Here is a 1,153,433-nt window from a genome sequence, read left to right as displayed (position 1 = left end):
TTACTTTAACGAAGAGATTATTTTAACTATAACTTTAATACATGTTTGCTATTTAAATTCTTCCAATCTGTATTATTCTGTTAAGGATAGGACGATGATAGAAAAAGTAGGAAACGAATGGGAGTGTTTCAAGTTTAATTTGCCTCGAAAAAGTCAAATCGATGGTTGTTCCAATCGAGTGGAAGAGAGATATATGCGGCGCAAGCGTAACGGAACACAGCGTAACGGGACAATGTGCGAAACGGGACATTTTTTCGTGCGTGCAGCCGGCGTACATTGATTTATTAGACGTTGTCACGTCAAAAAATATGATTTAGATATTAACTATGTCAAACAGCAAAGCATCAAGTACAAGACACTACAGTGGGTTTTTGGTTTTATTTCTTATACCTACTGGACCTGAGGTTTAGAGAAGCTCCTGGTCACTCGAAGCATTGCAAAGGTTGGCGAGGTTGTACCAGTCAGGGTGGCCAACCTAGATTCGCGAACAAAGGTTTTGAACAGGGAGACCTATTAGCTAGCTGTGAACCAGTCTCTTGGTTAGGCCAGTATGAGTCCTCTTCACCTATTAGCCATACCGAGCAGCCACTGAACTCAAAACTAGAACACTTATTAAGGCGATGCCAAAGTGACCTCACAGATGAATAAATGGAAGAAGTTACAGCTTTTATGGTAAGCAACCAGGCTGTATTTTCCTTAGGGGATACTGATCTTAGGAGAACAAGCCTGTTTATTCTTGAAACTCTTTTATTATTCATATGCATATTTATTTACAAGGAACTTATTGGTAGACACCTGTAAAATTCTCTTTATTTGTTGGAACTAGGCTAGGTTCCACGCACATCTTCGCAAACAAGGCTATTCACATTCTTCCAAATGAAAAATCACAGATTCAAAACTCTAAACGAAGTGTTCGTAGTTGGAGACGGGAAGTTGTTTATGCTTCGAGGGTTTTCTATTCTCTAGCGTTAAGAATTTGTTTCTGCCGCCATCTTAGCCTATTGGATTTTCATGCCATTATTGTAGTGAAACTTCTTTCAGCCGTTAGGGTAAGCTGAGACAGTAGCTTCATCAGAGCGTAACGCAAAGTAACACCACGAAAAAAATTGTTGACGCTCAGAGCGTTACGCAAAGTTAAACGTCTCCGGAGAGAGTGGCGGAACTGCTTTGTTATTTTGAGCTATGTGTGTTCCACTTGCACTTATATGGCGACACCGTGCACATTATTCTGAGTCCTGTAAACACCGTTACAAAATTAATTTCCAGGTTTATATAAACATTTTGAAACACACAAATTACAAATAACCTGTAATTGTACTGTACTTGCAATAACACTCAAAGATACTTTCCGAGAACACAAATGGCATAGCAGCGCTACCTACAGCGTCGCTAGTGAGCTGTATGTGAAGTTTCACTTCTAGCGCGCGTCGTGGCCACGCAATTATTAATATTTATAATCTATGGGCGCGGTTACACGGGACTCTGATCTACTTTAGGTAAACATTTTCAACTTTTTTCGTGTGGTTACACACAATCTGAACATGTTTCGTTCAAATGCATTTCTCGTTTAAATTAAACATGTTGGCATAGTAGTTAAGATAGACATATTTTATACATAAGCCTCTGATTTGCTGCTGTGTTTTGAGAGTATAAAAATTATTTTACGAAAAATGCAAGATTGCTGTAATATTTTATTGTCTGCAAGAAAAAAGATCAACAGGTATATCATTTATTGTTTTAAAATTGGTGCTGACAGGAATTATAAACACTTGCTCAAATAAAAAATATTCCACAAAACATTCATTAGTTTTTCTTAAACATGTTAACCTAAAGTAGTTAGACGTACCATGTGACCGCGCACTATGTCAAATTCACAGGATACCCCAGTAGGTAACGAATTATTTTTATGTTTTATCTCCAGAAATATAGTTCTACGTGTCTGCTAAATTTATATATTGTCATGATTTCCATAATTTAGGAACGCATGCAAAACTGCTTATTCTGTCTCATTTTGGAAATAATATTTCTCCATAAAAGCCACCAATTAGGGATAAACACAAGCTGGGACATGGCGGGCGAACGTGCCCGGTGGTTGGGACAGAGGGATCCAATATACTGGAGCATTGTGACACAGTTCCAGCGCCACGGTGCGTCGTGGCGGCCCTTGCAATCTGCTACCCCCACCCCCCAAACACTCTTTCCCCGCTATCGGCTTCTCGCGGGGACGATTTTTCAAGCAATTTTTTACCCGTCCTCAACCCCTCCCTCTCCAACACACAAGAGGGATCCAGACGTCTGGGCGCCGCTGGAATCGATACGCGGACCACCACGTTTCCGACGCACGTACTTCCGCGTGCGAGAAAGCTGATTGGTCCGCGGCTGAGCGGTGGCCTCTCCAACTACTTCGTGCCGGCCATGAAGCCACAATCATGATTATTTTTACACATATGTAGATGCAGAAGGTGACAACATCTGAATGATTACGTAGTAATCGTGGTTATCTTTCAACTTATTGTTGCACCATTTAAAATGACTTCCGATGTATAAACATCTTATCTCACGCTATACGGCATTTAGTGGAAGTAATTTCTTCAATATGAAACGGAAACGCGTAACCACGGTGCTACGTCAGCGTGTAAGTCTCAGAAAACTCGAAAAGTTGGCGAACCCACGTGATTAATTCGTTTGTGTGTGTATATAAGTTATATATACACACACATACCTACATATATTTTTATTAAAATCGTGGTCACCCATCAAAGTAACAATCACACTGATTGGTGCTTAAATTAATAAATAATAGTCCAAAATAAAGTATACGCCTTTACCCGCTCAGCCTACATGATATCATAGATTAAAAAATACAATAGTCATATAAACGTGTATATTAAATAATAATATCTCAGAAAAAATAATACAATTTTTACGGTACTTTAACATTACTTTTCGTTATTTTAAGCCACCCTGCCTACACCAGCACTCAAACTGCATCATTAATGCTACGAAATTACCCGAAGCGTTAAACAAAAAAAAAATTTAGGTTTCAAAAATGGGGAAAATATTTATCTTTTTTATTTTATTTTTTACCTAAAATGAATACTTTTCGTATATTAATTACGCTCAGCATTGTTTTTAAAATTCGACGTTAAATTGTATGTCCGAGTTTCTTATTATAAGATTATTTGTTACAAGAGAACACATGAATTGGTTCGTTATTGTGTACGAAAGACGAGCTCACGGATATTATAATTCATACTCACCATAATAAGAGCTGTTATCAAGCAACATTTAGACTATGTTTTTGGTGCATCAATCAATATGGCGATGGAGATGTTAATAACTTCAAGTACGTCCCAGCATGCCATCTCCCGACAATTCCCAACCCCATAGTCTATGATTTTATTTTTTGTTATACGTAGGCTACTTAGGACCTGTACAATTCGTGTTATTATTCGGAGACATGCTACAGTGAATACCATGATGTATTTGAATAAAATTTTCATTGGATCACGGGTCTATGACGCGTCCTGAAATACAGGCAGTCAATAAGAAAATAATGAAAATCCATATGACCCAACAATACGCAATCCGGGCAGAAAATAATGAGAGTTTTACAGGTCTCAAGTACTATTGTTATGTCTATCTGTATTTACACAGTATTTATATGTAAAATAGTTGTCTTTTTTTTTGCGTTAGGTTGTGTGCCCAGGGCCGCAACTAGGGGGGGGGGGGGCAAGCGGGGCATACGCCCCGGGCGCAAAGCTGTGGGGGCGCCGAAATCGCTTTCATTGTAATTCCTACTACCTCTAGTAACTGGTAAAATTTTTTTGAAAAGAGGGGGGGGGGGGGGAGCATGAATCCATTCATGCCCCGGGTGCCAGAGACTCTAGTTGCAGCCCTGTGTGTGCCTGCAGGTTTTTTGGGCTTATTTGGGTGGTTTCTGAGTTGGCCACACTGCTCGTGAAATGTGGAGTGTGGCAGCGATTCATCTAATGTGTATTGCCACGCGGTCGTGTGATTTGCTGTTGGATGTTCTTTACTAAATATCAGACAAATATTCATGATTTAAATTATTGCTTCACTAAATGCGTCATGGTAGCTTACTGAACACGTTTCCATGGTTGAGCATGGATACAACTTTGTTTCTACTGTCCCAGTCTCGTAATACCGAGTAATACAAATCTGAAATTAAGAAGAAACCGAAAATCTAGCATGATGGCTGAGCCTTGAAATAAATATAATATTAAAAATATCACATTTTAAAGTACTCACCGAAACTGCTACATTTTGAAGCCTGCTAAACAATAAAATTACTATTCTTCAGTCCCCATAAATAAGTTGAACATGTTTATAAACGCCACTGTAGCATAGAGAAACAGCAGACTTTTAGAGTTTAGAACTTTCATCAACCCCAGAGCTAGGACGTGATAAACTTCATCCGTCCAACACCACAATCTTTCCTCACGTCCACGCGAGAAGTAATATGGTTTCCCTCGCGCCTTTCCTTGGAAAGAAACAGTCCTTTTATTAACTGAAAAGGAGGAAAAACGGAGAAAGTAGTTCATGACAGGAAAAAAGAAAATCATGTTAGCCTTGTATCACAATCCACATCGCACGTGCGCTCTCCTGCATGAACCAATCACAGCGCAAAGAATACCTTTAGGAATAAACATCCACTTGTTTTAAAAATAGATGATCGTGAACGCACGAGTACTTCACGTGTCTCAGGAAATGTTCCTTTTGTAGGAACACATCACAAATTTTCTTTTTGTTCTATACAATCACATAGAATCGGCAGTAGTGGATGTGGAATGTGAACCCTATTTTTATTCAATTTTATGTAAGCGTTGTGTGTAGTGTGTATGCATGTGTAGTTATTTACATTGTTTTCTGACATGTTAAATATTTTTAAACTTACAATTTAATGCTGAATGAGTTTGTTATTATATAATACGCTGTACTTTACATAAGTTTTATTTTATAAGTCTGAGTTTTCGTACTATTTTTATATTTTTATTCAAAAATTAGTATCCAGTGTTTCCAATTAAGAAATGAAACACATTGAAATGTTAGTATGTTTTTTTGACAAATTATGAAGATTTTATAGTTTCTTTTAATCTGAGCTTTCTCATAATTTTTAGTCTCTTTAAAACTGTTAACTAATAGTATTTTAATATTTAGTATTAGTTTTTCTTAGTTAAAGTAATTCTGTGTATTTTCATGTGGTTTAAACTAAGGATGTCAGAACCTTTCTTCGCCACGCTTAAAAATAAGACTAGTAAATAAAAAATCCCTTTCTGCACCGCGTACAGGCGTAGGTAGATTTAAAAGTACCTATTTTGTCTGGAAATTTTATGGAAAATTCTTCAAACTCTTGTAACATTTTAAGGACTTAATGTAAATGACATACTACATGTTGACCAATATTAAAAAAAAGATCGTTTAAACATTTTCTCGTATTCCATGCAGCGATAATATTTTGAATGTTTTTAACTCATTGCATCCAGCATTGAATGTTTTTACGCATTTCATACTATGCCTAATAAGGTAGTTATGCAATTTACCTTGAAACATTATTTCTCATCCCTTGCACTAATACGTGGTCGTATAAAAATTTGTTTTTGAAAAAAGGTTTAAGGTAATATTAAGATTGTTAAAAATAAATTCCGACGAATTTTATACTAAGGAAGTTTTAATTTTTTTAATTTCAACCCCTGTTTTTCGGTAATAGTTCGTTTCATCAAATCTGTTTCTGTTAAATATTTTTGATAAAGTTTAGGAGTTATACAATAAATTATAATAGATTTTATAGTATATCAATTAAACAAGTAATTACTTTATTGTCTTTATACCCTTGTTATTTCCACCCCTTGCAGCAATGGTTTGCTACATAACATTTACTTTAGACCAAAGTTTTCAACAATATGTAATAGTTAAACCAAAATATACATTAATTCGATAGAGTACATGGTAGGGAAGTTTTATTTATTTTCTTATTTCAACCTCAGGTTTTTTTAAATCCCTTACAGTAATGGTTAGTATTATCAATTACTGTTTCAGACAAAAGTCTTAGATAAAAATGATAAGATTTGCAAAATATGAAAACGTATTTTATGGTATGCCTACTAAGGGCATTATTAATTTCAATTTTGTATTTTAACCACTCTTTATTCACCCATTGTAGCAATGATTGGTTTTATCAAAAAGATTTCAGTTTAACTTTTTGATAATGTTTATAAGATTTACAAATAATTCGAATGGAGTTGATAGTGGCCTACTTATTATTGTTTTTGTCATTCAAACCTTTTTTATTCCACCCTTTGCGGTAATGGTTGGTCGTATAAAAAAATATTTCAGATGAATGTTGTAGATAATAATTTAAGGTTTAAGAATAAAACAGAACGGATCTAATAGTGTACACGGTATGGAAATTATTTATTTTTTAAAATTATACCCTTTAATTTTTTTAACTCCCTGCAACAATGGTTCGTCTTATCCAAAATTGTTTCAGACAAGAGTTTTATACAAAAATTATAAGATTAACAAACAATTAGTACGAATTCCATATTGTGTCTACGAAGGGAGTTATGATTTTTTTTGTCTTCCAACCCTAGTTTTTTCAACTTCTTGCATTTATGGTTGGTCGTAGCAAAATTTTATTTAGACAAAAGATATTTTTATTACTCCTACGAATTATAATACGTTCAAACGGATGTGATACTTTCCATATTATGAGGGTTTCAGTGATTTTTCTGTTTTGCAAAATGCCTCCCCTATTTCTACCCCTTTTATCGGAAATTGCCAACTAACGAACTCAACAGATTTTTCACTACTAGATTTTTTTGTAGCAGTTCAGAAGATATTTTTTTTTGTGAAAAATTGCGGCAGTTGTCGTGTCCCCAATACTGTGATATATATATATATATATATATATATATATATATATATATATGTGTGTGTGTGTGTGTGTGTGTGTGTGTGTGTATAAATAAACGATGGTTTTGGGGTCTATGAAAGAAAAATATTATATAAAAACTTTCTGAAAGTTGCACCATGGTAACGTCAACAATAGGTAGTATTTCTTTGAAATCTACCTAATAAATAGCTGAAGTGGTTCGTGCTGGGATGTCACATGGTTTTAACTGATAGCGATGGAAATCGTTGACTTTCAGGTTATTAAGTTCACTGATCATCAAAGATGGTCTAAATAAGCCCGAGTGCATGCTAATTAATGATGATGCTGAACCCTTAATGCTAGTGCCCGAACACGGTGACCAAGAATATGTGGTTGTTTTCCAATAACTTTCGCAATCAAACCCAGGACTCTTGGCATACTAGCCGGAAGCTCTAGCCACTGCACCGAAAGCCTGACCACATAAATTAATAAAAGTTTAGTTAGAGACAGGAGAGTTTCGCATGCTTCATGTAGTGACGTGGGAGACCTTTATTGGACCGAAGATAACTGGCCACGCCCCGTTGATCCCTGAGCTATTAGAAAAAACCCTGTAAACCATTTAGGATTCAACATAGTTATAGACCGGATAAAACTCATGGTTTCATTTAACGATAGACTAGAATTCAAAAGCGTTCAGGTTTTTGCTGCTTCAGTGATTAGACAACATTTGGTTTGAGGGACTCTGAGCCAATGAATAACCCTCAACGAAGGAAGTATTGAATCACAAGCATGCCAGTTAACAGGTGTCACAAGAAATTAGCCAATGAGTAGGTGTAGTTTTCCCGAATACATGAAGGATCGTGGAGTCTATTCTAGAGGTGACTGAAATATTTAATTTTTTCAGTCCCTAAACATAGGTACTCTTGGCTTTGATTGCGAAGAAAACCCGCAAATTATTTTGGGAAAATTCGAAAACAACAGAATAAATCTCCGTCACAGCTTCAAAATATGATGCGCTAAATTGCTCGATGATTTGCGAGATTTCACTCTTATCATATTTGGGAAATACTACCTGACGTACCCGTGTTTCGCAACGGAAGTCTGCAGGCAGAACACATGTACTGCTCATTAGACGTAAAAGGCGCGAAATATCCTTTATTAGTACTGTTCAATAACCTACGATGAACCAGTTCACCTATGTTAGCTTTGTAAGCATTTTGCATTTAGAAAGTAGAGTGATCATTCTGTGAGTGAGTGGGTTTTGGTTTTTGCATTAGGCTTGAGGCCAAATTTTCGTTAGAAATGTTAAAATGGTTTGAACCATAACTCTTCACCATATTTAATTTATCATTTTACCAAAAATAGTTTAAAACAAGATAGTACTGTTTGTTTGCCTAAGCCAATACAAAAAAAATTAAGAGCTTAAATTATTACCTTTGTTGGAGCCTAAAATGAAACTACATTTTATCTTCGAAACACGAGGAAGGCCATTGACTAATTAGATAAAAAAATCCCCTGTTCTCACCCCCTTTAAAGAGAACTTTGACACTATTTGATGAAATTTTGCTCACTTTGCATTCAAAATAAGGAGAGAATTACCGTCTATAATTGATTTATAAAAAAAGAGGCGGCTCACATCTATATGAAATATAAAAAAAGACCCCATCGCCCTTTCATACCCCCTAAAACTAAGTTTTTGTGCTTTTTGATTAAATTTAGTACACTTTGCATTTAAATTGAAAGGGAAATTACTGTCTTGAGCGGATTTATAAGAAAGGAGGAAAGTCAAAAAACCACCCCATACCCCTTTTCCAACCTAAGCACTGTTTGATGAAAATTTGCCACATGAAATTAAAAATAAGAAAAAAAATGTTCAACATATAATTTAGAAATAAAAGTTAAGTTCACGTGGCTACATGAGAGTTTGAAAAATTATCCCATCACTTTTTTCATCCCTTAAAGCACAATGTTGGTACATGTAAATAAAATCAAGACCAATAAATGTTAAAAACAAGAGGAAATTTACTGCTTTTTTCTGATTTCTAAATAGCAACCGCTACACGAGGTTTCAGAAACCACCCCGTCGTCCACATTTCCCATTCATTAAAACAGTATATAGTTAATTATTTATGAAATATGCAAACTTGGCACAAAAATTAAGAGAAATACAACTGTCTATTTTAAATTTAAAAAAATATCCCATCCCCTCTATACATGAGATTACATAAAACCACGCCTAATTTATCTTACTACCCCTAAAGCAGTATTATAGTACTTCTTGATGAAATTTTGTAAACTCGACGTTAAAGTTAGGAAAAAATTAACATTTACCTATAATTAAAAATTTGTCCACATCTAATTATCAACATGAGATTTAAAAAAAAAAAAAAAAAACCACCCCCGTCTATCTTTCCCACCCATTAAAGTATAGAACTGGTACAACTTGATAACATCTTGAGCACTTTCCGTTCAAAAGAGGAGGATTTGTATAAAACAATTAATTGAATATACGATGTTTTAAAAAAAAACTACACCATCCCCTTTCACACTCTTTTAAAGAAAAATTTTCACTCTTTGATGATATTTTTTTACACTTGACGTTAAACGCCGGGTACTTCAGCTACTTATATAAATAAATGAAAGAAAATTACATAAGCACAGTAACTATATATATATATATTTAAATATACTTAAAAAAATAATAATACCGTTTTTGGCATCCAACAGAATGCATGATGAATATGTAACCTTACATAAAAAGTTAACTAATGCCGTTCGTGACTTGACTCCCTCGCGCGTGGACCACGTGTGCCATCCGGAAGCACTGCAGGGACGCGGGAGCCGGCTCGACCGTCTCCTCTGCCGGAAAGGGTCGTGACGCCGGGCGCCGGGACGCTAATCCGGCCAGCTCCCCCCTCTCCCCGCGCCGCCTGTGTCATTTGCATTGATACCAGGCGGGCCGTGTGCGCGTGTGGCCGCCTGGTAATTGCGTGTCCCTGCTGCGAGTCTGCGTGTGTGTACGGTGAGGGAGGGAGGCGAAAGTGCCTCCGGTCGCTGCAGCCAAAACTCCCCCCTCTTCTCCTATCCGGTCCCCGTGGGGAGGAAGAAGGCTGTCCTCCCTCGTTAGCACCGAGCACGAGTCAAGACCCGCCATGTTGCACTGCTGAAGGGAAAAGGCTTCCATTTTGGGCTCACCGCACCACATTTTGTTGATACACACCCTACCGAACATTTTTGTTGGCGTCAGAATAATCATGCAGGCATCTATTACCGAAAAAATAAAACTATCACACAGTAAAACTATTCAATACTTTTACAAACAATTCCAATGGGAACCAGTTTCTAAGAAATAGTTTTTAATAATACAAGAAAGATATTATTATAACTTTTTACAACTCACGATTTTGGTTATTTTTGCATAATTGAAATACGTTTTCCGACATTTTAATGAGTATTTCTTACAAAAATTGCTGCATAATTTTATATTTTATTGGATGTTTCATTCAAACATATTATTTTCTAAACCATGGAAAAGATAATCAAATATTAAATAATTTGACTTTATTTTGTTTTTTATGCTTATAAATGTGTGTAGTTACTACTGGAAAGCTTTCAGGGAACGGTTTACAAATAATTATTGAAGGCACTGGGACAACACACAGCATAAATGCCCGGGTAAGAATACGAACCCTGTTTTATTGCGAACAATATTTTGTAGTGATACAGTTGTTTTCATGTAAAAACCCAAATTTACAAATTTACAAATTTACAAATCTTTAATTTTCAAGAATATTTCTCTTCAAATCACTAAAAAAATTACAGTGCTTTAATAAGTCTTCGTGGGACTACAAGTTAAATTCGTTGCCAGAAACTTTCATTTTTAGTGTACATTTTAACGCCATAAGTTTTAAATTTTTTCCCCCCTTATAGTATTTTCACTACACAAGCAGTGTATATTAAGTATTGTTGCTATTGTTTTTTTTTCAAGTCAAGTAATTTTCACGAACCGCGTCATGTTTTTTCCCTAGAGGCTCTTCGTCTGCGTTCGCACGTCGGGGTATTGAATACCTGCCCACTGTGAAGTCCGACGCTCGAAACACCTCTCCGTCAACGATCAGGGGAACGTCGATACGGTGCTTCGATTGTTCGAGCCGCGGGCGCTAGTTCGAGTCGGCAGCTGTGTACTGGTGCACCACTGACGGCCTTCCCTACGGAGATTCCAACTCTGACAAGCGAAGCATTGTTCGCAGTCCCAGTTGGAAATCGTCGTAAATACGTATCTACCCGGCCATGTGTTCCATTTCAAACAGAGCGAACACGGGCGTTGAAGGAATAAGCACGGTTTTGCTGGAGACTTAATGTTCGGTCTCACACGTCATTATGATTTGCAGGTTTTTTTTCTATCATTGATTTTATTTAAGGGGTTTTTCACAAAATTTAACTTGATACCTCCCTTGAATTTGTTGTTGTGCCACAAATATTTCCAACAAATATTCACTTAATTTAATATCATGAGCGTAAATATGCGCGACTTTTTACACCCGTAATATTACACTAAGTGAATATATGTTGGAGTTATTTGTGGCAGAACAAAAAAAAAAATGCAAGGTGGATATAGAGTTAAATTTTAAGACATAGCCCATAAGTAAAAGAAATGACGATAAAACGAAAAACCAACATATTGTTTAGGAGAGAACCCCCTGGTTTGTAGAGCTCCAGGTGCGTATTTATATCTCACGTTTTAATTACTTTTTAAACTGGGATTCTGTCAAAACTGTCTGACTAGTATAAAAAAAAGACTCATGTGTTCATCGGGGCTTTTTACAGCGAGTTTTAGGCTTAATTTCCTACGAAACAAGATTAACGAGTTAGAACGTTCGTTGTTCTGGCCTTCCATTGTCAAATACAGTTGATATCAAACAAATCGCATCACTTTATCAAATTGTACTTGAATACAATCGCGGAAATTCTGGCCCACTAAAAAGAATTAAGCTTGGATTACTGGGAAACTGCCAGAATACAAATACAATTACAATTTCGTCATGTTACGTCATTTTCCGTAATAATAAAAACCTACACTCTAATCACCATGAAAATTGGTTCATACATAAATTAAAAATAAATGATATGATATTTCTGTATAATACATGTTAATGAACTGTATCAATAGATAGGAGTTCTATTTCAAATAATTCCCCACATTAATTTAAGTTAAACTTAACGTTTTGCTGTTCTGAATATTATGCTAGAAGAATAAAATTATAAATGATAATTAACATAAAAGAGAAGGACCAACAACCAGTTTGGCGTAGAAAATTTACGTCACACGAACAAAAAAACAAGTGACCTGAGTTATGACAAAAAACACATCGTTATTAAAATTCGTAAGTATTATTTTCAAAATTAGGTGGAAATGAAATTGTACAGTAGCGTAACCATGCTCTATAAGAGCATTTGAACGCGTATGTATACCAAAGTCATGAAATAATCGATGGCTGAACGGTAATGGTTTCTAACTATTTATTTAACGACTTATTTTTGGAGTCTACTACTTAACCACATAAGTCTTGTAAAATTAAATTTAAAGTTACAACAAAACAAACATACATAACTAAGCTAACCTAAATAAAAAAAACAATTAACAAAAATATGATAAAGAACTACAAAATATATTATTTTTTTAGATGATACAGTTAACATATGCTTTCATATTTAATATAATAATATGCATAGCATATTTGTAACATATATATGCTAAACATAATAGTAAGCAAGGCATACTATATAAATTAATCGTCTTAATGTCACGTTAACTGAGCTCGATTTTTAAGTCTTCTATTTGTTTTTACAGTGTGCTATTGATTTTTTCTTGGTATTAATTCTATTGGGTTCTCCGTGTGCTCTAGATGACTTCTGAGAAAACAATCGCTGTATATATATTTTTTTGTCATAATGAGACATGGAAATGTATTCAGAGTTTCGTTTATTTGGTAAATTCCTAATACTTTATTAGAACTTACAATATGCTAATAAGGTGGAATTAAAAAAATTCAACATTCAGTCAAACACTATCTTACAAAACGATTTCCCTTCTCCTTGAGGTCTAACGAAGCCCTCCTCCTCTTATGATCGTTAGTGAGCCTCCCGCATCCAGCATAAAAAAAAATTACTTTAACATAACACGTGGCGACATTGTTGGCAAAAATAAGAACTATTTGTAATAAGTTTCTTATATTAGATAAATTAATTACCGCTGATGAAATACTGAAAATTCCATTTAAGTAATGGTTCCAATTTAAAACTCTTAGTTTGCATCTGGTAAAGACGCAGAAGCTATTTCGAAAGTGAGGTGCTCGACCCTGGTTAGATTATTTTCTAGTTGGAATATGGAAGACGATTTTGATGACATATCAAAAACAGTCACTTTGGTTCCAAAAACAGTAGTGTCATCGTCGGCATATACGTGTCGGTACTGTGACATTTCGTCCACTAAAACCAACAATGCTCGATGTCATGAGAAAGGCAATTGTGCAAAGAATCATTTGCGGAAAATGCTACGTTGCAACAATTGCGATCTTCAGCTTGGATGAAGTGTTAAATTAAAAAAAAAAAAAACACATCATACATGCTAAGGTAAACTTTTCGTCACTTGAGAAAAAGTGTTTGGATGTTTGGACAGAATGTATATGAAATTGGGATAAATCATTAAAATTGTATATACGCACCGCCAACATTGAAATGTAACGAGATTCCAGCAACGAAGAAATGACATTAAAGTACAGTATTACGGGAAGAAAATGATGACAAGTTTCCTAAGATGAGTCATGAAAGATTTTATCTGCCCACAGAATTTTCTGATGGCTTTTCTGTTACTCAAGCTGAACGATTAAATAATATTACTGGAAACCATGGCAGCTACAACGGCCTGCGCTTGGAGCCACATTCCTATACTTAGTAGAGAAACATGTCTGTGACATTGCCATACTATGGGAAGAGCCCGCGTTATGCCCTGCACAGTGCATCGCTCTGTGCGTTGGACATCTTTCGTGACTCAGAAGTGGCTGTTCTTATCGCAGCATTGCATCCGGCAGGTGGGCATGCGGGGAGTTTCGCGGCGTCCTCACACCACGTGACCGCGTCACAACGCTTCGAGAGTCACGTGGCGCCCGGCCAAGTCCGAAGGACAGCACGTCATTCCCATCCTTTCCATTGCACAGTTCCCTCTTTTCAAGCCCGCAGGTCAGCCTGGGGGCGACAAGTGAGATAGTCTCCACGGTGTTGGAAACCTCAGTAAATTATGGACTTCTCAACGAACCAGTGCTCTTAGTGAATTTAAACAATGCACTGATAGGCCGCGTGCCGAGAAGCACGCTTGGCGCGAGCAGGCAACGCCCCAGACGTAAACACGCTACTTCACGCGGCGAGGGTCGAGTACGAGCTCCCAGGTCGGCAGGCGCGCGTGAAGCCACGTTATTTGAAGCGCGCGCTGCCCCGATAATTTATTCCATCCGCCGGGAAAATTTTGTGCGGGTTTTTACGGCCGTCGAGTCCGCGGTGTTTTACGAGCCGCTGGCCAGGAGACGCCCCCAGCGCCGGCCTAGCGCCGCCCCCGGCGGCGGCTGGTGTGTGGGCGTCTGGCAGCGTCGGCGCGCGGCGGGCGTCGCTCTGGCGTCCAGGGATGTCCAGGTGAGGCCACTGCCGTGCAGCTGCGTCGGACCCACTGCCTGCCGCGCGGGAACACCTTCAAACCACTGTGTTCAATGGCAGCACTGTGTTCAACAACGGATATTAGAATTAATTTTTATTTTATGTATTTACTAACTAATGCCCGGCATGCGTGGATATGCCTGTTTCCATTCCATTAATTTTGAAAATTTGTTTTGAAGTAGGTACACATATACAAATCATCTCTCTATATCTCTCTAATTCTCTCTCTCTATTTCTATATATATACATCTATCCATCTCTCTATCTACATATATACCTCTATCTGTCTCTCTTTATCTCTCTCTTTAAATATTTCTCTCTATATCTATCTATCCCTATATATCTCTCATCCATATTCCTATAGCTATATCTTTCTATATCACACTATTCCATTGAAAATATTAAATATCTATGGTTTTTAACTATCCATATTGACGTGACAACGTCTAATAAATCGATGAACGCCGGCTGCACGCACGAAAAAGTGTCCCGTTACGCAAATTGTCCCGTTTGGCTGTGTCCCGTTACGCTCATTTTATATTGCTCTTTGCTAACCTGAACCTCCTAGCATTGCGACAGAGTCCGTGGCGTAATTCTGTTTTCATGCATTTCAATGTAACATTTTCATTGCTCTTTGCTAACCCGTTCCTCCTAGCATTGCTGCAGAGTCCGGGGCGCAAATATGTTATTTTTGACTGCATCTTGGTGTTCGGTAAGCCATTTTCCTTCACATCATCGTTGAAACACTCCCATTCGTTTCCTACTTTTCCTATCATCGTCCTATGCTTAACAGAATAACACAGATTGGAAGAAGTTAAATAGCAAACATGTATAAAAGTTATAGTTAAAATAATATCTTCGTTAAAGTAATACACATATTTGATTTAATGAGTACAAATAAAAGTAAATTTATCAATTAAATTGTAAATTTCATTTCACTCCTCTTTGTATCCATACAGCATAGTGATAATTCAATAAAAATGATTTAATTTTACTCATAAAAGTATGCAATCATTTCATAAATGTTTTGTTATGACGTTGTCACTTTAAACTATCGTCCGTAAACCAACTTTACAGACAACCAATTTTTTTTATCAATATTTTTACCTGTCACACGCGCGTAAATAAATGCACCATGACGTCTCCTCTCCCGCGACGACCATACGAGCCTGCTCCCACCTCCAGACCTCAGCGCCTGCCTAGCGCGGTAGCAAGGCTCTAGACTGGAGCTACAGGTGACCCGCGTTCTGGATTCTCCATGGCTTCCTCGTAACCACTCCAAGAAAATGCTTTAACGGTACTTTACCTCAGACCGTGGCACGTTTCTTCTCTAGCTCTACTGAATTGTGTCGTTGTGCCGTGTCTACAGAACTCGCTGACGAGACGATGAACACTTTCAGACTGTTCGCTTATTGAAGTGAAAGCTTTACATTTCAATGACTTACTGACTGAATGTCTCGGTCATGGTGTAAATTATATGAGACATCATCCTTTACGGCTATGAATTATATCATATAATTATGATTTTATGAAAATTGAATTAATGCCTTAATTAAAATTCAAATTATTAAGATTTTAGGTTAAGTAATGATAGAGTGTGACTGAAAAATAAAATAAAAAAAGTATTCCTGTAGAACCACTCTGAAGTAGGTGCGAGTCAGGTCCTTGCTTCGATTCCCGGCTGTGATTTATTTTTAATTGTAAAACATTTCCTTTCCGGTCCAGACAGAGAGTAGCGTTGGCTTCACAACCGCACTGCGGAAGGTGATGGTAACCCACCGCACTATCGTTTCGGCTAGTCCGTCCCAGTCACCGTGGAGGTGGCTGAGGTCTCAAACCGGCATGCGGGCCTGCCAACTCACCATCTCTCATGAAGTATATGGTGATTCATCGTAGGCGATTGGACGGTTTGTTATAATTCTTTACGCACTGTTAGTGTTTGTAAGTTGTATTTAGTAAAAAGTTCTGATTGGAGAATAAGTTAGTTTAGCTCTTGCCTGGTCCAACGAGAATGTAGCTGTGTAAGTGTGTACAGTGCGTCTCGCGCTTATAGGGCAGTACAGCGTAAATGGCACCCACTGTCGCGAGATTGATAATACCGGCTTGTTAACATTAAAAAAAGATATTTTGTTTAACATCGTTACATATAATAAGTTTTACTATTTATTAACTTTGCCAGCGGTTAATTTTTTAAGGCCACAACGCATTGTTTATTAACAACATTATTACAGTTGTAGTCACTATAAAATAATAATAATTTGCTAAAACTAATAATTTTTCACATGAGAAACTATTTGTAGTGGTCGGTTAGTTTTAATAACAAGAAAAACCACTGAATTATGCATTTCTCTCAAAGAGAGCCAACAATTTCATATATCATGATATAAAAAAATTGACAAAAAACGGTTAAAACAAAGCTGGCGTATTTCAGTTACATCTCCATAGAAGTAAAAATAGAATATTATCAGATGATGCTCTTGATAAAATACAAAATAATTTATTAAAAAATCTTATACCAAATTTTCCATTAAAAAATACTATTCAGATACATTAAAAAATATCCATTAGATTATAAAGTTGTGTCTAAAACTGTTGTGATCTATGGCGTATATCTGGCTACAGAGCACCCAGAAATAAGGACATCATTAATGTCAGAAATTGTTAATTGGAAAGATAAATTAAATGCCCATTAATATACACACTGCAAACTATGAATCAGACCCGCTATAGAGCGCTCCCCTGCTAGCTATGCACCCGCGCGCCACCGTCGTGCACTGCGGGTTGTGTTTACCCCCTGACGACTCCTAGCGACTGCGGAATCGCCTTTCAAGATATTCCAACTTCTGCTTGTTGTATGGTTAGGAGAATCAGTTTTGTCATCGTGGCGTGAAAAAATATAAAAAAGTACTGCAATACTGAAACAAACGGAGAAAGGAAATACTGGGATTATAGCAAGGAAACGTAATTTGCACTAGTCAAAGAAATTGACGGGGTTCTCTGGTTTTCAAGGGCAGGGGTAGAAACAGGAAGACACCATCTCGAATTCAACAGGTAGGCCATAAATTTTTCTATCATTTTACTTTCAAAAATTTTCTTAGTGAAAGCATAGTTAACTAATTACTGAAACCAGTGGAGTTAAAACTTATCGGCCGATACAATAGATTACCCTGTGAACACGGTTCTGTGAGAGACAACTGTAGTAAAACTGTTAATATTGTGACGTGACTCCGTCAGACGTCCTGCATACACCTATACACAAAACAATAAATGACCTATAACACTGGGGGGGGGGAGGTAGTACTGTAGCTCATAGGTAGGCAGGATACTCGAGATCAAGTCTTCTCCCTATACAGGAAGTGTAGGGTATAATTTATGCACTGAAAAGAGACATGATTAGTTCATTCCAGCACAGATTTTATTTACTAATCCAAATATGAGAAGCATAATAAACAAACTCTGAGAAATTAAAACAAAAAAAAGGTTAACAGAAAAATTCATAAATAATAATTTATCACGTGGATTCACGAATAAATAAATACCTTAAATACATATTAAAGTGACGTCCGCCGGCAAACAATTATCACTACAACATGGCGGTTCTCTCGTCGTCGCAGCTCCGCGGAAGAATAGTATACTTCCCAGTTACCACTACCTGCATGCTTATAACCAGCCGTCGTTTTTTTTCCCAAAATCAAATAATAAATAATAGAGGTGGAACAATACTACATTATTACTTAAAAGATCAAGACGAAGATCGTTCAAGAAATGATCGTTGCGAACGAGCCATGGCCAACCACTTACCCTACTGACTTGAGGCGAAGCAAAGTTGTTTCAAACCGACGTGGACTCGGCTTCCAGAGAGGTCCCCAGGCAAAAAGCCTCGGCCCCTCCCTGGAAGGAGGTTTTAACTACAAAACTGGGCCATGCCGGGAAAACAAAAAAAAAAAAACACGAACACCGGGAAAACTTATCCACAAGGCAACTCGCGGTCCCCTCCCTTCCCACAAGGAAAAAAAATGAAAAACAAGTGAAGACAGCTATTCCTTCTGCGCAGGCGCGAGCGAGTTTCCCCCTCTCCCTCTTGCGCTGCTCGATTGTTAATTTTCCGTCTACGTTTCCAAACTCGGACGCAAGATGGCATCACTAATCAGGACAGAGTCCTCGAAACGAGAACACAAAAGCCTCGCGCGACAAACAAGAGACTAGCGTAGCGCAGCAGGTTTTTCTGGAACGGCGTGTTGCAACCTCTCAGCAGGCCCTGGCCAGCGACCCACGAGAATTAGCAACCCACGCAGCCTCGCAAAAGCCCGCGGCGCTTGCAAACTTCTATCGCAGTAACCTATATTCCCATACCCGCGTGTCGAAATCAACCGGCCGAGCCTGGAAACGCGCACGTACACCAACACGTTAACAAAAGTAAACTAAATTTAAGAAAAAAAAGTAATGAAATTTTCAGACCGTGACAATATACAATAATTTGGGGTCTTTATATATATTATTGTGTGATATATGCTTCAGAAACACAAATATCCAATATTGACAGTTAAAATATTGTTATGGCACAAAAATTACCAAAACCAATATGACGGGTTCAGGTTCTTATCTTCCTTCCTTAACAAAAATTACCTTACATTCATAAATATAAAAAAACACTACATTTAAATTTGGTTGCAATCATATAAACTATTCCTAAAATAAATTATTTACAAATTACTAAATGGAAAGAAAACCCGTAACACATTTTTTTTTGGTTGTCAGTTCCACGCTACGCCGACTTCTGAGATCTGACAGCCGCTCACTCCATGGCAACTCACCGGCATCACAAAACTCAGAAACTCCTTTGTGCACGCGCACAATGCGTCCATTACGGATGCGAAAATACCTTTCCGACCAGCAGAATGGAAACGCGACAGAAGCCTTGAATTAAAAAGAAAGGGAGAGGGAAACTAGAGAACCTTGTGTTCTGCCTCCATTGTCCCCCGCAGCGCGCTATCTGATGGCAGGCACCACTTTAAATGTCCCCGAAATAATTTCCCTGCTGAGCGACGCGTTGGTATCTGTCTGTTTACTCTTCTTTTACCCCGCCTTTTTGCGTTTCTTTGTGACGACAAGCGACGGTACGTGCCTGCCTTTCTTTTATTTAATCCAGCCGAACGACACTGCCCACGCCTCTCTCTTGTTCCTCCGGAGCTGTTGAGAGTCCTTGACAACCACAGGAGGAGAAGTGAAGGAAACCATATGCGGTAAATATACTTGCCAGAAGGAAAAGTTCTTTACTCTTACCTTAAGGACAGAGGGAAAAGAAACACACGTTACCTCTTTTTTTTGTATGGAAAAAATGGCGTCTGTGAAATGTAAACTAAATATTATTCAAATATTACTTAGTTCTTAAAATGAAAGGCTGCGTAAAACTTGGGAAGGTTTTGATATTGGAGTATTTAAACTCTCACACAAGAATTTACTAACAAATATCTATCAGGTGATTTATTCCGAGTAACACAAACAGAGGAATTAAAATCTCCAAAAAATATCCCGTCCATGAGTTTAGCTCATGATAAAAATTGTAGCCTGATTAATACGTGGTAATCTTTAACTGTGAAAATGATTATTTTGGTAAGTGCTCTACGATTATGAATCAGTGATAACTAGCAAGCATTAGATTGGTCAAATTATGTAAAACCCAATTAAATAAAGGTTGTAATAAATAACATTACAATGCTAAACACAGCGGGTATACAAAATACTATTGCGTTTAGTCTGACATCAAATGAATATGCGATGACTCCGGGTTTGTATTGATTTATCGTTAAAAGAGGAGGCTGCATTGTTGTCTCACGAAGAATTAGCACCCACCAAACCCGCAGTGCGGTTACTAACCACGTGGCATAACTAAAAAAACAATGCAAGATAGAGGTTTTTTGTGTATGTGTGTGTTTTTGTTATATGCTCTCGTTCTTCTCTTCACGAAGAAAAGCAGAAAAGTGGCGACGGTTACAAGAAAAGTTGATCAGTAGAAGACATTTTTGTAGATTATTTATATTACGTTAGATTTAAGGGAGTTAATGAGTGCAATATTTTCCATGGTGACAACTGAAGTCTAAATGATAAAGATACCCATACTTCTTTCCCACCTGAATAACATAACCTCTTGGAGTTATAATGAAGTTTAATGCTGATTATTTGCCGTTATTCTGTTTAACTGCACTGACTTTACGACTACATTCTTACAATTCTTTATAGCGAGTTAAATTGAAGCATTTCAAACAAATTTCTAGAATTAATTTTTGCTATGGATTATGTTGCTAACAGTTTGATAACCAGAGTGACTTCACCCTTGGAACATATACCAACCAAATAGACTAATACCGCCATGATTTATGCAGATTTGCATAATGTTTGAGCTAACTATAAATTGCTTGGACTTCAATAAAATTATTTTGTTTATTTAGTGGACTATTTTCTTTTGCATCTTTTTCAGTGTTTATAATTCCTTGAACATATATAAAAAGTATGATAATAAGAAATAAAAACCCATAATAAAGATTGATTATGAAAAAAATATAAACACGATTAGTTATAAAACTCTGTAGTAAATTAAAAATCAATATATAGTATTTCCACAGTACCTTCAAAATAACTTTAATGTTACTGAAACGTGTTTTGTTATAAAAATGTTTATTATTGTGAAAATACTTGCTTCACGAGTCAGAAACTACAACTTTGACACCGACTGGGAGCAGCAGTTACATTTTTGAAACCAAATAAAACTTTACAAAATTACTCAGAACCACATACATAGTTATTAGCTTGCTCTCCCTCTAACGGGATATCCAAAAAGTAAAGATGTTAAATAAACAAATATAAAGCTGATGAATTAGTAAATAAGGTTTACCAGTAAATACTTTAAAATATTTATTCATGCATACTAAGCATACTTTAAATTTTAACCAAATTTTACAAACTAATTAGGCAGTGAAATAACTTTGTAATTTTGGAAGACATTTCAAACAAAAAATCCTACTAACCATGCTATTAAACTAAAACTATTAAAAAGCTTAAAATTGTCAACGTTACAAAATGAATTATTAAAAATACAAACATAAATATAACAAATAATATAGCAATCTAAACACAAAACTAATGACTCGGACATGCATCTCAAATAGAGTGTTGGATAAACTTACGAAAAAATAACACAAGTATAAATGATATTAAGTTCTATTTCCACGCATAGGTACACCTTCCGGATATCCACTCTTCTACTGGGAACTAAAACGTTCGGTAAAATAAAATAAAAAGTAAATTTTTTGAAAAATCCCCTGACAGATGTAAACTTTGTTTTTGAAAAAAGGATTAAATAACATTTTTGAAAAATCCCCCACTAAAAGGAAGCAAGTAACGAAAGATAAAAATAAAAAGCATTGTTAATAAGGGTTGATTTATCGCGAAATCTGTTATATAAACAACTAATATTGACTTCCTATGCTTAGTGCTTCCTACCTTTATGTATCTAAATGTTTCTCGTAGAGATAGAAACAGCAATAGCAAATATAGTTACTGCTCATAGTCAGCTACCTATTAATATAATGACAAATCCAAGAAAAATCCATCGGGGCTGCCACTGCCATCTCTATTCCCAATTTAAATATAGCTGTATATGACTACTTTTATGTGTCTGGTAGAGATACAGAAATTTATATCAATTATAGACTACATTTATTTACGTACCCAACGCAATTTCAGTTAGTCACAAACTCATAAAACGGCAAAATTTTAGTTCATTTAGGGGTAGGGAATGGAAGCCCCAACGGATCCAAGTTTATAAACGGAACATAACCTCTCTTTTTTTAACTCGTATTTTTAGCTTGTTTTTCTTTGTTTGTTCACGACCGTTAGTTGCTTATTTAAACATGAGTTATAGCTACGTGCCTCCACGTACAGTAGGCGCAGGATTACTAGAAGCTTGGGACACGTCACAGATTTACCGTCGATAATATCGGTGACATCGTGATAACAAAACCCACAACAAATTTATTTATTTAGCTACGCACTCGAAAGTGTTTCATAACACACGTATTCACAAGACGAAATTAACACTAGTAAAAATAATTATAAGACAAAGTGTATTAAAGTCCGGACCGACTACAGTAAAACCATGTGTAATATAAATTAATCACAACACCAAAAGCACATAATGTAGCGAATTCAGATGACTCTAAGCGCAAACAAAATAGGACAGTCAAATCTGGCAGACTTCTGCACAGAAACTACAGAAAAAGGGTTATATTATCTGGTCCGATAGTATGAGCCTTACCCAAGCGCTCTGCGCTTGCGTGGTCACGTGATCAACCCCCTCGCAAGCACTTTGCGCATGCGCAGTCACAAGGTTAACCCCCGCCAAGCGCCTGCTTGCCCTGGCCGTAAAGGTCACTCAGTCTTCTAGATATAATGCGCATACTGTAGTTTCCGACGATGTTCTTCTTCTCTATCATCAGACCCTCAGCAGTTCATATACAGAAGAAATAATAAATATTTTTACTACAGAGCCCTCGGCGAGTTAACACCGTTGCACGTATCTAAGAAGCATCGTCGATGAATCACAAACCTTTTACGTAAAACCGTATTTAATGCGGTTAACCGTTCTGAAGATAAATGGGAACATTCGTTTTTTGCACACACCGACAACCTCTCACCCTAAACGCATACACCATCTACGTTCCGTCGTGGGTAAAAACCAAATGTTTGATGGGACGCGCGTCTCTCATTTATAGAAACTGCAATTAATTCACAATAATATATTTCTTGATTCAAATGTAATGGCGTACTCCAAAATTGCATGTTTAATTTTCTGCACGCCATTTCCTCCAAGCAGTGACGAGCAGCATTTAAAGTTGTTCCATACATTTTTTTATGGGAGTATAGGGTAATTCACTTAAACAAAAGTATCTGCTTTTTTTCTGAGGAGGCAGAATGTTAAAATACAATGATGTAACTGAAACATGGCTATTTAAATTCTTCAGCCGGGGCTAGTGTCAACAGGTTGACGCAACTCACTTGATCACGCCCTGCGGACGTTCACCCGGCGTGCCACAGCACACACAGTCCGGCACACACCAGGTGTCCCAGTCGCCGCGGCACAGCTGACTCTCGCCGAACAACTCGTCACTCCCGCGTTCCCTCTTTCCACGCTAAACCTTGATCCCAAGTCTCACACCCCTCCAGTGGCGAGCAGCTGACTTCTTGTGACGTCACTCACACGTACTAGCGCTGCACCTCGGGACTCAGTCGAACCAGTCCGACGTAAATATACAATTAAAACAAAAGGAACTTATCTTATCCTACCCATAATTTACGTAGCACTTAAATTATTTTGTTTTTACGAAAATTTACTAATAGCTAAATAAATAAAATAAAATACATGAAAAAAATTAGCAATTTGCAGCTCAACTCATTCAACCAACTTTACCAAACCGCCTAACTTGAGCTTGAAAGATAAAACTTAACTAAATCTAAAACTAAAACAAAAATATTACATAAAAATCTTAAAATAATTATAGAAAAGCTATTAAATTTAAGTGAAAAAGTAAAAACTATTCTCTTTAAAATTTGATTACAATTAACAATCGAGGACCAGTGTGCACTGGTGACTAGGGTACCTTTTTTTTTTAGTAAAACATTATCAAACAAAATTTTATTATTAAATATTTGAAATATTTTTCTCCCTTATTTAACACAAATAATGGTTTTTCACATAGATGGGATTATTTTATGTGATGGCAAGAAAATATAATATCTAAGTAGGAGAGATTTTAGTCTTTAACATATAATTGTGTTAAAAGCTGAAAAGATCTTGACGTTACATGAAAGCACGAACACAAAAATGGGACCCAGATGGATGTACGGGTTTTCTGAAGAAATTTAGAATTTACTGATTAAACCTGTTTTTTTCTTTCGGAAACATACTATTCTGTCAAGACTGCCTGAATGTGTTTTTCTTCCGTGACACCAAAATAGTGCTATATTACACAAAAACACATTTGTTTTGCATGAAAATCATACTTTTTTTTTTTCCAAGACTGGAGACGTTCTTAGATGACTGGACTATGGGCTGTGGCCAGTTTGACGGCAGGAGCGCCAGGCGGGTTGCTGGAACCTCAGGGGCAAGAGGGCCTCTGATTGAGAGCGGACCGCTAGCCCAGTGCCGCAGGGCTCGTTACGTATGTAGAGCTGATGCATGCAAGTGAGGACTCGCTAATGCCCTCTGGCCTCGTCACGGGCATGCGCTCCCTCAGGGTCGCGTCTACTAGTTAAGGCCCTGTCACACTGTCAAATATCTGTTTCCAATATACTAGTTGCATGGGTAGTACTGGTCGGAAAATATCTTCCAATTTGGACAGATAACCTCAAATATTTTAAAAATCATCTCGCACTATTAAAATTTATTTTTGGTCCTAGCTACCTCCAAATTTCAATTTTTTTCCTCAATTTTGAAATTGAATCATCCATTACAGCGCTGGACGAAATTTTTTAAAACTTTTTATTATGTTTGAGCTTTTTCAAAAATTTTGTACAAGAATAAAATTAAACCATAATTATATTCGTTATAAAATGAAATACAATTTCAGAAATCTTTTAAAATTATAGAAACATCATTTAATTTTTAATCAGTAAATGTTTTAGCATACAACATTCAAATTCAAATTATTTAATTTATTTAACTTTTTTTAACCTATTTAATTGGCCATATGCCATTTTTAATTTTAAAGAATTGATGAGACAGAAAGGGATGTCACTTCCGGTTTCACCAGGCACGATTTTGATTCGCCAATCGCATCCAACATCCAACTTATTTTAGAACCCGTCCTAAATGCAAAATATTTGATGGGAACTCAAGTCATCCAACTTGTCAAACAAACAAGGTTGCGCTAGTGACGTTTTTGGTGACGTCACAACCCTCCAACTTTATTTCACGCAAAATATTGGAAGGTGTTGGAAACGGAAATTTGACAATGTGACAGAGCCATAACCTCTCATGCTGGAGGGACATTATGCTTCAGCTTTACATTAAGGTTTTGTTCATAAACCACACACGAAATAAAAAGTTCAAGAAACACAAGGAGCAAGAAGTTAAGTACACAATTTCTCAACTATTCGTTGATAAATTACGAAAGATGAAAAAAACAAAAAAAAATAAAAAACAATGCGATGTGTCGTTAATACGTTATGTTTGTCACACAGAAAGGAAAAAAAAACACTTTCAGGCAGACTCTTGACAGCATATTTTGTTGCTGGGACAGTAAACATGTTTTATTATTATAATCGAAATTTCTCTCAGCAAGTCCGAGAAGCAAGCAAGTGCGGCTTCTTGCAGACTCCTGGTGGGCGACTTCCCGCAGCACGCTGGCATTCTGCAGGCAGGCGCACTTGCCGGCGCGTGACCTGCGTCTGCTTCTCGGACCGCTGAACCCTCGTCTGAAGCTGAGTGTTCCTGCTGAAAAAAACAATATGTAACAGTTATAAAACATTAATAATCTTTACTGCATAATTCTAACAACATTTAATGCAAATTATCTGATTCGCTTTCTTGAACAAATAATTATACTTTTTTTGACAGCTGACAACAAAATATAATCCAATGTGGCTACAATTGTACATAAAATTTTCAGACATGTTTACCAATCGCAACAACGAAAAAATTGCGCGAATCGGACTAATAAAACCCACTAAAATGCAAAATTTCCGTTATTTTTAGAACACACTTCGCATATATATATATATATATATATATATATATATATATATATATATATGATTAAGGATTAGCAGTTTAATCTTATATATAAAATTCTCGTGTCACATTGTTAGTTACCATACTCCTCCGAAACGGCTTGACCGATTTTTATGAAATTTTGTATGCATATTCAGTAGGTCTGAGAATCGGCTACTATCTATTTTTCATACCCCTAAGTGATAAGGGTTGTCCACCTCTAACATATTTTTTAAAATTTTTTGGACAAAAGTTTTTTTAATTTTTTATAATGTGGCATTAAAAAAACGCAAACAACCCTAAATTTTACACTCTTCTATCACCAACCCCTAATTTTTAATAGAATTTTATATTTTTCAACCCCGGTTGATAGCTAATCAATTAACACTTGATCGACCATCCCCGCCTACAGCGAGCTCATACATAACCTGGATTAACACACAGGCCACACATTTATATGAAATTCCATCCCTAAGGGAGTGAAAAAGTGATAATTTCATTTTATAACAGAAAAAAAAATTGGTTTTCTGTAAAGTCAGTTTACGGACGATAGTTTAACGTGACAACGTCATAACAAAACATTGATGAAATGATTGATTCAGAAAAAAAGGAAATATCATATTCGGCCTCAGACTGAGCCGTAATAGGTTTTTGCAACCAAACCATTTAGGCATTAAAAATATTATACTCTTTCAGGAAGAAATTTTTTTTTAATTTTTCTATCTTTTGTATGATAAAATTTACCTCTGCATACTTTTATGAATAAAATTTAATAATTTTTATTGAATGATCACTATTTTGTATGGATACAATAAAAGGAGTGAAATGAAATCTACAATTTAATTAATAAATTTACTTTTATTTGCATTAATTAATTCAAATATATTTATTACTTTTGAAATGTTGCGTGCGCCGTATTTATTTTTACAAGTACAAAAAAAAAATTCGTAGCTGCCGAGTTTCGAACAGATAACCTTTGGATAGGAAATCCATGCTAACCGCACGGCCACGAGACCATATTTAGAATATTTGTTTCAGATGGTATAAATTCATAATATTCCACGCACGATATTTGTTTGAATTTCTTTTAACTAGCATATTCTCTGTTGGACTCGAAATATTTACACGCTCGTGGGCTAATAACTATAATACGGTGTGTGATTTAGTTGATGAAATAATAACTCATGACAAATAATTACCAATGTCAAACTAAAGCGTGAAAAGTATCATACCAGCAATACGTATTTAGTTACACAGCTTAAACAATACTCATACAACACTGTTTAAATATACTGATTTACATTAGTAATTAAAATAATACGTACTTGTAAGAACGCCACTTCCTTGCGAATATACTCCCGTGGCGCGGTGCACAACAGTAACCTCGGTTTGCCGCCACGTGCCGGCCGAGTTCTCTGTAACGTCCGCAACATACAAGAGAGATGCCACGCATGCGTGACAATTTTTCGTGTGTGCAGTAGAGATGATACAAACCGATATTTTCCGATCACAGTTTAAACTGTGATTGCTCTTTTAGAGTATCTGTGATTTTTATCTGTGATTCGATCACAGCTAAAGCTTTTTTTTGCTGTAATGGTGAGAGTAATAATAATGTAAATGGCAAGTACTAAAGACATAATTTTACATCAAAATACACTATTTAATGAATTTATAGTACTATTATAATTAAAGTATGCTGCAAAAGAAACTTTGTTACAAAAAACTATTATAAATAAAAACAATCCTTAGAAAATGTTAATTAAAAAAAAAATGTGTGTACCTTGTAATGTTAACATTTAAAATATTCAAATTGTGCCTAGAAAATAATGTTAATAATAAAAAAAATTAAAAATATTGCGTCCGTCTTCTCTTCGACAACAGTTATAATAATTATCTAATGTTAAATAATAGCTCCAGAAAAGATTATTACAATCGTAAAATACAAATAAAACATTTAGTATTAGACACAAAATAGTTTTTATTTATTGCAGTGGTAACAGGATCTATCTATCGACAAGTCTGGAACTATTAGCGTGTAGTTCTTCTTTTAAGCGCTTCGGTGTATCCAAGAAATAATATATAGATATAGATTGTTTGGGAACAATAACAGTTTCACGGGAACCGAAGCTGCGTTGCTATTGGTGATTTTGGAGCAATCACCGGTTTAATTCGCAGTTTGGTGAAAACGGCCATGCCATTGGTGGTAAAGGAGCAATCGCAGTTTCTATATCGACTAAGTGCTAGTCTTGCGATCGCTCGATATCTATCTCATGTTGTGATTTTATATGCTCTGCTATTGGTTGTTCGGGAACAATCACAGTTTCTAGGGATCTAAAGTTGCCTTGCTGTTGGTCGCGTGAGAGCAGTCACAGTTTACTGAATGTTGCTCTGTCATTGGTGGTATGGGCGCAATCACAGTTTCCGAACTTTTGTATTTGGAGCGCTGTCTGCTGTAATATGGAAAGTATTTGAGTAAACAGCACATTCTATTAACATAACGCGACATTTGTGTATCGTTTCAAAATATTTATACGTAAAGAGCACATTTCAAGCATGAATAAAAACTAATATAATTACATACCTAAACTGTGCTGTAAAATTAAATTTTGTCACAAAATCAACTAATAAAATTATTATTGGTACCTAATACATGTAAGGAAATATTCCAAATTGGTTTTTGTAAATTACTGTCGATAAACTCAAAAATTAACAGAAATATTTAAATCATAAACAAATAAATATTAGTGTGTAGAGGGGAAAAAACCAAATGTTTATTTAACATTTCAATACGAAACGCTACTCTGTTTGCCATATTTACCTCCCAAACTAAAATGATAGCTATATAATGCAAAATAGTCGTTCTATAAGATGACTAAAGTAGTTAATTCCAAATAAAATGTATTGCTTTCTTAATAACTAGAAGTTTATATTTATCGTTGCTGTTTTGTAAGACAGATTATGTTTACACATTTTGCATTCCGCAAAATTACTGTCAATATTATTATAAAAACGTCCAAATATCACTCTTTTCCTTATCTTAGCAGAAGGATCCATCGAAAGTCTAAATATTAAATACTCAAAATTATATTCAAAACAGATTATTTTACCGTATATCAACACTATCTACTGAATTAGAGAAAGCAACGCATAAAGTTTTATGTGGCTTGTGCAGAACCTGCACTCTATCGGTAGGCTGAGAATTATCACAGTTTAGTTCATTTTCGAACGCGTAGATGGTGCTTTGGTACTGGAAGGAAAGTGGAAGAACTAAAAAAAACAATATTGCCATTGGTTATTTGAGAGCAATCACAGTTTCACAGGCGCTGAAGTTGTCTGAGAGCAGTCACAGTTTATTGAAAGCAGCTCGTCCATTGGTGGTATGGGAAATCGCAGTTTCCTGATCACGTCGCACACAAGGCAGTGCCTGATGATATTGCTACTCTGATCACAGATACTTCGTACGATGAATCACAGACTGTGACTGCGATTTTTTGATATCTGTGACTAAATCACAGGTTGTGATTTTACGACCCATCTCTAGTGTGCAGCCAGCGTTCATCGATTTATTAGATGCTGTCACGTCAAAATCATAGGTCATAGACATACACATAGTAAGTGAGTGTCATTTCTCTATGTAAGTAAGGTCTGGCAAATTAATATTTTTCTCCTTGGTGAGACCAGCCCGCTTAGTGGAGCTCACAGCGGCTAGCAAAATAAAGGCGCTCATAACAGTTTTGTTCTTAACTTCGTCAATAGATAGAGTTGCCTTGAATTTTAAACGCACCATCGTTTGATGCGTTTGTCATGTTTTTAATTTTCGTTTGTTTGTGCCGTATGCGTTCCTATACCATTCATCCGATTGCGATGAAATTTTGGTGAGTTGTTATGCGAATTCCCGTGAAGGTTTCTGAAACGGTATAACTATTTTGCAATAGTTGGAGCACGAATCGTTTAAAAAAAATGTTTTATTTCATATTATATAGCGGCACTTCTTCTGTTTTTGTTGTATAAGTGCGCACGCATGACACAATTTATTTAAATATAAAAGAGAGACAGAGCTAGAGAGAGATATATGTATATACAGAGAGAATGAGAGAGACAGAGAGATAAGTTGAGATAGAGCGAGGTATAGAGAATGAAATGGTTTAGATAAAGAGATATATAGATGTATAGTGCTATATAGATATTTATAAATATAAGAGATAGAGATAGTGAGAGGTATATATGTATGTAGATATAAAGATATAAATAGAGATAGAGAGATACATATATATAGATGTAAATAGAGATAAATATATATTTACAGATATGGATGGATGATTTGTATATGTGTAACTACTTCAAACATATGACAAAAGAAAACTGAATGAGGCATTGCAATGCATGTCGAGCATTAGCTAGATAATGGAATCTTTTCAATATTAGTAATCTCTTATTTTTCTATAGTGCTTTATAGAGTCTAGACTACATACAGACCACCAATTTTTAGTTATATACAGGTAAATAACTATACACTGGCAGAATAACGTCTGTCGGGATCTGAAAGTGATATAAATTATTTTGCACACTTAACATTCAAATAAAGAAGACAATTACTAACTACATCTGATTTCGAATAAGGTCCACTTCATCCTGTGTTCAGCCCGGGCAACGCCGGGTACTGCAGCTAGTATGTATCTAAAATATATTAAATCTTGTTGTTAACCACTAATGTAATTTAATCTCTACTGGACGGTTTCTTTTCAATATGTAGTTCTAGTCATTCATGAGAATGTAAGAGTTTTAAGTATTAAACTAATTGTAATTACTTTTGACATGATAATCACAAAGAACCATTTGTTCATGTACCTTATTGTCTCAACCCATAAATATTTCCATTAAATTTGCTACTCAGCTACCAGATATTTATATTATTAATTACTTCAATAATTAATATTGCTCTAACCTCTCATATGTTACGATCATCCTATTCACCCAACAGTGTTATGGGTGTGATGATAAAATTGAAGAGACACTTTCGGTGTTCAGCCAGTAATGTTTTTTTCCTAGTACGTTTTCCAGACCTTGTTTTAAATGAATTAACTTTACTAGGACCAATGAAGCGTGTTAGCAAGCATCGGCCAAAGTTTAACTTCTTGCGTTATGGCTTGATTTTCCACCATCTGTCATTTAAGTGAGGTACTCCTAAAACTTTCACAGATGTGGACGTTATGTAAATAGAACGATAGATTAAGTTTTTACGATTTGCATTACTTTTCACTTATTAAACTTCCACACAGTGAAATAAATAAAACTTTTTATTAATAAATATTTATTTTAATTTTTTTTCATGAAAGTCAAAAATCATCAAAATAAAAATTGCGAAGAATATTGCTTCCTATTATTTTACAATTTAAAGTTGTAGAATTACTGACGATTTGATACCATCGGCTTTATAAAAAAAGGTTTTTTCTTTCGTTCTTTGCGTGTTGTATCGTTGGGTCATTGTGTTCATAACTTAATGTATAAACATGGAAGAAAGTTTCATTGAAAATTTCCTTCAAAATTCATAAAACTGAATAAAAATTTCTCTTTTGCATTACATCTCCTTAGTGCAATAGTCTAAAAAAGTCTAAGGATTTTACAAGGCTCCCGAAAGCAGCGATAATCATTTTACTTTTTCAAGAATTTCTGACGTGAAAGGAGAATGAGTTCAAGGGTACGTTTAACGAATCCAAAAATTTTTCCGCATGCTAAAAGGGTCACGCTTTAGAACTCAGCTCTCAGTTCCAAGAAATGTCGAGCGATGGCGCCATTTCGAGTCCCCTCCAGCTTTCTCTTGGTGCACCACATAGGGGCTGACGACGGGGAGAGCAAGAACACTGCTCACTGCTCAGGGCTGGTTGCAGGAGGACCTGTTGGCGGCCAGGGAGCGTCTAGACCCCACTCTGATGGCCGGCCACCTCCACGCGCGGGACACCACATAGGGGCTGACGACGGGGAGACCAAGAACCCTGCTCACTGCTCAGGGCTGGTTGCAGGAGGACCTGTTGGTGGCCAGGGAGCGTCTAGACCCCACTCTGATGGCCGGCCACCTCCCCGCGCGGGGCACCACATAGGGGCTGACGACGGGGAGACCAAGAACCCTGCTCACTGCTCAGGGCTGGTTGCAGGAGGACCTGTTGGCGGCCAGGGAGCGTCTAGACCCCACTCTGATGGCCGGCCACCTCCCCGCGCGGGACACCACATAGGGGCTGACGACGGGGAGACCAAGAACCCTGCTCACTGCTCAGGGCTGGTTGCAGGAGGACCTGTTGGCGGCCAGGGAGCGTCTAGACCCCACTCTGATGGCCGGCCACCTCCCCGCGCGGGACACCACATAGGAGCTGACGACGGGGAGACCAAGAACCCTGCTCACTGCTCAGGGCTGGTTGCAGGAGGACCTGTTGGCGGCCAGGGAGCGTCTAGACCCCACTCTGATGGCCGGCCACCTCCCCGCGCGGGACACCACATAGGGGCTGACGACGGGGAGACCAAGAACCCTGCTCACTGCTCAGGGCTGGTTGCAGGAGGACCTGTTGGCGGCCAGGCAGCGTCTAGACCCCACTCTGATGGCCGGCGACCTCCCCGCGCGGGGCACCACATAGGGGCTGACGACGGGGAGACCAAGAACCCTGCTCACTGCTCAGGGCTGGTTGCAGGAGGACATGTTGGCGGCCAGGGAGCGTCTAGACCCCACTCTGATGGCCGGCCACCTCCCCGCGCGGGACACCACATAGGAGCTGACGACGGGGAGACCAAGAACCCTGCTCACTGCTCAGGGCTGGTTGCAGGAGGACATGTTGGCGGCCAGGCAGCGTCTAGACCCCACTCTGATGGCCGGCCACCTCCCCGCGCGGGACACCACATAGGAGCTGACGACGGGGAGACCAAGAACCCTGCTCACTGCTCAGGGCTGGTTGCAGGAGGACCTGTTGGCGGCCAGGGAGCGTCTAGACCCCACTCTGATGGCCGGCCACCTCCCCGCGCGGGACACCACATAGGGGCTGACGACGGGGAGACCAAGAACCCTGCTCACTGCTCAGGGCTGGTTGCAGGAGGACCTGTTGGCGGCCAGGAAGCGTTTAGACCCCACTCTGATGGCCGGCCACCTCCCCGCGCGGGGCACCACATAGAAGCTGGCGACGGGGAGACCAAGAACCCTGCTCACTGCTCAGGGCTGGTTGCAGGAGGACCTGTTGGCGGCCAGGGAGCGTCTAGACCCCACTCTGATGGCCGGCGACCTCCCCGCGCGGGGCACCACATAGGGGCTGGCAACTGGGAGACCAAGAACCCTGCTCACTGCTCAGGGCTGGTTGCAGGAGGACCTGTTGGCGGCCAGGGAGCGTCTAGACCCCACTCTGATGGCCGGCGACCTCCCCGCGCGGGGCACCACATAAGGGCTGGCAACTGGGAGACCAAGAACCCTGCTCACTGCTCAGGGCTGGTTGCAGGAGGACCTGTTGGCAGGCAGGGAGCGTCTAGACCCCACTCGGATGGCCGGCCACCTCCCCGCGCGGGGCACCACATAGGGGCTGACGACTGGGAGACCAAGAACCCTGCTCACTGATCAGGGCTGGTTGCAGGAGGACCTGTTGGCGGCCAGGGAGCGTCTAGACCCCACTTTGATGGCCGGCCACCTCCCCGCGCGGGGCACCACATAGGGGCTGACGATGGGGAGACCAAGAATACTGCTCACTACTCAGGGCTGGTTGCAGGAGGACCTGTTGGCGGCCAGGCAGCGTCTAGATCCTCTCTGATGGCCGGCCACCTCCCAGCGCGGGGCACCACATAGGGGCTGGCGACGGGGAGGCCAAGAACCCTGCTCACTGCTCAGGGCTGGTTGCAGGAGGACCTGTTGGCGGCCAGGGAGCGTCTAGACCCCACTCTGATGGCCGGCCACCTCCCCGCGCGGGGCACCAAATAGGGGCTGGCGACGGGGAGACCAAGAACCCTGCTCACTGATCAGGGATGGTTGCAGGAGGACCTGTTGGTGGCCAGGGAGCGTCTAGACCCCACTCTGATGGCCGGCCACCTCCCTGCGCGGGGCACCACATAGGTGCTGACGACTGGGAGACCAAGAACCCTGCTCACTGATCAGGGCTGGTTGCAGGAGGACCTGTTGGCGGCCAGGGAGCGTCTAGACCCCACTCTGATGGCCGGCCACCTCTCCGCGCGGGGAACCACATAAGGGCTGACGACGGGGAGACCAAGAACCCTGCTCATTGCTCAGGGCTGGTTGCAGGAGGAACTGTTGGCGGCCAGAGAGCGTCTAGACCCCACTCTGATAGCCGGCCACCTCCCCGCGCGGGGCACCACACAGGGGCTGACGACTGGGAGACCAAGAATCCTGCTCACTGATTAGGGCTGGTTGCAGGAGGAACTGTTGGCGGCCAGGGAGCGTCTAGACCCCACTCTGATGGCCGGCCACCTCCCCGCGCGGAGCACCACATAGGGGCTGACGACGGGGAGACCAAGAACCCTGCTCACTGCTCAGTGCTGGTTGCAGGAGGACCTGTTGGCGGCCAGGCAGCGTCTAGACCCCACTCTGATGGCCGGCTACCTCCATGCGCGGGGCACCACATAGGGGGTGACGACGGGGAGACCAAGATACCTGCTCACTGCTCAGGGCTGGTTGCAGGGGGACCTGTTGGCGGCCAGGAAGCTTCTAGACCCCACTCTGATGGCCGGCCACCTCCCCGCGCGGGGCACCACATAGGGGCTGACGACTGGGAGATTAAGAACCCTGCTCACTGATCAGGGCTGGTTGCAGGAGGACCTGTTAGCGGCCAGGGAGCGTCTTGACCCCACTCTGATGGCCGGCCACCTCCCCGCGCGGGGCACCAATTAGGGGTTGACGACGGGGAAACCGATAACCCTGCTCACTGCTCAGGGCTGGTTGCAGGAAGACCTGTTGGCGGCCAGGCAGCGTCTAGACCTCACTCTGATGGCCGGCCACCTCCCCGCGCGGGGCACCACATAGGGGCTGACGACTGGGATACCATGAACCCTGCTCACTGATCAGGGCTGGTTGCAGGAGGACCTGTTGGCGGCCAGGGAGCGTCTAGACCCCACTCTGATGGCCGGCCACCTCCCTGTGTGGGGCATTACATAGGGGCTGACGACGGGGAGACCAAGAACCCTTCTCACTGCTCTGGGCTGGTTGCAGGAGGACCAATTGGCAGCCAGGGAGCATCTAGACCCCACTCTGATGGCCGGCCACCTTCCCGCGCGGGGCACCACATAGGGGCTGACGACTGGGATACCATGAACCCTGCTCACTGATCAGGGCTGGTTGCAGGAGGACCTGTTGGCGGCCAGGGAGCGTCTAGACCCCACTCTGATGGCCGGCCACCTCCATGTGTGGGGCATTACATAGGGGCTGACGACGGGGAGACCTAGAACCCTTCTCACTGCTCTGGGCTGGTTGCAGGAGGACCAATTGGCAGCCAGGGAGCATCTAGACCCCACTCTGATGGCCGGCTACCTTCCCGCGCGGGGCACCACATAGGGGCTGACGACTGGGATACCATGAACCCTGCTCACTGATCAGGGCTGGTTGCAGGAGGACCTGTTGGCGGCCAGGGAGCGTCTAGACCCCACTCTGATGGCCGGCCACCTCCCCGCGCGGAGCACCACATAGGGGCTGACGACGGGGAGACCAAGAACCCTGCTCACTGCTCAGTGCTGGTTGCAGGAGGACCTGTTGGCGGCCAGGCAGCGTCTAGACCCCACTCTGATGGCCGGCTACCTCCATGCGCGGGGCACCACATAGGGGGTGACGACGGGGAGACCAAGATACCTGCTCACTGCTCAGGGCTGGTTGCAGGGGGACCTGTTGGCGGCCAGGGAGCTTCTAGACCCCACTCTGATGGCCGGCCACCTCCCCGCGCGGGGCACCACATAGGGGCTGACGACTGGGAGATTAAGAACCCTGCTCACTGATCAGGGCTGGTTGCAGGAGGACCTGTTAGCGGCCAGGGAGCGTCTTGACCCCACTCTGATGGCCGGCCACCTCCCCGCGCGGGGCACCAATTAGGGGTTGACGACGGGGAAACCGATAACCCTGCTCACTGCTCAGGGCTGGTTGCAGGAAGACCTGTTGGCGGCCAGGCAGCGTCTAGACCTCACTCTGATGGCCGGCCACCTCCCCGCGCGGGGCACCACATAGGGGCTGACGACTGGGATACCATGAACCCTGCTCACTGATCGGGGCTGGTTGCAGGAGGACCTGTTGGCGGCCAGGGAGCGTCTAGACCCCACTCTGATGGCCGGCCACCTCCCTGTGTGGGGCATTACATAGGGGCTGACGACGGGGAGACCAAGAACCCTTCTCACTGCTCTGGGCTGGTTGCAGGAGGACCAATTGGCAGCCAGGGAGCATCTAGACCCCACTCTGATGGCCGGCCACCTTCCCGCGCGGGGCACCACATAGGGGCTGACGACTGGGATACCATGAACCCTGCTCACTGATCAGGGCTGGTTGCAGGAGGACCTGTTGGCGGCCAGGGAGCGTCTAGACCCCACTTTGATGGCCGGCCACCTCCCCGCGCGGGGCACCACATAGGGGCTGACAACGGGGAGACCAAGAACCCTGCTCACTGCTCAGGGCTGGTTGCAGGAGGACCTGTTGGCGGCCAGGGAGCGTCTAGACCCCACTCTGATAGCCGGCCACCTCCCCGCGCGGGGCACCACATAGGGGCTGACGATGGGGGGACCAAGAACCCTGCTCACTGCTCAGGGCTGGTTGCAGGAGGACCTGTTGGCGGCCAGGGAGCGTCTAGACCCCACTCTGATGGCCGGCCACCTCCCCGCGCGGGGCACCACATAGGGGCTGACGATGGGGGGACCAAGAACCCTGCTCACTGCTCAGGGCTGGTTGCAGGAGGACCTGTTGGCGGCCAGGGAGCATCTAGACCCCACTCCGATGGCCGGCCTCCTCCCCGCGCGGGGCACCACATAGGGGCTGGCGACGGGGAGACCAAGAACCCTGCTCATTGCTCAGGGCTGGTTGCAGGAGGACCTGTTGGCGGCCAGGGAGCGTCTAGACCCCACTCTGATGGCCGGCCACCTCCCTGTGTGGGGCATTACATAGGGGCTGACGACGGGGAGACCAAGAACCCTGCTCACTGCTCAGGGCTGGTTGCAGGAGGACCTGTTGGCGGCCAAGGAGCGTCTAGACCCCACTCTGATGGCCGGCCACCTCCCCGCGCGGGGCACCACATAGGGGCTGACGATGGGGAGACCAAGAACCCTGCTCACTGCTCAGGGCTGGTTGCAGGACGACCTGTTGGCGGCCAGGGAGCGTCTAGACCCCACTCTGATGGCCGGCCGCCTCCCCGCACGGGTCTGACAACGGGCAGACCATGGATGGCCGCTCGCCCAGGCTGCCGGTTCGGGGCGGGACCCGCCGGCGTGGACGCCTTGTGCGCTCGGAGCGGGTGTACGAGCCGCCGCCCCAGCACTTGGCGTGGGAGGTCATCATCCGCGACTCTCTGCTGCACATCGCCTGGCCCATGTCGCTCAGCGCCGACACCGACCACTGCGACGACCGCAATGCCGTTAAGCTCAGGTCAGTGACAAACGTCGTCCATCTTGTGTATACTTGCTTCTTCAAGTTCATATAAGTGGCAAACACAGGTCATCTTGTGTAGACAAAGTTCTTTATGCTCAGTTCAGCGGCAAACACCTACCATCTTGTGTATACGAGATCCTTCATGCTCAGGTCAACGGCAAACACAATCCACTAAGTTTATACGATTCTTTAATGCTCAAGTCAGTGGCTACATCAGCCATATTGTATATCAAGTTAAAAAAAAAGCTCAGTACGGACCAGATACCGACCATCTTGCATTTACGAGCTGCGACTAACGCAAGTCAGTGGCTAAACCCTCCAACTTGTGTATATGAGCTATATCAAGCTCAGGTCAGTGGCAAACACAGAAAAAACAGTGAAAACCAGTTACTTAAAATAAGGTCATTGGGCTACACTGGCCATCTTGTGTATACGATCTCCGTCGAGTTTGCTGCGAATAGCTAACACCGGCCACTAAGAAGACTGTTATACACCCTCAGAACTATTTAATTTTGAAAATACTTGCGTAACGTAACTGAGTTTACGGAACAAGTAGAAGCAGTGTTAATACATTTGACTTACATTATACAGGACATAGGTTTGACTTCCATTATGACTAACTTGATTTATGTTCGTTTCTGTTGCTCTAAACCATTCAAATTAATTGCTTAGATGATTGTTTACAAAAGCCTATGTGTGATTCCTTCTGTGTGTGCCACAGCTTCGAATGACATAGGGGTCCACAAATATTTAATCTCAGTGAATTAATAGTATTCGGAATTTTACTAACGAATAATGGGATGCTCAGTTTATTGCAGCATCAATATTAAGTTGTGTAGATATTTAAGTTAAAACAGAGTACAAACGCTAATTTTTGTTTATTTAAAGAGTTAAAATTAATGTTTAATAGATGTGGAATATCTCGTGGGTTTATTTTATGGTTAATCTCAAGTATGTGTTTCTGCAGAGTTGTAGTGGTCTTCAAAATGGTATTTTCTCTAAGGTTTCTTGAACTTCTTTCGGGTTGAAGCACCGCTCACGACAATTGGCTTTCGACAATAGATGTTGGCGATGGCGCATACAACGTCTCTACCGCCTCTCTTCGACCTGAAACCCGGCTCTATGGCCCACATTCGGCCAGCAGAGAGGCCGATTGGAGGGGTGAGTCGGACTATGAGGCGCCGGGTGCAGGGAGAGCTACACAGAGACAGAGAGACGAGGACGGGAGAGGAAGAGAGGTCCGGAAGATGTGTTGGATGGGGAAGGGCATTCTGCTGGAGAGGCAGATACTCGACACGTGCGCAAACAAAAGTGGAGCTTGCTTGCCCGCCACTAGGCCACGTCCGCAGACCGAACCATCAAGGAAATCCTGGGTAGAGGGGGCACGCTCGCTGCTCAGAAACTAATTTTTGGTCCCAACTCCGAGTGGCTTGTGTACCAACAAAACACCGTGGCACAGAGCACATCTTTCCTACTTTGTTTAGGTTAAATATACTTCACTACAACCTTTGCCTGTTGTTCGATCTAAAAGATGGTTAATTATCGTGAAAAATTGATTCGCATCCAATCATAATACTTTGTACTTAATAATATAATACTTGTCTATATAGGCACTACGAGCAATTTATGTCATAAAAACCATATAAATTAGAAACACTGGGTGTTTTAACTAATATTATTAACAAAAATAAATACATAATATATTTTTACATAAGCAACTATGCTAAAAGGCACGCATAGTGGTTAATATAACTCGATGTAATGCTAAATGTTGACGATAAATAAATAAAAGTGAATAATACATTAATTCCAGCACATATTTAGCGTTTTGACAAAACATGACGTTTTATAGCAGATAAATACCCATTATTGGAATTAAAACCTTTTAAAATAATTATGGCTGGTCTATTCTATTCTTAAAAACTCAAATATGATAAAACCTTAGTATTCTAAGTATTATTTATTTGAGGAAAAATTTTTGCAGAAAACATTAGATTAAATAGAGTAATTTAAAAATTCAACACTGATAAACTCTGAAGTTTACTAGGTATTTTTTTTCTTCATTCCTATCCTGTTACCATTCCCTAAGAAATTGTTCTTATAACACCTAATTACATAAATAAAATAGAACTACGAATCGATTCTGGAAACTTAGTTTTCTTAAACAAACATTTAAAGGGTTGAATGTTTCAACATCATAGTTAATATTTTAATTTTTTATAAGTTATTTTATTTTGGACCTTTGAGTCCTATATTATAATTAAACCGGTATATTCGAAGTACTTTATGGGATTATAATTCAAGATTAGGATTTGAGAAAATCGTGATTCGACCCATCGACTGCTTCTGATACTCTTACCACTAACGCGTAACGATGGGAACATGCGCAAAGGATGAAAACAGTCGATCACCTTTTTGGTCTATGACATCAATTAACTCCGTCATAAAATATATGCAAAGCACGTGACGTGAAACTGTGAAAATTTAATAAATATAAACAAGGTTAACAATGTTACTACCTTATGTGAACCTGGCTTGCCTACTCACAGAGCACTCAGCACTTAGTTAATCACCTGAGTGGTTTGGAGCCCTCTTCAACCGTGTAAGCCCGGTCGCTTTAAGCTTCAGTGAACAACCGGTGAAGTAACACCTTATATTGATCTTTACCTAGTGTCATGTGTGTGAAAGAGAATTTAAAAAAAGTTAACGTACAATGTTGCAACTCTTGAAACTATGCTCGAGCCTCATGCTTCCAGGCATCGCAATCACATGCTTGCGGTAAGTGACTTTCTAAAATTATTTCACTTTCATTTAGTTTATTTTAATTTAGTCTTGCTATAAGTGCCATAAGTTTTATATTTTAATGTTTTGTTGTTGTTCCAGGAAACGGCCGTTTACATGGATTTTTGCAGACGTGTACATACAAACATATGATACAAATTTGGTTGTTGGATAGGGTAGCAAACCAAAATATTTTTGGTTATTTCGGCAAAGGCGGAAATATGTTGATATGTTGACTAAAAAAGATAATAAAACTAGTTAATGTAATCAATAAATTAAGTTTTGGATACCTCAGTAATGGAGGTAGAAAACGGAGGTGGGAACTGTTGAGGTAGACTGAGGCCAGAATCATTGAAGCAGACTGTAGCAGATCAGGTTATTTAGTGAGTGGGGTTGAGAATACTGAAGAAGGACAAGCATGCATCCAGGGTTGGATTGGAATACTCCAAGGATATATTTATTAATCGACCGTGAGACAACTCGCTCATGCTTCTTGGGTCTGGAATCATTATATCGCATTAGAAATGATGACGGATCTTCGTTTGATTCAGACTCATGAAGACATGCCCTCCAGGACATCCTGAAGAAAGAAAACGCAAGCATGGTATTTTACTGCCAACTCTGTATGTAACACCATTAGTGGTGCAAGCAGACTGACAATGGTGTTACATTTAGTGTTGAGGGTTTAATACACTGAACGTCTGTGAGGACCGCCACGACTGTGAAGACTTCCTTCAGCCGTTACAACAGAGATGGTGAAGCCGTTTTCAACATTCATCTTTTTGTAGAGTACAGAATATTCGCTTTGTTTCTTAAGGGTTTTAAAAGAAAACAGGTAGTATTTAAAGTTTTTGACTGCAATATAATAAATGTTTAATATTTATGCTACATTTAAAATCATTAAACACCATTAAAATTCTTGTAAATCTTAATACATAGCTTTTTAAATTTTCAATAAAATAAAATAATTTTGTAGTATCCAGAAAAATTTTTTGAATACGTTTAATCAAAGGGTCTTATGACGTGATAAACAGGCTATGCTTCAATTGTGAGCTGTATTGAAAAAAAACATATTTGTATTGATTTCAAGCTGTAGAAAACTGTAAAAATCTTATTTCGCCGCTTTCAAGCTCAATGACATTCAGTCAAATGAAAAATACATTTTGGTACCAGCCTACGGAAGCAGGTAGAATTCGAAGTACTTGTTTCTTCTTGAACGTTTTAGAAACGTCTGGAAATTTTTGAGAATTAATGTACATACATAACATCGTTTATGTTCGTTGCTATTACAAAATGAACGATTAAACATTTTTCATAATATTCGATGAAGTGAAAATTATCCAAATGATTTTAATTCAGTGCGTCTAGCATTGAATAACTAATAACGAATTTCATACTACGTCTTCTAATGTAATTATTATTATTATTCTTTCATTTCAACACTATATTTTATCCCATAAGTAGTCGTATAAAAATTTGTTTTGGATCAAGGATTAAGATAACATATAGAAATTTTACAATACGTTTGAACGAATTCGACAGTACGGAAGTTTACATTTTTTTATATTTCAAATCCATTTTTAAACTCTTTACACTAAAAGATCGTCACAATAAAATTGTTAAAGCCAAAATTATTAGGTAATGTTTAAGATTTTTACAATAAACTGTATCGAGGCAAGGAACACCTCACTTGTTCAACCACTGATTTTCAACTACTTGCAGTAATGGTCTGTCATTTCTAAAATGGTTTCAGACGAAAGTTTTATATAATATTGAGAATATTTGTTATAAATTGTAACAGATTTGATACTTCACCTAATAACAAAGTTATAAATTAATTTGTCCTTTAAACCCTGATTCTTTCTTTTTTTATTCCTTGCAGTAATAATTGTACAAAAATTATTTCAAAAGAAAGTTGTAAATAATTTCACAAGTTTCGCAATAAAAAAGAACGGATTTAATTATGTGCAATTTACGGCAATTATGAAAATTTTATTTTAAAACCTGGTTATTTCAACCCCTTGCAGCAATGGTTCGTCTCTGGTTTTAGACGTATTTGTAAGATTTAAAAACAATTGAAACGGTGTTGATGGGGTGCCTACTAAGGGATTCATGAAACATTTTGCCTCATACCCCTGTTTTTTTTCCACTCCTTGCAGTTATAATTGGTGGTATCAAAAGTTTGTTATAGGCTGAAGTGCATTCTCTCCAAACTTATCTTAAGTGGACGGGCGCCATTTCGGCGATTTGCTGCCTGGCATGATCGAAGCCTGCGAAGGTAGACTACCGGCGTTACAGGTGATGCCTGAAGTATAGGCCACCCGACGTATGGGAACAAAATAAGTGTTCCGCTTTATAAAAAAAACCCAGTGGCAAGAAGTGATGTCATAGGAAGTCAGCCATCTTAGCTAGTTGGTCGCGAAAACATTCCAGATTGTTTGAGGCTTGCAGAAGTTGAGTATATAAGGGGGTCGCCTGAGAGGCATCATAGCAATCTGCCTCCGAGTAGATGCCCAGAGTGAGTCTCTTCGTGAGACCATGAAGAACGTCACGCGGTCCGTCATCGCCACCACGTGATTCTTGGTGTGTCAGCCAGAAACTAACTCCGTACTGGACTTAGAATTTCTTTAAGTAAAGCCACTTGTTGACAGAATATTTTCAGGTGATAGTCCTGCAGCCATAGCTGGAAAATATTCCAAGTCCAGTGCGGATTTAACTCTGGAAGTGAGCCATTTGGTACTTGTGAAATTATGATATGCAATTACGTGGGGAGTTAGGAAAGTGAAGAATGGCGTTGGATGACTATTGCGGTGTCTGGTCTTTGAGCTTGTCAGGGGTCTATGCGGGTGTCGGCGGTGTTCATCCTGGTTCGTACTTAGACTTTTCACTGTGGAGACAACAGTGCTACGTTGGTTTACGTAGCTTACGTAACCTCACTTATGGTTACGATTTTTTGAAAAATCACTATGCTGATATGGACCTAGCATAAAGGGGCAACTATGTAAACTACTTTATTTTTTTTGCGAAATTCGAAAGCGTAAACTTTTGTTTACGATAAGATACGTAGATACGTATCCTGACACGCCCAAGGAAAACACGTGTTCTGTACTCTGTTATCACTGGAGTATCTATGTGCGTGCGGTTGATCGACATTACACCAGATGTTACGATGAACTTTTAAGGGGCTCCATGCAACCATCTCCCTTACTAATAACATATACCAGACGCAAGACATCGCGGGACGACCCCGGACGTGTGCCAAAGCGAGTTTCCGCAGGATTCGTCAACTCGCTGCCCACTCGCTGCGTGCGCCACTGGAGGAGCGAGTAGCATCGGGGGGAGGTCGTCCGCTCCTAGCGAGGCTCTGAAACTCGTCCGGCGAGCCGCGGATCGCAAGGCAAGCGTCGCTAGTCACTGGTAGCCGCTAATGACGAGTGGCGCTAACCATTTCTCCCTTTCAGTTTTGGAGACTGCAGTTGTAAATTAATTTTCTTTAAATACTCGAGGAGACATTAAAGTAGTGTCATAAGCAGGTTTCTGATAGTGAATCTATATTTTGTGCTTTCACAAACTATATTCTTACCTTAAAAGTTACTAGGATAGATTATTTAAAGAATTTGCATAATTATTCAAAGTAAAATTCTTAAAGGTATTTGGTAAAGTTTAAATTGAAATTATTGCTGTTGTTTCTTTTGATAGCTTCATTTACTAATTTTCCAGCTGGATTTGCTTCATAATTTTTTTTTTATGTATGATAATGTTATTGATGCGCAGATATCTTTGAAAATGATAAGATTTTATTGCATAGTATTGATATTAAACTTGCAAATTATTTGGCTGCACAGCAATAAAGTGCGAGGGATATAATGTTTGATTATATTGTGATAGTATAACAGATACGTTAATGTTACAATCTTTGTTATAGTATCGCTTTGGACATATCCTGATGGACATGCAAATGGAAATAGTCAGAAACGATAATAAATTGGTGATGTAAGTGTTAAATTTTATATTTTCTGTGATATACTACGCCCTCTGTTTATTGATGAATAAAGGTGTGCTTGTACGTAACGCGTACTCTATTACTTCGAGGCTTAAGGGAACAAACCCATTTACCGTGCTTGGTAACAAGTTTATGTTGACAACAGTTCTTAGTATTGTTCTTACGAAATATAATAACTTCATACATATGTGATATTTGTTATACTAAGGGAGCTATAGCAATATTTAAATTAGAAAAAATCCTACCATATTTCTACCCTTTCGGTTGGATTTTGCCCATCAATGAACTCAAACGAGATTTTCTGTTACTATATTTTACGCATAGCTTTGGAATTGATTTGTGAAAAATTAGAGCAGTTATCGTGTCCATTTAACATTTTTATAAGTATTAAAACTTTTGATATGAGTATGGTTTTGGTGTCTGTAGATAATAAAACAACAAAAAATATACTATGTAAACTTTGTCAAAGTCACATCATGGTAATAAGTAATATTTCTTCAAAATCTACCTAAAAGGTAAAATATGTAAAAGCGGGTTAAATTATTCTGTGTAAAAAGTTATTCCTAACATTTAAAGTAAATTTTTAGAATCAGCCATCTATAACCCAAACAATTATATCATTCGCTTGTCAGTTATAATTGGCTTAATGCAGATATTTTTAATTTAAAAAAAACGTGCTTCTATTAATTCTATACTTATATATAAAACTGATTGAAACTTTTCAAGGCCAGAGTGGAAACAGTAAACACAAAGAGTGTACATTTACTGGCACACTGTGTTTCGGCCATTTTATATCGCAGCTATTTTGTAGAACAAATTTGACAGGTGTCGTAAATTTGATTTTAGAACGCGGTTACCTTACTTACATTCTTCCACCTTCTTTGGAGGCACGGAAAACACACTATTAGCCAGGAGCGAGCCATTCTTAAGAAAACCCACGCGATGTTTGGTTTTCGGAACTGCCAACATCGCGGTTTACTTTAAAATGTTGACAGATTTTAACCAAAATAAATACGGTGTGAAAGGGATGAAATTTATAAGTGCGTAGTAAGAATAAATCTTATCAAAAATACCAAATTGAACTATTTTATTGATGAACCGAAACAAGCACAAAATTGCTGCTGGAAACGAAACATTACTCGCTAAAGAAAAATACAAGTTAACTATCTCATTACTCGTGTACCATAGAGTACCACATGTTGCTTCACGCACATTATACCGGCAATTAAAAAAAATAAACCACAGAGTTTTCATAAATATTGGGGCCATGCGCCTAGACCAGGGGTCGGCAACCTTTTGAGTCGGAAGAGCCAAAAATTACAATTTACAAAATTTCAAAGTTTTTAAAGAGCCACAAAATTTTTTCTTGCCAAAAATAAATAGTACTTGCATAAATAAAGTTTTTTAATAAAAAAAACTTACCTATTTATTCATAAGAAAAATTTAATTATATATAAGTAGTGTTTTTTCACAACAAATTAGATAATATATATGGTCTTATTAGATAATCACTTATTATATTAGTAAAAAATTAAAACGATTAAACACTTACTTACAACACTAACTTGTACTTCAATAACAATTAATTGCGCAAACACGTTCAATGGGAGCATTGGCTTTGCATGGTTTTAGAAAGTTTGGATACATTTGGCTCATGACTTGTTATAAGTTTTAAATACGACTCTAAACTTTCATTTTTTAGTTGGCTTCTTACTTTACTTTTAATTATATTCATGCAACAGAACGCTTGCTCGCACGAATATGTCGATCCGAAGAGAGTCAGCACTCCAAATGCCAACTTCTTCACCTCACTGTAGCAATCAGGAAGACTATTTCATGCGTCGAATATAAGTGCCTCAACTCGCGGCATTTCTTTTAAAGCTGTCCACTTTTGTTGCGTTATGTACATACATTTCTGGACCTCCAACTCTTCCAACTTGCTTTTCAACTCTGTAAATTTTCCACTCCACAAAGCTTTACTTTTTAAATCGATCAATTGCATTTCTAGAGATCCAGAATATATTCCAAATGGCTCATTGTGGATTTCGTTACCATTTGTGTTGAGAGGATTTACTATTAATGCTAGAGTGATTTTGTTGGTTTTGAATTGTTGAAATCTGTCAGAAAATTCATCTTTAATTTTTTTATAACTGTGCTGAAGTATTTCGTGTCAACAGTTACACTGGTTTTATCGCGATATTTCTTTAGAAATTGAAAATGAAGTAATTTACCGCTCTGAATATCTTCTGCAAAAAATAATTAATTTTTCTTCGAAACTAACCAATTATTCTACCAAAACATAGGCTGGGTTTCCCTTTCCTTGCAGTTTTAGATTCAGCTCATTTAATTTCGCTGTGATATCCACCATAAAGTAAAATTTTTGCAACCATTTGCCGTCCTCTATAATTCAGGGTGATTAATGCCTTTTTCATTGAGGAATGTATTTATTTAATTCAAGCACAAAGCAAAACGTTTCAACACCTTACCTTTGGAAAGCCATCGCACTTTATTGTGAAGAAGGAGGTCGGAATACTGAGTCTCCATTTCGTTTAAGAATTCTTTAAACTGACGATGGTAGAGTGCTTTTGACAAGATTCTGTTAACAATCTTGATAACCAAATTCATGACCTCAACTATTTTGACCGGAAATGTTTGGGTACAAAGTGCTTCTTGGTGTATTATGCAGTGAAACGTAAGAATTTCGTGGTTTATTTTGCTCTGAAGAATCGTTTTTGTCCCTTTATTTTTCCCTGTCACACTTCTGGCTCCATCAGTTGCTATTGAAACGATTTTATTTAAATCGATCTTATTATATTCGAGGCATTTTTGCACGGCATTCGCTATATCTTCCCCTCTAGTTTGTCCCGAGACTGGTAGCAAACCTAGAAGTTCTTCTTTTGGACCTTGGGAAGACATATACCTATCAAAAAGGGCAATTTGTGCCGTGTCTTTTATGTAGCAAGACTCATCTATAGCAAGTGATAATGCAGAAGCCAGTCGAATGTCTTCCACCTGCAAATATGTTACAATTGAAGACATTTTTGCTATTCTGTATTGTACTGTTTTAGCGGATAGTGGCAAATCTTTGATTTTTTTTCAAGATTTCCGGTTTGTTTTTGAAATCACGAAACAGTTCTTCAGATGCACGTATGAAGCAATCTTTGATATACTCACCATCTGTGAATGGTTTGCCTTTTTGCGATTTCTAGTGATACCGCAAAGCTTGCCAGATTAACATTACTTGTAGATTACGTCCAGTTACTTAACATGGAACTTGATTGCTCTTTAGTTTTTTGGAGCTCGTCGACAGCTTTTTTTCGTTCTTCACCGGCTGGGTATTAACTAGCAAACTGAGTATGTTTTGTAGTGAAGTGTCTCTCTAAATTTGATTTCTTATTGTGTGCGAGTTTTTCGTGGCAAATGAGACAGGTCAGAATGCCATCTGAGTTGCATATGAAAGCGAACGACACCGTCCAATCCCGATTGAATTCTCGATGCTCTACTTCAGTTCTTCTCTTTTTTTTGTAGATGCCATTTTTGTGGCGAAGCTGTAATAAAGAATTTTTAAAATTATTATTTAGGTATCCAAAACAGCATATGACAAGTTTTTCAATTATTTACAATTTTAATAAAAACACTTTCGCGGTAAAATATCAAAAAGTGTACTTTGTTTCTTTTTTGACCCTTCTTACTGACTTCAAAAAAGGAGTTAGGTAACTTATTAAAAAAAATATGTATAATATGCATAAATATAATACTTCAGTTTTATTATAATTATTATATATGTACATACATACCTCTGAGAAGATAATTCGCTTCTAACTCTTCTACTTGAAACAACAAACTATACGTCACAGCCAAAGCACTGGTGAAGACGCCAAACTGTCTTGCGTCGAAACGAATTAAATCCTACACAGAAACATCCGACGACGGCATCATTCGAGAGCTTCCGACGGACCACAGAACAAGGAGGGAGATATACAAGTGCGACTGATATGTTGGAAACTGAAACCATGTTTGCGCGTCAAGTGGCGCTATCTGTTGGGTGGGCCCGTAAGTACTAGTAAAACCAAAACATTGGGGGATGGATAGCTTTAAATTGATAATTTAACTGCTTAGTGACATATTGTTTAGTAAAATATAACAAGCGTGGAAAAAAAACCAGGCTTACTACTGGTTTGTAATAAAAAAGTATTTTCTGTATAAATGACCTGGTGATGCAGTATTTCTTGTACGGAACTAAAGAGCCGCAGCTTCACATCCAAAGAGCCGCATGTGGCTCGCGAGCCGCAGGTTGCCGACCCCTGGCCTAGACTAATACTGCAGTCACATAAACTATTTACTACAATAGATACACTTAACCCCAGCCATAAATATATGTAACACTATCTACACAGTAAGTAAAACCATATTAAAAACTTACGTTATTTACATATCACAAAACACAATAAACGGGGCGTGTCGCAATGGAACACGCTTGGTGAAGTTCTGGCAGATTGTTCCGACCTACGGCCGGCATTCTCACGGTCCCCTCCCACATGTGCGCCCTATCAGGGTAGGGCGGGAGAAATTTACAGTTCGTTTGTACAATCCAGAGCAATAATAAATTAAACATAACTGTTTTAAAAATAAACTCAGAGAGTTTAAATAATTACCGTTAAACATACCTACTAACATATAGTCTTAATAACCAGATACCTACATAGCTAAATAAAAAAACACTTTAAATTAAGAACGCAGTGAGGAATGCTTCATTTGTCTCGGTAATCATCGGTGGTAAATGTTTGAAATCAATGCAGAAAAATCACAGGGGAGTTCTGAATTGAACACATAGTTTCCTTCACATCGCAAAGTGTGCAGACCCTTGCAGAGTTTCAAGCCCTTATCCATTTTCTTAAAGGTTTTTTTCCCGCTCCAGAGAATAAATTTATGTTTATGTTAAACACCAGCAAACTTGCCGGCTTTTTGAGTGGCTTTAATCCTACAAATATAGTGAATATATGTTCCATACCTTTTGCATAGCTTACTGCCAAGTGACGGTTTTAATGTTTTTGTGCAGTACTGACAAAAAGGATCAAATGGGTAACAGAACTGAAACGTTTTTATTTTTAATGAGAATGCTACTGGCTACTTCCTGGCATGGTTTGAAATTCTTAAAAAAATAGTATTTAATTTTATCTAGATTTAAAAATTGCTACAAATTTTAAGTTTTTTGACAACTAAGTGAAATAAAATTAATCTTACCGAAAAAAATTAATTCTTTGTCATGACGTAGCCAGTAGCATTGTCATTACACCGCAAAATGTTTCAGTTCTGTTATCTATTAGATTGACCTTATTCATCCTGCAAATATCCATTAAATGGAAACTTTTACATTTAATTACGAAAAAAAAAGGTTATAGATATAACATTTTTCGAAAGATAAGGCACTCCAAATGTTCTAAAGTTTATAAGTATTTATCGTAAATATAAAATAATGAATTGAAGCGTGTCCAATACTCCTTAAAGGCGGATGGCCGTAACACCATAACACCGTGACGTCCCACTTTAAAGACCTCGCGCTTTCCGGCCCTCCCTTAAGAGGGGTGGGGGGAGGAGAGAAATCGAATGACATCACTGCCTGTTCGATAAACCCTGGTGCTGCTCTCACACATAATTCCCTCGCTATGCGGTCGTGTATTACTGGATTATTCAGGCGAGCTTTCACGGGGAACAGACAGGCAGATAGAGTCGGCACACAAAGGGACCCGTGTTAATAAATTATCGTGCGTCCAGTAACGATGACGAAGGACCGAGAGGGGGAAATAAAAGTTGGTCCGCCGCCTGGCTGCGGGCAGGACGCGCCGACGGCGGTAAATAAGTAATCGTCCCCGCGGGACGGGCCGAGGACGCCAGGCGTCGCCCGTGAAGACAGGCGTCCGTGGCGAGCCATTCAGCGGCGAGGGTCAATAAGGCGACGGCCTCGCTGAAAAGCCGAGTCCCCTCGCTCCCCTCGACGCCGCATTCACCCTCGCTGCTGTGTCTGCCCGCCTCGTTATCTGGGCGCTTCACACGAGCCGTGACTGCCTGCTCAGGTCGCTTCGCCCGAGCTCTGAGGCGCTGCTGCTTGGAGGCGGGTCATTCTACGGTTTGTGCGAAGTCTGTTTTACACCGAGGGAACGGTAACCCTTAAAGTCTGTTAATATAAGTATAGGAATAGTATAAAAAATAAATTTAATATGTTGATAAGGACCACAATAGCATTGGAAGGTAATGCAAAATCGACCTTTCGTGCATAAGACAAAGCGATGCTGACGCTCTCTAGGAATAAATACAAAAAAATACAGAATCCAAGATGGCGGCCTCCAGCATAACAGAAAAAAACAAAATGGTGTCAGTGACATCATCTAAAATAGCGGCCTCTAGCAGACAAAAACAAAAGGCGGACTTGATGTCAGAATATAAAAAAAGTGGTTGTGATATCAGATACGAGATGGCTACCATGTTATTAGAATTCAATATGGTGACCGTAAAGAAAATTGAAACCTTTGGGGTTTGGGATGTTCGATGACAATATGGCGGAATTTTCTAGAATTAAAAATGTCGGAAAACAAAATGTTTGAATTCAAAATGCCGGATGCAATATGGCCACCGGTTTCAAGGTCAAGGTCAAATATCAAGGTAAATTTTATCCAAGATGGCTACCGTGATGTCAGGGCGGTCGGTAATTGACCCCATCCACAATTCACAACCTGGAACCTGTCCCCGGACTATAAGATAGGTATGATGTACAATATAACCAAATACCGGAAAAATTCGCAGTTTCACATCGCGATAGGCTAGAATCCAAATGAGTTTAACTTTCTTGCTGCTTCAGTTATTAGACCACAGTTGGTCTGAAGTAATCTGAGCCAATGAATAACCCGAAACAAAGGAAGTATTGTATCACAAGCATTCAGGTTAACAGGTGTTACGAGTCATCAGCCAATGAGTAGGTGTATTTTCCCGAATACATAGAGAATAAAGGAGTCTATTCTAGAGGTAATTGAAATCGCCAATTTTTACAGTCCTTACACATAACTGTTTCCGCAACACGGGAACTATTGTTAATCACAGGTTATTACTAGAATCCTGCGAAAAACACGTTTTGTAATTTTGAGGCAGTCTAAAAAATATTAAAAAAATTTTTTCGTCGTTTTATGGGCCGAGAATCAGAAATTTTGCAATTATTCGTGGATAAAAGTTAGAATCTGAACCTCTATAGGCCTAACTTAGCACAACATTTTTTTTGCCATTCCTTTCTACTACTGTAGAACAGTCAACTAATTGCTAGCAGTATAGAGACCGAATCACATGGAAGCACTCACAAAAGGGGGTGGTTCTACATAAGAAATAAACCAATAGGGAAGCATGCGAAGGTATAGTACCTATACATAGGACTGTCTGTTACCTGACATCAAATTTATCCGCGATATTTAAGAATCTTTAATCGCGGGTCTTTGACGCGCTCTGAAATACAGTAAGCCATTAAGAAAGTAACGAAAATCCACATGACCCAACCACATGCAATCCGGACAGAAGGTAGCATGTGGCAGCAGCCAATGAACTCAAGACATTGTTTTGTTACGTACAGGCGTGTGGAGCCTAGCCTGATACGAATTCAGCGGGTATCTAGTAATTATATATTTTATTGGACCTTAAGTTTGTTTACCACTGAATTGTATATTTATTACAGATATGTCCTGAAGTTCTTTTCCTGTAATTTTTTCTCGGATAAGGTTATTCATTGCTATTTATTAGCTTGTATCACGCTGTGTACTTTTAACTTCAATACGTACAATTTTAAAAGAGCCGAAAATTGAATTTTTTCAGTGCTTGGTGGTAGTAAAATAATCGTAGAAATATTAAATATATTCACAAAAAACAGTTATATTTTTAATTCTTATTCTTATCTTTCAATTCGATGGGTTTCATCATGCAAAGGACAATGCATCTCTTAAGGTTATCAGTAATTTGATTTTTCAAATTGAACATTATACCAACGTTTTCAAACGAGCTGGATGCATCGCTAGAAGAGCGAGGTTTAGCTGCCTCTGTGTCCGTCTGTCTCACTTTCAGTTCCCACACTGTCCAGAAGTCTGGTCCGTAAAGTCCACTCACTCATTCGTTGCAGATAAATTCAGATAATGTTTCAAATGCAGATTATTTCCGAGCACATGATACATGTAAATATGCCTATATTATTTACTGGCCAATTACGTTATCTAAGGTAGTTTAAAGTGAAACTACAGTTCTCACAAATTAAGATAAATCAAGCTGGTACTATAACAAATTTTTGGTGAATGATAAGTTAAATGAAGTGCCTTTTTGAAAATAATAACACAATTTGGGGCCAAGTAGGTAACCTGGTGTTTGCCAATCAATGGTGGAAAAGTAAGAGACATTTCCCAAATAAAGTTTTTTTTTTAAACTATTGAAAACAAATGTTTTAGGTTACTTCAGTGATTTTTGGTTTACACAATAGATGGAGACACACAAACAGGATGATAATCAACAGCTTTCAACCCCATTGATGAACAGAAGGAAAATATTTTGCATTGAAATAGCTTTTCAAATAAACTTAAAACTTATATGACGGCAAGAAAAATAATATGTGGGTGCGTCCATTATCACTACGGAAGTCGATTCATTTCCTCTTCCAAACTCCCTTTTCTATCAGCTGGTGTTTATCTTACGAATGTCCTCGCCTGCAGGCTATCAGCGGCAGGAATTAACAAGAAAACTTCTGTAGAAAGGAGAACTTGAAAGCGGACATCCCCTCCGTTAGGGAGGCCCTGCGTCATGAAAACACGATAGAGCTGTTTCTCGACTGTGCGTTTAAAATATTTCCTTCCAAAAATAGGTTTGTGTCATATGCAGTTCATTTTGCCAGAACTCATCCTACTAATTTTTTTTTCTGACAAAGAAAAGTTCATCTGTCAAACCCACAGAACTATTTTGTGATAATAAAAATAATTAACTGGCATTAAAATACATTCTGATAAATAAAATGCTCATGTTTCATCTTCTGATATTTTTCATAGAAACTGTTGAAATATTTTACCTTAAATGTACAAATAAGTCTTAAACAAATTGTCCAAGGATCTTTGTAAATTAACTAATATATTCGTAAATTTACAAAAACTAACTTTACTTAATTTATATTTAAACTTAATACAAACTTATAGCAGTGTAATTATTTTAAAATTAAACAGATATATTCATTTTTATACATTTACATGAAAACCACTTCATCACTACAACATATTGGGTTCGCATTAATACCTTGTGTTATCATAGTTTCCCGAATAACTTTCCAGTGCTAACTGCGCACATGAATAATTATGATACAATAGAATGAAGTCAAATTATTGAACATTTGATTATCTTTTCCATGGTTTAGAAAAAATATTCTTGTAAATGATCAATTAAAAATATATATTTATGCGCCTATTTTCGTAAGAACCTCTCAGAATTATCACGAAAAACAAATTTCATACATGCAAAAATAACCATAGCCTTGTGTTGTAAAAAATTACAATTTATTTTTTGTAGTATTATAAACTATTTCTTGGCAATTTATTTCCAAAGGAATCTTTTGTAAAAGCACAGAAAACGTTTTTTAGTGTGGATCCTCAACAAAACTTTCAAAAACTTGGTAAGTCTCCAGACAAACATTCTTGTTCCTTCCACCTACAACTTCAATTTAAAACGGAACACGAAGTTATGAAGATTCACTCTTGACGAGTTTCTACGAAGATTCATTTATATGAAACTACGAAGGATTCCTTCGTTTATTTAAGGTACACTATTTGTTGAGTAATATGTAGTTTTCCGTAGTTTGTGAGTGTGGCCGGTTGCATTCATTAATGTTCTTCAACATTAGTGCATTTAGTCCCTTATTTACACACTGAAGCTGAAGATTATGCATACTCATGCAATGCGTGAAGCATTTTGTTGTGATTTGAAATGATTCCACAGGACTCAGGTTAGGGTGAGGATTTTGAAATCAATAAGTTTCAAAATTCTGCACGTTTGTATTGGTTGTGGGTGGTTCGTTTAGTACGTCGTGTCAGAAATATTCCAAACTAAACCTGCACTACAGCCATGAATAAACTAACCTCTCTATAAGGAAGTTAGCTCGCCGTGTTTGCTCGCAGCAGTCCAGCTCCCAGTACGGAATGCTCAGCCCGAGCTGACAGTTTGAATTGAATTGAGGCCCTCTGCACACACGATCAGTCCTGGTGAGAAGGACAGAAAAGTCAGAACTGACAGTTTGGACCGATCTGAAGCCTTCCCCACACACCATCAGTCTTGTGATTGCGATTGCTGTTGAATGTATCGTTTCATCGTAGAATAGGGACGAAACTTTGAATGTTGCAATTGTAGTTGTACTTTTAGTTAGAAAAGGGGAAAAAATAACAATGTAACCAAAGAGTATAAACAATCAGCTGATGGACGGATGGACTGGCAGTTTGGACTGGAGAGACACTGTTCCCGCCCACGGCAGTTCAGACTAAGTGCTCTTGAGCCCCCAGTTCAATATGACGGGAAGCCATCAGTTCGCCAGTCTATCAGTTCTGTCTGCTCAAACCACCGTCTTGCTCGCACACGACAGTTTTGACTGCTAAATTCCCACCGATGAGTCCGAACTGACAGTACGGACTAATCGTGCTTGGAGGTCTTAAAAAATACCCATTCATTCAAGAGTCGCCCAGTGCACAACGAGCTGGCAGGGAGCGACAGCAAGTCCTCTGCAAGCCCAGAATGTGGACTTCAAGAAGACAACTAAGTCCAGCAAAAGTGCATGTGCATAGTTTCGTGTACTTCTTATGTTTTCGAGCATAATATTTTTTGCCCTAAAAATTTGGCTTGAAGTAAAAGAAAAACGAGGGGTAAGTAAGATGGAGGATATATATTAGATCTATTTATTCTTCGTATCTCTTTCTTACGGTTAAGCTCTTTTGTTACAAAGTGTTTTTGTTTGTAATGCTTTTCAAAGAACAGCCGTACGATTTTTTCTGGAAAAAAATTCTTTTCTCAAAAGTAACACATCTAAGGCAGTTTGGATTGCGCACTAACATCTTTAGTATTTTTTAATTTTTAATTTCTTTATATTTGTTCATCTTTGCTGTAACATAATATCCAATGTGACATAATTTGATTGTGTTAAATTTTTTTGGCTTTTATTCTTCATTTTCATGATTGAGATGCCTGAAAAATATTTATTTCTTACCTGAACGAGATTTTGTAAAACATTTGACGCTACTTCGTGAGTGAACTAGAGGAGGGTTGCAGAGTATCAATCTGATACTTTGTAACTGATACACGCCTGTATCAGGTACTGAAAACGAGTACACTATTAAAGTATCAAGTACTTTAGTATCAGTTTAGAATTCACCTGGAACAACACCACGGCCAATTTGCGCAGAACCCGATCGCAGATGACGGTCACTTGGGCGAAGCTTGTGAAAGGGGAGGGAGCGGCACGACGAATAAGGGATGAAGAAGGGAAAGAATGTAGGGGAGGGGGAAGCCTAAGATGTACATCAAGTTCTGTCCCTGCCCGAACACGCCCGAATATTCACCTTCGGCCAACCTCGGGTTTATTTGTATATATTTATATTTCTCTGTTTATTTTAATGTAGCTATTCTAACCTAACTAACCGTCCACAGCGTTCTAAAGTGTTTTAATGTAGCTAACCAAACCGACCACTTTTAATATTTGAATTCATTTTTCCTACGCAAAAATAAAACAAATCCCGAGGTTGGCCGAAGGTGAATATTCGGGCGTGTTCGGGCAGGGAGAGAGCTTGATGTACATCTTAGGCTTCTCATCAAAGTACGCTCAGTGCGCAGTGCGTGCTCCTTGCAAAGATTGAAGACTCCGATTACGAAAGGCGTGGAAAGAGAACACAGATATCTTTTTTCGACTACGAAGAATGTAGAATGAGAAAACTGATACCTTTTTACGAAGAACGTGGAAAGAGAAAACTGATAACTTTTTACGCTGGTGATGACGGCACGGATGATGTGTAACCTGTAACGAGAATGCTGATAACTTGTTGCTTCCTGGGACCATGGGACCGCTACTGCTGTAGCTGATACAAAAATATCAGCTACTTGTAACCAGTACATTACTGTATCAGTAACAGGTTGGAACAGATACCGAAAATTGCTGTAACAACCCACCTCCAGAGTGAACCATAATAAAGCGTACTTACTTGTGGGCCAGGCGAACTCAAAGTATGTAATTTTTTCTGTAATTATTTCTCTTTCTTGTGAGCACGATCATTGTTCGGTATAAATGAGTGCTACATCACCTTTCTAATAAATTGTCGTTTAGGTTTAGAAAATACCTGTATTTTTATTGTTTTTCATTTGAATTTCGTACAGTGGTGCTTTGACGGCCGATATGAAGGGTGGCTGCCCTGCGCGATGTTGTGATTCAGCTGAAATTCGCAGTGGAATCGTCAATGCGAGGCTAAGGACCTCTTGTCAAGTAAGTGAGCGCGTGCCCTCAGTTCCGAGAAACACTGCATGGAGTCCTCCTGGGTTAGGATGAGCTTGTGAAGGGAAAGAGGGAAGGCATTAGGGACAGTACAGTCGCATCTAGGACATTATATCCGCGCATATAGCAGAATTTCTGGCTGGTAAAATGGACCTACTATTGGAATCACAATAACGCGACGGTGGCGACGCTAAGGCCCGGTGCACACGTGCGGACATTGTCCGCGCGGCGCCGCTGCGGAGCCGCAACGTTGCCGCAGAAACACATTCACACAGTACGGACAAATACCGCACAGTCTGAACGATGCCGACTTACGAGATGGATGTGTAAAAACGTAAACGGGTATTCTTTGTGTACCTAGTATACAAATGTTTATTGGATACAACTAGGAAACATTGGGTGCATCCGTTCACCGACTCAATGCTCCTGAGAGGCAGATTTGCAACAAGTTTTTTTCCTTGTCATCCTTTTCGTCAAACGATTCGCAAAATTTACGGCACATGTTGATCCACGCACATCTTTTTTTATTACGGTCATGGATTCTTCAACGGCTACGTTCCATATCTCTGGATAACTTTTGACTTCTGCGATGAAGAGTTCAACATCTAATATGTCTTCAAATTCACGTGATGCTGCCATCTCACTTTGCGGCAATCGACCGCACGTGTGCATTGCTCGATTGACACCAATGTACTAAGGAACGTAGTTGGACGTGCGGCGCCGCAGCGTGCCTGTGGAATCTACGGACAAAAATGTAAGCACAGTGGACGTGCAATGGACGTGCGGCGCCGCTGCGGCGCCGCAGCTGTGTGTGCATTACTTCTTATCAGTCAAGCCTTCCGAGAACGCATCTCCGGCGCCGCAACGGCACCGCGCGGACAATGTCCGCACGTGTGCACCGGGCCTAATATTCCCAACCAATCACGTTCTACACATCTGCGAGACTTCAGCGCGACCAAAATGGTGGACGCGACAGAATTACAGACTAGGAAAAGTTATATTTCGATAGTTTGGTGGGCGCGGCGATTCTGAATTGCGTGTCAGAATTCTGTTTTCGAATAATGTTTAAACTGGTGCATTGGTAGATCTATAATCATTCTTGCATATTTAAGGTTTTCTATATTAAAATTACCTGTGAAATCTCTTAAACGTGTTTACTCACAGCGACGTTCACAATTTAATCTTAAATTTGAACTAAACAAATTACTCTCTCGATCATAATGTATTAAAAAAAAATCTGCATGCAGTGATGGTAGTAGTATATGTGGTGCGTATGTAACAGAAAGCAACATTTTACATACATTCGTTTATTTTTGGTTGTCGCGCGGATAAAAGAGTGATTTTCAAATAACCCAATATTCTATTGGCGCATCGCCATCTGCGATCACGCCGTCCACTATTGAGATTCTAGCATAAGACAACCTGTTTCTTTTGATGTCACGTTTCACGGAGGAAGGACATGTGGGGGCATTAACCAGGCAATATCTTATTTATTGGGTAAGATTTCAACATGTTTCTTTTTTTCCATCTACGTGAATCTGCTTGAATATAACGCAAAATGAAATCAATATGTTAAAATTCAGTATTCATAACAAACAGCTAAAAAAACTCATGTCAAAAGATTTGAAAGTGTCTTAATTTAGAACATTTCATGAGTTTCACGGCTTTGGCCTTATTAGAATGCCTTATAACAAGTGCGAGGCACGTGACAGGCATTACTATTCACGAAGTCGATCAATCCGAGCCTGCAATTTCGAGAGCAATGTTGAGGGGTGGGGTGTGGGGATAATAGCTGCGGTGAAGAAGAATGGAAGAAATGAGAGAGACACCGGAGAGAGAAGAATGATGCAGGTAGATCCATATCACAGAAGAATGAGAGCACAGATGCGTGGCAAACATGTGTCACAAAAATACAAAAGGCTGATCCGCGGAAAGAATTATGCACCCAAATTTTTGAAACGCAACTGGAGTACGCACAATGGCAAAAACAATGCTGTAGACTGTAGGAAACGAGCAAAATGTTCCCGAGTAGTAGGGAAGGAGCAACAACAGAGACCAAACGAAAAAAAAAAAAAATCTGAAAGGGAGGATAGGCCATGAACAGTCCCTGTAAGCTACATTGTAAAAAAATTAGTTTGAACAATAAAACATTTATTTTATAGCATGTTTTGTTTGAACTACATAAATCTAAAAATATGGCAATGATATTATAAAATATTTATTTTGATTTGTTTGGCTTGATTATGCATTACTGCTTGTTAGTATTAACAATACTTTGGCTTGTAAAGCAAAGAAACTGTAACTATATTCATCTATTGGTTATATCTTATGTCCTTAAACGAGCAATTTTTGTATATATAATCTGAATCTCGAAAACGGCTCCAAAATTTTAATGAAATTTAGTATGCAGGGGGTTTCGGGGGTGATAAAACGATCTAGTTAGGATTCATTTTTTAGAAAATGTCGTTTTATCCCTGTTTTCAATAATCAACTTTATCGATAATCAACTTAAACATAAATGACTCTTCCTGACATCTATTGGCGAGTAATAATTCCTTTTTTTTTTAATTGGGAGCAACTAATTGCTTTAACGACACAACACCACTAAAGCTACTCCAGTAGATGGCGTTGTTAAGGAACAATAAGCCAATGAGTGCTTGGTTTGAGGTTAGACCAAGAAAATCAATTGTATACTTATATTATTTGTGTCTTCTAAACGATCTTCGAAAAAAAACCCGCTTATAAACAATCTAACTTCACGAAGACGCAACTCGTCTCAAGAACACCTTGAAGAACATCGTCATCAAACTGGTCAGGTTTCTCAAACTTCACACAGTGAAGACTCATTTAAAAAGAGATGTACTAATTCATTTTAAAAATTTGGTTGCTCCATTAAAATTCGTCCATGCAAACAACAGTCACCAAAATAATTTATATTTATACGATTAGAAACGTGTTACTCAGGGAAATTGAATGCACCACAATGGATACACAAAATTTCAAATGGTCCTAAGGCGTGATATTGCACAGCTGCAGTAACGGCACATTTATAAGTCGGTAAATAATTATTAATTTCTAAAGCCCTACGACGTATTCCGTCTCGACGTCTTTGTTCTTCTAATTGATATTCTCGTTTATCGTCATTTTCATTAACTACACGTTGTGCCGCACGCTGCCGCAAATCTTGCAGACGTTGCTATCGTTGTTCGTAATTTTCAGTGGCCACACGTTGTGAAGCAATTTCAAAAATTAAAACCGTGATGAAAAAAATACATATATAGGTAGGCTACTTAAGTAGTTGATTGATAAACTGTAAAAAATTAAGTATTTGTTTCTAATAAAATATTAAACTGATTGCACTCTTGATTTTTTATTTAAATAACCAGTTCATAATTTTTTTATTATTATGTCGGTAAGATCGAAAAATATTATTTATATTTCATAATTTCATCATTATGTAATTCGTATTTAAATATAATTTCTAAAAAACTCAATTTACAAAAAAAAAAACAATACCGAGCAAAGCTCGGTCATTCAGGTACTTATTTTAATAACAGTGCATGTTTTCGTCTACTGCCAGATTTAAAAAAAAAAAAAAAAAAAAAACCCGCATCACAGTCACTTCGCAGTGTTTCACATTATTCAATTTTTTTTTTGTGTAACAAATACTCCGTTGTGGCACAGAAAGAGTTGTAACGTACGCTAGAGAGAGAAGAAGAGATACCGGGAATGATTCCAGGAATCAAGGGGTCGAGTGAATAGGAATCCAATACGCCAAAGCGGATAGATACGATGCAATGGAAATAAACCAGTGTTAGAAACAATTTCAGTAACATATATGAAGTTGTAAATGTTGGCGGAATCAGCTCGGAATCAGCTTATATTTAGCGGGTAGGGGGATTTTTGACAGAAGGATTTTTGGGGACTGGAAGAACATCCAATTAAATGGGTAGTCAAGTCCGTTATATTGAAAAATACGTAACTGTTAAGAAAATCTTTTGTTATCTGTGCAGTTTATTATTGCTAAGGTGGGAGGTTGCGAAGGGAAGGATAAAGCCCTTACCAACCTCTCACAGGGCCACCACTGCATGTTTATTATGGCATTGGGGATGATTGCATGTTTACCGATGATTATTATGACAATAATGGTAAAATAGGTTATGTTTATACGTTTAAAGTGATAACTATTGTATTAGTAATGATCGAGATCATAACAAACATTATATTACGAAGACACTCAAGTGTTTATGGCTTTAAGATCTTGTCAACAGCAAGAACACAGTAATTCAGGTAAATAAAGTGAGGCCTGTAGTGAGGATTTTTGTCCGATGTGACTGCGGGAAATACTTTAGGTCGATTTAAAGAGTTGTTCTCGAGGAAAAAATAAATAAAAACGGTAGAAAAATGCGCGTGATGACATTCGGCGACGACTCCTACATCTGACGACGAGCAATCCTTGCATCCTGCGCTCGTTCTGTACTCCTCCTGGGGCGACGATGCCATCGCTTTTCCTCCGCGGCAATTTCCTACGTGCAGTGAGACAGCGTATCAATCTTCCCCCTTCCGCCCCTCTCTGGTCGCTGTCGTAAACACCGAACACACAAAGAAATAATGTTTTCCCATGTCCCGCCGTGTAGTATTTTTGCTGAGGGCCTTTTGTTCCAACTTCCCTTTGATCCTTTCTCGCTATATCCTTCTTCTCGCTCGTCTGTGGCTACAGTTTCTAACATATTGCTGACAAGAATGAAAACCATTTTATGCAGTGTTAAACATTGCAAAAGAGTTAAATTTTTATTTTTCGAAATGTCACTACATTATTTAGCAAACCTGTTACGACTTTAAATTTACAAACTCAGTAAATTTTACCGCAATAAAAATGTTTCTGCCAAATTTAGAATCACTAAAAAGGTAATGAAATTTAATGATAAGGTCAAAAGCTTGCACGAGTAGTAAATTATGACTGTGACGGCTCGATGCATCATTAAGTCTGTCATATACATAAATGCCAACTTGTATGAGATAGTGTTTATTCGAGTAAGTTTAGTTTATTAGTTGACAGCTGTTACCATAAAAGGAAAGTCACCATTGAAAAAGCAGTTATACAGGTATTTTGGACTAAAACTCGCAAGAGTTGGTTCTGGACCAGTGTTATCCGGTGCGTGTCAAGAAAACCATGGCCCAGTCGGAACAGCAATACATTCTTGAGAACAAGCCCATGAAGTCGGTTGTACAGGATGTATCTGACATACACATCAAAACTTTGGGTACATATGAAGGACGTGAAGAGGGGGCAAAAATGAAAATGAATATATGTTCTATAAATGCTACTGTTTATTACTAGAGTCGTTACCATACACGGAATGAGTGTGAATTCGACCGACAAACTTTAACTGCAGGTTCATCTCGACAAAATAAGCTGGAAATATTTCCCGACTTATGGTATAAAGTGCTTTCCAAGGCTGGTATACGTCTTTGAAGTTGGGGCTGAACCAAATTTTTTATGTAAATAATAAAGAACATATTCAAATAGAACACTGAGCATCTGAATTGAACGAAGTTCTTCAATCACCCTGAATTTTATTTCGCTGAAATAATTGAGTGGTAATGCCTTTATTTTCCACATATTTTTATAGCGTGTTGGTACCTCCAGTCATTTCAATGAAATAATTTTACTACAGTGACAAAAAGTCAAGGTGTTTGTAGAACTTCACTTAATTAAACATCATCCTGATGCAACATTTTCTATCTTAATTTCTTTGTCTATTATTTATAATTAAAATGTTGTTCAGCCCCAACTTCAAAGACGTATACCAGGCTTGGGAAGCACTTTAGACCATAAGTCGTGTATATGTTTTCAACTTATTCTGTCATGATGAACTTACAGCCTAAGTTTGTCCTTAGAATTCGGAATAATTCTTTATAATGAGAGACACTGGATCCTTGTAACGTGGAATGCCGTATCGGCAAGGTATCCAACCTACCACGCCGGAACCTGTTACACGCAAAAGAGTGGAACAAGTAACTGCACGGATTGTTTCCCAGTCTTCCATGAAGCAGGTAGTTGCAACTGCGCAGTACAAGAGTGCTCAGCCACGGCCATGCTCACATGCACTCTCACAGAGCACGTGTGGAGTTGTGTGTCGTTGCACTCGATCGCTAGTAGCATTACAAGTAGTAGTGCACGTTGAAAGCTCTAGCGATAAACAGACGCGTTTATAGAACTATGTTCTTAAACGTTTCTGCATTTTTACCCACAATTGTAAAGTGCTTTAAATACACTGTTAGAAATTACATAACACATTCGGATTTTTCAACGAAGAATCTACTTGAAATAAACGAAGAGTTCTAAGTAATTTAACACAAACTCAGTCTTCATATAAACAACGCCATATTTCGTCTTCTAAGTCTGTTTCTCGTAATAAACAAGTGGAGGAAACAAATGTGTTTTTGCAGTAGTCTTGAACAGTTTTTGTATGTTTTGCTTATCTACCAAGATTATTCTTGTGGATTCATTTTCGAAGTAAATGAACTTAGTACCCGTAAATATACGAAGATAACGGTAATTTTACGAAGACCCCGCGATAATTTGTAACCAGCTAACTTCGTAAATTTAAGGGGAAAATCTTTAACAGTGGACACATACATAAGGATTTCTCCCCCCTTTTTTAATGCTTGTTCACGCAGCGGCCCAACATCGTTTCATCCCAGTTGAGATGTGTCGCTAACCAGTCAGTTGGCCCTGGCTGTATTCTCCACACCTGAGCACTGTCAGGCGCTCACCTCAACCGGTACTTTACCCTGGGACTCCTCAGCCACCCGTGATCCCTCGCCTATCCTACGTCCGCCAGCCGTGGGGCTCCAGGCAAGGGAATACAGTTAATGCAAGGGGTGGTCGAAGCTGTCTTCAGAGCCCAGAAGGATGAAGGTCCGTGGTTGTGCCACGTGAGGAAGTGACCGCGGTGGTTTACCGACTGTCAGCTATTTAACGAAATCCGGAATTATTATCTTTCTCGGAAAATGTCTTAAATCTATCAACAGACCTTTGACCGACGGGCACTATATCGTAGACAATTCACTCAACTAACAGTCATTTCTCCGATATTTCTGCCAAACTACGGCCGGTCTGCCGACGGCCGCACACGAAAACTGCTGCTCGAAGCAGAAGCCCTCGCGCCGGTGTCTGCCTCGACCCGGCCAGTCTGCTGCGAGGCTGCTGGCGTCACTGCTGGCCGGGCGGAGACAGGTCTGAGCTGCCAGCTCGCGGCGATGAAACAGCTCGATAGGCAGAGGCCCGGAAGAATTGGTGGTTTCATTTCGCGATAGGCTGGAATCCAAATGCGTTAAAATTTTTGATGAGTGATTGGACCACAGTTGGTCTGAAGGATGCTGAGCACGAGATATTAGCGAGTGAGGCGTAATTTACCCGAATACACAGATAATAGTGGTGTCTATTATAGAGGTCATTGACAACGCGAATGTTTTTTTTCCAGTCCCTATTGATGCGTATGGGCCCGGAAAATTTCTCGTATTCATTTTGTATCAGGCTAAAATTCATAGTACTATGGATACTCTACCCACAATTTCTTTACTATTGGCTGATTTATTGCTTTAGTGCCTCTACTTCTTTTAAAGGGGTCGATGTGATTCTGTCTCTCTACTGCTGGCTGGTAGTTGACCGGCTCACAGTCGTATAACGGAGTGGCGTAACAGTTGTGAAACAATCAGCAAAGCACTGCGGAGGTGTAGATGCTTGTAGTCTAACTAGTCTCTATCGACGGGGCATTGCTCGTGGCTGGACGCGGGACCTCACCTGTTGAACCGCACACTCGCCGCATCTCCAACCCTGGCACGAGCCTGCCACCTCCGCTTCAGCTGCTTGCGGCCCCGACACGTCGTCCGGGGTTTATACTTCTGTTCAACCCCGGGGTGGCAACTAGGTTTTCACATTTGAGGGGGAATAGGCGGGAGTTATATTATGGAACTGCCTGATTAAAATTTGTAGCTGTGCTTTATCGTTTTCCAGAACAAATCGTTTCTTGGCAGTCGAAAAAAATAATAATGGACTCATATACTTATGTACGCGCGTTAAAGTTATATTTAATTGGCGTACTAAAAAAAATAACTTTAAATTTGTATGTAAATAATCAATATAAATAAAATAATAAATGGACTGAAGTTATATGGTTGGGAAAGTATAAATTTAATCAAATAAAATAAATATATATACTCAGTATTGGACATTAATATAAACACATAAATAATTAATTTTGTTATTTAGTTAAATAACTGGGATGAATTCTAATTAATAATTAAAATCAATAAATATGCTGAATGTTTATTCTAATTTATTAATTTTTATTAGGTATTTATAGAACAATACTTTAATAATATATAATACATATAAATTACACTTAAGGAAACATAATTCACACACACATATATATATATATATACACACTTGAAAAAGTTAATAAAACTCTCACATAAAATATTTACAATTTATAAGTTTTATAATTATATGGACCAGCATTCAATACCAATCACTAAAGTTTAAGATTTAAAAGCACATATATATTTATTTGTAGGTAGCTTTTATTTTTGTGGTCTTGTGAAAATTTCGTGCATGGTGCGCGCGCATCGTAAAAATTAACTCTCATAATTTTTTCATAACGTGCCTAAAGAAGTATAACTTAAAAAAATAACTTAAAAAACCAATTTTAAGAGCAGTTTAAACGGCAAAAAATATTTATATTTTGCTGAATTTAAAACAAGGATGGGGAGGGGGATGGAGGTAATATTATGTGCCTTTATCTCCCACCCATGGCTAGGCCACTGATATAAATGTATGGTTATCTAACACGGGCCCTAAATTCCCGCGTCGTCGAGCCATAAGGACGAGTATTCTCGTGATGCACAAGGGTATACCGACCTTGTCACTGCACCTCACTGGCACCTTGAGTCTTTGATGCACGCGAGCGTTACGGCATCAGAGCTAACACGGCAGAAGCCCGGGGATCTCGCCACTAATAGCCAAACCCCCACCCCCTCCCCCCGCGCAGGCCGATCGTGAGCTTACTGCGGTCTCCGACAGAGCGCTCTGTTTTGATCTCGCATCAGGTCTCGGGAAAACCACAGTAAACCACACCCCCCCCCCAAACCAATTTAATTTTTTTTGTACAATCATAATCACTAAACTATAATGTTGAAATTGGTTTTCAGCAGAAGTGGTACCAAATATTAACCTCCGCAAACCAACGTTCCAAATAACTAAATTTTTGGTTTGGAACATATATTTTCTGTGAAAGCAAGTTAGCATTGTTAATAATATAACAGTGGCAATAAAGCAAATATTGTATTACATGCTAAAGCATTGAAATTACACGTATAAATAATGTTAAAATAAACGAGAATAAAATATTTATATACCTATTTATTTTCATATTTGATTTAAATTTGAATTAATTTATTAAAAAATCATTTATAATTTTAACAATGTATGTTACTAAGGAAAACGTTTTTGCGACATCTACAAATACTTTATGTTCATTGGACCAAGTGAGGTGGTGCAGTTGTAAAACATTGAAACACTGGAGTTTCAACCGGAAGAAGGGGATTAAAACCTCGGGCCATTCCTCCTGGTGTCGGTTCCCAGGATTCGCTGGAACCACTCCAGAAAAATTCTGGGATGGTCGCTTACAATCTGCCTGGACAAGGTTTCCTTGTTTTACCTGAATTTTCCAGGCTCGATCCAACTCAAATGACCTCTTTGTGAAATGAGAAGCTAAACTAAAACTGCTGAGCTACCACAACAGTGGGTTCCATACATTGATACAAATTTACGTGTAATGCTTAGTTCTGGATGTTTAACAAAATAAAATAACTAAAACTAATTAACATACCATTAATTGTACTCTTACAATTGGCGTCTGTAACGTATGGGAAGTTATTTTATCTTCAAAATAGTTTGACAACATTAAGGATAATTATTAGGAACTAAAAACAGCGCGGAAAAAATTGTCTTCTTCGAGCCCAGAATTGCAACTCTGAAAAAAAAATTATATGCTTGTAAACTTTTTAAATACAGTTTTTGTACTATGAGATGTCTCAAGAGACAACATCGGTAGTATTTGCATATATTGTATGATTTTGAAACCATTTATCTAAATACTTTGTGAAATGTTTATAAGTCTATACCCAAAAATTACATATATTCAAAACTTTAAGTTTTTTTTGGTTCCTAGAAACTTTGAAATAAGAAGAATAAGTCAAATAACCTGAATAGGATCCCGGAATAATATGAACTCCCAATGTTAGAAGTGAAGACAGTGTAGGAATTAGCCAATAAATTAATATTTTACAAAATACGCACTATATTTCATTAACCAACTAGGTACTCCTGTTAATAAACATCTTAGGTTTACAACATGTTTTCGCAAGATCTATTAGCTGCACTCGTCCGTGGTTCTGTGCCTGCACCTCAAAGGTAGTATCAGAATAAAAAGCCAGGGGCGGATCTGTTTTACATGGTAGTGAAGCTGCCATGGGCCCCAATGGACCTGGAATATTTACGATATTCAGGCGCGGCACGGTTCTGGCGAACCCACGGCTACGCACAGTGGTTGAGGAGACCCATCTCAACATGCTACGCCACCGCAGGCCACCAGCCGCCGAATACCCCAGGACACCACCAGTGCAAGCCCCCCCACTGTGGGCCCGGTAAATACCGACACGGCCCGTACCTTTCACATCACTGGGACTCCTCGGTCACCCAGATGCTCGTGATCCAGCCGAGGATTATCCAACCTCTGCTAGCTTTGCAGGCTAGTGCCCGAGCATTAAAGTAGCTCACGACTGCCACTCGTCATCGGGGCGGGGACCCCTCCAAGTGTGCTCCAAGCGATCGGAGCACCGCTGCCACCACGAGTCCATCTCCATAATCTGATCCAGGGCCGTTTAAGGAAACCTCAGCGGGGATCTGTCTCTTCAAAGGATCAGTCCCATGGTACCCTTCACTTTCAGGTATAGTGCGTTCCCGGCACTACCTACAGTCCCAGCGACCGCCGCCCTCGGCCGCATAGATATCCTCGGTTACTCACCTCGGACTCTCCCCCGCCACCGGGTTACAGCCTCATTAGAAAAGGCCCGGGTTGCGCCCGACCACGGCGACCCTCAGGACTCTCAGCAGTCCTTCGCTATTCCATGCACACCATTTGGTTCATCACTATGCACCTGGTGTCTTGAGACACCACCTAGGGTTTGGGGGTCCAAACCCCCCGATAGCTTTTCGGCAGGTTAGGGCGCAGCCACCCATCCACAGCCTACTAACCTACTAGAAATTCCCGTTTCGACTCACCGAGGAAGTCAGAGGACTGGGCAGTCCCGGCAGTGCCCTATTTGTATATCAACACTGGCGCCGCGTGAAGGCTATGGGTTGCCGTAAGCTGGAGAGGCTATATATTCGCGTCACTTGCCCGTTTCGGTAACCTGGCGAGAGCATCACTCAGATACTAGAGCCGGCTACAGCTCCGACACGTCGTAGGTCAGCAATCATTCCCCGAGGGGACCCAGGCACTTTAGCCAGCTTAGGTTTACAACAGATAAAACTCCGAATCAACACAAGTTTGTAATTATATAAGAATATGTCAGTTGCAGTTACAAAAAAATATTTTTTTTTTCTCCCGCTGGTTGATTCAAAGTACAGTAAACTCTAAACGAAATTTTAGTTGATCCTTTAACTCGCTGGAGTTGAAAATTTGTTTTTATGTAGTTTTTTTTTCAAGACGCTGGAACTTCCGGGGATTGTTTCTCTGCTGCCTCTAAAGACGCAGCGGGCAAGTTCGCTCGTTACCGCGCGTTTTATTTGCAAGTGGCCCCGGGAGTCGGCCGAGAAGCCGCGGGGCGCGAGGGGAAACAGAGACGGCAATTTTTTTTTTTTAAGTTTTCAATTTAAACTTTGCCCTTGTTAAGGGTGGCCGGGCATTCCAGCGAAGTCACTTCCGCGGGCGGTGATACAGACATTGCAGCTGGGACAGCGGTTGAAACTTACTGGCCGAGGATGACGTTCATTCATCCCGTACGCGTTCCGGAGAAGGCAATCATTAGCCATTAGTAGTTGCATCTGCTATTCTTCCAAAATGGTAATTTTGGAAATTACAGATGGCATCTGGGTTAATTGTTGTCTTTCTGACTGAGGGAGGGGCCCTACAGGCATCTTCTCCAGCCGGACCTCACGAAATTTTCAATCCCAGATACAATTACAAATCAGTACAAAACAATAAAAAAAAATCCAATCAATTTATGGAACATGGTTACAGTTACTAAACACTAATAAAATCAATCACCAAATCAATAAACCTCAATAATAGTAATAAAATTGTAAACTTTACATGTAAACAGAGAACACCAGTAAAACACTTAGCCAAGAGGGGTAGAAGAGTTTATTATTATTATTATTGTTGTTTTTATTGTTGTTGTTGTGGTTGTTGTATGCGTGTGTGGGGAAAGATAATGTTTTATTCACGTGTCGGAAAAAGTTAAAACGATGATGAATATAGCTCATAGCTATAGACCATGACACTTGGCGTTCAAATGAGCGAGCTGTTGTCTAATTTTTCTCCAAGGCGAGGCAGTCGACATCCGTGACGAGGAGTTCTGTATTCGAGTCCTGGGTAAGGCATTGCTGTCAATTTGTATTGTCTAAATTTTTCACACAAAGTATGCACAGGTCAACAACCAAATTAAAGGAATGATTGAAATGCTTTGCCTTTTATGTTTTAGCCGCGTAAAGGGCAAACGTTTCACCGAAGTTTCGGTAGAAACTGGAGTCGTCATCATCAGCGTAACATCCTTTAAGTATAAGTATGATACTACCCTGATGATGGTGACTGCAATTCTGACAGAAACGTCGACTAGACCTTTGTCGTCAATGCGGCTAAATACCAAAATCCAAGTAATTTCAGACAGTGGCCTTGAAAGCATGTGATCTTTAACTAAATGATTGTCAGTAAAAATGCATGTTAATAACCAATTGAACAAACATTCAAAATAATTAATAAAAGTAACAAATGGTGACAAAGTGAAGGACACTGGACTTGCATTCCAGAGGACCCGTGATTCGAATGCCAGTCTGGCCATCATGACCACGACTTCCCGTGGCTTCATTGAAATCACTCCTGATATTATTTAATTATGTATTCATAGTGATTTTTTTTTGTTTTGTCATGTACAATTGTAAAACAGCAAAGCTGAATTTGGCCATGAATAAATAAATAAAAAATAAATGCTGGGATGCTTATTTACTACATATAGGCCATGGTCGATTTCTTCACCAGTTGCACTGAGTGACTGATGTCCGTCGCTAATGGTCACACTGACAATGAAACATCAAGTCCAAGAATTCCAATTACATTTCCTCAGTATAAAATAGCTGTTGTCCGATTATCAGAGCAAAGTTTTGGAACTAGTACATTTGCGAACATTTTTCGGACTTCAATAGATATGATACCGTATAGCTAGGAGTGGGAAACGTAGTTGTTGATTTGCGTGGCTTATCAGATCTATATTCATCCAACACTTCCTACACACATCTCTGAGCCAATATAAATTATTCCGCATTTGGTTCCTTTTGCTAGAGTTGAATATGGGAAACATTATGCCAACGAAGGTGTTATACATTAAATAAACGATCCATACTTGCGTATGTAAATAACAGCAAATTATGTTTCCCGTACCTTGGCATGGTTAAAACAATGTTTTCGTTAACGAATGTGTGAAATGCCACTATATTTACATAAGAATAAATGTTGCTTTTATTAAAGAGATGGATGTAATGGTTTTCTCTGCATACCTCCTTAAGGACCATTTAGCTAAAAAATCCTTGAAAAGTGCATCTTAATGGATTTGAGCAATTTTTGTGTAACTTACGAACAGTTACAAGATCCTTACAGACTCGCCGATGCAGCGGTCTGTGAAAACTGTAGCCGCTCACGTCCCTACTCGCGCATCCTTCAGGGGTTTGTGGCGTTGTCTATAAATGTGACGATAGTTGGTAGTTGAACTAGCCAACTGCTGTTAATATATTTTTCTATACATCTATGATTGCGATAGATCAACTTGATTGCGTACAAACTAAAAATATCACGAAGATCTGTGAACATAAACAAATGACCACCGAAACTGTATTCATTTTTTGATACTCCAGGTTCTGCAAGCTTTTAAAGAATTAGGACATCCTTTCAGGACTGGTTTCTCACTAAATGCATCCTTTATGTTACAGGATCATTTAGTTGAAACTATATCAGTAAAGGACGTGCTATCGTTATTCAAAAACAACCATTTTCAAAACAAATAACAGCCATTTAGTATCTCAGGGATTACAATCTCATTGACGCGGGGCTCTGTGTGAAAATAGTTTCTTCCACGACAGCAAGTTTTTATTTCCTTTTAAATTGTAACAAAAACTCTCTGTCACGCTCTGGTGGGCTTCCAGCATATGGCGAACTAATAAGAAAAGAAATACCGAATGACGCGCAGTCCATTCAAGGCTTGTCTCGAAGGCTGGAACCAATCAGCTAACACATCACTTGAGTACGTATATAATGCGGTGTAGTCAGGCCGGAAAGTCTCTGCGCGTGTGAATTTTCGAAATATGTTCATATTCAAGAACTAGAAATACACGATCTTATATATATTGAGGCTGAAAGAATTTGTTCACTGGTCGTACGTGATGAGGTACATCTTCCGTCGTAGTGCAGCTGACACTGACGTAAGGCTTCCACATCGAATGTGAGCCCATTACACGAGGGGTAGATCAATGAAGTCACGTGTTTAGGAATCTTAGCCCTGTAAATGAATCACTGAAAAATATTCCGGTCATTGTCAGTAAAACATAACTTGTTACTCTGCAACAAAATTGGTGGTTTCAGTGATTTATACACTATAGTTTAGAGTCAATTGTACGTTTAGTAAAGACGATACTATTATATGACTATCTGGAACCTTTTTTGGAAAGACCATTGTATCCTGACTGGTTGTGCAGGATTATTCCTTTCCTTTCCGGTGGGTGAGCATGGTTCAGTGTTCTCCAAGACGTGTCAAATAAATACAGACAGTAAAAAATTCGCTGTTTTATTTCGCGATAGGCTGGAATCCAAAGGCATTTAACTTTTTGATGCTTTACTGATTGGATCACATTTGGTCTGAAGGACTCTGAGCCAATGAATAATCCTCAACGAAAGAAGTATCGAATCACAGGCATCCCAGTTAACAGGTGTTATTAGCCAATGGACAGGTTTAATTTTGCCGAATACATACATGATCATGGAGTCTGTCCTAGAGATAATTGGAACCACGATTTTTTTCCAGTCCCCTACAAATCATGTTTGATCAGTTAGTGAAAATGGCAATCACTTGTGATGTTTTCGAGTTTTCCGTGTCGCCAAACGGTGCAGTCGCCAGGATCAGGATCTTCCCATGCAGCGCCGGGCAGGTGGCAGTCCTGGCGAGGCAGCGAGGGCGCTGTTTGGAGTGGCAGCCCTGCCGGAATGGGCACTCAGCCGCCGCTGTCTCACCGTCATTGTCGTCGTCGAGGAAGGTGGCGCTCTTCACGGCTCTTCCTCTCCCGCTGGCTCCCTCCTCTCTCCACTCGCGCACTCGGGCTCCGGGGCTGGTGTTTACAGGAGGGAACGACACCGTCACACGACCGCCTCGGCAGACGAGAAAAGATAAAACACAACATCTCGCCATCACACCCGCGGTGGTGGCGGCTCTCGAATGTGATGGAAGCCCCAAAAACAACCCTGCTTGGGCATAGAGCGACTGGAAATATTGTGGCTACATTTAACCACGAGTTGTTAACTAAGTGCTTAGTAAAATGAATTCTTAATAAAATTCTAAAACATGCAATGGATAAAGAGTTATTCAAAATTCAAGACAGATAACTGTTATACAAATTGAAACAGCCAATCTTTTGGATCAAGTGAAACTTAACCAATTGTGAAGGTCTAGGAACGAATCAAAAACATGCAGCAAGGGCTGGAAAATTTCGCAGTTTCAGTGACCTCTAGAATAGACTCCATGATCCATTATGTATTAAGGGAAAATATACCGGCTCATTGGCTAATGTATCTTGACAAATGTTAACTGGAATGCTTGTGGTTCGATAATTCTATTGTTGAGTGTTATACATTAGCTCAGAGCCCTTCAGACCAACTGCGGTCCAATCACTGAAATAGCAAAAGTTTAAACGCTTTTGGACTTTAGCTTATCGCAAAATTAAACCACGAATTTTCCCGGTCTCTAGTCATAAGGAACCAGAGCAGAAGATACTATGGAGCAGCAGCCAATCAGCAAACGACACTACACTAATGTTTCAACTATAGTGCCAGAAAAATGTGGTTTTGCAGGTTCCTGGTAGTATATGTATTATATGTGTTACCAGTTTGTGTTGAAGTGATTTACATATTTTGTATTAACAATTCAAGAATTGTTTTTATAAAAAAATCGTTAAACAGTGTAAAAAAACCGTCCACGGAGGTTAATAAATAATAGTTTAGAGTTGCATAATACTACACATATGTTTTTCCCCAAAGTTGAATAAATTAATATAGTATTTATCAATAATTTTTAGAATTTTAGAATTATAAAAATTGTTATAAAAGGAACCAAACGGTTTTAAGGGAGTAACTGACAACCGTTTTAATTTAAAGCGTTGCGTTACATTACATATATGTGTTACCTATTAGTGTTTAAATTATGTGGAATATCATTTATAATTAAAAACATTAGTAGTGTGATATATGAAAGTCTGGTACAGGATTATGGCTGTGGTGCATAGAGCGGGTCGATGACCGGCTGCCATATTTGATTTTTAGGGAAAATTTCCCTAAAATTCTTAACAAACGACTTAAAAATTCTTCAAATTACTAAAACAATTCCCTATTTTGGGATAAAGTAACCGTTTTGAGAGAAAATTTCACATTATAACCATAACAAGGGCTTAACACGGGAAAAAACAGCATACTGACACCCATTACTCTACCAAGACATATTTCATCTGTCAGCGTGACTTCACGGCAGCCATTATGGATACAACATCTTTGTTTCGTCTGCTAGAGTGTGCCACCACCATATCGGTTTATTTTTTACCCGATAGAGTGCAATACAATAAATAACCAGAAAATTAATAATCATATCGTCCACCAACTAGTTGGCCATATTGGTAGCCATCTTGAAAACCTGTAATGATCAAACAACAATTTCGGAAAAATTACAAAAAAAAAAAAAAAAAACATTTTAGATAAGCGCCTATTAATATATAGATTTACTAGATCAATTTTCATGCGTGACTTGATATTTGAAGGATGGAAAAAAGTAATTTAGGCTATAAGCAATTTATTTAATTAATACCCTCAATACTAAAAATGACTCTATTCAAAACAACTCTACCGGCTGAATAAAAATGCTATTGTCATTATGCTTGCCATGGAGGCTGTATTAGTGCACCTTATAGTTACTAGAGTGCTGACTGCAAGCATATAATCTAAGCGTCTCCAAATCATGAAGCCCTCTTTGTCAATACTTTGATTGCAATATATTCAAGCAAAAAACAAAAAAAAAGAAAGCCTATAGTCGAGAGTCTCCGAAACACAAGGCCATGCTTTGCAGATATACTCAACATGCTTCGCTCTTGCTAAGAATACCTATTACACGGATTTAAGACAAGAATATCAAACTGCCAAATCTTAGTGCGATGTATACCTGATTTACTTAGCGATAGCTGTAAGGTGTATAGAAAGCATGTACAGCAAAACATATTCGAGTTACAAAAATAATTACTACACGCGAATCATTATAGATAAGGAAATTTTGCCCATTTATTTAGTCGCAAGTTAAAATGCAAACCTTCACACTCCAGCTCTGTTTCATGATTGTAGCGCAGTTATTTGGATACGCCTCTCTACGCCCTTGAGCCATCGATATCCAGTTGGGAGAGAAGTAATAGACTGAGGTAGTGTAAATTAACCAGGATAAAGATGTTCTCGCTGATAAATCAACCAATGGGAAAACTAACATGGGTAGAGCACACATATGAATTGTTCTACCCTGAGGCCAGACGAAATCACGAAATTTCCGGGTCCCTACTAATCATATTCGAACAAAAAGTCTTAATGTGACAATACTCATAGAGCCTAAGCTTAATATAGCACTTATAAAAACCTAAGAAGACACCACTGAACCATTAATTATTGCAGGCTCACTACCATTAATTCAATCATCGTATCCTGCCGATCATATCCTTCCGTATCTTACCAATCGAATCCTATCATATAGTTCTATATAAGTACTAAAAATAGTATTCTACCGTTATCATATTTCGGTCGTCATGACAGTCAAAGGCTTAGCGGCTTGTTATTACATTTTTTAAGGGGTCTTACGCCGCTTTTAGGACTTTTCAAGCCTCCGACAATTTTGTGGATTAAAACAGGAAACTATTCCTCAAAACGAGAATTTTTCCCTCGAAATAGGGATTTGTTTTAGCCATTTATAGGATTTTTGAGTCGTTTTGGAGGAATTTTGTTGAAATGTCTCCTAAAAATCCAAGATGGCTGCCGGTAATTGACGCGCTCCTCACTACACAGCCTGAATCCTGTACTCAACTTCCATTTCACACTAATAAAATAGTATTATTAGTATTCGCTATACGTTTACGAATTCGCTTTAACAGGGTAAAAAAATAACATATTTGATTAAGTGCTGCATAAATATTCTCACACGTTTGTTTTGAAAAACAATTTAGATCATCTTTAATCAATATTTGCAAAATGGTTTGATTTGTTATTATGAATAAAATACTTTCAATGGGACTAACATTTTTTTAAGTATATGGGTATCATTTTATAATGTGTCTCCAATATCGTTTAATGGTTTAGATAGTTATCATAAATAAATTTTAAAATGTTTTTTTTTTAAATATATAACGATAAATTAAGAAAAAAATGTTTCTGGATGGATAATAAATAAAAATATATCGTTCATGTGTAATATTGCCTAAATGTGTTTCCCCATTTGTGTTAAATTATTGCAATTATTTTATTAAATAATTTAAAAGTTTTATTTGGAGTATAATCGTTTAATTGGGACTAATTATTATCAGTTTAAATTTGATACCGGATACACGCGATACTTCAGGTTTTTAACGTATTTAGTTGGTTTTTATCAATAATGTCGAAATTGTTATTTCATTTTATAAAAATCGCTATAAAAATAAACAACTATGAAAATGATTAGTAAATAGCAGTTTAAACTAAATGTTAGGGGCAGGCATTTGCCGCGAATAAATCTGAGCACCTATTAGACTGCAACAAAGTATACCCGTACCAGTGGTTTCTTCCTTGTGATTGGCGGCCGTCTGCGAGATAAGTCAATGCCTTATTAGACCCGGCCAATCAGGACTTGTTTGCTTCCGCACTGACTCACGGTGATTGGTGTTGTAAAAATCTACATTGACCTGAAATAAACTCACCCAATTAAGAAACTCAGATGATGTTACAGTGTTTTAACTTTCAGCTAGTCTCGGAATCTTTTCGCGAAATTTGCATGCCCCTACTAATTGATAATATTGGACGTATGTAAGAATCGGAGAAATTCGCAGATTAATTTCGCGACAGGCTAGAATTGAAATACTGATACCATTTTGCTGCGTCTGCTATTAACTCACAGTTTATGCGAAGCACTGTGGACCAATGAGAAATCATCACCCACACAAGTGTGGAAACAGAGACTAAACAACGAAGATGTATCACAAGTCACTAGTCAATGAAAGAGTGACATTTGCTCGAATGTGGAGAAGACTGTGCAGTCTATCCTGGAGGTCATAGAAACCGTGAAGTTTTCCAGTCCCTACCCACGTGTATTACCTCATTAATAGTTAACTGAGATTTATAGGTGGTTTTCATCATTTCAATTATTTTATAAATAAAAATACTATATCAGAAAAATATTTTAAGGACTTGTGTAAATAATAGTTTTCATTAAGAACATTATATTGTATATATTTATTTCCCATTAATGACAAAGAATGGGTTTTATAAATAAATTTAAAAGTGTTTTTGCTAATAAAATTACTATAGAAAGAACAAAATCGTGTTAGAGGACTAAGAAACAACCGTTTAGAGCTAATACTTGTTACTGCACATACGTATGTGGACTCTTATTAGAGTTTAACTTATTTAGATATCTTTTATAAATAATTTAATAGCTGACACTTTTAATTAAGACAGTTTGTGTTTTTAAAATTTTTGCTTTAAGGGTGTTCATAAATAAATGGTTTAATTAAATTATATATTATATATATTTCTTCACAGTGAAAAAAATTATTGATGTAGTTATTATGATGATTTAAAAATGTTACTTTTAAAAAACCTATAATTTGAACTAAAGTGTAAGGGAAATTAAACAAAAAGGTTTTGAAGAAATGCGTACAATAGAAGTTTTTAATCTATACAACTGTATGAGAAATTTACCGTACAATTATGTGAAATTTCCTTTGCATCTGCAGTTTTCCTAAACAGAAAATAGGATGGACACTATATCTTTAAGGTATATTCAGTATGCAATTATAAAGGGTTTAGAAACTTCCATTACGATTATATTTCAACTAAGTCTTCGATTGGCCCACAGTTTTGTCCAGTCCCCAGTAGCAAACGCACGACAACATCGAATCACACTGATGTCATTCAAGACTGAAACTCCTCGTAACCGCACCAACATAAAATTTCGCCTGGAACTGCAGGAAAAAATAGGGTAGGGAGGGTACTCTTTCTTCTCTCTCCCTCTCTTTCTCTCTCTACGGGAGTATTTGTTGTGGAGCACGCGGGAGCAGTGCAAATGGACCGCGCTCGTTTCACCGCCGTAACTCGATGCAATCTCAGGAGAGAGAGAGAGAAAGAGAGAGCGAGGGAGAGTTGATCCTCTCCCCTCCAGCTTCCCTCGCCAACTCGACGTCCTCTCCCAGAGAGCTGAGTGCTGGCCGCGCCCTGGGACGCTTCACTCGGGCCGGGCCAGGCGATACTGCGCTATAGAGCGTCCCACTCTTAGATTGCAGTGTGGAAGTCTCTCTCTTACCAACACACGCCGACTGCCGTTAGCATTGTCCCTGGTTATGCGCGCGATGTTGCCGTATGTAACAAGTATTTGACATTGAAGTTATTGGATTTTGTTTAATTATTTATCAAATGACCAATGCCATTTTCGTATGAATTTGTATCAATGAATGCGTGTGAATTGTTTCTTGTTTTAAGTTGTAAAGAGGTGACGTATTACAGATTAATGATCGTAATAGTAGGCATAGGCCTAAAACATTATAAATTACTAAAACAGACTCTTAAAATGCTTATCGTGCACTCAAATTCCAAAGGAGTTCATCCCCCTGGATTTCTTCTTAACGTGTTAGAGATCTGGCAACAGCGCGCGCTATAAGCCGTGTACTGCAATCTAAGCGTGAGACGACCTGTAGTCAACGATTTTCTCGCCATCGACGTCTTCGCCTGAGGGATGGTTATAAGCACTCGCGGAGACTTGCGGGTTCTTCACGCTCCGCCGGAACACAAACCGTGTGTGGTGATTACTGATCACGAACCAACACGCGGGGTGCGTTCCGTTACGATCCGCGTAGCTTGTGAGCCACGGTAAAATTCAGTGACGTCAAAGGCAAGCAACCACTTAATATTTAATTAATATGTTGCTTTAAAAATATTTTTGTCTCAGCGATACATATATCCACTTTTAGTTTGAGTCTTGTCTCACGCATTTAAAACTATCGGTGATTTTTTTTGTTGAAAAAATGGAGTAAAATAAATTTTTTGTGTATTCAATGATACCATTATTTGTGTTTTGCCATTCTGTTATAACAGTTCATATTGTTTACATCAAACGTCATTGTAAATAGATTTGGCTTTTTAACAGTCCCAGTTATGTTAACAAGAACATCATACAGCTAAAATGCCACATTATTTAACACTTATTATAGTTCAATTACATGGCTTGCCTCCCATTCTTTTCAAAACACCAACTGATACACACGTGGTGTATACCATTGCGATAAACACCGCCCGAAAGGTGTGTTCATTCTCAAAGATTACGGTCCGTACCGTCAGAACGTCATGAATGGTCGGAGTTTCACGAAAAATGTCGTGTTCGTAATCACGCAGCTTCTTCCTGCGGTATTCTTCGCGATCATCGCTGCTTGCTGCGGTGTTCATAATCACATCGCAGGACCACGTATTCTCGCTACGGGCACTTTCAGAGGCCGGAGAAGCAACACTCGCGTTATTCATCCCGTGATAGGCAGAGGTACGGGAATTTCGCGTATTCATTTGTTAGCAAGCTAGAATGGGGAACCTTCATGCTCATGCACTGGGTTAATGACTGGACCGCAGTTATCTAGACACTCCCCTCAGAGACCGCGAGCCAACGAGGCCTGACTATGAAAGAAGTAAGCGAATCAGGTAGTGCCGAGTAACAATATCAAAAACGTTTCTCACTACAAAATCAGTGAATGTAAAAACAAACTTTGTTAGAGCAAACATAAGGCTTTGAATTTTAGCCTGACGCCAACAAAATTTCGCAAAATTTCGACGGGTCCCTAGTGATAGGCAAAAAGGCAAACACCTATGAATACATTTGGGTCAACGATAAACCCCCAACAAAATTATTAGTGAAATGAAATTCTCGCGTTATAATTTGGAGACAGTCGAAAATATGTGCTATTATACATTTTAATGAAAACTCATGAGTAGGGATAAGTATTTTTCGTGAAAAAAAATTAACGCTCATTAGTCTGCAATAAGGTATGCCATCACCAACTGTTTCTTCCTTGTAATTGGTGACCGTCTGCAAGAGAAGGTATTGCCTTATTTGACCAGGCCATTCAGGACGCGTTTGATTCCACACTTAATGACTGTGGTTGGCGTACAAACAGTTAAAATACATCTGAAAGAAACTCAACCAATCATGAACAACAGATAATGCTACAGTGTTTTAACTCTCAGCTAGTCTCGAAATCGTTTTGCGAAAAATACATGCCCCTACTCACGGATATTTGACGCACCGTGATCTCTAGGAAGCCAATAACAAAATAACTAAAATTCATACGCTCCTAATAAAAGCAATCCGGACAGAAGGTTTATGTAGAAGTGTGGAGCCCAGCCTATTGCCGTAAAACAACACGAATTTCTCAAGTATTTTCAAATAAGTATCAAATCACAGGCTATCATGTTGAGACGATTCGCAAGTTAGCCGCTCGTGTATACAGGGAACACGTGCAGTCTATCCAAACAGTAATAAATAGGAGAATCTTTCCATTCCCTAAGTAAATATACAGATAGAATAATATTTGGGAATTCGTTTCGGGTAGGTTTATAATTAGGGACTCTAAATAAATTCACCGTTTAATGACCTCTAGGGTAAACTCCATGATTCTCTACGTATTCGGGAAAATTACACCTGCTCATTGGCTAATGACTCGTGACACCTGATAGCTGGAATGGTTGTGATTCGATATCCCTTCGTCGAGTTTTATTCATTGGCTTAGAGTCCTTCAGACCAGCGTGGTCCATTCACCGAAGCAGCAAAAAGTTAAACGCATTTCGATTCTAACCTATCGCAAAATAAAATCGCGAATTTTTCCTTTATCTACGTATACCAGATTTGGGAAGCAATATAGACGATAAGTCGAATTAAGGTTTCAAACTTACTTACTCGTGATGAACCCACAGTTAAAATTTGTTGTTTCAATTTAGGACAAAATATTTATTCTCCAACTCCTACGTCTGACATCACAGCATATTTCTTGCTGCGCAGAAACTGTGTATTGACTGGGGTCACAACCAATATTACACTGGAAAAAACGGTAACACTGGCAAGTTTTCAGAGTTTTCTCGCTTATGTCTAGGGATCCGGAAATTTCGCGGAATCTTATGGCCTTATGGTAAAATTCAAGTTTTAGGTGTGCTTAACCCATGTTTGCTTTTCCATTGGTTGATTTCTTGGCAAGAACATTTTTATTCATGTAAATTTACACTACCTGATTCGCTTACTTCTCTCCTAGCTGGGCATCGTTAACCACGTTCGTAAAGGGGCGTGTCCAAATAACTACGGTCCAATCATGAGCTCATTTTAACTTGCGACTAAATAAATGCGCGAAATTTCGGCAACTCTCTCTGTGCCTATATACATCTGAATGCATGAAACGGGTATACTCCCCGTTTACAGTGTTTTTTTTACATAATTCTAGTCTCAAAATAAATTCTTGAAAAATTTATAAGATGTACTCATATAAATTACTAGCTAGACTGGAGCTACATGAATAATTTTTTTGGCTTGTTCATTATGTCACAATATTTAACTATCAAAGTTCAAAAGTTCGCTGGAATACCTTGCATTAAAGTGTCATCTTATCTTTAAGAGCGAGTATATGTATAAAACGTCTACACTGTGATCAAAATTATTTCTGGGATTCCCTGGTCTCAAGAAACGTTTTTGACGCGAAATGTCTAAAAATCACATCAAAAACACACGGGTACCGAAACGAAAAGGTCTATATTGTCTTGCCTTAAATATTCGCTAATTATTAGTCTTAGGAAAGTAAGTGTGGTGTCATTGTTTGACCTATACAGTCAGCTCGATGATACGACCTTGTGTTTGCGTCGCGGGCGGGCTGGTTGGCCGGGAAGGAGAACCGCGCTGATTGGTCAAAACCGGCGCTCTCGCTCCTTTATACTCAGCGTAGCTTACGATTTAGACGTCATAGCGTGGGAATTTTATGTTTGTGTATAGAGTTTATTTATATCGATCGATTTAAGCCAAAAATAGTTTATTTTGGAAAATGTTTATATGTAAAAATGTAAAGTAAGCATATAAAAAGTATTAAAATACAATATGTCAACCTTGGCCTGACAACGAGCCAGCCAAAAATATAAATCCCGCCTATCTCCGGCAAGAGGCGTACAGGCGCCCGTGTCCGGGGCCGAGCGAGCGAGACTGTCTCTGGAGCGTGGCAAGCCGCCACGGCTCGCTCAGTGACCGGCGCTTCTACCGCTGTTGTGCCTGCACCAGTGGACACACAGGGCGTCTGCCCAGGACATCTCCAAACTGAGGGATGTGTACACCAGTCGAAGTGAAGTGATGCAGCACCATTGACGTGCAGCGGACGAACTCATCGAAACGGTATTAAATCAAAATAAATAATTATGTTCCATTCAGTGTCTGCTTTGCGTTAAAATTTTTAGTACGCAGTCAATGTCTAGATTTCATTTCAATCCACCACACTAAGAGCGTCTCGCTGACATAGATAGACGTTTCACGTTAAACCAACGAACGTGTGTCCTGACACAGCCACACCCATAATTAGGGACACTTGTATCTCGCGATTTCATTTCATGACAAGGTATTTTACAAAACACTGTAGCTTTTTCTAATAGTCATGGCAAATTGTGAGGGTGCAGCAGTACGGTGACCACATTCTCATTGGCCCCGTCAAGAGCGGGACGACACCTCTCACCGACCTCAGCCAATAACCACAGGAGAAAAGCTGCAGTATTTTGTGAAATACCTTGACACGAAATGTATTCGCGAAATACAGGTATCCCTACCCATAATATATATGTTTCCGATTTGCAGGTGCAACTAGTTTCTTGGGAGAAGTATTTAGTTGACTCCGCGCAGCAGCGAGCGGGCAGCGAGGAAGCGAGGAGAGTGTCGGGCCACGAGAGGCAGTGATTAGCGCGGTCTGAGCGCCCTCAGCCAGGAGTGTGGCGAGACAAAGAGAGGCTTACGGGACGTCGCAGCAGACAGCAGAGCGGGCGAGGCGAACAATGGCATCAATGACGCGACAATGGCGCGCGTCGTTCATCAGCGAAGAAGTTGTGAGGCGGGTAATTGTTGGCTGGACCCCATCCCAACAAACATCTTAAGCGGAGGGGGGTTGAACGATCAATACACACAAAATATTTTTTTGTGCTAACGTAATTTACAAGATAACGTATCTTCTTTTTTACTCTCATTGTATAGTGCTACGATTATTTTCCGAACTCACTGGGTATAAAAGTAGATTCGAAGCACATATAATCGTACATCTCTTTCACGTCGCTGAATGGGCTGCAGTGCCATTGACTTCTCTGAGCATTCTAATAAAACCTTATTATGTATACACAAGTTGAGTCTAGCCTGAAGTGAAATAAATCTGCAACTAATCGTTGACTCGATCAATAAATAACAACGTGGTTATTTCCAAACGAATTACCGGTGTTACACTGTATGGTTAGGGCCAGTATGACAAAAAGAAGAACTTGCTGTGAGAAAGTACCCTATAGCATCGTATGTGTTTGGTGATTCCTTGAGCTCCATGGCTTCTGTCAACGCACGGATAAGAAACATTTTGTGAGAAAGCAAACGAATCCTGAATGACAATAGTCAAATAAGGCAATTGATTCTCTTATAGATAGAGACACGCAAAAATCGCAAATTCATTTCGCGATAGGCTAGCATCAAAACAACTATACCTTCGTACCGCTTCTGCGATTGGCCCACATTTTATCCGGGGAACTGTGAGCCAATGGGAAACACTAAACCAAGAAAGTGCCGAATTACGGACAACCTAGTTGAGACGTCTCACGCATCAGTAGCCAATGAACAGGTGTCATTTCCGCGAGTATTTAAAAGACTGTAAAGGTCTATCCTATAGGTCAATGAATTCGCGAATTTTTCAGGTCTCTACTTATAGAGCAGCCAGATGTAAGAGAAAAACTGCTGGCGAAGGCATACGTACTCGTACATAGTTGTAGTCTAGTGAACGTTCACATTGTTCTTTGAACTTATATATATATTATATATATATGTATATATAATGATTTTGATGATTTTTAAATCAACCTATAAACATCGGCTGCAGGTTCCTCACGACAAGATGAGTTGGAAACCTCTATACGATTTATGGTCTAAAGTGCTCCCCAAATCTGGTACACGTCTTTGAAGTTGGGCCAAAACAAAATTTTTATTGTAAATATTTGAGAAAGTTTTTAAGATTGAAAACTGTGCACCTGATGTATGTTTATTTAAATGAAGTTTTACAACTACCATAGATTTTTATCACACAAAAAAATATTTCATTGAAATTATTGGAGCATTAAACAACCACTAAAGTGTTCGAAAACTAAAGGTGTTTCCCTCAACTATTGAAATGAAATAACTTAGTGACACCAACAATATTAGTAGTGTTTCTACAACTTCATTGAATTAAACATAATCCAGACGCTCAGTCTTCTATCTTAAATACTTTCTCTATTATTTATAATAAAAAAATGTGGCTCAGCTACAGTCACGTTTTCCGGTCGAATTCAGACTTAAACTGTATATAAGTAAGTGCAATCTACTTATGTAATAAATTGAGTTTAATATACATGTAGTGCTAAATTAACACGCTTTAAACTACATTCTTTTATTATATATATCCTGAAATATAACCTTTAAAGTTTCAACCGTATTGAGTATTGATTTAAAAACCATTATGATACCCCACTAATTCAGTACATAACACACTAGGCAAGATGAATTTAAATCTCGTCATAAATTTTCGTTTATTATAATTATTTTATAATTCACCCCAAAGATAGTGTAACCAGTACAACTGTTTACAGTTATATAATTATTATTTTTATCATTATTGTAATATTAATTGTATATTCCATGAGCGAATATTATGTATTTAATTGTTTTATTGTAAAGAGGACAACCAAGGTATAACAGATATAACACATCTTATTGCCATAGACAACACACTTTCAACTTCAGGGTCTTCTAAGAATTACTCTTTGGAAACTTTATTCATTTGGTCTTAGTTCGATTCTCTTACACTCTAACATCCAAGTTGGTATTTCACTATGCAGCTTATTCTGTTTGCTGATAGCTATAGCTCCTTGGTTGCTAGGGACTGAAAGTAAATAGTTATAAGGAGGAAAGAAGAGAGACGCCATCGCCATCTTGCAGCGGGAAGACGTTTCTCGGGCTGGGGCGAACCAAAGCCTTGGTTGCCGCCCGAGAAATAGAAGATTCGCGTCATCCACGATCGTGTCCTACTTAGAATTCTCCGCTCTAGGAGTTGAGAGTATTGTATCTGGACTAAAGAAGTCCTAGATAGGGAGTATCGGCGATTTCGAGTGCCAACTTCCGCGTCGGTCCCGTTTTCGTCCCGTAGTGGTTCCAGAAATCTGAGGGCAGCGCCAGCTGCGATCGGCCACGACAATTGGTGAGACCGATCCAGATTAAACCAGACTTTCTAGGACGAGAGGGAAGTCGAGTCTTCAGCCAGATACCCGGCTACCTCAGAGCTTCTGTAGTTCGTCAATTAAAGCTTACAGCATCCAGTGTTCCAGTGTAGCAGCAGACCACCTGGAGGTCCTGTGAAGAGAGCCTCAAGCCTCCGACAACGTATAGCTAGACCCGGCATGATATTCAATGTGTTCCAGTGACGTCATTTGCATCTAATTACCGACACCTAGGTTTGACACCTTGGTTGTTCTCGCTTAATCACATGTTAAACGTAACTTCACACTCATATTCAAGAACCCATTAAAATCACATGTTTTTCAGTTATTTATTATTTCATTTATATGCAAATTTTCCACTATTCACACAACACTACTAAATTTCCTTTTTATAATTATTCTCTGGGCAGTAACACGGGGCAGTGACGTGCTAGCTGGACTATCAGTCTGGGCAGACCATCCAGCAGCAGCGTTCCTGGTATTTACTGCGACGAGGGTAGGCGCCAAGAACCCCATGAGAACACATAATATTAATTAGAGAGTGGCCAACGTATAATACAATAGCAAGGAGATTTATTACAGCGGCTACCACAACTAGAGGGGCCAGCATAAGATAAACTTTCAATAGTAAAATTAGAACGAGTTTGCTACATAAATTTTAATTTTGTGGTACTAGCTATAGGATTAACATATTTGTACAAACATACATGTTTAAATACATATGTACATATATTATGTATGTAGAAACCAATGTCGATCTTTCATTGGCTGCTGCTACGATCTACTTTTTGTCCGGATTGTTTATAGTTGAGCATATGGACTTAAGTTGTTTTACTTCTGGCTTTCTGTATTTCAGGGCGCGTCAAAGATCCACAGTCCAGTAAATATGCTATTTAAATGCGCATTTTATACTAACTACAAATAGTAACGCGAGGTTTGCAGGTGTTCATCAGTCGCATGCGTGGCTGTGCGAGGCTTGCGTCATCGCAACCACGTGTTACGTGATAGTGGCGAGACAAGCTGCGCATTAACCAAGTTATTGCCCCAACATGGATAAACTGAAATGTCAGAAGACTGGTGTGAAAGTGCACGCAGTTGCCACACATTTGTGGTTACAAAATGTCATGGATCCTTCAGTGTGAAAATGAAAATCGACATGTAGTTTCTCGCCTGAGGCAGGGTCGTTCCTGCCAGCCTGAAGAGTGCGTGAGGTGAGGTGAAATGGGTATGGAAAAACCCATGGAATGAATGGGTGGGGTAAAATGAAGTACCCGGAGAAAACCCACAGGCCACAGCAACGTCCGCCACGTTTTCCACTTGGCGAACATGCGGGTTCGACACTTAGGGGTTCACGAGTGTTCTAAACTCCCCGCCACCACGCCACTCCTTCTCCCATATTTACATAAATTATTTTCAAAGCAGCAAGGGTTTGACATTTCTTGAGGAACACTGCGGCGAATCACAGTTTCAATATATATTTTGAAATATTAACAAAAGCAAGTGTCTGTGGAAATGCCGATTTTGACTAATGTGTTGTCCAATCGTAAGCAAAAAATGGTCCTGCGTATAGAAGACAGGAATCGGTGTACATTATCATAATACAGGGAAGCTACGACTTGTTGGACTTCAAAACACTGTATTTATATCTGCAACAATTGATTTCTGGCTATTTCCTCATTAGGCTACATGACCAACTTTACCGATTCGAATGCAATAATTTTTTTTATCTGAACGCCTTGATTTGTCTGAAAAAATCTGTAGCCTTGATTATACACAATAATTGAAACGATTACCAGAAATAACTTGCAATTTAATTTTTTATAGGCTTAAAATATACACTGTTAAAAAATTTCTCCCTAAAATTAAGAAGGACACTGGTCGAAAATTATCCAGTGATCTTCGTAAATTTACAGGGAACTAAGTACGCTTTCTTTAAACACAAACTGACAAGAATAATCTTAATATACAGGCAAAACATTAAAAAAAACTTTTAAGACTTCTGTGAAAACACAATAATGTTGTCCATAAGTGTGTTTACTCTATTTATACAATCAGAACTCAGTAGTCGAAAAATGGTGTAGTTGCTACGAAAATCCAGCTATCGGAAATTACGGACATCTCTTCCTTTATTTAAAGAGAATTATTCTTTGAAATGTCTAAAAATTATTATAATTTCTAAGAGTGTACAAATAATTTTTGTATTCCTTTGTCTACATCTGTGATTGACCTACAGTTAATGAGGAAGACTCTGAGCCAATGATAAACTCTCAACCTAAGAAATATCGAATTACGGGCAATTCAGTTAAGGCTTCTCTCAAGTGAGCAACCATCATATGTATAAAAATGTAGCGTCCACCATAGAACAGCATTGAAGACGTGAATGTTTCCAGTTTCTACACAGAAGCATGAGGAAGCTACGCAGTAAAATTCCGTGTTCTTAAGCAAGGAGAATCCTTGGAAACTCCTGCGAACTTTATAACTTGTAAAACTGCAAGACAGAGCTTTGTAAAAATACTAATTGTACTGATCTCTACCCTGTAATTTTACAAGTTATGTCGTTGAACTGAGTGTCTAAGGGCTTTTCTTGTAAAAGTTCAGAAATGTTTTTACAGTGTACAGTGCGTTCAAAAACTTTCCGACATGACATATTTTAACAAAATACAACCCCCCCCCCATAATTAGTATATTAGAGAAATATTATTTCTTAAAGTGCAAAGGCGTTAAGGGCGACATTGTCTCGCAAATCACGCACAAATCACTACAGGCAAAGAACTCACGTGCAGTCTTCGCGTCGCTTACACGCTTCTGTGGGACTTATCGGTGAAAAAAAAAACTGTGCTACAGTTTATGAGTCGTTGCAGCCTTTTAGATTCAACCACAGACCCGTGTAGTACGATGAACAAACATGGTATTTTAGGTAGATTTCAAATAAATACTACCTATTGTAACCATTACCATGGTGCCACTTTCTAAAATTTCTATATGGTTCTTCGTTTCATGGTCCATAGACCCTAAAACCATCTTCAACTCGTAAGTTTATATATATATATATCTGTTTTGTGGACAAGATAACTGTCACAATTTATCACAAATCACTTCCAAACTAGTAAATAAAATCTGGTAGTGGAAAATCTCGGCCGAGTTCGTTAATGGTCAATATCCGACCAAAGGGGTAGAAATGGGGAAGGTTTTTTAAAAACAGAAAAAATCGCTGTAACTCCCATAAAATGGATACTATCATATCCGTTTGAATATACTATAACTTGTAGCAGTAATGCCTAAATATTTTGTTTGAATAAGTTTTTGATACGACCAACCATAACTGCAAGGGGTTGAATAAAACAAGGGTTGGAAGACAAAAATTTTAATAATTCTCTTCATAGGAACAACATAGAATTCTTGCAAATTTTTTATTGATCTTATAATTTTTTATCTAAAAGATTTTGGAAACATATTTGGATTACACGAACCATTCCTACAAGAGGTTGAAAAAATAAGGGTTAGATTAAAAAAAAATCATAACTCCGTTAATAAGTACACAATCAATTCCGTTCAAAATGCTTGAAAATCTCATAATTTTTACTAAAACTATTGTGTGAAACAATTTTTTATGAGATAAACCATCGTTGCTGGGGGTAGACAAAATAAAGGGGCAGAATTTAAAAAAAATTAATAATTTACTTACCATGTACAGTGTAAAATCCGTCCTTTATTATTGTAAAACCTTAAATTATTGTCTACAACTTTCGTCTGAAATATTTTTTTATATTATCCACCATGACTGTATGGGTTGGAATAAACAGGAGTTGAATAACAGAAAATTCATAACTCCCTTAGTAGGCACACTATAAAATCCGTACAAATTGTTTGTAAATCTTTTATTTTTATCTAAAACAATTTTAATAATACAAAACATTATTGCAAGGGATTAAAAACCTGTAGTTGGAATGAGAAAATAAATAAAACTTCCCTCCCCGGTACACTATCGAATCCATTCTTAATTTTGTTTAACTTTCTAAATATTGACTAAAATTTTTCTTTAAAGAATTTATTTTACCCAACTATTACTGCAAGGGATGGAAATATCAAGTTCTGAAAGTAAAAATTATTTTTAAAAATTTTTATAATAACTTTTTAAAAATAGATATACTATCATATCTGTTATAATTTATTGTATGAATCCTAAACTTTATCTAAAGCTTTGGCTGAAACTGATTTTGATGAAACGAATTATTACCGTAATAAACATTGGTTGAAATTAAAAAAAGAACGCAAATTTCTTTGTACCAATTTCGTTTGAATTTATTATCTTAAGCCTTATGCAAAGAAACTTTTATACAACAACGTTATTAGTTCAAGGGTTGAAAAAATCTGTTTCAAGGCAAAAAAAAAATTAAATAATTATCTTTGTTGGAATATAATATGAAATCGTTCTAAGCTATTCAATGGTGTGTTGTAAACCATTGAGTTAACAAATATTAGTAATATTTTCGCTGCATGGAAAATGGGAAAATATTTAGTAGATAATGTTGTAATATTAGAGAACACAAATTTGTTATGCACATTAAGTTCTTAAAATATTCCAGACGTTTATAGAAGTTTCCAAAATATTTCCAGAATAAATAGGTACTTCAAAATCCACCTACGCCCGTAAGCTGTGCCAAAAGAATTTTTTTTTATCGAGGCAGTATATTAATAAAACGAATATGATGCAAAAAAAGTAATAACGCATATGACAATGAAACTTAGAGGTCTTTTGAAACGTAAAATTAAACAAGTTAGCGTGCTATTCGATTATTTTATTTCTTGGCTGAATGTTTTGTGACAGTCTGTGTTTGTAAAAAAAAATTAATGGGTTTCATCTGTTGCTGTGATCATCACAGCTTTGTGTTTGGTTGTGGTGATTAATTAATAACTCAAACGATCCAGATTGAAAAAAAAAAAGAGTAAAATTATAATATAGTTCGTGACAATTTTTCTGTAATACAAATAATATAAACTGAATGTGTGTAAATAATAGTCTATATTATTTCCGTGTGTATTCCAATATAATAAATTATATTATAAATGTACAATAGAAACACTAAAAATTAATTAAAAATTAAGATAAATCGTTGTGTTCAAAACTATAACATTATCTAAATAATACATAGAACAAATCATGCATCTCAAGCTTATGTAAATATGCAAGTTTAATTTTAACTGTAAGTTTTGATGTTAACATTAATATTCCTAAGTTCATAGTTGTTTTTCTTTCTCTAAGTTTAGAAAATATTTTATCTGAAGGGAAAAAGTCCCTCCCCCACCATTCCAACACTCAGAAATAAATATTTATTCTGCTGAAGTTGAGACTTGATTTATACGGCAATGTCTTTCACTTATTCACAAAAATATAAACCAAATTAAAATGATAAGAACTATTAAAACAATAAACTAAGATAACCAAAATAATGTTTGTGTTACAAACCACTAAAATGAATATGGGGACACATTTCAAAGAAGTAAATTAAAAAACAAACAAAAATTGCTAGCATAAACAACTTTTGAAAAATATGATATGCTAAACTAATTCGACGTATATATATATTTATAAAATGTATATATAAAAGAAACACAAAAACAAAAAAAAGCTGCCCTAATACCGTAAAGTCAACAGTGGTCCTTCAGGCCATCCTTGAACTCACTGCTAGCCGACGAGCGACTTCGTGTGACGTCACTCGATAGCCTACCAGGGGGAGTGGTCTCGCCTGAGGGGCGTGGCTCAGCTCATCAGCTACGAAGTTTGGCTTGGGTAAACGTTGCTGGCCTGGAGCTGGCGGTTAAGGGGGTGGTGTCTTGAATATTTTTTTCTTCATAATTTCTTGTTTGTGCTCGTCAAATAAAAAATATAACTTTGGTTAATTGTTTTTAACTGTTTGATAAATTTTATAAGTATTTATGTCATGATTTTTCAAAACTTAAAGGCAATTTTTTTATTGAAACCCTAGCATCTAACATCATGTAGTCGTGTTGTATACACTTTTAAATTAATAGTTTGTGTTTAGCCTTTGGCACATATACCTACTTAATATTTTTGTATATAATTCAAAACGAAATATTAAAAAAATGGTTTTCCCACAATTTTACACCCAGATATGTTTCAGGATTTTCGTAAATCATAATTTTTATGAATGCCAAAGACCAACCATAAAAGATAAATTTTAAACTCTATATAACACGATTACATGCTCTTCGTTCATGCTAGGGTTAACAAAAATTGTCCTTTAAGTTTCTAAAAACTGTTACTTAAGTATATATTACATTTATAAAACACTTTATAAATAATAAAAGGTTATATTAAAACTTTATTGAAAACTAGTTAATACCCGGCATGCGTTGCAATGCTTCAGTATACATATACAAAACACCTCTCTATCTCTCCCTAATAATTTATCTCTCTTTCTCTCTATGCATATTTTTTAATCTCTCTTTCTACACAATACCTATACATCTCTATTAATCTCTCTTTATATCTCTATATCTCTCTATATTTATACCGCCCTCTATAGCTCTCTATCTCTATCCTATATCTATATATCTCTACAACAATGAAAATATTAAAAATCTATGTTTTTACATACATATTTCTATTCATCCATTTTTTTACCTGTCACAGGTTATATATATATATATATATATATATATATATATATATGCATGTATGTGTATATATATATACACACACACATGCGCGTATTCGAATGCAACGTTGTGTAAAAAATTTAAAGCAATCGGTGAAAAACTTTCGAAGATTTAAGATCTTAAACCAACGAACATTTACGTTTTTATTTATTTAGATAACGAGCAAAAACATGAAGTTAAGAAAGCATAAGGCCTCAGGACACACCCGCTCTCATGGCGGGCTTCGAGCTGCCTCGCAACGCAGTCTGCTGCACTGCGCCGGCTAAATGCGCACACGTACAGTAGGGCCCTGTATTTCTCAAACTAGTGATCGTTTCCTTATGATTGGCGACCGTCTGCGAGAGAAGCCATTGCCCTGTTTGGCTGGGCCATTCAGGACGCTATGATTGGTTTGCCAACAGTAGACATGTACCTGAAATAAACCCAGCCAACCACGAAACGCAGACAATGCTACAAAGTTTAAACAATACAGCTGGTCTGGAAATCTTTTTTCGTGAAAAGTAGATGGCCCTAATTATAGTTAGAGATTATTGCTGGAGACGCCTGCATTCCGCAGGAAGAGTTAATGGTTGGTTAGACTTCAACACAGTGGTCTTCAGTTTCTTTTGTTCAATAATATTTAGTATTGCTAGAGGCATGGAAAACAGGCTCAATTATTTGGAGACAATTTAAAATGGATACTATTATACACTTAAAAGAATTTTTCATTCGTTAATGGGTAGGAACTGGTAAATATTCGCGAGTTCGATGGCCTTCAGGATAGGATTCACATTCCTCTGTGTATCCGATACCAGTTAATTGGCCGTTGAAATTGAGTTGATTAACTGGTTTGCCTGTGATTCTATACTTCTTTCGTTGAGATTTTCTCATTGGCCCAGAGTCGTCCAGTCGAACTGTGAGCCAATAGCGAAAGCGGCTCAAAGGTTTATTTTTTTGAATTTTAGCCTATCGCGAAATGAATGCGCGAATTTTTTACGGCCTCTACTGTTGAGTATTTTGATACTCCCTGAAATACAAGCAGTCGATAAGAAGATAACGAAAATTCATGACTCATCCATATGAAATCCGAACACAAGGTGAATGTGGCAGCAGTCAGTGCACAGGAAACATAGGATTGTTTGTGTACAAGTGTGTGCAGTGGAGCCTAGTACCACAAAAAAAAAAACGAGAATTTTTCTGTCCGATAGTAGTATACAAATGGGGCTCCGGACAGGGTCCAGGGGGTGGTGCCGGTGCCGGTGTCCGCCATCTTGGATTGTGACGTCATGGCGGCCATCTTGGACGAGCGTAACGGGACACAGCGTAACGGGACAAGTAGGACATTGACCTTTGACCCTCAAAATCCACCAAAATTGGGCAAAATTTGCCCAAAATTCCTCAAAATTCGCCAAAATTTCCATTTCTGTGGAAAAAAGTTCCACCAAAAAATCTCAAAAAATTCCACAAATTAAAAATTTCTCTTTTCGAGGGAAAAATTTCCCGTTTCGAGGGAAAAATTCCCGTTTTTAGTCCTTAAAAATCCCAGCGGCTGAAAATTCCTAAAACTGGCTTAAGCATCCTTAACTCAAGCCTCAGTTAAGCCATTTCTAGGAATAAGGATACCATGACCGCCATATTGGATTGTGACGTCACGGCAGCCATCTCGGACGGTTGTGACCTTGACCTTTGACCTTGACCTTGACCCCGGCGGCCATTTTGGATCCGCCATCTTGGCGGGGCGTAACGTGACACAGCGTAACGGGACACCACGTAACAGGACATAACGTAACGGGACAAGTAGATCACGGCGGTTATCTTGTATCCGCCATTTTGGATGACGTCATTTTGTTTTCTAGAAAATTCCGGCATTGTGTTGTCCGCCATATTGGATGATGATATCACCGTTGCAATTATCGTAATGGTCGCCATCTTGAAATTGAGACGTCATCTTGGAAATCCGCAATTTTTATGTTAGAAACCGGGATAAATTCCAAAATTCATCAAAAAATTAACTTATTCGAATTCTGATTGATTATATCGATCACCGTCCTCCGTTCGAACCCGGTGAGTGCAGAGAAAACTAAAAATGGCGACAGGCTCCTTCCTCAATGGTGGATGCAGGCAGACTGACTCCTACCACTTTTTTTCAAAGCATATATATCGTCAGCTGGTATGACGACATGTACGCCATCTTGTCTTCATCCACTGGAGATCACCATCTTGTTTTCGTCCGCTAGAGTGTGCTGATACCATGTTAGTATAATTATCTGGTCACACCTTTGACCTTGACCTTGAAATTTGACCTTGACCTTGAAATTTGACTTTTTCCTTGAAATTTGACTTTGTCCTTGTCGACCATCATGGATCCAACATTTTATGTTCAGTACATGCTACCAGGAGCTACCACCTGCTGGGGTACGCCATATTGTGTGTGTGTGTACTTGTATTATAGAGTACATTTCCATCTGGATAATTTTATCCTAACTCGCTACAGTGCAGTAATCATTTATTATGGAGGTGCCCCCGCCATCTTGAAATTCGGCCGCCATCTTGAAATCATGTAATAATGTAGCTAGAAAAGCGGGAAAAAATCCAAAATTCATTAAATAAATTTGTAATCCATATAATGATTGATTGGATCGACTAAGGTCCTTGGTTCGATCCCTGGCCGATACATAACAACTTTAATTTAAAAAAAAATACTAAAAAAGTGTTAGGTTTGAGAAAATAAAAACACCACAAGTTCTCTTAAAAAAAATTTATTACATAAATTCAATACACTACTACAAGTACAAAAAAACTGACAAATAACCAAAGCCTTTTGGATTCCTCGATTCAAACAGTCTTCTTATTGTACGGACTAAGCCTTTTACATGACTTTAAATGTCTATCCGATCCGTTCATCACCACAGCCAGAGACAGACTGAAGTTCATAGCACTTATATAGTCTCATTAGCCGGTACAACACATGAGTCAAATCAATAACCATGTTCATTATACGTCTCGGAGCATTTTTTATAATGACGATGTAAGCTATCGAGACGTGAAATTAGTTTATTGCACTTATTGCACTGAAATTGTATTCTTTGAACATTATTAGAACAACCGCTTCTTTCATGTCTGCGAGCATTTGAGGTGATAGTAAACGATGCACCACAGTATTTGCACTGATGCGAAGTACGCTCTTCATTAATTGAAGTATTCAATGCTGACGAAACTTCAGCTGATGGTGGAACAGCACATATCGAAGTCTCCTCCAGTGTTGTCAGAGGCGTTGCCAACGGGATCTGCTCCAACATCGTCGGCGCCGACGTCATGGTTCCCGTAGTCGATGGTACATCCTCCATCGAGTACGACGTTAAAGTCGGTAAAGATGCCATCGAAGTCTCAAGAACAGGCAATAACACGACTTATGCACCAGAAGAAACAAACTAGGTGATCCGTACACCGTCGACGGCAGTAACAAACTGAGCGTCTTGCTGTCTAGGACTCGTTTATATACATTAACCGGTTTGAATAATACGCTAGTCAAATCAAGAACAATTTACTAAAAAATACTAGAGTCAAAACAACATTAAAAAAATAGAAGCACCATCAACAAAAAAGGAAGCACATTTGGAAGTACCTTCAAAAAAGGAAAAACAATAGGAAGCACCAACTACGAAAAGGCAGCACATTTGGAAGCACCGACAACGAAAAGGCAGCACATTTGGCAGCACCGACAACGAAAAGGCAGCACATTTGGAAGCACCGACTACAAAAAGGCAGCACATTTGACAGCACCGACAACGAAAAGGCAGCACATTTGGAAGCACCGACTACGAAAAGGCAGCACATTTGGAAGCACCAACAACGAAAAGGCAGCACATATGGAAGCACCGACAACGAAATGGCAGCACATTTGGAAGCACCGACTACGAAAAGGCAGCACATTTGGAAGCACCGTCATCGAAAAGGCAGCACATTTGGAAGCACCGACTACGAAAAGGCAGCACATTTGGAAGCACCGACAACGAAAAGGCAGCACATTTGGCAGCACTGACAACGAAAAGGCAGCACATTTGGAAGCACCGACTACGAAAAGGCAGCACATTTGGAAGCACCGACAACGAAAAGGCAGCACATTTGGAAGCACCGACTACGAAGATGGCGGATCCAAGATGGCGGATCCAAAATGGCCGCCGGGGTCAAGGTCAAGGTCAAAGGTCAAGGTCACAACTGTCCGAGATGGCTGCCGTGACGTCACAATCCAATATGGCGGTCATGGTATCCTTATTCCTAGAAATGGCTTAACTGAGGCTTGAGTTAAGGATGCTTAAGCCAGTTTTAGGAATTTTCAGCCGCTGGGATTTTTAAGGACTAAAAACGGGAATTTTTCCCTCGAAACGGGAAATTTTTCCCTCGAAAAGAGAAATTTTTAATTTGTGGAATTTTTTGAGATTTTTTGGTGGAACTTTTTTCCACAGAAATGGAAATTTTGGCGAATTTTGAGGAATTTTGGGCAAATTTTGCCCAATTTTGGTGGATTTTGAGGGTCAAAGGTCAATGTCCTACTTGTCCCGTTACGCTGTGTCCCGTTACGCTCGTCCAAGATGGCCGCCGTGACGTCACAATCCAAGATGGCGGACACCGGCACCGGCACCATCCCCTGGACCCTGTTCCCGGAGCCCCATTTGTATACTACTTCCGATAATGATTATTCGTCATGTTCAGTGAGAGGTTGCTGTGCTACTGAACCTTCTACGATTCGCCTGAAAACAGCTCAGCCGTGTTAAGGGGGAAAAAATATTGCGTTTTGTAAAATATCTTGACAGGAAACATTTCCGAAACCGACTAGCCTCTTTATCTATTGCTTCCAGAAAAAAGGCAGCTATTTAACCCAGACATATCAGTTGCAAAACAAAATTACTCTTTAAGAAGTTGTTACAAATTCGCCGTTATAATGTATTAACAATAAAAAGTTATTATGAATGCCAAATACGTTCTACATGAATTCATGGTAGCTCTCCTATATTTGTTGAGTATTTTTAAAATACATTGAAAATGTTTCATACTTATATATCAATCAACCATTCGAAGTACAGGTTAATACGTCAGGGTCAATACAAAAATGTGTTTTAAAGTGCAGACGTATACCTACAAACATTTTTGAGCAGACACCCGGATGCTTCGCATATTTATTTGGTCGCAAGTCACTGCATGACTTTATACGTTCGGAATTACTTACGGATTTGGCCACAGTTATTTTTTACACGCCTCTGCACGTTCTCGAACCAATAGTCACCAGTCACACGTCAGTAGGGTAAGCGAATCACGCTTCTAAGAGGCCAAGAAGCTTCTTCTCAGCGAATGGAAAAGCAAATGTGTTAACACATTACATTATTATTATTATTATTATTATTATTTGGACAGCAAATGGATGTGTGACATTGACGGATCACCAATTAAACCAATTGGCAAATGCATTTTTTTTTGCACGTCACTTGATCAAAATTGTATCTATAATTAGCTGCCCGACCCGGCTTCACACGGCTATACAAATGGAAAAAAATTAAGCCACATCTCCCATTTACAGTAATGGAAAATAAAAAAATTCAGTGAAAATTTATTACAATGCTGTATAATGTACCGGAGAGAAAATGATTAGCACCGATGGTTTCCCGACTCGTGCACGCAACGTACAACTGATGTACCCGTACTTCGCTACGGCAGTCTACAGGCAGATCACTCTTGCGCCGCTCATTATACATGCCCCTCCTTGTGGGTACGCCACTGCCGCGCGATGCCCGTTGCCATGGAGACGCAGAAGGCATGAACAATGCAAAATCCTGTTCTCATGCACACAAAGTACCCACTGTTGCCTGGTTTCAACCACCCATGGGATCTAATTTTCGGAAAATGTCATCCTGCGTAACATAAGGAACATTACTTTGAAGTTTCAAGTCTGTAAAATATATATACTTGAAAAAAAATGGCAATAAAAAAACTAATTAAACACAGAGAGAGAAAAAAAAAAACAATAGTTTAGGTTTGCGATTTAAAGTGATAAAAAGTATTTAAATACAAATTTAACTCTTATGAGGGTACTGAATCCTTCGTTGTTAATATCACACGGATGTTTTTTACTTGTATGGGAATATTAAGAATGATAAGGCATCTAGTGCGTGGCAACAATGTTAATAGGCAATAGGAAATAAACTTCTAGCGCCTGCGGCATTGTCAACACACACTTCGTACGTGCACTGCATGTTGTATCTAACCCCCTCCAACGCATTTGATTCTAATTTGGACTTTTAGTAAGGATCCCTAAAGTTATTGATAATATAATATAGCCTATATCCTTCCTCGATAAATTTACTATCCAACACTGAAATAATTTTTCAAATCGGACCAGTGGTTCCTGAGATTAGCGCGTTCAAACAAACAAACAAACTCTTCAGCTTTATAATATTAGTATAGATAACTGATTGGAATCCACTAACCTACAGGAAATTTCAGTAAGTCGTAAGTCACACATAGAAACATTTTTCAAAGTAATGTTGACTCAAAAATACCTGAAAGCACAACGCCACTTTAAACAGAAGTCTTAAAAACGCATGCTCTGGAATGACAAATATAGACGACTATAATATAAATATCTGCATATACGTCATGCGCATAATCATGGGCGTATATCCCGGGAGTTGGGGAGGGGCCCCCCGGGAACTAAGAAGCCCATCACTGCGCCGGGGATGGTGGGGGGGGGGGGGGGGGGTAAGGATCTGCCTGCACTTGCAAAAGCGAGACTATGAAACGGGTTCGATGTCAAAACTATGTCTTATGGAAAACTTTCTGTACATTTTAAAATTTCCTGCTTATTGCATGCACGTAGTCCAAAATATGAGCAGTATACAACATACAAGTACAGTTTCCAGAGATGAAATTTTGGTTGACCCCGCGTGCAATACTCTCGCCTCCCCCCTCCCTTCGGTGTGTAAGTCATTCAGAGTAAGGAAAAAATAACTTAAGCATGTTTGGCTATTTATGACATTTTTCAATTTCTGTAAAAAAAAAAAATTAATATTTTAGTATCAAAATTGTCAAAACGTATAGGATTTATAAACCTGGATTATTAAGGATTATTAAGACAAATAAAATTATTTGAGATAAATAATAATTAAGTAAGAAGCCAATGGTATTGGTTTTCAACACCACAAAATGTAATATTATTTAATGCAGTTAGTTTTCTTTTACAATAATCACCAAAACGTTAAATATTGGAAATTTATTCTTAATCTTGAAAAAAATTAATTATTAATTTTTTTTTTTTATAAAAATGGTATTACTTAATACGTCTACAAATAGAACAATTTTTGAGGCCAATATCTAAACATGAGCTGTTGTGTCGTAAAGCACACTTTAAGGGAGCTGTGACTCCAGCTGCGCGCAACAGGTGTCTCTGCCAGCGACAGCTTGAGCCGGTAGTTGCGGCGCAGCCCGACAGATGGCTCTGCACTGACGCGCCGTCTTATCACATTGTAGCACGATTAAGGATGTTGCACATTATAGCTCATTGTTTATCATTCACGTAAATCATTAGAATTTTTGAAACTTTGTGTGAGTTTGTATTTTCAAAATTTATATAGTCGACAAGGCCCAATTTTAAACGTTTTGACCGCATAGTGCCTACATAAGAGAAAAAGAAACTGTATTTCAGCTTTAAAATATAAACGTGTTACTGGCTATTTCATGAAATTATTTTTTTCATATGGATTTATATAACTTTATCGAGTTGACAGCCAGAATTATAAAACGGCAACCTTGACAGCTAACTATGCGAAATAGTGATGGCTTTTTTTTCCTCTAAATTATTTAAATTATTTTAAAGGTCTAAAAGAAGAGCTGTGTTCCACACCAAAATAAGCTAATGACCTGCTAGCTGCCAAGTACTCTTACGTCTATATTATTATATTACAGTACTATTATATTAGATTCTTTATTACTTGAATATTTGTATCTTCACACATAAAATAGCCCAATTCTGAAAAAAAAGTGAGCGTAACTTTTAGTACTTGCCATTGATGTGTAAACATCAAACCACGGTAACGAGCGATTCATGGGTTCTCATGTTGTTCATGTTGCAAAATAAACTTATAATTCGAAACTCGGTAACGAAATTTAATCTTGAATTCTTTAAAATATTGATGGAAGTGATAAACATGCAGATAAAATGTTGGCTTTTAAAGTATTAAAATATCTGGACGCGAATCACACACGAACTTTCTGCGTCCACCGCAAGAATTCTCTGCCTGAATCGTAAACGTTGCTTGCCATCTAATAACGCAGATAGCAGCACGAAAAAAAGGCTTGAAAAAAAATTGGTTGTCTGTAAAGTCGGTTTACGGATAATAGTTTAACGTGACAACGTCATAACAAAACATTGATAAAATTATTGATCCAGAAGAAAAGGAAATATAATATTCGGCCTGAGACTGAGCCGTAATAGGTTTTTGCAAACAAACCTTTTAGGCATTAAAAATATTCTATTCTTCGAGGAAGATTTTTTTTTTAAATTGTTCTATCTTTTGTATGATAAAATCTACCTCTGCATACTTTTATGAATAAAATTGAATCAATTTTTTTTTGAATTATCACTATTTTGTATGGACACAAAGGAGTGAAATGAAATGTACAATTTAATTAATAAATTTACTTATATTTGCGTTCATTAATTCGGACCCCTCCCAAACACACCGAGTTTTTAGTTAGGTTATGAAAAAAAAATCGGACATCGGTATGGATAGGAAACTACTGTGGAGACAGCACATTGACATCAAACGAACCCAATCTCAGGTTAAAATGCGCGCATTATATCCTGTAATGAGCAGGCGATGTGGCAGCACAGTTAAAAATGGCTTACTGCTCTACAAAGCTCTCATACGCCCGATAATCACGTATGCAGCCCCAGTCTGCGCTACTGCAGCATACTGCCATCTAATAAAACTGCAGCGAGTTCAGAATAGATGTATTCGAATCGCTGCAGACGCTCCGATATACTGCCCAGTAGAGAACTTGCATAGTGAAACTAACACAGAAACTTTGCAAGACTTTTATGTCCGCACAACCCAAAATGTTTACGATAAATGCATAAATAGCTTAAATCCGCATATTTCCTCCCTTGGAAACTATGATCTAAATAATAAACAGAAGTATAAGCTGCCAAAATCAATCCTGGCGCACCGCCCGCCGTAGCTGTTTGGCCGCGCCTGACAGCCAATCAGCGCGCGACCCCCTCCAAACAAAACTAGTTGCCGGCGCTCGGAGCAGCGCAGTATTAGGCAGGAGGTACGACCACAGGTCTGGTACTCCAAAACAAACAGCAAAGGTCCCTCGGGAGCCGGGATACAGGCTAAAAAAAAAAAAAAAAAAAAAAAAAAAAGCGCAGTACCTCTCCGGCTCTGTGCGTGCATCCTCGCGCGCGGAGCCCGTGTCACCCAAGCAGCTCATAGAACATGTTATGAGTAGAGCCTTCCCACTAGGCTTACACGGCGCCCACCAGTCAACACACAATTACACGCACGACCAACCTGTTTGAATGCTAATTCAAAATGGTCCGGTGGACTGATGGGCATGGCCCGCCTGGATGGCTTCGCCCCCAGTGCCGGTTGCGTTTCTGAAAGACATGAGATTTTGAATTACTGGCTACTGCTTTCGCATAGGCATTTAACCTGCGAGGTTTCACTTCAACTCATGGCTTATTTAAATAATTTAATTATTTAAACTCACACAAGGCAGCTCGAAACGTAATTTAAAATTTATTTAAATAATCAGGGGGCTTGATTAATTTAAATAATAGCAATTAGATGCTACTTCGCTGTGCCTGCCAGCTGTCAGTGCAAATAAACACCGTTGAAGCTGACCTTGCCAACGAGTGGAATGCTGCAGCAATGGTGGGTGCAGTAGGGTGGTATATTATGCTTAGCCGTTTCTTAAAAATAATAATTAAACTCTAGAGTATGTGTTGTGCCTCTAACCCCTGCGGCAGTGCAAATACACACCATTGAAGCAGCCCTAGCCAATGAGTGGAATGCTGCTCGCGTTAGTGGGTAAAGGGGTACGGTGCACAAGGCCTTAAGCCGCTTAGTTATAGTGCTGCCCGGCCAAGTACCGACCATGCCTTTAAGTGCAAATAGACAATGTTGAAGCAGACCTGGCCAACGAGTGGAATGCTACTGGCTGGCGGTATCGAGTGCCGGGCAGCAAGGTAGCTCAGCTAGAGGCCGGGTCTAGACCTAGCGACATTATTTTTCTCTTTCTTCTAGTTTTAAGGCTGGCTGACTGGCAGCTTGGGAAACGACATAATGTCACCCTAAAAACTAGTGCCACCAACCCAAAAAGCGGACAGAAATGTCCAAGCCCCCAAAATTGCTTAGTAGATACTTTCTACTCCGTCCAACTCTTCTTCCTGAACCATCCTTCTGTTCCTGCAGCCAACCTGCACTAATAATGCATGAAATTTTGCATCCCGCATGTCAATGCCCAGGGTTTTCCCTCTGTCTATGGAGGTTTTGCCTGGGCCCAACTTAACTCTAGTTATAGTTTAGAATAACCAAGTGAGGGGAGTTAGTCATGGCGCCAATTGCTGCCATAGCTGGCCAATCCCCCTCCTTAGCACATATGCATGCTCCCCTCTCCGCATGGTAGGCCTACCCCCTGCATGTGTAGAGCGTATAGGCTTCGGCCTGAGACGCACTTAGAGTCTCTCCCTAACCCAGACCCCTCCCAAACACACTTAGTAATTAATTTAGGTTAGGAAAAAAAATTGGGACATCGGTAGTGGGACATCCGTAGTGGGACATCCGTAGTGGGACAATTTCGTGCGTGCAGCCAGCGTTCATCGATTTATTAGACGTTGTCACGTCAAAAAAAAATACTAAACCCCGGTTTTGTTTGTACCTGATTTTCAACAGGATATTTTACTAAAATACTGCACAAAAATTTGTTAAAATTCGTTTGAACAGTTAATAACACAACGTTTCCTTTCGTCGCTATGAAAATTGGTTTGCGCCATTCGCCACAGATGTCAGCTACGTGGTTACACATTTCCGTTCCATGCGACTTCCGTTCCGTTCACGAAATTATTCCCACCAAACACCATATAACGAAAGCTAAGATTTTTACACATAAAAATAAAAACAGGCAAGGAGGGGGGGGGGGAGGGGTCTGTATCGGGTGCACGTCTGCTGGTTTAGCGTGTCACTCTACTGCAGAGAGTCGCTGTGAGTGCGCTGGAGCGAGATGGAGGAGGCTGGCTGCGGCGGAGGAGCCGGTGCCTTGTGGCTGCTCGCCGCCGGACGTGTGTAGCACAGCCTCCTCCACAACCACGAGCTGGCTCTGGCGCGGCCCGAGCCCGAGGTCCTCACGAGGAAACACTGTCCATTAGCACACTCAGTGTCACTTACGTCGACACACCACGCACGGACACCGCGCTGCGCTTCTCAGGCCCCGATTCCAGGTAGCAAGCGCTCTGGGCAGAAAATCTTTATCACCCCCCTTCCTTTTCCAGTTCCACCCAAACATTGTACAATTTTACAAATTCAAGCTTTTTTCACAACAGTTCTAAAACAGCACATTATGCATCTAAATACTAAAGATTTTTCAAAGACATAGGCTGTTTTTCTTTTTTCTTATATTAACACATATTTATTTTGTGCTTTAAACTGTAGGATTTTACACGTTTTTTTTGATAATAAATTAATTAACACGCGTAAAAAAATGTTATATGGCGTGAACCGTCTTCTGACTGATACTATATTTTATACTGGCAATATAATTTTCTTCTATATCCCTGCCGGAAGCCTCTTTATGTCCAGGTTTGATGGATGGGCAGGATTTCGCAAATTTAATATTCACCGTCATTTATCACTGAGATATTGATTCAAAAACAATATCCGATTCATAGAACTTAATCAATCATCTTTTTTTTCACAGACAGAAAGCTCATTTTACAAAGAAGAATCCGCTTTCAGTCTCGTATTTCATAATACCTATGGCTTGTTATGGATTTCTTATAATGCCTCGCACACGTAAACGGTCGGTACATTTTATACGCGGTATGTAGAGAAATATCGGAATAAATTTAAGCACGTCGTATTTATCTTAAAATTTATTTTATTTTGTGTTTCTTCTATCTTGATTTAATACGTAGCGAGAAAACTTAATTTTCCCGGCTCTCAGATTTTTTTGTCCTTTTTTCATCGCACCTATTGGCGCTCTGGGCAAATGCCCGGCTGGCCCGGGTGTAAATCGCGGCCAGGCGACAACACGGCTGGGTCGTGAGTCGCTCTACAGGGGAAGGACGAAGACGCCAGCTCTGATCTCTCTGCCCCCTCCCTTCACGTTCATCCACACCCGCCGAGCAGCGTCGTCAAGGTTCGTATTAGAGAGCAGACTATGTTTGTTGAAGAAAAAAAAAAAGACACAGCACTTTCTTCTCCGGAGGTGAAGTTATTAAGACAAGACGAGAGCCGTTTTCTTTACGGTCCCAATTTCTAACCTGGTACCCGCAAGTTTCGGTCTGGTTTCACGTCAAAAATGCATTTATAATGATAACGAATCAAACAACATTACAATTGTACGAATTTTTGTATGTGAATTCCGTTGGTAAATGTAATTAAACAAAATAAGGTACAACTCCAAGGAAAAAAGATCCCCAATGAAACTTCATGTAATTTAGTTTAGTTTTAAATGTTGGTCAATTTATTGATCACCCTGGGCGTTGATACTTGGGAGAGGGGGAGGGTGGTAGAGGATGTAGTCCCTGGAATAGAAAAGGGCCTTACCTGCGGAGGCAATCGTAACTGTGAAACTAGGATGATACACGCAATGATAATGACAAAACTACGTTTAAATAAAAACTTTTTGAATTTTCTTATGTAGATTCCCTCCCTCGTCACCATAAACACGTAATAACACTTGGGCCGCAGATTCTGCAAATCCTACACATTTTCACGAATTGTTGAACAGTATGTATATATATGTATACATATGCGTTCGTTGCGATTGTATATGTACTACATATTTTTTGATGTGTAAACATCTTAGCTTTCGGTATACGGCATTTGGTAGGAGTTTTTTCTTCGTAAAAATGGAACGGAAGTCGATGAACGGAAATGTGACCGACACAAAGATGACGGTCCCACGTGTGGCAACATAAACCCGTATGTAATTACTTTCGTGAACATTAGGGTACATACCAAATGTATTGGTGTGCCAAATGAAATTTATGATAGAGAAAATACCATGGAATATGTTTGGTAAACTAAAATAGTCATAGTAAAAAGAAATCCCAAGTTTAATAAAAACGTAGAAAAACTGTATTTACACTGTTGATAATACATATTCTCCTTCCAAACCTCAATTGTACCCAGGGGCGGATCCAGCGTTTGATGTCAGGGGGGGGGGCGAATGTAGGTTTCAAAAGTATTTAAACTGGGAGAGTCTGGGGGTCCACCCCACGGAAAAATTAGATTTTTGTTGGTGCGGCGTATAGTTGGGGAGGGGGGGTTGGTTGTGGTCGCACTGCAACTCTCCTCACTCCACCCTCCACTCCAGTAACGGGACAGCCCAGCTTGTCGCCCGCCACCCCCTTCCAACATTCTAAGCTACGCTTTTCCCTTGAGCTCAGGAGAGCTGAAAATTTGAAGGATGAAGGAAACATGCCCAGAGTGAAGTTACTCTGTGTCAATGTGGCACACAGCTATCAATATTTCGGTTTCATGTAAGGCATTGCGTGGGTCTTTATGTATTTGGCTACATCATCCATTTTGCTTCCCTGGGAGTAAGGGGGAAGGGGCGATCGCCCCTATCGCCCCCCCCCCCTTGGATCCGCGCCTGATTGTACCGATAGTGCAGTGGGAGACCGCGCTGTTCATAAACTTCTGTTTCATAGCAGATAACTGGATAATACTTAATGTGGTTTAAGAAAATACATATGAATTCATTTTTATTTTCTTATCATTTTGCTTCTTGAAAAGCGAATATTTATCACGACGCATTGCCTGCCATGTGGTTTTTCGAAGGCCGGGTTTATACACTACGCAAGAAACGCTAAGACGCAAAAAATAAGCGTATTATAAGTTCATTTGCAACGTGAGAACACACGAAATCGCTCGTTACCAAAGTTAGATTTTCATACATCATTTACGTGTACTCGCTAATAATTTTTGCTATTAGTTCTAGGCCTACCATTTTTTATGATCATCTATTTTTCTGTAGACGGCTGAAATTGCTGTGATGTGGACACATCTCAGTATCTCTTGCGATTATTCACAGGTTCACTTATAACTTTAGACTGTCGGTTAGCGAAGGGTGGTTTATCAGAAAATATGTTGAACCAAATTAGTATCCAAAACAATATAACTCTGAGTATTTTTTTTAATTTTTTAGGAAACATGTGCAATGTGTAATAGTTTTATTCATTCAAACCATTAAAGTTCTTTTATTTAGCTTCTGCGTTTCCATTGGCCCAGAAAATCATGGAACAAGTGATTTTCTCGCCATATGGACTCAGTAAAGAAATATATAATAAATTAAGACAATGACAAAGTCAAACGGAATTAATAACTTGGCATAGTGCTTCACTGTACATCATAAGCTATACATATGTAAAATTCTTGAATAAGTTAATGCAATTCAATTATTGTGGGCTTGTAAGTAAATAATTCAAATACGAGGGATATTCGTAAAGTAAATTCCATTTCGTCATAAAAAACTTGTGAGAAAAAGTTTTTAATGACAGTTTTAGTTTACTACATATATCTTTTACATTTTCACATAATCGCCATTCAGTTACAAGCACTTTTCGTAACGCTGTACCAGTTTCTTTAACTATTCTTCATAGATTTTAGCCGCCTGGAAATTAAACCAGTTGACAACCGTGATTTTGCAATTTTTTACCCACGTTTAATTTAAATAAACCAAAATTACACATTTCTTTTGTCACAAAAAATAAGTAGACATCATTTTTTGATTTGAATACGAAGATTGATTAAACGTTTCCCGGAAATGTTTACTAAGCGACTGTACTTAGGCTACACCGCATTGCCGATTCGATGTTCGTGATGCCTATGACCAGACGCTAAACTTCTGTGCAGAGGGGTTAAAAAAAATGGTGCAGCATTGCGAAAACTGCTTGGAATTAAATGGCGATTATGAGAAAATGTAAAGTAGGTCTGTAGTAAACTGAAACTGTTCATAATAACTTATTCTCTAGGGTTGTTATTTTTTTAAAATGACCAAACAAAGTTTACGAATATATCTCGTAATCCTATTTTCAGCGATCACTAGAGACCTACATAGTTCGCTTTATTATGAAATGGAAACCATGATGTGAAAGTTTAATTGGATAACGGGTATCTGACGAATCCAGAAATACTGAAAGCCAATAAGAAAGTAACTGAAATACACACGAACCAACCACATGCAATGTGGACAGAAGGTAGAATGTGGCAGCAGACAATGAACGAAAGACACTGGTTTGTTAATGTACAAGCGAGTGGAGCTAAGCCTAGAGCCATAATACAACTAGAATTTTGCAGGTCGATATAAATTACTTCATAAATACATTTTCTAAGAAAAAGTTAATTGAACACATTTAAATTTGCTACTATTTGATTCTTTAAAAGTAAAACAACGAAAAATAAACTTTCGGGGAGAGCAAACATGAAATGATCTGAGATTGAGAGGAAGAAGGGGTAAATTCTGGAAACGTATCCACAGATCGTTAGACGCAGTTATGGAAAACTTTAGTTGAAGCCTTATCCTTCTTGGGTTGAAGGATGCTGATTCGCGCAAAAGTCTCTTTCTCTCATTTTCCCCTGCCGCTCACCCCCCTCGACCATGCTGTCCATCGCCAGTTCTGAGAAAGCGCCCCTCGGCGTTGTTACGTAACCGGCACTTCCAACATCCACCGCCAGCTTTGTGGGAGCAGGGGAGAGAGGAAGGCTTTCATCCCGAGAGTGCAGGCTGGGCGCTTCTCAGCCACCAAAGACGATCATTTATGAAAACAGTATTTTATCTTCATCTTCTTGGAGAGATGTTGCATGAACATTACAAACTAAATCTATTCAAACCCAATTCTGAACAACTTCAAAATTTACAATTTTGTTTTTTGCTAATTTTTTTAGCTTCACTAAAATAATGAATAAACCTTTTGTATGATATTTTTTTCTTTTGTAGTCATATCGAGATCTGCTCTTAAGTTATTAAGTAAAAATTCAAGCTGAACTTGGGCAATCGTAGGCCTTTTTAACATTAATTTGAATGAAATTCTCTAACTATTGATCTTAACATTTACCAATTAATGTCTTTATGAAGAATAATACATAGAAATAAATGCGTGATAAATAATGTTAGCAAAAAACAATAATCTCTTGAGCGGCAGTGAACCTTAGGGTAAGGCTTCGATAACTGTGCGTGGCCTTCTAAATGGCCTCTGAAGACAACTAGATCTCCGAACTATGACAAAGAATGGAGAGCAAAAGAATTCGTCGAGAAGGAAACGGGAATACCATGAGAAAACTCACCAGCTTTCAGCTACGTCCACCATGTTTCCCATTTGCAAAAATTTTTTTTTGGATTTTTTCCTCACCGACTCGGCTTTGCCTTTATATCCTATGAATGACGTATGTTTGTGACCTCGTCACTTGAACCCCGATAAATTAAGTGAGCTGCTTATTGCGCATTAATAAAGCATTTGAAACATAAATCTGGCCTCTTTATGTCAATAACACAAATAATTACAAAAATAATTAAGTAGATATTTATTTTTTATAGAAGAGAAAAGTTTTGCCTAGTGGCAACATTCACATTTGTTGTTGCATCAACTATGTACGTATAACGCTACGACGCTGAAACGAAATTAAAATAGTAAAAACTATTTTGTTATCACCGGAAAACATTTAACAGGGTCAAAAAATAAATTTTGAGGCAGATAAAAAGTTTTTTTCCTTTTATCATTGCACTTTTACAATGATAAAAACGGGAGATCTCAGTTGGCACATTAGTCAACTTGTGTGTGTCTAAAATAAATTTTGATTTAGCCAGACGATCACAGGGCCATTAAAAATATATAGAACAAACATACCCTCTATTAACAACAAATAATGGTTACCAGTAATCAATGTTACATGAAAATATATGAGTTATTATATTACAAACGTTTGCCACCTTAAATTCAAAATGTACACTTCCATTCAGATTGGGAATATAAAGTCCCGCATGCACTTTTCCATACTTTTCCGGGACGAAGCTTGATTCAAATTGAGCATATAATCCGCCTTATTAATATTATTTAGCCATGCCTTTCATGCACATCCCATAAACGATTTCCTTTTCCTGCTCCACACTGTTGGTGGATATATTTGCTACCAGGCCAGCGTAATAAATAAAACACCAGGGTTGCTACTGCAAGGTCAGACCCTACAAAAAAAAGTGTTCCAACTCGCGGGGAAAGCGCTGCGCCAGCGGAGGTTATATTGGCGCAATTTCTCCGCCGCTGCAAGAAGAGCGCGGCAATTATTTCGGCTTAATTTGCTCACGCCGCCGGAAACCCGACACAAATTGCCGGAGAACTCTGTCCCCGCGGTCGCTCGGAGATAAATCGCGAGTTTTCGAACTGCGGTGGTGCGTGTGAACGCAACCTCTATATTTTTCCAAATGAGACGTGTAAACTCGGCCTTCAACAGGAATTAAAAACGCTCCCTTCTAGCGCGAACAAATTTTGGGGGCAGAGATAGGAACGCCAACACACCCATCTTGGTTCCAACAATTTTTATGCCATAACAATATTCTTTTAATAACTTTTAAAAATATTGCTCATTTATACATAGGGGCTGGAAAAATTTGCAGTTTCAATTACCTCCAGTATAGACTCCATGATCCTCCATGTATTCGGGAATATTTCACTTGCTCATTGACTAATGCCTCGTGACACCCGGTTAACTGGGATGCTTGTGATTCGATACTGTTTTCGTTGAGGGTTATTCATCGGCTCAGAGTCCTTCAAACTGTGGTCAAGTCACTGAAGGAGCAGAGAGTTTAATTCATTTAGCCTATCGCAAAAATGAAACCGCAGGCTTTTCTTGTCTCTAGTTATAGCATATCATATAATATAGTGGAATGCCTGAAGTTAAAAGTGATTACCTGCTAAAATTTTTTTTTCTGTAAAGAAATTGGGTTTAATTTTTAAATTCATTTTCGAGAATACCTACAGTTGTAATAATTCTGTCAAAAGATACAATTTTATTGACTTTAAAAATCTCTTTATGTCATATAGGCTACTTCATTAACGAAGGCTAAATTCCAATGCTAAACGTAAACAATTTTTTACGGCATTTAAATTTTAAAACCACTAGAGCGTCTTTTGTTTGTTTTTTTCCCCTCCCCCTTCATAAATAATTTGGTTGCTACGTGAATAAACGTAGGTATACCTTAGTTTACAAATTTTTCTTTCACCTATTTAGTGTTTTCGGCACATACTACAAAAAATCTGCACATAAGCAGGTAAACAACTATTGGTCAGAAAAATGAAAGCGAGTGGTTGACAAGTGAAACCCAGTAAGATTACTTTAGAGTAAGAGGGTACCTACTCTTGAATATCGTGGTATTGTTGTAAAAATGTGGCAAGTTTATTTTATTGAAACTCAGTGTTTTATAACATCTAATATAAAGAGAACGGTTTCTAAATATCAAAGAAAAAAACATTTTGTACTTTTTACAAAAAATTCCTTTGGAAACCAATTGCCAAGAAATAGTTTGTCATACTACAAGAAATATTTTGTAACTTTTTGCAACACATGGCTGTGGTTATTTTAGCATTTATAAAATAGGTTTTTTGTGATAATACTGAGTATTTTTTAGGCAAATTGGCGCATAATTTTATAATTAAATCGATATTTCATTCATGAATAGTTTATTTCAAACATGGAAAATATAATCGAATATTCAATAATTGGACGTTATTTTGTTTTATTATCATTTTTTAATGCGTTGACTTAATACTGGAAAGTTATTCAAGGAACGTTTTACAAATATTGTATCTATTGGTGTTACTGGAACAACACAAAGCATAAATTCCCGGGTAAAAATTTGTAACCAATATTGCTGCGAACTCTATTTTGTAGTGACACAGTTATTTTCATGTAAATGTACAAATTTACAAATTTCTGAAATTTGCATGATTATTTCTGTTACATTCACAACGAAAAATTACAGTTGATGACTTAGTGAACACTCGTTTTTAACTAATTCACCCACCTGTGATCACTTGTCAACACATTTGTGAAGACATGTTGCCCCTCTGTACCTCTCCTTACGACTGGTAGATACCAAGACATCTGATCCCATCTGGAGACTAGTGCAAATTTTTTTTCTTCAAAATTCACTAAACCATTTTCGTCAGCCTGAATTTTAGCGAGTATTCTCATGGGGTGACCCACTTCCTCCCTGGTTTTTTCAGTATACCCTCTCTTTTACCTTAAACGCTCTCCTATTTTTGTGTCATTCACTAATTAACACCTTCCTCTTTTTATATGTTACTGTACGTGTCGGGCCTTCCATTGTCCTTTCTTATGCTTGGTCCGTTTCGGCCAACATTTATTTTCATTATATTTCTATAAGGGTGAACTAAATACGCTCAAATGGTAGAAATAGTTAACTAGAAAATAAACTTTTTTTTTGACGTGACAACGTCTAATAAATCGATGAACGCCGGCTGCACGCACGGCAACGTGTCCCGTTACGCACATTGTCCCGTTACGCGGTGTCCCGTTACGCTCAATTTACGCTTGCGCCGCATCTATCACTCTTCCACTCGATTGGCCTATGCGTCCGAGGAGAAGAAATACAGCGGTAGCACACAACTTACATCTACACGTGAACTGTTTCGTCGACTGGTTATAAAGTGATGTAAAAAGTTAATGTGGTTTTCATTGCTTATTACAACAACGATTTCGGCAATAAAGGTTAATTATTCTTGCATTTTAAAAATCTGATTAGTAGTATAATTTCAAGTATTTATTCTTTTATCATTAAAATAAAAAATGATTCAATTTTATTCATAAAAGTATGCAATAATTTCATCAATGTTTTGTTATGACGTTGTCCCGTTAAACTATCGTCCGTAAAACGACTTTACAGACAACCAATTTTTGTATTTCAAGTGAGTGCCTGATACTCGTATTGCTTATCGAAGTGTTCGCAATCAGGAAATATATTCGCAGAAAACCATTTTAGTAAAATTCTAAATCATTCATTTGGGAATGATAAAATATGTATGTTAATGTCCTTTTTACAGGGATTTCAGAATTGAACGTTTTCCAATCAAAGCTCAATTTATTTAATTCAAAATACTTTTTGAAAATATGTAAATATATTTGGCCTTAATTCGCTTCAAATTAAAAAAAAATACAAACACGGCCAATGAGCGAGAAAAGCTGCTTAATCGAAAAAAAGCAAGACTAATTAGCTGACGATTTAATTTTAAAAGCTGTAAGAGAAGGAAGGAGTATCGATTTGATGACGTACAGTCAGTTTTTTATATTGGAATTGTAATTATGAGGATTTGTGTAATGTAGCACTTTTTTTACCCCACGATCAGCAAGACAAAACATCCTACTTGTTAAAAGTTTTTTATTAGAATCACATATATTTTTGTATTTGATTTTCACTAAATGTAATTTATACTTGTTTTTACTTTTAGATGACCAGCATATTAACATAGATCAGAAAAAAATAGTTTGAGTAAGAATCCATTATATTAAAATCAAATGAAACATACACCTGACAGAAAAAAGAAACATTGTCGTTACAAGTGATATCCAGCAAACATATTTGTTCAAAAAGGTATCTGTTAAAAATTATTCTATCTAGTGAACGTGTTTGACTATTATAAGAATAACTCTACCATGATTGGTCATCAAACAACTTTCGCAGGCAATAAACTCTTCAAATATATTTGTTGCAAGCATATTTTAGGGATGAGAGGATGAATGGCGTCGCATTGTAAAATATTACGCTCTAAAGTTTCTCTTGTTCGATGGAAGTTACAAGTAATTCAGAAGTTAAAATATAAGAGTTCTCGAAGTCTTTGGTGTTCCTCTTGGGCGGGTAAAGTTTCTACAGATTTTTTTTTTGTTGCTAGGTAGTTTTACTTTTATAGAAAATATTCCACCTTGTAAAATTTTTCACGCCAAAAAAATACGCGCAAAAACGAAAAAGAGAAAATCTGATATATTTACAAGCTTGAAATATTTGGTACTACAATATCTTAGAGATGTGTGGATCTCAAAACATTTGCTTACTTTCCAAGGAATCAGAATGAAAACATTTCACTGTGAAGTTTTCCCAGAAACTAAAAACATTCAAACGTTTTGGTAAGCTCTATTGCCAAACTCATTCGATTCAGAGAGAGAGAGAGAGAAAGAGAGAGAGAGAGAAACATTAGGTTATGTTTTGAAAGTTGAGGTTGCGACAAAAGAATTATATTATATTACTTAAATAATAACAATAATACAAACTTACTTACCTGCTCAACGTGGTTTTTTATTTTGGTCAAATGAACTAGAGAGAATTTCACCGAATTTTTATTTTATTTTAGCGAACTGTAAAACCACCAATTATATTGCATCCTTTAAATGAGAGTATGTGGTTTATCCAAATTTTTAGGATAAATGATGTTAGGACAAAATAAGTCTCGTTAACAGTGCATTCGTTAAAATCATTTTTACAGGTACATAAAGTGCACGCACAGAATGTTAAAACACAAAGTAAAAATAATGACGAAATTAATTTAAATAAAAAAAATGTTTTTATGATTTATTTTCATTCAAATAATTTATTTAATTTTCAGTTTTTAATCCTGCGGCGTTGGTTCAGTCAGTTACGTAACATAAGAGTTATTAAAGTTTTACTCATGTAACAAAGCGTACATTTCTGTGAGTCCCTGCAGTGATGGCGACATCGTGGGGAGGTTAACCACGGCTTCAGTCAGGAAGTTGTTGGCTGGGGAATGAGTTTTGGTGAGGGGGGAGGGTAGTCATAGTTCTAGCCTCACTCAGTTTTACGAATCGTTCTCCTCGGACCCCGGCAGGAACTCTTCAAACACCGCAGGACCCTGCAAATATTTAGTCTCCGAATTGCGTCAATACGCGGGGTCGACATCGTTATAGACACAGGCGGCGGTGTGTATTCCGAATAATATTCACATTCCCTAAAATATTATTTGCTCAACACTTTCCAGGAACCGACGTTAAAAGTGATTTCATTTTGACAGCGATAAAAAAAACTTGTCTGGTACGATAAGTTTGTGGAGGAAAATAAGATTTTACTTGAATAAATCTTGAAAAGTAATGAGGTTCAATCCATCCCATTCTCAGCTTAGTGAAGAGATTTCAAAGACCTTACCTAATTTCTCCTGAGAATAAGAGCCTTCATTGCAATAACTCTGCATCTTTGTTAATTATTTATACCTCCAAATGGTTTATATGTGCGTAGTTGATATATTAGGTGACCGATTAAGCTAATTGTGCTTTCAAATATACTATATTGCAGGTAAAACATTCTTGAGTTCATCTTGTTTGGAAGTGTGGAATCTTACTTGTTATATTTATATTAGGACAGAAAATATGTTTCGCTTACGTTTAGACATTACGCCAAAGTTTCAATTTAATTGTAGTGCACGGTAAAAATACCGTACTTAAAAAATATATTAGAAAAAAAAACTTTGACTATTCAGTGTTGTAGGATTTAACCAACGAACAACTTCCTAAGTGCAAGTGTAATGGTTGTTGCAACAGTTTGTTCTCCGGCTATGAGTACAAATTTAAACGTATGTTTCTAAGAAAATACGTAACATTTGCGCTTTCATAAAAATTTGTCATTACTGGGGAATACAGAGGTGTAGTTCTGATTTGGAAGACTTAAAATTAATATCTAACATGCACGGAATGGAGAATATATAGTTAAATAACCACTATTGCAATTTTTAGTTTTATACTCTAAAAATTACGTACACATTATTTAAACTGAATTATATGCTAGTCTTTACTTCTATTATTGTTTCTTACTTCGATACGTACGAAAACTGTTTTAGTTGTTCCCGATAACATGCCTGATTCAATGAACGCTCTTTATGCTTAAGAGTCTTAACCGTGTCTGCAACAATTGAATGAGTCCGGTCTTTTATCTTTTGAAGTTTCTTGATAACAGGCATGTAATTAAGTTGAAAAGTTAATGAGAATGCCGCTTCAAAGCGTAAAAGAGGCAAGACGGCTTCTTTGAGCGCCAGGGACGACATATTCGCGGTGAGACTGCTGCTAAGCAACGGCAACTGTGCTGAAACTTACCAATCTACAGTACAACAGCGCATCTATTGCGATACCCACCTGAGTCCCGCGCTCCGCTATCAAGTTGTCGCCAGTTTATTCTGAGCTTTGACTGCAACGTTGAAGGTAATAATAATAATAATAACAAATCATGATCGGAAAAATAACACGCGTCAAACACATATTCAGAAAATAGAGAACTACTGAAGATAGTTAGATGATTATGGTTTTTATTTTTTGGGCATGTCAAATTATATATGGCGCAACACAGCGTCATATATATTGAAAGTTCATTTTCATGCTAAGTGCAGATTTGTTAAAGTCTCCCTCATATTTGGGACTAAAACGAATCTAAATTAAAAACGCGTGTGTGGAGTGTAGCTCTTTGTTGAATTGAAGTGTAAAAACTTAGTCACTTACACTTAGACTACATTCAAAAAATTAAAAGAAATGAGATCAAGACAAATGATGGAAATTATTTTTGGAATAAACCGACGCTTTTGGACTTGTTTAACAAAAACAATAAATTCACCCAATTAATTTAATGAACATTTGTAATATCTAAACCAATAAGTACTTGACCCGGGGGTTGCTACTGATCACTGAGAAATATTGTTAATAGAGAATAATGGTTGGTTCCATGTTAACATCTGCAGAAAAAAGAGTAATTCCTTGTGTCTCTACAGTGTCTATAAACTGAACTACATAAAGAAACTTCAGATCAGGGAACGTTTCTGTGGGAGTTACCGTAAGATGTCGACCAAGAGCTTTGTTATAGATATTTTTTTTTTAATCTATTCTGCAGTCTCTTTAGAGCGGGAACTCATCTCGGCGTGCTCGTCTTCAAGTCCCTCCGACTGCGTCTGAAGACGTCTCCGTGCTGCTTTCCGTCTTCCGCTCGGGCGGGTTTTATAGGTCCTCCCGGACTGGAGTCGCACTCGAGTGCACAGCGCCCTTTGTCGTCGGGCGACCAGCTCGGAGCTCGGAGCTGTCACCGTCACGACCGTACCTCGCGCATCCGCGGGACATCAGTCGCCATCCCAGCCCTTGCCCGCTCTGTGAAGCTGCTCGACGGGTCGAGGTATCCATTACAAATTTTTCTTATGGCTAAAATGCCTTGAACGCAATTCACGCAAATAAAGTTTATAATTATTATATACGTGTATACACATATATAAAAGACTACATAAAACTAAAAAAAAAAACAGAAATTTTTTAATTCTAATGATTTAAATGACCCTTGCATCTAGAGATCAGAAAATAAACCTACGCTATATCTTGTCATCGTACACACGGATTTTCCCAACTCCGTCCCTATATAGGTATAGATACCCACCAAATTCGTGTTTATTTTTGTGGCTCTAAGGCTAGGCTCCACAAACTTGAACATAAACCAACAAAAGTTTTTTTTCGTTATTGGCTGCTGCTGCGTTCTACCTTCCGTCAGGATTGCCCATGGTTGGGTCATTTGGTTTTACGATATTTTCTTATTGGCTTCCTGTATCGAAAATGTTATTCAGTTGTATCACAGTATCCATTTTAAACGTCACCAAGTAACATAGTGAATGTTGCAAGTTTATAACTGTAAGGGAAGGTACACTGTTAGAAACTACAGTAAATTTACGGACTTTTAAACAAAGAATGTACCTCAAGTAAACGAAGAGTTCTTCGTAATTTCGGATAAATGGATCTTCGTAGAAACTACACCGTATTTCTACTTCTCAATTCTGTTTTACAGTACAAAAGGGGCAAAGCACACGTGGGAGAAATAAGTGTGTATTTGCATGAGTCTTAACCAGTTTATGAATGTTTTAGTTGGATACCAAGATTATTCTTGTTGGTCTATATTCAAAGATTGTTAAATTTGTACCCATAAATTTAAAAAGATAATTACAGTGTTACGAATATCCCTGGAATATTTGTAACCAGCGTTCTTCGTAAATTTAAGGTGAACATTTTTGACAGTGTACTGACCAGAATTAACATGGCCTTTTGAAGTCCAAAAAGTTTCTACGAACTCGCTGTAGCCATGACTCTACCAAAGATAAAATATTCCGAATTCGTTTCTAACGGCAACCTGTAACCTAGGGCCAGATAAATTTACGAAGCTTCAGAGCGTGTTATAACGAGCTAGCGAGCATTACTTCCCCCGGGAGATAGGGATGGAAAAAAAAAAGAGCGGAAAACCGAGCGGGGCGTAAAATTGTCCATTGGCGTCCACGGGCCAAGGCCGAAGTGACTACCCCCTTCCCCCCAGTTCGAGGCGTAGTCACGTGGTGTGAACGACCCCCAGGCGAGTGCCGAGTGCCACAGTTTAGTGGACACTCTGTATACAGGCGCGCGAGCCAGCGGCCAGTGTGGGTCATCCGCTCGGGCCTCGCCTACAGACTCATCACTATAGAACTGGAGAAAATTCACGGCTTTTATGACCTCTGGGATAGACTCCATGATACTTAGAGACCTGTAAAATTCGCGATTTAAAATCCCTAAAGGATGGACTCAATGATCCTCTATGCACTCGTGCAAATTACATCTGCTGATTGGTTACCGACTCGTAGCACTTCTTGACTGGAGTGATCGTGATTTGCTAATTCTTCTGTTAAAGATTATTAATTGGCCCAGAGTCCTTCAGATAAACTGTGGCCCAATCACTGAAGTATTTGAACTCTATCCTATCGCGAAATGAATCCGCGAATTTTACAGGTCTCTAATGATACTACATTTATTCGGGAAAATTACACCCGCTCATCGGCTAATGACTAAAGACCTGCAAAATTCGCGGTTTTGATGGCCTTCAGGATATACTGCACATACCCCTGTACACTCGAGCAAATAACGCAAGTTCATTGACTGTCGACTTGTAAGTCGTCTCAGCTGGTTTGTCTGTGATTCGAACCTTATTTGGTTGAGGGTTTATAACAAGTTGAGATTCGTCCAGATGAACAGTAAGCCAATAGCAAAATTATCTAAAAGGTATATGTGTTTGAATTCTAACCTATCAACGAATGGATCCGCCTTCTATTTACAAATCATCAGGTGTGTTTTCAAAACTAAAAGACTTAGTTTGACCAATTGCATCACAATGATCCATTTAACCGACTGTTCATCATCTTTGTTTCCATTATGTCGTATCGCATTCAACTTTACTTCCGTGTTCCCATGTTACGTATAATTTTTCACAAAAAAAAAGTGTCCGGTAAGAATTGAAAAATGAATGAGACCGGGTCGCAATCAGAGAACTGGTGTTTACTTGAAGCCCCGCACCCGTGGCCGAGACGCCCGAGGCTTGCACATCGCGGCGGGAGATTGCAGCTCGCCCCGAGTCGCAGCTCCCGGCGGAGCCCGTCTCCTGGCAGGCCACGCTCTCAACTAGACGCGTGCGAAAATTCGCGGCATTATTTGGCCACATCTGGAACGCAAATGTTTGTACACACGTGAACGTCCTCGGCCGTCGGACCACGAACTATTTGATGCATGCCTTGTGGGGCTATTAATAAGGAACCTTGTTATTATTATGCGGCAAATTAACTACATATTTACACGCTCGAGAATCGCTAATATATTAATTAACATTAAACGTTTGTTAGAATCCACTTCATTTTTTCATAAAAAATGAAATTAGTTTCTTATAAATCTGTTAAAAGTTTTTTCCCCCTTAACAAAAAAAATCGCATTTGTGATCTCAGAAAAAAAATCTAAACGAGACGGTAATTCATTTGACACAGTATCTATAATGAAATATTTTGCCCCATAATCATGACATATTATAATTAATTCACACCATTTTTTAATTTAAACGTTTGTAGACTCTGCCGTCCTTAAGGCCCGCCTCCAGCGCGCGGCGCCGGGCCGCCGTCGCTAGGAGCGCTGCAGTCGCGCCGCCCGTTGGGGAGACGGAGGGAAGGGGAAGTGCGCGCGCAGCCGTCCCATTCCCCTCCCTCGTTCAGCGCCGTCAGCTGTCCGGCTGGCCGCCCCTCAGTGCGGTCCGGCGTGCCCCGAGCGCCCGGCGTGCTCGCGAGGGTGCGGGTTCGACGCCGTCACGTGGTCTGCTGCGAGCCGGTATGTCTGCACGCTGTTACCGACCTTCCTCCCCCTTCCTCCCTCCCAAGCCGCTCCTGCCGGACCTGCAGATACCGCCCGCTCGTTTGTTTACCAAGCGTTTCCAATTGGCTTCTTGCCACCAAGGCCATGTTAACTTACGAACCAATTATATTTGATTTCCCATATAAAAGCATTTGCAAACTTGACCTTACCCAAAAATTAGCGTCAGCTTTGCAGGTCCTTAGTAATTAATTAAGCCACCACCTAAGGTAGATGAAAACAATAACACGAAACAGTATTTGAACGATCGAATAAAATTGCAGGCATTCCTGACTAGAATGTTTTCTCTAACACGCCGTACCTGACGGCTATAGACCCGAAAATTTCGCGGATTCGTCTGACCTCAAGGTATAATTCAAAGTGTGCTCAACCCATGTTTACGAGAACCTTTTTATCCTTGTTAATTGGCCTCACCTGATTCGCTTACTTCTCTCATAGCTGGGTTTCGTTGGTTCACAGTCGTAGAGGGGCGTGTCCAAAAACCTGCGGTCCAATCATGAACACAGCGCGATTGTATGAAGGTTTTCATTCTAACTTGCGATTAGATTAATGCGCTAAATTTCTGAATCTTTACTGTTGGTCATTTAACCCGCAATGTATCCGGGTCTCGCTTCATGATGGGAGACATTCTATTTTGCCAGAATATTTGTACAAAACATCGTAGCCTCTCCTTGCGTCTGTGACTGATATCAAAATGCTCTACAGAGAGTAGACATGTTACGGAAAGTTACAGACATCAACAAAACAGCAGCCGCATTGGCATTGGTCCAGACAAGTGCCGTGTAAGCTCTTCAATTTAATCCTAGCCATCACAGAAAAATGAGCTCGATGCTTCGATGTTTGGCAAGCAGATAAATCATCCATCGAAAAACAAATGTTTACTGAGAACTTCTCGGGGAACTGTGAATGTTAATACGACTTAGACATAATGTGTTAATAAAAATCGCAGGCTTTCGCGGCCATTTTCGGAAGTAGCTTGGCTTCTGGGTTGTAGCCGCGTCCAAGGCGAATATATCACTGACGTTTCGGTCAAAAATACAGACGCTATCATCAGTGTAGAGTTACTATATTGAGGTTATTACAAGTTATTCTGCCTTTAATACTCTCGCCTGAGAGGAGTGATTCCCGATTGACTGCAGATGTGGGCCAACCAAAGCCTTCTTTTCGTCTAATTGGCCTGTTTGTTTGGCCAATCGGAGCTGGGCTTCTGTGATTGGATGGGAATGATTTCAAATCAGTGGCCTCTTCTCTTCTGATTGGATGGGCGGTTTGGCCAACCAGAGGAAATCTGTCTGTTGTTAGATGCAGAGCTAGGTTTTGAGGTTTTCTGAAGAGTGGATCCCATATTCTTCTTAATTTGTAGCAATCTTCTCTATTTATGTTTGCTGGATGTTTTAATATTCCTACTAATTCTCAAATGTATCATTTCTTGTTTTGTTGGGAAGTTGGCTATGGCGTGGAATTAGTCGAAATCAATGCTGTGTCTGGTTTCCAATGAGTGTTCTGCTACAGCTGATCGTGGGTTTTTATGTTTATAATAGCTGATAAGTTCTTTAACCCTTGTGATTATTCGTCTGTCAGTTTGTCCTATATATACTTTGTCACAAGAACGTGGAATATTGTACATATCAGCTAGGTTTCCGGTCGGAGTTTTGTCTTTCACAGTTGTCAGGGACTCCTCAATCCTGTTCATAGGTTTGAGAATTGTATGAGTTTCATGCTTCCTACGAATTCTGGCCACTTGGTCTGAAATTTCTTTCACATAAGGAACAAAAGCTTTAGTAGGAGGATGCTCTTACTTTTGTTATTGAGGTGGCTTCATGGCTTTTCTAATTTATGATTTTGAATAAACATTTGCTTGAAAAGCACTTTTTAGATGTTTCATTTCTTCCCCAATATTTTCTTATTCGCAAATGGCTCTAGCTCTGTTGACAATAATTGAGATGACTGTTCTCTTCTGAAATGGAGGCTGGTATGATCTCGCCATTGGATACCTGTCTGCGTGGGTTGGCTTTCTGTAAACACTGTGACCGATGTGAATATCTCTCCTCGTGTGACCAAGACATTCAGAAAAGGCAATTTTTCTTCTACTTCCACCTCCATGGTGTATGTTTGGGTGGATGCTATTCAGGTGTTTCAGGAAGTCCTGCGGCTTATTTTTACCATGTATCCAAATCACAAAGGTGTCATTTACATACCTATACCAGCAGTTAGGTTTAAGCTGGCTGGTACTTATTGCTTTCTCATCAAATGCGGCCATATTCACCTTGTACGCGTCAACAAACCAGAAGCCAAGCTACTTTATACTGTGTTAACGCTTTTCGCAGTTTATTATATTACTGGCTTTTATTAGTTAAGAGATGCTTTTTTGCACTTTATTGGACAAATTTGCAGTGACAATACCAATTACCGTCTATGATTTGCTTGGAAATAAGCACGGCATTATACAAATTTTTTCACCAATCATAACAGTGCTTTATTTTGAGAAAAAAAAATTGGCATAAAGATTTTTGCGAAAGTACAGGTGTCCTTGCCCATAGCTCTGAACGATGCTGAACTCTCTTATAAGAAAGGGAATAACAATAAAGATAAGAATTTAGTGTCTCATTACTAACGAACTGATCTCAAAGTAATTGATGACATGAATATATTTAAGAGCCTAGGTTTTCTCACTAAGGCAATAATTTGAAAATATGCTCAGCTTGAATATTTAAGTAACTTCATGTGTGTTTTCATTCACATTCAACTAAGCATACAACTATAATGCAAATAAGAGATCATTTATCATATTGGTACTCAAATCTCAGATAACGTTTTTGTATTAAAAAGATCGCAAGGTAGAGTAAACCAATTTTACAAATTAATTTTTTATGACTGAACCACAGGTTTTTTTTGGCACGCCCCTTCCAATTTCAAGCTTACAATTAGCTTAGCGAAGGAATAACGAAAGCAGATTATGACATATGACTGTGCTATTTGGCGCCTAGCCGAACTCATTTAACATTTGCAAACTAGAGCATTTGCATTGCGAATATAATCAACTTTGCTATAACTAAATCGATATTTTGTGTAGACAGTAATCAGTTACTTTGAAAGTAATCAATAACAATTGACCAATAATCGAATACTTATGCCTAATAATAATCATTACTGTTCCTTCATCAGAGCCCAATGTTAATATAATAGTTAGTCGTACACAATATTGCTAATCAAGTAATAAAATACGCAAACAATTATTTTTTTTAAATTTTAAACCATATTCACGTTATTTTACGTAGAAAAAGCAATATAGATTTAAATATTTCCTTTGGTTTTTAAGGTTATTTAAAAACCACCGTAGTACACCGGTAATAAAAAAAGTATGCCAATGTGAAATACAATTGATTAAAAAATGATATAATGGCTAATTGCGCTAAAACAACGGAAACATGTAGAACTTCAAAATAAATTTTGTCTTTCAAATACTTAATTTAAATGACCTTTGCAGTACCGTAATATGTTACAATTAGTTTTAGGATAAAAAATTAGAAGAAAGTTTGTCATAATAGTTGCAGTAGTATTATAACTAGGGACTGGAACAATTCGCGGCTTCAATTACCTCCAGGATAGACTCCACGATCCTCTATGTATTCGGGAAAATACCACCTGCTCATTGGCTATTGACTCGTGAGACCTGTCAACTGGGATGCTTCAGATTCAAAACTTCTTTCGTAGAAGGTTTTTTTCATTGGCTCAGAGTCATTCATATTAACTGCGAGCCAATCACGGAAGCAATATAAGTGTACATTTGTTTGGATTCTAACATAACACGAAACGAATCCGCGGATTTTTCCGTTCTCTAATTATAACTATCATATAAAATAAATTTCATTAACATAGATCGATCAATTGTTTCCCAAAACACTAAATACCAGTACATTTAGCAGAAGTTATCATGATGATATGATTTTCTTCGAGTACATCTATGTTTGCGCTACGTCTGTCATGAAATGAAATAGTTGTAGACAGTCTAAAGTGGATGCCAATACACATTTGAATAAATTTCTCATTAGATCATGGGTAATTGACGTGCTGTGAAAAGCAGGAAGCCAATATAGAAAATAACACGAACCACATTACCCAACATTTGTAATGAGCGCCGAGGTAAGAATGTGACGCACTGTTAGAAATGACAGTAAATTTACGGACTTCCCAACGAAGAATTAACCTCAAACAAACATTTATGTCAAATAACTGAATATTCTTTGAGACAACGCCGTATTTTGATTCTAGAGATGTATGTTCCGTTCTAAAAAAAGATAAACTAGCATGAGGAAAATCGAAGAGCGTTCTTAACAAGTGTTTGAAAGATTTGTTAATATACCAAGAATATTCTTTTGGCGTCGTGTTCAATGAAAGCGATCTCAGTGTCCGTAAATTTCCGAAGACCCTTGGGTAGTTTGTAATCAGTGCTCTTCGTAATTGGAAGGTGAAAATTGTTACCATTGCAGCGGGCAGTGAACGAAGGACGTTGGTTTGTTTGTGTACAAGTGCGTGGAGTCTATGCCAGCACAACAAGTTAAGACTGGTTTCGCAGGTGTCTAGGTGCCAGACCACGTGTGGTCGTGCTCATAACCCTCAGGAAACCGACAACTGACACGCACGTGACGTAGACTCACCCGTGCGACGGACAGCCCATCCCAGAGCTCACTGGGCCCGCGGAAGTCTTCGGGCGACACAAGCACGTCTACATTGGCAGTAGTGTTGCTTGTCCGGACACACCTACAAAAACTAGCTTTACAGTTAGGCTGCAGTATAGAATGCAAATTGTTTTACACTTTACCCACCCTTGCCACTGGATCGCGAGTTGTTTGGCACGCCCTGAATAGCTGGGAGCCAATGACAAACTGCTAGAACATCTTAACTGAATCACGAAGAGTAGGTGAAATTGGACGGTGCAGCCAAGGAAAACCTGACATTTACTTAAGTATGCACTCTTTTTATGAATCCAACGTGGCATATGATAAAAACATTGTCCCTGCTTATCCAGTACAAAAAATTGTGTTACCAAAAATCGATTCAATGAAATAATTTTGCTACAGTGAAGAAATTTGGGTTTGTCGTGGAACTTCATTCAACTAAACATATTTAAGACGCTCAGTGTTTGGTCTTAAATACTTTTTCTAATATTTATAATAAAAAATGTTGCTCAGCTCCAACTTTAAGTGCCTGAGAAGCACTTTAGACCATGAGTCGTATATGTTTTCAACTTATTTTGTCGTGCTTAAACTGCAGCCGAAGTTTGCCGATCGAATTCAGAATCACTCTGTATATATATAGTGTATTTATGGCGGAAAAGAAAGGGAAGATAATGATCATACACTTTTTCAATAAAAATAAACTTTTCACAGTACAACTTGACAATTAGTTTTAACTTTCACTTGATGTTCCCGAAATAATTAATTTTGAAAAAGGGAAGATCAGAATTAAAGCTTGTTTCAAAGGAAAATATTCCGTTACTAGCGTCATTCAAGCATATATTCATTTTCAGCGCATGCGGTATCTCATATTTGCCTTTTGAGCTGGTGTAATGGAAACGTAGTTATTTGAGAACTATTATTATGAAGGTAGATTCTAAAAAAACTGTTAACTAGCAGGCAGGACAGGTCCAATCCAAACCAGTGATGCACGAATGATAAAAGGCTTGGAACATGTAATTTCGTTTCGCACTGAGGTACACAATTTTGAAATAAATGAAACTTTCTCAGTAATGATAAGCGAGTTAAAGCAAGCAAAACCTTAATAAATAATTTCTTTTAAAATCTGTGTGTATACGTATGGAAACGACAACCCTTGCTGGGGAATTGCATTACTAACCAGTAGAGACCGGAAAAATTCGTGCTTCCATTTCACGATAGGCTAGAACACAAATGCGTTGAACTTTTTGCTGCTTCAGTGATTGGCCCGCAGTTGATCTGAAACTCTAAGCCAATGAATAGCTCTCAACAAAAGAAGTATCGAATCACAAGCAACCTTGTTTACAGGTGTCATGAGTCATTTGCCAATGAACAGTTGTTATTTTGACGAATTAATAGAGTATCATGGAATCTATCCTAGAAGTCATTGGAAACCGCAAATATTTCCAGTCCTTATTAACCAGCTGGGGTTATCAAGGGTTCGAACCCATCCAGAGCGACTATCTTCAGACCATCTTCAAACTTGAGACTCGGTCTCACAGGCCACGTTGATTTATTCATTTTTTTGTCATTACTATCATTTAAAAATTTTAAGTCAATACCTCCCTTGTAGGCTCAGTTATTTTTCGCGAAAAAAAATTTGAACGCCCATTAGACTACAACAAGGTATACCCGCACCAACGGTTTCTTCCTTGTAACCGGCCTTCTGCGAGATAATTCGTTGCTCTATTCGTACGAGCCACTCAGGACGCGTTTGATTCCTCACTGAATAACTGTGGTTGGTGTTCTAACAGTAGACATAAAGAAACTCACCCAATCACGAATCACGATACTGCAGTGTTTTACCTTTCAACTACTCTCGGAATCTTTCCGCGAAAAATCCATGGCCATACTCTCTAGCTTTGGTTGTTCTGTCTCAAATATTTTCAACAGATATTCACTTAGTGTAAAAATAATGTATGTAAAGAGTCGCGCAAGTGTTCGTAATTATTATCAATTGCACGACCTTTCACACCGATTATATTACACTTAGTGAATGCCCGTTGGATATGTTTGTCAGAAAAAAGAATGTTTGGGAGGTAGGTATAGTATTAAAATTTCAGAAATATCTATTAAATAATTGCAATGCCAAGAAAAAGAAATATAAAATGAAAGAATAGAGAAGAAGGCGAGTGAGATGGAGCCTCAACAGACCTCGCTGATTGGTCGAGTCCGAGAGCGGTGACCCCAGGCAACGGCGCGGCGAAGATCGCCGTGCACACCCGGACCTCCCACGGCAGGATGATCCCGCAGTGGGTTGCAGTTGCCTGCCGCTGTGCAGGCGCGAAGGAACAACACGATCCCTCTGGGCGTCCAGCCAGCAGTACTGACCACTAGGCGTGCACAGAAAAAAATATTTCCTGTACTTCTACAAAAGATCCCTTTGGAATCCAGCTGCAAAGATATAGTTTGCAATGCTACAAGGAAGATATTGTCAATTCTGTACAACACATGGCTATGGTTATTTTTGCATACATGAAATATGTTTTTCGAGGAAATAATGAGAACTCTTACGAAAATGTGCACATAATTTTATACTTTAATTTCTGTTTCATTAAAACATATTTTTTTAAACCATGATAAAGATGACTATTTTGTTGTTTGATGCTTGTTACGTGCATAGTTAATGCTGAAAATATATTCAGGGAACGGTTTAAAAATAACTTTAACATTTGAACGTACTGGGGCAACACAAAGCATAAATGCCCGGTCAGAAATCCGAACCTATTATTACTGCAAACACTATGTTGTAGTGGTACAGTTGTTTCCATGTAAATGTAAAATGTACAAATATCTGTAATTTTACTAGAATATTTCAGTTCCATTTACAAAAATAATTAAAGTGTATTAAACAACAGGATTTGGTGACGAATTCTAGGTAGATAGTACTTAATCTACACTAGTCTCATCGCCCTATATTATTTCTTTCATTACTTAGTCAATCAGGGTTAATGAGTTTGTCAAGGAAAGGTTTTCAGGAATTGTAAAGGAATTATGCATTTCTGGAACATATCATGGGGATGCTCAGGAAAATACATATAAGTTCTTGGAATTTAAATGTTTTAATATTTAATTACATGCTTATTCTGTAACGCTAAGTTGTTAACGGTAAAGTAGCTAATATTATTTTTCTTTACGCAAAGAAAAAAAAATATTGTTTAATCCTATTGAACTAAGTATTTTTGAGTATAGTTTTATTCATTGGCACGTGATGCTGAATCCCGCCTGTGATTGTGTCGTAGCGTGTGATGTAAATTTTCGTTAACTTTGTGCAAAGAGCTTTGCCATAACATTAATGAATCTGGAAGTACGTTGTAAATAGGGATGTGTTATGATGTGGTGCAATAATTAGCTTTGAAAGTATTAAATTTTTTCTGTCAGTGAAGACTTCGAAAAGTTAGGGAATTATGCTTGTTGTTTTGCCGGACAACCTGGTTTTTTTTATGCGTGTTTGGCTAACAACAAAGTCGTCTAAAGTTAATGTTAAAGTAACATCAGTGCAGAGGTACTTGCTGAAACTTATGTTTCCCCCGGAAAAGTACGTACTGAAACAGACAGAGAGAGAGAGAGAGAAATAGAGATAGAGAGAGAGAGAGAGAGAGAGAGAGAGAGAGAAATAATGAAACATCTCGGGCACTTTGCATTTAAACGGGGGGATATACTTAAACAAGCACGAAAATAGTTAAATATGATGTAATTATCCCAGTAGTACCCTACGAATTGTATAGGTGTGGCTAAATGATGTCTGAAGCTTTATAAGAGACGTCATTCCAACGCATATGAAAAAAATCTGAAGCTAATAATGAAACAAATATATTTAATAAAGGAACCTTAAAATTAAGTTTGTAATATTACATATTGATTTAACATCGAGAATGAGTTTGAAAATAATTTGTGAGTACCTAATAGAACCAGGTAACTCGTAAAATAAAAGGTTATCTTATGATAATTGAAGAAAAATGTAAAATATTTTTCGTGAAATTATAAAAGACCCTATTTCGACAAGGATTCATTTCGTAAATAGCACTTCGTAGCCTAATTAAAAAGGTAAAATTTTTATTATTTTTAGTATTCTGGAAGGTCACCATATTAACTTTTTTCCACAAAAAGTATTGAAAAACTAAACGGGTATAGAAGAGATTGAAACTTATTATACTTTGACAATGCTGAAACTTGTAGACCTGCAGAATTTTCGTTATTTTTTGTACTAGGCTAGGCTCCACACCCTTGTACATAAACAAATCATGTTTAGTTTATCGGCTTTAGCCAAATTCTACCATCTATATGAATTGCCAATGATTGGATAATGTGGATTTCAGTTATTTTTTATTGGCTTCCTGTATTTCAGGGCGTAAAAAAAACGAATGATCTAATGAAAATGTTATTGTTATATTTAATGGTATCTTTTTAGAACTGTCTCCAAATAATAAGGCCAACGTTTTCAGGCGTCCACATATTATCGAATCAAGAGATGATTTACACGCAATGAAGGACACTGCTTCTCTGAAGAAACACCTAGTAAAACTTGACAGATTCATATGTGAACATGACAAGACACTGAAACAATTACTATGTAAAGGTTTGTGGTGTTTGTGTTACACAAGACAAATAAAGTGGGTTTAGCATATTTCAGTTGATAAATTTCACGCTGAATATAAATTAAATTTGCAGGATATATACAAATGTTTTTTTTAAATGTACTTGTACTAAATCATTAGAGACCCCAATATTTAATTAATTAATTTAGCTGCTGAGTAGAGTAAAAACACAAAGTATTGCTTTGATGGCTGAACAGTAATTAATATAACATGTCACATACGATTCTGAGATAAGGATAAGACAATTTTTATACCCAAAGTTATGTACAATGTAACTGAAGTATCTCTGAAATAGTCATACAATCAGATATAGCCTATAAATATATTTATATCTGGAAATATTTACATTTCGTAAAAATATTTAAACCAACATATTCTTAATCCCGTATATTTAGTGAACGAAATTTTAAAAGGAAGTATGTACTGCCAGCAAGTCACAGATGTTCAGTGTTATGGAGAAAGCGCATCATTATTGGCCAAATAATTTTCAGGAATATTCTCTCTCATGGATAGTCTCAAGAAACACAGAAGCTTTGCAGACTCGCACATTTTGTTTTGAATTCTAAGAACAATCAAATGGTTTTGCAATTACTTTTGACTGCGCGTCTCCTTGGCAGCGAAATCATTAGTTGAGACGGGAACACGGAATCACAAAAATTGGGAATATTGGGGAAGGGATTGCGGCCATAATCTACTGTCGGGAAAATTCCCAGAATTTGCCTGCAGTGATGTCGGGAAACCAATCGAAACAGAAGTCATGATGCAAGTACAGAGAGTTTGAGACCTGGAATTTTCGCGGATTCATATGAAGACAGGTTGAAATCCAAACGCTTGTGTGTTTTGAGACGTTTTTAATTAGGATTCACATGTTTTGAGTTCGCCCAAGGTTGTCTGTAACCAACAACAAAACCAATACCACATTATGTGCCGAAACACATGCAAGCCATTCAAGACTTAAGTTTCGTATCTCGAGGACAACAGCCAACGAACAAGTGACTATGACTGAAGAAAACTGAGCACCACCGGGTGTAGTGCCGTTCGCGGAGTATATCCGCCGCAGCTCTTGTACACTTTACCACACCACGTCTTAACAGTCGGTATACCTGCTGCCTAAGAAGCCAAATTATGTCAGCATATGCTCCTGCGATGAGGACCTTCGTCGCAGGTACTCCAACCCACAAACCCATTACCCCCGGGTCAATAGGGCGTGACTGGTCTTCTAATCGGGCTACAGGTTTCCTCCAGTGCGACGCTGGTCCCCGAGCTGTTTCCCTGCAGTGTTGCCTTGCGCGCAGACGCACGCGTGTCTGTGTGCCCTCCCCCACGAGAGAGTGTGAGGGCGCAGACATGCTTACTTGTTACCAAAAGCATACTTGCTTCCTGGTCTGGAACGTTCTCACGGTCCTCCCCTAACGTCACTCCCACTTGGGTGGTCTGCCTTCTGTGTGGAGAGGACGTTAGCTGAAAAAAAGGTGAGCGAGTCCTTCATCACTCGCCAGAGATGTGTAAACATCTAACCTCGGTAACGAGCAAATTCATGTGTTCTCATGTTTGCAAATACACTTACAGTACGAAACTCTGACGAAATATTTTTCAAATAAGCCAAAAAGTGACCAACATACGAAAATTTGGTTTCCAACTAAATTTCTGGACGCGAAAAACACACAGTTTCCATACCCGCTGCTAGAATTCGCTGCTGGAGCAGCTACGTTGACTACTGGATCATTCGATTTGCTGACCAAAATTTTAAACTATAAAATGAAACGGCTCCGATAAGAGCGAAAAAGACTTGAGAAAATACTAAACACCGGCTTTAGAACCCGATTTGCGATAAGGAATTTTATCAAAATACTGCCTATCTTGTTAAAATTTACTAAACAGTTTAATAGTGCAAAGTTTCCCTTTGGCTTTGTGAACTTTGGTTTGGGCCATCCGCCACAGATTGTATGCATTGTGGTTTTCACATATTTCCTTTCCTTGACTTCCGTCGCATTAACGAAATTACTCCTACCAAACGCCATTTACCGAGAGCTCAGATGTTACATTGCACCCAGTCTAGCCAGCTAGTTTCTAACAGTGAAATACTATTGCTACATTTCCCACGTAATAAAATTGTTCTAGTTATTGTTTGGAATTGAAGGGCTGATATGGACACGGTCTCGCACGAAGCTAGGTGAACACAGAGAAATGCGAGATGGTAGAGTTTCTTGGGGCGGGGCGAGCCACCCAACACAGCGGAGCAAGGACGGAAATGAAAACCGGGAGGAAACGGAAGTAATTCAAAGGAGCCCTTACATTTGGGGTAATGTCCACCGACCCACCCCAGTGAGAACACCCAGGGACTCATACATTTTGCGGAACACATTCGTGGGAAAGATATGCAAATTTCTTGAATTAACTCTGGGGCAGGTCTGACTTCAAATTCACATACCTCTGCGCTGCACTTGTGAGTTGTCTGAGATCTGTTTGACTCACCATGGATGACATTGCATCAGTAGAGCCACGAATACTTCACGGATTCATCGGGTGCCAAACATGCTTCCAGCACATATACATATGCTCCAAGTGGATTTTTGGACTACAGTTCTCTTGGGACTCCCTTGGAGAATCCGAGGCAGCTATAAACTAGGAGAAGAATTGGTTATCCAATCACGTGTAACCTGCCTTGTTATCGACCAATGAGTACTCTAAAAAGTGCTTGCTTGTGTATAGACAAGTTAAACCAATAGGCTGGAGTAAAAAAAGATTTTTCGATGTAAATGTGACCTTATATATCAGTAATTTACACGGGAAAGACTGAGAAATAAGAATGTGCAAAATAGCCCATAACGGAAGACAAAAACGATAATTCGAGACTGGTATAACTCGCGTTTTTTATTAAACGATAGGGTAGTATACAAATGCGTTTAACTTTTTGCTGCTTCAGTGATTAGACCACAGTTTGTCCGAAGGACTCTGAGCCAATGAATAACCCTCAACGAAGGAAGTATCGAATCACAACCATCCGAGTTTTCAGGTGTCACGAGTCATTAGCCAATGAGCAGGTGTAATTTTCCGGATTATCTTGAACATCATGGAGTATATCCTAGAGGTAATTGAAACAGCGAATTTTTCCAGTCCCTAAATATTTGGGTGCAAAATCCATAGGACTGCGAATTTTAACCTGACAACAAAAAAAAAAAATCCGCGTAATTTCCGGGTCTCTATAGACGTAGGTTTTGTTTTATTTGAGTCCTAATTTTCCGAGTCGTTGGCGCGGACTGTGAAGGTGTCTGGGAACCAGGCACGGCCCGTCTCTGGGAGTGGAGCCGTCCTCTGGAGGACTTGTCCCGAACTCCCGCACAACCTCCTGGCGCGCCACCTCCCCCGACAACCCCTCGCGCTCCCGCGACCAATTAAGGGAATTACAGCTGTTAAGTGTCGCCGCTCGGCCTCGCACGCTGATTGAAGAGGGCGGTCGCACCTCGGGGAGGGGAGTGGGGGAGGGCACAGCTCGCTCGACCCGCGCGCGACGGTTCAATTAGCGCGCCAGCTGCAGGACTTCTCTGCCCTCGGTCCTCGCCGCAGAAAACATTCCGTGCCGGCGCTGCCTTCGTTCCGCGAGCAATCTCGCCACGGCGCCGAGGAGGGAGGGAGGAACAATTCACGAGTTCCATTTCACGTCCACACACTAAAATAAAAATGCTAGATTTAACCGATTGTCGAGTGGCTTCAGAGGAAACCAACTTTGATTCCCTTGTAAGCAGTCTGAATAAAACAAAATAACTTACTTTCTGCATAGAAATAGATATTATTTAATTTTATGTATTAATGTTTAATAATAAATTTATATATCCGTCTTATTTGGTTTTTATAATGTTAAAAGTTGGAAAAAACAATAAATTTCAATACATGATCAAATATTATATTGTTTCAGAAAAAAAATCCATGTATATATAAAACTGTTAAAATTAATATTTATAGGAGAAGATTAAGTAAATATGTTCTTACAGTATATTACATATTACTTAAATATTAAAAAAAAAATATCTTCATCAGTTAAATTGTTCAGCCAAAGCATAACTTATTTTTTGTATTAAAATAATGTTTGACTTTGAAGTGTAAACAGTACACAGAATATCGTTGGTACAGTCAAAAGTGAAATTATCTTCTTTTGTTCATAAATAACGGATGAAATGATGGAGGTGATGTTACAGACCAATCAATAAAAAATGTTCCACTGTAAACCATGGTACAAGTAAATTGCGAACCAGGTAAAGAACCCTCAGGTGGAGAGAGTTTATTTTCCCCGCGAGATAATTGCTTTGTAGATTTAAAATCAGTGTGTTCATGTATGCCGCATTTATAACTAAAGACTCGAAAATGTTAAGTATTCAATGTATTTTTGGCTAGAACAAATTGACAGCACCGTGTACCGTGACGTATGTCATTTATTAATTGGCTGTTTTTTTCTCGTAAGCAGGCATTTTTGCGTTGGCTAGGTTGAATGTAATTTGACTATTTATTCGTTATTGGTTTAAAAGTAGAGACCTGAAAAAATTGGCGAATTCATTGCGCGATATGTTAGAATCCAAACACATGTAACTACATATTTATTCGAGGATTCGCTCACAGTTTATATGAATGACTCTGAGCCAATGAAAAACCTTCAACACAAGCATCGCAGTTAACAAGTGTCACGAGTCATTAGCTAATGAGCAGGTGTAATTCTACCGAATATGTGGATGATCATGGAGTCTACCCTAGAGGTCCCTAACTGTTACTAAACTGCACATATAATGTTTTAATGTTGAACATGCAGATCTCTACAAATTTAGGAAGATCTCTGTGCACTTGCCTGGCCAATGATAATGCCGAACGAGCGTGGTTCGCTTAACGACCACGCCCTGTTTAGAAACGAGTTGGACCAGCCACGAGGGCAGGCGGGAGAGACAGTCCCTCCGACTCCAACTGTCTCTGACGGCACAGGCCCTGCGGTCGCTTACCTCGCTCTGTGGCGCGGCACGCATACGCCTAATTAGCCCCGCACCGCGCACAGGTGGGCGAGTAATTAAGGAAGTTACTCCCGGGCGCCCGGGAAGACTCGGCGGGCCACTTAATACTGCCGGCGCTCTGGCGGCACTGAGAGCCGCTCCGTGCGCACCGTGCGCCGCCGGGGGCGTTCCGTTTCCTGCAGACTGCAGTTCCCGGCGCGAGGGCCGACAACTGGCATTGGCTGCTGCGACCTTCTACCTTCTGTCCGGATTGCATAGGGTCTGGTCATGTGAATTCTAGTTTATTTATGATTGGCTTCCTGTATTTCAAGGCACTTAAAAAACCAATATGGCAATGGAAATGTTTTAAAAAATGTAAAACGGTATAAATTTTAGAATTTCTCAAATAATAACGCGAGTCTGGCAGATATTTATTTACTTGCTAATTAACTGCAGAAGTTTAAAATGTTGTGCTCTAACTTGCAAACCCGAATAATTGTAAAAATTTCCGTGTCTGCCCAAACCGTACAGACATACACATATTGTGTTACTTTTTTAATTAATTTTTTTCATCATTTACAAAATCACATTGAGTTATTATAAAATGTAACATTTACAAAATTAATCTTGTGTGTGGATTATAAATAGTCTCTGTATGCTATGGACGGTCATTTAACTAAAATTACCCATACAATGAAATATAAAAGATAAAAATATGAGCAAGTTTAGTACTCGCCAGAAATGTGAAAACATCTAAGCTCGGTAAGGAGCAAAGTCATGTGTTTTCATGTTGGAAATAAACTTATAATATAAAAATCGGACACCAAATTTATCGCAAAATTCTTAAAAATAATACCCAGCTTGATAAATATACGAAAAGTAATCATTTCAGGGGAAATGGGGAAAAAGTTTTTCCCCATTTTAAAACTTATCTGTAATTATTTTTTACACGATAGCCCTTTCGATTTCTCAGGGCTAGCCGAACAACAGGAGTACTGACCGCGTCCATATAAATAAACCCCCCTAGACAACTAATTAATATTGCCTTCGTTTTCTGAGGTTATACTTATTTAGGCACGTTGTGGGTGAATTTTTAATAGGCACCTGAAATTTAACGAAACAAGCCCGCATTACACAATGGAATTTCGACAGGTTGAAAGTCCAATGTGCATGCACGAAGAAACTGATATAGCCACGAGCCGAAAACGTCAAGAGTGGACCCACGTGTGGCCACATGCACCCGTGCATGTTTGGCCAATATCGGAGTATGTACTAAGCGCAATGGTGTGCAAAGTAAACGTTATGGTAGTTAAACTATCATGGAATACATTTTGTAAACTTGAATAGTTATAATAAAATAGCACCTTTGAATAAACTTAGAGCTAAAAAAACCGCTTTTATCGTTGAATGAAAAAAAAATTAATTTTTTTTTTTTTTAATTTTTTGTCCAACAGCCAAACAATGCACCACAACTCTATACAACTAAAAACGTGGGGGGCTTATTATAATCTGTCTTAAATTTTATGTCAGTAATAACAATATGATTTGTAATATATTTTCTATCACTAATTTTAGTACATAGTCAATACAAAAATTTTCGGGTATAGTCATTTCGAACAATGTATTATTTAGTCACCACAAAAATGAATATACTAACTTAATAACAATAATGAACTTAAAATTAGTAATGGTGTTGCCCGCGGATATTTACAAGGGGGGGAGGGGACTGTGCGGCCCGAGAAATTTGCACGTGGGGTTAACCGACAAGTCATCTCTGGACACTGTGCTCGTATGCTGTACACTGCCCATATTTTGGCCTACATGCATGCAACAAGCAGAAAACTTAAAAAATGTACAGAAAGTTTTCGATAAGACATAGTTTTGACATCAAACACCTTTCACAGTCATGTTTGTGCAAGTGCAGGCAGGTCCTCTCAGTGAGGGGCTTGTTAATTCCAGGGGAGCCTGGGCCCCCTTGGCCCCCACCCCCAGGATATACACCCAGGGGTGTCTTAAATTTTCTATTACTAATTTTAGGACATAGTCATTATGAAAATGAAAGAAGATAAGGCCCCCCCCCCCCTTACGCTTTTAGTTATACAGAGTTGTGTTGCTTTATTTGGCTGTTGGACAAAAAAAATTAATTTTAAATGTTTTTTTTAATTTATAGTTTATTCGACGATAAAGCTTTTTTTTTTAGTTTTTAAACTAGAAGTAAGTTTTTAATCTTTTTAATCTAAAAAAAATATTGAATAGGAGTAATTGAACCAATTACAAAATACTGTAAATTTGAGTGATTAAAGTATTTATTTGTTACAATGACTTAAAATTAGTCATTAATGTTCACGTAATAAATAATCTTTTAAGCTAATGCATCAACATTACATGGAACTTTTCTTGTTATATTAGAGCAATCAAGTTCTTCTAAATGGAGACCATCCAGTGACTTTACGCGACTAAGAGCTACATAAGCCTATCCGGCAGCAAAGAGACGCGATGCCAAATAAACAACTGCATAATCTAGAGTGCAGCCTTGCATTTTATACACGGTGGATGCCCAACTCAGTATTAATGGCAACATTCGCCTTTCAGCAGTACCGTAGCTGTATTTCGCTGGAAACTGAATGGCTATTGGTTTAATTAAATGGTCATTATCTGTGCCGAAATCAACACGGACTGATGGAATATCCGTATCATACACTTGATCACGCCAGAAGAGTGGCCTGATAATTTCAGTTGTAAGTACCTATATTGCCATTAACGAACCCCGGGCACATTTTCCACCACAACCCGACCTCGGAAACACTCTAAATCTAAAAGAATATATTTTTGAAATATTCCAAATTTAGGGTCATTACGCCCCCCCCCCTTAAGGGGCAGAAATACGAACCGCGGGCATATTTCCCACCATAACACGACTTCAGAAACTCCCTAAATCAAAAAAACATTTGGTTTTTAACATTTTCAAAATTTAGTGGAATTACGCCCCGTCCCCTTAGCCGGGAACATTTTCCACCATAACCCGACATTTTGAATCGGAAACACTCAAACTCGAAAAAGCATTGAGTTTTAAATTTTTCGCAATTTTGGGTCTTTTACCCCCCTCCCAAAAGCACAATCGACATTGGGGCCAATTCCCACCATGCTTCGACCTCATGATTACACAAAAAAAACCTGGGTACCACCCATAGTTAAAACTAGTGGTATTATTGACCTTCTGACCCCTCCCTTCCCAACTCACCCCTTAATACTAAGGTCTTAGGTTATCAAAATATTGTATGGTTAGAGGTTCTTTATATGTATGTATGAAAAATTTCCACACATTCGGATCTAGAAAAAATGGGTAAAAATTGAATAGAAAGATATTAATTCATGGTTTATTCATACTAGAGGTGTAAAAGTAACGAAAAAAAGCGTACCCGTATGTATTCGTTACTATAACAATCAGTACTCGTTACTATCGTATCGTTACTCGTTACTTCTGATACCGCATAACATGCAACGAATCGAGTCGTATTGCGTACGCGTACAGTATGACGTCGCGTAAATAATAATACATATAATATAAACAATTAACAATATTTGATAATTAACAGATTTTGTTAACCAAGAAACAATTACATCTCATTAGAGCGGTTTTATTATATTATCTCTTTTAAGATAAAAACAACAAAAAATGTGAAAATACGCGATAATAAAAAAAATAAATACATATTTCTAATTTGTAAAAAATACGTTCTTATAAACAGTAAAAAAACTTGGACGACGAATTTCCAAATTATACTTTACTTAATAAACAAACATCGTTCTGTGTAACGTAAATTCATCGAATATGCGCACGCATGCGTGAAACATACGAAAAATGCGAGTAACGAAATCCAGCCGTGTGTAACGTTTCGTTACTCGTATATAGACGGCGCACCCGTTACTCAGTAACGAATACATACGGTTTGCTACAGCTCTAATTCATACATACATACAGGTGATGCTAATAACAGCGTGGCAATATACCTATAATTTATTAGCCAGGAAAATTGTGTTCGGACGAACATGATGTCAAAGAAATATAATAATTTGTTTGTTCTCTAAAGCATTATAATGAGGCGCTATCGTTGAATTACATTTCAAACTAAAAGTTGCAGTCCAATAAATTCCGGTTTTGGGCTTCAAAAGATTCCCACTTTGTACTTAAAATTTTGACAATGCATTTTATTAAAATACTGCCCATCTTGTTAAAATTAACCTAACAGTTAATAATATAACGTTCTTGCGCACGTTAGAAGTTATATTTCTATGGCTTTACTAAAATATTAAGCTCATATATTTTAAAACACATATATTAAAACTAAGTATACATATATTTATAATTTTTTTTGCTCAAACGACTGAAATCTGTCTGTAAATACTTCCTACAAATAAACCTTAACATTATTGAGCTGAATCAACATTATTTCAAATATTATAGTATAAAGTAAAAATATTCCGTGGCGAAATTCGAATACCGTCCCTTCAAGTTAACAAACGCGCGTTCTACCACCAAGCTATCGGGACTATTTGAGTTTAGGTAAGTGACTTTGTATTATCAACAGTGTAATTCCATTTTCCTAACGTATTTTAAAACTTAGAATTTTTTTTAACTATGAATATTTTACGAAATATATTCCAAGGTAGTTTCACACTCAAAACGTGTCAGTTGGCACACCAATACGTTTGGTATGTACCCAAATGTTTACGAAATTTACTATATACTGGTTTATGATGCACACATGGATCCGTCGTCCTTGGCCAACATTTCGGTTCATCAACTTGCGTTTCATTTCCAGGAAATTACGCCTATTAAATACCGTCTACTTGGAGTTAAGATGTTTACCCATTAATGAGAAAAACCTCAAGCGCATTAAATATTTCTTTAAAAGCAAATATTTTTGGTTGAAGAAATATTTCATCCATACAAAAATAAATACGTTTTAAAAACACGATTGAAGAAATACACGTGCGTAGCTTATGCTGCCAGAGAAAAGAAAACAATTCCTATTTAAATGTTGGAGAAATCTCACGATAAGTTAAAATATCCAGCCAGAGATTTATCTATTCATCTCGGAGGATGACGGCGCCCGCAGTGTGCAACGGAACGATCCCGCGCGCCTGTTCCCGCTCGTGCGGGGAACGGGTCACGGCATTGCTACTTGTTGCCCGGGGCCTGAAGCAACTGGTCCGCTCCAGTCGATAACACCTCGCGCTGCCATTGTCTGCCCCGGCTCGCGTGCCCGCCGGCACTTAGGCCCCTGCGCGCGGCGCTATCGATGTTCCCGTCGCAGCTGGCGCCCCGCTCGCTCGGCCAGCCACACATCTCAGGCCTTTGTCTGGACGTTCGGGGGGACCAGGACATTTCGCGGGTTCATTCAGCGATAGGCTAGAGTCAAAATGCGTTCAACCTTTTTTGACGTGACAACGTCTAATAAATCGATGAACGCCGGCTGCACGCACGAAAAAGGATGACTCATTGTCCCGTTACGCACATTGTCCCGTTACGCTTTGTCCCTTTACGCTCATTGTACGCTTGCGCTGCATACATCTCTATTCCATTCGATTGGAACAACCATCGATTTGACTTTTTCGAGGCGCATTAAATTTGAAATACTCCCATTCGTTTTCTACTTTTCCTATCATCGTCCTATCCTTAACAGAATAACACAGATTGGAAGAAGTTAAATAGCAAACATGTATAAAGGTTATAGTTAAAACAATCTGTTCTTTAAAGTAATATACATATTTGAATTAATTAGTGCAAATAAAAGTAAATTTATTAATTAAATTGTAGATTTAATTTCACTCCTTCTTTGTATCCATTAAAATAGTGATGATTAAATAAAAAATGATTCAATTTTATTCATTAAAGTATGCAATCATTTCATCAATGTTTTGTTATGACGTTTTCACGTTAAACTATCGTCCGTGAACCGAATTTACAGACAACCAATTTTTTTTGCTGCTTCGGTGATTGGCCCACATTTTCTCTAAACGACTCCGAGCCAATGAACAACCCTTAACCAAAAAAAAGTATCGAATCACAAACATCCCAGTTAACTGGTGTCACAAATCACTATCTAATGAGCTTGTGTAAATACATACATAGAGAGTCATGTAGTATAGCCTATAGATCATTGAAACCACAACTTTTTCCAGCCGCTACCTACTGCTAGTTTTCACTGTCTATCATAGTGACAACCGGAAGAACGGACAAAGAAAGATGAATGCACAAACACACAGAAAGCAAGCCACAATCAGCAGCTGATGTCAAATGTTAAATATATCACAGAGAATATATATCACAGAGAATTTAGTGAAAGGAATATGGAATAACCAACATATCAGCACAGATGAACATAGTTGGGTGACAACGACGAGAAAGATGCAACAAAAACACTAAATACACACAAACAACAACTTCGGACACACAGCGACAGACAAAGGAACCCAACGGGAATAATAAACCGATAATCTGGACAAAACACCGACAATACAGAGACGCACATGCGAACCCAAAGATGAAATTAAGCAACAGATATTCTGATGTAACCAGGTCATTGCAAATGTTTTGTCTTGGGAAGCTTTGTGTGTTTTTTCTGTGATGCGATATTTCTCTGGGTAATTCCTTCCGCGAAATTATCTGTCCATTGAACAATTTACATCAGCTGGTTTTGGTTTGTTTTCTGTGTGTTTTTGTGGACTTCAATCTCTGTCCGTTCTTCGGGTTTGGAAGTAAAAATTGACTTCTATTAAATTGTGCTCCTATTAAATAAATCAAGGAAAATATATTTCCAAAATTATCATTTTAAATATTATTTTACAAAATAAATTGTTTCAGATATGCATAAGCAATCTATTGTTTTATAAATCTGTGTCAAAACGTTTTCCTTTTATGGCTTATATCTGGCAACAGAGCACACGAAAACAAGGGTAGCGCTAATGACAGAAATCGTGCTTCGGAAAGTGGGATGCTCGTTACAGAATATGGCAGCAGATAAATGATGGAAGTAGATTGGTTTATTTACGCACGTGTGTGTGGACCGAGCCTATTGCCACGTAATAGCGATTGTCCCGCTGGACTCTGTTTGTAGGCCACGACCTGTCATTGCCCCATTCGACCCCTAATCATGTCGTTGTGAGTCAATGACTTAACGACCTGGTGGCTGACGAGAAACAAAACCCATATAAAACATAAATACAACTCTGTGGCGAGGTGGATGGACCTGATCACTAGATATGATCACAAGCCCGGCAATACCCCGGGTTCATGTAATCGCAAGGCGGAGTACCGCAACTCGTTACTCTGATAATTTCACCGATCATACAGGCGCACCTGTATTTCAAATGACCAATCTAGGTGGACAAAGGTCACTTCCAGATTCCCAGTAATAGGTGAATAGCTATTCCAAGAATTGTTTGTTTCTAACATTCCACAGTGAAGAGTACTAAGGATTCAAAGATAACAAATAGTCTAGATGCAATCGGAATAATAGGTCAGTCGCACTTTCACGAAACTTTCGACAACATGTAATTGTGACATTTTGTAAGTGAGTGGTAATTTTTAGTGATGGATTTTCTTCCTGAGGGTGAGTACTTTATTTTTAAATAAATTTAAATCTTTCTGGTTGTCAAAAAATATGAAAGAATGTTTTAAAAATACATTAAAATAGATGTTATTTTTTATTTATTTTACTCCTTTAAATACATTTAAATAACATGTTCACACATTTATCCAGGCTAAATTCTTTTATATATATCATAGCTGCAACATTTCTGTTTGTTGGTAATAATATGTATTTTAGCCAACACACTCAAGTACAAATATTTTTTTTCAGAACACCTTCACTCTATTTCAAAAATAGAGTTTTTTGAAGAATTTCTCAAACATGGAAAATATAATAGAAATGTTCGAATTTCGAGTTTCTTTCGACTAAATTTAATTTTACTGATGTTACTGAGGACTCTCTAAGAGAAATAAAAATGAAGTTGGCCAGCAATCTGTCGAAATTTGCTTCCAAATGGATTGCTGCTGGAAAGTCAAAGGAGCATTTCTTGACTAAGAATGAAAGCTGGTTGGAAAGTGAAGACATTCAATTCCACGTGCGTACTACCGTGCCGCGACCTTCTACATCTTTTCAACATGTACTCCTGCAGGAATACCTAGAAAAGATTTCGATGAGTCATCATTCAAAATTGAAAAAAAAAAACGTCGAATTCAAGACTTCGTTGAATCGCGTAGCGTTGCAGAGTTGTTGACTGCTGCCGAAGTAGCCCTGCGATCGACAGGAAATAGGAACACTGCCACAGCAATCAGAAAAATTAGTGATTGTCCAGAATCTGCGAGTGTTTCTACAAGTTTGAAGAAAACCAGTTATTTGGATAGTGCTAGACAATTAAGTGGTGACGAGGCATTAGCCTTTTACATAGACTCTAAATCTACAACGCACTCATACAAGCAGACTAAGAAGTGGTCTATGAATGTAGGTCATCATGTGTTTCCAACTTACCACTGTTTACGGAAGTAAAAAAAAAGCCTGTTACCCTTCAGAGGAGCACAATATAGTGACAGAAACTCGTGCTGAAGTCAAGTTGCAAGCCGTGTTAGATAAAACTGTTGAACGCTCAGAGAGAACACATAAGTAATGTTCACCCGAATTCATCGTTTACTCTCATAAGTAAATGGGGGTGTGATAGAAGTTCTGGCCACAGTGTCTATAAAGAAAAATTTGAATCCAAAGAGAATAATGACGAGTATCTATTCGTATTTTCATTTGTTACCCTTAGATTACTAGATGGCCACAACATCATTTGACAGAATCCCAGTCCATCATCCACGATGATTTGCCACCCGATTAAGTTCATTTTTGCTAAGGAAACCACAGAATTGACGATAGCAGAAACTAACAAGGTCTTGGAATATATGAACAACTTAGTTTCAACAGTTTGTAATATTGGTGATACTGACATTTCTGTCGAACATGAACTTCTGATGACAATGACTGATGGAAAAGTGTGTAACGCTTTGACCGACTCTTTCATTACAGAAGTGTTTCATTTGTGGGGCTACCCCCAAAATGATAAATGATGAATCAAGGCATTTTGACAGCAACACATATAATTTTGGCTTTTGTTTGTCAACGCTTCATGCGTGGATTCATTGTTTCGAATGCCTTTCACACATTAGCTATAAGCTGGATATACAAAAATGGCAGGATAGAAGTGCTGAAGACATGGCTAGTGTAAAATAACGATCCAAGAAAATTAAACAACGATTCAAGCATGAAATGGGACTGATTGTGGACAAACGAAAGCCAGGATTTGGTTCAACAAATGATGGAAACACTGCTCGCCGTTTCTTCAGCAACCCTGAATTGAGTGCTCAGATCACAGGAGTAGATATTACACTCATCTAGCAATTTTATGTATTACTGAGAACATTATCTTCTGGTTTCGAGGTAATTTCGAGGTATTTAGCATATTTTGTCTTGACACGAGAAAAAATTGTCTCAGTCTTTACTCATGGTATTGTATGTTTGTTACTCTACATAAAATTCTGGTCCATAGTACAGAAGTAATCGAAACTGCGATTGTTCCAATTGGGCAACTTTCGGAAGAAGCACAGGAAGCTAGGAACAAAGATTGTCGTCGGTTCCGGGAATGGAGACTTACTTTCCATGTTGATCATAACATCTGATCCTCTAATCAACAGCCTCCGAGAAGTTCATAAAAAGAAGACAGGTAAATTGTGTTCAGAAGTATTAAAGCTGATTATAGCCCTTATGATAGAGCCTCAATCTCTGCAATGTTCCAAACTCACGCCACAAAACAAGAACTATTATCACATAACTGATACCTCGAAAGATTCTGTTGATGATTAGCTATAGAACTATTTTATATATATTTTTTTGGTTTCAATTTGTAATAATATGTGTTTTATGAGGCATAAATGTGTAATTGGTGGTTTGATTTCTTTTAAAACACTGGTTTTTAAATGTTTTTAGCATTTATTTCTATTTTTACGTCATTAATGGATTTTTGTATGAAATATTATGAATTTTTTCCTAAATGTTTAATTCTTGATGTAAATCCTCAGCAATAAAGTTTATTATTATCAAAATGATTTATATTGTTATAATATTACCAAACCTATCGATATAAATGCAAAAATGCTGAAAAATAATTTGTCCACCTAGATAGTTCATTTGAAACACTGTGAGGCGTAGGGATCTTTTTTTCAACGAGTGAATGGCCCGACATGAATAGAGACTGGAAAAATTCGCTGTTTGATTTCGCTATATGCAAGAATCAATATGCATTTAACTTTTTGCTGTCTCAGTGATTGGACCACAGTTTGTCTGTAGGAATTTGAACCAACGAATACCCTTCAACGAAAGAAGTATTAAATAACAGGCATCATAGTTAACAGGTGTTACGATTCATTATCCAATGAGTAGGTGCAATTTTCCCGAATCTGTAGAGAATAAATACCTACATTTAAGTTTTTGGCAGCCAAGAAAGTTGTTAGACATATCATGACGAAACCTCTGGAAATTCTTCCTACCTTGCCGGCAACCATCAGATTTTTTTTAGCAACGATTTTCAAAGAGACAGCAGATTCAATTTCACGCCGCTGGTTAATACCCCACCCTTTACTACAAAAATGATATTTTGATTTTCGTTAGGGTTATCGTAAACATTACCAGAAAAAACAGTTTCAACTAGGCACTGTAGCAACGAAATGCAAAAAAAAAAAAAAAAAAAAAAAAAAGTCACCAAGTACTTCAGAACTCGCCAGTGATGTTTAACATCTAACCTCGGCAATAAGCAAATTCATGTGTTCTTATGTTACAAATACATTAATAATACGCAACTAGGAAACGAAATGTATAGTAAAATTCTTTAAAAATAATGCCAAGCGTGATAAATATAAGAAAATTGTGTTTTCAACTACATTTCTGAACGGTAATCGCACGTAGTTTCCACACCCGCAGTTAAAATTCGCTGCTGGGGAAGCTACAACTATTAAACCATTTGTTTAGTAGTCCAAAATTTTAAACTAAATAATGAAATGACTCTTTTTAAAACAGAAAAAAAGTGATAAAATACTAAAACATTGCTTTGGACCTAATTTTCAACATGGAATATTACTTAAATAATGCCAATTTTGTTAAAATTCAATAAACAGTTAACACTGTAAAGTTTTCTTTTGTCTTTGTGAACTTTGGTTCGAAACATCCACCACAGATGGCAGCACGGTGGTTGTTACACATTTCCGTTCCTTGACTTCCGTCGCATTCACGAAATTACTACAACCAAATGCCGTATACCGAAAGTTGAAATGTTACATATCAAAAAAATAGATGTTTAAAACACTATTTATTAAAGTGTACAAAAATATTAAATATAGACAGGGTATATTTTTTGAAATACTTGTTTAGGTGCGTTATGAAAATATGAGTGAATTTTCATCTAGAGTGCACCTTGAAAGGATGAAAAAAAGATACATTTAAAAAAAAATTATACATGTGCTTTTAATAATAAACTTAACTGATTAATATTGAATATTGGTACAAATAATTAAAAAATATATATTTATTGTTAATATTAGTGTTAGAAATGGTGTTTATAAACTTTTTCTAGTGTATTTATTTAAGCGAGATTATGTTCCCGTAAGTATAATTTATCTGCATTACAAATTATTACACAATTATTTAATAAATGATTAAAATAAAAACATATAAATGCAGCATTTTCATTGATTTTAATTACTTATTAAAATTAATCCAGATTATTTTACTGTATTAAATAATTAATTTTATACTCGTGTTTACATTATTATTGAATACTAAATACTATTTAAATTTTTAAAATTTGATTGAATTTCCCAACCATATTAATTTTTTTACTCCAGTCTTTTTATTACTTTATTTCTAATAAGTATTCGCATGCAAAATTAAAATTAATTTTTTTATTACGCCAAGTAAGTATAACTTTTAAGGTTTAGTTCACTTTTTGGAGAAAATAGTTATGGTAGGGTTTAGTAGGTATGTAACATCTGTAGTGCAACAGTTACCTTTCATGTTAGTAATCCCTAACAGACTTCGAGTTTGGTCGCGGAATGGGTTTGCCGAGGAACACGCGACATTCGCGAGGCAGAGTATTCCCGTCATGCTTCCCGGAGCCGGCAGGGTCCGGGCGGCGCGATGCGTCCGTCGAATCACGTGACGCGCCGGGGCAAACGACACGTGAACCAAAGCATGCCCATCCTTCTTCCGTTTATTTATGTGTTTTTTTTTCCGTCGGGAGATCCTGGACGCTCCTCGGCATCGGGAAGTATCTTGCGCGTGCCGGGAATGGCCGAGCAGGAACCTCGGCAGACGTTCTCGGTCACACCCACGGGTATTTAAGGTGGATTTAGTAGAGGAACAAAGTTCTGCACAACATCATTTCGCGGATCCGTTACGCCCCAGGACAGCCTCGACATGTCTGTACAGAGTGCGTCCGAATTCAACCGACGAAACTCGGCTGCAGCCTCATCGTGACAAAATGAGTGGGAAACATACGCACGACTTATAGTGTCTAAATGGCTTGGAACTTTGGTATACGTCTTTGAAGTTGGAGTTGAATATTTTTATTGTGAATAATGGGGGAAGTATTTTAGTTTGAACACTGACCGCCTGGATTATGTTTAATTGAATAAGGTTTAGAACCACTGCGAATTTCATTGAAATAATTGGTGGTAACTCTTTTATATTTATTTCACATATTTTTATGACTTGTTACTACCACTCACTATTTCAATGAAATAAATTTGTGACAGTGAATAAATTTGTGGGGGTTGTAGATCTACGTTCAACTGAAGTTAGTCCATACGCTCATTGATCAATCTTAAATAATTTCTCAATTTTTCGCAATAAAAATATTGTCCAGTTCCATCTTCAGAGACGTATATCAGCCTTGGGAAGCACTTTTGACCGAAGTATGATGTTTTCAAAATATTTTGTCGTATTTAACCCGCAGTTGAAGAGTGTCGGTTGAATTCAGACTCATCCTATATAGAGGATGAAATTTTTAAAAAAGATTCCGTGGAACAATAAAGAAGAATGCTTGGGTGAGTAAACACAATGTAGCATGACAAGAACTTGCCTGGAGGAGGTGCTGTAAATGCCAGGTGTGTAGCAACACCTCTCACACAGTGGAAGGACTTCAGGACCACATCCAGGCCATCCCGCAGGACCTCCTTGCCCGTGATTCCAGGACATGTGGCGTGTCTGCACCTGCGCCTCGAGGCTTACTGAGGACATTTCCACCACCTCGTCGAGGTGATATCTGGTCACACTGTATTGTATTTACTCAATCTTTTATTTTATTAACACACACGTTCCACGGGGCATCTTTAAAAACACTTATTCCGTTTAGTCAAGCCTTTTTAGATGGCTAGGGGCAGGCATATTTCGTGAAAAGATTTGTACGCCTATTAGACTGCACAAGATATGCCCAATTCTTGTGAATTGCGGCCGTCTGTGGTAGAAGTCATTGCCTTTTTTGACCGAGCCACTCAGGACGCGTATGCTTCTGCACTGAATTACTGTGATTGGTGTTGTAACAATCGACACGTAATTACATGAAATAAGCTCACCCAATCACACAGACTATGTTATAGTTCTTTAAATGAGTCATGCAATGGGGAATTTTGGATTTACTACAATTTTTGGACATACGCCGTTGCAGGCTTGTACTCTGTAGGTTTATATTTTATTTATTTTTATATTTGGCATTCTTGATTTTTACATAACAAAAAGTGTAAAAATATAATGGTATTAGATACTACAGTTTTTTATCTTTTAGCTAGTCTCAGAATATTTTCACGAAATATGCATACCACTATTAACTGGCCGAGAACAAGGTCAGATCCTTTGGCGGGTTACACGTGATTGGGTGAACACTTCTTACTCTTGTTTACAACTGGCACAGGATCGCAAAGTGTTCGAAATGTCATCGCCATTGTTCTGCTCGAAAACACGGATGTTATATTGCAGCATGGCTTGAACAACCGAATAAATATGACTCAATTTAAAAAAATACAAGTGTTTATAATTTTAGAACTAATGGTAGAGACCGGAAAAAATTAATTTACGGTTTAAATCCATGATATGTTGGCTAGAATCCCAATGCGTTTAAATTTTTGCTCCTTCTGTGAATGGACCACAGTTGGTCTGAAGAACTCTGAGCCAATGAATAACTCTCAACGAAAGAAGTTTCGAAACACAATCACCCCAGTGTAGTCGCACGTACTAAGGCGTCACGTTCAGTTGCTAAGATTCAAGAATCGGTGGTTGGATTCTAATCCACGATATTAATCATATTTATAAGCACCGAACTAGCACGTAACTGTTGGAGGAATAAGGATAGAGGGTTTCCTGCAGATAGTATGAGAAAGTTATGCCACAGCTGCTAGTATCGTCACGAAGGTACGATTTAAAATTTATTTAAAGATAACGATCGAAATAATTTTCTTCAAAATGATACCAATTTTATACTAACAGTAATTCAACAAATGAGATTTTTAAATGCTTTTCTTCAAATGTAATTTATGCGAAAAGTAATTTAAAAATTGAGAATATTAATTTTCGCAGGACCCTCCAGCCAATGTAATGAGTATAGCTGAATAATTTCCAAATATTCATTGACGCTTAAATTTTGAATAAATTTTTCCTATACATTTTCATATAAGAAGCTAAATATTCGAAGTAATTTTGGAGTGAAATTTTAATCGAAAGGTAAAAAAGGGTTAAATGTTTGAATTTAATAATTACGTCATAAAATAAAATCTGATTTTAAATATTCCAGTGTCTATTTTATCAATTTTACTAATTTGGTTTATTTAGATTGTACGTCACGAGAAAGCTTGCACTCTCAAAACAGTTCTGCAGGCCAATATCGCAGGGTCGACCAATTATTGGGAGAGTTCTGATGCGCCATTTCAAAATCGATAAGTAACAGTCTTGACCCTTTTTGTTGAAATTACCACATCGAACACGTAATGTTAGATCATCGCCCCGTCCGCACCGTGAGCGAAAAATTCGCGATTTGTTCGAGAATTGATCTCCGGTTACTCGCGAACAATCCGAGGCACAGGAAATTTGTCTGTGTTATTTTCCTCCGTCGCCCACGGAAACTTTTGCGATGGACTTCCGATTCAGACACATCGCTGCTTTAGCCGTTTCATTATTTTCGCGAGTCGCGCACAGACAACGTGTGACGGTCCATGTGCGGATATCATGCCAATAAGATATCGTGATGTTACACGGTGTGATCATAAAGTACGGCGAGTAATTTTATTTCAAACAAATTAGTAAGCTTACATCAAAATTTAACTCATATCCTTCATAATACTCTCCTGACTAGCGATGCGCACTTATTCCAATGTTGATTCCATAACTGGAAGCATTAGTGGATGTGGATAGACTGATGGAACTCAGAAAACCTCTAAGCAGAAGGGCTTCTTAAAATTCACAGAAAAATCCCAGGCTTCAACCCTCTGACCGCCACGAATGCGAGGAACGACGCATTCCAACCACCGCGCTCACCTGCACAAAGCTTTGTGCGCCACCGCGCAGGCACGCAGGTGATGCGGGCGGTGTGACGCGCAGGAGTAAAACATGCGGGCTGCGAACCCAACCTCGTGAAGGGACGACTCGTCATCTCTCCTTCTGCGGTTCAAAATAGAAGAACCACACGCTTGCGTGATTAGGCCGGCTGAATCCGCGTGTTCATCTGACCGCTGTTTGAGCGCATAAGTTTACAATATAAACATTAAAAAAAATTGATTGAATAAATTTCGCCATTTGCTATTGTCTGATAAATACCTATCAAGTTTACTGGTTTTTGCTACTCTGGGATATGATGCAGTAAACACAAATATAGTTTTTTTGAGTGTATGTCAAGCTCAGACCGTGTAAATAAATCCACAGTGACTTAAATAAACCTGCACGTTTTTCTTTTATCATGCTAGACATCACTCATTCTGTACATGCACACGTTTAACCCTTTTGGGTACTTAAAATTCATTTTTTAAGTCAAAAAATTTAGTGGTTTATATTAAATACTGCTCCATCTAATAAAATAAAATATTTTTAATAGTAGTGATAGATATTGTATCTATAATCGTTTTCAAGTGTATTTTCAAATATATTTATAACAGTGAGGTTTTGTTCCCGTATGTATAATTAATTTTTATTATAAAGTATAGCATTATTATTTAATAAAAAATTTAAAAAAGAAAACCTTTATTTAGGAAAAAACTTCCACATATTGACAGATTTTCATTATTAATTAAAACTTAAATTAAATTATTGATTTTATGTGTTTATATTAATATTGAATCCTGAGTATTTATTAGATTTATTAATATGATTTAATTTATAATTTAAAAACTGTATTTAATTGATCACTCCAGTCCTTTTATTATTTGATTTATTTTAATTAATTGCATACAAAATTAAAGTTATTTTTATTGCGGCAAGTAAGTATAACTTCTAACGTGCGTACATTAGTACACGCACCCATTTTTTTCCTACTGTTTTTACGAGTGTCGCGTCGTTGTGAGCCCACTGTATTCGTGTGTGTCGTAATATTTTATTCCGACTTACATATTCCTTCCACGGAGATTTATGCGCTGTCCATACACTTATCATTTGGCATCAGCTGATTTTGGCTTTTTTTTTCTGCGCGTTTGCGTGCTCGTCCTTCTCGTTCATTCTTGTGATATTTTTTTTCTACGACATGCGGTGAAAATGAACATTGGCGCATGTCAGTGAAAGTGACTACCCCGCCGCTGGAAGAAGCCGCAGAAACCACAGGTTCTATAGTCATGGCCGCCAGGAACGGCGCAGTGCTGACAACTCGCCCGTCGCCCCGGGAAGGGACCGCACCCGAGTTCACTTCCGAGTTTAATTAGTCAAGTTTAATTAGTTTGAAAACAGCGAACAGTTTCATGTATCAGTTTAAGATCTGGAAAAATTGGGCCTACCCTCTGAAGAAAGGGACATACATACATACATCACTTGTGTAGAACCGTGAAATGCAACCCTCATTTTCGTTTTAATATGCTTCTCAATATGTGTTCAACCGGCTTATTACAAAGAAATTTATAGTGTTTTAAAATAATTTAATCTAAAAAAACAAAAAAAAGAATCAAAGCCATAATTTTGTGTAAATTTCAAACAATGACTGAAGAAAGGGACATACATACATACATCACTTGTGTAGAACCGTGAAATGCAACCCTCAATCTTTTTATAACACTTTACAAATGAAACTAAATTTTACTCATTCGGTAGTGATATTAAAAATGGTGACCAATTGGTGCATTTAAAAAATAGATGAACCCAAATTGAGCATCATGTGAGGATTGACATCAGTTCGATTCACTCACCTGGATTGATTCCAATTCATAGGTAATTGAAGCCTGTGAGTAACTTAAAACTACACATTTATGTTGAGCTATAATATGTTAAAACCATCGTTGTGGTATATTTAGTTCCAAAATATTGTACGGTCGAGTTTTTTAAATTTTTGTTTAAAATGTTATCGATGTATCTGCGTTATAAAATGATGCTTCTTGGAGACAGGCTTGTAGTACAAAACAACTTCGAAATGATTGTTTTCATAAATGGGACTAAAAACCCACGACGCTAGAGTTGTAATGCAGGTTCGCCAACCGCTTTGCGACCTAGACTCGAGTCCCGGGCTCGGTAATTTAGGGTTCCCCAAACTAACTCCTGTTCCTTACCACAGATCATGGCCGAGTCCTTCCCCAAATCGCATGAGCAGTACGGTGTTAGTGCGTCTCTAATGACACGGTGGTTGAACGGTAGTGGAACCAGGCACCTCCATCCAAAGAGCGCCGGGGCCAAGCGACGCGGCGTCTGTAGGGTGTGCTGAAGGACCGCGCGATGCGAGCACTCGGCGGGCAGTGGCGATGAGCGTGCGGCAGAGGGCGGGGCTGGCTCCCCGGCGCGGCAGGAAGGTGCTGCTGACCCCGCGCCACTGCGGCGACCAGGCCAAGTCCAAGTACGAGGTGCGCAGCTCCAGCTTCGAGGGAGCCGCCAAGGTGCTGCCCTGGACCGGGTGAGTGGTCTTCTCCTGCCAGGCACACAGATGGTCGTGCGTGCCGGCAAACTGTAACTTAGAAGTAGTGTAAGCTTCATGGTCCGAGGACAAGGCTCGGTATGTGACCGCAATCTTGGATTCAACCATCGTGGATTCCATCATTTTGGATGTTCTTTCAACACAATGTGTACCCTCCTGCCGCATATAAAAGCAGTAAAAGCATGCTAGTCAATGACATGGTTCTTTATGTTACCGCCATATGGGATTCCACCATCTTGGATTCCACTATTTTGCAATTTCTTTTACCAAGGTTTGTACCCTCCTGCTGCAAATGAAATAATTGTAAATATGATGTACCAAGGACATGATCCCGTACGTGACCACCATCTTATATTCCGCCACATTGGATGGTCTTTCATCACAATGTGTAGTGAAAGTAGTGTGAATATGACGGTTCTAGGACTTGGTTCTGTGTGTTTCCATCATCTTATTCACCACAATGTATATCCTCACTTCGCATATGAAACGAGTTGAATATAAATCGGCATCCAGAGACAGGTGCAGGTTGTGGTGCCATGGAGCAGGTTCACCATCTTGGATTGTGACATCATGGCGGCCATCTTGGATGATCTTAAATATTGACCTTGAACTCGACCTTGACCTTGACCTATGATCTTAGTCGCCATCTTGAATTTCACCATCTTGGTATCTATCACTCCAATCCCTGAACATTGCAATTTCCATTACAGCCGCCATCTCTAAAATCCGTAAATATTAAGCTAGAAAATCGGGAAAAACTTTAAAATTGATAGAAAGGTTATAATACAAAATTTTAATACAAAAAGTTCCGTAATTTTGAAATTAGTCCACGATATGGGAAATAAATACATTTTAAGCAAGAAAATCAGAGAAAAGGTTAAAATTCTTAAAAATTAATTTAATTTAATTTTAATAATAAAATTTATAAAAGGTACTCGAAATTAACACAGTTAAATCAATCGATTAAAAAGGGCGACGGATCCTTCTCTACAGAGAACCACCGGCAGACTGACCTCTCACCACTAATTCCATGGTAGATATTACGTCAGCCAGTATGATGTCATGGCGGCCATCTAGTTTTTGTCTGTTGGAAGTCGCCATCTTCGATATGACATATTGTTTTCGTAAGGTAGAGGGTGCTGCCACCATATTAGTTTAATATTTACCCACTATAGTGCATTATTATTTATTACCTTAACATCCACCACCTTGTTGGCCACCATTTTGAATTTTGTATTTATTTAACTAGAATTTTGTAAAATTCCCAAAATCATAAAAAAACTTTTTTTAAAATAATGAATGATTATATCACCTTGCTTCGATCCTTGAATGGGGAAAAAAAGATAATTTAATTAAAATTACAAAAAAAAAAAAATGACAGGTTCGGGAAATCAAACACCACAATCTTTACAAAAATTTTTATAATCTACTCTACTACAAACACACGCTAGTATTTCTAGATTTATGCATCTTCTACCCACGAGTTAAGGCGAGGTCTAAAGCCCCACCACATGATGTAGGATCGTCCATTTCTGCGTTTAAGAATCTCTTCGGCATAGAAGCCACCGCGAATAAGCTTGTCCAAATCTTCGAAGTAGTAGGTTATAGGCTCCGATTCGTGAACGTGGGTCACTCGGAAAAGTTCGGGACTCCAGATCGCAGTGAAACCTTTCTCGATGATGCATTTCTGTTTGGAGATCCATAAAATGCCACCGATATTAGCTTTAGGCTTTCGTGGATCTTTCTTCTTCGTGTTGGAAAATACAGTTCGAATAAGAAGATTGTCCTTTATGTCCTTCAGCTTCATTTTCGTGGTAGAATGTACGGTGGAATTGTATTAGCTTATTAGTTTCGGCAAAATATCCAAGTGAAGCAAGTAAAAATCTTCATTTGGGTTGTCCAAATACACATAGTAAAAGTTCTGACCAAATTCTAGCTTTTTAAAACCTTCACCATGTACTGCTAGTTCACTGAAGAGATTTGTGAAAATGTCAATTTTTTTTAATGATTTTCCTTTATCTATATGCCATTTTATAGACCGTTATCGCGAAAATGCACATGAGTTAGTTCAATAAATCTTCAAATCTTTGTGGGAATAGCCTAGAGGTTCCCTGTGAAACAGCAGCAGTTCGTACAGATCTGGAGTCCCATGTGTTTTGTACTCTTCTACTATCTTTAGCACCGAAGAACCACCTATTATTGAGAATGGTGAAATATCTCAGGTATGGTCGTACCATTGAATTTAATTGGTGTCCGTATTTCCATTTTTTTCCTTGTGCATAGACTCTGTACTTGTAAAGTCTTCTTCTTCTGGAGCTGGTTCATAATTTTCTCTTCTTTGCAGTAGGCATATCGTCATCAACTTCTATCTTCACATTGATGATTGGATCTTCCTTATTTTTAAGTTCGTCCAGACGACTAGTGATTGGTTAAATATCTCTTCATTTTCCATTTCACGTGAAGGTCTGGCGCTTCTAGCATGTTGATGGTTTTACGAACAGACTGTATAGCACCACGGTGGTCACTGGCCAAGTCAGAAATAATACTGGCTGAAAAAATATTGCAAGAATCCTTTTATACTTTTTTTCTTCCCCAGAAACGTCTTCCCTGTGGCTAGCAAGATCTGTTTTCGTTGCCAAGTGAGTTAGTGCTGCACTCATACTACTTTGAAAATTCCTCAAATCGTCATATCTTTGCGCATTCGATACTTCGAGTATGTCACGAATTTGAGATTTCGAGGCCTCCGCGCGCTGCTCGAAGGCAACCAAATACTCTAGTTATTCGTTTTTCACAATTTATTCTTTTTGAGATAGTAGTGAAATGCATTACAGTATATCGGCGTCATGAGACTCGAGAACAATATGCAGTTCGGTAGTGCGACTCCTTCAACAGAATTTCGAAATGCTATGACTTATAATTGACGATCAACTGATCTAAACCTTGTCTGTACCTGCCCTTACATAGAGGCCAGTCCTTGACTGTAACTAGGAATCTTGCTCATTTTTCCAACACAAGGAGCACATGTCTTTGAATTCTTGGAAAGTCATGTCTGTATTTGTGTGATCATCGTAAGAGTGATGCAAATTAAGTTCATCCATACGAAAAAATTACTTTGATGTTCGCGTTGTCCCATAGGATATGTTTTGGAATCCAACAGTAGATATGTATGACACAGGTAAATGCAGTTTTACTTTGGCGTGTCTGCCCATGGAAAAGTACTCTTGTATTGTGCCTTTCTTCTCGTACACGACGTCGTCGAAAACAAACACAAAATTTGCTATTGTGTCGCTAGGAGGCAGCACATCTGCATTATCGGTAAATGGGAAAGACTCCAGACTTTCCACCGATCGTAGAATCGTAGCTAGGCGCTGGTGCTTTGGCTATTGCAGAAACTTGGAATAGAGGTACACATTTTCGAACCTATGACCGTTTCGTTCTTCCAAGAAACTCAGTAGAACGCACGTTTTGCCGCAGTAGGACGAGCCTGCCATTATGCATCGTACGGTAGAGAGCAATAACGATTCATGTCGCGATTCGTGCGCACTTGCTTTTTTGTCTTGCATTATGCGCATGGTAAAACACACTTATTGCTTGATGACTTGCATTGTATTGGTGAAAATGTATAAAAGAAGAGTATTTATAGTTTTCGTCTGAATTGTAGTGACTCAAAGAGGTAAGAACCAAAAACACATCGGTGCAGGACTTGAGAAGTCATGATTAAAAATCTGCCTTTTAACTACACTTTCCAGGCTACAAGTTTTGTGGTCCACGAACGAAACTATCCAAAAGCTAGCTCGAGGTGATATGGGCATTAATTCTCTTGACGAGAAGTGCAAGCAGCATGATATTGCCTGTTCCCTCAGCAAGGATCTGGAATCACCAAGCTGACGAGATATTGGCACATGAAGACGAAGATATAAGTAAATCACCAGACGCGGGGCTTGGAGAGAAAATCATGGCGCAGGGCGTATCCAAAATCATGAAGGCCAAGACTAAATTAGGAATGGATGCTCGTCAAATCTAAGACCTGCAAGACCAAACGCAGGACTGTTGCAGGTTTGCAAAAAGCCAAGCAAAAATTACAGTTTCTCGACAAAAAGATTACTGGTGGTTTTCTACCGCTACTTTTACCTGCATTGGGCCTCCCCGGCGGCCTCATCTGTGCTACGAAGAGTAAAGTGTTGGTAGTGAACACTTCCAACAACTGGCTCAAACGGTGTGAGAAGCACGAAGACAATGCCATGATGGAAGCCATTGTAATGGGTAAAAAAAAATGCTGCAGGGCACTACTTACGACCCCACGAATAAGGTTGAGGCATGAGAAATAAATGAGTGAAATATACTAAGTTCTCTGCCGAAACATCCGCTCACCAATATAGATTTAAATAAGTAGACTCGAAAATTGAAAATTCCTCATTTCCAAGGAGTATTTATGCGAGAATATTTACCTCGTAGGCTAAAGACTCGTTTAATTTAGATTTGTCTACAGGCAATGGAATGCTCTGGGTAGCATACATAAAGTCTAGATAAAAGGCTCAGTTCTATGCCAGTTTCGGTGATTTTAGACCACCGCCAGAACTTAGAAGGTACCTGAGTGGGACAAATCTGTGCTACAATTACGAGACCGAAGAGTCGCCTAACCATAAAAACTGCGGTTACTTGTGCCTTTGCTTTGTAACAAAAATATAGCTAATTTTTTTAATTTTAAATCTTCATGAAACTAAGTCAGTCATTTCGATAACATTTACGTTGACAGATCACACTTCGGAGCTGTGGGTGGTTAATTTCACGCTTTTAAATTTGAAAGGAGAATGGTGCATTGGATTTGCATATTTTCCAACGTATAATGCCATACCGAATATCGAAGAAGATAACTGCAAGATTTGTGTTCTAAAAATGACAGGTCTGCACAAAAAACACAATTACCTGTTGGTTTTTACGAAATGTACGAAGTTGCAAATTACATAAAGGAAATGTTACCACATGATGTGGACTTTGAACTGCGTGCAAACACAAACACTCAAAATAGCATTAGTACATGCAGTGAAAATGTCGAATTTACGAAACCTGCTGGGACCATAGGAACGATGCTAGGATTCGAACCGAAGATTTACGATGCAGGAAACACGTACGAATCTATGCGTGCAGTAAAAATATTGCACATGAATGTCATACGAATAAACTACAATTTGGCAAGTAGAACATATCTCAACGGAAAACTAAAAAACATGGTACACGAGTTCCTGCCAGTGGTCATGCCAAGATATAAACTGGTCGAAACGCCGCAAAATATCATTTAATTCTAGTCGCCATAAAGTGCGTAAACGAAGTCGTCGTCAGAATCGTTGACCAGTGAGGACGCTTCGTGAATTTTCAAGAAGAAATTACATTACGTCTGCACTTGAAGCGATGGTCATAAAGTTTGTGACACCGAGCAGTTTTGAAAGAAATCGTATTGGCGTGCAAAAGATCGGATCTCTACCAGATATGCATTAAACCTGAGAGCGTAAAGTTTTTTCTCAGTATTGGACAAGTGGCAAATAACTATGGAAGAAGAACTCCTCAATTTGGGAGCCCCGGACGTTCTGTTGACAGAATTACGAAAATGAAACTCCATGAGTACCAGCCTTTCCTGCTCGCGCCATATGCAGTACCTTCTGAAGCACGCATCGCTGTACAGCACCAAGTTATCTGTGGTTTAACTTCGCAGACTTTTCTACATATGAGAGGTACACTGACAAAGGCAGATGATTCATATCTGACAACGACGACAATATCCTGCAACGGTATTCTTCACCTAATTGAGCACATTACATATGTACTCAATGGCATCGAGGTAGACCAGACGAAAGATGTAGGCATGACATCCGGTATAAAAAATTACTTCTCACTCATGTCGGACGAACTGTCTGCTGCAAAGATGGCAGGATTGGGTCTCGAGGATGAATACAAGCCAACTGTTTATGCCGAAGAAATTTCGAAGTTTGTATTCCATGCTAATTGGATTCGCTGAGGACTAAAAGCATATAATCATTAATTCGAAACAAGATCTCCAACTGCTTCTAGCCAACACGAATATTAATACAATTGTCACCGCTGCAGAAAAACCCAAAGGATGTATCGCTAACATTACAGTCTATAGAGTGGATTTTGCCTTACGTCCAAGTCAGCAAGATCGAACGTATCAAGTTGCTGAAGAACATGGCAAGAACATTGATGTACTATTCAGATCCTAGAGCCTGGAAACATATTCTGGCTTGCCTCAAAGTTAGCATATTAACTAGATAGTAAAGGCCAGCTTCGCTACGGAAAAACCAAGATACATTACTGTCGGGCTTCAAACAGGAAGACAGCTCAATGCAGGAGTGAGCTGCTTTGTGTTCTATAACTGCCAAATACAAAAATATTTTTAAACAGTGAAATCTACATGTATTTCAACAAGAACATGGACTTTTAAAATGGAAGATTTATTCTCGCATATTAAATATATGCAAAGTATCAGCAAGCATACTATGGCCGCGGACAGTCGCCAATACTGAGTCCCGACAGTTTCAAAAACAAGGCTCCGTTAAATGGTGTTTGACATTTCCAAACAGGACAATCGAATAAATTCAAACATCACCGACTGTAGAATCGAGATATCGACAAGTGGAAAATTCCACCTAACACTTATGTTTTAGGCTGATACTTAACGATCGGCTTGCATCGTATAAATGCCGAGACAAGCTTGTGAAAATTCTCTCATAAATACAGGTGCATTTGGCAAGATTAATTTAGTTATGTCAGAGTATTGCTAGTGTCATGATGCACTATAACCTACACGGTTTCCAGAGACAAAACGGATTCGTGCTCAAGGACATTGCCATCACATCCAATGGCAATACTCAACCCCTCGAAACTACTGGACAAAAAACGTAAATGCTCGATTTAATGGCTATGCAAATATTACTATAGTCTGGAGTGGGATGAAGGTACAAATACTTACCACCAAGTGAAATACGCTCATGATGATTTGCTACTGCAGAATCCGCATGGCATCATTTATGTCGCCAGACCAGAGCAAAAGAAATGACTGAGCAAGTTTTGCGATGGAGTCACCGAAATTGTAGGTCTGCAGACAGACTACAGCTGTCCTTCTCTGCGCAAGCTTATTGCCAGTATAGCAATAAGCCACACGACAAGTTTATTCAAGTATGTACCTGTACAAACTCGTAGCTAATGAGGAAAGGGCACTTTATGTGTGAGTAAAGCCTGAATATATAAAAAGCATGCAATGGTTCGTGCATTCAGTTGTCCCTCGACATGCAAGAATATGTTTATGTTTCATCCTGCCAATGCGTACGTGAGCATAAGACATAGCTTCAGCAGTGCCAACTACAGCTATTAGAATGTGGGATATTTGCGCACATATACGGAAACGTTTGATGGAGGTGCTGAATACTAGTGGTTTTCGCACGTTCCTGTGTCCTACGAATCAACTAAGCAGCTGCTAGATTGCTGTGAACCTGGAAACTCTGCCGTCTATCACATGAGACCACACACGATCTTTCCAGCAACCACAGAAGAAGAAGTCGCTTCGTCTGCACGTGTAACACTAAACTTGGACGTGTGGCAACCTGTTGCGACCTGCGATGCATCTACGCAGACTCCGAAACGAATGCACCACGACATAGTTTCAGTCAGTGATCCCGTCTCAACAAGCACCAAGGCAAAGCTCAGGTGCAGCCGTGGTCGCAGACGCCGTCGTTCATGTGCTTCAAGTGCTTGCAGACATGAATTGAGCAGATGTCCTAAATAATGAGCAAAGTACACGGTTTCAGTGCGACAAGTGTAATAAACTATTTGGACGCCATGATAATTTGAAAATACATCTTATAACCTGCGTCTCCAACATTGTCTCGGAAGACATATAAGTGTGACAAATGCAATAAGGTATTTTCACATTGAAACAGTCTGGGTAGTTACCAGAAGTTGTGCACAGTAATACATACAAGTGCTAATGTGCCGCAATACCATTAGACATAATCATTTATTGCACCTGAGTATATCATCACCAATAAAGCAGTAGTTAACTGTCGGAATCTTAATGATCGGTTTTGTTTTAAATGGAGTATTTTGGCCAGATTTGTCCAGGGAAGTTGACGAAATCGTGTTGATAAGAAGTGTTATGCTTTGGAGAATAAGAACGATTTCTGTGGTCTGGACTATCCACCACCATTAATTACATCAGATAAAATGTTTTGAGAAATATAACGCTGAATTGTGAGTTAATGTTTATGCACTAAATGAGAATAATAAGGTGTAACTAAACAATAAAGAAAATATTTCTATTTGATGCTTGTGACAAATGAAAGCAATGATCCACACTAGCGTTACATCATAAACTTCTCCCGAATTGTGAGACCTCAAGTTAGAAAACATCAGCGCAAGATATATGTGTGTAAGATGTGATTTAAATATTTAGTTGGTCAACTTAAATAATCGGGCCTTACAACTATGCAGTGTCTTGAACGGCACAAAATGAAATGTAGAAATAAATTTGAACAGAATTTGTTTAAGTAATCTAACTATTAAATTAACAAAAAAAATGTGATTTTTTTTCAAACTTGTCCTTTTTTAGTAATTTTTATTAAATTATATTTGTTTGCCTCAGTCAAGTATTGAACCAAGTTAAAACAATCAGTTATTAGTTCAACAAGTGAAATTTTTATGATTTTTGGAATTATTTTCTGTTTTAAGTCAGAACAGACACACTTTTATGAAACGGCATTATTTATATACATAATAGTGTCCATGTACAATATCATTTTTTGTTACAATATTGTGGAGGCCTGTGCTTTTAAAGTTCGTTTGAAGGGAATGTGTAGTAAAATATTCCATGTGTGATAAATGCAGCTGTAGTTTGTAATGGTATCTACCAGTGGTAGGTAAACACATATTTTAAATAGTTGTTATTAGTTTATATGTTATCAGTATTACTGTCGTATATTCTTTCTGTAGCATTTACGTTACTTTGAAAGGTTTAGATAAAATTTTAAGTACATGTACAGAAAATAAGACACTTAACAAATTTTATCTGGTCTCGGAATGTGTTTTCTAACGTCAACGCAAGCTGTAAATAATTTAATTAATAAAAATTTACACTTTAATCGGCAATAGATATAGTGAAGACTGTTAACTTAATGCAATCAAGTACAGCGAGTATTAACCATTTTAAAAAACAATTTCATCGTTTAATAGTGCATTTTAATGCTTACCTGGAGAGCGCTTAAGGGGCCCGCCTACCTGGGCACACATACAGTGTGCAGAGCTTTAGGAAAAACAACGCGATTTCAAAACTACTCAAGATATCCGAGTGGGGCCTATTTACGAATATCATTCAAAAGTTCGCTGAGGACCGAAAAGTACTTTTATTTTCGTATTAAGTTTTTAAACTGTATTTTTAGAAGCGTTAAAATGCCTAAAACGCGTGTTTTCAGAGTAATTTTTAGGCATAAAACAATCTGTACAGATTCTTGAAAGCACTTAAGGGGCTTGCATAACACCTTTATCTTCATTTCTCCCCCATATAATGTTATGGTCACCGCTCAAATTTCACAGTTATCCTGTGACGACGAGACGAATGCGCGCCAGTTCAGAGACTTGCGCTTAGAAGCTATACCGCGCTGGAAGCACCAGCGAGCGTCGCGCTTATCATCCCGCCTTACTAACACACATACACCCCTGACGAGGCGGGCCCCTTAATAGTTCCGTTTTGTCTTACACTGAATCAAAACCTCATGAAAATCCCCAAATTTACTATTTCCTCAAAAATTTAAAAAGCACACAAACAGTTGGTGAGAGAATTTAATATAACTGAAAAAAAAACACGAGAAAACTGCTTTACTCATAACTGCATACTACTAACTGTTAGTTGGTTGAACATGAACATAGCGTGTAGGTGTGAATTTCGTTACGATTACTTGTAGTGTTGCTATAATTTTTGTAAGATTGTAATTACTGTATTACATTTTTTAAAGAAAGGAAACATAAAAAATTTCGTATCCTAGATTCTAAGTACATAAATACTGTAGCCAGGTACCACAGAATGGTGTACATTTGTAGTTAACATTCCTTCGTGTACGTGAACACTACACAGTATCATTTGATGACATTATTGACGGATGAAATGCTCTTTCAGAAGGACTGTTCACGACGAGTCACAGTGGCTGGGCCCTATCACCGAAAGCAATGTGTTTCAACGCTACCCTCCGAACAAACGAACCCACAACCGCGGCGATGGTGGATTCAGAGCGGCGATCCATCTCTCGGCGTCGAGCTGGAAGCCCGGCGCCGATAGCGCGCGACGACGCGAGTCGAAGCCAGCGCTCGCGCGGCGGCGATAGGAACCAACTCTCCCCCCGGAAGAAGAATGATCTGTCACCGGAAGTGGAAATTTACTATCAGCCAGACGCCGGGCGACTCCCGCGGGGGAATTTATGCCTCGGCAATTTGCCGCCGTTATGCGGGTTACACCCTGGGGCCGGGGGATGAAGGGATGTCTCCAGGGAGGTGGCACTTCTTGCCACATCCTGCCTCCCTCCCCCACATCTGCCTGTCCCTCCCTCGACGACGTCTGCCACAGCTCGTCCAGGAAACACAAGCGCAAAATATGAAAACACAAGGAAAAAATATTCTATAGGTACTTTTAAAAAAGACCCCTTTAGAAACCAGTTTCAAAGAAACATTTTGTAATACTTCAAGAAATATATTTTTACTTGTTACAACACATCTATATGGTTATTTTTCATATATGAAACAATTTTAATGGAATAGATAATCGAATATTCATTTATTCGGCTTTATTTAGTTTTATTATGCCTATTAATGCGCGTAGTTAATACTGTAAAGCTATTCATTCAACAGTTTAAAATTTATTTTTTACTATTGGAGGTACTGGGGCAATACAAACCAGAAATGTCCGGGTAAGAATCTGAAACCAGCACTACTGTGAAGAATATTTTGTAGTGATAAATTTGTTTTCATGTAAATTTACAAATTTACTAATATCTGTAATTGAAATTAATATTTATGTGCCATTTACAAAACAAAATCCCTTTTGGCACAGCTTACAGGCGTAGGTAGATTTCGAGGTACCTATTTCTACTGTAGAATTATGAAACAATTAAATAACCTAATATACATAATTTACTATATATTGTCCAATATTCCAAAATTATTGATAAAACATTTTCTCATATTCCATGCAGCGAAAATGATTCGTTGGTTTTTATCTCAATCCGACTACATTGAATAGCTTAAAACGAATTTCATAATGTAGTAATAATTCTTTTTTGTTTTTCAAACACTATTTTTCATTGTTTGCACTAATAAGCAGTCGTTTAAAAATCTTCTTTGGACCAAGGTTTAAGATAATAAGAGATGGTTTGAAATAAATTAAAATGAGTTTTTATGGTAATAGCGCTATTCATAAATAGTTTTTCATCTGAAGGTTTTAGATAATGTTTAGATATTTTACAAAAATATAATGAATTTGACAGTAGGTATAGGCTAAATACTAAACAAGTTAAAATGGTCGATGGTTATTAACAGTTGGTCGTATGAAAAATTATTTCTGCCAAACGTTGTAAATAATATTTTAAGGTTTGATTTTAAGGTTTCCATTAATATACTTTAAGTATCAGTTTGGAAGTGACTTGTGCAAAATTACGGCTATTTACGAGTCCATAAAAATGTGATATATATTCATTTTTGATTTGACAATGAATTTCGGGACTATGGACCATGAAACAAAAAACTATATAAAAATAATTTTCGGAAGTCGTTCATTGGTAACGGTTACAATGATTTGCAGTGTACTACTACGTGAATTGAAACAAACATATCCTGTATTTAACTGCCACAATGAAATGAAAATAAAATACAGTTTATTTTGCCACCTCAGTACATTTTGGTCAGTATAGACCTACCACCGAATATTTGTTTGAAAGAAAACAAATATAATAGTGACAGCAAAACTTTGTCATTAATAATAAATGGTTTTGTGAACGCAACAAAACATTTTTTTTTTCCAGTGGCAATATGGAGCAAACAACAATGAACAAAACACACAGTTATACAAACGAATGAGACTACAGAACAGAATGACAAAATTAAAGAATTAAACAATGAATTTAGCAATAAAATCATTGACAAATGTTTTGTGAATGAAAGGCGTTCATTTATATTCGCGCAGTGTTCGTGCAAAATTATTTCCTTCAAGCTTTGGAGACAATCAAAATTAGTGGGCACCAACCACATTATCATAAGTGTTTCGCCGAAGACCTAGTACTTATCGTTTCGCGTGTAACGTTACTGATTTAAAAAGTTTTTGACACTTGATTAAAGTTAAAAGAAATCAATCTGGAAAAAAATTATTGGTATATAATAATTAACTTTTAACCTAGAAAGAATAAGTTTTTTAGTCAGTTAAAATTTTTATATAAATAGGTTAATAATATCTATAATAAAGCGTGCAATAAATGTGCAAACGTCTTCTTTTTTTTCATGTAAACTGAATCAATTAAAAACTTTGCAAATTAAATAATGTATATATCAAATACTAGGGACTGGAAAAATTCGCGTTTTCAGTGACCTCTAAGATAGACTCCATGATACTTCATGCATTCGGAAAAATTACACCTGATCATTTACACCTGTTAACTAGGGTGCTAGTGATTCGATACTTCTTTCGTTTAGGGTCATTCATTGGCTCAGAGTCCTTAGAACAACTGTGTGACAATCACTGAAGCAGTTAAAAACTAAATGCATTTTGATTATAGCCTATCGTGGAATGAAACCGCGAATATATCCAGTATATATCTCATACACATGAAATAAGAAGCTGCAAGGTGAAGCGCAGGCTTAAAGTGAGCAGAGCTTTAAGAGAAAACATTCCGTGCTCTCCATCTGATGCCCTAGGCAGCTTTGACTTTATCGTCTGCCGGGAATATCTTAGACCTCGAATAGAGAGATGTCACACGGGAGACGCCGAATTGACGTCAGGGGAATGTATGAGATGCTGGTGTGGCTCTTATGAAGCAGGCACGAGACGGGAGCGCGCTGTCAGCTATGTCAGAGAGGCCCAAAGAGACCGGGGAGAATTTATGCACGCTGGCAAATGGCGACGGGCGGAAAAAAATTATTGCTATTTTCTGCACGGGTTCGTGGAGTGCAGAGAGACACGGAGAGAAAGCTGTTTAGTGAGTACCAAAGGCTGGAAGGATCCACAGAGGAGAAGAACCAGTGTGTATTACAGGCACCGTCTCTAGCAAGCAAAAAAAAAAAAAAAAAGACTGAAAGCTTGTCGCAATTTGGCAAAAATTCACAGATGGAGATTCAGAAAAAAGTATCATTTAGATGCCATCTATGCGGAGAAACTAGGGATGTTACGAAGAGTATAAAGAATATGAGATTGAGCAGACAACTTAGTTCAGCATGTCAAACATTTTCATTTTTTAAAAATCATCCTGATCACAATGACCTATTAATAGAATAAAATATACACATCAAATTAATGTGCCACCATATCAGAAAGCTTCCTTTGGCAGTAACTTGGCGAACTTCTTCAATTTGGCTATGCAGGTGTCTAAAAGTCCGACCTTGATCGGAAAAATTAAAGACATACTTTAAGAAACTAAAAAAAAAAAAAAAACACCAGTTGGATGTCTCGGGGCGAATGCGAAACGAAAACCGAGACACCCGACTAACAACGTAACTAAAGAACTATGTAAACAAATATTGGAAGTCGATTTCAACCTACTTCTAATTGTAATATCGATTTGAACCTTTTCAAGAATATGTAATCCGGTTGACCCTCGTCACCAAGTGTATGTGACTCGTTAAAACAAACCAAATGAGTCCAAACCCGAGGGGTTTATTAGTAGCCGCTGAAGAGTTTCACTATCCACATCCTGACTTCGTTTTCAGAATCAGACCAATGGTATCAAATTATTGTATCATCCAGATAACGCATACTCGCGAAGTTTCAAATCGATATGACAGAAGTTGGATTAATTGTTTACACAGTTCGTTAGTTAGTTAAAAGTGAAGCGAATAAAATCCTCTTAATATAACACATTTTGCAAGCACCTAGCTGCAAAGAACTCGTGCTTATCCGAGCAGTTGCACAACGAACATTTTAAAACTCGTGTGCTTAAAACGGCGTAAACGTGATCACTATAACAATGAATTTTATATGTGACCATTAAAAATTCATAATTTTTTTTCTAAACCCTTTGGTGTCTACTGACTTGAGGCAGTCTCTATAGTGAATGAGCAGCATTACTGCCCGACCTCTTACATTAAAGTTTAGATATATGAACTTAAGCTTAGCAGGAAATGATAGCCTTAGGAGATACTTAGTGGTGTCAACCATTACTAAGCTGAAGATACAAAAACGCTTGCAAAAATAATTATCTCACAAAATAGTTTATTTCATTAGCGTACAATAAATACATTCTGGAAGCTACACTGCACACGGTCTCCAACTACACGGTAAAATACTTATCACATAGATATCAGTTTTATGGCTGTACAATATTTGGAGGTGATTAAGCTTGAAAGATGGAGCGCTAGATCATTAATTTTGTATTATCCCAAACAGGTTTGTGGCTCCATAATAATATTTTAATGGCACCTAGAACATTTAGCAGGGGTAAATTTTTACAGAATATTTTGACGCTGATATAATTTGTTCTTAAATATTTGAAAGATGGAGTACATAAATTCCTTTAACGATGTCATCCTAGCTCAAGGATAATTTATGTGAATGAGCATAATATTGGTAACTAATAAACAAACCATTTTCCTTCCTGATATTTACTCTCCGGAAATTTATATACGCTAAAAAAATATCATTTACAAATTTATTAATTTTGCTATTTTATTCAGTCATGAAATGCACGTATTAATTCTTTATGCTGCGATGTGGCACAGGCACAACAAAATCAGTTTTCCTAGCGTCGATTGTAACCAGGCCTATATACAAAGAAATATAGAAACTGTAACCCTTCTCTACCTATTACCCTTACAGCAGGGGGAACCTGGCCTAACAATTGGCCCAAGGGTACTAAATCAAAGGGAAAGAAAAGGTTACGTCAAACAAAACAAAGAGCAGAGCTCAGTGGTATAAATATATTTTAATTATTTTGCAAACAACTTGGTATATGCGCTCAAATGCAAAAAAAATTGCTTTACTACAACAATCAGAATAACCTTAAAAATCTCAAAATTCAGGTACAAGACAAAAACTTTAATAGAGGTGGGTATATTTTTCTTTTTGGTTGCGTGGGTTCACAGGCTTCACCACAAAATTCACCACAAGTTCATGAACTCTTAGTCCATATTCATACACCAAATACAAAAAAAAACAAATTACCTAACAAAAATTTTAAAATATTATATTTTGTTTATCCTACCCCGAGAGCTCTCCTATAGCAAGTCCCGACACTCTAAACAATAATTTAATTACGGTACTCTACCAACATTATGAGTATATAGTTTTATAAAATTTTATATAAAAGATAATTATGATAATAAAGATTTCCTAATTTCATCAATCACAGATGGCAGCCTCAAATGAGCATGAATAGAATATTTTAACTATCATACATTTAACATCTAATAAAACATATATGATAATAATTTGTACCACTCAAGATATCAGCAATATAAATATATAATTCTATAAAAAAATTTATATAATAAAAAAATATAATAAAAACAATATAACAAAATTATAATCTCACTAATCACGCACGGCAGGCTTTTTCTCCAACCTACGGAGGCGGGCAGCATGCAAACAATAAAATGCCTAAAATATTTCTGGCAAAATTAAATCACCAAAAAATTATAGAACTGACACCCTTAGGCAAATTGTGTTCATTATCCCAACTTCTTAGTAGCTCTTCACTATCCACAGGGACCCAAGGAAATATACTTTTCAAGACTCACCCCTTCAGATGCCATCGGGAACAGGACGACGCACAATATAAATAATTTAAAAAGGCCATTTAAAAGAAAAGATCACTACACCACCATTAACTGGACAGCTGGGACGCCGACTGCAACCACCGACTCTCGAACCAGCTGCATTCCATACGACGAACCATTTAAACTTCGTGGAATTTCTTTCGCTCAGCTACCGACGAAACTTCATTTCTTCCCAAATTTCAATTCCAAAAAAAATTAATCCGTCGAGACGATCTATTCTCTTCCTCCGCAATAAACAGGAAAAATCTAATAGTAGACCAAATTTAAGTTTATAAAATGTTGTCCTCCTGTGCCAGCTGCTCAAGTTGACTCGGTAGACTAGTCTCACACCTTCTCGCTCATTCCACAACCCTCCATGTCGTGTCGAACTCCAAAAAAAATTGAATACATAATTTTTTTTTTTATAACTTCTTAAAATAATTTTCTCGCACGCGCCGATGCTTCCTCGAATTTAGAAAAGAAGGTACCACTATTATCTTGTTACAAATTTTTTTCCACAGCTCAATCGTAGCTGCTTTTCTTCTGCTCGTAAGTAGCCCGGGTCTATGCTAATATTATCCTCGGCGATAGAGGCCTCGACTGGGGGTTAACTACACTTCATTTCCCCGCACGAGCCTCCCGTTGCTTTGTCCAGCATAAGCACGCTGAAATCTCTCTTCTCCTGTCCACGAATTACACATAAATCAAGTAAAGTGAAAATCATTTCTTGAAGTCGTGATGTGCATTATTCACCGGAGGTACCTATCATAGACCCACACTGACCGTCTGGCCCCACTGCTAACTCACGAGTCACTCCCAATTTCTCTCTGTACAGCGCTGTGCTTGACTGGTCGCTTACCGCGCATGCGCGGTAGCTAATTCCAACAGTCACCGCCGGCAACGCTACACGGATTAGCCCGTAGCTAGCGTACAACTCTCGACCCAAAACACTAATAGGTGGCGCGATAAGTCACACCTTCCGACAACGCGCGGACACGATCAAAACAAAAAAAAATTATTTGTGACGCCGTCACAGGCGTCACAAAACAAAAAAAAAAACACTAAGTAGTTTATTTCAACAGTTTTAATTCAGGAAATATTGTTTAACGTTTAATACAGAATTTTTTTCTTCAAGGCAAATATCCAACACTAAGTAAATTTCAAAGACTATAAAATCATGTATTTTAACTGACAGTTTACTCGGTCTTACAATTGTAGTGTTTTCCAAAAAGATTATTACAATCCTGGATGCCAATGGCTACACAGCGTCACGTTTATGGCAGCCAGTTACTAATAACTACAGGAATTCCATACAAGTATATTATAAAATATTATAAAATAGCTGAATTTTGACAATAAAACGACAAAAAATGTAATTGCCTCTTTGTGTTGAAACCAAGATGTCTTCTTTTAGACCCTATTCTTCCGCCTTAAGGCTGAGTTCAAATCGCCATGTTGAAATTTTATTTTCTCGTCATTACTATTAGTTAGCAGCTATTCTATAAATTAAACTCTCTGCGTCTATTGTTTTTGTTTATCTGTCACAAATATTTTAAATTATATTTACTAGTGTAATACAATGGGTATAAATATCGCAAAAAGGTTTTTTATTATTATCATTTGTGCGAATTTTTACACCCGTTATATCATATTTAAAAATTATCTATTAAAATATTTGTGGCAGAACAACAATAGCAATATAGGTATTGTATTAAATTTACAGAAGTAGCTGTAACTAGAGACCAGAAAAATTCATAGATTCATTTCGCGATGCTATAATCCAAACATACGAACCTTCATATTTCTCCTGTGATTGGCTCACAGTTTGTATGAATGACTTTGAGCCAGTGAAAAAAAAACAAAAAAAAACAAACATGCAACTAAAGAAGTATTGAATGGTAAGCATCCCAGTTAACAGGTCTCACAAGTCAGTAGCCAATGAGCAAGTGGCATGTGGGGTATTGTGGAGCCCATCCTAGAAGGCATTGAAACCGCTAATGCTTCTAGTCCCTACTGCTAACTATTAGAAGTCAAGAGAAAATTAAACGGGAAATGAAACCCAGTTTCGAGGGCGGGGAAATGCTCACCTGACCCTCAGCCAACAGTGCCGTGTGAAGGGCACACCGGACGGCAATCAGGGCGAGGAGGAAGCAGCTGCGAGGTGGAAGGCCACGCCACAGCGCTTGCCGTCGGACTGGTCCAGCCCTGCCCCTGCGGGATCTGCAACCACGCCAGCCCAGATAGAGCATGTTCCCGGATCGCTGCGAAGTAAATTTTAATTGCCGTGCTCTATCTCACGCGCGGCGCGCCGCAGTTGGTCGCCCCCGGGTAATGTCCTCGACAGCGAGCGGGCAGCCGGTAGCCAGACCGCCCGCCGTGCTCGAGGTAAAACCTTCACAAGAGTCTCGTGCCAAAGTTATCAAACAGTTTTCTGTTAAATGCTGTGGCCATACCCGTTATCGTTATAGTTTTGCTTGAAAACTATCGCCTAACATTTCATGGTTTGGTTTTCAAGAAGTCATTTTCCATTTACTAAAAAAAAAAAAAAAAAAAAAAAAAAAAAAAAAAAAAAAAAATATATTTTAAAAATGTTTAGCATATTTATAGCTAAAAAAAATTAAACGATACTTCAAAGAATACTTGTACCTACTTGCGTGAAAATAAAAACATTTAGTTATCTTCAATAGTTTTCGATTAACTAAAATAAAACTTTTTTTTGGCACTCAAAACCGGACAATATCAGAAGATATGTCTACACCGGAAAAAAAAATTATGCTAGCGAGGAAGAAATAAGTACTTTTTAAAATAATTTATCATCGGAAGTTTTCGTCGTAATAATATAAAACATGAATGTTCACATACCAAACATGTTAAGGCAAGATTGATTCAATATTAATAAGCGCAAATTGCTGTTCGTTCGGTGATTTCAATATTTATTAAAATTTTTCAGTATTTTGCCGGTGTGGCAGTGAACATCGGTTTCCGATGAACTAATGCCGAAAGATTTAACCACATTTTTAGAAATATATTGAATTAATACATGTTTTATTACAAAATTTTAATGATAATAAATATGTTACAAACATACAGATCAACGGGATAAATGAAATGTTTTCTCAAGGGTTTTGAATTTTATTTATTCAAAGCCATACATTCGATTTGCTTACTACACTGTGACACCTAACAGGCGGAAATTTTGTTTCCTATAGTAACACATAAATTATTTTAAAAATCAGCTCGTATTTTGGTTGCGTTAATATAACATGCAACACACAGTCTTTGCTAAAGTATCGCCGTGACAATGAAAATGAGAAAAAAAAAAGTTATCCGAGCGAAAATTTGATACGAAGTACATTACCTATCTCGCTAGTCAAACAGAAGTGCGTAACTTTGATGTAGAACCAAGTATGACATTATTTTTTATTTAATTAAGCTCATTATAACTTATCACTTTCATGCTGTACGACCTAAGGTGAGGGCAGAAGGACAGAACGAAAGGCCAAGGCTCGACCGGCGATGTGTCTCGGAGCCCGTGGCCCGAAGGTTCCAGCCACACGACCCCAGTCCTCGGAAGGGAAAGGGAATTACTGAAATGAAGGAAGAGATGTTCCGGGCGAAGAACTCTCGTAGCCACCAGACCTCAGGCAATAAACCACCCCGGGAGTTGGTTGCACATTTGTCCTTAATTGGATGGTGGCCTTACTTTAATTAAATAAAACACATTTATCACATTTTATTGTTTTGTTACGTTACCTAAATAACAAATAGTAGTTTTTGAAGTCAGAAATATATTATATTTTTAAAGATCACATTTTTTTGTTTAGGTCTTAAATCTTTACTATAATGTCATTGTATTGTGTTAAAATGATATAATATATAGGTACTGTGTGGACAAACACTAGCTTCGTTCAACAAGATATGTTTTTGTTTCACTGTTAGTTAAATTTGAAATCCATAAACATTTTAAAATTTTAAGTAACAATGAGTTTGCTAGAAAAATAATAAATTTTGAGCAATATGTTGGTCGAATAAACTCTAAAAGTGGCTATTTGCTTTAAAGAAATTATTATTCTATAGATATGAAGCAAGCTTTGTCCTGGGTTTTATGAAACCTTTCATAATTAGCGATTCAAAGATGTGTGATAATTATATGTCTGATAAAAGATCATTTCTCTCGAAATCTTAATTATGAGAAAATTCACTAAACAGTTAATAAATAATAAAGTACATATTATTATGCGTGATATAGAAATGATGTTTTGTGGATTTACCTGAAGTTAGGATGTACTTTTTTTAAATGGTGATTTATTAGCAATATCTTTGACGAAATAAATAAATTATTTTCTTCGAAATGGGTTAGCAAATTGTTCAGCCTATTTACTCACTGGTGTTTATTGCAGGCCCTAGTATATGCTAAAATATTGGTGCTTAGAATAATATTATCTCAAGGTTAGTCTGTATTTAATAAATTCACGAAAGTTTGAAACTTATAGCAACTAGAGTACAGTCACTTTGGACAGACAAATCATACAATTATTTTGTCACAAAATACACCAAAAGCAATAATAATTTTAGTGGATGAGTATATTTTAATTTCAGTTCATAAAGTTGAATGTTTATGCTGTATGAATAATATCAATTTCCTCGTAAATATTTAGCACTCTAAAGAAAAATAAATTTGGATATTATACTGTAATTGAATATTCCTGTGAATGAATATAGTTTTTCTGATAAAAGAATTAAATGTTTTAAGTTTTTGCGTGCATTTTCACCTCTATGTTATTATACCAATCAGACCAACTAGTTTATAATTTTAATAAATTTTTATCTCTTTGTGGAATTTTGCTTTGGATACAATCTTATAATGATTTTTGCGAAGAAGAAGGTTGATTCAAATCATTATTATGGACATACGACATTTCTATTGCACTGCATGTCATAGAGAAAACCTTAAGAATGTACAAAGAAAGACGAATACACAAGTACAAAGAAAAAAGTCAAAATAAGCCGATACAAAATGCTAAATGTAAAGAAAGCGCTGTCTCGTCACTGCCTGTGCATTTTGTTCGTCGTTGCTGTGATATTTGTTCTAATTCCTTCCACGAAATTCTCTATACAGTCTTAACACATAACATTTGACATCGGTTGATTTTGGCTTGTTTTCTTTATGTCTGTGTATGCATATTACTTTGTCCATTCATTCTGTTTTCTCTATGACATAGAGTGCAATCTAGCTATGGCGTATGGCTAAAATATGATTTAAATTGGCTTTGGATGTATGTCAAGAATGAAAAATAAGGTCTATGAAATACCTGAAAAAGACTAATAATAATTGTATATCACAACATAATTTACTCTTGCACGCTTAAAAGTTTTTCTTAAATACAAAAATGTTAATAATTTAAAATTTGAATTATTACTGTCAATCCTAACAACCCAGAGATTTTTTTGGCCGCTATTAACACTCTAAGTACTCAAAGCAAGATCCTCCGATATTCTTTAATTCCTTTTACTTTTCGATGTATGTCTTAATTTTGGATGTAAAATATAATTCGTATACAAACATTAAGTAACATTTATTACCTTTTTAGGGGTGTGTGAGGATACACGTCACGTGCTTGTAAACAGCGTGCAGTCATTAATCTCCATAGTTGCAGAACCCGGCGAAGTGCTACCGCATTCAGTAGCCCGGTAGAACCAAGGCGTGGCTAGCAGACTGTGGAGGGCCGATAATTACGTCTGTGAAGGCGACTGGCAGGAGGGGTGATGTATGAGCGGGTACCCCCAGGAGATGGATGGAGATGTGTCGAGAGGAAGAGGGGCAGGAGGAGAGGAGTAAGTTGGGCGGGAGTGGTGGGGGGAGAGGTATAAAGAAGGGACATGCCCCACTCGCGAGAACGCTAGCACCAGGATCCCCAGGAAAGAGGGCGTGGGAAGGTCTCTCAGAGTGATCCGGAACCGACCCGTTTCCTCTACTAACATCTTATCCGACCCCTGGGGCTAGCGTGGCCCCCAGGAGCGAGCGGCTTCAGTCTCGCTGCGTCCCGGGTGCCTCGATCGAGCCGTACACATTCACGTCCCACCCCCCTCCTCCCCTTCCCTAAACTTTCCGGCCCGTCGTTTTTGCAACCGTCTTCATCCTCGCTTGTCGCGAAAACTTCCCCGGTTTCGGGTCGCCAACGATTAATCTCGCCTGCGTTTCAGGAGTAGCACTTCCGTGGCGCTGACGGCGCGCCCAACCAGCCATTTGTCCGCGAAGATTGGCGTGAGGTTGCGCCCGGCTCCACTCCTCGCGTCGACACAAAGTTTCCTACAGGCGCCGCTCCGATCCATTTGACACGTGACGGTTCTATCGGGCTCAGCGACGCCTTCTGGAGCGCTACCGTTGCCACATGCTCTCCTTTGTCACGTTTCGAGACGAATTCATCACGCTTATCTAACACTCAGAAAAAGGGAATGGTAGTGCGCGTGAGAATTCTGTAACATATCCTTTCAGAAGAAAATTTATCGATCGAGGACTCTGATGAAATAAATCACAAAGGTTATTTTGTTTCGTAACTAGGAAAACCTTTTACTTTTACGTGTACTCGGAAGCACCCTTAAAACTACTTGTAACTCATGGGTTATTAGATAAATTAATACTATAAAATTAACAGTGCAAGTTACAGATTTGTAAAAAAAAATTGATCTTTGGTTTGTTTCTTTAAATCATTGCTTGGAGTTGTTAGCTGGAATTTTTTGACGTGACGTCTAATAAATCGATGAACGCCGGCTGCACGCACGTAAAAGTGTCCCTTTATGCACATTGTTCCGTTACGCTGTGTCCCATTACGCTAATAAATTGACTAAAAAATTATGGTGATTTATATAATTTATGATAGATATTATTTACAGTTTATTTATATGAAAACGTGTTCATAATTATATTTCAACTTTATAGCTAAACGCCAGTTTTTAAAATTAATTACAAGTCATCTACACGTAAACTGTTTCGTCGACTGTTTATAAAGTGAAGTGACAAGTTAATGTGGTTTTCATTGCTTATTACAATAACAATTTTGGCAGTAAAGTTTTATTATTCTTTCATCTTAAAAATCTGATTACTAGTTTAATTTCAAGTATTATTTTTTTATTATTAAAATAAAAAAGATTCAATTTTCTTCATAAAAGTATGCAATCATTTTATCAATGTTTTGTTATGACGTTGTCACGTTAAAATATCGTCCGTAAACCGACTTTACAGACAACCATTTTTTATATTTACAACCATTCTTTGAAGTCTGTTGTTTATTGCCTGCCCCATGTCCATCTCAGGGAACTCTCCTCCGCCACTGTGCATAACGCACACAAGTATGGAGATCCAAAGCAACACTCGCAACCACCGCCTCGCCTGCTACATGCTTACAACGCTTATCCTGGTGGTTGAAGCTAAACACTCGCAGAGATTAGAACTGGCTTATCCAAAAGGTGCGCGAAGAATCGTGTGCATCCAGTGTCAAAGGAGCTTAGCGCGTTTTCGTGAGATTTATTGCAGTCTCCACAAGCGTGCTCGAAAGCGTCGCCATGGGAACAGACTATTAACAACAGCCTTGCTGGCTGACGTGGAACGTTGCGATAACACTTAAATATATATAATTTTTTATTCAACTTGCAGATATAAATCACCAGGATTGATCCTAATGTTTCCCTCCCTGCTTGTCCAGGTCTGGCCGGCTGAAGAGCAGGGGTTGAATGGACTCTCACGGAATGAGGGGAGAAAGAAGGTGGGTGACCACAGACCTTCAGGCCTCCTGAATTTTTAATGACCGCGCTCCGTTGTCCAGTCTGCTCTTGCCACCGAATTCAACCTTTTGTGGTGTCCTGTATCAAAACATTCTCCGGTCTCAACGAATAATACATTACGCAGTATTATGAAAATTTAATCTTCAACCATACTTAAAAAGTAAGTACGGGTTGTTAATTTACCACATTAATTCATCAAATTTTAATAAAGTGGTGTATAAATAAAGGTTTAGGTTCGTCACATGTACCTACGAGCGTTCATTATACTGCACTGAAAATTTTTGAAGATGAATATGATTTGATTTCTAATATTTCTATAAACATATTTTTCTAAGTCTGGAAGAAAAAAAGTCGACGATACTTTAAAAATCTACTCTTAACAAAGACACAGTAAAAAAAATTTCCTGCCCTTTCAAATCAAAACTTTTTGTCCTAAAACTGTGCATGTTGTCTCATGGCCTATTGTATACGCCGCAGCTTCCACATAAGGCAGTTCAGTCTCGTGGGTTGCGTCCAGAGCACCGTAGGCGCTAGCAGTGAAACAGACCGCTCCAAGCCTAAAGATACAAGCGCGTAGCAGCGAACGGCAGAATGAAAAATACGTAAACTTATTGCAGCGCACGATTCTCTGAGAAGGAACAGTTGCACTCCTCTGCTGGAGTTTCCCTCTGCTGCTTTCTCCTGACATGGAAAGTTCATTAAGGAAACTGTGGGACTAGAGTTAGATTATTCACTTTCTGTGTCGCTATTGCTGCTCTAAAAACAGTTCATTGGGAGATCTGTCCGTGTCTAATATAAGATATACCTATTTCATCTAAAAAAACAAACAAAAAAAAACAATTCCCTGTAAGTACATTGAACAATATGTAATTTTTTGACGTGACAACGTCTAATAAATCGATGAACGCTGGCTGCACGCACGAAAAATTGTCCTTCTACGGATGTCCCACTACGGATGTCCCACTACGGATGTCCCACTACGGATGTGTCCTGTTTACGCATGCGTGGCATCTCTCTGGTATGTTGCGGACGGTACAGAGAACTCGGCCGGCACGCACGGCTTGGGGCAGACGACAACATAGCGGGGTTCGAGGTTATTGTTGTGCATTGCGCCACGGGAGTATATTCGCAAGGAAATGGCGTTCTTAAAAGAACGTATTATTTTAATTACTAGTGTAAATCAGTATATTTAAACAGTGTTGTATGAGTATTGTTTTAGATGTGTAACTAAATGTTTATTGCTGCTGTGATACTTTTCACGCTTTAGTTTGACATTGGTAATTATTTGATCAACTTAATTCTACACCGTATTATAGTTATGAGCCCACGAGCGTGAAAATATTTCGAGTCCAACAGAGAATATGCTAGTTAAAAGAAATTCAAACAAATATCGTGCGTGGAATATTATTAATTTATAACATCTGAAACAAACATTTCCAATATGACCTCGTGGCTGTGCGGTTAGCAACGCTGACTACAAATCGATAGGTTGGCGGATCAATTCCCGGCGGCTGAATTTTTTTTGGTACTTGTAAAAATAAATACGGCGCGCACGACACTTCAAAAGTAATAAATATATTTGAATTAATTAATGCAAATAAAAATAAATTTATTAATGAAATAGTAGATTTCATTTCACTCATTTGTATCCATACAAAATAGTGATAATTCAATAAAAATGATTCAATTTTATTCACAAAAGTATGCAGAGGTAGATTTTACCATACAAAAGATAGAAAATTTTTAAAAAATTTCTTCCTCAAAGAATATAATATTTAATGCCTAAATGGTTTGGTTGCAAAAACCTAATACGGCTCAGTCTCAGGCCGAATATGATATTTCATTTTCTTTTGGATAAATCATTTCATCAATGTTTTGTTATGACGTAGTCACGTTAAACTATCGTCCGTAAACCGACTTTACAGACAACCATTTTTTTTAAATGTTTTATTTGCCATTTTCTTTTATTATCATTATTTAATGCAACAGAGTGTTGTTTGTGCAACAATGTTAAAGGAAACAGAAACAATTTAAAACTGATTCTTATAAAACATCGTTTATGTTCCACCCATACGGAATAAACAATTTCTTCTGCTTTTAACGAGTTGTGAAGATATTTCACGCTAATATTAATCTTCAGAAACACGAGAGTCAAATTCTTCGCCGTATCAACAAAAAATATAAATACTAGCTGAAGTACCCAGCGAAACCCAGCTTTATGCAAAGTAATGAGGCTCCAACTGTAGTCCTCTGCCCTGGACGTAGAGGCTCCAATACGCCCCTGCTGCACACGAAACTCCTGATATTCACTTGTTTCCGACGCCCGGATAGCTTTTTGTCTTTTAACTGCCGGGGTTTACTGAACAATGACCTTCATTCTTTGGTATTTAGTTAGGTATGAATTAATATTTATCCATCTACCGATTATTTGTTGTCACAGGATTTGTGTATTGCTTTGTTACTGGTTTCTTAATTAACACTGTAAGGTTTTACACTACATTAGCTTTTACCCGCGACTTCACACATATGGTTCTAAAAGTAAATAAAACTATAGAGAATTACATTAACATGCTACTGTATACTATGTTGTATGTCAAGCGTCAGGTTGAAATAAACAATTGAAACAATGTAAAAAATATTACAAACTAAGTTAATTTATGTAATAATTTGTATAATTTATAAATATTATTACAAAAATTATGTTTTCACTCGATGGAAAACAATATATGCAATAATTTATCTATAGCTTTTTACACGCGGTGCCGCTCTCGTAGCTGTAAGTAAAAACAACGGATTTTTTGAATCAATTTTAAATCCAACCCGAACTGATAAACCATAGATATATGTTTATCTTGAAGACATGCATATCACGAAGAAATTAAGTTTCAACAAAGAGATATAGAAGTACGGATATAAAGTGAAAGTCAAAACTGAGTAGATATATGAACTAATCGACAAATTGAACCCGAACTGTAAGCAACCGATGCAATGGCCGTTGCCATGGAAACGTAAAAGGTATCAATGTCGAAAAAGACCGTCATCGTTGTTACAAATAAAGCTTAAACAATGCAATAGCCAAATCCATTCAGACATTTTTGCATGAATTGGTAATAACGGAATTACGCTTCAGATCTATTACACAGGAACCGTTTTTTTTTCCGGAATGAAAAGTAGCTTAAGGTACTCTCCGGCCCATACACTATTCTAGGCAAAAATATTCATGTCAATCCGTTGCTCCATTGCTGAGTGAAAGAAGGACAAACCAACAAACACACTTTCGCATTTACAATATTAATAAGAACAACGCACACATATGTAGTTCATTATAGAAATTAATTCAATAGAGTGCTCAAGAGACACTGAAATATAATTAGCAAATGTTTAGAACATGTTATAATAGAGAGTGTCCATAAAAGTATGTCCTAGTTTGAATGGTATATTATAACAGTTTATCATATATCAAATTGAAGGTAAACTAAGGTTTTCTAAGAAATGTACAATATGTGCACGTTTAGTTATACGGCACACATCGAACATAAGGTGCAATTCTTCCCACACTTTGGTTAACAAGTCGGGAGTAACGGAAGCAATAGCCTCTTAAATTCTGTGTCCCAACTCTGGCATTCATTAGGTAGCGGTTGAACGTCGTTATGACAGGTGAACGTGGAAACCAGCGAAAAATAGCTCTATAGTCTCGACCAATACGACCAATCCAACGGTCAGGGACTTCGACGTTCAACCACGGTCGCACAAAGATATTCCAGTAGGCAAGGCCTCCGTGTTGAAATAACAGATTCACTCTTAGAAAATTGAAGCACACAAAACGCTTTATGGTCAGGAGTCACCATTCTGCGTATGTGGCGCTGCAAGCGAGGAAACCACAAAGCATTTCTCGCGCATGCGCTTATCTGAAACGGTTTGAGTTACTCTTTAAACTGCGACCTTGAACCGAAACTCTACAACGCTTACAGTTGATACTCATGGAGTTTATAACTGGAACATTCTTCTATGGACATACTGTACACCACAACGCACAATAACGATCGAGATATTAGTTGTCAACGAACCAGCTGGACTCCGGCTGCGAATTGCCCGAGACAGATGTGGACGCGAAGTTCCTGTTTGCCCATTAACCGACCCGCAGGTCGCTGATCGACGTCACGTGGCGGGAGTGGTCATCAATATTTCACACTCTCCGGCCTCCCCTCTCCCACCCCTCGCCGTCGAAGAAGTTAGTTTCTTGCCGGTTGCCGATATCCCAGTTGGAGGCACTCACGAGCTGTGTGCTACTCGTCCCACACAACGCAGTTGGAAGTCGTCTGACCGCTCTCACCATGTACCGCTGGAAGAAAAGAATCATAATCTAGTATTAGAAATAGTTACGTTTACAAATCCTAAAATGAAAAAAAACACACAAATATTTTTGAAGTTACACTATTTTAGGCGCGTTATGAAAAAAAAAAATGAGAACGAATTTTTACAATGCGCACGCAACATGAAAAAATAATTGACAGGTTGAAAAAAAGTGTATATACATAAAAAAATTATGTATGTGTTTGATATGAATATTGGTCCATATAATTTAAAATATATTTTTGTAAATATTAGTGATATAAATTGTGTTTATAAACATTTTAGTGTATTAATATAAGTGAATTAATGTTTCCGTATGTATAATCTATTTGCGTTACAAATGATAAATTATTATATTATTACTAATAACAAATAAAAATTATTAAGACTAAATTTTCAGCTTATTTATTTATTTTAATTATTAATTAAAATATATCGCCATTATTTTACTAGATTAAATAATTAATTTTATATACTTGTTTATGTTAATATTGAATTAGTACTTATATAAAAAAAATTAATTTGATTGAATTTATACTTTATTAACCGTATTACTAATATCACTCCAATCCTTTTATTATTTTATTTCTATTAATTATTTGAATGCAAAATTAAATTTATTTTATAATCACGCCAGTAGGCCTAAGTATAAATTCTAACGCGCGTGCATAAATTAACGCACCCATTTTTAACATCATAAACACAATAAAATAATTAAAAAATCTTTTTGTAACTGAGATATATGATTAACTTTAACAACATGAAATTTTTCAAATTCACAGGATACAAGTGGATGTGTTGCCCAAAATTAAACAGTAAAAATATTATTGGTGGAAATTAAATCCCCAAGATTAATTTTAAAAACTTAATAGATCCAAAATAAACTTATCTAGGCAGATCACTAACGAAGTAAAAAAAAAGTATTTTTTAAATGCAACACTTTCGGGTACCGAAATTTAAAAAAAAATATTGGATATTTTTTTCTATAAATTCAATTCCTACGACAGATAAAATACATCTAAGGAAATAATTAACTTGCTAATCTCTCTAACCGTCAGTTTGAATATTTAATGTTGAAACTAACCTTGCCATTAATACCATAAAATGATTTATACTTACAGTGCATCTTCTCGCTGTGGTGTGAATAATTGAGGCCAATTGCCTTCCCACATTAATTTTGCACGTAGCTCAAAAATGTATTATTCTACTTGAGTCCACGCTTTGTTCGGAGGGAGCGTTCTTAATAATTCTGACGACGTCATGTGGAAGGTGAGACTGGTGACATATTTCCCCCTAAAATCCTCGGAATGGGTTTACAGAGGAGAGAAAAGGCATTTAAAAATGAAAAATTCAATTAAAATGTTTAAAATAATAACTCCAGATCCTCCAAAACTTGACGTATTTTGTCAAAATTAATATAGACACGATAAAATCCACTCAGAGACATAAAGATTTCTTTTTCGAGATTCGAAGTAAAATGAATAACAGAATTTGCATTTCAAATGAAAGTTTCCCTTTTGAAGTTTCCGTTATTGTTTGCGTTTTTGTGAAACGAGTTTCCTTCCCTTGCATTTCTACTGTCGTTTAGAGGATCGCAAATTCCGCGACAGGCGTTACTTTTTATTTCTTTGGAATTGAACAGGCTCGGAGCATACACTACAAACCTAGCACCTCGCAACAATAATAATTTGCTTGATTTTAAAAAGGTTTCATTTGTGCTTAAACAAACTTCAAATATTTTTTTTTGCGAACAGAGTGAACCTATTTAAACGTTTAAACTGAAAATAGTTTTAGTATTTTGCAACTCAACTTTACCTAAAACCTTGATACAAACCCTACAACAAAAACTGGTATTTATTTATTTATTTTATATTTTTATACAGTAGATACGTCACTCTAGATAGCGCAACAACCTAACACATGATGTGGCTCTGAAATTTTCGTAACACCTTTCGTTCGAACTCAGAAACATTTAACAAGACTCGCGGTAATTTGACAAACAAACAAACACAATACTTTTTTTAATTTTTACTTTGCGATATTGCCTGTTCGCTCATATTCCATTGATGGTTATGTATCGTATTCATTTAGTTGTAATATTCCATCCTGTATTTAATAACATGTGAAACAATTTTGTTACCACTTTTCGTTCACGATCTATAACTGTGAAAGGCATTTGAATTTTTTCCATAACATCCAATTCTACTCTTCACCCATACACCTGGTGCGTAACAAATGAGGGGATTATGCAGTAACGCGGAATGTAAAAAAAAAAAAAAAAAATAAACCCCTACACTTGGGATTGCAATAATTATAATTTTTTAATACCATCTAGGGAATATTTTTGTTTACTTTTCTGTATCTATTTAATAAAATAACGACCTTTACTGGTATTTCATTTTTAAAAAAACTTAACTTTGTACCAATGTTAATTAACGTAATTTAGTGTAATTTCACATATAACATTTTTTATACAAAAGATTCCTTTGGAAACCAGTCACCAAGAAATTATTTTTAATGCTACAAAAATATATTGTAACTTTGTACAACGCTTGGCAGTGGTAATTTTTGCATAAATTAAATACGTTTTCCGCATCATTTTAATTGATTTTACATTCCAGGATATTATTTTAAACCATGGTATAGATGATCGAATATTAAATATATGGACTTTTTTTTTTGTTTCATCATGCCTATTAATGTGCGCAGTTAATACTGAAAATCTATTCACGGAACGGTTTACAAATAACTTTAACTAATGTAGGTAATGGGACAACACAAAGCATGACTGCTCAGGTAAGAATCCGAACCCAGTATTACTGGACTTCTATTTTTTTTTTAAGTGATACATTTATTTTCACGTAAATGTTCAAATGTACAAATATCTCTAATTTTACATAAATCTATCTGTTCCATTTACAAAAAAAATTAGAATTTATAAGTTGAGTGAAATTTTTTTAGACATGCTGTACATAGACTCGCACTTTTTTTAAATCTCGTCGTGCGTGCAGCTCTGGTGCATGGCGGAACGTGAGCCGTGGCCGTGGCTTGAAGGAGGGGTAGTGGGGGAGGAGGGAAGTTTGGGGAGAGGTAGGGAGTGGAAGGAGAGGAGGGGGTTGGGGGAGGAGGCGGGGGGAGATCTCGTGGAAAATGCACGACCCCCAGCAGATGACGCACTCGTGGCGCGCGCGCCCGGACGTGTATTTGATCTGTTTGCTTCCGCCGCACGAACCAGCATCGCCGTGTCCGTGGAGCGCTAGCACGGACGTAGCCTGACAGGGGAATGGAAGGGGATATCCGTGGGGTCCCATCCCTTCAAGGATTTAAATGAATAAAACCAGTGAAGACAGAATAATAAAATTACAGCAACTTAACCACATAAAGATTACAGAGGGCTTTATTTGGTGGGATTATTTTAATCCTTGAAGTGGGCTACAATAAATGCATTTCCTCCCACATCCAGCCCAACATGCCTCATACACAGAATACGGCTGGAACTTTTTGCAAGAAGTCTATATTTAATGCTGGTTTGCACACGTGTTAGTTGTAAGCATGACTTTCATACAAACTTGACATGTATGTTTCATGTATTAAATAATTTATAGATATATATTAATGATTTGTTTTAACTAAAAAATCAAACAATTAACTTAAAAGATATTAAAATAATAAAATAAAAAACAACATATAAAAAGTTCAGTTTTCTTTTCTCAAGCAATATCATTACGTAAATTTCTGTGTGTAAACGCTGGACTTCTAAAAGTCTACTGTTCCCTGAAATTTTAGTGTAATGTTTTTTTGAAAAGCAATTAAAAATAATACTTACTCATTAAAAAAAATTTAAATGGTAGTACTGGACTTCCCCCCCCCCCCCCCTTCAAAAAGATGCTGGCTACGGCTCCGATGCTAGTCCGCAAGCGCGGAGCGGAGATGTGCGTTAACGCCGTGCGCCTTGCGGCCTTATACAGTTCAATCTAGTCTGTTTGGCACTATCTGCGCTAGGAGCTATAGTGTTCTCTATCGCGAAGTACAGTTTGTCCATAAAATTATGTCCCAGTTGCAATGGCATATTATAACAGTTTAATTTAGACTATTTACAACAAATCTAGCATCAAATTAAAGGAAAACTAACTTTTTTTTATTTTAGAAATGTTCAATATGTGAAAATTTAGTTATACGGTACATATATCAAACCAAATGTCCAATTCTCTCCACAATTTAGTTAACAAGTTCGGAGTAATGGAAGCAATAGCCTCTTCAATCCTGTGTATCAACTCTGCCAAATCATTAGGTAGCGGCGGAACATAGACACGATCTTTTATAAAACATCGCATGGCATTATATCAGGTGAACGTGGAGGCCAAAGAAAAAGAGCTCTCTGTCTTCTCGACCATTAGACCAATCCAACAGTCCGGGACTTCGATGCTCAACCACTGTCATGAAGAGATTCCATTGGGGAGTGTTTCCATATTGTTGCCAAATAAAGTTTACAGGTTCACCCTCTACTAACTGGGGAAAGAGCCATTCTTTCGCACTGCAATCATGAAAATAAAAAAAAATAAGTATTCGCGCATGCGCTTATGTAAAACTGTTTGAGTAACTCTTTAATTGTGATCTTGAACCAACACCCTACAAAGCTTACAGTTCTAAATATTAAATTTGATAACTTGGACATTCTTTTATGGACATCCTGATTTGTACCGTAGCACTGTAGTTGGCAAGACTGCTGCTAAGAAAGAAAAATGATAAAATTACGAGGAAAAATTTTTGTTTTGAATAATTCTTTCATCTAAGATTGTTTATGGTTATGAAATATACTTTTCTTTTAAAAGTATAAAAAATCTTAAAAGTAAATCGTTGTAAGGTCTAAAATAATCGGCATTCGTACAAAATATACGGGCTGTTTTACGACGCAAATACGGAAGCCCCCATCTTGAAAGAGCTTTCGTATAGCTTGATACAGCGCCTTGCTGACGTTCCAGCTAACGTCAAATCGGCTAGGAGGAGCAAATATTACAATATTGCATCGCGGAAAATACGAAAATGTTGCTAGGGCACTGAAGCTTATTCTGGTGCACATGCATGAACTAAACCAAATTTCGAAGCAACCGTTATACAAATGTTATAAGCCCCCAAGTCGAAGGGTAGTGTGATTATACCGATTTGGGCGCATATTATTTCTTATGGGACTACGATTTGGTGGCTTACTCAGTTGTGGCTTGCCAATCGTGAGGATTCGGCCATGTTCGTGTACCTCAGCCACTCGATTGATATCATCGTGATACTGTCGGCCATGTTTGGTCACCGTTGTATTTTATATCCGCCCGATTGGCAGCTGGTGAACTTCTTTCTGGAGCAAGGATAAAGTAAAATCACAGATAGAGAAAATTTGTTTGGTTATTTATAAAAATATTTTAATTTACAATTATAATTATCATAAATCTTCAAGGTTATCCATATTTTTGCAATTTTATGTTATGATTTTTCCAGACATCTGATGGTTTTATCCGCGTGCGTCTCGTTATTCCTGGCAATTCGTATACCATCGTTTTCTGTCAATCGTATACTTATGCCCTAACTGTTGGAAAGACAGTTCGTAGACTCTTGTAACAGGTATTTCGTAAGCATAAAGCCTATTGAGTAACTCCGCACAGCAGGCTTTGGAGACTCTCGAGCTATAGGCTTGTCATTTTTTTATTTGGGCATATTGCGTACTAAGTATTTAAAAAGAAGGCCTCGTGGTTCTGTAATATATGTAATATGTGAACATATTTGTCGTGCTGCATATGGTCCTGCAATTTACCTTAGGTTGTAACACAGTATTTTCTCTTATATTATGCTTATTATTTCTGCAAAGTAAGCACAGAATATATCGAGTAATGCGTCAGAAGACTAGTGAGGGCCATAACAACATAAATTCGTTGGTTCCTTTTATGGCCTCTTAAATAGTAGATACTTCGTAATTTATTTTTAAGGGTACGCATTGTTTTTCAATCAGTGATCTCGACCAGACCTAAACTAGGATTTTAATATTTGTTTTGGCTCTTTTTATAACTAATCATTTTATCAAATAATTTATAAATAATATGCAGGCTAGATTTCATGCGTTGATATAAAAATTCAAAATAAACAAAGAGACCTGAAGTTTGGATCAAATTGCGGCAAGAAAAAAAATAATAACAATGTTCGTAGAGTCCACTCGCGACAGAAGTGAAACTTTTTGCTTCGATATAGATATAGATAAATTACTAGTAATTATTTTTGAAAAAGAGATTATAATTGAGAATAAAGGATGCGGGTATGAACTCAAATGAAAAGAAATTCCTTTTCCCGTTCACTGGCACTTTTTGGCGCCTTTTATAGCGGTTTATTCCCACATTTCCTTGGATAATGACTCTCATTCGATTAGAACTTTTTATTATTTTTAGGCATGATGTTAAATCAAAATCTCTAGCTGAATAAAATGAAAAAAAAAACACTTACACTTCTAAAGTCTATTTCACAAGTTTATAAGGCCGTTTAACATTTCAAAACACAGTGTTCACACACCAAATATAAATTACACTTATAAAGCAAACCTGTAAGATCTTTACCTTTTTATTTACATTTTAAATCACACTGTTCACATAGAAATAAATGATACTTATTATGTTATTTTCACAAATAAATAACTCTTTTCCACACGAATAATTGAATTGTAGATACTTTAAATTAAATAAAAGAAATATGGTAGCGTAAATCGTCAGCCGTTACGAAAACTGAGGAGTAGACCAAACACAAGCAGCGTTACGAGGATTCCGTAGCATCACTGCGGATTCATTTCTACCTCTCCCCTGCCGTCTCCCCATTCTATCGCTAGCGCATGCGCTGGATTGTCGTCGCCGCTGACGCACTCTCCTCCTCTACCGGTTCCCCCACCACGTACCCAACTATTACCCTCGTGCGATCCGAATTTTCGTAACGCTCGAAAATTGTAGCCCCCTCAGCAAAGGATTTTCCCTGAAAAATCTTTAAATAAACACTTGCAGCCATTTAATTGTTATAGATTTTTCCTGATTATACAATTCATTAAATTAAAAAATAAATAAACTAATAAATATATAAGTTGCCACTTAAGGAAAGTTGAAAAGGACAGGGAGGTAAAGTGAGTGGGCTCTGTCATTGGACAAATCCTGGCTATGCCTTCAACTGCGGTTGTAAACCTTTACAAGAACTCCGGCGAGCGGCTTGGAGGACTCGCCGGCAGTGCGAGGGGTCAGCGACCCGCCTGCAGGCACGCGGGGATATCCAGACTAGCGCGTCGCGTGCAGTCCCGCTCCAGTCTCCTCCCGACAGCTGGCTGCGGCACGTTCCCGGTTACCTCATTACTGCACTGCACTTTTCTGTTTTTGTGTTATCTTTGAAAGATTTGTGCAATGGGAGTGCATGACTTGATGTAAGTTTTTGGACATACGCCATTGCCAAGCACTTTTCCTGTAGATTAAAACTAAAAAATAAAATAAATAAATAAATAAAAATACCCAAAAGGCAAAAACACAAATTAAGCAAAAAAATTGCTGTTGTCAACAGGATATAAACACCACAAAATATCCCATAACAGGAATATGGCCATTAAACAAAGAAAAAACAAAGAAAAATGTACTAAATACTGTACTATGTACTAGCTATTTTTGTGACTAGAACAGAAATATTCATGTACGAGGGATATTCGTAAAGTAAGCTTCGTTTAGTCATTAAAAAATATCGAGACAGTTTTAACTTTATTACATTTTTACTTAACATTTTCACATAATAGCCATTCAGTTCAAAGTACTTTTCGTTAACCTGCACCAGTTTATTTAACCTCTCTGCATAAAAGTTCGACGTCTGGAAAATAAACCAGTTGAAAATCGTAATTTTGTAATTTTTACCGTAATTGTTGAGCCACGTTTCATTAGATCAACGAAAAGGAAGCAGCTTTACGTCCCAAAAAATGGTATCTATCATTTTTCGACTCGAGTACGGAGATTGATTAAATGTTTTCCTGAGATGTTTAATAAGCACCTGTACTCAGGCTACACGCATTGCGTATTCGAAGTCCATGATGCCTATGGCCAAGGCGTCCGTTACATTCACTGGCTGTAAACTTCTATGCAGAGGGGTTAAGGAAACTGGTGCAGTGTTGCGAAAAGTGTTTGGAACTTAATGTCGATTATGTGAAAATGTGAAGTAGATATGTAGTAAACCAAAACTGTCAATAAAATCATTTTCTCACGAGTTTATTAATTTTTTGATGACCAAACGGTGCTTACTTTCCGAATATCCATTGCAAATTTAGAGCTAATTGTAATTTTTTTAATGCATTTAAACAATTGTATAATTATAAAATAGTGTTATAAAATAGTGTTCTTAGTAATACTGAGTTCGAATTCTTCCCCGAGCATTTATGCTATGTCTTGTCACAGTACCTCCAATAGTTAAGGTTATTTGTAACCACGTTCCCTTAATGGCTTTCCATTATTAACTGCGCACGTAATAAGTATGATACAACAAAATGAAGTCAAATTGTTGAATATTCTATAATGTTTTCCATGGTTTAAAAAACACTATGCTTGAATGAAACATAAATTAAAATATAAAATTTTGTTCCAATTTACGTAAGAAATGATCATTATTACCTAGAACAACGAATTTCATAAAATGCAACTGGTTTCCAAAGGATTATTTATAAAAGTATAGCAAATTTATTGTGTATAAATTGGTGTTATCTTATATCACCAGGCTAGTCCAAAAACTTGTACACAAACAAACCAATGTTTTTCTTCACTGGCCGCTGCCACATTACACCTTCTGTCCGGGTTGCATTCAGTTGAATCGTATAGATTTTAGTTATTTTCTTATTGGCCTCCTGTATTTCAAAGTGTGATTAAGACCCTCTTTCCATTGGAAAAGGTTACTCAAAAATAATAATGGTTATCATTTAATAACGTTTCCAAATTATTACGCGAACATATTGCCGGGATTTACTGATCGATACTAAAATAACCATAGGACCAAAAGTATGAATAGTATTTTCACGCAAAATAATTTAAAAAATAATATTTTCAGATACACCTTAGATTTTTGGCTAGCGTATAGCCTCATCTTAAGATAAAAATGGCTGAGGCACTACAAGATTCCATAACGTGAAACGGTGACATATTTAGAAACGCAAGTAAATATTTAATAATAACAAAAATTGCAAAACAAAGAATTTCTGTGGTCTTTAGTTCAAATCATTACAATTTGACACAGTTATCAAGGTAAGAAACTCTACTTTTATTGTATTTTGTTGGTTTTTATTAAAAAACGGACATCCGCTGAAATAATAAGGTAAAATTATTAGTGTTCAAAGAATTTCATGTTTCTTCAGAAATTATTTTCTGAAATAGTTATGCAAATTACGAGTAAAACATTGAAAATTTTGCAATCCATTGCAACATGTTTTGTTTTGTCTGATTAAGTGTGTACCCCTGTCTCTGAAGTAAAGCACATGGAGCTATGAGTATACGCATTTTTATTTTTCGCACAAACTTAATGGGGAAAACGTACATTATTTTTGTTGTAAAATTACAAACATTTTTACTAAAGACTGTTTAAAAAATAAATTTTTTGATGTAATACGATTTATAATTTTTAAGTAAATAAATACTACTAGCTTCATAACAAATTATCAAAATCACTTAAAGAACAAAATCACAGTGCTTAATTCGATACAAGAGAAAATAATACACAGTTAAATATTTTTGTACTAATTTGCCAATTAAACTGGTTAATATTATATTTTAAAACTTCAGGTGACCAATTAAGGTAATAAGTTTCAGTATCTCAGAAATTTTCAATAACTTCGGCCGTGAAAAATCTTTTGAGTTTACAAACGTAATTCTATTACAGGGAATTGTTTTGCATACTGTTCAATAAATTACTTGATTAATTGTGCAGCCGGTATTGAGGACATGCGGTTGGTGATAATGGGTACAAGTGACAGTAATTTATGATGGTTATTTATTTCATTCCTTATTTGCATAATTCATTCCATCAATGTACTCTGCTCTGAATGTTTCGAATCAGATAAATTTTGCACCCCTTTGAATAATATACAATGCACAAAAAATTTGTATCAGCCAATAAAAAGTAATGAAAACTGGATTTTCCTTAAAACTGAAAAGTAATAAATAACATACACACTTAAGTGTTTAAATTTTATAATGTAAGGTTCCAATAAAAAACAAAAAAAAAGACTTGAAAAAATATTAAAACTCCCGGTTGGACCTGATTTTCGACAAGGAATGTTATTTAAATAGTGCCCATCCTCTTAAAATTCATTTAATAGTTAATAATATAATTTTTCCTTTGTTTTAGTAAATTTTTGTTTGCCCCAACTGGCACAGATGGTACAACAGTAGTTGTTTCACATTTCCATTTCTTGATTTCCGTTGCATTCACGAAATTACTCCCACCAAATGCCGTAGATGGAGAACTATGACGTTAAATACAAAATAATACTGAAACTAAATATAGTTGCATTACCATGGTTAATCTAGATTTAATTTACCTAGATTTAATTTTTATGGAATAATACTCTGAATGGAAATTTTGTTTGAACCTATTATTTGATGAATCATTGTACAGTTTTCTGGCTGTGTACTTAAAGGATTTTCTGTAATCTTTTATTCTATGAGCTGGAATTCTTTAAGTTGGTTTTGGGCATGGTGGGAAACTGTGGAAAAGTGCCATCTGCAATATCTTATTGAATATGAATTTAGAAATCTTAAGGATTTAAAATTTTACTACATAGCAAGTTAGTTGAAAAAGTCACCTATTCTACATATAAGCCATTTAGAACGTTGCCAACTTTCTGTAATATTCTAATTAAATTGTATGTATATCGTAGTCTTAAATTTTTTAAGTTTCTGAATACTATACTGAAGAGATCTTGATATCCATATGCACATTTATAGGCAATAGTTAAAAGGAGCAAGTACCATAATATCAAATATTTTAAGTTGGCAATATATACTGACACTTATGCTGCTACTTTAGCCGATAGTATGTTGATTGCACAGTCCCTCATACGACCGTACGGTGGCTTCCAGACCTAGCAATTTTCCGAAAATAGATAACATAGTTAAAGTAGGTACTTGCGAGAAGTGTTATCGCGGGGTTTTCCTCGCACAAAGTGGCCGATATGCGCCTTATTTAATGTGTTATTCCAGGACGAGTTGGCGTCATTAAGTATTTCTCTCCCAAGCCTTGAATAGATACTTCATTGTATGTATTTGCAATGCCATTCGTCCGCCCACTAACATTAATTGGAAACGTTTAAGCAAAGAGTAAAAAAAAAATCTTGCGAGCAGCGCTACTAGGAGACGTTGTAAATAACTCAATAATAAAGTAATTTGATACTTGTCAGGGAAATTAAATTTCCCTCACTCCCACGCTCCTGTGCGAGTAACGCAATTAGTTGATTGGGCGTCTGCCTAGCGATGCAGCAGTGCTTTTTTGTTTTGTTTGCAAAAAGAGTGCTGAGTCTTTGACTCCCAAGGTGTTTCCTTTTGCATGGACTCTGACATTTTACTACCTACTTCTCTGGTAAGTTCAGTTCTATTTTACTACTTCTTTTGAAGTTTACCGACATTTGTACTACTTCTATGGTAGTTCACTTCTATTTTACAACTTCTTTGATAGTTTACTTCTATTTTTCTTATTTATCTGGTAGTTTACTTCTATTTTTACTATTTCACTAGTAGTTTACTTATATTTTTAGGATTCCTGGTTTTAGTTTTGTATTAGAGTTTTGTGATTTGACAACTCCAAAACAATCTTAATAAAAATAATACAAAAATGTTTTCTGAATAATTGATTAAAACAGGAGGGTGAAAGAAATAACTCCTTTCGAGGGCCGTCACATCGTCACATTATTACTGCCTGAGTTAGGCCCCACCTCCCTCATTCAAGCTCACTGCCAACAACTGACACAAAGACAGATAAGCTGTACAAGCTTCGTATCCGTATTCATATTCCTATACCAAGTTACATAACTCTTGATGCGACACTCACATAAATTCTAACACCATCCTACAATACGCGAGAAGCACGCGCAGTATTTCTGTATTAAAATTATTGCTGAATGTTTTCCGCAGTGACAACTGCGGACGCAGCGATTTAGTTTTGTTCTACATCCACGCTTTGTTTCTTCTGAGACAGAGTTGATATTTATACATATTGCTTATTTTTCATACTCATTTTAGAAATATATAAAATTCATTATCATTTCAGCTTCAAGTACAGTTTACGCAATGAAACATTTTTACTCTGAAGGTCTTTAAGTAACATTAGAGTTGTTCTGCAAAACTCACGTTAAATTGTGGCATTAGGTAAACTCCACATTCTTGTACATAAGCAATGTCTTTCGTTCTTTCGCTGCTGCAATATTCTACATTCTGTCCAATTTGCATAGGGTTGGGTGGTATGGATTTATGTTTTCTTCTAATTTTTTTTTGCATTTCAGGGCGCGTTCAAGATCAATGGGTAAAGACCGGAAGAATTCGCGGTTTCAGTAACCTCTAGCATGAACTCCATAGTTCTACGTACACTCATTCAAATGTCACCCACTTATTGGCTGCTGTCTTGTGAGACGTCCCAACGTAGCAGCCTGTGACTAGATACTGCTTTGGTTGAGTTTTTCTCATTGGCTCAAGTGAGTTGTGAGCCAATAGCAGAGACAGCAATCAGGTATAACTATTTGAAATGAATCCATGAATTTTTCCGGTCTCTACCATGAACTAATGGAATATTTATTGAAGTGTTTAATGGGGCCAATTTTAGACTGTCACAAAATAAAAACTTGCACCACATTAGAGACAGCAGATCTTCTCGCAAGTGACTTAGACTACTGAAAGTGCGGTTTCTGTTCTATGAAACGGCCAAGATTTTCTTAGACACAACTACAATGTGTTTATAGCTAGAGTCAGGGAAAATTACCGACTTCTATGATCTCTAGGAATAACTCCAAAGTTCTGTGTGTACTCGGGAAAATAACAACTGTTAATTAGCAGCTGGCTTTAGCGACGTACTCCCTGTAATGCCTGCGATTAGATTCTTCTATCACCAAGGGTTTCTCATTGACTCACAGGCAGCCAGGTAAACTGCGCTAGTCCAATCAAAGACACAGCAGAAGGTAAATAGTCTGGATCTCAGACTGTAGCGAAATTTAAGTCACTAATTTTATTCATTGGGAATAAATAAAACAACCAAAGGATTTTAATGGCATTTTTATAATTCGAGTAATTTTATGGTACCAGAATTAACTACACACACTCATTCAAAAATAAATTGAGCGTCAATTGTCCAATGAATGCTGCCACATTTTACCTTCCTGGTGGATTTCGTGTAGTTGGAGCATTAAAAATGTTGACATTGTATTAATAGAGACTGGAAAACTTCGCAGTTTCTGTGACGTCTAAGATAGACTCCATGATCCTACATGTATTCAAGAAAATTAAATCTGCTCATTAGCTAATGACTAGTGTCACCTGTTAACTGGCATGCTTGCGATTTGATAATTCTTTCGTTGAGGGGTTATTCATTTGCTCAGAGTCTTTCAGACTAACTGAAGCCCAATCACTCAAGCAGAAAAAAGTTAAACGTATTTGGATTCTAGCCTATCTTGAAGTGAAATTAAGGTTTTTTTTTTTCGGTCTCTTGAGGTATCCAGTCCAGTTTTTCGCTAAACAATAACGTGGATTTGGAATTTCTTTGGCAATAACTATTTTAAAGCTAAACATAATTCGGAACAGCTTGTGCATGGACGTTTGTGGGAGGCAGTTTGCTACCAAAATACAGCACGGGTTTTTGCAACTCTCTAGCAGTGTGGACTAGTCAGGTTGAGGGAAGCTGCCTCTGTCCGAAGCTGGCATCCGCTGATTGGTCCCCTAGCAGCTAACAGGGTAGCCAATTAGAACTCGCCCTCCCACGACGGAAGCGCGCGCGCACACACACACCGCGACTCTTGCGACCGTGCAAAGCCTCTGACTGATGAAACCCGGCACCGAAAATTCCCGCCATCTCGCTCTTCGCCGGAGGTCATTAGCGCTCTCTAGGGCCGGAGCTAACGTCTCTCTTCGCACGGGGGAAAATATTCATTCGCGCCGGCTTGATGAGTTTTTATATTACTTACATTCCACAGCGAGGGCAGAGTTCCGCCCCACCCAGTCTTACACGGCAGTTGATGATTTAATTTATGGGGTAAATGAGTCTGGAAAAATTCGCGGTTCCAGTGATCTGTAGGATAGACCCCAAGACCCTCTTTTTATTCAGGAATATTACACCTGTGTATTAAATAGTGAATCGTGGCATCTGTTAACTGGAATACTTGTTGTTCGATACTTATTTCATTGAGGGTTATTATTGTCTCGAGTCCTTCACACCAACTCTGGTCCAGTCACTGAAGTAGCATTTGGATTGCATCCTATTGCGAAATGAAACCGCGAAATTTTCCTGTCTCTAGGCATTACTTCGTTCCAGGAACTATTTTTTTAAGTTAAAAACGACACCTTATTGCATTTGTTGCTGTCGCCAATATTTTCAATAGATATTCACTAAGTGAATATCTATTAGGTGTAAAAATTCGCGCAAGTGTTTGTAGTTATTATAAACTTCTTGTGACAGATATAACAAATACAAGAGCGCTATCATTTTAAACTATCCATTATCTTATAGTAATGACGAAAATAATAATGGTATATGACACCAATAATTAAAGAGCAAGAAAGAGGATCACGAAAATAAAAGACGCCGTCTTTGTTTCAGCTGGTTTTAGGTTATTACAAATTTCTTAAACCTTCAATATTGGCAATTTTCCTCCGCTACGATGTTCTAAGATGAATGCGATATCCAATTTACATAATAAATTTATAGAGTTGTCAAACGAAAATATTATATGACATTTTCTTCACGAAGTAAACTATTTGTAGCAGCCCATCATTATAATTACCAGACATTTAAAATAAAATATGAACAATTCTCCAACAAAGCCAATGTTTAGTTATTAAAAGATAGCAAATTTGTGTGGGTTTAAAATATCTTGAACCCAAATGACTCTTTTGGCTTTTATTTCTCACCTTAACGTTTGGAAATTACTTAAATTATGAGATTATTTTTACGCTCAGCCTATTAGAAAGTTTTTTTTCTCTCTCGCCAGATTACGTATTTATAAAATAAAAATATATTCTTACTTAAATTATTGTCACCGATTGTAAAAAAAATACTGACTGCGTCTAGACAAAATTTAAATCAAGAGGCCGTCTCCTAGATTTAGTCTTCTTTATCCTGGATATGTTTCTAAGCTTTAGATCGTGACATTACAATGGTATATCAACACATTCGGCAGGTTTTTTCTGGTAGTGGTACAGATTGAGTGAGATCCATGACGTCACATGTGACGTTAAATACAATTTTGTAACATTCGGACAAGGTTCCAGAGGTGAACAAAATAACTGCAGATACCTAAGTATGTTTAGTAAAGAATAAACAATCATTTATTGGATGGGAATGTCGGACCTGACATTTATTCATGTTTTGAAACGTGACGGACGTCTGCAGTGAGCTTGGTAAGTTTTTGCGGGGTTGCCCGCGGTTTCTTCCATCTACTAATCCTGTCAGTGCTCCGCCTCTTCTCGAAGATCACAGCAGACCTTGTGATGTGGCAACTGGTTATTAGAACCTGATAACTCTGCCACCACCAGACCTAGTGCTGAGCTTGTTTCCTTGAGCAGCGTAGACCCCCAAGAGCTCAGATCAGCTGGCGTGGGTCGTTAAGGGGTGAGGGAAGTGGTAGAGATTGGTGGTAGGGGTTAGACAGGGGAGGATGTGTTTAGAATGGGGAGTGGTTAGAGAGGGGAGCTAGGGGTCAGAGATGGTAAGGAAGGGTAAGAGAGGGGAGGGAGGTTGTAGAGAGTGGTGGTACGAATTGGACAGGTGAGGGCGTGGTTATAATGATGAGGTTTAGAGAGGGGCGATAAGGGTCAGCGAAGGGAGGGAGTGGTTGAAGAGGGGAGCTAGGGGTCTAGAGATGATAGATAAGGGTTAGAGTGGGGATATAAAGGGCGAAAGAAGGAAGGGAGTTACTAGAGTGGTTCTGGAGGGGTTATAGATGGGCGGTAAGGGCTAAATAGAGGTGGGAGAGTTTACAGAGGAGAGGGAGTGGTTATGAATATGAGGGTTAAAGAGGGGAAGTAGGGGCAGAGAAAAGAGGGAGTGGTTAGGGAGCGCGAAGGGAGGGGTTAGAGATGGTAGAGTTAGAGATAGAGCGGAGAGGGGGGAGTTAGACAGGGGAGTGGGTTAGAGAGGGGGAGGGTAGGTGAGCTTCGTTGCGGAGGGACGGAGGGTCGACGCTGGCCGAGCGCGAGGACGATATTGGCTTCACGGGTCGCCGCGACGCCCTGATCAAAGCGCTCAGCTCGGCGACCCGTGCCCAGGCGTCGGCGCCGCCCCCACCATCAACCCACTCCCACTCCCTCCCCGCCTTGGCCTCTCGCGTCGTCTCCAGCAGCGGCAACCCGTCCCGGGGGACTCGCCTGCATGCAGGTGCTATAATCAACCAAACTTAACAATACATTTTATAATTCAAGATTCTGTACCGCGAATCTAAGTACAGAGAGATTACTAAAGAAAAACATTTTATAGTTTTCTTTCTAGATTTTAACATTTATCATTCACTTAAAGTTATTAATATTTTTAAAAAATTGGGCCCATCAAAAATCATTTTCAATCCAGACAGAATTAGTTAAAATAATTATATTTTAATATTTAATTATATAATTACATAATACATTATTATATTAGCAATATATGAAAAAAATTATTAAAAATAACATAAGCATTAGTGAGAGCAGAAGATAAACTAGAGACACTGTCTTCTTTATGTACAAGTGTTTTGTGCTGAGCCTACTACCATGAAGTCTAAAGAATTTTCTATTCATCTAGTTATTTACCTTTGACTTTTATGATATGGCTACGCGTGTGAAAAAAAAAGTTGAAATATTTAAAGGTCGATGAACACAAACTTTTTAACATACATGAAAGCCAACGAATTGGATGTGAAAAAGAAAAAAAAAATGCATATATTTCCTCAGTTGCTTCAAACGTAATTTATGGCGCAGGAAGCAACATGGCCAGCTCGAGCGGGTAGTTGCAAGTCCCACCAGTGTTGAGACGAGACTACTCCACTTCCACTACACATAAAAAATGTTTTGTTTGAAACAAAACATATATTTCTTTGAATATGGTGAAACAAATATTTATTTGACGTAAAAAAAAAATTGTATGGCAATATCAAATGTTATGTGTAGCAAAATTGATTTTGTAACCGTACAATATACATAGTTTAATTGAAAAAACCTTTATGTCGAGTCAACCAAAATATTTCCTGCGATATTATATTACTTTCAATGAAACGTTTAAATTTATTTTACCATCTAAAAACTAATATTTTTTCGATGCAAACAAACATTTCTTTCAGTGTAGGGTCTTCACCATTCAATAATATTTCGTACCAACTTTGGCAAGAAAATGGTTCTAGATCCGAAGAAGTACTAGGTATATTATAATTTTCTTTGGCTTTTCAATATTTATATCATTTCCCGTTATTTATGCACTCTTATTGTTGAACTTGTAAATTGAAGCTACAGAATTGACAGAAAATTATCAAAAGTAAAAATCCAAAATTCTTCTAAGTTGGTGTAAAGTCAGCGATTGTTAGGCCTCCACTTACAGTCTCAATGTCAGAATTGCATTTTTTATACTTGACACGTTTATTGATTTTCTATGCATATTTAATATTTACATAAATTAAAATATTTGGACTTTAAATGTGTAATAATTTTATTATATAGGGGAAGGGAGTACAAAATGACATACTGGTTGTAAAATCAATCATCAAAATTTTATTTACTATTAATTTTGAACACTTTATGCGGCTTTATATTCTTTGGTTCATGCTTAATTTAAATTATGGAGATCAATCAAATTACATAAATAGCAAACAAAATATGAATAATTTTTAAAAACTTTGATAAAAACCATTTTGTCCAACCTAGGCGGATAACATGACATACGTGGGGCGGACAAAATGGCATACCATATTTGTACTGAAAATCAGTCTGGAATTATTTCGGTATGCAGAGTTCACAAATGAATCTCTTCGTCTGTTTTGGCACATCTGCACATGCTTCTGAAAGTGCACCAACAATTTATGAAATACAGCTGTTTTCATCCAACCTGATTCCTGTGCAATGCTCAAACTACCGGTTGGAGCTTCATCTATCAACTCCTGTTTCATGATTTTTCTTGGATAAATTAAGCATGGCGGGATAAAATGGCCATTTGTACTCATGCAACAAACAACTGTCACATGAGATCCCTTTTCAGTACTAGTTAAAGCTCCAACCTTTTTACGCCCAGTAGTAGCAAATACTTGTTGGGGGTTTCTGAACTATTGATAAAGCAGACTCATCGACGTCTTAGAGTCTACGCTGGGAAATGATATTGCTCTGAATTATGTCTTTGTAGGTTTTAAAAAAACAGTGCTACTTGCGGCTTGTTGAAGGCTTGGGCTCTCGCAGCTAAATCAGCTTCTGGTTTTCTTAACGACATGTCCGCGTGTCTCCGTCTAAATCCAGCCAACCATTCTTTGACTGCCATTTTATTTTCATTAAACATATTAGGAATATTATTCACGACTGCCGCCTTATAACCTCAAACATTAAAAAATAATAACTAAAAAACATTATATGAATTTTGAGATTACAACACATTTTCGGAGTTATTTAGTAAGTTTACAATGAACTCAAGTCAATAAAAACAAATGAAAGTGGAAAAACACTTAAATTTACGGAGAAACAAAATCCGTCTGAGTAAAACTCGTGACTGCAAAAATCAAACTAACAAGTGTCCAACTCACGCGGCCGAACGGACACCACTGGCGTCGCGACAGGTTGCGACAAATAACTAAAATTGCCATTTCCACGTCATTTTCGGAATTAATTTGTCTTTGGTTTCGGAGAAAAGCGAGTGTGCCATTTTACCCGCCTATGTCATTTTGTACGCCTTTCCCCTATTAACATTTTTATAGGTTTACTAGCTGCACCCCACGGTTTTACATGTGTTTTAATAGTAAAATTTAACTAAAATATTCGGTAAATACTTGCTTTGCCCGACGTAATCTGTTATAACTTTTAGTTATTTTTACAGCCTGTAGTAATCAACACTTTGCAACTCATACCTAGTATTCTTAGAACATATTTTTGACTTTCTATGGTTTTTACGAATATTTGTCACCACCTGGTCATTTCTCCGCTTTTCTGCATGAAACGAAGTTTCTTGCTGTCCAACTATCTTCATAGCTCGAGCTCTTAGTGAGCTCTGCGAAAGATTCAACTTGCGTTTGCGAGTCATGATAAAAACAATTTTAAGTCACTAATAAAATGTACCCATAACCTACCACCAAATCGATTAATAAAAAAAACATCCTAATCCAAAAAGATATGCATGGTCAATTTTTAGAGAAAGAAGAAACTGTTATTAGCGCCGTTAGTTCGCTAGCCACCGCGAGCTCCACTAAGCGTATGGGTTTCGCCAAGGAAAAGGACAGGAAGTTGCCAGACTTTGCTATTTGTTCGTGTGACGGAAATAGAGAAATGTCACACACTTAGGTTATAAGCTAGCTGTATGCCAAATCTTAACCCAATTAGTTCACCGGTTCGGGCGTGATTGAGTTACAAAAATACACACCAACTTTCGCATATATAATATTAGTGTGATAACTTGCAAAATACAAGAATTTTTTTTTTTCAGTTTGCAGAATTAACGTTCTTCTGAAGCAGTAAAATATGTAGTTAATATTTTTTTTGCTAAACGAAGCACATTACACTAAAGGAGTTTCTAATTAGTTTCTTAATTTGCTTTAATTTAATGTCACTGCTGAAAATGTTCTTTCAGTTGCAGCTGTTAAAAAAAAAAGGCACAGAACACCTTTGCAAAGTTGTTAAAAGAGCAAACATTCGCTCTCCTACAGCATTTAGAATTAAAAAGGAGAGTACTATGTATATGAATGAACGTGCTTAACAATATAAAAATACATTAAAAGTACCAAAGCTAGTATAAAAGTACCTGCTGTCTCAAGCTTGAATTGCAGTACAGAGCAAATGGCGCCACCTGTTGTAGATTGATACTACCGAAATTGTTAATATTGCAATTATTATTTTGTGTATTATCGATTATTATAACACGTTTTGGTATATTTTTAATTTCATCTTTTTGTTGATTTTTCTAAGACCATAAATCAGTGTCTTTTGATAGTTTGATTAAAGTTGTATTGATACACCTTGAAAACAAAAATAAATAAATTCTAAACAGCAATTATTCTTTTAAAGGAGAAACTATTTGTAGCAGTCTGTCACAATTAATAACAAGGCATTCTAATGATTATTTGGTTTTGTCAAACAGAGCCTAATGTTTTTAATATTAAAATAAATTAAAATATTTGACGACAAAAACTGTTGAAACTAATCCTGTTACATTTACTCAGAAGATATAATTGGATATAATCAGATGAGGCTCATGTTGAAATACAACAATCATATGTGTTTTCAAAATTATTGTAACAAATTTTTGTATTGATAACAAATGTTTGAAAGTACATTTTAAAAACTTTTCAATACATTATAAAGTTGTGTCTAAAACTTGGGTGATTTTTGCGTATATCTGACAACAGCTCACACAAAAACAAAAACAGCGCTAATATCAGTTACTGCATCGGGAAGAGAGAGAGAGTCACACTGTGATCCAAAATCAATGCAATCAAGATCCAAGGTACAATAAAAATTTCAAAACTGTATAGCCGAAAGTTGTGTTTAAAACCATAACCTTAGTTACAATTTAAAAAAATAAAAATACACACGGGCGTTCGTCTGCACAGGTTTCACGTGACAACTATGCTTATTTCATTGCTACCAATACATTGTTATTGTTCCAAAGTATAATATTTATCCATTACACAAAATACAATAAATTCTGCACTATGTTTGTAAAATTACTTTTTTATTTAAGTTATTATGCTTAAAAAATTTCTGTTCATTCTCTGTATTTAAAAATTTAATTTTTGATGTTGGCATTTCTCAGTCGCCCAGATATTTCAGCGGCCATGTTCCGCCTGCCGAGGATGAGACCCGCTACAGCAGTGCAGACTCTCCGCCACGCAGAGATGTAGCCTCGCCTGCTCTCGGGTGTGTCCACTCCATCTGGCGACCCCCTTCCTCCCCGTCCACAAGCTGTGGGCGGCGACCACACGGACCGGACACATCGACACGTGGGATTGGCAGCCACGCCCGTGAAGCGTGTCGATTGGCGGAGTTCTCGCGCGGTTATTTCCTCCGGCGCCACGGCTTTATTCCTTTTTCCGTCTGTTTTTCACCAGCCTTTCGGAACAGGCTTTCAGATTCAGTCCACAGTCAAGGGTGGATTAGCGAGATTATATAAAAAAAAACTCCTCTCTTTTCACATCACAGAGAGAAACCATTTTCAGTCCATACGAATTTAGAACCTTTCTATACTCTTCTGTGTTTATTTATATGGTGTTTGATTTAATTATTTTCTACTTTGCAAAAATTAACGAAGCATACAATTACAAATAAAGATGGCATAAATTATTATAAAAATACAATCCTACTAATATTATAAACGCGAAAGTTTGTAAGTATGGATGGATGTATGTTACTCTTTCACGTAAAAGTTACTGAATGGATTTTAATGAAACTTTACAATAATATAGCTTATACATCAGAATAACACATAGGCTACATATTATTATGAAATTCCATCCTTAAGGGAGTGAAAAAGTGAAAATTTCATTTTATAACAAAAAAGAAATCATAGGTCATAAACATACAAATAGTGAGTAAGTGTCATTTCTCTATGTCTGCCACACGATCATACACATAGTAAGGTCTGGCAAATTCATATTTTTCTCCTTGGTGAGACCAGCCCGCTTAGTGGAGCTCGCAGCGGCTAGCAATATAAAGGTGCTAATAACAGTTTGGTTCTTAACTTGGTCAATAGATAGAGTTACCTTTAATTTTAAACGCACCTTCGTTCGTTGCTTTTGTCATGTCTTTAATTTTCGTTTGTTTGTGCCGTATGCGTTCCATACCATTCATATAATTCCGATTAAATTCTTGTGAGTTGTTATGCGGATACCCGTGAAGGTTTCTGAGACCGTATAACTATTTTGCAATAGTTGGAGCAAGAATCGTTTCCAAAAAATGTGTTTATTTCATATTATATAGCGGCACTTCGTCTGTTTTTGTTGTCTAAGTGCGCACAAATGAGACAATTTATTTAAATATAAAAGAGAGACAGAGATAGAGTGATATATATATACAGAGTGAGATTGAGAGAGACAGAGAGATAAGTTGAGATAGAGCGAGGTATAGAGAATGAAATGGGTTAGATAAAGAGATATATAGATGTATAGCGCTATATAGAGATTTATATATAGAAGAGATAGAGATAGTGGGAGGTATATAGATATGTATATATGTAGATATAAAGAGATAAATAGAGATAGAGAGATACATATATATAGATGTAAATATAGATAAATATATATTTATAGATATGGATGGATGATTTGTATATGTGTAACTACTTTAAACATATTACAAAACAAAACTGAATGAGGCATTGCAATGCATGCTGAGAATTAGCTAGATAATGGAATCATTTCAATATTAGTCATCTCTTATTTTTCAGCTTTTTTCTATAGTGCATTATAAAGTCTAGATTACATACAGACAACCAATTTTTCGATATATACAGGTAAATAACTATACACTGGCAGAACAACGTCTGTCGGGATCTGAAAGTGATATAAATTATTTTGCACACTTGACATTCAAATTAAGAATACAATTACTAACTACATCTGATTTCGAAAAAGGTCCCCTTCACACTGTTTTCAGCCCGGGCAACGCCGGGTACTGCAGCTAGTATAATATAAAATTGTTCTTACCCATTATACGGTAAAAGGTTTTTTAATTTTCCTGCGAGAAAGACAAGAAAGTATACTTCAACATAAAAACTTCCATTAAATGTGAAATGATACTTTTGTTCGTATTTAATAATATATAGTAAAATTGACATAAAATAATATGTTACTACATGAACGTGTTGCGAAGTGTAAAAACAGGAAGGTCGCGCTATTGACGTTGAAGCCGGAGGCAAATAGAAGTGGGTGGTCGCCAGTCTGCGCGACAGACGTGACGTCCCGTCACAGGTCACGCGAACCATTCACGTGGGACTCGCCAGGGCTTGGCGTCGCTGCCGAATTGACTATTAGGGCGTTATTCCAAGACGTTCCGGTAAGGTAACATATAAACACTGCCTTGTTGGGAAACAACTCGCGGGCCGGGTTCAAGAACGTGTCCGAACCGAATTCCAGTAAGGAAACACATCGGTAACAGTTTTAATTAACGGTGCCCTGCGCGAAACTAGAAATTGGTTTAACGCATTCTAGCGGACGTTTCGCGACCACCGATACAACTGATATTACGGCAAAAATCTTACAGATAGCAGCACTATCACACAAAATTAAACCCCCTTTATAATTTTCTGAAGTGCTTTTTAAATTGCGATTATTTCTTGTTATTACTATTAAAATTAAAATATTTTTTTTCGTATAGTTCCACTATCATAAAGTTTTTTATCTGGTACACCAAAAAGCTTAGTTCGTCTTCCGATGATCACAAAAGTGACTGTATACGAGTTAAAGGGGTCAGACGCGGGTCCGCCATCTGGACGACATCAACGAAAAAGTGAGCTCTGTGCATGCGCGGAATTTGGACAACAGATCAGCAACGTAGAAGACACAAAAATCCATTCTATAAAAATAACGGACTGGCCGTGTCCTATCACGCACCAGGAATACGGTTAGATAACATGTGTAGCATATTCAATACCTGAACCCTTATTTTTTTGTCTTGGAATACCGGTCTTAGTCCGCCTTCATCCTGGACGTCCCGTCCTGTGTGCGACCAAGCATTCGACTTCCACGTCACCATTCTTCGACACTAGCGTCCGGTACATAGAGACCTGCTAGGTCTTTGACGCGCCCTGAAAGATATGAAATCCAACACGGAAATAACGAAAATCCAAATGACCCAACCATATGCAATCCGGACAGAAGGTAGAAGACAATGGTTTGTTTGTGTGAAGACTAGTCTAGTGCCAAAAAATATAGATAGTTTCGCACGTCTCTAAAGCTACATATCGGTTAAACAGTGGAACTTAACTGGAGAGTTAGAGAAATCCACTGTTAAAACAAAGCCATTCAGGTACGCAAACAAGCTTTAGGACTCCACTCATTAAAATTGAGATGTTTCAACAAATATTCACTCGAATTACACTGATTTGGAACAGTTTGAATGCATTCAAATTTAGAGCACAAAAGGATTGAGAATATCAATACCTCCTCCCCCCCCCCCCCACACCCCCCATATGTAAAAAAATTGTGATATTTCTGTGAAGGCTGTATGTTATGTTTGATAATGCAGAGTGAGCTGTAACAACGCCTGGAAGAACATGCCACACATGAAGTGAATGTTATTAGATAATAATATAACAGTCTAAACTCCTTGTTGTTGACGTAAGGTTTTTAATATACAGATTAAAGATTTTTTTCATGTCTTTCTTTTTAAAATTTACCCCACCACTGAAAACATTTCTTTTGTCCGTCACTGCCCACGTCAGATGTTGCTCCATGACAGACAATTCGGTAAGTTTCTTTAGACGTTTAGAGGATGCTTTTAGCATTTGACAATTTTGTAGCTTCATGAAACCCAAAATTGTAGCAAAGACTGCAAATGAGCAGAAATATGGTAACTTGAGAGGCGCGTGTCTTGTTTTGGCTGCTCGCCTGTGAGAAATTGCGGTAAAACCCACGTGTTTTCCAGCAGGACACAGCGAGGTCACGCCACAGACTTCCTTCATGTGGTCGGAGCCGCCGCGCAGTTGTGGATCCCGGGCACGAAGTCGCGTGACACGCAGCCCCGCGCCGAGTTGTACGAATCAACGAACCGCCAAGATGTTTGTCGCCTCCTCTTTCTTTTCCTACGAGACCCAGTAAACTGGGTTTACAAGGATGACGAGGAAAACTCAGGGCGGGAAACTTGTCGACGGAGCACGTTCTGCACTAGTTTCTTCCGGCGGGACCGCTCTTGATCATTTGTCACTTTAGGTCCCTGGAGTTTCTCGGGTCGTGGCCGCGTCGGAGGCGAAGATTTCACCAAAATTTCGGTGGGTCTTGCAGTCGCCATCATCAGGGCAGCAGCAGTAGTAGTAGGAGTACAGTACTAGATTACTATTAATACTGTAGGAACGCTGTCCATATGATGGCGACTGCAAGGCCGACCGAAACTTCGGTGAAATCTTAGCCTTTGACTCGAAAACCCAGAAGCCAAGCTACCTCAGGCAATGGCTGCAAAAGCTAGTGAACTTTACTAACTTTAGGTTTCTAAAAAAGAAAAAAAAAACTTCTTCTTGACTTTTTGTTTGAGGCCACACAGAGAATAAGTTTTGTTCGAATTTAAGAAATATTTGGTTACATATCGTGAAACATATATATACTTGCCGTGGCATTATATTTTTGTTTGCATAACCAAATTTGATAACCATCAAAATTGAATTTTTTACACGTAAAAAACAATACAGTTGAGCTGAAAAATGTATTTGTTGATCTAAAAAAATAATTTATAATACAAAATAATTGTTTGAACCAGATAAATATTTTTATTTTTCTATATATGTATAATAAATATATGGTTGAGCTGAAAAATTTATTTGTTGATCTTAAAAAATCATTTATAATACAAAATAATTGTTTGAACAGATAAATATTTTTATTTTGCCATATAGGTATGTATAATAAATATATGGTTGAGATGAACAAACCTTTCTGTCAGTGAACGCGCGTGGGAATGGTGTTGTTACCGGCGTTTCGGAATGCCTTGTTGCAACCATATGCAAACGCAATTGAAGATTTATTGTTGCTAACAGGTGTAATCACTTCTGAAGATAGCTGTAACAAGACATGCCGAAACAACGGAAACCTCATTATTCCCCCACGTGTGTGGCCTGAACTCAAAACCCAGGAAGTAGCTGATACTTTGGCCATGAGAGCCTGCGGTCAGATTCTCAAATTACCTTTTGAAGTAAAGTTTATTAATTTATATATTTATATGTTCGCTCTATCACGAAAAACGATAACCAGCCTAGAATGTTTCTCGTCAGTATAAATTAGGTAATGTGTGTTTCGGGAACTATAAAACGATGTTTCATTAATAATAATGCTCCCACTAAACATTAAATTATTTATAAGACTTAAGCTCATATAATTAAAGTTAATGTATCATCATAATGAATCAAATGAATCAAAATGAATTCCACGAATATATAATTAATTGCATCTCTAATAGGCAATTACAATTTCGTTACCGACTGCAAAGCAATATTAAGTTGGCGGTTTTTTCCGGATTACTGCGACAAACCGATGAGAGGATAGCAGTGACCGCCAATTAATGTAATTATGTATTGTTGGAAAGCCCTCTAAATTTCTGAGCTAATGAAAACCAATTAGCCGAAAACTGGCTCGTTTCGTACAAAGAATTATGTTTTTTTTTTAAATTGTGAAAATAAAAAAAAACACCCAATATTACAAATCTTCCACAAAACGGGTAGTTCAAATCCTTTGGGTATTCCAGGTATTCATATTTATTAAGCCCATTGATAGTTTATTAGCCTATTTCTTGTTCAGATATGGCATTTGTTAATGTTCTTTACCACATCCTACCGAAAAATATTTCACCATTGTATATTCATAGATCAAAAAATAAAGAAACCTTAATAAAAATAGTTTTTTTACTATACAAGAGAAAAAAAAACGGTGTACGAACAAGAAAGTAAGCGGTTGGTATTTTTTGAACCCTTCTCGCAGAATTTTTTTTCTAATCCTCGCAGAATTGTTTAATTTGTTAACCTTCTTGCAGCATTGTTTTATTTGTAACCCTTCTCGCAGCGTTGTTTTATTTGTAGCTCTTTTCGCAGCGTTGTTTTATTTTTAAACCTTATCACAGCATTGTTTTATTTGTAACCTTTCTCGCAGCACTGTTTTTGTAACCCTTCTCGCAGCACTGTTTTTTTATAACCCTTCTCGCAGTGTTGTTTTTTTTGTAACCCTTCTCTCAGCGTTGTGTTATTCGTAACCTTTCTCGCAGCGTTGTTTTATTTGTAAACCTTATCACAGCATTGTTTTATTTGTAAACTTTCTTGCAGCATTGTTTTTGTAACCCTTCTCGCAGTATTGTTTTTGTAACCCTTCTCGCAGCGTTGTTTTTTTATAACCCTTTTCGCAGCGTTGTTTTTTTTGTAACCCTTCTCTCAGCGTTGTGTTATTTGTAACCTTTCTCGCAGCGTTGTTATGTTTTGTGGCAGCCTCACTTTCCCGGGAGCGGTGTATCATGATGGCGCGAACAAGGTGACGAGGGAGGTTCTGTCGGAGGGAGCAGGCACGAGAATGTGCCAGGAGGGCTAGAGGGGAACTGGAGGGAGGCGGATATTAACAACGAGGCGAGGCACCCACACATCGCTGCGTTTCGCCAGATAATTCCTTCTTCGCCGTCGCAACAGGCGCTAGGTAGGACTTTAAAGCTGGGTGCGTAATCGAAAAAATAACAGTAACAGTAGGTCATGCGCACAAGATTTGCCCGCCATGTTTTCGAACCTCTTTATTCGCAAGTGCACATAGGACAGTCATGTGCATGAGAGTCAGGTAATGCGCATAGAAGGGAAGTTAAAATATTTTATTCCTGTTACGGACGCATGGCACAATAACTACCAATGGGAGAAGAGTAGAAAGTTATTTTGGCGGGACTATAAAACTTTATACAATTATAAATAATATCGCGGGAAGAAATTGTCGAGATAAATAAGAGGCTCAGGTGTAATCCCTGCTTTAAAAATTAATTAATGCTATTGCTTATGCGATAAATCACTAACAATAATTGTAAATAAAAATTGTGTTGCGGTTAGAATGGTTGACTAGAAATTTTATATAACGCTTATTTATTTATATGTTGAAAAACTGTACTGAAAAATTGCTGATCAGATGTCACGGGATAATCTTTTGTAGTTAATATAGTTACTTACTAACACTGCCTACAAATTTCGGATACATGGCGAAATTTCATTGGCTGATATTAACAGCAATATTTAAATTGTGGACCAATTTCGCACAAGACGTGTGCACAATCGTGCGCATGGCCTGCTATGCACTCGATTATGTTTTGTAATTGTAAACCCAGCTTAAGGCTTTGTCTCAAGTGCCATGATGATGATTTTTTTTTATTTTCGTCATTACTTCTTATTAAGGGCTATTTATAAAATGTTACTCCATACCTCCATTTCGTTTGTTGTTTTGCCTCAAATATTTTCATCAGATATTTACTAAGTGCAATATCATGGGTGTAAAAAGGCGCGTAAGTGTTGATATCACACTTAATGAATATCTGTTGAAAATATTTGTGGCAGAACATCAAATACAAGAGGGTAACGAGTTAAAATTTAGTAAATAGCTTCTAATATAATTTATAACGAATAAAAAATTAAAAAATAAATTTGGCGTGTGAGGCCTATGATTAAGGACGAAGATGAAGTACACAGGAATGAACATTATTTTTTTACGTTAGAAAAATCACAGAATTGGCTAATATTAACTATTTCTAAATTTTAAAAATATTTCTACTACCTGTTATACCTAAACGTTAAAGATTTATATAACCACAGTATCAATAATAGTGTTATACAATAATGTATTAAAATAATTACCCAGATTATACAACTATACAATTTTTAAGCCGATTTTATAACGGTATTTGTTTCAGTTTCCTTTAAAATAATAAAATGTATGTTTTTTTCAACAAATAGTTTTACGACAAACAACATTTTCTGTTTCTTAAAGGATTTTTTCATGAAGAAAGAATTCAAAATACTGTCGATGGCCATACAAAATTTATTTCCAGTGCACTGCAATTCATTTGTTACAGTTGATCACGTTGCTCCGTGGTTTTTCACTAACTAAATACCAAAAAAATACGGTTAAACAATTTATAGTTGTGGTATTTTCACCTCATAGCTATACACAAAGGTTTTGAACAAAAACAAATGGGCCAATGGTGGCCCTATTTGCCATCTGTATCAGAAAATTATATTGCAAACAAATATCCATGATGCTCATGAATGGGTTACAGAATAGGTTTGGCTGCAGCTACCGTGAGACCTCCGACACTATTCCATCAGCGCTGTGATATGGTGAAGTGTTTTGTATATGTCAATGGTTTCAAGCAACTAACTAAAAAAAAATTGACATGTACGCAGGGTCTACATGGATGGAAAGACTGACACCCATAGCAGCCGGTTGCCCTACACGAGGGACAGACCTGTGGCTCCGGCCAGCCTCAAGAGTACGTGTGGTGATGTGAGGTGAGGTGAGACATGGAGCAGCGAAGGAATGAATTGTGGGGGAAACGGGAGTACCCCGAGAAAACCCACAGGCCACGGCAACGCCCACCACGTTTCCGAAAAAAGGCTACATACAAAAAATTTATATATGTGCTTATAAATCTTATACTCTAGTGATTGATGTCGAATACTGGTCAATATAATTAAAAAACATTTATTTACTTTAAATATTAGTGATGGAGATTACGTTTATAAACTTTATCAAGTATTTTTTTAAGTGAGTTTATGTTCCGTATGCATTACAAAATACAAATATAACAGTATTATTTTATAAATACTTAAATTTAATATATTAGAATAAACATTCAGCAAATTTATTTTTTATTATTAATTAAATAATCAATTTTATTCACGTGCTTATATTGATATTAAAAAAATTAAGTATTTTTTAATGTTTTTATTTAATTGAACTCATACTTATACAACCGTATTTATAATATCACTCAAGTCCTTTTTGATATTTTATTTCTATTAATTATTTTCATGCAAAATTAAATTTAGTTTTATACTTTGCCAAGTAAGTACAACTTCTAATGCGGGTACATAAGTACACGAACTCTTTTGTTAATGAGTAACACACTGGTTGTTTGACAGTCACCAGTGAGCCAACCATCTTCCCCCTTCCCCCCAAATGTTGTATATGTTTTGTAACCCTGAGTGGTTGTGTAATTGTTGTAGTTGTTGGTGTATGGGTAAGCGCCAAAGAGACGATAAGGACAACATAATGGACATGCACATGTCTTACCCGGGATTTAAACCCAGAGTAGGTGCTTTGCCGTCTACCTTACAGAAGCCGACCCCACTCAAAAACCGCAACTAACTAAAATTCCTTCTACATAGTCTGAACCACGTACTCTTAGCGTAGAAAATGGGTTTGTACACACCTTCGTTAAACATGAACAAATCTGTGGACAATTTTCAGTTACAAGTTGTGCAACCTCGTCTCGTTCCGGACGGTTTGCTTCGAACCACACTGTTAAAAATGTTCAACATCGATTTACGAAGAACGCTGGTTACATATTATCCAAGGCTCTTCGTAAATGGACGTCTTTCTTCGTAAATTTACTGGCACTGAATTTCACTTCCTTTGAACATGAATCAAAAAGGATATTCTTGGTATATTAACAAAACATTAAAGAAACTGGTTTGGTCTACATAAAAACACACTTTATTACGCTAATGTTTGTGTTTAACTATGTTTTGAGCGAAACATACAATTCGGAAGTCGAAATACGGCGTATTTTTACGAAGACTAAGTTATTCGAAACCCTTCGTTTGAAAGTACGTAAATTTACTGTATTTTCTACCAGTGCAGCGCCCTTCCCGAACGCGAGCCGGCTGAGAGGACAACACCCAGCCCGGCGAACGACCGCCCCCGCGAACACGTGCGCGCGTCGCCACTGTTTAGCCCCACTAGCCAACAGACGTCACTAATTGAGGTTTATTTTCGACCCGATAGCAAACTCGCTGAGGGGAAAATGGTGGGAGGTGGGAGGTGGGAATGCCGCGTACATTTACTCCCGCCCACGCCGCGTTTCATTCCAAAGTTTCGCCGTGGCTGTAAAATCCGATGACATTTTCGTAGCCACATTTCAGCGCCGCGGGCACACAGCCGCCGCTTGGATTAAAATTTGGTGGTGGGCCTTAATTGGCTTTCCCCTTCCTTCCCCTTGCCACCACAGCCGAACATGCCTGAAGCTATGTTTCATCCGCATCTCGCGAAACTACATCAGACTCACGAAATTCTGTCATACCTCACTAGTAGGCGTGAAATATATATATATATATATATATATATATATATATATAGACTGAGAGGAACAACAAGGGATTAGTTTTTGTTCATTTAAAAGTTAATTTATTTAATTCCCACACGGCAATGACCATGCACGCATTAACACATGCTCTCTTGGTAACACCATTCTATCTTCATTTATACATACGTACTCGCTTGACACCAACCTGGTGTGAACACTAAACATATTGTTACGAGTATAATGTGGGGAGAGCCGAGCTCGCAAGGGATAGCCCAATTAAGTTTTATTACAGTTTTATTATTTACTAATATTTACTTTACTAAAACGTAATTGTACTTAAAAAAACGTCCAATCACCAATCACTGGCACTCAAAAATGTTTATCCTCAAGTCACTTAAATGTCTGTCAAGTTATACAGTTCGCACTCCTCACTGGAGCTAGGCTCGACAGTGATTCGTCCCTTACCTCGCGCCTGTCCACACACCGCACCGCGCCACTCAGTCGCACTCTCTCGAGCGGCTGTGACGAGTCGCGTCATTCCGGGCCGGCGAAACATCGATAATGGCGACGCTTAACCACGCCATTCGACGTGGTGATCATTGTAAGCCCGGAATTCCCAAGCCGCTTAAAGGTGACAATAGCCCGAGGCGGACGATGCGTGGTGTAGCGTGGGTGGAGGGGGTAGCGAAGAAGCGACGACCCTCGTAATCCGGCAAGGTACGCGTGGCATGCCTCACGTCAGTGTATGGCGCGTGACGTCAGTGACCGTGTGGGGCCGCCAGCCAGCTCCGAACCTGGCATCTTGGTCTGGTCTCTCGCGTTCGTAACAATGTAAAATTATTAACAACAAGATAAATAATCTCACCATTTAAGCCACTACTCTAAAGCTACATATTAGTTCTTAAAAAAAACAACACACAAAAATTAATTTAACAAGCCTCGTTCAAATACCAAGTTCTTTACTTTACAATATTATGCCACAGTAATATTATTTGTATGTATATATATATATATGTAATGCTCCAACAAACAGAAAATATTTAATAAATATCTACCAAGAAATTGTTTTTTGACAACGAATTAACTTTATGACGGCACTATCAATTCTGTGGTTTACTACGAAACCATTTCTGGTTTCGCACAGAAACTAAAATTGCGAAGATTGAAACAAATCACATTGTATAAGCAACATATAATATATATTTAAAACTATTGTTTGATTTATCTTAATATGAGATGCATCAGAACATTTCGCGATGAAATGGGAAATGGAAATAAACGACGACGACGGGTACCGCAGAAAATATGTTATATTTTATGTGCGTTAGTCATGCCTAACTTCATGTCTGCTAAGTCGTTTATAAGACCTAACAATTACCTTAATACCTCTTAGAAGCAGAATGATAGGAATCAATACATAGAAGTTGTATTTACACATATGGATTGATTGTTATATAAAAAACAATGAAAATAATTGCTATCCGCAGTATAATCCCGCTATCAACTCTATAATCAAATCTGAACTAGTTAAAATTGAAACAAAATGTTTACTGAAATAAAAAAAAATTCAGCATATTATCACTGATGATATCGCTACGGCGGCCCGCGAATATCTGTGCTATATTTGAAAATGTGCTTCAATAGCTATTCCTCAAGTAATTATGCTTTTTCACGTTGTACATTTTACAGTATGTTTTAATACAATATATCGGCTGTCTCTGTAGCTAAATTAATCACATTTGCTTGGATATTGAAAAAAAAGTGATTAAGTATTATGTATTTTAAGGATGGGAAGTAATTCAATATGTCTAGTCATGTTATAAATTTCAATCAAATCTATTCAGTAGTAAAAAAGTTATTGAGACAAAAACTTTGAATCATCTAAGCTATAATATTTACATAAATAAAGGTAGGATAAGGGTGATCTTACTAAGATAAAATTATATTTAAACTATTTCTGATACAAGATAACGAAGACATATTTTGTGATTGCAGTAGGAGTATATGCCATTAAAATACAGTTTAGTGCATGTTGTAATTAAATATGTGAAAATTAAATATATAACAATGGAATCATAAACTGATCTATGGTGATTAAGCTAATAACTACATTTTAAATCTAGGGTTATTCTCAGTGACTAGAGTGAATTATAGTCAGCAGCGATCAGTTTGTCTGCCTGAAATTACAGTTTTTTCAGCTCCCATAGTGCAACTTAAATGCTCCAGATACGTAACATATTTTTGTTATCTACAACATTTTTATTTAAACTCTATTGATATTATGCAAGAACCATGGCGGTAAGAAGTAAGAAAGTGTGTACAGTCTTTTCCATGTTAATACTTAAGTTCTTAATGAGAACTTCTCCCCACCCCACCTCCTTTTCCCATTTTCTTAGCAAAACTATTTTTTGTTATAATGGATTTTAACGCTTATTTCTTGCAGATGTGTTGGTATTATATTTGATTGCCTATGTTCAATACATGATGGCATATTTACGATTACTAGCAAGTTCTTTTCAAAGCATTAAAAAAAATTATAACTTACTAGCCTGTTTATATCTACCTTTTTGTTTTGATGTCCATTTGCTAACCAGTTGACTTTAACTTCAGAACAGAAACCCACTCTATATACAAAGTTATTCAAAGGAGTTTCTTTTTGTTGCATTCCACAATAAAAAAAACCAAAATAATATTTCTTGTCATTGAGGCAAGAAGTAAAGTAGTGGGGTTGTGTGAATTGGAGATATTAATAGGTTGAAGTAGCAGTTTCAAATATGGATAACAAAAGTTTAACTTTTTTATAACGTGACTAAACGCTGATTCCTTTTTGATGTTTATTTAACATTCTTCCAAACGAGCTCCTGTCAAGCTATTAAACGCAATTTTAGTTCTAGCCTTTATGCAGCTACGGATTTTTTCCCGCAAGTCAGTAACTAATCAAAGTTACTTCAACTAACCTTGAGCCAACCTTCATGCTTCTTTCACAGAAAATACCTTATTTCAGACTTTACTCTCCAGAGCGAAGTTCCCAACCTTGCTCCATCAGGATCAGGGCTGACGGCATGGACTTGTGAAGATTTGATCCTTGGTGTAAGAACTCGCCGGGTTATCGCCCAGCTCTTCCTACGGATTTCCGCGGCGAGAACTTCACTACGTGGGGCGGGGCGAAGGAGTAGCGATGGCAAACACTTATCGATACATTGGAAACATCGATTTTTTTTTAAGTTTTTGAAATATCTATTTTTCAGTATTGATATAGTAATGCTCACAATTTCTTTCGATAACGACATTTTTTGTAATATTTTATTACAATTATTGTAAATAAATTTGGCAGGGTAAATTTATGAAATGGTGGACCGAAGGCTTTGGAAAGAACTAAATGATATTTAGAAGGAAGTAATTGATAGGTGGATATATTGAAACATTGCACTGTAGTGACACGTCTACCGGTTATGTACATACTGGTTATTCAGCATTCTATTCTCAAAATATTTGTTGGATTCTTTTCCGCTCAACATCGTCAGGAATATATAACAATTAACAATTCATAAACATTTTTTAGATTATAACTAAATCTTAACATGTAGATAAAGGAGCCAAATAATAAAAATATCAAAATATAGAAAAAAAAATTATGTTTGGTTTACTTTTTATTAGTATTAGCTAAACTTGTTTATCACTTACACATTATATAAATAAAAATGTAAATTATCGTTCTTCGAAATCTTAAATCTCATAAAGTTGTTCACCGATTGCTTTGAAATTTTGACACAAAAAAATATAGAGGTAAATATATGTAGATATAAATGTAGAGATATAGAGAGATATAGAGATATCCATATAGAGATAGTAAGATAGAGAATTAGAGAGGGATAGAAATCCTTTTTATAACTGTACCTACTTAAAAAAATTACGAAAAACATTCTTCTGGCACTGCAACGCATGCCGGGTATTAGCTAGTGCTTAAATAAAAATATTTTAATGAGTAAAACAAGGGAAAGAGTTCCCGTAATTTTACCACTCGATACGTTGAAAATATCTATATTTTCCAGCAGATATTTTATTGGAATCAATATAATTTAAACGATGTATAAAAATAGCGATATATCGATGCTGGCCTCCCTTCGAAAGAGGTCGCCAAGGGGAGGGGCCACCCTCCCCCCAGGGGCTATGGGCGACCCAGTTCCGGAACAGCGGGGGCAACAGCCCCGCGTCAAATGCCCCGGTGGCCCGCAAGAATGACGTCATACCCGGTGGATCCATATTTTTCCCCGGGAGCGGCACTCTGGGCAGAGAACTTGGAAAACTCTCCCCAAACTCTAAATACAGAACTGCGAAAACCACTTAGATGAGTTGTATTGGACTGTAAACCATTTTTAAATTGCTCCTTCGTGAATAATGTTAGAAGCAGTTTTAACAGCTTCTCTTAGGAATTCCTCTGATCTGCAGAAGTTTAAACACATTGTATCCATAGCACGTAAACAGTCCTGGTAACCTTTAATAAAAGTAACAATTAAACTCGATACTCATTTAATTTTTCACTTCATAATGAATTACAGGCTTTCATCTTCTTTTCGACTAAACTAATGTAAAATATGTTAATAAAACACGAAGTAAGTTTTACTTATTGTATTATTTTAAGAATAGTAACGTTGGCAATGGATTATAAACTTTACCCATTTAATTTTTCTATTAAATGTGGAGAAATTTCTCTATAATTCAAATTTTGTTGTATGCAGTAACAGCTGAGTTAACTTGCTTCAAGCGCGGACTTTGGTTGTTTGTTTAATCCCTGCGACTGCGGGATTGGCGCACTCGACACGGCTCGCAGGCTGATTGGCTGGCTCCTGGCGGAGTTCCTCTCGCTGGAGGGGCCGTTCTCCGCGCTGCACTCCAATCTTGTTCCCGTTAGCGAGGTCCCGCGGGAACTCTTTAGCGCCCCGATCCCGATCCGGGCCGGTATCTTCCTCGCGGCTGGCAGCGTTCCTCGCTCTCATATAATCAGTGAAAGTAGAAGAGAAGGGGGGGAGGGGGTAAGCAATCCGGCGATCAGGCGCTCGTGCAGTTGGCAGACTTAGCGGGTTTTTCTTTGGGGTGCTCCTTCTTCCAAAGTCAATGCTTCCTAATATCTCGTTCATATTCGCGTTCAGTATTGCCACACTATAACTTATTTTTATTCTTTTTTTAATGAAACATAAATATTCATATAAAATTACAGACGATTGTAAATTTGTATATTTACAAGGAAAAAAAATGTATCATTAAAAAAATTGTCTTCTCAGTTATACTGGGTTCGCGTTCTTACCCGGGAATTTATGCTTTAGTGTTGTCCCAGTGCCTTCAATGCTTAAAATTGTTTGTAAACCGTTCAATGAATAGCTTTCAGGAATGAAACAAAATAAAGTCAAGTTATTGAATATTCTTTTATCTTTTACATAGTTTAAAATATAAGGTACTTGAATTAAGCGTAAATTAAATATTTAAAATAATGCGCCAGTTTTCGTAACAAATACTCAGTATTATCTCGAAAAAGTATTTCATACATTAAAAAATAACTATAGTCATGTGTTGTACGAAATGATCTTTCTTGTGGTATTACAAACCTTTTATTGGTTACTGGTTTCCAAAGTAATCGTTTGTAAACAAAAAGGAAATCTTTTTTTTCTGTGCAGGCATTTAAAGAGAATCAAGCTCTACTATATGGAATTTGCACGTATTTTTCTCGCAGTAGAGCTTCAGTATACTTGTTTTTTCTCGACGTGGCACGGGACTTGGACTTTGCGCCCTGAAGTCGACAATCGGGGACTGCTGAGATTTTGTTTCTCAGTTGTAGCCGTCTGCGGAAAGTGGTCATATTTTCTTCCAGTGGAAACATAGTTAAGCTTGGTAGTACGCATTAAATTTTTACAAGGCACAAAATCTGGGAAAGATATAATATATGTCTTGTCATGCTAAAAATTAGGATGAAAAGCTCAAAACAGAAATTGCAGCAAAATAAAGAATAAAAAAATATCATGTTGACCTAAATGGTCCAAACTCAGCTGTCTGGCAGCGCGTCACACGTTTCCCTACGCAATATATACGTAGGCTCCTGAGACACAGTTGTTTTATTTCGATAAAATATATCGTGCAAAATTTTCTACCAAAGAACCGTTGCTTATTATATTTTTTGTTTATGTAACAGTTGAATTAATCAGGCCCAAGTTTTCTTGAAACGATTCAGTCCTTCAGAAAAAGCAACGATACTAGCTAAGTCAAGCGTGAAATGCTCTTCGCTCATTTGAGGTAGCCAATATATAAATAAGCGTTATGTAAATTAATGAAATAGTTCCATTTCTAACAAAAAGTCATATCTGGCCATAAAATAGAAATAAAATTTTTCTGAGCAAAGTAATCTAAGTGCCAACAATTTATATTATTTGACAAGGTGTAATATAATTCTTAATTCAACTAATGTATTATTTTGTGTTTGCCAACTACATGAATGTTCATTAATATTTGCCAGAAATTTGTGCTACTGAGGAGTATTTTTTCCTCACAAACAATTGTGTTTCGTACTTAGATCACATTGCCCCATTGCTCTTTAATTATACATACAAACGGTTGTTTCGTGGAGTTTGACGGACTGTGTTATTGTTTGCAACGTCTTTTTCTTAGGGCGCGGTTACACGGGAGTTTGAACTAATTCAAGTGAACATGTTCAGCTGTTGAGTGCGGTTACACACAGTCTGAACATGTTTCGTTCGAGGCCATTTCCCATTTAACTTAAACAGGTTGGCAAAGTAGTTCAGATCGACATATCTTCTACATTAGCCTCTGATTGGCTGTTTAGAATATAAACAGTCTTTTGCATAAATTCAAGATTGAAAGTGTTTCTGGCACAAGTTCGAGTAATATTTTACCGAATGCAACAAAAAAAATCAACAGATAATTATATATATACATATATATTTTTAATTGATCCTGACCTTAATTTCCTTATATTGAGATAGGTACTCTCGCTCAAAAAATAATAAAAAATAAGTTTAAAAATTTTACTGTGCATGTTGTTTGAATTCGCGATTTCTAAAAAAATATTGAGCAATATGAAAACACATTCCATTTCTGCTGATAATGCTGTATAAACAAGTGAGAAAATCCCGCGTTTTCTGGATGCAATTACAAAATAGAGATCAACAACACAGTCATTCGTTGACAGTAGACAATCGGTTTTAGAGCTAAACACACTTTTCAGCAACTACCGTGTAACCGTACACTTTCGCGTTTGTAAACGTGTTTACTTAATCATGTTCACCTGAAGTAGTTCAGGGTCCCGTGTAACCGCGCCCTTAATTGGCTTGGTGAGGCATAATAAGCTGCTTCTGTCGTTCATACAAAGAACATTTTTTGTATGTTTATAAAAGATTCCTTTGGAAAACAATTGCCAAGAAATAATATTCAGTGCTACTATAAAATTACGGTAAGTTTTTACAACACATTGATATGGATATTTGTGCATACATGAAATACGTTATGAAAACAATACTGAACATTAATAGTAGTTATAACAAAAATTGTTAAAAATTGTTTGATAGTTCAAACAATCATAATTTATTTAAACTATAAGAAAGATAATCAAATATTCAACAATTTTTTTATATTTCTTATTAATGTGCGCAGTTAATATTGGAAGGCTATTCAAGGAACGGTTTACAAATAACTTTAAATAATAGAGAAACAACAAAAAGCATAAATGCCCGGGCAAGTATCTGAACCCAGAATTACTGCGAACATTTTTTTTGTAGCAGTACAGTTGTTTCACGTAGGCTACATATAAATTTTTACAAGGATCTGCAATTTTATATGATAATTTTAGTTTCATTGACATACAATTTTTTTACAGTGCAGTAGCCAGTCACGATGCGGTTAAAGTGTTCTTGCTCGACTGCGCCACGTCAGAAACCAACACGCGCGATTATACCGACCATTGAACAAAAAGAAGTCAGTGATGTAGAAAACAAATTTTTGAAGTGAAAACTTCTATAGGAAGGTTTGGATAGGGAGTAAATTCATGTAAGTCGTCATCGACATGGTCACGTGACATCATCTGTGTATGTATATATATATATATATATATATATATATATATATATATATATATATATACTCAGTGGTGCGCGCGCAGCCAGTACACATAACATAGGTCGACAAGTAATGCACACGACATATACCAATACATTACATTATTTATACGCGTCTTCAGTCCCTGTACATCAGTGCTGTGCATTTGTGAATCGAATGTGTGTATACAGTAAAGAGTGAGTATAAAATATATTAGTATTCTCATATAGATATATGGTTTGAATAACGAAGAAAACGGAGTCTTTGTAGCAATATAACCGAAAAATTAAGAAAATCACTATTTTTTTAATACCTACAATTACTATGCAATGCGTATTTTATAGTAATTAAGGAGTTATTTTACTAACGTGATAAAACAAATTTGTTGTGATAATATTTTTTCGTAAAAATTGCGAAAACGTCTCTGATTTTTATCAAAAATTCATTTGGATATCCAAAAATAACAGCTGTTTGTTTATAGTTTTAAGTTTTCACTTCTGTCGGCAGTTCTCATGACAGCTTAGAAAGTTTTTTGTTTGCAGTTAGAGCACAGATTATTTAAAAAGCGCTACATTGTCGTACTCATCAAAAGAACGAGCAGATCGTACGGACCATAGTCGGAAGGAGATTGATGACTTACATGGGTCACAGCCAATGGAAGAATAGCACCGTAGATAGACAATTGGCAACTACCATTAAACTTACTGAGTGTCGCACTTGTCCGAACTATCACTACAGAAATGACTCGCTGCACTGCAGGGTTAGGCGGTTTACTAAGAAGCTACTTTAAAAATCTAATTAAGTAGTTAATTATACATTGTAATCAAAATAAAATCTTAAGAAATAAGCATAGTCATCTGACACGTTGATTTGCATTGATTTACTGTACAATCAAGCACAACGGGATTGCTACCAGATAAAGCAGATATTAAAACATTATAATTGAGACTTAATAGTTGTATTATTTATTGAAAATCATATTATTAAAAAAAAATTACAATTCAAGTGGTCTCTGTAAGCATAAGTGTTAGAAGCTGGTTACAATCTTCGATTAAGGCGGGTGAACAATATCTATAACGAAGGAAGAGAATTAGACTGTGGTAGTTGTTATATTATTTGACACATACTTGATAATGACCAGATGGTGATAGAAAAACAGCTGGGCATTATAATAGCCGAGTTGGATCACTGTTTCCTCTCTCTCTCTCTCACTCGGACAATCTGCGAATACAAAATAGATTACAATAACAAAGTGGCCATTATTTCATCTCAATATATATATATATATAAATATATATAATAGGCTGGTCATAAAAAAAATTTTAAACAAGTACGTTACATAAATATTGAGGGCTGACTTAAAACAATTGAGCCTTCAACATCCAACTTCAGAATTACAATTGACTGGTTGTACTTGCCTCCTTTAAAAACAATAATTAATTATATATGAAAAGCCCTTTATAAATGCTGACAAGAATAAAAAAACCTAAAAATATTAATGAATAAATAGAGAGAAACCCACTGGAATTTAAATAGGCCTCAAGCAAATCGATAAATTTGACTACTGCCATAGTCTCAATATAAAACATGAAAGCAATACTAAATTTAAAAAAATATAGTTCAAAAACATTAATTAAATTTACCGCCATCAGACGTGGTCATAACGAGCTGATTACTCAAATAACATTGCTTTAGTCCACCGCCAAAAGTCGCTGTCCTGAAGCGTAGTAGCCTATTACTCGCCTCGTGTAGGTCCAGTTCCACAGTTGGCCTCGTCGGCGACCTCTAACAGCGAGCAGGAGGCTCTCGCTAGGCTGTCTGGCCGGTCTTCCCTTCGGTCGCCGGCCGCTAGTTCCTCGGCAGGCGACACTCGCGGCCTGAAGACACACACAGCCGGCACAGAACCAGCGCGGGACCGTCTCGCTCGTCGCATTACCAACAACACGTCAACCACGGCTGCGTCGAATCTCGGGGGGAATATTATGTCCGTCACGTAAGCAGAGTCTTGCAGATATAGCAGTATTCGGTGATGGTGATTTGTTATGTCTGGAAACTGATGTTATCCACGGAGCTGTCTTTCAAAGTCTGCTTCACCGCCACGCTCGCTCCACCTCTTGCTAGCCCTTGCTTTCGAACAGTTACTCGCTTGGTGACTTCACCAAGTCCACTTACTTGACTACTCTGTGAGCGACTCCACAGAAGTCTTAGTTCAATAGTAATGTCTTAGGGCGGCGGGCTTACCAAGAATCAGCAAGTCGGTCGAGGCGGGCGGCGCGTAGCGTGACGTCACTGTTAGCGGCGGGTGAGGCGGCGGGAGAGGCAGCGCCTTGTTGCTGGTCGATGTGGCTCTCCGTTGGCTTCCCCAGCGGAGGGGTTTGTGCAGCAGTTCCCCCTCGCCGAGACTGCTCCACTCCGAGGAGGCCATCACGTGGCCAGAGCTTCCAGTCACGGAGCGGTCAAACCGCCTAGACTATGTGGTCGTAGACCCGGCTGCACTGCAGTGAAAACACTGAATCAGGCGTAAAGAGCGGCGCCCTGTTGGAGCTCGCCGGGTGTGGCGGGTGGTATCAGCGCAGAGATCAGGCGTAAAACACAAACGCTAACGGAAGAACAAAGTCTCCCGGTAACAAGCTTCATTATAAATTTATATAGTTACCATTGATATTAAAGCTCTAATGTTGATTTAAAATAAATTATTAAATTCAGATTATCATAAAATGTAAGTAAAAAAAATGGTAGCTTAATGACTAAGTACAGTCTTTTGACACGCTGACACATATAAAAATAGTAATCTTTGATTTACCTCGGCGTCGCACTTTGAAAGGAGACGCAAAATCTTTCCCTGGAGACAGGCTCCTGAGCTCGCTTCTCGCGGTGTCTTCCGCCTCCATAATTAATTCTTCAGCGGGAGATATGATCACGGCGTTTCATGAATAATTCACTCGGTCTGCCTTCTCTCTCTACCGAATCCTCGCGCAAGGAAACTTTGGGCCGCTGGCTCGCTCACTGGATGAGCAACACGTAACCTAACCCATTGTTCACTTTTGGTGTTGCCAACTCTACTTTCTTTCGAACTGGTGCTATTTTCACGTACATGAAGTTCACTAACGACACATGGAGGTGTTTTGTAGTAAAAAAAATGTGAGCGAGTCTTTCAGTACCTTCCAGAGTTGTGTAACATTGAACCACGGTAACGAGCAAATTATTGTGTTCTGATGTTGCAAATACACTTATAATACGAAACTCAGACACGCAATTTAACGTTAAATTCTTTAAAATAATCCCGATTGTGATAAATATAATCAAATTGTTATATCAACTATATTTCTGGATTCGTATCACACCTAGTTTCCACACCTGCCGCTACAATTCGCAGCTGGAGTCTATCGACTATCGACTATAGAGTCATTCAATTTGCAGACCGAAATTTTAAACTATATGATGACACGGCTCCACTAAAAACGAAAAAGATTGTGAAAAAAATACTATACACCGGCTTTGACCTGATTTTCAATAAGAATTTGTTTAAAATTCTGCCCAATTGTTACAATTTATTGAACAGTTAATACTATTAAGATCCCCCTGGGCTTTGTGAACGTTTTTTTTACTGACTCTGACAGCTTTAACTCGCACAGTGTGAGGAAGGATTAAATTTTAAAATTCGTTTTGAAATTTTCAGACCGCGACTGTAATCACACGTAACTGTTTTGCCGGAGAATCAGGCAACTACCCTGAGGCCGCCCTGCCTGTCGCTGTGCCTCTCTGCTGTCGTAGAGTTTTGTCCACACCTCCTGTTGCTCACCCCCCCCCCCCCAGTACTCTGGCTCCTGGTGCCTGATCGCTGTCTGTCTCTGCATAGCCTTGCTGCCCCGAACCCCGCCGAGACGTCCCGGAGGTCTGGTGGTTGCCGACATTCATCTCCACAACATCGCTGAGCAGCCGACGTACAGGTTCTGTGCGTTTTCCAACTCTGTGACTTTTTTTTTGGCAATCATTCAGTCGCGTGTCTTGCTAAATTACGGATTCGCTGGTTAACTATTACTAAACCTGGGTTGCCACGCTAAAATACATTCTTAACTCAATAGTAGACTAAACACATTTAAGTAGTGATTCAAATTAAGTAATCCAGTAGTTTTCAATAAATGTCACGTTGATTGTAAACGTTAAATTTTTAATGTAATCATATTTATTAAAATTTACTTTTCGTTAAAGATTCTCTTTTTAATTTAAGTTTCAGAATCCAGTGTTTTCGATATGTCTTTAGACAGTTAAGTGCGTTCATTACTTTGAATCAGTTGTGATCACACATACACTGGCAGGCCATCACCTACTAGTTATTACTTTCACAATTACATCTATCATCCCAAAAGGTAGTATACACTCACAGTAACACTAGGACAGCCAGGTAACTGTCATCGAAAGGAAAGTCAAATCGTGCACTGTCTAAATTGTCTGGGTCGACTTCTTTTACTCTCTACATTAAGGCAGATCAGTAGCCTAATGCCCCTGAGAGCTCCGCTCTGGGACGTCTTTTCCTGCTTTTAAAGAAAGGAAGCGGAGCTCTTACGTAATCCAGTTATAACTGTTTCAAGACGGCTGTTCCTCCTGTTCGTAATTCCATCCGCTGCAACTACTCTAAGGGATGTCTTTCACGATATTTCTTCGCTTTGGTCTGCTTTGCACTTAACGGAGATCCAGTTCTTTTAGAAATCCCGTGTGGATTTGGGTATTCTTTGAATCAATCGCCAAACAAGCACCGCATTACTTAATAAATAAATGCATCCTCAGACATATTAATAAAATTGATTTAATTTTTTTAGATCTAAAAAACTTCTTACAATTAGCTTCGAAACATTATTCAAATGTTTTATTTTTCCTTGAACTAAAAAGTAGAAATTGTGTTCTGTTACATAACATTAGATGTAGGTACACAAATTAATTTGAAATCACAAATGATTGAAGTATTTTTTAAAAATTAATTATTTGGCACTAAGAATGTAAGAGAAATGGAAAAGATTAAACATTTAATTTAATTAATTCGAGATTTTCCAGGTCGAGAAAAGGTTTTCAGTAATTTGTAATTAAAGCGCATCCTATGTTTGCTTAGTTTTTATACGTTTTTAATGGAAAAACTCTTTTCTACAACTGTATAATAATTCAAAAATTATTGCAACACAATTCATCGAGCCAAAATAAATTAAGCAAGAAGTCACAGCTAAAAGAATTTTCAGCTTCTGTAATTAATACGTTATTCGTTTGCATGACAGATCAGTTATTTACGCTCCTTGCATTTTAGATGAACTTTAAGTTTTCTAAAGAAAATAATAGCACCACTATGAGATAGCAAAACTTTTGTGTGCTTGCTCTAATAATAGATTAAGTACTTATGCATGTATTTTCAGCTTCTTACTCTTGCTTTGAAATATATTGTTACTTCGTACAACACACGGAATTTGCTATTTTTACGTACACGAAATAGGTTTTTAGAGTAAATACTGAGTATTTCTTACGAAAATTGGTGCGTGATTTTATATTATAATTAATGTTTCATTCAAACATGAAAAATATAGTAGGATATTAAAAAAGGACTTCTTTGGTTTTATTATTCTTATTTATGTGCGCAGTTTATGCTGTAAAGCTATGGAAAGGTTTACAAATAATTTTACTGGGACAACTCAAAGCATAAATACCCGAATAAGAATCTGAGCCTACTATTGCGCACACTATTTTGTAGTGATACAGTTGCTTTCATGTGAATGTACAAAGTTACAAATATCTTTAATTCTTTATGAATAAATCTATTCCATTTACAAAACAAAATACGGTGTAGGCCGTTTTAAAATAACGAATGCTTTCCAAATAGTTTTAATTGGCTGGATGCGTCAGGAGCGTCATGATTAGGGCCTACACATTTAAAATTGACGCTGCACAGGACGGACTCCTTGATTGTCGTTACGATTCAAAATATCCAAATAAACCGCCCTACCACCAATAACGTTATAACTTACTTAGCTAACAAGATCACAACCATGCATATATTACTAAGAGTTTCCAGGCCATTAACATATTTTAAAACAACATTCATTGAATTTATTAAATCTTGTTTAAATAGTTAACTTGAAAAATAAATTTAATAACGAAAACTTTCTTGTGTGGCGATTACGATGGTTTCAGGCCAAAGATGAAAAGAAGTCACTGTAGCGAATGTAAATGTCCAAAATGAAATGCATTCTAACAAAATATAACAAGTATTAATAATTTCCTGCATTACTGTTCATCTGTCGCTTAAACGTTGCAAAAAATCATAACATTCATGAATTAAATATTTTTAAAAATCCATCTCTAATAATTTTTGTCAGCCAAGTAAATCGGCGGTTAAAATGTTGCGCAAGTAAATAAATATTTCACAATGAAATATTAAATGAAAAAATTTTTTTATTTGAGTTAATTATTGGGGAGCTTAAGAATATAAATATAGTATTTTCTTTTAAATTTTATTTTAACGTCTTAACAGCTATGCTATTATAGACGGTTAACATTCAATATTATAAATCAGGGACAATAGGAAAGGAATGGTCTTGACAGGTACAGTTAAAAAATGATTGTTTTGTATTTTAACCCTTTTTTAAATTTAACTTTTAGCTGTATCAAATTTAGGCTAGATTTCAGACCCACGTTATTGTGTTTAATGTATTGGAATAAGAATTTACTGCTTTCCGCTCCACATTGATGGGTCATCTGTAATTAAATATTTTAATTACTTTTGTGATGTTAATGGATGTGTGTGATCTAGTATCAGGTCAACGTGAAATAGTATCATACGGGTTCATAAATGTACAACATTTAAATTCATCATAGTTTATTAAGTAATATTATAAGGAGATAAGACAAAAAAAATGATAACTTTGATAACTCTAAACTTTATACAAATTTTCCTAGCACGCGACGACCCATTGATACCTATATCTAATGCCAGTAATGTTCAGGGTTAAATTGAATTTCATGAGCATCTAGCTAATAAATAAGTTATTCGTAAGAAAATAGTCCGGCTTAGTTCAGGGGAGGGCAGTTGAAACTCCGTTCTTCTTGGACCACTGATCTCGTCCTCAGCTTTCCAGGATATACGAGCAGTCTTGCTGTGAAATAAAGTCTAAACTACGATCCAGTAGCAATACTGATGATGACAGCTACTGTTGACGCCATTCCGGGTGTGCTGAAAAATATTTAGTTTGGGCAGGTCTCACCAGCGCAGACAGGAACTGCAGCATGAAGATGATCGGAAGTCTTGCAAGGACGGATATTCACCCGACGCGGTAGTAAACTTAAATGCGAAATGCGACTCCCTATAGTCTGCATGACGAAGAATCAGACTTCAAAATAACTAATTACGCGGTAGCCACGTATCTTCTTGTCCTCTGCGCGCAATTCCCGAACCCAGGAACTGTCACACGCACAGAGAACGTCCATTCGCTCCGCAGTTCAAAACTTAAGTCCATCGTTCCTCCCGAAAATGCCGACCAGCGAGCATCTCAGCTAGGAAGAATAATTAAACAACCTCTTTTCTTACCTGGCGAGAATTCAATACTCGAAGACCATAGCTAACAGTATCTACATGATGCGAAGTCAGTAATAAACGGAACAATACATCTCAAATAAATGTTCAACAAAGAAGAATAACATCCCAAATATCTATGTCAACTGATGAACTATGGAATATCTCTGGGTCGTCGCACCATGTACAATTTAGCATTTACATACATTACATAAAAATGTATAGTTACTCTTACTTAGATCATAAAATACAAAGCTAAGATACAACAATAATTATAAACATGTAAACATGTCCAAATGTTTACAGCTGTTAAGGTTTTTATTTTTTTAGTTGTTAAGGTTTTTGTTTTTATGAATGTTGTACTTGTCACTAATATAGTGCATAATTATTTAAAATTATTCAGTTCTGTAGTAGGTCATACAACATTATTTATCAAAACAATATTTTATGTTAATGGAGCGACTTAACTTAAATAACTCTTTTATCAGTGACCCACTGGTAATAAAACTTAATGGCTTCTGTTTCTTTTTAGCGCTGACGTAGTTTCCAATTTAAATTTAATTTGTTTTAACTCAATGTTATTAAAATACTATTAATATGAATAAAATAATAAATATGCATTGTCCGAAACTCAATTTCCTTCTATATTCCCTGTGAATTTCAGATATTGACTGATTTTATTTTTTCAATTGTTAATTTTTTTTGACATATGGAAACTCAATTTTGCTATCTACTTAGGAAAAACTAAATTTTCCAGATAATAAACAATTCTTTAAATTGTCTCAATATATTACGAATCTGAAGGTTCATGGCATAAAAATTAAATTTTAACAGACAACACTCGGTAATTCCGGTAAATTTTATTTGCATTGATAGTTTTTGATTGCATTAGGTGTTTCAAGGCGTATTACTTGCATTTCAGTGAATGTGTTTCGGTTCTGTCGCTACTGACCACATATGCTTGCCTCTGCCAGGTTAGAAACCATCACAACATTTGCCTGAAGTGAGGGAGACCGTAAAGATCCGGGGATCAAATTGGCGGGTCTTTGGACTCGATCACAGTCCTCCAACATGCGGGTACAGCGTGATATCGTTGCATCGCCTCCTCATAAAAATTCTTAAATAAAAAATAACCAAACCAGTACACGAAAAAAAGACCACTTAAAACAAAATAAAAGGTAAAAAAAAACTTTGGGTTCCAACTTACTGCGAATATTATGAGTGATTTTCCCAATAATTTTCCACTACTCTTGGGATTTATTTAAACAACGCGGGGTTCCGCAAAGTGATATAATGGGTCGTTAGTATTGTCCTCGGGAAGATTAATGCTGCGGGTCTATCTAATGATCATTCATCGAGAGTGCATTGTGTTGCTGTCATCCCGAACACGCGCGGGCATTAACTTCACTTCTGCGCCGGGTGAAATGTTCCGGAGAGCGAGAAAGGGTGTAATATATCGTCGTTCAGGGGCCTGTGCATCAACGGCGTCATCAGTTCGCTGCGACGCAGAAAACACACGTCAGAAACTTCAACGGAATCAATTATTCAATGAGAAATTGCTTCCTGTTTGTCGCACGGTTTGTGAAAGGGGTTAACGGATTTTTTTCCATGTTTAAAGCCTTCTGTTTTTCAATTGGGTTCATAATATTTATTTTTAAAAAAAATATAAATACAGAAACTGAAATTTGATAAATTAGCACTGTAAGAATCCCAGGGTTCTAGCATCAATTAAATGTATAATCAAACACATCATGAATACGATCACGTGTAAGAAAAACCAAAACGTTCTGAATGAGGCCCCGATATTATTGATAATTTAAAATAAAATTCATAACCATAAAATATTTAAAAAATTAGTAATACTGTTAAGTAATTTATTTTAAAGTTGCAAAATTCTAATTTACGTTTATCAGTCAGACGTAAATCTGCCCTGATAACTTTTCGGTCTTTTAAAACATGAATAAACAAATAACAATACTAAAATCAAGACCATTTTCGTGTTGCAAAAAATAAATCATGAAATTTAATGGAAAAAAATGTGCAGGAAAATTCTTTTTACTGTCATTGATGACTATGCATTTCTTTTTTGTGAAAGCTTCTGTATTGCGTGGTGCTAATTGCTCTTTTGCGTGTGAAAATTCACTACATCCAAGTTTCAAATTTTTTGTGTGTCCTCCGGCAGTGCAATTGTTTTCGCCAACATTCATCATCGAAGGCAGTTATATACAGTCACACGAAAACCTCATTAATTTTAAGCAAATGGAACACGTGACAATAATTTATTGATATCAGCTGCAATCTTAAACAAATTTCTAGTTAATACAACAATAATAATCATTTGGTAAACTTAATCATAAATTAATTTCTGCTATCATATTAGGTATATATCAAAGAAGTACTATCCATTGTAGCCGTTACCATGGTGAAACTTCCGGAAAATATTTATATAGTTTTTTATTTCATGTTCCATACACTCCTTAAACTTCGTCAAATCAAATGTTTATATATATATTATATATATGACATTTAAAGAGACACGATAACTAAAGTTAATTGGCTCAAATTACTTCCAAACTGATACATAAAATATTGTAATGGAAAATCTCGGCCGAGTTTGTTAATGGGCAGAAACCGACCAAAGGAGTAGAAATGAAGACGGTTTTTTCAAAAAACAAAAAAACAAAAAAAAAACTTTCAGCTCAGGCTATAAGCGTAAGAAAATTTCGAATACTATTTCTTTTGGAAATTTTCTGGAAAATTCAATCAACTTCTGGAAATTTTAAGAACTTAATGTACGTGACATCCTGAATGTTCTCCAATATTCCAAAATTAATTTTTTATGCATGAGTGACATAAACTGATGGTCTCCATTATGTATCAACAATAGGTATTTCTACCATAACACATTTTATTTTTAAATGTTGCAAGTAGTTGGAAATGGGGGGTTCAAGCACAGGCGCAGGAGCCAGGAGCCGGCCGCCATCTTGGATGACGTCATTTTTGACCCAAAATTCCTCAAAATTCCTCAAAAATGACTCAAAATGACTCAAAATTTCCCGTTTTCGAGGGAAAAATTCCCGTTTCGAGGGAAAAATTCCCGTTTCGAGGGAAAATTTCCCGTTTTATTCCGTAAAAATCCCAGTGGATAGAAAAGTCCTAAAAGTGGCTTAATCATCCCTAACGCAAGCCACTGTTAAGCCGCTATCAGGACTTGACCTTGACCTTTGACCTTGCCAATCTATGCTAATCTATGCCAATCTATGCCAATCTACGCTAATCTATGCTAATCTATGCCAATCTATGCTAATCTATGCCAATCTATGCTAATCCGTATGCTAATCTATGCTAATCTGTATGCTAATCCATGCTAATCTGTATGCCAATCCATGCTAATCCATCCGCCATTTTATATTTCTAGAAATTTCCACAAACTTCGAATCGTGACGTCACCGTTGCACTTTGAGTCACGGACGCCATCTTGGATTTGAATTTTTTTTTTCGAACTTTGAAATTCGATGTAAACATCAACCACCATCTTGTTTTCGTCTGCTGGTGGCCGCCATATTGTTTTCGTCTGCTGGTGGCAGCCATCTTGTTTTCGTCTGCTGGTGGCCGCCATCTTGTTTTCGTCTGCTGGAGGCAGCCATCTTGTGAGAGTGCGCTCACGCCATGTTAGTTTAATTCTTACCCGCTAGAGTGCAGTAATCATTTATTATTACTGTGACACCCACCATCTTGTCATTTGGCCACCATCTTGAAAATCCATAATTATTTAGCTAGGAATTCGGGAAAGATTCCAAAATTTATTAAATAAATCACCCATTAATTTATTTATTGAATCGCTGGATTCACGTCCTTTGTTCGATACCTGATCGATGCAATAATGTTTAATTTTATGTAAAATAATAATAATTTCAATAAACCATCTTCAACATTCTTAAAGAGACTTTAAAACCTCTACTACCATCATCCTATAAGCCATCAACACCACCATCTTGGAAAATTCGTAATTATATTGCTAGAGATTCGGGAAAAAGTTACAAATTCATTAAATAAATTTGCAAACAATAAAATGATTAATTAGGTCGACTCAGGCCCTTGACACGATTCGGAATGAAGATGGAAAAAAATAAACATAATATAATAGTGGCAGGTTTGAGAAAGAAAACAACACAAGTTCTTTCACAAAATAAACTTTATTACATAATTTCTACTTTACTACACGAACACTTGCGAAAGCCAGCAATCTTATAATCATTTAGGTCCGCAGCGGCGTGAAATGACTAATTCTTAGCTCCAATCGACTTATACTAGAAAGAGTCCAGCCAGAACCTTTACAGACATAGTCCTCCTCTTCTTGACAGAGTTTCTGGATACCGTTTTTAACAGTATGCTTCACATCGTTAGAACTGTAAATTACTGCAGCCGATGTCTTGAATGCACACTTCTTCACTTCGTCTTCGAATGGATACGGCTTTCCATATATACAGTCCAACCACAAGTTGTATTTTAATGAACCGTTTGTTGCTACATCATCAGTAAGCTGATTGATTATGTTCTCTTTGATATCATCAAGAAAATTACAAATGTCTTTCGACTCACCTAACGTATTTGGATAATAGTAGTCTTTCAATGTCCCACGAAATGCAGACTGCGCCAAGTAGAACCCATTATCATTCACTTGTAATGCGCCGAACACAGTCTTAGGTTTATTTTCATGTTCAGACGTCATACCAATCGGTTGCTGCACATCGGTTTTCTTGCTTGTTCTCTTACGAGTCTCCAATCTAAAGCGAGGAGTCGAAGTTTCTACAGGTAGTTCTTCAGTAGACACACGGACTTTACCGTTGCATTTTTTCACATGTCGTCGCAAACTGTCAATACGTGTAAACCATTCATGACACCCATCACAGCGAAACTTTATACGAGATGGATTCTTCTTGCATTTACTCCGCTCATGTCTTCGTGCATCATGAGAAAATGCGAACGACATATCACAGTAGCTGCAAGGATACCGTGGTGATGAAGACGATCCTTTCAGACCCGAACCAGATGATGTTGTTGCAGCAGTTACACCATCTCCAGGCATACTCTTATGAACATCAATACATCGTTGCTGCACCGAAACCTTTACTTTCTGCCGCACAGCAGGTCCTTTGCATGTCTTCATGTGCGTTTTCATATTATCTTGTCTTGCAAATTGCTTGTGACATTTCTCACAAACAAACATTTTACGATAAGGGTTCTTAGCGCATTCTCTCCTCTCGTGTCGTCGAGTATTGCTGCTGTTTGTGAAAATCTTGTCACAGTAACAGCACCGATGTTCGTTAGTCGGTGTTGAATCACCAGTCATTGAAGTTTCCATCGAGGGCGAAACGAAGTTCGACGAGTTTTCCTGCGTAGTCAGCACCAACGGCATTAAAGTCTCTCCTGCTGACGGTATCGCGACTGTTGAAATCTCCTCTTTTGATGACGTCGTCTTTGCCGACGGGATCTGCACCTTCTCCACCGTAGCTGACGTCAGGGTTCCCGTAGACGATGGTGCGTCGTCCATCAAGTTCAGCGTTTTAGATGGTAAAGATGCCATCGAAGTCTCAAGAACAGGCAATTACACGACGTATGCACCAGTAGAATCAAACTAGGTGATCCTTACACAGACGACGTCAGTAACAAACTGAGCGACCTGCTGTCCAGGACTCGCTTATATACACGCACCGGTTGGAATAATACTCTAGTCAAATCAAGAACCAATTACTATAATACTCGAGTCAAAACACCATTGAAAGAAGAAGCGCACCAAAATAAGGTAACGCATTTGGAAACAAATTCATCAAATGAAATGAACACGCAATGCACGCACTTGCAGCTTTCATCTCAAGGTATCATTTAAATTTCATTCAAGCGAAGTATCAAGCCAATGTCACATCATATTATCATCCTATTGGTCATACTATCCTCAAAATATAACAGTCTTATAAATCACACCAGTTATAGAAGGACTTATAGTTTATAACACACATCATTTCAGCCATTGTTCTTTAACAAATTCGAATTTAAAAATGTAAAATGTAAGTACTTGTTAAGTTGAAGAACCAGGTACGTAAATATATTATATACTTTATGGACACTGTAGGCACAAAAACCCTGAAAGTACATATGTAAGAATGATATTTAATAAAACTAATATTAGCTCTATACCCACACGACTATGTGTTGACTGCTGTGTCTAGGGTGTTGACCTCAATTTATACCGCTAGGACCTCCCTCCAGTCCAGTCCCGTGTACCGTTGCTTCCGTTGTTGTCCCCCGCCTTGCTGGCGGCCTCCAACATTCGAACGAGGTGATCAACCATCCAAGCCCTAAGCATGTTCGCATTGTGTCTTGAGATCGGACCTGGACATCCAAGTTACATAGAGTATAATATACTCTGAAATACATAATAAAGAGAAAATTGATATAAATAACATTATACTTTGCTTAATAGTTCCAGAAGTAATGAACGCACTGCTTGACCAGTGACAGGTGTAACTAAATATTAAATATATTTTATTTTCCATTACCTTTCGTGGAATTTATTAATCATTCACTCTACGAAAAACAACTCAAGACAATATACCTGACCATCGAATTAAAATACAGTACCGCTATGCCTTACATGAAAGTCTAATTATTCGATAATCTGAATAACCTATAAATCGTTCATGTACAAAGCCACACATACAGGCCAATTGTCTATGGACAATCAGACCGAGTCATGACAATATCAGACGTATAGGTTAGAATTTTCAGAACCGCAGGACCTTCTTCGTCTTTAGATAATTACAGTCATTTAGACCATCATGAAATCTTAATACATACTAAAGGACCAAGCGACCTTGTAAATATTTTAGTAACACCAAGAGGTTTCGAACTAGTAAATATTCAGTCACTACATATTTTACTATGCGCAATCAACAAAAAGGAAGCACCATCAACGAAAAGGCAGCACATTTGTAAACACCATCAACAAAAAGGAAGCACAATCGGAAGCACATTCATAGAAAAGGAAGCACAATCGGAAGCACAATCACAAAAAGGAAGCACATTTGGAAGCACAATCACAAAAAGGAAGCACATTTGGAAGCACAATCCACAAAAAAGGAAGCACATTTGGAAGCACATTCAACGAAAAAGGAAGCACAATCATAGAAACAACGCACAATCGGAAGCACAATCAACAAAAAGGAAGCACATTTTGGAAGCACCATCAACAAAAAGGAAGCACATTTTGGAAGCACCATCAAAAAGGCAGCACATTTTGGAAGCACAATCAAAAAAGGCAGCACATTTGGAAGCACCATCAACAAAAAGAAGGAAGCACATTTTGGAAGCACCATCAAAAGGCAGCACATTTGGAAACACAAGTTACGAGAACTAAGTCTTAGTTAGAAATCAGAATGCAAGAAATAAAAACATTAAATTTTTACTTTTAATATTTAATTTATTTCTTAAGATTATACAAATAGAAGTAAAATAAGCCATTATTGTATGTAGCCAGCTTTCCTCAGTTCTTCGAGTTCTATACCTACCACGTTAGCATGGAGATGTCGTCAGAGCCCCCCCACACCACTGGGCGGCAGTTACGGTGACCCCAGAACTCGCTCGAAATATCCTGCACAACACATTCCAAAAACATGACGTAGCCTATGGTTGACGGCACAAACACCCTGAGTGGCTCTGTGTGTTTACTCCTGCCCGAACACGCGCTGCTGTGAAAGCCTCTTCCCGAGCACAGACGTCACTCCCGCAGCAGACAAAACAGGCGTATGCTACAGGAGCTAGAACAATTGAATAACCAAATATATTTAGACTACCCAACTACATAAATGACATGAGATAATTCCTGTGCGATAATCGTACTTTAAATAATGCAATGTATGTATAAACAATAATCATGACTAAGTACTTGAAAAAAAAAAATGTAAATGAGGTGTTATTCACCTTTAGCGCTTCTCGATTTCTGTATCTGCTACCCACGAATTAAATTGAGACGGGAAACCCCACCATTTCACAAAAGGCCGGCCATTTCTTCGTTTGAGAACTTTTTCCACCAAATATGTGTCCGGATACATCGTAGGCTGGATCTCTTCAGCATAGAAGCCACCACGAATAGGCTTGTGGTCCAAGTCTTCGAGGTAGTAGGTCCTGGGTTCCGATTCACGAACATGTGTCACACGGAAAAGTTCAGAACTCCAATTCATCGTGAAACCTTTCTCAAAGACACCTTTCTGCTTGGAGATTCTCACAATGTCACCAACATTAGCTTTATGCTTGCGTGTATCTTTCTTCTTCGTGTTGGTGAATACAGTCCCAAACAGACGATCATCCTTTACATCTGTCGATGGTACATCCTCCATCGAGTACGACGTTAAAGTCGGTAAAGATGCCATCGAAGTCTCAAGAACAGGCAGTTACGCGACTTATGCACCAGAAGAAACAAACTAGGTGATCCGTACACCGTCGACGGCAGTAACAAATTGAGCGTCCTGCTGTCTAGGACTCGTTTTTATACATTAACCGGTTTTGAATAATACGCTAGTCAAATCAAGAACAATTTACTAAAATACTAGAGTCAAAACAACATTAAAAAAATAGAAGTACCATCAACAAAAAAGGCAGCAAATTTGGAAGCACCGACTACGAAAAGGCAGCACATTTGGAAGCACAGACTACGAAAAGGCAGCACAATAGGAAGCACCGACTACGAAAAAACAGCACATTTGGAAGCACCGACAACGAAAAGGCAGCACATTTGGAAGCACTGACTAAGAAAAGGCAGCACATTTGGCAGCACCGACAACGAAAAGGAAGCACATTTGGCAGCACCGACAACGAAAAGGCAGCACATTTGGAAGCACCGACTACGAAAAGGCAGCACATTTGGAAGCACCGAATTCGAAAAGGCAGCACATTTGACAGCACCGACAACGAAAAGGCAGCACATTTGGAAGCACCGACTACGAAAAGGCAGCACATTTGTAAACACCATCAACAAAAAGGAAGCACAATCGGAAGCACATTCATAGAAAAGGAAGCACAATCGGAAGCACAATCACAAAAAGGAAGCACATTTGGAAGCACAATCACAAAAAGGAAGCACATTTGGAAGCACAATCCACAAAAAGGAAGCACATTCAACGAAAAAGGAAGCACAATCATAGAAACAACACACAATCGGAAGCACAATCAACAAAAAGGAAGCACAATCGGAAGCACATTCATAGAAAAGGAAGCACAATCGGAAGCACAATCACAAAAAGGAAGCACATTTGGAAGCACAATCACAAAAAGGAAGCACATTTGGAAGCACAATCCACAAAAAGGAAGCACATTTGGAAGCACATTCAACGAAAAAGGAAGCACAATCATAGAAACAACGCACAATCGGAAGCACAATCAACAAAAAGGAAGCACATTTTGGAAGCACCATCAACAAAAAGGAAGCACATTTTGGAAGCACCATCAAAAAGGCAGCACATTTTGGAAGCACAATCAAAAAAGGCAGCACAATTGGAAGCACCATCAACAAAAGAAGGAAGCACATTTTGGAAGCACAATCATAAAAGGCAGAGAAAAAAAAATATTTAAAAATAAAAATAAATTAATAAAAAATTTTAAATGACAAAAAAAATTAAAAAAATAAATAAAATTCTGGCTTGTACTAGAACTATATCTTTGCTCAACAATGATAAGTTCACAAGCTTGCAGAATCTGTTTATTTATTTTTTTAATTTTTTTTGTCATTTAAAATTTTTTATTAATTTATTTTTATTTTTAAATATTTTTTTTTCTCTGCCTTTTTTGATTGTGCTTCCAAAATGTGCTTCCTTATTTTGTTGATGGTGCTTCCAAAGGTGCTGCCTTTTTTGATTGTGCTTCCAAAATGTGCTGCCTTTTTGATGGTGCTTCCAAAATGTGCTTCCTTTTTGTTGATGGTGCTTCCAAAATGTGCTTCCTTTTTGTTGATTGTGCTTCCGATTGTGCGTTGTTTCTATGATTGTGCTTCCTTTTTCGTTGAATGTGCTTCCAAATGTGCTTCCTTTTTGTGGATTGTGCTTCCAAATGTGCTTCCTTTTTGTGATTGTGCTTCCAAATGTGCTTCCTTTTTGTGATTGTGCTTCCGATTGTGCTTCCTTTTCTATGAATGTGCTTCCGATTGTGCTTCCTTTTTGTTGATTGTGCTTCCGATTGTGTGTTGTTTCTATGATTGTGCTTCCTTTTTCGTTGAATGTGCTTCCTTTTTGTGGATTGTGCTTCCAAATGTGCTTCCTTTTTGTGATTGTGCTTCCAAATGTGCTTCCTTTTTGTGATTGTGCTTCCGATTGTGCTTCCTTTTCTATGAATGTGCTTCCGATTGTGCTTCCTTTTTGTTGATGGTGTTTACAAATGTGCTGCCTTTTCGTAGTCGGTGCTTCCAAATGTGCTGCCTTTTCGTTGTCGGTGCTGTCAAATGTGCTGCCTTTTCGTATTCGGTGCTTCCAAATGTGCTGCCTTTTCGTAGTCGGTGCTTCCAAATGTGCTGCCTTTTCGTTGTCGGTGCTGCCAAATGTGCTGCCTTTTCGTTGTCGGTGCTGCCAAATGTGCTGCCTTTTCTTAGTCAGTGCTTCCAAATGTGCTGCCTTTTCGTTGTCGGTGCTTCCAAATGTGCTGTTTTTTCGTAGTCGGTGCTTCCTATTGTGCTGCCTTTTCGTAGTCTGTGCTTCCAAATGTGCTGCCTTTTCGTAGTCGGTGCTTCCAAATTTGCTGCCTTTTTTGTTGATGGTACTTCTATTTTTTTAATGTTGTTTTGACTCTAGTATTTTAGTAAATTGTTCTTGATTTGACTAGCGTATTATTCAAAACCGGTTAATGTATAAAAACGAGTCCTAGACAGCAGGACGCTCAATTTGTTACTGCCGTCGACGGTGTACGGATCACCTAGTTTGTTTCTTCTGGTGCATAAGTCGCGTAACTGCCTGTTCTTGAGACTTCGATGGCATCTTTACCGACTTTAACGTCGTACTCGATGGAGGATGTACCATCGACAGATGTAAAGGATGATCGTCTGTTTGGGACTGTATTCACCAACACGAAGAAGAAAGATACACGCAAGCATAAAGCTAATGTTGGTGACATTGTGAGAATCTCCAAGCAGAAAGGTGTCTTTGAGAAAGGTTTCACGATGAATTGGAGTTCTGAACTTTTCCGTGTGACACATGTTCGTGAATCGGAACCCAGGACCTACTACCTCGAAGACTTGGACCACAAGCCTATTCGTGGTGGCATCTATGCTGAAGAGATCCAGCCTACGATGTATCCGGACACATATTTGGTGGAAAAAGTTCTCAAACGAAGAAATGGCCGGCCTTTTGTGAAATGGTGGGGTTTCCCGTCTCAATTTAATTCGTGGGTAGCAGATACAGAAATCGAGAAGCGCTAAAGGTGAATAACACCTCATTTACATTTTTTTTTTCAAGTACTTAGTCATGATTATTGTTTATACATACATTGCATTATTTAAAGTACGATTATCGCACAGGAATTATCTCATGTCATTTATGTAGTTGGGTAGTCTAAATATATTTGGTTATTCAATTGTTCTAGCTCCTGTAGCATACGCCTGTTTTGTCTGCTGCGGGAGTGACGTCTGTGCTCGGGAAGAGGCTTTCACAGCAGCGCGTGTTCGGGCAGGAGTAAACACACAGAGCCACTCAGGGTGTTTGTGCCGTCAACCATAGGCTACGTCATGTTTTTGGAATGTGTTGTGCAGGATATTTCGAGCGAGTTCTGGGGTCACCGTAACTGCCGCCCAGTGGTGTGGGGGGGCTCTGACGACATCTCCATGCTAACGTGGTAGGTATAGAACTCGAAGAACTGAGGAAAGCTGGCTACATACAATAATGGCTTATTTTACTTCTATTTGTATAATCTTAAGAAATAAATTAAATATTAAAAGTAAAAATTTAATGTTTTTATTTCTTGCATTCTGATTTCTAACTAAGACTTAGTTCTCGTAACTTGTGTTTCCAAATGTGCTGCCTTTTGATGGTGCTTCCAAAATGTGCTTCCTTCTTTTTGTTGATGGTGCTTCCAAATGTGCTGCCTTTTTTGATTGTGCTTCCAAAATGTGCTGCCTTTTTGATGGTGCTTCCAAAATGTGCTTCCTTTTTGTTGATGGTGCTTCCAAAATGTGCTTCCTTTTTGTTGATTGTGCTTCCGATTGTGCGTTGTTTCTATGATTGTGCTTCCTTTTTCGTTGAATGTGCTTCCAAATGTGCTTCCTTTTTGTGGATTGTGCTTCTAAATGTGCTTCCTTTTTGTGATTGTGCTTCCAAATGTGCTTCCTTTTTGTGATTGTGCTTCCGATTGTGCTTCCTTTTCTATGAATGTGCTTCCGATTGTGCTTCCTTTTTGTTGATGGTGTTTACAAATGTGCTGCCTTTTCGTTGATGGTGCTTCCTTTTTGTTGATTGCGCATAGTAAAATATGTAGTGACTGAATATTTACTAGTTCGAAACCTCTTGGTGTTACTAAAATATTTTTCAAGGTCGCTTGGTCTTTTAGTATGTATTAAGATTTCATGATGGTCTAAATGACTGTAATTATCTAAAGACGAAGAAGGTCCTGCGGTTCTGAAAATTCTAACCTATACGTCTGATATTGTCATGACTCGGTCTGATTGTCCATAGACAATTGGCCTGTATGTGTGGCTTTGTACATGAACGATTTATAGGTTATTCAGATTATCGAATAATTAGACTTTCATGTAAGGCATAGCGGTACTGTATTTTAATTCGATGGTCAGGTATATTGTCTTGAGTTGTTTTTCGTAGAGTGAATGATTAATAAATTCCACGAAAGGTAATGGAAAATAAAATATATTTAATATTTAGTTACACCTGTCACTGGTCAAGCAGTGCGTTCATTACTTCTGGAACTATTAAGCAAAGTATAATGTTATTTATATCAATTTTCTCTTTATTATGTATTTCAGAGTATATTATACTCTATGTAACTTGGATGTCCAGGTCCGATCTCAAGACACAATGCGAACATGCTTAGGGCTTGGATGGTTGATCACCTCGTTCGAATGTTGGAGGCCGCCAGCAAGGCGGGGGACAACAATGGAAGCAACGGTACACGTGACTGGACTGGAGGGAGGTCCTAGCGGTATAAATTGAGGTCAACACCCTAGACACAGCAGTCAACACATAGTCGTGTGGGTATAGAGCTAATATTAGTTTTATTAAATATCATTCTTACATATGTACTTTCAGGGTTTTTGTGCCTACAGTGTCCATAAAGTATATAATATATTTACGTACCTGGTTCTTCAACTTAACAAGTACTTACATTTTACATTTTTAAATTCGAATTTGTTAAAGAACAATGGCTGAAATGATGTGTGTTATAAACTATAAGTCCTTCTATAACTGGTGTGATTTATAAGACTGTTATATTTTGAGGATAGTATAACCAATAGGATGATAATATGATGTGACATTGGCTTGATACTTCGCTTGAATGAAATTTAAATGATACCTTGAGATGAAAGCTGCAAGTGCGTGCATTGCGTGTTCATTTCATTTGATGAATTTGTTTCCAAATGCGTTACCTTATTTTGGTGCGCTTCTTCTTTCAATGGTGTTTTGACTCGAGTATTATAGTAATTGGTTCTTGATTTGACTAGAGTATTATTCCAACCGGTGCGTGTATATAAGCGAGTCCTGGACAGCAGGTCGCTCAGTTTGTTACTGACGTCGTCGGTGTAAGGATCACCTAGTTTGATTCTACTGGTGCATACGTCGTGTAATTGCCTGTTCTTGAGACTTCGATGGCATCTTTACCATCTAAAACGCTGAACTTGATGGACGACGCACCATCGTCTACGGGAACCCTGACGTCAGCTACGGTGGAGAAGGTGCAGATCCCGTCGGCAAAGACGACGTCATCAAAAGAGGAGATTTCAACAGTCGCGATACCGTCAGCAGGAGAGACTTTAATGCCGTTGGTGCTGACTACGCAGGAAAACTCGTCGAACTTCGTTTCGCCCTCGATGGAAACTTCAATGACTGGTGATTCAACACCGACTAACGAACATCGGTGCTGTTACTGTGACAAGATTTTCACAAACAGCAGCAATACTCGACGACACGAGAGGAGAGAATGCGCTAAGAACCCTTATCGTAAAATGTTTGTTTGTGAGAAATGTCACAAGCAATTTGCAAGACAAGATAATATGAAAACGCACATGAAGACATGCAAAGGACCTGCTGTGCGGCAGAAAGTAAAGGTTTCGGTGCAGCAACGATGTATTGATGTTCATAAGAGTATGCCTGGAGATGGTGTAACTGCTGCAACAACATCATCTGGTTCGGGTCTGAAAGGATCGTCTTCATCACCACGGTATCCTTGCAGCTACTGTGATATGTCGTACGCATTTTCTCATGATGCACGAAGACATGAGCGGAGTAAATGCAAGAAGAATCCATCTCGTATAAAGTTTCGCTGTGATGGGTGTCATGAATGGTTTACACGTATTGACAGTTTGCGACGACATGTGAAAAAATGCAACGGTAAAGTCCGTGTGTCTACTGAAGAACTACCTGTAGAAACTTCGACTCCTCGCTTTAGATTGGAGACTCGTAAGAGAACAAGCAAGAAAACCGATGTGCAGCAACCGATTGGTATGACGTCTGAACATGAAAATAAACCTAAGACTGTGTTCGGCGCATTACAAGTGAATGATAATGGGTTCTACTTGGCGCAGTCTGCATTTCGTGGGACATTGAAAGACTACTATTATCCAAATACGTTAGGTGAGTCGAAAGACATTTGTAATTTTCTTGATGATATCAAAGAGAACATAATCAATCAGCTTACTGATGATGTAGCAACAAACGGTTCATTAAAATACAACTTGTGGTTGGACTGTATATATGGAAAGCCGTATCCATTCGAAGACGAAGTGAAGAAGTGTGCATTCAAGACATCGGCTGCAGTAATTTACAGTTCTAACGATGTGAAGCATACTGTTAAAAACGGTATCCAGAAACTCTGTCAAGAAGAGGAGGACTATGTCTGTAAAGGTTCTGGCTGGACTCTTTCTAGTATAAGTCGATTGGAGCTAAGAATTAGTCATTTCACGCCGCTGCGGACCTAAATGATTATAAGATTGCTGGCTTTCGCAAGTGTTCGTGTAGTAAAGTAGAAATTATGTAATAAAGTTTATTTTGTGAAAGAACTTGTGTTGTTTTCTTTCTCGAACCTGCCACTATTATATTATGTTTATTTTTTTCCATCTTCATTCCGAATCGTGTCAAGGGCCTGAGTCGACCTAATTAATCATTTTATTGTTTGCAAATTTATTTAATGAATTTGTAACTTTTTCCCGAATCTCTAGCAATATAATTACGAATTTTCCAAGATGGTGGTGTTGATGGCTTATAGGATGATGGTAGTAGAGGTTTTAAAGTCTCTTTAAGAATGTTGAAGATGGTTTATTGAAATTATTATTATTTTACATAAAATTAAACATTATTGCATCGATCAGGTATCGAACAAAGGACGTGAATCCAGCGATTCAATAAATAAATTAATGGGTGATTTATTTAATAAATTTTGGAATCTTTCCCGAATTCCTAGCTAAATAATTATGGATTTTCAAGATGGTGGCCAAATGACAAGATGGTGGGTGTCACAGTAATAATAAATGATTACTGCACTCTAGCGGGTAAGAATTAAACTAACATGGCGTGAGCGCACTCTCACAAGATGGCTGCCTCCAGCAGACGAAAACAAGATGGCGGCCACCAGCAGACGAAAACAAGATGGCTGCCACCAGCAGACGAAAACAATATGGCGGCCACCAGCAGACGAAAACAAGATGGTGGTTGATGTTTACATCGAATTTCAAAATTCGAAAAAAAAAATTCAAATCCAAGATGGCGTCCGTGACACAAAGTGCAACGGTGACGTCACGATTCGAAGTTTGTGGAAATTTCTAGAAATACAAAATGGCGGATGGATTAGCATGGATTGGCATACAGATTAGCATGGATTAGCATACAGATTAGCATAGATTAGCATACGGATTAGCATAGATTGGCATAGATTAGCATAGATTGGCATAGATTAGCATAGATTAGCGTAGATTGGCATAGATTGGCATAGATTAGCATAGATTGGCAAGGTCAAAGGTCAAGGTCAAGTCCTGATAGCGGCTTAACAGTGGCTTGCGTTAGGGATGATTAAGCCACTTTTAGGACTTTTCTATCCACTGGGATTTTTACGGAATAAAACGGGAAATTTTCCCTCGAAACGGGAATTTTTCCCTCGAAACGGGAATTTTTCCCTCGAAAACGGGAAATTTTGAGTCATTTTGAGTCATTTTTGAGGAATTTTGAGGAATTTTGGGTCAAAAATGACGTCATCCAAGATGGCGGCCGGCTCCTGGCTCCTGCGCCTGTGCTTGAACCCCCTATTTCCAACTACTGTTGCATATTTGCCTTCGTTTGTACAGAGATCATACAATAACAGAACAAGACCATAACATTGTGTCTCTTGTAGTCATTCCTAGAATAATGTCAATGCTTAGTTCTAGTGACTTTGCAGGGGAAAAAAAATATTTATAGCAGGTTTGACATTAAAGAAGATTTTATCGCACGGTGGTTGGCCGGTTCTTGCACGCTCGGCTCAGGCGGAACGTGACTATGAGTCATACTATTTCGTGCGTGCAGCCGGCGTTCATCGATTTATAAGACGTTATCACGTCACAAATCATGACATGGCGAACCAACTTGTTTGCTGTCGAGAATATAACATATCGTATAACTTTAGTTTTTTCTAGTTTCTCGGCAGTTAGTGGTTGACGTTTTGTTACTGATGAATTTTAAAATGTGCGTGGCTAAGCAAAATTTGTATTCGATGATTTTAACAATTGATTGATTTTAACAATTTAAATTTTATTTGTGAATCAAATTTGTCGCTGTGCTATCCAAAGTTGTTGTTACTTTGTGTTATTTTGTTGCAACTGGCTCGTCGTTAATGGTCGTTGGTGCCGTAGTATTGTTTTGATTTTATAATACTCCATGCTTCCTAGATGTTTAACATTTGACATCAGCGGATTTTGTCTTTTTCTCCGTGTGTTATGTGTTCATCTTTTTTGTCCATTCTTGGGGCTTTTTTATATGACATACAGAGTTAACCAGTAGTGAATTATGTCCATAAAATTGGTTTTGATCAATCTTCCAATTTCAAGACTCAGTCAAAGAACGTATTCCTTGGTTTTGGCAGTTGAGATGGCAAATAGTAGGCCGACTCGTGCTCAGAAGAAAGGTCTCGTGACGCTCGTACCTGCAGTGTGTGACCTAAGCGTAGGGTGAGGAAGCCCCGCAGGGCATGTCCTCGTGATTCTGCGCAGTCACGTGTGTGCCCGGCCGCTCCGGAGCTCCAGTTGCGCCCTTTGTCACCGGACTCCCGGACTTGCAGCTCGTTAATTACGCTTCGGCTGGCGGGACTTTGTGCCGGCCAATTTGCCGCGAACAACCCCCAGCCCCCTAACGAGGCGACCAGGCCGTCAGCGTACACCTGGTGATTCCAGTCAGCGCCTTAGATAAGTCCGCGCCCCTCTTTCACAAACCATTTACTATAGTTACACAGAACTAACCTTCTCTCAACACTTTGCAATCATTGTTACTTGTTTGATGCTTAGTCAAGATAGCGTTTAGGTATGAATATACTTACTGCTATATGTAGAACGTTTCTGGCGGGAAAAACAAAAGTACATAATTCCAACAACTCAAGGATGGCAGTGCTCCAGAATCATAGAGTTCTCGTCGAAAAGTGCCTCCGAGGCTTTAGTCTGTCATTCGATCGCACCCATAGAGGTATTGGTCCATGGATTGGGTGTCTGTTTTGAAGTTAAAGTGAACTGGTTGCTAATTTAATAGCAAAACAAACTCTAAATGTATAAAGTCTAATGCTGAAGGTTTGTTTAATTGCCTAGAAGAAACTCGTCAAGATTAACCGCAAAAAAAAACGCCATCATGTAGTGAGTATCATCAAGCTGACATGATAAAAACTCATCAGCAATAGATGTTCTCATTTTGATTGAAGTATTAACATGGGAAAGGTCGCACACATCGACTCCTGTACTGGTCACATCCACAGTCGCACCCAGAAACCGCCGGCGGGATGTTCTCGGGCCGAGTGATGCCTTTCTCGGGTGTCCAACCCTGTATCCCCAAACGAGATTCCAGCCGGAGAGTGGGACTGCAGTTGCGGCGGCTTCTTGGAGACGTTCATGGCCGACAACTGGGCAGTGGCAACGATCTGGCTCGAAACGCCAAGAGCACCTTGAGCTGCAGGGCATAGCAGTATGCGTAGAGTCGTATGGGCAGTGCAGAGTAGCACAACTGTCCATTTGTATTGGATAACAGTTTTGTGAGGCAGATGACGAGACCCTGATTTGAGTTATAATCAATTTTGTGTTTCAGTAAAAAAAATATTGAGGAACCTTCTTACTTGATACCTAGGCTTGCTTATTTGACTGACTATCTAGATTAGTTCTCCGAGACAGATTCTGATGCCGAGACTGTAATATCATTTGTACTCCATTAGAAGTCAGGGAATGTAAAGCTGTAGATAAATAAGTATATGGAAAAAATTAATAGACACTCACGAAGAATTTTCAATAGCAACAAAAATTATTCTCCAATGAACGATAGGTGAACAATCAATAGAGTCACGATTATTTTGTGGACTTTTTGCACATATACATACTCTTAACGCCTGATGATTGGACTACAATGTCTTGATACTCACTCGCCTACCGTGAGCCAGTTATAAGCAATTAGAAGTCTTTATCTAATCGTGTATAACCTGCCAAAGGACGTTATCAACTAATGAACATTCTTGATTTATGTCCAGATTGAGTTAAGAGAATTCGTGAAATAATCGCGTCTGTAACTAATTATTATTATCAAATACAATAAACTGAGTAAAGAACTAAAACGAGTCACACATTTAGCGTCAGGTCCACAAGTGGGAAACAGGGCTGCTGTGGCGCAGTAATTTTCTTCCCTGCCCTGCCCTGCTTCGCTCTCGGCTCACTTTGTGATGTTCCCTCCCATACAAGATTCATAGACTCTGATCTGTCCTGCTCGACACCTGAGCGCCAATGTGCGCCCGCCTGACAGTACAGACAGGCACGTGTTATCCCCTTGACAAAGTGGAACTATGAACACTTGAAGGTAGATTTTATGGACACAAACTAATGACCATTTTTAGTTGAAGGTTATAGTTTGTTCGAATGAAATTCAAACTCTTGCGCCTACAATTTGTACTAAATATACTGTAAAATCCTTGACGAGCCAGTGAAAAATTGTCTTTGAGGTATCTTGCATGATTTTGTTGTGTTTAGTGATTAGGCTAGTTTACAGTGATTTGGTATCATTTACATTTTTTTAAACAGTGATCCCTCCAGTTGATGTTCCACCAATTAATGGATAGGTTGTAAGTCTCGAGGACAACCGGGGTGCTAGCAATAAGTCAAAACACATTTAATAGTAGTTTATAAAAGCTGCATTGCAGTTAAGAAGAAATTTCTACCACAACCTTAGAGTCAGATATTATTATACCTTTAACATTATCTAATGGTCTGAAACTTCTAGAGGGACCAGTATTTTTGTAACCAAATTCGAAGATTAAAAACCTTCACCAGTGCCTTACCCAGAACTCGAACCCAGAAAACCCCGCTCCGGAAGCCATCGTGCACGCAACTGAGCCCCACTCCTCCATAAAAAATTAAAACAGATGCTCAAATATATAAGTTCTAGTTTCAGACAAGTTACATTATACCAATAATCATAGTTTACGTTTCCAGCAACTATTGACAGGAAATAGTCTACTTCAAATATGGGTACACAGTTTCTAAACATTTTAATTATTGCATTACACGTGAACAATTTTGACTCATACTGCTTGGCTGTAATTGAATTCTGCGTACCGCTCAACCACGATAGTGCGCGACGCGACAATTAGAAACCTGCATTGCAATAATAGGAATAACCTTGTTATTTTAAGGTCGTTACGTAGTCAACCTACTGTCCCGTGCAATTTCCTTGACCCGCACTTTAGCACAATTCCAAATGGGCGTTTTCTACAACCTCGGCGTTTCGTTAATTTTTTTTATTATGTTTAAATTCACCCAAATAAAATTAATGTGGAAGAAAGAGGTCAACGAATAGAGGTAACCTTTTGGTTTATAAATCAACTTTAATATGTATAAATAGTTTACATTTTTATTTTTATGACTAAACATCGAAAATAGTGTGCAACATAAAACACAGAGAAGTAGTGTGGCAAATACAGTGAAGTGCAAAATACCATATGCACCGTAATTTTGAAACGAATCATCAAGGGAAGGCGAGAAAGACATTTATATACTTAAAAACTAACCACGTGTGACGCATTGACATTGAAACTTTGGAAAAACATTTTTAAGAATTCGACGAATAGAAGGCGCGCTGCCCGTACTAGCAATTGCCCAATCATTGCATCATTAGCTAGATCAAAAATATTTATTCGAAGGTCAAATATATAACGGTGTTTGTTATTACGAAGTATTGATTCTATTAAACTAATAGGTATGAAGGAGTTGCCAAAAGAACTGATCACGCGAGATACGTGGAACGATACGTTGCGATGGTAACTTTTTTTAGATGTTCGACATAAACAGGAAGCCCAACACTGCGAGACGGAGGGAAGCTGTAGTAACGTAGTGGGCGTGGGGATTCCCACTACGTTTTGTATAATAAAATTCGTCTCGAGATTATTGCTGTATGTTTCTAGGATGACTTTATGCAAAAGTAATGGAAAGCAAATTTTTGTGCAATCTTCGCTTGGACAACAGTCTGCCGCACAGTGTTCCATCACACTGGGCGACGACTGGACGCGGCCAAGCGTGAGGCAGCAGAAAGCAACCGCTGAGTGCATGCTACGTCTAAACGTGTGGTGTAGCGCTGTGATTGGGAAACAGTCTCTCAGCTCACCTGCTTTGTCCAGAGCATATTTTGTCTTCAGTTAGCGCTGCTAGAGAGTACGTGCCAGGTGCCATTTACGAGCCTCTCAAGCGAGCGATTGTGAGACAGCAAAGCCAACGTCAGTAACTTTATATTCCAAAGTTTTCGTAATGTTACGATAACATATATTAAGTGTATGCCTGACGTGCTCGGCAGTCGACGCTGTTACACAGTGAGGTATGTTGAGATGTGGGCTCCTGACATCTATTTTTCCAACGTTGCCCTGATAACGTTCCACTTAAGTTTTGGCACGGCTCAAGTGGAGTTAACTGTCAAACTGCATATACAAATGGACATACATTTCGATTGCACAGTAAGTTTGAACTGTCTGGATAGTGCTCGAAGCCAACATAGTGCCTCATTCTTCGAACATGTAGAACTTGACACATCCACCTAATAATTTCAATTTTCTTACCTCGTTACCTTGTTTAATTATGACTTCTGGCATGTAATAACTTAACTTTTACAAAAAATGTGGCTCGGAAATTGATCGCCGAGCTACCTGCCAGGTCACACGAGAAGTCTAATAGTAAGGAATAGCAATAAAACAAGGATAATAATAAATAAATAATATATTTAATACCTAAACTATCAATAAAAATGAGAACTTAGAAATATATATGGCAAAAAATTGTATACTAACCAGGTTACAAGAAAAGTATAATGATACGGAACAACAGTAAACAAACAAGAACATAACTAAAGGTAATATAAACATAGGAGCCTGTACGCCACAGCACTGTACACTTACCAGGCGTTATACGGAAAGTATGATGATAAGGAACAGTAAACGTACAATAATAACAGAAATAATACACATTGTTAATACTTAATTATGTGCTGTATATGGCACAACATTCAACACGTAAATACAAGAATAATAAAAGCTAGATTACATTTTTAATACTAAAATTGATAAAACCATAGAAGCAGGCATGGCACCACAGTCTGTACGTATCAGATATCACGAAAACTAAACTCTAGTAAGGAATAATGTTAATACAAAATAGTAAAAACAAGTAGACGGATTTGAGATTCAAATTAACAAAAACGTTGAAACCTAGTAACACGTATGGTAAAATTGATAAAACCATAGAAGCAGGCATGGCACCACAGTCTGTACGTATCAGATATCACGAAAATTAAACTCTAGTAAGGAATAATGTTAATACAAAAATAGTAAAAACAATTAGACGTATTTGAGATTCAAACTAACAAAAATGTTAAAACATAGTAACACGTATGGTACCTACGATATAATTGGCATACCTCTACAAGCTTTTTGCTTGCTTCAAAACCGCTGCTGTTAATCTGCAACTAGCACATCGTTCATTATCTTAAATTTATTCATTGTCACAGCCTTAAACCATCTCACTCTGAAGCACTAAAGCATATTTGGCAGTGGTGAAATCTGCACATAACCCCCTCGAACATAAGTGATGTATCTTAATATGATTAAAAAAGCGTCGCATCATCCAAGTCGGGACAACATCCAGTCTGCAAGGTGTTCCGCGCAGTAATGGTGGAAATGTCCGTATCTGCAACTGTCCACCACAGGTCTTATGGGTGCTGCAGCTCTCTGTTCCTCATTGTTTTTAAGATGACATGAGCAGGAGGCGTATTGGTAGTCCAAACACGTGTTCAGGTGAATGTTCTTCCTGGCAAAGGTTTCCAACGTCGATATGGATACGAATTCATCTGTCTCTGGAGGTAGGAGTCCACCGAATAGAGGCAACAAATCGTTCGTCTTCATCATAACACGGTCGTTTTTTCCTCTCCAAGGGTCAAAGTTGCATTCAACATGTAGGCACCTTCCATTGCAGAACGCAGTTGTGAACTGGTGTGTTGACAACTGCCATAACTCTCGCGGAGAAATGTCGTTGGGGTCATTCTGGGGCCAAAGAGCTTGAATGAAACTCCGGTAGTCTTGAAACTCGAGGAACTTCCCCACGTAGAACACCAGTTCTACAGGAATCTTGATCTCCTCCAAAGTAAAGGGCAGTGGTGGTGGAATCGGCTTCAACATCTTTCCCATGTTTTCGTCTTGACCGTTCGGAGACATATGTGCACTTCACAGTACTTCATAGTATTATATGATCAATGAAGCACAGCTGCTCGGGATGTGAACTTTTGGCAATATTTATTATCAAGCCTGTCGTCTTTTTTTTTTGTACCGTGTACTGAATAAACACTAAAATTTATGGCGTATATGATTGTCAAATCCATTAGATTGTATGAACAAGAATGCTTTTATTCGTCGACAAAATTTATCGTTGACCGAATACATCTTCATATTTACATATGGCCAATTTTGTAGTATATGTTTATATACTCAAGATCTGGTCTTTTGACATAGACCAATCGCCAATGTAAACAAACGCATAAAATTCTTACTGATTCTAAATCAGGAACATGTCGTAAAATGATATTGCATGAACTGAATACTTGTTATTGTTTGTGCATTCCCTTCTTAGAATAGTACTTAAAATCGCGTTGCTTTTAAGATAATGGCATATCGTGTTCGCATTTCATGTATTAACAACCCGCTGGCGGTTCAATGGTCCCAGGCGTGACTCATCGTCTCGCCACTTCATTCATTCCTTAAAATTGTAAAATTCTTTTCTATAAATATTCCTTTACATATTTACTCCTGGTTATTATCTTGGCACAATTGGTAAACTGCTAGCAGAGATGGTCCCGTGTGATACGCGGTTGATACAATATGCCTTTTTAGTCATCGAATTATTATTTATTTTTTTCTAATCAATTACTAAAGTTTCAATATTAATGCATCACATGTCCTGCTTTTCTCAATACAGAAAAACCATACTTACCTTTCCTCGACGATTCATTTCAAAGTTAGGGTGCGTACGGTCTTCTGTCACTCACTGTATATCTGCAAGTCTGTCTGAAATAAGGATAGTATCATGCTATTACAGAAACCAAAGTAAGACAGAAAAAGGACTCGTTCATATAAAGGGTTATGGACAAAAGTGCTTACAAATTTCAAGACGCTTCTAAAAATTTGAAAAATGGTCCATTGTTTGAAAATGATAGAGTTATTCTAGAGATTGGTCAATCTTTAGCCACAGTTTCAACCTCATTAGCTTAACTCCAAAGCGATAGCGGCTACATAGACTCTATTTAGGCTACAGTAGATCAAATTGATTTTGGGTATATACTAAAATATCTTACGCTGGAGACCTCAAAACTGCTTATTTTGTAAACTAAGAGTATAATTTTAAAATAAGTATTCATCGTCACGAGAACCTGAGTTCTTCTTACATCTGCTGCTCCAGCTAGACACCTTTCAGCCTGACCACATGGAACTGTGCTATTCATGCATGATATGTTAGAACCTGCTCAGTGTCCTACACGACATTAACACACAAGTGGAGAGGAAGTTAAAATGGTTAAAAACCTAAACTGCTGGAAAAATCCCACGCAAAATCATTGTGATTAGAGTCTTTGGTCGCCAAAAGAAGTTTAACTCTACTTTACACGAAATCATCTCCTGGGCTTTTATCATCTCTTAACATCTTGAGTATTCTTCATCTGCCATAATAAGTTAAAAATATAATGAAAATGGTCTCTATATAAGGTTCTCATTAATTCATTTTCTTTCAGATGCTAATTTAATAAACTCAATGCTGTGTTCATCTAGACTGGATATTTCTGACGTGAAAAAATTTAAAATAAGACCGAAACCTACCGGGTACCAGGATAGAAATTTGGATCGTAACGAAAACGTCTATATCGTCTCGCCTTAACAACTTCTTAACTATTAGCCTCGAATATGCAAGTGCCGTGTCTTTTCTTAGCATGTATTGGCAGATAGCTAATAAAACATTGAATTCGTGTCACTGTCTAGCCTTGTGGGGAGATGGGGTAAGTGGGAGGGCGGGCGCAGCTTTAAATAATCAAAATTGGCGCTCTCGGTCATTTCCGTCTAGTGTAACTCAAAATACAGACGTAGTAGCGCAGTGATTTGGTTGTCTGTGTATAGAGGTAAGTAATAGTAATTTACTTTTAGCCAGTTATTTCTTTGTAAAAACTTAATGTAAGCGTGCGAAAATCTTAAATATCATTATGTAGTCTCAGACTAACACATAGGTATATGACACACGTGGTTGTAGAGGAGGCTCTGGGTCACATTCGAGGCGCCGAGTGAACCAGACGGTGAAGGGAGCACTCGAATAACGACGGCACTAGCTCCTCTACCGCCATTGTACCCAATGCGATGGTCATAGCGAGTGAAGATAACATTCAAATAATATCTGCCGAAGACGTCTGTGAGCCAACTGACATTAAAATTAGTCCAATCGAAGCAGATGCAGGACCACTGATGCGCTGCAATTCGGAACCAATCAGCATTTGTGCGAAAGCTCGGAACAATCCTTTTCCTCCGGCTACATGTGGCGGCACTCCAGTTATGTAATAGATGTCATTAATTTGTAGACTCTGTTGCGCTCTAAATGTTTACGGTAAGTTTGCTTGGAAGCCATACAGTCTGCCACCGCCTCATGCGATTATTGCTCGGTTGAATTCAACTCTGTTTAGCTTCAATACAATATGATTTGAAGAAATTTTGTTGTTGTAGACGTTACACCTTAAACCAGTGGATGTGTAACACAACTCAGCCTCATTTTTAAAAAATAAAAAATAAAGTATTGAATTCTTGCATTTGTTGACATTTTCTGATGCACCTTCGTTTGTTTACTTAACGAACTGTAGAATTTTCAGCACTTGTATGAAGCACACAAGACAAAGAGTAAATTGTGCTTAAAATGGCTCACATAAATTTCGTAATTTCTTTGAACTCAGGTGACTAACACATATTTTAATGGCTTGTTTGCTCATCCAAAGCTAGTGTGTAAAGGTTCCATGCGGGTACGAGTGTTTATAACAAAATGTATGCTAATAGGCTGATTTTGTAATCAGACTATGAGATGCCGGTACTTTAAAACAGTTCTCTACAAATCAAATGATAAACACATTTGCATTTTAATGTTATGGAACTTTATTCAGGGGGAATATTCACAGTTTTGGGTGGTAGGTGGACTCGTGGGGATGTGACGTCATGCGGTCAGTCGTCGCCGAAGTCGTGGCTGAAGGAGATGCCGGCACCGTGGCGGGGCTTGCCCCACTGCGGCCCATCCAGCACCTTGGACCACTCGCCGCGGGCGTCGACACGGCTGCGACCGTCGTCGCTCCGCCACACGGTGCCGTGACCCCTGACCTCGGCCACCACGCCCACACGGTCCTCCTCGCGCACGTCCACCCTGACGCCTCCGCGGCCTTGCTTTGAGTCCCCGTCGGCGGGCGAGCGGCGAGCGCGTTCCAGCTCCTGCGGCACATCGGTGGCCAGTTCCGTGAAGGTCGCCATCGTCAAGGTAGCAGTTACCTACTGAGGAGTTTGGAAACTCTCCTGCCTTTAAACACTCTGGTCTGATTGGCTGAAGCTGTGGGCCAGTCACAGCCTTCCTTTCTTCTGTTCGACAACCAGGAGGCAGGAGGATTTCCAAGATCCTCAGTAGAGTAACTGCTAGCCTGTAGATGGTGACTACAAGGTCGACCGAAAATTCGGTGAAATCCTTGCCTTCGACGCAGCTAGAACTTCATTCCAAGGAACTCCAGAGAATGACTGCGACAGCTTGCGATCCTTATTGGTAGAGACCAGAAAAATTTCGCGGATTAATTTCGTAATGTACTAACAACATTAAAATAATTATACCTTTAAGCTGCTTCTGCCATAGAAGTATCGAATCACAGGCTACCCAGTCGAGACGACTCACAAGTCAGCAGCCAATGAACAGGTGACATTTTCCCGAGCAAGCAGAGGATTGTGGACTTTATCCTAGAGGTCACTGAACACGCGAAATTTCCCTGTCTCTACTTATAGATGGTATTAGATATCAAATAATCTCTTATATTATGGAGGAAAAGGCCCCTGCTGAGGTTTTCTTAGTATTGCCCTGGATTGGACTGGTGCTGGACTGGCGGCTGCAGTGGCTTGCTACTGTGCTTGGAGTAAGCCCAGCAAGGATGCCCTTCACCAAGACGGCTGAACGTACGAGAGACGGTATATCTCAGGTGCTAGCCTGGGGTTGGCCAGGCGTCACAGGATCACGGGTCCCTGAGTGGCTGAGGAGTCACAGTGTGAAGTACTGGTTGAGGTGAGCGCTTGACAGTGCTCAGGTGCGGGGCAAGTAGCCTGGGCCAACTGACTGGTTAGCGACACGTCTATACCACACTTAAACTGGGTTTCCCTCACTCAAGAGGCCGGCAAGGTGGAAAGTCTTTGGGCAAATAACACTGCATTGACAAATAAAAGGGGCTCATACTCTGAATATAAGTATACGAACTCTTTTATTATTGTCAGTAACTTAGGTATGCTGATGGGAGTCGACAACGCAGAACCGTGACGTTGTTGCGTGTTCTGTTATCTACATCAACATAGTTCCTGAATGGGAGTGTGACTGGCGTTGAAAGGTGTCTCTACAAGATCTTGACTTTCAGAAATAGTGGTCTATGAAATTAATTCATCTTTCGCAATAACTAATTTTCAGTACCCATATTTAATGATTCCTCGAAAAGGTACAGTGCACGCACACATACAAGCACACAGATAATTTCTCTGAGACTATTATACGAGGGTTAATGTTGATAATACTTCAGTTAAGCGCTCTGACTATATACCTACGAAATTCTCAGACGGTCTAAAATGGATACCATTATACATTTTAATATCATAAAATCATGGGTCTTTGACGCGCCCTGAGATACAGAAAGCCAAAAAGAACATTAAGAAAATCCATATGCAATTCAGAAAGAAGGTAGAATGTGGCGGTAGCTAAAGAACGGAAGTCATTGGATTGTTTATGTGCAAGTAAGTGCGGAACTATCCCAAGTAGTACAAAATAACTTTGCTCTAGCTATGACATAATGAATACAGTTATTGATAATAAACAGCATAACTAATATTGTGTGTTGATAACTGTTGAATTGGAAATGGCGCCTAGTCAGTAAATGTCTTCATGTGGTGTCTACATAAGCCTCTGACCGCTGGTTGCTAGAAGGGTAATCCACACATAGCTTAGAAAAATAAAACTTAGAACACTCATAACTTAGAATTCTTAAAAAAAACCACTTAACTTAGAACTGGCATAAGTTAGGACGATCGTATCCAATAAAATTTAACTTAGAAACACACAATACCGAAACAGGCAACATAAAAACTTCGTAACTTTAAACTGTCTTAACTTAGAAACGTGTAGTTAAGAAACACACAAAGCCGAACTACACATCTTAGAATCGCCGTAATTTATAAAATTATAACTTAGAACTGTCACAACTTAGAAACACATGATTTAGTACAGCCATACCTTAGAAACACATAAGTTAAAAACATACAACACCAAAATACATAATGTAGAACTGTCACTAGATAGAAGAACATAACTGAAAACAGGCATCACGTAGAGAATGTAGTGTTGTGTGTTTGTAAGTTGTGACATCAGCTGCTCGAAGGCCTTACCTGCGCCTCTAGGACCGGGCTTCGAGCGTCTCCCTGTCTCGCTGGCAGCGCAGAGGCGACATGAGCGGCGACAGTTGCCAGCAGGAGCGTCGCCACGAACACCTTCATGTCTGAGCTGGCGAACACAAACAACACTGTGAGTGTGTGTGAAACAATGCGTGGTTCTTTCAACCGTATACTGGGTGGCGTAAAACCCACAGGTTATGGTAACCAACGACAGCGTGTTCACATGTAAAGTCAATAGTATTCTTCAGCGGCCTAAAAATCAACTGCAACCAATACTACGTAGTAGAAATGCCAATATACATACCTGTTAAAAGTATTCGTCGTGGGGGGAACATTTGGTGCGTTATGCTGTGTGTCCGAGTGTCAAGCCATCAAGTGTTTATACTACACTAGTTGCTGACCCGCGCTTTGCTACGTCACTCTACTGCTCATAATACACGTCCCTCCTCGTGGGAACGCTACCGCTGCGCCTCCAAGGAAAAGAAAGAAAATATAATTAGAATTCGAAAGTAAACTTATGAAACAAAAACTAATTATCGTTAGAACTAAGATATACCGGGAAGAAATATAAATCAAAGAAGCCATCTTGGAGTCAACAATTTTTAAAAGCCTTCAAGCTGTCATTTTTAAAACCAAATGATGGCTATGATAATAATGAAAAAATACTGGATTAAGATACAAAAGGGAATGAGACATCACCAATGCAATAGCCTTTGCCGAAGAGAACATCGGAAAAACGTATTCGAAAAGAACTTAGTAGAATTTTGAAGAAAAAAAAATTCTCTTGGAGGTCCAAACGGACATTTCTGGAGGATCCGTGTACCAAATTCCTCGGCTCTAGGCCTCGCCAACCCGAGCTACACGAACTACAGGCATACCTGCTCTCTTGTACTAATATAGATTATTAACGCATTTTAATGTTTCGCGTCAAATTTATGCTGTATTTAATTTTTTTTTCAACCAAAACCTTATTGTCTGCTGGCGTACTATTTGTAAACAATTGAACTTGGGGTTAGTTACACCAGATGAAAATGACTGTCCCGGAGGCGAATCGTGAGGTAATGGTGTATATCCAATTTTGGCCAACGGTTTTCAACAATATATAATCATAGACAATCTTTAGCTAAGTGCTAAGTCACTATCGCACCCATAAATCTCTCTCTGTCTACACATACGTCCTGATTTCAGCCCAGAGGGCAATTACCCTCCGTGAATACCGATGGGAAGGTTTACCTTTACTCTCCGGAGCTGAGGACGACTACAGCGCAGACAACCCGCAGATTTAAGGTCCGCAGTTGATGTCCGTGGTTAAATACGCGACAGATCGCGACGTGGGGCAGTCCCGAGAGGCACACGTGATTCAGGAGCGAGAGGATAAGTAATGCCCCTCCAGACTGATAACCCGTGTTGGTGACGGCTTGGTTCCACGAAGACGCGCGGAAGGCCATAAGGAAAAACCGCGCGCGTCCGTGCGGCTGTGGCTAATGAGCGGTGCACGTATTCGCAGCCTAATGGGCCGGGGGTTTTTGTCCTCTCAAGGCCAAAAGCGTTCTTGAAGCATCATCAAGGAGCTCGGAAGTGAAAGCAGTGGAAGTCCAGCCTTGGCTTTGCGTCGTACGGCTCTTCTCAGAAAACCACTTAAAGAGCAGTTATTACTTACATCATATGTATTATATACACCCCTAGTATTATTTGTACGATTAAGAAATATATATTTATATATATATATAAATAATATTGAATTTTGAAGTTATACTTCTTGAGACGCGTTATGAAAAAAAATGAAATTGAATTTTTACGATGCGCACGCAGCATACAACGAAATTTTAAAGGATGAAAAAAATGCTGCATACAAATAAAATTATAAAAATTTTTTTAAATAAAATACTTTAGTGAATGGTATCGAATATTGGTCCATATATTTAAAATTATTTATTTATTGCGGATATTAGTAACATAAATTGTGTTTATAAACCTTTTAAACTGTATTTTTATAATTGAGGTTTTGTTCCTGTATGTATAATTTATTTGCATTCGATGTTTTAAATTGTTTAATTAATTTTAAATAAATAATTAAAATAAATATTCAGTATATTTGTTGGTTTTTATTATTAATCAAAAGTCATATCGATTATTTTATTAAATTGATTACATGTGTTTTCATTAATATTGTATATTGAGTATTTATTTTAAAAATTGAAGTTGTTTGAATGTATATTTTACAACAGTATTTATAATATCACTCAAATCCTTTTATTATTTTAATTCTTTTAGTTACTTGCATGCAAAATCGAAGTTCGGTTTTTACTACGCCATGTAAGTATAACTTCTAACGCGCGTACAGAAGTACACGCACACATTTTTTGTAACAATAAAACGTGGTCATTGAATATTTATAGTTTTAGAAGATGCCTATGTACCAATGAAGGTTTTACTAACCTTGTATTACTAATCTTGTATAAAAAGCCATACAACAAGGTAAAACATGTATTAGTGCAAGGTTTTCTCTCTTCGCGGCTTTTGACAGTTTCACACAAATTTCTCCCTGAGGAATTTGATAAAGTTAGGCAAATATGCTTGAACAGTATAGAATGTCTCGTGGATTTTTAAAAAAAATAGTAAATATATCAGGAAACTCTTAACAATATTGCATGGGAGTTCCACGCGGCAGTATTCTTGAGTCAATATTTTTCTTATTTATAAAAATTATTAACTTAATATTGACACAAAGAGACAGATGGAGTCTTACAAAGATTATATTTACGTGTAATTTTCTTTTGAAAATTTCATTTTTTAATGCATTTTTACGTTATAAATAGGATAAAATATTTTATTAAATTTAGATTTCATTATGTATTCAATATTATATACAAAAATATTTTATTTTTTAAAATTTATTAGTTCATTTAATAAAAGATTTCAAACGCAGATATAAAATAAACGAATGACACCAACTCTCATAAGAGTGCCTATGTATTTTTATAGTTCCTGAGAAAAAAAGTATAATTTTCCAAATATTTTTAGAAAAAAACTCATGATCAAAATTCGCTATTGCTGCTAAGCAAAATTCAGGAATTTGCAAAAATATTTTTGGTTTTTAAAGTTCTTAGTTTGTTTAAATAATGTCTTAATATGAATATCATGTTAAAACCTGTTCTTGTATTCTTGGTTAAATTGTTTTGATGAAATATTTTCTTCTGAGTGAAAATAACTGAAACACATATGTTCACAACTTTTCACTAGGAGTTACCAGTTCCACTGTGTCAATCAGCACACCTTAGTATTTATTATAACGTCACAACTCTTAGGTCCTCAGCAGAGCCCCGCAGTGGCATATGTAAATGTTAAGTTAGTTTCGTAAGTCACATGGCAAGCCACGGAGACTCAAGAGGACAGGCCTCACAGATTATAGTTACATAGAACCACTCAAGTTCAAACTCTGTGCTCACAATTCTGAGTCATGACGGCGGAGCAGCGAACGAATCATATGTATTAAACTAATTTTTTTATAATAAAATTTAATCGGTTCAATAGTAAATACTTACTTGAGTATAAAAACTTAAAAAATACAATATTTTATTTACCGTTCAATAAGTTTTAGATTATATATTATATTGTAAGATCCATATTACTCACATTTCAATCCCTTAGGGCCGGTTGCACCAATAACTGTTCGGATCCGAGATTGTAAGATCCTTGTTTCAGTGTGATCTCAAGTCGAATCTGAGATCAAGTGTATATGTGTTGCACCAAAGTGAACTTACGAGTTCAGACATTCGATCTCACGATCTAGGTTTAGGTTGGTAAATATCGATTGTAAAATGAAAGCAAGTTTTCTATTGGCTACTGAATTCCGTCTAGTCACAGAAAATATTCTTTAGCATGTTTGAAGTTCTTGCTGTAAATGTTGGCATCGTGATATTTACATACAAGCCTATTTGTTTATTGATTACAAACTTGTGATTGGTTGTGAGTTGACTGGGGTACACGCGGGTACACATGACGATGGAAAAGAAAATTTCAGTACCTAAAAAAAGTTTTTTTCTCGGAAAAAGAAAAAATCATCGTTGTCGATTTGGTACAAGAAAGACTGGATATTTTAGAGTGTGGCATGTTTTGTAAGCAGAAGGAAGAAGCTTGGCAAGAATTGGAATCATATTTTAAATAATATTATGGTGATAATTACCATACTTCGGGCATACTTAAAAATATATCGGCCTCAATTTCCTGTAAACTATTGTAGCCCATTAAAATATCAATTGTAAACAAAGCAGTATCTATGCGAACACGACTACAAAACACAACAAACCAACGAAAAATACACAAGATCTCGGATCCAACTGCTCTGAACCATCAATTTCGGTGGTTCAAACAGTGGTTCACCTCAATCCTCTGTCAGAAGATGAACTCGAATGGTGCAATTCGTTTGTGTGACAATCATGGTTCATTACCTCGTTTGATCTCGGATCGACCAGCGATCTTCAATGGTGCAACCGACCCTTAGCGGTCGGATTTTGAAAAATTTAGAAGGCACAGTAAGTAACGCTTTCTGTGTGTAGTTAGTTCACACTCTATTTCTAACCTTCGTTCTTTTAGATTCAGCCCCTATTCTATTTTTTTCACCATCTTAAGGGTGCAATTTAATAAAATAATAAAAAAAGTTTGTTTTAGTGTGTTTATTATTCATACCAGATATTTTAACATCAGCTTGATTTAATTCTTCGAAATGGGTTTTATTTTTAAACTAAACTTAATAAACTTTTCCCTTCCCTAAATGTGTTAAAATTCTGTTATTGTGTGTATTTTTGTCATGCCTACCATTTTATATCCTAAATGATTATCTTATGAGATATGATATAGGTAGGCCTATATTATTATAAAACCAATATTTACTAACTTTCCAATTTATTTGCAGTGGATGCTCTATTGTTAATTTTCGGTATGACCATACGCGAGTCAACCACTGTTTTCGAGTAAGCATTACCGGTGTAGTCTACTATATAAAAATAAGTCGGGTTTTCCTTCCTGACGCTATAACTCCAGAACGCACGAACCGATTTCCACGGTTTTGCAGTCGTTGGAAAGGTCTCGGGCTCCGTGAGGTTTATAGCAAAGAAAATTCAGGAAAAATTCAGGACAAACCAAAATTTTAAGTAGATGGCGCCGGTGCGTGATACATTGTTTGACAGCTACTCATTGTTCTCTGCTCAGTTAATTTCATGTGACAAACCGGTATTGTGTTCACTGTGAAATTGTGAAAAAAAAAAAAAGTTATTCGTTTCCTAACATTTCAATTGGAAACCATCAAATCAACTACTCATTGTTCTCTGCTCAGTTAATTTCATGTGACAAACCGGTATTGTGTTTACTGTGAAATTGTGAAAAAAAAGAAAAAAAATACTTTATTCGTTGCAAGTCGGCATGAATCCGCCTTCTCGAATGATATTAGCTCCAAAGGAAGTCATGCGAAAGCAGTTATTGTATTCAAGGATGTGTTGAAGAAAATGGCTGGAATCGGGATCACTTCCATCGATGGTGGATCAGCTGAATGTGCGGTGCAATATACAGGGAACACAACAGTTAAAGAGACGAATTATTGAACAGTTGCAAGCATTTTTTCACGCTAATAATGCTGTGGTTAATATGTTCAAAACAGCATTGGAACGAATGCCATCGGATACGCACAAATTTGTCATAAGAGCGGATTGTACCCCAACAGGTGAACATGTGCGAAGATTCAATGCACCCACTGTGTTTAATTTGTTTTTTTTATTGCCCTTTTTTTCAAGTATATATATTTTGCAGACTTGAAACTTCACAGTAATGTTCCTTATGTTACGCAGGATGACATTTTCCGAAAATTAGATCCCATGGGTGGTTAAAACCAGGCAACAGTGGGTATTTTGTCTGCATGAGAACATGATTTTGCATTGTTCATGCCTTCTGTGTCTCCATGGAAACGGGCATCGCGCGGCAGTGGCGTACCCACAAGGAGGGGCATGTATATGAGCGGCGCAAGAGTGATCTGCCTGTAGACTACCGTAGCGAAGTACGGGTACATGAGTTGTACGTTGCGTGCACGAGTCGGGAAACCATCGGTGCTATTCATTTTCTCTCCGGTACATTATACAGCATTGTAATAAATTTTCACTGTTTTTTTATATACCATTACTGTAAATGGGAGATGTGGCTTAATTATTTTCCATTAGTATATCCGTGCGAAGCCGGGTCGGGCAGCTAGTATTCTATAAATAATAATTCATATACAAGGCAGCATGCATGCTACTGTGGTTCCTCCATTATAGTTCTGGCAAACCGTTCAAAACACTATGTAATCGTCCCAGACGAGTAAAATTTAAAGATACCTTATTTTTTAAATTCTGACCCAATGTCAGAGCTTCTTCATATTTAAAGTATAAAACTGCATTTACTTATTTTCTAGTCCTTTATGACTGGAATAAAGTAACTTATGGTAGCCTATGTGTTAATCTAGTACATGGGCTACCTCTGTTTCAAAAATTTGATCTAAATCCGTTTAGTAATAATACGCGATAAGAGTAACAGACATTTAAACATTAGACATTTCACATATATAAATTAGTATGATTTCACAGCATTCTTTTATTGAGATGGCTTAGAAAACCAATTACAAAACTACAACTAAGAACTATGATCAGCATATACATAAGTGCTGTACCCCCAGATCTGGAATCAGAAAAATACACTACTTCCTCAATCAATTTCAACTAGAATGTCATGATTATGTATCGAACATATAATAATAAATGTTTGAACATATTTGGTTTGTAAAATTACCCTTAAAATCTTTTTTAAAACTTATTTCTGTTTCTTAAAATAAAAAGTGCAATATTCGTACAATCATGTCTGTGCCAATGTGTTTGGTTCTCGTCCGATACACACCTGTAGCTGTCCAATCATCCTCACGTTTTACTATTAAATATGTTATTGGTTGTATGATAATGATTATTTTTTGGCTCCCAATGTTCCACTATGTGCATGTACAAGACACTACTACATAAATAGACACATGAGATAGGTTAAAGAGTGATTTTCAGGATTCAGGAGTTGTAGTAAAATATATTAAATTATTTGGTTGTCAATATTAATTCTAATATTTTAATATTTTTGGTTATTCATCACATTACTTTTGATCAGCGATTCATGTTTCTTCTCCTTCTCCTTATCTGCTTGATTTTAACATCCTGACTATTTGATTTATTATAATTTCTAATGTTACGAACTGGTCGTTATAGCTTTATAAAAAGATCTGTGACTAGTGAATTTTGTATGAGTTAGAAAATGTTTACAAGAAATTTCTTGGTTACATAAATATATAATTGTTGAAATATATGGGCATTGTTCAATACTACAGAATAAGTTGCTCTAAGCTGTAAACAAATTATAATTTTTGGTATTAGCTATTTTTATAGGATTTTAAATGTTACTGAAATAGAACCCGTCAATTACGGGGAAAGCAGTTAACAATAAATATTCCCAGAAAATATTTTTAAAATAGGGTTGCCAAGAGATTTAAAACGTAATTATCTCATTTTTGTGGGTTTTTCTCCGTTGTATTAGCCATATTGTATATAATTAAAACTTATGAAAACCAAAATAAAACCTTTATTTATAATGTTTATGCATAATTTTAAAGAATATTTTTATAATTGATTTCAAACATTTTTATAATTTTATATTAATTAATAATGATCATTATAAATATAAAATAGTTCTGAAAGACACAAGACTGACACGAATGAATAATTTTAAAATCAGATCAAAATTTTTATATGTAATGCAATAATTATTGGTTCATGTTTAACCTTCATCTGTTCAAACGAAAATTTTTAAGTAGATGTGACTTGTACATGAATCACATAATGTATTAAAATGAAGTTTTATTTAATGTATCCAAAAATTTCAGTAATTTGTCTACTTACTTTTGAATTTTTCTTTTTACATTTGAATGTAGGTTGTGATAAAATTGATCTTCGAATTGTCCTTAAAATAAGTAACGAAATCACTCATTCATTATATATTAATTCATTTATTTACTAGACAATTGTTAAAAATAGTTTTTAAACTGTAAGCTAAACCATACATAGGAAATGAAATTGTATGTTTGTAAATTGAAAATAAAGTTTAATGCTGGGTGAGATATATTCAGTATTTGATTTCGGAACCTAACTTGCAATAGTAAACTCGGTCGCTTACTTGCCAACGGTTTTTCAATTACATCCGAAATTCCAGCTAGGTAATGGTAACGCGAAACACACTCTAAGCAAGTCTTACAGCGCCATAAAATTAGTGGGTCTTACACTCCGTTCTAAACGTACGCGCTCCAAAACTTTAAACACACGTCCCGTTGAAACTTTACTGCCCATTAAACAGCAATAAAAGAGATTAACATTGAGCGAAGTGTTCCCGTGAGACACAGCTTAGTTTATTTCATCAACATTGCAGTCACCCTTTGGGTACAGCCAGAGTACTCGATACATAGACCAGCGAACTAAATAATTTTAAAACATGGCTACTGAAAAAAAAGCCTGCGAATATCCTTGGTGCTTTATATAGTTAACAATAAATAAGACGACCATGAGACACTGTTTCCTGATTAATTTCACTGTTCCGCATTTTGTAATCGCTTAATAAACTAAATCACACAGTGCCTGAAGTATCGTCAATTTGAGATCTGTAATAGAATGAAGGAATATAATATCATCAATATTTTTCACTGTCTTAGGGTATATGCATACGTGTGTATGTCCTGGCCTTTGTTGTATATCTCGTATCAATGCAACTTATACAACAGATTAGATACATCCTCCGGCGTTACCAAGAGATGTGTAACTACTATAAACAGTTCAGAATGTGGGTTTGAATACCAATAAAATCCACCCAGAATTCGTTATCCATGAATTTCCTAAGTTACTCATATGAAATATGGAACTTATTTCTTACTACTGCTCAAGGCCAGTTCATGCCCCAACATCCCTGGATTCAAATGTGTGTCTTCGGCTATAATGATTATATTGTCGATGGAACATGCCTTGCCCCTTGGTTAGTGGGTGGTTGGAAACTGTTTTTTAACTTCACAACTTGTTTTTCATTTAAAAAAAATTATTTCTTGTTTTTTAAATTTAAAAAATGTAACCATACTTGTGCACAAAAACAAATACTAGCCGACCTTGAACTTGACAAACGTTTTGCTAAATTACCATGTGAAAATGTTGAGATTAAATTGTTGGTAAGTATTCTTACGTGGCTTGTATTCTTAATGACTTAAACTGAAAAGCATTATCTATATAAACTCTCTGACACTTGCCGAAAAATCTATCAGCGGGGATCTGGAACCTTAACGAAGCCTCATTACTGAACATCGATTATTAATAATCTTCATTACGCAAAATATGTACATAAAATAAAAATCGAGACTAATTCCTTCTTTGCTAGGCAATGCTTGCCAGTCTCTGTTATTGTGAATATTACTATTTATCTAATACATACTAAGCGATTCCAAGCATATATATATAACTTAACCCTTAGAGACCATAGGCATATAAAGAGATTTTCCTGTGTTGCGTCAAGTATTAGTATTACCAAGGGCCAGAGGTCGAATCTTGCTTTTTGCAAGTGGGAAACTGGGAAACATGGCAGACGTTGCCGTGAGCTGGTTGGTATTACTGTTAAACCCACCCGTCTTTGCCCCGTTCTTCTCATTTGATCGTTTATAACTACCCTGATATCTACGAGACGTTAACCGTTTAAGGACATGTTTTATACTGACGTTAAACAATGTTAATATTGTAGACATTTTTGACTAGATGGATTTTTACAAAAAAAAATACACATTTTTGGAAAACGTTTAGCATAACAAGCTAACAATGCTCCAGTTTAAATGCAGCTAATTATTTAAACAGTACGTTAAAGATATTATTGTACCTTTTTTGAAAGTTAAGTCAAATAAAAATTCACATATTTAGCAGTGTTTAACGTGAATATAAAATATTGTTTTGAAACGGGACTTACTCTTTTAAGGAGTTGGTATCATAAACTAATTTAGTTATAATATTTCCTGATTTTAAGCGTGATTTTAAATAAGTTTATAATATAAACAGATTTCTTTTTTTTTAATTTTTTTCCCCTGTGAAGCAAGTCATTATTTAATAGGTTTGAGGAACGCAAGGTAGATTTTTATGTTAGTTGTAGCATTTACTGAAAGCATTGAATTATGTGCTGTACAGTTTTGGATTAACCGTTAAATGTAGCCTTCACCTTAGACGCTTTGTTTTTAGTATATCACTCATAAACATGGCTCCCACAAGGTTTGGGGGGGGGGGGGGGGGGCTGGGTGGACCCCTGGATCCAGGGCCCGGGCCTAAAGGGGGCCCGGGTGCAGCCCTGTTTATTTTTAGATGTTTAACTATTATGATTTTTTACAAACTAGAAAAATCATATGGAATAGCTTAGTTTGGACTTATAAAATATTAACCATAATTATACCCTGCATTTTCAGGTTAAATAACCTTCTAAAAAGAGAGCAGTTAAGGAATAACCATGCAATTATAATGTAGCACGTGACTATAAAACTTGGGGGGGGGGGGGTCCTCTAATTCTGGGTCCAGGGTCCTTAATCAAATGTGGGGCCATGCTCATAAATCAATAAAAATTAGAACGATAGAAATTTAAGTATTTTTATTTGGCTCAAACGACAGAGATCAGTCTCTAAAAACTTCCTACAGACAAATTTTTAACCTTTGTGAGCTGATTTAACATTTAACAGTAAAAATTTCATCACGAAATTCTTTTATTTTTCATGGCGTCGAAAATATGTAGACTAGCAATTTAGTTGTACCTCTACATTTCAAAGTTAACTAGAGTTTGTAATGCTAGGATAATAATTTTTTTTATAGTTTTCATTATTTCTTTTTATAATCATAAATTATAACGTAAAGAATTAAAGTATATTTGAACTATAATAAAGTTTAATTTTGTAACACCTATGCGCCGTGTAAATTTTACGATTTTCTCGAAAACATTATATACGTATGAATCACCCGGATCCACTATCTTTTCGAGATGGCAGCACCGTCTTTACACATGAGTAGGCCAGTTGCAAAGTAAGCCTTGTCCACAAAAATTGAAAAACGAGTTTATGGTGGTTTTGGGTGCACCTTTGTGGTAGGTATCAGTGACAGTTAAGAAACTGGAACAAAATAATTCTTGTCCCTGTTTAATAGCAGCACAAAATACCAGTACAGTTTCAAAACATGCCTTGTCCAAATTTGCTACTGTTACAAAACAGTTTATGTCCCTCCCGAATACTGTAGCAAAATAGGTCTTGCCCTTTAAAAATCTAGTGTTTTCAAATGCGTGGTGTCAAAACGGGTCTTGTTCATTGAACATTATTTAAACATTAAGTAGGTAACACGGTTTATTCATTGTTGTTTATGTTCTTATTCTTTAATTTTGTTTTTAAAGGGACATGGATTTTGTGGATGTTGGCTACACTGTCACAACACACAATATTAATAGCTTTGGAGGGAATAGTTTAGTATGTTGTGTGTGTCTATGTAGCAAGTTACCTGCGCTACGTAGGCATGAAGAAAAATATTCAGGTTGTTAGGCAGACAAAGTATTGAAATAAATGGAATCAGCAGAAAATGGGTGTAGGAAGGTGCACAACGTTAACCCTGCAGACGCAAGACAAGGTAGGAAGAGACGTCGCGATCCATCAACATGGAAAATAAATCAACAAAAGCGAAACAGGTGAGTAATTGGCAAATATTTAGTCAGTTCAAGGTATGAATATTTAAGGAGGTTGTAATAAACAAATTATTGAAATAATTCGTAGCACTGTACATTGGTCTGTTATTTTGTAGTACGTGCTGTGAGAGGTTTTATAAATCTACAAATGTTGCGTAAAATAAAAAGGCCAATATTGATGACTATTGTCGTAAATATTATAGTGTCGTAAAACTATTTCACTCGTGTAGTTTTGTACTGGGTAGGCATAAAATAAAACGAGTTTTTAAAATATACCAAAGTGATAAATCTAACATCAACTTCAAACATTAATTGCTTACAGGAGTTGTATACTAAATTTATTATCACTTCAGCCATAGCATTAATATTGTTACTTAATTTTGGTTTCGTTTCGTTGAAGGTGCACCAAAAGAAAATCGCAGTGGTGATGTTAAATTCAAACAATTTGCCTTAAAAAAACAAGCTGTCAAAACATACATTCAATCACTACAACTACTAGAATCGCACTACTGTCGTGGCAAATCAAAACAGCAATATTTGCAGAGTTCTCTTACAATAAAGAAGCTTTGGCGTTCTTTTAACCAAGCTTCAGACATCAGCCTAAGAGTTAAATATGAATACTTTAGAAATATCTTTGTTGAGGACTTCAATATTAGTTTTGGTTGCACATCAACAGATGCATGTTCATTCTGTATTCGGTTGAAAGAGGAGATTAGTTACACACATGATCAGGGCAGCAAACAAGATCTAGTTACTCAATACAAAGTGTATAAGCTCAAAGAAAAAGTGTTTTATGAACTGCTTAAGAAAGAAGAAAATGGTGTTGTTAGTTTTAGCTTTGATTGCCAAAAAAATCAAGTGCTACCTAAACTACCTGATCGGTCCGCTTACTACAGCCGACAACTCTATTGCTACAACTTTACGATATGCCAGGGCACGTCATCCTCCAAACAAGATCACCATAGTACTTATGTTTACACGTAGACTGAGCCAGAAAGGTATAAAGGGTCTAATGCTATTGCATCTGCAGTCTACCATCGTCTAAGGAACACAAGCCTTGCTGGTGTACATACCGTAAGTCTGTACTGTGATGGCTGGGGCGGCCAGAACAAAAATAGCTCAATGATCGGTATGCTATGCAAATGGTTACAATCATATGCTCCACAAAATGTAAACAGAATTATACGGATGTTTCCGATCCCAGGACATTCATACATCCCTCCCGATAGGGTCTTTGGCCGCATTGAACAAGTGATAAAGAAGAGGGACACCATAGTTGCTCCTGAAGAATACTATAAACTGTTCAGGGAGCATGGCCAGCTATTTAGACATGTTTTCCGGAACATGTCCGGCTTTCCGCACCTCCTCCCTCCCTGTACCAGCACCTCAAAGGTAGAATCAGGGAACAGCTGATAGACGTGTTAGAATAGGCCTATCAAAGCTTCGACACAAACTTGTTGCCTATCTCAAGGATCCGTGTTGCTTGAAAGCACGCCCCTCCACCTGCCCGGCTGACGTCAGACAGGTTTCTCAGGTACATGTGGACAATCTAGTTTGCCCACGTGCACTTACAGATTCTTTAGACTGTTGGTCTTGTCTTTTTAAGTAATCCGCGTATGTACCGGGGCGCCACCCGCATTAACCCAGTCAGGGGTGGTGAACTACGCCACCCCAGGTCGGGAGATTCACAGGCACCCACCACCGGCTGAGGCTCAAATCAATAGGATCAGGCTGTGGCCGATGTTGAGCCATTGCGCAGGTCGAGATTGTTCTCAATTGCTTCCGCCGGAACGTAGGCAAGTGTACTGGTCTCAACCACATCTTCCTCAGCCTCGTCGGAGGTGGTCCTCCCACCGTCCGAATGTCTCAACTACCGTGTTTCTTAGACATCTGGGGAGGATTCCCCGTTTAGCCTTGAGCCAAAATGGGGGTCGTCCCGTGCAATCATTGGTACCAATCCAGGGTTAACATCCCTTCCTCTGGAGCCCCTGTACCTATGCGTCTGTGCTATCGCCAGCAGGAGGCGAGTCACCCCGCCTACTGCAGCTGGGTCAGTCATCCGGGGGTCTCGGCGTCAGCAGCATTTCTGCTGCACTCAACCGGCGGACCACTTTTCGGGCAAATGCTCCTACTAGGGCCGCTGTGCTCTTTTGTAGGAGCATTTGTGGCAGTGTCATTTCACCTTCCAGGAGCCCAACCTGGAAGCATAGTTGTTCCCTTAGGTCCTCCATCTTCCCGCAGTTGGTCAGAACATGGTGTACATCATCGTTCTCATGACAATACAAGCAGAGTGGTGTATCTACCAACCCAAACCGGTGGAGGCTCGCCCTGAAGTTCCCATGACCCGTTAGGATCTGCGCAAGCACATGGGAAACCTCGAGGAACCCAGCCCGCACGCGACTTCGCACAGATGGTAGCACCGCGTAGGTGTGCCGCCCTCTCTCCGATGTGTCCCATCTGAACTGCCACGCCGCAAGACTGTGCTCCCGCACTAGATGTACTCGTGCCTCGGTCATCTCCTTTTGGATCCGGAGGCGAGTTAACGCCCCACGCTCCAACACTTCAATATCCAGGGGAGCCACCCCAGCCAGGACTGGCAAAGCCTCACTAGCCACAGTGGCATACGCCTTGGTTACCGCCAAGAGGGCCGCTCTTTGAGCCGAGAGCAACCTCCTCTTCACGTGAGCCTGGGTAGTCCGCTGTGACCACACTACAGCCCCATACGTCACAACTGGGAGGAAGACACTACGGTACAACACCATCATTGTTCGGAAGGCCAAACCTCCTTCACTAGGTGACAGTTTCCTCAGCTTATGGAACACCTCCGTCGCTTTCTTAGTTACATAGGTTACATGCGGGATGTACGTTAGACGCTCATCCAACAGGACCCCCAAGTACTTGATAGTCGTCACGAAGTCCAGCCTGTTGCCAGCAAGCCGGACTCGCGGATAGTGCGGCCATTTCCCCTTGAATTGGCCTCTCAGCATCATGCACTTGGTTTTAGCAACCGAGAAGCGCAGCTTTGCAGCTGCTCCCCAATCCTCGATTGCTTGCATTGCTGTACAGGCCTTCCTTTCCAGTTCAGCTCTGGACTCGCCAGGAATTAGGACGAGACCATCATCCGCATACCCGAAGGCTTGGCAACCAGGGGGCAGCGGTATCCTGAGGAACCCATCAAACAGGATATTCCAGAGCAGGGGACCCAGGACAGAGCCCTGGGGGCACCCCTTGGTCAGCAACTTCTCGACGTCACAGGTGTTAAGCCTGAGTACTCCTTTTCTGTTCTCAAAATAGTGCACCAGCAGCCGATGTAAGTTTGCCGGGCATTCAACTTCTCGAAGCCTCTCCAGAATTCCCGGCCACCATGCTGAGTCAAATGCCCCTGATATGTCGAGGAACACACCTACCAGGTATTTACTCTGACACGCTCCCACACAAGATGTTACATCGTAGAGAGCGTTATCAGTACCCAGTCCTTGACGGAACCCGTACTGGCGGATGTTAATGCCTTCAACAATGTCCAAGAAGCTGGTTAGCCTGCCACTGATTAACTTCTCCAGCACTTTTCCAAGTACCGGAAGGAGCGCCAGCGGCCGATACGAACCAGCTTCCCCCTGATCTTTGCCTCCACCTTTGTACAGAACCCGGATCTCTCCAACTTTCCAGCAATCCGGGAACTGCCCATCAGTGAGGCACTTGTTTGCCAGATCTAGCAGGGACGGAAGTAGCTTAGTACTCGCCCGCTTCAGGATCTCGGCTGTGATTCCATCGATACCTGGGGCCTTCTTGTTCTTTTGACTCCACAGTGCAGCCCTCAATTCATCCATTTCAAAGTCGGCCGTGTCAGCTGCACCTGTGGGGAGGCGACAAGTTTCCCTCACAGGAACATGCAGAGGGAGATCCTGCCTCGGATCATCGTCTGGCAGGAGCTCCTGCAAAAGTCCAACTGAGCTAGTGAGTACATCCAGGTCCACTGTCTCACTCTGACGCAAGCTGCAGAGATGCGTAGCTGTACGTTGTTTACCAGCCGCTAATTTATAGACCAGTCCCCAGGGCTCTGCGTTCCCGGTATCCTCCACGAAATGGCGCCACGAGTCGAGTCGGGTGGTCCTCACCAAGTTCTTATAGCGACGCATACGGGTGTTGTACACCGCCCGTGCCCGCTCCCTAGCAGGCTCACGCATACGCTTCATGGCATTCCGCTCGCGAACGAGTGATAGCCGGAGGTCCTCCAACTCGACCGTCCACCACTGACTGGAGGCCCGGGAGTACGTTCGTGTTCGCAAAACCGCCTTGGTCGTGTCCTGGATAACATCAGTCAACGCCTTAGCCCGCCGATGCACCGATTCACAACCCAAGTCAGCTTCACGTGTGCGAAACTTTTGACGCAGGACGTTGTCAAAACGTCGCCAGTTTGTGCTCTTGTGGATGTATCGGGACCTGGGGATGGTACGCACCTCCGCCTCTTGGCCAGGTTCCCCAAGCTTCAGTTTGAACCCGATCTGTCTGTGGTCACTGGAGGAGTCCTGCGACACTACCCAGTCCGTTATCTTACCCCGTCCGTGACGGGTGCTAAGCGTCACATCGAGGGTTGATTCAGTTCCGTGCGCGTTGGAGACATACGTCTGCAAATGCCCTGGTTCATTTTGAACGTATAGCTCGTGGGCAAGGAGAAACTGGGTGACCATAACCCCCTTCTAATTTGTAGTGGGGGAGTGCCAAAGTTCAGCCTTCGCGTTCACATCTGCACATATTACAACCCAGCGGCCGCGCAGAGCCCGAAGGATGCGTTCCCACTGGGCGAGATGTTGACCGATCTCGTCAGTTGGCCTAAAATATGACGAGACCACGAAGACTGTGTTATGGCACTCGTCTCTCAATTGCACCACCATGTGGTGTGGGGTGTAGAGCCCCACACACACCATCATGTCCAACCTGTCGTTGCGCACGACCACAGCAACCTGAGGATGTTCACCCAGGAAGGCCTTACGGCCACTTATTCCAGGGAGCTTACCGTGGACTAAGTACGGCTCTTGGAGTAGCAGCACATCTGGATTCTGCTGTCTACAGTACGCCTCCAGTTCGGCCGTGACCACAGACGACCTCTGCATATTGAGCTGGGCACAACTAACCATAATCAATGCGAGAGGCCTCCATCGTTATCGCCTTGGCCAAGACAGGGTAGTCCCGCGAGGAGGCTGCATGGTCGTGTTCCTTTGCCCCTGCCCGCACGCAATTGGCACACCTCTCCTGAGTACCCTTGGTGCACTCAGTCGTGGTGTGTCCCTCAGTGCCACATCTACCGCACTGTGCCTTCATCTTACAGGCCGCAGAGTGGTGCCCAAATCTCTGGCAGTTGTAACATCGGAGAGGATTGAGATAATCTACGACCTTGCAGGAGGTGTACCCTAGGTACACTCTGCGCGCATCCAGCATCGCTCGGCGAGCCTTGGGGGAGCACTGCAGAACGAGATGCGTCTCGTCTCCTATCCGGCTGCCCATCTGGCGCTTGATCCGCAGATCTTTGCAAAATTCCGCCAGTGGGATGGTCTCCTCTAGGAAGTTCTTCCCATGGATGTGCTTGCCAATCTCAGGGGTGGCCATGTCTCGTGGCACGTCATACACCAGCACCTCTGGCATGAGGTGCTTGGGTTCGTGCACCCTGATCTTATCGGCTTGCGTAGCAAGCTGTGTACGGAGGGCGATCATTGTGGCGTCGTCAGCTGCTTCGACCACTACACCCCCACGTGCCACGGCGCGCATCCCCTTTATTTTGATGTCTTTCTCAACCTGGGCGAGTCCACTTCTGACAGCCTGCTGCGTGTCTTTTGACGGGGCAGTCTCATCAACAGGGTACACCACCATTACTTTTCGTGCAGGCCTGATCTGCACGGGACCAGCTGCTGCCTGGACCTCAGTGGCCGGGCTGCCGCTGGCTACACCGGCGTACGACCGTTTCCGGTCGCCCGCCCCAACTTTGGCTGTAGCACTCACAGCACCGGCGAGAAACAGATTCGCGTGTACAAGCCTGTCGATAGCGTTTTGCATTTGGCGGACCCTCGCCCCGATCTCGCGCGCGGCTCCGCTGGTCACTCGCTCGCGGTCGGAGCAGATGCCATACAGCTCCGCCACGAGTTTGTTCACTTCGAGTGCTTCAGAACTGAGTGCAGTCGGGGTCGTCTCCAATTTCCTTTGTTCCTTTTCCTGGGTTTGAGCCGTTTAAGGAACGTGCAAGGGCTCTTTGTCCTTGGCCTTACTGGGGGGTTTTCCCCGGGTTCCATTTGCGGTGGGGCCCAGCAGTGCCTCAGTGGCCTGTTCCCGGGTCGGCTTCTCGTGCAATTCCCTTGCCACCTCTTCACCACTTTCCACTTTTTGGGTCCGCCTGTCCTTTTTTGTTCTTCGCTTCTGCTCCTTCCACGGCCGCTCGACCAACTGCACCATTTTCTCGCCGCGAGACCTACTTAGTCGTGCCGAGTCATCGCTGTCAGCCGTCGTTTCAACTTCCGATTCGGTTGGGGGGCGAGCTGGAGCTCTTTTTCGCTCCCCCCCCCACGTGCCAGCTGGCGGTCTTTAGGCATCCGCGTGCCGGTTTCAGGCTTTCGGAAGACCCCGCGCTCCTCGTCGGGGTCCAGCTGGTCCTGTGATTTTGCAGAGGTGGACAGGTCCACCTCTGCGCATGCGCCTATCCCAATTCTCTCCTTCGCCGTGACAGGGAGTCCTCGTAAGGAATTAGGGCGACTCAGGTCTGGCAGTAACTGGTCGACTTATCACCCGCCTACGTTACCATTCACTACCACGTGGAGGTGGAGAGAAGTCACACGCAGTCTGTCTGCGCTTTGCAGCACAGGTGCACCTGTCGGAGCTAACCAGGCCGATATCGTCTACACAATTTCGACTCTAACTGCAACAACAAGGTGGTGGTTTTCCTCAGACTTCCGCAAACAGGAGATACCCCGAGAAAACCCAGCTATTTAGACCAGTAGAAGATTATAAGGTTTATGTTTGGAAGAGTGCAGCAGAAGTAATATTAACAGGTAATTTGCCATGGCGGTCCCTGGGACCGCCGAGTGAAAAATTAAAATTTTTGCTTGCTGCCAGCAGATTTTATTATTGTTTTCTTATTGTTAATACTACAAAATATTATTTTACGCCAAATATAAATGAAAAATATGTTCAGATGTCTTAAAACATCACAATTTTGAGAGCGGTCCGAGGGACCGCCTTGGCATGAGACAAAAGACCGGCGGTACTAGGGACCGCCCTGGCAAAATGAAAAGGGATGGGTAGGCGAGTGAGGGAGTGTGACACGTCTGTACAGTGACTGATACGCTTCCTGTTGCATCGTTCTGCCTTTGCGGGAACCTAAGGCTTAGTGTGAGTCTAGCCACTAATGTGGGAGTATGTTTTCGTTAACGACAAATCGTATTGTGCAGTTAGCCCAAGAGCAAAGTTCTATTGCGGATGCATCAACAGGTAAGGCATGCTAATTGTAATATATGTAGAGACAACAAGTTTTCGTAAAAATATTTTTGCCCCACTTTCTTTAATTGCACACACGTTTATGATTTGCGTCGAGAACCCCCAGATGCTGGGAGACCAAACAGCCAATAACTGAACACGAAGTAGAGCTGCAGGTGCTCACGTAAGACACTGAAAGGGGTGCGAAATCTCGCAAAAACTTCCTGTTACTAAATATATTTCGAAATACTTATGCTTTACTATTTTACATAAATAATTATCTTATTTGCTACCTGCTTACAGACTCGGAGCCTGAAGAGCTTCAAAGAGGTGCCGACTCTTTGTCCGATGACCCTGACTTTGCGCCTTCACCTAGCTGTAGTACGTCATCTGATGATGAAGCAGTTGAGCCTCAAGCAATAAAAAAAAGAAAGTACTATTCAAGAAACAGTGGTGAAAGTGGTAGTGTAAGTTACGTGCCAGAGTCTAATAATAGAGTAGTGCCAGAACCAAGAATTGAATATGTATTGACAGAAACACAAGAAAGAGAATTTCGGACATTTGAAGTAGTTTGGGAAGATCCACAAAGTAGGTCTAAAATGTTTACCTTCCAAAAGAAGCCTGCAATTGATCCCCAAATGCAAGCAGATTTGGCAAATGCTAGTCCTGAGAGTTGTTCATTGTTCATAACTGACGAAATTATTGACATGATGGTACTTGAAACCAATCTCTATGCAGAGCAAAGTATTACAAAGGGCATTGTTGAAGAAAGCATTAGTGAAAACAGCAGATCAGCCAACTGGACCCCAGTAGATAGAGTAGATATTTTTAGTAATTTTGGATACCCACTTACTAGGGACACTGCGCAAGAACAGGAAGAATTTGCCAGTAGATGCCAAAGCCAAACTAAAAAAAGGAGAAGTTGTGGCGAAAGAGAGCCAAGAGGGAATCCTTATTCTAAACTGGAAGGACAAGAGAAATGTTATAATGCTATACACAAAACATGGAAACGAAATGGGCAAAGTAAAAACAAAACGAGGATCTGTGATCAATCCAACAGCTGTTATCGCCTACAATGAGGGGAAGAGTCACATCGATATATCAGACCAAATGAGCAACTACAATACATCACTGAGTTTGTTTTGGTACGAGAAAGTTGTCTTGGAGCTAATATTTGGTACAAGTATGGTGAACAGCCACATCGTCTACAAACTGATAACAAATAGTAAGATCAGCATAACGGAGTTCAAAGAAATCCTTGTGAAACACTTTCTTTTGCAAGATGAACCAGACGTAGAAAGGCCAATGTTGACGAAACGACCAAGGCACACACTAGAAAAAATGGAAGGTGATAATAGGAAGGTGTGGAAAGGGTGCAAAGGCTGCAAACAAAAGAAAAAAGATGGACTCTTCACAAAAAGCAAAATGAAGAAAGTGGTTACATACTGCGCAGAATGTCCCGACAAACCATTTTACAGCTTGTCTTGCTTCAATGCAGCTCATTGACTCAATTACATTTTTTTTTAAAAGCATATATTTGTTTTGTTTGTGTAATTATTTAGTACAGATAAGGCATTTGTTTGTATCTTGTTTATTTATGTAGTTATTTGGGAAAATAAGTACAGTGTTTCTTACGTTTCATTGTGTGTAGTTATTTGAGGACAATAATTACTTCATGTTTGCTTATCTATGCCACGTAAGTAGGGAATTTGTTTGTATCTTGTTTGTGTTATTATTTGGTGGAAATGGGTTTTGTTTTTTTCTAGTTTGTACTGTGGCTAATTGTAATATTTTTCACTTCAATACATAAATTTTTTGAATCATAAAACTTTTTCTCCCCTAACCCCACCCCCCTTTTTTTTCACATTTTACTAAGCATAAAATCAACTATGAAATTAGTGAAATATTTTGTTCATTTTATTTCATTTGAATGAATTATATATTGTGTAATATTGGAAATATGTTCCCAAAATTATACTACTTCAAGTACAAAAGAAGACAAAATTAAGTAATTTTGATAATCCCAAAAAAATATCCAGAACTGAGGAAATTACAAACTAACCGTGTCTCGTTATTGTGCGGTGCCATGGCAGTCCGGAATAGCTGGAACTAGCCATTGCAAGGCGGTCCTGTGGCAAGGAGTAAAGGTTTCCTATCGGCAGTTGCAGCAAACACTGGCGGTCACAGGGACCGCCCTGGCACCACAGTAAATATCTCAATATCACTTGTATTATGGCCTGGCAAATTACCTGTTAAAGAAACCTGGTAACTGGCATTTTCAATTTTCTCCGTTCAAGCGGTTCGTAATGCATCGTTCAGAAAATGGAAGTGTTCTCGTAAGAGGAGAGCCTAACTACAAGGTAGATGCTGGAGCTGCTAAATCAATATGCAGGCGTGGCAAAACCATTTCAAACATAACACCACAAGAATTGAAATTGGGAGTACCAATAAAACCTGAGAAACTAAAAGATGTGGAAAGCCTTTTGTGTAAGCATGATGGAAGTGAATGGAAAGACAATCCCCTTCTTGGCTGGTACAGTTCTATCCTTGAAGACACAACAGTAGGTGAGGCATAAGATGCTGAAGATGAAATTATCATGACAGATGATGAACTTAGTATATAAAAATTAGGACCAACTAAGAAACTCACTGTTTGCTCATTGCAAACCTTTAATTTTTTTTAGTTGCATATGCATGTTAAAATTGTGTTGAAAACAATGGTAAGCAAGTCGGTTTGTTTAGTGTTCTTAACTTAAAATTTAAATGACCTGTCCGTTCCAAACTCTGTATCTGTAGCTAAAATACACAATATAAATTTTATTAGTTATAATGTACATTCCTTTAGCAAAGTGCATCTTGTCCAAACACAGCAGTTTCAAAATAAGCCATGTCCAGCTGACTGTTGCAAAATAGGCTATGTCCAAACAATTTTATTTAATTTAAGACACCCCAATTGTACAATTTGTATGATACTTTGTGCCGTGGAAAGAAGACTCACTAGCAGTGTGGTAGTATTTTTTAAATCACTGTTAACGCTTGGTAAATGGCGGCAGCAGTTTTTCCTGCATTACGCAAAATGATTTATGCTGGACAAGGCTTACTTTGCAACTGGCCTACTCACATTTCCGTTCATTGGATTTCCGTTCCGTTCACGAAATTACTCCTGCCAAATGCCGTATAACGGGATCTAAGATGTCTACACATAAAAAAAACCGGAAAATTTTATGGGGTGGAGTGGAAAACTATACATTTTACATAACCCAAATGAATTTATACGTTGAGAAACTGTGATCTCAAACTGCTGGTCAGACGGCACGGGATAATAATTTGGTATTTAAAATAGTTATTTACTAACACTACCAACAGAAGTCAGTGTCTGAAATCAGCAGTAAGGTTTCGATCGTGGAAGGTTGTTGCCCAGGCGTTGTGCGCTGCCGAGCGCCCGGCCTGCTGTGTGATCGCGGCTGCACGCGCGCTGCCGGTGGCTCACTGGGCCTCGGGCTGTCTCAGCACTTCCAGCTCGCTCGCATTCCGTGTTTCGTCTCTCAAATTGCTCGAATGATGTCTACTTACTACCATCTCTCAGCGTTTCAATGTCACGCAAGTGTTCGAGCGTAAGTAAATATGATAACTTTCGTGACCTTCGAAACCGAATAAAACGGCTAAGAAAATATTTGGTGAGAAAATGTGTGACCCAACAACAAATGCAAAAATCTGTCGGAATTAATTTACAGAAAAAAATTCCCTTAATTGCTATCATCAAAAGTGAAATTAAATAACTAATAATTAAAACAACACATATTATTCAATTTCCGTTTTTATGTTATAATTAGTTTGAGGACTATGGATTATAAAAAGTTTCAAAAATAATTCACAAAAAAATTGTATTTAGAAATAACGTAAGGTTTTAATTTTTTAGTTGAGCAGTGCTCTCAAAATATTTCCTCCAATACATTGTTGTAAAATCGTTGTAAAGTGTCAAGAAAAGTGGAATCAAAACAACCTGTACTCCACAGAAACGTGATAATTTACTGGCGATTAAGCATGTAAGTTACATTCTCAAACATAATTTTTGCAATAAATGAATCTATTAAAATTTAATTTCCAAAGTAGCATAACCTTATTTCAATTATAATTATAAGTTATAAGATTTTTTTTCATTAACTGTTTAACATTCATATAAGATGGTCACACTATTGCATGGATATCTAGATCAAACATTTTCTTACTTTATAACCTTCATATATTCTTATATTATTCAACGAATAAACAATGTATTAATTTTTATTATTACAAGTTGGTTTACAAAAGCAAATCCTACGTATTTTAAATTAGAATGAACTGGATGAAGCAGCATACAAATATTGCTATTGACTTACTTATATATTATGAAGAAGGTTTTAAAATACTAATTGTCTGTGTTACTGTTCCCTTTGTAACAGGGCCCCTAGCTATAAAACTGTAGGAGCCGGGAGATGAACTCATAAAAAGAAATTTTAGAAGAATACGTATCAGAAAAGATGATAAGAATAAAAAATTATCCTTAAGCAAGCTTGACGTAAAACATAATAGAGACGTTCTAACTTAAAATGTTTGTTTCAGAACTTTTACGAGAAGGTTTATGTTCCCTGAAACAAGTAACCAATTTCCTACCTGAAAGATATGAAGTTATATCTTTACGTCAGTCTTTTATTCTGGGCAGCTATATTCTGTGTTGCTTATGAATTAACTTCTTAATTAGATTTACTATTTTTACTTTGTTTATGTTTTACTTTGGGGAGGTTTAAATTTTTAAAAGACCTAAGGGTCCAGAAAAACTTTTCCCTATAATTTTGTAATTCAACTACATAAATGCATTTTGACCTACGTCGAGCATTTTGAGTTGAATGAAATGGTGTTTAGACTAAAGTATTACCTTATTTGGTTTCAAAAATATAGACCATCAATAATTTACTGTAAAGCAATCACCACCATCTTTGCTAATATTATAAATACGACTCTGAATTTGTTTTGCTTGTTTGTTACGCTTTCCCGCGGAAACTACTCAACCATTCATCGTGAAATTTTGTGCGCATATTTTCAAGGGTATAGTAAACGACATAGGATACTTTATATATATATATTTATATATATATAAAACCATTTTTTTTCCGAAGGGCAAAAAAATTTATATTGGTATGTAAGATCGTCCGACTGAGAGTTTGAGTGAAAATTTACGCCAACCTGGCGTTTCAATAAGTATACATTAAATATTTCGCCAATCTAATACTGTAATACCAGCAATCAATTCACTATTCAATTTTATTTTTCCGTCACTGCCAAGGAATTCATAAACTTTTTTAATTTTTAAGGTTAGGTGTCTGTTTATTTTCTTTGATGATGTTCAGAAGTTAATGCTGAAGGTTATATTTTATTTCCAAGAGAATTTTTTAATTTAGTAGAAAATTATGTGGAACTTATTATTCAAGCTTTCCCGGACTTACAACAAAATTTGAATAGTGATCATTTGTTGTGCGTAAGAGCAATATTGCGCCAAATATGATATCGTTAATAAAATCAACACTTATATTTTTAAAAGAGTTGCAAGGGGAAATGAAGGAGTATTTGTTAATAGATACAATCATGGATACAGAACAAAGCACTTCCTATCTTGCGGAGTTTTTAAATTCACTTTAACTTTCGGGTGTACCCTCACATAAACTTCAAATGAACAACTAAATGTACAATTTATGCTTATGCGAAATATAGATGCTCCTCGACTATGTAATGAGACTAGGCTTCGTATCACACAATTGGGGCAGAATATACTTGGTGCCACTATTTAAACAGGGGTCGGTAAAGGGGAAAGTGTTATCATACCTCGGATTTTAATTATCCCCACTGAACTACCGTTCCAATTCAAAAGAGTTCAGTTTCCCTTAAGGCTTAGTTTTGCTGTTACTATCAACAAAGCGCAAGGGCAATCATTGCAGGTAGGAGGGATGCATTTGGAAAAGCCGTGCTTTTCCCATAGCCAACTATATGTAGCCTGTTCGCGTGTGTCCAATGCCCGAAATCTACACATATTTGCACCGGACAGAAACATATATAACATATTATACAGGAGCATCCTAGAATAATACTCTGATTTAAGCTCTTTTAAAATAAAACTAATTTATTATACGTTAATACTTTAAACTTGTTAAAATTTTAGTACTAAAATTTATTTATCTTTTGTAATAGTAAAACATATTTCAATAAAGCATGTTTTCTGTTTTTTGAGCTGAATTGTATGTTAGAATTTTTAAATACTGATGATCCCAGTCACGCAATAAAGAAACCAATTACCATATTATTTTATTTTCTCTGCAATGATCTTTGATAGTTATTTGAGGACATCAACGCGAGCGAAGCCGCGGGGAAAAGCTAGTTCAATATAAAATACGCACTAGGGAAATCCTATCTATTTTCTTATTTCAACCCTAGGTTTATTCAACTCCTTTCAGTAATGGTTTGTATTATCAAAAATCTTTTCAGACAAAGGTTTTAGGTCAAAATTACAAGATTTACAAACAATTTTAACGGATTTGATAGTGTACTTACAAAGGGAGTTTTTATATTTTTTTTATTCTACCCCTCATTATTTCAACCCCTTGCAACAATGGTTCGTCTAATCAAAAATTGTTTCAGACAAAAATTTAGATAAAAATTATAAGATTAATACACAATCCGTACGAATTCGATGTTGTGTCTAGGAAGGAAGTAATTATTTTTTTTCGTCAATCAGCCATTGTTTTTTTCAACCCCTTGCAGTTATGGTTGGTCGTACGAAAAACGTATCCAGACAAAATAATTTTGTATTAGTCTTAAGAGTTATAATACATTCAAACGGATGTGATATTTTTCATATTATGGGAATTGAATCGATTTTTTTTTTGTTTTTAAAAAAACCTTCCCCATTTCTACCCCTTTGTTCGGATATGGTCCATTAACGAACTCGCTGAAATTTTCCACTACTCGATTTTATGTTATCAGTTGGTAAGTGATTTGTGAAACATCGTGTTCACGAAATAGTTATGTGTATATATATATATATATATATATATATATATATATATATACTTATGAGTTGATGATGCTGTTGGGGACTATGGACCATGAAACGAAAAACTGTATAAACATTTTCCGGAAGTTGCACCATGTAACTGGATACGATAGGAAGAATTTCTTTGAAATCTACATAAAAGGTCTATGCGCATGGAGTCCAAGCGCGACAAAAGTGAAACCTCTTTCTTATCATATTATTTGGTATGAAAACATAATTCTCTCTGGCTGAGGTAGCAGTTAATATAGGGCCTATATATGCAAGTTGCGAGCGCTAATCAATGCTATTGTACAAGTGTTCCGAGTGTGAAATAATGCGAGTATGCAATTTCGCAAGTAGGAAAGTGTGTAATTATGCAAGTATGAGTAAGTGTATAAGTTTGCAAGTATGCAAGTATGCGCAGTAATGCCAGTATGCAATTCTGCATGTAGGCAAGTGTGCATGTATGCAACTATGTGAATGTGCAAATATGCAAGTGTACAAGTATGCTAATTTGTAAATGTGCAAGGTTGCGGTATGCGAATTTGCAAGTGTGCAAGTATGCAATTGTGCATGTATGCAACAGAACACATATGCGATTGTCCAAGTGTGAAAACATGTAAGTGTGTAAATATGTGATTGTGCAAGTATGCAAGCATTCAAGTGTGCACACATACAAGTGTGCAAATATGCTGCGTCATTTCTACCCCTCTACTTACTGCAGTCTCTTCTGTTTCCGGTTCCTCCACCACATACCTTTTAACTATTCCCTTAATGCGATCGGAATTTTCTTAACGCTGGAAAATTGTAGCCCCCTCAGCAAAGAAGTTTCACTTGCAAAACTTTTATTTAATTTTTAAACACAGTATCAATCCGAATTTGTTCATCGTTTTTTTTTAATAAAGTAACTTATTTAATTTTAAGGGAGACATATTACTTAGTAATTTTTTTATTTACATTTTTACAACATTTTACGTTTTTATCTGATCCTACCTAATTAAATTTCCTATGGTTTTTTCCCGCCGACTTGCTTGGAAACCTTGTGTGCAGCGCACATGGCGCCCCGTCAGAGGCAGTCAGTCTGGTGCGGGTGGTCGTACTCGCTCTCCGAGACGCGCGACACCATGTTGGATAAGGAGGACGAGAGAGACGCATGGAGGAGGGCGGAGGAGCGACCGCAGAGCTTATCAACCAGACGCCGCGCCCTCGCATCTCCCCCCTGCAGAGTAAACACGGAGTGTGCGACTGGGTTTGTCGTTCCCCTCAGCCGCGGGTTGCCCTGGGGAATCCCGCCAGAGGGAATTGAGGACGACCCGCGGAGATGTGTTCGCCTCGTCTCCCGAGAGTGACCTAGTTCGGCACCCGCGCTCATCTCGGCACTTTCAAAGCCAACCTTCCGACTTCTCTAATGTGTACCCGAACATGAAGAGTGCAGATCCTCGGGATTTTGCTACTTCTTCTATTTGATGGAAGTTTTACCATGTGTTGTAAATATAAACGTGTAACCTTACAGTGTAAAAAAAATTACAGTTTGACTTCGTGACTTGGTAATTTTGACAAATATACGGAACTGCTTCGTAGTCGTCCTACAGTTTACATCAAAGTTCTGAGACAGCAGCATACCTTGTACCAAAATAAGTACCGAATAACGGGTCACTTCTATCAATTAGGTATCTAGTGTGATTTCACTGTAGACTGTGCCCAGTTAACTTGGCTTCAAACTTACAGTTCTCAACAGCTGTACTATTTACTAAATGTAACTTACAAAGCATCACATGAACTTGTTTAAAAAAACTGCCAGAGAACAATAATGGCAGAAAGATACGTAGGTCATTGGTGCTGTTTTTGATGACTGACAAATGTGAGACAAGATACATGGCACAGGCTGTATATCTAAATCAGGATTGCCGGACTGGTTACATAACCCCGGTTCAGTGGTAAAGCCAGTCCACCTGGCTCCATGCTTACAGCTTAATCTGAGAATGGTTATCCAATCACTGAATTCATAATTTTTAGTGAATTAGCGATATTGGCTTCAGTTAGTAGAAGACTATGCAGTCCATCCCACAAATTTTGAACTTAAAATATTTTTCTGACTCTTGTTGTAATATTAAAAGTTTAAAACATTTGAAAGTCAGTAAATAGTATAAAAGGTTGTCAACTTCAATAAAGTTCCAAACAAATGATATCTTAAAGCTAACCCGACTATTCACAGGATTGCAAATTCTAGCCAATGGATTAATTGAACTTTCTGGAAATTCCGGTTCTCTATATCCGGTAGCTCCACTCCTGGGCAGAAGTAATGTCCACATAGGTGACGGGTTATTATGACTTGGGCATCAATGTCCATCAAGCAAAAATTAATTATCGAAGCCGAAAGACCACGAGGGAATTGTGTAAGTTGAAAGATGGTAACACCATAATTTTACCCTGACTGATGAATATCATAAAAATTTATAGTAAACTGTAACACATCACATTACTTCACTGTCAGTAACATTGTTTGAAACTACGGAAAACTGCAGATAACATTTATCAAATCGTTTTCATTAAACGCAGTGTTTTACAAATTGACGAAAATCACTTTCATTTAACAGCGCTTGCTATGTATTCACGAAACTTTCTGTGAAAAACATAATACGCACGTGTCATGTTTATTGGTTACACGCTATAATAAATAAATAACTTTTTATACTTAAAGTAAATCCATGAGGAATACTGGAACTCGTAAATTCGTGAAAATTATGCGCTAAGATAATGTATTGCGTAATTTTTTAATTAAATTATAATTGAAGGACTATATAATGGGTTATTTGTGATTGACTTAAATTTATTTAACGAAATAGTTTTTAAATCAAAGTAACGCTTCTAATTTTACTCAAAGCATCTGCAGGGAATCAAACACCGATTTTAACTTTGATGACTAAAGTAGTTACTTTAGCAAACAAATATGATTATAAGTAATTTTAAAACAAACATTCCAGGAAAAAGTTCACATCTTATACTCATGTCCTTTACTTTTTTGTTTGACATACCACGGAATTTATTCTCGTAGATATCGTACCTATAATTTCAGAACGCAGAATTAGAGAGAGACAGAGAGAGACAGAGAGAGACAGAGAGAGAGACAGAGAGAGACAGAGAGAGACAGAGAGAGAGACAGAGAGAGACAGAGAGAGACAGAGAGAGAGACAGAGAGAGACAGAGAGAGACAGAGAGAGACAGAGAGAGAGACAGAGAGAGACAGAGAGAGAGACAGAGAGAGAGACAGAGAGAGACAGAGAGAGAGACAGAGAGAGACAGAGAGAGACAGAGAGAGACAGAGAGAGAGAGAGAGACAGAGAGAGTGATATAGCTCGATTAATTTTCTGAAACGTTTATTTTAACAACTATGTTTTTAAAAGCTTCGAAGACCAATTTTTATATTATACTGTAAGTTATACTCTCAGTGAAAACAAATGTTAAAAAAGAAAAAAAAGTATTTTCTCACTTTGCTTACACACACAATACAGTAGAGTGTGCATAATTAATAATGAAATGTTTATTTGCAAAGTGAAACAGTTAGTAAAGGTAGACCATTAAAATTTCCATTTTTATTTGGTGGAAGTTTATTAGTTAAACTTGTGAACGTTTTCATTACTTCTCTTCAGGAACGTAAGTTGAATTAAATTCTATAAATTACTCTGCGTTTATGATAACCAAAAAAGAGCAAATTACATAGAATGTTAGTTATGTTAGATATAGATGAGTAAAGTTGCGTCTAGCCTTTAACTAGATAGTAAAACTACTTTAAATTTTAGAAATGTTAGATAAAACATGTGACTTTTACTAATCGTTTCTCAGAAGTTAGTTTCTAGCCACCTAATAGTTCTCAGAGAACTGTACATAGAAGGTTGAAAATTGTTCCTTTACGGATATGGAAAACGTGACTTTGGACTTAGCGTTTACCCTGAGAAAGGACAAAATGTTCCTAAACACAGATAAGGACACCCATAGAAGGCACTGGTGCTGATTTATATATATGAAAATTTATATTTTCTTCTGACCGGTAAACTCAGTGATTAGGATGTCTGTCAAGTTATACGTACCTCCACTGGTTACAGATTCTCGCTGTTGATTGGTCGTTCAAGTATTCAGTCTATACACTAGGACCAAATTGATGCAACTCTCCACATCCTCTCGACTGGCGCTATCTGTTCACCTTCTCTTAACTAGCACATCCTGCATCTGCATCTGCCATTGTTTGTTTCACCTGTACTATTAATTGTTTACCTAGACAATCCTTTCCTTCTGACTTCCTCAGTTGCTAATGAAACCCTCCACGAATGGCTTTTAGGTAAACGTCAACACGTTGTAAATATTTTCTGTTTTACCGAATACTCTCACAAAATACTGAGCGTTCACCTAATACACCACCTTCGAACAGCTGAAATTATTTCATATTTTATTTTATTAATAATACCTGGCCATAATAAGTTGCCATGCACTTCTACAGCAAAACTTTGAAAATTGATTGTCTTTTTCTGAAATTTATATTGTAATACCAAAAATTATTTTGTAGAAATTCTCGAGCAAATTGTTTTCTGATTTTTATAATATTTGTATTGCTTACAGCCTTGCGCTATGGAGCATAGTTCAAAAAGTCCTAATATACCTATAAATTTTTATTGTTAACATTAATGTTGAATGTATTATGCTAAATGATTAAGGTTAAATTATATTTATTTTTTTTTTTTTAATTTTTCATTTCATATTGTTTCTAAATTCACGCTGATTCTGCTCCGACCGATTTAAAAACAAATTTTCATGACCATTTACACTCTAAAAATGAAAACTGTTAAAACTAGTGCGAATACGATAAATTTCAGTGAAAAAGTGTTAAACTGTTTCATTTTGTATGTATTTTAATAGTTTTACAGCGAAAATTAAAGTGATTCGCAGTAGTTAAAAGAGTTTCATTGTTAGAGTGTAGAATTTTAAAAGGCATTTTTATTCTAATGTTATATAGACAAACTTTCCGGAACAAAAAAATGTAAATTAACCAAAAACTTTTAATAACTGTAGTGGGTGTTTTTATAAAGAATACCTTTTTTGATATATCGGGTGGATTCCTCTTGAAAACACAGCAAACAATTCGGAAATAACCAAATTTGAGCGTACTTAATAAACGTAATAGTTGTTGAAAAATACACGATACGTTTATAGGAAGGTAGTTAAGTCCATGCGTTATTTTTGCGTTGCAATTCCTCATAAGATATTTACTCTAAAAAATATAATTGATTGTTTTTATTAACTGAAAAATTAAAGTAAGAAATTTTGACATTTCCACCAGTCATATTTCTTTCACTCAATTCTTTATTATATCGTATTACTTATGCTAATGCTTATTGAATTCGCTTTATTTTAAACTACTGTATAATATATAGAACGATAACCTCTCTAACGAACTAATGAGAACGCTTTGATTCACAGAATTGCCGTGATTCGTCTGAAAATAACTACGTCATGTCAAATATATATTCCTCCTTACAAAAATAGTACGAAGTAATTAGAGTGTATTATAAACTATCTGGACCGAAAGCATCATCATGATAAATCAGTCTCTAAAAATAATAACTGAAGTAAATTTTCCAGCTTTACACTTCATATTTTAAGGCAGATCCGTTAATCGGACAAGGAACAGGAACAGAAACGAGGAAGGAGAGGGGGGTTTCGAAATCCCTGAGGCCCGAGAAACAATGGTTGAGTTTCAAAAAATATATATTTTTTAAGCTTGTGTCTGCCATGATAGTAAAAAAAAACCATAATAATTATTATAAAGTTCATTGGAGAGTCTTACAAGTTATTTTTCAAGATCTCGTGTGCAGTTATGGCAAGAGTAGCTTTTAGCCTTTTGAAATTGTGGAGCTTTAAAATCGATATATAAGTTATAAGGAGGGGCCCGATAAAAGAGTTTACCTCCTGGCTCTTAGTTTCTCTTGACGGCTCTGATTTGAAGTATAATCTGCAGGTTGATCTTTTCACCGCAGTCGTGAACCAAGAATGGATGAACTGAGGATTAACATCTCGTCGCCATCTACGTCATCAGTGTGGTTCCTTTTCTATTTGAGTTTCCCCGTTTAGATTGATGCGGGTCTCAATGGGGAAGGAGAACGGGGCAGAGAATGTTTTCAGAAGGGTGGAAAAAAATATTTGCAGGGGATTATTTTTCACGTCCTACAAGGAAGCAGAGTATGGTTGGCCGACATTTTTCATTATCCGCGGGGCAACTGGGCCGGAGGGAAACACTGCTTCCCTAAATTACTGTATCTCTCCACTCCGCTCCACCCCACACCCTTTAGCCTCCTTTCCCTTCATCAAAACTCCCTCCCTCCTTCCCCTGGCTCAATCGTGAACAAGTTATCGTGGGCTAGATGGCACTGATCACTGTCGTCATCCTGCTTTCTGGAAACGACCTTTATAAAAGTTAAATTTCGATTCTCTAATGCCACCAAGGAAACATATTGTGTGTTCGTAAGAACCAAATTATAGTATCACATCCCACGCAGGCCAGTGAAAAGGTTGTTGGTCCCATACAGCCTTTAATGAAAAGCTTGACGCGTTCAAACTTAGGTTTAGAATATTATTTGGAAAACAGAACATTCTGTTGCTCGTGCTGGAGTCTGATAAATGCTCCTTGTAAACCAATGTAATTTTTCTTTTGTCCTTCTTCTGTTCATCTTCCACAGTGCAGCCAAAAGAAAAAATTTCCGACCAAAACTCAGAAAAAATTTAACGAATCCATGCACTGGGAAATAATATTTTTAACTAATTTTCCTTTAGAAAATAATGTGTTACTAAATTATTTAATTTTTACTAGCAACAGAGAAGGAAATAATTTAAATTTTTTTTAATTTTCACTTAGTTAATTTCTAGTGTTCTTTATTACGTAAAAAAAATGTAGTTCGAGTAAATTAGTTTTCAAAGTTGTATAATACATTAATAGTTAATAAACTTTTTATTGCACTCTATAAATTATAAAAATAACCAGTATTTAGAAAGAAACTAGGGAATACATGGATGGATCTTACGACCATCTTTAAAGCAATTAACTGTCACTGTGCACGACCATTTTCCAGCATGTAAAGTCTGTCTAATGGAAAATTCTTCTAGTTTCTTCTCTTTCAAACAGGATTACTCTTTTTGGTATATATAACTTCTATCTTTGTGTTCTACATATTTTACACATTCATATAATGCAACTGTCCCTTGATTTTCTTTAACGTTTTCCGGCTACGATTTTCACATAATTTATCTTCACCTTTTCAATTACGTCTACAATGCCAACAGTCCGTGGTAGCGTGGTTTCTAATTAGGTCTCGGTCCCGGGCTAAGGTTCGTTGAAGAAGCAACCGAAACTTACATTACCTACATTCATTAAGAAGCTCCGCTTGGTTGTGAAGATTATCCGGAAGCCATTGTAAGTCGCGCTGTATAAAATCCATTCGGGGACTAGATTAGAGGAAATTCAGTAATCATAGTGACAACGAATCATAACTCTGTTAAATCATGGCCAGTCGATAAGCCCAATATCCTTGTCTGTGCGGGTTTGATTCTGGATGTTTTGTAAGTGAAAGTGTCGGAAGTAGCTGGGAGCAGAAAAGGTTTTATCGGGATACTCCTGATTTTCCCACCTAAGCATACCATCGTGGCTTCTTCGCTATCGGATCAAATCATCTTCATTTACATTATTGTTTCCTTTAATATTACCAATTTTACCAACACAATCTCATTCAACAATATCTCTTCACATCTCTATCACTCCATAAATTATTTTAACTTATGGAACCAAAATATAAAAATTAGTAATTTTTTTTGACATAACACATTGTTGAGGGAAGTAGGTACGTGATCCTAGGAATACTTGATCAAATGAAAGGACTTGGAATTTCAGGACGTGTGTTTGAGTGCGTGTATACGTAATAAATAAACAACTTTCATTAAAAAAATTAAGGAAATTTATTACTAAACAAGGTTACAGATGTTGTCACAAGCACACTAGTGATGTTAAGGTGAGCGTAGCACCACCAGGCGATGACTGTCCGTTTGTCTGACGAGTTGTTCTGTCGGTGCGCCGCTGTGCTGCTAGGGACTTACGTCGGCCGGGGAGTTGCCTGACCCCTGACCTCGCCATCCTGATGGCCGTGGCGCGAGAGGCGCGGTCGATTATTTTAGAAACGATGCATCGATTATTGCTCCGTATTCGACAAATCAATTTTTGAAGGTATGTGACCAACGCAAATTTATGAAACCTCAAAAAACTATTACGCATAATTTTTTCACTGTCAAGTTTGGAACTCACCAGACATGAATTACGGTTCGTAGGTAACTATAGAATATAAAAATCAAAAATATGCATGTGCGTTTATAATAATAGGTGGCCAATAACAAAGGAAATTTAGTTTAAGTGGCAACAGAAATCTTAAGAGTAAACATGTTCCCCTTTGGGACCAAATGTTCAATATTAGCATTCAACTAAATATAAATCTATATTCTGTCGCACCCCTTTAGCTCTAACAGCCTCATATGCGCATCGTTGCATTAATATATGAGTTCTCAGATTTCGATAATCGATTTTGCTGAGAATCGATTTTAACACCGATGAATTTATATGATGTCGTTTCGGTTATGGCTAGTCTTGGAGCGAGCGGCGGAACTTCCAGGTGGGCGGCGGCTTGGGGTATTGGGGGATGACGGGCACCGGCATTTGCGCCGGTGGGATGGGTGGCGGCCTGGGCACCGGCATGGGCGCCGGCTTGGGCACCGGCATGGGCACACCTGGGGGCGGCCACGGCGGGTAGGGCGGCGGCGTCTGCAACCAACACACGCCCTGCTCACTGCCTCGCACAGTGATTCTTCTTGGATCAAACAACTCAATACTCAGGGGATTCTGTTTGTTGGTTATATCAAAAGGCAATATGTATGTATTAATAAATAATTCAGTATTTCCCATATAAATTGTAAAGGTTATTCTTATCATAAACTACAAAATGAAATTTTTTGAAGTTATACTTCTTCAGGCGCGGTATGAAAAAATTAATGAGAATGAATTTTTACGAGGGGCGCGCAGCATGTAACATAAATTGACAATCTAAATACAAATAAAAATTATATATGTGCTTTTAAATCGTAGTTTTTAGAGATTGATGTTGAATTCTAGTTTAAATAAATAAAATACTTTGTTAGTTGTGACTATTAGTGACAGTAATTGGTTTAATAATTATTTCCAGTGTTATTTAGTATATTTATATGTGAGGTTATGTTCCCGTATATATAATATTTTTGCATCATCAAATATAAACAAACTTCCCCATTATCACTTTTGAAATTGCGATTCTAAATGTTTCACTATGATTTAATTCTTATATACGTACAGCTGGCATTTTATTGTATTTATTGCCTTGATTTACGAAGTTAGAAATTGATTACAAATTGTTATTACAGCGTATTACTATATCAGCACTATCCTTCAATTTGTGCTAGCGAAGCCACGGGAGGTATTTTTTTATATCCTGCAATATAATTCGATTCATCCAAGTGAAGTTCAGTGATCCGGATATTATTACCCATATAATTTTAATGTGTGTATCTATCCATGCGTTACACATACATGCATTAAATTGACGTTATAAAACACGCAAGGCTCTCTATTTAGTGACATGGAAAGTGTGTAAAACATTCATGCCTACAAAATGAATACATGTTCCAAAATCGAAACCGATTCCTGAAACTACCGGTTACAACAGCTGTTATGAAATCGTGCAAATTTACTATCAGTATTTTAGGAAATTTTTCTGAATAAACTACGTTAGCAATGCGTGAGCTAGGGAGATGACAAGAGCGCGCCACGCGGCACGTGTGGGACACGAGCCGCTCCGTGTATGGAACGAGGGCAAGAGGGGAGGGTGTGTTCAGGCTGGAGGGGCGATAGCGGGGTCCCTCCCCTGCGAGACACAGCCGCCGACGACAGAGCTCCACAGGCGGCAATCCTCCTATACCGGCCTGATGTGTCTCTAACACACTCTCCCACCCACAGTAGATCGTCCGCGACAGTCATCATGTTTAAACTAGTTCGCAAAAACGTTTCAATCTAGAAAAGAAAAATAAGTCATGATACTAAACGTCTTAACAAATGTATGTAAATATCGTGCATAAAATTTTACAAAGGAAAAAATAAATCCTTTACAAGACGGTGGCTATATTATTTCGATATTTTAGTTAGAAATAAAATCTAAATAATTAAAATATCTTACGAATGATTCTTATTAATTATTAACTGAAAAAAAAAATTGTGTTAGGTTATTACAACGTAAAGTCGTTATAAGAGCATCTAGCACGTATTTTGTGCTTAAAACAAGTTTCAGTTTCTTAAAAATACAAAAAGTTTGATGATTGGTAATAGTCTGACTTGGAAGCATCTGCCTGACGTATGGCAGCGGTTGGAGCGCATATAAACCGTGCAGTATAGTGTCACTCGGGAATTATTTCAAAAAATTTACGAGCCTATGTATAATAACTTTTGTAGAGAAAAACTTAAGTTATTAAATAATTTATATTACAAAATCTAAGTTTAAAACAAACTTACGATGATAAATATACATTAAGATAAAATAAAATATATCTGCCACAAGTTTAAATTCGGTAACATTAATACAATGAAATATACTTGGGAATTTACGAACAAATCAACATTTATTTATTTTTTCAAAATAATTATATTTTGGCAGGACAGAAAATTATGTATATGTGTGTGTCTGTGTATACATACATCGCGAATTTGACTGGTAACACGTAATATTTTGTTTACGTGTCACGCAGTGTTCCACCCATTCTCGCTGTTCCTTACCGCGTCTTTCTGGCCCAGGCATGAAGAGATGGCAAGCACGCACAGCACCGACAACACCACGTACACCTTCATGGTGGCGGTGTTCAACTGCAAATTAAATAAATAATTTATAACGATTTTTTGAGCCAGCTTTACGCTGTGTATGAAAAACCAGCAGACAATGTATTTAATAAACATAAAAAATGTAAATAACTAAATAATTAATGTCTCCTAAAAACCATTAAAACCACACCTTACAGCTGTTCTACCGGAGACCTTAAACCCAATCAATAATCTTGGTACCAACATGGATATTGTGAACTTATATTATGGCTATGCGATTAGCAAAATAAATGTATTTGTTCGAGAATAATTGCCAAATAGGCCTACATATGCAAACCGAGTTAATGTTACCAAAGTATGATACAATTTTTCTGGATAAATTGCAGTTAAAAAAGTGAAATTGAGTGTTTTTCTCATAGTTCACGAAATTTTACTTCACTTGATTAGTGAATAATGGCGTTGAACAAATTATGACGTTGATTAACTTCCATAGTTGGTTGCAAATAAAATAATAATTTTGTCTATAAAACCATATTTTTTCCATTTTTAATTACTATTTTAGTACGCTACAATTTGACCGCTATGTTTCTCAGGTAGTATGATTTGTAAACACTTGTGTTGTTACGTGGTGGACGAGGGTTCGCCACACACAATAATACCTTACAGAAGCAGCAATAAGCAGGTGCATACTCACAGTTGTTCGACAGCGACCAGCTCGGAGGTGCGGACCTCAAGCTCTGACCTACACCTCCTGGGCCGGCTGTTATATAGCAGAGCTTCTCGGCTGTGCAGCGTGCTGGGTCAACAGACGTGGCGATTGAAAGGAGAGGAGGAGGGGGCGACAGAGGAACGGGGAAGAACTATCTCGTTCCCGGAAAACTCGCCGGATAAGTGGAGGAGGTCCGTTCGTCGCGTGAACGAACTGAATTTGTAAGTCTTGCAACTGAGCCCGCAGAGAGGTTTTGTACGCCTTTAATACATATCTTGTTTTGTTTTGTTTTTGCAGGAAATATTTATTAGTATGAATATGAAATGAAACTATATAAATGAAGATAAATAATTTCTATTTTTTTAAATCATTGAGAAAAAATTAAATATTATGCATACTAAATTATGTTAGTATTAATTATTTTAAAAAAAAATTGCCTTTATGTAAGATGGCTGGCTCATTGTTTGCATAAAAACATTGCGTCAAAATCTAAAATATTATAGGCATTAAAGTTTTAATAATTTTATTTCCATTTTATTGGAAATGTTATAACCAGCAGGACAAACGAAGACGGCAGAGTCTTAACAGTATCTGGCGTGACGCTATCACAAGAACGCTAAACATGTATACTGTAGTTGGTGCAGATGTACATATACACATTATTATAAATATATTGACGCTCATCACTGACTCACTGACAGACTCTGTGACGATGTAGTTTAGCGACTGTTTTATACACATTAACACTTTCATATTTTTTGATGTGTGTTAAGAAGTTAACTAAAACTTTTTTCCTAAAGATGGCGCTAGAAATTGAATAAATCTTCTTTTTTTATTTGTCAGTTTATGATCATTCTTTTACTTTTCGAATTTGATTAATAACTTCGCAATGTTATTAAATAATCAATTTATCATTGAAAATCAATTTTGATTATGTGAGCATGTCGTTAAAATTCATAAACGATTATTGAATGATATATGTCACACGTAATGTAGTTTTTCAAGAGGTTCTTCATTAAAAACAATTTTTTTTGTCATATTTTTTATAATTTTATATATAGATAAGAAATAATTTTAATTTTAAAGTAATTTTTTTTAAATTTTTAATAAATATTTCGTGTATACTAAATTAAAGTGTTTGTTGTATTCACCATTTTTCAAGGGGCACCTTAGGCGCCTTATAACTAAATAGTACATACATAGTGTCAACCGCGAACTGAAAGTAATGCCACTCATGCGCCTGACCGGACGGAACGGAAAGCGCTCCTGTCTTGTTGTATGCATCGGTGCATTGATGCGGTAACCAAGTGCAACCAGTGAGGGAGGGAGGGAGGGAGGGAGGCATACAGGTTTACCCGGCAGTAGCTCGTGACACCCGGGCGGTGGTTCCCCGCCTGCGACGCGCTGAAAAACGTTTCCCCGCGCATGCGCGTCGACGGTGGCCCCGAGTGAGCCAGTGACGTCACGAGCCTGCACCGAGAGGGGCTACGCCGTGACCCACTAGCTTGCTCGCGGCTGGATTCTCCGAGCAAACGTGTAGGAAAACCTGCAGTGACAAACATTTCCAATTAAGCTGAGATAGCCTGCTTCAAATAGTTTCTCTCCGGATACTTTATAATTTAGAATACATAATATTATAGCAATACGATAAAGAAATAAAATATATTCATTTAAATTTCCTTAATTCACAAAATTTTTTATTCAGTAATATGTAATAAGTGAAAAAAATAAAAGCCCACTACTGAGTTTTGAACCACGTTCCTTTAATCATATTGGCCGCGCACTTTAACCACTGCATTACAAAGCATGATAGAAGGATAAGGAGAATATGTATTATCAATGTTATAATACTAGTAACCTTAGGTTCTTTAAAACTTTAAATTATTCTTTACTAAAACTATTTAGTATACTAAATATATTACAGGGTAGTTTCACTGACAGAAAGTTACATTTGGCACACCAATATGTTTGGTATGTCCCCAAATGTTTATGAAAGTAACTATATATAGGTTTATGTTCGTACACGTGGATCCACCATCTTCATGAGAAGAATTCATTTCATTGTGCGCGTGCATCGTAAAAATTCACTCTCATAATTTTTCCATAACGTGCCTTATGAATTATGACTTCAAAAAAAAAATATCTATACAAAAAATAATACTTAAAAGTAATTTGTGCATGTACTTCTGTACGTGCGTTAGAAGTTATACTTGATGTAATAAAAAACTAGCTTTAAATTTTGCATTCAAATAATTAATAGAAATATAATAATAAAAGGACGGGAGTGATACTATTAATATTTTTGGTAGAGTATAAATGCAATAAAATTTTTAAAAAAATTAATAAAATACTTAGTATTATGATATTCATATAAACACGTGTATAAAGTTTATTTTTTAATTTAGATTAAATTGAATTAATAATGAGAATGAATAAATATGCAGAATGTATATTCTTATTTAAAATTTTAATTATTCATTAAATAAATAAGTAATTACTTATAATTTAAAATCAAAATTAAATTTACATACGGAAACATGTCCTCAATTACAAAAAATACACTTATCAATGTTTATAAACCCAATTTATATATTTCGGTATACTGCATTTGGTGGGGGTAATTTCATGATGGAGCGGAAGTCGTATGGAATTGAAATTTGTTACAACCACGGTGCTGCCATTTGTCGATGATTGTGTGAACCAGAGTTTACAAAGCCAAAGGGAAACTTTTTAGTATTAACTGTTTAATAATTTTAACAATATGTGCAATAATTTAATAAGATTTCTTGTCGAAAATTATGTCCAGCTGAAGTTCAATATATGTTCAAGTATTTTTAGCTTTCATCGTAGCCGTTCGATTATATAGTTCAAAATTTCGCTCTACACATCAATTGAGTTAATAGTCAACTTAACTGATTCGGCAGGTAATTCTTTACGTGTGATTCGAGTCCAGAAATATAGTTTAAAACACAATTTACATATATTTATAAAGCTTGGCGTTATTTTAAAGAATTCCGCGTTATATTTCGTGTTACAGTTTCGTATTATAAATGTATATATAAACATTAGTTTGCTAGTTACCGAGGTCAGGTGTGGCACATTTCTGGTGAGTACTGAAAGAGCCCATCCCAGTACCACAGAATAAGGCAAGTTTGCAGCTCTCTTGGCGTACACTCGAGGAACGAGTGTCCGTGCTCGCAGGAATTGCGACTATGCCAAATACCAAACTACAGGGCGATTCAAAAATAATGAACCGAATACATGATTAAATATATTATTAAGGAAAAATAGCAAAAAAATCGAACCTTTAATGCAAGTATTCTACTCTCAGACAAGATTTATTTCACATGTTACAAGTGTTCAATATGTCCACCCATTGCAGCACGGACAACATCAAGACAATATGATAATTATTCCCGAACACGTGAAGCATATCAGAATCAATTGAATTGATCGTTGCTGTTATTAGATGTTTTGAGTTATCCAGGCCAGTTGGTAATGGCGGAACAAATACTTTATCCTTTACAAACCCCCAGAGAAAAAAAATCACAAACAATGAGGTCAGGAGATCTAGGAGGCCAAGCCCGAAGATCAAGGTCTTGAGCCCCTATCCGACCAATCCATCGCTCAGGCAGTTTTTGATTTAAAAATTCTCTAACTGATAGGTTTCAGTGGAAACGTGTCCCATATTGTTCAAAAATGTATTCATTTGATTCGGCTTCCATTAAGGAAAGATCCAGTTTCCTAGCATATCCTCGTAGGTTTGCCCTGTAACAGAGTTTCCCTCGAAGAAAAATGTGCCATAAAACTTGTTTCAGGATGCAGCACAGAAAACGTTTACCTTAGGGGAATCTCTTTCATGGAATTTCTGTTCCCCAAATTCGCACACTGTGTCGGTTGACTTTGCCACACAGATGAAGAGTGGCTTCATCACTAAAAAAAATAAAATTGAACTGAAGTTTTCGTTGCCCTCCATCGTTTGCAGGATCTGTTTGCAAATTTCCATGCGTCGTGGGTAGTCATCGTTTTTAAGCGTCTAAACGAGCTGCAGTCTGTACAGTTTCAATAATTGTAACCATCTTCCATGAACATGTCATACCGTGGGTTGAGGAATTGTTAGCTTACGACTAGCATGGCGTGTTGGATTTCCTTGGGCTCCGCTGATAAGCAGCACGAATTCTATCCACATATTCCTCTGAAGGTCGCGGTCGCCCGGGTCTTTTCCCTTTACACAGACACCCGCTCTCTTCAAACTGTTAAACCACCTTCGGATGTTCTTGGGAGAATGTGCATCACGATTGAATTTCACTCTGAACGCACGCTGCACTGTTATCACTCGTTTAGTTTTTGCAAACTCAAGAACACAAAACGCCTTCTTTTGAGGAAACGCCATTTTGACGGTCAGAAAACAACTAAGCATCCTTGGGAGGTTGATGAACCTGGCGTGGTCACATGGCAACCATCTGAAACTCAGAAACCTTACATTTCCAACAGCATCTCCCTCATTCTGATTCATACATTTACCTACAAAATATTTGATCATGGAATCGGTTCATCCTGCATATCGTCCAAAACGTTGTTCGTCCGTCTGCGCTCTTTGAGAGTGCAGATAACCTCGCTTCTCCAGAAACTCGGAGTGCCGCAAGGTGTCTATACCTCAGCCCATGACTATTCGAAGATAAGGGAATTCACACGAGGTTACAGGAACATACAGGAAGTTATTGGGTACACTCCTTCGAGACAACGCCTCTCGCGGTAACTCCTGTAACGAAAATAAATATACGAAACGATAATATGATCTCTCTTAAGGAAACTTAAGAAGGGAAATAATTAAGTTTGGTACACTGAGCTATAAACTGTCTTTATCCATAATTATTTTATATTTGATTAACTGTTTTTTAATTATGTGTTACTGAAAATTTCTATTTAGAGCACCCTCTCCACAATATGAAATATTTATTTAATTTAAAATAATTTATTTCAAAAGTCTGTGGTTTAATAAACTGATTTTATAAATTTTATCAACTGTCATTTTACACATATTTTGAATCGTATTGAGATTTAATATATGAAAATGTATCATAAAATTGTTTCTTGTATTTACTGTGTATAATTTGTACAGTTATCTACGTAACAATATGTCTTGAGTCATTTATATTTTAGTTATTTTAATATTGGCTTCCTACATTCCAGAGCGCGTCAAAGACCAGTGAGGACAGTCACTATTCACTGAGTAGCAAACTGTAAGTGAAGAACATAAACATCGGCTTCACTTTGATTGACTACAGAACTCTTAACAAGTCATTGATGACCCTGAGCCAGTTATGAACAAGTATAAGAAGGGGTTACCCAATAACGCATAACCCGTCAAAGGATGCAACTTTGTTATAGAAAAATGAAAATTCTAAAAATTCCTGAACATACATAGGCAAGTTGTGTCTAGCCTGGAGTTAAATGATACCGCGAAATAATATTGATTCTAACCATGATGAATGAAAATGTTATTTTAAATATATAATGGTGTATATTTTACAGTGGCTTCAAAGGTTTTACAAGAATTTTGCAGGTCTCGAATTATGAGTCTTTAGGGCCGTTCACTAAACAGCTTGTATATTCACTCCCATTGTTGGCACTGTGCCTTCAGACGGAGATGTTGGGTGTTGGCCAGGGCAGACAGTCCGCCAGCCCACGTGGTGTCGCCAGCTTTCGACATCTACGCCGACCCTGCCCCTGGCGGGGGTTCGGTGAAGCCTCATTGTTCCCGAGGCCTCCCGGAGCGCCACGGCGCGAACAAAGCTCAATCAGGTTCTTTTCAGCACTATAGGTTTTCCTGCCTGGCGAAAATACAACAATAGCCGTGTCCCACCTCACGCACCGACGATAGCCCATGTACACCGCCACACTCTGATGGCGCTACCCGGAGGTGGACCAAGTCACGGAGTAACAATTTCCTTGATGTGTAATGGTAAATTTACCTCACAAAAATACCTATGCAATCACCTGTTATGCCATGAGATGTAGGAGAAATTAGCACCTTAAATTTAAGAGGAATAAAACTAGAAAAATATAGGTGTCACAATCTACTTACTCAGAGAATGAGCTCAAATTAATAATAACGGAATACTAACAATATTATTCACAAACCTGTTGAGTCTGCGTGAGGAACATCCTTCCTTCTGTAGGTGCGCAACACAGAGCTGGATTGGAACACAGGTTGGATTCCGACAACCCGGTGCAGTTTCTACGAAGATCCAGTTACCGCGTTTATCCGAGGTGCATTTTTTTGGTGAAAAATCCAGAAATTTACTGTTACTAATAACTGTGTGATATATGTGTTTACCCACGGGATAGGTTAACACTTTCCTATAAACTATAGGTTCACACAAGGTCACGATTATTTCTTAGGGTGCAACTTTTGCTTACTGGTGATTATAGGTTCGGCGCCCATCTGACCATTTTGGTTTAGCACCCAACTCATTTTCCTTCTCTGTAGCAATTGCCCTCATTACAGCTTTTTCCCACAATCCGACAATGATTGTAGCAGCAAGGTTGGGCGTTATTTAGTCCAGCGCACTCTGCAATCCGGCACCGATTGAGCCTTTCGCGAATGGACTCAGGAATTGGAAGAAACTTGAATCACGGACGCAAAGTGACGCCAGAGACTTTTTCAGATAGTAATGTTTATGTGCATTTTTTATTTGCTTATTTCAACATTTAAAAAAAATCCATGCACTGTATATTATTTTCGCTTCTGTATTTCCTTTAAAATTATATTTATTTTCGGTATACCTGCAAAACTCACTACTCGGGCTCAGGTGCACTACTGATCGTGTTGCATTGAATAGCCTAATATAATCCTACTTTTTTCATTTCCTAAACATAAAAATACTTTTGTTGTGTAACATTTCAGCTCTTGGTATATGGTGTTTGGTAGGAGGAGTAATTCGTGAATGGAACAGAATTCAATTGGACCAGAAATGTGTTAACATGTTACTGCAATCTTTGAAAGTCTTATAAATCTTGAAAACATGGCGGACACGCGGGATTCATCCGTATATATTGGTTTCGTAAACATCGCAGAATTAAAACAACGCATAGATATTAAAAAATAACAGTTTTTTAGTACAACTATACTTTTTTCAGTTTTATTTCAAAACCAACATAAAAGTAACCCATATGGGGGTACAACTTAATGGTATTCTTTTACGTAGGGTAGAGTATTTTGCGAGATAGAACTGATAATTCTGGTTGCCCCGGGGATGGAACAGTTTGTCACTACTCATCGGTGCTAGCACGCTGCAAATAATCACTACATGGAACATTTAAGTTACACGTTGAAAACACTCCTGCGAGCAATAAGTGCAGTTTCGTCTCCCGCGACATGCACAATGCGTGGAGTGAGCCACCCAATGGCGAAAACAATGGACTCTCGCTACTCGGGTTCGAATTTTTTCTGGCAAACGCTGTTCCGTATCCATCCACGATATTCCTGATGTGTGTCACCTTTGAAACAAACAAATAAATTTTTTTAAGATCAACACTTTTGAAGGCCCAAACATATCTTTAAATTATTGCGACTTTTATGTGGCCGCCTGGTCGGACGCGCGAGCTCTATAAGCCGCGGGGGTCGCTAAGGGCGACACTAGCTCGCGCATCTCATGTCTCTTCGCCTCTAGGTGCCAGGCACCGAACTGGTGTGTTAGTCTTCTAGTCGGTGTCACACCTCTGTGGTTCTTTAAGTGGTAGCTTTATTATTTTAGTGTGGAATATTAAAGTTTAAGACTCCCTACACTTCTGTATACCATTATTAAAACTGTACAACAAATATCCATGCTTAAAAACGTGCGTGAAATAACCTATTTTAGTTTTTTATCACTGTTAAAAAATACATCTTAAAGACGAAACACTAATATTGTATAGGCAAGTGCAGTTTTTCTAAAATGTATTTCACTATCAGAATCGTTCAATGAATCTTGAACGGTTCATGAACGGCTCTGTACGCCTTCTGGCGGCCCAGCCATATAATAATAGAAAAGTGGCCGAATCATACCGATACAAGCCAACCTGAAGACCGATTATTGTTTTCCACGGTATCTAGTCCCGCACAGTATTGTCACTGGGTGAAGCAGGCCAAGACAACGTCACAGCTGGTCTATTAGCTGCGAGCGAGGGGCTGAGAGGGAAGTGATAACGAACGAGGTGACAGTGGAATGAAATGTGTTGGTGGTCGGGAGGAGAAATGACGATGAACACGAAAACTGTCAGTCTCGCTAGGTTACCAAGGTCGCGATTATTTTGAGAGGCTCCTACACTCGCATGATGTTATGCCGAGGCATCGAAAATCAAGAGAAAGCTATTTTCTACCAAAGGTTTCGGGAAATATAGTTTACCTCATAACCAACAAATTTAACATACTAAATCGAGTAGTTTTACTTTGAAACAGCAGGTATATTATTTAAACTACCGATTCTTGACAACACATACTGACGTACAGTTTTTCTACGAGGAGACGTAATTTCTGATCCGCAACCTGATTGACAATAAAGGATGCTTCATTCCGTTGGACATGTTGTCAATCGATACTTTATACCCAAACTCAGTAAACTGCAATTTTTTTACATGGAACACTAATATTCATGTTAGATTACAGATATTTGTAACACAAAAAAATTTGTATCATTACTAAATAGTGGGTTCGGATACTTACCCAGGCATTTATGCTTGTGTTGTCCCGATATCTTCAATAAATAATTGAAGTTATTTGTAAACCCTTCCCTGAATAGCTTTCCAGTATTAACTGCGCGCATTTATAAGCACAATAAAACAAATTGAAGTCCAGTTATTAAATGTTCGATATTCTTCCATTGTTTAAAAAAAATTATGTCAAATGAAAAATAAATTGAAATATATAATTATGCACCAATTAAGAAATACTCAATATTATCTCGAACACGTATTTCATTTATGCAAAAATAACCATAGCCATATGTTGTACAAAGTTACCATATCTTTCTTGTAGTATTATAAAACTTTTCTTACAACTGGTTTCCAAAGAATTATTTTACAATTAATTGTACAAGTATAGAAAATGTTTTCTGTGTATAGAAAATACTATATATATATATATATATATATATATATATATATATATATATATATATATATATATATATATATACATATAAGTAACTGACACTGATTCACATTTTCTCGAAGAGTTTAGTTTACACAGTTTCAATTACTTTCCGCATAAATTTCCAAATACTAGACTCAGTCGTCATTCCAAGCTTTCCGACATTTAACTTTGCTAACAGGAACGGCAATTAACGCCATCTTAAAGAGTTTTTGAAGAGAAGAGGTATTTAAAACTCATCTGGCCCAGAGCCAATCATCGCTCACTATCTGGACGCCATTACTACGTGACAATCTGGAGTCGTTCCTGTGGGACGAGTCGTTTAGAGACTCTTTCTAGTATGCAATCTGCCGTACCCTCCGTTGACCGAGCTTACTTCGTTAGAATAACAGCTCAACCTCCTATGTCCTTGTAAGCGTCACACAGACAACGCAAAGTACAGAGCACTCCAAAACTGGTATCCCTTCCCCCCTGAAAAATTTTCGCATGTTTGTAATAGATGATTGAGAATCCTGAACTTACCGGCTGTCAGCGTAAAAATATTTTCTTTATAAGTTACACTATTTTAGGTAGGCATCAAAGAAATACTACCTATTGTAGTCGTTACCACGGTGCAGCTTTCGGAAACTTTTTATATAGTTTTTGGATTCATGGTCCATAGACCCCAAAACCACCTTAAAATCAAAAATTTATATATATTTACATATATATGTGTATATACATATATATGTATATATAAAACAATTTTGTGGACACGATAACTGTATCAATTTTTCACAAATCACTTAAAACTGATTCATAAAATCTAGCAGTGAAAAATCGCGAACAAGTTCGTTAATGGGCAATTTCTGACCAAAGAGGTAGAAATGGGGAATGTTTTTTTTTTTTGTTTTTTGAAAAACATAATAATCTCTGTAACTACCATAATATGTACATATCATATCTTTTTGAACGTATTATGGCTCTTAGGATTAGTAACAAAATATTTTGTCTGAAATAGTTTTTGATACGACCAACCATAATTGTAAGCAGTTGAAAAAACAAGGGTTGAAATCAAAAAACTTAATAATTAATCCCTCCTTCGTAGGCACATAATCGAATTCGTACAAACTGTGTATTATTATTATTTTTATCTAAAACTTTTGACAAATAATTTTTCATTAGACGAACCATTGCTGCAAAGGATTAAAAAAAGGGGGCACGAATTTAGACGAATCCATAATTTCCTTAGTAGGTATGCTATCAGTTCCGTTCGAATTTGTTGAAAATCTATTCATTTTCATTTAAAACTTTTGCCTAAAACAATTTTTGATTAGACAAACCATTGCTTTAAGGGTTTTGAAATAATTGAGGGGTGGTATTTAAAATATATATATTTTTTCATATCATGTACGCTGTTAAATCCGTTGTTTTATTGTAAAACCTTAAATTATCATCTCCAATGTTCGTAAAAAATAATTTTTTGTATGACTAACCATTACTAAAAGGGGGTGAAAAAACAAGGCTTATAGAACAGAAAAATCATAACTCCCTTCGTAGGCAAAACATATCGATATCATTCGGATATTTTGTAAATCTTATAATTTTTATCTAAACCTTTGTCGGAAACAGGTTTTGATAACAATTAGATGAAACATTGCTGCAAGGAGTTTAAAAAATGAGGGATAGAATTTAAAAAAAATCATAACACCCTTTGTAGGTATAATATAAAATTCATTAAAAAATGTTTGTAATTCTTATAATATTTACCTAAAACGTTTTTTCTGAAACCTATTTTAATAAAACAAACCATCACTACAAGGGTTATAAAAAACCTGGGGTTAAAGTTAGAAAAGAAATAAAACTTCCCTACCATGTACTCCATCAACTTAATGTTTATTTTTGTTTAAAGTTTTAAAACATAGTTGAAAATGTTTGTCCATAGTATATTTAATATCACAAATCATTACTACACGTGTGGAAATAACAAGGTTAGAAATACCAAATATCATTACTTTTTAATAAATATACTTTTTAAATCCATTATAATTTATTGTAAAACAACAAAAATATCAAACACATTTAGCTGAAACAATTTTAGATGAAACGAACAGGGGTTGGAATTTGAAAAAAATGTATAAAATTAGTCGAAATTAACAATAATCATCTTAACATTACCTTAAACCTTTGTCCAAAAAAAATTTATGCGACCACGTATTAGTGCAAGGGATGTTGTATAGTGTTTGATGATCAAAAATAATTGCAGAGCTACCTTATCAGCCATAATATGAAATTCTTTAAGACATTCAATGCTGGATTCTTTAATTTAAAAACATTCAAAATATACACCTTTTAAATTACGTCTACAATGCCAACAGTCCGTGGTAGCGTGGTCTCTAAATAGGTCTTCAGTCTCGGGCTAAGGTTCATTGAAGAAGCAACCGAAACTTACATTAGCTACATTCATTAAGAAGCTCTGCTTGGTTGTGAAGATTATCCGGAAGCCATTGTAAGTTGCGCTGTATAAAATCCAAATGATCAACATTCGGAGACTATATTATAGGAAAATCAGTAATCATAGTGAGAACGAATCATAACTCTGTTAAATCATGGCCAGTCGACAAGCCCAACATCCTTGTCTGCGTGGGTTTGATTCTGGAAGTTTCGCAAGTGGAAGTGGCAAACGTAGACGGGAGAAGAAAATATTTTATCGGGATACTCCGGATTTTACCACCAAAGCATTCCATCGTGGCTTCTTCGCTATCAGATCAAATCATCTTCATTATAATGATTATTTTTATCAATATTACCAATTTTACCAACACAACCTAATTCAACAAATTTTCCTCACATATCTATCCCGCCATAAATTATTTTAACTTATGGAACTAAACTATAAAAATTATTACTTATTTTTTGCGCTAACAAGGAAGAAGGTACGTGTTTCGAGGAATACTTGGTCAACTGCAAGGGCTTGGAGTTTCAGGTGTGTTTGAGTGTGTATAAGTAATAATTAAACAGCATTCATAAAAAAAAATTAAGGAAATTTATTTCTAAACAAGGTTACAGATGTTGTTACAAGCACACAAGTGATGTTAAGGTGAGCGTAGCACCACCAAGCCTTGACTGTCCTTTTGTCTGACGAGTTGGTGTTCTGTCGGTGTGCCGCTGTGCTGCTAGGGACTTGCGTCGGCCGGGGAGCTGCCTGACCCCTGACCTCGCCGTCCTGATGGCCGTGGCGCGAGAGGCGCGGTCGATTATTTTAGAAACGATGCATCGATTATTGCTCCGTATTCGACGAATCTATTCTTGAAGGGATGTGACCGACTCAACCTTACAACACCTTAAAATACTGTGTAACGCATAATTTTTTCACTGTTAATTTTAAACTCACCAGACATGAATTATGGTTCGTAGATAACTATATAATTTAAAAATACAAAATATACATGTGCGTTTATAATAAGAGGTGGCCAGTAGCAAAGTAATTTTATTTTACGATAATTTGCTACGTGGCAGCAAAAATCTTAAGAGTATACATGTTCCCCTTTGGGACCATAAGTTCAATATTAACATCAACTAAATATAAATCTATATTCTGTCACAACCCTTTAGCTCTAGCAGCCTCATATGCGCATCGTTGCAGTATAATACGAGTACTCAGATTTCGATGATAAATTTTCGGAGAATATATTCAAGGAAAATCAATTTAGCAGAGAATCGATTTTAACACCGATGAATTTCGATGGTGTCGTTTCGGCTATGGCTAGTCTTGGAGCGAGCGGCGGAACTTCCAGGTGGGTGGCGGCTTGGGGTGTTGGGGGATGACGGGCACCGGCATTTGCGCCGGCGGGATGGGTGGCGGCCTGGGCACCGGCATGGGTGCCGGCTGGGGCACCGGCATGGGCGCCGGCTTGACCGGGGGCCAGACCACGCCTGGGGGCGGCCACGGCGGATAGGGCCCCGGCGTCTGCAACCAACACACGCCCTGCTCAATGCCTCACACAATGACTCTTCTCAGATCAAGCAAGTCAATACTCTGTTTGTTGTCTACATCAAAAGACAATATGGAAGTATTATTAAAAAAATTCAGTATCTCCCATCTAAATTGTATGTATATGTTATTATTATCATAATCGACGAAATCAATTTTTTTGATGTTATACTTATTTAGGCCCGGAATGAAAAAAAAATTAGGAGAATAAATTTTTACGATGCGCGCGTAGCATGAAACATAAACTGACAAGCTTAAAACAAATTGGTACAAGTTATATATGTACTTTTAAATCATATACTTTAGTGATTGATGTTGAATACTGAGTTATATATATTAAAAATTCTTTATTTATTGTGAATATTAGTGATAGAAATTATTTTGATATTTTTCAAGTGTGTTATTGAGTGTAATATATAAGTGAGGTTATGTTCCCGTATACATAATATTTTTCCATAATAAATTAATAATTTGACATTAGTATTTAATAAATAATTAAAATTTATAAAATTTAATAAACACTGAGCAACCTATATATTGATAACATTATTAATTAAAATTCATCTAGGTTATTTTACTAAATTTAATAATTAATTTTCTACATGTTTTTATGTTAATATTGAATACTGAGTTTTATTTAATTTTTTTTTCACAGTAAATTTCAAAATTGTTCAGTGTCTTGAATCCAATAGAAGTATTAATTCTAACGTGCGTTAATAAGTACACACGCTTTTCAATTTTTTTTTTTTTTTTTTTTTTTTTTTGCTACTGTAAGACACATCAGTAGGTAGGTTTGGTGTGTTCGGGGACACCGGCTCACGGCCTGGGATCCAGGCCATCGTGAATTACGTTACCCACTCAGAGTTTTGAGAAAATAACATTTTTCAGTTCTTGTTTCAGATAAAATATGGCTTTGTTAAAAATTTATTTTAATGCTTTTCTTCTGAAACAAAAACTTTAAATATTTTTTTGCGAAACTCTGTGTTGATTACGTATTCCACGATGACCGTCGTGGATCCCTGGATCCTGGTCATGATATGGTGTCCCAGGACAAACCAAGCGCACCTATTCACAGCGACAAATATAACAGTACTTCTTAAATATGTCATTTATTCAAAGTTAAATTTTCAAAAAATATTTGCCAAAAATATCACACATAAAATGTTAAGTATAGTGAAATTTAACCTTTAAGGAGGTTAAAAAAAATAATTCGTGGTATAATATTTAAAAAAAAGCTGTTTTTATTTTATTTTATTCGTGTTAATCATATACCAGTAAGTACTAATTTAAAAATTAAATATAGCATTAAAATTTTATAAATTTAAATATTTGTAAGTTTTATTAATATTTTTATATTTCACAAACTAGACTGAAAAAAGGAATGATTTTAGTTTTACTAGCGAAACGTATATCACCATATTAGCATAAATGATCTAAATAAATTCAATTTAAATTAAAGAATATTCTATATTTGATGGAAAAAAGGAAGGGTTAAAAATCATGTGAGATTTGTTTCATTTAGACTATGGCTAACTTCTTATCCACTTATGCGCAAAGGGTTCATAAAACAGTAAAAAGGTTGGGGCATGATTTGAATTATACTAAGCATTTGGCAAAATTAAATATTATTGGAACTGCGAAAGATGACAGAGTCTGCAATCAAATCTAAACGGCACAAATCCACAATTTTTCTAAATATCCTTCATAATGAAGTGAAAAACGAGAAAAGTGTAGTTTAATCACTTTTAAATATATCCCTGGATAAAATGTAAAATGAGATATTAAATATTCACACGTAATCTATATCAAAAATAAACATACTTAAGCATTATCACTTTTTAAATTCCCATTCAGAAGGTTTTACTATGACTGAATTCTTACGTAGGCCTACCACTTCGTCTGGCATTTTATTTTATTTATTGCTTTGGCTTAGGAAGTTTAAGGTTGATTACAATCTTGTATTACAGTGTTATTACAATATCAGCTTTATCCTTCAACTTGCGCTAGCGAAGCCTCAGGAAGTATTTGCCTTGAAGATGAAAAGGGGGGGGGGGGAGCCGTGGCAGCCCGGAGGGGGGATAACGGGTTCCCCCCACCCGTGCGAGACACAGCCGCCGACGACAGAGCTCCACAGGCGGCAATCCTCGGACGCGATGTGTCTCTAACACTCTCTACCACCCACAGTAGATCGTACGCGACAGTGTCCTCATGTTTAAACTAGTTCGCAAAAACGTTTTAATCTAGAAAAAAAATATACGAGTCATGATACTAAACGTCTTAACAAATGTATGTAAATATCGTGCATTAAATTTTACAAAGAAAAAAATAAATCTTTTACAAGACGGTGGTTGTATTATTTGGATATTTCGGTTAGATATAAAATTTAAACAATTAAAATATCTTACAAATAATCCCAACAAATTTTTAACTGAAAAAAAAATATATTTTTTGTGTTATTGCAACATAAAGTTGTTGCAAAAGCATATAGCACGTATTTCGTGCTTACAGCAAAATTCAGTTTCATAAAAATACAAAACGTTAGATGATTGGCAATAGTCTGCCTTAGAGACATCAGCCTTACGCATGGCAGCGGTTGGAGCACAAAGGAAACTGTGCAGTATTGTGCCACTCGGGAATTATAAAAAAAAAAAAAAAAAAAAAAAATTACGAGGTTATATGTATCACTTTTGCAGAGAAAATCTTTAGTTATTACATAATTTATATTATAAAATTTAAATTTCAAACTAACTATTGATGATAAGTATACGTTAAGATAAAATAAAATTAAACTGAAAAAAGTTGAAATTCATTAACATTAACACAGGGTAATATGTACTAAAATACTTGGGAATTTACGAAAAAAATCAACATTTATTTATTTTTTTCAAAAAATGATATTTTCGAAGGGCCATTAAACGCCTGCACCTTAGAAAATACTGTTATATAATATATGTGTGTGTGTGTGTGTTTGTGGATACACACATTGCGAACTTGACTGGTAACACGTAATATTTTGTTTACATGTCACACAGTGTTCCACCCATTCTCGCTGTTCCTTACCGAGTCGTCGCTGCCCAGGCATGAAGTGACGGCGAGCCCACACATCAGCAGCACCACTAACACCTTCATGGTGGCGATGTTCAACTGCAAATTAAATAAATAATTTATAACGACTTTTTGAGCCAGCTTAACACTATGAATGAAAAACAAGCAGACACTGTATTTAATAAACATAAAAATAGCGAATAGCTAACTGAATAATTAATGTCTCCTAAAAAGAATCAAATACACACCTTACCCAAATAATAATCTTGGCACCAACATGAATATTGTGATTTTTTTTTTATGGCTATATTTGTTCGATAATTGCCAAATACATATGTATACGTCGTTAATGTTAACCAAGTATGATACAATTTTTCTGAATAAATTGCAGTTACAAAATGTTCACCAAATTTTACTTCACTGGATTAATGAATAATGGAGTTTATCATATTATGTCGTTGATAAAAGTCCATAGTTGGCTGCAAATAAAAAAAAATCTTGGCAATAAAACTATAATTGTTTTCCATTTTTAATTATTATTTTAGTACGTTACAATTTGACCGCTATGTTTTTCAGGCAGTATAAACGGTAGAATCTCGCATATTCATTCTGTGCCTCGATGGACTTATAAAATTAAAGGAGGCAATGCAAATGCTCGAGTGCATAAATAACTGTCAATGTAAGCCTCGTGTCAAATACATTCACAAAATTTCTGGATCCTTACTGTTTACGACATGCACTTAAAGAAATTCGCCTAAAAAGACTGAACTTGTTTTGCATTGAGGTTGGAAATGTGTAAAACTTTTAATTAGTTAAGAGATTAATTTAATATTTTACAATACGTTTCACAAACCTGAGATGAACTTCCCGACTTGATAAATCTTTAAAACCCACTTGTGATGTGAAAACATTATTTGGGTACTTACTAAACTTTAATGGTCAGCTCTAGCTGTGGTGTCAGTGATGTGTGACTAAATTTGCATGTTTGTGTGTGATTATTGGAGAATGTGTTAGTCTTTTAAGAAAGCGTGTATTTGTCAAATTTTATTAAAAGTATCACCAAACATGATTTGTTGAAGTTCAGATTTTAGTATAATGTACAATGAAACAATGTCAATGAAAAAATATGTCAAATTTATATTTCCATTAGGTCTTTTTTCCGTTAAATTATGATAAGTATCTTATATGATACACACATGTATATTTTTTACTTGATAATAACTTGTCTGTATTGTACTCTAACCTTCAAAAGTATTTCTCGTGCTCTTTGTTATTGTTTTTATTCGGGTCGTACCAGCGATAAACATTTGGTTTTATTATCTTACTGTAGTTTGTAAACACGTGTGTTGCTACGTGGTGGACGAGGCCTCGCCACACACAATAATACCTTACAGAAGCAGCAATAAGCAGGTGCATACTCACAGTTGTTCGACAGCGACCAGCTCGGAGGGGCGGACCTGTGCTCTGACCTACACCTCCAGGGCCGGCTGTTATATAGCAGAGCTACTCGGTGGTGCAGCGTGCAGAGTCAACAGACTGTGACGAGTGGCCGGAGAAGGGGAAGGGGCGACAGAGGAAAGGGGAAGAACTATCTCGTTCCCGGAAAACTCGCCGGATAAGTGGAGGAGGTCCGTTCGTCGCGTGAACGAACTGAATTTGTAAGTATTGCAACTGAGCCCGCAGAGAGGTTTCGTACGCCTTTAATACTTATCTTCTATTTTTTGTAGGAAATATTTATTTGTATGAACATGAAATGAATCTCTATAAATGAAGATGAATAATTTCTAAAAAAAATATAAATAATTGAAAAAAAAAAATTAATATGCATACTAAATTATGTTAGTATTAATTATTTTAAGAAATTTTTGCTGTTACTGTAAGATGGCTGGCTCTATGTTTGCAGAAAAACATTACATCAAAATCTAAAATATTATAGGCATTAAAACGTAATAATATTATTTACATTTTATTGGAAATGTTATAACTAGCAGGTCCAAAGAAGACGATAGATAGTGTCTTAACAGTAAATGACTTGACGCTATCACAAGAAAACAGAACATGTATACTGTAGTGGGTGCATATATATATATATATATATATATATAAATTATTATAAATATATCGACGCTTATCACTGAATCACTGACCGACTCTGTGACGATGTACGATAGCTGCTGTTTTACACACATTAACACTTTTATATCTTCTTATGTGTGTTTGAAAGTGCATTAAAATTTTTCACTAAAATCTGGCGCTATACGTTCAAGAAAATTTTATTTTTTATTTATGAGGTTTGGAGTATTTTTTATTTTTGAATTTGATTTATCATCATCAAAAAGTTTGTAAATAATTAATTTATCACTGAAAAACTGTTTTGTTTACGTGAGTAAGTCGTTAAAATTCATAAACGATTATTGAATGAAACAATTCACACGTAATGTAGTTTTTCAAGACGTTCTTCATTAAAAACATTTTTTTTGTAGAATATTTTGCATAATATTGTTTGTGGATAAGAAATAATTTAAATTTCCACAATAAAAGAATGAATTTAATGTTTAATAAATATTTCGCGTGTATTAAATTAACGTGTTTGTTATATTCACCATTTTTTCAAAGGGCGCTTTAGGCGCCTTACAACTAACTAGTACATACATACTCTCAACCGCGAACTGAAAGCAATGCCACTCATGCGTCTGACCGGGCGGAACGGTCGTGTTGTATGCATTGGTGCATTGATGCGGTGACCGAGTGCAACCAGAGAACGAGAGAAACAGAGAGAGAGAGTGAAAGAGAGAGAGAGAGAGAGAGAGAGAGGGAGGGAGGCATACAGGTTTACCCGGCAGTCTAACCGGTGTTGGGTGGTTCCCCGCCTGCGACGCGCTGAAAGCCGTTTCCCCGCGCATGCGCGTCGACGGTGGCCCCGAGTGAGCCAGTGACGTCACGAGTCTGCACCGAGTGGGGCTACGCCGTCATAGAGTAAGTAAAAGGAGAGGCGCCACTCCCATAGTAATGATCGTTTGCTTAAATTTGTAAACAAAACCCTTGCGATCATACCATTTCTTTGCAACTTGACAACGAAAAAATTACAGCCAGATACAACCTGAGAAAGGTTTAGCGTGTGATAGTTGGCACAGTTGGCACCTTTGTAGTCGTCATATTTTATATTTTTTCGATAAAGGCTACTGATATTGTAAAATTGCTTTATGTTAGTCCTTATAATTGGACGTTAAACTATTTCCGCAAAAGAAAAAAAAGTTTTGAACTTAGGTACATTCGAACTCTCAGTCGTCAATTTCCGAGTTATGACGCCTTTACCCACAAGACCACCAATCTATCTTGAAATAAGTTTAACAAGTGTATGTACTTATACAATATTTTTATGCACTAGTAAAGTCCAAATTAATTATATACAGCCAGATTGAAACTGATGATCGTTTAGTAATTTATTTTATTTCAGTTTATTATATTTATTTTCCATTTTTAATTTTTTTTTAATTTTCAACTCCAAAAACTACAGTAGCAGCCCTAGTAGGTAATATGGAGAACGACAGGCCAACGTGCTCTAATTTTCGGTTTCGGCAATATGCCATGCAGCATCTAGTTTTCAGTGACATTTAAAAAATATATACTTTTACTTTCAAATCCCATTATTACCACGAGACAATACAAAGATGGCCGTATATAATTATAATAACTGGATATGTAATAAACTAAAGAGATCAAAACTTGTAATTTTTTTTTTCCGATGTTGGTGAAACATGGTATGATCTCATTTTTAAGGATTCAGTTTGTCCTATCTACTGTCACCCCCCTGTACGCCGTGACCCACTAGCTTGCTCGCGGCTGGATTCTCCGAGCAAACGTGTAGGAAAACCTGCAGTGACAAACATGTCCAATTATGCTGAGATAGTCGTCTTCAGCTAGTTTCTCTCCGGACTCTTTAAAATGTAAAATAAATAATATTATAGCAATACGATAAACATGTTTTCCGAAACATGTCCCTCTCTCCGCACCCCCTCCCTGTACCTGCACGTCAAAGATAGAATCAGGGAACAGCTGATAGACGTGTTAGAACAGGCCTATCAAAGCTTACACACAAGCTTGTTGCCTATCTCAAGGATCCGTGTTGCTTGAAAGCTAGCCCCTCCACCTGCCCAGCTGACGCCAGGCAGGTTTCTCAGGTACACGAGGGCAATCTAGGTCGTCCACGTGCACTTACAGACTCTTTAGGCTGATGTTCTAGCCTTCTAAGTTACCCGCGTATGGACCGGGGTGCCGCCCGCATTAACCCGGTTAGGGACGGTGAACTACTTCGTCCCAGTTCGTGAGATTCACGGGCACCCACCACCGGCTGAGGCTCAGTTCAATTGGATCAGACAGTGTCGGGTGCTGCACCACTGTGCAAGCCGCGATTGTTCCCAAAAGCTTCCGCCGGAACGTTGGCAGTGGTACTGATCCCTGCCACACCCTCCACTGTCTCGTCCGAGGTGGTCCTCCCACCGTCCGAATATATCTCCACACCCGTGTCCCAGACATCTAAGATAAACAAATAAAATGCATTCATATATATTTCCTTAAATTACAATTTTTTTTAAATCAGTAATATGATATAGGTAAAAAAAGTAAAAAGCCCGCTACCCAGTTTTGAACCACGTTCCTTTAATCATATTAGCCACGAACTTTAAGCACTGCTTTACGAAGCCTGATACAAGGTTATAAGGAGAATATGTACATATTATCAACGTTATAAGACTTTTCCCTTAGGTTCTTACAAACTGTAAATTACTCTTAACTAAAATTATTTAGTATACTAAATATATTCCAGGGTATTTTCACTGTCATAAAGTTACATTCGGCACACCAATATGTTTGGTATGTCCTCTAATATTTATGAAAGTAACTATATATGGGTTTATGTTCGTACACGTGGGTCCACCATCTTCCTTTGAAAAATTCGTTGCATGATGCGCGTGCATCGTAAAAGTTATCTCTCATGATTTTTCCATAAGAAGTATAAATTCAAAAAACAAAATAGCTATACAAATAATAACACTAAAAACAAAATGCGTGCCTGTACTTATGCGCGTGCGTTAGATAATACACTTACTTGGCGAAATACATAACTAACTTTAATTTTGCATGCAAATAATTAATAGAAATAAAATAATAAAACGACTGGAGTGATACTATAAATATTGTTAGTTAAGTATAAATTCAATCAAATAAAAAAAATTAAATAAATACTCAGTATTATGATATTAATATAAGCACCTGTATAAAATTATTTTTTTTTAATTTTAGATACATTTTAATTAATATTGAACATAAATAAATATGCTGAATGTATATTCGTATTTAAAATTTTAACTGTTCATTAAATAATAATGTAATTATTTATAATTTATAATGAAAATTAAGTATACATACGGGAACATATCCTCCCTTACAAAAATACACTTAAAAATGTTTATAAACCCAATTAATATCTCTAGTATACGGCATTTGGTGGGTGCGATTTCGTGAATGGTGCGGAAATCACATTGAACGGAAATGTGTTACAACCTCGATGCTGCCATCTGTGGCGGGTGGTGTGCCAAAGAAAACGTTTTGGTTTTAACTGTTTGATAAATTTGAACAATATGGGAAATTTTTTAATGAAATTTCTTTTCGAAAATTATGCCCAGCCGAGAATCAGTCTTTTTTCAAGTCTTTATAGTTTTCATTGTAGCCATTTCATTATATAGTTTAAAATTTCGGTCTGCAAATCAATTGATTAAATAGTTAAGTTAGCTGCTTCGGCAGCAAATTCTCTACATGTGATTCGAGACCAGAAATATAGTTGAGAACACAATTTACGTATAGTTATAAAGCTTGGCGTTAATTTAAAAGAATCCCATGTTAAATTTCGTGTTTGATTTTCGTATTACGAGTGTATTTATAAACATTAATTTGCTCGTTTCCGAGGTCAGGTGTTACACATTTCTGGTGAGTACTGAAAGCCTCGCTAACATTTTTTTTCTTCCGTACAAGTATGCTCAGCCCATCCTAGTGCCGCAGAATAACGCCAAGTTTGCAGCTCTCTCGGCGCGCACACGAGGAAAAAGTGTCAGTGGAAGCCGGTATTGCGACGACACCGAAGACCAAACTATATCGTCCAACTCGTTGTTCGTCCGTCTGCGCTCTTTGAGAGTGCAGATAACCTCGCTTCTCTAGACACTCGGAGTGCCGCAAGGTGTCCATACCTCAGCCCCTGACGGCTCGAAGATAAGGAAATTTACACGAGGTTACAGGAATTTGCAGATAGTAATTGGGGACACTCCTTCGAGGTGACGCCTCTCGCGGTAACTCCTGTAACGAAAACAATAATATGATCTCTCTTAAGAAACTTAAGAAGAGGAAAATTAAGTTTGGTTCACTGAGATAAAAAAAAACTGCCTTGAACCATCAAAAAATATTTTTATTAATTGTTTTTGATTATGTGTACCTGGCAAATTTCTATTTAGACTACCCTATCCACAATATGAAATACATATTTAATTTAAAATAATTTATTTGAAAAGCCAGTGGTTTAAATAAACTGATTTTATAAATTTTATTAACTGTCATTTGACACCTATTTATAAACTTACAGAGATTTAATATATGATAATGTACCCTAAACTTGTTTCATGCCTTTACTGTGTAAAATCTGTACAGTTATCTTCGTATCAGTATGACTGAATCATACATATTTTCGTTATTTTATGATTGGCTTCCTGCATTACAGAGTGCGTCAAAACCCAGTGATGAGAGTCACTATTCACTGAGTAGCAAACTGTAAGTGAAGAACATAAACATCGGCTTCACTTTGATTGACTACAGAGCTCTTAACAAGCCATTGACGTACCCTGAGCCAGTTATGAACAAGTATAAGAGGAGGTTACCCAATCACTCATAACCCGCCAAAGGATGCAACTTTGTTATAAAAAAATGAAAATTCTAATAATTCCTGAATATATATATATATATATATATATATATATATATATATATATATATATAGGCAAGTTGTTTCTAGCCTGGAGTTAAGTGATACCGCCAAATAATATTGATTCTATCCATGAAGAATGAAAATGTTATTTTAAATATATAATGGTGTATATTTTAGTGGCTTCAAATGTTTTACAAGGATTTTGCAGGTCTCGAATTATGAGTCTTTGGGGCCGTTCACTAAACAGCTTGTATCTTCACTCCCATCACTCCCATTGTTGGCACTGTGCCTTCAGACGGAGATGTTGGGTGTTGGCCAGGGCAGACAGTCCGCCAGCCCACGTGGTGTCGCCAGCTTTCGACATCTACGCCGACCCTGCCCCTGGCGGGGGTTCGGTGAAGCCTCGTTGTTCCCGAGTCCTCCCGGAGCGCCGCGGCGCGAACAAAGCTCAATCAGGTTCTCTTCAGCACTATAGGTTTTCCTGCCTGGTGAAAATACAACAATGGCCGTGTCCCACCTCACGCGCCGACGATAGCCCATGTACACCGCCACACTCTGATGGCGCTACCCGGAGGTGGACCAAGCTACGCGGTAACAATTTCCTTGATGTGTAATGGTAAATTTACCTCACAAAAATAACTTTGCTTTCACCTGTTTTGCCTTGAGATGTAGGAGAAATTAACGCCTTAAATTTAAGAGGAAAAAAACTAGACAAATATAGGTGTCACAGTCTACTTACTCCGAGAATGAGCTCAAGATGATGATAATAATAACAACGGAGAACTAACAATATTATTCACAAACATGTTGAGACTGCGACAAGAACATTCTTCCTTCTGAAGGTGCGCAACACAGAGCAGGATTGGAACACAGGTTGGATTCCGCCAAACCCAGTGCAGTTTCAACGAAGATCCAGTTACCGCGTTTATCCGAGGTGCATTTATCGGTGAAAAATCCAGACTTTTACTGTTACTTATAACTGTGTGGTACATGTTTTCACCGAGGGAATAGGTTAACACCTTCCTATAAAGTATAGGTTCACACACTTTCACGATTATTTCTTACGGTGCAACTTTTGCTTACATGTGATTATAGGTTCGGCACCCACCTGACCATTTTGTTTTTGCACCCAACACATTTTCCTTCTCTGTAGCAATTGCCCTCATTACAGCTTTTTCCCACAATCCGACAATGATCGTAGCAGCAAGGTTGGGCGTTATGTAGTCCGGCGCATTCTGCAATCGGTCACCGATTGAGCCTTTTGCGAATGGACTCGGGAATCTGAAGAAACCCGAATCACGGACGCAAAGTGACGTCAGAGACTTTTTCAGATAGTAATGTTTATGTGCAATTTTTAACAGCCTATTTTAACATTAAAAAATCCTTGTACTTTATATTATTAAACTTGTGGTACCGGTAAGGGCGAGTTTCGTCTCCCGCGCCGCGCAAATACCTTGAGTGAGTCACCCAGTGGCGAAAACAATGGGCTCTTGTTACACGGGGTCGAATTTATTCTGGTAAACGTTGTTCAGAATCCATCCACGAGATTCCTGATGTGTGTCACCGTTGAAACAAACATTTTTTTTTAAGATGAACACTTTTGAAGGTCCGAACATAACTTTAAACATTTGTGACATTAAGGTGGCCGCCTGTTCGGACGCGCGAGCTCTATAAACCTCGGGGATCGCTACGCCTGGCACCGAACTGGTGTGTTATTCTTCTTGACGGTGTAGCACCTCTATGGTTCTTTAAACAGTAGCCTTATTATTCTAGTGTGGACTATTAAGTTAAGACTCCATACACTTAGGCTATATATATCATTATTAAAACGGTACAACAAATATTCATGGTTAAAAACATTAGTGAAATAACCTATTTTAGTAAATACATGTTAAAGACGAAACTCTAAAATTGTATAGGCAAGTGCATTTTTACTAAAATGTTATTCTTAATCAGACTCATTCAATAAATCTTGAACAGTTCGTTAACGGCACTGTACGCTGTCTGGTGGCTAAGCCGCAACAGCGAAGTGCTCGAATTGTACCGATACACGCCAACCTGAAGAGCGACTATTGTTTCCCACGGTATCTAGTCCCGCACAGTATTGTCACTGGGTGAAGCAGGCCAAGACAACGTCACAGCTGGTCTATTAGCTGCGAGCGAGGGGCTGAGAGGGAAGTGATAACGAACGAGGTGACAGTGGAATGAAATGTGCTGGTGGTCGGGAGGAGAAATGACGATGAACCCGAAAACTGTCAGACTTACTAGGTTACCAAGGTCGCGATTATTTCGAGAGGCTCCTACACTCGCCTGGGGTTATGCCGAGGCATCGAAAATCAGGAGAAAGCTATTTACTATCAAAGGCTTTTGGGAAATACGTTTTTCTTATAACCAACAAATGCGACATACTTAAACGCGTATATTTACTTTGAAACGACAGGTAAGATATTATTTTAACCGAATGATTCTCGACAACACACACTGACGTATGGTTTTTCTACGATAAGACGTTATTTCTAATTATCGAGCGGTTTGACAGTAAGAGACGCTTCATTCCGTTGTTCATGTTGGCAATAGATATATTATACCCAAACTCAGTAAAATGCCATTTTTCTTTTAAATGGAACACAAACATTCATGCTAGATCACAGATATTTGTAAATTAGTACATTCACACGAAAACAACTGTATTACTACAAAATATTGAGTTCGGATATTTACCCGGGCACGTATGCTTGTGTTGTCCCAATGCCTTCAATAATTCAAGTTATTTGTATACCCTTCCCTGAATAGCTTTCCAGTATTAACTGCGCACATTTATAAGCATAATAAAACAAAATGAAGTATAGTTCTTAAATATTCTATATTTTTTCCATTGTCTGAAATTTTTTTTAATGAAACATAAATTAAAATATAAAATTATGCACAAATTAAGAAATACTCAATAATATCTCGAAAAACGTATTTCATTCAATAAAAAAATACCATAGACATATGTTGTACAAAGTTACCATATCTTTCTTGTAGTATTATAAAACTTTTCTTGACAACTAGTTTCCAAATATTTTTTTTTTGTAAAAGTGGAGAACATGTTTTTCTGTGTATAGAAAATACTAGATATATAAAAATATAAATAACTGACACGTACTGATTGACATTTTCTTGAAGAGTTTAGTTTACACAATTTAAATTACTTTTCGCATACATTTCCAAATACTAGACTCAATCGTCATTCCAAGATTTCCGACATTTAACTTTGCTAACAGGAACGGCAATTAACGCTATCTTAACGAGTTTTTAAAGAGAAGAGGTATTTAAAACTAATCTGGCCCAGAGCCAATCATCGCTCACTATCTGGACGCCATTACTACGTGACAATCTGGAGTCGTTCCTGTGGGACGAGTCGTTTAGAGACTCTTTCTAGTATGCAATCTGCCGTAATTTAAGAGGCTCTCCGTTGACCGAGAATACTTCCTTAGAATAACAGCTCGCCCTCCTATGTCCTTGTAAGCGTCACACAGACAACGCATAGGCCTACGTACAAAGCACTCCAAAACTAGTATCCCTTCCACATAAAAAAAATTCTCATGTTTGTAATAGATGATTGAGAATCCTGAACTTACCGGCTGTCAGCGTAAAAATATTTTCTTTATAAGTTACACTATTTTAGGTAGGCATCAAAGAAATACTACCTATTGTAGCCGTTACCTAGGTGAGGCTTTCGGAAATTTTTATATAGTTTTTCGTTTCATGGTCCATAGACCCCTAAACCAGCTTCAACTCAAAAATGTATGTATATATATATGTATATATATATATATATCACAATTCTGTGGACACGTAAACTGTATCAATTTTTCACAAATCACTTCCAAACTGATTCAAAAAAATCTAGTAGTGAAAAATCTCGAACGAGTTCGTTAATGGGCAATATCTGACCAAAGAGTAGAACTGGGGAATATTTTTTTTAAACATAAAAATCGCTGTAACTACCATAATATGAAACATATATTATTTTGAACGTATTATAGCTCGTAGGATTAGTAACAAAATATTTTGTCTGATAGAATTTTTAATAGACCAACCATAATTGTAAGGGGTTAAAAAAAAGGGTTGAAATAAAAATTTTTTTATTCCTCCTTTGAAGGCACAATTTCTAATACGTACAAACTATGTATTATTATTACTTTTATTTAAAACTTTTTACTTAAATAATTTTTGATTAGACGAATCATTACTGCAAAGGGTTTGAAAAAATAGGTGGTAATATTAAAAAAAAAATTTTATTTTCGTATCATGTACGTTGTTATTTGTCTGTTTTCATTGGAAGATGGAAAAATTTACCTATGTTCTAATATGTATAGAATGGAAAAATCCGCGGTTTCATTTCGCAATAAGCGAGAATCTAAATGCTTTTAACTTTTTGCTGCTTCAGTGATGGGACCCCAGGTGGTCTGAAGGACTCCGAGCCAATGAATAACCCTCAACGAAGGAAGTATTGAATAACAAGCATTCCAGTTAACGCAGGTGTCACGAATTACTAGCCAATGAACAGGTGTAAATTTCTCAAATGCATACAGGATCATGGAGTCTATCCAAGAAGTCATTAAAACAAGAATTTTTTCAGTCCCTACTCATTGGTGAATTCTGCCTACAAGTAGCCTGTGACATTCATAAATATATACATTGTAACCACTTTTATTTATAACAAGGATCGCATAATTTCGTGGCCTTTGTCTGAGTTTGCTTGGCTTAAAACTTCTAGCCGTGTCGGAGGCGAAGTGTACACCGACGTTTCGGTAGGCATTGTTTTTACCATTTTCAGGGAGCAGTCATCTATTGAGTAGATTGCTACGCTGAATGTGGTGACTGCAGTATCGCGTTGTACTATTCGCTTCCAACGCAGCTAGAACCCATAGGCCAAGCAACAATTGTGTAAATTTTCCCTATACTGTAATTTATTTAGTTATTAAACCCTATATTGTATTGGTAATTTACTTTACGTGTATGAGAAATTTCGTACGATTTAAAATTTGTGCGAAACAAATATTAGAGGCATACTTCAGATGCATACTTACTATTCCAAATTTAATTTAACGCCTACACATTTGTATAGTGAATTTACGAATAGTTTCTTACAGTGTAGCTATGACTCGCCAATTTGGTCGATTAGTTTAGCACCAGAGTAAACTTAACAATCTCCAAATTCTCCATACGCGTTTGCTTCTTGATTTGTTAATATTTTCATGATAACAACTTTGCCACATATAACACGTTAATAAAGCGTAAAGGATTACTGCAAGAGTTTGGCCTTTACTGGTCCAAGCAAATTCATTCGTGTTACTTCCGGTGCCAAAGTATTTAAACGCCCCTGTCAATTGCCAATTGGAAAAATAGAAGTATATAAACACACTTAAAAACTGACGCTGGAATCACTACAGCGCGACGGGCGCGACGCGGTGGAAACGACGCGAATAAAACATATTTCCAAACAATTACGTTTGACCCATCTGTAACTTCAGTGCGGATAACTTTCTTATTATAATTATGTTGTATGACGCTTAGTGGGTTTTACGTTACCGAAATTAATGTCAGAACTTAGTTTCCAAAGGATTTCTGGAGTGGTGCATTGATAAGAATATTATTATTCGTAATTATTTAAATTGGTTTATATCTGGTTTTATTTGGGAATTTTTTGAAGTGGTTCCACGCACTCTCAATGTAACATTCGATTTTAAAAGAAATCCAAACACTGGTATCTCTGGTGCGTATGTAATAGCAAGTAAAGTTTGCTGTACTACATTATCGTTTATTTTCGTTCGTCACGCGGGTTGAAAACACAATAACGCGATCAACAATAACGCGATGTTTTGCTTTTGCATCGCGTCATTATCGCCATTAATCCAGCTGGCCAGGTGCACGATATATTCAGTTGACAGCCTGTACGAGGGATGTTACGTTTTGATGGATTGCCAGGGCTATTGTTCAAGTATGGTTTCGTGCACGTTATGTAGCCCACAACATATAGATGAGCTAACAAATGCACACATTTTTACTCTCACCCTCACTGCATAGAGAAAAATTCTTCTGTACTTTAATCAAACTACCAAGAAATAGTTTGTAATTCTACAAGAGATATATTGTAACTTTGTACAATACATGGCTATTGTTATTTTTGCATAAGTACATGGAATACTTTTTTTTCGAGATAACTGATTATTTCTTACGAAAACTGGCACATAATATTTTATTTTAATTGATGTTACATTCAACCATAATTTTTTTTTCAAACCATGGACAAGATAATCGAATTTTTATTATATGGTCTTTATTTTGTGTTATCATGCTACGTTTGCAGTTAATACTGGAAATCTATTCAGGGACGACACACAGCATAAATGCCCAGTTAAGAATCTGACCGCAGTGTTACTGCGAACACTATTTGGTAGTTTTAAATTTGTAATCATGTAAATGTACAAAATTACAAATATTTGTAATTTAACATGGATATTTCTGTTTTTTTTTTTTTGCAAAGGAATATAGTGTGTGCGTTTCTGCATTGAGGCAGTTATCTATTCAATTGTCCATGAAACATGTTATCTTCTGCCGGCCGCCTAGTTCTATCGGACACTGCTCGAGCCATTTGTAAATGTACAATATTACAAATATTTGTAATTTAACATGAATATTTCTGTTTTATTTGCAAAGGAATATAGTGTGTGCGGTTCTGCATAGAGGCAGTTATCTATTCAATTGTCCATGAAACATGTTATCTTCTGCAGGCCGCCTAGTTCTATCGGACACTGCTCGAGCCATTTGTAAATGTACAAAATTACAAATATTTGTAATTTAACGTGAATATTTCTGATTTATTTACAAAGGAATATAGTGTGTGCGGTTCTGCATAGAGGCAGTTATCTATTCAATTGTCCATGAAACATGTTATCTTCTGCAGGCCGCCTAGTTCTATCGGACACTGCTCGAGCCACCATTGAAAAACTGAAAAGACCTATTGTCCTCTTCTCTCTCTCTTTTTTTTACATTCACGCTACCAACGGCGTTGTATCCGGTAACTTCGTTACGCGGGGTGAGCGGCAGCTTGTTTGGCGGTCTGTTGTTCCACGGCGAGGCACAAGGTCGCCACATGCTCCCGCCGCTGACTCCATCACGACCCACCCCTCCCCCCTCCTCCAGGGGACGAACCCAGTCCCCTGCCACGAGGGACCGCACACACGGCCCTCAGAGTCGTTAGTTGTTGCAGGATCTGCGCAAGCAGCCGATAACGCCCTGGCGCGCCTGCCCGGCGCCTGCTGTTCGTTTACATCTAGATATTACCTACACTTATATATATTTTTAAATGGAACATAAATGTATATGTTAAATTACAGATATTTATGAATTTGAACGTTCACATATAAAAGACTTACAAATAACTACAAAATAGTGTTCGCAGTGGTACTGGGTTCGGATTCTTATCCAGGCATTTATGCTTTTTTTGTTGTCCCATATAGATTAAAACATCAGTTAAAATATAAAACTATGCGTCAATGTTTGTAAAGAAATAGTATTATCATCAAAAACGTATTTCTTTTTTTCAAAAATAACCATAGATTTGTGTTGTACAATGTTACAATATCTTTCTTGTTTGTATTACAAACTATTTCTAGGCAACTGGTTTCCAATTGAATCTTTTATAAATGTACGGACTTTTTCCTCGCTACTACAAGGCCCCGTTTATAAACTTCGCAAGGGACGAAACGCCACAACAACGCAAAACGCAACAAGCTCGAAATTAACAAGATGTCAACAACACGCAACAAACTTGAAATTGTAAAACAGTAGATAACTATTTTCTTGCGGAAGCTTCGATAGTAAATTCGTGTCTATTATGATAACATGTGAAATTTTCAATAATATTGTAGAAAAGGGTTATTTTCATACACTGTGTAAACATTTGACAAGTGAAAACGTTCTTTCCATGATTCTTGCAATGGGAAACATTGATTTAAATGTTTTATTATACAACCGCGTTTGATAGGTATAATATATGTCACAGATAAATCACAATAACGTACAAAAGAGATAAATACGTATTCATCGTATTTTATTGGATATGTAATTCATACATAATTTATATAATAAAACTCATATCGTGGCTTTCTGTGCACATAACTCCTGCTAGTTACAACATTTCGCCAAAAACATCACTTCAAATATGGAAGGCAAAACCGCAAGACGAAACGCAAGAAGCTGAGTTTCTTTTTTGCGATGTGCGTAGATTATTAACGGGTATTTGCAAACGTGGTTGTGTAACTTTTTGCGTCTTGAGTTTCTTGCGTTCTTGCTTCCCTTACGTAGTTTACAAACCCGTAATTAGGGACCTGCGAAATTGTCGTCGCTATTTGGCAAAAACTAGACTGAAAACTTTTAAGTCCTTCAACAACATCTTCAAGTTGTTCACGGGAGTGTAAGACTGGGTGTTAACAACAATCTTCCCAGTCACGTGCGACCAAGACAGAGGGTTCAGCGTGACAACCGCCAGCCATCCGCAATTTGTACAAGATATGAAGTCTATCCTGGAATCAGGAAAGAACGTGAGTTTCGCAAGTCTCTACTAATATTGCGAAATTTAAGTTTGCGGCAGAATAAAAAAATTATGTTTTCATCAAGTAAATGTTTAAATATTATACATTTTAATAGTCTAAATATTTTGTTTGTCGGTTCTGAGTTTCAGTAACAAAAATTTCTCTGCAATGGCGAACGTAAATTTTTCATCGAATGAACTCATTCGCCATCACTAGAGACCTGCCAAATTCGCGGATTCATTCTGTAATAGGCTACAATTCAAACACATATACCTCTTAGATAATTTTGCTATTGGCTTACTGTTCATCTGGACGAATCTCAACCAGTTAAAAACCCTCAACCAAAGAAGGATCGAATCACAGACAAACCAACTGAGACGACTTACAAGTCGGCAGCCAATGAACTTGCGTTATTTGCCCGAGTGTACAGGGGTATGTGCAGTCTATCCTGAAGGCCATCGAAACCGCGAATTTGGCAGGTCTCTAGCCATAACACTCGTGATGCACAGGTTCGCTTTCTATTTTGTAACAATGCGCTCTAATTGAAACCATGTATAGTTTTTTTTATGTATAAAAAATTAATGTCACACCCGTCGTTGAGTTGGATTTCTATTGTCGTGCAAAAATACTTCTCATGCATTTCTTCGTCTTGTGAGTATTACTTCAGGTATATTACTACTATGGAAAATGAATTATACCTACCTGCTAGTTAGACCCTATTAAAAATAAAAAGTTAAACGAACATAAACTTTATTTAATTGTTATAATCTAAGTTAAGGATCCTTGAAAGTTCATGTTTAGGGGGTGAAACATAATTATTAAACAAACGTCTAAAACTTTATCTAAAAAAAATGTTTAAATGACAAAAATTATTTGCAAAACAGGCTTGTCCAGTTAAATTATAAGTCGGCATATGAGTTTAAACCACTCGGAATTTAAAAAAAAATTACCATTGGCGTAATAGTTTCATTGCCCTTGTAGTGGCAAAAATGTAATTCTAGTAAACTCGTAATCATGAACGTGGTGCAAAATATTTTTTTTTTTTTTACTCAAAGGATATTTATAGCTCTAAAATTAACTGACCTCATTTTTTTTTAGAATAATTCAATATTTACCTCTTTGGGGAGATTGGTGTCCGACTAATTGCTGACTAATTAACACAACATAAAAAACGCAATACGCATTTGACGTCAAACGTCATTTCGGATGAATTAGCGCCTGTTGATCTGCACGTCATAGCTCGTAACCACACGCATTAACTCACGCCCACCAGTATTCCCTTGTACTCACTGTATCGATACGGCGCCAAGTTTGAAGCGGTTATGACTAGAATCAAGTTTGTGTTTGTGACAACTTAGCTTGTCTCCAAAATAAGCATTGGGTGAAACATTAATGTATGTAAGAGCTTAGAAATATGAATTCAAATAGCACGTGACATATCAATATACGTGCAGGAAATTCAAAGTTATTGTAACATGTTTTTTCCAACAGTTGAACGATATTTTGTTAAATTTATAATGGCAAATTTATCAACTACAAATGACTGAAAAATTGATGACATCCATGTATTTATGTGACACATAAATGTTTAACAAAAGTTTATGTCCATAATTTTTCAACGAGTTACTTATCCCCATTGTAACCACATTTTGTAGAACAGATCAAATATGGCGTTTGTATGATTACTAAAATCATGAAACATCTTATTTGTAATTCTTGCATAGAGAACTAGCTGAGCTGCTGTGAAACTAAATAGCTGAGAACTGTGCTATGCTACTGAAATTACAGGCGGAACACTCAAGAACTGCTAGTTATATAAATATTTATATATACTATATCAAATTTTCAAACTCTTTAACCCATTGTAAGGTAACTATATTCTCCTACTTCGCCGAAAAATCTGTGTTACTATTTCAGTTACCTTTTTTCTATCATAGTTTATGGGTGAGCTCAAAAATTATTGGCTTTGGATATGCCGTGTGTAACTCTTGATGATTAAATAAATAACAACGAACATTCAAACGCAACGTAAAGTTCAAATATATTAAAATGTAAAAAAATATAATACACGCAAAATTTTACAACACATAACTCCTTGATTCAACAGAAATTACACATCTAGATAGCGTTACCGTTATAATGGGAACATATATACCAAGTGTCTTTATATTCAGAAATCATCACTTGAAATAATAAAATATGTGTTATAATTTTCATCACAAAGTTTCTCAGGGTTTTTCTTCATTCAATTTATGACAATTCAAATAGGTAGAACACTTAAAACTGTGACAAAGGACGTCTGTTTCTGGGGTTGTGTGTCGGTTCTATTTTAAGTGAATTTGTCAACAAATTAGATGATATTTTCATACAAAATAAAAATAAATAAATTCTTTCGGCACAGCCTACAGGTGTAGGTAGAGTTGAAAGTAGCTATTTCTTCTGTAAATGTTTTGGAAAATTCTATAAACTTCTGGAAATTTTTAAGAACATAATGTAGCCTACATAACGTTTTATAAGTTCGCTAATATTAAAAAACTATTGATTTAACATGTTCTCATATTCCATGCTGAAAAAATATTTTTAATGTTTTTAATTCAATGTATCCAGCATTGAATGTATTAATGAATTTCATATTATGCCTAATAAGCTAGCCATGCAATTATTATTCTTATCTTAAAACACTACATTTTATCCCTTGCACTAACACGTGGTGGTATAATTTTTTTTGGACAAAGGTTTAAAGTAACATTAAGATGGTTATTAACGAATTCTGACGAATTTGATACTATGAAAGTTTTTTTTTTTTTTTTAATTAATACCCTGGTTTTTACAGTAATAGTTTGTTTCATCAAAAATTGATCAGACAACGATTTACGCGTTTTACAATAAATTATAATGGATTTGAATGTATATCTCTTAAAAAAAGGATTGAAATTTCTTCTTTCTAATCTTGTTATTTCCACCCCTTGTAGTAATGGTTTGTATTACCAAAACATTTTTGCTGACAAACGTTTTAGGTAAAAATTATAAGATTGACAAACAATTATAACGTTTGTTATAATCTACCGACCAAGGCAGTTACGGATTTTTTAAATTCTCTCTTCATTTTTTCAAACCCTTGCAGTAAAGGTTCGTCTAGTCAAAAATCGTTTTAAACAAAAGTTTAGATAAAAATTATGTGTTACATAATATCCGAACGAATTTGATGTTGTGCCTACGAAGGGAATTTAAATTTTTTTTTTGTCCTCCAACCCTGGTTTATTCTACCTTTTTCAGTAGTGGTTGGTCGTATAGTAAATTATTTCAGACGAAAAACATAGATTATTGTTTAAGGTTTAACAATAAAATAGAATGGATTTAACAATGTACATGGTACAGAAATTATGATTTTTTTTTTAATTCTACCCTTTTATTTTTTTAACCCTCTGCAACAATAGTTTATCTTATAAAAAATTATTTCTACGTGTTATGAAACCTTCAAACGGATGTGATATTTTACACATTATGGGAGTTACAAAAAAAAACTTACCTATTTTTACAACTTTTGTCGGATATTTTCCACTACTAGATTTTATATAACAGTCTGGAAGTGATTTGTGGAAAATTGATACAGTTATCGTGTACACAAAATTGTGATATATATAAACATTTGAGTTGACGATGGTTTTGGATTCTATGGACCATGAAACGTAAAACTATATAAAAATTTTCCGAAAGTCGCACCATGGTAACGGCTACAATAGGTAGTATTTCTTTTAAATCTACCTAATATTGCTTTGGGGCTTTGTTCAGAGATTGAAGAACTTTTAATGTCATCTAGTTTGTGATAATAGCCTTTAAAAAGGGCGGCGTCACTAAAATGTGCGATAACGACCAACCAAAATGGCCTACCAGAAATGCTGTGACATTGAACCAATATGTGATCACGCGTATAATATCCTCAGGTAGCGATCACGCACAACGTTTTTGTGATTCTTGCGTGGCTAACCCTTTATTGCACCGACACTAACACGGCGTAAGTGCTGACACACACTTTCAAGTGAAAACTGTTTTCCCATCAGACCCACCTTACGCGGAAGCTGGGTCTCAGCTTGGCTGGACCAAACGACATCTGTAGTATTCTAAATCCCGCCATGCAACGCGCTGGGTACCTCAAAGCTCTCAACAAAGAGATTTTGAAACACCGTGTCACACGAGGCAGCAGCCAACACATTATATGTGTGTCTACAACACATTATAGTCTGAAATTATTATTTACATACACGTAAACCGACCATAATGTTCATTGCTGGTAGCATTGAAGTTTTATCACTCTGAACTACTGTATTAGCACACCATCCCCGACGTTCACCCCTTTTGGATTTGACTTACGTAAAATCAGTTCTTACTGGAAGCTCATAAAGCATAAGGAACATACCTGCCAAATATCAAGTTTGTAGGTGTTATAGTTTCAGAGAACTGTTGATTAGTCAGTGAGTGATATTTCGCTTTTATATGTTTAGATAATTAAATTTAATTGTAAATACTAATTTTAATAATAAAATAAACGTGGCGGTCACTGTACTAGTTAGTGATGTCTGTATGTTTGCCAAAAAAAAAATGTAGACAAAATGTTTTAACGAGTTTCCAAACTGATGACTTCTTTCTAGGCTACTTAATAATGATATCCTTTATCATAGCGGTTTACCCAAACCACTTTTTGCAATGGATTGGGCTAGTACAATTATTATAAATCGATGCATTTAGATATCTTATGTATACTAACACTGACACCGTCATTTGTTACAGACATTGGAAACATGGCTAAAAATAACTACAATATTCCAAAGTATGAAAAGTTCTAAATATACTAAATGTTCGTAAAAAAAATATCCAGACAGTATTTACATTATAACTTTTCATTTTTAAATTAAATTATTAACTTATCAGTCATTTAAGTCTTAAGACTTATCGTCCCGCGATAATAGTAGGTGTGTATTTCTTACTAACTGTATATTTCAAGAATTTTTGTTTTGTTTTCTTACAAAATATATATTGCAAACGCGTAATACCACATTAAGCATAAGTAAGCAATACACATAAAATATAACAAGAAACATATTTATTCAATTTTCAGTAAAGCAGACAACACTTATATAAACAATTCAGTTCTTTCAAATCTTTACCCTTCAAGAGGTAAACTGTTCTTAGAGTCTATGTTGAAGATGAATGACGTTTCTCTTGAAGTCGACGTATCTTCAATGTCCAAGGTGGTTCGCTGCAGCTTTTCGGGTGGCCAAGGAAATTGGCAGGAAAGAAAGTGTTGTGTAGGATGCCAGTAAGTACGAGAGTGCATCGTTGTGTACATGAGAGCCTAGGTACATGAGAAAATACTCATTCCCCCTAAATATAATCGTTAAATATTAGAAAGAGTGGTTTGCTAGGGGAAAGTATTATAGATAAATAAGTTTATTGGTTGATAAGGTAAACTCATAATGAGCAAGTGATAGGAGAGGTTATGTATTAAATATATGGGCAGATAATATATTAATCATTATTGATGAGCACTGACGATTATGGAAATATATTGATGGGCGTGTGATGATGTTGGAGGGGAAGGTAAGGTTTTATTGAGCGAGAATGTGTATTTGTGGGCAGAAGATGGAACTAATGGATTTATGAAATGATAGGAGTTGTTCGTGGAATGTATTGGTGGGTATAATAGAATATTTATTGTTAGGCACGGTTGAAACACTCTGCCCCGACCAACACTTCTTCCGGACCATCCTTATTGTCCTGTATAGAACCTGCCTGCTTAATGCTTGCAATATTTAACCTGGGCCCAAGTTGACTAGTTACAGTATAGAGTTTAAGTTAGGGGATATAGTAATTCCATCAATTGCCGCCATGGTTGTCTAATCCTCGAACAAGCACACGATGCATGCTACCCTTTCTGCATGGCTGAAACCCAGCATGATGAGGCGTGAAGGCTTAGGGCCTGGGACGCACATGGAGTCTTCCCTAACCCAGACCCCTCCCTAACAATAAACTTAGTTTTAGTTTAGGTCAGGAAAAAATAAAAATTGGTGTAGTTCTTTTAAGCAGGGTATAAAACCATTGAGGGTTGGACAAGGTACTAGAGAATATGAGATGATATCTTTTGGCAGGGATGGAAATTGCTTGGTATACGGAAGAGTATTGTATTGGTGGGTAGGGTATAGTATCTGTGGACGACTCTAGTGAGTGGGTTTTGAAGTTTAGAAGATTGTTTGTTTCGGCCGAGGGGGTAACTGGTGTAGTCTACAAGGGAGGAGGAAAGGCGAGGCTCACTAGTCGAGGTCCACCTTGAAGTTGACGAAGCCGCCCACGTCGGGCTTGCCGCCCTCCAGCCTCTTGGACGCCTGGGCGCCGCCCTCGAGGCGCGCGCGGCCGTCGTCGCTGCGCCAGATGGTGCCGCCCACCTTGCCCGTGGCCACCGTGCCGCGGCGGCTGTCGTGGTCCACGTCGACCACCACCCGGCCCCCGGGCGACCGCCTCGCGCGCTCCTCCGCGTCCTGCCACGAGGTCACAGCACACTCATGCACTTCATTCAGATCACCGAAGTTACATATTACATGGGCGTCGCAACCGGAGATGGGGGGGGGGGAACAGATAACCCCCTCCCCCCAATAATAAAAATCTTAAATTTCGTCCCTTCCAATAATATATATTTAGTTTGGTAGTTATATCAAAAATATAATTTCTGTGACATAACCCATATGTTGCGCATGGTGCATTTAGTCGAATCGTGGTAATGTGAGCACTTTTTAATTCGATCTTCGTGTAAAATCAAAATCAGGTCCGATACCGAATACAGACATGTTAACTGTGTTTAAAAAAAAAATTTCTCTGAAAATTTTTTTAGAAAAATAATAAATTATATATTGTAACCAACTATAATTAGAATATTCAGGAAATAAAAATGCCTAAAAACCACCTTTTTTTGCACCTTCTAACCCCAAATTTTCCCGGGGGAGGACACCCGGACACCTCGCTTTTTTTTTCCCAGGGGATGGATATTTCTCAACAACTTAATCAATTGAAGTCCTCCCCAAAAAATATATCCTTGCGACGCCCATGCATATTATACTGGTACTTGTAGTAAACTACAACAAACAAAGTCAATCTACATCTTGCGGCTTTGTGGTACATGGGCCAACATTTCATCTGCACCATCGTGTGGTGGTTATACGGATAAAGCAATGAGTGGACTGATGCAATATAATACTAGCAACATTGAAATTATTTTCCCTTTCACCAATTAAAACTCTGCAAATCCGAGTGCAATCTACACAGCTCTGTGCTATGCGGCTGAAGTTGCAAAAAAAAAAAAAAACATGGTCCGTTTGGCATTCTTGTGACATTTGATAAGCCTCTTTACATCAAAGCAGTTAATATTTTTGCTGCTGATGATTCTGAGAAGATTTCTAACGTAAGTTTTATTCTAGGTGGCTTTCATTTTATGATGTATTTCATGGGCTCTGTGAAACACACAATGAATGGTAATGGTTTGCAAGAACCATGGTCCAAAGGTATTTTAAGCAGCATCCGTTACACATATGCTTATAGGAGATGCATATGCTCGTGCCCTTCGAGTAAATTTTCTGACACAAACAGATGTAATGCATCAACGTTTAGATGAGCCACAGGATGAGATCAATGATGGCTGTGTTTACAAAAGTTTACAAAGGTGAACTTTCATCATCAGAAGTTGATGAATCCTGCTTTTTACAATCACGAAGAGTCTGAACTCCGGACATGCTCAACAGTGGTAAGGCACTAAACTCGGTTTACAAATGACCTGGGTTTGAATCACCGTTGCCAGAGGTTTACCGACCAAAACACCATGCCTCAGCAAATATGGTTTCAATGATTACCTATTAACATGAATCATACAAACGTGATTCAGACTTTTGAGAGATTCACAAGGTCCTCAGCACCAATGGGCGAGATCACTCCAGGAAAATACTTATATCGTTACTCGCTATATAGTTGATATTGCTTTAATATTTCTGATATGTGTAGGGGAGTGTTGCCGTCTCTTACGACGTCAATATGACGAGAGGTGGAGCAAATTAAAGTTTAAAAAAATTTCAGAGAAAAATTAGTATGGCTTATAACCTAACGTGAGTATTTACGTAGGTATGGACAGTTGAAAATATAGACTTGAAACCTTTGTGTAGTACCATTGTTTCTGTAAATCGAGACCTACATTTCGTAAATATTTGTTAGGTAACGCAATTTTCCTTCATTAAGAACACAGGGATATATTGTATTGTTATTGTATCAAAATAATGTTATGATGCATCTTAAACGAATACGAGAGAAATAAAACTCATAGTTAATTTTCAATTATAGGCTTAAATTCAAGAAAATACCATTCCAAATTTATGCTTCACCTCATTTAGTTTCCGTGTATTTAGAAATGAATAATTCAACATCTCATTGATCAAGGACGGATTCCTACCCATAAAATTCACTTAAGGCCATAAATAATATTTTCTTTAACGTTCTCATTTTGCAAGAGTAATCACTAATCTAGGTTTTCAACGGAGTGCAGAATAAGCAGGTATGCTTTACCGTTAAGCCAAACCCTTTGTCAATAAGAGTGTACGCAGCATTTCATTTGGGATTAGAACCTCTTTTCATGCGGTTTGGTTTTCAAATTATTTATTTCTGTTGTTGGGAATGACAGATTTTTTTTTAGTAATTCTATGAGAAAGGGGGAGGCATGAGCCATCTCCATCCCCTGTGCGTGCCCTGCTCATCACGTGTCTGGAAGTTGGTTGAGTGACATTACACCGGAACAGTTTTCAGACGATCAATAGCACCCATCCCCCCCCCCTTCCCAATATTTTTCAATGGCGCAATTTGCACCAAACATCCATCCCGTGGGCGGTCCTGAATACAACTACAATGAGATCTAGGTAAATGTGAAGAAAATAAACGGTTTTGTTTTCTTTCACAAACGAGTAACCGATTGTCTGAACTCTTAACACAATTCAATATGGTTTTTGGTGCATACATCTATTATAAAACAATCGTCGTTTCTAGGCTGAGCATGGAAATAAATGAGTAATTTTTGTTTGTGTAGCTTTAAAATACATGTGTTGCACGATAGGTACTCACGCGCTGTTTGCCATGCGGAGGCAGCGCCATGCAGACTGCAACGGCGAAACACAGAACTGCAATAACCAGTTTCATCTTGGGGCCTGGAAAGCGTTCTGCAACAAAACACAGCAATGATAACGCAACTGTGAGGTCAAATAAACCCTGCTTCTCCTCGTTTCAATGACGTCCGTTCCATCATGCGCTATCAGCCCCAGGGCATTTGGCTCTGCTGCAGATCAGAGGCGAACTGTCGGGAATCTAAACCAGTTCAAGTGTCTCAAATACATTTTAAAAATTAAAAAACGTCTTAATATTGAGAGAAACTTAAGAAAAATACCTACATACACGCTTTTTATGACAGTGTTTCTCTTGCCAAAATAATTAATTTATTATTTTAAGTATACGGCAGGAGAGTAATATTGTAAAGATAAATGTTTATATATTTTTTCTCTTGTTTTACTCGTGTTGGTTTTATGTAGGTAAAGAAAAGCAATAGCGAATTTAGAACAGAGGATTAATAATAATTAACCTATGTGGCAATGTGTATCACATAGATATTATAAAAAAATTTATTGCAATGCTTATTTCTATGAATGAAATAATTAGCTATTTTTTAAAATATATGTATATTTTTAAAAATGTTTATTATTTTGAAATGGTTTTAAAAATTTAGTATGCGAAACAAATATTTTTACCTCTGCACTCAGAATATATAGGTATTTCATTTTTGCAATGTAAAACTAAATTAATTTTCTATGGTACAAATATTTTTTGAAATAATTAAAATATATCTTCTTTTCGCTTTTCATTTTAATTGACGGATTCAATACTTAAATGAATGTTATTTCCTAATTTTTTTTCTAGTACTAAAAGCATAATATTCCGATAGTTTAAGTGTTTAATGATAAAAATATAATTAATAAATTTAAGATTCAATTGTTTGCATTTTCTAGTTCTACGCGTGGATAAACATTGAAATGAAATTATTTTGTCATAATACGAAGCTGTTAACATAATATAAAATTTTGATTGTGATCACAATCCTGACGTAATAGTTTCCAGCCCATTTGCAGTGAACATCGGGTTAAAAACTGTGAGCGAGTCTTTTAGTTCTTGCCAGAGATTTGTGGATCCAACCTTGTCAACGAGGTTGCAAATACACTTTAAATACGAAACTAGGACACTGAATTTGACGTAGAACTATTTAAAATAAAGTCTAGGTTGATTAAAATACGCTAATTGTGGTTTCAACAACATTTCTGGATGCGAATCACACGAAGTTTCCGTACTCGGCGCTAGAATTCGCTGCCGAAGCAGTTATGTCTAATATCGAATCATTTGATTAGCAGAACGAAATTTTAAACTATAAAATGAAACGGTACTTATAAAAAGGAAGAAAAAAAGACTGAATAATACCAAACCCCGGCTTCGGAACTTGTTTTTCGACAAGTTTTCCTTTGGCTTTGGGAACGTTTGGTTCGCGCCATCCACCACAGATGACAGCACCGTTTTTACGCGCATTTTCGTTCCTTGACTCCCGTTCCACTCATTAAACTACTCCATGCCAAATGCCGTATACCGAGAGCTAAGATGTTAAAACGACTTCGAGCTTCTGCGACACAAGGACCGCGGCTCAAGGCCTGCGGTGGTCGGCGTGTAGAGGACTCACCCGACAGGACGACGCACGGCGGGACTCTGGTGCCCGCTGGACCCGGCGCGGGGCTTATCAACCCTCGAGAGGATCAGCCCGGGCAAGGCCCGCCTTCGCGGAAGCTGAGCGCCGCCGAGTGTCGAAGGCCGCAGTCGCTGCTGGTACTTCCCCGGGGGGACCTTCCCCTGCGCTCGTCACCTGACACCTCGCGAGAGGAGAGGTTACAACACGCGCGACAGCCGCAAGTCGCTCTAATGCGATGCGCGGAAAACATTTCTTAGCTCTCGGTGTACGGCGTTCGGTAGGAGAAGTTATTTCGCGAATGGGACGGAAGTCGCGTGGAACGGTGCTGTCATCTGTAGCGGATGGCGCGAACCAAAAGTTCCCCGAAGCCAAAGGGAAACTTTACAGTATTAACTGTTCAATGAATTTCAACTAGACCCGCTTCTAGCAGGGCGTTTTTATATATTTAGTTTGAAATTTAGGTCTGCAAAACGAATGATTCTATAGTCGACGTAGCTGCTCCGGCAGCGAATTCTAGCGGCGGGTGCGAAAACTACGTGTGATTCGCGTCCATAAATGTAGTTGAAAATACAATTTGCGTATTTTTATCACACTAGACTTTATTGTAACGAATTCTACTTTATATTTAGTGTCCGAGTTGCGTTTTAAAATTGTATTTGCTATATGAGAACAAATGAATTTGCTCATTAGCGAGATTAGATGTTACACATCTCTAGCGAGTATTGAAAGGCTCACTCAATTTTTTTTGTACTTTTGCGAAACATTATTTTAGAAACCAATTGCCAAGAAATAGTTTTGTCTCTTGAATGGTTCTTGCAATAGGAAAGATTGAATTAAGATATTGTTTTGCATATACGCCATTGCTGGTTATACTGTATATCATTAGAAACCCTAATACTATACGAATAAAAAATAAATATGCAAACACACAGAGAAGAAGCTAAAATCAGGGGATGCCAAAAATTATAAAACCATAGACAGTACAGAAAATTAATTGTAAGGAATTAGTCAAATAAATTATTACAGCACAGACGAGACAGAGTCAACAAGAACGATAAACAAAGAAAATAAACCTTTCCCGTTATGGAGGTGTCTCATGACATACAGTGTTACCACCCATAGCGTATTTCCAAAAACACAACTCAAGAAATAGTAAATAATATTACAAGAAAAGTATTGTAAATTTGTAAAACACTTTGCTATGGTTAATTTTGCAAATATATGTATAACTTTTATGAAAACATTACTAAATATTTCTTATGGCGTTTAAGAAAACTGGAGCAAAATATTAACTTATTTTGATGTGTTTTAAAAGTATGAATCAATTAAACCATGGAAAAAATATCTTAGTTCTTGTCGCGTTGAAGGCGAAGATCATATCCACAGTAAGAAAGAAAGAAATAAGAAATTTGGCAGTAACATGTTTATTTTACATTGTCACTTCCTCATGATATAATGTCTCGGTAGAGCGTGTGGAAGATTTTCTATTTAGGTGGTTCAAATCTTGCCAGTGGAGAAAAAAAAATTTAATAAGAGATTAGGTTTCTATATATATACACATTGTGCTTTAAGACAAAGAATTATTAATTGTTGTTTGTTTATATAATTATTGTAAGTAAAGATTATTGTAAGAACGTTAAATACATAGCTCAGTCCATTAGTTTTGCTATCTTATATTAGATATACATATAGCCTTTACATTGTTACCTATATAAAATATTCAATATGATAACATGTGACTACAAAAAATAATTATCTCATTAAAACACCTACGTTTGTCATGAAATTAAATACCCACAATTTGTTAAAGAAAAAACGAACGCTTCAAACTTAATATAAATAAAAACGCCAGATGGTTTAATTTTACTTAGGATTTTAGTTTATTTCGGAAACTTTTACTATCTCAAACTATACTTATTACTTTGTGTTTCTTCGTAAAATAAATTGTTGGTTATATTTATCAAACTAGTCTGGTAAGTTAGTTGATGTCCAATTAGCTTCTCTGAAAATTGTTAATAGGACATATTTTGAAATCTTACAATGAATTTAGACAAAATTAATATTGGAAATTAGATTTATGAGCTGTCTTATTAATGTAATGTTATGAGTATGTGATAACATAAAAGAAAACATAAATGTCCTTTTATCATTTTAATTTTATATTATTTTCTAGATTTTAAAACTAACCTACCAGGGAAAATGCACTCACGTCAAGTCTAAAATTTCACCTTTTTAATATTCAAATACAAATTGGTTTTATTGTTTGCAAATTACATAATTTTAGAATAAAAATCTGCCATTTTCGTACTTTTTCAGTATGTGACACAGGTCACCAGTAAGCACCGGATCTTAATTGTATTAAAAATTATGAACATAATATTTACTTATTACTTTTAATGTAAGAGCTTATTTTAAATATTAAATAATATTTTTGTTTTGTTAAGTTTTTATTATAATGATTGGTTTATTAAAGGTTTTGCTTTTTAAGTTTAAGGTAAACGATTTCTGTAAAGTTGTTAACTGACCTGACGATTGAAATCTTCGAACTTATTTTAACTATTAGTAAATTTAGTAAATATAAATTCACTATGTGCTACTTAAATTTAAGATAGAGAATTGAAAGTTCATTTTATTATAATTGTATATTTACGTGGGACTGGTTCGACTGAGTCCCGAAGCGCAGCGCTAGTACGACTGAGTCCCGAGGCGCAGCGCTAGTACGTGTGAGTGACGTCACAAGAAGTCAGCTGCTCGCCACTGGAGGGGTGTGAGACTTGGGATCAAGGTTTAGCGTGGAAAGAGGGAACGCGGGAGTGACGAGTTGTTCGGCGAGAGTCAGCTGGGCCACGGCGACTGGGACACCTGGTGTGTGCCGGACTGTGTGTGCCGGACTGTGTGTGCTGTGGCACACCGGGTGAACGTCCGTAGGGCGTCATCAAGTGAGTTGCGTCCACCTGTTGACACTAGCCCCGGCTGAAGAATTTAAATATCCTAGTTTAAGTTATAGCATTGTATTTTAACATTCTGCATCGTCAGCATAAAAACAGATACTGTTGTTTAAGTGAATTACTTTATTGTACGCGTAGCCACGTACAGAGTCTTGCCTCAAACCAATATTTAATTTCTATAATTATGTGTGTTTCAGATTTTATTCTTGTGTTACCTCCACGGACAATTATTTGATTACTCTTTGGACTCTAAAGTTTATTTTTGTTCATGTTGGCTATATGTTGATTTAATTTTCCTATCTGTGCACGATGTTTACTAATATTTTTTTTGAAGGTTAATGTGGAGGACAAATATTTTCAGAATTTTAATATTTAAATTTAGTCAGATTGCTGTTTGGTTAGGTATTAACGTATTTTTCCTCAGATACCAATGTATCACTTAAGTTAATTAATTCCCAGACATATTGTTAATTTAGGCTAACAATAAATGTTTCAATTTTATAACAATTGGAGAGTTGAATTTCGTATGAGTGCAGAGAAGGATATGGAAGGAAAAAGTTGGAAAAAGCTATTGTTTAAGTATGGCTTGATCGTATATTGAGTTCCACGAAAATGGGTTGTAACGTCAGGAAATGGCTGTAATATATCAAGATTGGCTATTGATAATAATCCTGTGAAGTTTGGCCACAAGTGGAACTATCAGTTGTATTAATCAGGTTTGATTTAGCTGAGTTTTGGCCATTCTCAGTATTTGCAATGCCTCAGGCTTGATTTTGTACAAGAAGAATTCAGGTAAGCCTGAACGATCGGATTATTTTCGAGCATCGAAAAGCACTATCCTTTGACACAGATTTAACTGATAAGTTTGAAATATTCACAAGTTAAACTTTGTCGACAAACTCAGAGGTAGAGATGAGAATTTCATGTGTAAATGATTGAAGCTAGTTCTGGGAAATAAAACTTACTATATGATTTTTCATCCAGACTGTCTTATAGCTACATTAATATTTTGTTTTGTTATCAGACATAACTGTTCGAGTAAGGTTTTTCTTTTGTTCAACATAAATGAGGCAATATCATATGTATGAGAAGGTTTCATGGAAGTATATAATTTTATGGTTTTAATGATACATGTTAATTCGTTGGAAGTATTTTGTCATATGATAATTAAATTTAATATCCTAGATAAAATCATACCTATGTTGAACCTTATTGGATGATTATCTATAAAGTTGGTTGAAACACTACAATCATGCTATATCTCAGTACTGGATATATATATATATATAAATGTTTGTTCCATTTAAATATTATTTTTTTATGAATAATCATAGGAACATGGCGCCCATTTAAGTAAAAGAAATTATATTTACAGTAGTGGTCACCACAACGTGGTGCCGTACACATCGAAGAAGAAGGAGGTTGCGATCACAGAAGTGGCTACCACAACTTGGTGCCGTACACAACCAGAAAGAGGCCGAGTTTACATTATACTCCACAAATAAAGTATGAAACAACTTTAAATGTTGCTCGTCACTGCTTGGAGGAAATGATGCCTAGAAATTTTAATATACCATTTTGGAAAAAAAGCCATTTGAATCAATCTTGTGAATAACTGCAGTTTATATATTGTAATTATTACTATAAATGAGAGACTCGCGTTCCATCAAACATTGGGTTGGACTGAACGTTTTAGTTACCGGTAGAAGAGCGAAGTATCAAGAAGATTTACTTATGGACAGAACTAGAATATAAACTTTTTTACTTAAAACTATTTATATATGTAATTTTACGTGGCGTTTCTTTAAGAGGCATGCTCGAGTCATTAGGTTAATATTTACTTTTTCATGTTATTTTTCATAATTTTTTGTGGGCACTCACAGATTGACTCATTGAGTATATTCGTCCACTGAAGTGGACAATTTTTATCTCAATGATCAGTGAAGTTAAAAAAACCTTGAATGTGTGGGTTAAGATGTTACTACATTCTAGTGGACATCATACTTTATGGTTATGAAACAGACAAATAAATTATATTTGACATTTTATTAATAATTATAATATAATCATACAGTAATATTATAATTAAATTTTAAGATTATTTTCACACAAAAATGGAATAAAATAGTTTATTTCAAATAAAAATTTGCAATTATTTATATCTAAGAAATTGACAAAGTTTTAATGAAAAGGTTAGTAATCTTTTATAGATTCAGTTTAACAGAATGTTTAGTAGAATTTTTAAATCGTTATAGCTTCCAAGTTTCCTGAGTTATTTCACTGCATACCTTGTTTGTAGACGATTTATAAAGTTTAAAGTTTGCTTAATAAGCGTGAATGAATTTTTAAAATTATTTGCTGCTGTCCATTATTTACGACTTCCTAAACTTTATATTTGTTTTATTAACATATATTTTTGGACATCCCTTAGGTGAGAGAGCAAGGGAATGTAATTAATTACGTGTGTGGTTTTGAGTCGTTTGGTAAAGTTTAATTTAGTTTTGAACACTAAGTTCTGCTCCCAGAGGGTTTCAAAGTTGTGGTTTCTGACTCGTGAAGCAAGTAGTTTCCACATATATTTGGTTAAATTGACAGCTACAAGTTTATTCCTACCCCGATATTCTGGCTTTGGTCGGCAACTGCGTTGGTTGTTTATCTGTTAGCATTAAGGTATCGTGTGTATGGAGTAACGAATTATTTATTGCCCACGTTTATACCTATGTGTATAGTAGGTATAGCAGAAATTAGGTATCGTGGAGGGTGGGTTTTAAAGGTGACACCACACTAGAAGCATTAACGAGCGTCGCACTTATCGTTCCGTCTCACTAACACAGATACCCCCCTGACCGGGCGGGCCCCTTGAGTTGTTGCTTATTCTGCTGAATGTCTAGTTACCGTTAGACATTTTTCTCGAAAACTTCATTAATTTAAACAAATATTTTAAATTTTAAGACAATCAGCGAGCCAATATGGTTGAATGGCCAGATCACTTACTTGCCTCCCGCAATATAAATCTGGGTTAGATTTCTGCTGGAGAAACACCCGGATGTTTTGTAAGAAGGGGTAACATGTCAGACGTCGCTGGAAGTCGGTGGGTTTTCTCGGGGTATTCCCGTGTCCACAACCCAGTCATTGCAACAATCCTCCATTCTCTTCTCATCGCTTCATCGTGGTCTCTGATAACCCGGCGTTGACACGTTAAGCTGTAATTTATCCAGATTGTCAGGCCAATATATTATTACCTGGTATCTGGGTAGAGGCAACATTCGAATATCGTAATTTCTCGTCACATCTTTAAACAATGTAAGACCTTACTTTTTAACCGGCTGTTTTCACGCTGGTTGTTATAGTGTTATTTTATTAGACACTTAACTAAGCATTTTACGTGTAGATTCTCATTAAATTTATATTTTAGGAGAGGAAAACTATGTGAGAAAAAAGAAGACTGACTTCGAGGGCAGTAAATAATCTAAATGTGTAGTTGGGATGTATTAGTAACAAAAAGAAATTACATTAATTTATTTACATTGAAGAAATTTCAACAAATACTTTATGGAAGAGAATTTCGATGATGCATATTCCACGAACTCAGGCATACTTCCGAAACTACACGGAGGCTATAACTAGAAGCCCGAAAATTCTGCGGCTTATTTTAAACAATTTTTAAACAATTTTTGACAGGTTAAACTACCAAAGCTATTTTTTTTGCGAACGTTTAGGATTGTGCCACAGTTATTTAGACACAACACAAAGTAGTTCAAAACAAAATAAAAACCAATTGAAACAAAACGTTTTAATCCCATTTAGGTCCATGTTGACGATGGCAGCTAATAAACCAACACAGCCCCATTAAATCTCGTCTTCAATAATATTGGGTTTTTACACCTTATTAACACGTATATGAATACAATAACAAAGGTTCAACACGCCAGTACCTCTCAGCGATAAGTCCACAGCCCCATATAGGATTAACTACACTGACCTACTTCATTTTATAATTTAAAATTACTAACATAAAATGATCTAGGTATCAATCATAAACACTGAGGCACAAGAAATGCTTGTGCCACAAGCAATGAAAAATCGAATTGAATTCACGAGTCCTAAGAGCACATGGGGATTCAGATGACCAGGATACCTTGATTACAAAGACGATAATGACCATTCAAAGTGAACGAAAGTAATCCAGTCCCAATTATCAAGATGCGCGGTCCTCCTCCGGTACACCGCGTGCAACGCGCCGCATCCTTGTTCGTCCTGCAGTGGAGAGAGAGCCGGGAGAATTACGCGCCCCGCCTCGCGCGGGTTGAAGGCTCTCCTGGTTGCAATAAACCGCCTCTCTTCCCTCCAGTCCCCCGGGGCGCAGTTGTGTGCAACTCCTCGACCACGCGCGGTGCCTCGCGAGGTTAGCGCCCGAGCGGTGAGTCACTGCGGGCACAACCTCAGGTCCTCCGAGGGCAAGCCAAGAACCAGCGCTGTCAATTACCGGAGCTCGCTTTAATCTCTTTAGTTATGTTCTCTGGGTCTTCGCATTTTATCTGCATTTCATCTGTAACACAGCTGGGTGAATAGAAAGTATTCTTGAATTTAATCTTTGACGTGACAACGTCTAATAAATCGATGAACGCCGGCTGCACGCACGAAAAAGTGTCCCACTACGGATGTCCCAGTACGGATGTATCCTGTTTGCTCATTGTACGCATGCGTGGCCACTCTCTTCATTCTCTTTGTACGCATGCGTGGCATCTCTCTTCCACTCGATTGGAACAGAACAACCATCGATTTGACTTTTGAATCATATTTTCGTCGTTTGAATTATTAATATTATGTAATTTAACGATCGTCCACCGATTTTCAGCACAATCGGTACGGTTATTTAAAAGTAATGTTGAAAATTCAAAAACGTTTTGAACCAACTATGGGTGTTTTACAGTTACACATAATAATTCAAATTACACCCGGGATCTTTTGTACAATGTTTTAAAAAATATTGTAACACATTACAAATAAGTTTGGTGTATTTGGGATGCGTATTTGTTATAAAATCGTAATAATACTACTCCCCTACTGTGAACAAAATATTTATAAACATATATATATCATCTGAAACTACGTTCTCTGGTATGGCCTCGTGGGCGTGTGGTTAGCGTACGTAACTCTTTAACTAAAGGTTGTAATTTCGAAACCCAGCTACTACAAAAAAATTTTTTGTACTTGTAAAAATAAATTCTGCGCACGAAACATTTCAAAAGTAATAAATATATTTGAATTAATGAATGCAAATAAAAGTAAATTTATTAATTCCATTGCACATTTCATTTCACTCCTTTGTATCCATACAAAATAGTGATAATTCAATAAAAATGATTCAATTTTATTCATAAAAGTATGCAGAGGTAGATTTTATCATGAAAAGATAGAAACATTAAAAAAAAATTCTTCCTCAAAGAATATAATATGTTTAATGCCTAAATGGTTTGGTTGCAAAAACCTATTACGGCTCAGTCTCAGGCCGAATATGATATTTCCTTTTCTTCTGGATCAATAATTTCATGAATGTTTTGTTAAGACGTTGTCACGTTAAACTATCGTCCGTAAACCGACTTTACAGATAACCAACTTTTTAAAGTTATAATTCTTCAGGCGCGTTATGAAAAAATAAATGACGAGAGTGAATTTTTACGATGCGCTTGCACCATGCAACAAAATTGTAACAGGATATTATTCTATAGGCCTAGTAAATGATAGTGAATACTGTTACATATAATTTAAAAAAATATATTTATTGAGAAAACTAAAGATATAAATTGTGTATATAAGCTTTTTCAAGTGTTGGCCTATATATAAGTGAGGTTATGTTCCCGTATGCATAACGATGTCAGGTTGCTTGTATGCTTCCATTTTCGTTGGCAGGGAGTGTGTGTGGAAGGTTTTGTAGTCTCCTGGCCGTTTTTATGGGAGTGTTTGTGAGGATATGTTCCCGTGTGTATAATTTATTTGCATTAAAATTATGAATTTTTACATTGTTAGTAAATAATTAAACTAATGAATTAGAATAAACTTTCAGCATATATCGACCATCAAAACACGAAGTGGCGTAACTACAACATTTTTTATATTTTATTATAAATCTTAAAATATAAATTTGTAATAAATAAAGTAATTATAGGTAACCCAAGTCAGACATCTTAAATATATATAAAAAATTAAATGAAGGGTTTTCTAGTTTGGGATTGTGCGGTATAGCACTTCAAACATAGGTGCTTTTCTTATTTTTGCTCTCCTGAAAAGTTGGCATTTTACAGATACGCCACTTCGTGTTTTGATGGTCGATATGTCCATAGCAGACAGGCAAGCGATTTAATCCTATGAGAAATTCTACAAGTAGTAGTTCTTATGACTTCTTACAGATATAGTGTAACAGTAAAAATTACGAATTGCGTGGGCTAATCTGATTCGAAACCAAAGATTGTAGTTCCTATGAGTGCTCACAGAAGACACAGTCTTTCTTGATCATAATGATTTTACTTCAAAATGATTAAAAACCAATAATCAACATTTTAGATTTATATTTTTAAATAAATTTGTAAATTATATTATTTGTTATTTTTATTTGTATCGTTTATAGAAGAAAAAAGGGGGGTGATTTGCGTAAACGCGTTGCTGGGATTCGAACACAGGTCCTTAAAAAATGCGAGTCCTGTGTTCTAGGGTAGGGCGTGGCTAGTTGAGCATAGGGGCAAGTTGGGCAATCGAAATATCTCGAAAACTATTCACCGCACGCGAAGGCATCAAATAGCGAAAAGAAGGGGTCGCGGGATGGGAACTCATCACGAGACCGCCAGTAACGAATAGTCGATCGAGTGAAGTACACGCGCGCATTGTTTATTTTGTAACCAAAAAGTAAAATAATTATAAAGCGGAATATTTAGTCTGTAAAAGTTAAATGTTATCCGATTTTAATCAGGTAAGTGTTAAACTTCCATAAATTTATAGTACTTTTGATATGTTTAAATATTTTAGACTGGCAAGCGATTTAATCCTATGAGAAATTCTACAAGTAGTAGTTCTTATGACTTCTTACAGATATAGTGTAACAGTAAAAATTACGAATTGCGTGGGCTAATCTGATTCGAAACCAAAGATTGTAGTTCGTATGAGTGCTCACAGAAGACACAGTCTTTCTTGATCATAATGATTTTACTTCAAAATGATTAAAAACCAATAATCAACATTTTAGATTTATATTTTTAAATAAATTTGTAAATTATATTATTTGTTATTTTTATTTGTATCGTTTATAGAAGAAAAAAGGGGGGTGATTTGCGTAAACGCGTTGCTGGGATTCGAACACAGGTCCTTAAAAAATGCGAGTCCTGTGTTCTAGGGTAGGGCGTGGCTAGTTGAGCATAGGGGCAAGTTGGGCAATCGAAATATCTCGAAAACTATTCACCGCACGCGAAGGCATCAAATAGCGAAAAGAAGGGGTCGCGGGATGGGAACTCATCACGAGACCGCCAGTAACGAATAGTCGATCGAGTGAAGTACACGCGCGCATTGTTTATTTTGTAACCAAAAAGTAAAATAATTATAAAGCGGAATATTTAGTCTGTAAAAGTTAAATGTTATCCGATTTTAATCAGGTAAGTGTTAAACTTCCATAAATTTATAGTACTTTTGATATGTTTAAATATTTTAGGTATAATTCTAACCGGTTTTTCATAACCTCACTTTTGTTTTAAAATTTCGAATTGGGGTTAGTTGAGCTACAGTTGCTCAACTAACCTCACGACTTAGAACTAAAGTAATATATGCTTTTAATTATTTTTTTAGGATGCGGACTTATAAAAGAAAAAACTACGAGATGTTCTTACTCTACTCAAAACTTAAATGAAGGCGGTCAACGATGAGGGAAAAAGCTTGAATGCCACCGCAAAAGAATTCGGTTTCAAACGGATGACTTTGGCCAGATTTTTGAAGAAATTAAACGAAGGTGGTGATTCATCCATGGGTTATGCAACACCGAGGCAAGTATTTTCTCCCACGCAAGAGGACTCTTTAAAGAAATACGTGTTACAATTGCAACAGTGACAACGACGATTAAGTTTCCTATATCTCATTAATATTTTCTTTAAAAGATAAGCTTTATTGATAATTATATAAATATTGAAGTCTGAATTTGATCAGAAAGACTGAAACTAATTCCAAAGTTAAGCTTAAGATACGTTGATGTTTATTTGATTCTATTTTCAGTTTGTTATTCAAAGAAAATTACTTTTAATTTAGTTATTTTGTCACTAAAAGACTATAAATGAAAAGTTGATTATCAAACAGAAAGTTTATTTCATGTCTAGTAAACATTAAACCCATCATTTGGCTAGACATTCTAAAGTGCTCATTTTGCCCCATACCCTTGCTCAACTTACCTCTCCTATGGGGTACGTTGAGCATACTTGACTTTCTGCATTTAAACAGCTGTGGCTCTTAAATTCGACTTGTAAGAAATAAATTGCTATGGACGCTTTTTCAAACGGACTAATTCGTAGTCCTTCAGTATGCATAACAAGCCATTAATACTTAACGTTGAGGAGCTATAACCGCTCAAGTGAAAATGTGCTCAACTAGCCCCGCCTTACCCTGCCATTGCGTGTCTCCCACCCTTAATTCCATATATATATATATATATATATATATATATATATACACGCACACACACACACATGCACTCACACCAGCTGATAGTGCCTAAATCATTGTTTAACTTGCTGCATCTTGACAAGCAGTGAGCATCTTGACAAGCAGTGACTGGGATGCATATGATTGCAGACTCTCCAAGTACGGGTCTATTATTGGCATGCAAGTATTCTCCTCTTTTAATTTATTAAAGAAGGGCCTGGTCAACTATGTTTTGGCTTATCAATAAGATAACAGGCTGACATGTGTGGGCAGTATGGAAATAAAGCGTTTAAAAAGATTTTATTTGTTAGAAGTTAGTGGTTTGTTGTTTAACTCACCAACTAATTATCTCAAAATTAAAAAAAGGTATTTAGTGTTTTGAGAATAACCACGTATTACATACTTGTTAAAAATGACTGATATTATAAACCACATTATGTCTTTTTTTAGGGAAGCTTATGCTTCCAAACTAAGTATAGAACTTTATCTGGTAAAAGTTTTGTAGTGAGATAAAAGTGACGATAACAGCGTATTAACCCTAAAAAAATTATAAATACCCTTTACGCTAGCCAAACTAAAATATCATGCCCTTATAGGCATGTTAATTGAGCTGGATTATTACGTCACAAGTAATTAAAATTATATGCAAGACATGCATTTAAGTGATAACGTACTTCATAAAATGTTCCATTAAACGATTACTCTAGGTCTGTGGGCTTTTCACATGAGTACACTCCACAAGTTTTACTGTCATTGAATTCATACATATGGACTTGGAAAGTTATTGACAAGCAATGCGATTCAAAGTTAATAAATTGTGGTTTCAATCAAATACACATCATTTTATTCATTCATGTGGAAACACTAGTGTGTATGGTGCGTAGAGAAGTGGCGGGTTGTAAAACCCTTAGGCAATGTTTTCTTTAACTTGCTCGACCTGGTTGTTGTCCGTAGTCGTTGCAACTATTGGCACCTCCGGGTGGTTCTGAAATAAAAAATTAGGAACATTTAGAAAATAATATAGAAATGTGTGCGTGCACTTATGTAGGGCCTACATGCGTTAGAGGTTATACCTTCTTAGGGTGGTAAAAAACTAACTATAGTTTAGCATTAAAATAATTAACAGAAATAAAATAATAAAACGACTGCAGTGATATTATAAATACTGTTCCTAAAAGATAAATTCAATTATACTAAAAAATTTAAATAAATACTTATTATTCAACATTAATATAAACACGTGTAAAAATTAATTATTTAATTAAGTTAAATATCGAGAAAATTTTAAAATAATAATGAAAATCAGGAAGTATGCTGAATATTTATTCTAATTTATTAATTTTAATTATTTACTAAATAAGATGTAATAATTTAAAAATTATTATGAAAATAAATTATACATCAGGGATATAACTTCACTTATATAAATACACTTGAAAATACACTCGAAAAAGTTTATAACCACAAATTACAACAATAAAGGTTACAATAAGTGTTTTTTATTATATGGACCAGTATTATAGCTCTCAATAACGGACACACCCCTTTCATTAAAAGCACTGCGTTCAGCGATCCTAGTGAGAGATAAGTACATAGGATGGAAGGAGATTAGTTATAGTTTTGAATGTTGGTGAATATAAAAACAATTAGAGTATATTTGTGGAAAAGTATTCGAACAATTTTTTTTACGGCTTCAGTGTATCTAAATAATATAAAAAAGTGGCATTATGAAGAATAATTTGTGATAATTTGGAATGTTTACGAGCGTGTGTATTCTCGCAGCGTGTACCGTGTTGTTGAAACAGCGTTGCAATCAGTTATACACTAATGACGGATCAGAAGCACGGCAAGACCGACACAATATGTGCTATTTACGGCTGCAACAACTATGGAGTGCAAAAAAGTCCTTAAACTGACATGCTTGCAAACTTCTTTCACTCTGTAATGTTTTCCCTGCAAAATGATCAAATATTTTAAACGCCAGTTGATCATATAAACATTAAATAGTAAATAGTAGTCATACACAACGATTTTAAAAATAAATAGTTGTTTATTCCGGTATCGCAGCTTCCATTAAACATTATGTCAGAGAGGTTATAAATAGTTTGGTTACAAACAAATTAGGGCAGTTTTTTTGACGTGACAACGTCTAATAAATCGATGCACGCCGGCTGCACGCACGAAAAAGTGTCCCGTTGCGCACATTTTTCCATTACGCTGTGTCCCGTTACGCTCATAGTTCCGTTACGCTGTGTTCCGTTACGCTGTCAGCGAGTTAAGTAATAATAGGTTATGTTATAATTGACTAAAAAATTATGGTGATTCATATAATTGATGATAAATATTTGATTACAGTGTATTTATATGAAAACTTGTTAATAATTATATTTAAACTTTATAGCAGTTTTTAAAATTTATTACAAGACATCTACACGTGAACTGTTTCGTCGACTGTTTATAAAGTGAAGTGAAAAGTTAATGTGGTTTTCATTGCTTATTACAACAAAAATTTCGGCAATAAAGGTTAATTATTCTTGCATTCTAAAAATCTGATTACTAGCATAATTTAAAGTATTTATTATTTTATTATTAAAATTAAAATGATTCAATTTTATTCATAAAAGTATGCAATCATTTCATCAATGTTTTGTTATGACGTCACGTTAAACTATCGTCCGTAAACCGACTTTATAGACAACCAATTTTTTTGACGTGACAACGTCTAATAAATCGATGAACGCCGGCTGCACGCACGAAAAAGTGTCCCACTACGGATGTCCCACTACGGATGTGTCCTGTTTGCTCATTGTACGCATGCGTGGCATCTCTCTTCCACTCTATTGGAACAACCATCGATTTGACTTTTCAATCATATTTTCGTCGTTTGAATTATTAATATTATGTAATTTAACGATCGTCCATCGAAAACATTCCAGGTCCTGAACCTCCACCCCCTCCCCTTCCACAAAAGTGAAAGCCACAAAATTTCGAAAAATTGGAGGAAATTGTATTAAAATTAAGTCATTACTAACTAAAGTGTCCAGGGATGGCGGAACGTTTATCCAAAGACGTGTTCTCCAACAAATTTGTGGTAAGGGGATTGGGGGAATGCAAAACCCCAAAATTTGGAAAATTTCTTAAATTTAAGAATACTTTTTTACTATTTGGAGTGTTTCCGAGCCATTCGGGGTCCTCAAACTACCCTCCCCCCACAAGGAGTCAAAGACCCAATAATAAAAAAATTTCCCAAAGTTTCCAAAAACCTATTATTTTCGATTTTTAGTGTTTCCCTGCCATTCAGGGTCCTCAAAATCACCCCTCCCCCTTTGGGGACAAAGCCCCAAAATTTCGACAATTTCAGGAATTTCAAATATCATTTCTTTCGAGATGGAGTGTTCCAAACCATTCGAGGTCCTGAACATCCACTTTCCGCAAAAGTGAAAGCCCCAAAATTTCGAAATATAAGAATATATATCATTGGATTTTGGTATGTATGACGTCGATAAACTCTTACACCGTTTGACCGATCGCCATGAAAGTTGGCACATCGAAGTGTTTTTATCATGAAGAAGGTTTTTATGCTATCAATTTTTTTGTAACTCACCACTAGATGGCGCTGTAGCGCATCAACTTCTAAACCTTTCAACCGATCGCCATGGGTAAACAGAAAATCATAGGTCACAGATACACAAACAGTAATTATGTGTCATTTCTTAATGTCCAACACACTGGACATATCGCTATCCATTTTGCTGTAACTCGCGGACAATATATCACCCAGTGTTCAGCCCGGGCAAAGCCGGGTACTGCAGCTAGTCGTATTATAAAAACGAAATAATATTATTCCCCTACCGTGGACAAAATTTTATAAATATGTATATAACATCTCAAAATATTAACCAATGAACGCCACCCATAGCGACATTGCCACAAATTAAGTGTATACATATTGAGTTATCTATCTACCTGTATGTTTTTATCTTTTGCTCCCTTTTCTCAAATTTAATTAATGTGTATAGTGTATATGAGTGAAGAATAACTTCCATACCTCAAACATAGAGCCCCGGGGCTCCAGACAAAACCAAAGTTTTTAAACTTTTCCTTTGTATATACGGTACCGCTTATATTTTTCTGTTAACCTCTGTAAATTTTGTATATACCAACAAAGTGTAACTTGTATTTAATAATCATGTATTTTTAGGCAAAAGAGCACTGTGTGCTGGCGTGTCTTGTAAACCATTGTCATATAACTGTAAAGTGTATAAATGTATAATAAAAATCTTTTGAATTGATTTGAATCCAAAGTTGTCGGTTCGAATCCCGGCGGCTGACACTATTTTTTTGTACTCGTAAAAATAAATACGGCGCACGCAACATTTCAAAAGTAATAAATATATTTGAATTAATGAATGCAAATAAAAGTATATTTATTAATTAAATTGTAGATTTCATTTCACTCCTTCTTTGTATCCATACAAAATAGTGATAATTCAATAAAAATGATTAAATTTTATTCATTAAAGTATGCACAGGTAGATTTTATCATACAAAAGATAGAAAAATTAAACAAAAATTTCTTCCTCAAAGAATATAATATTTTTAATTCCTAAATGGTTTGGTTGCAAAAACCTATTACGGCTCAGTCTCAGGCCGAATATGATATTGCCTTTTCTTCTGGATCAATCATTTCATCAATGTTTTGTTATGACGTCACGTTAAAACTATCGCCCGTAAACCGACTTTACAGACAACCAATTTTTTAGAATTTTTTCAGATGCTATTCTTCTAGTCATGGGTAATTATGTAATTTCGCTAAACTTGTATAAACAAAGTTCTAAACAACTCTCACAAGGAAGCGCTAGTGTCCATGGCTTCCATGATTATCCATGCTAAATAGGCCGAGTGTTCGGTATTAGCGAGGGGTGGCCACTTCCGCATGATTAGACAGTAAGTGTGTGAAGCAGTTTTTTCTCTAGCTATTTGTTGCACCACGTTGGTTAGACGTCCAAAACATTGACAGAATTGACGTTTTTGCGGTGTAGAAACATTTTTAAATAAAATTTGTTTTATTAACGGGACTTTTTTTTTAGTTGGTGATTCTAATTAACACTCACTAACTGTTATCATGCGTAATCAATCACCATTTCCCCATTGTTTTGGGCGGAAAATTTCGGCGAAGGTGAGGTTAAAAAGCGGCTACAACTACGTCACAGCATGCCGTCTCCTGACAGTTCCTTATCTCCATGATTATTGGATTCCATAGTATTTGAGAAGGCTAGCTCACAGCTTGACGCAACAGGAATGTCGGGAAGGGAATCGTGTAAAGTCTACAGCAAGGATGCATCCCGGCTTGGGCCTGGAGCGACAGCAGGAAACATACTCCAGGACGACCAGACCAGTATTCCAGCCGGTGGCCTGGAACTGTGAGTCTAACGTTCTGCCGTTACGCCTAATCTTAGCAATTTGAATGACCCCGTCGGATGGATGTTCTGACACCTTGAACGGACATCTTTATAGGCTGGCAGAAGTATAGGAATGTATGTCCGAGCGCAGGCGCCAGGCGGTGGATTGAAGATTGTCGGTCCGCCATCTTGGATTTGTGACGTCACGGCGGCAAAAATTCCTCAAAATTCCTCAAAATTGAATCAAAATGACTCAAAATTTCCCGTTTTATTCCTCAAAAATCCCAGCGGCTAGAAATGTCCTGATAGAGGCTTAAGCATCCTTAACTCAAGCCTCAGTTAAGCCTCTATCAGGATGTGACCATACCTTTGACCTTGACCCCGACGGACATCTTGGATCCACCATCTTGGATGACGTCATTTCGTTTTCTCGAACATTCCGGCATTGTGTTATCCGCCATTTTTTGAATGATGACGTCATCGTTGCAATTTCCGTTACGGCCGCCATCTTTAAATTTATTAGGTATCCGATTTTAATGAAAAAAAATTTTAAAATTATAAAAAATTAAATAATAAAATTTTTAATAAAATATTTAAAAAACAAACATTTACGACACGGAGCTCGGAGTCCTCGGTTCAAACCCGACGAGTGCAAAAAAAAATAAAAATGGCGTTCGATCCTTCCCCCGAGGTGGCTGCAGGCATACTGACTCCCACCACTTTTTTTTCAAAGCATATATATCGTCAGGTATTATGACGTCATGTCCGCCATCTTGTCCTCGTCTGCTGGAAGCCATCATCAGTGTATCGTCGGCGTGAGTGCGATGACGCCATGTTAGTTTAATTCTTAGCCTTTTCGTTGTCGGTGCTTCCAAATGTGCTTCCTTTTCGTTGTCGGTGCTGCCTTTTCTTTGTCGGTGCTTCCAAATGTGCTTCCTTTTCGTTGGCGGTGCTGCCTTTTCTTTGTCGGTGCTTCCAAATGTGCTTCCTTATCGTTGGCGGTGCGGCTTTTTCGTTGATGGTGCTTCCTTTTCGTTGTCGGTGCTTCCAAATGTGCTGTCTTTTCTTTGGCGGTGCTGCCTTTTCATTGTCGGTGCTTCCAAATGTGCTTTCTTTTCGTTGGCGGTGCTGCCTTTTCTTTGTCGGTGCTTCCAAATGTGCTTCCTTTTCGTTGGCGGTGCTGCCTTTTCTTTGTCGGTGCTTCCAAATGTGCTGCCTTTTCGTTGATGGTCCTTCTATTTTTAATGTTTTTTTGACTCTAGTATTATTGTAAATGATTCTTGATTTGACTAGCGTATTATTCCATCCGGTGCATGTATATAAGCGAGTCCTAGACAGCAGGTCGCTCAGTTTGTTACTGTCGACGACGGTGTAAGGATCATCTAGATTATTTCATCTGGTGCATAAGTCGCGTAATTACCTGTTCTTGAGAACTCGATGGCATCTTTACCGACTTTAACGCCGAACTCGATGGATGTTGTACCATCGTCTACGGGAACCTTGACGTCAGCGACGACAATGGTGGAGCAGATCTCGTTGGCAACGACGACGACGTCAACATTGGAGGAGATTTCAACAGATGTGATACCACCAGCAGAAGATAGCTTAATGACTACTGAGCTGGATGTGCAGGAAACCACGACGATCGACGATACGACCTCGATGGAGACTTCAATGGATGCTGATTTGACAACTAGCGAACATCGGTGCTGTTACTGCGACAAGATTTTCTCAACCAACAGCAATGCTGGACGACATGAGAATAGAGAATGTGCCAAGAACCTATATCGTAAAATGTTTGTTTGTGAGAAATGTCATAAGCAGTTTGCCAGAAAAGATAATATGAAAACGCACATGAAGGCATGCAAAGGTCCTGCTGTTCGGCAGAAAGTAAAGGTTTCGGCGCAACAACGATGCATTGATGTTCATAAGAGTATGCCTGGAGATGGTGCAACTGCGGCAACGTCAGTATCTGGATCGGGTCTGAAAGGTTCGTCTTCATCACCACGGTATCCTTGCAGCTACTGTGATACGTCGTTCGCATTTGCTCATGATGCACGAAGACATGAGCGGAGCAAATGCACGAAGAATCCATCTCGCATGAAGTTTCGATGTGATGAGTGTCATGAATGGTTTACTCGAATTGATAATTTGCGACGACATGCGAAAAACTGTAAAGGTGAAGTCCGTGTGCCTACTGCTGAACTACCTGCAGAAATTTCGACTTCTCGGTTTAGGCTGAAGGCTCGTGAGCGTACAAGCAAGAAAACCGATGTGCAGCAACCGATTGGTATGACGTCTGAACAGGAAAATAAACCTAAGACTGTGTTCGGCGCATTACAAGTGAACGATAATGGCTTCTACTTGGCGCAGTCTGCATTTCGTGGAACATTGAAGGACTACTATTATTTAAATACGTTAGGTGAGTCGAAAGACATTTGTAATTTTCTTGACGATATCAGAGAGGACATAATCAATCAGCTTACTGATGATGTAGCAACAAACGGACCTTTGAAATATAACTTGTAGTTGGACTGTATATATGGAAAGCCATATCCGTTCGATGACAAAGTGAAGAAGTGTGCATTCAAGACATCGGCTGCAGTAATTTACAGTTCTAACGATGTGAAGCAAACTGTTAAAAACGGTATCCAGAAACTCTGTCAAGAAGAGGTGGACTATGTCTGTAAAGGTTCTGGCTGGACTCTGTCTAGTATAAACCGATTGGAGCTAAGAATTAGTCATTTCACACCGCTGCGGAACTAAATGATTATAAGATTGCTGGCTTTCGTAAGTGATCCTGTATTAGAATAGAAATTATGTAATAAATATTATGTTTGTAAAAGAACTTGCGGTGTTTAATTCCTCGAACCTGTTACTATTATGTTAAATTGATGTTATATTTAATTTTTTTTGCATCATCCTAGATCGTACTAAGGACCTTAGTCGATCTAATTAATCAGTATATAGATTATAAATTTATTTAATGAGTTTTGGAATTTTTCCCGAATTTCTAGCTAAATAATTACGGATTTTCAAGATGGCGGCCAAATGACAAGATGTCGGGTGTCACAGCAATAATAAATGATTACTGCACTATAGCGGATAAGAATTAAACTAACATGGCGTCAGCGCACTCACGCCGACGATACACTGATGATGGCTTCCAGCAGACGAGGACAAGATGGCGGACATGACGTCATACTACCTGACGATATATATGCTTTGAAAAAAAAGTGGTGGTAGTCAGTATGCCTGCAGCCACCGCGGGGGAAGGATCGGTCGCCATTTTTATTTTTTTTGCACTCGTCGGGTTTGAACCGAGGACTCCGAGCTCCGTGTCGTAAATGTTTGTTTTTTTTATATTTTATTAAAAATTTTATTATTTAATTTTTTATAATTTTAAAAATTTTTTTCATTAAAATCGGATACCTAATAAATTTAAAGATGGCGGCCGTAACGGAAATTGCAACGATGACGTCATAATTCAAAAAATGGCGGATAACACAATGCCGGTATGTTCGAGAAAACGAAATGACGTCATCCAAGATGGTGGATCCAAGATGTCCGTCGGGGTCAAGGTCAAAGGTCAAGGTCACATCCTGATAGAGGCTTAACTGAGGCTTGAGTTAAGGATGCTTAAGCCTCTATCAGGACATTTCTAGCCGCTGGGATTTTTGAGGAATAAAACGGGAAATTTTCCCTCGAAACGGGAATTTTTCCCTCGAAAACGGGAAATTTTTTCTTAAAACGGGAAATTTTGAGTTATTTTGAGTCAATTTTGAGGAATTTTGAGGAATTTTTGCCGCTGTGACGTCACAAATCCAAGATGGCGGACCGACAATCTTCAATCCACCGCCTGGCGCCTGCGCTCGGACATACATTCCTATACTACTGCTGGCGTGAGCGATAGTTATGTTTACACCCAATATGTGCTGTAGTTAGTTAGTGTGGACATTCTCTGGCTGTGTGCGTCATCCACGGACAAGAGGAGTGGAGCAGTACAAATGCCTCGGTCTCACACTCCAAGTTGTATTTATTTTGAAGTTATACTTCCTTAAGAGATGGGAGTGTAGTTGAGATTATGTTCACGTAAGTGTAAATTATTTTCGTTATAAATATTTACTCTATTATTTAATAACTAATTTAAATTTAAAAAATAATAAAATTTCAGCGTATTTTGTGATTTTCACCGTCAATTCAATCTTATATAAATTATTTTACGTAATTAAATAATTAATTGTATACATATGTTTATATTAAGAATTCAATACTGAGTATTTATTTTAAAAAAATTAATAAATTAATTTAAGGGCATTTATACTTAACCAACCTTATTTACTTATAATATTACTCTAATCATTTTATTATTTTATATATATTATTTGCATGCAAAACTAAAGGTAGTTTTTTATTACGTCAACTAATTAGAACTTCTAAAGCTCATAAAAAGAACACGCATCCATCTTTGAAAATTTGTTCATTACTAGTATTTAAAGGTGATTTCTTACTATTTCATCTCGATAATGCCGTTGCATTTGTTGTTTGGGCACAAATACTTTGAATGTATCTTCACTTATTGTTATATATTGGGTGATTGGGTGTAAAAGGTCGCATAAGTCTTCATAATTAATATAATTTGCGCGCATTTTTACACCCATTAAATCTATATCAGTTAAAAATATTTGTTAACAAATGCAAGGATATAATCTAGTTAAAATATTAAGATAACCCTAATATAAAAATAATGACGAGAAAATACTAATATGATCATGGCCTTAATCCTTTCAGTCATGCTTTGCAGAGTGGCGCTCTTCTGTTGGAGACACTGGGAGGTACCTCAGCAATCTTAAGAATACTAGCCAGGGTGTGCGGTGTCAAATACAATACAATTTATTCAACACAATTTTCAAGACACCCAAACTCAGTTGCATGAACACTTTGTATACCCAAAAATGCGCCTCAATTGATCCTGGTCATGTCTCGTCGTTCACCGGTTTTTGATCCGGTTTCCTTTTTGGGCTATTATGGAGCGGATCCCAGCGGAACACTTCCTGACCCGAATCACGGGCCATTGGACACGGTTCACGGAACCGGGTCACTGTCAGTCCCTGGGAGCTGGGAGAGATGCGTGTCACGAGGTTCGGGTGACCCGGGTTACGGGTCAGGGGTCACGGCACACTGATCCGGATCGCTTCCGATTCATTCGACTTCGGTCTCAACCCGAACTCTACCGGGTCACTTCACGGCACACCGGTCATCGGTCACGGCTAACGTGGTATCGCGACTAGGGTCGTATCCAGTAAATCTAAGACACACAATTAATTTGAATATATAAAATAATAATTACTTAACTATGTCAGGGGACACAGGTATAATAAGATATAACCAAATTTAATTTTCATAATGTAGCTAAACAATTTTTTTTATTATTTTGTGTGATAATAATCTTACGCTATAGGCGTAGTATTAATGTATAAATTATTTCATAATTATTAATAAACAAATAAAAAATAATTTTATTTCATAGCCATAAATAATGACGTCCACTAGAATGTAGGTGAATCTCAACCCACACATGAAGGTTTTCCTAAACTGTATGTATGACTGAGATATGAACAGTCCACTTGAGCGGACGAACGGACTGGACTGGGTCCACAGCTACTGAACACCACGCACAGGTACCGTCTCGGTCTCAGCGCCGCCGAGCTGCGAGGTGTCCGCCGAGCCGAGGGCAGGCGGAGCAGTCAAGTGGTCTGCTCCCCGCGTGCAGGCCGCCAGGTAGACCACCGCCAACACCGCCGCCACTTTCACCCCCAGCATTGCCTGAAAGTGTGCGCTTGGAGGCCAAGCGAAACAGAAGTGAAAAATATCGCTCGCTTATAAGTATTATTTTTCGTGGAACAAGAGATAATATTTGAAAATATTAAGGATGCGGGTATGATCACAAATGAAGAGAAAAAACCCACTTCAATCTAACATAAATTACACTCGTGAAGTCTAGCTCACAAGTTTATTAGTCCTTGTAACATTTCAAATAACAGAGTTCACACTTGAAAAATATAATTACACTCATGAAGCAAACATTTGAAGTCCATAACTCTTTTTTACATTTTAAATCACACAATTCACATAGAAATGAATGATGCTTATGATGTTAGTTGCACAAATCATTAACTCTTTTCCACACTAATAAATAAATTGTAGATAGTTGAAATAAAAAAATAAAAAATATATGGTTACGAAAACAAAAGAGTAGACAAACACAAGCATCGTTACGATAATTACGTTGCATCACTGCTGCGTCATTTCTACCTCTCCCCTGCCTTCTCCTCTTCCGGCCGTTACAACTAGCATATAGCATGCTCCCCTACGTACTTATCCCCTATCTTCCCATTCGACCGCTAGTGCATGCACTGGAGTGGCGTCGCCGCTGACGCACTCTCCTCCTCTACCGGTTCCCCCACCACGTACCTAACTATTCTTCCTATTTTCGTAACGCTCGAAAATTGTAGCCTCCTCAGCAAAGAAGTTTCATTTCAAAAAATATATGGTTTTAAAGCCTACCTGTCAACGTTATCCGCAGTGAATCAACTTTTACAGTGGTAACTATGACTATATGCTGAAATTTAAAAATACCTGTTACGTCAACATACAGAAAATGTTTACCAAAATACACAAAACACAATAGGTACAATTTATAATTTCACGGTAATAGCATTTTCAAAATTAACAAAACAATCTGTCTTAAGTTATTAATATATATATATATATATATATATATATATATATATAGGGGAAGGGGGGGCAAGATGGGGTCGTGAGGCAAGATGGGGCAGGTGTTTATTTGTCTGCATGGTGCTGCCATCTTACGGGAAAGGATTTAATATCGAAGAGCAAGTCACGCTGGCTCGGCGTACAAGATTTTAGTAAGCTTGGAGTATTTAGTTGTGTTCGGTGGCCATTTTATTGTATCTCACTGTTTTGATCTTATTTTAATTGGTTTTGGCAAGGCCAACAGGTAAGCCACGATTTAAAATGTTATATTTCTTGGCTTGTATTGAATAACATTGTGTTTGAGGTATTTAATACTGTAACCGCGGAACTGACTAAAAAAGCTGTAAAGTTATTATACTTCTTTTAAGTATTATGCTACAGTTGAGGCAAGATGGGGACGTCCCCATCTTGCCCCTTAACATTGCTCCCATCTTGCTCCTTAAAAGCTCCTAAATATTGTCATGCCAAGAGTAATGCTTTTGATAAGTTGTAGTTATATTATAGGTTTAAAAACCATACCTGCTCGTTTGTAATAGTCTAGTAAAAACCAATCTTTTTTAACTATTAGGACAGCTGTATGACCAATACCAAATTACTCCAGACAGAGTGTACAACTGCGATGAAACAAGTGTGTCATCAGTGCCAAAGTGAAGATCGAAAATCATCTCTTCGAAAGGAAGAAAACAAGTTGGAGCTCTAAAATCGGCAGAGAGAGGACAAACAGTAACTGTAGAACTTTATTTCCGTGCACCAGGCGTTTACATGCCACCGATGATATTTCCTCGACAGAGAATGAAAGACGAACTGTTGGATGGGTCTGCACCTGGAACTTGGGCCGAATGTCATCCATCAGGCTGGATGCAGTCCGACATTTTCGTAAGGTGGTTCAAGCAGTTTATGCAATTTACTAACGCCTCCAAAAATAATCGTGTTTTATTACTGTTTGACGGCCATTCTACACAAACAAAAAATCTTGAACTAATTTATCTAGCAAGAGAAAACGGGGTTATCCTCCTCTGTTTCCCGCCGCACTGCACACATCGCCTCCAGCCACTGGACGTTACATTCATGAAGCCACTCAGCACATATTATGAAGTTGCAGTAACCATTGGTTGCGATGACACCTAGGGCGTGTTGTCACAATGTATCAGATAGCCAGCTTGTTTGGAAGTGCTTTTCTACGAGAAGCCACAATGACGACAGCCATCAATGGTTTCAAAACCACGGGAATATGTCCAATACACCCTGAGGTCTTTCAGGATAGTGATTTCTTGCCTTCCGAAACAACTGACAGACCAGCGCCTAGTGTCGTTGAAGGAGCCAGCATACCAGAATCTTCGGGTTCTCAAGTATGGAAGGATAATTCTGTTCCTAGTTGTTCGTCCAAAACTACTGACAGAATGATGCCTGATAATGTCACTGAAAAAGATAGCATACCAGAGTCCTCGAATCCTGTAGTAAACAAGAATTGCATATTTCCTAGCTGTTCGTTCTCCACTGTACAAAATAACACTGGTGCATTGAGTCGAGTATCCCCAAAAGATACAATGCCGTTTCCCCATTTCGGCAAAGAAAGGAACAATTCTAGTGATCGGCGCCGTGGGAAAACTGCTATTTTAACTGAATCGCCATATATAAATGACCTGAAAGCTCAAACTGGGAAACGTGCTGTTTCTTGCAAAAACAAGCTTAACCTAGAGCACAGAATGATGACAACAAAGAAGAGTATGCCCACCCAAAGAGAAAAAGGACAAAGGTTCTGAAGTGAAAGAAACTGACGATGCTAAGTGTATTTTTTGTGGTCATTTGTTTTCTGAATCAACGGAAGCGTGGGTTAAGTGTATAGAATGTCAAGGGTGGGCTCACTGTGCATGTGCTGGAGAAGACGATGAGGACGAAGACACTGCTTATGTATGTGACATGTGTAAATAATGGCACCCCATCTTGCCCCAAGTTATGCCCCATCTAGCCCCATGTATGGGGCAAGATGGGGTGTTATCGTGAGATCGTAAATGTTTTGCCATTGTTTTCAGTGAGTAATCTGTAACTATCATTTTAGTTTACAAAGATAGCCTGACATTTTGTGCACCTGTAGAAATATTTGTCGCCATTTTAGCAACAACCATTATTTTTTTAAGGCAATTTCTTCTTAGCGTCCCCATCTTGCCCCCCCTTCCCCTATATATATATATATATATATATATATATATATATATATATATATATATATATATACTATCTGCCCGACCCGGCTTCGCACGGCTATACTAATGGAAAAAAATTAAGCCACATCTACCTTTTACAGTAATGGTAAATTAAAAAAAAATCAGTTAAAATTTATTACAATGCTGTATAATGTACCGGAGAGAAAATTAATAGCACCGATGGTTTCCCGGCTCGTGCACGCAACGTACAACTGATGTACCCGTACTTCGCTACGGCAGTCTACAGGCAGATCACTCTTGCGCCGCTCATTATACATGCCCCTCCTTGTGGGTACGCCACTGCCACGCGATGCCCGTTGCCATGGTGACGCAGAAGGAATGAACTATGAAAATCCTGTTCTCATGCAGACAAAGTACCCAGTGTTGCCTGGTTTTAACCACCCATGGGATCTAATTTTCGGAAAATGTCATCCTGCGTAACATAAAGAACATTACTGTGAATTTTCAAGTCTGTAAAATATATATACTTGAAAAAAAGCAATAAATAAACAAATTAAACACAGAGAGAGGAAAAAGATGGTTTAGGTTTGCGATTTAAAGTGATAAAAAGTATTTAAATACTAATTGAACTCTTATGAGGGTACTGATTGCTTCGTTGTTAATATCACACGGGTGTTTTTTACTTGTATGGGAAAATTAAGAATGATAAGGCGTCTAGTGCGTGGAAACAATATTAATAGGCAATAGGAAATAAACTTCTAGCGCCTGCGGCATTGTCAACACACACTTCGTATGTGTACTGCATGTTGTATCTAACCCCCTCCAACGCATTTTATTCTAAATTGGACTTTTAGTAAGGATCCCTAATGTCATTGATAATATAATATAGCCTATAGCCTTCCTCGATAAATGTACTATCCAACACTGAAAAAATTTTCAACTCGGACTAGTGGTTCCTGAGATTAGCGCGTTCAAACAAACAAAGTAACGCTTCAGCTTAATAATATTAGTATATATATATATATATATATATATATATATATATATGTGTGTGTGTGTGTGTGTGTGTGTTTTCTGGCAACGTAAAGTAATGACATTTGCATATATATCATTGTCAGTTTGTGACAGACTGTGTTGAAAATGTCATATTATTTCTTTGCGATTAACATGCATGTTAAAAGCAAATAAAATCTGGGAAATTGCAATTTAAAGAACTTTTATAATATCACAACGAATTCATAAACAGTTTTTTAATAAATCATTAAAAATATTTTAAATTATTCGTGCCATGAATACCCAAGCATAAAAATGGCCCACGAGCAACATTTTTTTTTGTTACAAACACTTGTATTCTTATGGGAATTCCATATTGAAATTTCTGGTGAGCCGTTTAGCTATCTATAGAAAGTTGGTTATACGATGCACATACCTTATTATTCAAGTGATAAAGTTAATCTTTCATTTTATCATTAATTTTGGTTCATGTTTTGCTTACTTTTAGTATTATTACAAACAAAGATTTTTATTGAAAAGTTTTAAAAAATATACATTTGAGATACGTAAATGGCTGTATTCATCGATTTATAGAAACAAATTACACTTGCTACTGAATAAAATAAAAATTAGAAATACATTATTAGAGTAGTAAATAAAATAGGGCAAACTTATTATCTGGTAGAAAAATTACGTGTCAGAACACGGTCTCATCTAAATTATTTCATTCAAAATCCCCGATGTTATGTTAGTCCAGTCATTACGTCGGAAAAAAAGGGTTAGAATTGAAAATAAACCGAGAATGATAAATTTTGGATATTACGTGGGGGGAAAGCTAAACTTCAAATTGTCGACCAAACTTACCTTGTGCATTTTCCGCCATCTTTAAAAAAGGGTTAAATTCTGTTTCTGCGTCATAACTCGGTTCTCCGTTGAGATACGAAAATATTTATGCAATACGTTTTTTTTTCTTACGATCTACAATTAAGGTCCTCTACATTTTTCACGTATCATTCATTGTTATTGAGATATCGATCGAAAAAACCATAAATTTCGGGAGTGAAATTCGTTTTTTGCTATTTTCTTTTTTCTCGTGAAAGATATCGAAAAAATGTCTAGTATCAAACGTGTAGAGCGTGTTCAGACCTACAATGTCGTTTTTTATTTTTTATTTCCGACAAACATTATGACCTCTAGAGTAGTATATAATAGTATTTCCGAGATCAGGGTTCAGGGTGTGGAGCCGAGAGCCGGCTCCGCCATCTTGGATTTGTGACGTCACGGCGGCAAAAATTCCTCAAAATTCCTCAAAAATGACTCAAAATGACTCAAAATTTCCCGTTTTAAGAAAAAATTTCCCGTTTTTGAGGGAAAAATTCCCGTTTCGAGGGAAAATTTCCCGATTTAGTCCTTAAAAATCCCAACGGCTAGAAATGTCCTGATAGAGGCTTAAGCATCCTTAACTCAAGCCTCAGTTAAGCCTCTATCAGGATGTGACCTTGACCTTTGACCTTGACCCCGACGGCCATCTTGGATCCACCATCTTGGATGACGTCATTTCGTTTTCTCGAACATTCCAGCATTGTGTTATCGGCCATTTTGAATTATGACGTCACCGTTGCAATTTCCGTTACGGTCGCCATCTTTAAATTTATTATCCGATTTTAATGAAAAAAATTCCAAAATTCATCAAAAAATTAACTTATTCGAATTCTGATTGATTATATCGATCATCGTCCTCGGTTCGAACCCGGTGAGTGCAAAAAAAAACTAAAAATGGCGACAGGCTCCTTCCTCAATAGTGGATGCAGGCAGACTGACTCCTACCACTTTTTTTTCAAAGCATATATATCATCACCTAGTATGACGACATGTCCACCATCTTTTCTTCGTCCGCTGGAGATCACCATCTTATTTTCGTCCGCTAGAGTGTGCCGATATCATGTAGTATAATTATCTGGTCACCACACCTTTGACCTTGACCTTGAACTTTGACCTTGACCTTGAAATTTAACCTTGACCTTGAACTTTGACTTTGACCTTGGCCTTGAAATTTGACCTTGAACTTTGACCTTGACCTTGAACTTTGACCTTGACCTTGAACTTTGACCTTCACCTTGAAATTTGACCTTGACCTAGAAATTTGACTTTGACCTTGAAATTTTACTTTGTCCTTGAAATTTGACTTTGTCCTTGATGTCCATCACGGATCCATCATTTTATGTTCAGTACATGCTACCAGGAGCGACCACCTGCTGGAGTACACCATCTTGTGCGTGTACTCGTATTACCATCATGCTAGTTTTATTCTAACATGCTACAGTGCAGTAATCATTTATTATTCCTGAGGTACCCACCATCTTGAAATTTGACCGCCATCTTGAAATCATGTAATTATTTAGCGAGAAATGCGGGAAAAATTCCAATAGTCTCCGAAAAAATCATTTATTAATTTACAAATCGAATCGATGGATCCCTGTCCACGGTTCGATTCTTGACCAGAGACAGTTGTAACTAATTATTAAATAAATGTTAGGTTCTGTTTTCCATTACCTTTCGCGGAGTTTATTAATCATTCACTCTACGAAAATCAACTCAAGTCAATATACCGGACCAACGAATTAAATCAATGCCGATAAGCCTATTATGAAAGTCTAATTTTTCAATAATCTGAATAACATATAAGCCGTTCATGTACAAAGCCACACATATAGATCAATTGCCTTCAGTCCATGAGACCGAGTCATGTCATTATCAGACGTATAGGCTAGTCATTTCAGGACCACATGACCTTCGTAATCCATCGTGACATTTTTATACATTCTAAAGGACCAAGTAACCTTGTAAAATATTTTAGTAACAGCAAGAGGTGATAAACTAGTAAATATTCAATCACTACATTTTGTACTACGCGCAATCAACAAAAAAGGAAGCACCAACAACGAAAAGACAGCACCACCAACGAAAAGGCAGCACATTTGGAAGCACGGACTAAGAAAAGGCAGCACATTTGGAAGCACCGACAACGAAAAGGCAGCACATTTGGAAGCACCGACAACAAAAAGGCAGCACATTTGGAAGCGCCGACAACGAAAAGGCAGCACATTTGGAAGCACCGACAACGAAAAGGCAGCACATTTGGAAGCACCGACTACGAAAAGGCAGCACATTTGGAAGCACCGACTACGAAAAGGCAGCACATTTGGAAGCACCGACAACGAAAAGGCAGCACATTTGGAAGCACCGACAACGAAAAGGCAGCACATTTGGAAGCACCGACTACGAAAAGGCAGCACATTTGGAAGCACCGACTACGAAAAGGCAGCACATTTGGAAGCACCGACAACGAAAAGGCAGCACATTTGGAAGCACCGACTACGAAAAGGCAGCACATTTGGAAGCACCGACTACGAAAAGGCAGCACATTTGGAAGCACCGACAACGTAAAGGCAGCACATTTGGAAGCACCGACTACGAAAAGGCAGCACATTTGGAAGCACCGACTACGAAAAGGCAGCACATTTGGAAGCACCGACAACGAAAAGGCAGCACATTTGGAAGCACCGACAACGAAAAGGCAGCACATTGGAAGCACCGAAAACGAAAAGGCAGCACATTTGGAAGCACCGACAACGAAAAGGCAGCACATTTGGAAGCACCGACAACGAAAAGGCAGCACATTTGGAAGCACCGTCATCAAAAAGGCAGCACATTTGGAAGCACCGACATCGAAAAGGCAGCACATTTGGAAGCACCGACAACGAAAAGGCAGCACATTGGAAGCACCGAAAACGAAAAGGCAGCACATTTGGAAGCACCGACAACGAAAAGGCAGCACATTTGGAAGCACCGACTACGAAAAGGCAGCACATTTGGAAGCACCGTCATCGAAAAGGCAGCACATTTGGAAGCACCGACAACGAAAAGGCAGCACATTTGGAAGCACCAACAACGAAAAGACAGCACATTTGGAAGCACCGACAACGAAAAGGCAGCACATTTGGAAGCACCGACTACGAAAAGGCAGCACATTTGGAAGCACCGACAACGTAAAGGCAGCACATTTGGAAGCACCGACAACGGAAAGGCAGCACATTTGGAAGCACCGACAACGAAAAGGCAGCACATTTGGAAGCACCGACAACGAAAAGGCAGCACATTTGGAAGCACCGACAACGAAAAGGCAGCACATTTGGAAGCACCGACAACGAAAAGGCAGCACATTTGGAAGCACCGCCAACGAAAAGGCAGCACATTTTGGATATATCATCGAATAAGGAAGCACATTTGGAAGCTCCATCAACTAAAAAAGGCAAAAAGGAAGCACAAGTTACGAGATCTAAGTCTTAGTAAGAAATCATAATACAAGAAATAAAAACATTACATTCTTATAATTTAAATTATTTATTTTATTGCTTTACATTATACAAATGCAAGTAAAACAAGTCAATATTGTATGTAGCCAGCATTCCTCAGTTCCTTGAGTATGAAGGATATTTCTTTGATGCACGAATAGTTTCCTGCACAAAGCGAACCATGTAGAAGTCTTAGCCGGTCAACCAATATGTTTGGATCTTTCCATGATGTGTAATCATTCTCTTGTACCATCATCTTCCTTGCACCTTTATAATAAATATTATGATCTCTGGTGTCTTCCGTTTTACCACCAACCTCAGGGTAACTTTCATGTTGGAGACGGTGATCATCACAAGCTTGATCAGATTTATTTAATATATCACGTCGTTTCCATCGTTTCGGTCTCAGGACACCGCCACATTCTTCGATCTTGACAGCTTTAGGTGCTTCATCATAGTCTATGTCTTTGTCAACAGCCTCAGAGTCACTGTAACAATCACCGTAGAAGGAATCGTCTTCACCCAATTTACCGTAATAATTCGATGTTGATGATGTTGAAGTGTCTTCATCGTCTTCATGCTTCCTTTTTAGGAGTCCATCATTTTTACAAAGTAGGAAAGATCTACTTGAATTCGGCTGGAATATGTTCTCACTTTTCACGTTAAGGATTCTTCCACTGTCTTCATTCTTCCGTAAATCATCAACCTTCTTCAATTTAAGTTCTTTGTCGAGATCGGAAGAGCCAAGAAAATTATTGTCGTAATGCAGATCACTCTTCCTTAGGCTAGTAGATTCATCGTTGTCCTCTAGCTTGTACGCAGGCTTGGCGCTACAAGTTCTGCCATGTCTTTTTAGGCTCTCTCTCCGCGTAAACGACTTGCTACATCGAACACAACTTATCATATTGCGCAGTGGATTTTTAACACAGTCATTCTTCTCGTGTTGTCTTTTATTCTTTCTCAAGATAAACTCTTTACTGCAAAACTTACACCTATGTTCTTTCGATACAGCGTCAGATCCCAAATCGGAATTCATATTAGTTACTGAGACTAATGCCAGATACCAATTGAGTGTTTTAAATTAGATTCAATACTTAAATAGAAATTTTTTCATATTTCATCAGCGAGAATTAATATATCTCATGCAAAAGTACTTTATGCATGTAGTTCTGCTTTTCAACAACAGATGTCGCCACATGTTGCTTGCAGGTAAATAATATTTAGTTATTTTATGCGGGATGCGGGATGCTCACTATCGATCGCAAAAGAAGGATGGCTTCGTTAGACTCCAAGGAAAAGGAAGTTCGTCTTGCATGTTGGTGCTCCACAGATGTCTCATGGCGTAATATTAATTTGACTGAGTAATGATATTTGTTAATTCCACCTGATAAAAATATTGCAAGTTTTGATTTAGTATCAGAAATTATCGAATTAAATGTAACTCCAAATAAAATGACATGTCTCATTAGAACAAAAAAAATCCATGCACAGAGCGGTTTCTCAGAATAGGCAGAAACACTTGAAGAAACCACAGGAATGATTGCAAGAACACGGGAAAAACCATCAAAATATTGTCAAGAATAATCAGGAGCACACTGAGAAAACCACCATAATATTAACAATAATAATCGGAAGCACACGGAGAAAACCATCATAATATTGACCAGATTAATCGGAAGCACACAGAGAAAACCACCACATGTTTTCTTTGATATCATAAAATTACAAGAAAAAATATTTAAAAATAAAAATAAATTAATAAAAAATTAAAAAAAAAATAAAAAAAATGCATAAATTTCTGGCTTGTAGGGTAAAGTAAGGTAATTTCGTGATAAAATTAATTTTTCGCTAATAAATATTGTTTTATTCAACAATTACTGTCGTATTTGGGCAAAATTGTTTAACATTTGTGTAATACTAACATTATAAGTAATATACTTACCATTATATACATCTTTTCAACACAAAATTTAATTTCAAATTTTAAATGGTTTGACAGGTAATTTCGTGATATGGGTATCTAATTTCGTGATAGGGGTTAGGCAATTTCGTGATACAATAACAATACAAATATTTTCAAACAATTACCAACTATAATAACAAATAATATAATTTTAACTTGTAACATGCATTCTAATTGCTTTTTTCTTCATTTCATCATAAAAAAAAATTCAAATAACCTTCGAAAAATTAGGTTTAGTCTAGTTTATTTAGATGCTTACATCGCTCAACTCACTTTCAGCATTAGCACAATTATCATACATGAAAACTAGTTCCCCAGAATCAGCAGGTTGGCACTCTTCGTGATAAGGCATCAAGCAATAACAGCATTGTAGCCATTTAGCGCCATTTCTTATTTGAACGTCTCTGAAATAACTGTTCCCGCACAACCACAGATCCAATCTTCATCAATAATTTGGACTTCCTTTGATTTTGTCTTGCATTCGCGAAGTTCTGGACCAGATATGGACGGTTCTAATGTTGGTGTCGAAGCTTTTGAAGTTGATGGGACAATCTTGGAAGTTGATGGAACAGCCTTGGAAGTTGATGGGACAATCTTGGAAGTTGATGGGACAGCCTTGGAAGTTGATGGGACAATCTTGGAAGTTGATGGGACAATCTTGGAATTTGATGGAACAGCCTTGGAAGTTGATGGGACAATCTTGGAAGTTGATGGGACAGCCTTGGAAGTTGATGGGATATTCTTGGAAATTGATGGAACATTCTTGGAAGTTCATGGAACAGCCTTGGAAGTTGATGGGACAATCTTGGAAGTTGATGGGACAGCCTTGGAAGTTGATGGGACAATCTTGGAAGTTGATGGGACAATCTTGGAATTTGATGGAACAGCCTTGGAAGTTGATGGGACAATCTTGGAAGTTGATGGGTCAGCCTTGGAAGTTGATGGTGTAGCCTTAGTAGTTGATGGGACAGCCTTGGAAGTTGATTGGGTAGCCTTGGACGTTGATGGGGTAGCCTTTGTGGTTGATAAGATATCCTTCGATGATGACATTACAGGATTCGATGTTAGTAGGGCAGCATCTAAAGTTGAAGTGGCAGGTCTACTGGAGTAAGGCATCTTGCACTTGAGTCTCGCTTTCTCTTTCCTTTGTTAATGAGTGTGTCTCTTGACATTGATGGCAGGACCAAGATCTTGTCAGCTACCAATATCTGATCCTTTTCCAGCTGTTCTTGAGGTAGAGGCTTGTTTGTTAGTTTGGAGGGTTCAAAAGCTTCCTTAGGAATAGCACACTTGTTGAATGGATAAATTCCCATTTTCTTGAAAGAATTTGTAATGTTCTTAGTGCAGAAGCTCCCAATAAAGGCAGTATTCATAATCGTATGAAAATTTGTTCTATTTGGTTTTTCCATTGGATTTTCCTTCATGTAGGAGTTAAGACGTTGACCCAATGTGATTTTAAGGATTTGTAAACTCCTACATCTAACGGTTGCAAAAAATGAGTTGTATGGGCTGGGAAAGTAAATAAAAAAATCTGATTTTCTTTCGCAAACGAAATAACTTCAGGGTTAATATGCGATGCGTGTGAATCCATGAAGAGGATGACTGGTCGAGCAGGAGGAATGGAGGCTACAAAGAACTGGAACCATTCAAAGAACAGATCACTGTTAATCCACCCTTTTGGAGAGAACTTCACTATTGCATTAGGCAAACAATCTCTCTTTAGGTTACCTATCGTTCCACCTGACACCTTTGAAAATAATCATAGGCGGAATCCATATCCCATTTGCGCACACACATCCCAAAAGTGTATGTGATTCTCCCCTGTATGCATAAACTCTCTTATAAACATATCGCTTTCCCACTGCTGTTACAACTTTGTTTGCTTTCACGACATACGAAAGACCTGTTTCGTCACAGTTCCATAGCCTATCAGGTGCTTCTTTGATATCCAATCGGTCCAGTAATTCCTCTAATTTAATATAAAAATCCCAAATGATTTCTTCATTTGCCATAGAAGCCTTGTATGCTGCAAGGTTTTCTGGAGCTCTTAATGAGAGGTTGTACCTACTCTTGAAATTTGTCCACCACCATTTGCTAGCACTTTCACAGTCAGAATTTAATAAATTTTCACGGCCGGCACTTTTTGCGAGTTCATGTGCTACTTTCCTTACTGTAGAAACAGTTAAACCAAATCCTAACTCTTGCATCTCTATGATGTAATTATACAGACTAATTTCTAGGTTTGAAGTGAGAGAGAATGGTCTTCCTAGTTTTGGCAGAGGTTCATTTCTGTTTTCACAGGGGATATTTTTTAAATAGTCTCTTAGTGTACTCCATGGCACACCCATTTCCTCGGAGGCTTTATAAAGTGAACAATTTTGTTGTTTAACTAATTCAGCAGCTGCAATTAACTGTCTGGAGTCATATTTGCTGTATTTACTTCTTGCTTTATTCATCATTCAACTTTAAAATAAAAAAATAGCCAATGTATTTTTGTGATAGCATATAGGTAATTTCGTGATATAGGTAATTTCGTGATATAGGTAATTTCGTGACACACTATAATTAGCTTTCTAAGTGAAACTAAGTTATTGTAAACTTAATTTACAACACAAACTCTCATAATAATTTTGTTCTAACAAGCTTAGAAAACTTACAAGATCAATTCATATTAAAGGCTTTGAAAATTTATCTTTAGCAAGGACAAAAATGCTAAGAAACGCCATGAACAACATAAGCAATAACAACTGTATGCAGAAGCACAAAATCATACAATTATTCACACTTTAAGAGGTTTATATTCTCTACAAAACTGTGTATTAAATGCTAACATACCATGTACATGGATCCTTTTATGAATATTCGAAGTTAAACCTGCAAAAGAGTACTCATATTTAACGAAACTTTGCTCACTTTTACGAAAACTTTTGTTTTGTGACGTTGACGCATTCCAAGACACGAACGATACATACCACACTATTTAGCGGAGAACGCTGAAACTACCAGACCAAAATTCAGCTCCAAAAAACCGCTGGTATTTTCGTTACAAACGTCATAAAAAATGTCACGAAATTACCTGTGTCACGAAATTACCTTACTTTACCCTACAAGAACTCTATCTTTGCTCAACAATGATAAGTTTACAAGCTAGCCGATAACACAATGCTGGAATGTTCGAGAAAACGAAATGACGTCATCCAAGATGGTGGATCCAAGATGGCCGTCGGGGTCAAGGTCAAAGGTCAAGGTCACATCCTGATAGAGGCTTAACTGAGGCTTGAGTTAAGGATGCTTAAGCCTCTATCAGGACATTTCTAGCCGTTGGGATTTTTAAGGACTAAATCGGGAAATTTTCCCTCGAAACGGGAATTTTTCCCTCGAAAACGGGAAATTTTTTCTTAAAACGGGAAATTTTGAGTCATTTTGAGTCATTTTTGAGGAATTTTGAGGAATTTTTGCCGCCGTGACGTCACAAATCCAAGATGGCGGAGCCGGCTCTCGGCTCCACACCCTGAACCCTGATCTCGGAAATACTATTATATACTACTACTCTCTAGGGCGCCGCCAAGTTGACTGCAGCGCGCCCGACGCTGCAATGTGCGTCTCGCCATAGAGGTCAGGTATAAAATACCCTTTTTTCGTGTTCGTGCCGGAACATCTGCTCCTTTTCGTAGCTTTCTAGTCAGTTGTCTCGAGTCTTTTGAAGCGAGCGTACGTGTTTGAAATTTGTTGTGAAAATGGGCGATTGTTTCATTTGCAAAAAACCTCTGATTAAAGACATTTATGTGGCTAAAAAGAGAGCTGTCCAGACTCTCTTAGCGGCAAGCGTGAAAAGAGGAAATGTGGAGCATTAACACATGTTACAAAATATCGAGTGTTCACAGTTCGTGTTACAAAAAATATGGAAACCAAAGACTAGCGCCGATTGCTTCTCGACGAAGTGAATCTCCATCGCAAGAACCAGAACCCGAAGAACAACTGCAGGTAATACCCACTTTTGATTTTAAAAATCGATGTTTATTTTGTGGAGAAGTACTTTGCGACGAATCAAAATTGCCAGTGCATAGACGGAAAAAATTCATTCCGTGGAAGAAAAATCAATGAATGAAAATGTTCTGAGATACTTATCTGGACGTGACGATGAATTTGCCACTTCAATCATCGAGCGTAGGCCTATTCATTGTGTACCTGATCTAGTCGCAGTAGGAGCTCGATACCATCGAGCATGTACTTCTCATGTATACCATGCACTACCTGAGGAGGGGATTAAGAAAGGACGACCTACGGAGGACAAAGTAGACGAGGCAATGGAGAGAATTTACTCTTTTCTGTAAGAAAATTCCGACGAATGTCAATATTCTATGAACGAGTTAATGAACCAAATAAATGGAGATTTCGTTCCTGACATCAGAACGGTTAAAAACTTTTGCAAGCGAAGTATGGAGACGACATTCTCATAAACGAAAAACAAGGACGTGATTGCGTGGTGTGCTTTCGAAATATCGGTTTTAAAATACTTTCGGAAAAATGGTACGGAGAAAAAAAAAAGGACTATCATGAAGAAAGATTGAGAGTTATTCGCGAAGCTGCTGCGATTATCCGTGAGGATATTCTATTCAACGATGATCACGATGGTGATGATGATTATGATGTTTCGACCGTCACAGCATCATTTCCTGCGGTTCAAGAGTCTTCACGACTCGAAGAGTCTACCGTGGAGGAACTTCTTCAGCCAGTACCATCAATACGACGAAAAATATTTGAAAAAAATTACCGCCTTTCATTATTATTTTTTACTACACAAAAATTATTTGATCAATAAATCTCATGTGTTTAATTTTTAATTTGGCTGGTTTATGAATTTATTTTGTAATGCAATAATTTCCTGAGCAACCTTCCATCCATTTTGACGTGTAGATACAACCGTGCGAGCGGCTAAATCAAAACTGGGTACAGTCTTACCGAATTTGTGGCGCGCTAGAGTTAGTAATGTTTGTCGGAAATAAAAAATAAAAAAAAAACGAAATTGTAGGTCTGAACATGCTCTACAAGTTTGATACTAAATATTTTTTCGATATCTTTCACGAGAAAAAAGAAAATAGCAAAAAACGAAATTCACTCCCCAAATTTATGGCTTTTTAGATTGATATCTCAATAACTATTAACGATACGTAAAAATTTAAAAAAACCTTAATTGTTGATTGTTACAACAGCAAAAAAATCGTATTGAATAAAAATTTTCGTATCTCAACGGGGAACCGAGTTATAATGAAAAAAACTGAATTTAACCCTTTTTTTAAGATGGCGGAAAATGCACAACGTAATTTTGGTCGAAAATTTTAAGTTAAGCTTTCCCAGGCGGCCCCTCCCCCCACGTAATATCCAAAATTTATCTTTTTCGGTTCATTTGCATTTCGAAATGTATGTAATGACTGGACTATGTAGGCTTTAGAAATAGCAACTGCTATTTAGTAATTTTATAATTTAGAAAATTTTCATCCTTTATTTTTTTATTTATTTGAATTACTAAACTAATTTATAATTATTTTAATAATAATTTAATTAGTATAAGTTTTTTTTTAGTTATATTGTTTGTAATTATTTATGCGGAGCTAGGCGAAGGTTTTTATTCGTCTATTTATCAAAAAATCTTTTCTTAATATTTATCTTAAATTTATTTCGCTTATTGTGGCAGTTAACAGAGCAACCATGAGAATGACGTTTGGTCTGGAATGAATTCGTTTTTAAGAAATGGACTTTAAATGTGCCTTTGTTTTAATTTGGTTCTAGTAAAACAAGTGAATTTTATATTTAAATTTTTGTAATGTTTGGTCTTTAAAGCGCACAAATATATATAATAACATTAACACTTTTGGTATTTTTGAAATTGTAAAATATGTTTTAATTAATTTAATGAAAATTATTTAACAAGTGTATTTCCTGTACAAATTGTTTGAAATAAATGTGGAATTGTAACAGTTTTATAAGTTTAAGCTGTGTAAAATAGTTGAAGTGTTTCTTATGAAATTAAAGGAAATTTCTCTAGTGCTGACCCTTTTTTTTCATCGCTCTACAACGTAAAAAGGAACATTTATTAATCTACCACGTTCACACCGTACTTACCGAAAAAATAAACTCTACTTCAGCTGCACAACCTACTAAGGCTTAGCTTATGATGTATTAAGCTAGTGGACCAGAGGTTTTTATGCCATTTTCTTGTCGTCAAGGACATGGTGACCCGTCAATCATTCAAAAAAAATTTACAACATTTTAAAACCTGCCTCGTTAAAATATAGGACATTTGGAACACGGGCCAGTAAATGTCACGAAGTGACAGGGGTGAGTGTGTCCATGATGCATGACTGCGTTCACTATAGAGCAATCCACCTGGGGCTTGTAGAATTTTTTTTATACTTTGAGTACGTTTTAAAAACCTGGTATATTAAAATTTTTATTTTAATAATTATTTTCTGCTTTTTAGTCTTTTGCGCACATTATCCTCCAGTTCTGAGCTATGATTAAAGTTTTATGTTTCCAGCTCATCGGGAAGTTATTTTAAAATCGATTGCAAAATTTTTACCGAACAGACAAACAAACAGACAGACAGACAAGAAAACGAGTTAACAAATATGTGTTAATGTTAAAAAAGTGGAAATTTAATACAAATATATTAGCGTGATAGTATAAAAAGTTATAATTTATAACGCCAGCTCTTAAAATGCTTCTTATACAATTAGAACAAAAAAAATCTCCTAAAATTCCTAACGTTTTAGAGATTTAGCATCAGCGCGCGCCACAAGCCGTGTGCTGCAATCTAAGATTGAGACGGTCTTTAGCTCGGCGTCCAAGATGTTGAATGCAATAAAAGATTAAAACCTATTTTAGAGTTTATCAATGGTTTACGTGAAAACATTTCTGAATCTGTGCTTTCAATGGCCCGTCGTACCAACTATGAAACAAGTGCTTGGTCTTTTTTCAGTGTGTTTGGAATAAACATAAAAGTATCTAAACGACATTTCATGTTCCTATTAAACTCTCTTATTTCATCACTTTATTTTTAAATTTGGGTATTTCGCAGCGTAACTTGCCTAAGCAGAATTTTTCATGAAACATTTCGAGGTGCTAGAATTTTCAAACTCAATTTGTAATTTGGCATAATGTCGAAGAGTACCTGCAAATTTATATTTATTATTTCGCCATAAACAAAACGTTCGGAGTACAGAGACATGTAGAGTTGTTTTTGTGAATGAAAAGTGCTGCATTAGAATTCAGTTGTTTTTATAGTTGGTGCGCTAGTCATTATCTTCCCTGTTGCACCTTCACCTCCAGGCCTCGCGCAGGAAACCTGCTTCCAGAGACGACCACTTTAATGATATGCAATGCTGTGTTTCTTAGGTTGTAGCAGTGTCTTGTGGCTAGTAAATCAAATAAGTGAACTGATAAAAATTGAATAATTCACCCGAACAACGTTGTAACAATCAGCTATTTATAATGCTAGTAAAGGATGGAATAATGTTGCATTTTTTATCCTGCATTGGAACTTGGTTCTTACTGGAAATCACGCATATGGCACCATGATGAATAATAAAAATTACTTTCTAGTGGGAACAACATTGTTAATACAATCAATATGAATGACTGTTGTTGTGATACTGTTGGATACAACGTTGTTCGGGTGAATGATTCAGTTATAGTCACCAAACATATTAAACATTATTATTGTTTCTTTTTCAGGTAAGTGAAAATAACTTCGCCGGAAGGCCAGAAACCGAAGCGATTCTCGAAGGTAATGTAAAAATATGATATTTCTATGCAAATTTACACGTTACTTTCAATATTTTGAAAGCTTAAAATTAATCGACCGAGCAAATTGAGGTCTCCAAATAAACTTGAGCAAATTGGCGTTTGTATGCATGCATGTATATATGTGACTTTATTCGACGATAAATTTCAAACCGTTGAATGAATCTTTATAAAAATGTGTATGAAAGGACCATAGAATTTAGTATATGAGCTAAATTGTTCGAGGGTTTGTTGATATATTGTGATTTAAAAAAGTATGGGGGGGGGGGGAGGTGTAATAAAAGTTTCAAAGAGAGATAGTTAATCAGGTAAAGTGGGGCATTGTATGGAAGTTCTTTGTTCATTTCTGGACAATGATTTTTTCTGTGGGCTTTACTTTATGCTTTAAGTCATAATAACCCAAAACATAGCGAAATTTAATTTATTATGGGGTTAAAATTTACGAAGTAAAATAAAAATTAGGTTATGCGGTAGGCCTCTCATTAAACAAGTTTTTTTACAATATAAATTTAAAAGTAATGAAAATAATTATGCTCATTATATTACAATATTCACAACTAGATGTTGCTAGAAAAAATGTGTCAAATGCCGAATCACGCTGACGGAAACGGACGCCTAAGTTCATTAACTTTGAAACATTATCCACAATTATCTAGGTTTAGTATTTTAGTGTCAGAAGGTTGTGGATAGCTTTGGAAATATTAGTTATAAGGTAGGTATTATTTTATATAAAACGGTCTTTGGATTTTTTATTATTGTTTTCTTTTTATCTGAATGTAAATTTGTAAGAACAAATAGCAACATACATTATTTATAAGTTTTCTCGGACTTGTTTCCTGATTTTATTTGTAAATATTAATTAGTAGGTTGGTAGTATTTTACTCTAAACTGTTTACTTGGTTTGTACAGATAATAAGTAAGACGGTTCAGGAATTACCTACACTAAGAAACATATCATCATGAAATCTCATTTCGGGGCGAGCAACTAATTGCTACTTTATACACAACTTAAGCTATTGAAAGCTTTTCAGTTCGAAAACTCGCATTTCTTTAAAGAGCAAGATTCCATAGTTTTTAGTCTGTCTGCATCCCAAGTCAATCGATAAGTTAGTTTTTCAAATTTACCAATCACTTTTTATGCACATATGATTTCATACGATACTCCAAAAGATTTTTGGGATTTTATTAAAATTAATTAACCTACAAAATTATGCTATATATACAGTATTAAAGAGGATTTTGAAGTTCCACTTATTAACTTGACGAGTAGCCCTAAAGCCCAGAACACAATAGCAATGTCCAAATTTGTGTCCGACGGACACGGATTGCAGATTGGTCCACGTGACCCTCTGATATCATGGGTGGCGTATACAGTGGTACGAATCTCCCTGATCCGAATAAATTGGCCAACTTGAACATTTGTCCCAATCTATGTCATTTGGTAGCGTAGAAGAAAGAACATTCATTATATTTGTGGTTACCTACTAACTAAATATTTAAATGACCTCACGAATATTAAAATCTTAGCCGCGTACTTATTTTTTATGCATGAAATCAATAAACTAATCAATCGAAAAACACTTATTTTGAAGTACTATATTTACTGTAACCTGGAGACTTCTTTTAAAATCAGCAGAATTGGACATTAAAATTTTTGCCTGAGCAGTTTTCTGTGCGAAAATGTGACGTCATTCACATTTGGATAACGACACGGACCACCCACAGGTCCAAACTGTTGTAGACGGGCCCAGTGCGTTTGTCTACATATGGCACTCCTACAGACGTGCGCCTTTTACTAAATGTAAAGTTGTATTTTAATGCAGTGAGCGAATAATAGTAACTAATAATATTACTAGGAGCTATGATACCTGAAATAACCTCAAAAGTACTTTAATTATATATATTGGGTTTTTAATTTAAAGGATTGTAGTGCCACAGCCTCTGTAAATAGGCGAATAGTTACTAGAGTTGGAAGTACATTAATAACACGTAAATTACAATACAACACAGATTTTACCTGTTATTAATTCAGCTATCCTAACCTAATCAACATTTCGCTTAGCAATTATTCGAATAATTTCCCAATATATGTGACAATACACTCATCATAGGTACGAACAACTTGGCAATTTTGAAGGAGAGCTCATTTTTGAAAAGAAGAAAGATATATATATGAAAAATTCCAAAAAAAAATTTTTTACCTTTCCTAGCATTTTTTAAAATTATTCCTTAAGGAGCTGTAATACTTCAAATAGTTTACCAGCAGTTTACCGTTTTAACAATTGGTTAGGTTAGCTACATTATAACTACTGTGATATCGTAAAAAAAATGGTGGTTTGGGTTAATTTAGATACGTAGAATTAAAATACTTACAAACTGTGCAAACGTTATGTTAGGTTAGCTACATTAAAATTCTGAGAAATTGTGTGGTTTTGTTGAAAAGTAATTACAGTATTTATAGTGTAGCTAACCTAAACTAGCCAATTATCAACACTAGCTACACATTAGCTACATTAAATATGCTGAAAAATTGTGTGAATTGTTTGTTGAAAGATTCTACAACATTTGTAATGTAGCGAACCTAATCTAACCAACTATCCACAATATTTAAAAATATTATTATTGTAGCTAACCCTCGTAACATGTACACTATCAAATTCACTCTAACTTATTGCAAAGCCATGAATTATTTTCTACAACTTTAGTCTGAAATATTTTTTATACGACCTACCATTACTGCAAGGGGTAGAATAAACAGGGGTTGAATAGTAACAAAAAATCTATTACTCCATTAGTTGGCACACTATCAAATCCGTTTGATTTGGTTATAACCCTACAAATATGACTTAAAACATTTGTCTGAAACAATGTCTGATACAACCAACCACTTCAAAGGGTAGCTAGAAAGTGGTTAAAATATGAAAGTAAATTAGTAACTCCCTTAGTAAGCACACTATCAAATCCATTTGAATTGTTTGTATATCTTATAATTTTTATCTAAAACATTTTTCTACAACCATGTTTCATATTACAAACTATTAATGCAAGGTGTAACAAAAACCTTGGGTTATAATGAGAAAATAAATGAAATTTCACCACCATGTTTGCTATTAAATCCATTTTATTTTTGTTTAACTTAATAAATAATGTCTGAAAATTTAAATCTAATTGTTAGCTAACCAACCAATACTTTAAGGGGTGGAAATAACAAGGTTAGAAATTATACTATCAAATTGGTTATAATTTATTGTATGAATCCTATCCTTTATCTAAAACTTTGGCTGAAACAATTATTATTGAAAGGTATTATTGCCATAAAAACAAGTGTTGAAATTAAAATAAAATAAGATCTTTCTTAGAATCAATCCGTTCGAATTTAATTCAAAAAATCTTATTATTATCCTAAACTTTGGTGGAAAGAAAATTTTTATATGACCACGATATTAGTGCAAGCTACGAAAAATAGTTTTTGAATAATGATCTTAGTTGCTATAATATGTAATTCGTTCTAAACTATTCAATGCTGGATGTATTGAGTTAAAAACATTGATAATAACTTATTTTTGCTGCATGGAAAACGAGAAATTGCTTAATCGATCATTTTGTAATATTGGAGAATATAAATATGTTATGTAAATTAATTTCAAAAATGTTCCAGAATTTTACAGAAGTTTCCAAAATATTTCTAGAAGAAATAGATCTTTCCGAAATCTACGTACACCTGTAAGCTGTGCCGAAAGGGATTTTTTAATTTAAGTAATTTGTGTTTCCTACCATTCAGCTACCTGTCAGATTGTTAGTTTATATATTTCTTTATCTACTCAAGAAGTTTCAATAGAAAATAAACGTAATTAAAAAAATCTATATGGAAACATACTTGAGGAATAAATGTTTATGTCCAACTATGTAAATTAAGACCCCTAGACTCCAAAAAATTAAGGAAGATGTTCGATCGATTATGGTTTTGCGCTACCAGCTGTTAAATTTCCGCGCGCTTTGCCATCTATGAGACACTGTGCGAACTACTCGCGTTGTCAACTGCTCCCACGCGCGGGTAGTTGAATGATTTGCCAAGAGAGGTCAGGTAAGCCATGACGAATGAATATTACTTATTTTTTTTAATTTAGAATTATTTTGCTAAGCTTAATGCCATTAACACCAAAACTTGTAAAATATTCTTAAAATAATCGAAGCTTTACTTTATAATAATATTTTTATGTTAATTATTTACAACAATTATTAATTTTAGGACATTGACTGTGTACAAATTGCTAGATTAATTTTGTAATGTGTAATTTAGGAATTCAAATTTTTAATTTTTTTTGTATATTACTTCTTCCACTATAATGAAAAATGATGTAGATATTTAAAACTATTTAAATATTAAATATAAAATAGTTTTTATATTCACTGTTTCACATCTATATAGCTTAAAGGGTAACAACATTATTTAGTATGTTTTTGTGAAAAAAAAATATGTAATAGAAACATTGCATGCATTTATCAAATACTATGGTCTTTATTTTTAAAACTGTTTTTATATTTATTTATTCTATTTTATTAGCATATTTCATTTGGTGTAGCCTCTTCTAACACTAAACCACATAAAAGTTTACAAAATAGTGAAATATAACTAAACAAAACGTTTAGAAATAATCTACCATAAATGAAAACTATGATAAAGAATATGAAAAAAATTATACACAATTTACTAGCAAATACTAACATACTCGTTACTTATAAAAAATAATAGATTTATGTTTCAAGAATTAAAATTAATTTGAAAAACAAAATACTTACGTTTACTTACCACACAAAGAATTATACAAAAAAAAGTTTGAAACTTTCTGATAATATAATATTTAATTAAAACATGCGGCGTACAATTATGATTAGGTCTGATTAAAATTAAGAAAGACTGTCTAGTAACCATTCGCACACGTTCACGCATATTCACTAACATTACTTACACCTCATCTGAACCGGAGCATGTTTAATAAAACTGAATAATGTTTTCTTAAAAATCGATGACGACCGTAAGAAATTTTTATACTAATTATTTTTTTCTTTTCATGATTTGATGTATTACGTTAAACTAACGTGATAAATATTAGGTAATTTTTTTTATTTTGTAATATGTACATATGCTTCTAAGTTTATAAAATGTAAAACACTAATTGATTACATAAAAACGTTACAGATTTTACCGACAATGTCAGGTCACGTGACTATTTCGCATACAAAAGGTGACAATTGGAACATGACATTTGAAGGTAAGTATTATATTAGGATGCATTTGCTATCCACTTGGTTCAATATTATACCTACACTCAGATAAGCAGATGTTAAGCATTTCGTAATTAAATCTTGTGTCATTTGATTTAAAAAAATATCTTTTAAACTATTCAAACGCTACTAAACTGAAATGTTTAAAAATTGTTTTTATTATTGATACATCTTAAAACCAATATTGTAAATTCGTTATATTGTATTTTATAATTTTGTGAGTTTCATTACCACAAATAATTTAAAATAATCTAACCTACGAAAAAATAGTTACCATATCTGTACCTATAGGACTGCAAAACCGCGCCACGTAATCAATCTAGTAACTATATACGTTATTGAAACGCGATGTTAGTAAAAAACAGATTGCAATTTTTGATGGGGAAGGGGGTTCGAAATTTTTCGCGTTCATGTGAGATTAACTGGTTCTGTGGACCGTGGCAGATTGAGTTCGGGTTTTATTTCAAATGAACATAGAATCACTACAGTAAGCAAAACTCAGATTTTTTGTGGTGTTATTTACTAATATATATTTATTTACACGAAATTACTTATGTAAAACATATACGTAAGTGTACATGATTTATTTATTACTTTTAGAATGACACCTCAATTAATGTAAACATGATTCCCGAGTTTTTAAACTTATAAGTAAAATTGCCGTTATTTTATCAAAGACAATTTACCGACTTTTGCATTGTAGTGATTTTCTATCGGATTACAGTTCTTTTTTAAGTGCTCTCTTTTAACTCATGCGAAAACGAGAGAGAGAGATAGATAGAGAGAGAGAGAGAGTGAGAGTGAGAGAGATGTATGTATACTATTAATTAATTTAAATAAAAATATAAATTGGGAGTGGTGAGCTGTTTTTCAAAGCCTAATTAGCGTCGATAATTGTTTTCGGTTCCCCTACTGATGCCGACTACTCTAGGTTAGAACAGAACGTGCGTTAACATGTGAAGAGCTTTTCAGTCATTATTTGTGTGTAACAACATAATGTTCAGGTGGTTCGATCATCACACTCGTGAAGGTAGCTTTGTCTTAAGGCTATCTGCACTAAACTGTACCACATAAGACTAAAACTAGGTCAGTTTAATTTAATTTTTTATTTAAGTTTAGTTGGCTGGTACTGCCATTAATATTATAGACAGGAATATTTGAAAGGATTGGTTACACTGAATGGAATAATTTTAATGATTTGATATATTTCTAGTTATTTAAATATTCCCATTTATGCATGAAACTTTATAAGGATTTGAAGTATACATGGATAAACATGGGTTGGGCTACTGACTTGCAACATATTTCCCTTGAATTTGTTTTTATGCTGTAATATTTATTTATGAAGTAAGTTAGTTTACATAATTTACCACTCCCGAGTTATTTTTGGGGAGTCAAACACAGATCTGGGAGATATACAGATGGCGCACTGGGCATGTTTCTGAGCGAGTGAGGCGACAAGAGACAAAAAGTGCGAGCGCTGAAGTTCGCGCACCAATATGGCGGCTGTTTGTTTACTGTGCCGTTAATTAGTAAATTCGACACGATATATTTTAAATTTTTATTATGATTTTAAATTTTTTGTGTGGAAATTTTATTTGCTCTACTATAGTGTAATTTTAAATTTGTTAGTCGGGTGTACTCCTCTGAGTTAAACTTTGTCTCAGTGCCCTGAAGCCCCTTTCCCATCGGCGTATCGGATATTTTGCTGGCCTAATCCCTGACTGGCAGACAGCGTACCTTTTCCCCCGCCTTCAGTCACGCCTCAAGCCTGTAATATCATTTCTCTTCGTGACCCTAACTGCATAGACAAGCCTGTAGCTTGCAGGCGACCAGTTCTCAGAGACGAGCTGAGATTGGCCTTTTTCATCACGTATTAGTGTTATGTTCGCTCCCCTGCAGCCACGACGGGACGCTTGTTCTCAGCGTCGTTGCACTTTTACCCTCCCCCCCCCCCCTTCTCAGTTCCAAGTAAGACCAATGACCGGTCGTAACCCCCCTGGGCACCAGTGACCGTTCCCAAGGTCTACTCGCAAAACGAGTGCGCCAGAACTGAGCACAAGCGCTACCTAGCGACCAAGTCGCGAACTTCTCCGCTAGTCTACCCTCTAGGGCGCCAGAGAGCAGCACCTGCTCTCCCTTGAGTTATATGGACGCCAGGGGCGAGTCGATTGTTTTCAACTCAGACCCCCCCGACAGAGTTCTCTAGTGTCGCCCAGTGATGCCAACTTCAAAACTCCTGCCAGAGTTTTTTTCCGCCCGCATTCGGGCAAGTTCGGAATCTTTCGGCGGCCCAGACCCCCCCCCCCCCACCTGTAAGAGCTGACGGGCACTTTTAATTACGAGACGCGTTTCTCCGCGGGACACTTCGCGCCGCGACTGCAGACGGACCGTTTGATTATCGGCGAGTCGACGAGACTCTGCAAAACTTCCATCCGGCCGCAACCGACTATGTAGTCGCCTAAATGAGGGATGCTATCCCTATAATCTTTTTCAAGTAGTTTAGTCCGTCTGCGTAGTATAAAATGTAATAGTTATTTTTTTAGCTTTTAATTTTTTTTTGAAATTAGAAATCATCCGCGTCCTGCCGCGCAATTCGCGAGCTCCAGACCCTGGCCGACTCCACGACTACAGCGTGCTGGGCAACTCCCCTGTTTTGGTGAGTGATAATTCGCGACCCCCCTTTTTTTTCCCTTAAATTTTTTTTTGGGCATTTTCTGCCCCATAGACTTCCTGTATACAAGTTCTAATCAGTTTTGATTTGGACTGTTGCAGACAGGGTCGATGACGGGGAGAGACTGATAGCTCTCATTTCGTGCCCCCCCCCCCTCCATCCTGTTCCATGGGTCACATTAGAAGAAACTTTTCTACTACCCGACGTGATCGTTTGAAGACCCCGGGTGGTAACGTAAATTCAACATTTCCCCCTTACCTAGCTACGAACTATCTTAAGCGGATGACCAACCCACCAGCGACCAGTGTTTTCCTCAAGATGTAGAACGAATAGAACTAATTATCAATGTAATCATCTGATCCATCCAATTTTGGGTGTGAAACTCATAATGCAAATGTTTATATTTCAAACTAAGAATGTAAATTGTTTTAAATAATCGCGGGCCGGCCCATTTTCGTTTCTCCTTTTGTTAATATTTGAAACTTGTTAAAACCTTTTGTGTGTAAAATAATGGAAACAAGATAATTCATCAGGGCAAATAAAACAGGGAAACTATAGATCAAGTTAATCGTGTAGTTTTTATTTATTGATTTTAACGATCCACCCACTTCCTCCTTGCTTGTTACAGGAAGTTCCTAAATTTTGTTTGTTCCCCACCTCGTGTCGCCTCTGGTAATTCAATTTATTAAACTTATTTTTTTTATCCAGCAAGTTTCCAAGGCTCCTTTTAAAATAATTCAATTTTGAGGCACGAGGGGTGTTACATTACATCTGTAAAAGATGTTCCTGATCGCAGAATCACCAGAGTAGTCTGGGCCGGAACATGGCCATTTTTAAAATTACTAATACAAAATAAGGATTTAAAAAATAACGTTCCAGTTTGATAACAAAGAGCGTCTATCACGATCGTTAACTAAAACAAGCAAGAATATTCGATAAAAATTTCCAAAGATTACCACCAAATTTATAGGAGAAATAATTAAAGGGCAAACTTCAGATGGATAACGCTGTTTAAAATCTCTTACCATTGTAAAAAAATTATCAACTACTGTAGGTACCTATAGCTTAATAGAGAACCATTCTTACCACATGCAGAGAAAATGTATACAACTGACGAGCATTAAATATTAAGATAATAAGAAATTCAATTTCTCTATAAAAGAATTAAACCTACTGAGGCCATTAGTTTCTACTACTATGTTGGCTATTATTATTTTTGCTTAAAATAAGAAAACATTTTAGTAGTGTTTTAAAATTCTAACACCTTACTTAGCCCCTGTGAAGTTTTAAAGAGTTATAACTATATTTTTTTTTAAAAGTGAGAAGAAATAAGGGTTTTACCCATTACAATAAAATAAAATGAAAAGCAATGAACGTACATGTATATTGTAACTGCAGAATTCCTCATGAGCATTTTCTACATGAGCATTTCCACATGAGCATTTCCTAAAACACTATTCACAATATGAAACACCCCAGAATCTCAGTAAAGTTTTTAAATGAAACCTATTTTTTAAGCTCGGCATATAAATAAATAAATAATTTGTATATGTATGTTTGGCATCGTCAAGATATCAGCTTTAACATCATGCTATCCTGCTTGTGTGCATGTATTTTTAATTTCCTCGACCAACTTCCAGTTTGTTTTGTGAGGTAATTATCAAGTTAACGCGTCCGAGCAATTTGCTCTGCCGCAGGCAGTGTTTTATTTCAGTCCTCCCCATCCTTCTGGGGCTTCATTACAACCCCCACGGCTACAAGAGCCGGTCTCGGCGCGGGCGGGATGCTCATTCCAGCATCGCCCCGAGCATTCCTTACCGTATGTGACCATCATTGTGGGGATGTTATATTCTGTGAGCTCCCTATTTTTTTTGGAATTACTAGATGTGGTGCCCGACTTCACACGAGTGGAGAAATAGTTTCAACAAAGTATTTTTATTTAACAATCATTATATTAATTTTATGTGTACAAATGTACACGCGTTAGGAGTTATATATTTTTTGTTTTAATATATATTTAGGACTGACACCTTTATTTCGAAAAATACATTAAATAAAGCGCAGTGTTCGTAATGTTAAAGAGATCCAACAAAATGTTGAATATATAAGACGCTATCTTTGTCCAAACTTAATTTTCTTGTCTAATAAATTTATCATAGGTATTATTATTTAAGTTGTGGTTATGTCTTCTTATGACTATTAAAGTTTACTTGTGGTTGAAGTTTATTAAGTTTATTCCAGAATAGTTTCACTATCATTTCATGTCACACACCAATACGTCTATTACTCACCCGATGTTCACGAAAGCAAATGCATACGGGTGCATTTTACCACACGTGGGTCCGCTATCTTGGCAACTTAGGCTCCTGGGTATAAAAAGAACACACATGCGCATTGGACTTTCAACCTGTTAAATTTCCGTTTCATGGTGCGCACGAATTTCGTAGCATTTCCTTCACATAAAAAAAAACCCTGAACTCGCCTCATTACTTAAAATTTCAAAAACTGGTGTCTAAGGGCGCGGTTACACGGGATTCTGAACTACTTCAGGTGAACATGTTCAGCTGTTGAGTGCGGTTACACACAGTCTGAACATGTTTCGTTCGAGGCCATTTCCCATTTAACATAAACAGGTTGGCAAAGTAGTTCAGATCGACATATCTTCTACATTAGCCTCTGATTGGCTGTTTAGAATATAAACAGTCCTTTGCAGAAATTCAAGATGGAAAGTGTTCCTGGCACAAGTTCGAGTAATATGTTACCGAATGCAACAAAAAAAATCAACCGGTAATTATATATATTTTTTCTTAATTGATCCTGACCTTAATTTTCTTAAAACTGAGATAGGTACTCTCGCTCAAAAAATAATAAAAAATAAGTTTAAAAAATTTTCTATGCATGTTGTTTGAATTCCCGATTTACAAAAATATATTGAGCAATATAAAACCACATTCCATTTCTGCTGATAATAATACTGTATGAACAAGTGAGAAAATCCCGCGTTTTCTGGATACAAAATAAAGGAGATTAACAACACAGTAATTCTTTGACAGTAGACAATCGGTTTTAGAGCTGAACACACTTTTCAGCAACTACCGTGTTACCGTACACTTTCGCGTTTGTAAACGTGTTTACTTAAACATGTTCACCTGAAGTAGTTCAGGGTCCCGTGTAACCGCGCCCTAAATCATCGCTACTCCATTATATGACTGGAGTATTGAAAGTCTATATAGCTGTTCCTCGCAAGTCTTCTGGACCAGCTGCCTGTGAACTGTCTGGATATAGGACGGTGTTGCACACACAAAGATGAGGAAACACCGTGGACGATACCATGGGGACTTGTTATACTGTGAAAACTTGTAATCAAACTATGGAACATCAAATTTGGTAATTTTACTCCGGTTTTATTTACGAATGTGAATTTATCTTACATAACACGAATTGCTTGGATAAATAAAACCAATATCTATATGGAAGAATGAAAGTTTATAACAGTGATTTTTTTTTAAAATCGAAACACTAGGTTTCGTGTTGATTTTTTATGGACAAAAAATAAAATAAACTAATTCACACTCTCTCTATATAATTTTAGTATAGATATTTCCAAAGATGAACAAAAGTAGGCGTTTGCGTCAAGAATCACAAAACATAAGGAAGCGTACCTTTTCTTGTTAGACCTTGCAGTCCAATATAGTTTTATTTATTGTCAAAAAAATGAATTTCTAAATACTTATGTGTATGAAAACTAGCTTGTCACGTGTGTGGATTGAGGACAAAGAAAGAACACGTAAAACAGCTGGTGCGATGTTCACACGAGTTTGTGTTTCCATCACGCAATAGAAAGGTTGTCACTCTCTCTCTCATGTAACGTCTCTGAAGCTGTGCCAGTGATGCATAGCTGGTTGACACCACGGCAGTTCAGTGGCGACAAATCTCCGCAACGCAGAGGTTTCGGGTTCAAGTCTCGGGAAAGGCATGGCTATAAATTTATAATTGTCTAAACTAGTCACAACTCTGGTCACAGTCACTAAAATTGTCACAATGTAAATTAACCGAGTCGAAATGTTAGTCATTAAGACCTCGCTTCCATAAGCACACATAAGTTGTGCAGAGCTTCGGGAGCAAAAACCACGTGATTTGAAAACTGTTCAAGATATCCAAGTAGTGTCGATGTGTTTACGAAAAGCATTAAAGAATACGCTGAGGGTGGATGAGTAGTTCTGTTTCCGTATTTCGTTTTTAAAATTTATTATTATTAGAGTGAAAATGGCTAAAACATAAAACAAGTGTTTCCAGAACAAATTTCAGATATGAAACACCCGTTACACATTCGTGAAAGCACTCAAGAGGCTTGCATTTCACATGTCTCATTTCTACATTTCTCCACCGTATAATGTTATGGTTACAGCTCAAATTTCATCATTGCTCTATGCACAACGAGAAGGCTACGCACCAGTCCAGAACCTGGCCTTAGAGGTAATACCGCGCTATCAGCACCAGCGAGCGTCGCACTTAGCATCCCGCCTCACTAACAACAATGCACTGAAAAACGTAACCAACAAGCGAAACAAAAAAAGGGGGGGGGGGTAAATACTTAATCTTTGGCGATATTTGGATACAGTTTCCTTTGGTGCCGAACTGAGATAAGAGGGCTTTTTTTTCAACCTCCGATGGGCTCTAGGTATAAAAAAGACAAATTTACATAACATAAATTTTTTTTTCCAAAGTTCAGCAGAGTACTGCTGATTTTTCTACATAATCTCCAAAACGATAGAGGCATTTGTCCTATCGTAACACAATCTTCTCGATGACTTCTTTGAAGAATTTATAGCTCATCAGATGTTGAAAATAACTCCCTCGTATTTTTCACAGGCGTGAGCTCGGAGACCTCAGATTGGTTCTCTCAGGATACTTCCTTTATGTCCGAACTAGTACATTCCGACGCTGCTACACGCATTATTCCTCATTCCTTGCGCTATTTTTCGGTTTGGGCAGTTCCATCCCACCCCTCATGGCAACTCTTCTTCACACGTGGAACAACTTACATAGTCTGTGTGACTTTTGTAATATCACAACATGACGACTGCGCGTAAGTTATATTAGTCTGTTGACAGGCAACCCACCGCGCAGGTGTGCTCGCTAGGTTGCGTCTTCTCGTCGACTGGCATATTGAACTTGGCCGATTGGTTTTGTTCATGATTTCAAACGAATTCGTGATGTACCTACTGCTAATTGTATGCCAATGGTTATATTAATTTAATTAACGGGCGACATCCAGGCTTTCAAATCTGTGAATAATTTCCCAGTCTTTTAATGCTCCGAGGATAGTTCCTTCGTTATAACAGAAACTGGCATTCACATAGTTGTGGGGTTTAATCACAGGTCATCTCGCACTGACGCTCATGTTTCTTGAAGCAACATAGTAACTTCAATTTTCAGTGTGTGAACAGGAGTATCGCAGCTCTTCTTGTGGTTATCTTGATCTCTGCATCCCTGAGTCCGTCCATGAAATACTAATAGCTAGCTGTTGTCGGAACTCTAGAGGAGCCACTGGGTAGGCAATGTGCATAAGACTCTCGAAGTCAACATCGAACTCCTGAAGGGTTTCTAACGACCGCTATTGACGTGTCTTCAAAGCAGTCCTCGACACTTCGCCCATATGTCGATCACCATATCTCAGCTAAAGAGCTTCTACTATTACAGCACAGTCCTTCTGGTCTGTTTATGTTATGGTTTGCAGCAGTTCGAGAGTATATCCTCGCAGGGCCAGGAAGACTACTGTAGCCGTATCTTCCTAACACCAGCCGTTCACTTCTGCAGCTGCCTCAAACTGTCGCCTTTATACTGCCCCGAACATTGGCCATCGATAGTGAATGGCTTGTATTTTGGGTGGCCATTAGAAGCGACTTCCACCTTGACCTTTTCGGTTCGTAACAGCTGTAGGTTCCTCAGTCATTCGTCTTTGGCATTCTTCAGTTAGAGCTGCTACACACTGTTCGGTATTCTGCTCAAGCTGTGCTAGCTGTTCTACCATCAGTTCTTCATGTTAGGCTGGATTTAGCTTCAACATTGCACCTCTACTTCGGACTGAACGCTGGTTTCGTCAGTCTTCTTCTAAATTTATTATTGAGCAGCTACGAGATCCATATGTTTTCTTGCGCTGTCACTAGCTCGTTTTGCATACATTCTTGTGCCTTTTTCTTTTCTTCTTGGTCCTTTTCATTTTTTCAATTTCGCTCTTCATGGCATTCTTTACCTCTTGTTGGCTGTATATAATTTCACTCTTTATTTATTCTTTATCTCTTCTTGGCTGTTTATTTTTTCTCTCATAATTTTATTCTTTATCTATTCTTGACTATTTTTATATTCACTCTACATTTATTTTTTGAAGTCTTCCTGGCTATTCTATATTTTATCCTGGCTCCTCTCTATTTTTTATTGCTACTCTTTATATCGACCAAGAAAGACATTATGTTCTTAAGTTTGTTGGCTTCCATCTTTCTCTTCAACATGCACCGACAACATAACTATCACTTATGTTCTATTAGGTACACTCTAATTGCACCTGTGCCTTAGCCAAAACATTTACTTAAAACTAACACTAACTTTACTATCGAATAGATTAGTTATATACTTTTTTGTTTTTAAAATTTTTAGTTTAAAAATGAATACGAAATATATTAATTACGAGGCTATCCATAATTTTGACACAAAATGTTATGTGTAGAAAAACAGGTGCGGAGAGGATAGCTCAATTTATAAAATACAATTTTTTTACTACCTAATATTTACACTATTAGTTAAGTTTTTACAATTAAATTGTCAGTCGACAAATTAATCACTCAGTCATTAAGTCCAAACTTTACTCACCCCCCCCCCCTCCCACAATTGGTGCTCAGCTGGACAGTGGCTCTCCCTACTGCACCTCTTTTTCCGCGCGCCTCTGTCTCAACACACTGTATCCCACTACTCACTAGTCCGCCGCACATAATACACCCGGATGCTTCGGTTCTCGATGCACCAGCCTCTGTCACTCACCGCCAGAGGTTGGCGTCGTCGTCTTATATATCTGGGAAGTCCCGACCTAGAAAGGTCTCGTAGCCCTCCGACGTGTTGCGTCATCAGAATCCCCCACTTAACACTCGAAGCTCCAAGAACAGTGGAGTGCTAGTTACGACACTTCACGCAGACGGGGCTCCGGGAACGTGCCAAACCCTTAAGGGGGCTAGAAAGACGCCGTTCTCAACAGATTACCATGTAGCGGGGTGACGGGCGCTACCTGTCCGAGAGGAGCGTCCTCCTCTAGACCCCGCGCTGGCCGACGCAACGGGCAGTCTGGCCTGCCCCGTTGCCTCGCCTCTAGTATCCTCGTAACAATATTATCATAAGCATGTGGAAATTATCTCGTTTTCAGTTGTTTCAATTTTCTCTGTATATTGGTTAGTAAAAGTTAAGTTTATTTGGGAACTTTTCTTTGGATTAGCTATCGTCCAAGAGCATACAATCATCTTTAAGCAAGGAATAAGTAGTATAGTTACCTTTCAGAACACCATGCAACACGATTAATGAATCAGTTTGGTGCGTGTCTGAACTGCTACACTTCAGGCGTGTTACTGATGGGAAGCTGGAAGTTACAGATCCTCCCTATTCATTGCAGTAAACTGAGCGAGCAGCTGCCTGGCCGAAGCCGCATAAGCGAGTCACATGGGGAGGACAGAATGCATTAGTTATGGCCACGGTCATTTAAATAAGTCTGGCAACTTCCTATCCTTTGTTTTAACGTGTCTCGTCCGCTTAGTGAAGCTCGCGTTGGCCTGAGAACCAACGGCGCTATCAGTAGTGGAACCAATTATTAACAGTGTGTTGAATGGGAGTTTCGTATATAATATAATTTTTAATTGGTCCTCAATGTTTTAAATTTATTTTACTCTTTTGTTTTGTTGTTAGGTACCTTATCCGTACCAATACTTAAAATATCTCCGTATTTGTCAGTTAATCTGAAGTGGTGAAAGAGAAAGCCTCGCTCTTGTATTGCGTCTGGTTGTAATGGATGTTTCGGCTCAAAACCGTCCTGTTTCTCCTAACCTTCAAAGTTTAAATCTCATACATAGTAATAAATAGGAATGATTTTTGGGGTGAATTATAGGTATTAATAAATATATATGTGACGATTCTTATATAACTCCATTTGTAAAGTAATCCGTTACATGTTTTAGCTTTCCTTACATGCATTACTTGGGTGAAAATTTCGAAGCAACCATACGTGAAAGTGAAAATAATATCTATGTTCTTAAAAAAAGTCTCACAATTCTAACATAATCAGGTAATATCTCAACTGACTTTTAATTAGAAAATCACCTTTTGGGCACAAGTGCAATTTGAAAATGCAAAAAAAAAATAAAAAAATAACATTCATTTTAAGAAGGGAAATAATATATTCCACCAATTATATTTCCTAAAAGTGATGTAACATGTAAATTAGGCTGTTGAACATAAAGGCTAAAATTAAAACCAGTATATTTTTACCTTAGGTTATGGTAAAACAATAAGAATTTTTACGTACTTAAATTAAAAATATTTATGGGATCTCAAAAATCACACTTGAAAATTTACACTTGCTTAAAGATTAAAATGTAAAGCAAACGAATATTCTTTATTTAAATACCTTAACTTTAAAAACATGATTTCTTAGGGAGGGTCCTAGTTTGTTTGGAATATGCATTCTCAACAATCCAACATTCAAGTGACAACTGCGGCAAATTTATAAGTTATGTCTATGCATTGAAACCTTACAAAGCTTCCAACTTATTCAAAAATCCTAAACCGCAACAATGGTTTAAAACGAAACAGAGTTTTTTTAAAAAAATATATATCTACTTCTATACAAAACTCCCATGAACACAGTATTGGTAATGGATTTCACTACTACTAGCACCTAACGCAGGCCGCCAAGAGCTTCACTTAGCGGACGGAGAATGAAGTTGCCAGATCTATCACTATCATCATGGTTATGGCTTTAAGTGTCGTCGATATCCTGGTAAACGCACTAGAACCGAATACAGGGCTGGACCACAATATTTTTGATGGCAGCGTATGTGCGCGGTATTGCTTTATGTTTACAACATCAATATTACAACCATTACGCTAGAAACTGTCAGGATATGGCATGTTGGGACGTAGTTGATGTCACTTTTTAACTCGTCCTCGCCATTTTGCAACATCCAAAATCATTGCGGGAGTGGTGACTTGCAACGCCTGATGATAGTTTGTAAGCATGCATTATAATCCCCGACGTCAAACACAGTCGTTGCCACGAAACACAGTCCGTGGAAACTGTATCCACGATGCAGCCACTACGCCTCAGCCAGTGTTCCGGGTGTCCGGCGAACATGGCGTAAGCCGTCAGCTGGGCGGCAGAGAGCGGCCTCGGGCAGTAGACATGCAGTAGTGAGTGCAAGTCTACAACCATGCAGTAGTGAGTGCAAGTCTACAACCATGCAGTAGTGAGTGCAAGGCTACAACCACGTAGGTAAGAAAGCGAGGTGAAACCGTGCGCAAGTTCCCCCCCCCCCCTCCAAACGCGCTCTCTTACTACGTCACCATGGTTGTGGCCAGCGCACTTTTTCCCAGTGCTACCCATTTCATTTACGTCTCGCGCGAACCCTTGCTGCTGTTCGTGCATAATCATGATTGCTTTAAGTAGGTTAAATGCCAAATTGTACTGCGAACAGTGGCAGATACATATGAGGCACGACCCTCCCCCCCTCCTAGAAGCGGGTGGCCATGCATCAAGCGCGTATCACGGTAGGGGGAGGGTGCGTCCCACCGCTCATCTTATACAATGCACAGTCGAACGCGTTCCTACACTTACCCAGAACGACTTCATTATTATAGATAAAACTAAATATCTTGCTTGAAATGACTTGATGATTCGTTACTACACCCATAGCTCAAGACGTCTTTTAGCGCCTCAACCCTCTTTTAAATTTTTCTATATCCGCCACTGTCTGTGTTCGGATTTCCCAATAATTACAACAATAGGTTCAACATATTTTATGAAAGTCATCCGTACAATAAAGAGATAAGAAAATGTGCTTACGGAATACACGAAAATGAATAAAATATATATTTGGAAAAAGATGACGAAATGTTAGAAACAATCCAGCGGCTAGTTGCAAATCAAGATTACCTTTTAAAATGGCGTTATTGCTAACAATAGTTCTCTTAAAAACTGGATTTCAGATTTGAACGGAAAGTAGAGTATCAGTTTCTTAATGGCGTGTAAAATTAACCATGGTGTTTTGGATTTTTTTTTTTAATTAGAGGCATACATTTTATGTACCATCTTAGATCACATGTACTAGGAAAACATCCATCTAAGATTTTTGCATTGAATATAAACAAATGGACAAGGAAACGGATACAGAGAGCTGTTCGACTGCACATCTCTTGCACAGCATTCCTGAGGGAAGATTCGGAAGTTCCTGATTTCGATCGTTTATCTGTTTATTTAACAACCACGTTTATCTTTTAAAAGAGATAAAAAAGAATTCACGGACACAAGAAAAAACGAAAGCTTGATATATGTGGCTGGATGTGTTGCGCATCATTTTAGAGCTAAATATTCTAATCTAGAGGGTTCCTATACAGATGAGTAACGAGAAGGGATGAACATGGACTGAATTTGTTTCAAATGGACGGTTAATGCTTCCATGCAAGAATTTTATAAGTTCAATAAAATTCTCTGAACACATTTTTCTGGAATTTCATGACAATTGTTTTAGTAGAGGAACAGAACTCTTCAAGAAAGTTACAAAGTTTGAAACAGATTCGTAGAATTTCCTTCAGAAGTCAATGAAAATTTTGTAAATTCTTGTACATACCTATGTGTTAAAGAAATAAACAAAGAATTTGACAAATAAAATATTCGTTGAAACGCCATATCATAACGAAACTGAAAAAAAAAAAAAATTTAATTAGATAACTTTGTCACATTTTTTAAGTGCACAGTTTAACATAACCTTTATACAAGAAAATTAATGGAAGTTACTGACATTGGTTTATTACCTAGATTACCCTTGATTACTTTAATTTAATGTGACTTATGTTTAAAATTTATTTGTTATATAATTATATGTGTAATATATAATGTTTGGAGTGTATATGTATAGAATATTGTAAAGTTATTTGGTTTAGTAATATATTTTTACTATTTTTATTTAAAAGTTTTGTTCTTATATTTATTGTTTGTAACTAATTACAATTATAAATAGTAAATAAACTAAAAACGCTTTTGTCTGTGTTAGTTAAATATACGAGTGGGTATTTATATAAAATTTGTATTGAGTCAAATGCCTTTTTTGTAATATAAGTCTGTATTTTTCTTTGTCATCTGCATCCTGTATGTTTTAAGGTAGATTTAAAAGAAAAAAAAACAACATATTGCAGCCGTTACCGTGGTGCGACTATCGGGAAACGTTTATATAGTTTTTCTTTTCATGTTCCATAGACCCCAAAACCTTCGTCAACTCAAACGTTTACCCATACACACACACGAAAATACACACACACACGCACACACACATATATAATGTATATAATATAAATATTATATATATCACAATATTGTGGACACTATAACTGTCGCAATTTTTTACAAATCACTCCAAACTGATACATAAAATCTAGAAGTGGAAAATCTCGGGCGAGTACGTTAATGGGCAACATCCGAACAAAGGGGTAGGAATGGGGAAATATTTTTGAAAAACAGAATAATCACTGTAACTCTCATAATATAGAAAATATCACATACGTTTGAAAGTATTATAACTTGCAAAAGTAATACCAAAATCTTTAGTCTGAATAAGTTTTTAATACGACCAAATATAACTGCAAGGGGTTGAAAAAAACAAGGGTTTGAAGACAAAAAAATCATAACTTCCTTCGTAGCCAAAACATTGAATATGTACAAATATGTAATAATCTTATACTTTTTATCGAAAACTTTTACCTGAATCTTTTTTTTGATCAGACGAACCATTGATGCAAGAGGGTGATAAATAAGGGGTATAAATGAAAAAAAATAAATAATCATACTTCCCTTAGAAGATACACTATGTATCAAATCCATTCAAATTGTTTGTAAATCTTATTATTTTCATCAAAAATTTTGTCTGAAACAATTTTTGATTAGACGAACCATTGCTGCAAGGGGTGGAAATAACAAAGGTAGAAAGACAAAATATCATTACTTCTTTAATAGATATAATAGAAAATCCATTATAATTTATTGTAAAACGCCTAAACTTTATCTAAATTCTCTGGCTGAAATATTTTTTGATGAAACGAACTACAACCGTAAAAACAGGGATGGAAAAAAGGTTAAAACTTTCTTAGAATCAAATTCGTTGGAATTTATTAATATCCGTCTTAATGTTAACTTAAACCTTTGTACAAACAAAATTATACGACCACGTATTAATGCAAGGGATGAAAAGTTAGTATTTGAAGATCAAAAATAATTGCATAACTACCTTAGTAGGTATAATATGAAATTCGTTAAGACCTTCATTGCTGGATGCATTAAGTTTAAAACATTCAAAATATATTCTCATATGAAAAATAAGAAAATGATTAATTGACCTTTTTTTAATATTGGCGATCATATACGATGTTATGGAGACTACATTAATATCTTAAAATGTTCCAGTTGTTTGTAGAATATTCCAAAATATTTACAGAATAAATAGGTACTTCGAAATCTACCTACGCCTGGAGACTGTGGCAAAAGTGAATTTCTATCTTTATTTCATCAAATTTAAAAAATGTTTTCGTAGTTTATTTTACTAACTTCCTATTTACATTCTATGTCACTTTATGTACAATAATTATTTTCTCAACTGTGCTTACATTCATGGTCATTGCGGTATCTAGATAAATGCAACAATGTAAAGTAATGTTACAGCCGAAAAAACACTGTTTCGCTAATCTTACTATTAATGTACACGCGGTGTTTTGGTACTATTATATTAATTTTAACTGCATATTAAAAATACATGCTATACAATGCACATTAAAACGCGTTATCGCAGGTAACTTGTTACTGTTCAAACGACTGTAAATCAACAGTCTCTGCGTTGTGTCCCCGTAAGCGCGCTGCTGAGGACCGGGCTGTACGACCAAGGTGACGTGGTGCGCAGTAGAGGACGAGTTCAGACGGCCGGACGGTATCACCTCCTTTTTCTTACACCGTGGTCACATCCCATATCAGAGGCGTAACTGCACGGAGCAGGCGGGACTCGAGCCCCGGGCAATGCATTCGGGGGGCGCCAACCTGGCGGAGTCATTTTTACTATCGTTATACAGGTACCTACTTGAATATCGCAGTATTAGAACACTCGAAATGTTGGAGTGCAGATGAACTGAATTATTTGTATTGAAAGATACATACATGTATATCGTAAAATATTAAAAAAACTGGTATTTTTCGCGTACTATCCAACTTGCGATGTATTAACAATGAAATGACTGGAAATACATCGACTTAATTACCATATAAGTTGAATCAAAAATATTTGGAATAGTGTAATTAATATGTGGTGGCTATATGAGGTGTTGTCGGGAAAGGTTTAAGTTTGGTTGGTTTGAAAACTATATAAGGGGGCGGGGGTTTGCCAATATGAGTGCTTGCCTCGAGTAGAAACTAGTCTAGTTACATCTCTGCCCCATATTATAACTGTAAAAAATTATTTTTTTTTCTTACAAAACTTGTTTTATGTTGTACAAATGTCTTATAAAAAAATTAAGTTCTTAAAAATAAGTTAATAAATTTTGTCATCAGATAACACAATACTATTATACGCTATTTATTTATAAAAATATATATTAAAGTGTCTAAACTTATCACCAGGTTATTTAACGCACGCTTTCCTGTTTTGATATAGCATATAATTTGTCGGGTATAAGTAGTGGCAGGGCATTTTTCACGAAAAAAATTCTGAACGTCTTTTATACTGCAAACAAGGTGTACCTGCACTAGAGGTTTCTTCCCTGTGATTGGCGGCCGTCTGCGAGAGAAGTAGTTGCCTTATTTGACCGAGCCACTCAGTGTTGTAACAATTGACGTGTACCTAAAACCAATCACGAAACCCAGACGATGCTAAAGTGTTTTAATTTTCAGCTGGTATCCGGAATTTATTCACCCCTAGGTATGAGTTTCAAGGGTATTGAAGAGCGGTCATCAATACTTTTGATATAAACTATAAGGGTTTTACATCACATGGATATTCTCAGAGGCTTGAGTTGATACTCTAGATACTAGAAAACTCTGAACCTTAAATTAATTCGTTTAAATACACACGTCCGACTAGGTGCAAATTTTAAAAATAATATTTGCAGTATATGTATTATTTATTTTTCAAAAATTATTTGTGAATTTTATACCACCTTGAAACCATCCAGGTACTTGCTTGTTAGATAACTCTCAGATCTAAACTATTAATTAAATTAATTTTTAAATATTTTTTTTTTCCATGAAAAATTAAATAAAACACAGTAATGAGCGACGTGACTGGAAGAATAGCAGTTTTCCAGACCCTTCAAGACAACTACTTCTGCAGGACTTGTAAACGCCGCTCCTGGAAGTCTGCTCGTGGGGATTGTAAGGTGGTTGAGGGAGAGGGGCGGTTGTCGATGACGTCAGCTCGGAGAGCGCGCCGCCCCTTGTTTTGATCCCGGGGTCGAGCCGCTAGTAGTTCGGCCGCTTCCCGCCGCGCGGCGCTGCGGTAGCGCCCACCCCTCCCGCCGCGCAACCTGGAGTGTGTTGTTGCTATTGGAGGGCAACAGTTGTCAGCGCGCGGCCTACTGCGGCACCGCGTTGTAGTGGGAGGCGCGGTGCGTCGAAGGCTCAGTCGCCGTCGCAGGTAAGGATTCCCCGCTGCTCCGCTACAACTACAGACCAGAAAAAAAAAATCGCGGATTCATTACGCCATAGGCTAAAATTCGAATAACCGTAGCTTTGCGCTGATTATGCTATTGGCTCACAGTTTAACTGGAAGACTCCAGGTCAATTCGATACCTTCAGCCAAAGAAAAATAGAACCACAGGCTAACCAGTCGAGATGTCCGACAAGTCAGCAGCCAATGAGCAGGTGGTATTTGCCCGAGTAAGCAGAGTATTGCGGAAGCTAGCCTAGAGGTCATTGAACCCGCGAATTTTTCAAGTACCTGAATATAGCTAGGAGCACTTTGTTCCGTGGGAACATTTGTTTTCTAACAACTTAGTTTTATTACAATTATTTATATTGTTGCATATAATTGGCGTACATTTAACTTTACTACTAAATGTCTATGATACGTATGAATAAAAATGAAACCTACGTCATGTTACAGAGTATCTATAATCAGTTTGTAATGAAAATTTTAAGCGAAACGCAAGTGCCTGTATTTACAACACAACCGAGAGTAATTAAAGATGCAGTGATTTTTGCGAAACAACCCGAGCGAACGTTATATTTAAATTTTCACGTTTGCGCAGATTGTCAGAATTAATTCGCCTTTCATTATATTCGTAGTAACGGTGATCTATAAGATAAAAATTGTGGACTGTTTGTCAGGCCGGAAAGAACTTTGTCCAATAAGGCGAAGTTTTATTTGTTACAATAAATTCAACTACTAATTAAAATTAGAAAAATCTGAAGATGTTAAGGAATTCAGCAATCTATTAATCCTCTAGAGGTCTAGAGTCATTCACTGCTGTCTATATTAAAAGCTTCTTTTTTCATCCAGATCATTTCTGGCCCATTTAACTTAAGCAAAAATAACTGAAACAAGTAAAATAAACTAAAATAATAATAATTCCTAAAAATTTTAAAGTGTAAATTTAACTGAAGCTTGTGAAATATTTAAAAATAAGATATTTTGGCAAAAATTCTCTGTTTTGATTGAAAAGATTTTTATGTAAAATAGATTATCAGTTTTTTGTATATACACCCAGCAGCGGCGTCTGGGATTTGCTTTTCCAAAAATGTCAAATACCTTACATACAGATCTGCTTATGTCGTGTAAATACACACGTCCAATTAGGTGCAATTTTTAAAAATAATATTTGCAATATATGTATTATTTATTTTTCAAAAATTATTTGTGACTTCTATTCTTACTTGAAACCATCCAGGTTCTTGCATGTTAGATAAATCTCAGATCTGAACTATTACTTATTTAAATGCGTGACATGATGTACTTTTAACTATAGGATCGTGGGTTTAAGTCCCACCACTGTAACGTCTTATATAACCCTTGGGCGTTGAGTTTTGAATCTTTAAATATATTTTAACATACATAATAATAATGTGATATATTGCATGTGCTGTACTCACTTTAACCAATACGCGATTGCTACGAGCTTCGCGTAACCACGTGGTTGGTACTAAGTGCTGTGTGGTTCAACCATTGCAAAACTTGAAGTGTAGTAACGCTAGCTAGCAGTTGTAAAAATCTACGTGAAATTCACTGAATCCCTTTGAGTATGAACAACGCCAACCATTAATTTTTTTCTTTGGGAATCAATATCAAAAATGTACTTATCATGGACAAGCGTATAGAGGTGGTGATTTATCACAAATTAAACTATACTGTAAAAATGTAATTGTACACGTTCAATAAAAGTGATTTTTTACATTTTTGACGTGTTGCTGGAAAAAAACACACACAGTTAGTGTACTTTCACACATTCCTTGCGTAAAGTTTCGAGTAATTTTACACAAAATTTAGGTTTATATTTGAAGAATTCAACATTGGTGTAGATATACACAGTTTCCGTGTAAATTAACGTTTCATCTGATAGTTTTCACACGCAATGCACTTGTACACGTACTCAATATAATATGAAATAACACACTGTGGTGTGATAATAATACACTAACATGGTTTGTGTAATTTTATTCAAACAGTGCATATTTAAACACTTACACGAAGTGTAAATTCATTCAGTTGTATTTCTGTGTATCTGTCACGCAAATTCACTGTGTAACTTTCCCACTACATCGTGTAATTTAACGGATATTGTAGATAATAACTTTAAAAATAAATATTTATAAAAAAATCTGAGTTGCTGTGTAAATTCTTCTGATGGTTTTACGCCTAAAATGTGGCAGTAATATTACACTAACTTGAAGTAAAATAATACTTAGTGTTGTGATAATAGTACACCAACCTGGTGTGTTTAATTTTACATAAGCAGTATGCAATTTAACACTATTAAAAAGTGTTAATTTACTCATTTGTATCACCAAGTGCCTACACTGTTAAAATTTAGTGATTTTCACATTTTTAGTAGGTGTAATTTTGCACGCAATTATGGGTATGTTATGAAAGCACATTATATGCAATTGTATATGCAGTATAGCTGAGACTTTAAAATATACTACAAATCATAACTTAAAAACTACATTGACTTCGTGTATTTCAACAGAAATGTAGGAATGTAATTAAGAATTGGTTGGTATGTATAAAATTATTAAAATAAAATAATTTTCCCGCAGAATTCCAGTAAAAATACAGTTGCAATGTATTTGTTTCATCACATGTTTGATCTTGTAAAACTACTTATTAGTCAGAGCTAAATTATCCTGCATTCTTTAAATGATTCATGCAATGGGGAATTTTGATTTCATTACAATTTATTGGACATACGCTATTGCAGTCAATAAAAATTCCCTCAATTTATTTTGTAATATTGGAAAATAAATTGCACTGATCCCAGTGAACGATTACTTTCCCATAGTATGTAATAACTGGTACTAAAGCAAGTGGCAGCTTATTTTGTAAGTTAAAATAATGCGAAGTAGAAAAAACGTAATCATAATGTCTACAGTTTTAACAAACATTCTTGGAGCGAATACCTCATTTAATTCCAGTTGTTTCAGCTTATTTTATAGCGTAATGGTGAAGGTCGTTGCTTCCGGAGCACGAGATGAGCAACTGCGATCATACTTAGAGCCGGCGTCCCCGTATACAATCTTCCATGACGTCATACAGAGCGTACAATTTATTAATAACTTTATTTGATGAATGATTGGAACACATACAGAGAAACGTAATTTGACAAACAAAAATGTTGTTATTTTACACTATGTTACACATACATTCGTTGCATAATACATAGACAACGTATGTGTAAATTTCGATTTAAATTATTAAAATTACTAATTCAAACTGTGTTAATTTGTGCATGCGGTGTATAAGTTTTGATGATAAATTTGTTAAGTCACTGGTCAATCTATATATATATATTATATATAAATGTTATGTTGGTTTGTGTACGCTTCAAAAACTCAAAACTTTCTGCACCGATCGAGTTGAAATTTTACCATTATATACAACCCGCATCAAGGATTGTTTTTATCTACTTTTCACGTCAGCAACATACCTGTGACCGCGAAAAAGTAACTGCGCCTTTTATTAATGTGTTTTCTCACCAATAAAAACAAAAAAACACGAATTTTCTGTTATGGAAACGTTTCTCCATGCCAAAGGATTTCTCTTAGCAATGGAAAAAACTACGTCAAGTGAAGGTAGCGGGAAATGGCTATATACAATGAGAATGCTTTTATTTTGAGGTGCAATAATTAAAAAATGACTAAGCATACCGGTATGGGACTAATTATACAATATGAATGAGGAATTTAGTGTGATCGTGTCTCGATTGAGCTGCGCCGTTATCTAAATCGTAAGTAGAGGTTATGTTTTGTATACCTCGCTAAGAAGATCCATTATTTTGCAACTGCAGGAGCTTCTTCACGAAAGGAACAATTTGGTGGGTTTGTTCAAAACAGCAATTGATATGATTCCATTAGATACCCACAAAATTATTATTCACGCAGACAAAACTCCCGCTGGAGAACATGTCCGGAGATATAGTGCTCCAACTATAGACGAAATAGCAATTGTCATAGTCGGAGATCAGTTCCAACCTAGAGATATTGTTCTCCATAGAAGAAATAATCAATTGATAAACGTAGCAGAAACTCACCGTTGTTACGATGCTTTACAATATTCAGTGATCTTTTGGGATGGTGCCGATGGATATCATTTCAATGTGAAAATGATAAATTCAGTAAATGGTGCAGAAATCAATAAAAATTGCAGCTCAATGAACTTTTACGCATACCGCTTAATGTTTCGGAGGAACGAGGACAATTATATTTTTTAATGCCGTCAGTTGTTTCACCAGTATATTTTGGATATGTATGCAAAAATTGAAACGGAACGTTTGCTATTTCTCCGTTTGAATCAGACTAAACTACGCTCTGAAGAATATGTTCATTTGGGAGATGCAGTTGTGAATGACGGTTATACAATCAACGTTGGAAAGCTAACTATTTTGCCATCTTCATACATTGGCAGTCCACGTCACATGCAAGAATATGCTCAAGATACAATGTCATATGTTCGTCATTACGGGCGTCCAGATTTATTTATCACTTTCATATGCAATACAGCTTGGGACGAGATACGGCAGCTGTTACTACTGTTACACGTCGATAGGCATGACATTAAAGCACGTTTTTTCCGACAAAAGCTTAAATCGCTGATGGATTTCATTGTGAAACATGAAGTATTTGGATCTGTGCGCTGCTGGATGTATTCAGTGGAATGACAAAAGAGAGGATTGCCACATGCGCATATACTAATCTGGCTCTACAATAAAATAACTTCAGACGAAATCGACGATGTGATATGCGCTGAGATTCCACGGGCTGACGTCGATAAGGATTTGCATGCAGTTATTATCAAAAACATGATACATGGACCATGTGGTACACTAAATCCAAATTCACCATGCATGGTAAGCAATATCCTCGAGCATTCACAGCCAACACAGTAACAGGCCACGATGGATATCCTCGGTATAGAAGACGATCAACTGAAGATGGTGGGAATTCGGGAACTATACTCATGAAAAATGGTGATATTTATGTAGACAACCGTTGGGTGATTCCATATTCTCCTTTGCTGTCAAAAACATATAAAGCCCACATAAACGTAGAATATTGCAATTCAGTCAAATCCATTAAATACATCTGTAAATGTGTTAATAAAGGCAGTGATATGACAGTTTTTAGTGTGCAATAAGATAATAGTGACAAAAATGCAGTACGAGATATCGATGAAATTGCTCAATACCACGCTGGGAGATACATAAGCAGCAATGAGGCTGCATGGCGAATTTTTTCATTACCCATTCATGAACGCTATCCAGCTGTGGTTCACTTGGCAGTACATTTGTAAAATGGACAGCGTGTTTATTTCACAGATTCAAATGTGCAAGAAAGATCCCTTAATACACCTGGTACAACTCTGACTGCTTTTTTCACCTTATGCCAGGACGACACTTTAGCCAGAACACTGATGTATTCAGAAGTTCCCTCTTATTACACGTGGAATGTAACTAAAAAAGTATTCATACGACGCAGACGAGGGGAGCCAGTTGACGGTCAACCTGGCATTTTCAAAGAAAATACAATTGGTAGACTTTATACAGTGCATCCCAATCAAGATTAATGTTTTTTTTCCTTCGCATGCTATTGGTAAATGTGCCTGGTCCTAGATCTTTTCAGCAATTAAAAATAGTTGATGGCGTCACACATGCCACTTTCCGCGCTGCGTGTCAAGCTCTGAATTTATTAGAAAATGACCAACAGTGGAATATATGCATTAATGAGGCGTGCAGCACTGCACATCCAAACCAAATTCGCGGATTATTCGCAATTATATTGACCGCTTGCATTCCTTCATCTCCCACAGACTTATGGGAAAAATATCGATCTCATATGGCTGAGGATATTTTGCATAGAGTACGTCTTGAAAATGCCAATATGACCTTAGAATTAACAGAAGGCATTTACAACGAAGTATTGATAAATATTGATCACAAGTGCTTAGCTATTGCAAATAAAGTTCTTAGTCAATTAGGAATACCAGCACCAACCCGAACTGCGACTGCTACAATTGATGTAGATTTACGCCGTGAACAGAGTTAAAACATTGATGATCTTCAGACATATGTACAATCGAACATTCCCAAATTAACGGGTGAACAGAAAGGCAGTTATGATCGCATAATGCAAATGATAAATAACGGAATTGGGGGGATCTTCTTCTTGGATGCGCCAGGAGGAACTGGGAAAACATTCATAATTAGATTGATTCTAGCAACCGTTCGATCAAAAAATGACATAGCCTTAGCTTTTGCTTCGTATGGAATAGCTGCGGCATTTTACCAGGTGGAAGAACTGCGCATTCAGCTCTAAAGTTTCCATTAAACATGCAAATCATCGAGACTCCTACGTGCAATATTTCCAAAGCATTCGGTATGGGAAAAGTATTACAAAAATGTAAACTAATTGTTTGGGATGAATGCACGATGGCACATAAAAAATCGCTTGAAGCACTTGATTGATCGTTACGAGATTTGCGTGGAAACGTTTAACCATTCGGGAATGCACTGATATTGCTCGCAGAAGTTTTTAGGCAAACATTGCCTGTAATTTCTCGATCGACACCAGCAGACGAAATAAATTCTTGCCTGAAATATTCAACACTATGGCGGCACGTACATACATTGCAGTTGACTACGAATATGCGTGTCCAGTTGCAGAATGATCCATCAGCTGAGGTATTCTCACGACAGTGACTGGAAATTGGAAACGGACAGCTGCCAGTCGATAAGACGTCTAGACGAATATCATTTCCCGATCATTTTTTTAATTTAGTAACATCGAAAGAAGAACTGATCGAAAAAGTATTTCCTGACATCCAAAAAAATCATAGAAATCACGATTGGCTCAGTGAAAGAGCTATCCTTGCCGCAAAGAATAAAGATGTCTATCAACTTAATAATGTTTTTCAATCCAGTATTCCAAGTGATGAAATTACATATAAGTCGATAGACACCGTTGTGGAAGCAGATGAAGTAGTTAATTATCCAACGGAATTTTTAAACTCACTTGATCTGTCAGGGATACCACCACACATACTTAAATTGAAAATATGTGTGCCAATTATCCTCTGGCGGAATATTAATCAGCCAAAACTCTGCAACGGCACGCGACTTTCAGTTAAGAAATTAATGAATAACGTAGTGGAAGCAATGATTTTAACGGGGCCTTTCAAAGGTGAGATGTCCTCATTCCTCGAATACCCATGATCCCGACCGATACACCATTTCAATTTAAAAGATTGCAATTCCCAATTCGATTTGCATTTGCAATCACAATCAATAAAGCTCAAGGTCAATCTTTAGAATTGTGTGGTTTAGATTTAGATGTGGATTGCTTTTCACATGGACAACTGTATGTTGCGTGTTCCCAAGTCGGAAAACCAGATAGTCTTTATATCTACGCATACAGTGGAAAAACAAAAAAATATATTGTATATCCACAAGTATTACAAAATTAAACTTATATGAAATGTATTCTTTGTTTTGTTTCTCTTTTCTCAACTATTCAATCACAATGTGCCACAGCGAAGCGTGGCAGGGTACAGCTAGTGATGTATAAAATTACACCTACTTAGTTGGTGATATTTTACAACACACATACCTATGAGGGTTAAAATACTCTTACGCACGTAGTGTTAAAATACACATGTATTAGTGGAAATGGAGCTACTACCTACGTCGCGTCGGTGTAAAATTACACTTTTTATTGTGTATGTTAAATCCTAGATGTTGTTATGGGGACTTTATATATTCACTAGTTAGTTTTTATTTTAAGTGCAAAGCTAAACTACGTAAACTAAAACATGTAATCAAGTCAATGTCTTTAATCCATTTGCTTTGTCAAAATATTTTTTCACGGGTTCAGTGCACGCGAATCTGCCATATACTTGCAAATTTTGCGTTATCATTTAAAGGTGATCTAATGTGTATTTTAATACACACTCGTAAAAGATTGCCTCTGTAACAGGGTTTTTTGAATGTCCCTGAAATACAGGAAGTCAATAGGAAATAACTTAATGAAAATACAAATGACCAAACCATTTGTAAATCCAGGAAGAAGGTATCATGTGACTTGGTTAGTTATGTACATGTGTGTGGAACCTAGCCTAGCATCACTATATAAAGCAAAATTTCATCGTCTCTAATTATAAATGCAGGGAGAAGGGTATTTCACGGAATATAAAAAACATATCATTGCTTCTGGGATTTTTAATTACAATGTGGAATTAGTCTAACCTTCTGTCTTTATTTTACATTCCCGCTTGCGGGCCAGTAATTATGCAATTTGTGTAATACTGGTTTGGTAATAGGCTACAGTATTTTCAGAAAATTTTTGATTCAAGAAACGTTTCACTATGTACAACAGTATTTATTATTCATTATTCCAAGTTCAAAATTACCTTAGTTTCAAATAAATATTGATTTTAGAAACAGCATAAATTCGTCAGTATATTTCGACACAGTTAAAAATTTACAAACATTTTATTTTTCTGCTGCTTCCACAATTGGCTAAAAATACGCCCGAAAAACACAACTACAAACACACAACCATCTCAGCAACCAATCAAAATGAGATATTTTCCCAAGCTGGCAGATAACTGGGGAGATCTTCAATAGGTCTTTAAACCCACAATTGTTTTCTAGCCCCTACTTAGCGATTTTGTTTCTTGGTGTTTAGCACCCGTTAGTTAAAATATTTTCACTGAGCTTGTCATAAAATAGCTCCGTAATATTTTCCACAAGACGACAAATAAAAAATCTATTTTCCACGTATTTTCGAGTAAGCCAGAAAAAAAAACAAATCCTTTTTAGAGGAGAAAAATGCTAAATAACGTTTTGTTAAAATATGGAAATAAATGAAACAGTCCGCTATCACTCAGCTACATTTTATTTAGTTAAGAAATAGAGGAAAGTTAAGAAAATTGTTAATAAACATCCATAACGATACAAAAATTATTAAAAAATATTTTCTTGTCACGGGAATCTAAATAACTATCAACAAAATAGCTTCTAACTAACTTCCAGTTTTTGAAAATGAAAAAAAAAATAGTTTTAAGGAAAAAGAATGCATATTCATGGTGAGTCTATTATAGTATTTAAAAAATTAATATTGGTAAATTTACTATCTGAGCATGGACCAAACATTAACATTTTGACGTTTAAACCATTTCCAATCAGAGCTTGTACTTAAAGGAATGTTGCTCTTATGAAAACGTCTTTCTCTCTTTTAAAAGCTGTCATAATTTGGTTTGATGATCTAGAGACTAGATTATTTAGTGAATAGCGATAAATCAGAAATAACAGCAAATTGTCAATACACCCCCAAACACCGAAATGGAAATCAATACACCGCCAAATGCCGAAATGGAAATGAATAACACCACATAACACTGAAATGTAGAAATATTCTCATTAATTACCTCGTTTAAGCTATGAAAATATATAGTTAATTTTTTTAAACATTAGTTTGTTTTTTATTTAAAAACCTAAAACTTTATGTACAATTAGGTAAAAATAATTTGTAATTTATATCTATGATGTTTTCAAAGTAAATAACTGATAACATACAGATGTGGGTAAAACATACAAAGAAACATCATGAGTCTAATGTAATTAGTATTATGATTTTGGGCTTTCAACATTGCATACTGATGTTGTTTATTGCATGATTTATTTGCAGATTTTTTGTTCAACTTACTCTGATCAGTATATGGAGAACTTGTTTAGTTAATATTTTAATTGTCTTTCTACGCATTGTTGAAGCAGTTGATCAATGTAATTTTGCTCTATTAATGTATTTATTATCATTTGTGTTTTAAATTTTAATGACAAAAAACATTTTTTAAATGACAAAATTGTATTTTTTTTGACAACACCATAAAATCTTGGCTATGTTGGTGAATAATCGCCTCGAGCAATGTGATCAGTTTACGTTGCAGAATAAACACATGACTGGTGTCGGGAGAGGTGGAAATGTTAGCTGCACGTAGACGCATACGACATGACGTCAGGACGCTCGAGTTTCGCCTTGGAGCCGTGTGCGCGTGATGGACGCTGCTAATAACGAGACTTGCACCGTGTCCCGGTGCCAGCTGAGTTACGACCCTCGTCGCCGCACAGACATCCGGCACGACTGCATGCACCCAGCTCGGGACGGAGCGCAGACAACTTCCCCCGTGCCCCCTCGTCGACCAACACTCGAGCGGAAACAGCGCACAGCGTCGAGTACGACAGAGGTAATTTATTCACGCGATGCACGAGGAACGCGCACTTTACGGATGTTTATTTTCATCCTCGTGACACGTAATTGGCCGAGTCATTATAACGCTCGACAGTCGACGGGACTGTTTTCGCCCGACAACCGTTGTTCCATCCAATGCTTCCCTTGCAGACGTTGTTGGCGGCTTTACGTAACGGTGGTCCTCTGCTTGTTATGCCGGGCTTTGTCTGACTGTTCTGTTGTCCGTTTAAGCACTAAGGAGAATGCACGGCACAATTTCTTGCTGTCCATTGTCTTCTGGAAAAAAGTGTTGGTTGGTCCGTCCATTGTGACGAAGCTTTTGCGTAAAGTCCCCAGAACTCAAGGTGTTTATTGTCTGAGGATGGGGGTCATCCAACCGTCAATACAGTCGCAGGGAATCAGCATTGTAGTCCCAGACGCGCACAAACACCAATGCGTACCGCAAAGTCCAAACTTCCGACCCCAGTATAGTTGAAACATTTCTGCCCTGACCAACTCTTCTTCCTGGACCATTTTTCTTGTCCTGTACTGACCCTGCCTACTTAATTCTTGCAATCATTTAACCCTGCATGAATGTGAGCCCGATTTTCCCTGTATCTATGCAGTTTTTACCTGGGCCAAACTTAACTAGTTATAGTCTAGAGCTTAAGATAGGGGAGTTAGTCATGGCATCCATTACTTGCCATGGCTGGCCAATATAATAATTTCAATTAAAAAGAAAGTCCCAAATCTGTTGAACACAAGATGGATTCTTTTCTGCTTCCCGCCTCTCTCGGTCACCCGTCTTGAAGATACGTTGTTAGCAATTACAATAACTTTACTGATCTTCAACGCATACTGATCCTTCAAACAAGCAAAGAGTTCTTCGTGGTTTCAGATAAATAACTCTAGTCTACGTAGAAACAACGCCATATTCCGAATTTCGAGTTATCTGTTCCGTTTATAAACAGGGTAAACATGCGCGAGTTTGGAATAAGTGTGTTTCTGAAATAAACATAACAAGCTTTCTAATGTTTTGTAAATACTTTAAGATGACCTCCCAACTTCGTGTTCTTAGTTACCTACTAACTCTGTAACAGTAAATTTATGAAGGAATCAGTTAGTTTACAAAAAAATGGAATATATATATAACTAGAGACAAGATTATTTCGCGGATCCATTGGATAGCAACGTAGACTTGAAGCACATATACATCAGAACTGCAGTGCTCTTGAGACACGCCCTTGATCACCCTGAGCCAGTTACAATCAAGTATAAGCAGTGGCTACCCAATCACGTGTGATCCGCAAAAGGACGTGACCTATAGTTTTATTTTTTATAAAGGAAACTTGAGTCTAGCTTGAAGTGAAATGATACCGCGAAGTAATCGTTCTATTGGTAGGAGTAAGTACTTTTTCGCGAAAAAAAAATCTGAACGGTCACTAGACAGCAACGAGTTATTCCCGCGCCAGCGATTTCTTCATTATGATTGGCAGCCGACTGAGAGAGAAGCAATTATCTTATTTGGCAGGGGCAATCAGAACGATTTTGCTTCCACACTAAACTTTTTTGATTCGTGCACCGACAGAAGAAATGCATCTGGAAGAAAATCAACCAGTCACGATACACATACAATGTTATAGTGTTTTAACGCACAACCTGTTTTCGAAATCTTTTCGCGAAAAATACATCCCCCCTCTCCATTTTTAAGATTTATCACGGACGAACCTGCGTTGCTTAACGTCCAGATTTACCGGCACATTCTTCCTGGTGTGGACCGAGTCATACTGCACGAGCTTCCTAGAGCGATGGGGAAATTGTTCCGCCATTTCAACGCTGCCCGGTGTTGTCGGTGAAGAGCTACGTAGATAGGCTGAGGAGACCCATCCCAGCAATGTCACCACCCAACTCTTAGTCCGTTCAGCTGACAACAGCAACTCACTGGCTGAGCCCCTACGGCAGGCAGTAGAGGTGCCTATCCAGACCTCTCCCATCTATGGGACTCCTCGGAACACCCAGGGAGCCCGTGATCCAGACTCTACCAGCTGTCCAGGCTGGTGTCGGAGCACCGTAGTGCTGCTCACCGTCCGCCCGACTCGGAGTGGGGACTCCTGGAGCCCCGAGCGACCACGCACCAAGTGCGAGACCGACACCACACGGCCTGGGATCTCCGAGGAAACCTCAGCATTATTCGAGACTGTAAGACAGTGGCAGTGTAGGAGAGCGGCGAGGCGGGAGGCGCGCCGGCAGATAGGGCACGCCCCGGCCACGAGGCTGTGCAAACATCGGCGCCAGCTTGTTTCCGAGGACGATCACGCGACTCAGCCTCGCACGGAGATGGTAACACCGAGTGCTTGGATCATTGTAATCCTGAAGAAACACTCGCTTCTTGCCTTCCCATGCAGGATAGTCGGAGTTCCGCCGCTGCAGATTCATCGCGGGAAACAAACTCGGTGACTAGAGATACGAAAATTTCGCGGATTCATTCTATAATGCAAACCTTGAACTCTCTCTAACTGTTTTCATGATTGGACCACAGTTAATTGGACCCGCCCCTCTACGACCGTGAGCCAACGATGCCCAGCTAGGAGAGAAGAAAGAAAATAAGGTAGTGCCAATGAAAATTTTCAAAAATGTTCTCGTTAAGGAACCAACCAATGGGAAAGCAAAAACCCGGGTTTAGGAATCCTATGACTTTGAATTATACCCTGAAGTCAGAAAAATTCGTGAAATTTCCGGGTCTCTGTTGATAACATACCTACGACTTATTGAATAAACTGCTTTACAAACCTCTACACTTTTTTGAAGTTGCAGGGGCTGTATAAATGTATATTTTATTAAACGTTATTCATTCTAAATACTTACTCTATTGTTTTTTTAATGTAGAACGGCATTTGGCTTCAACTTCAAAAGCGTATACCGGCCTTGGGATAGAATGTAGACTATAAGATGTACAGATGTTTTCAAATAATTTTTTTTATGATGAACCTGCAGTCGATGATAGTTGGTTGAATCCTAACTCACCATGTAAATGGTAAAAACTAAGTTAAGCTTTTGATTTGTTTGCGTTTCCTTTTAGATCCAAATATTCCATACGTAATCAAGCTACTTCAGCGTGATCACGGGCGGGTTCCTAGAGACCTACAAGTTCTCGTTGTTTCGTGGCATGGGGCTAGACTCCACTCATTTGTCATTAATAAACCAATGAATTTAGTTTATTGGCTGCTGCAATGAAATAAATATTTTCTTTTAATCTTTTACTATTGGCTTACTATATTTCAGAGCGTGTCAAAGATCCGTTGGACAACAAAAAATACTGTCTACTTAATAAATTTCTAACACTGACTTACAGACAGACAACGCACAGACTAAACCAGGTGTATCTAGAAATTTGAAATTTAGAGGAAAAATTTTTTCTGAGTAACCTAAGGGTGCACTAAGGAGAGATTTCCTTGAAATTCTATTCCTAAAGGAGCGAAAGTTGTGGTTAAGCTTGTGTGAAGAGAAATATAACTCAATGACTCACTCATCACAAATTTTTAGGGACTACATATGAGACCTTCAGACTTTAAATTTTACACGTGTATTACTTTTGCTACGTAGACATCCGCTAAGAAAGGATTTCCCGGAAATCAGATCCCAAGGAGAGCTGCGGAGGAGTTAAATTTCCAAATTTTCATTATTTTTACAATATGTTGTACAAACTTTTGTGGGAGGTTAAAGAGTAAAATTTCCCGTTCTTCAAGTATATTTCTCACAGACTTGAAACCACGCAGTGATGTTCTTCCTATTTCGTGGCCATCATTTGAGGACGAGGTTTTCCGAAAATCAGCTCCCAGCACGGGCAACGTCAGGTAATTCAGCTAGTTAAAATACAGAATTGTATCCATCCATTTCAGACCTCTTTAAATAATAATGTATGTTTTGCATTTTCTATCGATACCAAGGTCGTGTTATTTTCATCTTCAAGATTGGGTTGCGCGCGATTGGGTCAGCACTTATGCATGTTTACAACTGGCCCAAGGTAGAGACAGGAAAAATTCGCGGTTTCATTTAGCGAACGACTAGAATCCATATTAGTTAAACATTTTGCTGCTTCAGTGATTGGACCACAGTTTGTCTGAAGGACTCTGATAAAGCGAATAAACCTCAACGAAAGAAGCATCGAACCACAAGTTTCTTAGTCAACAGGTATCACGAGTATTAGCCAATGAGCAGGTGTAATTTTCCTGAATGCATAGAGTATCATGGACTCCATACTAGAGGTCATTGAAACAGCGAATTTTTCCAGTCCCTAGCCCAATGCCATCCGGGTCGTGTCGAGAGTCTGTGGTCGAAGCAGCAACGTGGATAAGACTTATACGTATTTTAAGTCTACTTTGCTGCGGAATGCCTTCAATAAATCCTCGCGTTATGTAAATGTTTTGACGCATTGCTGATGGATTGTTTTCCGATTTACTATGTATATTGTGTGCATAAAAAGTTAAGTTAAATGAAACCATTATAAATTTGTTTATCAGTTAACTCAATTTTTCCAATTATTATATTCTTAAACAACATGCAAAGAAAACTAACGTTAAATAAAAAGTTACTTTACAAGCAGCACTATTGTAAAATAAAAACCGCAAAGATGAACATGAGACAGATATATGGGGGCTCCAAATCCTCTTTTAACTGAATTCGTGTTCATAAATATAATATGAGCTTGGTAGAAACTTGCTTACTGAAACCCAGCCCTTTAAAGTAATGTAGACTACGTCGCCTTAGTAATCATGGCCACAGATAATTGTTTCAGCCATCTAACATGACTTTTCTATCATTTCCCTTCTTGTTCCTTTATTTATTTTTCTATAATAAATTGGTTAATATTTTCCTTCATAATAGACATATATATTTTCGTTTTCTGTTTAAATGTAGAAGCGGTTCTCCATGTTTTCGCTTTTAGCCTTAATATCATTTGGTTGTACACGTGGGAAATGCCAGTTAAAAAAACACCTAATTGGAAAGAACGTGGAGTAAGAAATATTATATTACATTTTAAGACCGTAATTTTTTCTAAGTACTTCCTTAGAGTTTTCAGTAACTTTTTCACTTTTAATGTTGGCATATATCTCTCATTACGAAATAACTGTAACTTTACGACCGGAGAGGAAGAACGAGGAATGAATGTCGGGAGGCTAATGAAGTACTGACTGGAAAAGTTAGAGATGTAGAAAGGCAAATGTAAGCGGAAAAGAAATTGACTCAAATAACCAAGAAAGGAGAATACGTACTAACTACTTTATTGTTGACTTATTAGAAATCGCACAAACCTCGCAACAGAAACCTACGAAAATTAAGACAATCAAATTATTTCTATTAAATAAAATTACATTAATAAAACAGAAAACTTCAGCTTTACAAAAGAACCCTTAAAGTTACTCTACTGAAGCATTTAGTAGCACCCACAGAAAAATTTATTTAGTCTCTCTTTCATCATGCACATAATAACTTCAACAGCTATCCTATGCTAGCCATAAAAGTTGTTAGAAATGTACGCAACGATATGTGGTTAAATATTTTAATGATACATAACAGCGAATATCCATCCCTCTTAATGCCAACGTAAAAACAGATATTTCTTAAGGACTAAAGAGAAAATACAAATTTTGTTCTTTCTTCCAAAGCACCGAATAAGGGCATTGTTAATATCCTCATTCATGGACTTTGTAACCCTGTTTTAATGCGTTTATTTTACCTGACTCCAGGATTCATTAAGTGATTACTAGAGAGACTTGCAAAATTCGCTTGGTACTAAGCTCTTATGCGCTCGTTTTGTTTATGTACAAGTATGTGAAGCCTAGCCTAGTGAAAAAAAAAACAACAAAATAATGAAAATTTACCGGTATTTACTAATAGGTTATCTGGAGGACTCTGGGATAGTAAGAAAACCTAGACAAAAAATACTGAATAACGGAACACCACAGTTGAGACTTCTTACAACAGAACAGCCAATGAAAATGTGAAATTTTCTCGAATACGTAGAGGAAAGAGGAGTTATCCAAAAGGTCACTGAACCCGCGAAAGTCTCAACGCTCTACTGGTTCTGACGACGTCGGGCATGTTCTAACGTGTTCGTCGCTGCCCGTGTGAAAACTCTCATTGGAAAACAGGCGTTTATTTGTTCGGACGAATTCGTCAGAACTCGTCAGAACACATATTCGTCAGAACTTGCATCCATAGTAACTGTAGCCTTAGTCCCTGCGAATTGAGTCGCACGTGCCAGGAGTTCTCCCGCTGTGTTCTCACGAGTGTGACGTCAGCTGCGACCGCTGCCCGCCGAAGACCAGTTGAGCACTGCACTGCCGTGACCGATCACTCGCACGAGGACACGAACCCGCACGTGAACGAAAGCCGTTCCGATTTTAACCGAAAGAGTAGCGGCAATCGTTTGGACTTTTTTTTATTTATAAAATTTCATTTGTAGACTCTTCAAAATACTTCGCTGACATGATGTAACTTCAATATTTACTCTTGTGGTGTTCTTTCCCCATTTATGACTCATCTGTAAATCTGGTTCTTATAACTTATTCAATATAACAACACTTTATTTTATTAAGTCAATATTAGAGTATTTAATACCTAGAAGTAGTTGTGGATAACAAACCTAATATATAGTTCTTGAAATTTGGGAATTTGATTAATATATTATCTAAAGCTACTTAATTTTGTAAAAAAAAAATGTATTAAATTGTACGGGATAAATTGATGGAAAATTATGCGGCTGTATACAAAATTATTAAAAAAAAAAACTTTTGTGAAATGTATGAAGCAAAGAAAATTGTTAATATTTATGATTACTAATTGTATATGCTCTTCAAACTCGTTATATTAAATATTGCATCTTTCTCGCTACAGATGACTAGGGACTGGTAAATCTCGCGGTTTCACTGACCTCTAGGATAGACTACATGATACTCTATACATTCGGGAAAATTACCTGCCCATTGGCTACTGACTTGTGACAACTATTAATTGGGATCCTAGTGATTCGATACAATTCTTTCGTTGAAGGTTATTTATTGGCTCAGATTCCTTCAGAAAAGCTGTGACGAAATCACTGAAGCTGCAAATAGTTAAACGCATTTGGATTCTAGCCTATTGCGAAATAAAAACCCGGATTTTTTGGGTCTTTATTGATGACTAAACACACGCCCAGTTCGCGATATTTTTGTGCAGCAGACAAGGCTGCAAATTGTAATTGGATCATGTGTATTCTACCACTCATCGGTGTTACGAGCGGAATAGTGCGGGCAGTCAACACTTCGAAGAACGAGCACAAGCAGTTAAAGGAAGCACGAAGACACAATGCAGGCATGGAAACCATTGTCATAGGTAAAAAAATATTGCAAAGAACTCTACTTGCATGGTCTACAGGTCGAGTCGTGAGAAAGAAAATAATGAAATAATTCTAAATTCTCTCCAAAACATCCGCTCACCAATATAGATTTTATTAAGTATGCTCTCAAAATGAAAATACCACATTTCAGAGGTTTTTTTATACGATATAATTTACCTAGTAAACCAAAGACCTGTGAGTGCGTCATTATTATTTTTAATGTGTCGTTAGGTCATGTGTAGAGAGCTTCAGATAAAACAAGCGATTTTAAAATTTCTCAAGATATCCGAGTAGGGTGTCTTTACTGAAATAATTTAAGAATACGCTGAGGTTGGGAGAGAAATAAGGTTTCCGTATTTAGTTTTTGAACTGTATTTTTAGAAGCGTTTAAATGGGTAAAATGCGTTTGTTCAGAATAATTTCTACGGCATGAAACATTCTGTATAGATTCTTGAAAGCACCGTGACCGTGTGTAAGGTCATGAACTACTTGAACATTTCGTACACCAAGAAAATAGTCAAGTACGTGATAAATAAGTATAATTTACCTTACTTGAGAATTAGTGTGGGAAAAACGAATCATGTGTCATGATGAACATTATCAACAAGTAGTAGGTAGGGTACGTCTCTATGCTGCAAAAACGGTAAAAATTCAGAGAAACCATAGAATTAGTAAATGGGTTGTGTGAACTTTTTGTTTCCAACATGATAAAAGATTCAGTGGTACCAACCAGACAGGTTGAGAGTCTAGAAAGAAGAAGAATAAAAGTGGAAGCCTTGTCTTGGTATTGATTGTGCCAAGTATAATACAGACAAGTGAAGAATTTTCAAGAAGGTTTCAGTTGCTTCTCAGAAGTTTGAATTCTCAGGGGTTTTGATGAGCAATAGTAGAGAAGGGGGGAGGGACTTTAAGGTATATATACTTGGGATTTGGAGCATATTAGGAGATAGAAGAGAACCATGATGCCGACACAATATAGACAGCACTGGGAGTTAGATGGGGTCACTAACGTAATAGAGGCCCGTAACATTTTAGTGTCTGATTTTCTGCTTTTGTGTAGTGATAGTTGTCTTTGATAATTTTTTCTTATTGTACTGATGGAGTTTACTATGGAATTTTCCTTGTGTAAGCACCTGTTGAAAATAAGAGAGTGTTATTTTAGAAGTGTAACTTCTTTGCTGAGGGGGCTACAATATTCGCACGTTACGAAAATTCGTATCTTATGGTTGGATCGGGTGAGGAGGGGAACATTTAGTTACGTGTTGGGAGAACCTTTAAAGGAGAACGGCACGGGAGAGGTAGAATTGACGCAATATACTTGCAACTCGCATGCTTCCACACTTGCACAACTTACATTTTTGTACGTTTGCATAATTGCACACTTGCATACTAGCATACTTGCACACTTGCATACTGGCATACTTGCACACGTATAGTCTTGCATACTTGCATATTTTCTCACTCGCATACTCGCATATTTGCTCACTTGCATACTTTACACTTGCACACTTGCATTTTTGCATACTTTCACATTGCGTACTTGTGCAATAGCATAATTTAACGCTAGGCAACTCGAATATATATATAAATTGCGACCTCAGCCAAAGAGAATTATGTTTTATATACAATATTCCTTCTATAATATTATAAATGCGGACGTCTGATGTCTGTTTGTCCTTCTTTCACGCAGCAACAGAGCCACGGATCGACATAATTTTTAGCATATAGATAGTTTATGCCGGAGAGTGACATAGGCTACATTATAATTATTAAATTCCATCCATAAGGGAGTGAAAAAGCTGTAAATTCAGTTTATTATAGAAAATCATAGGAGGTAGGTCATAAACACACAAACAGTGTGTGTGTGCCATTTCTTTATGTCCGACACACGGTCGTATGATAAGGTCTTACAACTTCCTATCCTTCTCCTTGGCAAAACCCATCCACTCAGTGAAGCTCGCGGATGCTAGCGAACTAAATGCGCTAATAACAGTTTAGTTTAGAACTTCGTCAATAGAAGGCGTTGCCTTGAATTTGTAACGCTCTATCGTTTGGTGTGTTTGTCACGTCTTGCCTAGGGTTACCTGCCTTCCCACAAAATGAAGCGTCCCGGTTTTGCTTATGCGTAGGCTTGATGTACCGAGATTGTACAATCTATGTCTGTTCAAAATAAAATGTTTCCCGTTTTTCAAACGTATGTCCTACAGACATATCCTAGTGAAGTTCCTTATATTTATTACGATGTGTTTAGCCCGCGCAACGCTGGGTACTCCAGCTTGTAATATAATAAGGATGAAGTTTCATTTCTGTCACTCGTGAAATCCACGCAAACATTTTTGTACATGTGTGCTCATAAAGTTAGTTTTCCATTTTGCACTTTATGCACTTTTCTGCTCCTTTAACTCTAACGAGTGCAAGTTTTTTTGATGGCCATCTTTGTTTCAGAAAAAAATAATTTAGCTCTCCAAATAAATTACCTTTATCTCTAAAAATATTAAATTTAAATTAATTTGTTCTTCTTGAACACTATTCATTTGTTAATGTTTTGATACAGGCTGGTGATGGAATTATATTGAACTTCTGTGACTATATCTAAGCCTGTACTTTTGCTTACTGTGTTCATTAAAATATAACTGTGGGTTTAATAAAAAAAATCATAACTACCTGAGGTAAAAAGGCAGTGATAAAAATATATTTTAAAGTAAATAATATATATATGTATGCTATGTATATTTTTGCTAAAAGAAAAACATTTAAAAATAAAATCCACAAAAACATTATTTGTTGATGCTCTGTCACCCCTTAGAGATATTGGATATTAGATTATTACCCATTGCTGTTTTGAATTAATAATACAGGTTAGGCCCCCTCTAGGTAAGCAAGTTTCACCTCGTGTATTGAAACTTCGGTAGAGTTTTGTTTGCAGTGAGTGTATGGTTCAGGTGGGACCTGCCTCAGCACTCGAGGGACTTGCATTACCACTATAAATTTTTTATACCAGTGGTAGGCCACGTCTGCATGAAAACAAAGTAAGTGTGTGAAGCTTTATTTTCCTTTCAGCTTATTGTTGCGCCATATTGGTTGGAGGCCAAAACAAATTGGTTTAAGTGCAGTGTTTGCAATGTAGAATTCATACTTACTAACCATCATCAGACGTTATCAACCACCATTTCTTTAATGTTTGGGGCGGGAAAACATGACGATGGCGATGTTAAAAAGTGACTTTAACTACGTCACAGCATGCCGTCTCCTGACAATTCCTAACTCCGTGGTTTACACGCCATATGATGTTATGGTAGCCGCTCAAATCTCACAGCTTCACTAGCACAGATACGCCCCTCGCTAGGCGGGGCCCTTGAGAGACTTTGAAGCGTGTTTCAGTTGAACCAATAGGCGGGCTTTCGTCAAGGTTCTAATTGAGGGAAGTGCAAAGAAAGGCGGGAGATAGCGAGCGGTTGAGACTCGGGGACGTGGGTTCGGATCCCGGTGGCAGCAGTCACTGATGTGCACTCCGTGAGCCAGGCTCGTAGGTTGACTAAGTTGGTGTTCGAGTGCGGATTGCGTGGGTGGAGCGCAATGGCTGTCCAATGAGACATTTCATAATACATAAAAATTAAAAAAACATTTAGTTAGTAGGAGGTATGGCAAAACAAATTACCCCAGTTTGCATCCAATCTGTGATGTCAATTAATGTTTTATTGTAAATATTTATTACTAGTTAGTTGTAAGACTCCTAACACACCCGTTGATATATGATAAATATAATAAACCTATTAAATATGAAACGTGGCAAACCTAGCCACGGCTCGCTACTCTTTCACTGAAAAATCATGAAACTATCAGCCTCGTCAAAATAGGACGCTATGCCCCCATGGAAGCCAAGAATTCTCTCCCAGAAATTTAGCAATCTTCAAACAATGTCAAAATTTTAAAAAGAATTAATCAAAATATTATCTTTGCGCCACGGACTCAGCAGCAATGCTAGGAGAAACATCAAAGAGCAGTGAAAATGTTACACTGTATGCGCGTGAGAACAGAATTCATACAGCGTTAAAGAGTTAGCGAAGAGTACCTTTATATATTTTAAAAAAATTTCATTTAATTTTAGAGCTGCACATCTTTGTGAAATTTTGTTCAACTTAAGTTATCCTAAAAATAAGATAAACCATAGTTATGAAATTAATTTTAAGGTGTCAGGAATACTTTATAGTAGTTTTAAAATAAGATATTATTTTTTATATATTTTTGACTCTCGAACTTGGAGTAACATACCCCGCACCAGCCACATGCGAAGCTGCCGCCACGGGTTGTTTTGGGGGGGGGGGGGCGGAACTCGCCTAGCTCACGTGCTCGGAAGAGCGGAAATGAAAAGGGATTATCATGATAAAAGGGTGGGGGAAGGGAAAAGAAGGAGGGGGTGGGAAGCGTGTACAAAAAAGGGCACAGCAGAGGTCTGCTTCACGTCTTGTATGACAACGTGCCCTCACCCTCCCTTCCATTGGCGTTTGACGTCATCAAGAGTAGTTCTTCACTCCGCTCAGGAGCGCGGCTGTTTCGCAGCGCTACAGTAATGGTTTACATGTTTATTTTTTTACAATTATCTTCTTATCTTTCTGTCTCATTAAACAGACAGCACATATCACATTGCAGCAGGGTATTACTAATATCGTCATTTTATAAGTCACAGTAAGTGGTAAATTTCAAACATCTGTAAGTAAGATTATTAGCCCTGAAAATTCAGGATTGGTATTTTGAAGGTGGTAATATAAGCCTATTTATTTTCAATAAAGACTGTATGCCAGATAAAATCACGCTTACATGAAATGTTACACTGAAAGTATATTATTCATGCTTATTCTATTACCCGCTACTCTTGTAAATCATGAGACTTCATCGTTTTTTTCATATACTAAAATTTTCCTTTTTAAATCCCTTAAGGGTAAATCCTCACTAAAAGGTAGGGGAAAATTTCAAAACATATAAATAAGAATCATTGTTATTTGATTGTTATTTAAATGCACTATCTTTGAAGATATGATTTTGTATAACTTTTAAAATATATTTAGCCTCTTTTCACCCTCTTAGGGGTGGAAGATCAGATAATGATATAAATAAGTCAAAGGTTTTGGTCGTTTTTTATTCAAACCAAATGTCTTGACTTTCAGTTATTAGCTTCGGTAATATATAATTTTATTTTAAATCCAATATTACCTACTTTTATCACCCAAGCGGTCGAATTTTGAAAGAAAAAATGGAATAAACAAAGTATGTACGTAAATTTGTTTGTATGCTGTTCGTGCTTAGTTTCTTACCTAATACTCTGGTTTATTTGTAGAGATGATTTTTCGCTTCATTAAAATAAAATAACTCCATTCACACCTCATAGGGGTGGAATATCAGAAAATAGTTAAATAAAGTTGGTAAGTAATGTATGTTTAACAATCGTAACCAATATCCTTCCTTTTGTTTGATTAGTTTTGGAGCTATAATTAGTTTCTGTAGTAAAATATTACCATTTCTTCATCCCTTTGGGGTGGAATTTCGAAATTATGTCAAGTCTATAGTTTAAGCATGCGAAAAATTGAATTATCAAGTAAATTTTCTTTGATATTCAAACGGTACTTTTAAATGATGCCACAACAAATAGATGAACAATTTTTTTTGCGTAAAATTTCTTAATATATGCGTAATGTAAAAGGTCGTTTCCTAATATATTTTTCATAATTTCATGTGATGTACAGCTTTATTTCTCCGAGAAGTTTAGTCATCAATACACATTATTTGGATACAAAGCATATATAAACCATCAAAGAATGCAACTACTCGGAATCTTATACCCTTTTCATATAACAACACTTGTTAACAAACAAATTGAGGTGCCGATATTTTTAGGCTTCAAAAGTCAGCTAATAACGCTGCCAATTACGATTGATAAAAAGCAAATTCAGTAGTTTATTGTTTAATGTTCCATTGATTATTGTGTTACCAAGCCGCTAGGATCAGAGAGGGTTTATATCACTGAAACTTAATACATAGAAATACAGCAATGCCAATTTCCTAATATCACACTGGCACAAACAGCAATATTTGGACCGAGGAAAAACAGCAAGTTCCTATATTCTACGGCTTCAGTTGCTAGTAACAACACTGATAAGTATTCTGCAAAGACTAATAAAATCAAATAAACTCACTCGTTGTAAAGTAATAGGCTAGCCGTATGATATGATAGTATTACGATATTAAGGGGCCCGCCTACCTGGGCACACATACGGTGTGCAGAGCTTCAGGAAAAACAACGCAATTTCAAAACTACTCAAGATATCCGAGTGGGGCCTATTTACGAATAGCATTTAAGAGTTCGCCGAGGACCGTAAAGTACTTTTAATTTCGGATTAAGTTTTTAAACTGTATTTTTAGAAGCGTTAAAATGCCTAAAACGCGTGTTTTCAGAGTAATTTTTAGGCATAAAACAATCAGTACAGATTCTTGAAAGAACTTAAGGGGCTTGCATAACACCTTTATCTTCATTTCTCCGCCATATAATGTTACGGTCACCGCTCAAATTTCACAGTTATCCTGTGACGACGAGACGAATGCGCGCCAGTTCAGAGCCTTGCGCTTAGAGGCTATACCGCGCTAGAAGCACCAGCGAGCGTCGCGCTTATCACCCCGCCTCACTAACACACATACACCCCTGACGAGGCGGGCCCCTTAAGAGTAGAAAGGAGGTGTGCATCATTAACACTGATTATGTACCACAACGCCACATACCTGCAACTTATAATCTCCTGTTATCAAATTGAAATAGAACTCAACGAATCAAGTAATTAAAAGGCTAATTTGAAAAAGTTGACAGAGAGTATTAAATGGGCGATTAAATGGGCAGATAAAACGGGATAGTATTTATGGTCCTAGTTTCTATACCGTTTACTCGTCCCGTGTAATCGATCCTGTTACTTGCCGTCATTACTTTCCCGTTTACTCTAACGTGTAATCGTACATTAGGATTATAGAAATGCATCAGAATTAATGAATTTCAATAACAGTTTAAGTGTCCATAAAAAATTCCACCACTCCTTATCTGTTTGTTGGTCTGATTATTATTTCATACGCGAACATTTCTGAACGAGTTAAAATTAATCTTTTCGTCAGTAGGAATTTTGGCTAACTTACGCTAGGCTAGAAACAAATCTTAAAGGAGTGAAAAGGGGGAAAATATGGTTTTATCATACCACAAACATATCTCTAAAGTTAATTAAATTGAAATTAAGATATTGAAAGTGAATCTTAAAGAAACTAAAAAATCTACATATATGTTACCATTTTCCGAAATTTAACCCTTAACAGGGTTTAAAGGGGAAATTTGGGTTTTGTGAAGAATAGTTTATTTCTTGGTACCTAGCAGAAAGTAAGATATGAAACTGACCAACAATAACGTACGTGAAGTGAAGAGGCACTCAATTATTCGCAATTTGACTGCTATAGGGGTAAAAATAGGGTAAGATTTATTTTATTATAAAATTTCATATCCCTGGAGAAAATAAAGTCGTATGATAAAACTTAACAAAAATAAATAGCATAAAGTGTAATGTAGTGACTTTTTGGTTCATGAAAAATAATTCTTTTAGTTCTAAACGCCTTATCCGTTATTTATGGCAAAACATCATTAGCATAAGACTTACAAATCTGGACATAAATATACAGCTTGTATAAACTACATATTTTTAGTTATTATAACAGGAAGTATTTCAAGTATTTCTGATAAGGTTGAAAACTAATTGTAAAGCAGTCAAGATATTTTTATAATATTGACAAACGAAGTAACAAATACATTGCTGAAAATCTTTAGTTTTGAAAAATGGTCATATTAAGAGCGTCAGAATTTTTTTAAATTTTATACAGCAAAATAAGCCTTAGTTCTAGAGGGTGTTAGCTCGGCAAACTGGGGAGGCTCTCGCCGCTCCTTCTATCGTCACACGCCTCTCTCCGTCTAGAAAAAAGGCCTGGAGTCCAGAGCGTGTGTGCTTTGCACGACCTTCATTGGCCAGGAATATCTCGGAACACTTCCGTTGATATCACATGCCTCCTTCCGTTCAGAAAACCTTGACATGCAGAAAATTGGGATATAATTAAAAATTAGAATAATTGTGAAAATATGGAAAAATCCAAGATGGCGGGGATTAATACCTCTTGACGCTCTCATTTTGTGTAGTCGCAGGCACGCTTGTAAAATATTTATTAGAAAAGCATCGGGTAACTTTTATTTGAGGAAACATCAAAATTTATCCAAAGCGATAAAGGGACATATTGATCTAATGACGATTCAAACCATGAAAGCAAGTATTATGATTCACTCTGCCAGCTAGCAATTTCCCAGCTCGCTGCACGCGATCTACGTACCTGGGTAATGCGATTTTGACTGCAATAAAAAGTTAAAATGTTATTACCCTGCCAAACATCATACACATCATCCATGCAGTTTTATTAGGTTGGGTGCGCGTAAAAAAATTAAAGTTTCAAATTAATAAACCTGATTACATGAACGAAACATCGTATCAGAGAAAAACTGATCAAAGCAAATTAAATCTTTCGTAGCTTACATTTTAATATAGTGTACTGCCAATATCATAAAATATGCTTACGTATACATGTTAAAACCATATAATTGCTTTTAGTTATGAAGGAATATTTATTTTCGGAAATGTTAAATTTAAAGTGGGCAGTTATAATCAATGAATTTACTTAAGTCTAAGTTGTAATTTTCTAACTGCATCCAAACGTAAAAAGAAAATGTAATTCCTTGTTCTATAGAGATGTTAGTTTTTCGTGAGGTGTTTGATGGTTCATTTGGCATCAATGCATTTGGTTGTCAACAGCTACTATATAACTACTGGCATTATAACTGTAGCTGTCATGCTGATAAATATTTGTTATCAACTAGTTCGCAAAAAATATTCAAACAGTAGCCATAAGGATGACAATAAACACTGAATTAGAATACTATCTTGGAGTAAAAACATTTTCATGATAAATCTATAGTAATTATAAATCTGTTCGGGGAAAAACGTTTGTACAAAACACAAATTTATTAAAAATAAATTATTTAAACGCCTTTTAACATTATATTAAACACAAATACATAGGTTTTAAATCTTTTTTTACTTATTTTATTTTTTTTTGTTTGTTTGTGTGATCTATCATAACTCTAAAACTACTGAATGGATTTGGATGAAACATTTTTTTATTGATATGGCCTTAGAAGAATATTGACGTCAGGTTATATAATATCAAACTCGACCTCTAAAGAAGTGAAAAAATATGAATATATTTACAGAATGAATAATATCTCTGAAGCTTGTCAAGAAAATTAAACATATTGAGCATGAGTATTAAATACACAAAGTACCAACTGATATGTACCATTTTCAGATAAGTGTTAAAGGGTAAGTTTTGGTTTATGAAGAAATTCAATATCTACGTATCTAATAGTACGAACAAAACGCAGAGAGGACAGTTACTTTACGTACATAGTTTTATTTATTTTATTTTATCGTTAAATGGTAGAAAGTTAATAAGTTTATTTTAAATATAGCAAATAATTTCTCCTAAACAAACTTGGGTACTGATTAAATAGGATGAAATATTTGTACTATTTTGCGAAATTTCACCCCAAAGGGGTGTAATCGTGGTAAGCTTGGTTCTAGTAAATACAATTTATAACTCCAAATCTACTAGAGCGGAAGATAAGAAATTGATTGCAAATAACAGGCATATAGTGTAAAGAACCTATTTCTTTAATTTTTCTAATTTGACCATTTTGGGGATTAAAATCGGGATAAGTTTTAATTAACTATAAAAAATAAAATTTCCGAAGCTAATTAAGTGGGTTGTATGATATAAGGTAGGTATGAATAATAATAATAAAACATACTCAACCAACTTAGTTTTACCATTTTATGAAATTCCCCTCCCTCAGGGGCCTAAAAAGGGCAAGTTCTGTTTATATTTCCGAGTCAATTAGAGCCGGGATAAGAAACTATGCATGAAAAACATGCACACAAAGTTATGTATTGTTTTTATTTTATAATAATATGCAGAGAATGGGGTTAGTTTTTTATTATTATAAAAGTAATTACTTTGAAGCTAATTAAACGGGAGGTTAGGTATTTGATACGACTCATAAACAAACAAATACAGCCGTCTATTTTTTTCCATGTGCAGTTGTAAGTGTTCGTACAACGATCGAAGACACTCATCAGTGTTCCGATCGCAAATACCTTCCTCATAGGCAGCATACTAAGCTGGAGGAACTGGAATTACTCTAGGAATATTTGTACAAATTATTGACAGGTCCCTAAGAAGCAATTGTGATAACTGGAGGGTTGTCGACGGTTTCTTTTAATAACGTTCGTTCCACTCTCAATATTTTTATTCAAAAAAAATCAGCGGCCAGAGGTGTTTGTGTTAGTTGCTTTAGTTCCAGCTATAACATCCTATGTCCAGTGTCATTTTATTCCAATAAAGCAGGATATATTTTGGTATCAACTACATTTTAACTGTATTTTTACCGAAGGTCTGAGTAAAAGTTTTATTTTATTTTATACATACCAACCAAATTTTAATTTCACGTCTACATTTGTGTAGAAATACTCAAAGGCGATTTTTAAGTTACTTTTTATAACACGTTTTACAGTTTTGGCTACATTGCAAATAAAATTACACGCAATGTGCTTTCATAACTCACCTACACTGAAAGTGTAAAAATACACCTATTTCAAAGGTGAAATATAAATATTTTTAACATTTCAGGCACACGGAGATACAAGTGAGTAAATCAACATTTTTGTAGTATTTCAAAATGCATAATGATTGTGTGAAATTACACACACCAGATTGGTGTATTGTTATCACAACATGTATTATTGTATTTAATGTTGGTGTACTCGTTTAAAGACATCGTGGGTGTAATTTTATCGAAATAATCGTTTTTACATAGAAACTGTTTATTTTACACCAATGTTAAATTTTTTTAAATATAAAACTCCATTGGTGTAAAACTTCACGGTGGTAACTTTACACAAGGAATGTGTAAAATTACTGAAACTGTATGTGTTTTTTCGAGTTACACGTAAAAAAAATTAAATCACAATTACACTGCATGTTTAACTTTACAATTAATTTTTACAGTTAATGTTGTGGAATTCCAACCCTAATTAGCATTTTAAAAACTCATGCGATTTTCGTCCAATCTAATGAAACTTTAAATGTGGAATTTGGCATTTATTAGATTATAAATTATTCCGCGAATATTTTACTTAGTTGAAAATTAGCTCCTTAATGTCGTGAAGAAGAGTAGTATGTGATGTTATTTTAAGTACCTTTAATAACCCTTTAAATGGGAAACAAGTTATTGATACTTTTAATCTACATTATAAATATACATGCTTATATATTATCCCTTTTAAATTCCTAATATGATGGTTGTCCTCGAGTCAACCAACACAATTCCAACCTTCCCGCTGGGAGCAGCGTTTAAGACTCGCGAAAAAATCATAAGTGAAATATTTAAATACATTTTCAAAACCACAATTTTATTAGCTGTCCAACGCCACGCCAAGGGGGTGTTCTCAATACTAAACAATATTCACAATTAATTAATAGAAAATATATAAGGGGCAGACAGTGGTAGCAGTGAAAATATGAAATAACCTTTCATTTACCTTTAATATCGTGACTAATAATGAATGACTTCGCTACATACGAAATATACCAAGGCTGTGAAATAGCTGTAAATAGATTTACCACTTAACTCCTACCAAAAATATGTTACGTTACAATCAGGAATATAATTCCTGTGTTAATGCTTATTAAGCAGATTACAATAATTCGTATAAGATATTGCAATATAAAATTCCTAAAAAAATATAAAATATATTACTTGGTTACAAGAATACAAATTATAAATGATAAACTCTATGAAACTACAAAACTTTAATAAACGTTTATGTGTCTCGTTTTTGCATCTAAAGTTTCTTGTGCCTTATGTAATTCTGGCGCATTAAAAATATTTACGCAATTAAAAAGTTTAAAAGGTCTAATTTGAAAATTTCCAGTCTACTCAGGGACTTAAGGGCACACGTCACCATGTCGTAATATTTTTTCCATTGCCAATTCGAATCGTAACTTCGCAAAGCTTTTTAACATCACTAAGTCCTACGTATACTTCATCAAGGCATTTGGCAGTGAAATATTCAGTAGTTGGAAAGGGAAGGGGGGTGTTTATGGGATAAGGTGACGTCACTTACTTGTAATGTTCCTTTGGGCAGTGAGCGTTTGCAAAATTTGCATTAAATTCGCGCATCAAACCAATACAGAGCATGCCTATCCGGCCTGCTCGCTCACCATTCGATGTGCAGACTTTCGTCGTCTTCAAACAGTAGTCCTAGTCCTTCTATGCGAATGCATTCCGCAGGTATTTGAGCCAGTCATCGCGTAACCACTTGCAAAACTCCCTCTCTCGGCGCAGACCCCGCTCTGACACTCCCGACTCAGCGGCTCGCGACTTACGAGGGCTGTTGGTGACGTAAGCTCCGCTTGGACATTAAAAAAATATAAATTCTCGAGGAAAAGTTTTAGTTGAGTACAGTCCTATTCAGTTCCAAACACTTTTCTTAAAGCTGCACCATTTTCTTTAACCCTTCTGCACTGCCTGGAAATTAAACCAGTTGAAAATCGTAATTTTGTAATTTTTGCAGTAATTTGTGACCTACGTTTAATTAAAGCAACCAAAATTTTCCCCCCTTTTTGTCCCAAAAAAATAGGTAGCCATCATTTTTCGACTCGAATACCGATGTTGCTTAAACGGTTTCCGGAGAAGTTTACTAAGCGCCTGTTCTTAGGCTACACGCATTGCGTATTCAAAGTCCATGATGCCTATGGCCAAGGAGTCCGTTCCATTTCCAGGCGGCGAACTTCTATGCACATGGGTTATAAAAACTGGTGCAGCGTTTGGGTTTGTGTGTTTGGATGTTGTTTGGAACTGAATGGCGATTTTGTGAAAATGTGATTTATATACGTAGTAAACCAAAACAGTCAATAAAATCTTGTCCTCACAAGTTTATTAATTATTTTAATGACCAAACTGATCTTACTTTACGAATAGCACTCGCACAGACTCCACTCAGCTGACTGTGTCTCCCTTCTTTCCTCTCCGGTTCCCATCCTTCAAGGTCAACCACTGTATTTCAAGTGTTTTCAGCACACATAAAACGTAAACCAATGCCTAAAGTAGCCATACAACTAAATATAAAGTAATTAAAATAAATACTTACATATATACTAAAACATACGTTAGAAATACCTTAAGTATAAACAGTTTATAAAGTCTTCTCCAGTGTCAACTTTAGAATTATTTATAGACTCGTGGATTACCCGATTATTAAACTTAACCATCTAAAATATATACCAACCTTAAAATTCTTTATTGTAACGTTGTAAAAAAGGAAAAGAAATACACAAGGAGAAATTCAGAAATTGTTGAAATCTTTAAAATATATATGGAAATCCAGAACGCGCTCATAAATTAGGGTTCCACGGTGTTTAACTAAATGAAACTTTATTTAGACCAGAACTGACCTTTGCGTCTATCTATTTACTTGTGAATTTTTTCAATTTATCACAACATATTCTTCTGAAAAATCATTACAATATAAGCACTGTTCTGACATTTGCGCGAGTAAAGCTGTGAGAGATAACTTAATATAGTCAAAACTTTTAAACCTAGCCACCACGTCTTTTAAAGCAAAGCTCTCTAATAAATAAAACACACAGATTTAAAAACAGGTTTTTAAAAATTAGAAAAATACTTTCTTAATTTACAAAAGCTAAAATTATATTTTAAAGAAATGCCAAAACAAATTTGGTAACTATAAATAAATTAAAATCCAGAAGCTTGAATGATTATTATTTTATGAAAAATTTATAAATTCAATTAAGATATATTTATTTCACGAAGTCTAAGCTTACAATATTAACTTACCCAGCCTGTAAATGTTTTATTTTAATTATGTGAACTTTTGCTTTTTGTCTAAACTGGGTTCACTTCTTATTTTTCACTTCAACAGACTTTACCTGTAGCTCTCCCGAGTGGCGAAGCTGTTTGGTCGTTTTTATTTTCCATGCTGGAATTCCACTGTAGAACAGAAGATATATCACATGCCTCTTATTATTGGCTTCCTTTTTAACGGGAATGCGCCCCTTATTAAATAACTGAAGTTCCAATATTATACCCACAGAGGAGTATCTAGACTCTAGAAAACCTTTTGTACGGTCTTTACTGCTCAAAATTGTTTTATATGTGAAATAGTCAATTTATTTTACGTTTCAAGTTATTTCTTTTAATTTTTCATTATATTCTGACTTCAAAGATATTCATGGTTTTGTTATATTAGACGTTTATCCATCGTTTTGCGTTATTTAATAAAAATCGTTTAAGCAATTTATGAAGTGACGTAACGTTTTGTTTAAGCTCAGTAGAGGTCGTTAACCGTTTTTCAACATAAGAAAAATTACCTATTGTATAGTTTTAATTGTAAAATTTTTGTAGAAATTTATTTCAATCCAAAGAAATAAGTTAAAAAACATCTGTTTTAAATATTCTATGACACTTCATAATATTATTTTAATATAATCCATTAAAATAGTTTTTCTAGGATTTCTGATTGTTACCCAGTTCAAGTACAGTAAATCTATTACGATGATGTCACTCCTTAATCATCTTACAATGTCACGTCCAAACACACTCGTTCGGCTATAGCTTTTCGTATTAGGAGGGTCCCAAGTTAGACAAAGAAATGTTTAACGTAGTATTTATGAACAAAGGGGTTAACAATTCTTAGGTTTATCAATAAATCCTATGTTTGGTTAAGTGCGTAGATATATTTGAAGGCCATTTAGGGACCAATTCAATCTCCATATCATGAGGTTACTTAAATTTGTGAAATTCAGTCACTTTTTACAGAATCGCTTCTAACAAAATCCGCAGTGCTCATTGGAAAAAGGAACAAAACACTACGAAAATTCATTCGCAGGTTTATGTTTTTAAATATTTAACATTTAAACAAGGAAATGCTAGTCTGTTAGAAATTACAGTAAATTTACTGACTTTTGAACGAAGAATTTACCTGAAATAAATGAAGAGTTCTTCTTAATTTCAGGTAATTGCCTCTTCGTAGCATAACAACTGTTTATCAGTATAAAAAGGGTAAACGAACACGTGGAAGAAATAAGTGTGTTTTTGCATAAATTCTGATCAGTTGTGAATGTTTTTACTTATATAGGCCTACGAGGGATATTCGTAAAGTAAATTACTTTTTTTTTAACTAACAAAAATAAACTCGTAAGTAAACGTTTAATGACAGTTTTAGTTTACTTAATATCTACTTCACATTTTCATATAATCGCCATTCAGTTCACTTTACGCAATGCTACCCAAGTTTCTTTAACCCCTTTACATAGAAGTTCGCCGCCTGGGAATTAAACCTGTTGACAATCGTTATTTTGTAACTTTTTCTGTAATTATTGACCCACGTTTCATAAAACCAACCACAAATTTCGTCCTTTTTATCCCCCTCCCCAAGAAAAACTGTAGCCATCATTTTTCGAGACGAGTAAGGATATTGCTTAAACGTTTTCCGGAGAATTGAACTAAACGCCTGTTCTTAGGCTACACGCATTACGTATTCGAAGTCCATGATGCCTATGGCCGAGGCGTTCGTTCCATTCACAGGCGTCGAACTTGTTAGAAAAGGGGTGAAATAAACTGGTGCAGCGTTACGAAAAGTGTTTAGAACTAAATGGCGATTAAGTGAAAATGTGAACCAAATATGTAGCAAACTATAACTGTCAATAAAAAGTATTTCTCGCAAGTTAATTTTATTTTTAAATAACCAAACGGACTTACTTTACGAGTATCCTTCGAACCAATATTATTATTGTGGATTAATTTTCTAAGAAATTGAAATTTGTAACCTTAATTTACTAAAATAACGGTATATTTAAGAAGATTCCTGGAGTTTTTTTTAACCAGCGTTCTTTGTAAACTGGCAAGTAGAATATTTTCAACAGTGTAAATAAAACAAGAAAATAACCCAAGCACGTGCGATCCAGAAAGAAGGTATAATGCGGCAGTAGCCAGTGAACTGTATGTGTGAACTGGTGTGTGGACCCTATAGGCTACTGTCGGGAAACAACGAGAATCGTGCATGTCTCCAACCATGAGAGTGAGAAGTTAGTGCGCCAGCTCGCGCTCTCCTGCCACGCTCGCCCAAGGACACAGCAGTCCTGCGGGAGGAAAGTGCAGCACTCAGGACGAAGCAAGGGAGTTATTTTTTCCGCTCCGGTAGCCGCCCTGGCCCGAATGAGAGCGCCCATCACCGAGCGCTATCAGAGCTGAGAGTTAGGACGCCGCCTGTTGAAACATCTCGCGCATAGCGTCTCTCGGGCCTTTGGAAGAGCACAGGCGGAAGAAAAAAATGCACTACGAATAAATTTATTATTTACATAATTATATCGTCATGTTACAACCAGGCCGTTGTGAAAGAGGTAGTATCGTTGTTTATCATAATTCTCAATACTTAATTTTTTTGCACGTGTTATTAAATAAAAACGTAACACAGCTGTATTTAATTGTTTGTTAAACGATTTATATGATTAACAAATCATAATTTGATGATATTTATAATCTTAAAGCCTAATTTTTATGTCATCTCCTGGTATGCCGTTCAGCATTACCTTTGAAACTATTTATTTCTAGTATAGCACTCATCAATCAATAAAAAATTGGGTTTTTACAAAATTATAGAAACCTGAAATTTTCATAGTTTTATAAAAACCTAATTTTAATTTATTAAATGATGTAATAAAATAAAGCGATTCAAGACAATGACTATATACGAACGGATAATCCAAAACTGCTTACCACATGATTCCATAGTGTCAGTACGTGATCAAATTTACTTAAAAATTTACCGTTAAGTTCATAAAAAATTATAAAAGGACTGTTTTATGGGAATTTTTTTATATACAATAAAATACGGTTATATTATTTATTCCACTTAAAATCATGTACCAAAAATAGCAGAAAAATAATTTAGAATAATACCGCATTGAGAGAGAATAAGGGACTAAGAGAGAGAAGTATAAACCAAAAGACCCTATATTGGTTTCAACAGTATTTATGTTAAAATATGGCATTCGATAAGTACAAGATCACACATCAAAAAATTCACAGAGACTGTAACACAAAATTGTGGAAAATTGTAAGGGCCGCAGCGGAAAAGATTCACCAGTCCAAGTTCTGGTATTAAATAATACAGAAGGCAAGATTGACATTGAAGCAGCGAACTCCCAACAGTTGCCAGAGCTGATACTAGAAGATAATATGGAAGATTAAATATACGGAAAAAAATACTGTTTACGACTTCCGATGACGAAACGCGATTCCATGGTTTTTAAGAAAATATAAACACGTCTGCGACATCAGCTGTTGGTGAAGGAAACCCAATACTTCGAAAAAACAAAATAAATAAATCTTCCACAAATATTCGAAAAGTGTGTAATGCTGGCTTACGAAGAAGCACTGTCAGGATATGATGGGGAGAACTGGAAAAGAGCGTTAGAAGGGGAGACCACATCACTCCTCAACAATAAAACATGGACTACAATAGCAAGGGATGAATTGCCTGAAAGAAAGAAGATTATTGTCAGTATTAATACAATTACTGTAGTAATACCCAAAATTAAATTAAATACTATCGCCAGTGACTTTATAAAAGAAAATATTTGTAGCAACTAGTCCCTTTTAACTTCAGGGAGACATATTCCACTAAATTATGTACTTTGCTTTGAAAACCAAACGATGGAAAATTGTTATGGCATAAAAAATATTTAAACCTAGATGGCCTCTTTCGGTTCGGTTATTTCATTTTCACCGGCTCTGCTTATTGGGAGCTCGTAAATACGGCTCGTGAATACGACTCTTGAATACGGCTCGTCCATACGTTGAAGCGTGTTTTAATTTTTTTTCTAACGAAGTGCTGAACGTGTTCACAGGATCGGTTTGAGCAGGGAAACAAACGAGATACCAGACGATTTCAGAAGAAGATACTAAACGCACTGCAGGTCGAAACCGGCAACGCGATGGATTGGTTTGGTTCTCGGTATGGGATACGTGGCGAACGTTGCCGCCAGCCAGGGCGCTGCCGCAATGTTCTCCTTCGCTCTGAAGCACTCCGTCGCTGAGACGCTCGTAGTTCAGACGAGGTGCTGGGCCCTTTGGCAGTCACTTACTCAAGCCGACTAACGTGCATATAGTTCGTCAAATTATCACGCTATAGTAATTTCACTGGTTTATAGTGTAACAAAGTAGACTTGAAGCACTTATGCATCTGCTTCACATTTATGATTGGACTACAATACTCTTGAGACCCTGAGTCAGTGATAAACAAGTAGAAGTGGCTACCCGATCACGGCTAACTTGCCAAAAGTTGTGACATTTATTTCGATCTATTAAAATTCTCAAATAATCCCTAATTAGTAATTAGGCCACTTGGGTCTAGCCTGGAGTAAAATTAATCCGCTAAATAATTGCAGCATTACTAGTAGACATAACAATATCCAAAAATAATACCCGCCCACCATTTATTTTGTCACATCAAGTACACCCTTTTTCTCGCTACCATGCGTAGTATGTCACTAATTTCTAGGCGCGGTCGAAGAAGATTGTTCCTCCCATTTACAAAATATTTTATCACAACTTTCATTTACATATTTTATAATTTTATTTCACGTCTCGGGGGTGGCAGGATTTGGCTTTGGACCCGTGTGGAAGTCAATGTTTTTGGCCTGGTGCAACCATCAGCCGAGTGAAGTCACCTTAGTGAAATAATCAATCATTTCCTCCCTACGCAGAAACAGAAGGAGAAACGGAAAAAAAAATAAGTTGGAAATAATTATGCTTTGCCATGTGAATGTCATAAAGATTACAAAATTAAAATTATTGTAAATACTGATAGATAAAGGATGCAAAGTATCACTTCCCCTTAAAGAACAGAATTGTAGACAGTTATGCAGGGTGAAAATAACGAGTGATTGAGTTAATAAAGTGAAGTTTGACAACAACCTACTTACAAGGGTTGCGGAAAGTGTCCACCATTGACCTTGAGGAACCTGCTCCAGGCAAGGATTTGTCACACTGCACTGTATTTACTCAATCTTTTCACACGTGTTTCACGGTGCCTCCTTTAAAATACTTATTCTGTTGTATGAGGGTGTTTAACTATCGTACATATATAAAAGAGCCACACTGTAATATATTTTTTTTATAAATGGAAAATAAATTTTCATGTAAAATTACAGATATTAGTATAATGTGTACCTACATTTACATTTCACATTAATAATAGGTTCGGATTCTTACGTGGGCATTTATGCTTTGTGTTGTCGCAGTTCCTCCAATAGTTAAATTTAATTGCAAACCGTTTCTTGAATAGCCCTCGAGTGTTAACTGCACGTATAATAAAGATGATACACCCAAAAAAAGTTAAATTATTGAATATTTTAGTTTTTATCAATTAAAGTATTTAATTATGCACCAATTTTTGTAAGAAATGCTCTATTTTATCTCAAAAAATGTATTTCATTTATGCAAAAGTAACCATAGATATGTTGTACCACGTTAAAATATCTTTGGTGGAAACTTGTTTCCAAAGAAATATTTTGTAGAAGCACAGAATTTTTCTTTTCTGTGCAAATAACGTGCCATGGATGTTAGCTGCAGATTTCCAGGGACAAGGTTTTCTCGGCAGAACTGTTCATGCAGCCGTGTGACCTCCCTCGGACAAGCCAGATTCTTAGGTCATATTTCCCCATCCCCAACTCACGAAACCTGACCACGTTGGGAGCATGCAAATAACTTAATTTAACATCCCCTTCCCCACTTCCTCTGACCGCGAGCTCGTGATTTTGCGCTGCGCTGCCTTTGAAATAAACCCTCGTCCTCTCTACCCAGCTGTCTCCCTCCTCCCTCTTCGAACCACCCCCCTCCCACGCTCTTCTCGTGCATGCAGGGCTGTTTGCCTTGCTGGTCTCGCCTGGCGCGGTGAGTCGCGAGGCAGGGACTGCCCTGTGCGCGCCGCGCTCAAAGCTCCGTGAGCGGTCACTCGCGCCCGCCTCTGCTCCAATCACGCGCGTCCGCTGGCACGTGCCCCGCGCAGCCAATGGGAGGCCGCGCACACGTCACACCTCGCCGCCCGGCCTCGCATCCTCGCCCACACTTCTACAAACTTCCACATTGACGTTATGCTTCTTTAGGCGCGTTATGGAAAAAATATATATATGAGAGTTAATTCTTACGATGCGCGCGTAACACACAACGAACTTTCACAGGATCAATAAAAGTTACATTCAAATAAATAAATATATGCTTTTAAATCTTATACTTCAGTGATTAATATTGAATACTTGTCCACGTGAGAAAAATTTATTAATTGTTAGTATTAGTGTTAGTAATTGTGTTTATAAACTTTTGTAACTGTTTTTATATAAATGAGGTTATGTTCCCGTATGTATAATTAATTTACATTTTTGTTATTCCTTTTTTCATTTTTTAAAATAATTAAAATAAAATATAGGTACATTATAAATTCAACAGTCATCATATTTACTGATTTTGATTATTAAAAATTAGTTTGATACACGTATTTATATTAATATTAAATAAGGACTAATTGTTAAGATTTTTTATATAATTAAATTTACTCTTTACCAACCGTTTTTATGTTATCACTGCAGTTCTTTTATTATTTTATTTATATTAGTTATTTGGATACAAAATTAAAGGTAGTATTTTATTACGCCTTGTAAGTATAAATTCAAACGCGCTACATAAGCACACGCACCAATTTTTTTCTGTAGTTTTATTTTGATTACTGCAACAAGCGTTTCAACAGTATTGTTTAAAATGATATCATCCCCAATATTTGTTTCCAATTATATTTGACAATAGATACGTAGGGTTTAATTGGACGTAAAATGGCTTTCAATTTTCTCATGAAAATAAATTTGGACAGCACATCTAAAATATTTTTTAAATCATGTCACATTGTAAACATTTTTTTTTTGAGTCATCGCAAACTTTTCAGTTTTAATTTTTTTCTGAAACCGAATAATGCATTATAGTGCTGAATTGATTTTTTTACATGTTAATCTTTTTGCACATATTTAAAATTTTAAAACACTATAAATTCAACCTATAATAATTGCTACATGATAAAATAGAGGTTAAGTGATTTTGTTTTAATTTATAGACACCTAAATAAATTTTTCACTTACAATTATTTTTTACATGACATTCATATAAAAAGTGTAGTGTTTTCACCTTTTTTAACCTGTTTAATCGCTCATGTATTCTTCGTAATTTTAAAGAATAGTTGTTCCGAAAAGGACAAACTTTTCCTTTTTCACTAGGCACAATTTTTATTGGCTTTTTGCATCCAACATCCGACATATATTAAAACCCGTCCCATATTAAAAATATTTCATGAAAACTCAATTCAACCAACTAGTCAAATAAACAAGGCTGCGCCAGTGACGTTTTCGGTGACGGAATAATACTCCAACTTCATTTGAAACAACATATTGGAAGGTGCTGGAAGCTTATCTTTGACAGTGTGACATAGCCTTAAATTCAACAAGAAGATAGTAAACGCAAGTTTACTGCCTAACTACAAGTTGTGAGCAACACATTTCGTCGCAACACATTTCTTTCTCAAAGAAGAGCAAGCAATGCTTATAAGTTACATACGTTTCGACGGTTAAAAGGGACCATCTAATGCGAGAACGAATTATTAAATTCTGATTTCTCAGAGCCTTAGAAAAACAGCGTGGCCCCATTTTCAGGCATAGAGTCAATACAGCGGTATTTGGGAAACTTTGTTTTCAGCCACGCTTACTGTTTGTGCTTTGTAGTATAAATCCTACACTATGCTTTAACTTCTGAAAATATTACAATTCCTACCGTGACAAAAGCCAACTTAAAAATAACGCCTTAAGACATGTAACATAGTAAAACGAACCTCAAACGTTCCTCTAAAGTATTAAATTAATCCACTCAGAATAATAAAATATAAATTTTTAAAAGGTTTTTTAGCAACACGCAAAGTAACATGAATAATGTATTATAATATTTTTTTATCTGAGTTGTAATTTTATGTTTTAACTTACGGTTTTCTATGAAGAAAGAAAATAAACGAGGAATAATTTATTATAATATCAAGTGTCCGTAAACTGGCAAAATACTGACAGGGAAAATACATTAAAAATTTTGTTCACAAATAAAGTCACCGAAATATGTTGAAAAATTGGATAAGTTCTTTTTTTAAACAGGCAACAACAGTAGAAGTTCACGATCGTTTCTGCACCAACGGGCCGAGGCTCAGCTCTGTGACACGTGCGCAGTTTCTGCATGCGTGGACCGTGTTCAAAACTGGAACAATTATCCAAAGACGGGCAGAGAGGCAGGCCGAACTGAGGGGGAGGGGGGATCAGGGTCGATAAGCCAATACCGTGACAATAGGACCAATCAGGCGTTCGGGCTCCCCACGCGAAAGTAATAGATGGTTTTATTTGCCGCTAGATCAATTGCAGCGCCCCGTGCGTACACGTTTGACCAGGCAGAGACCTCTCTCTCCCAGTGCGCGCACGTTATTCAAGTGAAGCGACCGCAGCCGCGGTTGAGCGGCTCCCTTCGTGCGGGCTACACGGTGAACGCCTCCCCCGGCTAGATTCCGTAACGTGAGAAGTCTGAAACGTTACTATAGTCTGTGACGTAATCTGGCTCAAAATTGACCGTTAACGAAAGCAGTATCAGCGGTAGGTATTTACCAGCTGGGCTTTCAAAGCAACATAGGGAGTTTGATTTACGTATACAGACAATCACATGTAGTTGTTGACAGAACAACAGCTGCAATAGGATCAATAGAACTTACTTTCAAAACTGTAAAATTTGAGACAGGTTACACAAATATACTCTCTTTGTGTCTATTTTTTTACTCACGCGAGCAAAAATGTCTTCTGTATCTCCTTAGAATACGTATGATAGTCTGAAATCGGTGTTTATCTTGATGAATAGGGTTTATATATTACAATACATAATTCTGATTGGTAGGATTCAGCACATACCAATTCATTCTTATCCATCTTAGTAAAATGCTTTGATTAGTCACTCAAATGTTTCCTAGATATTTATACTGGCCTGTAGTATAACTGTATCGTCATATTAAAATAATATATGTTTCGTTCTAAATGTAAAACGTGGAGACCTGCAGAATTCACGTTAGTTTGTTGTACTAGACTATGCTCCACACATTTGTACACAAACAAAGCAATGCACTTCCATCATTGGCTGCTGCCACATTATACCTTCTGTCTGGATTGAATATTGTTGTGTCGTAAAGATTTTTATTATTTTATTATTGGCTTCCTGTATTTTAGAGTGCGTTAAAATCCCATTATCCAATAGTAATTTCTTTAAATATATAATAGTCTACCACATTTTGTGTTGTCTCCAAGTAATAACGCAAATTTTGTGAGTCTCTAGTAATCGTGTAAGATAAGTTATGAGACCAGTAAAAGGGACGGTAGAATATCTAGCTTTCAAACTAGACACACTAGACACACGGAAAATTAAAGAATACGTTTGGCTTAGGAAAAACTTCATGCACTTTTATATTCATTGCTTAGATGATCAAACCACAGCGGTATTATAAATCTTCTATGATCCTGAGCTAACGACAGTCGTTTTACTATCATGACCTTATTCTGTTTTTTGTCTAAAATGTATTCTTTAAATGCGGGTTTGAAATTTTAAGAGTATAAAGTTGTTAAATGAATAAATGAATTAAGGCTGAACATCTTGTAAAATATGTAGTCATTACATAAATTGGTGTTTGAGAGAGGTTATGAGGTGATAATAGTGAAATTACTCAATGAATGGGTGAAAAAAAATATATTACTGTGATAAAATTCCATAAATTTGTTTAAAACTGTAGTATTTTTAATGTTTCCCTATTGATGTCACGTATGTATATAGTTTTTATTAATTCAATAATTGTACAACAGTACACATTAACTATACTGCGATTCGTAACATTAATTTACAAATTTTCACATAAAATGTTTTTACGAACACCTATGCAATACACTAAGAATTCGGAAATAAAACTCTGAAAGCAGGTAAAACATATGAAATATAACTTTTAACCGAAGGAGATTGTAAAATATTTTGCATATGGCTAATTTCTATGCATATGGTATTTCCCGTCACTGAAATTCTTGAGAAAAGAGCATGTATTTGTGAAGTAATGTTCGGGATGTTCAAAGGATTTCAAATTAATTGGCTGGCAAGATAATAAAGAAAGTTACAAAATGTTGACAGCTGAATACTTGTAACTAAGAAAATCCATTTAATCAACAATTTTTAATTACTCTAGATGCCACACTATTTAGAATCTTAATTGGTAAAACACTCCTATACATGCGTCAGTGTTCGGCCCCATCTAAAACTCATCGCTCTCTGCTTATTAGGAGATTTTTTTATTTCTAAGCCGCTTCGTCCAGAACCCTCACTTTAAAACTTTACAAACACGACAGTACAGATTTTATATAGGTTAAATAAGAAAATTATATTCTTAACAGTTTAGATATGTTCATTATGGTTTTTAATTGCCTTACATAGTAAACAAGAGATAAATAATGTATATCTTTGAACACGAGTTAAAGGACCATTTGCACATTCAGATGACTTTTTCGGACACAGCCCAATCATACGATTAATCATGGTAGCAAATAATTAACAAATTACGTCAGTAGTATAATTATGTGGATTTTGGCTCAGGATACATGATGGGGTGCAGTGTGGGGTAAATGACCGGTTGCCATCTTAGATTTCGTAAACCCAAAATTTTCATTTTTATTACTTAAATAACTCAGAATCCCTTAAAATAAATCATATATATACTTTTATATATTGAAAAATTTTCATATTGAGGAAACTTTTCCAAACAAAAAAAATAAATTTCTTGAAAGGCTGGAATTTCGCTTAAAACGGCTAGAGTTTTCATTACTTCGGCTAAATTTCCATATTAAATCCCCATTCGAGGTCATGACTTGAATGACTATCGTGGAATTTTCAAAAATAGATTTTAAATTAACTTAACTCAAATAAAAACTTAAGTGTTCGTAAATTATTTCATAAAATGAGTCTATATAATCGACCTTTAATAAGAAAAAAATGAAAAACCTAAATACATTCCCTTATTTCTTAAAATTCAAACGATTTTTAGAAAACACAATTACATTACAAATTTTAAAACTACTCGGGTTGATCATTCGATGGTTGTACAAATACAAAATTCACATAGCGCCTTACAGAACCAAAACTAGGTAGATTGCCATTCATCACTACTACAAAGGCATATATAGTGATACCAATTGTGAAACACGGTAGCCATCTTGAAGCCACCATATCGGCTTCTCTATTCGTCTGCTAACGTATGCAAGTGTTGGCGCCGTATTGCTTTACTTTATAACCGCTAGAGTTTACTAGTGTCAACAATATAATATCATCTACTATCATATTATCCTCTATACTGTCTGCCATCTTTGTTAACAATTCAAAAATTTTGAAAATATAATTTGAAAATAATAAATTAAAAATAATTATAATATATTGATTGAAATTCATACAATTTATAACTGCTGTCCTTAGATCGAACACGGGTCAAAGTTAAAACAATAAATTAATCCCTTAAGATATATTAAATAATTAATTAAAATCAAACATTAAAATAATGTCTTCTTCTTGCGCCATTTCCCCTAAAAGGATCGGCAACCTTCATAGGTATCAGGGCTTTATTTTTCGCAGCCATAAATAATTGAGTGGTGGTACATTTAAATATACATCTTAAACTGTCTAGTCAGAAAATGCTTCTCCTACCTCGTTCTCTTCTTCCTTCTGTCTTCCCTTGAACGATGAGCTACAACAAGTCCCAGATAATCGCACCTTGTATCGCACCTTGTATCGCACCTGGAACCCTGTGCCAGGCACCACATAATTCTACTACTGACGAGTCGATTACATTGAAGTTATTGAACTAACCTGGAACTCGACAGACGTGTTACACGTGTAATCATATCTGTACTGACCATGCTTGTAAATTACTTTCACCTTGTTTCATCCTTATTCCATGCTTTTTAGGGGCACGACGCAAATTCTTTAACCAGTCGCAAAGTAAGCAAATACACAAACGGTGAGTATTTTTAAAGTTAAGCTAACACCAAAAAGGTATTGCAAATTATTACTATCTCTTTTAAATTGTTAAAACATTTTTATACTTCATTCAAGTTCGGAATATTCTTGAAAAATGAAAACTTTTAATATACGTAAATTTTTTTTTTTTTCGATGTCCAGTCGGCTTATTGTAGATCCGCGCCGTGCCCAACCGAGCTCGTTAGAGCCAAAATCCTCTGACCTCGCGCTGTCGACACTTGCTGTGATTGGTTTAACCGGCGAAAGGAAGGGAGTGAAGGAGAGAGAGCCAGATAGAGAGAGATAGAGAAAGAGAGATGATGAGAAAGAATGAAAAAGATACAGAGAAAAAGACAGAAGAGATAGAGAGAGAGAGAAGAGAAAGAAAGAGATAAAAAAAATTGGTTGTTAGTAAAGACGGTTTACGGACGACAGTTTAACGTGACAACGTCATAACAAAACATTGATGAAATGATTGCATACTTTACGAATAAAATTGAATCATTTTCATTGCAGTAATAAAATAATAAATACTTGAAACTATACTAGTATTCAGATTTTTAAAATGCAAGAATAATTAACCTTTATTGCCGAAATTGTTGTTGTAATAAGCAATGAAAACCACATTAACTTTTCACTTCACTTAAAAAAAAAAACAGTCGAGTGGAAGAGAGATAGATGCGGCGCAAGCGTACAATGAGCGTAACGGGACACAGCGTAACTGAACAATGTGCGCAACGGGACACTTTTTCGTGCGTGCTGCCGGCGTTAATCGATTTATTAGACGTTGTCACGTCAAAAAGATGAAGAGAGAAAAGGCAGTGTTTGACGACCATGGAGGAGACGCCGCCGGCAGTGTGCCCGCAGTCGCCGTGTAGTGACAGAGCAGGTGTGTTGCTGCGGTCGCACCGTGTGCGCGTGGTTCGCGCTCGGCTCAAGCCCGCCAGCTGCTAGCCGCATGCTTCTCGCCTGAGACGGTCAACTGTAGACACTTCGCCATTTCCTCTGCGCCTTCACTACGATGTAGGCTGGAGAGAGTGTTCTTTATGGACAATATGGACTTGTTTTGTGTAAGAGTCAGCACCTTTACTTACACTGATTGAATTTTCACATCGTTTTAAAAGGAGCATGTGTTTTAAATTATTTTTGTATTTGTAAATTGATTTCTACTCATTTTTCATATTATGAACGTAAACGCACAAAAAATTTTTTTGAGTATTTTCGAAACCTTCGAAGGTTGTTAATTACTCTACTACAAATGCAGGGAGAAAAAAAAATTTCTTTCGGCTTCGATCCACCTGCCCGGTCACGCAACATTTCATGTAACTCTGAAGTCGATAACCCGTGAAGTTTCTACGAAGACGTAGTAATCTTTAACTATGGAGGGCTCTTTTATTTATTTGAGATGCATTATTCGGTTGAATATCATAAGTTTACTGTAATTTCTAACAGTGTGTGCACCCTTGACTTCACACAATGACTGGTAGTCACAAGGATAATGTTGGATTATTTATGAGCATTACTCTGCAAGGGATTAAATCTAATTACTCGCACGTGGGAAAATAATTAACATTGCGTCTTATCTAAAAATGACCTGTTTGCAAATAGTGATACTTTTGGCTTACTTATTATAGAAATTAGGTCTCAGATTATATTTCGGAACTAAACTCCTTTCGTCAATTTTTTTGTGAAATTAAGAAGTTTATTTATTTTCCTCGAAATTATAAGGAATCATTCTAGAATGTTCAGTAATACATTCAATATCCTATTTTCTACCTACGTCAAAAAAATCAAATATCTACCACCGTTGAATATATATATATATATATATATATATATATATATATATATATATATATATATATATAGTTTTAAGGCAGCCTTTCAGTAACATACACTGTGTTTACTATGCCTGTTGAGTCTATGGGCGAACACGCAGTTAGGGATGTGTGAAATTATCGATATTATTTTCCCTACGGGCTAAATATCATAGAGATTTTTATAGCATTAACAATTGGCTCAAATGGAAATGTAAATACCTTACGTAACCTAGCTTATAGCAAAGGCCCGGGTTTAAAAACTGCTGAATACTACGTAACTAAAAAAAATTTGACACCTCATTATGACAGAAACCAATGAACAAATGGCATCGAACCGACAGCAAATAAGTTCGAGGTTCTTGAAATTAATTCGACTCTTGTAAATCTTAAGCGTTAGTGATTGAATATGAATAGCTGTAGCTGTGGTGGCGAACAAACAATTTAAAATTTTCTTGAGACAGTATTTTGTGGACTGATAAACTCATTTATGTTTGATCACGTATAAAGTGTGCGTTATGCACATACGTACTGCGGTTTTAATTCTTTTGGAAAACTTTTAATTAATTTTGTACCTGCAGAGTTACTCTCAGAACAAAGGTTCTTTTTGAAACCATTCCTTTGTCTTCTAGTTTTCTGCCTTAACAAAGGAAGGCGCCGGTCTAACTGTTTCGCAGAAAGCTGAGGTTCATTTATTTCTGCACCCACTCTTGTGCAAATGTTTGCGCTGTTTTGTCTGCTAACATTATACCCACCCCAATCCCTAATTATTCATGGGTTATGAAGTATCCGCAAAACTTTCTCGTTCATTGAGCCGCACAGGAATATAAAGGTTATTATATAAACTGTTAGCTGAAAGAAGGAACAGAGAGAGATTGTTTAATCTTGTGTGTAAGTTTGTGGTGTTTAGTCCACATAAATGGGAAATTTTGTATAGGAAAACTTTAAAACATAATTGAAGTCTTAATAATTTGATGAGTAGCTTAATGAAATAAACCTAACCTAAGAATTTAATTAACAAATGATTTTTTTGTTTTATTAATTTTTAATGGTCAATTATCATGGAATAAAAAATAAGTAACTGACATTATACCTGGGAGATTGTCTATAAAACTGGTCAACATTCCCGAATGTGGGATCTGTAAGTGTATCTCTTTTAAAGCTACCTTCCTGTTAAGATTCTTATCAATAAAGATTCTTCGTCAGTTAGCCAACCACACAGGGTTTACTCTTACGGAATTACAAATAACTGTTCCTATAACTTGTTCTAAAAAGACAGGATCGGCAAAAATAATAATTTTGGGAACTCATAAACCCATGAATTTTACAACAAAAAAGATGTGGGAGTGGTTATAAATCAAGGAGACTCCCGCTATGTTTTTTTTTCCTCGTGAATTCGATTCAATTTCCAAACTGCAATGTTGTGATTATTCTGATTCCTCTGGGTTGTCCACGACTATTGATTCTTTATTCGATGCTTTTTCGCTGGGTTGTGCCGATGCAGACGGCTGCAGCTCGAGGCGTCGTAATTCGTTGTGCGCGCTCGCCTCTTGGGGCCGCCTGGTCCGAGTCCGTGCCATTTCTCTGGGCTTCTTCCCCATCGATAGAACCAACATCTTTCTGCATTGGAAAGCTGTAACCTAAACATTACCACGGTTCCAACAATACACGTAGTTAGTACCTCGTATAACTATTTAGTTTTAATAATTTTTTGTTGTTATAAAATGACTTGCACACACCATTCACTTTAAAACACCAAATTAAATTTCAAAATAAACAGGAATAAATTTAGGAGTTACAAGGTTTGCCAAATCAAATTTTTAGACTATAAAGTTTTTTAAAATGAAAATTATATTTCATAAAAAATATTAAAAAATTATAATTATAAGACTTTGAGAAAATATTTAGAAAATATTTCTGAGAAACGAAATGCTAAAAACGAAAATCATAAATGGATGATACGTGCTTTGATTATTAAGAAACGATAAATTCGTTTTTATTTACTATAAACTATAAAATTGTACAAGTCAATAATACATACATGAATAATATTTTGAATAGATAAAAATCTAAAATATTTTTATTGGTTTTTCAATTTTAGGAGTTTCACATTGACTCACTTATAGGGAATACCAGCTGTTATCTTGTGTCATGAACCAACGCATACAGCAGTATTTTTTTCGATTTATTTTTTAAGGACGTATTCTACGCTCGTACAGTACTGGAGTTACACATGATTTCTTAGGTAAAGAACCATATAGTTACTTTTAAGTATGACTGTCACAAGTGATATTTATGTAAACCCATTTCAAACAAAGTTAGCAGTAATATTTTATTAGTTATAACGGGTCATGACACTGGGTGAAAGAAAAAACTGACTGAGAATGCCATCATAAGAGAACACATTCGTGCAACATTTTCCTGACAAAAAGTAGAACTGGCATAAAAAATTTACGGAAGGAAAATAAAGGAATGCTATGGGGAGACACATAAAAGAAACAAAGAGTTTATTCTGACAAGTGATGCAAGCATAACAGGTGAATTTCAAAACATGGTTCAAATATCATTAATGTGAACGGCGATTTCCAGATAATTCTTTTCAGTTTCTATGAATTAGGTGTTGTAAATTCGTCCTCTTTGAAAATAAGTCACTCTCCTATCATTGCTTTATAAACACTGGGAACGTAATAAGGAGTTTAATTTGTTTAATGTTACTTAAGATGGCATACATATGAAAAAAAAATTTGCACCTAAGCTTTCACAAATATTATTGATAAATCATCTACTATTCATAAAAAAACATGTAAAAATCTTTGGTACTTAATGTTAACGTGAAAAATCACCAGTCATTCAGTGTTGAAATATTAATAATTATAAATAAACGAGTGAAATATATTTTAAAATTTTTTGGTGAAGTTACTAGTTCAATTATTTAAATATGGTCTATCAAAAAGTGCTCAATAAGCATCCACTTAATGTATAACTTCTTTGGGCGCAATGATAGTAAAATTTCAAGGCTGAATTCAAATTCAACTTTTTCGTGAAACATTTTAAGAGATATAAAGCGAGCACAATGCTACATACGTTGCTGAGCTCGTTTTCACTCTCCTCTTTGTGCGATTAATTGTCCCCCCCCCCCCCCGGCCACGAAAAAAAAAATTATAACAGAGATATATAGATTAACGGAAGAATAAGACAGAGAATGTGCAAAAGGGCTTCTTTAAAATAAAAAATATAGGTATCCTTTACAGCCAGCTATGAATGCCTTGAATTTTATATTTGCTACCAGCGCACTCGCGTTCCTTCTTGTTCAACCAGCAGCGTAGAGACCGCTGTTGAGACAGTCCCTGCATTTTCCGCATAGATAGTGCTACCGTTTATGAATTTCATATTTCGTTCAGAGATTTGTGTTGTTCCAAATGGTAGAATTGTTTACAGAAACATTAACACGAATATTTTTTTCTTTTATGGAGTGAGTATTTCAACAGTGAGTATTTAGTGTTAATTCATCATTATTGTTTGATAATTAGTTATTGATATCCTGAGCAGTTATTTTTAATTGAGTAATAATTTTTTTAATTAATATTTAAATGTTTTTTAATCAAATTTATAAAAAATACAAAAAAAGTTAAGATTCTTAAACTCTTAAAAAAGAAATGAAAGCAAGAAAACCCCGCTCAGTGTTACTTTTAGAAAATTGTCTTCTTTCTCGCTTTCCCTCTCTCTCTCTCTCTCTCTCTCTCTGTCTCGTTCTCTGTCTGCCGATTTACCCCTTATGATATACTTACGAGTTGAGGTTGAACTTGCCAAAGAAGTTTAACTTCTGTCACGAGTACTGAGTTGCGCGCACTCTTTCTTTATTATTGTTAGGAAATCAATGACGTCAAGGATGCAGGTTTCGTATTTTTCCTCTCGGCATTCAAGACTAAAATATAAAAAAAACTTCCTTTCGCTCTTTTTACTTTTTTTTTTTTTTTTGCTTTTACGTTTGTATCATTGAAATGCGTGTACATTTCACTCGCGGCTGTCGACGCCGCGGCTATGCGGTGCATGAGTGCGCTCTTTCCCCGCGCGTGGCGCTGCGGTCAGGCATCTCCTCTCGGGAGAGCTGCTGGATGCTGCGGGTGTTCCCGAGTGCCCGCGTGGTCCAGGCAGCAGGCCTAGCGAGGTCGGAGCCGGAGCGCTTTCAGCCGGGAAAATCCACTAGGAAAAAATATAAAAATTCTCGCTCGAGTAAACTCAGTTGCTGCCGGCCGAAAGCACCAAATTAAATGTTCGAAGGTGAACGGAAAACATATTTGCTGCGAAAATGTGAACTTTAATTTACTCTAACTACGCAGCGATCAAATTAGAGGAATTGCTAGGATTTAATTTTGAAAATAACTTAAAGGAGCATGGTATCGGTGTAAGGCACGCGAATTTCGGGACTTTTCAATTTTTTGGCTTTTGTGTGTGATGTTCAGCTTATACAGGAAACTACTTAACGTAATTTAATCCGTTTTTTTAATTTTGGGGGTGGGGGGAGAATATCTTTAGACTGCGCATGATGCCTCATTTCAAGAAAATTTAGCGTTTGTTAAATATTCACTGGAAGCTATACCACACAAGGCGTATTCACTGAAATTTGCAACACACGTTCCGACAATGAAACTGTAGAATCTCAGCTTAAAGTTCTTTTTGCACTTGTATCACAATGAAAATCATTGCCTTGCGGGACATATTTTATTTATTGATTTTTTCGAATTATTAAATGTGGTGAAATTTATGAAGTTTTAGTATGCAACTTAAACTTAACCACAAAAACGTTTATCTATTATGAAGTAGAATTGTAAGATGAAACATATTTAACTAGGCTTACCTGAATAAAAACAAATACTAAGAATTTAAAAAAACCTACATGAACCAAAATAAACAAATTATCGTTACGGGTGTTTTCTACCACCTCGTTACTTTTTCCCCCCTGCGAGGTACGAGAAGTTACGCCGCAAGCCTGATAAGACGCAACCCGCTGTGCTTAAAAAGCGAGGGAACCCCAGCTCTCGCCTGTGGTTATGCAACCCGCGGAACTTCGGCGAGGAGAGGAAAGAATATTATCGTTAATAATGGCCGTTGCCTCTGCGACGGTACATAAATACGAGTACATAAACCCCAGATTCATGCAGAGACAGGGAAAGATGGGAAACCGACGCGCCAAGAGACCCACACCGCGAACTACGAGAGGCATCGACGCACCGCAGGCCGAAGGATGACGTCACCAAAAAAGGTGTGCAGAGTCGCCAGCAAGCTACGTGCCGACGCGATGCCGCGACGTCACCGATACGGAGAGCCATGGGTTCGATTCCAGTGGCTCGGTGAGTCAAACGGCAGTGACAGCAATGCGGCGGCGGGGCAGGGCACGAAAATAAACACTTTGCTGGTTCAAGTCCCGGACGAAGAGGTAACACTCGCTCAGCGAGTAGCACCCAGCAGGTCGGGAGTCTAAGGCCGCCCAGAGGTCCGGCAGCAGCGAGTGACCGGGTCAAGCGGGGGACGTCGAGGAGTTCGAGTTACTGCGGCGTCACTCGGCGCTGGCTTGACATCCGGCGCGACAGGCTGGCGTGGCTTGAGCTGCTAAGAGACGCCGCGTGGAGGAGGGCGCCCCGACGAACTAACCCTGCCAAGGCCTGCAGCGGGACTCCGGGACCAGGCGAGCACTAGGACGATAGTTACCGCACAACCGGCGGTGTTAACACTCTCACGGGAGCCAAGGGTTAAAGACAGAGTACATAGAAGAATTTTGAAAGCGCGCTATGAAAAAAATGTTTAGAGTGAATTTTTACGATGCGCGCGCACCATGTAATGAAATTTTCACAGGAAATAAAAGATTGCATGCGAATAAAAATTATATATTATATATATGATTATACTTTAGTGACTGATATTCAATAATGGTCCATATAATTAAAAACGTTTATTTATTGTGAATATTATTTATATAAATTGTGTTTATAAAATCAAGTATCTTTTTTTAAAATGAGGTTATTATCATTTATGTATAATTTATATGCAATATAAATTATTTATTATTATTTAAGAATAAAAAATAACAATTAACTTTCAGTATATTTATTGATTTTCATCAAAATTTATGTCTATAATTTTTCGAAAATAAATAATTCATTTATATATGTGTTTATATTGATATCGAATACCGAATAAATATTTTAAAAGTTTAATTTTATTGAATTTTTACTTATATTAATCATTTGCATGTAGAATTGAGGTTAGTTTTTTATTACGCCAAGTAAGTATAACTTCAAACGCGTGTGCATGAGTACCCGCAACCATGTTTTTTTTTAAAACCAACCTGTTATCTAGAAAGCGTACTGGAAAAATGCTTAAAATACCATTGTAAGAAGACAATTTTAATGTATTTTAATTTAAAGTTATTTAATGACTATTAATATTGACATGAAAAAGTCTATTCCCTTTTTACAGTGATAGTTGAACTTTCTTGTGTGACAATACCGTCAGATTTGAATCGTTAATAACTACGAGACTAATAGCTAATGCGTCTACAGTGGTTTAGCGCACAACGGGTAGATCATGTCTGCAATGTGTTTGTCGCGCAGTATTTTTTTTTGCCTGTGACGTCATAGTGCTCGCCGTCATGTTCATCTGTTGCATAGCAAGGCGCTATGCTTTAGCTACCACGGACCCATGCTACATGCGATAAACTTGTGATTTATCTATTCTGTAACCAATATACTACTCTGTGTAAGCATTGTGTTTAATAGTTAGATAAGTAAATTACATATTAATACGAAACACGTGATATAATTATATTCCGACGTTTTCACGAAAAAAATACACTCCGCAGACCCAAATTGCTCCTTTCTCAGTGTTTTTTGTTCGGTTAGTAATTTTCTAAATAAGAATTGCAAAGAAAATGTACAGTATAAATTAAACTGATGTATGTGATTCAATAAATGACCAAATGGAATATAAAGTCCCGCAGTTAACAATATTTTAAGAATTATTTTTCAAATGCATATTAATTTTATCACAGCCTTATTGTTTGTTTTGACAGTTGGTGGTCAAAGAAGGTCAAATTACCGACGTTTTGAGATCGACAACGCACAAGTAATCTGCGATAGTTAATGAAATCAAATAATTTCTGTTAAGTAACGGGTTCTATTTTTTCATATTGTTAGTAAATATCTTGTTCGAACTACTCTGTTCTGACATGGAAACACCTCACACATCGTGTCCCGTTCTGTAGAGGACAATGTAGACAAATGTCTTAAAATTAAAAAAAAAAAAAAAAAAAACAATGGTTTGACTACAATGTTCACGCGTTAGAATTTTGGGTAAATATGTAGTTGAGCGGTATTTACGAAAAAAAATGTTAAAAGTCCGAAAATACCTTTATTAGATGCTCTTCAACTTCCTCTTTTCATCAAAAGCGGCGAAGATAAGAAATTACAAATACTTTAGGAGATATCGCCGTTCTTATTTTGCATACAAGATCTGTGTTTATCATTCGACCGACGCCATTTTTTTTATTTTGCCGTGTGTTTGTGAATGCCTAATTAATGAAAATGGTCGATTAGGTCAGTTCAGTTACATTATAAATACTTTGAAACTAAGCGTACATTAGAAATAATATGAAATTATTTCAATGGTTCTATAGTTTTAAAGTATTTATAATGTAACTGACCTGACCTAACAAACCGGAACAAAGGATGAACAAAAACAACTCACGTAAATTTTTTTTGTTACTTATTACTTGCGCAACAATAAAAAATAAGACTTTAAAATGAGAAACGTTAAAAACTCGCCTAAGTTGGAGGCGGTAATTAAATACCGTTTTAAACAATAAATGAAGTAAATAATCACGTGATATTGGTTAATTTGAATTCTGGCCTATCACGAACAATAACGTGACATCATTATCCAATAAAAATATAGATGCTCGTAAACAAGAAACAATGGTGAAAGCCACATGAACGTACTGCTATAATTGTGATGAAATTTAAAAATTCGATATCTCCTAAAGTATTTGGAATTTCTTATCTCCGCCGCTTTTAATGAAAAGAGGAAATTGAAGAGCATCTAATAAAGGTATTTTCGGATGTTTAACATTTTTTTCCACAAATACCGCTCAACTACATATGATGAAATTTAAAAATTCGATATCTCCTAAAGTATTTGGAATTTATTACCTCCGCCACTTTTATTGAAAAGAGGAAGTTAAAGAGTATAGAATATTAGTATTTTCGGATTTTTAACATTTTTTTTCGCAAATACCGCCCAACTACATATTTACCGAATTTTGTGTTATACTTCTTTGGCATAAATATAAACATTTTGAAATAATTACCTCTAGAATTTAACTTAAATATTTTAAATGCTATTTAAGTATGACTCTAGGTATATACATGAATATTTATTTTTTGTTTAAAAACGTATTGTGAAATTAGTCTGTAGATACTTTCTACAAACTGAAATGAACTTTTTTGAGTGGTTAAACATTTAAGTTATAAGAAAAATTTCATCATAAATACTTCAATTAATCTTGATTTTGTTTTGGAGGAATCGCATTTTAAAATATCACGCTAATCACAAACATGATGAAACTATTTGATAATTTTCTTAATTCAGATGCTAACGGTTTAAAATTCATAAAAAGACCTTAAATGATAACGCGATACAATAATACATTTTAAAATACACGGAAAATATTTGTATTATTTGTGTGCCATTAGATATTTTTTCCTGACAACATAAGATATTCCAAATACGTAACACCCGGCATCTATTATTATGAGTCACAAGCAATAGGTAGCATAATACGTGTTAATTTGGACTGCTAACTTTAGTTTTGACACATTTAAGCGTATAAAGAAGAGAAAGTAGAGCGTATGTGATATTAAGAAGAACCCAGAGTGGTAAATATCGTCACCATGTATTTCTCGTCTAAATAATTCAAAGAAAATCTTAAAATTGCAGAATCTATGTTGACTGTGTTTCCTATTTCAAACAAAATATGCACTAGTAGTTTCAGCTATTAGTTAAATATTAATATAATATACTATTTTTGTTACATGAACATTTTACCCAGTCGTTTTAAAACTAACCACATGGTATACGTTCGTCTCAAGACAACTGAACGAAGCGCATAGGTGTACGCACTGGAATTCAAGTGTTAAAATTTCCGATTTCCGTTGCATGGTACGGGCGCATTTCTTTGCATGCGACCATTTCACTACCAGTGCAAATAAAGAAGTATAACTTCAAAAATTACATATAAAAGTATTATACTGTAGGTAAATCTAAATATAATTAAACACGTTTCATAATACTCATAGTAAATTAAATAATTACTAGGATCTATCCCCGTGCGAACAATCGCACCGTGATTTTTTTTTCTTTATCACATCATGTAATAAATAAGATAATATCAATCGTGAAACAGTTATTTATTGTTACAGAATAAAAAAATTATATTATGTATGAGGTACATAGGTAGTAGTAATGGTAGAATTGGGTGTTGTTATAAATGGGAGATCACATTACATTGGTTGCACTGGTTCTGAAAACACGTGGTTTTATAATTATACCTCCGGCTCGCGTCATTGTAGCGAGATAAAATAAACACCATATTTTAAAGTTAAGCATAAGCGTTTAAAAACTCAAAGTTTCATCAAATTCTGTCTAGTTGTTTTTGCGCGATACTCGAACATATAAACAGACAGACAAATATTAAATAACTATTTAGAAATTCAGTAAAATAAATCAATTCTAAACTCTTTTAATTCAATTTTTTTTTTCAATAATAAAACGAAATAGATTGTGCATTAAATAGGTACGTGGTTTTTGCTAAAAGTGATAAATAATATTGTGTTCTTATTTTATTAATATATACGATGAATGTATTTTGTCATCTAAAGGGCTTGCACGTGTCGCAGATGTAATGAACTACCACCGGCAGGAATGTGCGAGGCGGGCAGTGTGATGCCAGGGGCGGCGCGTGCGGGGGCGGCTGGGGGTCACGAGGGCAGTCAACCCCCGAGGCGACCAGCGGTCTGCATGCCTCCGGACACTCCCCTTCACCCCCTCTTGCAACCCCAACAGGCGCGAGGCACGCTTCCATCCCTCCCCTTGCAAACAAACCTCTCCTTCAACCACTCGAACCCCGTGACGCCACCGAGACCACAGGCCACCCGGTGTTCCGTGTTCTCGTCAGTACGTGATCAGCAACCTAGTTCAACCCTTCTTTGAAGTCAACTTACAATTAGCACTTTAGATGAGTGGCCTTACCATGTTACACTTACAGTCATAATTTGGGGAAACATTCCATTGTGTACGGTGGTTGAACGAACCTAGTTCTATCTCCATCAGATCCCTCCTATCGAAGACAACCTCCACTGAGATCCATTACACTTATGGTCCTCTTTTGGGGACGAACTCCACTGAGCTTATTTACACTTATAGTCTTCTTTTAAGGACAACTTCCACTGAGATTAGTTACAATTAGGGTACTCTTTTGGACAACAACCTCCACAGAGCTCCGTTACACTTATGGTTCTCTTTTGGAGACAAACAACACGAGCTCCATCACACTCACAGTCCTATTTGGGCCAATACCGTCCCTGAGAATAATATGTGTGATCATCTTCAAACATTATATGCAGTTATTGGTTCACTAGCTCTGGAGCCTGGTTTCTCACTATTTGATCAAAATATTTAATATAGTTTATTTTAAGAATCACTTTAAAAAACGCGGCACCAAGTTAATGTCAAGGTCGAAGAAATTTTTTGATGTGTAAACATCTTAGCTCTCGGTATAAGGCTTTTGATAAGAGTAATTTCGTGAATGGAACGGAAATAGAAAAAGAAATGTGTAAACACGGTGCTGTCATTTGTTGAAGTATCAGAAATCTCGAAAATATGGCGGAATGACCTTATTTATCCGTACACATTAACTTATGTGAACATTGGGGGATATATGAGCTTTCTGGTGTTCCAAATTAATTTTTAATAGTATAACTATAATTTAATATTTTATGTTATAATTATAGTCATGAAAAGCTATAATGAACTCTTAAAATATATGTGAGTTAAAAATCTGTATTTGAAATTCTGAAATCTGTTAATTAACATTGAAATATTAACATATTATTATATTACGATATTAAAATATTAACATATTAACATACAGCTGTCATCAAACTGTAGACACACTAGACAGCTCTTTCCTCAAACGAATACTGTTACGTGTAGAAAAAACTGTTTTGTGAAGATAGCCCAATAATTTTTTGTACGGTTTTATTTGATACTAATATTAACATTACTAAATTAAATCGCCACACTTAATGTCTGTTCACAAATCACTGAATATCTGTCCAGTCAACAGTTCACACACCTCACTGGAGCTAGTCTCATCAGTGGTTCGGCCCTGTGTGTCCACACACACAGTCTTGCGCCACTCAGTCGCACTCACACGGTCCCGTCACTCGGCGTTGCGCCGCTCTCAAGGTTGGGGGAGGGGGGGTTGTCTCTCTCGTCCTTCTTGCCGAACTCGCACTTCACTCTACTAGCCTGTTGTAACTCTCGCGGAGGCCGGCGTCACCACTTTTATACCCTTGGCATTCTTTCTGGAACCGACTGGAGTGGTTGTGATGTGTCGCGTAATCTCGGGCTGACCCGACGCTCGAAGCATCCAGAATATCGGCGTATTATTCACGCCACTCCAGGAGGCAACCTCTGTAAGCCCGCGGATTTCCCAGGCCACTCAGGGATAGACAACAGCGCCGAGGAAGGAGTGAGTGGGGGCAGGGGGTTGCGAGGCCCGGCTGCCATAATCCCCCAACGGTATTCGCGCGTGACGTCAGTGGCACCGAGCGGGGCCACCGGACCAGACTACAACTGGAAGGCCCGCTCAGGTACCTGGCACGTGTTACGGCCCTACATCCCAGTTCGTTACAATGCTTTATGTATATTTATCACGTTGGGAATTATTTAAAGAATTCTATGTTAAATATTGTGTTCGAGTTTCATATTATAGGTTAATTTTCAACATGAGAACACATTAATTTACTCGTTACTGAAGTTTCATGTTTGCAGATCACTGAAGTGTACTGAAAGCCTCGCTCACATTTTTATCGTACCTGGCTTCCAAGTACAAATTTATGTTTGTAAACCAGTAACTTGTAGACGTGATGACAAAGATGTTCACAGTTCACTTCGCATTCTATGTGTATATACAGGCTGATCCATAAATTAACGTTACACCGAGAAAAGTTCTTCATAGGCCAACTAATTACGGTTATTATATTATCTGCCTTGTGTATAAGGTTTTTTATTGTTTGATTCTAAACTACCCCCTATCAATTCAAATTCCAAGTCTCCACATTTTTGTTACGATATAAATAATATATAATAATATTATAAATATAACGTGTGAGTTTGTTTGTTTGACGAAGTATACTCGAAAACTATTTAACCAATTTTAAGTATTATCTCACTGCTTTAACGTTAGATAATTCCAGAAGTACATAGGCTATTTTTCATTTCAAAAAATAATTATTAAAATACAAATAACAGTAAATATTTGCACCATAAATATGTGTTTATCTTGAAGACATGCATTAAGGAAGTGCAGAAATAAATTTTACGTGTATTAAACTAATTTTCGTCAGCTTATTATTCACACTAAGTATTCTTTTCATAAGAGAAAGAAGATGGATATTGAATTTGTTTCACTTTAGATATTAAAAAAATATCAGCGAGTCTTTCAGTAATTGCCAGTAATGTGCACAATCAAACCTCGGCAACGAACGAATTCATATGTTCTCATGATGCAAATACACTTATAATACGAAACTCGGTAGAGTTACTTAAAATAACGTGTTTTTAACTACATTTCTGTACGCGAATCACACATAGTTTCCGGACTAGCCGCTAAAACTAGCTGCCGGAGCAGTTAAGTCAACTAACGAATCATTTGATTAGCAAACAGAAATTTCAAACTATAAAATGAAACGGCTCCGATGAAAGCGAAAAAGACTTGACAAAATCTGAACCCCGGCTTTACACCTGATTTGAGCCCTGATATTAGATCTTGTTAAAATTCATAAAAACCGTTAATTTTATAAAGTTCATCTTTGTGTTTTCTTTTGTTTGCGTTATCCGCCACAGATGGCAGCACCGTGGTTGTTACACATTTTCGTTCCTTGACTTCCGTCGCATGCACGAAATTACTTCCACCAATGCCGTATGCCGAGAGCTAAGGTGGTACGCATAAAATAATAATGGCTCCGTAAGGTAGAGCAATATTTGTAACAAAAACCAGAGCTTTGCAAGCTTAGGTTGAGTAGTGAAAAGTTACATATATAACGTAAATATAAAATGTAGGCAATAATGCAAACGAAAATTTTATTGAAACTTTAAAATTAGCATTATGCTACTTCCTATTGCAATCGCTATTGTGGTCAGTGTCACCGTGCGTTATCATTGTGAAAAGAATTTAATATCCAGTTACTAACTTACAGGTTTTTTTACTAACACACTATAATTTCTCCATTCCCTCTACCCACCAGGCTTCCATATCACTGCTTAAAAATATATTTGGGACTAAAATTATTTTTTTGCGTAACCTACGCCCTCCAAAACTATGCAATGAAACAAGATTGCAAATTAAAGGACTCTGGAACGACATAATTGAAACCATCCTCCTCACAGTACCAGCAGCTACGCAAATGGCAACATTCCTTGCTTTCCCTTGATCCCAACCGGCCTACCTTTTAAATTTAAGCGGCTGCAATTTCCATTTGATATTTCATCTGTGATCACTGTCAAGGTCAAACATTCAAATATGTGGGTGTTGATCTGAGAAAATAATATATTTCTCGTGGACAACTGTGTGTTTTTATCTATCTGGATCAGGGAGTCCGTTTAGAAATAGTACTAATAATGTAGTATATTCAGAATTATTGAAATACATCCGTTACCTTATAATTGAATACAAATTTATTTAACCCTTATAATATATTCTGAGTACCAAACCTTACTCTTTTCTGTATTTTTTTTTTAATTTATCTGGAAATTAACAATAACTTCAATATCAGTTTATTATTATGGTTCTTCAAAATAGTTGTTTCTCTGTTAAAAATATTTATCTACCCGAGCGGAGCTGGGGTGTTTCGCTAGTCGCATTTTTAACAGAGAGTGAGTTGGTTTGTTGGTAACATGTAAACAATAAAACTAATGTACCGTTTTAAAAAATTATTTGTGTTATTTTTTAATATAAACATTATATTGTTCACTAATTTAAATCAATATTTGTATCATAAACCGGAGAACAACCAAATTTACTTAATTATCGTGTTACTTTATGAAAACCTTTGCAGATACACGAAAATAACCATGGCAGGCTGGAGTACAATCTAAATATGTCATATTACATACCCTTATAAACATGGTGATTGTAAAGTTACTTTACATTACTGTGTAAGCACATTTCATTGTGTAAATTGCATTATTAATCAATCATATATCAAACCAGGACACACATTTGGTAAATTAGATGATGCATCAAATTATCACTTTCGACAGTCTCGAGGAAGTCACGGCACATAGCTCCCCTGACTGTATTGTCCTCCGCTTCTAGCCTGTGCACAACCTGGGTGTGACATTCACGTCTCTGGAATTTGTAGCGTAGAGTTTACCACACAGTGCTTCGTGGAGCCCCTGGCTCCCGAGGCTGTCTCCTGTTAGATGCGGTGGGGCTACGGGTGATGCCATCCTCTGCACGTGGCGCAGTGCCTCCTTGTACGCTGTTCGTCGCCAACACTGCCGGCTCTCCTGGATCTGATCACCAAGTTCTCTACAGCTCATTTGGCGGGGCCAGCAGGCCGAAAACACACGCAACAGCTGTTCGTTCTTCTGTTTAATGTTATCTGCAAAAAAAACTAATTTTTGTTAATGATATCACTGATTATCACAAGAATGTAAAATAACTTTATAATCACCTTATATAATACAGCGACCCGCCCCGGCTTCGTATGGATGCGATCAACTAATGTGGCGTGTAGGATGCACTGACAATCACCTTAGTTATACATGTACACCTATTTTTATTGGTAAATTATGAAGGTACTGCAGATAAACCAGCAAAAATTATTAGGTAAATATTAAATAATATCGCGCTAAAATGCACAGTTTGGTGGATCGCATATCGCATATTATATGGTGTAAAAATCAATGTCGATTAAAGTTAAGTGTTGAAGGTAAATATCATTTATTTAGTTAAGGATTAATACTACGTCCGTACAAATAGCTTCACAAATATAGCATATATTTTTTTAACCAATTTTGAAATATACCAATGTTTACTGTGGGTCATTCTTAGAAGATAGACATATGCTATCGTGTTTTACAAGTCAGCGTTACGCCCTCAAAGCGTAAATTTTCCCTTGAATACATAACGTCAAGATTTATCTACTATCTTTAATATTAATATCTATGTTTTATACACATAAATCTTCCTGAAGGAATTCTCTAAAAGATGGTCAAAATCACATTGAAATGCAGCGCGTAATATAGAAGAAGTAAACGAATAAACATACTGATAGTGACTTTGTTATTTACTATTTAAGACAGATTTAGAGACTATATCTCGCAAAAATCTAATTTTAGGAATTTAATCCAGTCTTTCTGTATTATATTTTCTATGCTATTGAGACAGTATTGATATAATTTGAAGACCATCAGATATAAACCCCAAATATGATGGAACTTAAAATTAATTTTTATATCCCAATTTAAAACATATTTCTTAAAAAATAAACTTTCTATGTGGGAAGCTGGGTACCAACAGCCAGTAATTAATCTTCTTATCAGTGGAAGTTCAATGAAATAAGCGAGTGGATAAGACTGGGTTTCATGTCACGTAGGACTTTAGCTATATAGCACGAAAGCTGTACTGAAAAAAGTGGCTTATTAGTTGAATAAAAAGAAAATTTCCTATTAGCGCTTTTTTTAAATATATTTTACCTGGGCTTAACGTCTTGTCGGCGAGGTCATTAAACGGAGCGCTCTCTCCCACCACACCTCCTTTCGCTATTAAACATGACACGACATGGTTCCTCAGAGTGCATTTTATGGAGCGAGGAAAATGATCGCTCACAGACGACCAGACCGTCGCGCGACGCTGGAGTCAACAGCAGTACGACGGGACCGCGGTCACGACAAGATAGTTGTTCTGCTTCCGTCGCGTCGCGTCGCAGGCCCGGAGTTACTGAATTGTGTTTTTGAATGATAGTTGAAAAAAACGTTCTTGTAGGTACTAGTTATAAGGTATGTCCATAAAAAAAGTCACAGTTATAAATTTCAACAGTATCAACTGTAAGCGTTTTGGAGAGTTGGTTCAAGGTCACAATTAAAGGATAATTCAAAACAGTTTTAGTAAGCGCATGCGCGAAAACTGCTTTGATGTTTTCTCGCTTGCAGCACAAAAGAATGGCTATTTTCCCGATTAGTAGAGGTTGGACCTGTTGCAAATAGTCTAAATTGAACTGTTATAATATACCATTGGAAATGGACTTTCTTTTATGGACACCATGTAATTCCGTCGCGTCGCAGGCACGATGTTACTGAACTTAGTTTTTGAATGATGGTTAAAAAACTTTCGTGTATTAGTTATATTTAAGTATAAATATTAAATTTGGATAAACCATTTTTTTTCTAAAACAGGTCAATAAAACCAATTTTTTTAAAACATTAATGGCTGTCATATACGCAGAGCGAATGGAAAACTGTGTGAAGACTTTCAGAAAAATACTACGTGATTTAAAAACTGCTCGAGATATCAGAGTTTTCTCTGTTTACAAAAAACAGTTAATAATACGCTGAGGGTGGATGAGACTTTTCCGAATTTCGTTTTGAAACTTTTCAGAGTAATTTTTAGGCGTGAACACATGGTAAAGATTCTTGAAAGGTTTCAAGGAACTTGTTTTACGACTTTATCTTTGTTTACAAACCACATAATTTTTTGTAACCCCTAAAATCTAGAAGTTTCCCTATTTACGCCAGTTCACAGCCTTGCGCTTAGAGACGATACGGTGCTAGAAGCACTAGCGGACGTCGCACTTATCATCCCACTTTACCCTTGACTAGACGTGCTCCTTAAGCGGTGACCAAATCCATACAAAAATATAAAATATGGAAGCAGAAAAAACGTTTAAGTGCCAAAACTCCTGCATGGTGGACTGTTATTCTACCCTGACTAACTATTCTTCCCGGCCATTATATTTGTTATGTCCTATAATTCATGGTAAATGCATAGCTATCACACCCCGCATGAGTGTCAAGGGTTTTCATGTGTCTATGAAGGTTTTACCTGGGTCCAACCAATCTCAAGTTATAGTCTAGAGCAGTGGTTCCCAAAATTTTTCATCTGGCGACCCACCTTTTCTTATAGGAATACCTCCATAGTTTATCGGTCCATGGTGGAGTAAGAAACCTTATTTGAATCGTATTTCTTCCTTATGTATATATAATTTACCATCAAATATTGCATATATATAAACATATATAAATATGCTTATTGTAAGATACCGATTGATTATTGATAAACAGTATAAGCACTTTTAGCAAAACAGTTATTTATTTAACAATAGATACGTGTTTGGTTTATTCGATGGTTTCTGATAGTTTTGGAATCGAGTCGTGACCCACTAGTGGGTCGCGACCCACAGTTTGGGAACTCTAGACTTAGAGTGAGGGGAGTTATTGTTGTCTTCAATTGCAGCCATGACTGGCCAATCCCCTTCTAGCTCACGCTGCATGCGATACTTCCCTGCATGGTTAATCCCAACATCAGCATGACTAGGCGTAGAGGCTTCAGCCCTAACCCGGATCCCTCTATAAAACCTCTTAGTTGTTGTTAGGTTAGAAAAAAACATGTTTCGTCGCACGTCACAAGCAATTAATTGTACATGCAGTATGTACAATGATGTCATGTTCTAGAATCCAAATATATTCACCTAAATACCGCTTTGAAAATATACCCGTTAGGATACTGGAAAAATATAGTAAATATAAAAAGGGCAAGTTTAACTTAGTGTGTGAACCTTTAAAACATATTTTCACAAGCCATGAATATATTTAGGGTTTTTGTTCATTTCACATGAAGAGTAAATTATTAAATGAGACTAAACAATCTGAAATGTATTCATTGCCGAGATTTGGAAACACGGGAAACGAATTTATAGAGAGTGACCATGACGTAAATAGCCAGGAAATATTTTAAATTATAAATATATGCCTGACGTTTTACAATTAGCAGAAACAACCTGGAACATTTCCAGTGCTACAATTAATAACAAAAAAAAATAGTATTCAGTGTATAGATAGTCAAACAAACATACGTATGATTTGCAATGAAAAATACAATTCCAAGAATAAGTGATAAAACACAATTAGGGGTGAAGTCAGCCTTAAAAATATATATAAGTCGTGACACATTTATAAAACCAAAATTTCTGTATATAATATTCTGTACATAAGTATCTGTTTATGTGAATTCATGTTTGCATACGTGCATATGAAGAAATATTTTTAGAACCCTCTGAGAAATTTAAAACCAAACAAATTCCACGAGTTCACTTAGTTAATTAAGTGACAGTTGTAACAAGAGAAAGTCGTATTCGGCTATCCACGCCCACAGAGTCGTAAAGGCGAAGACGCAGCTTGTTCGCGCGGAAATCGGACCCTTGTCGAGCAACCACTGGCTCAGAGGGCGGGCGCACTTAATTGAATTGCGCGGACCTGAACCTGGGAATTCGGGGGAACAACTTACCCCGAGCCCCGACTGCCGGCGCGGGCCGCCGGAATCTGGGATTAGACTTCCCTCCGTTCCTTGGGAAAGGGGAGGGGGAAATATTTCACGGGAGCCGCGTGGACTGTCCTCCGAGGGGTTGGTGCAGGCTGTGGGTGTATCTCAGCGAAGCACTCACTTGAGCATTTTGGACGTGCCCGTCCCAGTTTCCCAGAGTGCCCTGGTCTCTACCGACACTTACGACCCTCTGGCTACTAGCAACACTCTTGAGTTTCGCAAAAAAAAAAAAAAGGATTATGCTTATCGTTAGATTCGATTTACGTATCTAATTAGTTTTCACGAAAATTATTTTATATTCAAAGTACCTTGAATAGTGGGATTTAGCCGCGTCGAGCACGAAAGTTTCAGAGACGTTTCGGTCGACATTGGTGTTGCCATCATCAGGGTTGTATTCCACATGCTACATTCTTGACGCGGCTAAATCCTACATACCTAACGAAATTTCAGACAATGGCCACGACAGCCTGCGATATATTTTTATTTTATGTATAATAAATAAAACGATCACAGGAATACTCTAATATATTTTTATTTCTTGGTGGAGATTGATGGAAAAACTTTAGCTATTTCTGAGTAGTTTCCACTATTACCAATTGAGAGTCACGGGAATATAGCCTGGCGCGAACGCTGGAACGGAGGCCGACCGAACAGTGAACAGGGCTGAAGGTGAGCAAACTGGATCGAACAGCTGTTGGTGAAATGACTGCTGGGTGGTAGGGGAAGGAGGGGGGGGGGGGAGGAGACGCCTGCTCGCCGGCTCGCCGAGGAAACTGTTTGTTCGGCGAGCGCTTTTGTTGTTGTTGTTCTGCAGGGCATTTGTGCGAACCACTGTACCAAGCACACGCTATCAAAACATTTCCCCAGCTGTGGTCACAGAAGTGCGTTGCGCAACTCTCACAGAAGCTTTTGTTCCGATATACTTAATGAATAAGTGAAATAATTATTGGCCCCAGTTTTTGGAAAGTCTATTAGATGGAACATAAATTTTTGACGTGACGTCTAATAAATCGATGAACGCCGGCTGCACGCACGAAAAAGTGTCCCGTTACGCACATTTTTGCGTTACGCTGTGTCCCGTTACGCTCATTGTTCCGTTACGCTGTCGGAGAGTGCAGTAATAATAGGTTATGTTACAAATGACTAAAAAATTATGGTGATTTATATAATTGATTATGGATATTTGATTACAGTTTATTTATGTGAAAACATGTTCATAATTATATTTAAACTTTACAGCTAAACACCAGTTTTTAAAATTATTACAAGTCATCTACACGTGAACTGTTTCGTCGACTGTTTATAAAGTGAAGTGAAAAGTTAATGTGGTTTTCATTGATTATTACAACAACAATTTCGGAATAAAGGTTAATTTTTCTTGCATTTTAAAAATTCGATTACTAGTTTAATTTCAAGTATTTATTCTTTTATTATTAAAATAAAAATGATTCAATTTTATTCATAAAATAATGCAATCATTTCATCAATGCTTGTCACGTTAAACTATCGTCCGTAAACCGACTTTACAGACAACCAATTTTTTTTTTTGTGTTATTTGGCTAAGAACACCGGGAACTAAACCAACAACTGTCATTCTTTAAAGCATTAATATATATCTGAATAAAAATATCACAAAACCCGGAGACGCACGTATTTTCAAAGAATTATGCTAAGTATAATTTTAAGTAATTATTTTGGCATTAGAAAGCTTTCATTTTATATAGTGTTTTGCTTCAGACAATTAATTGTGTTCCTATGTTTTTAAAGATAGTTTTTTCACTCAACAAATACTCGTGGATACTTCTATCTGCTGAAATTGGGCTGAGAGTAAAATATTAAACACATACAAGTTTTCTGAGTGATTTCATTAACAATATCGCTGTTATTGACAAGATAGATAACAAATACAGTCGAATTTATTGCGCGTCATTAAAAAACTATCGAAAACTTCCTCATAAATGTTTGGCGATCTTGAATTCAAAATAATTTTTGATGAAAAACTTTAATCAAAAAAATTGTTTTGAATTAATATGGTCTTTTTTACTGTACAGTGTTTCGGTATCTTTTTAACATTTAATTTGATTGTAATTTTATTTCTTGAGACCCATTCCTTTATAAAAACGTAAGGATAATTAATTTGTATACAAGCAGTTTTTAAATTGTCAATTATATGAAGTAAAAACTCCAATTTTAGCATCACTTTCCCCTTTCGAGTTCTTGTAACGAAGGGAATTGAGTTCATTTCCGAATAATTAGAATGAATAATTTACAATAAGGGTTATGGGGAAACAGACAAACAAGGGAAAAATTAAATTTTGTAGATAAGGAAAAATGAGAATATGTGTTTGTGGATGTAAATAAAATCTTATGTATTATTTAATTCCTGACGTTATTATTACGATATTTTCATTATTTATGTATTTTACGGTGTGGTTTCTTAATTTGTAATTTCCAAAAAAAAATTTTAATATATTAATTTTTATTTATTTTAATCGTCACCATCTGTTATGACTGTGTAGATATTTTGTTATTTTACAAAGTTGATAGTTTTGAAATTGACGAAACTTCCAACACGGTAGGCCTATAGGTGTTTCGATTTCCAGTGAAGTAACATCTCTTAAAGAAAAAAAATTCATCTCAATTTTTATAATTGATTTTATCATAAATAAAGATTTCTGTAAACAACCAATTATTTTTGAAATTATATTATTGGTTCGTGAATAAAGTTGAGGTTTTATTTTAAAAATTAATTTAAAAAAGACTTAAAGTCACTGAGAACAAACAAAATAAAATGTAGAAGAAACAATTTGATATTTCTCGCTGCTGAAGTCTGTTGCTTGCTGGTTCTTTGATTCTGGTAGCTTTTTTTTTATCAGAACAGGAAAACTAAAACACATAATAGCCTCATATCAAAAAATATTTCTCGGGGGAACTCAAAATTCAAGGGCAAATTGTCGGTGTGGGTCGGGGACGGAGCGAGGGACCAATAATAAAAAAGGAGGGGGGGCGGGAAGAAAAGAGACAATCAATGTTCAAATCGAAGAGGAAATGTCGGGTGGAGTTTGTTTGTTACGAAACTCTTTGTCAAACACGATGGCAACATTCTTCCCATTATTAATGGAAAACGTCTGTATAGGCTACTTTTTTTCTTTTTCTTTGTTCGCTGTCCCGTCTCTTTGTTTTCGTGTTAAGTGAAATGTGCGCGCGAACAGGTAGTAAGCGAGGGAGGGGGACGCACCACAACGCCGAAATACCACAACGCCGAACGTACAATAACGCCGAATACCATAACGCCGAATTCCAAATTGACCACAACGCCGACGACCCGAAAACTGCCGTGTACCACAACGCCGAATGACCACAACGCCGAAATACATTAACGCCGAAAAATGTCATTGCAGTACTGCCACAAAAACAAACTCAGAAGAAAGTCACTAAATATACTGAAAGAGAATTCAAATGTACAACAACGCCGAAATACCATAACGCCGAATGCCACAACAACGAATCTACAATATGACCATAACGCCGAAACCATTATATGACCATAAGGCCGAAACCATTATATGACCATAACGCCGAAATTCTAATATGACCATAACGCCGAAACCATAACGTGTTGCCTACCTGCCAGGCATTGAAATGCTGTATTCGTAAGATAAGCGCACTCTCTTGCAACTGTGAAGCTAAACATACAGCCAACATGTTTATCTTTTTGCACATTAAATATCAGTACTGATTTTTCCCCTAGTTAAAACATAACACTTTATTATTTCTTATAGGGCAAATGGAACATTGATTGAAATGAAATATACTTTTGAAAGAATAATTTTTTTTTACAATTCAAGGTCAAGTTGAAGGTTTTTTATTTAGAAAATGCGACGTTTTTACAAGGGTTTCGAGAAGAGGAGGCGGCCTTTTGAAATGTCAGCTCCTTAGAGTTGATTTTAGGAAATAAATTAGATATGAAGTAGCGCCGGGAATGATGGGCAGGAGAAACACGAGATCCCGAAAAATTTGCCAACTTTCGTTGAAAATCTGGAAGTAAATTGGACCCGGATCGCCTAGGTGGGAGGCTAATGCTGTAGCTAACCTCCACTCTTGCAGTTACTAATATATTATTCGATTCAGACTTACGTAGTTATAACAAAAATGATAGGGTTACCGCTTAAAGTCCCGTAGGTACAGGCTGCATGCTCGTTCAATTGCTTATGCGTGAAGGGCGACTCAGAGTTGGAGGCACCAAGGATAAGGGCGGTATATCGATTTAGTGTCTCATTCACACAAGTAACCTGTGAGTGGACGAGCGTCTTAAAACATTTGTCTCGATAAGTGTAGTAGTTTGTTGTTCGTAATTTACACATAAAGTATTTTTTTTAATGTACGCTTTTTGCAAATAGTGCACCACTTGTCTGCAAAAAAAAAGTATTATACCATTTTAGGCTATTTTCATAACAATATTTACAATACTTTAAGTGCATAAATTTAAAAACTATTTGATTCATTGCTATAAAATAATGTCAATAGGCTATACATAATTGTATAATACTGTCGAAATAATGAAGAGATTCTTTAATACCAATAAGCCTGCTATATTTATATTTAAAAAAATTATAACCACTGTAAAACTAACTGGCATTTCCCTAAGGAGCTCGCCTACATGTGCCTAAACTGCATTGTAGCATGTCAGAATAATTTTTTACAGATTTAGTAAAGTGTCTTTATGGTGTTTATCTATGAAAAAAAACACACACTTCTTTCAAGAAAAATTCGCAATATAAACACCTTTTAGGTCGCGTCTAAATAGCCAAAACTGGGGTGTTTAGGGTGCTATTTCAGAAAATGTACTAGCTGGATACAAATGAACTTAAGGGCGTTGCAATAGGCGGGCCCCTTAAAGGCGTTCAAGTGTGAAAAATTCACAGTTTGATGTTTATTATAAATATCGTTAATTCTGTATACATTAGTTGTAAGCATATTTTGCATATTTTTCTCAAAACAGCTCGTTAAAGACAAAATATGCATGTTACACGAGCATACAATAAGTAAAAACCAATATTAAATTATTCAGAATGAAATTACATGCGATAGGCAATATGCTGAAATATACCCATAACGAAATAATTTCTTCTTTTTTTATAATTGCTGAGTTTTCGAATTTTTTTGTAAAATACGAGGTCCTTCTGGTATTCATATGATATCTTTGGGTTATTATATCCAGTTACGTCAAATTATTTAAGTAGGTTGTTTATACCGGCCACTATAAATACTGTGCAGAGCTTCAGCAGTTCACGTATCACACAAGTGTACCGCGTGTGTGCTCGGCACTTGCTACCAATACCACTTAACATATTTTACACGTGTTCCTAGACCATTGATGCCAGCTTATACAATCCTCTATATAAATAACCTCTTTTGGAAGCTGAAAATGGCTAAAATGGTTATTTTCACCGTCAATTTTAGGTTTGAAAATAAAGTTTCACTGACTTGAAAATGATTTAGGAACGTGCAAAAAACCTTCATATTTAATATTTCGTCATAAAATGATAGGATCCCCACTGAAATTGCCTTAGAGGGGAGTCTTCGACAATGTTGCTGCATGTCAGAAGACCGCCTGGCGGATATAGGCGTTAGGACCTTGATGCGCGTGTCTGTATCGCTCTTAGCTCTCCCGCCCTTCCCACGCCTCGAACATTAAAAACATACCCGCTATCAGGCGGCCACCTTAAATCGTTGCGCAATATTTAGGATTCCTGCGTAGAACTGTTTCACAGCGGAAAGTTTTAACATATTTATGTTGAAATCATCTAATAAGATTATATCTTCATATTTTTCTAACATGTTACATAATTCATTTTCAAGGTAGGAGGTTCACGGTAAAGTGGACACTTAGAAAATCACTTCTATTTGAATAACAACCAATATTATATTTCGTGGAGGTTTCAGACATATAATTTTTGTTGGGTTGAAAAAAACAGACTATCCTGAATAGAAAAAATATAAATATTTAGCATAAATAAGTAGTGAAAGGATACAAATTGATCGAGAGAAAAAAGTAAACAGGTGCTCAGAAGTGTTAAATTTACCATGAACAGTCATCAGTTTAGTTAGTATATGGAATATACCTATATATTATTTTTTTTTTTTGCTTGTACAGGACCCTAACGGCAATATCCCTGTGCTTATGACGTACTTCTGCTGATAAGTATTCATGGCTACCTGGCATGAGAAAGTCTAAGGCAGTCACTTTTATGCTTTTGTGTATATATATCGCTATTCCTACACCTGATATTCCAGTGATTCAGTCTCATTTATGAACGTCTTTAAAAGCGCAGAGGGCATGCTAACGTTCCTTACACTGGACACATTTAAAATACACTTTCTTTTTATTGATATGTTATTTAAAAATCAATGCTCAAACGATACAATTACATAAATGTTACAAATACACAAAAACACTCCTAAGTGGCAGACTAAGTACTAATATAAAAAATTACAATTCTATTACGTTCATGTACACTCACACCCACAATTATACAGATCTGAATAAACATTTTGCGTGATGTCAGTGTCATCCCCTCAGCCATGGGATGACTAATCTGATGTCGCTAAACTGTTCCAAGCTTATGACAAGGCATTGGTGGATGACTTTGAATATAAATTATTCTTGCATAGTGGTGTTAACCATCTATTGTCACTTTACGAGCGGTGTTTACAAGGTGAAAATAATTCAAATATGAAAATAATTTTTTTTTAAGTTATCAAGCGTGGAAGAATTTAGTATTTTAGCGCCAGTGGTATGGCAGATCACAACCAGCATTCAGTAATTGCGTAAATCTGTGTGTATTATCATCATCTACAGTCTATTATATCCCTCACATCGTTGACACACTACTAAATGAACGTTTATAATAGTAGTTATAGTACTTAGTAGTTGATGGCAGACGTTGTTTGTTTACAATGTGGGATATGTACCCACCCCCCCCCCCCCCACTTAAGTCCCTAAACAGGTTTATGGTAGTGTGAGGATGGTTCAACCAAATATTTTAGGACAATATAGGAAAGTCGTCAAAAAAACGGGCGACACATTCAGCAGCGCATTCTGGCGGCCTAGCCTGGACCTACGTTGTAAGCGCATTTGAGACAATGTTATTTTGATAATTTTGAATGGACGTTTTTTCTTTGTTTTCTCCTGTTTAAGTTATTTATAATGACTGGAAAAGTTTGTGCAATGTTTGGTTGCAATAATTACGATGTATCTAGCTGTTAGAAGTCATTTTTTAGTTTTCCGAAGGTTGAAACTATAGCCAAATATCTTAATAGGAACTACAATATTTGCTATAGCCATATTTACTTGTGTATAGTTTAAATCAAATATTCCTTTTCCACTGTTTAAAAATGATAGTGCCTAATTGGAAACAATGATACATATTTCAACATTCAATGTTTTAAAATATTTTTTAACCTGTTTTTAATATAATTTTGTTTTTAAATTTTTATAGTATATTTTTAAACCAGAGCATTACCTAAAAAATAATTTAAATATCCTCAAATTTGTATTTTTGCGCTCCACTCATTATGCTGAATGACTTAGTTGTCACTGTAGTATTTCAAGCAGTTTACCAAAATTATTGATTTCAAAGGTTTTATGTTTGGTTTTCAACATAAAAATAATGTAAATTAGTTTTAAGTGTTTGGTTATGTTAAATAAATTAAATTAATCTCAATTTTATATGTGTTTGGTTGACTTCAATTAGCAACATTAAAAATACTTAATTTTGGTTCGGGACAATTCATATTCAATTTTTAAGTTGTTTTTTTTTTTTTCACTTTAAGAAGTTCCTCGAGGAAATTTTTTTTCAACTTTCACGGAATATTTATAAAATATGTGATTTACAAAATTTCAGGTTTAGAGTTAAGTATGTTTCATTATTAAAAACTGTCTGATTTGCGTCATTTGGTTGTCTGTTATGTTTACAGTAACACTATATTTAATGGTCTTAAAAATCAATATAGCTCTGTAAATTGGGTAACTGTTTTGAAATATGAATACTCTGTTACAGTAAAAATATATTGACCGTAAATTTATTTCATGATAAAACAATATTTCAAGAGACGAGAGTAAATCTGTACTGGTATCTCCCATTGTAATACATGGGAATTTTAATTACGCGCTAAAGGAACCAGCTACCAGGGTCGCTGCTGTCGGGTGTCGCCAGCTTTCACCATGTTAAAAGGCTCGAGTTTCCTATATTGTCATTCTAAAATATTTGGTTTAACCCTCCACTACCACCCCCACACTCCTACTACAAAACGCTCATTCCGCATAGTGACCTTGACTATCCAGGGTTGACAGCATAACCTCCCGCAATTTGTTTTGATTTATTTTTGTTAAATTTTTATTTTTTTAATTTATTTTACAGAAACAAAATGGAAACAAGTGTTGTGATTTAATTGTTCGCGTGTTTTTCGTCGTGATGAATTTTAACGAACTGCTGATTTTCATGGTAAAATATTTACTATATATATGACAAGTTGGAGAAAAACTTTAAAATTAAATGTTTAAACGTAAGACGAGGAGATTTATGCCTTCCATTATTTCGGAATTCCTTTCCAAATGTCTATTTAATATATTTCCAGATATACTACCGTACATATACAAAGATTTAAAAAGTAATTAATTTGATACTCTTAGTTTTATGTGACGTCACGCTTGCTATTTACTGGTTGTTGTTCTTACGGGTCTGTGTAGTTGTAGAAAGAGAAAAATACGGACGGAACGGAACAACGATCCGTTTTCGTTTTCGGTCCCGTCTGTTCCGTTACCGTTGCATTTTAGAACAGGCCTTACTAGAAAAACGTAACGATTTTTCATTATACGCACAGTACCTACTTCATCACGGCAACGTAAATGTATGGCAAACCCAATAGAATATCTGACCTACGCTTTCGAACTGAACATACATATATTTAGTTTACATAAATATTCACACTGTCGACCACGAAGTTGTCACGTTTTGTGTTCTGAACTTTCCGGCGCTCTTCGTTCACTTGGAAGAGAACAGACGAGTAAGTGACAACAGCGCGCCTTCCTTAGCACACTGGCCGCGCCAAGCACCTCCTAGCAGAGCACCCCACGCATTCTAGCGGGCTCTTCGGAAGCAACGTTTACCCTAGCGGTATAGAGAATAGTTTGTTCTTGGGCTCCTGCACAAACCAATTACCATTCTTGAACGCAGTAAACTTACGAACGGGACCTAACTCTAGCTCTATCAGTTTACATACATACTATTTTACTAATACGTCGCTACGCTTTAATAACATAAATTTATAATTAGGTGTATACAATTTACAGTATCCAAGTAAATAATATTTAATTTATTATTTATTGCATCACACTAATTTCTATCTATGCTAGGCTCAAGATAAAGCACCTGGGAATGAAAAAAAAAAACAGCAAAATATGTTCGCTAATTATACTTTCATAAAATCTGTAACATAAATACGAATGGTTCAAGTAAAAATTATTAGGTGTACTATGCTTATTTCTTTTTTTTTTTAACACATTTATATTGCATTTAAGAACGCATTTGCAGCTAGAACAAGATTTATTCTTAACATGAAAAAATTCAGAAACCCCTGCGATATGTAAGGAATTTATTAAATGTAATTTTCAAGACCCTAAAAACGCCCGAATATCTCAACCGCGCCATTTCAGCATTATCCTTTCGGGAAACCATTGAAAACCGGAATCAATGTTTAAAAGTTGGACATTGTTTGGTACAAATATAAAACTACAACTATTATTGCGTCCAAACCACCTTAATACAATGCATAATTATGTTATGTAGTCATCTTGCAAGACATAAATGTTTTCCAAGCATTTGAATAGCTACTTCAGATATATGTACCTCCACAGTGCACAATGAAACTTAGGCATGCGGGTTAATAATGATACATGGAAGTGAGTTTAAATGCTATCATGAAATGATAACGAAGCATTAACTTAGTAGACAGCTCGAGAGGAATGATTTTATAAATAACTATTCCGTTCACCAAGTATCCGGGGCTACTAATCATCGCTAACAATTAATATAATAACTGACAATTAACTTACTTTAATAATTTGTGCCATTTTACAACAACAGATAAGATTCTAAACTTTGCTGCTTTCGTTATAAAGAAAATAAGTTTCCAAATACTGCGTTTAGGTTCCTGGCTGGTAGGCAACACGCTAGGGATTCGGCCCTGTGGTCAAATACGGATTCGGCGTTGTGGTCAAGTATGGATTCGGCGTTATGGTCAATTTGGATTTCGGCGTTATCGTCAACATTGAATTCTGCGTTATTGTCAATTACCGATTCGGCGTTATGGCATTCGGCGTTGTGGTATTTCGGCGTTAAGGTACTTTTGAGAAACACACATAAATTCATTTAGTTGTTTTCAGTTTGCTCATTTGGCACTCCCGCAGCAACATTTTTCGGCGTTATGGTCATTCGGCGTTGTGGTCATTCGGCGTTGTGGTACACAGCAGTTTTCGGGTCGTCGGCGTTGTGGTGAATTTGGAATTCGGCGTTATGGTATTCGGCGTTATTGTACGTTCGGCGTTGTGGTATTTCGGCGTTGTGGTAACGACCCGCGAGGGAGCACACACGGGATAGCCTCACAGCACACACACACGCAGGCATGGCTCTGCGCACCTTCCTTGTTTACCTCTGCTTTGGCATCTATAATTGATTCCCGGGACGAAGGCCCAGCTGCTTGCGTAGCGACGCAGTTATTTTCCCTTCCTCGCTGCTTGCTCGGGCGAGGGAAACTGCCGCTGCTGAATTTTGGAAATGCTTGCACTCGTAACTACTAAAAAGAGGGTGGCGATTCAAAATTAATATTTCATTCTCAACGATTTAGTGTTCTAGAAAACATCCTCTTATGTTTTTTTAGCAACGGTTTAATAACGTAGAGTGACGCAGGAAACAGTATGTTGGTGACAAACACTTTTCGTAACCACTAAAAATATCTCCTGCGGGTTACAACAAAACTTTTCCTGTGAAATTTTGTGCTCGAACAATTTTTCTAAGGTTTATTTCAGTTTTTGGTATTCTGTATTAAAATGTTCCAATAAACGTATTCCGTTGTGTGAACGTCGATTTATTTTGCTGCGTGTTAACTTAGCACTTCATACCAGGCATTTTCACCGACTAAAGACTGACTGTGCATGCAAGTGATCCCCTACTCTTCCAGATGTTCTGTGCAAAAACTGTAGACGTGAAAACAACGTGTGAACTAGTTATTGTTTACTGGCTTCAGATTTATAAAAGGCTGATTAAATGTATGGTTGGCTCTATTTTGATGGCCGATTACATAAAGTATACTAAAAAGTGCTTATGTGAACGAAAAATTCCGTTATTTGTTATGTTTGTTACTTAAATACATACAAATGACGCAATAATCATTATTTAATCTTTGATACTATGGCTGATTTTATTAAATAATATTGAATGCATCATTATATAAATGAAAATGCTCTAAAATTTCAATAACTACACGTACATACGTGCACAAAACACTTTTTTTTCTCTAAGTACATATAAAACGTAAATGGATTCATAAACATGTGTATTCATAGATATATTTGAAATAATACTTACCATAGTTATATTTATGCTGGTATGTGTGATTCATACACCCAATATCTTATCTCTTCTTTTAAGCACATACTTATCCATTTTTATCACAGTCTTAATGACATAACTTGGTTTACTCTGACTGCATATGTCATGTTTTATCATGACAAAATGGTCACACTAAATACATAGAACCATATAAAATAACTATATATTTTTTTAAAAATAACTAAAAACATTCATACATATGTCAATTCGATTCTGTAACACATAAATGCTAATTTACCTATTATACTTTTTAAGATACTATTTACCTGTCTATTGTGCCGTGTATTAAGTATTTAGGCACGTTTTATTTAAAATTTTGTAATCTGAAATATTTTGGAAATATTATTTTTTTTTCTCTCATCTTATTTTCTTTACGGCCAAGCCCTCAGCCTCTGTTCTCAGAGGCGAACTGATTTTCTTTCCCAGCCTCATGCTAGGCTAGCATTCTGGCTAATTTTTCTCCCGCCTCCAGGCACGTCGGGGCCGGTAACGTTATTTCTTCGCGGGTCTCCTTTTGCTAAGAGCAGCTTGTGAAGCAGTGCTGAGCCCTGCTAACTCTGTCACGAATCGGTATAAGGTTCACTAGCAGCAAGACACGACAGGAGGATCCCGTGGGCCTTGTGTCCCATAGACCATGCGTTTTTTGAAGCCACCCCCCGCCTGCTCTCCCACCCTCTCTTCTCAGAAGTGGCTAGGAGCGACGACCGCTCGAGTGCGTTAACCGAACTCAAGGCCATCTCAGGCTTGGCAGCCGCAGTTACGATTCTGCACCTTAACGACACCTAGCGACGGCTGTGGTAACTAATGCCACTGGTGAGGCGTCGGCAGCGCCGACACTACCGCGCTCGCGCGGAGGTAACGACAACCTCTCCCCTCCTTATGTCTCAGGCCGCTAGGTGGCACCACTGGTTACTCCATTAACCCCCTTAGCTTGACACTCTCGTCGGTCACTAGTCGATTTATTAGTACTTCCTCTCGCCACCAAAAGATAGCGCCTCAATCGCGCATTCACTCCAGTAAGATCTAATTTTTTTTATGCCGGACACCTTCGGGTGGACTCGGTAATTTTCGGCTCAGAGCCTACCCCCCTCCCATTCTCTAGAGACCCCGCGCTTATGATATTCAGGTGATATCCCGCTCTGAACAGACTTCGGTGCGCGCCTCCGGACTGACTGGTACCGTTTGTATCTGCGATCTTCTGCGAATCATCGACATCGTATATTATGTAGTCTTCTCAGACTAAAGGGATGGAGTCCCTAGCTAAAATTATTAACCAGTCAGTAGTTTAGTTGAAAGTAGAGAAACTTAGTATTTTTATATTAATAATTTTTTTAATTAATCATGATGACTTCCGTGGCTACCGCGAATCGTGGTTCGAGTTTGCGGAGACGAGACGCCCTCTCCTGAGCGCCAGGACCAACACCCTGTTTTGGTAAGTCTTGACATCATCCCCCCCCCCCTTAATTTTCCTTCTATTGGCCTTTTGCGCCATTTAAGCATACTGTCTGGAAACAGGTCTAATTCTTTGGAATTTGGACTTTTGTTTCAGACAGGGTTCCAAGTTTGGGGCAACCAAAATCCTCTGCCAGAACCTCTGGAGTCGGTTCCTGCGCAGAACCCAACATCATTAGGCCTACTACCTTGATCACCGTCTACCTACAGCCCCGGGTGATACCCGCATAATTCTATCTTTTTATTCACGAACCCAAGATTAGTGTAACCCAGTTAAGACAGCGGACAGTAAAAGGCAGTTCGAGGAGAAGAAATTTATATTATGTTTTGGAAGGACTATATGTACAATCTTTAAAGTTACTAATGTTAATTTCATTCTTGTTATTAAATATTTTAATTTTTGTTATACATTAAGGGCCGGTCCTATCGTAAATAACGTTAAGGAATATCATATAATAAGTGTAATTGTGAGTTATGTAAATAAGATAACTTATCAATGAAAAACAGTCTTTACTAAGGAAAATTTAATCTATCAAAAAAAAAAAAGAACAATGATTAATAAAATAAGGAAGTCTATAGACGTAACAGTTGTTTTTATTTATTTAATATATAATAACGATCCTTTTACTCCCAAGTATTTGTAGGGAGTCCCTAAATTTTCTTTGTTTACTTCTAGTGTCGCCTCTGTTGTTGACTTTTCTAGTTATTAATTAAGGGCCTCAGTAATCAAAGCTTCCAAATCTTTTAACCTTATTATTTAATTATTCTTTAAGACACTTGGGGTATTACAAAATGGTAGCAGAGCATGGTTACGTCTATAGGCATACCTAATTTGAAAGGTCATACCTAAAATTAAAATTAAAAAAAAAAATTGAAAAAAAAAAATTTTTTTTTTATATTTTTTTGTCACTTAGAATCTTTTTGTAGTAAGTAATTTGTGAACTGTCCGCTGATACACGTAGTAGCTAAATTGACCCTTGAATTTTAAAATGATCATAAGTTTTGTGTGTTTGCATCTGGGCGCGAACCGAGAGGCAGCTGGCTCCCTACCCACGCGACTCAGCCCGCGCGCGTGGCTTATCAACAGAGACGTGTCCGCTGGACAAGATACTCCCTCCCCCCCACACCCATAGTTAAAGGCGCTGCGCGCCAAGGTCAGTCCTGCCGGCTGACGTGACGTTCCTTGTAGGTACCCTGTTGTGCAAGCTAACCTGACAGCTTGTTACACCCGAGTACACTGTTCATTTCCCGACGCGCGTAGTAATAATAATAATAAATTATGAAGGCACATACTTCCCACGCAAAAAAGCAATTGTTTTAATCATAAGCTAGATTTAAGTGTATACCTAAGTTTAAAGTTTAAGAGATAATTTTAAGAGGGTATTATTTTGTTTTGTGTAATACTATCAATCCGGACAGGATGATTACTCCGGAGCTATTACTAGTAGATGAACTAAGTTATGAGTTGCAGTTGCGTAATTTACCAACTACTGGAAATGCGCAAGATCTGCGAAAAAGGCTTCGAGCCGCAGTACGTGATAAGTTACCTACCTCAGTACATAATCTAAATTTAGAAGTACTCGAGGAATTCAATATAGCTTGCTCCAAATTTTACGACATAGCTGCTTTCGTAAGTTATTCAGATGTGGAAGAGAATTTGCCCAATGTAAAGCGACACATTATGCGATTAGAGCATGTCACTAGACGACTGGAAAATCTTGTGGTACTTTCCGCAGATGTGCTCAATGGTGTTTATCGAACAGAGCTAAATCGTTGTCTGCAACAGACAAACGCCTTCCAAATTAAATTGAAAGCTAGGGCAGCCCAATTAGAAACGCAACAGGACCTCCGGGCCAACATTGCCCAGGCAGAAAACCTAGGAATGGAAACACTAGGAAAGGTAGTGAGTGAAAATCCGGAATTTCCTCAGGAAATAAGGCAACCCGACACACAAGTATCTTTGTGTCAAACAAGGCAGGTTCCGCCCATTTCATCAACATCAACATCTCAATCGCTCATCACAGTTCCAACCCCTCCCATCCCAGCAGCCACCATTCAAATTCCCTCAGGCATACATGCTTCTACAGCTCCCATCACCAGTGTCACATTTTCCGGTAACTTGCCTGCAAATCCACATCCTTTAACACAGCAAAATTTGTTTTTCCCATTCGCCACAAACCAGCCATATTTTAATCCATATTCCCAGTTTCATTCTTTATTGACATCCGGGCAAGGAACTCCGATCCCTACCATCCCCACCGCGCAAATTGCACATCCTTCACCCCCACCTCCGCCATCAACGCAGAATCAACCAGAAACAACATTACCAGTTACGCCAAGGGCGGCTGAGTATAGCTGTTATGGGAAAATTGCCCATCCAGTCGAGAGATTACTTGTTGGTTTTCCCGAAACAAGTGGTCTTGACCCAGATAAATTAATCGAATTCATAAGGCACTTACTTAAAATCAGACAGAAAGGGGGCATTCCTGACAAACAGTTGTTGGAGATAGTTTTTCCCTACACCCAACCACCACTGAGTGAAAGAACGAGTCAAGCTATAGAAAATAGTTACTCTTTTGACAAATACCACGAAGAAATTTTGAATTTTTTTATACCTGGCAGACTTTTGACAAATTACCGTTTGGAATGGTACAACAGGCTACAGCGAAGTAATGAAGCCTTGCCGCACTATGTAGCATCAATCAGAGAAGCCGCGGCGGTTCTCAGATTGGGCGTATCAGAGAGCGAAATAGTTAGTTGCATAGTAGACGGACTAAATCAGGCAGAGCGCTCACGCGCTGTTTTCCAGGCTAGGCCACGGAGTTTTGTAGAACTAGATCAACTTTGTATACAGGCCATGAGTTACGAATATGCAGACACTCAGAGAAACAGGTCAGCGAAGTCCGTGGATAAGCATGATTCTCAGGCAGAAACTGCAAATAGTTTTCCATACACGAAACAACAAAATAGCCACCCACAACAGAAAACAAACTACTACAGAAATAATAAGTATAATTCAAACAAGAACATACAACAACAAACACCTTTCTGTAATTATTGCAAGCAAACAGGACATTACATTGAGCAATGTAACCACAAAAATTTCAAACCAAATTTCAACAAGGCAAAAAACGCGTAAGGCGGTGGCCAGGCAAATTTCTACCTGGTCCACCTAAAACTTCATCCGAGAGGAATTTTTCAGTGCATAATGGGGATACTAACGAATCACAACAACAAAACAAAAATCAAAAAAGGCATAACGCAGGAAAACAAAAACACAAGAAAAATAAACGAAAGAAATACACAGAAAAACACAGGAAACACAAGCAGAAGATTATAACACAGCAAATTAATCATAAAGGAAATTCTGAGAAATTCACAAGAATTTGCAAAACATGTGTTAGCCTGACTAACCAAGGAAAACGTAAGTGTCACAACATTTTCGGTCACGTCCGAACTGTATTACCATACACTAAAGCAATGTTTGGCAAAAATCAAATTATTGGTCTGATTGATACAGGAGCTACTCGTAGTTTTATTTCAGGCGATTTGTTTAGGGAATTACAGAAGAACAAGCAGGTTCTGAAAACAGAAGTCACGGATGTGCGCTGTTTTACTGCAGCGGACGAACCAATTAGTATATCCAAAGTGGCTATAGTGAAAATCAGGATAGAATTATTCACTTGGAATTTCCCTTTTCTTGTGGCAGAAAACTTAGCCACGCAGCTTATTCTAGGCTCCGACTTCATCGCTAAAACAGGTATTTTGATTGATCTACAAGCAGGAAGTTTTGTATTTAAATTTAATAAAAATCTTGTCATATCATTCGTGGAACCTGAAAATAAAAGGTCAGGACAAGTTACTAATGTTTCTACCAACACTGACGAGAGAAATTCTTTGTCCCTGGATCATCTCGAGCCCAGTAAACAAGTTGCTATTCGAGATTTGTGTAATGAATTTTCAGATGTGCTAACTAAGAAATTAGGTCGGACTAACCTAATTGAATATCAAATTGAATTGACTGATACCACGCCAGTCAAAAGTCACCCTTATCAACTTTTAGGTCCTAAAATGGAGATTATGAGAAAACACGTACAGAAAATGTTAGATAATAAGGTAATAGAACCTTCTAATTCTCCTTTCAGTTCACCTGCATTTCTAGTACCCAAGGGCACGGAACAACGTTTCGTCACAGATTATCGAAAACTGAACAAACAGATTAAAATACCGCAAACACCCCTCCCAGATTTGAACTCAGCCTTTCATTGGTTTAGTAAGGCCAGGTATTTCAGTGTGTTCGATCTCAATTCGGCGTACCATCAGATCCCACTCACGCAAGACTCAAAACCTATTACCGCATTTTGCGTACCTTGGAATCTTTACCAGTATAATGTGGTACCTTTTGGCTTGGCCACAGGTGCTCAAGTACTCACACGACTTCTTGAACAAGTAGTAGGGGATTTTAAATTTAAATTTGTTTACAATTATTTAGATGATCTTGTAATTTATTCAGAAAGTTTTGAGGAACACATCCAGCATCTGACTCTTGTCCTTGAAAGACTGCGCAAGGCAGGCCTCACTGTAAATACAAAAAAGGTAAAATTTGCTGCTTCCGAAATATCTTTTCTTGGACATTTGGTATCACACAAAGGTGTTACAATTGATCCAGAACGAACACAGGCGATCAGGGAATTCAAACCACCTAAAGACACAAAGGGCATAGCTCGTTTTATTGGCATGGCTAATTTTTATGCCAAATACATACCAAATTTCGCCGAGCATGCGGCACCTTTGAATGCATTACGTAAGAAAAATACACAATATATTTGGGGTCCTGAACAAGACAAGGCATTTAATTTCTTGAAAGAAGCTATAGCGAATCCACCTGTTCTGCGCATGGCAGATTTTAGTAAACCCTTTATTTTACAAACAGACGCCTCAAGTGTTGCTATAGGGGCGGTATTGTCTCAGGAAATAGATGGCGCTAGGCAACCCATTGCCTTCGCCTCACGTACATTAACTTTTCAGGAAAGGAAAGCATCTTCAGTGTATGAATTGGAATGTTTAGCAGTAGTTTTTGGTATTGATAAATTCCGACAGTTTCTGGAACATAGGGAATTTCTATTGGAAACTGATAATCAGGCACTCGCTTGGCTGTTAGCTCACCCTAAACAATTAGGAAAACTTGGAAGGTGGATCACCAAAATTTCTTCTCTCAAATTTAATATTCAACATATTCGCGGTACTCAAAACATTGTGGCTGACACACTTTCTCGAATGTTCGAGAACCCCTCCGAAACAATATCTCAGGAGGAACCCCAGATTTCGTGTCAGGCACTCCTAACCGATTTCCCCTTAGCTTTTCAGGACATACAAACACATCAACAAGCCGACCCATATTTGGCAAAAATAATTGAACAAGTTAAAGCGGGTACAGCTCCGAAATTTTATAAGTTAGCTAAAGGTCTCCTACAAAAACGTACACAACAGTCAAGGCACTTTAAAATTGTTCTTCCACAAAATCTGCGTGATATGATTTTTACATATTACCATAGTTCACCTCTCGGTGCCCATTTAGGTATTTATAAAACCATTCAAGGTATCCGACGCCATTTTATTTTGGAAGGAATGCACCGGGACATTACACAGCGAGTTAAGTTATGTAAGCTATGTGCATTAAGTAAACCTGCACAAAATACACAGTACGGTTTTCTTGCCTCAGAAGTAGCCGAAAGACCTATGCAAAAACTTTTTATTGATTTTGTAGGGCCGTTTCCTCGATCCAAATCCGGACACTCTATGCTTCTTGTGGCCATATATGCCTTTTCGAAATTTGTTTGGCTTATTCCACTCCGTAAGGCTAAAGCTGACACCACTGTGCGTGCATTACAAAATCATATTTTTAAAACTTCAGGATTACCAAACATAATTGTATCCGACAACGGAACACAGTTTACATCCAGAACTTTCAAGAACATGTGTTTCTCGCATGGTATACAGCATGTGACAACATCGCCATACTACCCTAAACCCTCGCACGCGGAGAGATTTAATAGAAATCTTCGTTCGGCGCTCATAGCGTTCCACGCGAATGCGCAGGAAAAATGGGACAGTAATTTGGTGTGGTTACAGATGGCATTTAATTATGCCCGACATGAAGGACACAAATCCACCCCATTTGAGATTATGTTTACTTATAAGCCCAACACACCCCTTTCCAATCTTTGGTCTCTCAAAGACCTACTGCCGGATGATCCCAAGGACATCGCGGAGATTTGGAGAAAGGCGCGTAGGAATTTAAATTTGGCTCACCAAACAAGTCAGAGAAGGTACAATAAGTACCGCTCCCCTAACCCCTACAGGGTAGGTGACACGGTAATGTGCAAAGCACACCCGCAGAGTAAGGCCATCGATAAGCGATCGGCCAAGTTATCGTATCGCTGGACTGGACCATTACAGATCCAACGATTTCTAACCCCAGTGACTGTGAGTCTAGCCGACCCCAGTTCCGGAGAGTATGTGACACGAGCGCACATCTCCCACCTTAAGAAAGCGCATCCATATTTAAAATAGGAGCGATTACTTTCTCTAAGCCTTGGCATGCCATACAGTTATATATACTTAAGACTCAATAAGGAGTTTAACTGAAGAATACAAAACCTAGGTAGTAACATTAAGTAACAATAAAAATCCATGGTACTAGTTTGTAAGAAAACTTAATATAAGGTGTTAGTTTAAGTGGCCACTTAAGTTAATAATTTTAATTAAGATAATGAATTTATTCATGTTAGTCATTAAGAATGTGCACATTAGTTCATAAGAGTGTTTAATATTTTTTTTGTGTTTTAGCATGTAAGTAGTAGGATACAGGCGAACCTGGTAACTCGTCCTACTGAAGTTTTTGGTTTCTTGTTTTTGCTTTCCCCTAAGCTCCGCTTTAACGCGGGGGAGTATGTGCCGTGTATTAAGTATTTAGGCACGTTTTATTTAAAATTTTGTAATCTGAAATATTTTGGAAATATTATTTTTTTTTCTCTCATCTTATTTTCTTTACGGCCAAGCCCTCAGCCTCTGTTCTCAGAGGCGAACTGATTTTCTTTCCCAGCCTCATGCTAGGCTAGCATTCTGGCTAATTTTTCTCCCGCCTCCAGGCACGTCGGGGCCGGTAACGTTATTTCTTCGCGGGTCTCCTTTTGCTAAGAGCAGCTTGTGAAGCAGTGCTGAGCCCTGCTAACTCTGTCACGAATCGGTATAAGGTTCACTAGCAGCAAGACACGACAGGAGGATCCCGTGGGCCTTGTGTCCCACAGACCATGCGTTTTTTGAAGCCACCCCCCGCCTGCTCTCCCACCCTCTCTTCTCAGAAGTGGCTAGGAGCGACGACCGCTCGAGTGCGTTAACCGAACTCAAGGCCATCTCAGGCTTGGCAGCCGCAGTTACGATTCTGCACCTTAACGACACCTAGCGACGGCTGTGGTAACTAATGCCACTGGTGAGGCGTCGGCAGCGCCGACACTACCGCGCTCGCGCGGAGGTAACGACAACCTCTCCCCTCCTTATGTCTCAGGCCGCTAGGTGGCACCACTGGTTACTCCATTAACCCCCTTAGCTTGACACTCTCGTCGGTCACTAGTCGATTTATTAGTACTTCCTCTCGCCACCAAAAGATAGCGCCTCAATCGCGCATTCACTCCAGTAAGATCTAATTTTTTTTATGCCGGACACCTTCGGGTGGACTCGGTAATTTTCGGCTCAGAGCCTACCCCCCTCCCATTCTCTAGAGACCCCGCGCTTATGATATTCAGGTGATATCCCGCTCTGAACAGACTTCGGTGCGCGCCTCCGGACTGACTGGTACCGTTTGTATCTGCGATCTTCTGCGAATCATCGACATCGTATATTATGTAGTCTTCTCAGACTAAAGGGATGGAGTCCCTAGCTAAAATTATTAACCAGTCAGTAGTTTAGTTGAAAGTAGAGAAACTTAGTATTTTTATATTAATAATTTTTTTAATTAATCATGATGACTTCCGTGGCTACCGCGAATCGTGGTTCGAGTTTGCGGAGACGAGACGCCCTCTCCTGAGCGCCAGGACCAACACCCTGTTTTGGTAAGTCTTGACATCATCCCCCCCCCCCTTAATTTTCCTTCTATTGGCCTTTTGCGCCATTTAAGCATACTGTCTGGAAACAGGTCTAATTCTTTGGAATTTGGACTTTTGTTTCAGACAGGGTTCCAAGTTTGGGGCAACCAAAATCCTCTGCCAGAACCTCTGGAGTCGGTTCCTGCGCAGAACCCAACATCATTAGGCCTACTACCTTGATCACCGTCTACCTACAGCCCCGGGTGATACCCGCATAATTCTATCTTTTTATTCACGAACCCAAGATTAGTGTAACCCAGTTAAGACAGCGGACAGTAAAAGGCAGTTCGAGGAGAAGAAATTTATATTATGTTTTGGAAGGACTATATGTACAATCTTTAAAGTTACTAATGTTAATTTCATTCTTGTTATTAAATATTTTAATTTTTGTTATACATTAAGGGCCGGTCCTATCGTAAATAACGTTAAGGAATATCATATAATAAGTGTAATTGTGAGTTATGTAAATAAGATAACTTATCAATGAAAAACAGTCTTTACTAAGGAAAATTTAATCTATCAAAAAAAAAAAAGAACAATGATTAATAAAATAAGGAAGTCTATAGACGTAACAGTTGTTTTTATTTATTTAATATATAATAACGATCCTTTTACTCCCAAGTATTTGTAGGGAGTCCCTAAATTTTCTTTGTTTACTTCTAGTGTCGCCTCTGTTGTTGACTTTTCTAGTTATTAATTAAGGGCCTCAGTAATCAAAGCTTCCAAACTTTTAACCTTATTATTTAATTATTCTTTAAGACACTTGGGGTATTACACTATTAAATTATTATTCGCTACAATAATCTGGAGCATATTAAATTAAATACTATTTAATAGTGTAATTGTCTTTGTCTCTTTTTCTCATATAACCTTCATGAATGGATAATGATATCTTTCCGGAGGGCTTGGAGGGATAAACTAAAAAAAAAATGAATAAAACACTGTCAAAATTCTATTACTTACTCACAGTGTTACAATTATTTCTAATTTTTTTCTCTGTTTATTTCGAGTGGTACCAATGCCCCTATTATAAATTTGACAATCACGTAAAGTATTTTTACAAACACAGTTGACATAACAACATTGGCAAGTGGATACGTATAACTTTGGTACTACTCTGAACTGTCGAATTTGAGACAAGTTTAAAGAAACAGACTATACAAATGTAATACAGCGGTTGGATGGCAGGAGAATATATTCTTGTGTTGTTACCCATTTCAAACAAGCAAGAAAATTCTCCTCTGCATACAACTCAGAATCAAGAGCAAAACGAATTTTGAATCCCGAATAAAAGTAAGACGTAAGAAAAGAACACGTGGGCTATAAATCAGAAGCCGTGCAAGGGAGAGTCGTTTGGTTTTTATTTGGTTGGTATTCCACTGCTTGTGCGATTTTGTGGTTACTCTATTCGAAGGTTTCGCTTTATCTTTCACGTAGTTATCGATTTTTACACGAAGTACAGACCTTTTTTTAAAACTTATTGTGTCCTTACCGCAACTCTACAATCATTCTTGTCTCGCATGAGTTCCTGGCAGAAAAATTAAAATAATTACTAGAAAAATATATCCTTTTGGATTTAAGAAATAACATTTTTACTTCTTCCCCGATATAAACGTCATTTTTATGTATGTATTTACAAATTTAGTTCTTTACTGGAATGAAACATATGTTGTGATATTAATTTTATACTGTGATATCATCTTATTTCATTTATATTAATTTTAACCCTTAGTTTTTTTCCATTCGCATACAAAATTCTAAGGCGTTGGTTGGAAAATTTAAAAATTAATTGTTTCAAGACCTCATAAACAGCAATATTTTTTTGTGTGTTTTCGACCACAGTTAAGAAATGCTTTGAAAGAGAATTTGCAGCTAAACACAAATACATTACACTTACCAATGCTGGATCGTTGTATTGAAAATACTCATTTTTTGCTTTCAGCCGTAGCAGCATGAAAATGTTAATTTTCCCCGCGTAGATGGGTTCTAAATTTCCTTCTATGACGCATATGAATGAATGAATATTCCTCTATTTCATAAAACCATGTCTCAGAGATGTTTAGAATATTATTTCCAAAACTGGTAGATATTCTTCTAGGGAAAATACTATAAAGATATTTACAAACAATTTTTTTATCAATCTCAGGCTGAATAATTTAACTGATTGTGATCTCTCTCTAATAATAAAGTAAGGTTTTCTTTTAGCTGGTCTTACATGACAATATATTTTTTATTAGCCGTGATATAAAAATTGACATATTTTTGAATCAGTTAAATACTTTATCACATGTAACGATTGCTTGCTCTTTAAAACAATCAGCATTTATATTGTGAATTTTAAGGGTTTTGTAGTTTTTGTATTTTTAACAGATATTCAATTTTTTTTAAATATCTTCCTTTTTATTATATGACTATAACAGTTAAAACACCACACGTAGCATACAGAGAGTAGTAGCACACGCGTACATATTTGCTTTAATGAGTGTTAAGTTTCCTGAAGAACTTATTAAGATTACGTAAATGATGTATAAAAAGGAAATAAATAATAATAAAGCAGAGCCCTAGCGTCCCGCGTACAGCAGGGTGTGTACAGACTATGAGAGGCGATGAGACGACATTGGAGCACTTACGGAATGCAAGGGCGGGGGACATGCGAGGACCCCGAGAAAACCAATCAGCGTATAGCAACGTCCGCCACGTTTCCAACTTCTTGAATATCTCGTTTCTGTTACACATGCCAACCTACGGTATTGCATTATGTATGTTTGTTCACTTCAGTTCAAAAAATATGCTTTGAATAAATGTTTCATAAGAGTGCGTACAAACAGCCACAATTTGGGTAGTATAATTTCTTTGTAACCAGGGCGTGGCGCTTAATACACTGAAAATAACACGGTCACTTTTTTCGTAAGCGTCACCTTAACCCGCTGTTTTAGTCCACTCATCTGTTTTCTAATCCCCGTTCTCCTCTCCTTCAACATCATTCACACACACACATTCTCTCTCACACTCTGTCACTCTGTCTCTCGCATTTCGCCGGAAACCACAAGGCTTATCGCCGCCCTACGCGCGGCCGACCGTGGTTTCAGACTGATAAGTTCTCACCATCGTTCCGCTCCTGCGGCGGTCGACTAGGACGCGAATCGCTCGCGATTCGGCTTGCGGCTTGCCCTTATCGGCGGGACAGATACGCGGAGAGAGAGAGAGACGGCGAATTTCGCGTATTCAATGTTTGGTATGCTAAAACCCCGCAGTTGGCCGCGCACTAGGTGACGCGCTTCGCTTGTTCGCGGCCAGGACCAGTCGTTCCGAACAGGAGGACGTCCCGGGCTCGAGTCTCGGGCGAGGATCGGATACCAACAGCTTTAGGACAATTTACGGACAGCACCGAGGGAAAGGTTTGTTCGCCTGAATAATACACAGCATGTCCATAAAAGAATATCCCAGTTATAACTCTTAATATTATCAACTGTGAGCGCTGTGAAGTTTTGGTTCAAGATCACAATTAAAGAGTAACTTAAACTGTTTTAGATAATTGCATGCACGGGTACTGTTTTGTTGTTTTCTCGCTTGCAGCGCCGCGACTCCTGAGCGTAAATCTTTTTCTGTTCTGTAATTTGCTACGAGTGAAGCTGTAATTTCAGTCCTCCCGATTGGAATATCTTTGTACGATAGTGGTTGAACGTCGAAAACCCTGACCGTTGGATTGGTTGAAATGTTCGAGACGACAGAGATTTTTTTTCGCTTGCCTCCACGTTCACCTGACATAACGACGTTCCGCCGCTACCTAATGATTTGCCAGAGCCGGGACACAGAACGTAAGAGGCTATTGCTTCCATTACTTCCGACGTTTTAACTTAAGTGCGGGAATAATTGGACTATAGGTTGGATGTATATCGCATAAATAATGGTGCACATATTGAATATTTGTAAGAAGACCTAGGTTAAATTACCTTTAATTTGTTGCATGATTAGTTCTAAATAGTCTAAATTAACCTGTTATAATATAAGTACCATTGGATCTGGGACATCCTTTTATGGACACCCTCTTAATTTTATGTACATGGCGAAACAAACATGTACATTTGATTTAAACAAATAATTTTTAGCATGAAAGATTTCGTTTACCCAAAAAAAATTGGTTTCATCAACTTAACTGTATATTTTGTAAGGTGTTTTACTACACGTAAAAACCTTTCAGGCCAAATAAGAAGTAAATATTTGATTATTCATATACAAATAATTATTTGTATCAGACGTACCTAATTTTTTGTTCTGTGCAGCAGTTGATAAGGTTAGATACAAAACAAAAGCTGCAAGAGCTAACATTTCACGATTAAGTGAACAAGATTTGTGCCACTCACTGGGTCGCCAACTCAAGCCACAAGTTCCCTGTGTTTTCTTGCCTCGTCGTAGGAGCGATGGCGCGCACGTCAGCAGTCCCGGGCAGGCTGTTCACGGGGTGGCTTTGAGCGCAGGAAGAATGCGCACTGCCGAAGAGAGAAGCGATTTTCCTTTTTTGGAATAGGACTCGTATTTCCTCCACTTCCGTCGTCGCAGCTCCCTTTCTCCCGTTGCCCTACCGACCAGTCAATTCGGGAATTGTCTCAGGCATTCTTCCACGCTTGTCAGTGAAGATGTAGTGACTAGGCCACGACGAACACGACACGACAAACTGTCGTGCAAAGTTCCAGCATGGCAGATTTAATATAATAGGGTCACAATACCACGACAACATTAACACGACGAACTCTATTATGGGTGTCGGAAAATCTTCCCAAGCCAAATGCATTCATAAATTGCATTATAGAATGGGCTTAAAACAGTGTAGAAGTGAAAAAAAAAAACAGCTTTCTCAGCCCAAACCCTTTTTTTTTTACTAATTTATGTAGTGAGTAGTATAGGATAGTATGTTCTGGCACAGGATGCAGGATGTGGATGGTGCGGATTGTGATTGTCTGTCCGCCATCTTGGATTTTGACATCACGGCGGCCATCTTGGACGAGCGTAACGGGACTCAGCGTAACGGGACAACTTAACGGGACAAGTAGATCACGGCAGCCATTTTGGATCCGCCATCTTGGATCCGCCATTTTGGATGTCGTCATTTTGTTTTCTCGAACTTTCCGCCATTTTGTTGTCCGCCATTTTGGATTATGACGTCACCTTTGCAATTTCCGTTACGTCCACCATCTTTAACTTTTTTATTTATTATCCGATTTTAATGAAATTTTTCTTAAAATTTATAAAAAAATTCAATTATTAAAATTTTAATATATTTTTTATAAAAAACAAACTTTTATGACACGGAGCTCGGAGTCCTCGGTTCGAACCCGGTGAGGTCAAAAAAATTAAAAATGGCGACAGGCTCCTTCCTCAATGGTGGTTGCAGGCAGACTGACCCCCACCACTTTTACCAATGCACATATACCATCAGGTAGTATGACGTCATGTCCGCCATCTTGAAATTTGGACGCCATCTTGAAAATCTTTATTTATTATCCGATTTTAATGAAAAAATATTCCAAAATTCATTAAATAAATTGACAATAAATATAATGTTTGATTATATCGATGTATGTCCTTGGTTCGATTCCCGGCGAGAGTAAACAGTCGATCCTTCCTCCATGAAAGCTACCTAGACTGATCTACCACCGTTAGTACCAAGGTATATATCATCAACTGGTATGACATCATGTCCGCCATCTTGTCTTCGATGCTGGAGACCACCATCTTGTTTTCGTCTGCTAGAGTGTGTCGATACCATGTAGTATAATTATCTGGTCACCATACCTTTGTCCTTGACCTTGACTTTGAAGTATGACCTTGACCTTGAAATATGACCTTGACCTTGAAATATGACCTTGACCTTGAACTTTGACCTTGATCTTGAACTTTGACCTTGACCTTGAACTTTGACCTTGATCTTGAACTTTGACCTTGACCTTGAAATTTGACCTTGACCTTGAAATTTGACCTTGACCTTAAATTTGACCTTGACCTTGAAATTTGACCTTGACCTTGAAATTTGACTTTGGCCTTGAAATTTGACTTTGACCTTGAAATTTGACCTTGACCATGAAATTTGACGTTGTCCTTGAAATTTGATTTGTCCCTGTCGACCATCATGGATCCGACATTTTATGTTCAGTACATGCTACCAGGAGCGACCACCTGCTGGAGTACACCATCTTGTGCGTGTACTTGTATTATAGAGTACATTTACATCTGGTTCATTTTATTCTAACCTGCTACAGTGCAGTAATCATTTATTACCGAGGTGCCCCCGCCATCTTGAAATTCGGCCGCCATCATGAAATCATGTAATAATGTAGCTAGAAAAGCGGGAAAAAATCCAAAATTCATCAAAAAAATCACTCATTAACTTACATATTGATTCGATCCGCTCCAGTCCTTGGTTCGATACTCGAACAATGCAAATATGTTTAATTTTATGAATAAAAAATAATAATTTCAATAAACCATGTTCAACATTCTTAAAGAGACTTTAAATCCTCTACTACCATCATCCTATCCGACATCAAGACCATCATCTTGGAATTTTCGTAATAATTAAACTAAAAATTCAGGAAAAAGTTAAAAATTCATTAAATAAATTTGCAAACAATATACTGATTAATTAGGTCGTCTAAGGTCCTTGGCACGATCCTGGACGAAGCTAAAATAAATTTAATTTAAATACCAGAAAAGCATAAGGTTCGAGAAATAAAACACCACAAAGTCGTTTACAAACATAATATTTATTACACAATTTCTATCCTACTACAGAATCACTTGCGAAAGCCAGCAAACTTATAAACATTTAGCTTTGCATAGACGTGCAACGACTACTTCTTAGCTCCAAATGCTCCAGCAGCTCCAATTGCTCCAACAGCCTCCAAATGCTCCAACAACCTCCAAATGGCTCCAACAGCTCCAAATGCTCCAACTACCTTTTCTTTCAACAGCTCCAATGATATTGGGCCACAATGCTACGAGTCTAAGAGACTACGAGGCTACAAGGCTACGAGTCTAAAAGTATCTAGCTGGTTCCGAGTTATACACGGCTGAGAGACTGCATGACTAAAAGACCGCATGGCTACGAAACTATATGTCAATGAAGCTACCCGGCTCCAACACGCAATGTACACACAGTACACACAGGAAAACGGAATTCACACACAGGAAATCGGAACGTACACACAGTACACACAGGAAAACGAAATGTACACACAGGAAAACGAAATGTACAAACAGGAAAACGAAATGTACAAACAGGAAAACGAAATGTACAAACAGGAAAATGAAATGTACAAACAGGAAAACGAAATGTACACACAGGAAATCAGAACGTACACACAGTACACACAGGAAACGGAATGATCACACATACAGTAGCGGAAACACAGGCTTATTTGGAAATCAGGATACAAGAAATAAATCATACTTTTTTAAAATATAAATAATTCATTTTATTTTTCATTAGTACACACATGACAGTTAATCAAATGATTATTGTATGTAGCCAGCGTTCCGAAGTTCTTTAAGTATGGTCGATACTTCCACGATATGCGAGTAGTTCCCTCTACGAACAGATGCCACCATCAGTCTTAGCCGGTCAACCAATATTTTTGGATCTTTCCATGATGTGGAATCAATCTCTTCTGCCACCATCTTCATTGCTTGTTTATTATAAATATTATGATCTCTGGTGTCTTCCGTTTTAACACCATCCTCAGGGTTACTTTCATCATCTAGCCAGCGATCATCACAATCTTGATCAGATTTATTTATTATAACACGATGTTTCCATCGCTTCGGTCTCAGGACACCACCACAGTCTTTAAACTTGTCAGCTTTAGGTTCTGCATCACAGTCTATGCCTTTGTAAACAGTTTCAGAGTCACTGTAGCAATCACCGTAGAAGACAACGTCTTCACCCAGATTACTGCAAGAACTCAATATCGTTGATGTCGAAGTGTCTTCATCGCCTGTATGCTTCCTTTTCAAGAGTCCACCATTTACACAAAGTATGGAGGATCTGCTAAATATAGGCTTGAATGTATTCTCACTTTTCACAGTGTTGATACCTTCATTAGTTTCAGTCTTCCCGATACCATCAACATCCTTCAATATTTGTTTCTCGTCACGATCGGCGTGCTAAGGCTTCCATCTTTTCTATATTAATAATATTATTTGTCTTAAAATCTCCGCGTCCGTGTCACTATCACAGATGTAATTCATCATCATAGCTGTCATCAATATTGTCATGAGCTGCATCAATATAACTCATTTTATGATATCGTTTCCACATTTCAGTTGTCAGTGATTTACCACAATCTACGATCTTGTGAGCTCCATTCTCATTTTTCTGTAAAAGCCTATGTGTCCAGTTTTATTATTTAAACCTTCAACCCATCATCCCAAACTCAATTAAATTATTTAATTATATAGAACAAAAATCAACAATGTTCCTTTCATTTAATCTTGGAAACCGTAACATCCTTTCCACCTATATTAGGTATAGTTTCTTGAGCCCAAGAGTCTTTCATTGTATATACCATGCAGTGTTCTTCAAGAGATGTAGTATACCGCCATTTCTACATACAAATCCATCCTATCATTGATTTTTTACACATAAAAAAACCTTCACGTTATTTTTACACGTTTTATTAAAATAATTACCACTCATAGTAATACATACAAATCCATCCTATCATTAATTTGTTTACACATTAGAAAAACCTTCACGCTATTTTTACGTGTTTTATTAAATTACCACTTCGACTAAAATAATTACCACACATAGTAATTTCTACAAAGGACACTTTGTCCAAGACAATTTAACCATAATCTGTCTGAAAACAACCATGCCCCATCTATATCACAAAGTAAACGAGGGTTAGTGGAGATAGGTCAAACAAGTGCTAGTCACTCATAGGGTAAGAACCATGTGTTCGATACCTATCTCAGTCATTGTAGCATCTATGTATTTTTCTGACCTCATGTAGAAAATATGTTCCAATGCATACGAATTTAAACTTATTCACGTGCGACTAGTCAAAAGTACATAGATTCAAGCACGCCAACCGCAAAAAAATTTCTCAAGGGTAGAGGCAGAGACTTCTCGATCGAGACACGCCTACCATCACCTGCAAATGAACATTGGCCCCTCGCGCGGGAATTGCAAGCTGGCAGAATGCTGCGACACTCATATGTTTTGCTCAAGACATGCATTCATCACGTCGCTAGCCTTCCAACTCATTACATGTAAAACTCCAGTGAAATCGTAATCAAGCTCATGTAAAGTACTTGACGGAACCACTTCAAAGTATACATCACTGAACCAGAGCAGAAAATCAGCCTACGAATGTATATCCTGCTACCTACAAAAATAAATGTATAGCACATATACGAGAGGAGTCGATTCCTACATACCATACTCGATACTCTGATAATTATAAGCAGCAAAATATTTTAAATCAAGACCTTAGCCAGTATACATTTTTTCTGTTATGATGTAAAAATTCATGTTAGTAGTCAGCAACGAAGGAGTGAGTAACTTGGACAAAGAACCGCTTACCAAGTATCCGGAATCTTACTGATACAGCCCATCCAGTGCACCAGCATACCCCGAAGTGTGGTCAATTGATTAACACTCATTAATTTTTTAATATCACCACCATAGTATACACCAATATATGACAGGTTACGATATAAGACCATAAATTTCCCACAAGTCTGTTAGTTTTATTTCGGGAAGTAATAAATTATTTCTCAAAAATAATAAATCAAGTTCCTAGTCAGATTTGCTCTAATGTTGCGGTATTACCTGTACCAGCACTTTACCAAAACATCTCCCATAAAAAAAAATCTTAAGAATGCAGATGACATACTCAGATAAAAATAATTTCAGCAAAAAAAAAAACAGACTTCATCATTATTGGTAAAACAAAATAATACACACAAACAAGACAAAACGGACATTACAAACCCGACCAAAATTACGTGTCACATGTAGTTTATTACATTAAGATAAACGATGTAGGTTAGGGAAAAATAAATAAAAAATTCTTTAATTCTATAATATATTTAAAATTGTACATTTATACACAATAAAATTTGACACTGTATATATTTTTTACATTTCTCAGTCAATGCGACATTCAATATTATTAAAATCAATTATTATAGTTCGTATTAAGAGTGACAAAATACAAATAATTCATACAGATCACGATACATCAGTTCAGGAGTGTAACACCTTAGAGGGCCCGAAATTATGCTGGAGACCTTCCTTTACAAAATTTATAATGTTTTTTCAAGTAAAATTTTCGTGTAACCTGTATACCGCACTTCTCACACAGAAATTTTACACGGTCAAGATTTCTTCTGCAGCCATGCTTTTCATGGATGCGTGTACTTCGTAGTCGTTCAAATCGTTTACCACAGTAGCAGCACTGATACAGATACTCATCGCAATTACCATCGCTTCCCCGATGTACAACCTGCAAATGAACTTTGCTTTTACAATGCCTAATCAAATTACTTTTGTTTGTGAAATGTACACCACACGGGTCACACGGAAATGTCTCACGATTAGCGTTTCTTCTACAGACATGATTTTCATGTCTTCTTGCATGTTGACGGTATTTAAAACTTTTGTCACAGTACGTACACAGTTGTCTCGTCGTTAGACCTTGAGTCACCGACGGCTCGGAAAGTATCTTACTTTCAATGTGCACTGCTGTTGTAGGCGACGAAGTCCCGTATGTTGCATGAGCTGGAGATTTCCCAGTCGACATTGACAGATCATCTGTACTGGAATCTGATGTATACACGACTGATGCAGAAGCTGGGAATTGCTCACAAAATGTTTTATTTACCAAATGCGGAGTAGTTACAGGTATTGTAGTCTCCTCTTCGTTCGTTAATGCACACATTGAAGTCTCTTGGAGTGAAGAGACAGTAGATACAGCCATCATTGAGATCTCTAGAGATGGTAGGCTCGTTACCATCGGAATCTCTGGAGCTGCCCTCATCGTTGTCATAGGGAACTGCTTCGTCATCATCGCCTCCGTCGTCAGGGACCCCGGTGAAGACGCGAGACCCTCCGTCAAGATCTCTGCAGTCGGTGACCCCGTCACCATTGGGATTTGTACCGATTTCGACGTTGCTACCATTGAGTTCGGATACACATCAATATTCATGTATCGGACTTATATGCAGACAAGCAAATTCATCAGATCTGCACTGTACCACTACAAGAGGTGGACTGAGGGACCTGCTGTCTAAGACTCGCTTAAATAACAGTGTCCGCTTGTATAATACGCAAGTCAATACATCATCCATTGTTATTACTTAAAAAAATTAGGAATTTCAAGGAATGAGAAATTAAATTATATATACAATCAACTAATCACACATCCTACATACACGGTTAATTTAGACTTAATAGAGGAGCAAGAGTCTGTAATCAATGGAACTTTCACAACCCAAACAAAATTTAAAGTAGGTACCCAAATTTAAATATTATTATGTTGAGCTACACATAACATCCAACTGACTCCAAATGACTACAACACATGACTAAAATAATTTATACGATACCAGGCTAGGTCCAAAGTCAATTTTTTTTGTACCTCTCATCTACAGTTCAGAGGGCCTTCAGTGTTGATATAGCTACAGCCAAGACATGTCCAGTACCATACATTTTCAAAGCCTTCAAAGTCGATCCTTGTTAAGCCTTATGACAAAAGTCTCCGAAACAAGAGACCTACTCTACAAGATGACTAGACATTTTAAGCTTGTCATAGCACACATCGATAAAAATCTTCGTAAATAACCCTAAATATTATCAGACCACTAGCATTCGATTTATGCACATACAGTAGGTCACCAACATATTCGTCAACACATGGCCATTCTACACTAAGCTCCTCACTTACTTATATCAGCCTACTCGACTACACCCAGCACACATAATCTAAAAGAAGTCAAATAACATCCTATTATTTATTTACATTCGAATATTTAACAGCATGCCGACTGCTAATTAAATAAGCCTGACAGTGAACATGTTAGCAAAGTTTACTTTTATATAGGACCAGGAATCCATTGAACCTTCAGAACCTAGCTACACATACACAGTGCTGGATGCAAGGAATTCTACACTCATTTGTCATCACTGACACTCACATTCCATAATCTAATCTCAATTCGACACTCATTTTCCATCATTAACATTCACACAAATGCAAATTAACCACCATCGACACTCAATTCAACACTCACTTTCCATAATCTAAACTCAATTCGGCACTCGTTTTCCATCATCGACACTCATATTACATCATAGGCACTTAAGTCAACACTCATTTTCCATCATTAACATTCACACAAATGCAAATTAACCACCATCGACACTCAATTCAACACTCATTTTCCATCATATAAACTCAATTCAACACTCATTCTCCATCATCGACACTCAATTCAACACTCACTTTCCATAATCTAAACTCAATTCGGCACTCATTTTCCATAGTCGATACTCAATTCAACACTCATTTTCCATCATCGACACTCAATTCGACACTCACATTCCATAATCTAATCTCAATTCGGCACTCATTTTCCATCATTAACATTCACACAAATGCAAATTAACCACCATCGACACTCAATTCAACACTCACTTTCCATAATCTAAACTCAATTCGGCACTCGTTTTCCATCATCGACACTCACACAAATGCAAATTAACCACCATCGACACTCAATTCAACACTCATTTTCCATCATCTAAACTCAATTCAACACTCATTCTCCATCATCGACACTCAATTCGACACTCAATTTCCATCATCGACACTCAATTCGGTACTCATTTTCCATCGATGACACTCAATTCAACACTCATTTTCCATCATCGATACTTAATTCTACATACTCTTTCCTTCTTCGACACTCATTTTCCATCATCTACATACAGTAAAATGGAAACTTTCCATCATCCACACACACACACACACACACACACAGATACATATATAAATATATTCATACACAACTCAATTCTTTAAAGTAGCAAACACATGAACTTTATTAGGGCATGAATAACGACACATTTTAATAACAATTTTTAAAATTATATTTATATCAAAAATACTAAATTATAAAATTTCATCAGTCAATACACATTACTAACTTATTATATATACCCTGAAATTCTAAGTTCATCAAATATAGCCCACGTTTCTTTGATAACTGATAAAATTTCGTCATCTTGCGAAACAAGTAAAAGTCGCAACCTGTTCACCAACACGTTCGGGTCTTTCCACGATATATAATCAATTTCACTTGATGACACCATCTTCTTCGATTGTTTGCTGAACATATTCTGAAAATCGTTGTAATAATGATTATGATAATTTGTATCATCATCATCGCTGCTGTCCACATCTTTATCAAACACACTGACATCTTCATCTTGCATATCCCAGTATTTTGAATTTTTTGACATTGGAGTACCGTCATTGGCATCAAGCTTACTTGCTAATTTTCCAAAAAAAATATTCCAAAGTCCGTAGAAGTCTACTATAAGACGTCTTGTCACATTTTCTGGAGATGTTACTTTCATTATCTTCTACCTTACTTATATCTCCAACACCATTTAAGCTATATCCTTTCTCAAGACCTGGAGAGATTTTAACACAATCGCTTTTAAGACTAGGTCGATCAATTTCATTGTAAGACATACTGTCCCCGAGCATATCGTCTCCATCTATGTACTTTATCTCCTGAACGAGCTTGGCTTTACAAGTTTTATAGTATCTTTTTAAATTCTCTCTTCGTGTCATCCGCCTACCACACTTGCCACAACTTAGTATTTGACGGAATGGACTTTTAACACAATCGTTCTTTTCTTGTCTTCGAGCATTATAGCTTTTATCAAAGTATTTGCTACAGTATGTACAATGTCCTTCAGATCGAGAGCGATATTTGAGTATCGTACCTTCACTAGACTGTACGTACTCCATAATGGTTGAATAACCACTAAAAGTATTATTTAGGTACTTCGTATTTTTATGTATGAACATGCATCAATTATTTACGAAAAAAGATTTTTTTCTCATTTTGACTAAAAAACTCATGTTCCACGTAGTTTTACTACCCACCTTCATATTTCCTCATATGTTATGTTGTAAAAGCAACCAAAGTTGGTTGTAGGTTACGGAATGCCACTCACGATCTGTTGAAAAAGGTGTGCTTCCCTAGATCTCAAGAGGAAGAACATTGACCTTATTTAAAAATTTGCGAATAATATCATGGCCTAGCAAGAATCACAAGATAATCTATTCTCATATTAGCAACCATCATGTATCAGTTGTCTGTATATGCAGTGTCTGTTGTCTGTATAAGTAGACAATGTTTTGTGTGGGATGCGGGATGCTCCCTAACGATCGCAACAGAAGGAGGGCTGCGCTAGAACTCAAGGGGAAGGGAAATCTTCGTGTGTGATAGCGTTTCTCAGTTGTTTCATGACGTAGTAATCGTCTGATTAATGAACTTTTGTTTTTGCCTGATTTCCACCTGTTAAAATTCTTTTTTAAGTGTTGATTTGATAATATGACTTCGGAAATTTATACGAAACTCTGAATAAAATTACCTGTCTTAGACACCAAGGACAGTACAGTTTGTCTTTCATGTTAATGCTTTTTAGCTGTCTCAAAGCATATTATTTGTCTGAGTAAGGTTATTATTTTTTAAATCCACCTGATAACAATATTATAAGTGCTGATTTATTGACAGAATTTCACTAATTAAATGTAACTCTGAATAGAAATGACACGACTCAGTAAGTAAATATCCTTCATGCAGAGATAGATCTCTCACAAATAATCAGGAGCACTCGGAGAAAACCATCAGATGTCTAGCCAGAAATAATCAGAAACACTTGGAGAAAGCCATCAATATAATAACAAGAATAATCAAAAGCACTCGGAGAAATCCATCAGATGTCTAGTTAGGTATAATCAGAAGCACCCAGAGAAAACCTTCATAATATTGTCAAGAATAAACAGGAACACACGGAGAAAACCACCATAATATTGACAAGAATAATCAGGAGCACACGGAGAAAACCACCATAATATTAACAATAATAATCGGAAGCACACGGAGAAAACCACCATAATATTGACAAGAATAATCGGAAGCACACAGAGAAAACCACCACAAGTTTTCTTTGATATCATAAAAATACAGAAAAAAAAAATTTAAAAATAAAAAAAAATTAATAAAAATTAAAAAATACAAAAAATACATAAAATTCTGGCTTGTACTAGAACTATATCTTTGCTCAACAATGAGAAGTTCACAAGCTAGCAGAATCTGTTTATGTATTTTTTGTATTTTTTTAATTTTTATTAATTTTTTTTCTGTATTTTTATGATATCAAAGAAAACTTGTGGTGGTTTTCTCTGTGTGCTTCCGATTATTCTTGTCAATATTATGGTGGTTTTCTCCGTGTGCTTCCGATTATTATTGTTAATATTGTGGTGGTTTTCTCCGTGTGCTCCTGATTATTCTTGTCAATATTATGGTGGTTTTCTCCGTGTGTTCCTGTTTATTCTTGACAATATTATGAAGGTTTTCTCCGGGTGCTTCTGATTATACCTAACTAGACATCTGATGGATTTCTCCGAGTGCTTTTGATTATTCTTGTTATTATATTGATGGCTTTATCCAAGTGTTTCTGATTATTTCTGGCTAGACATCTGATGGTTTTCTCCGAGTGCTCCTGATTATTTGTGAGAGATCTATCTCTGCATGAAGGATATTTACTTACTGAGTCGTGTCATTTCTATTCAGAGTTACATTTAATTAGTGAAATTCTGTCAATAAATCAGCACTTACAATATTGATATCAGGTGGATTTAAAAAATAATAACCTTACTCAGACAAATAATATGCTTTGAGACAGCTAAAAAGCATTAACATGAAAGACAAACTGTACTGTCCTTGGTGTCTAAGACAGGTAATTTTATTCAGAGTTTCGTATAAATTTCCGAAGTCATATTATCAAATCAACACTTAAAAAAGAATTTTAACAGGTGGAAATCAGGCAAAAACAAAAGTTCATTAATCATACGATTACTACGTCATGAAACAACTGAGAAACGCTATCACACACGAAGATTTCCCTTCCCCTTGAGTTCTAGCGAAGCCCTCTTTCTGTTGCGATCGTTAGGGAGCATCCCGCATCCCACACAAAACATTGTCTACTTATACAGACAACAGACACTGCATATACAGACAACTGATACATGATGGTTGCTAATATGAGAATAGATTATCTTGTGATTCTTGCTAGGCCATGATATTATTCGCAAATTTTTAAATAAGGTCAATGTTCTTCCTCTTGAGATCTAGGGAAGCACACCTTTTTCAACAGATCGTGAGTGGCATTCCGTAACCTACAACCAACTTTGGTTGCTTTTACAACATAACATATGAGGAAATATGAAGGTGGGTAGTAAAACTACGTGGAACATGAGTTTTTTAGTCAAAATGAGAAAAAAATCTTTTTTCGTAAATAATTGATGAATGTTCATACATAAAAATACGAAGTACTTAAATAATACTTTTAGTGGTTATTCAACCATTATGGAGTACGTACAGTCTAGTGAAGGTACGATACTCAAATATCGCTCTCGATCTGAAGGACATTGTACATACTGTAGCAAATACTTTGATAAAAGCTATAATGCTCGAAGACATGAAAAGAACGATTGTGTTAAAAGTCCATTCCGTCAAATACTAAGTTGTGGCAAGTGTGGTAGGCGGATGACACGAAGAGAGAATTTAAAAAGATACTATAAAACTTGTAAAGCCAAGCTCGTTCAGGAGATAAAGTACATAGATGGAGACGATATGCTCGGGGACAGTATGTCTTACAAGCGATTGTGTTAAAATCTCTCCAGGTCTTGAGAAAGGATATAGCTTAAATGGTGTTGGAGATATAAGTAAGGTAGAAGATAATGAAAGTAACATCTCCAGAAAATGTGACAAGACGTCTTATAGTAGACTTCTACGGACTTTGGAATATTTTTTTTGGAAAATTAGCAAGTAAGCTTGATGCCAATGACGGTACTCCAATGTCAAAAAATTCAAAATACTGGGATATGCAAGATGAAGATGTCAGTGTGTTTGATAAAGATGTGGACAGCAGCGATGATGATGATACAAATTATCATAATCATTATTACAACGATTTTCAGAATATGTTCAGCAAACAATCGAAGAAGATGGTGTCATCAAGTGAAATTGATTATATATCGTGGAAAGACCCGAACGTGTTGGTGAACAGGTTGCGACTTTTACTTGTTTCGCAAGATGACGAAATTTTATCAGTTATCAAAGAAACGTGGGCTATATTTGATGAACTTAGAATTTCAGGGTATATATAATAAGTTAGTAATGTGTATTGACTGATGAAATTTTATAATTTAGTATTTTTGATATAAATATAATTTTAAAAATTGTTATTAAAATGTGTCGTTATTCATGCCCTAATAAAGTTCATGTGTTTGCTACTTTAAAGAATTGAGTTGTGTATGAATATATTTATATATGTATCTGTGTGTGTGTGTGTGTGTGTGTGTGTGTGTGTGGATGATGGAAAGTTTCCATTTTACTGTATGTAGATGATGGAAAATGAGTGTCGAAGAAGGAAAGAGTATGTAGAATTAAGTATCGATGATGGAAAATGAGTGTTGAATTGAGTGTCATCGATGGAAAATGAGTGCCGAATTGAGTGTCGATGATGGAAATTGAGTGTCGAATTGAGTGTCGATGATGGAAAATGAGTGAGGAATTGAGTGACGATGATGGAAAATGAGTGTCGAATTGAGTGTCGATGATGGAAAATGAGTGTTGAATTGAGTATCGACTATGGAAAATGAGTGCCGAATTGAGTTTAGATTATGGAAAGTGAGTGTTGAATTGAGTGTCGATGATGGAGAATGAGTGTTGAATTGAGTTTAGATGATGGAAAATGAGTGTTGAATTGAGTGTCGATGGTGGTTAATTTGCATTTGTGTGAGTGTCGATGATGGAAAACGAGTGCCGAATTGAGTTTAGATTATGGAAAGTGGGTGTTGAATTGAGTGTCGATGGTGGTTAATTTGCATTTGTGTGAATGTTAATGATGGAAAATGAGTGCCGAATTGAGATTAGATTATGGAATGTGAGTGTCGAATTGAGTGTCGATGATGGAAAATGAGTGTTGAATTGAGTATCGACTATGGAAAATGAGTGCCGAATTGAGTTTAGATTATGGAAAGTGAGTGTTGAATTGAGTGTCGATGATGGAGAATGAGTGTTGAATTGAATTTATATGATGGAAAATGAGTGTTGAATTGAGTGTCGATGGTGGTTAATTTGCATTTGTGTGAATGTTAATGATGGAAAATGAGTGTTGACTTAAGTGCCTATGATGTAATATGAGTGTCGATGATGGAAAACGAGTGCCGAATTGAGTTTAGATTATGGAAAGTGAGTGTTGAATTGAGTGTCGATGGTGGTTAATTTGCATTTGTGTGAATGTTAATGATGGAAAATGAGTGTCGAATTGAGATTAGATTATGGAATGTGAGTGTCAGTGATGACAAATGAGTGTAGAATTCCTTGCATCCAGCACTGTGTATGTGTAGCTAGGTTCTGAAGGTTCAATGGATTCCTGGTCCTATATAAAAGTAAACTTTGCTAACATGTTCACTGTCAGGCTTATTTAATTAGCAGTCGGCATGCTGTTAAATATTCGAATGTAAATAAATAATAGGATGTTATTTGACTTCTTTTAGTTTATGTGTGCTGGGTGTAGTCGAGTAGGCTGATATAAGTAAGTGAGGAGCTTAATGTAGAATGGCCATGTGTTGACGAATATGTTGGTGACCTACTGTATGTGCATAAATCGAATGCTAGTGGTCTGATAATATTTAGGGTTATTTACGAAGATTTTTATCGATGTGTGCTATGACAAGCTTAAAATGTCTAGTCATCTTGTAGAGTAGGTCTCTTGTTTCGGAGACTTTTGTCATAAGGCTTAACAAGGATCGACTTTGAAGGCTTTGAAAATGTATGGTACTGGACATGTCTTGGCTGTAGCTATATCAACACTGAAGGCCCTCTGAACTGTAGATGAGAGGTACAAAAAAAAATTGACTTTGGACCTAGCCTGGTATCGTATAAATTATTTTAGTCATGTGTTGTAGTCATTTGGAGTCAGTTGGATGTTATGTGTAGCTCTACATAATAATATTTAAATTTGGGTACCTACTTTAAATTTTGTTTGGGTTGGGAAAGTTCCATTGATTACAGACTCTTGCTCCTCTATTAAGTCTAAATTAACCGTGTATGTAGGATGTGTGATTAGTTGATTGTATATATAATTTAATTTCTCATTCCTTGAAATTCCTAATTTTTTTAAGTAATAACAATGGATGATGTATTGACTTGCGTATTATACAAGCGGACACTGTTATTTAAGCGAGTCTTAGACAGCAGGTCCCTCAGTCCACCTCTTGTAGTGGTACAGTGCAGATCTGATGAATTTGCTTGTCTGCATATAAGTCCGATACATGAATATTGATGTGTATCCGAACTCAATGGTAGCAACGTCGAAATCGGTACAAATCCCAATGGTGACGGGGTCACCGACTGCAGAGATCTTGACGGAGGGTCTCGCGTCTTCACCGGGGTCCCTGACGACGGAGGCGATGATGACGAAGCAGTTCCCTATGACAACGATGAGGGCAGCTCCAGAGATTCCGATGGTAACGAGCCTACCATCTCTAGAGATCTCAATGATGGCTGTATCTACTGTCTCTTCACTCCAAGAGACTTCAATGTGTGCATTAACGAACGAAGAGGAGACTACAATACCTGTAACTACTCCGCATTTGGTAAATAAAACATTTTGTGAGCAATTCCCAGCTTCTGCATCAGTCGTGTATACATCAGATTCCAGTACAGATGATCTGTCAATGTCGACTGGGAAATCTCCAGCTCATGCAACATACGGGACTTCGTCGCCTACAACAGCAGTGCACATTGAAAGTAAGATACTTTCCGAGCCGTCGGTGACTCAAGGTCTAACGACGAGACAACTGTGTACGTACTGTGACAAAAGTTTTAAATACCGTCAACATGCAAGAAGACATGAAAATCATGTCTGTAGAAGAAACGCTAATCGTGAGACATTTCCGTGTGACCCGTGTGGTGTACATTTCACAAACAAAAGTAATTTGATTAGGCATTGTAAAAGCAAAGTTCATTTGCAGGTTGTACATCGGGGAAGCGATGGTAATTGCGATGAGTATCTGTATCAGTGCTGCTACTGTGGTAAACGATTTGAACGACTACGAAGTACACGCATCCATGAAAAGCATGGCTGCAGAAGAAATCTTGACCGTGTAAAATTTCTGTGTGAAAAGTGCGGTATACAGATTACACGAAAATTTTACTTGAAAAAACATTATAAATTTTGTAAAGGAAGGTCTCCAGCATAATTTCTGGCCCTCTAAGGTGTTACACTCCTGAACTGATGTATCGTGATCTGTATGAATAATTTGTATTTTGTCACTCTTAATACGAACTATAATAATTTATTTTAATAATATTGAATGTCGCATGGACTGAGAAATGTAAAAAATATATACAGTGTCAAATTTTATTGTGTATAAATGTACAATTTTAAATAAATTATAGAATTAAAGAATTTTTTATTTATTTTTCCCTAACCTACATCGTTTATCTTAATGTAATAAACTACATGTGACACGTAATTTTGGTCGGGTTTGTAATGTCCGTTTTGTCTTGTTTGTGTGTATTATTTTGTTTTACCAATAATGATGAAGTCTGTTTTTTTTTTTTGCTGAAATTATTTTTATCTGAGTATGTCATCTGCATTCTTAAGATTTTTTTTTATGGGAGATGTTTTGGTAAATTGCTGGTACAGGTAATACCGCAACATTAGAGCAAATCTGACTAGGAACTTGATTTATTATTTTTGAGAAATAATTTATTACTTCCCGAAATAAAACTAACAGACTTGTGGGAAATTTATGGTTTTAAATCGTAACCTGTCTTATATTGGTGTATACTATGGTGGTGATATTAAAAAATTAATGAGTGTTAATCAATTGACCACACTTCGGGGTATGCTGGTGCACTGGATGGGCTGTATCAGTAAGATTCCGGATACTTGGTAAGCGGTTCTTTGTCCAAGTTACTCACTCCTTCGTTGCTGACTACTAACATGAATTTTTACATCATAACAGAAAAAATGTTTACTGGCTAAGGTCTTGATTTAAAATATTTTGCTGCTTATAATTATCAGAGTATTGAGTATGGTTTGTAGGAATCGACTCCTCTCGTATATGTGCTATACATTTATTTTTGTAGGTAGCAGGATATACATTCGTAGGCTGATTTTCTGCTCTGGTTCAGTGATGTATACTTTGAAGTGGTTCCGTCAAGTACTTTACATGTGCTTGATTACGATTTCACTGGAGTTTTACATGTAATGAGTTGGAAGGCTAGCGACGTGATGAATGCATGTCTTGAGCAAAACATATGAGTGTCGCAGCATTCTGCCAGCTTGCAATTCCCGCGCGAGGGGCCAATGTTCATTTGCAGGTGATGGTAGGCGTGACTCGATCGAGAAGTCTCTGCCTCTACCCTTGAGAAATTTTTTTGCGGTTGGCGTGCTTGAATCTATGTACTTTTGACTAGTCGCACGTGAATAAGTTTAAATTCGTATGCATTGGAACATATTTTCTACATGAGGTCAGAAAAATACATAGATGCTACAATGACTGAGATAGGTATCGAACACATGGTTCTTACCCTATGAGTGACTAGCACTTGTTTGACCTATCTCCACAACCCTCGTTTACTTTGTGATATAGATGGGGCATGGTTGTTTTTAGACAGATTATGGTTAAATTGTCTTGGACAAAGTGTCCTTTGTAGAAATTACTATGTGTGGTAATTATTTTAGTCGAAGTGGTAATTTAATAAATCACGTAAAAATAGCGTGAAGGTTTTTCTAATGTGTAAACAAATTAATGATAGGATGGATTTGTATGTATTACTATGAGTGGTAATTATTTTAATAAAACGTGTAAAAATAACGTGAAGGTTTTTTTATGTGTAAAAAAATCAATGATAGGATGGATTTGTATGTAGAAATGGCGGTATACTACATCTCTTGAAGAACACTGCATGGTATATATAATGAAAGACTCTTGGGCTCAAGAAACTATACCTACTATAGGTGGAAAGGATGTTACGGTTTCCAAGATTAAATGAAAGGAACATTGTTGATTTTTGTTCTATATAATTAAATAATTTAATTGAGTTTGGGATAATGGGTTGAAGGTTTAAATAATAAAACTGGACACATAGGCTTTTACAGAAAAATGAGAATGGAGCTCACAAGATCGTAGATTGTGGTAAATCACTGACAACTGAAATGTGGAAACGATATCATAAAATGAGTTATATTGATGCAGCTCATGACAATATTGATGACAGCTATGATGATGAATTACATCTGTGATAGTGACACGGACGCGGAGATTTTAAGACAAATAATATTATTAATATAGAAAAGATGGAAGCCTTAGCACGCCGATCGTGACGAGAAACAAATATTGAAGGATGTTGATGGTATCGGGAAGACTGAAACTAATGAAGGTATCAACACTGTGAAAAGTGAGAATACATTCAAGCCTATATTTAGCAGATCCTCCATACTTTGTGTAAATGGTGGACTCTTGAAAAGGAAGCATACAGGCGATGAAGACACTTCGACATCAACGATATTGAGTTCTTGCAGTAATCTGGGTGAAGACGTTGTCTTCTACGGTGATTGCTACAGTGACTCTGAAACTGTTTACAAAGGCATAGACTGTGATGCAGAACCTAAAGCTGACAAGATCGAAGACTGTGGTGGTGTCCTGAGACCGAAGCGATGGAAACATCGTGTTATAATAAATAAATCTGATCAAGCTTGTGATGATCGCTGGCTAGATGATGAAAGTAACCCTGAGGATGGTGTTAAAACGGAAGACACCAGAGATCATAATATTTATAATAAACAAGCAATGAAGATGGTGGCAGAAGAGATTGATTCCACATCATGGAAAGATCCAAAAATATTGGTTGACCGGCTAAGACTGATGGTGGCATCTGTTCGTAGAGGGAACTACTCGCATATCGTGGAAGTATCGACCATACTTAAAGAACTTCGGAACGCTGGCTACATACAATAATCATTTGATTAACTGTCATGTGTGTACTAATGAAAAATAAAATGAATTATTTATATTTTAAAAAAGTATGATTTATTTCTTGTATCCTGATTTCCAAATAAGCCTGTGTTTCCGCTACTGTATGTGTGATCATTCCGTTTCCTGTGTGTACTGTGTGCACGTTCCGATTTCCTGTGTGTACATTTCGTTTTCCTGTTTGTACATTTCATTTTCCTGTTTGTACATTTCGTTTTCCTGTTTGTACATTCCGTTTTCCTGTGTGTACATTTCGTTTTCCTGTTTGTACATTTCGTTTTCCTGTTTGTACATTTCGTTTTCCTGTGTGTACATTTCGTTTTCCTGTGTGTACTGTGTGTACGTTCCGATTTCCTGTGTGTGAATTCAGTTTTCCTGTGTGTACTGTGTGTACATTGCGTGTTGGAGCCGGGTAGCTTCATTGACATATAGTTTCGTAGCCATGCGGTCTTTTAGTCATGCAGTCTCTCAGCCGTGTATAACTCGGAACCAGCTATATACTTTTAGACTCGTAGCCTTGTAGCCTCGTAGTCTCTTAGACTCGTAGCATTGTGGCCCAATATCATTGGAGCTGTTGAAAGAAAAGGTAGTTGGAGCATTTGGAGCTGTTGGAGCCATTTGGAGGTTGTTGGAGCATTTGGAGGCTGTTGGAGCAATTGGAGCTGCTGGAGCATTTGGAGCTAAGAAGTAGTCGTTGCACGTCTATGCAAAGCTAAATGTTTATAAGTTTGCTGGCTTTCGCAAGTGATTCTGTAGTAGGATAGAAATTGTGTAATAAATATTATGTTTGTAAACGACTTTGTGGTGTTTTATTTCTCGAACCTTATGCTTTTCTGGTATTTAAATTAAATTTATTTTAGCTTCGTCCAGGATCGTGCCAAGGACCTTAGACGACCTAATTAATCAGTATATTGTTTGCAAATTTATTTAATGAATTTTTAACTTTTTCCTGAATTTTTAGTTTAATTATTACGAAAATTCCAAGATGATGGTGTTGATGTCGGATAGGATGATGGTAGTAGAGGATTTAAAGTCTCTTTAAGAATGTTGAACATGGTTTATTGAAATTATTATTTTTTATTCATAAAATTAAACATATTTGCATTGTTCGAGTATCGAACCAAGGACTGGAGCGGATCGAATCAATATGTAAGTTAATGAGTGATTTTTTTGATGAATTTTGGATTTTTTCCCGCTTTTCTAGCTACATTATTACATGATTTCATGATGGCGGCCGAATTTCAAGATGGCGGGGGCACCTCGGTAATAAATGATTACTGCACTGTAGCAGGTTAGAATAAAATGAACCAGATGTAAATGTACTCTATAATACAAGTACACGCACAAGATGGTGTACTCCAGCAGGTGGTCGCTCCTGGTAGCATGTACTGAACATAAAATGTCGGATCCATGATGGTCGACAGGGACAAATCAAATTTCAAGGACAACGTCAAATTTCATGGTCAAGGTCAAATTTCAAGGTCAAAGTCAAATTTCAAGGCCAAAGTCAAATTTCAAGGTCAAGGTCAAATTTCAAGGTCAAGGTCAAATTTCAAGGTCAAGGTCAAATTTAAGGTCAAGGTCAAATTTCAAGGTCAAGGTCAAATTTCAAGGTCAAGGTCAAAGTTCAAGATCAAGGTCAAAGTTCAAGGTCAAGGTCATATTTCAAGGTCAAGGTCATATTTCAAAGTCAAGGTCAAGGACAAAGGTATGGTGACCAGATAATTATACTACATGGTATCGACACACTCTAGCAGACGAAAACAAGATGGTGGTCTCCAGCATCGAAGACAAGATGGCGGACATGATGTCATACCAGTTGATGATATATACCTTGGTACTTGTGGTGGTAGATCAGTCTAGGTAGCTTTCATGGAGGAAGGATCGACTGTTTACTTTCGCCGGGAATCGAACCAAGGACATGCATCGATATAATCAAACATTATATTTATTGTCAATTTATTTAATGAATTTTGGATTTTTTTTCATTAAAATCGGATAATAAATAAAGATTTTCAAGATGGCGTCCAAATTTCAAGATGGCGGACATGACGTCATACTACCTGATGGTATATGTGCATTGGTAAAAGTGGTGGGGGTCAGTCTGCCTGCAACCACCATTGAGGAAGGAGCCTGTCGCCATTTTTAATTTTTTTTGACCACACCGGGTTCGAACCGAGGACTCCGAGCTCCGTGTCATAAAAGTTTGTTTTTTATAAAAAATATATTAAAATTTTAATAATTGAATTTTTTTATAAATTTGAAGAAAAATTTCATAAAAATCGGATAATAAATAAAAAAGTTAAAGATGGCGGATGTAATGGAAATTGCAAAGGTGACGTCCTAATCCAAAATGGCGGAAAACAAAATGGCGGAAAGTTCGAGAAAACAAAATGACGACATCCAAAATGGCGGATCCAAGATGGCGGATCCAAAATGGCTGCCGTGATCTACTTGTCCCGTTACGTTATGTCCCGTTGCGTTGTCCCGTTACGCTGTGTCCCGTTACGCTCGTCCAAGATGGCCGCCGTGATGTTAAAATCCAAGATGGCGGACAGACAATCACAATCCGCACCATCCACATCCTGCATCCTGTGCCAGAACATACTATCCTATACTACTGTAGTGCTTCAATCCAATGTCATGCAAAATACCATTAACCTGATCTTTAGTAATTAAAAGTTCTTCGCTGGACTCGTACATTATTAAATAAAATCTTGATCAATGTACAATTACAATAATAAACATTAACACAATGATATCCGGTTATATAAACAGACGAAGGCACACTACAAATGTGAAACCTTACCCACACGTAAAACGAAAATTCATTTTTCATCATAAAGATTTACAAAAAAGGTAAATATTTCTGAAGTTGTGTTTATCATGTTCCCATTGGGCTTTACGTCGTGCGACACGGCACAACAGAAATATAAATATAATCTATTTATTGCGGGCCGTCGGGCCGCGTATTTGGTCGTGTTGACGTCACGGCGACCTTGTATTTCATTGGCTACTGAGCGTGTCGTGTCCGTCGTGACATTGTGATTCCAGCTTTATACGGGTAATTCTCATGAAATCCCGAAATTACCTATCAATAAATTAATGAAAAATAATTAAATAAATTTATCTTCGTTTTCTCTTAAATTTGTAGTACTCATGTTACTAGAAGTGAAAAATATCGTGGTCCCCAGAATAAATGAGTTTTGAACGAATTTATGAGCACTGAAAATAATCAAATGTGAGGGAATGATGACTGAGGTGAGGAAATGATGTTTATATTTATTTCTCATATGAAATCGTATTATTTATTTTTTTAAATATCTTTAGAATTCTACTAGGTTACATAAAGGGGCCCGCCTCGTCAGGGGTGTATGTGTGTTAGTGAGGCGGGATGATAAGCGCGACGCTCGAAGGTGTTTCTAGCGCGGTATCGCCTCTAAACTCAAGGCTCTGTACTGGCGCGCCGTCTTCTCGTCGTCAATTGATAACTGTGAAAGTTGTGCGGTGACCGTATTTTTATATTACGGGGAAATTAAGATAAAGGTGTAATGCAAGCCCCTTAAGTGCTTTCAAGAATCTGTACCACTTGTTTTACACCTAAAAATTACTCTGAAAACATGCGTTTCAGCCATTTTAACTCTTCTAGAAATACAGTTTCAAAACATGATACAAAATTAAAAGTACTTTTCGGGCCTCAGCGAACTCTTAAATGCTTTTCGTAAATATACCCCACTCAGATATCTTGAGTAGTTTTGAAATCGCGTTGTTTTTCCTGAAGCTCTGCACACCGTCTGTGTGACCAGGTAGGCGGGCCCCTTAACTTAAAAATTATGAATTAAAACTCATATTGCAACTTGAAGATGAGTAAAAGAATACTTAAACCAAAACTTTTTCTTATCGTAGTAGTAATCACAGTTCAATTACAACAATAAACTATCAATATAAAATTACCAAAAATGTCGTACTTCTTTAGAAATTTTTAAAATCTCTTAGTGAGATTCTTGAACATTATTTTGAACAAACTTATAATATAACTGAAAATAATCAAATGTGAGGGAATGACAGAATAAACCATAACCTAAAAAATCTCGCAACATAACCTTTTGTAACCATCTAACTTTTCTCTACGCTTACTACCTTTAAAAACATACTTTACTACGTCATCAAAATTCAAATATTACAATTACCTTCTTTATTCTTCGCTGTGATGGAATGATTGTTTAAAATGTAATCTTTAAAAAATTAGAATGACATCTTCTTCCAACAAGTACTTTAACAGGCTTGAAGTCAATTTGCCATTTCGAACAAGTGACCATACTACCAACTATCAAAAACTAATGAGACTATTACTAAAGTCCTCAAGAATATACATACTTATCGACTGTTGGTAATGATGTGAGGGAATGATAATTTTTCATGGGACACATGTTAAGTCAACATTAGACAACTTGTTCATGACTTATGATCCTAAACTCAGAGAAATTTTGAAAAGTTGTTGTATTTACAATAGACAAGCCATAGTTGCAAACAGATTTTTTTTAAGAAATTTTCGATAAAAACTTTAGACAATGTTTTAATCTGGAGTTTGGGACATAGTGAGGGAATGATTTTCAGAGTACTATATATTTATTATTCTTCACAAATGCCCGTATGGTTCCTAAGTTATGACCAACATTTTTAGCCTTGATGATATTCTTTCCGAAAAAAAAAATACCATCCTAAATCACTTAGGATTATTGTAAAAATTGCTAGGACAGGAATTTCGAGTTTCCATGGGAATTACCCATACGTAACACAAACGTGGGTTATATTCCCGATGTTGACGGAATAACTTGATGAAATGGTGATGCCTGATAATGAACAGCTTATTTGCGTACTGGCACGGGTGAAGTAGGCCCTATTGAACGATATTCATTCACCAAAATATGTAAGGAATGATTTGCTCCTATCAAGCATGCCTCTACAGTAATCAAAGACGGCCATGTATAGCCTCGAACGTTGCTGAAGGTACATGAAGTGTTTTGAAGGGAAAAAAAGAAGTTTCTTTTTTCCTTTGCAGCCGAAAACTAAGTTTTATCTTAGATCTAAAATAACTAAAAAAGTGACCCAAATCATCAGAAAGAAGAACACACGAAGTAAAATTTACTACTGTTTGCATTTACTTTAGTTTATATTCAAGCATTTCTCCTTCCTCTGCACGTGAGATCCATAGGGTAACACTTAAAATAATGATTAAATTATGTTAATGAGGATTCAAAATCATATCTGCTACTTTTATTTATTGCTTGTTTTTTTCCATATAGTGACATAGTTTTATCACTAAAGTCAAACATTTTTCTAAAACCTGCACTTTAACCCAGGCAATAGGTGTCCAAAAAGGTTTCTCGTTGCAAAAAATCCAGTAGTCGATTTTATTAGTTCATCTTTGTTTTATGGGGTGCTGAATCCAAATCTGGAGTTATCCAACAAAATTTATTGTTGCATTTCGAAATATTCGCCACTTAAAATAAGGCAGTAAATAAATAAATAAATAAAAAAGTGAAGTTTTCGCATTTTTTTGTGTTGTTTCTTGTAATTTCACCTGTATATGAGTAGCGAAAAACTCACTCTTAAAAGAGACTACATTTTTACAATTTGAGTTTAATCGCAGCTCTGTACGTGTTATATTTCCCAAGGTAGAGCACTTCAAAATTGTTAATTTTTTTTAAAAAAAAAGTGGAATTTTAAGTTTTGGGTTAAATTTTGAGCTAAATATTGGGAAACAAACTGATCCTAAGAGGATAATCGTTAAAAATGAAGTTGAAGCAAATCTATTTAACTTTTATTCAAGCACCGAATGAGACATGTAGACCCAATGGTTTACGTATAATTTGCTAAATACAAATAAAGGAGAAAAATGGATTTATGATGACTTAAACCAAACTATTTCCATGGCTTCATAAGTTCTCTAAAAATGTAGACTTTCAGTTTGCACAGTTTGCTAGATTATAGTAATATAATATATAATTATGTTATAATATATTATAATACTTATATTTATTATTATAAGAATTAAGGGTAGGCTATTTATTATTTTAAGGTATCATTATAGGCCTATAAGAAATAGTACAAACTAATGAAAAATGTGTAGTTCGAACCTCTGAAGGGTCATTTAACTATTTCTTTTGTTTAGACACCAGGTGATCGTCCTCGCGGAAGGGAATTGAAGAGAGAACAGTTGATCGTTGATTTGGGGGGGGGGGAATTAAGAGCAAGTGTAGCCACCAGATGGACACAAGGGCTAACTTCAATTTAAAAATTACTGAGGCATTTGAAACATGCTGTGATGTGAAATTTGGATCTTCTGAACAGCACGTAGATGCTAGGGAGGCTAGATTTAAGAGAGACAACAAAGATTCCTGCAAAATGTTGGTTTGGTTGGTGTAACATCCGCCATTTCCAGAAACAGAACAGCTCATGTCTGTCAATACAAGTGTTTAAACTCTGTGCCAGACATTGCAGTATCCGGGGAAACAGTACATATGATTGATGTATGTTTCCTGCTGCACCGTGTGGCGTGGCCAACTGGTCAAACTGTTTCCAACATCTGTGACACTTATATCAATTACATATGTTATTACTACACCTCAGTGTATGTCATTGTATCATCTACCAGCTCCACACATGTGGAGCACGCAGGTAGGGCAGCAAAAAAAAAACATGCCGTAGAAGTGGTCTTCACTGAAGACATGTTGCCAAACGTCTCTTAAGAGACAAACGAATGCAACCAAAGTCGCATTATTCCATTGTTTAGGATGGAATTAAACGAGGCCCAGATTGTGTCTCATCAAGCGGAGGAGCATGCTGACTGACTTAAAGTAACCATCGCCATCTCATTGTCATCTGATCACAACAAAACAGTTGTTGTCGGGGAGGATGTTGATCTCCTTTTACTGTTGGTGTGCCTGTCAGCTTCAAACAGCGTCTTATTAGTCAAACCAGGGAGCGGGTAAAATCTTTTAACGTGGTTTAATTCAAACACAGCATTGAATGAAAGGCTGTTTCAACACATCCTTTTCTTGCACGCTGTAAGAGGATGTGGTACTACATCCGCCTTGTTTGACCAAGAAAGGCGAAAACCTTGAAAACATTGGACAAAAACCCCGACCTCAGCCTTCCACTGCTGCCCTTCAAAAACATTACAAACGTATTGATTTCGAGACCATCTTCATAGCAGCTGAATATGTTTTTGTAGTTGCTTTGTAAGGTGGAAACAAGCAATTGCCTCTAGATGAGCTGCAGTACAAATGTATAAGTGTGCACATTATAAATCCTCATCAAACCCACTCTCCTCAAACTAGAGCTGCACGTTTATGTGCATGTTATGTTTTCTGCGCGTTTATGTGCAAGTACACTTCTGAATGGGCTAGCGAGTTTCTTGAGGGGAGCCGGTAAAGTTTGAGTGGAGGCGTACAAGCAACGGCCTATACTGCTCACTACGTCTAGCCAACCCTTTGCATCTGACATGCTCTTTCAACTGGTTGCATGTAAGTGAAAAAGGCTGAGTAAAGGCAATGTAAAGGTGAAAGAAGCAGGGCTGTACTACTCTGTCATGTGTGAGCCATGTGAAGCATCCTGCAGCAGTGTACATGGCTATGATCTCGAAGAGGAAGAAGATCTAGATGACAAACATAAGCAACCAGTTCGAGGTAAACTTATTGAACTTGCTACCAGATAGGTACAAACTCAAGCATCCAACATTTTTTCGGTTTTTTTCCTAAAGATGTTCTAGAGGTAGAGCAGCATCCAGAGCCTTCTGGATTGCATGGCCCATCTGCATTCAAGCGCGGCCGAACAAGACATTTTTAAACAAATTTTTAGCTCTCGGTATAAGGCAAATTGTAGGAGTAATTTCGTGAATAGAATGAAAGTCGCATGGAATGGAAATGTGTAACCACGGTTCTGCCATATGTGGCAGATGGCGGGAACCAAAACTAAAACCGGTGTTCAGTATTTTTTAAGTATTTTTCGCTTTTATCAGAGTCGTTTCATTATATAGTTTAACTTTTAGCTCTGCAAATATAATGATTATTATTTAGTGTATGTAGGTTCTCCGGCAGCGAATTCTAACAGCGGTTGAGAAAAATACGTGTGATTCGCGTCAAGAAATACAGTTAAAAAAACCATTTTCATATATTTACCACCATTATTTAAAAAAATTATATTTTAATTTAGTGTCAGTGTTTCGTATTATTCGTGTATTTGCTTTTCATGGAGGTTAGATTTTACACATCTCTGTCGAGTAGGTATGACAAGCTCATAAATTTTTTTTTGTAAATAAAAATGTAAATAATTATTTAATTTTACTATAAATATGATCTACATATGAAACAAGGTTTAGTGCATTTAATAAAAAACCGCGAAGTTTTCAAGTCATGGAAAGGGTTTAGATCAAATCATTTTAAAAATCTAATTTTCTCATTTTGTTTGTTTCTTGTAAACTATAAGTCAACCATAGGGTCTTTATGCGTAGTTATGTGCTTAAATTAAAGTTAAATAGATTTTATACAACATTTATTTTAACGATTGTCCTTGCAGGATCATTTTTTTTCCCCAATATTTAACTCGAAATTTGACCCAAAACTTCAATTTTCTCTTTTTGGAAAAAAATAAATACCAATATTTGGTGTGCTGGACCTTGTGAACTTTCGGACGTACAGAGCTGCAGTTGACCCTCAAATTGTGTGGGAAACGATGTATTCTTTAAAAAAAGGTAGGAATGAGTTTATTGCTACTACGTTTACTTTTTAAATTATAAGGGGGAAAAAATAAGAGCAAAAATTGCGCTATTTCTTGCGAATATCTCAAAACGCACCAGGAAATTTTGTTGGATAACTTCAGATTCGGATTCAGCATCGGAAAAATCCAAGGTAATCATAATGAAGACTGCTGGATTTTTTTTTTTGCGACGTGAAACCACTGTTTCCCTGTATCGCGTCTCGAACCACGAGGAGGAACACAGACGGCTGATGCACGCGCCTCGGCAGGAACACAGCACAGCACTCAGTGGCCTCTCCCGCCGGGCGCGAGCTGAGAGCTTCCCCGCTCAGGTGCGCGAGGGCCTGAGTGGCTTTCCCGAAGAGCACCTCTCGTGCAGTCGCAGTCATCTCCAGCCAGAGTCGATCAACTGCCGTGTGCTTCAACACCACTTTCAAATGGCCTCCTGACTGGGCGTTTTACATGCAGCTCTGTGTTCACTGAAGGTGTCTCGGATACTATAAACACCTGACATAATCTCGTTATCGTTTGGAGAAAGTCTAAAATGGAAACCACTTAACATGTTGATTACATACCCATTGGGTCATGCGTAGTGGTACTGAAATTTAGTCGCAAGCTGGGTTCGTAATAGGACAGCAGTTATTTAGATACGCCCCATATACGTCTGTGAACCAACAATGATCAGCTAGGAGTAAAGTAAGCGAATCAGTGCTTAAATTAACAAGAAAAAACATGATGAGTAATCCGCCAATTGAAAAGCAAACGTTGGCTTTGAAAAGGCTTTGAATTTTAGCCTGATTCCGAATGAATTCGCGAAATTTCCGGGTTGTATGGTTCTTTAACGAGCCCTGAAATTCAGGAAGCCGATTAAAAAAAAATCATCATGACCTAACCTCGTGGAATGAACGAAATACATTGGTTTGTTTGTGTAAAATGTTATTTTGAAGCTTAGATTGGTACCACAAAATAAAGCATATAATTAAGCTTTTAAGAAGCATTACTCTTTCAAATGGGTGTTTTGTTTCATAGTTTTGTAATCAAAATCCATTTTTTTTGACATCGAATATGGCTAAAATGGACGTTTCGAGGTATGGAAATTTCGTAACATAATATAGTTAGAAAATGGACGTGTATGGGGCGTTAATATATGATATTCCATATTAAAATGAAGCAGTCGCCGCTTGAAGTCCCACAGAGGTGCGTTAGCACCGATAATACGGTAAGCCAGCTCGGTTCCTGGTGCGTAGAGGCGAAGAGACGTGGGATGCGGGAGCCAGTTTCGGCCTTAGCACCCAGCCAGGTGGCCCTCTCAACAGAGCAGCGCCTCCTATGTAATGAATTAAACAGGGTGGAAAATTTTTTTATTGTATTTTTGGTTTCTGCCGATAGAACTGTAAAACTGTGGTCGTCCTACTTGGGTTGAACTGCTAAGTGAAATCTGCCAAACTGGACTGATCCCGCAAACGAATTTACAGTCATAAATTTTTGCAGAAGAAAAAAAGACGCATTTACTTAGTAAATAGCCTACCTTGCCTTCTTCTACGAGATTAAATATATATTTATCTGATTGAATCACAACTCTTAACTCTTTATTTTATATTTGTAAACCGTATTAAAAATAAGAGCGTGTTAGGAAACATTTGTGCTGCAAAAATAATAATGTTACAAAAACTAAACTTTTACTAGCAGCTCAACTTAAACTCGAGCACCAGAGACAACGACTCAGTGACAAAAAAAAATCCTAAATATATTTTTAAAGCAGTTTTCAACCACTTTACACAGTAAACGCGATCTCTAGGGAAATAAAAAATTTCCACTTTTCAGTTTTAATCTTCGGAAATGCCAAAGCCAAGTAATCTCCTTTTCTCATAGTTTAGTGTCAGTTGTTGGAGAGTTTTCCAACCAGAACCGCTAACACGATTGCGCGGAATTACATCCCAAATTATTATTATTTTTCTTTACATTCGGTGTTTTTTTTTTATCTCGTCTATGATATTGAAGCATACATACATTAATCGCGAATACAAATATAAGGTGCGAATTATTCACGGAGCTGTGATTCTGCAGAAATGAAATATTTAATTACACTGTTCCAAATTAAAGCAAAATTGTAGACTTTTCTACGAAGAATTAACCTCAAACAAACGAAGAATTCTTCGTTACTTCAGATAACTGATTATTCTTAGAAACTACGCCGTGATTTTATTTCCGAATTGCATGTTTCTGTCTAAACAAAGACGAACTAAAACGTGGGCAAAAGCTGTGTTTTCGAAAGGTTTGTTAATATACCAAGAATATTCTTTTGGATTCACGTTCGAAGTAGGTGATGTCAGAGTCCGTAAATTAACGAAGGTAGCAATAAATTTACGGAGATCCCTGGAAAGTTTGCAACCTGTGCCGTTAGTAAATTGCAGGTGGAAGTTTCTAACGGTGTAGGGGCTGAAAGCAGTGTGGGACACAAGTCGCGCGCCACGAGCGGGGCAGACAGTCGCGGAGTAAATCGGATCACGAGTTGAAGTCGGGCAGTTGGGCGTGGTGAAGGGGCTTACCGCAGTCCCGCGGCGCCAAGGAGGGTGTTGGGGGTGAGTGGGGGGGAGGTGACAACCAGCGAGACGACAGGGTGGGGTTCCCGAGGGATGGAGTGGGGGTGAAGAAAGGCTTGGGAACCAAAGTCATTTCCGCCTCCTCAGATAACACGCAATTTCGCACCGGGCGAGATAAAAATACGACCCAACTCAATATTCCAGAGGCGATGCCTGCACGCCCCTATCCCAGATTATTATTCCTATAATTTCGTGTTTTCATATACTTTTTATTCGGTGGTGACTTCGATAACTTTGGCGAAGCGATACTCATTCTATCACAAAGTTTAAACTAAGTTAAATAAAAAAGCTCATTAAAGAGCGAAAGTATAAAATATTTTCTTTTACAAAAAAGCAAATCACAATTTTTTTTAATATCACTAACATTTGCTTACGTCTTATATTTCAATTTTTTTAATGCTCGTTTCGCTATTTTCAGGGGCTTCAAATTAGTGTTTACTAGACACTAAATATCTTAAAAGTATGCCTACAACGTAGTAAAAAGCTTTTTTTTTTAATTATCGCATATGTAGTATTTAAAAAAAGTGTATTATATAACTTATATTGCAACCATGCAAGAGGCAGGCAGTATTTTCATGCCACGCTTAGGAAACATTAATAACACTTATTTGGCCATAAAAAATTAACCTTATCAGCATATTTTTCCTCAGATTTGAGAAAAAAGAGTAGTATGCCTCAAGAAGTTTTACTTTTGTCGGTAAAAACGTGAAAGTCCTGCAGTTAGCTTCCACTGACTCTTACTGAATGTATTAATTAATGAATGAAAGAATGAATGAATTAGTGCTTAAGGCTTGGTCTCACGCGTTTTGTTGGTTATTTCACCTTCTTTACATTAATGTTAGTTAACTGCTTGCCCTGTTAATTAATCGCAATAGCTCTCGTAAATTTAATGTTACGTCTCAAATTTTCTGAACAACTATTTACTAAATATGTTCTAATGGCGAAAAAACAAAGAAAGGTTCATAATAACTTTTATTTGCGTGACCTTTTACAGTTAAAAAAATTGATTGTCTGTAAAGTCGGTTTACGGACGATATTTTAACGTGACAAAGTCATAACAAAAAACTGATGAAATGATTGCATACTTTTATGAATAAAATTTAATCATTATTATTTTAATAATAAAAGAATAAATACTTGAAATTATACTAGTAATCAGATTTTTAAAATGCAAGAATAATTAACCTTAATTGCCGAAATTTTTGTTGTAATAAGCAATGAAAACCACATTAACTTTTCACTTCACTTTATATACAGTCGACGAAACAGTTCACGTGTAGAAGTAAGTTGTGTGCTGCCGCTGTCTTTCTTCTCCTCGGACGCATAGGCCAATCGAGTGGAAGAGAGATAGATGCGGCGCAAGCGTAAAATGAGCGTAACGGGACACAGCGTAACGGAACAATGAGTGTAACGGGACACAGCGTAACGGAACATTGTGCGTAACGGGACACTTTTTCGTGCGTGCAGCCGGCGTTCATCGATTTATTAGACGTCACGTCAAAAAAAGTTACATAAATACCTGGTGAGAAAATAACGTTACGTAAATACCTCCTGACAAAATTAATTCACGCAAATACTTGGAAAGTATATAACTGGTGAAAAATAACGTTATGTAAAGTCCTGGTGAAAAAATTTGTGATAAAATAATATGCAAGAGAGCTATAAAATTAAGCTAACAAGAAATCCCCTAATAATATTAATGAATAGCAAAACGCATTCACCAACTCAGCTTTAAAGTCTTGCTGACATAGGTGTAATTAGAGACGAACGGAGGAGGACGAAATGAAAATGGGTCTTAATGAAAGGGGTGGGGGAAACGAGGTGAAATGGCAACGTCCACCAAGTATCTCCGTAGTCTCTATCGCGTCACTCACATGCCACATAGGTCGTGAGTTCGATCCCGAAACTCTTTTACGACTTAAATTCGTGAGCACTGAGTCTGTCAACAGGAGGTTCGGCGACCCCTCAGCTCATAGGATGGGGTCAACCACATATTAGCTGGATGGGTTGAACGGGTTTAGGTGACAACGATGCTATGAAGGCATCGCCTCAGCCTCTCGCTCTTGCACTTTCCCAAACCTCCATGTGGCGATGAAATGTTGTATCCATTTCCCCTCTGCCTGGGAGTTTACGGTAGACCATTCCAACCCAACCCAAGCTGTACATGCTGGTCCCGCAAGAGATTTATCTAAGCATGTAATAAACTGCACACAAACTCGTGTGACGTAAAACCCAGTCAAACAAATTCCAACACATTTCTCATTTACGGAAAACCGAGGGAAGTGCACGCATCTCCGCGGGCAGGGGAATCGCACTGCGAACAACGCTCGTAGAAGACAAACAACACAACTGTCATTAATCAATCTGATGGGATTATACAGGCTTGGTAAACACCCCCCCCCCCCCGGGCCAAACATTTCATCCCATTGTACGGGTCAGATGTTAACCAAAATTCTCGGTCATAATTTATTTCGTAGCCCCAAACTTCGAAGAATGAAGCTCAAAAAAAGAGAGAAATATATTCAAAATAGTTACACATTGTTTTCCTTGTACCAGCTGCGAAAATGAATATAAATACCATTTTAGTATTGTCTCTCACCCCCATAATTGTATGGAAGGGAAGTATTCAACATAGATTTAATATAATCTAACCTATGGACACTTTACAATGAAGGAGGGGCTTTACTCACACCCCTCCATCAGCCATTTCCCTGGGACGATTTCGAATTACGAAACTTTCGTTCTTGAATAATGAATATGATCCTGGATGAGCCAAACTTTGTAAGATACGAGTATTCTGGCCACTTATACACACACAAACTATACACACATACACATGCATTATTATGCAAATACAAATGTTTGTCTCGGTGATTTTTCATCAGCAACGAGCTAAAATTGAAGTAAAATAATTAGTGTTTCATTCATAATGATCTTTTCATTTTTGACAAATTTATGACTGAGATATACACATGCTATTACGAGGTAACCCAGATTTAGGCCCGCCATCTTTATTTATCAAAAATAATTCTACAACTTGTAGTAAAGTTTCCTGAACACATTATGACTCGACATGACATAGCACCAAGATTTTCCCATATGGGCGAAAAATTGATAACCAAAAGGTGATATATAGGTTTCAAGGGAAACAAAACACCATTTTTTTGGTTTCAAAGGAACTGAAACACAAATTTTTTTGGTTTCAAAGGAACCGAAATAATATTTTAGGTTACAATGGTTTATAGAAAATTATTTTTACAGTCTAATTTTCAATTTTTAATAAGGTAATCCATATAAATAAAATTTACTGGAATTTTTAAAGTACATAATAACTGGCTGTTACAAATATATTTTCCTGTGATGTTATTGTGGCGTTTAGTATTGTATTCTTTTTTTGAATGACTTCAATTCAATCAATACTGTCAAATGACAGTAAGTAATGGTCTTTGAAAATCTCTTAATGTGTGATATCTGCGCAAACGAAGACAAATTTCCAACTTTTAAACTGGCGTATAATCTGGCGAAAACAATATTGCTTCCCACCTCCGCGGTGCGCTAGAGACAAGATCAATGACAGCAGCTCGGCAAGAGAGCCGTCTGAAGGGGCAGCGCTCTTGAAACTGCGCCTCTTGAAACACCAGTGTTGCTGCCTCCAATCAGTGGAGTAATTCACACTGGTGTGAAAGCATCTTCTCTCCGAGTTCTGTGAATGGCTTCGTAATGAGTGCGGTTTTCGCAAGCGGTAACCCATTTAACCAGCGACGGACACGTCGTCTTGTTCCAACTATAGGCCGTCCGAAGGATTAGCGTCGTCTCTTTCCTGCTTTTATTTTTCACTCTTCTTGTCGAACCGCTCGAGTGCGCGCCACCCACTGATTCCGCAGCCGGCCCGTTCTATTTCTTTTCACCTCCTTCTCGTCTTTATGGGCCCAACATTCTGTGTGGCTGCTCTGTGTCGTCGAGCCAGCATGAACATTTTTTTTTTCGATTGTGTCCTTTTCTTTCTCTCTAGTCCTCCACAGCTCTTTTGTTGTCTTGGTGTCTACTGCTGGCCACTAAAGTGCGCTGTTGCAAGATGATACAGAATTCCGGCGCGCAGATAGACCATTTCCATACGTTATAATAAGGAAATCCTAAATAATATATGTAACTTGTTGTCTCGAGGGCATAATGCAACGTATTAGTAAACATTTTAATCGTAACAGAAACATCATTTTAATAAATTATTTATATTTTAAAAAAATATTCTTCACTAATCGAACTGATATCAGAAGTGCTCACTTCAAAGTATCAGAAGCAAAGTTAATAAGGTTTTTAGTCCAGTTCAGAAGTTTTTAAATTGTAGGAAATCCTTTTAACACGTTGATATTCTACGCCAATACAAGTTCACCATCTTTAATTTCTTGTTCCAATCTTCTGTCAAGAGCCAATTCTATGAAGCACTTATAACAATGGCACAAGATTAAAGGCAGTAGAGAGGCCAGACTTGACAAACGATTGGAACGGGAATACAAAGAGGGTAAATTTGGCTGGAATTAGGTGCAAATAATAAGTGTCACGTTTGCAGAGATGGAACCTGCAGTAGTATATAAATGGGGAGTCTGGCACAGCTGTAGGTTGTGGATGCGTATTGGTTCAGTGACCACTGGCCATATTGGATTCCAGTAACATTTACCTTAGTCTTTGATCCCGGCTACCATATTGGATTCCGGTGACTTTTTGCTTTAAAGATGACCTCCAATGTCCTTGAAATTATATATCAATATCGTTACTTCTTTTTTATATAAAACAAATATATATACTTTGACGCCATCTTGTATTCTAAAAAATTACTCCATTTTGTCTATGAAAATATTTTATATTATTATAAGAGATTAATAAAGTTAAGTTCCCAAACGTTAAAAATATTCTAATTTTAACTATCATTATTAAAACGGTTATTACGTTTTAAACGGCCGCGCCGCTGTGACGTCAGGTGGGCTCAAGTTACACGGTGGTTGGTAGTCGCGCATGCGCAAGGTGATGGCAGCGCCACTGGTGATGGCAGCGCCACTAGCGGTGGTGAGCGGCGAGGACTGTTAAGGTGGGAGAAGAGAGACCGTGTGGTCAGGCGGTAGACGTTACGCGACGTGCTGGAAGTCTCGGCGAGCACACAGTGAAGTGCTAAGAGACTTAGAGGGGACAGCAATCGAGAGTCCCTCGGGCAGCAGAAACGTAACCGTACGACAAGGAAGCTTGCAAAGGGGTGACCGGCTCTTCAGTGACCCGGCTATGAATAGTGTAGTAGAACGAGATGCTGCCGATTGGGCTGCGCTGGCGCCGTCCATCCATGGTGGTGGTCAGATTGGGGTGACCAAGAGGATGACGTCTCCATCAGCTGCAACGGCCGCAACGTTCCGCAACGCTTCGCAGGAAAACTAAACGGACGCGTCGGACAATAAGGTGGGAGAAAACTATCTAATAAAACTTTTAGGACGGATCATTTCCCAGAGGCTTTTCAAAAGAGTAAACTATTGTTAACTTGTTGTACCAGTGTAATCGCGTACTATCAGTTCCATCAACGTAACTATAATAAAATTCTGGAGGATAAATGAAATTATTTTTTTTATTAAGTCGTTAAGTTCACCTAGGGGGCTTAACGTAGGTGCGCCACTCTGCTCCTTCAGAGCGGAGGTGGAGCTGAATGGGGCGGTTAAACCGGTTAGGTGCCACGTGTCTCAACAGGGTAAGAAGTAATCGACCTTTTTATGGGACCTTGGTTACGAGTGTGGCACTAGCGTGTGTAGTAATAATCGTAATCATAATGTTCTCCGCCACTTCTTGGGCTCAGAAGCTCAGTAAAGCGTCGCTGATCGCGATGCTGAGCGAGGCGGGCGTGGAGCATAACCCCGATGAAGGCATTGAGGCATTAAGGGTCAAGGTGCGAGAGCTTATTCGCCGGGATGGCGATAAAGATCCGGGGACGGCAGGCAGCGTGGGAGAGTTTATTCCGATTGGTTTAAAGGTACAAAGTAGAGTCACGACTTTAATTGATAAAATACCTGATTTAAAAAGTTTGGAAATAGATCATGTTATTCGTTTCTTAATTGAGCTGAATAAAATGTTAAAATTAGGTATAGGCACTCGCGACATGTGGTATGGTGGAATGATCGCGAAGGTTCCGGAAAAATTCAGGGAAATTTTTGCGGAAGCCACGTTAGAAGTCTGGACCGCTGATAAATTATTTAAGGTATGTTTGAGTAAAGTTTGTTCCAGTTGGTCATTAACGAAAATACGGCTACGGTATTTGGAGCGAACACAGAAAGAGGGGGAAAATTTGCCAGATTATGTCACTGACATAATACGTCATGTCGAAATTCTCGGTATGCCTGATGAGGAAGAGAAATTGACAGCGATTATAATGAATAACTTTCGTGAGGAATACGTGAGGTATTTTATAGGCGCGACACGTCCGGCTACGTTAGCGAGTTTGCTACAGCTAGCGGAAGTAAAGGAGATGGAGAAATTGGATAGCGCTAAGTTATTTATGCCGTCTACGGTAGCAGCAGGCATGGAAAAAACCAGACAACCGTGTAGTATTTGTCGGCGAGTTAATCACACCGACTCGCAATGTTATTACCGTAGTAAAGATGATAGGCCCCGAAAACGGGACGTAGCTGTTGCTGGGAGACGCGACCACACTAAAATTGAGTGTTGGAATTGCGGGAAATTAGGTCACCTGAAGGTGGAGTGTAAGACAAAAGGGAAATATTCAGAGGAAAAGAAACAAACTTTACAGGCCGTAGAAAGGGAGGGGAGTCACGATAGTAGTCATGAGGAACAAAGAACGCAAACTACCGGAAACGAAAACAAATGTATAAAAAAAAAATGTTGGGAATGCGGGTCCAATAATCATTTACGTGCTGACTGCACGACGACGACGTCAGAGAATATAGGCGAAAATGGGACCGAGTGTTGGGAGTGCGGTAAAAAAGGGCACCGACGAGGGAACTGTTTTTTGAAAAAGTTTGAGGTACAAAAGGGACCGGAACCATTACGTAAGCAGAAACCGCTTAGTTCTATTACTGTGCCTATTATGATTGGAAAAATCCCCGTGCATTGTCTGCTGGATACGGGATCTTCCAGTACATTGATAGGAAAAAAATGTTGTAATCAGTTACTCCGGGAAAATGAAATTGGGGTTATAAAGGTGAAGAAAATACCACAAGTGAAATTCACCACAGCTAACGGGGGGTTTTTGTTGTCAGAATGCGTCGTACGGGTACCTATTAGAATGGGCGAGTTTACCTGGAAATACGAGTGCTATGTACTCGATGATATAAATTATCCTGTAATTTTAGGGATAGATTTTTTGTCTCATACACAGGCGATAGTTGATTTTCGTCGAGGTAAACTGCGTTTCGGATTTAGTGACAAAAAAGGGCAGGAGGTCGACCTAGAAATAAGTAAAGGAGAGAAACAATTGTACCGGGTTGCGGAGAATAAAGAAAGAAAGGACATGATTGAATATTTTCAAGAAAAATATGCCGATGTTTTGACTGACAAACTGGGACATTGTACGGTTTTACCGTATCGTTTTCATCTTAAGGACGCCGAGCCAGTTGTTTGTTTACCGTATAAGGTGGCTGCTGCCAAGGTCAAGCCGTTTCGTGCGATAATCGCAAAAATGTTGGATGAAGGAGTAATTGTAAAGTCAAACAGTAAATATGCTAGTCCGGCATTTTTGGTGCCGAAAGGCAAAGGGAAACCATCGGCGTATCGCTTAGTTACGGATTTGAGGAAGGTAAACTTGAAGTTATGCGCAGACCCCTTTCCGGCCCCGAGTGTGGATATGGCGTTATTACAGCTCGGAAAAGCGAAGTATTTTACTATATTAGATTTAAACCAAGCGTTCCTCCAAATCGAGTTACATCCGGACTCGAGAGAACCCTTATCCTTTGTTACGCCGTGGGGGCACTATAGCTGGTGCCGCGTGCCGTTCGGATGTAATAATGGTGTACAGGCGCTATCACGAGTACTAGAGCAGGTGTTAGGTAAATATCAGTATGAGTTTGTTTTTAATTATATTGATGATGTCTGTATATTCAGCAAAGATTGGGAAGAACATAAGGAGCACATTGAAAAGGTATTGAAAGCATTGAGCGCGGCGGGTTTAACGGTAAACCCAAATAAAGTAACGTGGGCTCAGGAACACACGAAATTTCTAGGATTTATCATATCAGAAGGTCAGTTAAGATTAGATCCCGATAAGGTAGCCGCGGTCGTAAATTTTCCCCGGCCAACAAATTTAAAAGCCGTTCGCAGATTTTTGGGGATGTGTGGGTACTATGCTAAGTTCATTCCGGACTACGCGAATAAGACTGACGCTTTAAATTTGCTGAAAAGAAAAGGAATTGATTTCGTCTGGGCAGACGAACAAGAAAAATCGTTTAAATTTTTGAAACGCGCTTTGACCACGCCGCCGGTACTGACGCTACCGGATTTTGAAAAAGAATTGGTTTTACAGACTGATGCCAGTGGTATTGCGGTAGGTGCAGTATTAAATCAGCGGGTCGAAGGGGCTTTAAAACCGGTAGCTTATGCTAGCCGATTACTAAATGCCAACGAAAGGAAATATTCGACGTATGAAAAAGAGTGCTTGGCATGCGTGTTTGGCATGGAAAAATTCAGTGAATACTTAGAACCGGTACAATTTCAAGTAGAAACGGATAATCAGGCACTTACTTGGTTATTAAAATCACAGAAGGCATTAGGACGACTTAGCCGGTGGGTGATGAGGTTAATGCGTTTTAATTTTACAATCAGCCATATCAAAGGTACCGATAATAAGGTCGCGGATTGTTTGTCGCGTATGTTTTCTGAGGAGCGCCCCGACGCGGAGGACGACGTCACGAGTAGTAGTGACGAGAAGGACTACGATAGAGGTACATTATGTATCTTAAATCAAGTACCGGCTATCTTTGTAGATCTAAAGACGAAGCAAACGAACGACCCAGAGTGTGAGAAAATAAAAAAGAAAATCGAGGAAGGGAGTAAAGAGTATGTAGTTAGAAGCGGATTGATAGGGAAAATTGATAAAAGGGGCCAGTTTGGAGTGTTTTTACCGCGGGAATTGCGGAGGCTCGCATTTCAGTATTATCACGACACGTTTTTCGGGGCTCACCAAGGGCGAGAACGAACCTTGCAGCGGATTAAGCGTGAATTTTTTTGGCCCGAGGTGAATAAAGAGGTACAAGCATGGGTGAAGGAATGCGATATTTGTCAGAAAACGAAACCAAGGAATAAAAAACCGCAAGGAAAACATCAGGCGTCAGTGGCGAGAAAACCCTGGGAAAGAGTATATATGGATGTTTTCGGTCCTTTACCGCGGAGTAAAACCGGATTTAAGTATATTCTATTGCTTATTGACAGCTGTACCAAGTTTGTATTACTATTTCCGATGCGTCAAACGCGATCACAGGATATAATAGGTATTTTGACGGAAAGAGTTTTTCCAATATTCGGGTCACCGTTAAACATGGTAACCGACAACGCCACGTATTTTGTGTCACAACAAATGAAATGTTTAGCGATAAACTGGGGGGTAAAGTTTATTCAGATAAGTGCGTACCGGCCCGAGTCCAATGTGGCGGAGAGGGCCAATCGTGATCTGAAATACGCCTTGAAGGCATACCAAACACACGCTCGTGAACATACTCGTTGGGATCGTGGTCTGTATGAAATAGGATTATGTTTTAATAATGTTAAAAGTGGGGCGACAGGAGTAACACCGGCTGAAATGTTTTTTGGCAGGCGCTTGTACCATCCGTTGATAAACACGTGGTGTTACAGTTATGTTACAAGTGAGGATGATAATCGAGTATTCAGTCAACAAGACTGGGAAATAGCCCTAGATAAGTTGAGGAAGCATAGGGAAAGACTTGGGGAAAGATATAACCAAGGTCGTATAGAAGTAACGGTAAAAACAGGAGATTTGGTTTTGGTGGAGACACATTATCTGAGTAACAAAGCGCAGAATTTTACGGCGAAATTAGCGCCGAAATATGTCGGACCATATCGAGTCCTGAAGTTTTTAACTCCAGTGACTGTCCAATTAGGTGAGGTACAAGACAATACCATTGTTAATAAAGTTCATGTTTCTCATCTAAAACATTATGTAGCCCAGAATGATGGACAGTAGCAATATGTAAATAATTGTATACTTTTTGTAATTACGATTGTATCATGTAAGTCAGGAATATGTGTGAGTTAGTTGTATTAGTTTCATAGCTAATAGTTACAAAAATATTGTAATTAAAACCATTGATAACAAAAGTTTAAAAGCCTCTGGTAGGTAGGGAGTGCAACTTGTAAAAAAAAAAAAAAAAAAAAAGCCTCTGGTAGGTAGGGAGTGCGATTTGTGGGGCTTCGAAAAAAAAAAGGCAGTTTTTTTTTATAAGTGGAGGGAGGATAAAACGGTTATTACGTTTTAAACGGCCGCGCCGCTGTGACGTCAGGTGGGCTCAAGTTACACGGTGGTTGGTAGTCGCGCATGCGCAAGGTGATGGCAGCGCCACTAGCGGTGGTGAGCGGCGAGGACTGTTAAGGTGGGAGAGGAGAGACCGTGTGGTCAGGCGGTAGACGTTACGCGACGTGCTGGAAGTCTCGGCGAGCACACAGTGAAGTGCTAAGAGACTTAGAGGGGACAGCAATCGAGAGTCCCTCGGGCAGCAGAAACGTAACCGTACGACAAGGAAGCTTGCAAAGGGGTGACCGGCTCTTCAGTGACCCGGCTATGAATAGTGTAGTAGAACGAGATGCTGCCGATTGGGCTGCGCTGGCGCCGTCCATCCATGGTGGTGGTCAGATTGGGGTGACCAAGAGGATGACGTCTCCATCAGCTGCAACGGCCGCAACGTTCCGCAACGCTTCGCAGGAAAACTAAACGGACGCGTCGGACAATAAGGTGGGAGAAAACTATCTAATAAAACTTTTAGGACGGATCATTTCCCAGAGGCTTTTCAAAAGAGTAAACTATTGTTAACTTGTTGTACCAGTGTAATCGCGTACTATCAGTTCCATCAACGTAACTATAATAAAATTCTGGAGGATAAATGAAATTATTTTTTTTATTAAGTCGTTAAGTTCACGATATTTTGATTCAAGAACTGCTCTTAAAAAAAAAAGGCGCGTGTACTTATGAACGCACGTTAAAAGTTATACTTGCTTGGCGTAGTAAAAAAATAACATTAATTTAATTTTGCATGCAAATTATTAATAGATATAAATAATCAAAGGACGTGAGTTATTTTATTAGTAAATGTAATAATTAATATAATTTAAAAATTAAATAAACACTCAATTTTCTACATTTATTTAAACACGTTTATAAAATTAATTAATTAGTTTAGTAAAAATCTAAATAAATTTAAATATAAATTAATATCAATTATATACTGTATGTTTATTCATATTAATTAATACTTTTAAATTTTATAAAACATTTATGCATTAAAATAAAATTTATAATGCAACAAATTAATCATACGGGAAAGTAATATCACATAAATACAATAACAAAAGTTTATAAACACAATTTCTATCACTAATATTCAAATTAAAACTGTTTGAATTATATTGAGCAATATTCAATATCAATAACTTAGGTATATAATTTAAAAGAACATAAATAATTTTTCATTTCATTTAGCCTTTTTTCATCTTGTCAATTTTTGTTGCACAATGAGAGAACATCGAAAAAATTCTTTGTCATTATTTTTTCATAACACGCCTAAAGAAGATTAACTTCAAAAGGAAACAATATAATTTAATAATCTTCGCTGTAAATAAATCATGTCTGTGCTGTAAAAATACTTGAACCTCGTTTTTTCTCTCTTCGAGATACCCTAATTCTTTAAATTAACAGGCAAAAAAAAAAGCAGAAAGGAAACATTAAACCATCCTCTCGTATCGGTCCTAGGAGTACGTGCCAAAACAAATCGCTAATGGAGTCCATTAGGACTAATTACAAAATAGGTTTAGCTTCGCGGCGCATGCTTGAGGCGGTCTCGTGGGGCGCATCAATCAACTGTTCCGTATCGTGCATAGTGCATTCCTAATCCATCAGCGGTTTTGTAAACACTGAATGAAACTTATTGCGTGTCCAAAGTATTACTTCAATAGAGTACATGAAATAAAATTTTAGTGGCATTAGATTATTTTTAAAATATAAATTTACACAAAAATTACATTTCTAATCTAAGTAAAAAAGTTACATGTTTATTTACCTACTATTACTCATAATTAATCAGAATCAATACACATTTTTATACGTGAAGTTTCATAATATATATATATATTTATTAAATAACTTCCTTAATTTTACATAGCATGCTGATTATTTCACTGCAGTTTTTTCCTGTAACTACTCTTGGTCATTTGGAGGTGTGGAACTAAGGCGTGTGAGGCTGTCTCGGGGTACTCGTTATTCTAACTCGATCATTCCGTCAAGTTACCATTCCTTATCGACATCAGCACCCTATGACGACTTCTGTCATCTAGTCGTGGATCCACGAATTTTCGTCAGGTTCACTTGGTAGCGGAGAGCGAAGTAGACTTGAAAAACACACACATATATACCTATACATGTGTTTCTCGTTGATGATTGGTCTTCGGTGCTCTCGGCACGCCCTGAGCCGGTTATTAACAAAGAGAAGAAGTGGTTACCCAATCAATGCGACTCGCTAAAGGATGTAACGTTGTTATCTACCAGTGAGTATCGATTGTATTTGACAGATTGAGTTTGGGATGATCGCGGTTCTGTTTGTTCCTGACGTTGATGAAAACAAACAGTTCGGTTGTGTTTCCGTGGCCGACGAACGCGGGTAAAGTGAAGCCAGGTAGTCCCACCTCTCCCCTCGACCAAACAGTCCAACTTCGTCCGCAACGGACTGTCTTCCCGGCCGCCGACTGGGGCTGCCTCTCAGAGACAGCTCCAGCCTGTGACCGCGCCGCGGGGAAGAACCGCGCAAGTCCAGCCACGGCGCGTCGCTCTGGGCGATATCGGTGTGATGCGTCGCTCTTCGAACACGTCGAAACTCTCGTGAGACGCATTGTTGTAACCTGTGTCACAAAAATTGTTACATAAAATATCGTAATTGCAAACGTCAACAATGCAAATTAAAGGATAAAATAAACAATAGCAATTAAATACGTTTTTAAGAAATTCATCGATATATCTAAAATAGAGTTTTGGTATATATGACGTTAATAAACTCCAACACCATTTGACCAGCAACCATGTAAGTTGGCACCTCTAAATGTTTTTTTTTTTTTTTCATGGAAACGGTTTTTATTGTATCCATTTTGCTATAACTCGTCAATAGATGGCGCTGCTGCGCATCAACTTCTACACCGTTCAACCGATCGACGTGGAAAATTGGCGTTCGAAATAAGACGATTACCGTCTACATATGATTAAGTTAAAAGTTCCCTTCACCCTGTGTTCAGCCCGGGCAACGCTGGGTACTGCAGGTAGAATAATATATTCTAAAAATACTAATTCTTTCATTTAATATTTGTAGCCAGTCTGTTTAAGAAAATATTTTCAAATTTTGTAGTAGATTTATAACGATCAGTTGCCAAGCGTTAACAGTTTATTGACTTTTAAAAATCATGGTACAAAAAATCAAAATAAAAAAAAAATATTCTTTTTCGACCCAATAACAGCTGTAAAATCAAATTAAAATTTTCAGAGAATAATCTTTACTGTGAATAATTCATGTCAGGACTTTAAAAAAAAAGAAAAAAACCAGATCCGTTGTTTTCCTTCACTTCAAGGTACACTATATTCTTACATACTCGGGCAAAAAAAAAAACATAAAGGTAAAATTAAACCATTGCTGAAGCAGTAAGTTTCGATGATACGTAAATCCTGCAAATATTATAAATGTGAAAGTTTGTGTGTGTATGTTTTTAACCAATCTACTCTTTAATGGCTGAATGTATTTTAATTTTATTTGGTATTCAGTAACTATAGGTCGTGGAATATGACATAGGGTACTTTTCATATGTAAGTTATAAAGATCCTGTGGAATAGTAGCAAAACGTTATCCTGCAATTGCTTACAGGATTTTTTTTGCATATTAACGTATTCAATAGGTTTACGTTTTGGAATAACACAAGATTTTTTTTTCCGAAAAGTCTAAGTACCTACCTACAATTGTAGTGTCTCAAGTCAACTTAGAAAATTTAATGATTTGTTAAATTTGTTTGACTAACATTTATTTGCGGATTTGATTAGTTTTTGATTCTCTTTGTTTAGCTACATTTATATATTAGTAACTTCATTTTTTGTTATATTTGGTTTATCTGCCCCTGCGGAGCCGGGTGTCGTAGGTAGTTGGAAATACATTAAAAATATCACTCAAATATCGATAGACAAAAATCGATAGCGACTGTATTGAAGGACCTACCCTGTCGTTTCACTCTTATAAGTTTGTTAAAATGTGTGATGTGCTCTAGGAAACAGTTTAGAAATCTTCTTAGGTGGTTTTCGCGAAAGGCAAAACCAATGAAAGAAAATAATCATAAAAATGCGCCAAAAAACATTTTAACACAAATTAGAAAAAAAACGAACAGATGGATCGTAAAGATAAAACTAAACAAGTCATCATTAACATCATCGTCATCATCAACTGTTTCCAGCCTGTGACCGGGTCAGCCAAGTAAAATGCCTCCATCTTCCTCTGTCCTTCCACCATTCCTCATACTTTACTTCATTTCAGTCTTCTCCTCTCTCCTGCACTCCTTCAACTATCTCCTCTTCCAATCTCCTCCTTGGTCTTCCTTTGGGTCTTCTTACTGTGTACTTCAACGCCATTATTTTCATAGGCAACCTCTCTTTTACCATTCTCTGGACATGGCCATAACATCTCATTCTCGCTTATTCAATGATGTCATTCAAGTCCTGTACTGCTGCTCTTGCTTATACTAATTTTGTCTCGCCTCGTAAATGACAAAATTCTCCTCATAAACTTAATTCCTATTGCTCTGATCTTCCAAGAATTTCTCCTATCTACAGTCCAATTCTTCGCCACATAGGTGACTATGGGCACACAGTAGGTACTGTACAACAGTCGTTTGCACTTGAATGACGCCTCCCTCTTCAATACTAAATCTCTCACACACCTGTAGAATGCATCTCCTTGTTTTCCTCCTTGTTTTTGCCCCTTCCTTCCAATAAACTTCCTAGATACTAAAAGGTTACTACATGATTTAACTCAACACAATCTGATTCAATTCATCTTCTAACTTCATTTTTCTTCCGCCTCATGACCATCTCTTCACTATTTATTGCTGAATCGCATACCACATTTCCTCACTTCCTCACTCCGTGCCTTTAACTGCTCTTTCACTACTTCTTCTTTTTCTCCCCAAATCATCAAATCATCAGCAAATAGCATGTCCTTCATCTTTCCTTCTCCAATCTTACTTTCCACTCTCTTCATTATTCTTTCCATCACTATAATAAATACCAATGGAGACAATGCACTATCCTGCTTCACTCCGTTGGCTTCTTTAAACCACTTCGTCACCCCTCTTCCATTTCTCACACTGCTACTGTTTCCCTTATATATACTCTTCACTCTACTTTTTAACTCTTTCTTAATCCCAGCTTCTTCCTTAGCCTGCCAAACACACTGACTTTCCACACTGTCATATGCCTTCTCCACATCCAGGAATATCATTACTAGATATTTCCAAATTCGTATCTTCTCTCCGTCAGTTGTATGGCAAAAATCAGATATATGGCAGCACATCCTTCTCTAAATACATGCTGCTTCTCACGCCATTTGCCTGCCATGCCCTTTCTTAACTTCTTTTCTTACTGTCTGGCCGAGGTTACCCACTACGGTAGAGGGTAGGCAATTCAGCCAGCGACTCAACGCCGAGTGTCGGGCGGTGGTGAATTACCTGACTCCCTACAGGGGCCAGCGGCCTCGGGCGGAGGAGACCCCGTATGAGGCTTTTAGCCCCAGTGGAGGAAAGACTACTGGAAAATCAGCATGGAGGGAGGGATAACAGCTCTCGTCATGCTGAAGAATGATTTCGGCAAGGCTCACGTCAGATAGTTGCAGGCACGGATAAGGCGTCTTGAATGGCTGCTACACTGCTTGGACCACAGGCTTACCTGGCAGCCTGTAAGTGGCAGCCCCACCAGCCAGGTGTAGGACGCAACAGGCCTAGTAAGCCGGCGACCGAATTTTAAAACCTACTTGAGAAAATGACGTGAGATGCCGGATGGATTAAACTAGACAACTGATCAAGTGATATTTGAATAATTTAGGATTTTTCTCCGCTATATCATTAACATATTATGAGTTCTCAGATGTGGATATTTGTTGGAAAAAATTGTGAATGATTCTTTCTGTACTTACCAGAGATGTGTAAACATTCAACATCGGTAACGAGAGCAAAATCACGTGTTCTCATGTTGCAAATACACTTATAATACGAAACTCGGACACTAAATAAAAATTGGAATTCTTTAAAATAGTTCCGAGAGTGGTAAATGTACAAAAATTGTGTTTTCAGTTACATTTATATACGCGAACCACACGTTGTTTCCGTACTCGTCGCTAGGTTTCGCTTCCGGAGCAGCTTTGTTACTATTGAATCATTAGATTAACAGACAGAAATTTAAAACCATATATTGAAAAGGCTCCAATAAAACCTGAAAAAAATGTAAAAATATTAAATCCCGGTTTTGGACCTGATTTTCGTCAAGAGATTACATTAAAATACTGCCAATCTTGTTAAAATAATAGCCACAGATGGCAGCACTTTGGTTTACACATTTCTTTTCTGTGCGAATTCCGTTCTATTCACGATATTACTCCTACCAAATACAGTTTACCGAGAGGTAAGACGTTACATATAAAAAAAGTTAATTTCTGGAATAAGATTTCCTTGCAGTGGAACGTTGAAATTGAATAAAAGCCCAGTAACGCAGGGACTACACCACTTGCGGCGCGTGAGTGTGCGACGGGTTGCATAACACTAATCCCCTCGACGGCGACGAGTGAACGACATGGCGTTCATACGAAGTGGTTTGGACGGAGCAGCGATTGAGTGAGAGCGCGGAGGGAAGCGGTAGTACCACCAGGGAAGCCCGCCGGCTCACCGCAACGTCCGCCACGTTCCCCCCGAGCGACGGCGAAGACGAGCGGGGCGAGGACACGTGCTTGTTCGCCGCCGGATCACGTGAGCTCGCGACGTCCCAGGAACGCGAGACCCCGTGCTGGCGCGGCTCCACGCGGGTCCCGCTAATCCGGACTGGACGGGACCGGACCTTGTCCGGATCACCGGAATTCCGGAGTAAAGGGAATATTCTTTAAAATGCACGTCATAAATATAATACACGAGTAAAATTACAAAAACAAAATCGTAGTGGGTACTTAAGTACGCGCGTTATAATTCATACTTACTTGGCGAAATCAAAAACTAAATTTTATTTAGCATTAAAATAGTTAATACAAATAAAATAATAAAAAGAAAGGAGTGATATAAAAAATACAGCTGGTAAAGTATAAATTCAATCAAATTACAAAATTAAAATAAATACTCAGTATTTAATTAAAAAGACAGTTTTGTAAAATTAATTATTGAAATAAAAAATTAATTGAGATAAAATTTCATAAATAATGAAAATAAAAATATATGCTGTAAGTTTATACTAGTTTATGAATTTTAAATATTTATTAAATAATAATTTACAATGTAAATAAATTATACTTACGGAAACATACTATCACTTATATAAATATATTTGAAAAAGTTTATAAAAACAATATTTACATCAGTAATATTCACAATAAATAAAGGGTTTTAATGATATGTAGCAGTATTAAATATCAAAAACTAAATTATGTGGTTTAAAAGTACATATATTAAGTTTATTTCTATGTAGCCTTTTTTCAATGTGCGAAAATTTCGTTGCATGGTGCACGCGTCGTAAAAATTCTCTCTAATCATTTCTTTCATAACGAACCCAAAGTTGTGTAACTTCGAAAATATTTATTTTTTATTTTTTGAAATATTAGCTATTATTATACGGCAGTTTGTAGGAGTGATCTCTTGAATGGAACCGAAATGTGTAACCATGGTGCTGGTATCTGTGGTAGATGACGTAAACCAAAGTGTTCAAAACCAAAAGGAAACATTTAATTATTGTCTGTTTAATGAATTTTAACAAAACGGGTATTATTGTAGCAAAACCCCTTAACAAAAATCAGGTCCAAAGCTGTGTTTAGTATTTTTTAACTTCTTTTACACTTTTATCGGAGCTGTTTGATTATATAGTTTAACATTATAATAAGCTAATCGAATGATTCGATAGTCGGCGTAGCTAATCCGGCAGCGAATTCTAGCAGTGGGCGCGGAAACTAAATGCGATTCGCGTCCAGAAATGTAGTTGAAAACACAGTTTGCGTAAATGTATTATGCTCGGCGATATCCTAGAGAATTGTCCGAGGTTTGTTTATATATGTGTATTTGCAACATGAGAACACATAAACTTGCTCGTTACAGAGGTTTGATGTTACACATCACTGACGAGTACTGAAAGACAAGCTCGCATTTTTTAATACATATAATTTTCCTACAGCTTTATTTAATTGTTGATACTACAGTATAAGTAGACCTAAGTAGATATTAGACTACTAGAAATCTCGCAATTTTTTAAATCTCGTCTGCATTAACCTGAAGTACCAATGAGGAGAAACCGCAATAGCTGAGATTGTGAATTATTGTTTCTTAGTTAGTTAAATTTCATTATATTTATTTCATATAGTTTTTCTATATTTTTGTTGTAAAATTTAGTTGAACATGTGTTCCCACGCGTTCCAAAAAAAATCTGTGTTCATGCTGACGTTAAACGTTCTAATAATTAGAGACCAAATTATTTCGGAAGAACATTTCATTATAGCCTGTAATTCAATTCGGATTCTGCTATTGGCTCACAACTCTTCTGGAGGACTATAGTGCAATGATAAATCCTCAACAGTAGTATATAATAGGGCATACTGGGACAGGCTTCAGTCTGTGGTGAGTGGTACCGACAGAGTTCAGACGTCACGTTCATCTCTGACGTCACGGCGGCCAATTGGGCAAACTTGACCTTGACCTTGACTTTTGACCTTGACCTTGACTTAGGCAGCCATATTTTATCCGCCATATTGGATCCACCATCTTTAAATCGAGCGCCCCACTCACTTATGATAAAATTTTCGTCACGGCCACCATATTGATTTTTTCTGTTCCGCTGATGGCCGCCATCTTAAATACCGTCGACTTTGTTTCTGCTGTTTGTTCCTAGAGAGCGCTAGCATGGCTCTGTCTCATCACATAAGGACGATGTTCCATTACCTACCAGAGATATTATGGTCCTTATCGGCATATTAATTTTAATTTTTTATGCGAAATACATTGGAAGCTCTGTGATCCGAACCATCGCAGCTGTGATCTCTAGGTTGGAAAACATACGCCTTTAACCGCATGGCCATCGAAACATTTACCAGACTGAGAATTAAATAAGGTAGGCTATATATAAAAATAACATGCATATTCTTGTAATTTTTTTTTTAAATTTTCAGTAATAATAGCACCTCATGTTCAAGACAGAACCTCCATCTTCTATTAAGTCACAACTGTTGCATTACGGCCGCCATTTTGAAAATCCGTATTTTTAATGCTAGGAAATCGGGAAAAATTCCAAAGAAAAAAATGTTTAAAAAATTGCATACTACAAATGTTTAATTACTTAATCGTTTTAAGTCCTCGGTTCGATTGTTGGCGAGAGACAACCAGTAATTTACTAATATATTTAAAAAAATTCTAAATAAAAAGTACCTAAAAAGAATGTTTTACGCCACACCCGTCGTTTTCAATTATGTAGTCACCGTTGCAATTTACGTTTCAGATACCATCTTGGATTCCAGAAACATTGCTTGATTCGTTATGTCTGTCAACTTGGATGACTATGACGTCATAGTTACACTTTTCGTTATGGCTACCATATTGGATTCTAGTACGTTGCAATTTTCGTTAGGGTCGCCATCTTGAAAATCTTTATTTATTATTCGATTTAAATGAAAAAAAATTAATGCATAAAAATTTTAACCAATTAAAATTTAATAAAAATTATTTAAAAACGCACTTATGTCTTTGGTTCGAACCCGGTAAGAGCCAAAAATAAAAAAAAATTAAGTTGATATATTTTTTTTCCCGCACAACCCGCCCTCAGACTGACCTGCCACCACCAATACCAAGGTATATATCATCAGCTGGTATGATGACATTTTTGCCATCTTGTTTACGTCTGCTGGAGGCCACCATTTAGTTTTCGACTCCTAGAGTGCGCTGATGCCTTGTTAGTTTAATTCTTACGTGCTAGAGCACAGATATCATTTATTATTATTATTATTATTATTATTATTATTATGGCACCCGCCATATTGTCATTTGTGTGCCATCATGGAAATTCATAATTTTAATGCTAGAGATTCGGCAAAAATTAAAAAAAAATAATGAAAAAAATTTATAATCAATAAACTGATATATGCGATCGATTCCTGTCCTTAATTCGATCCCTGAACGATAAAAAAAATTAATTTTACATAAAAAATTAATAATTTCATTAAATCATGTTCAGAATCCTAAAAATTGGCTTAAAATCATCTACTACCATCCTCCTATAAGCCATTACGACCGCCATTTTGGATATTTGTATTTATTGACTTATAAATTCGGGACTAATTGAAAAATACACCGAAGAAATAACTCATTACTTTACTTATTGAATCGATTGATTCCTGTCTTCGGTTAAATTCTTGATCAGTGACAGGTGTAACAAAATTTTAATAAATTTTATAATTTTGGTTTCGATTACCTTTCGCAGAGTTTATTAATCATTCACTATACGAAAAACAACTCAAGACAATATGCCTGACCAACTAAATAAATACGGTGCGCTATGCCTATCATGAAAGTCTAGTTTTTCAATACTTAGAATAACCTCTAAAACATTCACGTACAAAGCCAGTGTCTTCGGACCGCGAAACCGGGTCATGAACAATGTCAGACATATAGACCAGTCTTATTCGAACATCATTACCTTCTTCGATGTCAGCTAATTATTCAATTAAACACACATAACATATTTTACGCTTACAAGAAAACCAAGAATTCCTGAATAATGATTTATCAAGACAATATAGTTTTTGGACTAGTAAAAATTCAGAGATACTACAGCATTGAATACGTGCATTTAACGAAACGTCACACATTCGACAAAAGATCGCACTGAACATACAGTGCACACAGTACACACAGGAAACGGAATGAAAACACAGAACACACAGGAAACGGAATGAACAAACAGTACACACAGGAAACGGAATGGACACACAGTACACACAGGAAACGTAATGAAAACACAGTACACACAGGAAACGGAATGAACACACAGTACACACAGGGAACGAAATGGACATAGAGTACACACAGGAAACGGAATGGACATAGAGTACACACAGGAAACGGAATGAACACACAGTACACACAGTAGACAAGGAAAGAACACACACACAGTACCAGAAACACAGGCTTAGTTGGAAATCAGAATACGATAAATAAAACATTATATTTTTGTTATTTAAATTATTTATTTTATTTCTCAACTTTATACAAATGCAGGTGAAACAAGACATTATTATATGTAGCCAGCCTCTTTCAGTTCTTTGAGTATGAAGGATATTTCTTTGATGTACGAATAGTTTCCTACACAAAGAGAGGCATGTAGAAGTCTTAGCCGGTCAACCAATATGTTTGGATCTTTCCACGATGTGTAATTAATATATTATGCTACGTTCATTTTCTTTGCACGTTTTGTACGTGTCTTCCGTTTTAACACCAACAACAAGGTCACTTTCATCATCGAGCCAGTTATAATCACAAGCTTGATCAGAATAATTAATTTTATTATGTCGTATCCATTGTTTTGGTCTCACGACACAATCACAGTCTTCGATCTTGTCAGCTTTAGGTGCTTCAGCACAATCTTCGATCACGTCGCCGGCTTCAGAGTCACTATCGACATCACCGTAGAAGGCATCGTCTTCTCCCGAATTACTGTAAGAACTCGAAATCGTTGATTTTGGAGCTTCTTTATCGTCTAAAATCTTCCTTTTTAGGACTCCATCATTATTCCAAAGTATGGAGGGTCTACTAAATATGGGCTTGAATGTATTCTCACTTTTCACGGTGTTGATACTTCCATTAGTTACAGTCTTCCCGAAGCCATCAGCATCCTTCAATTTATGTTCTTCGTCACGATCGGGTGAGCTAATACCATCACGCTCAGGACAAGGAAAATTATTTACATCAACCAGCACACGTTTCCTTTGTGTAGTATCTTTATCGTTGACCTTTATACATAAGCGGCCTTGGCTCTACATGTTCTACCATGTCTTTTTATGCTAATTCGTGTTAACAACCTGTTACACCGATTACAACTTAACTTTTGGGTAGTTGGTTTTTAACACAATCATTCTTTTCATGACGTCTAGCATTCCTTCTCATGAAAAAATCCTTGCCACAGTATCTACAGCGGCTTCCTTCCGATTCAGTTGCAGATAACAAGCCTTGATCTATGGTAGTTTTTGTGACTAATATTAGATGCACACTGACAGTTTTCGAATTGGAACCATTACTTAAATAGAATTTTTTTAATATTTCATCAACGAGAGTTAAGTTATCATATGCAAAGCAACTTGTAAGTATTTCTGCTTGTCAACAACAGATGACGCTACATTTTTCTTGCAGGTAAATATTATTTATGTTATGTGGGATGCGGGATGCTCACTAACAATCGCAAAAGAAGGCAGTCTTCGCTAGACACCAAGGACAATGAAGTTCGTCCTTTGTGATAGTGTTTGTCATCTGTCTGGTCACAAATATTTTTGGACTAAGTATTTTTTTTTAAATCTACCTGATAAAAATATTGTCAGTTCTGATTTAGTAGCAGAAAATTAAAATTTAATTTCAACATAGAATAAGATGACATGACTCATTAAGTAAAAAAATCCTTCATGCAGAGATCGATATCTCACAAATAATCACAAGCACTCGGAGAAAACCATCAGATGTCTAGCCAGGAATAATCATAAGCACTTGAAGAAAACGATCAAAATATTGACAAGAATAATCAGGAGCACGCGAAGAAAACCATAATAATATTGGCAAGAATAATCGAAAGCACACGGAGAAAATCACCACACGTTTTCTTTGATATCGTAAATTTAGAGAAAAAATTAATAAAAAATTTAAAAACATTAAAAATAGAAAAATAGTTTCTGATATCTTATTAACTTCTCATTGCTGAGCAAATATAGTTAAGCCAGTTTTTTAAAATGTTTTCAATTTTTTATTAATTTTTTTATTTACAAGTCTGAATATGCATGTTATTTATATATAAACCTTATTTAATTCTCAGTCTGGTAAATGTCTCGATGACCGTGCGGTTAAAGGCGTATGTTTTACAACCTAGAGATCACAGCTGCGATGGTTCGGATCACAGCGCTTCCAATGTATTTTGCATAAAAAAATAAATTTAATATGCTGATAAGGACCATAGTAGCTCTGGTAGGTAATGGAACATCGTCCTTATGTGATGAGACAGAGCGATGCTGGCGCTCTCTAGGAAAAAACAGCAGATACAAAGTCGACGGTATCCAAGATGGCGGCCTCCAGCGGAACAGAAATATTAATATGGCGGCCGTGACGAAAATTTTATCATAAGTGAGTGGGGCGCTCGATTTAAAGATTGCGGATCCAATATGGCGGATAAAATTTGGCTGCCGAGTCAAGGTAAAGGTTGTCCAAGATGTGCCGTCGTGATGTCAGAGATGGACGTGACGTCAGAACTCGGTCAGCACCAATTACCACAGCCTGAAGCCTGTCCCAGTATGTCCTATTCTATACTTCTCTCAATCAAAGCTGTATCAATTCACACGGATGTCTCACAGAAAGAAGCCTATGAGAGGTGTGACATTTGTCTGAGTATGCGTAGATTTTTGGACCCATCCTTGATGTCATTGAGTCAAAAATTGTTTCCAGTATCTAATAACTATCAATGTATTGAGCTGAAGGCAGATGCTTAGTGTAACAAGCGTTAATTCAAAACAGGTTAAAAATTAGTTTTAGACAGATTTCTCCAATAAATAATAAAGGCATTATTTCTATTGCTTCATTCCTATATGTAATCCCTGTTAGGGTATAATAGGAGATTTATCAATCTAGTAATATTTTATCTTCAAATCATATAATCTTTATATTAACTTATTTTCAAAAGGTTTATCGGGGTTAGTAAGAGATTATATTGACTTGTCCCCATAGTTAATGTTATATGCATATATATATCTTCATGTAAGATTAATTTCCTCTATCCAAATAAATGTTAAAGTAAACATAATAAATAATATTAAACAAAAGTTTTCTTCTTTCTTCAGAATCTTCTGAACATATACCATCACCAAAAATTATAATAAATATTTTCTTCACCTAAAATGGGTTTTAGACTATTATCTTTATCACATCTTGAAAGTGAACAAATTTTCCTTCTTGCTTCAAACCTTAATTATATTCCATAACCAGAACTAAGTTTTCTTCATCTATATTTAGAGTTTATCTTCATAATGTTTATCACATAAATCAACTGGAGAGAAATTCCTCTAAAATTTTCTTACAGTCAATCTTCATCGCTGTCCGTTTCCACAGATGCATACCACCGGTCAAATTCTTCTAACCGTTTCCCCATTTCTGTTACTAGGTTTCTCCAAATTTCAAAAGAATTCTTATTATGGATAAGACTTCGAAGATCTTGAAAGTCATATCCTAGTGTCAGTAATTCTTGAGTATAGTTTTCTCTGATATCTTCTGTCTTCTTACATTGATTTAAAACATGCAGTACTGTATCTTCTACTTCACAAATCTGACAAAGAGGTGACTGTACTAATCCAAGTGAATAGAGTTTTGATTTAAAATTTCCGTGGCCACTGAGAAATTGCGATACATAATAGTCCGGTGTGATCCACCGACATTTAAGTCTTGCGTTAATGTCAGGTATAATATTGTACGTATGTCTTCCTGTTGTTGAGGAGTCCCAAGCTTCCTGCCATCTTGATATAACATTCCGCCGAAGTTCCTTCTTCTCTGCCACAGAGATCTTCCTATCCCTATTTAACTGGGATACTTGCCCACGTTCATATATAACTAGGTCAATGGGTATGAGTCCGGCTATAACTAGGAGTGCATCTGTTGAAATTGTTCTATAAGATTTAGTTATAGCAATAAGTACATTTCGTTGGCTGGATAATAAAGTTCTTCGAGGATGAACTTGACAAGCAATGCGACTCCAAGCACCAGCTGCATATGTTAAAATACTCACATAAACTCCTTTATAAATAATCTCTAGGGTCTTATAGTTTAAGCCCCAATTAACAGGTGTAGTAGATCGTAATCGGTGGAATAATATTGCAGATTTCTTCGTTATGTACTTGATATGCTCGTGGAATCGGAATCCAGTCCCAATCTGTACTCCCAAATATTTAACAAGTTGTTTAATTCTTACAACACGTCCCTCGTAGCGAACTGTGGGAGGTCTATTAACACTAAGTTTACCCTTGAGTAAAATACCTTCCATTTTTTCTGGAGCAATCTTTAGTTTAGAAGCAGTTGCCCATTGGTGAACAATACCTAAAGCCTCTTCAGACTTCTTTTCTAACATGAATCTTGAATTAGCAGGGATTAATAAAAATCCATCATCGGCGTAGCCGTATATGACACAATCTTCTGGTAACTCTTCTCTAAGAAGTGGATCAAATAGCACATTCCAAAGAAGTGGACCAAGGACTGAGCCTTGAGGACAGCCTTTGGTTAATGTCTTATTATATACTACGTGTCCCTGTTGACATGTACATTCTCTATCACATAAGAAATCAAGTATCACTTTATAAATGTTTGAGGGACACCTCAGTTGCTTCAATCGAAACATAATCTGGGGCCACCAAGCATTGTCGAAGGCCCCAGATATGTCGATTGTTATTCCCATTATATATTCATAAGAACTTGATTCAACTGTAGAAAGCACATCCATCAGAGCCAGCTCTGTACTTTTGCCTCTGCGAAATCCATATTGGCGATTATGTAAACCATGAACTTTCTCCAAGTAAGCATGTAGTCTTTTACTTATTAGGCGCTCATATATTTTACCCAAAATGGGTAACATAGTAAGAGGCCTGTAAGATTTAACCAGCGAAGGGTCCTTCCCATATCCTTTGTATATAACTTTCAATAAACCCTTTTTCCAGGCACTGGGGAAAACTTCTTGGAGCAAGGCCCTATTATACATTTTCAACAATACATCTTCCATTCTAGTATATACTCTCCAGAGCATTTCTACAGTTACATTATCCAGTCCAGGTGCTTTCTTCGGCTTTAGCTCCTTTATAATTTTCCTTAACTATTAGTTTTAGACAACCGTATTATTTAAAAAAAAAAAATAATAGCTGAAAAATTATTTGTAATGACTAATTTTGTTCAGCTAACTAAACGGAGATGTAAGCCGTTCCTTTTTTATTTTTTGTTTCTGAAAAAAAAAAAAGTATTATACTATATACGAAATATTTTTGTTATTTCATAAGCAGCTGAACATCTATTTGTTCTTTCGCCCAGAATATAAAGTCGTGTGACGAAGCTTGCTCTTGCGACCTGAGAAGAGCTGGATTCTTGAAGGGGAAGATAGGTGTTTGATTGGTCCGGGCCGGGTGGTGTGTGCGTGCGGGCGGGCCCCGCCACCACTCTCTCGGCGGGAAGGCCACCTCCCGGGGACTTCCCCTTGCGGCGATAACACCGCTCGCTCCGCCTCGTTTGCGGCGCTCCTCTGCCGGCCGGCACTCAGCGAGCACTCGGCCTGCCTCCGCTCCTCCGCGCGGGAAGATCCCGCACTCTCCCCGTCCTCACGTCGTCACGTCGCGCCGGAGCGAGAACAAGGCCTGCTCCTCCCGTCCACCGCCGGGCGTCGTCTTCCAAGCGAAACTTCTTCATCCTGTGAAAACATTTCACTTTCAATTTACGAAGGACGCTGGTTCGCAAATCATGCAGGGATCTTCGTGAAATTACGGACACAGAGCTCCCCTTGCTTTGAACACGAATCCAAAAGAATTTTAGTACTACATTAACAAACCATTAAAAATGACTGGTTACGTCTTTAGTAATAACAATTCTTCTTTTTGTCCAAGTTTCGTGTTCACCTTTGCTTAAAAAGAAACGTGCAACTCGGAAGTCGGAACGGTGCGTAGTTTCTACAAAAATTCCAGTCCTTTGTAATTACGAAGAATTCTTCGTTTGTTTGAGTTAAATTATTCGTTATAAAGTCCGTTAATGTACTGTGATTTCTAACAGCGTAGGCGATGGCTATTCAGAGCGTAACGAATGGAGCAGTGTTCAGAAGTGGGGCACTCGATGGTGAAAAGAGGTTTGGGGGAGGTGGGGAGCAACGAATAAAGCAGAGAGTCAGACAACTGTAGGATTCCTGGAAGTTGTTTTATCAATTTTCACCGTCTCATTATAACTTGCGGATAACATAAACACAGTTAAACAAATGAATTAGAAGTTCTGACATTGAAAATTCTTTGCAGGTTGGCAACATTATTTACATTTGTGAAATTTAATTTGCAGCATAATTTCTCTTATCCATAATATATATTTTTTTACTACAATGTTGTGTGGCCGATTACAATGCAGTTTCGATTAAAGTTCGGAGAAAAATAAATTGCACTTTAATACTTATGCTTTGTTTTTTGGGTTTGTTCTTCATTTTTAATAATAAGAGCTTTACACTTTTTAACATAATATTTTGGTATTTCAAGATAATGCCATTGGTTTACCTATAATTATTTGCGTAAATCTAAGTTATAACAATTTTTATTTGTTTCATAAGCTGAATTTTGCAAATTATAATTTTTTTCCCCTTCACTGGAGGCGCGGCAGTGGCGTACTCCGAGGAGGGGCATGTGTAACGAGCGGTGCGAGAGTGTTCCCTGTAGACTGTCATAGCACGAGTACATCAGCTAGTAAACAAGAAACGAATATCGTATCTAGAGTACACCGTTAGCGCAGGGTGGCATGGAATAAAGTACGTTCATTGAATGATTCTTTAAATGGGGAAGATTGATTCAAATAAATATGTTGGATATACGCCAATTCCCATTTTTGACTGTAGGTCATACAGAAAAAATCCCGAAGAATGATCCAATAAATGAAAACATAAACACACAGAAAACAAGCCTTAACCAGCTGATGTAAAATATGAAGTGTAAAGTCAGCACAGAGAATTCCATGAAAGGAATCAGTCAAACAATTATCACAGCACAGACAGTGATCTGACAGTCATTCAGCAATGCTGCAATGGTTTGTTAACATGGTGGACTTTACGGCAACTATTCCCGTGAGGGCTGGATCACTACCAACACGATCTCCCCGGAGCCATAGGGAAATGGATACGCCAATTCATTGAAACTTGGAGGTGTTTGAGCAGCAATTATGAGAGGCTAAGGCTAGCCATACCAGCGTCATTTCCACCCACTCCCCTTAACTTAATTAGAAACAGTAACATGCACAGTTTTTCTTTATGGTTTATTTTAACAGTGAGTAATATGGATTTTTAATTAATCATTATTTATAGATGAATAGTTATTTTATCCTGAGCAATTATTTTTAAATGATTAATATTATTTTTCATATAACTATTTAAATCAAATTTATTAAAAATACAAACAGTTTAGGATTCTTAAATACTTAAAAAGAAATGATAGCCAAAAATCCCCCGCGCTGTGTTATTTTTTGGAAATTATCTGCTTTCTCTCTTTCTTTCCCTCTCTCTCTCTCTCTCTCTCTCTCTCTCTCTCTCTCTGACATTTTACTCCTTATGATACACTTATGAGTCGAGGTTTGAATTGTCAAAGAAGTTTAACTTCTATCACGTGTACTGAGTTACGCGCGCTTTTTTTTTATCTGTGGGTTTGCATGTGCGTCGTTTTACTGTCCGTGTGTTGTCCAGGTTATCGGTTTATTATCTTCGTTGGTTTCCTCTGTCGGTCTCGGTGTTGTCCGAAGTTTTAGTTTGTCTGTTTTACTTTTTTTAACTGTCTCGTCGTTATTAGTCCACCATGTTCTTCTTTAACGTGATATTTTTGTGACTTATTCCTTCCATGGACATATCTGTGCCGTCTTTTTATTTAACATTTGGCATCAGCTGATTTATGTTTGTTTTCTGTGTTTGTGTATTTATCTTGTATTTGGTCATTCTTTGAGTTTTCTCTATAACATTAATTGAAAACTAGCAATGGCGTATGTTCAAAATAATTATTTAAATGAAAAAAACGTATTTTTTTTTCCATATTCACCTTAATTTGTGTTGCTGTATATATAATAAAAATACGCTCATCACTGACTCACTGACTGACTCTGCAACGCTGTATGACACGTGTTTTTATGCGCTTACAGTGTAACATTTTCATTTATCTTTGCTTACCTGTTTCTCCTAGCATTGCTGTCGATTTATTGGCGCAAAGATTTATGCGTGGGACATAGCGTCGTATATAACGAGCATTTTTTAGTGATAAAGTTGCGAGCAGTGGCTTATTTTGCCACGATTTTGCTGCATATATATGTTTAATATATCCCAAATTGTTGGCCTCGACTTACAAATATGAATCTACCAACCACTCTTGTGTCAATTTCCAGAGCTAATGAAAGGATTAAATTGATCGCGAATATATGTTAAAACATATTTGAATCGTAGCATACTAATTTTGTTGCAAACTCTATTCAATTGAGCACCTTCATACGAATCGCACTGCCAATATGGTTGCCATTCTGGTGTATATTGAATCGAATCCACAGCAAGGAAGATTATTGAATGACCAGAGACAATAAACACGCAATGTAATTTTCAAGAATTTCTTCATTAATACATTTTTTTGTCAAAATATTTTATGATTTCATACATATCAAAAATTATTTTCGGTTGCACAATATATAAATTAAATATTTAATAAATATTACGTGTACTTTAAAGCTAAGTATTTGTTGTTCACCATTTTTCAACGGGCCCACCGACTCGATCAGTCCTCAGCTCCTCTGCTACACGTGACCCCAGTAGCGAGCCGCAGGTCGATGCCGCCACATGACGCCACCCTTCATTTCACACCGCGAGTTTGGCGCCCCTGGGGGAGGCGTCTCAGCCGCGCGCCACACCGAGACGCGAGGTTTGGTTTCCGTGGAAACACCATACTTCCCGGTGCTTCTCCCCCCCCCCCCTCCCCCGGCGGGAGGGTGGGAGGGCGGTAATACATATTTTGGAAAGTTGGTTGGCATGCCCGCAGCAGTGAGATGAATAGTACCTGTTGTTACCGGATTGAATTTTCGTTACGTAAATAAGCTTTCTCATAAGCCCTGTCCCGTATTTCGTTACTTATTCTCCAGTTTGTTTTTTGTTGCGTAAATGGCACCAGTGGCAGGAACGATTTTTGGTAAAATTGTTATTTAACTATTGGCAGAAATTATCCATTACATAAAAAATAACCTGCTTTGCTAAAACAAATATATATAGGAAACAAATATTTCTTGGAATTTTTTACACTAAATTTTGGCACGTATTTTCCTTTCCGGAAATATATACATTATACCATCATTTTTTATTATTTTTAAATTTTACACCAAATAAATTTTAATATGTGTAGTAAAAAATTGATAACTTTAAAACATGTCATGTTATTTGAACATAAAAGGAATTATTATGTTATAAATATATTGAACGGAGTATATTTTATCTTCAAGATCATTGGCGTTAGTGAATATTCTTTTTAAAATTATAAAAATTAGTTAGCGTTTAAATGATAATTAATAAAAAAATAATTTCATCTTAATGTCTGCTGTATGTCGATATATTTTAGGTTAACTACCTTTGCTGACATAGATATAAAAACATATTTGACAAACAAAATACAATAACCATACCAAGAGTGAATCATTTGGCCTGCAGTTTAAATTATTTTGTGAATCGTACGATGGTAAAAAGTAAAATTTTTGTTGCAATATTACTTTGAAATTAGATATCTAGTGTACTTGCGTCGCTTGTACGTATTTTTGTTATAGTTTCTGGTAAGCGAAAATTTTCATTGCAATAAAGCAGTTTTAGTTACGAGCAGAATGAAACTACGTCTTAGTATAAAATATGTGGAATATTGGGTCAATTTTAAGGTAGCTTTTGAAATTAATATGGCAATGCTATTTTATTTTGAAGATTGTATATGCAATTATTTTGTAGACCTAAGAAATAGTATAAGACGTTTTGCACTGATAGAAAATTCTCAATTAATTTACCAAGATAATGTGATATTAAATTTGTAGTTTCACAAAAGCAAATAGTTCTGAAAATTTATTTTTAATTTTTGAAGCACTACTGGTCTGATATTTACACTTTAAAAAATATATTTTTTTGGTATTATATAATGTTATCCATAAAATATATCATTAATTGTACTAGGCCAACCACGCGCAAAATGGTTTGTAAAACTGTGCCTTTGCAAGTACAAAAATACTCTTGCGTACCTGTAACTCAGGTTAAAATGCTTTTAATAGTAAAGTCGTGGAGTAGTATCTTATCTCCTATTGGCGTTTCAAGTAAAATCATCAATATAACTGGCTCTTCATGTCTTTATTGCATGCTTGAGTTTCTAATACTTTTATACTTATTAATTAACTGATTTTTGTTATTACTACAGCACCTTTCTAGTAATTATATTTTTTCTGTTGTGTTTTGAAATTGTCTTTTCTTGTTCAAAAAGAAATAGAATGATGCATGGATTTTTTGGTTTTGTAGCTCGTTAATGGTAATTTATGTGAATAATGAAGGAATTATCAGACATAGATAATTTTGAAATGTTTGAACCACAACAGCCAAATAATGCATTGACATTACTAAGTGTTTTCTATGACACCAATTTAACGTTACTAAAATATTGGTTTGCAACTTGCAGTTTGCAACTAAACAGTACCATGAATAAGCTATAATATTACACTTGTTTTTAAAATTTCCCCCTGCTTGTTTTGTAGGATCTCTGTAATATGGCAGAGACGCATTAATAATTTTTTAATGCTGTTAAAACTTTTTACAGGTTTATTTTCCTGCTATAGAAAATGAAGAGAATAAATAAACAATGGATCGAAATATTATCACTCGTACTGTCCAGAATTTCAAGAAAAGAAGCCAACTGGAAAATAGAAAACCGAGGAACTTTATCATTAGTACTTCACAGATAAAAGCAACGGTACAATGAAAGGAGATAAAATAATCAAATTTTAAATTTCCTCTGTTAAAATACCACACGCTTGGTAATAAAGAAAAATTTTGTGTTTGTAAAGTAAAAACAATTCTAGGGGGATTAACAAAGTATTTAGACTTTATTTCTTAAAAACATTTTTTATCCTTCTTAAGAAAAGCTATCAAAAATTCGCATTATATTTTTCATTGATTCTCTCAGCATACAGTAATATTTATAAGCTGCTAATTTTTGGATGCATTTCTTGAAAATACACCTATATGTACAATTTTTTTAAACATTATTTAACATTAATTTACTTACAAATTGTATCGTTTAAGTAGAGTTCTTATTGGTTTAATATAATTAGTTTCTTATAGTGTTAAATGTATTGATCTATATTTCTAAAATATGGAAATCAGTAACAAGTAAACGAAGTGAGTGTAATGTGAAAGTGGTAAATTTGTAGGTAAACATTTACAAAGAACCCACGTCAGAAACCGAGGGCTTCTTTAGGAACGGCTTCGAGGTGGTATATCAATTTTTTTTTTGGAATAGCATCGAAACCCTAAGATAAAGGAACTCCCTACGTCATTTAAAACAACTGCCAACATATCCAGGCGATGGAACAACTGGTGACGTCGGGTGCTTGCAAGCTTGTAAGACCTACGGGATGCCTCAAGACTTACGTTACATGGAGTGGAGGTTCCTGAAGGTGTGATCGAGGGCACGTCCATTCGTGGGTTGGCTGAGCTGTTTAGGCAGTACATTATAATTGCGAAATGATGTTGAATCGCAAATTGGAAGTCACCCTGGTGGCAGAGCAGAAGAAGGAGAAGTGGTGGATGTGAACAGTTGTTCCCCCGAGTGGCCGCAGTGAGTCGAGGTCGCAGCCACGACCATGTCCCGCAAGTCGCTGGAGGTGTGCGTGCCCAAGTCGTGGCTGGCCACGAAGACGACCATGCTGCAGACGGCGCTGTGCAAGTCGGGGTCCTCGCTGGACCTGACGGCGCTGGGAGCCGCCGAGGCGGACCGCGAGACGCCGCCCGAGGGCAAGCTGCGGCGCGTGTTCACGACGCACGCGCGCCGCAGGTCGCTGCGCAAGAAGGAGCTGGTGATCGGCTTCAACCTCAGCCACATGATGAAGGAGCCGCTGCGAGTGGTGCACTCCGTGCCGCTCAGCTTCCCGCACGGGTGAGTACCTGTCACCGCGCTCCGTCCGCTTCCCTGCGAGTTCCCGTGCGCATTGCTCTCCAAACTGGCGAGTGCCTGCCCTGGTGTTCATGGTCGGGACCACTTGCCTGCTAGTTCCCGGGTGCATTGCTCTCCAAACTGCGAGTGCCTGCCCTGGTGTTCATGGTCGGGACCACTTGCCTGCTAGTTCCCGGGTGCATTGCTCTCCAAACTGGTGAGTGCCTGCCCTAGTGTTCATGGTCGGGACCACTTGCCTGCGAGTTACTGGGTGCATTGCTCTCCAAACTGGTGAGTGCCTGCCCTGGTGTTCATGGTCGGGACCACTTGCCTGCTAGTTCCCGGGTGCATTGCTCTCCAAACTGGCGAGTGCCTGCCCTGGTGTTCATGGTCGGGACCACTTGCCTGCTAGTTCCCGGGTGCATTGCTCTCCAAACTGGTGAGTGCCTGCCCTAGTGTTCATGGTCGGGACCACTTGCCTGCGAGTTCCCGGGTGAATTGCTCTCCAAACTGGTGAGTGCCTGCCCTGGTGTTCATGGTCGGGACCACTTGCCTGCTAGTTCCCGGGTGCATTGCTCTCCAAACTGGCGAGTGCCTGCCCTGGTGTTCATGGTCGGGACCACTTGCCTGCTAGTTCCCGGGTGCATTGCTCTCCAAACTGGTGAGTGCCTGCCCTAGTGTTCATGGTCGGGACCACTTGCCTGCTAGTTCCCGGGTGCATTGCTCTCCAAACTGGTGAGTGCCTGCCCTAGTGTTCATGGTCGGGACCACTTGCCTGCTAGTTCCCGGGTGCATTGCTCTCCAAACTGGCGAGTGCCTGCCCTGGTGTTCATGGTCGGGACCACTTGCCTGCTAGTTCCCGGGTGCATTGCTCTCCAAACTGGTGAGTGCCTGCCCTAGTGTTCATGGTCGGGACCACTTGCCTGCTAGTTCCCGGGTGCATTGCTCTCCAAACTGGCGAGTGCCTGCCCTGGTGTTCATGGTCGGGACCACTTGCCTGCTAGTTCCCGGGTGCATTGCTCTCCAAACTGGTGAGTGCCTGCCCTAGTGTTCATGGTCGGGACCACTTGCCTGCTAGTTCCCGGGTGCATTGCTCTCCAAACAGGTGAGTGCCTGCCCTAGTGTTCATGGCCGGGAAAACTTGCCTGCGAGTTCCCGGGTGAATTGCTCTCCAAACTGGTGAGTGCCTGCCCTGGTGTTCATGGTCGGGACCACTTGCCTGCGAGTTACTGGGTGCATTGCTCTCCAAACTGGTGAGTGCCTGCCCTAGTGTTCATGGTCGGGACCACTTGCCTGCTAGTTCCCGGGTGCATTGCTCTCCAAACTGGTGAGTGCCTGCCCTAGTGTTCATGGCCGGGAAAACTTGCCTGCGAGTTCCCGGGTGAATTGCTCTCCAAACTGGTGAGTGCCTGCCCTGGTGTTCATGGTCGGGACCACTTGCCTGCGAGTTACTGGGTGCATTGCTCTCCAAACTGGTGAGTGCCTGCTCTGGTGTTCATGGCCGGGACCACTTGCCTGCGAGTTCCCGTGTGCATTGCTCTCCAAACTGGTGAGTGCCTGCCCTAGTGTTCATGGCCGGGAAAACTTGCCTGCGAGTTCCCGGGTGAATTGCTCTCCAAACTGGTGAGTGCCTGCCCTGGTGTTCATGGTCGGGACCACTTGCCTGCGAGTTACTGGGTGCATTGCTTTCCAAACTGGTGAGTGCCTGCCCTGGTGTTCATGGTCGGGACCACTTGCCTGTGAGTTCCCGGGTGCATTGCTCTCCAAACTGGTGAGTGCCTGCTCTGGTGTTCATGGCCGGGACCACTTGCCTGCGAGTTCCCGGGTGCATTGCTCTCCAAACTGGTGAGTGCCTGCCCTGGTGTTCATGGTCGGGACCACTTGCCTGCGAGTTCCCGGGTGCATTGCTCTCCAAACTGGTGAGTGCCTGCCCTAGTGTTCATGGCCGGGACCACTTGCCTGCGAGTTCCCGGGTGCATTGCTCTCCAAACTGGTGAGTGCCTGCCCTGGTGTTCATGGTCGGGACCACTTGCCTGCGAGTTCCCGGGTGCATTGCTCTCCAAACTGGTGAGTGCCTGCCGTAGTGTTCATGGCCGGGACCACTTGCCTGCGAGTTCCCGGGTGCATTGCTCTCCAAACTGGTGAGTATCTGCCCTAATGTTCAGGTTGGTAAGTTGATGTACAGGTACGTGATGGTTGATCTCACTTGCCTGTACGTTCCCACGATAATTGCTCTCCAAGTTAATGACTACTTTCCCTAGTGTTCTGCTTGGTGAGTTCATGCACATATACATACCTGATGTTTGGGTCCACTTACCTGCAAGTTTCCATGCTGCATTGATTTCATGAGTTCCTGCACGAATAACTGTTTTTTTTTTGTTCCTGGTGGCTAGACATCGTGTTTCACAGCTTCTCAAACTAAAATATTACTGCCACTGAGATAGCGTGAATGGATTCCGGTTAGTTGGTTTCACCATCCTGCAGCTCAGATCCGTGCATTGGTGAATGCCTGCAAACGTAATGAAATTGGTGAGTTAATGCTCCAATACGAGCTACCTGGTTCCCGTTTTCAACACTCCAAGCCTCTCAGCTTCCTGTAGTTTCCTGCAGCTTCCTGCAGCTTCCAGCAGCTTCCTGCATGCTTGCTGCTTGCTGCGGCCCTATGCCGCTTTGTTCTACGCACTTGTCTGTATCTACTGATGACTTTGGCTAGTCAAATATGCTATGATTTGTTTTTCTTAGTATCTTTTAGTTATGGTGCTGGTGAGCGCACTATAAAATGTTTTTATTATTATGATAAAATTTATATCTTTAGACACTAGTTACCAAAATATAAATTCTTTTAAATATATGAAAATTAATATTTAACTAGGAGACTTCATTCCTGTAAAATATATAGAACAATTAGTTCATCTGATCAATTATTTTTTAAGTATTCTAAATAATAATAAATACTTATTAAGTGCACAAATTTTGTATGTTTAACAGCTTTGTCTTAGAAAATGTATAGTTTTTACTTGTAGTGTAACCATTAAATATCTTGTAACTAGTTTACAATTTTTCTTTTGTAAAACATACACTTTTCCACGCTGTCTAGCTAAATGAATTCCTTATCTGATAATAGGTTTTAATCCTCTTTTTTTATTCTAATCCATTATTATATGTGATGATCTGTAATAATCAGAGCGCAATCATTTTCGCTCACGAGCTAATATAGCCTGAGAAGAACTTACCTACACAGAGAGTACAGTTTTTCATTGACACCCACGTAATTTGTGGCCTTGAATCAGAGCACAAAATTAACAGTTATGTCTTACATGAATAGTTAATATTTTTTTTCTGCAAAGCCAATCAATTTTGTTATTTCGTAGGTGAACTGGCTTGGAAAAAAGAAACGCATAAGTGATGTGAATGTTTTATCATTGTGAAAAATTGTTAAAACACTATATTTTATTTATAAAAATATGCAATATAACGAGACTTTTACAGATGACATAAAATGCTAGAAAGTTACTTTTATTAATGTAAAATTTTAATTAACCATAGAATTCACTAAAGATACACTTTTTTTTATTTGAAGCCAAACATAATACTTATGAACCGTGCTCAGAACTTTACAAACTATTAAAATTCTGCATATGTTTTATATGGATATGCTCACATTGCATACAGGGTAAAATGCGTGCTTTTAATCAAACGAATCCAATTAATGTAAAGCCAATATTATTACAAGCGTTTGAAACCAAAAAGATGAAGTATCTCTCTACAAAAAAAAATTTCTACTCGGAAATAATCTCGAAAAATCGAGCTTCGGTAGTAGAAACATTCGCGTGACTATTCAGTATTTCAGTCTAAATTACAACACAAAAGTTATGTATAACGCACAAATAACTATATTACTTTCATGTTTTCACTGTGAAGAACGCATTGTGTAGCGTTTATGTAGTTACTTTCATAATCGTTTAGCCATAAGAAATATGGAAAACGTTATATATTTTAAAAAGGAAACTTTGAATATACTCTCTGTCTTTTGAACCGCATTTCTTCAAGTTTCTTCAGATTTATGTACAATATTCATCTTAATTACAGGAGTTTTGTTGACAACATGCTGTTTGCAGACGCCACTTGTCCTGCTGTGCCTGATCCTTGTTCGCACTGCTCAGGGCAGTTATCAAAAATAGATTTTACTAACGTCACATAATTGTATTCATGAAATTTTTATTCATAATCATAATACTGTTTGATTGGCAGTGTCTATCGCTCGAGATCCCATACAATTCCAGGCATGTGCCAAATTTATACGAATAAAATTTTTGTGATATTTTACGTTCTTTCAATGATTCTAGCAATTGAGGGGGGGGGGGGCAGATTTTTGTATAGGTTTTTCGGGACATACGTTATTGCTGGTTACACTGTATTGTCATAGAGAAACTTCAATAAGGGAAAAAAAGGATTAATACGCAAACACACAGAAAACCAGCCAAAATCAGCCGATGTCAAAAGTTAAAGAGAGAATTTCGTAGAAGGAATCAGTCAGAGAATATATCACAGCACAGACTAACACAGAAGATTGCAGACCTTGGACAACACACAACGACACCTTAGTTTTCCTATTGGAATCGTTGATCCGCGCGGTCTGGGCACGGTGTTGGCGGCGTGGAACATCGCACGAGCAGAGAGCTTCCTTAAGACTGGGTAGCTGCCGCGGGGGCGAAGGGGGTCCTCGTGGAGGCACGCGAAACGCGCCCTCCGTAATGGAACTTGAATACGACATGAAGCGCGAGTCACGGCGCAGACGCAGCGAACAGGAACCCACTCCGGCTGCAGAGTCCACCACGTGTCGCCTCCTGCAGCCCTCTTCTCGCGGCGAGACCGCGGCCTGGAGCTCGATGCGGGGGGGACGCGGCAGTAGACCGAAAATCACTAGACCGAAAGGCACAACACCAAAAGTCACAAGACCGAAAGTCACATGACTGAAAGGCACAAGACCGAAAAATAGAATATTTTTCTCGCTAGAAATATGTATTAACTCTGACGTGAGGCACTAGACCGAAATGCATTAGACCGAAAGGCACAAGACCGAAAAATGTAATATTTTTCTCGCTAAGAACATGTCTTAAATCTGGCGTCAGGCACTAGACCGAAAGGCACTAGACCGAAAGGCACAAGACCGAAAGGCACAATACCGAAAGGCACAAGACCGAAAGGCATAAGACTCGGTCTTATGACTTTCGGTCTTGTGCCTGGTACCCGATGCGGGACGACGGAGAGTTCGCACTCGCCCTCAGAACTGGCGGAGGAGTACCTGGCCGGCCACCTCTAGCACCAAGTATGTGGACAAAGATGTGTCCGCGTACCAACGAAAACTGTGCTAACAAACATGTTGGCTCTGCCGAGCAATCAAAACGTCTAGGAAGTGTGAAAGAAATATAAAAAAGGTTTTGTTTAATGGTCTCTAAAACACTGAGAGTCATAATTTAGTCATACACTATACAAATTTCCTAAATAAAAAACTGTTAATAAAATTACCTACGCGATGAAAATGTTCCTTTTAATAATTTTATTCGTAACTGGCAATTCCTGAATCTTTATTTTTTTTAATTTGGTTGCAGTAGGTACACACATAAAAAGCATCTCTCTCTAACTCTCTCTACTTAGCTCCATGTATATCTTTAAATCTCTCTATATCTATATCTAGTTATATGTATCTCTATTTCTCTATATCATATTTCTATATCTACATCTTCCTTTATATCTATCTCATCTATATACCTACACATATATCTTTATATCTCTACTAGCTGCCCGACCCGGCTTCGCACGGTTGTATTTATGGGGGGGAAAATGAGACCAAATCTCCTATTTACAGTTATAATAAATGAAATAAAATGAAAATTAATTAATTTTGACAAAAACTTAATACAATGCTTTGTAATGTACCGAAGAAAAAACGAATAGCACCGATGGTTTCCCGACTCTCAAGCACGCAACGTTGTCATGGAAACGAAGTACCCACTGTTTCCCGGGCTTAAACACCAATCAACATTGATAATCAGTTTATTATTAATTATAAATTATTAAGACTATTAATCGAAATAAAAACTACCCTATCTCTCAAGTTGGAAACAATTACACATAAATGCCAATTTTCATCGAAATCGGTTGACTTGTTAAAGAGTTCACTGGACCTTTTTAGAAATCACTTTCAAATCCCGACCGACTCTGTTATACCAGTGTATAGTTATTTACCTGTATATATCTAAAAATTGGTGGTCTGTATTTAATGAGTGATGAGGACTACACTAACAATGAAATAGTCGTTGCCATGGAGACGAATGAAGCATCAACAATGCTACAGCCGTTGCCGTGGTGATTTTCTGCCAACTCATACATACATCACATTAGAAAACTCTAAAATTATCAGATTAAGACCATTAATCGAAATAAAAACTATCCTATCTCTCAAGTTGGAAAAAATTACACATAAATGCCAATTTTCATCGAAATCGGTTAAGTGGTTTAGGAGTCCATTGAGGACAAACATTGTGACACGAGATTTATATATATTAAGATATATATCTAAAAAAATAAAAGTTATGATTCAATGTTTTACTTGACTATATTTTTATACGTATTTTTGCCTGTCACAGATGTGACTTAGGTATATTAAAAAAAATACTCGCATTCGAATGCAACGTTGTGTCCAAATCTCAAAGCAATCGGTCAAGAAATTTTGGAAATTTAAAATTTTGAACCAACAAACTTTTGCATTTTTATTTATCTAGTTGCCCGACCCGGCTTCGCACGGCTATATTAATGGGAAAAAATTAAGCCACATCTCCCATTTACAGTAATGGTAAATAAAAAAAATTCAGTGAAAATTTATTACAATGCTGTATAATGTACCGGAGAAAAAATGAATAGCACCGATGGTTTCCCGACTCGTGCACGCAACGTACAACTGATGTACCCGTACTTCGCTACGGCAGTCTACAGGCAGATCACTCTTGCGCCGCTCATTATACATGCCCCTCCTTGTGGGTACGCCACTGCCGCGCGATGCCCGTTGCCATGGAGACGCAGAAGGCATGAACAATGCAAAATCCTGTTCTCATGCAGACAAAGTACCCACTGTTGCCTGGTTTTAACCACCCATGGGATCTAATTTTCGAAAAATGTCATCCTGCGTAACATAAGGTACATTACTGTATATATATACTTGAAAAAAAGGACAATTTTTGATATTTAAAGTACCCACCAAATTTTCAACGGTGATGAGGACTGCACTAACAATGAAATAGTCGTTGCCATAGAGACGAATGAAGCATCAACAAAGCAACAGCCGTTGCCATGGTGATTTCCTACCAAAAACTGGAAATTTTGATATATTACGCCCCCGAAACTCCCCTTGGTATCGGATTTCCGCAGAATCCGTTCTTAGTGAGCGTCTACATCACAAAATGAGTAACTATGCTAAATTTCAAGTCAATCGGGTGTATATTTTTAGAGATCTCGTGATGAGTGAGTCAGTGAGTGGTATTTTATCCCCTTGGGGGTAGAATTAATTAAAAAAATCCTTTCATAGCGGATGCCTACGTCATAACATCTACCTGCATGCCAAATTTCATCCCGATCCGTCCAGTGGTTTGGGCTGTGCGTTGATAGATCACTATGTCAGTCAGTCAGTCACCTTTGATTTATATATATTTTGATAAAAATTATAACAATCCGTAATCTCGAGGTTCAGTGTGTGAAGGCGTGAGGGCTGGAAGCGGCTCTCGGCAGACTCGCTCGCGGCTGCACGCCCCGCCTCTCTGTTCGGTCGCTCGGTCGCTCTGCGTGGTCCCTCGTGGGGACTCGGGATCCTGGTTCTGCGGAAACCTAGGCTCCCCGCCTCGCCAGCCCTGAGCTGCTCGCCTGGGGTGTAACGTTCTGCCATTATTAGAGAATCAAGTTATTGTAGACATTCTAACCAGCTAGTCTTGAATATAGTATAAAGTTCATTATCTACTAATGTTTGTTATTCCACTTTGGCTTCTAGGTCGGAAAGAGAAGGTAGTGAAATTGTAATGAAGAATATTTTTTGAAATGATCTTAATGTGTTGTGAAACCTTATTGTTAATAATAATGTGTTCAGATGGAAACTCCTGCTGACACCCAAGTCCTTGTGAACCTTCGCTACAGGATGAAAACGGATCACGGAATGAATGGGAAGCGGAAACGATAGAACCCACCAGCTCACTGCAACGTCCGCCACGTCTATCTTTTCCTTTCTTGACCACCAGGTTTAACCTGGCCGGGAAGCGAGCCCGGACCTCCTTGCATTAAGACTGGGGCCCCTGACCGCTCGGATAGTGTGACTTTTTCAACACGCGAAGGAAAAGTTTCTCTATTATTAATTACTAGATGACCCGATGAACTTCGTATTACCTAAAATTAATTTGATTGTAACGCTTCATAAGCGATTATCAATCATAATCAAACTTCGAACTCTAATTCATTGAGATCGCGGATTTTAGCCACCTCGTGTACGGTTTGGGTTTTGTTTGGTTATTTAATTAAACTAGTTTGTAGTTAAAATTAATCCAATGTATTTTTATTTACATAAAAGTTAAATGCAGTTAAAAATTCAATGCAAAGCTTTCTGGTAAACAACATTTTTCGTTTTGTTTTCCGGCGCATCAATAAACAAAGATGATGGTTATCCGACACGCGAACATGCGACATATAGTTATCCATGCGCGAAACACGGGAACTCCAAGTTAATTCCGCAAAATTCCAGCGACTGGCCTTGTGATTGGTTGATGGTCATCGCGAAGGCCAAACGCACGTGGAAATGCAGCCGTTTAAAATCGAATGGCAAATCCGTTGGAATAATCGGAATGCGCGGAATCTAAAAATCCTTACCTTTGTACTTTCCATTGATAATCGTCGCCTCGATGACGTTGTTCATAAGCTTTTTCACAGCCAGTCTAGTTCCACTGCATAGTAGAGGTTGATTTTTGTTACGCAACATGATGATGACTGAGCCGTCTTTCAGTTCCAAACAATTCCAGGGAATAAAAAAAAATTCTGTAGGAAAGTTGACTACATCATCATGGTTGATAACTGTGTCCACCGATTTTAAAGGAATGTAATTTTTAATGGACGTATTGAGATCATCTACATATTGGTTTTTCGCAGCCTATATAGTTCGTTCGCTCAGCCAATTAGGGTTTTTTCAATTTTTTTTACGAAATAAAGATTTTAAATGTAAACGTTTTCACAAAACCGCCCGGAATGAATAACAGTCATGCATGGCGTACCTCTTATTTATCGAGTCTCGCTGAAAACACATTTAATGATTTAATTAATTAGTGGTTATATCTAAGCCTGCAAAGTCAATTTACCTTAATAGAATTTCTGATCAAAATAAATGTTCGCAAAATGTAATTAAATTCGCTTTAACCAAATCATTTCTCAAAATTCATTACCTTTCTTAAAAAAAATTCAAATGTAATTGAATTTACAAAACTCCCCGGCATGAAAAACACAATGAGGAAAAACAGTTATGCATGGCGCAGCGGGTCCGCCACCTACTCCATTCATTGAATGTAATCGGAAGTGCTTTTTCCCATACAAAATTACAAATTTAGATTTTTTCATTATTTCGGCTGTTTCTTTGGGGTTATCCTAATGATATTTTTTTCCTAAACCACCCCAGTATTGAGGCGAACAAAAAAAAATATTCAAACCGATCGAGCCATTTTCGAGTTTTTGCGAGACTAACGCATTGCAATTTATTTCTATATGTAGAAACTAACTAATGCCCGGCATGCATTGCAATGCCTCTTTAATTTTTTTTTCAAAGTTTTTGAAAGTAGGTATACTAAATAGAGTGCGTGTGTGTGTCTTTATCCCGCTCTATCTCTATACCTTTCAGTAACTCTATATCTTTCTATCTCTATCTATATAGCTCTCTCTACACCTAACTCTATCTCTCTATATATCCCTTTATCCCTTTCTCTCCCCCTCCCCCTCTCTTTTCCCCTTTCTCACTCTCTCCCTCCATCTTACTCTGTCCCACCTTCCCTCCCACCATTATTATTCTGACTATAGAAAAGATAAAAAAAAATACTATAAAATACTTACAGGTAACTATCCATACGCTCGGACGCTGCCTTAAATTCTGCTTTAAGGGTTGGTGTTATCGTATCACCTAGACAATGACCTTTCTCGTGTTTTGAAGGTCAAATGTGCAAACTTTCATCGAGATCGGATCAGTGGTTTAGGAACGCATAGAAGACAAACATAGAAACATTCAAAAGTAATTCGAAGTGGCGATTCCCACACAAAATTACCAAATTCGATTTTTTCGTACTTTCGGTTGTTCCTTTGGGGATTTCCTAATGATTTTTTTCCTAAACCTCCCATGTAAATCACCACAAAAATTAATTAAAATCAGTAGAGCCGTTTTCTAGTTTTAGCGAGACTAACACATAACAATTGATTTTTAAGTATAGAGATTTATAAATTATTAATTTCCGTGGTCATTGGTTTCTTTTTAGCTATCAGTAATACGTTTTGTGTAGTTGTAAAGTTTATTTTTATGAACAAAGTGGCGTGATGGACAGTCAACACTAAGATGTAAAACTAAGATGACCCATTTACACACAACGAACATTTCGATGTTAATTTTGGCGTTTATTTATAAAAACAGCGAGTTGGTTTATAAGGAATACCGTTGCTTCTTCTATCGCTGTCGGTACAAGCACTACAAAACTCCAAGTCACATGATATTCTAATTCCCATATAAATGTGTATAATTCACATGTAAATCCTTCTTCTACACAGTGCACAGTGACTTGATTCGCTTATGAACTAGTAACTCGCTGACATGCCCAAAGCCTCCTGATAACATTAAAAGTAACAACTGTCAAACACATTGTGACAAACCGAGGTTCAGTTCAAATCAGGGCTAGTGGTAAATAATTCTCCTTTGGAATACGGAAATTAAATACACTCGTTACACACATGACCACTACATGTTACGAACAACATTGAGAGAGTGAAAATATAGCATAAATTATTAACTGTAAACATATATGAATATTGCTATTCGCATAGCCTTAGTAAACCCGAAATAATGAGGGAACAAATAGTGTTCTGAGCCCACAATACTTGGCAAAAATGTCATTCTCTTCGGGAATCCCAGAATTTGTACTGTCTATTTTACTGAAGTCCCTCCTCACTGAAAGTTATGTCTAAAAATGAACACTGCCCGTGACGAAGGCGTATATCTGTTTGTAATTACTCGCCTGTCGGGGAAGCCCCGGAACTGCACCTCGCTGGAGCACGGCGACGGCCGGCGACCTGGTTATCGACGTCCCAGCTACGTCTGCACGTGTCTGCTCGACACCAAGTCCCGACTCGCTCTTGTTCTCCTGAGAGCGCGAACCCGCCTCCCAGCTGCACCTCTGTGGCCAGGTGTGGCCTGGTACTATCCCGGGTCCCCTGGACACGGAGACGCTCACAGACAGCTGCGGACCAGGTCGTTCGCAGGCCGGGTGCCGAGAGAGCAGGCTTCCTACTCGTCGCCGAGGTCACCTGGTCCAGCCGACGCCGGTTGTACGGAACGTAAGCGTCCCGCCAGACGTCCCGTGGCTGTCAGCTCACCGCCCGATGTCGGTCTCGCCTGGCAAGCGAGTGGCTCGGACGAGTCTCCCACGACTCGCTCTCTCTCGTCGTCACTCACGCCTCTCTCACCGACGGTCCGTCCTCGGGTCTCAGGATGGTGTTGATACATTAGGAGTGGAAGTTACGCAACTTCCCGGTTGAGTGACGTCAAGCAGGTATCTGGCAGGATGTCGTCTCGGTGCGGCTGATAGTGGGTGGGTCGCGGGCTGCAAGTTGCAGAACCCGGACTCGCTGTTGAGCAAAGATCTGCGCGCCGGGCCCCAGTGTATATAGCTGGCCGGGCGAACGGTTCTATTGCTGGTTGAGAAATCTGGAAGATTCTTTACTAGCCTGGTGAAAAGGTCACGCTCACATACCCACACTCAGGCAGCTGTCGTCACACCTGACCGGGGCTATGTGAACCCCAGCCGTTAAGTCACTGGGCACGGGCTAACGAGTGACGCTTAAATTACCTCGTTACACTTTTTAAATGCATAAAAAACATAGTGAAACATCTTAGGTTTTTCGAATGATTCTTGCAGCGGAGAAGAATAATTTACCATATCATCTTGGACTTATGCCATTATTGGCTTACATTCGGTTGTCATAGAAAATAACTTCAGTAAACAGAAAAGAAGCCAATCAAAGACGATGTCAAATATTACATTCTTTGTTTAACACAGAGGATTCCATGGCAGGAATTTAGTCATAAAAAGAGCCCACAAATGAACAGAATAAGGCAGAGGACCACGAGGCAAATGCAACAAGAACATTAAAAAAACAACTGTGGACAAAACAGCGACGCGCAGATGAACGCAGTGTTTAACTAAACATATAATCCTGGCTACCCAATGACGATAGCGTGGACGAACACGGTATGACTTTCTATGACGACTCTTCGGGGCCTGGCACCTGTTCGAGTCGCGGGGCGCAAGTGCCGCGGACACGAGCAGGCCACTGCCAGCCGACATGACTACTGCAGTTAGAAGGAGCGAGGAGCACCCAGGCATCGCTTGTCGTAACTACGAACCAGCGCGCGGTGCGTGATCCGCTATGATCCGCGAGACTTGCGAGCCACGGCATGAATCAGTGACGCCAAAGGGCCGGCAACCACTGAATAATTAACGGTGTGTTAAATAAACTATTGTAATAGTGAAATATGAAAAAAATTGTTTCACTGATAAATAAAATGTACATTTTATTTAAGATTTCATTTTTATTTCAGGCATTTAAACTATTGGTGATTTATTGATAATTATTTCATTTAAAGTTGAATTAAAATAAATTTTTGTCGTCAATGTAGCAATACCTATGTATTGACCTACCAACTACCTTTAACAGTTCCTAACCTAAAATAATGTAGACGTTAAACTTCATTGTAAATAGGTTTGGCTACGGTAAAAAGAAAATCATACCAGTCAAATTTCAAAAATTTCACATTATTTAAAAGTTGTTATAGTTCAACTAAACCGCTGACCTCTTGTTCGTTTCACACCACCAACTGATGCAAAAGTGGTGTATAACGTAGCACCGGTGCGACAGATACCGTCTGATGCTCAAAGGTTACGGTCCATACCGTCAGAACATCATCAATGGTCGGAGTTTAACGAAACATGCTGTGTTCGTAATCACGCAGCTCCTTCCTGCGGTGATATACACGACCTTTCGATGTTTGCCGCTTCTCGTGTCGCAGAATGCGTGATCACGATCAGCGCGCACGTGCGATAATCCCGGCGATGTGATTGGTCGCGCAGGGGACTCCACCCAGGGCGGCGGGCCGCTGCTCCGAGAGCTTCGCGCGTAAAGCCAGCGCTAATTAGCGAGGTAATTATTCCTTTTTACGGGATGAAGCCTGCGTCCCAATTGGAGAGCACGCTTCGTGCTTTCACTGACTAATTCACAACTGTAGGTCTCGCTTAGCATACTAAAAGTTTCACCTAAAATTTAAAGTTTTGTAATCGATTCTGTGTTAGTTTTGTTGTACAACCTGCATGAAAGATTTGGTGTATTAATAATAATTTAACTTTTAATCAGGCCTTCAATAATTTTGAAAGCTATACAATATAGTCATATTATGAGAGTAAACGGCAGGTAGCAGATGCTTGTTTTTATTGATTTTTTTTTTATTATGTAGCTTTATGTTTTTTTCGAATCGGTGGGAAATTTAAATTGAAGCGGATGAACTTATATTAACTGCACCTTAATGGAACCTTAAATATAAATTAATTAATAATATAGCAGAAGAATATGAACAGCTACTTAATCCAAAGAAATTTAGTACTCCTTTTTTTCGTGCATACTACATGTAGTCGTAGAACTGACGGAAAGAGGACTAATAAAGTAGCAACGAAACACGCTAAAGACTGCATAAAATATTTACTCGCATATTTTTTATCTCTGAAGTGTAGCTAACTTGCACAGAGTGGTTGAGTGTTAGAGTAGCCTCATTTCATTTCCCCCCCTGTTGCTGCAGATTATTTAATCTGACAATGTTCATTGTGTTTCTAAAATTAACCTTAACTCTACTATTGATCCTTTTGAATTTAAAAACCAAATTAGCACATATTGTAGGCATGGTAATTAGTAATTTTTTTCCCGAAAGTTTTATGAATGGATCTTGCTATGAAGAAGGTATATTTAAGATGTTTTGGATATTCATTATTTTCTCTGTTTGTGTCTGAGGACTGGAACTGATCTCAGTTCCCGAAACGTGGCAACTGTTTTGTCTGAGTAAGCTTCCTGTGTTCGTTTATACTGTCGTCGTTTTGGTGAAAATGTGGCCGGCAGGGCCACATTTTTACTTGTAATTTATTTTTGTTGCTGGTCTCTAGTTTTATATGGTTTTTTATTTCACGTATTTTTACGCTTTTTTAATAAATGTTAATTTATCTGTAAATTTTTTTAATTATATTTGTTTCTGTTAATTAGTTATACGCCTTTTGGTAGCTATCGATTATGAGTTTAAGAACATCGATTGTGTTTCACGTAATTACCACTTGGCGAGCGCCCGGCGGTTGGCTGATGACGTCAGACATTCGGCTTGCCGGGAAGAAAAAATCAGCTGGGCCGGGGTGAGTTTGTGCCGAGCGACCGTCGAGGACAGAGCCATGTGACGGCGCGGACTGGTATGCCGGACGGCAACGGGCGACGAAGAGTATTGGGTTGGAGGCTCCACGATGGGTGACAGGGCAAATGGATTGCCCTGTGGTACAGAAGAAATCAAGGTAAAGAGAGGCCGCGATTTTGATTTTTACCCTCGTGGTGCTGCACTGGTTTTTGGCAAACCTAGTGAACTGTGTATTTTCCCATACTAAATTTTATTTGGACGGAACTTTTATTAGCCTGTTTGGTGAAGAGGCCCATTTGTTTCACACGTTGTTCCAGTGTGGGATTTTTTAATAAGGTCGCCCGTTTGCCTGTATTTGTAATAAAAGTATAAGTTTGGAAGAAACGAACATTTTGCAATTTGCTTTTGAGACTTTGTCTTCGGAATTTGCATACTTAAAGTTGCATTTAGCTAATATATCAGCTTGTGCAGTATTATTAAATGTATGCGATCGGTATTGGACTACATGCGCAGCCTGATGTTGGTTGGTGCGGCCATTCTACGTTTTTATAAAATCATTGGCAAGTTAATAAAGAAGTAAGACTTTGTTTGAAGTATATGATAAATACTTCTGTGGTAACATAGTTATGTTACGTGAAGAGTTTTTGCTACATTTCCCTTAAAAATAAGATAATTTTTTTTTGATCATCGTTCACGCCTTTGTGAATTCGTACCAATGGCCCGGCGTGGCATTAGACTCTGGAGTTGGTGAGGAAGGTCAGGAAGCCAGCGCACGCCTAGGATATTAACTTTGTTTTTTTGGCAAGTCTTTAGCAACGAACATCTGAAGAAAGACTACACCGTTGATTGAGAGTTTAAGAACTTTATTTAAATAATTTGTTTGTACTTCAGTATTATTTTTGTAGATTTTTTATATATTTGTATTGATTGTCTTGTTTGATTTTTGGTATTAGGGCAGTCAGTATATTTTGATATTTTATAGTGGCCACGCCTCACGCCCTTATATATTTTTATACTTGTTGTTATCAGTATTTATATTTTTACGATTTTTTAAAGGTTATTGTTAGTATCGCAAATGGGGATAAGATGCTGCCATTATTAACGTCAGCTTTTGTAACTAAGCTTGTATGGTTATGTATAGTAAAAATTATTTTTGCAAATTTCTATTTTTTAATAACATACGTCCAAAGTCTTGCCTCTTGTTTGTTTAATGGTTACTCTACTATTATATCCTTTGAATTTTTTTGGCCTGACCCCTGGGCAGTGGTGTGGGGAATTTATATTGTTTAGCTTTTTATGCCTGGTTTTAATATTTATTTTTTCCCTTCGCGCCCAGAGTGAGTCGGGGACGCAACCCCTCTTCCAATTAAGGAGGAAGAAGGGTTACAAAAAGAACATCTGTTCAATATCATTGTTGGTTTCTTCTGTTTGTCATTGTGTTATTCTATTACCTTTTAGCTTTTATTTACTGTTCTTGTTCAAAATGTCTCGTTGTTAGCTCAATGTGTCCTTCTGAGTTGTAATGTTGTAAACTAATTCCATTTACGGATTTTTTTGTGCTACGTTAGTTATTATTTGACATCTCCTAATTTAGACTTGTTTTCTGTGTGTATGCATATTTATCATTATTGTTTGTTATTGAGGCTTATTATAACATACATTATAATCAGCAATAAGTAATGACTTATTTAAAAAAAACATTTTTTTTTAATATTTGTTATACTTAGTTAAATTATTTTAGACAAACAAAAATAATAAAGTGTACATATATAATTTTTGGCTATTTGATGAATTCAAACTAATAGTAATCTTCACAAGAAACCATTCTCATATATATATTTTTAAGTACGAATTTATTATATCGCATCAAAGAAATTATTTAAACAAAGATAATAAAAAAACAGTTTTATCCTACTGCTTGTTTAAAAGACTGATTTCACCGTGTCACAGTTAAATATTTATAGTTTTGAGTTGTGTGAGTATTTTTGCTCATAAAAGACAGTATCATGATATATAAAATTCAAATCTTGAGGAAATAAGGGGCGGGGGGGAGATGAGAAAAGTGCTGGGAAGAAGCACGTATTTTCCTGCTCGTAACGCAAGTGGTGGCATATTTGACGTGTGCGGTTCCAGTAAGAACGCAGTTTAAACCAGCCCCACTCGAGCGCCCGGCCTGCCCACAGCACAATCGACTCACGCGTGTCTCCAGCGGGCGAGGGTTTCATTCCGCGGCTCTTTGTGCGTCCGCAGGTGAGCCGCCAGGATTAATTACGCCGAGAGCGAGTGAGAGAGAGAGAGAGAGAGACGGTCCTATCGACCCGAGCGCGCGGTGACCGCTATCGGCACGCCAGCCCTGCGTCCGACGCGCCCCGCCACCCGACACCACATTGCTGGGCACCCGTTAGCTGGCGCGAGCGGCTGAGCGCAAAGGCCCGTCTGCAACAGCGCGAACCTGTAAGCGGTCCGTATCCTTGACCTGATGTGAAGCTCGGTCTACAATTATTGCGATGTCCGATGTCCGAATCTACTGATTTCTAAAGAAGTCACCAGAGCGCAGTAAATATAGAGCACAGAAATGATTGATTTCTATTGTTTTTGTTTACTTTCGTCATTCTGCGAAGTATTTAATTATTATTTGACTTGTGAAATTTGTGGGAGTTCAATAATATTATTTATATTCTGTAAGGCGAAAGTGGATGCTAATAAATGTTCATTATTTTCTGTTCGCATTTATAAACGGATACCGGGAACTCCAAATATCACAAGTGTTCATTCTTCTATGCTACCAAAGGACACAGATTGGGAAAAGAAGTTCAAGGTGATCAATGTATTCGGAACAGGGAGATTCGGACCATCGCCCACACCGCGCATGACGTCAGAGGGTCACGTGGGCCAATCAGTGATCAGTGTAGGATATTACAATTGTATACGGGCCTTAATGGGCAAATAGAGGCGGTCTAAGAACTCCCTCTTACATCTAGCACGGGCTGGTCGTTGCTACTTACCAATACTGTTTCGACATAGATGCGATATATCGTTTTGATTATAAAAAAATTACTGAGCGTTAGGCTCACTCGCATTATTTAAAAATATTTCTGGTGAAACCCAGGTTTCAGCAGCTGATGAACATGACGGATGTTGCCGTGAGCCGGGGAATTGTTTTGTTTTCTCGGAGTGCTCCCGTTTCCACCCGCCAATGCATTCCGACGCTACTTCATGCGCACGCACTCCCCAGGCTGGCCGGAATGACGGTGTTCCCACATTCCATCCATGCGGATTCTGCCCTGGGCGAGAAACTATTTGTGGCTTCAGGTCCATAAAGTTTTAACAACTAAACTTCGCAAATATTGGCATTTTATCTAGAAGTACTGGAATCGAATAAGTCTACGTCTCGTTCTTGACAGAAAACCTCTGTTACATTTATATTAAAAAGTTGTGTTACCACTTTACGTTATTCAGTACGAGCATGTTCTTCGGGAACATGGATAACATGGCATATAATTATCATTTTGCAAATATTGCCGTAACATGAATATTTCAAATGATTTTGAGTCCCGCCGCAGTTCTGATATTTTAAAAATTTCGTGCCGTGACCACCCGACTTCCTTTCCCATTTGAACCCATAAAGTTGCTGACGACAATAGTAGATTTTTCGGTCGGTGAGGTGCCAGACATTCACTTTAGCTCATTTCAATATAAACGTTTTGAAACGATCCACCCTACTCCTAATCATTCTCGCTTAGATATAAAGTGGCAGGTGCCATATGTTATGAAACAGCAAGCTTAGGAAAAGTTGCTATAAAAGTATTTGTTATTGATAACAATATGATAATAGGCATATTTTGACACAGCGGTGAGATTATTCTTTAATAAAAATTCTCATCCGGCTTAGATATCTGGATAGTCAACATACGTTAATAGTAGGTATATATTTTCTATGAGTAAAAATGATTTGTTAAAGCCATATTTTAAAGGAGAATAAAACATGAAAAGGCCTAGTATTCTGGGGCAGATTATTTGCAGGGCGATTCATAGCCGAGCTCTGATTGGTCCATACAGGCGGCCATGTTTAGTCTGCTTATTTGGTGCAGCAGCCTTGATTGCGGCTGATGAGAATATTGAAGTTTGATGCACCCACTGAGCAGACTCATCCTCACTGTCCATACCATCGTCCAAACATTACCTTCCACAGGGACCAATCACAGGTAGGGTCTAAATAAGTCTAATATTCCGCCAGAACATTAGGACTTAAGATATTAAGTGACCTTCAGGATGGCTCCAAAAATATCCATCTGGCATACCATCATTTCCACGGACTTGGCCGGAACCCAGATACGAAGATGATAAACTTTTATAATCTAATGGAAATGACATAATTAATAAAGTAGAACAGAAACCCCCAGACACGCAACTGTCTGTAAGTGTAAAACAAGTTGTATCTCCATTAGGCGGCTGTAACATCAAAAACTTTAAATTTCCATGAGCGCAGGAAAGAAACAATAAACAACTAACACAAGCAGAAATAAAAACTGTTACGTAAAGAACTTTGCACAAAACAGTCCCTTTAAATATGCTACATTTATCTCCAATTTTAAAATAAATACCCTTTTAATTAGGGGTTCTACCATTCACGCAATATTTATCATTAAATGTGTTTTTATCATATTTTGACAGCTCATTAATAACCTCTGAATGGCTTAAGAATTCCATATTACGATCATAGAACTTTTAATATTGTCAGTAAACAGAATAGCTTGGTAAAAAATTAAGTAAAAAGTATAATACTTATAAAACATTTCTATTGCCTTTCACTGAAAAAAATTAAACATAGATATACTCTAAATCTAGTATAATATATGATTTTCGTTTCAGTCGTAACAATCCAAAACTTATATTTGAATTCCGTATTTGTATTTGTAAACTTGGTTGTTATTAACTGTGTTGATGAACAGTGTCTGTATGTTTTGTTATTACATATTTTGGCACCGTATGTATATCTTTAATCATATGTTTATGTTAACAGTATGTGTTCGTTTAATTGTGTATTTTATGTTTTTTGATTTATTTGTGTCATTCTGTATACGTCCATTGGCAGGAGGATGACAAACAAAATAAAAATAAAATAAATAATTAAATGATAAAAATAATTTTGTGTGCATAACACTATGCTTTCAAAACGTCTCCACAGAACTTGTTGCAGTCACGTAATGTTGTACGCCTTGTGATGCTGCAACTGGCAGCACGCGCACGTAGTGACAGTTCGTGCTTCCCGGCGTCGCTTCCGGCTAGGCGCAGTGATAAAGCAACAGACTAGCCAATGGGAAAGCCCAGGTTCTGAACAATCTCAAGCCATCCTCACCCTTTATTTTCCTTTGCTGCCCTAAATCACTTCGGGCAAGTTATTTTAAGGCATTTTTCTTAAATCCACGGTAGATTTCATTTAAAACTTTCATATAGTTGAGCTGCTTGTCTCCTTGTAATATAAATGACATTGTTATCAACAAAGCGTAAAATCATAAAAAAAATTAATTGTTTTACTTTAAGGTGACATTACCAGGTATACTGTTTTTGGAATTTTGTTTTTAATTTATTCTGATAGTGTAAGCTATAATATGTGAAAAATAATTAACTGGCCATGTTACCCATTTAACTTTTACCTTGGTATGACTTGTCCATATTGCTTACGAAGTTTAAAATATATTTAAGATTTGTAAATAATTCTGTGATATATTCAGAAATGGTATAATCTCATTTCCCAACGAATCTGTGTTAAAAACCCTGACTTATAAAGGTTTAGTAGAATCTTAATAAACAATATCATTTTGTATGAATAATTGATTAAATTCAAATAAAAAAAACATGATTAAAATGAAATAAAGACCGCTCTGTAAACAGAAAGAGAAACATTTATTTTAACATAATACGTTTTCGTGGAAAGTAGGCTTATTGTATGAAATAAAACTTTTTTTCGTCCCTTCCTAGTAACGAGTCAAATGTAATTTTTTTAAATATGTTATTTTTAGTTGTATATACTAGCATATTCTGATGTCATTGATGTAGAAAACTATTTTAATATGTAATTATATTGTTAATAATTAACAAACACTGATTAAAAGAAAACCAAATATTAAAGGCGTTTTTCGTTTTACAACAACGTTAATGGCAGGGTTGTATTAACGTACATAGTACAAACCATTTATTAGTTTTGAAAATCTTTTTGAAGAGGTTTTCGGGCCAACTACCTCCACGTACCTTTTCCACGCCTGCTAGCGAAGAAGTGAAGTAAATGAAAATTCGTAGCTCTCACCCACTGCGAGTGACATTTCGCACCAGAGCCTTAGGAGCTGGGAGCATCCCCGTGGCGCGCGCGAAAACACGACGCCCTGTCGGGACGCCCAGGCAAGCAAACAAGAGCCCTCCAATTCCATCACTGCACTGTCATCCGTGTTGACGCAGGCCCTTGGAGCGGCCCGAGTTACGCAACTGGAAAAGCCACCTGGCAAGTTAGTAGATGGAGAAAAGCACGTTTGGGTACATCCATGTTCTTCATATGCCAGCCGCCATTTTGGATGAACGCCACTTTCCACAGTATAAACACAGGCCCTAGGAACGATCAGCATTGCGCATCTAGAAAAGCCACCTGTCAAGTTAGTAGATGTAAGCAGCATGATACATGCATGATCTTCATATGCTAGCCGCCTTCTTGGATTCCGCCATTTTAGAATAACATAGGTCTTAAAATATTCTTACTTACATAGATTTTTAGTTACTTTGACCTTTCAGGTTACATAAAAGAAGCATATTTTATTATGTTTACGTTGTATAGGCTATAGCATATAGTACAATAATACATATCATGCATTTATGTGGCTTATCCATTGTCTTTGTAAAAATGTACATAGAAAAATAGTAGATGCTTAAGCAAACAAATAAAGAAACAAACTAAAACTATGGTACGTGAAGCCTTTTTGTAGAAAAATATTTTTTTTAGCAAATTTTATTCACAGAATTACTCATTACCAAATGAAATCACGTTTTTAGTGTGTACATTTTTTATTGTTTTATTGCTGGACTTTTCTGTAAATCTCATTGAAAAACATTTAGTATCATAAAGACTGAGCACAACAAACCATGCAGATTATAGTTTAAAAGAAACAATAAATCATTATTAATGTGCACCAAATATTAAGTATTATAAAATTTATAATTTATACTTTACTACAACAGAATTTTCAAGAAGTAAACTGCCTAGTACAGTGAAAATACGCGAACATTTCAGTTTCACTGGGGACATAAGTTGTAAAAGAACACGATCTATAGAATTTTAGCTATATAATAGTTCGGTATATTGAAAACATACCATTCCTTAGTCTGATAGATACATTATAGTCACACGTGGACTCAGAAAATTTACAATTTAAGACTCTAACTATAAATTGTCTAAATATTGTATTCCTAATCAATTGTATTTTAATTGTCGAATGCATATAAATGGGAATTAAAAAAACATTTATCATTTCTTATATCTAAATTTAGAAGATTTTTCAATGTTAAACCATAAGAAAAACTAAAGCAAAGAAAATAACCAGATACTTTCCCATGTTATTTTCATCGGTTTGCCTTAGATAATTAACAACAATTATATTCATACAAAAATACTTGGTTACCTATAAAATACACATGGTTTTAACTTTGTTAACATAAAGAGCAAACCACTACAGTTTCAATTACGAAGAGGATTGTGAACCTCTACTATACGTTAATAAAAGAAGGAATAATTTTAACTTCACAAAATATTTATAGTCAAAAAATGAAACAATAACAATTTCAGGTCAAAGAAAGAATTTATAATATGGTATTAAAACCACATATTTTAAAAATTATTAAACTTATGGCTTCCTCGATGTTAAAACAGCGACGGATGTGAATTAGTAATGAAAATAAGTTTTTCATAATTTTGGTGCAATTCAATTATTGAATATTCTTTTAAAGCCAGGAAAACGTAATGAAGTTATCATTAAACACTCTTACGGGATAGTTTCTTAAATTATTTTGCATGTAAAATTGTATATTTCTTTTACTAAATGAAATTGAATGAATAACATACCGGAAGGTATAATTTTTTTTAAAAATGGTTTTATCATATCAATAAAAATGATAATATATGGTTTTGAGAACCGAAAAGATCAATTATTATTTAAATCCTAGCGTTAATTTATAGTATGAAATGGTCCTTTGAACAATTCTGACTTAACTGTTCGTTTTTAGCCTTTGTTATAGAATTATTTTATAGTATATCATAAATATATAAGTTAATATTCATGTTCCTAAAACAAAAATTTCAGGTTTCTAGGCTTTTTTGTAAAACCATTGATTTACGAATGACATTATAAAAATAAACAATTTTACGACGAATGCCATGTACATTTTTTTAACTCTATAAAACACGTTAAAATGCTGTTTGTTAATGCTAGAATTAAAATATAAATTAGCGTTTAATTTTCTCAGATTGATTAATAATCAATTAACAATTGTTTCACTAATAATTTATTTCGAATCATGATCAGAATTTGATATATAAAAGCGAAATAAATTGCGATAATGCCCCCTCAATGGCATTCAGTGGTACTGTTTTCATGAAATTTCAACTTATTTCATATAATTAAAATAATTTTTACCGGATTCGTGGCAAATGTATATTTACAATTTCAGTCACACTTTGTCAATTCCAAGGATAACATTATATTTTTTTTATTCTTACTACACTTTTTTGAATATTTTGTGTGGTATTAATTAATCTCAGGCTCTAATTATAATGTTATTTTATTAGTATAGGTATATAAAATTATAGAACAAATTTATATCCATAATGTATGAGGTTGACTATAATGTACATAATGACACTCACATTCGAAGTTTGATGAAGTCTGTGTATCAGTGATATATAAATTGTCCACTTCAATTGATTAACAGACTGAAAGGGTGAACTATTGTTTAAGCCCAGTGCATATTACTACCTGAATGTAAGACGTATTTTGTGTAGAAAGTTAGGAGCACCAATATACATACAAGTGAATGCCACGTAATTCTCTTTCCGGCCAACCTCTTACATCACGCGTTATTCGTGCACAGAGGTCATTGGCCCCGATCGTTTGGCGACAAGGAGGCAATTATTGCATTACTCATTTAATTAAGTGTCAAATTGTGATGAATTTACTGCAAGCATGTAGCCTATTGAGACTTAAGATTAAATATATTTTAAGGCCATTCCGGAGATAAAATAATACGATCACAGGATTTTATTAAAACACAATATATCACGAAGTGTTACAAAGAGGATCTGTTTCCAGACGGAACTTTTGATGTGAAGCTACTTTGGGCGTGATGAGAGTAAAATTTAATGACCGAATGTTATTACAACTTTGACGTTAAACATTGTTGTGAAACGTTTCTGACGCTAAAAGGACATAGAATAGGTACTTGACCAAAAATATATAAAGCAAGCATTATGTTATATACGCTGATGGGCTCGTTTTCGTTTTATTTGTGTAGTGATTCGACCCCCGCAAAAAAAATAGAACTAGGAATGATAGATGAACGAAAGAATAGGATAGATAGTGTGCGCATGCGCTTGTTTAAGAAAATAGATACAGGTATCCTATACAGCCAGCCATGATTTCTATGAATATTATATTTGCTACCAGCGCGCTCGCATTACACGTTTTTCAACCAGCAGCGTAGAGAGTGCTGTTGACACACTCCCTGCATTTCCCGCATAGATGGCGCTACCTGTTAATGAACTTCATATTTCGTTCAGAGATTTGGCGTGTTCCAAATATCAGAATTGTTTGAAGAAACAGTAACAGTTGTTTTTTTTACGGTGTGAGTATTTCAACAGTAAGTAATATTATTTTGTTTTTAAAAAAATTGTCATCTTACTCACTTTATCTCTCTCCCTCTATCCTTCTCTTTATCTCTCTATGCCGTTTCACCCCTTACGATATACTTACGAGTCGAGGTTTGAATTACCACGTGTATTGAGTTACAAGCGTTCTTTTTTTTTTTTTTGTAACTGTGTATGCGCATGCTTTCGTTTCTGTGTTGTGATCGTGAAGTAAGTCACGTGGTTATTCACGGACGCTTGAGGTGTACATGGAACATTGTAGCAACTCAAACGAGTGTATGCTTGAATGGAAGCTCCCCCGCGCAGTCCGAGTGGATCCACCCCGCGGCGGCCGAAGGACCCGGCGCCCAGGAGCCACGGCTTAGCTCCCGGAGAACACGAGACGAAGGAACTCCCGTTGCCGTGGAGACTTCAACCAAACGCCTTCCGCTCCTCGCGGGTCATCCCTTTACTTTTTTTTTTTTTTTGCTCGCCTCGAGCCGAAGTATTGACGTCACGTTTTAATCAGGAACGCGAAATTAACCTTTCAGTAGCGACACAGCCCTGTGCGATCCCTTTCGACGTCTCGAAGGAAAAAAAATGTTTATGAAAAATTCAATCCCCCGGGAAAATATGTCAAAGTTTGCGAAACCTGCAAATTAATGTGTCGAACGAAATTGGGCGAGGAAGATTCCGTTTGAAAAGAAAATTATTCCCTCAAGGAAAGAAATGAAGGCGATGTCTTAGTTTAGAGGTAACAAATGTAAAAATAGGAAATTTATGTATACCAATTCATTAAATAAAATTGAAGTGTCTGTCTGTGATTTTCATACAAGTACTTATTAAATATGTTTTATGTTAGACAATTACTTAGATATACATAATCTTAGGTTAAAATATTTAGTTCTGTATCAAAAAAATATTTAACTCAAAATCTTATAGCAGTTATAATTTCTTTTTTTGAATTCAAAGATAAAAAAATTAAGATTACTTTGCGAGTTTCGTAAATTAATTCCATGTAGTTAAAAGTCATTGCGGAAATTTATGTTGTTTTCAATGTAATTGTAAGTTATTTTTATAATTTCTATGTTGTTTTTATCGAGTGAGTATGTGAGTGAATGACAGTATCATATTTTCGGGTCAGTGCTCCCACAAAATTGTTTGTTGCCAAGTAGAAACAAATCTTTAGAGGTAAGCTTTTATATAACTTAAGTGTACAGTCCTCTTGGCAGTGAAAAAGCGATTGCAGTGGTAGAGTAAACGGGACATTAACTACGTAGAGCAAGTGAACACTCCTGTGAAATCTCGTATGCCATTCATGCTAGAGTAGCTTTCCATACACATAATTTCAAGTTGGGGTATTTCATTAGAGAAGTGCCTCCCAGCAAAAATTGCGCAATCGTATTCGTCGCCGTGCTCGAAGAAAATCATTGAAAAATTGCGCAAAAAGCGGTTTTGCAAGAGGAACGAGAATCATTTGAAGAGAAAAGAAGGAACAAAATAATACTAGTACATAAAACCTATTTCTGTAATGAACACTGTTACTACTCCACACACATTCGTCTTCGCGGGACAGTTCAATAAATATAAAATTATTTTATGATTCTGAACACCTCATCATCTTGAGTAAACTGAGCACCACGTGTTTATGACTAACTCCATAGCTTTCCTCTAACAGACTTCACCGGTTCATACAGGCAGATTACGTGGGCTGGTGAGGCGTGCCATAAAAAAAATACAAGGGTGAGGGAAGGACAGTGGGCGAGCTACTATCCAAATGCGCTAATTCACTCAACATCTCCAATTACCAGCTTAATATACTCTTCCAAGTACTCTCCCAGTACTCCACAGTGGAAGGTAGCGCAACTTTTCTTACTTTCCCTAGACGCTATCCCGTTTACTCTACCCGTGTAACCGCTCCTTATAAAACCCCGCCTACCTGAAAAAAAATACGGTGTGCGGAGCTTTACGAAAAACAACGCAATCTAAAAACTACTTAAGATAACTGAGTGGGGTCCGTTTACTAAAAGCATTTAACAATTCGCTGAGGGCCGATAAGTTTTGTTTCCAGATTAAGTTTTCAAACTGTATTTTTATAAGAGTTAAAATTGCTAAAACGCGTATTATCAGAGTAATGTAAGTATGAAACAACCGGTAAATATTCATGAAAGCGTATAAGGGGACTGCATTACACATTTTTATCTTCATTTATATGCTATATATTATTACGGTCACCGCTCAAATTTCACAGTTGTCCTATGCACGATGAGAAGACTGCGCGCCAGTTCACAGCCTTGCGCTTAGAGGCGATACCGTGCTAGAAATACCAGTGAGCGTCACGCTTATCATCTCGCCTCACGGACACAGATACAGCCCCGACTATGCGGGCCCCTTAAGGAAGTTTCATTTTCTTTTAAAAGATTCTGTTATTGTTATAATATACTCCGCCGTTATTTCTCCCAGTCGACCTACATCTCACAAAGTCAGTCGTCTTGCGCGCGGCTCCCAGGTGATCTGCAAGGTACGCATGGTTCTGTTTAACGCCTATCATATGGACGACGCGTGATCGGCATGACACTCTAGCACTAAAAGCGAACATGGCGTCGCCGCTATGACACGCCCGTCGTGCGTATGACGTTCACTTAACTAACCCCGTCATACATCCGACGACTTACTTTCATTTAATACTGGAGATAATTCTTTCAAACTAGCAGAATAATACATTCTAGTCAAATTTATACCTTTGGCTTCAATTCCATGTACTCAGAAATCATTTAGACAATATATATTTGATTAATCTAAATAATATTATATTGGCCTCGGAACAAACTTCGAATCTACTCGTCTCCGCTAATAGTTACGTTAATAATTACGCAAATAAATTTGTAATGGAATGTATTTTTCATGTGAGTAAGACACATTGATTCTTCTTTCTTGTTATTTTTATCCGCACAATACACATTTTGAAAAAAAATATATATATATGCTTTATTAAAAGAAATCACAGGCAATCTCTCTAAGTTTGTGATATTATAAACACAATAACTGTCAGGAAAGAATCACGTTATATTTAAACAAAAAACGTCACTTTAGTCATTTTTCTTCATAAAAGTTAGAGTAAAAAACATGCAAGCGTGTCGTTTAGGTAACTTCTAAAAATAGCAAATTTTTCCTTTGGCTCTCCTTGTGTGCTAAAATAGTTTTGCTTGTAAAATAAAACTACGTGCTCTTATAAGGCTGAATATACACAAAACTGCTGCTGATTAAATACCGAGCTTGTTATTTTACACCCTTTTTATCACATTTTAAACAGAAAGCATTTCTTCCAAAGATTTAGTGACTTTCAGGGTAGCCCTACTCCCTACCTTCGTAGGCGACTAGGCTTGCTCCCGCTGTATCGCATATCGTCCCGTATTTTATACACAAAACCTTCCATAAAATACTTTGAAGTATGATAAAAGGGTACACATTTAATAACCTTGTTTCAGGTAGAGTTAAGAGGTTTCGTGTTTATATTTGATTTTAAAATTGTAGCTTTTGAGAGGAGCGGCTTGTGTGAAAATGAACTATTAAAATTTAAAAAAAAAGTATATTTTAGTTCCTCCAATTTTTCTGGTGTTTACACAATACAGACACAATAATCTCTACTTCAGTTGGTTTAAATCATCTTCAGACATTTAATTCAACACACCGACTTCGTACTCTAAGATATAAGATTTCTAGATGCCAAAATAATTATATTACCAGGATATTCGCCCGATACGTATATTAGGGTGAAAAACTGTGTTAAACAGCACTATATTTAAACAGTTTTTACACGACGTAAAACGCACTGGGTTGTTTTGGTTCTTTCAAATCGGAAAACTAACATCAACGGGTAATGCAAATAAACCAGTTATGATTAATCAGTTAGTCTCACGTCGAATAGGAAGATTTTTCGTATTTTATGGTTTTATCATAAGGTAAGTAACAAATTACCATTAAAAACAAATATTAATAAAAACGGACACATTACTAGATGTCTAAATAATACCGTCATATTAAATCAACAGACTCTCACAGTTTTACAAAACATGTATTGAGCCTATTATATGGTATTTTATATTCAGTAGCTGACTTTAGAATGTTAAATGATTTAATTTTATTCCGAGTCCGATACGTGTGTGACGGGTGAATTGCGTTGCAAACAATAGTCTATAAAACCAACATTGCATGGAAAACCAGTAGGTATACAATGCATAGTGACATACATATTGAATGTATTTGTTTAAAAGCAATATAATACGATAGAAACATCAAGGCTAAGTTTTATGAATGTCCACAGTCTTGTTTTTATTTAGGTAGTTTTCTATCTGCTTTAATTTGAAAGCAGTTACACCAACTGAAAAAAAAACACATTTTAACGCTGCCGTCAAAACTTGCCCGTCGCACAGGAGACGCGTCATGGCTGTGGTGCGGCGAGTGAGAGAACCATGCTAGCCCTGCCGGAGTGCAGCTCCTGTGATGCAGACGTACTGTGCGTCCGCACTAGCTGTTGGCACACATGCCCGCGGCTTCGTGCGCTATGTCAACTGTGCACACGACTGACAGGGAGAAGGGCATGGACGGTGCCCAAGGAGATATGCCTCTGTGGAGGCCGCGTCTGTAGCACGCGGCGCGCAAGTACCTCCAGGCAAATGCAGTGACGTCACTCTGCGACCCAAAAAGTCGCAATATTGGAATGTTCAAACGTTACTTTCTTTTATTACAAACGTTGTTGAATAGTTTTGAACTTCTCACAAGTGGAAAAAAATGTTTTTCTTGTTGGTAGATATGATTTGTATTTTACGCGAAATGTTCCTGTGGTTACTGAATCCTGAAAAGATATGTTAAGGTGGGAGAAATTGCAAAATTCTTTAAAAGTGGTTTTTGAATATCACCAAAAGGGCTTTTCCTTTTTTTAAATACCGTGTATTTGTGAGGACTTTTAATCATTTGCAGATGTGTTACAGACTATTTTATTTTATTTGTGTTTGACGATTCAGCAATGAGTTTACTAAAGATAATGCAGCACAATTTAAAACATAAGGAATTTTAGTGAAGATTTTGGCCATGCCCTAATGGTAAGTAACTGTGTGAGCATTTACCATATTTAGGTTTAAAGCCGTGTTCTTTTAATTAGAGTTCAGTGCATTACCACTGCACTAGCTTTTTGATTTTTTAATTGATAGTATAAATATTTTTGTTCTAAAATATTACCACCAACGAGAAAACATCTCCCTTTATAAGACTAGCCATTGACAGTCATTTGTTTTGTTCAACAGTTTTGTAGGCTTTGGCATATTTGTGGAAAATTTACACCCTTGCCTTACCCAGGGCTTGAACCGCAGACGCTGAGCGCAGGAAGCTAGCGTGTCACGTACTAGCGAGTGTGCACTATGGTCGTGTCAGTGTGCAAGTACACAGTTGTGTACTTGTCCTTGTGGTGTACTGGAGCTTTGAAACGCGTGTCTACGAAAACGTTCAGCTAAAAGCATTTAAGTTCACACTTAATTAAAAACACTCGAATTTGAATTGCTGCCTTTTTTTTAAAGTAAGTTGCGATGGGGATGGGCATATGTTTTTATTTAAATATATTTGTAAACCTTTTGGAATATTAATTTTCTTTTCATTTGCCATTTTAATGCTGATAAAACATTAATTAAAAGTTATCATACGAGTCATTTAATCTCTTAAGTTCATTATTAAAATATAACCCGCAATATTACGTTTCATCACCTGGAAGTCACGCGAGAAGTACAAACACTTGCATGCTCACAGTTCGGACAGACACCGTGGCGCCTCCTCCGGGGACCGGCATGGGAATACAAGCACGTGTCACGGCCCATGTCCGGCGAGGGCAGCTCGGAGCTCGGCCCGCACTCGCCCAGGCCAGGCGCCTGGGTGGTTTAGCGTGACGCCGGTAATTCCGTGGCGTGCGGGAAAGAGGCGGTGCGTGCCAGCATGCTTGCCGCGCTAGGAGGGGCTTACAGAGGGGGGAGGTGGAGGGGTGGTTCTTAATAACCTCTGTCCACGTGACGGTCTACATTGTGGTCTCTACGGCGCCGTATCTTCAACGCCGTGGTGGGAACAGAACACGCATGCGTACGCAGTAATAAATATTAAAAAAAAGACTTTTTTTTCCCGACTTTCCGAACGTAAAACAAGTATTGATAAAAATACAAACAGAGAAATATCATGTGTCCCATATAAATGAGGGCGAGGAATGACTTTTAGCATGAAATGCAATCTACTAGTCTCTTAAATCAAAAAGATTTTGGATGTGGAACATTTTCGTTAGAACATTTCCATGGAGTCTATTAGTATTCATAGTTAATTCCGAATTATCGCTGACTTGAATCGTTGAGATATTGTGCCGCAACGAAAATTCCGTGTACAGCTAAGAAGTAAAATAAGGGTCTTATCTGGCTAAATAAGAAGATATGGTATTTAAACACTAGAGAGAATAAGAATTTCAGACTGTGTAGGACTCAGAGTGTGACAAGAGATTTTGCCAAAGACCATAATGAAAGAGAAAGTTTATGGTGTGAATGGCAGAGGTATACCAAGATAAGCTTGAACGCAAATAGTACTGAAGCATGCAACTCAGAAAGTGTTGACTTGCAATCTTCGGGCTGGTAACTTAAAAAGGTGTGGTAAACATATTACTGTAATAAACTTCTTAAGAGGCCTTTCACATCTTAAAAAGGCTATCTGAGTTAGAATTTCAAATCGAACAACATACAAGTTTTTTCATGTGGGAAACCTATCCGACGTTGCTGTGGGCTCATGGGTTTTGTTCAGAGTACTCATATTTTACTTGTTTTATTAGCCAAGAAAATCACAGGAATAAAAAAGATTTATTTAGTAATTAATTTGCAAAATTTTTATATGCAGTTAACTATAAAAAAGTCTCTAAATGTACTGGTGCCTATTTAAGTCATAGCTTTCACATCTAAAAATTATTTGTTATCTCTCAGAAGACGCAATTATATCTACTTAAATATCAAAAACTAGTTATTCCTGTCTTAGTATTTTGTCCACATCCCATATTATACTTCGACAAACTAATGAAACAATGATTACTATTCACTTTCAAATTTTTTTAATACTCCTTAAAATCAATCATTTATTTTAAACTATACACGGTTTTTTGTCTGTTAACCATTTTTGACATCGCCTTAAATATAAGTGAGAAATGTTTATTCGATTTCTAAATATTTTGTAAAAGTGCCTTACGCTTGTACTCCGGCTGAAAGCAAATATTTCCTTGACAAGCAAGCATTTTATTTACAAATATGTAGTTCGTAAATATATTCTGGGGCACGAATTTACTTGTGAAACCTAACTTAACTTGTGTTGCCCTTTTAGAGTTGTAGTTTGGAAAATGGTGAAAAGAAATTTTACATTTTATATTATTATAATCCATGGACAATTTGAAATATTTTATTGATAGCTGAGATAAATTTTAACCACAAAAATTTTTTTTCCCATTACACTCCCTTATGGGTGGAATTTCAAAATAAGGTAAAAAGGATCTGGCATTATTTGTATGTTTGATGTTCCTGTTAGAAACCATATGTGATCCAAACCTTTTTATTAGTCAAATTTCGAAATCGGGAAAGACATTGCGTTATGAACATTTTTCAACCTCAATTTCCTATATTCCCCTTTAGTATACTTGGTGGTACCAATTTTGCTTCATAAAACAATCCACTACATTTTTACTCTCTTAGGGATAAAATTTCATAAAATGTTAACATTGTGTAAGTTAATTTTGGTTTGTTGTTATTTATTATTAAAATCTAATATCTCATCTGGATAGGTTTGCGGACAATACATATTACCATAATATTACTTAAACTTTCTTTATCCCCTTAAGATACAAAATTAAAAATAAAATTGGTAGCTTATTTTATTTGTTAATTATTTCTAGCCAATATCCTACCACCCACTTCATTAGATTTGGAAATTTGATTTCTTATTTCAAAACCACACTTTACTTATTTTAACCCCTTAAAGTTTGAAGTCTGCAAATATATATAACACGTATGTTAATTAATTATATGAGCTACCTTGGTTCCAAATTTTATCAAGCTATATGAACAATTTTTGCATTATGGTTTGATAAATTAACAGACAAATAGACAAACTTATTTTTTTTTGCTTTTGTTGCTATTTAATTTTTTGTCAACGAATATATAATTTTTTTAAATCCATTTATGTACAGACATATAACTGTTGCGGATTTGTTTTTAAAGATTTTTTTTCTCTAGCTAGCTTAGTGTTTAACGTAGGAAATAAGCTAGTATTAAATAAAATACATGTTTATGCACATCTAGAAAATCAGAAAGAATAGTGAAAAGTTACACTGATCAGGTTTTTGATTTGGATATTTAAATTGCTTATTTATTGTAAATATATTGAATATTCATATTGAGATATAAATTTGAGAGTAGTTTGACGTATTAGAAGTTATCTTTAATCAGCGTTATTTACACAGATGTTTGCGTCTGTAGCAGATATGAAAGTCAAAGGACTTTAGTTTTCTCATGTGTATTCAAAGAAAATGTGTTATTATGGATTTATATTTTCGTAATTTCACGCACCGTAAATTATTTTTATTTATTTTCCTCTGCGAACTGGTAAAAAGCTTCAGGCTTATCTGCTTTTGCTTTTAGCACTTTCATATGAACAAAAATGAAAAATGCTACTAAAGAACTGAACCAGAATTTTCATTTAAACGGAATAAAAAAAATATATGAAAAAATCACATCGAAAGCATTCTACCGGTAACGAACAAGCTGTCTAATGAAATTCAAGTTTGTTTTACTAACTAATAAAAATTGTTGAACGAAATTAAATATTCTGAGTTGATCTAATCGCTGTTTTCATAACTTGCAATGATTAATTAATGACAGGGTTATGTTATGCACGGAAAAATAAGGTTAACGTAAGCAAATATACCAGGTTTATTAAAAAAGTAAGAGAAATTTGGTAATTTCGCGGGTTGTATTAGTACGATTCGCGTCTGAGGCCTGACTCCTGGTGGGCGACTGCCCAGCGCACACTGGCATTCTGCGCCGCAGTTGCATGACCTGCGCTTGCTTCTCAAACTTGATGAGTCTCGTCTGAAGCTGAGTGTTCTTGTGCAGAAACAATATTGTTCATTTATAAATCATTGCTACGTTTTACTAAGTTCTTGTTACAACATTGACTGCAAATAATTTGGTCCATTTACAAAACACATTTAACCTTTTTGACAGCTGAAAACAAAATAAACATCCAATATGACTAGGAATGAACAGATATTTTTTCAAAAATGTTTGCCAACACACAACAACGAGAAAAAATTGCACGTATCGGACTTACACAACCCACAAAATATTATTCTCTTTACTTTTTGAACACACCTCGTACATTGAAGTTACCTGCATCGTTGTATTGAAAGTGTTATGGCTAATTGCTCCAAGAGAGATCAGGAAAAAGCTCGCTTCAAAAACTGTTTTGAACACATCACCATTGTGATTTGAGCTCCGGGCGAAGAACACAGGGAAAATGAACTGGTGATTCATAGCAATGAACTAGGATTGGCATAGCAACAGCCGACACTTTTAGTTTCTGTACGGTTTTTAATTAGGTTATTATTAAAATTAGATGTGAATATTATAGATTGGTTAAAAATGTCCGATGATATATAATATATGTAATACAAATTCTGTTTTTTTTTTTTTAGAATAATAACTTATTCCCACATGAAATACTCATACATTATATAACTTAAAAATTTTAATAATGTTTTATTTCATTATAATTATTTTCAATACCTCTTAATAAAAGGCTTTTGTTGACAAAACCAAATCATATTTTATGTTAACTAGTAACATTTGAGCACCAGCATAAACTCGTATTTATCATATATTATTAAAAGTCAGAAAAGACAATGAGCTGTTTTATTGTTGCTTCCACATCAACAATTTGGTTCTATGGACAGGCAGCCAACTTCAGACATCACAACGTAATGCTTAGAAAAAAAAATAATTTTACCAGATGATGGTGTAACGTTAAAGAAGCCAACAAAGCCTAACTTTTCGTCAACAGAGATGCCGCTTCGTTCAATTGAATGAACTCACGCTCATACGATATTTGGTCAAAGAAACCTAGTTTCGGTCGGCGCAATTTTTGGGCGGCTGATACTAAGATCATTTCTGAACTAAGATCCGTTAAACGCCGTTCGCGGGTTTTGTTGGCGCAACTGATTGTTAGCAGAAAGATAAAGGTACCGAGTCTAAACTACTGTTTAAAGTCACGATCGTCAGTCTACTGGGGATATTTTATGTCATTTGAGTCGTTAGTATCGTGTATCATATTGAGGTAAGAATAATTATATGTAATAATTGATAGTTGTTAATGGTAACTCTAGACCTTCGAGGTTTTGGTGGTGTTATGTCGTGACTACTTTATTCCAATCCAACGCAGCTGAATTAAAATTTAATGGTTGGCCAAATATGCTTATTCTTATCTTTGGTATATTCATATAAGTCGGAAACGTAAGTCTTTAGGAGGCTAATAAAATTAAAATATTGCTTTATCGTCATCACAATATGTTTTTATAAATCATAATAGCCAGAAACTAATGCGTTCTGCTAGGAAAACTGAAATTAAGTAATTATTTTATTTCCTTTCTTCTGTTTGTCAGGAGAAGCTAATGCATGCTAAAAAAAAAGTGTTTTAATAACGTGCGCATGAAAAAATGTTTGCCCTGCCATTCTACGCGGCGCCTGGTAGGGTCGCAGCAGCGGGACTCGTGTTCCTAATCGCGCCTGGCGCGCTGCAGCCCCGCGCTACACTGCGATGCAGTTGAAAGAGGCGCGGTTTGCCTACGTGCAAGGAAACAAACTCGTGACGTCAACTGGCGCGAGACTTGGTCTGTAGCACGCGACTCATTATTCGAGCGTGTGAAAATTTTTTTAATGGAAAGCACTATTAAAAAGCTCTATCAGTTTTATTCTCTTTGCTCTTGAGTTTATTTTGCCTGTTATAAAACCCACTTCAGATAAATAAACGTATAAAAGCATCGCCTCTGCTGTAGCTGTTGGGCAGGATTATTGGTTACGTGAGTGACGAACATTAACACAAGGAGAATATATAATACATTTTACCCACGGCTTCACTGGCGTTGATGTCCTTAAATAAGTATCAAATATCATTGCAAAGAAAATATTAATTATTATTGCTTGGCTGGGATCAACAGTATTTAAAAATTCTGACAATTCAGCTTAAAAAACTGAAAAAAATGCTTTATTGAAATATGTTTCACTATTACAAAAGATAATTAATTTTAAATACTAAAATTTAAAAAAATTCAAAGTACTAATGTATAATAAATTAATTTTTCTTTAAAAGAGCTTAAATCAGAATATTATTCTAGGATGTTCCTGTATATTATTTTATATGTTTTTCTGTCCAATGCAAGTATGTGTAGATTTCGGGCATTGGAAACACGCGAACAGGTTACATATAGTTGGCCATGGGAAAAGCATGGCTTTTCCGAATGCACCCCTGCTACCTGCAATGTTTGCCCTTGCGCTTTGTTGATGGTAACAGAAAAACTAAGCCTAACGGGAAACTGAACTCTTTTGAATTGGAACGGTAGATCAGTTGGGATAATTGGAATTCGAGGTATGATAACACTTGACACCTGTTAAAATAGTGGCACCAAGTTTATTCTGCCGCCTCGCTTGTTCTTGTCTTCTTAATTCTACATGAACGGAAGATTCTTGAGTTCGAGCAATTTTTGCCACCTGGGCTTGAGATGAATTCTTAGACAGGTTGGATTAACGTTTGCGAGGTAGTTAGAAAAAGAAAATAGAGTAGAAATGGAAAATAGAGAATAAAATAAACAGACACCTAACCTTAAAAATTAAAAAAGTGTAAGTATTGCTTTGCTGCGACAGAAAAATAAAAATAAATGTGGAAGCAGATGCTATACTAAATTTAAAAGTGAATTGACCGCTGGTATTACAGTATTAGATTGGCATATTATTTAATTTACTTACTGAAACGCCAGATGGCGTTAAATTTAATTCAAATTACTCAAACTCTCAGTCGGACGATCATATATACCAATATCAATTGTTATGCTCTTCGGAATCAATTTTTTTATATAAAACGTGTCCTATGTCCTTCACTATACCCTTGAAAATACGCGCACAAAATTTCATGATGATCGGTTGAGTAGTTTAAGCGTGAAAGCCCAACAAACAAACAAACAAACAAACTCTCATTCGCATTTATAATATTAGTAAGGATAAACACGCTCATCACTGACTCACTTACTGACTCTGAAATGCTGTATGAATTCTGTCTTCGTACGCTTAAAGTGTAACTTTTTAACTGCTCTTTGCTAACCTGATCCTCCTAGCATGGCTGCCGAGTCCGTGGCGCAAACATAATACGCATGGAGTCATAGCGTCATATTTTGACGAAGGCTGGTAGTTTCAGCATTTTTCAGTGGTAAAGCTGCGAGCCGTGGATTTGTTTGCCACTTTTTACCACGTATATATTTTTAATATAATATAAGTGGTTGGTCTCCACTTGCAAATATAAATCCACCACTCACTCTTGTGACAGTTTTTCAGCTCTGAGAGAATTGAATTGATCGCGAATAGATGTTAAGGCACATTTGAATTGTAGCATACAAATTGTGTTGCGAACTTTATTCAGTTGAGCACCTTAATACGGATCGCTTTGCCAATATGGTTGCCATCCTGGTTCATACTGAATTGAATACACTACAAGGAATATTATTGATTGACCAGTGACAATTAACGCGTAACATAGTTTTTTAAGAATTTATTCATTAAAAAATGTGTCAAATATTTTTTCATTTCTTATATACCTATATATCATTTCCATTTGCACAATATTAAAATTAATTAAATTTTAATAGATATAATGTGTATATTAAATTAAACTGTATGGTGTCTTAATAATTTTCGAACGGGCATCTTAGGTGCCTTACTGCTAAAAATTTATTTTATATTATAAATTTTTCAATGCAAAATATAATTGTTTTACCCAAAAAAATCGTGTGTTTCTTATAGAGATTTTATTTTAAATCTGACAAGAAATCGTTAAACTGGAAACAAAAGTATTAAAAGCAAAAACCACTTGTTTTTCGATAACAAAGTTTAAGGTTAAGTTAGAGCCGTTGCTTTAAAATGTTCTCAATACAATTTTTTGTAATATTGTGTTTCGCAATGAATGTACACTCATATTGTCTTTCCTCACAAGCCGCTTAAGGATTCCGGCAGAGACCGGAGTATTATTATAAACAATTGCAGAATTTATAACACACGTAACAAAAATTTTACTTATTCTAGAAGTACAAACTGTTTTCTCGTGAAAAACCCATATTTAAAATAATTCAAATGCTAATTATTTTAGTTTAATGTTTTAATATTTTATTTCGCCATTAACAATTCCCACATTAAATAAAAGCTTGTTTTATGTCAAAACCTGATTGTAGCGTCTCATATCGTTCCAGACCACCAATAGATTTGTATTTAACATTTATTCGACACTGCTGCTACCTGTTGTCGTAGTTAATATCTTGTTCTTCAGCATGTGTTGGCGCAACGGTTAGAAGAATGATCCATATATCATTCTTGGGCTGAGATCATTGGATAGCGGATCTAAGAGTAGAATGGTGCAACTAGTCATAAATGTCACCCACAAATGGCGGTGGTATATGGTGAATGATTCATGGTGTAGGAGAGTGCAATATCAGCTTCAGGCGAGACCTTGGTGGCTGCACTCGCTAAGGCGTCACGCTCAAGAGGTGAGGGTCGTAGGTTCGACCCCAACATCCTGGCACTGGTCAAGATTATGAGCAATAAACTGGTTATCAAGAGTTACGGAGCACCTTTTGTCTTGGAGTTCACGCCATGATAAGGGCCCCACCTGCCTGGACACATAGGCGGTTGGCAGAGCTTTGGAAAGAAATCACGCGATTTGAAAACAGCTCATTAGAACCGAGTGGCGTCTATTTAAAAAACCGTTTAAGAATACGCCGAAGGAGTATGAGTAGTTCTGTTTTCGTATTTAATTTCAAACCGTTTTTTTATAACGATGAAAATGTCTAAAACGCGTATTTTAAAAACAGGGTTTAGACATGAAACGATTAATACAGATTATTGAAAGCACTTGTACTATCTTCAGTACTCCACATAATTACGTTATGGTTGCCGGTCGACTCTCATAGTGCATGTTCATTGACCTGCGCTCAGAGGCAATACAGCGCTATAAGCACCAGCCAGTGTCGTACTTGTCATCCCGCCTCGCTAACACAAATACACACCTGAAAGGCGAGCTTTTTAAAAGTGTGGTATCCTTAAATAGGTTGCTTTAATTTTAATAAAGAATTAACTTTTGATTTTTTTAGTAAATTCATAAAATAACAAAAAATATTTTTATAAAAGTTTATATTAATCCAATAAGTATTTTAAATAATTCTTAGATACTTAAGTGCCAATTCAAATTCCATCTCCAAAATGAATTAAAACCATTAAATTGCGACGTTTACAGTTTTGAATTTTTTAATAAGAGTAGATGATGTCATAAAATTCTTCAGTTAGAAAATGTTATTCATTGATGAATAAACAAGTGGTTTACCTAGACCCTAGAAAATATTGTTTGTATTATTTTTAAGAAACCAGATTACTTGGTTTCATTAGATTTTAATGAATAATTTAATAAAAAACATAGAGTTCTTAAACAATGGCTACACACAAACAGTTGAATTTTGTAACCATGCAGTTATTTTGTGTGCAAATTACTTTTGGTAGTCAGTTTTATAAAGCTCATTCCCTTTAAATTTTTTACATACTTGTTTTCCGTATTTTTATTTAAATTCATTATTTTATATTTTGTTTTAATGTAAGTTAAAATTTTAGGCTTGCTTTAGTAATTTACGTTTGCGAGTCCGTTGTTGCATGCAACTGCCGCTTGGAAGCGCGACCATCGAGGCGAGTGACGTCACGCGCGACAGTGTGCTGCGAGGGATGCACCGCGCGGACTAGGACATAGAGAGAGAGAGAGAGAGACGGGTTTGATGCTGGTACGAGAGGGACGCGCGAGTCGACGCTCCGCGTTGCATGACGTCACGAGCGGTGAGCTCAGCAGCATTGCTAAGGACCCGACAACGCAACACAAGGTAGTGAGATCAGCTGCAACGCCATTCACCAGTAAGACCCGATGCTGGCCGCAACTTTTACAAGCCCGTGCATTGTGCGTGAATTTAACTTTTCCATGTGTGTACCAATGGTACTAACAGACACCTAATTTTGTTTTGTATATAGCTGCTTTACTTTATTCACGTAATTTTTTAAAGCTTATTTGGTGTTCATCTAACTGTCTGGTAATGACTGGCTACATTTTTTTTGGACTGCTCCAGTGAAATACATCCGGTAAAAAGGAAAGTTTCTTCAACTCCATGATGGATTATGATTTGTGTTACCGCCGAATTTTTATTAATCTCGTTTTATTTAGGGGGCGTAATTTGGGAAAGCTTTACTACGGCATTTTGTTGGGATATGATTATATTAAACACGTTTATAGTGAAAAACGTGTCATAAAAGCGTTGCGTCCAGTTCTACGCACAGCTGCGCCCATTTAACTCTTTGATAGTACGTGTCAATACTGTGCTGCAGACACTCGTATCTATGAACATCGTCGTTGTTCATGCCTTTGAAGTATTGCATGACGATCGTTAGGAACTGTCATAATTTGGTCATAAAATGCTCGCCTCCCAATATAAACTTTAGAGACCTTTTGTTAGTACGATTCTGTTTAGGCTATACACTGCGCAGTGTTAAAGTTTATAATGGCCAATAATTTTTATAGAAGTATTTTAAAGGTATTTTTTGCGTGTATATTTTTGATTGAATGCATACATATATGTATATATAGGCCTATACATCGTATTTTTAATAAGTAGTATAGGTTTACGTGGTAAGTCTTATATCCAGGAAGCTGATAAGTAAATGTTTAAATGTTTGTATGTTCTTTAAAGGTATATAAATATGTATGGATTAATTTGTAATTAATTTGGATCTTTAGCATACACCTACTTAAGGTCTTGTGTGTTAAATATGGTCCGTTTTTCTCTGTTTATAATTTCTCTCCTAATATTTTTGATTGGCCTGGCATTTGGATCGTGAACGTTGTTTTGGTCGGCATTGTTTTCTGTGCGGGATAAAATAAGTATTTATTTTTTCTCATTATTGACAGTTTGTTAAGACCGTGAAAGAGAGTGTCGGGGACGTCACTGTTCTTGTTTTGGAAAGGCAAGGACAGTTACAAATTTTAAGTTTTTAACACATGATCTTTAATGTTGATTCAAGCTTTTTTTGATAAATAAATTGGCACTTAAAGTTATAAAAGCCATTAATTATCATTTATTTAATTAATCCAACTTATTTAAGAATGCATTATTTGTTTAACTTTATATTTTATTAAAATAATTAACCAAAAAAATATGCAAAGTTATTTAGGATACTTAAATATTAAACTTCTTTGCATAACCATGTTACATAAAATCCAACAATCAAAAATTACTTTTTAAATCTAACCATTTACTAACTACCTACACTGTTCAACTCATAAGGATAGAGATTCTGAGTATTATCGGATAGAGTCTTGAGTTCTACTTACGCTCTCGCAACACGAGTCACCCATTCCGCAATAATCGTGAGAGGAGTATGAACAATAATTTAACTTGTGCCCGACAAAGTAAGGGTGCTGCTGCCCCTACTGGTAATGCGACACGCCGTGCACAGACGTTGTGATGCCTGCCTACTCACAGGCGCGCCACCCACTCCGTTTAGTTTATTTTATCGACTGGGTTTATGCGGCTTAGTTAAGGTGTGTTCACCACTTAATGACACTAAAGTTTTCAAACATAAAACAAAAACTTATATAATAAAGATAATCTTAATAAATATAATTACCAAGAGTTTGAAAACACATGGAGAAAATAACAAAAATAAATACTATCAAGCAAAAAAATAAGAAGACATACAAGATAAACATAAAATGAACTTTCAAAAACTAAAAACGGAATTGCTGATGACCTGTAACATGACTATCAAGTGATCAACACATACAAGTTTACAAATATAGATATTTCGTGATAACCTCTGCATAAGTCGACAAACCCCCAACATTGTCGGTGGAATTTAACTACGACCAGCAACGTTCTCTTAAGTGATTGGCGTTCATTGTCTTGAATTACTTTATATCTGATCTTCATGCTTGCAGTCAAGATGTCGCATCTAAAATTACAGCTAAAAATGTCATGACGTATTAATGAATTTGTCGACACTATTTGATAGGTATAACTTTTGGTTAATTACGCTAATGAATAAACGAACATACCTCCAAGATGCAATGAACTATGTTACTACATTGTTTAGTCACACTTTGAGAATTTTAGTTATTTACTTAAATTTCAAACTTTTGAGTCATGGAAAATTAAAACTTCAATACAATAACTTTGTGAACACAAAACACTGCAGAGGTATTAAACTATAACTCCTAAAAATTGGTAGCGATTTATTTTTATGAATCAACCACAAAGTATATAAAGTTACCTCAATTTTATGTATAGTACTTGTATCAAACTACCTAGTGGTCTTCGTAAATTTACGGCTATCTTTGTAAAGTTATGTTAACTTAGAATACCAGCATTGCCCATGACCTAAAAGAGATTTAATAATTGTCTTGGAGCACTAACGAAAGTTTCAAAAACTTGCCACATCTACAAGAAATATCATCTTCTTCCTTGTACGTTCCTTTTATCCTATTTTCTTTCTCAAAGAGACACTGAAACAGAGTGTCGGAATCTCCCGTACTGATTCCGAACATCAAGTTATTTTGAATTACGAAAAAACACTTCGCTTATTTTAGGTAGGTATATTTTCGTAGAGTGTCCGTTGATAAACTGTGGTGTCTAACAGCGTGGGGAGTCAAGTGCATAAACTATTTTATATGGCAAAAGTTTGCCATAGAATTAGAAAAACAAAATTAAAATTAAATGCTCAAAGTGTGAACAAAAATATATTAAAATATTTCTTTACATCTTAGCAGTAGGTTCGTTTATTCATTACCGTAACTCATAATTAAGCAAACGTTACACCTCTCAAACTGTGTTGACAAAATCATCACTACTTCATGACATTTTTAGCTGTATATTTGAGATGCAATATCTTTGAATTCAAGCTTGAAGAACAGATGTAAAGTAATTTAAGACAATGAACGCCAATCAAACTTAAGAGAACGTTGCTGGTCGTAGTTAAATTCCACCGACAATGTTGGTGGTTATCAACGTATGAAGATGTTATTACGAATTATCTATATATATGTTAAAATTTTATGTGTTGATCACTTGCTTATCATGTTACAGGTCATCAGCAATTACGTTCTTTTGTTTCTTAAATGCAATTAATTTTTATGTTATATGTCTTCCTTTTTGTTTTGCCTAACCGTAATTTGTTTTCATAAATATTCTCGTACTTTCGCCAGATCTTCGCCGCATATGTTACAACGGTGTCCGCTGAAAGAGTAAACAGAGTGTTTGACAGCTCTGGCAAGATCCGTTGACCCCCCCTCCCCCACCCATCATGGTGGCGCAAGGGGAGCTTGCCAGAAGCCGAGATATAGTTTTTGAAGACGTTTTGGGCCCAGGCGCTACATAGTAGCTTTTATAATATATTACTAACATAGTAACATTGATTAAGAAAGTAGTGCTTCAGCTATTATCACGCAAACAAATTCACTTTATTTTTTGGTAGCCACATATCTTGTGGTGTGACATACCAAAACTGATGCATCCCCTACTCATTTATAAACAACTTGTTTTTGTTATTACTAAACAGTATTAAGTGATTTTTTAGCAGTTAAAATCTCTTTTACTAAGTTATTAAATTAACATTATAAAACTTATTCTTTAAATTTAAACCTCTCGTCCGAGTTTTTTTGCTAGTATTTATGGGCCTACCTGACAGATAGCGTCACATGTCACGCAAAACAACAGTTTCCACTGTAAGAGTTGCACTTCTATATCTCTCTCCTTGTTCTATGCCCCTCCTCCCCTTAACTAGTGAGCAGATATAAGGTTGTGCAGGTGGTGTGTGAGTTGAATCTACCCCCTTTCTCCATCAAACCCCCCACCAAACCCTTCCAGGATCTACTCGACATTAGAGCGATCAACACGTAGCTACAGCCAAGTTCTCAGAACGTATCACTCTCATCCAAGCTGTATTACAATTAAAATTCCAATAACCAATCACCCTGAAGCTTACAAAAGTTTTTTTCAAAATAAACATCAATGTCACACGAAATACATACCTCTTATATTTTAGAATTAATCAATTTGATTTTTGAATACTACGAACACTTTATCAATCATAAACTACTTCCAAACCTTAATAAAGTCTATGTATTTCAGGAACTAGATTTGGTTACAGTATTCAACTGATTTTAAGTATTTTTTACAAAGGAAAAAATTACTGTAAAGGTGTGTTTATCTCCGTAACGTCACTTTTTTATAGTAAGACTTGTTTACTCGAAATCTAGAGTTACTGCCTTTTTATACGAGGATCCTGGGTTCGAGTCCCGGCTGGGTTAAAAATTGTGTCACTTGATAAAAAAGTTTGCTTCCTGGGTTTAAGACTGGCTGTTCTGATGTCCCTTCATCTCCGAGAAGCGGAAGATATTATCTAACCATTGTAGAAACATGTCACCCAGTACATCCCCCTTCAGTCATGTCGTGACCACATATGTGACATTTAACTAATTCTTTTGATAAACAGTTGGTATTTGCATTGTCAAAAATTAACTTTAATAATATTTACAATCAATTATATATCGCTATAATTGGCGTTTTAACAACTAAACACAAAATAAAAAAAATATGTTTATGCATTTCATGTTTCTGTCGTTGCCGATTCCCACAGCCTTATTTCCGAAATAAGCCTCGTTAATACTCTCTTGCTATGACATTGCTCCCTCGTATCTGGCGCCACCAACATGGCGCGCGAACATCTTACCCTTGTGGACACTCAGAGCCAGTGGGATGTTCTGCGAAGCGGCCATCTGTAAGCTCGAGCCATGGGCGGTGTTGTGGTGTGGAGCTGGTGGCACCAGGGAGTAGAATCCGTCTGGAGAGACAGGGAGTGTGACTGCCGTCACACAGTCCTTACCAAGGCCGGGAACCGAACCCATGACCCTTGGTCCACCAGCGAGAAGCTCGAAGCACTAAGCCAATAGTCCGTACAGTTATTTATAGAGACCTGAACATTTCTCGGATTAATTTCGCGGTAAGGGTAGACTCCCAATTCTCGCTCACCTTCGTGCTGCTTCAGTGATTGGATTACCGTTTACCTAAATGACTCTGAGCCGAGGAAAAACCTTCAACAAAAGAAGTATCGAATCACAATGATTTCAGGTATCTAGAGACTGGAGAAAAATCGCGGCGACCTCTAGGATTGACGCCACGATACTCTATGTATTCCTGAAAATTACACCTGCTCATTATTTAATGACTCGTGACACTTGTTAACTGGGCAGCTTGTGATTCGATACTTCTTTTGTTGAAGTTTTTTCATTGATAAGAGTCCTTCGTAGGTCTAATCAGGGAAGCAGAAAAATGTTAAACTTATTTGGATTCCAGCCTATCGCGACATTAAACAGCAATATTTCCCGGTCTCTAGTTATTGATCAAACTGCAGATAATTAGACATGCTACTCTACTTTCGTGAGCCAAAAATGACTAGTTTAACAGAAGAGGTAATCCAACCACGTGGGTTACCTGACATAAATACTGTATTCAGAGCTTCAGAAGAAACCACGGGATTTTAAAATACTCGAGATACGAACAGCTTTTAAATGACAGTATAATGAGGGCGAATGAGTAGTTATGTTTACATGTTTCGTTCTAAAAGTTATTTTCAGTGGAATTATAATGGTTAAAATGCGTATTTTCAGAAGAACGTTAAACATTAAACATCTGGTACAGATTATTGAAAGCATTCTAGAGTCGTGCATTACCACTCTATATTCATTTCTTCACCATATAATGATATGGTTGACACACACATTTCGTAGTTGCCCTATGCACGGCGAGAAGACTACACGCCATTTCAGAGCCTTGGCCTTAAAGGCGATAACGCGATGTAAGCCCCAGCGAGCGTCGCACTTATCATCCCGCCTCACTAACACAGATACACCCCTGACTAGGCGGGCCGCTTTAAGAACAAACAGGTTTTCAAAATGAAATCCGTCTACGAGAAAGCAAATGTTAGTTGAGTCTACAGAGCACTATCAATTTTTGCCCGATATTAAATGATTTAATACAATTTCTTGGACATACGCCATTGCAGTTTTGCACTGTTTTTCATGGAAAAAATTCATAAATTCAAAATAAGAAATAAAAAGTCACAAACAGACTGATGACGGGAATAGATGCCAGTTCCTGAAACGTCGAAACTGTTTTGTGATAGGAAACATACTGTGTTCGTCGGTGTGGTAGTTGTGTGGTCCATAATATCTGTTTATTTTTATAGTTGGGTTCGTCTCTTTGCTTTTTCCAGGTTGTGTTGTCCATATAAATTTACTGTTATTGTCCAAACTGTCTCGTCATTGTTAGCCCACTGTGTTCGTCTAAACTGTTTTTACTTTTTCATGACTAAATTCATTACACGGAACCCTTATGCTTTATGATATTTAAGTCTGAATGTGTTCGTCTGTGTTTTTCGTCGGGTTGTCCATAATACATGTTCAGGTTCAGCGTTGAGGCCATCTATTTGACATCAGGTTGTTTAGGCTTGTTTTATGTGTTTTTTTTTATTTCTTAATTTGAATGTATGAATTTTTCCCGTTACAAACCGTGCAAAACTGCAATGGCGTATGGCCCAGAAATTGTATTAAATCAAAATTATCCATTGCATGAATCTTTTAAAGGCCGAAATCGAATGTATCCCCAATACGCCCTGGACTCTAGGAACAACAGAATTCCCAGCGCCAGGCCAGTTTTCCGTCGAGGAAATGTCTTCAGCGCGGCCAAGTAATTCTCCTCGCCAGCCTTCCTGTTGTGCTGCCGACCGCTTGCTGGCGACAGCCGGAGCGGTAATTGCATTTTAAGTGGTAATGCGTTCGTTGTTGGTGCGTACGTAGAAGTCTCTGGCGACAGAAAGAGGAGGATGTGGGGAGGGGAAGTAATACCGGTGATTAGATTAGGATCTGAAGGGGAGTTGGAGGGTATTCCATTTCAGCCAAGTTCCTTCTCTCACACTCTTCTCTGGTTGGGTGTTTCAGAAAGGCTAATTCCCAGCTCGTCTCCTGGGAAACAAACAAACAAAAGTACTGGATACGGAATACAGCTGCTGTTTCCTTCTACGTCGTCAAAGAACCCAACATCCTAAAAGAACCTTGATAGATTGCATCTTATAGGATTTCAGCTATTTAAGCTCCCCTTCCGAATAACTGCATGGGTACTTTCATAGTCGCCGATGCAACCTCTGAGTGTCTCTTAGTCAGTCAACTGCTGTCTACACTCTTTTGTGTTCAAATCGTATACTCAAGTAATTATTTTTAAAGTGTAAATTCAAGGTGACATGTTGGTAAAACCAATTTAGTGACTGCTGAAAAATTATTTATTTATACTACAGGTTGTGTTAGTGTTGAAAGAATTCCAATTAAATTTAATATGTCGTGTTTCGCTGAACACATACTTGGAATTTAAGGGTAAATATAATTTAGTTTTGGTGTTAACAGCAGAGAAGACATCTTATTTCGTGTGCGTTATTAATCGTTGTGGCTCCTTCATCTCTATTTTGGGAACACTCGATACCAGGTTTACTAGATACCAGTGAATTTTATAATCTGAGACAGTTGTTACCAAGTACAAATAATTCCAGATGAAGTTGATACCAGGCATAGTTGATACCAGGTATAGTTGTTATGGTCAAGATTTGATACCAATGGTAGTTTATTTCAGGGACAGTTTCTTCTAGTGAAATTTTATATTAGAGACTATGGTCAATGTTCGTAAATAAACATGTGTTGCTTTGCAAGTGAAATTAGGGAAATGGGCATCATCAGCGCTGTCAAATTTGATTCAAGTTGCAAGAAACAGATTTAAAAAACAACGGCACCCTTTTAACTAAAGTGCGTCAATTTAAATTTTACTATTTACATGTATTTTCTTTAACAAAGATCAAAATGAAGCTTTATATTGAAGAGTTCCAGGAATTTTTTGAGTCTCTAATGGTGGTTCACCTAGGAAAATTTTAGAAAATAAAACTTTATTATAAATTAATAAATGTATAAGGTAGATTTAATTAAAAGTATTTTTATATTCAAATCCCTAATATAGGATTTATATTTAGTTACAGGTGAGCTAAAACACTTGAATATAAATTACCAAAATTCAAGTGTCTTCAGATAAGTTGCAATAAGAGTTTACTTAGTGATATTGTTTGCAATTATGTGTTTGTATTTTATGTAATTTAACTTTCATTTTCGTTTGAAAATATTTGAAAAATATTCTTCATAATATATTAGTGGTATCTTATCAATTAATATTTATTGTTCCCCGGCTGTGTCACGAAATACACAATTAAATAACAAAATAAGAAAAACATGAAAAATCTCGTGAAAGTGGAACTAAATAAACACTTTAGCCCAAGTATATATATATATACATATATATAAATAATGCATCTAAAGACACAAATAATATTAAGGGGGGTTGTTTCCTTAATTATTTTGCTTCTACGTTTTTGTTTTAATCGATAATTTCAATAATTTCATGTTTGTTTACTATATTTAATTCTTATAGCATGTTTTTTTATCTGAGTAAGGGTTTCTTTAATGGTTTTTAGAAATTTAAAAGTAAAATTATATTTCAATTCGAGTAAGAAGTGACGCACTTTATCAAGTATTTAAGACATTGAACTTACCGTTTGTAACTCATGAATTAAAAAAATAAAATTGCAGAAATTTGGGAAATCCTAGTTTGGAGAAAATTTAATTTTGTTGTATTCAATAATGCTTTCCATAAATTAAATAATTTTTCGTCAAAGGCAACATACAAACGGCCATTAAAAAAATTAACATTACGGACTTTCATTTATAGCTAAGATTTATTTTAAACTTGTCTTTACTGTTCTAAAAACCTTAAAAAAAAACACTTGTGAAATTGACAAATTCATTTAAAAAAATAATTATATACTAGTATGCATTCACTTTAATTTATTGCCATTCACATAATATAATAGATGACAAAATTGTTGAAAATACAACGCCTTCGATGCTCTGTAAAATAAGTGTTGCATGGAAATAGCCTCCCTCTCAAGAGACACTCTATTCGGGATTTCACGAATCACGTTTCTCTTTGTTACAGGTAAGTCCACGCGCTGGAAAAAAAAAATGTACCTCGCATCTGCCACAATGTCCATCACCAGGGAGTACTGTCGGCACTCCGCGATGTCAGGTCAGTAGAACTAATGGGTCGTCGATAAAAAAAAAAAAAAAAAAAAAGCAATTCTCGAGTGTACTACGTCAGGTCGACGCGAACACGAGGCAGGGCAATTACGCTATTGCCGAACGCCCTTTCACTGTCGCGCGGAGGTTTCAGAGGAGCAACATTTATTGCCTCTGCCGAGGGAAGAAAATAAATAAACGAACCACGCGTGAAAAATAAAATAAACCTCGTGGCAGCGACGCGGCGGATCGTGATGAAGCCGGCGCATCGCTGGGATTGGCTGCCGCCTCGCCGCACCTGCGCAGATCTGCGTGCGCGGTGGTACAGAGGGCTGCGTTGTTTGCCGAGCGGGAAAGCTGTTACCAGGCCGAGTGTTGGTAGGGGGAGTCGTGAATGTACACGAGCTTGCTGTTTTCGTTATGGAAAATCCATAGCAACGTCTCGCCATCGCTTTGTTTTATATTCACGTGCGAACAAAACAAACATAAAAAATTATGCTTCGTTTAATCTGCAATTGAAAAAAAAATGAAATTATTATTTAAACGCATTGTTTTCTAATCTTGTATTCACCAACGATTTTCTTTAGTGTATAATATTTCACATTTTGAGAATTTCGCAAATTTAAAATTAGAATATTAACTTAGCCATTAACATTTACATCTCTGTACCTAGCCCTGAATATACTCTTCTGCAGACTAATTTTTAACTCTAAACATGTTAGGAATAACATTTTGTGTTTTTTAACATTTACAATATTTTTTTGCAATCTCTATCAAAATGTTTTGTTGTCGTACATTTAGTTTAGTTTTAGAAATATCAGATGGTGTAAAGGAAGAGCGTGACATAAATGACTGAGGAAATATTTAGGAAAAAAAATTTCGAAATAATATTTTGGTTACCTTCATATAAATTATTTACATTTAAAATTTACAAATAAATGTTTTTAAAACGTAGGTGATATGTGCCAGACAGTATATATGTGTGTATATATATATATATATATATATATATATATATATAAAGCTTTATCTTGATTTATGCCTGAACGCAAATATAGACCAAGCGTCCCTGAATGTTCCATTTGACAACCATAGAAGTAAATACATTTTTTATGGATCAAACCATTTAAATCCTTTGCTAAACATTGATATAGTTTGTAGATTTTGATCATTTTTCAAGAATATAATAAATTTTATTTGCAGTCTGTTATAAATTTTAACAATTTTTTTTCCCTTTCTTCTAAGTTTATTTGTCCACCACTTAATTGATTTTTATTTAATTCCTTTTCAATGTGTTAAAATTTCTTATATGGCCTACAAAATTGTTCGTGTTTTCTTGTCAATTTGCCCAGAAGTGTCTTTTTTGGTAGTGCCTGACTTATAATGATTGAAAATACTGTTTGGCTGGCACTTTAATTTTAAAAGGGTGCTTTGGTAGTTTAGAAAGGAAAAAAAAAAAACAAGTATTTTTTTAGTAACACAAATATTTATGTTTCACCAGTAAAATTTTTGAGATTATTATTTATCAAGAAATATTTATTGTGAACCACAAAACGAATTTTGTTGGAAATATATTTAGAGAAATGCTGTGTTGAAAAATTATAAGGGACTGGAATTTTAATTAATTTGTATGCCAAACTCGTATGCCCATCTACACAACGAGCATTTCATCTACTAGCCAGCATGCACATGCCATGTATCGATTTTTCCGAGTGTGCATTCGGATATTCTTTCTTCGACATGTCGAGCAGGAACCCGAGTGATATAATTGCCTGCAGTCAAGTCAAACAAGTGTATTGACTTACGCAGGAGATAGTGAGAAACTACATTTACTCGAGTTTGTACATGAACCAATATTTTCTTTACTTTTACAAAACATTTCTTCGAAATCCAGTTTGCCAAAAACTAGTTTGTAATACTATTTTGTACAACACATGGCTATGGTTATTCTTGCATATTTTAAATACTTCTTTTTTCCTGATAATACTGAGTATTTCTTACAAAAATTGGTGCATAAATTTATATCTTAATTAATGTTTCATTCAAACATAATGTATATAAACCATGGAAAATATCATCAAATAATAAATCATTGGACTGTAATCCGTTTTATTATACTTATTTATGTGCACTGTTAATACTGGCAAGCTATTCAGGAAATGGTTTTCAAATAACTTTAACTATTGGAGATACTGGAACATTACAAAGCATAAATACGTGGGTAAGAATCCAAACTCAGTATTACCGCAAACACCATTATTTAGTGATATAGTTGTTTTCATGTAAATACACAAATTTGCAAATATACTTATGTACTTTTCAATTAATATTTCTGTTACATTTACAAAAAAACCTATTACAGCGTGGAAGGCATTTCTTCCAATATAATGCATTCCGCTGAGAACATTTCACTTACAAGTATCGAAATTTGTAATAAAGAAGTATTGAATATCTTCCCTCTATAGACTAGTTACTAGCCACTATTATGTTTAAAAAAGAGAAATTTTATCCACAAGTAATTTAGATTTAAAATATCAATTTTGTCACGTAAACCTATCAGAAATTCTGATGAGAAAATATAAAGCATATTTACCATCGTACGACTTTGTACAAGATTATTTAATGTTTTTAAACTATCATTTTAGATACTTATTTATGGATTGTTATTTACTTGTTACTAAACTCTCCTTAAAAATTTAAATATATTAAATTAAACCAAAATTGAAAATTAATAGATATTCTGTTTACTGTGGATTAGCTGCAAAATAGTTTTAATTAATAAAGAAGTAAGTTTACGTAAAGTATTAATTAAAGGGATTTATAAAAATAATTTATGCACATTGACGCATTATCTATTTAAGAACCTTACCTGAAATGCGAACATTCTGATTATAATGACAGATTTTACAGGTCACGTACTAATTTGGCTAAACTGTTGACAATGCCTGCGACTGGTGGTTACTACATAGTGCAGGCAATTGGCGGAACCTCGAGTCAGTCAACACACTAATTAACTAGACAGCTGAGTAAAGTGTTTCAGAGTCAAATATGCAAGGGCGTTGGAACAGTTTCCCGGTTCGCAATCGGTATACGGGACAACAAATTGGAGTGTGGCCCTCGTGTGTACTGTTTGACCACATCGCCTCAATAATCCTCCGGTGGAGCCAACATCTCTGTGCTTATGTTGAACGTAAGCTAAATTACTAACTAGCGTCTCTACATAAAACCAAACAAATAGAGATAGCAACGTTTTTGCAGATTTATTTTCAAATATTTTATGTTTTGTTGATAATGTTCAGCAAAACAAATGCGAAATAGACTAGTGGATCGAGATTTGTCATTTAAATTTTTGTGGTGTACTAAAAATCTTCCATTAAATAAAATTCAAACAAATTTTAAGCATTTACAAGAAATATGTAATCAGTTTTCTGTATACCTTACAATTGCTTAATAACATTCATCCACTCAAGGATAGAATTGAAGCGTTCTGGAGCAAAGTGTTGCAAGGGTCAGTAAATGTTTGTAGGGTAAAAATCGGTTTAGTGACTCAAGTTTATGGCGAATTTGTCTCGCTTTTTAGATACAAGGAAACGTTACACGAACTTAGATCAGAGTACACAGCATATGCAATTATTTCCAAATCACTTTTCATGAAAAAATAATAATTCAATTTCTGTTACTAAGATCGCCTTTTCCCAAAACGATTTCAATACAGAACAACATAGCATCGTAGCTATTTCGAAATTATCTATAGCGCATCAATTATTGAACTAACTTTATTCTTTGTTCTTTTATGCCACCCTGCCTACACCAGCACACGAACTACGTCATAACCGTTCTGAAACTACCAGAAGCGCATCAAATGCAACGACTTTTAATAAAAATGGTATGAAATAAATAAAAATTAACATAACTTACTTAAGTTGGGTTGTGTTGGGTTCGATTCGTTTAGGTTATTACCATCTTGTAAACAGAAATGTAGTTAGGTTTTAAGAAATAGGATATTTTTACCTTTTTTTCCTTAAAATAAATTATTTTATTTTATTTATCACGCTCGGGGTTATTTAAAGAATTATATGTTAAATTTCGTATCCAAGATTCTTATTATATGCTTATTTGCTACATAAGAACACGTTAATCTTCTCGTTACTGTGTTTACATGTTTACACATCACAGCGAGTACTGAAAGACTCGCTGTTTTTTTTTCTCGTGGGAAGGTAGGCTATGTTAGGTTTATTGAAACTAAAATTAACGGTTGGTAAGATTAGGTTAGCATTGTTTAAAATACTCTTGGACCGTAAAATATATAAATTCTTGCAACTTGGCATTTTTTTCACGAGCGATCGGCCAACTTCGGGGAACTTCGGAACTGTTCGGGTGTGGCTCTCATCAATAGTATTTCCTCCACGGTTTACCCGCGTGAGGTCGGCAGCGCCGCCGGACGGCGAGCGAGTAGCGACTCGAGCTATCTCTGCTGTTCGCGGCGTCCCCCGCGGGCTGATTACCCGGAGTAAGTTCTCCCTCACCCGGCCGCGCTACGGGCCAGGGGATCCCCCGCTGAAGCGGCGCCTGCTCCCGCACGCACGGCAGGGGTGCCAACCTCGTGACACCTGCCTGCAACCATAGACTCCTGACCAGGGAGACAAGCAAAACTGCACACCGTTAAAAAAAAAAAATACAATGGGTCCAACGTTGAACGCCTTGTATGCAAAACATAACTCTCAGAAACTAATGTAGTCATTAGCCTAAAAAAAAATGTATGTCTATTCTAAAGTTGAAGTCTCTCTGGCTAGTAAAACAAATCGCACTTGTATAAAGGCTAATGCTAAAAGTTTGTTTGATAACTTTAAATGAACTCGTTCGGAAGAATCGTAAAAATATATCAGAACTGGAGTAGTTTAAAAGAAAGAGGTCAAAAGGACATCAGCAAGGTATAATCATTAAACTTCATTCCAATATATATATATATATATATATATATATATATATATACATATATATATTGTGATTACCAGTTAAAAAAGGAAAGGTGAGGTCGTCTTCAAATATTAACATAGATAGCATACACCCACTCCCTAACTTCTTACCCCAGTGAAGGGATCCCCCCCCCCCTTTTTCTAAGCTCAATTGAAGTTTAATGTTGTTTTTAGTGATGCAAGGTGAGAGGTTAAACCTGGAATTACAAACCACAAAGGCAGGGATTTATGTTGAGAATGACAATTTATCTGTCCAAACCCTTCGTTGTTGACGTAAGTTTTTTTAAACAAAAATTATTATTTTGATTATAAACATTTTAGCTCTCGGTATACAGCATTTGGTAGGGGTAATAACGTAAATGTAACGGAAGTCTAATGAACGTAAATGCGTAACCATGGCGCTGTCTGCGTGGAAGTCATAGAAATCTCGAAAAGATGGCAGACCCGCGTGATTCTTTCGTGTATAGGTATATATTTTTTCCCCAGCTATTCCGGAAAGTGAGTAGTTATTGTTTTCGTGTGGTGTTGAATTTATTGTTTCATGTTGAAGCGTTATAGCTGGTGGTTTTTACCGATGATGCTGTTTTGTGTGTATTACCTAGATTTACAAGGTAACTTTCTGTATTATATTTTGATCGCAAGTCAATTTTATTGTTCTATTAGGCTATGGCATTAATTTTCATGTATTTAATAATTATTTCTTACTTACACGTTAATTCTTTGCGTGAAATATTTGTGCTTTTTATATTTTCGCTCATTTTTAATATAATTTTTTTCTCTCCTGACCATGGTGGTATATTTGAGTAGATTGTTACACGGAATTGAATACCAGAGTGAAGCCAATATTTACTACACACTTGCAATGAACTGCATCGTATCTGTTACGAAACTAACCGAAGCGCATCAAATACACCGACTTTAAGAAAAATTGTAGGAAATAAAAATTAACCTAAATTAACGTGGGTTGAATTGGTTTGGACCTTCTTGTGAACAGAATTATAGTAAGGTTTTAAAAAGGGGAAAAATGTTTACAGTTTTTTTCTTGAAATGAATTTTTTTCATGTATTTATCACCCACGGCATTATTTTGAATGATTCTACGTTAAATTTTGTGTCCGAATTTTGTATTATAAGTTTATTTACAGCGTGAGAACACAGAAACTTGCTCGTTACCGAGGTTAGATGTTTACACATTCCCTGCCGAGTACTGAAAGTCTCGCGCGCATATTTTCTTAATTCCAATCAATTACTGGAATAATTGGCTGCTATCCGCCATTGTCTTACCTCCATCAGGAAAAGGAGTAATAGCGGACGCAGTTGTCACATTGTTGAGGTTATAAAATGGAACAAACCCTTTCGTGTGCCGGAGTTTGATTGCAAGTAGGTAATTATGTTTGTTTCACATCTAGACGCCAACACATGGAAACAGGAGCCATGGTAACTGAATGGTCAGTCAACCAGAATCCCCATAAAGCACTCCGAGTATGTTTCACGAATGGGAAAAGCGGCGGACGTCGCCATGTGATGGTGGGTTTTCTCGGAGTGCTCTTCATCCCTACCCCCCTTAATTCCGTTCTAATCTGTCCCTTCCTCATCCTCTCTAGTGACCCCAGTGCACACACCTACATTAAAATACAGATCTATATTACAGAGTAAGATGGCGCACTTCTTAATAAATGAGACTCGCATTTCACGAGAATCCGGGTTCACTCATCATTGGGTGCGTGCATTTTTCGCGAAAAATATTCCGAGAGTAGGTGAAAGTGTAATAAAACCGTAGCATCGTCTGGATTTCGTGACTGGGTGAATGAATTACTTTCAGACACATATCTACTGTTACAAAACCAGTCACTGTAATTCAGTGCGGAAGCAAACGCGTCTGGAGTGGCTGAGTCAAATAAGTCAATGGAGTCTATTTTAAAAGTGGCCGCCAATTCCAAAGAAGAAACCGTTGGTGCGGGTATAGCTTGTTGCAGTCTAATAAGCGTTCAGATTTTCTTTACTCTCGCGAAAAAAGGCTGCCTACTACACCATCATGAATTCGATTAATTTTTGTTTACCAAAATCACGCTGGCCTAGAAAACTGTTTAAATAAATTAATTAAGCTATGAAAAACAATTCTTTTCACTTTTAGTATGTTAAATTGTTGAATATAAATGAGTAATTTCATACATAGCATAGTTTAATGAATTTATTACGAACTATAAAACATTTTGATCATTGAATCTCGGAAGAAAAAAAAAAGTGATGTAGGGTTTTATTACGTGCGCAGTGAGACAAACGCGGAAACCGTGGAAATGTCACATTTTAACATTTCTATAGTCACAAATGTCTGTCAATATTCACTCCTTGGTGAATGTCTTCGTGCAAGTAACGGAATACGATCACATTCGCACCATGCGAAAGGTTTGCAGACATGTGGCGCCACCTAGCTACGAGGAAGCCGGTAGATGGCAGTGTGTTCGCTCTAGCGTACAGCGCCAGCGCATTCTATCGAGCGTTGTGTGTACTAAACACCACGCTTGGTGCTAACCACGGTCTAAGAAGGGGAGGTCTGGACACTCGCCAGATAAAAGTGACTACTTACTGTCTCCATAGTTCGTTCGACGTCCGCTATTCAACTCTAGCGCTAGGTGTCTTGCGGTGGAAATATATCACTAGGTGTTATGATGAATTTGTAAATTCTCGTGAAAAACAAACAAGAGGTAAATAATATACGATACAACGATAGTTTAAAATCATCGCCGGAGGACGCACAGTAACGTGATAATCGGGCATAGGGCCACGTTTCCGCAAACTATGTTAATATCTATAAAACTTTAAAAAAAATACACTCGTTTAAAACGGTAATTTTATGCAAATTACTGAAAATATCGCAATGCCGTTTTGCAGAATAATCAGGAATCATGTAAGGAAGTAAAAATAAGTTTTTTTTTACTTTTTTTATTTCCATGGTGGCCCTCTACTCCATAATTACAAACGTAGAGAGTTACGACAGTATTTGATGCACTGCAATGAATTTTAATATAATTACACTATATTTTAACATTTAAAATTAAAGGCTGAATCAAATTACATAATTTGGCTGATTTACGTATTTGAATAACAATACCAAACCTGCATTTACAATACATTATTTGCTACACAAATAAGTGCCATCGTCAATGTTTTGTGTCTCATGTCAAGGGTTGACGCTTCAGCTTGGGTGCATAGTAGGGACGTATTTTTATTTTTTATTTACATTGCATTACAATATCCAAATTAAAAAAATATACGTTTTTATAAGTTGTCGAAAACAAACAAGACGCACATACACAGCAAGCAAAAATAATGTCTTCGACCACATGAATGCACAGGTATTGTAATGTAAATTACAAACGGCGATTACTCCTAAACGAGTTGGAATTCCGTATCTGCGCCTTTTGAAATAACAAAGGAAAGTTTAGAGCACTGAATAAAATTTTTTTGGGATTTTTATTATTTTTTTTAAGGAAGAGACCGCACTCGTTTTGCAAATTTTATATTTTAATAAAAAATGGTGTATTGTCAAACTACTTACAAACAGGTATTATCAGGGTTGTGCTGGTCATTAATAAAATTCGACATCATACATTCCATTTTTAAAAAAGTCGGGCCTATACAAAAATAAGTAATCTTTAGACTACATTCATACAAATAATAAAATTTAACTTACTATTCCAATGACGTTTCCGAACTGATCTTTGTGTTCCGTGTTTTGTGAGAATGTCGTCTTCCACAAAATGTTTTTCGCATACATAATGGGATCTTTTAATTACAAACTTGTCTCATTGAATTGCTTTCTGCCACAATTGCCTAACATTGTCATCATTGGGAACTCGGAATATTGCAACTTTCTCGTCCGACTTTGCCTGATAATTTGTTTTGCACCCAGGTGCAACACAATGGTTAGGCATTTTCACAATTAAAATAATATACGCTTATTCTTTTTACTAACAATCAATGCTCCTTGCTCATAATGAAGTTCCCGGCTTCCCGCAAATGCCAATGTGGAAACTGTACTTCGTAACCTAATTTACCTAATTTATGAAATAATTCCCAAACTTATAAAAAAATAAACACATCCAATTTAATACTGTATCGATATATGGAGATGAATGCATTTTTAACATTTAAATGAAAATTTAAATGATTATTATGTTGAGTTGTTCATAACAACAAAGCTTAAAATACCACCGCAGAACAACCAGCGCTACAGGTCAGATGGTGGAGCGGAGCGGAACTACGGAGACATTAGGTGTGCCACTTTTGCATGCTGGCCTGGTTGGGGAGTGTCCAGACCTCCCCTTCTTAGACCGTGGTGCTAACATTATGAAAAAAAAAAACTAACCTATCTTAAAATAATATTTTAATTATGTATATTTGTTTGATAAATCGATTTGAATATTTTAAGTTTATATTTCACACTAACTTAAATATTACAACATATTAAAAATTATTTTTATAAATTAGGTATACTATATATATTTTTAATAAATGTGTTATTAAAATTTATTTATTATTAACACATTACAATCAAAGTAAATAGCTTATAAACGAAATGGAAATTTTCTTTCTTTCAATTTTTTTTTTACTTAGGTACCATTTTCGTTCTTAAAAAATTGTGAGTGGCTTTACTGTTTCAGAAATATTATAATTAAATTTTAATTGTAAAATTTAAACGATATGAAGTGCACATACCATTTTTATTGAAATTAAATACCAAGATTGTAAGGTCTTGTGTGCATCCAGTGGGTCGTTCGTGTAGTCCCACCCGGTAGCTCCCTGCACGCCATTGGCTAGTGGTCGCCGCGCGGCGCAAAACTGTGGTGTCGGCGAGGTGCCGGGGGAGTCGGGAGGAGGCAGCCACGGAGAGAGGAGGGACTTGCACTCATGACGCCTTGCTCGCGGGTGGACCCACAGTCGCGCGACACGCGGTGTTTGTGTTTAGGAGCAATCCTAATAAATGGGTTCAAAAGTACGTAATGCGCGTTATTATTAACTCGCCTTCGGTTCCCGAAAAACGGCACACCCCCCTCCCCTTGCCTGTTGGGGGCGGGCGGTACACCAGGGGCGGTAGCACTGTGCCGAGGCACGGTGACCAGGACCCGTCAACGGCAGCAAAGATCAGCCGTTACACATTATTTAATGTTTTTTGTTGGATTTCATATATAACTTTAAAGCAGTGGCAAATTTAAATTGTCTTATAATAATATAAACATATCTTAAATAAACTTATAATAATATGTCTGTCATTTGCAAACAACACTATTAACCGTTAATATCATTAATATATATAGTACTTCTCGAGTCAGTAGGTAAAGTTTCAAACATCAAACGCATATGTTTTAATGCTATATTTCTTCTTAGTTTCTATTACCTATAAAAATCATTTTAAATTTTTTTTAGAGAATAAAAAACGTATTTCACATCTAGAGGGATAGGAATTTTTTACGGTACATACACAAACGTTTATAACAAATATACAAGTGTATATGTATCAGAGCTTAAAGGCGATAGTAGAGGTATGCAATTGCATAAGAATTCAAGTGCGGAAGTATGCAAGTGCAAATTATGAAAGTGGGCTAGTAAATAGTGTACAAGTGCACAAATGTGTGAATGCCAAAGTATGCATGAATGTGAATGGGAAAAAAATGCATTTGCGCAAGGTCACAAGTGCGCAAGTGTAAGTATATTTGCGCAAGTATGCTAGTGTGCAAGTATTTAAGTGTGCCACAATGCAAAACATTCCCTCGAGCACTGCTGCTGCCATCTGTGTTTTCGGAAAGTAATCTTGTAGCTAAAGAAGTCCACAATGGAGGTTCACAGAGGACCTTCACAATCGTAATGAACATGGCGACAAAACACCTGCTAAGAATCTCAAAGTTGTTGATTGTCAGACTCTCTGTTCTACTCTAAACGTTACCTTTTTTGTTTTCTTTACGCGTTTTCGTTGCACTATGACGACGTAATTACATCACTTACTCTACCAGCCTAAAGAAGTTTTGTTAAAAAAAATATTTATATATAGTAAAAAAAGAATAACTCTCTCTTTTCACACACAAACTGATTTTATGAAGAAAACCTACCTATACTTAAACAAAACATTAAACTTTCTGCATTAGAACACCCACAGTGTCTGATAAACACGAGGCAAGATATACAACTAAGACCGCCTTAAAATTGGTGTGTTTTCTTAGACAAAAAAAACGAGGCTGTCTTTTAGTAATTGCCAGTCATCTAACCTAGGTAACGAGCTAATTCGTGTGTTATTTTGTTGCAAATACACTTACAATACGAAACTAGGACATGAAAAATGTAACGTTTAGAATTCTTTAAAATAATGTTGAGTGTGATAAATATTAAAGCAAATTATGATTTCAACTACATTTATGGACGCGAAGCACCATGTTGTTTCCACACCCGCTGCTTAGAATTTGCTACTGGAGAAGCTACGTTAACTATCAGTCATTCGATTTGTAGACCGAAATTTTGAACTATGTATTGAAACGGCTCCTAAAGTGAAAAACGGGCCTGCTTTTTAACAATTAATTATATGAAAATAGTGCTCATCTTGAAAAATTCAGTAAGAAGTTAATACTTTTAATATTATTTCATCTTGATGAACTTTGGTTAGCGCCATCAGCAAAAAATGGCATGACCGTGGTTGTTACACTATTACGTTTCTTGACTTCCGTCGCATTTACAAAACTACTTCTACTACCAAATGCCGTATACCGAGAGCTAAGAAGTTACACATCAAAAAGATAACGTATTTTTTAAAATTCGTTTCTCGTACTGACGAAACTTACAAAAGTATAAATAAAAATTTGTAAGTGTTGGATTTTACATTCATAATAAAGTTGCGCTTTTTATTTATATTATTTTAACTAATAAATGATACGAAACTAATAAAAAATATTTCGTTTGATTTTTTTTGCTGCAATTATTTCTTAAATAGTTAAATCATATTATTTCAATTAAAAAATTGGTTGTCTGTAAAGTCGGTTTACGGACAATAGTTTAACGTGACAACGTCATAACAAAACATAGATAAAAAAATAATTGCATACTTTTATAAATAAAATTGAATCATTTTTATTGAATTATCACTATTTTGTATGGATACAAAGAAGGAGTGAAATAAAATCTACAATTTAATTGATAAATTTACTATTATTTGCACTCATTAATTCAAATATGTTTATTTCTTTAAAGAAGAGATTATTTTAACTATAACTTTTATACATGTTTGCTATTTAACTTCTTCCAATCAGTGTTATTCTGTTAAGGATAGGACGATGATAGGAAAAGTAGGAAGCGAATGGGAGTGTTTCAAGTTTAATGTGCCTCGAAAAAGTCAAATCGATGGTTCTTCCAATCGAGTGAAAGAGAGATAGATGCGACGCAAGCGTAAATTGAGCGTAACGGGACACAGCGTAACGGGATAATATGCGTAACGGGACAATGAGTCGTCCTTTTTCGTGCGTGCAGCCGGCGTTCATCGATGCAATGATACAAAGATGCAATTAAAGCTATACGTTTTTCGTATATTTTTTTCAAGCATTTGAGTTATTGTTTTAATAAATAGGACGAGATTTTTATTCTGAACCTATTAAAACTTGTTAAATTTAATATTTACGTAATGGGAGTGTTGCTAGTGCAGAACACGTGAATTATTACTGGATCCGAATTGATACCTACATAATAACAAATTTTAAAAAAGCGCGTGAACCACAGTACGTGTGATAGAAGTAAAATCTTTGCCAATTTAAATCTCGACTAGTAAATTTATCGTAAAAGAGTAAACCGACAGAGATAGAGAAAGAGAGAAAAAAGACAATTTTCTAATTAAACATGAATGAACAATATTATTACACATTTCAAAATATTTGCTCAGGATATCAATAATTTTTGATGAATAAATTATGATTATTAACAAACTTTTTTACTAACTGTTGAAATAATCACATCATAAAATGATACATTAAGATTTTCAGCTCACCTACTATAAAATAAGCGCAATTCCTACTACAATTTATCTACTTTTTTTAAAAGTAAATAAACTTCCATAAATTATATTCTCAACCACATTTATAATATTACTTAGTATCAATCAGCAAAACTAATTGTACAATTTAATAAGACGATAACACAGAACAAAATATTTTGCTTACATTTCTTTTTCACCTGTTCAAAAAATTTACTGTTCGTTTGTATTGTAAATTTTATTTAAAATTGCAATAAATAACATAATTACTCACTTCATAACAACAGCTCAGGATATCAATAATTATTGATAAATCAATATTAATTAATTAACAATAACAATAAATAGTTGAAGTACTAAAACCATTACGGGAATTTGTTTAGTAAATATCAAAGCAAGATTGATTTTAAAAATAACTTTTTAATTTGATTTTATATTATATAAATTTATAATAGTATGATGTCCTGGGACTGGGTTATGGGAGAGATGCCTGGTGTCAGTTTACCATTTTGGATTGTGACTTCACGGCGGCCATCTTGGATGACATAAATCATTATCTTGACCTTTGACCTTGATTTTGACCTTCAAAATTGCCCAAAATTTCCAAAAATGATTCAAATTTTTACAAAAATTCACCAATATCCGCCAAAATTGAACTTTTTTGGGAAAAAAAAACATTCGCCAAAAAATCTGAAGCGGAAAATTTCCGTTTTGAGGGAAAATTTCCCGCTTGAGTCTTAAAAAATGCCAACAGCTTGAAAATTCCTAAAAGTGGCTTAATAGTCCTTAAAGCAAACGCCATAAGCCACTGTGGTCATGACCTTGAAAATTAGGATGCCATGACCACTATATTGAAATGTTATGTAATTGTTGCCATTTTCATTACGGTAGCCATATTGAAAATCCGTGATTATTATCTGATTTAAACAGTAAAATTTTTTAAATTAATAAATATTAATTAAATTTTAATAAAAAAATTATCCACCATTTAAAACTGTTCGCTATCTTAAAATTCCGTAATTATTATCCAAGCAATAGTAAAAAAAATTAATAAAAAAATAATTTCAATTTGAATAAAATTTTATTTAAAAAACGCACTTACATCACGGAGCTAGGAGTCCTCTGTTAAAACCTGGTGAGACAAAATATGGTGATGGATCCTTTCTCCATGGAAGCCACCGGCAGACTGACCACCCACCACTAATGCCAAGTTATATATATATCACCAGCTAGTATGACATCACGCCATCTAGTTTTAGTCTGCTGGAGGCCGCCATCATGGATCCGACGTATAGTTTACGTATGCTATAGGGTGCTACCGCCATGTTAGTTTAAATTTTACACACTAGAGAGCGGTAATTATTTACTGCCAGGGCGGCCACCATCTTGACATTTGACCATCATCTTGAGAATCTGTATTTATTAGCTCGAAATTCGGGAAAATCTCCGAAATTCATTAAAAAAATACTCATTAATTTACTGATTAATTCGATGGATTACTATCCTTACTTCAATCCTAGGTTAATTAAAAAAACTAAAAAACACTTCAATTTACCATTAAAGTGACAGGTTCAAAAAAAAAAAAATAAAAAACTTACATCAATCCTATATTACTTCAGAAACACTTGCTAATGTTAGCAATTTAATAATAATTGAGTTAAGCATTGTCTTGAACAGTCTAAATCTCACCTCCAAACGGTTAACCAAAGACAGAGACCAGCCAGATTCTTTGTCCTACATAGTATTTTTACTCCCAAAAAGTTTCTCGATAATGCATTTTACAGACTGCTTCACATGGTCGGAATTATAAATGGGAGTATTCACTGTTTAGAATGCGCACTTCTTCACTTGGTCTTCGAACAGATACGGTTGACTATACATGCAGTCCACAAGTTATATTTTAAAGGCTCGTACGTTGCTACTTCATCAGTAAGTTGATTGATAATGTTGTACTTGATACCGTCAAGGAAAGTACAAATGTCTTTCGACACACTAAACGTATTTATATGATAATAGTAGTCTTTCAACGTTCCACGAACTGCAGATTGCGCCAAGTGGAATCCATTATCATTTACCTGTAATTAACCGAGCACAGTCGTGTGTTTAGTGTCATGTCCAGGCATTATCAAAATTGGTTGCTGAACATCTGTTTTTGTGCTTGTACACAAACGAGTCTTCAATCTAAACCTAGGAGTCGAAATGTCTGCAGGTAGTTCCACAGTAGGCACATGGATTTCACCTTTACAGTTTTTCACGAGTCATCTCAAACTGTCAATACGAGTAAAACACACACGACACTTATCGTTGTTGGAGCGAGACCTTTATTTTCTGCCGTGCAGCACGACCTCTGCTCGAGATGTAAAAAAATGTTCATGAATTACAAATTTAATATGCTGCGTAAAGAAGCCAAAACATCATAAAACAAATATAATATGTGTCCACAGTTACCCAAAGGACTAGAAGTATCACAAACTTGACTCAATTAAAGCTCATATGTAAAATACAGGGGTGCCCACAAGGGGGGGTAACGACGCAGACTGCGTCATTAAAATTTCAGGGGGGGGGGTTAAAAGACGAGAAAAATGTATATATTATTTACATAATTATAGCTTATAATGTGAAAAAAACGTTTCTGGTGCTTTGATAATTGAAAGGAATCTTGTAAATCAAATTGGCAACCCCGCACTTTCCTCAACAAAAGCAGTTTGGCATCTGTCGGTTCAGGATGGAAATATTACCTGATATGACCAAAATTATTATTAGAAAATCAGTTTAAATTAATGCAAAATGTGATAAAATATAATACTAAAAATATAATATTATAAAATAATTGAGTAAATCATTGAGAAAATGGCATAAAAAATTTCGGGGAGGGGGGGCGCATCTTTAGGTTAGGGGGGGGGGGTGAGTCATAGTGTCTGAGGGGGGTGGGCACCTCTGCAAAATAATTAGCAAAGAGAGCACAGGAACAGTTAACATGTAGAGCTCTCTGAATAGAATCAACCAAACTTACAATATGTTCTTTACTAATCATCCATAATTTATGCAACATAAAATATTGGTAAAGGGCTGGAGACCTGTATCACAGGCCACACCACTACCAACACATCACAGAGGTTTGTCAGCATCACCTCAATAAAACATATCACTGCTAGAATACACACCCTCCAGGATGAGAGAATGACGCCAGCGTAATTCTCAACACTCAATACCAAAGTTGCCACTTCCCTAGGTTTATAGTGCACCATTAAAATTCTTTCAACATATATAGCTCTGACGACCCATATTATTTAATTTTTCATTAAGATCACTGTTCACTTCCATTTGGTAAGAGAAAAATAATTGATCACTGTACTACTTTATATCTATGAATAAGCTGCATTGAACCATTATAGATGCTTAAATCATTAGAGTACTCATAACGAAGGCATTACTATTAATGACCTAACCCTTATTATAGACTTAGTCGGGCATAATAAATACAAGGTAATGACTATGGTATATAATTGGCTGAGCCTCAATATGTATTGAGATAACAGTCTTGCTTTATAAACATTACTTGCTCGTATAATCCATCAATAAATAATATCTTACTATCAATTTCCTCATCACATCATAAATTTGGCAATTTCATTGCCAAACAAGGCAACCTGTGCAACCTGAATAAACACATTTCTCCACATTCCTTCTAAACTGTCACCGACCTGCACAAAGTATAAACATTTCGGTTGGGTACACTGAATTAATACCTATTTGTGTCGTTTTGGCAGTGCACAAAAAATTAATAAAATAGTCACAGACTTTCCAACATAATTTAACGAAAAAAGGCTATGAGGCTGTTTTCAAGGCATTCAACGGATCGTCGAAAAAGGGAATTAAATCAATTAATGCAATCACTTTCTTGCTCACCCAGTTACACAGGTTTTAAGGAAAATGGCAGCCACCACAACCTGTAAATCCTTTGTTAGCTCTATTCAGCCCTCCAGCACAGCAGCCAGAAACCAAACCATGCACATACAATATGGCCACTCATATTTCAGAAACCCAGGAAACCAAAACAGTAGTATAGGCTGCATCCCGCACGAAAACCTACAGAAATCCCATCTCAGAATTACTGGCTTCGTCGAAGAAAAATAATATAGCTTCCTCCATATTACTCGACACAAAGTTTCTGTCGTATATCAAACTCCCATCAAATACAAAATCTTCAAAAACCATAAAATCTTGGTCGTCGTCATGATGTCTAAAATTGCATTAAAAAAACCTCGAAATATAATTTCATGCTGTACATCACCTATCTCGTCTAGATAATGACAACCTCGTTCCTTCGTCTCTCCATCATCTCTCTCGTTCAACACGACCAAAGGACACCACACCAGGTGCAAAGCTAACAATAAAAAATATTTCCTGTCAATACCAACCTCCAACAACCAAAATCCCTACTTCACCAAGTCAGAATAGGCGCGCTGCGATTGCCAACCCTGCAGAGACTTCCCACCGGAACACTAGGAACCAAAACTCGCGGCAAGTACATAATCGCATCGCCAGAATGCGTGCAAGATCACTTATCCACGTAGGCAAGTAAAAAACCGACACATCAACAACAAATGTGGCACTCCAAAGTAGTGTCACAGCCACCCGCCCTAAACCTTTCCCCCTAGGGTGACAAAGACGTCGCTGAAGAAGAAAACTCAACCTTATCGGTAGACTCCAAGAGGAAACATACAAAGACAACTCCAACCGTGACAAACAAGAAGAGTTCCCATAACTAACCCCCCCCCCCCCCCCAAAAAAAAATATACCACCCAACAAAGGAAAAACCCCAAGAAGAAACATCGAACACTCAGAGACCCACAAAAGAGACTCAATGGACACTAGAACGCATGTCAACCCCTCGAACTAGCCGAACAGAAGAGAATTAAGATTATAGAAACTTCTTCACCGCTGTTCTTCACCACACGAACTTTCTCAGGATATCCAAGTTTTCACTGTGACGGCAGTCAAAAAGTCAAGACATGAAATGGGCCCTAAAATGATGGACATAACTTCCTGGAGACATAATTTACCTTCTTACTTAAAGTATTTTTACAGCACACCACCAGATCACCCTTTTTGGTGTCTGATTATGTCCTGTCATTGAATCTTTTGCCCATAAACATATGCCCTTTCTCCAAAGCTTTCCCAGTCTTGACCCATACCTATTCCAACTCTTTACTGGCACTCTCGAAACATCCCAGTGGTATCCCCCACACACTCAGCAAGGGATGATGCAATTCTCGTCCAAACATGATCATGCTTCGTGACTTACCAGTCACCCCATGAGCTACAGAGTTCAGCACCACACAAAGCGAAGGAAGCTCAGTATCCCATCCCCTTTGGTTGTTGTGGTGAAATATAGTCAAGGCCATCTTCACAGACTAGTTAACATGCTCCACCATGTTTGGACCGAGGTAGTATGGACTGGTGTGCACCTATTTAATGCTCCACTGGAAGCACATATTCTTCATCGTGGTGCAAATGAAATAGGTGGTATTATCCGAAATCAATAATTCGGGGCTACTAAAGAATTTCCAAACATAATTCTCTAGCTTTGAACTAACATAGGTTGCCTTCATGGCTCTGAGTGGAAGTAAAATCACTTAACTTGAGCCAGGCTACATCACGCGCAGGTGCAGAGCTAGCTGGGCTGCATCACATGCCGCCGTAACATGATATGTGCAGTGCGCACCTGGGTCACCGCTTCCCCTCCCTCCAGCCCTCAGCTCCCGGCGCGGCGCTGTTAGTATAATATCCGAAACTTGACAGCTGCGGAGTTACGCGAGCCGTCGACACGTGTTTCGAGAGATTTCTGCCGTCGGGACGGCGCGGAATGACGCGACTGGCCCCAGCCGCACTCGGGGTTCTGAAGGTGTCTTGGCCTATATATACGTGCCCGGGACGCCGGCCTGGAGTCAGTGAGCAGTGAGAGTTCAGTCGGGAGTTCTCCCGCGGCGGAGTCTCTGGGGCGATAGTGCCGCGGGTGCGGCAGAGTGGCGAAGTCCTTGGACGAAGGTTCCTGGGCAGTGAGTGAGTGAGTTCAGTGAAGTCAAGAGTTTTCCCGCGGCGGAGTTTCCGGGCGATAGAGTGGCGAAGTCCCTGCACGAAGGTTCCAGGGCAGAGAGTTCAGTTCCGGGCGTTAGTGTCGCGGGCGCGGCGGAGTTCCGAGTGAAGTACCGAGCGAGGCGTCGAGTGGACCCTCGGCGAAGGCAAGTGCGTCTGCGGCGGCGGAGTGCGGCGACGGAGTCCCACGGCGGAGGTCCGCGAGGGGCACTGCGGCGAGAGTCGCGCCAGAGGTGCGTGGATTGTGAGAAACGAGTGACAGGGGGAAGCAACATTTTTTTAATTGCAATTGATTATTTAGCATTTTTTAAAGATTAATAATAAGTGTAGTGACCATCAATAAAACTGTGTAGTGAAATTAAATCTTTAATTGGGCTATCCTTTACGAACCCGCCATAAATCGTAACAGTATCAACTAAAATCAAGATGAAAATTTGATCCCGACTGGAACAAGACAACGGCCCGAAGATATCAATAAATACCCTCTCCAAAATTCTTTGGGGTGTTTGCTTCGAATATATACCCACTTTGGTGTTCCTCAGCTGTTTGGCTAGCTGGCACTTCTTACACTTACTAGCATACTCTTTCCCATCTACCTGCATGTTTTCCCAGAAGAACTCCGCTCTGATTTTTCTCTCAGTCTTAGCTATCCCCATGTGCGCACCTACAGTGGAGTCGTGAAAGTAACGAAGCAACATTTCCCTCGGAGCCTTCGGTACCCAGACACTCTTCTAACCTCTTTGGTTCACCTTATGGATAATCCCCTAATAAAGCACGAAGTCTTTGCATCTTCCTGCATGAATTTTTTTCCAAAGAGCCTATCCCTGTTTTGTCTTCATGCTGGCACCTCCCGATGTTAATGAAGGATTCCGGGATATTATGTATGGTCATGCACGCTTTTTCTTCATGACTTGCTACCTCTAACCTCTCTACTTCGAACTCTCCCGGATCATACATCCTCGAGAGAGCATCGGCCACCCCATTGTCGCTTCCTTTGACATGCGGGATGTTGAATTTAAAGCGGGTAAGCCACATGATCTATCGACCAATGGAAAAAAACAGACACATCAACGACAAATGTGGCAAGTTAATTGAAAATGGATTCCACTTGGCAAATCTGCATTTCGTGGAACAATGAAAGACTAATATTTTATAAATGTGTTTATTGAGTCGAAAGACATGTACACTTTTCTTGACGATATCAGGCAGAACATTACCAATCAGAGTACTGATGAAGTAGTTACATACAAAACTTTAAAATATAACTTGTGGTTGGACTGCGTGTATGGTAAACAGAATTTTCTCGAGGACAAAGTGAAGAAGTGCGAATCCAAGACTGTAAATACTATTAAACACAGTATTGAGAAACTATGTCGGGAAGAAAAAGACTATGTAGGAAAACTATCTGGCTGGTCACTGTCTTCGGTAAACCGTTTGGAGCTGAGAATTACTCAGATCACGCCAATGAAGAACTAAGTGTTTATGAGATTGTTATCTTTTTTAAGTGTTCCTGTAGTAGAGCTGAAATTATGTAATACATTTATTAGTTTGTAATTCGGTTGTTTTATTTCTTGGACATGTATATATTTTTTTAATTTTAATTAAATAATTTTTTTTGCATTGACCATGGTTTGAAGCAAGGACAGTAATCCATCGATTGAATCATTGAACTAATGCGTGATCTCTTTATGATTTTTTGAATATTTCCCAAATTTTATGGTTAATTATTACGAATTTCCTAGATGGCGTCCAAATGTCAAGATGGCAGGAGGTCACAGTAATAAATTATTACTGCTCTTTAGCGGATAAAAATTAAACTAACATGTCGGTAGCGCACTCTAGCAAATTAAAACAAGATGGCGGCCTCCAGCAGCCAAAAACAAGATGGCATACGTGACGTCATACTAGCTGGTGATACATATATAATTTGGCATTAGTGGTGGGAGGTCACTCTTTCTGTGGCTTCCGTGGAGGAAGGATATGTCGTATTTTTTTTTTTATATTTCCCTAACTTATTTGAACCCAGGACTCCGAGCTCCATAACGTACGTGCGTCTTATAATTAAACTAAATTAAATTTTTTCATTACTTTTAATATTTTACCCGATCTTCTAGCTTAATAATTACAAATTTCCAAGACAGTGTTCATGACATAATCTAAAATCCCATTTTTAATTTAAATTAAAATTTATTGTTTTTTGATGATTATTAAAATTATTGCGTTTTCCTTGCATTAAAAATAAGGATTTTCAAGATGGCGGGTCTAACTTTATAACCCAATATGGTGAAATATTTTTAGTTATAATTTTTTACTAATTTTTTAATTTTCTAGATTATCTAGCATAAATATTAGGGATTTTCAAAATGGCGGCCGTAACGAAAATAAATGGTTATGTGAAAATTTAGAATGGTGGCCATTTCATCCTAATTGTCAATGTCAGGACCTTAGCGGCTTATGGCAATGCTTTTAGGACTCTTAATACGGGTTTTAGGAATTTGCAAGCTGTTGGCATTTTTGATGACGAACAAGGGAAATTTTTCCATGAAAACCGGAATTTTTCCTTCTAAATAATGAAATTTTTGGTTTTTTAAAGTATTTGAGATTTTATCCAAAAATAAAACTGAAAAATTTTGTGGATTTTGGTTAATTTTTGGCAAATTTTGAGTAATTTTTGGGAAATTTCGGCCAACTTTGAAGGTCAAGGTCATCCAAGATAACCGACGTGACGTCACTATCCGAAATGGCAGACCGGCACCAGGCACCACAGCCAGAAGCAAGGGCTCGGGGGAACATTCACATACTATACAAAACACTATGATTTCAAACAATATATTTGTCTGGAAAAACTGCTAGTATTTTGGTTGACCTTTTAAAAATCAACGTGAAGTTACGTCATTCAAACCTTTATCTGAGAACGGTTTGGTTGCTGCAACAGATAAATGAAAATAAATAGTGCTTTTAATATATGTGCTAACTGCTTTAGAACATAAATGAAACAAACAACCTGATACAAACAAACCATTTCTGATCTATTTTTCGCGTGAAGAAGTAATGTCAACAAGTGCGAAATATGATAAACTAGCTTTTACCCGCGTCTTCGCTCGCGTTGATGTCCTCAAATAACTATCAAAGATCATTGCAAAGAAAATTAAATAATATGGTAATTAAATTATTATTGAGTGACTGGGATCATCAATATTTAAATATTCTAACATACAATTTAGCTTAAAAAACTTAAAACATGCTTTATTGAAATATGTTTCACTATTAGAAATAATAAATAATTTTAAATACTAACATTATAAAAAATTTAAAGCATTAACGTTTAATAAATTAATTTTCTTTAAAAGAGCTTAAATCAGAGTGTTATTCTAAGATGCTCCTCTATACTATGTTTTTTTTTGTCCGGTGCAAATATGTGTAGATTTCGGGCGCGAATAGGTTACATATAGTTTGCCATGGGAAATGCATGGCTTTTCCAAATGCATCCCTGCTACCTGCAATGTTTGCCCTTGCGCTTTGTTAATGGTAACAGCAAAACTAAGACTGGTGGGAAACCGAACTCTTTTGAATTGGAACGACAGATCAGTGGAGATAATTGGAATTCGAGGTATGATAACACTTTCTCCTTTACCGACACCTGTTAAAATAGTAGCACGAAGTATATTCTGCCCTAATTGTGTGATCCGAAGCCTCGTCCCAATACATAGTCGAGGAGCATCTAGATTTCGCATAAGCATAACTTTTACATTTAGTTTCATTTGAGGTTTATGTAAGGGTACACCCGAAAGTTCAAGTGAATAAAAAAACTCCGCAGGATATGAAGTGCTTTTTTTCTGTATCCATGATTGTATCTATTGACAAATACTCATTCATTTCCCCTTTTTAAAAATATAAGTGTTGATTTCATTAACAATATAATTTTTTGGCACCAATTTTGCTCTTGCGCACAACCACTGATCACTATTAAAATTTTGTTGCAAATCCGTGAAAACTAAACTAACTACTAAAACTACTAAATTACAAAATTCTCTTGAAAGTAAAATATAACCTTCAGCATCAACGTCCAAACAACCATCACCGAAGAAAATAAACAGACACCTAACCTCAAAAATTAAGTATTGCTTGGCCGTGACAAAAAAATTAAAATTGAATAGTGAATTGACTGCTTGTATTACAGTATTAGATTGGTGAATTATTTAATTTGCTTATTGAAACGCCAGATGAAGTTAAATTTCATTAAAATTACTCAAAATCTCAGTCGGACGATCATACATACCAATATCTATTTGTTTGCCCTTCGGAAAAAATATTTTTTTAAAATAAATCTATAAAAATTTCAATGTCCTTTACTATACCGTAGAAAATATTCGTACAAAATTTCATGATGATCGGTCGAATAGTTTACGCGTGAAAGCGTAACAAACAAGGAAAATTATTTTCGCATTTATAATATTAATTAGGATATGTTTAAATACCTTAATTTTTGTGGCAGGTTTTGATATTTTGTGTCACACTTTCTTACTACACCCGTAGCTACGTTATTTTAGTACTTGCATGAGACTTGTTTTATTTCTTCACGGGAAAGCTTCCAAGACTCTCACACTCTTCTCCAGACTTCTTTCAACGGTAAACAAGCTATAGTAGGTCATAGCCACTTCAGGTAATTAAAGAGAAAAATGTCAGAGAAAAATTAATCACTTTAAAGTAGTCAATTAAAATAGCTTCTCCAACGGATTTAGGAGCAATTAGTGAAATTTGTAAAAATCGTACGCTTAACATTTTGGTGTTATCGTTTCCCATTTTCTTTCCTCGTTATCAAAAAATAATTTACCATGCATTAATGGAAAAATTCTCACTCACATTTTTCTTGTTAGAATCAAAGATTATTACTTATTTCCTAAAGAATAAAAAAATATTGTCAAATATTTAAAATTTGAGGAGAATAAAGTATTTATTTAAGTGTTATGAGTGAGTAAAGCTAAGTGAAAAAATTAAAATAATATAATTTACCATCATAATAAAACGTTGTTATTGATAATACTATAAAATTTAATAATTTGCAGCTAATTTTATTACTGCAACCACTGATTTAATTTACTATCCAATGATTTATCCAGTTATTTATTCTTTTTTTCTGCGACTCAAAAACTAAGAAAATAGCTTACTAAAAATGAAATTTATTTGCCTGATTTAAATATTATTTCAGTTAAAAATAAACTTTTCAATCGCATTTTAAAAACTAAATTTCTGGTAAGACAGCGTTGGTTACGATAAATTAAGAAATTGTTACGTAATAAAAAAGAAATATCAACACACTTCCCCTTTTAATTTTTTAACTAAGAAATAATTTATGATAAGATGATCACCAATCTTAAAACTATATTTAAATAGAACCTTGGGATTTAAAACTTAAGATTTTCTATTTGTTGTTGAATGTTGAGCTCCATATGATTTAATACTAAAATCAAGTTTAATATTGCCTACATTATCTCTGTTAAAGTAAAATTTTCCTAATTTTGAAATATTTTTGTGTATTATACTGAGGACTAATTAAATTTTAATCATGGGTAAATAAACAATCATAATATTTAGCATAAGATATAAAATAATTCAAAATATAACTATCATTGATTGTTTAAAAAATAGATTTTGTTGTTCAATAAGATTTTTAAAAAGGGTTTAAACTGATAAGACCGATTTATGTTAATATTATTTAATTAACTGATGTGAATTCATGTGGTACATAATTATAAACTAACAGTTTCTCTCTAGCCTATCTCTTAAAAATATATTATTTTAAAATATTATTCATAAACAACCTAAATATTTATTTAAATTTAACCTAAAAAGTAGTATAAAATAGTTCCTCCGGCGCCAGACTTTAAGGCTGTGGTGCCGATGCCGGGTCAATGTCCGATTGCTCTGACGTCACGGCGTCCATCTTGGATGACCTTGACCTTTGACCTTGACCTTCAAAATTTTACAAAATTTGTCTAAAATTTGCCCAAATTTGCCCAAAATTCCTCAAAAATCATTAAAACTTTCAATTTTTTTTGGGAAAAAATTCCACCAAAAAATCTCAAAAATTTGAAAATTAAAACATTCTCTTTTAGAGAGAAAAATTCCCGATTCGAGGGAAAATTTCCCGTTTTTAGTCCATAAAAATACCAGCGGCTAGAAATGTCCACATATAGGCTTAAGCATCCATGTCTACAGCCTCCGATAGCCTCTGACCTCAGCATGGAATATGTCATCATGGAATATGATGTCACCGTTTCAATTTCGGTTACGGTCGCCATCTTGAAAGTCTTTATTTATTATCCGACTGTAATGAAAACAATTTTAAAATTTATAAAAAAATTCAATTAATAATATTTTAATAAATATATTAAAAAAAACATACAATTACGACTTGGAATTCGGAGTCCTCGGTTCGAAAATGGTGAGGGCGAAAAAAATTAAAAATGGCTACCGATCTTTCCCTCATGGTGGCTGCTAGCATACTGGCCCCCACCACTTATGTCAAGGTATATATCAATATCGTCAGTTAGTATGATGTCATGTCCGCCATCTTCAAAATCCGTAATTTTAATGCTAGAATTTCGGGAAAAAAATTAAAAATTAAAAAAATTTCTTAAATTTTAATAAAAAATACTTAAAAATTCCGTTGAACTTTTTGTTACGGCAACCATCTTGAAAAACCATAATTTTAATGGTAGAAATTTGGAAAAAATTTCAAAAATTATAAAGAAATTTTAATAATCACATTTTAATATATTACTATTTAAAAATGCACTTACGCCTTGTAGTCCTTGGTTTGAACCTGGTAAGAACAAAAATAAATAAAAATATATCGATAGATCCTTCTTCCATGGAAGCCACCTGTCGACTGGCCTCCCACCACCAAAACCAAGGTATATATCATCAGCTGATATGATGTCATGTCAGCCATATTGTTGTCGTCTGCTGGAGGCTACCATTTTGTTTTTAGGTACTAGAGTGCGCTGACACCAGTTTAATTGTAATTTTTACCCACTAGAGTGCAGTAATATATTGGTGTACACTACGGTGGTGATATAAAAAAAATTAAAGAATGTTAGTCAATTAACCAAACTTCGGAGTAAGCTGGTGCACTGGATGGGCTGTATCGGTAAGATTCTGGATACTTGGTAAGCGGTTCTTCGTCCAAGTTACTCACTTCTTCGTTGGTGATTACTAACAAGATTTTTTGGTTACTCGACTCCTCTCATATATGTGCTACATATTTTTTTTTGTAGCAAGTTATATATTCGTAGGCTGATTTTATGCTCTGGATCCGCGTTTTGCGCTTAGAACTGATTCCATCAAGTACTTTACATGATATTGATTATGATTTCAACCTTTCGTTTCTTTTACGTAATGGATGTGATGGCTAGGCGAGTAGAGCTACGTTTCTCTAGCGAACATCTGTCTGCAGTGACACGCGAGGTTTCAATGTTAATTTGCAGGTACCTGTCTCCATGTCTCGTTCGTCAACCTGTGTCTCTAGCCTCGAGAATTTTTAAAAATCTTAGAAGTTAACGTGCTATAATTTAAATACTTCGCCTAGTCTTACGTAAATACTTTTTACTTCATATGTATTGTAAGTTATTTCCTACATGAGGCAAGAGATAATACAAAGTTGCTTCAGTGCCTGAGGTAGGTATCGAACACATGGTTCTTACCCTATGTGTGACTAGCACTTGTGACGTGTACTATCCCCTCTGACCAGCTTTTACTTTGTCCTAAAGATTGTATACGATGGAAGACTATTGTGCTCAAGAAACTATTCTATAGGTTCCTAAGATTAAATGAATGGTACTTTTTTTGTTATTCCTTATATAATTCGATGATTTAATTGTGTTTGGGTTGTTGGGTTGATGGATTTAATAATAATACTGAAAACACTAGCTTTTACAGAAAATGAGAATGCGAACTTGAAAACAATATAGAATAATGTGAAACTCTCAAGGTCATGGATTGTGGTAAATCTCTGTCAATAGATATATGATAAAATTATTGATATTGATACAGCTCCTGGTATTATAGCTGGTAGCTACGGTGATGATGAATTTGCGTCTGCGATAGTGACACGGACGCGGAGATTTTAAGAATATTAATAACATATATGTAAAGAAGATGGAAGCCGTAGCCCGCGAGACAAATTGCACATCGAGAGACAATCCAAATGATTGGTGAATCGGTTAAAATTTATACTTGCTTCGCGAAATGAAATGCGGGGTTTATATAGTAAAACCTATTTTTTTTTGTTCTGATATGTATTATTAGGAACAAAAATGGAATTTAATATGAGTTTTATTAAATATCATTCTTACATATGTACTTTCAAGCTCTTGGCGCCTACAGTGTTCATAAAGTATATAACATATTAACGAAACTGGTTCTTCATTTAACGTGTATATTTTTCAATATTTAAATTTGAATTTGTAAAAGAACAATGACTGAAATGATGCTTGTCATCAAATATTAACATACTTTTATTTGGACTAGGCCCTTGAAACTCAAGACTGCAGTTTATGTTACGAATGCGATGGCAGATATTTTGAAACAAAAACGTAGACCGATATTATTGTAGAAGGATAACTGGAAAGAATATTTTAATGCATCGATCTAGGCATTGATGTTAAAGTACAAAATCAATCACTACTTTACGTTTAGTGGCGTAAAGGCTACAATAGCCGAACGTGCCATTCGCACGATCAAATATAAACTGTATAGAAATTTTACAGCGAACGGGAATTACGAGTAGATGGAAATCTTGCCGAAAATTGTGAGCGAGTACAATTATACAGTGCATTCTACAACGAAAATGAAGCCTAAATATGTAACGGACTATCGCCTGCTTCAAACCGTGTACCTACTCCAAAGTCAAGCGACTGGATCCTAGAAAGAAGAAGGCTAATGGCATCGACGTTGTGCGCATATCGTGAAATCGAGGAATATTTCATCGGCCCTATATATAGTAATTGTACTGTTGAATTATTTAGAGTTTATAGAATAAACAATACGTATCCTCGAACGTATTTTCTGATAGACTTGAATGGTAAAAATATTTGAGGCGCGTTTTACCAAGAGTAAATACAAAAGACTGGGTTTCTAGTTACTTTTCTCGTAGAAAAAGTGTAACGACGTAAGAAGGGAAAGGCCTTCAACGTTGGCTTTTCCATGGACCTGAGTTTGATTCGTGGATTGATGAAAGAGATATTTTGAAACATAAAATTTTTTTGTGTAAATAAAATTAATGTGTAACAGTTTGTAAATAGTTTTTTTTTGTAATTAAAATTTATGTGTAAATAAAATTTATGTGTAAATGTAACTTAATTTTTTTTTTCTTCATTAGTGTAAATTGTGTGCATGCCCGGCGCGGTGTCCTCCACGCAGTGTTTCTTGTGTGTCCAACGGAGAAATTAAGGTAGATTTCCCCCACCATGCGGTCCTGGAGGAGGCGGGGCTTGCGCTTCCGTCGGTGAGCGGACATGCGCTAGCAATTTCTCCCCCTTCGCCCCGGGCGCGCACGCTCGTGCCTCGTGGTCATCACCTGGCGGCGGCGTGATATATATCCCTTTCCTCTCACGGAGGTTCACGTGAAGGTAGAATGGCAAACATTGTGAGCGGTGTGTGTGTATGTATGTGCTTGCTTTCTTTACTGTGAGTTCATTCCGTTTTCTGTGTGTACTGTGTGTACATTCCGTTTCCTGTGTGTACTGTGTTTTCATTCCGTTTCCTGTGTGTACTGTGTGTACATTCCATTTCCTGTGTGTGTACTGTGTGTTCATTACATTTCCTCTGTGTACTGTGTGTTTATTCTATTTCCTGTGTGTTCTGTGTGATCATTCCGTTTCATGTGTGTTCTATGTGATCATTCCGTTTCCTGTTTGTACTGTGTTTTTTTTCTATGGTTGAATGTGTGTCGTTTCATTAAATGTGCGTAGTCAAATCTGTAGTAGCTCTGAATATTTACTAGTTAAAAACGACTTGGTATTATAAAATATTTTTCTGGGATTCTTGGTCCTTTCGTATGCACAAAACATTTTACGTTGGTATAAATGTTTGCAATCGATTTTCTGATACTTTAGGTCTGACAGTTCGAAGACTTTGTCTTGACTGGTCAAAATATGTTATATTAGCTGACGACGAAGACGGTTATGAGGTCCGGTAATGACTGGTCTAAACTTCTGTCATTGTACGTGACCTGGTCTCTTGGTCCGAAGACACTTGATCTATTTGTGTAGCATTGTACATGAACTGGACGGAATGTATTCCCAGTATCGACAAAAATTATACTTCCATGTTAGGCTTGTCGGAAAATTATTTAATTCGTCGGATATGTATATCATCATGAGTTGTTTTTCATAGAGTGAATGATTAATAAACTCCACGAAAGGTGATGAGACACAAAAAAAATATTTAATATTTTGTTACACATTACAATGACACAGAATCAGAGGATAGGAATCCATCGATTCCAGCAGTATATTAATTGCAGATTTATTTAATTAATTATGGAATTTTTCCCGAATTTCTAGCTAAATAATTATACAATTTCAAGATGAGGTCCTAATTTCAATATGGCGGGCGCCTCAGTAATAATAAAATATTACTGCACTCTAGCGGGTAAGATTTAAACTAATATGACGGTAGCGTACTCCAGTAGACGTAAACAAGATATTGGTCTCCAGCAGACTTAAACAAGATGGTGGACGTGACGTCGTACTAGCCGATGTTATTTATATACCTTGACTTATGTGGTGGAAGGTCAGTCTACCAACGGCTTTCATGGAGGAAGGATCTGTCGCCATTTTTTTTTTTTTTTTTAATTTTTGACCTCATCGGGTTCAAACCAAAAAATAAGTGATTTGTAAAATAATTTTTAATTACTTTTTATATAGTAAAATTTTTTATTAATTATTTTTTTCATTAAAATCGAATAATAAAGATTTTAAAGATGGCGACCGTAACGAAAATTGCAACGTTCTAGAATCCAATATGGTAGCCGTAACGAAAAGTGTAACGATGACGTCATAGTCATCCAAGATGGCGGACGTAACGAATCAAGCAATGTTTCAAGAATCCAAGATGGCATCCGTAACGTAAATTGCAATGGTGATGACATAATTGAAAACGACGGGTGTGGCGTAAAACATTTTTATTACTGTTGATTTAGAATTTTTTTTAAATATATTAATAAATTACTGGTTTACTCTCGCCAACAATCGAACAATTAAGTAAATAAACATTTGCAGTATGCAATTTTGAAAATTTTTTTTGATTTTTTTTCCGATTTTCTAGCATGATAATTACGGATTTTCAAGATGGCTGCCGTAAAGCGAATTGCAACAGTTGTGACTTAATACAATATGGCGGTTCTGTCTGAAACAGGTGGTGTTATTATTACTTAAAATTAAAAAAAAAAATTACAAGTCCGAATATGCATGTTATTTTTATATATACCTACCTTATTTAATTCTCAGTCTGGTAAATGTCTCGATGACCGTGCGGTTAAAGGCGTATGTTTTCCAACCTAGAGATCACAGCTGCGATGGTTCGAATCATAGCGCCTCCGATGTATTTCGCATTAAAAATAAAATTTAATATGCCGATAAGGACCATAATAGCTCTGGAGGTAATGGAACATCGACGTTATGTGATGAGACAGAGTGACGCTGACGCTCTCTAGGAACAAACAGCAGAAACAAAGTCGACGGTATCCAAGATGGCGGCTACCAGCGGAACAGAAAAAATCAATATGTCTTTGACGAAAATTTCATCATGAGTGAGTGGGGCGCTCGATTTAAAGATCCAAGATGGCGGATTCAAAATTGCCGCCGTGGTTAAGGTCAAGGTCAAAGGTCGTTGCGACCATCTAAGATGGCCACCGTGACGTCACTATACAAGATGGCGGTCGGCTCCACGGCTCCACATCCTGAAGCCTGTCCCAGGAGGAATTAAAACATACTACTCATGAAGACCTCAGAGGCTTATCGGAGGCTGTAGACATGGATGATTAAGCCTATATATGGACATTTATAGCCGCTGGTATTTTTATGGACTAAAAATGGGAAATTTTCCCTCGCAACGGGAATTTTTCTCTCGAAAAAAGAATTTTTTATTTTTCAAATTTTTTGAGATTTTTTGACGGAATTTTTTTCCAAAAAACTGGAAATCTGGCGAATTTTGAGGAATTTTGGGCAAATTTTAGTTAATTTTAGACATATTTTGACAAATTCGAAGGTCAAGGTCACGGTCAAGGTCATACAAGATGGCCGCCGTGATGTCAGAGTTATCGGACATTGACCCGGCACCGGCACCACAGCCTTAAAGCCTGGCGCTGGAGGAACTATTATATACTACTCTAAAGAAATAAAAGTATTTCTCATTATTAAAAAAATTAAGTATTTTCATATACTATTAAATAAACACTTATTGAACAAACGGAACCATTGGAAGTTGTCAAAACGATTGACTTATGAATTAATGTGAAATATTAATCGAAAATACTATATTATAAAACTGAAAACTACCAATTTATTAAGTAGCAAGCTAATAAACTAAGTTTAGTGAATTGATGTTTGTACTAGAAACTATAAGTAGTATATAATAGGGGCGCCGAGGACATGGCGCTGGCGCGTGGAGCCGGAGCCGGTATCCGCCATCTCTGACGTCACGTCCATCTCAGACGTCACGGCGGCCATCTTGGATGAGTGTAACGGGACACCGCGTAACGGGACACATCGTAACGGGACATAACGTAACGGGACAAGTAGATCACGGCGGCCATTTTGGATCCGCCATCTTGGATCCACCATTTTGGATGACGTCATTGTGTTCTCGAACATTCCGGCGATGTGTTGCCCGCCATATTGGATGATGACGTCACCGTTGCATTTTCCATTACGACCGCCAATTTTAACTTTTTTATTTATTATCCGATTTTAATTACATTTTTTTAAAAATTATAAAAAAAATTAAATAATAAAATTTTAATAAAATATTTTAAAAAAACATACTTTTAAGACACGGAGTTCGGAGTCCTAGGTTCGAACCCGACGAGTGTAAAAAAAAAATGGCGACCGATCCTTGCCCCGTGGTGGATGCTGGCAGACTGACTCCCACCACTTTTTTTCAAAGCATATATATCGTCAGGTAGTATGACGTCATGTCCGCCATCTTGTCTTCGGTGCTGGAAGCCATCATCACTGTATCGTCGGCTAGAGTGCGCTGACGCCATGTTAGTTTAATTCTTACCCGCTAGAGTGCAGTAATCATTTATTATTACTAAGGTGCCCCGCCATCTTGAAATTTGGCCGCCATCTTGGAAATCCGTAATTATTTAGCTAGAAATTCGGGAAAAGTACCAAAATTCATTAAATAAATCACTCATTAACTTACATATTGATTCGATGGATTCCCGTCTTTGGTTCGATACCCGATCGATGCAATAATGTTTAATTTTATGTAAAAAAAATAATTGCCATAAACCATGTTCAAAATTCATTAAATAAATTGACAATAAATATACTGATTGAATAGATCGAATAAGGTCCTTGGTTCGATCCCTGACCGATACCAAAAAACAACTTTAATTTTAAAAAAGTATCACTAAAGTGTAAGGTTTGAGAAAATAAAAACTCCACAAGTTCTTTTAAAAAAACTTTTATTACATACATACTACACTACTTCAAGTACAAGAAAATACACAGACAAATTACTAAAGTCTTGGTTAAGATTTATTTCCGCATTTAATCTTGTGCTGTTCAAGACACTGTATAGCTGTGAGTCCTGATTTTCGAGGTCGATTAGCAAAATACTTAAAGCACATCTTACACATATAAATCTTATGTTGATGTTTTGTAACCTGGGGTCTCACAAGTCGGGAGAAGTTTTTGATGTAGCAGTAGTGTGCAGAACCGCCTTCACTTGTCACAAGCAACAAATCGAAATGATTTTTTCTTTCTTGTTTGGTTACCCGAATCGGACACACCTTATTATCCTCATTTAGCGCATACACATTAACTGAGACTTCAGGGTTATTTTTCTCAAAAACTTTTATCTGATTTAACGGTGGCGGATAGCACAGTCCATCGAAGTTGTACTTATTCTCCAAAGCATAATACCTCTTATCAACACGGTTTTGATGACTTCCCTCGACAAATCTTGACAAAATACTCCATTTAAAACAAAACTGGTCCTTGAAGTTTTGGCAATTGACTACTGCTCTTTTGTTGACTATCGCCTCAGGTAAGGCAATAAATGATGATGTCTGATGGTATGGAAGCATACTATCACTTGATTCGTTTCCTATGCACATAATCTTGTGACTGTCCAGACTGTTACAATGCGAAGAAACCTTATCGCATTTGTCGCACTTATATGTCTCTCGAGAGATTGTCAGAGACCTACTGCAGGTTATTGATGCACCACAATATTTGCATTGACGCGATGTACGCTCTTCATTAATTGATGTCTGGAATGCAGATGATGACATGTCAGCTGATGGTGAAACAGCACGTATCTTTGTCTCCTCTGCAGCAGGTATCGGGATCTCCACAGCTGTCGACACCTCAGCCATTGAGCTCTCCGCTGCCGTGGTCTCCTCTGCAAATGGTATCGGGATCTCCGTCTCCATCATCGTTGCTGCCATCGAGGTCCCCGCTGCTGTCGGTAAACATTCTATTCCAGTCGACATAACTAAATCTCACGACAATTAATGGAGAGAGCACGTTCGTACTGCACCGCGGCCAGAGGTGAACTGCGGGTCCAGTCGTCTGAACCTCGCTTATATACCCGCGGTCTACTGGTATACTACATGAGTCAAATTATGTCTGTATTAAAAAAATTTTTATTAGGTACCTAAAAATTGTAGAAATAAAAAACACACGAGTACAATTTTTACACATTTATTTATAAAGAGTACACAAATACATATTAGGTTAAGGAATCAAGCATTTTCACAAGCAAAGTCTTTAATGTCGCACGAACTGACTCGTCGACTCCGGTTCCAACTGGTTCGTTGACTCCGGTTCCAACTGGTTCGCAGGCCACGGGATCAGGAACACAGGTTTCCAGCTGGTCATCTTCTGCGATGTCGACAACTCCGACAAGACATGGTCGATGACGTCTGTGACCACGTCTACGCCTGGGCTTTGGCTCAGTGCTAGTTGGAACATATTCACTGCCTGAACTGCGACGACGAGACACACACCGTTTGGACGTCTGCGTAGAAGCATCACAGGTCGCAACAGGTTGCAACACGTCCATGTTTGGTGTTGCACGTGCAGACGAGGCGACTACCTCAGCGATGCTGGCAGGAAGGATTGTGTGTGGTCTCATGTGATAAACGGCACAGTTTGCAGGTTCGCAACAATCTACCAGCTGCTGGGTCGGTTCGTAGGACACAGGAAAGTGCGCAAACCGCCAATGCTGAGCGCCTCCATCACAGGTTTCTGTATATGTACGTAGATACCCGGAATCCAAGTAGCTGTACTCGACACTGCTGAAGCTAGGTCTTGCGCTCACGTACACGTTAGCAGGATGAAACGTAAACATCTTCTTGCAGGTCGAACGTCAACTGAAGGCACGTACGTAGGTACGCCATTTATATATGCAGGCTCCTACTAACACTGTGTGTGCCATTTCTGCATTAACTGCGAGTTTGTACAGGCACAGACACGTTCAAACTTGTCACGTGGCTGCATGTCATATATTGCATTAAGCTTGCGCAGGGAAGGACAGCCGTAGTCGGTCTGTATATCTACGATTTCAGCTGCTCCGTCGTCACACAACTTGCTCAGCCATTTCTTCTGTTCAGGTCCGGCAAGTAGATTATTTCGTTTTGCAGTAGTAAATCTTGAAGTGTGTTTTTCACTTGGTGGTACGGAATTTTTCCTTCGTCCCACTCCAGGCCATGGTAGTATTTACATAGCCATTCGTTCGACCGTTTACGTTTTTCGTCTAGTAGTTTCCACGGATACGGAGGTCGGAAGCTGCGGGTTCGAGTCTTGTCTCCGGAGGTGACGCTAATTTCCTTGAGCACGAATCCATTTTGACTCTGGAAACCTTGCAGGTTGCAGTACATCTTGTCGCTAGCAACGGTTGGTCGTAACTAAATTATTATCGATAACGAAACGGTATTTATGTCAGAATTTTCACAAGTTTGTCTCTACAATTGTACGATGCAAGCCGATAGTGAAGTATCAGACAAAAAGCATAGGTGTTTGGTGGAATATTTCCGCTAGTCGTTATCTCGATCCTACAGTCGATGATGTTTGAATTTATACGATCATCCTGTTTGGAAACGTCAAACACCATTAACGGTGCCTTGTTCTTGAAACTGTCGGGACTCAGTATCGGTGACTGTATCCGCCCGTAGTAAGCTTGCTGAAACTTGGCATACATTTGATATGCGAGAAGAAATCTTCCACTTTCAAAATCCATGTTCATGTCAACGTACGGATAACTTTCGCTGTTTAAAAATATTTTTACATTGCGTATTTAACAGTTATCGAATACGGAGCGACTTACTCCTGCATTGAGCTGTCTTCCGGTCTGAAGTCCGACGATGATGTATCTTGGTTTTTCCGTAGCGAAGCTGGACTTTACTATCCAATTGATACGCTGACTATGAGGCAAGCCAGGATAAGTTTCCAGGCTCCAGGATCGGAATGGCACATCGAAGTTCTTGCCATTTTCTATGTTCTTCAACATCTTGACTCGTTCAACGGTGCTCACTTGGATGTGGGGCAGCATCCACTCGATAGACTGTAGTGTTAGCGAGACATCTTGAGGGTTTTCTGCAGCGGCGACAATTGCATTAATGTGCGTGTTGGCTAGAAGCAGTACGAGCTCTTGTTTCGAATTAATGATTATATGCTTGTAGTCCTCAGCGAATCCGAGAAGCATGGACAGAGGAACACAAACTTCGAACTTCCCTTCGGCATAAACCGGAAGCTTATATTCATCCTCGAGAGCCCAACCGGCCATCTTTGCAGCAGACAGTTCATTTGGCGTGAGCGAAAGGTAATTTTTCATAGCAGATGTTATGCCTACATCTCTCGTCTGGTCTACCTCGACGCCATTGAGTACATATGTAATGCGCTCGATTAGGTGAAGAATACCATTGCAGGATATTGACGTCGTTGTCGGGCGCGTACCATCCGCTTTTGTAAGCATGCCTCTTATACGTAGAAATGACTGCGAAGGTAAAGTACAAATATCTTGGTGTTGTACTGCAATGCGTACTTCCGATGGTAGTGCGTACGGTCCGAGCAGGAAAGGCTGGTACTCGTGCAATTCCATTTTCGTAATGCTGTCTTCAAAAATGACCGGATCTTCCACGTTGAGGATTTCGTCTTCCATATTTATTCGGCATTTGCCCAATACTGAGAAGATACTTTATGTTGTCAGGTGTTAATGCACCGATGTCTGGTAGAGAACTGTTCTTATTCACGGCAATACGATTTCTTTTATAACTGTTCAGTGTTACGAACTTTATGCCCATCGCTTCAAGTGCAGACGTAATGTAATTTCTTCGTCTTGAAAATTCACCAATCGTCCTCGCTGGTCAACGATTCGGACGACGACTTCGTGTGCGCACTTCACGACGACTGGAACGTAAATGATACTTTGCGGTACTTCTACCAGTTTATATCCTAGCGGAACCATCGGCGAAAACTCGTGCAGCATGTTGCTTAGTCTTCCGTTGAGATACGTTCCACTTGCCAAATTACAGTTTATTCTTATGACATTCACAGGCAAAATGTTTACTGCGCGCGTAGATTCGTACGTTCTTCCTGTATCATACACCTTTGATTCGAATCCGAGCATGGTACCTATGGTGCCAGGTTTCGTAAAGTCGACATTTTCACTGCATGTTAGAATACTTTTTTGAGTGTTTGGATTTCCACGCAGTTGAAAGTATACATCCTGTGGTAACATATCCCTGATGTAATTTGCAATGTCGTCAATTTCATAAGAGCCAACAGGTAACTGTATTTCATGAGCGGTACCATCGCTTTTCAGGAAGCAGATCTTGCAATTTTCTTCGTCAATGTTCGGTATGGCATTATACGTTTGAAAATCTACGAGTCCGATACACCATTCTCCGTCTAAATCCAGAGGCGGGAAATGAACCGCCCGCAGCTCAGATGCGTGACCTGTCAATGTAAGTGTTATCGACATGACTAATAAATTAACATCACTGCACAACCTTTAAGTAGCAATTTATATTTGTCAGTTAATTTTTGTTTGTTAAAAAGCGAAGACACAAGTGTCCGCAGTTTGTTTGATTAGGCCTCTGTTTCGTTTCGTAATTGTAAAACAATGTAGTGGACCGGCCCAGGTACTGTCGCAGTTCTGGCGGAGGCCGTAAATTACCGAAACTATCGTAGTACTCGGCCATTTTTCCAGACTTTACATAGGCTACCCAGTGCGTGCCGCGACCCGCCGACGTATCTAAATTAATTATGGCGCACTCACGTGTCTTTGGCTTGCTGGGCAAAGTGTCTCGCATAAACACACCGCGGAAATTTGGTATTTTAAGTTTCCGAGCGTACTTTATTAAATCTACGTTGGTGAGCGGACGTTTCGGCAATGAACTTAGGATTTTCGTTTCTTTTTCATGCCTCGACCTGTCTTGTGAGGTTGCAAGTAGAGTCCTGCGCCGTTTTTTTTACCCATGGCAATGGCTTCCATGCTGGCATTGTGTCGCTGTGCTTCTTTTAACTGCTTGCGCTCATTCTTCGAGGTGTTGACTGCCCGCACTATACCGCTCGTTGCACCGATGAAGCCGCCGAGAGCACCCAATGCAGGCAAAAGCAAAGGAAGAAATCCTCCTATAATCTTCTTGTCGAGAGCCTGTAATTTTTGCTTGGCTTTCTGCACGCCTGCACCAGTCTTGCGCTTCTTGGTCTTGCGTGAGTTAGTCTTTGACTTGATGGAGCTGGTTCGACGAGCACCCAGTCCTAATTTCGTCTTTGCCTTCATGATTTTGGAAACGCCCCACGCTGCGATTTTCTCTCCTAGTCCCGCGTTCGACGATTTGCTTATATCTTCGGCTTCCTGTGCCAATATCTCGTCGGCCCGGTGCCTAGGTTCCAGATCCTTGCTTAATGAATATGCGATATCGTGCTGCTTGCACTTTTCGTCCAGAGAATTAATGCCCACGTCACCGCGAGCTAACCTTTTCGCTAGTTTAGTGCCGGGGCCGCAAAATCTGTAGCCGGGAATGTGTAGCTCAAATGGTAGATTGTTTATCAGCGAGTTTACGAGTCCCACGCCGATGTGTTTTTTGTTCTTACCTCTTCGAGTTATTACGCACAACTGACCAGAAAGTATAAATGTGTTTAATTTTATACAATTACTTTAGTACAATGCAGGTCGTCAAGCAAGACGTGTGTTTGCCCGTGCGCATTACGCAAGACGATGTATTTAGTGCACGTGAATCACGTCATGGCTTACTGTTGCCTTCTGCCGTACGATGCATAATGGCGGGCCCGTCAAACTGTGGCAAGACGTGTGTTTTACTGAGTTTACTGGAGGAGCCAAATGGTCTTCGGTTCGAGAACGTCTACTTGTATACCAAGTCGTTGCAACAGCCAAAGTACCAGCGCCTAGCAACTGTTCTACGCTCGGTGGATGGTCTGGAGTATTTTCCGTTTAGCGATAATACCGATGTTGTACCTCCAAGCGAAGCGAAGCCTAATTCCGTGTTTGTTTTCGACGATGTAATGTGCGAGAAACAAGGAATAATACAAGAGTACTTTTCCATGGGCAGACACGCCAAGGTAGACTGCGTTTAACTGTGTCAGACGTACAGTCGTATTCCAAAACATCTCCTACGAGACAACGCAAATGGCATAGTTTTGTTTCGCATGGATGAACTTAATTTACGCCACGCTTATGACGATCACGTAAACACCGACATGTCGTTTCAGGAATTCAAAGACATGTGCTCCTGGTGTTGGAAAGAAGAACACGGATTCCTAGTTATAGTCAAAGACTGGCCTCTATATAAGGGCAGGTACAGACGAGGTTTCGATCAGTTTATCGCCAAACATGAGTCATAGCATTTCGAAATTCGGTCGTAGCAGTCGAGACTTACGTACTGCTCTCAAGTGTCATGACGACGATATCCGCAAATACATTTCGCTACTGGCTCAAAAAGTAGACAGTGTGAAAAAGGAATTACTTGAGTATCTCGTTGCCATCGACCAGCGTGTGGAAGCCTCGGATTCTCGCATTCGCGACATGATCGAAGTATCGAATGCACAAAGACGGGACGATCTGAGGACTTTTCAAAGTAGTCTGAAAGCATCACTATTTCACTTGTCAACAAATTCAGATTTGGCCAAACACAAGACAGAAGTTTCTGCGAACGAATAAAAAAGTATAAAAGGAGGTCTTGCAATAAGTTTTCAGCCAGTACAATGTCGGACATGGCCAGTGACCTTCATCGAGTTATACAGTCTGTTCGCGAAAAATATTTACTTGCTAGACGAACCAGACTTGCACGTGAGATGGAAAATGAGGAGATATTTAAACCAATCACTAGTCGCCTCAACGAACTTAAAAACAAGGAAGAACCAGCCATCATTGTGAAGGCAGAAGTTGAAGATGAAATGCCGACTGTAAAGAAGAGAAAGTATGAACCGGATCGAGAAGAAGAGGACTTAACAAGTACAGAGTCCATGCACAAGAAAAAAATACCGAAAAAGGGACATCAAGTTAATGCAATGGTCCGACCATACCTGATATCGTTTACGAGCCGGAATAATGACACGACCTACGGAGTGTACAGAAAACATAATAAGTGGTTCCTCGGTGCTAAAGAAATAGACTTTCTACCAGGAAATATCGTGCGCGTAGCAGAGTTCAAAACGCGTGGGACTCCGGGTCTGTACGAATTGCTGTTTCGCAGGGAGCCTAAAGGATATTCTCACAACGACTTACAAGAGTACAAAAAACTGCTAGAGCTAACCAATGCACATTTTCGCGATAACGATCCAGATAGTGGTGTATATAAAGATGTAGATCATGAAAAAATCGACATTCTCGCTAATCTCTTCAGTGAACTAACAATACATGGCGAAGGTTTAAAAAAGCTAGAAAGTGGTCAGACATTTGACTATGTATATTGGGACGATCCCAATGAATTAGTTGATCGCCTTAGAATTCTACATGCTTCGCTTAGTGTAGGAAACTATTCGCACATCAACGAAATAGTCTCCATACTTGAAGAACTGAAGGAAGCCGGCTACATACAATGAGTCGAACCGGAATCGCTCGCGAACTTCATGCTCCTGCTAGACGGAAATACCTTCGTCGCAAAGTCATAGTTCGTGGAATTGACGATTTATTCCAGGCGGACCTTGTTGAGATGATACCGTATTCCCGATTGAATAAAGGTTTCAAGTACATGTTGACAGTCATCAATGTTTATAGCAAGTTCGCTTGGGCTAGACCTGTCAAATCAAAGACTGCAACTGACGTAGCCAAGACCATGAACAATATTTTGCGTGATGGACGTGTACCGTCGCACCTGCAAACGGACCTCGGGAAAGAATTCTACAATGCAACCTTCAAGGCTTTGATGAAGAAGTATGGCATCAAACACTACTCTACATTTAGTAACGTCAAAGCCTCCGTTGTCGAAAGGTTTAACAGAACTTTGCGTTCCAAGATGTGGCGGCAGTTCACGGCTAACGGAAATTACAAGTGGCTTGACATCTTGCCGAAACTAATAAGCGAGTATAATTCCACGGTGCATTCTACTACGAAAATGAAGCCAAAGGACGTAACGGACAATCGCTTGCTTCAAACAGTTTTTCCCAACACGAAGAAGAAAGTTCCACGAAAGCGTAAAGCTAACGTCGGTGACATTGTGCGAATCTCCAAGCAGAAAGGTATCTTCGAGAAAGGTTTCACTGCGAACTGGAGTCCCGAACTTTTCCGTGTGACACATGTTCGTGAATCACAGCCTAGGACCTACTACCTCGAAGATTTGGACCACAAACCTATCCATGGAGGCTTCTATGCCGAAGAGATTCAGCCTACGTTGTATCCCGATACGTACTTGGTGGAGAAGATTGTAAAACGAAGAAATGGACGGTCCTACGTCAAGTGGTGGGGCTTTCCACCTCGCTTTAATTCGTGGGTGGCTGATGCGGAAATCGAGGAATCCAAAAAACTTTAGTAATTTGTCTGTGTATTTTCTTGTACTTGTAGTAGTGTAGTATGTATGTAATAAAAGTTTTTTTAAAAGAACTTGTGGAGTTTTTATTTTCTCAAACCTTACACTTTAGTGATACTTTTTTAAAATTAAAGTTGTTTTTTGGTATCGGTCAGGGATCGAACCAAGGACCTTATTCGATCTATTCAATCAGTATATTTATTGTCAATTTATTTAATGAATTTTGAACATGGTTTATGGCAATTATTTTTTTTTACATAAAATTAAACAGTATTGCATCGATCGGGTATCGAACCAAAGACGGGAATCCATCGAATCAATATGTAAGTTAATGAGTGATTTATTTAATGAATTTTGGAACTTTTCCCGAATTTCTAGCTAAATAATTACGGATTTCCAAGATGGCGGCCAAATTTCAAGATGGCGGGGCACCTTAGTAATAATAAATGATTACTGCACTCTAGCGGGTAAGAATTAAACTAACATGGCGTCAGCGCACTCTAGCCGACGATACAGTGATGATGGCTTCCAGCATCGAAGACAAGATGGCGGACATGACGTCATACTACCTGACGATATATATGCTTTGAAAAAAAGTGGTGGGAGTCAGTCTGCCAGCATCCACCACGGGGCAAGGATCGGTCGCCTTTTTTTTTTACACTCGTCGGGTTCGAACCTAGGACTCCGAACTCCGTGTCGTAAAAGTATGTTTTTTTAAAATATTTTATTAAAATTTTATTATTTAATTTTTTTTATAATTTTTAAAAAAATATAATTAAAATCGGATAATAAATAAAAAAGTTAAAATTGGCGGTCGTAACGGAAAATGCAACGGTGACGTCATCATCCAATATGGCGGGCAACACATCGCCGGAATGTTCGAGAACACAATGACGTTATCCAAAATGGTGGATCCAAGATGGCGGATCCAAAATGGCCGCCGTGATCTACTTGTCCCGTTACGTTATGTCCCGTTACTATGTGTCCCGTTACTATGTGTCCCGTTACGCGGTGTCCCGTTACACTCATCCAAGATGGCCGCCGTGACGTCTGAGATGGACGTGACGTCAGAGATGGCGGATACCGGCTCCGGCTCCACGCGCCAGCGCCATGTCCTCGGCGCCCCTATTATATACTACTATACTATAAATTTAAATATACATAAAAATAGTTTGTGTATGTATGTATATATAACATTATATATAATGATATTTAGTTGAATGATTACAAATTTATTTTTTTCAAAATTTTGTTTCACGTTATATATTCAATGTCAGGTACAAAGTTAATGTTAATTTAGAAGCAATATAAAAAGAACATCCAATAATGAGATCAAGATAAATTTTTTTGATTTTATTGTTAGTTGGGAAAGCTAAACCACTTGTTTCCCAGAATGGAAGGAAGTCTTTTAAAAGACATTCGGTTATAAAAGGCAAGGTTCTTACTATTATTCCACCGAGACGTTTGATGTTAGTTAAAGTATTTATTAGCATCTCAAATATCAGTAAGTATTTTATAGGTTATTTTCATCACCAAACACAAAAAAAATATCCGCAGAAAGAAAATAACACGTAAAACGTTCTTTAAATCAATAAATAAATATTATTGGGATTTAAAAATAAAACTAGTTAAAGAAGTTTGAATCTTGGAGATGATTGAAATAAATAATTATTTTAATAAGTAGTTTGTTTTATAGAGAGAATATTACTGTGGAAATATCACTTCAATTTATTTCACGACACCATTTTTTTTTAATTCGGACTTATTTTATTTTTGTCCTATTTTTAAATTTCTATCTCAACAGCAGTTTTCCGCTCACGTCCACGTTCGATGCCATCTTGAATTTAAAACCTTCTCTTGCGAGACTGCCTGATTACATTTTCTGTAAGTTGGCTAGTTTATTAGTTGCGTGGGCGGGTGTACCCGGCAGTGCACTATATTTCCTTCTGGGAATAGAGGGACTTCACTCGGCCAATGACATGCGCGAATCCTGGAGGCCCCGAAGAGGCTCCATTCAGCCACTGAATGAGATCGATGGAACGAGACCGCCTTCGAAAAAGCCAACCAACCCTTCGCTGCAAGAGCGTACAATGATGCCACATCTTCCCTGAAAAGGCGTAAGACGCTCGCGAGCTGGAAAAAAGATAGTAAAAAGTTACGATTTATATGTAATACTGAAAGAAGGTAGACTCCGCAGTAATGTAATTAAAAGTGACGGCTCTTTATGAATGGCAGCTGCCACATTGTACCTTCTATTCTGGTTAGACATAAATAAGGACTGGAAAAATTCGCGGGTTTAGTGACCTCTAAGATAGACTGCATTAAATTTATGTATTCGGGAAAATTATGCCTGCTCGTTGGCTAATTACTCTTGACACCTGTAAACTAGGATGATTGTGATTTGCAATTCCTTCGTTGAGAGCTATTCAGTGGTCAGAGTCCTTTAGACAAACTGTGGTCCAATCACTGAAGCAGCAAAACGTTAAACGCATTTGGAGGCTAACCTATCGCGAAATGGCACCCGTATTTTTCCGGTCTCTAAACATGACTGAGTCAAATTATTCTACACGATGTGGTTATTCGTTTCTACTTCTTTTGGGAGTGTCAAATAACCCGTTAGCCAACGGTGTACAACTGTTTGCAGCCAAACCAAAACGTTAATTTATCAGATTTCTAGTCATGTGGTTATGCACATTCTTTCATTGCCTACCGCATATTTCCAAAATATTATTTTTTACATCTAAAAGTTTATCTTTATTTTAATATTCAGTACCACCACATGATTTTTTATGCTTCAAACCACTTTTTTTCATTCCTGTGACAATTATTTCCTTTACAGATTTTGATGGGCTTGTTTATACGTGCATAGGACAATGAGAAATCCTAGTGTATATAACTTTATCATTGAATGTGTATTAATTTTAATTAAATACGTAATTAAATGACTTTTGTAAAATTTGTAACTCAATTTAAAAACAATATTCACGTAAACATAATTTGTGACTTTGCTTAGGATACCATTTACCCAAGGAAAATACCTGTAGCTACTTGATAGTAAGGCCATATAAGATTAGGATATTGTTAATTTTTTAACACAACCATGACAAAAACGGGTATGACAACACCATTGAGTTTTTTTTTAGTTCACAGAAATCTACTGATAAGTTTCGCGTGGGAGTTTGCAAGATTTTACAGTCGCCTTTAACTTCTGTGCAAACAAACAAAAAAAATGATAATTGTCAAAGATATTTTCGTCAAATCACTTTGGCTTTGAGCCATATAGAACAAATTTTTTATTGTATCTTATATATTTTGGAAAACTGATAAAATAATTTCTGTGTAGTTACCCGGCTATATACAAAGGGAAATAATTTGTTTAAGTCCCATAGTGTTTCTTAGAGGCTTACGGTGACGCGGCGTTCAAGGTTATAGCAAATATTGGAAAAGGGTAAACATGTGAAACAGTAGGAAAAACGCGAGACAAGTGGTGTTAGCAAACCTGGCCACGTGGGCTATACATACGTTTTTGTACAATGTGTTTAAAGTGCGTGAGACTCTGTAGTTACAGTAGTGACATCTTGCGGCGTGGAGAGGTGAAAAGCTAGAAAGCATTGCAGCTCAGTGTCTCGCGCTTCGCCAGTGTTAATTGGCCAGAAATTACCATTTTGTCATTTTGTCCCTTTTACGATATTTAATTATAATGAGTTCCTATAATCATTTGAATCCAAACTGAACTGTATAATTTTAGGTAATGCTGAGGGGTGGGGTTCGAACACGCGACCCTCATCATTGAGTGAATGTCAACCAGGACCGTTACATGTAATTTCCGACTGCAAACGCAAAGTGCTGTACATTCTCTTGTGCCTGATAACGGGAGCAGATGTCAGTTCCCGAAATATCACAGCTGTTCAGTCTTAGGAAGTGTATTGTGTTCACCTGTGCTGTCCAGATTTTCTGTTTGGTATCATAATTGGGTTCGTCTGTTCATCGCTGTTTTGTCCAAGGTCTGTATTTATTGTTCTTGTTGTAACTGTCTCGTCGTTATAGGCCCAATGTGCTGAGATACTTTTTTTGAATGATTCCTTCAACGGAATCCTCTTTGCTGTCCATGAATTTAATCTTTGACTTCGGCTGATTTTGGCTTCTTTTCTGTGTGTTTGTGTCGTTTTGCCGTAACCAGCATTTGGACTTCACGGCTGTCATTACCGTGGCGTTGTCTGTGCTCATCATCTTCATAGACTTGAGAGGATCACAAAAAATTTTCCGGTCGGACGTTTACGTGAAGAGCTGATGGCAATAATCGATATAGGTCTGTGATCGATCATAGCCGCTGAAACATTTTCATTAGATCTAATACGTTTCCTTGGACAAGCGCCATTGCAGTTTTACACTGTTTGTCATAGAAACAATTTAAACCGGAATGTTTTTGCCTTATGACGGGAACAAATGCCAGTTTCCGAAACGTCGCAACTGTTTTGCAACAGGATACTTTCTGTGATCGTCGGCGTTGTCGTCGTTGTGTTGTCCATAATACCTGTTTCGGTTCATCGTTGGGTTTATTATCTGTTTGCCTGAGCTGATTTAGGCTTGTTTCCTGTGGGTTTATGTTTTCATTTTTATTTATTATTTTGCATTATGCGACAAACTTCTATGCAGATGGGTTAAAGAAGCTGGTGCAGCGTTACGAAAAGTGTTTGGAACTGAATGGTGATTAAGTGAAAATGTGAAGTAGATATTTAGTAGACTGAAACTGTCAATAAAAACATTTTTCCTTCGCGTTAATTTTTTAACGATCAAACTGAACTCAATTTACGAATATCCCTCTTATATAAACACAAATTAATATTTTAGTGAATGGCTGACGTAAAAGTATGCTTAGAATCATCTTGTGCATAGTTTTATGTCATATATACTACTTTAATAGAAAAAAATACTTTATTTAAACTGGGGTGCTGATTCTCAGAACAAATGTACATAGGGGTGATTTTAATTTGTGTGACCTTGTTCTATAAAGGCGAGCATTTGACGTGCCGAGGAACTTCGACACTAGCAGTACTCGCCTCACACGAATGCAACGCGATCCAGATGCGGACTGCTGATGGCGTGTTGATGTGTTGCGATCCGCGAGTCGTAAACTCGACCGATCTTCGCCCAGCTCGAGTCGGCAGCGACTTCAGCGTGCAATTCGTCAAGCGACTGACAGCCGATCACGTGGCCTCGACGCTGCAGTTCATCTCACTCCATCACTCGGCCGCACCTGCGACCCGTAGAACTTGCCCGCGGCTGTCGATGCTTGTTCCTCTCCCTCCCCCCCCCCCCACACCACAACACAAAAACAGCAAAAAAATACTTCCAGTTTAACTCTTCGATTTTGTTTTTGGAAGTTCGGGTCTGCTGGCATGCTCTCAGGAAGGGTTTCTCCTCTGAGTCAACAATAGGTTAGCTTAATTAGGTTAAAGTGAAGTGGGAGAAAATTACGCTGGGATGACTAGCCCCATTCCCTCATATAGCTTTTCTTCCAAAACTCCAAGTTGCGATGAAATGGCGTGTCCATTTCCCTGTGGCTCCAGGGAGCTCGTGTTGGTGTTGTTCCAGCGCGCAGGGGAGTACATGCCGTCAACCTCGGCAAGTTATATGTACCCTTTGCGGCTCGTGAGCCAAGTGATTGCTGGTATCTGGGTATTTGTCCCAAACATGCGATGACTATTAAAAAATAATTCTACGTTATTTTATTAACCACCAAAGAAAAAAAAAGATAGATAATGTAGCTGTTAAAAATTATCAGCTTTAATGTACGAATAAAGTTGTTTTTAAATTATCAAGGGACATTCGTGGATTATCTCTTATCTTCTTTATTTTACGATACATATTTTACTGGTTTTGAACATTAACTAAAAAAAATCACATTGAAGTGTAAAAAAAAGTTCACAACATGTTGTTTGATTAATTTTTGAAATGGGGAAAATTTATTTAAATCATTATTTTGCGGATACGCCATTTCTAGCAAACTGATCCTAAATCCCAAATAACGTTTTAAACCAAAATTTCAAAACCTTTTGAAATGTAAAGAGAAAACACTGGTCTTCCTTAAACCTGCATTTTTTTTTAGTGTTTTATCGGAACACAATGCTAGGAAGTTAAAATCTGACGTAGTTTCTACGGAGATCCAGTCATGTGGAACTACGAACAAATATTCGTTTATTTGAGGCTCATTCATCATAGCAAAAGTCCTTAATTTTACTTAAATGTTTAATACTGTACTAAACGTTTTACTATAAATTCCGTACTTTATTTTTGCTTCCGAAGATATAACTAAAATTCTGGTTGACAAATAATATTTTTTGGAACCCCGAATAGCTACCAGAACAAAAAAAAATGTCACCAGTTTGATTTTATGTACGTTTGGTGAACAAGCCAGATATCTTTATTTTTTAAAATGATTTTATTTAACAAACATTATGGTTAGTTCAATAGATTATTCGTGCAGCACATTTCAAGCATATTTTAATTTTCCGTCTTAAAATTTTTTTTTATCTAAGGCCCATTGTACAATGGATCACGTAAACGGAGATGGATCTCACGGAACAGAGTTTTCTACAATAGTCCGCAGACGGAGACGGTCCCGTACGGATTAGCTCGGCAATGTTGAGATCTTCCGTCTACGTTGTTCCGTGCGACAAATAGAAGCCGAAGCTTCTATAAATAGAAGCATTTGGCCGTGGTGGTAGCCATGTTGGTATATGTTCTAAATACGTTAAAAAAAATTTAAGTTGAATAATATATGGTGTTATTTTATTACCTTGTGGTTTATTTTCGTTATATATGCCAATTCTGACTGTGCTATGATAATAATAACATACGAGTATTTTTAATATTAAATTAATACTTCGTAACCTTGAAATGCAATCATATATATTTGCCATTTGTTACGTTTCCGTGCATTGTGGAAGCAGCAGACGCGACAGTATAAAGTTCCGGAAGATCCGTCTCCGTTTACGTGCAATTGTAAACCGGGCCTTAGCGTGTGCCCTAGGGACATGCTTGTCGTTCGCGGCCCGCCTGAGAAAAAAATAAGGGAACTAAAAAAAAACCAAGGTTCGTGTATTTGAGCGACCCTTAAAGTGAGCCATCTTGAAATGTAAACCTGAAGGAATACTAAAGCAATGCTTCGGGACGAACATGAGTGCCCGGGAAGACCCACTGCGCGATGACAACAACCGCCACGTTTCCCGCTCCGGAAAACGCTGGAAGGACCCACCGTTCAGTCGAAGCAAGTTCACGTCCCTGAGTGTTTTGACCACTACAATGTATTTCTTCATTATTAACGAGCCTCTAGTAGAAATATTTACTCGTTATTCTCCGGTGAATAATAAATTGACTTTCAAGCATAGCCTGTCTATTGTGAACTGAATAACACAAGGTTGTAAAATACAACAGGCAACACTATAATAATTAATACTTTTTATGTATAATTTTAGACATTTTTACAAAATACAGTTAGATTTCTATGTAGATTTCAAAGCGAAAAAGTAAAACATGCAAGTGCGGTGGATGATCATGTGAAAAAATAAATTAATATTTTAAAAGTCACTGTCAAGATTACATGTTTAGGTAGTAATCATTGTTCACGGCCAACTGTCGTGGCTGTTGATATCATTAGTTCGATGTTGCGTGGATAACAAAATATGGCGACCGACACCTCGATTCATACACTGACTGCTAACCTTGAAATGACGAATCATTCATATTCTAGGTTAAGATCTACTAACCATAAAATTCATACGCCATAGCTAAAAACTATTTTGCAAGTGAAAATTTTTCTGTTGATTCAAGTGTATAGATATTCAAACCTTAAGAATGTTTCCAGTTTTGCAAAATAATATGGTATTCTAGAACATAAAAGATTATTTTTTGGCCCCTATGCCAGCCGGTACCTACAAAATTAAAACTAAATATTAGGAGTAACGGAGACATCGTTTGGAAATATGGATGCCAACGTATTTATTTGTATTTCTAGAAGTAAAATATTGTACATATTCTTAAACTTTCCTGCTATACTATATTTGAGGTACTACTAAATACCTGCTTTCTCAAATAAATAATTTATTTTATTTATTCCATATGAATATACTGACTAATTAAACAATCATATTTGTAGACTTAGTATAAATCATTTTGACAATATAACAAATAATTTGGCATTATAAATACATAAAAACTTTTAATCTATAAAAAAAGCTGTTTAACTTTCTGAAACAATTTTTTTTGGTAGTTTTTCAGAATTTTTAACTGCATTGGAAAATGTTTGGTTTAACGAGACTGCCCAAGTAGCAATTTCAGACTTAACAAAGCTATATTAAAAAAAATCATAAATATTAATTTTGGTTGAAAGGTAGCGTTGTATGATTCGGTTGAGATGAAATATTTAAAAAGTAGGATAAAAGCCAACTACTTTAATATGAAAAATGATTTCCAATTAAGACCTAGGCCAACATAAATGATAAAGACCACAGTACAGGCTACTATAGCTCGTAAATGCTAGCCTGAGGGCCACTAAACCAGCGACCTTCTCCAGTATCTTCACAAAAGTAGGGGCTGATTTTTATCCGCACCTGCCCCCTCCCTACTAGTCCTGTCACTCTCTCTCTCTCTTTCTCATTCTTGGGTCCAGGAGGCTGCCCCTGCGGGCATATTGCCGCTCGTCCGATTTTATTTGGCAGCTCTTTGTCAGGACGAACTCTCGGGGGCCAATTCTCCGCCGAGTGCCGGCTGTTCGGCTTCCTTATCTTACGAGCTCTTCCTCTGTCTCTCTCCGTCTTTACCCTACATTCTTCTCTCTCTCGATCGTAGTTTGTTTACGATTGTTATTTTGGGCCGCTACGGTATGTTTGGCAATCGCCAAGCGGTAATGGTTACAGCCACGATAGTTCCGCGGATTCATTAGCCAGCAGAGTAGAATTAAACCATGACTTACAGCATGGTGCTTCACGTTGATAACTGGAAGAGACTGGAAACATTTGCGGGTTCAATAACCTCCAGGATAGACACCACGATCCGCTGCACACTCGGACAAACGTCACCTGTCCGTTGGCTGCTGACTTGCGAGGCGTCTCTACTGGGTAACATTTGCAACATCTTTGATTGAAGATCTGTAACTAATGCAGAGTCCTCCAGATGAAATAATAGCAGGTTTGCCAATAGCAAAAACATCACTTAGGTATAGTTGTTTTAATTTTAGCATATCACGATTAGGGTTCAAAAACGGGAAATCCCGGTCCGGAAATTACAGGAAAATCCCGTTATTTTCGATATAGTAAAAGAACCGGGAATTTAAAATCGATTCCCGATTCTTTCGGTACTTTCAAGACGTGACATAGACAACATGACATATTATCTTCAATTGTGCGCTAAGGTTACTTTCATGTGATACTCTCCTCTGGCGTGGCTATCTATGCGGGTGGCATTAGTCAGTCGCCAGTCAGCGTTCCGACTGCTATCTAAGTGCCTGTGATTGTTGCACCAATGTTCCTTAAATAGTGATAGTTATTCTTATAAGTCTATTATGGAAAAAATAACTCTTGTTTTCATTAATAATTCTGTGATTTTTCATGCGTTAAACCTATTGTTTCTTAAAATGTTAACTTTTAAAGTAAAATACTGAGAGTAAGACAGAGAAAAGTAATTTGTTCACGTTAGTGGATACTTTTTTGCAATAAAAAATTGTAAAGCAAATGTTTATCTTTTCTTTTTACTTTTGGTCACTAAAACTTGTTTAATCGTTCAAACCTTACTATTACTACTTCAATCACCGATTGCTGCACCATTAATAAAAAAAAGTACCTAGTACCGAAAGTGCCGGGAATTCTCGGTTTTGTTGAGGACTAGTACCGAAATTTCCGGTTCTGAAAATCATTTACGGTTCCGAATACTCTACTGATATAAAAAAAACGCGATTTTTTTTTCTGTCTTTAATGATTGGATTACAGTGCTCTTGAGACACGCCCTCTACGACCCCGATCCAGTTATAAACAAGAACACGTTGTTATCTAATCACGTGTAACCAACTCTAAGCTGTGACCTTGTTATCGTTGAATAAGCATTCTTTAAATGCTTGCTTGTATAAAGGAAAGTTGTGTCTAGCCTGGAGTAAAATTATCCGCGAAATAACCGCTGTTTTAGTAATGAATTAGTTCGTAAAAAAGTTAATATAATTATGTGCCTCAAATTTATTAACATAATATTTAAAACGTATTATTAAATAATATTGGTATCTGTTATTCTAACGTTATCCCAGAAAATCATAATGTATATTGCACTTATAAAAAACTAGCTGCAGTACCCGGCTTTGCCCGGGCTGAACACCGGGTGATATATTGTCCTCGAGTTACAGCAAAATGGATAGCGATATGTCCAGTGTGTTGGACATTAAGATATGACACATAATTACTGTTTGTGTATCTGTGACCTATGATTTTCTGTTTACCCATGGCGATCGGTTGAAAGGTTTAGAAGTTGATGCGCTACAGCGCCATCTAGCGGCGAGTTACAAAAAAAATGGATGATAAAAACACTTCGATGTGCCAACTTTCATGGCGATCGGTCAAACGGTGTAAGAGTTTATCGACGTCATACATACCAAAATCCAATTATATATATTCTTAAATTTCGAAATTTTGGGGCTTTCACTTTTGCGAAAAGTGGATGTTCAGGAACTCGAATGGTTTGGAACACTCCATTCAAAAGAAATTATATTTGAAATTCCTGAAATTGTCGAAATTTTGGGGCTTTGTCCCCAGAGGGGGTGGGGTGATTTTGAGGACCCTGAATGGCTGGGAAACAATAAAAATCGAAAGAATGATATTTTAAATTTTTTAAATTTAGGGGTTTTGACCCCTGAGGGGGGTGGGTGATGTTGAGGACCCCGAATGGCTCGTAAACACTCCAAATCGAAAAAGAATAGGTTTTTTGAAATTTTGGGAATTTTTTTAATTATTGGTTCTTTGACTCCTTGTGGTGGGAGGGTAGTTTGAGGACCCCGAATGGCTCGGAAACACTCCAAATAGTAAAAAAAGTATTCTTAAATTTAAGACATTTTTCGAAATTTTGGGGTTTTGCATTCCCCCAATCCCCTTACCACAAATTTGTTGGAGAACACGTCTTTGGGTAAACGTTCCGCCATCCCCCGGACACTTTAGTTAGTAATGACTTAATTTTAATACAATTTCCTCCTATTTTTCAAAATTTTGTGGCTTTCACTTTTGTGAAAAGGAGGGGGGGGGGGTGGAGGTTCAGGACCTCGAATGGTTCGGAACACTCCATCTCGAAAGAAATGATATTTGAAAATCCTGAAATTTTCGAGAATTTGGGGCTTTGTCCCCAGAGGGGGAGGGGTTATTTTGAGGACCCTGATTGGCAGGGAAACACTTAAAATCGAAAGAGAATGATTTTTGAAATTTTCTAAATTTTGGGGCATTGACCCCTGAGAAGGGGGGGGGGGTTATGTTAAAGACCCCGAATGGCTCGTAAACACTCCAAACCGAAAGAGAATAGGTTTTAGAAAGTTTGGGAATTTTTTTTTATTATTGGGTCTGTGACTCCTTGTGGGGGGAGGGTAGTTTGAGGACCCCGAATGGCTCGGAAACACTCCAAATAGTAAAAAAGTATACTTAAATTTAAGAAATTTTTGAAATTTTTCGTAATTTGGAGTTTTGCACTGCCCCCCCCCCCCCCCCTCCCACAAAATTGGGTGCGAAGTCGACTTTGGGTAAAAGTTCCACCATGCCCCGGACACTTTAGTCCGTAATGACTTAATTTTAATACAATTTTCTCCAATTATTCGAAATTTTGTGGCTTTTACTTTTGAGAAAAAGGAAGGGGGGGGGGGGTGGAGGTTTAGGACCTCGAATGTTTCTGAACACTCCATCTCGAAAGAATAGATATTTGAAATTCCAAAAATTATCGAAATTTTGGGGCTTTTTCCCAGAGGGGTGGCGGGGGGACCCTGAATGGCTCGAAAACGCTTAAAATCGAAAGAGAAAGATTTTTTAAAAATTTTAAACTTTCGAAATTTTGGGGCTTTAACCACCTGGGGGGGGGGGAGGGGGTGATGTTGAGGACCCCGAATGGCTCGGAAACACTCCAAATCGAAAGAGATATAAAGGAAAACTTATTACCTACCTATGAATAATTTTCTAAATAAATTAATAAATAACTCTATGTTTAAGAATTTACGTACATACATAATATTAAACTTCAAACTATACACACCAAAAAAACTAAGGATGTTTGTGAAACTATTTTTTATTTGTCATAATGTTTAAAACATTTGTAGGATTTGTTGATATGTAAAACTGTGGTGGCCATATTCCGCTTATCCAAAGGAGTATCGAAATTAATAGAGATATCACTCCCTGTACACACCACACATCTTTGAATTAAGTAAAATAAAACATAGTCCAAAATGAAACAAAAAGTATAAATAACAACTAATTTGTCAAAAAAATGTATTCAACTGGAATGACAATGTTAACATCCACCTGAAATTTAATTGAAGTAGGTAGGTAAGAATATATATATATATATATATATATATATATATATATAAGAAAATAAATTAAATTAAAACATTCATAAATAAAATTATCTCACACTCAACCAAACATAATGTTTAATATGAAATAAAGGAAGATGGCAATTACACGTAACTATTCTAATTAATAAAGAAAATCGACCTACCTAAAATATTAAAGTTCAAATTTTTCAACAATATATTAAATAATTGATAAATATTTCTGTTCTTCGGTCTCAGTAGCCCTAAGACTCTTGACGCTCAGCAGATAAATTATCAACACTAAACCAAACTCCTTGCAAATAAGTTATAAGTAGGTACTGTAAAAAAAATAATTTAAATTGTAATATACAAAAACGGTATTGAAAACTGAAACAAATATGGCGACACTACAAACTGTCAAGATATTTATTTTTTTCTTACTCTCTACTTAGTTCCTTACAATAGCATAACGTAACGTAATGGCTTGAAAGCTATTGCTCGGCAGACATAGAGGAATGACACTAACAGTTTGTATATCTATGACACACTTTACATAAAATTAAGATATATTTTTTTAACCCGTTTAAAATTTATTTATTTTTTTAGACAAAAGATAGCATATGTCCATCCCCAGGATATAATCTATCTCCTTGCCAAATTTCATTACGATCCGTTCAGCCGTTCAGCCGGGAAAAGGTAACAAACAGACAGACAGACAGACAGACAGACAGAGTTACTTTCGCATTTATAATATTAGTAAGGATTAAGCAACCAGAGAGCTTGTGAAATCGCGATTCAGTTCAGCAACAGCATGGATTCCAAACAGTTACAGCTGCCAAGGGTCCACCATTACGTCTTGTAAAGATTGAGTTAATATAAAACATTCAGCACCCGAATGAATGAATTTCGTTAGGTCATAAAGAAACTATCAAATAACAACCACTTGTCTAAGATCCAATTGTTTAGAGGACTGGTAATACCAGTCGAGGGTTGAAATGTACCGTTAAAATAAGTGATTGATCTAACTGAACGCTATAATTGAAACCGCTGTGTGATTGACTTCCATTTGGTCAAATATACAAAGTTTGTCGGAAGTCTTTCAGCAGTTGACAAACAGCAAGAAAATAACCTCATCCAATCGGTTCTTCAAACGTAGAAGCTTACCCATCTTAACTACTAAAACTAAGTTATAGGTTACTTATAATTATTATAGTGCCTCTAATTTACTTATTAAAATAATGTTGGGTACTTTTTTAAATAAGAAAAATAATTTATGAGTTCAAGTAGTAGTAAATAGGTAAGTCTGCAACAGAGTACAGGGTGGGGTCAAGGTTTAAGGTCAGGGGTTGGCGTCTAGAGTGAGGAGCAGGGAGCGGGTCAATGACTTCAGTTCATTTTGGATTACCTAACTTTTTGTTGCCATATTGGATTACGTCACTTCCGGTCGCCGTATTGGATAACATAATTTCCAGCCGCCATGTTGTTTTCTGTAAATTTCTGCCATTTTGAATTTTAACATTTAGTTTTCCATCCACCATCGAATGCCCCACTTCTTGGCGTTGCAGTTTTCGTTACGGCCAATGGAAAATTAAAAAATTAATAAAACATTTTACGTAATAAAATTTTGATAAAATCATTCCATTATCTCGGAATCTCCATGAGTTCCTTTTACGTCAGGCTGCAACCGTGAATTCCAATAACGCGTCCACCATCTTGAAAATCTTTAGTTTTTAAGCTAGAATTTCGGGAAAAATCCCAAAATTCATCACAAAATAGACCTGTTTAAATAATGATTGATTAGACCACTTTAGTTGGATTATCGACCAGTGAAAAGAGTAAATAAAGTTTAAAATTAAATTAAATTCGGTTTCGAATTATATTAGGTTGAGTTTATTAATCATTCTCTCTACGAAAAACGACCGTATTAAAGATACCTGCCCAATGAAATGAATGTGTTGCCGCTGTTTCTACCATGGAAGTCTAATTTTTCGATTAATGGAATACCTTACTACCAATACATGTACAATGCTATACATATAGGCCAAGTGTTTCCGAACCACGATACCAATGCATGTCTTGACTATGCATTGAATAAAATAACACAAAATACACACACATGTCATGCAATGAACACACACTACACACAATGGATATGCAGAACACACACTGTGGATACGAATTAACGAGAACTCAGTATTAGGTAGAAATGACAGGTTCGAGGAATAGGAACACCACGATGTTCAAGTTTTACAAATCTATGTAGACAAATACACAATTACATATTAGGTTAAGGCATTAAGCATTTTCGTAAGCAAAGTTTTTAATGCTACACGGACTGCATCGTCTTCTCTACGTACTGTCCTATCGATTCCGGTTCGAACTGGTATCTAGCTCAGGAACATAGGTAACCAATTGGTTATCTTCTTCGGTGACAACTTCAGAGAGACATGGGCGTCGACTTCTGCGATCATGGCTACGACTTGGCTTTGACTTAATGCTTGTTGAGACAGGATCACTGACTGAACTAAGACAAGACACACATTGTTTGGCATCTGTGTAGATCCATCGCAGGACGCAACATGTCGCAACACATTAAAGTTTGGTTTTGCACATGCAGACGAGGCGACTACCTCTTCGGTGCTAGCTGGAATGATCGTATGCAGTCTCGTGTGATAGACGACTATATTCCAGGTTCGCAGCAATCTAGAAGCTTCCAAGTTGGTTCGTTGGACACAGAAAAGTGCGAAAAATTGCTGTGCGCCTCCATTAAAGGTTTCCGTATATGCGCGCAGATATCCGGCATCCCAGAGCTGTACTCGACACTGCTGAAGCTAGATATTACCTTCACATACACTTTGGCAGGATGAAACGAAAACAACAGCTCTAGAAGAAGAGAACTTTACAATTACAGAGTTTATGCACTATAATAAATTACGGAAATGTGAACACCAAGTAAATGCAATGGTCTGGCCATATTTGAGATTTTTTCATGAGCTGATTTAATGACAAGACCTAGGGAGTGTTTAGAAAACAAAATAAGTGGTTTCTCTGTGCTAAAGAAATATCATATGTGTAGAAGAGTACAAAACACATGTAACTCCTGGTATTTACGAATTGCTGTTTTGCAGGGAACCTAAAGGCTATTCCCACGAAGATTTTCAGAGTACAAGAAACTTCTAGAACTAACTCAGTCGCATTTTCGCGATAACGATCCAGTAAGTGGCATATATAAAGACAAAGATCATGAAAAAATTGACATTCTCGCCAATCTCTTTAGTGAACTAGCCGTACATGGTAAAGGTTTTAAAAAGCCAGAAAGTGTTCAGAACTTTGACTACATGTATTGGTACGACCGAAATGAATTAGTCCACAGGTTAAAACGTTTACTTGATTTATTTAATGTAGCACTTCAACGAAATAGTCTCCATAATCGAAGAACTGAGGGAAGCCAGCTACATACGAATTGAACTGGATATGCTCGTGAACTCCACCGTCCTGCATGACAAAAATCCTTCAGCGCAAAGTCGTAGTGCGTGGACTTGATGATTTATTCCCGGTGTACCTTGTTGAGATAATATCATATTGCCGAAAAAATAAATGCTTCAATTCATGTTGACAGTCATTGATGTATATAGCCAGTTCGCTTTTGTCGACCTGTGAAATCGTAGAATGAAAGTGACGTAACCTAGGCCATGATAGATATTTTGCATGATGAACGTGTACCATTGCACCTGCAAACGGATCTCGGCAAATAATTCTACAATGCGACCTTCAAGGCTTTAATGAAGTTTGGCATCCAACACTACTGTACATTTGGTAATGTCAAAGCCTCTGCTGTCGAAAGGTTGAACAGAATTTGCGCACCAAGATGTGGCGACAGTTGACATCCAACGGAAATTACAAGCGGCTGGAATCTTGCTGAAACTCATAAGCGAATACCATTCCACATTTAATTATATCACCAAAAGGAAACCCAAAGATGTGAAGGATGAACACCTCCGTCAGACAGTGATTTCCAACACAAAGAAGAAAGATTCGTGAATGCCCAAAGCTAACACTGTGATATTGTGCGAAACTCCAAGCAGAAAGGCATCTTCGCGAAAGATTTCACTGTCAATTGGAGTCCCGAACTTTTTTGTGTGACACATGTTCGCGAATCGGTATCTAGGACCTACTAACTCAAAGATTTTGTCTACAAGATTATTCGTGATGGCTTCTATGCCTAAGAGATTGAGCGTACGATGTAACCCGATACATACTTGGTGGAGACGATTCTCAAACGTAGAGATGGACAACCCTATGTCAAGTGGTGGAGCTTCCCACCTTGCTTTAATTCGTGGGTAGTAGATTCAAAAAACGAGAAACGCTCTTAATTTCATTGTTTTGGTAGTAGAGTAGAAATTATGTAATCCATTTTTATTTGTAATTTTGTAGTGTTTTTATTTCGCGAACCTGTAATTTATACCTAATACGTGAGTTCTAGTGAATTCGTGACAAATGTGTGCATTGCATGTCCAGTTTTTGTATTGCATGTTCAGTGCATGTGATGTGTGCGCTTATTGCATGTCCAGTGTGTGAATTGTGTATTAATTGCGTGTCAAGTGTATGTATTGTGTGTTCTTTTGTTGAATGCATAGTAATATTTGAGTCAGAAAGGTATTCCATGCATCGAAAAATTAGACTTCCATGGTAGGCTCAGAGGTAACATATTTATTTCGTTGGACAGGTATCTTGTATAAAGTCTTTTTAAATAGAGAGAATTATTAATAAACTCCACCAAATGTAATACGAAATAGAATTTAATTTAAAGCTTTAGGTACTCTTATTACTGGTGGATAATCGAACTAAGGTGGTAGATAATCGAACTAAGTTGGTCAAAGCAATAATTAAATTAACAGGTAATTTTGTATGATTTTTGGGATTTTTTTTCCGTAATTCTAGCTTAAAAAATGACAGATTTCAGAGTTGGTGGAAATGTTATTGGAACTCAAGGTTGTGGCCGTAACGGAAAGTGCAACACACAGAGATTCCAAAATGATAAAACGATTTTATTGAAATTTAATTAAGTAATCATTTTTATTTATTTTTAACTTTTCCCCGACTGTCTAGCATAAAAATACTGTTACGACCGGGTTCGTAAAGGATAGCCCAATTATTAGATTTTACTAACACAGTTTTATTTATTGCCACTATTTACATCACTTACAAATAATCTTATAAAATGCCAAATAATCAATAATTGCACTTAAAAATTTTGCTTCCTCAATCACTTGTTTTTACACACCGTATATCTCGCTGGGCCGCACCTCTGGCGCAACTCTTGCTGCGGAACCCCTCGCGGACATCCGTCGCAGGACTGCGTCGCCACACTCCACTGCCGCCGTCACACCTCCCTTAGCCAAGGACCCACTCGACGCCTCGCTCGGAACTTCGCTCGGAACTCCACCGCGCTCGCGACACTATCGTCCAGAACTGAACTCTCCGCCCTGGAACCTTCGTCCAGGGACTCGCCGCTCTATCGCCCGGAAACTCCGCCGCGGGAAGACTCCCGAATGAACTGAACTGACTCACTCCCCGCCCTGAAACCTTCGTCCAAGGTCTTCGCCGCTCCGTCGCACCCGCGGCACTTTCGCCCCGGAAACTCCGCTGCGGGAAAACTCCCAGCTCCCAGCTGAACTCCTCTTGAAGGCCGGCGTCCCGGGCTTATATATCGGCCCAGGCGCCCTTCTAGAATTCACGAGCGTGGCTGGGGCCTGTCGCGTCATTCCACGCCGACCCGAAGCGAGAAATCTCTAGACACGCGTCGGCAGCTGCCAGTTGGCTCGCGGAACTCCCCAGCTGTCAGGTGTCAAGTGCCAGGTTATCGGCGCCGCGCGGGGAGCGGTGGGAAGGAGGGGGGAAAGCGGGAACCCTTGTAATCTACAGACGCGCGCGGCACGTCTCATGTTGCGGTGGCCACATGATGTCAGCCAGCTGTGCACCTGCACGTGTCGCGGCCTGGCTCATGTTCGCAATATTACTAAATTTTAAGAGGGCGGCCGTAACGGAAAATGCAACGTCTAGAAGTTGAGCGTTCGATGGCAGATCTAAAACAAAATGTTAAAATTAAAAATGGCAGATATTTTCAGAAAACAAAATGGTGACTTGAATTGATGTTATTCATAATGGCGACCGGAAGGTATGTATTCCTAGATGGTGACCAGAAGTGACGTAATGCAAGGTGACGACTGGAAGTGACGTAATACAAGATTACTACCGAGGTCATTGACCCACTCCCTGCTCGCCACTCTGGACACCAAGCCTTGACCCCACCCTAGACTCAGTAGCAGACTTCCTTCTGTACTAATAGAACACTTTGATAAAAAAACATATTATTTTCCTTCATAGTTCAAATGTATTTATTTAATTTTTGGGTTTCTGTGACTCACAACATAGCTCGTTGGTAGCGGAAATTAATAAAAATTAATATTTTGTTAGTCAGCTTAAATTGCAAATTCCAAGAATCGTTTAAAAATATGTCGTCAATCCGAAAAAACTATTTTTTAGGTGTGGAAAGACTTGATAATTGTTCGTGCCTGTTTGACGTGCTGCTCACATATGATACTTGAAGTCATGAAGTTATGTCTGTTCGTAGAAAAAAAAAGTGTTTTACGTAGGTTCGTAGCTGCGCGCACACGCGCTGTTTGTCGTGACGATGTTACTGAGTGGAACAGCTTATGAGGACGTCACGCCTCCCACCTGCCCCGGGTGTCCGTGTACGGGGAGGTAAGAGCTACTGCGCCGACTGCAGAGGACTCTGACACATCTGACGGTCGTCAATGAAAACAGTTTTGCAGCGATTTGATAAGGAAAAATATCTCGTCCGTTCTTTCAATGGGGAATTTTTAATTAATACAATTTTTTGAACATACACCCTTGCAGTCTTGCACTGTTTGTTGAGGAAAAAATTAAAAAATTAAAATTAAAATTAAAGCTCAAACCCACAGAGAAAAAGCATAAACCAGGTGGTATCGAACAAATGGACCCAACACTGAAACTAAAACTGGTATTATGGTCAACACCATACTACAGCACAAACGAAAACATTTAATCTTATATACCAGACACTACAAAAATTCAATGGTAGGAATTTTGTAATGATAATATAACAGTACAGACGAACACATTCAAACTTAAATAAAAACACCACGAGAATTCCATTGTAGGAATTTAGTCATGAAAAAATAACAACATAATATACTAACAAGGACGAGACAGTTTGAACCAAAACACTTAATGCAAACAGACAACCAACCTGGACATTGCAGCAAACATACGAACACAAATATGAAAATAAATAAGTATTATGGACAACACCATGACGACAGCACCTACGAACACAATATGTTTACTATGACAAAACAATTGTGACGTTTTGGGAACTGGTATATGTTCCAGTCATTACACAAACAGACTGATTTAGGCTTGTTCTCTGTGGGTTTATTTTTTCTTTTTATTTCTAATTTTGCAAAACTGTAATGGCGCAAATAAAAAAAAAATTAAATATAAATACTAGGCTTAGCCTGTTTTCCGCAGCTAACGAGAGTCAAATAACACTAATCTTTCCATTTGGCCTACAGCCGCAGGTATAAATTCCAATTTAAAATTTATTAAAATTGGAATTAAAAAATTGTCAAAGTCCATTCTAACTAAACGCTACCCTCTGCATTTAATGTAAAACGTATCAAAAATTGTTCAATACATAAATTTTAAATAGTATTTAGAAGATTAAAAAAGGTTTTTAACGTATTTGATAGTATGTCTGTTAAGTAAGTTATAAACTGTTTTATATTTAAACTATTTTTACTTCTTGAACTAATGGTTAGTGTTATAAAAGAATTTAAAGATAAAAATGCTATATTATATATTTTAATGAGGTTTATTTACCACCCTGCTTTATTTCTCAAAAAACCTTTTCCGATTTCTATACCTATGGGCCGAGTTTGCCCTTTAACGAACTGTATCGAGATTTTGTACCAGTCTCAAAATAATTAGTGAATAATTACGGAAATTTATTTGTACATAGTAACATTATATATATGTCAATACGTATGTATATAAATATACACGTTGAAATTTATGATAGTTTCGGGTTGTATTTTCAATAAAACGAAAAACTACGTGGAAATGTTCAGGAAATAACACCGTGGTAACGACTGCGTTAGGTAGCGTATTTCTTAATAAACGCTAAATATTCCCTTATTTTATCTTCAAAATTTATTTGTATGCCATATTACATTATAACTAATATATTTCTAAAGTATGACTTTAAAAATAAATTTTACTTTTAACGCATATAATTGTAGAGAATTTTTTTTTCTGATAATAAAATCAACTATCTCAATGATAGTTTTGTTTTGATAACCTAAGTAAATTCATAAATATATAACAATATAAAAATTAAGTCATTTATATTCGAATTAATAAAACAAGAAAACTACTTTACACAGTCAAAATTAATGGCAAATGTTGTAGAAAAACAACCACTCCAATAGAAGATTACGAGACGCATAAAAAAAAATTCGCGTTGTTATTAACAGACTGTCTGAAATGGATACCACTATACATTTGAATTACAGTTTCATTATATCATGGGTAGAGACCGGAAAAATTTGCAATTCTATTTCGCGATAAGGTAGAATCCAAATGCGTTTAACTTTTTGCTGCTTTAGTAATTTTACCACAGTTTGTCTGTAGGACTCTGAGACAACGAATAACTATTATCTAAATAAGTATCGAATCAAAAGCATTCTCTTTAACAGGTGTTACGAGTTATTAGCCATTGAGGTGTAATTTTACAAATACATAGACGATCATGAATTTGTAGCATGTCTGCGACCCCTAGATTATTTATTTTCATTTTAGCTTTGTAAGCCCGGAACTTGTAATTAAATAATTGGTATTTTTTACGTGACAACGTCTAATAAATCGATGAATGGCGGCTGCACGCACGAAAAAGTGTCCCGTTACGCTCATTGTACGCTTGCGCCGCATCTATCTCTCTTCCACTCGATTGGAACAACCATCGATTTGACTTTTTCGAGGCACATTAAACTTGAAACACTCCCATTCGTTTCCTACTTTTCCTATCATCGTCCTATCCTTAACAGAATAACACAGATTGGAAGAAGTTAAATAGCAAACATGTATAAAAGTTATAGTTAAAATAATTTTTTCGTTAATATAATAAACATATTTGAAATAATGAGTGCAAATAAAAGTAAATTTTTCAATTAAATTGTAGATTTAATTTCACTCCTTCTTTGTATCCATACAAAATAGTGATAATTCAATAAAAATGATCCAATTTTATTCATAAAATTATGCAATCATTTCATCAATGTTTTGTAATGACGTCACGTTAAACTATCTTCCGTAAACCGACTTTAGAGAGAACCAATTTTTTTTATGTTTAATTTAGTTTTGTTTCCATTTTTCAAATATTGCAATTGGCCATTAGAGGTGGGCCGTAAGCCATCGTGTTAGTCAGCTTTAGAAAGTTTTGTATTAATTAATTCAGATTTTTAAAATTTATTTTACTATTATTAGTTTTATTAATTGCCTGGTTTATTTAAGTTTTACGTCGAGTATTTTGAATTGGCATTTTAGACATTATAAATGGACTTTAGTTCCTTGAGTCGCCACTAGAAATGCAACAGCGCTCGTGCGGACAGCGAGGCAGGGGGTCGGTTTTCCGCGGCCGTGAGGCCGGACGGCCTGGCACCGGTTTTGATGGCGTCACGACGTGTATGCAGTGTGCAGTACTTATTTTTTTTTGGCAAGGCGTAAACTTTTAAATTTAACAAGCATGAAGCTTCGTGGATTGGACTGGGAAGTTATCAGTGGTATTGATTTTTTGAAGAAGCTACGTTTTTGTGATGTACGAGGGCGATGCACGCCACACACCGCTCAGCTGTTCGTCCCATTTGGCCGGTTGGGCGTGACCTTCACCGTAAACTGACGTTTGCTTGAGCATTTGCAGTTTAATACAAATATACGGTAAACGCTTTTCAAAAGAGGATATCAAGTAAGTGCCCCTTGCATGTTTTTGGCACAGGTGTGGGAACTTTTTTTCAAGTTGTCTTGTAATGTTTCAGTGATCTCAACCTTTTGGAAACAGATATTCTCGTTGCGTTTAATAAGCCTTCCCAACCTTAGTGCGCACGGACCTTTTTAATTGGAATCACACAGCCGTGTACTTGAACTGGAACTTATATAGGTATATATTTATTGGTATTCTGTAATAATAATATACCAGGCTTAATTTTAATAAATATATTTTTGGTAGGCTTTTGTAACATTTTTATATTGCCGGAGCAGGAATTTACTCCACAAGGGAGCTCCCGGCGTATTTATTTGTAAATTTTATATTTTAGTCTAAGTTTTGCTTGACGCCAGCAATGGTTTGAAATTGTTCGTATTTTTTTTTTAAACGTATTTAATCTTTAAATTTCATGCTCAAATATTTTATAGTTGTATAACTGTACGTTCCGGGTAGGGAATATAGGAAATCTATTGTAGGAAGTAATGATATTTATATGGAGTGTGGCAACGAAGTTGGACTAAATATAATCTCATCTACTATACAAGTAATTTCTGTATTGCCAAATGCGCTTATAAACCGCATATTCCACAAAAGAGAAGCTAATCATAGCAAAAGGTAAACAACTCATTTATGCGGAGTGCTTTACGAAATGTAATGTTTTTCTCAGAACACGTCATATGTTTTGTAAAGTTAATAATTTTTTGTAAAATAAATTTTTGTTGCTTATCTTTCTTCGGTTGTAGTTTTTCTTAGCTGTACCCAACTGACCCTATCTCTTATTGTATGCTCTAATTTATGCTGCAAAGATTTTTTTAAAGCTTTCGAATTAATCTTGATATTAACATTTTGTAATATTTTCTTTAAGTCTGCCCCCATTCCGATTTGTGGGTTTTAGACGTGGTTTTGGCTCTGGAACTGTTAGTATTTCGGGCAGAGCAATTTATCTGCATTTAGATAAAAAAAATTTATACACGTTAGAACCCAGCTGGGGACGGGTATTGTGACCTTTGGCTGAAAGTGATGAGCAAAGTTTACAAAGTCTATCCTAGAGGTCACTGAAACCGCGAATATTTCCCGTCACTGAAAAACAGCAAGCCAATAAAAATTATCAAAAACCCATTTGGATTGTAGCCTATCGCAATTTGAAACTGCGAAATATTCTGGTCTCTACATGTGACCAACCATATTTAATACGGACATTGGTACACTGTGGCAGCAGCCAATAAAGGAAAGAAATCGGTTTATGAATGTAAAAGTGTGTGATGCCTATTCCAGTAACACGCAGATCTCTAATCATTACTAACAGCGTGACATTTAGTTTTAGTTAAAAAAAACCTTGTACCTATGTGACTCGAATGACTCTACGAATGACTCCACAGTCACAAATGCCTGACACGCCGACACGGCGAGGCGGAGCCAATCAGTATTTCTGGTGGGAGTCAGCCCACATGGGTTCGCCTGTCGTTACGTGCGCCGAATAGCGAGCGGCGCGAACACAAACTTGGTCAAGTGCCTTTTTGAAGTGCCAGTCTGTTAGCTGCGAGCAGAACAATTGAGTGATTCGCCCACGTATGTTTGCACATTCAGAATTCGGAATTTTTGTGTAAACGAACTTTGTTTTTCAGCTTTTCACGTGTAAACATCTTAGCTCTCCGTATACGGCGTTTGGTAGCAGTAATGGAACGGAAGTTGCATGCAACGTAAATGTGTCACCATGGTGCTGCCATCTGTGGAAGTCTCAGAAATATTGGTAAGACGGCGGATCCGCGTAATTCATACGTACATTATTATTTCGTGAACATTGCAGAATTAACACCAAGCATTGGTATAAAAAAATAAAACTTTATAATAGTACAACCATCCTTTAATAATTAATTTCATAATCTATAGACATGAAAAATATAAAATTACGTTAAAATCCTGGAATTACAACGATTAGTTCAAATTGAAACATTAGATAACATTAGTTTTATTGAAAAACTTTAAATGATTTTTTCTTTATAAACTGAACAGTATTTATGTTTAACATGATATTACTATTGGTAGTAATTATAAGTATTTGTATCAATTTTGCACTGGAGTGATTAGTTGGTTCGTTGATATTCTAGAATGTACCTTTACCCGTTTTGCTTTTGGGTACACATAGAGAAGGGGTTATTTTAAAATCTTAATCAGTCTGTAAATACTTCCGTCAAACAAACCTTAAACTCACTGAGCTGATTCAAAATTTAAGATTAAACTGCAAAAAATTCATCACGAATTTATTTAATTTAAAATGGTGTCGAATATATGTAAATTAATAATTTTTTGTGTCTCTGACTAGTTCCGCACCCACCACTAGAATTATCTGCAGGAACAGCTACGTCAACTATCGAACCATTTGATTTGCAGAGTGAAAGATTAGATAATATAATAAATCAACTCCGAAAAATACGAAAAATACATGATAGAATACTCAACTCCGGTTCTGAACCTGATTTTCGACAAGAAATTTTATTGAAATATTTCCCATTTTGTTCAAATTCATTAAACAGTTAATATTATAAGGATTTACTTTGTATTTGTAAACTTTGGTTCGCACCATCCGTCACAGACCGCAGCACCGTGGAAATTTATTTCCGTTCCATGAACTTCCGTTCCATTCACGAAATTTGCAGTATACCGAGACCTAAGATGTTTACACATAAAAAAATGCTTACACTACTATGGAACACCAATGACGCTTTAACACTCTAAAAGTGCAAAGTCAAGCTCCTTACTAGGTTTTGTACTAAACAACTATTATGCTTATTTACATACACGATTTTGTTCTCCTCTCCAAACCGATTACCATTAGCTTGGACTTGCAAGGGCACACAAAATACTGACGTGTGAAACATGAGATTACTGTTCCTTGAGCCATCATAGAAACACCTTGGCTTAATATATTTCAATTTTTTGATATTCACAGTCTTTTTTTAGCAGAATTAATTTCTGCAGACCAGTTTTTCTAAAGAGTTATCTATAACCTAAAAGCAGGTCAAATAAATTTAAACAACTTAATAAGCACATGTCCCATTGTGACCAGGATAAGAAAGTGAGGAGAGGAATCTAATTTTAATCCCCCCCTCCTATCAACAAAATGTTTTTTGATAAATCTTTGCCCCTATACTGTATAAATTATCATCTAAAATTTTCCAAAGAACACTGGTTGGAAATTAACGGGTACTATAATCAACATGGACTTAAGAAAATCATTTTGGACTAAAAACAAATACTTCTCAAATTGGTGACGGAGCCCGCGTAGTAAGGGGTGTATATATGTATGTGTGTAAATATATATATTTATTAGTGAGGCGCGATGATAGGGGCGACGCTCGCTGGTGATTCTAGTGCAGAATCTCCTTTAAGCGCAAAGCTATGGACTCTGAGATGAACTGTGAGATTTGAGAGGTAACTATAACATTATATGGCGGAGAATTTAAGATTTAGTTTAATGTAAGTCCCTTGGGTGTTTTCAAGAACCTGTACGTGGTAAATCATGCATAAAGATTATTGCGGAAAAAATAATAATTTTTAGTAATTTTATTATTAAAAAAATAAAGTTTCAAGACTAAACTACTCATCCACCCTCAGAGAATTCCAAAATGCTTTCGAAAAAAACACATAGGGTACCACTCTGATATCTTGAGCATTTTGCAAATCGCGTGTGTTTTACGCTGTATGTGTGCCCGGAAAGGCGGGACTTTATCCCACGTGCGTGTTCACGCTGTTACAACGGAGACAGAATCAGGGTGTTGGGATCTTGCGTGGTGTCTTCGACGCACTATTTGTTTGTAACTACAACGCTTCGTATATTTGAGTCTCTTTCGTCGTCGGAAAGTCTGTGAATCCACGCAGCACTTGAACATCTGACGTCGTGGCGTCAGGTTCTGACGTCACCAAATCTCGAGTGCAGCGGTTCGTCTGAGACGGAGGGATGAAGAGGTTTCTATTCCTGTTCGCCGGGGTTTGCAATAAAAGACGGAGTCTTTTGTTTCTTTACAAACACCCCTCCCCCTACCCACAAGTAGGAGCCACAAAGAAACTCGTTACTGACCTTGCAATCTAAAAATATTTCTACCTTGGCCTACCCCGAGCCGCCTTTTCCCGCGTCTTCATTCGTTATTGATGCACCGTCTGTGCGCACCTCTAGCTGCCTGGTTCACATGACGCACAAGTGAACTATAACTAGCTATAAAGCGGCCTTGAAATACGAGCCCCTCATTCTTTTCAAGTCTTCCACATTTTAAACATTTATGAGTTTCGTTTAGCTCCTTAAAACCATTTAGGCTATATTTAAAGAATTGTTCAGACAATCTATTCATTTAAGGTTATCGATTCATTAATTATAAACTCTACAACATTTTTCTGGATTCATAGTCAGTATTAAAGATTTCAATTTACTGAATTAAAATTTATTGTTTTTCGTTTTTGCGATTTTGCCATTTGAATTCTAGCTTTTAAGTGCGTATATGTGATAAACGGTTCATTTTAGAATGTTGGTTTGCACTTATACTATCGTCTGGCCATTCCTTGCACTTAACACGTCAATGATTCTATTTTTAAAGCAATTTCTGCAGTGAAATATCTTAACGAAAAATATTTTCTTTGATGGAATAAAAGTTTTATATTATTACTAAAACGTTTGCATTTTGATATGAATCACCGGAATAATGTGGCAATACGATTGTCAACAATAATTTTATTTATTTTTATCTGAGTTTTTCCTTCAGCTATAGTTTGAAAACGTTTTTAGAAACAAATAAAATTTTCCCTCTTTTGAATCCTGACATAATAGTTGTTTTTTTAATACTACTGGTTTCCTACATGGTTTCTTTTAAAAATATTACTCAGTGCATTATTTTATTTTGTAATTTTTACCTATCGGTATTAGTGATTAGCTACACGCCTCAATTTAAAAAAAAAAGTTTGTAGACAAATTTAAATATAGTATACACATTTAATTTATTTCTTTTGTTGCCGTTGTACAATATTTTTTTACAGGATAATTTTTTTTAAATAGAAAAATTATTTGTTTAAAAGAATAACTATTAGTCCTTATTTTGTAAAACTAGTTACTATAATCTTAAAAATAAAAAAAAATTATTTCTGTGCTGGCAAAATTTGAAGCATACATAACATGAAGGGCAATATAAACGTTGCAGTATTATCTGATTCAGAATTACTAGTAAAATATTTAAATAAAAACATACAAGTCAATTAAATACATGTTTGACTCTTTACGGTCAGGTTTAATATTTAATTAATTCTATTTTTACTCTTTTATTTTACAAAAGTTCATCATATGTTAATCTACTTAATAGAACTCTAACACGGACGGACTGACCGACAACGCACAGCTTAAGCCGGTGGGTCTAGAAGCACGAAATTTTGCATATATTCGTTGAGTAACGTAGGCGACCAGTAACAAAGGATTTTTGAAAACTCTACCCTTAAGGGAGTTAAATAGGAGATGCAATTTTGTATGAAAAACTTTTACTTTTAGCTACGATGATGAATTTTTTTAAGATATACTATTCAAAAGAAATAAAATAAATTTGTTTCATTATTTTTGAAAATTCAGCTCTTAAGAGTTCCCGTTTTACAATGAAAATCCCAGTGGCAACGAAGGTTACATTGCTGATGCTTCCTTTGCATCCATAGCAACGGTTATTGCATTGTTAATGCATTCTTCATCTCCATTAAAATTTCGCGGGAGCGTTAAAGATTAAAATTTCCCGTTTTCCAAGTAAAGGTCCTACAGACTTGAAACTCGGCAATGATGTTCCTTTCATTAATTACGTAGCTATTAACTGAGATCGAACTTTTTCGCAAATGAACACCCAAGAGTAGTTAAGCCCGGGCAAAGCCGGGTACTTCAGCTAGTTAATCCTAATTTATATACCTTTTAACTAATAGATAATACTAGCTGCAGTACCCGGCGTTGCACGAGCTGAACAAAGTGTAATATATTGTCCGTGAGTTAAAGCAGAATGGCTAGCGCTATATGACAGTGAGGTGGACATAGCAAATGACACACACAATTCCTGTTTGTATGTCTGTGACCTATGACGTTTTGCTTATTCATGGCGATCGCATAAACGTGTTAGAAGTTGATGAGCTGCAGCGCCATCTAGCGGCGAGTTACAAACAAATGGATATCATAAAACCCGTCTCCATGAAAAAACACTTCAATGTGTCAACTGTCAATGTCGATCGGTCAAACGGTGTTTATCGACGTCATACATACCAATATCCTATTTTATATGTAGATATCGGGGAAAATTACTAAAACCTTATTTATAACTATCACTACATTAATACATGAAGGTAGATAAAATATGAAGAGGAAAAAAAAACTTGTGTCTGGTGCACCATTAAAGAATGGCTGTAGTCCAATGAGATAATGCGAAATTAAAATTATTCGAGGACAACGTTAGCATTGTGAACCAATCAGTGAGCTGCACAGTGGCAAAAAATAAAAAAATAAAAATAATGGCTCTAATTATGAACGAAAAATTGTCAATAGATCCTTAAAAAATGAGTGCCATTTTGGTGTTGAGGTTTTAAATTCTCGGAGGTTTTTGTATGAAAAGTGAATGTAGTAAGTGCCTAGTATTTCGTAATAGTGTATTTTAACATGACCTGCGTAAAATAATTACTAAACATATTTACCTTTTTTTAAATCTTGTATATGTTAAGAGTACAATTTGTAAACAAACCCACATAGTCTTGGTCACACCTGTTTGCAAGTCATGAGCAGAAGACAAGAAATGGTCTGGATCATCAGTAGTTTTATGTTCGGAATGTGGCGCGGCCTCTTAAGGCGCCGGCATACCAGATTTATTTTTCTATTTCCACTCGGTAAGACACAAGGAAGCGCTAAAGGTGACACCAACACGTGTATTAAGCACACGGTCGCCTTAACAAGCAAGGCAGTGAGCGCAAGTGCAGTCTTCTCATCTAGATACATGCAACTATAGGGCTTTAAGGGTGTGACCCCATGATTTCTTCTTCGGAATGTATCAGCGTTCAGTGCAAACGACTTGGGTGGTTTTATGAAGTATCATTAACAAAGTCTAGAAATACAGCAGAGTGAATATGCATAGTCGATGTTCTGAAGGACTTCCAGTGAATATTATATCAAATCATTATCTAATGTTTTGATAGCAGGCATTCAGGTTAGTCTAAAGAATATTTTTGAAAAAAAAAATTATGTCACTCATACACCATACAGCACCTTATATTTCGGCTTATCTAAACATATATATTTATATTGTTTTTAATGCCAGATATTTTTAGAAAATATATATTTTTAAAACGGACTTAACAAGTTAAGTTGTACAAATTACTCAGCTATGAGACAATAAAGAATTACTAATTGTGGGTGACTAGACTATGCGATTATTAGCCAAGACAAAAATATTTCATCGCATTTATATTTTATATTAGAAATAACAGATAGTGTGTAGCATGGGCCGCGGATACTGTGGGGGGGGGGGGGGGTGCTCTTGGTCCCAGTCTGCTGGAATTAAGAAGCCCCTCACTGAGGGGGCCTGCCTGCACTTGCAAGAGCGTGATTGTGAAAAGAGTTTGATGTCAAAACTATGTCTAATGAAAAACTTTGTTTATATCTTAAAGTTTTATACTTATTGTATGGACGTAGACCAAAATATGGGCAGGATACAACATACAAGCACCGTATCCATAGATGACGTGTCGGTTAACCCCACATATAAAACTATTTCCCCCCCCCCCCTTCCCAATGAAAATGTTCTGCGGGCTCCCCTTGCATATCATGCGAATTTGCGCCCCTGATGTGTTCGAAAACACCCGGCGCTAAAAATGACATTGATGAATTAGCGACGCTTGCACGGTGCAACTTCCGCAGTGCACGCAACTAGAAGACGCGAGCACGCGAGGAGGGTGGAGCAGGGCCTTAAACCGGAGAGAGTGAGAAAGAGAGGGGGGGGGGGGGGCGTGCCCGCAGACTGCGCGGTTCCGCCGCTCGCCGCGCGGCGCGCCACGGTCACCTCGGGGCACCTCGCGCACGAGGCGGCCGGAGCGGCGCGCGGGGCCTCAGTCCGGCGGCTGGCCACGAGGCGCGAGGAGCTCGGGTCAGAGGTCGCAGTGCGCGCGTCTCGGTGCTGACTCGTCGGCGAGGGACCCGCGCCGCTGACGGCGTCCAGGTACAGGGCCCGCTCGGTGGTCTGCCACTGCCTCCACACCTTGTCCTGCCCGGTACAACCAACCCACTGGTCGCTGCACTTGTTCTCATATAGACACGATAACCTCATCGGGGAACAGTTTTCTGGGGGTAGGAAGGTTGCCAGGGCCACTATACATTCTGCGAAAATTTACCTTGATAATTAGTCGAGTTAGTTAAACAACTAATTTCATAGTTACCCGTGTTTTTTGTTTAAAATACTGTCTTTAAAAAAAGTTCAAGTTATTTTAATCGTATGTACCGTATGGGACATTCGGTTAAAAGTCTGGACACACAGAATATCTCAAACTGGCACTTTTTCCCCCCCTTTCATTAAATGCAGAAGTGAAAGAAAGCGGTGAACCTTTGAACGCAGTCGGAAACGGTCTCTTATTGGCACCCTGAGAACTTTTGTCAGGTGAGGCGTTTCCAAGAATGCTTGAAAAGAAAGACGCGCCAATTATACCGTGTTTAGAGCTAGTTTTGAAGACAGAACTCAAAACGAAAAGCTAAAACCGATGAATGAAACAGTGGTGCTATTGTAACGTTTTAAATTAATTTTAATTTTGTAGGCGACAGTCTGATCTGCGGGGAAACATAATTCATGGGGTCAGATACCTATAAACCACCATTATGTGCATAGCCTCCTGACTTCTTATGGCAGTTTGGTGCGATTGGATGTGATTCGGCTATTTTTTGTTTGATTGTAAGTTTACAGGTTAGCGTTAAATCAAATTTTTAACGATAGCAAAATTATACTAAATAATCGTTTACTGGAAGTTAAATTTTATCATACAAATCAATATATTTAAACATAAAATAATTTTTAAAAACATTTTAAGTGAGTTACTTAGAAGTAGTAAATTTACTAGTAGTTAAAGTCTTTCGAATAAAACGTTTCGAGTAAAACACTTAAATAATCAGTAAAACCACTTGATAAAGTACAAACAAGTGTAATCCCTTAAGAATAACTACACCAATTATCTTAAGACTCCTATCTATTTACGCATTTATTGTTTTCGTATAAAGTAACGGAATTTTTGTAACCTTGCATTTTATTTAAATGAATTTTAAAATAATGTAGCATATTTAATTTAACTTCAAGAATTATATTTTTTCAGTACAATAACTTACTAACGTTATGCTACCATTATCGTCACAATTCTACAGCTAGATGGTTTTTACAATACCAATTTTCTTGATAGCTTTCCCGCTAGTATGAACTGCGTATTTGAACTCTGTATATTTGTCCAAGCGCTTGCTAGAAGTATTTTACGTCTTTAAACAAATACAAGCATTTATATATAACGTATTTACCGATTAACAGAAGAAAAATCTGTTTATATTTTGCGTCGACCTGTTAATAAGTTACAGTTAAATCTTAATCTTTTGTACAATTGAACCGCATGCAAGGTAAAATACACAAAAACAATACCGGAGCATTTGGTCGCGAAACAATCGTAGAATCATCCCAGAGCGATGCCGGGAGGCGGTGAAGAACCGAAACGAAGAAGGCTTGGTTGGGATTAGAGCTCTAGTCATCGCAAATACGAGTCATTAATACGGCCTTACATTGCTTGATTTTTTTTTTTTTAGTCTAGCAGCCAGACATCTAAACATGCCTGTCATTTTTCATGTTGTTAATTGTGAATTTTCAAGCATGTTTTTCCCTCCATCATGAATTAAATAATTTATACACGTGGAAGCGTTTTCTTAGCTAAAAATATTCTTAGAGTATCAAATAATATGTTTTCCTCTTGTAGTATCAAAAGTACATAGTCGGCAAGTAAGAGCATTTTTCGATCAATTGGAACGTGCTTAATGGTTATCAGGGAAACCCCCGCTATTTCTTCGAGAACTTTGACAGGCGATGAATCATAGAGGACATTTCATTCTTAGATTATGTTGTTCAGATGCAGGAGTAAACCCTCATTTTAGTTGATGGACGAGGATTCTAACGTTATTGGGCGAAAGTCTCAAAGTAAGTAACCAACTTTCCTCGTTTCTCATGTTTTCGGGAATAAAAAAAGCCAATGGGGAACCGAGGAGATATGACACCAGTACCTCTAAATTCTGTCAAAAGCAACTGTAGTTAGTGCAATCACAGATCTACTGGCACAAGAATCTTTTTACAGTGCCTGCATTAGCATCTACATTTTGCAAATTTTAATGAAAACTACATGTGACCAATCCCCGAAAATTGCACGTTTTCTCAGACCCCCTAAGGAATTAGTTTTTTTTTCCTCATTATACCGTAAGATTTAGCTGGTGGCGTACGGTAATTCTTACAAACTAATGAAAATAAAAAATAAATAAATACTGACTTCAAGCTGGATCTCAAACCCACCACAACTTTATTAAAGTTCAGACACACTGACCACCAAAGTAACAAGGATGGCAATACACGCGACATAATACGGACTTATGCAAGCTTTAACAATCACAACCTTCGTTGGTTTGCCATGTCTCTTGTAATTAATTTTGATTTAACACTGTTTCTGACATACGCCGTTGCAGTTTTGCACGATTTGTCATTGAAATAATTCATGAATGCAAAAAAAGAAGTAAAAATCAAAACAAACAAAAAACCAACAGAAAACAACTTTAGTAATCTGATGTCAAACAGATAAACCCAACGATGAACGAATCCAAACAGGTATTATGGACATCACAATTAAAATTTTGATTGTGTTCGTCTGTGCTGTCGTCATTGTGTTGTCCATGACACCAGTTTAGGTTCATCGTTGGATTTATCTGTTTGACATCAGACGATCTAAGCTTGTTTTCTGTGGTTTTATGTTCGCATTTTTATTTATTTATTTTGTTTTGCATTCATGAATTGTTCCCATTACAAACAGTGGAATACTGCAATGACGTATGTACAAGAAACCGTGTTAAATCAAAATCCCCCCATTGAATAATACGTTTAAAGAAGGTATAATTAATTTTGCAGCACACTTGGCTGCGCGAAGTGATATCTCCAAGTACATCTCCCCAGCCCACTGACACTGAAACACATTTGGCAACAACTCGTTCACCCGTGGAGTTGCTCGCCAAACACCTTTATTCGGAAGTTGGCGATCTTGGCTCACGTCCGTAGAAACGGCGCCAGGCGATGCAGTCGGGTGAACCGCCCTTTACACGTGATCGGGGAATGCGGTTAGCAGGTGATCGCTACTAATAGGGCATTGTGTGTGATCTTAAGGGTCTAGATTCAAATTGTACCTCTCCAATAGTATTGCCTAAGTTCAAAAATTAAAATTTCCTATAAACTACCGTAAAACTAATATTTGTATTTTATTTTATTGCTAACAGCCTGTCTTAAAACATATTATTGTGAGTTATATCGGTGAGTTAAGGCGTCAGTATCATAAATTAGTTAAAAATTCAGATATTGCGTTTTTTTTAACACGATTATAAATAGGCAAACCATATTTATACCTTTATAAAATGCCTTTTCTACTAATCTAGTTATAATTATTTATTTTTATGAACTCTAAATTTTTTTTATGATAGTATGCATTAAAACATGAAATAACTTAGTACATTTTTTGATTAACTGTCAGTGTATAAATTTTGTCATACACTTTTGTTAGGTTTTCTAAAAAAATATATATAAACCAGCGTTTGTGAGGGTTTTGTGGAGAAACATATGTATATTTTGTTTTATAAATTATATAGAAAATAAAGAGAGTAAAGACGAAGGCTCCGTACGGACGGTTAATCAGAAACTGCGTGCCACGTCTTATAATGATTTCAGTACATGCTAGGAAGGAAACAAAAAATTTCCTTTAAATTTATAAAAAAAACTATAAATATGGACTTGTGTAGTAGAAATAGCCTTTTTGTAAACAATAACATGTGGTAATATTATAAAAGTGTTAAAAATCATACGCAAAACAAAAAGAAGCAAAGGAATTGTTGATACCACCCTGTCAGGCACGGCTACGGCAGTTGGCTTCAAACCGAGCCAACCAGGTAACCGCTCCAGCCCATGGAAGGTAAGCGGGAGGCAGGAAGCGCGATGAAGTTGCGACATTTGCCCAGCTCGGCAGATAAAGGCGCGCGCGGCGAGATAAAGCGGTTATCGAGGATCGCGTCGAGTGGCTTCCTCGATAAGCCCCGCTCCAGCTCCACCCGCGGACGAGGATTCCCGCCCACCGGAAGATAGTTGTGTGTCGTTCGTGAACGATTCCTTCGAAATGAACGGATCTTTGAGCGCACGAAAGCACGGGGTTCGTTCGCCATGTAGAGAATAGTTTCTTTGAGAGTCGACTGAGGCCGTAGCCAGTATTTTGAGGAAGAGAAGGTTCAGTGAAACCTTTTTATAATTTTTTACAAGTAAGAATTATTTATAATGAAATTTTTTTGTATTCTTAAATGAAAATTGATTCCCACACTAAAATCCCAGGGAGTAGTAGAATTTCAGTACTCCAACGTTTACGAATATAATTGTTAAATGGTTATTTTGCTTGAGATAAGAAAACTGAAAATTTTATATTTTATTTGTATTTTATTGTTTTAATACAATGTTCATAAGTCAATTGTTTGATTTCGCTTCATATATATATATATATATATATATATATATATATATATATATGAAACAAACATGTCAAGTTTGTATGAAAGACATACTTAGTAGACATGTGCAAACTTGCAGGAAATACAGACTCTACTTTGAAACACAATTCCTGCCGTTTATGTGTAGAAGGGCTGTAATATGGACTAAATGCACTAATGTTTCCTACTAAGAATAACAATGATATTTCCAAAATATTTGTTTGTTACCTTAGCATATTAAGCTGAATTACAGTTATATTCTTATTCTGTTTTCGCATATATATTTTTTTTAAACTGTGGAAGGGAGATTCCCAACCCCATGACATCACCCGTGGCTACGTCCCTGGTCGACTATTCGATAGCTGAACACGGCGCGGGAGAATGTGAAATGCAGAGGGCTCGAGGACAGTGAAACAGCCAGTCATGACGTCGAGAGTCAGAGGAATCAGTAATCGCAGCGTCCGCACGTTCACGCAAGCAAACAATAGCTAATCAAACTAAAAAAAAGGCTGATATGAAAAGTAGCGGGAGTGAGGGTTGGCGGCTCAACAAGTATCGCGCTGCAGTTATCATTCGTGTATTGTCTAGGTTTAGTTTACATAATTTACCGGCGAGAGCTTTGAAATGAGTTCACGCATTTTTTTTGTGACATCTGGACGTCTGAAATGTCAGCTACCCGAGCCGACCAGATTGCGATAACCGGCCAGGCGACAAGACCAGCCGCCCTTGCGTGACGAACACTCGCACGGGTGAACGAGTTGTCCCTCGAGATGTGTCGGATCCCGTCGATGGTGGTCAGAACTGAAAGAACGAAATGAAGGAATCTTTTGAACGAATCGTTACATGGAACTGATATAGATGAATCGATTCGGTCAATTGAATGGTTCTGCCCATCACTACCGAAGTGCACCCACCAGTCATGGTCTGTTTCAACGTTTCGGTCGACGATGCAATCGCCATCGTTAGAGCAACTGTCTCCTACTGGGAAACTTAGCAGTCATTTTACTTCTAAATACTTTCGCATGAAAGTTGAGTGTTTCGTCTGAAAGGCTGCATCTTTGAGCCAACCAGGGATTAAGGGCCCCGCCTACCTGGGAACAAACACGGTGTGTAGAGCTTCAGGACAAAAACAACGTTATTTAAAAACTCCTCAGGATATTCGAGCGGGGTATGTTTACGAAAAGCTTTCAAGAGTTTGCTGAGGACCGATAAGTAGTTTGGTTTCCGTGTTAAGTTTTTTAACGGTTTTTTATAAGTGTTAAAATGGCTAAAAGGCGTGTTTTCAGAGTAATTATTAGGCGTTAAAGAATTTTGAAAGCACTTAAAGGACTTGCATGACACCTTTCCTTCATTTCTCTGCCATATCATGTTACATTCAACGCTCAAATTTCATTGTTGTCCTATGCACAACGAGAATACTGCGCGTCAATTAAGAGCCTTGCTCTTAGAGGCGATACCACGCTAAGAGCACGAGCGAGCGTCACGCTTATCATCCCGCCTCACTGACACAGATACACCCCTGACTATACGGGCCCCTTAAGGCAATTATGAAACACATCTCTGTCATGAAGCTTTTAGGAGGAGACTGCTACCCTAATGATGACGACTGAACTGTTTACAGAAATGTTTATGAAATCTTCACTTTTCACGCCACTTAACATTCAAGCTATGAAACCTCCGAAAATGACTGCGAAAACCTTAAATATTTACTCACGTAATTTTTCTCAAATTTCAAGTTCATTAAAAAAGTTAGCAATGGTTTTACGTAAATATTCCCCTACTGTTATGTCAACAATTATGGCGAAAATTTCATTTGGTTATCAGTGCTCGTAAACAAACATCATGTGATTCTTTGTAAGAGACAGTTGGGACATGTGTGCTACTTTTGAAATATGTCAAATTTGAGACGAGTTTCATTCCAAAAATTATAATACTTGGAAAAATTTGAGACTGGCGGCAGGCAAACCCATGGTTCATATGAAATCGTCACTCGACTACTGATTAAATTAAAATCAAGCAATATTTTCAGCCTTTTTAGTTAATATTAACATTGGCATTGGCTTTACTATATTTTGTATTACGCACGACTATATGTTAGTTGCGAAGGTTGACGATATAGATTTCTATTTAACACAGTTCACAAAGATGTACTCAATGTTTTTGAACAGGCCTCGTGAACCATACAATATCTAACAGACAACGGCCGCTGATTTATACAAATCCCGTTACAAGCACTCTCGAATAAAAATTCGACAAAACCAGGGACCAGAGGGATGTGGTTAAAACTAAGTATGTAGACATTATTCACAAATGAGCCTGCTATGTTTTATTTATTTTTAATTGGCCCTCATTATCAAAAGGTTGATCATCCCTAAACTAGTCAATATCGTAATATACATTGTTTCAGAAGTCCACTTTAGCTGGGGAAAAAATTGATGAATGCAAATTGGATACAAGGTTCGGTTTGCGTTGATAAAATCGTTGTAACATGTCATTTGTCTGTCATCGGGGAGAACTTAAAAGATACAGAATCATATTTTATTATTCTCCTACATTTAATATACTTCATACCTGCCACCCATAGCACACTCCAATTTCCCATACCTTACAAACAAATACTATCATCACAATACTATATCGTTATGTACGTCATTAAATTCTATTACAGTACATTACATCTTGCCCCATTTCACTTTTCCTGGTTTCTTAATTACATCGGTTTTTTTGTAACAACCAGTATATTTGTACTATATCTTTGTATCAAAGTTTCAAATGTATTATGATAACGCATAATTAATAGTATAATGACCCAGAAATATCAATCAAAACCCCGAAGACTTGAAATTTTTTGAAAATTGCCGCTATCGCTAGGTAGTGAACACTAAGAACGATGAAATTAAGACGTTATGTCACTTAACCCTCGGAATTCAGTAACTGGCCATTCTGAATTCACAATTACTTCACATATTGCAGTATTTTTCCTTTAACTTGGCTGTACATACACGTTTTAATGAAGTAAAAAGCAAAATTAAATCACTATGATTCATCGTAAGAATATATTAAGTTATCTTATTTATATGGTTATTAGCATAACTTTTCTGGCGAAGTACTCACTTGGTATTAAATATATTAAATAACTGCCAAAGGATGTAACTTTAACACTCAATAAGTAATTTCCCATAAAAAGAGAGAGAACTCTTTTTTTGTCATCGTCCTCTGGCATTTAGCCAGGTTTGCATGTTGCCAGAAGTAGACATAGCAGACATTCACTACTTTACATAAACACGCCTCTTGGGTTCCTTTTCTTCTCCAGGTCCCAACCATTATTCACTGTTTTTTTTATGTGGTGTGAATCAGTACCAGGCCAAGAAGATTAAAACCCCTTTATAAGTCATTCCTTTTAATTTCGCCAGTAGGTTCTACACATTTTTAAGTTAATTTTCTTTGGCACTCAGCACAAATTACACTATGTCATGGCAGGCCAAAGACCATTTAAAAGCCAATCCTCTTGCACTTCTATCTTCTAACCCACCATATATGTTTCAGCATTCAACTCATATGTCGTAACGTCAAGGTTGTGGCCAGAGACCTATCTCATGCCTTGTCTCACCAACCTTTATTCCACCAGTAATGCTTCTCTACCCAACAAATATGATGCGATGTCAGGGGTTGGCAAAATTCTAATCCCTCCTTCGACCATTTCACAAATAATGCTTCGACATTGGACCTATTCAGCCTTATGGTACACTTTGAAAGCAACGTGTCTTATCTATTTTGCTTCGCCACCGACCCCTTACAGAGTGCCCACATGAGTTGTCCCGCCACTGTCCATTCCAACCTGTAAAGCTGGTTTTCGGGAGTGGTCAGTGCTTTTTTTAAAACCCACATAAGTTGTCTCTCCACCGACCATTCACACCAGCAATGTCTCGTCGTCCAACCTTTAAGGCGTGTTGTCAGAAGTGGTCAGTGTCCTTTTGAAACCCACATGAGTGGTCTCTCCACCGGCCATTCCACCAGCAATGTCTCGTCATCCAACCTTTAAGGCGTGTTTTCAGAAGTGGTCAGTGTCCTTTTGAAACCCACATGAGTTGTCTCTACGCCGTCCATTTCACTAGCAATACCTCCATATGTAGTCAGGAGTGGAAGTGCCTTTTTTGAACCCACATGAATTGCCCTTTTGACCGTCCATGCCATCGGCAATGTCTCGTCATCCAACCTTTAAGGCGTGTTTTCAGAAGTGGTCAGTGTCCTTTTGAAACCCACATGAGTTGTCTCTACGCCGTCCATTTCACTAGCAATACCTCCATATGTAGTCAGGAGTGGAAGTGCCTTTTTTGAACCCACATGAATTGCCCTTTTGACCGTCCATGCCATCGGCAATGTCTCGTCATCCAACCCATGCCTCCTCGTTTCCCCCGACCACACGCGGGCGTGGCAGACCACCGCCCCGTCAGGGACGACACCCGGTGCCGGCAGGCAGCGCGATGCAGCGGTGAGACGCCTCCCGGCCATGAAGCTGATGTCGCGGCTGCGCGGGGAGCGGGTGCGCGCGCGCCTGCTGGAGGACGAGGACCGCCGGCAGAAGGGCGCGGTCCACGGCAAGGGAGGCGCGGCGCCGCAGAGGGACCGCTCCAAGTCGCTGTGCGTGGAGTCGATGACTGTGCTGGTGCGCCCCGGGCTCGACCCCAAGTTCGTGCTGGTGCGCGAGCTGAGCGGCGGCCTCGGCAACCTGCAGCGCCGGCGGGCGTCCTCTGCCGCGTGAGTGGCCCTTCCTTCCCCCCTGTGTTGTAGCGTTCACTGCTGAAGGTCATGTCTTCGCTGAGGCAATGTCAAGGGCCATGGCATGGGCCATATTGACAATATTATTTCAGGTGGTCATCATCAAAAATTTATTCAATACTGAAAGCCAATGATTTAAAACTTTTTTATAAACAGAAGAAACAAAAATTGAACATACCGACTAAACAATATTAGCCGAATTCAAATCCATGGAAGAAATTGTTCGGAAAAAAAATTATATGGAATTCTTTGTGCTGTCTTCATATTTCATATTATTTGACCTCGGTTGTTTTGAATTTTTTTTTTGTTTTTGTGTATTGTCTTGTAGATTCTTGTGGTTTCTGAAAGGCCATAAGTGAAAAATAGCAATAGCGTAAATCCATAAAATGTTTGAAATCAATGTGCCCCATTGCAAGAATCATTCCACGAACGTTCTTAACGCCAGTAACTTCACAGACATAACAAATTGAAGCAGCTAGTCACTTTCAACGTCAGGCATTCCATTAAACTATATGAAATGCCTTAACGAAGCTAAATTATTAGAATTAATCGATAGAAAATAGTTATGATTAAAAACTTTTCAACAAAGATGGCGTATTTCGGTTCCTGTCACTTCCTTTTAATGCGACTGGACATTGGAGGTTATAAGATATTCCGAAGCACATGCATACCGACTCGGGGTAATGCCAGGGAGCACAGGTATCGAACCCAATACCCTCACCAGATGACGTGTTAGCTGTGACGACGGCTGGTGGAAAACGTACTCGATGAGTTACGGCTTGACGTCTCGCCCACGTAGAGGTGTCGTCGGAGACAGATGAGGTGTGAAATGGCGAGATGGAGGAGCGACGGAATTCACTGCGGGATGAAGCGGGAACACACCGAGAAAACCCACAGGCCACGGCAACGTCCACCACGTTTACCACCTTCGCCAAATTTCCCGGTATTCTACACGCCGGGAATCCAGCCGGACAGTCTCTGGCCTCTCAAGCACCCTGGCTCGCTGCACAATTTATACCAGCTTTTAATTTACTATAAAATACCTACCCCGAATAGGGATCCATCCGGAAAACAAATGTGAAAACTATGTTTTGACTTGAATAGTGATCTTTTTATGCAACTTATGAACAAATCCCAGTTACCTACATGAGATTTTTTTGTGTTTGTTGAAATGTTGGCATTCCAGTGAAAACAGATCTAACTGTAGCAAGGTTTATAAGTTGTTTTTTTATTTGCAATGTGGATTTATGGGTTAGGTCCATATTCGAGGTAACAGTTCAATTGTATCTAAGTTTCCCTTTAAATAATTTAACTCACATCTCACACAATTGTTATCGCAGTTGTTATCGTTTCCTTAAGTTGATTCCTACAAAACTGTATTAAGTTATAACACAGTATTTGACAGTTAGTTTTTTCTAAATGGGTTCATTGTTTTTATATTTATGGAAAGTTTTGTGTTTTTTTCTAGTTATTAAAAATTTCAAGTTGTTTGATTGTTAAAAATGGTAACTATTGAGGTCAAATTACTCCCCATTTTTTTACACTGGGATAAATAGTCTTATGCTTACGAGAGCACTAAATAACAGATTTGCACCAACTAAAATATTTAATGATAGCCTCAAGTGAATGAATTTTAGCTGAGTGAGTTTAATTCGACTTACTAGGAGTGCTTAGAGCAAGAGACGCAATAACCAGGGCCTGTTATGGGGGACCCACGCTCACGTATTGAACGAGAACACGTACCTTGCATTTCTCACGTCTTACGACGAAGTAAAGCCACATGAGAACCTCGCTGAGTCGCCATAGCAGGGTACGTCTATTCAAGGTCTTTTTTTAAGGACGATATGGCTCTTCGTAAGCCTTCTACGGTCGCTTTTATAGACTACCTCCATATCTGCTCTAAACAAGTAACAGTAGACTGTCATCTTAAGGGGGTAGTTTCTTAAATTATTTTGTTTCTTTAACATCGTGTTTTTACAAATATTTTAAATAAATACGTAATAAAACTAAATAATTTTACTAAATAATACATTTTATCAAACTAAAAAACATTATAAAGTTTATTTCTAACATAAACTATCAGAATATATTCACGTGTTATACAGTTTAGAACTTATCGTTTTTGCACTGTGAAAATGGTTTTTAAATTTATAAATTTGTGTTTGTGTATTTTTACATTCCTGTTGTGTAATTCGGAAAAAAAAAACACATGCAGTTGGTTTATTGTTATACATTACTTGGGTAAAATCACTTATAATCTTGTTATTTTACACCAAAAGTAGATTAACATTCTAAAAACTAAAGACTTTTCGTATAAATTCATAGCTGTTTAAATTAACGATACTTATGATATTTTTACACCCAAAATGTTTTAGTAACTTTTCATTAACATAAAGTAAAATAACACGTTATAATGTGATAATAGTTCAATGGGATGTGTGTAGTTTAACACAAGAAGAATGAATTTTAAAACAATCTTAGCAAGTATAAATGTAATCAATTTTATCCCTGTGTGCCTATCCGGCATGTAAAATGTTATGATTACATGTTTTAAATACTTTATGTTTTTTACGTATTTATTACTTAAAAACATTTAAATTTTTGTCATCAGATGTCATCTGTCTGTTGTATGACACTTAAATCGAATAATTATAAAATTTTAAAAAATGTCCCTGTAATATATTTTTTTCTTTAAAGGCGTGTAATTCAATTTCCTGACTGTAGAGTGAAAAATCCAAGTCTCCCAAAAAATTCTTTTATGAAAAAAGCCTACAAGAACGAATGTAAAATATTAAACATTTCATTTTAATCGTTTTGCTTGAACCGAAGGTAATATCTGTTACATATAAGAAAATAATAAATTTTTGAAGTTATACTTCTAATGCGACTTCCAACAAGGATGCGTTAAACGTTTAACGCTCCTGGGGAGGGGGAATAGAAAGAAAGAGAGAGCGAGAGTGAATGCTATTGTAAGGAACTAAGTAGAGAGTAAGAAAAAAATAAAGATCCTAACAGTTTGTAGTGTCGCCATATTTGTTTCAATTTTCAAAACCCTTTTTGTAAATTACAATTTAAATTGCAGAAAAAAAATAATGTTTCATAGACACATAAATAGTGAGTGTGTGTCATTTCTCTATGTCCACGAGGTCTCGCCACGTCAATTTTCTCCTTGGGGCGAACCCGTCCGCTTGATTAAATAAACAGCTTTTATCGTTGAATGATTTCATGATTTATTTCATGAAAATCTGCTCTCATAAAAAAGTTAGTTTTATAGACATTCAATACGTTTCTTTTTTTTTCTCTCTCTCTCTCTCTATCTCTGAAAATCAATCTAAGAAAAGTTACAAATTTATTTCCTTTATTTTTTAGTTTGATTTGATACAATATAATTTCACTAAAAATCAATTTCTACCCCTTCCTATTTTCATTTCCATATTACGAAGTTTCACTTCTTCCGCGCGGAGGGACTCCACGCACTATTTTTGCATGCATTTAAAAACTATTTTTTAATGATGCCAAAATGGTATAACTTCTCACGCGCGTACCTAAGTACACGCACCCATTTTTATTCTTTAATGTTTTAGATGTATAAAAACTATTTTAATTTTGCCCACTTGTGAGAATATACACAAAATGTAATTATAATTTTTTTTAAACATTATGGAAACCTAATTCTATATTTATTTTTTTAAAAATAACTTATATTGAGAAATTAATTTAAAATAGACCCTACGTCATTAAAAAAAATATACGTCAGGGATTGTTATTTTTTGAACAACAAAGCGAAGCGAGTCTTAAAGCCACAAAAAAAAACTGCATAATAAACAGTGAAAAAGTATTGCTTTTTTTTTTTTTTTCAAATTAACTATAACTGGCGAGCTTTGTGCCCGCGCTGACAATATCGCGCTGAAAGCAAGCTCGCTCGCCCTGTGTAGCGCACCACGCGTGTCAAGAGATCCGACCTCCCGCGTAATAAAGCCGCCCATGTCATCGTGCTTGCATATCCCCCAGGCGCAACCCGCGGCTACACGCCATGAAAGCCAGGCCGTCGCCATGGCAACCTCGTGTATCCTTTCACAACAGCCTTGGTGTGTGGGCACACGTGCTCTCTTTGCGAACTTCGTGGTGAAACTAATTTGAATAGCAAAACTAATTCTTAATAACCATTTCACCTCAAACTTTAGAACTTTGAATAACATGTTTATTCCTTATAATAGGTGGAGCAGCATTCATTAATTTTTTTTCTGTGGGACGAATGTAAAAGGTTTTTAATGGTTTATTTCTCTGGTAGCAACTTATTAGGACTACAATATATTTTTAAAACTTCATATTAGTGTAAAATAGCAAAATGACTGTTTTTGTAGCCCTGAAAGTAGAGGTACCAGCTATTTACTGACATTGACTTTGGTTTTTAGAAAAATTGTGTAAATTATATACGCCTTTATATTGTTAAGTTTGTGTTTTAAGTATTAGAGGATTTTAATAAGGATAAATTTTTGTAAGATTTTTCAATGTTATTCTGATGGTTCACATAAAAATATAATTTTTTTAAGTAGTAGTTATTAAAATATAGTCAGTAAATAATTTATTTTAATTTAGCAATGCTTTAAACATATACATTGAAATAATTCCAAATAAAAAAAATTAATCAGCGCTCTCAAATATTTCTAAACTTTTGTCAAAATATAGTATATTTAGAATTTATTCCGTAGTGTTTCATTTCGGTGGCGGATTGGTGATAAAAAAGTACTATACAGCAACATATTTTGCACGAACTAACTTAGTTTTGAGTCTGCAGAAATATTTCATGACAGTAAAATGTTTTCTTGTAATTTTTAAGTACAACTTCTTTGCTGAGGGGGCTACAATTTTCGCGCGTTACGAAAATTCCGATCGCATGAGGGGAATAGTTATGTACGTGGTGGGGGAACCGGTATTGCAGAAGAGTATGTCAGCGGCGACGCCACTCCAACGCATGAACTAGCGGTCGAAAGGGAAGACGACAAAAAGGATGGGGGGGTTAGGTACACAGGGGAGCATGCTATATGCTAGTTGCAACGGCCGGAAGAGGAGACGGCAGGGGAGAGGTAGAAATGACGCAGCAGTGATGCAACGGAATCCTCGTAACTCTGCTTGTGTTTCTCTACTCCTAAACTTTTTTTTAATTTAAGATTATACCCACATCCTTGCCTTTTTCAGTTAATATCTCGTGTTTGGTAAAAAATTTAATAAATATCTCCATCTATACCTAATAAGCAAGAAGTTTCTTTCCTATCACGCGTGGATTACACCACGCAATCTTTTTTTAAGATTTTTTTGTGATCACCCCAAGTATGATTTAATAAAGTATTATTTGGGGCATTGCAAATTTTAACAAATAATTTGGTAGTGACTTCAATTTAAATTTACGTATAGAATAGGACACAAATACAAATATTAATACATGATTATTAGGACATGTTATTAGATCTAGTATCTTTTTACATTTATTTGTTAAATAAGAGAAAGAGACCAGGCATATTAAACTTTTTTCTTCCATTTTTGGAGGGTTGTATAAATTTTTTGTATTATATCTTATATCTCAAAGAATATTTCAACAAACTTAAAAGAAGCATGTTCATTCAAAAATCTATGTCACATAGATTTTATATAGAGCTGAAAGAAAACTATATGCTGTAAAATATGCTTTTTTAAATATGTGAAAACTAATATAATAATTTAGCAAATATTAGAATGGACGCACGCTTTAAGTCGTAGTTTGTTGCCACATGATAAACAAACCATTTTTTGAACATAATATTTTTTTTGTTTACACAATAACTAATAAACTCATACATTTACAAAATACTTTTATTTTTAATATCCTAAAGTGAAATAATTTGTGAAACTAAGTTTATGACAGGATTATGCCATGAAATACACGTTTGCACATTATGGTTGGGCAGATTAATCAAAAGATCAATAAATAATTGGAATCTTTTAATGAAAATAAAATTTTACCTTAAAACAATTAAATTCCAAAAAATTCTTTGCTTTCGAAATAAAAAAATGGCCCGTACAATTAATTGATCTTCGTAAATATTTCTACACGTGGGATGAGTGTGAAAGTTTTATTTACTAAACAAAAATAATTAGGCCTAAACTTTTTTTCCAGTTAATCAGTCTTACTACAGAATTTTTTTTCTGTGTAAATGTTGTAATTTTCTTGTAAGAGTGAAAATGTGTTATATTTTCACAAAATTCCTTGTTTAATCTATTTAGATTAGGTTTTTCTGTGTTCTAATGTCAAACTATGTATGTTATACGGAATGCAATAATGTTCTCTAATGGGTTTTGCGTAAACATTTTTATTTTTCGATACAAACAATGGTTCACCCTACGTGGGGTGGGGTTCACCCTCCAAAAAAATATTCAACGGTGGTGGTAGTGGGGTGGGGGTAGTGCTCTCATTTACAAGAAGCGCTGTGGCCCGCTTTGCCGCAGAAGGTAGAGTGCTGAATGATTCCGCGCGGGAACCATCAATCACCGGCCTGTTTCTAGTAAATATTCAATCCATCACTGTCAGGCTTCGCGCGAGGAGGCCGTGGGTGGGGGAAGGGGGGGGGGGGAGGGATAACCGCAGTGTCCCGCGCGTCGCGAACCGCAAGATGCAGGACACAAGCAGTCCAGGTCGCGCCACGCGCCCTGCATTTGAACTAGTTCACTGCGCCAGCTCTCAGCGAGTTGACGGACATTCCGACCGAGAGTGCACCTCTGAGATAAACCAAACGAAAGGTTCGTTTGTAATATTCGCAGGCTTTCACGGCCATTGTCTAAAGTATCTTGGCTTCTGGATTGTAGCCGTGTCCTCGGCAAATAATTCACCGACGTTTCGGTCGACATTTCAATCGCCATCATCAGGGAGCAGCTACCTACTAAGGTTCGTTTGTGGTTCCAGATAACTGTATTTTTCTTCCAAATTATTTTGTCTTATTGTGAACAGAGCAAAAGTTTGACGTGCAAAGCAGAGTGGGGGCTTCTGCTGTAGGATTTCATAAGTTTCTGAATGTTTTGCTAATACTCCAACATGCATGTGGCGAGTTAATGCTCAAATTAAATACACGCAGTGACTGTCCATTCTCGAACATCCCTGTGTTCTTCCTTAATTTTCGAGTGAAAGTTTTCAAACATTTTTTTTATCGCTTCATATAGGCGATGTAACATTGCGTGGTTTTAAAACTGCTATATTTGAATGCATTAAGATTTTGCATTTGGCTTCAGAAACTTAGGGTCTCTGAATTATAAGTTAAATTTTTCAGACTTAGCAGTGAATTCCACGACTTGAAGCACACCTTCCATTAAGATTCAATTAGGAACAAAAATAAAAGTCTGTCCTGGTTTCAAAAGTTTTTAGGCCATAGCTGTTTTGTACGGTTTAATTTTCGTAATATGGCATTGAAAAAAAAAAAGGTATTAAATTTATGGTATGTTTGAAGATAATATGTTTCTCTTTGAAATAATTGCTATTTAGTGTCGAAATCAGTTTTATTAAATCACCTAAATAGTAATAATAATGGCACTATTAATATTTTATAGTTTTTGAAAATCTCTTAATATGTGATATCTGCATTAAAGAATACAAATTTTCAATAGTACACCGTCATGACAAAATATTTGTTGAAACCAAAATGGCGATTTTTTGGATCCCGATCCTCCCTCGAAAAGTAAAATGACATATTCTGAACACTAATGCCCTTGGCAGACGAATCGGAACAGCTTCGGCACGGCACGGTGCGCATCGTCGAGGTAACGAATCGCGGGACTCCAAGTCTGGCTGGCTCTTTTTTTTTTTTTTTTTTCCCTTCGTCGTCTCTTGCAACCCGAGAGGATTTATGTGGTGCCGCCCATGTTACCCCCTGGCGTGTGGGTTCTCTTATCGCGGTTTCACACGACGGAGGTAAAAAGAGGCGATGCCGCTACTCGCCGCGCCCTCGAACCATTGCTCGCAGAACGAGCCTCCCCTTCCCCTTCGCCTAGCTGACTGGCCGGGCTGGCGGAACGACTGGTGCATGTGGTGACGGATGTGCAGAGCAGAGCCAAGCGCCATCCCTGCTTCCCCCTCCGTCCCCCCCCCCCTTGGGTCGGTGCCTGGCAGCCTCGGAGTGAGCCTCAGGTGCGGAGCAGCAGTCGAAACTCTCCACGCGCTCCATAACACGCTCACAGTCACACCGCTTTAGGCGCGTTATGAAAAATAAATATGAGTGGATTTTTACGATCCAAGCGCACCGTGCAACAATCATTTCACAGCATGAAAAAATAAGTTATAAACAATTAAAAATCATATACTACAGTGTTTGATATTGATTACTGAGCCATATAACTAAAAACATTTATTTATTGTTAATATTAGTGATTAAAATTGTGTTCATAAACTTTTCCAAGTTTGCTTATGTAAGCGATTATGTTCCCGTATGTATAATTTATTTACATTATAAATTGTGACACTGTTTTTTAAATAAAAAATTAAAATTTTGGTAACGATTATTTTAATAAATTAAATAATTCCTTTTTACACGTGTTTATATTAATAGTAAATATTGAGTATTTACTATACAATTTTTTTTAACTTGAATGTATTTCTACTTTACCAACTGTATTTATAATATTACCCCAGTCCTTTTCTGATTTTATTTATAATAATGTGTTGCATGAAAAATTAAGTTTTTTTTTTTAAAACACCAAGTAATTATAACTTCTAAGCACGTACATAAATACACGCATTCATTATTATTTTTTATTTAACAGTAATATTCATGTAAAATCACAGGTATTTCGAAATTTGTATATTGACAGAAAAACAACTGTATCAAAACAAATTAGCGTTCACAGTTATATTGAGTTCGGATTGTCACCCAGTCATTTACGTTTAGTGTTGTTCCAGTACCTCCAATAGTAAAAGTTATTTATAAATGTTCACGGAATAGCTTTCCAGTATTAACTGCGCACATTATTAAGTATAATAAAACTAAATACACTTAAATTATTAAATATTCGATTATCTTTTTCATGGTTGAAAAATTTATGCTCGAATAAAACATCAATAAAAATATAAAATCTTGCGTCAATTTTCGTAAAAAAATACTCATTTTTGCCTCTAAAAACGTATTTCATTTATGGAAAAATAATCATAGCCATGTAGTAATATTACGAACTATTTATTGGCAACTGGTTTCAAAGCAGTCATTTGTTTGAGTACAGAATTTTGTTTTTCATAGTTTCCAGCGAGCCAATGGCGTTGGCCGCTGGGTCTGCTCGCGAAAAATTAATTTAATAGAAACAAAAAAAAAACAATGAACATTTAAAAGATATGGCAAATCCGTGATGACGACTGCTCGCATAAAACAACTGACTTTTGAAAAAAATCATAACAATTAAAAGATGAAACAATTTAATCACGATTACATTTGCTAACTGAAAGTACAAACTCATGAAACTCATATTTATATAATTTATATTTGAAGGAAAAGTAAATAAATAATTACGCCACTGTCGGTTGCAGCGCTCTCAGTGGATGCGTGCTGTATCAGTGCCTCAAAACGTTTGTTTAAAAGATCACAACCGCATCTGTCACAACACTGGCAGTAATCTATGTAGCCAAACTGAAGTTGAGGGCTCTCAAGCGTAATCATTATGTTTGTAATGCACTGTTTGGTATTTTTCACCTGAAATTCACAAATAAGAGTGGCTGCAAATTACTGAGAGATAAAAGCTAATTGGTGGACACCTAGCTTATTAACGCTGGACGTTTTGTTGTGTTACCGGAATATTCATACTCTCGTTAAATTGGCTAAATAAAGCACTGTTCTTCCTTCAGCCTGCATTTTCAGTCTATTTAAAACAAAACACAGGAATTGGAAGTTGGAAATATAGCTTGGTTTCTACTAAGCTCTGGCTGCTTAGAACTTCGAAAAACGTTTCTTTAATTTGAAGCGCATTCTTCGTGGATATGTTCGTAAATGTGAGATGAACTCTAACAAGGCGGTTATTCTCTTCATTCTCCTTTTCAAAATATTGATGCGAGGATCGAGTCTGTCTCAAGTTTTCTTGAAACGAACAATCTTATAGCTTCCGTTTCCTCGGTGTGGGAACGCTTCGTGATCCTTCGGCAATGTTCGTCCTGCTCCCGAAGCTAGTAGCAGTACTGAATGTTTCGCGCTGGAAAACTACTTAGACCTGATCTGTGGTGTTTACGTTATTTCCCAGCAACCTGGTCAGATAAATATTTAAATATATATGCCGATTTAAAGTTTGCGTACCCACACTACTATAAAAATAATTCCATGCAGTTATAGAAAATAAAACGAAAATGTTATTCAATAATTTCTAAAAGACTATAGAAATAGTTTAGCAAACTTTCTGTACCGTGGTAAAGTCACATGCATAAGTAAAGGCCATATTTGTCTTGAAGTATGCCCTCACATCGAAACAAGTAGATTATTTTATACGTTGCAACTTTTATAGAACGATGTTTTATTATTATACGTGGCTGCACTTCTGCTAATTGCATTGCATCACTGTAGAAAAAATGACCCAAAGCGGGAATAAAGAACGACCCGAAATAAACGCTGCTTTTTACGCGTGCGAGCTGTGAAAAAAAACGACTTTTGTGACACTTAAGGCATTTCATGGATAGTAAAACAACAACAAAAAAAACTGGGATGATGCTTTTAACGCAAGAGGCGCAAAAATAAAATCTTTTCCTTTTAACAATATTAAAACATCGCAACCAGCTGTATTTTTCAAGAATTTTTTTTTCTTAAGTGTATCATCTCAGCTCTCGTTATACGGCATTTGATGGGAATAATTTCGTGAATTCGACGGAAGTCACGAAACGGAAATGTGTAACAACATCGTTGCTGTCATCTGTGGAGGATTTCGCGAACCAAAGTTCACAAAAACAAAAGTAAACTTTGTAGTAATTACTACTGTTTAATGAATTTTAACAATAATGGCAGTATGTTAATAAAATTCCTGGTCGAAAATCATGTCCAAAGTCTGGGTGTAGCATTTTTTAAAATTTATTTTTTCCTTTATCGAAGCCGTTTCATTATATAGTTTAAAAATTCGCACTGCAAATCGAATGATTCGGTAGTCGACGTAGCTGCTTCGGCAGCGAATTCTAGTGGCGGGTACGGAAACTACGTGTTATTCGCGCCAATAAATGTATTGAAAAAAAACACTATTTGCGTATATATTTATCACGCTCGGCGTTATTTTATATAATTATTTGTTAAATTTTATGTCCGAGGTCCAAGTTTCGTATAATAAATGTATTTGCAACATGAGAACACATGAAGTTGTTCGTTACCGGGGTTAGATGTTACACATCACTGACGAGTTCTGAAAGAATCGCTCTCATGCATATTTTACATTCACTAAGGCTTTTATACATATAAACCGGAATATGTCGTTCCGTTACATTTTTAGGGACTGGAAACGCATTATTATTCGTCAAAGAAGTAGACTGATAAGTATTATAATACACTTTTAAAACTTAAGTGGATAACTGGTTACTTGACGGCCTCAAAACCTGGAGTCTGTTAAAATTTGGCAATAAGTGTATAACACTGACATGAGCGACCAAGACAGAGTTAACACCGTGATAACTGTCAATCAACAAACGACACAATCCAAATTTTCTAGAATAATGTGAAGTCTACGCTGGTGCCAGAGAACAACGCGGATTTGGCAGTCCATAGCAACTGTAATCAGACGGATTAAGTCCCATGTGAAACATGCTTCGCGTAGGAGATACTGAAGGCGGTGCCTTTACTAGAGGCGTATCATAATTCAAATTTTTTAACTTACAAAACTTTAAGGTTTATAATGTAATGATATTTTAGTTTTATCTTAATAAATGCGTCAGTTCTCTTGATACTGATCTTCATTATACATTTGCCGATCTAAGAGGGCTCACATAAGTTTCAAAATATATTGTATGCTTTTAATATTACTTAAATTCAAGTTAAAATGTGTCATGATTTTTTTTATTATCACAGTATTTTTAACATATATGTTCATCGATAGAGTGGAGGTCCGTATAATGGTGCCTGCCAAAAAATAGACGGCTGAAGAGCGTAATGTGTAAATACATGAACCCAAAAAAAGTCCTAATGTATGTTCATTCCCACATAAACCATATGAGCGCACACATTTGCAAGAAATAGGCTCGTTTTCCATTAAAAGGTTTGCATCTTTATCGCATCAGAGAACTTAAAGCTTATTATTCTTACTTGTCTTGTTGACCACCGGGAGAATAATGAATATCTTCGAACGCTGCGCAAATAAATTTCCTCGCCTATTTATCGGTACACTGTATTTTTTTGTAAATGTGACAGAAATATTCATGTAATATTACAGATGTTTCTAAATTTGTACATCTACATGAAAACCACTATAACACCGCAAACCCGGCCGTTTATACTTTGTGTTGTCCCAATACCTCCAACAATTAATAGTTATTTGTAAACCGTTCCCTGAATAGCTTTCCAGTATTAACTGCGCACGTAAGAAGGATGATACAAAAAAATAAAGTCAAATTGTTGAATATTCGATTATTTTCTCCATGTTAAAAAAATGCTTTAATGAAACATCGATCAAAATATAAAAATATGCGCCAATTTTCGTGAGAAGTACTCAGTATTATCTCTAAAAACGTATTTTAAATATGCGACAATAACTATGGCCTTGTGTTGCACAAAGTTATGATATAGCCTATGTCGTGTATTTTTAAAATCATTTTGGCACAATTACTTCACCCAATATACACATGATTTTGTGTTTAAATCTCTGCGACAGACAAAATCCTTTCTTACTTTTGACAGAGTGCTTATGATTGGGTGAAAAAAACGTATTCCGAAATCTATTTGAAGCGAGGTTCGTTGAGACTTAGTCAAATGAGCCGTACAAGTTTTTACCTAATTCCTAATTGGAAACTATTTTTGCCAACTGATTTCCAAAGGATTCATCAGTAAAAGTATAGAATTTTTTTTTTCTGTTTACGTAACGGAAGTTTAAACCTTGATGCCAGAGCCGATCGCAGCTCACTGAGGACCGCCGCAACCCCTTTGGTATTCAAATGAATCCCCAGTCGCGCTACAAGGGTCTGTCTCGCCCTGGGGGTTGGAGGGCGGCGAGGGAGTGGAGCAGCTAACAGGAGGAGAGGGTGGCTAGCCACGACGCGACCAGCTGCAGTGAGGAAGGCTCCAGTAGTCCCTCCTCTGGAGGCCAAGTGGTCCTCCGGCCCCGGCTGGAGACTCTTGCAATCACTCGGGCTGTTGGCGGCTGACGACGCTGAATCTCGTCTCTCGGGCGAGCCTCTTCCGCGTGGGCTCCGACCTGCTCATCCAACAAACCATTTGCATGATCCATCAGCACTTTTCCATGCACTCGAAATCGGCTAATCAGTGGACTTCGAAATCGATAACATAAAATCGCTCCACATGATTATAGTTTATTTCAGTAACAAAAGCTCACCCATTCAGGGGCTTTCACCAATTTTTCCATTGAATTCAACTTTTTCAGGCTCGGTCTCAGTCGCAATGTTGAATTCATTTTCTTGTCATTACTGAAAGAAATTTCCTGTAAAAGTTTCTCATCAACTTAGATGCTTCCCGATAAGCAACACAGAAGCCTGTTGTGAAATAAATCAGCAAATTATTTTTGTATGTCTTTAATAGCAGATGATTAACTTTGCATATATGAAAGTATAAATGATCCCAAATAATTATGCTTTAAGCGTTCAGTCTGTATAGACCTTTAAAGTTTCCGTTTTTATTTCGAGATATTATGAAAAGGAAACCACCAAATATTTGAAAAAAAGAAAATATTTCTATTTCATCAAAGCTGGAGACCGAAAAAATTCTTGGTTTAATTTCGCGATAGGCTAGAATCCAAATGCGTTTAACTTTTTGCTGTTTCAGTGATTGTACCACGGTTGGTCTGAAGGACTCTGAAATAATGAATAACCCTCAACGAAGGAAGTATCTAATCACAAGCATCCCAGTTAATAGCTGTCACGAGTCATTAGCCAATGAGCAGGTGTAATTTTCCCGAATACATAGAGGATCGGGAAGTCTATCCTAAAGGTCATTGAAAACCCGAATATTCCCAGTCTCTAATCATAAGTCTTTGATGTTTTCTGAACTACAAGAAGTCAATAAGAAATTAAATAAAATCCCATGGCAGAACTATGTGCAATACAGAATTTGTTACAGGTAGCCGGAAAACCACACATTTGAGGCAATCAAATTCCCTGGTGTATCCTCCTGTACGGTGGTTTTCTCTCAAAATATAAAATTGTTCGATAATAGTTAACACATGAAGAAAGGTACCCATGCATCAGTTTTACCGGTACCGGTTAGAATTCCGTCTATGAACAAATGATATTTGTTTGTTTGTGTAGCCTACAAGTGTAAGGAGCTTAGCCTAATGCTGCAAAATAATGATAATTTGGCAGTGATCTATCAAGTGGCGATGGAAATAAATTTTTGAACGCTTAACTCCAGCCCAGCCGACTCGAGGCTTCTTGGAGGACGTTCGCCGCAGTGAAAGTGGACTGGCTGGTCGTATCAGCCGTGTTCGGGCAACTACACGGTCGTATCTGCGGGCGGCACTATCTCCCGGCCTGCGAGGTAGCGCAGGTGGCGCGCTGCACGAGTTTACATTACATTCACGGAATATGTTTTACATCAAAGAAAGTAAAGAAAACAGTAACAATAATAATAAATATCGAACCATTCTTCGTAGTTAGAGATGAATGGATTCGTGGAAATCACGCCGTACTCGATATCTCAGAATGAACACGCAAGTGGATCTAAGAAAAGTGTTGATTTGGTTTTTATATGATTTCATAGACTATTTTTCATATTGCGTTAATTTATGTAGAGTTACATACTCCTTAACAAAATGTAAATTGCCCCAGACAAAACGCCTCTTATTTCAAGGTTATTGGATTTTCAAATTTCCATAACAGGTTTAATAACTTTTAATATTTTTACATAATTAATTTAATTATAAGTGGGTGTATAAAAATACACATGAACTTTAAATATGCTCACTAATTATAATTTTTGTGTTTGATTGATTATTCTTGTTTTATCACTTCTTTGATGTATTTTCTCTAAACTTAACAAGTTTTTTTTAACTTTATTCAGTCCTGAAAGATTAATGTATTGATTTCATGTTTGAAACATACGTTCTAAATAGACTTAAATTTATAAAGAAACCAGTAAATATTTTAAGGTTCCTAAATGGTTAGAAACAAGTGTTTTTATTGGTAAATTTATCGTGAAAAAATGTTCACCGTCTTGAATTTTTCTGGTATTATTTCGATTCAGGCTGGAGAATACTGTCATAAACAAAATTAAAGCTAATTTAGTGTGCTCATTGGCCAGTATATCAGAGGCTGGTTGCTCATGATTGGTCCACACTTCACCTTGTACATGGCTGTGGGTGGATCAGGCCGAGTCAAGAGAACTGCGGTGTAATCATCAGAGAACTGCACAATTATCGTTATTAAATGTCTCTATGTTAAACTCCACACACCCGAACACAAACAAACCAATGACTTTGGTTGATCCTCTGCTGCCATATTACACCTTCTGTCCGGATTAAATATGATGGGTCATATGGATTATCGTTATTTTCTTATTAGTAGAGACCGGTAAAATTCGCGGTTTTTTTCGTGCTGGGTAGAATCCAACTGTGTTTAACTTTTTGTTACTAAGGTGATTGAACCACAGTTTGTTTGAAGAACTCTGAGCCAATGAATAACTCTCAACGAAAGAATTATCGAATCACAAGCATTCTATTTTTCAGGTGTTACGAGTCAATAGCCAATGAGCAGGTGTAATTTTACCGAAATACATAGAGGTTCATTGAGTCTATTCTAGAGGTCGTAGAAAACTCGAATTATTCCTGTCTCCTTATTAGCGTCCTGTTTTAAAGTCGTGTTTATATATATAATGTTATCCAATTTACCCTGTCTCCAAATGACAACAAGAATTTGGCAGGTTGATAACTACTTAGTCCATATTTTCATAAGGAATTTTTTTTTTGTTGAATGGCGTCTTTGAAAGGAAATAATTGTTTAGGAATGCGTTTTTTGATATCTGATTTTTAAAATAAGATTAATCCCAATCACTACAATATTATTTTCCGAACTTCTAATGTTTAATAATAAGTAGAAAATAACTTTTACGATAAAAAATTTCTGGATTTTTTTTAAAATTAAAATCTAGAATTAGCGACAAAAAAATAACACGCCAGAGTTTTCAAATAGAGCAATGAGAAAATGTTTAGTGAAGACTCGCAGAACGGCTTGTGTTAATATTTATATAAGGCCAAATGTCCTGAAACCGGGCCTCCCGTGAGGTGTGTCAGCGGGAGAACGGGCTGTGGAAAGGCTTCCTGCGGCTTCCCGCGGACGTGCGCCGGCCGCCTGAGTCAATGTTAGCCCAGCGAGCCCGAGGAGCCTCCGAGGGCGTGTTGCTCCGCAGGAGGGCGCGCCTAGGCGCTGCCAGAGCTGACCCGCGCGCTCCTGGCGGGCACGCCGTTTGGCTTTAACTGTTTACCCGACATGCCTTTCATTTAAGGGCTGTTTACACAAATTAAACTATGAAAATTCCCTTGCTTTGTTTTTCCGCCACGTATGTTCTCAACGTATATCTACTTGAGTGTTATATCACCGGTGCAAGTCTTCGTAATAATTATCACCTCTGGGAACCGGATAAAATTCGCGGATTCATTTCGCGATAGGCAAGGATATAAATAGTTATACCTTCTTTAAATTATTTATGCAATGGCGAATTTTGATTTAGTACAATTTTTTGGACGTACGCCATTACAGTTTCTCACTGTTTTAATTGGGGAAAAAATTAATTAAAGCTAAATATGAAATAAAAATAAAAACATAATAAACCCCATGAAAACAAGCCTAAATCAATTTATGTGAAACAGATAAACGTCACGATTAGCCTTAACAGGTATTATGGACAACACACAGAAGAAAGCACAAATGAACACATTCAAACTTAAATATCCGACAGGACAGAATTCTGTGGAAGGAATTTAGTCATGAAAAAAATAAATGACCGCACAGACGAACACAGTGAGTCAACTATAACAGTATATGTAGACGGACAACTAAACTTGGACAAAGCAACAAATATACGAACACAAGGTTGAAGATAAACATATATTATGGAAAACACAACGACAACACCGATAAACTCAGTAGCTTTCTTATGGCAAAACATTTGCGACGTTTCGGGAACTGGCATCTGTTTCCGTCATAAGGCACAAACAGAATTTATGAATTTTTCCCATTAAAAACAGTGCAAAACTACAATGGCGTTTGTCCAATAAATTGTATTTAATACTTACAGCATTGTTCTGCATCTGCTTTTGGCTCACAATTTATGGTGAAGTCTGTAAACCAATGAGAAATCCTCACACGGAGAAGTGTCGAATCAAATACTAACCAATGACGAAATCTCACAATCACCAGCCAATGTAAGGGCGACATTTGCTCAAATTTGTGTAAGACTGCAGTCCATCCTGGAGATCATTAATCCCACCAAATTTTCAAGTCCCTAATGAGTAAACATCACTTGCGCGAAATTTTTAACACGTGATATTCCAATATGTGAATAAATCTTTAAATGTTCGTGGTTACGAACACATTCAAGGGAAATATCGAGTTTAACTTTCGTGAATAGTCCTTAAATAAAAGTAATGCAGGAGAAAAACGAAAAAAAAAATCATGGCGTGTGAGACCACACCTTAAGGCTTAAGGTGTCATTAGAGACGACGCCGGGGAGATGCGGTGAGGACATAATGCAAACGGGAGCACTCCGAGTAACCCCCTCTGCTGGCGGAAAAGTCCGCAACTTTTACCACTCGCTAAACACCTGGGCTTGACCTCGCTCTTATGCCTTGGTGGGAGGTTGTCTGGCCGCTGCACCAGCGAGGGCGCTCCTGGACAAAGAAGCGGTTTTGGCAAAGGAATGAGTGGTTTACTACCTGGCTGGGCGCTAAGGACGTCACTGGCTCGCGCATCACAAGCTTCATCGCCTCTACGCGCAATTCCCCAACCCATGTGTTCCGTGAACGCTCCATTCTCACGTCATTACTCCTGATAATTAATCTCTGTTAGCCCCGATGGTGACCAGACGTTAAGCACTATTTCATTTCATCTCTTGGTTCATTTACAGAGGCCGATGGAGCAATGGTAAAACATTGCATTCACGTTCCAGAGGACCCGCGTTCCAATCCTCCTCAGGTCATCATGGTTTAGGTTTTCCGCAATTTTTCAGAAACTCTTCAGGCAAATGCTGGGATGGCTGTTACTATACGTAAATATCTAAACAGCCAGGACTTGAGACAGGGAAATCCGCAGTTTCATTTCGCAATGTGCTGGAATCCAAATTATTTTAACGGTTTGCGGTTTCAGTGATTGGATCACAGTTGGTCTGAAGGACTCTAAGCCTATGAATAGGTAACCCTCAACGAAGGAAGTATTGAATCACAAGCATCCCAGTTAACAGATGTAACTAGTCATTGGCCAATGAGCAGGTGAGTAATTTTCTCGAAAACATAGAGGATCATGGTTCTATCCTAGAGGTCAGTGAACCCGCGAAAAAATTTCCATTCCCTACCCATGACAGAGCCAGCAGTTTCTTCCCTGGAATCGGATGCCGTCCGCAAGCCCGGGCGTTTTTCTCCCGCACAGAGTTTCTGTCATCGGCGTGCCGACAGGAGACACGTGCATCGAAGAAACTCTACCAATCACGAGACAGAGACGATGCTGCAGTGTTTCAACACGCAACGTGGTCTCGAAATATTTTCCTGAAAAATCAATGCCCCTCACTACAGTTCGTCGCCGATTCCCGTGTAGTTCATGTACAGTCTCTAACTGCATTCCGACATCGATAGAGTGGTAAATATTAAGGCAATTAATATATTACTGGAGGTGCCAGGTGTATTCATTTTGTAAATTAAACGTAACACCTCTGTAGAGAAATCTGTTTTTTTTGCAAAAATGTTTCAAACCAAGATATTTCCCCTAAAACACTTTACTTGTTCTGTATTTAGCCTATGTGGTCATCAGAATGGGGCATAGTTTTTTCAGGTGAATAATAAGTAGGGATTGGCAGAAACACGTGTGTTGGATGACGTGCAGGATAGACTCTAACAATCCTGTGTACAATCGCACTGATGTCATCAGTTCTTTGTCTGCTGCTATCGGGAGAGGCTCGAGTGGGTTGGTCGTGGTTGGGCCATTCTTTTCTGGCGGGATTGCTATTGGCTCAGAGGTCTCCGCGCGGTACACGGGGCCAATCCGAGTGGCAAAATATAAGTAAAAGTATTTCAATTTCAGTCTGTCACGGAATGAATCCACACATTTTCCCGATAATTAAGATTCGAAGTTTAATTTTGCTATTGCCTTTAATTCGAACCTTTTTATACTTTTGGGTTTACACTGTAATTAAATCACAGATGGATCACTCTGATGAAATATTTTTGAATCCTCATCTATAAGTATTGCCTGGAGAAATTCGCGGATCATTTAGAGATAGGCTAGAATCCAAATTCGTTTAACTTATTGCAACTTCAGTGATTGTACCACAGTTCGTCTGAAGGACTCTGAAGAAAAATTACTTTCAACGAAATAAGTATCGAATCAAAAGCATTCCATTTAACAGTCGTCACGAGACACTAGACAATCAGTAGATTTAATTTTCCTGAGTACATGCAGGATCGTGAAGTCTATCATAGAGGTAATTTAAACCGCGAATTTTTCCAGTCCCTATAAACAATCACGAGAAACCAAGCTGAAGTGAGCATCCATATCTCTAGTACGTATAGGACTGTATAATATGACTTAAAATTCATTAAATGTGTTCAGTTTCCCAGTCTCTACGAATGATTGAAGTTCAGTAGCACAGTAAGTGCATTTATTATTCACACGCAGTCACGTGCAACATGATTTCTCTAACCAATCACAACCTATAAAGAAATTGACTTGGGAAACACGAGCTTTATTTACAGAAGTCAAGCAAGCAGTCATATTTTTCTGAAAAATACAACTGATTCTACACAGTACTTTTCTTTTTGTAAGTGGAACAGAAGTAAAAATGTCAAATTGCAGATATATTTTAAGTTTGTTCATTTACATGAAAACAGATGTATCACTTAAAAATATTGTTTCAAGTTAATACTAGGTTCGGATTCTTACCCGGGAATTTATGGTTTGTGTTGGCCCAGTACATCCAATCATTAGGAACTGGAAAAATTCGCTGTTTCAATGACCTCTAGTATAGATTCCATGATAATCTACACATCCGTGAAAATTACACCTGCTCATTGTATAATTACTCGTGATACATTTTCACTGGGATGCTTAAGATTTGATACGTCCTTCGTTTAGGTTTATTCATTGATTCAGAGTCCTTCAGAAAAACTGTGGTCCAATCACTGAAGCAGCAAAATATTAAACTCATTCTGATACTAGTCGTTCGCGAAATGAAACCGCTAATTTTTCCGGTCTCTACCAATCGTTAAATTTATTGGTTAACCATTCCCTAAATAACTTTGTAGTATTAACTGCAAAAATTAGTTAGCATTAAAAAACTAAATAAATGCCTATTATTAAATATTTGATTATCTTTCCATTATTTAAAATAATATGCTTGAGTTAATCATCAATTAAAATATAAAATTATGCGCCAAATTTTGTAAGAAATACTCAGTATTATCTCGAAAAAGGTATTTCATTTATGCAAAAGTAGTTTTCCAAATGAATTTCTTGTAAAAGCACAGTTTTTCCCCCTGAGTAGTAGCATCACCTGAAAGTACCAGACAATGAACAGATCGGCCCGTATGTAACTGGCCCAGACGTATTCTGGTCATCTCTGGTGTTCTTTAAACCAATGGAAGGCTATTTACGGAAGTGAGACTGAGTCGTGTGCAGCCCGTTTGTGAAGCGTCCAAACGTAGCAGGAGACGAACAAACAAAGTCGTCTCCAGTTTGCAGAGGTGGGTGTAGTCCAACCTGGAAGCAAGTGAACCTCGTAATGGCGCAATTACTTATAAATTGGCTTACCATGTCATCGTGGTTATGGTACAACGCAAAAAAAAAAATATTGCAAATAATTTTATTTCAAGTTTTTAACGAAATAAAAACTTCAAACGAAATAAATTTAGTCTTTAAGTACTCGTCAGTGATGTGTAAATATAAAACCTCGGTAACGAGTAAAACTCATGTGTTATTTGTCGCAAATAAACTTATAATACAAAACTCAGACACGAAATAAACATATAATTCTTTAAAATAATGCTGAGTGTGATAAATATACGAAAAGTATTTTTTTTTTTTGGAAAAAAATAGTATCAATTTTTCCCCCTTATAAAACCTAACTAATTATTTTTACCTAGATCACTCAGGGCTAGCCGAACAACAGGAGTACCTCAACGTTGAACCTGTGACATTTTTCCCAAGACTGGAATTATCATTGCCTGTTTTTTAGTTATAATTCTTTAGGTGCGTTTACAGTGGAAGTTTAGTTTGTACCATAAATACAATAAAAAGCGCACATTACACAACGGAAATTTAACTGTTTGAAAGTCCAATGCACATGCATGCCGAAAATGCTATAGCCAAGAGTCAAATTTGTCAAGATAGCGGGCCTACGTGTAGCAATAGGTAACCGTATATAATAACTTTCGCAAACTTCGGGTGATGTACTTAGCGTATTGGTTTGCCAAAGTAAATTTTATGGTTGTAAAAATATATTGCAATACATTTTGTTAACTTGAATAGAAATACAAGATAAAATAAGAACTTTAAAAATATATGTAATTTACACGCAGGGAAAATTGTGTTGAAACAAACATGGTGTTAAAAATAATTAAAATTGTGTTGTTCTCTCAAGTATTACGAATGCGGTGCTATCCTTTAAATATTTTTCAAACTAAAAATTGCAGTCCAATAGATACATTAAAACAAAATTAACCTGAAACATTTTAAAACACGTAACACTAAGTATATGTATGTATATTTTTGGTTTTTACTTAAACGACAGAAATCAGTCTGTAAATACTTCTTACAAACAAATCTTAACCGTATTCAGCTGAGTCCACATTTAAGATTTAGCAGTAAATGTAAGCAAACAATGTCTTGTGTGACTACAGTATGACGAAATCTACGGTATCTCTTCAATTCAATGTTAATTAAGGATTGTCAGAATTGTAATGCGTATTTAAGTTGTCATTTATTTTTATGATTATAAATTGTTCTCGAAAGCATTATACACGTACGAATCAAGAGATATCCGAGATTTCCTCAGTTAGAAGCACCGTGTTTACACAATTCCGTTACAATAGACTTCCGTTCCATTTACGAAATTACTCCTACCAAATACAATATAATGAGAGCTAAGATGTTTATTTATCAAAAAATAATTTAAAAATAAATTTTTTGAAACGTATTTGTTTGGTAAAGTAAAAATTTTCGGCTTATAAAACAATTATTATTTCATGGAACAAGAATGTTGTTGCATTCTATAAATGAAAATGTTAGCTTTTTCCCTGGACATAGCCTAAATATTTACAGCAAATTTATTTTGCAGTAGCATTACTTTTTAGTGGTTAACAATTTTTTATTGAAAAAAAGGATTGGTTGTAACGTTTACTTTCGTTATGGTAAGGAAAGCTGTTTTGCATTATATATGTGACGTGTTAACGGTGAAAGTGCCTGATCCTTACACACCATTAGCTTTGTTTGCCAGCGGGAACGTTTTCGAACTTGTAGCGAACCCAGGCGTGGGTAACGTTCGCAAAACACTATCTGGCGTCCGTGCGGCACGCCGGATAAAGGGGGCAGGGGGGCGCTAATTGCGTCGCGCAGGATACAAAAGGAACGGAAGTAATTAATAACGTGTTCCGACCGTCCCGAAGCAAGATTGCTGCTGGCGCAGATAGGCTAATAACTGGCGAAGCCAGCTCTGCTGCGGGTCTTATTTGTGGCAGCGCGTTGGAAACAACGAGATCCAAATTCTCCGGTGCAAAATTGTTTTAGGGAACATTAGTAAATGAATAAATACGTTTCAATTTCATATGGCAGGAAATTTGTGTTTTGCTCTCTGGTTTTGTGATCCAGGTAAAAATATTTAGTCCTCTCAAAACTAAGATTTTCTGACAAATAAACAATTATTTTTATGATAGAGTTAAGTTTTACTTTTAATCCTAGAAAACATTGAATTCAACTAAGTGTAGGTCACCAATATGTTAGAAAAGTGGCTTTACCGCCATTATTGAAAAAAATAATAATACGTGAGAATATTTTTTTAAGCGACAGTAAAACATTTTCTTAGTTATAAAAGTAAAACATATCCTGCGTTACATTAAATAATAAGTAGGCAGGGTTATTTATTGTGGGGAAATTCGTCTGTCTGATTGGTTAAAACACACTTTGTCCGAATTTGTACATATTAGCTTGTAATGGCGAAAAAATCCCAGCTACATGTAACAAATGCTGCACACAGAGCATCCATGATGCGTCCTTTTATAACCAAATCACGTCAATAATGTTAGCTTCTAATCATAAAGAAATAACAGTACAATGGATTGCAGCACTATCTCGTCGCAAAATATTTTCGAGATAAAAGATAATCTCCAATACGAGTTTATAGGTGTTAAGTACCCTAAAGTAACTAGTTTTTTTTTTATATTCGCAGCCCATGGATATATGTTAGTGTTTGTAAACTGTTAGAAATTTCAGTAAATTTACCGACTTTCAACGATGAATTCAAATCAAATAAACGAATAGTTCTTCGTAATTTCAAATAACTGAATCTTCTTAGAAACTCCGCTCTATTTCGTCTTCCGAGTATCATGGTTCGTACTAAAGAAAAGTACAGACATATATGGATCAAATAAGAGTGTTATTACTGTGGAACTAACTAGTTTTTATTTTATTTTTGTTGATATACCTTTAATATCCATTTCAATTCATGTTAAAAATAGGTGAACTCAGTATCTGTAAATTTACGGAGATACCGTAAAATTGCAAAGATCTTTGGCTAATTTGTAACCAGCGTTCTTCGTAAATTAAAGGTGAAAATTGTTAATAGTGTGTTGGTATCTCGTATATGTTTCAAAGCGCTGGCACGTGAAACGAAACATCGCTCGAGTATTGCAACTTCTGCGCGTTGATGGGAGACGCCTTCTGAAGTCAACGAAGGAAGTGGACGTCGTTATTCGAAGTCGAGCGCGATATTGTTTTTCCTTTTTGTTTTCTGCTTTCTCTTCGACGAGAGGGAAGCGCGTTTGTGACCGTTTCCAGTGTTGTCCCTGTTTCGCTTCCTTCTTCTGAAGGTTCGTGATCATCCGGTACCCTACTGGCCCTTGTTATTCGGAAGGTTCTGCCATGACCCCACTTAAAGGGGACCGCCTAGTCAGTGGTGTACTTGTGCTGGTGAGGCGGGATGATAAGTGCGACGCTCGTCGGTGCCTCTAGCGCGGTGTCTCCTCTATGGACTGGCGCGCACTTTTCGTGCATAGGACCACTATTAGATTTGAATGGTGACACTAACACTAGATGGTGGAGAAATGAAGATAAAGGTGAAATGAAAGTCTCTCAAGAATTTGTACTGGGTGTTTCATTCCCCCCACCCCCCAAAAAAAGTGTTCTGAAAACACGCGTTTAAACAATTTTCACTCTTCTAAAAATACATTTTTTAAAAACTAAATGCGGAAAAGAACTACTTATTCAACCTCAGCGTATTCTTAAATGCTTATCGTAAACAGACTTCACTCGCATATATTCAACAATTTTAAAATTGCGTCATTTTTTTTTGTTCTGCGCACCGCATGTGTGCCCTATACAAAGCAATACTATGATAATTACTTAAAATTGTGGTTCAATTTTAGTCAGTCTAGCAGATCAGTAGTCTATTATTTTATCTGAAGAAGGGTGTGACTTAAACTGTTTAGTAGTTAAAATATTTATTATATCGGCCGTCAGAGTTATAAGCTCTGCAACCTTAATTTTATTCGTACTTTGTAGACGCAAGCACCATGCCATTTGTTTTGTATTATTTTTTTCTTCGTGGTATTGTAAATCCTTCAACTAGGACTCTACGAACTGCCATTTCTGAGTGGTTAAATCAGTCACTGACGCAAAAAATAGTCTGCTCTGCTTTGCAGATTGCCGTTTATTATTGAATATTGAATGTTCATGGTTGAGGACTCTTTTAACTGCTTTTAAATTGTTTGCAATTAAAATCATGAGCGATGAGCATCCTTGCGTAACTCACTTTGCGCAAATCGAGAGAAGTCTGCTACAAGCTGATGATAATCGAATCAACTTGTGCGCGTCTGCACAAGAGAAGCTCTCCGCTAAAATAAATTCCACTGAACATTGATGTTGGCAGCAAATATTCACATTTCCATCAGCAAGCGGTAAACTTCAAGAAATGTTTTTTAAAAAAAATGTTGGCACCATTATTAATGTACATGTACAAACTTATGGTCAAAATAGTGACCAAAATTTAGTTGTGCTTGAGGCTCCAGTTGGTAAGATTGTGTGTAACGTATAGCCCTACTGACCTGCCGCTTATTCGACAGTGTGGAATGGAGTCGAAAATGTATTTACTTTAATATAAATATTTAGGTATAAACCAGTTTGTGCGGTTGCTTATTTTTTTCCCCAATGTTTTTATGCATAAACTCAAAATCTGAACGAGATATATTTCTAAAATTCTTAAAACTACCTGATTATCTTCTCTCTTATACAAGTAACCCACATTCATCAAAATATATATATCTCGCAATAAATCTCGTCCAGAAGACTTTCGGCGACTCTAGAAAGAAGGACACCATAAATCTACTTTGACGTCTGTGTGAACGCCGAATTAAATCGACTTAAACCTATTCCTCAGACGGTATCGTGAACTCAACTATGTTCTGAAGACAATATTTATAAGTTTTGAACACCCTATGTCATTAAAACTTGTTGCCAACATTCGTAAAATTTGTTGGCAACAATGCTGCCAACTTTTGCCAACACTGTGGCGCCGTTGTAAACGCGGCTGTACGTACAGCTCCAAACTGTTGTTTTTTCCGCCACTTAAAGGAATACTAAGCTGGAATTTTAATGGTGTTTGGTAGCAACTTCCGTTCCCCTTTCATTTCTCTCACCACAAGAAAATATTTCAGAGCATTATCAATTGACATTTACCTATTTCAACATTAATTAAGACAATGAAATACTCTATTTATAGCAAAGAAAAACATATCCATAAACATTTTAGCACAATTAAATAATTAAAAATGATAACTTTTTCTTTGATGTAATAGTTATTTTTAGACATAAATAATAATTTGAGGTTACAATAATTTGGCTCGTAACGATAACTTTCCGTTATGTAAATACTGGCTAACTGTTTTTAAAAAATATAAATATTAAATTTTTATTGACATAGATATTAAATAAAAAATCAAATTGAAAATTAGTTTAATTTTTTTACTGCAAATATACATGCCAAACGAAATAATTGTTGGCAGAAACATAACATGTGGAGTTGCTCACGAATTTAAATCAAAATGTTTTGTTCGTCGCAACAAACCATTTGAGGTGAAAAAAGAAAAAGGGTTCATAGCGTGGCAAATATAAGCATTAATGTCTTTCATGAAGCAAAACATTTTGGTTTCGGGACGTTGAAACTGTAAAAAGATAAACGTTATGACGGGCCTAAAGCAGGCGAGTCACGGGTCTGTGGTTCCATTGCCCGGATCTCACGCGGCCGTAAACACAACCTGCCACTCCGCTGCTTGCCTGGAGTCAGGCTCATTGCCCGGGGCAAGTACAGTCCCTGCCCTGTCTTCAGCGACCTGCGGGTCCTGAGCTCGTCCTGCGAGCAGACAGCACGGCTCGCCCGCCACATACTCGTGTTTCCTTCGCAGCTTTCACTGTTCACAGTTTCCACCTTTCATTTGCGAAGAACGCTGGTTACAAATCATCCAGGAATCTTCGCAAATTTACGGCTATCTTCGCAAGCTTCCGGAAACTGAGTTCACTTTCTTTGAACGTGAATAAAGTACAAACTTTTTTTTGTGCATTAACAACACATTCAAAACCTGGATAAGTCATCAATGAGCTACGCTCTTCTTTTGTCCACGTGTGTATTTACATTTTTTAAGAATGAAACGTACAAATCGGAAGTTGAAATACGGCGCAGTTTCTACGGTGATTCAGTTATTTGAAATTGCAAAGAGCTTTTCGTTTATTTCATTTGAATTCTTCTTTCAAAAGTCCCTAAATATACTGTAATTTCTAACAGTGTTCTTGTAAACAGGGCGAGTGACAATGTAAATTTTGGGCAACCGCAAATCAAAGAATATACTTAGTCTTAAAACCCTAAGATTAGAAATTAAATGAAATATACACAAATCGCAATCGAATAGTAGCATGTGTTGAAATACTTGAAAAAAAGATCACTCCAGGAGAAATTTGGTCAAAGACGATACTAATAAAATTAAGTTCATTCAAATCCGTCAAGTATTTTCAAGTGAACAAACAGACAAGCAAACAAAAATTCTAAAAAAAAAAAAAAACTTTATTTAGTTAAAATAATATCTATAAATACCAATTTACAATATTTTTTTTTTGTTTCAAATTTCATCAGCTGTATTATTAGTATAGATTTAACATTGTGCCTACGAATTGAATAGAATTTTTTTGTACTCAAACATTTAATGTTCCACCCCTTAAGCTAACGGTTAGTGTTACAAAAAAAATTTAAAGAAACTATTTTGATATTGCTCTAAAATGGTTTACCATATAAATTCTTATTACATTCGTATTTAATCATTCTAAAAATTTCTCACAAAAACCAACTTCAATAAAACAATTTGTAAAAATTCGTTAACTTAGAATTACATTAATCCCACATCTACCCTGGTGTTACAAAAACTCGTTTTGCCTGCACGGTGACATAGGCTTCATCTAGGCAAGGTGCGTAGTAGTCAAGGCTGGCGAATCCATTAGGTGAGTCAAGCGACCGCCTAGGGCGATAACATATTAGGAGCGGCAAAAAGGGAGAGGAAAAAATCAAAATAAACTAAACTAGTTAAATGCAAAATTTTCCACTTCTACACGGATTTCTTTAATGATTTAAAATTTTCATTTTATTAGATTCATTGGTTTTCTTTTGTTATTTTATTTTACAGAAAATTGAAAATGGTTTTATAAAAAAGCTAAAGCTAACTCTGCTAGAATAAAGTTATCTGTGGAAGACATGTTGTTTGACACATTTGTTAAAACATCATCCACAACGCCTTCCAAATCATTTGAAAAAATTCGGTCTCTCTTAGTCACTATGTTTTTTTATTTTGAAGATGTCTTTTTGAAATTTGCTACAACGTTAACATTAACTTTAACGTTGTTTCTAAGAAACAAGAATTTTTTTAAAAATATTGTTCTCTTCAAAGTTTTTGCGACAAAAAATGAGACTCGGCCGACTCTTAAAAAATAGTAAGCTAGTAAATTTCCTGCTATGAGAAACTGTAATAATTTTTTAATTAATCTTATTAAAAGAAATATTATAGTTATGTGTTTTGTTTCATTGATACTTGAGATAGCGTTTTTAGACTTTGTATGAGAGAGTTTGACTTTTCTCTTCCATTTACAGTGTCCTGTAATTTAATTCGCAAAGGTGGTCCCCTTAGTTATGGTAGGGGCGGAAAATGTGCGTAGGGTGGCAGACCTTGTTGCGCCGGCCATGGCAGTAGGCCAAATGTTCTCTATGTCTTTATTCTTTCTAGGGCCGAAAGTCTTCTGTGCTTATATTCTCTTGCAGGGGATAATTTGTGCATGCAGCGCCAACTTGTGGGAACGTGGAGGCGGCGATGTTGGCAGCGCTGGCGACTTTACCACCCCCCCCCCCCTCCCGGCCATCCACTAGTGAACCCGCCGCGACACGGGAAGCGACAAGCGACACGCGCGATAAAGCCACCTGCGGCCGGCCTCGCCGCGCCGATTGCCGGGCGGGTCGTCGACATGCGCCGCGTGCGCCGCGGTCTGTCGGCGGCCGCTCGGAGCCTCAGAGTAGCGATGAGCGTAGAACAGAGCTCTTCACGTTCCACATCACGCCATTTAAAATTAAATGGCTATGTGTACTTATGTACGCGTGATGGAAGTTATACTTACTAGGCGTGATAAAAAAAACTAACTTTATTCTTGCAAATAATAATTAACATAAATTTAAATAATAAAAAGACTGCCCTAATATTATAAATACCGTAAGCAACGTATACATTCAGTCAACAATCTAACAAGGCAAGTGCTTTTATAGTACTTTACACCCATGAACATGACGTATTGTTTGAGGAAGGCAGCGCGTGAATTAAGCATGGATAAATGATCTTGTATACATGGCCAGTATTGATTTGCGATGTATGCCAGAAAAACTACCAAAGTCATCTGGTTCTAAAAGTTCCATGTGCGTTTCATTAGGAATTGTACTCCAACAGTCACTTAAAATAATATTCCCGTTTAAAAAGGCGTAAATATTGCCCCTGTGGACGAGCTTCATCAAATTGTGAAGGCACTGGAAAAATTCTTAATTTAAATGACCCCTAGGATTGACTCCATGATCCTCTATGCATACGGAAAAATTACACCTGCTCATTGGATAACGGAATGTGAAACCTGTTATATGGAATACTTGTGTTTTTAAACTGCTTTCGTTGAGGGTTGTTCATTGTCTCACAGGACTTCCGACAAACTGTGGTCAAACGACTGATTCTAGCTTATGGCGAAATGAAACCGCGAAACACTTCCGTTCTTTACAAATGGGGCACAGCATGACAGCCGGAAGTTCAGCTGGGCTTATGTCATGTATGACGCAGCGGCCATTGTAACGACTCTCTAGTCGAAATGACGTGCACGCAGGGTTTCGAGAGGTTTTGTGGTTCGCGGATTTGCCGAGAGAGCACATTGCGTCGAAATGAAGCGGCAAACAATGTCCTCATGCGCAGGAAGATCCAAAATATATTCAAAAAGTATGATATTTATTTAGGGCATTTTTTCTTTTAAATTTTATCAAAAGTAATGTTATAAAGGCATGAACTTTTCATCTTTATTTAAAATTTATTATTATTTTAATTGTTATTTAGATTCTGATTCCAATATACTTGAAAACATGAAAATATTGAAAAAAAAGTTGAGTTAATATTGTTTTAACTTCTTGTAAAGAACAAAGTCTAGTCAACTATGACGGAACTCTTGAAGCCCTGAATATAGATAAGTTGCAGTTGAAAAAATGTATAGGTTCTGTAATTATGACACAAATTGTTTTTCAAGTTTTTACCTTCCTGGAGCACCAGAAAAAAGGTAGTTCTTGAACTTAGAACGAGATTTAAGAAAGCAAGTAATTTTATTTACAATAGTGACAAAAATAAATGGCTTACTAAACAACTGTCAACATTCCACATGTTATTTTGTCTTTTATAATAACTTGAAGAATTATTCAATAAATTAGCTGATTTCCTCGTCAGCTTATGACTGTTAACAACACCATTTACATTAATATTCATGTGGTCAGCTATTTTTACTAAAGACCAACAATTAATTATTGCCTCTGAGTTTGACCACTGCTCTCCTAGACATTAATGCTAAAAATCGATTCTATAGACATTTTAACACTTTACAGAAAATTTACAACCTTCGACAGGGCTTCTCTGTGCGTTTACAAAATTTAACAGCCTGACATCCCGAGCCCTAGATTCTAACACAATTAAATTTACAATTTGCAGATTCTAAATAAATGACTAACCAACATAAGTTATGACTTTTAGCCCAGAAACGTTGAGTCGAGACTTAAAAGTTCGCTTGGTATTTATATTCTGGTTTGGAACATTTTGTCCCACAGCGTGCTCTCTCCGCAACTAGGGCCTTTACTGGTTCGTCACTCGCCTTGAGGTGCACGCAGTTCGCGATGCGGAGGTGCAGTGAGTCGCCTGTTGTCTCCTGCTCGTCGGCCGAGTGAGCCCCTCCTTCCCCAAGGTGCTCCTCGCGGACTTCTCTGGTGGAGTCTGCTGGCTGAGCTTCACCACGAGCACAGAGACCACACTGCACCCACCATGAGGACCTGCACTCGTAGCCTCAAGTGTGTCTGCTTCTCGCGGCTGCCTTGTGCCTCGTACCACTTCCTGTTTGTGTCGTGACGACTGTCTCATTGATTCGCCTCGGAATACCCATCACAACATGCACTCGTTTATGAGCGTTTTTGGTGTCTATCACACAATACCACACCCCTCGTCGCTGTCCTTGACCTACCAGCCCTTCTTCCAGCTCTGAACTGTGTTCCTTGTAACTGCCTTGCTCTCACTTAGTCCTCCAACTCGCTTCCCCGTCACTAGCTCGACGAGTAACCACTTACGATCGTTGATGAGTAGTAAAAGCCGTACCCGGGTACCAGACACCTAAGAGTGAGTTTTTCGGTGATTTACTCGCTGATCGAGTTAACTACTTTTGGAGTGAGTTAATTTTTACTGGTCTTCGAGTTCGCCGTCAGCTGCTTCCTCTGCTCATCGGCCAAGTCCATCCTCAAGAAATGCAGAAATGTCTCCTACCCACGTCAAGGCTATTTCCGCACTTGTAGACTTCGAAGGTCTCAGGCAGCGTGACGTCATTAATCCGGGTGGTGGTCAAGGCCGTGGCAGCGAGAGAGGAGAACTCTGCCTGAAGGAGTCCCGAAGTCTCTCGGCTCCAACCTTCTTCACCGACCCAAACAGTCTTTCGTAGTCCTGCTAGCCTGCTGCGTTCAGGCCACGTGTGATGACGTGCTGTTGACCTCCGGCCACGTATAATGACGGGATCAAGTCGAAGTGGTGTACCCCTTGAAAAAAGACTGCAGGCAACTTTACAAACACGAATGTACGACGGTTGGTCTACCACCAGGCGCTAATCACAAGCTAATTGGGGGGTTGGGGGGCGAATAAAATTACAGGTGACAGCTTATACCTTAAAACAAATGCTTATTATCGCTGAGTTATTGCAAAAAAATTAACTTAAAAGTTAATCATTTTCAACACAAAATACTACTGTTCGTCTAAACAATTTTCCATAGCGACTAGCTATAAAACATTGTACAATTAATTGTAACTCATACTCACAAGATATGGAACCGTCCGCAAAACTAAATATTTTAATGAAGAGTATTGTAACATTTTATGTGCTGTAAATATTATGAAAACAACAATGTTGTAATCGTACATTTTATTCATGGAAATTTATGATTCTTATATATTTTTCTTCTTTTTATAGGTTTTTTTGGTGTCTTTGTTACGTCATAGTACGAAACACGTAAACGGAGCTGAAATGCTTTAGCGATAAAATAAATTTTAGTTATATTTATATAAATTTATATGTTTTTATTATAGCATTGTGGAAGAGAATCAGTCAACTGTTGAAAACATCTTAGTAGATTTTGTTTAAGTAATAATTGTACTGATAACGAATTTATGCAACAATTTTGGCGGAAGTGACTGGTATAATAAATTACTTAACGTTACTCAATTTTAATTATAGCTCAATATTATAACCCTTTTGTGATTTATTAATACGTTGGCATTCTATTTGATTAAAGCAAGGTTTATTGTATCCTATTTTTAATTGTCATGTGGTACGAACTTTTCACACAGTTGTCATGTTATTAATGAATATCAGTGATATATTTTGGAATGACAGTAATTGTAATGGTTAAAATATTTAATCCAGACTTATTAAGATAAATAAAACTTAACCAGCAGCTTTGATAGATCCACGTGATTGACATTTATTTATTTAATTTAAATAAACCAAAACTAGATTTAAAAAACGTTTCGTAATGACGTTTAATTAATATTGGGTTTGAAGTTCTGTCAATCACAAGGATTAATACTAAATTATTCATCACGTATAGTTCTCTTTCTACTGATTGTTTTTGAGGTTAATGAGTGGATCTTTACCGCTTTTATAAATTTATGCTTTAATACAAATGTTTGGACATACGCCATTGCAGTTTTTCACTGTTTATAAAAAAACACAAGAATGCAAAATATAAAATAAAAATGAAAACATAAACCCATAGAGAACAAGCCTAGATCAGCTAATTTCGTATAGATGAACCCAAAATGAACCTAAACAGGAATTGTTGACAACACAGTGACGGCAGTATAGACGAAAACATTCCAAATTAAAATATCCGACAGCACAAGAATTCTGTGGAATGAAATTAGTCATGAAAAAAATAACAACTTAGGCAAACACTTTTTTACGGTGTTAGATATCAGTCTGTCTGTGCCTGATGATGGGAATAGATGTCAGTTCCCGAAACTTCTCAACTGTTTCTTCTTAGGTAACCCACTGTGTTCGCCTGTGCTGTCGCCGTTGTGATGACCATAATACCTCTTTAGGTTCATTGTTTGGGCCATCTGTTGCATATAAGCTGATTTAAACTTGTTCTTTGTGGGTTTACGTTTTCATTTTTAATTCTTATTTTACGTTTATGAGTTTTTTTATAAATGAATATTTGCAGAAACCCTACTGTATTTTGATTTCCAAGTCATAGGTTTCATTCTTAACGGTGGTAGTCAAAAGAAGAGTGTTCTCACCAGTTTTTGAATGTTTTGTTAATGTACCAATAATATTCTTTTGGATTCATGTTCAAAGTAAATTAACTCAGTGTACGTAAATTTACGAAGATCCCCGGATGATTTGTAACCAGCGTTCTTCGTATATTGTAGGTGAAAATGTTTAACAGTGCGTGCTTGGGAACCATACAATGAGGATTACCCGTTATTATTAGAGTCCGGAAAATCTGTCAGATTTATTTCCCGATAGGCTAGAAGCCAAACACTTTTACCTTTTTAGTACTTCTCTGATAGGACCACAGATGGTCAGAAGGACTCTATGAAAACCCCTCAACTGAAGACGTATCGACTCATAAGCAACCCAAACTGCAAGTCTCTTAAGTCAATAGCCAATGGAGAGAAATCATTTGCTAGAGTTCGTAGAGGATCGTGTAGTCTACCCTAGAGTATGTTTCCAGTCCCTAGTTATTAATCTTGTCAGTTTCCTGAAATTATCTGTTCTCGTATTAAATCCTGAATATTCCTGTATCTTACAACAAAAAATATCTGAGCTTGAATCAGTCCAAAATATTAATTCAGTCAACAGAATATTCTGTTCGGAAGGACCTGCGTTTAAGTAAGATTCAATTTTTTGAGATAATATCTTATTTAAATGCAATCACAGTTTCTAGTAAACTGATATTTTTTACGAAACTAAACATGTATTTAAGTAAATACTATTTTATTTTTTTCATATTATTTAGGTACATGTACCTCATTGGTAAAATTATATGAAGTCAATGATTAGTTAGAATTCTGGAAATTTATTTGCAAGATTAGGATTATCGATTATAATGGTACTGAAAAACACTATGACTAATTTAGAGTAGTTTCCTAATAGGAGTTATAAACAAATTTACTGAAGTTTGTTTGCAAAGGTATGAATATAAACTCTTAGGAAGAATTAAAGGAACTTGAAGGACTCATTTAAAATTTTAAGTTGTGATTTGAATAACAAAAGCACTCTACGCGGAATATTTTATGGCCTGAGGTAAGCTCCCTCTCAGCACGTCAGCAGAACAAAGTGGCTGCGACCCGAGAGCTGCGTTATGCTGCTTGTAAGCTCGCTCTGGAACTGTGTTAACAAAACGTCGAGCACGAAACTTTGGTAAAAATTTAAATCCTCTGCAAAAATAAACAGTGCGCACCATAGCGTTACACGGTGGGACTATTTTTTTTTTTAATAGGACACGAAGCAGGCAGCCCGATGAACTTTGTCAATATTTGTTCGCAAGACAGTTGGGACAACGATTTCTCCTTTGCTTTATTTCCTGCCCCGAATCAATTATTTTCCCTCGCGTGTGTACGCGTGTGAACCTCTTAAAGGTAACTACGTGCTACACGCCCAGAGGAAAGAGCATTTCGGTCAACTGCCAAGTTACACGTCGCCCAAACTTTCCAACGGCTGAATGCAGCTCTGCCATGTACTGTTAAAAATGCCTACCTTAAATTCACGAAGTACGCTGGTATTGAGATTTCAATGGATCTTGGAAAGTTTACAGCTGACTTCGTAGCTACACCTCCGCTCATTGTTATTTCTTTCAACACGATGTGGCAAACACCATCTTTTAGGGTTAACATAACCTTCAAAAACGTGTTTATTGTATGGTAGTAACAATCCATCTCCTTCTCTGTACCCTATTTACAACGAAACACGTGATTGAATATCGGAATAAAACGTAGGTTTATAGAAGATTCAGTTATTATTAAATACGAGGGACGCTTGGTTTATTTTGAGGTAAAATCTTAGTTCAAAAGTCCGTTAATTTACTTTAATTAATAAAAGAGTAACGGGAGCGATTACTTCGGAGAAACTATGGGACTATAGTGGGGAGTGGCTACATTCTCATCTGTTACTCTCCTTCTTTGCTGTATTTATTTTATTATTAACACTACAATTGGTAGTGAGTAGCATGAGTATGGTTAGTATAATAAAGACTGGTAGAAAGGAGGGTGCTATGAGGAAATTAGTACAACATATATACTTAAAATTTATATCCAGGTTAACCAAATTCTGAATAAATGATCAGCTGAAAACATAAAAATAGAAAAAAACTTTATAAAATATTAAATATTTTATTACAAATTTTGTAAGGTAGAATTACACCGCACTACAGACGTTTTGTACACATGAACCACACACATAATCAACTGCACAAATTTATTGTTCTGTCTTTCTCTTAACCTTTGTTTACTATACAGGTATACAATGTATTCAAAAATATTTTATGTAATCAACTGTAATAAACTATTAAAAGAACAATGGACTTTTTATGACTTCAACTACAAGTATTTTACCAAAATCAGGTGATATGTTGTGCACATGCAGAGAACAATAGTTTTATAGGGTTCGAAGTACATATATTCCAGATAGCACAACACTTTATTAAATATTTCTTAATTTTGTAAAAAAATGTGGTTCGCCGCGGCTAGCTTTAAAGCATTGGCAAGCAATGAGACAAATACAAACAGTACCACTGAGTCTGAGAGTCTCTTAATTTCAAGAATGTCAATTTACAGTTATTATATTTAACTCGTTAATGTGGCGGTTTATTACACAGGTTCGTTTTAATTTTTTTTAAATTTGTATTTGGTTCTCTAATGAAATTTATGATACCTATTATTGGTTCACAAAATGCTATAATATCTGTATGTAGGTGAGAATAAAGTCGGTAGGAACTGTACTTACAACACTCCTACTGTTAACAACGTACAGTAGTTGGTCTGATCCTGTATTCTATATATATATAATTAAGACTGCTTAAAAATGCTTCAGTATTGTTTATTGTTGCGAACAAGCTAAATTACGTTAGCACTGTCAAATTCCGACAATTTTCGCACCAACGTCACTTATTCGGCATCACAGTTACTTAAATTTGTATCCTGGTCTCTGATTGGCTGGAAAGCTGTCCAGATCAAAGGTTTTAAGGGTCACAGTCACAATCAAAATGTCAACAAAAGAAAGTTAGTGTGGAAAATCACAGTTTTAATATTATAATCACACATAAAATGTCATAGTTCATAAAATAATAACATTTCAGTTGTAAAATGTCATGAACTATGGTATTTAGAAATGTATGAGCATTGTGACTGCGTTGGAATAATATATTCAGAGTTTTTTTATACACAATATGAGACTAAAATGCTAAATAAATGTTGCGGAATATCTATATTAATCATTGGGAACTTATTGTCAAGATTTGAACCCCGCACCTAACCAGATATTCATATACTGCAAATTTGCAGAAATGACTAACATTATATTTGGTAAAAATCATTTATAAATACAAACGCACATATAGTTGTTATATTCTCGTCCAGCACCTCGCGGTATTTCCTAAGGCGCGGCCAAAGAGAGCACAGTTCAGGCACGCGTTGGCGAGACAATCTAGGGTTTGGAAATACGCAGCCCGTCGTATACAACTCGTCCTTACACTCGCCCTTGAACTGTACACTTCAACGAATGGCTCTGAGATGACAATAAAAACTTGACTGGCAAAGTTCGTTACGTCACGCAGTTATATTCCAAGCGGAACGTCACCCGGCTACAGAAAGCTGCCTGGTATTCGTGGGTTTGTACGAGTCCTTACATTCTTCATGCTTGCCAATGTACCATGGTTGATACTCCAAAAGTATGCCCCGCAACTCTCACTTATTCACCGTACAGTTTGCATTGGCCGAAGCAAAGACTAAGTCGGAACACCGTCACAGACAAGATGTTGCATGTTAACAAAGTCCAAGCCCGTTTCACATAATCCACGTCGCGATCTGCCTTCGTCATTCGCGCTTGCTTGCCTGTCGTCTTAACTTCGGTTCCCCACTTTTAACGCGTATAGTTTCTCCAAGGCAAAGTTCATGCCCAAACACTACTTGTGCTACTTCTACTTGAATACTGCTACAACAAACTTTACCACAAAGTGTTGTCTCTACTTTGGACGTTAATACACACTTGAAGGACTCACCGAAATTTGCTCACTCCAGTTGGTTACGATTTCAGTCAAAGAGACTGCAGCTAGCAGTTTGACAGCGTAGCGGCGGTGACGGTGTCTTCTTCAGTCGAGCAGCGTACCCTCCTCCATCCCTGTTGTCGCTCTCACTTCGTCTCCCCTGGTTTGTTTTTCTAGACAAAACAAAATTTAAAATTATAAAATATATTTTATTTATACCTCTTGGTGCTAGGCAATGTCTAGAGCATCTAAAACCATCAGAAACAAGAGCATTTGTTCCACATGCTTTATTGATTGTGAGAAGCCTGAAAATTGGCTCGATTATGCGGACTTCATAGTTTTGCTTTCCTGGCGTCACAAATGTGTGACACTCCCTTGCTCGTTAGTGGAAACAAACTACGATGAATTAGTTTGCGTATTTAACACCCGTATATTCCGATGTAGGTGAGACAGCTTAACACTATAAATTTATATATTAATCTGGTTTTTAATATTTTTTTAGTGTGAGAGGTTGAGTTCGGCATACACATTCGTATATCCGTAGACTTACGAAAGTTTCCCCGCTAGTCCCCACTTTATTTTTCGTGTTAAAATATTCAGCAAAAAAATTAATTATATCATACATAAATATTAGGTGCCACCTATTGCCGCCTTGGTGGAAAAGTACTAATGAATGATAACGCGCGCGCGTCTTTGAGCCAGTGGTCGGGCGGACTGGAAGTGCTGACCAAGGACTGAAGGAGATTAGACCTATTTGCAGGTGTTTCTAGATAGACTTGTAAGTGGGAGTTAGTCAATACAGTGTGTCTTGTATGCAGTGAACTTAGTTTAGTAGTCATGTCGCTCACATTCACTCACCGTGAGACATACGATCTTCTCATAGAGAAAAAAAAGCGATATATGGAACCTTCGGTACTTAACATGTTTCTAAACACATCGAAAATAAACTTGGATTGGGCGATAAGAATGAAGTTGTCAAGCGTTCTGTCACGAGTATATATTCGCGTGTTAGACAAAATCGAGAACAGCACAGCAGAACCGACGAAAAATTTAATATCCGTAGAATGGCTGGATAAACCTGTGCGGATCGAGAAGACTGCTGCAGCGGAAATCACTTATGTTATATCAAGTAACATTTTTATGTATAGGATTACCATTACATTCTGTTTCCGTGTATAAGCCGTCTGTTAAGTCAACACTCCAAATAAAATTACTTAACATTTGAAAATCACGTCAGTGGTTGGAGTTATTCAGCGTTTAAATAATTTACGAAGTTAATAATCTTGATTTATTAATTGTTCAAGTTGATTACTTTTACACCTCAACGAATTGCTTTCGTTTTTTAACATTTATTTTAATTTTATAATCAGCATGGTACATGTATAACCCAGCCTGTTAAACGAGTTCTTTAACAAGAACCAACATCTTTGAAATATTTCTCATTCATGTAAAGCTGATTGACGAACTGTACAGAAATATTGGGAACTGAAACGCTCCCATTACCGCCAATGAAAGTTCTGAAAGAAAAATAAATTTGGCAGTAACAATGTCCAAAAGTTACAGGGAGACGAAGAAACGATTTAAGTGAAGTATGTCTAACATAATTCGTATTTGAAATAAAAATTTTAATGCATAAAACTCTACATAACATGAACATATAAACATTTAAACTCCGCTGTGTTTCTGAGCCGAAATACTAAGAATATCAGAATTAAAAATTGTATGTAATCACTTAAGCATGGATGGTTTATAGACTAACAGTTTAAAAAAAATATGTGTTTATCTTTTTCCTACGCAGTAGGACGCCCAACGACGGATTTCCAGAGTAGTTGTGGGCGCAGCAAAAGAAGTAAAACGGAAGATATCATATCAGAACTTCTACTTTAAATTGCAGTGCTCGCCTTCTCTACTGGTATGAAGCTCCGTGCAGATGGTAGACATGAAGTAGCCAGGCTCGTAAATGAAGCAATTTACAGGACACCAACACGCGCGTCCAAAATTGCCAAATCACGGAGATCTACGCAGCAGTCTGAGGTTATTAAACCTTACCCTCCTCAAAAAGCGCTATCGCTTATATAGAGACTGTCCTATCTCGTAGTTCGTACCATACACTTCGCATTCAGGCAAAGGAGGGGGAAGTGAATTTGTACCCATCCTATAAAATGATCCAAGATGCGAAGAAAGAATATACCCTTTAAATGACGTCATCATAACAGAACAGAAAACAGAAATAAAATTACAGGAGCTTCTTGATGTAACTTCAAAGCGAAATTTGTCTCTTCAAGTAGATGTGATCGGTTTTCAGCATAATACGGTGAAATATTTAGTTTTAACATGATAGTGGGGATTTGATGTAAGTAGCCTATATGTGTACAAACAGAAAGTGACTGAAGGTGATAACTGGAAATAAAATAATAGTTTGGCAAAATCCGCAACCAAAGTCGATTAGATCTTGTTGGCAATTAAAACTTGAATTCCGGAAAGAGAACACAGATAATATAACAACAGAGCACGAACATATTGACAGGAAAATTAAATCACTACTTCCATTTTAAATTTCTCCACCTGACTATGAAGATATTTATGTTGAACACAAAATGCTGTTGGCTATAATTAGCGGGAAAGTAAATTCAACTATAACAAAGACGGCATCCAGACAATATTGGAGTTTATGTTGAGCGCTCCAAAAAACACGAATGACATCGATAACATAGAAAAGGGAACAGTTAATGAAACAAAAATTGTAGTATGGATTATCGACCCTTCACGCCTACATACGATTTTTCGAGTTGCTGCTTCATGTGAGTTACAGACTGGACTTAAAAGTGTGGCATGTTAAGAAAGAACACAAACATTTGGTTTGAAAAAAAGAAGATAGCTGTAAAGTCTTCCGTTTTTCGAAAGGAAATATGCCTTCTTGTTGAAGTAGTTAAACAAGCCTATGGAACTACCAATGACGGAAATACATCACGACATTTTTTTCAAAAACCCACAGTTTTGAGCATCGATTACAGAACTTTTAAATGAACTTGATAAAGAGGTGACATAATACTGTGTGTATTATCTGTGGATATGCTGTTAGTGCCCTAGCTTTTAGGCAATATGCACTCGAAACAGCGCGGCTTTGTTTGAAACTACCCATGGATCATATGCCTCCTTCAGTGCATAAGGTTCTGATCCACGGCTCAAATGTCATTGAAGTAGCCTTGCTCCCAATCGGAATGCTAAGCGAAGAGGCTCAGGAAGCTAGAAACAAAGACTTTCGCGGGTTCCGAGAAAGAATATGTCGGAAAATGAGTAGAGAGGTGACTAACCAGGATATTCTTAATATAATGCTTTTATCATTTGACCCCGTGATCTCCTCTATTAGAACTCCTCCACCAAGGAAACTCAAATTAATGAAGCCAGAAGTTCTTTTCCTATTTGAAACTCCTTCCCCATAAAAATCTTCTGTTTATAGCAGCAATGACGATGACGACAATGATGATGATGGTGATAAACAAACGATTATTTGAAGAGTAAGAATGTTGCATAACAGAGAATGTATTTATTGTTAACACAGTTTTTAATGTTTACTAGTTAAATAGAACCCTCCTTATATTTTTAACTTATTACATCTCTGACATAAAACATATTATAATCATTGAATGAGGAACTTCTCCATACTAAATGCTGATTATGTTTTTTTGTTTGCTCATTTGTGGTAACTGTAACGATCAATTGCATTATACGAGGGCAGAGATTTTGTCCAGCAAAATCAACTCTCTGCCCAACTGTGTGGCGGCCGTATTTATACGTCTGGGCAAGCTTCTCCCAGTTTCCAGAAGCTTCCAAGGCTCGTGGAACCGGAAAAGTTGAGCGGAATTACCGCTCAATTCCCCGCCAAACACGAGGATGGCCGGGCGGCTCCGAAGATAATCGAGGCTTTCCCGAACTCTTTGCCAGGGCGGGTTGCGTTCTCCGCGCGCTCAGGCGCCCGGCACGTGACCACAATACATACGGAGACGCAAAGTCTCCGTAACAAAGTTAAACACTGATTTTCATCTATACATTAATTGGAGTAAATATAGAGTTTAAAAGTACTTTATTTAAATTTTTACTCATTAGTAAAACTGATACTGATTGGTATGTATAGTACAGTAATACAGGAAAGAGCTATTTTATAAAATATATCTTTAAAGGAGTATCATGACAAAAATTTTATTTCAAGATAATGAGAATAAATACGGCGAGAAGACGGTGTTAAGCCGTGGCATCTTGCGGTGTTGTGCTGTTTCAAGTCGCGTCTTGTCTGATTCTGTGTGCGCCCAGCCTAGAAAAGGAGTTTTGCTGACGATCACACACCGGGAAATGTTTAGTAGTTGGTGGGAACTTAAACCGCAGCGTCACATAGACGACCTGGCTTGTGTCTTTTCCAGGGCGTGTTAAGAGCTCCCGAGGAAACTTCTTCCAGTCGAAGACGGCGCGGCGTCTCATCAGCAAGTCAGATGGAACCGCGCGTCGTTGTTCGAAAGGGGGGGGGGGAGGGTTAGGACAACGGCGGGCCGCTGTCGACCGAGCGGGTTGGCTTCGCACACGTGCGTGACGCTGCACTCGATATGAACCTGGGTGACAGGCAGCTCCTTCCCCTCCCCTCCCCTCCTCCCGCCGTAAACACCCAGTCACGTTCCTCGCCTGCCAGTGAGTGCCGAGACAGCCGCGTGACACTCCCAGGAATATACGTAGATACCGGAAAACTTCGCGTTTTCATTTCGCGATAGGCTAGAATCCAAATGTTGCTTCAGCGATTGAACCACAGTGTGTCTGAAGGACTTTGAGCTAATTAATTACCTTCGACGAAAGAATTATCTACTCAAAAGCTTCCCAGTCAACAGTTATCGCGAGGCATTAGCCAATGAGCAGGTGTAATTTTCCCGAATACATAGATGATCGTGGAGCCCATCTCAGAGGTCATTGAAACTGGGAATGTTTTATCGTTCCTCAAAATAGCCCATGTGTTTCCCTACCGCATAACCTAGCAAGACACACAGGGATGAAAATACACCAGTTGATTTTAAATAGTATCTATAAATTTTCGGCGAAATGTATCCTTGGCTGTTTTACAGTTAGTAAATGAATACATTCGTACGATATATTTGAACAATTATACACGAACAATTCTATCTTTTTTAAATATATAGTTACTTACACATAAAGAGGTACAAAACTCACGTTATTTTGTATATCTAGGCCAAGCCACACACACACTTGTACATAAACAAATCAACGTATTTCGTTCATTGGCTACTGTCACATTCTACCGTCTGTGCGGATTGCATAATGGTTGGGTATAAGGATTTTATTTTTTTCTTATCGACTTCCTGTATCTAAAGGCCCGTCAAAGACCCATGATCCGACGAAATTGTAATGTAAAATTGTATCCACGTAATTTTACTTTCTAAATTATAACGTTAATTTCACAGTTCTCTAAGGTACAACGTTACAAAAACCTTACAGAAAAAATCTTCTGTACGGAATAATAAAACATGCAAGACAATATAAAACACGATTGGGCTCGTGTACGATTGTAACACTACCGTGATGAAACCGTTGAATCGAGCGCTTTTGAAAGCCATGCTTTCTGTCTCGTTCCCCGCACTACGAGCATAGATGTTAGGACGACCGGAGAATTTTTTTACGTGGCACTTGGTTTCCAGGAGCTCTGAGTTCCAGCCCCGTGAAGGCATTGTATTCTTAGGTGAAGTTAAGTAGGCCTATAGCTCCTAAGCCACAGTAAAATAAGACTGCCAGCATGAAAGCGGCGTTTTTAATATGCCCAATAATATTGTTACGAGTATAAAAAAAGATTCTAAATGGATACGATAGTTAATCAAATACAGTTTTATTTACTATTGTTATTTATACTATCAATTATATTACAATACTTAAAACGTCTGTCTACAAGTTAATTACTCTTTCGCTCAGTTCTCTCCCCACTGAAGCTCGGCTCGACAGTAGATCTCTCTACTGCCCGTCTCTTACCACGCACCTCTGTCCCACACACTACTCACTCGTCCATCGCACACAACACAGTCCCGATGCACCAGTCTCCGCACTCGTAGCCCGTGCCCGTCCCTTGTCGTCCGGCTATCGCTCACCAAGGAGTCACTCGCCCTCTTCACGTCATTCGCTCGGAGGTTGGTGTCACCGCTTTTACAACCCTCAGCCCGCCTTCTGGAATGGTCACGCACCCCTTTTTTTTATGTCGCGTCATCAGGGTCGACCCAACGCCCGAAGCTCTCAGAACAATGGCGTCCTAGTCATGCCACTCCACAAGCCCGCAAAACTCTTAGGGATCGATGAAAAAGCGCCGGGAAAAGGGGAAGTGGCGGAGAAGGGGATAGGATAGCAGAGCTGCTAATCCGTAGGGACTGGAACAATTCGCGGGTTCAGAGACTTAAAGGGTAGACTTCACAGTCCTCTGTATAGTCAGTCGGGTGAATAGCACCAGTTCGTTGATTGCTGACATGTGAGCCGTCTCAACTGGGTTGTCTGTTACTGGCTACTTCTTTGGTTGAGGGTTTCTGATTGGGCTTGGGAACATTTAGATAAACTGTGAGCCAATAGAGAAACAGCTCGAACGCACGTATATTTTAATTTTAGCCTATCGGGAGATTAATCCGTGAATTTTTCCGGTCTCTAGTAAACCGGAAAGGTATGCGCTGCGTCAATGGGCCCCGCCAGGAGCCTCTAGAAGGTCCTCTGGCCCGCCTCGCAGCCGTGCTCCCAGGACGCTCGTCAATATATGACGAAAACAGAAATGCTAATTTGCACCATTCTCTTAATATTTTATAACCGTTGGCAGGGACGTGTTAGTTTTATTTGGTTGGAAAAATAATGTATCTCCTAACATGAACATTTTTTCATGAGACATTTGTGAGATGCGCTAGAGAAATTCACATTTCAAGCGACAGTAAAATATGCCTACAAAACATGCATTAGTAAATAAAAGAAGAGCCACTTAACCAGGCTCGCAATGGTAAGGCAAAGGATTCGCACTCCGGAATGAGCCGGGTTTAATTACCGCTCCTAATTTAAATCATTAATGATTCCCCGTTTTCCGGGAAATGTCGGAACGGTTGCCCATTGCAGGCGATGGCCGACACCTTCTGCAGTGGCCCGGAGTGGCGATGTGGAGTTCATCCATCTCCTGTGTGCTCGGTGTTGTCGAGACGCATACCCGGGCACACACACGGTGCGCAGAGCTTCAGGGAAAACAACGCGATTTTAATATTTCCCCCGCTACCAGAGTGGTGTCTGTTTACAAAAAAACACTTAAGACTTCGCTGAAGGTGATTAGTAGTTTTGTTTACGGATTAGATTTATTAAATTGTGTTTTTAGAAGAGTTAAAAGAGTTATAAGACGTGTTTTCAGAATAATTTTTAGACATAAAACAAGTACACATTCTTGAAAGCACTTAAGGGACTTGCATTATATCTTTATCTTCATATATACGCCATATAATTATAAGATCACAGCTCTGATCTCAAAGTTGTCCTGTGCATGACGAGAAGAGAGCGCGCCAGTTTACAGCCTATGCTTACAGGCGATACTGTGATAGAAGCACCAGCGAACGTCGCACTTATCAACCCGCCTCACTATCCCAGATACACCTTTTACTAGGTGGCCACCTGGCTGGACGTACAAGCTCTATAATTGCCCAGGATCCAAGGGTGACTCTGGCTCACACATCAGCTTCTACGAGCAAGGAGCTGATGGCGTGCATTTTACGCTTCGGTAATGCGCTTCTGTGAGTCTTTAAGTCGTGATCCTAGAATAGTATGCTGAAATATGCACCTTCCTATATCACTTGCAATATTATTTTAAAAAAATTGTGCTTAAAATGACCGTGAAAAGACTCGATTTACCTTTTTTTTGTCCGAAAAAGTACACGTCTAAGACGAAATCGTGAAACGCAACTATTATAGACAAGTGCAATGGCTCTTAAATACAATTCGTAATCTGAACCCTCAGTAAATGTTGAGCTTCTTATTAAGGTGTGATTATCATGACAGTTGTGTTTGCCCACGTGAAATAAGTTATTTCCTCGCGGCGCATACAGACCAGAGCCCGTTAGTAAACACGTAGTTGCAACAAGGTATAGAAGGTCTTGCAGATATGATATTTGCCTTGAATGCCAAAAATTAGGATAAATAATTAATAGGGACCGGAAAAATTTGCGGGTTCAATGACCTGTAGGATGAACTCCATAGTTCTACTTATACTCGGTCAAATGTGACCCACTCATTGGCTGCTGTCTTGTGAGACGTCCTAACGTAGCAGCCTGTGATTCGATACAGCTTTGGTTGGGTGTTTCTCATTGGCCCAGATTAATCTAGGTGAGTTGTGAGCCAATAACAGAGGCTGCATTGAGGTATAACTATTAGTATTTGAGCCTATCACGAAATGAATTCGCGAATTTTTCCGGTCTCTAAAAATTAAAAATTAGAATAATTGAAAATAGATGAAAAATCCAAAATGGCGTGGCCTAGACCGCCTTAAGCTCGAGAAAATAATAGAAGAAAAAGCGCATGCCTTATTCATAACTATATAACTGTTCTGATTGGCCCGGAAAGAATTATGCGTGCACGAAGCAACGAACCCACCACCTACACGTGCGCAGGCCTTTGCTTTCGTGCGAGCGACCAAGCATTCGCTTATCGACCACTGTAACGTCAGACGTGGCGTTGAAATGAAATTCGCGTATCGACAGGACGTGCTGTTTCTGGAAACAAAGTTTCCGATTCGATCTACTCCGCTATTTTCATTTCCGTCAGTTTCGTGAGGGAAATGGAAGCCAGAATAACAATAGAAGACGATGCCATGCTGATAAGAGAAATGAATCTGTCTTCCGTAAATGTATGCCCGTGTGTTCCGTCCAAAACTGTCCCCAATTTTTCAAGAGATGCGGTGTTTCACACGCCCCAATATGTAATCTCCGGGATATTATAATTTACTATTAACGTGGGTGAATATAACTGCCATAATTATTACACCAGTGTGTGAATGTTAACTTCAACAGTTGCCACATATGTGCCATTTACAGTCAAAAACTTTATACGGAAGATGTATTTTTAGGGCCACGTATTTTTCCGCTAAAAACATCACATCTAATATACTTCAATAAGGTTTGAGGTTTTTCTTCCGTGTAATTGTCCACCGTCTACAAGAGGAGAAATCGTCTTTTTTGACCAGGCAATTCAGGACGCGTTTGCTTCCGTACTGAATGGTTGTGATTCGTAGGGACTGGAAAAATTAGCAGTTTAAGTAACCTCTAGGAGAGACTCCATGATCCTCTATGTATTCGGGAAAATTACACACACTCAATGGCTAATAACTCGTGACACCTGTTTACTGGGATGTTTGTGATTCGATGCTTCCTTCGTTGAGAGTTATTCATTGGCTCAGTCCTTCAGACAAACTGTGGCACAATCACCGAAGCAGCAAAAAGTTAAACGCATTTGGATTCCGGCCTATCGCAAAATGAAATCGATAATTTTTCTGGTCTCTAGTGATTCGTGTACCAACAGTAAACACGTTTACCTGAAAGAAACTCAACCTATCACGAAATACAGACGAGGCGCCAGTGTTTTATCTCTCACTGGTCTTGAAATATTTCCGCGAAAAATACGTTTGTATTTTTTTAGGCCCGTAAAGTTCGCGGGATCGTTTGGTCCTAAGGTTGACTGCAAACATGCATACTTTTGAATTGCTTTGATGATTGATATCACAATTGTTTAAACACTCCCCTCTACGACTTTTAATCCAGTAAACTACCAGCTAGCAGTAGAGTTATTAAAAACATCGACCCACTACAAAGACAGGAAAGGTCTACAGTAAGAAATCCACCAATAGGAAAGCATACGTTGTTAGAGTATACATAGACATGTGAATTTTTGTCCGACACCAAAGAATCGCAAAATTTTCGTGTATATACGTTTTGTAAACTGTAGCAAATATTTCAAAATCCATATTGGTGTAGCCGTTTGCTCTGAAAGATAGTTATTTATTGTGCTGTTGTGGCTTAAGAACAACTTGAACAAACCTGAATCAGTTATAGACTCATTAAAGACGTTTGATAAAGTTATTTATAACTAGAATTCTGACAAAATTTCATTATTTTCTGGTACTAGGCTAGGCTCCAAACACTTGTACATAAAACAAACAAAGTCTTTTGTTCATTGGCTGCTACCTTATTCCATCTTTTCTCCACATTGTATATAGATCATGTGGGTTGTATGCAGAGACTGGGAAATTTTACGGTATCTATTATCTTGAATAGACTCCATTATCCTCTATATATTAAGGAAAATTACACTTGCTCATTGGCTAATGTCTTGTGACACCTTTTAATTGTTGTAAACCGGAAAAATTCATAGGGAGTCATTTACTGATAGACTAGAATCCAAATGCGATTTTTTTTTCTGCTTCAGTGATTGGCCAAAAGTTTGCGTGAATGTCTCTGAGACAATGAATAACTCTCGAGGAAAGAAGTATTGAATCACAAGCATACCAGTTTACATATTTCACGAGTCATGGAGTCTATCCTAGAGGTCATTGAAACCGCGAATTTTTCCAGTGCCTACCTATCGGAACTATTACTTCAAATAAATATATCATTATCACTTCGTACTATAATAATTCATTTGCCGAACTTTTGACCACAACACAACATGTGTAATGCAATGTCATTGTATTCTTTTAAAAATCTTCACCGGGCGTTTGATGTCTAAAATTTATTGCGAAAATACTTGTTTTATCACTTTTCACTCTCCAAAAAACACAGCTTAATAACGAAATACATAAATATAGATTTAATCTGCGCCTCAGCACATTCTTAAATGTTTTTCGTAAACAAACAAGCACTTGGAAATACTGAGCAGTTTTCAAATCGCTTGGTTTCTTCTGAAGCTTTGCACACGATACGTGTGCCCGTGTAGGCGGGGTCATCACATCCAAGAACATTATTAGTTTTATTTAAGTGAAACGCTGGTAAACATATACCTAGACTTTATTAATAGTTAAACTTCAATTAAATGAAAAAAAAAAATATTTACAACGCATATGTTTTGCACAATTATTTGCCAAAGTTTAAATTTACATTTTTTTGGAGTGTACAAATAAAAAATAATAATTGGAAACAGGATTAAAATGTTTTAAGTTTTAACAGCAATGCTACTGGCTAGAAAATGTTATTGAAATTTACTTAGCTTTTCAAAATACTCAAATTTGTGAGGATATTGACAACTAAGCAGAATAAAATAAGTTTTTGTAATAGCTTTACAAACCATAACGTGAAATAGCCACTATCATTGTATTTAATCTTTGAAAGTTTTATTCTATTTTTCCAGTTTATAAAGACAAAAAAAATCGTGGTTTCGTTCCGCGATAGGCTAGAATGCAAATGCGTTTAACTTTATGCTGCTTCAGTTATTGGACCACATTTGGTCTGAAGGATTGTGAGCCAATGAATAACCTTAATTAAAAGAAGTATCGAATCACAAGCATCCCAGTTAATAGGTGCCACGTGTCATTAGCTAATGAGAAGGTGTAATTTTCCCGAATCATGGAGTATATCACAAAGGTCCATACCAGTTGATTATCTTTATTTGACCGCACAAAAAAAAAATATTAAAAATGAAACTTTGGATGTTGATGACGCAAAAAAAAAATTATATCAAGTATTTCATTTCGCAAATGTTAAACCATTTAAAAAAAGCTACAAGTTCATCAGTGATTTAAGTTAAAGAAGAATCATGACCTGAAATTGAGGACCCCAGTGGGCTCGCGATGAGCGGACACAGCGGCTAGCGGGCAAGGCAAGCAGGTCCTTGGCGCAGCGACACGATAACGACCGCACGTGGCAATTAGCGGGGGCTCATTAGCGGGCCTGCGCCTCGGCGTCGCCCGTCACGTGGTGAGCCGCGGGGTCCGCGGGACCAGGTCAGGGGGCGACCGCACTCGGCCAGAGACCGGCATGTGCCACCTGCTCGGGACGGCGGGCTGCGTCTGCTCCAACGAGGCTCTGCAGGCCAGCCTGGGCAGGAAGACCGCACGCAGGTGAGCTCTCACGTCTGCCACGTTCACAACCAGAGGACCCGGAACTTCCGCGTATTCGTCTGGCCGTGGGGTGGAATTAAATGCCATGGGTAGGACCATTTCCTTTCCGCGAAAAAGATTTCGAGACAAGCTGAGGACCAAAAAAACTGTAGCATCGTCTGTGTTTCGTGATGGGGCGAGTTTCTTTCAGGTACAGGTCTCCTGTTAGAATACCAATCACAGTAACTCAGTGCGGAAGCAAACACATACTGATTGGTTCGGTCAAATAAGGATATATCTTCGTTTGCATACAGCCGCCAATTGCAAGGAAGAAACTGGCGCAGGCATACCGTATTGCAGTCTAATGGGCGTTCAGTTTTTTTCACGAAAAATGACTGCCCTAAGTCATGGGTGTGCTTAACCCATGTTTGCTTTCCATTTGTTGATTTCTTGGCGAGAAAATTTTGACGTGAATACATCTTTAAAATTGCTTCCGTAGTGGGAGGCAATTTAAAAAGCGAATGATTACAAAATCTGGGGATACAGTTTGGTGTTGCAGCTACATATCTTTCATCTCCATCCCAAAATTTATTTACACCACTGGATAGCTAAAGGATCCAAAACTTCGTTACACTAAGTGAGGACTGTGACGCATCGCGCGCTGTAGAGAGGGAAGCGCCGCCATTTTGAGGTCATTTTGCTGCGTTTCGAGATTTCCATTTAGTATAACATGTGGCTCGGAGAAGCTATGACGTTCGTTAGAGTTTAAATCGTCAGATCTCGTCAAAATCTGTCGATTGCATATATAATACATTAGTGTAAAATTTTTACAGTGAATATATATGGTTTTAAAATTAAAAATAGCGTTTTTTTATATTTTTTATAGAAAATATTACCTGTTACGTACACGCATTCACGTACAACTCACGGCCGTGACCATGATACAGCCCCCCCTTTTTTTTATCATTTTAGTGGGCACTACCTAAATTGGCTAACTTCTCTCCTAGCAGGGCATCGTTGGCTCATGGTTGTACAGGATGTGTCCAAGTAACTTAGGTCCAATCATGAACACAGAGCGAGAGTGTGAAGGTTTGCGTTATAACTTGCTACCAAATGAATGAGCACTTTTTCCATATCTCTATTCATATTCAACCCTACTGCCATGATCATTCGCTGCTGCCGCAGTCCACCTTTTGTTCGGATTGCTAGAGACCGCAAAAATTCGTGGATTCAATGCGCTATCGACTAGAATTAAAATACGATTACATTTTTGCTGCTTCAGTGATTGGGCCACAGATTATCTAATGTATAGTGGCCGAAAATTTTCGCGAAATTTTTTTAACACTTATTAGACTGCAACAAGTTATACCATAACCAGTGTTTCTTGTTTGTGATTGATGTCCAACTAAAAGAAACTCCATTGCCTTATTTATCTCAGCCACTCAGGACGCGTTTGCTTCCGCGATGAGTATAAGCTTCCTTCACATTCATTAAGCAACCAACGGAAATGTAAGGCCTGTCACCAACGTCGTCAGCTAGAACAGGAAAACAAAGTGCACATATTATGTGTGTAGAAATGTGGACATTCAAGAACATTCGTTGGACCGTGCCAGCCTACCCAGCATCGCCACCTACCACGCCTGGACTCGTAGCATCCCCAAAGACAAACATACAGTAAATGAATAAAACTATTGTCACTCGTCATCCATACCAGGTAAATCACCGAGTGAGTATCAGTCACCAACTCGAGCACAAACTTTTTTTGGGTTCGGAATTTTTGTGCTGTCATCATTTGTGGGGCTTTTTTAGTTCTGTTAGTCCATTTTTCTTTGTTTTTTCCTTGTTTGTTGACCATATTCCTGTTGTGGAACATTGTGTGGCGTTAAATCCTGACGACAGCAATTTTTGCTTAATTTGTGTTTTTGTCATTTGTGTTTTTTTTTTGTAGTTTTCTTCTGCAGACATACATGTGCTAAGCAATGGCGTATGTCCAAAAGCCTACATCAAGTCATGCACTCCCATTGCACAAATCTTTCAAAGATAATACCAACTTATTCCTTCGACAAAAACACTAGTACAAAGTGTGTTCCACACCTATCATCAACTATGACTAGATCTTAGATTTAAAGTCCAATAATGAATCTAAATAAATTTAAGTTCAAAAACTGGCTGTGGCGAAGTGGGCTTACCAATACTAGCGAAGCATCAGGCTGCGGTCGGGCAGAGTGACGTCACGGAGGTGGACGGTGGCAAAATCAGGGGTAAAGACAGAGCACAGTCACTAAGTCACAAGTACGGCACATAGTAGTTGCCCCACAGTTAGGGGTAAACACTCACGTTACCGGTGAAATGGGTCTACTGGTAACAATGCTAGTGTGCTTATTTAGGAGAGGCTTACTAACTAAACTAAAACTTATATTTTATTCAACACCACCGCTCCCTTCCATGCCTCACCTGTGTGAGGGAGGCATTAGAACCTTTCATACCGAAATTCGAAATTGGTACTTCAACCAATTGTGTCTTGGTGGTTAAGCAAGGTTTTACAATGAAATCTTATATATCAGGCTAAAAACATATGGTAATAATAATTTTTTCCTGTTTGCTTATTATAATAAAAGTATTGAATGTTTATATAAATGTTTATAATCCTGAATGTTAACTCAGCTTTTCCACTGGGTGCATGGTGGTACAGTGAAGTGTTCAGACCACTTGTTCTCACCAAATCGTCTCGGGTTATAATCACACCATTCGTCAACTAGAAAAGTGAACAGTAGTGTTTTCTCGAGTATTCACATTTTATGGCCAAATATCAATAACTTGTTAACGGATATGTGGACTTAAGTTAGACTCGCCCACATCATACATTACTCGAGAGTCTAATAACTGAGGCTATAATAGTGGCTAATGCTGATTATCATGGCTATATACTAGTGCAGCAGCATAACTAAATTTCTCTTCTACCACCTAGACATCAAAACTATAAAATCCTTAGTAAAATTTTGCAAAATAATTCTGACTATCCAATGACCGTTTAAAATTTAATACATAAATTACTTGGTGTATTATCAGTTTAGAATGAAAACCTGGTATATCAGATAATAAAGGCTTAGCAGGTATATAAAAGTCGTTTTGTTCCTATACTTTAGTATTTATAACAGTTCTAAACATCTATGATTTCGGCATAGATATTGATTTTGGTGTAAATGTATATTGTGTATCCTCATAGCTATAAGAACATTTATCAGTGCTGATCATGAGATAAAAGTTTATATTCTCAGCCGATGGTATCTTTTTGAAGTTTTATATAATAGTTAGGGTTTCATACAAGTTCCACAACATAAAAGAAGCTGAAATCTTTTGCAATACGTCGTTTTCCATCCACGCTAAGAAAGAGGTATTGTGAGAGCTTCAGTCGATATCCGCTTCTTTGTGAGTCCCCGTCCGAGTCGCAGGCGAAGTGCAACACACAGCGCGCGGGGCATTGATCGCTGGAATATGGTAGCAGAGCGTGGTTGTCGTCCCTCGCTCCTTATGCAACCCTCCCCCTCCATCGCCCACCGCCCCTGAACTCGTGACTTGGAAGGTGAGGAGGATGAGGGCACTTAAAGGCCGTCCGCAGGGGGATGTAAGGGAGCAGCGATAGGGAGAAGGAAGAGGCGGGATGAGCGGCAAGAATGGTCAGGAAAAAAGCGAAGGAAGGGAGTGGCGATGAGTGCAGCCCGATGGAAGGCGAAGGGGACGTGAAGTACTCTTCCGGAAGAACTGAAACACGCAGGGATTGTTTTCCCGGGCCCTGGTTTTGACTTCTTTTCACTCGCGTACAAATCATGGCCAAGATAAAATAACCAAGAGCTGCGGATGTATCCTCTGTCATTATTTCCACTTTATTTTTCTTTTGCTCTAATGTTCATCTAATAAAAGAAAAGTACTATGTTAGCTCTAACTAATTTGTCTGCAACATCGAAATCAGTAGCTAGAGACCAGAAAATTTTCTGCTAATTTTTGGTTGAAATCCACATACGTTTAAACAATAAAATATGGTCGTATCGTAGTTCAGCCGCTTTGACATTTTACCTTCTGGTAGGATTGCTGGTGATATGATCAGTTAAATGTTTTAATAATATTACTAAACCCTTGTGTTTTGAGGAGAGTAAAACTTCCAATGGTACAACCAGAACACAGTCCAATCGTATAAAGGTTTACATTTATTTGAACCTCCATCCAATCAACAATACTAATTTTTCATGTCTCTACCAATAACTAGAGCCACATTTATTTGGCAGAATCGGTGGGTTGGAAAATTGACTTGAAGCACACACACGCACACACACACACACGCACACACACACACACACACACACACATACATATATATATATATATATATATATATATATATATATATATATATATATATATATGCACGTTTATGTTTGGTAGGGAGCGGAAAAATACGCGGATTCATATCGTGTTATGATAAAAATCCAAACACATGTACCTTCATATTGCTTCTGTAATTGGCTCACAGTTTTTCAGAAGGACTCTGAGCCATTGAAATACATTCAACCAAAGAAGTATAGAATCGCAAGCCCCCCTGATTGACAGGTCTCAGAAGTCAGAAGCCAATGAGCAGGTAGCATTTGCTCGAGTATATAGGGGATTGTGGAGTCTATTCCAGAGTTCATTCAAACAGTGAATTTTTCCAGTCCCTTATTACTGAAATACAGTGATATTGAAATGCCTTTGAGGAACTTTAACTAGTCATAAACAAGGAGAAAAATTATAGAGCCAATTATGAGTAACGCATTTAAAAATGTGACCGTTGCAGATAATTGAGCATTCCAAAAAGGTTTCATTGTATATTGAATATCGACAATTTCACTGTACTAATAGTTTTCATATAGTAAGAACACATTCTAATTTGTCCAGTAAAAATTTAAGTTTGTAAAAGTAAATATTGTGAAGATATTTTACAATGGTTTAGAATATTTTTTTTTTTACTTTTCAATTAAAATTATGGATGAAAACTCAATTACTGTTAACAGGTATTAATTCTTGAATAATGTATTTACCATCATCTTTGCGGATTAATCTTCTCGCTGCCCAAAAAACAGTTTACGAAATTCCTAATATTTAAGAACCGGAAAAATTCGTGGATGTTTTTTTTGCGTTATGCTAGGATTAAAATACTGATACCAATATGCCGCGTCTGCTGTTGGCTCACAGTTTATGCGGACTATTGTGGACCAATGAGGAATCCTCACCCGGAGAAGTGTTGAATCAGAGACAAACCAGTGAAGACATCTTACAAATCACCAGCCAATGATGGGGTAACATCTCTTCGAGTGTGGAAAAGACCGTGCAGTCTATTCTGAAGGTCAATGAACCCACAAATGTTTTCAGCTCCTGCTAATAATTCACAGACACTAGTTTGCAACCAATATAATCTTTAGGAGCAGTGTTCGCTAAGGCGATGCGCTCTTGTGACGTAGGTCGTATGTTCGATCCTATGCGTGAACATTAATAAAATACATTTATTTGGAAATCATTATTCTATAAGTGGCTTAGTGCCTTATTTCATTACAATCCTTAAAACAGACTGGTATGATAACATATTTATTAAATATCACGTAAATGGTTTGAAATCTTTATAAATAAGATGTGATTTATAGACGACCAAGTTTTATTGTTCAAAATTATTATGTACCTAAATCTAGTCAATAATTTGAATCCTTGCTTAGTATTTGTAATTTATATGTTTGATACTCCTAGACGAATAATTTTAAAATTATTACTTTTATTACATTTAGCAATAAATTTTTTCACTATTACGGAATAAACTTTTGAGTACCTATCTGAAAGTGTAATTGTGTATTAGTAAGTGTCAATATATTTGTACAAAACTACAAAATAAATTAAAACAAAAAAACCTTGTCGGTATACAAAAATAATCTTATAAACCAAATAATTCCATCTTAAGAAAAAACATAAAAGTGTTTTTAATTTAAATTTTTAACTCTTGTTAAATTAACTTACAAACCTATAGAAATTAAACAAAAAAAACACTTCTGACTCAATACGTTATTAACGTTGGTTCGAACTTGAAATAACTGAAAAACGTTTTATTTTGATGAAGTTTCCGTAGCAGTTGATCATTTTATATACTAGTTAATCCGCGTGAGTTTTTTTATCCACTCACATTCTGCTTCTGAAACTTCACACTCAATGGCCCATAAAACTGTAAAACTGCCACCACTCTCGTGCTATAAACGCCGATCAGCAGGAGAGCTGAGGCGATTAAAGGTTTCCCCGACCCGTCTCTCTCTCTCTCTCTCTCTCTCTCTCTCATCATAGGAAAGTTACGCATGGAGGCTAGTAGTGTACCGAACCTCCCCCTTTTCATGGCGTGTCTGGAAAGTTCGGAGTGGAATTTCCTATGGAGTACGTGACTATCAGGGAAGTTATTCGCTATTAACCTTGCGCTGCGACCTTAACGCTCTTCGATTCAACTCGCCATATCCACGATCGTAAGCTGGCGAGTTTTGTCAACGACATTTTGGAATTTTTACAAGCGATAATATACCTAATCCAGGTCACGTTATCTTTGCCTATCATGATTTTATAACCAACTATAAGTTGTATTCGTATTAGTATACCTTTAAATAGGTATAGGCCTCCATATATATAAAAAAATAACTACATATGCAAGAATTTTCCGCAATATATGCGGTCAGTTACAGGTATTAGTAGACGAAGTAAATAAGCTTCTCGTGAGAGGATGTTGTGATTGCGTAACATACGGAATATATTCTCATCGACATCGAGATTATAACAGACATTGGGGAAGGTGGTTTGCGAGATGAGAATGGAGAATTTGTTATGGGGGATCGGGGAACAGAAGTTGATTCAGGCGGGAACGGGTGTACATGCCCCCCCTCCAGAAGGATAAAAATGAAATTGATAAAAATATTCCTGAAGGAAGTTTTGGGCTACTTTTATGTTAAAATTCTTATCAAATACGGATGCATAACTAATAATTAGGGGCATGAAAATTTCGCAAAATTATTCCGAGACTATCTGAAAGTTAAAACAGTGTACCAGCGACTGTGTTTCATGATTTATTTCAAGCATGTGGATTGTTACAACTCCAATCACAGTAATTCAGCACGGAAGCAAACGCGTCCTGAGTGGCTCTGTCAAATAAGGCAACTACTTCTCTCGCAGACGGCCGCCAATCACAAGGAAGAAACCTCTCGTGCGGGTACACTTGATGTAGCCTAAAAGGCATTCAAATTCTTTTCTTGAAAATTGCCGGCCCCTTCTAAAAAATTATTTTTCTGGATATAATATATAGACTAAGTTATAAGTATCCTGATATTAAGTTTCATCTCCATGATTTTATTGAAGAGTTGGTATTCAGACTTTCGGTGTCCCTCCAAAAGTCTTACAATGTGTCCGCCCTTGACGGGGAACGATAGTTAACTCACCGGAATCGTCCGCCACGTTTCCCATCTGCAAGGAACCAGGCCGTGACGCCGCCGGGAATCGACATGGCTATAGCCTTGGAGCGAGGCGAGCCTCCTGACCACTCGACCGAGAGAGGGAGGGAGGAGTGGCCGCTCAGTGTTTGGGAGTCTTGTAGCCGACTGGAGTCCGCGTCAAGCGACTCGTCGTCGCCAACTTGACGGTTCTCAAAAATATCACAGCACCAAACTAAACACCCATCATAAATAGGAACTGGAAAATTCACTGTTTCACTGACCTCTAGGATGGACTCCACGAGCCTCCATGTAATCGGGAAAATTACACCTGCTCATTAGCTACTGACTCGCGTCACCTGTCAACTGGGATGCTTGTGATTCGATACTTCCTTCGTTGAGGGTTATTCAATGGTTCAGGGTCCTTCAGACAAAAATGGTTCCAATCACTAAAGCAGCAAAACTTTTATTGCATTTGAATTCTAGCGTATCACGAAAAGAATACGCGAATTTTTATCTGGTATCTTGTCATAAAACTGTATCTTAAGTCTATATGGATAATGGCTTTTAAATGGATGTTATTTCTATGAACTAAGCTAGGCTCAACACACTTGTAACATTCGTTCATTGGCTGCTGCCATTTTCTACCATTTGTCATGATAGCACATGATTTTCGTTATTTTATAATTAGCTTCCTATATTTCAGTGTGCGTCAAAGACCCGTGTATCAGTGAAAATTTTACTCAAATGTACAAAGTTATTCGTTTTAGAATGCCTCGAAACAATAACGCCAAGTATGCAAGTCCTTATTAAGGCTTGTGGGAATGAAAATTTGTCTCTACAAACTTTCCCTCTTTCAGTGTACCATTGATTCTGACAAAAGGATCTCAGAGGTTTGAAAAGGTTTTCACTTATGGAAGATGAACCACCCAACGGTATTTACACTCAACCGGAAGATTATTTTTCACTATAAAATGAATAGGTAAAATATACCTACTTCCCAGCTTTCAGTTGCAAAGCATCACATGATGTTTGTTTCCGAACATTGAAAACCACGTGAAGTTATTTACAAGCACTTTTTAATGAACGACAATGGCAGAAATACACGTAAAACAATTTGATGTAGGTTTTAACGACGGAGGCTAAAGCTGTTCAATTTTGGAACACACTAGTTACATCCTGCACAATTGTGTTTTGTCTCTGTCCCATTATTCCTTCACAAACTTTGCAACATAGTTTGCGAGGTTTTACTAATCCGCTCACAGCTGCTTCGTAACTTCGAGAAGTCCATCAGTCCTCTCCGTGTCAAGAAATGCGGAGGCCAGATTGGGCCATGAACCCTCCTCTCGGATGTGACTGCACGTTAATGTTCAGAGTTTCCAACAATAATATTGTGTGATTGTGTTTGAGTGACCAGTCGTTTCGTGATAAGCATTGCTACGCAGTCATTACGAATGCGTGGCAGGCGCAGGGATGAAAGAAATTCTGGGCATCAATAATTTAGTTGTGAGTGTAACCTTGTTATCAATTATTTTAAGTAAAAAAAGAAACCATCCGGTTATGTGTAACTACCGTTGCCGTGGTTAATCTACCATAAAGGCAAACCTTTCCTGAACCACACCGGTCCTTCCATTAGAAATAAAGTTTCTCTAATAAAAAAGACTTCCAAAATTCGCGTTTCTTTTGGGGGAGACTAAATTTGATACGACTATACATTTAGAAAAAAAAATTTCTTATATTCTGGAGAACATATATTATTTATTTACGAAATAATATGATCGCCAGTTAGACTTTAATAAGTATGCCTGTGCTAGCGATTGTTTCCTTTTAATTGGCGGCTGTCGGCAAGAGAAGCCATTTCCATATTTGTCCGGGACTTTCAGGACGTGTTTGCTTCCGCACTAGACAGCTGTGATTAGCATGCTGAAAGTAGACATATTCTTGAAATAAAGCCATCCATTAAAGAAAAAAACAGACAATGCTAAGAAGGTTTAACACGCAGCTGGTCTTGACATCTTCTCGCGGAAAGTAGATGGCCCTGCTCTTGGGTCTTTGACGCACACTGCCATACAGGAAGCCAATATGAAATTAACGGAAATACACTTTACCCAACCAAATGCAATCCGGACAGATGATAGAATGTGGAAACCGCTAATGAAGGAAAGACTTTGGTTTGTTTATGTACAAGTGTCACAAAATAACACGAATTTGACAAGTCTGTACCCATATAGACTCTAGGGACACCATTAACAGAGACCGGAAAATTTTGCGGTATAATTTCCTGATAGGCTAGACTCCAAATAATTTTAACTTTTTGCTGCTTCAGTTATTTGACCACAGTTGGTCTGAAGGACTCTGAGCCAATAAATAACCTTCATCTTAAGAAGTATTGAAACACAAGCATGCCAGTTAACAGGTTTCACGAGCCATTAGCCAATGAGCAGGTGTAATTTTCCCGAGTACATAGAGAACCACGTATACTTTCCTAGGGGTCATTTTAATAGCGGATTTTTAAATCCCTGCACACTGAACAATAATTAAATATGTTTATAACGTTCTACTTATGTTTTTTTCCGTTGTAATAAAGTACTGCCGTCTCGTAAACCTATGCTATAACGCTATAACGCATCTGTTCCGTTCTCCTTTCACACCACATTTTTCCTACGGTTAATTGCTGGGAAAAAATTAGATTTGAACACAAAATTATCGTGTGTAAAACATATTTGACCTGCGAAAAAGCTCGTGTTGTGCTTCATTGAGCTTTATAAGAATCATTCTTTTTTATTAATATACACCGGAAAATTCACTAGTTTGTGCACTGGGAAGAAAATGGAAACCACAAAAGCAATTGTCAACAAACACCCCACCACATATTCTTCTAATAAAAAAAATAATTTCGTAGTCTCGGCAAAAGCATTTATGTGTGACGACGACATTTCAGTGACCCTTATAAGCCACATTATATTGTCATTAAAATATATTTAGCGGGACTATATTGACGAAATATATTTTGTCTTGGCATCATAATTATATTTTCAAACTCTCCGCCTCATGGAAAAATGTCGCCCAGTCACTGAATGCTGAAGTTGTGATACGTGTTTACTGAGTCACTAATGGTCCAGCGTTACTTTGCATAAAGTGTTTTCCATTGGCCCAGAGTCCTCAAGGAAAACCGTAACCCAATGGCATAAGCAGCGCAAAATTAGAATTTTTTTTATTTTTTTTCATATCGTGAAATTTATCGTGAAATTAATCCGTGGTATTTTCCTGAATCTAATAATAAAAACACTTCATGCCTGCAGACATACATGCAGGGTTTAAATAAATGTTACATTATGGTGCAGACAATCTCGGCGCTAATATAGATAGTTCTGAAGTTACTATACCTAGGGATATCCATTTTTCGCGAAGAAATTCCGAGAGTAAATGAAAGTTAAAACACTGAAGCAACATCAGTGTTTCCTGATCAGGCGAGTTTCTTTCAGGTACATGTCTACTGTTGCAACTCCAATCCCAGTAATTCAGTATGAAAGCCAATTCGTCCTGAGTGGCTGAGTTAAATAAGGCAATGTAGTTTCTTGCATGTGGCCGCCAATCACAAAGGAACCACTGGTACGGATATAGATTGTTGCAGTTTAATAGGCGTTCAGATTTTTTCGTGAAAAATGCCTCCCCCATTTTAGCTTTTTACACGCCAAACAAAATATTGTTAGAAAAATAGTCAAACAATTGACAATTATCCTTTAACTTTATAGCGACATTTTATTTTGAAAATAAGTACTAAGGCTGGAGAGATCCAAACGTGAGTTAACTTGTGGTTATTGGAACCCATTAAATATTCAACGACTGCTAACCCACTTGGAGGGAGATTGCAGACCACAGCCAATCAAAGCGGGCGTATCGAATCACTCTCATATTCCCTACCGGCGAGCGAAACTGCTCTCAAATGGGACGGAAACTTCGCCTCGGTTACGAGAACATTGTGAAACAGTTTGACGACTGAATAGCTAATTTGGTCTTAATGAGACGTCGGATATCGGTTATGGTTACAATCATCCTTGCTTTGTGTTCACACGAACTCTTCTGTTCCGCATATTGCTGTCGCTGCGGCTTCAATCTAGGTCACTTTAATTTTGCATCTGCATGGTTTTCTAAAAAAAATTCGCTTCATCACGTTTAAGGCTACGGAAACGTCAACTGCATTTAAATCATTCGTCACGTTAACGTATGTCTTGCAAACTTTGCCGCAGCTGTTCTTCTGCAGTATCTTGCAGAAAATGGTGGCACGGAGCAAACCATTGTAATACTACGGTATTATCAGACTAACTGAAACTGTTTGTTATTGTTTTACGTTCAAGGTTAATTCCGCTTCCCGAACTTTCGGCAGTGTCTTGTTTTGCTTCTCGCATGGCGGCGCGCGCAGCTCGTGCTGCGTCGTCATGACAACTGCTGATATAAATAATCGGGTGGCTTTGGAACAGCTTCGACGAGCCTATGGTTGTGTCAAAGTGACTTTTTATTGGCCTAGGGAAAAAGGACGCGTACGTGTCGCGGCCTTGATTGGCCTATTTCAAGTAACAATTCATTTAAGCAAGAGAGAAGAAGAAAAGAGTGGAAAATGACGCCATTTAGTGCGTGGTGAAGTTAATTTATTCCCTGCGGGAATATTTATATGTGGCGAGTCTATTTTCGGCGTTAGCACTGTGGAAATTACGTCTGCATACAGGGCAATAGTCAGAGACGTCCTGACATTGAATATAGAGGGCTTGCATTCAATTTCCGTGAGTTGCGATGTATTTTCTGAACGATCATAATCGTCCAGAGATAAGTATTGCCTCTATCGTCCTTGTATAGGGACGCTAACATAAATTTTACCGTCAACTTCATTGAACATTATTAGGACAAACTTTAATTCATTATTAAATTACGTGACTATTGACTTTCGGCAAATATCGGCAATTTAATTACGAACGACAAATTAATCACACACAGGTTCAGAGGTCCAGAAGCTAGGAATCTAGTGCTCGAGCAAGCCGGAGCAACCCCAAAACTGTTACGATGTGAACACTTTCAGGAATTTAAATACTTTTCATTTATTTTGTTTAAGAGTCAGGTTGTCTACGAAATCCCATAGACTGGACTAAGTTAGTTATTTAATATTTGTTTTTATGACATTATGACTCGAGGTTCTTCATGTTGATATGTTTGATTTAATAAAAATAATTATTAAGTATATTATTTTATTTTCACATGTGGTATACCTCTGGCACCCTGTTATTAATTTCTGTATTAGAGTTCCAACGTAATTTTAAAAGAAAATATTAATTTGTTCAAGTGCACGTTTGTGTACACCATTAACAATTAGGACATCGCTGATGTGTCGATGTTGTGCAAAACACTTGCATGAAAACGTCTGAAAGATAGGACTGTGTCATGTAGATACACCGCTATAACATTTATGGCTAAAACGCAGTGATTGTCATATGAGTACAAGAATTAAACTGAATGTTACCAAATAATATGAATAATTTCTAAATAAAATAATAATTTGTTAGTAATGTCACTAATGTCCTAGAATTGTCTAGTTTAAAATTATAACAAGAAGTTTTTTTTTCCAGTGAACCTAATGGTAGATATTAATAATATATATATTTTTAATTATTCTTAAATCAGGCAGAAAAAATATCAAAAGCAATATTTTTATATACATGTTAAAGGTTTTTTCACGCATAACATTTAAAGAGGCACAAAAACTTTTAACGTACCTTTACATGTTTATGCAAATATGCATAAACGCGTTACTTTCACGTCAGAGTTGAAAGATTTATTGTTTCAATTATGTAGTGAGCCACTGTCTGTTCCTGACGCTCTAATCTTTTTTAAGCCGCATCGAACCCCGACGAAGAGAGCCGCTGTAAATGCGTGTTCCTGGACGGTCATCCATCCAAGTACCAACCACGCTCGACGACACTTAACAGGAATATTGGCGAATAGCGGTGTAATTGTCGTGACGTGTTTCAAGAACGCTCGGATGTAGAATGACTGATTAAAGGTTAAAAAAATGAAAGAACAATCAATAATAGTTAGAGAACGGTAATTTCGCAGTTTCAACTCGCGATAGGCTAGAATCAAAATGAGTTTAACTTTTTGCTGCTTCATTAATTGAACCACATTTGTCTGAAGGACTCTGAGCGAATGAATAAACCTCAACAACGAAAGAAGTATCGAATAACAAACACCCCAGTTAACAGGTATCGCGATTCATTATCCAATGAGCAGGTGTAATCGTCCCGAATACACAGATGATCATGTAGTATATCCTAGAGGTCATTGAAACCGCAAATATTTTCAGTTAACATGCCTGGTTAAAGGAGTAGGTTCACGAATTCAGTAATCATGGCTGGAAAAAAAGCGCTCGACACATTTCTTTTACGGTTTGGTGCAACTTCAGTGCACTCTTACCCCGCCCCCCTCTCCCGAGTTTACCGCCGGTCGTAAAGGAGGTAATGAAAAGCTTTTTGCGGTTCGCATATGCAGAAGTTGTTTTATGAACAAGGAAGGTGTAAATCGATTTTTTTCCCGCTGTGAGTTACAGGAAAGAGCCATATTCCTGTCCGTATCTAAATGTCAATAGTATGGAAAAGCAATCGGAAGGAGTGATACAGGAATCTCATTTGGTTTTTATTTTGAAATGATAGAACTGCTTCTTAAAAAAAATACCCCACAACGCTCGTTTCATTTAAATAATTCAAGTAACATAAGAAACAGCCTGATTTGTTGCATTGCATTTTTTAAGCAAATATAAGTATACTAAAAATTGCCAAATAATAAATGTTTATAAGATCTATTCCTTTACAGTCTTAATATTTACAAAGCAAAAACGAACGAAAAATAGTTTAGATAAAGAATGTTTTTAAATAGACTTTCTTTTATGTGTACATATTCTGAACTAAGTGAATTTGCTGAATGATTACCCAAAACATCATTTTTATTTCAATTCGGGTAAGAATTGATTAGTACTTTTAAAATCGCTGGTAAGAGTTTCTATTTTCATCTCACTGAATGTTAGTTCATCTAATTATTTTTAAAATCTATTTTATGCGTTAATACACGAATCAATCACTCGTTTAAACGTGAGATACATATAATCATTCAAATATAGAAACGTTGCTAAAACACCAAAAATAATTACTTTAATGTAAAAAATATAAAACAAATGAGTACCTTCTCTGAAACAAAAAAAAACTCAAAAATACATTTTTATATATTTGTAGATTCTTTTGAGGTTTTTTTAAAACTTTTTTTTGTAAATACCTATCAATAAATGGCAGAAAGAATATCAATATTGGCACACAAAATATTGTACTAAAAATCCTTTCTTAAGTCTTTTAATGTGTGCAATTGCGTCTTTAAGATTATTTTTACTATGGCCCATTCAACTATCAAGCAGTGGGTAACGCCCTGTCTTAAAATAGCTTTAGTTTGTCGGGTATAGTGACAGAAGATAATTATGTCTTAGCCTTTCAACTTAAGTATATACAAAGCATTTAATGTTCATACTGAACCATTCAAATTTATATAATATGCGATAACAGTATGATACGTAAAGTTCTAAATATAAAAAAATGGTAAAATTATTTTAACGGTTCATAGATGTTGAATAATTTATGTATTTATATTTTAGTTACACTTAATTATATAAAAATAAAACGGCAACTACATTGCATTATTGTGTGAATTATAATATATAGCCTTATGTGTAACGTCCTGAAAGAAGATAATTAATTAATTTACACAAGAAAAAATGTCATTAAATATCACCCGTAATATAAACCTCACAAGTTGCTAAACAAAATACTTTGTCGCCGAGCACTTTGAAAAACACTACATATTGCCACAAAATCGCTAAGCTGGCAACTCTGCGAAGAAGGATGTCTTGTAAATGACTGGGAAAGAAGAGGCAATATGTTGACTGTGCAGATTGGTGCTTTGCACCGGTAAAAGTTCCTGGAAGCCAGGCTTGTTTGTGGATCATCCAAACTTTTTCTCACCGTCAAAAGGTGGGCTACCTTTTGGGGAAAAAAAGGGGGGGGGGGGGGGTTTCTCTCCGTCAGTCTCCCGGAGGCGCAGACGTTTCAGCGAGGAAAATTTCATCCCGTGTGATTGGCAAGCCTGGAGCTGCAATTTTTTTTGCCGTTGCTACACACATGACTGTGATAGAATATGCTACGTTTCTGTTATGTTGCAGAAACATTCATTCCATCGCGCAATTGTTCCTATTAACTCGACATATTAAATGTTTGATTACTTTCCCAGTTGCACATAATAAAGAATAAATATTAAAAATAAAATACTTTCAAACTAACCTTCCGTAAATTACCTTTCTAAAGAAACACAAATATATTTAACATAATGAGTGACCACGATGCTAGCAGAAATGCAATAATTTTAAGTACTTAAACAAATAGCAATTTGCAATTCTTATATAGTGAGACATCCGGAGGAATACGTTCTTTGAATGATTATTTAATGGCGAAAATTGATTTAGCATAATTTATTGAAAATAGCGTTTGCTGGCTTACGCTAGTATCCGTACATAAACTATTTAACAAAACAAAAATAATGGTTTGAAAATGCAACCATCCAAAATAGCATGTAATGCCGATCCTTAACCCATTTGCATCCACTCACTGTAATGTTAGACATACCATGGAATCCATAAACTTTTTTATATATTACTATTATTTAAGTTATTTTATATTTTCATTATATTTTTATTCTTGAAATAAAATTTTAAAAATAGTTTAAGTTTCACGATAATATACCTTTGTTATAACAATACTAGTACTCTGAGGGGTTATTTTCATTCTAAAGGGATTTTTTCAAGTTTTTCGGGCAGATTAGCCATTTTGCGTACCAGTACGCCTATGGCGTTATCGGCCAGAAGAACAGCTGCGTACTAATACGCTTGTAGATGCAAATGGGTTTTAAGTTGTAACAATACATTTCTGAAACGTATCTGAAACACTTGGTGCTACATGGTTTGTTTGATTAGCTTACCGGTATGTTTGTTACAATGTTTTTGGTATCTTGATTGTAGTAATGATATTTTATCACTAGAAAACATCAGATGTTAGGTTTCAATTAATTGCATTCGTGTCTGCGCTATTTATTTTTCTGCTTTTTATAATAGTCGAAAGACGTTCGCTCCTCACTTTAACGGGCCAATGAGAAAGTGTCTGTCATTCACCTAAAATAGCAATGCTTTACTAAAAATAATAATTCCAACCATTTAAGAGTAGGAAGATTTTGCTTTTTCTCATTTGTTACTGAAGAAAAACAGAAATTGCTATGAAATATATTTTTTCGAATTTATAAATACAAGATGTCGTTTTTAATTACAGGAATCGTAAAGTTATTGAAATTTATCATCCTATCGTTCACATTGAATATTAATTTTTCCATTTGAAGCCACGTGATTGATTTTAACTAATGTTTAGTATTCTAGTTCCATTAAAAGTTTTATTTTATACATGTAACCGTTTTTTATTCTGATTTATTTATATTATCTCCACTTAAGTGGAGCCGCGTTAGATGCACATTTATAAAATAATTGTAACTGTAGTCGGGACGACCAAAATTTAAAACCCGATCAGTATATTTCAATTACTTGTAAATCACAATAATTATTTTCGATCATATACCCTCGTAAATTAATGACATAAAAGCACAATGGTGAAATAAAATTCCAGTACCTCACACATAATTAGAAAGCTATACCTATTTTGTTCCTTCTTCAAACTTAATATGTATGTTCTCTGTATACTGCATTTGGTGTGAGTAATTTCGTAAATGCAACGGAAATGTGTAACACGAAATTGCTATCAACGGTGCTGCTATCTGTGGTAGGTGGCACGAACAAAATACCTTAATAACAAAGGGAAACTTATCTTTTTTTTTTCTATTTGATGAATTTGAACAAGATTGGCAGAATTTAATTAAAATTTATCTACGAAATTCAGGTTCAACCTCAGGTTTAGTAATATTTCAAGTCTTTTTCGCTTTTTTGGGAGCCATTTTATAACATTTTAAATTTATTCATGCTAAAAGAATGGCTCAATAGTCGACGTAGCGAACGCGCTGCTCTTTGCGCGTGATGGTGGCGAGCCACTTTAACGATTCCGTCAGCGAATTCTTGCGGCGGGTTGAGAAAGCACGTGTGATTAGCGTCCAGAAATGTATTTGAAAACCCAATCTGCGTGTGTGTGTGTGTGTCTATATATATATATATATATATATATAACGCTAGGCATTAGTTTTATAGATGTCTACCTTAAATTTCGTGTTCGATGCCCAAGTTTGGTATTATAAGTGTATTTGCAACATGAGAACACAACATGATTTTGCTCGTTACCGAGGTTAGATTGTACACATCACTGGTGAATACTGAGAGACTCGCTCACCATTTTTAAGGGGTTGGGGAAGATTTTATTTCAATGAAATATCAATGGAGCACAAATAAAATGGTGAATAATGATATTTAAATTTTTATTTACTTTTTCAGCAGCCCAAGAACTAAACTAGCCTGACTATTAAGAGAAAGTGACCATCGGCATTAACACACTGGACGAAGCAAGCAAACATTAAAATGCTAGAACCCCGCGCGGTGAACAAACTGCGAGTCCACAGCACTGCGCGTAGAGGCGAAACCGCACTCAATGCACCAGCGAGCGGCGTCCTTAGCGCCGTATCGATTGTGGCGCTATCACGCGGATATCCCCGCGGGTAGGCGGGGCCCTTAAGTGCCGGATAATGGCCGGGCCCTATGCAAAGGGAAGAGAGAGAGGAAGGTGTTGAGGGCGATGGGGGGAAGTAAATATGCGGGAGGGAGTTTGAACCCTTGGGAATCTTACTCCTGGCCCTGTTTGACGTAGCACTGCAGGTCTGGAAAAACAAATGCACGTATCTTAACCATATGGAGCTAGACGGGGTTTCTGGATTTGTGCACGGTTGGATTTCAGTTTTATTTTTCAGGTACAAGAAAAATATTTTTGTATTAAATTTAAAAAAATGGACCTACAGAAACAAATGTTGACACTCGATCCAATTGTGGAATCACAAAAAAAAACCTGTATTAAGTTGTTCTGGCACAAGTAATCAACCTGAAAGTTTTGGTTATGAACGCGTGCCTGGCTATTTTCAAATTACAAATTATGTGCCGCAAAATTCGTAAAAAACTTTAAATCCACTAATTTTATATTTTAATCACATAAAAAACGTCATAGATAATAACAATGACAAAATATGGGGAAATATAATAAAAGATTTGCTGGTTCGTATTTTTGTCAACAATGGAATTTCTTGCAGCGTTTAGTATGATATGTTCATGCATTATTTAATGAGTTCTTCGAACCATTTAACGATTTTTGCAATGAGAGTCATTACACTTATGATTAACAATGTGTTGTTCTGTGGTATCACCATATTTGACTGTTTTTAACACTTTTTCCGACTGTTGTTTTTGCTGCTATTTCCAAGGTTGTTTATCAGTTGCCATAAATGTTCCTGCTATTTGGCTCATTGAAATAACGTTATTTCTTCTTAAAGAGTAATTTACTTCATTCATTCGGGCAATATTTGAGCTTTTGAATCCTACATTTGTTTTTCTGTGTGTGTGTTTTTTACTAGTAAAAAACAGTATTTGTTTCCTGAGTTGTCAAGAAATATTTCTGAAAATTTAACATTCTAAATGCACGGAAGTAGGAAATTACATTCGGCAAAGTTAGTTTTAATTAATTAGTTATATATCCTTAGTGTTTTTTTGTGAAAAAAAAAAATTATTTCATGACAAGATTAACACATTTGAGTGATTAAGTTTTCGTAAAAAAACACATGCAAATAAAAAAATACATTATTATTACTTTTTACTTGCTCAAGTCGCGTTAATTTGTACCACAAAGCTATGCTCCACACACTTGTGTACAAACAAACCAATGTCATTCATTGGCTACGGCCATAGTTGACCTTCTGTCCGGATATTCGTTACCTTCTTATTGGCTTCCTGTATTTTAGTTAGCGTAAAATAAATCATTAGGCGATGGAAATGTCATGAATATGTAGGTTCTGAATAGTACCAATTTTATACTGTCTCCAAATGATAACGTGAATTTAACATTTGGTACATTTACAAACAAATGTACACGCGTAATAAGTTACACTTACTTAGCATAATATAATATTACTTTAAATTTACAAGCAAATAATAAAAGGACTGGACCAATTTTATAAATACGGATGGTATTTACATAGCACAGACCTTGTAGTTTCAACATAACTTTTACTAGCGCGTCACCAAAGTTGTCGTTCATAACCGTAATGTTTAACGTGGCACATAGCACAAAAAAGAAGTTTAACGTAATTTAACTTGTATAAATACACTTGAAAAAGTTTATAAACAATATATGTCACTAATAATCACAATAAATAAATGTTTTAAATTACATGGGCCAATATTCGATATCAATCACTAAAGTATAAATTTAAAAGCATATTATAATTTTCATTTGTATGTACCTGCATTCATCATTGCAAGTATCGTAAAAATTCACTCTCATCATTTTTACATTACGATACGCACGCACCGTGCAACGAAATTTTCACAATAAGATGGCGGATCCACATGTATGAACATAAACCCATTTATAGACACTGTCATAAAAAATAAAATACATACCAAACTCATTGGTGTGCTAAATGGAACTTTATGTTAGTGAAACTACCCTGATATACATATATCTCATAAACTAAAACAGTCTTAGTAAAGAGTAATCCCAAGTTTTAAGAAACGTAAGTGAGAATATGTTCTCGTAATTATAATAAATTTGCTTCATGATTTATTGTATATAATTTAATAAATAAATAATATAAATAAGATAGAATAAATTTATTTCATAATTATTGGTTTTCATTACTAATTAAAATAGTTCTCGATTATTTTACTAAATTAAATATATCATTACTTACGCATGTTTATATTAGTATTGTGTAACGAATATTTATTTAATGAATTTTTGTTACGATAAAATTTTTAAAATAGTTCTTTGTCTTAAATAAAAAAAAAACTGTAACTTCTATGGCGCGTACGTAAGTGCATGCACATGCGTGATGAAGTATGTTTCCCAGTGGATGGTGGTTGGAGCTCTGAGCCAAGGCTCGGCCCGTGCGCCGCGGGGTGCAGAGCGGTCAGGGGCGCCCTAGCTTGATGAACCTGGGGGGCTAATCGGCCTGGCTGAGCCCCGCCCTGCGCCCTTGTGCGTCACTGTCCGTGCCAGGCCCTTGGCGCTCATATCCGGCCGGCGCGCCGAGCGCTGATAGGCCCACGGAGGGTGGGGAGAGTAGCCCCCTCCCCCCTCCCCTGACCCCTTGTCAACCCGCGTGTGACGAGCTCTCCCTGCCGTCACGTAGCTCGCGCAGCTTCCTACCTCCGGACCTGCACGTTGGAGGATCGGGGGGTTCCGGCCCGGCCAATTAACTACAATGTTACTGCTACGTCATTAATCGCACCACGGTCGTATTAGCAGGCCTCAAGGCTCGGTATCGCACGTTTAGGGTCTATTTATGCTATTTTATCCGGATACCTCCCTTACATTTGTTTTTATGTCTCAAATAATTTGAAAAGATATCCAATTAATGTAATATCATGGGTGTAAAAAGGCGATAAAGTCTTCGTAATTATAATCATTTGCACGTGCAGAACAAAAAATGTAAGGGAGGTGCAAAGTAAAAGTTTTAGGGGAAAAAAAAGATTAATGACGAAAAAAAAAATTAACATGGCGCGTGAGACCGACTGTTAAGGTAGTCTGAACCAACAACCAACCAACTTGGGCAATTCAAAACTCCAATTTATTCTTCTAAACCACAGCAACTAATGAATGGATTGGCAGTGTTTTCATGTATAGCCTGCAGGTCATTGAACCCGTGAACTCTCCGATCTTGTTACTCAACAGTACGAGTAGATGGAATAGGTGGAATAGGTGGAAAATATTTACATCATTCCTCAGAAACTGAACAGATTTACTGACTTTCCGGTGTATTATTACTATCGATAGACTCCAATTTTTACATCAATGGTTAGAAATCAGAATATTTGGCAATATCATTTTAAGTTAGGAAGAAGCTGAGATACGGGCTGCTCGTGTATATCTTAATAATAGTAATTATTGACCCACCCACTGTCGTAGAAAGGCGTGGCGAAGTAAATCTCAGAGATGTCCAATCAATGAAAAAGAAAACCTACACCAAAAAATGTCAATAAGTTAAAAGCACTATTTTTTTCATTTTAATTTTTAAAGAACCATAATTCTCTACGTAAGAGAGTTTATTTCTTTCTCACCATACGTGGAGCACAAATGTGGCCAGGGTGCTTGATTGCTGAGACGTCACGGATCCTAGAGTGTCGTGGGTTCTACCCCAGTCTCGGTGAGACTCATACTATTGAGCACCGGGTTGCTGGCAAGGTGGTTCGGAGCCCAAACTAATATGACGTCCCGTCGACTTCAGCCCCTACGCACGACCGTGCCACGGAACACTATATCAAACAAACATATTACTGTTTGTTAGGACTTGTCACTAACACGTATATATAACAGTGAACTGGTTGCTGTGTAAATGACACTCGCGACGTGCCACTTGTTTGTGCATGCACCGCTCAGGAAATAAAATAATCATGTATATTATCTTCGAACATGTTTTGAGAACTTATTTCCCTTTTAGGCATTGTTCCTTTTAATAGACCCAAATTAACTAAGGCTTCCAAAATCACTATTTGAAACCTACATTTCTTATCATTTCCCACTAAACCATTAAAAATAAAATTGAAAAATTTCCTTCATTCGAACCTTGAATAAACACTCTTAATATGGAACTGTTTACAATGCTGCGAATCAGTGGGCTTGAAATAGGTGCAACTTCTGAAACTGCTCCGTTTTGAATCCACGTGGGGAAGTTGCGCAGTTTCTCCGGTGACGATCCAAATCTCCGCGATGTTTACAAACTTCCGCACGGCGAGTCACGTGCGAGGGCTAGGGCGGAGTCCTAAACTCCGCCAGGCGGTCAGTGAACTGCCGCAGCGATCGTTCGCGCCCGCAGACAGCGCCTCGGGGGTGATGGTGGGGAAAGTAGGGGAGGAACGGGACAGGGGTAGTTTACAAACGTACCTGCCACCGCCTGCCTTCCGTCCCGGGAAGAGGACCCGCCATCGATCTCAACACGCCGCGCGCGCGGCAACTCCTCCGAACCCAAGAGTTACAACACAATCGTTTTTCTGTGTGCTAATCATCGATACCAAACAGTAGCATTAAAAACAACAGGAAACTTATTTTGCTTTGGTGTTGTCGGTTTTCTCAGACAAACCAAAAATAATAATAATAATAATAATAAAGTTAAAAAGTTGACAAGCTCTGGAACGTTATCAGTGGGGCTTAACTAAATAAACTATCTTTTTTAATATGTTTAAGGACTGCTGAACTTTTTTGTTAGTTAGCTAGGTAACAGGGCCGTACTGTAAAGTATTGTTTATGGATATAAACCTGCATTTCTATGAACGCAGTGAGTCCCCTGATTTACCGCTAGGTGGCGATTAGTCACTTATTTAAACTTAAGTGAACTGACATTTTTGAGACGTATTCAAAGAAAGAGTTATTATTTTATTACCAAAAACAACAATATTGCTACATAATATTCTGAAATAGACTACAGACTACTTAAAATAAGACTAACACTCGTTTGCTCAGTAGTCCAGTGAACAATTTTGATGCCTATCACTGATCCATACTAGTCGGAAACCATAAAATTATACTGAATCAGAGAAATTTAAAGAGTGTTGTGTATTTTAACCCGAATAATAATTCATTCACTTAATGAGTTTTTGTTAAGTTTTTGTCTCCACCGTAACAGCCAGACCATTATCAAGCAAAGTCTGACAACTTGCTTATTCATTCAGTATTCTGACAAAACTGTGTATGGTAACTGATAGCATATTTAGTAAAAAAAAATTCTGAGCTTGCCAATTAGTTTTATGAACTGAGACGATTTAAGAGCATGCGTTGTGTTATACCATTATAGTAAAAATTGCACCTGATATATCATGTCGTCTGTTTAAATTATTTCTATCAATATTGAAAACCATATTTTCTAGTGACTATTTGTTCATAGTGGGTCAGAATACAACTGAACTAGTAACCTACATGCGCCATTCTTTATTGAGATTTTGGGTTTGTATACAATACCTGGATAGTACCAAATAATCTATATTTCAGATTAGTAGCCCAATAGTGGCCTAGTAAAATATTAAATCTTATATATCGCACGGATTCTTATAAATACTAGTATAGTATTCATTGCATTAAATAATAAAAAATATCAGTAAAAATATGAATGTACATATACAAATCTTAAAATGTGCGGGTTCATTTAGCTTCAGTCAACTGTACTTTTAATATTTGAGAAACGTAAGCACTTCCATGACTGGTTTTGTACTCTTACTTGTATCGTTGCAATGCGTAGTTCTCATACGAGTGTTAGTGCGTATGAGTTCACCAATTTATGAACGTAGTTTCTTCAAACTTGTCAGTTAAAAAAAAAGAAGTTTTATTTTTAGTTTATTAATGTCAGGAATGCTTGAAAGTGCTTTCTTTTCTTGAAAAAAGCTTTCTTTTCTTTTTTTCCAGTTCGTCCACCAATGATCTCATCTCCCGGAGAGGCGTGTTCAGCCGCCGCCACTACGGATCCGTGGAGCTGGTGAGTAGTGACGTCGACACTAGACACACCCGCGTTTAGTGAAACTTTTCACAAAACATTTTAGCTCCTCTTACATGGATGCAATAATAATGTTTTACATGCTGCGGTTTTTTTTAAGGTGAATCAATACGAAATTACAAAATTCGCTTATTTTCTAGCACCAGGCTAGGTTCCACGCACATGTACAGAAACAAACTAATATCGATCGTCATTGGCTGCTACCACATTCTACCTTCTGTCCGGTTTGTGTACGGTTGGGTCAAGTGGATTTTACATTATTTTCTTATTTATTTCCCGTATTTCAAAGATACACTTTCAACTGAAAATATTTTCACAAGTTAATACAATATCATCAATTTATACAATCTGCAACAATATAACTCAAATTATTAATTGTTAATTTGGTTTGAGCAATTTGCATTGGAGTGCTGTTGATGAAGGAAATGTAGAATACACCGACAATGTAATTGAAAGGAACTCGTTAGGAGAAACCGTAAAAATGCCATCGTGTTGTAAGTATTGTTAGACAAAGGTGTTAAAATAACACCAGTAAAGAATTAACGTTAAGCTTAATTAAAAAGTGCTGTACCTAAATCTCATATGACTTTCTTTATTCCATTAACAAAGGTTGCACACGCAAAGTCTGTAACATCTTACTTCCACAATTTATGCCATAAATTTGTTAAACAATTAGAAAAAGGTTTTATTACGATAAAATAATATACTGTCCTAATTGTTGTGTAATATATTTTAAACAAAGGTTAATGTAACTGTATACGCGCGTTAAGATTTAAGACCCTGTACCTTTTTTTGAAATTTAGTGTAAAAAATTAATTAATTATGTTCTCAGTATGCAATATCAATATAAAAATGTGTATAAAATAATATTATAGCATTAATATAAACAAATAAAATGTATTCATATATATTTGCATAAAGCACATTTTTATAGCCAGTAGTCTGCAATTTAAAAAAGTAAAAAAATTTCCACTGCCAAATTTGGAATCACGGTTTTTAGCTTATTTACCGCGCACTATATAACCACTGCGCTATGAAATATGACAAAAGTGCATGGAAAATATGTTATAATTGTTTTCATACCAGAATACTTAGGTTTTTTTAAAACTTTCAACTACTCTTTACTATCACCATTTTAATTTACCAAATGTATATTCAGGGTAGTTTCACTACCATAAAGTTTCATTTGCTCACCAATACGTTTGGTATGTCCCCTAATTTTAATGAAAGTGAATTTATGTGGGTTTATTATCATACGCGTGGGTCTGCCATCTTCCTGTGAAAATTTCGTTCCCTGGTGCGCGCCCATCGTAAATATTAACTGTCATAATTTTTCCTTAAAGCGCCTAAAGAAGTATAACTTCAAAAACGTTGACATTGGACACATATTCTGACATCTATCTAACTGCAATGACAACGCCACGTTTGCGTAATAAATCATAGACCCATGCAGTTTGTTGAAAAGCCTGCTGACTGCAGCCAGTGCAGACTACGAGGCTTAACAAGGGTCGGGGGGAGCAGGGTGTCGAGCGACGGAGTGACTGCGTGTGTTCCCGAGGGTTGCTTGGGATAACACCAACACTCCACGGGGTACTTAAGGGGGTGGGGAGCAGAGAAGCCATTACAGGGTAGCGCTGCTTCCACCCTCCCTTCCCAAACACCCCTACCTCCCCCTCCCAGCTCCCGGGGCGAGCAGCTACGTCCTGGACGCCCCACGTCGACTGTTGAGTGCTGCGCACTTCGCCACCCGCGGCCTCGGCGATCTACATGCCGCCGCCAGGGGACGCATCGTCCTGCACTCAGTGGGGAACACCTCTCATGCACTTCAGAGGCCCGTATGCCACAGTCCGAGCCTGTGGGCGGACTGTGTCCTTATCCAAGTGTGAAGGTCGTCACGCTTGCACACGGAAAACTGCCCAGTCTACAATTCTGATGTATGATGTCTGAATCTCCTGAATTCTAAAGTCACTAAGGCGCAGTAAAGGTTTTCTCGATTGTTTTTTTTTTTTTTAATGGTTTTCATGCATGCTCTTTAAACGGTAACTGGAAACTCAAATATATGCTACCGAAGGACACAGATTTGGACCAAAAAAACCAAGGTGACCAATGTATTCGGACCTGGGAGATTCGGACCATAGTCCACACCACGCATGAGGTCAGAGAGTCAGGTGTACCAAACAGCAATCAGTGTCCGTAGGACACAGTTTGGAACACTGAAGTTGTAGACTGGCGTTCATTCACTCGTTCACACTCGTGTTCGCTCGAGCACCCTCATTGCCATACTGCACTGGGTGGAGTGAGACTTTTCATTCGTGGGGCCTAGTATCTTACACTTTGCGGTTGAACCAGAGAACTTTCCAGTTTCCATGCTCGGTGATTTCTTCCAGATAAATTGTTTGCATGGTCGATTTCGTCAAAACTTACTTAGTGCGTTCTCGAGTCTCCTGCGGCAGACACGCATCGTGTGACACAGGTCTTACACAGAAAAAAAAAATTATGTAGTTTTACAAATGATTCCTTTGGAAACTAGTTGCCAAGAAATAGTTTATAACACTACAATAAATATATTATAACTTCATACAACACGAGGCTTTGGTTAATTTTGCATATACAAATGACGATTTTCGAGCTACTACTGAGTATTTTTTACGAAAAATTGCACATAATTTAACATTAAAATTTATTTTTCGTTTAAGCATATTTTTTCAAACCATGGAAAGGATAATCGAAAATTTCATAACTGGAAATTTTGTTTTATCATGCTTATCAATGTGTGGAGCTAATAGTGTACAAATATTAAGGGAACGGTTTACAAATAACTAACTTTAACTATTGAAGGTACTGGGACAACACTAAAGCATAAATGCCCGGGCAAGAATCCGAACCCATTATTACTGCGAACACTCTTTTGTAGTGATACAGTTGTATTCATTTAAATGCACAAATTTACAAATACCTGTAATTTCACAGGAATATTACTGTTACATTCATAAAAAAAATTACGGTGTACGATTCCCAGCGTTCCAGCGTTTCCGATCGGCATTGTGTTGCACATTAGCTTTTACTAACAGCACTGCGATCCGCCAAAAGCGCATTCAGGGTTTCCAACCCTGCCACTCCCGACAAGGTCACTGTCACAGATCCATCTGCTTGCTGTGTGGTTTGGGTAAGTACTATACTGAACGTTTTATTGAGGCAAAGCATTCAGAATACAGTCTTAGATAACCGTGACCACAGGGAACTTAAATAAGCGACAGTGTTTGGCAGGGGCGCAAGTCTGTAGGATTTTCTAGGGAGGTCCGCGGAAAATCGTTATGGGAGGTCCACGTGACCCAAGAGTTCAGTGTGAGGGTCATAACCGAAAAAAATCACCTCTGGATAGGTTGCTTGTATGTTGTATACTGCCCATATACTGGCCTATATGCATGCAATAAGCAGGACACTTTAAAATATACAGATCATTTTCCAGAAAACATAGGTTTGACGTTTATGTTTTTTCAACCCCGTTTCAGTCACGATTTTGCAAGCGGTATCGAGCTCCTCTGCCCCCCTCCCCTTATACGGTGTATACTACGCCAATGGTAGTTGTATAAACTGCATTGTAAATACTACCAATAACTGCCAACAGCTTTGTTGCATGCAAAAACGTGAAAAAACGTATCTCAGTTTTACGTATAAACCAGAGAAATTTGTGTTTTTATTATATGTCAGCCGGTAATGGAAGCCCAAACCTGAATAAGTTAATCCAATCAGCGAAAATATTTTCACTGAATCTTTGGTTAAAATCAAATACGATAATGAATGACATCGGATATCGCTAAGACTTAAATGTGAAAGCCTGGCGCTGTCGTACCAGTTAGATAGAGATCTGAGGATGTGTTCAGTGTGAACATTTTTTTTCAATATACGATACCAAAATTACGACAGTGAAAACATTTTTTTCGCAGATAAACCTTTTCTAATCATTTAGTAAATATTGTCGCGGGTTGAAATTTTGCAGGGTTGTTGAAATCAAATTTAGGGACTTTACTGACGGGACTCTGGGCTGGCTGCTCTGTTCACTCGTCAGCGCAAGTGGCGTGACCATGTAATTGGGGCACGGGGCCGGCGCGGCGCGCTGCGGGCTTGCAGAATTTTGTTTGTTTGTTTGGCCGCGCGCTGGCGCAGCCACGGGCCGCAGTTACTGGGGCGCGCTGTCGTAACAAGCCGCGCGGTGTGGCCTGCACATTGGGGTAGAGGGGGGGTAGTCTTCCCAGATGTTCTAGTTAGTTGTTTAGTAAATTTGACTTCAATAACGAGCTTTTGTTATGGTAGGCGCGGCAGGGCGCGCGAATTTAAGCGCAAGTGAGTGGTGACTCGGGGCTCACTCAGGCGGAGGCTATGCGTCTCACCTGTGGTCACGAGTTGTTAGTTCGTTCGTGATGTAGGAATTCAAGCTTTCGGGCGGAAGCTATGGCCGACGCCAGAGGCCACGAGTCGTTTAATTTAAGTTAGGTCATAATGTAGTCGTCAAGCTTTCGGGCGGAGGCTATGGCCCTCGTCAGGGGTCACGCGTCATAGTTTTTAAAATGTAATGTTCGTTCGGGATTTCAAGGGCAGGAGAGGCCCCTACGTTATTTTTTTAAAGTAATCGATCAAGAAAGGCTTTTCGGAAAATGTGAGTATGGACTTATCTTTGTTTTAATTTTAAGTATTAATTATGATTTGAGGTATTCGGAAGGACTAGGGAAGTGTTTAGTGAAGTTCTCTCATTCTCTCTCTTGTAAGGTCGTTCAATCGTTAAGGAAGTAAAGAGATTATTGTTTTAAATTGTAATCCCGCTATTTAAATGTTCTTTAAAATGATGTTGAGTATTTGACTTTAAGAATAAAATAATTTTAATTAAGTATTATGTTATTTTGCAAAAATTCCTTAGTTCAGCTCTCACCAGACATCCTGTACGGGATGACGAACCTATGATCCTAGGTACAGTAAAGTATTTTATGAAGTTAAGACTAGTTGATGCCAAGCGAGTTGTTTCTATGTAAAGAGCTACGATTCTCTCCCCCCTCCGAAAGTGGATCGTGACAGAAATGGCGGTGGCACCGGCTAGGTGCACGTGACAGAAATGGTGGAGGCGCCGGGTAGGTTCTATTTCTGGAGAGAGAGAGAGGTAGATTTTTATGTTTATTATTAAGTTAGTTTCAGCTTCTGATAGCAGGTTATTAAGAGTTTACTTGAGGAGAGGATTACGGAATTTTAGTCTATAGTGGAGGAAGTCTTTGAGATTTTTTTTTTGATGTAACAGATGTTTATTTGAGGATACTTGTAAGGATAAAGTTTATAGTGATAAGTTGTTTTAAGTCGTTGAGTTTATCGGGGATTATTACGTGAGGAGAACACGTTATAAGTTAAATGCTTATTAGAGATAATGCAAGTGGTTTAATTTAATTGAAGTTCATTTTAAGATTGTAGGTTAAGAGAATTATAATTTAAAATAAAGTTTTTGTCGTAAATAGGAATTATTTTCAAGTGAAGTTTGTTTTGTTTTCGTGCGCGTAGGAGACGAGACGTACGAATTAAATCAGTCGAGGGAAGGATAAACGTTAGAAAGGAATTAAAGAGAAAACGAGAGTTTATGTAAAAGAGAGTTATAGAATTTATAGTGATGTTTTGTTTTAATTAGAAAAATGTTGAGAGTTGTTTCAGAACGACACGTCAGTGGACGTGGCAGAGTGAACACGTGACGGGGAGGTGCTGAGACCTAGCGGTGAACGGAGGAACCGCAAGCGAGGGTTGGCGCACCTGATGGAATTCGGTGACGTCACGAGCACGTACAGAGACGTGGACGGCCTTGACCTTGTTTTGATCAGCTGTACGGTAACTTAGCGATAAGAAAATAGACTATTGGTTAAATAAATTTAAATTTAAGTGTGTTTTAGGAGAAGAGGAACTTTCAGTATGTAAGTAATTTAATTTAAGAAGTGTATGATGTATAGGCTAGAAGTGTTTCGTTGTAAGTTGTTTATGTTTTTGTTAGTTAAATTCTACCTCGGTTTTCAAAATATTTTTTTGGGATTTGTAAACATTATTAAGGAGGTACACTATAAAATCGATAAGCATTAAGAAAACTGGGAAGGCTAGATTTTGTGTGTAGAGGGAATTTACTCCAAAAGAACAGAGAGACAAAATTAATGTTTTCATTAGGGCGAGGGACCATAAGGTGAGGCGTTGTGTCCCTGGGAAGAAAGGGAATTGTAGCGCAGACCATAGGAGATGGGCTGACTACGGAATTAAGGGTCAGGAGAATCCTGAGAGTTGTGAGTAGTTTGGGGCAGGAGTTCCCCATGGTAGAACCGAAGTGGCTATCCTGTATGGGATAGGGTACCATTTCAATGAAGTTTGTTGGTGGGGTTAGAGCCCTCTGTGTAGTGGGCCTATAGCAGATAGGCACTACAGTGAAATTTTTGGTTATTTTGTGAGGTAAATTCCCTGGAGGTTAAGTAAGATTGGATTCAGTTAGGAAGGAGGGAAATGAGAAACATTGCTGTAGAGAGTTAGTGTACTTGCCTAATGTGAAATTGAATTTTACTAAATTAATTTAGGAGAAAGTTTTGTTCGGTAAATAAATAATAATGGAAGATAGCTAGATAATTAATTAATTTTTTTTGAGTAAGGTGTTTTAAGTAATGAAATAAAATAAGGTGAAGTAATTTGAATAATTGGGGAGGAGTTTCTTTAAGAGTTTAGATAATTGTTTTTGAATTTATTGAGATATTCAGCCAGTGAAGTTTGAGTGTGAGAGATACAGTGAGATTTTAAGGAAATCGGTTGTTTATTAATTAGGACAAATGAGATTTTTTGATTAAGAGTCAGTAAGCATAGTTAAAATTTATGACATGATATTTGGTGACAGTTTACAGTTATTAAGGAGAAAACAGAGTAATCTATTTATTTTTATTTTAAGGGTTTGAAGATAAGATTATGAATTTTTTTTTGAAAGTTTCTTGGGCATGTTTGAATAATTTTTATTTGGATTTTAAGAAATTACAGAGAAAATTTAATTGATTTACATTAGTTTGGAAGTATGGAGGTTTAGTGTTCGATTAGCCCTAACTTGATGGTCGGATCCCAAAAGAATGCCGTAAAACCGATAGCCAATTGAGAGGAATGCGGTAGGCGCTTGTGTAGAGAGGGGTTGTGGGAAAACTCCTTGGGACTGATGGCAGATCAGGGGCCCTAAATAGTGTGTGATGCTGTAAAACCAGTGCAGAGAAAGCCTGGTATGCTTAAATTTTTGGGCACAGGTTATGTAAACCTGGGGTTCCATGGGATTTAGTCATGTTAGCTGCTGTGAGACATTAAGATTTCCAGGCTCCATAGTAAATTCAATGTAAATTTTTGTTTTCTTAAAATAATAAATTTGTTTTTAATTTATTTGAGATATTTGATTTGGAACAGTGAATACAGACCCCGAGGAATAAGAGTTGTCATGCTGTGAGAGGAGAAGGTGGTAGGCCTAAAAGGGTACAGGCACCACAGAGGTTATTTGTATTGCATAATTTAAATATAAGGAAACTTGAGAATTTGAAATTTTGTTGTTGGGTTGGACACCCATAAGAAGAGTATAGGCAGACTTTTTATTGTTATGAGATGTCTAATTTAATTGAAAAGAAGAAAGTTTAAAGATGCAAGGTAACATTATTATTGTAATAATTGAAAGAGATTAAGAGGTAGAGAGAAATAGGCAGTTTTGTTTGTAAGTACTAAAGTTTACATATAGAAATTTAGTAACTAAGAATGAATAATAAGTTAAGTCTAGTGTAAAAGTTTTTTTTAAGTTTGTTAAGTTAAGAGTCACAAGTAAATTTTTTTTTAGAGAGAATGTCTTTGATAGGAAGTATTAGAAACTTATGGGAATTTTAGGGTAACATAAATAATGTAGGTAATGAATAATAAATAGATGGTAGGTCTTAAGTTAGGATTAACATTTGAAGCAGAATTTAATTAAGAAGAAGGAAAATAAATAGGCCTAATGAAAAGAACAAAAAAGGATTTTATGGTAAAGCATTTTTTTTTAAGTAATAAACAATGAATAATAATGTTGTTTCAGGGTAATGTGTACTAATAATACAATTTTTTTTAGGACTAAAGAACAGGAATTATGTAATTTAAATTAACATGTATTTTTGAAACTGTTACAGATTCCTTAAGATGAGCTGAGCAGCAGTCCAGTTTACAAGAGGACAAGAGTTCGAGAGACAAGATACAAGATCACTGAAACAAGAGCCAAGACTGAAGATACAAGAGAAGAGAAAGCTGGCAGCCATGGACTTACAAGTGGAGATTAATAAGGTCATGTAAAGTTTTATTTTTTTTTATGGAAGACAGTAACTGGAGTTTTTTTTTGTTATAAACATTATTTACAGAACTTTTTAGGTTATAGTAATGTAATGGAACTAGTGAGTTGTGGTAGCTGTCAAAAAGAACTAATACCTTAAGTTTAATTTTTAAAGTTAATTTTCTTAATTTACAGAGGGATTAGTAGTTTTTTTTAAACCTTATTTAGGTTGGAATTTAAATACAATAGCTTATTATAAATGTGTACGAACAGTTCAAGTTCACAGTACTGATAGGTAGGTCAGATGATCTTATTGATTTTGATGATTTGTTGTTTTGAGTTGATTTTTAAGTGTTGTGAATTAGACAATGAAATAGTTCTGAAAACTTAAATTATTTCAAGCTAAGAAATAGTAAAGTTAATTGTAACTCAAAGGACACCAGAATTTAATTTTTTTTTGAATTAGTAATGTTTGAAAATTTTATACTTTACAAGAAAGGTTATAAACAAACAGATCGGATGGAACAAGGATGCAGTAAATCACAATTTCATTTAGAATTATTGATTAGCTTTTGAGGTTATGAAGTAAAAGTAATTATAGTTTAAAAGTTTGAATAAAAAAAAAATGTTTTTTTTTTATTTGTTTGAAATAGAAAGTTTAAAAGTTAATTAGTCATGATCTAGGTGGGTGATGGGGTGGGAATTGGCCACTCTTTTTCCCTATAACCTCCCTAACATGGCCTTCTATTACAACTAACAGAAATAAAGAAGAAGAAAAATGAAGAATTATTAGTTAGAATGTTTCTTTCATGAAGATACCTGATGAACTTTTACTGTTTGGAAGAATAGAAGCAAGGTTAGTCAGATATTTTTACTCAGAAGAAGAAGAAGATAAAGCAGTTTTATGACTCGACAAGCCAGAGATTGGTGTTTCCCCTCTGCGCTTCTATTGACTACGTTGTTTACTCTCATGGGATAGCTGGTTCGGCACCATGGAGAGAGATTGGTGGGCATTGTGGTTGCCCCCAGAAGAAAAGAAGAGTAGAAGAGGTTATGGGTGGGTCATGTGAACTGACCTTCAACCCAGTTACTTCGTGGGGACTATTTGCTGTATAGAGAAGATCAAGACTCAAGAGTTAGGGAAAATCATTGGAGGTCATGTTTCCCTTCCTTAAGTTTTTCCTATCAAATTATTTGCCTGATTAGATTATGCTAAGGGTGGGATACTTTATGTTAGCAGTTGAATTAATTAATTTTATTTTTTTGTGTGTTTGCATCCTTGCCCATCGATTGCAGTTTAGTAGTTAGTTTTGTATTTGTCAGGCGTGATGGTAATGCCTGTTGATGATGTTTCAGAATTGTAATCTGTTCGTGATGAGGATGGCACAACTCCGAAGCAGATGTGGGGAGAAGTTGTGAGCTGCCCTGGAAGCCAGTCCAGTAGCTGTTGGAGTTGAGTGGTGTTTGCTGATGGCCAGCCCAGGGAGCTACTCTTCTCGACAACACTGACTTCGAGGAGTTGCACCAACCTTCACGAGATAAGAGTTTAATTAATTGAAACACTGTAAGGACACTTAATTTTTTTTGAAGAACGAAAGAAGTATGGTAATAAACGGAAACCGAAAAAAAAAAAATAATAATAATTATCAAGAATTTGCACATTGTTTAACGAATACTGAGAAACTAAGAACATTAATTTAATTTGTAAAGAGAGCTTCACTAACAGAACAATTTTTTTTTTGAGAACTCGAGCCTCTGAAGGTTCCTGTGAGAACAAACCAGATAAAAGTTTTACATTTAATTTTATGAATACTTGTTGTTTTAAAATAAATCTTATGCAGAATCTAGATGTATGTTCAGACAGCAAGGAACTAAGAAAATTATTATTTTTGTGAAATGAGGAATTTATAGTTATGGTTTAATGGAAAAAGACAATTTGTAATTTTGAGGTAGCTCGATGGGGCTCGAGCTCTGTGAGGGGAGGGTTATGTCGCGGGTTGAAATTTTGCAGGGTTGTTGAAATCAAATTTAGGGACTTTACTGACGGGACTCTGGGCTGGCTGCTCTGTTCACTCGTCAGCGCAAGTGGCGTGACCATGTAATTGGGGCACGGGGCCGGCGCGGCGCGCTGCGGGCTTGCAGAATTTTGTTTGTTTGTTTGGCCGCGCGCTGGCGCAGCCACGGGCCGCAGTTACTGGGGCGCGCTGTCGTAACAAGCCGCGCGGTGTGGCCTGCACATTGGGGTAGAGGGGGGGTAGTCTTCCCAGATGTTCTAGTTAGTTGTTTAGTAAATTTGACTTCAATAACGAGCTTTTGTTATGGTAGGCGCGGCAGGGCGCGCGAATTTAAGCGCAAGTGAGTGGTGACTCGGGGCTCACTCAGGCGGAGGCTATGCGTCTCACCTGTGGTCACGAGTTGTTAGTTCGTTCGTGATGTAGGAATTCAAGCTTTCGGGCGGAAGCTATGGCCGACGCCAGAGGCCACGAGTCGTTTAATTTAAGTTAGGTCATAATGTAGTCGTCAAGCTTTCGGGCGGAGGCTATGGCCCTCGTCAGGGGTCACGCGTCATAGTTTTTAAAATGTAATGTTCGTTCGGGATTTCAAGGGCAGGAGAGGCCCCTACGTTATTTTTTTTAAAGTAATCGATCAAGAAAGGCTTTTCGGAAAATGTGAGTATGGACTTATCTTTGTTTTAATTTTAAGTATTAATTATGATTTGAGGTATTCGGAAGGACTAGGGAAGTGTTTAGTGAAGTTCTCTCATTCTCTCTCTTGTAAGGTCGTTCAATCGTTAAGGAAGTAAAGAGATTATTGTTTTAAATTGTAATCCCGCTATTTAAATGTTCTTTAAAATGATGTTGAGTATTTGACTTTAAGAATAAAATAATTTTAATTAAGTATTATGTTATTTTGCAAAATCTCCTTAGTTCAGCTCTCACCAGACATCCTGTACGGGATGACGAACCTATGATCCTAGGTACAGTAAAGTATTTTATGAAGTTAAGACTAGTTGATGCCAAGCGAGTTGTTTCTATGTAAAGAGCTACGATTCTCTCCCCCCTCCGAAAGTGGATCGTGACAGAAATGGCGGTGGCACCGGCTAGGTGCACGTGACAATATATTATATTCTTACGGGTACGATAGATCAGAAAATAAATATATCCAAAATAATTAAACGCAGATTTATTTACTATCTAATATTCACACTATTAAGTTATAAAAACAAAATTGTCTAACAAAAATGTTATCGCTCATTCATAAGGTCCACAACTTACTTTCTCTACTTGAGCTTGGCTAGAAAGTGGCGCTTTCTACTGCTAGTCTCTTACTGCTCGCCTCAGTCTCAACAACTCAACAAACTGCCTGTCTCAACAACTCAACAACCTGCCTCGCACTACTCACTCGTCCGCTGCACACAGCGCACACAGACCAGATGCGTAGAAGGAAAAAAAATATTTATTATATCTGTTACGGACGCATGGCGTAGCAACCAATTAGAGTAGAGTAGGAAGCCATTTTGGCGAAACTAGAGAGCTGTTTATATTTATCAATGTCATTATGACAAGAAATTATCGAGATATTAAAATGCCCAGGCGTAATTTATGCTTAAAAAATCAATTGATGCTATTACTAATAAGTCACTAGCAAAAATTGTAAATAAAAAAGGTTTTGTGGTTAGAATGGTTAGCTAAAAATTGTGTGTGTGTATATATATATTCTTATTTATTAATGTATGGAAAAAAAATGTGGTCACAAATTGCTGGTCAGATGACACGGGATAATCATTTGGTAGTTAATATAGTTACTTACTAACACTGCCAACATATGTCGGATACGTTGCGAAATTTTATCGGCTAAAATTAGCAGTAAGATTTCAATATTTGTGAACCGGCTCTGCGTAACACGTGTGCACATTCGTGCGAATGGCCTGCTATGCACTCGCTAATTATTATTGTTATTTTTTAATTATGAATCCAGCCTAAATCTTAAACTTCCAGCACATGTACCATACTTCTGCAGTGTACCATAAACTGCGTAGAACGCCCCGTTGGACTTTAGTAGATGACAAACATTTTTCCCGGGAGAACTGAATCACTTTGGCGCAAGCAACCAAATCTTTTCGTAATGTCAGGGGCAGGAGCAAGTTTTCGCGATGGACTCTGGATTGTCAGCAACTGGATTAGAGTCCAAGTTCCAGGAATCCTGGTTCCGGCCTTCCTTTGCTTCCGGGAATGACTCCGGGTGAATTATCACGGGATGGTTACTTGCTACACGCCTGTGTCAGCACCTGAGTTTCGTTCAGCTACAACGTCGAGCGTATAGCTTCGCTGTCAAGGCTATAATCAGAAAATCATATTTTTCAGAAAGCTTATTTTGTACATAGCTGTAAAATGGTATATGGCAATAGCTTACTTCTTCTTGTACTTTCAATGGCTAATGATGATAAATTTTGCTTTTGCTTTCTTTGGCAAGTAGTAATTCTTCGTTTTGTTTGTGCTTGCGATAGGTTTTTTTCTCTATGGCAAACTGTGATACATTATTTTTTTCATTATTTAAAAATAGATAGTTGTGGTAACTTTTTTGAAAAAAAACTATGATAACTTATTTTTGGGAATATATACTTCTTTAGGCACGTTATGAAAAATTATGAGAGTGAATTTTACGATGCGCACGCACCATACAACGAAATTTTATAGGATGAAATAAAAGGTTACATACAATAGACACATTATATTTGCTTTAAAATCATGTACTATAGTAATTTGTATTGAAATCTGGTCCATATTATTATAAAATGAATCTATTTAGGATATTATTGACAGTAGATGTGTCTTTAAACCTATCCAAGTTTATTTTCCAGCGTATTTCTATAAATTATGTTATGATCTCGTATGTATAATTAATTTATACTATAAATTATTACATTATTATTTAATTAATTATTCATATTAATAAATTAGAATAAAAATTGGCATAGTGTTTGATTTTCATTGTTAATTAAATATTATCAATATTATTTTAATAAATTAAATAATAATAACAATGTTAAATACTGAGTATTTTTTAAATTTGATTGAAGTTATACTTTACCAAACGTATTTTAAATTCCTCCAGTCCTTTTTTATTATATTTTATTAATTATTTTCATGAAAAATTTAAGTAAGTTTTTTTACCACGCCAAGTAAGTAGAACTTCTAACACTCATACATAAAAACACAGACCCATTTTTATTTTATTTCAATTGATAATGTTGAAATTATTTTTGGCTTTAGCGTTCCTTGGCAATTAGTAATCACTTTTTTTCTATTGCTTTAGATGTAAAATTATAATAGCCTTTTACTTGCTCTTTTGATGGCGATTGCTGATTGCTTATTTTTCTTTAAATTTCGTTCGCAAATTTTGATAGCTTTTTATTTTATTTTTGTTGGTAAGTGGTAATTGCTTATTTTTGTTTTTGGTTTATATGGCAAATGGTAATGGCTAATTTGTGTTATTTCTTTCGATGGAAAATATAGATAACTTGTGTTTGCTTTTCCTTCCGACAGCGAATTGTGATAGCATATTTTTGCAATCGCTTTCTATGGCAGATTGTGGTAGCTTGTTATTGTTTTCGATGGCAAATGGTTATGCCTATCGTATGTGAGTGAAATGTCACTAAGCATAGCTTTAAGTTATAAGAACTTGAGTTTCTATTCTATTCCCTGCTGATCCCGTAGTTGGATTTACTTAGCAGATGTATCCGTTTGAATGTTTTAAAAAAAAGAGCCTCAACTGGCTGTCTTGCTTACCTTCTCGTCGAGATCTAGTTACTGTTTTTTTTTTCTCTCCTCATCCGCGGTTGGCAACTCGCCGCTTGCGGTTAGAGAATTAGGGCACCAGATGGATAACGCCTGGCGACTTTCTCATCAACGAGAATAAATTTGTGCGATCCGCCGGGTGAATTGGCATGACAGCCAGGGCAGGAGGAGGGGCGGACAGCGCCCTCGACAGAGGATGCAATCTCGGCGGAGATAACGAGGTCCGTTAGCGGGGAACGATCTCCAGGTGCGACCCGCACGGCGAGCCGGCTCTGCCCTGGCGATGGCTTCTGGGCGTGGGAAGGGACTGACGCAACACTGACGACGTCATAGCCGCTTCGACATCACGTCCACCCTAGACTTTTAAAATCTCCCATTTTCACCCCAAAAATACTGTTACGAGTATAATGTGGGGGAGAAATGAGTTCGTAAGGGATAGTCCAATAAACTTTTATTACAGGTTTATTGATTACTAATATTTACAATACTAATAAGTAATTGTACTTAAAAATGTCCGTTCACGAATCACTGGCACTTAAAAATGTTTATTCTCAAGTCACTCAATGTCTGTCAAGTTCCACAGTTCGCACTCCTCACAGCAGCTAGGCTCAACAGTGGTTCGCCGCTTTCCTCGCACCTCTCCACACACACAGTCTCGCGCCACTCGGCAGCACTCTGTCGATCCCGTCACTCCGCGTTGCGCCGGTCTCGAGGGGGGTCTCTCTCCCTCTTCGCTGATGTCGCACTTCCCTTCACTCGCGGAACCCTCCGAACTCTCGGAACTCCCGCGGAGGCCAGCGTTGCTGCTTATATACCTGTGCCGCTCTTCTCGAACCGACGAGAGCGACTGTGACGAGTCGCGTCATCTCGGGCCGATCTGACGCCCGAAAAGTCCAGAAAGGCGATGCTTATTCACGTTCTCTCATCTCGGTGGTCTCTGCAAGCCCGGATTAACAGGCTGCTAAAGGTGACAATAGCTTGGGGCAGAACGATGCGCGGGGAGCGGAGGGGGTTTGTTAGCCAGACCCTTGTAATCCGGCCATGCACGCATGGCATGCGTGACATCAGAGCCCGTGCAGAGCCGCAGCCAGACTCGCTGGAAGGCCCACTCAGGTACCTGGCACACTTCGCGGCCTTGTCTCCTAGCACGCATGTAACAATACTCATATTTATTTTAAAGAAATCAATTTTTAAGATTCATGTGAAAATAAGGGGAAATGCTACCATTAGATTCAAACAAAAAATATTCTATATCCTCAAAAATCACACTACAGCAATTTTGCTTAAAGAGGGGACTATATTATTAAAAGACGCCATGTGAGTTCATGACTTTGACGCCACTGGTCATCTTGAATACACCATACTGCATCTAAAATGATTTTGTTTAATAAAAACGAAAAAAAAAACACTTCCTTAACTTCAGAGCACTTGGTTCGAACCCGAATGGTTAAACTTACAAAATTTTCCACAGGATAACCTTCAACTGAATTTATACCAGCATACTGACCCTTGTCACTACTACCAATGCATAAATAATTCCCCCAACAAAACGTCACTGCGACCATTATGGCCGCCATGTCGGATTCTCTTTCCATCTGTTAGAGTATGCTACTGCGAATCATAATATTGCTTCTATTGTTATCCACACTCACTAGATCGTATCATAGAGTCAACCGTCTTGACGCACTACTTAGCCGCCAACTTGAAAAAAACTATTTTGTAATAGAAAAATCAATACATTTTGAATAAATCATTAATGAAACATATTTTTTTTAAATATTTTTTTTTGATGCTGGGTCCAATGGTTTTTTATGTTATTTATTTAAAAGGTATTTAAAAAATCCTAATGTTGTCAGCAGTCAAATTAAAAAAATTCAGTTCTGCTGGATTTCTTTGCAGATTTGCAAAACACAAAAACATATTTGCTGAATAAAGACACTTATTTTATAACATTCACTGGATCTTTCTAGAGATTCCTCTCACAATCATAGAAATAAGTTACCACCTAAGTGTAAAAGGGTCGAATATTGTAGAGAAACTTCACGCCAGTCAGTGCCGGTTTTTTTCAACCCCCTGCGAGAATATTTTGCCTTACTAAAAATTGTTTCAGAAAAAAGTTTTAGATAAAAATTATAAAATTTACAAACATTTTTAATGGATTTGATGGTGTGCTTTCTATGGGAGTTATGCATATTTTGTCATTTAACCCCTAATTATTCAACCCATTGCAGAAATGGTCAATTATATCAAAACATGTTTCAGACAAAATTTTAGATAAAATTTATAAGGTTGACAAACAATTTGAACGATTATCGATGGTTTGCCTACTAAAGGAGTTAAGAAGTTTGTTGTCCTCCAACTCTTATTTATTCCACCCCTTTCTCTTATGGTTGGTCGCATATAAAATTTGTTTTGACAACAAAATTTGATATTACTCCTACGAGTTATAATTCGTACAAACGGATGTGATGTTTTTCATATTATGGCGTTTTTTCTTTTTTTAAATTCTTCCCCAGTTCCACACATTTGGTAGAATTTTATCTATTTACAAGTTCGACTGATATTTTATATTATTATATTTTATTTAGTAGCAGTTTGAAAATTAATTGTGTAAAATTACTGCAGTTATTGTGTCCAAAATATATTATCTAATTAAAATTTTGAGTTGACGCTGGTTTTGGGGTTTATGGACCATGAAACGAAAAACTAGATAACGGCTACAATAGGTAGTTTCTATTTTGTTGTGATATAGTAAACATGTAAATGTACAATTGTACTAAATTTATTAATTTTTCGTGAGTATTTTTTTTCCGTTTAGAAAAATACTTTCAGTGTGTAGATTGTGTTCTCCCGAATAATCCGTGTTACGCAGCATCAATGTTGCGAATGGCAATGTTCGTTCTATTTCCACAATGCTGCGAATTAAATATTTCTGGCATTTTGGAATGTGTCCGTCTCGTGTCGGGAATAATCTTTTGGTATCCGGTGCTCACACCGTGCAGTGGACGTTCCTCGACGGCAAAAAGATCGTCTGTCTCCAGTCGGCCCCATGGCATCTTTCAGCGGACGGCGATGGCTGTTAGGAATAACTACACGCGTTATTCATCATCATCCCAGATGCTCTCGCGTGACGTCACCGGGTCAGTTGACCCCGGCCGAGGTCAGACGTGGGACCAAGTGGAGGGGACCTGCACTTGACCCGCACGGGGCCGCGGTTCGGGAATCAGATCGCTGGCCGTGGCGCCGGGGAGGTGGTGTCAGAGACGTGTCGGAGCCGATGCCGGCTCGGCGGTGCCCGAGCTTATGGTGCGCGGACGCGCTCAATGGGCTAGGCCTCGCCGGTCTTGCAATTTCAAATATTTTGATACCACCAGCAATAAAGATTCGGTGCTAATTTAATTTTTTTTAAAGCTTGACGTGGCATTGGACTTAACTTTGGCTACCTGCTGAAGGCAATACTCGTGAACTGGTGTGATTAGCATGAAAGTTGTAGTCACCCGCGTGACATAACAAGTTATTTCCTCGCAGCGCTTACAGACTAGAGCCTGTTAGTAAATATGTGGTTGGAACAAGGTACAGAAAGTTTGTAAGCCTTGACGTGACAAAAATTGGGATATATAATTAAAAATTAAATTATGGCATAGAAATTGAAAAAAAAAATCCAGTATCACGCGGCCTAATCCCCCTTAAGCAATAGTGTATTTCATTGTTCAATTATAAATTATGCTTTTGTAAAAGCAAAGTAATAAATTTGATTGAATGTTTAAGCAGGCATTCACACGGTGTGCAGAGATATCCTTAGTGGGGTCTGTTTACGAAAAACATTAAAGAACTCGCTGAGAGCCGATTAGTGGTTTTGTTTCCGGATTAAAGTTTTAAACTATATTTTAATGAGTTCAAATGGCTAAAAGGCGTGTTTTCGGAGTACTTTTTAGGCATAATCAACCGGTACAGATTCTTGAAAGCACTAAGGGAATTTCATTACACATTTATCTTAATTTTTCCGCCACATGATGTTAAAGTTACCGTTAAAATGTCATAGCTGTCGTATGCACGACGAGAAGACCGCGCACCAGTTCAGAGCCTTGCGCTTAGAGGCGATACCGCGTTACAGATACCAGCGAGCATCGCGCTTATCATCCCGCCTCACTAATACAAATACACACCTGACAGGCGGATCCTTTCAAATTGAAATTTAATAGCTGTTAAAAAAACGTGAATGATTTAGCGTTTCGTATAGAATTATTTCTTTGAAATTTCTACAATTGTAATTTTAATGTGCGTTCTTCAAATGATTCTTAGAACGGGGAAACCTTTATTTTTAGGCATATACCATTGCTAGTCTGCACTGTATAATGTAACACAAAAAAAGTATGGGACAGAAAGATAAACACTCAAACACACACAAAATTAGCCAAATTAGCCTAAGTCAAAAGTTAAATTCATAGAGGGCAGATGGAATTCCGTAAAAGGTATCAGTCAGTAAAGTGTCACAGCACAGACGAACACAATGAGCTGATAATGACGAGACAGTTGTAACAAGAACAGAAAATAAAGACAAAAAGAAACGATCCGACGAACCCAACGTTGGGTTCTTCTGGTTGTCACTGTATGGCCCAAATTTTTTTTTTTGTCTGGCGTATTCTCTATGTCTTACAGTGTAAGTACACCAGTAATGGCGTGTGTCCAAAATATAATTTCATTTTAATGGCAAAATTATATTGCATTTAAAAGGATTTTAATCTATAATCTATGTTTTAAAGAATACAAAATTTCAGTAGCAAACGTAATAAATTTTTTTGGCACAATAACTGTTGAAATCATAATGTCTTTGGTCGGTTTCTTTTCCTCTCTCTGAAGTCGATGTGGAGTGACGTCAGCGTCGGCGAAAGTTGTGGTTCACGTTCAGAGTTGAGTAGCTGGTAGGTGGTTCAGAAGGGAGGGGGGGGGGGTTCAAAGCCAATTGCGCACGCCTGCACACCCAGCAGGCAGGGAAATGGTCTAATCCGATCCGCAAACACTCGGGTGCTGTTGACACGACGCGCAGTCTGGGAGATCCCGACCACGCCTCCTCCTGACCTGAGTCAGCTGGAACCCAATCAGCAGAGACCTGGGAATATCGCGCTATTTCCTGGTTCCAGGCTGGAATACGCAAGCTTGTGCACAAGTAATTCGACGTGTGTCGGTTGTCAATTGGCTGCTGTGTCGTCCAAAGACGAGATCGCCACTGATCGGATAATTTGTACTTTGTTGCGTTGACGTTCGTACAGACGGGGGAAAAAAAAAAATCGCGGTAGGTTTGAATCCAAATGCGATTAACATTTTTGCTGCTTCATTGATTGGACCTCAGTTAGTGTGAAGGACTCTGAGCCAATGAGAAACTCTCCACGAAAGATGTATCAAATCAAAATCATTCAAGTTAACAGGCTTTACGAGTCATTAGCCAATGAGCATGTGTAATTTTCCGAAACACATAGACTATCGTGGATTCTATCCTAGAGGTAATAGAAAATGCGTATTTTCCCAGTTCGTAGTTATTCGTTGCATGTTTTTTGGCGTGTCAAATCAACAAATGGTCCAACGGTAACGCTTTTAAAGTGTATATGTGTATGCATTCCAGCATCTTTCCAATTAAAAACGCGAACTTAGCAGATCTCTACCAATCAGGCGTTTCTGGTTAAATATTAGCAAAAATTTACCTTAAAGTTGCAACGTCCGTAATGTTTATTTTAAAACAGGATTTAAATAATTCGTAAACGTTTTCCAATGCCAGTACTCAGTAATATCCATCTCTTTTTAAATTACTGTTATGAAAGGTGTTGCTCTCAAAACTATTTTTGACCAAACCCAATAGTAATTAATAATTTAATTATAAAAGCACGCCATCAACTAATACAATACCCACAGCTGGGAATCATACAAAACTTAATGCTCTTCAAATGATAGAAAACCAAACAGTATTTCACATGGTTGTTCGTAGAAGTGATCGTTTTCGTTATTAAATTTTGTTCTTCCCTCTTAGTTTTTCTACGGGTAGGTTTAGGTGGCAACCGCGTATTATTAATATGTTTGCTTTAAAAGAAAAAAACAAAAAAAAACATGACACGAACTACAGACAATCAGGACACCACCAGAAACAAGAGCAGTGGCCAACTCCACACCTCAAACGGTCTCTTTGCAGCAAGGTAAAGCTCGCAGGTACAGCTCAAGGTAAATCTCGCCTCAAAAAATTTGAAACTAAAATTAAGGAAAACGACAAATGCAATAGCACTAAATGCTTCTTTATGATTTATTATGGGAATAAAATTCATTTATTATTTTGCTTAACATTTTTAAACTGAAATTGAACCCAATAACAGAATTCGAGAAAAAAAATCCAATATAATTTTGTTACTAATTATATTCCCTCACGTGTGATTAAATAGTATACACAGAAAATATTTTTACATGTTAATAAACTATCAGTTCAATTTTCCGGGGGGGGGGGGAAGGGGGTAATTTTAATTTCTTGTATTATCTAATTGTTATTTTTCAAACCTACTTAAAATATATAGCTACAATTTTAAATTGTTATGACTAGTTTTAGGTATTTGATTTACTGCATATTAAAAATCATTGGTTTTCTAAGTATTTTAAAAAAAAAATCCATATTATTTCGAGAAAAAAACCGTACACTGATCTACTAAATGTAAAATGCATTAAGTAACTGGTGCAATGATATGTAGGCTTCACCTAATTATCTGACGGACAATATCACTGTTTCATAGGATGTATGTGTTGACATATGGGGCCGCAAGTTTCACAGTGAAATGAGTTTGGAGGTTTTGAGCGCCCGCTTACTTTTGGACTTAGTTATTTTGTATCCACTTGTGGACTCCTCACAGCGCAGTGGGACTGAAGTTGGACCTAGCTGTTTTCCATCTACTTGGCACCTCGCTGCTACTTGGTTGTTTCTATTAACGCCCCGATACATTATAAAATAAAAAAAAGGAGATCGTATATTTTTACAAGCATGGTACTACTCAAAATTTTGATAACAAATGGGAACAGTATATAGTGGACTCTAGTATTTTGGAGTTAGGTTTTTAATTTGCTTCACGAGATTTGTAAAGATTTCGCCATGTCCTTACTGAGTGTTGCTTTAATTTAACATGTTAAAATTTTTAGTCATTTTTACTACTTAAGTGAAGAGATCCAGTTTCACGCCATTTTCTTATTTATTACTGATGAACCTGAGGAATTCCGTCTGAGACCTGCTCCCAGTTCGACCCGAGGTTTACGTGAAAACGTGATTTTTGTCCTATTTTGGAGAAACTAATTAGTTTTTTTCATCGTACCCTCAGGTGAGGATTTATTTTAAATAAACTAAATATATATATACATATCTAAACTTTAAATAAATAGCCCAAACAGATGGCTCTGTTAGTTAAACTATCACCTGTACAAGTATTTAGCACCAAAACGGTTTAAAAAATCTATTTTACAATTCAAATAGTCAGAAATAGCTAGCGGCTAGTCTTCAGTATCATGTATTAATAAAACGGCGCAATGTTTTTTACAAGATTTTACTTGTGTGGATGAAATTGAATGCTAAATCACTTTGAAGAATAATAAAAAAAATCGATTTGTCGGAGAACCGAACTAGAAATAAAATCGCGCAGCAGTGTAGGCCTACCAGACTACGCAGTCACCATCAGTTCATCGGCAAGTTTGACCGTCACCAGCGAACCAGCCATTCCACACCCTGCATGTGGTATTTTTAATGAAGGCTAACCCAGAGGCGTTCTGTAGTTGTGGTGTGGTGGTTGTGGTATTGGTTGGCTTATGGGCAGGCGCCAAGGAGACGGTTAGGACGACACGACTCACAGAAGTGTCTTACCGGGACTCGAACCTCGAGGCCCCTCACCGTAACCCAGTGCGCTGGCGAGTGTGCTGCGGAAGCCGACACCACTCAGCTCAATGTACTGATGGCAATATCTCTCTACTGTGCCATAATACTGCTGCCCAGATGATGGCGACTGCAATGTCAACCGAAACATCGGTAAAGTCTTCGCCTTCGACACGGCTACAAACCAAAATCCAAGCAACTCCAGACAATGGTCGCTAATGCCTGCGATCGTTATATATACACACACACACACACACACACACACACACATATATATATATATATTTATATATATATATATATACACGTATATAAATACAGATTATATGTTTGAGAATAAGTGCGTATTTATTTTTGGTAGTAAATATTTTAAACTTTTAAAAAGTTTAAATATAAAGTATTTAATGTTTCATTCACGAATTTTCCCCGTAGCAATAAAACACTGTGATTATCTTTAATGCCGTTCAAACCTAAAAAAATGGTAATTAATATAGTGTGTTACATCTAATTGAAACAAGGTATTTATTGTGTAAGCTACACATGAATTTTTATAAGACGTAACCCATTTTTTTTCTCTAACGCAGATGCACGCGTATAGGAACATAGGACAATTTATCGACATACAGCGGGAATCTTCACTCTAAATTTCCCTTGTTTTGTGATAAACGAAGAAACGATATTTATTCCATCTGCGACACTGTATTAGAAATAAAATATGTTGTCCCACATTTTTACAGAATCTGACCATTGTGCAAGCGTAGTGTTTATATAAACAGGTACGATTTGGTGATGAGTTATGAAGATTTAACGGCTATTTAGTGTCGCCATGTTATTTGTCTGGGACGGCCGGAAGGTGGAGGCAGAAGAGAAGGGTTCATTAGAACCGAACATTGCCTCGCACCGATAGAGCACTTAGAATAGCATTTCAAACACTTCTAGGCTTAACTGATTTGTTCCTATTGGCGAGCGAGCAGTGCGTTGTGATCGATGTCGACATCTTACGATAGAACAAACGATAATCTTTGACTAAACCCTCAGATCTGGAGATGGTGTAACTGGCGAAGCGTAAAAAGAAAAGCGCTCGTAGTTCTGTTTCATGTATGCTTATCAGTTATCTGAATACAGGCCTGTTCTTTAAACATCAATTTATGTTTACACTATTCTTGAAGAAAGCTTTGGAAGGCATAATTATTAAAAATATCAAATCTGGGTTCTACGCAGTCGTTATAATTGATTGATTGTTTTCATGAAACCTTCAGAACATCAGCTTATAAAAGCTTAAAAATATATAAAATTAATTCTTTAAACTTAAACATTTTCTCAACTCCTTAATATGAAACTTTTAATCTTTGTCTTAGTACTAATGCGTAATGCATAGCGTCTTCCTTAACCTCTTAACTCTGCATGACCCATTGCAATGAGAAGTCCGTTTACCTAAAATAATTGTTTAATATGGCTGAATTTGGACAAACTTGCATAAAAGCCATCCAACTATGCTTTTCCATGTATCTGGCGGAGCTAATCTGCAATACGCATGTTAGTGCTGGGAACTAGTAACAAACCCGATAGCTTATTAAAGCACTCGTATAGCAAGTAAAGTATTTCTCTGCGGTTTTTCGTTAGAATTAAAACAACGGTTATGTTAAAGAACTGCATTACTACTGATGTTAATATATCTATTTCTTCGATACAATTGTTTTTATTGTGAGATATATATTAATTTGTGCTTACAATACCTTGGCTGGTTGCACAAATTTTAGTAACAAACTTAATCGCTATGATAGTTGTAGTACTTTTTCAGTGACAATTTTTGCTCTCTTTTAATGAAATTTTTTGTTGGCAGAAGCAAAGCTTTGCAGTGGTTAAAATTGAAACATTAATTTTTCTTCTTTTTCAGAAAAAAATCGTTTGCTATGGCCAGAGATTAGGGAAATATACAGATGGAGCATGAGGTCCGATTCTTGACCAGGGGGTTGAAGCCAGTAGGGGAGGGGGACTTAATTGAACTACACATACCAATATGGTGGCCGATTGTATACAAAATTATCAGCTTTATCTGTATTTGAGGTTCAATTGGAGAAATATATCAACTCATAGAATTACATTTGTATTATGAAGATTCATTTGGGTCTTTTAATCTATATAAACCTATTAACCAGTAATATTTTGATCTAATTTTCTTCCGAACAGCTTAACTAGAGTCTTTAATAAATTCAGGCTAGTACAGCTGATACAAACATCTGCCATATTCAAACGTGAATATTAGAAGAAAAAAAGGGGGGTACGGCTTCACGTCTGACGGCTAGTGCTCTTTCAGTATCCTTTCTTAACCTCTGGTTATGGCAAAGAAAGCGCAGCACAGTCCACATTGTTTTGTTTGTTTGTTTGTTTGTTCCAGCTGCCGCAGATCGAGGTGGATGGCCACGAGGTCAACGGCAGGAGGTTCCGAGTTGAGAATGGCGACTCACTCGGGGAAAAAGAGGAGGTAAGAGTCTTCCTGTTCGCACATTCGGCAGTGAAGCTATAATTGTACATCCCCGGAGCTGTATGAGGAGGGATGATAATTAAATTGTTAAATTTTTCAGTAGTTTACGTACATGTTATTGTAATTGTCAATTTTAATAATGTTAAATTTTTAAAATGTGCTTTTACTATAATCTTTATAAATTTATAATAATTTATTTGGAAAGGGATTTTTTCTTTATATTATTCATTTATTTATTTTTGGCCAAATTATTCCCTTTAGTTTTTAACAACTGCTACATGAAAAATTATTTTAACGTTAACACATAATTTAAAATAAATAATAATTTTATTTAAATATTAATTTAAGTACATATACTAAAACTATGAAATTTAAACAAAACAAAACAATACGTCAAAACATTACAGAACAGAACATTAGTTTGTTTGTTTTTTTTCAGTAGGAAGGATTTATATTTTACCTTAAAAGAGATATATTAATTTTTTTAACTCTCGTATTAGGTAGTTTCTTATCTTACATGCCATGGATGTGAAAGAGTGCTTGTCCATTTATGTTTTAAACTCGGGTACCTGAAACGAGCTGTTATTGTTTGTGTCATGATGTTAAACGTAACTGAAGATTACAACCTTATATGTCAGAGATTGTGGAGTTTTTTTCTATTTCTCCTTTAAACTGAGTTGTGAAAGAGTATATAATTTTTATTTTTCAGGTGCAGCCAAAATGTTGTGCGCAGGGCATTAGTAATGGGGTTCTGCTTTCTTAAATAAAATTAACATGTTAAACGTGCGTTCTTGATATTTTTATGTGATTTTGCTGAGTTCTACCGATATTAGTAATGAATTTTGTATACATCTATTATTTTTCTCAGCTGATTTGGATAATGGATGCGTGTACTCATGTACGCGCGTTAGAAGTTATACTTACTTTGCGTGATAAAAATTAACTTTAATTTTGCATGCAAATAATAAATAGAAATTAAATAATTTAAAAACACTGTAGACAGATTAAAAATATGGTTGGTAAAATATAAATTCAATGAAATAAAATTTTTTAAATAAATACTCAGAATCCAATATTAATATTAATATATGTTTGAAATAAATTATTTTATTTAATAAAATAAACGAGATAATTTTTTATTAGTAATGAAGATCAATAAATATGTTGAATGTGAATTTTAACTTATTAATATTAATTATATAATAATGTAATTATTTTTTAATGGAAATTATTTTACATACAGGAAAATAATCTCACGAACACTTCCATGAAAACGACTAGAAGACTAATACACCTTACCCAGACACTCCCTGCCAGCAACAACGGAAGCTTACACGCAACCTGACATCGTTATAAATAGGGGAACATACCCTCACTTACATAAATACATTTGAAAAAATTCATAAACAAAATTTATATCACTAATATGCACAATAAAGAAATGTTTTAATGTTTCGGACCAGTATTCAATATCAATCACAAACGTAAACGGTTTATAATCACATATATAATTTTAATTTTTCTGGAACTATTTTTCATCCTTTAAAATTTTCGTTGCATGGTGCGCACGCATCGTAAAAATTTATTCTCATAAATTTTTCAACAACAATTATAATTGCTCGTATACACGTTAGTAAATAGCAGGCCTTATTTAAAGAAATTTTGTCTTCAGGCTGCATCGGCCGGAAAGATGCCGGCCAGTGTCTGGCCAGTGAATATATGTTTGTCCCTCTGTTTGTTCTTTGTCTGTCTTCGCTCCAAGAAAACTTCTCCATACGCGTCACGTGCCTCGCTTCCTGTTTGTGTCCGTGACCGGTGAAATATTCTGAAACTTTCCCCGGCAATCTTACGTCGATTTTTCTTTCCTCGCAATCCTAGTCGGATATCGCCGTACGTACAATCGTACGACTACGAATTTACTGCAGAAAAACACAGGCGTATTGGCAAAGTTAAAAGAAAGGACTGATAAAACTTGAAGTTATAAAATCAATCTCTGGTAGATTGCGGCTTGTGAGAGTGTTTAGTGCGATTTAACCATGAATTAATATGACTCGTTGAGTCTTTCTCATTAACAGTTTAACCGTCAATACCATAAATTCCAGCCAAGAAATTCCAGATTACCAAGAAAATTATTACTGTAATCCGAAATGAGATTCTCCGCGTATTTCGCTAGAATGCATTCCTTTAAGGGGTGTGGAGACCACAGACTAAAATATGCCATATGTTTACAGGTATTAAATGTAATATAAAATAATTTAAAGTCTAATTAAACAAAATGTCACCCTTTGCAGGAAAAATTAGTCTTATAAACAATAGTTTCGGACTACGTTTTAGGTAATATTAATAAAATTTACAATAATTTTAAAGCAATTTGAAACTGTACATATTAAGGAAGTTATGAATGGTTCGTCCTTGACGTACACCAGAATTTTTTTGACCCTTTGAAATAAAGAGTGGTGATATTAAAAAAATTAGACAAATTTTCTGACAGTACTATTAGGAATAAATATTGAAACGGATGCAATATTTTTTTTTATATCAAGGGAGTTATTATTTTAATTTATATTTTTAAAACCCTTACTTATTTATACCCCTTAAATATGACTTTTTGCATATCTTTATGTTATGTATTAGTCTTTAAGCAATTACAAGGAAGCCGTAAATGTGTGTTTGTCATCGACCAGAGATATCCAATCCCCGGTGTGCGGGTCATTCATAACCCCACTCCCTTTCCAATACAGGTTTGGGTACTGGTTCGATACACCTACTAAATACCACTACCTCAAAGATTTATTCATTTAGGAAATAGAAAATAACTAGTCTTGAAGAATTTATTTGTCATTGACCAGAGATATCCAATCCCCGGTGTGCGGGTCATTCATAACCCCACTCCCTTTCCAATACAGGTTTGGGTACTGGTTCGATACACCTAATAAATACCACTACCTCAAAGATTTATTCATTTAGGAAATAGAAAATAACTAGTCTTGAAGAATTTATTTGTCATTGACCAGAGATATCCAATTCCCGGTGTGCGGGTCATTCATAACCCCACTCCCTTTCCAATACAGGTTTGGGTACTGGTTCGATACACCTACTAAATACCACTACCTCAAAGATTTATTCATTTAGGAAATAGAAAATAACTAGTCTTGAAGAATTTATTTGTCATTGACCAGAGATATCCAATCCCCGGTGTGCGGGTCATTCATAACCCCACTCCCTTTCCAATACAGGTTTGGGTATCAGTTCGATACACCTACTAAATACCACTACCTCAAAGATTTATTCATTTAGGAAATAGAAAATAACTAGTCTTGAAGAATTTATTTGTCATTGACCAGAGATATCCAATCCCCGGTGTGCGGGTCATTCATAACCCCACTCCCTTTCCAATACAGGTTTGGGTACTGGTTCGATACACCTACTAAATACCACTACCTCAAAGATTTATTCATTTAGGAAATAGAAAATAACTAGTCTTGAAGAATTTATTTGTCATTGACCAGAGATATCCAATCCCCGGTGTGCGGGTCATTCATAACCCCACTCCCTTTCCAATAGAGGTTTGGGTACTGGTTCGATACACCTACTAAATACCACTACCTCAAAGATTTATTCATTTAGGAAATAGAAAATAACTAGTCTTGAAGAATTTATTTGTCATTGACCAGAGATATCCAATCCCCGGTGTGCGGGTCATTCATAACCCCACTCCCTTTCCAATACAGGTTTGGGTACTGGTTCGATACACCTACTAAATACTACTACCTCAAAGATTTATTCATTTAGGAAATAGAAAATAACTAGTCTTGAAGAATTTATTTGTCATTGACCAGAGATATCCAATTCCCGGTGTGCGGGTCATTCATAACCCTACTCCCTTTCCAATACAGGTTTGGGTACTGGTTCGATACACCTACTAAATACTACTACCTCAAAGATTTATTCATTTAGGAAATAGAAAATAACTAGTCTTGAAGAATTTATTTGTCATTGACCAGAGATATCCAATTCCCGGTGTGCGGGTCATTCATAACCCTACTCCCTTTCCAATACAGGTTTGGGTACTGGTTCGATACACCTAATAAATACCACTACCTCAAAGATTTATTCATTTAGGAAATAGAAAATAACTAGTCTTGAAGAATTTATTTGTCATTGACCAGAGATATCCAATCCCCGGTGTGCGGGTCATTCATAACCCCACTCCCTTTCCAATACAGGTTTGGGTACTGGTTCGATACACCTACTAAATACCACTACCTCAAAGATTTATTCATTTAGGAAATAGAAAATAACTAGTCTTGAAGAATTTATTTGTCATTGACCAGAGATATCCAATCCCCGGTGTGCGGGTCATTCATAACCCCACTCCCTTTCCAATACAGGTTTGGGTACTGGTTCGATACACCTACTAAATACCACTACCTCAAAGATTTATTCATTTAGGAAATAGAAAATAACTAGTCTTGAAGAATTTATTTGTCATTGACCAGAGATATCCAATCCCCGGTGTGCGGGTCATTCATAACCCCACTCCCTTTCCAATACAGGTTTGGATACTGGTTCGATACACCTACTAAATACCACTACCTCAAAGATTTATTCATTTAGGAAATAGAAAATAACTAGTCTTGAAGAATTTATTTGTCATTGACCAGAGATATCCAATCCCCGGTGTGCGGGTCATTCATAACCCCACTCCCTTTCCAATACAGGTTTGGGTACTGGTTCGATACACCTACTAAATACCACTACCTCAAAGATTTATTCATTTAGGAAATAGAAAATAACTAGTCTTGAAGAATTTATTTGTCTTTGACCAGAGATATCCAATCCCCGGTGTGCGGGTCATTCATAACCCCACTCCCTTTCCAATACAGGTTTGGGTACTGGTTCGATACACCTACTAAATACCACTACCTCAAAGATTTATTCATTTAGGAAATAGAAAATAACTAGTCTTGAAGAATTTATTTGTCATTGACCAGAGATATCCAATCCCCGGTGTGCGGGTCATTCATAACCCCACTCCCTTTCCAATACAGGTTTGGGTACTGGTTCGATACACCTACTAAATACCACTACCTCAAAGATTTATTCATTTAGGAAATAGAAAATAACTAGTCTTGAAGAATTTATTTGTCATTGACCAGAGATATCCAATCCCCGGTGTGCGGGTCATTCATAACCCCACTCCCTTTCCAATTTAGGTTTGGGTCCTGGTTCGATACACCTACTAAATACCACTACCTCAAGGATTTTATCATTTAGTAAATAGAAAATAACTAGTCTTGAAGAATTTATTTTTTAATTGCAGATTCCAATTGGTATGGACAAGAACTGCGATTTTACAGACATAATAATGCCTGTCATAAAATGTTTTAATTCGGCGCACACCATTTACTGATTTACCACGCTTAGATTAAATACACACTCCCTTTTTCCCAGTATTACATGTTATTCTGGATTGTGATAGAACGAAATCACAGGAAAGTGAACACCAAAACCTCAGCCTCCATATAAATAGTATAGCAAATAAATAGTATATATACTACTATAAAAAGGGGGGATGTGAGTTATTTTGTGTGTTTGTAATACATAAACTTAAACAATACCGAACTGAATTATGCTAAAGATATTATTTTGTTGTGAAATTTAAACTACACAATCATGCAAACGAGAGAACCACTATAAACACAGGCCGCTAACTACTCTCCGTTGCTATCGCTATTACGGACTGAGTCGTCATGCTTTATTTTTATTAATGGAATTTAATGTCGATTCTTTAAGGGGCCCGCCTCGTCAGGGGTGTATGTGTGTTAGTGAGGCGGGATGATAAGTGCGACGCTCGCTGGTATTTCTAGCGCGGTATCGCCTCTAAGCGCAAGGCTCTGAATTGACGCGTAGTCTTCTTGTCGTCACAGGATAACTGTGAAATGTTAGCTGTGACCGCAACATTATATGGCCGATAAATGAAGATAAAGGTGTAATGCAAGTCCCTTAAGTGCTTTTAATAATCTGTACTGGTTGTTTTACGCCTAAAAATTACTCTGAAAACATGCGTTTTAGCCATTTTAAATCTTCTAGAAATACAGTTTAAAAACATGATCCAAAATTATAAGTACTTTTCGGGCCTCAGCGAACTCTTAAATGCTTTTCGTAAACATACCCCACTCGGATATCTTGAGTAGTTTTGAAATCGCGTTGTTTTTCCTGAAGCTCTGCGCACCGTCTGTGTGACCAGGATGGCGGAGCCCTTAAGGCCCCCGCCTACCTGGGCATACATACGGTATGCAGAACTTCTGAAGAACCCAGGTGATGTGAATACTACTCAAGATATCAGAGTGGAGTCTATTATCGAAACAATTTAATAATACATTGAGGGCGTATTAATAATTCTGTTTTCGTTTTTCGATTTTTAACTGTATTTTTAGAAGAGTGAAAATGGCTAAAACTTTTTTCTTAAGATAATTTCAAGAAATAAAACACAATTCAAAGGGCACAAGGTATTTCAATTAAACCTTTAGCTTCATTTCTCCACGATATACAGTAATTTTATGGTTACCATTCAAATTACATAGCTTCCCTATATACGACGAGAAAACTGCGCACCAGCCTTGCGCTTAGAGATGATAACGCGTTAAAAGCACCAGCAAGCGTCGCACTTAACCATACCGTCTCATTAACACAAATACACCCCTGACTAGGCGGATCCCTTATGTAATTGTTGGTGTGGCAACATCTTAGCTCTCGGTATACGGCATTTAGCAGGCGTAATTTCGTGAATGGAACGGAAGTCGCATGGAACGGAAATGTGTAACCACGGTGCTGCCATCTGTGGCGGACGGCGATAACCTAATTTCACAAAGCCAAAGGAAAACTTTATGGTATTATCTGTTTAATTTATTTTAACAAGATAGGCAATATTTTAATAAGATTCCTGGTTGAAAATCAGGTACAAAGCCAGCGGATAGTATTTTTTAGAGACATTTTTCGCTTTTATCGGTACCGTTTCATTATATAGTTTAGAATTTTTGCTCTGCAAATCAAATGATTCGATAGTTGATGTAGCTGATGCAAAATCTACGTGTGAATCGCGTCCAGAAATGTAGTTTAAAACACCAATTTCCGTATATTCAACAAGCTCGGCAGTATTTTAAAGAATTATGCGTTTTAATTTCGTGTATTTGCAACATGAGAACACGCGAATTGGCTCGTTACCGAGTACATAATGACTCGCTCACTTTTTGTTTTGTTTATGATGGATGAAAATGTCAATATCTTCATAGTATCTATGTATCTACCCTTAACCTGGTACCGGTTTAAGTGATTCATATAATTGAATTTGTGTAATGCTATGTCTTCCAGTTTGATTCGAATCAATTTGGCGTTACCGTAGTGAGTACTCGTGAGAGTGAAGGACCTCTGATGAACTGTAACGCGTGTCGGCCGACAGCAGTAGGTGCCACATACTCCCGACTTGATCCTCTTCCCGGTGCCCGCAGCTCGTCACCTCGGAGAGGCTGTAACTGCAGGTTGTAACCTGTTGATCCAATCACTCCCGCGGGAAGCGACACCCCGGGCGCCTAGACGTGCTCGCGGTGCTTACGTGCACAATCAGCTGATGGATCGGTCCGCCCCGCCTGCGCCTGCTACGCCCTCTCCCGCGAGCGTGTCTGGTCGCAGGCCTTCAGAGTTGGCAGTCCGCACTGCGATACTCGCGATGAGTCACAACTGTCCCATCTGTGAAAGATAAAATTATTATTAAAAAATATTAAGGTATTCATTTGTCTTTCAATTAAAATAGCTTAATTTCTGTCATCTACTTGATAGATATTTTTGGACATCTAAAAAAAAAATAATAAATAAAAATTAGGTAGCTAATCATTCGAAAAGTATGCAATAAATTTGTATCCCGAAAGAATGTGTTTTTTTTTTTGTGTCATTCCGTTGGCACCGCGTCCATTGTGGTTAAATATGCAGAACGTATACAACACCATTTCAGATGCATAAAAAAGTGAAGGAAAAAAAACATTTTCACGGTTGTTAGGAGGTAAAGAACATTTTGAGGATATGATTCAAAAACAAGAAATCCTGTGAAATCACAACTTTGTGACGTGATTTCCTCTACCTCTAAGTATGTATGTATAAGTATGTGATCTGTATATGAAAAGAAAACTCAATAATACGCTAAGGGCTTATTATTAGTTATGTTTTTGTAATTCTTTTTTAAACTGTATTTATAGGATATTAAAAAGGGCTAAAATGGTTGTTTTTAAGGATAATTTATAGACATAAAACATTCCGGTAAATATTCTTAAAAACACTCAACTTTATGTTCATTTCTTCGCCATATACGCTCAGATCTCATATTTTCCCTGTACACGATGAGAAGACTGTGAGTCAGTCCAGAAGCGACACCGCGCTAGAAACACCAGCTAGCTAGAATAAGAGAAGGTAGCTTAAGCTATGTTTATTTAACATTTCCTTTATTTTAAATTAAGTTTGATTTTATAAGAAGATATTATATTTTAATGTTAAAACATTATTTTCAAAATTTCACCCTTTAAAAAGAACTTCAGAGTGTTTTAAGAAATAGGTGGTCAATGTTGCATGTCTGTAAATAGTACCACATAACTTACATTCCATTTCATTAGCTTCAGATATAACAATTTTATGATTAAAACAACAACCTTTTCACCACTTTTACTGTCGATAATAGAAAAATTCTTTATGCTATATCTGATATTGAATAATATGTTTGTACCTTATTCTTGTTTAGTTTTTTACCTTCATCTTTATGTTCTTGATTTACTACTCTAAAAAATTACTTGCCTCCGTTTCAGTGCATCTAGGTTTAAATATGGAATAAACGGGAGTCTTGCAAAAAAAATAAAAATTTTTTTTTATTTTAATTCTAAAAAAATTTGAAATTTCCTGAATAAAATGGTATGATTGTTATTGCAAAACTTTTCTTCCATCATTCTTTTTGTATTTTCTGAGGTTTAGCTGCATTTGTTTAAAAATTTAATTTTTTTAAATTTAATTTCCAATGCTAATTTTTTAACAGTTCTGAATACAATGGTATGCTTAATTTTGTAAAACTCATTTCCGAAGTATTTTATTTTATTTTTTGAATTTGCTATATTATTTTTTGCAACATTTTCCAATTTTTATAATTTTTATTTTGTGTTCAGTGTATTTCATAGAGTAATATAAAAGTCTGTGGTTTTGTGTAAGCTTAGAAGAATCTTATTCTTTAAGGGATTTGCTAGAGTAATAGGCGATTTGCCTAAAGGTGGTTTGCCTAAACATGAATTCATTACGGCGATTTGCCTAGTCATTTCGCCTAAAGGCGTTTTGCCTAACGTCGAATTTCCTAACGGCTATTTGCCTAAAGGCGATTTGCCTAAAAGCGATTTGCCTAACGGCGTTATGCCTAAAATGTTACTATGATCACAAAACCTCGTTTTGCCTAACGGCGTTTTCTCTAACGGCGAATTGCCTAACGGCGAATTGCCTAACGGCGTTTTGTCTAATTGTGAATTGCCTAACGGCTTTTTGCCTAGTGGCGATTTTCCTAACGGCGTTTTGCCTAACCTAACCCAACATAACCTAACGGCGTTTTGCCTATCGGCGTTTTGCCTATCGGCGTTGTGCCTAACGGTGGTTTGCCTAACGGCGATTTGCCTGACGGCGATTTGCCTAACAACGATTTGCCTAACGGAGTTTTGCCTGACGCCGAATTGCCTAATAGCGTTATGCCTAACGGCGAATTCCCTAATGGCGATTAGCTTAACGGCGTTTTCCCTAACGGCGTTATGCCTAACGGCGTTTTGCCTAACGGCGTTTTGCCTAACTCCTATTTGGCCAACGGCGTTTTACCTAAAAGGCGTTTTGCCTAAAATTATGCAAAACGCCTTTAGGCAAAACGACACATGCCCATTGGCTATAGTGTTACACAATGTAATGGCGTTTTATAGCCGATGTTTTAGTAAATAGAGGTTTGATTTTTGTTATCTATGCTCAGGCAATATACACCAACTATTTTTATTGATGAAGACGGGTTTTTGAGTTGAATTTTTTAACACAATGACTAGAAAGCAGAGTGTTTTCACAAAACAAAAATTCAGAGGAAATATATACAATAACTGCTCAAGACCACAACAATACGGTTATTGAGCTCATTGTTTAGAATGTAACTGCATCTACTACTAGTAATAATCAGACACACCAGACAGCGCTTCAAAAAACAAAGTTGAGCAATAGTGATGAAAATTTTTCTTCCAGTGAACATAAAAATGGCGAAATAGGTTATTATTTAAGTAGATTTTAGTATTTTATGAAGGTTTTGGTGATTACTTGTGTTGCAAACTATGTGGACAACCCGTGACAATTAAGCTTGATTTATTTAAAAATATATAATTAATTATCGTAAAACCATATTTACCCCCTTTTAACGTTCTTAGGGGTGGAATTCTGTATTAAGACATAGTCCAGTTTTCAAGTTAGCCAAAGACCTTTCTAAAAAAATAAGGTTCATCTAAATCCGTCAAATAGTTTTCGATTAATGCTCGAACAAACAGACAAAAAAACAGATAAACAGGAAAAAAACTCTGTATTTTTGAGTTCTCAATAATATAAATAGCTATTTCCAATAGTTGTTTTATTATTTCATCCCATGTCCAGACTTTTTGCCTAAAACAGTTTTATTATTAATATAGATTATGTATAGGACTGAATGAGATCACAGATAAAAAAAATTATGCAAGTATACGAGAGCGAAATTATGCTATTGCGCAATTATGCAAGTATGAAAATGTGCAAGAATGCAAGTGTGCTAGTATGAAAGTGTGCAAGCATGGGAGTGTTTAATAATGTCAGTGTGAAAATATGCAACTGTACAAGTATGCAATTATGGAAATGTGCAAATATGCAAATATACAAGTGTGCAAGTATTTTAGTGTGCAAGTATGCTGCGTTATTTCTTTATTTACCCTCCCGACTCCTCCTCTAACGGTTCCCCCACCACATACTTAACTATTCCCCTCCTCACCTAATTTCCCCACTACGTTACTAACTATTCCCCTCATGCGATCGGAATTTTCGTAATGCTTGAAAATTGTAACCCCCTCAGCAAAGAAGTTTTACTTCAAAACAAGAACCAACTCATTTAACTAGAGACTAGCTGATCGTCAAGCAATTACCTACTTCCAAGGTTATTTTAAAAAATATATATATATATTTAGCTGTTAAAGTAGCATCCGTCATAAATGTGTCACCGTGTCTTGAACAGATTGTAAGTTCAGTATAACAATGCCAAATGTTAGATTATTATTACTGCACATTCAAATCTTCGAAATTACACGAAAGCTGCAAAAATTCTAGAATCACTTTCTTTCTCAGGAAGACATTGTAACTGTCTTGTACTTATCGGTTTTTAAGGCACAGTCATAAGTAACTTACTATTAAACTATTCACTATAAAAATGCACAGTGCTAATCTCGACGAAGTGTCTGGTTTTCGTAGCGCGCCACTGATATTATTAATTTTGCTTATAGAATAGTTTTTAATGACCGATTTCTGTTAATGTGGGTCCACAACCGTAAAAAATTAATAACATATCATCACATTAATAACAGAAACGTCGTAGTAGATTTGATTTTAAAGGCCGTTCTTATTTACAGATAATTGAAAACCAGTAAAAATTTATTTAAGGCTATTGTCTAAATTGAAACATTTTAACGCTGGTAAAAATAGATCTTGTTTTTCTCTCAAAGTTTCTTTGGTTGTCCGGTACAATGTATAAACTTAATGACCACGCTCTTACCTAACCAGTGGAAAAGCAGTTCGCGATTATTTAAGGATCAAATCCATGACATTCGCGTAAAAATGTGGGTTTGGCGCGAACAATATATCGCCTCAACCCTGTCGATGGACGGTCTGGGTGTTCTGGTATGTGCCTGTCGTGCTTGCAGGCAGCTTACACTGATGTTCGCCCCCTCCCCAGCCCAGCCACCTCGACACAACCCTGCTTCCATTCCACCTGTCGTCGCACTTGTCGCGCGGAGGAATGCAAGCCAATTTCTTCGTGTCAACGGCTGGGGTACCAACGGGGAGGGAAGGGTGAGGGAGGTCCATGTTTGCGGAAACGCGACGGGAATGCGGGCGCTATCAGCGTGGCTGCGCAAATGCGTGGTGTAGTGCTGACAAGATTAAACACATACGGCGGATTCAAGACGAATGCTTGGATGTCGGGTTGAAGGGATTTTTCCAAGTCACTGGAAAACCTTTCCAAACTATTGTTTCTTGCCCACTGATATGCTTATCTGTTTCACTGTCACACAGTTGCGCATGGAAAATCTCAGGGTGACAGGATCTCCCAGAAAATCTTAGGCTGTGAATTACATTCTATCACAAAATTAAAAAAAAAAGATCGTATGTCCAAAATTCCATTCTTTCATTTCATTCATTGCCATGTGTAGCTTTATTTTATTTCCAGCTGGTGGCGAGATCTATTTTAGTCAACACACTGTTATTATTTTTTGGAATGTAATAGGTGGGGGCCTATTAGGGATTGAAGGTAGGCCAGAACCTGGCATGGGACTGGGATTTACGTGATTGGAACAGTTTAGGTAAGCAGAGCGTAAAAGGTATACGGTACACAGGCATTTTATTCAATCAATAAAATCAAAACATTATGTTACTGATAAAGTTACGTCAAAACAAATTTAAGCAAGGTTAAATACAATAACCAAAAAATAAACAATGACGTTAAACAAAACGGGCTTCAATGGTAAGCCGGCTACACCGTGTAACGATAAACAACGCAGCTGACATGAGTTAAGAACAGCGTCAAGTATTACGATTTTTTACAAACTACTGCAAAGTGCAGTTATAAGCGTTACCATGACAAAGCTACTGCAAAGTGCAGTTATACTTAAAGATTTACATAATTTAAGAAACAAGAAAAGATCAAATACGTGCGACGACGTCTCAGGGAAAAATAGTTACCAATCAAAAAACTAAGTTTTCAGTTAAGTTACGTTAACGCATTAATCCAATTTAATCAATCTTCCAGGTGGCGGCCGAAAGGGAATTTAGACAAACCAATTACGAATATACGACTCTACATTAAGGCAAGGGCCACCGCCTCACACACAAATCAAATCAACTTACATGTTTCCCCTGAGGTCGCACACACACGTAGGTCCAACCGACTACATGCTCGTAGATGCCTGCTACTGACAACCGAGCATGACAAAAATCAAGGAAGAAAGAGGGGTTCCTGACCACTTACAACATGTTTTATAACATCGCGCCGCAGCGCACGCATGCGCCAATCAAGAGAAGGGGGGGGGGGGGTGAACGAGTAGACATAGAATCACTAGAAGGGGGGGGGGGGAAGGAGTGAGAAGGAGGAGGGGAGCGGAGTGCCGGAGGCCGATGCGGCGCGCACAGTTCAAATCGCTACAGGAAAATGGAAAATAAATATTTATCTAAAATTACATATATCAACTGTATCTTTGCAAAATAGTTTACGCAAAAATACTGTGTTCGGTTTCTTACCAAGGGCTTTTATTCTTTGTTTTGTCTCAAGTCCTTTATCAGTTAAATCTTTTTGTGTACCGTTCTCTGAATATATTTTCAGTATGAACGCACACGTTAATAAGCATAATAATACAAAATAAAGTCTAATTATTTTTATCCGATTATCTTTTCATATTATGAAATTTATGTTTAATGAAACTTCAGTTAAAATATAAAATTATGCGTTTATTTTCGTAATAAAATACTCTGTACTACCTCGAAAACGTATTTCATTTGTGCAAAATTAACCATAGCTATGTGTTGTACAAAGTTACAATATTTCTGCTAGTATTACAGACTATTTCTTGGCAACTGGTTTCCAAAGAAATATTTTGTAAAAGTACATAATTTTTTTTTGTGAAGCTGATGGGATCAAAGTAAGAACAAAATGTCAAAATATTATGTGTTTTTTTAACTGTCTCTAGTAACTGCAAATAGTCGTGTGCAGCTATAAGGCATACGGCCATTTGCTCTTTAGATGGCAACGTGGTCCTAACTTGCACTCATATCTACCAGCCGTAATGGGAGCTTGGACAAGATGCGGCACTTTGCATCAACACATGAGCAGCGCCACGGGAAATTAGGCGAATCCATTTGGTTCAAGGTTAAAATTTAGTTACTTGCACTTTCCCTACTGTTTAAATTATTGGACGCTTGTTTCTTACTTAAAAGTCTTCTACGGTTTGGTTCAGAAAGGTTCTGTTTTCAGTTCATGTCCTAGCTTTTTTAGCTAAGAAATCAGCCAATGAGGTAGAAAAGTCGGCTCGCGTTTATTGTGAAGTACAGCATTATGAAAAATTATGCTAAATGAATCCACGAAAGTTCTGGATCACTTCGCAGTTATAACGCCTGAGCTATCACAACCACCGAGGAGACGTTAGTATCTTAATATTTCATTTCACGCCCATTGTAACAAGCCTTCGAATTTTATTGTTTTTATTTTGCTCATTGAAACCAATGATGTTTTGCCAAATGTAGCTGCTTGCAAACATAAAATTCGTAAACATATTTTTTAATTGGTTCATTATGTGTGACCCTTTGAGGTGAGAATCAGGTATAAATATATTGACTGAAATTTACCCGCAAAAAAAAAAATATATATATATATAGTTGGAATTGTCCTTTTTGAGGAACTATATGTTATTGGAAAAGAATATATCTAGCAGCTGTGGAAATAGAGAGGTCCTCTTTCCGAATTAATGATGTCTTTAAATACAGTATTTAAAAATAATAAAAACATAACTTTAAGAATAATAGAGAAATGATTTGAAAACTATGAACGTTACTTTTTGTTTTCAGATTTTTGGATCTCCGAGTACGCCCGTCTTAGAGAATCCAGAGTACCAGACTCGATGGTACTTCAAATACTTCCTTGGGAAGAGTGAGTACCATAATGATTTATTATTCAAATAATTCATAATATTTATACTTTATTTAACATAAACAAATATTATGTACTATAATTTGGCAAAGTATCAAAAATGTAAAGAGTGAGTTAAACGTTTTTATAAACTAATGTATTTAAATCTAATTAGGATTCGTAAACATATAGAGCAGGTTAAAATCAATACACACTTATCATTTCTGTCAACGAAAGTGAATATGCCTGACATTTACTTTTCCACAGTATTATTTCACCAAAATTCTAAAGCTTGTTATTATTTTGTAGTCACAGTATGCTAGGTGAAACTCGACCACATTTCGAGTTCGAGGTACGCTAGCCAATTTTTATCAAATTATTTATTTTATTTTTTATTGTTGTTTCACGGATTTCACCGAAACCTGCCTCCAACTGGAGTATGAATACATAAGTAAAATTCTCAAGTAAAATAGATGGTTTATAAAAGTTTACATTTGGTGATCTGGTACTCAATATGTTTATTATGCTCAGATTTTTTTAATGAGAACTGCTTGCTTCAATCCTTTTTTTTTCTTTTTTATGATTCCAAACGTTTCTGGGGTCTTTAACGGGCTGCCACGGTTAATTTTTCAACGTTCCCACTTAAAATTCCACAAGTCCTTCAATGGCCCTCATGTGCAGAAAATGTTAATAAAACAGCGTTCTCAGTTTGGTTTTGGGAGTATTAGGGTTTTTAAGGGCTTATTTCTGTTCGTGAAATAACACTACAGCTATAATTTTTTAAAAACATATTGAATTGTGCTGTTTCTAAGTGAAATGTTTCCACAATGTCATTAAATTTGTTACATTTCCTTTGCAGAATAAAACTCCTTTCACCGACATAAACTAGACAATTGTTAGAGTTGTAAAGGTGAAGTCAACAACTTCTGTACTTAAAAAAACAGTTAGGTATTGACGTAACAATGAACAATTTTTAAATTGAGGCAAAGACAAATTATTGTATGACCTTATAACGGGTTTATACATAAATATTTGTTCATACCTTTTCTATATAAGTAGGCCTAAATTATGGTGTTTATATGTCCTTTTAAATATTTTGAAGAAAGTTAGACAAAACAATGGACTATATTTAGATTTATTTTATTTTCTAAGTTTTATTGAGACCAAGCAAGAGTGATAACACTCCTTTTATAATCGGTATTAGCAAAAATAATAAATAACATGTCAGACATTGTGTGGAAGAGCTGCAAATATAAAGTTTTGTAAGGAAAGTTATAATTTATTTTTTTAACAGTTAACATGTCATTATTCAATGCTGTGTTATCACAGGTAAGCAAGGAAAAAAGTTAATTTGGAAAAATTGTCTAATATTTTGACCCTTGCGCGCTAAGCCCGAGTGATTTTCCTGTCAAGCGCTCTAAAAAGCACGAGTTTGGACTAGCCCCCGGGACACTTACACCAAGGAGCGCTGTGATTGGACGAGCTTGCCTTCTCGGCGTACGCGCGTTTCCATTAGAGAATCCGAGCGGCGCGCTCGAAGCCATTAGGATTATCTATGGTAATCATGTCGCTTTGGCTAGATCCACCTTTAACGGGAAATTCGCCTAATGGCATGCTGCCCCCTGAGGCATTGACGTCACCTGGGCTTAGCTAAGAATTAAAAAAAAAGGAATCTGCGAAAGACTTCTCGGCTCCTTTGAGTTTCACTAAAACCCTCATCAGTGGTACACAGTTCCCTGAGAGTTTTTAAGGATTAATGATTTAAGTCCTTAGTTTGTTAAAGTGGAATTTCAATTAATTGTGTACAAGTCTTTTACGTATTCAGAGCCAACATTTTTATTGCTTTAACTCTGTGGGGGACTGTTTTCGTTGTTGTCTTTCTCCAATACCGTATGTTTAGTGTATTATAGTTGTGAATATATATATATATATAACAATGACTATAACGTTACTTTTTCCATTTACTTGAAAATTCCTAATAATATTCACTTACATATTTTTTTAATTTGAAATAGTTTTCCTGACTACTATAATTAAGATTATGTTAGTTTCATATATTACCTAATTATAATTATTAACTATTAGTTTGATAAAATGCTTTAAATTTTTTAGCTATATATAAATATTTAAAGAATTGTGATTTTAGTGACTTGACAAGGTTTACGAAAATATGTAATCCTAATTTCCTCGTTAATGTCAACTCAAACCTTAAAAATGTTAAATTTTCATACCACCAGCCCCTAACTTTACTTCTATATTCCCATCCATTAAATAATCATTCTTTTTTTGTAATTAACTGACAAAAAAAGCTTCAAATTCAGTCTTGAGCTAAGCGGAGCCTGCGTGCAGTACTGGCAACTGCTGCGCACGGAAAAATCAGGTTCCTGCTCGCGGGAGGTAGTTCCACGCCCTCGGAGCGACGTGCGTGTTGTGTTGGCTGCAGTGCACCAGAACTACGTCGGCGCGGAGGCCGACAAGACGCCCTTCTTCCTGTCAGTGGTGCTGACGGACGCCAACAACCAGTGCGTGCCGCAGTACCGCGCCATCTTGTGGAAGAAGACGGTAACGTGAGACCATGGCCGGGACCTAAGATTCGTTGACCCCCGGTCAGTCAAGCTCGCCGCTGGCTCGAGCGATTTGGCGGTCGTGAGTGAGAGACTACGTGCCACTGGCCTCTTCAAAACCAACGTTCATTATAGCTTTGGTCACCCAAACGTGCAAAAACTTACCATTAAGGAATACAACAAACATAACCTAACATAACTTTTACGTTTTTCAACAAAAATGAAAACATCACCATATGCTTGGACGCAGATTATTTGGGATCAATGAATCTTAGGTTCCTTAAAACGATGTGTCTGTAACTAAAAAATAAAAGAACGAACAGTTGTTTTCAAATGAGCCTAAAATCCAGCCGACAGTGAGGGGCAGACCTCGGAGGCCGTACTTACCAATGCGTGGCACTCATGTGCAAGGGTCGTGGGTTCGATCCCAGCACCGCAGCATGAGCCACATTTATGAGCACTGAGTCGGTATCCAAAGTACTCGGATCCCGCTGTGCGTTGCGATAGTAAACATTCCACACAACCAAACCAACCAACTAAATCAGCGAGGTTATTAGAGGCATACAATGAAAAGTACTATCTATATTGGGGGAAAAATGAAACATCTTGGAATGAACATGGAAACAGGAAAGGAACTAAGCTTACGAGCATTTTTTTTGAAGCGGTTAAAAGAAACAGGAAAGGTATTAGAATATGAGACTTCTGAAATGAGAGTGTAAGTGTTTTATCTCTACGCTACCTCTCATCACATTTTTATTAAGTTTGAAAATGTGATTTTTATTTACCAGCTACGAAACACATTGAGGAACACAAATAATCAATAAATGTCAAATATTTCAGCCCTGTGTTATTTGCTGTCGGTAAAATTTTTATTTGATTGGCATCCTAGTTACCCAAAAAACGTTTGCATAGCAAATTAATAGAATTAGATAAGGAACATAAATAAACAATAAATTCCAGATTTTATGTTAGCCCTATGTCATTTGATTTTATTGGAGTGCGTTCAAACTCAGATATTTAAATTCCCACTAATTTCGTAAACTCAACAATAAGACAACTTTATTTGCCATTACAATTTTGACATTTAATTTTATAATAAATACGATCAATGTTGGAGCGCTGTATAATTTTACCACGAATTATTAATGTGATACACATACAAAAAAGTGTACCTATAGATTTAAAATTCCAATGATGACTTTATCTGCGTTTAGCTCTACAAGCAAGTTGAATATTGTTGATTGGTTTATTATAAACATGCATGTGTACATATGTTTAAAAGTTAGAAAGTAAAATATGTATTATTCATAGTTCCTCTCATACGTAATAAAAACTGAAGTAACCTGTAAAAGAATTAAAATTGTCTAACATAAAATTTTTTAACTAAAAATAAATACTTATACATCCACCGAAAACATTGAGTGGTATTTTTGGTAATGGGAAACAAAACAGAGCCTCGAAAATTCTGTTTCAAAAGTGGAAATGTTATTTTACGATGTGAATGAATTTACTAAAGTTGATATTGCGCTGATAAGCATAGGTATAGCACTTTGGGAAGCCTACAATTTACAGGGATGAAAGCCACACCCGAAGTGTTCCGAAGTTCTCCGAAGTTAGCCGATCACTCGTGAAGAAACACAATTTTACAAGGATTGATATATCTTACGGTCATAGAGAGTTTTTAATAATGCTAACCTAACCTAACCGAATTTCCCGGGGGAAAAAATTAAGAAATATTATTTATGACACTGACCTAATCTAACCTAACAGTTTACTTCAATAAACTTTGGAACTGTTCGGGTTACGGTTGTGGATTTCATCCTTGTGAAATGTAGGCTATCCTAAATCTTTAGGTGGCGGCGCCCGGCGTCTGCATTATCACATGGTTAACGCGTAAAACTGTATTTTTTAGTTCATATCATTGTCTGCACCATGTTGGCTTGACACTCAAAACATTGGCTGAAATATATATATATATATATATATATATATATATATATATATATATATATATATATATAGCATTGTATAAAGAGTTATAACTTACTGTATTTAACGAACGATATTCTAATTCATATTTCCTAATTGCTGTCGGTTGTGGTTAAAAACTATTTTGGGCGTTAAAATATGACCAAAGCGAGGTAAAAGCACGACTTCGAGTACGTCACAGCATGCCGTAATCTGAGAATCCCTTACTCTATGGTGAAAAGGGTGTCATGACCATAGCTATATAGACAGGTCTGACAACTTACCTTCATCCTTCATTCTCCGCCGGCTTAGTAAAGCTCGCTTCGGCCTGCGTACTGACGGCGCTGGTAGTAGGTGTACCTTTCATTAACATATAACATAGGAGTATCATATAAAATTAGCTATATATTTTAAAAAAGTGTTTCGTTTAAAACGTCGGATAAAGTTAAAGGTTTTTATTTTATTTAGAAGCTTTGTAGCGATTGAATACATGGCAATAAATGGTAACTTTGCCGCAATTGCCTGTTAAAGTTTTAATATAACGAAGATACTATTAAATATTTTTTTTAAAAAATTGATATGTCTGCGGCGATGTGTAGTAGTAAAATACGTTGGTTGATAATGTGCGGGCTCTGGTGCGATAAGCGTTAGGATCTTCTTTTTTTCACATATTCATTTTAATTTTTCTCGCAAAATAAATTATTAATTACAGAAATTAATTCTGTTAAAACATTTAAACTACATGATCAGGTGAGATTAGGAGTAAAATAAACTTTTACGAAAATTATAGCAGGTAATTATCTAATCTGCTTTTTATATATTATCAGAAGAAACATTACATATTTTCTATTTTCCAATAAAATAATACGTTTTTAATAGTTTGAATAATTTCCAAGCCGATGAGACACGCAAAGGAAAAGGATAGCAAGTTGCCAGACCTGTCTATGTAACCGTAGACATGACGTAAGTAATGTTAAGCAACGATATAAACAACACATAGCAAGAAAGTATAGATTAACTTAAATACAACCAAACAAAAGTTTCGCTATCAAGTTGGGAATGGCATATGAGGGTAGTTCTCATTTCGAATTCAATTATTACCATAGCAAAGATCTTCCACTCATTATCTCCTTAAATAGAACGCCTACCCGGGTATTAATACGAATTGCAAACCTTCAGAAAAAAAACACGAAATTTGAAAACTCACGGTGTTAGGAATTTTCAAGAGACGGTATGCTGTGACGTTGTTGAAGTCCTTTTCAACCTCACTAACGCCATATTGTCCCCCCAAAACATTCCGGAAATGGTGCTTGACCCCGTATTAGGATGGTAATTAAGTAATAATTATAATATTCCTCGTTTAAAATAGTGAATTTCAGAAACAAAATGTAATATAAAACTGTTTATAAAACGTATTCACACACCATGAAACAATATAGAGGTGGCCACCCCCTGATAAAACTGCTCTAGATAGCAAATTTGTGTGTATTTACGAAGGACGATTCACAATACTCTGAGGGCCGTGGAATTTTAAGTTACCGTATTTTGTTTTTAAAATATATTTGTAAAATATTTAGAATGGTTTAGACACGTGTAAACAGAATATCATTTAGGAAGGCAACAATTGGTTCTAATTTTTGAAAGCACTCGAAGGATTTTAATTATAAATTTAATCTTAATTTCTCCTCGATGCATGATTATGGTATACGTAAAATCTTATAGTTGTCGTATGCACTACGAGAAGACAAGGCGCCACTCTAGAGGCGACAAAGCGCTAGAAGCACCAGCGCGCCTCACTAGCTCTAACACACCCATGACTGGGATAGCTACAGACGCATGCAGGCGTGAGTAGAAGCGGACTCCATTTACATGCGCGGCGGCGCGCGGGTCGTTTGCCCCTCGGCGCGGAAACAATGAAGCGGCACCGCACCTTCCACACAGACACGTGCGTGCGGAGAGACGGCGTTACTGTCCGCGCGCCGGCTACCAAGCCCGGCTCGGCTAGCTATAGGACAACACTAGCTACTGTTAGCACACCGGCTACCACCCCAGGCTTGGTGAGGTACAGGATAACACTATTTTTCGAGCACCGGATACCACCTCAGGCTTGGTGAGGTACAGGATAACACTATTTTTCGAGCACCGGCTACCTACCACCTCAGGCATGGTGAGGTACAGGATAACACTATTGTTTGAGCACCAGCTACTACACCCAGCTCGGTGAGCTACAGGACATTACTATTGTTGAACCACCGGCTACCACCCAAGGCTTGGTGAGGTACAGGATAACATTTATGTTCGCGCACCGGCTACTACACCCGGCTCAGCGAGCTACAGGACAACACTACTGTTCACCCACCGGCTACCACCCAAGACTTGGTGAGGTACAGGATAACATTTATGGTCGCGCACCGGCTACTACACCCGGCTCAGCGAGCTACAGGACAACACTACTGTTCACCCACCGGCTACCACCCAAGGCTTGGTGAGGTACAGGATAACATTTATGTTCGCGCACCGGCTACTACACCCGGCTCAGCGAGCTACAGGACAACACTACTGTTCACCCACCGGCTACCACCCAAGGCTTGGTGAGGTACAGGATAACATTTATGTTCGCGCACCGGCTACTACACCCGGCTCAGCGAGCTACAGGACAACACTACTGTTCACCCACCGGCTACCACCCAAGGCTTGGTGAGGTACAGGATAACATTTATGTTCGCGCACCGGCTACTACACCCGGCTCAGCGAGCTACAGGACAACACTACTGTTCACCCACCGGCTACCACCCAAGGCTTGGTGAGGTACAGGATAACATTTATGTTCGCGCACCGGCTACTACACCCGGCTCAGCGAGCTACAGGACAACACTACTGTTCACCCACCGGCTACCACCCAAGGCTTGGTGAGGTACAGGATAACATTTATGTTCGCGCACCGGCTACTACACCCGGCTCAGCGAGCTACAGGACAACACTACTGTTCACCCACCGGCTACCACCCAAGGCTTGGTGAGGTACAGGATAACATTTATGTTCGCGCACCGGCTACTACACCCGGCTCAGCGAGCTACAGGACAACACTACTGTTCACCCACCGGCTACCACCCAAGGCTTGGTGAGGTACAGGATAACATTTATGTTCGCGCACCGGCTACTACACCCGGCTCAGCGAGCTACAGGACAACACTACTGTTCACCCACCGGCTACCACCCAAGGCTTGGTGAGGTACAGGATAACATTTATGTTCGCGCACCGGCTACTACACCCGGCTCAGCGAGCTACAGGACAACACTACTGTTCACCCACCGGCTACCACCCAAGGCTTGGTGAGGTACAGGATAACATTTATGTTCGCGCACCGGCTACTACACCCGGCTCAGCGAGCTACAGGACAACACTACTGTTCACCCACCGGCTACCACCCAAGGCTTGGTGAGGTACAGGATAACATTTATGTTCGCGCACCGGCTACTACACCCGGCTCAGCGAGCTACAGGACAACACTACTGTTTACCCAACGGCTACCACCCCAGACTTGGTGAGGACAGGACAACACTATTGTTCGCGCACAGGATACAATAACTGGCTCGGTGAGGTACAGTTGCGATTCTGTCTTTAATATATACATATATAGACTATATATATGTATATTCATATATATTTAGATGAAAACAGAAATCTGGCCATCTGAATAAGTTTACGTTATTTTTTAGACTGCACTCTCCATCACTGTAAACTGCTAAATTAAATGCATATAAGTTTAACGAAATGCCTATATGTTTCATGCGATGATCGATGTACACAATGTTCACGCTGGTCGTAGGTACTTGTCACAGCTATGATGGGCTAACACTCGCCGCAAGGCATCGGAACGCATCTCGCTATTGTGGGACATGCCTTAATTCAGTTAATACAATTACTCATGCGAATATCTTTTTCATTTGCTCGTGGATCTTTGACACGCATTGAAACACAGAGAGACAATACGAAAATATCGAACATGCACATGATCCAACCGTATGCAATCAAGAAAGGTGGTAGAATGTGACAGCAGTAGAACGAAAGGAAAGACATTGGTTTTGTTTATGTATACGTGTGAGGAACCTCACCTGGTCATTGACCACACAGTTACCTGCAGTCTGCATGTTTCTAGGCTTCATGATGTACTGTCTCTTGTACGGAGTGGCCGTTAGAGAACGGATGAGCAGGTAATGCGGTTATCTGGAGCAGCGACGGGAACGCGCTGACCTCGAAGATGCCCTGGATTAACGGAGACGTCCGCCATGTTCACGTCACCGTTCGCGAACAAAAAATACTTTTATCATTTGAACGGATCAGGATTCGTACGCAAGGCAAGTGATCCGAGCGCTGATCAACCGACCACAAATCCTAGATGCACTTGCTTCCGTATTTTTGCCTGTAACAGATGGCATCAAAAAACTTTTCATTGACTCTAAACCATCACACAGATATATTATAAAGTTGAATTTAATGTTTTTTTTCTCTCTTAGAAATGCGTTTTTAAACCTGACAGCCAGAAGCCGTTCAGAGCAAACAATTTATCATGGTTACCTTACCTTTCAAACCAAGCTATTCTTAAAAATGCAATAAATATTTTATTTCAACAATTTTTTGCTGAATCATACGGAAATTTTTTCATTTGGATAAGCTACAATTGCGTGAACCACGTGTTCATAATACAGTGACTGATGTATTTTACTTCAAGAAGTAATTAAAAATTATTAACATATAAACGTCCAAACCCAATATATATAAATATATATATTATTAGCTGTGGCTTATTCCAAAATATCTGCAAAACCTTGGTACCATCAAAATTAAAACTACCATACTAAGCTAATAACAAGTACTAACTACCAGTAAAATGATTGTATTTGTAAATAACGTTGATGCCATGGGAGAAAAAATGCTTAAATTTTCTACTTATTTATCAGGATTTTGATATAACTGCACAGGGAAGTTTATTAATGTGCATTACCATATGGGGTTTATTAGATAAAAATATAATTTTTTAAGTTAAAAGTTTAAATAATTTTTAAAATTTATCTTGTTATAGTGAGAAATTGCTATCGTTTACAAAATAATATATTTACTTTAATGATAATTCTTTATGATAGAAAAAATTAAATTTTTGTTTCTTTATTTATTGTGTCATTGTTGCGTACATAAACGATAAAGTGGCAGCAATATCAAAAAAATGTAATAAAAAATGCAGGCAGTTAATTCTTGCGGGTAGTTTCCGAAAGAGCTAAAAAATAAGTGAAATATAGTACAATATTAAAGCAACCAAAAAAATACTACGCACCTTACCAACGTCAAAACCCTGCAATTGAAAAATTTAATAATTTATTATTTTTCTTTACCTTATTAACAAAAATCAAAAATAATGCTTCTATTAATTTGATGTCCAAGGCAAACAACTGGTTAGAGTTGAACGTATGCATTTATGTCTTATGAACAGTTATTTGCTAGATTATTTGAGAGGAAACACGTTTCGTAATTAAAAAGAATATTAGATTCTATTGAATATGCTGTAGCAGATATGAGCCTAAAGAGCAGCAATAATTGTTATTTTCTCTACTAATACCTATTTTGGTTTGCAGGGAGCACAGAAGATCTCATTACCTTATTCACCACACAAACCTATGACTGTAAAGCAGATATTAAGGTAAGCATCACGTTTGTATTAAGCATGATTTTTTTTAATTTTGAGTAATTTCATCCTTTGTCTCTTTAATTTTGCCTAATTTTTGTATAATATGCCCATGACGTTTAAATACACCAAAGAGGCACTCAAAAGTTTTTATTGCTAATGCTGTGGTGTAAAATGATATATTTTTTCCAATAGGCCTACAAATATTAATAGCCTATAGCTATATATTTTTTGTTTCTCTGCAAATAAAGAAAAATAAGATAATATAATTTTATATAATGATTGTGTAACTTGAAGTTAGCTTCCTATTTTAAAAATGACCATAAATTTTCTGGAAAGCACACCTGTATTTAGGTAATTCATAAATGCCATGACATAGAGTAGGTATACTGGATCAGTGTGTATGATAATGTTGGTTTCGTTTTAAAATTTGTAACAAACATTGGTGTGGTTTTTTTCTTTTGTTATGTGATAATCAAGATTCATTCTTTATTTTATAAAAACTTATGAAAAGACTTAAATCACTGTAGGGAAAAAACTTTATCCAAAATTCGCAAATAATGTGGAAGATTATGTTATCAAACTTTTCGCAAAATCAACCATTCAAATGCTGGTTTTTTTCGGGGGTTACAAAATAGAAACTGAAATAACCATTCATGAGAGGTAGCGTTTTAAAAGTCTCATGCTTGTTTCTAGCATCTTCTATGCAAAATGTATTCGTGATGGATACAAGAGAATGGTGGATGTTTAAGTAATATTTTTTGGTAACGAAGCACCCTAGATTTTGAGTGAATTGTTTTCTGGAAGATACACGGAGGAGGGGAGGATGGAGCGATATTCCAGCGCGGGTCCTCTCAAAGATCAGTACAATGATATAACCTACCAGCTCATCGCAACATCCGCCACATTTCCCACATGTGGAGATTCGCCAAGGGCTTATTGAGAAAGGCAATATAATCTGGTAATGTCAAAATTGTGACTCCTAAAAGCAAGGCACTTTTAAAATGCATTTACTCAAGAAATTATGCTGGACATGATCACTGACGCAAAAAGCTAGATTTCATTCCAACAACTCGCGTCACTCATTCCGAAAACTCGCGACGCTCATTCCGAAAACTCGCTTCACTATGCCAAAAACTCGCTTTACTATGCCAAAAAATCGCTTTACTTATTCGAAAATCTCGCGTCACTCATTCCAAGAACTCGCGTCACTCATTCCAAAATCTCGAGTTACTTATTCCAACAACTCGTGCCACTCATTTCAACAACTCACGTCACTCATTTCATCAACGACGAGTCATTGCCCCCTCGTGGGTTTGGATTCCATTGCAATGTCGAAGTTATATTAGCTTTCTCTCTGTGAAGACTTATCTGTAGTGTAAAGCCCTGTATACAATAACTTAAATTTTAACAGTTTAGGGCAGACTAAGTAGATTAATCCATTGGGATTGGAATTCGGAATATAAATTTATGATACAATGTATTATTTTATGAAGAAATTTTTCATGAATAGGATTGATTTTAATTGTTTGAAAACAAATTTGAACTAATCTAAATGTTGAATAGTTAGTAGTTAGTGGGGTGATGTGAATATTAAATTTGTGATGGGTCAGGTACGAGCTAATGCGTTTATCTACACCTGATATAGGCCAGTGCTCAGATTTTTACCGCGCTGCGCCGAGAACATTGGTACTGTTTTTGAGAAGAAAACCGTAATAATTCTAAACACCAGCTGGGTCGTTCAGTAATCTCATCGGAAGTTAATTTCACCTCCCGTGTTTACTTCGCCGTGTTTTCGCGATGGCACCGGGCGTAAGTTGGTTATCTGATAACCTAATAACGCTGTTTTCAGGACGAATGAACAGTAACACCTAGCGCGCTGTGACCAGAAGAGTTGATTCGATCAACTCTGGCGATTTCATTGCCCGCGTTTCCCTGTGGTCGGCGCACATCTCGCATTTGTGCGCGTGAACTCGCTATGGACGAACCAGGATCATATTATATTGCGAGTTACTTATTTGATTAGGTTCGAATACATTTTCCCAGTTTCAACAGTTATGTATAAAATAAATCTGAAATAGCATTTGAAAATCTTGCATGCATCGGTCAATAGTATGCTGACGGCTGTTAATGATTATTCCATAATGTGTACCCTGTGTATTTTGATCAACATTTATATGGAATATTAAGCATGGCGCTAAATTTTACGTATTTTAATTTTTTTTGAAAAAAACACATTTGAATATTTGCTTTTATAATTAGGTGCATTATTTATAACAAAGCTTGTCTTTAACCCAGTACGATCACAACGACTTAGACTTACAGGAGTAAAATCGTGACTATGCAAAATTAAAAAAAAAAAAATGTTTCTCGCACGCTTTTCATTCATGCCTACTGCACGATAAAATTAAAAAAATACTCTTCTTTGATGACAGGACCCGTTTCAGTTATTCGTATATATTGGCTTTAAGTTCCTTAAGGGTATGTCATTGGACTAGAAACCTTTTAACTCGGCTTACACAGATGGAAAACATTCGTACCTAACAGAATGCGGAAAATAAAAAACTGAAGCGTCTTTAGTAAGATGTACTATTAAGTTTAACTTTTTGAAGTTTTACTTTTTAGGCGTGTTATGAAAAAATCATGAAATATCTACGACGCGCACGCACTATGCATCAAAATTTTAACAGTATGAAAAAAGACTACATACAAATAAAAATTATATAATTGCATTTAATATAATACTTTAGTGATTGGTATAGACAGAAGAAAATCTTGGTTTCATTTCATGATAGGTAAAAATCCAAATAGTGTTTGCTGATTCGGTAATTTGATAAAATAGATCCCGCTCTTTTATAGTATGAAATCACTGACCCAATACTTGTAGTTCAGATGTTGTGTTACGTCGTGGCTATACGGGATGTATTTTGAAGAGGAGGACATTATTACATAGGAAAGGTACGGAAACAATTTTAGGTTTTTAAATGTTTTCGTCGAGCTAAAATTTACATGTTTTACCCCATCTGTTATCTTCATCCAATCCCAACAAATGTCGAACTTTCAAGCAGCTTTGACGAAGTAAAGTAATCCGATTAGCTCTTTCATCTCATATGATATTTTACCAGCATTTCAAGTTAAATATTTAATTCAATTGCGCTTTTTAAATATGATGAGACGTATATTCAAAACGAAAAGTTCACTTCTTATGTTATACGATGCTCAGAACCCACAGTGATTTAATCATTCGCAAAATAAATTCCAATTTAAGAATTATAAAAAAAAAATTGCTCTTTTAAATCCAAGCTCCAGTTTTTCTTCAATTAAGTTTTCAGTCGTTCAGAGTTTTTAATAATGCGAAGGATCTTCTGGTACCACAGATTTTTAATTTTCGTCCAGAACAACGCATCCTTTTTTCCCCTCATGCCCCTTTTCAGTGGCGGGCCTGTTTCTCCCACGGACAGTTGTGTCTTGCGGGTTGTCGCTCAACCAGGGGCTGGAAATATTAACTCGCACATGCTGGCACTTTTCCACTTAAGTAAGGATAATCATAACACGAAAAAAAGACCTGCAACATAATTAACAAATGATTAGTTGTTTCACATTTTGACTTAATTTCACAGCCTCGCACTTATTAGAAAAGTAATCGTTTTTGAGTTAAATGCAGCCATTCATAGAAACAATTTTTTCTTTCGTTTGGCTTCGCATTGTGTTGTTTGACCAATTCAATCCCTGGTTGCTTTATTTGGCCTAGACTCCTTCGTGCCATGTCAAACGAGCAAATTACTGGTCACGTTACTTGAAGAAACTTGCGACATTTGGAGTAGTGTCTCACTTTAAATAAAGCTAACGTTACCTTGCTTGCAGAATTATATAGGCGGCGTCGTTTCAACGAAAAAACTAGTCTTGCTTCATAAATAATAACAGTGATATGGTGTTCCAAAAACAAAAATATCACTTTAACAGTGATAATATTATTTATTTAACAAATAAACACATGCAATCCAAAATAGTAAATGTTAAGATATTAAGACGTATTCTTCAGTCGTATGTCTCAGCGGATAGAACACTGACCGATGGACCAAGTTTCCCGGGTTTGATTCCCGGCGAGGCCGAGAATTTCTCCCTTGCAGTCCTGGTACCGATGTCGTGTTGGCCCTTCGCCTCCACACTGCAGAAGGCAATAGGGAACCTCTGCAGAATCACCAATTATCAGAGGTTTATGTGCTCTATATTAATCATCAGTACCCATTACCAATAGGCTACAGGAATATTTGTGTTAACGAAATCACACTGATCTGTTAATAACATATATCGAAATAGTAACATAAATATTAGATTTTTTTCATTTTTGTTATGTTATATAAACGATTCTTGCAATGGGGAAGATTAATTTAAAATATTGTTTTGGACATTCGCCATTGCTAGTTACGTTGTATGTCATTGATAAACATAAGTCATCGGCTGATTTTTGCTAGGTGTATCTATTGTATATATTATTGAGGTGTATCTATACAATACCGTGTAAGTAGTAATGGCGTATGTAAAAAAAAAAAAAATTTTCAATAAACATTTTTTTCACCTAAAAATTATTTTCTTAGACAACCAAGCCTTTTATGATTAGTCAGCCTCAGATTTTATAAAACTATCTTTTTACAACGTATCAATAAAATGTTCCGTTACTTTTTTTAATTTTATACTTTTATCTCCTTTATATGAAATATGAAATCAAGTTTATATAAGTTCATTTCACGCGAAGTATCACCCAGTACTTTATGACATTTGGTATTTCTCCTTTTAGAAGTTCCTGTACGTGAAAAGAATACAATGAAGTGTTTCCTCTGGCAGCTTTTTTATTAACTTTTTTTTCTGTTTCTTTGTGTTGCACACAGCAATTTCCCCAATATGGAGAAACTGGAGAAAGGACCGAAGGAAATCTTTTCACCGGACATACAAAAGGTAAGGGGAGGACGTTTATTGGATTTATGGCTTCGCTGACGACTAAATCTTCCTGCTTGGCGACATTTTCCTCCCAGAGTGTGCAGAGATGACCTTTCTTTGTTATATTATGAAAGTTAGAAGTTTATTTACTTAATAAATTTAATTTCTTCGCCTTTCCATCTGGCTAAATGTAACATTTAAAATTTTAGTTAATCATAACAGATTTAAAAAAATATTATAATTAATAGCATGACATATTTTCTTCCATTCAAACTCAAATCATAATTTTAGATACATAATTTTGTTATCTAATCTTCAATTAAATACGTATTAGTGAAAAAAAATAAATAGTCATAGTAATAATTAATATGCAACGTATTTTTACCTAAACATATTAAAAAGCTAGAATTTGTTTTTTTACAATTCATAGTATTAGCTTAGTAAGTTTCAAGGTAATACAATCTTTTTAATATTTTTTTTAAATAATGCGATTAATAAGTTACAGAAGTTATTTCTAGCGCCAATTTATGCAGGAAAAAATTAGACGACTTAAATATGATCTTAGTAATTACCAACGGATATAAGTTTAGTGGAAATATATGTTACTTTTAAAAATCAGTATTTGTTATTATAAATTTTTAAGAATTACATTTTAATAGTAAATATATTTGTATGGTTAAGGTTTTAGTATTAAAAAACATAATCTTATTATTGTGATAACTGCATTAAAAAACGGAGTATGTCCTGGCAACTAGATGTAAAGTTGAGCAGAATATATTTTGAACAAAAAAAAACTTGTTACAAAATAGATAAGAACAAACACTTTTAACTACCGATAAAGGTGACAAATTGGCGAAACGATCGAGTCGCATTCGGTAGAAACATGGTTCTGATCCCAGTTGCGGTTCTCACCGCGTCTCGCCGAGGCAAACACGAGGATGGCCGATCACTTGTTTGCTGTCGGAGTTGAGGCTGATCGAGTAGTAAGATCACCCGCCTCGCACCGAAGGATCCGCGTTCGAGTCGCGGCTGGTGTCGAGACACGGGTTTTCCTGACGCGGCAGACGTGGCGGACGTCGCTGCGAGCAGGCGATCTTTCCTCAGGGCGCTCCCACCCCGGCCGCAACTGCTTCGATCTCGCCTTACGCCCTGGTTGTCGACGTGACGTAACTGCTCGTACCGACTCGCCTGGCGGTTAACGTGCCGTTTACAAACCGCTCCAGATTTACTACAATTTCCTGACTACGGAACGCTTTTAAGCGCCATTGCACTCGTCTGTACCGTTTTCTTTCCCAAGTGCCGTTTGCAACATGTATTGTTTGAAGATATACTTCTTTAAACGCGTTATGACAAAATTATGAGAGTGAATTTTTTACGATTCCCGCGCAGTATGCGTCAAAATCCGACGGGTTAATAAAAATTTACATAAAGATGAAAATTATATATGTACTTTTAAATATTATCATTAAAAAACATGTATATATTGTGAATGTTAGTATTTTAAATTGTATTTATAAACATTTCAAGCTTTTAAGTTTATTTTCAAGTGTATTTATATAATTTAGGCTGTGTTCTCGTATGCATAATTTATTTGCATTATTAATTATAACATTATTGCGATGGTGATTCTGCGGTGTACAGTTGAAGAATCAACATAGCAACCAGCCATTAACGAGCAATGGAAATCTTCCACGAGTGATACATCGGGAATCGAACCCAGGAAACTTCAGCTCACCAGCTATTTATATGTTTGTATGGCTAAAACCCAACATGAGCTATAATAATGTATTCATACCAACGGAAACCCGACAGACGTTGTACTGCCAGTGTTTATTTATTTACCTCTATAGATCTAAAAATAAATTGTTTGTATCTAATCTATAATCTATAAGACGTTTGAAATGGAATTCAATTTTAAACTCACCAAATACTAATCACCGTCACAATCAGTATTTGTTGTTATTGAGGATTAAGGACAGAAAAAACTACAATATGCTAATTTTCATGGCGATCGGTTGAACGGTGTAGAAGTTGATGCGCAGCAGCGTCATTTAGCGGCGAGTTATAGCAAAATGGATAACATCAAATCTTCTTCATTAAAATACTCAGAGGTGCCCACTTTCATAATGATCGGTCAAATGGTGTCGGTGTTTATCAACGTTATATATGAATGAGTGTATATATATATATATATATATATATATATATATGTGTGTGTGTGTGTGTGTGTGTGTGTGTGTGTGTGTGTTGTTTGAAGAGCTTTACAAATCCCACTTAGCAAGGTGCCATGTCTGTTGTGTGTTACAAAAGTTTTTATTTTGCAACATTATTGGCTAATGATTTTTTTAAAACAACTGTATAGGTATACTTTGGTATCTTGGCAAAATGTGGTCGTCAGCAAGGAAACTTTAGGAGTCATGGAGACAAAATTTCGCCAAGATAACCACATATAGCTGAAAATTTTATTTTGAAAACGTCAGCCAGTTTTGTTGTTACAAAATCTCGCAGTACATAAATGACTGTGTTTAAGAAACCGGGGATGAATTGATATTGTACCATGTTACTATATATGTAACGCTTAGTACTTCAATGTTAAAAAAATTATGTGTAACACAAACGTTTTTGTGGATTTTTTGCCTGGTTCGTAATCTTTCTGGGATTTGCATAAGCCTAATATATTTACAGTTTTGCTGTGTTACAATAGTTTAATGATGAATTCGCTGCCGGGATTAGAGCCCGGAGCCCTTGAGCTAATCCGCTCGGGTAACAAACAGCCTACGTGACACTCTCACTTGACTTGCACCGGCTCTGAACTGTAATTTTGTTGTTTAATTAAATATAAATATACATGTAATATCACATATTTTTTTTTTTTAATTTTTACATCTGTATGGGAAAAAAAACTGTATCAGTACAAAATTCTGTTCGCAGTTATACTGGGTCCGTATTCTTACCCGGACATTTATGCTTTGTATTGGCCCAGTACCTCAAATAGTTAAAAGTTATTTGTAAAACGTTCCCTGAATAGCTTTCCAGTATTAGCTGCGCGCATAGTGAGCATGATGCGACAAAATAAAGTTAAATTTATGAATATTAGATTAACGTTTTCAGGGTTTTAAAAATATATTTGAATTAAATATCAATTTAAATAGTGTGTTCGTGGAGTACACGTGCGACAGAAATGAAACTTCTGGCTTATTATAATATTATGTATAAGTAGTAAACATAAACCTCTTTGGCTAAGGTCGCAGATAAAAAAAATATATGTGAGCATGCGAGTGCTAAATTATGGTTTTGCGCAAGTATGTAAGTGTGCCAGTATCCAATTATGCAAGTATGCGAATGTGCGATTAACAATTACGCAAGTGTGCAAGTTTGTAAGTATGTAACTGTGGCAGTTTGCTAGCATACAAATAGGTAAGTGTGCAAGTTTGCAAGAATGCAAGTATGCAAGCATGCAAGTTTGCAAGTGCGCAAGCTTGCAAGTGTGCAAATACGATGCGTCATTTCTTCCTATCCCCTCCCTTCTTCTTCTCTACCGATTCCCCCCCCCCCCCCACGTACCTAACTTTTACCCTCATGCGATCGGAATTTTGTAATGCTTGAAAATTGTAGGCCCCTCAGCAAAGAAGTTTCACTTAAAAAAAAAAAAAAACATGTCCCAAATTAAGTAGGAAATACTCGGTATTATCTAGAAGAAACGTATTTCTTACGTGCAGAATATAACCAAAACGATGTGTTGTTCAAAGTGAAATATATTTCTTGTAGTGTTGGAAGGAATCTTTTGAAAAAAGCACAGAAAAGTGTTTTATGTGTGTATGTGTTTGTGTGTTTGTTTAGGTGTGTGTGTGTTAGAGTTTTGGTGTGTGTGTTTGTGTATGTGTTTGTGTGTGTTTGTTTAGGTGTGTGTGTTAGTGTATTCGTGTGTGGTGTTTGTGTGTTTGTGTGTGTTTGTGTGTGTGTTGGCCCTGCGAGAGGCTCCCGAGGACTCGTGTTGCAGGACCTGCTGCTGCTGGAGGAGCAGGAAGGATCCGTCAACTTCAAGTTCGGCGTGCTGTACGCGCGGCCCGGGCAGAACAGCGACGACGAGATGCTGAGCAACGGTGAGCCAGGCCGCAGCCTCTGAGAGTACCTTGTGCGGGGGCATGCACATTCCGAGTTAAAACACTGCAGCAACCAACACTATTTTATTTGTATACACCCTTACAGTTTTGCACTGTTTGTCATAGAAAAAAATTTCAAGATTGCAAACTAGAAAAAAATAAATTAAAAAAATGTAAACATAAACACACAAAGTACAATCCTACAATGGCGTATGTACCCAAAGTTTTGTTTTAAATTAAAATTACCCTTTTCACGAATCATTTAAAAAATTTTTTTATCGTAGTTTATGGTTCGTGATTGGGTGAGTATTTCAGGTGCATGTGGAGTGTTACAACACCAATCACAGCCATCCAGTGCGGAAGCAAACGCGTCCTGGGTGGCTCGGTGAAAAAAAGGCAACTACTTCTCTCGCAGACGGCCGCCAATCACAAGGTAGAAACAGCCTTAACGGGTGTACCTCGTTGCAGTCTAATAGGCTTTCACATATTTTCAGGAAAAAAAGGCCTGCCTCTATCAGTAAGAATTCGCAGGGTTTCGCGATAATTTCCTGGAGTTTCTTTGCTCGTGGCTTTCAGCCACTTCAAAAATGAAGAGTTCCCCAATGTTTAGGTCGACTTTTTAGTCGCGATCATCAGAGTAAGAGTCAATAAGACTGCAATGTCGATTGAAACGTTTATGGAATCTTTTTTATGTTTGACGCTGCTTGACTTCACAAGCTAAGAAAACTTTAAAAAAATTTGTCATCTACCTGTGTGCACTTCACAAATGCATGGAAAAAATTTAAAGCTGTTCGTATGAAAATTAATTACTGTATGAGTCTAGAGGAAACAAAGTTACTTAAGAGCGGTGCGTGTAAAACAAATGCCATGTGCGTTTTTCGCTTGCCTTATATGTAATAAATTTTTCCCAAATGTTACTTTGCAACATAGGATATTTTTATCGTGTTAAATTTCATCAAGATAACAGACACAATAAATTTAAAATAAAATTGTGATTGTAACACTAGTATATATGAAATCTAAAACTGTTTAGAAAATATGTATATTATATTAATATAACAAGAACGTCTACATTACAGTTTTATTTTATATTTACAAATAATACAGAGTAAAAGATACGACGTATCACATAATTTATAAAAAACGTTATCTTAAAAATTTATAACAAATATTTGCACCACAGGTCGGTGTTAATACTTGTACGATACTATAAATGAGAATTTCAATCAAAATGTTTTTATTTCCCATAAATTTCGTTACAATAGATGCATTTCATTTATTATGTAGCGAGGAATATGTAAAACGGCTCTGTGAGTTGTAACTGGAGGGCTTTGACTAACCTGCAACTGAGCGTCTGAACCAGCCTGATGCTGTATCGAAGAGGACCAGTGGTCGTGGTCGTTGTTGGAGACTGCCTGAAGGCTATATTCCTCTTCACTCCTCAACCTAAATTTTATATGAAAACTAATTTTTTGTGTGAAAAGCACATGGTATATTATAACTTTTAAAAGTTAACTTAAACTTAAATTTCATTATGAAAATAGAATTAATGCGAGTTCAGTTATTGAATGGTTTGAAAAATGAATTTCGAAAATTCCATCCAACATAGTAATGGATTTATTTAATTTCATAATGAGATTAAATTTAAAAAGTTTGGAATAACTCAGACCAAAAATATATATTTTATGGTTGAAATTAAAAAAAGACATATATAATATTTAACGTCTTCCCTTCAAAATATATTTGGTGGAGAAAACCAGAATCTATTTTTTGTCCGATATTACCCCTCTAACTCTATTGCCAAATATGGGTGGATACAAAACTTCGCCAGTGCGTCAGGAACTCGTGGGGCGTGGCTTCGCTGGCTCAACCCTGGCGGCGTGGCCTCGCTCACATGCGCCTGGTGGTTCGGAACCCACCACAATTCCCCCCACCCACCCAGCGCCTGCAGCTCCGGCGCAACGTCACGTCACGTGAAACCCTGCGCCAATAAAAAAAAAAAGGTAGATTTGAGTTAACAGTTGATTCATTGCCGCTCGTGTGAGATACGATCCTCTCTTCTTCCTTCGATTAGACGGGATATTGCACAACCTGCTATTGAATGGTTCTTTGAAGAATAACATGGTGCTAAAATCATCAGTAAAATAATTACCTGCTATTTTTCTTTCTTGAATTCACTTTGCCAAAAGTTGCCATGTGTATGTCGAGAAGACTTCCGCGCCATACCACAGACTTGCTATTAGGGGCGATACCGCGCTAAGAGCACCAGCGAGCGTCACGCTTATCATTCCGACTCACCAACACAAATACACCCCTGACCAGACGGATCCCTAAACAAAGATTTCTGTTTCAATCTCCTCATTACTTTATAATTTAATAATAATATACTCTGAGGTCTTTTTCATTACCAGCTAGTTGAAAAGGCCAACAGCCAATATCGAAAGAAAATGATATTTGCCTTCGGGGTGAATAGACAAACTCATTGTTAAAATTGCTGGAAATTTTACTCAAATAAATTGGCATTTTGGCTCGTTTGTGAGAAAGTCCAACAGTACATATATTTTTTGGGCTGTATTATTTTACATATAAATATCAGTGACTCCACATTTCAAAATAAACAGTTTGAAGCTTCTATTCACTAAGCAAGCAAAATGTCTGTGGGTACGAAAAGAGCAATATGATTATAATTCCAGCCTACGTCACGCTCGATGGAACCCATTTTACGGGTTTTTTTTCTTTCCGGTGGGAAACTAGGCGGGTGGAACTACCGAGCTATGCAAACAACGAAATTTGCATACATCGGGCGGGCTGGCGTGGAACACGTTCCGTAAACAACAGCTTGGAACTCCCGCGTCGATGTATCAGACACGACCTACGCACGGCGAGAGAGATTCCACTCACTCGGTTGGCACACCTGACTGCCACGCGCCAGCGAAGTACGTGCCTAAGCACTTCTTAACATCCTCTAACTGGCTTGATTAGATTTCGACGGTCAGCGCGTCGATTGAACAACACGATTAGCTCAACGTCCGTGACTAGTGTATACCAAGAGGCAATTAAACACGGCCACTCGGTTTACCATGGCTTCTTGTTTACACTGTGGTTGGTTGTTCTCCCTGAATTTCTATACCAAGAAATTTACATACTACTAAATGTCTTCTAAAGGAAAATAAAAAAAAACAGAAAGACTCCACATTGAATTCGACATTGGTTATTGGTCATTCATTAATTACATAAGGATGATTTTAGCCATTTTTGACATACCCACCTCCATATGTATGGACACATAAGATTTCTCGGAACTCACTCCCCCTACCCTTCAAACATAAGAATTTATTATAGTTTCCTTTAAAAGCGTTTAATAGTAAAGTATTATTTACACTTAAAAACATTATTATTATTCGACATAAATCAAAAATTATTCTTTGAACTTTGCATATTATATTTAAATGTAAGAATAAAACAAACTTAAAGTAAAGAAACAAATCATTCAAAAAAATTACTAACTACTTTGCGTAACGGAACGAACGACTAGATTTGAAAAATCTTAAATTAAATCAGTCAAAGAGTAAAAGCAAGTTAAGGTCAGATTATCAGTAGTGGTCCGAGCTGGACGGATTGGCAAGTCGCGATACCTAGTCGGAGACGACATACAACTCTACATGCAGGGCACCTGGCCTTCGTCCAGACACTCGGCGACTTCCGCAACGGCAGGTTAGCGGGTCGCGCAGCACGACACTTTCCCACCGGCTGGAGTGGGTTCGCGCAGCACGACACTTCCCCGCCGGCTGGAGAGGGTTCGTGCCGCACGACAATTCCCCGCCGGCTGGAGAGGGTTCGCGCAGCAAGAAACTTCCCCGCACGCTGGAGTGGGTTCGCGCATCACGACACTTCCCCGCCGGCTGGAGAGGGTTCGCGTAGCAATACACTTCCCCGCCGGCTGGAGAGGGTTCGCGCAGCAAGACACTTCCCCGCTGGCTGGAGAGGGTTCGTGCAGCACGACACTTCCCCGCCGGCTGGAGTGGGTTCGCGCATCACGACACTTCCCTGCCGGCTGGAGAGGGTTCGTGCCGCACGACCATTTCCCGCCGGCTGGAGAGGGTTCGCGCAGCAAGACACTTTGCCGCCGGATGGAGAGGGTTCGTGCAGCACGACACTTCCCCGCCGGCTGGAGAGGGTTCGCGCAGCAAGACACTTTGCCGCCGGCTGGAGAGGGTTCGCGCAGCAAGACACTTCCCCGCTGGCTGGAGTGGGTTCGCGCATCACGACACTTCCCCGCCGGCTGGAGAGGGTTCGTGCCGCACGACCATTCCCCGCCGGCTGGAGTGGGTTCGCGCATCACGACACTTCCCTGCCGGCTGGAGAGGGTTCGTGCCGCACGACCATTTCCCGCCGGCTGGAGAGGGTTCGCGCAGCAAGACACTTTGCCGCCGGATGGAGAGGGTTCGTGCAGCACGACACTTCCCCGCCGGCTGGAGTGGGTTCGCGCATCACGACACTTCCCCGCCGGCTGGAGAGGGTTCGCGTAGCAATACACTTCCCCGCCGGCTGGAGAGGGTTCGCGCAGCAAGACACTTCCCCGCTGGCTGGAGAGGGTTCGTGCAGCACGACACTTCCCCGCCGGCTGGAGTGGGTTCGCGCATCACGACACTTCCCTGCCGGCTGGAGAGGGTTCGTGCCGCACGACACTTTGCCGCCGGATGGAGAGGGTTCGTGCAGCACGACACTTCCCCGCCGGCTGGAGATGGTTCACGCAGCACGACACTTCCCCGCCGGCTCGAGGGGTTAGCGTAACACGACACATCCCCGCCGGATGGAGAGGGTTCGTGCAGCACGAAACTTCCCCGCCGGCTGGAGTAGGTTCACGCAACACGACACTTCCCCGCCGGCTGGAGAGGGTTCGCGCAGCACGACACTTACCCACCGGCTCGAGGGGTTCGCGCAACACGACACTTCCCTGCTGGCTGGTGGGGGGGGGGGGGGTCCAGCGGCACGACACTTCCCCGCCGGCTGGAAGGGGGTGGGGTGTTATGGGCCGCGCGTTACGACATTTTTGTTTGTTATCTTTACTCACACTTTATCGTACAAACACAACTAAACCCTTGATAATTTACAATCTTCCGAGAAATTTTTAGGTTTTAGCAGATCCGTTTCAAAATATTAGATTTTTTATGTATTTTCCTATAGGGTTAACCAAACTTAAATATTTTTGATCAGGAGTCATTTTTATAGCAATTTTTTCCATGTGTCATTAAATATTATATAATTAATTTATTGCTTAATTAGCCATACATATTTTTACTTGAAATTTTATTTAAATATGCTCTATTATGACTTTCAGTAATTGTAGTAGTTAATTTTTATTGTGTTTTACCATGGATTCACTTTAAGTGGAATTAATACTATGAACGACATTAGTTGACTTTTGTATGTACGTGCCTATTTTTGAAGTTAAAATTATTTTCAAGCATTTAAAAAAAATTGTTGATTGAATTTTGACGATGTGACCGCATCATGTAACGAAATTTTCACAGGACGAATAAAGGCTTAACAAATCCTTAAAAATTATATATAGCTTTTAAATAATAAACTTTAGTGATTTATAATGAATTATTGTCCATCTCAATACAAACATTTATTTATTGTGAATGTAAGAGATATAAATTCTGTTTATAACCTTGTTCAAGTGTATTATTATAAGTACAGTTATGTTCCTGTATGTATAACGAGCTTAGATTACTTGTAAGTTACCATTTTCGCTAGCAGGGAGTGTCTCCTGGCCGTTTTAATGGGAGTGTTTGTGGGGTTATGTTCCATGTTCCCGTATGTATAATTTATTTTCATTCTTTTTGAAGTTATTCTTCTTTGGGCGCGTTTTAAAAAAATTATGAGAGTGAAATTTTAAGATTCGCGCGCATCACTGTAACACAAAATTAACAGGTTGAAGCTGCGCGCGCACCATGTGACGACATTTTAACAGAAAGATGGCGGACCCACGTGTATGAACATAAACCCACATTAGGGGACATACTAAACGTATTGGTGTGCCAAATGAAACTTTATGATGGTGAAATTACCATGGAATTTATTTGATAAACTGAAATAGTCATAGTAAAGAGTAAATTCCAAGGTTTAAAAAAACACATTATTGTCGTATTACATCGAATATAATAAATACTTTGCTCGTAACCTTGTGTCAGAGCACTGGTTATACTGCGCAGTCAATATGCTGAAGGGCCGTGGTTCAAAAGTCGGCGGTAGGTTTTTTTTTTTTACTTTTTCGAAGTTTTACTTTTTTAGGCGCGTTATGAAAAAATGATGAGAGTGAAATTTTAAGATGCGGGCGCATCACTATAACACAAAATTAACAGGTTGAAGCTGCCCGCTAAACCGCTCAAATAATAAATAATTATAAAAATAAATGAAATAATTTAATGAAAACTTTTTTGATAAAAATTAAAAGTGAATATTAAATTAAGAAAATAATAAATATTTCAAAAATAATTCCACTTAAATTAATTATTTTTAATTTATTATTAAATTTATTTACTTACTTTTAAAATATTTAATAATCAATAGGCCTAATAAATATTTAAAATTAAGAATCTTATAATATTGAGTACAAATTATATCATATATATTTATTATTCTCAAAATTTAATTATTTTAATTTTTCAAATTTATACTGAATATTTATTGACTGTGTTGACTATCTTTTTCCAGCTCTTTTATTATTTTAATGTAATTAATTATTTGCATGCAATTAAAAACTATTTTAATGATGCCAAAGAATTATAATTCCTCACGCGCGGACATTACATTATTATTTGATTAATAAATAAACGTAACCATTTTTTGTTTCACTCTTCATTTAAAAATAACTTTTTTTTGTTTTAATTGTTACATAGGCCTACGTGTTTTAAGATTGGCAAACGTTTTAAATACACATTGCTAAGGCAGACCAGTTGTCTAGCTGCACAATGCCGTCGCGATAGCAGATCGAGTAGTAGAATAGTTTGGAGTTTCCAAAAGGGAGACCAACCCTGCTGGTCAGAGTTTTTTGTTGGGAGGGGGGAGGGTGTAGAGCGGAAAGCGAGTTTACAAGTTCCGGCTGGCGGACACAGGTCAGCCACCACAGCCGTTAGAATTAACTGTGAAACCACGAGAAACTCGAAACGTGGCTTGCGTAATTCAATTCACAGTGTGCAGCTGGGCACCCTATTTCAGTTTTGCTTAGCGTTTGGTACGTAAGTTAAACAAACAAGTGTTACTTTACACAAGGGTACACTTTAAGGGAAACAAGCTACTAATGTTGAAATTGAGTGGATTTTCATTGAAGTTTTTAGACCAGGAACCCAAAAGATAAAGTATTCCTTTGACCATTAAAAATAATTTCTTGCATCAACTACCGAGTCAAATGTAAAAAATATATTTAATTTATAACAGTTAAAACTATATAGCTTCAGCATAACATTTTATGAATAAATTAAAGTAACCGAAAATTTATTGTACTAGATCTTACTAAATTAATTAATTTCATGAAAAATAATAATTTCGATGAACATTGGTACTTATTTTTAGCCAATATAACAGTAAGTATTAACATATTAAGTTGCAGACGAAGACATTATGAACCACAAATTTTATTTTATTTTATGACAAAATTATGTTACACAAAGTGATAAGGTGATAAGGTGTTAATTTTTAGTTTTACTGAATTAGATTGTAGTGTGCCAATATAAAAATTATTACTAGCAGAAAAAGGGAAATTACTTTAATTTTATTAAAATAAAGAATGATAATAGTTAGTTTGCCAAGATTCGTCGATATATTTTGTGTGAGTAAATTGTCTTTATATTCACAAGTTAAATATCACGAAAACTTGCAAAGAAAAAAGTTTTTTTTAGTTATGTTTACCTAATTTTATTTTATATTGTACAGTCAATGAATACCTTACTTATTTTTAACACACATTGTATCTGTTTAATATTTTGACGCTGTATGTAGTGCTTCATAATAAGACCGGTATGGTTATTGCCAAACATCTATAATCAGGTACACTACTTATCGCTGAAAATAAAAATGCTGTGGTAAAGTGCCGAGACATTAACGTCGCTTTAAACAAAATTTAAAAAAAATCGTGTTAGTACCTTATGCGTAAACCATTGCTCTATCACGACCATCTCACAATAACCGTCTGATGATCTTCGCACTTGCGTGGCCTCGCTTCGCGTGACCCGTCCAAACTAATTTGAATTTTTTTATGTCTTCCGTGTATTTTCTGGAGTTATCTTTCATACTCTGGGGCTCACGAGCAACACAGCACTAAGGGCGCTTTCACTACACTGTTAGAAATTACAACACGACTACGGGTGTTCCACTTAAGTGTGCGCCTTGAACAAATGAAGGATTTTTCAGTAGTTACAGACAACTGAATCGTCGTATAATCAACGCCGTGGTCCTACTTCCTAGTTCTTAGTTCTGTCGTAAATAGGGTGAGCAGGCACTTGGCAGGAAGAATAGTGTTTCTGCTGTACTTGAAAAGTTTTTTTAATTTTATAGGTACGTCAAATAGATTATTGTGAAATAACGTTCAAAGTAAGTTTACTCGGTGCTAGTAAATTTAGGAAGATATCCTCATTTTAAATAATATTTCTAGGTATTTGTAATCACTAATCAGTCTTATTTCTTATTTCAACGTGAAGTGTTTTGACAGTGTGGCATACGCACTTTTCTTCATGCTGCATAAAAGGGAACTTCAAGTAATGATTTTATACATCCTGTCACCAAAATGGATTAACACAAAAACCTCTGAAGATATTGACATGATTGACATCTACGTAAAACATATTTTAAACAAACGGTCAATGTGTGACTTTTAAAATTGTTCTCGACTTAAGTCTCTTAAATATCATTGTTTCCAGAAGGCAAAAAGTGTAACTACTGCAAAGTGTTCTTTTTAGGAATGAAAAACATTTTGCAACATTAACCTTATAGAGTCACGTTGTTTACTTTCATGTTAGCATCGCCGATTGATGTTCTGCGTGACGTCTACACGCCATTTTTAGTGTCTTCATTACAGATGCGCTGGGATGGCTCTCTTCTTACAAGAACACACCTGCCAAATCTTCGTTATTATTTTGGTAACGTCTAATATGAATACCATTTAACGTTTGATTAACATTTCCATAGGCTTGTGGGTATTTTTCTTGAAATGAGATACAGGTAACCAATAAGAAAATAACGAAAATCCATATATGATTAAAACCGCATGCAATCCTGACATAAGGTAATATGTGACAGCAGCCAATGAACTAAAGACATTTGTTTTTTTATGTACAAGTGCGTGGAGTATAGCCTGGTGCCACAAAATAAAGTGAATTTTGCAAGCCCATTAACCTCGCTGAGCTTATGGGAAATTTGAGCCATTTTTATTAATAATATTATTGTTTGCATCGTCTTCCTGCATACAAATCTACATTTTCCTTGCAACCTATTTCCCAAAGTCTCGAGATCCAGAGAAATATTACCAGCTACTTGCCTGTGGAGCCACTTTTTCGCGAACATACTCGCTACTCATTACTCGCTAGAAATTGAGTTATTGAGATTGGTCGTCCAAGTTCATGTTTACAGGCGAAGTACTAATAAGTTAAATAAAAAAAATACTTATAATTCCTTTGAAGGATTCGCTGTCCGTTACTAATTTATTCTTGACTCTTGAAACCAAGCCACGTCTTCATTATCAGTGGCAATTGTTTTCCCGGCGTTTCGGCTTGCCTTGTTGCAGCCGTCTTCGAAGGTGATTAACAATAGTTGTAAATTATTCAAATTTGGACTTAACTGAGGAAGCAAGATGTAGTTAGGTTATATTGTTAATGAATCATTTAATAATAAAAAATAACACACAGAAAAAAAAGAGAAAACAACGTGAGCAAATTAAAACATTTCATAACCTGGAGTAAAAACTTCATGTGAATGACTAACCGAGTTTGTATTTTTCGCCGTCGAGTAGATAGGTGGCAAATTTCTGCTGATGTATTAGGCAGCTTTGAAGGATCATAACGTACTTTCACGTATTTTTGTAGTAATTCCCGGTTTGAAACATTCATCTCAGTTATCGGCTTGACAAAACATACCATTTTTCCATGATTTATAACACCATTAATGAACAGGCCGGGGGAAATTAGCTAATTATTTTAAGTAAGCCGCTGCAGTTGGCTCAACAACTACACTAGGCCATGGATGCTGACTTCAACAAGACCATTTTCAACATCCGGACTCTGCAACGACATTAATTAAAATTATAGTTATTATATTCGAAATACAAGCTACTAACTATTATTTTTAGAACATGATTGCAGGGTAACATCCACCTTGAGTAGAAACCGTAAAATTTCACGGTTTCTTTGCGCGATAGGCTAGAATACTAATGCGTTTGACATTTTGCTTCTTCAGTAATTGGACCACAGTTGGTCTGAAAGACACTTAGCCAATGAATAATCCTCAATGTAGGAAGTATAGAGTCACAAGCATCGTTGTTAACAGGTGTCGCGAGTCATTAGCCAATGTGCAGGTGTAACATTCCCGAACACATAGAGGATCGTGGAGTCTATCCTAGAGATCATTGAAACCGCGAATTTCTCCAGTCCCTACCCTTGAGCCCTTGTTGCGTGTAGCGCGGGAATAGAGCAAGCGCCAGCTTCGCGGCAAGACTTCCAGCAGTGGTAAAGCAGCAGTCGACAAGCACCGTGTAGAACGTTCCTCACCCCACCTCCCACCCCCAAGGAAACAACCCCGTCTCCCATTTAACTTCTTCTGCGTCCATTCATCACCCGGTGGCAGCGCGACGCACGGGAAGGTGACCCCCTTCCCCTCCTTTACAAAAAAATATAAACTTTTGACTCACTGAGACTGAGTCACAAACCCTCAATATCTGCATTCTATCGTTTTTTTTACGTTCTTTCAATGGTTACTGCATTGAGGATGTTTTCTCGGACATACGTCATACCTGGTTATACTGTATGTCATAAAATATCAATAATTGGGCCGGGGTGGGGTTAGTTAATGTGGAAATACACAAAAAACAAGCCAAAATCAGCCGAAGTCAAAAGTTATAAACCTAAACAGCACAGAAAATCCGTGGAATCAATTAGTAAAATTAAAAAGTTACGGCACTGATGGAGCACGTTGGCCTACAACGACGAGACATTTACAAGTAGAGCAGTAAATAAAGACAAAAAATCGACCTTGGGTTCCCCCAAGGTCGATTTTTGTCTTTATTTACTGATCTTGTTGCAACTTTCGTTGTCAGCCCACTGTGTCCAACTGTGCTGTAATATTTTTCTGATTCCTTCAACGTGATTTTCTGTGCTGCCTAGGTTCTTAATGTTATGACATCGCCTGACTATGGCTTGTTTTCTGTATGTTTGCATAGTCATTATTTTTCATTGACGAAATTTCTCATGGAAACTGTGGAACCTGCAATGTGTTATCCAAAAACACGTCTTAAATTCAATTCCCCCCCCCCCCCCCCCCTGTTTTAACTGAAATGTATTTTAAGTTAGAACAGCGACCTTCAAAATAATTTTAAAATCGTAAGAAATATTGGAGTTCTCTAAAGATGCAGTCTTTTATTATTTGGACCGCGAAGTTTCCAAGCTAGCGGTGAACTTGGAGTATGTACGGGACTGATTGGAGGTGTGTGGATCCCGGGCTACCGAGGGGGGCAAAATGAGTGTCTCCGTGGGCGTGGTTGAATCGCAAACTCCCAGGCGACTAATCGATAGCGCCTTAAGGTGTGTTAGAGGAGCGGGGAAGGGAAAAGGGATCGTGTCTGAATAAATAATAACCAACACGTGGCGCGAAAGACTAGGCGACGATAAACGCGCACTGTTAAGACGTGTTTCCGACGGAGGCGAAGGTGAAGTCTGCTCAGGCCGACCACTCGCCAGCCGTCATTTTCGGTTATTTTGGCGTTCAATTAAGACAAGTGCCCGTGATTTATATCGCGCCGCACTTAATTTTATTTTCATACATGTATTGGCATATTTTGGACCAATGGAATGTGCTCCAATATGACACTCGTTATGAGTAGGTGCTGGCATTAGTCGCGAGAAGAAAAGAACTCCCGTTAGACTGATATTCCTGCGTCAATATTTTCTCTCTCTTTATGAGTGGGGACACCTATATTTTGCGAATAGATTTTGAATCAAGGTATTTCACAAAACACTGTAACTATTTCATTTATAGTTATTCGCTGTGGTGGGTTATGAGGCGGGGGCGGTTTCAAGGGGATTAAAGGGGGGAAATTTGAAAAAAAAAATGGAATTTTGTTTATTAATATCAACACTAATACATGTAACAAAGGATATATTGAAAAAATGTTTTACATCATTATTAAAAAATAAATGTGTCTTTTTCAAGAAATATATCAACATGACATTGGCAACACCGCTTGGTAACTTTACTGTATATGGTGGAATAAATCATACATGGGAATTTTATGCTTTTTTCGAGGAATTTCTCAATATTACGATGGCAACACTGCTTGGTAACTGTAGTGTCCGATATTGCTTCGCGCGCTGTAAAAGAAAACAAGCAGCAGAACCGTGGTAGTGAGTGTTGTTTCGGCAAACTACATATGTATTTGTGAGCTGTTAGATGCATGTTTTTAAATACAAAAGAAACAAGATATTACACTTTTGATAATACTGTCTCCTTCTTAGTTTCCAATATTCTCGGTAGCGCGTTGGCAGAGCGCACGGTTGTAAAATTTAAGGGGTAATTTTTGACGTAATACAAACCTCGTCACTGGAATATTTTCACCATAAAAAAAGATTGCTAGATTATATAAATTTAGCTCAAACAAATATGCAGTAATTAATTTTATTTTTGTATGCCTTCTCTAATTGCTATAATATTATTCAAAACATAACTCAGTCCACTGGCTTGATTATCTCATTATTCCATTTTCATACATTTTATAGGAGTCACGAAAAATGATTTACAGCCACATATCATGTTTTATATTATTAATTAAATTTTATTTCGCAGGAGGGAGGTCTCCATGCATTGAAGAAATTATTTCAGTATTGTATTATGTCTAGGTTAACTATATTTAATAATTATCCGGTTTCGAAGCAATAAGGGTGAATAATATATTTTGGGTGATTCAGTTGAAATTACACTTAGTTATTTGCCCAAGTATTGCATTATACATGATTTGAATTGATTAAAAATAATGAATGTAGTTTTATAATATTTTATTTTTTGGATTATTTATTTTGAATTACGTTGATAAATTTGGTATCATCAATATGTCTGTTCTATACTGGATATTTTATGCCCGGATTTCCATGAGCAGGATTTTGTGAATATTGTCCTATGTTTTAGGAAATATTTTCCTGACTTCCATATCTGGTAATGTTTTTTTTTTTGTAATTAGCTGAAGAGTACCATTTCCCCCTTCCCCCAAAGACTCATCACTGGATCCACCCCTGGTTAGAGGTGTTTCATCGCACGAGACGGGGCCAATGTGCATGTGGATACCATCATGCTGCACCCCACAATTTGCCGTAACTCTAAGAAAAAGCTACAGTGTTATGTGAAAACCTTGACACTAAATGTATCCGCGAAATACAGGTGTCCCTAGTTATGAGTAGAGACTGGACAAAATTCACGTTTTCAATGACCTCTAGGATAGACTCCATGATATTCTATGCATCCGGGAAGATTGCACCTGATCATTGGCTAATAACTTTGACACCTGTTAACTGGAATGCTTGTGATTCGATACTTATTTCGTTGAGTGATATTCATTGGCTAAGAGTCCTTCAGACAAACTAGGGTTGCATCACTGAAGCAACTAAAAGCTAAACGCGTTTGTGTTCGAGTCTTGTACGTAATGAAAACGGGAATTGTAGTTGGCAGCCGTCTGCAAGAGACTCCATTGCCTTATTTCACTGAGCCAATCAGGACCAGTGTTTTTACGCACTGACTTACTATGGTTGGTGTTCTGACAGTACACACATGTACCTTAAAGAAACTAAGCCAATCAAGAAACACAGACGAAATATTTTCACTAATAATAATTGCCCCCTCTTATAGGAATTTGATATACAAAATAAATTAGTACAACAAAAATTTTACACATCTAAATTTCAAAATTTAAAAAAAAAAAAAAATTGGTTGTCTGTAAAGTCGGTTTACGGACGATAGTTTAACGTGATAAAAAACATTGATGAAATGATTGCATACTTTTATGAATACAATTGAATCATTTTTATTGAAATATCGCTATTTTGATGGATAAAAAGGAGTGATTTGAAATATACAATTTAATTAATACATTTATTTTTATTTGCACTCATTAATTCAAATATGTTTATAACTTTAACGAAGATATTATTTAAACTATAATTTCATGCATGTTTGCTATTTAACTTCTTCCAATCTGTGTTATTCTGTTTAGGATAGGACGATGATAGGAATTATGATTGTTAATTATGATTTGTTAATCATATATTTTAAATTTTTAGAGTCAGATAAGGAAATTAGATTATTTTTTTTAATTTTAAATGAAATATGTAATTAATTTCCGAATATTATCTATTTGATTATTTTAGTGGATAAGAATATACAAGTGGTCAGGGTCTCGTGTTCATCTCCAGAACCCCGGAATCACCGAACTTTATTAGCACTGAGCTAGTGTTTCGAGAAGTCCGGAGCCCTCTATAAATAAGGAAGCCTCTTAGTCTTAAATAACTGAGCATTATCTAGCGACCTGAGCAACCAACCAATAAACCACTCAAACTAGAGGCAGACAATTTTGGTGGCTTTTTTTCACGGCAGTCTGTTATTCCAGCGAGTTCACCTTGTGTTGCGTATGTGGTTGGGTTACACATTGTGTGGATGCCTGTGGGAGATGAGAAACCCTCAGTGAAATATGCATAGGATATAAGGAACCCCAGTCAAAATGTCACACAAGCCAGCTACCAGTGAATTGGTGACTTTTGCCCGAGTAAGTAGAATACACTTTAAACTACTATCCTTAAGGTCATTAAACTCGTTAAGTTGTCATGTTATATTTAAACAGTCAGTTAAATATTTTTTGTTTCAACCATTATTTAATTTTAAAAATCTCTTAACAATTTTTCCGCTAGAATACGTGATATTTTACATCTCATTTTAAAGACAGACGTTTCCTGTTTTAGCAGTGTAGTTTCCTACATTTCACCACAATTTCGCAGGTGTTTACACATACACATCAGTCAGATACACACACATTATGTTAAGTATTACTTATCCAAATCGCTTATTATATTTTTTGTGAACAGTTGTTACTTTAAATAAAAGAATGGAATCTGTTTCACCAGCTTACTATTTTCACAAAAAAAACGATAAAAAACCGCAGAGTGATATATGACTAGAGACCGGAAAATTTGCTGTTTCATTTCATTATAGGGTAGAATACAAATGCGTTTTACTTTTTGCTTCTTCGATGATTGGACCATAGTTTGTTTGAAGGACTCTGAGCCAAAAGAATAACCCTCAATGAAATAAGTATCGAACAATCAAGCGCTCCAAAGAACAGGTGTCACGAGACATTAGCCAATAAGCAGGTGTAATTGTCCCGGATACATGGAGGTCATTGAAACGCGAATTTTTCCAGTACCTATATATATTATAACTTTCAAAATTCCTTTTTTTTATAAAAAGTATTTTTTGTTCCATTAAAGTGGCCTGTAGATACGTACCGTACTTTAAACTTACTGTTGTAGCATTTTTCTTCTTGGAGAAAAAAATTTAAACTTTTTCTACCATTTCTTTCTTTATTTTCGCGCATCTCTTCTTTTTTTACTTTCATTCGGTGCTTTTTTTAAGTTGCGAAAAGATAAAACTTAACATTTCGCCTCCGACTCGTAAAAACTTCAACGTGTAAGTCTTTGAGACACACCTTAAAACTGGCTGGAGCTGAATTCTTCATTCCGCCTGCACTTGCAAAAATACTTCTTTCCCCTTCCTAAACCCTAAATTTTGCGGGGGAGGGGGGGGAGGAAGAGGAGAATTATTGGTGTTGTCTGGAAGTTTAAAAACGTTCATAAATTTCAGAGATTTTCGTTTACATTTTGTGATTTGCAATACCAATCGAAAAATAAGTAGTCTAAGTTGAAGTACACAAAAGGCAGACTCAACCAACACGGACTGTAAAGAAATTAATTTAAAATTGTGTCAGTAAAGCGAAAGTACGACATTAAAAAACTTTTGCTACACAAATTGTACATAAATCGTGAAAAGAAATTTATTCTTAGAAATATTAGACTTTTGATTTGATTTCAAATTATTATCAATGGTATGGTTATTCTGGAGTGCATAAAAAATATAGTAGTATACACATAGGAAAAGGTTTCAGACAAACAAATATTTATTTTTATACGGCAAAATAAATATTTACTTGTTGTAACAAAAAATTTGGTTTCCCACACAAAATTGTACCCATAACAAAATTGATTTTGTACCGGTCACAAAGTATATAATTGAGTTGACAAAACCTTTTTTTTGGGTTAACCAAATCTTTCCTACTACAAAATATTGGTTTGAATCAACCATATGTATTAATTTACCCATTTACAAAAAATTATTTTGCTGAGGCAAACAAACCTTTCTTTCAGTGTGGGGCAAAAATCAAAGTATTAAATATTTTGATAAACGTAATCATTTTATTAGAAAACTAAGAAAAATTTATTTTTGTTCAGAACCATCATTAATCGTGTTATCAACTGTTCTCGGCTTGCAAAACACTTTATATATATATATATATATATATATATATATTGTAAACATTTGTTGCCCCTAGGAAGGGGAGACAAGGGTGAAAGTTAGAGCGAACACAAAAAACTGTGTTGTAAGAGACACTATTTTCATTATAAATATATTGTTTCAGAACAAATTAAAAGTGATACATATACAAGATAATATCGAACACTCATATATTCTTGAGGAAATTTACTACATTCTTTGTATAAGCGCAGTTACCCCAACACATCGAAAAGCTATTAAAAAAAATAACAGCGATATAATTATCAGACTTAAACTAGAGTACAAAAATTATCGACAAAAGAATTTAATATTGCAGATATATTTTCCTGTAGCTCTTGCGATAAAATTAGTTACTCGCACCCTGAATTAAATCGACAAATTAAGGAATTAACTCAATTTAACGTTCCACGAAATTGCACAACTAACTTTGAAAATCGTTTTAAGGGATCTACTAACAAACACTTTAAAACTCGCTCCAACTCAAGCAGATATTTATAAGTCACTAATAATTATTTAACATAAACATTAAACTGAATATACTCTGGTAACACTTAAGATTATTTAAAAATTAACGTTAAGACTTGTGACTATAGAATGGGTGTTAAATGTAATTAAAGAAAACCTGTCGTAAATCTGGGTAGTGACTCGCGTATCACTCGCCTCAAAGTTCGTCGGTGGTCACCCAAACCAGATCCCCTTGCAGACAGTTGCCTTGCAGAGTTGACCGCCTGCAGAGTGGCGCTTGCCTTCCCCAACACCACTCATCCCGCACATCGATGGCTGTCACGAAGCCTGGAATATGAGCTCCCAGTCGCGGTGCAGACTGCTGGGAAGAAGACTGGTCACCGGCCACTTCCCCAACTCGTCGGACGTCCGCATCTGTCACACTCGTTCCCGGTGAACCACCAACATGTAGCTGCGACCTCCCCATTAACAGTTCCTGTGCGACACAATTGACACAATAGTATCGTCAGAGTTGGGTTATGTCGACAACGACTCAGTCGTCAAAGTCAATATCATATTGTATTACATTGTCACTTCAGCATGCCTCTGTCCAACCAACACTAACAATAATACCGCTTGTTAGTTACCGACCACTTGTGCCCTTCTTGCTTCGACCTTCTTTCCTACTCGGTCACTCGCACTCGGCTGACGAGTAAAATTATGAATGTCGTCGGCGAGTGTTTTTTATAACCTCAGGCCTTATTTCCATCAACCTAAAGGTCCTCGCTCGGCAGAGCGAGTTTCTGCTAACTACTCGTTCAGCGATTCCCAACTCGCGGCACGAGTTCCTTGAGCAAGTATACTTACTACTTCACTGCACAGTCAGCTCTTCGACAGCCACAGATCCCCCAGCTCTGATCGTGCTAAGTCAAACTGAGCCAGAAATAGTTAAAGTCCACATTACCAGTTTGTGAGGTTGAGTCCGTTTTGTAGTTCAGTGATCGGTCGGACAGAGTGACGTTCTTTGTAGCGGTGGTTGGCTGGGCGACGGTGGTGATGTTGAGCTTCCCTCACTCTGCTTCACTTTGGCCCGTCTAGGCCTCTTTCAGTCGGCAGGTACGCTGCCCCCACTATCGAATGAACCAGAAGGCCCACGCTACTCCTTCTTCCTACAGGGTAGATGAAGTGGGTGGGCAGGTCACGTCACCGATCCCGTGGTTCCCCCCGTTCCCCACGTTGGGCGCCTGGCGCAGAACAAGATCGCTGCTGTGGAGTCTTGCGGCGAGGATAGGCAACCGGACACACATCCACGTCTAGCAGGTGGACGCCATTCAAGGATAAAGTTACACTATGTCGGTAAATCTGCCAATCGTTGCGGGCCGTAAAATACAAAACGCAACACTTTCGTGGTCTAAGTCACTAACTACTTCGTTGTTACTGGATTGAGGGATGTCCATTTGAGATTACTCTGAAATAATATGCAAAGAGGGAGTTGTGGAAAATTTTGTTTCTGGTCCCATGCCCACTGAATGACCCGGACGACAGTATGGTGGATGAAGTCCTTCAGTTATTTATATTAATTGAAGATGGCTGCAACAAGACAAGCCGAAACGTTGAGGACACCCTCAGTTTTTGAAATGACGTCGCCTAAACCCATAAGCCCGGTAGATGGTTTTACTATGGCTCAGAATCCTTCAGACAATTTGTGCTTCAATCATTCAAGCAGCAAAACGTATTTGAATTATAGTCTATCGTGAAATGAAACCATTACATTTTCCAGTCTCTAACATTCCTAGGCCTTACCAGCTCCCTCCCGATCCTGTCACGTATGAAGGCGTGAAACAGTGAAATTGTGAAGAGAAAAAGTAACACACTGCAACAATGAACAGTGCAGTTTAATACGTATCTTTCAAATATAAATATAATCATGGTTTTAATTTAGGCAATTTATGTAAAACATTAACAATCTTACAAAATATTTTTTGTATTAGTTTTTTTCTTTGGAGTTATCTATAAGAATACTATACTGTCATAGAATTAGGTGATTGTGGCAGAAACGACATTGTTAATATAGGGAATGCGGCAGTAGGCCGAAAATCACTAGACTAAAAGGCACTACCCCGAAAGTCATTTAGACCAAAAACTTGAAATTTTATCCCTCTGGAAATATGTCTTAGATCAGGCAACAGGAACTAGGCCATAAGGCACAATACCGAATGACACTAGACCGAAAGTCATTTTCCCGAAATTTCGATCAAATTACTTTCGGTCTAGTGCATGTTACCCCAGTACTATACCCATAACATTTGACGAGGCCAGTGTAATGACTGAAACTATGTTTTTTTTTTTGTGTTGTCACATGTACCACTGTTTATGTAATAAAAGGTTTGTTTAGTCCGAAAATAAAAATATTTCAATCCATACCAAACGTTGGACGGTGCGCGAGAGCTTTGCTCAGCAAGAGAAGGGCCTTTCACGCCATTACACCGTGTGTTTCAGAGAGCGGCAGTCCGGAGTTCGACCGCTTCGTCCACCTATTGGGGGACAAGATACGGCTCAAAGGATGGGACAAGTACAGAGGCGGACTCGACGTCAAAGGTAAGAAGTTACAACGAAACGTGACACTCAAACGTGGTGAACCATAACTGACACAGACACACGACTATAGTTTCTACCACGCTGCTCGCAAGTACCTTCAGAATACATATTTTGAAAGATTCATGATAGAAAAAAGAACAGCGTCAGACATTAGTTACTAAACCGTTTCTGAAAATCTTACAATGTAAACCAACTCCGTATTTGAACCCTTTTGTGTAAACAAGAACATGTTATCTACAAGACCAAATAATCTACCATTGCCAAATGCACAATATGTTTGCCTAATTTTCGTACTCTGTTTGCCACCAGTCATAGATTTTCAATTTAGATAAGAAAAAGTTAACGCTATAAAAATAAAATTTTAATTTTAACAATATTTTTATTGCATTCTTTGTTAGTCATTTTTGGCTAGACATTTAAATTTTCCGGGCTTGGTCAAATCATATATTAAACTACATGAGTTTCTTGCTACGTTCTACATCTACATTTCCTGCACTAAAATTTTATCACCCACGGAATTAGCAAAGTATATTATTAATATGATCTTATTTACATGGTTTAGCCCTTTATATTCATAGTTGAAAGTCGTTTTATTTTCTTCTTTCTCTATGATAAAAATTAAACAGGATGTCTTTTAATCGACTGTTCCATACTTGAATTTAATAGGACACTATCACCAACTGGAAAACAACCTGTAAGGTCTACAAATATAATAAAACTATAACGGAGTCGTTCCCGTGAATATTTATTCCTTAAACAATATTTATGTATTTTGGTGAAAATTATCATGGTAATACAACATGTTGATAATTGATATTTATGCCATTCTTCATCCCGTTCCTCTACCTCGTTCTAGAGAATGCACATGTTTGATTTTGTACGCATCGCTCTAAACGTTTTTTTCGTAATTTCTAAATTCCAAGCGGACGAAGTCGTAGGAACAGCCAGTACTATACAGATATTACGTAAAGTTTATTTTTCTTGAAAAATAACTACACTTGCTCATCCTTATTTTAAAAGCAGCTCGCTTCGTGTTGTCCTGCTGCACTGCAAACAACAGAACAGAAGCGGCTTGTGTTGCGGCGGACGGCCGTGTGCAGTGTTGCCGTGTGCTTGCAGGCGACATGACCGGCAAGTACTCCATCTACACCATTTACGAGGGCCACGAGATCATGTTCCACGTGTCCACCTTGCTGCCGTACTCCAAGGACAACCGGCAACAGGTCTGCTACTCGCAACTAAGACAGCGCGTTAGCGAACTGCTCGGTAGCTTCGAGATCTCCCACTTTAAATATGTATTGTCTATGTATGCGTGTTGCAAGTGCTGCGAGGTATTCACATAGAGTTATTTAATAATACTTACAGGTAAATTAATGCCATAGACAGAAGTAATTGTGTTTTACAACTGAATAATTTTTACGTTCTACGGTTTTAAAATAAAACCTATGAATTTCTTGATTTTAAAAATTAATTTTTCTTAATTTTGAGACAATTTTGAAATATTTTGAAAACTATTTTAAAATTGTGTTAGTTCTTAGCAGCTTTTGTAAAAATGAATTATTTTCTTCATCTTAACTAGATTATGAAACTGTTTTTTTTTTCATATTACAGTTGAATTACAATAGTTAGAGTTAAATATAAACTTTCACTTAAATATTGCTGATCTTGAAATTTGCAATATTATATGTTATCGTATCAAATGTATAATTTTGCCCTAAAATACACAAGTGGTTAGAGCATAGGCCTCGCTCTGATTTAGTATGCATCCTGAAACTCGCTGGTGTGTGACTGTACGTCCGTCGAGAGTAGGTCTTCGTCTTATCCAGTCAAACTTCAGCGCTAATCTGCCCCCTCCCCCGGCCCATCAAGGCTTTTGGACCACCATACCTCCTGCCTGCTCGCGGGAACACATTTCCGGTAACAGCAATCTTCGTGCGGCTCCACATCCCGCTCCCCCGGACAAAGTGGAGCGAAGCGGCGGATAAATCGCTAGGAGACCCGCGAGCGCTGGTGAGATTAATGGTCGCGCAGTTGCGTAGGCCGCGCCTGGAACGTGAGAAATCTTCGACGATAACCTCTCCACCGCTCCGAACAATCCCCCCATCAACCGAGCCACAAACGCAGTTATGCAGATAAGGCTTTAGACTTTCCATCCATAAAACACTCCGCCCCTCTGGCCCACGTTAAGGTTGGTGGTGAAGTCGACGTGAATGATCGAAACCTTTACATTTTTGCCTACTTTCTACTCCATTGAGATTGGACTGTTAAATTGGAAATAATGTTGACTTTTGTTTGTAAAAATATATTTTTTTTACCTGAACCATAAATTAAAGTATAATTCACGTGACAAATAAAATTATTAAAAAAAAAAGGCAAGGGAGAAGGTGTACTCCTGCCGCAATGTTTGAGCGTGGGACATAGTTGGCAACGTGTTGCTGACATGTAGTTTATGCATGGATTAAAACGCGGTTTTAATAAGTCGAAGACGTGTTGTTGAAGCATGGAAGACATGTTGACGATCGCCGATGCTGTTCGCAGGTGGAGCGGAAGCGGCACATCGGTAACGACATCGTCAACATCGTGTACCTGGATGGCGGAGCGGCGCAGATGAACCACTTCAATCCGTCGTTCATCAAGTCGCAGTTCACTCGTATCCTTCACCCCGGCACGGACAAAAATACCAACAGCATTTTATTGAAATTATTTTGTTATAATTAGTGCAAGGTCACACGCAGAGTTGAAAAGTAATATGTACTCTTTGTACTCTTATGATGTTTTTTTGCTTAGCCCTTCCCTCATGAAAAATTATTATCAAAATTGTATCATACATGTTATATACTCAGTCGTCTCAACCAAAGATTGTTCGTATAACTTCGAATACATTATTTTTTAAGGCTGCACCAAAGTCTGATCCAATATTCATATACACTGTTTGTATTTATTAAAATTATTTGTTACGATTTTGCATAGTAAATATAATTTATTTGAATTGAGAAAAAATCTCCTACTAGAATTACACATTTTTAGTAGTAAAACACTCTTTATATATTATTTTTGGTTATTCTAATTACTTTCTCTTTTAATGTTACATTGCAAGGAATCGGTCACTCATTACCAAATAAATTGCTACTCGTTCGTTACTAAGCACTACGCATTTAATAAATATGTATTTTTTTACACTGCCTGAAATTTTGCACAATGCTATCCTCAATACTATTTTAAACTCATATATTTAAAAATAAATGTGTAGAATATTCCAGCGGGAAAAAAATTGTATCAACCATTTTGTATTTAACATGTGCCTAATGATTACTACTTACCACGGAGATATTATAACGGTGACCATAAATAATCGTGCACTAAACACCTGTTACACATGCCATCAAAAGTGACTTTAATGTCACGCGCTGACAACATATCAATGCTGTTTCCTCAACGAATATATGCTATTGACGACAGGGTACGTCACCTCTAGTGTTTATTCTGGAGATACGTTAACCACAAGTGGTTGAACAGCCAGTTCACAAAGCAACTTGAGTTCGAATCTAGACATGTTCAAAACAGACTTTCTTGTAAAAGGGAAATGTAGCGGACATTGGTGTGGGCTGGTGGGTTTTTTTCGGGGTACTCCCGTTTTGCTATCCATTAATTTTTTCCCATGCTTCAATCTCATATAATTAACGAGATTTTCACCCAAATCCATCGTTTATTTATTATTCTGAAGGTCATTGGATGTTTTGTTTGCATCACTAAGAGGCATGTCCTGACCTTCTGTGGTGCATGACCTTGAGAGCGATTTTGACAGATGTCCAACCCCTCTATGGCACGTAACCTCGAGTGTGACCTTGATGGAGTTCCACCCCATATGCTACATAACCTTGAGTGTGACCTTGATCTATGGCAAGTAACCTGGAGTGTGACCTTGACGGAGGAGTTCAGACGTGTTCGCGCTGGTGACGCACGTGGCGGAGGACGTCGGCTACCGCCTCGCGCTCTTCTCCGAGGAGTCGGTGCCCCTGTTCGGCCCGTCGCTGCCTTGCCCGCCCGTCTTCCGCCACGCCGAGGTGTTCCGCGAGTTCCTGCTCGTCAAGCGTGAGTGTCTGCAGGGTCGCCGGTCTGACCAACCAGCGCCCGAGGACCGCCGGCCTGTGGTCTGGGGCGGTCGTTGGTTCACGTCTCACTCGGAAATGGGGGTTGCAATTCCGCTTGACATTGGCGAAGCCCTGCCAAATAATTCCTTCACTGCTTAGAATATTTTTAATTACCAATTTATAATTATTTTTGATGTTATTAAAATGAATTGATTGTAAATTTACCTAACATATAAAAATATTTTACTGTCCGTTATTAGCTAGTAAACACATTAATAGCAAACACTTATAGTCTGCCACGTCTTTTGTAAAAATTTATCTTTGTACATAGAATTCAAGCAATCGCTTTCAAGTCATGTATAGTAGGAAAGAATAAAATTTATCATCTCATGGCATTCATAAGGATCGTGTTAATCTCTCTCTAAGGAATATTGAACCTAAGAGAAAAAAGAATACACTAAACAAATATTGTTTCACGTCTCGAGACAATTCTATGAATGCTAGACGAGATACCTCATTTACTCTATTTTCTCGTTGCTTGTGTGGTTTTATAACAGACAAAACGAAACTTATAAGCTAAAGAAAACCAAATCGTCCTCAGAAGTCTGAAAATGTGAGAGTTTTTCATGTTTTCGCCATTGTCTGTGGCCTAAAGGAAAACCTGTTTTTAAAGATTATTATTACTGTACCAAAAATTTTAAGTTATTGAATGAAAAAGTAGATAGTATTGAAAATCTATAAATTCATTTAATGTCCATGCCTAAGCAGAAGTAAAACACTGATACTTTCCGATTCTTTTATAGTACTAAGAAGTACTTGCTGCGTGTGAAGTACATACAGAAAATATAAAAAAAACAATATCTAAGGAAAATTCTTACACAATTCGGTATTTTTACTGTAGAACATAATTTATTATTTTATTTTGTCAATAATCATCCGTGTAAACACTTTTTTTCTGTTACAGCCACATGAAATAATGCTTACACATTGCTCTTCAATATGTATTGACGAATAATGACTAACAATTGCTCATTATTTTAATAGTTAAATATATTTAAATATATTTATTTTAATATATATTTATGTTAGCCACTGTAAGTTCGCTCCCAAAACGGGTAATAAATTTTTCTTCACACTTCGCAAATGAGCGAACAAAATCTTGCACAAATTCTCAAACAATGATTTACCTGAAAGTTAATTAGTGTGTCAAGCACATAGTAATTTTTGGTAAAGTTTTGATCTGAATCCGTGCTCTTTTATTTATGGAAAGCTAGATGGAGTTATGATTTATAGTTCATCCTACACAATGTTTTCATACTTTTAGTAAAACTAAAAAAGTATCATAGTGGCGTTTATTTATATATGCTTTGCTAAAAATGCCAAACCAGTATTCTTTAATATATTATACAAATCAAGAATTTCAAAACAGGTTTTGCTATAGGATATCTCCTGAGTATTATAAATAAGATAATTTGTGCATTTTTTTTTTAATGTTAAAAGATCTTTAAATGCAAACACCTGTCATTTATTTTATAATGCGTGATTATTAGTGTAGTGAGTACAGCACAATTATAGGGATATCATTCAATGTGTAAACTACTGTTCGTCTTCGAATTTTGATCACGAGCAGCATATTTAGCGAGAAACAAAAATATGGAAGTTTCATGAATTGTTCGGGTTTTTAGTGCTCTTTTATGGGTAAAGATCGTCACTCTTTGGGATATTTAGTAGTTTTGTGAACCAGTGAACAACTCCTGCTTGCAACTGGTTTTTTTTTTTCTGTCTGTGCTCGCTCCGCACGGCAGTGATCAACGGCGAGAAGGCCGCCTTCAACACGCCGACCTTCTCCCAGAAGCGAGAGCGCACGCTGGACATGCTCATCAAGGACTTGCACGCCGAGCACATGGCCGAGGGTCGAGGGGTGAGTCTCCGTCGGCCCGACCTCTTGGGTCGCGCTGCGCCCGAGTGCGCCAGGTTCCATGCTGCTCCACGCAACCCCTCGCCATCAGCCCGACAATGTTGCACGAAGATTGGCTCTTTGCGTTCCAAGAACTGTAAGGACCACGGTCATCAGTCCCGGTGCTCGTTTATGAAGGCATGTCACACTTGAGGTTTTCACGGCAGGGAAATTCTATATTGTTTTTCAATACACCACTTTTCCACTGGTTTACAATCCCATTTTCCAACCGGGGAACCGAACCCACTGATCCTTGAATCATCAACTGAAATCTGTTACACTGAGCTACGGGCCAGACAGTGGGAAAACTAGCCACTTATTTACTGATAATATTTTTTTTCGAATAACTGTGTTTTGTATACAAAAAATAATTATTTTTAGAATCACTGACTGTAGGAAAAGTTAGTAAAATGTTGAAAGCTTTTATTGTGTCCTACAGTGTAACATTTGTGCCCAAATGGCGAGTCTCTGCTGGAGAATACACAGTATATCTCGCAGGCCACCATCTATAATTCGTCATACTGTGCGACAAAAATAAAAAAAACTGTGCTTGGCATCTGTAAGGCATGCTTCTGCACAAGATCAGACTTCATCCGATCAAAGGAATGTCAGACGTTAGCACTACTACGGCCAATTAACGCTGGCGTGCTCTCTTTCCTGGTGGAAACACCAGCTCGGCGAACGAACTGAATATCCCACAGTGTCCGGACAGTGGAAGCCCTAAAAACTGTTTAATTATGCGTCCCTGGGAAAAATCCAATAGCTTAATAATAGAAACAAGATACATGATTATACTATTAAAAATTATCTTGAAGTGACACCTAGGTAACCAGTTAGTAAATATTCTTCCTTGAGCAAAATGGTGACGGTAGTTTAATGTAGTCCATACTTTCCAGAAGTGCAAAACGTTACTTGTAAGAGATGACATTAATTAGGAGCACAGTTGTGCAGGTAATTAATGGTAATATTTTAACCTTTCTGGAGGTGTCATTATGCTAGTAGCACTACTAAGATAGCGCATGATAGATTAGAATTTCAAAGTGCTCTACATCTCTTTCAGGTGGTGGTATTTTACCAGGAGCATATGTGTAAAGGTAGCTACTTGTCGCATGGGGTATCTATCATTGTGGCACATAACTTCAGAGGTGGTGTTGGACCAGGAGCACAGGTGTGGAGGTAGTTACTTGTAGCTGGGGATAACAAACATTTTGGTACATGATATTGTGTAGATCGTGTTGACAAAAGAGCATTGTGTTACATTGTGGTACATAGTGGAGGTTTTGTTGAATAAGGAGCATGGGGAAACTAGCATTGTGACATATTACTTTCAAGAGGATGTATTTGACCAGGAGGTTGGGTGTTAAGGTAGCTACTTGTAGCACGGGGTACTATCATTGTGACACATGACTTCAGGAGGTGGTGTTTGACCAGGAGCACAGGTGTGGAGGTAGAAACTTTCCGCACGGGGTAGATATCATTGTGGCACATGTCTTCAGGTACTGTTGGACCAGGATCACAGGTGTAGAGGTAACTACTGGTCAAACGGGGTAACTATCATTGTGGTGCATGACTTTCAGGAGGTGGTGTTGGACCAGGAACACAGGTGTACGAGGTAGCAACTGGTCACACTGGGTAACTATCATTGTGGCGCATGACTTTCAGGATGTGAAGTTGGACCAGAAACACAGGTGTACGAGGTAGCTACTGGTCACATGGGGTAACTATCATTGTAGTGCATGACTTTCAGGAGGTGGTGTTGGACCAGGAGCACGGGTGTGGATGTAGCTACTGGTCACTCTGGATAACTATCACTGAGGCGCATGACCTTCAGGAGGTGGTGTTGGACCAGGAGCACAGGTGTAGAGGTAGCTACTGGTCACTCTGGATAACTATCACTGAGGCGCATGACCTTCAGGAGGTGGTGTTGGACCAGGAACACAGGTGTACGAGGTAGCAACTGGTCACACTGGGTAACTATCATTGTGGCGCATGACTTTCAGGATGTGAAGTTGGACCAGGAACACAGGTGTACGAGGTAGCTACTGGTCACATGGGGTAACTATCATTGTGGTGCATGACTTTCAGGAGGTGGTGTTGGACCAGGAGCACGGGTGTGGATGTAGCTACTGGTCACTCTGGATAACTATCACTGAGGCGCATGACCTTCAGGAGGTGGTGTTGGACCAGGAGCACAGGTGTAGAGGTAGCTACTGGTCACACGGGGTAACTATCATTGTAGTGCATGACATTCAGGGGGTGGTGTTGGACCAGGAGCACGGGTGTGGATGTAGCTACTGGTCACACGGGGTAACTATCATTGTGGTGCATGACTTTCAGGAGGTGGTGTTGGACCAGGAGCACGGGTGTGGATGTAGCTACTGGTCACTCTGGATAACTATCACTGAGGCGCATGACTTTCAGGAGGTGGTGTTGGACCAGGAGCACAGGTGTAGAGGTAGCTACTGGTCACTCTGGATAACTATCACTGAGGCGCATGACTTTCAGGAGGTGGTGTTGGACCAGGAGCACAGGTGTAGAGGTAGCTACTGGTCACATGGGGTAACTATCATTGTAGTGCATGACTTTCAGGAGGTGGTGTTGGACCAGGAGCACGGGTGTGGATGTAGCTACTGGTCACTCTGGATAACTATCACTGAGGCGCATGACTTTAAGGAGGTGGTGTTGGACTAGGAGCACGGGTGTGGTGGTAGCTACTGGTCACACAGGGTAACTATCATTGTGGCGCATGAATTTCAGGAGGTGTTGTTGGACCAGGAGCACGGGTGTGGTGGTAGCTACTGGTCACACGGGGTAACTATCATTTTGGCGCATGACTTTCAGGAGGTGGTGTTGGACCAGGAGCACGGGTGTGGAGGTAGCTACTTGTCGCACGGGGTAACTAGCATTATGGCTCGTGCCCGGGTGCAGACGATGCTGAATCGGCGCGCCTTCAGCGACGTCCTGCCCGACGCTCCGCGTGGCTCGCGCCGCAAGGAGGAGGCGCGGCAGGTGGAGTTCGTGCGCATCGGGCAGGCGCTGAAGCTGGACACGATTGTGAAGGGCGACGCGCCCACCAGCCTGGCGACCACAGGGCTGTTCAAGCGCGCCCCTTGGGAGCCGCACTGCTTCTACCCGGATCTCGCTCACGAGGTGGTGTGCGGCGACAGCTGGGGAGACTGCCGCCTGCTCGTTGCCACCGATGCCGGCATCTTCCTCGTCGAAGGTGAGGTTCCCCGCACCATACCAGCCAACAGTTACTTGATCCAAGATTACATCTCGGAAGGACCAAACAGCGATGGAACAAATATATTGGGATGATTCACTTGTAGTCACCGGGAGGACTTACTCACTTTATTTTTAAGCACTTGTTCGATGTTATGTGGTTTGGAACCTAAGCTTTTCTTGGAGTTTCTGTTACTTTAAATATATGTGCATAACCATGCAATGGAAGATGCTGTAAAACAAACTTATCATAAAAATTTTATAATAAGGCTTATATAGTTTCCAATAGCCGAGTTTTGGAAAACGTGTCAATGACTCAATTAACAAGGGTTTGATTTATGATTTTAGAGCTTACAAATATATATCTGTTAAAAATGTGAGTACATCCATGTTGACTGGTGTGTTCTACTGACCTATTCCCATTTCCCAAAATGAATTCTTATATAATTTATAAGCTTCGTGGTTGATTTAAGCTGCGAAAATCTGCGTGAAGCAATTTTTATGTTTACATATTACATAAAACATTAATAATGTGAGTGTGTGTATGTGTTACAGAGAGCCTCTCCCACCGCCAAGTGTTCGACAAGACAGTGTTAGTAAAGCAGCTTCATGTCGTTGAAGCACACGGCATATTGCTCTTCCGAACAGACAGAGGTTAGTGCATTTGGCAGCGTCAGAGTGAACCTTCAAATTGTGTACATCGGTAAGAAGTGATTAGATTACAACAATTTGTATTCGTTTATTGGAGGTTTTCCTCTTGGAATATATTTTTTTATGTTAAATTAAATTAAGTAAAATATTTACAGATTTATTGAATGGCTTAATTTTCACAAAATGATTTTTACAGTGCATACTTTAGTTAACAATTTGTGATAGTTGTAATCTTACGCCTTTTATAGCATTGTCAAGGAGAATTAAATGGAATATAGTGATGACCATTTAAGTTAACGCATAGTTTCATGCTATTGAGAACAAGGACGTGACTGCAAATTCCCTTTTCATCAATAAAGGTTTGACTTTTTTAGAAAGTTTAATTAACTTTGTACAAGGTCTAGTTTCAAGCATTTTTGAGATACTATCACCAAGTATGGGAAAGGTATACATCATTATTGCTAACGGGAGTAGTGCACCCGACAGTCGACACTATAATACTATGGTGTACAACGCGTTGAAAAATTGCAAGAGTTGCGTTGGATATGGTTGACTGATCATGTTCGACATGCAATCGATCCTGGGCATCATGCGGCGTATGTAGCTACACGGAAGACAAACATCAGGCCCAAAATTTATAGGCCCTTAAGAAACAAATTATTTCTGTATTCCCAAAATTTCACTTCTTTCATGGTAATCTCGTTCCCCCTACCCCAACCATTTTTGATCAGAGTTTCATTTTTATATCTTCATTTATTTATAATTGCGTAAGAAAAATTTTTCGTCAGAGTATATAATAATTTGGTGAAGGGTGGGTATTTAAAAACCTTTAAATAAAGCCTATAACTCTAAAACTACGGCATATTTTAAATTTTGTTTTTCTTTATTCAAAACTGTAATTAATTGGTCCATCAACTGTTCACATCTTGACGTTGAATTATGGGACATTCTGTATACATATTTAGTGGATTTCATATTTTATAATTGTTTAACTTTACAATTATATCCACTTCTGTTACAACTTAAGTTTAAGGTGCCTTTATTAATTCTTATCAATATATTAAATTAACTTTTCTAAGTCTTAGTATTAGTTACATAACTGTTACATGTTAAATATGATGGATTGGTAAGCCTTGAGTCACAGACTGCAAGAGTGGGACAGCATGAATTTCACAATGGAAAGTCAAACTACATTTGCGGTGAATGCCCTGCGATACGAATGAACAATGATGTTGGTACACGCGGCGAGCGGGGTAGATCGCCCCGACGGGACACGGGGCTGACCGCCGGGTGCCTGCGCAGGTCGCGACAGCAAGATGCACGTGTTCCGACTGTCCGACTTCGACGGCGAGGCGGCGGCCGAGCTGCCGGCGCGCGGCAGGGCAGACCTGAAGGAGCACCGGCTGGAGCGCACCAAGGGCTGCCACCTGTACGCCGTCAGTCGACCTGGCGGCTCGCACCTCCGAGTGGTCAGTCCGCGCGTCCGCCGCCACTTCTCTTTGTCGCCTTGCCACTTAGGCCCACTGTTTCCCCCCCCCCCTACTCTTGGGAGATCCTCCGTGAGGTTTCCTCAGTGAGCCTAGACCGTGTGGTGTCGGTCTCGCATTCGGTGCGTGGTCGCTCGGGGCTCTAGGAGTCCCCACTCCCGAGACGGGCGGACGTCAGAGCAGCACTACGCTGCTCCGACACCAGCCTGGACAGCTGGTAGAGTCTGGACCACGGGCTCTCTGTGTGTTCCGAGGAGTCCCATAGATGTGAGAGGTCTGGATAGGTACCTCTACTGCATGCCGGAAGGGGTTCAGCCAGTGAGTTGCTGTTGTTAGCTGAACGGACTAAGGGTTGTGGTGGTGTCGTTGTTGGGACGGGTCTCCTCAGCCTCTCGGCGTAGCTATTCATCGACGCCTCCAGCCTGCGGTGAAACGGCGTATCTGTTTCCCTCGCCACATGGGGAAAACCATGTCCTGTCGGATACAGCCCAGGGGGAGTATATGCCGGTCCGCAAGGGTTAGGGAGCGCGTTTGATAAATTAAGCGAAGTGAAAGCTTTCATTTAATGTCCCCCCCTCCTCTACATCCTTATTCAATTTAAATTTTCTTGTAGTTGCTTCTTTCGTCAGCCCCCATGTGTGAATATATGAATTCAGGTTTTAAATCTCGTCGATACAAAGGTGATTTGCGACAGTTAGTGATGGAGATGTGTGTGGCTGTAGCAGTGACAACATGCATGGGAGCACAAAAAAAACTACCTGCTCAATGCAACGTCTACCATATTTACTACTTGCAAAAATTCCTTGGTGATCTGACCAGTCAACTACGAATACCTCTTTCAGCCCACATATTGCTTGTATTAATCTTAAGCTTATCTTTACACCAGTAATGTGTTTTTTAACTTACCATAATGTTTATTTATTTTTATTTTATTCTTGCTTTAAATCTCTTCGACAGTCAGGTCATTAAAAAGTTTCAAATTGTCAGTAACAAAATCCAGAAATGCTTGGGAAGGAAACAGCCAAAGAACCTTCCTAGTATTTTCTCGGTGTGTTTGAAAGAAAATGTGGGAGACAGAAATCTGTATTGACGCATTATTGTTCTACAAAATGTGTTCTCAACAATGTTTACTTATTTGTCACCTAAAATAATATTGTGAAACGGTACAACATCTCACCTATTGAAACCATCCTTTTGTATGGCTTAATGGAGGAAGTTAATGGACTCTAAAATGAAGTGATGAAAAATTATTAATGCGATTATCAGGGTGCTTACAAAACAGATATTTGTGAAATAGTAAATAAAAACTTAAATATTTCAGGAATTGAAAAAAATGTAAAAAATTTTCAAATTTTTTGATTAAATACTTTTTAAAAAGGGCCATATTATCTAAAACAAATATATTCTATATAAAACTACTAATCAGTTTAAATGAGCGAAATGAAGCTGAAAACAGAAACTCCAGAGGATGGAAAAGGCGGCAAAGCTGGAGCGGCGTGTGGAGCTGGCGTGCCGGCGTGTGCGCAGGTGGTCGCGATAGGGAGGAAGCTGCTGGTGATGCAGTGGAAGCACTCGACGGCGTGGACGGCGTGGTGTCCGGCCAGCGACACGGACACCGTGGAGGGCTTCCAGTACATCAGGGTGAGCTGGGCTGGGCGCTACGTCCGCGAGCTGGAGGCCACATGTCCGTCATACACCACCCGGATCCATCATCTACACACCTTCTGTTGGGGGGTTTTCATTTAATACAGTTTATTTTTCTTGGACATACGCCATTGCAGTTTTGCGCTGTTTGTCATGTGTTTTTCGGTGCTGTCGTCGTTATGTTGTCCATATTATGTGTTTATCTTCATCATAGTGTTAGTACATTTGCTGCGTTGTCAAGGTTTGGTTGTCTGTCTGAATTCAGTGTAATTGTTGAAACTGTCTCATCGTTGTAAGCCCACTGTGTTCATCTGTGCTGTTATTGTTTTATTCATCAGTTACATTTTCCTCTTGTGGTAGCTGATATTTTTAGTATAAATGTGTTTGTCTGCTGTCGTCGTTGTGTTGCCCATAATACCTGTTTAGTTTCATCGTTGGGTTAATCTGGTTGACATCAGCTTATTTAGGCTGGGTTTTCTGTTGGTTATGTTTTCAGTTTTTATTTCTTATTTTGCGTTTATGAATTTATTTTCCCATGACAAACAGTGTTAAACTGCAATGGCGTATGTCCAAGAAACTGTAATGAATCAGTGAATGACATTATCATGTCACATCATGGGTCAGAGCTTCCGTCCGGTGACCCTGACCGGTGAAAGCTTTTTACTTCCATCTTTCGGAACTGCTTGTATCATGTTGACATTACCTTTGACTGCAGAAGGACATAGCCACCAATTCAGATTCATCTCTCCTAGTTCACTCCAGGATCAACAAGGCCTTCTTCTCATAAGGAAGGCTGAAGTTTCAAACCAGTCTCCGCACCTACCAACCCATCATCATCAACTACGAGGGCTACTCTTAAAATAACTCCACTTGGTCATTAAAAAAAACTCGCGAGAAAAGGTTTTTATTGGCAGTTTTAGCTTACTACATATCTACTCCGCATTTTCAAATAATCACATTTTAGTTCAAAACACTTTTCTTAAAACAGCACCATTTTCTTTAACCCCTCTGTATAGAAGTTCGTCGCCTGGAAATTACACCAGTTCACAATCGTAATTTTGTAATTTTTGCTGTAATTCCTGACCCTTGTTTCATCACATGAACGAAAATGACGCCCGTTTTGTCCCAAACAAAACTGTAGTCATCATTTTGAGACGTGAGTATGGAGATTGCCTAAACTTTTTTCCGGAGATGTTTACTAAGCGCCTGTACTTAGGTTACACGCATTGCGTATTCGAAGTCAATGATGCCTATGGCATTTGGTTAAGTCGCCCGTTTCATTCCCAGACGGTGAACTTCTATGCAAAAGGGGTTAAATAAATTGGTGGAGCTTTAAGAAAAGTGTTTGGAACTGAATTGCAATTATTTGAAAATTTGAAGTAGATATGTAGTAAACTAAAGCTGTTAATAAAAACATTTTCTCACGAGTTTATCTTGTTTCATAACCAAACGGGACTTACTTTCGAATAGCCCTCGCATATAGACTTGTAGTATACAACATCAATACAGAAGAGTTATGTCTCATCAGCAACTAGGTCATGAAGGATGGACACATACCATATAGGTCAGGGAATTTGGGCAATTAATCGGCTGCGACCTGCTGTCTAAAGAAACTATCCCATATATTTGTTGGAGTGATTTCGGGAAACCATTTATTTCAAAATGTTAGTGAACAAAACCCGAGTCCTCCTTAATTTTTACCAAAAGCATCAAGTCATTCGATCTGCATGAAAAGGTTGAAGAACTATCTTCCCATTTTTCAGGCATTATTTAGTATTTAGTTGAGTTAGAGCTCAAAAACTACCACTCACCTTTAATATCAATGAAAGGAGCCCAACATGAAGCAATCAGAGAATTTTAAGAAGTTTAGGGTGACGAGAATAACTTTTATGACACTGTCTAGTGATTGAAAACGAATTAAATTTAAATGGCAAAACCAAAGATAGAAATAGATTTTTAGCAAACAAGGCTAATCATCACAGTGAATCATGTTGATGTGATACAAACGTAATGTGTAATATTAAGTAATAAAGTTTCGGTAGTCCTGATTTCAGTGCTGAGTATATGCGATTTTGCATTTGTAATAATCATATCTTGACAACAGTGGTGGAAAGCGATGTGATGACAGTGATACATGATAATTTCTTACTCACCATTGTAATGGTACCAGCGGAGTTTCTATGATTTTCTAAACGATACGATACAGATATAATATTTAATGTTGAAACAAACGAGTCCTTGAAAAAGTAGAACTATATTTTCTATCTGAAAACCACCCTTGCTGATCAGGAATAAGAACCTATGCATATTTCACTCTTTGGGATAGGTACATTCCACTGGTCCATGCATACAGAAAGACACAAATGAATCAATAAATTGGTGCGCGTTAGAAGTTATACTTAACTGGCGTAATAAAAATTTGAATTTAATTTTGCATGTAAATAATTAAATGAAATGAAAATAATAATAATACTCAAGTGATATAAAAACGGTTCGTAAGTATTAATTCAATCTTAATTTTTAAAAATACGAAATATACTTCAGTATTCAATTTTGATACAAATACTCGTATAAAATTAATTATTTATTTTGTTAAAATAATCGAGAATGATTTTAAAAATAATAAAAATCATAAAAAAATTCGGAAATTATAGTGTAAATAAACTATGCATACGGGAAAATTTTCTCAATTCTATAAATACATTTGAAAAAGTTTATAAAAAACAATTCCTATCACCGTTATTCACAATAAATATATGTTTTAACGATATGGACCAGTATTCAATATCAATCATTAATGTATATGATTTAAAACCATACATATTATTTTTATTTTTGACATGACAACGTCTAATAAATCGATGAACGCCGGCTGCACGCACGAAAAAGTGTCCCGTTTCGCACAATGTCCCGTTGCGCTGTGTCCCGTTGCGCTCATTGTACGCTTGCGCCGCATCTATCTCTCTTCCACTCGATTGGAACAACAAATAAAAGTAAATTTTCCAATTAAATTTGTAGATTTAATTTCACTCCTTCTTTGTATCCATACAAAATAGTGATAATGCAATAAAAATGATTCAATTTTATTCATAAAAGTATGCAATCATTTCATCAATGTTTTTTTTATGACGTTGTCACGTTAAACTATCGTCCGTAAACCGACTTTACAAACAACCAATTTTTATGCAGTCTTGTTTCATTGAGCGAGAATGTTCTGCTGACGGCCGGCACCGCTGGCGGTTGCCCCGCAGGAGATCCAGGCGGGCGAGGCGCCGATGCTGGTGACGCTGGTGGACTCGACGCCCGGCGCCGCCGGCCGCGCGGCCGACAACCACATCTGCATCGGCTACCGCGGCCAGTTCGACCTGGTGAACGAGCGCACGGGCGAGGTGGCGCGCCTGCACTGCGTGGACGGCAGCCGGCCGCACCTGGTGGCCGCCCTGGACCTGTACGAGGACGACGAGGCGGAGCTGCTGCTCTGCTACAACCGTCAGTGGCCCTCCCGTCCCTGCTCCCCTGTCGCTTCTCGCGCTGTTGCCGTTGAAGTGCTGTGTGTCATTTAAAACATATTCAAGAACGCAAATTAAGAGTTAAATGTCGTCGGCTTACTTCAAAAACCTCGTGACTCCATTTCAGTCAATTTTACAGGAAAATTAATGAGCTTTTGGAGCACGGTTTCGACTGACAAAGATACGAGGTTTTATAATTTTGTGAATAGAAAAGAGACTAAGTAGAGATGACTTACGAGGTTTTATCAGCATTTATGCACTATGAAAAAAATGAAAAAAAAAATACACCAAACACATCCGGAATATAAAACTGGTAACGTCTGGACTTATGAGGTTTTGTAAGTAAGCCAACGAGTTATGAAAACCTAACCCCCGTCAACTCGATAAACACAACGATGAACATAAACAGGTATATTGAACAACAAAACAACGACACCACAGACGATCACATTCAAACTCAAGTATCAGACAGCACAAGAATTCCGCGGAATGTATTTAGTCATAAATAAAAACAGCACAGTGAGCTAACAAATATGATACAGTTTCAACAAAAAACAATAAATGCAGACAGACATTCAAAACCTGGACAACGTACCTAATATACCAACACAACTATGAAGATAAACAGATATAATGGACAACAAAACGACAACACCGGCGAGCACAGTAGTTTTCCTGTAACAAACAGTGGCATGTGTTCCCGTCATCAGGCATAAACAGGCTGATGATACCTCATTTGGTACATCCTTTTTGTTTTTCTGTTAGACATAGCTGATATAGGGTTGTTCTCTGTGGGTTTTTTTTTTTCTTAATTTGCGTTATTGAATTTTTTTCTATGACAAATATTGTAAAACTTCGATGGTATGTCCAAGAAATTTAGTAAATCAAACTACCTCATTGCATGAATCACTTAAAGAACATTCATTTCTGTCTCATCCTGTGTGCTCTTGCTGATGTGGACATTCTGGAATTTGCTTATCACAAGTCATTCTTAAGCAGGACTCACAATGATCCGTCGCATCCGTCTGTCCCCCGTCTGTCCGTTATCCGTCCGTCCGTCACAAGGCGAGCGATTCACAATGTTCCGCACGTCCGACATAATATAATTTTCCACTTAGATGCTGCCAACAACTAGGGCCTATAAGGTTTTATTTTTTCCGTAAATTTATCTTGTAAAGCTTTCTCAGTTGGACGATCATGTGCGTCGAATACCTATAAATGATTTAAATATTTATTTTAATATATTTTCAAGTTACTGTGAATTATTAATTACTATTGTTTTCTAAATAATACAGAACGTGTTCATAGACAAGTTATGAACATAATACGGAAACAGCTTAACCAATAAGCAAACTAAAAAACCTTTTAAAATAAAGACAATGCATTTCGGACATTTTTGAGGTTATAATTTCATCCGTCTGACCGTCGAAAGTTAAACTGTGGCAAGGTTTTGACGGACGGACGGATGGATTTTTCAGTTTCCCTGATTGACTGAATGTCACGTGATTGACGGACAGGTGACAGATGGATGAGACGAATTATTCTGAGTGCAGCTTTACCCACACCTACAAAAAGTGTTATTTTAAATAACCCTGCTAAACACATATTCCAGCTTACATCATATTAGGACAAGTGATTTCGCGTTTTAACACTTTCACTGTCAGAAAAACGTTTAGTGAGAACTCAAAAGACTATGGTACATTGTGGTACATTCCATATTTTACAATATGGTGCCAGGAATGATTGTACAAATTTCCTGATATCTATAGAATGACCGGCGTTGGGTCCAGAACTTCTGAATGTTGGGCAAAATATTCCCGTTTGTTTTCTGTCTAGGTCGTGGTGTTTTCACTTTTTAAAAATTTCCATCTCGGGTTTATTATTTTTTGATATAGGAATCTACGCATTGCCATTCCAAGATTCGCTACCATCACTAAAGTTGTACAAGTTACTTTAAAAACTGCTTTATTTTTGGTCTACGCTTCTTTACTTCTCTTTATGTTAGTCCAGCATAGACGAGCGATGGCAACGTCAACCAGCAAGGCAGCAAGTCCAGTGTCTGCCCTTACATGGCACATATAAATACGTTGAAATATATTTAATTTATCGGGTTTATGCACCTAGTATAGAGATTAAAACACTATTATATCACACCACAATTTTTTATGAAAGTAAAAAAGAAATAAATTTATTGGTCAATCTCTTCCTGATGTGTTGTGGTAAAAGTTTCTTGATTAATTGACTGATAAATAATTTCATCCACATTGCCTATTGGACACATGTTTACACTGGAATCTGTGTTGTTTTATTGTTAATTTTTGTTGATATTTAACACTTTTCCTCTTTCAGCACTGCTATGTCCGGTTGTTTACTGGCTTTGCATGATGCTTTTCTAGAATGGTTACTCTTTCGACATGCTTCTCGCATAATGACTGGATCAGTTTGCTGCTATCGAAGTCAATTTCCTCAGTCTTCATGACACTATCCTCGTTGTTATCCACTATATCTATATTCTTTCAACCTTGCTCATTTCCTTTACTGGCATGCTGTCATTCTTACAACGTGATTGTTGAAATGATGATCCCAATTTGTTGCATTTCAAGACATAAATCATATCTCCCATAGGCCTTTTAAACATTGTTGCAAACACAAATTTACTAACAGGCGCTAGTTTTTAAGCACCTCGGGTGACTACAACTATTATAATAATCACACCGGTTCACAGGTGCTGACTTCAACAAGTAGCCAAAGCTAAGTCATATGCCATGTTAAACCAAACAATTTGGCACGGAAGCATTATTGCAAGCGGTAACAAAATTTGGGATTTGTAAGATGGCGAAGCCTAATTCCCTTTAATTTGCTTTTTATAGATACATCACTTACTTATGTGTTACTTCTGCAATACCCAGTGGTTTCCTGAATGTGCATGCTGTCGTATTACATAGTTCTCTAAAGCAGGAAGAAATCAATATTACTTGACACCACCTTTTGATTTAATTCACGCTTTATTTCATGCGTTGAACCTAAAAGTGTCAGAAATTTTTTTATTTCTACCCCCTTATTTACCCCATTATTTTTTTTTTATTTTAATTTAGGTAGTGCCTCACAAAGTTTCGATTTTCGCTGTTACATTTGATAATATATTATGGAAATTTTTGTGTACTTTTCTTGGAGAGATTTATGAAATCGTTGTTAAATTTTGTGTTCTATTAAAGACACCTGCCATTTCCAGAAGCTTTCTGAAGAAATTGTCACTACTGAATTCGACTTTCACTGGAATTCCGTACCCTCAGCCATTGGTACGTCCACATATTCAATCTTAATGTAATAAGGTTGACTAAAGATAAGTATTTGCCTGTAAAATAGTTAAAGAAATAAATCTATAAAAAATATATATTTTAAACTAAACACTAGTTATTAAATAATTTTTAATTATATTAAAGACATTTAATTTCTGCTGTAATTTTGGTTAAACATTTGTTCATAAAATACTTGGCATGCAATTCTTTCTAAATAATGAGTTAATACTTATTTTAGTTAGAAATTAATAAAACTTTTCGATTTTTAAATGTATGAATGCCTTTATTTTACATCGGGTTGATTACAAATTCTTTATTTACTAAAATATGATATAATGTAATTTAAACATTTGATGTCATACAGTTAATTTGATAATGCTCATTATGTTTTGTTATTACTTTATATTGTCTGAATTCTGTCGCTGTGTTTTGATATTTAACATGTAACTTGACCTGCAGTTCCACTTTCAAGAAACTCTAGACAGTTCTAAAAGTATTGTACTTGTACCACCGTTTATTTTACATTCTAGTGTCTTACAAATACGTTTTATTACAGTGTGTGCCTTCCCGTACATCTTTGCCTTCACTACTGACTCAATGGAGATCCGCCTGATCATTAATGGAAACTTGGTACAGAACATGATCATGCCGAAACTAGCGCTTATATGCTCCAAGGTAAGCAACACTTACGCATGGTCAGTTAGTTTCATATTAACGTTATAATGAGGGTATATTATTCCAATATCAAAATTAAGGCTATGGTATGAAGATGTCATTCAAATTAAAACATGTATATCTGTCACCGTGTTCTTAATCGCCAAACTACGAGGTGTGTCCCGAAACCAATTACCATGGTACCCAGCAGTCTCACAGCGGGGCTCAAACTAATATTGTATCAACCGCTTTGTTCAGATCATTAGACGCAGCCCGTTTTAATCTGTTTTTGGGTTGTCTAGTCACACAGGTGTGTGTTGAAAGAAGAAGTTGGGGGGGGGGGGGGGAATCGCCCCTACAGTTGGTCACCTAACTGATGTACGAGGCTGAATTGAAATGGCTATAAAATTATTTTGCCAGGCTAGTCACGCTTGTTCAGGTGGCGAAGCGGGCTTTCAGTCAGCATCCAGGTTCGCAGGGAGAGTTGACGATCACAGTCAATAGCCCTTAGAGGCGCATGAGAGTAGTATATAAAAGGGGCTCAAGGGACAAGTTCATGCTAAGGTGCGAGGTGCCGGTTAATGACCCCGACCGCCATCTTGATATCTGACGTTATGGTAGCCATTTTGGTGTCAAATTACCTCAAAATCGATTTCGGTCGTGTGTTGGATTCCCAGCGAGGGTAAAAAGGTGATTAATTTTAAATAATTAAAATTTTTTTATTAGAATTCAATGAAAGTTAAAAAAATCCTTGCTTAGTCACACCCGCCATTCGGGTTTCTGGAACGTTGCACTTTAAGTTACGGCCACCATCTTGAAAATCCGCAATTTTTATGGTAGAAAATCGGGAAATTTTTTAAAACTCATAAAAAATTAAAAATAAAATTGTAATAACAAATATGAAAGGTCCTCGGTTCAAACCCGGCGAGGTCAATCGATTAAAAATGCCAATGGATCTTCCTCCAACGAAGCCACTGAAGACTGACCTCCCACCACTAATGCCAAGGCATATTACGTCAGCCAGTATGACGTAATGGCGGCCATTTTGTTTTCGTCTGCTGGAAGCTGCTGCTGAAATTATGTTTGGGTCTACTAGAGTGCGCTGCCGCCATATTAGTTTATTTATTGCCCGCTAGAATGAATGAATCATTTATTACTGTGGCGTCTGACATCATGTTATTTGGGCGCAATCTGGAAATGCTCTCATTATTACATTAGTAATTGTAATTCTTTTTAATCAAATTTTATTTTTTATTTATTTATTTTTAAATTACCTATTTGCTCTCGCCGACGACCAATATCGATTAAGTAACTAAAGATTAGAAGTAAGCAATTTTTTATCGGAATTTTTTTTATCAAAAATTAAAGATTACATGTTCAGGGTCAACGTCAAGGTCAAGGTCAAAACCACCCACCAGAAGCTTATTGGAGGCTTGCCTATGGGGGATTTAAGCCTTAATGGGGAATTTTAATTTTTTACAAGGCAAATGTTGTTTGAGGTTTTCCAAGTACCAAATTTTTTAACTTTTTATTATAACGGGATATTATCCTCAGAACGGAAATTTAGAGGAATTTAGAGGAGTTTTTGAGGAAATATGAAACCAAAATGGCCGCCGTGATGTCAGAATTAATGATGGCTGTTGGGGTCATTGACCGGCACTTCGCACCTCAGCCTGAAGCCTGTCCCCGGAACCCCTTTTATATACTAATAATGCGTCTTTGGTACCGCAACCAGTAGTGCACAACGAAATTTATGCTGGTCGAAAGTCCCAAGTACCCAACCCCTGCATGGCAGCTTTTCTTTCCCCGCCCAACTCTTCTCGCCTGCATTTTCCCTTCTTATCCAGTAGTAAAGTTGCTTGCTTTAATGCGTGATGATTGATCCCGCATGATTCGGCCCAGTGTCTGTGTCTCTGCAGGATTCACCTGGGTAACAGTAGCTAGCTCTTGGCAGGGGTGACTACAGAGGTGTTAGCTATTACCTCAATTGCTTCCATGACTGGCCAAATACCCAAGCAAGAATAAAATATTTGTGGTTTAAACCCAACGTGTTTAATGTGTATAGTCTTTAAGCCCGACGGACGTCTAGGTCCTCATCTAACCTAGATCCTTCACGACCACTTTTATATTACCGTAGGCTAGTGCTTGCTCAAGATAGTTCGGGTGACGTGGTGTCGTGATGTACCTTTTCTTCTACGATATTAATGCACGACCTTCCATCCCACACATCTGAGCCCAGGGGTTGACCTTGGGCTGTCATGCTGGCCTATCCCCACACAAGCACACGGTGCATGCGAACATTTCTCTGCACGGCTCATGTTCTGTGTATAAGGCTTCGACATGAGACGCACCTACGTCTCTCCTTAACTCGGAACCCTTCTATAAACACACTTAATTTTATTTAGGCTATGGAAAAGAAACCTTGTGTAGCTTGAGCCGGGCTGTGTCGTTATGCGCAGAACGACATCTTCTTCGCGACGACAGCGCCGGAGTTCTTCCACGGCCGCATGGAGCGGCTGCAGGTGGACCGCGCGGAGAGGGACCCAAGCGTGTCGCCGCCGTCGTCGCCGCACTGTGAGCACCTTCGTCCTGACGAGCATCATGCGTTCCCGCCCCAGCCCAAACCGCATCCACACCTCTAACTCCATCCCCAGCCCCAACCTCAGGTCCAACCTCAACCCCGGCCCTAACCCCATCTCCAGTCCTACTTACGCCTCTAACACCAGCTCCAGCCCAGCCCCAACACCAGCGCCAGCACCAGCCATAACCCCAGCCCCAGACCCTACCCTAGCCCCAGCACCAGTCGAAGCACTGGCCCCATCCCCAGCCCGAGCCCCATCTCTGGCCCCAGCACCAGCCCAGCACCAGCCCCAGCCCAACACAAGCCCCAGGCCAACACCACCCCTAGCCCAACACCAGGCCCAGCCCAACACCAGCACCAGCCGAACACCTGTCCCTGCTCCGGACCCAGTCCAGCCCCTGATCCGAACCCAGCCTCAGATACAGCTCCAGCCCCAGCACCAGCTCCAGCCCCAACACCACCTCCTGCCCCAACACCAGCTCCAGATGCAGGCCCAATCCCAGCCTTAGCCCTAGCCCCAGCCTCTAAAGTGGTCAAAAATTACTCAACACCTTACATTACCCAGCCATAGTTGATTAAACAGTGCACAGGGTAATCGCCAGTAATTAAATATTTCAGTGTATATTCGGTTTTACTCTACAACCATGGATAATGTTAAGTTAACCCGGGTAAACTTAGGTTTACTTCTTCTTGCATTATCCGTTATATATATATATATATTTTTTTTTTCATTTGCACTATATTAGAAAAAATTGAATTTTTAATATATGTTTTGTGTATTTAAATTTAGTGTATTTATATTCATCATTATTTATTGGTCGTGTTAGGCGCATATTAAGTAGAGTTATCATTGTGAGTTGTACAATAAACAGAGGACCTAGTACCATAAGACGAGGGTTATGGCCCGGTGTGCTCAGCTTCCCCGGAGGCGCGGCCCTTCCGCCTGTACCGCATCCCGCTGCAGACGCTGAGCGGCGTGGTGGCGCCGCGCGACCGGCGCTGCCCCACGCCGTCGGCGCCCGGGGGCGGCGCGGAGGCGGGCGGCGGGGGCGGCGGGGGCGGGCTGCTGGTGCCAGGTGAGTGCCCGCGGCAGCAGCAGCAGCAGCAGCAGCAGCGCCGGCAGCACGCCGACAGTGAGGGCAGCGGCTGTTTCTTGCTCGCAGAGCCGTCGCGCGGGCTGAGTCGCAGCTGCTCTTCGTCGCCGACGCCGCCGCACCCCGCCTTCCTCGCCGCCCCCAAGTGATGGCGGCCGTCCAGCGGGTAGCGCCCCGGCCGCCCCTGAAGGACTCTCTCTCTCTCTCTCTCTCTCTCTCTCTCTTTTCTACAGCAAATCACTCGACGGCCGAACGTATATTTTCATACAGAGCATATACCGCGTAGTGGACGTCAGAAAAAAAAAAAAAAAGACATTGGAATACGTCATTTTCACACACAAAAAAAAAAAAGAACGCTTTATTACAAGAGCAGAAATTTCGGAAGATGTTTTAATACGTAATTTTTCGTGTCACTACGTAAGCACAATGAATGCTGTCGCGCAAGCTGTGTTTCCGTCGTGTAGATATTTCGTGTGTTGGTGAATGAAACTCAGATCGTGTACACAGTAGCTGTTAACCGGCTGCTTGGTCCGGTGGTATTTACATCTCACTGACATATTAATTGCATCTGGAAATTGCGCCAATTATACTGTTCCAAGTCGTTTCTCATAAAACACCACCAGAAAGTCTAGTTCTGATTTTCAACTTTATATTGCTTTACACTTTATTTTTTAGCAATGGTTATTTTGTCTTGTAGAAAAGCGTATGTGCTGAAAATTTATGTTCCTTTTATTATATTTTTCCAATCTTATAAATTTTTGTTTCATTTACTCTAGTTGACAGCAAAATTTAACTGTTAATATTTAATTAGGCTTGATCACTTGAAAGTTTTCCATTTATGTTACTGCAAATTAACACTCTAATATTTCTAAAGCATATTTGTTTTTTGTAAGGTTATAAAAGTAAAGTTTAAATTTATTTTTTAAGACAATACTTTTATGCACAGTTCCCTTGCTAACTAATCAAAGAATGGTAGGTCTAAATGCCTTCCTGAATCGGTGCATTTCTATCCGAGAGCACCGCACATGATTTCAATTTTAAGCTTTTCTTTACTTTTCCGAATGATAAAATATAAATATTTACTTCCCGCTAGCTTCATCGTAAACTTATTCCGTACAGTTGATACTTTTTAATTGCATTTAGTAATAGCTTACAATTTTACGTTAAATAAGGTAGCAAGCCTTTACACCTATAGTATTCATCCTGAAAATGTGACTATTGAACAATTTATTACGAAAGCTACTTACTTACTAAACCAGATTAAAAACGCTTAGTTAGTTAAAAAAAAATCTTGTCAAAACGATGTTTCCGCTTGACTTCAGCATTAAAATTATTTGTAATATGATACCACAGGAAAATGTCTCAAAAATGTGGACTAAATAAAATAATTGTTATTTATAATTTTTTATCTATTTTTCTCGTTTCGTTTAGATAAACTTATTCATAATTATTTCACATTTTTCCTTTTAAAAATAATATCAGTTATTTTTTCATTCCACAGATACTTGCCAACACAATCACCGCGCCAATATATTAAAATTTTATTTATTGTCGACATTCTTCAAATACATATTTCACGGTAGCTTCAGAATAGAGCTGTAGGTATTTTCTTTATTTTGGGTCTCGCTCTTTCTGCAAAGTTATAATTAATTTATATAGTTCAAACTATGTAAATGTTTATTTTTTTGTTTTATTACTTCATTCTTTATAAGTATAAAATTGAGTATTTATATGCGTACTACCAGAATCAGTAAAAATATGTAGCTAAAAGCAACGTATAGCAGTATATGAGGTTCGGTGAGAGTTATCATACCACGATATTAGTTCTGTGCATTATGAAATTTAGTAACTACCTTTCACTTTCTTTAATGAAAAAATAAGCCAAAAATCATGTTCAACCAATATTGATGGTTCTCATATTAAAAAGTTTATTGTTCCCGTGTTTTATACAGCTCCATGAAAAAGAATTTAATATTTTGGTTTAATATATTGGTCAAAGATATGAGAACAGTAAATAATGATTCTTAAGTACAAAATATCAGTAAATTATGCAAAGAAAATATACAAATTTAAAATCATAATGATTTGTTTTATATTATACCTTTTGCAATATATCTTTGGAACACAAAATTACTTTGAAGGGTAGTCATATTTTCATAAAAAAACTATAAGGTTAAACTAGAAGTCATCTTTTGATTTCTGAATAATAAATAAACCATTCAAAACATAAATACAGGCGCACAATACTATTACAATGGCAAAATCTTATAAATGTAAAATTTATTTATAGTACATACAAAGAAAGGTGACCACTTAAATATTGACCTCTTTTATACTTGTGTTTTATAATGACTGAACAGTTTAGAAGTATGACACATTTATAACTGAGAAACAAAAAAAAACTATTAATCTAATCTCTCGCAGTGGCAAAAGATGCAAACTAGATGAATATTTTACTATACCTTTTGTTCTTAGGCCAAAGCAAGAAAAGTACTTTATCATCATCAAATCAATATAATGTACGAATATATTCACAGTGTATTTTTAAATTCCAAGTAAAGTGTCAGTGACATTCTGTATTCGATTAATAATGTTTATGTAATTTAATTTGTACAGTACAAATCAAGTGTGAAAAATATAACATTATTAATATATGTATTCTATTTCATGTATGTAACTTACCTCTCTGATATAGTGTGTAGTAATATTGTTTCTTACTTTCTTTCTAAACCACTAAAAGTCACACGAAAAATAATAAATACTAGTCTTTGAAAGTGTCTTATTACTAAACTAAGATAATTCTTTTCCATGTGTGTTTTAAACCGAGTAATTAAATTAGATACGGGATTTCATGCAAACCATTTCTGTGTAGAAATAATGATTGTGTGTTTTTTCGACTTTTAGATGTCTAGTATAACCACAGAACTGTCCATTTATACGATGAATATTTCACTGCAAATCTAAAACGATTTATGTAATTTTTTTTGTACTTAAAAAGAAAGACACATGTGATAAAATAACTTGCATTTATGACTGTACATACTACATAATAGAAAGTTAAAAATATAGTATAGAATATTTTTGTTCATAATGCAGTGAACTAGGTAAATGTAGTTTCTAGAAGCTTATTTAGGATAAACAGCAATAGGTATGTTGTCTTGTGTGTGTACAATGATGCTATCCTTAAAAGCGTGTTAAAAATTTCCTTACAATATTTGTGTCCTTATGTTAATTTTGTGATATGTGATGTATTTTCTATCTTACAACTCATGCAGTGCGAAAGCTGTGCACGGGAGAGAGCAATATGAGATGTTGATCACGAGAACGTTGAAGCTGATTCACTGCAGACACGGATGAAGGTCCATACGAAGCTCGCGGCCACTTAGTCCCGTTCTACAATGACACGTAAACGGAGACGGATCTCACGGAACAGGGTTTCTACAACAGCACGCAGACGGAGACGGTCCCGTACGGATTTGCTCGCCAATGCTCAGCGATTCAGTTTACGTTGCTCCGTACGGCCAATAGAAGCCGAGTGTTTGGCTGCGATGGTAACCATGTTTGTTTATGATCTATATTTGTTATAAATGGTTTTTTGCACAATAATATTTTAGTGTTCTAATATTACTTTGTCGTTTATTTTTATTACATATATTTGAATTTTACCCGTGCTATATTCTCAAAGCATAACATTTTTTTAAAATTAAATTAATGCTTCATAACTTTGGAACAATATAGTTGGTTGCCATTTGTTACGTTTCCGTGCGTTGTGGAAGCAGAAGACGCGACAGTGAAATGTTCCGTGAGATAGGCCTCTCTCCGTTTACGTGATACGTCTCCATTTCCGTGCTATTGTAGAACGAGCCTTAGGGCGTCGAACTGATAGTGGCACCATCTTATAAACAGTTTTAGGTAACATAACTTTCAGGAAAAAATAAGCCTCAAAATTTTCCTTTAGTCATTATAGCTAAACAATGCTTGTCATGAGATAAATGCTCTTTCTTTGGTTTCCATTTAACACTTAATCCCCCGGGGTGCTAAAATTTTTTTTAACATGATATACAAAGTTAGTTGTTTCTTCTTACTGAGAAAAATATTATACTGAAATGAATTAAAAATACAAAAAAAATCGCTATTAAAATTGCTTAATATATATATATACACCCAAATTAAACTGTTATTGTCATGAAGGAGTTTAAGTTTGGTGGGGGGAAAACAGGCACCTTTATACCTTTCCTCTCATGTCGTAAAAGAGGCCTTATCCGTCTCTGAGTGACCGACAACGTTTGATTGAAAATTACTGGTTAAAAGCTTTAATAATGATGAACTGATCATCAAGTTCTGTAGTTTGTATTGTTCAGATGCATTAATTTTGCTCAAACATGGACACTGACTAATTTCTTCCATTTTGGGTGACAAAATATTTTTAAACAGCAACAGTTTCTCCTCATGCTCTAAAAAAAATTGTTGTTTACAAAAATATTTCAACGATCTGAGTTTGAATTCATTTTTTTGGAGTATATTATTGCTACTTATTTTTGATTGAGAATTGCTCAATATGAAGCTGCATAGTTTTTTTGGTTATTTTAGAATATTTACTAAGCACGAAAAACTTCTTTTACACACATGAACCAACTCAACCAATATTTTTGTAACTTTTTCTGTGCAACTTTTTAAAATATTGTGCGTAACATATTCCAACATAATTTTTTTTTTTGTATTTAAAAAAATTAACATTAATTTCAAAACTTAGTTTTTAAACAATTGCTTTAATATATTTTAAAATTACAAATAAGTTCATTACTAAATTTTTCAATTTTAATTGCATTTAAATAAATTTTCAATAACCTAGAATTTACTTTTAATCTATATTCTTAAAACGATATTTAATTTTCAATTTTTCTTATAATCGTTTTATTTACGTGTTTTATTGACACTTTTAGATTTCAATATTTACAGCTTTTAAATGATTCTCTCTCTATGCAAGAGCTCTTCATTGATCTTTATAACAGAAGTCACACTTAAACACAAAAACGTATCAATAAAATTTCGCTTCAAAATTATTTATGTTGCGATTGGCAATTTAATTTACCAGCCACTTCGTGCTCCTGACCAAGATACTTAGTTCTCTTCAGCTATGTACAGCTGGATTTCGGGAGGTGGAAATTAAATCACTGTCACCGTTGCCTTTCAGTATTTTGGAATGAAAATAATATTAAATATATCTTCGTCACAAATATGAGGCAACTGTTTCAGTAGAGTCTACCTGGTAAATGAAGTAAAAACCATTTTCAACCAGTGAACCTTCGATTTAACTCACCCTTTAGTGGATCTCACGCTTTGTTGAGAGTACAGAGTGAATAGCACCCAATGTTGCCAGGTTGATCCCACCCGGGGTGTTAACAGTAAAAATATTATTTTGTGTACCATCATTAATTACACTAAGTTTTAAAGAGTTTTTTTTTAATTTTACTTTTTGTCGATGCTTCTAAGATAATATAATAATGTGTATTGAGAGAAGAACATATTAATTCAGTTATTTCTGTGGAGAAACTATTTTTAGTAGTCGGTCTCTTTTAATAGAATAGAGAAATAATTTCTAATATCTTAACCGTTGAAACTAGGATGGCGCTTTTCATACATGGTTCTTTAGAATATAAAATAAAATATTATCAGATGATGCTCTTGATTAAACATATTTCTGAATTTCTCTTTCCGAAATTTCCCTTATAAAACAATGTTTAAGTAGTATTAAAAAATATCATTTACATTAAAAAGTCGTGTTAAAACACTTGTGCTCTATATCGTTTATCTGGCAACAGAACACAAACAAGTACAACACCAACAGCAGAAATCGTGTTTTGGAATGAGAAAGTAAAAGCCTTTTAAAATGCGCACTGCAATCTAGGGATAAGACAAGCTATCGTAGTTGAAACATAGCTTAAGAGTATCGCAAGCATCACTAGGAATGTCAAATATTTTATATTTCGCCTCCCACCACTGCGATACGGGTTCGAATTCCGGCGGTTTATTTGCACGTTTTAAACATGGCGGACGATCCCGTTATCTGGTAAGTTTTTTAGGGGTGCTCCTGTTTCCAGCACAAATTATTTATGTCAGTGCTCCATTCAACCATTCCACCCCTTGTCGCTTCTAATGACCTCGATACCGGCGAGACGTTAATTCCCAATTCAATCATTAATTTTAATACCTCAATTTACTGTAAAATTTATTTACACGTTTTGATTTACATTAAAATTTTATATTGGATTATAGTAGCACTAAACACAAACAAAACTGTAAGTTTATGAAAGGATCGAAAACTCTACTTAATAAAATAAACTAACATATATTATATTCAACTCTTAGAGCAATGAGGAAAGACTGATAACCTTTTTTTTATTTTCAAAAACAATTTTCGAAAACATTTATTTATTTATTTGATAATTAACACTTCTCGTTGGCAATATTTATTAAGTCCCTGCCAGGGAATATAGCTTCGAATTTTTGTTACTACACGAATGGAATTAAAATTTTGAATGTAGCAATTTGTACCCCAATTTTATCTTAATAATAAAATAGTAAATGTACATGCAGTGCATTTATTTGTTCTAGTATTTTTATTTTGCTATAATACGAAATCTTCTGTGATAACATAACTTCTTAACACACATGAATGTTGTAAATACTAAATTTCTTCCTAAAATATTGAATTCATTTTTTAAGAAATGTAATTGTATGTAATGTATTAAAGTGTGCATAATAATAAGTGTAAGTATATATATCATTTTAAAATTCAGTTGCATGATTAATGTTGTTTATGTGTGTTTTTGCACAGTGTAATATTTAACGGGCAGGACCCAGTCGTTATGTTTTAAGAGTAGTTAAACGAAATTATAAGTTTACTAAAACTAAATTTTAAAGTCATAAATTATGACTGTTACATATTTTTACAACCATAAAAATTAATTCATGTGTCATGTGTTGTTTATAGAATGTAAATGTTTTTAGGTTATTAGAAAGACACTACAAGACCACATTTATAGCGTAATGTCTTCTATATGTCACGGTCTACAAATAATGAAGCACTTTGTGGCTAAATGAAATGCAGTTAGTCATAAGATTACTTCCCTTTCACTAAAGAATGTGATATTTATACACGAATAAATTATATGCCATCAAATTTTGCGTGACTTTCAAGCTCTTGTTAAGAGTATATATTAAAATATGTATAATTTCTATACAAATTGTGCTTGTGTAGATCTGTATTTTCTCCTATATAAAACTCAGTACATTTAGAACTTTACAGCATTATAAGACATTTGACGTTATAATCGTAATAGTTCTCCACCTATGGTTTCAATTCGTTGCGTTTTAGTCAGAGATTAAAAGAGTACCATTAAAAGATATATTTAGGTTTTGCGTAACGTATTATTCTAGTTTAGTTACTTTTATTTACAGAACGTATTTGGAACTATAGCCTCTTATTAAAATTATAATGTATTTTGTGTTTTATATTACCGTAAATATATTCCTTAAAATTTTATTCAGTTATTTGTGAACTTATACGCATTACAAACTGTGCCACATAAGATCTGTGATTTTTAAATTTTGGTTTGCATGGTGGCTACTTGTGAGAAATATGTGTACGAAATATATGGTGACTTAAAATATTGGAATAAAATTTCTGGACTGATTTGCGTGTGGGTAACTTCAAGAACTATTTATACTTGGGCTCTTCATTACATGGATTTCTCTGCTTTTACTTAATAACACTTTCTACTTCAGTGTATAAAACTTTTCAACCAAATTGTTATGAGTGTTCGTTTTCATGGATTAACAGCAAAAACTTTGTTTTACGTAGAAAATCGCTGACTGAATCAGACACATTAGTCGAATAGTTCGTAAAAACTGATTGTGGTTTGTAAGCTCTAGGAGCCAAATGTACCGTATACTTCAAAAAAGACAATTGAAATAAAACCAAAATTTTAAAACGCTATATACACCGCAGTATTAAAAATAAGGTATGTATTTACATTGCAACAACTATTTTACTTTTAAAATCAAATTCATGTATTTTAACTTATGTTTGAGATGTAAACAATGTCTTCAACTATTAATTATTTTGTATTCAATTTTGATTAAACCCATAATTTAAAAATAAAGTATGGATATTTTTAACTGTTACCATAACACATTGGATTTTTAGCTTTCTTATATCCCAAAAAAAACTCATTTTTTTATTCATCAAGCTTTTCCTTCAACAAGTCAACAAAAAAACATTGCATAGTAATTTATGCTACCTTCCATTGTACATTTCCTCAATCCTCTTTACAAGTTCCGATTTTTGGTACTTATATAGTATAGTAAGTATCTTCCTTCTGGCAAGCTCATGCCTGTCTTTTTTATCTGTTTTTATACAGTACTTGCTTTTACCTGTATTTTTATCTGTTTTTATACAGAACTTGCTTTTTAATACAAGTACGTTCTAAATCACGGCGATCCCGGATCAGCGATTTTGCCGGATTATTGAATATCAAAACAGTTATAACGGGAATACCAAAGAATAATTCAATAATCAGTAAACCATATTTCAAATAAGTGTAATCAGCTGCTATCGCAAGAGAAACACAGAAGAGCTTCACTGTTTTGAAGTAAGTCTGATATGACGTTGTGTTCATGATTCAGATTTCTTCGATTTAAATAACGCCAGAATCCACTTTATTAAATTCTCTCACAAGAGACTCAAACAATGCTGCATTACGATACATTTAGAACCGAAGAATGCCAGATTAAAGAGTGCTACTGTAGTGGAAAATTTACTTGAATTATTGAGACGAAAAATATTCTTTCGGTCTTAATCAGCATTGAAATCAATGAGTTTAACTGAGTCTTCTACCAGCGCAGCTTAAAAACAAGGATTAAAACAATCTCTACAATATTTACAGTCTAAAGAAGGACTCATATGTATAGCATCGAAATATGTACTATTTCAATGTTTTATTACCTAAATCCTTACTTGACGCCCTGGTCAACTGCTCCCCCCCCTCCCACGGTTTACCCTTTCGTTGCTTTCCTATAAATCCATTCCTGGTCGAATTGCACCAATATTCATCCATTTGATCTGGAACTAACAAAACCTAAAAATCCCAGCTGAGGATTGGAAACCTAAACTGTGACGGCTAACAACGAGGGAAAGTATGTGTTTACGGGTCATTCGCAAACAAAGCCAAAGCCTTTAGGGCCACTTACTTGTTAGCAACTAACAAACAAATTAAACGGTCCATGCAGAAAAATCTCCAAACAACTGTTCATTATAGAACGGGATATAAAATGCGATGAGATTTGTGTGTCATCACAGCACAAAGGTTGAAACTATTCATTTATTAACATTGTCTAATAAATGAGACCAGGTACAAAATACAAATCATGAGATTTCATTTAACATAAGTGCGTTGGGGATGTGACGCAGTAACTGAAGACTTCACAATGTCGTCCACGTGTTCATGATTCTTTAGCTGTGGACACAGAGAATTGCACTAAAGTAACAACTGTGCCGAAACCAAGGAAACAATTTTATAACCCGTGACGGTGGGGCATTAAATCCTAACCTTGCATATACTCCACTATGTATGTTACCCCGATGATGACGGCTGACAGGCGGGCAGAGCTTCGCTGGGTCTCTCTTAGTGAGGGTGCGGTGTTTTGGAGCGTCAGTGCCGATCTCTCCCGTCTCCTCAAAGACTGGGGGTAATATACCCCTCCAGGGGTAACGGTCATTTTTACCCAGAATAGTCATTACTCCACTCGCCGAAGCTGTAGAGAATGCACAAGCTGCGGGAGAAACTTCCGATTCCACGCGACAGCCAAATGAACGAGAACCTTCTTCAGTCTCGCTCAAGCTTCGCGTATTGTCTAACCAACAGGCGAGAGCTGGGCTGCCTTCGCAGTTGGATGTGCAGCGGGTGGCGTCCTATCAGGAGTACAACGAAACACATCTTGTTCGTCGTGGTGCAAAAGGTAAAGTGTTGGAGGAGAACAGCCGTTACACAACAATACGGCAAAAATTAGTTTAGTTGAAAAAAAATTATGAATTTTTTTACTAACCGATATTATCATTCTCATAATCCCACGTAAGTATAAAATTTAATCTTTTCTTTATCTGTTGTTAATCAGCCCTTAAGATAAATTTTATGATAGGTTAGTGACCGGGCTATGGAGAGCGGCTTGGTGACACACGGATCTGCGTACCTGACGCCCAGTTCTGGGGCTGCGGGTTCGAATCCCGCCTCGTTGATTCGTGCGTCGGAGACGTGGTCGAGTGAAACGGTCGAGTGTGCTGGACCTACCATGAGCTCCCGCCGTTCAGAGGAAAGTGTGAAAGGTGCGACAGTGGTGTTGCGAGCTGCTGTCTGTTCGACAGACAGTCGACACACGGCGAGCAGAAAGGGCGAGCGCGTGACGTGGAAAGCTCGGGGGTGGAGGAAGGTGAGCAGGCGAGTTGTTGGGTATCCGGACGTTAAAGCGTCATTTAGATACCACTGAAGGTGTATTAAAAGTATCTAAATACGAACAGCATTTAATAGGCATTTCGCCTGATCATACAAGTTTCAATCCATGGTTTTGACTATTATGTGTACTTTTTGGAGTGAAAAGGCTAAAACGAGTGTTTTCACGGATATTTTAGGTATGAAAACTTCTAAAAACGTTATTGTAAGTGGTTTAGGGACGTGCAAGAAGTTTTATCCTATATATATTTACGCTCATCACTTACTTACTGACTGTATAACGCCAAAAACATATGCATATCCTGGAATCAGGCGTATCATGAAGCACAAATATTAGACTACTCCATAGAGATGTGTATAAAATATAAAATGGAAGTGTAACAGAAAAGAATAATTTTAAATACAGATACATAAGTGGAACACGCCTTAGTTATTAAATTTAAGTGTTAAAATATTCATAATTTAAAACGGGCACCTTAGTTGCCTAACAACTTCCTAGTATTTAATAGTGCATTATAAAATTATAGGGTCACCGTTTTAACCCATAGAGGCGCGTTATCTCCGTGTGCATAGTAAGCTAAGAGGCGTGAGATGCGCAAGCCAATGTCACCCTTAGCGCTCATTTACCCAGATGGACCATTTGACGTGTGCGGCACAAAGATGCTAGTGAAGGCCGAGAGGCTGGAGTAACTGTAGGTAACGTTAGGTAACTGGAGGTAACTGTAGGTAAGTGGAGGTAACTGGAGGTAACTGGAGGTAACTGTAGGTAACTGGAGGTAACTGGAGGTAAGTGGAGGTAAATGGTGACTGCGGGCGTGCGTAAGGGTCGCAAGCTCTGACAAGCTCGTGTCCCGAGTCCCTCTGCAGCAATGACAGAATGGTTTACGGCACACCCTGCAAGATGTCATGAAAAAAAAAACCACAAATAGCCTTCATGCACATAAGTCAGCATTTCTAAAAGTTTTCGAAACACTTCACTCCGAATATAAAAGGCGAAAACGCAAGATTTCGAAACACTGAGGATGCTTGATTTGCCGTTTTGCGTCTTGCGTTCCTTGCATTCTTACGTTTCTTACGTAGAATATACGAACCCAGCCTTAAGATTAGTTTAGAATTGGGATAATTCGATCTATACGTCGACGAGCACACAGTTAAGTAATGCTGCGAGTATCAAGTATATGATAGGTCTAATTGTCATCGGCCGAGAAGCTGCCATGTTAAAATTATATAATTTTATTTTTATGTATGTAGTTTTTATTCGTGGTTACATGATTTACGTATTTAAAGCACCTGTAATATAGCAACTAAAAACAAATTTTTAATTGCAGCAATATAACTCGTAACTTAAAATTCGTACACGAATCAGAATCACAAATAACAAACTAAAATATATAATTGCATATATATATATATAATCCTACCATCGACTTTGGTTATGTACCATAAAGCAATTTTTAAATTAAAAATTTAATCTTGCAGGAATTCTGAACGTATTTTCACCGATCCTTGTAATTGCAAAAATACACAAGAAACACGTCAGATGAATTATATTACCAGATAAAGAACACGTTTTTAAAAATCTGATCAAATCACTATTCCTGGCAGTTTTCTTCTAAGTATTTGATCCTTTCTAGATGCTGTAAACAGAAGCGTTCATAGTAAGCGAGGGAGCGGTGGTGTTAAGAGAAGATATATAACCTCCTCCTCCCACCAAACCCAAAATCATAAAAAAAAAAAATCCTATCGTTGCCACTATTTAAAAAAAAATTGAAAAAAAAAATCTGTCAAAATGGTTCTATACCTCCTCGCCCCTCACGAAATTAAATTCTGTGTACACTCTTGGCTGCAAATAATTCCTTCGTTTCAATTTTTATTAGTAATGTACCATATCCCGCTTATGCCAAGCACAAATTATATCCAGCCAATCACACAAATTGGTGCGTTCTCATGATTTTTAAGAAAATAGGCAATATATAAAAATTCCTGTTAATTATTAAGTCAACAGATGTTACGCACACGACCCGACAAACAACCTGTAATCGTATACTCAGAGCCATATCTTAAGCACATGAAAAATTTCTTCTCTAAATTCTTGAATGACCAATCGTAAACGCAACTTAAAACTTCGCCGGCATCTCCTGCGCTCTGGCGGGAAAATACCGAACCATTAGTACAGTTTGAAATTCGCTTGGTAGGCAGCGCCACAGTACAGAACAACTTGATAACTCTCGCCCCTGCACTAGACTCACACCCTTCTAAAGGGAAGGGGACTGGTTGGGACTGATGCACGCATTGAACTTAAGCATAATAACGTAAAAAAGTTTAATTAATTTGGTATTCAATGTGCACACAGCCAAAAAAGTAATATCATAACAACTTATATTTTACAGTGTGAAATGAATATATAAAAATGTTTCAAAGTTAAGAAATTGTAATATTTGAAATTTTACTTTAACAATTTCAAAACCTTAAAGCAAAACCAATAGGTGCGTGTACTTACGTATGTAGAGCGTTATAAATTGTACTTTGCGTGATAAAAAAAGTACTTTAATTTTGCATTCAAATATAAGTATAAATAAAATAATAAAAGGGCTAGAGGGATGCTATAAATATAGGTGAAAAATTAATAATTAATTTAAATTATAAATTAGATAAAGACTCATTATAAAATATTAATATAAACAGTAAACAGGTGTATTTAATTCATGAATTAATTCACTATAATAGCTGACATATATTCTAATCGTTAATAAAATCAATAAATATGCTAAATGGTTATTCTAATGCATTAATTTTAATTATGTATTAAATATATAATTATGAATTTATAAATTACACATACCGGAACCAAACCGTAGTTATATAAATACTATAAAAAAATACACTTGACAACTTTTTCCCACTCCTTGCAGTTATTATTGGTCGTGTAAAATTTATTTTAGACAAAAGTTTTAGATAATATTTATGAGGTTTACAAACAATTCGAACGGATTTAATAGTGTGCATATTAAGAGAGTTATGATATTTTTTTTTGTATTTCAAACCCTGTTATTTTCCATCTGTTTCGGTAATGGTTTGTCATATAAAAATATATTTAAAGAAAGTTGTAGATAATTTTTTATGTTTTATAATAAAAAGAAATGTATTTAATAATGTACAATGTATGGAATTTTTATTTAAATACTATTTTTTAAGCCCTTGCAGTAAAGTTTTTTCTTATCGATAATTATTTCAGACAAAAGTTTAAGATAAAGAGTTAAGATTTTTTTGTCCTCCTACCCTTGTTTTTTCTACCCCTTTGAGTTATGGTTGGTCTAATCAAAAAAATTAAGACAACATTTTTTTGGTATTACTCCTACGAGTTATAATACGTTCCAACTTATGTGTTATGGTCCATGTTATAGGAGGTACAGCAATTTGTCTGTTTTAAAAAAAAACGTTACTATTTATATTACCCCTTTGGTCATATGTTGCCCATTAACGAACTCGACCGATATTTTCCACTAATAGATTTTATGTTTCAGTTTGGAAGTAATTTGTGAAACATTGCTATAGAAATCTTGTCCAAAAAGTGTTAAATTATTATTTATTATTAATATTAATTATTATTTGAGTGCCTACCAACAGTCAAAGCCTTTAACAGGTGGGCACTAAAGAAATGTTACATAAAGAAATAACAATAACATACACAAAACACAATGATAAACACTATATATATATATATACACACAAACTTTTGAGTTGACGATGGTTTTGGGGTATATGAACCATGAAACGAGAAGATAAAGAAAATTTCTGAAGTCGCATCATGGTAATGCCTACAATAGGTAGTTTATTCGAAATTTACCTAAAAGAGCGCGTTTATTTCAGTACAGATGATACAAGAGAAATTTCTTTGGCAGTTCAAACCTTGCCTTGTAAGTATATCATATGGGGGAAAACGGCAGAGAGAGAGAGAGAGAGAGAGAGAGAGAGAGGTAGAGAGAAAGAAGAATTTTATAAATAAACATAAATTATCAAAATGATTACCCACTTCAAAATAAATGCTCAGGATATCAATAATTATTGATCAATCAATAATAAATATTTAACAATCAATATTATTTATTGTTTTATTAATTACACCATAAAATATTATGTTATATTATACAGCACTACTACTGTAGCATAAAAACAAACCTAACTACAATTTATAAGCTTTTTCAAAAGTAAATCAATGTCGATAAATTTTATTCTCAACTTAATTTATAATATTACTTAGTATTACTTAGCAATACAATTTAATAGCGAGATAACACAGCGCGGTTTTTGACGTGACAACGTCTAATAAATCGATGAACACCGGCTGCACGCACGAAAAAGTGTCCCGTAACGCACATAGTCCCACTACGATGTGTCCCGTTACGCTCATTGTCTTCCACGGAAACCAGGCACTCGTTTATACATATTTTCCTTTGTTTATCGTGAGGGACGTTATTATTAATGAATTATAAATAAAATTTCGAGCCCGGGGCCACAATTGCATATTATTTTGAGCACTGGAAGACATAAAAAGTAAAATATTCTCGACGAATTTTAATCTCGGCCCCAGCGCACCACGAGTGTCTGGGTTGGAGATTAAAGCCAAAATTCTTTCTTAAACTTACTAATACTTATTTTATTAACTGCAAGGGCATTTTTATTAAATTCTACGTTTAATTTCACGACGAACAAACTTCGTCGTTAAATGTGTCATTGCGAAAAAGCGTAAAACATTCTCGACGATCTTGAAGTTAGTATAAACATGGTGGCCGACTAGCAGCCGACAATATATTTTTAATTTCCCGCCTACCACTATAAGAAATAAATATGGCGGACAACATAAGTTTTTAAAACTTCCACAACGCAAAACAAAATTTTTATAAGCATATATACAAACTTGCTTACACCATCATCATCTGAGCCGCACTGCACATCCCCAAGGTTAAGCATCACCACCTTGGGGTCCCATTCCCCGAAGATATGAAGCACATTATTTCAACCCGAAATAAGGCCAGGAGCCGATGGCAACGTACCCGCCTGCAGCCGGACAGGGACGGCTACAATGCACTGTTCCTACAGTGCATAGTGGCCGTCGCTGAATGTATGACGGCGGGCGAGGTCAAAAAGGTCCAGGCACTGTCACTGGCAAATGGCTCGGTGTGGCGCTTTCCTCGCGGTCTCCACTCCACCAGGCCAGCGATCCCGTCTCTAGAGACAGACGATTGAGTGGTGGAGTCGGCGACTGACAGGGCTGAGTGCCTGGCTGACCATTTTGCCAACTCATTCACCCCAGCACCCATACCACATCACCTGTCAAAGCTACCCACCCACTACCAACCTCCTCTACCCCCCCCCCCCCAGCCAGGCTCACTCAAGTTAGTCACACCCAGACAGGTGAGGAAGGAAATAGACTGTGTGCGCAGCTGTGCTGCCCCTGGCCGAGATGAAGTCACCCCTCGCCTACTCAAATCCATTTCACGCAAAGCTTTTATCTACCTCACCAACATCATCAACAGCATCCTCATCACAGGCCATTACCCACATCCATGGCGTGAGGCCACGGTAGTCCCCATATTCAAGGGGAAGGGCGCCGCCACCCGGCCAGCGTCGTACCGCCCCATATCACTGCTATCTGTGACCTCCAAGGTAGCGGAACGCATAGTCCTGGCCAGGTTGGAGGCGGAAGTGGACCGTCTCCAACCGCTGCCAGAATTCCAGTCTGGTTTCAGGCGTAAATTGTCAACGCAAACATGCCCTGGCTCATGTCACCGACCAGATCACCCTCAACTTCACCCAAAGAACCCGTACCGGGATGGTGTTGCTAGACCTTAGTCGTGCATTCGATACTGTCCATCACCAAGCCCTTATCCTTAAGCTAGCCTTTCTGGGATTCAACCCTGCCCTTCGTTGCATCCTTCACTCTTTTCTAGAAGCCCGCACATTCCATGTGCGGGTGGAAGGGTCCATCTCATCTAGTAGAATCATCACGGCAGGGGTCCCACAAGGGTCTACGCTCTCTCCCCTCTAATTCTCCCTTTACACTCATGACATTCTACGCCCCCAGAATGCACGATTGTCATGTACGCGGATGATACCGCGCTGATGGTAACACATCATGACCCTATTCAAATCAAAGCCAGGCTGACCTCGGCCATCCGCTCAGTCACAACCTATTTTACATCCTGGGGCATCCTCCCGAACCCCTCCAAAACTGAAGCCATATTTTTCACCAGAAGACGACCCCGTCTTCCCCCAGCACTGTTTGTGGGAGGCGCAGTGATCAAATGGAGCGACTCAGTGAAATACCTCGGTGTGACACTGGACCGCACACTGTGCTTCTCACCGCACTTCTCGTCTGCCACTGCCCGGGCCTACCACGCATACAACTCGCTTTCCACCATTCTCCGCCCCCACAGCCCCCTGCCAGCCAAGGACAGAGTGCGCCTCTTCAAGGCGTACGTTGTACCTATCTTGCTATATTCCTCTGTAATCTTCGATCATGTACCCGACATCCACTTCCACCAAATAAAAACAAGTTTTAATAAATTACTCAGAGCAACACTCGGTAAATACAAATATGTAACTATCATTCAGCTACACGAACTTTCAGACACACCATCACCACGCCAATTAGTTATTCAGTATACAGACAAATTTTTCAATAAGGCAGCACAACACCCGTCCACACTCATACAGAACATCGGACAACACGACATAACACAACCGCACCCACACAAACTAACAGATTACCACCCTGGCAGGCCACACTGACTGGGCAAAATAACAAAAATAGTACAAACATCGGACACTTACCACAGTGCCGTGTGAAAAATTACGGACGCCCACCAAAGTGACGTATCTGTTTATTTGTAAATAATTAAAAGTTAACAGTGCAATGTAAAAATAGCTTTTAAGGACACACAAACTAAAACAATGCATATAATTAGATAACAAATGAATGTACATAAATTTAATATATACCAATGCACTGCAGGAGTAGTTTTAAGAATAAACAAAATACTAGTGTATATGTATGTATATACATATTATTAGTTATATTATTTTTAAGGGACATGTGAAATTGTACTATAATCCTCATAACCAGTGATATGTAACAGAGACAGATTCTATAACGTTGTAAGGGACATTGAGCTGATGCTTCAACAAACATACAATTCTAAGGTTTTTAAAAAAATTTTCCTTAAATGAAACAATTGTGTTTGTAAATAATCTGAGTGTATATATAACTGAAATAAAAAAATGTAATTTTCTGGCAAAAGAGCACTGAGTGCTGGTGTGTCAATGCAACCTGTACTTGTAAAGAACCATGAAAAGACAAAATAAAGAAATTTTGAAATTGAATTGAAAATTGACTACCAATCCAAAGGTTGATGGATCGAATCCCCGCCGCCACGATACGTCCTATTTTTGTACTTGTAAAAATAAATACGGCGCGCGCGACACTACAAAAGTAATAAACATATTTGAATTAATGAGTGCAAATAAAAGTAAATTTATCAATTAAATTGTAGATTTCATTTCACTCCTTCTTTGTATCTAAACAAAATAGTGATAATTCAATAAAAATTATTCAATTTTATTCATAAAAGTATGCAGAGGTAGATTTTATCATACAAAAGATAGAAAAATTAAAAAAAAATTACTTCCTCAAAGAATAACATATTTTAATGCCTAAATGGTTTGGTTGCAAAAACCTATTACGCCTCAGTCTCAGGCCGAATATGATATTGCATTTTCTTCTGGATCAATCATTTCATCAATGTTTTGTTATGACGTTATCACGTTAAACTATCGTCCGTAAACCAACTTTACAGACCCATATTTTTTTTTTACTTAAATTTCTTGTTCAAGTATTTAAGAAAAATGTTTAATATTTATTAAAAATTTTATTAAAATATACATAAATAAACATACATGAATTAACAAATTTATAACTCACTTCAAATAACAGCTCAGGTTATTAATAAGTATTTATCAATTAATAGTGATTTATTAAAAATAAATATTACTCACTGTTAAAAAACTTAAAACATAAAGAAAATTGGTTAAGTAAATATAAAAGCTAGGATTGATTATAATAAATTAGTTCTTAACTTAATTTTGTACTGTGTATAGGAAATATGTAACCGAGTATAATAATAAACTGATTTTGTAGTTCTGCAAATATCAACCCATCACTGAGTTATAGTGCAACAAATTATGCCATAAGCTACATGGAAATATTACAATGAATTCATAGGCATTGGTAATGTTCTGCCGTCGAATAAATGAACAATAACATGATGTTTGTTGCTCCACGATGCGAAAACTAAACAGACGGATATACTTCACGGTAAATATTTACATTACAACGATATGGCCACAAAGTGAAAATAAAAAAATTTGATATTCCACGAAAGGGATTTGTTTGAACTTATTTTATACCACAATATTTTTATTTGGACTTAACATATTTACTCACTCGTGGGCTCATAATTTTAATACGGTGTGTGATTTAGTTAATCAAATAATAATTCATGACAAATATTTGCCCTGTCAAACTAAAGCGTGAAAAGCATTATATAAGCAAAAAATATTTAGTTCTACAGCTAAAACAATACTCGTGTAACACTGTTTAACAATAGTGATGTGGCCAGTGGCGCGGTGCACCACAGTAAACTCAAACCCCGTTGTGTTTTACTCTGCCCAAATACACCCTCTCTAGATGCCAGCAAGTCGGATGGAGTCAGGCGCAGGCAGGTCCCTACCGCCGCGACTAAAATGTTGCATTAAAATTCGGCCTTGAAATATTTTACTACCATTGCGCCCAAAGATGTTTCACTTCAAAAATAATTTAATCTGCAGTTAGTTTTTTGTTTTTATTAATACGATTTATAATGAGAAAGGAGAATAACTAAAAATGTTGTTTGTCTCTTTCTTGAATGGATTCTGAAAATTTTACTGGTCTGAAGGCACTTAAAAAAAAAAAAAAATCTGTGTTCCACAAGATAACATAATTTATGCTCATGCTTAGACTAAAACATAAATAGGCCTTAAAATTTCCTCAATATATTTATTAAACAATTATTAACTCGATGAAATAATTTACTAACAATGATTTTTTTTCTATAATGAATTTATTTAAAATCAGCTATAAACACGTATTTACGTAAGCATAATTAATAGGTGAAATACATTTTTAAAGTGTCTGCTTAAACGTGTGTAGCATGACCTGAAATAAGAGGCACTGGTTCACTCACACGTTAGCCGCATTCGTCACGCATCGAACTACACCACCTCACACGGTAGCTGGCAACAGATACTATGCGCTGAAAAGTGAATAATCTGATCGTATACAAACATCCATTTTTTCGGCCTCTGCTCAGTCTAGAGTGGTCGTCTCGTGTAACCTGCGTTTCGCGTGGCCCCGAACTATGCTGCTATTTCTTTAGTCATGTTTCAATTATTTTCTTTTTGTATCCTCCGTGTTTCAATCATGAAACTTCAGTTGTTCGTTCCTCCCCTCCTTCCGACATTTTTTTTTGTTTTTATTAATTTTTCCAAGTACCTTATAGTTTTGCCCTGTGTTTATTCTATTCTTTTGTGATCTACTTGTCGTTCGCATTTCCTTTTGCTCGTCTTAGGCGATGCAAAACTTTAATTAAAATACATATATTAGCAATATTTCGCTGTTTTCATAAAATTCCAGATGTAAAACAAATCAAGTGTATCTTTTTTAGACGACTTGTATTACAATTGGTTAAGAAAGGTTTTTGCTTTATGTCTACAAATTAATAAAACCTTGCTCAGAAAATGGCTGGACTTTCATCTCAACAGCGTTAATTAGATTGTTACAAATTTATCGCCGAAACTATCTGATTCGATGGCAATTCAAATTTTTCTACTTGGGAACATCAATAATATTATTTACGTGTAACATCTAAGCTCTCGGTACCCGGCATTTGGTGGGAATAATTTCGTGAATGGAATGGAAGTCGCATGGAACGTTAATGTGTAATCACGATGCTGCCATCTGTGGCGGATGGCAAGAACCAAAGATGAAAAAACGAAAGGGAAACTGTTTTGATGAATTTTAATCAGTTGGGCAGTATTTGAATAAAATTCCTTGTCGAAAATCAGGTTCAAGCCGAGGTTTTGGTATATTATCAAATCAATATTTAATGTCACTTTTATCGGAGCCATTTCATAAATTGTAACATTTCGCTTTGGAAATAGAATTATTCGATATTTAATATAGTTGCTACGTTAGTGAATTCTAGCGGCGGGTGAGGAAACTAAGTGTGATTTGCGTCAAGAAATGTAGAAGCAAATACAATTTGTGTATATACTTATCACCCTCGACATTATTTAAAAATTTCTACGTTAAGTTTTGAGTCCAAGTTTCATATTCTAAGCGTATTTGGAACATGAGAACACAGGAAATTTCTCGTTAGCGAGGTTAGATGTTACAAATCACTGGCGAGTTATGAAGGACTCGCTCATTGTTTTTTCTCTTTAAGCTATGTTGTACGCGACTGAAACTCATGTACTATTTTTAGTTTATGATAAATATTTTGTATTCGTTATTTGAAGCATTTGTAGTTTTAATTTTTTAGCCTATTGTTGCGGCAATTCTGTTGGATTAGTTTCATATTTCTCTATATATTTGGTTTTGTAAAGGGTTATATTATAGATACGAGTATTTTACCGAAAAAATATGTTGATTTAAAATCAACTAATTTTTGCTGTACCCCAATCCGATCCCCTCGTAATTGTTTTGTTTGGTACTTCAAATTGGATTTTTTAGAATCGTGTCTTGGAGGATTTTGTGATTTAATATATGTGGGGCAATTTTTAATATTTGTATAAAATTGTGGTTTGAATCTGGCGGGACTCCCATCCGCGGGTCGGAGCGCGGTCCGCGCGCAGGCAGTCCCCGCTCGGCACGTGGCTCGCGTGGCGCGCGACGCAGCTGTCGCTGAAGACAAAGTGAAATAGCCGTCATTGCGAAGGCCTTCAAGAGGAGGGTGGGAAATCGCCAAACTCCCTCGCGGACGATTCGGTTGCCCCCTCCCCCCGGCCCCCACACACCCCTTTTCCGGATCTTGTCCGTGGGAAGCGCGGAACGCAGGACTTTATGGCCCGCGAAGCAAGGACAGCGGACGAAGACCCCCCACACCCCGGAGGTGGCAAAGCGGAAAGAGAGCAGCGAGGCGAACACATTTCCCGTAACAAGAAGCGTAAGGGTTCCGCAGGGAACACAAGACTCGAACCCCTCCCCTGCACCAACCCCCCCCCCCCCCCTAACCAAGCAGTGAACCCTCTCGCACGCCCCTGCGCAGAACGTTACCAGCCCTTAAAACTGCCGGGCCCGCTCCCCAGCGAGCCCTTTCCTCCCGCGAAACCTCCTCCTTTATAGAACAAAAAAAAACACGTATCGTCATCCCCCTGCTATCTCTTCCCGAAGATATTTTTCACATCCATCCCGAAGCGGCGACGCTAGAATTTTTATAAGCAGGACCCGCGCCGCGCCCGGAATCTCTATCGCGGAGTTTGGGCTCGTGCCGGAGTATGGGGCTCGCCGCGGGGGCAGTTAGGCCCTTGGTGGGGGCTGGAAGACTTTCTCCTCGGCACCTCCTGAGGAGTTCAGTTACGGCGTCCGGGTGACGAATTAGTCAGGATAATATTGTGTGACGTATGTGAGGCGCAGAAGATGAGAAAATGTTTTATAATGAAACACATTCTATCACGCTTTTTATTAACTTGCTTTCTTTTCTGACTGTCCGGTACTTTTTTTAACGCAATACCCACGGATTTGTGTCAGGCTACGAGCCGAACAGCACAGCGTTGCGGGATGCATAACGCTTAGCTCCGCAGGCGGTGCCTACATTACCGACTGCTCCAAGCCTATTTATGTTTTTACATGCTTTATATTAGCTTCACCTGTATGTTTGTCCGCCGTCTGTAACTCTGTCTGTCCGTCTGTAACTCTTTCGACTAAGAGTGAGTGACTCATCACTGTAAAATGTCCCACCCAATTCATTACGTTCGTTAGCCGAGCGGTCTAAGGCGCGCGACTTCTATGACGTCAGCTTTCGGATTCAGCTATCGTGGGTTCTACTCCCGGCCACGCCGAAAAAAAAAAATGTTTTTTTTTTTTTCCCCGGTAAATTCTAATATTATATCCATACATCTAACTGCAAATGATTCGTAGAGACTTTACCATTTCTTTGTGACGTTGCAACTCCAAATAGTTATCTCAGATGGTAATAGGTAGTGTCGGTAACTCATTTCCCTATGATAATTATACATAAATATAGTTTAAAAAACTAAAAAAACATGCTTTTAAAGAATATCAAACTAAAAAGTTAAAAATAAATATAGTTTAAAAAACTAAAAAACATGCTTTTAAAGAATATCAAACTAAAAAGTAAAAAATAATTTTAAAATTAAATTTATGACAATAGTATATAAGCAATACTAGTATAAATGAGAAAAAAGCATGGGGCGCTTAATATTCAAAAAATATGGCACAAAGCGCCTCAAGCTTTTTTCTCATTTATACTAGTATTGCTTATATACTATTGTCATAAATTAAATTTTAAAATTATTTTTTACTTTTTAGTTTGATAATCTTTAAAAGCATGTTCTTTAGTTTTTTAAACTATATTTATTTTTAACTTTTTAGTTTGATATTCTTTAAAAGCATGTTTTTTTTAGTTTTTTAAACTATATTTATCATTGTATGGAGGTCGGAATGACTTCATAAACATGATGTAACATTTGAGCCAAATATTTTGTTAACCAATCATTTAACTTCCCGATGAGCTAGAGACTTGAAACTTTAAATATCGATCAGAACTGGATGACAATGCACAGACATGACTAAACAGCAAAAAATATATATATTATTTACGTAAATATTTTTTAATGCACAATGTTTTTAAAACAGACTAAAAAGTATAAAATAATTTTTCCTAGCCACATACAGACTCCTAACCACAGACAGATTTTCTTGATAATTTGTGATTGCGAATTTTTGATACCTATGAAAATACTTGATAATTTGAAACGAAAAAAAGTGAAACGCATGCTATAGCTGATAGTAATGCAGTGCAATAAAATTGTTAGCGACTCAGGTATACTATTCATGCATTAAATATCTGTTGCATGCACCCTCCGTTTTTTCGTTTTAAATCTTACAAGTATTTTCGTAAGTATTAAATATCAACCACAAATTTTCAGAATAATACGTATGGGGTTATAAATGTTTATGGTGCTACGAGGAATTATTGTATACTTTTTAGTTTGTTCGAAAAACGTGGTACATTAAAAAAAAATGTTTTTAAATAATTATTTCTAGTCAGATCGAGTTCACGGTCTAAAGATTTTGAGATTTCTGTACCTATAAGTTTGGACAGAGAATGTTGTCAGCAGATAAAATACGAAAGAGTAATGAACGGTTGAATAGATATTAGAATACTTAAGCAACGATAGTATTTATTTTTTTAACCTTTATAGCTAGCGTAACGTCTAATCTTTGCTAAGGTGATCGGATTTAAAATAGTTATTTGTTACGCCAACTAAATATGGATATTGTAGCCTTGTAGAGAATGGTATAGACGTAAAGGTGGTAACGTGGTTATAAAGGTCCTACCATTCAAGCTTGTTTTATGTGATCTTCAAATGCTAAATATAAATTTTATTCATGTAACTGTAATGTTCGTTAGTTAATGTGTAAGGCATTACACTCATTTAGGGGATTTTCATGTAGATTTGTCACTTTTTCTTTCTTACATTTATTACAGGGCCATAAAATATTAATATATATAAATGTGTTTCAGTTTTCTAAACGTAACCTGCACGCTGAAATTTTTTACAAGTGCAGTTATTACTATCATAAACACATTTAAAGAATTTTTTGCCAATTTTATATAACACTTTGTTAATTTATAATGACAAACTTTGAAAAAAAAATTATTCAGCAGTCCTTATTTTGAAGTTGATAAGAACTGATGTTTAAATTTGGATGTTCAATGGATTTTTAGAGCCAGATTTTTTAAAATCATTACTGTTTTAATAAAAAATTGGTTGTCTGTAAAGTCGGTTTACGGACGATAGTTTAACGTGACAACGTCATAACAAAACATTTATTAAATGAATACATACTTTTATGAAAAAATTGAATCATATTTATTGAATTATCACTATTTTGTATGGATACGAAGAAGTAGTGAAATAAAATCTACAATTTAATTGATAAATTTACTTTTATTTGCACTCATTAATTCAAATATGTTTATTACTTTAACGAACAGATTATTTTAACTATAACTTTTATACATGTTTGTTATTTAACTTCTTCCAATCTGTGTTATTCTGCTAAGGATAGGACGATGATAGGAAAAGTAGGAAACGAATGGAAGTGTTTCTATTTTAATGTGCCTCGAAAAAGTCAAATCGATGGTTGTTCCAATCGAGTGGAAGAGAGATAGATGCGGCGCAAGCGTACAATGAGCGTAACGGGACACAGAGTAACGGGACAATGTGCGTAACGGAACACTTTTTCGTGCGTGCAGCCGGCGTTCATCGATTTATTAGACGTTGTCACCTCAAAAATATTAAGTAAATGAATAAGAGATGTCCTTAGATATTTACAGGCGAAGTCCATAAGAGATAGCAATAACCAACAGGTCACACGAGACCTAGTCTGAAGTGAGTTCATATTTAGTTGTCTCGCGCTTCCTGCGGATGTCTGCCCAGCTCTGCCGTAGGGATGGCAGGTTCCCAGCACTGTAGTGTCCCGTGCGTGGCATGCTGGCGTGTGGCGACGTTTTTAGAATGAGCTTTACGTGTCGAGTACCAGCCACTCTTGCGTACAGCACTGTACCACCACGCCGGAAGCTGCCGAGCAGTCTGGTACCTGCTGTGATCGAGTGATCATTTTCACAGCTCGTCACGCAAGAATGACTGGTTACATTCAACCAATAAAACTCATAACAACTAACAAATATTTTTTTTGCAATTTGTTATGAAAATTGTATTTATTAATGATTGGAGTTATAAATATAAATTAAATTTATTGGTCAATGTATTTTAACGCCGTGTTAAACCTGGTAGTCTTTTTTTTTACACTGTTAAATATTTTCACCTCATATTAACGATGAACGCTGTGTACAAACTATACAGTGATCTTCGTAAATTTGTTGTTATATTCGTAAATTTACAGCTATTTAGTCTTTTTACTTCGAACACGAATCCACAAGTATAATATTAGTATGCAAGCCAAAGATTCAACCACACACCTATTTCTTCCATGCGTGTGTTTATCCTGTTTATACAGAAAAACAGAACTCGGTATCAGAAATATGGCTTTGTTTCTACAAAGACACAGTTATGTGAAATTATGAAGACCTCTTCTTTCGCTTATTATGAAGTGAATTCTTCCTTGAAAAATCCTTAATTTTATTCTAATGTCTGACAATATAATGCGTTTTGCGTGACGTTAATTGATAATCTCTTTTCCTGATATATATTTGATCCGGTCACAACACGGGTGATTTATTTTCATTTGCTCAAAATTGTGAAGTTCATGCCAAATATATTAGGCATGTGTTCGATAAACCAGATAAATGCGTTTGTTTACTTCGTGTCCGAAACCAATCGTATGACCAAATAAGTACACCAACTTTTGGGTGGGTATCTCTTTATCTGTCGATAGAAAGTTAACTTGAGTTTTGACACGTAACTCAGGAAAGAACTTTTTAAAAAATAAAAATATATTTCCTGTGATTAAAGGACGTCCATAAAAGAATGTCCTAGTTTCAATGATATATTATTATAGTTTAATTAAGATTATTTTCAACACTTTATACATCAAGTTAAAGGTATACTAACCTATTTATTCATACAAGTTTTTAATATGTGCACATTCAGTTATGCGGCACTCATCCAACCTAAAGTCCAATTTTTCCCACGCTTTGTTTTATCAAGTCCCGAGAAATGGAAGCAATAGCCTCTTAAATTCCGTGTCTCAACTCTGGCAAATCATTAGGTAGCAGCGAAATGTAGAAACGCCTTTATAATGTCCCACGGGATAAAAATCGCATGGCGTTTTGTCAGGTTAACTTGGAGGCCAGCGAAAAAGAGCTCAGTGGTCTCGAATTGCCTATAACATAATCGGATGTTTTTGCCAAATGGGGAATTAAACTAAACGCACGTTGAACTAAAATTTCAGATTCACTCTAATGCAAATTGCAGAACGCTGAATGCTTTACGCTCGGGAGTTTCAATTATGCGTAGGTGGCGCTGCAAGCGAGAAAAAATATAAAACAGTTTGAATTGCTTTTGATTGTGACGTTGAACAACTGGGACATTATTTCATTGACGTACTGTACCTCTCACGAATAACCTCCTATAATATGAAATGTGGGGAGTGTGCCGCTGTGTGTCACGTCAAGGTCCAAAGCTTTAATACGTGTTTGTGCAGGGTAAACCAGTTGTGAATAAGTTGTCACGCGTGCTGTTTGAACAACGCAGCTGTCAGTCAGCGCGGGAGATGTGAGCCGAAGCGCTTTAACGCCGTGTCCACCAGGGGCGCGGGTCGCACAAACACGAGACCCGAGATCGCCTCGTGCCGTCCGACGCAGAGGCTGGAGCGCAGTGTGGCCACCGAGACGGCATCTGCTCAGTGACAAGTAGCAGCCTGTGTCCGAGCAGCTAACAGATGACGTGGTAATCTCATCTTAGCACCGCACACGCGCTCGGGAAGATGAGTAGAGGAAGGACCGCAGAACACCTCTGCTATACATTTTTAAAATTCAACTAGATAGGGACTACGATGCGCTTATTCCACACTAACGATTCGTCTGTACCAACATGAGTGTCACTCACATTCAGAGCTTAATTTAAAGTAATTTTTTTTAATGAGTCTTACGAACAAACTGTAATTTTGCTTTTTTAATATAATTATTTTGACTCGAACAACATTTTAATGTTGACAAAAATTTACATTTTTTTTTTTAGATAAAGTTGTGAATCAACATATGTTCCACCGTCAGGTTGGTGTCCTTAAATATTTTAAATCACACTCGTCAAAAAAAGTTATTCTTTACTAATTTATATCTCATTCACTTAAATAATAATAGGATGCGTAACTATATTAATAATGTGTAGCGCTTATATGTAAAGGAATCGGGGGACCTCGGTAAACGTTTGTGCTTTAATTACCAACATTAATGTTAACTTTAGTTCACCAGTTCTTGTTTAAATGCATCAGATATATTTTGAAGGCTCTATTTAATAGTCATATTCCGTTTTGCGTATTTGTATTATTTATAGCTACCACTATCAATAAAGCCAGTTTGTTAATTAATATTGCGATTTTATGAGCCAAAGATGGTTAAGTATTGCGAAACAACAAGGTTGACCCAACATTCTTTAAGATCATCAATGAACACCACCTTCCGTCTCTAATAAATTCTTATGAAAATCCTTAAATTTAACGTCATGAATATCAATACACAAAGATACTAATTTAACGATATTTCATTAAAATGTATAATTGCATTAAAGGGCTCTAGATCCTGAACCAGAAGAATTTTGTTACTACCTAGACCCTGATATCGTCCAGGACAAACGTACATATTTAATTTTTGGTTTTATGCTGTGTGGTTGGTGGTGTAAGAATCGTTGGTTACCATTAAGAGTAAAAAATAAGGAATTATATTTAACCTGGGAGTAAAATCTGTGTTTACTTCTACTCTCCTTGTTTACCGGTATTCAGTGCCATCAACAGAATGATACGTTCTTTAAATGATTCATGCAATGGGGAATTTTGATTTAATACAATTTTTTGGACAAAGGCCATTGCAGTTAAGCATTGCTTGTCATAGAAAAAATTCAAGAATGCAAAATAGAAAATAGAAATGAAAATATAAACTCACAGTTATCAAGCCTAAATCAGCTGAAGTCGTACAGATGGACCCAACGATGAATCTAAACAGGTATTATTGACAACACAGCGACTACAACACAAACGAACACACTCAAGCTTGAAGTATCAGACAGCACAAGAAATTACGTGGAAGTAATTTAGTCATGAAAAATTAACAGCACAGACGAACACAGTGAGCTAACAACGACGAGACAGTTACAATAAGAACAGGAAATGTAGACAGGAAAAAAAAAACCTGGACAACGCACCAAACATACGAACACAACGATGAAAATATATTAATCAAAAATTGTATTGAATCAGCAGAATTATGACTTTACAAAACATTCTAATAAATATTTTATAACAAATCTATAAGCAAGAGGTATTTCCAATCCAGATTATTGCTGTCCATACATTAACAATCTAGACAGTCGTTACTTTCGGTTATTCACTGATTATTTTTCCCCAATTTATTTTTTACCTCATATCTATATCATTAATATATACTAGTTGAAAATTAAAACAGTTCTTTTGACTATATTTTTGGGATAATCATATATGCTACTGTTGTACACAAAAATATAATTTTAATTTTCCTTCATAGTTATACAGTACAGCGATTATAACGCATAACACTCAATCTGAGCACTTTCTTATTCCCTTATGATGTTCTCTTTCAAATTAAATAAACTTTAAAAAGTTGTAAACAAGTAAATTATTTTGTTATACATTTTCAATTATTTTAGTTTTATCCCAGGCTAAGTTTAAGTGTTATCTTGAATATTTGTAACAGGAACTAGTTCTTGGGTTTATATTATTTAATCATGTTAACTTTGGTTCTTCTCGCATGATTAGCCAGTGGGAGAATATTTCCGTATGTTTATGCCAGAATCAAGCTATGGGAATAATAATGTCAAGCACAATGAGGAAATTAGATAAATCAATTATCGCTTGACATTTAGCGTCTCCAAAATTATTTTTTTCCCATTCCCATTTTCAAGGAGTTGCGGTATTTTGGAATTCAGCCCAGATCCATCGCGCATGCCTTACTTTATCTCTTCGCTCGGTTCGTTACTCCGGCTGAGCGAACCCGGCCACGGAGATACCGCATCGCTTAATGCCCCAAATTCCAGTTTACTTTCCTCCCCATCTCCCTTCATTCTTTATTTCTCCCATCCGTTCCCTGCTTTTATTTCGGATCGTGCAAAACAAAACAAAACAAAAGAAAAATACGATAACTTGTAAAAACACTGGCCACTTCTTGACGCAGGCGTTTGACCCGACTGTGACCCTTCCCGCGGTCCTAACCTTTTGTCTTTTTTTTTTTTTGCGCCCCTCTTTCTACTCTTCCCCCCGCGCCATTTTTCCGCCGGTGTGTTTGCAGTGGGCTAAAGTGGTCCTCCATATATTTCCCCGACGTCTATTTTCCTGGAAGTAGCTTTTATCTGCCGGAAGCCGGTCCTAATTCACAGGCCGGGCATCGCCGGCGAACTGTGACCGCCCGAAGACAGAGCTCTCTCGCCCGTGATCCTGGCTCGCCCTGGACTGCTGCCCGCCTCGGGCGAAAGAATCCTTGCGTTTCTTTAAATATTTAACGTGACTGTGCCCCACTGCCTTGGTTTTTTCAAAATATGCCACATCCGCCACACAGTTTTCAGACAAACAACTCAACATTTAGGTAGCGTATTGTTTACGATACGTAAAAAAGTAACAATTCCAACCGTATCCAAGCACTCCCGAAATAATCGTTTTGGCGTGGATTAAAGAAACTAAATCACCCGAACCAGGATACTCCTAAAAAATATTGACTACCAAACAAGAAATCAAGTTTCTGTTTTACATTTAGGATGTTGAAATTACATATAATTGTTACTACGGAAAAACTTTTCTGCTTTATATTATACATGTCTTTCCCCAAACAACATTTCCTTTACTTTTAAGTCAAACATATTAATTATGGTTTATAAATAGAAATATATGTGCGCGTAAGAGCATTAAACGGCTGGGACGCACATTTTAACATGCATGCAACCTTAGTAACGTCTGCATGTGAATAAAATAATATGAATCTGAATAAACTTGAAAGCAGCTTCCCGCCAGACACCACGCATCTCACAATTGTGTACGAATCACGTGCTGCTGAACTCTTCTTTTCATGCACTCAAGGCTCGAGATTTGGTTTGTTAAGTCGCGGAACATAATTTTTTTTTCATGTGACATAATTCAACTATCGAATAAAACTCAAAGATAATAATATATGATCTTCTTCCGAGTGTTCATTCAAGCCATTGGGAACAAATATAAATTCACTTTAATTGAGTTAAATTTAAAATTAATATCTAAGAGTTAATTAAAATTTTTGATGCTTTGCATCGATTAGGTCCTCCCGAACCACTCCAAGCGCAGATCAATGTAACGTATCTTAAAGCTCGGTGTAAATCGCATAGTTGGTTGTTCAATGTTCTCTTCATTGATATTATTTGAGGTCTTTTCCTGTAATCTTATCATGATAATGTTCTATGAATTTATGTTTGGTCTCAAATATTATGAACTGATATGTAGGTTTTACAATAGTGGTAGAACGACACGAAATTATTAAAGTCAAATATTTTAGCTATCGGTATACGGCATTTGTTAAGAGAAATTTCGTGAATGAAACGGAAGTTGCATGGAACGGATGTTTGTAACCAATTGCTGCCATCTGTGGTGGATGGCGCGAACCGAAGTTCACAAAGGCAAAGATAAACTTTATAATATTATCTGTTTTATCAATTTCATCAAGATTGGCAGTATTTTAATAAAATTACTTGTCGAAAATCAAGTCCAAAGACGGTGTTTTTTAGTCTTTATATCTTTTATTAGATTAGATTCATTATGTAGTTTAACATTTCGCTCTGTAAATAGAATGATTCGATAGTCGACGCAGCTGCTCCGGCAGTGAATTCCAGCGGCGGGTGAGGAAACTACGTGTGATTTGTGTCAAGAAATGTAGTTGGAAACAAAATTTTCGTATATTTTTTTTCAAGCTCGGCAATGTTTTAAAGAATTTTATGTTAAGTTTCGAGTCCTAGTTTCGTATTATAAACGTATTTGTAACATGAGAGAATTTAAATTTGCTCGTTGCCGAGATTAGATGTTACACATATCTGGCGACTACTGAAAGCCTAGCTCACATTTTTTTTTAAATGTAATTATTTTAACATGCGTGAGCTTTTAAAGCCGACAATAACGTCGAGTAAATATATGAGGAGGAAATTGGTAATAGGTACAAAAAACAATTGTTAAAAGTAGGGACACGAAAATGACGAGCCAGCTCGGGGCGTGAGACTCGGCCTGAAGTGCTCCTGAAAGCCAGACATTCAGCGGAACGCGCGGGCTTCAGGCGGAGGACGTGCAAGCTCTCGGGCCTCGATTGGGCCGCGTCAATCCCAGAGCGAGCTGCCGTCATCCGACCCCCGGCCCCCACGCGGACAGCTAGGGAGGACGACCCGGCGACAGCGCGTGCTATCGGCAGGCACCGCCGAGACGCCCCCCGAGTGGCCACTCGCTCGGACACGAAGCTCGGCTTCCACGCTGAGGTGAGAGAGGGCGGGTCTGAATCCGGCCGACAAACAGTGTCTGCGGCTTCATCGTCACAAAATGATTTGGAAACCTCTTTCGACGTCTAGTCTAGAGTCCTTCCTACGTCCTTCAAGTTGGAGCTGAACCAAATTTATACTGTAAATATTTATGAAATTATTAAGATACAACACTCAGCATCTATTTAAGGTTTAGTTGAACTAAGTTCTACGACCACAGCGAATTTTGTTGTTGTAGACAAGTTATTTTATTGAAAAAATTGTTCACATTGTTTTGTTGTTTGGTACTGCCCCAATTATATCAAATAAATAATTATACTACACCGACAAAATTATTGGTAGTTTTATAACGTCTTTCAAATCAACATTATTCACATGTTCAGTGTTCTATCTAAAATAATTTCTATATCATTTACAATTAACATATGTTGTCCATTCACAACTTCAACGACGTTCGAAATGACATGGGAAGTACTTTAGGACATATGTCGTATAAAGGCTTTCAAACTTATGTATTGCGATAACATGCTGCCAAATTTTGACGGTAAAACTTTGACTTATCCTGAATAGCGGGTCCAGCGACCTCCAGGCCAGACTTGATGTTGCTGTTCTCATTCGTTCATTGACCGCTGTCCTCGATAGAAGACATTTTAGTCTTGAATGACTTGACTGTGATTTAGACTTTTCAGCGGTTCTTGTTCATTGTTGGTTTAGACGTCCTTGGGGCGTGTCAGGACAACTGTGGACCAATTGAATACGGAGCAGAAACATGCAAGTTCTCGGATACCAGCTTGTCGTTGAAGGAACACGCGAATTTTCCGGGTCTCTAGTGTTAATATCACTACTGTGTGAATATTAGTGGACTTTTACGTGGACTAGTATTAGTCAAACATAGTCACAAACAACAGAACAAACAACTACGACTTAGGAATCAAAAGGACTTTGTTTTCATCTCCTGCATCTCTTAGGTTGAATGATGGATGGATGAAGTTGGAATGATTCTCAGTCAAACAAAATCCGTCCTACACTCGAGCATCCACGGCTGGGCATGTTATGAACCTGCGGCCTTTGACACACTATTCCAATATTTAAACGCATCCCTTTGCTCTCCCCGACCCCTTGGGATTGGATGGGAGTGGTGGGGGGCATTTCCTCACCTCTAAGAGGTGTCGTTGCGTGATTCACTCAACCGGGGCGTGAACGATTCACGACATTTCCTTTTGCTAGCGCAGCCTTAGAATTGCCGGGCCTCAACACTTAAGAGAATATTAAGTTTCACACTTTATATGTATTTTCATATTTGAAACATAAATACAAGTTAACTTAAGTAGTCTTGTTAAAATGAAAAGTTACTGTTTGAATAAAAAAAGAGTCTGTCTCGCCGGAATGCTAGCATTATAAATTGCCTGATAATCTAGAACTCGTAACGTAATTGTTATTGTTCTTTTTTCTCTATGTATAATATATTTTAGGTGGAAACATTATTCAGCAATCCTTATTTTGAAGTCGATAAGAACTGATGTTTAAATTGGGATGTTCAATAGATTTTTAGAGCCAGATTTTTTACAATCATTACTATTTTAATAACAAAATAATTTTCTAAAGGTAAATGAATTATAAAAACACAAAATCTTAAGCTGAGTGAACTATACACCCATTATTATGTGTCTAGTGGATGCTTAGCGTCCAGTGCAAAGCATTCAAAGAAAAGAGTATTTAGTCTCCTAAATAAAGATATTACTAAACAATACTTTAAGTTTCCGAATAATACACGTTACATTGTGTAGCCTATTTTTAACATTAGTTATATACATATAATTAAATAATTTAAACCTGTTTAATGAAACAAGTAAGAGATAAATGCAAATATTCTTAATATGCAGTTAGTGTTTCGAAGAAAAATGGTTACGAGATATAACTACAGAAACTGCAATAGGTTTTGAACTAGAGTTAATGTTTTTACATTAGGGTGCGAGGAGTTTGTTTATTTATATTTGCTCTTCACTTTCTAAGCCTTGTAGGATAAAATAAACAAATACCACGCAAGAAGCTTTACTGAGGCTTTGAAAACATCATACGTAAAATTAGTTTAATTAACTTTCCTACTTGTACACTGCATGTCTTTGTGCTTCGGTTTTATCCACACTAAATTCAAGCTTCCCTCGTTTTCATCTTCAAAGCACTGTTGCGCTGAACTACGCTGATGTTTGTATTCAAACGAGCTGAGGAAATTAATGAATCCTATTTACTACAATGCTGAAACATTTCATGCACTCAGTTGTGACTAGGGACCTGCGAAATACGTATTATAATATTGAGAGAGTTTAAAATGGATGCCATTATGCATTTTAATGACATTTTCATTGAAACAAGAGTCTCTTATACACCCTCAAATACGCAAAGCCAATAAGAAAACAACGAAAATCCATATTACACAACCATGTTGAACCCGGATAGAAGGTAGAATGTGGCAGCAGCCAATGAACGAAAGACAATGGATGTTTATGTAGAAGCGATTGGAGTCTAGCCTTGAATCACAAAATATGAAGAATTATACTGGCCACTACTTATTACCAGTAGTGACAAAATGTAGTTAAAATCGTAAAAGAACACAAATATATTAATTTGATAGTTTTTTTTTTCATTTTAACTTTATTTCAAGTAATATTATTGGTTTTTCTTCTTTGTAAACCAACAGTTTTATCGCAATTTATCAGAAAGTTGTTTGTAAAGTGAGCTCTTCAGACACTACCCGTACAGTTTCGAGTTCTATCTCCTTACTGCATTTTTGCAAATTGGTAAACTTCCAGACGTTAGCAGTCAGTATTTTGTTTTTTCGCAAGATTCGCCTGCTTCCTGTAAGCTACTTGTGGCTTCATTGTAAGGCTTCGTTTCTCCGATGTCACTTTAACCGCACTTGCATCGTCGACAGTCCTGAAGCTGGGGAGCCGGGTGCGTGCAGAATTGTGAACGCTACGGTTCAAGTCGCGAGTGAAACACGGAAGTATTTTGAACGCTCAAAATGGACACTGAAGACTGTGAAATCAAACAACGATATTTGGGGCCTAAATCTAAGACTATAGTTACATCCATACAGTCATCTCATAGAGCTGAATCGACCGCGCTTCTAACTCAGAGAATATCGAGATATATATTTCCTAAGTAGGTACGCTAAGGTCGCTCGGGTAAGTGGACATGACTTCATAGCTGTAACGACCTTTATTCAAGAAAATAACCTATATATTAATTGAGTAACGTGAATAATTTGAACTTTTGTGGCAGGAATAGTGACACCATAAATTATGAATTGGTATTTAGAATCATTATTGTAGTGGTTGATAGTACAAAACTAATTTGTAGTTATAAACTTGGTAGGACACACATTACCACGATGAAAAATTCAAATCTGCAACATCCTTTAATGACACTGTGAAGGTGTGTATTTGTTGTTATTAATAGTAGCCTTCATGACGATAAAGAAATTAATTTTAAAAATATGTATATACATACAAATTTACGCAAAGTATGTGAGTCACAAAGGTAGCGACAATGTTTGTTGGATTTTATAATTTTTTTTAAAATCTCATTCAATAGGTAGTCACTGCATGGAGATTAATCAGCAGAGAAAGGTCATTAGCTAATTATAAAACGAAAATAGATTACACTATTAAAATTTTTCACCTTTAATCTACGTAGAACATTGGTTACAAATTATCGAGGGATCTTCGTAAATTTACAGCTTTCTTTGTATATTTATGGATAATGAGTTCATTTACTTTCGACATGAATCTAAAAGAATATTCGTATATTAAAAACCTTTTACAAACTGTTTAAGAACTTCTCTTGTGTCTACGTATATGCTTACCTTTGTTTACAGCAAAACATCAAATTTGGAAGTCAAAATACGGTGTGGTTTCTACGAAGAGTCAGTTATTTGAAATTACGAAGAACTCTTCGTTTATTTCAGTTAAATTCTTTGTTGAAAATTCGGTAAATTTACTGTAATTTCAAACAGTGTGCTAGCGACATGATCATCTATGGACAGAAAATAATAAACCATAAAATATAAAACTCCCTTGTGTTGCTTGTAGCTTCAACACATGGCCCTGTATGAAAAGTTGTGAGAGTTGTAGCAACAATATTTTAGTTTCTACAACCATATTTTTCTCAGTGGTTTCAACCGTTATTTTTTGTTCGGTAAAAACATGTTGTCAGGTGTAAAACTTGCCAGCGCAGTGAACTGAAAGGGTGTGTTGGTGAAGTGCGAGTTCATGTTAACATTTTAGATAGGATTTTATCTAATTCCAACAGACGTCTTCTCTGGAGGGAGACTGGGTAAGACTCAACACGCAAGAACCCATGGCGTAGTTGGCAGACAGTAATTAATTTCATTAAGTCTCAGAGTCGCTGGAGCAGCTCTTCAAGCGGAATACGTTGTTCTTCTCGAAAATAATTGCCCAACCTCTCTGGAATAACACCGCTTGTGGCAGAAGATGTACCAACTTCTAAAGAGCGAATTATATGTCAAATAAGCGACACGTGAGTGTTAAAGAGTTCAAACTTCGATTAAACTGTAGGACTGTGTGATACAATGGTTCTACTTGTGACTCGACTGTAGCAAGACAACCAAAATAAATGAAAGGTGTTCGTTTTTTTTTGTGCCAAGCTTAAGTTATGCGTTCAAACGACAGTAAATGTGACGAAGGATATAAATGAATAGTCACGTGTGTGAGGGAATATATGTATCAAATATCAAATTACAATTTCAAATATTACATTTAAATGAAATATATAATATGCATATTCAATACGCGTATAAGCTTAGCCTATTTTAAACATATGCATAAAATTATATATATAAGCTAAACATACATATTTATGTCTAAATATGCATAAGCATAGTTTAAGGCACTATATAAATATATGTAAGCATAAGTATTCATATTTATTCATAGTGCATGCGACATCCTCCTTGGAATTTTATTGGATCGGACTTGAGATATATTGAGATATAATATTTTGGTTCGTAAGTTCCTGTTACCAAAACAGCCCTTATAATATTTATGATCATCTGGAATTCAAACAAAACAATTCATTAATCAGTTGATTACTATGCCTTAAAACAGCTGAGCAACACTATCCTGCAAGAATATTTCCTTACCCTCCTCTTGCGATCGTGAGAGGGTATCCTGCAGCCCACATAAAAATCTATAAGTTAATTCAACACATAACGTGGCTACATCGTTGGCGAGAATTGGAACTACTTGCAACATGTATCTTGCATGATATAAATGTTTCTCGTCGACAAAATATTTATATGTGTACGTATAATATTGACGAAAATGTTTCGTAGATTAAAGTGTTCGACCACGGCTGGGTAATTGTCTGTTTGAATTATGGAAGAAGATTATAATGATATATCAAGAACAGTCAGCGTAGTTCCAAAAGTTTAAGTAGTGTCCTCGTCACCATGCAGATATATGAATTGGTATTGTGGCATTTAGTTTACTAAAACCAACAATGACCAACATCATGAGAAAGGAAACTGTGCAAAGAGCCTTTTACAGAAAATTTTAAGATGTGACAAGTGCGGCTTTCAGTTTGGACGAAGTGATAATTTGGGAAAAATAAAAAAAAACCAAGACCTGCGAAGATACGCTTTTATTTCGTGTGCTAAGGAAACCTCAGTGATTGAGTCAAACGTATGTAAAATTGGCATAAATCATCTCACTTGGACACCTGCATCGCCTACATTGAAAGTTGATGAGATTTCATCATCGAAGAAATGGAAAAAAGATATCGTAATACAGGAAGTAAATATTGACGATTATCTTAAGTTGAGACATGATGGCCATGAACTTCCTACAAAACTCAGTGATGGATTTTCTGTTACGCAAGTTAAAGAATTCAATAATAATGCTAGAAACCATGAGAATAGCCACTTTATAAAAAATGAGAACAATATAGAAGAATTTGAAGCTGACACTTTTAAAGAACGTGATGATGATCCGAGACGATAAAAAGTGGGAATGACGTGACAAAATACATAAATAAAAATGATAGTGCTCATGTTAATGATGCTCATAGCTATAATGATGACGATAGTGATTTTGATGCTGGCGATAAAACATAACACTATAGAGACTCGTTAAAATGGCAGCTACTTGAAGTATCATAACGCGCTACTATAGAATGGTTGCAAAACATGTACGGAGGTTATTTTTTTATTTTTTATTTTTTTCGAAATTTTGGATGCATAACAACTTAGCTTCCGGTATACGGCATTTGGTGGGAATAATTTCATGAATGCGACGGAAGTCAAGAAACGGAAATGTGTAACATTCACGGTGCCGCCACTTGTGGCGGATGGAGTGAACCGAAGGAAAACTATATAGTAATAACCTTTTAGTGGATGTTTTAAAAATTAGGTACTATTTAAATAAATATTCCTGGTCTAAAATTAGGTCCATACCCGGTGATTAATATTTACTCAAGTATTATTCTCTTTCATCGGAAACGTTTCATTATAAAGTTTAAAATTTCGGTCTGATAATCAAATAATTCAATAGTCGACATAGCTGCTCCGGCAGCGAATTCTAGCGCCAGGTGCGGAAATTACGTGAGATTCGCGTCCATAAATATATATGAGAACCAATTTGCGTATATTTATCATGTAAGGCATTATTTAAAATAATTCTAGGTTACAATTCGTGTCCATATTTCGTATTATAAGTGTATTTGAAACATACGAACACAAAACATTGCTCGTGAATGAGGTTAGATGTCACACATCACTGGCGAATGCTGAAAATATTCGCTCGCTTTTTAAAAAATTATTTCCCAATATCATATTAAGTAAAATCAACTGAATAATTCAGCTACGTTAATTATTTTTTAATATTTTAACTCGAATGCGGTTCAATTGTAACACACCATAAAAAAAGGTTTCTAAAGATTTTGAAATATTTTCGCTCGTGAGCATAATAACCCTGATCTCCATAAAATATATCAAGTAAAAAATAACAATAAGATTGAGCCTATAGATTTTTACAAACATTTTAGATACGAAACGTATATTTGCTAAGAATAGCACATGCAGTGTTATCGTGTAAATGGACTAAAACAGTATTCTAACCAATCAAGCAGAACTAGTACAATTCCTTACCTGAAAATATTAAGTTGCGCAAAATTGCAAGACAAAAATTGTGGAAGACAATATGTCCTATATTGTATACGGTATGAACAGTATACAAATCCAAGACATGTGTTTTCGTTATTTTCATGCACACGTTAGAATTGCATTTATATTCAGTTACTTTTTTTGTCTAAAACGTTTACAAATACCATTGCGTATTTTCTTAGAAAACATTTTAAATATACAGCACATCGTCTGCTCCTCTTCTTCTATCAATACCGCCATAACCGCAATGTTTATTTAGAGACAATAGAAATTTAAAAAAATATATATATATCCGAAGATGCACGAATGCGCACCTTTTTGGCTAGTTGCTCTCATCCCTGTAAAATGAAGGCATCCCTGATTTATAAGACAAGAACGACGAAATTATTATTGGACGATTACTTTCCCTGCTCACCGCACGACACCGCCAGCTTGACGAGGCGATTACGATGTCGTCTAGTGTCGCGCAGCGTTTAAAAATGCAATGAAGACTCTCTATTTAAATTGAGCATTTTAAACGGTTATTCAACCAAAGGAAGCAATTCTAAGGTAAATAGTTATAAGGAACTATCACTGCTTGCAAATTTTATAGTTGACCCAAATTAACGATGAAAAAGCGTTTTCTACTTTTAAGACTAAAAAATAATATTTTGTATTTTAATATTATGTTTCTGGGTTGCTTACACGGTATTATTCCTATACATATAATCACTTTCATCACTTACTCACTGTCTCTGTATCGCCAAAAATATGTTTATACCTTGGATACAAGCGTATCATGAAGCCAAATTTTAGCTTACTCCATGGAGATATGTATAAAATAGAAAATGGAAGTGTAACAACACAATAACATTTGAAACACCGCTATATTAATGGAATAGTCCTTAGTTTTTGAAGTTTTTGGTATATTCATCATTTTTCAGTGGGCGCATTAGGCCTTGCGAATAACTATGCCGTCTTTAATTTACATAATAAAAGTTTGTATGCCCGAAAGTATTTTAGCAGATTTGCTTTTTTTGTAGTATATCGCCGTATTGAATTTATATAGGCCTATTATATTCATCATTGATTTATTGCTGCTAAAATGATCAGTAAATAGCATAGATGCACTATATATATAATTTTATAAAAAAATTTGAACAGTTCATATATTTATACGGACTTATTTTAATTTGCACACTATTAAAAGAATATTAATTTTTAATAAATATTTTATACATATTTAATTAATTTTTGTAATATTCATCATTTTTCAATGGGCGCCTTAGGTGCCTTACAACCTCCTTGTAACCAATATTCTGTAAGAGTTCAGGTTAACGGAAAATGAAATAAATAATGGTGAAAATGATGCATAACATATTGTTTAGTATTTCAACATATACGAAAATTAACACTTTTTAAACTATAACAACGTTTCAAGTTATACCTAGTGCCATATAGTTGGGGGCCATTTACTTCTGTGCACAACTAGTGGCACGGCCCGTGCTAAATGCAAACTCTATTACCAATGTGTCTATACCAGCCTCACAGAATTTATAGTGGTTCTTAAGTGATGAAATGTATTGTAGTGTGTTGAGTAAATTGTATGCAAAACTTATTACAATATCACATGATTAACACACTTCAACCTAGTAAATAAAATTCCCATTTTAAATTAATACAAATGTACTTGGAAAGATCAAGGAGAATAAACATATATTGTTAACTACAATATTAAAAATATTTCAGTTTCAATAGTGATACGTTTGAATCAATTTCTGCAAATAGTTAAAGATTAAAATCCTATAAAATAATTTATTTAATTGAGTTACTTTTGAATACCTGGTACTATTAAAAAAATTCAATGTGAATTTCTGGGTTATATGCATCAACAATCGAATACAATTTCATCACTCTAATGCGTTGCGAGATACCCAGGGTTGGTAGAGCTTCGAATTATTCGTCGACAGGACCTATAGGTGGACAGCATAGTCTCCAGGAAAAGGCAGCTATAGCGATATGGAATGAGTTAAAGCAACTATTATAGGCGTCAGGAACTCTGCTAAAACAGCTTCTCCAGGTTGCTGAAAACTGTTAGTAATTTGAGGCAATCTCACCAAAGATGATACTCGAAGACTAGGGTGTAGTTTGTCACTGGCGACAGAGCCGAAACTTCCAGGCAGAAATAGAAACATTCCTATGATAAATATTGGATGACATAATTTCAACATGGCAAACTGTGTTCAGCTATAAATTCACGAAGAATGTGTGCCTAATGCAGACTCAGTACAAAAAGTAATGATTCAATTATAAAATTTAATATAAAGGAATAAACCGTAAATAAAGGGTAGCTAGCTATAAAACACGGATAGCTTTAGTAGGAAACATTACAATAATTAAAATTAACATTTAGAAAAAAAAATGCTAAATAACCATAATCAACATCATATAAACATTTCAAATGGTTACAAAATACATAGCATTTAATACTATAATGCTGAGTTTGCTTTCACGGTATTATAAAAAATATTTTATGAAGAGTTAATATTTACATGAAATAAAAAAATAGTTTTGAAAGTGATACATAACACTTTCTTTAATATGACAATATTGACAATACATAGTTAGTTTAGTAAATGAAGTAAGTATTTCATAGCCATATTCAGCTAAGACTAAAAAAGTATTCCCAAATTTTTGTCCCAAATTGTTGGATACATCTCTAAATTAATTTAGTTTAAAAGCCTCTGATAATTGCTTCGCAATATAATTTGGCGGGTGATCCTGTCTGAAAACATTTATAACTTATAGAGTAATATATTTAAATGAGTATATAATTGGACACTCAACTATCTTGTAAACTAATTTCTCAGTAAGGAACATCAAAAATATTTGAACGCAGTAATTAAAGTTCATTTTAGTGCCAAAAATTGTATTAATCTAAATCAATTATTTTAACTATAAGATGGAAGAACTATATTATTAACACTATAAACAAAACAACTAAACAACTATCAAATAAAACTAATCATTTACGAACCATATATTTATGTAAATTGCATATAAAAATATTTATTTATGCCAAGTAATAAAATTCGTAAGTAGATCATTTTTAAATGTATGTAAAGGACTGGTATTTACTTCCTAAGTCTTTGTTGACGAAGTCCTGATTCCCCAGTATAGTTGTTTTGGGCGGTGGAAGTTTCCGACAGAACTCCTCTGGGCCTGTTTCTGACAGTTCCTTAAGACGTCTGGTCGTGTCTGTTAGCCAGAGCCGATGATGAACTGCCGGAGACGGCAACATCGCGCGTTCCGCGAGGGCTCGCGGGCGGCGCCATTGTGGCATAATCGGGGACCATCACGCGGGGAGTGGACGGGGCAGAGAGGACGCCGTCAGACGTCGCCGAGAGTGGATGGACGCTAATGGCTGCGGGTTTCGGACGCCTCTCCTTCCCGCGAAGACGTCGTCGGTCTCCCTCCCGGCCGCGTGACCCTTCACCTTCGGGCCGGAGCTGCGCCGGCGCGCAGTCCCGGCGGCGCGCGCAGCCTCCCGCGGCACCGGGCGGGGGCGCGGCCTTGTTTACCCCAGTCGACGGCCGCCAGCCTCCGCGGACAGCCCCGGGTGTCCCCGCGCGGTTCCTCGTGGGGTCTGATGCGCCCCCGTCGCGCGGCCCCGAGCCCGCCCCTCGCCGGGACGCACGCCTGAGCGCTTCCTCGGTGTGTCGCGATGTAAGCATCTCCCAGGGGAACTCCGCGTGGAACATGTGCGCAAGCGACGGCCGCCAGCTGCTCCCGCGCGCGAGGTGTTGAACAGTCCAGGCAGCTCCGCCGAGTCTCGCCCGCGCTCAAGGCCTCCGACCCACCAGCCATGGCTCGCCTGTCTCGGATCGTCCTGTTTCTCATACTCATCGCACGTGAGTAGTGATGAGACACCTCCCAGGAACTGTTCTGTTACGATGGACTTATATCGATCATTATACCACAGTTGGTTTTGATACTCAGCTGAAAAAATCTTATTTCCTACACTACATTTACGTATTAATTTTCTAACTAGACATACATTCAAGTACATTTATTTAGACACACCCGGTTTATTTCTCGGCTAAAACTAAACCACAGACAAACAAGGACCAAGTCAGATGCAATTTAAGAGAAACCTCACCAAGTTGATAAAGGTCTAAGAATTCAAAAGGGGCCAGTAATTTTAATTTACATTTACAGTCCATCACACTCATTAATTTTTCCTGAACCAATCCCAGTAGAAACCTTTACAAAAATATGACGTAAAATAACTTAATTAAATTAAAAGTCTAAGGAATGTGATACCTGTAGCTACGCTATAGACAACAGTGGTTTATTATAAAAAAACTTGAAATTTATGAAAACCTGGTGACATTTTCATTCCTGTGGGCTTAGACTTAAAGGGTATATGTAAATCAATGTTGCTGAAATAATGTTTCGTGTGAGTTTATTGCACTGAAAACATGACAAATCAAAATACTGTATCAGTTTGCTCGAAATGTTAAGGAATTCATTTTAGAACAATAAATTCATTAAATAATTTTATTTTTCGACAATTAAAAAGTATGAATTTTATTTAATGCCACATCCTGGACACTCCGATGCAATAAATAGAGACTTACAATATTTGTTTTCTTACTTAAAGTTAATCGAAAATGTATACTATTAGAGATATGAAAAAAAAATTATTTGGCTCACGGGTCTTTTAAGCGCCCTAAAATACGGAAAGACAAAAAGAAAAAAGAAATTGCATACAACCAACCATAAACAATCCAGTCAAAAGGTAGAATGTGGCAGCTGCCAATCAACGAACTATACATTTATTTCGTTATATAAGTGTGTGGATCCTAGTCAAGCAATACCAAAAATCTACAAAAATAAAATAATAATCGGTTACCTGGTCATGCGGAAAAGATTTCACATGTCTGGATCTCGGTGACACATACTGTGAGGGTGACTAACTTCCTGCTGTTGCTTGTTTCTGTTAGCAGAATGAGGTGGTATGTTCTCGCAACCGGAACATTTCCTCTTTTATTTGTGGATGAATCAAGCGTGTAGTTAACTGTCAAATTACGTTATATCTGTGTACATTGACAATTTTCTCGTCACCAAATTTTTTTTTGTGTGTGCCAAAGTGAGTTGACTACAAGCACGATAAGTTGTACACAAACACAGAGACAGTTCGTAACTGTTGACCCCCCCCCCCCCCCCCTTATTGCTTTGTTTTAGCCGAGCTAACACAGTCTCATATGGTTAGGTGATTACCTGAAAAAAATGAAAGGTGTCTCATTGAAACTTGAAAACTACGAAAATTCATTCAGTTTCAACTAAGAAGATTTAATCCTTAGAGAAACATAAACTACGTCAGAGCGCACGTCTTCTTTGCCTGAGGAGTAACATTTACCCACAGACGCTCATAAAATTCCGAAGTTTACTTTTTCTGTCTAGATTTGTCAAACAAGTTTTCATGTGTTGGGTTAAATATTGCACCTACATTTTAAATACTTTGAAATATATTGGGGAGATGAAAATTTGTGGGAATCTTAAATTTTTTAATGGACGTATACCAGAAAATTTCTTAATTTAAATTTAAGGCAGAGTTTATTTTAGAAAATTAGCGATTTCGTAAGGAGGTAATCCAAAAAAATTGCAAAATGTTCTCCAGTTTACAAATTACTTTCAATGTTAGCTTTTCACTTATAGATGTCATTAATAGTTTGCCTAATTTTTTCCCACTCTCATTTTATAATCAGCCCCTTAGAGATTGTCTTTTTTGTAACCAAAAGAATAATACATTGTGAAGATCGATACCGGTATGATTATTTAGCATTCATTCATGCGACAAAACGAACATAAAATTTCTAACAATTACTGGAACCAAATAGAAGTTAATGACTAGGGGCTTGCAAAATATAAATTATTGTTTAGAAACAAGAGGTTCACGGGTCATTTGACACGTACTATAACACTTGGAGTCAGTAACTTACTTGCAAGAAGCTATAAGCTACTCATCTGTGACCCTGACATAAGGTAGGCTACAATGTACCAACTGTCAATCAACAAATGACATAATTCAAATTTTTTTAAAGAATGTAAAATCTACCATGACCCCAAAAAAGCAAAAATTTTTCAGGTATCTATGAATATAAGAGTTCATGAATTTACTTCTACCACATCATATTGAGAAGTTAATGAGGTTTATTTTATGCCTATAAAAATGCGAAATACGATTCTACCCCACTAGTTGCAAATCTTGCGATTCTTAATGCGGGTGTCAGTGCGCCGCGTGATTAGGCCATCCGCCTTACAGTGGCGTTGTAAGGGAGAGGGAGATACAGGCGCTGGCCCTGTATCTCTATTCACTGGTGGTTAACTTCTTAGAAGAAGGCAACGATAAGCTTGTGTTACGATATGACAAATGTATCGATCGTTTTAGCGAATATTTAGAAAATAAGTAATATCCTGCTGAACGTTTCGAAGTAAAATTTTAATGTTTTGTAAGTTTCTCTCTTTTTTACAGCACACCGGGGGTTGAAAAAAAATCTTCCGTATAAATATCAAATTAGACCTACATATACCTTAGGTGACTTTCACCTTGCATGAACATATTAGTTTGGCGATATTTGTGTGACAAAGAATGTTCTCGAGGATCCTTACGTTTCAAGACTCATGCGTTATTAACAGTCTCCGAGCGGCCTAGAATAGTCGTGATGTTATGCTATCCTGTGAGATTTGAAATTTTTTTCCCAAGACACAATATTAAATGCAAAACATTCCATTGCAAATTTAAGTTAAATGTTAATTATATTTAAGAAAGCAAAGATCATTCTCACTTTTACTAAGTGCACTGTATTATTTTTATAAATAAAATAGGAATATTCTTGTAAAATAACAGCTATTTGTAAATTTTTTACATTTACATGAAAATAAAAACTGTTTGCAGTAATACTGTGTTCAGATTCTTACCCGGGAATTAATGCTTTGTGTTGTCCCAGTACGTACAACAGTTAGGTAAAGTTATATGTAAACCGTTCCGTCAAAATCTTTTTCAGTACATAATCGCACATAATAAACTTGATACGAAACTATAAAGTCAAATTATTTAATATCCTATTACCTTTTTCATAGTTAAAAAGAAACGGAAAGGCAGTCATGTGTAATACGAAATCATTTGTACGTCAAATGTACGTAAGAAAAAGATTTTGGTATTATATCAGCATGATTTCAGCATGACACAAATTTTCCATATACAATTTTTTAGTCACAGCAGATGTCACTGGTATGTCATAATTACGTAAAAAATCATTCCCCAGCTATCACTTAATAGTGATGTCAGACCTAGGTCATGTGTTCACTGGGCAATGCACGGTATACACAAATTAAAATTTTTCACGGGGTCAATTTAACTTTACATAATGCTAATACAGTATGTCGGTGACGCGAACCCATAAATTTTCGCCCTACCAAATACCACTCAAGGCGGCTGAAGAAATTTTCACTTAAAATATTACACATCAAGGAAAAATAAATTAATTTAAAAAAATTATACTCCTATTTTTGTAAGAAATATTCAGTATTATCTCTAAGAACGTATTTCATATATGCCAAAATAAGCACAACCTTGTGTTGTTTTATGTTACAATATCTCCCTTGATTATTACAAATTGTTACTTGGCAACTGGTATCCAAAGGAATATATTGTAGTAGTACAAAAAAAAACTTTTCTGTGCATGACATTAAATATTTCGTACTATGTTAACGTAACAGAAAATTCACTACATTCTCGTCGCAGCGCTATTTAAATGATAAATTCACACGGCTCTCGTCAGGACGATAGGGTTCGAGTCTCGACGGGGCCAAACAAGCATATTCCACAGGAGCCACTTTTGTGTTTCGGTGCGCTCCCGTTTGCCCCACACATTTGTTCCGTCCATGCTCAGGGATGGACCGTGAGGGAAGGGGGTTGGCACGATGGCACATAACCCTCCCCCTCTTCCCAGAAGGATGAATTATTAACTGGGTAATACGACTTCTGAAGCACTAAACATGTATTATACTAGGCCCAGACTCCACCATAAGTCACGCCTATGTCCGTGCTCCATTTTCATAAACTCATCGCTCAGATTATATAATGATCCCAACGTAAACGTGTTGTTATGGCCGAATGAAAAAAGTTGAATAATATGTATAAGAATCACTAAGCTGATGCGAAGAAAATATATATAATTAGTGGTTTATCTGAACATGCTTGCACCGTAGAATCAGCGTTTTTTTATAACCTTACATATTTTCTTTGAAGTTTACTGAATTGTTTGTTTGGAGTGATGGTATATAAGTAAATTTTAGTATGGATATTTTTTTACTATTAAACCATAGATCAAAAATCACAAAACAGCACAACGCTCAAAAATGCAAAAAAAAAAAAATCGAACCCCACAATCAATTTTAAATAAGAGTTTGCAGTTGGATAGTGTTAATAAACGTTCATAGACAACAAGTTTCTATTTAATAATTTCGTAAAACCATAGTAAATATTTTTACTATGTATAACCATTGTTACGGACTTGAAAATTTCGTAGTTTCAAGGAATTCATTTTCGGCTGTAATGACGTTTTTTTCAGATCAAAGAATATGCTCTTTTTCTGACTGAATACCGTCACCTTTACAGAAAACTTATTTTTTTAATGACTAAGTTGCGTACGATGTAAAATTAGCACCTGTGGGTCTGCTATTGACTAAGGGTTCCCCAGGATACACACAAGACCAGTAAATGGTTGCATTCTGGCCCGGATTTTAGTTAGTAAGCGACCTCACGAGTTTAAAACACACACACACTATATATATATATGTATATATATATATTTATATATATATATTTAATCTCTAAATATAAATATTCCAAATTGCACGATTATTTTGTCTAGACAAATTAAAAATTCTTTTGCTAATTAAATACCGAAATTGCGGTCACAGAACTTAACTTTACCCCACCCCACGTCATAGAAGAGAAAATGGAACAAATATGACGCTAGTGATACAACTATATATCTATCTTCCAATAAGACGGAACAAATATACCGGCGTGTGGTAACAGTATCAAATAAGTAGAAGATATGTTTAACTAGAGCTTTATGGTATTGTAACCAAAAGTTATATAATTAGTCTCTTGAAGAAAAAAACATGTATATACACTTTGTCAAAATGCTTTCTAACAGCTAAGTAATTCAAAATGTGTAACTGTAAGTAATAACATGTAAAATGGTAAAATACTATCTACGAAATACTACGTTATATTTTATTTATACTTTTGTCGTAATTATAAAACATGTATTTTTACCACAATGTTAACATAGTTAATAACTTGGTTTCCCCATAGGGTAAACTGAAGAGTTTTTAGAGTTTAGAAATCATATGACTAAATTAACTCACATATCATATATATAAAAGTATTGTTATGTACCTACATGTAATGATTATAGAGTAAATATTATGGTATGATTTTGCGCGTGTGTGTTTGTTTGTCGAACTATTTGTGACATCACTCAGGGGCTACTATGCTTGTTTAGGTATAGCGAAATTACGTTTGAATGTCTTTGCGTTTCGTTCAATCAGCGATTACCTTAAATTTTAAAGTATTATGCTTATTTGATTTCATTAAAATATTTTATAGGCTACTTATTTACATCTAAATAAGTATTGTTACGATCGCGCTTGGCTGCAGTGCTTGGCGTCGCCGCGCTCGTTCGGCCTGTCTGCGCCCCCTTCCACCCGCAACCTCTCCCTGGTATCTCGTGTCATACTATCTCGCGACATCCTGACCTTCGCAGCGCACACCTGCCTCAGATCGAGTTACTTTAAAGAGGCCGCACTGCGGAATAAAAGGACTCAGACATGTTTATCGGCGCGTTTTGTGGGAACCCGATGCTTGTTGCGTTTATCGGCGTTCTTTGAGCAGCCGCCGCGTCCTTCGACAGGACTACGACGCGTTTCTGGACATTTCGACGGCGAAGGTCGCGCGATATCTCGGAGACATTCCCGATTGTTCTGGACGGTAACCCAATGGCTATATAAGGAGGTTGGGCCGACTTTCGAGTCAGTCTGAGTCGGAGACTGAGTGAGTTCTCCCGTGGTGGAGATCCGGGCGATAGTGCCGCGGGTGCGGCAGAGTGGCGAAGTCCTTGGACGAAGGTTCCAGGGCAGGAAGAGGAAGTGAGTCTCAGTGGCGAGAGAGTGTGGCGACGGAGTCCCGCGGCGGAGACCCACGAGGGGTGCTGCGGCGAGTGTTGCGCCAGAGGTGCGGCCCAGCGAGGTGTGTGAAACGTGGGACTGGGGAATAGACATTTATTTAAGTGTAGTAAATTATTTGTCATCTTAGAAGATTAATTGTAAATGATAAGTAGTGGTAATAAATAAAACTGTGTGTGTGAAATAAAATCTTTTAATTGGGCTATCCTTTACGAACCCCCCGTGTTAAATCGTAACAGTATTTTTTTAACTGTCTCCATCTGCTTCTAGATTAAAATGGATGAGAGCATGAAATATATGTGCAGTTTTTAATAAATTTGGGAATGAATATATATAAACATACGTTCACGAACATATATAAACATAATTTTTGCAACACGGGTTCCGATAAAATTAAGTTATAAATTGAAGGCAGTGACTCCCTAGTATTGTTTTCTTCTGCAAGAAATAAAATTGTTTATTGAAAAAACTGTCTTCAATATCAAAATAATATGTAGTAATTAAATAAACTGTAAGTTACAAATGTCATATATATATATATATATATATATATACACAAAAGAGTTGCTACTTTTAACAATTAAGGTTTAAATCTTTATAAATGTTACTCCTTGCAAAATATATATGTTTTAACAATGCTACAATGGTTGGTGTTTCATTCACCTATCATTTAACATGCTCTTAGTTACAAGAAGCATAAAAAATGCTTGTATAACAAGTGAATAAACTATATTCGATCAGGGCGGTGAGTGAAACGTGAGAGTAGCCAGTGAATGGAAGTCACTGTACTAATTTGTTTATAGTCTTATGTAGTTTAATATGGCTCCAGGAAATGAAGCAAATTTAGCAGTTCTCAAGCTTTTAATAATGCTTACAATTCTAATTTCGACAATTTACTTAGGTTTTATCAAAGCAACATAATGACCTACGTACCTTAAAGTATTCAGTGCAGGGCAAATGAGTATATGAGATAGAAATATAAATAAACAAATACAATATCCGTATCTCCACAGCAAAATTATCGTTATTTCCTAGCACCAGGATTGACTCAGCATTGTTATAAATAATCAGGTTGATGTAATTTTATGATTGGCTGTTGCCATCATTGTACCTTCTTTTCCGGTTAGACATGACCGTATCACATATTTATTCTTCACAGTGTTGTTTATTGGATTCTACTTCTTCTTTGCATGTAAAATAATCCGGGATTCAGTTAACATTTCCTAATATAATAGATTTGGAAAATTTGAAAAGCCCGCCACAAACGAGCGTCGTTCACGTAGTTCCAAAAGTTGCCACTTGTAGCATTGATGTTTGCCCAGTGTCGAAATAGTATTCGGTACAATCAGAGATGGCAGCACATCTCGCTACAAACCAAGGGACCGTCGATTATCTTCGACTTAACCTGCCTCCCCGTACAGATAGTCTCTGCTCACGCGCCCAACATTTAGTATTCCCTGTCACCAAATGAATTCATGAAACCCAGCAAATAGGTCTTCATGGGCAAAATCGGTATTCAAGTGTCTTTTTGTTTTTATTTTGTATGTCGTCGTCGAAACACGTTTGTTGGCTCGTGAGGACGAGTCTGCAGCAGCCGCGTCGCCCGATGCGGAGGTCCGGCCTCGTGACGCCCTTCCCCGATGAGGGCGGTCCCCCCCCCCCCCCCCCCTTGAGGGGCTGTTCCCCGCGTGTGACTCGTTCCTCCCGCGCGGCGCAGTTACACTAGCAGAAATTATTATTATAGTTCTTTTTAAATTTACTTATTTTGTGGCGAAGCGTTAACGTTTTCCAAAGTATATGCAAACAAATAGTAAAATTAAACTTACATCACTCAGGTAAACTATATAAAAAATTGAAAAAATACTTGCAAAAAATATAAACTAATAAAAGATTTAAAATATATAATATATGCTAAAAATAATTTAAGTATCCTATGAGATATGAAAAAAAGTATTATAAATTAAACTGATATCAATACAGATTTCATTCGTATAAAGGGGAGGTTTAAAATTTACCTAATTCTTTAATTTTAATTACAGTAAATCTTGTTTTGTGATATTACATGTTACAGAAACTTGTAAATACTTTGCTTTCTGTAAGTGAATATTTATAGGCCCAGCTATATTTTCGAATAATATTTTAAATATTCACATATACCTATTCAACCACATACATCACTGACACCACAGCTTATGTACGGGAACAATGTTATCTCAAACATCGAAAGGAAAATTTTAAGCTTGATTGAAGTAATAATGCACCTGCAATAAACGAAACGTACTTCGTAGTTTCAAATGAGTGAAATTTAGTAGAATATTTGCCTTGTTCCGATTTAAGTGTTTAATGCAACGACTTTATTACTGCTCAATGTTACTTTTAAAACAATGCAAACATCCACATCGTAGAAAGGAATTTTTTTTCTGGATACTAAAATATATATATTTTTTTAATTTTTTTTATGTATCAATGTGAGCTCATGTTCACATCTAAGTAACCTTAGTACGTGTAAACTCGAAAGTTTAACAAGATCCTTGATCGAATTTTAATCAACGTTCTTCGTAAATTAAAGGTGAACATTTTTTACACCGTATATCATTTTCCCCCTGCGCCTGAAGAGAAGCCCCGCCTCACTCCTACTAGGGTGGGCTGTTTTTACGAATTGGTGTTCTTAGACGACAGTTTCACAACAGAGTTCAATAAGTATAATAAGTAGCCATAAATAAAACATTTTTCTTGGTTGAGAAGATGGCAAAGACTATTTTATTTGCTTGTGGGATTTAGCCGCTTAGGATGATACCCTGCCGGGCGAGCATGGTTCGCTTTTTCGCCCGTCATAGGGATGACGCGTCATCGGTATGACGCTTCGCTACTAAAAGCGAGAGCATGGATCTTTTTTCGCCTTCTGGAAGACCCTTTAGTTACGACATGCCCGTCATACGTAAGGCGCAATGGCTTGTCAGTCGTAGACCCGTCATAGCCGTCATAACCCCGTCATACAGCCGACTACGTGCGTAACTTTCATTCAATACTGGGAAATAATTCTTTCAAATGAGTTAAGTAATATATTTTCGTGATATTTAAGGTTTTGCCTCAATTATATTTACTCAGAAATTACGTATGTGAGATATACGATGTACTATCTAAAAAAAGTTATATTTTTTTCTGAACAAACTTCGAAACAACTTGTTTCCGATAATAATCACGCCGCATAAATATATAGTTTCTATGTTTCGTGTGAATAAGACACATTGTTTCTTTTTTCTCGTTATTTTTAAGTGCACAATACTCAGTTTACCAAAATATATCATACTAAAAAAACTGCCAATCTGCCTACTTTTGTCATATCACTTAATAAAAAAATAAAGGTCAGGACAAAATAACGTAATATTTCAACTAGATAGAAGATAACATCACATTAGTTAAATATTCTGTATAAAAGTTAAGTGTAAAACACCTATAAGCGTGTGGCTTATAAAACTTCTAAAAACAACTCATTTCCCCTTCAGCTTCCATACGTGTAATAAAAAAAATCACTATCATGTAAAAATAAAATACATGCATTGATAAGGTTGAAAATACACAAGAATGTTGCTGATAAATACATAGTAGTCTGATGGTTATTTTTAACCTTCGTTTCATCGCATTTTAAACACAAAGCATTTCCTCCAAACATTTAGTGACTTTTAGGTTAGGCCTACTCCCAACCCTCGTTGGTGGCTAGGTTTGCTCCTGCTGTATCGCACATTGAAACGTATTTTATTCACCTAAGATTCGCTCAAATACTTTCAGTATGATAAAATTGTAACAATGTAGGAATAATAGTGTTTCACGTAGAGTTGAGAGGTTTCGTGTTTATAGTTAACACGAAAATTGTAATTTCTGAGAGGAGCGGCTTATGTGAAAAGAAAGTAATTAATTCCGTTAACGGGTATTATTAGTTCCTCTACTCTTCCGGTAGTTATAAAATGCAGACACAATACTGTCAACTACCGTTTACTTAATAATTATATTCAGGCATTTAATTAACAACACCGACTTCGTGCTATATTGTTTTAAGCTTGCAAGATGATAAATAAAAAAAGTAATGTGAAATATTCCAAAAATTGGTTGTCTGTAAAGTCGGTTTACGGACGATAGTTTAACGTGACAACGTCATAACAAAACATTGATGAAATGATTGATCCAGAAGAAAAGGAAATATCATATTCGGCCTGAGACTGAGCCGTAATAGGTTTTTGCAACCAAACCATTTAGGCATTAAAAATATTATATTCTTTGAGGAAGAATTTTTTTTAATTTTTCAATCATTTGTATGATAAAATCTACCTCTGCATACTTTTATGAATAAAATTGAATATTTTTTATTGAATTATCACTATTTTGTATGGATACAAGGGAGTGAAATGAAATGTGCAATTGAATTAATAAATTTACTTTTATTTGCATTCATTAATTCAAATACATTTATTAATTTTGAAATGTTGCGTCCACCATATTTATTTTTACAAGTACAAAAAAAAAGCTTCGCAGCTGCCAGGTTTCAAACCGACAACCTTTAATTCAAAGTTAGGTACGCTAACCACATGCCCACGAGGCCATAACAAGAAACATAGTTTCAAATGTTATATATATATATGTATATATATATATTTATAAAACCTTTGTTCACGGTAGGGGTATAATATTAACACGATTTTATAACAAATACACATCCCAAATACACCAAACTAATTTATAATGTGTTACAATATTTTTTTAAAACATTGTGCAAAAGATCCCGGGTGTAATTTGAATTATTATGTGTAACTGTAAAACACCATTGTTGGTTCAAAACGTATTTGAATTTTCAACATTACTTTTAAATAACCGTACCGATTGTGCTGAAAATCGGTGGACGATAGTTAAATTACATAATATTAATAATTCAAACGACGAAAATATGATTGAAAAGTCAAATGGATGGTTGTTCCAATCGAGTGGAAGAGAGATGCCACGCATGCGTACAATGTGCAAACAGAACACATCCGTAGTGGGACATCCGTAGTGGGACACTTTTTCGTGCGTGCAGCCGGCGTTCATCGATTTATTAGACGTTGTCACGTCAATAATATTATCAGCGTATTCAGCCAATAGATATGCTACGGTACAAAATAGTGTGAATAAAACTTGCAGTGCACTAGAAAATATGCTATAAACAAGTCTAAGGATAATGTAATTAAATATAACAATACGTAGTATTTTTTGAACAGTGGGACTTAGGTCACACCGAGTTGTTTCGGTACCTTCAAATCGGCAAATTAACTTTAAAGGTGACGAAAATTACCAAATAATGATTAAATCAGGTCTAGTATTGGAATGTTTCACGTCGAGTCACAAAAGTTATTTAAATTGTTTTCATCATATGATTTAAAGTAATAATAACTGACCATTGAAAACAAAATTAATAATAACGGGCAATACGTTTTACAAGATCGCTCAATAATATATTCATATTAAAAACTACAAACTTTCACAGTTTCTAATGCACTCCTTAACCTTCTTATATACTATTTAATAATCATAAACGACTTTGCTATGTAAAATGATTTTATAATATTTTGAGACTGAGACGTGACGGGTGTTTTACTGAGCAAACAATAGTCTGTAAAACTTATATTTACGGAAAACCAACAGGCGTACAATGAAAAATGATATAAATATTGAATATAGTTGTGGAAAATATATAATTCGATAGACACATCATGCCTAAGTTTTACGAATGTCCACAATCTTGTTTTCGAGTAAGTAGTTTTCTATTGGCTGTAAATTGCTAGCAGATACACCAACTGCCAAATAAAACACATCCTTTCTGTAAATTCACAGCCAATCTCTGCATATTATCGATTGCCAACCCATCGTAGGTAAGGCGCCTTAGCGGTGACGGGAGAGATATGACGATGGGATCCGTGCTCGCATTTTCACGCGGCCGTCACAACTCAGCCGTCATACCAGCGAAGCGTCGTCGCTATGACGGTAACGAGCGAAAGAACCATGCTCGACCCGCTGATGGTGGCGATTGGATTGTCGACCGTAAAGTTGCTGGAATCTTTAGCCTCGACGCGGCAATATCCCACAAAAAAAGAAACTTCAGGCAATGGTCGCGTAAGCCTGCGGTATTTATTGAGAAAAACAAACTTGTCAGGTTTTCCACAAGAATTGATTGTTTACAGCTAAAGTCTATCACAAATTTAAATATATTGTACCATACAATTATTCTGTTTTGCTATTCACTTACACAAAGCAAAGCAGTTCCTATATTTTATTAACCTGTTAATTTTCCTGCAGCTGCACGACTCGCTTCGATCACACACACACTCACACACACACACACACACACACACACATATATATATATACTATGGTATGTTGGCGTTTAACAAGCCAATCACAAAGAAGCATACAATATAAGTCGATCTGAAGTGCTAGCGAATCTGAATGGAGGAATTTAATGATGGAATAGCCTGATCGGAACATTTTTCTGAGTTAAACATGTTCCAAGGAAGTACAAAGTTCAAAGTGTTAAAATACAGAGTTTAAAGTGCAGTGCAACCGTGGCGCTAGACAAGGCGCCATGTAATCATCACGGGGTCGTGATCTACGGGTGAATTAACTAGTGTCATGAGAGACGCTGAGAGGCGACTCTATGAGAATGGAGCACTGACAGAACGCACGGAGCAAACGGGAGCACCCCGAGAAGAACCCTTCCGGCCCAAGGAAGCATCTACCAGTTTTCTCACCTGCGAAACCAGCATCGTCTTGGAGGCGACGCGACGGAAAAACACAAACGCGTGCATACATTTATTTTTTCCATTTGGCGAATTTAAGGCTTGTCTTTCACTTAACCATATAAATTTTTAAGAAACAGGTACATGAAAATTGATAATAATCAAAAATATATAACTAATTTAAGACAATTAAAACTATAGCTAAGGAAGTGAAAACAACTTACAAATATAACACCAAATAAATAAATAAACGAGTAGCAGGTATAAAAATATAATTAAAACATAAACAAATAATGTACTAAACATGATATATGAGCGTAAGATATTAAAAATTGATTTTTTACTGACATAATTAAAAAAAAAGTTTGAAAATTCAACATAATTTTAAATACAGTAAAAACGTTCCGAGACGGTACATGTATTTACTTTGTCTATACATTAACAAAGAAATAACTATTATAAATGTATATATATTTTCTAATAATATGTTTAACAAATTCACACTAAATTCACGTGTATTCAGACACACAATACTGATACCACAGATAACTCTGACAATATGAGTTTATTTAGTAACTTAATAATGCTTATTTAAACATCGAAATGGGATTTCGAAGCCTGGTTGACTTGGGTTATTTGGTTCTCGTTATCTGTGTTCTACTCACGCTATTTCATGAAAAATGTTTTTAATACTGGACAATAACATGAATTTTTGAATTGAAACCTCTTTGGGGGCGATGGGATTAAAATGTCAAGGCCGAATTTCAATGAAACTTTTTCTTGAAACATTGTTTTTTTTTTCCTAACCTAACTAATTACTAAGTGTGTTTGGGAGTGGTCAGGGTAGGGAATACTCCAAGTGCGTCTCAGGCCGAAGCCTATACGCTCTAAGCATGCAGGTTATGAACCATGCAGGAGAGGAAGCATGCGTCATGTGCTAGGAGGGGATTGGCCAGCCATGGCAACGTTTTAGCCATGATTAACTCCCCTCACTAACTATTCCAAGTTAAAACTAGTTAAGTTGGGCCCAGGTACCTGCATAGACACAGGGAAAACCTGGGAACTGACATGCGGGATGCAAAATTTCATGCATTAATTACAAGCAGGTTGGTTACAGGAAACAGAAGGTTGGTTCTGGAAGAAGAGTTGGACAGAGTAGAAAGACTACTATGCAAATGGGCGGGAGCTTGGACATTTTGTCCGCATTTAGTTTGGTGGCACTGGTTGTTTCGGGGGCGACTTGTCGTTTCCCACCAGGCTGCCAGCCAGCCTAGTTGAAACATTGTTGTGAAACGATTTCTGACGCTAATATGATGCGGACGGTGCAGAAAACTCGGGCCTTGTTCCTTTGGGTGGGCTTCACGTGGTGGCGTGCGGCTCAGGTTTTGACCCTGCCATGCTGCAGGGATAGGCGTGTCACGACGATAGGAACCCGCCTGCGTCTGACGCCACCCCGACTTGCTGCCAGCTAGTAAGGGAGTATTTGGGCAGAGGACAACACAACGGGGTTTGAGCTTATCTTAAGTGAGTGATAATTTTGTTAATTTATTTTTATTTAAAAAATTGTCATCTTTCTCTCTTCCTATCTCTCTCTCTCTCTCTCTATATATATATATATATATATATATATATATATATATATATATACTCGTCAGTATATCGTAAGTGGTAAAACAGATTATACATATATATATATATATATATATATATATATATAGAGAGAGAGAGAGAGGTTTTATTTACCTAAGAAGTTTCACTTCTTTTACATGTACTGAGTTACATGCGCTCTTTTTTTTTTTTTTTAGATATATTTCAAAGAAATACTACCTATTGTAGCCGTTACCATAGTGCCATTTTCAGAATATTTTTATAGTTTTATTATTCATAGTTCATATACTCCAAAACAAAAGTCAACTAAAAAGTGGACAAGGCATCTGTCGCAATTTTTTACGAATAACTTCTAAACTGATACATAAAATATATTACTGGAAAATCTCGGTCGAGTTCGTTAATGGGCAATGTCCTACCAAAGGGGTAGAAATGGTGAAGGTTTTTCGAAAACAGAAAAATCGCTGTAACACCCACAATATGGAAAATATCACATCCGTTTGAACATAGGAGTTATACCAAAATCTTTTGTCCAAATATTTTTTTGATATGGCCAATCATAACTTGGTGAACAGAAAAATATCTGAACTCCCTTCATAGGAACAACATCAATTTGGTCCAAATTTTGTATTAATGTTATCATTTTTATGTAAAAATTTTGTCTGAAACAATTTTTGATTAGACGAACCAATCCTGCAAGTGGTTGAAAAAATAACGGGTAGAATCTTAAAAAAAATCATAACTTCTTTGTAAGTATACTATCAACTTCTTTCAAAGTGTTTGTAAATCATATAATTTTAATCTAAAACTTTTGTCTGAAAAAAATTTTGATAAGACGAACCATTGTTGCAGACAGATGAAAAAAATAAAATGATAAAATTTTAAAAATATCATAATTTACTCACAACTCACATGTTAAATAATTTGTGTTTTATTCTAAACCTTAAATTATTTTGCCTGATTTTATTTAAAACTTTTTCTGAAACAATTTTTCATACGATTAAACATTGCTGAAAAGGGTTGAAAAAATTAGAGTTATAATTTTTAAAAAAATTAACTCCCTTGAAAGGTACACTATCAAATCCGTTCGAATTTCCAGTCAATATTATAATTTAAATCTAAAAATTTTGTCTCTGACAATTTTTTATAAGACAAACAACTGATTCAAAGGTTTAAAAAAAAAGTGAAATTAAAGAAATTCATAATATCCATTCCTTTTACACTATTCAATCCATTCATTTTTATTGAATAACCTAAAAATAATATTGAAAACATTCGTCCGAAACTAACTCTAATATGCAGATAATTAAATCAGTTCGATCTGCTCGTAAAGCGTATGAATATAAACTAAAACTTTCTAGTGAAATAATTTTTCATACGGCCAACCATAGCTGAAAGAGTTGAAAAAAACAAGGGTTGTAAGACAAAATTATATAATTCCCTTAGTAAGGACACAATCGAATCCGTTCAAATAGTTTGTAAATCTTAAATTTCTTATCTAAAACTTTTGTCTGAAACAATTTTTTTATAAGATGAGCCACTGCTGCAGGGGGTTAAAAAAAGATAGTATTTTAAAAAAATCATTACTCCCTAAGTAGACTCACTATCAAATCCATTAGAATTGTTTGTAAATCCTAAAAAATTTTTAATTAAAACCATTGTCTGAAACAATTATTGATAAAACAAACCGTTATTGCAGGGAATTGAAAAATTCTGGATTTGGAACGAAAAATTAAAAAAAAACTTCCCTACCTGATACACTGCAGAATTCATTCCTTTTTTTTAACGGTTTAAAAATTGACTAAAACTTTTCTTAAAAGAATATTCATTTATTCAACCATTCCTGCAAGCGGTTGAAATAACAAGGTTTAAATGTAAAATATAATAATTACTTTTTAAAATAGGTATCCTATCATATCCTTTATAATTTATTGTATGAATCCTAAACTTCTTCTAAAAATTTGGCTTTACCAGTTTTTCATGGAACGTATTACTACCATACAAATAAGAATTTAAATTTTTAAAAATTCAAAACTTTCATAGTATCGAATTCTTTTGAATTTTTTAAAAATCATTTTTATTATCTAAAACTTGGTGCAAAGCAAATTTTAATACGACCACGTTATTTGTGCAAGGGATGAAAAATAGTGTTTGAAGATAAAAAAAAATTAAATAATTAACTTAGTCGGCATTTATTATTCAATTCGCTTTAAGCTTTTCAATACTGCGTTGTAAACTATTGAATGATGGGTACACTGATTTAAAAATATTCGTGCAATATCACTGCAAGGAAAATGGGAAAATATTTAATCGATCATATTGTAATATTGGAGAACATAAATATATTATGTACATTAAATTCATAAAATGTTTCAAAAGTTGATATAAGTTTCCAAAATATTTCCAGAATAAATAGGTACTTCGAAATCTACTTGCGCCTGTAGGCTGTGCTGATGAGGATTTTTTTTAAATGGTTTTATCAAAGACTTTGAAAGTAGGTACATGTTTCTGATGGTATTACTCGTTATTTGGTGACGTCAGCACAGGCAACGCCACGGTGATAGCCGTGACGTCCGTGTGCTTGCCGAGGCTCCAAGGCAGGGTGATTCTGCGATGGTATGCCATTGCCTTCCGCGGGTTGAAGGTGAAAGGTATAACGTGTAACACCCAGTCCTGATTCCATTATGAATGTTTGCAAAATCCTCTCCCCGGGCTCTCTATATCCACTCGCCAGACACGCTAGCCACTAGTCCAAGGGACTGTATACTTCTGGATGATACTAGCTGCAGTACCCGGCGTTGCCCGGGCTTAACACATGGAGCTTTATTGTCCGCGAGTTAAAGCAAACTGGATAGCGCTATATGTAATTTTGTTCGACATAGAGAAATGTCACACAATTACTGTTTGCATGTTTATGACCTATGATTTTTTGTTTACCCATGGCGATCGGTCGAACGGTCTGGAAGATGATGCGCTGCAGCGTCATCTAGCGGCGGGTTACAAAACAAATGGATAACAACAAAACACTTTGACTTGCCAACTTTCATGGCGATAGGTTAAACGGTGTTGGAGTTTATCGACGTCATACATACCAACATTCAATTTTAAATATTTATATAAATATAAAAATTCAGATCTTATATAGATATATAACAAAACTAAAACTGATACACAAGACATGAAGGTTAGGAAGTGTCGGTACTGGCAAGAGAATTTAACCTCTGAACTTTTGCAGCCTCCTTCGAAACACAATTTGGTGCAGAATTTTTTCTTTTGTAGAGCCAGAATCAATATCTTGAAGGAAGGCTCCTGTCCGAAGGGCGCAAGTCATTAGGTGGACTTAACCCTCTGTGCGTTCCCACGGGGAAAGAGAAAGAACCCGCGGTAATGGAGCGGTCGGCACGCAGTTCCTCCAGCAGCTACGCTGTTATGAACAATGGTAAGTTTCCATTGTTTTTCCCCAAAAACACTTCGCTATTTCAATGAACTATTCCAGATAGCTGAATTGTCCTACAATCGCCACCGTATTACGAATTTCCCGTTCTGTGTTACTTTGTAAAATGTTTAAACCAGCAGGAGGAAAAGTAAATAAGTGAATTAAAAAGTTTTGGCTTAACTTCTAGTAAGCTTCGTGGACATTACGGCGAAAAATGAACGGAGCAGTGTCTGAATGAATTGGTGGGGGATTCAAGGATTCTGCGTTACCGCAACAGGTACTCTTTCAATACGCCTGTGCATGGACTCTATGGGTGTACCAGACGTGACCTCCCGTGAGTAACGGAGTCAGAGATATTCCACCTAAGTAGTATATGAATGGGCATCCGACGGCTGGCTTCTGGCTGTGGATGGTGCGGATTGTGATTGTCGGTCCGCCATCTTGGATTGTGACGTCACGTAGGCCATCTTGGACGAGCGTAACGGGACACAGCGTAACGGGACACGGTGTAACGGGACATAACGTAACGGGACAAGTAGATCACGGCGGCCATTTTGGATCCGCCATCTTGGATGACGTCATTTTGTTTTCTCGAACTTTCCACCATTTTGTTTTCCGCCATATTGGATTATGACGTCACCGTTGCAATTTCTGTTACGGCCGCCATCTTTAACTTTTTTATTTATTATCCGATTTTAATGAATTTTTTTTAAATTTATAAAAAAAATTAAATTAATAAAATTTTAATAAAATATTTATAAATATTGAACTTTTTAGACACGGAGTTCGGAGTCCTCGGTTCGAACCCGACGAGGTCAAAAAATTAAAAATGGCGACCGATCCTTCCCCCTGTGGTGGCTGCTGACAGACTGACCCCCACCACTTTTTTCAAAGCATATATATCGACAGTGAGCATGACGTCATGTCCGCCATCTTGTCTTCGATGTTGGAAACCATCATCATTGTATCGGCGGCGAGAGTGCGCTGACGCCTAGTTAGTTTGATTCTTACCCGCTAGAGTGCAGTAATCATTTATTACTGTGACACCCGCCATCTTGAAATTTGGCCGCCATCTTGAAAATCCGTAATTTTAATGCTAGAGATTCGGGAAAAAGTTCAAAATCCATTAAATAAATTTGTAATCTATATACTGATTGATTAGATCGACTAAGGTCCTTGGTTTGATCCCTGGCCGATACAAAACAACTTTAATTTTAAAAAAATACTAAAAAAGTGACAGGATTGAGAAAATAAAAAACACCGCAAGTACTTTTAAAAACTTTTATTACATACATTCTAATCTACTACAAGTACAAAAAATAATACACAGACAAATTACTAAAGTCTTGTGGATTTCTCGATGTCTGCATCTGCCACCCACGAATTGAAGCGAGGTGGAAAGCCCCACCACTTGACGTAGGACAGTCCATTTCTTCGTTTTATAATCTTCTCCACCAAGTACGTATCGGGATACAACGTAGGCTGAATCTCTTCGGCATAGAAGCCGCCACGGATAGGTTTGTGGTCCAAATCTTCGAGGTAGTAGGTCCTAGGCTCTGATTCACGAACATGTGTCACACGGAAAAGTTCGGGACTCCAGTTCGCAGTGAAACCTTTCTCGAAGATACCTTTCTGCTTGGAGATTCGCACAATGTCGCCGACGTTAGCTTTACGCTTTCGTGGATCTTTCTTCTTCGTGTTGGGAAAAACTGTTTGAAGCAGGCGATTATTCTTTACGTCCTTTGGCTTCATTTTCGTGGTAGAATGCACAGTGGAATTATACTCGCTTATTAGTTTCGGCAAGATGTCAAGCCACTTGTAATTTCCGTTAGCCGTGAACTGCCGCCACATCTTGGAACGCAAAGTTCTGTTAAACCTTTCGACAACGGAGGCTTTGACGTTACTAAATGTAGAGTAGTGTTTGATGCCATACTTCTTCATCAAAGCCTTGAAGGTCGCATTGTAGAATTCTTTCCCGAGGTCCGTTTGCAGGTGCGACGGTACACGTCAATCACGCAAAATATTGTTCATGGCCTTGGCTACGTCAGTTGCAGTCTTTGATTTGACAGGTCTAGCCCAAGCGAACTTGCTATAAACATCGATGACTGTCAACATGTACTTGAAACCTTTATTCAATCGGGAATACGGTATCATCTCAACAAGGTCCGCCTGGAATAAATCATCAATTCCACGAACTATGACTTTGCGACGAAGGTATTTCCGTCTAGCAGGAGCATGAAGTTCGCGAGCGATTCCGGTTCGACTCATTGTATGTAGCCGGCTTCCTTCAGTTCTTCAAGTATGGAGACTATTTCGTTGATGTGCGAATAGTTTCCTACACTAAGCGATGCATGTAGAATTCTAAGGCGATCAACTAATTCATTAGGGTCGTCCCAATATACATAGTCAAATGTCTGACCACTTTCTAGCTTTTTTAAACCTTCGCCATGTATTGTTAGTTCACTGAAGAGATTAGCGAGAATGTCCATTTTTTCATGATCTACGTCTTTATATACACCACTATCTGGATCGTTATCGCGAAAATGTGCATTGGTTAGCTCTAGCAGTTTTTTGTACTCTTGTAAGTCGTTGTGAGAATATCCTTTAGGCTCCCTGCGAAACAGCAATTCGTACAGACCCGGAGTCCCGCGCGTTTTGAACTCTGCTACGCGCACGATATTTCCTGGTAGAAAGTCTATTTCTTTAGCACCGAGGAACCATTTATTATGTTTTCTGTACACTCCGTAGGTCGTGTCATTATTCCGGCTCGTAAACGATATCAGGTATGGTCGGACCATTGCATTAACTTGATGTCCCTTTTTCGGTATTTTTTTCTTGTGCATGGACTCTGTACTTGTTAAGTCCTCTTCTTCTCGATCTGGTTCATACTTTCTCTTCTTTACAGTCGGCATTTCATCTTCAACTTCTGTCTTCACAATGAAGGCTGGTTCTTCCTTGTTTTTAAGTTCGTCGAGGCGACTAGTGATTGGTTTAAATATCTCCTCATTTTCCATCTCACGTGCAAGTCTGGTTCGTCTAGCAAGTAAATATTTTTCGCGAACAGACTGTATAGCTCGATGAAGGTCACTGGCCAGGTCCGACATTGTACTGGCTGAAAACTTATTGCAAGACCTCCTTTTATACTTTTTTATTCGTTCGCAGAAACTTCTTTCTTGTGTTTGGCCAAATCTGAATTTGTTGACGATTGAGATAGTGATGCTTTCAGACTACTTTGAAAAGTCCTCAGATCGTCCCGTCTTTGTGCATTCGAAACTTCGATCATGTCGCGAATGCGAGAATCCGAAGCTTCCACGCGCTGGTCTATGGCTACGAGGTACTCAAGTAATTCCTTTTTCACCCCGTCTATTTTTTGAGCCAGTAGCGAAATGTATTTGCGGATAACGTCGTCATGAGACTTGAGAGCAGTACGTAAGTCTCGACTGCTACGACCGAATTTCGAAATGCTATGACTCATGTTTGGTGATAAACTGATCGAAACCTCGTCTGTACCTGCCCTTATATAGAGGCCAGTCTTTGACTATAACTAGGAATCCGTGTTCTTCTTTCCAACACAAGGAGCACATGTCTTTAAATTCCTGGAATGTCATGTCGGTGTTTACGTGATCATCATAAGCGTGGCGTAAATTAAGTTCGTCCATGCGAAACAAAACTATGACATTTGCGTTGTCTCGTAGGAGATGTTTTGGAATACGACTGTACGTCTGACACAGGTAAACGCAGTCTACCTTGGCGTGTCTGCCCATGGAAATGTACTCTTGTATTATGCCTTGTTTCTCGCACATTACATCGTCGAAAACAAACACGGAATTGACTTTTGCTTCGCTTGGAGGTACAACATCGGTATTATCGCTAAACGGAAAATACTCCAGACCATCCACAGATCGTAGAACAGTTGCTAACCGCTGGTACTTTGGCTGTTGCAACGACTTGGAATACAAGTAAACGTTCTCGAACCGAAGCCCATTTGGTTCCTCCAGTAAACTCAGTAAAACACACGTTTTACCGCAGTTGGACGGACCCGCCATTATGCAACGTACGGCAGAAGGCAACAGTAAGCCATGTCGTGATTCACGCGCACTAAATACATCGTCTTGCGTAATGCGCACGGGCAAACACACTTCGTGCTTGACGACCTGCATTGCTACTGACGAACTTCCTATAAGAACAATCGTATTTATTGATTTTAGGTCAGTTGTATGTAATGCCTCGAAGAGGTAAGAACAAAAAACACATCGGCGCAGGACTCGTGAACTCGCTGATAAACAATCTACCATTCGAGCTACACATTCGCGGCTACAGATTTTGCGGCCCCGGCACTAAACTAGCGAAAAGGTTAGCTCGCGGTGACGTGGGCATTAATTCTCTCGACGAAAAGTGCAAGCAGCACGATATCGCATATTCATTAAGCAAGGATCTGGAATCCAGGTACCGGGCCGACGAGATATTCGCACAGGAAGCCGAAGATATAAGTAAATCGTCGAACGCGGGACTAGGAGAGAAAATCGCAGCGTGGGGCGTATCTAAGATCATGAAGGCAAAGACGAAATTAGGAATGGGTGCTCGTCGAACCAGCTACATCAAGTCAAAGACTAACTCACGCAAGACCAAGAAGCGCAAGATCGGTGCAGGCGTGCAAAAAGCCAAGCAAAAACTATAGACTCTCGACAAGAAGATTATAGGAGGATTTCTTCCTTTGCTTTTGCCTGCATTGGGTGCTCTCGGAGGCCTTATCGGTGCAACGAGCGGTATAGTGCGGGCAGTCAACACTTCGAAGAATGAGCGCAAGCAGTTAAAAGAAGCACAGCGACACAATGCCAGCATGGAAGCCATTGCCATCGGTAAAAAAAACGGCGCAGGACTGTACTTGCATCCTCACAAGACAGGACGAGGCATGAGAAAGAAACGTGTAAAGAGAAAATCCTAAGTTCCCTACCGAAACGACCGCTCACCAACGTAGATTTAATAAAGTACGCACGCAAACTGAAAATACCAAATTTCCGCGGCGTGTTTATGCGAGACACTTTGCCCAGCAAGCCAAAGACACGTGAGTGTGCCATAATTAATTTAGACACGTCGGCGGGTCGCGGCACGCACTGGGTGGCGTACATAAAGTCTGGAAAAAAAGCAACTTACTACGACAGTTTTGGAAATTTACGCCCTCCGCCCGAACTGCGACAGTACCTGGGCCGGTCCACTACGTTGTTTTACAATTACGAAACGGAACAGAAGCCTAATCAAACAAACTGCGGACACTTGTGTCTTCGCTTTTTAACAAACAAAAATTAGCTGACAAATAAAAATTGCTACTTAAAGGTTGTGCAGTGATGTTAATTTATTAGTCATGTCGATATCACTTACCCTGACAGGTCACGCATCTGAGCTGCGGGCGGTTCGTTTCCCGCCTCTGGATTTAGACGGAGAATGGTGTATCGGACTCGTAGATTTTCAAACGTATAATGCCATACCTAATATCGACGAAGAAAATTGCAAGATCTGCTTCCTGAAAAGTGATGGGACCGCTCATGAAATACGGTTACCTGTTGGCTCTTACGAAATTGACGACATTGCAAATTACATCAGGGATATGTTACCACAGGATGTAGACTTTCAACTGCGTGGAAATCCAAACACTCAAAAAAGCATTCTAACATGCAGTGAAAATGTCGACTTTACGAAACCTGGCACCATAGGTACGATGCTCCACCGTTAATGGTGTTTACGGGAAGAACGTACGAATCTACACGCGCAGTAAACATTTTGCCTGTGAATATCATAAGAATAAACTGTAATTTGGCAAGTGGAACGTATCTCAACGGAAGACTAAGCAACATGCTGCACGAGTTTTCGCCGATGGTCCCGCCAGGATATAAACTGGTCGAAGTACCGCAAAGTATCATTTACGTTCCAGTCGTCGTAAAGTGCGCACACGAAGTCGTCGTCCGAATCGTTGACCAGCGAGGACGATTGGTGAATTTTCAAGACGAAGAAATTACATTACGTCTGCACTTGAAGCAATGGACATAAAGTTCGTAACACCGAACAGTTATAAAAGAAATCGTATTGGCGTGAACAAGAACAGTTCTCTACCAGACATCGGTGCATTAACACCTGACAACATAAAGTATCTTCTCAGTATTGGACAAGTGCCGAATAAATATGGAAGACGAAATCCTCAACGTGGAAGATCCGGTCATTTTTGATGACAGCATTACGAAAATGGAATTGCACGAGTACCAGCCTTTCCTGCTCGGACCGTACGCACTACCATCGGAAGTACGCATTGCAGTACAGCACCAAGATATTTGTACTTTACCTTCGCAGTCATTTCTACGTATAAGAGGCACGCTTACAAAAGCGGATGGTACGCATCCGACAACGACGTCAATATCCTGCAATGGTATTCTTCACCTAATCGAACGCATTACTTATGTACTCAATGGTGTCGAGGTAGACCAGACGAGAGATGTAGGCATAACATCTGCTATGAAAAATTACCTTTCGCTCACGCCAAATGAACTGTCTGCTGCAAAGATGGCCGGTTGGGCTCTCGAGGATGAATATAAGCTTCCGGTTTATGCCGAAGGGAAGTTCGAAGTTTGTGTCCCTCTGTCCATGCTTCTTGGATTCGCTGAGGACTACAAGCATATAATCATTAATTCGAAACAAGAGCTCGTACTGCTTCTAGCCAACACGCACATTAATGCAATTGTCGCCGCTGCAGAAAACCCTCAAGATGTCTCGCTAACACTACAGTCTATCGAGTGTATGCTGCCCCACATCCAAGTAAGCACCGTTGAACGAGTCAAGATGTTGAAGAACATAGAAAATGGCAAGAATTTCGATGTGCCATTCCGATCCTGGAGCCTGGAAACTTATCCTGGCTTGCCTCATAGTCAGCGTATCAATTGGATAGTAAAGTCCAGCTTCGCTACGGAAAAACCAAGATACATCATCGTCGGGCTTCAGACCGGAAGACAGCTCAATGCAGGAGTAAGTCGCTCCGTATTCGATAACTGTCAAATACGTAATGTAAAAATATTTTTAAACAGCGAAAGTTATCCGTACGTTGACATGAACATGGACTTTGAAAGTGGAAGATTCCTTCTAGCATATCAAATGTATGCCAAGTTTCAGCAAGCTTACTATGGGCGGAGTCAGTCACCGATACTGAGTCCCGACAGTTTCAAGAACAAGGCACCGTTAATGGTGTTTGACGTTTCCAAACAGGATGATCGAATAAATTCAAACATCATCGACTGTAGGATCGAGATAACGACTAGCGGAAATATTCCACCAAACACCTATGCTTTTTGTCTGATACTTCACGATCGGCTTGCTTCGTACAATTGTCGAGACAAACTTGTGAAAATTCTGACATAAATACTGTTTCGTTTTCGATAATAATTTAGTTACGACCGAGCATTGCTAGCGACAAGATGTACTGCAACCTGCAAGGTTTCCAGAGTCAAAATGGATTCGTGCTCAAAGAAATTGCCGTCACCTCCGGAGACAAGACTCGAACCCGCAGCTTCCGACCCCCGTATCCGTGGAAACTACTAGACGAAAAAAGTAAACGCTCGAACGAATGGTTATGTAAATACTATCACGGACTAGAGTGGGACGAAGGAAAAATTCCGTACCACCAAGTGAAAAACACTATTGGAGATTTACTAGTTCAAAACGAAACAATATACGTTGCCGGACCTGAACAGAAAAAATGGCTACGAGATCTGTGTAATGACGGAGCAGTTGAAATTGTAGATTTGCAGGATGAATACGGCTGCCCTTCCCTACGCAAACTCTGTTCAATGTACGAAGCTAAGCATCCAAACGACAAGTTTGAACGTGTCTCTGCCTGTACAAACTCGCAGCTAATGCAGAAATGGCACACACAATGTTAGTAGGAGCCTGCATATATAAATGGCGTACATACGTACGTGCCTTCAGTTGACGTTCGACCTGCAAGAAGATGTTTACGTTTCATCCTGCTAACGTGTACGTGAGCGCAAGACCTAGCTTCAGCAGTGTCGAGTACAGCTACTGGGATTCCGGATATCTACGTACATATACAGAAACCTGTGATGGAGGTGCTCAGCATTGGCGGTTTGCGCACTTTCCTGTGTCCTACGAACCGACTCAGCAGCTGGTAGCTTGTTGCGAACCTGGAAACTGTGCCGTCTATCACATGAGACCACACACAATCCTTCCTGCTAGCATCGATGAGGTAGTCGCCTCGTCTGCATGTGCAACACCAAACATGAGCGTGTTGCAACCTGTTGCGACCTGTGATGCTTCTACGCAGACGCCCAAACGGTGTGTGTCTCGTCGTCGCAGTTCAGGCAGTGAATCTGTCCCAACTAGCACTGAGCCAAAGCCCAGGCGTAGACGTGGTCACAGACGTCATCGACCATGTCTTGTCGGAGTTGTCAACGTCACAGAAGATGACCAGCTGGAAACCTGTGTTCCTGATCCTGTGGCCTGCGAACCAGTTGGAACCGGAGTCAACGAACCAGTTGGAACCGGAGTCAACGAACCAGTTGGGACCGGAGTCGACGTGTCAGTTCGTGCGGCATTAAAGACTTTGCTTGTGAAAATGCTTGATTCCTTAACCTAATATGTATTTGTGTTTTTTATAAATAAATGTGTAAAACTTGAACTCGTATGCTTTTTATTTCTACAATTTTTAGGTACCTAATAGGAAAAAAAAATAATTTTAAATACAGACATTATTTTGACTCATGAGGTATACCAGTAGACCACGGGTATATAAGCGAGGTTCGGACGACTGGACCCGCTGTATCGGCCAGGGATCAAACCAAGGACCTTAGTCGATCTAATCAATCAGTATATAGATTACAAATTTATTTAATGGATTTTGAACTTTTTCCCGAATCTCTAGCATTAAAATTACGGATTTTCAAGATGGCGGCCAAATTTCAAGATGGCGGGTGTCACAGTAATAAATGATTACTGCACTCTAGCGGGTAAGAATCAAACTAACTAGGCGTCAGCGCACTCTCGCCGCCGATACAATGATGATGGTTTCCAACATCGAAGACAAGATGGCGGACATGACGTCATGCTCACTGTCGATATATATGCTTTGAAAAAAGTGGTGGGGGTCAGTCTGTCAGCAGCCACCACAGGGGGAAGGATCGGTCGCCATTTTTAATTTTTTGACCTCGTCGGGTTCGAACCGAGGACTCCGAACTCCGTGTCTAAAAAGTTCAATATTTATAAATATTTTATTAAAATTTTATTAATTTAATTTTTTTTATAAAATTAAAAAAAATTTCATTAAAATCGGATAATAAATAAAAAAGTTAAAGATGGCGGCCGTAACGGAAATTGCAACGGTGACGTCATAATCCAAGATGGCGGAAAACAAAATGGTGGAAAGTTCGAGAAAACAAAATGACGTCATCCAAGATGGCGGATCCAAGATGGCGGATCCAAAATGGCCGCCGTGATCTATTTGTCCCGTTACGTTATGTCCCGTTACACCGTGTCCCGTTACGCTGTGTCCCGTTACGCTCGTCCAAGATGGCCGACGTGACGTCACAATCCAAGATGGCGGACCGACAATCACAATCCGCACCATCCACAGCCAGAAGCCAGCCGTCGGATGCCCATTCATATACTACTCACCTAGCCACAGTAACGTAATAGATGGACTGAACCAATCCTCTATTGTCATTAAATTAGGTACCTATGGTAGCTCAGGAAAAACATTCATGTGATTTTTTATTTATTTCGTATTGTATTTTTTAATTGATTACATTATCGAGACTACATATTTTTTTTAGCTTAAATTGGTTACATGTTTTATTTAATTGTCAATTTACATATACTTACTTTAGTAATATATAATAGTAAGTCCGGCGGCAGGGTTCCAGGTGTGAATTGTTTTGATTGTGTCAATACATCTTGGATTCTGACGTCACGGCGGTCATCTTGGATGACCTTGACATTTGGCTTTGACAATAGACCTTCAAAATTTGCCAACAATTGCTAAATATGACTCGAAAATTCTCCAAATTTGCCAGAAATACACCAGGATTAGCCAAAATTTTCTGTTTTTAAAATAAAAATTAGCCAAAATATATATCAATAAATCGGAAAAATGAAAATGTCCCTATTTCGAAAGAAAAAGTCTCGTTTTGAGGGAAAATTTCCCGTTTTAGTCCTCAAAAATTCTAGTGGCTTGAAAAGTCCGCAAAGCGGTTTATATATAGTCCGCAACTACAAGCCGCCCTGAGCCACTGAGGTCATGACCTCAACAATTAGGATGTAATGGCTGCCATTTTAATTATGACATCATCGGTGAAATTTTTGTTATGGCCATCATCCTAAATATCCATATTTTTTATGTTAGAAAATCTGAAAAAAATTTAAATTAATAATAAATAATTTAAAAATTCCGCAATCTTGAATTATAACGTCATGTCTACCATCCTGAAAAATCGTTATTTTCGTCCAAAAGAATCGGAAAAAATGCATTGTTCAAATAAATTTAATTTATACATGTTTAATTAAAATCGCATTTACATCATTGAGTCTTTGGTTCAAACCCCATGAGGGCAAAAATAAAGATGGCAACGGATACTTCCTCCACGGAAGCCACCGGCACACTGACCTCCCATCACTAATGCCAAGGTATATACAATATCGCAGATAGTATTACGTCACGTCCGCCATCTTGTTTTCGTCTGCTAGAGGCCACTACTGCCATATTAGTTTCATTTTAACTCACTAGAGTGCAGTTTTCATTTATTTCCAGGGTGCCCGCCATCTTGTTGGCCATCGTGGCCGTTACCTTGGAAATTTGTAATTTTTTAGCTATAAATTTGGGAAAAATTTAAAAAGTCATTTACAAATCTTTAATTAATATACTGATTGATTCGATCGATTCCTGTCCTTGTTTCAATACTTTATAGATGCAAAAAATTTCATTTTATGTAAAAATTATTTATATCAATTAATGTTGGTGGAATGTACTAAAAGAAGCTTAGGTTCCTAGTCTATCAGCCTCCAGTAAGCCATTGATGACATATTGGCCACCATATTGCAATAATTAACCTACGCTATGGGGTAAAAATTAAACTAATATGGCGGTAACACACACTAGCAGATGACGCGTGTACTACGTAATACTAGCGCTCCTTGTATAAAAACCTGAAAACAAGATGGCAGCTGCGCTCTAGTAGGTGATGTGAGTTAACTAGTGCTCCTGATAGCAAGTATTGAAAATAAATATGGCGTGAACGTTCTTTAGCAGGTAATGTAATTATTTCTTCAAATAAAAAAAAAATACAAGTTCGAATGTGTCATTTTTTACAAAACTTAATTAATTCTCAGTCCGATAAATGTATCGATGGCCGTGCGGTCAAAGACGTATGTTTTCCAGTCTAGAGATATGAGCTGTAAAATTTATTGTGTTGATAAGGGCCACAACAACATTAGCAGTTATTGGTACATCGACCTTATGTGTATAAGACAGAGCGATGCTGGCGCTCTCTAGAAACAAACAGCAAAAACAAAGATGACGGAATCCAAGAAGTCAGTCCGAGCAGAACAAAAAAAAAAAAAAACATATATTGGCCTTAACATTTTCCAAGATTGTGGCTTCTAGCAAACGACAACAAAATGGCGGCTGTGTCGTCATAATCTAAAAAAGTGATTGAAATCAGATTGAAGATGGCGTACATAGTCTATTGTTAGAATTCATGATGACGGCCGTAACAAAAATTGCAATGTTCGGGGACTGGGGCAATCGACGACAAGATGGTGGAATCCAAGATTGAGACTGAGGTCAAATGTCAAGATCTAAGTTCAAGCTCAAATTAAATAAATATTTTATGCAACCCTTATTTATATATGAAGGGAATAACTGTGCTCAGAAATTGCTGGCCAGATGTTACGGAATAATCATTTGGTAGTTAATATGGTTACTAATTGACGCCGCCAACCGATGTATAAATCCTCGCCAAACTTCACCGGCTGAAATGAACAGTAAGATTTCAATTGGGAACCGAATCCACACAAGTCGTGTGCACAATCGTACACATGCCCTGATGTGCACATGCACTCGCTTATTAATTTTTAATCCTGAACCCAGACTAAGCGCCGTGAAATTTGGCATAAGGATTCTCCAGGAAGTTAGTTTGCGGGGGGGGGGGGGGGGGGTGGGAGGGGGGAGGGGGGTAATAGAGGGAGTTGAGAGAAGTCCGTTTACACCTGCACGAAGATTTTCTTCGGAAATTGTCTTAGCCATTTTTTTTTTCTATTTTTGACCACGTTTTGCCATTAATCTGCATGGCAACGGCTACTACATTGCTTGTTCTTTCTTTGTTTCCTGGAAACAACCATTAAAGTTTTTATGCTGCATTTATTACAAATATTAATCTTTCTGTAAAAAAAAATCTTTGCCATCGTATTGACATTGTACCTATTGTTTAAAGTATTGTAAAAAAAATAAATCTTTTAAATCTGTTGGATCCAAGTTGGCCTCTTCCATTTATATTTTCCAGTTATGTTACTTTTTTTGTTTCATATATATTTTTTTAATTCGAAATAATATTTTTTTTTTTTTTCATTTGAGCCGTAGCAGTGGCGTACGCACGAGGAAGCGCATGCGTAATGAGCAGTGTAGACTGCCATAGAGAAGCACGGGTGTATCATCCAGTGGGAATACTAAACGAAAGTTGATCTCCGAACAATTTGTAACCAGAGTAATTCATAACTTTAAGGTTGAATACGTTTGGCAAGAGTTCTCCCTTCACGAGTCCGCGCGCACGGACGCTTGGGAAACGACCCGCAACTGCTGCCCCTGCGAGCAGGGAAGTTGGGTGCCTGCCTCGAAGCTACCGTCGTGCTCCGGCCCGCATGCGAGCGAGGCAGCTCGCATGAAGGGCTTCCAGGGAGGGAAAGAAAGAAAGAAAATAACTGGCTGGTGTGGATGTCGTTCCGGCAAGGTTTCCGCAGAAGCAGACGTGCGAACGCCCGAATGGAATGCAGGGCTGAGAACCATTTGCGCCGTGTGCAAGAAATCCTGCAACGCTACTCCGTTAATTTTATTCATAATTAAAAGTGCTGCTTTAGCACCCCCTGGGATTTGATTAAACGAGACTTGCGTTTATTATTCATGAGCAGAGTTCAGGACGTTATTTACAACATAAAAAAATAACTTACGCTCAGAGTAAAAAAAAAAAAAAATAAGTTTCATTCGGAGATTCAAATTCGTCGGTGCACGAGTGAGAACATGGGTGTACATTTAACTTCAGGCTAATAAAGTATTTTGTTGATGATTATCAGTTGTTGTAGTCTGCACCATAAAATTTTCTAAAATTTGACATTTATCAAAAGCAGTAACTATGGTCTACTTATACAATGTTTGTAAACAACTTAATGTTTTAGTCACAGTTCGTAAACAAACATCATGCATTCCTTTACACCTTTCAGCTGGTAAATGGCTACAGCGGAACTATTTTATGTATGTAAACTTTGAGGCAAGCTAGGTGGCACAGACTTTCCAACACTTTGTTTTTCGAACATCGAGTTGATTTGGCATTAATTAGTTTTTTTTAAAAATCGTTGAAAAATAATTTTTAAGACTACGCTTTGTAAAAATATTCTTTGTAAACTGCTGCCAATTTGTTTTAATACAAACATGTTAATGTATAGGGTTTAGTCCTTAGCTGTCAAACATGAAATACCTAATTTTTATACAAACAAATAAGTTTAATCTGTAGTATGATAATGTGTGATACAAACGGAGATCAAGCCAAAATTATTTATTGAAAATAGACGAAACACTAAATGTTTCCTAAATCATTTAAAAAAACCAAATTTCATATTGAAATAAATATATAGATTCCAATCTCAGTTGCTTTAATTGAAACACTTTAGTGCTAATTATAATTAAAAATTACTAATTTTTTCTTAACATTTAAATTTCGCACCCAGTGATTTGTTGAAGAATTAATTTTTTCGCATTATTTTTCATTCGTAAAAACACCATTAGTATGAATACTTTTTACGGGATACTAGGCAAGGGCCAATGGGATGTAATACAAGTGGTGATTAATTTATGTATTTCCCAAGATAGGTAGGCATTACCGTTTCTGAACAAGTATAATTATTATAATATATATAGTGTTAACAAAAAGTTCGCTTAATGTATTTAATAACGAAGAATGTTTATTGGCAAATGACAAATACACATTTAATATTCATTAATAATTTTAGTACCTTAAAATAAATGTAAAGGTTGTATTTAAAATTATTTCAATTTATTCAAAAATCGGAGGAACTCCGAGACAAAATTATGAAGATCTTGCATTAGGACAAAATGGTTCCAGGTTTAATCGCATTTTATACTTCAAAAAATATTTTTTAAAAGGTTATTTTAAATCAATAATACGGTTAGTATTTTAATTTTTCATTCACTGTACGGCAGGGTCGTTAAAAGGAAAAACGACAAATTCCAGTTTAATAAATACCTAGATGATGATGATGACTCAAAATAAAGAAAAATATTTTTTTCTCGTCGGGCTTCGCTCGTCGTCCAGCCACTCAGGAGGCAGAAATAATTTAACGCTACTTGAACTAATTTTAGGGCGGAATGTAAATTTCGCCTCCAATAAATAACTTGTGTTTCCTGCGGAGGCCGAGAGAGGTTAGTTTATAGATTGTTGACTTCCTCCATCCGCGGCCAAGAGCTCTTCGGCCGGCATTAAATACATCCCCCATCCCCCTGCAACATCCCCCTCACTGCCCCTGCTTCTGCCGTCGCCGCAACAACCCCTTCCAAGCCCGCCATTGTCTGCCTCGAGCGGGGGTTGGCCCGTAAATAAACGGCCTCTGGTTGGAAAGGGGTTGAGTGGGAAGAGAGGGGGGAGTTTGGAAGGCAGAGACTCCCTTTTCAAACTTAATTTCTGCCAACCTTAATTTCGCACACACACAACCCACTCGAACGCACGGGAGCTTTTTCTTGGCCCTGGCCCCGCAAAATAAATGATGACTCGCGTGGTATTCCTCTAAACAAAACATTCGTTTGAATAACTGTTTTCTTAACTGGAGAAAATTCTGTGGATTAATTTGTGGTATCTTAAGTTATATTTGCGTTATTTAATCTTGAGTTTTAGACAAAACGCTTATGGTTTTTGCACATGTCAGCCAAACGAAGCTGAGCTTCAGTAAAAACATTCTAATTACGCCCGTTACATACTTCTTTAAGGGCGATTAACAACTGAAGGCCTGCTATTCTCACGCAGTAATTATATTTTGGGCGATTCACACATGAACGGTCGCTGCCCAAGCACTAGCCACATTCAAGGCAACTGAACTTTCTATACAGACTCGCGCTGATTGGTCAAACGCTTCTCCAATCATAGCCACCCTCAGGAACTAATAATATCTCGGCTTGAATGGCCCTGTTTAAAAATACGCGGTACGTGTGCCTAATTAGCCAATTGAAACGCGTACTTTCCTCCGATCCAAGCGATTCTTAAAAATTGCGGGATGCATATGAAATATTTTGCAGAGAGTAAGTGGTGAAATTTTCGGTTTCTCGCCTCAAGCACACTAAATGCCCCGATTGGCATTATGATGAATCATCGGACAGGCCTTCAGATTTTAATCGCCTTTTGAGATAGCTGCAACGACGCTTCAACCAAACCACATTTATTGAATGAAAATTTTGACAGACTATCAGAATTTTTTTCTTCCCAATTTCGTTCTATAGCTTTTACATAATATTTTTTAAAGGGGTAAACATGTATAAAAAGAAAATTTTAAGTAATTATAGTTAGGAATAACAATTACTAATTAATTACATATTAGTTGACGGTGCATGAAGGTATGCATCACAACTTAAAATTACTGGTCCCTTAAACGCACCAGATCAGTGATTTGCTCGTAGAGACGTCAAGCTATATAGATGCCAGTGCCATGATCACCATTACGTTCGCATACTCTAAATTATTAACTAAACAAGCTGATGCAGAGATTCTATAGTTCTACCCATTATCAAAACATGTTAACTTATTTAGTTTACCAACTGGCGATGGTATGAAATATATTACTCTTGGATTTAATCATAAATAGAAACTCGGGAAATTTGGCAATTTCATAAATTTTACAAACCCAAAAACACAAACGGAAACACTTATATCCAGGTACGCTGTTGCAGTATGGTAACACAATCTTATAAATTTAAATTTATCTGTACACTGAACCGAACATTTAATTTTAAATCAGGCAATATTATGTTTTAAAAATATTTTCTGTTAGCGGGCTGTAGCTTCCATGATATGTTGATTTTATTAGAAACTGGTGATTGTTGGTCGTAGACAGGCTTCTTAATATAACTGCGGCACAAACAATAAGTTATCCTGAAAGTACAAAGCCACGCGGTTCAAGTGATAACTAAATGAATCTCCAAAATTCCTAGTTAATATAATCATTATGAATCAGCACCCCCAAGCGATACATGTCTACCATGAGCTCGAGATAAGTATGGACTTGTCAAATAAACGATGCACGTTTGAAAACTTCACAGTTGTTCAATCAGTGCAACTTCTCACTCCGGACTAAAATGACTGAGGTAAACACATCTGAAACGTAGTTCTGCTTTCTACCTCACGCCCCGGGTGAAACTGTAGCCTTGGCGCTTGCTCGTGCTTCGTCATTATTAGTCTAGTAGCCCCCGACTCAACGGTGGTGACTATGGTTCTTGGTGATTGGCTGCGGGTGTGTACAGTCACCAGCAAACCCAACACAGCCTACAACTCTTCACCAGCCCATCACCGTGTGGGGGAAACACGAGACAAACAGCAAATGTAACTAAAATCTGACACTGAACATTCGAAGTGCGTTCGCGACCAACGACTTCAACGAGCGGTCTCCCGCTGACCAACTACTTTATTTCCGAACAGCAGGAAAATGGGATGCGGCTGGGTTACGCCTTTTTTTGTGGCTACAGGTAGCACACACGCCGCAGCCGAATCATCGTAACCGCGTTTACGCCCTGAAACAAGAGCACGTGGTTTCGTCAGACGCCCAAGCATTCCTCCCATTTCCCCCCTCCTTGCTTGACTAGTCGACTGCGTGTCATCGACTGGAACTATTACACCCCCTGATGGCACATCAACCAGTACTTTCCCCCTCGGTTTCCTATAAAATTCGATGGACCCACCTCACACCCATTCAGCTGGGGGGATTTTTCTTTTTTTATGTCTTGCCCGAACGGCGGGGTGGTTATGGTCATTGTTAACTGTTTATTGGAAGGGGATGGAAACTGCGGAAAGGACCAACATGAGGGGAGGAAACAACCCGCCTGGGTCATAGGACGGGTCCATTGTTTAACTGAACGTGGTGAAATAACGAAGACTGTTCAATAGGTATTCAGGCCATGCTCCAATTCTCTCCAATAACACATGTTTCCTCCACCCCCTTTTTCCTTCACAAATTGCGCCTAGGATTACTTAATTTAAAACCGGATGGAAAAAGGAAAAAAAAGTTGTTGTACCAACCAAATACTAATCGAATCAGTATAGCTGGCAGTCATTGTGGTCATACTGAAAAATATATTTTTAAAAAAATCTACAGATTAATCCGTTCTTTAAATGATTTATAATGGGGAATTATGATTTAATACAATTTCTTCTTCAATATGCCTTTGCAGTTTTGCACTGTTTGTCATGGTAAATATTCATAAATATCAAATAAGAAATAAAAATTAAAACATAAACCCACTGAAAACAAGCCTAAATCAGCTGATGTCAAACAGGTAAACCCAACAATAAACATCAACAGGTATTATGTAATTCTTATGTTGTTTGATATTTAAGTTTAAATGTGTTCGTTTGTGCTGTCGTCGTTGTGTTATCCATAATACATGTTAAGGTTCATCGTTGGGTTCATCTGTTTGACATCAGCTGAATTAGGCTTGTTTTTTGTGAGTCAATGTTTTAATTTGTATTTCTTATTTTGCATTTATGAATTTTTACTATGACAAATAGTGCAAACCTGCAATAGCGTTGTGAAAAAATTGTATTAAATACCGATTAGTAGTCTATAGGCGTACAGCCAATTATAAATTTTGGCATTGAATGACAATGACTATTGTTAAACGATTTGTTATGAAGAAGTATTTTCAAGGGCTGAACATTTTCTTTCCTCCTGCTCTGTGTCCAGCTATTCGTCAAAGCAGAGATCTGTTAAACTGAATAGCTTGAAATGGAATAGCCACCAGGATCGGACCTTCCTCGGCCAACGAAAGAGACTGAAATATTACGCGAAATTGAATATTGAGTTGCGCTTATTACTTCATTACCTTTTCTTATTTGTTCCAGAACCGAAACATAATTCCCGGCAGGCAGTTAGTATAGTTAGCCAAACTTATATCAAACAGTCAGAGGCCTGACAAATTCGCATTTCTATTTGGAGAAGCAGTCTAAAATGAACAGCTGAGTGACATGTATATTGGATAATTTGCCGTTCATGCATTCTGAATTATAGGAAAAAAAAAAATTTCTAAAATCACGCTACGCACATTACCCGTTTGAAGTTATTTTACATACTAAAATAGTGCCAATAAATTTAACTTTAAGTTATTTTTTTACAATACCAAACCACCAAAATGTGAAAAAAGGTTTTATGGGAAAAAAATCATAACTCGCCCATTAGCAGGCACATTATCAGATTCATTCAGAGTAATTGTAAACTGGATTGGAAGCAGAATGAAAGATGGAGATGGCTTGGATGCGATAACTGTTATTGTTGTTGTAACATTTCAGGCGACTTTAGTATACGGAGACGTCGAGCACCGAATGTTACCTTTGATTCTAAGCTGGGCAGTGATTTGCACAAGTAACAGGGCACTGCACTTGCTTATTTCTGTTATTGACCTAGGAAACAAAAGTTTCGCTAAAATACAGGTATATATAGCTCTAAGTCGCGTGAAAATTTTGGAAGGAATGACTGATTTAGAATTAAATTAATCATTGAGTACGCCACACAATGAAAGAAGAGCATAGTCATAAATTATACGATTGCGAGGTCTAACTTCATCCTGTAATTGGAATTATATATGTACTTACAAAATTATTATTTGGCTTATAATATATATCAAAAATTTTATCATTCACACACAGTAAATCAATTCACCGTTTTTATGCTTTTATTTTCGTTAAAGAGTTCCAAATTGTTTCTGCTTAATTATATAGCAAGATACCTAAAGTATGGATATAATAGCCATAATATATCACTCCACATATTCGTGCTGTTTGTCGTTAACCTTCATAGTCCAAGTCCAGTCCAGCACGTGCTTAACCATGGTTTAGGTACCTATCTTGTTTTGGGATTGTTTTAAACCTAACAGTACCTCAATCACAAAACATTTCAAATTTTATTATGAGGTGTTCCCTGGTGTTTATTCAAAGTAAAATGTCTAATAACAATGAAATGAAAATAGGACGACCTTCGAGCTATGTCTAACCCAAAGCAAAAATAATCATTAATATCGGTTCATAAACAAAGAATTTATGCCCAAACATACATAAAAAATGTATAAACATATAAATATATATTTTTAAAGTCGGTGTGATTATACGTTTGTACGTCCGTTTAATCCAGATGTCACCCCTTGATTGTATAAAAAATGTTTTTGACAAAATATTTACATAATATTTAAAAGGTTTACAATTACTCTGAACAATTTGTTACTGTGCCTGCTAATAAGGTAGCTATGATTTTTTGTCCTTGAATCCTTATTTTTTTTATATATTTTAATTGTCTGATGTTATAACAAAAATTTAAAAACCTAATTTTTTGGTCCCTCTACTAAGTATGAAAATAAACTTCAAAGAGATTTTAAAAAATTCATATTACGATATTTATAGACATTTTTTTAATCCATCCTCGTTTACACCCTTTTGGAGCGATTTTGCCCATTAACTAAGATTTTCCATTTTTAAAGATTTTACCTTAATATAAGTCAAGAAAAATTTTTTGAAAAATTACGTAATTTGTCGTATTTATTAACTCTTGAATTTATAATGGTTTTGGTATTTAGAGATACGAAACGTAAAACTATGTAGAAATCTTCGGAACAACTTGGGAAACTGGTAATAAATACGCGGGACAAGTATTTCAGTGAACCTGAAGGTAAGGATTGTATCTACGTTTTGGTAAAATGTGTTTTAAGTGCGTGAGACTAATTACAGTAGTGGCATCTAGCGGCATGTAGTGTAAAATAGCGTGAAAGCAGCAAAGTGTCTCGCGCTTTGCCAATGATAATTGGCCAAGAGTTTCCCATATTGTCTTATTACTTTATTTGGTCTTTCTTCGATAACTACCTACAATAATACAGCTCCTTAACAGTAATGAACTTTATAAGGAAATAGGAGGTTGTAAGACGCATAAGGCAGCCGTTGAAAAAGATGAAATTTCATGAACTTTAATTTCATGTACACGATATATATAAAATTATTTGACAAATACTATATTAATATGTATATAAATAAGGTGCATCTGTGCTATTTAATGATAATTTTACCAGCAAGTTTAAGTGTCCACAAAATAGAATAAATTATAAAAATTTCGAAAAGGCCAAACTAAAAAAAAATCAATCTGGCAAAAAATAGTTAAGGCTTACAAGCATACTTTACTAACATAAAACACAAAGATATAGCAATAATTAAAAATAAAAACTAATATTTTCGAAAGGGCATAAGTACAAATTTCAAAATATTATCAATAGACAGTGATGCAAAATTATATTTCCAAAAAAGGGAAATATTTCACGGTTTTCGCGTAGAACTTAACTTTCTGAGATATAAGACTTTTTAGCAATTATATGCATAGTTTTCGTAAGGCGCCTATTTAAAAATTAAGAACACCACAAACACTTTAATTTAATAACCAAGGCGTGTTCCACTTATGTAGCTCTATTTCAAATGTTACTCTATTCTTACACTTTCATTTTCTATTTTATTTACATCTCTATGGAGTAGGCTAATAGTTGTGCTTCATGAAACACCTGTCTCCAAGGTATACATATATCTTTGGCGTTACATAGTCAGTGAGTCATTGATGAGCGTAACCATAGATAGGATTGGTTCCCGTACAAATCTGTGTGCGTCTCTTTGAAGAGTCGAACAACCACCTTCCCTCTGGCTCTTCCTCCGCGGAGACCCACCAGCATTGCTTGCAGCCTGCGAAAGAGGAATAACAATCTGGGAGGCAGTCTTCCTTGAAAACCCGTGGTTTTCTTTATGTAACTTGCGTCGTCACGGCTGCTCTACAGCTGAAGAATGGGCTTCACCGAAGAACGGAAAGCTTTGAACGTGATTACATTTCACTTACAGATTGTGACGTTCTCCGTGCTGAATTTTTTTTTTCAACGTACCTTGGATAAGGCAGAATTGTGCAGCAATAAAATCTATTTCTATACGTCAATGTTGTACACTTTTACATATTCGCACAGCTAGATAACCTAACGCTTGAAATAAATAATTGAAATTAAAAACGTGTAAAAAGAGACATTTTAATCCAATTGGCAGCTTTTTCTTTGAAAACTATACTTCTTTTGTTGTTACTGATATAAGTACCACATCATTTGGGCATGCTTCTTATTTTTACAATCTCTGAGTTAGGCACACCAGCATAACAATTCCCAACTAAAATATTTTTATCTGTTTTATAGCCATCTATGAAATTCTATTTCCCTAAGCATGATGGTAGCACTTCTCCAGATAACTCTTCGTATTGTGTTAAAACTCTACATCACGTGCACCAGTGAAGGAACTGGAATATTTTACGAGTTTATTGGCTTTTTTGATGCACCTCACGTACTTCTGCGAAATGCGGCCACTAACATTATTTTTTTATAAGGATTACCACATTGTAAGACCACTTTTTTGTAGGAAAGAAAAAAGTTATCAAAACAAATTTTGTGTTCACATTATTTTAATTCAAAATTAAATTGATAATAATATTATAAATGTATTAAAATTAAGTTTATAGTTTTAACTTTATTTTATGATTTAATATTGCTTTGAGGTTGAGATAATTTGGTTTGTAACACAATGTTTCCTTACAGCAATAGCAACTAAATTCTACACTAAGACGTTATTACTTTGTTTTAATGGCAATGGAAGTTTGCTTTTACGATAAATATATTTTAAAAAAAGTTTTAATATTTGCACTAGCTCATATTCAAACAAAGTTATTGTTTGTTAAAATAAAACTATGTGCTGTGAAAAAGAAAGCTAGCTTTTAGTGTGTAAGATGAAGAATTTATATGTTCGTGACTAAGCCAAACATGATTCGTTCCTGCTGATATCGCGAATTCCCTTCTTACTGCTTGTTTTTTGGAGTGCATCAATGTTAACAGTGATCCTTAAACTTTATATACGGTTTGTTCGTCCCTTTCTCGCATTAGGCAATCAGAAAGAAGCAGCTTTGTTGAATAAGAACCGTGGCTTATCTTCATCTCGGCGCTACGCTATGTTGGAACGTATTAAAAAAATACTTTACAATGCTTTGCAGTCTATTCTAGTTGCGATACGTTTGCGTCCATCATTTTCCATGATAAATGTAAAGACATTCGGAAGATATAGTGTTTTATATTTAGATTACCATTCGAAACGTTATGTGCAAACTTTTCCAATCTGCGCCAGTATTAAAACAAAACATGCAAGCATGCCTGGTAAAAGGACGCACTAATTTCCAAACGTTTTTTGTTGAAGAGTTGTGCATTTAAAATTAGAAAAAATTTATGTTTTTATGTTATTATAACTATGTAACATTCTTTATCTCTGAAAACAATTATTTTCGTAATGAAACAGTGACGTTCCATTGTTTTAGAACAAAGTGTTCATCACTCCTCACCCGAACGTATATTTGTCAGCTGTCCGAACGCAAAAACGTTGTATTTTTAATTTGTAATGTTTAATGCATTCGCAACACGCACATCGCAACGTAAAGAGACTAATGCAAAAAAAAACACGCTCATATTCTCGTGTAAATTGTTTAATTAATTAAATAGGAGAAATTTAAAACAATCTCTTTCACTAATTAATTTTTATTTTTCAACTCGCGTTTTCTTGATGAAGGAAAGGTGTCAATCGGAGATATGAATATACAAATGTTATTCTATAAATTTGTTTTGCAAAATTTTTGGAATGAAAACAAAAATCGTATTTTTTTTTTAATTCAGCAGAATAGTTAATGTGGAAAAGAAAGCAAGCGATTGTTGTTCCAGCAAATATTTGCTTTTGCAGTTATCCCCCACGGCTCTGCCCGTGTTTACACACGCGCAAGTCCTAATTACCAGCGAGCGAGCGAGCCAACGCGCCGGAACGATGCCCGACAGTTCGTAGAATTTTCGGGCCCGAAAGTAATTACCGATGTGCGGGCTGCGGGGAATCAGGGGCACTGGTTTTTGCGTATGATGTGAAAGTGGGGGGCGGGGAGCACCGCGGAGCACGGACACAGCGCGCGTGTCCGCCGCTGCGCGCGAGCACAGACTCGCCCCGACAGCGCAGCGAGCACCGCGCAGCCCCGAACAGTTTCCCCGAGTCCAAGCAAAACCCCCGGCTTCGCACCTGATTCCCTAAAGTACTGCCCTTATTTTTAAATATCACAAAGCAAATCAATACTACCAAGTTTTCGCAAAACACTAGAATTTATACTTCTATGGCATTACTAAAATACTAACCGAAAACATTTTAAAACACACATTATAACATTAAGTATATGCCATATATTTGATTTATTTTAACAACTGAAATCAGTATGTAAATACTTCCTACAAACACGCCTTAACCTGATTCAACATTATATCAAAATTTCATTAAAAAAAAAAGTAAAACAAAATCTCAGTGAATAAATTTTAACCACGTCTAAAATTCTCATTTCAGCTTTACAAGCGGGCTCACTGCCGCTGTGCTAACGAGCCTATTAGGACTTTTGAAGGAGAGTACGTATTATAATCATTGTAATGCCAGGTTTCTAACGTATTTTAAAACTTGCAATTACCTTTTACTATGAGCATTTTAGTTTACCAAATATATTGCATTGTAGTTAATCACCAAATAGTTTCCTCAAGTCCTACAAAAAAAAGTTGTTAAGGATAAAAACTTTTGAACGAAATGATTTATTCGTAGAATGCTTAAAGACAATATTATTTCATGCGAAATTAAATGGGCCGAAAATATTTCTATGCGTATTTTAGTTTTGGTTATTTTTAGGCGTAACGAGATCTGGTAACACTTTTTTTTAAGGACTTGGTTATTTAAATGTTCTTGTCATTCATGTTAATTAACAGCTATTCCCGTGGATTAAAGAAGATAGCGCACTTATGTTTGTTTGTTTTAGGCACTCATTGTGTCACTAGGTGTTATATAACAGCGGTGAAATTTTGTCTTCGTATTGTTCATGATAATGATAGCTTACGTGGCATTTATCAACTGTCAATTAACCTTTAGTTAATGCAAAGTGTTAATGTTTTCAATAAAACATAAATACAAGAGAGGTATGGAGATGGATTTACTATGTAGCCCTACCACCAAAGTATAGTAAAAAAAATTGGTTGTCTGTAAAGTCGGTTTAAGGACGTTAGTTTAGCGTGACGACATCATAACAAAACATTGATGAAATGATTGCATACTTTTATGAATAAAATTGAATCATTTTTATTGAATTAGGCCCAACACTATTTTGTATGGATAGAAAGAAGGAATGAAATGAAATCTACAATTTAATTGACAAATTTACTTTTATTTGCACTCATTAATACAAATATGTTTATTACTTTAACGAAGAGATTATTTTAACTATAACATTTATACATGTTTGCTATTTAACTTCTTCCAATCTGTGTTATTCTTTTAAGGATAGGACGATGATAGGAAAAGTAGGAAACGAATGGGAGTGTTTCAAGTTTAATGTGCCTCAAAAAAGTCAAATCGATGGTTGTTCCAATAGAGTGGAAGAGAGATAGATGCGGCGCAAGCGTACAGTGAGCGTAACGGGACACAGCGTAACGGGACAATGGACGTAACGGGGCACCGCGTAACGGGACAATGCGTGCAACGGGACACTTTTTCGTGCGTGCAGCCGGCGTTCAACGATTTATTAGACGTCACGTCAAAAATAGAAAATTGATTTCATATTTCATTGCATATAAAGGTAATACCAACATGGAAAGATAATTTTCATGTATATGGGGAGTTAATGGTAAAATACATCATTCACACACACAATTACATATACAAATAAGCTAAAACACAGAATCATACATTAAAGATACTTAACTCACCGATGATGTGAACGAAAATGGCTTACCCAACACCAAGATGCAGTCAAAAATAATATATTTGCTCCACGGACTCTGCAGTAATGCTAGGACGAACGGGTTAGCAAAGAGCAAAGAAAATGTTACATTGAAATGCATGAAAAATAATTACGCCACGGACTCGGTCGCAATGCTAGGAGGTTCAGGTTAGCAAAGAGCAATATAAAATGAGCGTAACGGGACACAGCGAAACGGGACACTTTTTCGTTCGTGCAGCCGGTGTTCATCGATTTATTAGACGTTGTCACGTCAAAAATACAATCATCAAACTTTCTTGAGAGGCCGACGGACCTCGTATGTGACACTTGCTGGTTTTTCCACCAGGTGGTGATGAGTTCCCAAATCATGCCAGATGCTCGGATTAAACCACCAGTCCTGTTCTCGGCACATGGTCATGTGACCTCAGCTACAAACAACTTCTGTAGAACATTCTGTGGGCCTTAAAATTAAACACATGAAATTCAATGACAGGATTTTAACCACGTGTTACGTAGGCCTACAAGTTTCCTTCATCGTCTCCACGCTCTTTATTGTTGTGCTCCTGGCTCACATAACCTAAATCATTGAGATTTTACATCATAAATGTATTGCGGCTAGTTTAATGACGAATTATTTAAGTTGTGATTATATCTATATTTAAGTTTACAATACAAATTTACAGGGTAGTTTCAATATTAAAAAGTTTCATTTGACACACTAATGTTTTTGGTACGTATCCCCATGTCTATAAAAGCGAACATATACAGATGCATTCTGTCACACATGAGATTTCGCCATCTTAACAACTTTGGTTCTTTGGTATCACAGACATGTTTTGGTTTTCAGACAACGGCATTTGACGTGTGATTTTATTTGATGGATTAAAATGCAAGTGAGTTGGATTTAAAAATTTTAAATTAATAGATACGCCAGAAGTCGGAAATTACGCTCGTAAATGCAACTGTCCAATATATCAATAGCATTAAAGATGTTACAAAAATAATTATTAACCTACCTACCGCTCCCGCTCTGCTCAGGTAAAAAAAAAACACAGCAATGTGCTTTGGCTTCTTTCTAAGGTTACTCAGTTATTTCGCGAAGAAGAGGGGTGAAAATAGGAAGACAGCTCAATTTCAGAGCGTTAAACGCTTCCGAGCAAGTAATTTCCTTTAACAGCTAATATTACTCGGCCTTAAGACTGGCATGACGAAAACGAGCCCATTGCGAATCATTAGACGAAGTAAAAGGTAACGGTGATGGTAGAAGTTTGGAAGAAGGTGACTAAAACGCTTTAACGAGGTAATAGCAAACATTCCACAATCAATTGCCGAAAACATTCAAAATGTTATAACAAAGCAAAAGGAAAACTTTTAATTACAAAACCCTTCTGTCCAAAAAAAAGTAAATAAATTACATGTGATCATAAATATTACGGGTAATGTATTGTTTTAAAAAATATATAATTTATTTCTAAAATTAATAAATACTTTTTTAAAATGTATAACAAAACTAATTTATGTCATTTTCAACAAAAAAAGGAATAAAAATTTGCAAATAAATTACTACTAATTGCCAGAAAAACATCTTGGAACAAATCTTGAAAATATTTTTAATTTTACAAAATGCGGTCAAGGGAAATATAAAATAAATTTATTTCTCCACTTCTACAGTAAACAAAAAGGAAACCAAGACATAGTTGCTTTTAAAGTTATTCCAGCGATACGTTTGTGGTTTTTATGATTTTTTCTTAATTTTTTTTATTAATGTGTTCGTATACATCTGCAATTTTTTTATAACTGTTAAATAATTGTAATAATAAAACAAAACTTTTTAGTCAATTTATAATAAAATCTAGAACGTAAAAATCTCAAAAATTCTAAGTTACCCTAAAAATAACATTAGGTTATAATTCACACAACTTTATACTAACACTACAGCTGTTATTTGAAATTACTTTACAAGGTATTATATATGGCTATTAAAATAACACTTTCGGTGTCATGTTTCACGTATGTGGAAGTGAAAATCGATCTGAAGCAATTTCTAGTGTATATGTTTTTGGAAAAAAGAAAATATATCATAGCGAAATATTTGTTTTTAAAAAGTGAACTATCGAGCTAGCTCAATAACGTTAAGTAACGTTTGTAGCAATTATTTACAGTGACTAATTTAAACCATTTTAGCAAAAACAAATAAACATACATAAATATAGTGTCATACTATTAAAGTGATCCCATTTCTAAGTACAAATTATAAGTTTTTTATTAAAAAAGTATTATCATATTTAAAAAGTATAACGTACCTAAATAACAAACACATTTGATTTGATAAAATTGTTTATTAAATATTTTATCATTTTTCATTTTATTTTTTGATTTTTGTTCTGTTCATCAATATGCAAACAGGTTAGATTAACTTTTCAGTTTTTATCAACTACGTTGATATTTTAATTTCTGTTACCAAATATATTTTGAAAAAATATAAATATATCCATATATTTTGAGGCAGGGTATTATAAATAATCCTTTACTGATAAACGTTTCAACGTTTTAAATTTATAGGAAGAAATCATACCATTGCAAAAGGTTTATTTGTTTTAAAAACTATTTTAAATCAATATTAAGTATTAATTCACAAACTTAATTATATGGTGTTGTGACATCACATAGCAAAATTTTAATTTAATCAGTGATTATAAAATAAGGTCTTAAAATGTAAATCACACAGTAAAAAAACAATATGAACTATTATCTAAAAAAAACTAATTCTTTGAAGGTTTTGAATGACTAGCTTAAATTTTTACACTTTATTATAAATTAAATTACTGCTCTGTTAAAACTCACTAACGTAATATAATAAAAAGTAAAACATATATTTTGTAAATTTTCGACGTTTATATTACAATATACATCTTTCATCTCTGTTTGCAAAATAGGTTTTGTTGAACAAAGATACTTACGTTGAACTACAGTCTTGAAAAATTAGCGATGTTATTTAGAGATTTCGCGAAGATTCCAAGACTACCCGTATGTTAAAACAATGTAGCATCGTCTGTGCTTCGTGGTAGGGTGAGCATCTTTCAGGTAGCCTACGTGTCTATTGTTACAACACCAATCACAGCCATCCATTGCGGAAGCAAACACGTCCTGAGTCCCGGTCAAATAAAGGCAACTACTTCTCTCACAGGAAGCCGCCAATCACAAGGAAGAAATTTCTTGTGCGGGTATACCTTGTTGCAGTCTAAAAGGCGTGTAGATTGTTTGGCGAAAATATGCCTGCTCCTAGTTATACTTAAGGAGTGGACAATTTCACGGGTTCAGCGGCCTCTATGGTAGGCTTCACGATCCTCTGCGTACTAGAGCAAATGATTCCTGCCCACTGGCTACTGACTTAAGAGACTTGTAATTTTGGTTGCTTGTGTTTCAATACGTCTTTAATTCATAGTTTTTCATTGGCTGAGAATCGTTCTGATCAAATGTGGTCCAAAGAGAGAAGTAGAATAAAACGTAAACGTGTTTGGTTTCTAGCCCACCGGGAAATGAATCCGCGAATTTATTCGGTCTCTACGTACTCTACGTATAGTTTAACGCACGAGGATTCGTCAGGTTTGACGACCAGTCTGCTCCATTGGGTAGTGTATAGAAACCTACAAATTATCGTTATATTATGGTAATAAGCAGGCATTTTTCGCAAAAAAAAATCTCAACGCCTTTTATTCAACAACAAGCTATACCCGTACCACCGGTTTCTTCTTTGTGATTGGCGGTCACCTGCAATAAATTCAATTGCCGTATTGACTCAGCCACTTAGTACGCGTTTGCTTCCGCAATGAATTAATGTGATTGGTGTTCTAACAGTACACAAGTACCTGAAAAAAATCACCCAATCACGAAAATTAGATGATGCTACAGTGTTTTAACTTTCAACTATCCTCGGAATCTTTTCGCGAAAAATGCATGCCCCTAATTATGGTACCTGGCTAGGTACAACATACAAATCAACGTCTTTCGTTTATTGGCTGCTGCCTCATTCCAACTTCTCTCCGATTTGCAATATAGCTCGTCTGGTTTGTTGTGTGTTTATCTTCTCTAGTTACCTCGCTGTCATCGCAACGCTAAGTCCAAAGAAAAAAAATACGCATTCTTGGCTGAGGAATTATTTATAATAATGTATATATTATGTGAATTGATTTAAAGATACTGAATCTTAATTTTTTCAATCATTTCACGTGATAAACCCCGAAAAACTAATACCGTAAACATTTCTTTCTTGGTGAATTTTACTTTTATTTTACACTTCGCTTTTTCCATGTTGGTACGAGTGATGAATGGCGCACGTGATATATTCTTCTCTTTTTTTCCACACAAAAGTAACTCGCAGTGGGGATTTTTTTCTCTGCGTGTGCTGAGTTACCTCACCCCAGTGGAACAGCAAGTATCCAAAGACCCTTCGCGAGGCTTGTGGAACATACGAAATCTTCGCCGACTGAGTTCTACTTCACTCTTGCGTTGCCTCTTTTTTTAATTCGTAATAAAAAAGGTTTTACGCTCTGAGTACGATGATTAAAAGTAGGTAGTACTGTGTTGGATAAATGGTTTCGCATTAGCTCAAAGTCAGTGAACAATGTTTGCCTGTGATCATTAACCCTGGCGTACGTAGCTATGCAGTAGTTGGTTTTCATTAATATATATGAAAGGTTTTGGATAATTAAAAAAAAGACATTTATGATAGTTGTTCTGAAATACTAAGAAAATATACAGATATAAGTACCACGTTTTCGTACACAAAACATTGTCGACTCTTGATAAAAGGACACTTCTCTGATGAGTGGTGGGTTGATACCTCAAAATGTCGTGCTATCTTGTGAAACATACGGCAAATATCCACTCTCTTGTACACAAACAAACAATTATCATTCGTTTCATTGGCTGCTACCACATTCTACCTTCCGTCCGGATTTTCATAAGGTTGGGCCACGCTGATTTTCGTTGTTTTCTTATTGTTTTACCATATTTCAAGGTGCGACATATAAGCACGAGCCAACTAACAAAGATATTCCAATTATTAATGGTATCCACTTTAGAGTGATTGGCTGTTTGTACCATTCGAACATTGTAAAACGTAGATGATTATACCTGAAGAATAGTAGGTTGGCGTAAGATTCTAACAAAACAACTGAGTGTTAGCCACGCTATAATAATGTATGAAACAACAATTAAGAAATATATATTCATTTTGAGTGATCCAGCAACAGATTATACCACTAATATTATAAAAGTGAAAGTTTGGATGGATGGATGGATGGATGGATGAATGGATGGATGGATGGATGGATGTTAGTCAATCACGCCAGAACGGCTGAACAGATCTAGATGAAATTTGGCATACAGCGAGCTCATAACCTGGATTAACACATAGACCACATATTAATAAGAAATTCCATCCCTAAGGGAGTGAAAAAGTGATGATTTCATTTTATAACAGAAAAAATCATTGGTCATATACATAAAAAAAGTGAGTGTCATTTCTCTATGTCTACCACACGATCATACACATAGTAAGGTCTGGCAAATTCATATTTTTCTCCTTGGTGAGACCAGCCCGCTTAGTGGAGCTCGCAGAGGCTAAAAAATAAAGGCGCTAATGACAGTTTTGTTCTAAACTTCGTCAATAGATAGAGTTGCCTTGAATTTTAAACTCACCATCGTTTGATGCGTTTGTCATGTCTTTAATTTTCGTTTTTTTTGTGCCGTATGCATTCCTATACCATTCATCCGATTGCGATGAAATTTTGGTGAGTTATGCGCATGCCCGTGAAGGTTTCTGATACAGTAGGTATAACTATTTTGCAATAGTTGGAGCACGAAATGTGTTTATTTGATAATATATAGCGGCACTTCGTCTGTTTTTGTTGTATAAGTGCGCACGCATAACACAATTTATTTAACCCTTTCCTGCCTAGAAATGTAAAAAAATTGAATTTTGTAATTTTTATTTCATTTTTATATTTAAGTAGGCATAAAAGGAGAGCATAATCTTTTCCAATTTTTTTTATTTATATTTAATATATTTTTTAATGATGGGACTTTTAAGTCCTGACAGGCATTTATCATATGTCCAACTCAACGAACAAAAAAAAGGGCGCTCCAGACTGGTGCAGCGCTGCAACCTCTCGGCTGTCAATCGAACTTCTTCGACAACTGGCAGAGCGGAGCTATACAGGGACCCAGAGGTCCCAACAGGCAGCATGTGGTTTCAAACATGCACACACTATTTCTATGGGGCTTCAAACATTGTGGAACTCACAAGTACCGCCAGGCAGGAAAGGGTTAAATATAAACGAGAGTCAGAAATAGAGTGATAGAGAGACAGAGAGATAAGTTGAGATAGAGCGAGGTATAGAGAATGAAATGGGTTACATAAAGAGATATACCTATAGACGTATAGAGCTCTATAGAGATTTATATATAGAAGAGATAGAGATAGTGGGATGTATATATGTATAAATAAAGAGATAAATAGAGATAGAGAGATACATAGATGTAGATAGATGTAGATAGAGATAAATATATATTTAGAGAGATGGATAGATGATTTGTATATGTGTAACTACTTCAAACATATTACAAAACAAAACTGAATGAGGCATTGTAATTCATGCAGAGCATTAGCTAGATTATGGAATTTTTTCAATATTAGTAATTTCTTATTTTTCAGCTTTTTTCTATAGTGCTTTATAGAGTCTAGATTACGTACAGACCACCAATTTTTAGATGTACTTATACAGGTAAATAACTATACACTGGCAGAACAACGTTTGTCGGGATCTGAAAGTAATATAAATTATTTTGCACACTTGACATTCAAATTAAGAAGACAATTACTAACTACATCTGATTTCAAAAAAAGGTCCCTTTTCCCCTGTGTTCAGCCCGGGCCACGCTGGGTACTGCAGCTAGTAGAAGAATATATATTTAGAATGTTTTAAATCTAAGGATTCTGTAGTTTCATGTGGTATCCACTGAAGGGTAAACAACCCTAAATCAGACAACAACCTGTTCTCCTGGCCGTGCTCATCACGTTCGATATACTTAAATTTAATTTTAAAGCGGCCGTCTAGCACGATGCATCGATGTGAAGTCGCAGCACTAGCTCAGTCGAACTGGGGTGCGAAAAATAGCAGCTGATTCCGCCCACGGGGATTGCAATGGCTTTGGGGATGGAGCTGCAAACAGCGGGTCTCCTGACCCAGCGGCGAAACTGGATTCTCGGCGATCCACCAGGCAGCCAGTTGAAGGCTGGGCAGGCTCGTGGACTCTATAGCAGGGCGCGCGTGCACTCGCTCGCAGCGAATCATTCTTTAGCGGCTCTCCACCGAGCTCTCTCGACTCGTGCGTTTTGAAATATGCATATTTTCCTTTTGCGTAACGACTATTATGTCTCGTCATGACTCCCGCAATGCCCGGCCCGGGACACCAGCGTTCCGCGCGCATCAACTCGCTTTCCGCGACCCCCTCCCCCCCCCCCTTCCCACCGCAAATCATGTTGTAGTGGCCACTGCGTCACGCTTCGCCAGGCGCCGGACACGGCGAACAGTTTTAATTCATTGTAAACGTATTTTTGCAGTTCTTAAAAGCACACTACTTTAAAGCCTGAAGTAAAATATACGCTAAAACTAAAATTAACCAACATATCTTAAAACAATTAAAATGAAAATACATTAAAGAATTAACGTGTTAAAAAACCCGGCTACCAACTTTATCGGAAAAATAACTAGGCTGTTATTTTTCATATGCGCTTAAGTGCAAAACAAGTTAACTAAAATTAAATAAAAGTTAGTTTACTAAAATTAACTAAAAATTACTTAAAATTTATAAACCGAGACATATACCTACATAATTAACAAAAATTACCAATTTAAACACATTTCCCAGGGGAGCTACCGTTAGTGTCTCTGGAAGTCTTTAGGCCATCGCGAAGCTGGCCACAGTAGTTGGTACAGAATTCGCTTGTTACTTATAGGTACTAACAAACATTTTAGGCTGACAATAACATGCAGTGTCGCCGTTACAACCTTCTGTTGTCACAGCAATTATAAACATTGTTCTTTCAGCAGAAAACAAAACGTTTCTACTATAGAATACATTCTGCATTAACTGTATGAGAAAAAAATGTAACATTAACATTCCGATGCTCATGGCTACTGGAGTTTGATCGCACTTACAAAAAATATTTTCCTTCCTTTATTTTTAATTGCATTATTAAATAAATCCAAAGTACTCACAACTACATTACGCTGTGTACGTAGAATTTGTCCCAATAATATTTTATGGAAAATTGCATTCATGCACTACTACGTCGTAGTAGGTACTTTATCACATATCACTCTTTTGGGAATATTTCCCATTTAGAAGTAAGGTTAGGTATTTTATTAATAAGATAAATAAAAATTTAAAAATAAAATATTTGTTACTGTTTAATTATGCTGACTGTTTGATAGCCTAATAAGAACATATTCTTTGATTGTTATTAATATTACCGAGCCCACTTAAAAAGAATAAAGTCGTAATTTTATTTCAAACATTTGCAGTGAAGTTCAGCATGCAGCCTGAAAAAAAAATTAGTTCTTCCTTATTAAAAATATATATTATGCCTAAAAACTGCCACATGAAGTAAATTGTACGATATCCTCTCTTATTTGCCTTCAAAAACATTTAAAAAAAAAAAGTAATTCTGTATGAGCTTATTCTCTCGAGAATAAACAACCAGCTAGCGAATTTTGCGTTACTCTATGTTTTCTCTCGTAAACAAACATTAAGAGAAAAAAGATGGAAATCGTATAGGTATTGCAGGATAACAGAAAAAAAAATTAAATCAGTTATTTCTCCGATTAAACCAGTATAAATCGAATTGTGTACTATAATGAAACATAAACAGAAATATTGTAAAATATTTCCAAGGTTATTATTGGTAGTCGTTTCAGGTACATAGATTTTATTCAATATGTGTGCTTTTTCTTACGTTAAGTTCTGGCGCAACGAAACGTATGTTAAAAATTATGACCTTGTTAAGCCAGCGCAATGCAGCTGAAGCAAAATATGAACTCTAACACCTTATTCGAACAGACTCAGTACAAACATAGAATTGTCGCCACATCAGCAGAACCAAAACTACAAAAGCTATGATATTTGACACTAGAATAATATTAAAGCTCAAAGGCGCGTGTTCATTAAAATACCAGTGACGTTTGTGCTGATGTTATAAGGAGTGAAATTTTAGTGTAGTTTTGCGTGTAAATAGATCGTCACAGAATAACTTAATTGAAGTGAATGCATGTATTTAGTTGATACTTGATGTATAATATAGGTCGGTTTCATTTCGCCATTAGCTAGAATCGAAATGCGTTTAACGTTTTGTATACTTCACATTTGGTCTGAAAGACTCTGAGCCAGTGAAAATCCCAAAAATCTAAGGAATCACAAGCATTCCAGTTGACAGGTGTCATGAGTCACTATCCAGTGATCAGAGGTTATTTTCCCAAAAAACATAGAATATCACGGAGTCGGTCCTAAAGGTCACTGAAATCACGAATATGTTTCAGTCCCTAAATATAGGAAGTAAATATAACCGAACCCCTAATTATAAACAAATAATGGTAGTTTCTCATTTAGAAATTGTATGATATGGTACATTTCGCATGAAATTATTTATTTTTTCCTAAACAATGAAACCAAAATAAAAAGAATTAATTCATGGTAAATAGCTTTACAATTGGTTATGAATATTATTGCGCTAATTAAGTTATTTACTTTTTTCCTTAACAATAAAAGCGAGATACAAAATGAATTTATGTGAAATAGTTTGAAATTTTGTAATGCATTTTATTTCGCTAATAAAAGATAGTTTTTTATATTATACTATTATTGTAAATGTTGTATGTTTGCTAGGAGAAAATAATAGGCCTATTGATATTGAAGTAGATTTAACATGTTTGTGTACCTGTATTTCAAAGAGCATCATGCCGGTTATTTTCGGTATTAACCAGGTGATTGAACTTTTCACAAATGAAAAAAACACACAACCCGGCAAGGAAACAAACCAAGGACACTCTCCACTAAGTCTTACTGGTCACTTGCTCAAACATTCCAGACGAAGCGAGTTGGAAGAGTGGCAAGGCGGTGAACTTACATGCAGGAGGATCCTGGTTCGAACCCTGGATTCAGTTTTACAGTGGTGTGCTGAAATAACTTCAGGAAAACGCTAGTTTCCTTAGTAGAGACTAGGGCCATTTCATTTCCACATGTCCTCATTAGATATTTGTGTTTCCGTGTATTATTAAATGGCTGTTGGCAGGACTTCACTTTTAACAAAACAAGTTCGTACAGGGCTTCATCCAGGCTCAATTCGTCTGCCTGGAACCTTGATCATTCTTCATTCTGTTTCCGAATAAGCAGGAAGAGATCTTCGCCGATACAGCGTCAATCAAATGATCCTTCGATTCCAAGGTTGCTTTCAGTGAGAGACTAGCGTCTTCCGACGCTAACGCGATTTGCTGGTTCAACATAGAAATACTTATTCGGCAGTCTTTTTTTTTGCGTTTGCACAGTTTTTACACTTTTATTAAGAAATTTACATTTTTTAATAATAATTAATAATTTAACAGTAAAATATATTTAATAAAACTCTAACATTGACTGACTGACAGACAACACACAGCGTAAACTGATGGATCTAGATATTTGAAATTCGAAGTAAATATTCCTTACGAACCCTAAGGATGAACCCAGAAAGTATTTTACGAAAATTAGTTCCCAAGGGGGGTTGCAGGGCATTACATATCAAAATTTCCTATTTTAAAATGCTATTTTACATTGTTGGTGTTTTCTAAATCTCCATTATAGCTTCTCTTGCATTGTTGATGCCTTTTGCATCTCCTGGCGACGGTTATAACATTTTATACTTTTACGAACGCGAGAGACCAGACCACGATGCCAGGTTCAGAGCTGGCTGTAAGCCCTGCACGCCTACTGGTGTCACACGCCATGTCACGTGCCGTACACTGACGTAAAGATATCCAAGCGCGCCTATCCGGATAACAAAAATGGTCGCTACCCCCTCCCCAATCTGAAATCCGCACATCGTCCTTCCTCGGCGCTTTTATCTATCGCTGAGCGGCCTTGGCAATTCCGCGGGCCGCCACGCGGAGTGGCGAGAATAAATACCGCCTTTCTCGATGTTTCGGGCTGGATGACGCGACTCGTCACGGCCACTCTCGTTGGTTCGAGAAGGGTGCCTCAGGTACTTAAGCAGTGACGCCAGCCTCCGTAGGAGTGCCGCGTGAGTGCCGCAAGGGTTCCGAGCGAGTCCTGAGCGAGCCCCGCAATAGTTCCCGAGTTCCGACAGTTCCGCGAGCGAAGGGAAGTGCGACATCGTCGTAGAGAGTGATAGACAACTCCTCTCCCTGAGAGTGGCGTGACGCGGAGTTCAACTGGATTGTGAGAGTGCGGCGACTGAGTAGGTAAAGACTGCCTGTGAGAAGAGGCGCGAGGTAAGGGGCGAACTACTGTAGAGCCTAGCTCCAGCGAGTAGTGCGAACTGTGGAACTTGACAGATATTGACTTGAGAATAAACTTTTTTAAGTGCCAGTGGTTTGTGATCAGAAATTTTTAAGTACAGTTATTTATTATTAATGTAAATATTAGTAATTAATCAAACTTTAACTGGAAAACTTAATTGGGCTATTACTTACGAACCCACTTCCACCTACACAGATTGTAAAATACTAAATTGACTTTTAGAACTTAATCAGCTACGAAGGGGGGTTTGCGAGGACAGTAAATATCAAAATATCTCGTATCTCAAATATATGTCATATAGAATTGAAACTCGGCAGGAATGTTCATTACAGAGTCATTCAGTGAGAACGGGATTTTCCTATAATCAGCTTCCAAGGTGGGTTGTGGGGGCATTAACAATCGAAATTTCACGTTTATTCAAATAGTTACTACAAAATTGAAAATCAGCAGTGATGTTCCTTATTTTACATATTCATTAATTGAGAGCGAGGTTTCCCAAAAAAAAAAAAAAAAAAAAAAAAAGCTCCCAAGTGGGGGTGGTTTTAGCCTGTGAAACGCTGGATACTTCAGCTGGTATACATACTCGTGAATACAAAAGGGCGTACAAAGAAGTTGGTAGTTAACTAAAGCTGTAGTTACAGTTTTAATAAGAGATAGTAGCACGAACCCCTGGAAGGCCCCAGGGATGTTTGAAGGACGGGAGAAGCACGTCTTCGAGTTTGTAGGGGTCTGCAACTATGCGAGGGATCAACGAAACTCGCTGACATGGTTTAAAATGTACTTTTCAAGGATGTATTTGGCTGAAGGGTCCTGTAAGTATGTATTCGGAAACGGCAACTGTGTGCTGTGTGTAAAAACTTTCTGACGAGCAAGTCCCGCCAAACAACCGAGCGAAAAGTGGAGCTCATTTCGGGTTTTGGCTAATGTCCATGAGAGAAATGTTTCTTGTGTACTTGAGCTCGTTGCAACTCAACAGCTCAATAAAAACCGCAAAATGATATTCAGGACCTAAATGATGTAATACAGCCATTTAAATAAATATTTTAAAAAATCTTTATATTTCCGAATGTTATAATTTTACAAAAAAAATACCATTCCAGCTTTAAATTTGCGTGACTCTTAAATAAATCAACAAAAATAATCTCTCCATTTTGTTTGAATCGGAATTCATTTATTTTTGTGTAAAAATATTTCAAGAAACATAAATGCGTAAAATTAACGTTAATGGTTCTCTAGTAAATCGCACATTAATTGCTTGTGCTGTGTTAAGTAAGCAAAAATATGTCCTTTACCAACTAAAAAAAAAATAATGTGCGTGTGGCCACCACCCTCTTCAGTAGTGAAACTTCACGCTTCAGTTAAACATATGAACGATAATACAACTATCAAATAATTAACTAGAACGATTAAACTAAAAAAAAAAAAAAATACACTTCTGTGATCCACACTGGAGGTTCGAAATTGTAACAAACATGGCTACGAAAATCCTACACAGAGTCTTACAGTGGTCTAATGCTACTTTATTCCTTACTACCTTAGGTACCCTGCATTGCCTGGGCTAAAAACATCATAATATAAGGAACATCACTACCGAGTTTCAAGTATCTAGGCCCTACACTTGATAAACGGGAAATATTGATTTTAAAGTCCCATTTATTGCACAATCTCGACGCATCAAGGATACGCATCAGCAAAACCGGGACTCCAATTTTCAGCTTCATTTTGTGGGAAGTCAGGTAACCCCCCGGCAAGACGTGACGGACGCACCAAACGATAACGCGTTACAAATTCAAGGCAACGCCATCTATTGACGATGTTCGAAAATGAACTATTAGCGCCTTTAATTCTCTAGCAACTGCGAGCTTAAACAAGCGAATGGGTTTCACCAAGGAGAAGGATAGAAATTTACCAGAACTTAATATATGACCTTGTAGCGGACATCGAGAAATGACACAAACTCACTGTTTGTGTGTCTATGACCTTAATCATATGAATTTCCATAATAAAACTGAATTTACCGCTTTTACACTCCCTTTTGGATGAAATTTCATATTTATTTGTAGTCTGTGTCATTCTCCGGCCCATAAACTATCTTTATGCAAAAATTTATGTCGATCCATTGCTCCGTTGCTGCGTGAAAGGACAAACAGACAAAAATACTTTTGCATTTATCATATGAGTGTGGAAAACTCTTTCCCTTCTCTCTTTCAACCATCGGGCACCCAACTACCGGTCGTTCCGCTTTCCGTCATGCTCTGACGAGTCATCGTCTTGGCTTACCCTACCAAATGTTAAAGAAGTTCCACTTTAAATTCTATCCCCATTTCGTGCACTGTGTATTTTTTTTACTAGTGATAATAGTCGCTGATAGAAAACAAATTCACCGACGCTAAATACTGTGTATTGTTTTTACTAGTGATAATAGTCGCTGATAGAAAACAAATTCACCGACGCTAAATACTGTGTATTGTTTTTACTAGTGATAATAGTCGCTGATAGAAAACAATTTCACCGACGCTAAATACTGTGTATTGTTTTTACTAGTGATAATAGTCGCTGATAGAAAACAATTTCACCGACGCTGAATACTGTGTAATGTTTTTACTAGTGATAATAGTCGCTGATAGAAAACAATTTCACCGACGCTAAATACTGTGTAATGTTTTTACTAGTGATAATAGTCGCTGATAGAAAACAATTTCACCGACGCTGAATACTGTGTAATGTTTTTACTAGTGATAATAGTCGCTGATAGAAAACAAATTCACCGACGCTAAATACTGTGTATTGTTTTTACTAGTGATACTTGTCGCTGATAGAAAACAATTTCACCGACGCTGAATACCGTGTATTGTTTTTACTAGTGATAATTGTCGCAGATAGAAAACAAATTCACCGACGCTGAATACTGTGTAATGTTTTTACTAGTGATAATAGTCGCTGATAGAAAACAAATTCACCGACGCTAAATACTGTGTATTGTTTTTACTAGTGATAATTGTCGCTGATAGAAAACAATTTCACCGACGCTGAATACCGTGTATTGTTTTTACTAGTGATAATAGTCGCAGATAGAAAACAAATTCACTGACGCTGAACACGCACAACTCGAACCAGTGGCGCTCGTGACGGAACACGGCTCATGGCTGCGGGTTGAGCCCGGATGGCACCGGGGCTCGGGGCAAATCACGCGGCGCTGATGACCTTTGCCCTCGTGCGTGGGCAGTGTCCTCTGGGTGATGAGCAGAGGGGGAGAGGACGGGTGTCAGGGGTTTTCCCACCCACTCCCACCCAGCGGTGGCATTCCACCGCTATGATTCCACTCCTATCCGTGCGCGCATGCGTTGATCTGAGGCGTGGGCTCCTAATCCCCTGCTTATCCCCCTCCCCTTTAATCAAACACCGGGGTGGGCTGCGGGTAAAATGACGTTCATATACATTACTTTAAGGGCCCCTACTATCCGGGCACACACACACGTTGTGCAGACTTTCAGGAAAAACAACGCGATTTGAAAACCACTCGAAATATCCGAGTAGGGTCCGTTCACGAAAAGCATTTAAAAACTCGCTGAGGGCCGATAACTATTTTTTTGTTTCCGGTAAACTGTATTTTCTAGAAGAGTTAAAATGGCTAAAAACCGTGTTTTCAGAGTTATATTTAGGCATAAAACAACCGGTGCATTTAACGGACTTGCATTACACCTTTATCTTCATTTCTCCGCCATATAATGAAACGGTCACAGCTCAAACTTCGTACTCGTCCTATGCTCGACGAGAACACCGCGCGCCAGTTCAAAGCCTTGCGCTTAGAGGCGATACCACTCTAGAAACACCAGCGAGCGTCGCACTTATCATCCCGCCTCACTGACACAGATGCACCACTAACTAGGCGGGCCCCTTTAGGCTGACCCACACAGCGACAACTTTGCAGGTGAATCAAATGGAGCTATGATTCATTTTGTTCCAGGTCATAGTCTCTTCGTCGACAGCTGGGTTCTTTGGTAAAGCCACAGCGTATTTAATCTTTAGTTTGCAGTGCGTGTTTAAATAGGCATTTACTCTCTCTTTACAATGCACGATTTCTGCTACTAGCGCTGTCCTTGTTTCTGTGTTCTCTGTTGCCAGATATACGCCATAGAGTGAATAGGTTTTACACACAACTTTAAATAATAATAAAATTTTTTTTAAGTATTTGATAAATTGTATTTTCCAAAGTAAAATTGGGAATGAGCATTTCGGATATACATTTTCTTGTTGTATTTCATCAAGAGAATTATCAGATGATATTTAATTTTAACTGTTGAAAACAAGACAGCATCTTGGTTTCCTCCGTTTTTGTCAACAGGACATTTAATATTATTAAATATTTAAAAATTTGGTTTAATAAGAATAACACAAAATTTAACGCAATGCCTTGTTATTAAAATTGACCGAGTACTTCAAATAGTTTCTCATGTGAACAATAACGGGTTTTTTTAGCATTGAACTATATATTTTTCTTTTATACTTTAATAATTTAGTCAATAGACACTATTTTATGACCTTATGAATCAACAAAAAAATAATATTATTTTAATACTATAATTGACTATGCACATAATAAACTCTTACAGCTGCAAGCCGGGTGGCAGCAGTCTGGAAACAGCGGGATCTCTCACTTAGCGAGACTCTACAACACGCGACACGGGCCAGGGATGTTGCTGAGTTGCTGAAGGCGAGGGTGGTCCGGGACGGGAGGCGGGTGTGTTACCACTGCGCTGCACCCGCCTGCCTCTGCTCCCCTTTGCTCTGGATTCCTGCTCCCCGTGGTCTCCAGGCATGACTCCACCCACACGTTTGTTCGGTTACTTGCAACAGGACATGGCAGATCCACTTTATAATTTCCTTCACTTGTGTTCTTATGTGTTCGTCCTTCATGTCCTTCAAGTCATCGGAACATTATTTTTTTTTTAACTAGTTAGTAGTTAAGCGCCTAATGCGCCCGTTGAAAAATTATATATATATATAACGTACGCTTTAATTTAAAATACACGTAATATTTGTTAGAAACTCAATTTCTTATAATATTGTGCAAATGAAAATTATTTATGGTACATAAATATATACGAAATGAAAAAAAAAAAGCTTACCAAAAACCTGTTTTTAATAAATAACCTCTTGAAAGACTTAATTGCGTGTGAATTGTCGTATTCAATAATCTTTAATGAATTATAACGACATACTCACGTAATCCAAATTGATTTTCAACAATACATACAATATTTGCTTAATTTACGAAGTTAATTCTTAAAATTAGAAAAGTAAAAATAGAATGATTAAAATTTCACAAATTAAATCAAAATAAAAGCTCTTCTTTAACTTCTAGCATCATATTTTGGTGAAAAATTCAAATGCACTTCTTAAAAGATATAAAATATATGAAAGTGTTGCTGTGTGTAAAACAGCAAGTGCGGCTACCTGCAGTGCCGGCCCCAGACTCCTGGTGGGTGACTATCCGCCGCACGCTGGCATTCTGCAGGCAGGGGCTATCTCATAGCGTTACGCCATCATTAAGTCAGTAAAGAGCGTAACTATATACAGGTAAGTAAAATAAATTTTAAAAATATTATTTTTCTTCTGTTCTTCTGTTTGCCGCCTGATTATTAAACTATTAAAATCCTTGAAGGTTCTTTTAAATTTAATAAAATTCGACCAGACAGAAGTTTAGAAGGAAGTGCGATTCCGCTTTTTTTCTTGTCGGTTGGCACGCAGGTTTAAGTCAACTGTGACCATAAAAATTCAGCTGACTCGTATTTGACTAAAGCCATGAAGATGCCACAAACATTACGTTTTATTTTGCAGAGTAGAAGCTACAAGCAAAATGTAGAGCAAATACCGGGCTGTTATTCACCAAATACGGTCATCAATACTGCTACAGTCAATTGATTCCCTTGGAAGAGATATTTCTTGTATAACTCATCTGAAGCTGGAATTTATTTTTTTTACTCTCTGAAGACGAAAAAACTGGAGCGTGAAATCATAAATTTAGAAAAATAAAAAAATAAAATAAAGCACTAGAGGTTGTATGATGGGGAAGTCAAATCTATATTTATTATACTTCCCTAGTATTCGCTTTCATGTTTGGGGTATTTTTCGCCTTGTTATTTTCTGTCGCGTGCTTTTCGTTTGGGGTAACAAGCATGCTGTCCCCACCTCTTTGCAGAACTCCACGCTGTTAAAAATGTTCATCTCCAATTTACAAAAAACGCTGGTTTACAAATTATCCAGGGATATTCGTAAATTTCCGGCTATCATCGTAAATTTACGTTGGTACATTAACAAAACATTCAAAAATTGGTTAAGTCTACAGTGAGAACATACTTATTTTGTCTACAGTCGTTAAGAATGAAACATAACTCGGATGTTGATATACGGTAGATTTCTGCGAAGATTCAGCTATTTAAGTTAGTAATAGCTCTTCGTTTATTTCAGATGAATTCTTCGTTGGAAAGTCAGTAAATTTATTGCAATTTCTAACAGTGCAGAATAACATGCTCTGTATTACACACGCCATGTATAGGCTGCCGTGTGTGGTATGCGAATGTTGCTCGATCTGAAACTACCCAAGCCAAACTATCATTTCAGTGGAAATCCCATTTTCTTTGGTCAGATGGATGAGGCGGGTGTTAATTACGCGTACATGGTGATAATAGCTTACTTCCTGTGACCGTTACCATGCAGGAAGCGTGTTTTCCACATATAAATAAATTCATAGTATAAACATATTAAATTATATATATAAAATTATTATTTTTTACTAAAAAGTAATTATTTAATGATATATTAAACTAAAAGGAATATTTTTATGTCAGTCCTAGCATGTACTGACTGCATGAAATCATTTGGTATACCATTTTTGTTTCGCCGATCATATGTAGCCTTCGTCTTAAACTATTTATTTATATGTAGTTATCATTCATAAATAAATAAAATTTAAGTTTCTGAAACTCTAAAAAATTTGGATATATGTGGTTGCAAAAATATTTACTTTTAACTCTACCGTAACAATCGCGTATGTAACATGACACCTTCATCCTTTAGCACAGTGTATTCTACATTTTTATATCGAGACAACCTTATCGCACATAATAGTAATCGGTTGCACATTACACCATTTTTTTACACTTAATTTTTTAGTATGTTTTGTTCTGTATTTAAATTTCCAAAACCTTTTGCAAATATAAAAAACAATGATATTTAGTATTCAAACAATATATTTATTAACTCTTATTAGCCACTTTTTTTTCTTTGATCGTAGTATCTTTCACTCTATCAACTGCACGTTAACTTTTATTAATTATTTAAATGTAATTACTCATTTATATTGATAATAATTTGTACCTTAAAAAGACTAAGTTTAAATTGGGCAATTCAACAGAAGAGAAAAAAAATTGCATTTACATTGACACGTTTCCAACAACCTCCATAAGCGTTGTGTTCTGCAAGAAGGAAATTATTATTAATTCCTTCCAAATGGGGAACTTTTTGCAACAGCCATAGTTTTATAACACTTTATGTAACTGGACTTACGTTTGTCACCTGGTTTATTATTCTCGCTTAACGCTTCTGAAAAATCTTTTAGTGAGTTACGATGTTATTGAAGCGACAGAAAAGTAACTTTTAAGACATAATCTGCAACTAAACAAAAGATTAATAAATATCGCGTCATACAGCCGCCAATATGTGAAGTTAATTGGATTATGAAATCGAGCCCCTTCTTGTAGCATGCCCTGATGGTGGCTGCTGCAATTTCGGTAAAAAAGGGTTTGTTCTTTAAATGATTCATGCAACGAGGAATTTTGATTTTATATAATTTCTTCGACATACATCATTGCAGTTTTGCATTGTTTGTCATGGTAAATAAATATTCATAAATTGAAAATAAGAAATAAAAAATTGACAAATGAACCCACGGAAAACAAGCCTAGATGATGTTAAACCGATAGATCCAACGATTAACCTAAACAGGTATTATGAACAACACAACGATGACAGCATAAACTAACACATTAAAACTTGAATATCAGACAGCACAAGAATTCCGTGCAAGGGATTTAGACACGACAAAATAACAACACATATGAACACAGTTGGCTAACAAATACGAGACGGTTCCAATAATAACAGTAAATGCAAACAGACAACAAAACGTGGACAACGCAGCAAATATACGAACACAACGATGAAGATAAACAGATATTATGTACAACACAACGACGACAATACTATATTATCCAACGTGCGATTTGTTAAAAACGAAATGACTGCAAATAAACCATCTAAGTGGAATTAAAAAAAAAAAAATGTGTGCGTGGAGTCCATGGGTGACAGAAACGAAACGTCTTGCTTATTATATTATATCTTTGAATGAGTTCACACATAAAAAAAATGCAAGTATGCGAGCGCTCAATAATGCTATTGCGCAAGTGTGAAAGTATGCTAGTATACAAGTTTGCAGCAACTCTCTCCTGCCTCTCCTTCTCTACAGGTTCCCCCCACCTAGTAACTAAATATTTCCCTCATGCGATCGGAATTTTCCGTAACGCTTCAAAATTGTAGCCTCCTCAGCAAAGAAGTTTCACTTAAAAAAAAAGCAATGTTGGGAATAGTGGAACTAATATGTGGTGGAGAAAAGAGGTTTGGACGGGAAATGTTTGTGTTTGGTAGGTTTGAAAGAGAAAGAAAGCAGGGGTACCAAGAAGAGTTGTTGCCGCGGGCGGAAACCAGGCCGCGAGGAAGCTCGCTTGGGAGGCGGTGTCGGGACGTCGCCGTCACACAGAGCGACTCCGTCTGCCCGCGCCTCGGTACATGACCCGATATCGATCCCTTCCCCACCAGCCACCACCCCGGGCAGCGCGGTCCCGAGGAGCAAGGCGCTACGACATCCCTCTGCCCGGCCGGTGGCAGGCAGCGTAGCTGGTCCGTGGTCGCGGTCTGCGCCACGAGTCACACCTCTGTAGAACATCAACACGATGCGCGCGCAGACAAAAAATGAACACTCTGGAAATAGACTACATACAAATAAAAATTATATCTACTTTACAATCATTACTTCTAGTGTAAGATATTGAATACTGGCCCATATAATTAAAAACATTTATTTGTTGTGAACACTAGTGACACAAATGCTGTTTATAAAATATTTCAAGGCTATTTATATAAGTGGGTTTATGATACCTAATATTTAATCATTTGCATTATGAAAAATACAATATTATTTAATAAAGAAATGGAATTATTTTTGTTTATATTAATTTCTTATTTACTAATTAATATACTATATCTTAATTATTTATTAACTGTTATACACATATTTATGTTAATATTTATTTACTAAAAAATATTATTTTTATTTAATCTATACTTTGCGAAAGGTATTTAAATTATCACTCTATTCCTTTATTCTTTCATTTCTACTAATTATATGCATGCAAAATAGAAAGTTAGTTTTATTATGCCAAGTAAGTGTAATTCTAACGCGCGTTTGTACAAGACACTTTTTATTTACAAAATTATAGATATTTGTAAATTTTAACATTTAAAAAAATCAATATATGACTGCAAAATAGCGTTTGCAGTAAAACTGGGCTCGGATTCTTCCCCGGACCCATTCTTTAGTGTTGTCCCAGTACCTCCAATAGTTCAAGTTATTGGTCAACCGTTCCCTAAATAGCTTTCCAGTATTAACTGCGCACATAATAAGCACGATAGGATAAAATGAAGTCAAATTTTTTATTATTAAAATTTTCTTTCCGTGGATTTAAAACATTAATGCTTGATGAAAAATCAATTTTAATAAATTAAAATCATGCGCCAAATTTTGCAAGAAATACTTAGCATTATCTCTAGAAAAGTAATTAATATATGCAAAAATAACCATAGTCATATGTTGTACAAAAGTTACAATATCTTTCTTCTTGTGTTAAAAACTATGTTTTGGTAACTGGTTTCCGAAGGAATCTTTTGTAAAAGTACAGATATGTTTTTTTTTCTGTGCATGCAACTCATCTCAAGAGTATACCTAGCCAGTGGAACCCAGTTTTCCAACCGTCCCTCGTAAAGCATCGTCTTATGTTTGTTTGCAAACACAGACAATCATGTCACGTTGTTTACGAACTCTGTTGACTGAACAGCCGTGGCAGGAGAAGCAGATCTCTTATAAAACTTTTCAGAAATGTCCATTTTGAGAAAAAAAAAAATTACGTGAACACAAACCTGCCAGTGGACAGCAGTGCTGGGAATATTCTTCCCCAAAAGCTTAAACGAATGGCTCATTGCTGCCAACTTTCATTTTAAAGTCGCATAAAGTGACTCTCGAAATGAACGCATCTGGCTGAGCCGAAGTATGAGATACAATTGCGTGGATTTATTTTCCCTCCCCCCTTCTCGCTATGATGCATGCCACTCATCTCACTGCTGCACGCGTTCATATCCTGCTGGTGGATAGTTGTTCGGTCTTAGGCGGCGAACATTACTTAGTACACGATCTGCCAAGGTACTCAGATGGTTCGCAGTTGAAACTATTGTCATCTTTGTTTGTGAAGCGTCACTTGTGGCTTCTCATGGGCATCAAGTAAGAACGAGTATCGTTGCAAGTCCGTCTTGTCTTGAAGGATTGTAGAATAGTTTCGTCAATTCTGGGTGAAGTGCCAGGCGCCAGGAATACACCATAGTGGATTACATCACGGCCGATATCTTAGATAACTTGTGAACTTAAAGTTTTCAATTATTTCTCTCTCCTAAAGACTCAAAATTCCTCACAACTATAACATTTCCCTATTTTAGCCAATTATTCAATTTCTTTTAAAAAAATTTCATGTTCTTAAAATAAATATCCAAAATACTCAGAAAAAACTCGAGGAAGTCCATTTTCTTAAACGTTGTCATTTAAGTTCATGAACTTGAGTTAAATTCCAATTCAGTGCTTTTATAAATATTTTTAATATTTTTTTTATTTAAAAATCAAAAATATTTTTTTTACAGGAAAAAATTTTAATTTTAACAATAAAGGTTTATCTAAGATAATGACTGTTACATCATCCCATATGGTGAACCTCCTGCACCCAACACTTCTTCCAGAACCCAGCGCCAGAATATAGCATACTATCCTACTAATGATAAGTGGCACCATTCTGTTCTTTGATTCGTCTCGTCCAAGAATAATCATAGAATCATTCGCTTAAACGTTGCACCAAAAACATGCTGGGACTACACTATCTTTGCTCTCGTGAACCGAAACACATATATATCCAATATGTGGCAACCGGCGGCAATGTGTGGAAGGTGCGTTTCTATTGGTAGACAGGAACGACACGAAGTCACTACAATCGATTATGACACGATGAAAAGATGGTACATGCTGCCTCGCAATCTGTTTATTTTTAATAACGACAGAAAAAAACATACAAACTGGTTGTTTAAAGTGTTTACAAAACGAAGCAATTGGAATTGTTACTAGGTTTTGTTATATATATATATATATATATATATATGGAATGGGAAGAAAATCGGACAAAATAAAAAGCCTTAAAAAAATACCGAGCATTACAGACACTCAAAATATGGGTATTATTTGTTGGAAGTGTTTGTAGTGCTATAAAAAAAACGTATTTTCGCAAAAGTTGTATATATATCATGTGAAGTTTTGTAAATGATTATCTTATATTTACGTCTGTTCACAGAAATGAACGCATATTTAAAGTGCGTGCAAATTCCCAAAACTTGCCTGCTCGCGATGCGTCGATCCGAGATCATAGTAACGAACCACCAGGGCTGTCGGCTCACAGTGGCGTAGCCAGGATTTGTGTATGGAGGGTGTTAAGAAGCATGCCCCCCCCCCCCCTCGTATTAAAGCCGGGGGTCCGGGGGTCCTGCCCCGGGAAAATTTGGATTTTAACGTGTATAATAGTGCTATTTTGGCAGTTTTCGGTACGTCAATTTAAATATTGTAATGGTAAAAATTTTATTAATTTTTAATATGAATTTTTGTTTGAGTGATGAATAAGAAATTTAATTAAAGATTTGGTGCTAAGGGGGGGGGGGGGGGTTAACCCCTAAAACCCCCCCTGGCTACGCCCCTGTCGGCTCATCTCATAGTTCGCAGTGATCTTGGTTCAGCGCTCAAACCAGAATGGTGCAACAGGAAATGTGATCGAACCACGATAAAACCAGTTTCTGACAGCAGATAACGCTTTAACTCGATTAATGCAACTGGCAATAAGAGCTTCATTGGTAGGATACAATAGCCGATCGCAAATATTTATACAATGAAACCATAAAAAAAATTAAATGAGTAATCTAAATATGAAACTAAAAGAAAAATTCCACAATTTGAAAACAAATACCACAAAATAAAGGACACTAAAGAAGGCAGACGTTTGCGTAAACGAAGACGAAGCGAAAAATAAAAATTGTGTCCACGTGAGAACGACAGCATGCACGCAGTTATAACACTTATATATGTATATATGCCTTAATCGGAATTACGGCATTAAAAAAATAATTTTTATATATACTTAACAATATTAAGTCTATATTATTCAATATAATTAAGATAATTGGGTTAAATTAAACATGTTTCAAAAGTTTCATGTTATAATATCTATACTATACTCTAATTATTTAGTAAAGGCGGTTTGGTCGTTATTTATAGTAAACTTAAAGTTGTAAACTATGTATGAATGCCTTTCGTGAGGTTTTTTAACTTCTAACTTCGTATAAATGCTTATTTTCTCAACGTGTAATTTTAATTAGTTTGGTGAAAATACTTGTGTAAAGCTGGTCTTAAAATCGAAGTTGGTTTTCTTTAATTAATTTTAATGTATGAGTTTGTATTCGCAAAACAAAAATGTTACCCAAATATTTCAAAACTAGAGTTTAAGGAAACATTTGTTAGTATTGCAGTACTTACAGCAAGCTGTTGGTGGTGTAATTTTTTTTTTTCAGTTTCCGTTTTAGTTAAGCTTTTGCGAAGAAAAAATGAGTGCTTACACTTATAAACGCGCGTTATAAATTATACTTTCTTTGCGTAATAAAAAAACTGCCTTAAATTTTCCATGCAAATATTTAATAGAAATAAAATAGTAAAAGATCTGGAGTGATTTTATAAACACGTTTGGTAAACTTTAAATTCTATAAAATTAAAAGATTAATATAAACAATAATATTAATATGAATAGGTGTATAAAATTAATTATTTCATTTAGTATAATAATTGATACAATTTTAATTAATAATAAAAATCCATAAATATGATCGACATTTAGCCTAATTTAATTTTAACTATGTTGCAAATAGTAAAGTGATAATTTATGATTCATTTTGCAACTAAAATATGCATACGGGAACATAACCTCACACAAATACACTTGAAAATATACCGGAGAAAGGTTATAAACACAATTTATATCACTAATGTTAACAAAAGATAAATATTTTTCATGACATGGACTAGTATTCAATATAAATAACTAAAGTATAAGATTTTAAATCACATATATAATTTTAAATTGTGTGTTTTTTTTTTTTTTCATCTTGTGAAAAATTTATTTGCATGGTGCGCATACATCGTAAAAATTCATTCTCATCGTGTTTTCCGTAACGCCTTCTAAAGGTGCATGATTTCAAAAAAAAATTGTGCAATATTATGCCAGCCGCGAGAGACCTCGGTGTCTCACGAGACAAGGCGTCGTCTCGGCGTCACGTGCCCCCGGCGCCAGACGCCTCGTCACGGGCAGAGGGCGTGTGTTTGCAGGCGGCCGCGAGCAAACAGACGCGCACTTCGCAAACACTCGCTGCCGACCACTGCTCGCAGAGAGCGAGGGCCTGTAGTGTGTGTGTGTGTGTGTGTGTGTGTGTGTGTGTGTGTGTGTGTGTGTGTGTCGTGATCCCACCCTGCGCAGTCTACCAACACGTCCGACCCACTGAATTACTTAGCTGACTCCCTCGTCGGAATATTTCGGCGTGCGAGGAACCAGAGGCGGGCACAAGATCTTCTGGGTGAGGCACCGGTATTCTGGACCTAGTATAATACCTGTTTATCACTTCATAAGTCGTATTATCCAGTTGCATATTTTACCCTCCTTATGAGGGCACGTATCTCTATTACACCCCCCCCCCGGGTCTAAATACCCCAATGTGAGATACATTACTGTCTGTGTTCACCAATTCGGAAGTTAGTGATATCCCACACAGAACAGATTATTGTACGGAAAATAGCAAGCGTGACAATATTTCATTGCTGGCATAACACGTTTATGTACTTAAATACCACTGTGCATTCTTGGAAAATATATCATCAAGGTAAATTATGTGTCAGATGTTTCGGCAAGCCCTGGTGCAACCATTTTCAGGGGCGGCTTACAACTGAAGGACTGGTGTTGAGGCAGATTATTTATATGGGACTATTCGCAGCCGAGCTGTCATTGGTCCCAGTTTGCCTTACTCGGATGAATGTCTGGCCAATCAGGGTGAGTTGCTAAGTTCGTTTAGTTTTCTGGTATCAGCAAAATGTATTTTCGCCAGACAGAGGCTTCAAATTAAAGGATAAAATAGTTCATACGAAGTACTAAAACAAGCCATGCTAGCCAGTCCGAGTTCGTCTCGCGGTGGGCCCAACGCATATCTTCACACTGGAGAGACACCGAGGCGTTGCCTTTGGTTTTCTCGCGGTATAACTATTTCACACCTTAGCCTTTAGAGGCACATACAAAACATACAAAAACACGCAAAGACATATTTTTACAGACATAATTTTAATGGTGAATTACTTACTCGCTAACATTACTTTTAAAACGTACAGAAGACTTATAATTTAGTGTTATTGCTTCACCGGGAGAGAGGATGGAAGAAGTGCTATTTAAATAGAAACATAGAATACATATATTCTGTTATAGGTAATTTGTAAAGGTACAACAAAAAAAAATGTTTTTTTTTTTTTTTCGCAGATCAATAACTCCAGTGCATGTTATTAAAAAAACAATACTATTTGAGCGGAAAAACTTCAAATAAAAATTTACACACAGTAGGCCTATTAAGCGAAAATATTACATGACAAAAAAAAATTTGTAAACAATTCTCTAAATACGGAACTGCAAATAACTACTGTATAGACAACATACACTAAAAAATATTATCGCGTAAAAAATTACAAGTGCATTTTATAATTACTAAGTCCGGTTTTCAAGACACAAAAATAAGGGTTTAGGTCCTGAAAATGCTACACCCCTACCCTAGCCAGTGCCTTATTTTTACATGCTTTATATTAGCTTCACCTGTATGTTTGTCTGTCCGTCTGTAACTCTTTCGACTAAGTTTTCTTTTCTTGCAAAGCACATACTTTTACCAGTTTCAATTGTTCCTTCCTCTGTGCTAGCCTTTCAGCTTGCTTAACTATTTTTACATGTTACATGTTACATGCTTTATATTAGCTTCACCTGTATGTTGTTTGTCTGTCCGTCTGTAACTCTTTCGACTAAGAGTGAATGGCCCATCACTGTAAAGTGTCCCACTAATTTCATTACGTTCGTTAGCCGAGTGGTCTAAGGCGCGCGATATCTGTGGAGTCAGCATTCGGATTCAGTGATCGTGGGCTCTACTCCCGGCCACGCCGAAAAAAAAAAGATTTTTTTTTCGGTAAATTCTAAGATTATATCCATACATCTAACTGTAAATGTTTCGGAGAGACTTTACTATTTCTTTGTGACGTTGCAACTCCAAATAGTTATCTCAGATGGTAATAGGTAGTGTCGGTAACTCATTTCCCTATGATAATTATACATAAATATAGTTTAAAAAACTAAAAAAACATGCTTTTAAAGAATATCAAACTAAAAAGTTAAAAATAAGTATAGTTTAAAAAACTAATAAAACATGCTTTTAAAGAATATCAAACTAAAAAGTTAAAAATAAATATAGTTTAAAAAACTAAAGAAACATGCTTTTAAAGATTATCAAACTAAAAAGGAAAAAATAATTTTAAAATTTAATTTATGACAATAGTATATAAGCAATACTAGTATAAATGAGAAAAAAGCATGGGGCGCTTAATATACAAAAAATATGGCTCAAAGCGCCTCAAGCTTTTTTCTCATTTATACTAGTACTAGCTAAACCCGGCCACGCTTTGCTGTGGCACAGTTTAATATTAATTCATTGTTTAATTTAATATTTTACTGTGCATGGCTGTGGAATGTAATAGAAGAAATAAAAATGTGTTTAGCTTAAATATTTTTATTGTAAAGCTAATGGAAGGACTACATTCCTTGTTTTCCCATTTTTTGCATAAACATATAGATCAGATGGTTTACCGACTCTGGAGCACCCGACATATAACTGTCCATGAGAGAAGCATTCATTTTCTAAATTCAAACCGCACACTTGCAAAGATTGTCCTTGTGCTTTATTGATGGTCATAGCGAACGCAAGGCGTATTGGAAATTGAAGTCGTTTGAACTCGAACGCCATATCTGTCGGAATAAGTGGCATTCGTGGAAGTAATTTTTTTATAAAACATAAGTTTACTCACTTTACAGATGAAATCCAACCAATTCCATTCTTTAATTAAACATTTATAAATGATACCATACACATAAACTGGTCACAGTGACACATTTTGTGCTTAATCAATATTTGGCTTATTAGAAAACAAAACAAAAGTGTTAAAAGATTATTGTTGGAAAAATCAACAAACACATTTTGCTATGAGAACAGGGTTGATATGACAACCGGTTTGATATATCAACAATTATCATAACAACGTACGTGATTATAACAAATTATAATAGCAATATATAAGATATAAGCTATAAGATAAGAATTATTTAATTTTCAAATGTATTGTACGAAATGTATTTTTTAATTTAAACGTATTTTTATCAATAGAGTCGAAAGAATATACTTTCAAATTAAATAAAGTTTTTTATTCTTTCTTGAAATATATATATATATATATATATATATATATATACATATTTGTGAAAATAATAGTCGTCAAGCACAATGGTCGAGTAGCCTGATGTGCTTAGCACTACCAATGAACGCCGCCCATAGCGACATTGCCAGAAATTAAGTGTATATATATTAAGTTATCTATCTACCTGTATGCTTTTATATTTTCCTCCCTTTTCTCAAATTTAATTAATGTGTATAGTGTATATGAGTGAAGAATAACTTCCATACCCCAAACATAGAGCCCCGGGGCTCCAGACAAAACCAAAGGTTTTAAACTTTTCCTTTGTATATACCGCTTATATTTTTCTGTTAACCTCTGTGAATTTTGTATATACCAGCAAAGTTTAACTTGTATTTAATAATAATGTATTTTTAGGCAAAAGAGCACTGTGTGCTGGCGTGTCTTGTAAACCATTGTCAAATAACTGTGAAGTGTAAAAATGTATAATAAAAATCTTTTGAATTGAATTGAATTGAACTTCGACAATATGGTACAGCATCGTCGAGCGTGGTCACAACTAAGTTAGGTGACCATGATATTTAGTTATAGAAACTTTTTTTTCCGACTTTTCCGGTGGATTTTCCCAAACTTTTATTTCATATAAACACTCTTCTGTTAAGATGCAATGTTCTGTAAAAATTTCAATCCAAACCATCGTATACTTTCCGAGTTTTGTGGCCAAATACATACGGAAGCTAAATTTTTATATATATAGATTGCTTATATACTATTGTCATAAATTAAATTTTAAAATTATTTTTTCCTTTTTAGTTTGATAATCTTTAAAAGCATGTTTCTTTAGTTTTTTAAACTATATTTATTTAGGGAACGGATGTCGGTGACTTATCCGTCGCTGATCTGTTGCACAATTACTGCGCGTGCTCAGAGCTCACTTTTTCTTTGATGTCTTCCGGATGGCGGACCCGCGTCAGGTGCCATTAACTCATATATATTTACTTTTGTAATCATTGGGGAGCCTACCAAGCGCGTTACTGTGCCAAATAAAACTTTATTATAGCGAAACTATCCTGGAATACATTTACTACCCTTTAATGGTCATAATCAATGCATCAATGCATATTATAAAAGAAAGTCCTCCCGCCACGTCTGTCTGTCTGAATGCGATAAACTCAAAAACTACAGAACGGATTTTCATACGGTTTTCAACAATTCATGAGGAAAGTTTAGGTGTATAATTAATTACGGTTTTGTGGAAATGTTTTGAATGCAAAATGGCCAAGATTGCAAGATTGTGAGTTTCATTTCTCTATGGTCACCAGACATACATACAGTGAGTGTCATTTTCTATGGCTACCAACAACTCGTCCTGGAGTAAATAAAAAGAAAGGACTCGTGGTTCAGGTAATTCCTTTAAAAATCATTTGATTTCTTACCTTTCATTTATTTTTGTTTATTTCTAACTTAATGATATTGTAGTTGTACTACGTTTTAAGTTTATATTGTTCCTTTTTTTGAGCGATAGTATGTGTTGTTATAACTTACCGGTGGTTCTGAAATGTGTTAGAAATAATATATAATCCATTTAGGTAATTTGCGTGGTCATTTATTATATTCTCTTGATACAACAATCTAGCAAAAAGGTAACAACTTCCATAGAGAATATAATATGCATGACAGTATGCAGGAACAAATAATGTGCTGCCTATTTGCAACCAAACAACAATTAATCTATGATATGGCAGAAACTAATCAATTCCAACACTCCCACTTTAGGTTCTGCCTTTAACAATATTACTTTGAATAAACATATTCAAACAATTTTCGCAACATTCTGGACAACGGTAATAGCTTCTCTCAACTTCTCGAACCTCCTCTTCGGTAGTGGTTTTGTGAATACATCTGCTTCCTGATCTTCTGAATGTACATACTTCAGGTCTAGTTCCTTGTTTTTGAACTTCTCCAGTATGAACTTGTACTTAATGTCAATGTGTTTTGACCTTGCTTCAAAATTGCCATTCTTGATCCAGGCAATTGCACTCTGATTGTCCACATTTAAAGTTGGACTTTCAATTCTATGTCCAACTAGTTGTGTTACTAGTTTATTTAACCAAACTAAATTCGTGGTAGCATGACAGGCTGCTACAAATTCTGCTTCTGCTGTAGACAGCGCAACAGATCTCTGCTTCTTCGTTCCCCATATCACTGGTGTATCTCCAATCTTCAGCAGATACCCTGTTGTGGACTTCCTGGTCTTGGTATCTCCTGCGAAATCGGCATCTGAGTAACCTGTAATTATTATATCAGTCATCTGTCCATGAAATTTAATTCCGTATGCAGCTGTTCCCTTCAGATATTTGAATATCCTCTTCACCGCCTGCCAGTGTACTTTCTGTGGATTCGAGCAATGTTGACTTACACTACTTACAGCAAGTGATATATCAGGACGTGTGATCAGTGATAAAAACAATAGACTGCCCACAGCCTCTCTGTAGGGAACATTTAGTGACAGTTTTTGACTTTCTGCATTGGCTGTTTGATTCAAGTCCTGGTGATTGTCAGTTGGTATACTGACGGGATTTGCATCTGTCATGTTGAACCTGTCAAGTATCTTTCTTATATATAGCTCTTGATCTGCTATTATCGATCTGTCAGCTAACCTAGTCAAATTCATCCCCAAGAACATTCCCGGGGGCGACACTATGATCTCAACTTCTTTCTTCAAGCAGTTAAGAAGTTTCTTTACCTTGTTCTTCTTCTTTGATATAACCAATCCATCATCCACATAAATTGATAGGATTACACATTCGTTAATGTCTCCCGGTGATTTTAACATGCACGGATCAGCTTCAATTGGTTCCAAGCCGAACTTCTTGAGACAGTTTGTGAACTTTTTGTTCCAACATCTCGGGGCTTGCTTTAGGCCATACAAACTTTTATTCAATTTACATACTTTCTCGCTGCCATCATCAAATCCTTCTGGTTGCGTCATGTACACTTTTTCCTCCAAGTCTCCATGTAAAAATGCTGTTTTTACATCATACTGTTCGATGGGCATATCATGAGCTGCTGCCAGCGATAGCATTACTCTCACTGAATCGTATTTGACAACTGGACTGAACGTTTCCTCATAGTCAACCCCAGCTCTCTGCTGATATCCTTTTACCACTAATCTCGCCTTGTACCGCAAAACTTGACCGTCTGGTTTATGCTTCAACCTGTAAACCCATCTATTATTTAAAATGTTAGCTTCCTTAGGTCGATCAACTAAGGTCCATGTATTATTCTTTCTAAGAGCTTCCATTTCCTCTTCCATAGCTTTCCTCCAGTTTACTTGGTCCTTGTGTTGTATTGCTTCTTGAAAGCATATAGGTTCCTGGCTTAATAGAAGATTTTGCTCCGGTTTCGTGCATTCGATGCACTCGTAATCAATATTTTTGTTGAAATTATTTGTGTCTAAACTGACACATTGCATGTGATACCATTTTTTGCAATTATCACATTGAACCCAATCAATAACTTCATCTTGTGGTCGTGTACAATCTGGTCTGCTACACTCATCACCTTCATCTGTCTCCAAATCTGACTCACTGAAAGCTCCATCTGCTCCATCAGCTCTAATCGTGTTCTCTTCATTAGTCGAGTCAAATCCGTTTTCACCTTCCAAGTGTCCAATATCTTCTGCTTCGTTCTTCTCGATAAACTCCTGGATCTTCTCAAATTCTTCCTGGACCACATGCATCGATGATGTGTTGTACAATTCTCCTTCATTAAATATTATTTCGCAATGTATCTCAACTTTGTTTCTTCTCGGAAACCAAACTCTGTAACCTTTGGTTGTATCGCTGTATCCAACCATGATACCTTCTTCAGCTTTCTTGTCCCATTTCTTTCTTTTTTGCTGAGGTATGTGTACCATTACTTTTGAACCAAACACTCTAAACCGATTCATATTTGTGCTTTTTCGAGACCAAACTTCGTATGGAGTCTTACTGTCAGTTGAACTCGCTCCTGTGTGATTTAACACATAGACAGCCGTATTGACTGCTTCAGCCCACAATAACTTTGGTAAATCCGCACTATAAATCAATGTTCTAGCTGCTTCTACAATTGTTCTGTTCTCTCTTTCAGCTCTACCATTCTGCTCTGGGGTGTATGGTACTGTCTTCTGGTGTTTGATACCCTCCTTGAACAAAACTTCTTTCAGTTGGCTATTCACAAACTCCAATCCATTATCCGTTCTTAGGACATTTACTTTTTTACCAGTTTCCTTTTCTATTCTCATCAGGTAATTTTTAATGCATCCTGGTACCTCACTCTTGGTTTTAAGAAAGTAAACTTGGCGGTAATTAGAGAAATCATCTTTAATTAATAAAAAATACTTAGCGCCTCCTAGTGATTCTGTTTCCATAAACCCACATACATCTGCATGAACAACTTCTCCAATTTCAGTAGCACGGTTTAAACTCCTTCTGTATGGTTGACGATGCATTTTCCCAAGTACACATGCTTCACAGGGCTCTCTTACTCCTGATATTGGAATGTCCTTCATCTTGAGTATTTTGTAAACATGATCATAGCTTTGATGCACTAGCCTTTCATGCCACTGCTGTATACTTGTTGATTTGCTTGCTCCCACTACTGGGAATGCTTTCTGGTTTCTCTGGATAACTGGCTTGAATTTCATTATATACAGCTGATCTACTCGTTCTCCCACTGCGACAGTACTACCATTATGCATAAATTTACAACTGTTTTTGTCTGTAGCCATGTCATGACCCTTATCTAAAACTGCACTCAAGGAAAGCAGATTGAATTTTAATTTTGGAACATACAGTACCTGCTCTAAGTGCTTATCCACCCAATGTGATCCATTATATGCTTGAATGTTGATGAACCCTCTTGCAACTGCATCAATCGTTTTCCCGTCTCCTAGCTTAATAGGTATTTTGTTGTTTAGCCATACCAGTTCTGTGAACAATTCTTTGTTTCCACTCATATGACTTGTGGCTCCTGAGTCAAGACACCAGCTTTCTGTCATGATATTTGAATTTGATTCTGACAATAACATGACGTCGATGAGGGCTCCTCCGGCCATTTCCTTCGTTGATGATTTAGAATTCGCGTTCTGGACAGAGTATCTCTTCTTAATTCGACAATCACGTTCCCAGTGACCTTCTATTCCACAGTAATTACAACATCCTTTACGTACCGGATACTTGTGTTTCTTACGCTGCTCTTTAGCGGCCAATGCTTCTCCTAAGTCAGCTGCCTCGTGGATATCCATTCGTGTCTCTTCCATGACCAATCTTGCTACCAGATTTGGCAAAGTCCGGTCAACTTTCGCTGTCGACTCCCAAGCTGTGACGAAGTGACTGAAATTTGACGGTAGCGTTAAAAGAATTTTAGTGATTACCTGATTGTCTGAAACATTCTCACCCAGTGCTCTCAGTCTATGTGCAAGGTCTTGCACCTTGGATACATGTGTCGTAATGTTGTCAGCACTGTCCTTCTTCATTGTGTACCACTGTTGGTTTAGCATGTGAATCCCTGTCTCTGTCTTGCTGTCGAAGACTTCATGAAGGCGATCCCACATCTGCTTGGCATTTTCACAGTTGATTATATGCAGCATGACCTCTTCTGTTAGACTCGATGTAATCAGAAACTGAGCTGTCGCTTCATGCTGCTCCCACTGTTTTAACTGAAGCTTGTAATTTTCCAGTTTATCTGATTTCAATTGAGCGTCTGCAGTTTTGTTTGGTTCCTGTGGCTTCTGATGATCATCAACTGTTACTCTCCAAACGTCTTTAGCCATGAGGGCAATTCTTACATGAAACTTCCATAACGCCCAATTTTTTAATCCACGCAATTTTATTACTCTAGTTGCTTCATGAACACTCTCCATTTTTCAAGACAATTGCACTTTCGCACGCTGGCTGGCCAATCTTGAAACTTGGTTTCACATACAACTTTACAGCAATATTATTTAACCCTATATTTCAACACTTACAGCCATCCACCTGGGCCCATAACCTGTTGTTATAACTTACCGGTGGTTCTGAAATGTGTTAGAAATAATATATAATCCATTTAGGTAATTTGCGTGGTCATTTATTATATTCTCTTGATACAACAATCTAGCAAAAAGGTAACAACTTCCATAGAGAATATAATATGCATGACAGTATGCAGGAACAAATAATGTGCTGCCTATTTGCAACCAAACAACAATTAATCTATGATATGGCAGAAACTAATCAATTCCAACAGTATGTTAATTATTAATTTTAATGTTATTATGTTAATTCTAATTCTATTATTACATTTTTTTATATTTTTTTCCATTCTGTTTTTACCTTTTGTCTGTTTGCATTTTTAGGTTAGGTATCTTTTTACGTTTCTATGGCGATACATTTTGTCTGTTTACATTTTTAGGTTTGGTATCATTAATTATGTTTTTATGTTTGAATTTTAGGGACAATCGCTGAAGCTACTGATACAATTCTGAATATGAAGCTACATTGTCCCTGAGTGCTATAAACAATTTTTTTATTTTCTTAAATATATGATTATAAAAAATCTCAATAACTGTAATTGAAGTCAAAAACGTCGTCTGCTATACATACAACCTGTGAGTGTAATTTTTCTACGGCCACCAAGCCATTACTTTTTTTTTCCTATTTCTAATCCTTCAACGGCGGTTATCGCATGTACAAAAAGAGAAAACAAACCCAGCTAAGCGGATTATTATTATCTATGACAATGATTGTTGCATATGTCGACTGGGACCATTTGCATAATTTTTAGCCGATCGGTAAAGCGCGCGTTTCCCAATAGTAAACTTACTTTTGAAGCGAGTGGACTCATCGTGCGTTGTCTATCTTTGAGTATTACACATACATTTGAATGTTCGCTGTTTGAAACATTTTTTGTATGCATTAACATATTTAAAATAATTTAGGTGTGAGTTAAATGTTTTTTTAATTTTCTACCTCATGAAATGAAAAGAAGATATTGTAATTTCATCAAGGTAAAATATATCTTCGAACACTCTGAAACAGAAGTTTTAAAATCAGATAGTTAATCTGTACTTAAAAAGGACCTGTGCATAACTACTCCAAAAATATCTTTCATAAACAATTATGACATATATATATTTTATGAATCTGAAAATATTTTTCGTATATGTAGTCAGTAAAAAATGTTTGGAATTCATCAAATAAATTATTTAATGGTAATATTTTAGCAATACTCAGAAATTGTGCGAGTGAAGCCACGTGTTATTAGCTAGTCCATTTATATAATATATATTTTCGACTTTATTTTTCTTTATCAGAGACTGTCAGAATTAGCGTTATCATAAATTACCAAGCTATGCTTCATACACTTGTTTATAAAAAAATCAATGTCTTTCGTTCATTGGCTGCTGCCACATTCTACCTTCTGTCTGAATTACATATGGCTGGATTTTCAGTAGATCATGGAAAACTTTAATTATTCCAAGGTACTGATTGGGAGTTATGGCAACACAAATATTAACCATTATGAATGGGTATCAGACCAAGCAAAAACATGAAAACAAAACAATTACTTCAACTCAAATGTAAGATAACAAACTAAACTTAAATCAGGGCAAATATAGTGTATGGGTGCTGCAATTTGGAACGGTATAATTAAGGGTGAGCAAGGACACATAGTAAGTTACACAAAATTATATATACAATACCAATCATTACAAAGTACATACCGTGATGTAGACTATACTCAATTACTAATAATGAAAAGGATATTGGCAGACTCTATTGTATTCGTCCAGTCCTCGACGATTCCGCTGATGACTTTTCAATAACGATGAATGGGAAGTCTTTAAACGTCGGCAGTAACACTCGCGGATCACAATAGGCAGTTCATTCAACACCTCCTTCGACGACTTCTACTCCACTACCGACGATCATTCTCGACGTGCTGCTGGGATTATCGTAGTCACTCTCGATTACCCCACCATCAACTAGGTGTCTCACCAATGTTCAGTAAGTCTTCTGCTCGTCGAATCACCAGTTCTCTAACAAATGTACTAACAGGCTGTGCTGTAAAATGTCTCTCTAGTCGATATATTCAGCATAGCATACATTCAACTTATATGCTCATACAAGTTCATGATAGCACTTTCACACAAGTACTTCGTAGATTATCTTACGGAATCTTCTTGAATGTCACCGTAGTTTATTCAAAAATATAACTCATCAACCACAAGTCTCTTTCTTGTAACATTTAAACACTTTTGAAGTCTTAATTGACTCAAATATACTAATTCAAACCCACTACGGGCACTTACATACCCACATCAAAATGGTGGCACCAAACTTTCTCTCTGTTTTAAAAAATTTTAATAAAAGTTTCTTTGATCAAAAGATTGCTTTTTTCTTTTTACACGTAGAAAATATCATACTGCTCTGCCCATGGCACCATAGAGGTAATATTATACCTCTATGCATGGCACACATCTAATGTTTGTCTCTGCATTTAAAGAAATTGCTTTCACATTGCATAGAGTAATTGATAAAATAAATTAACCAATATTATGTTTCCTAAAAGGTGAAATAAAATTTATCAAATAAATAAAATATACAGTTATGGAATATGTAATATTACATTAATTATAATATAAAGTATAAAAGGATAGTTTTACTATTATAAAATTGTTGTTTGGAACCCCAATAAAGTTAGTACATATCCCAATGTTCGCAGAAGTTATTATAAATGGATTAATCATTCGAGTAGCCATCTTTTCGAGATTTCTGTGCCTTCCACTGATAGCAGCACCGTGTTTAGGGACACATTTCCGTTCCAATTGTATTGTGTTCCATTCACGAAATCACTCTTACCAAAACCAAATACCGTATACTGAGAGCAAAGATGTTTACACATCAAAAAACAATTGTCCAATAACAAAACGTGGACAAAACTATAAATAAATCCCTTTAAGATCACGTATTCACTGTCGTGAACTGAAAAATAAAGGAAGGACACGCGTATATGGCCTGCGACGTTCACAAGAATGCACAGATACTTGAAAAATGTTACAGTCTCTTACGAGTTGATGAATTGCTTTACATACTTCAACCGTCGATGACATCTTGGCCCAGGAGATCTTGATGCCAAAAATAAAAAAACGAGGAGACATTTATGCAGTAAATAAATAATACTCTTTGAGAAAATAAGTAATTAAGCATCTGAAGCTGTGAGAGTTATAAATTCCAGCTGGTTCGATACCGCATCCGCGCCAAATTACTGATTTACCGGGCCATCGAAGTGTAACAAGCTGCTTTATGGCAAGAAAATAAATAATAGTTTAAAAAACTAAAAAAAACATGCTTTATATAGAAAACCAAACTAAAAAATAGAAAATAAATTTTAATAAATTTGAATTAAGAATAGTGTAAATTTTTTTTTATAAATATAAATTAATAATAGTGTAAATAAGAAAATAATGTATTTTATTTTAAAAAAAGCGTGGGGTGCATGGTGTCAATACATATAAATATTTTATTGACAGATATGAGTAGAAGGTTTATCATTTCTATATCATCTTAAAAAGCACCCCACGCATTCTTTTTAAATAAAATACATTATTTTCTTATTTACACTATTATTAATTTATATTTATAAAAAAATTTACACTATTCTTAATTCAAATTTATTAAAATTTATTTTCTATTTTTTAGTTTGGTTTTCTATTTAAAGCGTGTTTTTTAGTTTTTTAAACTATTATTTATTTTTTACTTTTTAGTTTGGTTTATTTATAAAAGTGTTTTTTTTTTCTCAATTTCTTCCAGGTAAAAATCCTTAAACTGTAAGTTTTGCTCTCTATCCAAATATGTTTTTTGATATATCATCTGTCAAACTTATCCATATTTTCCGTGTTTGATGTCTTTTATTTAATGATTTACTCACCTTGGCATAGTTTGGAGTATTTGTAACTGTTTGGTGTAGATTTGCCGGTTGGTGTTCGAGTGGAATTTCAAAATTCTGCTTATCAGGTGTAGCTATTGAGGTTATGCATATCGCGTTTGATTTCCCATCTGCTGTTGGTTTCACAGCAAAATCAAACCTAAATTTTTCCATGTTTCGTGAAATATTTGCATAAAATGTTGTTTTATAATAATGTTTCACTCTTGGTTAATTGGTAAAATGAAAAAAAAAAGTACGTAATTGTGTTTCTCTATTTAACGAAAGAAACAACATTTAAAGACCTTATTTCAGGTATTTTTTTTATATTTTTACAAATATAGATAATATTCTCTTCAAAAAAGTATATTATTCACAATAATCATAACCCACTCTCACTTTTCATTTAATTAAATGTCACGATATTTAGTAGGCTTTGTTTATATCGCGCCAAAGACAAACTGAAAGAAAAGAGTTCGCACATGAGAGAAATGGCTTTATTTTCATTTACCAATTATATAAATTGACAAAAATCTTATTTTGCAAATTGATTAATGGAATAATCTTATTAATTAGTGTATTATCGTCGGTCCTCGATAATTCTACAAAGTTTGAATGAAATCTGGCCGTTTAAAGTGGGTCAAAATCGCACCCAAAGGAGTCGGTTACAAACATACAAACAAACATACAGGTGAAGCTAATATAAAGCGTGTAAAAAAGACGCATGTCCGTGAAATAATGTCCAAATCCACTTAGAAAAAAAATAAACCAAACTCAAGTGACTCGATTGGTGCCGGATTACATAATGCGACGCATTGCCGAATGCCGGATTACGGAGCGCCCACTTGACTTGGAAGGTTGGAGCGGGAAGATGGAGGGACGGGTCAGCCGAGAGCAGCCGGCGGGACGGAGCTGATCCCTGGCGCGAGCAAGCCTCCGGGGGAGCTCCATGGCGCCGCTGAAGAACAGTGAGAGAGAGAAGCGGCTCCGGTTACAAAGTGAGCGCTCCTCCTTCAACCACCGGCCCAGGCAAGCAGGGCTGGGGTCGCAGAGCCCCCCGGGTGTACGTTACAGTTCCTTTCAGCCCCTTCTCAGCCCGCGCACTCCCTCCTACCTTCCCCTCCCCTGGCCAGGAACCTCCGCGACTCGCGTTGCCGGGGGGTGACTCGAGGGCTGCAGCACAGGAACCAAGCGCCAGGCCTGCTCCCAGAGGCGGGAAACACTCCAGAACCTCGACTCTACCTCACAATGTTACACATTTGCACTTTAAATTGGCAAATATAACTGCGTGGAAATTTGTCCAAAGATCTTCCTAAAAATTTACGAACACATTCCCAAAATCTGTTCGTTCAGTAGGGTGCGCGTCGGCTTTCTGAGTTCGAGTCACGGGTGAAATGCTTTTGGTTACCAGTTATAATGCGAACCTGGTGTTACGAACTTATGATGAGAGAACTGGGTTCGTAAGGGATAGTGCAATTAAGTTTATTATAGATTTTATAATTACTAAAATATATATTATTATTAACAATTGTACTTAAAAATTTCTGATCACCAATCACTAAAAACTTAAAAATGTTTATTCTCAAGTCACTCAATGTCTGTCAAGTTACACAGTTCGAACTCCTCAATGGAACTCGCGAAACTCTTAAAACTCTCGGAACTTTCATGGAGGCTGGCATCACTGGTTAAATACCTGTGGCGCCCTTCTCAAAACGACGACAGAGGTTGCGATGAGTCGTGTCATCCCGGGCTGACCAGACACCCGAAAGGTCCAGAAAGGCAGCTTTTATTCGCACCACTTCGTGCGGCGGCCTCGGGAAACCTGCAGATTCCCAGGCCACTAGAATTTTCAGTGACAATATTCCGAGGCGTGGCGGAGAGCGGGGACCGGAGTGGTTTGCGTAGCGAGGACCCTCGTAATATGGCCTGGCACGCATGGCATGCGTGACTTCGATGGACTGCACGTGACGTCAGTGGTCGTGCGTGGCCGCCAGCCTGTCCCCGAACCTGGCGCGCATCGCGGGCTCGTCTCTCTCGTTCGTAACAATATATGGATTATCATTGTTTTGATGATTGTTACGCCTCTCCCTTCTACAACTGTGGACCAGTCAACTACCAGCCAGCAAAAGAGAGTCAGAATACATTACTCCTCGGAAGAAGGGGAGGCTCTATATGAGAATTTCAGCCTGACACCCGGTTTCTAGGAATGGGCTGCGATTTGTATCGTCTAAGTTGGTCACGAAATTAATCGAAGTTTATGAAATTTAAAAACAAACTAGAAAACTTGCATTAACAAACCAATTTTTTGTTTCGCCGGTTGACAATAGAAAAAACTAACATTTTATAATTAAAAAGAAAATGAAAGCGGTTACAGCTTCATCTGGATAGCCAAATGTCCAAGGCTATATTTTCGGCCAGTTCGGGAAGCCACTTTTAAGGAATGTTAATTCTGGGTTCAGGTCTGGGTAGTGTTTTCTCTCTTCACTTTTGTACTTGAGGTGCACTGGAATGGTCAGGGACATACGAGCTTCTAGTGGTTTGGGAATGCTGAACTGGCTGCCATCTATTGGAGAGTTTCCTGGAACACGTGACTCGGCGATGCCTCTTCAGGGTGAGATGGTTCGTGGTCTCCCTCCCAATTCCTTCCAACACGAGAGGCCGTCCTTTGTCTTCGACGTCCTGCTGGCAACCGACTGCGTGGGCCGCGACACAGCATGCCACATGGGCTGATGCAGTCCTGTGTCCACGTAAGTACCACGCGGAAGTCGTCGGCGAACCACTGCAGAATCACACTATCATGAGAGCCTCAGAGGCGCGGTGGCTTCCACCATCGCGGGTGTTACTTGGGGCCACTGCGATACGAACTATCCATCAGGACTCATATCTCAGCTGCAACCTACTTTGATGAACGTCGACTAGCAATAATCATCTTGGTGTGAATAAAAATTGCCATAAAAATTAATTTTTTAGTCTACAAAAAACACAAACTTCATCCTTTCCCGTGAGTGACTACCCTGTTTGCAATGAAAGAAAGTACTTGCAAGTCACAATCCGCCATAGTTTCTACTGAGATCAGGATATCTGTAATAAAGGCTCATATCTTCTCTGATTCATATGTTGTCAGGCCAAAATTCCGTTTTGTGAATTGTATACCCCAAATTTCTTCCTTTTTTTTCCTGATTTTTTTAAGTTCAGAAAAACTAATTCTTTTATATTTTTCGATGAGACTCGTTCACTCTGTGGTCAGCTGATAGTTTACGTACTCACTGACTTAGAAGCGAGTGTCCAAAGAATTGTCTTCCAAGTAAGTCCGTCCACATGGTCTGGTGGCTAGCGTGTCTGGCTGGTGGACCATGAGGCCCGGGTTTATTCCCGGTCGTGGGGGTCCCTGGGTTCAGGACTAGGTGTTTGCGATGTTCTTTTCACCTTCATCTCTCAGAAGGTGGTGGTAAACCATCGCATAATCATCCTGCTTCGGCAAGCACACGGACGTCACGGCTGTCATCACGTGGCGTTTCCTGTGCTCACGACATCAAGTAATTGGTAAAACGTCTAACTATCATACATTTGTTTAAGGTGATGATTGGCCTTCGGTGCTCTTGACACGCCCCCTAATGACACTAAGAAGAAGTGGTTACCCAATCACGAGTGATCAGCCAAAGAATGTGATCTTGCATTCTGAAAAAGCTTGATTTATAAAGAAAAGTTGAGTTTCAGAGTCGAATGAATAGGCACATGAAATAATCGTGACAACTAAAATTAAAATAACAATCGTAAACGATTCCTTTTTATTTCATTGTGTTGTGGAAAATAAAGGTTGCTGAAAAATCCTAATCGCTTCGTACTTGAGGAGCTTGGAGGAGAATTAAATGTGAGATTTTGTCGATGGGTGTGATACGCATGTGATGACTTCCTTTTCACTCCGCGCGGCAAAGCCGATTGCCAGGTAAAAAAGGGAAGTTTCCCTTGCAACGCTCCGACGAGTGCCGGATCTCCCATGTAGAGAGAGCTAGGCCCTCCGGGAACATCCGAGCGCTTCTTGCCTGGCCTCGTCGACAAGTGGGCCTACGCGCCCCACACCCCCACAACCCCTCCGCCCAAAACCGAGTGCGGAACTCTTCAAGCCGCGCGCTTCAATGGGACTCGTTAAAGCCCAAGCCCTCTTTCCGTTCGAGCGTCGCGAGAAGCGAGGGCGAGAGGGCTTGCACGCGGAACAGTTCCGCCACCTGAATAAGAGCATCGTTCTCCGCGGAGAAGGAAACAAAAATTGACTTTGGGAACTGGTTGTATACTGGCGGAATTACAAACGGTGTTTTCTCTCGAAGTACGGTATCATGCATGGCACATATACATTCAGCACTTATTAACTTCCTAGGATAGCACTTACGTGCGTCAGCTTACGACAACTCGTATTTCAATCATTTCTTTCAGTACTGGAGTGAACTTCAAGATCATAACTTTAATATTTTGACAAATTGCCTGAAATTATTTAGCAAAATCTGAAGCCAGCAACTAAATTTAAAAGTTATAAATTTTTAATTGTAAGTTTAAAGATAAATTATTTTAGTTTCTAATGCATTTGGTATGAATTTAATTTTTTTAAAAATTGTTAAATATAAAACTGTCATATTTATACTGTTACGAACGTGAGCAAGGCCGCGACACGTGCAGGTGCCTAGCTGGGTGACATCATGTGGCCGCGCAACATGAGACGTTCCGCGCGTACCTGAGTCGCCGCTTCCCCTCCCGCCAGCCCTCAGCTCCCCGCACGGCGATGTTAGTTTGACATCCGAAACCTCACAGCTGTGGAGTAACACGAGGCGCCAACACGTGTTTCGAGAGATTTCTGCCGTCAATCGGCGCCGAATAACGGGACTGGCCCCAGCCGCGCTCGTGATTTCTGGAAAGCGCCTGGGCTGATATATAAGACGAGGACGCCGGCCTCAGAGTCAGAGTTCAGGCGGGAGCTTTCCCGCGGCGGAGTTTCCGGGGCGATAGTGCCACGGGTGCGGCAGAGTGGCGAAGTCCTTGGACGAAGGTTCCAGGGCAGGAGGTCAGTGGAGTCGTGACTTTTCCCGCGGAAGAGTTTCCGGGCGATAAAGCGGCGAAGTCCCTGGACGAAGGTTCCAGGGCGAAGAGTTCAGTTCCGGGTGATAGTGTCGTGGGCGCGGCGGAGTTCCGAGCGAAGTTCCGAGCGAGGCGTCGAGTGGGATCACGGCGAAGGGAGCTGCCACGGCGGCGGCGGAGTGCGGCGACGGTGTCCTGCGACGGAGGACCACGAGGGGTGCTGCGGCGAGAGTTGCGCCAGAGGTGCGGCCCAGCTAGGTGTGCGGTGTGCAGAAACGAGTGACTGGGGAAGCAACATTTTTTAAGTGCAATTGATTATTGCCATTTTAGAAGATTAATTGTAAGTGACAGAAGTAGTGGCCATCAATAAAACTGTGTACAGTAGTGTGTAGTAACATCTATTAATTGTACTATCCTTTACGAACCCGGTAAATCGTAACAATACTATTCAACATACATATCAATTGTCATATCAGTAAAAGTGTAGTTTAATATGCGCGAATCAAGTTTCATTACTGGGCAGTAATTGGTTGGTTTATTTAGTTTGTATTCTAGGTAGTATATATTGGCCGGTCCGGGGACTGGATTCTGGCTGAGGAACCGGGAGCCGAACGCCATCTTTGGATGTGTCGTCACGACTGCCATCTTGGATAACCTTGACCTTGAGCTTAACCTTCAAAATTTGCCTTAATTTGTTAAAAGTGACTCAACATTTGCCAAAGTACACCAAAATTTCCAATTGTTTGTGGGGAAAATTCGCCAAATAAAGTCAAAAATTTTGAAAACTAAGATTTTTCTCTACTTCGTGGGAATAATTACCATTTCAGGAAAATTTCTGGTTTTAGTCATTAAATATTCTATACCTAATTTGGAAGTTTGACAAACCTCAAGAGATTTTTCCTTAGCAAGAACCAAGAGTTCACAAAGTGGCTTAAATTCCCCGACGAAAAGCACCCATAAGCCACCGAAGTTCGTTTTTAAATAAAATTGTATTAAAATTAAATTTATTTTTTAAAATCTTTTTTAATTGTATGATAATAGTTATGAATTTTCAAGATGGCAGACGTATAGAAAATTACAATGTTCTAGAATACAAGATAGCGGGAGTACAGGAACGTAGAAATATGACGTCATACACAACCAAGATGTCAGGCGTAACGAAAAGTGCAACAATTCTAGAATCCAGGATGGTGACCGTAACCAAATGTGCAATGGTGATGTCTTTCTTCGAGGTGGAAAGTGTGACGTAATAATAATTTATAATTTTTTAAATTATATTTTTAAGATTTTTTTAATGTTTTATACTTAAATTACTTTTTGACTCTGGCCGGGAATCGAACCTAGGACCGAAATCAATTTAGTAACATTTTCAGTAAGCAATTTTTATTATTTTTTTTGGAATTTTTGGAATTTTTTGGACAAAAATTAAAGATTTCAAGTTTATGGACAAGGTCAAGGTTATGGCCTCAGCGGCTTAGGGCGGCTTGTCGGGGGATTTAAGCCACTTTGTGGACTCTTGGTTCTTTCTTAATCAAAAGTCTTTGAAGGTTTATCAAATTTAAAATTTTCGAAATATTGAGGATTATAACGGTAAATTTCCCCTCAAAATGAGTTTTGTTTTTCTTGAAGTAGAGTAAAATTTTATTTTTAATTATTTTTGACATTATTTGGTGGATTACCTAACCACCCCCCCCCCCCCCAATAAATTGGAAATTTTGGCGTATTTTGGCGAATTTTGAGTAATTTTTGGCACAATTTGGCAATTTTTGAAGGATAAGCTCAAGGTCAAGGTCATCTAAGATGGCTGCCGTGACGTCAAAATCCAAGATGACGGGCGGCTCCTGGCTCCTCAGCCAGAAGCCAGTCCCCGACCGGCCAATATATACTACTATTGGAATTCCTAATTTATCATTTTCTTGTTAATTGTCTTTTATTTAGGTTAGCTTAGTTATGAAAGTTTCTTTTGTTGTAACTTTACATTTAATAGTTAGTCGATAATGTATATTTAAAGTATTTCTCAAACAATATAAACAACGAAAATTCATTAAAATGTTGTTTACTAACTTTTTAAAGCTTTTAAATTTAATCATATTAAAAAGCTGTTTACACTTTTTAAATATCTTTAATTGTTAACAACAGGATCAAGAGCAAACAGGGACATGCCAATTTAATTAATAACCCTAATTAAAGAATTAATTGCTATCATATTTCTGTTACAGGAGATATAATAAGTTAAGTGCTACTCTCTGATTACTCAATTAATAAAACGTTAAAAACCAGAAAAACCTGATCAGAACAGAGTGATTTTGTTTGATTAAATGAAATTTGCCTTATTTGTGATCGGAAATTTAAAAAAAAAAAATTATAGATCTGGAACAATTATACTTTAAACTAATTCAGAAATTGTAATTTATATATTTTTTCAAACCCACTACGTGCAGCAAATTTATTTTCATATTAAAATATAATTGGTAATAGTAAAAATAAGTTTTATATTGTTGGTAACGAAAAAAATTACTAACAGCACCTGAACCATTTATTTCTGAAGTTTAGGCATATTTGGTTGGTCTTTTCCTTCAAACTAAATCTATGAGTAATTTTAAATTTTAGTTCATCCATTATCATAATATTAAAATATACGTTTCAAGAAAAAAAAAACCTATTTATATTAATATGAATACTGATTTTTAATAGCTTTGTTATTCTAGTTTGTTCGTAAAACATCATTTTGAGAGGAGTGCAGTTTTTTTTTTCTGTGCAACATATTAAACGTAAAGCTTGTTGTTGTAGCAGCAGCTGGCGCCCAGCAGGGTTCGCTCTGGTAAACCCGGCTGCTCGAGTTATCGCCCCAGGAACACCAACTTCATAAACTCGCTGCCAGCGGGGCGCCTCCGTATTCGCACCCCGCGGACCGGCGCGTCATCACTCCGCTATGCTTCCGGCTCGTTCTTCAGGAGGGGGGAGGGAGCCAGCCCGCGCGGTGATGGGTGGCCTCGTAAAACTGCGTGCGGCCAGAGGAGCGGCGCGGGGGAACTCAGCTGAGTGGCTGGACGCTCAAGCCCGGCGGGTCAAGTTCCAAGACCCGAAGGCCAGCTATTCGGAAAGGAACCTCAACACACGATATTTATTCCCCTATTCAGGCATTGTCTTAAGCGGTTACTGAACTTGTTGTACGAGGTTTTGTGAGCGTTGTCGTTCATGGGAATGAGGCCCTACTGTCTTGCAGTTTCACATATTTCTATACCGCTTGTATTAAATATTCCATATTATATAGCCTATATATTTTTATTATTTCTACTTCACATTGCTTTAGCTACTTATTGAAGTCAACACTTGTGAACTGGTGCGGTTATCATGACAGTTGTAGTCGCCCGCGTGAAATAAGCAGTTATTACCTCGCGGCGCTTACAGCCTAGAGCTTGTGGTTGCAACAAGTTATAGAAGGTCAGGGATATAATACTTGTATTGACATACAAAAAATTGGGATAACACGTAAAAAAATATTATTATACCTGAATAATTATATATCTTATATATCTTATAATTATATCTGAAAATGGAAAAAAGGAAATTCCAAAATGGCGGGGTCTGATTCACCATATGAGAAAGACGCCATTTTGATTTCAACAGCTTGTAGGTCAGGCTTTTGTTTAGTTTGTAAAATTTGGATACATTACATAAATTTAGTTTAATACTTGTTGTGTCATTTATGCCTTAACGTTCGCAAATTTTCCATACGAAAAGTTCAAACATTGTTATGGCATGAAAACTGTTAAAACCAATATGGTGTCTTATGGTTTAAATTCCCCCCCCCCCCCCAATCCCTTTTAAAAATTTATTTCATTGACATAGGTAACTCTCGGAATGACGGTACCCGAGAAACTTTGTGAACCCATCAAAGTCGTCGCCCTGGTATTATTCGATCTCTTCTACTTTTGTCAAAATTATTATACTTTCTATCTACCTCTTAAGTGTTTGTTGTCTGTGATCTTTACTTTTTGCTTCAGAAGTTTTTGCTGAGCTTAGGGTATTTAACCACGCTATATTACATTTATTTATTTTAATTGGCCGCAGCTCACAGTAAATATGTTGGATCTAATATTGTGGCACGACAAACGACAGACTACTGAAATTAGCTTTGGGAGTACATTGAAGAAGACAGAAGTAACTTAGTGTATTAGTTTTGAAAGTTGAAGTGACTCAGGTGAAAATTGAGTGATTTTCTCCCCGCCTGTTCATTTAAAACAGACGTTAGCATCATAAAAAAATTGGAAATATATAAAATGTAAACCTTGTAGAATGCCAATAAATAGAAAAGAGTTTTTAAAATTATAATTTTAAAGATAAATGTTACAAAGTCTACGATATCGAGGTATTTTACCCCTTGGTTATGATACATTTTGTTCGGTAGATATAAGCGCAGAGTCGTGATTCTTCTTTTGGTTATAATCTTCCTTGGCTATACTCCTGTTTGGTGGTTACCGTTTCCTTGATAGTTAAAGAGCACTTATTGTTAAAAGAACTGTTGTGTGGGTTGATGATCAAAACAGATTATTCAAGACAATTTTTGTGTCCAGCAAGTGTCTTATCCTTCCATAGATCCACACCCGATTAGAGCATAGGTACAAAGAGATATATGGTCATTTATTCGTCTCATGATGTCTTTTTATTTCTTACGAACAAATATTCTTACTTTCTTTCTTGGGCTTTCTTGGTGAGACAGGTTTTATGTTATCAATACCATTTATTTGGGGCCTTGCTGGCTTGGCTAGTAATGTTTCAATCATAGGTAACTTTACCTCTTAATTTATAATGGATTCTTGTTCGCACACACGTTCATGTTGATCGAGACAGCCCCTGTGCAGTGCCCGAGTGAACACTTTCGTCACCATTGCCGCAGCGGACCTCCTGGTGCTGGGGCTTTGCAGAGATGCCGAGCGCACAGTCCCAGGCCATGCCTTGCCACTGCAATTTACTGGACATACGCCATTGCAGTTATGTACTGTTTGTCACGGGGGAAAAAAGATTATAAACTCAAAATAAGAAATAATAACAAAACAATTGGTTGTCTGTAAAGTCAGTTTACGGAAGATAGTTTAATTTGACAACTTCATAACAAAACATTGATGAAATAATTGCATACTTTTATGAATAAAATTGAATCATTTTTATTGAATTATCACTATTTTGTATGGATACAAAGAAGGAGTGAAATGAAACCAACAATTTAATTGATAAATTTACTTTTATTTGCACTCATTAATTCAAATATGTTTATTACTTTAACGAAGAGATTATTTCAACTATAACTTTTATACATGTTTTCTATTTAACTTCTTCCAATCTGTGATATTCTGTTAAGGATAGGACGATGATAGGAAAAGGTGAAACGAATGGGAGTTTTTCAAGGATGATGTGAGGGAAAATGGCTTACCCAACACCAAGATGCAGTCAAAAATAATATATTTGCGCCACGGACTCTGCAGTAAAGCCAAGGAGGAACGGGTTAGCAAAGAGCAATGAAAATGTTACATTGAAATGCATGAAAACAGAATTACGCCACGGACTCGGTCGCAATGCTAGGAGGTTCAGGTGAGCAAAGAGCAATATAAAATGAGCGTAACGGGACACAGCGAAACGGGACAATGTGCGTAACGGGACACTTTTTCGTGCGTGCAGACGGCTTTCATCGATTTATTAGACGTTGTCACGTCAAAAATAAACTCACAGTAAACAGGCCCGAGTAAGCTGATGTCAAACAATATACCCAACGATGAACCTCAACAGGTATTATGGACAACACAACGACGACAGCACACACGAACATATTCAAACTTGAATATCAGACTGCACAATAATTCCGTGCAAGAAATTTAGTCATGAAATAATAATAAAAGTTAGTAATAAAATAAAATTAATAAAATATTAAAAAAGAAGTATATCATGAAAAAACTCAATTGTTGAAACTGTCTCGTCATTGTTAGCCCACGATGTTGGACTGTGCTATCGTCGTTGAATTATCCATAATACCTGTAAGGCTCATCTTTGGGGCTATCTGTTTGACATAAGCTTGTTACCTCCTGTCCGGATGGGCGGGAGGACAAGGTTTAGAATCTCAGAGATTGGTTCAAAAGTTCGTGAAATAAAAGTTTTTATTATTGACAAAACTTGTAACAACATCACACCCTTCATTACACGAATGATCAGACTTGACAAACTTCTGAGGTATTACTTTGATGACTAGCACAATGAGAAGTGCCCAAGGAGTCTGTGAAAAGATTAACAACATTAACAATATTGGATCACTTATACAAATTACACAAATTTAATTAGTGCCTTTTTCTAAAGAAAACAGCAATCTAAATTTTATTTTTATCAAATATCACTGTAACCAACGAACGCCAAATCATTAGACTCCTTAAAATTCAAGTTTTTGGCACCTTCGAATATTACGTTAGTTATCTTTCCTAGCCTAGAATTTAACATTGCCAAACATTATCAATTTTTCGTTATAAAATAAGAAATGCTAAAGAATGTAATCAAGGACAACTGAAATGAAATTGCTTATAGCACAGTTTAAATATTTTCCTGTAACTCGGTTACACAGTTTGTGAAAATATTGATTAAATTCAAAGTACATACACTCTCACTGTGGTATGATTAAAGGAAGGTGTAGGTGTGCATAGTCTCGGTCTTGCTTATTATACGTCTCACCAGATGCAAATTTACTACCTTAAAATGTTTATGTTCTTACACACACATTAAGATCTAGGCTACAATTTCTATTCACATATCACCTGACTTGACTAGTGACAGCGGTACTCGTATTCCGTGGTGCCCCGCCAATATTGCGGCGAGTATTCCTTTATTTACTCGCCTTGGTAGATAGCTGCCTCCTGGAGAACTCAGCAGACAACCCCGCTGGTAGCGTGCCCGTTACATCAGTTGAATGGGCAGGGAGGTTCTGGATCGGCACCTGCCACTGATTTGGCGACGTCTATGTGGACTCGTCCTGTCAGTAGTTCTACGCCTCCACGAAGTGGCTGTGTAAGGCCCGGTGCACACGTGCGGACATTGTCCGTGCGGTGCCGCTGCGGCGCCGGAGATGCGTTCTCGGAAGGCTTGACTGATAAGAAGTAATGCACACTCAGCTGCGGCGCCGCAGCGGCACCGCACGTCCATTGCACGTCCACTGTGCTTACATTTTTGTCCGTAGATCCCACAGGCACGCTGCGGCGCCGCACGTCCAACTACGTTCCTTAGTGCATTGGTGTCAATCGAGCAATGCACACGTGCGGTCGATTGCCGCAAAGTGAGATGGCAGCATCACGTGAATATGAAGACATATTAGATGAACTCTTCATCGCAGAAGTTAAAAGTTATCTAGAGATATGGAACGTAGCCGTTGAAGAATACCATGATCGTAATAAAAAAAAGAAGTGCGTGGATCAATATGTGCCGTAAATTTTGCGAATCGTTCGACGAAAAGGATGACAAGGAAAAAAACGAAATATGTAAGTATACATTATACTTTATTTTAATGAATGCCTATATGTAAATCTATATAAATACAGACAAGAAAGTAATGTATCTAATAAACATTTGTATACTAGGTACACAAAGAATACCCGTTCCCGTTTACGTTTGTACACATCCATCTCGTTAGTCGGCATCGTTCAGAGTGTGCGGTATTTGTCCGTACTGTGTGAATGTGTTTCTGCGGCAACGTTGCGGCGCCGCAGCGGCGCCGCGCGGACAATGTCCGTACGTGTGCACCGGGCCTAATGGTGGTGAAAAGAAGGTCGTTACATTGACCTGCACTGTTCAAGAAGTTAGATAAATGTTCAGTCGAATCCAGTTACGTAAAGGATACGTTGGTTACGGACGTGTCAGTTTGTTACGTCACGGTAATCATCAACGTATTGCTGGTTGGTACAATTTACGTTATGCTATGCGAATGGCCTCGACCTCTCCTCCGACACTTACCACACTGCCCCACTGCCGTATTACTATCAGTTCCAGTAAACACTTCCATTTCCTTTTATTCTACAGACGAGGCAAAACTTCTGTTTCCTCACTCTGCGAAAATATTCTAAGTCCAAAATATTTATGCTTGAAATTATTCTAAGTCCCTCGTGGACTTGTGTTTTTTCTACTAGGTTGAAAATAATTTCAGAGTCCCTTACGGACCTAGTTTCTGGCGGCGTCTCTTACCGTATTTTCCTGCTGAAGTGGTCGGCACGTCCGCGGGCAGTGTGATGGAGGAGGTCGTTGGTGCGGGTCGTAGTCACCGCAAGTTCACGCAGCCGGGCGAGTCAGAGACTGACTGCAGAAGCGTTGGCTGGGCCCGTATTTAGAGTCCGCCGAGCCCCGACCGAGGAACAGTCTGGATACCCGCGGCGGAAGTACGTCATGTTGGTTGTTCCGGACGAAGCCCGCGAAGCCGAGCGGAGTCGAAGCGGCCCGAGCGGCCCCGATGCATTGCCGACCGGCGCGCAGGCATCGAAAGGTGCGCGCCCCTGTGCTGCGGTTGGTATCCATTAGATAGGCAGGGGCGCTGCCTGGTAGTCTTTATAGTTACGGAGTGCGAAACTGCGTAACAAGCTGATTAAGAGTTTTTGCTTACTTTTTTCATTTTTATTACTTATTTTGCATTTATGAGTTTTTCCCATGGCAATAAATGTAAAAATGCAATGGCGTGTGTCCAAGAAAATGTATAAAACCAAAATTCCCCATTGAATGAATCATTTAAAGAACGTGTTTGCCACTAGCTACAGTGGTTTGAATGTAATTAGTAGATAACTGCGACACTCGCACTATATGTGGAACCAGGCTAGGCTGCACACAATGTACACAAACAAACCTTAGACTTTCATTCATAGGCTGCTGTCATGTTATACCTTCTCTCTAGATTGCATACGAGTAGTATAATTTAGTATTTTCTGCTGCTGGAGCTGGAGCTAGGATTAGGATGGGGCCAATGACTGACCATTCTGACGTCAAACCGTCTTCTTGGATTACTTTGAACTTTGACATTGACCTTGAACTTTGCCATTGACCTTGAACTTTGACTTTGAACTTGGATTTTACTTTGTTTTTGAACTTTGACCTCAATCTTGACATTTGAACTCAGTCGCCATCTTAAATTACACCAACTTGAAATCAAACGTCCCACTCCTCGAATGTTGCACTTTTCGTTACGCCTGCCATTCTGGACATGTATGATCATCTTTGCATTTTTCTTTAGGTTGCCAACTTGGATTCCAGAACATTGCAATTTCCGTTACGGACTCCATCTTGTTGTCATCTTCTGGACGCCTTCATCTTAGATGATGTCACAATCGCCATCTTAGTTTTTCAGTTATGCTGGAGGTCGTCATCTTGGGTATCGACATATTTGTTTCTGCTGTCTGTTCTTAGACAGCACCAGCATCGTTCTGTCTCAAGCACATGAGGTCTATGTTCTATTACCTACCAATATTATTGTGGTCCTTACCTGCATATTAAATATAATATTTTATGCAAAATACATTAGAACCGCGGTGATTCAAGACATGACAGTTCGGACCTCTGGGTTGGAAAACATACGCTTTTGACCGCACGTCTATCGATACATTTACCAAACTGAGAAATAATTAAGGTATATAAAAATAACACTCATATTCGAACTTGTAATTTTTTTTAATTTGAGGGAATAATAGCATTACCTGCTAGAAGGCATGGCCGCCATCTTTATTTTTTATACGTGATTCCAGGTGCGCTAGTTAACACACATCACCTACTAGAGGGCGCCGCCATCTAGTTTTCAGTAATCGATACATGAAGCTCTAGTGTACACATGCCATCTACTAGAGGGAAATGTCGCCATATTAGTTTAATTTTTGTCTGATAGAGTGAAGTAGTATTTATTACCGTGGCGTCCACCATATTGTCAGCCACATTGGCCATTATCTTGAAATTTGCTAATAGAAAGTTAGAACTTCGGGAAATTTTCCAAAAATCATTAAAAAAATCACTGGTTAAAATAATGATTAATTCGTTCGATATCCGTCCTTGGTTTCATCCTTACTTGTTGCAATAAAATATAATTTAACTAAAATTACAAAAAATTACACTTGCGATAAAAAAAACAATAAAGTTACAAATAAAAATATTTACTACAGAAATTCTAAGAGCATAAAAAAACTAATTACAAGCGTTTCTGGATGTCCATACTCTTCTTAAAATGCGAAACGAGTCATTTGCATGCCTTAAAATTTGTTTTCAGAACATCTCCACATGACAGTCGATCAACTAGCCACATCCAATGAGTGGCTAGGCACGTATATTCATTGGCCAGGCACGCACGTCCAGTCCGTTGGTCAGGCTAACACGCCAAGACCGTGGCCAGACACCTACAGTATATGCAGTAGCCGGGCACGCATGTCCAGTAGGTGGCCAGACCACCTCCAGTCGGTAACCAGACGCATCCAGTAGGTGGTCAAACATTTCCAGTCAGTAGCCAGAGGTATTTTTCGTCGATACTGGGCAAAAATTTGAAACAGTCCATGTACAAAATAATTCGCATAGGCCAAGTGTCTACGAACCACGAGGCCAGGTCATGTACAATGTTAGGTGTTTAGGCCGAACCATGAGGTATTTATTATTCATCGATACGCGACCAACATTTTAATCAGTTCATGTTCAATGTCAGGCGTATTGACCAGTCGTCTCCGAACCACGAGGCCAATAATGTCCTGAGTAAGACTTGTGACTGAGGTCAATAGTCAAGGTCAAGGTAAAAGTAAAAGGTCAAGGTAAAATTCAAAGGTCAAGGTCAAAGTAAAATCAAAATAACAAGGCCAAAGTTTGAATTCGAGGTTAATGTCACAAGGTAAAGGTCAAATGCCAAGGTGAAAGTTTAAGGTCAAATACCAAGGTCAAGGTCATCTAAGATGGCCATCGTGACATCAGAGCGGTCAGTCATTTCTGCCATCCTAATTATAGCCCCAGCTCCAGCCACAGGACGTACCAAAGTATACTACTTATTGTCTTCCTGTATTTCCAGGCGTGTCAAATATCCATGATGCAATGACATTATTATTAAAATGTATAATAGTATTAATTTTTTAATACTGTCTCCTAATAGAAACGTAAAATTTAACGTCTGTAGCCTTTGTAGTGGTAAGCACTCTAATATAATAGATAGTTGCTTCGCTGAACAAGGTGTTCGAACTCTTTCTTGTCTCTTTTAAAAACATGAATTTACATATTACTTAATCTAGTTAATTTCCTGTATGAGAATGTTAAAAAAGAACGAAACAAATTGTTATTGCTTCTAATTAGTTGATGAAATAAAGAAAAAAAAATTGGTAATAATTTAAAACAACATTTCTTATTTGAAGATTTAATTGAGTACCTTAATTTAAATAATTATTTTAAAACATTGTCCGTAACCTGCCCTCGACAGATAACAAGTGCAAAGTGCTACAGAGGTAAAAATGGTGATAAATACTAAGTAATCTTATCGTAAGATAATTTGAAAGGAACTGAACCTTATGTTAATTATTCAGCTAGCTAGCTAAGGCAAAGTCGCAGAACAGGTGGAGAGATTCGGTGATTTATTTTTAATCACGGGATCTAAACTTTTTTTTTTCTTTTTCAATGAATTATTCAGACGACAACATTTTTTCAGCAATCTTTGAAGGTGACTTTCTGAAACATCTCCCGTCGTCTTACGCAATCCACTCACTTCGACAAGTAAAAAAGTTCCTGGAAAAATAATTTAAAGGAAGAAAGGGCTCGTCAATCTAGAGATGAAGCAGCAGCAAGTGATGCTCTTCGGGAATTGTTGACAAATAATGAGACGAGACTTTCTTTTGAGAGGTATTTTAAGCTACTTCAAAGAAAAATTACAATACAATTATTTACAAACGTTATTTTTCTTCCAGTTCATTCTCTCCCTATAGTTTTCAGCGAGGTCTTATTCGATTATTTTATCATTTAGAAAGGTAAAACCGCATCTGGCGGTATATAGCAATCAATTTGGTAAAAGAAAAATAAAAATAAAAATATTTTGTTTAATTAAGAAAGAGGAAACTTTCCCATTTTAACATCTTTAAAATTCAAACTGTAGATATAAAAGAACAAGCCATCACAGCCCGATTTCAATCCTAAGAACGTCTCCTAAGTTATAGAGCTATCTACTTCCGTTACAGTACTCTGGTAGTGATCGCTTGATTGGTCTAGTTGTCGGGACACGTGGTTGGTCCAGAGGTCCAGAGTTAGATTGCAGGCTGTTCTAGGTTTTCGCAATTGTGAAAAAAAAAGAGTTTAGAAAATGAGAAAATATGCTTATTTTTAGGTTATTAATCTAGATGGTGAAGTGGTAAGGCACCCCACTCGCACCAAGAGGACCCGGGCTAGAGTCCCTGTCTGGCCATCCCCATGTTGTTTTCCCAAACCACTCAAGCAAACGCTGGTATGGCTCTTACTGTATGCCATGACCAAGCCCTTCTCCAATATCCTTGTTCCTTGTCCCGTAAATGTTTTTAATTACCTCTCTGTGGAATAGAGGTTAAATCTGAGTAAAACCAAATCAACTGGAAAGCACTGTATAATCATCTCGTCTAGTCCCCTTTACGGTGTAAAAAAAAGTGAAATTTTACCTGTATGTAAGTGGCAGCCCTATCTCCACTGGTGTACGTATATTTTTACTCCACAAGTGTAAGGGTATTTTAAACTACACGAGTATGTATAATGACACAATTTTATTGTTAAATGAAACCAACAAAAATAGGTGGAAATTTACACATTACTGACGGGAAATTTATTAATTTAACAATTGAACATATAGATTGTATGTATGTCAATGTTTACACTGTTAAGACAAGTAATTTTACTAATATAATTTAAATTTACACAAAAAATATATATGTAACTATGCGGTGCATGTATGTGTAATATAGTCTAAAATAACAACCTTTTAGTCTGTAAAATTACGCTGCTTTAAGTGTGTTTCTATGATTCAGCAAATAAAATTATGTATCATATTTGCACTTTGTATGACATCATAAAAGATTCTTTAGTTCGCTACTAGGTGTCGCTAGTGTAGGTTCTTGTAGATATCTTTATAAAATACCGAATGTGGGGGCGCGGGATTGAACCATGATCGCAGATGCTCGTGTCGTACTCCAGAAGCAACGACCTTAAACATTAGGTTAAATAAGAAATTGGGAATTACAAAATAAATACGGTATATCATTTAAGAATATATATTTTAATTGTGAACAGGTCCCTCGGAAGCCATTGCGATTACTTGAGGGTCGTCGACAGGTTCTTTTAATAACTTTTGTTCCAATCGCAATACTTTAATCTACAAAACCAGCTTCCAGGGACGCTAGTGTCACCTGCTTCAGTTCCAGCTATTAGATATTATGTCGAAGTGATTTTTCACAAGGTTCAGTGTAATTTTACTCCAATAATGGAGAAATTTAGCACTAATTAAGGTGTGATTTCACAAGATCAAACATGTAAACTAACATGTACATTGCAACTGTAATATATCTGTGTAATATATACATATATATAAATAAATTTTATCCAAGCATATCAACCAGTTTTAATTTCACGCCTAAAATTGTGAAAAAAAGCACAAAGTCGATTTTTTATTTTTAATTACAGTCTTGATTACACTGTAAATAAAATCACACACAATGTGTTTTCATAACTCACCCATATTTACGTGTTAAATTTCACGTAACTCGAAACTGGGAAATAATTTCATTTTAGAGTATAGGCACACGGGGATACAACTGAGTAAATTAACGCGCGTTGATAGTGTTTTAAAGTGCGTACTGTTTGTATAAAAATACACACACCAATTGGTGTATTGTTATCACAACATAAACTGTTATTTTACTTCATGTTAATATAACTTTGCTAGCGCATTTTGGGTGAAACACCATCAGAAGAATAATTTGTTTATACAGAAACTAAGTCTTTTATCAAAGTTTAATTGTAAGAATGTTACCTATATAAGGTTTTAAATTACACAATATATTAGGATTGTTACACACGTTGCCTGACAGACACACCGGAATACAATTGAAGGAATTTACGATTTTTGATATTGTTTAAGTACACTTTGTGTAAAATTACACAAAGCATGTTGACGTATTTTTATCACAACACAAATGTGTTATCTAATGTTGGTGTACTTTTTTCAAAAACGTCGTGAATGAAGAACTATCCGAATAATCGTTTATTTACACTGAAATTGTATTTTTTAACACCAATGTTTATATTTTTATAATATAAATCTACATATGGTGTAAATTTACACGAAATAGTGGTCACTTTACACGAGGCATGTGTAAAAGTACACATACTGTACGTTTTTTTTCCGAACTACACGTCGAAAAATATAAAAATGCACTAATGTTGAATGTGTAATTTTACACTTTTTTCTGTGTATTTACATCAGTGTTATGTCCCGACAGAGATTTCTGGAGGAAACTACAGTATCTAGTTTGCATGCAACCAGTCCTATCGTTCGGATCAGTCACTAGTCCATCGAGAAAATAGCGAGATTCCTTCAAGCATGTAAAATTTAATATTGTTTACGTGATATTTGATTGTTTGAATTGCTTTCAGCTCTTTAAGACACCCTAATTTGACTCCTATTTGACACTATAAAACTGGAATTTTTTTTTTTTACCATTCCAGCGTGTGGTTTTCATAATAAATCACGTGTAGTCCTCAATGTATGTAGGCCTGTCTAGATGTCATTTCTCTCAAAAATAGAGCGCAAGCGAAGGCCACACAAACTTTTCTGGTTAATTTTTTCTTATTTAATTACTAGATAACATATAGCCAATGTCGCTGAGATGGGACAGTGGTGACACGAGGGTCGCAGGTCCACTCCCGAACTCCGACAGGAATCAATTTATGATCGCCGGTTCAACGCAAAAAAAATATCTTGGCTCACAAAAATCTTGGGACTCACGTCGCTTTTGTTCTTGTGAGACCCAACTAATAGTACTAACAGTACCCAACTAGCACCCCGGTTCAAATGGCATTATAATTGTTAGGTTAAACTTTAGGCTAAACAACTATAGTTTGTAAAGACTGTAGGGAATAAATTATTCGTCCAAATATTATTATTTTTTTTATTTTAAAACATATGAATTATGGGAAAAGATGCAATATTTTCGTTATTTTATGGCTCCAAACACTTGTACATAAACAAACCAATGTCCTATGTTCATTGACTGCTGCCACATTCTACCTTCTGTCCGGTTAACGTATGATTAGGTTATGTGGATTTTTATTATATCTTTAATTGGCTCCCTTTATTTTTATTTTAGAGCTCATCAAAATCACATTGTTAAGTGTATAATGGTGACTATTAGAATCTCTCTAAATAATAAAGCGAATTTTTAGAGTTGATGGATAATGAAATCACGATATTAACCGCGAGGAAAGCTCGTACTACGGCGCTGAGCCAATCACGCGCGGACGCTTCTCCCCCACTCCTGGCCAATCAGCAGCGGAGAGCGCCGACATCAAAGGCTCGCCGCCAGCCGCCGCGAAGCTGCGCTTCTGCAGCAGTCCCCGGCTCTGTGCTGCTAACGACCGCGGCGATGGATTACCTGCTAACGGCCGCCTTTCCGAGGGCTTAGCGGGCGGGGGACTCGCGGACCGCTGATTCATTATCCCCCGCGGCGCCCGGATCAGCCCGTCGGCCGCGCCGGAGTCGACTCCCGGAGCGGGCGACCCCTGACCCCGCGGCGGGCCTTCCCCCGCCGCGAGCATCAAACAGCTCCGGACAACTACAGATACCATTATTTCACCCACATCTGCTTCTCGTAGGTGATTGGACTGCAGTACTCTTGCCACGCTCTTGATGGACTCTCAGCCAGTCATAAACAAGGAGAAGAACAGGTTTTGGTTTCTCAATCGCGTGTAACGCTCCAAAGCATGTTACCTTGTTATCGACTACTGAACACTCTAAAAAAGTCGGGATTGTTTATATACAAGTCGAGTCTAGTCTGGAGTGGCTGCTCTATAAATAAATTCCCTCACATTATGCTTAATAAGGTACATAGTTAAGAAATGGTTGACCTTAAATCACTATTATTAATTTCTTGCAATAAAACTTACTCGTTTGCAAATAAGCTTTGTGCCAAAGTGTAAAAAATATTAAGATGGTTTAAAGTATATTCTAACTAATTTGATAGGCCTAACAAGTAAATATTTTTTTTTTTGCTATTTCAACCCCTGTTTTTAAAGTTGTAGTGTATTTTATCAAAAGTTGTTTCATTCAAAGGTTTTAGATATTGCTTACATGTTACCGAAGATGTATTTTCTTTTTATTCCAATTCCTGTTTTTTCAACCCCTTGTAGTGAAATTTCTTCTTATCAAAAATTGTTTCTGACCAAAGTTTAAAACAAATTGAAAATATTTATAATTAATTAATGCAGGTTTCACAAGTAACCTAATAAGGGAGTTAGGATTATTTTTTTGTCCTTTAGCCCCTGTTTATTTCACTTTTAGCATCAATGGTTGGATGTATCAAAATTGTTATTATCATAATCATATTGTCCTATTATTTATAAGGTTTACAAACAGTTTGAAAGGATTTGATAGTGTAGTTACTAAGGGAGATATAATTTTTTTTCTTCTATCCCTATTATTTTCCACCCTTTTCAGTTACATTTGATCGTATCAAAAATTGTTTCAGACATAAGTTTTATATATCTACTATTATTTCAGTTTACAAACAGTTTGATCGGATTTACTAGTGTGCATGATACGTAAATCATGATTTTGTTTTATACTAATTATACCGCTGCTAATATCAAAAATGCTTATATTTTAAATATAAGATTTACAACAAATTTTAACGTTTTCGATTGTGTGCCTACTAAGAGAGTAATTATTTTTTTGTCCTCCAAACATTATTTATTCCACCCCTTGTCGTTTTGGTCAGTAATATAAAAATATATTTCGACAAAGTTTTTGTATTTCTCCTGCGAGTTATAGTACGTTCAAGCGGGAGCGATTTTATTCATATTATGAGTGTTATTACAATTTTTCTCTAATTTATTTATTTTTTTCGAAGATCCTTCCCCGTTTTTCCCCCTTTGATCAGATTTTGCCCAATAATGAACTCTAACGAGATTTTTCATTGCTGTATTTTATGTATCAGTTTGTGATTTGTGAAAAATTACAGCAGTTATCGTGTCCATAAAAAAGTGATTTGAGCTGTCGAGGGTTTTGATATCAATGGATCATGAAACGAAAAACCCTGTAAATATTTTCCGGAAGCCACACAACAGTAACGGCTACAATAGGCAGTCTTTCTTAAAAATCTTAATATATATCATTCTTCTGCACGTGTGTATGTGAATGAACTCCTCTTAAACGACTGGACCTATTTAGATTAACTTTTTTGTGTGTTATTAAGTTGGTTCACGAATGGTTTGAATTCACAATTTGATCCAATAGAAAATGTTTTCTTTAAGTTAATTTATTTATGTTTTGTTGTTCTTTGGATGGTTCAGGTACACAGTATATATATGTGTGAGTGTTGTGTATTTATTTACGTGTTGGTGTTAATCCTTGGATGGTTTAGGTACCCAATTGGATCCGGTTGGCAGCCCTGAGATTGCGAATTAGAATATATATATATATATATATATATATATAAAATTTGGTATATCACTCAGACCCGATAGTTGGTGCTGCGATCCGATTCTAGGATTTTTTATTTTATTGAATTTTTGCATATAAGTTACTTGCGTCGTAGCTTAGTGTTGTTATTACATTAAAATTAAAATAGAATTGCGCGCTTATTGAGAATATTATATTATTATTTATTGAAATAACTATTTTAATTAAAATTAAAAATATACATTGTGCAAATTAGTGAGGTGCAGTATTGAAGTGAGTATTTTACATGATTTTTCGTGAAATTTAATTATGTATACACGTTCATTTAATACCATACCAACTTAACCTACAATTTTAAATTGTCAGCTTCATTTTATTCTATACAACTTATAACGCATTTAACACCACTTTGAAAATAAAAATATAAGTTTGTAAAAGACATTATAACATTTATAAAATAAAAATATAATAATTAAAGTTTTCAGATATACTCACTCGCAGTCGATAGGTCAAGTTGTTATAACTGTACACGGGATGGTGTCATGTATTTTAATATTTTATATACATTTTAATTAAAACGATCCAAACGATTACAACTTATTAAAAAAATTTCGGATTTAAAACGTTTGAACAGAAAAAACGTCTGTCGAGCCCGCTAGTCTGCCTATAAAATATCGGCAGCAACATACACTGCCATCTTAAATTTTTAAGTAATTTTATTAACACGTTGCATTATTGTATTAGTTGGTCGTATTATAAATGGTTTAGGACAAAGTTTTTTGGTACTACTCTAAGGAATTATTATAGCTTGAATTGGACTCACTATTATTTTTCCTTTTAAGGTAGATATAGTAATTTTTTTAGATTTTCAAATAAACTTTCCCAATTTATACCCAATTAATTTAATTTTACCTTCTAACGAACTTGATATACATGTATTGTGTATACCAGCATGGAAGTAATTTGTGCAGAACTAAATATATAGCAATATAATATAAACATAACAAATATTTGAAGTTGACGATGAATTTGGGGTCTCGGTAACATGAGACAAAAGTATGCAGAAAATCTTTCTGAAGTTTCACCGTAGTAACGGAAAGCGACCGCTGCGTGTATTGAAGATATATTGTTAGATAATATGGCTCTACAGACAGCATATCCCCACTTCGCACGCGCTCGTAGTCTAGTGTTACTTCTTTAACTGCAGTAACCCGAGTGTCCCGTGTTACACATAATGGTGCCTGGTAACATTAATAGCAGAAGATTTTACAGTAAAACTTTTACCACGCCTACCTTTAGGATATACATCTAAATGTAGCAAATAAAGCACAAATTTGCCAAAGTTATAATGATAGGGAATGATCCTCCTTAAGAGGAGGGTTAATAACTGAAAGACGCCGTCTTAGTTTAAACAGATTATAGCTCATTAAAATTTTCTGTAATTTACTTTTCAAAATTTGGCTTCTTTGAAGAATAGTTTTTATTTTATGAAATTTTTAAAGATAGTGTAGCAACTGGCTGCTCCAAAAATGTTTCCTATTTGACGTCTTTGGCGTTTAGCATAGAATTAAATTTTTAGAACTATACTGTTAACATACAATGCAAATCTCTTAGTGTGCGATCTATTCTTAAACTAGGACGAATTTTATTTTAATATCAAACGAAAAAATATAAATAAAAGCATACAATATTTTAAAAGTTGAAACCAATATGGCGTCCTTCCTTTCCTGTCTTATCACCCTAAACGACCCCGCTAACGTGGAGACCCAGCCGTTCACATGTTACGTAATATTTGGCTCGATCCAGATATGTTTCACAATGTCGCTTCCAAATGAAATGTACATTTGCATTGCAAGTAGATAATCATATATGCAGTTAACGTATGAAAAGTATATTGCACATGTGTTTTTATTAATGCTCTTTATGTATAATTTTTGGTTTAATTTTTGCAATTTTACTTTTAAAGACACAATTTTATATTCGCAATGAACAACGGTGCGGTTTTTTTTTAAATACAGAAAAAAAATTCTGTACCTACTATACCAAAATATGGTTCTAGAAACCTGTTACCAAGAAAGAAGTTGTAATAATACAATAAATATATTGTAACTTTGTACAACACATGGCTATGGTTATTTTTGCATACATAAAATACGTATTCGAGGGAATACTGAGCATTTCATACGAAAATTGGCGCATAATTTAACATTTTAATTGATGTTTATTTTAAGTGTAATGTTCGTTAACCGTGGAAAAGGGAATTGAATATTTATCGTTTTACTTCATTTTGTTTTATCATGCTTATTAATGTGTGCCATTAATACTAGAAAGCTATTCAGGGAACGGTTTACAAAAAACTTCAACTAATGAAGGTAATGGGAAAACACAAAGCATAATTACCCGGGTAAGAATCCGAACCTAGTATTTCTGCGAATATTTTTTTTTGTAGTTGTACATTTGGTTTCATGTAAATGTACAAATGTACAAATGTCTGTAATTTTACATGAATGTGTCTGTCCTATTTACAAACAGTGAAGGTAACGTAGCGAGAAATGGCTGAAGCGCACCTTGAATTTCTTGATGTGCTGAAACCTATCTCGACGCAGGACCAGGCTTTCAGGAGTCAAGACAAATGAGGGGCTCGCCTGCCTCGTGGAAAACAGGACACCAGCTCGCTTATCGAATGCGCAGGACGCAGCCTGTATTCTAAGTCACGGAACTTCTATGCAACTAACGAACCCTAGGTCCCTGGCTCTATGATATTTTTCTCTCGCAGTAAACAAAAATAATGTTCACTTGAAGTTCACCTCAGTCTTTCACGAAACAGTAGTAATAAAGAGTTTAAAAAAAAACCACGTCCCCGTCCTTTTTCCTAGGCACTGTATACGAATATTTTATACCAGATTAGGTTCCCAATATCCGACCAAGAAGTGTATACAAAGAATCTTTTACTAAATTTTCAGGGGTCTGACCACGTTGTGTTTACAACAGCGAATTTTATGGAGCAATGTGTCTTCTTAAGTTTTATGCATTTAACCATATTTTTTAATTAACCGTACAAAAATGGTTATATATATTTAATTAAATATGCATAACATTTATTAATATAATTAATGGTTTGCAGCTCATAAAAATTAATTAACTAGCTATTTAACACGGGTTCAAGTGTTAACTGGCTGCGACAGATTTTTGGTTTGGAACATATATTTCGAACGTAGTTCACAGATATATGCGGATAGAAAAATGGACGTTTATATTCCATACAGCGTATTTAATGATATATTGAAGAATAAAAAAAGTATTTTCAATACGTAGGAAACCTCAAGTGGTGAATATGTCTTCAGGTGTTTTTTTTCTTTGGATTTTTTTTTGCTATTTTGTGTTTATTCTTACGGGCGTTCCAGCAGGCCTATTTCAAGCGTAAGGAATTTCTTATCCCCTCCGCCTCTTCAGCAAACAATTCCATGGATCGCAGTGCCATCTCCTTCCTGAAATATCCCGGGAGGCGATTCCCACACGCACACACACACACGCACACGCGCGGTATCCCAGAGCGCCGCGCACGTTACACGCCGCGCCGGGGGGCCGCGGGCGGAAACACTTTTTGTAATTGGAGCGGCCTGCCGTGGGCGCGCGCGGGGGAGGGGGAGGCAGGGTAAACACCGCCTTGAATCACGCGCGCCGGCGCATGAATACACGATAACAGGCAGGTGGCCCGCGGGGCCCGCAGCCACGGCGCGGGAGCGCGGGCAGATATCTCGCGCTGTCCTCGTGAACATGTCCCAGAGTGCGAGCCTCCGGCAATTTTCCACATTCATCTCATTTTAACTGAACAGCAAAAGAAAGGTACAAGAACAGGCAAAATATTTATTTCAAAGCTCCTCTTACATATCTTATAATTATTTTGACGCACCAGGTTAGGCTTCACACGTACATTAACCAACCAATATCTTCCGTTCATTGACCGTTGCCACATTATAACTCCTGTCTGGATTTCATGTGGTTGGATCATTGGAATTTTTTTGGTTTGATAGTTCGTTTCGTGTATGTACCCATTATACAACGAAATGATTTTTAAATGGCATCCTTTTTGCAGATCATAGAGAGTTCATTGAAAATTTACTTAAGGGAAGATACATTCCTGTGTGATTTGTTTCCAGCATACATTGTTTTCCTTTTTTTAAAGTCTTTCCATATATAGTCGTTTGGCCACTCCGCGCTAGAGATGAAAATTCACATTCTGTGTAAACAAACATTGAAGATGATATTTGGTATTGAGTTCTATAGAACATGAAACCAAAAACTGGGTGGAAATTTGCTGGAAGACACTCCAAGGTAACTTGAATAAATAGATTTTCTTCAAAATAACTATACAAATAACTTTTATGGACATGGTTACTATCATAAATTGAGGGAAATCGCCCTTTGCACTGGCACATTAAAAAAAGGGAAGGAAAATCTTAGTTCAGTTCGATAAGGGGAAAAATCGTGCAAAAAGATCGTAAAAGGAGTGATTTTTTTTGAAAACCGAAAAATCAATGTAACAAGTTTAATATAAAGCACGTCTTATCCATTAAAAGCCATTATAGCTCCTTAGGGTAACAAAAAATATCCTAAACAACTGGTGTTGAAATATAAAAATTTACACAACAATTTTAGTAGCCACACTATCAAATCCGTTAAAATAAAATGTAAAAATTATAAATACCTTTCAAAACTTAAGTCTGAAACAATGTTTTAAATGATGAACTGTTAAAGCATTGGGTAAAAATTATATTTAGGAATACAAGTTTTATCATAACCTACACTATAAATTACATTTAGAATTAAAAATATTATCTAAAACTTTTGTCTCAAACAAGTTTTGATTTAACCAAATATTACTGCAGAAGTAAAAGAAACTATATTTTAAGACAAAATAATTCATACTATCCATTTAATTGATATTTTTTTCTAAAAATATATTTTTTATGATGAACCATTAGGTACTGCAAGGAATGGAAAGTAATAGTGGTTGAAGGATAAAATATCCCAAATTTTCTTAGAATGCAAGCCCTTCATGCAAGGAGATACCACAAAGAGGTTGCATAACAAAATGTTCACCACCTTATTAATAACTTCAAAATCAAGACTGTTTAAAATTGTTGTAAATCTTCAAAATATTACGAAAATATTTTGCCTTGAACGTTTTTTAATTACGGCTAACCTCAGAGTAAAAATTATATTTTTTAATGCTTAACTTATAGGGGTGAATGGTGATTTTACTAACGTCACAGCACATATCATTCCTGCTTGCACCTGGTTAGTGTCGTGTTCATTGGCATTTCATCTTCAACAATCATAGTCTAAACAGTCTATGAAAATTCAGGATCTACTGAATAAAAAAAAATAACTGCATGGAATCTGTGAAAATGTTTTCTAAGTTAAGTTTAGATAACGTTCTAGAAGTTTCTGGAATATACCAGAAGTAATCATAATGTTCCCAAAGAAATGAGAACATCCCAAATCTACCTGCGCCTGTATGCTAGCAGAAAAGAACTTTTTTTTAAAAGGTGCCAGTGTATTCATAACCCATCAGCCCAGCACACCGCTGGCGCGGCAGTGTTGTCCGGTGAACGCATACATTATGTCACTAAACCGATGCAAATTGCCCCTTACTAATGGCTCGCAGACAACCCGCCGTGCACCACCGCCTGCCCGCAGCGCAACTCCCAGAGGCCGGCGGTGGTTTGGAACCCGCGGGAGACCTATTGGCAATGCCAACGCCGCGGCCAGCGACCACTCGTGCGCGCTTATTGGTCCCTGGCGCCACAATTACAGAGCTCACCTTGTTCCCGAGCTGCTGCTGGGACTGCCGAGCTACAACACCATCACGTTTGCATCACATTCTTTGAAACAAAACATGCCCGTTACTGCATGAAGTTTCTCTAACACTTTCCCTGGCTTTTGCCGAAACCCTATTCGGCATCAAATAAGGAAAAATATTCCTGTTTCTTAAAGTTTAAAAACGTAATTTTATTTGACCTTAAACTTAGTTCACATAACAAAAAAAAATAAAATATATATAACTTTGAATATTTCAGAAGAAATGTTTCAATAAATAACTGAATTCTTAAATATGTAAATATATTTTTGACTTGAAAGCAACTATTGTTTCATAATATTGCAACGTTTTATCAACAATAAAACTTATATTAGAAAAATTGAAAACAATCAAACATAATTTTATAGATACGTAGTATTATCTTTTTCTCACAATTCAGACCCTAGTAGTGAGTAACGATTCAAAGCTGTTATTTCCTTCTGCTTTAAAATTGAACAATCAGTCCTTTTCAATAACTGAATATTGTTTTTATCTTTACATAGTCTCTGCCGAGTGTCAGCCCTTCTTCACTCTTCTCCGATACCAGCGCTGCCTAGTCTCTGGCGCCGAACATAGCGCTACACTTCACCGACATGGCGCGAACAAGCTTCCCCTAGTCGCCACTCAGCGCTAGTGATGTTCGTGAGCTCCGTCAGTGTCGTGGTGCGGGGTTGGTGACCAACTTCACGACGACGATGACATCAGCTAGGAGAATCAGTCCGGGCAGGCAAGAGATTCGAAAATCGTTACAATTTTTGAACAAGCCGTCGCTAGGGTTAGTTATTTTTTGTTCTGAAGTAGAGGCTGCTAGTTAGATCCTTAGAGTAGCGGTATGCCAGGCACCAACACGAGGAGTTGTCATGAACCGTTATTTTCATCATGACGTCACTTCAGCACTGACTTATAAGGAAAACGTTTCGTCCAAAACGATTTCGTGTCTGTCACTAAGTTCCCAGACTAAATATTTTTACATTTTTGAGAATGCACAGGTGCGAAGAGAAAGAGATTATTTCAAATTTCTTCGTCTTCATTACTTACCGTGCATTTTGATAGTCAAAAAATGATGAAGAGAGATTTTTAAATGAAGGTTATTAACGAAGAGTGAATAAGAGAAATGCAAACTTAATAACTATAGCCAAACGTCTCTGTGGTAAACTTTTGTAATGTATATAGAATGTATCTGAAAGCACATATCAAATCTGTGAATACATATACAAGTCATTTACACTTTTACATTCTAGCGGTAAACAGAATCATTTCCGGAACTATGTTGATTAAGCAACGAGGAGATAACGTTCAAAAATTTGTTTTGGTCACAAAATAAAATCATAACATGTGTGGAGAGTATTTTCATGTTTAGGTTGTCCATTTTTTCTGTCACATAATTTTATACATTACAGTAAATTGGCGGAATTTTTAACAAAGAATTTAACTAAAATAACTGAAGTTTTCTTCGTAATTTCAAACAACTGAATCGTCGAAGAAACTACGCCGTAATTCAACTTCCGAGTTTATGTTTCTTTCTATACAAAAGTAAACACATGCGTGGACAAAAGACGAGTGAACTTGCTGTAGAATTAATTACTTTTTTTATTTTTTGTTAATATACCAAGAATATTATTTAGGGTTCATGTTCAAAACAAGTGAACTCAGTGTCCGTAAATTTACGAAGATACCTGCATAATTTTGTAACCAGCAGTCTACGTAAATTGAAGGTGAAAATTTTTTTAACGGTCTACTCAAATCCATTAGAACATCACGTCACAGTACATGCCTCTTATGCATTACCTGCGTGTGCACCCGCGGTTTTTACGTGTATTATGGACAATTCCTGTAAACCGAATGTTTGAAACCACAGAGACCTGGCGGGGGCTGGTAGGTGTAGCCGCAGCCCACTCAAGAGGGAAGGGGGGGGGGACTCGTGCTCGCCTCGGCAGACGGATAACCAGCGACCCCGGTGCTAGGTGAAGCCGCGCGGAAGTTATTATTTCCCCTTGTCGGCGCGCGAAGCCCTGGTGCGTGCCCCAGCCGCCTCGCGCGCTCTGTTCGCGATACCCGGCTTCCCTCGCGCCGCCGGCCCCGCTAATTTCATCCTTTATTCATTGGGTTAATTATTTTATGTCGCTCAGTATTCTGACCAGGATTACAAGCCCGCCCCGCCGCTCGGAGGGAGAGCCCGAGTCTCTTAATTAGCCGTAGCCGACGGGGAGGGTGTTAATTAGGTGCCCCCCCCCCCACGAACAGGAATGTCAGTGCCAGCACCTCTCCCCCCCCCCTAAAACTCGCCACTGTACCCTCCCCCATGACCCCTTCGCCGTCGCAAAGGAAGGACTCGAGGCATTCCCAGCTAGGAAGCTGTCGACTCGCTCGTGACTAAATAAATCAAAGGGCGGTCCTGAGCTACGTTGCCAAGTGAGTTGGAATAACTAGCCGGTAATAACAACAGAAAATTGCAACACTGTTATTTTAATTGCATTTTGTCTCGTCGAATATGACGATTTATAAGTCTACTTGGTGCCGTCTGATAGAAAAAAAAGACTTTTATTGCTTTAATTTGTAAGTACAAGATTTCACCCTTAGAAAATTTTCAGTAGTATCTTTTTTTTAATCCAACTTTTAATGACTAAGGCCTAGAGAAAATCGCGGATTCAATGACATCAAGGATGGACTGGATGGACTACATGATCCTCTATGTATTCGGGAAATATACACCGGCTTATTGGATAATGACTCGTGGCCCCTGTTAACTGGGATGCTTGTGATTAGATACTTCTTTCGTTGAAGGTTATTCCTTCAGACCAACTCTGGTCCAATCCTTGAAGCAGCAAAATTTAAACTCAAATAGATTTCTGCTCATCGCGAAATGAAAACGTGAATTTTTCCGGTCTTTATTAATGACACATCGATGTCTTGAGTATTAAAACTATGAAATACCTAGCTTTTTATTTAGAAAATTAAGGAGTATCAGTTATTAAAGACGTGTTATGATAGCATGATTATGGTGTATCGAGCTTGTTAATAAATACTTCACTCAAGCTTGTCATAACGATAAGTGTGCACAATTAATTAGTGTAAATTAAGTTGGCAAGACTGATTAAAAATATATTACTGGTTGGCGAACGCTGGCACATGTCTCGAGCTACAAAATTAAGCTAGAAACTGCAGTAATCTTTACAGTGAAAGCTATTACTCTGCGAACTTTCTGTAAGCTGAAATGTTATGTGGGTTGCGGCTGTTCACAGTTTATTAAATTTTCATATCTGTACAGATATTCTGGTTCAATTAGGAACACTTGGCGTATCCCGCTGTAAGAAAACATACACAAAGGATGTATGGCACTTGTGGAAGCTGTGTTGCTTTGAATGTTAGTCAGTTAATGCCTTGACAGACGGAAGAGTGTATCTGATATGAACGCATTTAAAAGGAAAAATTAATCGTTTAGACGTACAATATTAAAAATATTATTACTTTTTTTCGAAAAAGGAAACCTGACTTTAATACTCTGTCTCAAATGCAGTGTTTGTTGTTTTATTTTTGTCATTAAAATGGTTAATGATATATATGACTGTGCATTTATCACGATAGCTTTTTACATTAGTATCTTGTTTGCGAAGTTCGTCAACAGATTTACCATTAACTCAATGCTATTGGCGGGCTGTAAAATTTAACGCAACTGATTATAGTTATGAACATTTGAATTGCAAAAATATTTGGTGAAACATAAATTCTGAACAGTTATCTTAATAAATACGCAGGAAAACACTTTAAATAATAATAAAAAAGACAGATGAATGACACAGAGAACAATGTAAAAATGTTTGTGCTTTTTACAAGGAAAATCCTTGGAAACCCAGTTGCCAACGATATCAAATGTAAAACTACAATCCAGAGCTTTGTAAAACTGTCAGTGGTATATAGCTCTGCCTTGCAATTTTAAAAGCGATATCGTTGGCAAATGAGTTTCCAAGGACTGTCCTTGTAAATGCATCCTTGTAAATGCAGACCCTGATAGCAAGTAATGATTAACAGTGCACAATTAGTTACACAAAAATAAAATTAATTATTTCAGACTATATGCTTCCAATATATATATGTATATATGTATGTATATATATATGTGTGTGTATGTATATATATGTGTGTGTATGTATATATATGTATATATATAACATTATTCAAAGGACCTTTCCAAAATTTAGTAATTAACACATAATAAAAATTTAAACCATACTAAGCACAACGGAAATTCAAATTCCTGAACGTGGCTGCAGTAGGTCAGATTCATGGTTCTGAGGCGTTGAACTGCTTCACTCCGCATGAATCCGCATGTAGAAAGCAAAAATTTTTGAAATTACTTCCAGTAATTCGAGCACTGTAAAACAATATATAATACATCATATTGTTGTATCAGAACATCCACGTCTTTTTTTTTTTTTTTAATCCCCGTGTGTGAACCCGACCGAACGCGACACAAAACATTTTATTTTAAAATGTGGCCTGTGCGTCGGGCCACGGCACCAACTGCCGCGCTTTTCGAGCTCCATTAGCCGAGATGCGGGCGGAAACCATTATCGGCATTTGCACTACCCGCTATTTTTTTTTTTTTGCGCACTTGACCATCCCAGAGAGTCTACCAACCAGTCAGCTTCACGCGGTAAGCCCGACTTAAATATACCTCATTTCGAGAGCCGTGCTTAAAATAAACTTGCAATATCCTTCCGCATATTCACGAGCCTAGTGACCTGTAGGCTTGCGCCGGGAAAGAAGAAACTATGTAATCGTTGGGAATATATTGTTACATGTGTGACAAAAAGTAATCAGGAAGGATAGTTTTCTTCATTATTATCTATTTAAATTATACATTAAAGATTACAAAGTTCACATATCTGTCCACAAATTAATATTTTTCTTTAAGTCACAATTTACTCTCCCGACTGGAGCACGGCTCGACAGTGGCTCTCTCTACTGCTCGTCTCCTACCATTGTTCAAACACACTGCCTCACACTACTTACTCTTCCGTCTCACACACAACACAGTCACTGGTGCTTAGGTCCCAGATGCACCAATCTTCGCACACGAAGCCCGTCTCTCGCCGTCCACTATCGCTCACCAAGGGTTCACTCGCCCTCTTCACTTCAATACCTTCGCAGGTCAGTCTCTCCGTTTATTTACCGCTCAGTCTGGCTCTATAAAGGTATCGCAAAACTTCGAAGTGACGCGTCATACGAATCCCCAACTTAACACACGAAGTCCCGAGAACAATGGCTTCCTAGTTATGCCACTTACAGCAGAACGACGCTCTGGGAACGTGCCAAATACTCGAGAGGAGTAGAGACGCGCCGCTGCGCTGGTAATCGGATTAGGCGTGTGATGGTAATGGAAGGATGGGCGCTAGCTGCATCGTGCCCCTCCCGCTGACTGACGAGCCTTGTCGCTAAGATCCTCGTAACAATACGTATTGATGCTATCCCGTTTTATCTAACTCCAATGTAGAAATTATTAAAATGTAACTGTTTGGGCCGCTCGTCACCCGGGTTCGCGACATTCGGCGGGGAACGTCTCGTGAGTGGGAAACGTGGCGGACGTTGCCGAGCACCTTTAGGTTCACTTTTTGTACTCCCGTCACAAAACCGGTTCACTGCACCATTACTGCATCAGCGTCTCGTTACTTTCCATCGTACCTAAAGGCCCCGATGTCAGTTCACACCTATAGCTGGCTTACGTGCATACCTAAGACTACATACATACTTCTACATACAGTCGCACCTGTGTTTCCGTACCATGTGCGTCTCTGCCTGAGGACGGGAGCAGATAGTAGTTCCCGAAACGTCGCTTGTTTCTATTTTGGTAAAATTATTGTGTTCGTTTCGTCTTTTTGTTTTGTAGTGTTTTTGTCTCGTTTCAACTGTTGTACTGAATTATTTTTGGTTCAATATTTTTGTGTTGTCACCATTTGTGGTTTTTTTTTTATCGTTCTATTCTGTTTTATAAAAGTATTGTGTTTGTTTCGTCTTTTCGTTTTGTAGTGTTTTTGTTTCGTTTCAACCGTTGTGCTGAATTTTTTTGGGATAAATTTTTCTGTGTCATCATTTGTGGGATTTTTTTTCGTTCTCTTAGTACATTTTTCTTTGTTTTTCTTTTTTTGTTGACCATATTCCTGTTACGGAATTTTTTGTGGTGTTTATATCTGTGTTGACAACAGTAATTGTTTGCTTAATTTTGTGTTTTTTTTTTGTTTTTTTTTGGGTATTTTTTATTTATTTTTTACTTTTTTTTTCTTCAACAGAAAAAGTTCTTAGCAATGGCGTATGTCCAAAAACTTACATCACGTCATGCACTCCCATTGCACAAATCTTTCAAAGATAATATACCTAAGACTAGCCAGTGGAGATCACGTGCGAATGCGAGTGTTCACAACAAAATAGTGGCTGGTAAGTGGGAGGCCTGTGTGAAGGGCGAACACCCCTCCACCCGACACACCAAAAAATATTCGGTGCGTTTACTTATGTACGCGCGGTAGATGTTATTCTTACTTGACGTAACAAATAACTAACTAAAAAACTATTACTTAAAAAATTCTGACTTGTTATTCAACTTGGAGGTATCTCATTGTAACCGCCACCCTCCAAACTGGGCGCGCACTGCAACACAAGGACGCGTCAGGCCCGGCTAGCGTCGCCCTCGTCACACGCCGGCGGACCGCCGCGGCTCTGCGCGCGCGGAATACTTCCTGTTGCGAAATGTTAATGGTCGTTATCGCCGACGCTGCTTCGACGCGCGCCGATGCATCATCTGGCGAGCGACGCGTCGACGCGATTGGCTCTCGTAAATCACTTCCGGTGACATCCCGACACGGATCACCACTGAATCGGCCGGGGGAAGTGCTCGTGTAGCCCGGCTTATTGACACCGCATTACACGTTAATGCTCCGTCCTCAAAACACTTTACGCACGGGAAAATAAATAACACTTTCAAAAAAAATTGTTGTCTGTAAAGTCGGTTTACGGACGATAGTTTATCGTGACAACGTCATAACAAAACATTGATGAAATGATTGCATACATTTATGAATAAAATAGATGCATTTTAATTTTAATAATAAAAGAATAAATACTTAAAATTATACTAGTAATCAGATTTTTAAAATGCAGGAATAATTAACATTTATTGCCGAAACTGTTGTTGTAATAAGCAATGAAAACTACATTAACTTTTCACTTCACTTTATAAACAGTCAACGAAACAGTTCACGTGTAGATGACTTGTAATTAATTTTAAAAACTGGCGTTTAGCTATAAAGTTTAAATATAATTATGAACAAGTTTTCATATAAATAAACTGTTATCAAATATCTATCATCAATTATATGAATCACCATAATTTTTTAGTCAATTGTAACATAACCTATTATTACTGCACTCGCCGACAGCGTAACGGAACACAGCGTAACGAAACAATGTGCGTAACGGGACAATTTTTCGTGCGTGCAGCCGGCGTTCATCGATTTATTAGACGTTGTCACGTAAAAAAATTAATTTACCATACAAATTCATAGCAATAAACGTAAAAATTAAGCAATACAGACATACATAAAACGGGATAACAGTCACTTTTCTTTTTGATCATACAATTTTTTTTTTCAGTACGCCCTTTAAATAAAATACTGCCTTAAAGTTGGTGAATACAAGGGAAAAATTATTTTATACAAAAATAACAAATGGTAAAGACCGGCCATAAATTAATATAACAGCGGGGTAAACGACTTTTGTTATATTCTGTACGTGTATAACGTTGCAATATATTTTAAATCTGTATTTTTTATAACATTGGTTATAAATAAATGTACAGAGCTTGGTAAACAGCTATAAGAATCTCACAACTCATGCAGTTGTAAACTGTTCTGAACCATTTTTAATGCAAATCATCACCTCTATTCGAAGTTACCACAAACTATGCGCAGAACCGTAACTGTCAGAAGCTATTTTCACTTAAAGCATTATTGAAAAACCTTTTAAAATCTTCTAAAAATGTATCTAGGTTATTAATTTTTTATCTTTTATTTAAGTGCCAGTATTATTTTTTGTAATGTTACATTGCTTCTCTTGCAATAGTAGCCTACAATCGTATCGTATTACAAAAAGAAAATATATTTCAGAAGCGTTTAAAGCTTTATTTCTTGCAAAATAAAATTTTTAGTTACACTTCCCAAATATCCTACTTTACCCACTTCTTAGTATAATCGATTTGTTAGATATGACGAGTTTTCAAACAAAAAAATAATATTTGGTTTAGCTGCAATACTATTGGGTTTTTTTTGTCTGCAAACTTGACTGCCACAATGCAAAGCATTCGTGATTCGACTGGAAATAACTACGTTCTGTCTTGCGACCTAAATATCAGGAACAAGTTACAGTGTAGTGTGAAGTACCTGATCCAAAATATTTTCGTGTTGTCACCTCATGTGAATGCTTCGTTTAATAAATTACAATTGAGTTTTTTTTACAGCCATTGCTCAAATAAAGGCTGGCTTAGAGTTTTCAAAAAGTGTATTATAGAACCATCAGCAGTCCAACATCTTCACCTATATTGTGTCGCGGCTACGAACATTCTCACGATCGACTGTCTGCATTTCCCCACGAAGCCACGACCTGAATTAAAACATATTTCTTAATTGCAAAATTTAAATCTTCAGATCAGATAATTTGGGACAAAAACTAAACAAAATAACGAGTTAAATTATTTAAAAAACTGATAATTTAAAATTAATTTTTGGTTATGAAAATTGGTATATTCAGTTTGGTCGCCAACTGATATATTATTATTGTGAACTTATATATTTAAAGGTGTGTTACGATTTATTTGCTATGTTTAAACTTATTTTTCCTAGAGTTTAATAACTGACCAAGAATTAGTGTCGTTACGTGATGATTTGGCGTTAGGGGTAAGTAAACCGAAACAGAGTAAGAGTTCAAAAAACTATCTCACAATGCCATAGCAAATAATTTTAGGGATTTAGTCATCAAATGTCAAGAGAGAGATTTTTTTTGGGTCAGGCGATATTTTTTTTCTGTTATAGTCGCGAAAAAAAAAACTTTTCGCGCGGCTGTCATGTCCAGTTAGCGCAGGGGCAAGTGGCGAAAATAATATCCCGCCGCCACTGCCAAGTGGTTCAGCTAGAGCTCGCTGGCGGTCGGAGGACATTTCAAATCCAAACAGGTCGGAAAGCGCGACGCGGGGCGACAAGCTGTCTCCCCTTTAATGGAGTCGTTTCCGTCGCTCGCAGAAGCCGTGACGCAGCTCGGGTACATTTGACACGCCTCCTCCCCACTCCACACACACACACACACACACACACACAGTCTGAGCGGCCAGGTCGAAGCCCCCACACCTTTACGAGCACTCCCGCGGCGTTCCGGAATAATAAACTATTCGGTCCCTTGCGTTACTATCTGAAACAGAAACAATGGTACTAGCTAACGGAAATTTGCGAGCGAGTTCTTACAGTTTATAATTTTACGAAATGTGTTTTTTCCCCCATAAACATTCAGTCACAAAATTTCAAAGAAGTCGAAATAGTATTATTTCTCGTACAGTTTATACCACAAAACCATGATATAAGCTACTCTTTTTGTAAAATTTGGTACTGAGCTAAATCATGTTAAGTTAGCCATTGTGAACACTCAGGCATTTACTTATATTTGCTTATTTTGTTTGAATATTTAAAATAAACACATTAAAACTGGATTTATAAATTAATTTTATGGGTTTTTAAAGTTTACATGATTAACATTACTTCGCGAAAACCTTTAGAAATTACTACATTTATTTCAAGGTAAATAACGTTCATTTAATTCGTGTTCTCATATATTCTGTTTGTACGTAAAATACACTAATATCACACGTTTTTGAAGATTATTAAGCTACACTTTTCTTAAACATTTGTATTTATTTTGTTATGTTTTGATAGACAAACAATTTGGGAATATTGTAACCTTGACCCAAGAAGGAACTGTAAATGGCCGCGAGAATTTGATGAATAAATATAAAAAGGAAATTGTATTTAATAATTTCATGCAAATTAAAAATATATATTAAATATTCCAGGCTGTTGGGTCAGTGGTAAGAGCCTAAATATATGGTTCGACGCGAGTCAGGAATTTTCCACTCGCAGAAGATTCCCTTCCCAGCCCCCGGACCGGGTATTGGGTTGTTTTTTTTGCCTTCATACCACGGAAGGCAATGGTAAACCATTGACACAAGTCATGTAAATTTCCTTTTGGCGATTTCTGGAGTGCAATCCATCCGGGGTGATGAACCCGTCATCATCTCATTAGAATCAAAGGCATAAGTTATCACGAAGGTACTAAAATTTCAAAGGCAAATTAAAAATAAATAAAATTAAGGACGTGTAAAAATATCTCTAAAATACATGTAGTTTGATGTCGAATCCAGTCATTCATGGTGAAGGTACAGTGACCCTAAACAGGTTGTAAACTCTGGTCAAGATCATATCAGACTTTAAGTGCAAATACAGGGCCCGTCCACATGCTGTCTGGTTACTAGAGGCCTGCGTAGTTCATGGTTTCATTTAATACAGTATAGAATGGATACCATTAAACATTTGAATAACATTTTCATTGTCTCGTGATCTTTGACGCGCCCTGAAATACAGGAAGCCAATAATGAAATAACGAAAAATCCACTTGACCCAACCACATGCAATCCGGACAGAAGGTGGAATGTAGCAGCAGCCAATGAACGAAATACATAGGTTTGTTTATTTACAAGTATGTGTATGTGGAGCCTTGTCAAGAACCAGGAAATAAAGAAATTTTTTCAGTTATCTATACATAGCTGGCCTGAAACTGGAATATAATTGTTTTTTAACTCTGCTGCTCAGAAGTGCTGTATTGGCAGAGCCATGTAGTTTCTTGCGAAAATATTTACAGACCAGCAGTGTGGTTAAACGCTATGTCTGAGTTTCGTGGTAGGCTGGGTTTATTTCGGGTACCTGTCTACTGTCAGCACACCAATCACAGCCATCCAGTGCGTAAGGAAACGCGCGCCCTGAATAGGACAGTAGCTTCTCTCGCAGACGGCCGCGAATTACAAGGGAACAATCGCTAGCGAATGATGCCTTATTGCATTCTAACGAGCGATCAGATTAAAAATACATGCTCCTATTGATATGTGTTTGGAGCCTAGCGTGAACATGCACGGTTGAGGATGACCACAAAGCAAAATTAAAAACTTCCATTAAGCGCTTGTTCGTCTTTTTTGAAGGGCCGTGCTAACTGTTAAAGAAGTGTAAATTTACACATTCAGCGTTAGTGTATTTTTTACATTTTTTGACGTGTAACTCAAAAAAACAACACAATTTGTGTAATTTAACGCATATATTGTGTAAAGTAGTACTATATAGTGTAACTATACTCCAAATATAGGTCTACATTCTAAAAATTCAACATTATTGGTAATAAATACAGTGTCGGTGTAAATTAACGATTCTTTAGGTTGTTTTACACCCACAATCCTTTCAAAATTATAAAAAATAACCAATTTTATTGCGAAAATAATGCACAAAATGTTTTGTGTGATTTTACACTAAGAGTGCGTTTTAAATACAATTAACAAGAGTAAATTCACTGTATTTTACTCCGATATTCATTCCTCGTGTACGTTTTCCACTAAAGCGTGTAACTTTTCATTATATAAGTAATATTCTTCAAACTAAACACTCATAAATAACTCAGTTTCTGTGTAAATCAACTATTCTTTTAATAGTTTTACACCCAAAATGCTCTAATAGTATTACACTAACAATAAGTAAAATAACACAAGTTGAGATGATAATAATACACTAACCTTGTGTGCGTAATTTTACACAAGCAGTTTGCATTTTTAAATAACTATCAAAAAGTTTCATTTTACTCCCTTGTATCCACGTGTGCTTATACTGTAAAAATATTTTGACATTCGATGTAGGTGTAGTTTTACACGTAAGTATCGGTAAGTTATGAAAACGCATTGTGTGTGTGTTTTTTAAGCATACAGCCAAGAATATAAAAAATACTGCAAAATACTAACTCAAAAAACACCGACTTTGTGTATTTTTACAAAAATGTAGGTGCGAAATTAAAATTTGTATGCATAAAATTAATGAAATATTTTAACACAGAAATTCTATAAGAATGCAGTTGCAATGTAGTTGTTACATTACATGTTTTACCATGTAAAATTACTCATTAGTCAGTGCTAATAGCTCATCCATTATTTGAGTAAAATGCCACTGAACCTAATTAACAATTACTTTGACATAAGATATTATAGCTGGAAATTAATCAAGTGACACTAGCGCCCCTGGCAACTGATTATGTAGATTAAAATATTACTAGTTGAACGAAAGTGATTAAAAGAAGCAGTCGACGACCCTCCAGAAATCGCATTAGCTTCTTAGGACCTGTCTACAATTTTCCCAAATATTCTTGGTTTATTTACCGTATTAGTTCTAGTCGCTTCAACTTATTGCTTAGCGCAATGGTGAAGGACGTTGCTTCAGGAGCAACTGATGAGCTTCTGCGATCATGGTGCGAGGCACTCGGGATTTCATAAAGCTATCTACATTTCTACAGCAAGCCACACTAGCGAAATCCGGTAACAAATTAAAGAATCTTCCATTATGTAATACAAAGATAAAAAATGATTTGAAGTTTTATTTTACAATTTTATTAACACTTTTACACAAAGAAAAGGTTGTTGTTTTACACTATGTTACACATACATAATTACATAGATAATTATGTATAAATTTACCTTTAAATTATAAAAATTGTTGTTCAAACAATATAATTTTACGCATAGTTTTTGTGTAATTTTTAAGTTTAATAGTTAAATTAACTGTCAATGATGTGTCAAATTACACATACTTTGTGTATTTTACATATCTGTGTAGGTTAAAATACATTTATACGTGTGGGGTAAGAATAGACCTACATCTGTGTAAATACTGCGACCACAAACATCATTGTAAAATTAATCTTTTTTACAGTGTTGTTAATTATTTTGACTAGTATTCGGAAATCGAAAACTTTTCTTTAAATTCAAATGACGATTGTAAATTTAACTTTAAAAATTAAATTTCAAATAATTTTCAGTTCCATTTACATTTTTTAAAGCTAGATTAAAATAACTTGTGTCCTGTAGATAATTTTTTTAATATTTTTTAACGTATTATTAAACTTAACTTAGAACTAAACGAAAAGCAAATTATATGTATTTAATGATATAATATATATTTTTAATATTTTTATATTAAGTTGTTCTGTTTATCGTGAGTACTCTGTTCAAGTATGTTTCTAGTAATATTTAAAACGCGGACTGCATTATGTTTCAGTATTGTTCATCGTAGATCGTATTTCCCACAAGCTCTTCATCGCTTGTAATTTGAAAGAAGTGGGTACCTTCATTTGGCATTGAGCGATAAGAAATACTGACTACTGTTTCATTGCAAACTAAGTTTGCGCTTATTAAAAATTAGGGTAACCTACAGAAAATACCCCAGAACAGAATTAGTTTCATCTTCTACAAAAATTAAACCAATTTGATGCATTTTAAATAGAATCGATATATTTTACTGGTATAGTAATAAAACGAAATTTAAAGCTATCACTAAACTAAATATTTCTTGTATGTTATTAAAGTGTTTAGGACATTAAAATGTAAGCATTATTCTCGATTACAATGTACATATATCTAAAACAAGTAGTTTAAATTTACTGTTTACCAAATATTTAAAGATTTTATATCTTATTCCAAGAATAATAATTTATTATATGTTTAAAAATTAAAATATGTGTATCTATGTTCACATAAGTAATAAAATAAGCAACATCTGCTTGCCATTACTATAGAAAGCACTGCAAAGTTAAATGGAAAAAAATCTCAAGTAATTTTTTTTAACAAATATTTAAAATCCAGTAACAGGAATATTTCCATGGTGGTATTTATGTTATATTTTTATCCCCTTAAAAATATTATAGCATTTATGAATTTGAAGTGAGTAAATGGTGTTAGTTCTTCTCATGAACATTTTTTTTTTAACTAATTGCGAAAACGTTTAGTAAAAATACTAACGAAAGTTATGATAAAATATTTTCAATTTAAATATATATGTTTAATATAAACTACTAATATGGACGATGTAAAATATATGTTTCAGAGACCACCGTTGGGCATGATACGTCTTCTTTACCACACGCGGGGATGGGAGAATTTAAGTCCACCGCAAATATGGAAATGGATGCAATCCCAGTTTTTAGGCCCAGGCAGGGGGGAGGGGTTTATATGGAAATGATAGGCTCACAAACGGAACAAGAACCTCTCTCTCCCCGTGCGGTAGGGAGGGAGGAGGACTGCGCGCCTGAATTATTTGCGCGGCCAAAAACAATCGGAATCAGCAACTGAACGGTTTCATATTTCTGGGGCAAAGCGCTGCTGATAACGCCCATGTGGCCAACTGCCCGCGAACACAAACACCCAACTTGCCACCCAACGCCGCCAGGGTTTTTGTTTTCCCGGCGTTGGCAACACGCAATGACGCGCTGTAATTTCTGCTTATCAGATAAGGCGACATCGGGAGCTTTTCCCGTAACATTCCGGATGTTTTCGCACTAATAATTTTTTTTGGTTTGGTTTCCCTGAATGAAATAATAAAATAAAATATGGTATCTGTGCATTATTATGAATAAACATTTTACAGTAAACATTGTAGCGTCAGCTTGGAGTAATATTTTGATATCTCATTCAACATCTGGTACATTACAGACTTAAGGCTTCTTGACACGGTTTCTCTGCATATTGAGTATTCAACAGTCAATATGTGAGATAAACTAACTGAAAATAATTTTTTTGTCCAAATAATAATCAATTTTTAATATTCTAGCTAAGACGTTATTCTTATTTCATTTTATTATTTTCTAAAATACATACATAGGAAACCTAGATGCAAGGGCACTAAGATAGTTAGTAGGAATAAGGTGTTGTAAACCTATATGTATGGCTGAAAACATTCGCGGTTTCAGTGACCTCTCGGGTGGACTCTATGTATTTGGGAATACCTATTACCCCTGCTCATTGGCTAGTGACTCGAGGCACCTGTTAACTGGGATGCGTGTGATTCGATAATTGTATCGTTGAGGGCTATTCACTGGCTTAAAGACCTTCAGAAAAATTGTGGTCCAATCACTAAAACAGCAAGAAGTTAAACGTCCATATATTCTAGGCTATCATGAAATGAAACTATGAATATTTATATTTTCTACCTATATGTTTACCGTGAAAATCTAGAGTGTTCTCTCTGTTGACATAATCTAGTAAAAAAAAAAACGTAACTTTGTAGACCTTAAATATAATGGCGGGACCTTTGAAGGCGAGCTACAAAAAAAAAATAAGATTAAAATTTTATTTTAAAACTGGTACACAAAAAAGGGTTTTGTCTGATTGTATATCAGTTGAGCGGGAGTGGACTTGGCCTTTCTGGCTGCGGGCTGGAGAGCGGGTACCCGGGCTCTGCCTGCTCTAAGGTATCCACGGCTGATTGGAGGGTGATTGTCGTTCGAGGTGTCGGAACTGTTGCCGGTTCTAGTATCCGAGACATGAACCATCAAGTCCGCGGAAAGGGTGTGTGATGCGATTATATAGCCTCTCCACACCAAGTGGCAACCCTCTGCCTTCACGTGGCACCGCTGTTGAGGTTGTTGTGGCTATGTTGGGACTGCTCACCCCGACCTCTGGTCATAGCACCTCTTTACTGAAGAGGGCGCTGCCGGGCCTAACTCTGCCACATAGTATGTATGAGACCGGAAATGGTGAAAGGGCTGAATCTGCGGGCAACAGCAGATGCGATAGAAACCTTTCCGGGGGGTTAACCGGCCAAGCCTCGGTGCATCGGTCCCAAAGGGCCCCATAGTGAATGGATTAGGCCACATGGAAATGGAGTTCGACTGGGTATGGTAGTTGCGGTGTCGGGCGACCGGGCCTAAAAACGGGCTGTAAACTGCACGGCGAGGTATCCCCTTTAGCCTTGTAGTCGGTGGATGTACTGAGGTAACCCCCAGGTGCTTCCTGCCCGTGCACTGTGACTGCCATTTTCCAGCTGGGGTTGATGGCGGTCGTCGCCAGAGGGGTGCAGTTGCATCCGGGCCTTAATCGGCTGTAAACCCGCCGGGCCGAGGTACGGCGGGTCGGAGGGTTTTCCGAGGCGACGAGGACACCTCGTGGCTGCACTCTGAAGCGTGATGGTCTGGTCAAACTACTGGCGAACAGTCTGCCGATGAGACCAAAAGTTGGCTGTAGCACTGGAAAGACCTGGATGACTAATGGGTAGCAGTCTGCTAAGCATGTCCGGTGACTGTGGGGCTCGCTGGACTGTGGAAGCACCTGTCTTGAACCCTTACCTGCATGTAGCTCCATGTGGGGATTTTGGTCTACAGGTCCCTAAGAAGCCACTATGTATGTAGTGGTGGAGGGCACATGTTTTCCTGGATCTGGAAGTTTCAGTGGAAAAGAGCTCTGTATTCTTCAGATCAGTAAGCAGACTCCCAATCTACCCTTAAAGGGCGCACATTTGGGAGGGGTGGTAGGCGGGTGCGTTGGCCTTCGGGCCCTCGAAAACATGTATATCAGTTAGAAGAGAAAGAAAATTTAAAAAGTCAAACATTTATTTTTGCAAAAGTACCACTTTTTTAATGCGACATTTGCAGAGATCCAAGTTTTCTGATTAGTACCAATATAAATGTTGGAAACGCGAAAGAACAAACAATGAATTGAAAATATTCAGGAAATCCAAATAAAGTTCGTGTTCCAAACAAAATTATTTAAGTTATCTCCAAGAAGTTTTATTCAGTCCAATAAGTGACTGACAAATATTGTAGTAACTGATAAATGGTTTTGCGGGAACAAAAATTGTTTTGTCTTGTTGTAAACACAAACATATTTGGTGGACTGTATGCTAACAAAAATATTTTGTTACTGTAATATAACTTTTGCTGTAATGAGGAACTCACATATTTTTATTTAAAAGTGTAAGTAACTGCAAGCATATTGAAAGCTTTTGTATATTGGTTGTTTTTTTACGTCACAGCCACTAAAGCTGTTACTTAGCAAACACAAGGTACAAATACTTTGCTCATGAAAATTCCGGCATTTTATTACAAGGTCATGCTGCGTGAAAGCAGTAACTTTATGAAACTCTTCTTAAATAAGCTTAATGTTGTTGCACTAAGTAAGCGGACAAGGCACCCTTGTCACTCTAACAAGACATATGAATCGAATTTTATTTCCATGAATGTGTTATAAGTAATGATCACGTTGCACACTCTGCAAGACTTGAATCTTACAGTACCTATTTGTTCTCTGTGCTGAAACCATCAACAATAATCATACTCTTCAGCTTCCAGCCTTAGGTGGGATCAGCAAAGCGAAATTCTTCCATCTTCCTCTGTCACTCCTCCATTCATTCTCCTTCACTCTGTTTCATTCTTCCCCTCTCTCCTTCTCTTTTAACTAACTGCTCTTCACATCTTCTACTTGGTCTTTTTTTGAAGCCTTCTTGATGTGTATTTCAACTCCATCATTTTCCTATTCAGCATCTCTTACCCATTCTCTGAACTGGACTCCTGTTCTTACCATCACCTCATTTCTGATCCTGTCTCGCCTAGTAACTGTGCTGAAGTGAACGAGGCAAATATATTCTAAAGCACACTATAGTCAGTTAGTCTCTGGTCGACTCTTAGGCATGCAGTAGGCCCACATATATTTTTTATATTACTCTACATTTAGTCCACTTCGTAATCATTGGAGACAAGGAAAAAAAAGTGGATTGCTTATCCTCGGTGCTATTTAGTTCGGCCAACCTTGCAGTCAAAGATGGAACTAGATAGTCCGATGTCTATAAATAGTGTACTTCAAGTATTGATGTAAGTAAGTAGTATAGGAATGGGCATACTGGCCCTGGGTTCTGGGTGTGGATTGTGATTGTCGGTCCGCCATATTGGATTGTGACGTCACGGCGTCCATCTTGGATGGTTGTGACCTTGACCTTTGACCTTGACCTTGACCCCGGCGGCCATTTTGGATCCGCCATATTGGATGACGTCATTGTGTTCTCGAAAATTCCGGCATTGTGTTTTCCGCCATATTGGACGATGACGTCACCGTTGCATTTTCCGTTACGGTCGCCATCTTTAACTTTTTTATTTATTATCCGATTTTAATGAAAAAAATTTTAAATATTATAAAAAAATTCATTTAATAAAATTTTAATAAAATACTTATAAAAATATACTTTTACGACACGGAGTTCGGAATCCTCGGTTCGAACCCGACGAGTGCAAAAAAATAAAAATGGCGACCGATCCATCCCCCTAGGTGGGTGCTAGCAGACTGACCCCACCACTTATGTCAAAGTATACATATCTTCACCTAGTATGATGTCATGTCCGCCATCTTGTCTTCGATGCTGGAAGCCAACATCATTGTATCGTGCGCTGACACCATGCTAGTTTAATTCTTACCCACTAGAGTGCAGTAATCATTTATTACTAAGGTGTCCGCCATATTGAAATTTGGACGCCATCTTGAAAATCCGTATTTATTCAGCTAGAAATTCGGGAAAAATTCCAAAATTTATTAAATAAATTTGCAATCAATATAATGTTTGATTATATCGATGTATGTCCTCGGTTCGATTCCCGGCGAGAGTAAACAGTCGATCCTTCCTCCATGAAAGCTACCTAGACTGATCTACCACCACCAGTACCAAGGTATATATCATCAACTGGTATGACATCATGCCCGCCATCTTGTCTTCATCCGCTGGAGACCACCATCTTGTTTTCGTCTGCTAGAGTGTGCCGATACCATGTAGTATAATTATCTGGTCACCATACTTTTGTCCTCAACTGTTGACATTTAACATTGACCTTGGCCTTTGACCTTGACCTTGAAATATGACCTTGAAATTTGACCTTGACATTGAAATTTGACCCTGACCTTGACATTTGACCTTGACCTTGAAATTTGACCTTGACCTTGAAATTTGACCTTGACCTTGAAATTTGACCTTGACCTTGAAATTTGACCTTGACCTTGAAATTTGACCTTGACTTTGAAATTTAACTTTGTCCTTGCCGACCATCATGGATCCGACATTTTATGTTCAGTACATGCTACCAGGAGCGACCACCTGCTGGAGTACACCATCTTGTGCGTGTACTCGTATTATAGAGTACATTTCTATCTGGTTCATTTTATTCTAACCCGCTACAGTGCAGTAATCATTTATTACTGAGGTGCCACCGCCATCTTGAAATTCGGCCGCCATCTTGAAATCATGTAATAATGTAGCTAGAAAAGCGGGAAAAAATCCAAAATTCATCAAAAAAATCACTCATTAACTTACATATTGATTCGATACGCTCCAGTCCTTGGTTCGATACCCGAACAATGCAATAATGTTTAATTTTATGAAAAAATAATAATTTCAATAAACCATGTTCAACATTCTTAAAGAGACTTTAAATCCTCTACTACCATCATCCTATCCGACATCAAGACCATCATCTTGGCATTTTCGTAATAATTAAACTAAAAATTCAGGAAAAAGTTAAAAATTCATTAAATAAATTTGCAAACAATATACTGATTAATTAGGTCGTCTAAGGTCCTTGGCACGATCCTGGACGAAGCTAAAATAAATTTAATTTAAATACCAGAAAAGCATAAGGTTCGAGGAATAAAACACCACAAAGTCGTTTACAAACATAATATTTATTACACAATTTCTATCCTACTACAGGATCACTTGCGAAAGCCAGCAATCGTATAAACATTTAGCCCTGCATAGACGTGAAACGACTACTTCCTAGCTCCAAATGGCTCCAAATGCTCCAAATGGCTCCAACAGCTCCAAATGCTCCAACTACCTTTTCTTTCAACAGCTCCAATGATATTGGGCCACAATGCTACGAGTCTAAGAGACTACGAGGCTACAAGGCTACAAGTCTAAAAGGATCTAGCTGGTTCCGAGTTATACATGGCTGAGAGACTGCATGACTAAAAGACCGCATGACTACGAAACTACATGTCTATGAAGCTACATTGATACAAGTCTACTCGGCTCCAACACGCAACGTACACACAGTACACACAGGAAAACGTAATGTACACACAGGAAAACGGAATTTACACACAGGAAAACGGAACGTACACACAGGAAAACGGAACGTACACACAGAAAACGAAATGTTCAAACAGGAAAACGAAATGTACACACAGGAAAACGAAATGTACACACAGGAAAACGAAATGTACAAACAGGAAAACGAAATGTACAAACAGGAAAACGAAATGTACAAACAGGAAAACGAAATGTACAAACAGGAAAACGAAATGTACAAACAGGAAAACGAAATGTACAAACAGGAAAACGAAATGTACAAACAGGAAAACGAAATGAACACACAGGAAAACGGAACGTACACACAGGAAATCGGAACGTACACACAGTACACACAGGAAACGGAATGATCACACAAACAGTAGCGGAAACACAGGCTTGTATCCTGATTTCCAAATAAGCCTGTGTTTCCGCTACTGTATGTGTGATCATTCCGTTTCCTGTGTGTACGATACCGATTTCCTGTGTGTACGTTCCGTTTTCCTGTGTGTACATTTCGTTTTCCTGTGTGTACATTCGTTTTCCTGTTTGTACATTTCGTTTTCCTGTTTGTACATTTCGTTTTCCTGTTTGTACATTTCGTTTTCCTGTTTGTACATTTCGTTTTCCTGTTTGTACATTTCGTTTTCCTGTTTGTACATTTCGTTTTCCTGTTTGTACATTTCGTTTTCCTGTTTGTACATTTCGTTTTCCTGTTTGTACATTTCGTTTTCCTGTGTGTACATTTCGTTTTCCTGTGTGTACATTTCGTTTTACTGTTTGAACATTTCGTTTTCCTGTGTGTACGTTCCGTTTTCCTGTGTGTACGTTCCGTTTTCCTGTGTGTAAATTCCGTTTTCCTGTGTGTACATTACGTTTTCCTGTGTGTACTGTGTGTACGTTGCGTGTTTGAGCCGAGTAGACTTGTATCCATGTAGCTTCATAGACATGTAGTTTCGTAGTCATGCGGTCTTTTAGTCATGCAGTCTCTCAGCCATGTATAACTCGGAACCAGCTAGATCCTTTTAGACTTGTAGCCTTGTAGCCTCGTAGTCTCTTAGACTCGTAGCATTGTGGCCCAATATCATTGGAGCTGTTGAAAGAAAAGGTAGTTGGAGCATTTGGAGCTGTTGGAGCCATTTGGAGCATTTGGAGCCATTTGGAGCTAGGAAGTAGTCGTTTCACGTCTATGCAGGGCTAAATGTTTATACGATTGCTGGCTTTCGCAAGTGATCCTGTAGTAGGATAGAAATTGTGTAATAAATATTATGTTTGTAAACGACTTTGTGGTGTTTTATTCCTCGAACCTTATGCTTTTCTGGTATTTAAATTAAATTTATTTTAGCTTCGTCCAGGATCGTGCCAAGGACCTTAGACGACCTAATTAATCAGTATATTGTTTGCAAATTTATTTAATGAATTTTTAACTTTTTCCTGAATTTTTAGTTTGATTATTACGAAAATGCCAAGATGATGGTCTTGATGTCGGATAGTATGATGGTAGTAGAGGATTTAAAGTCTCTTTAAGAATGTTGAACATGGTTTATTGAAATTATTATTTTTTCATAAAATTAAACATTATTGCATTGTTCGGGTATCGAACCAAGGACTGGAGCGTATCGAATCAATATGTAAGTTAATGAGTGATTTTTTTGATGAATTTTGGATTTTTTCCCGCTTTTCTAGCTACATTATTACATGATTTCAAGATGGCGGCCGAATTTCAAGATGGCGGTGGCACCTCAGTAATAAATGATTACTGCACTGTAGCGGGTTAGAATAAAATGAACCAGATAGAAATGTACTCTATAATACGAGTACACGCACAAGATGGTGTACTCCAGCAGGTGGTCGCTCCTGGTAGCATGTACTGAACATAAAATGTCGGATCCATGATGGTCGGCAAGGACAAAGTCAAATTTCAAAGTCAAGGTCAAATTTCAAGGTCAAGGTCAAATTTCAAGGTCAAGGTCAAATTTCAAGGTCAAGGTCAAATTTCAAGGTCAAGGTCAAATTTCAAGGTCAGGGTCAAATTTCAATGTCATATTTCAAGGTCAAGGTCAAAGGCCAAGGTCAATGTTAAATGTCAACAGTTGAGGACAAAAGTATGGTGACCAGATAATTATACTACATGGTATCGGCACACTCTAGCAGACGAAAACAAGATGGTGGTCTCCAGCGGATGAAGACAAGATGGCGGGCATGATGTCATACCAGTTGATGATATATACCTTGGTACTGGTGGTGGTAGATCAGTCTAGGTAGCTTTCATGGAGGAAGGATCGACTGTTTACTCTCGCCGGGAATCGAACCGAGGACATACATCGATATAATCAAACATTATATTGATTGCAAATTTATTTAATAAATTTTGGAATTTTTCCCGAATTTCTAGCTGAATAAATACGGATTTTCAAGATGGCGTCCAAATTTCAATATGGCGGACACCTTAGTAATAAATGATTACTGCACTCTAGTGGGTAAGAATTAAACTAGCATGGTGTCAGCGCACGATACAATGATGTTGGCTTCCAGCATCGGAGACAAGATGGCGGACATGACGTCATACTAGGTGAAGATATGTATACTTTGACATAAGTGGTGGGGTCAGTCTGCTAGCACCCACCTAGGGGGATGGATCGGTCGCCATTTTTATTTTTTTGCACTCGTCGGGTTCGAACCGAGGACTCCGAACTCCGTGTCGTAAAAGTATATTTTTATAAGTATTTTATTTAAATTTTATTAAATGAATTTTTTTATAATTTTTAAAAATTTTTTCATTAAAATCGGATAATAAATAAAAAAGTTAAAGATGGCGACCGTAACGGAAAATGCAACGGTGACGTCATCGTCCAATATGGCGGAAAACACAATGCCGGAATTTTCGAGAACACAATGACGTCATCCAATATGGCGGATCCAAGATGGCGGATCCAAAATGGCCGCCGGGGTCAAGGTCAAGGTCAAAGGTCAAGGTCACAACCATCCAAGATGGATGCCGTGACGTCACAATCCAATATGGCGGACCGACAATCACAATCCACACCCAGAACCCAGTGCTAGTATGCCCATTCCTATACTACTTAAGTAGTTAGGGAGATGGTGTTTACAATCTTGCCCTGTTAATAACTGAAGTCAAAATTATATAGACCCTTCATATGGATGAGTAGAATAACCTTTTTATTTTGTTACAAAGCATTTTGACGCTGATTCTTTGCTGACGTGAAGTCAAAAAATTTGTTTAGCCTTGTGAGCGTCACTCTTTAAATAAACTTTATTTTGTTTTGCTAACCAACTGCTGACTACAGTCACTTGAACTTTAGAAACGGCATCCACTCCATAGATTTACACCTTCTTGAGTAGGGTAGACCGGGGGAAATCGGGTCATGGGGTAAACCGGGTCATCGTAACAAGATCTGCTATCTTGTGGCGAAAGAATGAACTGGAGTCTACGGAACCTACCAAAGAGTGCTGTTATCTGTCTATACAACCGTCCACTACAAGGCGAACATCGTCTGTAACAACATTCTGGTAGTCTGTGCGACATGAACCCGAACCTGTGTAGTCCTGAAGTGGAAAATTCTTAACAATGTAAGTTTTATTCTGTTTCAAATAAGCCTTTACGTTCGCATTTCGAAATAGTATTGTAGTTTAAGTAATGGAGTACGAAAATATGTACCCAATTAACATTCTTCTGCATTACTGAAGCTCTATATGTTTGACAGAATTTATAATATTTTTATTTTCTTAAAAGTGCGAAATGGGGTAACTCGGGTCGCTGCCGTTGGGGTAAAACGAGTCACTGCATACAGTGGGGAAATCGGGTCGCTTCATATATTTGCTATATATTGTGAAGCACTTTATTCTTCTTTCTCAATTTTTAAATTAAGACCTATTCTAAATAAGTGTAAAAAATGAATTTAAGGCACATGACTTCAACTTTAGTTAAAATTTGTAAGTACTTATAATAATATTGAAGTTTAGGACATGTTAAAATAATAAAAATATTATCCATGTAAATATAGAATTACGAGTTCACTGCCAAAGATGTAAGTGGAAGGAGCACCACAGAAGAAGTGAGATGCCTGTTACCAACACCGGAAAAATTAACACCAAAAAGAATAGGTGAACGAAAAACTGTTGCTTCTCTAAGGCTACTGTCAAAAGAGAATCGCACATTGTTGGAATCCAGGAAATTGAAAAGCAAGAAGCAGGTGTTAAATTAAGTTCAAAGCAAAGCTAAATTGAACCTTTGAAGACGAAGAAGAGAACAAAAACTAAAAACACATCCGAGTTGGAAATTTTGGAAGAAGGCCAGGATGATGAGAAAGATGTTCTCTGCAACATGTGCAAAATTGCATACAAAGACATCAGAAGCTGCACTGTTGGAGACTGAATTCAGTGCCAGTCTTGTAAAATGTGGTACCATGAGCGCTGTGTCAATGCTTTTCAGTGTAAACAGTTTTTATGCGGAATGTGTCTGTCAAAACAGTAAAGAAAATCTGTTGATCCGATTTGCCCCACTTGTGATCCGATTTACCCCACTTCTGTCCAAATCGGGTCAAAACATTTCATTTTCCTTTTATCAAGTTTAATGTCAAATCGTAAGGAAGATTGGCTAATGTTTGTATGTAAATATGTACATAAATGAATGACTGATATTACTGTACATTATTTTATGGTAAATTAATATTGGTTTTATACTTATTCAGGAATTTCAAAAAATTGACCCGATTTCCCCCGGTCTACCCTAGTAGGTATTGAGTTAGTTGATGACATGGACTAGTTGGTTATAAAATAGTTGACTTAATTTTGCGTGGTGTACCTACGTCGCTTTCAAATCACGTTCATCAAGGGCTTTAAGAGCGTTAATTAAATCGTGCACCGTGTTGAGTTGAACGCCGCGAGCGGTGATAGGTCGCTTCTGCTGGTGGCCGTATTTGTGGGCGCCAATCAAGTCGGGGCTTTGTTCCTGCGGCGACGCTGCCAGGACCTGGAAGGGATCACTTGAAGGAGGAGGGTGGGGGTGGAGGAGGCGAGAGAGGGCGCTAAGAGGATAAGGGACAGGCGACCGAGTAGCGCACTCCCCTGACCAACAAGACGCCCTGGACATCTCGGCAGCAATCGCTCTCCGCCTTCACAACAGACGCGTTGCTACAAAATTACTCCGTGATTTTCCTTCCGGCACTAAGAACCGTGTTTATAATTGGTCTTTTGTTAATGTCACTATGAGTCGAAATTAGATTCATTGAAAGTGGTGGCGCAAAGTCGAAACAATGAACTCGCATTTAATGAGGACTTAAGATGTCAATCCTATTCAAGATATCTATTATAATTTTGGCTTTCTATTAAAGTCATGAAAAAGGATTTGTGCAGACACTTGCAAAATTCGTGTGTTTATTTCAAGAAAATCTAAAAAGGATTCCGTTAAACATACATTTGAATTAAATTTTCGTTTACTCATGGGTCTTTGATATACAGGATGCCCATAATAAAAAATAAAAATAAAATCCATATCACCCAACTGTATGCAATCCAGATAGAAGACAGAATGTGGCAGAAGACAATCAAGAAAAGACAGTGTGTTTTTTTTATATACAACTGTGTGGAGTATAGCCTATTACCAAAAAATAACAAGAATTTTGCAGGTGTCCAGTTATGAGAATATTAAGTGCGTCGTGACATAAATTCCCTCCGGATTACATATGGTTGAATCGTATAGATTTTGGTACATTTTATTGACCTCCTCCTGTATTTCAGTGTGTGTCCAATTACCTATAGTATAAAGACAATTAAATTTAAATGCATTATTTTATCTAAATTGTACTGTCTCCAAATAATAACTGAAATTTTGTAGGTCTCTACAATGAATTTTCATGCAATAAAAGATATTTATTTTTATCACTGCATTTTAGTGTTTTAAACCTAATTATATCGTCGTTAAAGTGCATAATATTCGCCAAAGTAAATTTACAGAGACAAAGTGTCTGCTAAATCATTTCTTATATTGACCAAAACTTTTAATATAGCATACGCTTGCTATTGACACCTCACTAGTTGAGCACAAATTAATGCTAGTGCTATTCATATTAGTCTAATCCAATAAGTGTGCAGGATACTAGAGAGGTCAATTGGTTAGGCTGGCAACGAAAATGGCGTGGTTTTGACTTTCCAATACTAAAGGATAAATGTTTTTTTATTAACTATGCTGTGATAAAATTAAAACTGTATTAAAGTAAAAATCATTTAAGGACAGTCTTATCCTACAAAAAAATCAAAATAATATTATACATAATCTTAGTGTGCACATGTTTATAGTAAAATCAACAAACGTTATTGGTAAATTAACGTACGCAATAAAATTACTACGGAAGCAAATGCATGGTTTCCAAATCATAACATTTGACCAATTACAGTTTTTGTTAGTAGTTTTTACATAGTCATATATTTAAAGAAAACAAAAATTGTTTGTTAAGATAAACTAACATTGGTGGTAAAACTACGGGCAATACATTATTTACAAAGAATGTGCTTCTGTGTACTAGCGCTTCAAAAGCAAAAATTTTACCGACGTTACGGTCGACATTGTATTCGCCATCTTAAGGATAGTAGGAGACTACGGATAGATTATACAAGCCTAGCAGCCTCAGATGATAACCAGAAAACTTCGTCAACCTTATTTTATATAAATTTACACATTTTTTAATGCATGCTTCCTTAGGTGCATTGAGGATAAAATGTTAGTAAGCAACGAAATGCGTAAGCACTATACAACATATGTATTAACAGAATGAAGTCCAATGCGCATCCGTGTTTTTGTTCAGCTGTGTTCAAACGCAAGATAACGTTACAAAATATAGCGTGATTTATTTATTTAAAAACGAATTGAAAAAAATTGTAAAATATTTGTTATATTGATCCAATAGCTACAACTAGAATCTCTTTTTTATCCTGATAATTTTTGCAATTTGGTATTCTTCAAGTTGACTTATAATTTATTCGCCAATAAAATTGATTTGTAACATATATGACGTAGATTATATATATATGTTTTCTTTAACAGGAAACTGCTCCGCTATTTCTACTTTGTGATATTAACTGCTTGCTTTAGTTTATTTTTCGAACTAAACGTTGCATTCGAAAGGTCAGACGGATTGTGCTTCCTCTGGCTCGTGATTGTTAATTAAAATGTCTGAGTGAATGTATTCGGATTACCGTTTGTTTCCAAAAAATAAAATCAAATTCAATTGAACACAACGTCCTTCCATGCAGCTTACAATAAATTCTTTTCTTTTATCATGCCGAGGAAGTATAAATTGTCCATAATAATTTTTTGTAACATTACATATATTTATAAATTCTTACATTGACATCAAATAACTTAATCAATACCAAATAGTGTTCGCAGTAATACTGTGTTTTCCCGGTACCTCCAATAGTAAAAGTTATTTGTTAACCGTTCCATGAATAGCTTTCCAGTATTAACTGCACACATTAATATGCATAAAAAAATTAAATAAAGTCCAATTGTTGGATATTCGATTATGTTTTCCATGGTTTAAAAAAAATAATGCGTGAATGAAACATCAGTTAAAATATAAAACTATGCGCCAAATTTCGTGAGAAATACTCAGTATTTTCTCGGGAAAAAAAATTCGCACATCCAAAAATAACCATATTCACGTGCCGTACAAAGCTACAATATTTTTCTTGATGTGATAACAAAATATTTCTCGGCAAACTGGTTTGCAATGGATATCTTTTGTAAAAGTACTCATTGGTATTTACGTGTAACGCGCGTACATATGGGTGTCAGGCGCGGCCCGGGAGACTTGTTGACACGAGCAGGGAGCAGCCATCGGCGCGTGGCGTCGCTGTCATAACGAGTCGCCTCCGAACCGCGCGGCGCTGACTCCGCTCCGCGAGGAACCCCCTTCCCCCCCTTCACCCCTACTGCAGCGCCGCGGGTGCGCAAACAGGCGTTAAATAGCGCTGGCTGCGCCTTCACGACGAATCGCAAATACTTCCAGCTCGGGAAAGTGTTTGCCCCGCGGCGGCAGCCTCTAGCTCCGTCTCCAAACAGAAAAGTAATTAACATAGAGGACACTTTCCTTCGGAGCACCAACTTAACATTTCCCGTCGGCAAACTAATCATAATCACGTCCGACACCAATCATTTAACTGAAAAAAAGATAAATTATTAAATAATGATGATCTTGCTGCATAAAAATACGAATTCGTGTTAATAATATAAAGAGAGAGTGAGTGAGTTTGTTTACTCTAAAACTACTGAACAGACTTAAAAAAAAATAATATCACTTTTATAAAGTAACATTATTCCAGATGGACATAAGCGATATTTTTGTTTTAAAAGGAAGAAAAAAAGACCCAAGTGACTGCATTTGTTGGCATGCGGTGACTAAACAAAGTAACCACTTCGCGCCAGCTTATATGCATTATATATTTTATATCTCATGAACCTCGCAATCGAACATAATTATAGGATCTTAGTACATTCATTGTGTAATTATATTCGCAATAATATTGGCACAGTATCGGTTTGTATCAATTTTTATTTGAGTTCCAGATCCAAATAAAAGATTAGTTTGAACTTGACATTAATTAGAAATCTTTTTTTTGTAGTTATTCTTAAAATAAAACTAGTTATACCTATTGAAACACTTTATAAACACGTGTAAAACCAACTACTACAAACCATATTTTTTTTTAAATATAGCAAACAGTGTAACTTGGGTGACACAACGCACATATAGAGAAATAGCAAAATCTAGTATCATTTTGAAGACAAATATAATATTTCCGATGTAGAATACGATACAGTAAGTTAATAATGTACAATATAATTACATAGATTTTCAAATCACACCGATCAATGCAACTACCCTTCATTTAATCTATAAAATTATGTATATTTTAATGAAAACATCCCGATATCTCTTGCTTTATAATATGTATAAAATAATAATTTTGCGAGTATTTGAAACGTATTATTACTTATATACAACATAATAACATTAATATTTAACTTTCTTTTGCTACCTTATTGTTAATAATATCACAGAGAAACTATTTCTTTCATTATTTGGAGATGTGTTTGTAAGTACCTGCCACGTGTTTTTAACATAATTGTACAGACATATACTATTGCTGTTTACGCTGGTTGTCATTTAAAAAAACTAACAAGCCAAAATCAGTTAAAATAAAATGTTACTAGAAATAGAAAGCAAAGATTATTTCATCGCAGCGATGCAGTCACATAAAATTACAGCTCAAACAAACATAGTAGGCTGAAAACCTCGAGACAGTTACAAAAATAACAGTAAGTGCAGACAAGAACCATATACAACCAGTGACGCTCACGCGAACCCATCAATGAAACGTAACATTTAATCTGGGCAACAGAATGACGAAAGCAAGGATGAACACAGGAGGCGTTTTTTATGACAAAGAAGTTCCGACGTTTCATCATCAGGCAAAAATAGACTCTGAAAAAGTATGATACACTCTTACAATGACGTAAGTATGTGTGTAGATGTAGGGTAGACTGGATACGATTGTGCCTGGGTACGGTCGTGACAGTCGTATTGGCGAAAACTATAAGTAGGGACACCTGTATTTCGTGAATACATTTCGTGTCAAGGTATGTCACAAAACACTGTAGCTTTTTTTTAGAGTAATGGCGAATCATTTGCGTGCAGCAGTACGGTATCCACATTCCCATTGGTCCCGTCAAGTGCGGGAAAACACCTCTCGGCGACCACAGCCAATAACTACAAGAAAAAAAACTACTGTGTTTTGCAATGTACCTAGACACTTAATTTATTCGCGAAATACAGGTGTCTCTAACTAAAAGGAATACGTTGGAGGAGGGGGGTGCAAGGGAAGAAAGGAGCGGCGTGCCTGTCCGCACGTGTCTCACAGTATTGCGTCAGCCGGCGCGCGACCTAGCGGCTTGCAGAGTGCCACATTGCTATTTTTCCATGAAAAATAAGTTTTTTTTGTTCGATTTCTTTGTGTGATTGTTGTTTTATTAGTACAGATAGAGTGATAAGTTTTTTTTCTCGTAAAAACTTAAACATTAGTGGTTAAATAACAGTGATTACTTTGAACGTAGGTTATCATATATAGTCATGGCAATTGTTTTTTTGCGAATGAATGCAATGGGTACGGTTGTGCCATATTTACTGGGTACAGTTGTGACATAAGCAAACAAAGTTTTTTTTTTGTAGATGGATCAAATGCCAAAGAAAATGTAAGCTCTGGTTCCACTTTGAGTGGACAGATGGTAGTCGCCATTACATTTGTCATAACTGTGAAGAGTCTGACTAGATCTCAGTAGGTTACTTTTTTAGAAGTAAGAACTTCCTTAGATTTTATTGATTTTGTTTTTGTTGTTGAATGTTCACTTACACAATTGTTTATTTAAGCTTTTACACAGCTTATTGGAATTTTAATTAACTATTGGCTGATTAATATGAAGACTATTAATAATTAAAGATGCTATAGAGCCTTATTAGTTATAAGTAATACAAATGTTACTTTGTTTCCTGTATTTTACCACAAAATGATTGTATGACATTTATGACATGCCTTATAGGTAAAGACCCGGAAATTTCGCGAATTCGTCTGCCTCAGGGTAGAATTCAAAGTCACAGGTGTTTTAAACCGATGTTTGTATATCCATTGGGTGATTTCTTAGTGAGAACAGTTTTAAAATTGTTAATTGGCACTAGCTGATTCGCTTACTTCTCTCCTAGCTGGGCATCGCTGGCTCACTGTCGTAGAGGGGCGTGTCCAAATAACTGCTGTCCAATCATGAACACAGTGCGAGAGTTTGAAGGTTTGCATTCTTACTTGCGACTAAATGAATGCGCGAAATTCCCGTATCTCTACTTATAGGTGATTTTCGACCATTTATATGTATTTTAATCTCATGGTGACATTAAGTTTAGTAACCACTTGGCTGATTAATGCGAAGATTGTTAATAATTAAAAATGCTACAAAATTGATGCAAATGTTTCTTTGTTACCGACGTATTTCATCACAAAATGATTGTATGACATTTATTACGTGCAATAAAGCTGATTAAATACCATTTATGTGTATTTTTGAACCTGTCACTTTCGACCCCAGGCACTGTCACAACTGTCCTTGGGGTGGGGACAATTGTGACATTTTCTTCTTTTTTTTCAAATGGCCTCTATAAGTTAACATTTGCACTTATAGACAAAATTGTAGTAATCATATGTAGGCAAATGTCCATTTCACTATCAAACACACCTTACTTTCAGCTAACTGGAATACTTACGAAATTATGGGCGATCAAATGAAAATTGGCACAACCGTACCCAGTCTCCCCTACAGTTTACGGAATCAAAATTCATAAAATATACCTACACATTTGTGTTTTCTTATCTAAAAATTTAGCACAAATTTTTCTTATGCAAATTATGTGAAAAATTGTAATTTTTAATTTGCAATACAACTAAGTAAGTTTACTAAACCAATGGTAATATAAATTGTACGATTTATTTACAGGTTTTTTTTTGTGTTAGGCAATTGTATTCCCGTGTCTGGATGACTTGATTCTTTTTTTTTTTAGAAGATTTTGGAGAGGGGTGGGGGTGAGAATATTTCGGCGCGGACACGTTTAAGGACTGATCACAGCCCCTGCTTGCGAGCTGACGCAGCATGGTTCCCGGCTGGGGGTGGGGAAGGGTCGTGTGTTCTGAAGCAGCTGACGACCGCGTGTTCGCCAGCAGAGTTCTCCAAAGACGTCCAAGGGCCTGGCAGGCCCCCGGCGTAACTCGGACACTCTCCTAAGGGTCTCCCTGGAGTGGTGTGGGAAGTAGGGGTGATCTTCCCCGCCGACTCGCGGTCTCCTTTGAGCACAGCCCTGTTGGTGGTGTAGGAGGGGAGGGGGGGGTGTCTCGTGGGACGAGGACCGACCATCCAAGAGACCCGAAGTAAAAACACGCAAAGGGACGTCACACGCGCGCATTCTTTTACATCCTCAAAACTATGTTTATGTCGCAGTTATTTCTGCGGATTCCCAAAGTTTTCAGTCGACCACTGGTTTTTATTTTACGCCAGTCATATTTTTAAAAGGTTTTTTTTTTTGAAAAAAAAATGAAACTGGGATCCGAGTCGGTACGTGAATCGTGTCATTAAAAAATATATATTTAAAATGTTTTATTTTTACATGCATATCTTATAGCTAGTAAAATATATAATCCATCAAAAATAATCATTCGTTATAGGACTGCACGGAAGTTGTTGTAGATTAAAATATAACATACAATATTTTTAATTTTCCTAATATTTTTAAAATCATATATGTTGTTAATTTGTTAAAGAATTTTGTTTCTTTGTGAAATATTTTGAGTCCTTCTTTTGGACTAACGTCCTCCGTTTAATATATCCGTTAATTTTTATTTATATATTCAGAGTTTAAACAAAATATAAATACAAAATTATAGTTCTTCTTAGAGCGGAAAGTGAATCAGTTTTTCTGATAATGAAATACTTTTTTTTAATACAATTAGAAGATACTTTTAGTGACGTGCCAGGCAAATAGCACCAGGTGTGGCGGCGGTCGCCAGAAGTCGAACAATAAGAACTTTGCAGTCGCAAGCAGTTTGAGTTGAGTCTGCCGTGAGCTCGCAGGTCTCCACTGGAGGTCTCGGTGCTACGCGGGCCGCGACCGCAGCTCTGATTGGAGGCTGCGCAGTCCTTAATTGGAAGGCGCGCGTTGCGTCAACAAACCAGATCTGAATTAATTGGCGGCGCCGATTAAGAAAACATTCCCTCATCAGCCAAGTCCACTGTACGAAATGAGCTGGAGTGAATAGAAGAGTGATTTTACACTCATAATTAATATTTTATTCATCCTCCAAGTTGTATTTTAATATTTTTTCTTGATTTTGGGAATTCGTAATGATAAATTTACTAGAGAATGGTGAAATTTACACTGAGTTTTTATAATTACTCAGCTGTAAAACATGTGACTTGAACCTCTGGAGAAATACCTACACTAACAAGTCAGACAAAATTTTTTATTTGTGAGTAGAGTCCGTCAAAACTCGTTTCGTAATTTGAAAACAGTCTTAAATGGACACCATCACGTACTTAAAAAATATTTTCATTTGATCACGGGTCTCTGACACGTCCTGAAATACGGGAAGACAATACAAAATAACGAAAATCCTCATGACCCAACCACATGCAATCAGGAGAGGTGTTAGACTGAGCAGCAGCTAATTAAGGGAATGGGTCCAGCCACTTGCCACTAAATAATGTGGATTCTGCTGGTATCTTATTCATGGTTATTTTACCTGACTTCACAAGTAGTAAATAACAAAATAAGTAATACCTATGTAGTGAAACATGAATAGGAACAGACCTTAAAGAACAATGATACGGGAAATTGCAATGATCTGAAATGGCGTGTGAGGTTGAGCCTTGTCTGAAGTTCACTAAAAGCCTTTCAGCTGCATTTTTCAACTTTTTTGGCGGATATCTCATTAGTTAAATTGTGTTATCTTAGTGGATACTAAAGTTTTTACGCTATGCTGGACAGCTTTGTTGGAGAAGCTAACAACATGACCAGCATTAACTTAACTCATTGCTTATATGGGACTTAAACATTCTACCCTAAATTCTAATTTAACCAAATTTTACTAGAATAGTTTCTGACAAATATAATATGCAGGAGATAAAATTACTTTGTTATAAACAAAGAACTTGAAACAATAATTTCGTTATAACCACAAAACATGTTACAGGTATTATAAATAAAAATATTTTTGTTTGCCTTACATTGTATATTAGTGTCTATGGCTTCTTCAAGTTTTAAATGTAGTTTCAAGAAATTTAAGCATTTTTTGGTATTCTGTCACTATCTCCAACATGTAAAAAATAAAATAATGAAACTATTTTCCAAGCAAAACGTTTAAAAAAATTTTTTGTGGAAGCTTCTAGAACTGTAGGATAAATAACACTTAGAGAATATCTGTTGAAAATAATTTGTGACAGATCAACAAATGCAATTGCGGTGTTGAGTTAAATGTAAGAAATGGACTTTATATGATAATGAAATTCAACACGGAGTTTTCCGCCTGAGGCAGGGTTTGCATGGATGGAAAGGGATTGACCCTCACAGGAACCGACTGCCCTGCCGGAGTAACAGACCTGTCGTTCTGGCCAGCCTGGTGAGTGTGTGGGGTGTGGTGAGATGGGGTACGGAGCAGCGACGGAATGAGGTGGTGGGGGAAACCGGAGTACCCCGAGAAAACCCAAAGGCCACTGCATCTGATGGCAATATAACGCGCGTCGCATTGGTAGGAGGACAATGTGCTAACCACTCAACCAACGCCCTCCTCCCTCATATGATAATAATAAAGGAAAATGAAAGGAAAAAATATGTACTCGCCATAGTTGTGTAACATCTAACCTCAGTAACATGCAAATTTATGTGTTCTCGTGTTGCAAAAACACTTATAATTCTAAAATCGGACACTAATTCAACGTAAACTTCTTTAAAATAATGCCGAGATTGATAAATATACGCAAATTGTGTTTTCAACTACATTTCTTGACGTGATTCACACGAAATTTCTTCAGCCGCCGCTGGAATTCGCTGCCGGAGCAGCTACTTCGACTATTGAATCATTTTATTAGCAGACCAAAATTTTAAACAATATAATAAAACTGTTCTTCTAAAAGCGAATAGACTTGAAAAAATACTTAACCCCAGCAGATTTTCGACAAGGAAATTTATTAAAATATTTCCCACCTTGTTAAAATGTATTAAAGAGTTATTTTTATATATTTTCCCTTTGCATTTGTGAACTTTGGTTCACGCCATCCAACACAGGTGTAAGCGCCGTATTTACACATTTCCGTTCCATGTGATGTCCGTTCCGTTCACTAAATAACCAAATGCCATATATTGACAGCTAAGATGTTACACAGAAAAAATCAAAATTAAGTGAGGGACCGAGACCTTATCGTCTCGTTGACTAAAAATATATTTTGGTTACGGAAACTCTCAATATGATCAGGGATTCATGGCCTGCCCAAAAGACATCATCCCAGCATTTCCCTGGAGTCAATTCAGTGAACTGTGGGAAAACGAAATCAGGTTGACCAGACCGGTGTTCGAACCCGGGCGCTCTGGGGACGAGAGTGCAGTGCCTTACCACTGCGCCGCCCTCGCTGCGTGCACCCTCGCGAACTGCGTCGGGACTGCGGCACGCACAATGAACATATTTCTTTGTTGAGGGGGGTTGGCAGGCCTGGGTGGGGTGTATGCAGAATCAGCCACTTCACATGTGTACGTGTTACGATTGTTTGTGAAGGGAGGTTTGGGAATTCAAATGACCGGGGGGGGGGGGGGGGGCGGTTGGCGGTTGGAGCTAGGGGGCGTTTGCAATTTGGTTGCCCGGGCGTTGTTCGGGGAAAACTGTACCGTGTTACTGCTTCCTACCGCTGAAACTACTCCCACTCCATTCCCTCCGGTGGGTGGTTTAGGGTGGGGAGTGTTGGTTTGGGAGGAGGCAAAAGGGGGTTACTGCGTAACAAACAGCAGCACCGGGTCAATTACAGTCCTGGGCGGATAGAGGGGCTGTTAAAGGAGGAGGGCAGGGGAAACTACTCCTATATACGGCTGACGAAACAAGGGATGGACCATCAGTTTCGCCATTACACCACTCCCATCCTTGGATCATCGTGCCTTGCTGCTCCAGAACCTCGCCCCAGACACGTCTCTTCCCTTTGTGGCCTTCTTCTTCCTTTTCCTCAACCTCTGACCGTTAATCCTTCGCTTCACAGAGATTCGTCCGTCATCACGTGACGTTACGGCAGTGCGGAAAATATTTGCTTAACTGGCGGACTCTCGTTGTGCATGCAGAAGAATACGAGACGTCGCCGAAAGGTTGGGGACTTGTGAATTTTTCAAGTTGAAAAAGAGGCAGGCCTTAGTGAATCTGGCGGTAGTGGAGACCTCGCCAGAGGGTTCGGGACTTTAGAAAAGTTCGGATACCGAGACCCTAATGCCGTCTCCAAAACTCGCAGGGACGTACAGGAGAGTAACCACGAGGTAGCGAGGCCACCATGAGCCTCTGAAGGGAAACGTCTTGGACAGAGGTATAATAATGTCAAAGAATGTCTGCCCACATACGAACGAGCAAGTGTGTGGGTGAACAAGCTTGCGGGTCCGAATGTATGCTAGGCCGCAAGGAAGCGAATTTACATGTATGCGAGTGAGAAAATATGCAAGTCCACAAGTATTCAAGTGTGCTTAAATGCAAACATATCATCGAGCGCCCCACTCCTCACCATTTGCGCCATCGAGTGTTCAATCCTAATCCTTGCACTTTTCGTTGCCCTCTAAGCGTTACACTTACGTTACACTCCGCAGGCGTCATTACACTGTCTAATCCCTTTAATTGAAAAATTTTCGCTCCCTATATTACACGATAGGTATTCAGTTCTAATCGTTATTTTAAATCAGTCAGCTCTCGGACAAAGAGAGATACTCAAGATTGGATATATGAATTATTCAAAATTATTTATATTTGAACGAGTCGTCGGCATCGAGGTAATTGGATACGATGAAACGGTCAGCTACGGATAAGGCGCTTTGGTGGAACGAGAACACCCCGGAAAAAAAACCACCGGCTCCAGGCATCTTCCTACTGGAGGAAATAGGGCTAGGCTTGATTCCGCCGACAGTGGGACTCAGATCTTGCTGAAGGACGCCAGTCGGTCTGCCCACTCACCCGCAGTTCCTTGAAGCTGGGAGATCTTTTGCGCCCGTCTCAGGCCTACAATTATATACTACTCGAGTATTGTAATCGTGGAATTGATTTATTTTCCTAAATTTATTTTTTGTGGCCTATGGCATAACCTATGTTCTGTAGATGTATTCATTTGTAAACGTGAGAATCGTTCCCCCTTCCCTCCTTCACCAGGGTACTGATTGTGTAATTTAAAGACTGATTGTCTATATTCCGCGTTTAAACAATGTTGTGATCTGCAACCTCTTGTTATAACACCTAATTCCCTTAAGGTTTTTTTTTTGTGAAAGCACATGAATGAACTTTAGATGATTACCTTTATTTTTGTTTAATATTTATAAATTGGTTTGAATGTATTTTTGTATTAATAATTCTGTGTGTGTGTGTATCCCAAAGCCATCGGAGCTAATCGCCTCTTGCCTCCACTCCCACTGACACGCCCTTGATCCCGGAAATCACGCCGTCTGTCTTCGTCCATCTGCCGACCTCTCATCGAGCTGCAAGGCGAACTGTCCTGCCGGCTCGGACGTATTACCGTCTGCCCGCCGCTTATTGATCCCAAACAAAACAACTTCCCTTCCGCAACTTTTCTCATAAAGTCGTGTAATTTGCTCTATACTTCCTGCCAATCTGATGTTACTGACTGCCGGAACTTCCGTCGAGTCCTCTTCGCCGACTTCGTTGCCCAGTCGGGTTGGAACTGTTTGTTCAGTAGTAAAGGAATAAAGTTTATTCAGCTGATAGTGGGATGTGCTAGACATCAGTTTCACTATCAGAAAACAATTACTTTTCAACGACTCTAAACTGATTAAAACAACTGTTTAGGCCAGTGAATTATAAAACACAAACACTTTCTGATACTTTCTGTTAATAAATGAAATAATGCCAGTACCACTGCATTCGAAATTTTTTTTAATGAAACTGACCGTTATCCGGTCAGTTAAATAATGATACGGATACCTAATGCGTTTAAATAATTTTATGGCACTCAGAAGTTATTAAGCAAAAACCTAAAAATATTTGCTTACGTTAATGTTTTGTTTCACGACCGTACCGGAAATGGCACTAAGGTGAAGTCAACATTGTTTAAATATTTATATCGTTTCGAGACCATTCGATTTGATACGATACGATACCTGCCGTAGAGGTACGTAGTGTTATTAACACACCTAGGAAAAAATGGTGTAGGAACTATATGTCGGTAATCAAAATTCACGGACACTTTTAACATAGGGACAGTTTTCGTGCGGGTTTTATAACTGTTCATGTAACGGAGGAAGCTGTAGTAAACTATACTTTAGAATGTTTTGTCTACAGATAATGCCTGGTATCGAAGTTAGGAACTTATATTTTGTGACCTGTTATTGAACTTTAGTGTCCTTCCGCGTTCAACTTTCCCCGTGCGCTAATGCAAGCGTGGATTCAAACTGCAAAAACATTTTCTGGAATCCCAGCATTTCCATCCATTCAGCTGGAGTTCTGAATTCTTTTATATTTTTTATTTCATTTTATTTGTTTCCATCGATATTTCCCGTTACTGCAAATAGTCTTCTAAAGTTCTCGATGCACGGCGTATCTAACAAGCTTTCCCCCCTCCCATTATGCCTCGCTCCTCCTCAAACCCTCATCAGTTGCCTATTCATTTCGGTCCTCGTCTGTCTATTTTTACCCTCCTCCCCCCTCCCTCTATGCCCGCGCGACTAGACCGCTCGCGAAACTTTCCGACAACTTATTTCTTTCTCAATGGCCGCGTTTCCAAGCGATACACACAGAGCCTCGCTCCCTACAAAGAGCTTCGAAAATGTCTTCCTCAATTCAAAACTGATGTTCCTTTCGGTAAAAAGTTCCTTCATTCCTCCTTCTACTGCTTTGCTTTTTTTATTACACCTCGTCGAAAGAATTTGAATTTTTTCCCAGCACATTTTACGATTTTACGTGCTTAAATAATGAAACTAGTTTGAATTGTTCCAGTTTGTATACACCAAGTAGCGATGATTGTAAAAGTTAATGATTAGCGCCATTAAAATATTTGTTATAAAATAACTCTTTAGGAATAAATTTTAATAAAATAATGTAATCGAAAAATAATTGTTTCAAGATAGGTAGGGCCTACCTAGTTAATTAAAAACCAAATCTTCCGTGATTTTTTTACCGAGAGAAGAATTTCCACCATTACCAGAATGTTTGAATAAATTCATCATAAATAAAAAAGTTTAAATAAATATAACAAACTAATACCTACAAGTTATAGTTCTAAGTTCTAACAAGTATTAAAAGTAAAACAACCAAATATATATTTTACCAAAAAAATATTATTTATATATATATATACACGATGCGAATTGGATCACCTCTTGAACGAGAAAAAAATGAGTTGAAGTATGAGGCAGATATAAAAAAAATTTGGAAATGAGAGAAAAATTGGCAAGCTGGTCAATATAATGGAAGACTGTAAAACATGAGATGATAATAACTGTGTAAGGTAAAGGCTGGAAAGTCACTTCAAGCTATTTAAGAAAATTGGAAAAAATAAAAGAATAACTAACAGTAAAATTTTTGTAAACTTAAAAACTTTGTCTTCACCAATTATTAAATTTTGTTTAGGTAATAACTAATCTATGTCACTGACTAATGCAAACTTTCGTAGTTGATTTTTATTTTAAAAATTTTCTGATTGACACAATCTTTTTTCTCACTGTGCAGTGAATTTGCGTCATTTAATTTTTCGACTACAGCCTCTTATTTCCTTACAAAATAATTTACTCCACTTTTTTAAGTGTTTAAAAAATTATCATATAAATAACACAGTTAACATTCTTCTTGGTAGTAATTTTATTGCCTGCGGCTAGTAGCGGTCCTATGTGAGGAGCGATGGGGGTGATATCCCCCATCCCGGATTCACCCCTCACACAACGCCATGGAACTAAAATAAAACTGGCGAGGTAACCAAAAATAATCTACTACACGCCACCTCTGGTCTTTAACGTTAGTTATTTTTAATAGTTCATAACTTTAGTAGGGACCCTAAAATTTTTTTTAGATAAACTCACAGTTTTCATAATTATTTTACAAAACGGTTGGAATATATTTAAAATTGAATTTTTTGAGACTGTTATTTTTACGAAAATAGCAAAATGTTTATTTTAATAAAAGTTGTTCCATACCACACAAAAGCCTCCCGTCATAACTCCCTACCCCCTAATCCAAAAAAAAATACAATCAAGGTCAACTTTTCTAAGAAAAAGCACGTGGTTAGCCGGCATCACCTGCTCGCAGCACCTCAACTGACAGTTGTTTGATCTCTCGCCAGCGGGTGGAGATGCAACTGCGAGTCCTCCCTTCTGAGTCGACGGACCAGCCGGCGAAGGGGCGGGTCGCAGAGAACAAGATGGCGGACGTGATGTGAGTGACCGTGGATTTTTCAAAGCGGTAGCGAGATGCTTTGATTAATTACTAGGTTAATTATTTGAAAAGCGCGATGCTTTGATTAATTACTAGGTTATATGTTTGGAAAAAAATTTAATTTTTTAAAGTAATACTTCTTTACGCGCGTTATGCAAATATGACGATAGTGAATTTTTACGGTGCGCGCGCGAAATTTTCACAGGATGAAAAAAAACTTCATACAAATTAATTTTTTTATATGTGCTTTAGCGATTTATACGGATTAATAGTCCATATCATTTAAAACATTTGTTTATTTTGTATATTAGTATCAAAATTCTACATAATTGTTAGTACTCACATCTTCCTCACTTGTAGCAAGTGTCTTGTTGATACCAAATTTTGTAAACATCACTTGCTTCTTCGACTTTCCCATGTTTACTTTTCTTCTTTGGTACCTTCTTCTTACATTTATTGGTGTTGAGCTGTATTTATAGTTTCTTTTGCTTCTTCTCTTTGAAATCTTTGCATTTCTGAATGTGTTCTGGCGATGTCAGAACTGATGCCGATTGTTTTCTTTTCTTGCTGAGAGAAACTGGAGCAGTTGGCACGGGACTAACCTCATGAAGATATTTCGTTGGTGTATGGAGAGATTCACTTTCAGGGGTTGAAGTTGTCGAAACAAACGTGGAAGATCCTGATGGGGTTGGATTTGAGGCTCATGTCAGCACATAATAATATTATTATATTCTTGCAGTTAAAAGGAGTATATGGCATATTTCTAAAAGGTGGGCTGCACGTATGCATATAATTTATTTTTTCTTGCGTCATTCATTCACGAAGAACCGGAAACTTTCTTCTCTCAAACTCAGATTATTCATAATTTATGGTTTCCTCACACTGGCTTAGTAGTCCTATGTACCAAGTGTTTCGTGTGTCAGACACTTAGAAGCGAACACTTCTGCCACAATTCCAGTCGTCGTTTATATTCTGTCAGCAACGCTCTAATTCCAGCAACAACAAACACAGGAGATCATTAAATTTTATCTCCTTTACTTTTTGGTGCGCGCACAAAGAGCAGATTCACTCAATTACGCATGGTTCGAAACGAATGCCACTTTTCCTTTCAGCCTTTATTTTTTTTTTTTTGCTTCATGTGTAAAATTTTTTTTTATTACTGCAGGAATGCGGAATATCACTTTGATACCGGATGTCAGAGAGCCCCAAGCGAACGACCCCGGCAGCTCAGCGGAGTTAAGTGCGTTATGGAAATGAGGGTGGAATCCTTTTCCAACCCCTCCCACCCTCCAGGCAAGCAGGGTTTCAGCTAGCGGCGAGACTCGCCCCAGAGACAGAGATCGTGCCGCAGCACGTTAGCGCCGGAGAGAACGCAGCCTTCTTCCCCCCCTTTTCATCCCACTAACCGGATTCGAAGCTTAAATGGAATCGGTTCCGTCCCTGGTCCCTGGTGGTTTAATGTTTCTTTTCATTATTATTTTTTTTTCAAACCACACACGCCCGCACTTTTTCGGACGTAGAGAAGAGCGGTTTGGATGTTAACACCCACATGAGCGTGTCCCATGTTACCGCAAGGGCGTGCCGGAATCAAGAATATCCTTACCCCAATTTAAAAAAAAAAAATATCTTTCGAAGCAAATCGTCCATCACTGATTCACCATCATTTCGTCTCAAAGTTTCTCTACTTTCCTAGTAAACTGTTGGAAAAAAATACAACGAATAATAAACATCCATAAAAAACTAACGTTTCTTCGTTGTTCCAGGTAACTTGAATTTCGAAAGAAAGAAAAATAGAATGATTCGAAAGAAAACAAGCACGAGGATGGTCAATTAGTGTGTTGTCTGAGGACTTTAAAAATTCTTGAGTGTATTGTGGATGCTGATTTTCGTAAGTTCATGCTCGAAGAAAGAAAACTCGGTTTGCTGGTTCACTAACGAAGATATATGTACTTTTACGAAGCTCCCAAAGGATGATAAATTGCTACCAGTGTTTGACATTGGACGTATCTGACTGTAAGTTGTTGTCGACAACTCGCTTAAATACAGCGAAATCCAATGGAAAACCATGTTTAAATCATTTCACTCTTGCAACCCTTGACGCGATAGAGATCGCACATCCAAGATACGCGTTGCTTCAACAGGAGCCACTGGAGTTTCTGACGTCCACAGGGAAAGTTAAAAGCACGAGATAGGGGAGAGTGGTCATAAGTAGACGATAATGTTTTTTTCTATAGGCTCAGTGATTAAAAAAAAATATTTTGAGTTTATTATGCGTTACTAGACAATATATTTTAAAATTTTTGGGTTTCCACCATATTGGTTTGGGGTCGTCCATTAATCACGTGATGTTTTTTTAGCAAATTTTTAACCCTCCTTCCCCCCTAGTGATTTATTTGTGGTGATATTTTAGACTTACCCCCCCCCCCCAATAAATCACGTGTATTTTTTTGGTACAAAATATTTTTAAAATTTTCAGAATATTATCTTTAAATATAGGTATAATCTAATTAAAATCTGGAAATTTAAGCACAGTGATAAAAATGTCCAGACACACATAAGGGGTATTTATCCCAAAATTAAAATTGCTCAGATAAAGATTTCCTTTCGTGAAATTGTTCATTACATTACAAATATGAGTTCCTGTAAAAAAAAAAAAAATATATTATGAATTTTTTAACATTTTAATTTAAATTTGTATCATGTTTTGCAGAACCTCCAGCATGAAGCTAGTGCAACATTTTATGCAAGTAACTTGTTTTTACAAAACAATAAAGTATAAAGACTGCCCTGATGCAAAAAGATTCTTAAAACGATGCTTCAAAAGTTTAAAAAATTGAGTTTTAAATTCAGATGAAAAAAAAAATTAATTAGCGCTCTAGCAACTTTCAACACTAAATTAAAATGAGTTTGTATCAAATAGATAGAAATATTTTACCACAGGTGCATTGTTAAACATTTAAATGATGAATATCTTCAACAATGTTGAAGTTTAATTGCGTAGCTTTCATGCTGGAGCAGCTAAGACAAAGGCTTTCATTTTTCAAACAGATGTAATTTTCAAAGGCCGTACAGTGCAGCGCTCTCGCGGCAAAGAGGCAAACTGCTTGGAATCATCACATATTTTCCCCCTACCCCTCTCCCAGGTTGTGTGAATGGAGCCGAGGTGTTGTTTGACATGCTATCGGCGGTGTATCAGATGCTCTTCTTTCTGCCCATTGGGGTGGTAGGCGGGGGGGAAGTAGGAAGGGCCCAGAACAGCGTTGCCAGATGTCCTTCTGGCAGGAATGCTCAGCCACGCGCAGTGGAAGGCTAGATAGACTGCTCAAGCGAGTGGCAGTTCCGAGCAATATTGGGCACAGAGTGTTGTGTGGCTAAAATAATTTTTATAAATCTTGAGGGAGGTCGTATTGAGTGACGAGAAGCGGCCGCAATACAGTAATTAAGAAGTAAACGATGTATGGTAGCCTGAAAACTTACACATTACACCAACAAATTTAATAATTGAACATCAAGCAATTTTTTTCTATCAGTCATTGCATTCGTTATCGATTTATGTTTATCAACAACAAAAAAGATACAAAAGAAAATAATTTTATTTTGCTTCAACAGTTTTATGGACGCTTTTACTTGCTAAGAGGCTTTTTAAGATTTATTATTGTAATATTTTCTAAAAATACACATATAGGGGCCTATGTTCATTTAAACATATTGCGATATGTAGTAGTTTTTGCTATTCGGATATTAATTACACCTGTTTGTAATAGGCCGTCTGGAGGGGAGGATCGAAAGAGGCAAACGCCCAGGCGTCCAGTTATATGAGCGGTCCAGCCAAGATATTGAGATAAATAAATGGATTTATTAGTTACTTCGGGTAATATAATAACATCCAAAATGACATGAATTAGTTATACTACAAGTGTAAGGCATTCAATACAAGGTATACTAAGCATTTAATTATTGTGACGCACTGTGAAAGGACCTTTTTCTTTTGTAGATTTTCAACTGACGAGTCATTATATGCACCATCTTTCAAAATGAGATACAATCTTAAATATCTTAATGCAAAAAATATTTGCAGCAAATTTTATCTTTCGCAATGCATGAAATAAGTTTGTTCTTTATTCAATACATTGCGCATAAGGTTTGTTTATGAAAAACGTTTAATACGGCGATGGAAGAGGGAGGAATTGGGGACGTAAAGGAAGTCAATGTAACGTATTTGTGTAAAAAAAAAAATTATTAATGACTTTCATTCGAACGAATATTAAAATATGTAGTACTAAATTAATAGGACAAAGATATAAGAAAGTTCGTGGCTTATGCGATTAACGTATTACGTCACACGCCACCGAAACATTGTCGCTAATTTTTAGAGGAATATTACCAACTGGGTGAGCGGAAAAAAATGTAACTCAAAAACGCTTAGGCATAGGGTTTGGTGTAAGGAGTGTTAAAACGTTTGAAAAGTTGTATGTAGTAATATACTAATGACAATAATGAAAACAAGTCAAAAATTGTTTCCGTTAACGAGTTTAACTTAGGTAACATTAATGTAAAATTTTAAAAATGCCTTTGTTTGAAAAAATATTAAAGAGAAATTAAAATTTATATAAATAAATACTTTAATCGGCCTATCATTAAATTGAAAACATGTTTTTTTTTTTTTTAATTGTACTCAATAACATTTACTGCAAACTTTTGGTTGAAACCATTTAAAAGTACCAGAACGAAAGGAATTCTCTAGGAACACTCGTGCAAAACACAAAAATAACTGGTTATAACTGAACTAATATTTTTATATTTACATATATTTACATATTTTATATTAATATAATTATATTAAACAGCCCTCATGTAGGCACACAGCTACACTATTGAGAAATTACTTCCTTACCTATTGTCAGGAAAGCAGAAATCGGATAGTAACATTTAGGAATGAAGAAAATGTTTGCAATTTCACGCAAAGTTGCTGACATAAACCATCATAGCAATAAACGAATAGAATGAGAAATACTGTATGTTTTCGCATTTGTATTGCCATGAAAATAAGTTTTGAACGTTGGTTAAAAATTATGCAGCAAAGCAATAGCGAAAAAATGAAATAACCTAGCATAAAATTTCGTATTCTCCACGGAAAAGTTATTTATTGGAGGTATGACCCAAGCAACACACAGGCTAATTATTACAAGGGAATTTCACAATTTAATTTGAAATTAGTACACGCTAGTTAGGATGAAACATTAATAAATTAGCAGCATGATTGTAATTTTAACACTTCAATTCATATAAACGATTCATCATAATTGCTATACTACCAGAAATAGTATATGTATTGAAGTGGCACAAACGAAATTTCAAAACAACTCGTAGAACGACACTTTTTTTTATATAATTTCTTAATACTGTAACAAAAACTACAGTATTGTACAAACATAACTTGTAGAACATTGAACACAAAATTAATTAGCCCTATATGTATCTTAATATGATAATACATTCACACACACTTTAGAAAATTCTTATTATCTTATTACTTATTTTGTTACACTGTAACACAATATCACTCACTGGTTGTGGTGTCTAGTGCACTGCACTATGCACATTAGTTGCAAAAAGATAAAATATCAATTAGTGAAAAAAATATATATTTGTCATGACATACACAACCCATGAATAGCTGACATTTACTTTTGGTAGAATCCTAAATAGGAATACAAAATAATAAAATTATTTTAAAACTAATATATTAATTAAACACAAATAAATAAACACCATGTATTCCTAAATTCAGTATTTACGTTTAACTGAAATAACATTCAGGTTTTTCCTATCTATCGTGGCGAGATACGATGATCCATAGGCGTACCCAAGGGGGGGTGTTTTGGGGGTTCAACCCTCCCCCCAAATAAGGCAAGAAAATTATGAACACTCATGTCATTCGAGCTCAATTTCTAAACACAGAGCAACGAGAGAAATAACGTCACCAAGCAGCCCAATTAGTAAGTAAACCTAAACAAATTTGAATGGCAGTGGTTGGTTCATGATAGGTCAGTCTAAATTCTCAAATCGCGGTGATTGGTCTATACTCTATGGAATTATCAGTTCAACTCTACTTTGATTATGTTTTAGATTTGTTTAGTAGAATTGGGCATTGAGTAACAGTAGTGATTGCGACCTAATTTCATACAAAACTCTATAAAAACTATTAAACGTTGGGGGGGGGGGGGGACGTTTTTTGGTAGTTGGTTTTGTCAAGTCAGGAGCTTTCATTTAAATAATGTACATCTGTACGTATAACACGAAGGAAAAAGTTTGATCATCGCAAGGTGTGTAATTTTAAACGACTGTTACAAACATTGAAAAGCTGAAATGTAAATTTCTCGCCTCGGATGAAAGGGACCTCGTTGAGTGCAACGTGGTGTGAAGTTGTGTTTGAGTCAGTAGCTTAATGGCCTCAACTTAATTTGTAGATGTTTTTAGCTAATATTGTAACAGAACAATATAATTTAATATATATTATACTAGCTGCCCGACTCAGCTTCGCACGGCTATACTAATGGGGGGAAAATGAGTCTAAATATCCCATTTACAGTAATAATAAATGAAATAAAATGCAATTAATTTCGACAAAAATTTATTACAATGCTTTGTAATGTACCGGAGAGAAAACGAGTAGCACCGATGGTTTCCCGATTCTCAAGCACGCAACGTACAACCCGTACTTCGCTACGGCAGTCTACAGGCAGAACACTTGCGCCGCTCATTATACATGCCCCTCCTGTGGGTACGCCACTGCCGCACCTCGAATGGAAAAAAAATCAAAGCAATGCTCGTTGCCATGGAGACGCAGAAGGCATAAACAATGGAAAATCCCGCTGTCCAACTGTTGCTCGGGCTTAACCACCCTTGGGTGTTGATTTTCGGAAAACGTCATTCTGCATAACATGAAGAACATTACTGTCAAGTTCAAGTCTCTAGGATATAAAATTGAAAAAAAGGGCAATTTTTGATATTTAACGTCCCCGTAAAATTTCAACGGTGATGAGGACTGCACTTACAGTGAATTAGTTGTTTCCATAGAGAAGAATGAAGCATCAACAAAGCAACAGCCGTTGCCAGGGTGATTTTCTACCAAAAACAGGAATTTTGATATTTTACACCCCCAAAACTCCCAAAACTCCCTTCGGAAAATCATATCTTAGTGAGAGTCTACATACATCACAAAATGAGTAACTATGCTAAGTTTCAATCGGTTGAAAGATTTCAAGTCAATCGTAATGAGTCAGTCAGTGGTATTTAGCACAAATATATTTTTAAATTTAAATAATTTTACATAAAAAAATAATTAAATCTATATAGAAATATGCCTCGAATTAAAAAAAAATCGACCTAAGCGATGCCCGTTGCCATGAAGACGCAGAAGGCATAAACAATGCAAAATCCCGTTGTCATGGAGATGGAGTATCCACTGTTGCCAGTGCTTAACCACCCATGGGAGCTGATTTTCGGAAAACGCTGTCATTAATCGAAATAAAGTGTAGCCTATATATAAAGTTGAACAAATTTACAAATATTTGAACTAAATTTCATTAAAATCAATGTAGTAGTTTCGGAAATTAGCCCGGACAAACATCGTGACACGAGATTTTATATATAAAGATTTAAATCTGTTCTGCTACACTTGAATTGTAAAGCCTGACTTACAACAGCCCGTCGCATCCGTCCGTCATCCGTTCATCCGTCAGCCGCCAAGCGATACACTACTTCACTTCTCTTCACTGCTTGGATTTTGGCCTTGAGCGGTATTCGTTTAGCCAGAAATATCAATTTCTTAATTCTTTTCCATCATCTTTTATCGCAAGTGTATATTTTGAATAAGTCTCAATTTAACTCCCATGCCTTACCCGGGACTCGAACCCAGAACCTCTACCACCATAAGCCGGTGTGCATCCGACTACGCTACGGAGGTCGGCTGGCGATTTACAACACTCCGCTCGTCCGTCATAATATTTCTCCATGTCAATGTTGACAACTGTTGAGAAAACTTAACAATTTGGGGGAAAAAATTATCATATGTAATTATATTACTAAAACAATTATGTAAAGTAAGTACTTGAAACTCATTAAACTCAGAGTGTTTTTTTTTTTCGGTATGTATTTTCACATTTCCAGAGTTACCATACGTAATTATAATACTTCCGTGACTTAGACCATTTTTGTTTCAAAAAAAAGCTTTTGAAATGTGTCTAAACGTAAGCTAAGAAATGATTTTAGAATCAGCTAAACAATTAAACAAAATTTAATACATTTTAATATAATATTTTATATACAAACACCTAGAATACATTAAGAGGTTATAGTTTCATCTGTTCACCCGTCAAAAGTATAAAGTTACCAAGCTTTAGACGGACGAGTGGATGACATTTTTCAGTCCATCTTATTGGGTGCAGGTCACGTAATTGACAAGACGGATGACTGATGGGCTATTGTAATTCCGGCCTTAGTTGCTAACACCCTTACAAACAAATTATACAGCAATTATTCTATTGTAATGCCGTCAATTATTAGGAATAAGTTTGTAAAGTGCGTACGTTTATTCGTTAAGTTAACTAATTATATATATATATCTTTTTGGTTTTTTTGTAGGTATTTTAATATTGTAATGTGAACTTACTTAAGTTGATTGAAAGAAAAATTACATACAAATTACATATCAACAATAGCCCAGGTTAAAAAATGAAATTTGAGACTATTCTATTTATTGACTCAAGAAATAATTAATTTTTGGTGTTTATGCAGTTTTTCTTAAAAATCTCTATGAACACGCCCCGAAAAAAAATTCCTGGGTACGCCTATGCGATGAGCACACCGATACAAATGTACAAATAAATTTACGTTTCGAATTTTTGCTAGCTCATCTATTATAGTCTTAATATCTGTAAGTCAGTTGTGTATTTGAATGTTCGTATGATTGTGCCATTTAAAACTTAAAAGAAGCTAATGAAATTATTCAATATAATATTTAAGAGTGGCGGGTTAAAATTTATTAACGTAATGTCAATGCAATCAAAATATCGCTCGCAAATGTAAATATGTTGCGTGGCGTTGGTATAGGCTAGCGTTAGTGACAAAGCATTAACAAAATGGCCATACCTGGACGGACGATTTATTCTTACGTTAATAACGTAAAAATTTCGAATGATGGTTCGCAACTTTTTATTTCATCAGCCTTATGATGATATCAGGTACCTTTTTAAAATCTAAAAATAGCAATCATTAATTATATTTTAATAGTGAAGAAATACTAAGTTTATCTTCATTACTTCCTTATTAATAAGAGCATGCATTTTCTGCGAAAAGATTTCGAGACTAGCTGAGAGTTAAAACACTAGTATTGTCTATGTTTCGTGACTGGTTCAGTTTCGTTCAAGCACATGCTTACTATTAGTACACGAATCACAGCCATCCAGTGCGGGAGAATACGCGTTCTGATCTGCACGGTGAAATAGGGCTGTCTTCTCTTGCAGGCGGCCACCAGTCACAAGGAGGAAACCGTTGGCGTGGGCATACCTTTATGCGGTCTAATGGGCATTCGAATTTTTTCGCGAAATTCATGGCCCTACGTATTAGTCGAGAATAAATTATTTTTTTGGATATGTGATTGTTCTACGGAAATGTGTCTTTTTCGTTAGGCATTAAGAAACATTTAATTACAATGTTCCTGAGACCTTTACCCATTTGTGTGTTTTTAATAATAGGTGTTGCTTTAACTCACCCGTGTTTCTCCACTCTTGATGTCTGTACCAAATTTGCCAACGATTTCTTACTTTTAACACCGTTATTCAATTTCTTGATAAAAAAAAGTTGGTTGTCTGTAAAGTCGGTTTACGGACGATAGTTTAACGTGACAACGTCATAACAAAACATTGATTAAATGATTGCATACTGTTATGAATAAAATTGAATCATTGTTAATGAATTATCACTATTTTGTATGGATACAAAGGAGGAGTGAAATGAAATCCACAATTTAATTGATAAATTTACTTTTATTTGCACTCATTAATACAAATATGTTTATTACTTTAACGAACAGATTATTTTAACTATAACTTTTATACATGTTTGCTATTTAATTTCATCCAATCTGTGTTATTCTGTTAAGGATAAGACGATGATAGGAAAAGTAGGAAACGAATAGTAGTGTTTCAAGTTTAATGTGCCTCGAAAGATTCAAATCGATGGTTGTTCCAATCGAGTAGAAGAGAGAGAGAAGCGGCGCAAGCGCACAATGAGCGTAACGGAACACAGCGTAACGGGACAATGTGCGTTACGGGACACTTTTTCGTGCGTGCAGCCGGCGTTCATCGATTTATTAGACGTCACGTCAATAAAGAGCGTTTTGAACGTTTTCGCCCTTTCGTAACACCTTTGCGCCACTTTGGCATTTTGGCAGAACCGAAAATGCCGTAGACTGCACTCCAACTCTATCGCTCCGTAGTCCGTATGCAGTTTGGCAACAACGGAGAGGGCGACAACCAGGGAGGGGGCGAGCCCAGCGTCACTTTCTTATAATCGGCTGTGAACACGAGAGAATGGTGTCAAAGAGAAAGATAAGAAACGGGAGGGGTGGAAGGTGGGGAGGAAAGGTTTGACGGAGGCAGCAGAAAATGACCTTGCCGATGGGCGTGCGACTGAAGCGCCATTCTACAGACAACAGTTGAACTTTTTTCTCATTATTTCCCTATGTTTCTGGAAACTACAAACCATGGGGAGGAAACTGGAATAGGAAATCGTTGCACAGGCTTTTTTTTATGATGGACCCTTTTTTTTGTTAGTTCGTCATTCGCCATGATACAGGTGACCGCGCTAAATGCAATATCACACAATCACACTAAAGACTTCAACAAGTATAGCATAGCTACTTGTACTTGTAACGAAGTTTCTACATCAATTTTTAAAATTATTCAGTATTATAATAAAAATAATTTGCTTTGAAAATACTCCGCTAAAATAAGTAGGATATTTATTTGACTCGCAAGGGTTGACTTGCTGGCGCCATGTTGTGTTTAGTGGTAAACAACAACTTGCATCTGGTAAATTAGAAATCATTTTAAAATATTTTGTTAGCAAGAAAACGTGAAAAGATAAAAATGTCTGGACGATATGCCTATGAGCGAAAATGTGCAGTAAGATGCTGTCGTTCAAAACCAGAAGAGCAAAGATTTGTTTCTAATGAGTTTAGTGTATATGTTTATAAAATAGTGCATAACCAACTCCGTGTTCATCAGATTATTAATAATAATGTGTACAATACAGCCTCCATTTCTGGCACAACCTATACATCGTATTCTATTTTCATATTTCCTGTAACTAAAATTGAGTTATTGTCAGTAGTTCATAAATCAAAAGGTAAACGTTCATCAGGTTTAGATGCTGTACCTGATTTTATTATTAAAGACTGGCATTGATTATATAGTTGACCCATTGTTATATCTTTATAATGAATCTTTTATGCAAGGTTATTTTCCTACCTTATGGAAGTGTTCAAAAGTTATTCCCTTGCATAAAAAAGGTCTTTGTGACGCCTGTCAGAATTACAGTCCAATATCTCTTCTGTCCTCATTCTCAAAAGTATTAGAATTATTAATGTTTAATAGATTAATGTCATTTTTTTAGAAAAATAAAATTTTAGTGGGCAGTCAACATGGATTCAGGCGTTGTAAATCGACGATAACTGCACTTTATGAATTTATCAGCATTATTACTATGGACCTACACAGAAGGAATCATCCTGTTGGGCTATTTTGTGACCTAAGTAAGGCTTGTGATAGTGTTAACCATAAAATATTAATTAAAAAGTTAAGCACATATGGTGTAAGAGATACAGTGCTTAATTGGTTAACATCTTACTTGACTCAGCATTTACAAGTAGTCGTAGTACAACATATAGATCCCTTAACCAACATAAAATATAATGTTCATTCAGATAGGCCAAAACATATCTGTTGGTGTTCCTCAGGGTTCTGTACTAGGACCTTTGCTTTTTCTTATATACGTTAACGATTTGCCTAAAAATGTTGTATTATATGCTGACGACACTAATATATCTATACATGGAGATAACCCTTTAAGTTTAATTGCAAATATTAAAATTTTAACTAGGGACATCATAGATTGGTTTAAGGCTAATGAATTAATTCTTAATAACACAAAAACAACGTGGCTGCATTTTAAACTTAATAACTAATACAATTTGCAAGACCCAGCTGTATCGATTAATGGTTATAATATATCTCAATCAAATTCAACCAAAATACTAGGTAAATATATTGAGAAGAACCCTAATTGGAAATCTCATATTGCTCATTTAACTAAAAAAATGAGCTCAATATTATTTGCTATGAGAACATTTTCAAAATGGACTAATCTAAATGCTTTAAAAATTATTTACTTTGGTTATGTTGAACCTCACGATATGGAATAATATTTTTGGGTAATTCCACGGACTCATCTAAAATTGTTCAAATACAGAAAATATTTGTACGTATAATAATGCATGTAAATAATCGTACCTCATGCAGACAACTTTTCAAAAGCTTAGGTGTCAACATTACCATCGTTATACATTTATGAATTACATATATTTTCTCATTCACAATTGAATGAACTGCAGAATTTCAATTTACATAATTATTCGACTAGATCAAAAAATAATTTTCATATATTACAACATCGTACAAAATGTTTTGCAAATAGTCCGAGATACTCTGCTATATGTTTTTATAATAAACTTCCACCACATTTTTAATAAGAAAACCAACTTTGTGTATTTAAAAAAAATACTGAAAGATTTGCTGTTGGAATTCAGATTTTATTCTATTAATTATATTATGGAAGCAAAACTATGCTAAAAATGTATTATTATTATTATATAATGTACATTATTTGTTTTTTAATATTTAATTATTTACGTTTATGTGTATATGATTGTACTTAAATGTGTATTCATAATGTTTAATATTCTTGACGAGTCCTATACTACATGTACAATATAATTGTATATTTTTGTAGTCGACTTGGACATTTTAAAAAATAAATAAATAAAATAATTACTTTTCTTCTCGCCGCTGAAGAGTGTAAACATTTCTTCATATATTGGTTGATTTTTTGCTCATCATGATATTTAATGTATAAAATTCACTTGTCCAATATATTTGTAGAAAATTGTACTCTGAAATGATCTGGCGGATGTAATAAACTAATTAGTAGAGTAAATTATGTTGTTTGACTCAGGTAAACTAGTAATACATATAAATAGCCTATTCAGGTTACCTTTGCATGAAATATATTCTGCATTTCAAAATAATCTGGCCCAAGTAGGTCATACCCTGACTTTGGAGCTTTCAGTATACCCTGTGACAGTTATGGCACTACAGCACCACAAAAGTGAGTGGGTGAAACCCTAACAACTGGAAAAATTACCTTGGTACATATTTACACTATTATACGGCATTAATTTGTTGTAACAGTGTTGTTTTTGATTGTTGAAATATAATTTTAACATTAATTTTGTAAATATAGGAAAACAAGACAACTATATTTACAAATTTTATTGGCACCAGTAAACATGGGTTTAGGTTTTGTGTCTTGTGAACAGTGAATCTTTTAATTTGTTATCTTGAATGAAATTTAAATATATTGGTATAACATGTCTGAAGGTACATTTATTTATTTACAGCAAATTCAATTTCCTCTTTCCTTTTTTCAGAAAGTATGGCACATAAATAAGACATTCATTAATTCATTCATTGAAATAGGTTTCATATCAAACATCAGAGTGATCATGGTTAACTGTTTTTGCCAACTTTTGGACAGTTGTTTTGACAGCTTGATCTACTAGGGCTCCCAGAAGCCAAACAGAGTACACAGAATGATCCGTCTGGATAAATGTATGCTCATGACTTAGGCAAAAACTGCTATATTTAATTATTCTGCTTTAGTTTTATATATTCTGATTTAAAACCTGAATAGTTCAACAAATATTAACAGTGTCTTATTCTGCAAAAAAATATTCTGAGAAGTGGCGACTGGCAATGCAGTGCAACAGCGCAATTTCACTGAGTAGTTAGTAAAGTATAAACATGTTCTCGCTTCTCAATATGTTAATGTATAGTCTGTATGGCTATACTGCTGCTCCGCCTAAAAGATAGTTTACCTACCTAGCTACTGCTGCCTTGTGAGGACCTGCCAAGCAGGGGTTTGGTCGGGCTTGCAGTGTGCAGAAAGATGTCATGGTCTGTAGGAATGCCACATAGTTTGTGGTGAAACTCTTCCTCCCACCTCCTTGCGAAGCCAGCTGTATGCGCTGGCCAACATTTAAGGCCCATTCTATAAGTGAAAATCTATTACAAATTGCAATTTTGGCCTATTTGTGTACCATGTAATTCAGCATTTTGAGGTAATATGTTATTAATGTTTAACTGTGTATAAAACCACTGAAGGGGGGGGGGGGGTTGGAACTGTAAAACCAGTTGTGGTAAAATTGGTTTTAATGGTAACAAAGTAGGATTTAGTCAGGCCTACAGGAGAAAAAAAACTTTAGTAACGGACATGATAACTAGATTCATTTCATAACAGAACATTCCTGACCTATGTGTTAAAAAGTGTAATTAAATGTATTCACACCTGGGTTAGAGGCCTGTATGTTTTTAAAATATAGGTACGTTTTATACATGCGCATGGTAACTTAAACCAAACAAAATGCTCACGAAAGTGATTCCATTCTGGCAATATATTTATTATGGTTAACATGACAGATGTCGGGGTTTAATAGGGTACAAACCAGATGATATTAATAAGTGTGATTATAAATTAAGATTTATTGTGATTGTATTGATTCTTTGCAATATGTACAAACACTTTTGAATAGTTTTTTTTAATTCACTTCAAAATCTGGTAAAATTCATCGCTGATTCGTTAGAGTAAATTTTGAAGTCTTTACTACAATACTTCCTCTATTAAAAACTAGGTTTTAGTCCCTCTAGTCGATTCGAAGGAAATAAAATGTGTACGTTTGTTAAATTTATGCTACGTAAAGAATTCTAAAATTATTTGGTACATAGCTTGGAATCATCATACGCATCTGTTGAAATTCCCATGGGTATTTTTCCGGCAACATTGAAAACGTGCAAGCTCTTGAAAGGACGAAGGAGAATATTGTAAAGGAAGCGGCATCTCTCTCTAAATATCTCAGTATAAAAAAAACATTTGGAATGTCTAGCTTTCAGGAGACACATTTTTTTGCTACGTCTTCAATGCAACATACTTTAGTTTTGTTAGGTTTCTGTATTTGGTATTTTGTTTCTTTGTCGCATAGCAAATTTCTGTTTTTTTTTTTTTTTTGCGTCGCTAAAGAGAACAATATTTAACAGACGTTTTCATTTATTTAAAACACAAATATTTCATAGAACTCTTATTTTTTTAAGTAAAAATTTATTTTGTGAAATGTTTAAAACGACAATGGCCAATGAATGATATGTTTCACACTTTCAGATGCATTTACATGTTTCGAAACGCGTAGCCATCCATCGTTCGCAAAAAGGAACTGTTTATTCGCTCACAAAATTATGATTATTATTTCTGTCAGCGTGACGAAGCGTTGGCGACAAAACGGATTCGTGACAGCCATAACACGCCAGTTGCGAGAGAGGAAAAAATGGGTAGAGGAAAGAAAATTCGGACGTATGATGTTTCGAAAAACAGACGGTGTAACTTTTTCCCGGCATTAGCCGGACCCACGCACACAACGAGGATATAATTGGGCGGACCCTTTTGTCCCAAAACTCCCTGGTATTGCTTTCGGCCGAAGAGCGTTGGGGGGGGGGGGGGGTATGGGGGGCAAGGTTTGTTTGGGTCTGTAGGGAAGGGTTACATTGCGAGCGGAGCAGAGGACGGGTGGAAGGGGTGGAAACGGGGCAGGAAGGGTGGGCGTGATACGAAAACAATGGCTGCGATCAGGAATCCCTCGTCATGCAGCGAAATCTTGCCGTCACGCGGGATTAAAAACAAATTAATTCTTCCGTTTATAAATTTCAACAGCGATGTCGGACACGCTACAGCTTCTCCGTGACAGCCCATCATGAGTCATCAGTTTTTTTTCCCCTGCCTCCTCAACCTACATGGCTGAAGTGAAAATAAATCATGACTCGCGTCTAAAAGTTTTTTTTAATGTCTAACTTAAGTTACACTCTTAATTTGTTTTTCGCAATATTTATCTGTGAGTCGTTCCACTTTTTTTTTTGTTATCAAAAATATCCGCCAACAAATTATTTGCTATTTGGTACCAGATATTTTACAAAATTTGTTTGTTCATTCTGATTTTATGGAAATGAATATTACTAAATTATATGTTTATTTTACAGGACCAACAAAGTTGTTGCTTTAGCTAAATTATTAATAGGCTTTAGTTTGGAACATCGAAAAAAAAGTTTTAATCACACAATAGGCACATTATACATGTTTTGACCTTTAAAAATTTGCTATGAATTTACCTTCCAAGAGGTTGACGCTCGAAACATCCAGAACAACGGCACATTATCCACGCCACTCCACGTGGCAGCCTCAGTAAGGCCGCGGAATTCCCAGTCTGCTAAGAGATAGATGACAGCACCGAGTAAGGAGGGCGAGAGGGCAGGGGGTTGGCAGGGCCGGGCCGCTCTAATCTCCGAAGGTATGCGCGCGTGAAGTCAGTGGATGTGCGGGGCAGCCAGACCACTCAGGTACCTGATACACGTCACAGTATTGCCTCCCACGTTCGTAACTATCAATATCAATATTACGGAGTAAAATTTGAGGATTCCAAACATCTTCAGAAGTACAGGAATATTAAACCGTAACTTATGTTCATATTTCTATCTCCTTTCCATAAACAATTGACAATATCATTCTTGGGGTTCATATTTTTATCTCCTTTCCATTAACCATTGACAATGTCATTCTTGGGGTTCATATTTCTATCTCCTTTACATAAACCATTGACCATGTCATTCTTGGGACACATTTCAAAAGTTCTGTTTTTTTTTTTTTTGACGTGACAACGTCTAATAAATCTATGAACGCCGGCTTCACGCACGAAAAAGTGTCCCACTACGGGTGTGTCCTGTTTGCTCATTGTACGCATGCGTGGCATCTCTCTTCCACTCGATTGGAACAACCATCGATTTTACTTTTCAATCATATTTTCGTCGTTTGAATTATTAATATTATATAATTTAACGATCGTCCACCGATTTTCAGCACAATCGGTACGGTTATTTAAAAGTAATGTTGAATATTCAAATACGTTTTGAACCAACAATGGTGTTTTACAGTTACACATAATAATTCAAATTACACCCGGGATCTTGTGCACAATGTTTTAAAAAATATTGTAACACATTATAAATCAGTTTGGTGTATTTGGGATGCGTATTTGTTATAAAATCGTATTATAAAAACGAAATAATATTATTCCCCTACCGTGAACAATATTTTTATAAATATTTATGTAATATCTGAAACCATTGGTTTTCAAGTATGGCTACCTGGCCGTGCGGTGATCATCGCTACATTCCCACCGAAAGGTTGTCGGTTCGAATCTCGGCAACTGCTAAAATTTTTTTTTGTACTGTAAAAATAAATACGGCGCACGCAACATAAAGAAATAAATATATTTGAATTAATGAATGCAAATAAAAGTAAATTTATTAATTAAAATGTACATTTCATTTCACTCCTTTGTATCCATACAAAATAGTGATAATTCAATAAAAATGATTCAATTTTATTCATAAAAGTATGCAGAGATATTATAATACAAAAGATAGAAAAATTAAAAAAAAAAATTCATCCTCAAAGAATATAATATTTTTAATGCCTTAATGGTTTGGTTGCAAAAACCTATTACGGCTTAGTCTCAGGCCGAATATGATATTTCTTTATCTTCTGGATCAATCATTTCATCAATGTTTTGTTATGACGTTGTCACGTTAAACTATCGTCCGTAAACCGACTTTACAGACAACCAATTTTTTATTTATTAATTTGCATTTTTTATATATTTTTGCATAAATTCAAAAATACTTTAATTCCACCAACTTCTGTTCTAAACTTTCCAGCATTTTAATTTCTCGCTGAATTGTGTGGAGGTACATAACCCCGAAGTTATAATATGCCAGAACATAAATCCTTATACATAAAGATGTATTTACTTGTTGCTGTCACAAGAGCCTTTAATGTATGCAAAGTGCCTGGTTCCCATGAGAGATATTTCCAAATGTTTAACGTTCCACTTCTCCCGTACAAACAACGCAGCGCAGTGATTGTATATGACAGCGCTCTCCAGCGGTCGTACGGACTACCAGTCACTGTGCGGACTCCCTCCAGAATCCAGCTACGTGGCTTGCTCAAGAGTTTGGGAAGGGGGAGGGTTGCTACACGCGTGAATAATCAGACCCGTCACAATATTTGGCTTCTATGTGCGCGTACAAAGCCGAACGGGTGACGCATCCGTGTCAGAACAATATGCAAAGTAAGATTCAACAGCGATGAAGACCGCTTAAATTTCAGAAAGTATTCTGTAAGAGTCGACTGGAAAAGTTTTCACTATGTATGCTTGGCTTCCCTGCGCAAAAATAAAACGCCTAGATAGTGTCATTTTCCACGGGAAAGTTTCATGTCAATTATTTTCCCAAACTATTTTTGAATAATTTATTGACCCTAACATTTTATAGACGGGGCCAATTATCCGGTTGTTGCGTTTTAACGATTATAATTCACTTGAAATTATCTACGCCCTATAAATATGAGTACATCAACTAGATTGGTTGTGAGGAGCTACAGCATTTTTAAACACCTTGACACGATATATTTTCACGAAAATACGCTATCTTAACTCTCAGCATTTAAGGGCGATAGTGGCTTTCGGTGTCCTTTGTCTGAATGAGCTTTTCTTATAACTCAGCATTCAAATATTACCGAATATTACATTGAAAACTATTTCTTCCAGCTTGACGCAGCGAAAATTCACAAGTCAAGACAATCACCGTTTAAAGTCTTCCTGTCTGTAGTACGCTTGAGCATAAATATGTAATGTTTTACATAATCCCTAATAATAGATACCATTCCACTTCAAACCATTTTGTGCTACTAGGCTGTCCTTCAAACTATTATACTTTTTTAAAAAATTGTTTTTAATATTGAAATTATTAACAGCATTTATTAAGTGTAATTTTATCATATTATTTATTTTATTTGACATTAACTTAATCTTTTTTATTATTTTATCTAGTTTATATGATTTGTAAGTTTGTCCAGCACCGCCATACACAAACATTATTTATTATTTAATCGTTTTATTTATTTAGATCTTTAATTATATTCCTTATGTATAATATTTTATTATTTCTGAATTTTATTGACAGTATAATTACTCTCTTTAACACAAAAAATTCCACTTCCAGATAGGATGGTAATTTTAGAGGTGTACGTATGTTTCCTCTATGCTATTTGTCCTAGCATCTAAAAGTGGGAATATTCGAAGAAAGGAGATCAAATATCATAATAGGACAGTATAGGAAAATCTTACCAATTAACATTGGCGAAGCGGGAAACAGTTTACTGCATTGGTTTCTAGTGGTTTTCTACTCCACGCCGCTAGATGCAACTTCTAGCTAGTCTCCCACACTTTAAACACATACAGTACCAAAACTTGGTACACTCCACGTCGCCATGTTCGCTGATATCACTTGAGTAGTATAGAATAGGGCAAGCTGGGACTGGCGCCGGCGCGTGGTGTGTGGTGTCGGTGTCCGCCATCTTGGATTGTGACGTCACGGCGGCCATCTTGGATGGTTGTGACCTTGACCTTTGACCTTGACCTTGAATTTGATCCTCAAAATGTGTCAAAATCCGCCAAAATTGGGCAAAATTTGCCCAAAATTCCTCAAAAATCGCCAAAATTTCAATTTCTGTGAAAAAAAATTCCGCCAAAAAATCTCAAAAAATTCCACAATTCAAAAATTCCCGTTTTCGAGAGAAAAATTCCCGTTTCGAGGGAAAATTTCCCGTTTTTAGTCCTTAAAAATCCCAGCGGCTAGAAATGTCCATATGTAGGCTTAAGCATCCATGTCTACAGCCTACGATAAGCCTCTGACGTCATCATGGATTATGACGTCACCGTTGTAATTTCCGTTACGGCCGCCATCTTTAACTTTTTTATTTATTATCCGATTTTAATGAAATTTTTTTTAAAAATTATAAAAATATTCATTTAATAAAATTTCAATAAAATTTTTTTAAAAATCATACATTAACGACACGGAGCTCGGAGTCCTCGGTTCAAACCCGACGAGTGCAAAAAAAAATAAAAATGGCGACCGATCCTTCCCCCCGCGGTGGCTGCAGGCATACTGACTCCCACCACTTTTTTTCAAAGCATATATATCGTCAGGTAGTATGACGTCATGTTCGCCATCTTGTCCTCGTCTGCTGGAAGCCATCATCAGTGTATCGTCGGCGAGAGTGCGCTGACGCCATGTTAGTTTAATTCTTATCCGCTAGAGTGCAGTAATCATTTATTATTGCTGTGACACCCGACATCTTGTCATTTGGCCGCCATCTTGAAAATCCGTAATTATTTAGCTAGAAATTCGGGAAAAATTCCAAAATTCATTAAATAAATTTGTAATCTATAAACTGATTGATTAGGTCGACTAAGGTCCTTGGTACGATCTAGGACGATGCAAAAAAAAAGGAAATATAACATCAATTTAACATAATAGTAACAGGTTCGAAAATAAAAACACTGCAAGTTCTTTTACAAACATAATATTTATTACATAATTTCTATTTTACTACATGATCACCTGCGAAGGTTAGCAATCTTACAAACATTTAGGTCCGCATAGGCGTGAAATGACTAATTCTTAGCTCCAATCGGTTTATACAAGACAGAGTCCAGCCAGATCCTTTACAGACATAGTCCTCCTCTTCTTGACAGAGTTTCTGGATACCTTGTTTAACAGTTTGCTTGATATCGTTAAAACTGTAAATTACTGCAGCCGATGTCTTGAATGCACACTTCTTCACTTTGTCATCGAACGGATAAGGCTTTCCATATATACAGTCCAACCACAAGTTATATTTCAAAGGTCCGTTTGTTGCTACGTCATCAGTAAGCTGATTGATTATGTCCTGTCTGATATCATCAAGAAAATTACAAATGTCCTTTGACTCACTTAACGTACTTGGATAATAGTAGTCTTTCAATGTTCCACGAAATGCAGACTGCGCCAAGTAGAAGCCATTATCGTTCACTTGTAATGCTCCGATCACAGTCTTATGTTTATTTTCATGTTCAGATGCCACAGCAATCGGTTGCTGCACATCAGTTTTTTTACTTGTACGCTCACGAGTCACCAATCTAAACTCAGGAGTCGTAATTGCTGCAGGTAGTTCAGCAGTAGGCGCACTGACTTCACCTTTACAGTTTATAGAATGTTGGCGCAAATTATCAATTCGAGTAAACCATTTATGACACTCGTCACAGCGAAACTTCATGCGAGAAGGATTCTTCGTACATTTACTCCTCTCATGTCTCCGTACATCATGTGCAAATGCAAACGTCATGTCGCAGTAGCCACAAGGATGCCTAGTTGAAGACAAACCCGAACCAGATGTCGCTGTTACTGCAACTGAATCATTTCCAGGCATACTCTTATGCACATCAATGCATCGCTGTTGTATAGAAACCTTTACTTTCTGCCGCACTGCAGGTCCTTTACATGTCTCCAAGTGATGCTTCAAATTAGCATTTCTTGTAAATTGCTTGCGACACTTAATACAACCAAACATTTTACGATAAGGGTTCTTGGCACATTCTCTCTTCTCGTGTCGACGAGCATTGCTGATGTTTGAGAAAATCTTGTCACAGTAACGACATCGATGTTCGTTAGTTGACGATTCGCCATCCATTGAAGTCTCCATCGAGGGCGAAACAGCGTTCGTCGAGGTTTCCTGTACAGTCAGCACTACCGGCATTAAAGTCTCTTCTGCTGGTGGTATCACATCTGTTGAAATCCCCTCCAATGTTGACGTCATCGTTACCAACGGGATCTGCTCCTTCTCCGTCGTAGCTGTCGATAAGGTTCCCGTAGTCGATGGTACAACCTCCGAGTTCAACGTTAAAGACGGTAAAGATGCCATCGAGTTCGCAAGAACATGTAATTACGCGATTTATGCACCAGATTAAACAATCTAGGTGATCCTTACACCGCCGTCGTCAGAAACAAACTGAGCGTCCTGCTGTCTAGGACTCGCTTATATACATGCACCGGATGGAATAATACGCTAGTCAAATCAAGAACAATTTATTATAATACTAGAGTCAAAACAACATTAAAAAAATAGAAGCACCATCAAAAAAAAAAGGAAGCACACTTGGAAGCACCGACAACGAAAAGGCAGCACATTTGGAAGCACCGACAACGAAAAGGCAGCACATTTGGAAGCACCGACAACGAAAAAGGCAGCACCATCATCGAAAAGGCCGCACATTTGTCATTGGCTCCAATATTCATTGGCTCCAATATTCATTGGCTCCAATATTCATTGGCTCCAATATTCATTGGTTCCATCAGTCTATTGATTCTATCAGTCTAGTGACTCCAACAGTCATTGACACCAATGGCCTTTTTTTCTTCATCAGCTCCAATGATATTTGGCTAGAATGCTACGAGTCTAAGAGACCATGAGACTACAATTCTACGAGTGTACAAGACTCCTCCAACTACCTTCAAGTGTATAAAGCTCCAAATGCTCCAACAGCTCCAACACGCAATGTACGCGCAATACATGCAATTTACACGCAATAAATGTAATGATTACACAGTACACACACACACACAGGAAACGGAACGTACACACAGTACACACAGGAAACGGAACGTACACACAGTACACACAGGAAACGGAACGTACACACAGTACACACAGGAAACGGAACGTACACACAGTACACACAGGAAATGGAACGTACACACAGTACACACACAGGGAACGGAACGTACACACAGTACACACAGGAAACGGAACGTACACACAGTACACACAGGGAACGGAACGTACACACAGTACACACAGGAAACGGAACGTACACACTGTACACACAGGAAACGGAACGTACACACAGTACACACAGGAAACGGAACGAACACGTAATATTCACGCAATTGACACACAGTACACGCAGAGTACACGCAATTTACGCAAAGTACACCCAATGTACGCAATGTACGCAATATATATGTAATGTACACACAATGACTACGCTTCGTTCGCGCAGGACAAGCATTTAATGAAAACGAAGCACGTTTGGACGGAAATTCTATAAAACGAAAGCTCATTTAACGAAAAGGAGGCGCATTCTCTCGTTCATTCAACTTGGTAGGATACGATCTTCAATGATAAGTTAGGATATAATCTCTCCAACAGTCTATGAATCCAACAGTTTATATTTCCATTAGCCATCGACTCCAACAGTCATTGGCTCCAACAGTCATTGCCTCCAACAGACATTGTCTCCAACGGCCTTTTGGTTCATCAGCTCCAATGATATTTGGTTTGAATGCTACGACTCTAAGAGACTATGAGACTACAATTCTACGAGTGTACAAGACTCCTCCAACTACCTTCAAGCGTACAAAGCTCCAACTACTTCAGCAGCATTATGTTATAATAGTACAAGGCTACTTGACTACGAAGCTACAAGTCTACATGGCTCCAATTGCGGCATCTGTCTTCGTCTGAATTTTCTCTTTGACTCCAACTCCGCCCGCCAGCATCTCTTCGATCTGCACCTCGATTATGTTATAATAGTACAAGGCTACTTGACTACGAAGCTACAAGTCTACATGGCTCCAATTACGGCATCTGTCTTCGGCTGAATTTTCTCTTTGGCTCCAACTGCTACAGCAGCATTATGTTATAATAGTACAAGGCTACTTGACTACGAAGCTACACATCTACAAGGCTCCAATTATCACATATGTCTTCGTCAGCATTTTCTCTTTTGCTCCCACTGCTCCAACAGCATTATGTTATATGATTCCATGGATACTTTGTTACATAGCTACAGGTCTACGAGGTACCAATGCATCATGTTTACGAAGCTTCCAGAACACAGGGTTACGAGACTGCGAGGCTACAGGACTACGAAGCTTCCAGGACACGAGGCTACATGGCTACGAGACTACATGACTCTAACTGATTACAATAGCACCACTCAGTGGTGAGAGTTAGGTTATCTCATGCAAAAGTACTTTATGCATGTAGTTCTGCTTTTCAACAACAGATGTCGCCACATGTTGCTTGCAGGTAAATAATATTTAGTTCTTTTATGCGGGATGCGGGATGCTCACTAACGATCGCAAAAGAAGGATGTCTTTGCTAGACTCCAAGGAAAAGGAAGTTCGTCTTACATGTTGGTGCTCCACAGATGTCTCATGGCGTAATATTAATTTGACTGAGTAATGATATTTGTCAATTCCACCTGATAAAAATATTGCAAGTTTTGATTTAGTAGCAGAAATTATCGAATTAAATGTAACTCCAATTAAAATGACATGTCTCAATAGACAAAAAAAAATCCATGCAGAGAGTGGTTCCTCAGAATAGTCAGAAACACTTGAAGAAACCACAGGAATGATTGCAAGAACACGGGAAAAACCATCAAATTATTGACATTAATAATCAGGAGCACACGGAGAAAACCATCATAATATTGGCAAGAATAATCAGGAGCACACGGAGAAAACCATCATAATATTGACCAGATTAATCAGAAGTACTCGGAGAAAACCACCACATGTTTTCCTTGATATCATAAAATTACAGGAAAAAATATTTAAAAAAAATAAAAATAAATTAATAAAAAAATAAAAAAAATAAAAAAATGCATAAACAGTTTCTGCTAGCTTGTAAACTTATCATTGTTGAGCAAAGATAGAGTTCTTGTACAAGCCAGAAATTTATGCATTTTTTTATTTTTTTTATTTTTTTATTAATTTATTTTTATTTTTTTTTAATATTTTTTCCTGTAATTTTATGATATCAAGGAAAACATGTGGTGGTTTTCTCCGAGTACTTCTGATTAATCTGGTCAATATTATGATGGTTTTCTCCGTGTGCTCCTGATTATTCTTGCCAATATTATGATGGTTTTCTCCGTGTGCTCCTGATTATTAATGTCAATAATTTGATGGTTTTTCCCGTGTTCTTGCAATCATTCCTGTGGTTTCTTCAAGTGTTTCTGACTATTCTGAGGAACCACTCTCTGCATGGATTTTTTTTTGTCTATTGAGACATGTCATTTTAATTGGAGTTACATTTAATTCGATAATTTCTGCTACTAAATCAAAACTTGCAATATTTTTATCAGGTGGAATTGACAAATATCATTACTCAGTCAAATTAATATTACGCCATGAGACATCTGTGGAGCACCAACATGTAAGACGAACTTCCTTTTCCTTGGAGTCTAGCAAAGACATCCTTCTTTTGCGATCGTTAGTGAGCATCCCGCATCCCGCATAAAAGAACTAAATATTATTTACCTGCAAGCAACATGTGGCGACATCTGTTGTTGAAAAGCAGAACTACATGCATAAAGTACTTTTGCATGAGATAACCTAACTCTCACCACTGAGTGGTGCTATTGTAATCAGTTAGAGTCATGTAGTCTCGTAGCCATGTAGCCTCGTGTCCTGGAAGCTTCGTAGTCCTGTAGCCTCGCAGTCTCGTAACCCTGTGTTCTGGAAGCTTCGTAAACATGATGCATTGGTACCTCGTAGACCTGTAGCTATGTAACAAAGTATCCATGGAATCATATAACATAATGCTGTTGGAGCAGTGGGAGCAAAAGAGAAAATGCTGACGAAGACATATGTGATAATTGGAGCCTTGTAGATGTGTAGCTTCGTAGTCAAGTAGCCTTGTACTATTATAACATAATGCTGCTGTAGCAGTTGGAGCCAAAGAGAAAATTCAGCCGAAGACAGATGCCGTAATTGGAGCCATGTAGACTTGTAGCTTCGTAGTCAAGTAGCCTTGTACTATTATAACATAATCGAGGTGCAGATCGAAGAGATGCTGGCGGGCGGAGTTGGAGTCAAAGAGAAAATTCAGACGAAGACAGATGCCGCAATTGGAGCCATGTAGACTTGTAGCTTCGTAGTCAAGTAGCCTTGTACTATTATAACATAATGCTGCTGAAGTAGTTGGAGCTTTGTACGCTTGAAGGTAGTTGGAGGAGTCTTGTACACTCGTAGAATTGTAGTCTCATAGTCTCTTAGAGTCGTAGCATTCAAACCAAATATCATTGGAGCTGATGAACCAAAAGGCCGTTGGAGACAATGTCTGTTGGAGGCAATGACTGTTGGAGCCAATGACTGTTGGAGTCGATGGCTAATGGAAATATAAACTGTTGGATTCATAGACTGTTGGAGAGATTATATCCTAACTTATCATTGAAGATCGTATCCTACCAAGTTGAATGAACGAGAGAATGCGCCTCCTTTTCGTTAAATGAGCTTTCGTTTTATAGAATTTCCGTCCAAACGTGCTTCGTTTTCATTAAATGCTTGTCCTGCGCGAACGAAGCGTAGTCATTGTGTGTACATTACATATATATTGCGTACATTGCGTACATTGGGTGTACTTTGCGTAAATTGCGTGTACTCTGCGTGTACTGTGTGTCAATTGCGTGAATATTACGTGTTCGTTCCGTTTCCTGTGTGTACTGTGTGTACGTTCCGTTTCCTGTGTGTACAGTGTGTACGTTCCGTTTCCTGTGTGTACTGTGTGTACGTTCCGTTCCCTGTGTGTACTGTGTGTACGTTCCGTTTCCTGTGTGTACTGTGTGTACGTTCCGTTCCCTGTGTGTGTACTGTGTGTACGTTCCATTTCCTGTGTGTACTGTGTGTACGTTCCGTTTCCTGTGTGTACTGTGTGTACGTTCCGTTTCCTGTGTGTACTGTGTGTACGTTCCGTTTCCTGTGTGTACTGTGTGTACGTTCCGTTTCCTGTGTGTGTGTGTGTACTGTGTAATCATTACATTTATTGCGTGTAAATTGCATGTATTGCGCGTACATTGCGTGTTGGAGCTGTTGGAGCATTTGGAGCTTTATACACTTGAAGGTAGTTGGAGGAGTCTTGTACACTCGTAGAATTGTAGTCTCATGGTCTCTTAGACTCGTAGCATTCTAGCCAAATATCATTGGAGCTGATGAAGAAAAAAAGGCCATTGGTGTCAATGACTGTTGGAGTCACTAGACTGATAGAATCAATAGACTGATGGAACCAATGAATATTGGAGCCAATGAATATTGGAGCCAATGAATATTGGAGCCAATGAATATTGGAGCCAATGACAAATGTGCGGCCTTTTCGATGATGGTGCTGCCTTTTTCGTTGTCGGTGCTTCCAAATGTGCTGCCTTTTCGTTGTCGGTGCTTCCAAATGTGCTGCCTTTTCGTTGTCGGTGCTTCCAAGTGTGCTTCCTTTTTTTTTTGATGGTGCTTCTATTTTTTTAATGTTGTTTTGACTCTAGTATTATAATAAATTGTTCTTGATTTGACTAGCGTATTATTCCATCCGGTGCATGTATATAAGCGAGTCCTAGACAGCAGGACGCTCAGTTTGTTTCTGACGACGGCGGTGTAAGGATCACCTAGATTGTTTAATCTGGTGCATAAATCGCGTAATTACATGTTCTTGCGAACTCGATGGCATCTTTACCGTCTTTAACGTTGAACTCGGAGGTTGTACCATCGACTACGGGAACCTTATCGACAGCTACGACGGAGAAGGAGCAGATCCCGTTGGTAACGATGACGTCAACATTGGAGGGGATTTCAACAGATGTGATACCACCAGCAGAAGAGACTTTAATGCCGGTAGTGCTGACTGTACAGGAAACCTCGACGAACGCTGTTTCGCCCTCGATGGAGACTTCAATGGATGGCGAATCGTCAACTAACGAACATCGATGTCGTTACTGTGACAAGATTTTCTCAAACATCAGCAATGCTCGTCGACACGAGAAGAGAGAATGTGCCAAGAACCCTTATCGTAAAATGTTTGGTTGTATTAAGTGTCGCAAGCAATTTACAAGAAATGCTAATTTGAAGCATCACTTGGAGACATGTAAAGGACCTGCAGTGCGGCAGAAAGTAAAGGTTTCTATACAACAGCGATGCATTGATGTGCATAAGAGTATGCCTGGAAATGATTCAGTTGCAGTAACAGCGACATCTGGTTCGGGTTTGTCTTCAACTAGGCATCCTTGTGGCTACTGCGACATGACGTTTGCATTTGCACATGATGTACGGAGACATGAGAAGAGTAAATGTACGAAGAATCCTTCTCGCATGAAGTTTCGCTGTGACGAGTGTCATAAATGGTTTACTCGAATTGATAATTTGCGCCAACATTCGATAAACTGTAAAGGTGAAGTCAGTGCGCCTACTGCTGAACTACCTGCAGCAATTACGACTCCTGAGTTTAGATTGGTGACTCGTGAGCGTACAAGTAAAAAAACTGATGTGCAGCAACCGATTGCTGTGGCATCTGAACATGAAAATAAACATAAGACTGTGATCGGAGCATTACAAGTGAACGATAATGGCTTCTACTTGGCGCAGTCTGCATTTCGTGGAACATTGAAAGACTACTATTATCCAAGTACGTTAAGTGAGTCAAAGGACATTTGTAATTTTCTTGATGATATCAGACAGGACATAATCAATCAGCTTACTGATGACGTAGCAACAAACGGACCTTTGAAATATAACTTGTGGTTGGACTGTATATATGGAAAGCCTTATCCGTTCGATGACAAAGTGAAGAAGTGTGCATTCAAGACATCGGCTGCAGTAATTTACAGTTCTAACGATATCAAGCAAACTGTTAAACAAGGTATCCAGAAACTCTGTCAAGAAGAGGAGGACTATGTCTGTAAAGGATCTGGCTGGACTCTGTCTTGTATAAACCGATTGGAGCTAAGAATTAGTCATTTCACGCCTATGCGGACCTAAATGTTTGTAAGATTGCTAACCTTCGCAGGTGATCCTGTAGTAAAATATAAATTATGTAATAAATATTATGTTTGTAAAAGAACTTGCAGTGTTTTTATTTTCGAACCTGTTACTATTATGTTAAATTGATGTTATATTTCCTTTTTTTTTGCATCGTCCTAGATCGTACCAAGGACCTTAGTCGACCTAATCAATCAGTTTATAGATTACAAATTTATTTAATGAATTTTGGAATTTTTCCCGAATTTCTAGCTAAATAATTACGGATTTTCAAGATGGCGGCCAAATGACAAGATGTCGGGTGTCACAGCAATAATAAATGATTACTGCACTCTAGCGGATAAGAATTATACTAACATGGCGTCAGCGCACTCTCGCCGACGATACACTGATGATGGCTTCCAGCAGACGAGGACAAGATGGCGAACATGACGTCATACTACCTGACGATATATATGCTTTGAAAAAAAGTGGTGGGAGTCAGTATGCCTGCAGCCACCGCGGGGGGAAGGATCGGTCGCCATTTTTATTTTTTTTTGCACTCGTCGGGTTTGAACCGAGGACTCCGAGCTCCGTGTCGTTAATGTATGATTTTTAAAAAAAATTTATTGAAATTTTATTAAATGAATATTTTTATAATTTTAAAAAAAATTTCATTAAAATCGGATAATAAATAAAAAAGTTAAAGATGGCGGCCGTAACGGAAATTACAACGGTGACGTCATAATCCATGATGACGTCAGAGGCTTATCGTAGGCTGTAGACATGGATGCTTAAGCCTACATATGGACATTTCTAGCCGCTGGGATTTTTAAGGACTAAAAACGGGAAATTTTCCCTCGAAACGGGAATTTTTCTCTCGAAAACGGGAATTTTTGAATTGTGGAATTTTTTGAGATTTTTTGGCGGAATTTTTTTTCACAGAAATTGAAATTTTGGCGATTTTTGAGGAATTTTGGGCAAATTTTGCCCAATTTTGGCGGATTTTGACACATTTTGAGGATCAAATTCAAGGTCAAGGTCAAAGGTCAAGGTCACAACCATCCAAGATGGCCGCCGTGACGTCACAATCCAAGATGGCGGACACCGACACCACACACCACGCGCCGGCGCCAGTCCCAGCTTGCCCTATTCTATACTACTCACTTGTCTAGCGTATTTATTACTCGTTTCCTATATTGTCCATTTAGAATTGTGACTCTTACAGTGGAAACGGAAACCATGTTTTGCGCGACATGTGATGCTATCTATCGAGTGTACCCATAACTATAAGCAAAAAAAAAATCTTGGATGGGGTGTTTAAATCCAAATTGTTAGGTTTATAACATAATTTTAACTACTTGATGACTAATTGCTTAGCAACAGAAATTTAAACTGTGCATAAAACACTTGTGCTATTTTGTAAGAAAAAATAATGCTGTATATAAATAAGTTAAAGATGCCAATTGTTCTGGTATGCCACACCCCAAAATATGTTGCTGAAAAAATAAAGTGAATTAGTATTCACTGGTTTGTTTGCCCTGATAATATCTGATGCCTTACTACTCACAATCAATACGTATAGCTATGTTGATAATATATTATGAAAGCTACTACTATCTAGCGGATAGGTGCAAAAACTACATTAAAAAATCTATGTCTCAGTCTCGGCAATGAGAGTTTCTCCCCCGTGAGTCCGCGGTCGGCGGCAGTGGAAGTGACTCATGCGCGCGTGTGCAGGGAGGGTTCCCCGCCGACTGCAGCACGCAGGATCCCAGGAGCGTCGGGCGACCGCGACTATATCATAGCTGCAGGGTATAGGTCTGTCGTGCTTGTGACAATTTTAAGGTCGGATTCCTTTGACGCGACTGCGACTAGCGACCGCGACCAGGTGACCAGGCGACCTGGCGACTCTACTGGGTACAAGAGTTCTTAATGTGTCATGTTCCTTTGAGGCGTCTGTGACCGGCGACCAGAGCGCGACCAGCGGCAGATCAATGCGACCAGCCACACTGCTCCTGGGTCGCGCCAACAAGTGGACGTGTTTGCTTGTGTGTCTCTTCTCCTCTTCACCCGAGTCCAGTAAACAACATTAAAACATATCTTCCTCTTTAGAGCTGCTCATGATGTTTAAATTTATAACCAAACTAACCTAATCTAAAAAAATTACAAATAAAATTATTCACACGATACTCCTGTGCTCTAGGTCACCAATGAAGGAACTGAGCGCGTGGAATCAGAAAACGGCGTCAGAAGTGTGCGTCCCCCAAGCGGATCCATCGGAAACTTCCACAGAGCTGCGCGGCACGCTTTAGTGTGCGATGAGCTTGACGCGTTGCGCCCACGGTGCGCGTAATCCTGCGCATGTATTCGCGTTGCGTCGTCGCGTTGAACTCTTTTCAACGCGCATAAACTAATATTGTAATCAAAATGTGTGCCCCTCACCTGTGACGTCAGCTTGGCAAAATTCACGGGCGCGATGTTAACGAAATGAGCGCACGAATTTGGTTGTACGATGACTGTTAAACTGGTGCATAGGTAATAGAGTCATTATTCGTGCAGATTTTGTTTAAAGGGGGTTTTACTATATTTACCTTCGTATGGGGTAAAGTGCATCCCTCTCTAATTTATAATAAGTTTACGCTCGCCGTATAGGCGATATGCTGCCTGGTATCTTCTATGCCTACGAGATTAGGACCACCAGCGTTGCAGTTCATGCCTGAGATATGGGGCCACCCGCCGTACGCGACCAAAAGAAGTGTTCCACTATATAAAAAAAATCCCTCCTGTGACAGTAAATTACGTCATAGGAAGTGTGCAATCCTAGCTGGCTGGTCGCGAAATCATTCCAGATTGTTTGAGGTGTGGAGAACTCGAGTATATAAGAGGGTCCCCTGAGAAGCATAGAGGCAGTCTGTCTCCGAGGAAAAGCCCGGAGTCTCCCTCTTCGTGAGGGCATCGCGACGCCGCCCCGATGCTCCGACCATGAAGAACATCACACTGCCCGTAATCGCCACCGCGTGATACATAGTAAGTCAGCCAGAAACAAACTTCATTATGGAGTTAGAATTTCTACAATGAAGGTGACTTTATGATGAAACTAGCTGCCCGACCCGGCTTCGCACGGCTATGCTAATGGAAGAAAATTAAGCCACATCTCCCATTTACAGTAATGGTAAATAAAAAAAAATTCAGTGAAAATGTATTACAATTCTGTATAATGTACCAGAGAGAAAATGAATAGCACCGATGGTTTCCCGACTCGTGCACGCAACGTACAACTAATGTACCCGTACTTCGCTACGGCAGTCTACAGGCAGATCACTCTTGCGCCGCTCATTATACATGCCCCTCCTTGTGGGTACGCCACTTCCGCGCGATGCCCGTTGCCATGGAGACGCAGAAGGCATGAACAATGCAAAATCCTGTTCTCATGCAGACAAAGTACCCACTGGTGCCTGGTTTTAACCACCCATGGGATCTAATTTTCGGAAAATGTCTCCCAGCGTAACATCAGGAACATTACTGTGAAGTTTCAAGTCTGTAAAATATATATACTTGAAAAAAAAGGGCAATTTTTGATATTTAAAGTACCCGCAAAATTTCAACGGTGATGAGTACTGCACCGACAATGAAATAGTCGTTGCCATAGAGACGAATGAAGCATCAACAAAGCAAAAGCCGTTGCCATGGTGATTTCCTACCAAAACTGGAAATGTTGATATATTACGCCTCCGAAACTCCCCTTGGGATCGGATTTCCGCAGAATCCGTTCTTAGTGAGCGTCTATATCACAAAATGAGTAACTATGCTGAATTTCAAGTCAATCGGGTGTATATTTTTAGAGATCTCGTGATGAGTGAGTCAGTGAGTGGTATTTCGCTTAATAAACTTCTAGCGCCTGCGGCATTGTCAACACACACTTCGTACGTGTAATTAATGTTGTATCTAACCCCCTCCAACGCATTTGATTCTAAATTGGACATTTAGTAAGGATCCCTAATGTTATTGATAATATAATATAGCCTATAGCCTTCCTCGATAAATGTACTATCCAACACTGAAAGAATTTTTCAAATCGGAACAGTGGTTTCTGAGATTAGCGCGTTCAAACAAACAAACAAACTCTTCAGCTTTATAATATTTGTATAGATATTTTCATTTGATAGTCCCGCAGACAAAGCTGGAAAATATTTAAAGTCTGAAACGGATTTTAACTCTGAACCACAGATGTTTCGGTCGTTTCGTAGTTGTTAAATTATTATATGCAACTATAAGGGGAGTTAGCATATTTTATGGTGGGCCTATGATGGCTATTGTGGTGTCTGGTTGTTGAGCTTGTCGTAGTCGGTGTGGGTGTCGTACTGGTTCGAATTTAGACTTTTCATGGCGAATATAACAGCGCTACGTTTGTTTACGTGAATTACGTATCCATACTTACGATTACGTTTTTCGTAAACACCACTATACTGAAACGGCCCTACATGAAGGGGCAAACATGCAAATGACATTTTTTCGGCGAAATTCGAAAGTGTACATTCGTGTTTACGATCGGATACCTAGATACTTACCATGACACACTCAAGGGAAACACGTGTACTGAACTGTGCTATCAGTGGAGTAACTATGTGCGTATGGTTGATGAGGATTACACCATGTGATGTTATGAATTTTTAAGGAGCTTAATGCAACCAGGTCCCCTACAAATAGCATATCTACAATCAAGCCCACCAGACGACACGGAACGAGTCCCCAGCGAGCTTGCGGAGGATCCGTCAACTCGCTGCGTGCCTCACCGCAGGAGCGAGTAGCATCGGGGGGTGGGGGGAGGTTTCAGCCCCGAACCAGCCTCTGCCGAGCTAGTCACTGCTAGCCGCTGGTGACGAGTGGCGCTATCCCATCAGGACTTTCAGTTTCATGACTTTAGCGAGTGTTGGAACCTGTCTCATTTAACTGTAAATTAATTTTTTCTTTTCATATTTTAATGAGACATGACAGCACAATCTTAGGCAGGTGCCTGATAGTGCACATATAACATGTGATTTCATAAACAAATTATAGATCATAAATATTACTAATATAAATTATTTAAAATGTTTGCATGATTGTGTAGTGTAATATTGATAATGGCTTTTTATAAAAACAAACTTGTAAATATTTATTATTGTTTGTTTTGAAAGCTTTATTTGGGTTTATTGTAAATTTTCTATCTATATTCTGCTCCTTAATATTTTTAGGCTGTATGTATGATAATTTAATTACTATGAAGCTATCTTTGAAAATGTCAAGCTATTGCAAATTGTTTGAAAATAAGCTTGTTAATTCTTCTGGTGCACAGCAATAAAGTAAAGTGCAGGGAAATAATTTTTTGTTACATTGTTATTGCATAATAGATAGGTTAATGCTGATCTTTGTCACGGTAACGTTTTCGACATAGCCTGGTGCACCAGCAAATGAAGAAACAATCAGAAACGATAAGAAAATTTGTGAGGAAAGAAATTTATTTTATAATTTGTAGATTCCGAACTAACGTCTTCTTGGTAATTAACTAGTTCAAAGCGTGAGGCATAAAGGCTGCTAACCTCGTTCGTCTCCTTACCAGTCGCTCGTGACTGGAGGTGCGCTAATTGGACCCGTACGAGCGGCTAAAGACCGGGAATCTCGCTGTTATTCTCCTATGTGTTTGGCGACTGTTGAGTGGTGAGACTTGCATCGATTCCCAGTTGGGGTCACATCTGTGCTTTGCTTGTCTCAACCGCGAGGCTGTTTGATTTCCTCAGGGCAATCATTCTGACGTGTGAAAGCCTATTCGCTCGTCACAGTTATAGTCGGTCGAACTTTCTTGTATCACAAAACACCGACAGATTTTAATCGCAAATAACCACGAGACTAATAATGCATCAACAATGGCTGAGCCCACAACGGTTATATCATGTCTGTAATGTGTTTGTCGCGCAGTATTTGTTTTGTCTGGGACGTCATCGTACCCGTGTTGGTTCATGCGCGTGATTGTCACGAATTAGCTGTGTGTAAAGTTATAAATTGGTTTTGCGTGGAAAAGAGTTTAGCTCGGACACTGATTCGGGTGTCACTGTCAGAGCTTGTGGAGCACTGCTAGGACCCAAAGTGAGAGAATATATTAAAGAGATTGACAATTAAAAAACATGTTAATACGATACACTAGTTATGATTTTAACCAGTTTTCACGAAAAATAACGGCGTGGACCCGAACTGCGTCGTTCTCTGTTTTTTTTTATTTACAAATTTTAAATTTTACGCTATCTGTCTACCGCCTTGCGCCATCCTACCTAAACTTTCAGAGAGAGATGACACTACGTTTTCTTTCACTTAACCATTCCGTCATTCCTCTGCCTTGTTAAAAATATTAACCGTAAATTTACGATTGATTTTGGTTAAAATTTATCCTGTGATCTTCGTAAATGTACTGCTATCTTTGTAAATTTACGGCTATTTTGTTCACTTACTTTGATCATGAATTCACAAGAGTAATCCTGTATACTATTGAACAATAATATTCTTGTTAGGTATAGCTACAGCAAAACCACGCCTCTTTATTTCACAAATCTCGGAATTCGAAATACTGTGTAGTTCCTACGAAAATTCTATCACCTGAAATAACGAATAACTCTTCTTTTATTAAATACCCATTATTAGTTGTAAGTCCGTAAATTTATTGTAATTTCTTAAGGTGCAGTTATTTTGAAATCACCGAGATTTTAAACACCAAATTAATTAATTAATTTATATTAAAGGCGATGAGCATTAACACGTGTGGGTTTTGTCTAGATATGCCGTCGCCGCTACATCCTGAACCATCATTACAATCGTGCAAGAGGGACTGCAGAGGCACTGAATGATAACGATGAGACAGTGATGACTTCGTACAGCGCTTTTTTTTTGGGGGGGGGGGGAGGGGTGAAGCAGAAACGCACCAGAGGTTACTAAGGCCGGGTGATCCTGCAGTGGTTTGCCATTGCTTCCCGCAGTGTGAAGTTGAAGGTGTAGCACAACATGCCCAGTCCTGAAATCAGAAATGCAATTTAAAAACGCCCACTCGGCCAGCGGTTCTGACCCCAGACCAAAATGCCTGACCAGCGGAAGCATACTAGCGCGTATTGTTAAGCCCTAATTGCGCCAGTATTCTATAAAACCACACAATCAATCAAATTATATTCATTAGCTAGAAAAGATAGTTCTATTATAACACGGAGGGGTTTTTGAACTACAATATTTTGTGCCAATCAGTTGACTGTTATTACACATATTTCTAACAAGCCTAAACTGTGTATTAAAAATTCGGCACACAAATTGCTGCTACAAAAACGAAACAAAATGTTTATTAAATGTATTTTTTTTGCGTAAAAAACTATTTGTGATCACCACAGAGATTTTGGTGAAATTAACCTTTTTTTTTTTGTTTTGAAGTCAAAATTTAGTGACGTCCAAAATATCTACTACGAAACCTATTTAAATATGCAAAACTGCCTAATAAATAATCTGGGATTCACCCTTCTGTAACACCAAGCATAGGAAGGTTAGTGGTTTGAGCGTCCCGATGATTCTGAGCTCTGAAATACGTTATTTTTTCCTGTTTATACTGTGCCATCTAATACAGCTCTTTATGAAACGTGATGCTGAGTAAATATAATTAACGTGAGGTAAACAGGAAATAAAATTTCCATAGCTAGGAATATTATAAAAGAGCCTCTACCTTAAAAAAATAATAAATTGAACAACTCCCCCTCAGGCAGTTTATTTCAACTAGAATACATTTGATGGAATAACAGAGGCGGGACTGCACCCGCTTCCTGTTCCTTGATGTTGTTCGTGGTCAGTAATCTGGTATTCGGGTCACGCGCGGGCTAGTGGAGATCCCCGGTCTGCCTCTCAAAGCAGCGGGCCCCACGACACACAAAGACCTGCCGGGGGGGGGGGGGGGGAGATGCCCCAGACCGCCAGAGTGAAAACAAAACTCGGGGCAGAATATGGCGCGAGTTGCATATCAACATTTCCCGCTTCCTACCCAACCCTCGGTTTACTTCCCGCGCGAAAGTGTGGAACACGGTGAAGCCTTGCGAGGTGGAAATATCTCTAAACACAACTTCCCTTCCTTGCTGGAGACCACCGCCGAATAGTTGCGAGCGCAGAAGCGAAAGCTGACCTTTGAGGTCCTTTGAAGCGGGCAGCGGTGCACCGCGCTCGCCGCCCTTGGGCGCTCCAGGGAGGCAGACGTTGATGGTACAAGGCCACGTGAGGACGTGGAACAATACGGCTTCTACGCACCACGTGGTTCATACGGCCGCGCCGCGGCAAGTTCAGCATGCCCATAAAAAAGAATGTCCCAGTTTCAATGGTATATTATAACATATTAACTTAGACTATTTACAACTTTATACAAAAAAAATTGTAGGTAAACTAACCTGGTTTTCCTTACAAATGTTAAACAAGTCCGATTCTTCCCCCACTTTGGTTAAAAAGTCCGGAGCATTGAAGCAATAAGTAGTTAGGAATATCCGAGTCTGGCACAGGGTCCAGGGTGAGGATTTAGGATGGGGTCAATGACCGATTGCCACCTTGGATTGTGACATAATGGCAACCATCTAAGATGACCTTAACCTTTGACCTTGAACCCGGATGCCATCTTATATTCCGCCATCTTGAATTCTGCCATTTTGTTTTCTAGAACATTCCGCCATCTTGCAATCGAACGCCCCACTCTATAAGGTTGCACTTTTCGTTGCAGCTGACATCTTGAATATCCGTAATTATCATCATAAAAAATAAAGACAAAAATTAAAATTTATAAAATATTAATTAAATTTTTAATAAGAAAACCTTCCGCCCTCTTGGATTCCATCATCTAGAATTATGACATCACCGTTGCACTTTTCGTTACGGCCACCATCTTGAAAATCTGAAAGGTTCATCCAAAAAATTAAAAAAAAAAACTTTTTCATTTACTGTTTGACCCGATCGATAACAGTGCTTGGTTCAATCCTTGATCAATACAAAAAAAAGTCATTTAACTTAAAATCCAATCGCTTTACCATAAAAGTGACCGTTTCAAGAAATAAAACAACAAAATTACAAATAAAAATATCATTAAATAATTTCTACTCTACTACAAGAACAAAAACAAATCATTGTCGTTTCTCGATTTCTACATCTGATATTCATGAATTAATGCGAGAAAGAAAGCCCCAACCTTCGTTTGAGGATCTTCTCCTCAAAGTATGTCGGGATATAACATAGGCTGCATCTTTTCGGCATAGAAGCCACCACGAATAGGCTTGTGGTCCAAATCTTCGAGGTAATAGGTCCTAGGCATAAATTCGCGAACGTCGGTCACATGGAAATGTTCGGGACTCCAATTCGCCGTGAAACCTTTCACGTAGACACCTTTCTCTTTGGGGATCCGCACAATGTCACAGACGTTAGCTTTACGTTTTCGTGGATCTTTCTTCTTCGTGTTGGAAAACACTGTTCAAAGCAAGTGATCGTCCTTTACATGTTTGGGCTTTATTTTCGTGTTATAATGCACCGCTTACTAGTTTTTGCAAGATAACTAGCGATTAGTAATTTACGTTAGCCATGAACTGTCGGCACACCTTGGTGCCAAAGTTCTGTTAAACCTTCCAACAACGGAGACTTTGGCATTACTAAATGTAGAATAGTGTTTGCCACCAAACCTTTTTTAACAAAACCTTGACAGTTCCACTGTAGAATAATTTGCCGATTTCCATGTTTAGGTGCGATTAAATATGTCCACCACGCAAAATGTCTGTCATGGCCATGGTTATGTCGGTCGCATTCTTCGATTTTACAGATCTGGACTAAGCGAACTTGCTATACACGTCCATGACCGTTCACACGTACTTGAAACCTTTATTCATTCGAGAATATGTTATCATCTCAATAATGTCCGCCTGGAATAAATCACCAACTTTGCGTCGAAGGTATTTCCGCCTTGCAGGAGCGTGAAGTTCGCAGAGCGATTCCAGTTCGATTCAATAAATGTAGCCAACTTCCTTCAGTTCTTTGAGTATATACAATATTTCGTTGATGTGCGAATAGTTTCCTGCACTAAGCGAAGCCAGTAGCAGTCTCATAGGGACTATCGATAAGTTAGTCTTGGTCATCCCAAAACACATAGTTCTGACCTTTTAAATAGCTTTTTAAAACCTTCACCATGTACTGCTAGTTGACAAAAGTGATTGACTATAATGTAAATTGTTCTTGATCTTTGTTTTTATATATACCACTTTCTGGATCGATATCGTGTAAATGTGAATGAGTTAGTATAAGAAGTTTTTTGTACTCTTACAAATCTTCTTGAGAATAGCCCTTAAGTTCCCTGCGAAACAGCAATTCATACAGACCTGGAGTTCCATGTGATTTGTACTCCTCTAAATATATATTTCCTGATAACAAATTCTATTTCTTTAGCACTGAAGAACCAATTATTATATTTTCTGTACACTCCATAGGTCGTGTTATTATTCCGACTCACGAAAGATCTCAAATATAGTCTGACAATTTCATCAAATTGGTATCCACTTGTCCGTAACTTTTTCTTGTGCATACACTCAGTACTCGTAAAGTCCCCTTCATCTTACGCTGGATAATTTTTCTTTTCTTTGTAGTTGGTATCCTGTCATCATCTCCTGTCTTCACGATGATGGGTGGTTCTTTCTTACTTTTAAGTTCGTCGAGAAAATTTATGATTGGTGTTTATATCTCTTTATTTTCCACTTCACGTGAAAGTCTGGCTCTAGCAAGTAGATATTTTTCACGAACATACATTATAGTGCCATAAAGGTCTCTGGCCAATTCGGACATTGTATTAAATGAAAACATATTGCAAGACTTCCTTTTATATTTTTTACTCGTTTGCGGATACTTCTTCCGTGTGTTGGCAAGTTGGGTTTTCGTTACCCAGTAAGTTAGTGATGCATTCAGACTACTTTGAAAAGCCCTCAAATCGTCATGTCTTTGTGCATTCGATACTTCGATCATGTTGCCAAGTCGAGAATCCGAGGCCTCCACATGCTGGTCTATGGCAACAAGGTACTCTAGTAATTCGTTTTTGGCACATTATAGTTTCGACCCAGTAGCGAAATTTATTAAATAGTAGATATCTGTGTCGTGTGAATTTAGAAAAAAATGCAGTTTAGCACAATTACTACGACCGAATTTCAAAATGCTATGACTCATATTAGACGATAAACTGATCGAAACATTGTAGTGCCTGCTTTAGTATAGAGGCCAGTCTTTGATTATAACTAGGAATCCATGTTCGTTTTTTCAGCGCAAAGTGCACATTGCCTTTTTCGTAAGCATGACGTAAAATAAGTTCGTCTAAGTGAAAAAGTACTACGACATTTGCATTGTCGCGTAGCAAATGCTTTGGAATTCGGCTATACATCTGACACAAGTAAAAAAAGTATTTTTGTGTGTCATCTCATTGAAAAGTACTCTTGTATTATGCCTTGCTTTTTGCACATGACGTGTTGAAAACTATTATGGAATTGGCTCTTGCTTCTCTGGAAGACACCATGTTTACATTATCATTAAAATTAAAATACTCTCGGCCATCCAACGATCATATTGTCGAGGCCAGATGCTGGTACTTTGGCTTTTGCAGAGACTGTAAATAGAGGTTCACGTTCTCAAACCGAAGACAGTTTGGTTCTTCCAGCAGACTCAGTACAACGCTCGTTTGCCGCAGTTGGATGGGCCAACCATAATGCATTAAATGGTAGAAGAAAATAACAATCCATCTCGCGATTCGCGCGCAGTGGCTTAGTCATCTTGCGGTATGCGCAGGAGCAAACACACTTCTTGCGTAACGACTTGTATTGTAATGGCGAAATTTTATAAAAGCAAACACAGTAGTATATAATAGGGGCTCCGGCGGCAGGCTTTAAGGCTGTGGAGCTGTGTGTCCTTTCCGCCATCTTGGATTTTGACGTCACTGAGGCCATCTTGGACGAGCGTAACGGGACACATCGTAACGGGACACATCGTAACGGGACACAACGTAACGGGACATAACGTAACGGGACACGTAGATCACGGTGGCCATCTTGGATCCGCCATTTTGGATGACGTCATTTTGTTTTCTAGAAACTTCCGACATTGTGTTGTCCGCCATTTTGAATGATGACGTCTCCGTTACAATTATCGTTATGGTCGCCATCTTGAAATTTAGACGCCATCTTGTAATTTAGACGCCATCTTGGAAATCCAAAATTTTTATGTTAGAAAATCGGGAAAAATTCCAGAATTCATCAAAAAAAAATAACTTTTTAGAATTCTGATTGATTATATCGATTCCCGTCCTTGGTTCTAAACCGATGAGGGCAAAAAAAATATCACTTCAGCTCCTTCCTCCACAGAAGCCACCTACAGACTGACCTACCACCACCAATAACAAGGTATTTACCATCAGCTGGTATGATGTCATGTCCGCCATCTTGTCTTTGTCCGCTGGAGGCCGCCATCTTGGTTTCGTCTGCTAGAGTGTGCTGACGAAATGTTAGTATAATGTTCTGTTCACCATAACTTTGATCTCTTATATTGACATTGAACTTTGTCATTGACTTTGAACTTTGACCTTGACCTTGAACTTTGACCTTGAACTTTGACCTTGAACTTTGACCTTGAACTTTGACCTTGACCTTGAAATTTGACCTTGACCTTGAAATTTGACCTTGACCTTGAAATTTGACCTTAACCTTGAAATTTTTCCTTGACCTTTAAATTTGACCTTGACCTTTAAATTTGACCTAGACCTTGAAATTCGACTTTGTCCTTGAAATTTGTCTTTGTCCTTGTCGACCATCATGGATCCGTCATTTTATGTTTAGTACATGCTAGCGGTCATTGCCATCATCATGTTTTCGTCTGCTGGTGGACACCATCTTGTGTGTACTTGTATTATAGAGTACATTTCCATCATGATAGTTTTATTCTAACCTGTTACAGTGCAGTAATCATTTATTATTACCGAGGTGCCCGCCATCTTGAAATTTGGCCGCCATCTTGAAATCATGTAATTATTTAGCTAGAAATGCGGGGAAAATACCAAAAGCCTCCGAGGAAATCAATTATTATTATTTTTCATATTGAATCGATGGATCCCTGTCCACGGTTCGATTCTTCACCAGTGACAGTTGTAACTAATTATGAAATAAATTTTAGATTCTGTTTTCTGTTACCTTTCACGGAGTTTATTAATCATTCCCTCTACGAAAAACAACTCAAGTCAATATACCTGACCAACGAATTAATACAGTGCCGATTAGCCTATTATGAAAGTCTAATTTTTCAATAATATGAATAACATATAAGCTGTTCATGTACAAAGCCATACATATAGATCAATTGTCTTCAGTCCATGAGACCGAGTCACGTCATTATCAGACGTATAGGCTAGTCATTTCAGGTCCGCATGAACTTCGTCGTTAGCTAATTATATTCAATTAATCCCTCGTGACATTTTTTATACTTACTAAAGGACCAAGTGACCTTGAAAAAATTTTAGTAACACCAAGAGGTTTTTAAACTAGTAAATATTCAATCACTACATTTTGTACTACGCACAATCAAAAAAAAAGGAAGCACCGTCATCGAAAAGGCAGCACCATCAATGAAAAGCCAGCACATTTGGAAGCACCGACAACGAAAAGGAAGCACCATCAACGAAAAGGCAGCACCGCCAACGAAAAGGAAGCACATTTGGAAGCACCGACAACGAAAAGGCAGCACCGGCATCTAAAAGGAAGCACATTTGGAAGCAACGACAACGAAAAGGTAGCACCGGCATCGAAAAGGAAGCACATTTGGAAGCACCGACAACGAAAAGGCAGCACCGGCATCGAAAAGGAAGCACATTTGGAAGCACCGACAACGAAAAGGAAGCACCGCCAACGAAAAGGCAGCACATTTGGAAGCACCGCCATCGAAAAGGAAGCACATTTGGAAGCACCGACAAAGAAAAGGCAGCACCGGCATCGAAAAGGAAGCACAAAGTCACGAATAAGGGTTTCCCCCCTTTTCTTTGGTAACCCAGCGCTCTTAGCGTTAGCCCTGCCGCCCTGGGGCCCCCACGGGCATGGATGCGGATCACACCAGTAGTATACGAATGTATGTTCTGGAACATGGCTTCTGGCTGTGGATGGTGCGGATTGTGATTGTCGGTCCGCCATCTTGGATTGTGACGTCACGGCGGCCATCTTGGATGACCTTGACCTTGACCTTTGACCTTGACCTTTAATTTGATCCTCAAAAATCGCCAAAATCCGCCAAAATTGGGCAAAATTTGCCCAAAATTCCTCAAAATTCGCCAAAATTTCCATTTCTGTGGAAAAAAATTCCGCCAAAAAATCTCAAAAAATTTCACAAATTAAAAATTTCTCTTTTCGAGGGAAAAATTTCCCGTTTCGAGGGAAAAATTCCCGTTTTTAGTCCTTAAAAATCCCAGCGGCTGAAAATTCCTAAAACTGGCTTAAGCATCCTTAACTCAAACCTCAGTTAAGCCATTTATAGGATTATGACGTCACCGTTGCATTTTCCGTTACACCCGCCATTTTTAACTTTTTTATTTATTATTCGATTTTAATGAAATTTTTTTTAAAAATTATAAAAAATTAAATTAATAAAATTTTAATATATTTTTTTAAAAAATTGTACTTTTTAGACACGGAGTTCGGAGTCCTCGGTTCGTACCCGACGAGGGCAAAAAAAATTAAAAATGGCGACCGATCCTTCCTCACAGTGGCTGCAGGCAGACTGACTCCCAACACTTTTTTTTTTCAAAGCATATATAACGTCACCTAGTATGACGTCATGTCCGCCATCTTGTCTTCATTGCTGGAGACCACCATCTTGTTTTCATCGGCGAGAGTGCGCTGATGCCATGTTAGTTTAGTTCTTATCCGCCAGAGTGCAGTAATCATTTATTATTGCTGTGACACCCGCCATCTTGTCATTTGGCCGCCATCTTGTAAATCCGTAATTATTTAGCTATAAATTTGGGAAAAATTCCAAAATTCATTAAATAAATCACTCATCATTTTACAGATTGATTCGTTCAGTTTCAGTCCTTGGTTCGATACCCGATCGATACAATAATGTTTAATTTTATGTAAAAAAATAATAATTTCAATAAACCATGTTCATCATTCTTAAAGAGACTTTAAAACCTCTCCTACCATCATCCTATAAGCCATCAACACCACCATCTTGGAAAATTCGTAATTATATTGCTAGAGATTCGGGAAAACGTTCAGAAATCATTAAATAAATTTCCAATCAATGTACCGATTAATTAGATCGACTTAGGTCCTTGGTACGATTCTGAACGATGAAAAAAATATTAGATATAATATAATAGTGGCAGGTCCGAGAAATAAAGCAACACAAGTTCTTTTACAAACATAATATTTATTACATAATTTCTATTCTACTACAGGATCACTTACGATAGCCAGCAACTTTATAATCAATCATTTAGTTCCGCATCGGTGTGAAATGACTAATTCTTAGCTCCAATCGGTTTATACTAGACAGAGTCCAACCAGAACCTTTACTGACATAGTTCTCCTCTTCTTGACAGAGTTTCTGGATACCGTTTTTAACAGTTTGCTTCACATCGTTAGAACTGTAAATTACTGCAGCCGATGTCTTGAATGCACACTTCTTCACTTTGTCATCTAACGGATATGGCTTTCCATATAAACAGTCCAACCACAAGTTATATTTTAATGGTCCGTTTGTTGCTACGTCATCAGTAAGCTGATTGATTATGTCCTGTCTGATATCATCAAGAAAATTACAAATGTCCTTCGACTACCGAACGTATTTAGATAATAATAGTCTTTCAACGTTCCACGAAATGCAGACTGCGCCAAGTAGAACCCATTATCGTTTACTTGTAATGCACCGAACACAGTCTTAGGTTTATTTTCATGTTCAGACGTCATAGCAATCGGTTTCTGCACATCTGTTGTTTTGGTTGTACGCTTTCGTGTCTCCAATCTAAAGCGAGGAGTCGAAATGTCGGCAGGTAGTTCAGCAGTAGGAGCACAGACTCCACCTTTACATTTCTTCGCATGATGTCGCAAACTGTCAATTCGAGTAAACCATTTAAGGCACTCATCACAGCGAAACTTCATGCGAGAAGGATTCTTCATGCATTTGCTCCGCTCATGTCTTCGTGCGCAATGGGAAAATGCGAACGACGTATCACAGTAGCTGCAAGGATACCGTGGTGATGAAGACGAGCCTTTCAGACCTAATCCAGATACAGGCGTTGCAACAGTAGTACCATTTCCAGGCATACTCTTATGCACATCGATGCATCGTTGTTGCGCCGAAACCTTTACTTTCTGCCGCACGGCAGGACCTTTGCATGCCTTCATGTGCGTTTTCATATTATCTTTTCTAGCAAACTGCTTATGAAATTTCTCACAAACAAACATTTTGCGATATAGGTTCTTGGCACATTCGCTCCTCTCGTGGCGTCGAACATTGCTGTTGTTTGAGAAAATCTTGTCACAGTAACAGCACCGATGTTCGTTAGTTGTCAAATCAGCATCCATTGAAGTCTCCATCGAGTTCGAATCGTTGTTCGTCGTGGTTTCCTGCACAGCCAGCTCTGTAGTCATTAAGCTCTCTTCTGCTGGTGGTACCACGACTGATGAAGTCTCCTCCAATGTTGTCGTCCTCGTTGACAACGGGATCTGCACCTTCTTAGTCGTCGCTGACGTCAAGGTTCCCGTAGACGATGGTACAACGTCCATCATATTCGTCGTTAAAGTCGGTAAAGATGCCATCGAGTTCGCAAGATCAAGTAATTACGCGACTTATGCACCAGAAGAAACAAACTAGGTGATCCTTACAACGTCGTCAGTAACAAACTGAGCGACCCGATGTCTAGGACTCGCTTATATACATGCACCGGATGGAATAATACGCTAGTCAAATCAAGAACCATTTACTATAATACTAGAGTCAAATCTACAAATTAAAAAAGAGGATCATTTGATCGAAAAAAAAAATTCGATCTCTCCAATATACGCCAGGCTCCAAGAGCTACAATTCACATCATCAGATCCATCTAAATTTTGCTCCTATGCTTCAATTGACCATTAGCTGCAAGTGCTCCAACAGATCCATCAGCTCCAACACGTAATGTACGCAATGTACGCACAATACGTGCAATTTACATGCAATAAATGTAATGATCACTCAGTACACACTGGAAACGAAACGTACACACAGTACACACAGGAAACGGAACGTACACACAATACACACAGGAAACGAAACGTACACACAGTACACACAGGAAACGAAACGTACACACAGTACACACAGGAAACGGAACGTACACACAGTACACACAGGAAACGGAACGTACACACAGTACACACAGGAAACGGAACGTACACACAATACACACAGGAAACGGAACGTACACACAGTACACACAGGAAACGGAACGTACACACAGTACACACAGGAAACGAAACGTACACACAATACACACAGGAAACGAAACGTACACACAGTACACACAGGAAACGAAACGTATACACACAGTACACACAGGAAACGGAACGTACACACAGTACACACAGGAAAAGGAACGTACACACAGTACACACAGGAAACGGAACGTACACACAGTACACACAGGAAACGGATCGTATACACAGTACACACAGGAAACAGAACGTACACACAGGAAACGAAACGTACACACAGTACACACAGAAAACGGAACGTACACACAGTACACACAGAAAACGGAACATACACACAGGAAACGAAACGTACACACAGTACACACAGGAAAGGAAACGTATACACACATTACACACATGAAACGGAATGATCACACATACATTAGCGGAAACACACAGGCTTAGTTGGAAATCAGAATACAAGAAACAAAAACATTAAATTTTTACTTTCAATATTTAATTACTTCTCAACATTACACAAATACAAGTAAAAGAAACCATTATTGTATGTAGCCAGCTTTCCTCAGTTCTTTGAGTATGAAGGATATTTCTTTGATGCACGAATAGTTTCCTGCACAAAGCGAGTCATGTAGAAGTCTTAGCCGGTCAACCAATATGTTTGGATCTTTCCATGATGTGTAATCAATCTCTTCTACCACCATCTTACTTGCTTGTTTATTATAAATACTGTTAATATCACAATCGTCCCAGTGATCATAATAAGCATTATCAGATTTATTTTTTATAACACGACGTTTCCATCGTTTCGGTCTCAGGACATCGCCACATTCTTCGATCTTGTCAGCTCTAGGTGCTTCATCACAGTCTATGCCTTTGTCAACAGCCTCAGAGTCACTGTAACAATCACTGTAGAAGACATCCTCTTCACCCATATTACCGTATGAATTCGCTATCGATGATGTCGAAGTGTCTTCATCGTCTTCATGCTTCCTTTTTAGGAGTCCATCATTTTTACAAAGAATGGAGAATCTACTGAATATAGGCTTGAATGTATTCTCACTTTTCACGGTGTTGATACTTCCATTAGTTTCAGTCTTCCCGAAGCCATTAGCATCCTTCAATTTATGTTCTTCCTCACAATCGGGTGAGCTAATACCATCACGCTCAGGACAAGGAAAATTATTGTCGTAATGCAGATCACTCTTCTTTAGTCTAGTGGATCGATCGGTGTCCTCTATGCCGTAAGTAGTCTTAACTTTACATGTTCTACCATGTCTTTTTAAGCTGTCAATTCGTGTTAACAACCTGCTACAACGATTACAGCTTATCATGTTGCGTAGTGGGTTTCTAGCACAATCATTCTTCTCATGACGTCTAGCATTCCTTCTCATGGCAAAATCCTTGCCACAGTATCTACAGCGGCTTCCTTCCGATTCAGCTGCAGATAACAAACCACGATCCATGGTAGCTTCTGTGACTAATGTTAGATACAAACTGACAGTTTTCTCCAATTGGAACCATTTCTTAAATAGAGTTTTTGAAATGTTTCATCAGCGAGAGTTAAGTTATCTAATGCAAAGAAAATTGATGCAAGTAGTTCTGGCTGTCGTCAACAGATGTCGCTACGTGTTGCTTGTAGGTAAATAATATCTATTTCATTAATGTGGGATGCGTAACGCTCACTATCGATCGCAAAGGGAGGTTGGCTTCGATAGTATCCAAGGAGAAAAAAAAGTTCGTCCTTCCTGCTAGTGCTTCTCAGATTTCTCACGGTCCGCCATCTTGGATTGTGACGTCACGGCGGCCATCTTGGATGGGTGTGACCTTGACCTTTGACCGAAACCTCAGGAATGATCGCAAGCACACGGATTAACCATCAAAATATTGATAAGAATAATCAGGAGCACACGGAGAAAACCGTCACAAGTTTTCTTTGATATCATAAAAATATAAAAAAAAATTAATAAAAATTTTTAAATAAAAACGAAAAAAAAAAATCAAACATTCTGGCTTGTACTAGAACTCTATCTTTGCTCAACAATGAGAAGTTCACAAGCTAGCAGAATGTTTGATTTTTTTTTTTCGTTTTTATTTTTAATTTTTTATTAATTTTTTTTTATATTTTTATGATATCAAAGAAAACTTGTGACGGTTTTCTCCGTGTGCTCCTGATTATTCTTATCAATATTTTGATGGTTAATCCGTGTGCTTGCGATCATTCCTGAGGTTTCGGTCAAAGGTCAAGGTCACACCCATCCAAGATGGCCGCCGTGACGTCACAATCCAAGATGGCGGACCGTGAGAAATCTGAGAAGCACTAGCAGGAAGGACGAACTTTTTTTTCTCCTTGGATACTATCGAAGCCAACCTCCCTTTGCGATCGATAGTGAGCGTTACGCATCCCACATTAATGAAATAGATATTATTTACCTACAAGCAACACGTAGCGACATCTGTTGACGACAGCCAGAACTACTTGCATCAATTTTCTTTGCATTAGATAACTTAACTCTCGCTGATGAAACATTTCAAAAACTCTATTTAAGAAATGGTTCCAATTGGAGAAAACTGTCAGTTTGTATCTAACATTAGTCACAGAAGCTACCATGGATCGTGGTTTGTTATCTGCAGCTGAATCGGAAGGAAGCCGCTGTAGATACTGTGGCAAGGATTTTGCCATGAGAAGGAATGCTAGACGTCATGAGAAGAATGATTGTGCTAGAAACCCACTACGCAACATGATAAGCTGTAATCGTTGTAGCAGGTTGTTAACACGAATTGACAGCTTAAAAAGACATGGTAGAACATGTAAAGTTAAGACTACTTACGGCATAGAGGACACCGATCGATCCACTAGACTAAAGAAGAGTGATCTGCATTACGACAATAATTTTCCTTGTCCTGAGCGTGATGGTATTAGCTCACCCGATTGTGAGGAAGAACATAAATTGAAGGATGCTAATGGCTTCGGGAAGACTGAAACTAATGGAAGTATCAACACCGTGAAAAGTGAGAATACATTCAAGCCTATATTCAGTAGATTCTCCATTCTTTGTAAAAATGATGGACTCCTAAAAAGGAAGCATGAAGACGATGAAGACACTTCGACATCATCGATAGCGAATTCATACGGTAATATGGGTGAAGAGGATGTCTTCTACAGTGATTGTTACAGTGACTCTGAGGCTGTTGACAAAGGCATAGACTGTGATGAAGCACCTAGAGCTGACAAGATCGAAGAATGTGGCGATGTCCTGAGACCGAAACGATGGAAACGTCGTGTTATAAAAAATAAATCTGATAATGCTTATTATGATCACTGGGACGATTGTGATATTAACAGTATTTATAATAAACAAGCAAGTAAGATGGTGGTAGAAGAGATTGATTACACATCATGGAAAGATCCAAACATATTGGTTGACCGGCTAAGACTTCTACATGACTCGCTTTGTGCAGGAAACTATTCGTGCATCAAAGAAATATCCTTCATACTCAAAGAACTGAGGAAAGCTGGCTACATACAATAATGGTTTCTTTTACTTGTATTTGTGTAATGTTGAGAAGTAATTAAATATTGAAAGTAAAAATTTAATGTTTTTGTTTCTTGTATTCTGATTTCCAACTAAGCCTGTGTGTTTCCGCTAATGTATGTGTGATCATTCCGTTTCATGTGTGTAATGTGTGTATACGTTTCCTTTCCTGTGTGTACTGTGTGTACGTTTCGTTTCCTGTGTGTATGTTCCGTTTTCTGTGTGTACTGTGTGTACGTTCCGTTTTCTGTGTGTACTGTGTGTACGTTTCGTTTCCTGTGTGTACGTTCTGTTTCCTGTGTGTACTGTGTATACGATCCGTTTCCTGTGTGTACTGTGTGTACGTTCCGTTTCCTGTGTGTACTGTGTGTACGTTCCTTTTCCTGTGTGTACTGTGTGTACGTTCCGTTTCCTGTGTGTACTGTGTGTATACGTTTCGTTTCCTGTGTGTACTGTGTGTACGTTTCGTTTCCTGTGTGTATTGTGTGTACGTTTCGTTTCCTGTGTGTACTGTGTGTACGTTCCGTTTCCTGTGTGTACTGTGTGTACGTTCCGTTTCCTGTGTGTATTGTGTGTACGTTCCGTTTCCTGTGTGTACTGTGTGTACGTTCCGTTTCCTGTGTGTACTGTGTGTACGTTCCGTTTCCTGTGTGTACTGTGTGTACGTTTCGTTTCCTGTGTGTACTGTGTGTACGTTTCGTTTCCTGTGTGTATTGTGTGTACGTTCCGTTTCCTGTGTGTACTGTGTGTACGTTTCGTTTCCAGTGTGTACTGAGTGATCATTACATTTATTGCATGTAAATTGCACGTATTGTGCGTACATTGCGTACATTACGTGTTGGAGCTGATGGATCTGTTGGAGCACTTGCAGCTAATGGTCAATTGAAGCATAGGAGCAAAATTTAGATGGATCTGATGATGTGAATTGTAGCTCTTGGAGCCTGGCGTATATTGGAGAGATCGAATTTTTTTTTTCGATCAAATGATCCTCTTTTTTAATTTGTAGATTTGACTCTAGTATTATAGTAAATGGTTCTTGATTTGACTAGCGTATTATTCCATCCGGTGCATGTATATAAGCGAGTCCTAGACATCGGGTCGCTCAGTTTGTTACTGACGACGTTGTAAGGATCACCTAGTTTGTTTCTTCTGGTGCATAAGTCGCGTAATTACTTGATCTTGCGAACTCGATGGCATCTTTACCGACTTTAACGACGAATATGATGGACGTTGTACCATCGTCTACGGGAACCTTGACGTCAGCGACGACTAAGAAGGTGCAGATCCCGTTGTCAACGAGGACGACAACATTGGAGGAGACTTCATCAGTCGTGGTACCACCAGCAGAAGAGAGCTTAATGACTACAGAGCTGGCTGTGCAGGAAACCACGACGAACAACGATTCGAACTCGATGGAGACTTCAATGGATGCTGATTTGACAACTAACGAACATCGGTGCTGTTACTGCGACAAGATTTTCTCAAACAACAGCAATGTTCGACGCCACGAGAGGAGCGAATGTGCCAAGAACCTATATCGCAAAATGTTTGTTTGTGAGAAATTTCATAAGCAGTTTGCTAGAAAAGATAATATGAAAACGCACATGAAGGCATGCAAAGGTCCTGCCGTGCGGCAGAAAGTAAAGGTTTCGGCGCAACAACGATGCATCGATGTGCATAAGAGTATGCCTGGAAATGGTACTACTGTTGCAACGCCTGTATCTGGATTAGGTCTGAAAGGCTCGTCTTCATCACCACGGTATCCTTGCAGCTACTGTGATACGTCGTTCGCATTTTCCCATGGCGCACGAAGACATGAGCGGAGCAAATGCATGAAGAATCCTTCTCGCATGAAGTTTCGCTGTGATGAGTGCCTTAAATGGTTTACTCGAATTGACAGTTTGCGACATCATGCGAAGAAATGTAAAGGTGGAGTCTGTGCTCCTACTGCTGAACTACCTGCCGACATTTCGACTCCTCGCTTTAGATTGGAGACACGAAAGCGTACAACCAAAACAACAGATGTGCAGAAACCGATTGCTATGACGTCTGAACATGAAAATAAACCTAAGACTGTGTTCGGTGCATTACAAGTAAACGATAATGGGTTCTACTTGGCGCAGTCTGCATTTCGTGGAACGTTGAAAGACTATTATTATCTAAATACGTTCGGTGAGTCGAAGGACATTTGTAATTTTCTTGATGATATCAGACAGGACATAATCAATCAGCTTACTGATGACGTAGCAACAAACGGACCATTAAAATATAACTTGTGGTTGGACTGTTTATATGGAAAGCCATATCCGTTAGATGACAAAGTGAAGAAGTGTGCATTCAAGACATCGGCTGCAGTAATTTACAGTTCTAACGATGTGAAGCAAACTGTTAAAAACGGTATCCAGAAACTCTGTCAAGAAGAGGAGAACTATGTCAGTAAAGGTTCTGGTTGGACTCTGTCTAGTATAAACCGATTGGAGCTAAGAATTAGTCATTTCACACCGATGCGGAACTAAATGATTGATTATAAAGTTGCTGGCTATCGTAAGTGATCCTGTAGTAGAATAGAAATTATGTAATAAATATTATGTTTGTAAAAGAACTTGTGTTGCTTTATTTCTCGGACCTGCCACTATTATATTATATCTAATATTTTTTTCATCGTTCAGAATCGTACCAAGGACCTAAGTCGATCTAATTAATCGGTACATTGATTGGAAATTTATTTAATGATTTCTGAACGTTTTCCCGAATCTCTAGCAATATAATTACGAATTTTCCAAGATGGTGGTGTTGATGGCTTATAGGATGATGGTAGTAGAGGTTTTAAAGTCTCTTTAAGAATGATGAACATGGTTTATTGAAATTATTATTTTTTTACATAAAATTAAACATTATTGTATCGATCGGGTATCGAACCAAGGACTGAAACTGAACGAATCAATCTGTAAAATGATGAGTGATTTATTTAATGAATTTTGGAATTTTTCCCAAATTTATAGCTAAATAATTACGGATTTACAAGATGGCGGCCAAATGACAAGATGGCGGGTGTCACAGCAATAATAAATGATTACTGCACTCTGGCGGATAAGAACTAAACTAACATGGCATCAGCGCACTCTCGCCGATGAAAACAAGATGGTGGTCTCCAGCAATGAAGACAAGATGGCGGACATGACGTCATACTAGGTGACGTTATATATGCTTTGAAAAAAAAAAGTGTTGGGAGTCAGTCTGCCTGCAGCCACTGTGAGGAAGGATCGGTCGCCATTTTTAATTTTTTTTGCCCTCGTCGGGTTCGAACCGAGGACTCCGAACTCCGTGTCTAAAAAGTACAATTTTTAACAAAAAATATATTAAAATTTTATTAATTTAATTTTTTTATAATTTTTAAAAATAATTTCATTAAAATCGAATAATAAATAAAAAAGTTAAAGATGGCGGGTGTAACGGAAAATGCAACGGTGACGTCATAATCCTATAAATGGCTTAACTGAGGTTTGAGTTAAGGATGCTTAAGCCAGTTTTAGGAATTTTCAGCCGCTGGGATTTTTAAGGACTAAAAACGGGAATTTTTCCCTCGAAACGGGAAATTTTTCCCTCGAAAAGAGAAATTTTTAATTTGTGGAATTTTTTGAGATTTTTTGGCGGAATTTTTTTCCACAGAAATGGAAATTTTGGCGAATTTTGAGGAATTTTGGGCAAATTTTGCCCAATTTTGGCGGATTTTGGCGATTTTTGAGGATCAAATTAAAGGTCAAGGTCAAAGGTCAAGGTCAAGGTCATCCAAAATGGCCGCCGTGACGTCACAATCCAAGATGGCGGACCGACAATCACAATCCGCACCATCCACAGCCAGAAGCCATGTTCCAGAACATACATTCGTATACTACTCACGCCGCATACGCAACCAGGAAGAGCGTTAGAGCTTTTGGCTATGCAAAGGGACTGAGGCTACCCATCTCAGTTTATGCACCACTTCCGGCCCCCTACTCCACTCAGCTAACCAGCAAGAGTTCACAAGCAGACTTGTGCTAGAACTCTCATGTTGCTTAAGCAGGATTAAATTTGGACTTTTAAAAAAAATTGGTAATTTAAGATGTTTTTAAACGACATCCTCCCTGATGGTTTTCTCCGTGTGCTTCCGATTATTCTTGACAATATTATGGTGGTTTTCTCCGTGTGCTCCTGATTATACCTGACTAGACATCTTATGGTTTTCTCCGAGTGCTTCTGATTATACTTGACTAGACATCTGATGGTTTTCTCCGAGTGCTCCTGATTATTTGTGAGAAATCTATCTCTGCATGAAGAGTTTTTTACCTAATGAGTCATGACGTGTTATTTAGAGTTACATTTAATTCGAGAATATCTGTTACTAAATCAGCACTTGCAATTTTTTTTACCAGGTGGAAATAAAAAAATTAAGCAACCATTACTCAGTCAAATAATATGTCATGAGACATCCGTGGAGCACTAACATGTAAGACGAACTTCCTTCTCCTTGATGTCTAGCGAAGCCTTCCTTGTTTTGCGACCGTTAGTGAGCTTCCCGCATACCACATAAAACAACTAAATAAATTATGTCTCAACACAACACGTGTCGAAATCTCATGCTAATAATCGAGATGACATGTAACAATTTATTTTGTATAAAGGAACTTAATTCTTGCAGATGAAATATTAAAAATTATATTTAAGTAATGTATCTAATTTAATTCAGTTTGAATCTGACCATAGTCTCAGTAACTAATATGAATCCTGATTCGGTGACTGTTGCTGTATCGAAAGGACACAGGTGTAAGTTTTGCAGCAAAGAATTTATCTTGAGAAAGAATGGAAGACAACACGAGAAGAATGACTGTGATAAAAATCCACTACGTAATATGATAAGTTGTGTTCGATGTAGCAAGTCGTTTACGCGGAGAGAGAGCTTAAAAAAACATGACAGAACTTGTAACGCCAAGCCTGTGTACAAGCTAGAGGACAACGATGGTTCTACTAGACTAAGAAAGAGTGATCTGCATTACGTCAATAATTTTCCTTGTCTTGGGAGAGATTATGATCGCGGCCCTCCTGATCTCGACAAAGAACTTAAATTGAAGGACGATTATGATTTATGGAAGAATGAAGACAATGGAAGAATCTTTAATGTGAAAAGTGAGAATACAGTCCAGCCGAATTCAAGTAGATCTTTCCTACTTTGTAAAAATGATGGACTCCTAAAAAGGAAGCATGAAGACGATAAAGACGCTTCGACATCATCGACATCGAATTCTTACGGTAATCTGGGTGAAGATGATGCCTTCTACGGTGATTGCTACAGCGACTCTGCGGCTGTTGACAAAGGTATAGAAAGTGATGAAGCAACTAAAGCAGGCAAGATCGAAGACTGTGGTGGTGACCTGAGACTGAAACGATGGAAACATCGTGATATATTAAATAAATCGGATCAAGCTTGTGATGATCATTGTCTCGATAATGAAAGTTACCCAGAGGATGGTGTTAACACGGAAGACAGCAGAGAAAATAATATTTATAATAATCAAACAAGTAAGACGGTGGTAGAAGAGACTGATTACACTTCATGAAACGATCCAAACATATTGGTTGACCGGCTAAGACTTCTACATGACTCGCTTTGTGCAGGAAACTATTCGTGCATCAAAGAAATATTATTCATACTCAAAGAACTGAGGAAAGCTGGCTACATACAATAATGGCTTGTTTTACTTGTATTTGTATAATGTAAAGAAATAAATAATTGCAATTATAAAAATTTAATGTTTTTTTTTTTCTTGTATTCAGATTTCTAACTAAGACTAAGTTCTCGTAACTTGTGCTTCCAAATGTGCTTCCTTTTCGTTGATGGTGCGGCCTTTTCGTTGATAGTGCTTCCTTTTCGTTGTCGGTGCTTCCAAATGTGCTGCCTGTTCGTTGGCGGTGCTGACTTTTCGTTGTCGGTGCTACCAAATGTGCTGGCTTTTCATTGATGGTGCTGCCTTTTCGATGACGGTGCTTCCAAAATGTGCTACCTTTTCGTTGTCGGTGCTTCCAAATGAGCTGCCTTTTCGTTGACGGTGCTTTCAAATGTGCTGCCTTTTCGTTGACGCTGCTTTCAAATGCGCTGCCTTTTCGATGACGGTGCTGCCTTTTCGTTGTCGGTGCTTCCAAATGTGCTGCCTGTTCGTTGTCGGTGCTTCCAAATGTGGTACCTTTTTCGATGCCGGTGCTGCCTTTTCGTTGTCGGTGCTTCCAAATGTGCTGCCTTTTCGTTGGCGGTGCTTCCATTTCGTTGTCGGTGCTTCCAATTGTGCTTCCTTTTCGATGCCGGTGCTGCCTTGTCGTTGTCGGTGCTTCCAAATGTGCTTCTTTTCGATGCCGGTGCTGCCTTTTCGTTGTCGGTGCTTCCAAATGTGCTTCCTTTTCGATGCCGGTGCTGCCTTTTCGTTGTCGGTGCTTCCAAATGTGCTTCCTTTTCGTTGGCGGTGCTGCCTTTTCTTTGTCGGTGCTTCCAAATGTGCTGCCTTTTCGTTGTCGGTGCTTCCAAATGTGCTGCCTTTTCGTTGGCGGTGCTTCCTTTTCGTTGTCGGTGCTTCCAAATGTGCTTCCTTTTCGATGCCGGTGCTGCCTTTTCGTTGTCGGTGCTTCCAAATGTGCTTCCTTTTCGATGCCGGTGCTGCCTTTTCGTTGTCGGTGCTTCCAAATGTGCTTCCTTTTCGTTGGCGGTGCTGCCTTTTCGTTGATGGTGCTTCCTTTTCGTTGTCGGTGCTTCCAAATGTGCTGGCTTTTCATTGATGGTGCTGCCTTTTCGATGACGGTGCTTCCTTTTTTTTTATTGTGCGTAGTAAAAAATGTAGTGATTGAATATTTACTAGTTTAAAAACCTCTTGGTGTTACTAAAAAATTTTTCAAGGTCACTTGGTCCTTTAGTAAGTATAAAAAAGGTCACGAGGGATTAATTGAATATAATTAGCTAACGACGAAGTTCATGCGGACCTGAAATGACTAGCCTATACGTCTGATAATGACGTGACTCGGTCTCATGGACTGAAGACAATTGATCTATATGTATGGCTTTGTACATGAACAGCTTATATGTTATTCATATTATTGAAAAATTAGACTTTCATAATAGGCTAATCGGCACTGTATTAATTCGTTGGTCAGGTATATTGACTTGAGTTGTTTTTCGTAGAGGGAATGATTAATAAACCCTGTGAAAGGTAATGGAAAACAGAATCTAAAATTTATTTCATAATTAGTTACAACTGTCACTGGTGAAGAATCGAACCGTGGACAGGGATCCATCGATTCAATATGAAAATTAATAATTGATTTCCTCGGAGACTTTTGGTATTTTCCCCGCATTTCTAGCTAAATAATTACATGGTTTTTAAGATGGCGGCCAAATTTCAAGATGGCGGGCACCTCGGTAATAATAAATGATTACTGCACTGTAACAGGTTAGAATAAAACTATCATGATGGAAATGTACTCTATAATACAAGTACACACAAGATGGTGTCCACCAGCAGACGAAAACATGATGATGGCAATGACCGCTAGCATGTACTAAACATAAAATGACGGATCCATGATGGTCGACAAGGACAAAGACAAATTTCAAGGACAAAGTCGAATTTCAAGGTCTAGGTCAAATTTCAAGGTCAAGGTCAAATTTCAAGGTTAAGGTCAAATTTCAAGGTCAAGGTCAAATTTCAAGGTCAAGGTCAAATTTCAAGGTCAAGGTCAAAGTTCAATGTCAAAGTTCAAGGTCTAGGTCAAAGTTCAAGGTCAATGACAAAGTTCAATGTCAATATAAGAGATCAAAGTTATGGTGAACAGAACATTATACTAACATGTCGTCAGCACACTCTAGCAGACGAAACCAAGATGGCGGCCTCCAGCGGACAAAGACAAGATGGCGGACATGACATCATACCAGCTGATGGTAAATACCTTGTTATTGGTGGTGGTAGGTCAGTCTGTAGGTGGCTTCTGTGGAGGAAGGATCTGATGTGATAATTTTTTTGCCCTTATCGGTTTAGAACCAAGGACGGGAATCGATATAATCAATCAGAATTCTAAAAGTTAATTTTTTTGATGAATTCTGGAATTTTTCCCGATTTTCTAACATAAAAATTTCGGATTTCCAAGATGGCGTCTAAATTACAAGATGGCGTCTAAATTTCAAGATGGCGACCATAACGATGATTGCAACATTAATAGGATCCAATATGGTGGTCGTAAGGTAAAGTGTAAGAATGACATGGTACTCAACCAAGATGGTGGGTGTAACGAAATATGCAACATTTATATAATCCAAGATGGCGACCATAACGATAACTGCAACAGTGGTTTTTAAGATTTTTATTTAATTTTATTATTTAAATTTTTTAATGATTTTTAAAAATTTTCCCGATTTTCTAACATAAACATTGCGGATTTTCAAGATGGCGTCTAAATTTCAAGATGGCGACCATAACGATAATTGTAACGGAGACGTCATCATTCAAAATGGCGGACAACACAATGTCGGAATTTTCTAGAAAACAAAATGATGTCATCCAAAATGGCGGATCCAAGATGGCCGCCTTGATCTACGTGTCCCGTTACGTTATGTCACGTTAAGCTGTGTCCCGTTACGCTGTGTCCCGTTACGCTCGTCCAAGATGGCCGCCGTGACGTCAAAATCCAAGATGGCGGAAAGGACACACAGCTCCACAGCCTTAAAGCCTGCCGCCGGAGCCCCTATTATATACTACTAAACACATTTATACTTTTGGCTCAGTTGTGCGTAATTACTCTAAGATGTAAGAACAAAAAAATAACCATCGGTGCAAGACTCATGAACTCACAAATAATCGGTCTTTCGATGTACACATTCTGTGTTACAAAAACGAAACCAGCTAAAATATGAACTCAAGATGATGTGGGCATTGATTCTCTTGAGACGCATTACATGGAGAAAAAATCGCACGGTAGGGCGTATCCCAAATCATGATGGTCAAAACATAATTAGGAATGGGTGTTTGTCGTGCCAGGACCAGCAAGACTAAGGCTGATTCGAGCAATACCGGTACAGGACTGTAAAAGTTCAAGAAAAAAGCGCAGACTCTCAGTAAGAAGATTAGTGGTGGATTTATATATTTGCTTTTACCTGCATTGGGTTTCCTCAGCAGCCTCATCGGTGCTACAAGCGGAGTACGGGCTGTCAACACTTAGAAGAACCAATGTACACAGTTGGAGGAAGCATCTAGACACAATGCCATTTCCATGGGTTAGAAAAAATGGCACAAGTCTTTACTTACAGCCTACAAATAAGGTCGAGGCATGAGAAAGAAACGAGTGAAAAAATCCTATGTTCTCTTTCTAAATGCCTGCACACCAAATGATTTAGTGAAGGATGCTCGAAAACATAAAATACCTAATTTCCGAGGCGTGTTTATGTGAGGCATACAACCTAGCAAACAAAAGACTCGTGAACATTCCATTATTAATTTAGATGCGTTGTCAGTTCTGGAAATACTGGGTGGCATGCATTAAGTCTGGAAAAAAAAGGCCGAGTACTACGACTGTTTCGGTGATTTGAGACCTCCGCCAGAACTTAGACTGTACCTGAACAGGACAATGCTGTGTTCCAATTAAGAAAATAATTGTTGTCACTTGTGCATTTGCTTTCTTCTTAAAAGAATATAAATTATGTTCAATTTTTAAAAATAAGTCAGTCATTCCTGTAACACTTATGTTGACAGATATTACTTCTGAGCTACAGATATTTCATTTTCCGTCTCTGAAATTAGATGATGAATGGTGCATTGGACTCACAGATTATAAAATACCGAATATAGACTAAGATACCTGCAAGATTCGCTTCTTGACAAATAATAGGACTGCTCGTGGAATACATTGTAGGCATTACGAATTACATCAAGGAAATGTTACCACCGGATGTAGCCTGCACATTGTTTGTCAATCATGATACTCTAAAAGGCATTCTAACATGCAGTGAAAATGTCGACTTTATGAAACCTTGAACCATAGGTACAAAACTAGTATTAGAACAAAAGATTTACATTGCAGTATTAACTTACGAACCTACGCGTACATTAATAATATTGCTCGTTAATGTCATATGAATGAACTGCGATTTATATTTTAATAATCAAGAAATATTCATAGGTGAAAAACTTAAGAAAAAAGTTATATTAAACTTTTGTAAACTACATATTTATTTTGTATACGCCATTTTAGTTTCTGTTTAAGATTTCTGTGAAAACCAAAGTAACTTGAACTATATACACATAATCATTCTCTCCTATTACAAAAATTGGTAAAAAAAAAATAAGAAAAAATAATGAATTTTTATTTGTTTAGTATTTGAACACCGTACGTTTGCAAAAAAAAATTAAATTACAAATAATTAAATAGTGCAGTTACTGCGATGTGCACAAATATTTAAAAAAAAAAAAAAAACTTTCTGTGGTTGTGTACACAAAGAAGTTCATGTTTAATAATCCCGTTAATTTAAGTAGGTATTTGATGGTTTCATTGTATGAAATAAATAATTGTGCTCCTGCTTAACTCTGATTTATGCTCCTGCTTAACCCTGGGTTAAGCTATTACCAAGAATTTCTGAAAGTTCCAATAAAATATAGTTGTAATCAAATAATGTGAATATTTCTAAATAAGTAAGTAAATTTCACAAAATTAGTGTCATCTAAATTCTTAGTCTTCACGAACTGATAGATTTAAGGTCAGTACTATCGTTGCCTGAAATTCCGGCGATTTCAGTATGAAAATTTATCTTTTAATTTGACATCTTTAACACTATCATAGATTTAGTGCTTAATTTAAGATTTTAAAAACGCCTATTTGCAAACAGTTGTAATAGCTTTCCATTATAAGCTGCGCTTATTAAACACGGTTAAACAAAAGAAAACCAAAAGTGATATAAAAAAGTTAATTTTTCTGTGGCTTTAAAACCAAATAATAAAATGTCTGTACAATAACTTCATACTTGCAAGCACACCCATATTTTAACTAAACACTCTTCTAATATCTATCATCTATTTCAAAATAACTTTACCATCGACATTGCAAGCTCTTACATATTTTTTTACTAGTCGATATTTCTATATAATTATTGTACAACGGGAATGTAAATTTGTTTTGCAGGAAATCAACTAAAAAACTGCCAGACTAGTTATACAAATTATATTTCACTGATATGAAATTACATAATTCATGCTGAACGAACAACATAAGAACACATAAATTTGTTCGTTACAGAGGTTAAATGTTACTACACGTACTGCACGTGTTAAGGACACACGAAACTACAGTAAACTCGTGGAATAACATCATATCAGTGTTAAGAATACTGCAAGTACCCGCTCTACCACTCTGGTTCTGGGGTAGAGCGCCTGCCTTGTGACTTCTAGGACCCGGGTTCGCACCCCGGCTCCTCCAAGGCGGATTGCCCAGACAAAATGGTGGCATTTTCTCTGGTAGGAATACAATCCCTTGTAACAAGTCAGGCTACCAAAGAAACGGTGGGTGGAACAGAAAAAAACCTTCCAGGGGGCTTTCAAATGGGGAGCCTGTTTCTTTTCTTGGGCTCCCCATGCAGTGGCCATTCCGGGCGTTTCTCCGAGGGAACGGAGTTTTGAAAAAATATTTTTTTTTGTCTTCAGTTCTGTAGTGTTTTAGTTTTTAGTAACTGTAGCATTATCATTCCAACATGCTATAAATAAAGCTCAAACAAACATTAAAAATATTTTAAAAAATTTTGATTTTAAACATAAAATATTATAATTAAGTGTGTATCAGTCAGTGAGTGGTTGTATATCGATGTTGTGTGTTCAACCCTTTTATCGGTATATATTTTCTTCCATTGTTATTGACAGTTAAATTTTAGTCACAAACCATTGAATATTTGTTATGTAGTATTGTAGGAGTTTTTGACGATAAAATAAGCAGTATACAATAGGGGCTCCTCATACTGGCTTCTGGCTGTGGTTGCTGTGTCGGAGCCGCCATCTTGGATTGTGACGTCACGGCGGCCATCTTGGATGAGCGTAACGGGACACAGCGTAAAGAGACAAGTAGATCACGGCGGCCATCTTAAAATACCTTTACCTTTGACCTTGACCTTGACCCCAGCGGTCATTTTGAATCCGCCATCTTGGATCCGCCATCTTGGATGACGTCATTTTCTTTTCTCTAACTTTCCGCCATCTTGGATTATGACGTCACCGTTGCAATTTACGTTACGCACGCCATCTTGAAAATCTGTAATTTTTATGTTAGAAAATCGGGAAAATTTTAAAAATCATAAAAAATTATTTAATAGAATTAAATAATAAAAATTTTAAAAACCACTGTTGCACTTATCGTTACGGTTGCCATCTTGGATAATATAAATGTTGCATATTTCGTTACACCCGCCATCTTGGTTGAGTACTATGTCATCGTTACACTTAATGTTACGACTGTAATATTGGATACTATTAATGTTGCAATTACCGTTATGGTATCCATCTTGAAATTTAGACGCCATCTTGGAAATCCAAATTGTTATGTTAGAAAATCGGGAAAAATTCCAAAATTCATCCAAAAATTAACTTAATAGAATTCTGATTGATTATATCGATTCCCGTCCTTGGTTCGAAACCGGTGAAGGCAAAAAAATAAAAAAAAACGTCAGATCCTTCCTTCACAGAAGCCACCTACAGACTGACCTACCACCAAGATCAAGGTATATATCGTCAGCTGGTATGACGTCATGTCCGCCATCTTGTCTTCGTCCGCTGGAGACCGTCAACTTATTTTCACCTGCTAGAGTGTGCTGGCGTCATTTTTATATAATTTTCTGTTCACCATACCTTTAACCTCGTCTATTGGCATTGAACCTTGACCTTGACCTAGAACTTTGACCTTGACCTTGAACTTTGACCTTGACATTGAAAATTGTCCTTGAACTTTGGCCTTGACCTTTACCTTGAACTTTGACCTTGACCTTTACCTTGAATTTTGACCTTGACCTTGACCTTGAAATATCACCTTGTCCTTGATCTTTGATTTTGACCTTGACGTCCATCATGGATCCGTCATTTTATGTTCAGTACATGCTACCAGGAGCTACCACATGCTAGTGATCATTGCCACCTTCATGTTTCGTCTGCTGGAGGACACCATATTGATTGTACTCGTCTTACCATCATGCTAGTTTTATTCTAACATGCTACAGTGCAGTAATCATTTATTATTTTTGCTGTGACACCCGCCATCTTGAAATCTGGGCGCCATCTTCGAAAACATTTTATTATTTAGCTAGAAATGCGGGAAAAATTCAAAAGTCTCCGAAAAATTATTACAATTTACAAATTGAATCGATGCATTCATTTCCACGGTTCGATTCTTAACCAGTGACAGTTGTAATTAATTGTTAAATAATGTTAAGGTTCTGTTTTCCATTACCTTTCGAGGAGTTGATTAATCATTCACTCTACGTAAAACAACTCAAGACAATATACCTAACCAACGAATTAAATACAGTTCCGATTAGCCTAACATGAAAGTCTAATTTTTCAATAATCTGGATAACATATAAGCCGTTCATGTACAAAGCTACACATATCGATCAATAGTCTTCAGTCCATGAGACCGAGTCATGAAATTATCAGTCGTATAGGCTAGTCATTGCAGGACCGCATGACCTCCGTCGTTAGCTAATTATATTCAATTAATCCATCGTGACATTTTTTATACATACTAAAGGACCAAGTGACCTTTAAAAATATTTTAATAACACCAAGAGGTTTTAAATTAGTAAATATTCAATCACTACATTTTGTACCACGTGCAATCAACAAAAATGAAGCACTGACAACGAAAAGAAAGAACCACCAACGAAAGGCAGCTTATTTGGAAACGCCGACAACGAAGAGGCAGCACCGACAACGAAAAGACAGCACATTTGGAAGCACCGACAACAAAAAGGCAGCACATTTGGAAGCACCGTCAACGAAAAGGCTCGGACCGCAAGACCAGGTCAGGACAATATCAGACATATAGATCATGAACTCAGTACACACAATAAAAGGAATGTACACGCAGGAAAATGGAACGTACACGCAGGAAAACGGAATGTACACGCAGGAAAACGGAATGTACACGCAGGAAAACGGAACGTACATACAGTAAAATGGAATGTACATAAAGGTAAACGGAATGTACACGCAGGAAAACGTAATGTACACGCACGAAAAATGAATGTACACGCAGGAAAACGGAACGTACACGCAGGAAAACGGAATGTTCACGCAGGAAAACGGAATGTACACGCAGGAAAACGGAATTTACACACAAGAAACGGAACGTACACACAGGAAACGGAACGTACTCATGAAACGGAACGTACACACAGGAAACGGAACGTACACGCAGGAAAAGGAATGATCACAGGCTCCAATATTCATTGGCTCCAATATTCATTGGCTCCAATATTCATTAGCTTCAATATTCATTGGCTCCATCAGTCATTGACACCAACAGTCTTTTGGTTCCAAAAGTCTTTTGGCTCCAAATATATTTGGCTAGAATTCTTCGAGTCTAAGAGACTATGAGGCCACATGGCTACGAGTCTAAAATGATCTAGCTGATTACGAGTTATACATGGCTTGCGAGACTAGAGCTACGAAGCTTCTAGTACACAAGTTTACGTGACTGCGAGGATACAGGACTACAAGTCTGCATGAGTACTTGACTACGAAGCTACTCGTCTACAAAGCTCCAGTTGCCGTATCTGTCTTCGACGGAATTTTCTCTTTTGCTACATCTGCACCATCAGCATTATGTTATAAGATTACAAGGCTACTTGTTTACGTAGCTTCAAATCTACGAGGCTCTAATGCATCATAACTACGAGACTACGTGCCATGAGGTTACGAGTCTATGCGATTGCAAGTCTTCAAAAAATAATAAATACATAAACAGATTCTGCTAGCTTGTTAACTTATCATTGTTGAGCAAAGATAGAGTTCTAGTACCAGCCAGAATTTTATGTATTTTTTTATTTTTTATTAATTTATTTTTATTTTTAAATATTTTTTTCCCTGTAATTTTATGATATCAAAGAAAACATGTGTCGTTTTTCTCCGTGTGCTTCTGATTATTCTTATCAATATTATATTGGTTTTTTCCGTGTGCTCCTGATTATTCTTGCAAATATTATGATGGTTTTCTCCGTGTGCTCCTGATTATTCTTATCAATATTTTGATGGTTAATCCGTGTGCTTGCGATTATTCCTGCGGTTTCGGTCAGAGGTCAAGAGTAAACCCATCAAAGATGGCTGCCGTAACGTCGCAATCCAAGATGGCGGACCGTGAGAAATCTGAGAAGCACTAGCAGAAAGAACGAACTTCCTTCTCCTTGGAGACTAACGAAGCCATCCTTCTTATGCGATCGATAGTAAGCATCCCGCATAAAAGAAATAAATATTATTTACCTGCAAGCAACACGTAACGTCATCTGATGTTGAAAAGCGGAACTACTTGCAGCAAGTACCTTCGCATAAGATAAATTAACTCTCACCACTAAATAGTGCTATTGTAGTCAGTTAGAGACATGAAGCTTCGTAGCCTCGCCGCCAATTAGTCATGCAGTCTCGTAACCATGCGTTCTGGAAGCTTCGTAGTCCTATAGCCTCGCGATCACGTAACCTTGAAGACTTGCAATCGCATAGACTCGTAACCTCATGGCACGTAGTCTCGTAGTCATGATGCATTGGAGCCTCGTAGACTTGAAGCTACGTAAGCAAGTAGCCTTGTAATCTTATAACATAATGCTGATGGTGCAGTGTAGCAAAAGAGAAAATTCCGTCGAAGACAGATGTGGCAATTGGAGCCTTGTAGACGAGTAGCTTCGTAGTCAAGAACTCATGCAGACTTGTATTCCTGTATCCATGCAGACACATAAACTCGTTTTTTATAGGCTTCGTAGCTCTGTCGCCTCGTAGTCACGTAATCTCGTAACCTCATTGCTCGAAGTCCCGTAGTCATGATGCATTGGAGCCTCGTAGACTTGAAGCTACGTAAGCAAGTAGCCATGTAATCTTAAAACATAATGCTGGTGGTGCAGTTGGAGCAAAAGAGAAAATTCCGACGAAGACAGATGCTGCAATTGTAGCCTTGTAGACGAGTAGCTTCGTAGTCAAGTACTCATGTAGACTTGATGACCTTTATCCTCGCAGTCACGTAAACTCGTTTTCTAGAGGCTTCGTAGCTCTGTAGCCTCGCATTCTCGTAAACTTGAAGATTTGTAGTCACGTAGTCTCGTAACCTCGTGGCTCGTAGTCGCGTAGACATGATGTCTTGGGACCTCGTAGAATTGTAGCCTCGCAGTCTCGTAACCATGCGTTCTGGAAGCTTCCTAGTCCTATAGCGTCGCGATAACGTAACCTTGAAGGCTCGCAATCGCATAGACTCGTAACCTCATGGCTCGTAGTCTCGTAGACATGATGTATTGGAGCCTCGCAGACTTGAAGCTACGTATGCAAGTAGACTTGTAATCTTATAACATAAAGTTGATGAAGCAGTTGCAACAAAAGAGAAAATTCCGTCGAAGACAGATACGGCAACTGGAGCCTTGTAGACGAGTAGCTTCGTAGTCAAGTACTCATGCAGACTTGTAGTCCTGTATCCTCGCAGTCACGTAAACTTGTGTACTAGAAGCTTCGTAGCTCTAGCCTCGCAAGCCATGTATAACTCGTAATCAGCTAGATCATTTTAGACTCGTAGCCATGTGACCTCATAGTCTCTTAGACTCGAAGAATTCTAGCCAAATATATTTGGAGCCAAAAGACTTTTGGAACCAAAAGACTGTTGGTGTCAATGACTGATGGAGCCAATGAATATTGAAGCCAATGAATATTGAAGCTAATGAATATTGGAGCCAATGAATATTGGAGCCTGTGATCATTCCGTTTCCTGCGTGTACGTTCCGTTTCCTGTGTGTACGTTCCGTTTCCAGTGTGTACGTTCCGTTTTCCTGTGTGTACATTCCGTTTTCCTGAGTGTAAATTACGTTTTCCTGTGTGTATATTCTGTTTTCCTGCGTGTACATTCCGTTTTCCTTTATGTACATTCCGTTTTACTGTATGTACGTTCCGTTTTCCTGCGTGTACATTCCATTTTCCTACGTGTACATTCCGTTTTCCTGCGTGTACATTCCTTTTTCCTGTGTGTACTGAGTTCACGGTCTATATGTCTGATATTAACGTGACCCGTTATTTCGCTCCATGCTTTTTCGTTGACAGTGCTTTCAAATGTACTGCCTTTTCGATGGCGGTGCTTCCAAATGAGCTGTCTTTTCGTTGTCGGTGCTGCCTCTTCGTTGTCGGCGTTTCCAAATAAGCTGCCTTTCGTTGGTGGTGCTGTCTTTTCGTTGTCAGTGCTTCCTTTTTGTTGATTGCACGTAGTACAAAATGTAGTATTGAATATTTGCTAATTTAAAACCTCTTGGTGTTAGTAAAATATTTTTCAAGGTCACTTGGTCCTTTAGTATGTATAAAAAATGTCACGATGGATTATTTGAATATACTAGCTAACGACGGAGGTCATGCGGTCCTGCAATGACTAGCCTATACGACTGATAATTTAATTACTCGGTCTCATGGACTGAAGACAAATGATCGATATGTGTAGCTTCGTACATGAACGGCTTATATGTTATTCAGATTATTGAAAAATTATACATTCATGTTAGGCTAATCGGCACTGTTTTTAATTCGTTGGTTAGGTATATTGTCTTGAGTTGTTTTACGTAGAGTGAATGATTAATCAACTTCACGAAATGTTATGGAAAACAGAACCTAAAATTTATTTAATAATTAACTACATTTGTCACTGGTCAAGAATCGAACCGTGGACATGAATCCATTGATTCAATTTGTAAATTAATAATTATTTTTTCGGAGTCTTTTGGAATTTTTCCCGCATTTCTAGCTAAATAATAAAATGTTTTCGAAGATGGCGCCCAGATTTCAAGATGGCGGGTCTCACAGCAAAAATAATAAATGATTACTGCACTGTAGCATGTTAGAATAAAACTAGCATGATGGTAAGACGAGTACATACAATATGGTGTCCTCCAGCAGACGAAAACATGAAGGTGGCAATGATCACTAGCATGTGGTAGCTCCTGGTAGCATGTACTGAACATAAAATGACGGATCCATGATGGAAGTCACTGTCAAAGCTAAACTTAAGTACAAGGTGATATTTCAAAGTGAAGGTCAAAGTTCAAGGTCAAGGTCAAATTTCAAAGTCAAGGTCTAAGTTCAAGGTCAGGGTCAAAGTTCAAGGGCAAGGTCAAAGTTCAAGGTCAAGGTCAAAGTTCAAGGTCAAGTTCAAAGTTCTAGGTCAAGGTCAAGGTTTAATGCCAACAGACGAGGTTAAAGGTATGGTGAACAGAAAATTATATTAAAATGACGCCTGCACACTCTAGCAGATGAAAATAAGATGACAGTCTCCAGCGGACGAAGACAAGATGGCGGACATGACGTCATACCAGCTGACGATATATACCTTGATCTTGGTGGTAGGTCAGTCTGTAGGTGGCTTCTGTGGAGGAAGGATCTGATTTTTTTTATTTTTTTGCCTTCATTAGTTTCGAACCAAGGACGGGAATCGATATAATCAATCAGAATTCTATTAAGTTAATTTTTGGATGCATTTTGGAATTTTTCCCGATTTTCCAACATAAAAATTACGGATTTCCAAGATGGCGTCTAAATTTCAAGATGGTGACCATATTCGTAATTGCATCATTAATAGGATCCAATATTACGGTCGTAACATAAAGTGTAACGATGACATAGTACTCAACCAAGATGGCGGGTGTAACGAAATATGAAACATTTATATTATCCAAGATGGCGACCGTAACGATAAGTGCAACAGTGGTTTTTAATATTTTTATTATTTTATTCTATTAAATAATTTTTTTATGATTTTTAAAATTTTCCCGATTTTCTAACATACAAATTACAGATTTTCAAGATGGCATGCGTAACGTAAATTCCAACGGTGACGTCATAATCCAAGATGGCGGAAAACCAAATGGCGGAAAGTTCGAGAAAAGATAATGACGTCATCCAAAATGGCGGAACCAAGATGGCGGATTCAAAATGAACACCGGGGTCAAGGTCAAGGTCAAAGGTCAAGGTCATTCAAGATGGCCGCCGTGATCTACTTGTTCCGTTACGCTGTGTCGTTACAATCATCCAAGATGGCCGCCGTAACGTCACAATCCAAGATGGCGGCTCCGACACACTAACCACAGCCAGAAGCCAGTTTCAGGAGCCCCTATTATATACTACTAAAATATTTATGGGGACATGAATATTATTTCTGAAAAACTACCTCGTTTTCAATCAGGATCGTCTTTAACACACACACGTACGTATGTGCAAGTATAATATCCAGATATAAGTGAAATATTCTATTTATTTGATACTTTCCAACACAATAAATGATTAAAATATTATCTATTTTATGCCTCATCAAGGAATGCGTGGTATAGTCTATATATATTTTAATTATCTTACTAATTGGCAAATTCAATTTCGTGGTATTAGGAGTTCCGCAAAGTAGTAGTTTATCTCAACTACTCTTTAATATTTCATTAATGATATTCCAACTGTAATCAAAATTGAACAAGAAAAAATGATGAAAATAAAAACAGGGAATTATGTTTGTGAAACTATTCAGCAAGATATTTCAGCTGTCCGGATCTGATTTTCAAGTAATCAAACGTCTCTGAATTACGATAGCATTTATTGTATAACCTTTAGTCAAAAACCTAATTTAATTAATCAGAATTATCACATAGAAAGTAATGACATTAAACGTGGTGTCCTCTTTTAAGTCCTATGAGTCATATTGATGCCAAGTTGTTTTGACGTGACAACGTCTAATAAATCGATGAACTCCGGCTGCACACAAGAAAAAGTGTTCCGTTACGCACATTGTTCCGTTACGCTGTGTTCCGTTACTATCATTGTACGCTAGCGCCACATCTATCTCTCTTCCACTCGATTGGCCTATGTGTCCGAGGATAAGAAAGATAGCAGCAGCACACAACTTACATCTACACATGAGCTGTTTCGTCGATTGGTTATAAAGCGAAGTGAAAAGTTAATGTAATTTTCATTGCTTATTACAACAACAATTTCGGCAATAAAGGTAAGTTATTATTGCATTTAAAAAATCTGATTACTAGTATAATTTTAAGTTTTTATTCTTTTATTATTAAAAAAGTAGCATCTGTCAGCGAGTCCAGTAATAATAGTTTATGTTACAATTTACTAGAAAATTATGGTGATTCTTATAACTGATTATATATATTTGATTACAGTTTATTTATAAGAAAACTTGTTCATAATTTTATTTAAACTTTATAGCTAAATGCCAGTTTTAAAATTAATTACAATTCATCTACACGTGAACTGTTTCGTCGACTGTTTATAAAGTGAAGCGAAAAGTGAATGTGGTTTTCAGTGCTTATTACAACAGTTTTGGCAATAAAGATTAATCATTCTTGCATTTTAAAATTCTTGTTACTAGTATAATTTCAAGTATTTATTGTTTTATTATTAAAATAAAAATGATTCAATTTTATTCATAAAAGTATGTAATCATTTCATCAATATTTTTTATGACGTTGTCACGTTAAACTATCGTCCGTAAAACGACTTTACACACAACCAATTTTTTTTCCAATTTATCTTATAATAATTATGGATTTTGAGGCTAGCGGCCGTAGAAAAAAGGAGTGGGGCGTTATATTACAAGATGGCGGAAAGTTATAGAAAACCAAATGTCTGAATCCAAGAGGGCGGAATCCAATATTTCCGCCGAGTGAAGGTCAAAGATCCAGTTCAAGGATAAAGTCAAGGTCATACAAGATATCCACCATGGCTGTGTTTCACTGACCCCATCCTCAATTCTCACCCGGACCCTGAGCCAGACTCGGTTATTCGTAACTACTGCAACAGCCTCTTCAATTGTGCGTCTCAACTCTGGCAAATCTAGGTATCGGCGGAACGTAGACATTATCTTTTATGAAGCCCCAAAAGGGAAAAAAAAACATGTCGTTTTGTCAGGTGAATGTGAAGACCAGTGAGAAAAAGCCCCGTCTTATCAAATTGCCTAAACCATCGGCTGATATTTGTCACATAGCGGATAACGAATAAACTTTAAACGAAACGCACGTTGAGCCAAAATTACAGATTCATTCTTAGAAAATTGCAGAACATAAAACGTTTGACTCTCCGGAGTCGCCAAACAAGTTTTATTAGAAAGGAGTAGAGTTACGATTATTTCACTGATTCAGATAACTCCAGGCTAAACTCGACTTCCCTATACATATGTATAATCTAGGTTATAGAATGCTCAATTATCGATAGCAATGTCATGGTAATTACTTCTTTTTTGTAATTGATTAGGAGCTGTCAAAAATGTGTCAAGAGCACTGTAGTTAAATCATCAACGTGAAGTAAATTGATTATACGTTTTAAGGATACATTTCTACCAAATTAATTCTCGAAATAAGGCAATTCCTGGATATTGTGGTTTTATCAAAGAGAGTACAGACATTATTTATTTATTTATTTATTGCCTTATTTTAAGTGGTGAAGTTAAGGCGTACCGCCTTGTCTCACACTTAACCACATACATCTTTACTAACTAGGTACACATACCAAAAATTGTCACAAATACATTTAAATAAAACATGAATTAACATATAAATACGAATATGAAAATAATAAATAGCTTATACGATACACATTAGCTACCTGAAGTTTAACTATTATAGGCATACTATAAAAAGGCCTTTTTTTATCTATCTACTGCTAAAATTATAAAGATATAAATATATTTAATAACCTAAATATGTATGTAAAAACTAAGACACAAACTATATATATATATATAAAACAATACATTTTCTTATTATACATCATACATATACAGGTACATTCACACATATCTGATACCACAGCTATACCTAATTATTGGAGCTAAGCAAGTACCTGAATAATGTTTTCTTAAGCATAGAAAGGGAATTTAGAAGTCTGATTGACTCGGGTAATTTATTACAGGCACGAGCAGTAGTCACAGAGAAAGATTTTAAGTATACAGCTGTTTTATGTTGGGGGATGAGCAAAGAACAATTACTCTGCGAACGTGTGCCCATACCTTGACGTGAACCGAGGAACTGAAACTTGTCAGCTAGATAGGACGGGGCATGTGACATTAATGTTTTCTTAAGCTGTAAAAGGGAATTGAACTGTCGTCTTTTGTGCAGTTTCATCCAAGATAACCTATTGTAGTACGGGGAGATATTCTCACGACTCTTTATATTTATATCTATACTTTTTTATAAAGCTGAAGAGTTTGTTTGTTTGTTTGTTTGAACGCGCTAATCTCAGGAACCACTGGTCCGATTTGAAAAATTATTTCAGTGTTGGATAGTACATTTATCGAGGAAGGCTATAGGCTATATTATATTATCAATAACATTAGGGATCCTTACTAAAAGTCCAATTTAGAATCAAATAAGTTGGAGGGGGTTATATACAACATGCAGTACACGTACGAAGTGTGTGTTGACAATGCCGCAGGCGCTAGAAGTTTATTTCCTATTGCCTATTAACATTGTTGCCAGGCACTAGATGCCTCATCATTCTTAATTTTCCCTTACAAGTTAAAAACACCCGTGTGATATTAACAACGAAGCAATCAGTACCCTCATAAGAGTTCAATTAGTATTTAAATACTTTTTATCACTTTAAATCGCAAACCTAAACTATTGCTTTCTTTCCTCTCTCTGTGTTTAATTTGTTTTCTTATTGCCCTTTTTTTAAAGTATATATATTTTACAGACTTATAACTTCACAGTAATGTTGCTTATGTTAAGCAGGATGACAATTTCCGAAAATTAGATCCCATGGGTGGTTAAAACCAGGCAACAGTGGGTACTTTGTCTGCATGAGAACAGGATTTTGCATTGTTCATGCCTTCTGCGTCTCCATGGCAACGGGCATCGCGCGGCAGTGGCGTACCCACAAGGAGGGGCATGTATAATGAGCGGTGCAAGAGTGATCTGCCTGTAGACTGCCGTAGCGAAGTACGGGTACATCAGTTGTACGTTGCATGCACGAGTCGGGAAACCATCGGTGCTACTCATTTTCTCTCCGGTACATTATACAGCATTGTAATTAATTTTCATTGATTTTTTTATTTACCATTACAGTAAATAGGAGATGTGGCTTAATTTTTTTCCATTAGTATAGCCGTGCGAAGCCGGGTCGGGCAGTTAGTTAAAAATAAAACGGACACACAAATTTTGAATGCGCTGTAACCTTTTGCATTGCACCTCGGTTAAATCGCTATAAACAGTATCGCAGTAATAAAAAATTGGGTTTATAAGTGACTCAATTAAATATTTTTAACACAGGTCGGCAAAAGCCTTTTCAGACGTTTTAAGCCATGCAAAGCACCAAACGCCCACCTACAAACCAACGTTATATGCTGAGACCAGTTTAGTGAATTATCAAGCAGAATACCCAAGTTTTTAACTGTTGGTGAAATGTCCAAATTTTGTTTACCTAAAATTATAGCTGGGATGCTAAATGAATTTATTACAGACTGCATAGCATTTGTTCATAGCATTATTACCTGTGACTTGGAAGGATTTATTTGCAAACCATTTTTTTTTCGACCATTTGAAAATGCAATCATGATCAATATTTAACGTACTAATAGCATTAATTAAATCATGAGTTGGAAAAGACATGTAAACTTGTAAATCATCAGCATATAAGTGGTATCGACAATGCTTAATGGATGGAGGAAGATCGTTAATGTGCAAGGAAAAAAAAAGTGGGTCATGCACGGAAGCGCTATTACCTGAAATAGGAACGTGTTATTTCCCAGTGTCGTGCTTTCTATCATCCGAAGTAAAAAGAAAGTGCTTCGTGCTCGCTCGCGGGCCAGAGGGAAGGTCACGTGCACTGGAAACACTCCTCCCTCTTAGCCGCAATTGTTTTCCGCCGAGGACCGAGGACGTGTTGGGGAGGGGGATCTCAACGCGCCGTCTTAAATAGTTCCTCGGGCGCTAACTTTGTTAGGGCGTTTCTCGGCGGCAGCTCACTCCTTCCCCTCAGGGCAGGTGGAAGTAGTCCTGATCCGGGAAGAAGCCTGTTTGTGGTGGTGGAAGGGGGGCGGGAAGGGGTTGTTGAAAGACGGAAACGCCGGGGGTTGTTGTTGAGCCAAGACGCTCGGGAGAAGCTGGCTTGGCGTCTGGAACCCTGGCGAAGAAGGGTGTGTGCTCGGAACACGGCCTGGGCGTGTAGGCACCTCGTGATGGATCACGCCTAGGGGTGGCGGAGGAGAGGGAGTAGGAAAACAGGAAGCACAGGGAAACAGGAAGGAGCTAGTTCCATGGCGGACGGATACAGAGTTTAGCGTCGGCGCGAGCTCTTCTCCTTCCTGGCACCGGCTCCCCTCATCGCTAAACCCTCCCCCGAGAGAGAACAACAGGGGAGTGGGCGCGGGGGTGTGTTTGCGAGTGCGCTAATCGACGGACGCCCTCCTCGCTGAAGGGGTGCCGATGGAAAATGCCTGCGGGAAATAGGCGCCGTAGAGCGAGCAACTCCGACAGCTGACGGCAAACTGATGATCATCCTCTCCTTCCCCTCTCACCCTTTTCCCTCGCCCCAGTAAACAGCGTTTCCCATCCCTAAATCCCCTCCCTTTCCTTTTTGCGCTCGTGACTACAATTCAGTCTGCTGCATTGACCTCCAAGCACCCAAGGACTGCATGACCATGAATGTCTCTAGGAAATGAGTCTTGTGCCACAATCAATATTCGTAAATTGTTTTAAATACGATAGAGTACATTACTAAACAAAACAAAACAAAAAACACTCGATTACTTTCAGTTTCTTTAAATAGGATTAGACCTCGTCAATCTAGATTTTCAAAACATATTTCCACAGCTTGAAGTACTGATTACAATTTCAATTTTTTTCCCCTCTATATGGAAAAAGACCCAGCTTAGAGTCCTCGTTGAAGTCAATATCCGAGGACCGGAAGTATTTCCTACATGCAGTTACCGGATTGACCCTGCTTGTAACTGACAGATTGATACAATGCAGACAGCTTGAGATTATTTGACTGATGCTTCTCATGTTAGAAATTTGGACGGAGAGTTTAAACTTTTAATAAAAGTTGTAAATTTCAGACCCCATTATGTATAAGACATACTCTCATTTAGTATGTGGCCGGCAGGGCCACATTTTTACTTGTAATTTATTTTTGTTGCTGGTCTCTAGTTTTATATGGTTTTTATTTCACGTATTTTTACGCCTTTTTTAATTAATGTTAATTTATCTGTAAATTCTTTTAATTATATTTGTTTCTGTTAATTAGTTATACGCCGTTTGGTAGCTATCGATTATGAGTTTAAGAATATCGTTTGTGTTTCACGTAAATACCACTTGGTGAGCGCCCGGCGGTTGGCTGATGACGTCAGACATTCGGCTTGCCGGGAAGAAAAAATCAGCTGGGCCGGCGCGAGTTTGTGCCGAGCGACCGTCGAGGACAGAGCCATGTGACGGCGCGGACTGGTATGCCGGACGGCAACGGGCGACGAAGAGTATTGGGATGGAGGCTCTACAATGGGTGACAGGGCAAATGGATTGTCCTGTGGTACAGAAGAAATCAAGGTAAAGAGAGGCCGCAATTTTGATTTTTACCCTCGTGGTGCTGCACTGGTTTTTGGCAAACCTAGTGAACTGTGTATTTTCCCATACTAAATTTTATTTGGACGGAACTTTTATTAGCCAGTTTGGTGAAGAGGCCCATTTGTTTCACACGTTGTTCCAGTGTGGGATTTTTTAAAAAGGTCGCCCGTTTGCCTGTAGTTGTAATAAAAGTATAAGTTTGGAAGAAACGAACATTTTGCAATTTGTTTTTGAGACTTTGTCTTCGGAATTGGCATACTTAAAGTTGCATTTGGCTAATATATCAGCTTGTGCAGTATTATTAAAAGTATGCGATCGGTATTGGACTACATGCGCAGCCTGATGTTGGTTGGTGCGGCCATTCTACGTTTTTATGAAATCATTGGCAAGTTAATAAAGAAGTAAGACTTTGTTTGAAGTATATGATAAAAACTTCGGTGGTAACATAGTTATGTTACGTGAAGAGTTTTTGCTACATTTCCCTTAAAAAAAAAAAAAAAATAAGATAATTTTTTTTTGGTCATCGTTCACGGTTTTGTGAATTCGTACCTATGGCCCGGCGTGGCATTAGACTCTGGAGTTGGTGAGGAAGGTCAGGAAGCCAGCGCACGCCTAGGATATTAACTTTGTTTTTTTGGCAAGTCTTTAGCAACGAACATCTGAAGAAAGACTAAACCGTTGATTGAGAGTTTAAGAACTTTATTTAAATAATTTGTTTGTACTTCAGTATTATTTTTGTAGATTTTTTATATATTTGTATTGATTGTCTTGTTTGATTTTTGGTATTAGGGCAGTCAGTAAATTTTGATATTTTATAGTGGCCACGCCTCACGCCCTTATATATTTTTATACTTGTTGTTATCAGTATTTATATTTTTACGATTTTTTAAAGGTTATTGTTAGTATCGCAAATGGGGATAAGATGCTGCCATTATTAACGTCAGCTTTTGTAACTAAGCTTGTATGGTTATGTATAGTAAAAATTATTTTTGCAAATTTCTATTTTTTAATAACATACGTCCAAAGTCTTGCCTCTTGTTTGTTTAATGGTTACTCTACTATTATATCCTTTGAATTTTTTTGGCCTGACCCCTGGGCAGTGGTGTGGGGAATTTATATTGTTTAGTTTTTTATGCCTGGTTTTAATATTTATTTTTTCCCTTCGCGCCCAGAGTGAGTCGGGGACGCAACCCCTCTTCCAATTAAGGAGGAAGAAGGGTTACAAGTACTAAGCCTGTACATAAAAAATAATGTCTACAAATTAAAAATAATACATACCAGGGTGTTTTTGTTTACATCGCTTGGAAATTATTTTAGATATCGCTCGTTAACACAAAGCCAAGCCATATGTTGGGTTGCACGCTTTATAATAAACTAGCTGCAGCCACAGTTTAAAAAGAGAGTAGAAAGTGGGCTTCCATATAAAACAGTACAAAAGAAGACATTTTAAGCATTATAATTTGTTTCTCTTAAAGCACAATAAAAGGGGAAAAAACACGGAGAAAGAAGATGGAGGCCTACGCTTCATAAAAATATTCACAACAATATTCTGTATTACTACATTAGCCAACTTTATTATTATGAACAAAATATTATTTAGATTGCAGTAATTTTATTTTAACAAAAAACCTAAGATAATAGAATAGTAGCTAGTTTATAACTGCAGGTCCGGTGGTTGGGTTCCAGGTGTTAGACAGGAGCCGGGGTCCACCATCTTGGATCCCGCCATCTTGGATGTCCTCGTACATGAACCCTGAACTTGTACGCGACTGAAATATTATGCATGGAGTGAAATTTTACACCACTATTACGTTTTTACCTATTAACTCCAAATAAATAAAATTAAAAATATTATAAACTACAAACTTACAAACCCCAATGGAAGATATAAAAGCGGTCCTCAATTCAAGACTCTACGAAGTAAAACTGTTTTAAATGAAAAATTCTGTAAACTTATACATTAATTATTAATTGAAAGCACTTACCCATCGACTTTGGAGTCCCCGATTTGAACCTGACAATTGTAAAATCAATAATTTGACTAAAAAAATCCATGATAAAAAGAAATAACGAAAATATATAAAACAATTTAATTTAAAAAATTTTAAGCACTGGAACCTGAAATGAGCTATCAGAACCTTTCTAGTTCCTAAGGATATTTCTACGTTAACGCGGTAATAGTTAAGGTTATTTGCGCAATTCCACACCATTTTAGCGAAGCAGCTGCTACTATTGTAGGCGTACAACCGTGAGAGGTTTAATAAAAGAAGCTTAACTTTATGAATATCTAAGGAAACATTTTTACAGCTACACCTACAGTGTGACTCTCTGCTACAGCGTAGGGCCACATTAAGTTTTGCGAAAATATTTCCAGACCATCTGTGCGTAAAAACATTTAGTGTAGCATTTTCTCTGTTTCGTAGTTGGCTGGATTTATTTCAGGTACATACCACCAACAATACACATCCAGTGCGGAAGAAAACGCGTCGGAAGAAAACGCGTCCTGATTTGCCCGGCCAAATAGGGCAATGACTTATCTTGCAGATTCCCGCCAATTACAAGGGAACATTACGTTATTGCAGTCAGTTGAGCGATCATATTTATACGCGAAAAATACATGACCCTTCTTAGCGGTTAGAGCGTCTGGGTTTTGGATTATCATCGACCAGGTTAGTGTTATTCGTGGAAAGTTTCTTTCCGGGTGCATAACTTTGTCTGTGTTGTCCCTCCACATCCACACTGCGAGAGGCAACGATAAGACATCGCGGTGTCATCTCAACTAGTACGTCTCCCTCTTGACAGGACATCTCCCGATGGCGATGACTGTGAATGAACGATAATACTGAAATTACAGTTTCATGTCCAAGTAAAATATTACCACCATTACGACAATAATATGCTAAATCAACACCATTACAAAATGTAGGCTGTTCTTTCAGTACTCGCGAGTGATGTGTAACATCTAACCTCAGTAACGAGCAAGTTCATGTGATCTCATTTTGTAAATACACGAAATTAAAAATTATAATTCTTTAAAATAATGCCAAGCTTGTTAAATATATGCAGTTTGTGTTTTAAACTAAATTTCTGGACGCGAATCACACGTAGCTTCCGCACCCTCCGCTAGAATTCGCTACTGGAGCAGCTACGTCGACTATCGAATCATTCTATGTGCAGAGCGATAATTTAAAACCGTATAATGAAACGGTTCCGATAAAAGAGTAAAATACTTGAAAAAATACCAAACCCCGATTTCAGACCGGATTTTCGACAGGAATTTTACTAAAATACTGCACAGCGTGTTAACATTTATTAAATAGTTAATAATATAAAATGTACTTTTTTGTGAACTTTGATTCGCGCTATTTGCCACATATGACAGCACCATATAAACACATTTCCGTTTCAATCGACTTCTGTTACCTTCACGAAAAATCTATCAAATGCCTCACACAGAGAGCTAATATGTTTACACATTAAATATGTTTTTAGCCACTCACGTACTGAACAAATAAACAGTCGTTCCAGGTTGCTCTGTCTTTCCGCAGTCACGCGTGATAAACTATTAGAGATCCCCGCCTACTAGCAGCACGTCATAGTAGTAGCGGCAGTGGTAAGGAAAAAGGCCATATATACATAATGTTAAAATTTTTCGTCTTAAACTTACGTAAAACGCTGATTCCAAATCATCCAAATATCTTCAAGATCTTCATAAATTCATCGTTATCTCAGTAAATATACGGGTATGGATTCACTAAATTTTAACATAAACCCACAAGAATAATCATGGAATAAATAAAAGATTCAAAATCTAGCTAAGAAGACTCATACAATAAACACACATATTTCTTCCCCGTGTGTGTTCTCCCTGTTTATAACGTAACACAGAATATGGTCAGTTGGACGATTCTGCATTTTGATCTGCGATCCAATGATCTTCACCCAAGAATGATATTCATATCATTCCTCTGAACATTGCGCCTACAGGTACTACTGCTACACGATATTCGCTCGCATGAATCAAAGTTCATTAATTATCAATCTGCAGTACGCAGCGGCAACAGTGTGAAAGAAATGTTATGTTAATTTAAATTGGTGGGTTGGAACGACATGAAGTCGTTACTATCGATTGTATCACGGTGAGAAGATGGTTGATGCGGTTGCCACAAGACATTCAGCCGCTGCCTCGCACCTGTTGATTTTAAAGAACGACTGATATCACACACTGATATTAAAATTTATTACAAAATGAAGCAGTCTGAAATAGGAATAATTTTTGTTGATAAAAGAAGCCTATACAAAAAAAAATGTTTTTTTTAAGTATTATATTTAAATAACGAGTATTTCAAGTGGTGAGTAGTTGCAACACTAAGAAAAGAAGCATTTTTCCATTAATGTTTTACGTATATAATCATGTATTATAAAATGTTGTTAATCATTTTCTTATATTTACTTCTGATTAATATAATAACTTGCATGAAGCCCCATGAAATTCCAGATACATCTGCTTGCAATGGATCGATCCGTGATCATTTTCATAAACCGTCAGGACTGTCGGTTAATCTCGAAGCTCCCAATGATCGTAGTTCTATGTTCAATATACAATGGTGCAACCGTAAGTATGGTCGCGAAATGATCAAACCAGTTTGCGAAACGATTTAATGCTTGAACTATAATTGTTATAATGGCCATAAAGCTCTTATAACTCCTTCTAAATGCCTTATAAAAAAACATTGTTCGGGTTAGTTACAATTAAAACATTTTATATTGTTTCTCTTAAAGCACAAAAAAGGTAAAATTCAGGGAGAAAGAAGATGGAGGCCTGCTTAGAGTCAGTTAGAATTAGTTTTTGATTATAACCTGCAACCAGTGTCGCAAATCTGTAGAATTCTTATAGGGTACGGAAACTTCCGGATGAGGGGGGCGGGAGTTCTGTACGTGGGGTTAACCAACACGCCATCTCTGGATGCGGTGGATGTATGTTATTCATTGTCCATATTTTGGTCTACAAGCATGCAATAAACAGAAAACATTAAAATATACAGAAAGTTTTTCATAAGACACAGTTTTGACATCACAAACCGTTTCACAGTCTCGCTTTTTCAAGCGCAGGCGGGCACCCCTCAGTGAGAGGCTTCTTAGTTCCTGGACCTGGGGGAAGGGAGTTGGCTGGCCTCCTCCCTCCCCCCCCCCCCAATTCCATCAAGATACACGCCCATGCCTGCAGTGAAAACAAAATTGCCAAGTTTATAATTTGATCTCCTTTGACTCGAAGGTACAGATCTGGGACGTGCACACGGTGAATTGGTGCTACTGCTTCTGTAGGGCGGTACTGCAGTGATACTACAGTATGTCCACAAATTTTCAATGCTTTGGTTCAAGGTCACAATTAAAGAGTAAATAAAACAGTTTTAGACAAGCGCTTGTGCTTGCAGCGCCACCTACGCAATTGTTATACTTATGTGTAGGGAAGATGAGTCTCGCCTGGAGAGAGCCGAATCCGCACAATAGTCGTACCTATACTCGTTTCTATTAAAACTTTCTTACAGTTTAAACGTGCCCAATAAACTGCTGTTAACATTTGAAACTCTTTGGAAAAACTTTATTATTCTCTTGACGGTTAGACATATTTCTCTTATTAAATAAACATTCCCTTGTTAGCGAACTCACTAACCATCAGATCATGTACTTTGCAGCCTTCGTCACTTGTTCACTAGTTGCTGACTTTGTAAAAAATACAAAAAAAGCGGATATGCGTTCATTCTTGTTCTTTCATCTCACATTATTTTTAATGTAATAGTACATCATGTCTGAGTGATCATCATACTGATCAAATACTTGCTCAAATGATGTGTGCTGGTTTTTCGTGAAATTAGTATCTTAGAACAGCAGGTTGAACTACGAATGTCAGATTTGTTTGTGTATTGGTCGGTGTACTTCCTGGTCTGCGTTCGAGTCTGGTGTCAGATGTGTGTTTATTTAAGGTCTATTGCGTTATTATGTGAACTCTTCGCTTAGCACCCAGCCATTGCGTTAGTCATTTTCACGACTAAAATTAACTAGTCGCCTCGAAAGCCCGGCATTTTAACGGCGGCAAACGCAGAACGTTAAGAATTTTCAAAGCTTCACATCTTAGCATCGTGGGACGTGCTAAATTTGTAATTAGATTCATAAAACTTTTTTTAATCCCATGAAACCAATTCTTTAAAGTGCGCTAATATTTTTTCCCATAAATAGGAAAAAGCTGCTAACGTTTCCCTGAGAGGGTGGGTTTCCTCGGGGTACTGCCGTTTTCCCGAAAAACATGCATGCATCTCACAGTTTCACCTCTCGTCCGTATATTAGTGACCTGGATGTTGCAAGTAGAGTTATTTACACTTTTGAATTTGTTTCCATTTTTGCTGTAATTTCAATTTCAAGATTTTATTAAAATTGTTGGCATGATGAGGCATCGTTCATATGGTCCCAAGCGTTCATATTTGTTACAATGTTGTATTTACTATAAGCTTCTCACTCATAACAGACAAAATGATGTGATTATTTTTTTGCGAGACTAATGCACTGCAATTTATTTCTATATAGAGAGACTTTCTAATATCTGGCATGCGTCACAATGCTTCTTTAATTTTTTTTCCAAATTTTTAAAAGTAGGTACACATAAACATAGTGTGTGTGAGTGTGTCTATATCCCACTCTATCTGTATACCTCTCTGTAACTCTCTACATCTATCTATCTCTATCTGTATAGCTCTCTCTATACCTAACTTTATCTCTCTATATATTCCCCTCCCTTCCTCTCCCTCCTCTCCCCCACTCTAATCCTTTCTCACTCTCTTCCTCCCCCTATCTTCCTCTGTTCCACTCTCCCTCCCACCATTATTATTCGGACTATAGCAAAGAGGAAATACTATAAAATACTTACAGGTAACTTTCCATACGACTCACGCGCCACCTTAAATTATACTTTAAGGGTTGGTGTTATCATAATATAACCTAGACTGTGACCTTCCTCGTGTTTCGAAGGTCAAGTGTGCAAAATTTCATCGAGATCGGATTAGTGGTTTAGGAACACATAGAGGACAAACATATAAACATTCAAAAGTAATTCGAGTGGCAATTCCCATACAAAATTACCAAATTCGATTTTTTCGATTTTATGGCTGTTCCTTTGGGTTTTTCCTAATGTTTTTTTCCCTAAGCCATCCCTGTAATGAGGCGAACAAAACAAAAAAAAATCATTCAAATCGGTTGAGCCGTATTCTAGTTTTAGCGAGACTGGCGCACGGCAAATGATTTTTATATATAGAGATATAGAGTGTTTATAATATTTTACAGTTCTAAGTTGTGTTTCAGGTTTGTAAATATATATATTTTTAATTATGTCGACTCTAAACTCAGCTTTGTGTGTTTTTAAGTTATATTATTTTAAGTTATGACTGTTATAAATTATGTTTCTAAGTAATGGTAGTTCTAGGTTGGATGTTTCTATATTATTATGTGTTTCGGAGTTGTAGGTTGCTAAGTAATAACAACTCTCCGTTGATAGCTTCTTGGTTATGATAGTTTTAATAAGTGTGATACTAAGTAATAACGTTTCTGATTTTGTGGTTCGGAACTGTGACTTTATAAGTGGTGTGTTTTAGGTTGTTACAATTCTCAGGTGTGTTTATAAGTTGTAACAGTTCTTAGTTACGATTTTCTAGATTATTCGTTTCTAAGTTGTGATTTTATGTTATGAAATTTCTAAGTTATGTATAACTTATTATGATAGTTCTAACAGATGACAGTCCTAATTTATTTAGTGATTTATTTATAAGGTTTGACTGTTCTAAGTTGTGTGTTTGTAGGTGATTATGATTTAGCTCGTATGTGTAGATAGTAGGATAGTGAGAAACGATTATATCTAATTAATTTTATATATCATTTTATAAAACGTCAAGGAATAATATATAATTAATTATTATACGTCACAAGATAAGACCTTATACTAATTGGAAGTTACGTCGTATATAGAAGAATTATTAGGTTATATAATCAGAACTTCGTGAACCTAATTTATGAAATTTCTGAGTGAAGAAGAGTTAGAGTGTGACAGTCAGTTATAAATAGGCTCTCTGCAGTTTGACACAGCAACGAAAACTTGTAGACTTTAAAGCTACAGTGAACATCCAGTGGGACGAATTGTATTGACATTCGAAATTAAACGACTGAGAACCCAGAGACCTCAACAGGATCCAGTCCCAGCACAGGATTGCAGCACGCCGTGGAACTCGTCCCCAACGTTGAGTTTACCAGAGTTGGACTCATACTACTACTAAAGGATGTATCGTAGAGTTTGTGACCCGTATAATGGTATGTTTGTAGTATATTTAATGTGTTAATTTTGTTTGTTTGGCATAATGGTATCCAGTTTACCCCATTTGGATTTTAAATTACTTATTTTTCTTTAATTTAATATTTCACGTTAAATTTCCCTTTCAAATTATTGATTTTGAATGATAAAATGGTACCTAATATTACTACAACTCTAAAATCCACTCAAAGGATACCACGTTCAGACAATGCTTGGAAATGTTCTACCGGCAGTAAGTCATAATTTGGTTTGGTTCATTTTTACTGAAATTTTGTTAGTATGATATATTCAGTCTAGGTAACTTTAATTATGTTTAAGAAATTCCAGAGTCGGCATTATCACATAACCTATACGCAACGAACTGAATTCCATTATAATTGTTGGTTAAGTCATACAAAAACTTTTTCAGTTATAATATTCGAGATTGTTATTGAATCTTATATATTATAGTATTTTTAATATTCAATCTACGTTCAGTGATCACCTGGAATATCTTTTGTGTTGACATGAAATACTATGCTAAAATTCAGTAAATGTTTTATTCGAAATTATGTATTTATTTTTATTAAATAATATTATTTCAGTATTATAATCATTGTTTTCCTGGTTCCATTAAAATAAATAAATTATCATAGATAATTACCATAATAATATATATTATGCTTGATTTTTTTGAGTATACGGATTTAAAGAATTGAACAACTAAGATAAACATATATGGTAAATAATATAAAAAGAAAAAAAATCAGCTCAATATAAATAAAATATGTTGTACCCAGTTGGTTTTCTTCTTAGTTGTGAAGGTTGTACATTAGTGATTTTCTATGTAACCACATTTACAAGTTCTGATTTTCTAAGTTACGTGTTTTTATTTAGAACTAGTAGTTGTGACTGTTCTAAGTTGTGTGTCGATCCCATATCAAGCCAAAACCGTAATAACGGAATGTGTAACGCCGACTGAGGCAATATGTTTAAAAATACAAGTAAAGCTTTACGCATGACCCGTTCTAAGAATAAACCCAACACAGTCTCCGGTTTCAGTGATACGCGGGAAAAGTTAGGAGTGGGGAAACGGGAGGGGGGGATGGGGGATGGGTTTGAAACTAATTCCCCGGGACTGTTCTGGAAGTTAAAGAACGGCATTGTCTTTATTTCTCCGTGTGTGTGTCTCTCCCTCTGTCTCTGTGGCTGAGCCCCGGGCCGGCGGGACGTAAGGCAGTTGGTAATCGCTGCCCTCCGTGTCGGCCGCGATGCGGGGATTGGGGTCTCACTCACTCTCTCTCTCGGGGACAGAGTGGGCGGCTACTCTTCCTTCCTTGGGAAGGGATCCCTCCCCCTCCTATTCCACTCAGGACCACACCTGGTTCGGCTCAGCCTGCGTCGACGAGCCAGGTCTGCGGCTGTCACTTGGGGGCTGTCACTTGTATTCGGGAACTTGAGACGGATTGTTCGGTCAAAATATTCTTTAAATAATGTGTGCGTGGATTCCACGTGCGACAGAGTGAAACCTCTTGCTTATTAGGTACAGACGAAGATACATTAACAGTAATTATTTTTATTGCACAAGAGATAATAGTTGAGAATAGTAAGGATGAGTGTGATCTCAAATGAAAAAAGTATTTTTTTTTTCCGCGCCCTGTACTCTCGCATCCGTTTACTGGCACTTTTTGACGCCTCTTTTGTTGGTTTATTTCTACGTTGCCTCTTATCTGCTTCTGCATTTTTTATTATTTTTAGACATGACGATAAATCACAATATTCCAGCTGAATAAAATGAAAGAACAAAAGAAAAAATTCAAACGAACATAAATTACGCTTATAAAGTTTATCTCACATGTCTATAAGTACTTTTCACACTTCAAATCACAGTTTTCACATACCAAAAATAAATTACAATTATAAAGATAACCTCTAAAAGTTACTACGTTTATAAAACATTTTCAAACACACTATTCACACAAGAATGAATGATAATTATAAAGTTAATTTCACAAATCAATAACCCTTTTCCACATGAATAAATAAATTGTAGATACTTTAAATAATATAAAAGAAATATGGTAGTGTCAATCGTCAGCCGTTACGAAAACCGAGGAGTAGACAAACACAAGCAGCGTTACAAGGATTCCGTAGCATCACTGCTACGTCATTTCTACTTCTCCCCTGCAGTATCCTCGTCTAAAAGTTCCCCCACCACATATATAATTATTACCCTCCTCTACCGGTTTCCTCAACACGTAACTAATTATTCCCCTCCTCTACCGGTTACACTATCACGTAACTATCTATTCCTTTTACGCGATCGGAATTTTCGTAACGATCGAAAAGCGTATCCCCCTCAGCAAAGAAGTTTCACTTCAAAACTCTTATAATCACAGCCTCGTGTGTTCTTAAAGCAAAGTGGTTGCGCTACTTAATTTTAGATAGTAAGTTGTTGCAAAAAAAATTAATAATGGGTTTATCAACTTGGAGCTGGATTAAAGCCTCAAGAATAGCTATGGAAATGTGTTCAACACGTCACTGAGGACGGATTAGGTTGAGATGACAGTGCGATGGTTGACTATAGCCTTCCGCAGCATTGATTTTAGGAACAAAAAAATCATCCAGACCTAACACACACAGATTTTTTTTTTGTAAATCGAACAAAATATTATTGTAAATTTACAGATATTTTTAAATTTGTACATTTACATGAAGAAATCTGTATCACAACAAAATAGTGTTCGCAGTAATATTGGTTTCGCATTCTTTCCCGGTAATTTATTCTTTGTGTTGTCCCAAGCGTGGAGAATTCGATTTAAAGATGGCGGGCATTCAAAATGGCGGGAGCAACGAAAAGTACAAAATGATGACATCATAGTTCAAAATGGCGGCATCCAAAATGGCGGAATCCAATGTGACGAATCCGCAACAGCCACTGGGGTCAAGGTCAAAGTTCAAGGTCATTCATTATTGCCGCCGTTACGTCAGAAATCACGATGGTGTTTGGCACCACAGCACCACACCCTGGACCCTGGCACTGTAGGAACTATTACACTGGGGTCAAGACCCATCGAAGTGTACAGAACGTGCAACGCTCAAGAAATGAGTGGGTAAAATGTATACCGAGAGCCCCATACCTTTCTTTCAGCTAAGTGTTAGTGAAACTGCACTGCAGTTCTGCTGAAAGTATGGTGCAAAACACACTTAAGCCGCACATTACGTAAGCACATTACGTTGGTGTTTATTATGTTGTTGTGTATTATATTGTTTAATTTCATTGTTCAAGTGTATTATTGAAGTTTGTGCCGGAAATTATGTATTTCGGCACGTTTTTTATTGTTATTATAATTTTTAATTATTTTTGGAAATTTTATTTTCTAAATAATTTGGTTACAAGAGGGTGATTTACACTTTGTTAGGCTGGTGTACTCTACTTAGTTAAACTTTGTGCCAGTGAACCGAGGCACCGATCTCAGGGACCAATCTGATCTTTTGCAGTCTAATTAATAAATCGTTGGCAGCCCATTTGACATTTCTCCCGCTTACAGTCACGTTCCCAGCCTGTAAAATTATTTCCCTGCATGACTAAATTTGCCTACAACAGGTCTGGACAAGTTGTTACCACTTCTCAGAGACAAGCTTAGAACAGTGCTTACCGTCACGCATACATCTTAGGTTCACTCCTCGAAAGTCACGTTAGGAGGCTCGTTCCCAGCCTCGTTGTATTTATGTACCCTGTCACACCCACAGCCACCCTCCTTGATTCTCCGAATTTAGCCCAGGACCATTGACCTGACGTGAAACTCGCCAAGCAGTGCCCGACTTCAAGGACGACTTGCCATAAAAAAAGTGCAAAGATGGACCACCCACGACATCTAGCGGCAGAAATAGTAATGACTGCTCTTGTCGCCAGCAAGTGGAGCTGACGCCCGCGACACCTAGTGGTGATTTTGCTTACCTCCTTCTTTCCTTCCTCTTTAGGCCGCCAGAGAGCAGCACCGCTGCGCCATAAGGCCCTATGCTTTCTCCTCGCGTCCTGTAAAAGTCGATCCTATGTAGCTTTCTGTGCCTGCCGGTAGAGAGCGCGGAGGTCGTGCCTCGGCAAAACAACTGAAGGTGTAGTTGCAGTCACCTCGGTCACCTCCAGAAATATTCGGCCCTGAGCCGAACTTTCCCCCTCTTTTCCCTAGGGCCGAGCGCCCGTTTTAATTAGGAGTTTTGTCCGCCATCGCAGCACTCTGACTTCGTATTATCTTTAAAAGATTTGTGCAATGATTCCTGCACTTGACATAGTTTCATCAGTTGAGAGCGCAATATACAAACTTTCTGCCGCCAAACAAGATGAATTTCGTTGGAATGTGCGTACAGCAATCAACTCAGCTGGTCCACCTAAACCAAATCAGCCACCTGATGAACTCAAGGCCATCAAATATCTGAAATCCGACCATACCATTGTAATCCTCCCAGCTGATAAGGGTCGTGCCACAGTCATACTTGACAAAACAGACTATGACCAAAAAATTACTGATTTGATCACCACAGATCAATATACAAAACTGGTAAAAGACCACACAGCCAGCATTGAAAGAAAAGTGTACAAAACTCTAAAAAAACATCAGAATCACATCCCAGACAAAACTAGATCATAACTGACGCCACACAGCAGTAAAGCACCCCACATGTACGGTCTTCCAAAAATTCATAAACCGGACATGCCTCTGCGCCCGATCATCAGTTGTTGTAATGCCCCATGCCAGAAACTATCAAAATACCTCCTGAAAATTGTTGAGCCACTAGCAGGACAGACAGATACTTTTGTCAAAGATTCCAATCATTTTATTTCTATAGTCCAAACACTGAAAATAGAAAACAATGATACCCTGGTGAGTTTTGATGTCCAAATGTACCAGTAGCCGAAACACTCAGCATTGTCAAAGCCAAATTGGAGGCTGATCCCACTTTAAAGGACAGAACTGTAATACCAATCCCATCCATCATGGAAATGATTACCCTCTGTGTCACCACGACATATTTCCAGTTCAAGGATATTTTCTACAAACAGACCGATGGCATGGCAATGGGCTCTTCTCTTTCACCATTTATGGCCAATATATTTATGGAAAACTTTGAGCAAGAAGCACTTAGCAAAAGTAATAGCCCTCCTAAAATCTGGCTCTGTTATGTAGACGACACCTTCACTGTCTGGCAACATGGACTTGAAACTTTGGAGGAATTTGTGAACCACCTTAACTCTCTGAGGCCATCAATAAAGTTCACCTATGAAAAAGAAACCAATGGTAGCATTCCTTTCCTGGATGTACTAGTCAGCAGAAAAAACAACAGTCTGGAAACCAATGTATACAGGAAACCTACGCACACAGGTCAATACCTTAACTTTGCATCCAAACATCCCAAAACAACAAAAACTGGCATAATTCACACACTAACCAACCGAGCTGAGATTATTTGTTCTGATGAGAAATCTATTGCGGTTGAACACAATCATATAAAAAAGGAACTCATAGCCAATGGTTACCCTGCTAACACCATCAAACAGCATATGCAATCCAACAAAACACTCAAACCCACAGAAACCGAGAAACCGGCAGGAACTCTAGTCATTCCTTATGTTCTAGGGCTTTCAGAAAAAATAAGACGCCTGGGAAACAAATATGGACTCAAAACAGCTTTCCGTTCCAAATCTACTATTAAAAGCATTGTTACAAAGGTGAAACCAGCCACAGAAAAATTACAAACCCACAACTGTGTGTATCAGATCCCCTGTGAATGTGGCCACGTGTACATAGGTGAAACTGGCAGAGCTCTATCCACCCGAATCAAAGAACACAAAAACAACTGCAAGAAGGGTGAAACCCTAAAATCCAGACTTGCTGAACATACATGGGAAAATAGCCACAAAATTCTCTGGGAAGACTCCACACCACTCATACAGGAACCCGATAAAATAAAAAGGAAAATCAAAGAGTCAGCTTTCATTATTAGCAATAAAAATATTTTCAGCCAGCAGAGCATTGAATTAAAAAATATGTGGATCCCTTTGATTAAGAGAGAAACATCCCTGCAGCACAAAAAATAGCCAATACTCAACCTACAATAACCAATCCGCTTTAACTCCATGGTGCACAGCCAATGAGGAGTCAGCTTGTCTGCCATTGGCTGAGCAAGATGTAGTCCATTTTCTGATAAATACCCTCATTTTTCCAGCCCCTTCTCAGTCGCACCTGTGTTTCCGTACCATGTGCGTCTCTGTCTGAGGACGGGAGCAGATAGCAGTTCCCGAAACGTCGCTTGTTTCTGTTTTAGAAAACTGTTGTGTTTGTTTCGTCTTTTCGTTTGGTCGTGTTTTTGTCTCGTTTTGACTGTTGTGCTGAATTTTTTGGGTTCGGAATTTTTGTGCTGTCATCATTTGTGGGTTTTTTTTCGTTCTGTTAGTCCATTTTTCTTTGTTTTTTCCTTGTTTGTTGACCATATTCCTGTTGTGGAATATTGTGTGGCGTTAAATCCTGACAGCAGCAATTTTTGCTTAATTTGTGTTTTTTGTCATTTGTGTTTTTTTGTAGTTTTCTTCTGCAGACATACATGTGCTAAGCAATGGCGTATGTCCAAAAGCCTACATCAAGTCACTCTGACTTCGGCTACTTACCTCGTCATCTCTGCATCCTCTCTGTTAAGAGGCTTTTTAGCGGCAACGACGAACTCTTTCGAATAAGGAATGTAGTCAGCTGTGTTAATGGATGTGATCCCAGCTTGAAAATTCAGTAGTAGCCAGTCAGTCATAGTATTTAGAAAACAAGTCATGTTTTAGTTTAAAGTTTGTTAATTTTTTTAATCTTTCTAAATGTTTACTTCTGCCACAACATCCACGCAATTCTCGATCCGCACCTTTCGGATGTCTGCGCGAGACATTTCCTGAGTCCAGGAGATACACCCTGTTTAGTGAGTACTTAGGTATCTTTTCCCTCCCCGAATTCCCGTTTGTTGGCCTTTTCGCGCCGACTGCGTTTGACTGTCTGGAAGCAGGTCTAATTCGTTGGAATTTGGCTTGTGTTTCAGACAGGGTCCAACATTTAGGCGCCGAAATTGCACCCATCATGTTGTCCAGGACCTCCAGCTTCAAGTCTCTTTAAGAAGAGCTTCACCCCGGCCAGATGTACAACTTTGAAGCCCCGGGTGATATTTAACATATAACTTCTCCCTACCACTAACGAAACAAATTATTTAAACGAATACCAGCGAGCACTGCCATAGAGAACTTATCAAATAAGACAATGTGAAATTGTTACAGTAATGAGTGGATGAAACTAACCTGCTATAAAATGTCTTTTTTTGTTGTTAACAGTATAGTATAACGCGTGTTAATCATATCGGGGCGGCCCTCCCTTTTGTAACTTATAAATACCATTTTATTGTGAAACCAAAACAAATGGAAAACAGATTTATTTACCTATAGACCAATATACTTATGTAGTGTTTATTTATTTATCATTTACCTATATATATTTAAACGATTCACTAGCTCCCAAGTTGCTTGTGTGCAGGGAGTATAAAATTGTCTTGTTCACCACCTCGTGCCACCTCTGGTAATACTTGTATTTTTCTTTATAATTTTGCTCAGCTGTTTCCTAGGCCTTTTTTTTATTAAATTAAAATAATATAATTTTAGGGCACGAGGGGCGTATCAGTTTGAAGTTTCACTTGTAACACGCTGGTGGTCAAGCATACTTTTTTGTACGGAAAATTAAACCTACTGGTTTTTTTTTTCTTTCAAATTCGTTGGTCACATACGTTTTCACTTAGAAAAATAAAGATATGTATTTAAAGTATCCAAAAAAATTTATAACATGGAAAGAGAAATAAAAAATATATTTCATCTCGCCCATTAAAAAAATTATGTAGATAAGGCCTATAATGAAGAAAAAACATATACGAGTTGCTTTACACGCGACCAAATACGCACATGAGATCCTATGACAAATTTCCAAATTTTTGTGATATATAGGACTAATGAAAGTACCTTAAAGTTGGAAGATTTTGTACAGTGAGATTACCGGGTGTTCGTTAAAGCTTACTATTAATTGGAAATTCAAAATTTTGTTTTATTTCTCTCAGCTTCTTACTGAGAAAAAACAAAAAAAAAATATATCTATGTTCTGCAAGATAATTCCAATTATATTTATTCACATATATAGTCCACTTCGCAGTCTTTATTGCATAGAACCCGGGAATCACGTTAAATGTTATTTCATTTCCAAAAATAAAAATAAAACAGGAGATACATTATAGTTATTTGCTGTGTTTTCTTAAAACGGCTTAAAATATCGTTCTATGTTTTTCGTATAAAATTTTTTACAGACAAGTTAACTTTTCCCAGTCGTATGAATGATTAATTCGACACGTCACACTATAATAAATGAATAACTAAATACACTGTCTATATTCGCACTATGATTGCATATATTTTTATTTAGGTTTATAATATAAAATATAGCGTAAAATGTAATTAATTTTTCTACTTTTTTAAAAAAATAAATCCGGGAAAGCGGCATTGCAACAGAACAGTGAATTGGATAAGTCGTAACTTTACCAGAAGCTAGATAGTGACGTGCCCTAAAAATCTCTTCCCGCTGCGGGCTTATGTTGCGCTGAACCAGATATCTGTGTGACACCAGATTTATTGTTGCTGCAAATGTAACAGCAATTTATTTTATCAGTCTACTTGCCAAGCAAAAAAAAAAAAAACTCGCGCGAAAAAAAAGCTGTTCTTCAACGAAGTGTGTAATTGAAAACCATCCTCTGAATATGTAATTTTAAAATAACGAATCACTTCGAGAGAAGCGTCATGAAGATAGTTGGTTTCATTTACATCATTTTTATTTTTATTTTTATCCAGATAAAATGCTTTCATTCAGCATACGTTTCATAAACATTTTTAAATATTTTACGTTTGTGCTTGTAAATTTTGTTTGGTAAAATTTTTAAATGAAAACATGTGAGCGAGTCTGTTATTGCTTTACAGACATGTGGATATTCTAACCTCGGTAACAAGCAAATTAATGTGTTATCATGTTACAAGTACACATATAAAACGAAACTTGGACACGAAATTTAACGTAGAATTCTTTAAAACAATGCCGAGCGTGATAAATGTGCGCAAATTGTGTTTTCAAATACCTTTCTTGACGCGAATCACACGTGCCGCAGGAATTCGCTGCCGGATCAGCTACGTTGACTATGGAATTATTCGATTTGCAAATGTTAAACTACAAAATAAAACAGCTCCTATAAAAGCAACAAAACCCTAAAAATCTGAACTCCGGCTTCGGACCTGATTTTCGACCAGGAATTTTATTAGAATAATGCCCATCTTGTTAAAAATTCACTAAACAGTTAATACTATAAATTTTTATTTTTGTCTTTGTGAACTTTGGCTCTCGCCATCCGCCACAGATGGCAGCACTGTGGTTGCACATTTCCGTTAAATGCGACTTCCGTTCCATTCGGGAAATTATTCCCGCCAAATGCCGTATACCGAGAGAGTTAACATTGTTTTACACATAAAAAAATTAACTAAATCAAGGGGAAAAAGTTTTACTAATATCATCAGTACTGTGGTGCAGTGATAAATAACTGGACTCAGTATTCAGAGAGACTTGGTTCAAATCCTGCTTACGTCATTCTGACTCCAGAGTCCCGCGTTGCCGCGACTTCACCCCACGTGATTGCCGAGTATATTTTGAACAGCTTTCATAATCAAGCAGTAAAACTTTGGCTTATTTTTTCATTTACTTTAATCATTACCAATCCGGCAAAATTAAATCATATTATATTAACAATTATTTTTAAAAATTATGGTGATTGACAAAATCATGTTAATTAATGTTTGTGGACTATTCCCGAGGAAAATATCCATCGGAAAACTTTATTCTCAAATGTTATTTGGTCAAGGAAAGCGTACGACTCGCATGTGAAATATTTTCATTTTCGTAGGGAGGTCCCGAAGAAAAAAAATATATCCCTTGCTCCGGCCTCTGCCTACCATTTCTCCTTCGCGTGGCTGCTTCCGAACAATCTTCAATCAGCCCTTTTCATTCGAATCCGGAACAGCGTGGAAGCTGTTCCCTGCAGTACTATGAGCAAGTTGCGGGGGGGGGGGGGGTTGTGTGTTTGAATATGACGTCAGCAGTGGTTGGAACGACCAGTGGTGATGGTTTGCAATATTAACACGCAATTCATATGGACTTGTAACATTTATCTCGATAAAATTGTCAAATTGATGCTGAAACATTTTACGAAATATTCTAACGATGTTTTTACCAAAAAATCCCAAGATTACACATCTCCTGCACAGTCGCTTGATACGTTTGCATCAGTGATTAGGAGTCCACCTTCCTGGGTACAAATACGGTGTTCAGAGCTTCAGGAAAAAAACACGTGATCTAAAAACTCCTCGGATATCCGAGTAGTGTCTGTTTAGGGAAAGTATTTAATTTAATACACTGAGGGCGGACGAGCAGTTCTGTTTCCGAATTTCGTTTCATTGTAAAGGTGAATTATACACGTCTAACGAGTACTGCATTGCACTCGAACAGTACCGCTTCACAAACTGCTTTCAAATTAACTGATTTTTTTGTTTTCTGGTTTTAATCGCTTATGCGGTCGCTTCACCTTGAAGCTTAGGTCTTCTTTTTTACGCTTGGGTTGGTTTGAAACTTTGCTGCTGGGACTCGATTACAGCTTAGATTATGGCCCGGATGAATCTGGCCCGTGGCCAGCAAGCAACAAAAAAAAAAATCTACCATATCTGCCAGAGAAAAAGCGAACCCAAGACTTAAAATGACGCGGGTACTAATCGAATGATCTAGCGGGCGAGACAATCGTTGAAATCTCCGGACTAATTACTCTTTGAATGGAATTCGATTAGCCTAATCTGCTATGCCAGGCACAAGAAAATACACTCTACTTACTGGAACGTATAACGTAATCATGAGATATTCGAATCAAACAGTTACATTACGAACACACTTTATTGGCTACATACAATAATGGTTTCTTTTACTTGTATTTGTGTAATGTTGAGAAGTAATAAAATATTGAAAGTAAAAATTTAATGTTTTTATTTCTTGTATTCTGATTTCCAACTAAGCCTATGTGTATTTCCGCTACTGTATGCGTGATCATTACGTTTCCTGTGTGTACTGTGTGTACGTTCCGTTTCCTGTGTGTACTGTGTGTACGTTCCGTTTCCTGTGTGTACTGTGTGTGCGTTCAGTTTCCTGTGTGCACTGTGTGTACGTTCCGTTTCCTGTGTGCACTGTGTGTACGTTCCGTTTTCTGTGTGTATTGTGTGTACGTTCCGTTTACTGTGTGTACTGTGTGTACGTTCCGTTTCCTGTGTGTACTGTGTGTACGTTTAGTTTCCTGTGTGTACTGTGTGTACGTTTAGTTTCCTGTGTGTACGTTCAGTTTCCTGTGTGTACTGTGTGTACGTTCCGTTTCCTGTGTGTACTGTGTGTACGTTCCGTTTCCTGTGTGTACTGTGTGTACGTTCCGTTTACTGTGTGTACTGTGTGTACGTTCCGTTTCCTGTGTGTACTGTGTGTACGTTCCGTTTCCTGTGTGTACTGTGTGTACCATCCGTTTACTGTGTGTACTGTGTGTACGTTCCGTTTCCTGTGTGTACTGTGTGTACGTTTAGTTTCCTGTGTGTACTGTGTGTACGTTCCGTTTCCTGTGTGTGTACTGTGTGTACGTTCCGTTTACTGTGTGTACGTTCCGTTTACTGTGTGTACTGTGTGTACGTTCCGTTTTCTGTGTGTACTGTGTGTACGTTTAGTTTCCTGTGTGTACTGTGTGTACGTTCCGTTTCCTGTGTGTACTGTGTGTACGTTTAGTTTCCTGTGTGTACTGTGTGTACGTTCCGTTTCCTGTGTGTATTGTTTGTACGTTCCGTTTACTGTGTGTACTGTGTGTACGTTCCGTTTCCTGTGTGTACTGTGTGTACGTTTAGTTTCCTGTGTGTACTGTGTGTACGTTCCGTTTCCTGTGTGTACTGTGTAATCATTACATTTATTGCGTGTAAATTGCATGTATTGCGCGTACATTGCGTACATTACGTGTTGAAGCTGATGGAGCTGTTGGAGCACTTGCAGCTAATGGTCAATTGAAGCATAGGAGCAAAATGTAGATGGATCTGATGACGTGAATTGTAGCTCTTGGAGCCTGGCGTATATTGGAGAGATCGATATTTTTTTCGATCAAATGATACTCTTTTTTAATTTGTAGATTTGACTTTAGTATTATTGTAAATGGTTCTTGATTTGACTAGCGTATTATTCCATAAGGTGCATGTATATAAGCGAGTCCTAGACAGCAGGACGCTCAGTTTGTTACTGTCGTCGACGGTGTACGGATCACCTAGTTTGTTTCTTATGGTGCATAAGTCGCGTAATTGCCTGTTCTTGAGACTTCGATGGCATCTTTACCGTCTTTAACGTCGTACTCGATGGAGGATGTTCCATCGACTACGGGAATCATGACCTCGGCGCCGACGATGTTGGAGCAGATCCCGTTGGCAACGCCTCTGACAACACTGGAGGAGACTTCGATATGTGCTGTTCCACCATCAGCTGAAGTTACATCAGCATTGAATACTTCAATTAATGAAGAGCGTACTTCGCATCAGTGCAAATACTGTGGTGCATCA

General features: G+C 37.4%; 6 protein-coding genes and 1 long non-coding RNA gene across 11 annotated transcripts; 2 read left to right on the top strand and 5 right to left on the bottom strand.

Moving 5' to 3' along the window:
• Positions 1-32,154: 32,154 nt before the first annotated feature.
• On the top strand, positions 32,155-33,957 carry LOC134530491 (collagen alpha-2(I) chain-like). The gene has a single exon (XM_063365389.1). The coding sequence runs from the start codon at positions 32,155-32,157 to the stop codon at positions 33,955-33,957; it is 1,803 nt and encodes a 600-aa protein (XP_063221459.1).
• A 219,528-nt stretch (positions 33,958-253,485) lies between these two features.
• LOC134529236 (uncharacterized) lies at positions 253,486-257,349 on the bottom strand. The gene is made up of 3 exons (XM_063363127.1): positions 257,266-257,349; positions 256,027-256,141; positions 253,486-253,836 (listed from the first exon to the last, which is right to left on the bottom strand). Exons 2-3 carry the CDS (start codon positions 256,132-256,134, stop codon positions 253,576-253,578), a joined length of 369 nt encoding a protein of 122 aa, XP_063219197.1. The 5' UTR covers positions 256,135-256,141; positions 257,266-257,349; the 3' UTR covers positions 253,486-253,575.
• A 32,970-nt stretch (positions 257,350-290,319) lies between these two features.
• LOC134538132 (uncharacterized proline-rich protein-like) lies at positions 290,320-294,073 on the bottom strand. The gene is made up of 3 exons (XM_063379173.1): positions 293,962-294,073; positions 293,226-293,312; positions 290,320-291,191 (listed from the first exon to the last, which is right to left on the bottom strand). Exons 2-3 carry the CDS (start codon positions 293,295-293,297, stop codon positions 291,012-291,014), a joined length of 252 nt encoding a protein of 83 aa, XP_063235243.1. The 5' UTR covers positions 293,298-293,312; positions 293,962-294,073; the 3' UTR covers positions 290,320-291,011.
• Positions 294,074-306,115: 12,042 nt separating this feature from the next.
• Positions 306,116-311,674, bottom strand: LOC134538124 (uncharacterized proline-rich protein-like). Its single transcript, XM_063379160.1, has 3 exons — positions 311,550-311,674; positions 310,143-310,226; positions 306,116-307,058 (listed from the first exon to the last, which is right to left on the bottom strand). Exons 2-3 carry the CDS (start codon positions 310,209-310,211, stop codon positions 306,855-306,857), a joined length of 273 nt encoding a protein of 90 aa, XP_063235230.1. The 5' UTR covers positions 310,212-310,226; positions 311,550-311,674; the 3' UTR covers positions 306,116-306,854.
• A 19,092-nt stretch (positions 311,675-330,766) lies between these two features.
• LOC134538115 (uncharacterized) lies at positions 330,767-336,588 on the bottom strand. The gene is made up of 3 exons (XM_063379148.1): positions 336,481-336,588; positions 334,830-334,924; positions 330,767-332,215 (listed from the first exon to the last, which is right to left on the bottom strand). The coding sequence occupies exons 2-3, from the start codon at positions 334,902-334,904 to the stop codon at positions 331,991-331,993; spliced, it is 300 nt and encodes a 99-aa protein (XP_063235218.1). The 5' UTR covers positions 334,905-334,924; positions 336,481-336,588; the 3' UTR covers positions 330,767-331,990.
• A 12,384-nt stretch (positions 336,589-348,972) lies between these two features.
• LOC134538111 (uncharacterized) lies at positions 348,973-490,909 on the bottom strand. The gene is made up of 3 exons (XR_010076093.1): positions 490,820-490,909; positions 359,192-359,351; positions 348,973-349,095 (listed from the first exon to the last, which is right to left on the bottom strand). It is a non-coding gene; the product is annotated as an uncharacterized LOC134538111 (long non-coding RNA).
• Positions 489,704-870,453, top strand: LOC134538085 (GTPase-activating Rap/Ran-GAP domain-like protein 3). Of its 5 annotated transcripts, none has more exons than XM_063379094.1 (24): positions 489,704-489,853; positions 553,458-554,795; positions 759,423-759,492; positions 783,915-784,001; positions 798,897-798,978; positions 801,401-801,519; positions 809,121-809,185; positions 814,060-814,126; positions 818,109-818,211; positions 837,973-838,071; positions 839,191-839,294; positions 840,610-840,721; positions 842,011-842,163; positions 843,968-844,083; positions 847,048-847,342; positions 847,897-847,995; positions 849,295-849,461; positions 851,007-851,120; positions 854,375-854,612; positions 857,848-857,931; positions 858,488-858,606; positions 861,045-861,159; positions 862,084-862,242; positions 862,330-870,453. In XM_063379094.1, exons 2-24 carry the CDS (start codon positions 554,503-554,505, stop codon positions 862,407-862,409), a joined length of 2,940 nt encoding a protein of 979 aa, XP_063235164.1. In that variant the 5' UTR covers positions 489,704-489,853; positions 553,458-554,502; the 3' UTR covers positions 862,410-870,453. The 5 variants fall into 5 exon arrangements, with proteins under 5 accessions (XP_063235164.1, XP_063235189.1, XP_063235182.1 ...); XM_063379119.1 differs by lacking the exons at positions 489,704-489,853; positions 553,458-554,795 and adding exons at positions 675,969-676,115; positions 685,176-685,453; XM_063379112.1 differs by lacking the exons at positions 489,704-489,853; positions 553,458-554,795 and adding exons at positions 675,969-676,115; positions 685,134-685,453.
• The last annotated feature ends 282,980 nt before the right edge of the window (positions 870,454-1,153,433 follow it).

Source organism: Bacillus rossius, chromosome 1, assembly GCF_032445375.1.
Source record: "Bacillus rossius redtenbacheri isolate Brsri chromosome 1, Brsri_v3, whole genome shotgun sequence".
NCBI classification, from domain to species: domain Eukaryota; kingdom Metazoa; phylum Arthropoda; class Insecta; order Phasmatodea; family Bacillidae; genus Bacillus; species Bacillus rossius.
The sequence above is the reverse complement of the archived record's forward strand: the minus strand, read 5'-3'. Positions and strand labels throughout refer to the sequence as shown.

Coding starts and splice junctions, on each gene's coding strand:
- LOC134538085 (XM_063379094.1), top strand. CDS start 554,503: ATGTCCCGCAAGTCGCTGGAGGTGTGCGTGCCCAAGTCGTGGCTGGCC. Junction 838,072..839,190: donor AGGCGGACTCGACGTCAAAG/GTAAGAAGTTAC, acceptor GTGTGCTTGCAG/GCGACATGACCGGCAAGTAC. Junction 851,121..854,374: donor AGGGCTTCCAGTACATCAGG/GTGAGCTGGGCT, acceptor GTTGCCCCGCAG/GAGATCCAGGCGGGCGAGGC.
- LOC134538132 (XM_063379173.1), bottom strand. CDS start 293,297: ATGAAGGTGTACGTGGTGTTGTCGGTGCTGTGCGTGCTTGCCATCTCT. Junction 291,192..293,225: donor GCCTGGGCCAGAAAGACGCG/GTAAGGAACAGC, acceptor TGTTGGTTGCAG/ACGCCGCCGCCCTACCCGCC.
- LOC134529236 (XM_063363127.1), bottom strand. CDS start 256,134: ATGAAGGTGTTCGTGGCGACGCTCCTGCTGGCAACTGTCGCCGCTCAT. Junction 253,837..256,026: donor GCCCGGTCCTAGAGGCGCAG/GTAAGGCCTTCG, acceptor GATGTGCCGCAG/GAGCTGGAACGCGCTCGCCG.
- LOC134538124 (XM_063379160.1), bottom strand. CDS start 310,211: ATGAAGGTGTTAGTGGTGCTGCTGATGTGTGGGCTCGCCGTCACTTCA. Junction 307,059..310,142: donor GCCTGGGCAGCGACGACTCG/GTAAGGAACAGC, acceptor TGTTGGTTGCAG/ACGCCGGGGCCCTATCCGCC.
- LOC134530491 (XM_063365389.1), top strand. CDS start 32,155: ATGGCGCCATTTCGAGTCCCCTCCAGCTTTCTCTTGGTGCACCACATA.
- LOC134538115 (XM_063379148.1), bottom strand. CDS start 334,904: ATGAAACTGGTTATTGCAGTTCTGTGTTTCGCCGTTGCAGTCTGCATG. Junction 332,216..334,829: donor CTCCGCATGGCAAACAGCGC/GTGAGTACCTAT, acceptor ACCTCGTGGCAG/GACGCGGAGGAGCGCGCGAG.